Below are 1,153,433 nucleotides of genomic sequence, written 5' to 3' on the forward strand. Positions count from 1 at the left end.
ATTGGTGATCCCTTGACGCCTCAGAACATGTCCTACCAACCGATCCCTTCTTCTAGTCAAGCTGTGCCCCAAACTCCTCTTCTCCCCAATTCTATTCAATACCTCCTCATTAGTTATGTGATCTACCCATCTAATCTTCAGCATTCTTCTGTAGCACCATATTTCGAAAGCTTCTATTCTCTTCTTGTCTAAACTATTTATCGTCCATGTTTCACTTCCATACATGGCTACACTCCACACAAATACTTTCAGAAACGACTTCCTGACACTTAAATCAATACTCGATGTTAACAAATTTCTCTTCTTCAGAAACGCTTTCCTTGCCATTGCCATTCTACATTTTATATACTCTCTACTTCCACAGTCATCAGTTATTTTGCTTCCCAAATAGCAAAACTCCTTTACTACTTTAAGTGTCTCATTTCCTAATCTAATTCCCGCAGCATCACCCGACTTAATTCGACTACATTCCATTATCCTCGTTTTGCTTTCGTTGATGTTCATCTCATACCCTTCTTTCAAAACACTGTCCATTCCATTGTGGATGCGGAACACTGCGACTGTGGTGTGAAAAGGTTTTCAGAAACCAGTCGCAGTAATTTCTGAAAACCTTTTCTGAAAACTGTCCATTCCGTTCAACTGCTCTTCCAAGTCCTTTGCTGTCTCTGATAGAATTACGATGTCATCGGCGAACCTCAAAGTTTTTATTTCTTCTTCATGGATTTTAATACCTTCTCCGAACTTTTCTTTTGTTTCCTTTACTGCTTGCTCAATATACAGATTGAACAACATCGGGGAGAGGCTACAACCCTGTCTTACTCCCTTCCCAACCACTGCTTCCCTTTCATGTCCCTCGACTCTTATAACTGCCATCTGTTTTTCTGTACAAATTGTAAATAGCCTTTCGCTCCCTGTATTTTACCCCTGCCACCTTCAGAATTTGAAAGAGAGTATTCCAGTCAACATTGTCAAAAGCTTTCTCTAAGTCTATAAATGCTAGAAAAGTAGGTTTGCCGTTCCTTAATCTTTCTTCTAAGATAAGTCGTAGGGTCAGTATTGCCTCACGTGTTCCAACATTTCTACGGAATCCAAACTGATCTTCCCGGAGGTCGGCTTCGACCAGTTTTTCCATTCGTCTGTAAAGAATTCGCGTTAGAATTTTGCAGCTGTGACTTATTAAACTGATAGTTCGGTAATTTTCACATCTGTCAACACATGCTTTCTTTGGGATTGGAATTATTATCTCGATGTCTGAGGGTATTTCGCCTGTCTCATACATCTTGCTCACCAGATGGTAGAGTTTTGTCAGGACTGGCTCTCCCAAGGCTGTCAGTAGTTCTAATGGAATGTTGTCTACTCCCGGGGCCTTGTTTCGACTCAGGTCTTTCAGTGCTCTGTCAAATTCTTCACGCAGTACCATATCTCCCATGTCATCTTCATCTACCTCCTCTTCCATTTCCATAAAATTGTCCTCGAGAACATCGCCCCTGTATAGACCTTCTATATACTCCTTCCATCTTTCTGCTTTCCCTTCTTTGCTTAGAACTGGGTTTCCATCTGAGCTCTTGATATTCATGCAAGTGGTTCTCTTTTCTCCAAAGGTCTCTTTAATTTTCCTGTAGGCAGTATCTATCTTACCCCTCATGAGATAAGCCTCTACATTCTACTTTCTGGTAGATATTAATATTAATCAGCTTCGTCTTCACACGGTGACCGAAATGTTCACTTGACCAATGTACGTGGGGTTCCACTGAATATCCTACCAGTTTTTAGTTGTACCTGGAGATAGTGTGTATCGTAATGGGGTGTGAATTCGTCCGTGAGCGGGCCAATTATGCTCACTTGCTGCTGAGAAAGGTGGTACATTAAAAATTCAAGAAGCAAATGGAAGAAGTGGTTGTTTGGTACAAAATCTTTGCACCATCCAGAAGGACATACATGTTTTGCAACAGTCCATGATGCATTCTGTTGGAAAAAGCCTACGGCTGCCCGACGTAACGCCAGATTGCCCTAATAACACCACTGGAATATATCAGTACTTCACTAATTGTTGCGATAAAGTCTAGATCCTGCTTTTCCCTCTCCTGACTATGAGTTTCCTTCGTAAAACGGGGATCCAATATATTTGCCGCAGCGTGAGCGGCTTTACATGCATAGTTCTGCGTCAGCGGTTACAGCTTCTTTAATGGAAGATTTTTCTAGTGGAGAAAGTCTATTACATTCTAGAAGTCAGCGTCTACTTCGCTAGAAATACTATTGAACACTTCATGTACATCGGAAAATACAGCAGTACGACTGCAACTTTGCGTATGGCTTATGATATTGGTTACAAGAGACGCCATGCTTCATCAAATTGCAGCCGTGTTTCGTCTGATAATACAGGAGCCTTACGTGTTCCGTCGCACCCCACAGTTGGGCCTACAATAGTTTCTTACACAGCCTCTTATTATCATTCGTAATTAAACAGTGCCGCGCGGGATTAGCCGAGCGGTGTAATGCGCTGCAGTCATGGACTGTGCGGCTGGTCCCGGCGGAGGTTCGAGTCCTCCCTCGGACATGGTTGCGTGTGTTTGTCCTTAGGATAATTTAGGTTAAGTAATGTGTAAGCTTAGGGACTGATGACCTTAGAAGTTAAGTCCCATAAGATTTCACACACATTTGAACATTTTGAATTAAACAGTCCAAGCAAATCACAGTATCTGCCCAACGGTTTGGTGGTGGAAACTTTAGTGTCGCAGAGGCATGCCTGTATTTCTCTTTGCTCTTAATAAAGCGTGGGGGACATGGCACTCCTTACACAATTTTTCTATTTTCTTCACTAGGTGGAAGCACTCTTTTAGCGTTCTCCGTGACTTTGTGTTCTTTGTTAATAAGTAGTAGGTAAAATATTTGTACTAAACAGCACGTTCAGGACATGTGTGTATATTGCTCCTCTACTATCCTGTTTCACAAATAATTTCACTCAGTTGCGACGCGATCTACTATGCAGTTTCCCTTTTCTCGCCAGGTCGCATACTTTTATACAATATTGGCTAAGGTGTTGTCACGATAAAGTTCACGACCTTATTCACTGATACATCAGACCATACATCGGAAATCAATGTAAGAGTAGTTGAACATTCAAACTTAAGTATGACAAATGTTTTCACAAATGATATTAGGCAGAAAGCAAAGATGTGCGAAGCGGGTGCCGACTAGTATGCTCGTAGGAAGGCCGTATTTCCTGAATTGCTTTTCGCCAATATTTCGAATTCAGCATAGATAGTGGAGCAGCTAAGGCATACATAGTCCTAGCAATGTCACTATCAGTTCCCTGATGCTTATCCTTATGCACAGATGAAGATGTTTGTGGTGAATCTATCGTATGTTGTTCACTGAGAGGAGAACCAGAAGGTATTGATATAGCATAGGTGAAGACGCTGTCATTGATACATTAATATTCTGCAGCACGTTATTTGCTGACTTGTTTTTACTTGCGGTGCATCATCGGAAGCTACCCATTTAACAAACTGAGAGCAATGATCGCGTATGGGAAGACGTTCTTTTAATCGTGATGCCAGGGCGTTATGTTATTTACTTTTTCAATATTTACGCATTGTCTCTGTTTTACCATCAACTTATCTCACATCGAAGTGATTCCACACCTTTGGTCGTGAACGCATTCCAATAGCTAAACTAGCCAGTTTGACTGAGCCCGATAGCTCAGCGTAACGTCAATTGAGGCGTGTCAGCATCTGTTTTTGCTGTGATCTGCATTCATAACTAACTTATACTGAGGTGACAGAGTCATGGGATAGCGACATGCACACATAAGACGGCGGTAGTATCGCGTACACAAGGTATAAAAGAGCAGTGCTCTGGCGGAGCTGTCGTTTGTACTCAGATGTTTCATGTGATAAGGTTTCCGACCTGATTATGGGAATTAACAGACTTTGAACGCGGAATGGTAGTTCTAGCTAGGCGTATGGGACATTACTTTTCGGAAAGCGTTAGGGAGTTCAATATTCCGAGATGCACAGCGTCTAGAGTGTACCGAGAATACCAAATTTCAGGCATTACCGCTCACCACGGACAACGCAGTGGCCTAGGGGCTTCACTTAACGATCGAGAGCAGTGGCGTTTGCGTAGAGCTGTCATTGCTAACATACGAGCAACACTGCTTGAAATTCAAGTGCTTCAAATGGCTCTGAGCACTATGGGGCTTAACTTCTGAGGTCATCAGTCCCCTAGAACTTGGAACTACTTAACCCTAACTAACCTAAGGACATCACATATATCCATGCCCGAGGCAGGATTCGAACATGCGACCGTAGCGGCCGCGAGGTTCCAGACTGTAGCTCCTAGAACCGCTCACCCACCCCGGCCGGCACACTGCTTGAAATAACAGCAGAAATCAATGTGGGACATACGACGAACGTATCCTTTAGGAAAGTGCGGTGAAATTTTGCGTTAATGTGCTAAGTCAGCAGACGACCGATGCGAGTATCTTTGCTAACAGCACGACATCGCCTGCTGCGTCTCCCCTGGACTCGTGACCGTATCGGTTGCACCCTAGCCGACTGTAAAACTGTGGCTTGGTCAGATTAGTCCCGATTTGAGTTGGTGAGAGCTAATGGTAGGGTTTGAGTGTGATGCAGATCCCACTAAACCGTGAACCCATTTTTTAAAAAAGGCTCTGTGCAAGCTGGTGGTGGCTCCATAATGTTGTGGACTATATTTAGATGGAATGGACGGGGTCCTCTGTCCACTGCACCGATCATTCACTGAAAATGGTCATGTTCGGCTACTTGAAGACTATTTGCAGCCATTCATGGACTTCATGTTTCCAAACAACGAGGTAATTTTTATGGGTGACAATGCGCCATGTCACCTATTGCTGTTGGCTTGAAGAACACTCTGGTCAGTTTAAGCGAATGATTTGGCCACCCATAACGGCAGACATGAATCCCATGAGGATTTATGCCACGTAATCGAGAGGTCAGTTCGTGCACAAAATCCTGCGCCGACAACACATTCGCAATTATGGACGGTTATAGAGGGAGCATGGCTCAGTATTTCTGCAGGGGACTTCTAGCGACTTGCCGAGCCTATGGCACGTCAGCCTGTCCGGTTGACCGTGCGGTCTAACGCACGGCTTTCCGGGCGGGAAGGAGCGCCTGGTCCCCGGCAGGTATCCGCCCGGCGGATTTGTGTCGAGTTCCGGTGAACCGGCCAGTCTGTGGATGGTTTTTAGGCGGTTTTCCATGTGGTTCGGCGAATGCGGGCTGGTTCCCCTTATTCCGCCTCACTTACACTATGTCGGCGATTGCTGCGCAAACAAGTTCTCCACGTACGCGTACACGACCATTACTCTACCACGCAAACATAGGGGTTACACTCGTCTGGTGTGAGACGTTCCTTGGGGGGGGGGGGGGGGGGGGGGTCCACCGGGGGCCGAACCGCACAATAACCCTGGGTTTGGTGTGGGGCGGCGTAGGGGTGAAGTGGACTGTGGTAGTCGTCGTGGGGTTGTGGACCATTGCGGCTGCGGCGGGGACGGAGCCTCTCCGTCGTTTCTAGCCCCCCGGTTAACATGCAATGCAATGCAATACAATACAATGGCACGTCGAGTTTCTGCATTATTCCGGCAAAAGGAGTTCCGACGCAGTATTAGGACTTTTGTCACCTTAGTCTATGCAGACCTTTCGACTGTGGCCCTTGTTCTCTTCTAGTTGTTTTCCACGTTTCGTTCTCATACCACATGCTGCTGTATGGCCTAGCATGTTGCGTGACAACCAGGTGAAAAGAACCGTTCCTAGAGGTTATAAACAGTTTAAAACAACATGTTTATCAATTCAGCGTTGTTAGACCGTATTTTTAGTCTCTGCTGCCAACTTCCAGCCATTTACAGCTCGTAAGTTACCTTGTCACTCCTGTTTTACGGCTCGCGAAGGTGACTGGCTGCGGCAGGCGGCTCTGACGACAGTGACGCGCGCGCGGCGCGCCGTAAAAACTTGGCTCAGCAGCCGATCCGCTTATCGGTGCCGGCCCGGAGCTGCAGCTGGAGCGGTAACGGCGCCGCTTCTGAAGCGAAGCGGGCCCCGCCTCGCGTAACGAGCGCCCTGAGCAAACACTCCACGGCCGCCGCCCTCGCGTCTTATCGGGGCAGCCCTGCGAGCAGAGGATCAGCGGCAGCCGGCGCTTCCGTCACCGTGGCGAACCCCGCTGCACGGAGCGCGCCGCGGCGGGCCTCTACGGCACGGCCTACACAAGTTACGGTCACGCGGACAAGATACTCGGCAAACACCGTGCGGACGTTTCGCTTCTTCCTCACTCATTTATAAGCCGTTGGGCACTTTCGCCTTCTGCTGAGAAGTATTTTCTCAGACGTGCTCGAAACAATATAAAGTAGTTGCAAAGTTTTGTATGCCCTCTTGAAGTCGTAATTCAGAGAGCACTCCCATTTTGGGGGGGGGGGGGGGCATCGCCACCTAAAGCAAGTCTTGTTTAAGGTGGCGGCTTGTCTGCAAAACCTGGAACATACAGAATTCTCAAGGAAATTGAATTTCCTTGATCTCAAGGAAACTGAATTTACTGGAAAAGTCAACGAATTCTGAAAGACACGGGTAATTCTGAAAGGCTATATCGTGTGCTTCAAATTAGTTGGCATCTGACGTTTAAGGGCCAAAGTAGGGGCGTCGTCGCTACAGGTACTGTCTTGAGGAAGCCGCCACAGTACTCTGCATTCCGTGGCGACAGTAAAACACTTTAAAGTCTTTATCTCCTACGAGAATGACGTACACAGTGAAATTCACGTATGATGTATAAGTCTGTCGCGTCTCTAAGCCTGTAAAAAATCTGCGCTTCACTTTTATCTGCATCAAATGTATGTTAAATGTCTGTAACGGATGTATTTTTCCCGTCAGAAAAACAGCTTCAAATTCATCGCGTCATATCACTCAAAGCACTTACCTTATCAATAAAAACGTTTTACTTTGGTTACCAAAATACCTCGCCTGGCAACGGAATTTACTAAAGTCGCATCACATTGCTTGGCATTTAAACCTTCAAGAACGTGGAAACTTCAAGGGTATCTTTTGATGAAACAAAGTCTGCATCCTCTCCTTTTTTATCAGTCTCCAAGTCTTTAATTGAAATAAACTGCACGCAATACCACCACTAATCGTATCTGCGCTCCTGCTAATCCCTCCTTACCATTTGCTGAATACTTAACACATCTCTCAATAACACCTTTGGTTTTAAAAGACATATTTATTCCTATATTCCTTCTACTACTTTTTTATTTTGTACTTTGTCTGTGCAGTTAGTTTGTAACATTCTTCGGTTCTTCTATATTCCAAGTACATCCACTTTATTGTTCTGAAATTTTCCGCAGTCCATGAGTTCAGTTTCATTTCCGCACAGTCCTGTGCGCTAGATTTGCAGTTTCAAAAATCTTTATCATCAGTTATGTGTCAATATTTGTTCTCTACATTTTTCTGTCAATATTGGATACTTATTGAAGGGAGTTCTCTTCATACTCGTCTCAGATATGTTCCTGCGTATTGATTTAGCGAATGCGGTATTTCTTGTTAAATTTTACAGTTCTTGTAATTTGTCGTTTTGAAATTTGGTGATTAGAGGGAATTTTTGAATTTTTGCGATTAGAGTGACTCTTCTCATTTCTAGTACTTTTCATCACTTTTTCATTCTTGTATTTATTCATAACTTTTATTCTGTAGCACGTAGATGACTATTTATTTACGCTGTCCAGTTACATCAATGTGACCACCTGTCAAAAGCCTGAATAACAACCTTTTGCAACCTGAGACGTGCAAGAAGAGAGTCAGTGAGATTCTGAAACGTACCGACAGGGATATGGAGCCCTGACGATTCCATTGCCGTGGCCATCTGCGTTAGGTTTCTTGGTTGAGGGTCCATGTCACGAACAGGCCGATCAAGGTGGTCCACAGATTCACGATTGGGTTAAAATCCGTGGAGTTAGGTGGCCATGGGTGTACGGTAGACTCAGTCTGAGGCTCTTCGAACCACGCACGTACACTGTGTCACGTTGCATTATCCTGCTGGTAGATGATATCATGTCGAGGAAAAACAAACTGGATGTAGGAGTGAATATGGTACCTAAGGGTAGATTCATACTTGTGTCGGTCCATTGTGCCTTCCAGAGGGAATGCCACTAAAACATTCCTCAGGACGTAACGCTCCCTTCTCCCGCCTGGAGCTTTGTTGCAGGGTGTTTGCTTTCAGATGTTTCACGCCTTAAACGCCACCGGCCATCTCTCCGATGGAGCATAAAACGTGTCATCTGGAAAGTCACCAGTTGCCACCAGTGGACGTCTAGTTGCTGTACCGGCGTGCAAATTCCAGCCTTGGTCGCCGATGAACAGCACCCGGCACGGGTACCTGAACCAGGCGCCTGCTGCCCGGCCACATGAGCAGCAACGTTCGCTGGTTGGTCGTTGGGGAGACGCTTTTGGGAGCCCCTTGGTTCATCTCGTCGGTCAGTTTGTCAACAGTTGCACGTCTGTTCGCCCGTGCACGTCTCTGCAGTCGTCGTTCACCCCTCTCATCTATGCACCACATTTGCCTCGGCGCTGGTTTTGGATTGGTATTCTTCAACTACGGTGGCATGCGAACAGTTTACAAATTTAGCCGTTTCGGAAATGCTTCCACCCTTGGCCCGAAAGCCAATGATTGTGCCCTTCTGGACGTTAGATAAATTGCTCCGTTTTCGCATTACAACAATTGCACTGCTTTATATACCCTCTGCTGCTAGTGCTGCCACCTGCCGTCTGTGATTCATTATTACACGTTAGACGGTGGTCACATTAATGTGACTGGACCGCGTAGTACGTCTTCCGCATCTCCCTTCTCTACAAAAGGGCCACGTTGTCCGAATAGTGGTGCGAAGCTTACTGACCATGTACTGGCGAGAACTTACGGAATATGTTGTATCTATAAACGTGTATCTGACTTGGAAGAGAATTCCAAACTGTCCATATCACTTGAACATTATTGAGTCAACATGAGATTTTCGTTACTATTGTACTAACGAATTGAAATATGCAGTGTGTGTAAATTTATGATTCTGTGTGTTCTCATAAACTAAATGTATTTAATGTGGGACGCACACATTCGCCTGATGCAGTTTCATAAAAAGAGCGATGCTGAAACGAACGGCATCCCTCTGTGTGACTGCAGCGAATTCCGAATATCCCGAGGAAAACGATGAATTATCATGGAGCATACTATGAGGGACAATATGAACCAAATACATGTCTTCAGATCTGAGATCTTTCGAAGGTTCGTTTATCAGAGCAAACCAGTCATTTGTATCACACTTTTTTTTATTTTTTTTCTCCGAACAGAGTAAGAAGGAACTCTTCAAAGTACTAGTATACTCCAAAAGTCTCCTTTCTTGGATTAAAGGAGCAGCAGAAATCTGACTGGAGCAGAACCTGATAAGGGACGACAGTGAATCCTGTCTTAGCAAGGCCGAAATCCAGCGCTTAGCAGGCCTGGGGCGTAGCGTGAACCCAATGACTGTGGGGCAGCATCTGAGCCGTGTGGCGGCTTGAGGATCGCGTTTTTAAACTGTTATTTAAGTTACCTCCAATTTCGAGTGCGATAAGCTGTAACAATTTAAGTAATTCTTTATAATTTGGCTCAGGTGAACCATCACAACAAGAGCTAAATAAAAATCTGCTGGAAGAACTAAGCTACTGTAAAAGTCACAACAGAGACCGTAGACGTAGCATCTTCCTGCAAAAAAATGTTACGCCTCTACCGTCGCCGCTAAAAAAACAACTGAATTAAAAATAGCATTACCAAGAACTTGGCTTCAGCAACTATTTAAGAACTGTGCACCATGCAAAGCTACTGAACATGAATGGGCACATTTTCATGTAAATTCTTTCTGTAAAACCAACGATTGATCACTGAACGAAAACATAATATAATCTCGCTGTAAAATTACAGAAACTGCGCCTCGAAGTATTAAACTTCCTAACAGTCTTTAAAAATATAAATGATAACTGAAATACTTGTAGCGTGGCGCTACAGTAAACAGGCGAGCTCAGAATCGATGCAAAAGAACGACTGACTACATTATGTTACGATGTCATACTTGTCTCGATTCTTGAGAAAACAGCAGCTGGTTGTGGGAGCCGCCACGCATCTTGTTTTTGATGCCTGTTCCGCTCCTCCGCCGCATTCACTTCAGGGCACTGCATCCACCAGAACGCGTATCTGGCTGGCGGCTCGGATGTTCTTTCAATATACATGCGCTATTTTTAATAAAGGGATTATTTCCCACGTATCCCATTTCTCCTGTCACTCAGCAACAGTTTGAGAGATTTCATTATCTTCTGTTTTATATTTGAAATTAATATTTTAGCGGGGAATAAGAAAACGAACGTAACGGAATTGTTACATTCGTCAGATCATTTCTCATTAGTCACCTGAAGATTGCGGGAAGCCTCCTTGCAGAAAATTCATGCAGAGTCGTCAGCTATACCTGCGACATAAACGAAAGCTAGTGGGCGTCTGTATATGGAAGATGCCGTCTATTTTCATATTTAATGCCAGTCGCATAAGAGGGCCGCTAATAGCGAGACTGTGAGGATGCAAATCAGCTTTGCTTTAAATAAGCGCTGTAACGGACGCGATCGTGATTTACCTTTGATATTGGACGTGGTGACTTGATGTTAGTCAAGAATGCCTTTAAGGCGACAAAGACGCCATTATCAACAGTTCACTGAGTTTGAAGGAGGTGTTGTAATCCTTCTGTGATACTGCAGAAAGACTGGACAGGAATGTAACCACTGTACATGATTGCTGGCAGCGGTGGTCATGATAATGTACGGTCGCAAGATGACCTGGCTCTGGACGGCGACGTGGTATTACCGAGAGGGAAGACCGTCATGTTCGACGTATGGTTCTGGTGCATCGTACTGCATCTGCAGCAGCAATCTGAGCAGCAGTTGGCACCACAGTGACACAACGGACTGCTAAAAATCGGTTACTTCGAGGACAGCTCCGAGACACACGCCTTGTAGCGTGCAGTCCACTGACCCCAAAACACCACCATTTGCGACTTCATTGTTATCTAGCGACAGCTCCTTAGAGGGCAGGCTGGAGATCTGTTGTGTTTTCTGATGAAAGCGTGGTGATCGTATGTTGGTTACAAAGGTGGCTTTTGAGAGCCTGCATCCAACCTGTCTGCGTGCTACACACACTGGACCTCCACCTGGAGTAATAGTCTTAGGTGTGATTTCGTATGACACCAGGAACACGCTCGTGGTTACACCAACGATCCTCACAGCAAGATTGTACGTCACTCTGGTCATTCGACTGTTGTGCTGCAGCCATGAACAGCATTCAATGAGGTGTTTTCCAACAGGATAACACTCGCTCATATACAACTGTTGTAATCTAACAAGTCGTACAGAGTGTCGAACATGTTGCATTGGGCAGCTCCATTAGCAGATCTGTCTTTAACTGAACACAAAGGGGATATCTTCGGATGACAACCGCAGCGTTATCCACAACCATCATCAACTGTCTCGTACCGACCGACCAAGTGCAAGAGGCATGGAACTCCGTCCCACAAACTGACACACATGTACAACACAATCAATGCACGTTTCCTTGCTTCCATTCAACATTCTGGCGGCTACACTCTTTATTAATATATCAGCATTCCACATTTGCAATGGCTTATCTCAGGCTTACATTAATCTCTGCTCTTGCTGTGTTAATCACTTAAATATGTTTCCTAGACAAATGTATTTCCGATATTTCGTTACTCTAAATTAATTATTGTTTGGTGTTCTGATTGCCGGCCGGGGTGACCGAGCGGTTTTAGGCGCTACAGTCTGGAACAGCGCGACTGCTACGGTCGCAGGTTCGAATCCTGCCTCGGGCATGGATGTGTGTGATGTCCTTAAGTTAGTTAGGTTTAAGTAATTTCTAAGTTCTAGGGGACTGATGACCTTAGATTTTACGTCCCATAGTGCTCAGAGCCATTTGAAACATTTTTTGTGTTCTGAATTTTTTTTCCGTCAATGTATTTGTATCTCATAAACATACGGCTCTTTCTGTCATTCATACTTTCTAGATCTCATCAGAAGCCCTCTGTGGCATGCAACATTCCTCTCGGTTCATTTAAAATCGGAAAAATCTCCAATCCAATACTCGCGTCCCAAAGACACTACAAACTTCTAAGAGGAGAAATTTTCGGAAGAACACCTATTTCATTCAGCGCCCTTTTTTTAGGGCCAATAGAATTACCCCTGTGCAGTAGCAAATGCTGCTGGCGCACACTAGTTTAGTGTGTTCGTAGAGTCAAAGACGAGAGCCAGGTAATGCACGAAACAGCCACCTCCATATTTGGCCATCAAAGGAAGGAAAGTGTAGGCGTAGTGGACTACGCACAAAATTGTAGCTTCAATCCGAAAGCTCTCCGCATTGTTTCGTGAAGTGAGCGCATGTGACACTTAGTGATCCTCCCGTAAGACGGGAAGGTGAACCACGGTTGGGCTTTTACGATTGCTGCCTCTGGATCACTGGGTCCCGGGTTAGATTCCCGGCCGGGGTAGGGATTTTCTCTGCCCGGGGACTGGGTGTTTGTATTGTCCACAGCATTTTATCATCATTCGTGCAGTGGCTAGATTGGACTGTGTAAGAAATTGGACTGCGAAAAAGTCGGGACTTTGTACGAGCGCTGATAACAGCGCAGTTGAGCGCCCCACGAACCAAACATTATTATCATCTGAAACTTCCTGGCAGATTAAAACTGTGTGCCGGACCGAGACTCGAATTCGGGACCTTTGCCTTTCGCGGGCAAGTGCTCTAACATCTGAGCTACCCAAGCACGACTCACGCCCCGTCCTCACAGCTCTACTTCCGCCAGTACCTCGTCTCCTACTCAGATGGTAGAGCACTTGCCCGCGAAAGGCAAAGGTCCCGACTTCGAGTCTCGGTCCGACACACAGTTTTAATCTGCCAGGAAGTTTCATATCAGCGCACACTCCGCTGGAGAGTGAAAATCTCATTCTATTATCATCATCATCAGTTGGGCTGTTGGTATTTCTGCTGCGGATTAAGCTTCGTGCCAGCGTTGGGTTTCACGTTCTCCTTTTCCTGTAAACACAAACAAGGCAACACAAGCTTCGTGCTAGCGTTGGGTTTCACGTTCTCCTTTTCCTGTAAACACAAACAAGGCAATATAATCTGGACGCACTCACCACAGTGTTCAGTAAACTGTTAGTCTTAGACATGACGCATGAATTTCACTAGAGAAGGCCCAATCCACACGGATGGTTTTTGGAAAACCCTTTGGCGCCTACTCACCGGTAATGTCAATGTCTGAAAGAGAGAGCATTCGAAAAAAATTAAGAAATTACGAATACTAACTAAAAAGTAGCATGATTTATGGAAGGTACAAAAATTTTACAGATAAGCGACAGCAAAAAGGAAATTTACTAAAATATCTGAAAGTGCAAAATAACCAATTGCAAGATCGTACCAGAAAGATTTTTCGTGGTAAGAATGAATCTATAACTTTCAATCGCTGTCATGTTGTCACGAAAATATTATGAAAATTTAAGTTAGAATAAGTGTTACGAATGCTAGCCTCGAGAAGAAAGGAGAAACAATAAATATACGGAAACGTATGAATCTTGTGAAAACATATTCTGATTACCTTTGGGCCGCAAATATACCCAGATGTGCAGCTCACGCTTAGGGTGCAAGTTACTTTAAAGGGAACGCAATAGACGGGAACTTAATCCACATATCGGTTAATTACCGATAGTCTGGTATACCCAGAGGGTTGGGTTTAATTTTTAGCCGTTATTGCTCATCAGCATCGTCACATGTCACCTCAAGTTTGTAACTACAACGTACTACGTTAGCATTAAACACTGTCGTTACTGGGCTTCAGTGAATCTTCAAGAGTTAGGATTCATTGAAACACAACTAACAACTTGTACTTTCGGGCTCGCTAAATCTGTCATCCTCGGAAATAAATGATCTTCATCTTTCGCAGAGCGTCGGTCGTACCAGTGGATCATTGCCAACAATTTCAATCCAGCTTTTGTCATTTTTGTTCCGTAACTCAGCAACAACTATTGTTATTGTATCTGTACCATCTGTCATCAGTCAGTATCGTAGATACCGCTAACAGAGTGCTTCAGTATTCTTCATTGAAAAGCTGCCTGAAGTACCAATACTTGTTGCAATAGATGACTAAACTGTATTCGAGGCGGACGGCAGGGTTTTTTTTGCTTTTTTTCGGTGGCGTGTCGGCATTGGTAGGGGTCGTGTGTGGAACAACCAGCGAACCGCCGAAAATAACCAATCACGGAGATAGCGCGCCTCTAATCCGGCTCTGGCCTGTACGAGTAATGGCGGGTCACGCCAGCCGGCCGGATAGCCCAAGACAAACGCGCCGCGCGCCAATTGGCCGGCGCCGATCTCGCTGGCTGAACGCTGCTGTTCTTCCTGGCCGCAATCAGTGACTGTCGCATTTTGGCTACTACTAGGCATCGCTATTTCCATACTATGATATCAAGCGAAGGTGCAATCTGCGTGTTCTACATAAGTTCAAAATTAGCCTTCGTTTTCGTTAAACTAATTGTTGTTTTTGCGTTCCGTGGGTGATGCAAGTCATATCTGTCGCCACGGTGTAGAACTTACTAACTGATGTTCATCAGTACATATATCTGAGAATATCTGGTATCACGCGAATCTTTTACATCAGTGGCTGATATTATTACTGTATTATATAAGACATTAACGTGCTTAATGCAAACAGGCACAAATGTTACTTGTTTGAAAATGCTATAGGGAATAGAGGAAGATGGCAAGTACGAAAACAACATAAACACAACCCAAACCTGTCTTTTTTATTTTCAGACTGCACCTTCAACTCAAAGAGAAAACAATAGAACAATTTAAGGCATCATAATTTGCCCTTCTGTGTGCTTGAGTCAGTTTAAGATGTGAATACTGGCCATACGAGGTGTGTGAGGAAAACTGCGAGTGATCTGGCAAAGCCGTGTTGTTCTGCTTGTGTAGACGGTGTGTTCATCCCTACCGGATGCTCAGTCCGAATTTCAGCTCTGTAGAGCCATCGTCGGCCGGGGTGGCCGAGCGGTTCTAGGCGCTACAGTCTGGAACCGGGCGACCGCTACGGTCGCAGGTTCGAATCCTGCCTCGGGCATGGATGTGTGTGATGTCCTTAGGTTAGTTAGGTTTAAGTAGTCATAAGTTCTAGGGGACTGATGACCTTAGAAGTGCTCAGAGCCGTTTGAACCATTTAGAGTCATCACGTGATTTTTGAGAGCACCGTCAGTGAAGTTGTAAATCTTTTGTGCGCTGCAAACAGCAGAATTTAGAGCAACGTTATGCCTTCAAGTTTTGTGTTGTACTTGGGGAATCCGCGAATGTGATCTTCGAAATGTTGAAACAGGCCCATGAGGAAAATTTCTTATCAAGAATACAACTTTTTCGCTGGTTCAAATCATTTTTTGGAAGGTGGAAAACACGTTGAAGATAAACCTCGCTCAGGGAGACCTTCAACTTCAAAAACCGATGAAGACGTTGAACGTGTGCGTTCTATTGTGAGATCAGACCGACGTTTAATAATTAGGATGTGGCCGATATGTTGAACCCCCCTCCCCCTACCAGTTGAAGCCTTTCAGCGTTTCTACCAAGACTGGGAACATCGACTTCACAGGTAGATTAAAGGGGACAATATTGTTGTTTGAAAAAAATAAAAACATAGATAGATAAAAAATCAGTCTCGTTACTTGGTTGGTTGGTTGGTTTGGGGAAGACCAGACAGCTTGGTCATCGGTCTCATCGGATTAGGGAAGGATGGGGAAGGAAGTCGGCCGTGCCCTTTCAGAGGAACCATCCCGGCATTTGCCTGGAGTGATTTAGGGAAATCACGGAAAACCTAAATCAGGATGGCCGGACGCGGGATTGAACCGTCGTCCTTCCGAATGCGAGTCCAGTGTCTAACCACTGCGCCACCTCGCTCGGTAGTCTCGTTACTTTTCTCACTCACCGCGTATTTATGAACGCTAACCTTTGTATTCAAACTGTGACTGGTAGGTGACGCAAACGTTTTAAGCGAGTAATTGTATTATTTTGATGCTAGTATGCCTAACTGCTTCGTTGTCTTTAAGAGGTTTAAAGATGTGTACCATATGCAACCCTTAGTACCCCTTTTTCTGTAATGGATATTTCGTAAGCGAAGAATATTATTTCGAATGAAATCTATGAATGGAGTTACACAAAATTAAACTAACATTCCGAAAGTTTCATCAAAAATTAGGAATTGTAAGCAGAGATAAAGTTCTGAACTTAATAGTTTAGAAGAAATGTTTCAGTACTTCCACTCAAAAATTTTAAATGTTTTTCCCTTTAGATACTGTCTTTTCCTAACAATACAGTTGTGTGCCTTGTGGTGTTACGTTTATTTAATTATTTTAATTGTAGGTTGACGGTGTTTTGTAAGCTATACAAAAATATCTCTGCCCATCAGTGAAAATCAATGTGGTAATTTTATTATATATACAATCTCCGCTTCTACCCAGGCTCTCTTCTGAATTAATTTTAAAAATGCAGTTGCAGGCTTTTTTATCGCCATGAGAGAGAAAAGCTGATAGGAGAAAAGCAAAGATTGCGACAGTGATTACATTCTTCAACTTCCTCTGCCGTCATTTAAATCAAATATCTGGCTCTGGTCGACAGAGACACTATATATACTGTATACGCAAAAGACCTTCTGGATGTGCAGTATTGAAATCCTTTTACTCACATGAAAATCTGACCAGATTCATCACCAAAATCAGTCTTTACTTCTAATTTAAATATGCCGTAAGTCTCCCTCTAAGTTAGCAGTGGCGGTAAATAACAATATATCAGTCTCATGTTCAGCACGTCAGTAAGCAGCTGCTGCTTGAGACTAACGTTAACCTTTATTCACCTCTAAATAACTCTGATTATAACTCAAGACGATCACAGTATTACGAAATAGATTCACATTCTGCAACTATGCATTGAAGTCAGCTCTTCGTGACATACGAAAATTTGTGTCGGATCGGGATTCGAACCCAGATTTCCCGCTTATCGCGAGCGGTCGCCTTAACCACTTACTCTGTCCGAACACTCCCGCAGCACCGATCCAAACTTACACAGGTCACTTAAGTTTGCACATTTCGTGATTCCTGCACAGGGGGAGTCAAATTTTGTGCATCCGTGCCTCGACGGCCTAAAATGACGATAAAATTTGCCTCTCCCTGCGCGGGGATGACAAAATGTGCACCCGTACGGTTTGTGGACTCCGTGACATATGGAAGTTTGGATCGGTCCCGGAGGCATACTTGATAGCTGAAGTTTTTAAGACGACCGCTCCCAATAAACGGGAAATCTTGTTTCAAGTCCGGTCCAGGATAAATTTCTATGTGTCGCAAAGAGCCGACGTCAATGCATCGACGCAGTATGTGAATCGATTTCGTAATGTTTAACACAGCTGTAATCGTCAGTGACAGCTTCTGTTCTTTCGGACATGCGTGCATGTCTGAAGGGCATTGTATTTTGAAGGTACGGGCACTGTATAAACATAGACATTGTAACCTTCCTACATCCAAGAACTATCAAATTTATATGATATCTTTATTGGAAAATAATAGTTGAAGTTTTTATAACGAACGGAACGTCCGAGGGCAATACGAGCTCGCTTCCCCGAGGAGCTACGGACTTGAACGCGTTTGTAGCAGGTGATCATCCACTCCGCACAGCTCGCTCTTCGGAGGCGTCATGTTTTCTCCCGCTGATCGTCAGTTTCATTTGTAAATGAAAGACTACTTTAAAACATAATCAATCTTGTTGAAATGCACAGTAAATACATTGGTCGGCTGGTGTGCAAAAAGTGTTGCAAATGAGTTTGTGAACCTTATGAACCTTATTTTTGTTGCATTCAGCATGACGAAACTAACGTAGATCATTCCGAATCAAATCTCTGAATAACTAAACAGTTAAACTTTCTACCACATTCAAAGAAAGAGGGACAAAGTAACAACAGCGGAGTGAGGTGTAGTTGTTCGCAGACCAACCACTTCACTATTCTTCTTCCAAGTTGTCTTCATCAGGTGTCCTTTCCTCGAATATATGAAGCAAAAAAAAAAAAAACGAAAACAGAAACATTCTTAAATAAAAATACTGAATAAAAACTATATACTTACCATATCATTCTTGAACATCTAGACCGACGTCTATTCTTTCTGATACCACTATCACTTCTCCCCATGCCAATTCCACTCGCTAATGGTGGTTGTCATTTAACCGCTCTATGATCTCCAATTTCTCAAATTTTCTCGTCGTTGTCATTTCGCGAGACTCTGTGAGAGGAAGTAATACGTTGCCCGACTCTTCTTAGAACGCAGGCTCTCCGAATTCCAACACTAAACCTCTCCGTGATGTCCAATACCTTTGACACCGTTGTTGATTGCGCATCTCCGTAAGGCACTCGCGCCAACTATATATTGCTTTACTGTGCTGGTGCGTTTGTAACTACTCTGATGTGCCGTTTTTTTAAATGTGAAACGAAGCCACGACGCCCGTAGAAGATGGCTTCCACGTAGTGGGATGAAACGTTGGTATCCTACGAAAATCCACTGCCATCGGCATAATATTCCAGGAAGATATAACTGCAAGGCTCTTCACTATCTGTGAAGTCCTGAATGTCAGCGAGGGTATTTATACAAGGGCTATAAGGCAGGAACGTATCTGACATGCAGCCTGTCGTATCGTTTGTTAAAAATGTGGTCGAACCTAATTCCGTCCGTGCCACGTTGTCCACCACAGACTGGACAGACAGTACATACATGGACCAGCGCGAAATTGCAGCAGTGAGTGCTGCGCAAGCAGGTGGGTAAAGGGCTGGACGCTCTCCTCAGTCTGTGCATGTTGTAAGGCGTCTGGAGCTGTCGCATGAGCAGGCGCCCTCACTCACTCGTTACTGGTGCTCCTCTTCAGAATACTCATTCCGTTTTTCCTCATTTTTAATGTAATGGGCCAACTATTTTATTTTTTAGTAAAGTAAGTATATTATCTTTCCAGTAGTTATTGTAAGTTTTACAGTTATTTACACCCGCTGCAAAGTGACGGCAAAAGTTAGTTACGTTCAGTTTTAGTCAAATGGTTCAAAATGGCTCCGAGCACTATGGGACTTAACTTCTGAGGTCATCAGTCCCCTAGAACTTAGAACTACTTAAACCTAACTAACCTAAGGACATCACACACATCCATGCCCGAGGCAGGATACGAACCTGCGACCGTAGCGGTCGCGCGGTTCCAGACTGTAGCGCCTAGAACCGCTCGGCCACCCCGGCCGGCCAGTTGTAGTCTCTTACGTACAATTACGTCTTGTGCTACGACCCACTACAGACTCAACAAGAAGCTGAGTTTTACAACTGCGGTTAGATAAGTGGGTAACGTATTGACGAAGTAATTTACGAAGATCGCAATTAATCTTCCTTTTGGTGATCTTGGTACCTGTGCCAGAGTCCCTCGGGAAAAAAGGTCCACGGTAAAGACAGAAAACTCCCCAGCCTCTCCACAAGCATTACCAGCTGCATGTAACCTCTTACAGCTTTTCCTAACGAGCATTTTGTTTTTTTACATACTAGTGCGTCTATGGTTGCTACGTCACGATCAGACCGTATGTCAGATTGCTTTAATTCTATGCATTAATGTATGGCACTATGCAGACACAAGCAGTGGTCCAAAATACTGTATTATGGATTCTTGGACCGACTCTGTGAGTTAAAATGTCCCAAAACAGGAAGGGGCCGACATGACTCTTACGTCTTGAATTACAGCAGCGCTCCGTACGTTAATTATAGGGAGCTTAGTGTACAAATAAAACCTGAAAAATATCTTTCTGTAATACAGTTTCCGTAGTTGATCAGTGCATAATGTACTCTTCTAAGAGATGTGATAACATTCGTCAAATCAGCACTGACTGCAAATTATGATCGTTTCCTCGACTCTGCAAAATACTTAGGGTTGAAATTTGACAGACAACTGGCATATAATCTGTGATTAACGGAGCGTATAAGAATATTTCGGGCAACGAAAAATATTTACATTTTAGAAAAGAAGGAACACTAAGAGTTTGGAGAAAGTGTCAGTCATTAGTATAGTGAAGAAAATCGTCTACTTCCGACTAATTCTGGTGATTGTTTGCAAATGTAGAACCTGTATCAAATTTGAGTATCGGAAGCAATAGGAAATTTTGGAAAAGACCTGTCCAATTTGGAAGGATATGTTTAACCTGCGCGAAATCTTCGTAGAAATCCTCGGAATTCTGTAATGGGTAGCAACTACGGCGAAGAAATTGTGCGTTGCGTAAAACCTTGCTAACTGATTCTTCGATGAAACTTCCTGGCAGATTAAAACTGTGTGCCCGACCGAGACTCGCACTCGGGACCTTTGCCTTTCGCGGGCAAGTGCTCTAGCATCTGAGCTACCCAAGCACGACTCACGCCCCGTCCTCACAGCTTTACTTCCGCCAGTACCTCGTCTCCTACTTTCCAAACTTCACAGAAGCTCTCCTGCGAACCTTGCAGAACTAGCACTCCTGAAAGAAAGGATATTGCGGAGACATGGCTTAGCCACAGCCTGGGGGATGTTTCCCGAATGAGATTTTCACTCTGCAGCGGAGAATTGTTCAAATGGCTCTGAGCACTATGGGACTTAACATCTTAGGTCATCAGTCCCCTAGAACTTAGAACTACTTAAACCTAACTAACCTAAGGACATCACATACATCCATGCCCGAGGCAGGATTCGAACCTGCGACCGTAGCAGTCCCGCGGTTCCCGACTGCAGAGCCTAGAACCGCACGGCCACCGCGGCCGGCTGCAGCGGAGAGCTTCTGTAAAGTTTAGAAGGTAGGAGACGAGATACTGGCAGAAGTAAAGCTGTGAGTACCGGGCGTGAGTCGTGCTTCGGTAGCTCAGATGGTAGAGCACTTGCCCGCGAAAGGCAAAGGTCCCGAGTTCGAGTCTCGGTCGGGCACACAGTTTTAATCTGCCAGGAAGTTTCATATCAGCGCACACTCCGCTGCAGAGTGAAAATCTCATTCTGATTCTTCGATGGTTGCTTGTTGGGACAACTTCACGTTTATAAATAAAGAGCATAAAATTGTGAATACTCTACAGTATTAATTTATTTACTATGTACTTACTATGTATGTATGTACGTATTCTGTTGCTTTGTCATATATAAAGGATGTAAACGATTAGTGTTTACAACGTACCATAGTGGTGTAGGGGAATTCGAGACGTCACATTGACCTACAAAAGCTACCTGAGCTGCAGCGCATGCGCAGCGTGCGAGCTTTTGAATGTCCTCTCGCCCTTTTACGCCACCCGTTTAGTGGGTCTTAACCGTATGGAGCTAAACTCGACCCTGAATACTAAACAGACCTTGTTCTTGCACTTACAGATTGTAAAATTAAGGTTTGTGTAAATCTTAGGTTAATATTTTGATAATTTTAACAGGGTAAAATTAGCAATTAAATCGTATTGTTTTTCCGGTCTTCTTACTACGAGACTATCACGCTTGTAAGGGTCAAGCTTGGGTCAAACGTAATTAGTTTTTGCATAACGTGTATCACAGCTATTTTCCTTTCATTACATTCACGATAAAGTGTCCTATACAAAACTGTTAGTCTCGAATTCCCCCACACTACTGTGGTTCGTTGTAAGCAGTTACAGTTTTCACTCTGTAGAACTTGTCAAAAGTAAATGTATTTCGAACTATGCTGCATTTGCCAATAATATGTTTCACTCTTTTGTTTATCAGCTTTTCAAGCTATTCCCCATTACCACTACCTGTCTTCGCAAAAATGATTTTGCTGTCTGGGACGTTTGGAGAAGTATGGTTAGAGGAGGTAATATACAATGACGGGAAAAAAAAAATCACAACACCAAGAAGGACGTGTGCGACATAAAACGATAGTTAGTAGCAATGTCTCTACAGCTGAAAGATGATGTCTATTCCAATTTCGCGCCAGCCGCATACAATGGCGCTAGTAGCGCCACTATGAGGCTGCAAATCAGGTTTTATTGTAATACACGTTGTAATGGTCGTGACCGTTAGTTATATTTGACATGGTACGTGGTGAATGGATGTCAGTCCACGACGCCTTTAAGAAGAAAAAGGCGCCATTGTCAATACCTCATGCAGTTTCAAGTAGATTGTGAAATAGGACTATGATAAGCTGGATGTTCCTTCAGCGATATAGCAGAAAGACTTGGCAGGAATGTAGCCACTGTACATGATTGTTGGCAGCTGTGGTCACTGGTCACGAAAATGTACTGCCGCAAAGACCGGGCTCCGGACGGCCACTTGGCACTAGCGAGAGGGAAGACCATCGCACTCGGCGTATGCAGCAGCTATTGGAGCAGCGCGCATTCCACCGACCCAAACCACCGCCATTTTCTACTTCAGTGGTGTCAAGGGAGAGCTCATTGGAGGGCATGGGGGAGGTCTCTTGCGTATTCCGATGAAAGCTTGTTCTGCCTCGGTGTCAGTAAAGGCCGTGTGTTTGTTGGATGAAGGCCAGTTGAAGGTTTGCAACCAGTCTGTCTAGACACACTGGACCTACACCTGGAGTTAAGTTCCGGGGTGCGATTTCGTATGACACTAGGAGCACTCTCGTGGTTATCCCACGCACCCAGACTGCAAACTTGTACGTCAATGTGGTGATTCGACCTGTTGCGCTGCCATTCATGAACCGCGTTCCAGGGACTATTTTCCAGCATGATAACGCTCGCCCACATATTGCTGTTGTGACCCAACATGCTCTCGAGTGTTGATATGTTTTCTTGGCCTGTTCGGTCACCAGATGTGAGTCCATTCGAGCACGTATGGGACATCAGTAGACCACCAGCGTCACTTTAAACTGCATTAACCATCCCTGTATTGACCAGCCGGCCGCGGTGGTCTAGCGGTTCTAGGCGCTCAGTCCGGAACCGCGCGACCGCTACGGTCGCAGGTTCGAATCCTGCCTCGGGCATGGATGTGTGTGATGTCCTTAGGTTAGTTAGGTTTAAGTAGTTCTAAGTTATAGGGGACTGATGACCATAGATGTTAAGTCCCTTAGTGCTCAGAGCCATTTGAACCATTTGAACCTGTATTGACCGAGCAAGTGCAACAGGCATGGAACTCCATCCGAAACTGACATCCGACGTCTGTACAACGCAATACATGCAGGTCTGCATGCTTGTATTCAACATTCTGGCGGTTACACCGTTTATTAATATACCAGCATTTCACATTTGCAGTAGCTTATCTCACACTTACATTAACCTTTGATATTGCACTGTTGATCACTTACGTAGGTTATCTAGACAAATGTATTCCAGAAATTTCGTTACTCTACGTTTATTATTTTTTGATGTTACAATTTCTTTCCGTCGGTGTTTTTCTTAACTTGAAATAGGATCTGGTCTCAAGGAATTTCGAGAGGAAGGTTCTCCGCTATCGCCTGCCAATGAAATATACCGAGCGTTTCTGTAGCCCTGTTAATGTAGATGAAAGTAGTGGGATACATATAAGAAGTAAAAGGAGATGCAATGAAAGCGTTCTCCACAGTGATTTAGCATTCCTCTACTACTGTTGCAGTTAGGACAAGTGCTTTCACTACAACGGAACTCGAGGCGAGTCGCTGCTGGTTGAGCATGCGCATTGCAGTGACAGCACGGGGCTAGGAGAGCGGATCTCGCTCCAGGGGTCCCGGCTTCGGCGCCCGCGCTACCCGCTGCTCCCTGGCCTCTGCCCCTGCTCCCCGGAGCGCGTAATGAGCCGCCGCTAGCGGACAAAGCGCCCCCACAGCCACTCACACCCGCAGCCCTGGCCATTGATCACGTTGTTCCTATCACCATTGTCTCCCGCTGAATGCCGCGTTCTGGGCGCGCGTTTCTTTTGTCCGCGCCGGCCCTCTATCATTATTATTTTATGCCTCATTTTGCAAGTATGCACTGGACCCGTTAATTCCATTCGCGATTCTTCGCCCATAATATTGTTGTTTTTACTTGCGTTTCTGCGATATTTGCTGACAATGCCGTTCGTTTTTGTCCAGTTCGGCACAGTGCGGTAATTGCCGGACCTATGATTTGCATTTATGAAAATGTTTGCGCAGAAAACTGGCACTAGGCACGTGTCATTCGTGAAAAAGTTTTATTATAAAACAAAGCCACAATTCACTGAAGACGTCTAGAACAAATTTCTGCTAAAAGTTGCGCGTGTACCTCTGCTGATTCTCGTTTTTAGTTCCTATTTTCTTACCGTTCCCTGTCCTCATAGAAAAGGTATTCTTGTTTATAAAATCAAAACATTTTCCCCGAATCTATGTCGCACTAACAGTGATTGAGTGAGCAAATGGGATGAAAATACGCGTGCTAACACGGTTGTAGTAGTATCAGATGTCAAAGTCACGTCAGAGCCAGAAAAAAAGAACTAAAAGTGGCGCGTACCGAGCTCTGGATCTTACGATTAACAACTCCTCCCTTACCTGCTAAGGCACCAAGATCCGCATAATCTTCAGAAAATGATACTCTGAACTGTCAAAACTATGGAACTGTTAGGAAGTGACCGGGTCACTCGATAATTGTGAGACATTGGCTACTGTTTTGGCGCACTCTGTGAGCGTTCTGTTGTCCACCTTAGTTGAACACTTAAGTAGCACTCCCGCGCTTGTAATCTGCGGTGTTGTCGCCGGAGCCGGTCACTATCGCCGGCACGGACAGAAGACAGCTTGTTTGTGTCGGGACTTGCGTGAGCAGCTCGACAGCAACATATCGGAAAGTAAATCGTGTTAAGCAGGTACTCAAAATGGTTCATATGGCTCTGAGCACTATGGGACTAAACATCTGTGGTCATCAGTCCCCTAGAACTTAGAACTACTTAAACCTAACTAACCTAAGGACAGCACACACATCCATGCCCGAGGCAGGATTCGAACCTGCGACCGTAGCAGTCGCGCGGTTCCGGACTGAGCGCCTAGAACCGCTAGACCACCGCTGCCGGCTAAGCAGGTACTGTAAACGTTTCTGTTAATAAGAGAGGCGACCAAAAAGTTTCTGTACGAAAGCCGTACACTACAGAATCGGTATGCCAGTCAGGGAGAATCACCATGAGCACTGAGGCAATCATCACCCTGACTCACAGCCCCCTTTTCTAAGGGACCGAAGCCGTCATAATTGCATGCGGAGAGGTCAGGAATACATAGCGGATACTCGAGTGGCGCACGTTTGGGTACAGTCATGGTTCCGTAGGCAACCGCAAACATTTTTCGATGGAGGCACTGACCGTGTTGTCTCAGTTACGGCATTTACTTTCGAAATAATAAACAGTTCACTTACTTCTTTCCATCTGTCTCGCTTTGATTTGACTGCCTCTTACAATAATAGTCTCTAGATAAATGACCTGGCAGACAGTATTAATACTAACCTCAGACTTTTTGCAGATGATGCAGTAATCTATAATGAAGTACTGTACACATTTTGAATCAAATCTTCAGAAGATTTCAAAGTGGTGCTAAGATTCGCAACTTGTTTTAAAAACGGTTCAAATGGCTCTGAGCACTGTGGGACTTAACGTCTAAGGTCATCAGTCCCCTAGAACTTAGAACTACTTAAACATAACTAACCTAAGAACATCACACAGATCCATGCCCGAGGCAGGATTAGAACCTGCGACCGTAGCGATCGCGCGGTTCCAGACTGTAGCGCCTAGAACCGCTCGCCCACCGCGGCCGGCACCTTGTTTTAAAATTTCGGAAACGTAAAACTGTGGATTTCACAAAAAGCTGTAAAGTAATATCTTATGACTGTAACACCAGCTGGAAACAGTCGACTTGTACAAATACCTGGGCGTAACGATTTGTAGTGATATGAAATGGACCTGTTGTCACATAGCGGAGACAGGTGGCTGGCTTCGGTTCACTGACAGGATACTGCGAAAAATGCAGTCAGTCCACAAAGGAGACTGCTTACAAATGGCCTGTGCGTCTTATCTTAGAATTTTGCCAAGTATGTGGGACCAGTACCAAATAGGACTCGCAGAGGACATTGAATTTACGCATAGAACGGCGACACGAACGGTCACTGGTTTGTTTGGCCTACGGGAGAGTGTCACTGAAATGCTGAAAAACCTGAACTGGCTGACGCATGAAGATAGACGCCAGGCATCCCGCGAAAGCTTGCTTACACTCTTCCGAGCGCTAATAGTAAATGAAGAATTCAGAGAGACATTTAAGCAGCCTCCTTCCCGCGTTCATTGCGTGACTGAAACGGACGGAAATCCTAACACGTGGTACCATACTAAGCATACCCTCTGCCATGCAATTCACAGCTGTCTACAGAATGCAGTTATGTATGTAGATGTAGATATTGTCGGCACTGACAGGAAGATAAGCTACGAGAATACAGTGCAAATATTTATGTGTGGAAATGATTCGTGGACCGTGACCTCCAATACGACGGCAAAATTTTGAATTTTAGAGCTACGAGGACGTGCCGAAAAGTCATGTCTCCCAGTTCTTTATATGAAAATTCCTAAATCTTTTTAAATAAAACCAATATTATCAACACTTCGTATCTCTATTCTTGAACCGGGCGGAGTGGCCGAGCGGTTCTAGGCGCTACAGTCTGGAACCGCGCGACCGCTACGGTCGCAGGTTCGAGTCCTGAATCGGGCATGGATGTGTGTGATGTCCTTAGGTTAGTTAGGTTTAAGTAGCTCTAAGTTCTAGGGGACTGATGACCTCAGAAGTTAAGTCCCATCGTGCTCAGAGCCATTTGAACCATGTCTACATTTTCATTTCTGAAAATAGTCACCTTGATGACGAACACATTTTTCCCAACGAAGACCAGTTTGTTGATATTGTCACTGTAGAATGTTTGACTTTATTGACCGAGCCACAACTTCCCCTCTGCTTGCACCGCTTCATCACTATCAAAGTGAAATCCTCGAAGGTATTCTTTAAGTTTGGGAAACATGAAAATCGGATGGATCCACGTCTGGACGATATAGGGATAATTGAGAGTAAACCCAAGGTGTCGGATTGTTGCAGATGCTGCAGCGCTGTTGTGTGGTCTGGCATTGTCACACTGGAGAAGAGGGTGCTCCCTGTGTGGACGAACTCTTCGAATTCGAAGTGGATTGCAGCACGCTCTTTCTCACGCACCGAAATAGTTAACATTACACACTGTCATCTTACATGCTACAATTCGGAGCCTTCTTGCGGCAGAGGGCTGCAGATATGCACACATAAAGAATGAAGATATAAATGTTAATAAAGATTCTTTTATTTACAAAAGAGTTTTCACAGCAAAAATTGAGAGGCATTACTTTTCAGTGTACCATCGTACATATGGTGGTACGTCAAAGCGCGAACTAATTTCCTAGAAGGTAGTCTAGAATGAGCGTCAGATGACGCTCAGCGCTGTTAAGACTTTCAACCAAATGATGACACAGCAGAAGCATAAAGCACGACTGGCTCTCTCTCCTCTCTGAGCGATACGGAAAGTCGGCTGTACAAGCGCACCTGCTAAGACACATCAATTGGGACTCGTATAGTGGAGCCGTGCGATCTCTGGTCATCTTTAGATCGAAATGTCTCACTGACTCGGCGTGAGTACCCAGGTGCCGTGGCACACTTCCCAGCGACCTCCGTTGGAAATTCGGGTCACGTGCCACGCTGAGAGCACACATAGTGATCTCTGCCAGCGCCTCCGGCCCCTCCTACCCCTCCTGCGGCCCATTCGCAGGGTGAGATGGGAGCTGCTGAAAAGTATCCCAACAGACTCCTTACCGGAAAAGGCTCGTCTTCTGTTCGAGTATCAGTCGTTGTTTTCACTCTACACCGTGTACTAGACTTACCACCTCAGTTGCAGAACAGCCATAGATATCGAAAATTATGCTTACGCCGAATCCATTAAGCCAATTCGGTTAAGAAATGTGACAGTCTTCATTGGTTATAAAAAGCCTGACTTTATCAGGGACACATTTTTTGGTCTTCAACCTTCTCTTTATATCTCCCTATAAAAGAGGAAATTACTTTCAATAAACTAGTGGTGCATTGGGAGCGTCTTTCCATTGTCTGAAATTAATATTCTTGGAACGAAATTCCTGAGTTTAGGGCTCTGCTAGCAAGGGTGTCCGTGTGTCACGTGCGATGGATTACCAGACCAGATCGGATTACTGTGCAGCAGACGCAGGGCAGGATCCCGGCGCTCACTGCAAACTATGCAGACTCTCACACAACTGTTTCCTTGCCGAAACAGAAACTGGATTCGTCACTAATACATAACATCACATCGCATTACATTGTACCTCAACTACATGGTCACCGTCTGATGCAGTTTAGTGCAACCTGGCACCAGTGCAAAGCACCTACATTTGATATGCATCGGTGGTAACACAGATGTTGGTGGCAGAAAGAATGAAGCATCTGTGAATAGTGCAGGTACATAGCAGGTCATGTGACAGGGCTATGCCACGTGCGCCTGGAGCCTGTGAAGACAATGAAGTAGGTGGATCTACATAAACTTGTCGGAGTAAGATGCGATCTCATTTTTGGGTTTCGTGACACGCCGGTCTGGAACTAGGACGTCGAGTTTTCGTGTCTTCTTCTACGCACTGGACCCAGAACTCCCGACGACTCTGCGGAAGACGACATGCGTTAGTGGTATTTTTAGAAATTAACTCCTCTCTGACGGCAAAGTAATATACATGGCGGCGCCTAACTATTTCTCATCAAATACATTTTGCCTCGTTTTAGACATGTCTAAGCTCTTCATATCAGGGATTCTAGTAATAAAGACGAACGCATTATCACAATTTCGTAAATGTCCGACTCTCAGGCGTCAAATTTGTTTTTCTTTTTGTAGTGAAACTAGATCACATTTTTGCTTCCCAACTGCAGATGTATATGAGATAAATTCAGTGACACAGCTCTTTGGTACGCTTACTCATATGCTACGATGGAAAATACATTCAGTATGGGATTTTTTTCTACTGTTAGAATGAAACAGTGCCCGAAGTTAACTCTACGTCGATGCGTGAATGTCACGGATCTCTTACGTTGACGGCGCCAGTTTTTCGTGGAGAGTGCCTTGAAGTTCCGCAACAGCCGTGCAAAAATCCCCACATTCACTGTATTTTTAATCCGTAATTTCGTGTAAAAATGGTTCAAATGGCTCTCAGCACAATAGGACTTAACATCTGAGGTCATCAGTCCCCTAGAACATAGAACTACTGAAACCTAACTAACCTAAGGACATCACACACACCCATGCCCGAGGCAGGATTCGAACTTGCAACCGTAGCGGTCGCGCGGTTCCAGACTGTAGCGCCTAGAACCGCTCGGCCACCCCGGCCGGCAATTTCGTGTCAGATCTACAGAAGAGATATAAGACTGAACTTGCCTTACGCTAATTTGCTATTTTGTTCCAAAAAAAGTACCAAAATGCCATTTAAAAAATGTTGAAGTCAGAACGTTAATTTTTAAAGAACTTGCGAAAATGCGCTGGCCATCATTTCATGCCGGGGTGGCCGAGCGGTTCTAGGCGCTACAGTCTGGAAGCGCGCGACCGCTACGGTCGCAGGTTCGAATCTTGCCTCGGGCGTGGATGTGTGTGCTGTCCTTAGGTTAGTTAGGTTTAAGTAGTTCTAAGTTCTAGAGGACTGATGACCTGAGAAGTTAAGTCCCATAGTGCTCAGAGCCATTTTTTGAGATTTTGGTCGCTATTCACCCAGGAGAAACGAAATTCCAGGTATCTTCCGCGAGTGAAAAGTTGATATGGGAAAGTTCGACGCCTCTGTGTGTGTATATGAGTGGTCTTGGATGTGGACGTGAATATGTGTGTGTGTGTGTGTGTGTGTGTGTGTGTGTGTGTGTGTGTGTGTGATTGTTTTCCAATACAATCCTTTTCCAGCTCAGTCTTATACCAATACAGCCTAGAACGCTTTGAGTAATTTCAACATTATTTGGAAAATATATGATCTGGTATGTGGAAAAAATACTGAGAGACAAGACATCGCTACAGAGTAGAGTATGGGTATGGACTTTCAGTCAAATTCGGCACACATGTCATGTCATGTGGAAAAAACTATTATCTGGATACGTCATCCCTGTTAGCTCTAATAATGTAGTAGGAAGGGGATATCATGTAAAAATAGTATAATGGTCGCATCGTTTTCTTGGTCGCTGCGCTAATTGCTGACAGTCCCGTCCTATTATACAGGGGGTCCCATGTGGAATGGCCAATGTTCAGGGATGTAACTGCAGCGATCATCCGAAGTAAAAACTCTAGTAAACATGGGCTCTAAAATGCGTACCTCAAGAGCGATGAGCACTTGTTCATCTTCACTATTGTGAAACACATGTGCTGCACAGAACAAGTGTTACAGTTCTTAAGTATACATTTAAGAGCCCTTGTTTACTAGACTTTTTTGCTTCGAATAATCGTTCCTGCCATATCCCTGCATGTTGACTGTTCTTCCTGGGATAACCTGAATGTTTGGCTCACACGAGTAAAATCGGCAACGATTGATAATCAAGTAGTTACTTATAAAGTGACTAGTTACTTATTAATCCACAGTTCAGCTGGGCAAAAAAAGGATTCGGAGTTGGCGATATTGAAAGCACAATCCCAGCTTTCGTGGGTACTGGTTGGAAAAAAAAAAGAAAAAAAGCGCGAGAGCTTTCGGCGAGTTCTCCAGGTCGAAATATGTGCCTGGTGTCTTTTGTATATCATTACATTGTTTTACTGCTGCTACACTGTCTTGTTTGATGTCGACATTCGCTGAATAGGCTGCAGTGCAAAGCGCTCTTTAGTCAGCGCCTGAAGCAGTCAGGCAGGCAGAAGAGAGGGAACGCACTAATTAGCCCACTTCAGAAGAAGTACGGTATGTGTGGTCCAACCCATTCTCTGTTGCAATTAAAAGCATATATGCCTTACAGTATGCGTAATAAATAAGTACTAGAATTATCCGTCTCATTAAAAGCTTGTTAGTTTTATGGCACCACGTTAATTAAGTTTGCTTCAGACCGGAGATGTTGCGTTTATTATCCTAGTTAAGAACAGCATTTTCCTCGATTTTGTTGCTGGCAGAAAAAAGTTGTACGCTTGCCTCATAAATATCCTACATCACAAAGCGGTGTTACGCACTCATTTATTTTAATAATTGGACTGATGTTGGCCGAATTATTGACCTTGTGAAAGTGTGGAGTAAGTCGCTAAAATTGATAAAACGAAGTGCAACGGTGTTAGAATGGGCAGAATTTTTATTTATTCTGCTGCAAGTCACAAAGAATGGGCAGTATATCTGGCGAGGCAGCAGGCACATAGAGCCAGGTGGACGGCAGTTGCAGCAGCAGTGAAAAACGATAGTTCATGTATTTACTACATACCGTACAGTAGGAGACGGCTAATGCCCAGAGTCGCCATGCGAGCCAGACGGCAGAGGTGAAGTTACGATGGCAGCGTCTTGCGGGTGTAGGGCTGCGTCAGGCCCAGGCGTGAGGCCAACATGCAGCGACATGCAGTAGTAAGCCGGTCACACCGTATGGTTCAGATGCGTGGCCCAGTGCGGCGAAGGCGAACCAAGGCCCCACCCTAGGGTCCAACGATAGTGGCCCGCACACACAAGCCTGCATAGCAGAGTGCGTGCACGCAGGCTAGGGTGCAAGTCAGGCCCAGGTGCGAACCATGGACGCCTGGTTGGCGCCCTGAAGTCGGCGGAAGTCAGCCGGCAGGTAGCCCCCGGCTGGAAGACACCAGTTCAGTCCCGGCGGCCTCATGAAGAGGTGCAGCCTGTAAATCTGCACGTAGCGGAGGAGGCGTTTAGTAGCAGTGTGTTGGCTGACCCACATCAGGTCGGTGACTGGCGTGGAGTACCTCTCGGAGCTGGCTGCAGATGGCGACAGGCACTGCATAGCTGGAATGGGTGGCACTCAAGGTAGCTCGTCACATCCCTATTATGATAGGACATCATCCTTCCTTGTGTAGACCAAGGAAGTGGCGCAGTTTCAGGCTCGGACGTACAGCAATCCAGGTCACCACTGCGACGGTCTGGTCTCCATACTTAGCTGTGCCGACAGTATTCCAGCCCTGTCAGTGGTATATAGGCTGGACGCTTGGTAGCCAGCTTTGCTCTGTTGTCAGAGCGGAGCGTTCCATCGGGTCAGCTAGAGCTCTTTACAGCTTCGTGCATCAGATTGCGGCGACAGCTTTCCTTTTGCTTGGCCACGTGCTAGACGTCAAGTTAACTGCAGTGGCGCAACAAAAGGTAATTGTTGAAATTTGATAGAAGAACCGTAATGAGTATTTTAATTATAATGGTTGGTGATGGGAGCGTCCCAAAAAACTTATTTGGAACAAGTACATACTTCGATGTGTTACCCAGTCCATTCTCCTCTAGCTGCACTCGAGCAGCAGAAAGCCACTTTCTTACTGTTTGTGTGTGATACGCGAAAACTGTGTGCTGGACTGCGATCTGGAGTCGTACCCATAGGTGGCTTTTGCGTTTAGCGCTTTTCCAGTTGTACCACCCGATAACTCTTCATGGGCCAACTCCAAACTGCCACTGTCTCCTCTGCATTCGGGGTTCTGTATTCGAGCCCTGGCCTGTAACCCAGTTTTTACTGCCCACATATACCCAATGCGGAGTTCACTCCTTCATGAGGAAAAAGGAATTACACCTCAGGTGCAGCCCTAATGCTTCCGTTGAGTCAAATTCTGCGCTGTGGTCATTCTCTCAGAGATGCTTCTCTGTCTGCTTCGTGGACAGAATCGAAAGGGCGGAGAGGAGCCAGTGACAAATCCATGCTTTTTGTGTGCCTGTGAGGTGTAGTCATGTATCTAAATAGGATAGCACACGGCCGTTAAAGGCGAAAGATCAGGCCTGCAGTTTTTGGCAAATATTCAACCAACATGCATTTCGTCCAGAGTGAAAACAGTTTCATTAATTTCTTGTAATATTGGTCCACAGCTTTTACAGTGTTCTTAAATAACGTTACATTCGCTTTTAGCTGTTACTGGTTTTACTTCACTACTGCAGTTTCGGCATTTGTGCCACTTTCAAGCATAAAAAAACGTGTTTTGAAAAACATAAGATAAACAGTATGTGCAACCAATTTTACAGGTTTTAGAATTTACATAATTAGAAGGCATTATGTTATGTCATAGAAATAGATTAAAAATAACTTCGTTCTAGGACTGTGTTATTCCTACTAGTAATACAGTCATTAGTTTTTATTGATGACGTGAGTAGGTTCGTTATTTACTTGTTACTAGAAGTAAGCCAACGTGAAGCAGAGATAACAATGAAAGATTATCTACATCAAAGTAGAACTAGTCAGCAACGTTATGATACTCCATTTTATGCATTGTAATCTTGAGCGGACCAAGTGGACTTGCTAGTAGAACTGAAGACTGCCATTTATGAAAAGGAATGTGGTAATATTCTTAACGCGCAAGTGAAAGACGACGGAACGAGATTTCTTCAGGGCTTTTGAGAATCATTTCGACAGAAAAATTTGCAATACTTCTTTCACGATATAGTGAAATGTTTGACGACCGTAGACAACACACCTACGGAAGCGTCAGCTTGACACCCTTGGAATGCACAGCTGGTCAGCAGGACGCGGCCTGGTGCGCGGTACAGTGTGAGGTGGTACGACTGTGGACAGAAGTCGGCGATTTCAATCCGTGACGAAGACCCACAGGCCAATGTGTTTTTATTCTGTTTTATTTTATGAACCTAGCAAATGTGTTGATAGACTTTATTGTGGTTTGACCTCAGGAGTTGAGTTTGACAACCTGATGATGAGAGCATTGTTGAGTTGCGGTAGGATATAAAACGGTTGAATGCTACCATTATGAGTACAGAAATATTACAAACGCTACCTCACATCCTTAAAATGGATAGTATGAAACTGCAATAACAATATTTTAATATGTTTCTGTGACATACCATCACATTTTTAAGGATATAAATGTTGACAAACTGCAAAAATTAGTTGTACATGTTTTTATTCTCACTTATACTTTGTAGACTCTTGAAAATGGCACAAATGCGGAAAATACAATTATGAAATAAAAAAGTAACAAGTTCAAGCGAATACCGTCACTTAAAAAAGATTCATTTCAAATTCTTTTTGTTAAACTCTTCCAACTTAATCTCTGCAACTTTCTGGATTTCTCGTAAAAAGTGTGTCTCCTTGGCTTTCTCGCTGGCTGAAGATGATTTTTGATTCGGAATTCACATACAGCTTGAACCTACATCTATTCAGTCAGCTGTACTACTATAGTAGCTGGAAATGCGTAGCTCAGGGTTAATACAGTGTGTAAAACCTTATGGTATATGAGATATGTTGCAGGTTTTCTGTGAGGGCAGATGAGACTTCATACATGTGCTATGCACCTCACTATGTGTTGTGCAGAATACAAGGGATTCAGGAACTCAGAAAATCTCTCTTCGACGTTATAATTAGCAGACATAATGCATCTTGACGTTTTCTAGTTCTCGAAGGAGGTAACTGGTGGCTAAGACATTGAACGGACCACTGCTCAGATCCCCCTCTGGCTACTCGATTGTTCGTTTTTCATTGTTTGCTTTGAACACTCGAAGAGCACGGCGATGTGGTTCCTTAAACGATGCTGTGGTTATCTACTCGTAATTGTCCCCATCTTGTCACCTGCATTTAACACTCTTCTCGATTTCGACGGGACAATAATTTTTTCTTTCGTATTGGAATGTTTATTGTGACCACAGTTCTCATACCTTTAGTAACATTCTTCAAATGCGTTTCCCCACAATCCAGTATTCTCTAGTATTCTGCAATCAAGTATTATCTAGTATCTGCAAACAACAGAATCCAACATCCGCTTACCAGCGGAAAAAAGATCGGAGATTTCTCCATCTACATCTACCTCCACAAACATACTCCGCTGGCCACCATATGGTGCGTGGCAGAGTATACCTTGTACCACCAATAGTAGTTTCCTTTCATGCAAATAGAGCGAGGGAAAAACGACTAGATACGCTTCCGTATGAATCCCAATTTCTCTTATCTTATCTTCGTGAACCTTACGCGCAATTTATGTTGGCGGTAATAGAATCGTTTGGCAGTCAGCTTCAAATGCCGGTTTTCTAAATCTTCTCATTAACATTATTAGAAAATAACGTCGCCTTCCCTCTAGGGATTCCATTTGAGTTCCTGAAGCATCCCAGTGATACTCACGAGTTGTTGGAACCTACTGGCAACAAACCTACCCTCTCTGAATTGCTTCGATGTTTCCCTCTAATCCGACCTGCTAGGGGTCCCAAACACTCGAGCAGTACTCAAGAATGGGTCGCATTAGTGCTCCCAACAAGCAGAAGTCGACCGTTCCCCTTCCCCATTGCAATCCTTACATTCTCGTTCGCTTTGCAACGTCACGCCTAGGTATTCAATCGACCAGACAGTGTCAAGTCGTTCACTGAAAAGAACCATCCCATTTTTCAAACGATTTCGAAGCTAATTTGAATCGCTTGATTAACTGTTATGTTATTACTTAGGACCCACATAGTCTACGTAATTTTGTCTTTTAAGCTCTGCAATGTGATTTTCAAAAATTTCGTGTCAAAGTGTTTGCTGACTGTACGTCCATCCATTGGCTAGAACATACATCGTCGATGTGCTTAGTAGCAACTTACAGACAATTGGATAGTAAAAAGAAGCATCAAATATATCATATTTTCTAATGTTAGAAACCTATAATAACTCTGTTTGTTAACTTTCTATGCGATTGTTTAACATAATGACATCTAATTACTAACTAATTACTGTAATTCACAATACGAAATTAAACTGAGATTATAAACGAAGCGTGTATTTAGTCTACTGGATTATTTATTGAAATTCCGCCTACACTAAAAAATAATGGATTCATACCTGAAGCGGGAAACATGGTAGGAATACTTCACATATGTAGTTTCAATGTAGTCAGCAAAAATGTAATCAGCATTGTCTATTTGAATCATTTCACTTATTTCTCCATTAAAACGGCAGATATGTATTTGGCCTCGTATCGTATTTCACGTATTTCAATTGCAACCACCGAATGATAATGTTTTCTGTAATTTTAAACAACTTCTGTGACTTTAATTAATGAAATTACTATGTGTAACAATGTTCCGATTGTCAATGAAAGTATATACGACCCGTGAGAAATCGCGCGAGGGGGCCAATACAATGTCAGAATTCGAGCTGCACTGTGTGAGGTTGCATCAACTCAAGAAATAAACAGCATTCAGAGTTCTAAATCTGAGTGCACCTGGATCATTTTTTGACATTTAGTGTTATTAGAGAACGATGATGCTCTCTGGTCCGTCACCACTTAAGAAATTTGTAGGAAGAATCAGCTGCAGGGGGGCAACGAAAAAAGTTATTTTCACACCAATATGTTTTTTTAACAATCTGAGTTACACCCGTCCAACGTCAAGAACTTTTATTTCAGCTCTCTTCTTCAAGATTAATATTCGTAAAGACTTTTACTTTAATTAATTAATTTATTTTTTTCGCCAATTATTATTCCCAGCAAAGCGGTTACAACGCAGCACAACCAAAGCTCTATTCGCTCATTACGGGATTGTTTTTCCTACTTATCTGCACTGACGTACATTTTTATACCTTTAGAACCAGTTGCCATTCATCACAGCATTAAGAAATTTAGTCTAAGTTACCTTGTATTCTCGTACAATCACTTAACTTCGACACCTTACCGTACACTACAGCGTCATCTGCAAACCATCGCAAATTGCTGCTCACCCTGTCCGTCAATCATTTATGTACATAGAGAACGACAGCGGTTCTATCACATTTCCCCGGGCCACCCCTGACGATACATGGTCCTATTACTTAAAAAGTCTTCGAGCCACTCACATATTTGGGGATATATACCGTATGCTCGTACCCTCGTTAAGAACCTGCAGTGGGGCACTGTATCAAATGCTTTTCAGAAATCTAGGAATATGGAATCTCCTTGCTGCCCTTAATCCATAGTTCACAGCATATCAAGATATCAAGTGACAAAAGAGCAAGCTGAGTTCCGCACGAGCGGTGATTTCTACAACCTTGCTGATTTGTGGACAGGAATTTTATCCGTCTCAAGTAATTTCATTGTATTCTGAGAATATGCTCAAGAATTCTTCAGCGGAGCTCCGCCATTACATCAGTGATGCAAGTGAAGCTACAAGGCGATGAAATCGCAAGTGATCAACTGTCATATAAAAGCCTTTCACGCCATTTTCACAACACGCAACTGATACAAAACTATCTGCATCCTGTACAGGCTGTGATATCATAAAAGATCAACCACAAGAAAAAAACTGGCAGAAGACATCAGTGACATCGGTTTCCGGCCATCCAATGCCCCCCCCCCCCCATCCCCACCCCAAATACCACACCAGCCACTACAGTAACAAACAATGGACAAAAAGTTCTAGGTTAATCTAGCTTTAGACAGTTTATTTTTAAGTAACGTTTCTCTGTATGTTTCCATGTATAAACGCCTGAAGATGAACAGAACATGTTCGAAACGCATTGTATTAAGTTAGATTAAACATAAAACAAAAAATAAAAAGTGTCTGGTAACGGAAATTGTAAATAAATAATAATAAAACTTCAGTTTTTCTTTTGTTATCGTCTGTTCCCACATCAGATCGGTCAATGAGTGACGGGGGTAGAAGCGATCAACCCGCGTATCTAGTTTAGGAAGGACCAGAATTTTCTCGGTTTCTCGGCTAGATCCTTTGCTAACGTAAGACTGGGGTATAAAGTTTATATTATACATTTTTATATTTATATATTACACACTTTTTTTGTTGTTGTTACGCTTCACGCTTCGATCTTTTTACATACTCACGAATCCATACTAACATTTGCCTGTCTTCATTTGCGTGTTCTCTTTTGAAACGAGAGAGCTACACTCTTTGCTTCATCAGCATTTTCCAAATTTTGTTATTAAACCGCTGTGGATCTTTTCCGACCTCATCCATTTACTCGGCACATATTTCTCCAGAGCGCGATTTATAATCTGTTTAAATTTGGCTCATAATTACTCTACCTCCTTTATACTGGATTTAAATTATGTCAGTTAATTGTCTAAGTGTGATGCTAACAACTGCATATCGACTCTTTGTAGTTAAAACGCCCTCCTAGCCTTCTTGTTTCACTTATCAACTTCAATAACCATCGTCGATATGATATCATGATCACTAATCCTTATCTCTGTACTGACATCATCGTTAAGGTCAGGCTTGTTTGTGGCTACAAGGTCTGAAAATATTTTCATTGCGGATGGGTTGTCTAAATGTCTGTTCAAGACAGTTTCCAGAAAACATGCTCAAAATTACTTCACAAGACTGCCTGTACGTGTCACCTGCAATGAATCCAAAGACGCTCTAATTTTCACTCTGTAGGTTAAAGTCGCCTCCATCTTATATTACATGATCTGCGTATTTCCGCGCTACTGAGCATAGACTTGCTTTGAATGACTCTAAAACTGTCACGGCATAATCGAATGGCATGTAAAACACAACGATTAACTTGCTTTCATCTAGGCCTGTTATACGCGCCCTCATAACTTCACAGCCACACTCAAAACCTGCGTCATTAGAAACATTATTTTTGTTGACTGCAGTCTCCTATGGTGACTAATCTGTCTTTCCGACACAAGTTCCGTGACTCGCTAAATACTTCAGTGCTTACAGCGTCGAGTTTAAACAAGCTCTTGGTCCCGAGAATAATTTGAACGCGACAGATTTCCTCGAGGACAGTAAATTCGGGTACTTTGTTAATAATGCTTCGGCGTTAAAATTTTGAACCAGCTTTAAACGTTGTAAGTCCTATTCTGCTTCTTCCTTCCTCCATCTGCAGGTATTTGTTCACGTACTCAAATTCGTCTCATTCGAAGAATTTAAAGCAATTCTGTAGACATGATTTCATTTCAGTACATCAATTATGTGACTAGAGATCCACTGAAAGACCTTCGAAAACTTTTCTCATTCAATTCCTATGTAATTACAAGGGTTCTACATGGCTAGAAGGACATATTGAGAAGTGTTAAAAGATGTTGTTCCCAAGGAAAAACGCTATTTTAGCGTTACAGACCTACATAGAAATTGTATTTCATATGTACTTCACTCTACTTTCTTTCTTTTTTCAAAAAGTTTGTTATTTTATTAGCTTATAAGTTTCCTACTCTACAGTTCCAAAAAACAGTGAATTAGTTTACTTAAACCTCAACTGTATCATTTGCTTGATGTTGTAAACTCTCTACAACGACATAGATGGAACAAAGCTGTAACACGCATACGTACCTCCCTTCACATTTTGCTACAGAAGTAGCAAGTCATTTTTTACAATTTTTATCCGTAAATGGCAGATTAATTTGGACCTCTGGAAACTACAATTTCTAGTGGGCAGAGACTGTGAATTGTTACCCTGTTGCCTAAGCGAAAGAAATGGTAAGGCTAAGGGATTTTGAAGTATTGCTTGCCTGTACCGTGGAGCACGCGGCGGCCAGCATTCGCTGTTCGTTGTCCGCTCGCCGAATGTTCCACATTTGGCAGAACTTTAGGCGGTGTCTCCCTCTGATGTATGGATGCTTTTACTCCCCTTGTCTCCGCGTCCATATTTCTCTTACAGCCACTTCCCGTCGGCACCGTTTACTTTACGTTTTGCATTTCCGGAATATGTCATCCGTGAATCGTTTTGATTGTCTTTTTTGTGCTCAACTTCCTGCTACACTAAAACTTTGTTGGTAGTGTTACGCATAAATTCTGTTAGAAAAGAAAAATATTCCTACACTGACTTAAGAATCGTTTCATATTTCACCCAGTCGTCGTAATTATCTTCTTCCATTGTATGTTTGCACGATAAGACTACGGACAAAAACTCCAACGCTTTTGTGCGCAATTCATCCTCTCTCCCTACCCTCAGTATGAAGTAAGTGTCCACATTCACCTGGTGGTGATGTGCTAACTTCGTCCTTTGCACAGGCAGCATTTTCCGATACTGTCTCTATAATACTGATTGAAAAAGAATGATGACACGAACTGTGACGTCCACACGATTTCTACAGGCAGCAGTGCTGATACAATGCAGAACGGCACGCACGAGCTATAATATGGATCCATTCAGCCTCTCAAGGACAGCTGAGTAGCAAACTGTAGTCCAACCCCGGTTTCTATAACTCATGTCAGCAGCTAAGACAGCGGTGTGCTGAGTACATCGTACAGCTTCCAGTACAGTTTACCAACGTTGCCTTGCGGCAAAGCATGAAGGAGTGGTGCATCGATAGGTCAACATCTCGTAGGTTTAACTTCAAGGAAGAAAGCTTAGACGTTACTTTGAACTTAAACATACGCTTTGAGGGAAGTTGTGGTCGTTTCTCGCGATCTGTCTCCTACAACTGCATCTGTGTTTCGTAATAGCTGTAGATGCGCAGCTGTTGCATTGGTGTCAGTAACAAGCAGTACCATGTCCTTGTGATCCGAACGAAAATCGTCGAGTCTTTCAATGTGGATGGAGCCTTCTCGACTCTTTAGGGCGATGAGGTTGATGTTTGTTTGCATTTTCAGCATGAAACTATAAAAAATTATTGAGACACCATCCCACAATACTGCTACGAAACATTCTGTCAGTTTTGCCAACAGCAGAGAATTTGTATTTGGTAGCCAAGTTGTTCGTGAATAACTGTACACGCACTGCCCACACACATCTTCAATTAATTAGCAGTATCACTTGTCAATTGGAACACCCGACTGAGAGTGGAAAAATATTGTATTGGGAAACTGCATGTAAAGCAGCGTGTAGGTAGCCATCTAAACGTTAGAGCGATAATATTAGAAAGAAATAAAGGTAAGGAAAATATTATGTTGGGCGCTCTAAACTCTTGATAATAATTGCGCTTGGCTCAATGGCCGGATGCAACTCTTTTAAATGGACGCCACTTCGGCGATTTGCGTCTCCCTAATCAAACCCAGTTATCCAACAGTGGAAAGAGAGGTTGAAGTTTAAAATGGAATCCGAACCACGTGTCGTTTCTGGCGACTTCTGACATTGTCGAGAGGTGAAGGTTAGATCACAAGCAGACATAATTTCCGTGGTTCGGCCGGGATTCGATCCCGCGACGTCTCGGTTTCCTGTTCCACGCAGATCCACCACACAACGAGATCAATGTCCGGTGTAGAAAAAAAGGAAATAAAAGGAGTTAGATTATCATGAAGACTTACATGAATGTTATTCTATACGTGATGGTCCATTGTTGTGCCCAAGAAAGTCGCCTACGGCAAATAAAAAAATAATAATAACTGTAAATTATAATAAATCGATCATGGCATCGATGTGATTCGTACTTTCGATACGGCAAAGACAGTCGTCTGCTGTGGACGTTCTCTAACTACCTTATAGCACATCGGTCCCTGCCGTTTTCGGATTCTGTACAGCAAAAAACATCCGGTTTCGTAATACGTCGTTAGCACGGAAAATACATATAACAGATCCAAAACGAATTACTGCTGGTGCAGTGTTATTGTAGTATCATTTATTCAGCTGTCTTTTATTCCTTTTGGGGAGTATTGCAAACACTCAGTCGTACTTCGCGAAGAAGAAAAAGTAATGAAACCTATACACGCAGACAGACAGTTCCCGGTGACAGTATTCCAGTTTGCGTCATTGAAGTACGCACTGGCAAACGTCATTGTTCGGGACCAACTTTTGTCGTTTGCTCTCCCAAAGCGACCTTTACAACAGAGCAGTATCCCCAGTCAGTCTTTGCAAGTCGGGTAATGTAGGGCTAATGGAATTCAAGCAATATGTCAGTCCGTCAACTGCCAGCATCGGGATGTTTTCTGTAACCTCAGAGGGGAACGTGTTTGGAATTCCCGTTGTAGTTAAGCATCAACCGCTCACAAGGGCCGGTGTCCACCATGTAAATACACTGGTGTCCAAAATTAAAGCAACAAGCCGCTATCCCCCCCCCCCCCCTTCCGTGTTGTGCCTGATTCACGATACAACCGACTCTCTGCTGTGGAGGCAGGAGAGTCGCAAACTGACATGGCCCGAAGGCTTAATGTGCATCTTTCTGTTGTTTCTCGGATGTGGCGACAATTTACAGAGATCGAAACAGTATCCCGAAGACCAGGACATGGCTGACCACGCGTGATATCAAAAGAAGAGGACCGTTATTTGACCGTAAGGGCACGACGGTACAGCTTTTGAGAGGCGGCATGAGCCCCCTCTCATATGTCTATCTTACGATTTTCCTCTCTAATTGCATGCAGTGAAAAGTCGCTATTCCTTCACACGCGGACTTTCCACGCAGCGTCTCTCGTCACCCGGGTGGTCCGGTGACAGGCGGGCTCTGCTGATCTGGAAAGGGTTAAGCCGACGGGTGTGAGGAAGTCAAGTGAATGCTTTGCAGACGCCGACATTGTCAAAAGACACGCCCGGAGGGGTCTGAAGTAGCGGCTGGGCTAGAGGTTCCGTTACTTCGCAGAAACTTAGCGAAAACACTTTCTGGCGGGCTACCAGCGAGGCGTGGGAATGACTTGTGTACCCAGGCAGTTGTGGCGGGAAAATTCTCGCGCTTTCTGCAAAATAATAACTGTGATTGGCTTGCTCAGGGCATAGCTCCGTGACGTAGCAAAATCAGCGCAGAGTTTGGCGCCAAGAATCTCCATTGGTGGAATGGTAGTGCTCCGGCAATAGAGTGGAATTTTCCGCCGGTTTTCGAGTTGCTGATTGGAACGTTTAACCACGGCCACTGTCGTGGGGGCGGGAATGTTGTGTGTTTGGCCCGTACGGGTGCTCTAGGTAGTCGGCTCTCGCCTTTCGGTCGAGGACGTTGAAGCAACCAGCCATCGCCTCCGGTACGCCAAATCGTGTTCTTGCAGTTAAGAAGACAGATTGGTAATGTATGTCTGCAGCACCGGCAGACAGGGATTTTCCTAGGTGATAATCAGAGCTCAGCAGAGCGTGCCTGTTCGTATTTTTCTAACTTTGTTCTGTCTTGGATAGCACCAATTAATGTTGGGTTGGCTATGTGTTTTCTCTTAAGATTTGAGTTGCAAGGAAATGGCTCCACATACCACTTCATCATAATCCTCACAATCTAGTTTAGGGACAACTTCACATTCACAGCATTTGTTTGAGTATCCAATTTGAGCCAATTTGATGTATTGTAAATGTTTCATGTGTTTTTGTTTATTATTTTGTGTTTAGTCTTAATAAATCATATTGTTATTTTGGACAGAACTTTCATTCTGTTAATCGGTAGAGCAACCCTATCATTCCTCACTATGTTAATAAAACCTTCGCTTATTTAACTTATTTATCAAATTAAATTATTGCAGGTGCCAAACTCTCTTCTACTCTACTGGCAGGGTTGATTAGAGCCAGTTCGCGTATTTTTTTTAATCCTTGTGCAACAGCAAAAGTCGGAGTTAGAATAGGGGGGGGGGGGGCGGCTTAGAGCATCATTTACATATGTAGATTCTAGAAGAATTTAGTGTTAAATACCCTGCTAGCCCCGGCACCTCGCACCTTAATACTGCACAGCAAGTGGCACCTAACCTCGCAGCATCCACTGGACATGTTGTATCGAGATAAACGGAGTACAGAAGGCTTCGGCAGAGTAGGCTTTATTGTCGGAGACCTTCTGTATATGTACCTCTGATGCGTCTTCATAGAAGGGAACGTCTAGAGTGCAGTCGTTAACATGCCACCTGGTTGGTCGAACAGTGGGCCAATGTTCTTTTCGCAGATGAGTCCCGATTTCCACTGGAGAGTGATTCTGGACGCATTCGCATCTGGAGGGAACGTGGAGCACGATTTCGGAATCTAAACATCGTAGAAAGAGAGCTATACGAGGGTATCCTTCATGGTGTTGGCAGGGATTATATTGGCGACTGGAACACCTATTCATGAAACTGCAGCGGTGGATCAGCAAGATTTAACTGCTGTCATGTATCGCGACGAGAGCTTGGGACGTAATGTGCAGTTGTTGCGAGGTGGTCTGGCCCAGATTCGTACCGACAGACGATGATGCCCGACATCTTAGAGCACAGGTGGTTGATGTCTTCTTGGAACCAGAAGATATTGCATGCATAGCGTGGCCTTCTTGCTCTCCTGACTTGAATCCCTTAGAGCATATCTGGGATGCGCTAGGGAGACAAGTTGCATCACATCAGCATCCACCAACGACTGTCAAAGACTTGCGAGCAGCTCTGCAGGAAGAATGGGCTTTATTGCCCCAACATGAGACTGATGACATCACTCACAGGGTGCCCAGTAATCGTCAGGCCTTTATTGCAGCCAGACTTGGTAACACCCCATGCTGAGCACATTAACCAGTTTGTGGAATGTGTGTGCATATCCGTTAAGTTGGAAAAAAACTATGAACATTTTCGTCTACCGTTATGCATGTTGCAGTTGTTTACGTTCTGTGTTCTTTACATTGTTTCTACTGTACTATCACCTGTTTACAATGTTTTAGGAAAATAAACGCAATCTCGCAAAATTTCCATTTGTTGCTTCAATTTTGAACACTAGTGTAGTTAAATGTCACTGGAATCGCATCAGACCGTGAATTTTTTTATGTTTCTGCTGCTCTCACCAGTAACACAACTTGCCTAAAACGCCCACCTTTACTTGTCTGAACGATCACAATCATTGTTTATTATAACATCAGAAACTGAGTACAGGATCGGTCACTAGGATCACTAGGAATATTAACAAGCGTTGCAGCAACCATTAAAAAAACGACATTTGTTATTAAATTTGGGCAGAAAGGAAAGAAGCAGCTACAAAATTTGTCAGTGTCTTATATTAAATACTGATATTTTATTTAAATATTGTTCTTACTATTACTATAAAAACAATGAACACATCTGCCGCCGCCGTCACCACCACCAGCACCACCACCACCCACCCCTACCCCCACCCCCACCCCCACCCACCTCCACTACCGAGCGTAGAGGCCCAGTAGCTGAGACTGGAACGTACTCCGTAACAATAGTTTCAAATCACCATACAGCTATCCTGATGCATGGTTTCCCACTTTCAGTAAATGATGATGCAATCTCTTTCTTTTTTTGTCTTTTTTTCAGGAACTGGACATCTTTCTTTTATAAGCTGGACATCATGAGACTGGAACATTACTTCTACACTTTCTCTATAGCTAAGAATCACCATATTCGTATAAATTTAGAGAGAGGCATTTACCAATATGTTTCCATAATGTTAGCTACAATTTCAGTAATAACTTGGGGAATAATTTCAGAACGCCTTTGTACTACCTTCGGCACGTAATGAATTGGTGTTGTTAGGGGGGCTATGCAAAAAACAAGTGAGACAGCTATTCTTTTACAATTGTAAATTAACGAAAGGGAGTCCAATAATATTATAAGGCAATATTTCAGGGCAAATGGCAACTTTAATTGGAATATTGCCTCATTTTAGATGCATAGATCACAGACATTTTCGTAAAACATTATTTTTAGTAACACAGTAAGACACTTCATTTTGTTGTTGTTGCTAGCCATTTTAATATTAAGAGCGAAGATCTGGTTTAACGGCGACTAGGCGTCGCTGGATACGCACTATTTGAACTATTGCCTCCAAAGGCTTATGGGAACAGATTGCAACATTTACGGACAGCGGACTGGTGACAGTATGGGGAGAGCAGCAGAGGTGCTTTTGATCAACCGTGACATGCAGTAATCTGAAAAAAGAAACCATTGAAAACCCGTCCTCTTATTCTTCTTTTTTTTAAGGGGGGGGGGGGGGACTAGATAACCATAAAATGAGCCAAATAAAAGCTGACGGCTTTGGTTGTGCAGCGTGGGATGGGTCGTAGTAGGAATTTAGGTGGCGGAATACCGTTGGCCCGGTTACTTCTTGTTATTGTTTGCCAGTGCACGTGGAACGAGTGCTGAGCGCACACCTCGAGTCTCGGTGAAGTGGAGGGCGGGCGCCGCACTGGCACGTGCCAAAGACTCGCCGCGCGGAGCGGGCAGATGGCTGCCCCGGCCTGTATTATTCGCAGCGGCCGCCGCCTGGGGGCAGGGAGGGGGCGGTAATAAAACTCGTGGGGCGCGCCGTCGCCCTCGTGCAATATTCACCGCCGACGCGGACGTGGCGGCCACGGTGCCTGTTGCCCTGTGCGGCGCGGAGCACGGCTCATATGGCGCCCGCGGCGCGGATCGTGGTGTCTGTCGTAGCCGTGCCGCGTCCGCCACCCATTGAGAGCAAGGCGGGGCGGCCGGTCGCTCCACCAGGGGGGACACGACGTTGCATGGGGGGCGGCGAGGCGATGCGCCGACGTGTAGGGCAGTGCTGCGGTTCTTCGGTATCAAACTGCGCGAGGTAGTTCTGTCCTTTGACACAACGTAGGTCCGCAAAGTGCTCTCCTCAGGGTTCACAAAGTAGCGTGTTCTTGCAGGGGGATCACTTCGGCTTAAATTAGTGAATCTAGAAAGTATCGGATTGCATCATCTTGTAGCGGGGGTGGGAATGGCGGTGTAATTCTTCCTCCTATCTATGTAATTAAGTAGTTATGTAGTTCTCAATTCGTTCGAGCAATCAGTCATTCATAATAGGAAACACAATCATAACTCAGTCACTCAAAATGATTCAGAAATTTTACTTGTTAGAATGAAATCAGGCGATGATTCTTCTTCTCTGCAGGCTCGTGCTTTGCGGCAGTCTGCTAATCTGTACAAATAAAATGCCTCATAATTTTGGGAGCGTTGTATAATCAGTCGGGAAACCTCAGATCAAGCGGATATTTCGCTTCGGTGAAGTTTAACCTTCCGAAGAAGTAATGGAGCTCTTGGATTATTAAATGCAGGTTCGTATCCAGTCTTTCGGAAGTTCCCTTCTGATCAACAACCACGCAATATATCGATGAATATCCTTAATTCTCAAATGTCAAATGCACACATTTCGTATGAAGGAGCAATATATATATATTTCCCTTTTAATCGTACAATTTCGTATCAGTTATCTTTTGTCATAAATCTCAATATTCAGATTACAATTTTTCAAACAAAGCCTCAGGCTAATCGGCACGAAGACAGTCTCGTTAGCTTTTTTCTAACAACCACCAGAGAGAGTACTACAAAGAATAATTATGCGCTCATGGCATAGCTATTGTATGAAACTACTTTGCGCATGGATTCTGCGAGTATGAAGATAGAAAATTAGTAAACGTAATTCAAGGGTAGAATTGTATCAGAATAATTCATCGATTATAAAGAGATATTACAGCGGATGTAATTATTCTCTCCTCTGCAGGCGCGATGGTACGAGTTCCTTAGCAGAGTAGCTGGTGCACGGAAGTACATCTACATCTACATGGTTACTCTGCAATTCACACTTAAGTGCCTGGCAGAGGGTTCATCGAACCATTTCCATACTACTTCTCTACCATTCCTTTCTCGAATGGCGCGTGGGAAAAAGGAACCCCTAAATCTTTCCGTTCGAGCTCTGATTTCTCTTATTTTATTATGATGATCATTTCTCCCTGCGTAGGTGGGTGTCAACATATTATTTTCGCATTCAGAAGAGAAAGTTGGTGATTCAAATGTCGGAAATAGATCTCGCCGCAAAGAAAACCGCCTTTGTTTCAGTGACTGCCACCCCAACTCGCGTATCATATCAGTGACACTCTCACCACTGTTGCGCGATAACACGAAACGAGCTGCCCTCCTTTGCACTTTTTCGATGTCCTCCGTCAATCCTAACTTACAAGGATCTCACACCGCGCAGCAATATTCAAGTGAAATGTAGACTGTCTCTTTAGTGGGTTTGTCGCATTTGTTTCGCCTTCTCCACAATATTAGCTATGTGGTCTTGCCAATTTAACATGCTCGTAAGTGTAATTCCTAGGTATTTAGCCGAATTGACAGCCCTTAGATTCGTGCTATTTATCGTATACACCAAATTTATCGGATTTCTTTTAGTACCCATGTAGATGGCCCCGCACTTTTCTTTGTTTAGTGCTAATTTCCACTTTTCGGACCATACAGAAATTCTCTCTAGCTCATTTTGTAATTGGAATTGATCGTCTGATGATTTTACTAGTCGATAAATTACAGCGTCATCTGCAAACAATCTAAGGGGGCTGCTCAGATTATCACCTAGATAATTTATGTAAATCAAGAACAGCAGAAGGCGTATGACACTACCTTGCGGAGGGCCAGATATTACTTCTGTTGTACTCGATGATTTACCGTCCATCACTACGAACTGTGACCTCTCTGAGAGGAAATCACGAATCCAGTCACACAACTGAGACGATATTCCATATGCACGCAATTTGATTAATAGTCGCTTGTGAGGAACGGTATCAAAAGCCTTCCGGAAATCTAGGAATATGGAATCGATCTGAGATCCCTTGTCGACAGCACTCATTACTTCATGGGAATAAAGAGCTAGCTGTGTTGCACAAGAACGATATCTTCTGAATCCGTGTTGGTTATGTTGTATAGCGGCTAGGTAGCTAGTGAGATCCACGCGTGAACGGTGGACCCTTTCTAGGCAGCACCCTGAATTCGATAGAAGTCGGCCCGCAGGTGGTCCCCCAGCTGGAAGGCACCAGTTCGACCTCCGGCAGCACCAGGCCCAGGTAGCTCGTAGTTCGCAGCTAGCGGAGGCGGCGTCTAGTAGCGACAGCTATATGACTGGTTTCAGGTCGGCGTCTATCGTTGAGCACCTCTCGGAACGGGCTACAGGCAGTGACAGACACTGCAGAGCAAAAACGGACTAAATTTGTAGTGGCTCGATCCGCAGCTGTTTTGCCTGGACATCACTCTTTGTCACATAGAGCACAGTAGCGTCGCGATGGACGTGTGATATTCCAGCGTCCACTGCCACAGCCTGGCTCCCATTCTTTGCTTAGTCAGCATTGTTCCAGCCTTGGAAGCAGCGTCGTGGCTGGATGTATGGTAACTGTTGTAGGCTGGGGCCTTCCATCACGTCTGCTCGGCACCTATGCGATTTTTCGCGTCAGACCACCGTGACAACGTCATGTTCGCTTGACAAGGTTTTTCAACTGTCAACTAGAAGAGCAGTGGCAAAAAAAACTGTACGCGCCTAATAATTCAATAAAACCACCACCATCCGTTATGGATCAGTCGATTTTTTAAACATCACATGATGGCTCCTGGAAACTGTGATCGTACAAAAATTTTCCCGTAGTACTTCTGCACTGTACAAATTTCCCGTTTGTAGCATAGGCAAAACCATGTATTTCTACTTGTAATAGCGTACAAGTACAAAATTAATGCTTTGTGACGAAGTACTGGTTCAAATGGCTCTGAGCACTATGCGACTTAACTTCTGAGGTCATCAGTCGCCTAGAACTTAGAACTAATTAAACCTAACTAACCTAAGGACATCACACACGTCCATGCCCGAGGCAGGATTCGAACCTGCGACCGTAGCGGTCGTTCGGTTCCAGACTGTAGCGCCTAGAACCGCACGGCCACTCCGGCCGGCTGTGACGAAGTACTGCTGTCACCTTCAGTAGACTCACGTTTAGAAGAAGCAACCCTTAAATACACGCCGTAACAAATTTAAAGGGTCATTTTTTTAAATCCTCTGTAACTCTGCATACGCATGGCACCTTTCGATGTCAGTCTCGGGCTGGCGACGCTTCAAACAGCAAGGTGTCGACACATGCGAAAGAAAGCCCACAGCTCAGAAATTCGTTGTGAGATGTAAGGTGGGTGAATTGCGTCATATAGGCACCAGATTTCACCACAGTTCTGCCCAACCACACTATGTACGTGTAACGCGATCTAAATTCTTTACACCCCTCTTATCCACATTGAACCCCTTCGTTTGACGCTACCACACCATGCACGTGTAACACGATCTAAATGTCTTTACATGACGCCTCAGCGATGGAGGTTAGAACCGCGACACTCAGCGTTGAAATCATGTGGTTTTCTTAGGGGTAGCCGCTCACAGTCGACTCGATAAGGCCTCGGGGTGGTTGCATAAAGGGCTTCAGGGAAACCACCCCTTCTCTTGGGGTGTTGATCCCTATACATTTCGCGGTCTGAAACGACAGTACCCTTTGCGATAAGCAACATGACGATGTTCGATAATACCGCCACCCCAAGGGTATTTCAAACCTACTCTAAGGGCATTGTGGGCTGACCCCTTTCGAGTGTAGTGCGACTGCAATTTTTGCCTGGTATGCAGGGTGGAACCACTAGAGAACGTTCAATACCTTGATGCAAAGCATAAATACGTTTCAATGGTTTTTCATCCGTCGTTCTTCGCGCCCTATTATGGCGCGATCACAGGGGGTGGCGCGTGAGGGGGTGGGAGGTTCAACATTATAGATTTATAGATGTGCGTGAATATAACGGCAATGGATCCCGCTAAGACCACCGGTTCGGCAAAACCCTCGGTGCTTCCCGCGCACCATAGTGTAGCACATTACAAATGTACCGGCCAGAATCCAACCTCATGGCTGCTAAAGCGCTCGAGGTTTAAGCAACACTTCGCCCCCCCCCCCCCACCCCCCCCCCCCACCCCTTGGTGGTGGTCGTCTCCTTCAAGCGCTATAGCAAAGTAGAATATGTGTAGACGTTTCTGACTGGTACTTATTTAATGTGTTCAGCTAAGTTGAGTGGGTGGCACCGTGGGTGTTGCCGAACTGGGGGGTCTCAGAGGGACCCTTTGCCGTTTTATTCACCACATCTATAATGTTGCAATCTTTCAGACATATTCGCCTAACTGCTGATTGAAGTACAAAGGTTGTCGTGTCCTGTGTGGGACAAGAACACTAAGACTCCTCAAATCAAGTTGGTCGACGGAAGCTTAACGTAGCGGATCATGACCTCCAGACAAACTTAATGGCGGAAGGCAAATGCTATAGCCTTAAAATTCATCACAATAACAAACTGAAAGTTACAGGACATATTTTCAGATCACGGGCCAAGCTACGATTCACCGTGTTTGAAACACTACAGTACCCTCGGCAGAAGCAGGGCTCTTATTCCATTCCGCCCACCATGGAGTATTTGTTCATTGCAAGTCAATTCTGAGCTGGTTCCTTTAACAAGGGTACGGCCCATGCGCTTACACATTCTTGTCATATTTGGGCTGGTGCTCCAGCTGTAATGACCTATGGACGTCGAAGAGCCATTCTTGGTGAAACTTCCCTCCTTTCAGAGCGTATATGATATATGCTAAAGACTCGTCCTCATTGTTTATATGATTGGCAACTTGAATCTGAGCAGACTGTAGGAGCTAAATTCAGATACCTTGTTTTAAGAGAGAATCACCAACAATTCAACTTGTTTTCGTGGAACTTTGAATTAAGTCTGATACATACCCACGTTTATACTGTTTATTTATTTTAGGTATTATCTCTCATGATTGTAGCCGGACTCCTTTCTGACTCTGGAGTTACCGCTTTTCAAGAGGACGAATAACTTCTGCCGTAGTTTTATACACACTTTTGACCTCGATTTTTAGAGTCATCTTGCGAGACTCATACAAGAGGTTATGCTCTTAGGTATCCAGGTGAGTTATTCATTACATTTTATGCTGATTACATCGATTCCCGGTTCCATGCCGTCTTAGATGCTGCGTTGTGTATCTCAACAGTTACCCTTAAGAAAGTGAGTAGTGCAGTTGTTCATATCGTGGGTGTAACGGGTATAAGTGCAAATACTTTTATATGAGGTACGTTAATATGTATGTGTTTATTGTGTCTTCCCACAAACATGTTACAAACTTTACGACTTGGTCTTTCCTGCACAGTCATACTACACCATTAAGTGGACTACGCTGGTCAGTATAGATTAACCGTTCTGTGTCCACACTTCAGCACCTGACCTGCTGCCCAAGGAAAAATAAGCATTAATAGTTTGCTGTTGCCACATGTACTTGGAGGCACTTATCAATCGTAATGGATGTAATTATTAGTCTTCAAATGACGTAAATACTGATGTAATATTGTTCATTACACCCTCCTTAGTCACAAAAAAAAAGTATCTGCATTTGTACCGTGTGTAATGCAAAAAATTGCAGTGAAATATCCAGTTGTCTGCACAGGAATCTGTCTTTACGTTTACAGTAATTTATTTTTGGATTGTTTGCTTATTATATGTTTGTCCCCTAGCCTATGTTTCCCGCAGACGAAATCCGAATGTTCGAAATCGATGTTCGCTGACTACAGGTAGTTCGCATGTAGTATTTACAGGTTTTCAATGACATTAGCCGTATTTGGGTTCAAAAATGGTTCAAATGGCTCTGAGCACTATGGGACTTAACTTCTGAGGTCATCTGTCCCCTAGAACTTAGAACTACTTAAACCTAACTAACCTAAGGACATCACACACATCCATGCCCGAGGCAGGATTCGAACCTGCTACCGTAGCGGTCGCACGATTCCAGACTGTAGCGCCTAGAACCGCTCGGCCACTGAAGCCGGCCCGCATTTGGGCATCGAAATGGAGCGATGATAACGGGTAAAAATTTGTGCCGGACGTGGACTCGAACCCAGATCTCCCGCGTAACGCGAGCGGCCTTAACCACCGTGACAATCCGACCCAAATTCCCACGCGTTGCACACTACTAGCGTAGTGACGCCGCCTACTCATGAATACTTTTAACTCGCCATTTCGTATCCCCTCAAGAGATTGGGGCTCGGTGTGCATCTGCACTGACGTAATGGATCTGTGGTCGTCGCACCTTAAGTAGTTTGCATGTTTCGAGTTTGGTCACCCCAGCCAAATATCGGTTTTTCCATCGTTAACTGTGTTACGTGAATGTCATCTGCAATTCAGCTGTTACAGGTTCCGATTTGGTTTCCTCTTCAGTAAAATATAGGAAGAGGATAACTTGTTGCTCAGTATAATATTTCTTCTTCTCCCCTGCGCAAAAAATAATTCCTTTCAGAGTAATCGATACATTACAAGAAAATAACATTCTAACAGTGTTTTAATAATGGTAGATGGTAGTAAATATCGATCGCGGAAGAGGAAACCCGACAGCTAGAACCGCATCACAAGAAGCGACAACTGAGTGTTTACATGACCATACAGAAGTAGTGTTGGGGAACAAGATGGAAACCCCATATAAAAGTAACTAGTAGATGAGGGACCAGTAAGCACTTGTTTTATTCATGGGTAGGAGGAGGAAAAGGGGTGGAATGCAAAAAAAAAAATTTACAATTCGTTTGACTGTTGATTCAGATTTTGGGCACTAATCCGACTATTGGCTCCAAACATGTGTAGTTACAGAGTTGCAGTCCCTGATCTCAAACATGACATCTGGCAGTCTGTACCAACTTGAAACAAAACTGGGACATTCCTGTACCGCCCAGCACTTCCCATTGTCGTCACTTAGTCGTCCGTTTCTTTGGGACGTGGCTACACAAGGGCTAATGTACGGACCAAGTTCGCCGCACAGGTCCGCTCTCGTTAACCTTCAGGCCTTGCGCAAACTTGGGAAGTTTCGTGCAGAGACTGTCGGCGTCTAATTAGCAAACGAGCGTTTAAAGTGTGGCCCTTGAATAGCCGTGCTTCCTGGCGCCAACCCATTGTGCTCGCGCCGCAGCGGCGACGCCGGCACAATGCGCGAAACACGGCGTCCGGCATAAACAAGCCGTTGTATACGCGTTGGCCGGTCGCCTTGGCCGCGTTATCTGCCGGCTCGCCGGACACAATCGGCCTGTAATTAGAGAGTGCCCCGCCGCTAATGTCCGCGTTAATTCCCCTGCAGCCGTGACCGTGGGGGGAGGCACGCTGCCGCCGGGTCAGCACTCGGCGCTGCTACGGCTGCCTGCAGCTAACACGCCGGCCGAAACGGAGCTCACCTCGCCAGATATCCTTTCGTTGTTGGTTGCTTTCGTTATGCCGACAACGAGAGCGCCCGCCTTCTTATCCGCAGTCGCTATTGCACACAGTAATTGCTGTGCCAATCGAACTGGAGGTTGTAAGGGTACTTCTATCGATACTGCTACGATGTGTCGAAGCTTACCCTTACCCACCTCTCCTATATCCAAGATCACGCGTGGAGCGCGGATGTCCCATTAAGTAGAGAGTGAGGGCGAGCTTTTGTCGCGTGCAGAAAATGTGCGTAGGAAGTCAGCTACGGAGTGAAATCACGGAGTGAATGGGCATATTTCATCTTTCTTATACAGAACTTAAACTTTCCTCACAATCCATATTTTGCGTGTGGGAACGTTGCCCGATTCGACCGAAGAGAACAGATTTTAACTCAGTTGACGGTTATTCTGCAACTGCACCTATATTATTACTCTCCAGTTCACAATTAAGTGCCTGGCAGAGGGTTCATCGAACCAACCATTTTCCAGTTACTTTTCTCACGTCCCACTCTCAACCAGCGCACGGGAAAATTGAGCACTTACGTCTTTCCGTGCGAGCTCTGATTTCTCTCATTTTATTATGGTGATCATTCCTCCCTAAGTAGCTGGACGCCAAAAAAATATTTTTACCATGTGAGTACAAAGTTGCTGTCTGAAATGTCATGAGAAGATCCTGCTGCAACGAAAATCGCCTCTGCTTTAATGATTGCCACCCCCATTTTACATTCGTATCTGTGACAGTGTTTCCCCTATTTCGTGATAATACCAATCGAGTTGCAACAACTCTGTCATTCAATGCCAAGCCGAATAACTGCTTGGATGGGGGCCATAACTGGACCAGCGCGTTATTGTCATGCTCAATTTGTGAAACTGAAATTGTAATCATTTATTTGTCTGCATATCTACCTCACTTCTACCGGTTCCCGTCCCATTCGGATAATTCCTTCGTGTTGCGTCGTTTCTTTTTTATATTTTTTGGCTTAGAGTATACTGGCAGTTTTTAACTGCTGAAGTATTGAAACAGCTTGGGCATTTCTTTAAATAGTACGAATCACGTTTTCTAGAAGCATTCGACAGTCTTTGAAGAGAAGAGTATAGTGATATTATTCTTGTAGAAGTCTGCATTGGACCGGCTGGTGTAGCCGAGCGGTTCTAGGCGCTACAGTCTGGAACCGCGCGACCGCTACGGTCGCAGGTTCGAATCCTGAATCGGGCATGAATGCGTGTGATGTCCTTAGGTTAGTTAGGTTTAAGTAGTTCTAAGTACTAGGGGACTTATGACCTCAGAAGTTGAGTCCCATAGTGCTCAGAGCTATTTTGAGTCTGCAATGGAATCGTTCATAGGAACAGGGAGTAGGAGGGGGACGGAGTTGAGCTACATACGGAGCTACGACTGCCGCCACAGTGCAGATTCAGTCACACCATCCGATATTTATATCACAGGCATATTTAACTAGTTAACTCCGACAGGACTGCGTATTCTCATCTTGTTGAGAGTTGCCGAAGCGGTAACTAAAGACATCATTTATGTGGTGCAAAGCGTGTAGGCACTCACAGTATGTAATAGATCACTCTGTTTCCAGAGGCGTGTGTTACAAAGCCGTTGCACGCGCTATAGGCTGCGGCCGCTGCAGCGTAGCCAGAGGCGTTCCCGCTGCTCGCGTGTCAACATTCCCTCAGGACACCGTGGCCAAATATGAATAGAGTGGGGAGTTTGCCGGCGGCGGCCGCGAGCGCAGGATTCTTGGTAGGCTGTGCGTTGTTTGCCGTGTGTGGCGGCCTCGAGTCGCGAGCCAGTAATACAGTGCTGCAGCGCGCGGCGCTGAAAGCCGGCTGCGGGCTCGCGGACCGCCGTAATGCGACGGCTGCCCAAATACGAATACAATGCGGGATCTAGCCAGCCGCCATATTAAACTGGGACGGCCATTGTGCGGCGCCACAGTCCTAATTCGAGTATTAAACGCCAGCTCGCATGCTTTATGCGAGCGTCTGGAATGCGCCCGGCTGTAGCCTGCGGACCGCCACCCCGAGGCGTCGCCGCTCTCGCTGGCTATCTGTCGCTCTTCTTATAGCTTGTCGCTCGCTCTTAGGCACGCAAAGTAGCTGCTGGTGTTCGTGGTGTCCTGCCTAAAATAGCTGCTACGTGGCTGGACAGAAATGCCGCCAGGCATTGGGACAGCAGCAGGAGTGTTTTCATCGATAAGTCTCTGATAACTAAAAACAAACGTATTTTAATGTTTCATTTTCCCCGTATCTTTGAAATTTATGCGAAGTAACGTCAGTTTCAAAGTTCATTTAATGAATTTGTAGGGCGCGATTGTTGTTAGTTTTTCCCTAAAATTATTGCGATTCCACCTACCTCTTTAGTGTGGATGACCTACCTTAACTTTGTGTTTCACGGATCTACTCATATGATAATACAGCGCTAATGATCACATTGTCATGTACCCTAGACCCCAACTACAAAAACATAACAGGCCGCCGGCCGGGGTGACCGAGCGGTTCTAGGCGCTACAGTCTGGAACCGCGCGACCGCTACAGTCGCAGGTTCGAATCCTGCCTCGGGCATGGATGTGTGTGATGTCCTTAGGTTAATTAGGTTTAAGTAGTTCTAAGTTCTAGGGGACTGATGACCTCAGAAGTTGAGTCCCATAGTACTCAGAGCCATTTGAACCATAACAGACCGAGTTGTTGAGTCAAGAACCTTCCAGTGTCGCAGATAGGCGTAGAAGAATTTGTCACTGATAATGAGGAATGACACCGGCGGTTTCAGCGAGCTCTGGACGGACTACCGTTTCACTTAAAATAAATACTCTGTCCATAATTTAAGGAGTACAAATATCTCTAAAACAGTACGATAAACCGACTGGAGTAACATCATCATTTACACCGTTTCCAAAATGTAAGCATAATTAATGAACCTGAGCGTAATTCGTGGATGTAATGTTTGAGGATTAAACACGGTGTTAGAAGATTTACTGAATAAGCGAAAACTTAAGCACAAGGGATTTTCCATACAATATCGTGAAAAATATGTGATATGGGAAGTTCTCAAAGAGAACATACATATTTCTAAAAAACTACAAAATCAGAAAATCTCTTCCAGGACAAAAAAACTGGTTAACGAGAGACTTGTTTTCCGACATCTGCTACCCATGTTTCTCAACGACGTGGCATGCTCTCGACTTCTCTTGCCAGTAGCTCCCGTTCCTGGGAAGGGCGCTGCGGATGTTGGGAAGAGTGACACACTGCGTTTCGTTCCCACAGTGCGTCCCACACAAGCATTGATATCTTACATTTGGGCGTTAGCATTATTCCTGTAACTATTAACGAAGATGTTCCTTCCGTAAACCCACCCAACATGATGCGTTGACACTTGCACGAAACTGATTCCCTTGACGTTCGTTTATTGTATCCTCTATCAGTCTTACCTGACACGAATGTGCAGCGAGAACTGAGCTGCAAACTGAAGCGCGATTCACCTGCGATGGTCATATTCCTTTATTCATTCACAACCTATTCTCGATTTGTTGCTTCAGTAAACGGGCCCATGGCTGCACTGCCTTAGAAGAACAAACATTGCTAGATGCTTGGCGCACGGACTAACTGCCCTCAGCGTCCTATACAGTTTCGTCGGGAAACTACCAGTCCCGAGGCAGCTCTGACGGCAATTGTCTTACAGACGTCAGTAATTTTGTCGTGCAGTTAAGCCTCGTTATCGATCCTGTTATGCAGTCGTTAGTCGTAGTCGACGGCCTTCTGCATGTGTCATGTTTCAAGGCATCCAGACATACAAAACTAGGTTATAAACGACATTTGCTGATAATGCGTAGGAAATTTGACGAAGCTTCTGGTACCCTCAGTACAAAACCCCGTGAAATATTGTAGGACTAATGCAATGGTTTTCGTTGTCTTTAAACCATGCACCTATTCTGAACAAGAACTACTCCTTTCCTGCGAAGTTAGCACAATTCCAGTTCGTGCGTAAATCTTTTACGATAATAGGCCACCTTTATTCTCTTCATTTTGCGCTTTCCGTGATTGTGCTTCACATTTGGTCTTTAATTTAGCACGAGAAATGCAAGTTTAAACTGCGAAAAACTTACGAAGCCACAATACCTATTATGAAGACAAGGAGCTTGTTGGAAAGGGAAAAACATCGATATGCCCATGGAAGGTAATGACTCCCCCTGCTGCTGCAACTAAGCGAAACTCAGGTCAGAGAAAATCTTGTAATGATATATTCTACGACAACGAAAATTGTTATTTCCCGGAAACTAAGGCCAAGACAAAAAAGATACAAAGCAGTAATATTTTGATCAGAAAGATTGCCCTCTGATGGAACGAGCTGCCAACTCAAACGAGTTAAAGCCTTCGTAGGAGTAAAGCTCATTGGATCCACGTTTCTCGCAAGAAAGGCTATTTCCGAGAGAAATTTGTTGTCAGAAGTTTGTGCTTGTTTTTTTTCAGGTTCTTTCATACGTACAGCAGGTGTGAGTAACGGCGGAAACTCCGATCTCTGGCCGAAAGATATTGCGTATCAGACCGCGCCTCGTTTGCAATACAGCAGGTTCTGATACTTCGGTCATGCGTTTCCATTATCTGAATTCAATTTCTCGTAGTCAGAGCATTTTATGGCCCATTTGACTCTGCACGCGTTGGCTGGGGACTACAATGTGTAGCTTGTTTCCGGAATGGCAGAATCAGACGACGCATGCTGGAAATCATGCTAAACCAAACTGCACACTTACATAAGAAAACTTCCAGTTATTGTATAGTCTGCATTTAAGGTGTGTTTGTGATAATCACCAAAGACGGAACTCTTGCGACCTCCAGACGAGTTCTAGCAAATTACTTGCTTCGGAGTCCACTGAAACGCTAAACGATCTTTAAACTAAGACCTGTAACATCTTTGCACGAATAAATTATTTCGTCTTTTCATACTTTTTCTCAAAATCGTTTCATTTTTGTCTTTTTGGGACATTAAGCGTTTCCTTTGTTCATTGCTGGTCATTAAAATTGCAGCAGTGTGAAGAAGGCCTGCAACTAACGTCAAATTCCCGTGAAGTGTATTAGCTTTGAATATGTAAATGATTAGCATTCAGCGGAAGAGATTCATGCGTTAGCGAAAGATATTGCCAAATCACGAGAAATATCTGGTCTTACTGTGAGGATACAGCTGAGCCAACACAATATGTCGGTGGCTGTCAGAAAGAACCATACGAGATTACTTTACCGACAATCAGCTCGCTCCCCAAAGAATTACATGAATTTGATCACAGGTGTCACGCAAAAGATAGCTTAATGGAGTTTTATTTATTAAACAGCGTTGGGCCTAGCATAAATGCAGCTTGGGTGCAGTACCTCAAAAGATGAGAAAGAAGAGAGTTTTTTTTTTTCAAACAATTAAATGAAACAATGCTCACTATAAAAACCCTACTAACTGCAATTTGCTGTGGACTTCAGATTAAACACAAGTACACAAGGACATGAAATATTTACGTTCATTGAGTATTAACACAAATGTACAACGGAGTTACAGTAACAGCACCTTGGCAAAGAACGGGTAATTAAGTGAATAAATTAAAGTCAGCACAACATTGGGGGGGGGGGGGGGGGAGGGAGATTAAGTTCGCGCAAATTGCAGTGTGAATGCCAAATGTTAACAAGAGGTGGGAAGAAAGAATTACAGACAGGATCGTTCATGTACCCACTATTTGATAGTGCACATACCGAGATCGTCACTGCTAATGTCTTTACTTGAATTAAAGACGTAAAAGCCTTAACGTCAATCTGAAAATTCCGTGTACATTATATCACATTGTGTGCGAACGGTGCAGCGACTCACCATCTTCAGCGTTACCGGTGCCTGCGAGTGGCGGCTGCGAACGCCGAAAATTCTATAAAGTCATCTGGCCTGCACCGAAAGGTGCTTTCTCTCGGAGCCCAGAAGCATCCCCCGTCGAGTCTCGGATGGGAGAAGTCCAATAGAGTGCCCTCAGCAAGAAACAGTGCTTTTTGACTGTGTGTAATTTTGCACACCAAAAACAGTGAGTCTTCGGAGTGGCGGCCAATCATGTCTGTTATAATATTGTAACAGTCTCCCTTCCATACTCACTTTAAACATAATTATCCAGTTGTTTGCGGTATTAGTGTCCGAGTTCAGAAACAAGCAGCTCCTTATTCTAACCATCTATCCTGTCTCGTGTCGTAGCCAGTCATGTCTTCTCCCACTCTAGACTTTATTTATGTTATCCAATGGTAAGCTTTTACTAGTTCTTAACACGGTCAACGACGACGTAGTTAACTTAGCGCCAGTGAGTCCTGTGTTCTGAAACACACAAGCGCCGCATGGTCTCCCGTCTCACTCCACTTAAAAGATGTTTATCTTTGTATTACTTTTCCAGCAGACGCAACACTGTGCCCTGTCGTTGCCTACTTGTGGCGCGTCTCTTCATCGTCACTGGACTGCCCATGTTAAAAACACGGTCCAATGGCTTCCCGTCATTTAGGACTCAACACAGACGGTGCCTCTTCTGCCAGCATGCAGTGGCCTACGGTCCCTGTTAACGGCTTTCCTCCGTGCAGGGCTGGCGTCTGCTCAGCCCGCTGTCAATAACACTACCAACTACATCCAAATATATTTCCAGGCTAAGACTTTAACGTGAAAATATTGTAATCAGATCTCGCAATCACTGACAATAACTTCTGCCGAATTTGTACTCTCGTTTCTAGTTTGCGGTTAATTTAGATTGAGTGGACCTGGTAATCGTTTGGAATGTAATTGTAGTACATGACAGTGTCACCACAAACGGTCACGTAACTCTGCGTATAGAACCGCTAAGCGGGTTGGAGGCTTCTAGTCGATCACTCGTCGACTAGTTTGGTGTGCCACTGAAGTCAGCAAAAAGAAAGCTGAAGTTTCAAATTACATCATTCACACAGGACTCTACAGACTTACCATCATTAGATCGTCGCACAGACTCCAATATGGACGACACAGAAATAAACGGCGCCGAGAAGCAAAAGAAAAGGATGAAAATAAATAAGTCACCGGGGAGGGACGGAATCTCAGTTCGGTTTTACAGAGATTACTTTTCGACGTTGGCCACTTACGTAGCTTGCGCTGACGTTGAATCTCTCCCAAGTGATTGCAAGAAAGCGCACGTGACTGCCGTATATAAGGAAGGTAAAAGAACGGACCTGGGAAATTATAGGCCAATATCCTTAAAATCGGTATGCTGCAGAATTCTTGAGCCTATTCTAAGTGTGAATATAATAAATTTTCTTCAGACAGAAAAGCTTCTGTCCAAAAATCAGCACGGATTTAGAAAGCATTCATTGTGTGAAACTCAGCTTGCCCTTTCCTCCCACGGTAACCTGCAAACCATGAATGAAAGGCAATAGGCGGATTCCATATTCCTAAAAATCCGGAAAGAGTTTGACGCACTGTCCCATTGCTGACTGTTAATCAAGATCGGAGCTTACGCAATAGGTTGACATATTTGTGTCTCAAAGACTTCTTAATTAATAGAAACCAGTAAACTGCCCGGGACGGCGAGTTTTCATGAGAGACATCAGGAGTGCCTCAGGGTAATGTGATACGGCCGCACCTATTCTGTAGAAACATGAACGGTCTGACAGGTTGGGTGATCAGCAAACTGCAGCTGTTTGCTGAAAGAGCTGTAGTGTACGGGCAAGTGTCGTCGTAAAGTGGCTGCAGATAAATACGGGGTGACTTTGACAACACTTCTGTTTAATGTGATAAATGCCAGTTTGCTGTAAATGTAGAAAAATGTAGCTTAGTGAAGATGAGTAGGAAAAACAATCCTGTAAAGTTCGGATACAGTGTCAGCGATGTGCTGCACGATGCAAAGCGATATGAAACGGAACGAGCACGTAAGGTCGGCAGTAGGTAAGGCGAATGCTCATACTGGATTTAGTGGCAGAATTTTGCGAAAATGTAGCTCACATATAAAGAGTCCGCATACTGAACACTGATGCGATTCATTTTGGATCGCCACCAAACACTCCGGCCCGGATTAAAGGAAGAATCGCAGCATCCCAGAGGCGTGCTGCTAGGTTTATTACTGGTGGATTCAGTCAACAGGCAAGTATTACGGAAATGCTCTTTGAACTCAAATGGGTGTGCTGGATGAAAGACGACGCTGTTTTTGTGAAATACTATTGAGAAAATTTAGAGAATAGGTGTCTGAAACACCGCTGGACGATTCACTGCCACCAACGTAGATCTCGCTTAAGGATCGCGAAGACAAAATAAGAGAGATCAGTCTTCGTACGGACGAGCATAGACACTGTTTTTGCTTTGCACAGCTAGCTAATGGAACAGGATAGGAAACGACTAGGAGCCCGACACTAACGACAATGTACCCCCCACCATGCACGGCATCTTGGCTTGCCGAGTACCTACATAGATGTAAATGAACCGTATAGACTAGGTAAAAAATGTCATGTGACTAGGGCCTCCCGTTGGGTAGACCGTTCGCCGGGTGCGAGTCTTTCGATTTTACGCCACTTCGGTGACTTGAGCGTCGATGGGAATGAAATGATCATGATTGGGACAACACAACATCCAGTCCCTGAGCGGAGGAAATTTCCAACCCAGCCCGGAATCGAACCCGCGCCCTTAGGAATGACATTCTGTCGCGCTGACCACTCAGCTACCGGGGGCGGACATATAGTAGGTAGGGGTGACCGAGTGACGACGTTTACCTTCTGTAAATAAAGAAAGATTACGCCACGGGTTTGTCATTCAGAAATCATATTTGAATGTTGTTAGTGAGATCATCGTCTTACAGCTCGGGTGAGAAGGAGACGCAGCACGTGTCGGAATTCGACAGCGGCTGGATCGTGGACTACCGAAACAGGGCCGCGATATTGCTGCTCGTATTGATAAGGATCCCACGACTGTCACGTGGATGTGCAATCAGGGGGTTCGGCAGGGCCATACTGAACGCCATGCACAATTTCAACGACTCCAAGCCAATTGCAATGAGAGGGGAGACATGCGGTTCAATTCAGAGACGTCACGTTCTTTGTGTCAGAAAATGATCTTTGTAGCAAGGCAAGTATCCACATGGCCAGCGGGACGACATCTGGAGCACCAAGGACTTCCAGCACGGCGGCCGTTGCAGAGGCTTCCCACGATGCGGCAGCAGACAACAGCATGCCGACTGTGGCGCGCCAGAGGCAACACTGGACGCAGGAGGGGCACCATATCGTCTTTTCAGTGTGGTCCCGGTTATGCGTGCGGCATCCCGATGCACAAATCAGAGTATGGAAGCTCTGGGGACAAAGAACGTTGCCAGACTGCATTCACCATCGGCATACGGGCCCAATCCTTGGCGAGGTGGTGTTGGCACAGTCTAATATTTCCATTCACGACATTCTCCAGTGCGAAAATTGTTACCGTTTGTCAGCTGGAGCAACACTAGCGCTACCAGCGTTGAGAAATCAGACGGCTACATGCATCGAAAGGATAAAGTTTGTTTTTAATTATTTTCTACTTAATTAAGGAAATAGTTGTTACATTTTTGCGTTCTATGCGATAGTAAATTAAATGAATTGTTGTGAAATACACGTAAAAACACGCGAACCACGCCGATTTAATGATCTAAGCTAGAACTTATTCATGAAGAAATACTACAAAATATATTTATCAGCGCGTACTCCACTGCAGAATGAAAATATTATTCTGGACTTTCGAATATGTGTATATCTGCAGCCTATTCCGCTGAAAGCAAGAGAATATAAACACGTATTTCATGTATGAGTAACATAGGTTTCTGTTGTTGTTTATTGTTATATCGTAGGCGCTTTCCTTGACAGTTAACAGAAATATGGAGTCTAATGAGTCACCCGTTGTTAAACTTGACTCGATATTTTAATACACGATTTGTTTTGTAAATGTAATAACTTTTGCTTTAAAAGCAAACGTGTAACGCTCATGCCGTTAGTTGCTCAGATTTAGCAGTTGTTGTGGAATTGGGTACACAGTATGATCATCTCTGGTTCGCATAGCCGATAAAATGGGGAACAATTGCTGCACTTCTAACGTTTGAAGGCCGGTGGTTCTGTTTTATCTTAAAGGTTCCCGTGTCATTCAACAAGGTAACGCAAGACCGTATCTCGCCCTTGCTCTACTGACTTAACTTCGATATAGAGGGTGTTAGATTGTTGCCCTGGCCACCACATCCTCAACATATCTCTTTAAAAAGTCTTGTCATGGGTTTCCGAGAGACTAACAAGAAAATGCAATTTATGAACACTGGCGTGGAACTAAAGCGGCATGGAGTGAACTACTCGTATATGTCATCTCTGCTCATTTCCACTCAGTACCCAACTGTGTTAAAGTTGCTGTTACTCCCAGAGAAGGTAGCGCTGTTTACTAAATTTCACCCCCTAAATTCCCCAGATACACCTACAAATGCAATCACAGATTCTTGACACTATACTTTATAAGCACAATAAGTAAAATTTCGTTATTTGCTTGTGGCGCATATTTAATGGCCAGCTGTGTACGTTAACCTACATCCGCTCTGTCCTTTTTCACGGGTTATGAGTGGCAGAGCATCGCCAGTCACAATTGAGAAATTTACATTTCCGTTCTACTACTACTACTACTGTTACCTACCTGGGATGCCAATGAGGGCTGTAGTAGAAGTTCTTTCTTTCTAGGGATTTAGGCAAATCCCAGTAAGCTGACGGTTTCTCGGTTGGTAATATTTGGAAAGCTATTTCCAGGTCCAACACTCGCCTGATAACCAAGAGACGTCTGCAGAATCTTAGTTGAAACCAGGATATTGCATTTTTCCATTTTTTTCGAATTTTTTTCGAACAAGGTTCATCGAGACCACTTCTTCTATCACTGTTGATTGGGTCCCCTAAAATCAACAGATCACTTGTTCGCCAAATTATAGTTGACGCGTTTTGGGAATAGCCCATCTGAGGAATTCCATACAAAATGTCTTCATGCTAATAGTTAAGTACATCATCACATACGTATGTTTTCACCATTAGTGCGCAACCTAGTGGTGAAAACGTACGAATATGACGCAATATTTACTATGAAGACATTCTGTATGACATTCTGAAGATGTCCTACACCCGAAATGAACAGTAGACGATCTGTTCATTTCAAGCGACCGAGTCAGCAGTGGTAGTTGTATCTGAGTGGTTTAGCCCCTCATGTCGTTGATTAATGCAATTTCTTTTGCCCTTATGCAGTTTCCCACCACAGGGACAAGAGGATACAATGAATCTCTATTCGCTCCTCATTTTTTTACAGTTTAGTTGATAGAATGGGGGTGACTCCTTATAGCGGAAGTATTTAGTATTAATGAAGCTGATATTATCGCTGATTGCTTTTTTTCTGAACTATGTTGTTCAGTGTTTTGTTTAATAAACGTAATATTCTGTACATGTATTTTTTATTATAAGATTTGTGGAATCAAATACCTTGTACCACTCTGTGCGCCGATTTACCCCTCATACTGCATTTTTACCCGCTATATCAGGTAAAGTGACGCAATGTGACAATTATCAGTTTTTTCTGAGAAATGTAGCTGTACATTTATGCTTTTAAGATATGTTACAGTAAACACATCCGACCAGTGTTATACGAAAATTGGAGCCTCTAGGTACTACAGAATAAATTCTACAATCGAAATGCCTTAGGTGCGCCAAATTCCCCACTCTCCTCAATGTGTGACTTTTATCGAGACACAGACTTTCTGAATACATCAGCGGCGATTGGGTTCAGTTCACCGTCTACCGGTCATTCTAGTTGAGTGCCAACGTAACTTTTCCCAGCGATGCTGCAACGTGAAACTGTCGGTGAATAGTATTGCGAACAAGTGACAAACGGCCGAACAGCGCCCGTATCTGACCTGCATCAGTATCGATACAAATGGCTGCGACCTTTTTCTTTATTAGTTTCCAACGGCCACCGATGTTTGCTGGGGATTCGCCAGGCGATTTTGCGGGGCGCACTTAGTTTAATGAATCTCGACTGGTGGTGTTTTGAACTGCGGTCCGCGAAGCGCGGTCCCGGCCGCGGCAGTCCGTGGCCCCGCGCCGCAGCACATAGCTCATCGGGCACAGCCGCAGTGTCAGCTTGCAAACAGGTCTATCCTATCCTACCCTACCCTATACTGCCCCGTCCTGCTGTGCTGGGCTGCCCGCACTGCGACCCCACAGACCAGCCGAGCGTTCCAAGTTAACGGCTGTCGTCGCTGTCCACTTGTTTTCAAATCCTGCAAAAAGCTAGCGCGGCTACCGTGCCAGAATCGACAGTTTGTGTTGCCAGCATTTACCGTTAAGTTTTCACGCTTGTCGCATTATAAAACGGAAACACACTCACAGGGAAAAGCTGCGTTCATTTTATCAAGAACCCTCCTTGTTTCATTACCACTGCATAACCCAGAATCCATTCTTCATTATTTAATTAATGCGTCAACGTATTGACAATATCTGCTCATATAGTGCTGGCCATTAAAATTGAATCACCAGCAAGGATACAAAGAAACGTAATTTGACCTATTACGCTTATACGGTATAGGAGGAAAAATACATTTTCGTATCTCGAGAGGAAGTTGAAGGACAATTTAAACAAGTCAGGGCTTATTACTTGAGTAGACACAATAGACGAGAGAAAGCAGTGTGGGCTGCTTGTAGTACTCAGCCAGCAGCTCGGCTACAGGCTGGAAGCATTTCAGAGTAAATCTCAAGGAAGAAGAAATAAAAGTCAAACCGAATTCAAGATAATGGAATTCTACTCCAGACCTCTGTGGCTACGACCTCGTTAGCTAATTCCATGTCTGGCTCTGAATTCGTGCCGACATAAGCCTGCTAACTATTCTTCGGGATCTATTTCATTAGCATCGGCGGCATGCCGATACTAGCAAACTGTCGTAAGTCCGAGACTGGAGGACGAGCGATACAAGGGACCTGTACTCCCAGGGTTTCTTAGACCACCATATGAGAAAGTCATTGCACGTTCTTCTGACGTTTCTCTGTGCTCGACGAGGCTGGAGTCACGTGCGCAGTGCAGGTCGCCCGTCATCTGTGTGTACAAGGCCAGTTTCTCACTTGACGCCAGTATGTCGGTTGACTGGAAGGCTTGTTCAAACGACCTCGCAACGCTCCAGCTGGTTCTTGCTGCCAGACCCCACTTACTTCCTCGGAACAATTTCTGAGTTGGATACTCTTTTCCTCTTACGGGATCGGGGCTCACGACAGCATGATCAATTCTTAGTGATTTAGGGGTATATATGGTGCGAAATTTAGTATACAGAATTGCCACTTCTGGCCGCAATAATGGCTCTCGCGCATCTGGGCATCAAGTCGAACTGAGCTTGGATGCTGCTTCATCCCAATACCAGAGGTCATTAATCGTAATGGCCAGTGAGTGGTGACGGGCCAGGCTCTCGGCAACCTATGACCAGATGTTTTGTGTGGAGAACATGACGGCCTGGACGATATCCAAACAGCCTTTGTATCGAGGTAGATCAGGACACCAAGGGCGACATGCCAGCTTTACGACATATTGTTCAAACCTCTTACGAGAAGACTTGAAAACATAAGTTGAACATTATCATGGCAGGCCCAAGTAGCTTTTATCGAACACTGGACTACACTTAAAGGTGGCTGCTATTTTTCAACTTAGTCACCAAGTCTGTCTAAACAACGGTCTGTACGTCCTACCAGTCATTCAATTCCTCCGCTCCTGGGCACACAGCCATACGAGAACAGTGAACGTCGTCATCATATGAAAACATGCAACTGCTGCGATTCAGTTCCTTGTTCATGTCGTTAGTGGTCAAATCGACAGCCTTCATTGCTTATAAGCATCATCAACGTCTGCGCGGTCTTGGTCACATTGTCACCATTTCAGTACGGCTTGACGTGACATTGGAATTTGGTCCGTATACCGCCATAATTTCACGATGAATCGATGTGCAAGCTAGACTTTTGCCCACAAGGATGTTAGTGCCCTGAGTTCTTCAGCTTTGGAGTACGTTTCCAGTTGCCGTGTTATTCACTCCCACACTGATGCGTCTGTTACCCGTATCGCAGCAGGACTGTGCCTGTAGAAAAATCAGAAAATTAGTCTCCTCTGACATTACGCTACTCTTGTTGCGCAGTAGTTTTGGCATGGGAAGACTTTTTTTTTTTTAATTATCCTCGTAGGTAGGGCGTACCCACTAGCCTTGAAACGTTAGAAATGTAATTTCTGCTGCCAAAATTACTGGCTATCCAACTAGAGGTGATCTTACTGTGTACCCACTGTCTATAAATACCATCACGTAGGTGTTGGGCACATTTGGCGGTGACGCATGCAGTCTTGACAACGTTCGTTCTCTTCCGAGCCTCCACACTCGGATATGGCCATCTTGGTTTTGCACTCAGAGCCAGGACTCATAAGAAAAGGCGATATCGTGTCACACCTACGTCAAGTACTGTCGCCTCTGTGCTCTCTCTGCTACCGCGTCGAAGGAAGCCACAACACCAGTCGCCGTGCTGAGCGTCCATGGTGCTGCAGACGACGTTCGACAGAGCTTATGGATACTTTCCTTGCTGCAAAGAAGCTCATTTCCTGACATTATGTACTTGACATGTAAGAACGATGCTGCATGGCCGGCCGAATAGTATGTCTTCTCTGTCGGTCGCTAGTCTCGTGGAGCCTTAGGGATCCTGCAAGATGTTGATTACCGCCCTCCTGGTCCCTTCGATTCTACATTCGCATGTCAGTCAAGACCTCGTGGTCTTAAGAAAGGAGGGAGAAGCTCGGTAACAGAGTGTAGCAATTCTGGGGCAAGCAGAAGAGAAACTACGAAATTAACCCGTGATGGAACATTGGTGCTGTGCAACCTAATTGTTAGGAGTGAAAGAAAACTTTGAAACCTAGCACTCCTCTCTATTAGTACCAAAGGGACCCGCGAGCTAAAAGTCCGTATCCGTCAGGCGGATGACCGTCAGCAGTGCCACATGCAGCGCGCCACGAGACATTTCGGACATTTCTGTGCTTCATACGGGGGAATACTGCACACGTGTATCTCTCACAACTGCACGCATTCCATCTCCTCCCCCCAGACCAACTAATGCAATGTTAGACTTGCCGCAACGTTAAGAACACAGAGTTTCAGAAATAAAAACTTCAAAGCACTCAAAACAGCATAAAGCTCCTGGTGAAACTGGCAGAGTAGCCGAAACGTTGAATATTGGAGGGGACCAGTCAGTAGATAATTTGCGCTGTTTAGCAGTGACTTCTCTAAGAAAGAAACAAATTATGGAGACAGCGAATTTAGTTTCATACATCTTCTTCGTGAAAGAAAGCTTCGTGAAAGAAAGACAGAGTCGTCTTAGGCAACAACTGAGCAATTTCGTCGCTGCCTGTTTGTTAAAAAGTGCTTTCAATGCCTGATTAAGAACGAAAAAACCGCTGGATATCCCAATAGGTGAATACAAGAACTTTCAGGAAGGATAGACTCTCTCTCTCTCTCTCTCTCTCTCTCTCTCTCTCTCTCTCTCTCTCTCTCTCTGTGTGTGTGTGTGTGTGTGTGTGTGTGTGTGTGTGTGTGTGTGTGTGTGTGTGTGTGTGTGTAAACTTTTGCGTGAAGTGCATTCTGAAAGTGAGAACAATCACAGCAAGAAACGCAGTAGTTACGTTCGTTGATTGTAGAAAATGGTATGACTGTTTTGATGGGCAGACGATTCTTGAAGTTTTGGATCATTTTGACGCAAACGTAAAGGAAAGGTCTTAAAATCAGATCTCGAAGCCGACACAAAGTTAAATACCGAGGAAATTCCGGAATCCTTGGAGATTTCGACAGGGCAATGATTCTTATCCAGTCTTGTTTAATCTTGTCCTAGGTGAAATACAGAGGAAATCGAAGATATCAGTAAACGTAGAATCTACGTATGCTCTAAAATCCAATGGACGAAGGTGAAATGGCTACCTTTTGCAGACGATTTGAAATTTCTAGAGGAAAAATAGAGGAGATGCGATGAAGGTCGTTGAAGAATCACAGATAATTACTGAAAACGCACGTCGCAAGATCTCTTATGATTTGACAGAGTACGTACGTACTGTGGAAACACCAAGCGAGTAGACATATTTAAATATGTTAGAAAATTGACACAGCCCAGTGGTTTTGATGTAGAAGCAAATGCACTGATCAGCCAGAACATTATAACAATTTACCTAATCGCCGGTGTGTTCACATTTAGCAAGGGTAACAGCGGCGACTCGGCATGGCATGGGAGCCTTCGTAGGGCACTGGAAAGAGTTGGCATCACATCTGCACACACAAGTAACATAGTTGCCGTAAATTCCGGGGAGGGAGGCTATGAATTCTGACACATCCCAGATGTGTTCGGTAGGCGAGTTGCAGGCCCAGCACATCAATTGGAACTCGCCACTTCCTTCCTCGAACCACTCCATCACACTCCTGCCCTTGTGACATGGCGCATTATCTTGTTGAAAAATGCCACTATCATCGGGAAACATAATGGTCATGAAAAGGAGTACGTGACCAGCAAAGCTGGTCGCAGGTGATGCTCCAAAACCGAACAGTAATACTGTGCATTGATGGTCTGCCGTGGAGGAACGTAATGCGTTAGGATAACACCATCACAGTCGTACACGAGAATTACAATAACTTTCACCATACTGCGGCTCTGACGCACTTGCGACTTTCGCGGCGACCCATAATGCTTTGCGAAAGAAGCGGCGACACTTTCTGCGCAACCCACCTATCATTTTGCGCGACAATGTGCGGGCGCATACAGCGCAAACTGTGGCTCCTCTGTTCGGTCGATGGGACTGGGAAGTTCTGTACCATCCACCATACTCCCCGGACTTAAATCCTTGTGACTTTGGTTTGATTCCGAAGATGAAGGAACCACTTCGTCATATTCGCTTCAGAACTGTTCCAGGGATCCGATAGGCAGTAGACTGCTCCATTCGGACCATCAACAGGACAGGATCTGCTAACCGTATAGTACGCCTTCCACATCGCTGGCAACGGGTTCTACACAACGCTGGTGACTACTGTGAAGGACAATAACGGTAAAAACATGTAACTCTTTTGTATCGATTGTGAATAAATAGTTGCCACTATTTAAGTACCAACCCTCGTGCGTTTGTCTGACTTGCAGTCATTCCTTGCCGGGTGGCGCTGTTGTCGCCTGGACTGGTTTATATCTATAGTAGGTCGGCGGTCATAATGTTGTGGCTGATCAGTGTAAATGAAGAGCTTGGGAGATGCAACAAACATAGAACACACAGCCACACACTCTGCAGCAGAGTAAAAAGTTCGTTAAGCGTAGAGTTTTTACGAATAACATTTACAACTATATGATTATCTCGTACATGACAAAAATAAAGCATTGTACCACAGTAGTGAGGAGAGAAACACTTCATAGCTCAAACGTCTGACACTGAATAAAGAAGGGTAAAGGGTGAAACTTGAATAGAAAGAGCTTAAGGAAAGTTGTTTGTGGAGGAAGACAATAAATGGAAGTTCTATTGAGACGGGAAGGGACACAATATGTAAGACAAGACCGAATTTCTGTGGTGGCAATACACGAATGAAAAAAGGAAGGAAGATTAGTGGTTAACCTCCCATCGACAGCGAGATCATTAGAGACGGAACACAAGCTCCAATTAAGGAAGGACGGGGAAGGAAATCGGCCTTGCCCTTTGGAAGGAACCATCCCAGCATTTGTCTTACGCGATTAGCGAAATCATGGAAAACCTAAATCAAGATGACCGGACAGGAATTTGAGTCGTCGCCCTCCCGAATGCTTGTCCATTGTACTAACTGCGTACACGAATGAGGTAGAGTAGCACAGCATGCCTGAGCCACTCACCTGTCCTCAGAATGTGAATTGTCTACTTGGAGAGGACGGTCTATATACTTGATGACTTGCCGTGGTGTTTTTGTGTTGTTTTTTTTTCTCTTGGACAGGCACCTTGTGTCGTTGCGAGTGTGGTGTCTGCCCCCTTGAATGGACCTGCGATCTGTGAATTAGTCTCCCGTTAATGGATGAGGCGCGGCTTAGCCTGAAAAGGATCCTCGCCGCCTGGTCATAGTCCGCGTGTTTTATCTTCTCAATATTGTGGAAGTCATCGACGTGGTGGCACCAGTATTATCGTGTGGGTGAAGTATCATGTTAGTTGTAGAAAGCCACTGCAGGTGTTCACTAGCGATATCTACAGTCTACACGGATGATACTGCGAACATATGTGTGTCCTTTCCGTGGTGGATGTGACTGTAGATTCCATCTAATGGATGATAATGTCAGCTAACCAGAGCTTGTGTGGCGGACGATTACTAGGATCTAATCAGACGTGGTTAACTCGTTCCCCAGAGTTGAGCATGGTTGGGACGCTTTATGTGTGACAATCGCAGTCCTAACACGGTCACTACGTACCATTGCTGAAACCCAGACGGCTTTTGCCTCACAATGGAAGGCGCTACTGCAGGCCTTGTTGTATGCTATTGGGGGGGGGGGGGGGGAGGCATGGTCCATTCTGTACTGTCATACTAGGGGTTTCTCACCTCTTATTGCCGGCCGGGGTGGCCGAGCGCTTCTAGGCGCTACAGTCCGGAACCACGTGACCGCTACAGTCGCAGGTTCGAATCCTGGATGTGTGTGATGTCCTTAGGTTAGTTAGGTTTAAGTAGTTCTAAGTTCTAGGGGACTGATGACCTCAGTAGTTGAGTCCCATAGTGCTCAGAGCCATTTGAACCATCACCCCTTATTGAGGTGCGGTATTCCACATACAGAGGCATCATTCGCGGTTAGTGCTACGAACAGGTCACGGCTGGTTTTCCTGTAGGTCTCGTAGGGTTATGACTATTATGTGTCACAATATTTCCGCGGCGTCCCTTTCCGCCTGCACATTGTCTCTCTGTGTCATGTCATTGTTGGAACTCGAAAACCCTTTGACTGATACACACGAGGGGGTACTATTAAGTTGAAAGAGACTACAAAATAAGTTAAAAAAAATAACAAAATTAATTGTTTTTAAAGTAAGGACTATCCACAGAATAATAACGTTTTGCAGACCAAGGTCATGAACTTCAGGGGGATTTAGCAAAAATTAAACATAATGACCAAGACCACCTGGTCTCAAGAAAGAAGAGAGTATCTCAGTCATAGAGTGTAGCAGTTAAGGAGGAAGCAGAAGCTGCGGTTTACAGTACGCTACATTAATTAAAAAGGAGGAGGGGGAAAAGAAGAAATAGAGATGGAGGGATAACCTGAAAAGTGCTTGCTCTGGGAGCTCTTGTTCTTAAATGTTGGGTTAATGTAGCTCATTGTCATATTTTGAAGTGTTTTCCTTTAAGTACTTTTTCTTTACCAATGTTTGGACTTAGCATAGATTTCTTCTCTCTCGAGCGCTTTAAACGCTGTGAGAACTTGTAAACTAACAAGTAGCAATATCGACTTGAGTGTTCTCTGGAAGAGAGGGTTTGATGCTGATTGTAAACGTTTTGAAGGAGCGAAACATTTTAATGAAAGCAAATACCTGTGAATAGGAGGAAGAATTTTTTTTTTTTTTACTTCCATTAACAACACAGTGAAGGAACGTTCGATTAACGCCCTCCTGGCGCAACAGCTACGAAAGGAGGGGCGTGTATATGTTGGAAAGCGGCGGCGCCGCCCAATCCATTAGGCGGGCTGAAGGTTGGGCGGCGGCGGGGGTGGTGGGGAGGGAGGAGCAGTAACGCTCTGCCGCGCCGGCTAGCGCCAAAACACCTCGCTGCCTGCTTCCATACTGCTGTACTGGCTAAAGTCAACCTAGGCGCCAAAGCTGTTTGTCAAAACCACACAACGTGGGCATCCACTACCCAGTTATAATAGGTGACCGCTATGAAGCAACCTTCATTACCGTGTTTTCTATCAGATGAGGGGCATACCTGTACATCAATCAGAATATTGAGAGACGTACCTGTATATCAGCCAGCACTTCTCAAGGGCACTTCTTAATTTTACGTGAGATAGTTGGTATATACAGGGTGATTCTTACGTTTAAAAAACCCCGAATTGACTTAGATGACGCTGAGACGAGTAATTTAATATGAGACATGTGGGATCGCAAATGTCTGGAAAAACCCGAAAAGTGGATGACGAATGTTGAACACGTGATGTCACCAGAGACGTGCCTTGCAGCACGTGCAGCGGTTAACTCTATCGGTTTGTCGCACAGCATCATCCCAACTCAAGTCAAGTATTCACATCAGTGTAATTCCGGACCTACGTGCTCAGGGTTAGAGTTTCGCGTGTGGCAGGAAATAATTTTTTTTTTCATTGCGTTAGACGATTATTTGTTTACATGGTTCGAATTTTGCGTGTGGCAGGAAATAATTTTTTTTACATTGCGTTAGACTATTATGTGTTTACATTGGGCTAATTTCATTTACCGGTTTCGCGGTCCCCGCAGGTTTATTGCAAAGTACAGTACAGGAAAAAAATAAAATAAAAAACACTAGCGTATTGCATCACAAATAAATGGGCATAAGCTTCCGAATTGCGTCGCTACCAGTAAATGACCTTACTAAATAAACAATAAAATGGACAAAGCGAAAGAAACACAGCCAGCAAAATAATACTGTAACTTCTGTGTTTACAACAGATAAGGTTTGCAAAAGATGTTCGAAAAAGGAGTAGCCTAGCGGAGCGATGTGCAGCACTACCTGCTACGGGCGAGGGTAGGGTCGACAAGCCCAGTCGCTGCAATGGCTGCGAGGTACGTCATATGGTAGCGTCGCATGTTCAACATCCGTCACCCACTTTTCAGGCATTTCACGATATTTGCAATCCCTGCGTGTTTTATATTAAATTTTTTGTCTCAGAGTCATCTACAGCTCTTTGGGGCTTTTTAATCGTTAATAGGAATCGCCCTGTATATGATTTGGATAAGGCATACCTCACTTCGTGTAAGACAGACGTTAATCTAGATATGCAAATTAAGATTTCCGCGGCCTGTTAGTGCAATAAAATTTTCGCGGGTTTCTCGCGCGCGTCAGTTCCGTGTGAGTCCACGACGCTTCGCCTAAGATGGGCGCGGAGAGTTGTGTCTTTCGAAACGTTGCAGAGACAGTGCGAATTGACGCGAATCGCGAGAAAGTTGTATTGCAGGCTACAGTCTTTAGTCTGCGGCCGCTGTCTTCAGGTATTTGACAGATAGTATAGTGTGTACAATAATAATTATATGGTGATAAAGATATGGCTAAATTGTTCTCGACAGCTGTGTCGAACCGCCGACTATGGCTACTATGGAGTCGTGCAACATTGCTTCAAAACTGTCGTCGAGTTTTTACTCATCTTTCATGACGGTTGTACTTTAAAGATCGCCGCTGTTACAGGTTTATTTAGTTCCCTGGTGACGGTGCTGAAAAACGAAGGTATGTCATTAAAAAAATAGCTCTGAGCACTATGGGACTTAACAGCTGAGGTCATCAGTCCCCTAGAAATTAGAACTACTTAAACCTAACTAACCTAAGGACATCACACACATCCATGCCCGAGGGAGGATTCGAACCTGCGACCGTAGCAGTCACCCGGTTACGGACTGAAGCGCCTAGAACCGCTCGGCCACCGCAGCCCGGCATGTCATTAAAGAGTGCTTTCTAAGAAAGCCTTAAAGTATCCCTACCCGCTTGAGTGCGGTACCCTCAAAGGTAATGCCAATTAGCTAGTCGTTATACATAAGATTGAAAAGAAAATCAAACAAATTGGGATTATTTTCTTTGACCTCGTCTCAGTGCACTAACTTACCAAATTTGAAGTTTCTGCTAGGACTGAAAGATCGATAGGTTTTTAATTAATCATGGACGTTCATGAACGTGCAGAAAATGTTCGAATAAAACTGAAGAATATTACCTCTTGAATCTTCGACTGTGGATTTTTAAAAAAAACTAATCGTTACTATGTATCCACCGGTTGAAGTAATATGCTGTCTCATGAGTGACCCCTGTTGCCGGATTTGTGAAATATGAAACATGAAGATAGTTTAACATCAAAAACGCAGTAATTATGTTTTCATCTCAGAAATCACAATAGCATCATGTAAATCATGTGCGAGGGCGCGATGAAAAGTAATGCCTCCGAATTTTTACATGACAACACTTAAAGAAATTTAAATAAAACAACGTTTATTAATGTTCTACATTTTTATTCTTCTTGTCTGTTTATTTATTTCTAAACATAGTCACCCTTGCGAAGAACACATTGTTCCCAAAGACCAGTTTCTTGATACCGTCACTGTAGGATCTTTAGCTTGTTGACAGGGTCACAACCATATCCCCGCTTCATCGCTATCAAAATGAAGTCCTCGAAGGTGTTCTTTAAGTTCTGGAAAGAGATGAAAATCGGATGGGACCAAGCGGGGAATATACGGACGATGATCGATGACAGTAAACTCAAGGCGTCGGATTGTTGCAGATGTCGCAGCGCTCCTGAGTGGAATGGCATGATAAAGGGCAGCGTGCTACGTATGTGGACCAACTCTTCTGCGGTTACAAACTTGATTACATCACACTGTTTCTCACGCACCGACATACGAGTAGTTACGTTACGCACCGCCATGTTACAGGTTACAATTAGGAGCCCTCGAGCGGCAGAGTGTCGCAGTTCCCGTCACCTAAGCGGGACAAACCGACCGAGCAATATGCGTGACATGTAATACCTCAACAGACATTGAGAACAGTAAAAAATTCGGAGACATTTCTTGTCAGCACGCTCTCGTAATTACAAAGATCGAGATCTATACTGTTTTCCAACACATTATGATAAATTTAAGATTATAGTTGATAGCTCTTGAAAGAGTACTCTAACAATTCTAAGACGTCACGAACGTCTCTAACTGGAGGAGAAACTTTGTTGAGCATAAACTGTCATTGGTTTTGTAATGATGTCCACGTGGATGTAAATGTACCTACGCTTGCCTTGATGAGTGGGCTTCAATGATAGTGCGAGACAGAAGATACTAACCGCATCAGCTGCGTCGCATCCGCGCTGGAAATACGTCTGCTTTCTCGCTAATATTGCTAGGGCAACATGAAAGTGAAGAAACCAAATAACTCATGTAAATTCAAAGTTACATCGAGAAACCTGATATTAATCTTATACGGAATAATTCCGTGATGATGTTAAAAACTTTCAGGGATGATGGAGAAGCATGTACCAATTCGAAGCAAGGGACCCTGGCCCGGAAACGACAGAGTCGACAGTTATAAGGGAAAGTCATTCTGATACACCTGACAGTGGAACACATGTACCGGTCCAGTTGTTGCTAAAATGATACGGTAGGCAACTTTCAGACATAGTATGGACCAAAGCAAAATCTATCTCGTAACACATGTCCTCTAAAATCTATACCTTAAGAGCTATGAGCACTTGTTTATCTTCGATACTGTGAAGCACATCTCATCTACTGCAAGCACTTTGGTTTCCGTAGATTTGGCGAAAGTAGCATGGACCAAAATAAGAAGAAAGAAATGTCCTCTAGATATAGGCTCTGAAACGCATACCTTAAGAGCTTTGGGCACTTGTTCAGTAGAAGATATTTGTTTCATTGTAACGAAGATGAAAAAGAGCTCATAGGTCTTAAGGTATCCACTTTAGAGCCCATATATACTGGACTTCTTTTTTGTTCATAACTCTCAAAGTTGCCTACCCTATTATAATCTTAGCAATAGCGGTACCAGTACATGTATTACACTTTCAGAGGTAACAGAACAATTTTCGCTTACAACTTTCTACTGGACAGTTTCCGGATCAGGGTCCATTACCTCAAATTGGTACATTTACTATTCTCGTCATCCCTGAAAGTTTGTAGTATCATCAGGCAATCATCCTGTATAAAGGACGTTATTTGCTCAGAACCATAATGTTCCTCATGACAGTTGTTGTGAGGCTATCGTAGTAAGTAAATGTATGCGCAGCTAACAAATTTAACAATACAGTCAATTGACTTATGTTAATTGTTACACTTTTACATTATAATAGAGGAAATTGACTTAAGCATTTTTCTTTGTTTGGCTAGAAAGTCAGTTGACTGTTGAGGTCATAGCAACGAATACCATTACGTATATGCTACCATAAATATGTGCTTGAATGCTAATTCGTATGTCAGTGAGTGATTATGTTCGATTGCATTATAATTTTCAAGTAAATAAGTACAGTTGCTCTGCGCACGAGGTGCTGCATAATATCAAATACAGCGTTATAATAACGTCTGAGATTGTTCATGTGTGTTTTTTGGCACACCACATTATTTGTGAGGCGTTCCTCAAGCTATTGGTCCAAATGTTGTACCAGACTGTTTCCGTTTTCCTGTATCCAAGTCGTTATTAATTCCACAGAAAGGGAGGTATATAACCTCAGCTTAGTCCTACTTGCTTATAGTTGTATTACATGTATATACATTGGTGGGTGGGGTGGCATAATAACGTGCCACTGTAATACAGGTCTCTGCAGTAGATGGCGTGCTTGGAACGACGGCGACTCTTGATTGGCACCGTTCATTGTGTGTGCACATATTAAAAGCAGACGGCAGTTACAGATGTGATCAGTAACTATGTGCATGGAGAATCACCTAAAACTTGCACCGCAAATATTGCGGAATTCGGAAGAGCTACTGATGTGCGGTTTTCATAAAAACGATTGGTAGTACAGGATTTTGAAAATTTCCCACACCGTCACGTGTATAATACACTCCTGGAAATGGAAAAAAGAACACATTGACACCGGTGTGTCAGACCCACCATACTTGCTCCGGACACTGCGAGAGGGCTGTACAAGCAATGATCACACGCACGGCACAGAGGACACACCAGGAACCGCGGTGTTGGCCGTCGAATGGCGCTAGCTGCGCAGCATTTGTGCACCGCCGCCGTCAGTGTCAGCCAGTTTGCCGTGGCATACGGAGCTCCATCGCAGTCTTTAACACTGGTAGCATGCCGCGACAGCGTGGACGTGAACCGTATGTGCAGTTGACGGACTTTGAGCGAGGGCGTATAGTGGGCATGCGGGAGGCCGGGTGGACGTACCGCCGAATTGCTCAACACGTGGGGCGTGAGGTCTCCACAGTACATCGATGTTGTCGCCAGTGGTCGGCGGAAGGTGCACGTGCCCGTCGACCTGGGACCGGACTGCAGCGACGCACGGATGCACGCCAAGACCGTAGGATCCTACGCAGTGCCGTAGGGGACCGCACCGCCACTTCCCAGCAAATTAGGGACACTGTTGCTCCTGGGGTATCGGCGAGGACCATTCGCAACCGTCTCCATGAAGCTGGGCTACGGTCCCGCACACCGTTAGGCCGTCTTCCGCTCACGCCCCAACATCGTGCAGCCCGCCTCCAGTGGTGTCGCGACAGGCGTGAATGGAGGGACGAATGGAGACGTGTCGTCTTCAGCGATGAGAGTCGCTTCTGCCTTGGTGCCAATGATGGTCGTATGCGTGTTTGGCGCCGTGCAGGTGAGCGCCACAATCAGGACTGCATACGACCGAGGCACACAGGGCCAACTCCCGGCATCATGGTGTGGGGAGCGATCTCCTACACTGGCCGTACACCACTGGTGATCGTCTAGGGGACACTGAATTGTGCACGGTACATCCAAACCGTCATCGAACCCATCGTTCTACCATTCCTAGACCGGCAAGGGAACTTGCTGTTGCAACATGACAATGCACGTCCGCATGTATCCCGTGCCACCCAACGTGCTCTAGAAGGTGTAAGTCAACTACCCTGGCCAGCAAGATCTCCGGACCTGTCCCCCCATTGAGCATGTTTGGGACTGGATGAAGCGTCGTCTCACGCGGTCTGCACGTCCAGCACGAACGCTGGTCCAACTGAGGCGCCAGGTGGAAATGGCATGGCAAGTCGTTCCACAGGACTACATCCAGCATCTCTACGATCGTCTCCATGGGAGAATAGCAGCCTGCATTGCTGCGAAAGGTGGATATACACTGTACTAGTGCCGACATTGTGCATGCTCTGTTGCCTGTGTCTATGTGCCTGTGGTTCTGTCAGTGTGATCATGTGATGTATCTGACCCCAGGAATGTGTCAATAAAGTTTCCCCTTCCTGGGACAATGAATTCACGGTGTTCTTATTTCAATTTCCAGGAGTGTACCTGTGGCAGCACACATTAAGAACAACACAAATGCATACACTAGTTATGACCATTAACGAGACAGCTGACCATCACATGTGGTGTTCAAAATGACCACGAGCAGTGGCAATATACGCTTCTAGTCAAATACGGAACGTCTGCTGCAAACGTGCTAGTATTTCACCGGAGATGTCCGAGCGGGCTGCAGTAATACGTCGTTACATACAGTATCATCGGATGTAGTTGGTATGTTCTTGTAGGCAGCGTTTTTCAGCTTTCCACACGGAAGAAATTCTATAGGCGTCAAATACGGGCAGGTCAAGGTACAGGTCCTCTCCATCCAATCCAACGATTTGTAAACAATTCGTGAAGACATGCTGTAGCACTTCGTGCACTACGGGATGGACAGCCATCATATTGGTACCACAGGTTCCTCTTAGTCTGCAAGGGAACGTCTTCTAGCACCCGTGGAAGATGGTCTGTCAGGGGACTACGATACTTGTGTGCGTTCAGTGTTTCGTCTACCAAAACCGAGCCTATGAACAGATGGTCATTATCCCACACCACACGTTTACACTCCATGGACGCTGACATTCCACCTGACGAAGCCAACGGGGATTGTCAACAGACCAATAATGCATGTTACGACGGTTCACCTGGCCATCACTGGTAAATGTGACTTCATCACTGCTCGTGTGCAGATGTTAATCGTTTCCATACAGCACATAGTGGAGATAGATGTGATGGGATTTAACCTTTGTCGATGGAGAATGTGTAGGACACGTGCCTGATTCATGCCAATTCCTCGTGCGATTGCGCAGGAGCTAACGTGCTTGTCAACTGTGACAGTAGCAACTGTTCCTTTGTCTGGGTTTTACACTACCACTTCCACGTAACTGGTTGAAGAGGTTGATAAATAATTGTTGAGGTGATTTACGTCTATTGGGATACATTGCCGCTCACACCGTACAAGAACGGACTGTATTCTTCCCACACTCTCATAACACCACGAACATGTTGGATTTTCTGCATCGTCCACTCACGACCTAATGCTTGGACTGTCACACGCTAATTGACTAGCAAGTCGCAATGCGCTCAAGGAACACACAAGCACACTGCAAGTAAACATAGCGATATCGTACCTAGCAACTACTCAGGTTGACTGATACAAACAAGTGTCGCTGTGGAAACTTTTCAACATACGTTATCTCGCAAACGATTTGCACTAGAATCCTGCAACAAACACCACTGACATTCTAATTTACCCTAGGTTTAATCTGGTAATGTTTCGCTTAAGAAAGTGTATGTTTGCACAAAATACGCTTTCGAAGTATTATTACAATCTGCTTATTGGCTAACAATACGAGCCCCTTACTACCAGTCCATTCTGTGAAAATTGCACATAAATAGCACTTTCCATTTTCGCAATATTTATGGCGCAAGTTGTAGGTGATTCACCGTGGGTACAGGAGGGAGTCGGCCAGTTGCGGTGTTAGAGCGCAGAACGGGAGGCGAGAGGCGGCTGTGGTGCGGCCGTCGGCTTATTAGCCGCGGGCCCAGACGCCAGCTGCCGGGCTACGGGCGAGGTCGATGGCCGGCAGCCGGCAGCCGCCTCCCAGCCTCTGTGCCGGATCTCCGAGTTCCGAGTGCCCGTCTGCCGGACCTGCTGCAGACAATGCCAACAGCTGCGCTACAGAACCAACACCCCCTCGCTGTTCTCGACCATACGCCATAATTCGCTGTGCGTTGCGGACTTGCGTAGTGCTGCGGTGTTACTGGTTTCTTTCAGTAACAAAATTCTAATACGTTGCTTTCTTTTGTTACAGGTAAGTGTGATCTGCAATGGAGATGGCGCTGAACAACCCTGAGGTACCTTTGAATGACGGTCGGTGAGTATGTAAACAGTCTTCTCAAGAAAAGGTGCTGATGGTCCTGCTCCGTCTGCTTCTTGCAGCAATGTAACGCGCTGGTTTAAGGAGAGGCCTTTCAAATATGACCTGAACCCCTACCCTCCCCCCAGGAGATCACCGTGGCAATTTTATTCCCTCACGTTGGCTGGAGGTGGGAAATCGGAAACCTATTATGGGTTCCAGGTGATTAAGCATTCAACTGCTTGTTACTTCCTTGTTAAAAAAAAAGTGTAATGGCAATTGAGGACAACTAACATGGATTCAAAGAACCGAAACGAACGCGCACAAAGGAGGACAGAAATGGTGCCGTACCGTACCATATTACTCTGGTGTGTCAGTTTAGCGCCTGAATTGTTAACATTTATTTCTGCACGAGGTGCTGTAGCTTGGGGCGCTTCTCAAAGCTTCAGCGTGACACTGCACTCAGGTGACAAAAGTCATGGGATACCTCCTAATACCGTCGAGCTTATGGCTGGCGTAGTGCAATAGCTAGACGTGGCTTTGACTTAACAAGTCGTCGGTTCTCCCCTGCAGTAACATTCAGCCTTGCTGCCGGTATGACTCTCCATAACTGTGAAAATGTTGCCGGTGCAAAAGTTTGTGCACGAACTGACCTCCCTGTTACGTCCCATAAATTTTCGATTGGATTCAAACCGGACGATCTTGGTGGGCAGATCATTCGCTCGGATTGTCCAGAATGTGCTTCAGACAAATTGCGAGCTGTGAGCCGGTGACATGGCGTATTGTAATCCACAAAAAAAACCATCGTCGTTTGCAGCAAATGGTCTCGAATTAGCCCATCATAACCATTTGCAGTCAACGACCTGTCCAGCTGAATCAGAGGATCCAGTCCATTCCATGTAAACACAGCCCACACCGCCGGCCGGTGTGGCCGAGCGGTTCTAGGCGCTTCAGTCTGGATCCGCGCTGCTGCTACGGTGGCAGGTTCTAATCCTGCCTCCGGCATGGATGTGTGTCATGTCCTTAGGTTAGTTAGGTATACGTAATTCTAAGTTCTAGGGGACTGATAACCTCAGATGTTGAGTGCCATAGTGCTCAGAGCCATTTGAACCAACCAAATTTCGCTTCCCTATCCTAAAGGATACGTTCGTCGTGCGTCTTCATTGATTTCTGCGGTTATTTCACGTAGTGTTGCTTGTCTGTTAGCACTGACAACTATACGCAAAGGCCACTGTTCTCCGTCCCTTAGTGAAGCGCGTCGGCCACTACGTTGCTTGTGGTCAGAGGTAATGCCTGAAATTTGGCATTCTAGGCACACTCTTGACACTGAGGATCTTGGAATATTAAATTCCCTAACGATTTCTGAAATGAAATGTCCGATGCGTCTAGCTTCAACTACCATTCTGCGTTCAAGGTCTGTTAATTTCCATCATGCGGCCGTAATCTCGTCGTAAACCTTTTCACATGTTCACCAGAGTACAAATGATAACTCCGCTATTGTACTGCCTTTTTATACTTGTGTACGCGCTACTACCGCCGTCTGTAGATGTGCACATCGCTGTCCCATGACTTTTGTCACCTTGGTGTTCCGTCACTGTGTTTCCGGTGGAGGCCGGCCTCTTTCGTACTTAGACACACGCTTTGAGAAACTCCTGGTGAAAGCTATGTTTTCGTTACCTCCATATTAGGCCTTGCTACCACTAGTATTTCACAAACACAAGGTATGTAAACAAAATGTTCGACGAGTGCTCCAGTTTGTTGCTGTGTCGTTACATGGAATGCCTTTTGAGTCTACCCAAATGGCGCGATAGAGTTTCTTTCGAAAACAGAACCATGAATTCTGTTTTACGAAATGTGATGGTTCCTAAAAATAGGAAAACAAGAGTCGAGCTACAGTAGTAGCATTATTTACAAAAAAGAAATGTCAATTTATTAGGATCTCCATTCCTCTAAAAATCTGAAATAACTAAATGGACGGTTTCTCTCGGTGATACAATGTTACCTTAAGTAAACGATTGAGCTACAGAATTACTATGTGTAACTCAAACATAAGCTTTTTTAACCGTTTCTAGTAGAATTGGTAACGTCTCCCCCCCCCCCTTTCACTTCCTACACTCCATGGAATCGGACGCCCATGTACCAGACAGCTTCAAACCTCTGATTGTGTTGAACATGTGACGTTAAGCATGCAGAGCTTTACGTAGATCCGTAAGCGAGGAAAAGCTTAGGAACGTTTGACATTACGTTTAAAGATTGCTTGGAAGTTGCTAAGTTCTCTCATTATCGAGGTACTGGTCGAGTTTAGTTTGGATAATTTACGCTCCGTTTTCAGTAAAAGCTAGTTTTTCAACCAGCTCCGTATTTATGAAGTCATATATCATGAACTACGTATCGTGCAATAACAAATTTTGTCAATGGTATATGTGGGTACTGTTTGCAATATGTGTTACGAATGAAGTTAGTACTAAAGAAGATACGAATTTAAACGTGATGCCTGATGCCAAAGTTTTGATGGATGGACGGTGAAAATTTAGTAAGCGATAAACGTATTTCCTTCAATTATTTTGTAGATGGTTTCAAAATAAAAGTTGCCAAATAGTTTGAAATTAATTATGAAGTATTCTCAAATACTGGATAAATTTAGTCTGGGTAATTTGCGTGTCACAAGTTTCCCTGCCTCAAGAAATGTACACAAGATGCAGCTTTAATACTGGATCTACTATGTTCAACCTGGAAAGTAAGATTGTACCTCTCAGTCAGTTGATTGTGACATATTATATTTTTTAACTCGGTCAGTAATTATATGAAGTACTGAAAATCAAATTTTTACTGACTCTGTAATCTGTTAGCCAGACAGTCTGCAACTGAAACTGGGTATTCTAGTCTTTTAGTAGTATGGATTATGACTTTCGATTTACGAACAAAGCAGTTACATCGAGTTGTTACTCAAATGTGGTAACTGGTTTCGGGTGAATTGTACGATCCTCAGATTTAACAAAAAGTATACAAATATCAACACTCAGACACGTTACGACACATGTTTTAAGATGTTCCACAATTGGTGCATTACTTCAGGTTAATTCTGGTCTCTCTGGAACTCGTAATAATGGAACAGGTTGGTCAACAAAAAACAAAGCATTACTGAATATGTAATTATAATTACGCAGTTACGAGGTAGATATAGTTAATTATCAGTGCTTCAACCCAATGTGCCTTCGGTCTGACGTTTTATATTCCGCGTTGTACCATTTGAATCTTTTGACTGAAATGTCTTTTAATCACGTTAACGATAGTTGTGACTTGCATTACGCAGACTAATAGCCGTGAGGAACCCGTAAATACTGTCCAAAGTGTATTCATAATTTTATACACAAATTAAATGGATAAACTTTCTTACCGTTCCACAGTAGCAGAGCCCAATAACACGAATGGATACCTAGTACGTCTGATAAGAAATTTGGCTGAAATTTGTTAAAAATAGAGATTTTTGTTAAATTTTTGGGTCGAGATGAATCACGTGCCATCTGAAAGTTTGTTTCCCTCAAGACCACCTCGCACTGTAGAGAACAGGATTGAGGGCAGTTGGCATACAAATGTTTCATCGTTGCCGAGTGTGGTGACACAGTGGTTAAGACGCTGGACTTGCATCGGCATCCTGATTTAGGTTTTCCGTGATTTCCCTAAATCGTTTCAGGCAAATGCCGGGATGGTTCCTTTGAAAGGGCACGGTCGATTTCCTTCCTAATCCTTCCCTAACCCGAGCTTGCGCTCCGTCTCTAATGACCTCGTTGTCGACGGGACGTTAAACACTAACCACCGCCACCACTTGCATCGGGAGGAGGTGGCTTCAAATCGCCGTCCGGCAATCCCGACTCGGGTCCGCCTTGATTTGTCTAAATCGCATAACGCTTGCTCTGGAAGGGTCACGGCCGATTTTGCTTTCCATATTTGTTCTGTACAAGTTTATGCTCCGTCTCGAGACTTCGTCGTCCGCAGAACGCTGAAACTTAATCTTCCTATTCCATCGTTTCAGTTTCACAGGACATTGATTTATGTGTCAAAATACAAACTTACACCCCACATCTCGCACTTCACTAAAGTAAAACTCATCTCCGTGCATCTGTTAAGTGCACATTTCGACACAATTCTGCTTTCATTTACCGAGTTCTCTTAATGCTCGCTAGAACAACTACACACGTGTGAGGGAAAGCACAAAATATGAAAGTTGCACAGAAAATTTTTAAGGGAATGGGGTTATGTCCATACTTACAAAAAAAATGAAGCCGTAAACTAAAAGGAAAAATAATGGTTCTCATCGCAGCACGCTTGGGCAGAGCGTCTTGCCTCGTTACTATCTAGCACTCCTGCGTCATGAGAAACAACTGGTGTTGGTAGTTTCGAAACGCATTCATTAAAATGAGTTCCATATAAAATACAATGCTTTTACACACACTCCAGTGAAACTCCCATGTCATTAAAATGCCAAAACTGCTCTTGTTAGATGACAGAACGTTGAACTCAGTCTCCGGACCTCAGAAGAAATTATTGTGTGTTTGTCTGTGTGTGTGTGTGTGGGGGGGGGGGGGGGGGCTGACACTAATACCGCACCCTTAGGTTTGATGCTGTCACAAGTTAAAAATGGAATGACAGATCGCTGTTGGTCGTTGACACAGGGCGAGCAGCTGTGTTCACGCTGCTCTCTGCATTCAGTTTCCTCATTCAGAGAGTACTTCGCACATTTTATATCAACAATGCCAGACCACAGAATAGCGACATACTATTTCGAAATTATCTGTAGATGTCACCCAATTCCGGTTGACTGACATCGTTCCTTCCTGAGAGTGTCTTCTTGCTTGTTATGTCGTATTTCAGCTTTAACATTCTTCAGCAGCGGCATATTTAACATGCTAGTCATTTTGGATGGTAATGGCTTGCAAAAATAGAAACTCTCAACAGAAAGAAACGCCCCAAATGCTTCTCGCTGGCAGTGATGCTTTCTCACCCCTGCTACCGAGCTGGTATTCCCTGGAGACTGCACATGAAAACTGGGGTGACGTGCGGCATCGTACAGAATTTATCTGTGCGCTGAAGCACCAGCAGACGCGTGGCGAGGGAGGAATCGTGCGAACACGTGGCGGGCGAACGGTTGGAGGCGTGGGAGAAGCGGACCCTCGTCAGAGGAGAGCCGGCGAAGCCAATTAGTGGCTGCACGCTGGTGAAGAGTTACTGCCAGTCGCTGCAGCGAATATTTTTCGCCACCCGAGCGAGGAAATTCTCTCGCCTTCCGTGGCAGCTGTGATAATACAAAGAGCTGCATTAAACGCGGCAGCTTTAATTATTCTGAATCTTTTTCGCTAGTATCCCCAGTCAGCTACAGTCTCGTGCCCGAGAGGATGGAATTGAAATTTCCGTCTGGTCGCGCAAATCTGTGTTTTCCGTGGTTCTCCTAAGTCCTTTCATGCTAATACCAAGACGGTACTTTTAGCGCGGTCACGGTAGTTCCGTATCTTTACCCAGCTGAGTTAGTGCTCCATAAGTAACAGCCACGGAAACAGCAGGATTTTAAATAGAAAATAGTAGAAAGTAGATCTGAAGAGGCGAGCTAGATTGGGTGACATTTGGAAGTTGATAAAAGAGGGAGTGGAGTGGTCATGACAAATACCGGGCAAAAAACTCGCCACCCCAGGAAACGTCGCGCCAGTGCCGTGTAACATGAGCTGTAGCCTTGATAACGGACTCAGTTCGACGAGGAGAGGAGTCCAAAATTTTCTTCATCCATTCCATAGTCATCTGAAGCCATTCATTGGTAGCGGGCCAGTCGAGATGCAATGGCGTGCGTGAGGTGTTCGTCGAACCACGAACGTATGCGTACAGTCCTATGATCACGGCTGTTACTCTCTTGGAAGTCGAGACTGACCACAGCATACTGATCATGAAGATGCAAAAGAAAGGGCAACACTTGGTTATATAAATTGTTGAACTAATCATCGTGGTTCATGTTTGCGGTGACCTGAAAGAGTGGGCGCATGGTACGAAAAACGCTACTAGAACATCACAGAACCACCTGCAGCCTGAACTACATGCTCCACACTTTTCGCGGAAGCTCTTTCTTTCAGTCGTTTATACCTTTATCAGTCCTTTTGTTGTTTTGCTGTTAACGGAGATTCTTTTCGTGTCTTTCTTTCGTGACTTTCCTCGATTTTATATTATAACAGGGTGGTATTCATTTATGCGTATTAGAAAATCTACGGTCAGTAGCGCTCAGACAAACAGATCATGCAGTAAACGACTTTAACGTACCGAGTATAGACTGGTACGTCTATGGATTCATTGCAGGGAGTACAGACAGGCAGTCTCGCGAAGTATTTTTGAACACTTTTTTCTGAATAGTGTCTTGAGCAGCTAGTTCGACAGTCCACACGCAAAGGAAATATCTTAGACGTTGTAGCTACTAAAACGCCGCACCTTATAGATTGTGTTAATATAGAAAAGGGGATTAGTGATTGTGGTTTCATTACAGTGACTACGGTTACGAAAGTTAATAAATCAGTCAAGAAAGCTAGGAGACTGTTTTTGCTAAAAGAACAGATAAGCAGTTGTTGGCATCTCACTTAGACAATGAATTGACATCACTTAGTTCCAGCAAGATGGACGTAAGGGAATTATAGGCAAAGTTAAAACAGAATGTAAATGATAGTCTGGAGAACTATGCGCCTAGTAAGTGGATTAAGGACGGAAAAGCTCACCATGATTTAAGAACGAAATTCGGAGAACTCTGAGGAAGCAAAGGCTGTTGCAGTCTCACTTCAAAAGAGAGCGCACAAATGATGACAGGCAAAGATCTCTGAGCGAAGCACACAACTACCACCACCACCGTCATACCTTAGCGAAAGATCTGGCAGAGAATCTGAGAAAATTCTGGTGCTATGTAAAATCACTAAGCGGGGCTAAGACTTCCATCCAGTCACATGTTGTCTAGACTGGTGTTGTTACTGAAGATAGCAAAACTAAATCCTAAGTTTTATATTTCGCGTTTAAGAAATCGTTCATGCAGGAGAATCGTACACACACACACACACACACACACACACACACACACACACACACACACCGTCGTCTGACCGTCGCGCAGACTCCCGTATGGACGACGTAGTAATAAACCTCCCAGGCGTGGAGAAGCAACTGAAAGAATCGAAAACAAATAAGTCGCTAGGTCCGTATGGAAACCCAGTTCGGGTTTACAGGGAGTACTCTAAGGCAATCACAAATCTCGCTCAGCAAAAGGTCGGAAGCGACGTTAAGAAAGCGAATGTGTCTCCAGTATGTAAGAAGGTTGAAAGAAATAACGGGCCCACAAAATTACATGTCCCCAGCGTGAATATGCTGCAGAATGCTTGAACACACTCTGTCAGGATATAATAAACTCTCTTGAGACTGAGAAGTTTATGTCCATGAATCAGCACGGTTTTAGAAAACTTCACACGTGCGAAATTCAGCTTGCCCTCTTCTCACATGATATTCAGCGAAGTATGGATGAAGGGCAACAGGCAGATTCTGTATTTATAGATTTTCGGGAAACATTTGGCACGGTGCCCCTATGCAGACTGTTAACAAAGATACGAGCATATCGAATAGGTTCCCAGATGTTTGAGTAGTTCGAAGGCACCTTATGTCATACAGGGTGGGGCAGAGTTCAAAGAAACACAGCAGAGGAAAGGAAAAACATGACTATAGCAAATATTGAAAGTGACCACGATTCACCTCGTGGCACTTTTGTGCCCTGGTCACCAAATTGCTGAAAGCGGTTCGAAGATGAACTGCTGGAATTGCTGCCATCTCATGTGAAATGTTCTTATGCATTTCTCGAAGACTATGGGGGTTGTTGCAATACACCGTAGACTTGAGGGCTCCCCACCCAAAGTAACCGCACACTGACAGATCAGGTGACCTGGACGACCACGTAGGGCCACGACTAGACTGACCTCCGCTAACAGCTCTGCCACGTGCGAAGATTGTGTAAATGTGCTCTAGGGTTCGGCTGGCTGTTTTGAGCCGTTGCTCCAGTGTTGGAAGTAACTGTAGGTCTTTTCATCCTCTGATAATGCCGCCACAAATGGTTTCAAAATGTTGGCAATGTAACGCGCCGAAGTCAGCGTCTGATGAAAGAGGGTGGACCAGTACTGCGGCGTATAGACACTGCACGCCGAACCCCAAATTTCTGATCATGCAATAGCTTTTCGTGAAAGTTATGCAGATTGTCTGCTGGCCAGAACCTGTAATTCTGTGAGCTGACATAACCACTCATGTGAAACCAGGATTCATCAGGCATTAAGAACAGACCCATTTCCAACTGTCGCGCAGACTCTCGTTTGGACGGCGTAGTAATAAGCCTCCCAGACGTAGAGAAACAACTGAAAGAATTAAAAACAAATAATTTGCTAGGTCTGGATGGAAACCCAGTTCGGGTTTACAGGGACTACTCTAAGGCTATCACAAATCTCGCTCAGCAAAAGGTCGCAAGCGACTGGAGGCGCTAGGAGCATCTTGTGGTTTTAATGCACGAACAACAGATAGTCGGTAGGGGTGCATGTGTAGGTCCAGGTGGAGTATTCGTCCACATGATCGATGCGATACGACAGCATCTTGCGACAGGCATCGGGTTGATTTGGTAGGCCTCTGAAGCATTTTCTGGTGAAGTGCACCCACATTTTCTTGTGTGCGGGGATACGTTTCGGAATGTCCTTTGACTTGTTCAAAACAGATCCTGTCTGACGCTATTTTAGGACTAAGCACTCTTGCTGGCACTTCGACATCATTAAACTTCTCAGCAAACAACTGACCACACGTTTTTCACGACTTTGTTGTCACTTAGCTTTCCACATCGAACACCCGCTACACCACCATGAGTACCATCGTTCCCTTTGCACTGCTCCTCCCCTCGCACTGACACAGGCCGTACTACGCTCTGAACCGGTGTGCATCACGTGGCGGGGGTACACGTGGTGTGCGCGTCACGGGATGTGTTTATATGCAGACATTCACGTCCAATCGTGCCCACTCGTCTGGGACATTTTTATTTGCAACCCCACTGAACAAGCCAGTAAGAGACAAGGGTACCATCAGGAGTATATGATTTGGTGGACAGGGTGGGCAGCAATCTGCACTTGTTTGCTGATGATGATATTGTGGTGTATGGGAAGGTTTCGTCGTTGAGTGACTGTAGGAGAATACAAGATGACTTAGACAACATTTCTAGTTGGCGTGATGAAAGGGAGCTAGCACTAAATGTAGAAAAATGTGAGTTAATGCAGATGAGTAGGAAAAACAAACCTACAATGTTCGGATACAGGACGAGTAGTGTGCTACTAGATTCGGTCACGTCGTATGAATACCTGGGGGTAACGTTACAAAGCGGTATGAAATGGAACGAGCGCGTGAGGATTGTGAAAGGGAAGGCTACTAGTCGAAATCCTTTTATTGGGAGAATTGTGCGAAAGTGTGGTTCATCGGGGTAGGAGACCGCACGTATGGCGCTAGTGAGACCTATTCTTGAGTACTGCTCGAGTCTTCGGTATCCACACCAGACCGGATTAAAGAAAGACAACGACTGAATTCAAAGACGGGCTGCTAGATTTGTTACCAGTAGGTTCGAACAATACACGTATTAGAAGAGATGCTTCGGGAACTCAAAAGGGAAACCGTGGAGGAAAGGCGAAGTTCTTTTCGGGAAACGCAATTGACAATATTTATAGAACTTTCATTTGAAACCGATTGCAAAACGATTCTGTTGCCTCCAACATGCATTTCGCGTAAGAACCACAATTTTTTAATTAGGGTTCGTACAGAGGTATATAGGCAGTCTTTCTTCCCTCACTCTATTTGCGAGTGGTACAAGAAAGAAAATGACTAGTAGTGGTGCAAGGTACCCTCCTCCACGCACCTTAGGGTGGCTTGCGGAGTATATATGCAGATGTAGACGTATATGAGTATCAAATTAATCCTGGCGCGGACTCGTAGGTTGTGCATCAGGTGATGGTGTAGCATGCAGAGAAGAATTTTTCATTTTTCTTTTTTTTAGTTTATTGGTCTTTGGTCTTAACTGTTTAGCCAGAAAAGTGAGTAACTGCAGATTTAGCATACCTTATCATATATGCAGCATAGGCATTAGAAATTACATTAATTTCAGGTAAACTAAATGGTACAGTTTGTACATTCACACACCCAATACAGTCCAATATCTTACGCTGGAATATTTGTGTCTGACTTATAACTGGATATCCGCTTCTTGCAGAAACTGGGTGATACTGAGATAGTCCGATGTGGTTAGCTGTCGAAGAAGGTCCGTCACAGATGTAGGTTGGGGAATTCCTGCTCTGATCAAGGCCTTAAGAAACTTGCAGCGTTGCCTGTCATAACATGAACACGGTTGAGGACTGTAATCTCAGTTGGTCGGCCTCAGTAGTACGGAGATGGCTGAACTTCCATCCTATAAAGAAGGGTAACAGCTGTGACCAGCCGGATGCGCGTTATAGTGGTGGTATGACGCCTACACAGCTTGACTTGGGAGAGCCAAGTTTTCCCCGAATACTCAGCTATATTGCTGCATAATGTCTTCCTCTGGGCTGTTGTGAGTTCTCCCACGCCTGTGACCATTCTTGATGGCCCTTTTTTATTATGCCAGAAACAAAATCGGTGTGTGAAAGACAAGTGTAGTAAGTTCTGTGGTGGTCAATTCACTCTAATCAGCCAGTTGCTGTTGAGCGGGAGGGCCGGGCCACATAAGCAACATTCACGTTTATAACAACACTTTTATTAAACTTTTCTTTGGCAAAATAAAATTTTATCTTTAAATTTTTGTGATAAGGTAAGTTAGCAAAAAACCTTACAAGCACGGGCAACCGCCCTCTTCAAACAGCATTAATCTTTAAACAAGCATTAAGTGACTCGCAAATTAATTAAATTCTGTACACAGTAAAGCTCCCAAAAGGAGACTACAATAATGAGATAAACTTTAACCAATAATGGATATCACAAAATTCTTTTAACACAAATTAAAATACAAACAGATACGCCCCTGTGTGACACATTTTCAAAACAGGTGACGTCACATAGGCACGGGCTAATTAAAGTAGCAGAAGCGGGGCCCACTGGACCCAGACCAGAGGCGGCTAGACCCAGAACCCACAGCAAGCGGGCGAGCTGGACAGGGTGCCGCACACAGTACACTATAACACACAAATATTTTATGAAATGCTTTACAGATCCAAATCAGGGCCGCACGACTCGATTCGGGTAATGTGGCCGAGTCCAGTTTCCACACTACAAGCCAGGTTCGGTCTTGCAAACGTGTTAAACACACCACAACCTCTGCGTCGTGCCCCGGCCTGCTCAACCACGCTCGCCTCCTATTCTCACGCGCCGCGCGGCTCTCCGGCTGTCCCTCTCTAGCGCCACACGCCCGTCGCGGCCAAAAGCCAAGTCAAACGGCCGAGCCCAAAGATCACACCATGCCGACCCGATCGATCAATCGATACGAGCCAGCACGGCTCAAGTGCGGTCACCAATCACACTTTGTTTCGCCAGGTGGTGCGCCATCTAGTTACATGAGACACCAGATAGTCCCTTGATCCATAATAACTGGACACGCTTATGGTGACTGTCACACTGGTAGATTATCTCTGTTACATTGAGCACTTGGTGGTTAGTGTTGGAGCCCCATTGCTGCTTTTCCGGGTTTTCCAGTGCACTGCTCGAATCCATGACAATAATGATATCGTCGAGCTGATTTGCTGATTACTGAAGGGCTTCCTTAATTGCAAGAACTTCGCCGGTGAAGATGCTGGCTTCCGTCGGTAGCTTAAACATAGCCCAAGATAGTGGATTTCCGCAGAAGTAAGCGAAGCCGGTGCACCCTCTTGGTTTGGAGCCGTCAGTGGATATTTTCAATGATGAGGGCCACGTTGATGCAATCAGATGGGTAACACCAGTAGAAGTAGTGAAAGTTCAGTTCGACCCTCTGGGCTGATAGAAGATTGTGGGTCGGTAGTTCAGCGCTTCGTATTTCAAGCTATACGCAGGAGGCAGAAAGTCGTTTAGGACTCGACATACCCATTGTCCTAAATGAACTGTTGGCGCTGCTCTACGAAGGATAAATTCCTGGACCAAGAAGGACCTCCGGAATTAAAGGGGTATCTCCCGTGCCTCCATCAAAAGGGCATTCTCGTGTGTAGAATTCATTGTCCCAAGGCAGATGCGTATGGCACGGTACTGCAGAGTATCGATCTACCTTGGTAGAGATGTCGAGGCATTGTCATATAACGTGCACGTATAATCCGGTATCGGAGAAAAGAAGGGGGAAGTGGGCTGTGGAGTGTTTGGGAGAGGCGGCAGCGCCCTCCCGGCCAGACTGCCGCCTGCTTCGTTACCGGCGGCCGGTCATTTGCAGTGTAAACAGGCGCCTGCTCGTGGCGCGCGCCCGCGGGCGGAATGCCAATGCGCGCGCCACCTGCAGCAGGCGTGGCCGCCCAGTGCTAACGAGCGCCGCCTCGCGCCCACTGGCTGCCGCACTGGAGGACTGCCGGGCGCGTCACCTGCCTTCATGTGCTTCAGCCTTCCTCTGCAAGGCGAGCGCACTTTGGCGGTCATCCAGGAAGCAAAGGTACGACAGTAAGAGGAACTCGTCAGAAGCTCACGGACTCGCAGACAAGTTTGTTGGGGTGGCCGTTTCACGCAGCGGATATTTAGATATTCGTTTTATAACATCAAACGCTCCTTTCTTCCTGCAATATAATGTTTACTTTCCAGATGCGTCTCTCGATTTACAGTAAGGGCATCTTCGATTGAATTTTTAGACACTTCTCTGTACTGTCAAAAATCTGCGTTTCCCATTATCTCGAATTAGGTTAGAGGTCGCAATTCCACTTCACTTCCAAAAATTCAGTACGTATGCTCGCATAGATCTGGTTTTCTTGTTTTCACATTTCTTGTTTCCCGTTAGTAAATTGTTATTTGAAGCCAAGTAGACAAATAGATCTTATTTGATTGTACTTTTGGTGATTAATGTATATGTTGGCACACTTGTCTTTACAAACTTATTACTTTCCTTATCTCACAGCTTCTTCTGTGTGGTCCCGCAGACATTACTCTCACTCTTAAAACATTACATAATTCATTTCTTCTTGGAACACGCGCTCCCTCTCTTTCACTTACCCGAACGTTATCGTTCATGACAGCCATTCACACACGAATCACTATACTGTCCAACCACAATACTGAACAATGATTTATAGCAGTCGAGAATGTCCTGTTAAAGTGACTCGTAACAAAGGCACGAGCTTTCCAGAAAGGTACACACACACACACACACACACACACACACACACACACACACACACACACACATACACACACAAAAAATCAGGCCAGCCTACTTAGCAAAGAGTGGAATGTCGGCCGATATAACTTTGTTCTTTCATCGCAGTTCCAGAATGGATAACCAGTTCTTGTCGGATCAGCAGTGAGATGTTTCACGTCATTTAGTCAAGGAAACCAAGTGTGAAATCGAGACAACCAAAACGACGGCCGTGTGGCCGAGCGGTTCTAGGCGCTTCAGTCTGGAACTCCGCGACCGCTACGGTCGCAGGTTCGAATCCTGCCTCGGGTATGGATGTGTGTCATGTCCTTAAGTTAGTTAGGTTTAAGTAGTTGTAAGTTCTAGGCGACTGATTGCCTCAGATGTTAAGTCCCATAGTGCTCAGAACCACTTTTTTTTGAACAACCAAAACGTCTCGATGCGAATGCGTACCAAATTTTCGTAAGGGGATACCAAATTTTCGTAAGGGGAGGGGAGGTGCGGCCTCTACCTTATGAGCTGGTCAGAAGAGACGCAGATACAGCAGTATAGACAAGTAACTCAAAATTGAATGGAAGATGCGCTTAATGCAAAAGGCGAAACGCTTCTCGATAGTTATTATTATACTGATCAATAAAAACGCGTATAAATTTATAAAATGATAGTTTAATTTTTATTCTGTTCGCACAAATTTGCAATAACGTATCTTATCAGCTACTTGATCCGCTGGATAGCCTTGTACATATAGTTCTTTTAAGTAGTTATATTGCAGCATTTTCTTTTATGTTGGCAAACTGAAATGTCGTACGCGAAATCGGTTTGGGCAGAGAAAATCCATGGCAAAGTGAGCATGGCGCGGCTGCTTCGCGCGTCTACGACGAACAATCACATTTGTTTTCATTTCTATAGCAACGCCCCAATGTAGCCCCAGTTCCAGGCGATTGCGGTTTTTAGTCGGGCGGCGCGCTCATTCGAAAGGCCTTTATGGAGGTGCCACTTCACATTTCACATCAGTGCCAGTGAACTCGTCTGGGCTGGGATTAAAGCAGAGACCGATGAATGAAGCTGGCACACGTTGGACAGCGACAGCGAAAAGAGCGACACGAATGTCTACGTGACTACGATGAACTTGATGTTTCTATTCATCCTCAAGAAAATTAAAGGTAAGAACTCCATTCGTTATTTCGTACGTGACCTTTGTTGTTACTGATAATTCTTGTAGGTGTGAAGCTATTTTATCAACAAATACGTACCTTCTGTGCCGCGGGCAACCTTTAGAAAACTAGACACAGCTACGTAGCTTAGCAATGACCCAGGCCATGAGAACCCGAGCTGCTCCTAGTAGGTTTTGTACTAACAAGGTTATACTGACCATCTACCACACCTACTTTCATCTGAACGAAAAAATTACTGTAGGTTACTGAGTATCTTCTTTCTACCGAGAATTGCTGTGCAGTCTTATACCAGTGAGCGATTATCATACTAACGTACGTATGAGTTTAATTGTCCTTCGACGGTGATGTCAATGTATACAGAGCACAAGCCGGATTGGACAAAGAGAGGGAAAGAGTTGACAGTGACCTGGCTTACATAATGTGTGGAAACCTTGAGAAACGTAAACTCGCTAGGCCATCTGCAAAAGATTTATATACGTTGGACAAGATTATTTCATTGCTGATGTTATGGAAGACAAGCAATCAATGATCCTGGGGTAAAAATCTCTCGAATGAACTGGAAACTTCTCCAGAAGATAGCCAGGAGCGTGATTCACTTAACGAAAAATTACGAAAACACGAAAGTTCCTAGGGAAGGCAGGTAAGGCATGAACCGTAGCGAGAAAGAAAACAGCACCTGAAACGAATGCCGGAATACTGGGCGTCATTAAAGTGCGAAAACAGGGAGAGTTGAATTGACGTTGCCACTAGTTGGCCGAAACGAAGGTAAAAGAAAAAGTAATCCATCGATTTAATGGAATGGAGAGTGTCTCCAGAAGAGGTTACTGGATGAAAATCAGCAAAAGTGAAGCAAACCTAACCGTGTGTAATTGATGTATGTCACGTGGTACTGAGGGAGTTTGACCAGAAAATGAGATACTAATAGAAGGAGACGGATTTTGCTATTCACAGTAACTGACGATGACAGGACTAAGAGGATATATAATATAGACTGACAGTAGTAAGAAGACCTTTCCTGATATTCTAGGCGCTGCAGTCTGGAACCGCGAGACCGCTACGGTCGCAGTTTCGAATCCTGCCTCGGGCATGGATGTGTGTGATGTCCTTAGGTTAGTTAGGTTTAACTAGTTCTAAGTTCTGGGAGACTTATGACCTCAGAAGTTGAGTCCCATAGTGCTCAGAGCCATTTGAACCATTTTTTTCCTGATAAATATCGAACGTAAGTAATGGAATCTTTTTATGAAAGTATTTGCTTGGAGTGAAGCCTCATATGGTAGAAGAAAGCAGAAGATTAAATAGATAGATCGGGAAACAGTTCTAAATAGAAATCGTGGAAAACAAATGGGCGGCAAACCTTGACTTAAAGAAGGTATAGGTTGAGAGGACACAAATAGATGCGTGAAGGATTAATTAATTTTACAATGTAAGGGAGCGTGAAGGATAAAAACTATAGAGGGAGACTGAGGTTTGACTACAGTAAGCAGGTTGAAGTGGATGTACGTTGGAAAGGTAATGCAGAGATCATGAGGGTTGCACAGGATAGACTAGCGTGGAGAGCTCCAGCAGACCGGTTTTTGGGAAGATGACAACAACAACAACGACAACAACACTTTTTGCGCTGCGTTGTAACCGCATTTTTTGCAGTATTTATCCTCGTGCCGCCACTTTGCAGCCACATGAAGTTGATGAAGTTCGTCTCATTGCGGTGGCAGTGTATCTGCCTCGCTCATAAGCTGCAAACTTCTCTGGCGGCTGTCAGTGAAGTGTGGCACGCGTGCAACTCACTCAAACGCTGCAGGTAGCGGCGCTGGCTTTGGCAGTGTTTACTGAAGCGTTAAGGTTAACGAAGCCGCCGTTTTAATGAAGCGAGGGTAGCTGGGAAATCCTTTCATTAATCAGACGCCGCCAAGGCGCGCCCGCCGCCGCCGCCGCCGCCGCCGCCTCCTCGCTCTTTTCGTCGCCCCCCTTTCTCGCGCTCTACTAACAGCCTCGTTACATTTTAGAATGAAAATGAGCAACGCCGCACCGCTAGGGTCTATCCTCTCCTGTTTGTCGAATTCCACACTAACAACGTCCTACTCCCTGGGACCAGTGCGTTCAGTTAGCAGACCCATCAAATGGCAAGACTTCCGTTTCTCGAATCCCCTTATCCCGTAAGGCCTTAGACTGCTAGTTACTGAATATTGAGAAACAAATCAAGGTCCTGGGCGGATTTTATATATACTGTCGATGTTGACGCTACCGAAGCGGAGTGCACCGGCTTACAAAAAAATTGTCGCATGTCAGGGTGACTTCGTACACTTACATACCGTCGGCGGCTGTGCATATGAATAGAACTGCAATCGTCTGTGACAGGTAGAAGGGCCACCAGAGTTCAGCGCTGTTACCAGGCCTGGTAGAGAATAAAAGGGGCGTCAGCAGCGCCATATGTTGAGTGATCACAGTGAAGGACACGAGGATGCCGCTTACTCGTGTGAGACAGCGTTATCAGCAGCTGACAGAGGTTGAAACCGGCCTCACTGTGGGTCTCCATTTGGGTGGCTGGTCGTATCGTGAAATATTCACATTTATGCAGCATTCGGATGTGACAGTGGCCCGATGTTGGTCTGCATGGGAATGTGAGGGTAGGCTCACTCATCATCAAGATCCGGTCGACCACGTGCGAGCATCAAGGAGAAACGCCGTGTTGCAGACCACGCACATGGTAACCCCTTCACGTCTGCGCAGTTAACCCCTTCAAGTCTGCGCCAGCTATCCGGGAGCAAGTAATTACTCCATGCAGCACCATTAGTCGGAGATTAGTAGGAGACACACTAGCAAACTATAGTCCCATGCGTAAGCTGCTATTAACATCACAACACAAACGGCTGCATTTGGAGCGATGCCGTGACCGAGAACCGTGGACTTCTGATGAATGGCATCGCATTTTGTTCAAGAATGAATCGCGGTTCAGGACTTCTCCGCATAACCATCGTCGTCGAGAATGGTGTGACCCGTGTAGAGGTACCGTCTTCCGTTTATCAACAGGACAGTGCTTGTCTACGCATGGCACGTGTCCCCACGAACTATCTGTGTGATACTGATGTACCCTCGCGGCAGGCAAGATCTCTAGCTCTGCCTCCGACAGAACATTTGAGGGAGCAACTCGGACTTCAGCTCCGTCTCAGTGCCAGTATGTAGGATATCAAGGACCAGTTAGCAAGAGTTGTGCGCCAGCCTGCATAAGCAGAGGGTACAACGGCTTTATGGCACCGTTCCCAACCGGATTAGGGCATGCATCCAGGTCGGAGGGGCGCAATGTCGTACTGATACATGGGCTGATAGGGCCAAGTTCTTTTTAAATTTGATTAGATTTTGTAATCACTGGAATAGCATCACAAATCTTTTCATTTCGTTTCCTGTTCCCCTTCTGGGTAATGGGGGAAATTAGTACAGCAAAAGATTAAGGAACCACTCGTCTCGCTCCTCGCTGATATACTTGTGGGAGAGGGAGTGCAATATTAAGGAAGGAAACAATGGGGAAAAACTTTAGTTACTCATCAACATAGAGGTTATTAAAAGCAAGGTACTAGTCTGGTTTGTGAAGCATAAGCAAAGGCATCGTAAATAGAGTTCTTGAATTCACCATCCCGGTATTCCTTCGAAATAAACCCACAGGAAATGTCCATCAGGACAGATTTTCAGGGATTGCTACGCAGTTCCCTTGAAGACCATATCAGAGTCTCACCCACGGTGCCAATTAACTTGGCGATGAGTAAAATGAAAGAGAAGTGTTTCATTACAGCATAGTAAAGTGTCTGTGAATGGGTTACACAAGAGACACACGTTGAAGTCCACCCTGGATGGACAAACTCTACAATAATGGCATATAGCGCCTCCGAGGATACTTCAGATGCTGCATTCTTTATTTCTTATGCTAAGTAAAATAAACTAGAAATATAACAGTATGTGATAATCAAAATTCTTCTGGGTGTCGTACGCCGTGATTGTATAAAATACCTTAATTATTAACAGTCAAACCAATGTTTCTACCGTATTTCAACGGCCTTCCCTAGGGAAAAACAGGTTCTAGTGGAGGAAAGGTGTATCTGTGTTTTTGCAGACAATCAGTGTCCTTACGTCATATTTGTGCAACGTTATTGGCCGTAGAATATAACAGGCTAGTCATCACGAAAAACGAGAGGATAGGAAAGAAGCTACTCTTGGACTAGCCGCCGAAGCCTACATAGTTGTAACTTAGTGCTTCACCTGAACGACAGTCATAGACAATCGTGTACTTCTGACGCACAAAAGAAATTGTCTGACAAACAGTTTCAGTGCCACGGTTGACGAAATATTCCGCCATTCCTCTGGGTTCAGCATCCTCAAGTTGCTTGTACTTGTAATAGCGTTACTTTCTTTGCAGGAGTCAAATATACTGTATAAAAATTAACACGCCGTGGCATTGTCTGCATTTGTGTTGCTGACTCGTGAAGTAGCTACACCTTATTTCTAGAGATGAGTTCTCCGGATTACTTATTGCCGGAAAAAAATATTTTTTTCAAACCTAGTTTGTCTTTAATTGATTTCATCTTTGTCTTTAGTGCAGAATGATAAATGTTATTAACAGCTACTTCTTGCCTGCCGGTTTCCTGTCTGGGAGAATCACCCATCCGCAAAAAAGTACTGAAGAGCCTCCATCGTTTACCTATGGAATCAAATGCTTTTTAAACTCTGTTTCCATTTAGTGCTATTCTTATTACCTGTCATAAAGTTCAAGCATGTTAATTTTCTGTTGTCGTTTATAAATAACCCATTTTTAAAATATTTATCATGATTTCGATGCTTTACGCTTTTCACTGGTTCGACTGTGTACATCCACCTATCCTTCCTAGCCAACTGTCCTAGACACGCTTACTTCTTTTGTCCCCGTTATTACTCTTGCACTTTATATTAGCAATTAAATTTGTATTTTGGGCAAATTGTGGTGAATGAAGGAACATACGTTTCTGACAGTTCTTAAGGAATCAGGGTCGTGCATTTATTGTCTTATTACTGAACATATTCGTACTTACTCAATACCAAACAATACTTTTTGCTTCACTCCAGTTTATTTCTGAATCCATGCATTTACGCTTTAGTGAGCAGACCCCTTAAATATACGACCAAGGCTGAAGGGATATAGGTAATAATTTAGGTGGTCAAGCAGTTGAACAAGGTACGAATCTCTTCTCAGTAGCTACTCAGTGAATTCGTTAGGTGTCCTAACAGTCTTATGCACGAAATATAATGTTATATCTGTACCCAATTTGGATCACAGTACGGTTAGTTCTTAGTTCCTGTGCTTATCCTACTAATTGAAAATTCCTTGATCCAAAATTTTCATGCTTCCTTGTGATTTGTTAGTTACTTGTTAGTTCATTAATTTGCTTCCACGCTGTATTCAACTTTCAAATACCTGAATGTAGGAACAATTTCCGAAGTTCTAAAATATTTGGTTCACGTTGCAAGCGTAATTTTTAACGCTAAAACTTTTTAAAACATCATGTAACCACGGTGTTAACAGTGGCCACCAATGTCTTGATGTCTACAACGGAGCAAGACAGAATTCTTTTTTTAAACTTCCTAGATAGTGGAAGCAGCACATTTTGTTCCTAATTTCTAGTTCTTGGCTCAAGAGAAGAAAAATACGGTATAAATTTTGAGCCTTTTATTGTGAAAATGAGTCATTTCGTAACGGCTAAAACATTTGAATTTATGAATACCTTTAGCAGTCATCATATATGCGACAAACGATAATACAGTGTCATCTGCTGACATTTTGTTGCGTAGTTTGAGTGAAAAGTAATGCCGTTTTGTCAAACGGAAATATTCTTTGTAGCCTTCAGGAACAGTTGTAACATTACCGGAGACGCTGGCAACTAGCAGATCTCTTCGGTCAGAGTTATATGCCGCCGAAAAATCTTCCGCCCTCCTCACAAGAAGGGAAGCGCGCTGGAGTAGCCTGAGTTTTGACAACTCTCACTTCTTCGGCCTGGCAGTGCTCGCCGTTAAGCGGGGGCGCTGGCCATTAGTCGGAATGGCTGCTGCAGGCGCCAGCCGGCGCTGGGGGCTGCTGTATCGCAGCCTGAATAATCTCTTTCCGGGCCACGCTGTTAAAACGCGGGCTGTTAGCCCCCAGGTGCTGCATTGCGCCTCTCTTCGCCGAGAGCAGATAATCAAATTTACGCGTGCCCTGCAACCTCGCAGCGCGCAGCCGTACCCACAAACACATGAGAGGCAACACCCCACCCCGCTTCTGTCCGTAGCAGTCCTGCCGGAGACGAGTTTGTGGCCTGCGTCGCGAGCGAGGGCGTACGTTTCAAGCAGAGGCTTTCGAGAGGTAAGGCTAAAGGCTAACACTTAGCACTGCGATATCTGTGCTCACAATTAAGGTTTCACTCCCCTCCCCCCCTCCTCTCTCTTCTCTCTCTCTCTCTCTCTCTCTCTCTCTCTCTCTCTCTCTCTCTCTCTCTCTGTCCTTCCCTCCCCCACCCTGTCTAAAGGTACCGCATAGTTTGTTTCTCACTTCATCAATTTACTGGAGTCCTCAGACGTGTCCTCATTTTGTACTGCCAGATGGTGATCGTAAAAACACATATTTGACATTTTTTGATCAGGTGTGCTGACCCCAAAGGTTCTTACAGTGTACAGCGTATCGTTTGGCGATCCGGAAATGAATAGGGGGAATTTCTAAGATATTAGCTAAGACTGTAACACCTCTACCAAAACAGGAATTTCCAGGAAATTAAGTACTCATGTTATCAAGCTGCTTGGTTTGGGCCCGAAGTATTTCTACATCTACATTTACATAGATAGTCCGCAAACCACAGTACGATGCGTGGCAGATAGAGCGTGGGGAAAAACGACTGTCCAAAAGGCTCCGTATGAGCCCTAATTTCTCGTATCTTATCTTCCTGGTCCTTACCCGTAATGTATTTTCGCGGCAGTAGAATCGTTCGGCAGTTAGCTTCAAATGCCGGTTCTCTAAATTTTCTCCACAGTGTTTCTCGAAAAGAACGTTGCCTTCCCTCCAGGGATTCCCATTTGAGTTCTGGAAGCATCTCCATAACAGTTAAGTGTTGTAACAAATGTAGCAGCCCGCCTCTGAGTAGTTTCGATGTTTTCCTTCAATCCGACCTGGTACAGATCCCACGCACTCTGACAATAAACAGTTTTATCGGACACAAAAAAGATTTCTTACGAGGAGAACCCGGAAAGTGCCATCACCCGATTTCCCAGAAACGTCGCTCAGTGAAAGAAGGGTCAAAGTAAATGAACACGTGTTTCGGCTTATCCTTTGATATCCGACCGTTTCTGGAAAAACGACGAGGTACTGTATGTGCCTTTCACGGTGCGATAGTCTCAGATAAAATTGTGGTTCGTGGCTACCGTCGTGGCTTCTTAGTTTTGCGGCCCGTCTTCGAAAACCGATTATTTCTTTCGATTTTTATTTGTACACCCGTATCCGTGAAAAATTACTACACTAATGTTTCTTGTTGTATATTGATATTAACGTTATCGTTATTCGTCTTCTAGTTGTATGTCACATGAATGAATTATAAGCAAAAAAAAATTTTTTCGGAAAAGTGATCCGTTATGCGTAGTTTGCCGCAAAGTTATTACTAACGCGAGAAATCTTCAGCCATGTTAACGACGTTTCTTTCCCAAGTGTCCCAAGCAAGATTTATGCGAAGAAATGTCACTGTGGCAAACCTGCCTTTTCGTGTTTCGAAAGTTTCTACGATCATATCATCCACGGCAAGGCGCCAAATCTTCCTGAAGAATAAACAATGAATAAAATATAAGAACTGATACGAGAATGAAGTATCAGAATATGAGAATTTAAAAATATTGTAACACGCACGCACACACACACACACACACACACACACACACACACAGGCACACACACACATACACACACACACACACACACACACACACACATACATTATATATATGTAATAAATATTGTATACTTATTGTGAAAACCAGTCGTGTTTACAATTAATATAACGCCCTTCTGTCTCCTATTTGATAAGAAACACTCGTGTAGTAACTTCCTACGGACATGGGTAGATAAATGAAAACAATAAAAATAAAATAAAATTAAGACAATAGTCGCGTTTTGAACACGGGGCACAATATTAAGAAGTAGCGACGCTAACCCCTGAGCCACCATTGCGTCTGCGAGGTAAAAGGCGCACAAAGCTCCTTGCAAGTTTTTATCGTCGTTTTCGCAGGATTGTCGAGTACCTACGGATAAGCCGAGCACGTGTTCGCTTATTTTGAACCCCTCTTCCACTGAGCGAAGTCCCTGGGGAATCGGGTGATGGCAATTGCCGTGTTCTCCTCGTTAGCAGATCTCCAGGAATAAGATTTATCATTTAACAGTTCGTGAGGATATATATTCTAGTGAAACACGAAAAGTTTCGAGGCATACTAATTATATCTGATATTCACCGAGAAGTGACTGTTTAAGAAATATAAACTAAAAGAAGTGGCGTAGTTGTGAACTGTGAGTCGAGATGGCATCTCTGCTAGCCTTGAACGCGATTATTGTCAAAGTAAGCCATGTTAAAAATTATTCAAAACGTCGTAGTTGCTTATTTAGACAAGCAAACCAATTTATATATTCTGAAGAACTGCACACTGTATTTTATTTACAGTGCCAAGTCAAATGTGCAAATATTTAAATCAGTCTTATAATTTGCAAAAGATGTTACTTTCAGAATGATGGTTTATATGTATTTATGGCGAGTCACCTTAATGACATTCTGATGTACGATTACAATGAAAGCCCTTTTATTAATTCTTGTCTCTGAGCCGCGGGGGTGGCCGCGTGGTCTGAGGCGCCATGTTACGTTCCTTGCGGCTGCCCCCGTCGCAGGTTCGAATCCTGCCTCGGGCATGGATGTGTGTGATGTCCTTAGGTTAGTTAGGTTCAATTAGTTCTAAGTTCTAGGGGACTGGTGACCTCAGAAGTTAAGTCGCATAGTGCTTAGAGCCATTTGAACCATTTTGCCCCCGTCGGAGGTTCGAGTCCTCCCTCGGGCATATGTGTGTATGTGTTGTCTATAGCGTAAGTTAAGCGTAAGTTAGTTTAAGTTAGATTAACTAGTGTGTAGGCTTAGGGATCGATGACCCCACCAGTTTGTTCCCGTAAGACCTTACCACAAATTTCCAAAAAAATTTTCTTGTCTCTGATTCTGTACCTTGCATCTGTCTTCCTTGCACGTAGTGGATTGTTTTTATTTTAATGAAATAATTGTTTAGCCGCTGACACTTCTTCGATAAAATTATATTTTACCACAAGAGATACGTCGATAATATCATTATACTTTGTAATTCTGTCTGGTCCACCCCCGTTTTACAGCATTCTTAATAAGGTATCATATTTATAGTTCTATTCAGCAGTCCAAAGCATTCCAATAAATGTATACATAGTGTTTCTTGTAAACATCTTGCAGATTAACTATAGTGAAGTAGGACAGTGTACTTCCTACGTGGACGCCGTGGAAACTGAAATAAATACTGCCTCAAAATTAACATTGGCTAAGTATATCAATGATCAGAATCGTCAGTTCGGCTATGAAGCGACGAATGGAGGGTTAAAATTGCAGAGGGAGACTAAGATTTAAATACAGTAAGCAGGTTAAAATTTATGTAGGCTGCAACAGTTAAATGGAGATTAGGCGGCTTGCATAGGATACATTAGCCCGAAGAGTTGCGTCACCCAGTCTTCGGACTGAAGACGACGACAACAACAACAACAACAACATAAGGAAAGAGTATTATACAAACTGTAGCACACACAGATCAAAATAATAAAAAACCAAAATAATAAAAAAATTGCCACCAAAAGACACTTGTGTCAAAACAATAAGAGTATGACACTGCAATCTAAACGTTGATAAAACAGCGATTTATTCGGAACGCAACTGAATCAAAGGGCCTTGGAAACGAAAGTCAAAGGGCATATTGAAGCGGCATTCGTGTCATCATACATAAAGGTAGCAGTGTTGCAATAGAAACTGTTAGCGTAGCACTTCAAACAAACAATTATGATTCAGCTGTTGCTGTGCAATGTTGGAGCAGTTATCAGGGTCACACGTCCTAACTCAAGCTGCTTAGGTGCAGTGGTGTCAATACCAAGCAGAAATTTTTATTAATACTATGGGATGTGCTAATGCTCATTGGAACAACCAGTACTGATAATAATAGGATTTAGTATCTGTTATTGTCAACTAAATGATTCGGCTGAGGAAACGGAGTAGTGCTGGCCGGTGTGGCCGTGCGGTTCTAGGCGCTTCAGTCTGGAACCGCGTGACCACTACGGTCGCAGGTTCGAATCCTGTCTCGGGCATGGATGTGTGTGATGTCCTTAGGTTAGTTAGGTTTAAGTAGTTTTAAGTTCTAGGGGACTGATGACCTCAGATGTTAAGTCCCATAGTGCTCAGAGCCATTTGAACCATTTTGAACCACATAAGACGAAACATTCCTTTTATTTACTGATCGGGCCCAGATATCGAACCGACGTTTCCAGCAAATGATAGTATGCAGAAGGGCATGTGATTCTGTTGCTTGATTGTTTAGACATTGAAGTATTCCTGTAAATCAAACGGTATACTTTTTTACCGCCATCCGAAAGCTCTTGCAAAGACGAGTAGTATGGTATAATGCTTTTTAATCTTGTCCTTGAAATTTTTCATAAAGATAGATAACAAAAGTGCATCCGGCAATGCTACGCAGTTGCGAAATATGTATAGGAATTGGATGTAAGTTCTAATGTGGGATATCTCAGGAAATGGTATCAGGACGCATAATTCTGCTCCTCGTTGCGACTTCGCCCACTTTGAAGTTATGTAACTCGACGCTGTAATGAATCGTATAGAATATGAATGAAAAAGTTGTTGATGAGTTCTTACTTCAAATTTTACACGATACTGTAATAAACGTTATGACAGATATAGACTATATATTTTTCTAAACGTTAATATACAGTTTTTCTGGTAAAACCGCCTGCGAAAAATTAAATGTGCTGTTCCGTGAAAATGTGCGGTTTCGTTTTCTTCCTTGCAGTCAAAACCTGTACATTGTTGTTCCAAAAAACATGCAGCCTATGTTCGCTCTAATGTTTATCAGAGTATCACATAAAAATTTGAATACAACCGTTCAAGAAGTTTTCAAGGTTTATTTATTTATTTATTTTTTTTTTAAACCTACGTTTCCCCGTTATATATTAATATAGATAACTGCTAAAATTTAAGAGACAAGGCGTCTGGAATCTGCGTTTTCAATGTAAACAACGCCAAGCATGGCCCTCGTGCAAGGTTCTATGGTAATACACAGCAAGAAGATTTGCCAAGGTAACAAAGGCACAACAAACATCCCCTTGGGCCTGTTCCATACAAACGAAACATGAGGTCACATAACAGTTTCTGTAAGTGGAATTTGTATTAACATTTAACTCTATCATTTTCTGAAAACATCGCTTCGGTATGTTCAGCCTTTCAGCAAATAAAAGCCTTACGGGACTCGCCCTGTGTGTGTCAGCCATGGACCATTTTAATTTCGCGAACGAAATCATGGGAAGGAGTAATGAATTAGTACTACTTGCCTGGGACTAACGGACTTGAATACTTTTGCCTCGATTTCAACCAAATAAACACGGTCTTGATTCAGCAAATATCATTATATTGAATAACTTTCGTTTGACTTCGCCAGGATACTGGATATTCTGAACTGAGAGAGAAGCTAGGCAATAAGCTACAATTTCACCATTATCTATTCTAGGTATCCTCAGAGGACTTTTTCAGATCCCTAGACTGGAAACAAATACGCAAATAGTATGCTTGCGAGATTCTCCGATGTACGCTGTAATCGACTGTGATTATTCGTACCCAGGTTATCGGAAAGGCATCGATTCCGAAAAAATTCACCGGAAATGATGTGAAAAGTGTACTGTCGATCCTTAATAAGACAAGTATGTACACTGTCTTAACAACGAATGAGTGTAAACACGCGTAAGTAAAAAGATTAATTTTGAACAGTTAGACGAATTTGTCATTAATAAAAAAGAACTGCAGCTTAATGAAATTTTAATTATGTAACTGTATAACACATTCCCCAGTGTGAAAGTGGGCATATTTTTCTTAAAATCATTTGGTTTTGATTAAATTTAAGCTTACATTAGTATTACGCATATGATGCGGGAGCTAATTTGCATAGGCTGCTGACACAAAATCAGTTACTCAAATCTAACTAGATATTCAAAACAGTAATTCTAAGTGAAAGCATTGAAGAAATCAAAAGTGACCGAATCACTGGATTACGCGATGCGATAATAATGAGGTTGTGCAACCTCACTATAATCTTTACTGTTACTAATCTTAAGTAAGCAGTCGTTCCAAATAATTATAATTCACTCTCAGGAATATAACAATTAAATTTGAATGACTTCAAAACAATAACAAAGTACGAAGGCAGCGCCAAATTCCGACAGCCAAAATATCGATACGTAAGTTTACCAAAACCACACAAAAGTAAGTAGTATAGTTGAGACAAAAGGTGAAATTCATTATGATGTGTCAGATTCAGTAGCTTTCAGTAGTTATTACAAATATTCCTTTCGAAAATTATGAATATTGCAGTTCAAAATTTATGTAGTGACTTTAATTAACAAGGTACGAACTTCCAATCAAAGATAAAATTTTAGCTACACAGTCTGGCAAAATTATCATATTTTAAGTCAACATATTTTTTCACTCATAACGTGATGGTTGGAATTCATTATACGATTTTGACTCTGCTCATGCTGACGACGACTTGGGTTATAATCACTGTAAAAATATGGTTCCAGTTCATATAAGTGCTGTGTTATCCCAAAAGCTCCAAAACAATGACAAGCGTTTTACAAAATTAATTCTCTGGAATGATTCGATCTCACCTTTTGCGAAGCTGTTGGTGCAACAATTACACTAATCATGTCTCGTCTTATAATGGCAAATGTTTCTTATGCCTGTTCTCGCCAACTGTGTTTTCTTTTTAATGCTCTTGAAGCCTCCTGGTAAATCACGAATATCCTGACCCACAAAAATTGCATAACTTCTCGCAACCACGAGGCACTGCTGCACGCATAGTCGCTACGCTAGGGACACATATTTATGCGTCCACTTTTACTTGCAGCTGATTCCTTTTACTGGCTGCTTCTCTACGTGCGTATTGGAGAGAGTTTCTTTTATCCATTTAGGCCATGGAGATATAATAAGGGGAGCCGTTATGACATCACATACTTGAAGCCGATCGTGCGGTTCTGGCGCTGCAGTCCGGAGCCGCAAGGCTGCTACGGTCGCAGGTTCGAATCCTGCCTCGGGCATGGGTGTGTGTGATGTCCTTAGGTTAGTTAGGTTTAAGTAGTTCTAAGTTCTAGGGGACTTATGACCTAAGATGTTGAGTCCCATAGTGCTCAGAGCCATTTGAACCATTTGAAGCCGACATCCTCCATGTTAGTTCCCCAAACATTATCCTCTGGTGGAAGTGTTTTGATAAAAAATGCCAGGTTGCGTCATTTACGGGTGTACTAATCTTTCTGGTTATAGCCTAAAGTGTAAAAGAATCGTATTTATTTCGTAAGCAGACTTTTTTAAGCAATACCTTCCTTTATATACATCAGTTTGTTCGCTGTTTGCCTTTAGCGTATGGTTTTATTTCTGTAATTAGATTTCCTATCAAACACACTCTAAATGCTCTTTTGGCGAACGCTTTGAAATGGAAAGATTGGAAACCGACCAAACATAGAAAAATATTCTGTTCCCATTTTCAGATAGAATGCTGGATTACGAAAACAACCTTTTCATATCAAATACTTCACTGCTTGATTATTCGAGATGTGTAATTACCGAGGTGAGATCCGTCGTATTCCTAGGTCACTAAGCTGTTAAGACCAGAAAAACATCTTGCTTTATTCAAGAAAGAATTGAAACATTTTCTGTTTGAAAGAACTGTTGCCTTCACACGACAGAAATTAAAGACAAGAAGGAGTCGTAACAAAAGTCTGCTAATGTTTTGGAGGATCTAACATGGCGTCGCCGATTTCAAAGCAACGTATAGCGTAAGTTGTTGCACCATTTCCCCTTATTATATTTCCATGAGTAGACATTATCATTGTGTCTATACGAAACTGCAACCCTTACATTGTCGATGTGTCTACTTTACGAAATTTACAATAACTTTTTAATCTTTATAACATTCGTTTCTCATGTTTTCCATAGAATCAACGCAATAATGACACTGATCATATACAGGATGTATCTAAAATGTATGTGGAAAATGAGAGTGTTCAAAAATGGTTCAAATGGCTCTGAGCACTATGGGACTCAACATCTTAGGTCATAAGTCCCCTAGAACTGAGAACTACTTAAACCTAACTAACCTAAGGACATCACACACACCCATGCTCGAGGCAGGATTCGAACCTGCGACCGTAGCAGTCCCGCGGTTCCGGACTGCAGCGCCAGAACCGCTAGACCACCGCTGCCGGCAATGCGAGTGTTGGTAGAATGGGCCATAACAAGCATATTTCACATGTCCGCATCCATCAGTACAGTCGTTGAACAGCGTCGCGCGCCGCCAACAGGGAAGCAAACAACATGCCATCCAAGTCGTCATGGTAGCGGGTCTGCAGGGCAACGTTTTCAATGTGTTTGTAGCATCAAGGTAAATGAGAAGTTTTATGACAACTATTTGAAAACAGTTACAGACCGTGCTCGAAATTACGCCCTCCTCCTTGAATGCACGCCGTGCGACGACGCTGGAGTGACTGACGCACTTTTTCAAACACTCCTGGCAAAGTAGAAATTGTATCGGAGACTGCCATAATGCGCGCTGTCAGCTCTTCGTCTGCCTCTATGGGTGTTTCATAGACAACGTATTTCAGGTGGTCCCAGAAGAAAAATTTAATGGGCATCCAGTTCGGGAACGTGCAGGCCCTGCCAACGGCCCACCGCGCCCTATCCAGTTTTCACCAAAGGTTTCATCCAAATGCATTCACACTGCATTTGGGAAGTGCGCATGTGCAACATCGTGTCGGTACCTCATTCGCTGTCGCACGTTGAATGGGACATGTTCCAGCAACTCGTAAAAAGATTAAATATCTGTTTGCGTTCTGTCGCCGGGAGGAACATGTGTGGATCGACCACATTATCGCCTACCAAGCCGGCCCAAATTTTGGCAGGGAAGCGATCTTAATGACCACGAACGAAGGCAGTCTGCGGAATTCCCACAGATGTGGCCGTTGAACATACGCTCTCGTGTAAATGATGCCTCATCCGTAAAAAAGCACACGGTTCGGAAAGTCCGACTGAGTGGCACACATTTCAAAAACCTTGGCAGAATTCAATTCGACGTGGAAAATCGTCAGGGTTAAGGGCATAAACCTTCTGTAGACGATAGGGGTGCAAATCATCTTCATGCACACACGCCCAATTGTGGAATGGCTTACAACCATTTCCCGTGCAACACACCCCGAGCTTGTTGCGGGTGTTTCCCATCAGTGCTAACGCTTCCTCTTCGAGCACTGGTGTACGCACTGTGCGTTGACAACCGCGTCCTTCAGGCCTTCGCATCTGTACGACAAAATAAATAAACCTGGTTTCGAAGTACACCTTAAATACACATGTGCCATTACGAGAACGTACCAGTGGAAAACGTACCTCAAGTGAACCTCTCCGTCGTAGGGACCTGTGGATGGCAGTAAATGTGTGTGGATCTGTCACTCGACGATTCGGAAACCGCCGAACGTACAAACGTTGGCTTCGCCGCCCCGGAAGCACAGTGCATTGGTGCCCTCTCCTCTCAAGAATAGCGCTCCATTTCCTGTCCGCTCCACTCGAAACACACAGAAGACTGTCTCTGATGACAGACGGACGCAGGGCGAACCAGACTCCGCAGTGTACTCAGGTGCTGCCTTCTATGTAACACCTGTCAGACAGGCGTTTGCACAGCCAAAAGCAACACGTTCACGTCCCACTGAGAGGCGGAAAACCCGTAGTGTTGTCCCGCGTGGAATATCCGCAATTATGTCGACTACGATGTTTGCAAATAAGGGTCATAAAACTTCAACCCGACGTTTCTTTGACCTTGATGTATCACAAATACATTCAGATCGTTACCCTGCAGAACTGATGCCAAGTCGGCTTGGATAGTATGTTGTGTGCCTACTCTCTTGGCGGCTCGCGACGCTGTTCAAGGACGCCTAGCGCCGTACGCTAAGGGATGGGGACATGGGTTGCTGTGAGAAATATGCTTGTTGTGACCCACTCTAGCATCCCTCTCAATTCTTACATTCATTTCATATACATCCTGTGGAACAAAGACACATTGAAAAAGTTTACATTCGTTAATGGAAAGAGACTTTAGCAACTCAAACGTAATTCTGTATCATAGTGTAACATAGTGCGTTGTTCAGTTGTAATTTAAATTACTTTCGTTCCGCTGATGGCACTGTCCAGTTTGTCCGCACTGCAGATGCATCTTCATAACTAATAGAAGAACTTAAGAGAGCGTGTTTGAAAATAGGCCTCCATTACCAACTCTGAAATCAACTCAGCGAAAAGCAAAGAGTATAAATTAACAGTAAAGCTACAGAGCGCGTTATGGTTTTTTTTTTTTTGTACTTAATGCAGTTGAATATGATGACTGGATGAGTAGCAGAAGAGCAATGAAAGAGTAAAAATATCATGTAGTGCCTTCGGTGCACAAAATAATTTTTTTCTAAAATAAGACGTCAGTGTTCAAAATGGCTCGGAGCACTATGCGACTTAACATCTATGGTGCTCAGTCCCCTAGAACTTAGAACTACTTAAACCTAACTAACCTAAGGACAGCACACAACACCCAGTCATCACGAGGCAGAGAAAATCCCTGACCCCGCCGGGAATCGAACCCGGGAACCCGGGCGCGGGAAGCGAGAACGCTACCGCACGACCACGAGCTGCGGACAGACGTACGTGTGTCCGAAACAAAAAGCTTACAGTCCATATGTATTACCAATTGCGGCTTTTGCCAGTTTAAGATGGAAATTTAATACTTTTTTTTTTAACTGAGCACTGAATAGTGAGAGCGCCTGCTTGCTTGGAAATGCCAGAAGAAACAAAAACAGTCAAAGGAATAAGACAAGGAACCCGAATGGAAAGTGTCAGTATGGGTATAACTATAACGGGCGTTCAAAAAGAAACGAGCCGGAGTCTGGAATGCGCAGACCGGTGACAGTAGAGTAATATCGTGGAGTGTGTAACGAGGTGTGGTTCCGACCAGAACGTGCACGTCACATAACTATACATAGGTAGCAGCAGCATGCGCCTATCGTCCAACGCAGCCAGTCGCATTGCAAACAATGACATGGAAGCGTCAAATGAAGAGCATAGAGGTGTTGCGTTTTCTGACAGCGGAAGAAGAAGGAAGACTGGTCATTCATCGACAAATGTCACAAGTGTACGGTGAACGCTGCATGTCCCTTGCAAGGGTCAAGGTGTGGCACAAGCGCTTCAGGGAAGGACGGGTGTCGTTAGCCGGTCTGCAGCACCACACTGCGTTACCGATGACATCTTCCAGCTGGTGGATGCACTCATTACCCAGGACCGCCGAGTGACAGTGAAAGCCATGGCCGCCGTGGTCGGATTGTGCGTCGGAAGTGTTCGCATCATCATGGAGGAACGACTGCACATGCACAAAGTGTGTGCCCAATGGGTGCCCCACAGTCTTCAACTACACCAGGAAGCATGTCGAATGGCCCACTGTCTTGCTCATCTGCAGCGCTATGCTCGGGAAGGGAATGCTTTCCTGGCACGAGTGGTGGCTGCAGATGAGTCATGGTGTCATCGCATCGAAGCAGAAGCAAAACGACAAAGTCTCCAGTGAAAGCATCCAGGGTCAGCACCATCAAAAAAAGCCAAGGCCATCCACACGAGTGCAGGAAAGGTTATGCTGACGTTCTTCCTTGACCAAGATGGCCTCCTCCTGATTCACTTCCTGCAGCACGGCACAACAGTGAATACCCAGCGTTACTCGAAAACCTTGACCACTCTTCGCCAAGCGTCAAATCAAAACGACCAGGCGATCGCACCCGTAGAGTCATTCTGCTCCACGAAAATGCAAAGCCTCATACGACCAACACAGTCGCGGCACTCCTGCAGAAATTGAAATGGGAGGTTCTCGGCCACCCTACATACAGTCCGGACCTCTCTCCCTGTGGGTACGCCATTCTTGGTCCCCTTAAAAAGGCTCTGAGGGGCAAAAGATTCACGTTGGACGACGACGTCCAGCTGTGCGTGCGAAACTGGTTAACATCGCAGCCCCGGGAATTTTATGAGACAGCCATTCACCGCCTTGCGTCACAGTGAGGCAAGTGTCTCTACACCCAGGGTCAATACTTCTAACTTACAGATACTGATTTTTGTAATTATGCCTCCTGCTCGTTTCTTTTTGAACGCCCCTTGTAAAATGAAATGAAGGCAGAAGCGACGTATTACCAGAACAGTGGATGGTGGTAAAATTTACAGGAACAACTTGGATGCACGTAGCTGAAGGTCGTTATGCATGGAGGAGGCGTTTATCCAGCAAAGTATGTCAGATTGATTATTATTACTACTATTATTCCGTGGATGGTGGTGACGGACACTATATATTTTTTCCATCTTTAGTTAAAATTAAATGCTGCAATCAAATAAAATATAATGCATAAAATTTTATAATATGTCTAGACGCTAAGAATATTAGAAGACGACTGGTTGGAACTATTATATATAGACATCTTCAAGACATACAGTAGTTACCCCAGCAGCCCGTCACAGTTGTCTACTCAGAGTTTAACATGGCTTGAAACCAGTCGCCTTAAATAACTGTAGCGATCTGGCTAAATAAAGAAGTTATGCATTACACTGAGATCGCTTGCTTCTCAAACCAAATGTCTTAGATTTTATTAAATAAAATTAAGTTTCTCACTGTACTGTGTCGCTAACGTAAAGCTCAGTATAAACTCAAGAGTAAGGATACTAATTTAACTTTATCTATAGATATTTACGTTTCAGCCGATAACGAAGTCATTACAGACGAATTAGCTTAGTTGCTAAAGTATCTGAGGATAAATTGATAAAGAACCCATCCCAACATTCTCCTGAAGTTAGTGAAGAGAACTACCGAAGACATAGATCAAATGTCGACTGTACGTATTGCGCCGAATCCGTCTTAGTACAAGCACACCGATTTAAGGCATACCCTACTTGGAGCGTAAATTAAGCAGCACCAGATGTCGTTAGTGTATGAGGGAATGTCGGCTGCATGACTTCCAGTTCGTTTAAAATAATGAATGTACTGTTTACCGTTATCAGCACGAGTGAACGAGTATCACTTACAGTAGCTCGTTATTTTGTCATTAATGATTGTCAGTTTTTTTGGTCCCGTCTGCGTTTTCGTAGCCAAAGTCACTAACACACGTGACAGCGAGAGACATCTCCACAAGATCTCAGACATTCTCACATTGTTAGAAGTTATTCATACATCCAGGGGGAACACTAAGTTCCCTTCTGGTACTTTTGGAGAGAACCAGGGTGCGCCCTGCCGCTTCCTTTCACTTCATTTCCGCAATAGCTCATGCGACGTTGGCAACAGTGGTGTATCGTAGTCCAAACCCCACGAGGAAAACCCAAAATATTGTCAAATAGGACAAGCGCTGCCTTAGACATTGTGGTGGAGTAAAATCGGTACGTTTTTCAGAACCCTCTTCATAGACTCGACTAGCATCTGAAGTGGATCCCGCAACACGCACCACTAGGAAACAGGTACATCATCATTTAGCGATCTGTGCAGCGCGTATCAGTAACTGCGAAACTGAACACTAGCTACGACTGCGGTGGTCAAAAAAGTGCTAGTGAATCCCAGGCCTATGGAGAGCATCCTATGGTGGCACGAATGGAGAAGCACGTTAATGGGATTCGACGGAAATCCATGTAGCTAGTGAGTGACTGAGTACTGTTTAATGGAGTAAGTTATCAGAACAAACTGGGGAGTACGAAAGCTGCTCACGTAAATACGGTACAAACTTGTTTACCTGAAACAGCCATACCGATATGAGTTTCCCAGTGTGAGCTCCCCTCCCTTCTCTCTCTCTCGCTCATTTGTGTGTGTGTGTGTGTGTGTGTGTGTGTGTGTGGGTGTGTGGTTTTGGAGCTTACGGGAGCTCAACGCCGAGGTTATCAGTGCCGTTACAGATATTAAGCGAATGTGGACAAAATGACTGCCGGCAAATCTGCCGCTGGCCTCTGGTCCGAAAATAAAACACAGTCTAATAAAATGTAGCGCACAGGTATCTTTACGCCACAAGCACTACACTTTGCCGGCCGAAGTGGCCGTGCGGTTCTAAGCGCTACAGTGTGGAACCGCGCGACCGCTACGGTCGCAGGTTCGAATCCTGCCTTGGGCATGGATGTGTGTGACGTCCTTAGGTTAGTTAGGTTTAAGTAGTTCTAAGTTGTAGGGGACTGATGACCTCAGAAGTTAAGTCCCATAGTGCTCAGAGGCATTTGAACCATTTGAACCACTACACTTTGAAGGGTCGTCGCGCCGGAGCAAGAAGCCATGCGTCATAGGGCTGTGGCTATGGGAAGATGAGTAAGGAGGACCTCGTCCTGTCGACGTGGATGAAAGGAGGTACGCCTCTGCCGCGTTGTGGGCTTTTCTAGAAGCAGCTTATTGTCTGTCTCTTCCAGCCACTCATCCTCCCATCGACACAAGACTCTGTACTTCAACAGCATGCAGTGGGATGGCGCACTGAAATGACAGGATCACAACACGCCTGCTTCGCTGCTAGATTCGCTCTTTCGCTCCCCGCATTACCCGTGTGCCCTGGTACCCAGCAGAAAGACACCTCCTTCCCCAGTTCGCCCAGTATCCTCAGAATTTACAATACTTACAACATACTCACTTCGCAAAAGCTATTACTAATGACCGATTTAAATAAATTTTGTATTACTATTACAGACAACGAATCTAAGACAGCAAACTGGTGATGGACGTGCCTAGACTGTACTTACTTCATAATATACGTTACCGTATAGAATTGCACATTCTGTCTTAATTTCATTGAAAAATTGTTTGTTGCTTGTAATGTTAAAACTATTTAATGTATTAATGAATGGCACTCACAGGTTATAGTGGAAATGCCGTGTGGATAGGGCCTCCCGTTGGGTAGATAGTTCGCCGGGTGCAGGTCATTCGAGTTGACGCCACTTCGGCGACCTGCGCGTCGATGGGGATGAAATGATGAAGATTAGACAAACACAACACCCAGTCCCTGAGCGGAGAAATCCCTGACCTAGCCGGAATCGAACCCGGGCCCTTAGGATTGACACTGTCCCGCTGACCACTCAGCTACCGGGGGCGGACACAGGTTATAGTATAATCAACTATCTTACATTTGCCACCTTGTTTGCATTCGTAGCACCTCAGGTTCTCGTACAGTTAACTTGTTAAGGAAATTAGTTTAATATTGCTGTAACTTGCGTAGGTTACTTCGTATAAAATCATAATGGACTCTTCTCATTAGCGTGCTCGGTTTGGTAGCTTTGTAGGTAATTTAGCATTACTGGATCGTGTGACACTAAATGTCCAAGGTTTCTATGTAAGCATGTTTGTTTCAGTGAACATTCTCAAAATGACAGCCCCTCCTTTCTGTGCGTACCGATGTGACGTATCTTGACGGCAGGGCAATCCACAGCGTGTTCAGTGTCTCCCGCGCCTTGGCTTTTACGTTTTAGCACAGGCAACAGCCAGCAGTCGAGCTCAAGCTCCGCCCTTCGGGCTAGACTGTCACCTCTCCTTCTGACAGGCGCGCGCGTTTCAGATGGGTCTTCATCCGTTATGGTACACCACGTTTTCCCCCATAATTCCTAACACGTGCGGGCATATATCATCTTCGCACGCCAGTACCTGCGCTTCTATTTTGTAGCCCATTACTAAAGTTTGTGAGCCGACTTACTTAATGCAGGCCTTATCCGCTGCAGAGTATAGAGGGTAAAATTTGTAAAGTGAAGTTAATTATTACGTTTTCATTATTTTATTGAGGTTATTTTCATTATTTATATTCCCGAGTTGTTATAGTTCGATGTTTTGTTTTTTTTTTTACTCCATTTCATTTTCTTTGAAGAAGTGCTGTAATTGTTGCAACGTTTTGTATGAATTTTGTTAATTGACTCAGAGGTCGAACTGAATAAAAATTAATCGAATAAATAATTAAATTGTTCTTCTCGTTTAGGATGAGTAAAGAATCATTACGAAGACGCAAAATTGTATAGTTCAATATCCCATCTACGTAAAAAAGATGGAGAAAGAACTGGAAGGAAAGCATCCTTGGCCTTTTTGAGGGAACTATCAATGAACCTGGTCCGTTGAAGGACCTATTATGGCATTTGTCTGAAACGATTGTGGAACACCTCAGACAACTTAATCGGGATGGCCGCCCGGGGATGTGAACCATGGTCCTCTCTTATACAAGGTCAATGCCTTAGCGGAAGTACCTCTATCTAGTCTTCTGGGGAAACCACGGAGATCAAGATGGCTATATAGGAATTTGAATTTCGCCGCTTCTGTAAATACATTCGGTGTTGCCACATTGCTGGTAGGCAACATGGTACATGCCTATTTCTCGTGGTGTTTTGTTCCTGAAGGCTATTCAGCAGCATTATAGGCAATACTCTGCTATCCACGTGAAGGATAGTGATTTTCATTTTACAACGTTTCTATGTACGGAAGAGTAAACTCCAATGCAAAATGTTTGATTTGGCTAAATGTAGATGGCGTATATCATAGTGCCGTTGCAACATTAGCCCATTACAGACGTCTCTTTGTTAATGGAAATATAGAACGTCTCGTTAGAATCTGTAGGCTATAAGTTAGTGTGTCTGATACGGAAGACACGAGTTCGAATTCCTGTTCAAAATGGTTCAAATGGCTCTGAGCACTTTCGGGCTTAACATCTGAGGTCATCAGTCCCCTAGAACTTAGAACTACTTAAAACTAACTAACCTAAGGACATCACACACATCCATGCCCGAGGCAGGATTCGAACCTGCGACCGTAGCAGTCGCGCGGTTCCGGACTGAAGCGCCCAGAACCGCTCGGCCACCGCGGCCGGCTCGAATTCCTGTACTGCCTTGAATTTCTCCTTGGGGAGTGGAAAGGAACGACGCCCACTATTCGCCGCAGTGGCAGTGGAGGAGCTACTTAAGAGAGATGTAGTGCCTCCGACTCCGAAACTCGACGTTAACGGTCGGAAGAGCGGTTTGCTAAAACTAACTAGCCTCTCCAATACTGCAACACCGCCCATTGTCGCGTAAAGGCAGAGAATGACGCAGCCGTTATCCGGCTACAGCAATTGGGTCCGTGGGCTCGGCCGCGAACTACTTACATACAGCACTTATCAGATGTGGTAATCGCTTTCAGAAGGAACAGAAAAGTGCAGACGACGAAGAAGAAAATGGAAAAATGTTTGAACATGTTAAATAACGTTTTGACCAGTGTGAACACAAGTTCTGCATTTTATTTGTAATCCATTTTGTATACACGTGTCGACTGTTTGTGCACATTCCAGAAATTCACATGCGGATAAATCTCGTTACAAAAGGAAGCGTAGCGGATTCTTTCCGCCTATCAAAACGCTCGCAGGAATTTCTAAAATGAGGATCCAAAGTTTTGGCGCGAGATATGTGCGGATACTAGTACAGGCGTTTTTCATAGCAGCTAGTGCGTGGACTTTGCGAAGAGGAAGTTATTTATTTACTTCACAAAATTAATTGAACTTGAGTTGTACTGAAACCGCTGAAGAATGGTATTAAAGTGAAATTACTGTACGCGCACTGGCGCGTTAAACGCGATAAACGCTAATGCGTTTGATGAAGTCTGCAGTAGCGGTGAACAAAGTACCGCGAAGTAATTATAAATTTTGCAGTTTTGTTTCGTGCGATAAACTCTACTAGTTGTATTCAGACTCCTTTCGCGTTTCCCATCACCTCACATTGAACGCCTTCCTAAAGCAGTCATTTCTCCTGTATGGATGACACGCGTAGTGCTGCCATTTCCACCACTTTGATGGTAACAGAAAGATGCGAGGGGACGTTGTGAAGGACTCTATAGCTAGGAACCTGGCTTCGAGCCTCAATTTCCCACAGTTTCAGTCCTCTGATAGCGCGACACTAAGAAACATAATGTTGCACGGGATTTACTCATTTGAACACACACACACACACACACACAGTGGATATCGAATTCATGTGTCTTAGCTTCCTGCCATCCTGCCAAATCATCTATACGAGAACAACTGACGGAGCCATGTAATAGTGCCGAAATTATCGTCACATAGAAACTATATGGAACTGCGTGGCAGTTTCTATTTTTGACGCACGTTGAAGATCTATACGTCACTGAGAAAAGGAAATTGCTGAGGAGAAAAGGAAATAAAGCCAACGACATTTGCTCTTGTGTTACTTGCATAAACTAAAATCCACAAACAGTGCCAAACAGGCAAAAGAATTTCGAGTTTTACGGCGTTCCTAGCACTAATAATATTTTAAATGAAGCATTGTAGTACCAGCTTGGCATGAGTTCACTATATGAAAAAAATCGTCATAACTTCTAAACGGTTTGCGCTAGGACGTTCAAACTGCATGGTTGGCCGCGAAGCATGATGGGAATTAGTGTGTGAAAATGGTCCGTTTAGCGACGAAGCCCCCATTCATTTGGATGGGTTCGTCAATAAGCAAAAACGGCTCATTTGGGGTACTGAGAACCCGCATTTCGCTATCGAGAAGTCTCTTCAACCTCAACGGGTGACTGTGTGGTGTGCAAATGTCCAGTCACGGGATAATCGGTGCGATATTCCTTGATGGCACGGTTACTACTGGACGGTACGTGAAGGTTTTAGAAGATGATTTCATCCCAATTATCCAAGGTGAACCTGATTTCGACAAGATGTGTTCATGCAAGACGGAGCTCGACCCCATCGAAGCAGGAGAGTGTTCGATGCCCTGGATGAGCACTTTGGGGGCCGCATTCTGGCTCTGAGGTACGAAGAGGACATTGGCATGGGCCTCGGTTGGCCGCCATATTCTCCGGATCTGAACACAAGTGACTCCTTTTTGTGGGGCTATATTAAAGACAAGGTGTACAGCAATAACCCCAAAACCTTTGCTGAGGTGAAAACAGCCATTCAGGATGTCCTTGATAGCATCAGTGTTCCCACACTTCAGCGGTCATGCGGAATTTCGCTATTCGTTTGCGCTGCATCATCGCCAATGGTGGCAGAAAAATTGAACATGTCGTAACCTATATCCGAATATCTGTAGTGAGGTTTACACGTTGAATAAAGTGTGTGCACGCCGTAGTTTATGTTTTTTTCATCTCGTTCAAGAATTGTCACCCTGCAATTTTCTGGCAGCCTTAGATGAACATTTTTCGGACCTCTGAGATTCACACTGATGGAATAACGTAAGAAGACTGCTACTTCATATATAATGTGCATTTTTGCCTAATAAACAAATCTTTTGATAATTGCTGTCCTCTTAAAATAGCGTGCGGGGAAAGAACTCGAGTCCGGGACATTGCCCTTGTAGGGCAACACTTTCAACAGCTGTGCTATCCAGAAACGACAAACAATTCCTTCTTACATCATCACATCTACGAGTACCTGTTTCCTGCCTTCCAGACTTCGCAGCAGCTATCCTGAATACTATGCTAGATTGGTACTCATGATAAAAGGATACTGCGGAATAACGGCCTAATCACAGCCTGGAAAATTGTTTCCAGAATAAATCTTGCATTGTGCAGCGAAGCGTATGGTGTTTCGAAACGTCTTAGCAGATTAAAACAATATGCCAGACTGGGACTCGGACCTGAACCTTGCCTTTCGTGCCCAGTGCTGCTTCTGGCTGACCTATGGAGGTACGAATCTCGATTTGCCCTTATAGCATCACTTTTGGAAGCATTATCCGAGAGAGGTACTTTAAGAATTAAAGCAATTATGGCGAGTCCTCTGTCGTGTGTGGAAAGGTCACCAGAGAAGAGTCTTACCACCGGAAGACAAGGTTCCAGTTTCGAGTGCCAGTTTAGACATAGCTTTGGTCTACTAGGAAGTTTCAAAATACCTCACAGTCCGCTTCAGAGTGCAAATTTATTCTGGAAACAAATTCTGTGCTGCTGTATTGAAAACTTTTGACTTCCCCTCTAGTTTGCAACGGATACTTGTCGCGTGTTCTTCCTGCCATTCGGGACTGCTTGTGCTGCTGTTTAATGAAGTGATCAAATAGTTTTATCATAATCCATTCCAAAAAACAAGATAAAACCATGTGAAACTTCTTGGCAGTTAAAAACTGTGTGCCGGACGGAAACTCGAACTCGGGACGTGAGGACGGGTCGTGAGCCGTACTTGGGTAGCTTAGTCGGTAGAGCACTTTCTCGCGAAAGGCAAAGGTCTCGAGTTCGAGTCTCGGTTTGGCACACAGTTTTTATCTGCCAGGAAGTTTCACATCAGCGTACATTCCTCTACAGACTGAAAATTTCATTCTGGAAACATAAGATCACCTTTTCCGTTCGTACTGTCTGCACCTTTGATTCTGTCACGTCTGGTTTTCGTGAATAAGATTCGTAAACTCCTCGGCAGAGCTTGCCGCCAGTCTGTAACTGCTTCCTTCCAGGAGCGACGCTTTTGCGATGAATCTTGTGGATAGTGTTACGGACTACAAAAACAGTAACGTGTTAGATGGTTCTTACTACTCGACCACGATATTATTGCACTTAGTCTCGCGTGGCCGTTATTGGAAAGACATGGTGAATTACAGTAAATAAGTACAGTGGTGACTAAGAAAAATGCATTCCATTGTGAAAGATTTCAAGAGAGTTGTGCATGTGCTATCAAATGCTTCAGCATGTCCTCGTGAAATATCGCAGTAAAAACTCACTATAAGCTGACCGAACGCCCTCACGCCAAGGTTCGCTAATATTGTGATCGGCTAATACCTGCCTTAACACTCGACAAACACTGGGTAAACACTGGGTATCGACACCCTGCGCCCTTCACTGGAAGTTCGTATAAAGGCGCTATCCCCATCAACAGACAGGGCCCGCTCCAACATGGCGCGCCATTTAGCGGAGCGGCCGCCCCTGCGTGACGGTCCTGGGTTCGGCGCCGCGCTGACTGCTGACACAGGCTGCTAATTGGCTAGAGGCAGCGGCAGAGGCGCCATTACGCCGTGTTGACGCACTGCACCCCCGTACGTCCTGGTGCGCAACGCTGGCGGCTCAGCCGGTGCAGTATTTGCGGAAGGTGGCTACAGTTGTTTGCTCCCTCCTGCCGGGGCTTTACGTTACTTTGTGGCCGCCCCCATCATGCGTTTCACGACGTAGCAGTTCCATCCCCTGTCCAAGACGTTTCATTAATACGAGCTGTGAACAGCTTCTGTGGAACTAATAAATCGGACACTTACACAAAAAAATAAGATCTAAATAGGTTTTTGAGCGCGCTACGAGGTGCAAGAGAATTTCTGGCCAACATAAGTCTGTTAGTATCAAACATAGGCCTTAATTTTAGGAAGAATATTCTGAGAATCGACGTTTGGAGCATAACACTGTACTGTAGTGAAACGTGGACTGTCGGAAAACCGGAAAAGAAGGGAATCGAAGCATCTGAGATGTGGTGCTACAGAAGACTGTTGAAAATCAGGTTGACTGATACAGTACGGAGTGAGGAGGTTCTCTGCAGAATTGGCGAGGAAAGTGATAAATGGAAACACTGATAAGAAGAAGGGACAGGATGGTAGGACATGTGTTTAGACACCAGGGAATAACTTCGATGGTACTAGAGGGAGCGGTAGAGGGTAAAATCTGTAGAGGAAAACAGAGATCGGAATACATCCAGCAAATAATTAAGAACGTAGGTTGCAAGTGCTACTCTGAAATAAAAGAGTTGGTGATTTCAGATTCGTTTATCAACGCTGTATTGGAAACCGTTAGCGATAAAGCTACCAAAATTGAGATTCACTCAGGCATTGGTAAATAATACTGTCTTGTAGAGACCAAGCTGTTTACATCATGTTCTACGTATATGACCTCTGAAATGCCGGCTGTTGTGGCCGTGCGGTTCTAGGCGCTTCAGTCCGGAACCGCGCTGCTGCTAAGGTCGCAGGTTCGAATCCTGCCTCGGGCATGGATGTGTGTGATGTCGTTAGGTTAGTTAGGTTTAAGTAGTTCTAAGTTCTAGTGGACTGATGACCTTAGATGTTAAGTCCCATAGTGCTCAGAGCCATTTGAACCATTTGAACATCTGAAATCAGATCGAAATAACGTGCTGTATGAATCTACATTTACATCTACTTAGATACTCTACGAGCCACCGTACGGTGCGTGACCGAGAGTCCCTGTATCACTACTTATCATTTCCTTTCCTGTTACACTCGCAAATAAAGCGAGGGAAAAACGACGGTCTGCATGCCTTCATATGAGCCCTAATTTCTCGTATCTTATCTTCGTGGTCACTACTCGCAATGTATATTGGCGGCAGTAGAATTGTTCGGCAGTCACTTTCAAATGCCGGTTCTCTAAAGAACGTCGCCTTCTCTTCAGGGAATTTGAATTCCCGAAGCATCTCCGTAACTCTTTCGTGTTGTTCGAACCTACCGGTAACAAGTCTAGCAGCCCGCCTCTGAATTGCTTTCATGTCTTCCTTCAGTCCGACCTGGTACGGATCCCAAACGCTCGAGCAGTGCTCAAGAATAGGTCGCGGCAGTGTCCTATACGCTGTGTCCTTCACAGGTGAACCAGTCTTTCCTAAAATTCTCCCAATAAACGGAAGTCGATTACTCGCCTTTCCTACCACAGTTCTCACATTCTAGTTCCACCTCATATGACTTTGCAACGCTGTGACCCGATATTTAAATGACTAGACTTGACAAGCAGGACACTAGTAATACTGTATCCGAACATTACGGGTTTGGTCTTCCTACTCATCCGTATTAACGCACGTTTTTCCACTTTTAGGGCTAGCTGCCATTCATCACAACTGTAAATTTTATCTAAGACGTCTTGTATCTTCATAGTCACTCAGCTTCGACACGTTACTGTATACCACGGCATCATCAGCAAACAACTGCAGATTACTGCCCACTCTGTCAGCCAAATCATTTATGTACATAAGGAACAACAGCGGTCCTACCACTTTTGCCTGGGGCACTCCTGACGATACCCACCGATGAACACTCGCCGTCGAGGACAACATACTGGGTTCTGTTATTTAAGAAGTCTTCGAGCATCTCACATATCTGTGAACTTATTCCATATGCTCGTACCTTCGTTAACAGCCTGCGATGGGGCACCGTGTCAAACACTTTCCGAAAATCTAGAAATACGGAATCTGCCTTTGCCCTTCATCCACGGTATATCATGTGAGAAAACGGCAAGCTGAGTTTCGCACGAGCAGTGCTTTCTAAAACCATGCTGATTCGTGCTCATAAGCTTCTTAGTCTCAAGGAAGTTTATTACATTCGAACTGAGAATATGTTCAAGGATTCTGCAGGAAACAGAAGTTACGGGTATTGGGCTGTAATTTTGCGGGTCCGTTCTTATACGTTTCCTATATACTGGAGTCACCTGCACTTGTTTCCAGTCGCTTGGGACCTTGCGCTGGGCGAGAGGTTCACGCTAAATTCAAGCTAGGTAAGGGACCAATGTCGTCGAGTACTCTTCGTAAAATCGAACTGGGATGGAATCCGGACCTGGTGATTTACTTGCTTTCAAATCCTTCTGTTCTTTCTCTACGCCAGGTACGCTTATTACTACGTCGTCCATACGGAAGTCTGTCCGATGGTCAAATGATGGTAATTTGTGCGATTATCGTGTGTAGACGATTTCTTGAACGTTAATATTGGTGTAAATAACTGTTCCCGCCTTCGTGTTAACTGGATCTTTTCCTAAATTTGCTAAAATAATTCTACATCTACATCCATACTCCACCTGGAGGGTACCTTGAGTACTTCTATCAGTTCTCCCTTAGATTCCAGTCTCATATTGTTCGTGGACGTCATTTAACTTAATAAATAAATAAATGAAATGCCACAGATATTTAAATAAATGCACTAAAAACTACAGTTACTGAAAACTGCAGAACTATACGTAGAGCCAACCCCATAGCTTGTCTCCGTCGAGCCATACAGGTGTCAAGGAGCTGTTCCCCTGGAAGACGACAGATTCGCGCTCTCCCATCTGCGCGATGGAAAAGGTATCCTGAATTTATCAGACCATGCAACACTCTGCCATTGCGGTAACGTCAAGTGCCGGTGGTCACATGCCCATTTCAGTTGTATTTACCGATGACGTGGTGTGACGTGTTAAATACACCCACCATAGGTCTCGTCAAACACCCAACTAGCCGTACAGTTTACGAAATGCTCGTGCTGAGCCTCCGAGCCATTACAATCTGCCCTCGTTCAAACTCGGATAGCTCGCACGGCTTACATGCTCTGTGCGTGTGTCTGACTAACAGCCATTCCTCGCCATGTGACGTTGCTATCGCCTGGCGGGTTTATATCGATAGTAGGTCGGTCGTCATAATGTTTTGACTAATCATTGTGTGTAGAAGTATTAATAGCTCAGATTTCCCATTATGGCTGCAGCCATATGTTATGCTGACAATTAACAGTGCTAAGATCTGGTTGAAAGTGAGATAAGCACCTTTTCAGTAGGTCAGATCTGCTGCCCGAAGCGAGTAGTTTCCGCAAGTCAGCCTGACGTCCATTAGTCGCAGTGCGGCGCTGCGCGCCGTGTGCTGCCTGCCCCACGTCGAGCTACCGCGCTGCGGGGCAAATTGAGACGCCGGCTAACACGAGAGGTTTATTTGGGAGGGCGGCGACAAGAGTCGGCAGGCGGCGTGATTTGTGGCGCTTGGCGGGGGGCGGTCGCGGGAACATATCAGCAGGGCAGAGCAGGGCACAGCAGAGCAGGGCAGTTAGCCGGCGCCGCGGTTATTTTTCTTGCAACGCGGTCGCCGGCCGTTACTCTGATATATGGCGGTATATCTGGCGCAGGTTCCTCTCCATTGCTGAAATACGGCCACTAAATTCCGGCTTTTCCGCGGCGGCTCGCGCGATCGCATACAGTCAAATTTGACTGTCCGCCCACCAGTTTCCCGCCAGCTGCGGTATCCTCAGATCCTCGCGGTCTTCTTCCTTCAACCTGCTACACACTCGTATACTGTGTCAATTTTCTCGTGACACGTTTTCTACGTTCCAACTTGGGCTAATGCTGCCGTTTGGTACTTTGGTATCCCTCTGTCAAGCTTCCCTAAATTGCTTAACAATTCCGTTTTACGCCAACGTTCTTCTGTGGTGATGAAGGAGACTGATCGTCAGGTCTTTGTGTGTCCATCTTTATACACATAATTGCGGAACCTCGACTGGCCAGTGTAGAGTGTCGAATCAAAACACCTTTGAGCCGCCTAAATTTACAATTATCTGTTTGAGCCATCAGTTTCGGCAATATTTTACGCCATCTTCAGAGCCCCTGACCGACATATAGGAAGATTCCCACCTCTGGTCCAGTCAAAATAGGCGCTAGCATTCAGTGACTGGTATCGTAGATTTTTGACACAGCGATGATCGGAAGGATCGTCGTGTGAAAAATCTACGGGTGCCAGTCATTGAATGCTGCCCCCTAGTTTGACTGGACCGAAGGTGGGACTCTTCCTATACGTCGGGCAGGGGACGTGAAGATTGCGTAATAATATCGCCGAAACTGTTGCTCAATAAAATAACTGGATATTTAGACGGCTGAAAGGTGTTTTGATTCGACAGTCTGATCTCAGGTGTTCATGCCACAGTTTTCGTGATTTTTTTTCAGCTGTGGCGAGTAGCCTAGTATCGTTTGAGGAGATATGATCATCCGCATAGTAAGAGCTTCCGTGAGGCCTGGAAAGCATATACAGGATTGGACCTCCTGACAGATTAAAACTTTGTGTCGGACAGAGGCTCGAACCTCCTTCACGCTGCGGCTAAGCCACGTCTCCGCATTAGTGTTAGCCTCTGCGTGGTAAGCACTTTTGTGAAGTCTAGAAGGTAGGAAATGAGGTACTGGCGGAAGTAAATGTGTAAGCGCGGATCATGAGTCGTGCTTGGGTAGCATAGTCGGTAGAGCGCTTGCCCGCAAAGAGTGCAGCTTGTCTTACGTCTTTTGCTCGTGGTGATATTTTTCAAACTGTTACTGCACCAAACCATCGGATATAGGTAGCAACATATGTATTTATTTATTTTGTTCAGGATTATACCCTGTTGCGTAGCGTTCTAAAGGAGGAAGCTTTTTCTCACTACCATTCTATCTCTTACATTTACAATGGATGAAATAAATCGCCACACTCACAGTTAAAACAAATATTGTTTTTATAAATACATTATCACTTTTACTGTTACCCTTATCGGTATTACAGCCACTGCCTCTATTACGTTAAAGCACCCCGTCTTCAGGCCACAAGTGGCCCATAGGTACCATCCGACCGCCGTGTCATCCTGAGCTGAGGATGCGGATCAGCACACCGCTCTCCCGGTCGTTATGATGGTTTTCTGTGATCGGAGCCGCTACTATTCGGTCGAGTAACGCCTCAATTGGTATCACGAGGCTGAGTGCACCCCGGAAAATGGCAACAGTGCATGGCGGCCCGGACGGTCGGTCACCCATCGAAGCGCGGGCCACGCCCGACGGCGCTTAACTTCGGTGTTCTGACGGGAAGTGGTGTACCCACTGCGTCAAGGCCGTTGCCCTCTATTACGTTACCTTCATTATTATTATTGTTACAACTATTGCTATCACTGTTGCCGCACTAACTAATCACTTCTGACTACTTAAAATAATTTTTAGTCATAGATTGTTCACCTTGCTACCAAAAATACAAGCTTTTTTCTACGATAACAACTGCAGCTGTTGTTTCCTGTTTTACCAAACTTCTCCCCAGCCCCCTTCACAGCCCCATGAACTTAATGCTAGAGTAGTGAAAAAAATCGGCAGCGGTCGCTGTAATCGAAAAGTGAGCATTGTGACGCACTCTCTCGCATACTGGCATTGCTGGCCGCTTCTTTTACTTACTATTATTATTATTATTATTATTATTATTATTCGAAACGAGACGGACCCATACCACATAGCTGGACACACAGAAGAATTATGATTTTTCGCATTTTCCGACAGAAACTATTTTTTAACGAAGGAAACATTTCCACGGAACGATAAAATATTTCCTTAGAGCATCAAACGGGAAGCGAATTTTCGTCTTGGCCCCCGTTATTCATAGTGCCTACCGCAAGTGACGCTCAGGTAGAGGTTTTTAAAAGTACTGTAGGTCATATTTGTTGTTACCGAAAAAGAATCACGTGGGGGTCACGACACTGAAATGTGGAATGACTCTTATGGTGCAATTTTCTAAGCATTTTCAATTTAGTAAACGGTTTGGGTATTCGCACTTTGCATGGGACGTCGTCCTGAAATTTGACAGTGGTTCTACAGAGCACCTGCTCCCCATTTCCCAGCTGTGATGTCCACACTGCCGGGATATTTCACCTACACAATCAACTCTACATCCTAAAGAGGAGGAGGATGAACGCCGTCGAAACACTATAAATTTTAGCCGGGCAACCCACGACAGTGGTAAATACGGCAACAACTACTATAGTGGATACCTAATCAGCATCGAAAAAACAATTAGAATAGCGTCGCATAACATCCTTGTCATCAGTAGCTATCACTCATCCTAAGCGTACATGTAAAACAACATGAACTTGAGAAAGCTGACTGCTCCTTATCGTGTACGATTTCATCTTTCGTTTCGTTTGTAGTTGCAAGAAGACCTTCCCGCAGAGTACTGAATCGTGTCGTGCCGCAGGGCCGCCCCCGCCACGGCTGGCATCAGTGAGCACTCGCCGCCGCCTGCCAGTCCCTCACGGCACACCGGAGTGACACGGTCCGCCCTGACAGTGACGGATGAAGTCCTGCAGTCCGGGGATCTGGCGCGAGCCCACGTCACGCAGGTCCGGCTGTGTACGTCCTCTACAGAGTAAACCCAGGCATCCGGAAAAATTTCAGAGATTACGTGAGGGTTTTTTTTCTGAATATTTCCTGTCAGGGACTCGAGATCTTCGGTGGCTCATTGCAGAGTAAGGTTGTAATTATTTTCGGTTCGCTACCTCAATTAACTTTGATTCTGCGAAAATATTCTCACAGCATTGACAAATCTAGTAATGTAAAATCACTAAAAAGTACAGATAACTTGTACAGCACAGAGCACCGTGAGGCAGATCCGAGATGGGGCTGCCACCGCTGCACAGTCAACATAGCTTCCTTGTGCCGCTCTTACAATGCGTTCAGTGAACCCATAGTACTTAATGCAAGCTTGAGGGCGAAGAATACATCGGGGTGATGCCTCCTGATACCGTGTCGGACCTCCTTTTGCCCAGCGTAGTGCAGCAACTCGACGTGGCGTGGACTCACCAAGTCGTTGGAATTCCCTTGCAGTAATATTGAGCAGTGCTGCCTCTTTAGCCGCCTATGATTGTGAAAGTGTTGCCGATGTAAGATTTTGTGCCGGCCGGAGCGGCCGAGCGGTTCTAGGCGCTACAGTCTGCAACCATGGGACCGCTACGGTCGCAGGTTCGAATCCTGCCTCGGACATGGATGTGTGTGATGACCTCAGAAGTTAAGTCACATAATGCTCAGAGCCATTTTTTTAAAGATTTTGTGCACGAACTACCCTCTCGGTTATGTCCCATAAATGTTCTATGGGATTGATGTCGGGTGATCTGGATAGCCAAATCATTCGCTCGAATTGTCCAGAATGTTCCACAAACCAATCGTGAAAAATTGTGGTCCGGTGACGTGAAGCACTGTCACCCATATAAATTCAATCGTTGTTTGGTAATATAAAGTCCATGAATTGGTGTAAATGATCTACAGGTAGCCAAACATAGTCATTTCCATTCAGTGATAGGTTCATTTCGACGAGAGGACCCAGTCCATTCCATGTAAACACAACCTACACCATTACGGAGCCACCACAGGTTCCACAGTCCCTTGTTGACAACTCGAGCCACACTCAAACCCTACCATCAGCTCTTACCAACTGAAATCGCGACTCAGCTAACAAGGCCAAGATTTTTCAGAAATCTGTGGTCCAACCGGTATGGTCACGAGCCCTAGAGCGGCACAGCAGGCGATGTCGTGCTGTTAGCAAAGACTCTCGCGTCGGTCGTCTGCTGCCATAGCGTAATAACGTCAAATTTCGCCACACTGTCCTAACAGCTAGTTCGCCATACGTTCCACATTGATTTCTGAGGTTATTTCTCGCAGTGCTGCTTGTGTGTTAGCACTGATAACTCTATGCAAACGTCACTGCTGTCGGTCGTTAAGTGAAGGCCGTCTGCCACCACCTTGTCCGTGGTGAGAGGTAATCTCTGAAATTTGGTGTTCTCAGCACACTCTTGAGACTGTGGGCCTCGGAATATTGAATTCCCTAACGATTTCCAAAATGGAACGTCCCATGAGTCTAGCTGCAACTACCAATCTGCGTTCAAAGTCTGTTAATTCTCGTCATGTGGCCATACACACGTCAGGGAACTTTTCACATGGATTACGTCAGATAAAAATGGGCAAGAAATCGGATCATACGTAGTTACTCTGTAATTATCCACTGGACACCACGAGCCCCATACATCAAAATTCTCAGGAAGTGTCTCTGACAAAAAAAAAAAAAAAAAATGGCTCTGAGCACTATGGGACTTAACTGCTCAGGTCATCAGTCCCCTAGAACTTAGAACTACTTAAACCTAACTAACCTAAGGACATTACACACACCCATGCCCGAGGCAGGATTCGAACCTGCGACCGTAGCGGTCGCGCGGTTCCAGACTGTAGCGCCTAGAACCGCTCGGCCACCCCAGCCGGCTGTCTCTGACACATGCTGCGATATTTTATCAGCAGAGCTGTATAACGACAGACCCCTAATTATGGAACAGGCATGCAGTGTTCCATTGTTGAATGCAGCATGGTACACAGACAGGGCATGAGTAGCCAGATAATTAGTATATAAATTTTCTCTATACCAAAGTGTCAAAATTACAGATAGGAACTTTTTTATCATTTAATCCCACAGCAGCTCGCTTCAAGATGCTCAGATGTGCAAATCGAAGATTTTTAACGCGAAAATTCATCGATAATATTAACGTAGGAGACTGCTCTCAGCTGAGGATTATGTGATGACATAACAGGTCTGTATCATAAAGCAACATTTTTCGCCCGTCGCAGCTGAAATTTTTTACGTCAAGCGAGCAGTGTCAAAGTTGTATTCGCTTTTGGATCGGTGCCTAGAACTCGAAACTCTGGTTTCAGAAGACACACGATGGCACTTAGAGATACCGGATGATGTTTTCTTAAAGAGGAGTTCCTTTGCTTAGAGTTCCTGGACATTTATGGTTTGCTTCTGTCTGTGTATTTTCCCCCCGATACGTATTCAGCGCTACTGCCGTAAACCATCGTTATGGCTGTTTGTTGTCTCCGAGGTTTCTTCGCTCGTTGCGTAAGGATGATTTTCGCTCGTGTGCGCCCGAAGCGTACTGCCCGACCGCTACGACTAACTGCCGGTGCGAAGGAAGGGAGGACGATAATATAAGAAACGTAGGAAAGGAAAGTCAATATTTTCGTTGTCAGAGGCACCGTTTCACTGTTTCCACATCGGTGTCACGATGTTTTCCTTTCCTACAGAGCAGAAAATTTCACGAGCGAGCAGCTCCAAAAGTTGAAAGAAAGTGGTATATCTTTTGTATAAGGCGGTGGCACGTCCAAGTCAGGGCAAAATATTTCTTACTGTAAGCAATTGAGCTGAGCGTCGAGAAAGCTTCTCGGAACTGAAGATACACTGTCCAGTAACGTGGATATGTTTATATAGACGGTGTATATTACAGTAATGTCATTTGATGTAGAAGTGTTTTGTAACTAATAATAAGTCATAAACACTAGCGAATTTAGGATACACCTGTTTGTAAGGTAGCTATCTGTACCTGTTGATAAGCCAGGTAAAGCAGCTGTTTGTTAAAATCTATGTGTGTAACTGTATTATTAGCTCACCACTGTCCACCACACGTTGAAAGTATTCCGTATGCTTCCCCTTTTTTTCCAGACAAGGGATAAATTGCTCCTCGAATGTCTCTGCTCGCAACTTGATATCTCCAAACTCATCCTTTTGGGCTCGTAGATGAAAGCTAATTTCGAAGCAGTAAAGCAGTTGATTCTTGATCTTCTGGCATACCCTTAATGTTGAGATCTTTGTTTCTTGTCTCATTCCCAACGCACCCCATGTAATAAGGACACTGAGTCTAAATACATCGATTTCATAATGGCTTAATATAGATTCAAGACAATCAGTATCTTCGTAGTATTGCAGCGCATGGAACGACATTTTGGCAAATGGTAAATAGTCTCGTCTGTATATTCCTTATCCCATGTCAGCATGGGTGTAGTGAATTTCTCATGCTGTTGTTTTTCCTACGTCGTTGCGCGTCGTACCACTTTATTTGAGTGTACAAAAGGGTTTGACAGAAGTATCTGGCCCCAAAGACATTTTTCTAATGTCTTAGAGCAACGGGGGCTCTTATGGTCTCAGGTTTCCTCTCATCGATTAGATGTTTGCTGGTATCATCCTTCCCGAGAGATTAAAAGTACGGTACGCTTTTCGCGGACTGGGTTACAATGTGTTGGAGGTAAAAGGCAGGGATCTGGATTATAAGTTCATAAGAAGTACACTGTTCTGAAATAATATTTCACTCCGCAGATTAGTAGTTAATGTAGTAAAACTTCCTGATAGACTAGCAAGCTTCTCAGAGCCGCAACAATGCTGTTACCAAATGTACGACTGATGGTCCAAAGGCATTTTTAAACTGACAGCGAGTTCCATATGTGACACTGAGAACGGTTTCCACGATTACAACCAGTCGAGATAATTGTAAAACAACAGGAGTTAATAAAAATTAAATCAAAGGTTTTCCCCTATACACGTACCTGGAAGGATGTCAGCGTGTAATCGTTTGTTCAGTATCAATCTATAGTGACTGCTTTGTCAAACGCTTTTCAGAAATCTGAAAATATGAAAATTTCCTTTGTTCATACATCTGCCACTTGCAAACTTTTAAGCATGACGCTTAAATGAGGAAAACAGGACGCATTTAAGGCTCTTTCTTAATTAATGGTACGTACCAAATAACTATTTTAGCTCATTGCGATAATCCGTAGGAACATCACTCGAACAACACACAATTCTCTCTCTCTCTCTCTCTCTCTCTCTCTCTCTCACACACACACACACACACACACATACACACACACACACACACACACACACAGGTACGCGCTCACACGCACACGAACCTTCTCACGTTTACTTTCCGTACTGCTGTTGGTACTCTTACGAACGACTCAATAATCTGTCATTGTTACTAGTGGTTTACTTTCAATTTTCGCTGCATAAATAGACCTGTTAGCATATGTTTGTTTGCGCTCTCGCTGCAGAAACCGATTGTGTAATGCCGTTTACACCACCCTGTCTGCCAGAGAGAGTAAATTGACGTGTAACTAGAGACAACAGAGGCGCGCTCTCGCGCCATGCTGTGTCTGACCTATTTGTCTACTGCGCACTTTAACGTGAACGTCGTGCTTCATAGCATATTTGGTGGTTTGATTACCCACACTCCAAAAATCCAGTTTCTCTTATTTTCCGTTCCGCTTTGTACCGCCATCGGTCCTATTATCAACGAACACGTTTCGGCATTCAGATGATTCAGAACAAACAGTCAAACTCACCAGTGGAATCTGCGCATGTGACTGGTCCTCTTAAAATCTAAGCGCAATTCTGCTACGTTTTTGGTCAGAAGTGTATTCGTCGCTACCTGTGAATGCTTTGATTAGGCCGAGTCTTCGTGAGTGTCACTAGACGGGGAAACTGTGATGTGGTAAACACGTCGACAACAGGACGCCAAGAATGTAATTTGCGATCAGATAGACTGTTCTTCGTGTTCTGCTGCTCCTGTAACACAAAAAGAACTCGCGCCCGTAGCTGAGGTCGCTGACGCAAGCTTGTGCAGTGGCGCTCGAGCCGGACGTAAGCCGGTTCGAATTCTGATGATGGAAAAAAATTTTCCCGCCTATATTTGTCCATTAAGGGGAAAATAGATGATGGCGCTAAGTTCCTGATCACCAGTATTTGCGCAAATGTCCTGGATCAATTTCCAAACCTCTCAGCAGTGTCTCATGAAGTGAGCATGTGACAGTGTTAACTGTGGTTTGTACCTCGGATGGGAATGTTAAGCTGTGCGGGCCTCTTCAGTGTTATTCGTGAGCAGCAGGCTGTGCGCCTGCACCGGCTATCACCATCTGCCTTCTCTCATTATTATCATGAAGGACAAACATAACACTACACAAGACTCGCATCCATTACACTCACCTACACCCGATTAATACGCACACGACAGACCTCTCATATATCCGCAAGGAAAGAGGCGCTAATGTGCGCAGAGGAAGAACGCCCTTCCCGCCAGAGGGCTGGACCAACCGTGAGATATCACGACCAACATCGCCAAACGACATTTACATTTTAACGCTAAAAGTAGTGGCATATTTTCGTCTGAAAATACGTACGGCACTCCTTTCGAACTTGAGTTTACGATGCAGCCGCTTTATGCTTGGTATCAAGCGTCCTCACAACAGCATCCGTACCTGAGTTACTCATATTTTGGCTCCTGACGCAGCGGATTTACTTGGAGCTTGAAACTTGAATGGTTGGTTTACAAATGAAACAAATTTAGTACTGAGAGCGTTTAATCGATATTATAACACCACATGAACGCCTTGTAACGTGTACTCTTGCGTAGCGGTACTACAGAAACGGTCATATCTTGTGAGGAGAGACAGCGTCTGCATACTCTATGTGCGTTTGGTCGTTTTCCGAACTCTGGCAAAAGCGTTACACACTGGCGTGAGCGTTTTAGGTCTTTTAGGGCCACACTATTCCTTTTACATAAGGGGTGATCAAAAAGTTTAGTTCGAAGGCCGTACAGTCCAGAAACGGTATGCCAATCAGGCAAAATCGCCGTAGGCATTGAGCTAGTTATCCTACCGTCGCACAAGTTTGAAGACACACGTTTGGTAAAACAGTGTGTCCAGTTAAATGAAGAAACTCTTAACTGTCTGCTGCACATACTCGTCCGACAGGAATCGCCGACCCCGCGAGGCCTTTATTGAAGTGACGGAAGGCTCACAATCGCATGGGGAGAGATCAGGAGTATAGATCAGGTTCAAATGGTTCTGAGCACTATGGGACTTAACTGCTGTGGTCATCAGTCCCCTAGAACTTAGAACTACTTAAACCTAACTAACCTAAGGACATCACACACATCCATGCCCGAGGCAGGATTCGAACCTGCGACCGTAGCGGTCACGCGGTTCCAGACTGTAGCGCCTAGAACCGTACGGCCACTCCGGCCGGCCTATAGATCAGGTGCTCTAGGGTCTCCCCCTTGAGTAGACTTAACTTCTGCGTTATTATGAAGCAGCAACTCCTCTTGTCGCAATTTTACCGGACGTTTCGTCTCGATTGCACACCGTAATTTCTCCAGCATTGCGTAGTACCGTTCCTCGGTGATGGAGACACCAGGTTCCTTGAAATTAGTAAGCAATGGGCTCCGGTAATCAAAGAACAGGGTGAGCATCGCGACCAGCAAGAAACTTGGCGTACCATTCGGTTTTCGACAGACATACTTCTCCCTAAACTTTATTCGTTCTTTTATGGATGTCTGCCGGAGTTTGGCCTTCGGCAGCCAAGATAAAAATAACAGCACTTTGTTCCTGTTTGGGCGCATTTCGTAATAACGTCGTCGTAGTTCACGTTTTCGCTTGTACAGCGCACACGTCGGAAAGACGCGAATGCCACACCAATCTCTTGCCTGCATGTCGCTGCTTCTACACCTGCATCGGAGCCGCACTACGCTGCATATACACTGCAGCAACGCCCTCAAACGGAAACTTTGGATCGCCGCTCATATAATTCTTCTAGAATACACGTTTTTACTAGGAAAATGGTGTATAAACTGAACGAAATACCAAATTTATGGTTCATATAGACCTTTAAAAAGTAAGGCTGTCAGCAACAGTAAGCTTTATTTGCATATACATTGTTGTTCTAGTAGTAGTAGTAGTAGTAGTAGCTTTATTCATCCGTAGATCTCTTTTTACAAGGATATAGGACATGTCAAATTATTTACAAGTTTAGATCAATTTAAAATTAGCTAATTCGTATACACATACACCTACAGACTTCTAGTTAGAGACTATCATTAGATTTACTCCTGGTGTACAATACTTTTTCTACAAATAATTTATTACACACACACACACACACACACACACACACACACACACACGCACGCGCGCGCGCACACACAGTGGTGATTTTTCTGCCATTTCTCTACCACAGATTCCCATTTGCTATTCTGAAAAACTGAGTCAGCATCCCTCTATAATGAGAGATGTTGAGCTCAGAAAGAGGAAGCGGTGTTAGTATTATGCTATGCATAGCTTGGGGTAAGTTTTTCTAGAAAAGGAAAAAAACATAATGTGAAGGTGTTATGTGGCATGATTTATAATCATTATCATTATTTATTTCTATAACTTTTTTTAACCAGGCCCCTACTCTGTTTTGTCTAAGTAATCCTTCAGTGTATAAAATGTATTGCATAACAGGTACTTTTTAGCTGCCTTTTTAAATATGTGTATTTTTGCAATTTCTTTAATCTCTTTTCGTAGTTTATTGTACAGTTTTATACCTCGGTAGAAAACGCTGTTTTGAGTTTTATGTTTATTTTTTCTTGGTAAATGTGAGTTGAGTCTAGCTCATGTGGCATGGTCATGGACAGAGCTGTGTGTGCAGTAATTACCAGTGTTATTTTTGATGTGTACAACTGACTATTAGATGTATTCACACAATTCACACGGAGCAGTTAAAATTCCCAGTGTTTTGAACAGATCTTTACAATGAGCTCGACTACTATTTTTCGTTATTATTCTTATGGCTCTTTTCCGGAGTTTGAAAATTGTGTTCATATTTTGTGCATTTGCTCCCAAAAAAAGAACGCCATACCTAAGAATTGAGTGTACATATGAATATATGTAACTAAGAGACACTGCACGTTACACACTGGTGATAGGATTCGAAGGGAATAACATGCTGATGACATTCTGTTTGCAAGTACCTTTGTGTGTTCACACCACTTCAACTGGGAATCAATATTCATTCCTAGAAATTTAGCGTTTGTTACATAGTCTATAGAGTTACCATCTACATTTAATTTAATATTGTCATTTTCCCTCTTCAAACTGAAATTAATGGCATTAGTTTTCTTAATGTTCAATGTCACTTTATTACTTATTGACCAATCGCAAACTCCCTTGAGAGTTTCATTTGCTTTCTTTGCAAGGAGTTTTCTTATTTTCTCAATGACTATAATATGACTGTCATCGGCGAAGAGAATTTTTACACCATGAGTAACACAACTGGGAAAGCCATTGATGAATATCAGAAATAGTATTGGTCCTAATATGCTACCTTGTGGATCCCATATATTAATGTATTTTGGTTCTGATAAGTGCTTTACTAAATGTTTAGATCTATTTGAAGTATGTGTTATCTCTACTCTTTGTACCCTATCTGCTAGGTATGATCGAAACCAGTCGTTAGCCACCTCTCTTATTCCTAATGCTTCTAATTTATTTAATAGAATCTTGTAGTCGACTGTATGAAAGGCCTTAGAAAGATCCGAAAATATGCATGTGACACACTCATCTTTTTATCCAAGAGCATCAAGTACAACTTTTGTAAATTCTGCTATGGCTGATTCCATATCTTTGCCACTTCGGAAACCAAACTGTGACACGTAATTCAATTATCTGTCTTTCATTATTGCTTCTATTATATTTGAGAATGGTGACAGCAGGGAAATGAGCTAGTAATTTTCTGTGTCTTCTGCATTGCCTTTCTTAAGCAAAGGTACAACTCCTGCCTGTTTTAACTGCTCTGGAAATGTCTCTGATGTGAAGGATTCATTTATTATATTTGTTAAGGAGCCTTGTATAATCTCTTTCCATTGTTTCAGTACACACATTGGTACTTCATCTAAGCCTAGTGAGTTTTTGTTTTTTAGTTTTTGAACAGTTTTATTGACTTCATTCTCTGTGGTTGGATGTGACAGCATTGTATTTAGTGCAACATTATTTACAGGTGTTATATTTTTTTTTTGGGGGGGGGGATTTTTGCTGTAACTTCTCTGCAATACTTGAAAAATGATCGTTTACATAGTTTGCTAAATGTTGTGGATCATTTATTACTTTATGCCCCTCCCTTAGCAGTATGTCATTCTGTGTTTGTTTGCCTCTCTCCGTTTCCTTTCTTACAACATCCCAGAGTGCTTTGCTTTTATTCTGTGCATTGTATATTATTTTGTCATTAAATGGCTTTTTTGCAGCAATCAGCACCTTCCTATAGATCGTTTTGTATCTATGAAGAATCCTGGATCATTGAGACTCTTTTTTCATGGAACTGAGGTGTTTAAGTGTTTGGGTGGACAAGTTTTTGGAGGGACTTCTTAATACCTGCTGTTATCCATCTGTTTTTGTGAGATGTTGATTCAGAGATACTCGCACATGCACATTCGGTACTGGGCATTGTTACTCTCGCTATTAAAAGTAAGTTAAACCTGACAAAATAACTTACCAGTTATTCGCGGAGCAACACAAACGAAACCAAAACTCAGTTATTGAGTCACGGCGTCCGTTTTGTAGGTATGAACAGGAAATCAGAAGGATCACGTTCGAGAGAGCTTACCATTGCTTGCGTGACACAATAGAATCACGTGCAGTGAAAAAACACTCGGGCAGTTATTCGTTGCACATTTTGAGTTGCTGCAGTGAAGGCACCTAGTGGGAGCATTTTGTTAGCGGAAACCGCAGTTCATTACGCGTCTCGTTTGTCGAGCGAGCTTAATTAAACGGCGCGTTGAAAAACGGCTGCATGCTTCAGCTAACAGCGACTGTTGTTTCTGGCGACACACGACGCTAATCAGTAAAACTCTTCGTTAAAACGAAATGCACTTTATGGTAAACATTGTGACAGAGAACGCCGTTTCTAACCCCCTCTTCAAAGCGAGCTGTGCTGTTGACCGCCATGTCTCTAAGCACTCTGGCTGCCATGCAACCCAATATCTCTTCTCGATCATGGTCCGCCTCCGTATAGCTTTGTAGACGTCATGCGACTTCATCATTCGCATTAGGCTAGGACGCGGGTGTTACCCTGCGCACCTGTATCGCTTGATGATTATCACTTCTGTGACACTTGGAGAAGGACTCAACGGCAGTAACGGATCTTAACCTCATCACATTGGTATGTTCCAAGTACATGACTACACAATCAGTCTAGTATAAGAAATTGGTTGCGAGAGGTTACATCCTCCCCACCAGTGTTCCTGTTTTACTCCATCGTTTTGATAATGTAACTTGCTCACAGACTATTTGAAAGACACCGGCAACCAAATTTGATTTATGAGTTGCCGAGGTCTTCATTTTCAAATGGCATCAGCCCGGTTTGTAATCAGGAGCGTAATTTTGCGTTTTAATTTCTGTACAGACCTCTACTTGTACATTAAATTTTCATTGTTGCTCTCTCGTACAATTAATGTCTTTGTTCTACTGGCAGTATTGTACAGACCTTGGTTATATTGTGTTATATTGTGTTTGTAATTTTTTGTGTTTTACTTTAAGAGCGTATGCATGTTTGTAATGATGTTGCTGTATAGCGCTGTTTGTAATTCTGCTCCATTGTCATTGTCATCACTGCCGCCGACTGCTGGTGTTTATGTAATTGCGCTTTTATTTTACTTTAACAGAGCGTTTGTATGCTAACTTTGTAATTTTGTGTTATTCTGCTTTTTTGCGATTATGTTTCTTTGGTACATTATAAACCGTTTTTGGCTGTATGGTTCTTGTAGCCCAAAGCCAAAATTAATTTCTTATTAAAGTTACTAAGTGTACTAGCTGTACCTCTTAAGGTGCTACGACTCAGTGAAGCCTCATACCCCAAGAACCGTCCAACAGTTGGCTTCCGATACACATGATTTTCTGCTACAACTTACAGAACCAAGATGACTCTCAAATCGAATTTTTAGAAGATTATTTTCTATAAATAAGTACAAATAGCAAAATAATAGGAAAACTGGCGTGCTAAGAAAGTTAGGTGTATTTATCATTTGGTGCCTACTGTGCGAAGAGTGAGCCAGATTATTTCCATACTGACGGAGAGTTTTCACACGGTCAGATAATGATTTTAGTCGGCAGTTACGCCTACTACTGGCCTGCTTCTCCCTTTTTGTCTGATTTACGCTAAAGGAGAGAGACATAAAGCATAATGCGTTCAAGTTCATGCCGTTCATAGGGAAGTTACTTAGAGATAGATGGCAGTCAAAAAACGTGCACACCCCTTAAAGAATGACGACGACGATGATGATGATGATGATGATGATGATAGAATTAAAAGAAGAAAAAGAAGAATAATAAAGTTTCAGCGCCCAGTGGATACTGGTTCTCATTAGACTTGCTATCGCACTAACACATCACCATCCCCTCTCTTGTTCGGTTCTTACTGAACCTCTTCTCGTAAATGCTTGCTTTATGAACAGAACATAAAAATAAATAAAAATTCTGAAAAAAGTCCACTTTTTCGCGAAGTGATCTGTTCTAGAAGTAAGAAACAAAATAGATCAGAGGAACATTTGTCTCACCTCTGAATGACGGTCGAACTCATATACAGCGAATGAGTTGCCGATTGAGAATGTATAAAGTTCGTTGTTTATCTTTGTGGTTTTAAAGAGAACTAGAGGATATTAGTCCGGTGGAATTTCAGTCAGTGGTCCCCTTAGGTAACTGATTTATGAGCATCTCAGCTGCTGTATATGATTTAGATTATCATTCAAAAGCACGTCAAATGTTTCTCTAATCTGTTTTATTTATTTCTTTTAGACAAATCATTTCACAAAACATTTTACCTTTTTTTTCAATATTTTTATTTTTCTTCCATTCGTCCATTGCGGTCTTGCGTGTGTTAACTCGCCGCATAACTCAACTCGTAGTCGATCAGCTGAAATAAGATTAGTGCAAAGGCATTACTGTACTAGAACATACTTCTAGTCCTCATTCTATTTTCGTGTATAAATATGTTGCAATTACTTCTAATTTTCTTGCTTTATAATTTTGCCATAACGTGTTCATTCTGTTAAGAGTTCTCGTTTTGCCTTGTAATACAGGTTAAAAATTTCTGTTGACGACGTAGATAACCTGTCTTGCTTTCCGTTATAAATTAATACTGTATAAAACTGTGCAGTAAACACGTTTCTCTTGAAACATGCTGTGAGTGACGGAAAAGAACGTTGCGGCTGCACGAGACTGCCGCTTATCAATGTTTATTTTACTCGCTCGCTTCCCTAACTGCAAATAAAGCAATCCCACTAATACTTCATAGTTCGTTAACTCTGTTCTCCCATAAATTCCGGTATCCTGTTTCGGTATGTCCGTGGCCTGTGATATATGGATTCCTCTGTATTGTTTTTCTTGTCAATAATGTCGTTTCCTACTATAAACTATTTGTGTCTGTATTAATGTCTTGTTCTTCCTTCTGACGCTTTACCTGTTGTCACTGCCTCTTAAATCCTTTGTCCCATGTTGGTCGATGTCTTGCCACGCGCAGCAGCTTAACGGACTAAACCCTTTTTCTTCTAGTTTTTCTCATATCCATTCCGCATGGAAGTGAGTAAACTGATTGTACATCAAAGGCGCAGATTCTCGAGTTTCTTCTTCTTCGTTCGTTTTTTCCTGTAAAATGTGCACACTAATGAAAATGTGTTCGAGAATATTTCTTTGGACCGAAACGACGGAGTGAGAATTTGACTGTAACCTTTCGGAGCAATGCATTTCCTTCCACACACTAGTCCATCGTTTTAGTGATAGAGCCGAGTCGGCCAGCGGTAGGATGACTGCAAATTACAGGACGTGTTGCCGATTCCAGAGACAAAAAAATATTAGTCCTTCAGATATTCATTGCAATATCGTGAGAGAGAGAATGTTCCTATTCCCCCGAAGTGCTATTTAACGTTCAGGATTGCGGCGAACAAACGTTTATTACGCTTAAAGATTTCAGCTATTCTGTGGGCATATGCTTTGATTTGTGAATTAACGCAAACACTATTGTCTTCGTGTTGTTGAAATGTAAATTGTGAAGGACCTGAAATTCTTAAGTTAGAACGAACGGTGTACAACGCTAATATTCGTAAAATGTTTCCCAGCGGTGGTTTAGAAAGTTGACATCATTGATACAAATTCAGATTACAACTGAATCTTTCAAAACTTCATCTTTGTGCCATATTAACATCTTCTGTCTAAGTCAGTACAGTTGTGTGGGTGTCCAAAATTAAGCAGAACTGATGCAAACAAATTCCGTGAAGGAAACAGCGTACCGTCGTTATAAATGACGTCCGGTGATAACTATACAATACCTGTTGGACAGATGTTGGCGATATTTGGAATGTACTCGATCGACGTACGTATTAGGAGTTGTTGTTGTTGTGGTCTTCAGTCCTGAGACTGGTTTGATGCAGCTCTCCATGCTACTCTATCCTGTGCAAGCTTCTTCATCTCCCAGTACCTACTGCAACCTACATCCTTCTGAATCTGTTTAGTGTATTCATCTCTCGGTCTCCCTCTACGATTTTTACCCTCCACGCTGCCCTCCAATACTAAATTGGTGATCCCTTGATGCCTCAGAACATGTCCTACCAACCGATCCCTTCTTCTAGTCAAGTTGTGCCACAAACTTCTCTTCTCCCCAATCCTATTCAATACCTCCTCATTAGTTACGTGATCTACCCACCTTATCTTCAGCATTCTTCTGTAGCATCACATTTCGAAAGCTTCTATTCTCTTCTTGTCCAAACTAGTTATCGTCCATGTTTCACTTCCATACATGGCTACACTCCATACAAATACTTTCAGAAACGACTTCCTGGCACTTAAATCTATACTCGATGTTAACAAATTTCTCTTCTTCAGAAACGATTTCCTTGCCATTGCCTGTCTACATTTTATATCCTCTCTACTTCGACCATCATCAGTTATTTTACTCCCTAAATAGCAAAACTCCTTTACTACTTTAAGTGTCTCATTCCCTAATCTAATCCCCTCAGCATCACCCGATTTAATTTGACTACATTCCATTATCCTCGTTTTGCTTTTGTTGATGTTCATCTTATATCCTCCTTTCAAGACACTGTCCATTCCGTTCAACTGCTCTTCCAAGGCCTTTGCTGTCTCTGACAGAATTACAATGTCATCGGCGAACCTCAAAGTTTTTACTTCTTCTCCATGAATTTTAATACCTACTCCGAATTTTTCTTTTGTCTCCTTTACTGCTTGCTCAATATACAGATTGAATAACATCGGGGAGAGGCTACAACCCTGTCTCACTCCTTTCCCAACCACTGCTTCCCTTTCATCCCCCTCGACTCTTATAACTGCCATCTGATTTCTGTACAAATTGTAAATAGCCTTTCGCTCCCTGTATTTTATACCTGCCACCTTCAGAATTTGAAAGAGAGTATTCCAGTTACCATTGTCAAAAGCTTTCTCTAAGTCTACAAATGCTAGAAACGTGGCCGGCCGAAGTGGCCGTGCGGTTAAAGGCGCTGCAGTCTGGAACCGCAAGACCGCTACGGTCGCAGGTTCGAATCCTGCCTCGGGCATGGATGTTTGTGTTGTCCTTAGGATAGTTAGGTTTAACTAGTTCTAAGTTCTAGGGGACTAATGACCTCAGCAGTTGAGTCCTATAATGCTCAGAGCCATTTTGCTAGAAACGTAGGTTTGCCTTTTCTTAATCTTTCTTCTAAGATAAGTCGTAAGGTTAGTATTGCCTCACGTGTTCCAACATTTCTACGGAATCCAAACTGATCTTCCCCGAGGTCCGCTTCTACCAGTTTTTCCATTCGTCTGTAAAGAATTCGCGTTAGTATTTTGCAGCTGTGACTTATTAAACTGATAGTTCGGTAATCTTCACATCTGTCAACACCTGCTTTCTTTGGGATTAAGAGTAGGACTGGGAAATATAGGCTCACAAAAGGTACACTCTAAAAAGTTAGACTAAAGTCTGACCAATCTATCACTAACAAGCCAGCACAAAGATATCTTGAGTGGCGAGTTCACTGGGATACCATCGAGCGTACAGTATTCTACCAGACGTAAGGGAACCTGCGAAAATAAATTATCCAGTTTCTTCGAAGGAGATGACTCACTTTTATGTATACAGGAATGCAATCCCGACAGCCCTTACAGATGCAGTAAAAGAAGCAACGCCGTGTGCCGTAATTGTAATATCTAAACATGTAATGGTGCTTTTCATCTTTGGGGATTACACACGATGAAGAGACGGCATGTAGTGTGTACGGGATATCCATTCCAGGAAAGAGCTGGAAAAGTATACTAGTACTAAAGTTTGAAAGGAATCTGAAGATCGGTATTGACTAATAGCACTGTAACAAATAAAATTCAAGGAATTCTAGTGTAATTAAATTTTTCAGAGTTGATAATTAAATATCCAATTTAAAAAATCTTTCCAGATTACGCCTACTTCCAATATGCCGTGTGGTGTGTTGAGGCACTACTTGTAAAGATCTCTATGCTCGACAAATGCGTCAGTACTCGGAGTGACTTCATAGAGAATTGTGTTCGGCTTCTACAACATTGTTAATAATCATCTCTGTGTAGAGAAACGTTGCCTACTATCCGAGTGAGTGCCGTACTACGTGCCATTGTCTCACTTTACACTCGCCTCGGCATTAAACGCCGACGACACGGCCGCAGCAGGAAATTAAACGAGGCAAGCGCGGAAATTCTCCCTATTTACAGGTGAAATATTCAGCAACTGTAATTTAAAGTGCGCCGCCGACGGCAGGAAAGCAGGTCACGAGGCCCCGCAGACATGAAGATGGGTGATAAAGAGGTGTGTGTGTGTGTGTGTGTGTGTGTGTGTGTGTGTACTGGAAGCCTCGGCAGGCAGTGCACTACTGGTATGCGCAGGCCAGGTGGCAACAAAAGATGGGGCGCAGTGCGGGGGGTGGAGTATCGGCGCGGCGTGGGGGCGGCGGCGCACAATAGAGGCTCGGCGCCCACGCAGTACCGCCGCCAGCGGCGCCCAACAGCCCCCAGCGCAAACGCTGTTCTCGATTACTGCAGAAATTTTATGAGGGCCACGCCCAGCTGTTTTAAGAGTGTCACCTTCAGATACTTTTTTCAACGACTGGTGGCTGCTACTTTCCCTCTGTTGCCGGCCTCGGTGGCCAAGCGGTTCTAGGCGCTTCAGTCCGGAACCGCGCGACTGCTACGGCCGCAGGTTCGAATCCTGCCTCGGGCATGGATGTGTGTGATGTCGTTAGGTTAGTTAGGTTTAAGTAGTTCTAAGTTCTAGGGGACTGATGACCTCAGATGTTAAGTCCCATAGTGCTCAGAGCCATTTCCCTCTGTTGTTGTTGTCGTCTTCAGTCCGAATACGAGTTTGATGCAACTCTCTACTCAAAAATGTTCAAATTTGTGTGAAATCTTATGGGACTTAACTGCTAAGGTCATCAGTCCCTAAGCTTATACACTACTTAACCTAAATTATTCTAACGACAAACAGAAACACCCCTGCCCGAGGGAGGACTCGAACCTCGAACCTCCGTCGGGACCATCCGCACGGTCCATGACTGCAGCGCCTTAGACCGCTCGGCAAACTCTCTACTCAGTCCTGGGCAAGCCTCTTCATCTCCCAATAATTGCTGCAACCTACATCCTTCTGAATTTGCTTACTGTATTCGTCTCTTTGTCTCCCTCTAAGATTCCCTCCCCCTCCCCCCCCACCCCCCTGCGCACTTACCTCCAGTACTAAATTGGTGATTCACTGATGTCTCAGAAAGTGTCCTGTCAACGGATCTCTTCTTCTAGTCAAGTTGAGCCACAAATATGTTGTCTCCCTAGTTCTCTTCAGCACCTCATCATTAGTTACGTGATCTATGCATCTAATCGTAGCACCACATTTCTAAAGCTTCTATTCTCGTTTTGTGTACACTCTTTATCGTCCGTGTTTCACTTCAATACATGGTTACACTCCAGACAAATAGCTTCAGGAAAGACTTCCTAACACTTAAATCGGTATCGATATTAATAGATTTTTCTTCGGCGGAAACGTTTTTCTTGCCGTTGCCAGTCTGCGTTTCATATCCTCTCTTCTTAGCTAATCATCAGTTATTTCGCTGCCCAAATATCAAAACTCATCTACTTTGTCTCGTTTCCTAATTTAATGTCCTCAGTAAACGCTTTGCTTTTGTTGATGTTCATCTTCTTTCAAGATACTCTCAATTCCGTTCAACTGTTCTTTCTTTGGTTTCCTTTTCTTGTTGCTCAGCTTACAGATTGAATAACATCACGGATAGGCTACAACGTACCTCACTTTCTTCTCAACCACTGATTGCCTTTCGTGCGCCTCAACTCTTATAATTGACTTCTGGTTTCTGTACACGTTGAAAACAGCCTTTTGCTCCCAGTAATTGACACCTGCCCAATTTCAAAGAGAGTATTCCCGTCAAAAGCTTTCTCTAAGTCAAAAAATGCTATAATCGTAGGTTTGCGTTTTGACACCGGCCAGGAGAGCGGTGTGGTGGCGACAAGCCCCTCCGTATCCGCAACCGGTGACGCCTAAGGGCTAAGGATGGCACGGCGGCCGGGGGGTACCGTTGGGCCTTCAAGGCCTGTTAGAGCGGTGTTTTTTTTCCCCCTATCTTGTAAGAGAAGTCTTATGGTTAGCATTGCCTCGCGTGTTCCTACACATCTCCGGAATCCAAATTCATCTTCTCCGAGATCGGCTCATGTGTTGCAAACCTGACTTGTTGGACTGATATTTCGGTAATATTGATACCTGTCAACACCTGCTTCCTTTAGAACCAAACTTATCTCTGTTATTGATCAAAATACTGTTCATTAACACTTATGTACGTTCTCATTCTCTGAAAAGACATGCCTAAATTGATACTCCACATTTCTTGAACACATTCTTTCAACATACCACTGCAACCAGTGCAGCCTCCCCATAAAAAAAAATGGCGTCTGGTATTTTCTTTGGTTGTTACGAATTGTTCTTTGGTTGTTACGAACAAGAAGAAATTACAGTTACGTGGATCACCATGTTCGCGAATCCTCACGCTGCATTAAAATTTTGTGGGACTTCACCTTGTAAACAGGCTTCTCGGTGTGTTGGATAACATCGTAAGGAGTAGAGAGCAAGGAGCTGGCCAGTTTAGAGCACCCCCAAGAGTTGACGTGGGCGTTAGACCAGCCTTCGCGAGCTGTCCCATTCTCAGCATACCCCTACTGGAGGAGACTGGAGTTACACTGGAGACCCCCATCGTGACTCGACAGCTGCAAACTGGGAACGCAGCTTCTGATAGCTTCGAGGTCTTGTATCGTTCGCAGCAATTTATCGTGCCTCCACACTACATCTACATCTACATCCATACTCCGCAAGCCACCTGACGGCGTATGGCGAATAGAGATGGGCAAAACTGTTCTTTTCAGAGATCGGATCAGAACTGTTCACTCCCTGAAATGAATTAGCTCTTTTTCATGACTCACCACTCATTTACAATAGAAAATAAATGGAAGGCACATTGCCCTTTAAACTTGGTTTATTCCACTACTATACCTGTATTTTGATCTTATTTGATCCTATTTTGAAGTAACACAGATAATGAGTAAGAATTTTGTATTGTTTATTGAAATTTCCATGATATGACAAAGTTTTTGATTATTGATTTATTTTGCACTATCGTGGTTTTTTGGGTGATCGGAAAATGTTGTAACTTCAGATTTACATTAACAATATATTTGGCTACAATGTATTAAAATTTCATTAACCTCATACAAATACATCGCAAGCCATATATTTTTAAAGTGAACGTTTCCTTCCGAAGACGCCTAAAATCGCAAAATCCGTACCAGAATAAGAAAAAAACTATAAATTTGACTGTAAAACGAAAGTGCTGCATATAGCCTTACGCAGAATAAAACGAGGAAAATATTGGTGTATCACATTTTGCGATACGTTTATCGGTTCGCTCGTAATTAAAGCGTAAATTCGAGTGTCCATAATAAAAATCCTATAGTAAGAGGAGTCGTCAGGAACCTAATCTAATCAGTTTAAACAAATAAAAATAAAATAAAAACAAATGATGTATACATAACATAATAATGTAATATACGTAGCGGTATTACTACGAAGAACAATATCCAGTAGAGACGAACTCCGATGCAGAGCCGCTGAGTCGAGCAGGTCGAGCCGCGAGCTGTATTACTGCGTGAGCAGAGACCGCAGAGACCAGAGTGACACCTGAGTCGCTTTGCTCAACGCTCTGGCTAGAGTCGAGACGGTGGAGTGAGCGTTGAGCGGGCGAGTTCCGAGGGTGGGGGGAGCGGTGAACTCACCCGCTCCGAGACAAATCGTCTGTTCTCTTGCGAGCAGGTTGTTGCAAGTAGTTCCTATGTTATCCGCTAGGTGGCTCTCTGTCCTGTTGCTCGCATCAACTGCCCAGAGGGCAGGACGTGCGACTGAAACGATCGCCGACAGAGTGCGATGCGAAGTCAAGCTGCGCCAGACACTGCGCGCGGCAGACGACGCACAGAGACGGCACGGCATATGTGAAACACAAAATCCAATGGGGCACTGCACAATGCAGGCAGCCAAGGTAGAAGCAGGGCAGAGGCCGGCGCTGGCTGTGTTGTGTGGCGTGCACTGTGCTGTGACCAGCAGAGGCGCCGCTGATATGCTCCGTCCGTCTCTCTCTCTCTCTCTCTCTCTCTCTCTCTGCCGTCGGAAACGTTTGGAGCTACCGTTCTTTTTTTCTGAATCACTGATTGTTCACTCCTTTGAAAGATTCAACTCTATGAATTAGTTCAAGAGTGCATCCCCCATCTCTAATGGCGAAGGGTACTTTGAGTACCTCTATCGGTTCTCCCTTCTATTCCAGTCTCGTATTGTTCGTGGAAAGAAGGATTGTCTGTATGCCTCCGTGTGGGCTCTAAATAAGGTACATTGGGATATATGGGAACTGAGGACAGCAGCAGACGTTCGAGGACATGTTGCTGGATCCGGCGGATATGCGAGTTTGGGACTGAAGTACTACTCTGAGTAGACCTGTATGTAAAATCCTTGTAGAGCGCAAGGGTGTCGTTTTGCAGTTACAGAACTACATCTGCTTTTTTTCTTTCTTTCTTCCGACACATTAGCGACCCGGAGGGAATGTCACGAGACACTTTCCTCGAACATCTTTAATCAGTCACAGTGCGTTGCATTGGATACCAGAGTAGTGTACGACGGACATACTCGTAGTTTAACTTTTTCGTCTATTTGATCATTGTAAGAGACGGGCACAAGCGTTACCTCTTTCACTTCAAGTAACTGAAAGTAGCATGTCGACAGTGGTCATATGGTGACATTTTCTTCCCACATCTGCGAAGTCATTTCTTCTAGATGGATAGAGATTGGAGAAGCTGAATGTAACAGACTTGTACTTGGTACCTGTTTAAAAGTGTGAATAGAGGTGTCCCCCTCACCACTCACTGTGGCTTTTTTGCGTATCCTTTGTCGAACGTTTGGAGTATGAATCTAAACCAGCCCACCCTTCTGTTATGTCACTGGAAACATTACCCAACGAACTCATTGCTCACTGAAATCTAAATGTTCGTGCTTAAATGTTTGTCATTGAGTCGATCAGATGTTTAGTAGCATTTTCACCTCCTCTCGTTCAATAACTTTTCTTGCGGTACCAGAATCCCTTGCGTCCATACCGTTGCATAGCGCCCAATCTCCAGCACACGGGTCTTCTTCGAGAGAGTCCCATGGACCCGAACTCGTCAAACAAATTTACAGAGTCGCCCACCTTGCAGCACACACTTCCTGAAAACATGTGTTAGGTAATATTGGCAGTCTTCTACAATCAAGCCTTTATTCATATAACTGTAAAAAGAGGGCGATGGTAGAAATCTAGTCCTTAAAATACCTGAAGTCGTAGTGGTAAGCTGAATGTAGCAAATATTTAAGTAACGTCAGAGGTGTTGAGTTATTGGAACCGGCGTAAAAGTTTGCGTTATGAAGTGTAATATCATTCGCATTTACATAGATGTAATGTTATGATACTCCAGTTTCTGCCTACATTAAACTTGTTGCCCGCATTACTTGTTACATAGTAACGTTTGTGCTGTTAACAAAAATTACGAGTAATTTGATGTACCCCGACCGAATGCAGTCACTAAAGTACTAGACTCGTATTCGTGAGGAGTCCTTTTGGCATCCCCATCCGGCTGTCGTTAGTTAAGCTTACCATGGTCACTTAATATCACTTCAGTGTGGGACGGTTTCTCATCATGTCTACAGAGGACCCTTTTATTCTGTCTGGCTTCGATTACGACAGCATTGTTTACGGCAATGCAATAAAATCAATCTTGATAAAACTCGATTATTGGGTGATTCGTCTTGTTCTTGGACCCATGAAATAAACGCCTGCCAACGCACTGCTAGTGTTAGCGTCTGCAATGCAGCTAACCATGCGACGACAGATGTTGTCTAATATTTCTCTCTCCTGTAGGTCTTCGATATTTGATTGTCTCTCCCTGAAGGCAGTTTAATTGTGGGGACTCAACAGGCACCTCGCAGAAGAAGAACGAACCGAGCTCCAGTGCCGGTCCGCAGCTATGAGAAAAGGCGACATGTGTTACTACTGGTTCTACAAGACACGAAAGTTCTTTACTTTCGCCCTTCGTTTGGCATTTTCTCCAGTCCAGCCCGTTGTCGTACTTGGCATCCGATCTGGAAAAGGACGCGAACATCCATCTCTACCTAGAGCATTTCCTTTTCCGACATTGGACACAGTATGCTTGCATCTACACGGATGGCTCTAAAACTGAGGCGGGTGAGGGATACGCCCTGTTCAGCCTCACTAGCGCCACCTACTAAATGTCTGTACTTCCGCCAGAAAGGTCTGTCTACGCGGCGGAGCTATTGGCCGCCAGTGAGACCATTTGTTATGGTACACAGACGTTAAATCCGGTACTGACCCTCATCGATTCCCAAAGCGTGCTGCGGATTCTACAGCATCTGGCATTTGACAAACAGACTAACAGATATGTGTTGGCTGTCGTAACAGACGCGCGGACGTACGGAGCACAAATCGACAACTAAGGGAGCTGTTTATCACGACTGGAACTTTGAATGGCACATATCCCCGCACTATAAGAGCGGCCGCCTGGCGCCTATACAAGCGAACGTATCTTCTCGCCTATGGTTCGCTTTTTAGACGTCGCATGACTTATCATTCGCACGAGGCTGGGACACGGGTGTTACCCCGCCAACCTGCACCGGTTAAAAATAATCTCTTCTGGACAATGCGGTAAGGATTTAACGACAGTGACGGATCTTGGCGCGTACCAAGTACTCGGCCGCTCAAGCGGTCCTGTGCAGGAAACTGGTTGCGAGGGTTTGTGCCGTCTCCACAATTATAGCTGCTTTAGTTTTCCGGTTTGATATATGTAAGTACAATTTGCTCGCGGACTATTTAAAATATGCCAGTATCCAGCTTTAAACTGTATCTTGCTATGGGTCTCGTCCTCAAACGGAATCAGCCTGGCTCGAAAACTGAGCCGTAATTTTGTTTTTATTTTGCTTGAAGAACTTATGTTTGTAGGTCAAACTGTCTTTATTGTTCTATGTGAAATTTACAATTCTGTTACTATGGCACTGATGTAACTACTGATGACTGTATGGTCATTGTTGCCCAAAGGCAAAATAAATAAATAAATAAAAATTTAAAAAACTTTCCATCCCTTCTTGTCTTCCGGAGGTACAGCTTCATCTCTAGAGCCGTCTATGTTAAATTCAAGCCATACTTTTGGTTTAGTCCAGTACAATAATGATGTGCTTGTAATGCTGTATTGCACTTTTCTCGACGACTCAAATTCCTAGTTATGTGTGAGAATGCGAACATTTGAAGAGTTTTAAGATGTACTCAATATTGACTGCCGCATTTCTCATTATTAATAGGTATTGACTGTAGACCCTTCTCCTCTGTTTACCTTCGCGGCTATTTCCCCTACTGAGTCAGCAGAATCTGTGTTTTTACGCTTCTGTGCCTGATGCAGCTGTTCCTGGTACGGAGGGATCGTAAAAAGAAAGAGAGAGGAGTAATGAAATGGGATTCGAGGGTCGCGCAACAAAATTTGCCGTCACTTTTAGAGAAGGAGAATGCCTGATCAAAGAAAGGAGGCAGTCGTGCAATGAAGAATTCTCAGAGCGGGGAATTCTCTGCAGAGCCGTTACTGTGTTGATTGCATTCCGCGCAGCACCCTGTTAGCGGTCCCTGCCCTCTCAGAGAGGGTGATGCGGATCCCAGGTACACTGTACAGCGCACCGCTCGTTTCTCGGCGGCCTGTCAGCTGTGGAGTGCTTCGCGCCCAAGGCTTTCCGCCTGCCTCGTCAAAATGAAGTTTCTCTCCACGTCAGAGACTTTCGCCCCTGCTATCAATTCTGGACTACGGATCGGTTCAGAGAGGTGAATTAACAAGAACGTAGACGGCTGCAGTTGAGTGGGGATTATTTCAAACAGATTTCCTTACAGTACAGAATCGAATTAGGCATGTGTCTCGCTCATGGTATGTCCGCACGCTCGTTCGAATGCAGTATGGGCGAAACTAACATCACTGGTGAATTATTGTGAATTTCACTAAGCTCAGTATTTTTCCGATGTATTATGCGACGTGCATATGGTTCAAAATGGCTCTAAGCACTATGGGGCTTAACAACTGAGGTCATCAGTCCCCTAGAACTTAGAACTACTTAAACCTAACTAACCTAAGGACATCACACACATCCATGTCCGAGGCATGATTGAAACGACCGTAGCAGCAGCCCGGTTCCGGACTGAAGCGCCTAGAACCGCTCGGCCACAACAGCCGGCGCAGCATAGTGTTGTGCTGTAGTTGATAATGGAAAGGAATGAAAGGGCAGTGGTAAATGACATACTCCTCTGACACTGACGGTGTGTCGACTTGTAACTTTGCAGGCTGTCTGCTAATGTGGAAGTGTGTTAATTGGTCCTGTGTTCTGACGTGAATTAATTTGACACCCTCTAAAATAATGAATTCGGAATTCAATGACTATTAAATGAAACAAGAGTTAGAATGAATTCGGTTTATTACGATAATACGATAATACTCAAGCACATCTAATAAAAGGGCCTGAGGTAAGATTCTTGTAATAGCACATAAAATGAAACAATTGCAGTCGCGAAGTTATACCATGATGGTTGTGGTGTTAGTATAAAAGACAGATCGTACTAGAGAAAGCAATATATCGCATATGTGGTCGGAGTTGGAAGCAAACACGTCATTTTGATCTGAAAACAAGACATTGAAGTGAAGCTTGAGGTTATTTAAATTCTATAAAAAGGAATCACGATCACACCGTATCATACTGTAGGTGGAAGCTGAGGTGGCTGCAAAATCAGTCATTGGCGGCACGAAAGACCCTCACCAACGGCTTAATTCAAGTGAGCCGGAAATCTTTCGAATTTCCTCAGTTCATATGCTCGGAGACGTACCCGAAAAGCGTCGCAGGTGAGCGTAAGTGAAGTGTGACAGTGAAGGCTTGTCAAGACTGTCAGCGATCAAGAGGTGAAATAATTTTGTACCGAATACTTACTAAAATAAAAACCAGTATTTCCGCGTTTTGCATTCTTTACTCTGTCCTGTCTGGCTGGGCTACGGGTATTCCAGCGCAGACCAGCAAAAATATTCCTTATAATACAGTGATGGCCTCTCCTCAGTTTTTGTGCAGGTGGTTAACCAGTAACGTTTGTCTTACAATTTACTGTTGAAGAAAGACGTCTCAATCGGTTCCTATCTCTCTCTAAGGCCAGTGAAGTTGGTCCTTGGCATCACTGTCGAGATTCTCTCTCTAACATCCGTTTTATATACATTAGTCAAAGCCTCGCAGTCATATTGCTTAAACATTTCGTTTTTGTGAAGGCAATGTTCGGCGGCGTCCCACGCTTTCAAAGGCGCCCGACCCTCCAGGCTCTCACTCCATTATCTAGATCTTATCTACATCGTACGGTGCATTCCAAAGAAATACATTCTGCGTTTTGTGCCCAACAGTGCCTTCATGGACCTCGCTAAAAGCAGTGTTCCTTCTCTTTCCACCTATGAGTTGTTAAACAGTCGCTACTGGTGCCCCTACGCCACAGGTTATGGCATCTGTGTTGCTGTGGTGCATACGGTGCCCATTTGCTGCACTGCAAAAGAAAGTCCAGACTTTATGGCCCCACCTGGCTCATCCTTTCGAGAACTCCCTCGAGGGCGGCTCCTGTGGTTCCTGTGTCCGCCAACATAACTCGGCCGATGGCCTGAGCACTGCCACCTTACTCCAATGTTCTTCCAAAGTCCTGTTACTTATATCAAGCATGCAGTTTCAACTAAAAGTGAAAATTGCATTAATTAACGTCTGACAATTGCTGTTACTACCTCTCTCGGTGTTTATTAATTATTCGTATCTCATGGGACTTTATATTCTAATTTTATACCGGGTGTTCGGAAATTCCCGTCACAAACTTCTAGAACACGTAAAGTGAGAGGAACCGATATCCCGAAAAGTCATCCAACGATGGTTACAGAGCACTGAAGTTACAGGCATCGGCGCCTGTAAAAGTATGTGTATACAGGATGATTCCATGATGATGATACAAACTTTCAAGGATGATGAAGACGGATAAATGTATCAATTTGATGGAAGTGTCCCTGCTTCGGAAACGAAAGAATCGAAAGTTATAAGCGAAAATCATTGTGCTATCTCTGACAGTGTAATGAATGTACCGGTTCTGTTTTTACAAAGAACTTAGTGTATGCAACTTTCAGAGGTGGTAGTATGGACCAAATGTCCAGTAAACATAGGCTATAAAATGCAGATCAGTGGAGCTATGAACACTTGTTCACCTTCACTATTGTGAAACACGTATCATCTATTGAACTCGTGCTGATAGCTCTTAATATGTGCATGTAAGAGACCTTGTAAAACAGACATTTTTTGTTTTGTTTTTGTTTTAGTCCATACTACTACCTCTGAAACTTGCCTACCCTAAAATTGTAGCAACAACAGTACCGGTACATGTGCACTACTGGTCATTAAAATTGCTACACCACGAAGATGACGTGCTACGGACGCGAAATTTAACCGACAGGAAGAAGATGCTGTGATATGCAAATGATTATCTTTTCAGAGAATTCACACAAGGTTGGCGCCGGTGGCGACACCTACAGCGTGCTGACATGAGGAAAGTTTCCAACCGATTTCTCATACACAAACAGCAGTTGACGGCCTTGCCTGGTGAAACGTTGTTGAAATGCCTCGTGTAAGGAGGAGAAATGCGTACCATCACGTTTCCGAATATGATGAAGGTCGGATTGTAGCCTATCGCCATTCCTGTTTATCGTATCGCGACATTGGTGCTCGCGTTGGTCGAAATCCAATTACTGTTAGCAGAATATGGAATCGGTGGGTTCAGGAGGGTAATACGGCACGCCGTGCTGGATCCCAACGGCCTCGTATCACTAGCAGTCAAGATGTCAGGCATCTTGTCCACATGGCTGTAACGGATCGTGCAGCCACGTCTCGATCCCTGAGTCAACAGATGGGACGTTTGCAAGACAATAACCATCTGCACGAACAGTTTTGTTCACAGCATCATGATGGTCGCATCCGTGTGTGGCGTCATCGCGGTGAACGCACATTGGACGCGTGTATTCGTCATCGCCATACTGGCGTATCAACCGGCGTGACGGTATGTGGTGCCATTGGTTACACGTCTCGGTCACCTCTTGTTCACATTGACGGCACTTTGAACAGTGGACGTTACATTTCAGATGTGTTACGACCCGTGGCTCTACCCTTCATTCTATCCCTGCGAAACCCTACATTTCAGCAGGATAAGGCAAGACCGCATGTTGCAGGTCCTGTACGGGCCTTTCTGGATACAGAAAATGTTCGAATGCTGTCCTGGCCAGCACATTCTCCAGATCTCTCACCAATTGAAAACGTCTGTTCAGTGGTGGCCGAGCAATTGGCTCGTCACAATACGCCAGTCACTATTCTTGGTGAACTGTGGTATCGTGTTGAAGCTGCATGGGCAGCTGTACCTGTACACGCCATCCAAGCTCTGTTTGACTCAATGCCCAGGCGTATCAAGGCCGTTATTACGGCCAGAGGTGGTTGTTCTGGGTACTGATTTCTCAGCATCTATGCACCTAAATTGCGTGAAAATGTAATCACATGTCAGTTCTAGTAAAATATATTTGTCCAATGAATACCCGTTTATCATATGCATTTCTTCTTGGTGTAGCAATTTTAATGGCCAGTAGTGTATTTCACTAACAGAGGTATGTGAACGGTATTCGCTTATAGTTTTCGACGCGTTCGTTTCCAATACAGGGACGCTTACCTCAAACTAACACATTTATCCTTGTCCATCACCCTAGAAAGTTTGCATCATCATCACTGAATCACCCTGTACACACACACGTTCACAGGCGCCGGCGCGTATGGTTTCGACGCTGTACAGCGTCATTGGATTGCTTTTCAGGACATGGATTCGTATTCAAAATATTATGTACTCACTCCCCTCCATAAGTCCTACAAATTTGCAACGAGAATTTCCGAACACTCTGTATAGGTTAGAGGGCAGTTCTGCAAAAAAAAAAAATGCTAGCAGAAAACAGGCTTAATGGTCCTCTCAGACTACTAGATCATCGGTAGCACAGTCACATGCCCTGATTCAAAGAGAGACTACGGACATGTCTGCGGCTAATCCCAGAACACTGGTTCATAGTAGGGCGATAACCAGCTGCACGCCAACACTTCTCCCCCCTTTCCGGGCAAATCGCACAATGCAAACATCTTCTGTCCAATGGATTCAAAATTACTACCTCCAAATCAAGTGCCACTGCAGTTTAAGATATTGGTCTACTGTTTATAAAACAAAAACCTAATACAGTATATATTTTAAAAACCGGAACACATTAAGATTGCTTTCATAAATTTCAATTTCTTAACATTTATTGTTTTATTTCCCATGTTGTCACATTACGCATCATACAACTGCCATATAGTCCCTGAGATGTAGTGGGCTCTACAGTGACAGGTATTTGAAGCGATGCCATACTAGTTGTTATTCGACCAAGAGTGTTCGTTAAAATTTATGAATAAGTTTCTCAGATATCACTGCCAGTCATAATTTTTGTTAACTTTATTAAATTCTTTGGGCTATTATGCTTCTCTTGTTCCGCAAATAGATCGTAGCACTTGTCAAAACGGACTATATTTACTTTAAAAAAATGGTTCAGATGGCTCTGAGCACTATGGGACTTAACATCTGAGGTCATCAGTCCCCTAGACTTAAAACTACTTGAACCAAACTAACCGAAGGACATCACACACATCCATGCCCGACGCAGGATTCGAACCTGCGACCGTAGCGGTCGCGCGGTTCCAGACTGAAGCGCCTAGAACCGCTGGGTCACAGCGGCCGGTTTTGCTTTAAAAACTATGTGTATTTACGTTAAATGAATTCGCTGTTGCGAATAAGGACGACATCAGCTGTAGAATGGAATGACGACAATGAAAATTTGTGCCGGACCAGGACTCGAACCCGGATTTCCCGCATATCGCGAGCGGTCGCCTTACCATTTGGCTATCCGTGAGCGACTCATGGCCAGACCCAAAGTTCCATATGTTGTCAACCATGTGTCTACGACCTATAGTCGTACATCCAATGTATATTTTCCCGTACAGATCAGACGTTGCACTTGAAAGTCGCTGGCCCGGTATCAGGAGATGAATATAATGTTACAGTTCTGTGTTGTTCTGATTACCATGCAAAGTTCCTTTAGACATACATGCATGTGTCATATACAATTAACTTTAAGTATGAACTAACACACCATGTTTGTGCAAGGAAGTACAAGACCGAACTCACACAGTTCACCATGCAACCACGTCTTAAAAACCAGCAAAAACTGTAAACACCGGTTTTAATGTGCGATAAAATTGACGAAACATGTGACAAACCGTAACTGGTCCTCGCACTCATATTATATCGTAGTGTGAAATCATATACACTCCTGGAAATGGAAAAAAGAACACATTGACACCGGTGTGTCAGACCCACCATACTTGCTCCGGACACTGCGAGAGGGCTGTACAAGCAATGATCACACGCACGGCACAGCGGACACACCAGGAACCGCGGTGTTGGCCGTCGAATGGCGCTAGCTGCGCAGCATTTGTGCACCGCCGCCGTCAGTGTCAGCCAGTTTTCCGTGGCATACGGAGCTCCATCGCAGTCTTTAACACTGGTAGCATGCCGCGACAGCGTGGACGTGAACCGTATGTGCATTTGACGGACTTTGAGCGAGGGCGTACAGTGGGCATGCGGGAGGCCGGGTGGACGTACCGCCGAATTGCTCAACACGTGGGGCGTGAGGTCTTCACAGTACATCGATGTTGTCGCCAGTGGTCAGCGGAAGGTGCACGTGCCCGTCGACCTGGGACCGGACCGCAGCGACGCACGGATGCACGCCATGACCGTAGGATCCTACGCAGTGCCGTAGGAGACCGCACCGCCACTTCCCAGCAAATTAGGGACACTGTTGCTCCTGGGGTATCGGCGAGGACCATTCGCAACCGTCTCCATGAAGCTGGGCTACGGTCCCGCACACCGTTAGGCCGTCTTCCGCTCACGCCCCAACATCGTGCAGCCCGCCTCCAGTGGTGTCGCGACAGGCGTGAATGGAGGGACGAATGGAGACGTGTCGTCTTCAGCGATGAGAGTCGCTTCTGCCTTGGTGCCAATGATGGTCGTATGCGTGTTTGGCGCCGTGCAGGTGAGCGCCACAATCAGGACTGCATACGACCGAGGCACGCAGGGCCAACACCCGGCATCATGGTGTGGGGAGCGATCTCCTACACTGGCCGTACACCACTGGTGATCGTCGAGGGGACACTGAATAGTGCACGGTACATCCAAACCGTCATCGAACCCATCGTTCTACCATTCCTAGACCGGCAAGGGAACTTGCTGTTCCAACAGGACAATGCACGTCCGCATGTATCCCGTGCCACCCAACGTGCTCTAGAAGGTGTAAGTCAACTACCCTGGCCAGCAAGATCTCCGGATCTGTCCCCCATTGAGCATGTTTGGGACTGGATGAAGCGTCGTCTCACGCGGTCTGCACGTCCAGCACGAACGCTGGTCCAACTGAGGCGCCAGGTGGAAATGGCATGGCAAGCCGTTCCACAGGACTACATCCAGCATCTCTACGATCGTCTCCATGGGAGAATAGCAGCCTGCATTGCTGCGAAAGGTGGATATACACTGTACTAGTGCCGACATTGTGCATGCTCTGTTGCCTGTGTCTATGTGCCTGTGGTTCTGTCAGTGTGATCATGTGATGTATCTGACCCCAGGAATGTGTCAATAAAGTTTCCCCTTCCTGGGACAATGAATTCACGGTGTTCTTATTTCAATTTCCAGGAGTGTACATCAAGTGTGCCAAGAGTTAAAAATAACTTGCCAACCTAAGACAAGTATAGTAGGTCTCGTCTTGCCTCGTGTACCTTCTCATTTAGTGGATGGCGAGCGCGTATTTTATACGACAATTTCAAGAAAGAAGGCGGGATGTGTATTATTTTCGCTCATGGGGATCTAATCACAGTTCAAGATCCGCAGTCCTCACATTGCAGCACTTTAATACAGACAAGCTGAGGTTAAATCTAATTGTAAACTTTCTATCTTCTTTAGGTCCACTTGTTTTTTACCTGAAGATTTGACTTTAAGGTCACGAAAACTGTTGTGACTGAGTGATTAATAAATCAGTTTCTTGTGGCAGTTGCTGGAGTTTCATTAGGAAAAATGAATTGCTACAGCTGCGGTTGCGTCACATACCACGTGATGTGTAGCCTCCTAATTTACACTGAGGTGACAAAAGTCATGGGAGACCTCCTTTTTCTCGGCGTAGCGCAGCAGCTCGACGTGGCATAGACTCAAGTATTTGGACGTCCCTTTCAGAAATATTGAGCCATGCTACCTCTATAGCCGAAAGTGTTGCCGCTGTAGAATTTTGTGCACGAACTAACCTGTCGATTGTGTCCCATAAATGTTATTTTGGGATTCATGTCGGGCTATCTGAGAGGTCACATCATTCATTCGAAATGTCCAGAATGTTTTTCAGATCAGTTTGTGGGTTGGGTCCATGGTTTCATGGGTGGCGCCACACTCGAACCCCACCATCAGCTCTTAGTAACTGAAATTCGGATTCATCTGACCAGGGGTCGCTTTTCCAGTCGTCTAGGGTCCAACCGATATGGTCACGAGTCCAGGAGAGGCGCTGCAGGCGATGTCGTGCCGTCAGCAGAGGCACTTGTGTCGGTCCTCTGCTGCCACTGCCCATTAACGCCATATTGCGTCGCACTGTCCCACCATACGTTCGTCGCATGTCCCACACTGATATCTGTCGTTATTTCAGGCAGTATTGCTTCTCTGTTAGCACTGAAAACTCTACGCAAACACCGCTACTCTCCGTCGTTAAGTGAAGGCCGTCGGCCACTGCGTTGTTTGTGGTGAGAAGTAATGCCTGTAGTTTATTATTCTCAGCACTGTCTTGACAGTGTGGATCTCGGAATATTGTATTCCCTGACGATTTGCGAAATGGAATGTTTCATATGTATGGCTCCAACTACCACTCCGCATTCAAAGTCTGTTAATTTCCTTCGTGCGGCCATAATCATTTAGGAAACCTTTTCACATGAATTACCTGAGTACAAATGACAGCTCCGCCAATGAACTGCCCTTTTATACCTTGTACGCGCTTTACTACCACCGTCTGTATATGTTCATATCGTTATTCCATGATCTTTGTCACCACAGTGTAGGTTTTCCGTGATTTCAGGGATATGCCTGGAAAATTTCTTTGGAAGGAGACGGCCGATTTCCTTCCCAGGTCCTTCAAATAATCCTACCTCATGGTCCATCTCTAATAACCTCGATGTCGACGTGATGCTTAACTTCTTTTTAGAAATGACTGTTGTTTGCAGTGGCGCAGCTTCGATACCGCAGACAGCCTTCTCTGCTTCGTAGGTGAAATCAAGCAACAGCGCCGCCGTTTGTCAAGCATTCTGAAACGTCTTGGACCGTAAAAACTTGAGTGCGTTCTTGCACTAGTTTTCTTTGTAGCCGAACTCTGTCGTCCAGCATGGCTAGAAAGTGCTATTTATCCAAGACCTGCATCTAAATTTTTTTATAGTATAGATATCGCTGGTCATGCCGACAAGTTATTATAAAAGTGCAGCTACTCACGGAGGTCCGGTGTGGGGTGCAATTATCGTACGGTAGCGAAACTTGGTACATGTGCTAATGCCTTAATGCGGAACCAACTTGTGGTGGAAAAAAATTTTTACCATCAGGTGCTAATCTGCCGTTGCACAGCATCACAACGATGTCAACGTCGTTCATATTGAATAAACTGTGTAAGAGGCGGTTAGTAATGAAATTAGAATTATTTCTTTCTCGCTTTTTTTCCCTTTTCTCCCCATTTCCCGTTCCCAATCCATTACATAGGCAAACGTTTCTGTACTTCTTTCTCGCATTTACAGTGCCAGACTTCCACCTGGTGACCAACATCGGAACTAATTTTTTTCCAGCATAAACCGGTTCGGCATTAACTCACTAGAATGTCTACCAAGAGTCGCTGCCGTACGATAATTACAGCTCACACTGGACATCTGTGAGTAGCTGCACTTTAATTATAACCACCCAGTACCATGTCTCAGAGCCTCAAGACACAGGCGAGATGTATGCCTCGCGGAATAACGGCACGGGCACAGGAAAACGGCGGCGATATAAAAAATGTAGTGGGCGCTGGGAGTCGAGCTATTCTGTAAGTATGTAAGTATGTAAGAATGTCAAACCTCTTATCTTGGCGTGAGCGCTTTAGTCCACAGTAGGTCGCTTAGCGTTGCTGGGCCCTACATCCACGTTACCAGAACACCACACCACCATGTACAAGTCGCTGCTCCGACCAGTACGCCGCTGTCGTGCCGAGCAACACATCGAACTTCGCAAACAGGTAACAGAGCTTCCTGAAAATCGCGCATTGCGGCTGGCACTCCACCTGTCAAAGGTATTTCTCTACCTCCCCCTCCACCCAATCTCCTTCCCGCTGACTGTGCTTCTTCCTTAGACAACGTGTAAAAGGTTTCTGGCTTGTAATCGTCCTAGAACTGGCATCGATTGGTGTACCACAAAGTCAAAACACAGGTTCCAGCAAGATTACACGAAGTACGCGCGTTTATGAGATTAGTGGGAAGAACTATCCTACACTACGTGTTCCACATTAAGGAAGTTCTCTCGGTATTATTTCCCCTTTTTGAGATTAATCTCGGCCATTTTTGAAGAGTAAATACCTGCTGCCTGTCGAAGTTGTGTAGTCATTCACACGTAGCAGCTGTAAGAACTTGCATCCCGATAGTGCTGTCCAGAAGCTAAAGGCGGTACTGCAAGCTAAATTCGATTACCACTGTGGGCGGGTGCTCCCCACGGTCCGCTCCTCTGCCCCCGAGTCGGCAGCGCGCCCACTGCATCTGCGGTTTGCCTGCGCGCTGCGACAACCCATGCAGTCCGACCCAGCCTGCACGACAGGAACAACATACAGCTACCCTCCAAGCTTCTCCGATACACATCTTTGGACGCTTGCCAGCCGTTATGACATGGGGAAGAAGATCCTTTGGTTTCCGTCCGTATAAGGTCTTCCAAATTGAAAATGCATGTAACAGATAAATATTCCATTTTTGCTCTGATTGTATCTCTGACAAGTATAAGCACTGATTTTTAGTGATGTAGCGCCAATGACTTAGTGATGTGCGTCCAGCAGAGCAGCTAGAATTTCCTAAATGATATAATTCAGTAGATCTTCTTTACCTCTGGCAATAAATAAATAAATAAAATTCCAAAATTACTGCGTCATTGAGCAAGAGACTTAACATGATTTATTAGAAAATTCAACATTTATCTCCTGTTGAGCAAACATACATACCACTGGTGTGGTTCCGGGTGCTCTGCCGAGTTGTTTCCATTTTGTGCACAGTATTTGGACAACCGACCCAGCTGTCTCATCCTCGTGCTGCTAATTGTGGTACTCGCTGCCTCGACTCCAGCGAGACTGTTGTGCGTAAAATGGGAACAACAGCTCTGCTGAACACTGGGAAGCATACCACTAATAAACGACGCCGAGAAAATCTGAGACGGCGTCATTATCTAGTGCTAGTATCCCCGCCATTATCCTAATTGTAAACCATCTTAATTTCAACAGCTATCTTATCTCTGTTTTTAATATTCTGCGAAAAGTGCGACCGTCTTCTTAAAGTGTTGATCGTCTTCTCAAAGTGTTAGAGATGTGATTCTAGTCTGTTCTCGATGTTGGTGTTTCGTCCAATTCTTTGGAAACTGATCTTCCAACAAAATTTCCACACTTCTTTTTTTCGCTTTTTTCTCTGTTAATCTATCTAGTTGTTAACAAAACTATGTAAAACGAAGAGCATTTTTATAATTTTATATTCTAAATAACAGTGAATTTAAGGACTCAGTTTATATAAAAATGAGAGAGATTAGGTACGATTTTAACTGAATTTCCGTGCAGATTTCGTTTCTTTTAATTTTATATGCATTAACGACATGTGTCTTAGTCGATTTTAGCAATACGTAAACGTTTAATTTTCGTATTTGCAGTACTCAGACACGATACACGTACACTGAAATATCTTGCTGCTTACATCGGCTGACTGGACAGTTTCTGGTAACAGCAGTATGTCTCCGACGCGGCTTTCTTTGTTCTTGCTCAGTCTGTTAGTCTAGACGACGCTAGCAAAATAAAGACTGGATGGAAGTGAAGGCACCAGGGAGCAGCAACTGCATCCGGCAGCGCCGCCCTCTTGCGAACTGTCACGCCGGACTTACGAGGTCGCATTGTAGTGGCTGCGTCCCCCTCGTGTTCGCTCGCGCAAAGCTTTGCCAACGGCTCGGTATTTCCTTGCCGAACGGCGCGCGGTCGTTGTTTCTAGATCAACGACGCAAGCAGGCTCGGCCGCTAGCCCGAGCGAAGGCGGAAACGTCTCTAGCGTCGCCTTTGCTGAGGTTTCCACTTTCTCCACCTAAAGGGGAACAATTTCCGTTTGTCTTTCTCTCAGCTATTGCTCATTTAACCGAGAATAATCAGAAACAAAGTGATAGTGGCAGGTAACATCAATCCACCTCGCTTTACGACGAGACTCCATTATTTTAGCAAATTGATTTATTGAACAAAAATTTAAATGAAATGATTGTAAGGCATTGATGGCCCCCGAGTTGCAAATCTTTTCAGTTGACGCCACATTGGGCGAGTTATTTGTCGACGATGATGATAAAATGATGATGACAACACAACACAGTCTCCGAGCGGAGAAAATCTCCAGCCTGGCTGGGCATCAATTCTTGGCCTGTCAGACGTGTTGACCACTTGACTAAAGGGCCGGACTACTCGACAAAAGAATGAAACCCTTGAAAGATGGTCATCAACATGGATGTAGCTCTTCGATTTTCGCATAAGATGGCGTTCCATCGGAATTACAATATTCGTTACGTCATTAGATGCCCTGCATGTCTATAGAATTGTGATTATTGTCGCATCACATCGTACTTTTTAAAAGTATACGTGGTTACCAAAGCACACAATGATTGTGTCACCAGTTTTATAACGTAAATAATTGTCGAGTGCCATTATTGTTGTTTTTAACATTAATGAATGAACAACGTCGTCACACAGCGTTACTCACTTAGGATCCGTTTATACACAGAATGATTTTTTCCACTGTTTACAAACATGATATGATACAGAACAAAAAATGTCTTACGAACCTATCCCCGGAAACACATAGTTTCAATGCTAGAGACCATTTATTCAATCACACATTGTTACAGAGGCTGCGTTCTACTACGCGCTGCATAATGCAGCCATAGTTACAGTGTGTGTTGAAAATGGTTTCCATTTGCTTCAACACACACTTGTACGCGCCGTAGCATGTTCTGTCTGACGCGTTTACATAGGCCAGGCTGCATCCGAACAATGTCAAAGGCAGCATGAATACGCTGCTCCAGTGTCTCCAAATCTGGAATGGACTCTGCATACACGATACTTTCGAGATGGCCCCTTAACCAGAAATCGCACCGGTTGAGATCCGGTGAACGAGCACGCCATGCAACTGCAACTCCTCTTCCGATCCATCAACCAAGGAAGACACGATTGAGATGCGTCCAGACTTTAACGGCCAAGTCGGCTGAAGCACCACCATGTAGCAGCCACATAACCCTCCGAATCATCAGTGGCACTTCTTCCAGCAGGGGAGGCTAAGTCACGCGCAAAACACGCCAATAGCTCCGGCCTGTTAGGCGACGTGGAAGGAAGACTGGTCCCAAAATACGGTCGCCAGTTATCCAAGCCCACACATTCCGGCTGCACCGATGCTGAGGATTCGCTGTCACTATAACATGGGGGTTCTGCGTACTATGCCAGAGATGCATATTATGAAAGTTGAAGACACCACTCCGAGTTAAGGTGGCCTCATCTGTGAGTAGGATGGATGACACAAATCATGGAATCGTGGTTGCCTGGTGAAGAAACGGTGATAAAACGGCTCCCGATGTGGGAAGTCAGTCGCCATTAAGTATGTCTCCAGTAAGTCCTGCACACCCTTAAAGTGATAAGGATATTAACAGTTGTCATGGAGAATGTTCCACACGGTCCTCTGGCTTACCCTGTATTGGCGGGGCAACTGCCTGTTACTGACACGGCAGTCGCCTTCCACAGTGTTAAACACATTTTCCTCCAAGTCTGGTGTCTGAACATTTCGGGTACGTCTTTCGTGATTTCCCCCTTCCTGAAACGACCCTGTACCAGGCCAACGGCGAAACACTGTTGCAAACACTGAATGAATGTTGTGGTTGTTGTCGGCGGGGATAGGTCCCCTGATACAATGCCATTTGCCTTTCCTTAAGTGAACACCATGTCTGAAAGCCCTCGATTCGAATACGGAACCATTGTGTACAACGCTATATGACCTCCACTACAAGGTGATTTAGCAAGAGAAGTGAATCGGATACAACAATACTAGTTCCTATGGCAAGAGAGGGCGCTAAGGCATGCCGTATGAGAACAGTACCGCCCTTTAAAAGGAAACCATGCATACTGTAAATGGTTCAAATGGCTCTGAGCACTATGGGACTCAACTGCTGAGGTCATTAGTCCCCTAGAACTTAGAACTAGTTAAACCTAACTAACCTAAGGACATCACAAACATCCATGCCCGAGGCAGGATTCGAACCTGCGACCGTAGCGGTCCTGCGGTTCCAGACTGCAGCGCCTTTAACCGCACGGCCACTTCGGCCGGCATACTGTAAATGTATCTGCATGGTACAGCGTGTAGTATCAAACTGCTGTCTCTATAGTAAAGTATGATTGAATAAATGGTCTCTAGCAAGGAAACCATGGAGTTCCGGACATAAGATCATCAAACTTTTTTGTTCCGTATCCTGTCATTCAACATTCCGTAGAGTTTGTACACGGTGGAAAAAGTCACCCTGTATAAGAGAATGGTCTTTCTGTGAAACCTGTAGAACCTTTTTGATCCCCGAGTATAAGAAGAGATACCGTGGGAAGAAGGTACGGTTGTCACGTAGAAGCAGAGCGCAACTGTCGTGAAACAGCTGTTCCAGTAACAGAATGTACGTGGCCCAAGACTTTCTCTCACCTTCCATACAGAATATTCCTTGCCGCCGTAATTAAAAGCATGCTATCGAACGTCCTAACAGACTCACTCAGTGTACTCTTCATCATCTCGCCCTGTGCAAACTATTCGAAGGCAACAAGGTTATCGTTATGCTAAACGGAATGTGACTTCAAAATGGTTCAAATGGCTCTGAGCACTATGGGAGGTCATCAGCCCCCTAGAACTTAGAACTACTTAAACCTAACTAACCTAAGGACAGCACACACTTCCATGCCCGAGGCAGGATTCGAACCTGCAACGGTAGCATTCACGCGGTTCCGGACTGAAGCGCCTAGAATCGCTCGTCCACCGCGGCCGGCAGAATGTGAGTATAAATACCGACTAGTAAACAACATATTGCTCAGAAAAGACAGTCAGTCATTGACGAAAACAGTGGTGTTAAAATAAGGGATGGCTGCCGAACAAACAGAAACAAGGTGCAGACAGTTCATTCTGTACCATGGCCGTCCATACTGCCGCTGTGTAGCGCGTTGTGTGCGCTAACCCTCCATACTCCCTGGTTCAGTGGGCGGGAGCGCTAACCGGTAGACACACCTCATGCAGTAATGGCTAGTAATAAACACTCAATAAAAGAGGGTACGCTATGCAGCACACAGGAGGTCCAAATCATCTTCTGTTAGAAGAGTAGTCTCTAAATTTAAAGCGGTCTACTAAACAAAAGACACCACATCAGTTTAATCTGAAATAATTTAATTTTTAATAACAATTGTGTATCGTTTTTATGCTTGAATAAAATATTTGCAGTAAGTGGACACTGTACTGATGACTGTACAACATAATTCGACGATTCAGAGAGCTGTGCCTTGCAGACAATAACAGTACACTCAACACTCGAAGTAGAATTGTGACAGACAGCAGCCACTAATCCGAGACGCAAAACTCAGTACCTCGAGCAACTCGTAAATTGACGGGAGTGCAAAGACAGACTCTTAACTAGTGACGCCATCATTACGTGTGATCTTTTGGGCCATCAGCATAGTGCGCTATAGAAGGATATTTCAAGTTCCATTCCAAAATGAATGTTTTGAATTGGATCTGATTTGTGTTCGCGTGATTAAGTTATGGTCAACAGTGGTGATTAAATCATCTTCAGGATACCAGTTTCTATATCTGTTCTCTGGCAGACGCATACGGTGTTTGGAGGTGGTTTCACTAAACAAATGTGCTTGGAAAAGTTTCGTGATTCACTTTTCACAATGATTTTGCCCATTTCACTAGCTAGAACACGATCTTTCTGGATCTAAAAGCTGAAACATAGTACTATTAATGACTCTGGTGCGCCAAAAAGGGCAGCGACATCGACCAATCAGTTGGCATTAGTTTTCTGCACTCTCCATATGCAACCGTGGTATACCTTTATCTATTAAAAGTCTAAGCAGTTTAATTGAGCGTCTACAACTACAAAGCCGTTTCGTAAGTCGACTACTGTGCGAACAAAGTTATTAAGAGCTACAAGATGTTGTTCCGCCGTACTCCTTTGAAACTAGAGGACAACGTATGCTTCAGCGTACGACAGTTCTGCAAATGGTCCAATCCGTATGCTGATACATTGATTTTTCCACTCTTGCTGTAGTAAATGTAACGCCACTGGGAATACACTTGTGGAAACTGGCTGTTGTTCCGTTCCAACGTAATTACGTCAGGGCAGAATCGATGCAAGGCTTGGGTGGCCGGCCAGTGGCACGTAACGAACTCCGCTCCGCAAGACTACAGTGGCAGTGGTTCGGCATAACGAACTTCTCGTAGCGGGACCGAGCTGCTGGCTTCTTCTCGTTACTGGTATCGCATTTAAGCGCAAATAGTCTAAATTTTCTTCTATAAAATTAAAATATGAATACTGCAACAATGCAGCAGGCCTCTAAGAGGTTCGTTTTTACTGACCTCAAGCAATTTTTGTGCAGAACCACAGTAAGCAGTGGAAGGAAATTGCTTAAGGAAATTAAGCGATCAGGATATAGTATTGCATTGAGATACTCTGTTTCTGTTATAATACTGCTACAACGTGCCTTGGACAAATATTGATGATGAGGACTTGGTCATGCCGAATAACCATTGTAAAGGTAACACCCGACCACACTGCACGTATACACGTTCCGATTAAGGACTCACACTCACCAGAAAAGGACACTGAACGCCTGAAAAGCAAGAGATCAGTTGAGGCCACCAGAGGGCAATGACGTAAGTGTCGCAAGTGGACTTCATTACATCCTGCGCATGGCACCAACTGTCAGCTTCTTAGCGTGAACTTGGGAATGTTGGGAAGTCTTCCCACTCAAACAATCTGATTAATTCGTACGACACAGTCGTGTGATTTTATCCACGTTTTCTTTTTTGGGACGGATAGCTCCTAAGTCACTACACAATTAAAACAAGTAGTAGGATGTTCACTGCGGCAGCCTTCAGCATATATTTAGTCGCTGTCACCTCTGGAATTGAGTCGAGTTTATTTTCGTCCAACAAGTTTTTGCGATTTCAAAACTTGTTTGCGTGCGAATCGATTCAGCGAACAATTACGTTGGATAGTTATGGGTTTCTTCTTCCATAGCTAAATGTTTCATGAAATTCGGAAACGAAAATAATATTCTTGAAGCTAAATTACTGTTCTGAAGGCCGCATGAGCTGCTACAACAAGAAACGAATTGGTTTGGTATGCACGATTCACCTTGCTCGATATGCATATCGAGGATTTTAAAAGATGACCGACAAAACCGCATCAGTTCGGGCCACAGGCGAAACAGCAGTTCTGGGTCCGCACCTGCTTCGATGAACCTCATTCAGCAAACAGAGATCTAGGGGTGTGAGTAAAAGAATGATTTGCATTTTTTGCTGAAGTGCATGAGTTACCACAATCTCAAATGAAGAAAATACGTTAGCAACCACAGTTTGGTAGGAAGGAAGAAAGTACGTCGATGAGTTCATTATAGATGGATCGCAAGCTCTGTTTGCGGAAAGAAACCGCTCATGTGCTCCTCGAAGAAACCATGTCGGCATTGGCTTTACTTCACTTGAGAAAACAATGGAAACGCTAAATATGGATGACTGGACGGGGATTTCAAACTCAGTTCTGCGAATGCAATTTCACTATTCCATACCAGTGCGCCACCTCGCTCTGATGCAGTACGATGTGTAAGCTTCGCGTCAGAATCGGAGGGAAATGATCAGAGTGGGATATTGTTGCACTGATCGTCCCGTGCGCTGTGTTGTACGATGCGCGACTAAAGTTTTGCAGTGGTGTTGGAGGACACGTGTTCGGTCCCCTCCCTCTTTCCCCGGCCTATGGCGCCACACTGCAGTGTCGCTGTCCGCAGCGTGGCGGGGTGCTCTACCACCACCATCTAGAGGTGGCTGTACCCTCACTTTCCTGCCGTGTCCTGTCCTGGAGCGGCCGGATCGCTACCGCCCCCGTACGGCTCCCATTTCCACAAACAGCTTCTGCGTGAATCGATAGACAGTTACAGCTGCGACCTCTCGGCCAGCCTCTGATCTGGCTCTGTGCTCACTTCTGTCCCGCGGGAACCTGCATTAAATGCCAACTTACCGTTGACAGTTGGCGCCTCATCATTTTCTCCAGATTAACAAGGTCTAAATGTTACAACGTGTGCTGCTGCTCGCAGAACATCATCCGCCATCTTCTTGTCATAGGCGTTGGTTGGGTGTCTAAACGCATTGTAGCTTATGTACTCGAACGCACAATGGATTTTTCACCTTTCCATTTCCTTCCAGCCGGCCGGAGTGGCCGAGGGGTTCTAGGCGCTACAGTCTGGAACCGCGCGACCGCTACGATCGCAGGTTCGATTCCTGCCTCAGACATGGATGTGTGTGATGTCCTTAGGTTAGTTAGGTTTAAGTAGTTCTAAGTTCTAGGCGAGTGATGACCTCAGAAGTTAAGACCCATAGTGCTCAGAGCCATTTGAACCATTTCCTTCCACATAGAAGTACAACGGCGATCTCTCTACAGGCCGCAAGCTATCCTCATTGGCCTTTATTGTGCCAGTTTCTTGAGATCTCTGTAGTCAACATGAGGATCGTCCTGGTAATCTGGCTAACATGTTTGTAGTTTCTCTTTTAACTGTGTTCCTTATCGTACACGTCTCCGTCCAATAGTATAATAGAGAATTGTAGAGGCGGCACGGTGTCGCTAGGAGAAGATATTTTATTTCATAATCTCTTTTATAAAACACAATGCACGTAGTGTATTTCCTATATTACAATGACCCGTGTAAAAAGCACGTAATCTAAGCTTTTCTTTATTCATAAAAAAGATGGACCAGGTATAGGATTAAATCTTCCCTTTGGAAACCTGAGATGTCACAACCTGCTTTCTGTTAATATGTGAATAATCGTAATCACAATATGTTGGTTTCTGTATGTAGTGATAGTCCGGTAATGAGTTTTCCCTTGCAGTGCACATGTCTGCTGACAATAGCGCCTGGATATAAAACATTCAGACTTTAGAAAGAAGTTCTGTCTTGCTATATACATGTTTATTTGCGGTGTTGTTATACATCTTTCTTAGAGAATCATCAACTTGTGTTTAAATTCGATTTCTGTATCTCGTTCTCAGCAACAGGTCACTCAAGTGTTTCAAGTCATCGACATTTGAGAAAATGAAAACGAAAGAAGGTTAAGTGTAACATAATTATGAAATATGACCTCAAGTACCATTGCAAATACTCTAATCCCATCATGTATTGTTTCGAATCAGATTTGTTACACAGTTTATGAGATTTTTTTTTACTGCGTTCCGTCTGCGCGAACTTGCCGTTACAGCTTGGGTTTTAATGACAACTCAAATTTTTTCCCTAAACTTTAGGGTGAATTCGACAACAATTTACTAACGAATTCAAGTGTTGTAGTGTAGAAAACTCGTATTTTTGTTGTGCGTATAAACTCATATTTACACCTTTTGTATGACAGGTCATAATCGGAGCCAGATTATATTTCGTGAACATTTTGGCAAAAATACCTGTATTTGTCGTATCTTTAACAACACAGGAATAAAAAGATGAAAATATTGCTCACATGGCAATGTTTCAGGGAATATTGTCACAAGAGCGGCCGTCACGGAATCGGATACCTCAAAGTCACACCCGCTCCCTGCAGTCCTCCGGGCGCTAATTGTATGATTTGCCCGCCTCATTGGTTTGTTGTCACAAATACACTGTTAATAGCGTAGCAGGTCAGCGCCAACTAAATGTTCTGTGTTACCGTGCGATATCTTGTGTTCAAGTGTCGTTTCAGTCTTCCGTGGAACGGTGCATTGACATGATCTGGACAGAGCGAGGTGGCGCAGTGGTTAGCACACTCGACTCGCATTCGGCAGGACGACGGTTCAATCCCGTCTCCAGCCATCCTGAGTTAGGTTTTCCGTGATTTCCCTAAATCGTTTCAGGCAAATGCCGGGATGGTTCCTTTGAAAGGGCACGCCCGATATCCTTCTCCATCCTTCCCTAACCCGAGCTTGCGCTCCGTCTCTAATGACCTCGTTGTCGACGGGACGTTAAACAACACTAACCTAACCTAACCTGACATGATCTGGCTAGGACCGAAACGCAGCAGCAAATGGCCTACGTATATAGCGCTACTCCGCTCGATGTGTGCGTAGTGCGAAAATACATTCGGAAACAATCTAAAACTGTCGTTTCGAACTTACTGAAGATTTTTTACTGATCTGGCTAACAGTGAAAAAGCTAAGTATAATGTAAATTTTACGCAAGTTCATAAAATGACAACAAAAGGTTTTGGCATTTCCGAATCGACTGTGTTCCTTATTAACAGTGCAGTAACATATCAGCAGAACATCTAGATGTGAGCTCTTGTTTTGATTCTCCAAGAAAGGGATGCAAATTATTCTGACTCTGAGACCTGCATTCTTTGTCTTCTCCTCTCACTTCACGGTTCGCGCGGCTCCCCCCCCCCCCCCCCCCTCGCCCTCCTCTCGGAGGTTCGAGTCCTCCCTTGGGCATGTCTGTGTGTCTTGTCCTTAGCGTTAGTTAAGTAGTGTGTAAGCTGAGGGACCGATGGCCTCAGCAGTTTACTCCTGTAAGACCTGACCACTAACTCTCACTTCGTTTATGATTCAGGAAGAATAATGATGAACAGAAATTTTTAATGGTTTACAGGAACACGGCAGCAGCAAGGGGTTTTTTTTCACTTCCTGCTTGCTGAGGACAACAGTCTTGCAGAATACATCGATAAAACAACACGATAAATATATTTTGCTCGACTTCAACGTAAGTATTGTCCGCCCCCGGTAGCTGAGTGGTCAGCGCGACAAAATGTCAATCCTAAGGGCCCGGGTTCGATTCCCGGCTGGGTCGGAGATTTTCTCTGCTCAGGGACTGGGTGTTGTGTTGTCCTAACCATCATCATTTCATCCTCATCGACGCGCAAGTCGCCGAAGTGGCGTCAAATCGAAAGACTTGTACCCGGCGGACGGTCCACCCGACGGGAGGCCCTAGTCACACGATATATAACGGAAATATCACTTACAATTATTTTTGTGTAGCGTATATCTGCTGTTGGGATGGCGGATGTAGTGACGAAGGGTCAATACGAGCGGGAAATAAACAAATTTAGGGATGTAGGGAATATTGCCTGGTGTATTAAAGCGAGCAGTCGTAACTAAAATCCTGATATCAGCATACAACTACTCGCGCACTGTCGCGCACTGAGTCCCTCGTAAATGAAATGTGTTCATACGTGACACAATACAGTAATGATGCCTCAAAAATTGTTCAAATGGCCTCGAGCACTATGGGACTTAACTTCTAAGGTCATCAGTCCCCTAGAACGTAGAACTACTTAAACCTAACTAACCTAAGGACATCACACACATCCATGCCCGAGGCAGGATTCGAACCTGCGACCGTAGCGGTCGCGCGGTTCCAGACTGTAGCGCCTAGAACCGCTCGGCCACCCCGGCCGGCAATGATGCCTCATATGTTACCAAAATTAATTTCGTATTTTTCTTAACAATTTTTTCGCAGGAAGTTTCTACAAGATTCGACATAAAAGCGACAACATTTATCGTTACACAGGCGGGATGGTTTCACACGTCTTACGGTATCATTTTGTTTTTAAATCTAGGAATACTTTTATATTTTCATGATAAAATACGTATCACAAGCATCTATAAACTTTGAAAATGTTCATATATTACTTTCAGTCCAAATATGTCAGTGGTTCTGTTTTTTCGACAGGGTAAAGTAAAAAAAAATATTTTTCTTCAGGATTCCTTGTAACGTAGCCTTTTTTACTTTCTTTCGTTGTATCTGGCAAGGATCTTCTTTCGGAAAGTACTTCATCTATTTTATTAAAATACAAATTTCTAATATTTTTTCGAACTTTTTACCAACATTTGAAATTATCACTTACCGGAAATGATTTAGGAGGGTGAGATGACCTTGAGGTGGCTATTTCCATGACGGCTGCTGAATGTTCGGTTCGCTGATTGTTGCGCGAAGTCGATAAAACGTTCTCGAAGCCAACAAAAGCAGTTTCCTACGTAATAAACGTTGCTCGTGGTGTTCTAAAAGTTCCTCGTAACGTGTGAAGTTCTCAAGAGAGTAAGCAACTCGACAACTGCCATTTTGTTTGACAAATGGTTCAAATGACTCTGAGCACTATGGGACTCAACATCTGTGGTCATCAGTCCCTTAGAACTTAGAACTACTTAAATCTAACTAACCTAAGGACATCACATACATCCATGCCCGAGGGAGGATTCGAACCTGCAACCGTAGCGGTCACGCGGTTCCAGACTGACGCGCGTAGAACCGCACGGCCACACCGGCCGGCTTTTGTTTGACAACTCTGGGAACTATGACCGGCCGGCCGGTGTGGGCTAGCGGTTCTAGGCGCTTCAGTCTGGAACCGCGCGACCGCTATTGTCGCAGGATCGAATCCTGCCTCGGGCATGGTTGCGTGTAATTTCCCTAGGTTAGTTGGGTTTAAGTAGTTCTAAGTTCTAGGGGACTGATGACCTGAGATGTTAAGTCCCATAGTGCTCAGAGCCATTTTTGAACTATGACCGGATGCTGTGAACAAAGACAACATATTTCTGCTGGCAACAGATGGTGCTTCACACATGGCTTAAGCAGCCTCTCTACCACAGTTTGGCGTACGTCACTTGCCTTGCACATGTGTTACTTAGAGTTGCAGAAAAGGTGCGATCAAATTAAGCTAATGTGGAAAATTTAACTTCCTGTGCAAGAAAATCTTTGTTGAAGCTGCGCTAGGGGTGCAGAAATTCAAGGAACAAGCACCTTCACCGCCCCTGCCCTCTCAGCCTGATCTTGCATGACGAGATTCCTGGCTTAATACAGCTAAGTGTTACTGCACCAACTGCGTCAAAATAAAGACAGTCTTCTGTGAGACAACTTTTCAGTAGTATCAAAAACCATCATATGACTGGAAACTGCTGGTACATAAGTGAGTGACGCGTGGATATTGTGCAGCGTAGGCAGAATGAGTTGAGTCTAGCACGTGGTCATGTGGCTGACAAAGTGAACAATAAAGTACATAGTGTTCTCAAGGGGAATCTGGATATTCCACATTGTTCAAACTTAGTGACTGTCTTCTGGAAATGGCACAAAATTTGAAGACAATGACCAAAGTTGGCCTGCAGTGACCTCGCCACCTTCAGATACGCTCCTGTGATGTACAGAGGAGCTTTTCCCGGTACAAAATTACCCTATCTGAAGATGGAAAACCTAAACGCAACTTTTGATCCAGTGCAACTCTGCAGAAACTGAACATTGACAGGGCGTTTTACCTAATTTGGAATAATTTAAACAAATGGTGTGCAGTATTAAAACATGTTCTTATTGTTACGATAAGTGTTGTTTTCACTGTACTTCCTGTTTTTTCTTTGTTTTTTTTTTTTTCAAACACATGCAGACATCCGAAAAATAAGTGCTAGCTAACGTCAAACACTGCAAAAAGTAAGTACTATACTCACAGCTTGTCCAGAAGTGAATTTTGTATTACATTGTATAGGGTCCGGCAAAAAGACGCCTAATATTTGGAGAGGCTGCTGTGTGAGTCGTGTAGTACTTACGCCATGGCTAGGTGAGCGTTGTGCGTTTGTTGTGGAGGAGTGTATTCGTAATGGTCTTTCTGTGATTACTACCCGGCGAACATTTCGAATTGTGTTCGAACTTGACCAACTTGATTCCGTTCACGAGGCAAAAACTATTCGAGTTTGGCTATCAGAACACGACTGAAAAGAAAATCTGCCGGCTGACCTCAGACTGCAACAACGCCGGAAAATCTAGCGCGTTTGAGAGCGTCCGTCCATCAGTCGCCAAAATCTTCAGCACTTAAACATGGACTGTCTGACATCAGTATGAGAAGAATCCTGCTCAGGGATCTTCACATGCACCCACACAAAATCATGGTTACCCCAGAATTAAGTGAGAGGACTCGCAGAGCTGTGTGTAAGGAAATTATTCGGGAAATCATCCTTGATGGTGTTTTAATTTCTGATGAAGAGAACCACTCCCACTTATCAAGTTCTGTAAATAAAAAAAATTTCCGCTACTGGGCTGCAGAAATCCTCAGAAACTTCACTGACGACCACTTTACAGCCATTGTGTGACAGATTGGTGCGTCGTTGCTGAATTTGGTGTGTAGCGTCCGTGTTTTTTTCGAAGAACATGCCGTAACGGTAATGGTTAAGCCAAATCCCTACTGTTACAGGCACAAAGAACTGTGGGCAACTTCCGGGAAAGGCTTGGTTCAAATGGCTCTGAGCACTATGGGACTTAACATCTGAGGTCATCAGTCCCCTAGAACTTAGAACTACTTAAACCTAACTAACCTAAGGACATCACACACATCCGTGCCCGAGGCAGGATTCGAACCAGCGACCGTAGCGGTCGCGCGGTTCCAGACTGAAGCGCCTACAACCGTTCGGCCACGGCGGCCGGCTCCGAAAGGCTTCGTCAGTGTGTCAACAGTGGAGGACGCCATTTACCGAACATAATTTTTAAAACCAATTAATGTAAAATGGCATAGTATAGAGCCCGCCAGAAAAATGTATACACACACTTTAAGGAACGAAAAGTATTGCTTACGTGTTTATTTTACATTTTATAATTGATCACACATGTTGTACAACCTTCAGTTTAGCACATGGTTATTTTAAACGTTCAAAATGTTCACCGTTAGCGGCTATACACACAACAGAACGACGAGCGGTCGCCGCAGCTACGTCAAAGACAGTGGAGATCGCTGCACGTGTCGCTGTAATCTCCTGGCGAAGTTCCTGCAGCGTGCGTGGCTTACGTCGAAAGACGTTATCTTCCACAGTCCCCTAGAAGTAAAAGTCAGCAGGTGTTAGATCTGACGACTGTGGAGGGAACTCAATGGACCCTCTTCGTCCAATCCAATGCCCCGGAAAATTGTCATCCATGAATGCTCGTACGGCTAGGTGGTAGTGTGATGTTGCCCCATCCTGTTGGTATTAGACCTCTTCATCAGCTCCATAAAGTACACGTATACCTGGCAAAACTGATGTGCGTAATGTTTCCAGGTTCACTTCTCCAGTGACAGTAGCGTCCTACTAAGCCCCTAGTTGGTAGTCCATGCGGATTTTCCGGTGCCCAGCACACACTGTTATGCCGATTCGCGGTTACGTTAAGTTTAAATTGTGCCTCGTCACTCCACACTACCTTCATCGCAAATTGTTCATCAGTTACCATTTGCTGATACCATTCGCAAAATTGCATTCGGCGACCAGCATCGTCGTTATTAATCGCGTGCAGTAATCGTGGAATGTGAACTTTCCGTTCTGCTGCTTTCAGAATTCTTCGTACACTTGTACTGCTAACCCCCACTTCACGTGCACTTAGCGTAGCAGACTTCTGTGGAGAATTAACAAACTTTTCCAACATGGGAACCGACGAAGCATGACTTGTAGCTGTACGCTGTTTCCGATCTTCCTTTGTGAACATCTCGAATCGTTCTATGCAATTCTAACTTTTCAGTGATGCGTTTAATTCTCAGGCGGGTTGGCGGTTCTGTTTCAAACTCCCGCCTCCACTGACGTTGCACATCAACGGCATTATCAAACTTCAGAAACCACTTCACAAAACATTTTCGTTGCTCGAATGTCAAGCGTGCTCCAGCCATCTTGTTTTCTTAATACCAAGATGAAAGTACTAACATCTGTTGAGCCAAAAACCATACTAAAACACACTCATAACTCAAATCTAACGACAATAGCGATCTCTCGATAGAGCTTGACAAAGAGTGTATACATTTTTCTGGCGAACTGCATTTTTTGTTCACAAATAAGAGTACTTCCTCAGTATCTTTCGTTGTAACTGGCTTTTGAGATATGGGAGGTCTTTTTGCCGGACCCTGTGTATAGAAAAAGAAGTCAGAATGTTTTTGAATAAACTTATATAAAGCCATATTTTAGTTTTATTGTCATATTTACATAAGTTTTAGGTCACAAATGTATATTTCTTAGGTCATTAAAATCTGGGCCCTGCTGATCACATACTTGTTGCCAGTATTGGTTTGCAAATAACTCTACAACAGAATTCATTTAATTCACCTTACTTTATACAGAGTGTTTCCGTGCGAACGTGCATAACAGAACATAGATGATGCTCCACTGAACAATTTGGGGTAGCGAGTCTGATCAGAGAAGCCAGCTGAAGGAGATAATAGGATTAAAATCACGACACTGTGTATTTTTTTTATATACGTTAGTTACAGTCTGCAAATAGCGTCATTGACACAAAGAATGTGCCGTGCTGAAACTGGCGGCCAACCTCAGTGCAAGCATGACATCGGCGAACAAAATCCTGACGCCCTGGCAAATATCCCGGGTGTATTTCGAATTACAAGGCAGGCAGCTACAATTTTGGCAACTAATTTCATCTCTGTATCCACTAGGATCTCAACCGCCCCTTACAATCCAGTGACCAGGAAATACTTCTTAATAATCAGGCTTGTCCTCCTCGATTCCATGCAGGAAATAAAGAACGTACATGTAAATAAACACCACAGCACGTGTAAACTTGTGTACATGTTAGTTGTAAATACACTGAAAAACAGTAATGCTAGACAAAGCTATAGACAAGTATACTTCCATATCTCCTTAAGCTGCCTTCTCCGGTCTTAGATTTCCTACCTCAAATTATTCAGTGGAACATTCTCTATGTCCTGTTACATTATGCACGCGCTTACGGAAACAGCCTGTATATACATGGCATGAATAAGTGAGCATATGAACTCTTAGTATTTCTTTTGTGTCGCGTCCTGGTATGTAAATGATCCATCAGTTGGTGGGTCGTCCTGAGCTTAGCCAATTCATATCGACCTGGTTATTATACATTCTTCTCTTAAGCAAAAGTGGTAATATGCAGATTTTCAAGTTAACAACCGAGATTATGCTGCAGACCCTTTTTCCTAAGACTCTACAATCTATCGGATATCCCTCGGTAATGTACCAATTCATTTTAAATATTGCAAACTTCTTTATCCGTCTTTCTCTCTTAGTATTAGGGCCCCACATCTATTCAGTAACTGATTGGTAGAGGCAAGTTTTGGAGCCTGAGGAGAATGGTATTTCTCCAGACTGTTAGAAAAGATTAAGTCAATTTGCGTCTGCTAGATTCTGTATCATTTCCGTTATCTCGACAATAAGGCTACCTAGATATTTATAACAGATAGCTCTTTTGAATTATGTTTTCTATAACTAGAGAAATGGCGTATCTGTTTTACTGATTAAAAGGTATTATATTCTTTCTTCCCTCCGTGTAGCACAGTGTTCATGGTAATTTTACTTAGATTCGAATAATATTTGTGAAATCTTCCCCTGAACTGCTTGGTAGTGCTGTCATACGCATCTTCTTGTCTTTGTGTCTTGTCCTTATCGCGTATCTTCACGGGGTCGGCATGTTAATCTGGATTTGGAATTGTTAATAGTAGAGGGTCGCCACGTTTGTGATGTCATTTGCGTATGCTAACACATTGGTTTCCTATCTCGTGCACTGTGTACTTGTGTACAGCAATACTAACGAAATAGCGTTCTTTTGTCATTAACAAAACATTTGTGTGTGTGTGTGTGTGCGTGCGTGCGTGCGTGCGTGCGTGCGTGCGTGCGTCCGTCAGGGGGAGAGAGAGAGAGAGAGAGAGAGAGAGAGAGAGAGAGAGAGAGAGAGATATTATGCATGCGCCCGTCCAACTCGTTAGGTTTGTCTTCTATTTGAACTTTATTGTTGACTGTATTGCGCATCTATCACCATGCTCCCAATTCCCTCGGGGTGTTGAACAAGATAAAATTACTGGACATTGTCATAAGACTCGCATAATTTGATGAAAGCGGCGAAAATGGGTTTCAGAACTCTCACTACTTTATCCAAATTAACTCCATTGCAACTCCTTTTGGTTGATTATCTGTCTACCTGAAACCGTGCCTGATCATCACCAATAACATCGTTAACAAGAGGCTTCAATTTATCAAACGAGATTGCTGAAGGGACATTGTGAGGCATACACATAGTAGCAACCGCCCCCCCCCCCCCTTCCTTCCTCACTCCAGTTGTTACAATCCGATTTGTTACTCTTCTTTTGTGTAGGAATAATTTTCTGTAACTGTCATTTTTCTGCTATCCTACATATTGTAGGAGTAGGTTTATACATTTGGCCGTTTACCCTTTTAGTGTTTTCGATTTACATTACCTGTTTTCAAGTCTATCTTGGTGGCTTCAGTTTCATCCACCATTCTCCACAGATGAAAACTGTTTTATGTTCCTTTCCGTTTCCCAAAAATATTCGCGCTCTCTACCCAATATTTTCTCTGTGTGGGTGTCTGTCCCTCTCCACTGTTCATAATCAATGGCTCGCTACTGTATCTATTACTTTCCAACCTTATGATAGGCAATATTTGTCAGTTACTCATATTCTCACCCGTTTTCCCTATCGTCTTTATCATGATCATCTGGAACCCTCCGAGAAATTATAGGTGTATCGTGTTTTCATTACTGAATGATCCCTTTCGGCTCACACTGACTGTCTGCTTCGATCCCAAGCTCCACACAATCCATAGAACAGTTTTTTCTTCGGTCTCGTCTTTTCCCTAATATTTTCTCTACTCGTATTTTACCATTGGTTGCGTCTCTCGTTTGTCTCTAGCAATCTGTATGCGTGTATCAGCCCTACCCGAGATCTGGCTTAAGCTTAGACAGTACTTATCGAAGTAATAATAATTTTATACACTGGAAGCAGGAATTAAAAAACGACTTCATTCACAAATGTCCGTGTTTTATTAAAAAATAGACGATGAATTTCGGACTGTGTGTGTCCATTCATATTCCTGTGATGAGGTTTTATGTTAGGTCATGAATTTCGTAAGTAAAACGCGGAAAATATGTGCGAAGTAGTGGAAAAAATGAGCAGTGTAACTCACACTTCATTCAAGAGCACAAATAAATCATGTATTATGACAAGTTATATCTGATGATGGACCCACAGGATCCGAAATGCGTCGCGTATTTAATAAAACACAAAAATTTGTGACTGAAGGCGGTTTTTAATTCATACTTCCAATGTACTGAATATCGCCACGTTTAAAGCTGCAAAATATGGATAAAAATTAAAGAAATAATTATTCTGGTTCATCATGGTTTGAAGAGATCATATTTGAGTAAGCGCGTTACCAACATTTTACTGCAGTGGTTTACATTGTTCGGAAATGTCACACGGTTCGTAAGTATTCGGAATCCCTAGATTCCATTGACAACAGCTAATGAAATTAAAATATTCGCCCGAACAGGGACTTGAACCCTGGACCCTTAGGTTAAAAGCCTAATGCTCTACCGACTGAGCTATCCGGGCTTCTTAAGGGACGCTCTTACTATGAAGAAAGATATCAATTGATAATCAGTCGTCCTAGTGAAGCAGAGAACCGAGAGACTGAACATGATGGCAGCGCATTGTCTACAAGATTGATGTTGACCTACGCGTTGTCAGACGCAGGCGAGCCGTGATTCATTCCCGCTGCTTTGACGTCACCGCAGCGTGTCAGAAAACGGACGCGGGGCACTCTCCAGCAGTCTGTCGGGCGCATTGTGCGCGTTTCGTGCGCAGCAAGCCGTTATATCGGGAAATTGAGCCTTTCATCGCATGCGTCCGCCCAGGCGCTGTGTCAATAATTCATCTTATTTCCGTCAGCGGCGCTGCGATCGCGGCGCTCCGCCCCGCACTACTCCATTCCCGCGGAGGTGTTTAACTTGGCGGCGAACAAATCGTTGGTTTCGACAACGATGCTAGCTTTATCCAGCAGATTAAATTCCAAAGCCTCTCAAGCATTAACAACACAGGCAAAAAGAACCGGCACAATTTTTCTCCAGAAGATTATTCTGTCTGTGTAAAAGCCGACTGCAGTTCCCAGTGTATTTGGAATCCCTGCATTATCTTCATGATACATGTTGCACAAGAGAGAGACATTATTTCACATAATATGGTTTTAGATTCGTGAAAGATTATAGCGAGGTATGAAATGCAACACCTGCTACATAATTCAGATTATTTTTCTGCCTACATTATTTAAAGAACATTAAAAGGTTGTAATTATTTTAATACAATACACATTTTTCGATATCTGTTACAGCCACTAGCAACAACAATAACTGATCGCTTTTATTGCTTCAAGCATCCTAACTGGCAGCCTCATAATGGCATTTTTATTCACTTTAGTTTACGATCTCGTTTGTTTACTGTTAGTATTACACAGAATTTCCAAGACTGGTTAAAAATGCTTCAAATGGTTCTGAGCACTATGGGACTTAACTTCTAAGGTCATCAGTCCCCTAGAACTTAGAACTACTTAAACCCAACTAACCTAATGACATCACACACATCCATGCCCGAGGCAGGATTCGAACCTGCGACCGTAGTGGTCGCGCGGTTCCAGACTGTAGCGCCTTTAACCGCTGGTGTTCCATGGATTGTCCCGGGGATGATAGTGGTGCCTATTCTAGATTCTGTTGTAGACACATCTTTAAACAGTTGGGGGTGTTGACAGCACCTTCATAGTAAATTTACTCCCTTACGAAGTTTGTCAACAATCAATCGCAGATTAACATTGATAAAGATAATATGTCATGTTTGATAGTTGGCCTTTCTTTGTGCCCAAATTTGTTTCATCATTTCAGAATGAAGTATCTTTCTTTCATCAGACCACGATGTTCCAGTCCGTTTTCGAATTTCCCTCTGACCAACTTTCCAATCAAATATCTTTTGTCTGAATGTTTTCCTGTCTGTAAGGTCTGCCTGAGTTACACCGGCTGTTTTAAGATCCTCCTTAATCGCAGCAATCTATTTGATTGGCTCAGTTTTGGCCTTACTTCTGTTTTCGTAGAATTCTACTATTTGTTTTGTCAACCTAGTGGGTGTCATTCTTTTAATGTGCTCATAAAATTAAGTCTTCGTTTTCTCATGTCATCATGTATGTCTGTGTATTGTTCTATTTCTTTATTACTTCTCAGCCTTTAAGTTTCCCCATAGAATTTTTGGGCCTAATATTTTCCTAATAATTTTTCTTTTAAATTTCTTCAGTATTCGTCTTCCTATTTAAAATTAAAGTTTCTGCTCCATAAAGACATTCAGGTTTGATTACAGTGCTGTAATGTCTAAGTTCACTGAATTTAGAAAGTGATTTTTTATAATAAATATTTTGTGTTAATCTGAATGCAGTTGCCATCTTTTGACAGCGAACTTTATTTGAAGCTTTTTCCAGACGGTTTCTTGGATGATTTCCCCTAAATTTTACACTGAGATACACTTTTTATTTTTCCATATTTCGTGTTCAAAAACTTTGGTGCTTGTTAGTTGCATGCCATGTATTCCGTTTTTTCGAATGATATTTGTAGTCCTGCGTTCAGTTTGTTATTGAACTGTAGTAACATCCATAGCTAAAATCGCCAGTTCGTCTGCAAAGGCGAGGCAGTCTACTCTAATATCACTTCTACCTAACTTGATTGATTGGTCTATATTTTGAATCGACTTTTGCTCTCGCCATTCTGTAATTACCTTTTCCAAAACACAGTTAAACAGTAATGGAGAGAGTCCATCTCCCTGTCTAAAACCAGTCTTTATTTCAAATGGTTCAGAAATATCTCCCATGAATTTAACTTTAGATCTAGTGTCGGTTAACGTTTCTTTAATCAGTGTTAGAGTTTTATTACCTAGCTATGTTCCTTTAAAATCCACAAATGTACATACACTATTGTTGCTAAAAATCCTTTGGTGTCTGAGGATTAGTTTTAAAGCAAGAATTTGCTCCGGACGGGATCTGTTTGATCAAAAGCCTGCTTGGTATTCACCAATTTTAGGTTCTAGCTGTTCTTGGGCTCGATCAAGTAAACATTGCGAGAGGATTTTGTGTGTGACTGGGAGAAGAGAGATTCCTCGATAATTATTAACATCGGTCCTATCCCCTTTTTTATGCACTGGATGAATTAGGGCAGTTTTCCAGTCCTCAGGTATTTTTTCAGTTTGCCAGATATGTCCTATTAGTTGAGTGATCTCTTTTATAGTGTTAGGGCCTGCAGATTTTAGTAATTCTGCGATTATACCGTCTTCTCCGGATGTTTTATTGCTTTTAAGTCTCTTAATTTGTTTAACTCTTTCGATTTTGTCAGGTGCTTTAGAGTTAGGGTTGGTGTTATTAGTTTGCTGTGGTTGGAATTTATTCGCTGGTTCTGGACAGTTCAATAGTTTTTCAAAATAATTAGCAAGTACGTTACAATTATCCTGGTTGTTGAGAGCCAAACTGCCATTTTCATTTTTGAAGCAAAAAGACGTTGAGGTTGGCAACCAGTCAGTTTCGTTTTGAATGTTTTATAAAAGTTTCTTGTATTGTTCTTTTGGAAATCTTTTTCGATTTCCAAAAGTTGCGCATTTTCGTTGTTTCTTGCACTCTGTCGGATTAATTTAGACGTTTCTTTTCTCGCAGTTTGAAAGGTGTTGTGCCTTTATTCAGTTTTGTTACTATTCCAATTTTTGAATGCCTCATGCCTAGACTTAACTGCTGTTTCACAATCCGCGTTCCATCAAGGGTGTTTTTGTTTCTTTCGAAGCGGAATTAAATTTTGTGCTGTTTTGATGAACTTATCTTTTAGGCTTTGCCAAATGTTGAATTGTTTTTTGTCAAGCTCACTTGTTAGACTTTGGGGTTATTTTAGCAGTGTCAAATTTTGGGATAATATTTTTTGTTTTGAAGAGTTTCTGAGGTTGAAGTTTTACTTTTATTCGCATTAGATAATGGTCAGAATCAATATTATCCCCTTTCCTATCCTGGACATTTAAAATTTTTTTTGTACTTAGGACTCCAGATTGCCAAATGATAGATTTGAAATTCCCCAATAAATGTATTGGGTGCCCGCCAGGTTTTTTGTTGAGAAGGGTTCTTTTTAAAATGTGTTGACATGATTTTAAGGTTAAAATTTTTGCATGTTTCAGCAAGTCTTTGGCCATTTTGGTTTGTTCATTTATGCGCAGGAAATCCACCCACCGTTTTCTTACATTTTTTCTCATTACCTAATTAAGCATTAAAATCACTCATTAAAATTTTAGCATGGTTTGAGGGAATTTTCGAGATGATGCTTTCTGATGTTTCCCAAGCTTCATTATCTTCATCAGGTTTTTTACGGTTGTTCTCATTGACTGGCATATGGGCATTAATTAAAGTGTATACTTTATTTGCGCATTTAAGATAAATTGTCATTAGTCTATTATTAATGGGTTTGACCTGTGTTGTTGAGTTTAAAATATTTTTGGTGACTGCAAAAGCAACTCCCAGATGTGGCGCATTATAAAGTATTCTTTTATCAGTTTTATTTTTAAAAAGACGATAATTGCCGAAATTCATGGTGTTATTGTCCGTCATTGGTATTTCTTGAAGTGCCAAAATTTGAACCTTCTGTTCTTTTAATGTATTTCCCAACATATGAAGTTTACCTGGTTGCAAAGGTGTTTGTATGGTAAGTGTTCCAAAAAAATTATTTGTTTTGGTTTTAAGTTGGCCAGAGGACTCCGACTTCCTCTGCTGAATCACGTTGCCTTTTAACCTGGCCCCCCAGAATCCGAAAGACCAGTTGCGCCAGTAATACCGGCGGTGGATTGACCACCTGGGGTAATATTGTGATTAGTAAAATGCTCCGTGATGATTGTACCTGGAATCAGGTGGGGTTGAGTAGACTCACTGAGTGAACTCAAAATGTTAAGACTGGAAGCGTTAGTTCCAGAACATGATTTTCTGCCGCACCACTGGTGAACAGACGCTGACCACTTCGCCGCTTGCTATATGAGAGACGCAAAGAGGATTTGGTTCTTTTTTCTCCATTAGGTTCTTCCGCTCTCTCTGCCGTTGGGAGTTAGGATTCCTCTTCCGCCTTTGAGACCGTTGACCGGGCTTCACCTGGAACCCTGGGCAGGGGCCTCCCAGGGTGCTATCATCCGGAGCCAGATGGCCCCAGGTATTTTTACAAGGTGTTACTCCTCCCCCTCCTCCTTCCTCATCACTTGCGAAATGAGGCCCCGCGCTTGGGACCGGCAGTATTAAATATAATACTGTAAGGAAAAATGTCTTCCTCTATTCATCGCTCAGTCTCATTGTGGCACAGAAAAAAGTGAAATATGAATCCATAAAAATTGTTGAATGCTTACGACGTGTACAACTGGTTCTGTTCCATAGAAGAATATTTGAATGTTTGGTACTTTAAAAAAATACACAGAATCTTGCATCTATTGCGTAGTACATTACTCATGATAGAGTATTTTCGATATTCTATAGTCGCAACAACAGGCGATCGGGGCCTGTAGTCATGTACATTTCATTTCATACCTGTAATCTTACACCTGCTGATGTCGTAACTCACTCTAATGCTAGCGTTTACAACACTGTTTCATAATATGAAAGTGAACTACAACTTAATAACAGTTCAAGAGAGAGTGTACATCCATTGTAATGGTATTCCACCACAGCTGCTTCTTTATGTGCTTTTTTTTAGAGTTCCTTACCCGAATTGGTAAAAACGGAACCCTTATGGGATTACTGTGTTGTCCATCTATGTATCTGTCTGTCTGACTGTTAAAAATCCTTTTGCAATGAATAGTTTATATTCCATACTAAGGTCTGCGCTATCTTGGCAATGTAAAAAAAGTGAAGCTTCTAAGTCAGTGCACTCTAAAGACACTGCCATTTATGTCACATATTTTGACACTCGCAAACATACTCATCAAAACCTATTCGGTACTTCCCGTTGACCTAGAATCGTGAAATTTGGAAAGAAGGAATGTTTCACAGTAAAATAAAAGGAAAAAGCCGAAAATTTTTAATTTGTAATTAAATAACATTTCTTTCTTCATTTGTTATCCGACTTCAGAGGTAAAGCTGAAAGATTCTCGAAATTCTTGGAATTTCCGGGATCGATATTTTGCCAGTATCGATGTCGATAACAAGCAAAAATCCTCTAGATTCTCGATTCCCGGGATAGGTGAAGTGTCTGTATACATAATTAAGTTTGTTCAGATCTCTCAGAGCGCAAATACTACCCGTACCTGGCCAATTTATTATTTATTGCTACGGGTTTCGATCATGACTCGTTTTCGAGCGTTACCTAAACATAATCACCGTATTACCAATGTGACACACACACACACACACACACACACACACACACACACACACACACACACCTTTTACGCAGCAGCGTTCTCAGAATACTTAACCTGACCCGTAAATGAAACCGTAGTTTAGTTTAATTTTTCGCATGTTCCGTGGATTATATCCGCCATAACTCGTCATAATATGGAACATGTCAGTAGCTTCACAAGTAAAATAAACTTTCGCTGTGTAAGTATGACTCCATGCCGGAAGTTAAGTAACAGACTTTTTGTTTTACTCTGCAACTAAGCTTGATAAATGTAACCCAACCACATACTTACTCAGAAGATGCTTCGAAGGCCGAGCCGGCCGCTGTAGCCGAGCGGTTCTAGGCGCTTCAGTCTGGAACCGCGTGACCGCTACGGTCGCAGGTTCGAATCCTGCCTCGAGCATGGATGTGTGTAATGTCCTTAGGTTAGTTAGGTTTAAGTAGTTCTAAGTTCTAGGGGACTGATGACCTCGGATGTTAAGTCCCATAGTGCTCAGAGCCATTTCTGAAGGCCGAGATTAACCCAAACTAATATGATACACAGTCGTATCTGTTGCTTTTGTAACTCTTTTTGAAAAACAAGTGACCGTCCCCCTCAAACCATCTATCCACATGGCTGTGAGTGTTCTAGCAACGGTGGAGTATCTCAAGAACGTATAAGAAAGCTCAAACCCGGAATAGACTTTGCTATGGCTTACTGAACGAATTTACACTGCAGTTTCAGTTCTATTTCGGAATGTCTTCGGGTACGCATTGTAGATCTGGCTTTGTCGGAGGAACAACGACGGTATTTACGTTCGGTGAACTTGGGAAAGCGAATCTAGTGGTTCGTCACTCTAGCTTGCTAGTCGAGACGAAAGTTCAAGGTAGCTACTATTTCCTCTCTGACGTGACAAGATTTTTGGACATGCACAACGGGAGCAAGATTTTTGTTCACGCACAACGGAAGCAAATGGTTTTGCTCGCAAAAAGCGTGTAGTAGTCTAGACCTGGTCTGAGACAACAGTAAAAATCCATTCTACGACCCCTGGCTGCAACTCTTACGTACTGGTTTGTTTCATTGTAGAAAGAAACAGTTAACACAAAGATCGACTGAAAAAGCAGCTTACCCGAAGGATGATAGCGGACACAATCGACTGTGATCTTGCTATAGGAACCACCCCAGCATTTGTCCCGAGTGATACATAGAAATCAACGGAAACCAGTATCGAGGTATCTGGGCGAAGCAATTGAAACCTACTTTCACAACACGAGCCCTGTTTCGGAAGTGATGTACTAACAGAAATTTAGACTGCAGTCTAACGAAGTTGTGTGATGTACCGATAAGAAAATTCAATAGATTGCTAATTTCTTGATTCTCTTTCATGACCTTTTCACTGTCAGAAAGGAAAATAGTTGTTAAATCGTTGGACAGCATTGGGTCGTTCCTCTTCTTATATTTTATTCGGTAAGTCTTAAAGATAGGAAACTGAAGAAAAAAAATTATTCATCGACTTGGTGCAACTTTTCGTAATGGACAAGCTAACAGTATAACCTTTCAGTTTGGTCTCCGCTGCCGTGAGAGAAACACTGACTGCTTCGAGCAAAAAGGTTTGCAACCATAAACTGTCCACGTCAGAATAAATCTGGAGGGGCCGAGCTGGCCATGTGTGGCCATCACACCGTGTCTATTCAATATTGTGAGTTGTGCACACGATATAAAGTTGTGCTCCGCAGGCGGCTGTGACAGAATAAACTTCCTAACTGTACTGCAGAAAAAACTCAGAATATTTTCATATTTTTATGGAAGCCTATGGCAGCTCCGTGTGCACGAATGCTTTATATGCCCAGGCGTGCTAGATTGACGCTCGATTACTTCCGAGTGAAACGCCTCACACAGACGTGACGTCAAACCTGGTTGTGTGCTTTTGACCGCCACCTATCTCGATCAATACTGAACTGATTTTGGATTAAACTGAATATTAGAGTTCGACGTACCGTCGACGCTAAAGTCATTGCTTGGGATCATTGGAGACGGAGTGCAACCTTGCTTGAGAAGTAACGGGGGGGGGGGGGCATAAGAATTGATCCCAACGTATATCTTATATGTAAAGCGATTCGGAAACAACAGAAAACTTGACCAGGCATGGCAGCACACAGGTTTGAATCTTGTTCTTAACGAACGCACGTGCGATGTCTTAACTACTTACCTAAGAAGGTGACGAGATTCATAGAACAGTTCTGACTAGCCACTACCTTCAGTTTAGTAACAGTTGAAATACTTTTTGAAAATCAAACATATATTTGATGAAGTTAATAAAACTGAAAACAGTAGTAGTAGTAGTAGTAGTAGTAGTAGGGAAATGATAAACAATGAGAGAACATGGATATCAGAATTTAGTAACAGTTGAAATACGTTTTTGAAAATCAAACATATATTTGATGAAGTTAATAAAACTGAAAACAGTAGTAGTAGTAGTAGTAGTAGTAGGGAAATGATAAACAATGAGAGAACATGGATATCAGAATTTAGTAACAGTTGCAATACGTTTTTGAAAATCAAACATATATTTGATGAAGTTAATAAAACTGAAATAACATTAGAAATTATTTGAACTGCTTTCAGAGTCTTCGCCGATGGAGGGTTTTGTGACAGGCGTCACTAGAAATTGCTTATCAATGGATCAAATGGCTCTGAGCACTATCGGCATGCCTCGGGCATGGATGTATGGATGTGTGTGATGTCCTTAGGTTAGTTGGGTTTAAGTAGTTCTAAGTTCTAGGGGACTGATGACCGCAGGTGTTAACTCCCATAGTGCTCAGAGCCATTTGAACCATAAGGTTGTGTTTTTGCAGCGATTATAAATATAACGAATTTTATATATTTAAGTGCTGCATCATATTTTATACCTCGATTTGAATAATGTAGTGATTGAGCATGGGAGGGGGCGATGCCGCCGGTCCACGTTTGTCTGCGCAAACAATACGGTAGTGGCAGCGGAAGTTGGGCATTTCTTTTCTGAATACTGTCACATGCTTCCAGTTGCTGTGCAGTATTTTTTTTTTTAATTTATGGCTTTCGGGCGATGCCCATACAGCCATTTCAAGCGTAGCGCCAGTTATGACGATAAGAATTCCGAGGACAACAAAACACCCAGTCCCCGAGCTGGCCAGGAATCGAACCCGTGCCCCATAGCTTATCAATCCGTCGCGCTGACTGCTCAGATACCAAGGCGACTGCTCAGATACCTAGGCGGGACTGCAGTGCAGTATTGCGTTCGGTTAACATGATAACGCCTTTCTACTCACTTTTACAACTAGTTTAAGACATTCTGTTGCGTCAAATTAACATGTCGCACAAGGAATTACTGCGAACAATGAAAATGCGTCCTAATTGTTACGTTACCTGTCGTCTGAAAACAACCGTTTCGAGTGGGCATGAGGTTCTCTGGTTGCTTGGTGCTGTTTGTTGCTCTGGTGCAGCTACAGACTTATTTTGAGGATATTGTTACAGAACTTAATGATGAGTAAAATTCTGTATATTTTGAAAAATATAGTCCGATTAAAAGTACTTGATAGTTGATACTTCACGTGCTGGAACTGGTTTCCTCCAATAAGAGCGCTCAACACCATGCCCAAACCGTTCGCCGTTGTCGAACTGCCGTTAACAATGGCCCACCTTGTCCGAATTTCTTGTTTGTTGTGTTTGGATCCCGAATCCTAGATCTGGCGCTGTAATTCCGTACTTCATCACACGTGACACAACAATAACGACACGCGTTTCGTACACAGAATTAACCAAACACTACTGATCCTTCCACACTACACGCAATTCAGTGTTACTTATACTGTTGTTATAATCACAGAGACCTGCTTACCTTGGAAAAGTCTCGCGCGACATTAAGTGAAGCCAAATTTTTGAAGGCTGGAATTCAGGCGATGCTACTGGAGTATTAGAGTCATTAATGTAACACCTATACACTATCGCTGCGTCGTAGAGCAATGGTTAGCATCGTGTATAAGGTCGTAGGATCGAAACTCGTGGAATGGAGTGATTTTTTTTATTTCTAAGTCTAATCAAAGACTTTCATTATTATTTCTATTCAATTAATTAATTTAAATGTATTTTTTAATTTCTAATACTTTGCCGCATTATTTTGATTATCTTTTTGCTTTTCTTATTTGCCCTTATTTTTCCTCCTGTAATTCTTTTATCGTTTGGAACCTGCCAGTATCGTCTATAATCTACAGACAAGTGCTAACCAACCATCGGTTGGTAAAGCAGCAGATCGTGAAGCCACTGTGAGGATAGTTGTTCCAGGTAACTAATGAATGATAGCGAGAAATTACAGTTAGTTTTTTAGCCCTGAAAATGAAAATTTTCTGCCTTGAATTTGCTCGTTGAGGTTACCTGTAATCGCCGGGAACAGAGCGATCGTGATTATAGTTCTGCCACTGACTGCTGACCGCCATTTTCTCAGATACATTGCAGATCACTACATTGTGGTTATACTAGAACATGAGTTTAAAAATTCAGAGCTACAAAACTCGTCCTCTGCCGTAGTTCAGTCACTGGCCACTTAAAATCGGCTGTCCATAGAGCATCTCGCATTCCCGTCATACCTCGCGACGGCCTCTGGCTACATTTCTCCGCGTTGCACATTAACAGCATTTGGGAAGACACACGCCGTGTTTGTGTGTCAACTATAACCGTGCGGTAGCCGGCCGATGAGGCAAGTAAAAGACGTCATATATCAAGTGATTTTAATCGAACTATAGCTAAATAACATGTGGGTGATTCAACCATACTTCGTCCGTCATTGCACCATTTGTACTTTGAATCGGAAGGTCTTTTTGCCATGGAAGACGTGATATTTGCAAATGAACTGAGTTTCTTTAATGTCTCAAAATTTAATCTGTCTCAAAAATGGTAATTTGCCTAAGTTGCAGATAGCTTCTATTTCAAAACGTTTTTATCTTGTAACTGGCTTTTGATAATACTTCTTCTTAGTTTGATTTATGTACTGATTGTTGGCGTCTAGTAGAGCAATAATGTAACATGTAAACTGTTAAATATGGTACTGACAAGATTGTTTCGATTGCAATGTTTTTAAATTTGAATATAATATTTGTTCTTAGGTATATGACCCTGTTGTACCTGGATCACTTTTTCACATTTGGAAAATCGTAACTTTTCTGGAGTAGTTTTTTTAGTTTCATTAAAATACTGCAGCACGTAAATAGTGAATGCCATCATTTAAAAACAGAGAAAGAAAATAATTCAAATTCTATTACAAGACTGGCTGGGAACGAAACTTTTCAAAGTGTTTGAAGATACAACAGTCTTTCCTTTTGTTCTACATTAACGTTTGTATACAGACCACAATGATATTTTTCTGCCACATGATAGAATTCTTACTGTCTGAATCACGTCAACTGGAGGAATTACAAGCAGTGGTACAGGGTACCCTCCGCGACGCATCGTACAGTGGCTTGTGCAGTATCAGTGTAGCTGTAGATGTGAAAATGTAGTTCCTCCATTTTTGCCACACGTCTCACAAGCACGAACTCGCTGTCTGGCGGTCAACATTCACGTTTCTGTTTGCATGGGAAAATGTTCACCCCCTTTCATAACTATATTAGCTGATGATTGTCGAGATAGAGAGGATATAAAATGTAGACTGGCAATGGCAAGAAAAGCGTTTCTAAGGAGAGAAATATGTTAACGTCGAGTATAAATTTAAGTGTCAGGAAATCCTTTCTGAAATTATTTGTATGAATGGAAGCGATATATGGGATTGAAACATGGACGATAAACAGTTTGGACAAGAAGAGAATTGAAGCTTTTGAAATGTAGTGCTGCAGATGAATGCTGAAGATTGGATGGATAGATCACGTAACGAATGAGGAGTACTGAATAGAATTGGGAAGAAGAGGAATTTGCGGCAAAATCTGGCTAAAAGAAGGAATCGGTCGGTAGAACACATTCTGGGACGTCAAGGGATCACCGATTTAGTACTGGAGGGAAGCGTGGGGGTTAAAAAAAGAGGGAATCCAAGAGATGAATACGGTAAGCGGATTCAGAGGGATGGAGGTTGCACTGGTTACTCGGAGATGAAGAGAGTTGCACAGGATAGAATAGCATGGAGAGCTGCATCAAACCAGTCTTTGGAGTGAAGACCACAACAACAACAACAACCAGGTTCCAAATCGTTATGGAAGATTTATGCTCAGCTATATTCAGCTTATCTAAACACAGCTGTTTCTATATTTTACAGGGAGCATTTGTCATGACATTAGTTATTGTGAGTAATATTCATTTTTTCTATTCTCTTTTTAAATCATTGCATCTTTGCTGGTTCAGGTGTTTTTCTGTATCAAAATATTCTACTGTGCCTCACTTTTATTAGGTTATGCTACGTATTTATTATTAACATATTTATTTCTGGGTATGTAATAGTTTCTCCAAAGGTGTTCATAATTTTCCTGTAGGCAGTATCTATCTTATCCCTAGTGATATATGCTTCTACATCTTAAATTTGTCCTCTAGCCATTCCTACGTAGTCATTTTGCACTTCCTGTCGATCTCATGTTTTAAACATTCCCTTTCGCCTGCTTCTTTTTTTTACAGCATTTTTATATTTTCTCCTTTCATCGATTAAGTTCAGTATCTCTTCTGTTAACCTAAGATTTCTACGAGCGCTCGACTTTTTACCTGCTTGATCCTTTTTCATCTCTCAAAGCTACCTGTTCTCCTTCTACTGTATTCCTTTCCCCTGTTCTTGTCAATCGTTCCCCAATGCTCCCTCTGAAACCCTCTACAACCTTTAGTTCTTTCAGTTTATCCAGGTCCCATATCCTTAAATTACTGCCTTTTTGCAATTTCTTCAGTTTTAATCTGCAGTTCATAAACAGTAAGTTGTGGGCAGAGTCCAGCTCGTTGATTGAATAAAAATATTTAAGAAATTCGACCGATGAGAGGAGGATAAGTGGTAACTCCTTAATCACCATATTTTGTTCCAGCCTCCAAAGCAGGATTGTGACGTTCTACCTTTGTAAGTAAGAGGCACTGTTATGATAAATTTGTATCCGACGCGGACATGGAAAATGGCTGTAGTCATCGTATAGCTTATCAAGTGGAGCAAACTGTAAGCCTGCTCAAATGGCTCTGAGCACTATGCGACTTAACTTCTGAGGTCATCAGTCGCCTAGAACTTAGAACTAATTAAACATAACTAACCTAAGGACATCACACACATCTATGCCCGCGGCAGGATTCGAATCTGCGACCGTAGCGGTCGCTCGGTTCCAGACTGTAGCGCCTAGAACCGCACGGCCACCCCGGCCGGCTGTAAGCCTGCACTGAGAAGGAATAACGGAAGACAAGAGTTTAACTTCTCGTCGACTACTAGGTTATTAGAGAAGGATTAAGGACAGAATGGATGAGGATCAGTGTGCGATTTGTGCTTTTACCAGTGGGGGGGGGGGGGGGGGGGGATGTCTTAGAGGGTTAGTATAATTATATATGTTACTAGCTTGGACCGTGGCGTTACCCATTGTTAAACAGTTATTTATAAATAGATGTTAATGCCGAAACTCACTATTTACGCGTATGCACTATCAGAAAAGTCATCCCTTGTTATATCTTTAAAAGTACATTATAGGTAATGCTTATTTACAAAATCATCTATCGACAGGGGATCTCAAGTTGATTCCGTATTTCTAGATTTCCGGAAAGCTTCTGACACCGTTCCTCACAAGCGACTTCTAATCAAGCTGCGGGCCTACGGGGTATCGTCTCAGTTGTGCGACTGGATTCGTGATTTCCTGTCAGGAAGGTCGCAGTTCGTAGTAATAGACGGCAAATCATCGAGTAAAACTGAAGTGATATCAGGTGTTCCCCAGGCAAGCGTCCTGGGACCTCTGCTGTTCCTGATCTATATAAATGACCTGGGTGACAATCTGAGCAGTTCTCTTATGTTGTTCGCAGATGATGCTGTAATTTACCGTCTAGTAAGGTCATCCGAAGACCAGTATCAGTTGCAAAGCGATTTAGAGAGGATTGCTGTATGCTGTGGCAGGTGGCAGTTGACGCTAAATAACGAAAAGTGTGAGGTGATCCACGTGAGTTCCAAAAGAAATCCGTTGGAATTCGATTACTCGATAAATAGTACAATTCTCAAGGCTGTCAATTCAACTAAGTACCTGGGTGTTAAAATTACGAACAACTTCAGTTGGAAAGACCACATAGATAATATTGTGGGGAAGGCGAGCCAAAGGTTGCGTTTCATTGGCAGGACACTTAGGAGATGCAACAAGTCCAGCTTACACTACACTCGTTCGTCCTCTGTTAGAATATTGCTGCGCGGTGTGGGATCCTTACCAGGTGGGATTGACGGAGGACATCGAAAGGGTGCAAAAAAGGGAAGCTCGTTTTGTATTATCACGTAATAGGGGAGAGAGTGTGGCAGATATGATACGCGAATTAGGATGGAAGTCTTTACAGCAAAGACGTTTTTCGTCGCGGCGAGATCTATTTGCGAAATTTCAGTCACCAACTTTCTCTTCCGAATGCGAAAATATTTTGTTGAGCCCAACCTACATAGGTAGAAAGGATCATCAAAATAAAATAAGAGAAATCAGAGCTCGAACAGAAAGGTTTAGGTGTTCGTTTTTCCCGCGCGCTGTTCGGGAGTGGAATGGTAGAGAGATAGTATGATTGTGGTTCGACGAACCTTCTGCCAAGCACTTAAATGTGAATTGCAGAGTAGTCATGTAGATGTAGATGTACATACGGGTATACGAGGGGAATTCAAAAAGTAAAGGCACATTTGTGAAAAGCTGTACTTATTCTGATGATAGGAAACTGAAACATGCGTTATTTTCCTACGTAACCTCCCTGGACTTCAATGCAGTTTTCCCGACGTTTTACAATTTTTTTTTATTTCATCAGAAAATACGTTTATCGGTTGCATCTGTAACCAATTTTGCACCGCAGCAATGACGTCTTCATCACTTTCAAATCTTCTTTCCTGTAGTGCTTCCGTTAAGGGTCAAAACATGTGAAAATCGCTTGGAGCCAGGTCTGGACTGTATGATGGATGTTCCAGCACCTCGAATCTCAACTCCTTTATTGCGTCGGCTGTCCGTTTGGCAGAATGTGGGCGAGCGTTATCTTGCTGCAGGATGACTCCTCTTCATAGTTTTCCACGACGTTTGGATCTGATTGCAGGTTTTAGTTTCGTACGCAACACATCACATCCACCATACAATACAGACCTGGCTCTAAGGCCTCGTTTACACTGGGGCGACGTGTTGCAACATGGTGGCATGCTACGGAAATGTGGCGTGAGTTGTCTTGTCATTTAGTTCTAAATGTTTTGAAATGCTTAACTACTACATAACACTTTTTTCAAAATTAATAAGCAAACATATTAACAGTATTAATAGTAAACTTTCAGTATTCGGTTCCACAAATTTTAATTATATGTAAAGTTTTACTCCAGTGCGTGGGAAATAAACATCCCAGGTTGGGATGCATAAACTAAAACCAGAGGAGTGGATGGTCTGATACAGAGGGGGGGAAATCCCCCCCCATCCCCCCCTGCAAATCGCACACTGATGAGGACTTGGCAGGAAATCGACCTTGGCATTTTCAGAGGAACCATCCCTCGATTTTCCTTGAGGATTTACAAAAACCACAAAAAACCTGATCTAGATGATTGGACAGAGATGCGGATTATGGTCCTCCCGACTGTGTGTCTAGTACTTTAACCACTGCGTCACTTCACCTCACTGGCTTTTTAACCCCATTCATACTTTTGCTCCCATGTCGTTCGTAACAGCTTGACAGAAGTACCATCAAATTTAACATTCACTCATTACAAACATCAGTACCATACAATTACCTTCTTTCGTTGACCTATTGAGTATTAGATGATGGAAGTAGCCAGAAAGAATCCCCAAAACGAAAGAAATTTTCGTCAGCAATATCTGGCCGAAAGGGGGAGGAAAGGGGGCAGCGCATAGTATAATATAATCAGACTTTATATCAGTTCCCTTTGTTAAACCTCAGACGCAACTGTGATGTGCCACGATTGATTATACTGATTATGTTGGATGCGTTGGATGTGTTACGGTTATTAAGTGGCGTCATTTTTTCTTTATAAAGATATAATGATTAGACATGTTTGTACGTCTTATCAAAATTTGTTGATTTCGACCCCTGTCACCATCATCAAGTGACTAATACTTTTGTAACTCCGAAAAATGTGAGTTTTACCTAAATTTTTCTGATTTATCCTTACCCATTAGTCAAATGAAAATGTGCGCACAGGATGTAATCGGCTGACTGTATGAGACATACGCGTATGTTATGCTTGACAAATTTTGTGGAGCTAGCACTAGGTTTTACCCACTCAAGTTCCATGCATATGGTTAAACGTGCATGCCAATACAGAAACGACACTACACTGCACAAGTTCTCAACATTAGTACGTAATGAATGCATCTTCGACATACTCCTTTGAGGGAAGTGTCACGCAGCAAACGAGGTACGAAAGATATTACATAAATATCAGCTTTTTATTTGTTGTGTTTGCTTATTTTGCAAATGTAGCAATTATGGACCTTCCATTTAGTGTTTCAGTGTTCACGGAAGACAACTGTGTTATTTTTGGAAATAGTTCACAGTACATCGCAAATAAATGAAGAAACAGAATAAAATTCAAATGAAAATTGTTTGGCGTTACTCATTGTTCGACAGTTCGGTTTCGAGATAAATATAAGTTGAATTTTTCCTACTTAACCACAAATGCACGCAGTGTAAAACATGCTGAGGACCTACCAGTTGAAGAGTTTGGCGCTAAAATCTGTACGATAAAGACTAGACTAATGAGTTCTTTCAGGAGGGAATATAACTGTGGTTTGCTTAGATTGATTACAGAAATTGCATAACTGACATTAGCGGCTCACATTGGACATCTTAATATATCACGGCACAGTTCGGGCGAAATGCGTGTAGTTGTGTGATGACCGAACAATCCGTTCCATCTCGTTTCATTACTAAGGTTGAATCCAGTGGAAGTCGGCGGTGAAATGATGAACTGCAGTAGAAATTGTAAGGTCATTGACACTTATCAGTAAAAACGAAGAGGAATAACAAAACGCTTCTCAAATTGAAATCCATTCTGGATTGTTCATTTATATGAGAGACTTTGCTCCTCCAATGAATACTCTGCGATGACTATATTGCAAATAAGTGGTAGGTACAGGAGGGCTAACAGTTCATTAACACAGGGAATAATTTCATTGTAAGTTTACTAACACAGTTATTTGTGCAAAACTTTCGTATCTGCACGGTTCCACATCCTCCTCCTCATCTGCAAGTATCGATTCTCAAGTGCAGTTGCATTGTGATCTTTTTAGTACCGAATTCTGGTCGACTTGAAATGTGAACGCACCACTGATGCACTAGCTTCAGCACATGCTCCCATTCGGGTTGATGGACGACGACAGCGACGGACATCCAAAACAATTTTCACCGAAGAGCTTTCTTCATCCAAAACACTTTTCAACGAAAAGCTTTCTTCCTGCAATTGTTCTTCATCATACACGGAACGGCGAACAATGAACTGGTCGACGCACAGACTGTTGTTCTCCTCCCAGGACAGTCACGTGGCTATCACGCTGCAGTTCGCATGAGAAGCACTATTACCACATAAATGATCGGTGTGGAAGGGTCAAATCTTAAATACCTTATCATCTTATTGTTACACGCGTTTAGTTCAGGTGTAGAGGGACTTCCTGGCCACACTGTTCAGTGTTGCGGACGCACTAGTTTAATGAAACGTGTGATTAGTTCCTTCGAAGTCACAGCGATGAGCAGTGTTAGCATTGGGAAGCTCAACCCTCGTTGCAGTGGCGCGCCACTGCAGTGTGACACATGTCCGCGATAGCAGTGTGGAATGAGGTATGTGACACCAGTCCTCGCCACGTGACACCCTCACGTCAGAGCAGGACGCCGCGGTGCAAGAGGGGACCGCACCGCCATATGTATCTGGCAGCCTCTGCCGTGTCACTGTCACGCCTGTCTTCTCGTTCTGCTTGGCGTCCACCAGTATGCCGGAATATCTCTACAGCTAAGTGCACCTGATGGTTAAAGTACCCATCCATATTTGTATAATACCATGTACTCTATATTCTCTAAATCGCGTGTACTAAGGGCCCTAACACACGCTCAGACAATTGCACAGGCAAATCGTTGTGTCTGTATGAATCGTCGACTGAAAAATTTGTCTGCGTTACTATCTGTGATCTGCCTGTGCGAAGTCTGGCGGCGCTCGAACTGACGCAGACCAGATGTGCTGACCAGATGTAGTTATTTAGTACTTCACGCATGGACGATAAGTCTTTAGAATGGCATGGCTCAGCAATGAAGGTGATATCACAGCAGATAATTTCAGACAAGCATAACTTCCGCCAGTTGCCAAGTACCTCAGTGTTACTGTAAGTCTTGATAAGCACTCACTGACTTTTTCATTACAGTGTCATTTCTCCTTATACAGAATGCTCCAGGAGGAATGGGCAGTGTTTAAGGATAAGACAAGAATGATCATTAGAAGCAAAAATTTCCAGTGATCACGGCATCTTAAATGCATACCTTAATAGCTGTGAGCACTTGTTCATCTTCGCAACTGTGGGACACATCTGCTTACAGCTCTTAACCTATGCACATTAGAGCTCATTTACTGGGTGAATCACTTAAAACTTGGACCGTAAATATTGCGGAAATTGAAAGTGCTATTCATGTGCGGTTTTCATAGAATGGGCTCTTATTGTTACTACTAATACCCAGAAAGTGTATTTTTTGTCCAAACGTACACTCTTTTTAATGGAACAATCCCTATTGACATCAATAAACTAAACGTAGCGTATATTATAATGTCAGTGGTGCTTGTTGCAATATTCTAGTGCAAGTTTTTTTACGAGGTATCGTGTTATGAAAAGTTCCTAAAACGACACTTGCACACACCAAAGTACAACATATATGCATACACTAGTTATGTCGATTCTAACCAGTAACGAGACGATTGATCATCACAGGTTGTATTCAACATGACCACCGGCAGCACTATACGCTGTCTGGTATGGAAAGTCTGCTGCACATGTGCTTGCATTTCAGCGGAAATTTCCGAGCAAGCTGTCGTAATACGTTGTTGTATATCATCGAACGTAGTTCGTATGCCCTTGTAGATAGCGTGGTTCAAAAATGGTTCAAATGGCTCTGAGCACTATGCGACTTAACTTCTGAGGTCATCAGTCGCCTAGAACTTAGAACTAATTAAACCTAACTGACCTATGGACATCACACACATCCATGCCCGAGGCAGGATTCGAACCTGCGACCGTAGCGGTCGTTCGGTTCCAGACTGTAGCGCCTAGAACCGCACGGCCACTCCGGCCGGCGTAGACAGCGTGTATCAGGTTTCCGCCTACAGGTGTCAAATCCGGGGAATGGGCTGAGCAAGTTATAGTTCCTCTGCGTCCAATCCAAAGATTTGGAAACAATTGGTGAAGACATATTGTAGTACTTCTTTCACTATGGACTGGACAGCCATCGTGTTGGTACCACATCTTCCTCCTAGTATGCAGTGGAACGTCTTCTAGCATATGTGGAGGATAGTCTGTTGGGAGGCTGCGATACTTGTGCGCGTTCAGTGTTCCATCTATGACAAACAGGTCCATGAGCTTATGGCTTACTATTCCACACTCCATGAACGCTGACGTCCCACCAGATGAAGCCAACGGGGATTGTCAACATACCAATAGAGCGTGTTTCGGCCGTTTACCTGGCCATGATTGGTAAATGTGGCTTCATTACTAAATAAGATACATGATACATCTGGAGTACCCTGTCTTAATGCCCAAGTCCAAAAGGTGTTACACTGCCACTTTCACTTAACTGGTTGAAGAGGTTGCCGTCTAAACCGTAGAAGAACGAACTGTATTCTTCCTACGCTCACCATACACCATGAGCATGTCAGCTTTTTCTACTTTGGTCCCATCTTCCAGCTTGGACTGTCACACATTAATTAACTAGCAAATCGCGGTGCACTCAAGGAACACACACACACACACACACACACACACACACACACACACACACACACACACACTGTAAGCAGACATAACAGCAAAGTACTTAGCAACTACGCGGGGTGAATGGCAGAAACATTGTCAGTGTGGGAACTTTGCAAAATACGATATCCCGTATACGACTCACGATAGAGCCCTCAACAGACACCCCTGACATTCTAATTTAGCCTACTTTTAGTTCGTTACTGTCAGTGGGCATTGTTCCATTTAAAAAGAGCATGTTTACACAAAAAATACACTTTCTAAGTGTTTATTGGCTAACAATACGAGCCCCCGACCACCAACTCATTCTAAGAAAACCGCGCATCAGTAGCACTTTTCATTTCCGCGATATTTGCTTTGCAAGTTTTAGATGCACTATAAATACTAGACTTTTTTGCTTCGAATAATCATTTCTGTCACATTCCTGAATATTCAGCATTCCTCCTGGGACACCTGGGCGCCATGTAGCACACTACAATAACACAAAGAATGCCTCTTATTAAACCAGACTTCTTTTTTAATTTTTACCTGCTTTAAAAGATTAAAATGCGAACGTTTTAGAAGCCACTCTTTTGTCCACCTTATCTGCACCGATCTTTTTTGTAGCTTCCGACGTAATACACTCCTGGAAATTGAAATAAGAACACCGTGAATTCATTGTCCCAGGAAGGGGAAACTTTATTGACACATTCCTGGGGTCAGATACGTCACATGATCACACTGACAGAACCACAGGCACATAGACACAGGCAACAGAGCATGCACAATGTCGGCACTAGTACAGTGTATATCCACCTTTCGCAGCAATGCAGGCTGCTATTCTCGCATGGAGACGATCGTAGAGATGCTGGATGTAGTCCTGTGGAACGGCTTGCCATGCCATTTCCACCTGGCGCCTCAGTTGGACCAGCGTTCGTGCTGGACGTGCAGACCGCGTGAGACGACGCTTCATCCAGTCCCAAACATGCTCAATGGGGGACAGATCCGGAGATCTTGCTGGCCAGGGTAGTTGACTTACACCTTCTAGAGCACGTTGGGTGGCACGGGATACATGCGGACGTGCATTGTCCTGTTGGAACAGCAAGTTCCCTTGCCGGTCTAGGAATGGTAGAACGATGGGTTCGATGACGGTTTGGATGTACCGTGCATTATTCAGTGTCCCCTCGACGATCACCAGTGGTGTACGGCCAGTGTAGGAGATCGCTCCCCACACCATGATGCCGGGTGTTGGCCCTGTGTGCCTCGGTCGTATGCAGTCCTGATTGTGGCGCTCACCTGCACGGCGCCAAACACGCATACGACCATCATTGGCACCAAGGCAGAAGCGACTCTCATCGCTGAAGACGACACGTCTCCATTCGTCCCTCCATTCACGCCTGTCGCGACACCACTGGAGGCGGGCTGCACGATGTTGGGGCGTGAGCGGAAGACGGCCTAACGGTGTGCGGGACCGTAGCCCAGCTTCATGGAGACGGTTGCGAATGGTCCTCGCCGATACCCCAGGAGCAACAGTGTCCCTAATTTGCTGGGAAGTGGCGGTGCGGTCCCCTACGGCACTGCGTAGGATCCTACGGTCTTGGCGTGCATCCGTGCGTCGCTGCGGTCCGGTCCCAGGTCGACGGGCACGTGCACCTTCCGCCGACCACTGGCGACAACATCGATGTACTGTGGAGACCTCACGCCCCACGTGTTGAGCAATTCGGCGGTACGTCCACCCGGCCTCCCGCATGCCCACTATACGCCCTCGCTCAAAGTCCGTCAACTGCACATACGCTTCACGTCCACGCTGTCGCGGCATGCTACCAGTGTTAAAGTCTGCGATGGAGCTCCGTATGCCACGGCAAACTGGCTGACACTGACGGCGGCGGTGCACAAATGCTGCGCAGCTAGCGCCATTCGACGGCCAACACCGCGGTTCCTGGTGTGTCCGCTGTGCCGTGCGTGTGATCATTGCTTGTACAGCCCTCTCGCAGTGTCCGGAGCAAGTATGGTGAGTCTGACACACCGGTGTCAATGTGTTCTTTTTTCCATTTCCAGGAGTGTAGTACTAGACAGAATAAATATCTTCGAAGCAAATTTACTTAATTTTGCCATGGCCGTAAAATACTCTGCACACTCTAGCTAGTGACTGAGAATTGTGAGAGAGCTGTTTTGTGGCTGGCAGGTGTAAATACGAATTGAATACCGCGGACCAGGTGTGTAGACGATAGTTGCAAACATTATTTGGTAAGACAAACCTGAAAGTCTAGAGTACTCTATAGGCTTCGCTTTCTACACACGTTTCACATCGTCTATCCCGTATGTTAGGTTCAAATGGCTCTGAGCACTATGGGACTTAACTTCTTAGGTCATCAGTCCCATAGAACTTAGAACTACTTAAACCTAACTAACCTAAGGACATCACACACATCCATGCCCGAGGCAGGATTCGAACCTGCGACCATAATGGTCGCGCGGTTCCAGACTGTAGCACCTAGAACCGCTCGGCCACCTCGGCCGGCCCGTATGTTAGGTATCTAATTTTTGAGCTTCCTTTCCCACCCTGCGATTTCCACGCTACATGGTTTCATCTGCTATTTTTTTTTAATGCAATGTCTCATGTTAACAAGAGACAGCGTACAGAAAAAGCGTAACGGTTTTAATTACACCATTTGAACGCACAATGTCGCGGCATTATGGAACTATAACATGCTGTAGGGTGACAAGCTGCGTCAAATGGTTTACAACGGACTGAGGTCAGTCACTATGGATAGAAAAGCGAAGAGCACTACTAAAACTTAAAATAGTACGCTTTAAGCGATATGACGCGCGTTGGAGCGGAGGAAGTTTTAGTAAGCCCTGTCTCACGTTTTGTTTTTCTTGTTAGATTCCCGCTTATGGTAATAGCTTTCTTATTTCTGTTTGTATGTGTGTTTCATTTCAAGCTTTTGCCGCTGGGTGTGCTGTGCTCAATTAAATTGCTTAAGTTCCTTCATGTCGAAACTATAGGGTTCTTTGAAGTCTGATTTCAGAAAAATTACAAAAAATTAAAGACAGTTTTCGGTTTCCATCATTATTATATAGTTTAATCAGCATTATGCTTTCTTACAAAATCAGTGTTCCATTTGAGGCGTCTTTCAACAACGAAAATGTCCAAATAAAAAAAAGTATACCGGCACTGTAAATTTATACTTGCACAGTTCCTGTAATGTAGCGACTCTGTGTATAGCTTTGGCAAACATGTCAATATCTACGATAATGATTAAAGCAGAAGAAATGAGCCAAAATTTGTATCACGACCGGGACTCGGGGAAAATTTGATTATAAGATCTACTGTCAATATCGTTGCACTCTGTTCACACATTCAAATGACGTCGTCTTGTCTCAGAGATTTGTGTATTCGAGTCGGGATAAGAGCACTCGTGCTTCGCAAATGTTAAGTATCAAATACGCTAAATGCCCGCATGTATTTACAAGTAGTGGGGGATAGAGCATGATACGGTGTTTTATAAGTCGCCTGGAGATTTTAACTACCAGACTTGCACAGCCTATGCAAACTGAAACAAGGGATGTAGCGCAGTAAATAAGACATTCGACTCATACCTTGGAGAGCGCTGGTTCAGATCTCCTTCCGGCCGTCTATATTTCTGTTTCTGCAGTTTCCCGAAACCGTTTTAGGTGAAATCTGGGCTGCTTGCTCTGAAAAAGACACGGCTGACTTTCTTCCCCAATCCGAGCTTGTGTTTCGTCCTAATAATGCATGCGAGGCTGGTAATCGTTAAGAATTAATGCAAGGCAAGAATAATGCAGAACAGCTTTCTGACGAAAGACGCTTTACTAATTTAAGTAATTGTTAGCGGCTGAACAGGAGTTGTTGTTGTGAAGTAAGTAAAACTTACAATTTTTCAGATATTCATTGTAAAACTATTGAGAAACTGTTGATATTCGTTAGCAAACATGAGGTCATTTTAAAAACTGATATTGCAGATTTAATTGCTTTGGTAGATGTTAAGTCAATGAAATTTACACTACGCTGAAGTCATTGGCGGATATTGAAATAAACTGACTCGCAACCAAGATTCGAAACTTCACTCTCTTTATATTCTTCTTGTTCACAATGTTTACACTTCACTATAAATACAACGTTTATAGTTTTCGTTACATCTCTAACAGGTTCCACAATAGTCGTTCTTTTCTGTAACATAGGCAATAGGCTGAAAATAAATGTCGGTGAACCAAAGGATATTTTTGTATTTGTCCTAATACCCCACGGGTCTTATACCGTTCTATATACGGTAACTATTACCAAATACAGCAAAATGAAACCAGATGTGTGGTAGGTATTTAGCAACGAACACTTGTTTCCGAGCAGACACGTCTTCTTGTGCGTGCGAACCTAACTCGTCACTCTTCTACATTTTCGCTAACTGGAAAAACTCGTTTAATAGTAAATCTGTTTTAAAAACAATCAAAGGACTGGACGCAGAGGGAGTGACTGTAAATGCACGGTGCCTCAATTAATTACTTTTTATTCGTTTAGCCTGCTTTAATTTCAACCTTTTACCTCAGCTGGAAACGGTACCGTGTGAAATACGCTCTCGTGCTGCCCGAAATTAGGCTTAAATTTTCTCCTCATGTTACGCCTGCTGGAGCTTAATTGCGCTGGGTTTCAACAATTTCCCGCCGGCTGCAGACCGAGTGGGTAAGAGGATTGTTTTTTGCGCGAAGAATAGATTCCATTAGTGCCGATATTCAATTGAATCTTGGATAATGCGTTCGCAGCCAAATTTAAGGCGATTAAACGATCGAAGTGTAAGATGCGATATCTATAATACAGCCAGGGTTTTCAGAAAAATCGGCGGATTCGGTCAGGAGTTACGCTGGCCATCCCGTTACAGATTCGCGGCTCTAGTCGTGAGTATTTTTTTTTGGCTGACAACGCAAAGTGCGCGTTCGTTTTTGCCTGTTGTTTTTTTTTCGTTTGAATCAGAGCGCACAGTAATCTCAAATTTAACCAAAATCTCGCATCGACTCAATTCGTGCGTGTGTTCTTTTTACTAGCTGTGTCCTGCTTTGTCACAAATCGGATGTGTTCTTGCTCCGTAGCGAAAATGGTTCTCGCCTGGAGTGCAAAAGGTACCCTCATCAAGTCACATTTATTTTCCGTTTCCCGGTGCTTTTCGCATTATTAAACCACAATAATCCAATAAAATAAATAAACCGTTTTAATATATGTTGCTCATGTGTACGATTTTGTAGACATGCTAAGGCACTATCTTTCGCCGCGCGGGATTAGCCGAGCGGTCTGAAAGGCGCTGCAGTCATGGACTGTGAGGCTGATCCCAGCGGAGGTTCGAGTTCTCCCTCGGGCATGGGGGTGTGTGTTTGTTCCCAGGATTATTTAGGTTAAGTAGTGTGTAAGCTTAGGGACTGATGACCTTAACAGTTAAGTCGCATAAGATTTCACACACACACACACACACACACACACACACACTATCTTTCATTGGCTAATATAGTGTCAGAGTACGAGCTCCACTTTACAAGAACGGATACTGCAGAAACTGTGTACCCCGGATCCACTAAAATATAACCCCAAAGATTGCCCTTGAAATCTTGAGTAAATTAGCATACTGAAAATTTTTCTGTGCACCTGTTGATGGAGTTCTAGTAGACCTGAACTTGCAGTTGTTGTTGTTGTTGTTGTTGTCGTCGTCGTCGTCGTCGTTTTTACTATTGAGATCTTCAGGCCAAAGACTGATTTGCTGGACTTACCTACGCTGGTATATCCTGTGCAAGTTTCTTCATGTCTGCATAACTACTGCAACCTACATCCAGTTGAAGCAATTCAGAGGTTTGCTGCTAGATTTGTTACCGGTAGGTTCGATCGACAGGCAAGTTCCGTATTATAGAGCTGCTTCTGGAACTCTAATGGGAATCTCTGGAGGGAAGGCTACTCAGGAAAATTAGAGAACCAGCATTTCAAGCTGACTGCAGAGTGGACCTACTGCCACCAACGTACATTTCGCGTAAGGATCACGAACATAAGGTACAAGAAATTAGGGCCCATAGGGAGGCATAGCGATAGTCGTTTTTCCCTCGTGCTATGCGATAGTGGAACAGGAATGAAAATGACTACTAGTGGTACCACGTACGCTCTAGCACGCACCGTACGGTGGCCTGTGGAGTGTTTTTGTAGAGGTAAATGTCGATGTAGATGTAGAACCTGCGTACTGCATCCGAGCCTTACTTTCTCGCTACAATTTTTACCCCTCCACACTCCCGCCGGTTACCTAACTGATCATTCTTTGATGACTCAGAATATGCCCTATCAACTGATCCCTTCTTTTAGTCAAGTTGTGGAATAATTTTTTTTCCATCAAGTCGGTTCCGTACCTCTTCATTAGTTACTCGACCTACCCATCTAATCTTCAGTATTCTTCTCTGGCAGGCTGCGTACAATAGCAGTCAAAACTATGGTTGTGCTGGCCCGGGTGGCCGAGCGGTTCTAGGCGCTACAGTCTGGAACCGAGCGACCGCTAAGGTCGCAGGTTCGAATCCTGCCTCGGGCATGGATGTGTGTGATGTCCTTAGGTTAGTTAGGTTTAAGTAGTTTTAAGTTCTAGAGGACTTATGACCTCAGGAGTTAAGTCCCATAGTGCTCAGAGCCATTTGAATCATTTTGAACTATGGTTGTTTTATTATATATGACGCAATCGCACACCCATACGCGAAAACGTACGCACTTAAGTATGAGATTAGTTCAGGCTAAATTGTACAGTTAATTAATTGGTTTCGCGCCAGACTGATTGCAAAAAGCGAACTAAAACATACTACAGTGTGCAGACATTTTTGAAAGAGAAGGTGTTAGGAATGTGATAGGGAAACATTGGGTATCAGGGAGTGAAACATTAACGGTGGTGAGTATATATACTAAACTATTGCAAATAAGCACAGACAATCTGAATAGCTTTACAGACGAATGACTGGCTTTGAATGAGTAATATTTACCAGCTGCTCAAATGGTTGTAAGCACTATGGGACTTAACACCTGAGGTCATCAGTCCCCTAGACTTAGATGTACTTAAACCTAACTAACCCCTTGGACATCATACACATCCATGCCCGAGGCAGGATTCGAACCTGCGACCGTAGCAACAGCGCGGTTCCGGACTGAAGTGCCTAGAACCGCTCGGCCACAGCGCCCCTTCCGGCTGCCCAAAGAGCAAGATTTTCCCAGGTCATTTTGTGTGGTCAACACACGTTATATGAGCGTACAAATTCCAGTCTATAGAAAGACGAGGTGTAAGGGAACTCTGAGATAACAACATTCTCCAGGATAGGTCGATGGCATGGTGCAGGCAGTAGCGAGAGTTGGACGGGCGGCGCGGCTCAGTTGTTTCTGATCGCCGGCTAGGTGTGTGGAACGTACATCTATGGAGAGAACATAGTCTACTGCGCATGTTCTCGACATCAAACCGGGCTACTCACGAGATTTTGGGACCATGCTGCTTGTCTACAATTTGTGCCGACAGCGAAACTTTAATGTTACACGTATTCGCTTTGTTTTATGTACGTTTCTGCATTTTTGACCTGTTGTAACATTTATGGTGCAGTACTGTCGTTGGTACGGATGTAAAGACAAGTACCGGTACGTGAAAGGAGGACCAGTTACTTTTAATACGTATGTACAAGAGACGTATAATTGTAAATGGTGTATCAATATGAAGCACTCTATACGTTGAAAAATATCATGACAAGGTATTATAAAATAGTGTAGGGATAATTTCTGCTCATTTATGGCCAAGTGTTCACGAGACAAGTGCTATATAAGGTTTCGAGTGTGTTTGAGTAATCTGCAAGTCAGTGTATGCAGATAAAATTTCTACTTAAATCTGATCAATTTCCTGCATTTTATGCAGGTTCTCATACCCTTGTAAATAGCTAAGTATTTCTGCATAAGAGCTTCCTACACAGTGTCAATGTAACGCAATTAATTACAACAGATTCGACGCTGTCACTTCTTTTATTACTCTAAAGTTCGAGCATTGATCTTGCAATTTTATTTTATTTTTTATTTATTTATTTTTTGTGCGTTGTGTATGGTTTTCCTTTGCTGATGAGATGGCGAAAAAATGTCATATATTTTACGTGTCTATAAAAAGTAGAATCGTAATGAAAAAATGGACAAGCAGGTGGTGCACATCGCTTATCGTATTCCAAATTTCGTTTTTTCGTGACGCTTCGGCGCCATCTACACACAGTGTCTCTGTAACGTAATTAATTAAATTGAGATTCGACAATACGAATAAGTGCAATAGAAAACGTAGAAAAATATTGCTGGCAGTCACGTCTTATCCCGTTCCCGAAAAAACGCAAATAAAGTGGAATTTGAGCTATGATACTGTGACGGAAAAACACAATATCGTTGTTCCTCATATCTTTAAGCCAACTGCAGCTCCTAGTATCAAACTGTTAAGATGTCTGTAAAATGCATATACAGAATTTCACGGTGCTTCTGAAGGACATTTGTGTGTAGCTGCGAGGTAATAATACTCAATAACATACGTTAAGCTCTGTAGGGCTAAAATGCGCCGTCCCAAAATCATGTGACTTGAGCTGCAGGAAAGGTTGCGGCAGAATTCTCGTTCTGGCATCCGAATGCTCACTCCATAAGTACAATTGCAATATATAGCTCAATAATTTGTAATCATCCTCTTCCGTTGACATACTCAAGAAGCCGCATTTGGTTTGTAGGCGCTATCTGTATTCCACTGTAGGTTGTTGTCTTGGATTAATATAGTCGTACAGCCACGATCTTTGTCTTAAATGTCGTATAACATAGTGCTCCTGTAACGCAACGTTTTTTTATACACACACACATATAAATATATACAGAGAAAATAAATAGGGAAGAACCTGGGGTAAAATAGGCCAATTCTTTCCTTTTTTTTTTCCTCGAATCGTTTCATAAGCACGCTTCGCCATAGAACCATTTTATGTTACTGACAGAAAACTAACTTTTACAACAACTTAAGAAATAACTACAGCCTAATGCTCATGACTCGGTTTACTGCGAATTAAGGCAGACACTTATAACGTTAGTTAGTATTAGTCCTTTTTTAGAGTGGTAACTTCGTCTTCTCGCAGACACGAACACTGAAAATTAGTCTCACTTCCACAATGTCCTGCCGTCAGTGCTGTTTTGTAAGTAGAGCGTACTGTAAGAAAGTTTCGCCGACCTCGTTGCTATACATCAGCGATCGTAAATTCAAACTTGAGGACTTGTAACGAGGAAAATTCCATAATCAGGGAAGTTACTCATTCAAGGCGACAGGCAGTTACCGTCTCAACTCGTGACGAAAATTTCATAACTTCAAGTCGTACCAACTGTTCTGTAATTCACGCATATCCGCACATGACCAGCTTTCAGATAAGTGTCATTCATCGAGTTACGCAGGACTCGCAACTTCTGGTGTGTCAGAACATGTAAAGCGTTATGTACTTTATATCACCAAATATGGCATCAGTACTTTTTTGTAATTTGGATTTATAACTTTACCTTCGATAGATTTTTGAAAACTAAGCAAATGAACTTCAAGCTCGACAAGATTAGATACATGGCGCGCATTGGGCAAAGCCTGGGTCCCGTGGGTGGTAGGGCCAGCTAAATCGGTGCAATGCTCGATCCCAAATGCCCCGACTTCGTTGTTAATGCTCATCCATTATCATTCAAGCACATCGATATGCAAATCGCATGCTACAGCATTGAGACATTCCAGTACGGAGAAATACAAACAATAAGTAGCGAAAATTCCTCAAAACCTCGAAAGGTGCCGAGAGTAGAACCGATTTTTGTTTCGATAGGGTTGTGTGGCACCAAGAGACCTTTCAGATTGTTCAGTCATACATTGTTGATCGAAGCCGAATATTTTCGTCCAGTGCAGTCTGTCCTCCACATTAACCCGCGAAGCACAGATACCGTGCGACCAGTCGTCCAGGAAACAGCCTGCAGTAAAAGAAGAGAAACAAGATACTTTGCCGAATGCTTCGGAATAAGAAATCTGTATTACTTCGGTGAAATTACTACTTTACTTTGACTTACGCTCTTTATTCTGTCTGTGAACTTGTGTTCTGCGGGGGAAATGCTATTACAAAAAGACAAATCCCTCGCAGATGTCGTCGGTCGTGTGAAGTCTCACGTGTGTCCACGAACAGAATCCACGCATCTGTAGCGGTCGTCGGCGCGCCAGACAAATTACTCTACGTACAGCACCACTGTTCAGTTAGGAAGCATTTAGCGGCAGACCCATATGTATTATCGGCATTTTTACATTTATAAAAGAGTCCCAATAAAAGTCACCAGCCTCGCTTTGCCGCACGAGGCGAGGTTAAACTAGTCTCTATTCGAACATCAATATTAAATGCCCTGCAGCAACACAACTGCGTTCAGAAAGATTTCGTACACCGCACAGTTCGTAAACTTTCTCCAACCAGTTACTTTCAGTTTCCACTGAAATATCGAAAAATCCATTCGTGGTAAGGGTTTCAAAGCTATATAGGTCGAGAACCAACCCAAACCGCAACATCGAATATCGACGGGAGAAAGCAGGTTATAAGCGTTTTTCAAACCTCGTCGCACCCTGCAGGTCCGAGGTTTAAAATGTTGTTGTTGTGGTCTTCAGTCCTGAGATTGGTCTGATGCAGCTATCCATGCTACTCTATCCTGTGCAAGCTTCTTCATCTCCCAGTACCTACTGCAGCCTACATCCTTCTGAATCTGCTTAGTGTATTCATCTCTTTGTCTCCCTCTACGATTTTTACCCTCCACGCTGCCCTCCATTACTAAATTGGTGGTCTCTCGATGTCTCAGAACATGTCCTACCAACCGATCCCTTCTTCTAGTCAAGTTGTGCCACAAGCTGCTCTTCTCCCCAGATCTATTCAATACCTCCTCATTAGTTATGTGATCTACCCATCTAATCTTCAGCATTCTTCTGTAGGTTTAGAATAGGCCCGAGTTATTCCTGCCTGTCGTAAGAGGCGACTAAAAGGTGTCTCACACTTTTCAGCCCTATAAGTTCGGGTCCCATTTTCTGGTTTGTCCTACCACTTTCCAAATTCTACAGAAGTACGGGCCATATGGGGAAGGACGCCTTACGTGGTGCGTGAGTTATCCATAGTGCCCTTAGATTGGATCTTCTGAACCTCCTGTCATGGCTTTGCATCTCCACCTGCAATTCAACTATTTCGGCTAGGACACTTTCCGGATATGTCATCTTTTTCCGTTGTCTCTTGTCGTCTTTCACCCCATGACAATATTGGATTCCTCGGCGCCCAATATCCAGCACAGTAGCCAGCCCGTTGTGGTGGGGCCATCATGTACCCGTTAGGCGGTAGCCCCCTGACAACAAAGGGATCGCACTGCTGATGCCTGAACTGAAAACTCCCCATGTAAGCCAAGGAGTAGATTGCCCATCTTCATGAGGCATCTGGACTCCCAGCAACAGCCACCATGCCAGGTGGCCTTTGCTATGGCTGGGTGGCGCCTGTGGTGAGAGCGCCCCTAATAAGAAGGGGTGGCATCAGGGCGGATGACCCGCAATGAAGCGGACTAAGTCATCTTTTGCTAGGGATCGAGTGGCCCCAGCAGTCTCTAAGAAAGGAAATGTTTATCACGACGCTGACAGGTATGACCCTAAGTCGTTCCCCTCCCTAACAACACCTTGGGAGGAACGTAGGGCTTCAGAGCGACAGGATCCCTATTCGCCACGTTACTTAGTTTGCAGCGGAACTGATGGGTACTCCTGTCTGGAAACGAAGCATCTATCTTTTGTTGAGCACCTAGAGGATAAGTTTGGGGAAGTGACAGCGCTGTCCAAAATGCGTAATTGGTCGATTTTGATTCAGATGGCACCCCCAACCCAGTCCCGGGTGTTACTCGCCTGTGTCAAGCTGGATGATATTCCTGTTTCAGTCACTCCCCACAAAAGCCTTAATTTGGTCCAGGGTATTATTTCTCAGCCGGCCGCGGTGGTCTAGCGGTTCTGGCGCTGCAGTCCGGAACCGCGGCACTGCTACGGTCGCAGGTTCGAATCCTGCCTCGGGCATGGGTGTGTGTGATGTCCTTAGGTTAGTTAGGTTTAAGTAGTTCTAAGTTCTAGGGGACTTATGACCTAAGATGTTGAGTCCCATAGTGCTCAGAGCCATTTGAACCATTTTTTTAAATTATTTTTCAACGTGACCTCTTGTTACAGTCTGATGACAAACTACGTGGCAAGTTAGAACGGTAGGCTGTCCATTTCGTCCGGCGCGTTTACAGGGGATCCAAAGACAATAGGGTTATCACCGGTGCCTTCATATTGGCCTTTGAGGGGAGATTCATTACCTGAAAGGGTCAAGGTGATGGTTTACCAATGTGACTTCAAACCCTATGTCCCTCCCGCTATGCAGTGCTTCAAGTGCTGGAAGATCGGGCACATATCTTCCCGGTGCCCTTCCAGCGCCCCATGTAGAGACTACAGACGTTTGCTTCATCCGAGTACTCCATGTACGCCGCCTCCTACCTGTTTGAAGTGTGGACAGCATCACCCCCCCCCCCCCCCCCCCTACTCGCCAGACTGCCCAGTACTCCAAAAGGAGCGCAAAATTATGGAGTACAAGACCCTGAACAGGCTATCGTATCACGAGGCTAAACTCAAATATGAAATGTTTCCATGCTATCTTCTTATGCTGCCACCGCGACGACGTCCCTATCGATGACGCCATTACGTCCATTGTCTAAGTTTGTTCCAGTGGGCCCTCAGGGCCGCCCATCTCCCTCCCCCGTCCAGTTATCTGGGGGCATGTCTTCTGTTGCTCCCAAAGCTTCTACTTTGGGAGCATTACCCCCCTCCCCCCCCCCCAGAATGCCGGGGACATCGGTCCCCTCCCCCCAACCGGAAAAGCAACGGCCTCCTCCGGCTCCTCTTATGTGGAAGGGGCCCCTTGGGACTCTACCTTCCACGGTCCTCCCCAGTGGACACCAGCCAGTGGTTGAAAGAGCCACTGGCTGCTGGTCAAAGGGCTTCACGGTCTTCCTCTGTCCCTGAAGTTACTTCTGAGAAGACCTCTCAGCTAGCCCCTAAGAAGCGACGAGAGGGGAAAACTTCAAAGAAAAAGTCCGCCTCCAGTGCCCCCCTACGTCAGCACTCCCCCGCGGTTCTGCGTCCGAGGACGAGGTGGAGATTCTGGCGTCCCCTGAGAATCTACCTCTTGCTGACTCCTCGGATACGATGGTACTGGATGCCAACACTCAACCAGTGGCATTGTTGGCCGGGATGTCCCATCCGGGTTCGGGTGCCAAGTGCTAGTCTTATTTCATTCGGCGTCACAAGAGGCGACTTGCGGTCGACGATGAGGATGAAATGATGATGATGACAACACAGCACCCAGTCCACGAGCGGAGAAAATCTCCGACCCGGCCGGGAATTGAAACTGGGTCCAGTGCATGGGATGCAAGCACGTTACCACCCAGCTAAGCAGGCAGACAACAGCCCGTTATTTACGCCTATTACATGGCGTATACCTCCACAAATCTACTAACAAACCGTCGGATCCATGGCACGCAGAATCAGTGATACATTTTGTTCCAAACACGAACAAACAAGCTATTAAATAGGTGGTCATGATGTTTTAGGTCATCAGGGTATGTAACCAACGCAACTGATTGCGAAGTGTAACATCTTATGAACATGTGTCACGCATGAAGATGGACCAAGTATTGGTAATTATTCAGTTACTTCTTAGAATTCTACTGGCACTCACTTTCAGGTTACTACAATTAACGACTGATAATCTTAAGTATTCCCTCTCCAGAACAAGCACTTATTATTTCGTAGCAATAACTGACGATAAATGTACACTAAATTGAAGTATCTCTTCCGAAGTAACGTCTGTCGACTTGTGTTTTCACGGGTAGTCACTAGCATGCCTTCGCCAGTCGATAAGCCGGCCTAAGTGGCCGTGCGGTTCTAGGCGCTACAGTCTGGAACCGCGCGACCTCTACGGTCGCAGGTTCGAATCCTCCCTCGGGCATGGATGTGTGTGATGTCCTTAGGTTAGTTAGGTTTAAGTAATTCTAAGTTATAGGGGACTGATGACCGCAGCAGTTAAGTCCCATAGTGCTCAGAGCCCTTTGAACCATTTTTTCGCCAGTCAAGCCGGCCGAAGTGGCCGTGCGGTTAAAGGCGCTGCAGTCTGGAACCGCAAGACCGCTACGGTCGCAGGTTCGAGTCCTGCCTCGGGCATGGATGTTTGTGGTGTCCTTAGGTTAGTTAGGTTTAACTAGTTCTAAGTTCTAGGGGACTAATGACGTCGGCAGTTGAGTCCCGTAGTGCTCAGAGCCATTTGAACCATTTTTCGCCAGTCAATAGCGTCATTCTGCTTGTTCTGACAATCACGAATAATTTGTGTGGACGCTGAATCTTTCGGTGTTGACTTGGTAATGCAGTATGTGTTGTGCGTCATCAATAAAATAAATGCTAAACGACAAATACGTATATACGCAAAAGCAAGAGCCCTAGCATTAGTATCTCATGGTCGGAAGCGTCTTCACGTGGAGGACGCCGAAGCCAGTTTCTAGTAGCCCACTGCAGGAGAGAGAACAAACTGGAGTTCCTGGTTTAAATACAGGGAAGAGACGATCAATGCTTCATAAAATTTCTTTCTCTATTTTTTTCTATTTATTTTAGGAAGCCATCACACTGATCTTCATAGGTGCGTACTGGTCTATGTCAAGTGGACAAGAACTGAAGAATGGCTCCCTCTTTGCAAAATGGTTCAAATGGCTCTGAGCACTATGGGACTTAACATCTGTGGTCATCAGTCCCCTAGAACTTAGAACTACTTAAACCTAACTAACCTACAGACATCACACACACCCATGCCCGAGGCAGGATTCTAACCTGCGACCGTAGCAGTCGCGCGGTTCCGGACTGAGTCCCTCTTTGCATCAACTGCGAAAAAACTTGCCTGTCGCCTGAATCATTTTGGAGAAAACCAGGATTAGGATCTCCTATGCTCCAGTACAGAAACCTTTTATCTAAAGTAGCCCAGTATGGCGTTAGATGGTATAGACGGATTTAAATTTAACGCTTATGGGGGTCTGAGAAAGTACGACTTGAAATAGTGTTTACAATAAGGTCACACAGTTGGGAGAGGCCACACAACGCTTTTCATTGATTCTTCCTGTGTTTGCAATTTTTGGGTTGTCAAATGTATGAGGGTTGCCCGGGAAGTAATCCACCGCATTTTTTTCGTCAGCCGAAAACAATACTACGACCGCGAAACGTTACGTATGTATTATTTGAAGTCTCCTGAGTGAGAGCGCCGAGTTTCCGTCACTTCCGACAGATAGCGTAGCTGTAGTTGCAGGAACGTTTCAAAATAGCGTCTGTAGGTGTTATAGGTTACAAGCAACGTGCCGTTATTGAACTAACTATGCGGAACATCCACGAGCGCTTGTGCAAAGTCTATGAAGCATCTGCTGTCGACAGAAATACAGTTAGTCGCTGGGCACGGAGGCTGACGTCATCAGAGGGCGGTTCGGCGGAGGTCCACGATTTGCTGAGGTCGGGGAGACCATCTACGGCTGTCACACCTGACAGCTCTGGCCAAGACCTTCGGACTTCCACTTGTTTGGGCCATTAAAAGATGCCACTCGTGGAAAATATTTTGAAGACGATGAGGAGGTGATTCACACAGTGACCAGGACAAGGGTTGGTACCTACACGCCCTTGTTTCACGCTAGAGGAAGGCCACAGAATGGAATGGGCTTTACGTGGAAAAATAGGGTCTGTAGATAAAACGCCATTCTTTCGTGTGTGTAATTCTCATTATGTTTGATAAAGAATTGTTGAAGAAAAAATGCGGTGCACTACTTTCTGGGCGTTTCTCGTATTATTTTTCGTTTTATTGCCTCGCAAAGCAAAATCATGCACGAGAACCTTTACTGAGAAGTAAAACCGCAACAGCCTGCTGTACAAACATCTCGTTTTCCTTCGCACAAGTAGTCAGTGCTTCACTTCCACTGTTGTCTGATACATAGTGTCATACTAATGAAGTAGAGCAATTATTGTAGAAACAACTGCGGAAAGCGACATCACATTCAAATATAATTTTAGCGCATAGAAGCGCATTCCAAATTCAGTGGGTGTTGAAATGCCTATCTCTACTACGAAAGCCTGAACTAACTATTCGTTAATATTTTATTAACTTGTTTGGATACTTGATAAACGCTGTATATCCTGTCGGCTTAAGTTAGTAATTAACGAGAAGGTTTAAGTAGAATTACAGAACCTTACTAGAAGTGGTTGTATTAGAACAAATATGACGCTGCTACAATTTTAACTACAATCGGGACATCCAGCGAATTATGACAATGAAATTACACTACGATATGATTTGTCGTTCCATTAACAAATCACATTAAGAGCTACGCAAGTGTTTCAGACCAATGCGGATAGTAGCTCGAATTTCTGGACCTATTTAATATCTTAACCATTTCAGCGACAAAAAAGGCATTTAATACATGTTCATTGGCCATCCAGATTTTTCGTAGGCGTAAACTTTAAAATTATTAATCCAGCTTTAGAAAATATCGAACATCGTTCATTAAAAAATATTTTAAATAATGTTCAATCTCTTTTTGTCATCACGCGCTAGTGCCTCCGCAATTAGCAGAGATCCTCATTTGCACGGCTGTTACAACGCATACAAGCCCCTGAAATGGTATCTGGCGCAACGGGATCACCATTGCAAATAAGACAAGGCTTCCAGAGCAGCCGGTTGTATAATTAATGAGAGTAAATACTGATAGCCGCGGCCGATTACTTTTTAGGCGTAACCCACGCTAATAAAACATTTATCAGCGGCAAATGTCACATTAACTATGACCAGAGACGAAATTTAGAATTTTTCATTGACCAATACGACCCACCACCAGTACATCGGAAAATTTTCATACCGTAAACAGATTTTATCTTGGTAATTTATATTGACAAAGATTTGGACAGAATTGACATGTAATTGCGTTGTGTCAATTTCCGACAAAGCTGCGGATACCCTCGGCATTTTTTAACACTGATGGGAGCTATTTTTGACCAAAATCTGTGTATCGAAAGAGAACTAGTTTGGCGAGTCACAGTGTTGTTTAAGTTAAGCACGTAATACGATTGCCCACGCTGGCTGGTGCCCTTCGAAGCATATCCCGTAGACGAGGAATAAAGTGTTACGGAATATCGTACCTGAATATCTGCACAGACACGTCTGAGGCTGCCTAACAATTCAGTCGGATTGCCTACGTAATATATTTTAGACGTGACGAAATACATGGCATTTGAAAGACAATTTAAATCTTTCTTCTTTTTCCTGGCCTTTTTTGCTCTCTATTATATCAGCCCGGTATTTACCTAATCGGATGTGGGAAAGCGCCTGAAAACCACATCCATGCTCTGGGCGGCACACCGGGCCTCCTCCTTGCTAATCCGCCGAGTGGGTTCGATCCGGGACAGCGCGCCTCCCCCAATCCCGGAAGCACCGTGCCAAAGCGTGCGGCTATCCTGGCGGGTTAAAGGACATTTTAAATGTACATTTTAATAGATGCGACAATAACGCAATAAAGTGTGCCAGACAGTGTTAGTTCCCCAATGTAACCTAAATTAATGCACCATCCTAGCAATAGTCCCGTGCAAGATCCAATTCAGATTGAGTAGATTAATAAAAAAAATTGTAACAACTTTCAGATGTGTGGTTATTGTTTGTTAGTGGTTGTTATCGCACAACTTTATTCATCAACACACTTGCGTCTGGCGTCCAGCTTAATACATTAAGGTACTCCAATTTCGTGATCTACTCCATTATTTACGAATGAGAATTTTACTAGCGGATCCGAAGCTGATAGAGCATTTGTTTTGGAGACAGACGTCCTATAGCTACAGTTGTTTATATTTTAATTACTCATCTTTCGTACTTTTCAACTAGTTTATGGGTGGCAGCCTCATTCTCTAGTTTTCGCCGGCCAGGGTGGCCGAGCGGTTCTAGGCGCTACAGTCTGGAACCGCACGAACATTACGGTCGCAGGTTCGAATCCTGCCTCGGGCATGGATCTGTGTGGTGTCCTTAGGTTAGTTGGGTTTAAGTAGTTCTAAGTTCTAGGGGACTGATGACCTCAGAAGTTAAGTCCCATAGTACTCAGAGCCATTTTTCTCTAGTTTTCCTTTCTACCATCAGTGAAGCAGTGAGGCTGGAATGCGGCTACACCGCTCGCTGGCGGCTTGGGTGAGGCTGCGACTCAGAAACTAGTTACAAAGAACGAAAGATAAATAATTAAAATATAAGTGAGCTGCAGATGCGAAAATTTTGTTTCCACAACAAATATTCCATTATGATTAGCAAATAGTTTAATTTTTTTTCCATAAGTGACTCCCTTATAGTAAAATAAACGGCCATCAGTAGTTACACTAACCCATAATTTGTCGAAATGTATTGCATCAAATAGAAATTTGATGATCTGATTTGTTATATATTATTTATGGACGCTTTTTCTCCGTATAAATTTCCCTCTCTTCGGAGCTTCGAAGTGTATCGCGTGGTCACCCTTTATATTGTATTAATGAATGAAGTTACCAGCAACACCAATTCCTAGATGCTAAAATCAAATCTCCACATTTGCACAACGTGGACACAGCAAATAACGTAACGTTGACAAACGCAGACGCTTGATACGTTGCGTGGTTCGACTTTATATGCTAATGTGCGCCCAACGGCGTCTGACATGACGTTGCCGCTCTGTGTCGGATGTTCACGTTAGGGTTAGCTAGAACCGACTTCTATTCTCAGGCACAGTAAACAAATCGGCGTACAAAGGAGTTCCTACATAACATCTAGATCATTCGAAGTGGAGCACTATCTCAGTTGAACAAGAGAAAATGGAAGAGGACTTCACTGAAATCAAAATTACCGACTGGACAGGTATTTGAACCACAATTTTGTTCACTGTTTTCCAGTGTTCAGTACCTCTTCTTCAGGTCCGTGTCTTTTGATTGGGTGGATGTTTTTTGACAGCTGTTATTCAGATGTGTTTTCAGGAAGCACTTAAAATGCGCAGCTAACGTTTGTAGATTGTTTACTTTGCACGTATTAGCGTTTCAGTGGAAATACAGTATGATTAGCTGTTTTTGATTGTTACAAGGGGACACATCCACAATGAAATCGTAAAGAAAACCACAACACTTCTTAATGAACGTTCACTTTATACAGTTGACTTCTGACAGAGTTTGCAATGTTGTTATTGTGTATCAGTTCTTGGCTAAACGGGGAAACAGATTTTCAAGTTAAATTTCCTCTGAGATGATAAGATGTACACATACGCTTCGTAATTTTAGTTCTTGTTTTCGAAATACCCCACTAACATCCTTGAGGCAGTCATCACACCAATCGACACTGAAAACAAGGGGCTGAAGATAAGGTAAAAATCCTTGAAAGTCATTGCAAACAGTACTGTTAATACTTAATTTTATCAATTTCTCTCAGTGTTTCTCCCATAACTGTGTTACTTTCGTGAAGTAAAGAACAATCGTCTTCAATCACAATCGTGATTTTGTATTTTTCTTTCAACGCATAAATGTATCTGTCAAAGAGACAGTTAAAAGTATCAGAGAGAACCATATTAAACACAAACAGTAACCATACCAGAGATTTCAAAGTCGATCGGTCTGCTTAAACTAGTACTATCCCAAAACTACTTCTCTTTAAATGATAAAATGTGCCAACAGAAAGAAGGCTTAGCTATTGGCAACAAGTCAAGCCTCCTGATGTTGCAGTGAGGCACGTGCTTCTTGTTCTAAAGAATCGCATTTTTACGTGTGTAGACGTTGCAGTGCATACAGGGCGCGTGCACACGGCCCGCCCCTGTGTGCGGTGCGTTGCGCAGCAGGAGGCTGGCAGCAGCGCGGCGGCCCGCGCTCAGTGAGGTGGTGGTGGTATGTGTGTGTTGCCAGTGGCGACCGGCGCGCGGCGTCAGTCGGCGTCTGGTCTGCGCGCGCGGCGGTACGCGGTTCTGCTGCGCTGGCTCACTGCCTCGCTATTCGCCCGCGCTTCCGGTAGCGGGGCAGTCTCGCGACTCCGTCTGCGCGTGATTTTCTCTACACCGTGAGCCGTACGGACGCTCCAGCTGTGCGAACAGATAATAGACAAGAGACTCGCCCTCACAACGAGATGAACGTTAATCATTTTCAGAAGAAACAAGAAACTATACTGCAGATGTACAAACGCTCAGTCATTGCTTAAGGACTGTATTGACACAAACAGTAAAGTGGAGCAGGAAAGGATTTCGTAATTAAACAAAGTGAAGTAAGCTGGGACTCGGCATTCACAGCCCGTTAAGCGGTCGAGACAGCGACCTTTTGCTTTGTTGCCTGAGACGTTTCTTGCAGAATCAGTGGGCCTACGACGTCCACACTTCCTTTCAGTTACGTCCTTGGATAACAAGTGCGTTTGTTTGTACTCCAATGGAAAACTTATCTGAAGTGCTGCCGACGTGAAAGATTTCCGATGTAAGACGTAAGTAGAACGGTTAGAACTGATATCGATTGAAATAAATGCGGATGTAGCTCTCCGTCCGCATTCCGGAGTTTCGCGAAAGGAATTTTATGATTATTTCTATCTCACGTGTGCTAAATTTCTATCGTACATCCAGATCCGTTATTCAGATTGTAACTTCCAATCTGAGGTATCTAACGGTGATAAACCAAGCTTTATAATCTATCGAGGCTTGAAATTTACAAATGGAGAGTGTCTGAGAGTTAAAAGTGCGCGAGTGGTATACTGGTAGACGTATACAACAATCGATACAAATTTCACGTCCGCTGCATTATTACACAAAGTTCATCGCCACCCGTTCGGATTACTGGAAAATCGTTTGTGGATTGTGAATCAGTGCAGTGTCTTAGCTTGTGTCGCTTAGTTCATACAGGGAAGATGCACGCACGTGTCTGTGAAACGTCCTGCAGAAATTGTGCAGCGGATCCACCGCTCCGGTTTGTCAGGTGACTGGGATACCGCCCGACATGCTCTGCTACGTAAGTCCTGTGATACACTTATTCCCTTTGTGATATGAGTACAGCGTACAGACTCTATTTGCCACGAAGGTTATACGAACCGTCGTTGAGATTTCTTTCAACTCATATTACATGATTAGCATTGTTAGCGTATAGGAATGTGAATTCCTGTCTTTAACCCATATGTGCAATGATCAAAACTGATGTTGCGAACAACTTAGATACTTCTATAAAATAACTGCAAGATTACGAAGCTGCTTGTTTAACCGAGACTTTGGCACAATAATAGTTATTAAAGATGCTGCGTTTTGAAGAGCATCTGAAGTCCGCTATTCGCTGCTTTTCGTAGCCATAGTTGCCGAACAGTGTACAATTTGACACACCACAGTAAAGATACCTTCAAAACACGTCATTTTTAATATAATTTGTTGTGATAACATGTCGGGAATCGTAGAGCGATCACAAAGTTCCATTAGCCCTATTGCGTATTCATAGACGGTCACATTGAGTAAATGTGGGAAGGCAGAGGGCAGTTTTGAGGTAGTGTGACCATCCTTTATTACTTATTCAAATGTGTGTGTGTGTGTGTGTGTGTGTGTGTGTGTGTGTGTGTGTGCACCATCGTTTGCTCAGAGTATGATTCTCCATGTGCGATGTGGAATTCTCCTGACATCCCCGGCGTGATGGCAGTAAATGCTCATCGAAGACCATCTTTATGTCGGTTAACTGCTTCGTAACATACGGCAGTAACCTTTCATTTAATGAACCGCCATAATACATTGTCGCAAGATGACAGATAAGGACTTCAGGGTCACCACTCCAAAGGCGCAAGCAAATGGACCGAACCACTTATCAGGAAACACCTCATTGAGATATTCTGTCACGGCAATAGCGTAATAGGCTGGTACTCCATCCTGCTGGAACCACACACGACCGAGCAGTCGCCGATCTCGCAGATGTAGAATAAACAATTCATGTGACATGGCGCGATATGCAATGTGATTCACAGCACCGTGAAAGAAATATGGAACCATCTAGTCGGTTGCAGACACTGCACCCTGTGGTGGATTGTGTTCAAGTTTTTCATAAAAATGTACTTTACTCGAGAAATAAATGTTTTTCGCTTTTGCAGTGCGGTATATTGCACACTTGTCCGGGAAAAACGTCTCCCACCTTGAAGAAAGAGCTGTAAAGAATTCAGGCATTCGACTACAAGCATTATGACGTTTCTGCATGTCATTATCACTCAATTAGCTTACAAACGAAGGTTTAAATGCCTTTAGCTGCAAATCATTCTTCATGTATTTCTGCAATGTCGAGCATGCAACTCCCAATTCCTGTGACCCCTTACGTTTGGAATCGTAAGTTTTGGTACGCAAGGTTTCCCGAAAACTTGCAGTGAAATCGTAAAGTTTTGGTAAGCAGAGTTTCTGAAACTTTGCAGTGAGATCATGTTGAATATTTCTCTTTTTTCTGTGTGTGGTCGTTCATGAGCCCATTTGTTCATTACGATCAATTTCTCCATGGTGTAAGTGCACTCATCAACCTTCGGGATAATGGGACTTTAGTGAACACTTTGTGCTGTGTATCCTATATTGATTCTACTGCCATTTTGACTATTACCAGTTGCACTGATTTTGCTGTTTGCAAGAAGAAATGCGATTAGTTTGGCTCGAAAGATTTCCTGTTTGATTTTTATTTCCCATATTTTAACGTATTTATCTCCACCGGTTCCCATAAAAATATCTGTACGTTTTTCTTAAAACTTAACTATATGCAGGCCACGGGCGATATATGTCCATACATGAAATTAGAATCGTAAGACATTTCCAATTCCAAGCACATCAGTACATTCGCTGATATTGCATACACTGCAGTGTGTACCTATGTGATTGCATTTACTGTTAGTGTTCTAGAAGGTGTAGGATATCGACTTTTCACAAGTGTTAGTAAATGGGCTGCTGTTAATTCTGAAAGCCATTGGTTCGAGTCCCGGACCAGTCAGATTAATTGAAGTTTCCATTGTTTTCCACAATCACTCGTTCGAAACCGAAATGGCACATTTAGCACAGGAAGGTAAGAATTTGAAGTAGTTCTATTTTTCCGTACTTGTCTAGAACCAGATGTTTCTGTAGAAAGATGGCGGTCTCTGCAGTTTTCCTTAACTATTGTTGGAGAAAATCGAGGCACTATTTTTGTGTCCTCTTGGAGAACGTCTGAACTACCGATATCACCTCTGGTAACACTAAATTCGAAGTGGAAGAGTTTTTTCCTTTTTTTCGCGTTTCTGTTTCTCGCCAATTTGTGCTGGGCGAGTTGTGGAACACTGATTTCATTTTAGCTGTGACTGAGTCTATAGTAATTACAGTTGAGTGTGGTGTGTGAAAGATCTACCATTTATGGTATCTGCAATACAATCAAGGAATAAATACTGAAATCTTGTTCGAGAACCATGCGTTACTCCGTAAACCTTACAAAAGCAGTTTTTCCTTTAGAGTGTGCGAAGATGTAATTTATCTTTTGTGAAAATCATCGAGTAACGTTTACATACTTTTGCAGTTCAACAGTACGTTAAGTTTTAGGACGTACTAGCGGCGAAGAAATACCTGAATTACAACCCCCGGATGTTTCTGACTATCTTATGAATAACGTGTGCCACAAAACCATGCAATCGTTATGGTTATAGTGATTCAGATTTTAAGAGCCCTATCAGAAATTGAAAGTGAACTTACGGTGCTACAATTTATGTACGATATTGCCCTGCTGGCCGCTGGTGCTTCATTCCCTCCATTAGGTGACTTTGGACAATGTGGCAAGCAGTTGTCTGTAATGTTAACACGACCGCATGATTTCGTGTTACCGAAATAACACACAGCATGTTTCCATTTGACATAATGATACAGTTTGTGTCATACCTAGTATCTATTAATATTTACCGTAGTCACAGTTTTTTACGACGTGTAACAGTTGCATTCGTTAGCATTAATACAGATTTTATTAGAATATGAACATTACTCTGTCATACGTATTTAATGTCACCGTAACGTAGTGTAAAATTTATATGTATCTTTCCTAACGGAAATTCAATGCTCTCCCGAAAGCGGAATAGATTCAGTGAATGCACACATCAATTAATTACGATTTCCGTTTGAAGCGTTAATCGTTTGCCGGCAGTAAAAAGGGGTTTGAGGCAATGGAAGGAAATGTTAGAGGAAGCAGCGAATTGTGGGAACTGAAGAGATTGTCGTGGATTTCCTTCTGCAGGGAGATGTTACAAAGTTTCTCGAGAGTTACGGAGAAAAGAAACCTGGCTATAAATAAATTTTGCCGTTTCCTCTGAAAAGCCTGAGGAACTTTCAGAATATTCAGATGAATTAATTCTTCTTGCAAGGAGGATGTTGCTCTTGGGCAAGACTAACAAAAGCGGTATCAGTTTCACGCTGGCTTTCGCAGTTCAGATTTCTTACTTCTTAACTGTCGCTTCTGCGCTCTGTGCTCTTCGCTCTTCTATATCATACTCCTCAGGGATGTAAGACTTATAACTTCTGTTACGTTGTGACGTTAATTTCATTCTGTGCCAATGATGTTTCTGTGTCTTGTGGCAGGTCGTATAATCGGCAGTGCCTTAAGTGAACGTCTGCATGATACATAAATCTTTAAATTCCATATTGATCCTGACTTAAATTTCACACACTCCCTCAATATTTTGTTTAGGCTAGCTGTATTTTATCATGTGTTTTGCCGTTGTTTATGAATTATTCGTATCTTTAAATGAAATCCTTTCGGAAAATGTGATAGTGGTAAGTATTACCCTCGCAACACCGTTCTGTAAGTTGTAAAAGTTATATTACTCTGTGCATTCAGGTTTCAGATAGACGGAAGAATTCTACTGCAAGAATATGTTAGTTGATAGGCTGCATCCAATAACTAACTACTTCTGTGTTCAGTTGCTCTCCGTAGTGGATTCGTATCTGTAGGCTATCAGTAGCTACACACGCAAAATTTCATTGTTTTCGCAGGAGTCTGTTAGTTGAATTTTAAAATACGGTCTACTCTAATATTCAGTATTATATGGTTATATGAATGATTAACTTAAGTAACCTAAAAAATTAGATCACGTCAGCAAGTCGCTTGGACAGAATTGTATATTTCACAAACTTTCAGCAACTGAAAATGAAAATCAAGCTTGCTCATCAAATATTGTAGTGTACTGTTACTCGCATGTTACTGACGAAAAGTAAAAAATTCCATACGTCATGTACATACCAGAATTTACAAATCAAATAAATTATATACTCAGCTCAATCACTTTCCGTAAAAGTCAAAGAGCGAGAACGTTTTCCTTTCCGTTGTTCATACTGTGTGTTTGAAGTAAATTGATCGCAAATTCTGCTTTTCAGTGGTAATATTTTGCCATACCGAGTCTCATTTAGATTTATTTTATAGTTCTTTTATGAAGAAATACGAGGTTCATAACTTTAGTAGTGGAAACGATTTATTTACAGCTCATACAAAATACATACCTGTTTCAATGTTTTACTGACCTTCAGAGTAGTCGCCAGCATTGTGTATAACCCGTTTGCCAGCGACGTGGAAGTCGTAGTATACTCTTAGCAGTGACAGTTGTGTTGACAGTTCGAGCGGCGCGGTCTACTGCCCGACGAATTTTTAGCAGTTCTGAAGCGAATGCCGTGAAGTGTTTCTTTCAGTTTAGAAATCGAACTTACAAGTGCTTAAGTCAGGGGAGAGCAGTAGGTGGTATAGCACTTAGCAACCCCATCAGTCAAACAAATCAGTAACAGCTTGCACCTTACGTGCTTGACCATTGCTCTGCAAAATGATGGTCAGATCCTGCAGAAAGTGTAATCATTTCTGTCTCTATGCTGTTCATTTTTGGAACACAACCTTCGACCAGCTTAGAGGCAGAAGTGATGACACTTTCTGCAGGACCTGACCATCATTTAGTGTGTTATCTGCTTCTTCGTATTACATACTCCGCAAGCCAGTTGTACGGTGCATGACGAATGGCACGCCACACCAATTTTATCGATTTCACTGCCTACTCCGTTCGCGCATTGAGAGACTGAAAAAATGACGTGTCTGCATGCCAATGTATGTACCCAATCCCTCTTATGTTATTCTCACGATCCCTACGCGAGGTATGAGGTGGTGGGAACATAGTGGTCGCACAGTCTTCTTCGAATACAGGTTCTCTAAATTATCCAATGGGAATTGGTGAGAACTACGTCGACATCCTTTCAAGGATTCCCATTTAAGCTGCGCTTTGGTACGGACTGTACCGACGTGTTGCGATCCTAGCAGCCTGTCTCTGATTTCTTTCATGTCTTGTCTTTCCAAGTCTGTTGTCTTATTTGCTTGACAGAGACTCCAAACACTGGATCAGCAATCTAGAATTCGTCACACTAGCGTCTCGTATGCGATTTCCTTTGTAGGTGCCCAACATGTTCGCCACTAATATTTTGATAATAGTTGTCGCTTTGTTTCTGCGTGGACATTATCGAACATTTTTCACGTTTAAAGAGACCTTCTGGCCCTTACACCAAGTGGAAATTTTATTTCAGTCTTCCTGTAATTCCGTACGATCGTCCAACGCTGGGTAAATTGAAAACATCAGGTGCCCCATTACTCTTCCATGGTGCACTCGCAGTGCAACTTTAGTTTCTGTGGAGCATTCGCTTTCCAGTACAACGTACTGGGTTCTGTTAGTCTAGTCGTCTGTCAGACTAATCAGCCGCTCGTAGTGGGGAGGGACGTCGCAGCGATACTCGCTCTCTGGTGACGACCGAAATTTTTCCTTTTGTTTTATGCAGCTATTTAGGGTCGTATTTATTTTTTTCGTTTGTTACAAAATCGACATTGTATTCTCGATACAAGTTTATGATAGTGCAAAACAGCACAGTCATTCTTAGAGTACTATACGCGTTACAAAACGTAAAAAGCAGAGTGTCTGTACTGTATTGTTGACGAAATTGCACGTACGAAATTGTTTTCTAAGAACCCATTGTTATTAGCAATTCATAATTACAGGTGAACGATAATCCGCAGCAGGTTGTTGGACCTTTGCGTATTTCATTTGCTTTCTTGTTTGTGATCGGTAATAATCTTTGGAGTTGGTGCAACGGTTCTGCGTTCTGTAATTCATACTGCAGCCAATAATGTAACAATGTTTCATAATCGCCGTATTCACTGCTTTGGGCATTAAAGGCATATTCACTGACGAGTAGGCAACTTTCTTTTGATCGTAACGCTGTATGCAAGTATTTGTGAAACACGTGTGCAGGATCTGTGGAACACTTGGTTTGCCTTTTAGTATCAAATTATATGCGAAAATAGTTTTAGGACATCGTATTCGTCGTATTTATTTCACAATTGCAGTTTCGGCCTTTGAGTCATTTTCAAGAGGTAATGCAGATTTGGCTTCAGCACGTATCAGACTTTAAAATACTCCGACATGTATACATATCATCGTCAAATGTAAGACTTTTCTCTGTCCTTGACGATGATATGTATATATGTTGGAGGATTTTAAAGTGTGACATGTGCTGAAGCAAATTCTGTTGCAGTACTACTTTGAAAAGGCCCAAAGCCCAAAACTGCAATTGTGAAATACACTGAAGAGCCAAAGAAACTGGTACACCTGCCTAATATCGCGGAGGGTCCCCGCGAGCTCGCGGAAGTGCCGCAACACGACATGGCCTGGACTCGGCTATTGTCTGAAGTAGTGCTGGAGGGAATTGACGCCACGAATCCTGCAGGGCTGGTTGGAAATCTCTTCTGAACAGCACGTTGCAAGGCATCCCAGATATGCTCAGTGATCTTCGTGTCTGGAGTTTGGTGGCCATCGGAAGTGTTTAAACTCACAAGAGTGTTCCAGGAGCCACTCTGTAGCAATTTTGAACGTGTGAGATGTCGCATTGCCAGCTGGAATTGCGTAAGTCCGTCAGAATGCACAATGGACGTGAATGTACGCAGGTGATCAGACAGGATGCTTACATACGTGTCACATGTCAGAGTCGTATCTAGACGTATCAGGGGTCCCATATCACTCCAACTGCACACGCCCCACACCATTACAGAGGCTCCACCAGCTTGAACACTCCCCTGCTGACATGCAGGGTCCATGGATTCATGAGGTTGGCTCCATACCCCGTACACGTTCATCCGCTCGATACAATTTGAAACGAGACTCGTTCGATCAGGCAACATGTTTATCAACAATCTAATGTCGGTGTTGACGGGCCCGGGCTAGGCGTAAAGTTTTGTGTCGTGCACTCATCAATGGTACACGAGTTGGCCTTCGGCTCCTAAAGCCCATATCGATGACGTTTCGTTGAATGGTTCGCACGCTGACACATGTTGATGGCCCAGCATTGAAATCTGCAGCAATTTGCGGAAAGGCTGCACTTGGGTCACATTGAACGATTCTCTTCAGTCGTCGTTGGCCCCGTTCTTCCAGGATCTTTTTCCGTAAGCAGCGATGTCGGAGATTTGATGTAATCTTGATAAGTTGCCATTGTAGCAGGAGTAACCGATCTAACAACTGCGCCAGACACTTGTTGTCTTATATAGGCGTTTCCTACCGCAGCGCTGTGTTCTGCCTGTTTACATATCTCTGTATTTGAATGCGCAAACCTGTACCACCTTCTTTGGCGCTTCAGTTCCTACAGTCAGTGTCGAATATGATGCACTTAACAAAAATTCCACACAATTGTGAACCCCGACCGTGAGAGGTTAAAACTAAGTCAGTTTCCCTACCGCTACTTGATATTGAATCGTTGCAGCGGATCATGTTACAGAGAATTCTGATGGAACGAGTCAGTTGATTCCTTTCAATAACATATAATATGGTATCGACTCCAGAATTTTTACAGATTGGAACTAATGCTAATCTGTCGTATGTGTCTCTCGTTATACAGGGTGGTCCAAAAGTCCGGAAACACCCTCATAAAATTCAAATGGAGTAGCAAACAAGGAAATAGAGTCCCTACACATGAGGAACTGGAGGGGGGAAACTTTATACGCTATGCCACCAACGTGGCGGCCATCTTGAAAGCCGCCATCTTGGATTCAACTCCAAAATTTCAAATAGGAGTGTGGTCATGTGGCATATCAAACAGATACAGAATTTCACCAGAAAAACAATGCCGTTGTTATTTTAAACATAGCTTTATTCATTCTCGGGTTATAGCGAGTTACATGTGGCAGCCGTGGGACGCTCGGCAGCATGTGTGTTATGTGCCGAAGAGACATTCCACAGTCCTGAGAGACTACCAACAGTCATAGGAATGGCACGATATGTAGTCCATTATGTTGGATTGTTAATGCTATCCTCCGAACCAAGTCCTGATGAACTTTGACCAACACATCTGGCTGAATTTGACCACACGCATCAACAATGCACTGCTTTAGATGATGCAAATCCCGTATTTTCACAGAATAAACCAGTGCTTTGACATGACCCCAAAGATAAAAATCCAAAGGAGTCAAATCTGGTGAACGTGGTGGCCACTCCACAGCACCCCTACGACCAATCCACTTTTGAGGGAACTGCACATCCAGGTATGCTCGCACATTGTGCCCATAATGTGGTGGGGCTCCATCATGCTGGAAGAATTCCGGAAATGTCCTGTCCTCCGTTAACAACGAGGGAAACACTTCTTCAACCAATAACCTCAGATAACCGTTGGCTGTTAACGTACCATCAATAAAAAAACGTCCAACGACTTTCGTACCCCACACACAACAACAGACCAATCACTTTTTTTGAATAGACCGTTTTCGAAGCATCAATCCAGTGCGGATTTGTGTCGGACCAGTATCTGTGATTCTGCTTGTTCACTTCACCATTGATAAAGAAATTGGCTTCATCACTGAAGAGCACATGATAGAGGAAACGTGGGTTTATCTGCAGCTGCTGTGTCACCCATTTTGCGAATTGTACCCGACAGTCTGGGTCATCCTCGTTCAGATGTTGGAGCAGCTGAATTTTGTACGGGTGCCATTTGTGCTGCGATAAAATTCGCAGTATGGAGGTACGGCTACCCCACATTCTTGTGACAGGCGACGAGTTGCTAAATGATGCCAACTCGCTCACTGTTGTTACTTATCAGGCATGGGATAGTCACTTTGCACCGTTTCAGCCTCCATTTTATGACTGCTCAGTACGTAATACTCACGCTGCCGAGAGTCCCACTGCTGCCGCAAGTAATTGGCTATAACCCGAGAATGAATAAAGCTATGTTTAAAATAACAACGGCATTGTTTTTCTGGTGAAGTTCTCTATCTGTTTGATATGTCACATGGCCACATTCCCATTTGAAATTTTGGAGTTGAATCCAAGATGGCGGCATTCAAGATGGCCGCCATGTTGGTGGAATAGCCTATAAAGTTTCCTCCTTCCCGTTCCTCGTGTGTAGGGACTCTGTTTCCTTGTTTGCTACTCCATTTGGATTTTATCAGGGTGTTTCCGGACTTTTGGACCACCCTGTATTTTACTGCACTGTATATATTTAAGAAATTTAAAGCAGCAGTTTATTCCCAACTGGGGACGCCGTCTGTTGCATTAATAGCTGGACTGGTGTCGCCTGAGAAGAACCGCCTCTCTACTGTGGGCCGGATCCAAAACAACTCTCGGCGTTCCTTAGAGTGGAGAATGAAAAGAGCAAAAATAATGAGTACAAACCTTCAGCGTTAGAGACATTGTACATATCATCGCGTCTACTCAGTAGGCACCTGAACAAATACATACACTAGGCTTCATGTTTTTTATCTGGGACACACCATCCCATAATTAAATTAAAAATATTTCCCAACGCCCGGTTTTGACCAAGGTTTTCGGTAGATTTCTCTAGGTTGTAAGGCAAACCCCTCCCAATTATTCCCAATTGGGACTGCCTCCTCCCCTCCAACAGCTCGCCTGGTATTAGGCTGAAAATTCCCTGACTCCGCAGCTCGCTCTACCTTCAGGGGTAGGAAATAAAAAGTAATAAAAAAACACGTTTGAGAACCTGCAAGTACTATAATTCTGTTTTTGACTTTCAATTTTTAAATTAAAAAATGAGTTACGACTAGAGTGTCACTGATTTTTCCCATTTTGTAGAATACTAAAATTTAGTTAACGCATATGATTCGCTTTTTATGAGTAACAGTTCCGAAAAAGGAAAACACCTGTACGAAGAAAATATGAAAGGTCATACAATGACCGAAGTTGTGGTGGAAGTTAGGTTGATACGTAGAGTTGCTTGATGTTTTTATCTGTTGGGCCCCGGACTAACAGCAACGCACTTAAGGGACATATTTTTCATCAATAGGCACTGCTCGAAGTATAGGTAGCTTGTTTGAAACTAGACAAGTGTGTTCGATACAATTTGAAACGAGACATGTCCGACCAGGCAACATGTTTCCAAACATCAACAGTCTAATGTCGGTGTTGACGGACCCGGGCTATTGATTGATTGATTGATTTCTTTATTAATCCATGTAACAATTTACATTGTGTGGATTTCGTCAGGAAAATCATATACAATACAATATACCTACAATTTATACACATAAAATTAGTATTTACACACATTTTTAAGGTATCTTACATTAGTTTTATATCCTTATGTAATTTTCTTATAGTACTGTACAATTCTGGATTTCATATTATAATTATTTCCTCATGTATTACAATGCAGGCTCCTTTAATTACACTACATGTTTTAATTCGGATAGTCCGTTACGGCGTAATAACTTTTATTTAATAAAATTTTTTTTTAGTTTTGTTTTGAACTGTCCAATTGTGTCAATATCTTTTATATTTTGGGGTAATTTATTCAAGTGTTGCGTCCCTACAGAGCGAGACGGAACACTTGTTACGGCACCGGACCCACATGCAAAAGGAGACGGGTTTGAATTACGGCCTGCCCAAACAAATTTTAATTTTTCCTGCCGTTTATCTTAATCCCTGAAGTGAGCACCGGGCTGGTTCCATTGAAAAGGACACGGCCGATTTCCTTCACAAAAGTATCGAAAATGGTGGAAGATTGGGATTCAAACGTCCCGTCGTCAACGAGTAGAGATAGGGAATAGGCTGTGCTGTAGAAGAATAGGACGATAAATCTACAATGCGGTCCTACAGGAACCATAGCGACATTCACCGTAAGCGACTTAGGGAAATCACGGAAAACTGAAACATGGATGGCTGGCCACCACCGTCCTCGCGAATTCGAGTCCAGTTTGCTGACCACTGCGTCTTCTCTCGACCCAACCATTCGCAGTTTTGACTTATATTTCATCTTTTGTGACCCCGTTGTGGACTGGACCATAAACTCCGGTTTTCCGTTCACGCACTTACAGTATGTTAGCGTCCGCAGACGAAAATGTAAAGCATAAACGGCCTTGCTGTGCTGGTACTGCGAACGGCTGAAAGCAAGGGGAAACTACAGCCGTAATTTTTCCCGAGGACATGCAGCTTTACTGTATGATTAAATGATGATGGCGTCCTCTTGGGTAAAATATTCCGGAGGTAAAATAGTCCCCCATTCGGATCTCCGGGCGGGGACTACTCAAGAGGACGTCGTTATCAGGAGAAAGAAAACTGGCGTTCTACGGATCGGAGCGTGGAATGTCAGATCCCTTAATCGGGCAGGTAGGTTAGAAAATTTAAAAAGGGAAATGGATAGGTTAAAGTTAGATATAGTGGGAATTAGTGAAGTTCGGTGGCAGGAGGAACAAGACTTCTGGTTAGGTGACTACAGGGTTATAAACACAAAATCAAATAGTGGTAATGCAGGAGTAGGTTCAATAATGAATAGGACAACAGGAATGCGGGTAAGCTACTACAAACAGCATAGTGAACGCATTATTGTGGCCAAAATAGATACGAATCCCACGCCTACCACAGTAGTACAAGTTTATATGCCAACTAGCTCTGCAGATGACGAAGAAATTGATGAAATGTATGATGAAATAAAAGAAATTATTCAGATAGTGAAGGGAGACGAAAATTTAATAGTGATGGGTGACTGGGATTTGTCAGTAGGAAAAGGGAGAGAAGGAAACGTAGTAGGTGAATATGAATTGGGAGTAAGAAACGAAAGAGGAAGCCGCCTGGTAGAATTTTGAGCAGAGCACAACTTAATCATAGCTAACACTTGGTTCAAGAATCATAAAAGAAGACTGTATACATGGAAGAAGCCTGGAGATACTGACAGGTTTCAGATAGATTATATAATGGTAAGACAGAGATTTAGGAACCAGGTTTTAAATTGTAAGACGTTTCCAGGGGCAGATATGGATTCTGTCCACAATCTCTTGGTTATGAGCTGCAGATTGAAACTGAAGAAACTGCAAAAAGGTGGGAATTTAAGGAGATGGGACCTGGATAAACTGAAAGAACGAGAGGTTGTAGAGTGTTTCAGGGAGAGCATAAGGGAACAATTGAAAGGAATTGGGGAAAGAAATACAGTAGAAGAAGAATGGGTAGCTCTGAGGGATGAAGTAGTGAAAGCAGCAGAGGATCAAGTAGGTAAAAAGACGAGGGCTAATAGAAATCCTTGGGTAACAGAAGAAATATTGAATTTAATTGATGAAAGGAGAAAATATAAAAATGCAGTAAATGAAGCAGGCAAAAAGGAATACAAACGTCTCAAAAATAAGATCGACAGAAAGTGCAAAATGGCTAAGCAGGGATGGCTAAAGGACAAATGTAAGGATGTAGAGGCTTATCTCACTAGGGGTAAGATAGATACTGCCTACAGGAAAATTAAAGAGACCTTTGGAGAAAAGAGTGCCACTTGTATGAATATCAAGAGCTTAGATGGAAACCCAGTTCTAAGCATAGAAGGGAAAGCAGAAAGGTGGAAGGAGGGTCTATACAAGGGCGATGTACTTGAGGACAATATTATGGAAATGGAAGAGGATGTAGATGAAGATGAAATGGGAGATACGATACTGCGTGAAGAGTTTGACAGAGCACTGAAAGACCTGAGTCGAAACAAGGCCCCGGGAATAGACAACATTCCATTAGAACTACTGACGGCCTTGGGAGAGCCAGTCCTGACAAAACTCTACCATCTGGTGAGCAAGATGTATGAGACAGGTGAAATACCCTCAGACTTCAAGAAGAATATAATAATTCCAATCCCAAAGAAAGCAGGTGTTGACAGATGTGAAAATTACCGAACTATCAGTTTAATTAGTCACAGCTGCAAAATACTAACGCGAATTCTTTACAGACGAATGGAAAAACTGGTAGAAGCGGACCTCGGGAAAGATCAGTTTGGATTCCGTAGAAATGTTGGAACATGTGAGGCAATACTAACCTTACGACTTATCTTAGAAGAAAGATTAAGAAAAGGCAAACCTACGTTTCTAGCATTTGTAGACTTAGAGAAAGCTTTTGACAATGTTGATTGGAATACTCGCTTTCAAATTCTAAAGGTGGCAGGGGTAAAATACAGGGAGCGAAAGGCTATTTACAATTTGTACAGAAACCAGACGGCAGTTATAAGAGTCGAGGGGCATGAAAGGGAAGCAGTGGTTGGGAAAGGAGTGAGACAGGGTTGTAGCCTCTCCCCGATGTTATTCAATCTGTATATTGAGCAAGCAGTAAAGGAAACAAAAGAAAAATTCGGAGTAGGTATTAAAATTCATGGAGAAGAAGTAAAAACTTTGAGGTTCGCCGATGACATTGTAATTCTGTCAGAGACAGCAAAGGACTTGGAAGAGCAGTTGAAAAATGGTTCAAATGGCTCTGAGCACTATGGGACTCAACTGCTGTGGTCATTAGTCCCCTAGAACTTAGAACTACTTAAACCTAACTAACCTAAGGACATCACACACATCCATGCCCGAGGCAGGATTCGAACCTGCGACCGTAGCAGTCGCACGGTTCCGGACTGCGCGCCTAGAACCGCGAGACCACCGCGGCCGGAGAAGAGCAGTTGAACGGAATGGACAGTGTCTTGAAAGGAGGATATAAGATGAACGTCAACAAAAGCAAAACGAGGATAATGGAATGTAGTCAAATTAAATCGGGTGATGCTGAGGGAATTAGAGTAGGAAATGAGACACTTAAAGTAGTAAAGGAGTTTAGCTATTTAGGGACTAAAATAATGGCTCTGAGCACTATGAGACTTAACTACTGAGGTCATCAGTCCCCCAGAACTTAGAACTACTTAAACCTAACTAACCTAAAGACATCACAAACATCAATGCCCGAGGCAGGACTCGAACCTGCGACCGTAGCGGTCACGCGGCTCCAAACTGACGCGCTTAGAACCGCACGGCCACACCGGCCGGCTACTAAAATAACTGATGATGGTTGAAGTAGAGAGGATATAAAATGTAGACTGGCAATGGCAAGGAAATCGTTTCTGAAGAAGAGAAATTTGTTAACATCGAGTATAGATTTAAGTGTCAGGAAGTCGTTTCTGAAGGTATTTGTATGGGGTGTAGCCATGTATGGAAGTGAAACATGGACGATAACTAGTATGGACAAGAAGAGAATAGAAGCTTTCGAAATGTGGTGCTACAGAAGAATGCTGAAGATAAGGTGGGTAGATCACATAAGTAATGAGGAGGTATTGAATAGGATTGGGGAGAAGAGAAGTTTGTGGCACAACTTGACTAGAAGAAGTGATCGGTTGGTAGGACATATTTTGAGGCATCAAGGGATCACAAATTTAGCATTGGAGGGCAGCGTGGAGGGTAAAAACCGTAGAGGGAGACCAAGAGATGAATACACTAAGCAGATTCAGAAGGATGTAGGTTGCAGTAGGTACTGGGAGATGAAGAAGCTTGCACAGGATAGAGTAGCATGGAGAGCTGCATCAAACCAGTCTCAGGACTGAAGACCACAACAACAACAAATGTACCGGCGGACCATGAATTTAGGAAGATTGTATAATGTTCATTATTCACATTTATGTTAATATTTACAAGTCAAAATATAAATATTTGCCGTTTTCCACGGCGCTCTGCCACGCTATAAAGACAGTCGGCCGACCGACGGAGGGTCCATTCACGCGAAGTCCTTACCTTCGCCGCGGCGAGTGTACCGTTCCCTGACCCTGGTGGGGTATTCTACTGACCATTGTCCTACAGCTACAGATACCACCAGAGAGGGCAGCACTCTTCAGTGACTCGGTCGAAAGTAGCGAACGAACATTTTTCTTGCTACTTAGAATTGAGGTACCGACTTAGTTCTAGCGTCTCAACCACCTGACGGATCACAGTGAACAACGGCAGAGTGGGGGAGTGCGGACGTTAGCCAGCACAATATGATGATGAGGGATTGCACGCTAACATCTCTCCTCCCGTCACCCGCCAAATTTTTCTGATGGAGGTGCCCACCACCGCTAGCGCACGATCCGGGTCGAACGTTGCTGCCATAGCACCTGTTGTATACACATAACTGCCAGGTATATGATTGCTGAGGTGCGAGAAATCCCAGCCGACTGTGGATCACGTTGTGTAAAATGAAGCCACTGACTTATTGCCTAAGTAACGATGTATAACTGCCGAAGGATTAATTGTTGTATGTCTGTTACTTGTTGTTCAGTGCTGTATTGAGTAGAATTTTGTGTCGCACAGTTTGCGAGTTTCGAGATGGCAGAGTTAGAAGAGCAACGTGTCTGCATTAAATGTTGCGTGAAACTCGAGAAAACCTTTACAGAGACACAGAAAATGTTGCAAGAAGCCTACGGTCATGAGTGCTTAAGCCGTAATCGGTGTTATGAATGGTTCACACGGTTAAAATGGCCGGACGGAAGTTAAAGATGACTCTAGTTGAGGACGCCATTCGACGTCTACCGACGACGCTTATGTCAGGAGCGTCAACGAAATTGTGCGTTGGATCATGTAATGAAATCCTGACACATCATCTTGTAATGCATCGTGTTGCCGCCAAGTTGGACCCACAGCACACTGGTCAAGACCAGAAAGTCCTTCGCCTCGTAATTTGTGGATCGCGCAAATGAAAATGAGATGTTCCTTACGAGAATCATAACTGGTGATGAGACATGGGTCTACGCTTATGATGTTCAGACCAAGGTTCGACCTTGACAGTGGGTCTGAAAAGGTTCTCCAAGACCAAGAAAGCTCGTCAGGTCAGGTCAAATGTCAAAGCCAGGCTGATAGTTTTCTTTGACGTTGAAGGATAAGCTAATCATGAATTCGTGTCACAGGGACAAACTGGTAAGCGATGGTGCTATCGGAACGTGTTGCGACGCATGCGAGAAAACGTGAGAAGGAAACAGCCTGAAATTTGGTGAGAAAATTTGTGGCTCTTGCATCACGATAACGCACTCGCACATTCATCCCTGTTGGTGCGCGTGATTATTGTACAAGAAACGAAATTACTGTGCTGCTTCATCCTTCGTACTCTCCAGACCTAGTCCTTGCGGTTTTTTTTATTTCGAAAGTTGAAAACCCCGTTAAAAGGACGGAAGATTTATAACGATAGACAATGTAAAAGAAAATTCGCAGACAGTCATTCGCGCTATCCAGGAAAAGGCGTACCAAGACTGCTTCCGGAAGTGAAAACGGCGTTGGGAGCAGTGTATCAGTTGTAGAGGAGAATATTTCAGAGATCGTGCACAATAAGTAAAACATAAGCGTAGATAAATTTTGTGAGCGAAGTTGGCCTTTAGTGGTGCTCGTACTGACGACAGTTAATTGCAGTTATTATTGGTTCCAATGGCTCTGAGCGCTATGGGACTTAACTTCTGAGGTCATCAGTCCCTAGAACTTAGAACTACTTACACCTAACTAACCTAAGGACATCACACACATCCATGCCCGAGGCAGGATTCGAACCTGCGACCGCAGGGGTCGCGCAGTTCCAGACTGTAGCGCCTAGAACCGCTCGGCCACCCCGGCCGGCACAGTTATTATTCATCTGACATATTACCAGTTGGCTTTCTTCTCGTGATCTTCGGCCGTCGTTTGCATGAAGAAATATCATTAAACATAGTGACAATTTTGTCTTACCCATTTCTTTGTGTTTGTAATTCGTCCATCACCATGATTACCTACATCGTTTCTCATTTCAGTGTGTCTCATAAATTACGTGGTATCCAGCCTTTCAATTCCACACCGGCGCATCGTGCCCTGTAGCTCTGGATACACCTCAGCTGCTCAGGATGTCCTATTTTAGATATGTCAGAAAAAAATGCCACTGTTGTGTTCAGGAAGGGTACTTCGCTTTCAAAGCTTCTCGGGTTGAAAAGTGATTGCAGCGCTACAAAAGAGCCTCATTTGCGTAAAAGAACGCCCGTCGAGCAACGCAAGGAGAGATGGCAGTTCAACAGATGAGAAACCTCACTTTTCCCTCAGGGGACACTCTTCCCTCAGAGGACAGGTAAACTTGAACTTCTGCGCTGCAACCTATGTCAGCTCAACCTGTGGATATCAGAAGGGCGGCGCAATTCAAAATAGCTCTGATTTAATTCGGGTTCCAAATTCCTTGTGTTCACTGTTCACAGGTGTTAACTTGGTCTTTCTAGATAAATACCTTCACTGTAAGTATAGCCGTAGCAGTGCATAAAATGTACAGCACTAAAACTACGCTACTGCTACAGCTGACATATTTGCGCCCATGCTGCGTTCCCTCTGACTCTAACCCTGTCATTCTGCAGATAATGCCCACGCAATCTGCATATTATCTGACGGAACGCAGAATCGCGTTATCTCAGTTAGGTACCTTTTTTGAGGCAAGAGATTTGATCCAAACGAAATGTACTTCTCTTGAGGAGTTTGGCGTTCTGTTATTTGATTTCACCGTTGGCTGACCTTCTGGTTGGTGCAACCGATAACTACAGGGAATCAAGCGGCATCATAAACTCCTTCACCGAAATTTGCACTCCAGATAGACACAGGCTGCACGGGCGTAATGTGGTGGTGCGCTGCCTTGCTGGAAATACATCAGTCTGATCTGCAGTGAAATACCATCGTCACCAGTCTGGTAAAATACTATACAAGTAGATTAAGTTCAACTGTAATTCATCCATTTTACTGCCGGTTGAGTCCATGGCTGTGGATTATATTATTTCAATAAATACAGCAGCCAGCCATGATGTGGTGAAGCTTTCGACAGATGTGTTGGACAGTGTCTCTAAAATGCCCGTCGATCGCATCAAGCCGCTCTTTTCAGTTCTGAGCGCATAAAAATGGCTAGAAAATAGTTTCTTCTGCTAAGTATGAGGGCCTGTTCGCCTGATGTCATACAAATCACGTTCGTATTTTCGTGTAGTGAGTGATTTTTCCTCGTTTCAGAAAACAGTGTTTTCGTCCGCTGACACGTAAATGTCTATATGTGAAATGTTGCTTAATCGATAAAAACGCTCGAATTCATTTTTGTTGTAACATAGCATTATATATTTAGCATCAGGTCATATGCGAAAACATTTTTTCTTTAACAATATTGTTTACAGACATTTAACACATAAAAATGAAAGTTGTGATTATGTGTTGATTAAATTTACAATATTTACAAAACACAGTAGGTCACAGGTTTATGACCAATGGCTGAACACACACAATTTATGCGTTTGTTGCTAACAGGAATTGTCAGTTGTGTATGTTCAGCATTTGGACATTGCTTCTGAAACACCTGTTTCCAAACTACGCAGTCTTTCCCTCCAAAACATTGCATCACTTCACAATTTTAACTTGTCGTAGATTATGATAGTGAATTGCTGTGAAAGAAAGGAAAGAAATAACCTTTTATCCTAGTTTGTATGCTTAAATTTTGTTGGTGGAGTGCTTTTTGACAGCAAACGTAAGAAAATACGTAAAAAATTCGTAGTGCGATCTAGATGACTTAAGATTTTTAAGACAGAGAACGATTTTTGGTATATCATATGTATTAACTCATTGTACTCGTGCTGCAAAAGCTGGCGCAATGTCTGTTGTCTGGTATTATTTGCTAAAACAGCGTGTCAGCATAGCTTGTTACACCGACCCATTTTTCAGACCCGTTCTGTGATATTTCCTGTGTCAAGTGGACTGTCATGGCAAGAGGATACGGCCAAACAACACTGTAACAACGCAAATTCCAACATTCGCCGGAACTGTACGCCTCGACGAGGTCGTTTGGTTCAGAAATTTTGCAGCCCGCTGCTCCTGAATACGCGTCTTGATTCACATCATCCGTGGTAGAGCAAATTGCAACGCACCATAATGATCTGGTTTATATTTTTTTTACTTTTTTTAAACTTAACGACAGTCGTTAGAGGAGGATTACTCTAACCCTACGTAACGACTGCAGTAATGTCGCATCACGCCAGGGTTGTGAATAGCGTCGGTAAGCCGTAACACCCACGTCATTTAAAACCCCGCTGATCAATCTAACCTCTGACCTAAAACCGAAATGGCTACCAGACTGCGTCCACTTTAACAATCCATCGATGTTTATGGAATAAAACACAATTTTTTCTATTTAAGAATAATTGAGGATAGTTTTTGTAACAGGGGAAAGTTTGGAAGAGTTGGAGAGAAATGCTAATAGACGATGATTTGTGTTGGTCGGTGAGATGTGTTGGATGGCTCAGCTGGCTGTTTCAGCGTAATTTCTCAAATCAGAAGTTATATTTGTAGGAAGTTGGTAAGTGTATAAATACTCTTTATCTTGTAAATAATAAATTGACTGCCGGAATTTTATTATTTAAATTTTGTAGCGTTGCGCACGAAACGTTGGTGTGGCAGTAAGAGTTCCGATCTGCACGCACTTTTAATCTGTCAAGAAAGTTAAAATCTATTAAGCAACTGTTTTACTTTACCGTATTCGTCATGATAACGAATGTAAAAACCAGTAGAATAATATCAAAAAGTTATAGTTCCCGCCTTATCCTTTACTTTCATGTTAAAACCAACTTAACAATAAAAGGTTTTGCTATGACTGGTGGTATATTTGTTTTCGTTTAAAGAAACTCTGCTCGGTACTACGTTCCGTGGTGACTACATAAACTCTGCCGGCAATGAAGCACTTACATGAGCTTGACAGCTATTATGTCCGCTGAAGTGAATTCGGAGCTGTAAATTAAATTTATGTGCAAGATATAGTATCGAAAGCAGTATTCATCAGCGCTCTTGGGCTGTGAACGTCTATTTTTAAAGTTATTGCAGCATGCAGCGTGACACATCAGGAACATGGAAAAAGATGTAAATACAAATGATACATTAAACTAAGAAATAGTTGTTGTATACAAATATCCAGTGCCCTTATCTATCATCTATATTCATACTCCGCAAGCCACCGTACGGTGCGTGGCGGAGGGTACCCTATACCACTGCCAGTCATTTCCTTTCGCCAGTCTCTGTGGCCTCACGGTTCTAGGCGCTTCAGTCTGGAACCGCGCGATCGCTACTGTCGCAGGTTCGAATCCTGCCTCAGGCATGGATGTGTGTGATGTCCTTAGGTTAATTAGGTTTAATTAGTTCTACGTCTAGGGGACTGATGACCTCAGATCTTAAGCCCCATAGTGCTTAGAACCATTTGAACCATTTCCTTTCCTTTTGCACTCACAAACAGAGGGAGACAAAAACGACTGTCCATATGTTTCCGTACGAGCCCTGATTTCTCTTATTTTATCTTCTTGGTCCTTAAGCAGAATGTACGTTGGCGGCAAAAGAATCGTTCTGCAGTCAGCCTAAAAATTTTCTCAATAGTGCTCATCTAGAAGAACGTCGCCTTCCCTCCAGCGATTCCTATTTAAGCTCACAAGGCACCTCTGTAGTATTTGCGTGTTGTTCGAACCTACCAGTAACAAATCTACCAGCCCACCTCTGAATTGCTTCGATGTCTTTCTTTAATCCGACCTGGTGCGGATCCCAGACATTCAAACAGTACCCAAGAGTGGGTCGCACTAATACCACACAAACGGTCACTTTTACAGATGAACCATGCTTTGCAACGGTTATCCCAATTGATCGAAGTCGACCATTTGTCTTCCCTATTACAGCCATTAAATGTTCATTCCGTTTCATATTGTGTCAAGCAGCACACTTCTAATGCTGTACTCGAACATTATCCGGTCAAGCCTTGCTGGCGTAACCATGAAAGAAGTCGTTTGTATAAGTCAGGCAGTCTCTCACTTTGTACTCATCTACAGTGTGCCTGATGGTCTGGTTTGGGGCTCCGCAATCGCAGGGATTCCTTACCTAATTTTTGCGGGCCTTATGCACACACTCCATGTCCTGTTCGGATGCATTTTTATGTACTTCCGCTCACGCCGTGGGAGTACAAAGCTCTTGTGTGTCTGTACAGGGTCAATAAAATGTCTCACTTCAGGTGGTGCATTCGTAACCCCAAGCTTCACGCAGTTTGCTGTCAGTGCTAAAGTTGCTATCAGCAACCAGTTGCGCCAGTCCCAGGAATGCATTTCTGGAAAGAAGTAGTTTTCTTTTTTGTCAATTCGGGAATAATTTCATGAATGGTAAATTAAATATTGTTCATTATTGTGGAATATTCTTTGAACAAGACTTCTTGTCTTCTCAACTGAGAAGGGGCTGAGTGTCTGAGTGTCGGAAATCAGTACAGTGGAATAGTTCCCAGAGATGATTCTTATGCTTCTATAGAGCTTGATTGTCTATATTATTTACGTGAGGGCTGTTCAGTCACACCGAAGCACAGTTTCAGCCACGGAAAACACAAAACCGAGCTCAGAAGCTCAAAGCGCATCATTTAGAACCACTCAGCTTTTTTTTTTTTTTTTTTTTTTTTTTTTTTTTTTTTTTTTTTTTTTTCATGAGAATTAATTCTGTATTGAGATATGTGATATTAGCTCCTATCTTCCACAGTTTCTCCTCTCTGCATTTGAGGTAAGAGGGAGGGATGGAGGAATACAGACGTTAATATCTGAGCGACCAATTAGTCATTAGACAAACAACACAAACTCTAAGTGCACAGCAACGTAAGAGAGACCTGCTTTGTCCTTGTTCAAGGAACCATCGTATCATTCACCTCCATTGAAGAGCTAAAGGTGAATAGTCGGACGTGAATCTCGCTCTTCCAGAAAGCGTGAAGCAAGAGGACACGCAAACTCAATCGGCACTGCGAGGCAATCGGGCATTGGCCTCAGCCGGGCAGGAGCCGACTGCCTTTCCTAATGGAGCGCGAAATCGGCCTCGGCAGGACAGTCGAGGACGCGCACGTGATTAACGGCAACAACGGACAGAACCGCCGCATTACATTTTCCGCCCCGTGCACACAGCCCAGCCCAGCCCAGCCGAGACGATGGCTCAACTACGGTGCCCGTGACGGTTCACAACTGTGACATTATCGTACCAGTCCGAGCTCTGCTCTTCCACCGATATCGGGGCAATGTAGACACGCCTCATTTGTTCCCAATTGGCGGCGTGTTCGTCCTTCGAGGCTGGGGTCGTTGTGCACTGTTTGCAGGGGAAGTTTAGCCATGCTAGCAGTAGATAAGTCAGTTGAGTAATAGGCATGTACAATACTGGAGCGTGAACTCTTCATGTATAGCGCTCAAATTTTTGCTGTAATTGGACTCGCTCTTAACTCTGCTATTTAGATATTAATCATGTTTTTCGCTCATCAGAATAATGACGAACCTGGAACTCCGCCATGGGACTGGCTTTCTTTCAGTCGATCGCTCGATGTAGACAGTCGTAGAAGACGTTGATTATTATTTTTCCCCAGGAGAAGACAGTTTCATACGCAGACTGGCAAGTGTTGGTTATAGACTGCCTCGAGATTGCAGTAATTGTATTTCGCAGGTGTTTCATTCTTGTTGCATCCACTAAAGCAAGTCCAGAGCCCAACATCCAAGGTATCAAGGAAGCGAATCTCCTCCCGCGGAATATTCGTTGAGGTACGAGGTAGCTGGCTTCCACGCTTTGCAACACATGTGGTCATAGAACGTGACCTCTAAAACAGTTATATGGGCAAGCACAGTATGGAACACATTTACTACAATAATATAAATAAACAACACTCAACTTTCACTGTCGATACCCGTAAGTGCTTGGCACTGGCGTTAAAGTCCTATTCTTAAGTAGCTTAACACGCTGGATGTTAACTATTTAATCCAGAGAGATCTGTTTGGGCTGCTGGTTGGTTGAAATGGCTCTGAACACAGTCCCCTAGAACTTAGAACTACTTAAATCTAACTAACCTAAGTGCATCACACACATCCATGCCCGAGGCAGGATTCGAACCTGCGACCGTAGCGGTCGCGTGGTTCCAGACTGAAGCGCTTAGAACCGCTCGGCCACAGCGGCCGGCCTTGGGCTGCTGTCTAGGACAGTTATTAATCTGAGTTGCACTAGACACTCGACTTTTGCCTGTCCAATGAGCACTCGTAAGTAGCGTCTTGCTATTAGGGCGGCCGCGGATGATCAGTTGCTGGAACTCTAGCACGAAGTACTGATGAATCGCAACTGTGGAAGTGTAGGAACTACTCGGTTCACTCACATCAGTCCGCGACCGGCAGAATGATGTTGCACCTGTGATCTCTTCGGCGAAAGCAGAAAACCAGTTGCGGTATGAGCGCCTCTGTGGCGGCTGACGGAACTAGCGCTGGATGGACCTGAACCTCGGAAGGCTTCGTGGCAGAAGCAGTAATTGGTTTCAGATTACGAGCGGCGTCTAGGCGGCGACTGTTTTGAGCCTTGAGGCGCCAGCCGTGAAGTATGCTTGGTGGCGCCCGCTGGTTCTGTCACTGTGCGTCGTGTGGCTGCGGACGCAGCAGTTATATTCTAAAGCATTATCAGTAGTCGCTGTACAGTTCTGGTTTCGTCTGCAGTTTGATCAAATAAGACCAGAAACATTATGCACGTCTGAAAGGGCGGTCTTCACTCTTGATCCCAGAACTTTATTACAGATGTGTATGGATCAATTACAAGGTTCAAAGCAGTGTGTTTATCATCACTCCATTATCCAGATAGTACTACATCAATATGGACACTATTTTTCTTAATTCATGTTGGGAGAACTAAGACAGCTCACTCAAAATACGGGCAAATATATCGAGGCACGATTGTCACTAAGCGGTAAACATGAGAAATTTTCTGGTATACACCGATTATTTGTAACGTTGATAGCTGCCGAGTTAATACACTGGTTTTTCTTCGAAGAGTGTTGGAACTTGATCCAAAAGTAAAAATAAAACACTGACGCAAGTCAGTGTCCCACTGTCAGGAGACAAGTACCCCCAAATACCTGTCCTACTGTACCGAATGTAAGGCTATAAAGCGATCCCTGACTTTAGTAAAAAAATGTCCAACCCGAGAAGAGCGTCCAGCCATTTCGGTTTTCCTCAGTTTCTTTAAGTCACCTACTTCTTCCGTCATCCCCTAACCCAGCTAGTGGTCCGTCTCCAATAACGTTGATATCGTAGAAATACTTAACCGTTAAAATTAGTGTAGGGTAGCCTCTGTTTGTTGTGTCATTTTACGTCTGCAGCTACTTCTGTATGACTATTCTGCAATTCGCTTATGCTTGTCAGAGGGCTCATCGAATCACATCACTCTGTCTGAACATTTTTTTTATAGAGAATATTTTTTGCTGTTGGTGGCTAGTTCTTTGAAGAGAAGTTCGGTTTCCTGGCACTTCCTGCTGCTGAAATGTCTCTTTAGTTATAATCTTAATTTCTTTTCTTTTTTATCTTTGTATTGACCAATTATTATCACGTACCAATTATAATTCCTCTTCTTTTTTTCGTTTATTTTCTGTTTTTTCCAGTATTTATTGATCTCTTTTAGTTCCAGCCTTTACTCTCGCGAGGCTCGATGTTAACAGATATTACTCTTCTAAAGCGTTCTGTCTCTCGTTTACCCGACAAGCAACTACAGTGTACGGAACAGAGTGCAAATTGACACTAAGCTAAGTTTGACGAGGGAACATTCATCGTCTAGATACAGTGCATCATTCGCTGTGTCCTTTAACGACTGCGGGCATATATTGCGCATTCTTCCCGTTTCGGAAACGAAAAGGCATAAAACCTTATGTCGCCTCTCGCGGAACAGTGCTAAATGTGTCATGCGGCACCGTAACGCGCCAGCATAGCGCCTCTCCGCTGGGGAACATTTCGCTCGTTTTACCAGCCAACCGCGAGCATAATTAAAAATAACGAATAAAGCTGGGATAATAAAAAGCGAATAGAACGAGGGGGGCGTTTGGGTGTAGAAGGGGGGGGGGGGGGGGGGTCTGAACGCTGCACGACCAAAGCGCCAGCTACGCACAGGGGGCAGCTGCGTCCAAAGCCGCAAGCGCCGGCTCGCTGGACGTATAGAACAGTCGACAGGCGGGCCTTTTGTCGCGCTCTCGCCATTTCTGTGTTTTAATCCCGCGGTTGGAAATTAAAGGCGGAGGTAATAGCTTTGTGTATCGGACGGGGCTGTCAATAGTCGGTTAATCAGCTGCCGCCGACCACAGCACAGCGGTGAAAGGTCCACTGTGATGGGCTGCGCTCCCGCCACTCACGTCACGCTGCAGGCTCCCTCCAGGTGGTCGAGCTGGGACCATTCTCTATTTTCCCGTTCATCAAATCCAGCGCCTCGCTTTAATTGGGTGATTTTTCGCAGGTACTGGGAGGAGAGCTGTTGGCGAATAAATTGTGTTACCTTCCTGCGGATTTTGTCTATTTAACTTACGTAGGCGAGTTTTGGACTGCGCAGGATATAAACAGCAAACACGCAGCGAATAAAATAGAGGATCCAATATCCAATATCTTGTAGATTTTTGGCACACATGCGAAGGGTGGTCGCAATGTTTCTACGTCATCTCGGGGAAAAAAATCTAGCTCCCAACATGAACCTTGGTGACAGCGCTAGTCCTCTGTACACATTCACCATTCAGTGGACACATATTTCTTAATGATGAATGACTCAGCTGTGACCGCGGCTGCAGCAGTCTGCTTTCTGGCTGTTTACGAAACGTGAAACTTTCCACCTGGAAAATGGCTTCATTGTCTTTCTGGAACCGGTTGCTACACAGTGATTGCTTCATCCGAGGAAAGAGGAAGAAGTCACTGGGTGCCATGTTGTGACAATATTAGGGAGTCATACAAAATGTGTGTGTCGTGTACAGAATCAGCTGGGGCATTCTCATGAAGCACGTATCTCTTCAACAGCCTCCTGTAACTTAAGATATCTGTGATGGTTTTCCTCCTAAGAGCGTAATCTCTTAACATCACACCCTAGCAGTCTCAAAACCCTGAGCATTAGCTTATCCGATATGGTTGAGTATTCCACTTTTTCGGCAGTAGTGACTCCACACGTCTTCAGTGCTTGCTTTGCTCCTTTGTGTGGGCATAACAGCGCTACACCAAGCACTTTTTCATGACGAGTAGACTGCTAAAGAAGACATCTGTATTGGCCTACCACAGTTGTAACATTTCCACTTCTGCCGCGGTTCGGCAGGCTTTTAAAAGTGGGTAGGGGATGTCGCGGCAACCAGCGGACGGCGGCCTTTGTTGTCTTGTTTAAAATGTGCATGATATTGAAAACTTATGCAAAGGTAATTTTCATTTTTTCGACAGTCGCCTCCATTATGAAACGCCTGTCTTTGAGCTCCACCTCACTTGCGTTTCCCGGTTCTTCACAGAGGAGATGGTTTGCCAGTTCGTTCTTCTTCTTTCAGACTTACTTAGATAACTTGAGGGAATTCAGCAGGATGACGTCGTCGACAACCGCCGATATTTCGACAGGTGACCGCCCTATCATTTTCAAGGCGAAACTGCAAGAAGTAGCACTGTGCAAGTCAGTTTAAAATCTCGATTGCAGAGCAATACAGGAAAGATAACACACACACAGCATTATAAACACTAGCGGCACCACACAACCAAAGATGGCTGATGCCAAAAGTTACCGATAGTTTCAACTGTTTCCTTCATAATACTACCCCAATGCCACACTCTCTGTGTTGCTATATTGTGTAGGTAGTGCCAAGACAGTGTTCTGCAGTAGCCAATTTGCTGGCTGTTGTAAGCCTCTGTGGCGCTTACGCTCGGTACACCGATCCTCCGCGGTCCTGATAGTCTAAGGTGACAAGCCATAACTGCAAAGAACAGGATAGATACCCGCCTTACTCAAACCAAGATCGTCCTTAACTGAATCTAAAAGGACCCTGATCCTAAATGGAAGTCGGAAGACACATTTCACAACATGTTTCAGCAAAATATGACCAATCTTTTTCGAGACGCTCCCTGTGAAAGGCTTTTGTTCCAGCTCGGTATTTTTGTCACTCACCCGGTGCGCGTTGGCCTATAGCGCACTATATCCAATCTGACGAAATGTGACCTCAAGATTGGTTAACTCAAATAGCAAACTCACGGCGTCTGAAATGCCATGGGTCTTGTGAACCAAGGTACGAAATACCGCTTCATGCTGAGCCGGATATTAACAGAGCACTTGCCCGCGAAAGGCAAAGGTCCCGAGTCCGAGTCTCGGTCCGGCACACAGTTTTAATCTGCCAGGAAGTTTCAGCTATCAGGTTGTTAATACAAGTCAGCGTGTGTAGACTTCCTATAAACAGCATGTCCCGACGAACCAACAACCTTCCTCTTGACCAACACTTGAAGGAGCGGTAGGCAGCCACCCTTTCCCTCCTCCATTGTGAAACGAATATGCGGGAGGATTGAATTCAAATGTTGTAAAAAGTCGTTCAAATTCTTACGCCATAAGACCAAACAAAGAAAATATCCAAGAATTTTGAAGCAACTAAGGAATTAAAAAATTACAACAAAAGTACCGACTACATATCTGAAAAAACACACAAGTTTCAAAGTCGCCGACTGCAAAGCACATTCGTCAAAGTTTTCCACAAACAAATCTGCAATAATAGGTGACATCAGGCTTCCCATCGCAAATTCATCTCTCTGTTCATAATAAAAAAAAAAAGGAAGTGGAAATCAACACATGACGAAAAAGGTTCGTTAGTAGCAAAACACCTAGCTACTCTGTTGAGCTCATTGGCTGGTCGGCGGATTTCTTACGTCGATTACAGGGAATGCGTTTGAATGACTGCAATATTCTAGTAAGTTTTGATGTGATTTTTCTCTTCACTTAAAATCTTATGGACTCCCCCCAAATAGCTTGCTGACAGCATCACGTTGACGAGCAAAGAGCGTAAAATGTTCGCTGCCGGTGCCAGGCTGTGGAGAACGCAATCTCGGCCTGGACTTTTTGCTGTCCGGTTCATGCTGGCAGCAGGACGACCTTTGACTTCCCAGTGGCCCCTCCCCCTCCGCTGTACACGTGACGCCGCAAACCGGTTCCCGGCCCTTTGTCACGGCCGTGTTGTGTGGCGCGAAACCCCAGCGCAGTTTTCGTTGACCTGCTTGTTCGCCACGCTGCGGGAATTAAGGTGAAGCGAGTTACACGGCTTATTATACGCTAAAAGCTTTTCTGTATTGACTTTTCAGAGATGTTCCTTATTTACGGGGACTATCCGACAAGTAATCCTCTTAAGCCTGTAAATAAAATAGTGGCTCAATAAAGGAAAATTTATTAGAAAAATATTAAGACCGCACCTTTGTATTACTCTAAACAGCCACCATTCAGCCTGAAGTATATATAGTCCCTCGGCAAACTGAAGAGTGAGCGGCTTGTCTCCGCTCTCCCAAACTACGTCACAAGGAGCAACTGCAGTCTGTTTCACAGTGTTATAAAGCCCGTTCGGTGCGCTCCTTTTAACCCTTAGCGACTATGGATGTTGACAGGAACACGGTTACTATGGAGTGGTCTCTCAGACCGTCTTTTTATTTATAATGTGCAAAGCCACTGTTTTGTTGAATTTATATTTTCATGACTTTCTGTTGTGCGTTTGCATTTTGTTTTTATTTTATGTATTAGTAAAATCACAGCACATAGTTACCTCTCTAGTCACCCGCAGACTGTCATTATGGAGATAAAATCACAAACTCACATCGTAACTGTATGGAAAAACACATTTCGGATATGACAAATTATATTTGGAATCAGCTTTGAGTTTACTACTCATCGCTTCAGCCTTAAGAGTGATTATTCCACGCCATAATTCTGTCAAGAGAGAAATTTCGTCAAATTTTTATTTTAAAAATCACGAAGAATGTGATTACCTTATGTATGCTTCTGAAGCCCTGAATAAAATTTTAATTGCTTTCAGTTTGCATGCGACCCTCCTACAATCCTTCAGCCAAATCGGCACACCTCATTGTTGACGTGGATGATATCTTGTTTTCCACTTCAAACAAGACAACAAAAGGCTGTTTCTAGTTTTTCAAAGAAATATTTCTGTGTTTGAGGCTCATTTCTCCGAGACTTTTCGGCATCGGTTGCAGTCCAGGCAGCTGCAAGACAAAGTTGAGTTGCCTTGTTCTTACGTTAGCTAGCGATCTCTGTTTTATCCATCGAAAACATCTTTCTATTTTTACCGAAGAAATACGCTTCTCCATTGTCATCACCTGTCACATCTAGTTTTCACCAGCATATACCAAGCTAACCATCGAAGTGTGGTCGGAAAATTCGCTCTTTATTGCCAAGACTGGTACGCCTTTGCCGTGGATATATATGTCGGAAAACAGACAGATGAGAAGTAAAAAGGTTTTGTAAACTTGTGCTCTAAAATTTATACCTTAAGAGCTATGAGTACTTGTTCACTGATCCATACTATCTACTCGCAAAATATGAAAATCAAAAAGCTTGCAGTGGAAGAGATGTGTTTCATAATATCGAGTATGAATAAGTGCTCATTCATCTTAAGAAATGGGCCTTAGAGCCATTGTGTACTGGAAATTTTTTCTTGATTTGGTTGCGGAACCTGTTCCTAAAGTTTATAGGTGGTTTTTTGAAACACTCTGTATATCAATTGAACATAGGAAGAAAGAAATTTCTTGTTACAAGTTGTGGTGTTAATGTTTAAAATAATATTGCCAATGCACAGAAACTGTACAAACTCGGGAAGACTTCAGTACAGTAATGTTAAATCACAGATTTTTTGCACTATAGCATTATTTAGGCTCTTAAACCTTAGCGTGTTTCCAACACCCGCGTTAGTATTAAAATTCTAATACAGTGCGCCAATCCATAAGGCGTAAGCGGTCAGTGGAGAACAGTATTTTAGATGTGACTGTGTATTTCTGTTGTTTATCGTGGGAAGTATCCCACGAATTGTACAGCAGTTGCAGCAGGTCCTAGTGACACCTGGCTACATAATGCGCAGTCTTCTCGATCTGCCTGCTGTTGACGTCGGAATCTGATCATCTGTCCCCCTTCGGAGTCTGCCCGCCTACCTACTACTGCCGCTGCTACTGCTGCTTCTGAAATCGGACCGGCGGAAAACGAGTTATGTTCGGCTGATTCTGTTTCGCGCTTTCGACCGGCGGCAAAATGAGATTACATCTCCGTTTTTTGTTGCTTTTATGTACCCAGCTGGCTACCGTACACACTGCAGCGAAATTACAGCAGTAGCTTCAGGCCCTTTTGGAAACAGTAATTGTTTCTCCTTTGCGGGGAAATTACAAATGTAAAGGAATGTTTTTCTTTTTTTAAATAAAAACGTCGTGTTATTGTATTCCACATATCCACCACTGAGGTATGATTCGTTCTGCTGCAACGTTCACAGTCGTATCAAGTGTCACACAGCAGAATCCATTGGGAAATCTCACGTTTCGTACTGTAGTGCTAAAGAGGTACAAAATATAGGTACAGAAAATTTTTCTCTTAGAAACTCCAAATCTGACATACGTCAGTCATTCATCTGATGCTAACCGCTTAAGCGACCGAAGTGGCGGACTGCCTAAAAGACTGGACTCGCAATTAGGAGGAGCTCTTACGTAGTATATCTGTGCGTACAGCAACCTTTGGAATCGGTATGCTAACAAAAAATGGTTCAAATGGCTCTGAGCACTATGGGACTCAACTGCTGAGGTCATTAGTCCCCTAGAACTTAGAACTAGTTAAACCTAACTAACCTAAGGACATCACAAACATCCATGCCCAAGGCAGGATTCGAACCTGCGACCGTAGCGGTCTTGCGGTTCCAGACTGCAGCGCCTTAACCGCACGGCCACTTCGGCCGGCTGTATGCTAACAGCCTCAAATGATCAAATGGCTCTAAGCACTATGGGACTTAACATCTGACGTCATCAGTCCCCTAGACTTAGAACTACTTAAACCTAACTAACCTAAGGACATCACACACATCCCTGCCCGAGGCAGGATCCGAACCTGCGACCGTAGGAGCAGCGCAGCGGACTGAAGCGCCTAGAACCGCTGGCCACAGCGGCCCTGATAGCCACGCTTGACTGTCAAGAAGTAGTAACAAAACTACCTACTACAAGCTGTTTGCTTGTAGTAGGCCTAATAGGCATTACATATTGGTAATTCGTGAATTATAATCTGTCGTGTTATAAAAATGACCATTTGTGCCAAAACAGTCTCGTTTATTTGGTGAGTGTTACAACTGCTGCAATATTAGGCAGGCCTACTTCGTTTTATCTAACAGACAGTGACGAAATAAACGTAACCAGATCGAGAAACCACACCAGTCTTGGGTACTATTTGTATTAACAGCTTTTTCAGTATTAGAGAACGACATTTCTTTTTTCATGTAGCAAATCGTTTGACGAACTTTGATGAGATAATAGATTCTTTCCCAGAAAGGAAAGCATGCAATGTAAAGCTGTAGCAAGATTAGAGAGAAAAAAATGGCAGGACTTAAGGATTGAAGAAATGTCCACTGTCTTGCGTGTCTCTTGTCTTTTTGTCATACAAAACAGCAAGTTGTTAGCTAATAGGCAATAGAGAGTGCAAATTTTGAAGACGGCCGTCTAGAAGAATTTACAGGCCAGAAGATCAGACATTTATGTCGTTGTTAAAAATTTTACTGGCACATTTGTGTTGTTGTTGTATCCGGATCACGATCCAGCTACTGCCGGGTCTGGGTGCTGACGAGTCCTCTCCAATTGGCTCGGTCCTCCCACCAATTTTCTTCCTCCACTTGCTCCCAGGTCACACCTCTCCTTTCCACAGATATTCTCACTCCCGTTCTCCACCGTGTTCTTGGGAGACCGCTAGGTCTTTTTCCATCCATCTTTAGTTCTTCGCCGGCAGCTGTGGCCGAGCGGTTCTAGGCGCTTCAGTCCGGAACCGCGCTGCTGCTACGGTCGCAGGTTCGAATCCTGCCTCGGGCATGGATGTGTGTGACGTCCTTAGGTTAGTTAGGTTTAAGTAGTTCTAAGTCTAGGGGACTGATGACCTCAGATGTTACGTCCTATAGTGCTTAGAGCTGTTTGAACCGTTTTTTAGTTCTTCCATAATTTTGGGAAGTCTCTGCCCACGCACATTTGTGTGATTTATCTTGAAGTGTAACACGCACAAAAAAGATCAACATTATGTGTGAAAGCTTAACTTGTCTTGCAGCTTATTAATCTTGGAGACCAATATTATATGTGAAAGCTTTATATATATATGTATATTAATTTGTATATATATGTATATTAATTTCAACCATTAACTTTTACTATTTGTGTGTTTGCGCTACATAACAGTGATGTTGCTATTTGCTGACTACATCACGTGTCCTATGCTCAGAATATCCGCTGTCATCGGCTGGCGAGATTACGTGACATGTGCTATGAATGGCTTACAAAAGCGCGTCGGTTTTTGTTGGTATTCGCGTTTATACTATAGTAATACGAAAATATGGAGTGTACATGTTGGTGCACATCAAAGATCCTTTCAAAGCATGTTTTTTTATTTTATTATTATTATTATTATTATTATTAAATGAGCCGGGGAGTTCTACGCCGGCGTATAAACCATAACCATTCAAAGGATTGATAAGTTTTACAGTCACTTAACTGTCACTTAATACGGAAAATGTGTGTTTTCTCCCGGGAGAAAGTATATTTTTAACCGGGATATCCGGGAATTTTTTTTCCTTGTCCGTGCATACACACTGTCCAAGAACTATTTTTCAGAGAGGAAACAACGAATATGAAGATAAAGTCAGAACGCAAGGGAGAGTTCATTATTGACAGTTCCAGTCGACGTCCAGTTCATAATTGACAGACCACAAGTTCGAATGGGGGAAGGATAACAACCTTTCCGAAGAAACCGCCGCAGCATTCACCGCGATCGCACGGAAAATGTGATGCTGGATGGTCGAACGAGTTTCGGACCGCCGCTGTCCCGAACGAGAGTCTTACCAGTGAAAAAAATAGCAGAGCGACGTACCAGCTGTTGTTCTTTCTATACACCATACACGAATACAGTGGGAAGGTAGCTTAATGTGTGCTGTAATAAGAAGCATCTCTGGCTACTCACTTTGAAAGTAATTCAGACATTATACATGTATACGCAGCTGTTGAACAAAATGACTAGCAGGTGCTGCGATGTAATACTCATCCTGTTATTACGCGACAAGCTGCCTGTGTCAGGTGATATAATGCAGCGGTTATTCAGCTGACTCGCGTCATTTTTACCCTCTCTGCAGAAAACGACGACTGTAGTGGCGTATAGTGGCTCTTGGGAACGAAGAAGTGCACCTATTACCTTAATAGCGGCCATCAGTCCTATTCTGCAACGAAATGCTTCCCACAGTGCGACAGCGGAGCTGGAGCTTTATGCACGACATACGTCACACGTCACTTGTGCAAAAACATGCCCGCATCTCGTGGTCGTGCGGTAGCGTTCTCGCTTCCCACACCTGGGTTCCCGGGTTCGATTCCCGGCGGGGTCAGGGATTTTCTCTGCCTCGTGATGGCTGGGTGTTGTGTGCTGTCCTTAGGTTAGTTAGTTTTAAGTAGTTCTAAGTTCTAGGGGACTGATGACCATAGATGTTAAGTCCCATAGTGCTCAGAGCCATCTGAACCATCCATCTGCAAAAACATTGCAGCGTGCGTCTAGTTCGTCTCTTGGAGCGGCGGCGCGTCGCATGCAGACGGCCAAATGACTTGGGGCTAGGTAGGGAACTGTGGCACGTCATATCATCCCAAGTGCTCTCCTTCCATCCTCTCCTCCTCCTCCTCCTCCTCCTTTCCTTTCGGTCGCATCCCCCTGAAGGCTTGCCGTAGCGCCTGACCTGCAGGTGGCCTGCAACTTCCTTGTTGCGCCGAGCTTTACTCAGCGGACGCGACTGCAAAATAGTTGCAGTCCCTGCTGAAAACAGCCTTTCACTTCAATCTCACGCTCTTCTGCTCCAGTTGATTACGGTACTCTGGCAGTGTCTCTGCTGTTTCTGTTTCCAAACTTGTTTGTTTATCTTGGCGCACATGTTCTTCATTCTCTTCGTATTGGTCGACATGTGTTTTATTGTTTGGGCTGTATCACCAGGCGATCGTTATTAGACTGCCTGCATTACAGAGAGAGAGGGAGAGAGAGAGAGAGAGGGAGAGAGAGAGAGAGAGAGGGAGAGAGAGAGAGAGAGAGAGAGAGTGTATGTGTGTGCGCGCGTGTGCGCCTGTTAGGGAGGGAAGGAGAGAGGCTCTCGACTGACTTGCAACTGTATCTTTATCCGTTATTCTGGAACCGTCTCTTCACACTAGAAACCAAGTTTTGTCACTCTTAATATGTTGAAAATCCTTAGCTTTACTTTACTCTGTAATAATCAAGCTTACGGAATTTACACTCCTGGAAATGGAAAAAAGAACACATTGACACTGGTGTGTCAGACCCACCATACTTGCTCCGGACACTGCGAGAGGGCTGTACAAGCAATGATCACACGCACGGCACAGCGGACACACCAGGAACCGCGGTGTTGGCCGTCGAATGGCGCTAGCTGCGCAGCATTTGTGCACCGCCGCCGTCAGTGTCAGCCAGTTTGCCGTGGCATACGGAGCTCCATCGCAGTCTTTAACACTGGTAGCATGCCGCGACAGCGTGGACGTGAACCGTATGTGCAGTTGACGGACTTTGAGCGAGGGCGTATAGTGGGCATGCGGGAGGCCGGGTGGACGTACCGCCGAATTGCTCAACACGTGGGGCGTGAGGTCTCCACAGTACATCGATGTTGTCGCCAGTGGTCGGCGGAAGGTGCACGTGCCCGTCGACCTGGGACCGGACCGCAGCGACGCACGGATGCACGCCAAGACCGTAGGATCCTACGCAGTGCCGTAGGGGACCGCACCGCCACTTCCCAGCAAATTAGGGACACTGTTGCACCTGGGGTATCGGCGAGGACCATTCGCAACCGTCTCCATGAAGCTGGGCTACGGTCCCGCACACCGTTAGGCCGTCTTCCGCTCACGCCCCAACATCGCGTAGCCCGCCTCCAGTGGTGTCGCGACAGGCGTGAATGGGGGGACGAATGGAGACGTGTCGTCTTCAGCGATGAGAGTCGCTTCTGCCTTGGTGCCAATGATGGTCGTATGCGTGTTTGGCGCCGTGCAGGTGAGCGCCACAATCAGGACTGCATACGACCGAGGCACACAGAGCCAACACCCGGCATCATGGTGTGGGGAGCGATCTCCTACACTGGTCGTACACCACTGGTGATCGTCGAGGGGACACTGAATAGTGCACGGTACATCCAAACCGTCATCGAACCCATCGTTCTACCATTCCTAGACCGGCAAGGGAACTTGCTGTTCCAACAGGACAATGCACGTCCGCATGTATCCCGTGCCACCCAACGTGCTCTAGAAGGTGTAAGTCAACTACCCTGGCCAGCAAGATCTCCGGATCTGTCCCCCATTGAGCATGTTTGGGACTGGATGAAGCGTCGTCTCACGCGGTCTGCACGTCCAGCACGAACGCTGGTCCAACTGAGGCGCCAGGTGGAAATGGCATGGCAAGCCGTTCCACAAGACTACATCCAGCATCTCTACGATCGTCTCCATGGGAGAATAGCAGCCTGCATTGCTGCGAAAGGTGGATATACACTGTACTAGTGCCGACATTGTGCATGCTCTGTTGCCTGTGTCTATGTGCCTGTGGTTCTGTCAGTGTGATCATGTGATGTATCTGACCCCAGGAATGTGTCAATAAAGTTTCCCCTTCCTGGGACAATGAATTCACGGTGTTCTTATTTCAATTTCCAGGAGTGTATATTAGAAGCTGGGCAAATCTTTTTATGTTTTTACCTGCCAGCGTGTTTAGTCACCTTTGAATCAACATCGATGGATCTCATATTTAATGTCTGATAAATCAAACTGACGTTTGGGCAAAATCTAAACAGCATTGTTTTTGCCATGAAACTTCTGACCTGGAAGAAGTAGCGGAATCACGCAGGTGTAACAAGTCAGTAGGGGACACAGAGACCAGAGATTAAATCTGCGCCAACGATGAAACGTGACAGCGTGTAAAACGGAACGTACTCCTGTGAGTCTCTCGGTGTCGAGTGCCTTCTTCGACGCACTGCCCAGTGCGAATGACGCACTCTTAATTTCCGCAGCCTCTTTGATGAATGAGTACCAGTAGCCCCTCAGCGTTACTGCATTCTTGTGTTTTTGAGGTATAAAGACCTTAAGTTTCTGGAATCTTTGATAGATTTAATATATTCTGATCCTGATACCGCTTGGACCCATGTCATTAGATGAGTGATGTATCTGAAGGCATTATTCGATTCATACTTCGTTATTTAGTCTTACATCATAAAATATTTTGTCAAATTCTATAGTAGTATTGGAGCGCATACTTCTTCCATAACATCTTGTTGAATTGCTTCGACAATGTTTGACATGTACACGGAACCGATGAGTACACTTGACTGACTTTCATTTCAATTGCACCATCAGCGGAAGTCTTCGGTAAATCGTATGCCGCCGGTCGAAGTGGCCGTGCGTTTCTAGGCGCTGCAGTCTGGAACCGCGAGAACGCTACGGTCGCAGGTTCGAATCCTGCCTCGGGCATGGATGTGTGTGATGTCCTTAGGTTAGTTAGGTTTAACTAGTTCTAAGTTCTAGGGGACTAATGACCTCAGAAGTTGAGTCCCATAGTGCTCAGAGCCATTTGAACCATTTTTGAAACTGTATGCCATGTTCCATATTTACTTAGAAACGGTCAGCAGTAACCAATATTTCCACGTGTTTCATTCCATCAGTGTGTTGTCTTTTTCCCCATCGACCACAATGCTTCTTCCGAGAGAGTGGTGCAGGGGCTAAGGCATTGAACTCTTCGGAAGGAGACTGAGTTCCCTACCCACAGAAAATGATTCATGATTTTCATGAATTTCGTAGTCCATTGTACTCGATTCCTGGATAACTCTAATGTAAATAAGAATTTGATTCAACGCAGAACACCGTATCCGGTCAGCAACTTTCAAGTCGCAGACCTACAGTAACGTAATAAATATTCCGATAAATCAACTCTAATTAAAAATAATAGATGCAAACTATATTCACTTTCTCTGTATCTCGTGGTTTAGTCTTACCTACTAATTGCAGTGGCGCAATTAACAGTTTTTGTTTTCCACTTATTTGACTCTACGTAAGTACAACCAGTCGCGTCTAATTCCTCTTCCTCGCTGTTTCTCTTTGGAAGCTGCAGAGATACTCACAGCTCCATCTCAGATTCTCGATCCAATGTTGCACTAGCTCATCACCAAGACTTTAGTTCTCCACCGTCCTTCTGTGAGCCCCCAGCATGATCATCTTTAGTAAATTGTATGTAGTATCATCGATTACAGAAACCCGACTCTGTGTACTGCCCACTGTATGTACGCCACTGGCTCTACCACCTACTCAAGTAAAAAATTTGCTACAATAAATTACCTGTTACAACAGGGAGATAGTCCCAGTCGTTGGATGAGGTTTCTGTCTCAAAGGATCCGATGTAGCTAGTAGTAACAAGATCCCTGTAACAGGCAATCGTAGACGTGTGTATTATCATTGCTTTAGTGAGTGAAAGCTGCCTCACTAGGATCCCAGATATGTTTGTCCCAATATCACTCACAGGAAAACGCCACATTGGTCACCATACATTTCGAGTTTGCGTTCGTGATTGTGCACATATATAGGAACCATAGGTGTCTGCGCAGTCTAAATCTTCATCTACACGTATACTCCTTGGAGGGCGCGGGGTTGCGTAGAGTAATTTGTGTATCCTGGTAACTCCTATCCTTTCCCTTGTCCAGGCGCAAATATGCCCTGGAAGAACGATTGTTGGGAAGTCTCCCTGTGAACTCGAATCTCTCTACTTTTACCTCCATGTTTTTTTTCCGTGAGATATAGGTAGGAGGAAATAATATATTGCTTGACTCTTCTAGGAACCTATGCTCTCGGTATTTCATCAGTAAGCCGCGCCATGAGGCACGCCTCTCTTGGAGTGTGCGCCTTTGGAGCTGGCTGAGCGCCTCCGCGACGCTTCCGCGCTTACTGAACGAGCCTGCCTGGCGACGAAACGCGCTGCTCTTTTCTGGATCCTCTCTGTTTTCTCCATTAATCCTATCTGGTAAAGTTTCCACACCGAGGAACAATATTAAAGCATCGGTAGAGCGGGAGTTGTGTAACTTACCTCCTCCGTGGCTGGACTACACTTCCTGAGTATTCATCTAATCAATCTCTGTCTGGCATTTACGTTTTATGTGGTCGTCTCATTTCAAAACGTCCCGTCCGCATACTCCCAGATATTTAAGGGGTGTGACTGCTTCCAGTGATTGTTCGCAGACATGAAATCGTACAGTAACGGTGTTTGCGCTCCTTTATGCACAATACGTTACACTTGCGTATGTTCGAAGTGAATTGTCCATCCCTGACTCACACGTCGATACTCCATAGGTCTCCCTACATTTCTTTAAAACGAAATACCTCATGGAGCTTCCTACCATATGGAATAGGTCATTTATATGTATTGTGAAAGGTAATGGTTGTGTAACACTGCCTTGGGGTACGTCAGAAGTTACTTTACTTCCGAAGATTTGTCTCGGTTAACAAAGAGAACATGTGTTCTGTTGCCAGGGACTACTCAATCCGATCACAAAGATGTTCTAATATTCCATAGACTCGTATTTTATGTATTAGGCGGCAGTGAGAACTTGTATGAAGTCAAAGAAGGTGACATCAACCTGGGGAGCCGGTATCTACTGCTTTCTCGCCTCGGACTAGCCACACAGCCAGTAATTGTAATCTAAATGCTGCGCAGACGGTTCATCTCATACTTGGTGTAGACCTCGTGGTTAAGTATAGCCATAGTCAGCTGGTACGAACCTGCAAACCTCAGTTCTCATCTTATCCTCCGTCACCGTGGTAAGGTACTGTTTGTAGCGTGGTATGTCTTTGAAGGCATAGTGGGACGTAAATAACGAAGGCGTCGCTACGGAGCGTGATGGCCAGGCGGGACGCGGGCAGGTAGACGGCTTGTTTTTCTGGTGCCTCGCAGCCGCAGGTGCACGCCGCTCGAACTTCCATTCTCTCCACGGCGAAGCGACCGGCGATTGTTCGTGAGGGAGCCGCTTTTGTGTCCGGTGCAGAGGTCCAGGCGGCTCTAGCGCTTTTTCACTGCGTAGCGCAGTCGATGCTTGTTCACAGAGCAGCTGAGGGCGCTCCAAGGAGACTCGCACTGGCTCAGGTAACGGTACACGTCCTTAGGTGTCGCAGCGCCAGAGCGTCAGTTAAGTCTATATCATTGTGGTGGTAAGATCGCCCTACCAAATACTTTGCATTGTCAGCGCATGCCCTACCCTGTTTCCTTAACGGAGCAGAAGCAACGTAGATAATATGTGCGTAAAATAAATCAAGATTGTACAAAACGATTCCATTAGCAATCACTTAAGAGATTCCTCTTATATTTTAAAAAGGAACTGCTTAAATGTTTTTACAGTCGTTATGTCGTTTTAAACTCCGATAATTCATACCATATTACCCAGCTTTTTATCATCGTTTTTTCTCTCATATGGTAAGCCCTGTTTCTATGCTAATTGATCAGCGAAACCGATATGCAATAATTGTATGTAAAATTGATTTTCCTGAGGGCTCTAGGTGCATCGTCAGTATGAGTGAATGCAAACCTTACTAATATATTCCAATTTCAACAATTCTAAATACTACTGTTCCTTTGCTAATGATTGAAGTATTTGGCTGGCTGGAGCTGCCATGTTGGATTGCATTCACGTACGAACCACGAGACCACCGCCTTACTGCTTGTTGTTGGGAACAGAATCTTGTCGGCTCGATCCTTAGAGGTGAGCTGCTTGCGGATACACTGGACTTGGTCGAGTCCTTCTGTGAGTTCGATACTAACGATTTGCAATTTACACTAGTACTTTTAATACGTATTTACAGGATTCCCGTTTTACACTTGACATAATATTCATCATCTTGTGCCCTGCAGCGGTATTACGATACGTTTATTACTTGCAATCCAATACACGCACCAGTTGCACTTTTGATTGCCGCGACCGGTTTCAGCACCTGGATGTCTGTCGTCGAGAGAATACACAGACAGTTCGCGTTTGTCTGTCTGTCTGTACTGCTACGACGATACACCGGTTTCGTTCAGTGAAAATAACCAGGTGACCTGCGGGTCAGCGAAATAAAAATTGGCTAAAAGCATAATCTTACTTGTCATGATGTCTTACTCCAAAGACAAAGCGAGAGACACGAATATCTATAGTAAACTTGCATTTCGCTATCGTCCTATGGCGTGGCAGCACTCCTACAGAAGATATGATCATTCGCGAATACCCTCATAGATCCAACAGATCATTAAAATAACTTGTCAACAGTATCCGCTTTGTTAAATTGCTTTGGTGTACTCACGAAATTACCTTTATATCTATCGATTTTTTTGTTCTAGAACAATGTGTTGATTTCTGTCCTCAAGGAAGGCCCGAATACAGGCACCAATCTGGTATGATTCGTTCACTAAATGACAGCCCCCCTCACCCCGAGTACGGGTCCAATGTGTACCGCCTCACGACGAAGAGGGCTGTCAGGAGACTACCACACGGATACCCAAATCTCGTCCTAACTGCTCTAAATGATAAATGTACACATAACATACGAAGATACATTTCAAATAAAGCCGACGCAGTCGTGAGGTGTACAGTGCTCACGTCGCACTCAGTACCCACCTTGATTTCTTCATTTGTCTGTACCGGAAACCAACAGGACTATGTATAAGAAAAATCGGCTGATGGACTGGGTCGCGAGGCTGGGGGGAGAGGAAAGTCAGTCTGGCCTGATTCCTCATCGCGACCGGGCGTCTTGCCGCTGAGCTGTGCACTGCAGAAATCAAGACGAGTCTGTTGCACTGGTCCTTGAGTATTTGACTCTTGCGCGGTTCTTTCATTGGTTTAGTATTGTGGATCAAAGACCAACGTTGTTGCTGTCCATTTTGTTTTCCTTAATGTATGTTACCAGACGACATCGTTGGTTTCGAAAAGAGATACTTTGAAGTTTAATTTTGATCGTTATTATGCGAAGCCTTGTGCAATTGAGTTTCACACTTTTGTTGTTGAAAAAGTTGGAATTTCTTCACATGATATTATTGGCGTAGGCCTGCACCGAACGCAGTTGGCTACTACCGCTTACGTGGTAATTAAAGACTCGCGAATATGCAATTCTGTAATTGACGAGACAGGAGCCACTACGGAATTTATGCACGCTGACAGAAGAGTGAGGTTAAGATAACATCTTCCGGTTAGGGGCTGCGTACCGTAAGAGTATTGGAATCTCATGTAATGATGCAACCTTAAGTGAATACGAAGATTAAAAATGGCTCTGAGCACTATGGGACTTAACATCTGAGGTCATCAGTACCCTAGAACTCAGAACTACTTAAACCTAACTAACCTAAGGACATCACACACATCCATGCCCGAGGCAGTATTCGAACCTGCGACCGTAGCGGTCGCGCGGTTCCAGACTGAATCGCCTAGAACCGATCGGCCACAGCGGCCGGCAATACGAAGATTAATTTCTGTTGTTAAGGTAGTGGGAGATAGTGGGGTAACGCGTTTCTCTCGCCTGTTCTCAGTCAAGCTGGACAAGTTAAGATTGATTTATTGGAACACGCCCCGTCATTCATAAACGTATGTAGCTGCCGTGCATTAGTTACCCACTACGGACAGACGAGGACATGTGCAGTATGCAACTTCACTGAGCATGTGCGGCGGCGCATGGCCCAGCAAACGCTCTTGGACACGATCGAGTACAGGGCCGGCGCTGTCAACATGCCACTGATATATGCGACCGTTCCTGGCGTGGCGTGGGGTCACAACCCCTCTCTCCCCCGCTCCCCATCCACCCCCTGTCCCACCGCCCCTCATATGTAACGAAAAACGAGAATGTCTTACAAACTGAAAACTTGGAAATGAACGTTGAGTCAAGACATATATATTACAGTCACTGGAAAATAGGACGTACAGAAAATGCCGAAAACTGTGCAGTTCTCCAACCGAAATCCGTACTGGATGACGTAAATAATGTGGAAGCGGACAGTAATGCATCTTAAGACTTATGTTGCAACACCCTTTAAGAGTAGTAGGAGAAGAATGGATCATCCAAACTGACACTCCCACACAAACAACAAATAGCTTTAAATCAAGTTGAAGGACAAAGAAAAAAATGAAATGATCAGATGGCACTGATGGCCGGTAGTCTGCACCTGGGGAAGGTTGGCCACCGAATTGCAATTTTTTTTTTATTTGGCGCCATATTGGGCGACTTGCGTGTTCAAGGTGGTGATGACAACACAACACAGGGTCCCCGAGCGGAGAAAATCTCCGACTCGGCTGGGGATCGATCTCGTGTCTTGCTGCATGGCAGGCAGACGCGTTGACTATTCAGCTACGGGAGCAGACGGACAAAGAACAAATTCACGACGTATCAAAAGGAAAAAAAAAACATCGCTGATAATTGAAGCATCAGTCAGGACAAGGAAGACAACGGAAGCAAACCGTCTGTTAGTCCAAGTAAATGATCAGACATCGCAGGAGTCCCGGCAGCCAACAGATTCAACTCGGAGGAGGAGGAAATCTGAAGACAGAAATGAAGATGAAACAATAAAATATTAGATACACATGACTGGACAAAGGAAATGGAAGCCAAGGAGGAAAGTACACATCGACAACCAATACCTTTACAAATGTTGATCGTTACTGGAAATGATGGCAACACCCATTAATCGAATCAATCCTGAGTCATTGTGGTAAACAGTGGAAAATCAATGTTATGGATGTATTAAAAGAGCTAATGATCGCAGTTCCTTAGATACCATGCTTTAATCAAATTTTGTGTGTGGCTGTCGGTAACTTTGTCAATTATATGATCAATGAAATAGGATCCCACTCAGTTGAGGTTTACTGTACTGGATTTTAATTCTGTGAAGATCGTAAGACAAATTTTGCCATTATGATAAAAAATGGCATTTCACAGTCAAGGAATAGATTAACATTGTAGTACGATACTTGAAGCAGGACATACGAGTACATTCTATTGCTAAAAATACTAAACAAGGATGAATTCCACATCCTAACCGTTTAATTATATGTTATCTGTATGAAGAATGTTTGCAAAATCCATGAACTACGTGCATTGCATGTTAATTTGCTTGCAGCTCGTTTTAGACTGCATCATGTGCTTGATCTGACAATTATTTCATTTTCGTCAATCCAACTGCATATATTAACTTCAAGAGAAGAAGGAATAATTTATTTATATACATTTAATTTTTTTCTCTGAATAACATAGTAATTTAATGTGGAATGATATATATTTCATTATTTATTTAAGTTTCTCTTTATCATGAGCACGAGCGAAAAAAGCTCCTTTTTTATGAAGATTCAGTTACTTTAAGAAGCGGAATTTATTTCGATTATGGCATTTTTTTAACCGAATAAGCAATTGTTTATTTTGTAAAGAGGCAAATACGTTACTATGAAGGAGCTGGTATTTAAGTTTTTGCAGTTTCTCTTCTTGATAATCAGCCACAGAGAAAAATGTGGTACAGTGTCACATTAAAGATCGAAAGGTTCGGGGCTCGAACCGCAGTCAGTGTTAGGATTTTATTCTTTCGTTCACCATTTTGTTCATCCCTGCCAATGTTTGTTAATGCGAAAAATTCCGAGAGCAGCATCGTGGTTCGGAGCCCACTTTAGACTGTAGGTCCCATGGTGACCGCCTCGAAATGTCAGTTCAGAGATAAGCTGCATACGTTTCTACACACTATCGCCACCTTGATATCGACGGTTGCTGGATGCGGTTAAGAACGAAAGCTGTGCACTTACCTTCCCTCTGGCATTCAGATGTAGTACATCCAGAATAGTTACTCGAGCATGATTTGTCTACGATTACCAAGTTACGAATTCTGCTGTTAACTTTATATTGTGTGCTGTCTGTTGATTGAATTTACTGTGGATTGTCTAGAGCAGGGGTTTTCGCGGCTCCCAGCGGCGTCGCGGCCTTAGAATAGGGGGAAGGGGGTGGGGGTTGTGGTGTGTTTATGAAAAAAATAATGTGGTTTATTTGCTTACTGAGTAAACGAAAGACGTGTGCGCTAATAGAGCTTTCTAGCCGGCAGCCAGTGAAGTGTTCTTACTATGGCAGTCGAATCGTATTAAGCGACTTACTTGCTTTTATTCAGTAATAGTGATTTTAAAGGTTAGTTCTGACGAATATTGATTGCTTTTAATTGTTTGTCCTTCGTGATATGGTTCAAGTGGTTCAAATTGGCTCTGAGCCCTATGGGACTTAACTTCTGAGGTCATCAGTCCCCTAGAACTTAGAACTACTTAAACCTAAGTAAGCTAAGGACATCACAAACATCCATGCCCGAGGCAGGATTCGAACCTGCGACCGTAGCGGTTGGGCGTTCCAGACTGTAGCGCCCGTTATATGCTTTTTTCTCTAACAGTGTGGGAAAACTTTGAACATAAGTGAAAAACGTGATATTTCAAATATATCATGCAGTTCGCACACGACACGCGGCCCAAAATGAGGTGTTCTAATAACAACAGTTATTCATGTATTAATTGTTGACGTAACCAATTTTTAATGTTATTACATCTTATTGTTGCAACGAAATCAATGGAAACGATGAGCTTTGTAGTTCATGAACAAATCCCTTATCCTTCCGGACCTCTATCTGCAGGGCTCACATTGAAAAGGTGTGCTGCATAAAGAGCATAAGAACTTTCGCACTGCATTACGAGTACTGGACGCATTTGTTACATCCTTATTACTGTAAGTTTATTAATGGCCATTATACTTTATTGAAGCCGAAAAGTTCGCTTTGCTAATTCTGCCCGCCCTTGGAAAAACTTGCTAGTTAGATCGGCGCTTGCCGCAGCTGCAAAGGGTCCCTCAGGGAGACGGCGATGGCCGTTGCTACTGCAGTCAATAGACGATGCTAGGCTTGTCGCATGGCGACCGCACTGCGCACCGCCTTCCGCTAGGACAGCCGGCCATCGCTCATTGCCCGCGACACGGCGGCTGGCGGCCTGCAAAGCGGTCGCAGGCGCCCATGCTGTTACGAGCCTCTGCCCCAGGAAGATACACAGCGGCGTAACTCCATCACTCGCATACACACTCGCTGGACCACTGCTTGACACACGCTATTTCCCTCGCAACGGCGCCTTGACAAATGTCCTCACGACCTGGGCTCAATATTTAGGATTCAAAAAATGGTTCAAATGGCTCTGACCACTATGGGACTTAACATCTGAGGTCATCAGTCCCCTAGAACTTAGAACTACTTAAACCTAACTAACCTAAGGGCATCACACACATCCATGCCCGATGTAGAATTCGAACCTGCGACCGTAGCAGTCGCGCGATTCCGCACTGAAGCGCCTAGAACCGCTCGGCCACCGCGGGCGGCATATATTTAGGATTAAGTTGTTGGAAACCCGAAAATGCCGTTCCGTACTGAAACCTGGAACATTTCTGTGGCGGGCATCCTGTTAAATTATGTTAGTTGAGGCTGCACGGTATCGGGTACCCGTGCTGATATCTCTGCATTTGTACACTTCTCTTTAGATAAAGACCGTGCCAGATCACGCTTGACTAGGATTGGTGTGATTCGTTGTTAATAGCTCCAGGATGGTGGGGAAGAACACGTTCAGCTGTCGATACTTAACGCTGCTGTATCTCTTGCGTTGCTACATTTCCGCCCTCCAGTTATTAAACAATTTATTACTAATTTTCTTGGTGCAGGTAATTCTTTGCACTGTACCCTGGTTTCCTCTACGCAGCCAATACTGCAGCTTTATACCTAGCTGTGGAGCCTGTGCGGTACATACCCGAGAAAACAACAAGATTCCTAATACACGTAATGAATGCATCACTGGCACAGGTAATTTTTCCACACAGAATAAAATACTGTGTGTAACTGGTAAACCACTTTGTAAAAAGGCTGAGAAGAAAGACAAATAATTATAGTACAGTTTCCATACAGACGCCTTTTCCCAAAACGCTCTAAAAAGTAATGTACTCAAGAGAAATCTCACATGTAAGTAGAAGAAATTTACTTAGCGCATCACAGTGTGGATTTCAGAGGGGTATGTATACATTCACTCACTCAATATTATAAGCGTTAAATGATGAAATATCGCTAGTTGGTATTTTTTGTGATCTTTACAAAAATAAATCATGTTACACTCTTAAAAAACTCAAGTTTTTTCCACACACCTTCAAAACACAATGCATAAAGCTGTATTGAATAATTCAGTCAATGTTGGAAGGAGAGAAAATGTTAGTAATTGCGGACATATCATAAAGGGAGTCCCAAATGGTTCAAATCTGTGTCCACCCCTATTCGTTATATATGTGGATGATCTTCCACGTAACATTCATCAAGCAGAATTGATACTTTTTACAGAAGATACTAGTGTTGTAATAAATCTGAGAGATAAATAACCTAATGATCCTTTTTAGATATTTATTAAAATGGTTCTCTCAGAATGGACTCTTCCCTAAATTTTGATGAAACACACTATGTTCGGTTCTATACAACGAACAGTCATGCCAACAATTGAATGAGCACATGAACAGGGGTCAGTGCGTACTGTAGAATTCTCAAAATTGTTGGGTTGATGAAGACGTGAACTGGAAGAAGCGTAATAGCTTCTCAAACAGTTAAGTCCAGCTACTTTTGAATTTCATATAATTGCTAGTTTTGCCAGCAAACGAATCACCCTCCTTGATATTTACACATTAACACATTTACACTCAGTAATGTCTTGTGGGATAATTTTCTGGGGTAACTCATTACTTAGGAACAAGTATTGATTGCAAAAAGCGAGCAGTAAGAGTAATGTGTGTTCACCCGGTCATCATGTAGGTACTTTTTCAAGGAACTGGGGGTATTAACTGCGCCAGCACAATCATATATTCGCAGATGAAATTCGTCACACATAATCCATCAAAAATAGAGAAGCGTAGTAATGTCCGGTACAAATTTTTATTTAAAACCTGATAGCCTGTAAAAAATAAAAATAAAAAAGAAGGAAGGAGGAAAAAGAAAGGCTAGTTTGTAAGTGTTGGTAACATGGATGGGACCAAAAAATGTGTTCATTGATGTTAACACTAATTATGTAAATTGACTCGTTCCATGACACTTCGATGAGGGTCGTTCAAGTGATCAGTCGAACTTAGCTAAGTTGAAGCAGTGACTGGCAGCTCTCGCCCGCCTGTGCGGCCGCAGGTTTCCCCTACGTCGCGAGATGCAGAGCCGCTGCGTCCACACTCCAGCTGCGGAGTCTGTAATCGCAAAGGAGATGAAATCATAATATGCGGTTAAAACTTAGCAGAGCCTACCTCTTTTGCAGTGTCTGCTTAATTAGTTTTATACAACTGTTTACCTTTCTTCCGCCAAAAATGATTATACTATGAAACCGTTTTGTTTAGTGTCTGCAAAAACTGTTACGTACCTCCAAGTAGTTTGTCTAGTAATGGGTGTACCTCTGTGTTTTACTATCGAGTACCTGGCAGGTGAACCGTTTTCCCTTTTGTATAACTTTTGTGTACTATAAGTGAGTTTATATGCAACGATAGCTAATTTGTTACGGATGCACTACTGCCGTATTTGTTAGAGGAAGTCAGGTGTTCTCCTTTTATACAGTCATGGGGTCACCAGAAAGTACCACTAAATATTCCAATGCAAGATCATATTCGTTGCCAGTGTTCCGCGCTAGTTCCAGAAATAGGCGACCTAGAGGTACATCCTAAAACAGGTTCACGGATTGAGGCTGTGATTACCCACTCTCTTATGCTTTTCAGGGCCTTTTCCTTCGTGGCCCGTTCGCTGCTCTAAATATAATGACGTTTCTAATTTTACAGAATTCGTGTACGTGATAAAAATCACTTTTTTGCCGAAAGCAAGTTCTGCAACTTGGAGATACCTTAAAGGTTTGATAGGCTGGTGGTATCACCGCAGACCAGCAGACAATAGCATATTTGCTTTCCTCTGAATGGCTCGTTGAGATTCATTTGCTATAGCAGCAATAAAAACCCAACGTGGGAGATGTATCTGTTACCTTGGAGACTTTTCTGGGAGACTTAACGTCGGAATTTGTGTTTTACAAGCTCCTAAACTTTTAGGGCATTCTATAACGACAGTAGAGGATACTAAAATGAATATTTTAACGTAAGAAACCAATGGTGATAAATGAATATTTCTGTAGTTCTAGAGGTTGAATGAGGAGCGCATGATAGACACGTCTTTGCAAACTGCCTACGTTCTAAAACAGACTTCTGGCTGCCGCATAGACGTTAATGATGCTGCCTTGAGAAATAATACAAAACGGTCTGAGGTGTGATACGTTCAGGACGTAGTTTACCAGTGGTTATAACTCACGACTAGCTGTCGAAGATGGAATCACTCGTTACGGGAACCTGTAGACACATACCTACTACATGGTGCTACAGGATGAAGTGCCATGAAGGTTGAACGGACATACAGAGAGAAATTTCGTGATTAGCGTTATTGTAACTGGATAAAAAATTCGTTGATAGAACAGAAGGAATAGAATCTTTCAAGCTACAAAGAGCTGACAAATGTTTTCGACGATTAAGTGTCCGCACTTTAGAATTTTGTAAAGGTGTGGCAAATTTTGTAAAGGTGTGGCAACCCTATATAGGAGCCATTTTGTTACCAACGGTGCAGCGTGCACTGAAGTGCAGGCCTGCCACCTTCCGTGGCTGCGTCGAGGCCTGTGGCGGCGGCAGTTTCCTGCCTCCTGCGCGACACAGTCGATTCGCTGTACAACTGACTGCTACGATGCGTGGTTAATTCATGAGTCACTTATGTAGGACATGAGCTACACAGTTTCTTCTTTAATTTCTAGATGTTTGCTGATTACTGTAAACCGATTTGACATCAATCGAAAAGCACATTCAGCCGTTTGTCATTCTTTCGATAATCTGAAATTGTACACTGTTGCAGAAAAATTGCGTTATATTCTCAAGGAATGAAAATGTCTTGTCCACTACTAGGAAATACACCACTTCACTAACTTCGTGTATCTGTGCTAGTACCAGTTACTCAGCTGTTCCATTATTAATTTTTGCCTGTAGCTTACGGTTTATATGTTTGCCATCTATGTGGAAAATGTGCGTTGTGGAAAATCCACTTAGTTTCGAGAATGGAAGCAATTTTTGTCAATGTTTCTTGGGAAAAAAAAGAAGGAAGATTGGGTTTATACGTCTCGTCGACATCTAGGTCATTAGAGACGGAGCACAAGATCTGATTGTGTCAAGGAATGGGAAGGAAATCGGCTGCGCCATTTCAAAGGAACCATCCCGGCTTTTGCCTGAAACGATTTAGGGAAATCACGGAAAACTCGAATTTGGATGGCCGGACGCGGGTTTGAACCGTCGTCTTCCCGAACTCGCCACCTCGCTCGGTAATGTTTCTTGATTAGGCTCCTGTAGGTAAATAGGTTGGATATATTTCCATATTGTACGTGTTAGTTCTCAAACACTTTTTAAGACTTTTCTTGTTACTGGTTGTGTAGTTGCTGCTAATGCTTTTGAAGGACTCGCCGGAAGCGAAGTACCCGAAAAAAATTAATCTGTTAAAAGTTCGACAGAGCCGCGTGGGTGACATTGCGCAGTTGTCACGAAAATGTACTTAGTTATGTAGGTAGTGTTTAAACGCTATGTTTAAGCAAGTTCATAAGGAACAATTACTTCCTTCATCACACCCATCGTCGTTTACCAAGCAAAGAATTTGGTTGTATTGTTTTCTGTTAAGCCTAAAGTAATTATTAAACTGGATGTCAGAAAAATCACGGGTCAACACAAAGTGTTACAACTTGAAAGACTATACAGCAAAAGCAGATCTTCAGTGTCAAAATGAGACTCGGATTGTGAACTGCAAGACATTTTATTACAGCGAGAGTCTTCCTGTCGTGGTGAATTCCTAGCAAAGGCAACCTGTGAGGTAATGCGCTACCACTGTTATGACTAGCTCACCCGGCTGTCAGTGCGCCATTGTACCTGGTGCCGCGGGTGTGCCCCTGCGCAGCTCTTCGACCCAAGGTACAACCATAGCCTCTGATCGTACCAGTCCACTGCCGTTAATCCGCCGCTTGGATTGGATTTGGGTTTGGCTTACTTGTTTGTCTTCGCAAGCTATGGTGCTGCGCGTTACGAGCAGGTAAATAACGGCCATTAACTCAACTAATCCTGCAAAACTGCTTGTGACATCTGTATAATAATCAATAGCTGCATCATTGGCGGTGTTGCTAGATAATTCTTGTTTACACTCAGGTGACAGAAGTCATGGGATACCTTGTAATATCGTCGGAGCTCCTTTTGCCCGGCATAGTGCAGCAACTCATTGTGGCATGGACTCAACAAGTCGTTTGAAGTCCCCTGCAGAAATATTGAGCCATCCTGTCTCTATAGCAAAATTGCGAAAGTGTTGTCGGTGCAGGATTTTGTGCACGAACTGATCTCTCGATTATGTCCCATTGTTGTTCTGGGATTCACATCGGGCGATGTGGGTGATCAAATCATTCTTTCGAATTGTCCAGAATGTTTTTCAAATCAGTTGTGGGTTGGGTCCATGGCTTCATGGGGTCTGCTCCACACTCGAACCCTACTATCAGCTCTTACCAACTGAAATCGGGATTCATCTGACCAGGCGTTTTCCAGTCGTCTAGGATCGAACCAATATGGTCACGAGTCCACGAGAGGCGCTGCAGGCGATGTGCTTGTCAGCAGAGGCACTCGTGTCGGTCCTCTGCTGTCATAGCCCATTAACGTCAAATTAGGCCGCACTGTTCTACGGATACGTTCGTCGGATGTTCCACGCTGTTGTCTGTGGTTATTTTACGTAGTGTTGCTTGTCTTTTAGCACCAGCAACTCTACGCAAACGCCGCTGCTCTCGGTCGTTAAGTGATGGCCGTCGGTTGTTGCGTTGTTCGTGGTGAGAAGTAACGACTGAAATTTGATATTCTTGGCAGACTTTTGACTTTGTGGATCTTCGACTACTGAATTCCCTGACGGTTTCCGAAACGGAATTTCGCATGCGTTTAGCTCCAACTACCATTCCTTGTTCAAAGTATGTTAATTCCCGTCGTGAGGCCGTAATCACGTCGGAAACCTTAACGAGCAACGGGAACCTGTGGGCGCCTCGTACCAAGTTACTCGGAAGGTGTCCCTGAACAACCTCTGAAAATTTGTCGGTGGAGTTCTGGTTCACCCTGTGTATACCTGGTGTCCCTTGTAAGAGTTGCCAGGCGCATTTTCTCTGTTGTTTCGACAGATATTTGCAGTTTAGTTTTTGCAGCGTCTAGCTGGAGTCAGCCCAAATAAATAGTGCTCATTACGTCATTCATGCGACACCCGGTGTACGCGGAAGGCGTCTTGTTTTTTCCCCTTTATGAACAAAATAATTTTTAAATCGGGATTTTACGTGTCCACTTCGATAGAACGATCCTATATCAATATAAAGCCATATTCGTTTAATAGATATGTATCAAGAGGAACATTCAAACACGAAGAATAACCAGTACTCTAACAGCTACTGAGCAGCGTTGCTGCTTTGCGATAGCAGTCAGCGCAGGCTAGGTCGCAGTTGGAATGTTTGCTTTTTTTAATGTTTTACTGTCCCTGTTAGTACATACCGATAAAACGAATATCGCTTTAGACTAATTTGGAGTCGCCGTATGGTATGAGCACCTAAGATTCGTAACGGGAACAGACTGATGCTTTCCGTGGATTGTCGAAATACCAAAGATAATACGTCTAGCGACTCTTCAGAGGGACACCCGGTTTATATAAGAGACGCATGCCAGCATTTGAGGTGCACCATAGTCTCCTTTATTTTTTCTAATTCGGCTCTCAGTACAGAAATGCTAGAAATTGCCGGAATGTTTTCCATTTCCTCGATTAATAGTTTATTGATTTTACATGCAATAAGGAGCGAGGCTTTCTATTGATGCCGTTTGGGCAGCGTGCGTCCTAATGGATAGCATCGCGGGTTAGTAAAGCAAAAGTTTTAAGTTCGATCTCAGGTATCCGCATCGGATTTTCCATGGGTAGGAAGGTCTGCTACGGGACCCACTCAGCATCGTCTGGTCCAGTGGTCAACATCCAAGTACACTCCTGGAAATGGAAAAAAGAACACATTTTCACCGGTGTGTCAGACCCGCCATACTTGCTCCGGACACTGCGAGAGGGCTGTACAAGCAATGATCACACGCAAGGCACAGCGGACACACCAGGAACCGCGGTGTTGGCCGTCGAATGGCGCTAGCTGCGCAGCATTTGTGCACCTCCGCCGTCAGTGTCAGCCAGTTTGCCGTGGCATACGGAGCTCCATCGCAGTCTTTAACACTGGTAGCATGCCGCGACAGCGTGGACGTGAACCGTATGTGCAGTTGACGGACTTTGAGCGAGGGCGTATAGTGGGCATGCGGGAGGCCGGGTGGACGTACCGCCGAATTGCTCAACACGTGGGGCGTGAGGTCTCCACAGTACATCGATGTTGTCGCCAGTGGTCGGCGGAAGGTGCACGTGCCCGTCGACCTGGGACCGGACCGCAGCGACGCACGGATGCACGCCAAGACCGTAGGATCCTACGCAGTGCCGTAGGGGACCGCACCGCCATTTCCCAGCAAATTATGGACACTGTTGCTCCTGGGGTATCGGCGAGGACCATTCGCAACCGTCTCCATGAACCTGGGCTACGGTCCCGCACACCGTTAGGCCGTCTTCCGCTCACGCCCGAACATCGTGCAGCCCGCCTCCAGTGGTGTCGCGACAGGCGTGAATGGAGGGACGAATGGAGACGTGTCGTCTTCAGCGATGAGAGTCGCTTCTGCCTTGGTGCCAATGATGGTCGTATACGTGTTTGGCGCCGTGCAGGTGAGCGCCACAATCAGGACTGCATACGACCGAGGCACACAGGGCCAACACCCGGCATCATGGTGTGGGGAGCGATCTCCTACACTGGCCGTACACCACTGGTGATCGTCGAGGGGACACTGAATAGTGCACGGTACATCCAAACCGTCATCGAACCCATCGTTCTACCATTCCTAGACCGGCAAGGGATCTTGCTGTTTCAGCAGGACAATGCACGTCCGCATGTATCCCGTACCACCCAACGTGCTCTAGAAGGTGTAAGTCAACTACCCTGGCCAGCAAGATCTCCGGATCTGTCCCCCATTGAGCATGTTTGGGACTGGATGAAGCGTCGTCTCACGCGGTCTGCACGTCCAGCACGAACACTGGTTCAACTGAGGCGCCAGGTGGAAATGGCATGGCAAGCCGTTCCACAGGACTACATCCAGCATCTCTACGATCGTCTCCATGGGAGAATAGCAGCCTGCATTGCTGCGAAAGGTGGATATACACTGTACTAGTGCCGACATTGTGCATGCTCTGTTGCCTGTGTCTATGTGCCTGTGGTTCTGTCAGTGTGATCATGTGATGTATCTGACCCCAGGAATGTGTCAATAAAGTTTCCCCTTCCTGGGACAATGAATTCACGGTGTTCTTATTTCAATTTCCAGGAGTGTATTTTTAAGCGATCACTTCACATCCATTCAGACGAATGCCGGGTTGCCTATCTGTCACTTTTTCAAACAGTTAAATCATGAAAACATACCGACCAGAATTCGCAGACAGATGACGTGCACAATATTCGTGACACAGATTAACACGATACTCTGGTGTCAAGCAGAACATTTGCGACAGAACAAGTGCCATGTAAAGCAGGATATTGATAATGCCCGTTTGCGTGAGTAGGAGTGTACCACATACGCTGTGTGGTGGCTCTGGCAAGACACCATTCAATAAGTCTTGTAAGTAGGGCAGCTTAATATACCGCTTGGACGATGCGAATAGTTTCTGCTGTAGCAACAGTAAACCTGAAGATGTAAAACAAGTGTCTTTGGGAAGTAGACACACTTCCGATATACTCGAATTGTTGACTATCACCGATGTTATCACGCCGATACCGGAGGTCTTCCAAACATAATCCCGTCGATTATTCCCAATTTCATGACGACGATTGTTAACGTAATGAAATGCCAACGGACAGAATGTCGCCTCCACTGGTAAGAAGAAAAGCTAGGTAGGAGTTAAGCGTTTGAAAGAGAATAGTATACTGTCAGTTGTTGTTTCTGAATGATTTTTTTACCCATCCAGCAATATGAAGTGTTTACACAGCCACGAGACATTTTAATCGCATCTTGACACAAATGTCAACTGCTGTAGCTAAATGCAAATGAATCCAATGTTGTTTAAAATGCATCACGTATTGCATTCCGAACTGTGACAAAGACTGCCAGGCATACAGTTGTTTCGTTGTTACTGCTGATGCAAATGTTTGTTTTGACAGCTTCAGCTTGCAAAAAAAAAAAGGTAAAAAGGAAAAAAGTCTTAAGCATACACCAAGAGCTGAAAAAGTTTTTCTGTGAGACCTGCAGTCTGTTGTAGCAGAAGACACTGCCATCTAGTGAGGCGTAGTGCGGAGGTTGAGGCACTGCCAACGACAGAAGCTGTAACCTCAAACGAAAAACTTAGAAAAAAAGAAAAGAAATTTGTAAATGCTGGATAGAAGGACCCCGAAGTACATAGTGCATTAAAACCTTCGAAGAACCGATGATTGGGAAGGTTGACGGGGTGGTGGAACTGGAAATTTATTCTAAATTCAATTTGTAGTAAAATATCTGTTCAGATGTAGCTAAATACATTAAAAAATTTCATTGAATTTGTAGAGTTAAATAAATTGTTATTTTCTCTGGATGTTCTTCTAGTGATGCATATTTAATCTTCATATTTCATCTGGTTGAACGTAATCTTTGCCATGAAGACCAGCGTTAACGCAGGCTGTTCGAAAAGTAGTGCAAAATTGTGGGAAAACGGCGGAAGTTACGAATGTAATTGAAAGTAGTCTCATTTGTGTGCTTCATATACTTGAATGCCATGTTGCATGTTCTTAAATACTGTTTTCACATTTGTTGAGGAAGTGCAGTAATACTTCATTCAATTTCTTCTCTAGGACTCCCTGTAGCTAATTTCTAGACGCCACGTTACTGTCGCATACACAAAGTCCTCGGTGAGCATTCTTTATATTATTTTAAAAAGCTTATAAGGAAAATGGTCGTTAATTAATACATGACACAGAATTAGGGCAGCTCACTAGTAGGGCGGTACCGCAGTAAATGTACCACTGGCTACACCGAAGTAAAGCGGTCGTCAGCGAGGCGCACGTCATAATGCGCCACACATTTCGCGCATCGCTTGGTTTAATTGATTTGACATGTTTGAGCTACAGACGCAGGTGCCGGCCAGCACACAGGGGACGAAGTTTATTTCCAGACGTGGGTGCAGCATTGCGCCGCGGCTGTATTTCACCGCAGTGACGTGTTGTGACCATTAATCGTCGTTTCCTGCGACTAGCGAAATCCGACTCCACGCCACTGTGGCGTGTCGCGTTACGTTTCCCCCAGGAATTTATTTCGTCACGATATCAGCGTACATTGTTTCAGGGTATTAAATCAGCGTGAAATGGGCGTGATCGCCCTCACCACATTCCCTTACGTAAATTCCGTACAGTTCGGCGATTTCCTCACGTTTGATAGTCGCTGAACGCCATTTTTTCCCGTTACGAAGTTTTGAAGTCCTGTGCTTAACCTCCATCTTGTTGACAGTTATGACAATTCAGCAGAGTTGAACGCTTCCTTTTATCTACCCTGTTGAATGGTCTATCCACTGCATGCATGTAGATATTACAAGAACAAGAAATTTTCACGACGTTTCTCAGAAAACATGTACGACAACTTCATAACCTATTTTCTCGATCATCTCTTATTTAGCTAATGTTTCTGGACACTTGAACTAACAGCCAACAATGCAGGTCTTCCACTTTTGATACCATACTTGCGTTGAAGAATTTAAACACTGCGTTATGGTAATGGTTCTCGCTTCAAGGACATGAGAATACATACGAGTCCTAATCTTTTCAATATTACCCATAAATGGCGTTTAGCAGTAGCGAGTCGTTGAAGTGTTTTTTTCTGAGAAGTTCGCCGGAAAAGGGACTGCTACGTTGGAAATAACGAACGAAAAGTTTTAAAAATTAGTAACAAATAAAATGTTGTTCTGAATTACGCTTAATGCTTCTAGGAAAAACAACCTACTGTCTACTGTCCTCAAGTGCAGAGAATTTGTATGTCCAGTGCGCATAAACAAATCTAAAGCCAAATATTAATATATGAGTCAAAGTACAAATCAACACCATACTCGATGCTGAGCTTCGGGATCAGAGCAGAAATTCAGTCCTATTTTCTTCGTAGAATTATAGTGTAGGTGGATTGTCGTTTTCTTTATGTAGGCCTGCTTGATCAAATGCGTCTCTGTATCGTGTTGAACATTGTAATGACGACTTGTGCAGTGTATTGATAGTTTGTAGGAATGAATGGGAAGGAGAAGATGAAGCCGGAGGTAGGCAAATAGCCGACTTGTCTCTGTCAGCATGATTGGGGCAACCGGTTTAACGTCCCCGATGGACGGATCAGCATCAACAGTTTCTCGTGTCTTAAGATTTTGCTGAGAGTTTTCTAAGATAATCCAGAGCATTATGCAGTAACTAGTCGTACGACAGAGGAGTGCCCTACACACAGAAGGAATAACCCACCGTCTGCAAGATATTGACCTCACGTGACAACAGTGTGGCTCACGTGACATGTGTCACGTTGTCTCTCACGTGACGTGTGTCACGTTGTCTCCAACGATAGCTGCTGACTCACATACTGGACGATTTATATCCAGCGTTTTACAGATAAGGTGTTTCCCGTGAGCTCTGGTCTGCCTTCCAACTTCACCATGTCGTATACAGTACACACTTCCTTGAAATGGGACCAAGAGCCTGGAGTGTATTTCCAGAATGAATTTCCGCTCGGCAGCAAAATGTGCACTGATAAGAAATTTCGTGACAGATTAAAACTGTGTGTCGGACCGAGACTCGAACTCGGGACCTTTGCCTTTCGCGTGCCAGTGCTCTACCAGCTGAGCTACTCAAGAACGTCTCATGGTCTGCCCTCACATCTTCACTTCCGCCGACACCTCCCCATCTTCTCTTCTGTTGTGGTAACTCGTCCTTGGATCTCTGTTGGAGGGGAATTTAAGGCAAAGGTCCCGAATTCGAGTCTCGGTCCGGCACACGGTTTTAATCTATCATGAAGTTTCAGGAAGACGTTATTTCCCTTGTGGCCAAGGTCCGGTTGCAGTCAGTAGAGGTGTTGTTATTGGCGCTTAAACCAAGAATGACAAACACTGAGTTAAATATTCCGATAAAGTCTCCCTTATTTTACATCGCAAAGTTTCCCGCGAGACTTTTGCAGGCCGTTGGTGGTAATATACGGGAAATGTTTACCTGTGTTTTACTAATGACCCCGGCAGTAATGTTGTTGACCACACAGTCTGTGACGTCTACATCTGCCTAGGTCATGTTTTTCTGAAGCACAGATATACTGCGATTTAACTGGCATTATCATGAATTTACCGTATATGTGTTGCATAAACACATGTGGGATGGATGTCATTGGGAGACGGGTTAGATGACACACAGCAATAGTATGTGGACATACAAAATTAAAACCTTTTCATTGGCATTTGCGTAGCTACGGACTCCACAAATCGAATTACAGCGAGCACGACAAATTTGGACACGAAAAGGCAAAGATGGTAATGTGTGGAGAGTGTGGAAGAGCCTTGCATCCGGCAGATGATGATAAATGGCTAATTGTGATGGTAATTATGATAGTGATGAGAGTCAATTCATACAAAAGGCGAACTACGACTCTAGTAGGCGTTTAGTAATAGTATTCTTGCTGGTCATTCTATATATATGTGCTGAATGATGATGAAATAGCCGGCCGTTGTGGCCGAGCGGTTCTAGGTGCATCAGTCCGCAATCGCGCTGCTGCTACGGTAGCAGGTTCGAATCCTGCCTCAGGCATGGATGTGTGTGATGTCCTTATGTTAGTTAGGTTTAAGTAGTTCTAAGTTCTAGGGGACTGATGGCCATAGATGTTAAGTCCCATAGTGCTCAGAGCCATTTGAACCACTTTGACTGATGACCTCAGAAGTTGAGTCCCATAGTGCTCAGAGCCATTTGAACCATTTTGTAGCCACCAGTATGCATAATATTACTTAGTAATATTAGTTCATGTTCAAACACTAGCCTAGCGTGGACGATAAAATAAAGACGGTGGAATGAGGCGCTCTAGATCTCGTCAGTATCCTACGTGGCTTCGCCAGTCTGCCCGGTGAAGAGGCGCGCAGTCATTGCGACGTCAGAGGTGGCTGTTCTACCAACTGGAATGAGGCCCGCTGTTCCGTTCTGTTTACAGCACGCCTAATTATCGGGAGCGGAAGGAACTGCTGCAAGTTGGCGGAGCGAGGCATCGCGCGCCCTGCGGCGTGTTCTTAAATCAACGTCTGGGTCTGTCTGCCAGCAGACGGGCGCCGGCTGCCGGCTGCGCGCCGGCGGTTGTCACGTGATTAACTTCCCCAGCCGCTCGCCTTACCGCCCAACTTTCTGCCTTTAATTAAAACGGTATCGCCAGACAGATGGAGGAGGCAGAGACAGAACGGGGGCTCGGTTTCACACCTCAAGACGGGCGGGGGGATGGAATATCCAGTGTCGTTCATAAAACATAAACTTTCGGCGCCGGTGTGTGGTAGCGGTGTGAGTAGGATGGAAGCGGGGAGCTCCCATTACCTTTACATAGTCCACAGCCCAAGAGAAGCCGCCGCCAGCGGATGAAACTTCTTGTATCTCCGACTGCAACTCAAATGCAGAAGACGGGAACTAACTGTGTTACTGACGACGTTTGGTAGTGCGGTGATGCGGCGACCGTTTCCTTTCTTGCAATACTAGTGTACTGTTTGACTTCTCCTGCGCCTTTTCTTCTATACCTAAAGTTAAAATGGAGCAACGTTTGTTAAAATTTGAGGTGAGGAACGACGGCTGGACTGTTAACTAGCAGTGCTAGCGAAGAAGGATGGGTGTGAGGTGTGTTTCGATATCGCCTGAGACATCTACCTTTGTTGGAATATAAACCATGTGGTTTTGATCTCCAGTTTGTTTTGTAAAATTTTTCGACTGTTGAACGTGAAACTAAAAAACTTCGGATCTCCTTTTGCAATATTTATGGTAAGTAAATAGTTGTAGTTTGACTCAGTGGCTATCATCTTACAAATCAAAAGGTTAGTTATTAAGACTTATAATTTAAAACAGCACCTAGACACAAATGTGCTTCAAAAAGGTTTATTTAAATCAGGTCATCATCTCTTGTATATTTATTACAAATGCATCCTCAGGTGGCTCTAATAGATTTTCATGCTTTCCTGCTGGGCTTCGTTTTTTTAGTGGTTACAGGTTTTGGGCTGCGGTGGTCGCACAGAAATATGACTATAAAACGAGGCTCACGCAGTACCGTAAAGAAAGAAGATCTATGAGAGCCATCTCTAGATGGATTTGTTATCAGTCAGAAACTGGTTAACTGTATGATGTAAATAAACTTTCTTGGACCATACTTGGTGCTCCTTGTTGTTTAAACCTTATACTTGTACTACAGTCACGGTTCCTATAATGTCTACTCTCGACAAGATAGCGCAAAACGCCAAGCTTTCAATCCTCTATAGCCGTATGATTTTCTCTGTCGCTTAACGCTTCTTATGTTTGTTACCCAGAAAAGTACCAAGCTGCACAGTCGTTCAGAGTACACTTTAATCTGTAGGTCCCCATATAACTGGCTGAGTAAGTCAGTCCAAAGGTCGAAAGACAGCAGGAACGTACAGCATCCAATAGGACGATACCAAGTAAAGCATTACGGTGTTAAAAAATTTTAAAACTGTCTTGATGACAACTTTACTTTTCTTAAATACTTGTGACGCCTTACTGTGTTAATTGCTTAATTTACTTATCCCGTAACACATTGAGGTGACGAAAGCCGTAGGATACTTATTAATATCGTGTCGGACCTTCTTTTTCCCTGCGTATTACAGCAACTCGACGTGGCATCGACACAGCAAGTCGTTCGAAATCCCCCGCAAAAATATTGAGCCACGCTGCCTCTATAGCCGTCCATAATTGCGAGGGTATTGCCGGTTCAGGATTTTGTGCACGAACCGACCTCTCGGTTATGTCCCATAAATGTTCGATGGCATTCATGCCGGACGACACCGAGCGAGGTGGCGCAGTGGTTAGCACACTGGACTCGCATTCGGGAGGACGACGGTTCAATCCCGTCTCCGGCCATCCTGATTTAGGTTTTCCGTGATTTCCCTAAATCGTTTCAGGCAAATGCCGGGATGGTTCCTTTGCAAGGACACGGCCGATTTCCTTCCCAATCCTTCCCTAACCCGAGCTTGCGCTCCGTCTCTAATGACCTCGTTGTCGACGGGACGTTAAACACTAATCACCCCCCCCCCCCCCCCCCCCCCCCATGCCGGACGATCTTGGTGGCCAAATTATTCTCGAATAATCCGGAATGTTCTTCACTCCAATCGCGAACAGTTGTGGCCGGTGCCATGGCGTATTGTCTTCCAAAAAAATTCCTTTGTTGTTTGAGAACATATCCATGAATGACTGAAAATGGTCTCCAAGTAGCCGAACATAATCAATTCGAGTCAATGATAGGTTCAGTTGGACCAGAGGATCCGCTCCTTTCCATGTAAACACGGCTCACACCATTATGGAGCCACAACCAGCTTGCACAGTGCCATGTTGACAACTTGGTCCATGGCTTCGTGTAGTCTGCGCCACACTCGAACCCAGCCATCAGCTCTTAACAACTGAAATCAGGACTCATCTGACCAGGCCATGGTTTTTAGTTGTCTAGTCGTCTAGGGTCTTAACTGATACGGTCACGAGCCCAGGAGAGGCGCTGCAGGCTATGTTGTGATGATTGCAAATGCACTCGCGTTGATCGTCTGCTGCCATAACCTATTAACGCCAAATTTCACCACACTGTTTTAGCGGAGACGTTCTTCATACGCCCTACTGCGGTTGTTTCTGTTAGCACTGACAACTCTACGCAAACGCCGCTGCTCTCTGTCGTTGGGACCGATGATCTCAGCAGTTTGGCCCCTTAGGAATTCACACATCTCGGTCGTTATGTGAAGGCCATCGCCCACTGCGTCGGTCGTTATGTGAAGGCCATCGCCCACTGCGTTGTCTCAGGTGAGAGGTAATGGCTGAAATTTGGTATTCTCGGCACATTCTTGACGCTGTGGTTTGCGTAACACTGAATTCCGCAACGATATCCGAAATGTAATGTCCCATGCGTCTAGCTTCAATTATCATTCCCGCGTTCAGTGCCTGTTAATTCCCATCGTACAGCCAAAGTCAGGTCGGAAACTTTTTCACGTGATTACAAATGACAACTTCGCCAAGGCACTGCCCTTTTATACCTTGTATACTCAATACTATCGCCATCGGTATATGCTATCGCATGTATTTTGTCACCTCAGTGTAATCATATACAAACCGCTGCTTGTTTTGGTTTCATTGAGACATGGCTGTAAGAGACAAAGAGCGAACAACAAACAAATACCAGAACTGGGGAGGACACTTGCATGGTGTTGCTACTTAGGAGTAAACACTGCGCAGGTGACTGAAGAAAGGACGAGAAGAAGAATTGCTTGACAAGGGCTAAAAAGGTGTTTTTTAGCAGATGAAAGCTAGCCATTGGAAATGTTTATCTAGAAAAAAGTGATGTTCTTAGAGCAGTATGTCTGCAACGCCATATTGTATCTTAGTGAAATGTGGACACTAAGAAAAAAACAAAGAAAATACTTAATGCTACAGAAATGTGATAAACATTAAGTGTGCAAAACCTTTGTCAGAATAAGGAATAGATTATGGTGGCGTGTATTAAGAAGTCCAAGAATAGTTTGCTTTGTACTGGAAGAAGTGAAAAATGGGCCTCAATTGGGGGTGACACGAGACTAAGGAATTTCGGTGTAGCAGGCACTCACCACTGAAACCGTTAACACTGGTTCAGAACGGTATTATGATTCATAACAGTATTAGACCACTCAAGATACTGATAACATCATGGACCTCAACCCCATGTGCAAGGTTTTGGCCTCGACGCACCTTGCCTGCTTTCATGTCAAATTTTGCAGTTTCTTAGTCGACATGATGAAACTGCTTGCACCTCGTCTACACCTACCGACAACTGGTAAAGTGAGGTGGTAACGGATAATGAGCCGAGGACGTCCTCTTCAGCAGTCAATTACACAACCACGAAGGAAGTAATCAATGTACTCCTATCTACAATAAAAAGGTTGCTTAACAGTAACGAATCCAAACGTGATGGAATAAGAAATGAATAATGGGATATGAAGAATGAATGTTGTAGTTGCAAATGACCCGCCCGGATAGCCGGACGGTAACGCACCCGCTTCCGGGTCTCTAACAGGCTCACCGGCGTGGAACTGAATCAGCCCGGCGGATTAATGACGAGAGCCGTTGTGATGGCCAGCCAGGATGTTAGGTTTCCCACATCCGAGGAAGTGAATACTGGGCTGGTGCCCACGTCCCGTCCCTGGTACATGGTTCGCATACACTGCGAAAGCGTTCACACACCTTCGCATGGGGTAACATTAGACGCAAACCGATTGCGTACAGACATTCCGTCCCTGAAGGAAGGCGTGGCGACAGAAGGACCTCCAACCACCGTCTGCCACTAACACTCTCAAATCCTGATTGACATGCAGACCCCGCGAAGATACGTCATAAAGCCGAAGCAAAGAAGAAAATGAATTTTGTCTTGGCAAAGAACGGAGTACGTAGGGAAGAATTCGAGAGAAGGAAGGGATGTTTAATGGCCGCCAGCAGTGTTGTAATTAGAGACGCAGCACAAGCCGTCGTTAGGCGAAGAATTAGGGTCGGCCTTGACTTTTTCATTTACAGGGAAGCGTCGAGGCTTTGGCGTTCAGCGATTTAGCGAATCCAAGGATAACCTAAGCTGGATGACCGGAAGGGATCTCAACTGCTGTCGAATGTGAACCCAGTGTTCTGCTGCTGCACCACTTCGCTCGGTGAAGAATCGATTGAAGAAGGGAGAGACAATACTGAAACTTATTTGCTTCACAATGTTTGTATGAAACGTCTTTAAACTTTTTAAATAAAACAAGAGTTATTGACATTCTAAATCTTCACTCTTCATGTCTACGTATTTGCAGCTCTCTGCCGCGAGAACGAATCGAACTGCAGCGTGTAACATGGCGGTGTGTGACGTAACTACGCCGGTGCATGATAAACAGCGTGGTGTAATCGAGCTTCGAATTCGAAGAGTTCGTCCACACATGTAGCACCCTCTCGTCCAGACCACAACGAGCGCTGCGACATGTACTTTCATAGTGATGAAGTATCTCACGCTGGGAGAAATGTGTTCGTCGCCAGGGTGATTATGTTGAAAAATAGATATGCAGACATTAAAATAAAGATGTAGAATGTTAATAACGTTTGTTTTATTTAAAAAAGATTTAGGAGTTTTCACATGAAAACATTGTGAGATATTACTGTCCAGCACGCCGTCGTACTAGTTCTTCTTGGCGGATATCAGCCCTATCGTCATTTGATGTGACAAATAGTGGGAGGAAATTGTGTACCCTATCTGTCTGGGAATCTTGTAAATTTCGTTTCGTATGTTTCCGTGTTTTAGCTGTATTTAAGTTGTACGTGTGAGAGCAAAACTGGGAAATAGCCCTATATTTGAAGGCTTTGGGAAAGCGGCTGGTGACACCCAGTTTCCATTCGGATCTGGCTCACCTGTTTTACTCGCAAGCTAGCGCCCTGCACATTAAGCCGTACGAGCAAGTCTGATTTACATCTTAAATACACAAAATAAATGTTGTATGGGATAGTAAACAGTTATACTTATCCTCTAGCAGCTGACTCTGCGTGTCGCCTCCTGTGCGCTCGGCCACAGATGGCGGAACGGCCTCAGCTGATAGGCGAGTGGTGTTTGCCGGCTGCCCCTGTGCCGGCAGTCGCCGCAGCCGGTGCCCCCCCCCCCCCCCCCCTGCCGGTCTGCGGTGCGCCCAGCACCCAGCACGTCGCCCGATACGTGCAAATCGCGGCCGCCGTGCCAGCAGTAAATACGCTTTTAACGGTCCACCGAGCTATATACTTAATTTATGGCGGCGCCTACCCCTTGCTTTCGGAAATATCGCCCGCGCTAGTGGATTCCTATTAATGGCGTAACTTCTCGATACCGACGGTGAAAATGCAGCAGCGAACGACGTAATTGCCCTAACTGCAGCACGATGTGCTGATGTGCGGCCAGTTGAAAATTGTTTGAATGCTTATAAATTTATAGTTACAAAATAAACTAAAGTTAGTCAGGCATAGTCATCTCAAAACACACTGGGATAGTTAGAGTACATTGATAACAGTCGTCAAATGCTTCTATTGGGAAAGCCGTTTAGTGCTTTCCGAGCTCATTCCCCATCTCACAAAAAGGAGAGTAAGATTGAGGTAAAGTGGTCGTTAAAAATCTGGACACGTATTACGAAGATCGGGTTTCGATAACCGTCTCTGTAATCCAGATTTAAGTATTTCGTGGATTCCCTGATGGTTACTTCGAAAAGAGTACGGCCGAGTGCCTTCCCCGGGACCTTTTCCCAACCCGGCCTTCCGCTCATATTGTAGTGACCTCGCCGTAATCTTCCTTTCTTTTATACACTTTATTGTCAGCAGAATGTCATATCCCAGCCAGTCTCCTTTTCGTACGTCATTACGTGTCACAATGCAGGTCCAGACCAACTATTGGCACAAAGAGACTCACTTCCCTGTTTGATCATTTGGGCGAAGTCTATAATTCGAGTCAATGAAAGGAACCAAGTTAGTGTTGCATTCTTGGCTCGCCGCAACATGAAAACACTGGCGTATGAGGGAATGTACGACTTGTTCAGAGATGAACCACGTTCTCTGAGAAGCAGAAGACATTTGACATCAAATAATAATGCGTAATTTATTAATTCAGGTTTCCGTCAGAGTTGCATATAATATTTCTATTAGTCACTAGTTTCGGACATTTTCACTCATTCTCAAACCATTATCTGCGTTTGTAATGTTTCACTGTACATAATACTTTGTGTTTCGAAAAGGACTTTACAACTTGAAGAATTTATATGAATTTATTGAAAGAAAATATAGAGCAGGGTTTAGTGTTATTTTGTAGGGAAACACACAGTTTTTTTTTTTTTGTTTTACCTTAAACTAAAGATGTTGTGTGTGGCTTCCGTTGTTTATCTTGCACACATCCCATCGGAAGTCAGTTAACTCGCTGTAGCATTTCAGGTGTAACTTGCTCTGTGGTGGCGTAAATTCTTGCTATAAGTTCAGATAGGGAAGCAGACACAGGAGGGACAAACACGATATCCGTGATGAATCCTCATAAAAAAAACGAGTGGTGTGTCAGGTCTGGGGAACGTGGGGGCCATGCAATTGGCACAACATCAAGGCCAATCCCTTGACCTGGAAAGCGGTCACTGAGAAAATCCCGGACGTCAGCCAGGTTGTGGGGTGGTGTACCAACTTGCATGAAGCAAACATTTCGTTCTTGGTTGTCCTCATCGATGTGTGGCATCAAAACTTGTTGTAACATATCCAGATACACTATCCCGTTGATGGTTCTGTCACGGAAAAAAAGGGACCGTACACTTCGTTCTTGCTCAACGCACAAGAAACGTTCAGTTTAGGGCTATCACGAACATGTTGCACTGTTTGATGTGGATTTTCACTGTCCCAAATCCTACAGTTATGTGTGTTAACTTTGCCACTTACGTAAAAAGTCGGCTCTTCAGAAAATATGATTTTGTCCAAGAAATGTTCATCCTCATGTAATCGGTTTAACATACCCGCACAGACGTTCTTGCGAGCAATTTTATCAGTGTCTTTTAGTGCTTGTACAATCGTGAATCTGTACGGTTTCAGATGCAAACGGTTTCTCAACACACGCCAAACAGTCGTACGTGAGATTTGCAGTTCGCGAGATGCACGCCGGGTCGATTTAATAGGGATGTTGACAAAACGTTGTCTCACTAGCTCAATGACGTCAATGTGCTTGGACGACCTGATGATTTCCCATATCTTACCGAGCACCCAGCTTCTACAAAAATTTATGCCACTCCTTAAATTGTAGGCCTACTAGGACGATCTTTAGCGTACTTGGTACGGAAATGAAGCTGAACTCTTGTCGCCGACTTCGATTCTTCAATCCAAAATACACAGCTAGCACGCTCGGGTCCGGTGAAGGCAGCCAATCAGCCCTCTTTAACGCAATTGCGGCTAGCGCTCCTTACGGTGCGATTCGGCACCAGCGAACTAGGCGAGACAAAACTTGATGTATTTCCCTACAATCACCTCTGTAGGTATGAATTAATTTACATTAATTTTCAAAGTTGTAAAGTCCTTTTTGTAACACCCTGTACATTTAGTTTTATATCGGGTCAATGTAAGAAATGTTATTTGGCTGTATTAGAGAATTTTCAGTGTACGAAGATAGTCATAATATAGCCAGATAACATTTGTTATATTGATGTGATGTAGAAACAAATGCATTATATACAGTGAAACATTACAAATCCAAGTAACTCTTTGAGAACGAACGAAAATGTCCGAAACTAATCACTATTTTATTTAATATTATATGCAAGACTGACGGAAAACTTAATTAATAAATTACAAATATATGGATACCGCCACAGTGCTGGATTACGTAATTAATCATGCGTTTTTCTGCTCTTAAAACAGAGTGAGATAATCGCTGCAGCTTACATAAAATTAGATGTGCGTTCTCGAAATTTGACTTTTCGTAGTCTGTCTTTATTGTGCTTAAAGGAGACAACTATTTCTGCTTTAAAGGTCTTTAGGTCTACTTGGATGATGGTAAACGTCACTGGCAGACTATCTTCATTTGAAAAATATCCATCTACGTGACTACTCCGCAATTGACAGTTAAACACGTGGCAGGGGGTTCATCGAACCCCTTAAAGCTGTTTCTCTAGCGTTCCACCCTCGGAACAGCGCGCGGGAAAAACGAATACTCCAGTCTTTCGGTGCGAGCACTGATTTCTCCTACTTTATTACGCTGATCATTTTTCTCTGTGTACGACGGCGTCAACAAAATATTTTTGTATTTGGAAGAGAAAGTTGGTGATTCGAATTAGTGAAAAGATCTCGTCGCAGCGAAAAAGACTGTTTTAATGAAACAATCTGCCCTTCTTTGAACTTTTTCGATGTCTTCCGTCAGTCCTACCAGGTAAAGAGCCAATACCGCGAAGCAGTACTCTAGAAGAGGAAGGACAAGCGTAATGTAGGCAATCGCATTGATGGATTTGTTGCATCTTCTAAGTGTTAACTCTCAATGAAACGCAGTTTCTGGTTCGCCTTCCCCAAAACATTGTCTGTGTGTTCGTTCCGATTTAAATTGTTCGTTATCGCAATTCCAAGACATATAGTTGAATTGACAACCTTTATATGTGTGTGATCTGTTGTGTAAACCAAATTTAACTCATTCGTTTTTAGTACTCAAGTGGACGACCTCATACTCACTCTACATTGTTTAGATATAGTTGCCACTTTTCACGACGTGTAGATATTCTGTTTAAATCATTTTGCAATTGCTTTTGATCTTCTGATAACTTTACTAGACGGTATACTACAGCATCATCTGCAAAAAGTCTAAGAGGGCTGCTCAGATTGTCTCCTAAATCGTTTGTATGGATTAGGAACAGCAGAAGGCCTATAACACTTGCTTGTGGAACGGCAGATATCACTTCTGTTGTACTCGACGACGTTCTGTGAAGTACTATGAACTGTGACCTTGTGACACATACACTCGTGAAACATACACCCTTAGAACTAAACGAGCACGAGAACTTAAACCAGAAGAGCAGTGTCTTTAATGATATGGACCATTGACCTATCTTCACAGAAAAATGGCTTCCTGGCGTCGAAAGATACTAATATTGAATGCTCAGTATTTGGCAATTTGATGCTGAAAATTAGTATGTACTTATATAAACTGCAGGCGAAGGGTGTAAAAAACTTTTTTGTAAAGTCGGTTGACTTTGTTGGGTGAGAGACGCCAAGGGCAAGTACGTATAGAGGTGGGTTCGAAAATGCTGTCAGAGAGGACGCTTGTGCAGGTCACATCACTTAGACGATTAACAATGAAACGCTAAGCTGTAGTGGTGCCCTGGAACTAATGAGGTGATACCCGTAGAAACATTGTAGAGACTGTGCTCTAAAAAAACCACACGCGTACGATGGAAGACTTGTAATAAAATCTTTTCTGCCTCTATAAATTACGCAACATTCTTAAATATAATACTCTTGCGCAATTTTAAAGCATGAAATTTGTTGGAGTTTCCTCTCCCCCCCTCCCCCCTCCCTCTCTCTCTCTCTCTCTCTCTCTCTCTCTCTCTCTCTCTCTCTCACTCACTCACTCACTGTACAATAGATAGATAAAGAACGCGTCGAACGCTATCGTGAGAGACTGCTAGTCAGTCCAAACCCTAGTAGATTTCTCACACCCTATAAAAAACGGGCGGTACATAATGACTATTGCTTTTAAGCGGTTTTCCATATGTTTCCAAACAAATCCCGGAGTGCTTCACCGCCTCACCTCAGATACACATCACACATACAGTCAAAACACCAATATAAACCCAAAAATTTGCTCTATTCCGGTCAGATGGTATAACTTCCTTCACTACTTGGGTTAAGCCATGATGTTGCGATGGAAACGAAGTCTAATCGTAGTAACGAAAAGAATATTAAATGCAGAATAAGAAGCGGCTCCAGATCCGTTGCGGGAGTAACGCTAAAAAACACGATAATGCCAGAATGCCATGTTGGACACGTTCACGAGTTTCCAGTTTCCACTGAAGTAGTCCGTAGCCGGCCACAAAATACCCATCTCTGAGCTCGTGTGCACTTTTGTCTCCTGCATGACGAGACCGTTCCGCAGGCCTGATACCGTGAAAAGACCCCGCACCCCCTCTACAACCTCCCCCCCCTCCCCTGGAGCCGGTAACCCACCCCGTAATAAATCAGGCGCGCGCTCTCTGGCGGCCACACCACACACAGGGATTCGGCGCGGCTGGCACCTTCACTCCCTGTACAAGAAAGCGTGCCGGCCACTGCCTCTGTTGTCGATGCCGGCCCCTGATTTATGTCCTTCCGTTTGTCTCTCCGCTGGCAGCATCCTCCCTACATCGCTAAACGTTCCTCTGCCACAAATTCCGGTGCTCGCACTACCACAATTCTGTATTACAAGCACCTGATGCAGTTTTTTTAATTTGTCGTTTGCTTATCCATTTACGTTATGTACACGGGTGGCCTAGTGTTGTGACCGTAGAAAATTTTAATTTTTATTCTTGCTTTTGTGAGCATAATAAGAGTCAGGGCTCCATAGGCAAACAGCCAGCCGATATTAAGAAACAGTCCACCAGGACGTAGGGACAAGATAAGCAGTGGAGGCTGCCGAGTATGGCTTGTTGATCAAATAACTTAGTGTTTGACTTCCTGCCAGAGGAAGCAGCATGACTCAAGCTTGCGCAATGGAAGACGCAAATACCAGGGCGATAATACAGCAAGAGAGAGAGAGTGTTAGTCACGTGCGGAAAAGACTCGTGTGGAACCAAATTAAGTTGTGTGCAGCTAGAAACGAAAGAGTCGTGTGGAACCGAAGGCATTCTTGCGCAAGCCGACCAATTAGAAACGAGAGTGTCGTATGGAACCATAGGCATTCTTGTGCAATCCGATTACTTAGAAATGAAAGGGTCGTGTGAAACAAATTAACTCGTGTGCACCCAAGTACATTAGAAACGAAATAAAAGGCCAGGCAGCGGAATAGCTAGAAGCAGAGATTGAGATGCAGATTCAGAGCCAGTGCCGGCAGTTTGGAGATTCCGCAGCGAGACGCCAGCGGTGCCGAGTAGGCCCATAGCAGCCGACACAGCTGATAAAGACTTCAACTACAAGAAGACGGTGATAGACTCTGGTGGACACTCAGGAACTGCAGGTCAAGTAGGATTTTTAGAGTTTCGTTGGAATAGTGTTGAACAGGGGCTGTCAGTCTTCGTCTCACTTAGAGAGATTTCAGTGCTAACCAAGAACAAGTGATTGCTTTGTACTTGTTTCTTACATGCACTGGCAATTAGCTTTGAATTAGCAAGTCCGAATAAATAGACTGAATCTTACAAAGGGGTTTATGGTCCAACACCTCACATAAGTATATGTGAGAATAAACTTCATAGAAACTAACCAATCTTTTCTGCCTATTGCAATTCTCTAACCTATTTTCAGGAAACTTATTTGCTTCAAACCAAGGAGATTCTCTCCCTCTCATCTCCGATATAAAGGTTGACAGCAATTTATAACTAATCCATTGTCGTTAACGTCCCGATTGCGCTACGCAGTTCGCACTTACTTCATTCTGGTATAGTGAGGCTGTGCCGGGACGCGACACTACATACAAGCCACACCTTTCAAAAAGATGATAAATTTTTTGCTTTGCTTGGGTTAACGTAATCACATTTGTGTCATTTGCTTTGTTCCTTCCTTATCAAACTTAAGTCAACACACTCATGCCAATTGGTGATTTGTGCATGTGGTTCTTGCATCATTTTCTATCGTTTTAAACTGACTTTTTGTGTTCAGAAGTGTATTTAACGATTGCAATTAGAGCTTGGCCTAGCCAGGGGCGTGCTCATAGCTGTCAGCGAGGATAAAGTCTGTGTCTAGCAGAAATCCCGCGAGGCGGTTAAGGACACTGTGGTAACGATTAATCGCTTTGCTCTGTATCCGGCTTCTTCTTCGTCTTCTTCAGTGTCATCCATTGCTTTTTCTCGTCTCTTCTACAGGGGTCGGCATCGTTGCATGGGTTGAGGCAATGTTTGTGGTAGTCGGTGGCCGGATGCCCTCCCTGACGCCACTAGTCATTACTAACCGCTCCCCGCATCCCCAGGACGGAATTTGGGTACCCATCTAGCGTGTATCTGAAAAGAGACGTGAGTGGTTGTCGATAACAGGCGTGGCGGACTCGATCGGGGCCAGGTTAGCTTCCTCATATCACAGAAGTGGCGCTTTAACACGCTCGAGTACCCGGGCCGGTCGTCTGTAGCCGGGAGCTTGTGGAAATGTTTTCCTTCGGATCTCGGAGCCATTCACAATACGTGCTGAATGTTGCGATCGGGCTCTACTAACCAAGCTTAAGACACGTTGCCCGTTAGCTTTTGTCTTGGGTTCTTCGACCGATGTCTGTTCTGTAATTTTTCTGACGTTTCTCCAGCACAAGTGGTTGGCATTGTCAAAGCTTCGCCCTCCACTGGTGGTGGTGCACTGGTAGTGGAGCTTTGACATTGCCAGCCCAGCCACTCGTGCTGGAGAAACGTCAGAAAAATTAAAACGTCTGCCCAACAACACGAGACAGAAGCCAACAGGCGACGTGCCAACAAGTGGCCACGAAAGTCTTAACAATTTTGTATCACGCTTAAAAGTTAAGAGATTTTGTGGTGACATGAGGCGTTCCCCAGAGACACTAACTGGGATATAATAACGCGAAAATTCCTGGTAGAGGCAGCACTTACCGCAGAAGGCTTATTAGGTGGTAGAAAGGGATTGGGCGTTCTCAGTGGGTGGTAAGTCAACCGTTCTGCAGTGCAAACCAAATTGACCGAAAGACGTGAAGGCTTAAACAATTTTGTGAATATCTTGGAGTTCCCGAAATCTGGGAGTATTTTTGTGGGCAGCTGTTACAGCGTTCGTATATGTAATTAGTTTGCGGTGTCTTTGTACTAGTTCTTCAGCTATTGGATAGCTGAAGGTGGTAGGAAAGACGTACTTAACAATGTTTAACTGAAGCTAGTAAACTGCATTTGTTTCCGGAGCAACCTGAAGGGTTTTGATTTTAGTGACACTTTCCATCTGCGTAGCTTTGGGCTGGTATCCCGTCCCCCCTCTCTCCCTGTGTGGAGTATCTGTGGGAGTCGCCAATAAACAGTTGTAGTTTTTGCATTCACTGATAGCTGGCCATGTGGTAGTAGTTATGCAGGTAGCTACAGGATATTTATCAGTTCAGCTTTTCGCGCGGGTCATAGCCTGTTCGGCGACTGTTATTGAGACTGTTTTCAAGGATAGTAATGCCGAAAATTTACGCGACTCCGACAGTAATCTTTAGTCAGCGGTGCAGTACGGCACATAATCTGCCTTTTGCGTCGCACGTCCCTAACAGCGCGCATATCCCGGCCACGGACCCACGTGAGACTTAGTGTGACGCCACATCATTACAGATAATGAAGAAAGGAAACTTTCACTGTATACCACCTGTCAGTCATTGGCATAACTCCTAGCTATACAATGAGGAAAAAAGACTACCAGCTTTCATTGAATATCAGCACTGCTTCATCCGTTCAGTCGTGTCGCAGCTGTCAACTTCAAAGTACACTATATGACAAAATGTATCCGGACACCTGGCTGAAAATGAATTATAAGTTCGTGGCGCCCTCCATCGGTAATGCTGGAATTCAGTATGGTGTTGGCCCACCCTTAGCCGTGATGAAAGCTTCCACTCTCGCAGGCATACATTCAATCAGGTGCTGGGTTTGTTGGGGAATGGCAGCCCATTCTTCATGGAGTGCTGCACTGAGGAGAGGTATCGATGTCGGTAGGTGAGGCCTGGCACTAAGTTGGCATTCCAAAACGTCCCAAAGGTGTTCTATTCGATTCAGGTCAGGACTCTGTGCAGGCCAGTCCATTACAGGGATGTTACTGTCGTGTAACCACTCCACCGCAGGCCGTGCTCGATCGTGTTGAAAGATGCAATCGCCATCCCCCTATTGTTCTTCAACAGTGGGAAGCAAGAAGGTGCTTAAAACATCAATGTAGGCCTGTGCTATGATAGTGCCACGCAAAACAACAAGGGGTGTAAGCCCCCCTCCTTGGGAAACACGACCACACCATAACACCACCGCCTCCGAATTTTACTGTTGGCACTACATACGCTGGCAGATGACGTTCATCGAGCATTCGCCATACCTACACCCTGCCATAGGATCGCTACATTGTGTACCGTGATTCGTCACTCCACACAATTTTTTTCCACTCTTCAATCGTCCAAGTTTACGCTCCTTACACCAAGCGAGGCGCCGTTTGGCATTTACCGGCGTGATGTGTGGCTTATGAGCAACCGCTCGACCTCCCGCCTAACTGTCATAGTACTTGCAGTGGATCCTGATGCAGTCTGGAATTCCTGTGTAATGGTCTGGATCGATGTCTGACTGTTACACATTATGACACTCTTCAACTGTCGGCGGTCTCTGTCAGTCAACAGACGAGATCAGCCTGTACGCTTTTGTGCTGTACGTGTGCCTTCGCGTTTCCACTTCACTATCGCATTGGAAACAGTGGACTTAGGGATGATTAGGAGGGTGGAAATCTCGCATACCGACGTATGACACAAGTGACACCCAATCACCTGACCACGTTCGAAGTGTGTGAGTTCCGCGGAGCGCCCCATTCTGCTCTCTCACGATGTCTAATGACTACTCAGGTAGCTGATATGTAGTACCTGGCAGTAGGTGGCAGGACAGTGCACCTAATGTGAAAAACGTATGTTTTTGTGGGTGCCCGGATACTTTTGATCACATAGTGTATCTTGTCCCTAATGAAGACATCTCGAATATATTTTATCCATCTACATAATGATCGATTGTTAAAATAACACTACACGTGTAAGCAGTGGTTTACTTTAGAAACCAGCCGTCTGTCTGGCTGATACAGATTCCGGCTTCAATCTCAATTCATGCTTTGCGTTTGTGTCTGACAGTTGTATGGCGTTACTCGTTCTTAAGATGTACTCCTGCAACCAGTATACATTCAGATAAAGATGGCAAATCTGAAAGACTGGTATTTCATGGTGGTTTATACAGGTATCTATCTCTGATTACAAAATCTTCATTGTTTTGACTGTAATCCCGTAAACACTTTCAACAACTATGATATGGATTGGAGTGATATATACAATCAGTAAAAGTTATTACAGGCCTGAGCCGACAATTTTAGTCGGGTACAACCCTATTTTAGGCTTCGTATGGATTATGAGCCAGCCAGTGCTGAAGACAGTGGACTCGTCTTTGGGTGGCACTGAGTTTATTCCGCCTGCGGCCCTCGAGATTAAGTCTTCCCGTCGTTTCCCTAAATCTCTTAGCAGCAATTCTCTTTGCAACTATTCCACTGCCAATTTCGTCCCCCGGTATTGCCAGGTGAACTGGGGGAATGTGTACAAGACCCTAGACTTTAGCCTTTCCTCCGTTTCCCTGCTCACCCAGCAAAATAAGAGTACTCTGTATCTGGAACACATACGTACGGACAACTCTTGATGCGAGCCACTGGAGATCGAAGGGCGATATTGAAATAGTTTTCACACCAAAGGACAATTTGTCACATTCAGTTAATGTAATGGTACTGTATCTGTTGTGACGTTACGAAATGAGTTTCGTAACCCCTTTTGCTGCGAAATACATACCGGAAATAAAAATAATGGAAAAAAATACAGAAGTCGACGGACAATTATTCGCGAAATGTATACCCAGATTTTGATTAGAAATGCAAGCTGTATGAGGACATCCAGATGAGTTATTAATAAACGTCACCTTCTGTGTGTCGAGACAAGTCAAAGCACTGTTTAAAAAAATGGTACACAAAGCAGAACATTCCAATAAGACGCAGGTGTTTGATTTGTTGGAAGTCAAAGAATAACACTAAAAAGATAACGATGGTTGTGGCAGGAGTGTTTTTGCGACTAACAGATTCGAGCACGGAAATGATATGGTTATGTACGCTAACAGCGAATGTTGCTAACGGTTGGTCGCAAGATGAGACTGCTAATGGTTTGGCTTTTGTTTATTTTTATTATTAGTAGTATTATTGTTGTTGTTAATTCATTTCCCCAGTTGGGGGGGGGGGGCATGCTGGCAGCTTCTGTTTCCGTACTTCATCCTTAGGTGTACAATTTATGATGATATTATGGAAATAAAGATGTTTTTACATTAAAATTTGTGGTTCTGACATGGGAGTTGATACGTAAATCTGAATCATATTCTGATTTATGATCTGCAGGTGTTGATGGTGAAGTTTTGTGTTGTTCTGAAGGTGATAATACTGGTGCTGTTGCTGGTGGAGCTGACGGTGCCGCATTACTCCTATTGCTATTGCTACTGCTTCTGGTAATCGATTGATACCCAGGTAGCTGCGATGAGATGTAGCTTAGGAGGTGGGAACGCTGGAGGGGATATACGTTTTGGAGGGTAATCGTGAGGAAGCGGATTACGTTTTCTGCCGTGGAGCTGGACAGAGGGAATTTCCTGGATAGACGAGGGTTATCAACTGAACGTAATGGGACTGTAAGTTGGGTAGGAGAGAGTGTGGTTGGGGGAGTAGGTGGGATGGAACTGGGGTATGGAGATTGGGGTAATGTTTGAGGTAGTGGAACTCCTTACACTGAGGGCAGGTTGTGGCAATCTTAGGAGAGGTGGTCGCTGTATTTGAGTCTCGTGGCTGGGTCGCGTCGGCCGTAATACTCGCCGACATATAGTACTACCGCAGGAGTGGACGTGGTCGAAGCGTTGTGTTCCGTAGAAGGCACGGGAATCTAAATACTTTAGCACCGGAGCTTTTCCAATGCATTGATACAAATTACACGTCGCGTCTCGTCGTCGATGCGAGGAGCAGTAGCCGTGGAACGACCGCAGTAGCGCACCACGATCGCGTGCGGCGTGAGCTGTTGCGTTGTGTGGTGTCTGGCCTGGCTGCGGGCTCGGGCTTTTCACCTCCACGCGTTTTCCGGAGCGCGTCTCCAGATGCGGCTCGCGACGCGCGGAAATTCATTCTCATCAATTACTCTTTGTATGCGCGCCACTCTTTGTATGCGCGCCCTTGCAATCTCGCCGGCTTTATGGCGGAGGCGCGGCGGCATGCGGCGAGCAGCAGACGTTGCCTCTGCTAAAGAAGAGAAAGAGGGCACAAGCACCAACGCGACGGCGGTGGGAAGTGGAAGGGCGAGAGGAGGTGGTAGCCATGGCTACGAATGTCTCGCGACTGAGTTTACTGTGCTCGGTTTCATCGCCTAAGTCGGCAGGAGGAAGACGTAACACTGCAGGATGTACGACGAAGACCGTGTTAAAGGTTTCCGGCAGGTATGGAGCTGCTGAGACGGATTTCTTTTATGTAACGTATCCTGCATCCCTTTGAATTAATGAAACTAAATTTGAGGTACGTGGTATTAACAGACCCACTTTTATTATGGGCACCTAAATCACTAGGCCCACGGCAACCAGGAGCGCAAGACGACGAGTATAACAAGGAATGTATTATACATTTGAGTGATTTCACCACATTAATTATCAGACAGTGTAACAAGAATTTAAACATGAAACAGGAATAATGTACACATTCTGAAGAAAACATGAAAATTAAGTGAGAGGAGGGCAGGGGACGAGAGTAGGGCAGGAGACGTTGAATCGAACAAAATTTTCCAAATAATCACAGGTCGGAATGCACCATTGTGGAGTTGCGACTATAAAAGACAGGCAGTTGTCGATGAGGCCAAAGTGTGTGCATTTAAACTAACTTGTCCCGGTTAATGCCTGTTATGCTACAAATACCGTTTACTAATTAAATCAAGATAGTGGTTTAAGCTGAACATTGGTAACCAAACAAAATTTAAATTCGTATCTTTTGCTAGTTACGTTAGACACAACTTTCTGTGCTATTTACTGGATAATGATTGTCTATCAAAACAACTACGCTGAAAGTAATGCAATGTCTTTCATTGCTTAGTTGGACGCACCGGCCTTCTAGACACACTTATACACGTTAGCGTACCGGACGAACTTCCGCGCGCTTTGCGCTGATTGGCTGTTGTTTTATGGCCATAGTCCCACAACGGAGCATTTCCGACCTGTGATTATTAGCAAAGTTTTACCAGATTCGACGTCTAATATCCCGTTCTGACCCTTGGTGTACTGTAGGGGTGGCAACTCGTAGTACACCATTGTGTGGTTGGTGACTGGACTACAGGCGAAGCTGAGGGTGTAGCATCCCTCTCTCCTAAACAAGATATAATGGAGACACCTCGCTGCATGGTCAGTGGCTGTGACTTAGGTGACAGCCGAAGGTGCAGCACCTGCTCTTCCCCAAGGGAGAGAAGGAAGAGTAATATTGGAGTAAAGTGGCTCCTGAATGGAGGAGGCATCTCTTGACAGGGCGATAGATCGAGGAATGGGTGGTGGCGACGGTGAAGCCCTGGACCTGGAAGTGGGGCCGAAGACGGAAAACAGTCAGGTGGCCGCCAAAAAAGAAACTTCCGCTCAAGTGAGAAGGTAAGGAGCGAAAATGGAAAGAAACGACACGCAGAGCCGTCGTCGAGGAAGGGGGACCAGGATGTTGCAAATGGGCGTGACCTGGAAACTTCCAGGACCTGAGAACAGGAGTTCCAGAAAGTCAGTCTGGTGTCCCATGGAGGGTGTCCAGAAGAGGGATGACAGAACACTGTGCAAAACAGAGGGCCCTGGAGGTCATAGGAGACAATCTCCAGCAGAGATATCTGTGGAAGTGACAAGGTTGCGTGCGGTTCTAGGCGCTACAGTCTGGAACCGAGCGACCGCTACGGTCGCAGGTTCGAATCCTGCCTCGGGCATGAATTTGTGTGATGTCCTTAGGTTAGTTAGGTTTAATTAGTTCTAAGTTCGAGGCGACTGATGACCTCAGAAGTTAAGTTGCATAGTGCTCAGAGCCATTTGAACCTTTTTTTTTTTTTTTTTTTTTTTTTTTTTTTTTTTTTTTTTTTTTTTTTTTTTTTTTTTTTAATATAAGGCTGGGGCAGTACAGGGAAGAAAGCAAGAGCATGAGGCGAGTATGACCCACACTTGGAAGGGAAAAGGTGTGGGAGAGGAAGGAGGGCACCGAGGATGTGGGTTGAGTGATGGAAAGGAAGATGCAGCAGGAGACAAACCAAGGCCTTTCAGAATCGGAAGTGTGTGCAGCGACGCCACTGTTGGACAGAGTAAACACGTGCCGAAGGCACAAGAAGCAAAGGAGAGAGGGTCCAGTGGAAAGGAGTGTTGCTTGACCCAATGACTTGAGGGCCAGTGGTAGTGGCGCCGGTGGTGCTGGAGTGGCTGGCATTGGAGCTGGTGGAGGCGTTGGAACCTGAGGAGGGGGCACCGGAGGCAAAGATGTGGAGAGGTACAGAGGATTACACAAAATGTGGAGGACCTGCAGGGAGTCCCAAAGCGACGTAAAAGATGACCTGGAAGGAGGAAGGTACGTAGGAACACTAGATTCATTGTGGGCAGCGTAACAAGCAGTGAGCTGATATTGTAAGTGAACGGAGGACAAGGCGTAAAGGTCCACCTAGACTCGAGCGCTGCGCATGATAAACAAAGGTGCCGGAATAGCCAAGAGACAAGTCCGCTGTTGAATGTAATCATGGGATACAGAATACAGAGGCCTTAATGAAATGTTCCAACCTTGTGGGGAAGGTGGGCAACGAATCCACGGTAGCTGGGAAATGTTTGTACGTGAACTTAATCTGTGGCTGATGCACTCGGTCGCGGCATGCGATGCAACCGGCTGCGACTGGTGGGCTAAAGACGTGGCCGCCATAAAGCCCAGAGTGTCCTGTGCTCTCGGCAGTTGGCGCTAAGGCCGGAGAACCGTGAACCCCAGGTGTCGACTGACTGAACAGTGGCCGAGCAGTATCCTATAAAGCTGTCTGGCAAATAAATACTGAGAAAGCATGATGGTGGAACTTGACTCGTGGGTACGAGGTAGTGCCAGCGGTAGCAGTGCTGCATTTAGCGAGTGTACCGCCTTTGGTACCGTGGCGGTTTGCTGGGGTGTGAGCTCTGCATTTGGACACCAATTGTACGGGTGGAAACCTGCGCTACGCAGCTGTGTGGCCCGTGGCTGGGCGTTAGGCGACCCCCAATCGAGGGTGTAGCACTCCCGATGACATTGTAACTCAAGTTTCAGTCAAAAAGAACGAAGAGAACTTTATAGGAACTTCTAACACAGTGTTACCTTACCTTTCTGAGATCATTATTGCTGAGTGCAATCAGGTGTCGCCCACCAACAACAACATTAGCGTCTAACTAAACTACAGAATGAAAAAGAATTTTCTATCAATACTTGTATTTTTAAAATGATGAAAGATAAAAAATATTTAACTTTTGTAGGCGTTTTATCAAAATACGAGCTAACAAGTAAATGAGATATGGATACTGCTTATTTCAAGCAACATCTTTTATAGGTTGATAAAGCAATTCACAGTGCATCACGGGCACTACCGACAACTCCTGAGAAAGGGAAGTCAACTATCGACATTAAAGGGAGACACTTACTAGAGAACATGCTTCATCTGCACTACTATTCTCCCTAGAAATATCCCTTTCACCAACATCGTGCACGCACATTTAAATCAACCAAGTTACAGTGTGTGCATTGCACTTAGGCCTACGATTTTGTAAATCAACTGATTCCTGGTCTCGTTACTTATGGAACGGCAGAAATTGGAAGACTGCAGGCTTCCAGTGGTTAATGCTTTGTGTCTGACTACTGCTACTAATATATAATAGTAATGTGTAGGACCTACAGCAACGTAGTAGCCATTACTTAGTTACTGTTGTGTTGTGCTGTCAGTTCATTTATTGTTTTGAAGTCTCACACACACACACACACACACACACACACACACACACACACACACACCTGCCATAGATACATGGTACAAAGGAAGTAATTAGAGACAGACGGAAAAAAGTAAGTAAACTGTTTATTATTTCAGAAGTAATCGCAATAACTGTTAATACATTTATCCCACAGTGAGGCAAGATGGTCAATGTTGGCGGCCCTACATGTTGCCAGTGTTGTTTCGAGTACTCTGGAGAAGTTCCTGATCTCTCCCAATGCGGTTTCCATGTTTTTTGAACCTTGAAGAAACATATTCGTAGCCGTCGATTTGCTTTGGACAAAGCGGTGCAGGCCTGGATACAATCATGATTCAGTGGGCAACCACAGACATTTTTCCATCAAGGCATTGACCGTCTTGTCTCACAGTGGATAAATGTATTAACGGTTCTGGCGATTACCTTTGAAATAATGAACAGTTCACGTATTCTTTTCCCACTGTCTTGTTTTTATTTGACTGTCCTTTATACCTTCAACACTTTGTATCACGCGTTAATGCTACTATTTGAAATAAAAAAATATAACTATTGATAAATTGTGTAATCAATGTAACAGTCTTACGAAACAGTGATAATATTAATGATCTTTTGAAAATAATTTAGTTTCGTGTTCGAGACATAATTCAAATCTTTTGTTTTTACCCGTCAAACAATTTCATTTTACCCCTCAAACAATTTCATTTTATCCGTCATAGGGGCAGTTACACGCAGTGTGGGAACCACTGTTCTGATAGGAGCTACTGGTTCTGGACTTGTCAAAACTTTGTAATGGCAATCGAATGTCTTAGTGGGAATTGGAGACGGCGAGACGGTTTTTATCTCTAGAATAGGACTCTCCCTTTTAACTTCAAGACATTGCGAATTCAAGCGAGATCAGGATTTACGTCAGAAGCCTGTGGAGTACGAACTGAGTGGGTTTGACATCGCCATGCTCTCCCCACGGATATCTTTGAGTTTTCATTAATTTGTTTTCTTATTTGTAATAAACTTTAGTTGAAAATTATTTTTTATGTTTAGTTTATTACCAATATATCAACGAGTATGTCAAGGATATTACTTAACAGCTTATATAATGTAGCTGTACCTCCAGAAAATTGAAAATTCGAAATATTTAGTTTCAAATTTGTGGATAGATTTGTTTCCTTTTCACCTGTTGTAATGGATTAGAATAATCAAGTAACCGAACAAAGCCGATAATTCGGCTTGCCTACAGTTAATAAACATGAGGTTTTGTTCTGTAACGCTGAAATACATGTGATAATAACGGGATGATATTTTAAGTTAGCTGACGAAGAACGTTACGTGAATATTCTGAGGATCCCTTTTCATGATTATCTGTAGTCGGAAGCATGGTATGCCTTCCATGTTGCAAAACAACTCCTATGTGTTTTCCTCTTCTACTGTAGTTTTTCCCACTAACGCTTCGTGCAATCTTAGCCTGCTTGTGCCTGAATTAAAATGTGCTCTTTCTTTTTTTTTCAGGTAAGTGTCATCCCGTCTCCCAGTGGTGCCAGATAAGGAGAACTTGCGATACGGCGAGCCGGGTAAGATCCAGCCAGCGGCGTGTGATATTAAACTCGTTGCACGCGCTTCGTGGGTTACTACCTTCAATCTACGTATTCATCTCAAGAGTATATCTGCCCATACTGGAGATGGAACTGTTATTGCTCGACGATGAAATTAAAAGTAATGTACTGTTGCAAAAGGGCGCTCTTGTTACGGGAGGACGCGTTTCATAAGGAGAGATAAACTCGGTTCGTGGTGAAGGCGAGTAGCGACCTGGAAACGGTAACGAGCGCCACTGGAGTCAGCCAGCCTGCCTTCTCCTTGTCTCCTCCTGCAGCGCGTGTCGCCTCATTCGCGCCTATGCTGCTGGAAAACAGCGGAGCGACACAAAGACTGTAACTGTAGCGTCTGTTAGTGTTATCGCCTGCTGGACACACTCCGTAAGTACTAGCCGGCAGAGTCAATTGTAGACCCGGTCAGGTGGCAGCACCGTCGTGGTTACAGGAAACGTTGTAATAGAGTATACTGCAGTATTCCTGCACTTCGAGAAGCGTTACTCGCTACAAATCTATATGCCAATGCCGGCACTTTTGTTTGACAATGCTTCTCGCACACTACCACTTTGACATCATTTATTCACGATGTAATGCTATGAATCCACGTTTCGGACGAATAAGCCACTCGTCGCTTTAATCTGCCACCTCATTTTTGTCATGAAAATGAATTGTGTGCCTTTCTTGCAGCTATGTCATCTCGTTCGCATAGAAAGACTCGTTTTTCTAGCACCTTTTAAAACCAAATACATAGAAACAATCTTTCTCAAACCTTAACACTTCCTTCATTCTATAATCTTTCTCAAACTTTCATTGCTAGCTTCGAAACGTGAGAAATTTTTCGGACGGTTGGTGTCTCCTTTTATTGTTCATATCGTCACAGGAATGGCTGCCTAATAACACATTCGTCGATGCCGCTATTGGTATATATTCAATTTTTGCTTCTTTTCCCGAAAGTTTGACACCTAAATGCCACTCCGCTCAGCATCGTGTCCCTCCAGCCGTAGTTAACACACCTTCCAGTTTTTCACTTTCCATCCCCTTTTCCGTCAGCACTGTCAATCCTCTTCTACTTCAGTAAATATAAGGCAGCCGAGCAGAAGCTGCGCCTGCCGCAAAGGCATTTTTCGCGATCACTTATCATGCATGCTCTACGAGGTAACAATGCGCTCCACTTTGAACTGGAATAGGGCTGTACCTAGTCACGTGACGAACTTAGTTCCCGCTAGTTCCGGGCCGACGGTTCGTTATGACGAGTAACAGCCTGTAACTATAGGTTTGCGTGTCTTTCTGTACGTAAACATCTGCTTTCTACGGTCTTGAGCCCTCCGATGTAAAGAAAAATTATGTAAGTTGCTGATATGCCCGAAAATTTCATTAGTACGTACTGCTGGAACAGTTAGATTAGGAAACAAGACACTAAAGTAGTAGATGAGTTTTGCTATTTGGGCAGTAGAATATTTAAGGAATTTTTTAACATATAAAATAAATTTTAAGGGCGAGAAGTATTTTTCTGAAGGTGTTTATTTGGATTGTAACCTCGTATAATTGTGAAACGTGGACGATAGGCAATTAAAAGCAGCTTTTGAAGTGTGCTACACCTGAAGATTGTATGGTTAGATCGAGTAACTATCGAGGATGTACTGAATGGAAATGGAGAGAAAAGAAATTTGTGGCTCAACTTGTCTAAAAGAAAGGATCGGTTGATGGGTCACATCGTGAGACATGAAGGAACGAACAATTTGGTTACGGAGGGAAGTATGAAGGGGTAAAAATTGTAGAGGGAGAGTAAGGGATGGATACAGTAAGTGGGTTCAAATGGATGTAAGTTGCCGCCGTTATTCAGATGTGAAGAGGCTTGTGCAGGATGGAGTAGAATGGAGTGCTATTTAAAGCCATCTTCGGACTGAAGATAATAACAAAACTTAATGTTGTTGCAAATATACACATCTGGACCATTACGAAATTTCTGTTGTCCTGTACTCTCTCGGAGCATTGTAGTACCATTCCTGACCTCAGGTGCTGTTTTATGCAGATTACATGACATCCGCTAAACAGTTACGAGATGTACGATAATTGTAATTCCCCTTTTTTTGTACAGTTAACATCTTTGGCATTCCCTAAACTTAGGAGCTTGTGATGATCTGGTACACGTTGCACCAGTATAATTATCCTCCCCTTTTAATTCATTCGCGGATGGTACACGGGTTGAGAGTCTGATAGTATCCCTCTGCATGTGAGCCCGAATTTCCCTAGTTTTAGCAGAGTCGTCAGTAAGTGAAATGTATTACGCTCTACGTTTGCCGACTGAGTTTGTAAAGTGAGCCCTTAGAAGTTTGTGTAACGCTCTCGGCGCCGCACAGTGTTTTTCTTTGAGTTTCCCACAGCAGACAGGCGTAACCTTTATTCGAAAACACGTTTGGGAAGCATAGAATAGCGCCACAAAACCGCTTAGTAACCGTGACAAACTTGGAAAAGAAATGGCTTCACCTGCGAGAATTTCGGCTCTCGCAACCTGCCTCCGCCCCTCACGCAATTCCAGCATACTGCGAACGCAGGGCCAAAGAGGCTGCTTCCTTTTCTGCTCGCCTGACGGCTCTGATGCGTCCTGTTTGGAGCCGAGGCAGAAGGGCGGAACACGGAGGAAAGGAGAGCGAGTGAGAAGCGAGCCCGGCCCAGCCTGCGATTGATGACGCTATTTTTGTGGCGCGGCGCGTCTGCGCCTTCAGCGAGAAACTTGCGCCGCCCCGCGCCTCGCCTCCAGCCGGTGTTCAGACTTCGATACTGGCAGGCCGCTCCCTACGCCTCTCGCTACAACATTGTCGCGGTGTGTGGAGTCTGTAATTGCTACGGGAAGCCCACCTTATCCATGACACAATAATACACTACTGGCCATTAAAATTGCTACACCAAGAGGAAATGCAGATGATAAACCGGTATTCAGTGGACAAATATATTATACTAGAACTGACATGTCATTACATTTTCACACAATTTGGGTGCATAGATCCTGAGAAATCAGTACCCATAGCAACCACCTCTGGCCATAATAACGGCCTAGATACGCCTGGCATTGAGTCAAACAGAGCTTGGATGGCGTGTACAAGTACAGCTGCCCATCCGGTTCAACACGATACCACAGTTCATCAAGAGTAGTGACTGGCGTATAGTGACGAGCCAGTTGCTCGGCCACCATTGACCAGACGTTTTCAATTGGTGAGAGATCTGGAGCATGTGCTGGCCAGGGCAGCAGTCGAACATTTTCTGTATCCAGAAAGCCCCGTACAGAACCTGCAACATGCGGTCGTGCATTATCCTGTTGAAATGTAAGGTTTCGCAGGGTTTGAATGAAGGGTAGAGCCACGGGTCGTAACACATCTGAAATGTACCGTCCACTGTTCAAAGTGCCGTCAATGCGAACAAGAGGTGACCGAGACGTGTAACCAATGGCGCCCCATACCATCACGCCGGGTGATACGCCAGTATGGCGATGACGAATACACGCTTCCAATGTGCGTCCACCGCGATGTCGCCAAACACGGGTTCGACCATCATGATGCTGTAAACAGAACCTGGATTCTTCCGAAAAAATGACGTTTTGCCATTCGTGCACCCAGGTTCGTCGTTGAGTACACCGTCGCAGGCGCTCCTGTCTGTGATGCAGCGTCCAGGGTAACCGCAGACATGGTCTCCGAGGTGATAGTCCATGCTGCTGCAAACGTCGTCGAACTGTTCGTGCAGATGGTTGTTGTCTTGCAAACGTCCATGTTTGTTGGGTCAGGGATCAAGACGTGGCTGCACGATCCGTTACAGCCATGCGGATAAGATGCCTGTCATCTCGACTGCTAATGCTACGAAGCCGTTGGCATCCAGCACGGCGTTCCGTATTACCCTCCTGAACCCACCGATTCCATATTCTGCTAACAGTCATTGGATCTCGGCCAACGCGAGCAGCAATGTCGCGATACGATAAACCGCAATCGCGATGGGCTACAATCCGACCTTTATCAAAGTCGGAAACGTGATAATACGCGTTTCTCCTCCTTACGCGAGGCATCACAACAACGATTCACCAAGCAACGCCGCTCAACTGCTGTTAGTGTATGAGAAATCGGTTGGAAACTTTCCTCATGTCAGCACGTTGTAGGTGTCGCCACCGGCGCCAATCTTGTGTGAATGCTCTGAAAAGCTAATCATTTGCATATCACAGCATCTTCTTCCTGTCGGATAAATTTCGCGTCTGTAGCACGTTATCTTCATGGTGTAGTAATTTTAATGGCCAGTAGTGTAGTCTGTTATTGGTTGTGCCTAGCCGTTCTGAAGAAGCGTTGCTAGCAAAGGAGATACTTGATCTGTTTGTCCACGAAATGCAGGACGCGATAAACGGAGGTGCCGGGACTGATGCCGTGTTCTTCGTCTCCCGCAAGGCGGTCGATACACTCCCGCACTGCCGCTTAGTGAACAAAATACGAGCTTGCTGGCTATCGCGTTAGACTTATGACTGGATTCACGACTAAAGGTAGAACTCGATACATTCTTTTAACGAGATTAAATCGACAGATGAAGAGGTAATTTGTAGAGTACTTCAAGGGATGGCGCTTTTTTTTTCAGTCACTGCAGGAGAGGCCATGTGTATCATGGAGAAGTCTACTGTTGAAATTTCGACAGTGTACGTCCAAAGAAGAGTTGGTCAACATACTACGTCCTCCCACATACTGCACATCTCGCAAAATGTCTGCGACGAAAAAATCAGAAGAATTAGAGCTCACATGGAGTTTTATCTACAGTCCTCCCTGCCACACAGCAGTTGCAAACGGAACAGGTAAGGGCTAAAGTGATATGGTAGCAGAGGTACCTTCTGCCACACACCATCAGGATTCCATTTTGATTGGCGCCCAATCAATAACTTGATTAATTAGAGTACCCAGTCAACATCGCAGATGCGTATCTTGGACTCACTGATTCAGCCCCGTAACATTATGTTTACTTTGCAGTTTACGTGCAGCCTCACTGTGTAGGCAGTCCGCTGTCTCGCTTTGAGTGTATCGTCCACATTTTTGTCATGTGTTTCCCTGCCATCAGTGACATGCATCAAATCCTTGCAGTGCTCTTCTCAGAAACCATCACATTCCTTTACAAAAATGTCAATCCTTTTACAAATAAACAGTATGGTATACGAAATATAAGACCTTCTGTATACTGTTACTTATTGAATATCGTGTGTTGATATTTTAAAATATTAGTCATGTCTGGGTTCTTGGAAAACCTGCTAAATGTTATTAAATGGCAAAATCGTTGCTGCTTGCAAGCTGGTCATTAGTCATACGTGTTGTGTGGAAATCTCTCTTTCTCAGAGAGAGATTGAATCTGCGTATGTCCAGGGCCTCTTCCCAAACTCCTGGATCGATTTCAGTCAAATGTGACACAAAAACAGTAGGCCGTACAAGTGTCATCACTGTGGGGAGTATTACCTCCTAGCTCCAATAGGAGCAGAGATGCGGACAAAAACATGTTTTTTTTTTCAGCCCCTGCTGTAAAGGCTGCCTAGCATGACAGGTGGTTTGTATGGGAATTGTATAGGCCAGCTTTATCGACCTACTGTCCAGAGCAGCCTACATATCAGGGGTAAGAAAGTTTTTCAGCCCCCAACATGTAGTCTGCCCAGCCCCAGCAGGCATGTTGTGTTGGGGGTAATAGGGGACAGGTACAGATGGAAGGGGAGGAGGAGATGGGCAAAGAGATAGAAGAACATGGAGGAATTGGAGAGAGGAATGGGAGAGGAGGAGATGGGCAAAAAGAATAGAGGAATGAGGAGATGGGCAGATAGATTGGGGAAAAGGATATGGACAGAGAAACAGGAGGAGGAGATGGTCAGAGTAGACTGTATGTGATGGGAAGAGGGGAAGGAAGGGAAGGCAGGGAGAGAATGGGGGAGGAAATAGATGGTGTGAGAAGGGGAGGAGGACATGGATAGGGAAAAAGGGCTGGAGGAGGTAAATAGGAAAAGGTAGGGAGTGGGAGGTGGATAGGGAGAGAGGAGAGGGACCAGGAGTAGATGGATAGGGAGAGGAGGCAGGAAGCAGTGGAGAGAGAGATGGCGACTGGAGGAGATAGACAGAGAGGGAGGGGGAAGATAAAATAGGCAGAGACAGGGAGGAAGATGTGGACGGAGAGAGGGGAGGAGGAGATGAATGTAGAGAGCGGCAAGGAGGAGATGCACACACAGAATGGAGGGGGAGCTGAAGATGGACAGAGAGACGATGGAGGAGATGTGTGCAATACATTTGACGAACAAGTACATGAGTGAAGTGAAGTGACAGGTATAAGGTTAAGTAATGAAATAATATCACCAAATTGCAGCAGTTTATTGAAAATAATGTTGATTTGCGGTGGTACAGTATCAGCTAAAGCTGGAGGGGTTTCTACAGTTTTCCCTTGTAGTGGCTGGGCACTTCTGTACCTGTCATTTTTGTTTTGGACACTTTCGTTTTGATGCAACAGTGCTGCACTCCACTCTTCTCCCTCCACTCCCTGCCCCGTCTATATTCAGATATGGTTTCCTGGTTTCGTATTGTAGGATCATGTCTGTTATTATTTCTTCAAAGATTTTTGTTATTTACACACCGAGCTTGTAATTGTGAGAATAAAGGCGGGCGCAGAATTACTGCTGTAGAGCCTCCTCGGGTAATCCTTACAGCCAGCCGGTGTGGCCGAGCGGTTCTAGGCGCGTCAGTCTGGAACCGCGCGACCGCTACGGTCGCAGGTTCGAATCCTGCCTCGGGCATGGATGTGTGTGATGTCCTTAGGTTAGTTAGGTTTAAGTAGTTCTAAGTTCTAGGGGACTGATGACCTTAGCAGTCAAGTCCCATAGTGCTCAGAGCCATTTGAACCATTTTTTAATCCTTACAACTTTTAGAAATAAATATCTTTTAGCGGTCAAGGTTAGATGTAGTAGCCGCAGATTTTATAAGAGAGAAATTTGAGAACGGACGCCCTTTGGTGACGGGTTTATTAGAGATATGGCGCACGTTCGTACTGTGGAAAGACTGAGAAGAAAATCAGCAATCTCATTTCCATCGGGATTATTGTGACATTTTCGTAGGACGATTTAGGAAAACAACGGAAACCCTAAATTATGAAATGCATTCGCACATCGCGAATACAGTTATACGACGGCTATATGATTTACGTGCAACATACGAAATTGTGTACCGCACTGGGACCAGAACCCGAATTTCCCGCTTTACGCTGGCTGTCGTCGTAACCACCTCGGCCATCCGTGCTCGCTTCCAGGACCGACCCGAACTTTCGTATTTCCCAGTGTGTACATAACATGATGCTCGCATACAAATCGTATGAGTCCCGCTCAGGGACAGACATTGTTTTGTTCATCAGATTGCCTTGCTTTGGCATGAAATGCAGGAATGCACTGTCTTAATTTTGCGGTGTCTGTACAGTTTGATACAGTGTTCGTTCGGATATGTATGCTTGTCCGAAGGAACAGACACTATTGACAGCCGCATTAAATTATGAAATTCATACGCAAATTGCAACAACGGTTGTAGGATTTACTAGTATCATATGAAAATTAGTTTTTAGTTGTAACTAGCAAATTCGCAATTTGCTAATGCATTTCATAATTTAATACTGTTGTGAATTGCCAGCAGTGTCTCTTCCTTCGGACATGCTTGTATACTTACAATCTAAAACATAGCCACTGCCCATGTGTAGAAAATCTGAACTCCGATGAGCGATGACCGATTTGAACTGCCGTTTTCCTAAATACGAGTCGCTTGTCTTTTAACTGCTGCAACGGCTTGCTCGTTGCGTGATATTTGCCACTATGGTGGTATCATACGAGCGTTTGTCTCTTACTGTTGCATTTTCTTTACATTTGATACTTCCGTATTGTCCTGGCACGTACGAAGATTCTCTCCAAAAGTTTGCGCTTTCACTGGCGATCTGAACCTTTGTGACCCTATTGTAATGACATTTCGCCACGTTTGAAGTAAGTGATAAACAGACATCAGACCATTACAGTGTGTCGACAATCGAATGCATAGGTCGGCTATGCAATTATGTAATTCATCAGATACGTCGCAATCAGTTTCGTATGAGTGATACCTTTCGACAGTTCTCACCATGAAGTCTGGCTAATACCATTTGTTCACAACTGTTCTGCTTAATAGTTCAAAAAATGGTTCAAATGGCTCTGAGCACTATGAGACTTTACTTCTGAGGTCATCAGTCCCCTAGAACTTAGAACTACTTAAACCTAACTAACCTAAGGACATCACACACACCCATGCCCGAGGCAGGATTCGAACCTGCGACCGTAGCGGTCGCGCAGTTCCAGACTGTAGCGCCTAGAACCGCTCGGCCACCTCGGCCAGCTGCTTAATAGTTGCTCAGTTTGTGTATCTATTCTCTGAGGGCCATAACTGTGTTACCAAAGCGAAGCGTATAATTAAGAAACAAGTATAGAAACATACGACTCCATCATTTGATGTAAATAATACCATCTTCAGACATATGTTGTCACACAATATAGACGAGGTTGTTTAAACAGTTTCTATTAACTGCAAGGCATGGCTCATTTTGCGTACGAGGGTCTGTCGATTTTGCTTACAGTAGGACGTCAAACTGCGTTCACAATGCTATATTTTGTGCTGGGTACGAACAGTTCAGTGGTATTAAGTTTCATTTATCTGTCGATAGTGGTATACGCTGATCACCCAGAACATTATGACTATCTACCTGATAGCCGGTACGTGCACCTTTGGCGATAAACAGACATTAGACCTTTACAGTGTACCGACAATCGAGGCCTTGGTAGGTCTCTGTAGGTAGTTGGCACCACAAACACGCCACCTACTTCCCGTAAATTCCGGAGAATGGGGCGATGAGTTCTGACGCTACTTTCAATCACACCCCAAATGTGTTCGATCGGGTTCAGATCTGGCGAGTTAGAGGCCCAGCACATCAGTTGGAACTTGTCGCTGTGTTCCTCGAACCACACCATTACACTCCTGGCCTTGTGACATGGTGCGGTATCTTATTGAAAAATGTCTTTCCCGTCGGGATACATTATCGTCATGAAGGGGTTGTCATGGTGACTTTCATGAGCTCTGCTGGACCCGTGGATGTCCACGTGAATGTTCTCCACAGCATAATGGAGCCTCCGCCAGCTTGTGCCTTCCTGCCGTACAAGTGTCAAGGCGCTGTTCCCCTGGAAGACGACGGATCCGCCCTTTCATCGGCAAGAAGAAGGTTTTGAAATTCATCAGACCCTGCAACGCTGTGTCACTGCGCCAATGTCTAGTGCCGATCGTCAAGTGCCCATTTCAGTCGTAGGTGCCGATGTCGTGGTGTTGACGTTGGCACACCCATGGGTCGTCGGTTACGGAGGCCCATCGTTAAAGAGTAAAGAGTGTTCGGTGCACTGTGTGTTGAGGTACATTTGTATTCTGTCCAGCGTTAAAGTCTGACATTAGTTCTGTCACAGTTCTCCGCCAGTCGTGTTTTACCAGTTTCCCCAGCCTACGACGTCCGACATCTGTAATGAGGGTTGGCCCGCCCAACCCCACGACGTCTGGACTTGGTTTCACCTTGGTGTTGCCACGTGTTGAAGACACTCACGTCAGCACTGCTAGAACACCCGACCAGTCGTGCAGTTTTCGAAATGCTCGTGCCGACCCTACGGGCCATCACAATCTGCCCTCGGTCAAACTCAGATGGATGGCGCGCCTTCCCCACCATCGCTGACTTATATTACACGCACCGTGCCTGTGTCTGACTAGCAGTCATTCCTGACCAGGTGACGCTGCTATCGTCTGGGCGGGTTTATATCGATAATAGGTCGGTGGCCATAATGTTCTGGCTTATAACAGTGTAACGGGAGTATGCTTCCTTACGCATTAATTTGAATTAAATAGCAGTGTATTCTGTGTGCGGAAAGGAATCCACGTGCACTTCCAAAGCCACTGTACCCATAATAGAATGTGAGCGATTATTAGATTTTTTCTAATATTATTTAGTATTAGCTTTTGTGTAATGTAATATTTGTGTGTGTGCCCTCTTAGATTTGTGGATAAATGTCAGACGGCATACCGGCGGTTCTAATGATCATCGAAGGCAATGTACTTTCAGGAACACCTTGATTTACAGCTATGATGAACATTTAAAGAACTACGTAGTGTACTATATAGCAAGGTTACTTTAATTTTATGCCATATACGAACCTGGTGTAAGAGATTCGATGAGAATATCAGCATGTACGTAGAGTGATACCGAGAGGGCCTAAGTAGCGTGAAACATGCTACGTTGATACAGATGTCTTGCTCAGCCAGCCGGCCGGAGTGGCCTAGCGGTTCTAGGCGCTACAGTCTGGAACCGCACGACCGCTACGGTCGCAGGTTCGAATCCTGCCTCGGGCATGGATGTGTGTGATGTTCTTAGGTTAGTTAGGTTTAAGTAGTTCTACGTTCTAGGGGACTGATGACCTCAGAAGTTAAGTACCACAGTGCTCAGAGCCATTTGAACCATTTTTTTTGTCAGCCAAACGTAGTGAGTACAGTAGACAACACAAAAAAACAAGTATCGCTATAAGGTGAAATAAAACCTGTGGTGGAAGCGTCTGATGCTGGTATACGCGTCCGCAGTAGAAGCAGAAAATGTGGAAACGGCTGGATGAAACGCTTTCTGGACGGAAAGGAAATTATGTGCTGTTTTCTGGTGAGTCGTCAACAGTTACGAGTAGTGTTATCTGTGGAAAACGTTGCCCAAGTACGGCATAAGCTGGCGCAAAAGCGGTGACCACCACGAAGGCTGCTATTGAAGGAATTGGGAATTAACGATGACAGCGTTGACACAGTGATTCCCTAAGATATGAGTAAATACGAGATGAGTCCCCGATTTATGATGTACTAGATGTCTATGGAAGGCATTAATCACGGCAAGAAACTGTTAGACATTTAATTGACACGTGTGCGCGAAGTCCATTTTTCTGTGCAATCCCGGTGCTATCATTTTGACGCAAAATGTAGTATAGTAACTGTCGCTAGCGCACTAGACTTCTGTCACGGCCAAGATTGGACAAGCGTCATTAGACGTGGCTCCAACGCTTCAACTGAATTAAAAAAAAAAATGGTTCAAATGGCTCTGAGCACTATGGGACTCAACTTCTGAGGTCATTAGTCCCCTAGAACTTAGAACTACTTAAACCTAACTAACCTAAGGGCATCACACACATCCATGCCCGAGGCAGGATTCGAACCTGCGACTGTAGCGGTCTTGCGGTTCCAGACTGCAGCGCCTTTAACCGCACGGCCACTTCGGCCGGCTTCAATTGAATTCCCAAGAGGCTATAGTTAGCTGTTCCGGTAGCTTTATGAACGTTAACAGAAGTAGGTTTTACTAAAGGCGATACCTCTGACATCGAAGAGAGCTATTTTGCTTGTTGTTCGGCACCACACAGTATACGTTGTAGGTCCACATGATATTTCATTTCTATCAGTATGTTCCGCACCTGTGTAACGCCACAAGCTAAACGAATAAGCGTGTATTATCTTGTGATTGACATAGTGCATTCGACCGAAAATAGGGGAAAATACGCGTGCAAATGCGCCACTCTAATCAGAGCCTGTGTTTGCGGGGTAACGCGATTAATAAAGCACTGGCGCACAGCGGTGCCAGCACTCGGCTGTGTTTGCCGACCCGCCTTCAGGTGAGGAGGAGAGATGCGCGTTTACAGCTGATGGGCCGGAAGCCGGGCCGTGCCCAGCAGCGGCGGTAATGAATTCGGCAGTGACCGCGGCGCGCCGCGCTGTGTGCGCTGATAATTAGTTTGCGCTGCGCGCCTATTAATAATCCTACGAGGCATACAATTAAAACGCCGGGCGCGTTACAAACACGCTGAGCGGCGCTCGTTGTCGGTGGGTAGTTTTTGTTCCAGCAGGTGTACAGTATATGTTGCATTGCGAGTTTTCCTGGGTTCAGAGGTAACTGGCGTGAGCGAGTTTGGTTCACTGTTTCGTTAGGGACGGACAGGGGGAAGTAAAAACGAGCCAGCAACCAATCGTAAAGCGTGTTATAACTCATTTTTACCAGAATATCCAGATTGAGTTCACTCGCTTTATTCTGAAACATCTAAAGCACTATTAACGTCACAGCAAGTATGCCAATAGCGCAGTCAGCAACGCTGCAGCCAACGAACATGCCAAGTTACGTTCACTTCAAGCGTTCTGGTTTGAAAACATAACGAAAAAACTCTTAAAAAACAAATTCCCATTCGAGATTGGCGGGATCTGTATCTACATAGATACTCCGCCAGCCATTGTACGCTGTGTGGGTCGACGGTACTCTATACCACTACTACTCATTTCCTTTCATCTTTCACTCGGAAACAGAACGAGGGAAAAACGGCTGTCTATGTGCCTCCGTATGAGCCCTAATTTGCCGCATCTTATGTTCGTGGTCCATACGCGAAATGTATGTTGGCGGCAGTAGAATCGTTCCGCAGTCAGCTTCAAACGATGGTTCTCTAAATTTTCTGCCGGCTGGAGTGGCCGAGCGGTTCTAGGCGCTTCAGTCTGGAACCGCGCGACCGCTACGGTCGCAGGTTCGAATCCTGCCTCGGGCATGGATGTGTGTGATGTCCTTAGGTTAGTTAGGTTTAAGTACTTCTAAGTTTAGGGGACTGATGACCTCAGATGTTAAGTCCTATAGTGCTCAGAGCCATATGAACCATTTTTGTCGAGTACAAGTTCCCGAAGAAAAGCAACACATTTCGTTAGAGGTTAATTCTTTAAACGCAGAAGTGCCATGGAGATTATCGGTCAAATTCAGTAGCAAACGCTGCAAGACAGGCGTTCTGCATCACACTGTGGTTTAACAGTGAACTACACTGTGCATGCAGAACGCACTTACTGCTAAACTTCCGAGAAGAGTCAACCAATATACTACTTCGTCTTACATACATTTCACGAAAAGATTATGAAGATAAAATCAGAGGGAATCGAACTCACGGTAAGGCTTACCAGCGATTGTACCTCCAATCAGTCATTCGCAACGAGAACAGTAAAGAGCTGAAGTGTGACTGGTACACAAAGTAACCTCCCTCACACACCATAAGGTGGTTTGCGGAGTATAAATGTAGATGTAAATGCAGTTTCATGTGAGCTGTAGCGCCCTCTCTCTCGGTAGTAGATTGCAGAGGCATTTCCCACCATTGCTGTCAATGTTCTTTTGTAGCCTGTGGTCTCATGAATCTTTCAGCTGGGCCAGGACGAAAGGAGGCTTTGGTAGGCATGTTACGTTACACTGTTTACGCGGGTATCTTCAACGGCTCTTCCCTACCTGCTCCTCAGTTAATGTTGATTTATTTAGATAACACTGATCAGCCAAACATTGTGGCCACTGCCTACCGCGACGTTGGATGCCGCCTCGTAGCGTTATGGGCACATGACGCGGTAACAGAAGCATGTAAGCGGAGCAGACACGGACGGGGATGAGTCTAGCGAAGAAATGGGCAGCGAATGGGGAAATCCATTGAGGTCAGTGGCTTTGGCCAGGGACATATTAATTTTACGCAGAGCCTGTGAATGAGTATCTCGAAAACGGCGAAGCTGTTAACGTGCTACTGTGTGAGCATCTAAGGAAAGAGATAGGACAGTGAAATAACCAGTAGGCGCTGGATAGTTGGACTCCCACGACTCTTCACAGAACCTAGGATTCGGAGGCTTGTCTCATCTGTAAAGTAGCATAGACGCGTGGCATCTCTGCCGAAAGAGCACGACGCTGGCGCACGCACAAGTGTTTCGGAGCAGACCGTTCACTGTACGTTATTGAACCGGTAGCTCCGCAGCAGACCACCGCTACGTATTCAAATGTTGACCCAACGACATCAGTTACGATTTCAGCAGGCACGGGACCATCGTGATTCGGCTGTCGATCAATGGAAACGTGTCGGCTGTTCTGGTGAATCATATTGTTGTCGATGATCGTCTCTACAAATGTCGCCATCGAAGTGAACGGCGGCTCCAAACTTGCAGCGCGTCCCGGACGCAGGCTGGTGGGAGCAGTATTATGCTATGAGAGACATGATCCTGTGGTTGTAATCGAAGACACGCTGACAGCTTCGAACCACCTGCCTCTCTTCATGCTTAAAGTCTTCCCCGACGGCGGTGTCACCATTCAGCAGTATAACTGTCCGTGTCTCCGAGCCAGAACCGTGCTACAGTGGTTTGAGGAGCAATATCGTGAACTCGCGTTGGTGTCTCGGCGACCAGATTCACCTGATGTAAATCAATTGGCACCCATCTGGGTCGCTATCTCGTGTCATCATCGTGTACGCAAATCAGCGGTACGCTATTTACGCGAAGTACGTGAACTATGTGTAGACGTCTAATGCCACATACCATCAAAAACTTACTAACAAATTGTCGGATCCTTGGTACGCAGAATCAGTGACGTTTTTCGTTCCAAACACGTACAAACAAGTTATTAAATGGTTCAAATGGCTCTAAGCACTATGGGACTTAACATCTGAGATCATCAGTCCCCTAGAACTTAGAACTACTTAAACCTAACTAACCTAAGGACATCACACACATCCATGCCTGAGGCAGGATTCGAACCTTCGAACTCAGCAGCAGCGCGGTTCCTTACTGAAGCGCCTAGAACCGCTCGGCCACAGCAGCCGGCCAGAAATTATGAAGCAGGTGATCATAATGTTTTGGCTCATCACCGTACGTATCGTGCAAATCCAGTGAATCGCAGAGTACTAAGATAGGGATCATTGTTATGCAAGGCTATATTATTAGCTAATAATCGGAATTGGGGTATTACTTTTGAATTAATGTACTGTTTGTAAAGTTTATTTCGCGTACAAGTAAAGAATAAAAAAAAGAGCTGTTATGGTGCGTGCGTAAGAATGGAGACACTTTTCCTTCGCCCCTTAGGCAAACTGGACAGGGAGTGGTTCGCATTGTTACGAAGTACCTTCCGCCATGCACACAGATTACTTGTAAAAGCCGATTGATGTACTGAGGATAGACAAAACTCCACAATAAGTTCATAGCAATTGAAACAGTTACTAAAAAAAAAACTCCCCGGGTGACCTATGTCTGAACGGCGCGGGGTGTTTGTGATTCTTGGGGCGCAGGTTGCGCTGACAGACGGCGAGTAACGGCTTCTGCTCGGAAGGACACACACACACACACACACACACACACACACACACACAAAACTTGGCGGCGCCTGCCGCCTCGCCTCGCGCGAAGAATTGCCAGCGCATTAGCGCGCCTGGCGGCCGGCCAGCGCACCGCACGGAAAGACGGATTGGCTTGCCGCCGTATTTATAGGCGACGCGGCCGACCCCGCCCCTCTTTTTAAGCCCGGACGTCAGACGGAAGAAAGCAGAAGCCAGCGATAACTGACACAATGGCCTTTCCCTGCCGTCACATTCTTTTTCGACACTGGATGTTTTCGACGCGTTCGGCTGCACAAATAAAGATTTAGGATACTGCAGTCACCTTGTAGGTTATGAGAAATAAGTACAGAGAGAACAATGAGAACAACCGTACCTTTGAACGACAGCTCATCGAACATAATATCACATTAGCCTTTCTGTTCAGTGATCCAGCCAAGTGCCAGAGCATCGAAGTCCTGGAGCATTTAAAGGCCTCGTCATATACATAGCATTTCACCTTAAAGTTCTTTCCTTCCTTACTTATTTCCAAAACCAATTCAGTTTTCTGTTCAATGGCACACCAACCAATGACTAAACCCCCAGTGACGCCAGAGCAGCGAATTTCTTATTTCAGTATCTATTACTTCAGCTGCTAGTAAAACTCAACGCTCTCACCCGTTGCTGATATGATCTCGTACCACCTCTCATGCCCACAGTCCGACGTACATATTAACATTTAAAGTTTCCAGTTCGTATGCACGCACTATAACCAATTCTCTACTCCAGACCTTCAGCACTGACATGCCATTCTCTTTTTTTTTATCTCAAACACAATTACTGGGACCAAGTTATCAACTGTCAACAACGCGGCTACATAAGGCACCATCGGCAGCAGCTCCACCTGTTATCATCATCATCATCACCGTCATCATCAAAAACAACAACAGCTGTACCTGTAGTGCCCCTCCCTCCCTCACCGACGGCGGACCTAGCGTGCAACCACATCCGAGAAGTCAGACTGAGGTTCCTAAAAGCGACGATGGCTTTTTCAGTGTTTGCAGAGAAAACAGTCTGGAAGACAGACTGATGTGGCCTTGAACGTTAGCCGACACGGGTGAAACTAACAGAAAACTAAATTTGTCATATTTACCGAGACCATTCACTTTTAATGACAGTTGTGTCCACCTGGATAAGGCATTCCACAAGTAAAATACTTACATTATGTTAAAGTCTGAATGTTTATTTTATTACACAATCGCCGTTTCGATGGATGCATTTTTGTGCATACTGTGACAGTTTCTGTTCGACCATGTCGCACCAGCTCGGTGCTTGAGGAAGCGTTGAACCACATTTTTTACCTCATCGCCGGAGGTGAATCGTCCACCGGTCAGATGTTCTTTCACCTTACCGAACAGGTGGTAGTTTCTGGGTGCCTAGTCCGTACCATAGTGTGAGTGAGTGGGCGGTATTTTATTCAATCTTTTGCAGGTGAGCGGGCGACTTGGGGTCGAGCGTTATCATGGAGAGTGCTTACATCGTTCATCTACATCAGTGTTTCGCGAGCCATCTGACGGTGTGTCGCGGAGGTTACTTCCGGTACTATTGTGATGTAAACGTCTGTATTAGCCCTAACTTCTCAAATTTTCTGGTCGTGCCTAATTTGCGAAATATATGTAGGAGGAAGTAATATGTTGTCCGACTCTTGACGGAGAGTACTCTCTCGAAATTTCAATGCTAAACCTCTCCGTTGTGCACAACGCCTCTCTTCTAGCATCTGGCATTGGATGGAGTTTGTGAAACATCTTTGTAACGCTCTCGCGCCATCTAAAGGATCCCGTAACGAAATGTGCCGCTCTTCGTTGACTCTTCCCCCCCCTCTCTCTCTCTCCCCCTCCCTCCCTCTCCCCCGTCCCTCTCCCCTCCCTCTCCCCCCCTCCCTCTCCCCCCCCCCTCCCTCTGCCAATCCCACCTGGTAAGGGTCCCAGATTGATGAACAGTACTCAAGAATCGGTCGAACGAGCGCTGTGGGAGCCACTTCTTTTATGAATGAGTTACATTTATGTAAGATTCTTCCTATGAATCTCAGTTTGGCATCTGCTTTTCGTGCTAATCATTTCGTGTGGTCATTCCACTTAAGGTCGCTCTGGATAGTGAACCCTACATATTGAATAGTGAACCCTACATATTTTACGGTAGATACTGTTTCTAGCAGTTTGTCATCGATAGTGTAGTTGTAAGTAGTGGATTTGTGTCCCTATGTATGCACAGTATGTTACATTTATTTACGTTCAGGGTCATTTTTCAAATCGATACCATCTTCTGAGGTCCGTACTTCTTATAGACAACAGCATCAGCTGCGAAGAGCTACCGACGCTTCCTAATATATCATTTATATACAATTTAAACAGAAACGGCCCTATCACACTTCCCTGAGGTACTGCGGAGATTATTTTTACATCTGCCATTTTGTTCCGCTCCGAGCGACGTGTTTAGTTCTGTCTGGTCTGTAGAGAAGTCCTGGATCCAGTCGCGAATCTAGTCCGATTCTCGGTAATCTCGTATTTTTTCAGTAAACGGCAAAAGCCTTCCTGAATTCGAGGAACACGGCATCAACGCGAACGCCGTTGTCTACAGCGCTGTGGATCTCCTGGAGGAACAGAGCGAGCTGAGTTTCGCAGGATCTCTGTGCGCGGACTCCATGTTGATTTTCATAGAGGAGATTTTTATTCTCCAAATACATCATAATACATGAGCATAAAACATACTCCATAATTCTACAACTGATTGACATCAACGGTAAGTCTATAATGATGCCTTCTGTCCTAAGAGCCTTCTTGAAAACTGGAATGACCTGCGCTTTTTACCAGTCACTAGGTACGCTTTGTTGCTCCAGCGAACTACGATAAACTACTGATAGAAGTAGAGGAAGTTCTTGTGCATAATCTTCGTATACTCCTACAGTACCTCATCTGATGCTGAAGCCTTTCCACTACCAAGCCATTGTAGGTACTTTTCTATTCCGCGATCGGTTCTCTCATAAGTGCCATTTCGAAGTTTAACTGAAAGGAGGGACAGCATTTCGACCTTCAGTGGTGAAACAGTTTCGAAAGACCGCATTCAGTATTTCGGACTTCTTATCTTCCGTTTTGGTGCCAGTGTGGTCATTGAGCGGCTAATAGATGATTTCGGACCGCTTGCTGATTTTACGTTAACATCAAAAACTCCTAGGGTTTTTAATCAGATCAATTGACAAAATTTTACTTTCAGAGTCATTGAAGGCATGTGTCATTGCTCAAAAAATGGTTCAAATGGCTCTGAGCACTATGGGACTTAACAGCTGTGGTCATCAGTCCCCTAGAACTTAGAACTACTTAAACCTAACTAACCTAAGGACAGCACACACGTCCATGCCCGAGGCAGGATTCGAACCTGCGACCGTAGCAGTCGCGCGGTTCCGGACTGCGCGCCTAGAACCGCGAGACCACCGCGGCCGGGTGTGTCATTGCTCTCCTTACTTTCATTTTCGCTTCGTTTAGCTTTTGTTAGATACGTTTCGTCTTTTCTTGAATCTGTGACGAAGCTCTCATTGTATACGTAGCATTTTTCTAATACTGCTATCAAACCACTGTGGGTCTTTTTCATCCCTCAAGACTTTCCTCGGAACATAGTTGTCTAAGCCGTACTGAATGCTGCTTTTGAATTTTTTCCGTTTTTGCTCTACATCTTAGCCACCATCATTGATTATTTGACGCTGACTAGTCGGATACTCTGCAGTTTATGCGCTTTCAGTCTTGCTAAGCAAAAATGTCTTCCTACCTTTCTTGACATTCCTTGCAAAACCCGTAGTTGCTGTCACAGCCTTATGACCACTGGTACCTTCCTCTACATTAACTGATTCGTTAAGTTCAGGGCTGTTCTTTTCTAGGAGGAAGACCTTACCTTCAAGAACTATTTCTCTAATTATCTAATCGCAGTAATTTTCAGACAAGTCATTCCACTAGAATCCCTTCGTCTAACACCAGTTTTGGTAGCATCACTCTCCCGATCTATGCCTGGCAAGTCGAAGTTACTACCTACTACAACGGCATGATCAGGAAAGGTATCAATGATTCAGGAAAGTTATCAATTATATTCCGCGATTCTCTCGGAGGCGCTTTACCGCTACAGGTCCTGACCAAGGCGGTTCATAAAAGCATCCGATTACTATTTTTTACTGACCTTTGATGCTTAACCTCACACAGATTAATTCACATTCCGAATTCATGATAATGTTGTTAGATATTATCGAATTCCTTACTGCAATAAATACGCCGCCGCCATTGGCGACTAACACATACTTACGATAAATATTCCAATCTGAATTTAGGATTTCGTTGTTCTTCACTTCCGCTTTCAACTAACTTTCTGTTCCTAATACTGTCTGGGTTCGTGGGGCGCTCAACTGCGCGGTCATCAGCGCCCGTACAAAATCCCAATTTTTTACACAGTCCAGTTTTTACACAATCCAAAGTAGCCACGGTCACGAATGACGACGACGATGAAATGAGGAGGACAACACAAACACCCAGTCACCGGCAGAGAAAAATATCCAACCCGGTTGGGAATCGAACCCGGGACCCCGTGATCCAGAGGCAGCAACGCAAGCCATTTTCTTTTTTTTTTAATTCTTTGTTGATCTCGTTTTGTTCCATATCGCTCGTTGTATTTGTTCGAGGCGGACGTCCCATAACACCCGTTCAGGCACTTCGATGATCCGTTCACTCAGGTTTTTTCTTTTTTTACAGAGGGTAGCTAAGTCTCTGACCGAACACGCTGAGCTACCGTGGCGGCGCCACTTTACTACGAGCTGCGGACACAACTGATGCTAATTACAACAGTAGCGTCGTACTTTTTACAGGCTACCTTCTCTCTATGTACAATTCTTAGGTTTGCAGAACAGCAGAATCTGAGGAATTCGAAGACTACTTGAAGTAACCACTTACGTGATTCTGGACACTCCATAATTGATGGAGATAATAATTAAAATTAAATAATAAAAAGTCTTACACAGAGAAGTAAAGCGGCAGACCTTTTAAGCATTCTGGAAGAGATTTTAATTATGCCGAGTCTAAAGCTATACCCCCAACACACTCTTAACAGTTAGGTAGAGTTAAGACATTACAATATACTGTCGAAAAGCGATTGGCTTTGAAGGATATAGTGTTTAGTTGTTCGACTGCTTAGTTAATGATACTGGGCTTGTTGTTGTATGCTCTTCCGTCTGGTCTATTTGGTTTTAACGATTTTTACACCTAAGTATTTTACAGTGTGTATGGTTGTGCTGTTTAGTGGGCGCCTTAGTCAGTACCTTTGTATCTGAATACTTGTGAAAATGTTGGCGAATTTCCCCTCTGTGTGTATGGTGGCGCTAGTGCCTTCAATGACACACACGAGCACGGTGACTAGCAGTGTGGCCCTGCACGGCGAGGCGGTTGGAGGGTTGCTGTCCGCCGCTTCCTCGTATGAAGCATGGACTTTCGATGTTGCTAGGTGGGGCTTTTTACCTTTTCTTTTTTCTTATTTTGCTCTTTTCCTTGTAGGGAAACGCGCGTTCAACATGTCAGTTTTTCAAATGCTCAGTATGAACTATGCTGCTTGTCGCGGGTAGGTGTATTTTATCTGGAGAAGGTTGAGTCCCTCTCCTTCCCGTACCAAGACTTACATGTTTCACTGACGTGCCAGCAGTTCGTATTGGTTGTCATACAGCGTAGATTATCGTTTATATCGAATTAATTTGATAAAATATTTTATTAATAAAATTCTTATTCTATCAGTAGTTTTCTATCTACAGAAATGAAAATGCTTTGATTATGGTCTGTTATTAAATCTTACATTTATTCATCAAAAACAGAATGAGCAATATTCCTAACCTAAAACATTACAACAAATTAATTCCCTAAACTAACTATCCTACCATTGGCACAATGGAGACTCTATCCCTAATCGTCCCTCTCCCTAACTTACGTATTTTAATACTGGCCACGCAGGTGGTTTTACTTAAGTTCCACCTAGACGGACACAGAATCAGAGAGCTCAAGCAAAGAGCTAGTGGAACGCGTACGCAATTCCAGTTACAGTGCCCTACTTTGCCGGCTGTTTGCTCTAACGTCACCATAATCCAGCACATGGATTACGACAGTCGTCCCAGGCACCAGCGTGATGTCGCCATTCCCCTGCGAGAGCTCTTGCGGAGCAGACCCTCAGCGTCCACCTAGCACCACCGCCGACACTATATTCCCGATCTTGTTGCCGCCAAACTGTGCCGTTCCTCGTCCATGTATCCATACTCGTTTTTTGGCCAATAAGGACTCTGAGTTTTCGCGCGGTTCTTGTTGCCGCCAAACTTTGCCGGTCCTCTCACATGTATTCCTACGCTTTTCGACCAACCAGGAGTCTAAAATTTCGCGCGGATCTCCCACCTTTGATGGGCGCGCCGTATCTGCGTCCCGTTAGCCGCAACGGCGGGAAACAGTCTCTCTCTCTCTCTCTCTCTCTCTCTCTCTCTCTCTCTCTGTCTCTCTCTGTCTCTCTGTCTGTCTCGCACGTACGCCCTCTCTCTCTTCTTTCACCTGTGAGGTCTCAAGCTCCCCCAGTACCCCCTGTGGTCACAAGTGCCAATCCACCGACAAAGCAGCCGCCGTGTGAAGCACCGGCCAGCTGCCGGCCACCTCGCTTGTTCAGCATCACAAACAACTCTTTCCTGTATCCTTCCAAGCCACCTTCTCAATGATAATATGCACGGTTCTAAAATCTTACGTGCCAGTATTAACCTTGATATGTTCATACTAGTATCGTTCTGTCGTGATATTTGTTGTATATATTATTTTCTGAATAAATATCATGTAAGGTGCTAAAATCTGCCACCTTAGAAACGTACACTTGAAGATGTGATTTGACACTGTGAAACGGGTCAGTTCCGGTCCTCTCACATGTATTCCTACGCTTTTCGACCAACCAGGAGTCTAAAATTTCGCGCGGATCTCCCACCTTCGATGGGCGCGCCGTATCTGCGTCCCGTTAGCCGCAACGGCGGGAAAAAGTCTCTCTCTCTCTCTCTCTCTCTCTCTCTCTCTCTCTCTCTCTCTCTCTCTCTGTCTCGCACGTACGCCGTCTCTCTCTTCTTCCACCTGTGAGGTCTCAAGCTCCCCCAGTACCCCCTGTGATCACAAGTGCCAATCCACCGGCAAAGCAGCCGCCGTGTGAAGCACCGGCCAGCTGCCGGCCACCTCGCTTGTTCAGCATCACAAACAACTCTTTCCTGTATCCTTCCAAGCCACCTTCTCAATGATAATATGCACGGTTCTAAAATCTTACGTGCCAGTATTAACCTTGATATGTTCATACTAGTATCGTTCTGTCGTGATATTTGTCGTATATATTATTTTCTGAATAAATATCATGTAAGGTGCTAAAATCTGCCACCTTACAAACGTACACTTGAAGATGTGATTTGACACTGTGAAACGGGTCAGTTCCTGTAACACTACATATACAGCTGAAAGCGGTTTATTTAAGAAACATGGTTTACTTCATCTGCGGTTGATCTCGTCAGAAGGCTATTTTTAACCTGATTTTGGAGCTTGCGCGTGATTGTGAAATGCCGCAGCTTGGGACCATTGTTATTTCATCTCACAGAGTTAACGTAATTATCGTTGCCTGAGGATGCAAGAACTTCCCCCTAACTCTGTATAAAGCGAATGGGAACCGTAGAGGTATATACGGCGGCATTATGATGTGGAGCGGGAACATAGAAGCGTGTGTAGAGCGTGCCGGGTGATGAGTGAGAGGAGGCAGTGGGGATTGCGGAAGAGGGGGGCGGTGGGGGCGGCACACAATTTGTGGCGCGGCTTCCTGCAGCACACCTACAAGCCGCTAACAGCCGCCAGGCGACGAGGGCGCACGCGCAGAGATTTACGCGCCGGGCCGGGGATCTCGCCGGCGAGCGTCTCCGCCGCTGTCGCCGGTGACGTCATAAATCGGCGGCCCCGGCAACTTGGTCGGTGAAGCAACTTGCGGCCCCTCGGAGGGCTGTCCGCCTCGTGGAACGAGGTCGCCCCCTGCCCCGCCGCAACACTTGACAGTTGCCGAAATTATCTCCGGAGTTGCGCGCCGCCTCCGAAGCGAAGCGCTTTCTTCTAAACACGGGGCAGCCGCCGGGGCACGCGCGCCATCCGTATTCCGGAGCGCCTGTCCGGCTGGGACGTGTGCCAGCAAAGTTACTCTATTTCTCTGCACTCGCTCCTTCCCGGGCAAGAGTCTCTACAAGCGTTTACGGAATGTACCTCTGTTATGTAGAGCCGTTTCCGGAGAACGAAGGAGACGCGCAAAAAATATTTCGTGTTTGTTATTTTTGGGAGTTTTGATCATGTGACTGCAGTACTATGAGGGTGAACCTGATGGAACACACATGTGACGATATTGAGCGCCAGCGCTCGCCCACAAACCACCGTCCGGTAATTGATGGGAATTGCGTGACCTGCGCATGGACATCTGGTGCTACTTGCCTCCGGAAACCTGTCGAATCCGTGCTGCTGAATTGCGGTGTAAAGGTGGGCCAATACGCTATGAAGCACATAATCATAATTTTATGGCAAATTATTGTGTAAAAAGTAGGCCGATGCTTTCTTTCCTCAAGTAATTTAACACACAGCTACGGCTTACATGGGTAAATTAGAGTCAGGTGACAAGTCATGGGACAGCGATATGCAAATCAAGGTGTAAAAGGACAGTGCATTGACAGAGCTGTCTTTTGTATTCAGGTGTCGCATATGAAAAGGTTTCCGAATTGATTGACCGATGACCGTAGCAGTCTGGTCCCTTTAATCCCACAAACCAACCGAATTGATTATGGCCGCACGACGGGACTTAAGACGCGGAGTGCTAGCAGGAGCTAGAGGCCCATTCCATTTCGGAAATCGTTTGAGAATTCAGTGTTCCGAGAGCCACAGTGTCAAGAGTGTGTTGAGAATACAAAATTTCAGGTATTACTTCTCACCACAGACAGCGCAGTGGCCGACGGCTTTCATTTAACGCAGAGAGCACCGCCGTTTGCTTAGAGTTGCCAGTGCTAACAGACAAGCAACACTGCGTGAAATAACTGCGTAAATCAATGTGGGACGTACAGCAAATGTATGCGTTCCGACAGTGCGCCGAAAATTGGCGCTAAAGGGCTGTCGCAACAGCCGACCGACGCGAGGTCCTTTGCTACAAGCACGACATCGCTTGAAGCTCATGTCCTGGGTTCATGACCATATCGATTGGACTCAACAGGATTGGAAAACTGTGGCCTGGTCAGTTGAGTCCCGATTTCAGTGGATAGGAGTTCATTGTAGAGTTCGAGGCTGACAAAGACCGCACGAAATCATGGACCCAGTTGCGAACAGGGCACTTTGAAGTTGATGATGACTCCATAATGGTGTGGGCTGTATTTACATGGAATGGACTGGATATTCTGATCTAGCTGAACCGATAATTGCCTGGAAAGAGTTATTTTCGGCTACTTGTAGACCATTTGCAACCATTCACGGATTTCATGTTCCCAAACAACGATGTGATATCATCGGGCTACAATTGTCGTCGATTGATTTCAAGAACATTGTGAACAATTTGAGCAAATGATTTGGCCAACCAGATCGCCCGACGTGAATCTCATCTACCATATATGGGACATAATCGAGAGACCGGCAATACTTCCGCAATTATGGATGACTATAGAGGCAGCATGGCTCAATATCTCTGCAGGGGAGTTCCAGCTGCATGCCACGTCGAGTTGATGCGCTGCTCCTGGCAAAAGGAGAACCAACATGACGTCATGAGGAGTTCCATGACTTTTGTCGCCTCAGTGTAATATTTCAGTCTGTCAGTTAAATAGCACGGAAATGGGATAATACATTTCGTTGTCGAATTAATGAAGAACTTTTCCTCTATTACGTTGCTCTGTTTTAATGTTTGCTTTCTGTTTATGCCTTGTTTGTGTAACTGAGACTTTCTTAAGATGTACGAACAGTAGTATGTAGTTTTAATCATTAGAATTTTTCTGTAATTCAATTGCGTGTTGAGGGCGTGTTTATCTCATGCGGTGCAATGTTAAAATAAATGCATAAATATTGTTTGGCACAGTAGCAACGTACATTGTAGCTGATGTTCCGGTACATTTTATGTGCTGTTTGGTCGTCCCTGCAGCTTGGAGACAACTATGAGGTCAGTCGTTACTCAACGGTGCTGAGATGAAGCAAACCATCAGCAGTCTGCTGTTAGCTGCAGCACAATGGCTGAACACCAGAACGAGAGCGGAATGTTAGTTTTGATGCAAAAAGCGGCGTGCTATCGTGACTGGGACAATTCCAATTCATTCACAGCCCGTAACCACTGAAATAAAAAGGACTGCTAATGAAACACTCTTCCTCTTCTGCTACTTCCCCTGTTTAATCAGAATGCGAAATTGCTTTCGGGCCCCTGTCACGTAATGAATGCAGAAATGGTGACACACTAGTAAATAGAGAGATGTGGAGGCAAATTATCAATCTCATTGTGACGTAGTATATTACCAGCATTGCCTGGAGAGGCTGATGTGTTTGAGATGACGCTGCTAAGTTCAGAAAGCTTCTTTATGTTTTAACAGTACTACATTTTAATTGCATGCGCGTTTTCTAATCTTATAGAAATAAACTGTAGGATGCAGTTGAGTTATCGGGAAACACAAGTAACTTTCAAAATAATACGAGCATGAATATATATGTATGAGACCAGCTCTGTAAGGAAATCATGCGTTTGAAAGACATGGAGGGCTACAGTTAAATATTTCATTATCGACGTCGCGGTCTATGGAGACGGACGACTGGCTAAAGTGGAGAAGGATGGGACTGATGCTTGACCGTGGGCTGACTGAGGGAAGCATGCCAGCATTCGGCTCGAGTGATGTAAGGAAACTATGAAAAATCTAAATCTTGATGACACATCTTCCTCCCGAGTAGGATTCGCATGGCCACTGTTCACCGCTCGAGCTCAAATTCTCAATTCAAAAATTGAGAAGGAAAGGGAGAAATGCAACACATACTCTGGCGTAAGAAAGTGGATCACTATAGTTTCGTCTGTTGTACGCGTTCACAATTACGCATTGGGCGTGTATTCACAGGTAAGTTCTGGAGGCGATTCATCAGTTCATAGGAAGTACAAAAATTATCAGGGGCTTCCCATGTCATTTCAGCTCTTCGTTTAGTACACAAGGAGAAGAATGGCGAATTCACCTTCGCGACTGTGACGTCCGTGTAGTACAGTCTTTTGCGATATTATTAATCATCCTATGGAATTCTTGGTGTGCACTTCCCACAGTCTCTGATGAATTAAGGAGAAAGTCTAAATCTTAAAACCTGTAGGTTTCGTAGGTTTGAAGACATTGTTTGGGTGTTCGTTCTGGTAATGGTTATGGACCTGGATATTAACGGCTTCATAACTAACCAACAAATACAACTATTGTAATTCATGACTACTTAAGGGAGTGTGTCAAGCTTCTTGTTTAGCAAACTGTTAGCGCGTCCGGTAACAAGCAAAGTTGAATTACGTTAGTGGTTAACATCTATCGGTATCAGCATTGTAAGACCCCTTTTCTATATATTATTTTTTGTTTGGAAGATTTCGTACATGGTTGCGGAAAGAAACATATAATTCATATCATATCGATTGAGGACCAAAGAGTCCGTATGGCAATATTTGTACTATGTATACAAATAAACGAAGGTCCAGCCCTCAAGTTTTTCTTCGAGGGCACTTAGGAGATGCCTGGCTGTTCGATATTGTCTTTTACCATCCTGATCTTGTTACGTACGCACCGTTGTCTGTAGCTCTGAATAATTACTAAAATATTAAGCTGATTTTCATTCAAAATATGTTGAATACTTTATTTCAATACATACTTATGTTAATAATTATTTGCTATTTTTTCCATTTTTCAGCATTTTTTGGGGGAAGAGACTCAGCACTTCGACGTGGTAACGATCCGCCATTTTCGTGATTTTGTTACTAATTACCAATACCTTTTCTCTTATCGTACAACATGAACCAGAGACATTCGAAGTAGTAGTCCGAAAATTTTCACTAATTTCACAGCGTAGAGCGGTTATCAGATCGCGATATGTATTTTGCATTTTCAAAATTTCCATCGGTCAACATCTTTAGTTGCCCTGCTGCCAGCACCTGTCTGGGACAATTACGACGTGCATTTTTAAGTTCCTTCGGTATGTCTTTAGCGAGCGGAGATGGAAGCTAACTCTCGGCATGAACTTAACGAATCTATACTTGCGAAAATAGAGCTATGAGGCGATACTGTAAATAGTGCTGTTACAGTAAAAACGAAACCCATTTTTCCGTATGTTTTCTGTCTCCTCACACCGAAACTTCCTGGCAGATTAAAACTGTATGCTAGGCACGAATCGAACCTGGAATCTTCGGCTTCCGCAGTTAATACCTACAAACTGTGTTGCTCAGTCACGACTCACAACCCGCCCTCACAGCTTTACTACTTCCAGTACCTACATTGTCATACAACACTTGGAGCACGATTTAAAATATAATCAGTAAGACGATATAAGCTCTCCTCGGGGGATGTTCAGTTCGGTTCAAACTTTTTGGCTGAGAGGTCATGGTCGAAGTGCAAAACTATTAACAGATGTTCGTCACCATTTGCGTGAGGCATGATCAGAGACAAATCGGCAGGTGCAGCTTCCAATTTATTCCACCAGTTTCCGATTCATCTCAGAGAATATCTCCCGCGGATGTGGACGAAACGCCTTCGAAATGTTTGTTACTCCGACCGCGACATCAGCCAGAAAGTTATAGCTGAAATATTAAACTTTCAGCTAAGCACATCAACTATCGGTTCTTGTGACTTTCTGGATTTTCTGTTTTTTTTTTTTTTTTTTTTTTCATATCTGTCAGTGTGAATTTTCCATTCAACTAATTTACTATAATTGCATCTTCTTTCAAACTTTGGTTGGAAACAGAGAGACGCTGCAGTTCTGCTTTGACTACTCTTCTCTCCAACACATCAAACTGAAAACATCTGTTTTATGTGCTTCTTCTTTTGATAGGATCTATTCAATAAACGAACTAAACTTTCTCGAAATGTTTACACTGGAAACTTTGACTTTAGTTTCTTTTTCACGATGTATGGTATGTTAACTTTATGGGGTAGTTAATAAAGTATAGCAATCCTCTGCCCAAACAAAAACTATGCAGCAGAAAATTTTGTATCCAGAATACCATATGTGGTTTTACCGACTGGTGAAATTATCTCGCATTGAACGCATGCGTTGCAACGTACTCATTAGGGTTTCCAATTGCCTGATAATGTCCCAGTAGCTTCCGAAATTTGTAACGGAAATAATGCACGAGCTGGGTTATCTCTCGTGTGTAATAACATTTTAAATATATTTTTCCGTCATTCTTTGACTTCTGTTACATCGTGTTCACATTTTAGTGAGAATTGACCGAGAGGCGGAGATGGATGCATCAGTGTTACGGAATAACGTGATGGACGTACACAAGAGAATCAAAGTTCGCAAATATCGTTTTCTTGGCACTGTTGACTATATGGATTCCCAGTGTCCGTAAAAATGTGATTTGAATCTGAGAGCGGTTCTGGCTTTATACGTTTTTCGCAAACTGCTCCACAAAATTCTGTGTTGATAAATTTCGCAAAACTATATAAATGTAAGCTATTTTAAAGATATTCTATGTCGGTCATTTCTTCCATCGCTACTCCCTAATATGGATACTTATGGCGACTCTTACGGCACGTTTGAGAGTGAGTAGCACCCCTATGTTAAACAAACTCACCTGTTTGAGCGAAAACTTGGATAAATATGCAGCTTTTCTCTTTTCGGAAAAATAGCAAGAAAAGCTGCACTTTCACGCCCTTTGACATGTAGTTCATTCGAGGCGGCTCACTAGCTCAACTCAACATTTGTGTGGGAGGGGCTTGACCATCGTTTTCGGATGTATTGGAAAACTTTCACTTTGGTCGGGTAGGCTTTTGCACCACAGTTCTCACGAGTGTGAATCATATGCAGTGTATCACCTCGCTGTGTTTGTCAGTAGCTTTCTTTTCCCACTAAAGCTATCTCCCGTGCGTAATAACATTTTTGAATATATTTTCATTGCTTCAAAAATTTAGGCGTAAAAGAGCAAGGATATTAATCAAAGTTAAGAAATAAGTTAAGACTCCAGAAACTGAAAAACTGTATACTTAAACACAAGAAATGACGCTTTAAAAAATAATATGCTGGAAACAGCTGTATATGTTGCCATAGGAAAGATGAATAAGCAAAGCAAAATTTCAGAAGATATAATTCAGTTAATAAAGAAAACAGTTTAAAGTAAATGATAACAGAAGTCCGGTGATGAATGCAAAACTCAGTTATTTGCAGAGTGTTTGCGTATAAGAACGACATGAGATCGTTGTAAAATGCTGGAATTCTGTAATTCACGAGGAAGACACCTTGGAAAATGTGAAGAATTGTATGCCCGTTAATGTTCTGCAAGTGCTACACAAGTTTTTTATTTTTTATTTTTTCCAAAAATCCGTATTAGTCGTATAGAAAAAGCTTTATACTCCAATCAGGAAAAAGAACAAGCTGGAATCAGAAGTGAGCGTTGGACAATGGACAGTCTTAACACGGACTACAGTCCTAGAAAGAATCAACAACAATCAGCTTTCACTTTGTATTGTGTTCATAGATTATGTGAAAGCGTTTCACTCTGTAGTAATAAAATCTGTGTTGGCGGCACTTGAGAACCAAGGGACAGAATCTACCGACATTGATTTGTTGAACAATATAAACAATAAGACGTTTACACCAGAGCTGTTTCCTGAAGCTTTTGAAGAGGCTTCAAATCGCTGCACGATATGAACGTGGACTAAGCATATGCGGATCTTACGTGAGACACTGTCAATCTGCAAATGACGTTGTTTTTTTTCCTTCTGACCCTGAGCAACGTAAGTAAAAGAAGAATGGAAATTAAAAGAAGCGAAAAGAAGAGGAGCGGGGAAAGATGGTCTGGTACGTTGGCAGAGGGCAGCAAAGACACAGGCTGGGAGACGCGAATGGGAAAGAGATGATAGGACGGAGGGGGTGGAAACTATTGGGTGGAGAGTGTGGGGAAGTTTGCTACCGTAGACTGAGGCTGGGATTAAAGTTGGAGAAACAGTTGACGAATTTCTATTCTATGACTAAAAACAAAAATCGAATCAGCACTTACTACTGAAGTACAATGGAGGGTAACAATAACTTTGCGGCCATTTGGGAACTGAATACTGTACAAAAGTCTATACCCATTTACTGAGTTATGGAAGTGAAAGAACGCTAAATACTGAAACTAATCAAAAATTGAAGGTTGCCCAGCGAATAGTGGGAAAATGCATATTGGAAAAAACAAGAAGGGACAGAAAAATAATAAATAAGAGAATAAACGGGAGCTGAAGACGTGAAAGTGACTGTTAGGCAAGTAAAGTGAAGTTGGGTCGTGCATGCAGCGAAATGAATTGCTGGTCCAATGAGATTGTTTGTCAGATTTGTCGTGATCAGAAACGACCTAGACAACGGACAATTGGAAGACAGACTGACGACATTAAAGAAACACGGATTTGGCAAATAATCTAGCCACATGTCTAGTCTGCAGTCTGCTTCAGTCCGCGTCTGTTGAAGTTCCCGCCTCGAGAAGAATTGGGTTTAAATTGTTCCACTTGTATCAACTTGAGCCAGTGTAGACGGAAAGCTATTTACCCACCTTTACAGGAATTACGTTCAGACTGTGCACTGCAGGATTTGCGTTGTTAGAATTGTTAATGTCACGAAGCGCCGTTAGGCGACGGTACTGGCACGGCGACGCAGGGTTGGCGAATATCGACGCACTGGTCGTGAGGTCACTCGGTTATTCCGTTAACACACCTGGAGAAAACCGAGCCATTGGCCGATCGTTCCAAGCGGTGTAGCCAACACGATCGTCAGACATGAACCCGTGTGATTTCTGGCTGTGTGGTTACCATGACAGGGCTAATCAAAGGCGCACTAACAGACGTTTGAGACTGAAGGAACGTAACCAACACCCCATCTGAGGTGTTTCGGGCAGCAGTAGAGCAATTCCTACTGCGGTTCCGACTGTCGTGGATGCAGATGTTCGTAACGCTAAACAACGTTTGTCACCTGGAACGTAAACGTGGCAAGCAATTAAAAAATGTTAACTCCTCACGAGGTAATTAAAATGTGTTTCCTGCAATGCTACAGCCGTTATTTCTCTTCCGCATGTACTTACGAATGTTTCCACGAAGTTTCATTGTCCTGCGATCAATCATTTTTCATGGAGGCTCTCTCAAGTAGCGAAGGTTTAATTATAACCAGCCTGTATGATACAGTTAAAAGAACCCTCTCCAGCGCTTTTTTGTGATTTGTAGAGAAAAGTTACGTAAGCTGGTATCTCTGGGAGAAAGAGTGGTTAAACGCATATCTCCGTTTCGTTCCTTCTGTGGCCAGTACAGTATCTGCCGACGTGACCATTACGCGCAATTCCAAATTCTCCGATTGCTGAAGGAGCGACTGGAGTGATCTCCTACCAACAAGAACGTTAACGCAAATCTTTATATCAAAGTAGTTGCGTTAGCAACCCGCCTTGTCTACTCAGACTCTAGTGTATGGTCCAAATAGACAAAATGGATTGCTGACTCAACTACTTAGATCTGAAGATGATCTAGAGCGATAGAAACACGTAAATTAAAAATGGGCAACTAAGACGAAATAATAGATGAGAATTATCTAAAATGTAGTTGATCATCATCGTAATTACTGTAGAGTACACGAAGAGAGGAACTTCCACAATAGGCCACTGCCGCTGAATTAACGGAGTCGAAGAACACGACTGTGAGGTAAAGCAATTCAGACAGGAGCGGCGCGAGCGGTCGCCGGCGGCGGGCAGCGCCGGGCCGGCTGGCGACGCGCGACTTCCGCCACGCGCGGCCGCCGTCCCACGGCGGGCTGCCGCCGGCCGTCTTTCTTGTCGGAATTGATTTCCGATGGCCGCTGCGCCCCATTACGGCGATTAGTGGCTCCCGACCCTGCTGCTGCTACCGCCGAGACGCGAGCCCCTCGGGATCTGGCCCTACTGCCGCCGCGCCGCGCAGGCACACACGGATGCTGCTCCAGCTCCGGATTATCTCCGTCCTCTGGAGGCCGGCTCGCCGGTTCACGGGGAATAATCGTTCCGGAGAGCCACTGCGCGGATGAACAAGCACTAGATACCGAGCATCCCTTGATTAGCTATATCAAGTACTGAACTCGGTAGCTGCATCGCCTCTTTAGGGCATTCGCCAGACGACCGATTATTTCTTCATCTACTGCTTACGGCGCCACTTAATGGTCTGTTGAAGTTCCCGCCTCGAGAAGAATGGGGATTAAATTGTTCCACTTGTATCGAATATTCGAATGTGTGTGAAATCTTATGGGACTTAACTGGTAAGGTCATCAGTCCATAAGCTTACACACTACTTGATCTAAATTATCCTAAGGACAAACACACACACCCATGCCCGAGGGAGGACTCGAACCTCCGCCGGGACCAGCCGCACAGTCCATGACTACAGCCCTTCAGACCGCAGGGCTAATCCCGCGCGGCTCACTTGTATTAGTGCTAACTTATTTTACCTGTGCTCCAGCTCAAAAATGGCTCTGAGCACTATGGGACTTAACTTCTGAGGTCATCAGTCCCCTAGAACTTAGAACTACTTAAACCTAACTAACCTAAGGACACCACACACATCTATTCCCGAGGCAGGATTCGAACCTGCGACCGTAGCAGTCGCGCGGTTCCAGACTGAAGCGCCTAGAACCGCTAAGCCACACCGGCCGGCTGTGCTACAACTATTTCTGTTTCTATTATTACGTAAATAACCAACTTAAAAGAAATGCAACTCATTTTCGTTGTTCATTTTTAAAATCATTTGAATACTTTCAGAAAGACAGGAAGCAAAAAAATGGCCGGATTGATGGTACACTTTGAAGCTGGCGAGTGACAAATGACGTATAAATTCATTCGCCATTTCGCGGTGGAGGCTGGAGCGGAGCTCTTGACTTCGTACTTTTGACTACTGAACAGATGTACTATCTTCTTGAGTAAACCGCTTCCATTTACTCTGTGTGTCGTCGAAGCCTCGCGTGGCGTCTACTGCGAATTATACCCGGTGTTCGTAGTAATTAGACCCGATTGTCTACATATAGCAGCTGCTATGAAGTGTCTATTTTCGATGTCAAACAAAGAACTTGGCCCATTATGCTATGTGGCTTGGTGGTGAGTTGTGTGATTTAACATACAGAGGGGGCAAATTTGAGATACAGTAGCACCAAAGAGGGTTCCTTAGTGGAAGAGCTACAACGCGCATTCTCGTGCAGAGCGCTTGCCAATTTTCTTCTCTGGAGGAAAGCATTGCAACCTGTCACACAGGTAACAGCTACAAACTAAGGCGGTCGGCGGCGCGCCGGCTAACCCAGCAAGTACTTCGCTGCTTCCTAATTTTTAGGATATGACCGCAGTTCAGTATCTGTTACGCCGATTACAAATCAATATAGGCACTAGTAAGGTTTTGAGGACAGAACATCAGCTGTGTAAGCTGTAAATATTTTTGGTTTTATGTTGCAATCTTATTAAAGAAATACATTCATTTACACAGTTTACAATGTGACAATGTTACGACAGTTGTCAAACGAACGCATCTCGTCCTCAGAAAGTGAAATAATCCTAAACACAACAATGGTAAATTTTAACTAGATGTTTCTGTACAAAATTATTCTTACGGCTACGTCATGATGTTGACCAGTACTAAGATAAATCATCCGATTCCGGTTCAAAGTTCGGTGCTATTTAGGATGACAATCAAGTCTATGGAGCATGGTTAGTTTTGTGACAAGTTGAGCAAAAGATTACCCAATGGCGCTCGAGTTTACAGTGGACGCAAACTGGTGAATCAACAAGTTTACGCCTCTGCTCGCTGTGTTTACCTTAGCTGCTATGAGCTGTCGTCTGCATGGCTGCTCTCGTCCTCAGAAATTCCTATAAAAACTAATTAAGCCTTTGCTGATTTTCCCAGCAAAACTTTCCCTGTTTCTCGTTATGCGAAAAAACATGTACTCGTCCCTAGTCTTGGAATATGGCGATATGCGCACATGGCAGGAGCAGCGTGCATATTAAAATGCCCTCTCAGTTCTCGCAAGGACAATTAACTAACTGGCTGGTTCGTTTCTCCTCAGTTGGAGCTCAACTACGCTACAGCTAACATATAGCTGAATGTCAGCCGCAGTGAACGCAGTGTTCACTCAGATTTCTCCTCTGCATTATGCGCCCCATTCTGCACTTGACGCCAGTTGAGAGAAGAGTCCCCGAAAATCTACTTCTTGTCTTTCTCGTAGCCGAACACTCTCCCCACCCGGGTCCTTTCGTTCTCCATGTCATGGATTTTTCCGACCACTAGGAGCGTTCCTCTTATTTTTTGGAAACTTTCTCTGCCAATCGCAATGGCCCTACCATTAAACTGAGTCGAAATCTCAGCACCTTACGCCTTTCTCGTTCGTTTTCGCTAATCGGACGTTTTGTGCCTGCTCCAGACGCCTAAAAGTTACATGTGCATATCACACAATTCGCTGTTCACGAGATCATCTACATCACTGGGTTTTTTGGTATCCACTTGGAATTCCGAAACGCAGTTTTCTAAAGCTTCTTTGTGTCCTACTTCTGGTGGCCCGTTACTTGCACTTCAGTATGCGTCACCTGTCCGGTCGCTGTCTCTCGCCGCGGGGCGCCCCCTAAGAGCTTTTCATGTTGCCTCCCATGATGTGGCCTCTGCTTCTGCCCACACCCGTTTCCACACAAAAGGGTTCCTCTCGCTGCTTGTTTCACCTTCTGCTCATTGACATGCATTATATAGGAACGGTGTGTTAATACTGTCGATCGAGTGTCATCCCTTTTGCATTACATACTTATAGGCAAATCTGCTCATTACCACCGAAGTAAAGTGCCATATTCACCTTCCTGTTACGAGGTATAAAACTCTTACGTAAGGTGCGAAATTGACCTTCATTTATTCTGCCACCTTACACACTGTAGGCCTTGGGTTATCACCGTCACATAGTTGAGTGATTCATTAAGATGCTGTGACTCCAGATATCTTTAAACAAGCACCGCTTCTTCAGTAAATCGCTTCCATTTACTATGTACGTCGTCCAAGCCTCGTATGTCGTCTGATGTGAATATTACCTGGTGTTCTGATTGCGAGACTGGAGCCGTTAGCGCTCTTTCAAATAGCTCCTTAGTTGTGAACCGCGTCCCAGCTTTTCCTGAACCACGTCCCAACTTTTCCGCTAAGGAACCCTCTTTGATGCTATCGTGGATCAAATTTGGCCTCTCTGTGCGTTAAATTAAACAACTCACCGCCAAGCCACATTGCATAATGAGTCATAGCTCTTTGTTTGACATAGAAAACAAACACTTTATAGTAGGTGCTGTATGTACACAATCGAGGCTGAGTACTACCAATATTCACAGTAGATGCCATGCGAGGCTTGGACGATTTACAGAGTAAATGGAAGCTGGTTACTCAAGAAGCTGGTGCTTCTTCAGAGATATCTGGAGTCACGCACCAAGCCAAGCAAACAAAATCAGTTCTGGTCAGTACCAGTCCTAGGTGGACGAATAACCCGCCTAGATAATCGTAACATTACGGCATATCCTGACATGTAATTACGGAGCACAGATACTTCGTCTCGCCAGTCGAATTGTTTGTTAAAAAAATTCTTCGTTGCTGTTACGCGACGCCCTGTTTTCCCCGCTCTAAAACACACACACACAAACACACACACACACACACGCACACACACACACACACACACGCTAAGAACATATCTTCCTAAAGGCATTCCTGAGTAATCATATGCGAAGTCTAGTTTCCTGAAATCTACAAAACTCCCTTGCCTATTAAAAAAGTCCATTAGTCAGGCATGTTCGACATCTAAACTATATTGACCTCAAAGGAAAACTCACTCCGAGTGTACGCCCAGTCCGTCTAGGCATAAAATAACCGGAGATATTTGGGGAGGGATCCTGTCTGGAGCCACCGCTGTCAGAAGAGAAGCTCTCGCTCCGTGTATGGGCGACTTCAGCATTCCCTGTTACACAGACACCACAATCGTTAATGTTGCAAACTCATTGCTTTGCTAGTGACACCTTATGTGAGACTCGATTTTTGAGAGCATTTAAAACAAACGTACGTCCCTTACCGAGAAAACATTGTCTTTCCAGCGACACGTCATTAGAAGATGTCTTGCAATGTTCAGGCGGCTTAAAACTGTCAGATAAGCACAGGATTACACGCCGAAGCCCAGTATGGCGCAGTTAAGTACCTCAGTTTCGCCTATGCCCTAAACACTCAGCACGTGGCCCCCGGAGGCTACAATATACGTAGAAAATACAGAGACAAAAAAATACGTGCCACTAAAGAGAGGGAAGACCATCGTGATTGGCGTATGGCTCTGGCGCATCGTACTGCATATGCAGCAGAAATTTGAGCACCAGTTGGCACTACAGTGAGACAAAAAAAAAAAAAAAAGAGGCTGATCCCGGCGGAGGTTCGAGTCCTCCCTCAGGCATGTGTGTGTGTGTGTGCGTGTGTGTGTGTGTGTGTGTGTGTGTGTGTGTGTGTGTGTGTGTGTTTGTTCTTAGGATAATTTAGATTAAGTAGTGTGTAAGCTTAGGGACTGATGACCTTAGCAGTTAACTCCCATAAGATTTCAAAAAAAAAAGAAAGAAGACAAAAAAACATCGGTCACTTCAAGGACAGCTTCGAGCCAGACGCCCTCTAGTATACATTTCACTGACCCCGGACGATTGCTGTTTGCGACTTGAGTGATGTCAATCGAGAGCTCACTGGAGGGCAGGGTGGAGGTCTGTTATGTTTACTGCTGAAAGCTGTTTCTCCCTCGGTGCCAGTGACGGCCGTGTGTTTGTTAGAAGGTAGCCAGTTGAGGACCTGCAACCAACCTATGCGCTTACTAGAAAATGGCTCTAAGCACTATGGGACTTAACATCTGAGGTCATCAGTCCCCACGCTTACTAGACGCAGTGGACCATGGAACCCTAAAAAGTTTTGGTCATATGTAAAATCGGTAAGCGGATCTAAATCCCCTATTCAGTCACTCGTTGACCACGATGGCACCGAAACAGAGGACGACCGAAGAAAGGCGGAAATAGTGAATTCAGTGTTCCGAAACTGTTTCACTGCGGAAAATCGTAACACGGTCCCTGACTTCAGCCGTCGCACGGACGCCAAAATGGAAAATATTGAAATAAACGATATCGGAATTGAAAAACGACTGCTATCACTTAGTAGCGGAAAAGCATCCGGACCAGACGAGATACCCTTAAGATTCTACAGTGATTATGCTAAAGAACTTGCCCCCTTTCTATCAGCAATTTATCGCAGATCGCTGGAAGAACGTAAAGTACCTAGCGACTGGAAGAAAGCGCAGGTCGTTCCCATTTTCAAGAAGGGTCATAAATCAGATGCGAATAATTATAGGCCTATTTCGCTTACGTCAATCTGTTGTAGAATAATGGAACATGTTTTGTGTTCTCGTATTATGACGTTCTTAGATAATACAAATCTCCTTCATCATAACCAACATGGATTCCGCAAACAGAGATCATGTGAAACTCAGCTCGCCCTATTTGCCCAAGAAATTCACAGTGCCGTAGACACTGGCGAGCAGATTGATGCCGTATTCCTGGACTTCAGGAAGGCATTTGATACGGTTCCGCACTTACGTTTAGTGAAAAAAATACGAGCTTACGGAATATCGGACCAGGTTTGTGATTGGATTCAGGATTTCCTAGAAGAAAGAACACAACATGTCATTCTTAACGGTTCAAAATCTGCAGATGTAGAGGTAATTTCGGGAGTACCGCAGGGAAGCGTGATAGGACCTTTATTGTTTACAATATACATAAATGACTTAGTTGACAACATCGGTAGCTCCGTGAGGCTATTTGCAGATGACACGGTTGTCTACAAGAAAGTAGCAACATCAGAAGACTCGTACGTACTCCAGGAGGACCTGCAGAGGATTAATGCATGGTGCGACAGCTGGCAGCTTTCCCTAAACGTAGATAAATGTAATATAATGCGCATACATAGGGGCAGAAATCCATTCCAGTACGATTATGCCATAGGTGGTAAATCATTGGAAGCGGTAACGACCGTAAAATACTTAGGAGTTACTATCCGGAGCGATCTGAAGTGGAATGATCACATAAAACAAATAGTGGGAAAAGCAGGCGCCAGGTTGAGATTCATAGGAAGAATTCTAAGAAAATGTGACTCATCGACGAAAGAAGTAGCTTACAAAACGCTTGTTCGACCGATTCTTGAGTATTGCTTACCAGGTTGGATTAATAGAAGAGATAGACATGATCCAGCGAAAAGCAGCGCGATTCGTCATGGGGACATTTAGTCAGCGCGAGAGCGTTACGGAGATGCTGAACAAGCTCCAGTGGCGGACACTTCAAGAAAGGCGTTACGCAATACGGAGAGGTTTATTATCGAAATTACGAGAGAGCACATTCCGGGAAGAGATGGGCAACATATTACTACCGCCCACATATATCTCGCGTAATGATCACAACGAAAAGATCCGAGAAATTAGAGCAAATACGGAGACTTACAAGCAGTCGTTCTTCCCACGCACAATTCGTGAATGGAACAGGGAAGGGGGGATCAGATAGTGGTACAATAAGTACCCTCCGCCACACACCGTAAGGTGGCTCGCGGAGTATAGATGTAGATGTAGATGTAGATGGTCTGGGGTTCGATTTCGTATAATAGCAAGAGCACTCTCGTGGTTATCCCACTCACCCTGAGTGCAAATTTGTACGCCAGCCTGATGATTCTACCAGTTGTGCTGCCTTTAATGAACACCATTCCACGGGTTGTTTACCAACAGTATAACGCTGGCTCGCATACTGCTGTCGTAACCCAAAATGCTTTACAGAGTGCGGACATGTTGCCTTGGCCTGCTCGATCACCAGATCTGTCTCCAGTCGAGCACGTGTGGGACATCATCGGACTACTACTCCAGCATCATCCACATCCAGCATTAACCACCCCTGTATTGACCGACCAAGTGCAACAGGCCACCCACAAACTGACATCCGGCACCTTTACAACGCAATGCATGCCGTTTGCATTCTGGCATTCAAGTTGTGGCGGTTACACCGGTTGTTAATGTATCAGCATTTCATCCTTGCAATGGCTTATCTCTCGCTTACATTAACGAGTGACCTTGCAATGTTAATCACTTGAATATGATACCTAGACGAATTATTCCCGAAATTTCATTACTCCACTAATTATATGTTGGTGTTGTGTTTTTTCCGTCAGTGCATGTATAATTTCTGTTAAAGCAGTGCAGCGTGGATTAGCCGATCGGTAGCCGGCACGGTAGCTCAGCGTGTTCGGTCAGAGGGTTAGCTGCCCTCTGTAATAAAAAAAAACTGAGTTAATGGATCAACGACGAACTTAAACGGGTGTCTTGCGACGTCCGCCCCGAGCAGATGAAACGAACAAAATGAGATTAAAAAAAAAAAAAAAAAAAAAAAAAAAAAAAAAAAAAAAAAAAAAAAAAGCGGTCTAAGGCGCTACAGTCATGAACTGTGCGGCTGCTCCCGGCGGAGATTCGAGTCCTCCCTCGGGCATGGGTGTGTTTTTGCACACTTGTCCGTTGTCTCACTTCAAACTTAATCGATACTGTGCTGACAGGTGGAAAGTGAACTACGTACTACTCACCCAGCGAGTGCCTACAGCGAATCTAACGGCAGAACTCGTTTTCGTGTAGCGCGTCTTGGATGCTTCGCAGTCGCACTGGGACCACTTGGAGTATCGTTGTACCGCCACAGGCAAATAACTGCCGGCCGAGGGACGAAGCGAGTCTCTCTGGAGGGAAGTGAATTCCGCTGCCGATCCCCATACAGCGAGCGCACCTTTCCACGCGGGCAGGCGGCTACTCCGTTTATCGGAAATCGATTTCGCGGAGCGCCGTGGGCGGCGCGGCGCCTGCAGGAGTGTCTGCCTGGCCTGCCCGAGAGCACTAATGGAGTGGCAGCAGCAGAGGCAGAGTAGAGTAGAGGCACAGTGGAAGCGCGGCGACCGCCCCAACCGACTCGGCACCCGCCCGGCGTCCGGCGGCCCACATGGGGCCCCCTGCTAACTCTGTCGGCCGTCTTCTGCGGACACTTTGCGTCTTATGCTGCAGCCTCTGACCAGCCTCTGACGTATGCCTTACCGTGGTGCAGCCGACGCATAGCTGGCGATTCGTATAGAGCAGGCATGGGCAACCTTTTGTGACCATCGGGGTTGATTAACACACTTACTGTATTACTTACTGTATTACACTATAAAATTTTCTTTGACAAATAAATTTGATCAAATATTCATCGTATTTTCTTTGATAAAGATCTTTGACGTCACACGAAAGGGGGTATTACACTGTCATCAAATATTTCGTCACAGTCGCCTTACTGCACATGCGCCAACGTCACCTGTCCGCACGGACTTTGCGGCCATGTTTGTATTTGTAAATACTTCATTAAACAGCATACAGCTGCCAGCGACGCTAGCGCTCCAAGAGGTTACATTTCTCAATGCAGTAAACAGGAGACGAACGCTGTCTTTCATCATGTCTAAGGCGAGACGTTGGATTTGATCAAAGAAAATCTGACGAAGGCGTAACTTTGACAAAGTTTCCTCTTACACTATCAAATTTTCTTTGGCAAAGTTTCTTTGTCAAGGAAAATTTGATAGCGCTTGAATAGCGCCCACGACGTCAACGTTTATGGTAACGCACCGATGTGAATGGCACCCATTTCTCGACACGCCACGCCACGCCAACAAGTGTTGTCTCAGATCCCGAGTTTTTGAGAGTAAATTGGTTCACCCCATCTTGAGATGTTTACATTTATTCACGTGTCGTGTATACTGTTTCTTTACACACGGCGTTTTACGCAAGCTGCCTTGAAAACTTCCGTTACAAAATTCCCCAACGCCGTTAGTAAAGAAACTGTTCACTAAACGTAAATTAATGTAAACATCTCCAGATGAGGTGCCAAGAAGCTTGAAATGTAATCACACTAAAATAAACGCCTATAAAAGTAAATGGTTGCAGCTAATTGATTAAAAATTAACTCCAATTTCAACAGTCTAATTCGTCCACAATGGACAAAAATTATTTACAAATGTTAATACAAGAAAGAATAAAACAAAATACTGCAATGAGACAGGCAATTTCAGTCGACAAGGAGTTAGGAGTAATTCTGCAGCAGTTAGGAGTACTTTTGCGGGTTTTGGCCACAGGCACGTCATTACAGTGAGTAATTTAGTGTGTCAGTATTCACAAAACCTCTTAGCAAACATTTGTTGAAAATATTTCTCCAAAAATTCTTTTGATGACTAATCACATAATGGGTTGCTTCGGTAACACTAAAGAAATTAAAGACAACATTTCCTCTTTCATTTTGAGAAGTTTAAATGTCTTAATCGCTTGAACTGAACGTACATCGGCTGTATTATACATAACCAAATTAGAAGAATGCAAACAACACAATGGAGGATATGCGAAAATGCGTCCCCGGCGGAGTACAATGTGACAGCCTCGCTCTCTCTCCCAGGGATTTCTTCCTCGGGCCACTGTCTGCCCAGCCGTGCTATAGAGCGTCAGCCGCAAAGCGTTAGTTGGCCTTCTGTGCCTGCACCAAGATCATGTGTCAGCGCGATTTGTTGTGTTATCTGATGTTGGAAGAAGTTGAAGGAATTCAGCTGCTGCTATGAGAGGCAAATGCTGAAACACAACCGATTATTCGAAAAAGGACTGAGGAAGTTTGCTCTCTGAGGTTAAATGATGATTTTGGCGACAGGAATAACATCCGCCCAGAAAGTTAAAGATGTGTTTACAAACTGTTCTTGGTGTCAAACATTGTGTGGCAGGGAAGAGAACTCCTTGGCACTGAAAGTAGTCGCTGTTATGCGGGGCTAGCATGCAGCAGCAGCTCTGCAGCCTCGCCAGAGGGCCAAATAGGGCTTGACAACATCAATGGCAAAATGATAGCAAAGTTTACAATAAATTATTTATAGTAACTCAACATTGCTTAACCCTGATGTGAAGATCGTGCGTGTCAGTAGTTGAGCATTCCCTTGCACTGGGCTGTATTTTACTCTGACCTAGTCCTGAATCCAGTGAAAGATAACTACGATCACTTGTAGAATGTCGTTTTGCTCTTATTGGCGGCGACTGTAGACAGTCGTGATCTTGTCGTGATGAGTGTTGATACTGCCTTAAGCTGTTGCGGATACTCACTGAGTAGGGCCGTATGTCAGCTTATATCCGCATTACGAGCATGGATGTCCAATTAAGAACTATTTGAGTGACATAAGGTGGAAACGTAAAATTTTTTTTGCCTTGTGCGCTCTTTGTTGGTAGCTAACTTTAGCTCGCTTGCGCCTCAGTGGTAGGCAGCTCGTCCGACTGTCTTCCGCGTCTTAAGGATGGCGCAGCAAAAGTAAAACAAATTTGTCAAATCATGAGAACGGGCGGATCTCGTACAACCCGATAAACCTCAGAAAAGAGGTGCTTGTCGTGATACGCCGCCCGACAGCAACAGGAGACTGCGATCCGACTTCCGGGAAGGAGCAGCGCGGCTCCTGCAATCAGTCTGCACTCACCCTATCCCGCCCCTTCTCTCTCTCTCTCTCTCTCTCTCTCTCTCTCTCTCTCTCTCTCACCTCTTTCCTCCTCTCCCCTCCTCTCCCTCCCCCTCTCCCCCCTCTCCCCCTCCCCCACGGCCTCTTCGCCACTATGACGCAATCTGAGTGCAATAGTTATTCTCCTTTCGAGGGAGAAAGCTTTTGTGATATTCTCAGATATCTTCCGGAACATATTCTCTTGTTATAGCACATCATTTTCACATCTACTGCATTGAAAGCAGCTAGTCAAGACCGGGGTCTTAGTAGCATTTTATTAAAGGTTAACCAATAAACTAGATCCCTAAGAAGGAATGCCTTAATGGATAGCTCTCAACGAGAAGACGACAGGTTCATCGCATTTTACTATAAAAAGAGTTCAGGAGGGAGGAACATACGGAAGAAATGAATCTGGTCTTGTGTGGAAAGGCATCCAAACTTCACAAGAGGTACTATTTTAGAAAACTACAGAAAATTTGAGCCAGGGTGAACGGACATAATTAAACCGTTTCTATTTGACTATGAAGGTGGATTTTGTTTTTTCATCAGTCTACTGACTGGTTTGATGCGGTCCGCCACGAATTCCTTTCCTGTGCTAACCTCTTCATCTCAGAGTAGCACTTGCAACCTACGTCCTCAATTATTTACTTGACGTATTCCAATCTCTGTCTTCCTCTACAGTTTTTGCCCTCTACAGCTCCCTCTGGTACCATGGAAGTCATTCCCTCATGTCTTAGCTGATGTCCTATCGTCCTGTCACTTCTCCTTATCAGTGTTTTCCACATATTCCTTTCCTCTCCAATTGTGCGTAGAACCTCCTCATTCCTTACCTTATCAGTCCACCTAATTTTCAACATTCGTCTATAACACCACATCTCAAATGCTTCGGTTCCTTTGAAAGGGCACGGCCGATTTCCTTCCCCATCCTTCCCTCACCCCAGCTTGCGCCCCGTCTCTAATGACCTCGTTGTCGACGGGACGTTCAACACTAATCTCCTCCTCCTCCTCAAATGCTTCGATTCTCTTCTGTTCCGGTTTTCCCACAGTCCATGTTTCACTACCATACAATGCTGCTCTCCAGACGTACATCCTCAGAAATTTCTTCCTCAAATTAAGGCCGGTATTTGATATTAGTAGACTTCTCTTGGCTAGAAATGCCTTTTTTGCCATAGCGAGTTTGCTTTTGATGTCCTCCTTGCACCGTCCGTCATTGGTTATTTTACTGCCTAGGTAGCAGAATTCCTTAACTTCATTGACTTCGTGACCATCAATCCTGATGTTAAGTTTCTCGCTGTTCTCATTTCTACTACTTCTCATTACCTTCGTCTTTCTCCGGTTTACTCTCAAACCATACTGTGTACTCGTTAGACTGTTCATTCCGTTCAGCAGATCATTTAATTCTTCTTCACTTTCACTCAGGATAGCAATGTCATCAGCGAATCGTATCATTGATATCCTTTCACCTTGTATTTTAATTCCACTCCAGAACCTTTCTTTTATTTCCATCATTGCTTCCTCGATGTACAGATTGAAGAGTAGGGGCGAAAGGCTACAGCCTTGTCTTACACCCTTCTTAATACGAGCACTTCGTTCTTGATCGTCCACTCTTATTATTCCCTCTTGGTTGTTGTACATATTGTATATGACCCGTCTCTCCCTATAGCTTACCCCTACTTTTTTCAGAATCTCGAACAGCTTGCACCATTTTATATTGTCGAACGCTTTTTCCAGGTCGACAAATCCTATGAAAGTGTCTTGATTTTTCTTTAGCCTTGCTTCCATTACTAGCCGTAACGTCAGAATTGCCTCTCTCGTCCCTTTACTTTTCCTAAAGCCAAACTGATCGTCACCTAGCGCATATTAGTCTTGTAAGCAGCTTCGATGCATGAGCTGTTAAGCTGATTGTGCGATAATTCTCGCACTTGTCAGCTCTTGCCGTCTTCGGAATTGTGTGGATGATGCTTTTTCGAAAGTCAGATGGTATATCGCCAGACTCATATATTCTACACACCAACGTGAATAGTCGTTTTGTTGCCACTTCCCCCAATGATTTTAGAAATTCTGATGGAATGTTATCTATCCCTTCTGCCTTACTTGACCGTAAGTCCTCCAAAGCTCTTTTAAATTCCGATTCTAATACTAGATCCCCTATCTCTTCTAAATCGATTCCTGTTTTTTCTTCTATCACATCAGACAAATCTTCACCCTCATAGAGGCTTTCAATGTATTCTTTCCACCTATCTGCTCTCTCCTCTGCATTTAACAGTGGAATTCCCTTTGCACTCTTAATGTTACCACCGTTGCTTTTAATGTCACCAAAGGTTGTTTTGACTTTCCTGTATGCTGAGTCTGTCCTTCCGACAATCATATCTTTTTCGATGTCTTCACATTTTTCCTGCAGCTATTTCGTCTTAGCTTCCCTGCACTTCCTATTTATTTCATTCCTCAGCGACTTGTATTTCTGTATTCCTGATTTTCCCGGAACATGTTTGTACTTCCTCCTTACATCAATCAACTGAAGTATTTCTTCTGTTACCCATGGTTTCCTTCCCAACTTCTGTGATGGCCCTTTTTAGAGATGTCCATTCCTCTTCAACTGTACTGCCTACTGCGCTATTCCTTATTGCTGTATCTATAGCGTTAGAGAACTTCAAACGTATCTGGTCATTCCTTAGTACTTATTACATCACAATAATTTCAGCTTTCATCACTTGGTATTCCGACGTTCTTCAATGAAGAAGTCTTTAATCTATAATTTGTTCTCGCTGTTGTTCTGTCAGATTTTCGTAATCCGCAATATGATATCACTGCACTCAAGAGACAATAATGACAGACTGCCATTATTAATTTTGGGTTAAAAGTATTTCAGTTACTCTATTTTGTCTTAATTTACATTTTTATTTCTCTAGTTTAAAACTGCATTTTGTAGGACTACATCCACGTTGTGCGCCCTGTATCTTGTTTTTCAAGTTAACTCGGTCGGACACTATTTTCTGTCTGCACTGACGAAAGATGTCAGTATTAGCATTTCCGAAATAAAAAAGAGAAGCAAAATTATGAAGTTATAGTAAAGTTTTAAGGTAGTAACGTATATAAATGAATGTTTGTCGCTATAGGCAGAAATTAAATTTTACTCCCATTGAACGCATTTTTGAATTCGGGGGTTGATATCACTATTTCGTAAGAGTGTAATACTGAGCACATAATTCGTCAATAATTACATTTTTTATTTCAAATACTAGCATTAACGCGCGATAGAATGTGTTGGAGGTTATACAGGATGAACATTAATAGAACCAAAAAAATGCAGGGACGGATTCTTGATTGGAAACGGAGGACGGAGGAAAGAAGGTGCTATGAACATGTGTCTGTAAATGGACATGTATGTGTGCAAAGGCATTAAATAGTTCCGGAGCACAGTACAGATCTACATCGCATCCACACCGCGCCACATGGGATTGCAGGTAATTGGGATATCACGGTTGTCATGCGGGACACACATAATCGTACTTTGGCGTACGCGATGTTGGCGGGCCACATGCCTGGAGCTTGTACTGGGGTTCGTCTCAATACCCCGCATCATCCGGACCTCCAAATCTGGTGTACGGACTGTCCTCCGATTCCCTGCACGTTCGTCAGTCTGAAAAGACCAATTATCACACAAACACCCAAAAATGGCTTGAAATGTTGTGTGTCTGTGTCTGTGTAGATATTTGTATTGATATAGCCGTGTTGCCTCTCGACCGTTTCCGTACACAAACACCACCTCGGCTTGTTCCCGGCATGAATACCGGACCACTCTGCTGCTTAATGTAGGTTGTCAGTCACCCACCCTGCAACACACAAGGAACACGCGACACATGATTAGACGAACCGTCATTTGTCAGCGCCATCTACCTGTCAATGATACATTTCCGGGCACATGTTAATAGGATCTTTTTTCCTCCATTTCCAGTCAGGAATCAACCACTGCAGTTTGTCGATTTTATTCATGTTCACCATTTATTTTGGAAATCAAAAGAAAACGAGACAAACGGGAACATAAAGTAAACTGCTTATTATTTCAAAAATAATCACAATAACTGTTAATAAAAAATGGTTCAAATGGCTCTGAGCACTATGGGACTTAACATCTGAGGTCATCAGTCCCCTAGAACTTAGAACTACTTAAACCTAACCAACCTAAGGACATCACACACGTCCATGCCCGAGGCAGGATTCGAACCTGCGACCGTAGCACTCGCGCGGTTCCGGACTGAAGCGCTTAGAACCGCTCGGCCACCGCGGCCGGCAACTGTTAATACATTTATTTCACATTCACAGGTAAGACGGTCAATGCCTTCATGGAAAAAAGTTTTCAGTTGCACAAGGAAATCGTATGGGGAGAGATAGGGACTGTATGGAAGTTATGTAAGAGCTTCCCAGCAAAAACTTGTGCAGTGATATGAATCCAGAGCTTGAACGTCCGAGTAAACCGATAGATGTGTTTACGGCCTCGCTACCGGGATCTCTTTCCAGTCCAAGGTGCCCATTCCCCAATTTAAGGCTACGGCACACTGAAGATTTGTAACAAACATGTCATTTTTTTCTTAAGATGATGTTATAATTGTCAGTTAATGACATATCAGTGCCGTAAAGCCTCCATATATTTTAATAAAAAAGTTCAATTTTATGTAACGCAAGCATAGCATAGTGCGATGAATCCGGTAGTTAAGAAGCAGAGGCGCCCGATGATATTCCTTTTTTTTCCATTTTTGCGTTTGTAAAAGATTCTCAAACTTTGGTATTAATTTAATAAAAGTGCGTTGTGCAGTAATCGATCTCATTTACATATAATATCACCTTACAACATAACTAAAAACTTGGGCTATGCTACAGGTCAGTGCCAGTGCCACCACAACCTAGATTTCAGGGGGGGGGGGGGGTCAAATACCATATGCTAGCCCGTTTTCATTGAGCACAGTTTCACTTAAATGGGGACGTCTGGGGAGGTACACATCGCCTTCTATTTTAACTCATTGATTTCAGCAACGTCATTCATTTGGAGTTGTGGGGTTTCCAGGTGAATTGTCAAACTTTGTTCACACATACTCTTCAGGAAAGACATATTTCGGAAACCTGAACGCCATAATCTGTTTTCACGAGCTGATGTTACAATTTTTCTGTAAATATCGTTACCGTCTCGTTGGAATGAAGAGAGACTAATGTGTGGTATCTGATCCCCTCCTCCTGAAATGTCGGTTGTGGTGACAGGCTGATCCGTTGCATAGCCCGAGTCCTAGGTTATGTTCGAAGATGATATTTTGGTTGAGTTGGTCAAGGCAACGAATGTAAATGCTGAATAAAGATTGTGGTAACAGACTGACCTATAGCGTAACCTGATATTTACTTTCGCTCTGTTCAGCACATTTTGTCATAATTGACCAACCTTTCACCATAAAAACTAAAACTGTTAGGTAAAATCAGAGAAACTTCCTTGCAGATTAAAACTGTGTGCCAGACCGAGACTCGAACTCGGGACCTTTGCCTTTCGCGGGCAAGTGCTCTGCCATCTTAGCTACCCAGGTACGACTCACGCCCCGTCCCCAGAGCTTCACTTCTGCCAGGAAGTTTCATATCAGCGCACACTCCGCTGCAGAGTGAAAATCTCATTCTGGAAACATCCCCCAGGCTGTGGCTAAGCCATGTCTCCGCAGTATCCTTTCTTTCAGAAGTGCAAATTCTGCAAGGTTCGCAGGAGAGCTTCTGTAAAGTTTGGAAGGTAGGAGGCGAGGTACTGGCAGAAGTAAAGCTGTGAGGACGAGGGGTGAGTCGTGCTTGAGTAGTTCAGATGGCAGAGCATTTTCCCGCGAAAGGCAAAGGTCCCGAGTCGAGTCTCGGTCCGGCACACAGTTTTAATCTGCCTGGAAGTTTCATATCAGCGCACACTCCGCTGCAGAGGGAAAATCTCATTGTGGAAATTCAGAGAACCTATATTAGATAATGGACAAATCTTAAGACGAGTGTTTTTTGTATATTTTGTCCACACTCGAAAATCGCGACAAAGTCGGAAATGAACAGACAGTATTTGTGACAAGGAAGAACGTAAATGTCATTGCTGCTGGTCTCACTTGCAGAAATGTAATCTTTCGTTTTTCAACCAGACTGATGTCACAAAATCTAACGAAGTCATTCCTGAGAGAGCTTTAGCGTAGCACGTCGTTAGTTATGTTAGAAGGTGACATTAGATGTAAATAACACGGAATATTGCAGGACACACTTCTGTTAAATTAATACGAAAGTCCAAGAGTCTTTTACAAACGCAAAGATGCAACAAAAAAAAAAGTATATATATATGGAACTTTGTCTGACGCCTGCAGCTTTTGAACTGCCTCACTAGTCGCACTACGCTATGACAGAGTTGCTCGAAATTGTCTTACCAATATCTGAAGGCTTTTTAAAACTGGTATGTCGTTAACCGACATTTAATTATTACGAAAGGTAAAAAAAAATTGAGATAAATCTAAAATGCGCCATTGCCTTGAATTGACTTCTCCCGAGCTAAACAGCAGGAATGGGCACCGTGGACTCGCAAAGGATGAAGGGAGTGTGACCGTGGAGACATCTATCGGATTGCTCGGTAGTTGAGTGTCCCAATTTCTCACGCCTGTCCCAGGCTACACCTCTAGCCGAGTAGCTCCGTCCGTTCCCGCATGGAGCCCACTCGGTCTGCGGGAAAATCTCCACATCGGCCTCTGCCCGCGCCAGACCTGGCGCCGAACGCTCTGCCGGCGCCCTTTGTAATACTCCGCCACGGGTCTTCCTTTTCAGTCCGGCGCTCTGACTTCATATCTAGGAGACCATCTGCGGTAGTTTATTTGTAGTTCCCTCTCTGTCAAATTTACTCTCTCTCAGACTGAGCATGCTGTGCAACAAAGCTATATCGTATCCACACAAAACAAAGTCCGATTGGATCTCCGTCCGGATTACGAATAAAAGGGACCGCGGAGCTTTGATTTGCGCGTGGAAGATTTTTAAGTATCGGTACCAGATCTATCGTCGTGCCGTGGCGTATACGTAATTACGATTTTCTGTAACGAATACACTTTGATAATAACAACTGAGACACGACTTTTATTCAGATTCGCTTGAACTTTTCAGCTCGGGAGCGTGCCCTGCTGCCTCTAGTAACGACAACGCTATTCCACCTGGACGCCTGTTAAACGCACTGATTCTGTTTACCTAAGACTGACATTTCGGCTATTTCGCCACTCTTCAGTAACATCTGGCTGTGAAGTGTGTCCCGGCATACTCGTTCATATGGAAGACGACATCATCCTCATATCAGTGTTATGCATATACTGTATGTAAACATGACTGACACGAAGACTATGCCCTCTTAAGAGGAATGAATGTGCACAGACTTCAGTCCGTGGTCCATAGTGAGATGCTACTTGATAGCGGCACAACAGCCGAAATCGCGATCGTAAATGAATAAATACATTTTACAGCACGTCAGCCGGAAAGCGTTGTCCGTTCTGAAATACTTCAGGGATTGCTAGTAAATAATCAAAATACAATGTTCTGGTGCACTAACAGCAAACTAAACTGTGACAGTTTCTGGCTAAGGAGGCAGTGCGCTCGATTATAACCGAAGCTTTGTACGAGTATTTGTAGCTGTGAAGTACATAAAACTTCTCGACCGGGAACAGTTGACCATAATCACTAGAGTTCTATGACGGTACTATTGTTTTCACGTTATTGCTCTTTCTTAATTCCTTTTAAGAAGAGTACTTCATAAAAGACATTAGCGCAGAATGAAGAAATTGGTAACGTCACGTGAATCGCATGTTGTTTTTCAGAAAAACTGTTCAAATGGTTCTGAGCACTATGGGACTTAACATCTGTGGTCATCAGTCCCCTAGAACTTAGAACTACTTAAACCTAACTAACCTAAGCACATCACACACATCCATGCCCGAGGCAGGGTTCGAACCTGCGGCCGTAGCGGTCATGCGGTTCCACACTGAAGCGCCTAGAACCGCACGGCCACACCGGCCGGCCAGAAAAACTGTAAATTAAGACCACGTTAATGTAGCTTCAGTACGAAAAGCGTTTCTCCTATAACTGCAACTTGCGCTGTTTGATAGATTTATGGTACCAAAGTTCTGTGATTATTACCTGTGCTATTACCGGAATCAATACATAACTTATTTCGTTGCGTAGAGTTCTACATATTAAGTGAAAAGTGCAGAACATGCAACGTCTTTATGAACAAGAACTCACCGCAGTGGCGACAGATCGACTTATCAGGTCTCAACGCTAAAGCGGACCCTCTTGCATGTGGCTGCCAGTCGGTCCACACCAACGATGCTGCGGTATGTAAACGCAACTGCCTTACCTCAGCTGCCATGTTCGGACGTAGCACTCCCGCTGGTGACACATGCACAACCTTCGAATGAAATTACGTGCCTGGGAAAATGTAGGTTGGCCAGCAAACAAGTACCCAACACGTCTCTTAGAAACAGACTATAGTTTTGAGGCCCTGTGTTTTCCGGTTCAGTTTGGTGTGTGTGTGTGTGTGTGTGTGTGTGTGTGTGTGTGTGTGTGTGTGTGTGTAACAGCCTCAAATTAAATACAAATGTGCATCGCAGCAGAATTCATAAATACTTTACGGAAGCCACTAATACAAAATAATCGTGTCTCCAATGTAACTTTCACGAACCTACAGTTGTGCAATATCAACGAAACAAATTGCCACGCAGGGCTTTGTATCTGAAACGCCCGGTTGTATTGTGTTGTATGGAACTGGGGACCTAGAAACGACGGAGAGGCTTTGTCCCCGCCGTAGCCCTCAGTGGTTCACAACCCCACAACAGGCTACAGTAGTCCACTCACCCCTCCGTCGCCCCACACCGAACCCAGTGTTCAGTGTTATTGTGCGGTTCGGCCCCCCAGTGGACCCCCCCGGGAACGTCTCACAACAGACGAGTGTAACCCCAATGTTTGCGTGGTAGAGTAACTATGGTGTACGCGTACGTGGAGAAAGTGTTTGCGCAGCAATCACCGACGTAGTGTAAATGAGGCGGAATAGGGGAACCAGCCCACATTCGCCGAGGCAGATGGAAAACCGCCTTAAAAACCATCCACAGTAACCGGACCTCGACACTAAGCCGCCGGGCGGATTCGTGCCGGGGACCGGCACGCCTTCCCGCGCGGAAAGCAGTACGTTAGATCGCACGGCTAACCGGCCGGGCAACGCCCGGTTACTTCTGATGCTGGTTAGCCCCTTGCCTGACAAAAATCTGCACGACGATTGAATTTTCACACTCACCTGCGATAACAAGGCCATCTGCGATTATCACACACATTACTGACTATATAAACAGTAAGATAATAAGCGTAGCTCTGCTTATTGGTAACAGTAGGAGACTTGACGCAACAGCACAGCACAGCATAGCCTTACTTCATCTAATCGAACCACGTCTGAACCAGTGGTTATTGTCAGAGCACGAAATATAACTTTCTGTGTTATATGAATGCGTGGTGTCTGTTCTTTCGAAGATGTTCTGATTCTCCTCGATCGACAATGAATCCACTATCTTCAGTGCGGATGCACAATTTCGTTCGAACTCTTTCGGTAATCTCAAAGTAGCGAGCATAGAGGACGTGGGTTGGATTGTGGATAGGTGGCTGTATGTGAGAATATGGGTCGGGCGAGAGGCGTGCCGAGGTAGTGTCCGGGTGGCTTAATGGTTAACGTAACTGCCTATTAAGCAGGAGATCCCGGTCCCCCACACATTTCCACTTGTCGCCGCTGGTTCTTCCCAAATTCCTGATGCAGCTGATATCATTCGTCCTTTCCCTTTCCTTTCCTCTCCTTTCCTTTCCTTTCTCTCCTCTACATCTTCAGTTTACATAACTTTTGAGCACCAATCAAAGTCACTTCCTGCATTGTTATACTTTGCAAACATCGATGAACTAACAACAAAGCTTATTGCGCCGCTGAGTTTCAGATGCAACCATCTGTATGGTCTGACTTCAGGCAACTTCCATCGCGATCTGCCCAGAACAAGGGGCACTACCACGGTTTCCCATCCTCTGACATTAGATGCGCCAATTTTTCTAATAGTGATAACTATGGTTTTTTAAGGTATTACGCCAGTAACCCTCGCTTACACTCTCCCGGAATCCTCCTCCTAATGATTTTAAGATGGATTTGACCCGTGCAAAATAATTTTTCCGAAAGGACTGTTTCTTCTCTCTCAGCCTGTTTGGCCCGGGGCGCTCTTCCGTCTAAAACTGTCTCTTACTTTTTCGTTTCGTTGGAACTATTCCTATGCCAGGCTTGTAGAACGTGCGAGGCGCCTCTCTTTCGCCCGTCTCTGGGACCCCGCTTCCGTCCACTCCTGGACTCGCATCTCATGCTCTTCCTGAGTGATGATGGTCAGGCTTGGCTTCCACTCGCCCCCCGACCCCCCCCCCTCCGAATACTGACGCGCTCTTTGATTAAAAATCATATAACACTTAAATCACGCATCGGACTTAGATGTGAGTTATATCAATAAATTGCAAAATTCACACCGCATATTTTACGATCTGTTCTACATCGTGTTATGCTTTTCCAAACACGATATTGAACACTGCACAGAAAAATCCCCCCGAAACTTAACATTTAATCATATCCATACTCCCTGTCTTATAGACAAAACGGCAGATCAGATAAGGAACCGTTACGAAACTTTAAACTCAGAAATTTAAACGCTCTACCGAAACTAATCTCTTGGATGTTGCTATACGTCATTGTTACAGTCCGTATTACAGCATTGTAGCCGGCCGGAGTGGCCGAGCGGTTCTAGGCGCTTCAGTCTGGAACCGCGCGACCGCTACGATCGCAGGTTCGAATCCTGCCTCGGGCATGGATGTGTGTGATGTCCTTAGGTTAGTTAGGTTTAAATAGTTCTAGGTTCTAGGGGACTGATGGCCTCAGATGTTAAGTCCCATAGTGCTCAGAGCCATTTGAACCATTTTGAACAGCATTGAACTAATTATTTTGGAAACGCGCATGCGACTATTTGAAGTTATCATGTTGCTTATGTTTCAGTAGCTTGAACAGTAATCCACGTGAAAACGGGACAGTGCAGACTAGATTTCACTAGGAACCAGTGTACCCAAGAAACCGTGTCGGATGCTAGTAGTATTATGGCCGGCTCTGTACCATCAACTGTTGAATTGTGCTGTAGAGGAATACACTGAGGTGAGAAAAGTCATAGGATAGCAATATGCACATATACAGATGGCAGTAGTATCGCGTACACGAGGTATAAAAGGGCACTGCACTGGCGTAGCTGTCATTTGTACTTAGGTGATTCATGCGGAAAGGCTTCCGAAGTGATTATGGCCGCACGAAAGTGCCATCACTTAACGACCGAGAGCAGCAGCGGTTGCATAGAGTTGTCAGTGCTAAAAGAAAAGAAACACTGCGTGAAACAAGGGCAGAAAACAATGTGGGACGGGCGACGAACGGATCAGTTAGGACAGTGCGGCGAAATTTGGCGTTAACGGACTACGGTAGTAGACGACCGACGCGAGTGTCTTTGTTAACATTACGACATCGCCTGCAGCGCCTCTCCTGGGCTCGTGACTATATCGGATGGATCATACACGACTGTAAAACCGTTGACTGGTCAGATGAGTCTCGATTTCAGTTGGTAAGAGCTGATGGTAGGGTTCGAGTGTGGCGCAGACCCCAGGCATTGTGCAAGCTGCTGGTGGCTCGTTAATGCTGTAGGCTGTGTTTACATGGAACGGACTGGGACCTCTGGTCCAGCTGAAGCTATCATTGACTTGAAGACCATTTGCAGCCATTCATGGAATTCTTGATCCCAAACAACAATGGAAAATTCCATCGAACATTTATGAGACATAAACGCGAGGCTAGTTCGTACACGAAATCCTGCACCGACAACACTTCCGTAGTTATGAACATCTGCTGAGGCAGTATGGCTCAATAATTCTGCAAGGGACTTCTAACGACTTTTCGAGTCCATGCCACGTCTGGTTGCTGCATTACGCCGGGCGAAAGAATGTCCGACACGATATTAAAATGTATCCGATGACTTTCGTCACCTCAGTGTACGAGGGTTGGAGCTTTAGTAGTGGCAACTATTTATTTACAGCTCGTACAAAATAGATACATGTTTCAAAGCTTTACGGACCTTCAAACTAGTCACCAGGATTGTGTATAATCCGTTGCCAGCGATGTGGAAGTCGTAGGATACTCTTAGCAGTGCCAGTTGTAACGAAACTTCCTGGCGGATTAAAACTGTGTGCCGGACCGAGACTCGAACTCGGGATCTTTGCCTTTCGCGGGCAAGTGCTCTACCAACTGAGCTACCCAAGCACGACTCACGCCCCATCCTCACAGCTTTAGCTCTGCCAGTACCTCGTCTCCTACCTTCCAAACTTTACAGAAGCTCTCCAGCAAACCTTGCAAAACTAGCACTCCTGAAAGAAATGATATTGCGGAGACATGGCTTAGCCACAGCCTGGGGGATGTTTCTAGTATGAGATTTTCACTCTCCAGCGGAGTTTGCGCTAATACGAAACTTCCTGGCAGATTAAAACTGTGTGCCGGACCGAAACTCTAACTCGGGACTATAGACAAAGGTCCCGAGTTCGAGTCTCGGTTCGGCACACAGTTTTAATCTGCCAGGAAGTTTCGTATCAGCGCACACTCCGCAGCAGAGTGAAAATCTCATTCTAGTGCCAGTTTTGTTGACGGTTCGAGCGACGCGGTCTGTTGTCCGACGAATTTGTAGCAGTGCTGAAGCGAATGCCGTGAAGTATTTCCTTCACGTTAGAAATCGAGTTGACCTTATGAGGGCTTAAGCGAGGGGAGTGCAATGGGTGGTGTAGCACTTAGCAGCCCCATCAGTCAAACAAATCAGTAACAGCTGGCGCTGTACGTGCTTGAGCGTTGTCCTGCAAAATGAAGGTCAGGTCCTGCAGAAAGTGTCATCACTTCTGTCTCTATTCTGTTCATTTTTGGAACACAACCTACGACCAGCTTTGTTTTAATTGCTGTCTCACGAAGATGAGAAACTTTAGATATAAAATGAAAACACTATCATTGCTGCTTAAGCAGAACTTAAAGAATAAGAGCTAGTTTCTGGACATTAACATAATAAGATTCATGAACTGGGCCCCTTCGAAAATGTGCGACCAATTTCCTTCCCCTTCCTTTAGCAGTCCGAACTTGTGCTTTGTCTGTAATGGCCTCGCACTTGACGTGACATTAGCCCGTTGCTTCATCATTGTGTTGCTTTACACACTCAACGTATCACGCGAGGCAGTGCTGTACTGGAGTTTTGACCGGCGGAGAGCAGGTTGTCCAGATTCAGCTTTAATCCAGCGGCCCCTGACATGTCGGGCATCTGACTGCGACGGCTGATAGTTCGTAATTTAGCGCGCTGACAAGTCGTGCCGAAAATTTGCGGCTCAGCGCTACCTTTAGAAATGATTAAGTTAGTTAGATCGACCTGTGTGGACTTGTTAACTGCTGTCACTGTATCTGACATGAAGCGTGAAATCTGCACCAGTATTATTTTTTTTTACTTTACTTACACATCATGTGCAAATGTCGTTATGGTACACCTCTGTACGCGCTGTAGTAACATCGAATATCGTCTTAGTCATTCCACACACGTGTATATCCAGCCTCGGTCTCATTTTTTTTACGTTGAAATTGTTATTAGGAGTATCCGAGCTAATGGATGTGTTGCCTGAAGCCCAGGACAATTTCAGTTAGGTTGGAAAATAGATTGTACAATGAAAAAGAGAAAACAGACACCAAAATTTTTCTTCTTCGAAGTTGCTGGGACGATGGTAAAGCAATACTATCCTTTTATCTGTATTTTGCCCTTCACCTAAAAATACATTGTGGAACTTGGTTTTTACTGCACAGTTTGTGTTGTTTCATCACGTTCCAGTCACAGATAGACGGCGAGACAAATGACAGCTTGCATTCCACAGTACCTATTTTAACTAGCCTCAATTCGTCCGTACGACTCACCCCCGGCCGGCCGAAGTGGCCGTGCGCTTAAAGGCGCTGCAGTCTGGAACCGCAAGACCGCTACGGTCGCAGGTTCGAATCCTGCCTCGGGCATGGATGTTTGTGATGTCCTTAGGTTAGTTAGGTTTAACTAGTTCTAAGTTCTAGGGGACTAATGACCTCAGCAGTTGAGTCCCATAGTGCTCAGAGCCATTTGAACCATTTTTGACTCACCCCCACCGTTCCTCTGATTCTTTAAATTTTCTACGTTGGTAATGGGTCGTTCGTCTTGCGGTGCATGTCACTAAAATAGTTTTCAGTAACTGAGTAACAGCTTCTCACTAGTCAAACGTCTGGCCGTTCAAGCTGTCGTTTGTGCACGTTCGATGGTGGTGGTTTGTCTAATCGGATAGATACTCGAGCGCTATTCCGTTATTGATCTACAAGTTTTCCATAACCAGTCTCTTAATGTTGAGGGACTACGTGCTAACTGTTTTATCAAAGAACGTAGTAATGTGATTTTTCCATCCAATATTGTTTATGTGATGTGACTGGGTCTGGTTGTGATTCTTTGTCCTGTGTTGAAAAGATAACACGTTTCTACGCTTAATAAAGTGCATTAATTGTTATTTCATTTCATGTAGAGCTAGGCTTGCACTGGTTTCAAATCTTGTAAGGTTTGGGTGGAGAGTTTTGAAATGATATTCACACGTTACCTACTAACAAGGGAAACCGCACCTTCCTCAGATTTAGTCTTGAAGTGGCCCAGTGGATAGCCCGTCAAAAACTGAATACAGATCGAGCATGAAAACAGGAAGGAGGTGTACTGAACTGTGAAAAACGAATCAAAATGGAAACAGTGAAAGGTCCAAGCTAAAGATGTTCAACATCGAGCGAATTGCAAGAATCACGGAGTCGCGTCGTGGTTGTGTAGTCACCATGCTGGAATCCAAAGCAGGAGATATGTGTTCAAACCTCCCTGTTACCACACTTTTTTTCACAAAATTATGAACTTTTCGTACTGTCATTGACGCGTCTGTTCTCCTGTAGTCTTGGCAATTGTCGTACTCTACTTTGGCTATAGAATATGAGTCGTGTGGTAAGAATATATTACTATCACAAGTAAAAGTGATAAATAGTGAGTGTAGGTGAGAAGTCGCATAGACCTCTCACAGAAATGAAAACAACGAATAAACGGATCTGAACATGTCATAACAAAGGAATTCAAGAGTCAAAACTTCCGAAACGGGACACAAGAGTCATAACATGTGGTACTTCTGTAGAACAAATAGGAAATAACGTACGTCTGGAGATCCCTTCCTTACACCACGATGTTGCAAACAGTCGTCACACCACGACACAGAGACATATTCCGATTCAGCGAACAAACAAGTCAGTGACCAGACGGGCAGTTCATAATTTCGTGAAAAAAAGGGGGGGGGCACGAGCGGGTTCACTGTTTCGATGTTACTTCTTTTTCCACAGTTCCGGACACGTTATTCCTGTTTTCATGCTTGTTCTGTGTACAGTTCTTGACAGTCTATCTACAGGGCTATCTGACCAATAAATCTGGGGGTGGGAGATGCAAGGGGGGGTGGGGGTGCGATGGGCAGTTTCGCCACAGCGTACCCGAAATTGAATTCTGTGCCCTTGTACACGACAACGTGCAGTGTTCTATCCATTAAGCCTCATTGTGGACGCATATCTGACGACATTTCCTGTACAAACATATTTTTGTTTTCCTAGGCGTTTATGCAGCCACACGAACCGTCAGATCTGCAGTATGCATTAAAAGTTCAAATGGCTCTGAGCACTATGGGACTTAACATCTGAGGTCATCAGTGCCCTGGAACTTAGAACTACTTAAACCTAACTAACCTAAGGACATCACACACATCCATGCCCGAGGCAGGATTCGAACCTGCGACCGTAGTGGTCGCGCGGTTCCAGACTGTAGCGCCTAGAACCGCTTGGGCACCCCGGCCGGCCATTAAAAGTGCATCGCTCATGATGTGCGGAGCCGTGACGGAGTTACGGACTCTTACATCACGCAGAAGCTGGCGACTCTGAACTTCACACAGGCTTTAATCCCTCTTTACCCTACCGACATTTCTTTTTATTTTTTTCCAACCAGTTCATAAATTAAGGAGTGAATTCAAACCACAGAAATGTTCTATATAATAGCAGTTCAGGAGAAACTGAACATAAATATTATAACTTGTTTGTTAAACTTGTCGAAAAATAATTACTGCTGTTAAAGTAGAATATTGATGACGTAATGTTTCATTTCCTTCATTCGAATAATTTGTGGTTGGCTGTTTATCAGTCACTATAATTTTTTCTCGTATGCAAAAGTTAAATAAGATTTCAGTCCCTTCTAAATTGCCTCTTATTTTTAATATTAGTTTTAGTTGGAGCTCACTTTCATTCAGGAAGTACTGAATCCGTAAGATCTGTCGTGTGCACACGTGTGCTGATGAGAAATATGCATCTACCTAGAACCCTAAAGAACTGTCGGGAAAACGTGTTCATTCCGAAATGTGGATTAAATGGCAGAGTGATTATCGTTCTTAAGAAATGTGCACCCCCTCCCCTTTCCTTCCAAAAGGCAGTTAAATAGAATCTGCGTTATGAACATGGTGCTTGGAGCGGGTAGGTACTTAAAATTTGTCAGGAACGTGGATCAAAAATATCGTTATCAAGAATAGTTTTAAGATAATTTGTCATGTACGTTTATTACACCAATAATTGAAAGTGAATTCATTAAAAAAGAAAATACATCGCTTTAGGCAAGTATCCGAGATTTTAACTAAAAACATGTATAATTATTTAATTCTGGTAGCAATATGCGTCCAGTGGTTAGTTTTTAGCTATAAGCGTCCAATTGTTGCTTTCTTGTGTTTATCGGTATTCTTGCCCCTAACGTACTTACAGAATGGTAGCCTGCTCTCTTTGTTGTTGGCAGTCGAAACGTTACACATCCTGGTATGCTTGGCGTTCTGTTTGTAGAAAAATTAATTTGTACTAAATTTTTTAGCAATGAAATAAAGAGCAGCACTCTTTCAAATGTTGAATGTGGCTTTCGCGAATCTTCTATGAGCGAAGCGAGCGTTCAAAAGCGGTACGAACGTTTACGAAATGGCCATGAAGACACTAAAGAAGAGAAGCACTCTGAAATTCCTGAAACATTAAAATCCCATAATAATGTCAAAAAAGTGAAGAAAGCTATTAAGTCTCCCAGTCATTCTTGTCAAGCTATTTTTTCGTATTCTTTGGGCATGAAACGCACGCTGGCAATACTGCCTCTAAAATTGTTGGATATCGAACAGAGTAATGGCAAATGAACAATATTCTAGACTTTCTGAATGAAATCCTCGACGATCCACAGCTGCTCAAACTGGTGACGAATTGTGATGAGACATAGGTGTTCAGGCTCATTTTAACCTCCCTGGAGGGCAAAGGCAGGATACAGCGCGTTAAAGTGGACTAATAGATTCTGCTGACTGTGTTTTTACTTTTCATTCGCCTAGTGTACCATAATGTCTTGATACTATGAACGGTTAGGAGTATTTTGAAATTAAAAGTAACTACTGTCATTTGCTCCCCAGAAAAGGCACCTGTTTACGTATCGGTGGTCGTTTGTCAAAGTTTTGTCAAGACCACACTTGTGATGCCGTATTCTCCGCTTTCGGAGGACACTGCCCCGTGTCATATCTTCCTGGGAAGACCCATTAGACGGTGACGTTTTTCCAACACTGAACGGATAAAAAGTCCAAAACACTGAAGGAGCTAAACAGCGTACCGATATAGTGTCCATATGTGTTTCGAAAATTGGGAATGGCGCTGGTACAAACATATTCTCTCGTGGGTGTTACTTTGAATGAAACGGAATTAAAATCGGTGGATAAACGAAAATTATTGGTATGATAAGACATGAACTTGCTGCCTATCTTTATCTAAATGCATTTGTTTTTAATTTCAGACTGTAACGGTGTAGTAGCTATTCTGAATTTTTGTGTTTTAAATATAATAATTTGATATGTTTGATACAAGAGAGAACAACTTTGTACGTTAGGCGGCGACTAAAGAAGAGAATATTGTAAACACGTTCTGCTCGTCAACGGAAAGAGCCTGGGTGTGTCTACGAGTTAGGTCCTGCTTCGTCGCCTGCCTGATTAATCATTCCGGAAGTAACAGTGCATCCATGTATCCCACACGCAATGGTTGGATCTTCCGTTGTATTTCAAACCTGACACATTCTCAATCTAATGGATATTCTTTCCATGAGATACCAACCGCTAATTTTAATCATATCTTTATTTGTAATTAAATTTATTATATGCGAGCTGACGATATGATTTCAGGTTAATCTGGTGTCCCGAGCATCTGCTACCCTAAACCTTCTCTGCCATTAATTATCAGGGGGACACACGGTGCCTTCTTCTTACCTTGGTTCAACCGAACGAATACTTTGTTTGTACGACCGTAATATTTACGCTAAGTTCAGCTGTGATTTTCTTTTTTCCTAGAAACACCCTTAATGTATATTATCGTTCAATATGTTTCTTGTTCTTGATTTGAAGCGTTCTTATGATGAATAGTCACGATGTTAAATGGCATATTTGCCTACGCTCTCGGTAGCGAATGCATACGGACGTATGTAACACGAAGAATACAGCTGCATTTCGCAACATCCCAGGTCACCCATTATAAACAAGGTAAAACATCGCAGTTACCGGTGCCAAATAAAGCAATTAAAACCGGCCTCATCAGGCAATGTTTTATCTTTCCATTTATTTCTACGAACCTCCACAAGCGCTTTAAAATGTAATAACGTTAACCTGATAATTCACTAGCTTCCAATTCCATTATGCAGCGTTTGCTGTTTTTTTTATCCCACGTGCTTTGACAATCGTTAACAATCAAACATTCGATGCACTTTAATCTCGTTGAGACATGTCTTCCTGTTGTCATATTGTATCAGCATAAATAACATTACTGCACGCTGTGTCACACATTTGCTCTTTGTTGCTAGTTTTCTCTAAAATAATTTTAAAAAGTTTAGACGACGGTGCAACAAATTTTTGACCCTGTACCACAGATCTCACAGTAAACTATACATAAAGCGAAATACTACGGTTCATTCAATGCTTAATAAAATTACCGAGTTTCGCATAGCTCCTGTGTTGTGTAATTCAATTAATACGTCAGAGTAATGGCGATAGCTCTTCAGTAGTTAATAAGCTTCATTATGCAGTCAAAACAAAAAATATTAAACACAAAAGCAGGCACTGAGAAATCGTCACAGAGCCATACGCGACAAACCTGTTAAAACTAGTATGCTTTTACTTTTAGTAATTGAAAACTACTACTTTTGAATTACAATTACAATGTCTGATCTAGAGTCGCCTTTGGCTCACTACTTTTAAACACGAAATTACATTGTGCAAATTACTTTTGATGCGTGTGATATCAGTAAATCGAAACTGAATCTCTCTGTAAATGTAATGTGAAGAATAAGTACCAATAATACTCAGAACGACTTCCTCATGAAACACACACAGTGGCTAACTATTGCGTAGCGACAACTGTGCCCTGCTAGAAAACGCATTCACTGAATTTACACGAAATTTTGGTAGTGTAAACGGTTCCTAATATTCTCGTAAAAGATTCGTTTGGGCCTTAAAGTCGTATCTTACCTTGGCAACGGATACGTCGGCTCTGCGCTGCCTGCAGTGCTAAACTTATGAGCTGCAATAAATCACTGGACGGCAGTTTGTCTTCTTAACTCGTTTGCCAGGCTGCATTAGCAAATTAAACTTTTTTGTCCTATTTTCAAAAATGATAATTACTGTTCACGCATTGGTGCAGTGGGTGACAGTACAACCTTTTACGAGATACATTTTTCATTTGAACGTGAGAATAAACTTAAAGTGAAATATTCATGGACGAATAGGAAAGAATTCTGAAATTATATTAAGTCCTTTTAATGCCACAAAAGAAAAAGCGAACTAACATGAACAATTACCCTTTCTCAGCATTATAATACACCATAAATTTTGCTGCTAACAATATTTAGATTACATAGGATTTACTCATTACATTCGTAATGAAATACCTTTCAACTAATCTTGGTAGAGGAAAGCTAATTAGAATACTGAGCACATGACTGATAATTCTCCTTGGATAAGAACACGTAGATACTGTTAAACTCAGTGAAATATTTACACCACAGTAATTTCTGAACTAGCGCTTGCAGCAAAATAAACTCGACACAAATTACCGCTCTCATAGCCGTCTCTCTATCATCACATCATCTTCTCTTCTCAGTTACGCATCATGGAACATCTCAAATAAAAATCTCTGTGCGGCACATCCGCCATCCAAACTCCTCACTCCGCCGTGGCACAACCCTCGCCCTCCCGCTCTGCCCGACAACTGCTTCCGACTGCTTCGCTCGCCCAAGTTCTGCTCATTACTACATCCTCTGGCAGCCAAAGAATACGTATCATTCATGTGTTCGGCATGCAAAGATGCTCAAAGTATAGTAAACATTCCAAACAAACTGCCCAGTATACCAAATAAACTGACATTTCCCATGATACATACATCTTACATAAACAGTTCAGCTAATATGTAAACCCTTCACAGCTGCTTTCTATAACGCACTTAACATTGTAAAAATAGCTATCAGTGAGAAGGATTTTAAGAAGAGCATATGTTGCATTATACCTATGACCATTCTGGAATTTAGCTATGTGGGTGAAGAAAACACTGTAAGAACTGCGTGGTAGCTGACTGCATTTTCAGAATAAGGATTTTGGCAGTTCTGATTGTGTCCGATACTAAGTACAGTACATTGTTTGTGTCCTTGCTTGAGACATCAAGTTTTAACTTACGGTTACATCAGTGTTCATGCGACATCACACATTTTATGCCATACAGTTAGCTAAGGTCTCTCTAGATGCAGTTTGACAAATTCCTGATGTAAACAAGAGAAAATACGATTATAGAGTAACACCTGGTGAAGATGCTGAAGAATGCTAACTTGAATGTATTTTCCAGTGCGCTCGCCGACCGCTGTTTACGTCTGCTTGTACTGTGCTTAAAAGAGGTAACACAATGTAAAGTGTGGCGTTGCTGTATCCTCGACATGTAATTTTGTTTCTGGGGCCAAGATAGCGTTAGAGAATCTCGTCTATTTTCGTGGCGAGACACTGTATTCGAAGTGTTGAAAAACTTCTCAGTAGATCTGTTTTAAACTTGAGAAGGTAGCGAATGAAAACAATAATTTTAGGGTTCCGTAGCACAGTCGACAAAAACGGAGCCCTTACAGGATTTCGTTGTTGTCCGTCTGTCTATCCATCCGACTGTAAAAAAATCTTTTTTTCGGAAACTGATAGACGTATCAAGTTAAAATTTATGTCACGTACTAAGGTCTATGATCCCTTTGCACTGTAATAAATGTAAGCTTCTAAGTCATTGCTGTCAAAAGATACCGCCATTAATGTCACATATCTTGACACTTACAAATTAACTCATTAAAACCTACAGAGTATCTCCCGTTGTCCTAGAATTAAGAAATTTGGCAAGAAGCTAGATTTCGAAGTACAAGTAAAGGGAAAAAATCCGAAAATTGTTAATTTGTTATTATATCACATGAAAAAATATTTCTTTTTTCATTTGTTATCCGGCTTCACACATAAAATAAAACCTTCTCGAAAGGCTTGGAATTCCTGGGACCAATATTGCCAGCAACGATGTCGATAACATGCAAAATCGTCGAGATTCTCTATTCCCTGGATGGATGAACTTTCTATACACACAATTAAGTTTTTTCAGTTCAGCCTCTTGAATGAAGTGATACGTACGAAAACGATGGAGAAAAGAATGTTTTCTGGTGCTAAAACGTTAAAAACGCTTTTCTTGGGTTATGTGATAAGTTTACACTGTTTATCTTTTCCGCTGTTTCGCACATGGTTCAAATGGCTCTGAGCACTATGGGACTTAACATCTAAGGTCATCAGTCCCCTAGAACTTAGAACTACTTAAACCTAACTAACGTAAGGACATCACACACATCCATTCCCGAGGCAGGATTCGAACCTGCGACCGTAGCGGTCGCGCGGTTCCAGACTGTAGCGCATAGAACCGCTCGGCCACGCTGGCCGGCGTTTCGCACATGTATTCCGCGTTTGACTTGCGAAATTCATAAACTAAGATTAAACATTTTCGTGACAGGAATATGCATTTCACCTCATTCAAGGGAAGAAATAAAGCATGTATTAGAGAAATTACAGCTGATGATGGACCCACAGGGTACGAAAAGTATGGTGTACTTAATAAAACACGAAGAGTTGTGACTGAAGGCGTTTTTTAATTCAGACGTCCAGCGTTTCTGAGTATAATTACAAACGTACTGTTTTTTAGTGACCATCAGTGTCATGCTTCTTTGTCGCACTCCGAAGTTTGTTCAATTCATTATTCCCTCGTGTAGTGACTTTGCCTTGTTGTTAAGACCACTGTTCGTAAACATTTGATGAAAGTGTCTGGAACTCTCTCTGTCTTATGGCAGTAATTATATGACAGTTGCATGAATGTCACTTCGGTATGTGATGAGTTTTATTCCTCTAGAGTGTAGAATACCGGTACTGTCCGCCGGTATGCCCATCGCACTATACTAAACTTCAGTGCAATCACTGTAGGCTGACGATCATTAGAATTTACTTAGCAGTTGTCCTGGATTACGGAAGAGTCATAACCAAAGACAATGACCGTACATTTTTTAGCAGCCTAGTCAGTGGATCCTATTTGAAACTATCCTGATTACGTCGTGCCACTCCATTAGCTCCGGACGTTAAAGGTTTAAAACACAGGATGAAGTTTAATTATCCGAGCTGGTGGGGTAATAATATCGACGTTGCAGCAATTCGCTGTCGCAGCGGTCGATTGGCAGCAGCGGAAAACAAGAAATATATTATTTCCGCTCGGCGTCCGTTCATTACAGATTTTGCTTATTAATTTTTTCACGCTTTGGGAGTTTCATTCTTTGTCAGCTACAAATGATTTATTTGCTTACGTTCCGATTAGCTAGCACGGTGCAGTGTTTACAGGCTCATCAGACATCAAACCACTGCCAGCCGATCACATATCGGTTTTGTAGTTTGCTGTCGCGCATAGAGTGATGGGACATTCCAGCGATCGGATCCGTGGTGAACGGTAAACGTGTTTGGTTTTATCTAGATAAAAATAGTAATTTGACAAAAAAGGCCTTATTGTACATACTGTACTTTATACACTCCCTCACAAAGTAAGTCACAAACGTCGACATTTTTCGTTCAATTCTTAAGCTAAAACTTTTGGAGGAATAAGATGTATCGTTCAGCCATTATTTTTTTTCTTGGACTGCCTCCATGGTCAAAAAGCGTTGTTGATGAAAGAGGACCAGGTCCCAGGATCGGCTCCCGTTGCTTACTTCGAATTCTTCTGCTCTGGAATGATATTGAACGAGCTCATACAGCTTCGTGAGACCTACTTGAAATCCTTATAAATTTAAGTTTTATTCTGAAAATATTTATTTCTGCTGCTGGTTCTGCTTTTACGGCGTATATTTATAATTTTTTTATTTAATTTCTTGTATCCATCTTGTTGTTATTTTCTTTTTCGAGAGATACTTGAAGATTTCTTTTGCCAGTCTATTTTCATTCACACTGCATAAATGATCAAAAAGATGATGCTCCTTCTTATTATTGATTTTTATTTTGTGCTGTATTTTTGTGTATTTCATCGTCATTTTTCATTTCCTGGCTTCTGTTCTTTCTATTGGACGTGAAATGTTGCTCGTGACTCTTCTCTCTAATACTTCCTGGTTTGTCCATTTTGTAATTCGTTGCTACGCGGGATCGTTACGTTTCACTACTGTGTTGTAATGCATTACAGGGTTATTACAAATGATTGAAGCGATTTCACAGCTCTACAATAAATTTATTATTTGAGATATTTTTCACAATGCTTTCCACACACATACAAAAACTCAAAAAGTTTTTTTAGGCGTTCACAAATGTTCGATATGTGCCCCTTTAGTGATTCGGCAGACGTCAAGCCGATAATCAAGTTCCTGCCACACTCGGCGCAGCATGTCCCTATCAATGAGTTCGAAAGCATCGTTGATGCGAGCTCACAGTTCTGGCACGTTTCTTGGTAGAAGAGGTTTAAACACTGAATTTTTCACATAACCCCACAGAAATAAATCGCATGGGGTTAAGTCAGGAGAGCGTGGAGGCCATGACATGAATTGCTGATCATGATCTCCACCACGACCGATCCATCGGTTTTCCAATCTCCTGTTTAAGAAATGCCGAACATCGTGATGGAAGTGCGGTGGAGCACCATCCTGTTGAAAGATGAAGTCGGCGCTGTCGGTCTCCAGTTGTGGCATGATCCAATTTTCCAGCATGTCCAGATACACGTGTCCTGTAACGTTTTTTTCGCAGAAGAAAAAGGGGCCGTAAACCTTAAACCGTGAGATTCCACAAAACTCTCTACCGCCCAGATTCGCACATTGTGTCTGTTCACTTCACCATTAATAAAAAAATGTTGCTTCATCACTGAAAACAAGTTTCGCGCTGAACGCATCCTCTTCCATGAGCTGTTGCAACCGCGCCGAAAATTCAAAGCGTTTGACTTTGTCATCGGGTGTCAGGGCTTGTAGCAATTGCAAATGGTAAGGCTTCTGCTTTATCCTTTTCCGGAAGATTTTCCAAACCGTCGGCTGTGGTACGTTTAGCTCCCTGCTTGCTTTATTCGTCGACTTCCGCGGGCTACGCGTGAAACTTGCCCGCACGCGTTCAACCGTTTCTTCGCTCACTGCAGGCCGACCCGTTGATTTCCCCTTACAGAGGCATCCAGAAGCTTTAAACTGCGCATACCATCGCCGAATGGAGTTAGCAGTTGGTGGATCTTTGTTGAACTTCGTCCTGAAGTGTCGTTGCACTGCTATGACTGACTGATGTGAGTGCATTTCAAGCACGACATACGCTTTCTCGGCTCCTGTCGCCATTTTGTCTCACTGCGCTCTCGAACGCTCTGGCGGCAGAAACCTGAAGTGCGGCTTCAGCCGAACAAAACTTTGAGTTTTTCTACGTATCTGTAGTGGGTCGTGACCATATGTCAATGAATGGAGCTACAGTGAATTTATGAAATCGCTTCAATCATTTGTAACAGCCCTGTATTTTTGCATTTCTTGATACGTACTTTTCATTGTAAATATTTTTTGTTATTGCATGTGCTCTTTCCATTTTTGAATCGATTCATTTATGACAGATTTTTTAGCCCATTTTCTTGCGTTACCTCCTCTAGCTACTTCAACCTTTTGACGTTTTATATTTGACCACTGTCTGTAAAAGTTGTAGTGCATTTTTATGTTAGCGATAAATATGATTTTCTTCCCAGAGATTCTTAAAGCTGTTCTACTCGTTATTTGTTGCAAGAGGTTGACTTTTATTTCCGCATCTGGCAAGTTTTAGATAGTGCAGCTAAATGCACACTTGAAGAGGGCTGGACATTACTCAATCACGTTGTCTTACTGTGTATTTATTTTAAAGGGCTTAGGAACTTCGCCCATGAACGTTTCTTTTAAGACTGTCTCTATAAGATTATCACGAATTACTTTGTCAGTGTGCCAATATAACAGTATTATTTCATCACGTTTTGTCGTAGACGTAAAGTGAGTCTGCAGAGTGAGAGAGGAACTAATTATTAACAATTTGAATCGGTATAAACATCTCATAGTAAACAAGCACTATTTAATTATCTTCCTCAGAGAGCTAACGCCTACACTGGAGCCGTTGGTGGATTTTTTTCAGTCTATCTATATAAATTAAAAATGTAAATGTTTGTTTGTTCTAAAGCGTGTATTTCGGAAAGTTTTTGACTGATTGCTTTGAAATTTGGACACCATGTTGAATTCATATTAGCAAACCGAAAAGTTGTATTTATGGCTTATTGGCTTATGATTAGAATACTACCATATAATCTGAATTTGCAATAACAATAAATAAGCTCAAGGTCAGAGAAGGGGGGAAGAGGAGATGGGGCAGGAGTGGGAGAAAATGGGCATAGAAAACCGGAAGGAGGGGAAGAAATGGACAGCGAGAGGGGGAAGGAGGAGAAAATGGACAGAGAAAGGGGGGAGGAGGTGATACTGAGAGGGGGGGGGGGGGGAGAGAGGGGTAGGAGGAAATGGAGAGAGGGGGGGAGGAGAGTGAGATGTACAGAGGCTGGGGAGAGGAGATAAGAGGTATATCCAATACCCGTACATATTAGAATGCTGTGCTTCCTCTTTTCTTTCTTTTCTCTTTAAGCAGACTGCGCCACAGCAAAGAGTGACCGACCTGAATATTGTCATTTTGTTTGCGATTTGATTAATGGATAAATGCGGCATTTATATACTATTGATCGCTTTCTTATTTTCTTCATTCAGTTACCAGTACGTAACTGATCGAAACAGAGTAACGTTTCATGAACGTTTCCCCTGGAAACTAAAGCATTTACCAGCAGCCTCTGCTCTGCTTACCGCGCTCGCATTAGGCTCCGCGCTACTCCCGGCGCCACTGTTCCCGCAGGAAGCTGCTGCCATAGTAGAGAACGCGCAGTGGGAGATAAATAATTGGCCAACCGGAGCGGCCGCTGACTCGACGGCGAGGGCTCACGAGCCCGGAGCCCAGGGGACGCAGCCGGCAAGCGGGTCTAATCAGCCGCCTTCTGCTGCAAGGGGTGGGGCTCAGCGACAAGGGCCGCCACTCACCATTGCCTCCTCTGGCATTACCGTCTCGCCGCTGCGTGCCACCCAGCTCTTGTGTCCGCCACGCGAGGCAACACAGGCTGGCAGAGGGTACTCCTACAGCGGTTGGACCAAATAATACCGCTACCCTGGTTTGAATCAACTTGTTTCCTCATACTGTGAAGAATACACTGAGGTGACAACAGTCGTGGGATACCGCCTAATACCTTGTCGGACATCCTTTCTCCCAACGTAGTCAGCAACTCCATGTGGCGTGGCCCGGCAAGTCGCTGGAAGTCCCCCGCAGAAATATTAAGTCATGCTGACTCTACTGCCGTCCATAATTGCGAAAGTTTTGCTGATGCAGGGTTTTGTGCACAAACTGACCTCTCGATTATGTCTCGGAAATGTTCGATAGATTCATTTCTGCAATCTGGATGGCCAAATCTTTAGCTTCAAATCGTGAAAAACTGTAGCTCGGTGACATGACACATTATCATCCATAAAAATTCTATCACTGTTTGGGAACGTCAAGCCCATGAATGGCTCCAAATGGTCTCCCAGTAGCCGAACGTAACCATTTACAGTCAATAGTCGGTTCAGTTGGACCAGAGCATCCACTCCATTCCATATAAACAGAATCCACAACATTATGGAGCCACTTCCAGCGTGCACTGTGGCTTATTCACAACCTGAGTCCATAGCTCTTACCAACTGAAATTAAGGCCCGCATCTCGTGGTCGTGCGGTAGCGTTCTCGCTTCCCACGCCCGGGTTCCCGGGTTCGATTCCCGGCGGGGTCAGGGATTTTCTCTGCCTCGTGATGGCTGGGCGTTGTGTGATGTCCTTAGGTTAGTTAGGTTTAAGTAGTTCTAAATTCTAGGGGACTGATGACCTAAGGTGTTAAGTCCCATAGTGCTCAGAGCCATTTGAACTGAAATCAGTGCTCATCTGACAAGGCCACGGTTTTCCAGCCGTGTAGGACCCAACCGATACGGTCACGAGCCCGTGAGAGGCGCTGCAGGCGATGTCGTGCTGTTACTCGCGTCGGTTGTCTGCTGCCATAGCCCATTAACACCAGATGTCGCGTCGGTGCTCAAACGAATACGTTCGTCGTACGTTCCACAGTGATTTCTGCTGTTATTGCACGCAATGTTGCTTGTCTGTTAGCACTGACAACTCTACGCAAACACCGCCGCTCTCGATCGTTAAGTGATGGCCGTCGGCCACTGCTTTGTCTATGGTGAGAGGTAATGCTTAAAATTTCGTATTCCGGCCTTACTTTTGGCACTGCAGATCTCGAAATATAGAATCCGCTAGCGATTCCCGAAGTGGAATGTCCCATGCGTCTATCTCCAACTACCATTACGCGTTCAAAGCCTGTTAGTTCCCGTTGTGCGGCAATAATTACGTCGGAAACCTTCGCACACGAATCACCTGAGTAGAAATAACTGCTCAGCCAGTCCACTGTCCTTTTATACCTTGTGCTCTCGATACTACCGCCATCCGTGTATGAGCATTTCGCCATTCCATGACTTCTGTCATTTCAGTGTATAACAGAGGAAGTAGTTGAGAAGAGAGTGAGACAGGATTTTAGTACTGCCCAGTGTTATTCAACCTCTCCGTAAACCACGCAGTGAGACCAATCGAAAACTTGACTCAAGTTCAGGGAGGAGAAAGAAACCTTCGCCTGTGACGTTTCATTTTTGCCAGAGATGGTAAAGGACAGGGGAAACTCTGTTGAATGGAGTGAATAGTGTCTCGAAAAGAAGTAATAAGATGAACATGAACATAAATAAAGTAAAAGTAATGCAGCATATTTGAATTAAATCAGACGATGCCGAGGGAATTATATTAGGAAATGGGACATTTAAAGTAGCAGATGAGATTTGCTAATTGGAGACCAAAACAACTGGTAACTGCAGAAGTAGAGGCTTCATAAAATCCAGACTTGTTACAGCGAGGAATAGTTTCCGAAAATGAGAAATATGAGTACATTTAATAGAAATTTAAGTTGTAAGAATCCTTTTTTGAAACATTGGTTTGGGGTGTCGCTATGTACGGAAGTGAAACGTCGAGTAAAGAGTACAGATATGAAGGAATAGAAGATTTTGAAATGTGGTGGTGGAGAGGAATGCCGAAGATTAGGCGATTACTTCGGGTAACTAAGGAAGCGGTACTGGAGGAAAAGGAGGTTTGTGGCAAAACTTGACCAAAAGAAGTTATGTGAAAAAGGTTAACAGAACACGTTCCAAGACTTCAAGGGTTAGTTGATTTGGCAATGAAGGGAAGTGCGGTGATTAAAACTGTAGAGGGAGACCAAGTGTTGAATACAGTAAGCAGATTCAAATGCATGCAGGTTGCAGTAGTTAGGCAGGGATGGAGAGACGTGAGAAGGACATAGACTAGCTTGGATGTCTGCATCAAACTGGTCTTCGGGCTAAAGACCACAGAAACTCAACAGACTTCCGATGTGGGTATACTGGCAGTGACCACCGCGTTGATGGATCTGTAATTACTCTGCTGAGAGTATTGATACAAATCTACATCTACATCTACGTGATTACTCTGCAATTCACATTTAAGTGCTTGGCAGAGGATTCATCGAACCACAATCATACTATCTCTCTACCATTCCACTCCCGAACAGCGCGCGGGAAAAACGAACACCTAAACCTTTCTGTTCGAGCAATGATTTCTTTTATTTTATTTTGATGATAATTCCTACCTATGTAGGTTGGGCTCAACAAAATATTTTCGCATTCGGAAGAGAAAGTTGGTGACTGCAATTTCGTAAATAGATCTCGCCGCGACGAAAAACGTCTTTGCTTTAATGACTTCCATCCCAACTCGCGTATCATATCTGCCACACTCTCTCCCCTATTACGTGATAATACAAAACGAGCTGCCCTTTTTTGCACCCTTTCCATGTCCTCCGTCAATCCCACCTGGTAAGGATCCCACACCGCGCAGCAATATTCTAACAGAGGACGAACGAGTGTAGTGTAAGCTGGACTTGTTGCATCTCCTAAGTGTCCTGCCAATGAAACGCAACCTTTGGCTCGCCTTCCCCACAATATTATCTATGTGGTCTTTCCAACTGAAGTTGTTCGTAATTTTAACACCCAGGTACTTAGTTGAATTGACAGCCTTGAGAATTGTACTATTTATCGAGTAATCGAATTCCAACGGATTTCTTTTGGAACTCATGTCGATCACCTCACACTTTTCGTTATTTAGCGTCAACTGCCACCTGCCACAGCATACAGCAATCTTTTCTAAATCGCTTTGCAACTGATAATGGTCTTCGGATGACCTTACTAGACGGTAAATTACAGCATCATCTGCGAACAACCTAAGATAACTGCTCAGATTGTCACCCAGGTCATTTATATAGATCAGGAACATCAGAGGTCCCAGGACGCTTCCCTGGGGAACACCTGATATCACTTCAGTTTTACTCGATGATTTGCCGTCTATTACTACAAACTGCGACCTTCCTGACAGGAAATCACGAATCCAGTTGCACAACTGAGACGATACCCCGTAGGCCCGCAGCTTGATTAGAAGTCGCTTGTGAGGAACGGTGTCAAAAGCTTTCCGGAAATCTAGAAATACGGAATAAACTTGAGATCCCTTGTCGATAGCGGCCATTACTTCGTGCGAATAAAGAGCCAGCTTCGTTGCACAAGAACGATGTTTTCTGAAACCATGCTGATTGCGTATCAATAGATCGTTCCCTTCGAGGTGATTCATAATGTTTGAATACAGTATATGCTCCAAAACCCTACTGCAAACCGACGTCAATGATATAGGTCTGTAGTTTGATGGATTACTTCTACTACGCTTCTTAAACACTGGTGCGACCTGCGCAATTTTCCAATCTGTAGGTACAGATCTATCGCTGAGCGAGCAGTTGCATTTGATTGCTAAGTAGGGAGCTATTGTATCAGCGTAATCTGAAAGGAACCTAATCGGTATACAATCTGGACCTGAAGACTTGCCCGTATCAACTTCTAAGGTATCTACTTCTAAGAAACTCATGCTAGCAGCTGTTCGTGTTTCAAATTCTGGAATATTCCATTCGTCTTACCTGGTGAAGGAATTTCGGAAAACTGCGTTCAATAACTCCGCTTTAGCGGCATAGTCGTCGGTAACAGTACCATCGGCACTGCGCAGCGAAGGTATTGACTGCGTCTTGCCGCTTGCGTACTTTACATACGACCAGAATTTCTTCGGATTTTCTACCAAATTTCGAGACAATGTTTCGTTGTGGAACCTATTAAAGGCATCTCGCATTGAAGTCCGTGCCAAATTTCACGCGTCTGTAAATTTTAGCCAATCTTCGGGATTTCGCGTTCTTCTGAACTTCGCATGCTTTTTCCGTTGCGTCCGCAGCTCGTGGTCGTGCGGTAGCATTCTCGCTTCCCACGCCCGGGTTCCCGGGTTCGATTCCCGGCGGGGTCAGGGATTTTCTCTGCCTCGTGATGACTGGGTGTTGTGTGATGTCCTTAGGTTAGTTAGGTTTAAGTAGTTCTAAGTTCTGGGGGACTGAGGACCATAGATGTTAAGTCCCATAGTGCTCAGAGCCATTTGAACCATTTTTTTTCCGTTGCCTCTGCAACAGCGTTCGGACCTGTTCTCTGTACCATGGGGGATCAGTTCCATCTCTTACCAATTTATGGGGTATGAATCTCATAACATAGTATCGTCGTTTTAGAATTGTAAGTAAACGCGGGCAACTTCGACAGCATATTTGCTTGCTCTACTAAATCGTAGATCTTCTTCAACTTTGACAAACTTTACCTAATACTCATTAAAAAGATAAAAAAATCTTTTTCGTGTCAGACATTCTGAAAGCCATTGATGAATGGAGTCAGATGGATGCATATTTCTTGACTTTCGAAAAGCATTTGGCTGAGCACTAACTGAAGCACGATCTTACGAAGTATCAGCCGAAATCTGTGATAGAATTGAGGTTTTCTTTGTGGGGAGGACGCAGTGTGTTATCTTGGATGGAGAGTCATCCACAGTTATTGGAGTAACTTCCCGTTTGCCCTAGGAAAGAGTGTTTGGGCTGTTCCTCTCATGTTGTATGTTGTATATTAATTACATCGTAGATAAAATTAATAGGCTCGGACCTCTTTTCAGATGACGCAATTATCTATAACGAAGTACTTAAACAAGATGCACAAATATTCAGTCAGGCCTGGCAAGATTTCAAACTGCTGAACAGATAGATAGTTTGCTTTAAATGTTCATAACTGTAAAGCAACGCAAGACAAAAACACGTAGTACCCTATAACTACAATATCAGTGAGTCACAACGACGATCAATCAACTCGTACAAATACCTAGGTTATTAACCGTTTTTGGGGGGTGTGAAATGTAACGGTCGGATAGACTCAGTCGTTGGTAAATGAGGTGTACAACTTCGCTTTATTGGTAGGATACTTGCACATGGTAATCAGCCTAAGGAGGAGGTTGGTTACGAAAAACTCGTGCAAACATGTCGTAGGTTACTGCTCAGCTACCTATTCAACTACCAAACAGGATTAAAAGGATATGTTGAACGTGCGAAAGAAGAGTGGCATCTACGCACTACAGACTAGATGTCAAATAGATACAGCTGACGTCAAAATTCAAAATAGACTTGAAATTTTTGAGAAGAGTTCGTGTAATGTATTGTGGATTGTTTTGAAGGGTAAAACATCAGTTTGCTAACGTAGTGTGCGTCTGCTATAAACAGAAACCATAGTCCTCGCGATGTTGGAGAAACCATCTAGAAATACGTGGTTTGAGTATATCATTTCTCGTAAAATTCCGCCGCTAGTCAAATAGAACCTACTTTCAGGCATGGTTCTGAATACTCCAAGACTTGCAGTAATGGAAACATAATTTTTTTACAAATTGATTTACAATGATCTAATATGCTTAATCGAACAGTGATCTCGGCACATATATACATGACATTGACGTAAAGACGACATGAACTTTGATCTATACTCCATAGTTAGCTGTCAAAAACTCAGCATCGAATCTACTTCCAAAATAACTTGGATAGCAGCGAAAGAAAGTTGGTTGAGCAATAATAGTAACGTCGTCTAATGAAAACAGTTTTACTGCCAAAGTTGTTAGCTCGGGAGCGTTCGAGAGAGTTCGAGGTTCCATTAATATAAAGACCCAATCTGTGGAAGTGAGTCGTGGTGATACATGCTTTAAACACAAATGCAAGCCAAATGGTAGATTAAGTCCCGTGAGAGACCTTAACATTTAAATCAGATCCACTAACAAATATTCCATACGTATGTTGTTCCCACGGTATTACCGATATAGAACCTGTAAATATAATTTAACGTGATATCGCGATATTAGAACAAGTCGCATAGATAAGGAGTGACTAAAACAAGAGAGCAGTACATTCGTATTCAGCATGATTTATATGACTCTCGATATCAGCCTCCTTACGCTGAAACGCTACAACATCTAGTCTGCTTGACTGTCTGACTAGCTTACAGCGGAGCCCAGCAGTAATTACTATGTTGTCATATCTTAATGTACCAATCATGACTCTCGATCAACCGAGTGTGGTGATGCAGTGTTTAGCACACACTAGTCGTATGTGGGAGGACAGGGGTTCCAATACCCGTACGGTTGTTCAGGTTTAGATTTTCCATGATTTTTCTAAATCACTTAAGGCGAATGCTGGATGGTCTCTTCGCATCCTTACCCAAAACGAGCATGGATCACATCTCTAATGACTTCGTCGTCGACGCGATCCAACGATTCTCAGCAACTCTTTTACCGATCTGGAGATGCTCTTAAGATTCCTATAAGACTTTCTCTCTCAGCTGGGTTTCTGTGCATGAAGACGTCACTTTGCTTCCAGTGGTAAGCTTTTTCCTTAAAAGAAAATCTACAGCCAGATGCCGAGAATGGGGTGTGCTGTCCTGTCAGTTTTGTGTTTTCATGCTACGTAATTTGTAGAGCAGTTTGCGATTCGAAATTTTCTGAGTAACAATACGTGTCGTAGTGAGGGACGTATCTTCCTTTTGAAATACACGTTGTCCTTCTGAAATACACGTTGTCTGTTCTCAACCCTGTGCTTGAGTGGTCCCGCTAGTTCAATAAAATATTTTGGTACGTCACAGTATGTATAGGACCTATTCTTTCTTCCAGGCACATATTCCTAATAATACTTATCATGAAACACACGAAAACTTGTTCGGGAAGGCATTACGCAGAAGTACAACCTACCATTCTTATCAAGACCTGCTTTAAAGGTCGCATTTTGTCAAAACAAACCGTCACTACGATGTGAGATTTGGGCATGTTTTCCGCCTCACCTGTATGGAATCAACATCACTGCAGCGAGATTTGGTGACTGTCGCCAAGAGTCTGTCGGTGATCTACATGATCCGTTATTCCTCTTGCAGCAATTATGAGGTTGGGAGTGGAAGATATACGCAGAAGTTGAGTTCATCCTATGTTCAGTTTCCACACAACATTATTTCACTTTTCAAAAAGAATAGTTTGCAACTTATTGCCCCAAGTCATTGAATTCATATCGAACGCAAATTCCACTATTTGAATTTGAGTGAAATTGAATTTATAGCTAGAACTCCTTGGGAGATGATAATCTGTACGTCATCTTAAACAATCTTAAAAATTTCAAGTGCCGGCCGGAGTGGCCGTGCGGTTCTAGGCGCTGCAGTCTGGAACCGAGCGACCGCTACGATCGCAGGTTCGAATCCTGCCTCGGGCATGGATGTGTGTGATGTACTTAGGTTAGTTAGATTTAATTAGTTCTAAGTTCGAGGCGACTGATGACCTCAGAAGTTAAGTCGCATAGTGCTCAGAGCCATTTGAGCCATTTGAACCAAAAATTTCAAGTAACTTATATACAGGGTGTTACAAAAAGGTACGGCCAAACTTTCAAGAAACATTCCTCACACACAAATAAAGAAAAGATGTTATGTGGACATGTGTCCGGAAACGCTTAATTTCCATGTTAGAGCTCATTTTAGTTTCGTCCACCTACCCTCAATGGAGCACGTTATCACGATTTCATACGGTATACTCTATCTGTGCAGCTAGAACAAGTGCCTTTACAAGTACGACACAACATGTGGTTCATGCACGATGGCGCTCCTGCACATTTCAGTCGAAGTGTTCGTACGCTTCTCAACAACAGATTCGTTGACCGATGGATTGATAGAGGCGACCCAATTCCATGGCCTCCACGCTCTCCTGACCTCAACCCTCTTGACTTTCATTTATGGGGGCATTTGAAAACTCTTGTCTACGCAACCCCGGTACCAAATGTAGAGACTCTTCGTGCTCGTATTGTGGACGGCTGTGATACAATACGGCATTGTCCAGGGCTGCATCAGCGCATCAGGGATTCCATGCGACGGAGGGTGGATGCATGTATGCTCGATAACGGAGGACATTTTGAACATTTCCTGTAACAAAGTGTTTGAAGTCACGCTGGTACGTTCTGTTGCTGTGTGTTTCCATTCCATGATTAATGTGATTTGAAGAGAAGTAATAAAATGAGCTGTAGCATGGAAAGTAAGCGTTTCCGGACACATGTCCACATAACATATTTTCTTTCTTTGTGTGTGAGGAATGTTTCCTGAAACTTTGGCCGTACCTTTTTGTAACACGTTGTATAAGGACAATAATTGAAATTTCCAGCTGTCAGTAATTAGATACGATGACAGTAAGGTCTTATGATCCAAATGACAATAAAAATAAAACTTCTGGCCCAGCAAGAAAGCTTGCTGCTTAACTTTCCGTTACCGTAGCTCGAGTTTCTTGAGCGAAGTTCGTTATTTTTTATATCTCCTCTAGACAAGAATTCAGTCTGTTCTAGCCTCACTTCGGAACAGAATTGGTCTGATGCTGTTATATGCTCTCACTCCTTCAGTGGTCTGTCTTTATTGGTGTCGTGTTCGTATTTACGGTGACTGTCGATTTTTGATGGTTGCTACACAATAGTTACACTTTTATTGCCGACTGATAGTACTAAAAAATCTCACGGAGAAAAGAAGGCAAACTTTTGTCAGATATTTCATCATCGTTAAAGACGAATGAGATGATGAGGGACGAGACAAGGAATTGTTCAATTTTTTTATGAAGGAAATAGTTCTGCAGTGCCTGAAATAATTTAGGATAACGACGGGAAACGTAAATGAGATTTTGTCACGCGTCCTATGAGATGGTTTCCTTTTATGATTGTTTCCGACAGTAAGATGTCATCTTCTGAGCACTATCACGGCTTACTGCAACAGTGATATTTAAACATCGCCATGTCTGTGTTACGGCCTTACAGTAAACCTACTGCGCTGCCTCTGAAACTTGTTGTCCTGTGCTCTCCCTTGCCTCGTTTAATCAAGTACGCCAACGGACGCATGAGTTCCCTTTAATGAAAAATCTAGTATTAAGTTTAATGATTATTATGTACAGCGACGACGCCCGTTTACACTCAGCAGTAACAATGTGCATTTACGGAGAACCACAGGAGGTAGTCTGCAAACTATAGACTATTAACACCTCTGGAATAAGCCCGTTCCGTCTACTCATTACAAAAACTGAGAATACTACATTTATTTTTTATTGCCAAATTTCGCACTCTTGCAGAACCTTCGGAATTCGCTTCCCTGTTGCGTAGCAGCTTTCGAAAGTAGAATCAGTCGAATGTAATTTTATCCATTTCGGTACTATGGTGATTGACGAGCGACGGTATAAGCATGAAGGTGAAAGACGGATGACTCGGCAGTCAACAGCAATTTAAAGTTCCGGCGACAGCAAACATCACATTGTAGGCCCGCCTTTGATCTCAGGCTGCTCTCTGCCTTCGATATTACTTTTCCAGGCGACCTTTCCCCTGTGAAGTATGAGGTTTTAAAGACGCACGCCGTACTTTTTCTTCACGGTGAAGTTTAATTTTCTTTCAGTTTCTTATTAAATTGTTATTAATCTGTAGTTTTCCTCTCAAGGACTAGAAATTAGTGAGGAAAAAAAAAAAAAGCATTTTGCATGTGTTCTTAAGCACTTCGGTGCGGGAGGCCACAGCTCAAGCGTTATGAGATACTATATCATCTTTAGTTTTATTGTGCTTCCAATGGCCTAACGCTTAATTTCAAGGACATCTGTACATGTTCAAATAACCATGTTTAGATCCAGAAAATATACCTCTACAGAATTTTATCTTGCGGACGAAGCAGCTCACTGACGCTGGATTGGTGTGAAAATTTATCCATGTCCGGCCATGTTACTCTGGTTTCCCGAAGTTTGTTCCTTCAACAACAGCGCCTTCATTTGCATGCGTCTGCTCCCGTGCGGGAAATACAGGTGGCCGTCACACACAGTCACAGAAGGGAATCGCCTTTAGAACTGGATAGGGGCTTACCTCGTTCGGTGATCGTGTTCGCCACCGCCGCATGCCGCTATACGCCTCATCAACGTACTCGTACTCGTCAACAAAAGCGCGAGCCGTGCGAAATGATACCATCTCCTAAACAACAGAGGGCTTGCCAGAAAAAAATTTGATTTTTAGGATCCCACCCACACAATGAAAATGGCAGACCACGGAATGATAAAAAATACGGTGTATAACTCGGCGAATCATATAGAACGGGTCATTTTGTAGACAGTTCCATTGATTCCAAACTGATGCAAGGACTATTCCATTATTAACACTTGGGAACCTCAAGATAGAGACCATTTCTTGTACATACCTCAGTGCCCCGACCGGCACGGGGAATCTCGTAGTTTCTTGATATACACTGTCTGATCAAAAGTATCGGGACACCTCTATGTAACGCGGAATTGGCCACTAGATGTAATGGGAAGCGGACTCTCCAGTATAAATGGAGCCGAGGGGGGGTACTGTGTTGCCAGTAGGGAGACAACAGCAGCAGAGTGGGCCGATCAGGGAAGCGCAGTGACTTAAACGTGGACTGGTAATTCGGTGTTACCTTAGTAACAAATCGATCAGGGACATTCGACCCTTCTAACGATGCCCAGTTGTACTGTTGGGAATGCGACTGTGACCTGGAAACGCGAAGGAACAACGACAACCACAGCCAAAGACCGGACAGACCTCATGTACTGATGGACAGGGACCGTCTAACATTGCGGAGGATGGTTTTAAAAATTCGTAGGAAAAAAATAATTGGGTGAAGCGGTGAGCAGTTCACAATACTCCACACACTTCAGTGGTCAGTGCTAAGCGGCTCTTGAGCTGGTGTAAACACTGACGCCACTGGACAGCGGATGACTAGAAACGAGTGATTCGCAGTGATGAATAACGCTACATGCTGTATCAATCCGACGGAAGGATTTGTGTTTGTCGAATGCACGGAGAGCGTTACCTGCCATCACGTGTAGCGCCATCTGTAGGACTACGGACGAAGTGATGTTAGGGTATGAGGTCTTTATGGTGGTTAGGATGTTACCCTCTTACAGTGCTTAAGAAAATGCTAAATGCGCAAGGATTGAACCAAATTTTAGAGTATTGTGTTCTGCGTACAGTAGAAGAACAGTTCGAAGTCGATGACTGATTGTATCAGCAATCCAGTGCACTCTGTCATAAAGCAGCTTCTGCGAGGCAATGCTTTGTGGACAGTAACATTACTGACAATAACATTACTTGCCCAGAGTTCCGACCTCAGTCGAATGAAACTCCTTTAGGATGAGTAAGGGCGTAGGCTTCGGTTCAGACGCCAGCACCCAACATCACTCCTCCTCTGGTTTCTATTCGCGAAGATGAATTGGCTGCCATTGCTCCACAGACATTCAGACGCTTCATTAAAAGCGTCCCAAGCGGATTTCAAGCCGTCATAAAGACGAAGGGTGCTCACACCACATATTAATATCCACTATTTGCTGCTCGTATGCTTTTGAACGGATAGCGTAGATATTACTTTTGATCAGACGGTGAGATAGTCAACAATCTCCAGTGATAGACGCTGCAAGGGAGCAGATGTGCTTCACGTTGTGGTTTATTCTTAAAGTTCGGAGGCTGTGATACACAAAGTACCTCTACCACAAACCGTGAGGCAGCTTTCGGAGCGTTGACGTACAGATAGCGTGTTAGTTACACTGGACTGGGCTGAGGCTCTGCTCAGGACAGCTGTACCGGAACGAGGCTGTTCGCATTGAGTACACGGTCTTAAAACACAACCCCGCTTTTAAATATTTCGAAAATGATGCTGCAGATATGAGAATCCCCATTCGGACAGCGCAGTCTCCACTGCCGTAAGCCTGAGAACAAATGAATGCAGTTATGAACACTACACATGATTTTCAGTAGTACTACAGCTTGAACTCCATGGTAAACTAAACTATATTCGCACGAGGCCCTTGAAACAAATGGTACAAATGGCTCTGAGCACTATGGGACTTAACATCTGAGGTCATCAGTCCCCTAGAACTTAGAAATACTTAAACCTAACTAACCTAAGGACATCACACACATCCATGCCCGAGGAAGGACTCGAACCTGCGACCGTAGCGGTCGCGCGGTCCCAGACTGAAGCGCCTAGAACCCCTCGGCCACAAAGGCCGGCTTCCCTTGAAACACTAATCGAAATAAGAAGGGAGAAATTGTGACGTAGTGTATGGTGCAAGCAATTCACTTCATTACAAACGTCACTGTCTTTCTTTTCCATCCTTCTCCGCCCTGTACTTAGCACGATATAGACAGGAAATCAAATTCCTTATTTTTAAGTACTTGACCCTTTGCTACTGGAAGGCAAGCGTTTTAAATTCTGCTAGACTGTTGACATTACGTGTCATCTCATAGAATTACGGCTTTACATCTACTGTACTGACACAATAAGGATTGTGGTTCCCAGGGCAGCGTTAAGTGTCTCATAACATGACTTTTAGTAAGGAGGGGTATTTGCCTCTATAGGGGTTCAGAAACTGGGTGCAGGTTTTGTAGGGTTCTCATTGCGCAGGCAATCTCATCCAGGTTTTAAAAGAGATAACTTCATTTGCTTGTTCAGTTATTAGTCTAATAGACAGGACTAATCGATGTGCAAGATTATTTGTGTTGTTTCTTGTGTGGGACGTCTCCTTCGTGAATCAAAAACAGCATCTGTATAGTAGAAATTGCGTTAAGGCTGCATAGAGAGCGTTGTGTGTGGTGTGAGAGAAGCCTTTCTCAGATCCTGTCTATACCGGTCCCTTTCTACATCTACATCTACACCTATACTCTACGAATCACTGTGAACTGAGTGGCAGAGAGTAAATTTCATTTTATCGTATATTAACGTTTACTCCCGGTCCTTTCACGGATGGAACTTGGGGAGAAAGATCGTTTGCGCGCCTTTGTTTGAGTTGTTGTTGGCTTAATTTTATCTGCACGATCTCTACGGGATTGATACTTAGGTATGTTCATGCTTTAAGCCTTAAAAGACGGCTTTTGTTCTTAGCAGATTCTCCCCCTACGTTCAGCGCCTTTCTTAGTGTGTCTGCCAGTTAAGATTGCTGAGCAGTTCCGTTTCACTGTGTCACGAGTCAAACACGCTAGTGGCTTTCGCTCTGCCGCTTGTGATACCCACCCGATTTCGCCTGGTAATGCTGCCCGCTGTGCGTCCCACACACTTGAGGAGCATTCAGGGATGCGCCGTACAAGTGTCTTTTTATCAGTCTACCTAAGACTCGTAGCCTGTCTTTTGGTTTACTTACTACGAAACTTATGTCGTCGTTCCACTTCATACCTCTGCCCTGATGTTTGTATGGCATGACACGATAGCTGTGATAGTTAAAACTGTAGTCAGTAAGTTTAAGGAGGAGCTACTGCATCTTCTTTGTCTGGCAAAGGCATAGGGAATTTCAATTTATACTGCTGGCCATTAAAATTGAAACATTATGAAGACGGGATGAAAGAAACGTCCGATTTGCGTGAAGTGCACTAGATGCTTGGATACGCAAATTATTAGTATTTCAGCTCAATTGTACAAAGTAGGTGTATACATTCTGTATATGAGGAAAGACTGTGCAACCCATTTCCTATTCAGAAATCTAATTTTAATGTTGGTTGTATCGGAGAAGATGGTCTGCTAGCACATGTTGAATTTCAGTAGTCGCAGGGTCGCGACGTGACGAGTTTCCGGTTTTTGTTATTACACGTTTTGGTCAACATCCTACGACTGTGATGCGTATCTGGAACAAGTGGGTGTCAGGAGAACCATACCCAGTGCCATGCAGGATCTCAGTAGCCACGCGCGATAAACGCCAGAGGGGGTACACATACGCAGCCGCACGGGGTCGTACAGCCGCGCCACTTATAATTATTCGGGACGTGTGCTTGTTTGAAGCAAAGCAGACACACACATGGACAGTGGTGCGACATGTGGAGCACCAAGCAGTCAACGCAGCGGCTTCCCGCGATGCAGCAGCAGAGAGAGGCGAAGTGACGGTGACTCACCCAACGAAGGAAGGAAGGAAGACAGAGTTTAATGTCATGTCGACAGTTAGGTCCTTAGAGACAGACCACAAGCTCTGATTAGGAAAGGACGGGGTAGAAAATCAGCCGTGTCTTTTCCAAAAAAATATGTGTGAAATCTTATGGGACTTAACTGCTAAGGTCATCAGTCCCTAAGCTTACGCACTACTTAACCTAAATTATCCTAAGGACAAACAAACACACACACACCCGTGCCCGAGGGAGGACTCGAACCTCCGCCGGGACCAGTCGCACAGTCCATGACTGCAGCGCCTCAGACCGCTCTGTCCTTTCCAAAGGTACCGTCCCCGTACTGAGTAGTTGGTTAGTTTGGGGGAGTGGACCAAACAGCGAGGTCATCGGTCCCATCGGATTACGGAAGAAACCTCCTGACATTTGCCTGAAGCGGTTTAGAGAAATCACGGAAAATCTAAATCAGGATGGCTGGACGACCCAAATCAGGATGGCCGAACGCGGGTTCGAACCGTCATTCTCCCAGATGCGAGTTCAGCTTGCTAACCACTGCACCACCTCACTCGGTCGAGTATTTGTCTGAAACGATCTAGAGAAATCTGGATGGCCGTACGGGAATTTGAACCATTGTCCTTCCGAGTACGAGTCCAATGTGCTAACCCACTTCACATCCTCTCTCGGAGCGCTCAGAACACTAGCTAATGGGTGTGGCAGTGTGCCTTCTTTTCAGAGGAGTTCCGGTTCTTTGTACAGAATGAGGACGGCTACATTTGTGTTTGGAAGCTCCAAGCAGAACGAACATTGTTACATTGCATCGGATCGGCACCTTGCGAGTTCGTATGCGATACCAGTCGGTACACAACACGATCACCTCTTGTTTGTATAGCCGATAGCTTGGACAGCGAGCGTTAAATTTCTGATCCATCTAGGTGTCTCTCACGTTATACAGGGTGGTCTCAAATGGTCTGAAAAGCTTGTAAGGGTATTGCACTATAAGCTATGCTACGAAGTAATTGTTATGAAGAAATCCGATAATTGCACTATTTCCGAGTTAATGAGCACTGAAGTTAACCAATCAGGCCGTTGCGCTTGCAATTCCAGCAGCTCGCAATGTACAGTTAGTATCAGTCGTCCTCACAGCGTAGGTGGTAGCGCATGAGACTGCTCAACCTGTACTCTGTTTCGGTTCGTACTCCCGACCCATGTCGAATTTGTGTGTCGCTCTTTTATTCGGTTTTAGTTCAAAAATGGTTCAAATGGCTCTGAGCACTATGGGACTTAACATCTGAGGTCATCAGTTCCCTAGAACCTAGAACTAATTAAACCTAACTAACCTAAGGACATCACACACATCCATGCCCGAGGCAGGATTCGAACCTGCGACCGTAGCGGCCGCGCGGGACCAGACTGAAGCGCCTAGAACCGCTCGGCCACAGTGGCCAGCTCGGTTTTAGTAAACCAAACTAAGAACATCGTGAGAACGAAGTTTTTCGCGGCGGCACTTATGTATAAAATATTCTCGGTATTCTTGCCACGTCAGTTCTGGATAAAATCTCGAGCTTTCGACGATTACCTCCATCGTCATCGTCAGGAGCTGACTGTCTCTACTGCTGCTATGGTAGCCTCTATATAGCCCGAAGACGGCTTCTGATTGGTCGGATTCTGATTGGTCGGCGATTACGTGCTGCTGTCTCAGACGGTGTCACTGTGTGCGCCGGTGGCGCCACCGCTTCCGTTTAAACGTAAACCTTGGAAGGAACGTCTCTGCTGCTTCTCTGCATCAAGCGCTCGTTTCCACGCACAGCTCAGATGGTATCCGCTATCGCGGTTAAAGTTCTTTTGGCTCATTCTGATTTCAACAGCCTCCTTAATAACAGAATCCCAGTACGTGGAGGCATGGGACAGAATTTTAGTTTCATCGAACAATATTTTGTGTTTGTTCGTGAGGCTGTGCTCCGCAATTGCCGATTTCTCAAGCTCTCTATTTTTAATGTGGCGTTGGTGTTCTGCACAGCGGTCGGAAACGGTACGAATAGTCTGACCTATATAATTGCTTCCACACTCACAGGGTATATTATAAACACCGGGGACCCTGAGGTCGAGATTGTCCTTAACAGGGCGCATCATCTCCTTAATTTTCTTAGGAGGACGAAAAATCGGTCTAATACCACGTCTACGCAGGACTCTTCCTATTTTGCTGGAAATTGCGCCACAAAAAGGAAGAACCGAAATCGGTGTTTCATCCTGTGAGGTTGCAGCATTATCACGTTTCCTTCTTTTGGAGAACGCTGCCTTTATATCGCGTGCACTATAGCCGTTCTTTCGGAACACGTTCTTTAGGTGATTAATCTCGAACCTTAAGTGGTCCTCGTCAGAAACAGTTTTGGCTCTATATACCAACGTGTTCAAAACGGCTCTCTTCTGAGCAGGGTGATGGAAACTCTGTGCGTTAAGATATAAATCAGTATGCGTCGGCTTACGGTATACAGAGTGGCCAAGACGCCCGTCCGTCTGTCGTTGTACTAAAACGTCTAAGAAAGGCAGTCTCCCTTCCTTCTCCATCTCGACAGTGAACTGGATGTTCGAATGGATGCTGTTCATGTGTTCAATGAATTCTTTAAGAGCTTCTTCGCCGTGTGGCCAGATCATAAATGTATCGTCAACGTAACGATAAAATAAGGACGGACGGAGGGGAGCCGAATTTAGTGCACGTTCTTCAAAATTCTCCATAAAAAAGTTAGCCAATGATGGAGACAACGGAGAGCCCATTGCCATGCCGTCTGTCATTTCATAAAATTTATTACCATACAAGAAGTAGGTGGTCGTCATCACGTGCCGGAACAATTTTATAGTTTCAGGAGGAAAGAGATCCGCCAGCATTTTCAAAGTGTCCTCCACAGGAACTTTTGTGAACAGCGACACCACATCCAGGCTGACTAAAATGTCATTAGGACCAACTCTAATATCTTTGATTTTCTCAATGAACATCTGGGAGTTTTTGATGTGATGTTCACACCGGCCAACTATAGGAGTCATCAACTTTGTTAAGTATTTGTATATACATAAGTAAAGGTTTGAACTTTGCTCCTACACCACGTACTATATCCATCGTGGATCTTATCAGTGGAGTAGAACAGGCTGTGCGGCATCTTGCACAGGACGACGCCGACGAAGTGAGACTTGTTACCAGTCGCTTTTTGGCCTCAGCTAAGCCTCCCAGGTCTAATATTAGTAGAGAGGAGAGGGAGGGGCTCCGTTTACTTCAGAAGGATGAAGATCTTGTCATATTACCAGCTGACAAAGGAAATACCACCGTGGTCCTTAATACTACCGAATATCATAGAAAAATGACTTCACTGTTGGAGGACAGTACGTATAAGTGTCTTAAACGGGACCCAACTTTGACGTACAGCAGAAAAACCATGAAGTTACTGAAGAATTCCGGGCTTCCAGACGATATTACAAAAAATCTCAGAGTCCGAGCTCCTCGACCGCCTAGGTTGTACGGACTACCGAAGCTCCATAAGGATAATGTTCCCATGAGACCTATTGTCAGTGCAATTGGTTCTCCTACTTATAAGCTGGCCAAATACTTAACAAAGTTGATGACTCCTATAGTTGGCCGGTGTGAACATCACATCAAAAACTCCCAGATGTTCATTGAGAAAATCAAAGATATTAGAGTTGGTCCTAATGACATTTTAGTCAGCCTGGATGTGGTGTCGCTGTTCACAAAAGTTCCTGTGGAGGACACTTTGAAAATGCTGGCGGATCTCTTTCCTCCTGAAACTATAAAATTGTTCCGGCACGTGATGACGACCACCTACTTCTTGTATGGTAATAAATTTTATGAAATGACAGACGGCATGGCAATGGGCTCTCCGTTGTCTCCATCATTGGCTAACTTTTTTATGGAGAATTTTGAAGAACGTGCACTAAATTCGGCTCCCCTCCGTCCGTCCTTATTTTATCGTTACGTTGACGATACATTTATGATCTGGCCACACGGCGAAGAAGCTCTTAAAGAATTCATTGAACACATGAACAGCATCCATTCGAACATCCAGTTCACTGTCGAGATGGAGAAGGAAGGGAGACTGCCTTTCTTAGACGTTTTAGTACAACGACAGACGGACGGGCGTCTTGGCCACTCTGTATACCGTAAGCCGACGCATACTGATTTATATCTTAACGCACAGAGTTTCCATCACCCTGCTCAGAAGAGAGCCGTTTTGAACACGTTGGTATATAGAGCCAAAACTGTTTCTGACGAGGACCACTTAAGGTTCGAGATTAATCACCTAAAGAACGTGTTCCGAAAGAACGGCTATAGTGCACGCGATATAAAGGCAGCGTTCTCCAAAAGAAGGAAACGTGATAATGCTGCAACCTCACAGGATGAAACACCGATTTCGGTTCTTCCTTTTTGTGGCGCAATTTCCAGCAAAATAGGAAGAGTCCTGCGTAGACGTGGTATTAGACCGATTTTTCGTCCTCCTAAGAAAATTAAGGAGATGATGCGCCCTGTTAAGGACAATCTCGACCTCAGGGTCCCCGGTGTTTATAATATACCCTGTGAGTGTGGAAGCAATTATATAGGTCAGACTATTCGTACCGTTTCCGACCGCTGTGCAGAACACCAACGCCACATTAAAAATAGAGAGCTTGAGAAATCGGCAATTGCGGAGCACAGCCTCACGAACAAACACAAAATATTGTTCGATGAAACTAAAATTCTGTCCCATGCCTCCACGTACTGGGATTCTGTTATTAAGGAGGCTGTTGAAATCAGAATGAGCCAAAAGAACTTTAACCGCGATAGCGGATACCATCTGAGCTGTGCGTGGAAACGAGCGCTTGATGCAGAGAAGCAGCAGAGACGTTCCTTCCAAGGTTTACGTTTAAACGGAAGCGGTGGCGCCACCGGCGCACACAGTGACACCGTCTGAGACAGCAGCACGTAATCGCCGACCAATCAGAATCCGACCAATCAGAAGCCGTCTTCGGGCTATATAGAGGCTACCATAGCAGCAGTAGAGACAGTCAGCTCCTGACGATGACGATGGAGGTAATCGTCGAAAGCTCGAGATTTTATCCAGAACTGACGTGGCAAGAATACCGAGAATATTTTATACATAAGAACATCGTCTCTGACGGGCGACTTGAATTTGTGTGCGCAACGCTCTTATTGCGTAGCTTCAGTGGAAAATAACTCGGAAAAGGCGCAACGCATCAATTTTTTTAAAACTATTGTTTCTCATCACAACGTACCCTTCAAGACCCTTACAAGATTTTCAAACTGTTTCTAAGCACCTTGTACTTCAACAAGATAACGAAAGACCATATGTTGACCGTGCTGCCTTGACCCACCTGGATAAAGGAGGGTGTTGGGCTTAGCGTGGCCAGATTTGTCACCCTTTGTAAACATTTGGTCATGGGTTGCCGACACAACTCGCCAGCAACAACGATTGCTGAATTGAAGCAGCATGCAATGACGTACCTGTATCGATTACTCAAGCTCAGTTAGACTCGATGCCCAGCCGGGTTAGGACCAGAGGTGGCATCTAAGTGTACTGTTTGGCCACGATAACGTGACGATTTCGCTAGTGCTGCCAGAAGCGGAGAAAATCGGCCTACGTGAAAGATTTTTAGTTGTTTCCGAGCGCTGCCAACATCAATCTTCTGTTAGATGCGAAGTGTTACGAAAGGCTTGTGTCATTAGCAAGTAACTTCTGTATCCACATGCTCAGGTGTTTACGTTATAACAAAAACTAACTCAAGAGTACTTCTTCAACTCCCTGGGGCAAGGGTATTTCAGGAACTTGCTGCAACTACTAGTTGAAGAGGTGCAGTTATTCTTAAACTGTTGTTGCATTATTATTAATGAATACTGATGACATTGTCGACTGGCAGGGTTACTGCAAGAAAGTGCTGCAGCTGGAGCAAGAGTCTTTGTCCACGAGATGGAATAATCGAATTGGCCATCGATGAAGTTATCATCAGCACCACGCCCGCGAACGATGATGATGATATGATGATGATGAATGAAACGCAAATGACAGTGGTCTTCAGCAAACATCATTTAGCAGTTTATGGTAAGAAAGGAAGAATGAATTGATTGTTGGTGTTAATAACGATCATCCTCGTTTATTTCCTCTGCATTACTGCAGATGACGCGTCATTACTGCAGCCGGCCGGAGTGGCCGTGCGGTTCTAGGCGCTACAGTCTGGAACCGAGCGACCACTACGGTCGCAGGTTCGAATCCTGCCTCGGGCATGGATTTGTGTGATGTCCTTAGGCTAGTTAGGTTTAATTAGTTCTAAGTTCTAGGCGACTGATGACCTCAGAAGTTAAGTCGCGTAGTGCTCAGAGCCATTTGAACCATTTGCAAAATGAAAAGCCGTTTCGAGTATTTGAAAACAAAATTTTGAGGAAAATTTTCGGAGCAAAAAGGGATGACATTAGTGGAGAGTGGCGAAAACTGAATGACGAAGAGGTTCATGAACTCTATTCAAGCCCTTATATAATCAGTATTATTAAATCACGTAGGCTGCGATGGGCGGATCACGTAGCTCGAATGGATGAGGACAGGGCGGCGCGCAGAGTACTGGTAGGACACTTAGAGGGAAAACGTCCTGTGGGGAGATCGAGGCGTAGATGAGAGGACAATGTGAAGGCTAATTTGAGGAGCCTAGGTATTGAAGGTGAATGGAAGGAAATAGCCCAAGACAGGGACAGATGGCGAAAATACGTTGCTTCGGTAATGGACTCTCGAGTCCGGTATGACCAGTGAGTGTGTGTGTGAGTGTATTCTTCCACCTGTAATGTATACACCCAGTAGAGTAAAATTGCTGTTATTGCAAATGTTGCAATTTTATTGGGTTTAAATGTTAGACATACACGTTTTCCCTCACACCATTCTCTTTTGTTCCGCACTATCCCGCCTCCATTCAGTGAAGAGCCTCTGAAGTACAGCTGTATCTCGGAGACGAATCTGTCGTCGCGGAACGCCGGCTCGTGTTCACAAGAACGGCGCCTCGAGCAGCGCTGTTTGCCGGAGTTGGCAGCAAGTTGGGCGCCGCAGAACGGCACGCGCTAATTCGGCGGCAGCTGGCGGGTGGCGACGCGACGCGACGCGCGTTCACGCAGTCGCGTCACGCACTCTGCCTGCAACTGCGCGAATTCGTCCCGTCGCCGCAACACCGGCGCATTGACGCTCTGTAATTAATTTATTATTCCGTCTTGTAGCCGGTTTCGTTAGCTTCTAATGGCTCACTCTTCCGCGAGAGCAAAAGGAGTCTCGAACAAAGCAAAATGTGTAGCCATCGCGCGGCACCTTCTCCACTGAAGAAAAGTAATTAAAATCTGTGACAAGACTCGGCGCACCGCCGAGAGGACGATGTGCGGGAAACGTGTTCTCGTTACTGCGGTGCAGGGTTCTTTTGTGCTTTACAGCGGAAGGCGCAGAAGGTTTTAAACGAAGTAATTTTGTAGCGGGACTTCCTCACTTGTTAAAACGTCTCTTTCAATGTAGACTGCTTCTGACGGCACTGACACGCCCTCGAGTGCCCTATGCTTACAATACCACTGTTGTACAAGTGACAGATTGTGAAATGTGTTAAGCTTCCTTTTTGTCCCGTCAACGGGTGATACGGAAAGAATGACTGACTGCGTTGACTAATAGTAGTAACCTTGGCAATCAGTGACGAACATTTCTTAACAAAAAGTGTTCAGTCATACTTGCGTGTTACCTGGCGGCCCAGCTGTAAATACAGGCGCAACTGATACGAATTTTTTCTATATTTCTATACTGGCTTTGAAGACTCTATCAAAGATACCCAGGGTAATCAACTCCCAACAGTTATTGTTCTCCAGAACCGCCAGTACTCTGTGTGAATTGAACATTTCTTGCACTTCATATTACTATATATTTCTCAACAAAATTCTGTTGTTATTGAATTATATTCTATTGCATTATGTAGCCCGTCAAAGGGAGGTGTCCGATAGCTCGCAGCACTGTAGATTGGATGTTCGGAAATTACGAATTTATGCGAATTGAGAATACGCTTGTTTCGCTACCACATTCGAATATTTCTTGGAGGCCTCAGGGTAGCAGTGAGAAAACTTTGTTAAACACGCTTTCCTGAGTACTTCTGGTTCCTGCCTATTTTACGTCTTGGTCTAGCTTGGGAGGAAAGCAAATGACAGTTGTTTCTAGACTTTGTCTCTTGGAACGTTGGCTTTAAAACAAACATTAATTGCTCTGATTACGTGAAGTAACAGGTCGAGAGTCAGTTTACTTTCCTCTACAGATTTTGTGAAGAGCTTTTCGAATTGTCCTTTAAGAGATTTAGACCATTATCACGCTTCAGAACGGACTAGGTCGAGTGGTATTTAACGTCTCGTTCGAGTAATTTGTGTAGCTCATTCGTCAGTTGGAACTATTGTCAGTTCGCGAAAGGAAGAAAGATTAGAGTTTAACACACCGTTGACATCAAGGTCATTACAGACAGAACATAAACTCGAAATATTCCAAGGTGGGGAAGAAAATTACCTTGCCATTTCAATGGAACTATCCCGACATTTGTCTGCGGCAGTTCAGGGAAATCACAGAAAACATCAATCTGGATGGCTGGAAGCGGTTTTGAACTGTCGTTCTCCAGAATGTGAGTCCAGTGTGCTAACCACTGCGCCACCTCGCTCGGTGGCAGCTTACAAATCCGAAATTCTGGAATCAATTTTCCTTCGGTACGGTGTTTTTTTTCTGTCTCTTATTGCTTTTTTCGCCTCTGTCAAAATTAGTCTATGTGGAAAATCTCAATTTGCACAATGGTTCGGTGCAGCGCGTAACTGGCTGCGTAAATAATTTCAAAATTTAAAGGTAAGTGCATTTCAAATCCAATGGGACCATGCCCAGCGAATTACTGTGATGGTCAAACCAACTGTCAGGTACAAAGGCAAAGGTCCCGAGTTCGAGTCTCGGTCCGGCACACAGTTTTAATCTGCCAGGAAGTTTCAACCGTCGTGTTGATGACCCTTTTTCCCGGATACGACTCACGGCCATTTCCTGTGTTCTTACGTTGTTGAACTTTTAATCACCCAGAAAGGTATTAAATGTTTTGTGCGTGTATGTTTTTTTTCCGACTGAAGTTTGACTGGAACCACGTTTTCGACGACTGGCTCCACCATCACGTCAGTTCTGTGCGTTCTATTACTGCGCACATAAAAGAAGAGATGAGATAAACCTATAATAACCAGTTTTCTGAAGGAGACAAAGGGGCAATGAATCCTGGAGAAATTCAATTTCAATTCGATACGACAACCAAGCATACATTTATTGAAGCATGCAGACGGGAAATACTTCCCATCCATATCACGAAAACGCCACGTTATTTATTCAGCTACCAGTAACGTGGTGTTAATGTAATTACACCTACTAACCTATGTATATAGAAATGACTGCAACTTGCAGGCTGCATTTTGTTCACTTAGTAACGATCATGTCACTTCCGTACTTTAGCTTGAGACCAGTTGCGATTAGCAGTTCTGCTGGGGAAATGTGATTCGCCTACTCTCATCCATCGAACGGAGATCGGTCTGTTGTTTTCAAGTATCGTGTCATCACACTCCGATAGTTCAACAACAGAAATTACGGAAGGTATCAGAAAACGATGTCCTAACACTTCGGAGACACGCGAAGGCCTGGCGTAAGTACAGCAGCGCCGATATGAAACTTGTACTAGACATTGGAGTAATAGCGCTCTCGATATTATGGAAGCAAGATACCCAGCAGAAAAAAATGCTTTGTCTTCGTTAGACCAGGCTATTAGTGACGCCTGTTACCCATTTTTTCATTCACTGTTACTAGCATTTCCTGGGAAAGGATTAAACCCTATAATACATTTATTTTGTAAGTGCACTGGCGAGTATTTTATTACAGTATGAAACTTTTGTGAATGGAAGTTTGGCAGATGTTGATGAACTATTTTATTTTGAGATGTTACAGAACCGCATGCATATAAACGAAACAGTGGTAATTCAAATGAAATAAAGATTTCATCCGAAAAATACCGAGGATTTAGTCATAAAAGAGATTTCCTGACAGTGTTGTTTAGTACACACAAATTTCTCTCGTGCTTTACCCACTTTGAATATAAGGCAAAAAAAAAAAGGTTCAAATGGCACTATGGGACTTAACTTCTGAGGTCATCAGTCCCCTAGAACTTAGGACTACTTAAACCTAACTAACCTAAGGACATCACACACATCCATAACCCGAGGCAGGATTCGAACCTGCGACCGTAGCGGTCTCGCGGTCCCAGACTGTAGCGCCTAGAACCGCTCGGCCACTCCGGCTGGCAATATAAGGCACTTTTGCCTCTCGTATACGAGTATGTTCAACTCTGAAAATATATGAGGATTTGAAACTGGCTGGCCTGGCTTTGAACTCGAAGCATTTTCCCCTCTGGTTGATGTGCTGCTCTTAGCCGGTTCTAGCACTCCATGCCAAAATCCTGAAAGTACAGATTTTTCTCAGTTTTCTTTCCACTGAAGTTTGCCACGAAACAAAGTTTATTTTCTTCGCGGAATATTGGCGTGTAATACCACGATCATAAAGCTTCTCTTCAATAGCGTGCTGCACGGTGGTGCTGCATAGCCTGGCGAACTTGTAGAAAAATATCTTAATGCACGTGCCTGGGTAGCTGAAAAAAAAAAAAAAAAAAAAAAAAAAACAGTCCATTGTGATAAAAAAATTAGATGTGAAGTGCATATTGTTCAGTAATTGATTTTGCATCTTTTCTTACTAGAACAGAGTTCATGGCAAATATATTCACAGAACATACGACTACTTTCGAACACACAAACACACACACGCACACACATACACACACACGATATATACTTCTTATTTGGAGCACGACTCAAGTGAGTGTTGTATCTCGCATCACAAATAGCTCCATCAGTGGACTCGAGATATAGAACTAACTATCTTGTGTTCCTTAACAACATAACAGTGAGAACATAAGGTTCAGCACGCAAGTTTAGCTGATGCCTAAGAAAAGTACCAATTGGTGTAACGAGTGCAGTGTCTTCACACTACTGCCCCAAAGCAAGAAAAAAGTGTTGGAATATGCGAGATGATTCTCTGTTACAGCAACGCAGTGTCCGTTCAGAAGGAATTGTGGAAAAACCGCCATGTAAACAGTACATTGTGTCGACAATTTAGGGACACTGGTTGTTTCTCACAAAGTTACCGGTCGACCGACTGTGCAATCCTGGAGAGGGTGAGGGAAAGTTTTGTACGCAGTAGCAAAGCATCAACGGTCCGGCCACGAACTTGGAATCCCACAGCAAACTGTGTAGAAGATTTAGCGATGGCGGTTAATTTCTCTGCAGCACCTGCAACAATTGAAACCGAAAGATTACGGCCGGCGCCTTCATTTTTGCATCATAATGCAGAAAGCACTTGAGCATGAACATTTCGCCTCCAAGCTGGTATTCAGTGACGAAGCAATCATGCATTTATGTGGAAAGGTTAATCGCCATAGTGTGGGAGAGTGGGGCACTGAAAATCCTCGTGATACTGTGGCGCATGAACGAGATTTGCCGAGGCTTAATTTTTTCTGTGCTGTGCCACAAACAAAGCTGTACTGGCCGTTTCCTTCTTTGAGAAGAGTGTGTCGGGCACCTCTTACCTCGATATGTTGCTCTTTTGGTTATTTCCACAACTGAGTGCTGATACAGAGACACGTCGCTGGACTGGACATAGTGGAGATGAGGGCTCCCCCAGGCCGCCTGACCTGACACCTTGTGACTTTTTCCTTTGGGAGTATATTAAGGACCATGTTTACGACCCCCACTACCAAGAACACTGGAACAGCTCGGAGAAAGCATTAATACTGCTGTGATGACCATTGACAGCATGTACCTACATAAGGCATGGAACGAATTTGGTTACCGCTTGGAACTTTGTCGTGTGACCAGATCATTTGCAGAGTACAAAATGCAAGCTTGGTGAGTCTACGGTCCTATTCATGCATCAGTGATACCTGTGCACGTAATACTTCGGAAAATACAGAGCTTTGAAACCGAATTAATCATTTATACTACCCCTGTACTTCACACAGCCAGGATTTGATGTTGCGAAATATACTTCATATCTGTAGAGATTTTAATATTACGCATCTACACTGTTTCCTCATTTTTTGTGAGTAATGAAGTAATTCAGTCTCAGAACGGAATTTAAATGATTAACTCAACGATTACATTTTAATGCAAGCACGAGCTAAGTGAAAATTATTGTTCCGTTTCCTGATAAACTGTGATTCTGAAGTCAGCACATTGCCAGAGTTTGCGAAGTACTGGGTGAGAATGTTAGCGAGGTCTTTCTGAAGGGTTCGTCATAGCATTTAGGAAATAGCAGAAAGTATACTAATGATGAGTGGGCTTCAGTCTTCACCTGCGTCATCCTGACCACAAATTCACTGCGTTGCGACTGTAATATTAGAAATTTGGGCCGTGGCTTGTAATTAATTGCACCCGCTTCTCCCAATCATCAAGGAAGTGCTGCCCTCTCAATGCCTGATATAGTTTTGTTAGTAATTTCTGTGTAATCGTTGTTGATCAGGTCGTCTCTTTCTTCAAAAGAAATGAAGGAGGAAAGGAGAAATACCGTAGGATCAACCGATTTTCTCGCACAGTTTCTGTCATTTGTAATCTGCTACTGCTCGCTACAATCATCAGTCATGTTTCTCCGTTTGATAGATGCTGATATACTTTTCTCGACGGTCTCCAGGGTAGCCTCAGTAACTGTTTTCCACATTTTAGTTTCTGAAATGGAAATATGTGGTAAGGTGTTATGGAACCAAGCTACAGAGGTCATCGGTCCCTAACCCTACACACTACTTAATCTAACTAAACTAACTCACACTATGGATAACACACACACACACCCATGCCCGTGGGAGGACACGAACCTCCGACGGGGGAGCAGCACGGACCGTGGCAATGCGCCTCAGACCGCGCGGCTACCCAGCGCGGCTTAGTTTCTGAAGATCTTGGTCAACAAATTTCACCTTTTTACAGATTTTCTCGGTAGAGGTTTTGCTGTACTTGTAGTTCCTCCATGACTAAATCATTTTTGTGCGCTGCTGTCAGAACAAAAATTAATTCGCATAATCAGTAAAGAAAACTTGTCGGAATCTACGTTATTAGATATGACACGTGCTTTTCTCTTTACTTAGTGACATAAAAAAGGAAGTAATAAATCAATCTTAAGAATGGTTTACTCAGTGAAGAGAGCAGTAATGTCCTGATTTCGAAAAAGATAATTTGATTGTCATGTGTATCATCTGAAGGCGCAAAATGTATTGTCAGTATCAGGAAGCAAGATTTTGCAATTAAAAGGAATATAGATAATTAGGGGATATAAAATATAGATAATGTAAGAACGTAAAATATGATACACCTTCATTTCCCCTACCTAAGGAAAAACAAAATCTCACAACTGTAGCAACGGACTGACTTTAGTTATTTTCCCTTTGTTTTTGTTTCAGTGGCTAATCACTCCAACGCTTTTCTTTAGAACCTCACCATTGTTTCCTCTACATAACATTTATTGCTTACTCTGGGAACATTTTTTTTACGTTACTATGGGGAAATTCTTCTTTCCTGTCCTTTGTGAATGTTTATAATCAAAATGTGCTTTCTCCATCACAGTTTAAGACACTTGGCTTTATTGTTCAATTTCATCTTGGGCTTTGTTTTGCTTGAGCACAGTAAATAAATGGGTAAATGAAAATAAAGGGTTTCCTTCCTGTATACTGAAATAAGATTTTAAGTAGTTACCACTGGTGCTCTGTTATCTCATCTTGGCGAACCGAGATGCTTAAAACATGGGAAGCACTCATTCTTGTTTCGCGTTAATCTTATGAGCCACTTTACATCTCCGCACATTTGTCTCTCCTTAAAGTGTTCACACATTATATTAACGGACCGGCCTCTCACGATATTAAGAGTGAGCTAGTGCTCCCTTTTTTAACGGAAAAATTCCCGGAATGGAGCAGCAGCGAGACAAGTCGCCGGCAATAAGCGCCGGTATTAGCGGGCAGACCGTATTAGAAAGTCCCCAGGAGGCGGCGGCGCGAGAATTACATTTTATTGTGGCTGCTCGCGGGCCGGGGGCCTCCCTCCCTCCGGACGAACTCCCGCAGGCCATAAAGCAGCATTGTGCCGCCGCCAATTCCACGGCGTTGCGGTTTTTGAGTCTTGCAGCAGAGCACCTCATCTTCAAACAGTTGAGGACATTCCCCGCCAAAAGACAGGATCCATAACTGTACTGTATAGCCCTCATTGCCATCTGCAGGCTTCAGAACACTATAAAAGTGCTACTTCGATTTTGTATTAGAAATCAGCTTTAAAAACGCGGAATTACTGTGAATGAGTTCAGAAATTTCCCTCAATGAGATAATCGCTCCATTTTTGTTAGAGAGAGGAAGTTTACAAGTTACAGTGAATCATAATAATATAAGGCTTGCAGAAGGACCCAGGCTAGTCACGTGTATCAGACCCAGTCTGATATCTAGTACCCGTCGATTCACAACTTTTACCTTCGCCTTCTACACTATACGAGCAGTAATAAAATATTTATTTTTGTGTGGAATTTTAATAAATGTATTACAGACACTTTTAGAATCGAGCCACTGAGAACCATAAGGGCCCAAGGCATTTTAACAAAGTCTTGGGAAAAATACATGTTTGTTCAAGTCAAATTTATTGACACCCATCAGTCTTAGGGCTGAACTGGTTTTTAATCGAGTCTCAGAATGCCGTAGGTCCTACAAAAAATAATGTACTAACTTTATGTTATAAAATATTAATTAATATTTAAAATTATATTTATTATTAATGTTAATTTACAAAATGTCCATACATATGTTAGTGTCTATTGACAATTGTAATGTTTGTAATTAATATGAAACTAGAATCAGAAAGTAACAGATACTAAACACAACAGATATTAAATGTACCCTCCAATTACGACATGTTCCAACTGTTCATGGTCCTCGTTATCATTTTCATTAGGCGCATTCTGTTGCTTGAGGTTTAGATAAAACTGCCAGTCCTTGTCACATTATGAAGTATTACTACTACGCCGGCCGGAGTGGCCGAGCTGTTCTAGGCGCTACAGTCTGGAACGGCGCGATCGCTACTGTCGCAGGTTCGAATCCTGCCTCGGGCATGGATGAATGTGATGTCCTTAGGTTAGTTAGGTTTAAGTAGTTCTGAGTTCTAGGGGACTGATGACCATAGATGTTAAGTCCCATAGTGCTCAGAGCCATTTAAACCATTTAAACTACTTGCATTATATGTACTCTAAATTATCTTGTCCATCTTATAAAACAATTGAGCAGCGCAAACCAACAAAGTCATACTCTGTGCGTTGGGCCCATATGGAATTGAATATCCGAGACAGCTTTTCATGAATATTCATATATACGGTATGGGGCTGTAGATATAGGTAAATCTGGTTCGCCTTAAGATCAGCAGATGAAAATCACTGACGATGTGCTTTAATCCCGTGGTTCTCAGCGCCGTGTGTGTGTGTGTGCGTGCGTGCGCGCGCGCGCATGTGCGTGCAGTAGTAGTAGTAGTAGTAGCAGTAGTAGTTGTTGTTGTTGTAATATGGGAAACCCACATTACTTTCGTTGAGAATCGTATCACTCGCTGCTTGTAGACCTCATGCTTTGCATTTATCACGCCCTCACTGCAAGTAGTAGGTCGTACAGGATGGGAAGAAAGAAGCCTCATACTACTCGAGGGTCGAAATCTGCAAAACAGTAGCGTTGATAGCTACTTCCATTCACTGAATCAGATAATTGCAATGATGAAATGACCAAAGGTTAGCAGTTTCCGACTGGTGGTTTAATGACGCTGAGCGGACTTCAGTGGTAGACACTACAGGAACAACTTGCGCTGTCGTCGAAGGTCTACGAAACTGTACGTAGCGAGGAATTTAATAACAGAGACTAGGCACACTTTGTCCCTGAGTGAAATACGAAAAGAGAATGCGATGTTGCTAAAGTACCGGCAAGCGTAAATTAAACAGTGTGTGGCTTATGGGAGGAGCATTTGTAGATAAAGGAGAGCGATATGAAAGTAAGCAGAAAGGGTACGAGAAAAAGTTGGAAGGTCAATTTCATTTGGCGCGGCGAGGCAGGGCTGTGTGTGGGCGGCCCACACTGCCGGGTGCGGGTGTCCGGCGAGGCGAGGCGGCGGCGGCGGCGTTTCCTCACTTGTGCCGCACGTGGGCCGCATTCTTTAGCCGGCCGCGCGGCGTGCTCTGCATGCCAAGAGCGCCCGCCCCGCGACCGCTAACAAGCGCCGCGATGACAACTCACAGCCCGGGCACAGTCGTTTCTCAGCGGCGCCGCGGGCTGCACGTGGACGGTCGGTGCGGAATTCCTCACTCCGTTGCTCCAGCGAGCTCTGTGCTGCAGAGCCGTGCCTTAATACACAGCGATGTGGGCGTCGCTCAGCCGCGTTGTTTGCCTTAATAGAAAGCTTGTGACGAGGGCGTCGTTTGCTTTTCTCTGTCATGTCGCAGAAAAACGACGAGGTGTCGAGTATTTTAAGAGTGATAAGATGACGGAAGTTAAAGCGCAATTGGTTACAGTGGGTATCCGGTATGAATTCAGTTACATTTATTTCATAAATAATAGAGAGCACTACTAACTGTTTGGTGGTAGCTGAACAGTTATCACGTAAGCAAATGGATCTTGGGACGTCCCGTGTGATTGCTTCAAGTAGGTTGGCATTCTAGGAGGTCGCCAAGACCAGTTCGGCGTATTCTGTAGTTGCGATTTCCAGTCGTTAATCCGTTACGTGCGGCTGCAGGCCCCAAGCGCCCACCTGAGATGTGGCAAGCATCTACTCTGCATGCATTTCAGCAAGTGCCCCGCCTTTCTGTTCCCACGAAACGTGAGACATTTAGAAGCTTCTCAACAGTATTTCTATTCGTCCAATCCTGTGTTTGGAATCACCTACGAGACACTGTAAATGCTACGTCAACCAATAGTAAAAGTCCCTTCAAACTCGATACCGACCTAGTAAATTGTTTTTGCGTGTTTGTACGCTATATCAGGGAAACTTTTGCAGCGTTTCCCACCACTTTCATGTTTCGAGGCACTTTCTCGTTGGTCACTTTTGCTACAAGCATGCTGCCGCTCCTCCAACAGTTTTTCTGCTGAGAACAGAGATTTTTATATTCTTAAGATTCTTCCGGTGCTGGCTGTGTAGTACCAAGATGTGAGTTTCTTCTTTGTCATACGGAGTTCGAAATAATGATTAAAGGTTTTTGTGGCCTGCACAGGAGCCTAGTTCGGAGGATTTCAGCACCAAGTCTTACGAGAACCGGCGAAACGCCGCGAGTAATGAGGATAATGGGCAGGGGCACTACGTCAGTAGTATGAGGGTAAGTTCAGAATTTGCGTCTGGCGGGAGACGTGCTCGAAACATGGTCCGGCACAATTTTTTATGTTCCCCATTGATGTAAATCAATACCCACTAACAGCTAAATATCATTAATCCCTTTGTGTGTCAAAGGAAAAGAGCCATAGAGAAACGAATATTAGACACTCTCTTTAGGAAGCTTTGGGGCGTAAATTTTCTTCAGTGATCACTGTGCTACGTCGCTCGTGGGTACTCCGTGACCGGGCCGAGACGATGCCAACCGGCCACCGTGTCATACTGTGGAATATGGCGTTATTCGGATGCGACATGGAGGAGCATGGGGTCAAACACTACCCTTCCGGCCGTTATTGACTTCCCAGAGCTTGGAGCCACCACTTCTCATTCGACTAGTTCCTCACTTGGCATCACGAGGCTGAGTAGAACACGTTCCAATCACTCCACCAAGGAAAAGTCTGGCTGTACTGGGAATTGAACCAGGATCCTCGACATGGCAGATGGGCGTTCGCGCTGATCTGATCGTGACAACAGCTAGCGTCATCTAAGGTTATTCTACTCTTAGTCGTTTACGCTGATTTAGGAGCCGCCCGCTTTCGTTTTTATTTTATTTGTATTTTTTAATGTAACTTCCAGTGTGTATCGGTAGCTGAAATTGCGTATGTGAATTTTATGCGACGTTACTTCTGACAGACTTCGACAGGACAGAAAGGTCCGTTCATTTGGTAGGAAATCAGATCGACCACAGGTCAGAAATATTTATGTACGGACTAAAACTCTTGAAAACTGGTCACAGTGCTCGGATTAGAACTGATATCGAGTGAAAGAGTAAGTTGCTCTGCAATATGGACTTTTAACGTTCAGTAAGATAAATTATGGAGCCACTTGAACTCTGAGCTTATGAGCAGCTATAACGCTCCCATACGCAAAATACAAGCTGGAACCAGACGCAGTTATTTCGCCGCAGAATTCGTTGGTAGGCGGCGGCGAAGTGTCTGTGACATTCCGAGCTGTGTCCCAGGCGCCAGGTTTGTGGCCTGGTGTGGTATGTTCTGCTCTCCCGTTACCTCCGGCCAGGTGCTTCCGCGCCCATTGCATTAATTGCATTCCGCTAGCGCTCCGTGCTTCGCTGGAGGCAACGGAGTAACATTTCAGCTGATCACTGACCTGTAAGCTACAGACGCCCAGCCGTTGCTGACGTGGCGGCTGTATCATTGAAGCCTCCGGGGCGGTATAAACGTGACAACTTGGTGTCAATTCTGCATTACAAGGGACGTTTGACAAAGAGACTGCTGCAAAATAAGTGCCTACATCATTCATTTATTTCTATGAAAATAACAAGGATGGCAAAAACTTAAAATTACAATATTTCGTTGAGTGCGTTGAGACTGAGAAAAAGGAGATATATGATGTCAGGTGTGGTACCTCAAGAAAAGACAGTTCTCTGTTATTAACGTTCCCATTAATTTTTATGGTAAACGCATTTACACAGATATAAAAACCTATTAAAGCCTACAGAAGTTTGGCAAGAGAGAGAACCTGTAAAGTCCCGATGTCCACGACTGCAGCTTTTAGACAGGGGATGAATAGCATGTTAGCTATTTACGATGAACTGAAGTAGGAATACATAAAGACAGTGAATCATTTACAAGCTTTACCCATCTCCGTCGTCGAAGTCTCTAAAGCTCGTTGGTGGTGTGACGTCTGACTCATAGGCTGCCCTTCAGATATTTAGTCTCGAACGGCATTTCCTAGTAACCAAACTGAACACCAACAGCAAATGAAACTCAGACATCTACGTAGAGTGCCATAGTGTGAGAACACTGTTGACGGCAATAGATTCGCTATTCGAGAGGAGCAGATGTTGCTGTGCTGAGTTTCATCCACCCATTCCTTCATTCCACACTCATCTATGATCACACAAAAACGTCTCTGGAATTCACTAAATACAGACACAAAATTTACAGGTCAGGCTAAGGGAAGAAGAGGAGCTCCATTTCAGTTTATTAGTATGTCCCAAGTAAACCAGTTCGGCTTCAAGCAAATCACTCGAAGTACGCGGTTACGTCACACTGTGGAATGTATGTCTCGTACAGCCCTAACTATTACTTTTTTTATTTAATGGCGTAGAGTAGCAGACGCAGCTTTGCACATTGCCGGTTGAAACCAGCGCAAAACATTAATGTTTGTGTATATATTTATTACTGACATGTATTTGTCTCGTAGTAGGACAACATGTCGCCTGGTGCCGTAGGAGATCAGCGTCAGACTTCCCATCGAAGGTCCGGTTTCAATCTCCAATCGGTTCTACGACTTTCTCCTATCGCCTAAAGCTTCTTTCAGCTTTGAAAGTGATAATCTTATGTGCAAAATACCGAGTTGTACCTTGGTTCGAAGTCCATGGAGAACTGTAGGTCACGCTGATAACTGGATGGATAAGTCAACTGGAAGAATCTTATCTAGGAAAGCACTGTGGTATTCAAATTAAAATTCGATGAAGAAAACTAAATCCGTTAATCTGTTTACGATGTGTGTCAGCACGTGTTCAAATAACACAACTTTTCTTCTACACAGTGTTGTATGATTAAATTAGGCTCCTAGGAGATAAGAACTCTAACAATAAGAAGAAACAACGAAGTCGGTAATATTTATATCGAATGAGGTAGTTATTTATCAGTTAGTTTTCGGCCATTGTCCCATTTTCAGAGGGTGACGTACGTTTCTTAAAATTACTGGTACATGTTCTGCGTTGTGGGTCGCCATGCATCTGTAGTAATGTAAAGAAAGTGGCTTAAACAGTTTAGGAAGATCACGAAACAGACATCTCTGAGGTGGCACTAATGAAACCGAAAAAGTTTTTAAATCTCCAAATGTATCTAAAATTGTATTTTCTTCTGCTTTCGTGTTTTAGAGACATTTTGAACTTTTACAGGACAAACACAGGGTGTTTGATGAAGACGTATTTCATAAGGACCGTCGCAGTGTCCGTTTCGTAACGGGAATATGTCGATTTAGGTCTGAGTTCACATCTTGTGCGTCTTCATCCCGAACATGCTGTTACTGCAATTCTGTCATTGCTGACTGTAGCTAGAGACAAAGATTCTCTTCATACGCAATTTGACATGCTAAAACACGTTTCCAACTTCGCGTATACCTCCAGCTTCCTGTAACGGAACGAGTCTATTTGACCAGATACTGACAGAATCTGAAAAACATTTGCTGCGAACTGTGCTGCATGTGTAATATCTACTAAGGTAAATACGATTAACTGCAGACATGTTGTCAGATGCTGGAAGTGCGTCTGCCAGGAGATAAGTTCCCGATTAAGGGGCTGCTGGAAGCTCATTGGTCGGAGCTCCAAGTGAAGTGCTACTCGGTTTCCCGGGGCAACCATGGCTCACCGGCCGAAGTTTGCCCTGGACGTCCGTCTTAAGTGTGCCGCCGAGGGCTCTGCCTCATACCGCATAATTTGCTCACCCCTTCCTTCCGTCTTCCCAGCTACCTTCCTGCAGGGTCTCCGTCGATCCAGGGGCACCATCTGAATGCATTTCGGCGCCGCCATAACTGATTTCATGTGCAGTAATTCACTGCCAAGTGCGTGTAACGTTTTATTGATTGACAAGTTTCTTCTGGTTCAGTATTTTTTCCCAAATTGTTTAGCAACAAGTGAGGCGGCTCGCAGGTTAAGACACAAGACTAGTCATCAAATCGCTCTCCCCATCTAGAATTACATTTATGTGGCTTTCCTAAATCATTTCTAGCGAATGTTAATAGGATTGTTCCTGCCATTTGTCTCCACTTGAGCTGCGTTATGCATTTCTGTGCACGGCTTCTCTCTCTCTCTCTCTCTCTCTCTCTCTCTCTCTTTCTCAAATGACTGCAACGTTGAACTTATTTTCGTCGTAGTCTACCTTCTTTGGTGGTAACAATGGACCTTTACGTTTGGAATTACAAGTAAGTGATCTACCTATTCTTTATTCCCATACGCTATGTGATCAAAAGTATCCGGACACCGCCAAAAACATACGTTTTTTCATAAGACGTGCATTGTGCTGCCACCTACCACCAGGTACTACATATGAGCGACCTCAGTAGTCATTATACATCGTAAGAGAGCAGAACGGGGCAGTCCGCGGAACTCACGGACGTCGAACGTGGTCGGTAGATTGGGTGTCACTTGTGTCACACGACTGTACGCGAGATTTCCACACTCCTAAACATCCCTAAGTCCACTCTTTCCTATGTGGTAGTGAAGTGGAAACGTGAAGGGACACGTACAGCACAAAAGCGTAAAGGCCGACCTCGTCTGTTGACTGACTGACCGCCGACAGTTGGAGAGGGTCGTAATGTGTAATAGGCAGACATCTACCCAGACTACCACACACGAATTCCAAACTGCATAAGGATCCACTAAAAGTAATATGACAATTAGGCGGGAGGTGAGAAAACTTGGATTTCATGGTCGGGCGGCTGCTCATAAGCCACACATCACGCCAGTAAATGCCAAACGACTCCTCGCGTGGTGTAAGGAACGTAAACAGTGGACGATTGAACAGTGGAAAAGTGTTTCGTGGAGTGACGAATCACGGTACACAATGTGGAGATCCGATGGCAGGGTGTGTGTATGGCGAAAGCCCGGTGAATGTCATCTGCCAGCGTACGTAGTGCCAACAGTAAAATTCGGAGGCGGTGGTGTCATGGTGTGGTCGTGTTTTTCATGGAGAGGGCTTCCACCCCTTGTTGTTTTGCGTGGAACTATCAAAGCACAAGCCCACCTTCTTGCTTCCCACTGTTGAAGAGCAACTCGGGAATGGTGATTGCATCTTTCAGCACATGTTTTAATGCAGGGCCTGTGGCGGAGTGGTTGCACGACAATAACATCCCTATAATGGACTGGCCTGCACAAAGCCCTGACCTGAACCCTATAGAACAAATAGTTCAAACGGCTCTGAGCACTATGGGACTTAATATCTGAGGTCATCAGTCCCCTAGACTTGGAATTACTTAAACCTAACTAACCCAAGGACATCATATACATCCATGCCCGAGGCAGGATTAGAACCTGCGACCGTAGCAGCAGCGCGGTTCCGGACTGAAGCGCTTAGAAGCGCTCCGCCACAACGGCCGGCTCCTATAGAACACCTCACCGACCGACATCTATACCTCTCCTCAGTGCAGCACTCCGTGAAGAATGGGCTGCCATTCCCCAAGAAACCTTCCAGCACCAGACTGAACGTATTCTTGCAAAAGTGGAAGCTGTCACCAAGGGTAATGGTGGTTCAACACCATATTGAATGCCAGCATTACCGATGGAGGGCGCCACGAACTTATTTTCAGCCAGGTGTCCGGATACTCTTGATCACATAGTGTATTTTACTATTCTGAACATCGAATTAAGTTTACGGTGTCTAAATACCATTTTTCTTATCTTTATTTTGTTCTACTACTATCGGTCTGACATTTTGTCGGCTACCTATACCCTATGGCTCTGAGCACAATGGGAGTTAACTTCTGAGGTCATCAGTCCCCTAGAGCATAGAACTACTTAAACTTAACTGACCTAAGGACATCACACACATCCATGCCCGAGGCAGGATTCGAACCTGCGACCGTAGCGGTCGCGCGGTTCCAGAATGTAGCGCCTAGACCCGCTCGGCCACCTCGGCCGACACCTATACCCTACTGTACATGTAATTTTACTGCAGCTTCCAGACTGCAGCGCCTTTAACCGCACGGCCACTTCGGCCGGCTATGTGGGACAGTACAACGTCACGGGTATCAGTCTCTGCAGTAATCAAATTGACAGTAATATAGCATTCTTGTACAGGCCGTTTGCCTTAGTATTCTGAAGAATGAAGGGTACCATAAGTTGTCAAACGCCCCAGATGCGTTTATCATTTTACCTGTTACGTACTTTGTGTCTGCAGCGTATATTAGTTTTCTCGCCTCTTTATTGCATCCTCAGTATCTTCACCCTTTGTAAATCAAATTGAGCATTATTTAATCCCGTTAGAATCCTGTGGCATTTTAATCTATTGATTAGCACTTTTTCCAAAATCTTGTCCAGTACATTTATAGGCAGATAGGCCAGTATGATCTGGGAAGTATGGGATCTTTATCTTCTCCCTTTTTTATTGTAATAATAGTTTCTTTCTATTTCCAGAATTTGGGAAAATGCCCCTGGATCATGCATTCATTAAATAATCTGCTTGTGTAAGGAGCTACATAGGAACTTGATGATTGTGGTACCTCTCCTGGTATGCCATCAGAATTTTCCTCCATTATTTAAAAAAATGTGTGTCTGAAATCTTATGGGACTTAACTGCTAAGTTCATCAGTCCCTAAGCTTACACACTACTTAACCCAAATTTTCCTAAGGACAAACACACACACCCATGCCCGAGGGAGGACTCGAACCTCCGCCGGGACCAGCCGCATCCATTATTTAATTCCAATGTTTGGCGAACAAGAGATGCAGGACAAATCAACAGATTTTAGTGGCATGTGATACAGAGACGTTTTCGCTCCTAGCAAATGTAGCAGAGACTAGTTCTTTCTTAACTTACACCGTCTTTTGTAGTCATTTCTTTTCTGTGTATGGTGTACCACCCGCTACTCGTATGGCTTGGCGTTGTTCCCGACGAAATACTAAACAGTTACTACTAAGATGGTGTGGAAATGTGATCGTGCCTTGTGTTTTTTGTTATATGGGAGGATTAATGGTAGCTGGTAAGCTGGAACACACGAAAAACTATCTGCAGCAGAGTATGCATCCAAGTAGGCCTTTGACAATAGGAATTTCAGTCATTCTAAAGACGCTTTTAGCTCTTGAGACCAGAAGTCACAACTCCAGCGCGCAGAGAACCCTGAGAAGGACCCATACGAAATTTTGTTTCTCTGGGACGGGCAAACCATGCACCAGTCTCACCATCACGTAAGTAAACATGAACTGGGGCCACGTGGAGGTAGTACGGTGACATAAAACATGTAAAAGCTGTTGCTTATTGTTACGTTATGTTTTTATCCGCTAATCAAAAAGAAAATCATCGTTACAAGTTTTAGGTAAATTACAATTATCTCAGAAATTTTGTTTATTTTTTCTGAGTCTCGCGCTTGGATTGAACCGAAACGTAACGTGTTGAAGCGGGTGAAAGTAGTCTCGCGGAAACGGAAATTCGACTCTGATGAGAGTGGCTTGTTCATTACTTCTCATTAATCGGACAAAGTCGATGCCACATTGTAACAGTAGCCGAATGGTGGATAATCAGGTCTTCTAACCACACCTGAATTACAATTTAATAGAAAAACAAGCCTGATAAATGGATTAAGCAGCTGGTGATAGCAGTAAACTCGGTACTTCACTGTGCCGTGTGCTGAAAAATGATCACGTGAAAAGTTTCCCTTGTTCTTGTGAAGAACAAGCAGCCTCGTTGTAAACATGATCATGAATCAAGTTAATGAAACTTCACTTAGTTCCTCGGTCCTTCATTGCGAAATCATAATTGCGTCATGATCTTTGGTAGTGTGTGCCACGAAAACCACACACTTTGAGCTAGCACAGAATCGATGATTATTAACAGACCAAAAAAAAAAAAAAAACAGATCTCTTTCACTTAACAGCGTTATGCTTTAGCAAAAATCTCAGTTAATAAAGAAAATATTTGAGGAATAGCGGTGCATTGACTAAAAGGCTACTTATCTAAGGGGCTATGGAAAACCCCCTTAAGGACCGAACTGTACGTCTTATTCATTACTCACGCTACTTCTATACATTAATTTAAAAAAAAAATCCTTAAATGTTATTTGTCGACCGCGCGACTGCTACGGTCGCAGGTTCGAATCCTGCCTCGGGCATGGATGTGTGTGATGTCCTTAGGTTAGTTAGGTTTAAGTAGTTCTAAGTTCTAGGGGACTGATGACCACAGTAGTTAAGTCCCATAGTGCTCAGAGCCATTTGAACCATTTTTTTTGTTATTTGTCGACTGTTGGTCGTAATATTATGGAACTATCTGAAGGTACCGCCTCCATAGAAGCCTGCCATGGAGTCTTCAGAAGTGGCAGCAAATCTCTAGAGCAATTGTAGTTATAGCTTCAACGCGGACTATGTAATATCTTCATGTTCCTCCTCAGAAGATGACATGACGGCATTATCATTCTCGTCTCCATCATGAGCAGAATTGGTCACTGGTTCTTCAGCAGCACACATGTTGTCTTCCTGAGTCCATTCTTAGATACTGACAGAACAAGAGGGCGCAGTCGGGTGTAAGCCTGTAGAAGATCAGCTTCAGAATCCGAAGTTGTATCCACACGATGAGTAGTTGAGATGTTGGATCACCGGGTTCTTTTTCAGTTTCAGCGACGTTAGCAGTCGCTTAAAACAGTTAGTTATGGTGTCTGTTGTAACTTCATCCCAAGCACCATGTATGTTACTGATACGTTTCAGTACATTCCATTGTGGAACTGTTTTGTGGAGTTCGATTGCACTGGTGGCAGACTGAGCAAGTCGGCGTCTGTAATTAGGCTTCATTGAGGCGATTATTCTCTGATTCAGTGGCTGCAGCCGGCTCGTGGTATTAGCTGGTAAGAAGATAACTTCTGTGTTCGTAACTTCCTGGTCATCGAACTGAAGTGCCGGGTATTGGTCAGAAGTTAGAAAAATATTTCTCTTCCTCGCAGCCATTTGTTGTTGAATCTTCACGATCCAGCTACGAAAGAGAAATTTGGCCATTCCAGATTTATTGTTATTCTCGTAGTGGCATGGTAGATTGAATAGACCGACATTTTTAAAATAACGTGAATGTTTGTATTTTCCAATTGCTATAGGTCTGAGCTTCTTACAAGGGATACTCCTTATCGCACCCACTCGTATTTAGTGGGAAGATGGCCCAGTGATAGGCCGTCAAAAACTGACAAGGGAACCTCCCCATCGCACCCCCCTCAGATTTAGTTATAAGTTGGCACAGTGGATAGGCCTTGAAAAACTGAACACAGATCAGTCGAGAAAACAGGAAGAAGTTGTGTGGAACTATGAAAAAAAAAAAGCAAAATATACAAACTGAGTAGTCCATACGCAACATAGGCAACATCAAGGAGAGAATGAGCTCAGCAGCGCCGTGGTCCCGTGGTTAGCGTGAGCAGCTGCGGAACGAGAGGTCATTGGTTCAAGTCTTCCCTCGACTGAGAAGTTTAATTTTTTAATTTTCAGACAATTATTATCTGTCCGTCCGTCCGTCCGTCCGATGCGAGGTAACTGCGCCGTAGTATAGGGACGCTACACCTAAACAAACATCGAAGCACACGACGTCAGTCGATTACAGCGCACAGAAGAGAGAGTATTCCTGCTAACGAGGCTCCCTGGCTGGCAGTTGACTGTTCGCTACTTTGGACGTGAGATGTATTCCGTGGGCAATATGAATCCAGCAAATATAGCTTGCGACTTCAGTTACAGGGTCAATGAATATTTTCCGAACTGTAAGTTTGCGGTGCGGTCGCAAAACACAGACACTAAACTTATTTCAGTGAACAGAGACGTCAATGAACGAACGGACAGATCATAACTTTGCGAAAACAAAGAAAGTAAACTTTTCAGTCGAGGGAAGACTTGAACCAAGGACCTTTCGCTCCGCGATTGTTCACGGTAACCACGGGACCACGGCGCTCCGGAGCTCATTCTCTCCATGATGTTGCCTATGTTGCGCATGGACTACTCAGTTTGTATATTTTGCTTTTTTTTCATAGTTCCACACAACTTCTTCCAGTTTTCTCGACTTATCTGTGTTCAGCTTTTCAAGGCTTATCCACTGTGCCAACTTATAACTAAATCTGAGGGGGGTGCGATGGGGAGGTTCCCTTGTGAGTACAGGTCAAGCATGAAAACAGGAGGAAGGTGTTGAAAACAGGAGGAAGGTGCACTGAACTGAAAAAAAAAAGTGAACGCTCCGAGCCTAACAAGTACAATATTAAGCGCACATTCAGAGACGCTGCGTCGCGGTTAAATGGCCATGTACTGTGAAGCAGACGCGCCCTATTGCAAATCTTTCATGTCATTTGTTTTTATTTTATTTATTTTTTTTTCACAACGTTATGAACTGTCCGTCCGGTCATTGAAATATTTGATCTTGGCAGTTGTCATACTATATATTGGTTGCAGAATATGTTTCATGTGGTAAGAATACGTTACCGCCGCAAATAAACGTGATGAATAGTAAGAGCAGGCGAGATACTACATAGACGTCTCACAGAAATGAAAACAACAAGCGGTTGTGAACTACGTTACAACAAAGGAAGTAAAGAGTCAGAACTTCCAAAACGGAACGCAACTTCGAAAACGTTAAAAACATATCTTTTGACAGAGCACAGAGAAACTGTGTGATTGCGAAATTGTTGCGTTCATTTTTTTGCAGCTTATGTGACAAACAGTTATGTTTTCATTATTCCTTAGGGAGTTATCACGTTCACATTCATAAAAATGTCTAAATTGGGCAAGGAGGCATATCTCACTCACTCACTAGGCATACAAATTTGGTGCTTCAGTAAGAGATTCCTATCATATGAGACGCGCACTGTCACTAAGACCTTATATGGCACACCAGACGATTAATAGAGTAGTTGTGCAGAATGAACTGTCATTATAGGTCCCTTCCTTACACATCACGTTTGCAAACGGTCGTTACACCACGATACAGACACAAATTTGAATACAGCGAGCAGCGGAAAAAAAGACAAACGATAGGTTTGAACACGGTTTCGCCTGCGTGGTAGTCCATCACCGTGACCATATAACCACGACGCCATTGGTCTTCCAATTTGCTCTATATTGCACTTCTTTTCCTTGGACCATTCGCTGTTTCTATTTTGCTTTTTTCATGTTTCTGTACACCTTATTCCTGTTTTAATGCTTGATCGTGTACAAGTATTGACGGACTGTGCACTGGGCCTCTACCACAAAATTGGAAGGGGCTGCGATGGTGTTTCCCTTGTCAGAACCATGTTTGCTTACGACACAAGACAACAGTCAGTTACTGCGTTTTCCTCTATGACATTTTTCGCCCTTTACGTGTAGGGTTTTTCCAGACATCAAGTTTTAGCAATATTAAACATCAGCTTCATCCATGGAACTTCCTGGCGGATTAAAACTATGTGCCGGACCGAGACTTGAACTCGGGACCTTTGCCTTTCGCGGGCAAGTGCTCTACCAACTGAGTTACCCAAGCAAGACTCACACCCCGTCCTCACAACTTTATTTCTGCCAGTATCTCGTCTCCTACCTTCCAAACTTTACAGAAGGCCCCGAGTTCGAGTCTCGATCCGGCACACAGTTTTAATCTGCCAGGAAGTTTCATATCAGCACACACTCCTCTGCAGAGTGAAAATCTCATTCCAGCTTCATCCATATTAAACACGTCTCTTGGGTGATACAAAAGAGAGAGCTTGGACCGAAATTCCCGCAACAACTCATTGACATCTTCCTCGTTTACTCTATGTGTCTCCCCATAGACTGTCAGCATTGTTTCCTTCTTCTTCTTCTTCTTCTTCTTCTTCTTCTGTAAGCTCCCTCAGAACACACAGCCCCAGAAATTTCCTTTTTCTGGGCGATTTTACGAGCGTTTTCTTGAAGCTTGGGGCCGCAGAATGGAATTTGTTGTGAGCGCATGTGTTGGAGTCAATCAAACAGCGAATACGTACGCCACTTCATATTTGCTTGGCGTAATGCGCCTCCTATTGCCATTGAATGAACTGCTTGCTAGATTTGCCTCTGTTTTCTGTCTTGAAACATGTTATCGATGAGAGAGTAGACTTCGGGATCTGAAAGTTATCTGCAACCTGCGTTTTATTCCTCTCTCCGCTGTAGAACATATGAAGAATTTGCTGCTTGTGTTTTGGCCTCAGACTATTATGAGCTCGTTTCTCTTCCATCGTTATATTGCAAGCGACGGAGCGTAAGGAAAGAAAACCACGTTCGCTGTTCACAGAGGCAGAAAGCTCTCTGCAGTGTAGTATTTTATTTGAGAAAAATTATGTGAAATGCATAACGGAAAATACCGCTGCATACGTGCTTACCTATTCGGTTAGATGAAGAAAATGATACGGATTTCGTAATATGGGGACCAATTTTTAGTTTTTAGTCCGAATTATTAATGATTCGGTAATTCTGCAGGAACCGAGTTAACAGTTTTTCGGTTTCTCAAATTTACTGCATCGAGCTCACCCGGCTGTTACTAGTCGCAAGTCACTTGCACTTTTCGCCGGGCTCTGTCATCTCTAAGAACTATGTTACGTTTGATGTGGCATGTAAATGATTCAAACAAAGGCTTTTCTTTGTTTAAAAGTCATCTCTGCCTACACTAACAAACATCACTTGAATGACATGTAAAAATACAACGGTCACAATCGTTTTAAAAAATGGGACGTATTTTTTGCATCAGGGTAGCAGATCTGTGCCAGTGAAACCCTGTGGTATAACTCAATTGTGGATCAAACAGTCAATTAAGATTCAATAAAAACAATACCAATCGCCGTTATATAGGTTTATTTCTAGGCAACCAGTTTCGACGTTACACTACAGCCGTAGTCCCATAGTCCACTAGCAGATGGAGTTACATTCAGTAAATTAAGAGTTCGAGTGAAGTGCTTCCCAGACATTTACACCACTCTCCGCGGGAACCAGCGCCGCCGCGGCGAGCTTAACGTGATGTTTACATCACTTTACTTTGTAAATTCCCGAGAGGCCCATCTTTCAAACGACGGAAAAAAAAACAGCATAGAAGTGTCCGTCTTCCTTGTATATTTACTCCGTAATTTCTTGTCAAATCTATGAATGAAATTGTCTTCTACAGATTTGCTGCTTGAGAGAGAGAGAGAGAGAGAGAGAGAGAGAGAGAGAGAGAGAGAGCATAGCTCCATTTAGAAAAGTGCTTGTGGCTGTTGTATTTTTGAGAATAGGTATGTGTTCATGTGATATTATGTAGAGTAAGCAGACACGGGCTTTGCACCAAACAACATTTTTGTGAACGGTTTTCCTGTCGCGTCAGAATTAACGTAGTGTAGCAAACGCCAGAGTTTGGTGAGACACGCTAGATGACCCTACCATCACAGCAGACCTGAGAAAACGGGCTTTTAAGGGCGAGTGTGTGTGTGTGTGTGTGTGTGTGTGTGTGTGTGTGTGTGTGTGTGTGGTGTGTGTGTGTGTGTGTGTGTGTCAAGTTGGAGAAAATATTGATTTTGTGGTGAAGTTTCCAGGTAGCGGCTCGACTGTTACACCGATCACCCTGTTTCCTAGACAGTCATGGCCCGACTTGTCTCTTTCTCACATAGGGAAGACGCTAGTCAAACTCACATTAAATTCCATAAAAATTATCCACGGGCAAATCAGGAATCGAAGATCGAACCTTTTGATTTGTAGTGTGATAGTTACCCGCTCAGTGTCAGTTACAATAGCTGCCACTTATAGAGAGGCACAGGACTGTGAAAACCGCTACGGTGCTTATGTAACTCGAAATTGTCATACCGCGAAGAGTGTCGGTTATTACTGACAACCCGCACCGTATAAGCAGAGACGGTTTTTTTTTTTTCATCATCTGCCGTGGCAGCTGTCTCTCGCGATTCTCCGTACTGAGAACTGAAGCGAGTAATTAGAAATGCAATTAGTTGGATGCCAGTCGCGCCCGCTGCGGCGGCAACACCTGCTGAGCGCTCGCAGTCGGTTTTATTGAGATCCGAGATCGGCATTCAGTGCCGGTAGAGCATTCAGCGCTTTGCTTGCAGAGCCGTGAGTACCGCCTGCGACTTGCATATTACCCTCATTGGCATTGCTGAAGTGTCTGGGACGCTGGTGCATTTTAATTATGCTGTTACATCCCGTACAGTTGCTGATCTCGCTGGATAACCAAGTTGCTGTTTGTTTTGAAGTTTCCTATGCATTAGGAAAGGGAATATTCATTTGTTGAGTAGAGCCACGAGTAATGTCTTGCTCTGTTAAAATGAATTACAGAACAGTCGATAGAAGGAGCAGAGATGCCCAAATCAATATTTGGCATAGTTCGTTAAGTGCTGCACCTTAAGCGTATTTCAAAATATTGATGTACTGAAATCTTTGTTGAAGATATTAATCGATCTGTAGACGATACAGTGACAACGTGAAGAGATCTTCAGACGATCTTGTGACAACGTGAAGCACACTCAGGACGTCACTGAACAACAGTAGTATATCCTGACTATTAGGTACGTGGTGAGGTGTCTTTCCCTAGCAATGATTCACATAGGAACTTCATACACGGTACGAATTTCTGCAGATTCGTTTGGACTTCTTCATAATACAGCAAGCCATAATTGTCCTGTTTGCTGTGCATAGTTTTACGATTTCTTTTAGATAAGGACAAAGACTGAAGTATTCTGCTGTAATTAAAACGCATATTTTCCTCATAATACACTGTTAAGCTTCTGACCTATCCCTTACCGCCGGAAGACATCCCGGAAGTATTTTCCCGTTATTTTCCACGTCATTTTCAGGTAAATGTTGGGCCACTAGCCATGTAGCACATCGCGGCCGATTTCTTGTGTATATGCTTGCCTAACCCTTTCACTAAGAAATAACCGTTGATAATTCCCACCTTTTATTCCCAGGGACTAACGCGTAGGTAATGCAGATGGTTTTTTAATATGACATTTCGAGATATAAACACAGTTGCGAACTTTAAACTTACGATGTTTCACATTTGACATTTGATTATATCTCGTAATGAGTAAATTATGACAGTACTACAAATTTTTAAATTTGGTCAGTAATTACATGAAATTCTAAAAATTCTCTTTTTGTTGTCCTTGGAAGCCGTTAGATAGGCTACGTGCAACAGGGATAGGCTGACAGTTTTAACCGTTTAGTGATATAGATTTTATCAACTATTTTTTCCTTCCATAGTCTTTATTTGTCCATTTGGAAAAGCAATCGAAAAGTACTTTATGATGAGTAATAAACTATTAAGACTTCGAAGTATTACCCACAGAAACGGTAAATGTCGTGCAGATGAAAATAAGTTCATCTTTTGAAAAATATTTTTCTAATTTTTTACAGTTCTTGTTTTTGTTTCTCCTACATTGATCAGTTGGAATATAATGACCATCCGTTTGCCCTGAGAATGACCAGGCCAGTTTACAGGTGCCAGGGAGAGATCATTCTGCCGATTGCTTGCACAACGGGACTGTATTACCTTTGAGAAACGTGACCATGTCTACCGCTTTGACATGTTGCTGTGACTGTCTGGCTGCTTTGAAAAATTACCGCGGAAGCAGCGAGAGCCGTCCGACATTTACTTCCGGCGCCATTCCTAACCACAGAACGAATGAAGGTAGAACAACCTTATAATGAAAAGACATTACCCGCCCATGCCTCTTGCAAAAACATAGAAAGTGCAGGTATGTTCTCTGTGTAATGTGCAGATGTCGAAAGCTTGATGTGTGAATGGATTTGATAGGGTTCGTCAAGAGACAAGATTTCTTTCAAGAAAATCACAACGAAACTGTCCGTTGACTTAATGTCTGTACCACTTCAGTATTGGTGTAATTAATTAAATGAATGGATAGATTGGGATGAAATCAGTGAAGATGTAATGGTATGATAAGACACCTGTGCAGACTGTTCGGATGCTGCAGTGTAATGAACCTTTAGTGGCAGCTGAATATTTGTTCCTGACCGTAACTCGAAACCAAATTTTCTTCTCATCGTGAATAGTCGCCTTAACCGTTAGGTTGTCTGAGCACTCCGTCCAGGCATGACACTGCAGTTTCCACCTGCGATTTTCCTATCAGTACAACCTGTGATTTCACCACCATCAATCGATCCCTTTCATTTTACTAAATTTAATTTAATTCTCAAGTACCCATTGTGACGGGGTAAGCCATGGCCCACCACCGTTTCTGTTCCCACTGTGGTATTATTGTCGCACAAGCCGTCTGAGAAACTTTGGTTGTAGTGTTGTTCTCAGAAACTTTGGTTGTAGTGTTGTGAAATTATGGATGGAAACTTAAGTAGGAGTTCTCAGTCAGAGGAGAAATGATCAGGTAGTATAATGCTTAACGCAACTGCTCGCGATCAGTAGGTAAGCAGGGTTCGCTCTCTAGTCTGAAAAAAAATTTCTGTTATTTCTTAAGACATTCACTACATTTCAATATTCGCCTGTATTCAATGTGGTGTACTGCAGGAGATTTGCTCCTTTATTCCGGTACTGCCAGGATTTTCCTCTTGATGGGAGGACTAGATTTAGGTCGAGTGCGAGATTACTTGGATGAGAAGTTACGTTTCCAAAGTTCTGAAAGTTGTCTGCGGCTGGTAGAGCCGCTTGCAAAACATTTGCTTCTCTAAAGTGTTTTCAGTAATAGCAGAGGATGACGCGGCTGCGACGGCCCGTCAGTATCGCGTTGTTCTTAGGTTCTGACCGCTGAGTTATTTTCTTAGAGACATTTTTGGTACCAGCGTTCTGTTAGCGCTTGCGTTTGCTCCTCCCCTACTTCCTCGACGGCTCGCGCAGAAATTGAACGGAAGCGCCGGCGCGTTTGCCGAGTGCGTGTCCGCGGCAGGTTAGGCGGCGGAAGCAGCGCGGCGCTTGACCCCGGCCCGGCTGCACACAGACATCGGAGCATCCGTCGCTGTGCAAACACGGCCTGCGGCGGCGGAGATTACGGCCGAGGCTCCATCTGTACCGCGTCCTTCCGCGCAAACTTGGCCGCCCACCACGCGCAGGCTTCCACCCCCTGGTCGATATTGCTGGACGCCGCAAGCTCGTTTGGCGAAGCAGTGTCCTCATGCTGTCGGTAAACCTCTCGGCGGTCAGTTCTCCATCCATACAGAGTAGCACAGTACCGCTGCAGGAAACTGTTAACTGCTGGCACGTCGAAAACTCCCTGCATAGTTTCCAAATAGCGGTTTGTGAGTAGGTGCAGGCATACAGTATGGAAGCCAATATCGGCGGGCTATAAAGGACTGCCAGCAGCTGACAGCAAAACGATCCGACACTACAGAAGTACGAGGTGGTATCCAGAAGTACCTGAAATTTGACTTCTGCACGCATATGTTCACGGGTACACTGCAAATACCGCTAGATGTCACCCCAACACGTCCTTGTCGAAACAATGTGGCAAGTGGTTGCGAGCTGACTCGTTTAGTTAGCTGTCACAGATCTGGTATCTGTATGATTTTTTGTTTTAATCTTGGGGAAACTGCTACGTACATCCACCAAATGTTGAAGCAAGCTGTCGGAGACAACGCTTTAGGTCAGACACACTTTTTTAAATTTTGTTTACTGGCGTATTTCAAAAACAGGCAAACATTAACTGATGATGACTGTTTCGGTCGACCGACAACTGGGATCATGCTAGGAAAGGTTTATAAACAGGTGAGTAGTCTCATTCTACAAGATAGTAGGCAGACCATTCAAGACCTCTGCAACATCTTGAGAATACGTCGTGTTACATGTGAACGTGTTCTCCCAATAGAACTGATCAGGAGAAGGCTTGCGGCAAAGTTTGTGTCATCCGCTTCAAGACGATCAGAAGCAACACCGCGTCTAATACTGCAAGGAGCGTAAACAACTGCTTCAAGCCGATCAAAACTTTCCGTCAAAGATATATTGTTTCTTCACTGACGGATGAACAAATGCTTCCGACCTCTTGTGGAAATCCCAAGAAGCGAACAGTGAGTACAATGGACAGGTGACGCTCTGTGGAAGTGTGTATCGGCCGTGAGGCGTTCCGAGATAGTCCGCGCAGTTGCGAGAACGCTGTGTCCCGGATGGCACTGTGGTTACAACTCCTGCCTAGTAAGCTGGAGATCCCGGGTTCGAATCCTGGTCCGGTACACATTATCGCTCGTCGCCGCTGATCCCGCATAATGTCCCGCTGCAGCTGGCAGCAGCGATCCCCTTCAGTTTTCATATTTCCTTCAAAGGTTGCGACTGCTACGACCCTGAAATTAAGCAGCAGTCGTCGCAGTTCAAGAGTCCTTCACTTCCCCAAAAATGAAAAATAAGTTCTTTAATAAAGTAATAAATCGTTTGCGGGAGCGAATGAGAAGAAAACGTACACAGAAGAGGCGTACGAACGAATGAAATTTTCTCTGTGCAATGGAGTGTGTGGTACAGAGTGCAAAATTTCGTTCTGGGAACATCCCCCAGGTTGTGACTAAGCCATGTCTCCACAACATCCTTTCTTCCAGAAGCGCTAGCTCTGAAAGGTGTGCAGGAGAGCTTCTGTGAAGTTTGGGCCGGCCTCTGTGACCGAGCGGTTCTAGGCACTTCAGTCCGGAACCGCGCTGCTGCTGCTACGGTCACAGGTTCGAATACTGCCTCGGGCATGGATGTGTGTGATGTCCTTAGGTTAGTTAGTTCTAAGTCTAGGGGACTGATGACCTCAGATGTTAAGTCCCATAGTGCTTAGAGCCATTTGAACCATTTTTTTGTGAAGTTTGGAATGTAGGAGACGAAGTACTGGCGGAATTAAATCTGTGAGGACGGGTCGTGAGTCGTGCTTGCAGAGCTCAGATGGTACAGCACTTTCCCGCAAAAGGCAAAGGTCCCGAGTTCGAAGTTTCATATCAGCGCACACTCTGCTGCAGAGTGAAAATTTCATTCTGAAGACAGAGTTTGGTTTTTTATGCTCTTAAGTCGATCTCATTCGTGAAAATGTTCAGTATTATCACAATTAGGACTCCGGACTGTGGTTACACATTTAAAAGTGCGCGCATAATCTCCTAACTTGCGTAGTCAACATAATGAGAAATATACGGTAAGAGGCTGAATGTTTGTTGCCGTTTGAAGTGACTTGTCATTTCCATTTTGTGATCTGTATGTCAGTCATTTTCAAGTTAAACTGACTTCTGATTTTTGTAAATAGCAGACAGTTTTATTTCATTTCTCGAAGTAGATAACTTTCACATTTTCATTTATTCTGATTAGATTATTTATGCTTTTGGTCTGTAGCTCCGTAGCGAAGACAACCGCAAGGGTGTAGAACGTGTCATAACCGTCCTTACTCTGGCCTGCCAACATGTTAGTAGAAGTTTTTTTTATCTTTTTCTTTCTTTCTCTTCTTTTTTTTCTTAAAAAAGAAAGGTTAATTCGGCACATTCCTCATTATTCTTCTCGAATCAGAAACATGCAAATTTACAGTAGCCATACACATCAATAAATATGTACATATATATATATATATATATATATATATATATATATATATATATATATACACAAATTGTATTTATATTACATGTGCCCAGTACTTTGCAACCTCCAAGGCGCTTGGAGTGGCTTGCAGGAGATCAATCTTCGTGCAGGATGTAGGGCACAAAAGGCACTGGAGCATGTGGCTTGTGGTTTGTTCTTGTCCACAATCACAGGACGTATCTTCTGTTATGAAGCCCCATCTCTTCAGGTTGTCTCATTCCTCATAAACACTGTAGTACTCTGAGACGCTATTTGCAATGAAACTGGGACATAACATGTTTTGAAAGAACGTAACTGATGACATCAAAAGGTGCCGTCCGTAGGTGAAGGAGCTGAGTACCATCAGTCTCTCACATAGAACCCGCAACTGCCTGGTCTGCAGTCGTTCTTCTAAGTCATCGTTGTAGCTTCTGAACTGACAAACCTGAACTCATGGGCCTAATTAAGATTTCACCAAAAGAATCATTTTGAAGTACAGTGATGAATTAGCTTCGTATTTTATGTACATAAATATTATCAGCCTTCTCTCTGCGTACCCTCGCATAATTGTCGTCTTTGAAACGTTATCTTTATTTAATTCGTGATACTCGTATGATGGAATAAGTTTATAAAAAAGGCTACAGGAAAGAAAACAAATTGCCAGCTAATCAGATCCGTTAGTAATTGGATACATTTTGTCTCTCAGCGGAGAGGAGATTCTAAAAATTTTGTCTTTGAATAATATAGCTTATTTGTAAAAACAGTTTCTTTGTAATTTCTCAGCTGCAGACTCGTAATAATTATATTAACCAGAATGGTCTGTTTTAGTCTACAGATTAACATGCCGCAGGGATGTGCTTTTACTTGGTATTTAACAAAAACCTATGAATACAAACATACCAGTGTCTCAGATTATGCAGTTTTTGTTTCATTCTTGCACTCATATGGAGTGTGTGCTGCTTGAGAATACTATCTCGACTTCATTTTATCTCTCTTTTTTTTTTTTTTTTTTTACACCATGTTTCATATTGTTTTTACGCCATGTTTCACACTGGGCTTATGCAGAATGTCTGCAACAAGTATGTGATTCAAAATTGGTTGCTACGGTATCGGTTTCAGCCTCTGAAACTCTCAGGTTATAGTCTTCTAGACAGCTGGTTTTTTTCGGCGATGGCCAAGTTTTCAACGTTCTTATAGTATATCCAGGCTCCAAAATAGGATCAGTTTCCGCCTCTTTCAACAATCTCTGCAAAATGCACAACTCTCTTACGTGATAACTGGTGAATAAATAATTGTGCGCAGATGTATAAAACGTGTCTGTAAGCAAGGGACAAGGGTTTCTGTTACAAGAAACAATTCATTTAGAATTTTATACCTTGAATTATCCATTGAAAAACCACTCAAGCGACTTGTAAGATTTTGAAAACATTGTGAAGAATTGTTCAGATATAAAGAACAGGCGTTTACAGTGGCTGTATGAGTGGCCGATCATATTCTGATAGCAACGAACACCTATGATTAATGGGAAAAGCATCAAAACGAACGCTTAAGCCGCTTTTGCATTATAGAATAAAAATGATTAAAGGCTCAAAATGTACAACGCAATTAACGCTTTTGATATTTTACTTCATCATGCAGAGTCGCGTTTATTTTCATACAATTGCCAGGGGAGCTGGTAGTGGAACAGAGGAGGTTCTCAATTGGGAATAAATGGGAGGGTGTTCCAGTTCCGGGATTTACTTGACAACCAATGGAAAGTTCCCAAAAACGTTGGTCGGAACTGTGGGATTGGAACCATTTTACTTTTCTTCTGCAGCAGTATTCTCCGGTGCCCCATACAAAAATTAAAATTGTGTATATTTGTATGCGTCTTGTGTTTGTGCGTCTGTGTCACTGTAGGTTGGTTGTGTCTCAGTCACGGTAAAATCAGCCGCGCTTTATCATAAATCGTCTGTGGGAACTCTGATTTGTGCCGGGAATGTGCCATCGCGTCACGACGGTCGACATCCAAGAGAGCAGTGCTCCAACTTTACATATTCCGAAGCAGAAAGTGCGTGTAATATATTCCCTATACAACGACGAGTATGTTTTCCAGAATTCCTTGAGTGGAATAGCGCTCACCGTATAATAAAAAAAATAAAAAAAAGCTGTACTGCTTGGCCGGGTATCAGTAAATACCAAGGCTTGGACGTTATGTGCTGATTTCGCCCAACTGCGTATTGCAATATATCCCTGCGATCCATCTTTTCTTTAACATCTGTCCTTAGCTTTCCTATTCTCCACGTATTCGTGTGGAAGTACAGCTTTCGTTACAGAATCCGATGTCCTGCTGTTACAAAAACGCGTCCCATTTTCTCCGTCTCCCTAGACTTGCAGCTCGTGTGCTGCTCGCCGCTTGCGATGTTAACAAAGTGGCGAATTGACGGCCAGAGAGACTCCTTTGTTAGCGTTATCGGCCGCCACCGCTTTTGCGTCCCTTGCCCTGCAGCACTCAAGCAGTGCCTCATTTGTCACTGCCTCATGTAATGGAAAATGGTTCAAATGGCTCTGAGCACTATGGGACTTAACAGCTGTGGTCATCAGTCCCCTAGAACTTAGAACTACTTAAACCTAACTAACCTACGGACAACACACATATCCATGCCCGAGGCAGGATTCGAACCTGCGACCGTAGCAGTCCTCATGTAATGGAAAGCATACTTTTGTAGCTGCCTGAATAAAGGATCAGTAATTGTACAAAACTGCTGTCATCTGGAAAAAAAAGTTTGAAGTAAACCTTTAGCAACGCATTACCGATGCGTGGTAGTGCTACGAGTCGGTTTCTAAGAAGTCGGAGAGTAGCCATAAGGACCGAATGCTCGACGGCAAAAACAATACACAAATCCGAAAGGACCAAGCGGGAATAATCCAAAATGTGTAAGCCAAGAATTGTCTACAGCGTACAACTAAAGCAATAGTAGCAAACAGAGAGAAAAACCATGATCAAGTGAGTAACCGCGTGCGAAAGTTACGCCGGCGATCGGAAAGCTCCGGAAATATCAGTAAAACTGCACCGGGAACGCGCGCACACTTTCCTCCTAGCTTACGCCGACAAGAGGGTTTTGCCTACTGGCGCGAAATTCACAGCGCCCGCAGTGCGGACGTGAAACGAAAAAAAAATCTCTGCATGTCCAACGCTGGTGCGTTCATCTCGATCTCGATGTCCGAGTCTGGCGAGGATACAAAAAAAATCTTAATCCGAAAACTTTTCCCAAAATCCGTTATTCTTCGTATTGACAACAGGGGTAGTATTATTTATTTCGGGTTTTCACATACATGTGATACTCGTGTAGACGTCAATAAGCGGACGACAGAACTGTTTGGTTATGCTATGAGCGCAGGCAGCATGTCTCGCCTGAACACGGCAAGTGTGTGCCGGACTATGAGGGCAGCAATGTGCCGTGTTGCGCGTATGAAGAAACTTATTAGTACACACAGTGCAAACGGAAAGCGGATTATTAAGTACAAGTTTTATAGTCCGTAATATTCTCCGCCGTGGAAAAATTACATAGGAACATGAAGACAAAATATTGCTTTGTATGATGTACTGCAAGAAGTTTCAAATTCGAAATGGCCCACTGTCCACGGAGACACAAACTTGGATTGGTAGGGCAATACATCATCATATGTCCTATTTTAAGCGTGCTAAAAATGCTCGCAGACACATGCTAGCGCGGCAACGCCTGGGACATTTGGTAAAAATGTTCGTGAGTAGGGTCAATCACGTTACAGGTTTGATTGCACCCAGCCTGTGAGTCGCAGCCTAGCCCCTCCGATATACAAACCAGACCGGCTGGCTCACAGAGCTGTGTAGTTGAGCGCAACTTGCACAGTCAGCATTACATATTTGGATTTAACTTTGTTTACTTGTAGTTTCTGAGGTATTGTGTTGCTCTACATTGACGCATTCTATGCACCTAGTAGTACTCGACCGGATAATCATTTTTTCTTCCTGTAAGTTTTAGGACGTTGCGTACGGATGCAAGTCGCGCCACTGTACGATAGACTGGCTGGGCTGGAGTGGCGAGTACGCTGAGTAGAGCGCACGGCGCAGCGGACTGGCCTGGCAGCTGGCACTCTGTTCCCCGGCAGGTCAAGCGAACTACACTGCGTTGACATAGAAAGAGATACAGCCAGAAAGACAACATAATTGCGTTGCAGTTCTCAGTGACAGGTAGAGAGCGGCCAGCAGAATACAGTGGTGTTGTGCGTGTTTAGCATTGTTACTAGGCCTGGCAAGATATACACTACAAGGGTCGTCAATAGCATCAGATGTTGAGCGATGATTGTAAAGGACACGGAGATACCGCTTACTCGTTTGAAAAGAGCGTCATTGTGGGTCTCCAGTATCCAGATTTTTGGGACAGTGGCCTGATGTTGGACTGCATGGGAGCGTGAGGGCAGTCACGTCGTCAAGGCTCCGATCGACCTCGTGTAGCCACCACAAATCACCGAGTTGCGCTTCGTGAACATCGTGACCCCATCATCTGTCATCCAAGAACAGGCGATGTGCTCCCTGCAACAGTGCGTGGCGTCCCATACCTTTGGTCAGACGCTAGCAGCAGTCGGACTACAGAATTATCATCCCACACGTAGAGAGCGTTATTACTACAAACAGACGGCTGCGTCTGGAGTCGTGCCGTCACCAGGAAATATAGACTGCTGATGAATGGCGTCGCATTGTGTTCAGCGATGAATCATGATACTGCGCCACCTGGGATGACCAAAGTTGTCGGGTACGTCGGCGACCTAGGGAGATATCCCATCTTCCAGTGTTTTGAAGAAGCACAGCATTGTTGCTCCTGATATAATGGTGTGACTGCAGGTTACGACCAGAAGTGATTGAAGGAACTCTGACGGTACGTGACGGACTTACTGCTTCCCAGTGTGTGTGTGTGTGTGTGTGTGTGTGTGTGTGTGTGTGTGTGTGTGCGCGTGGGGGTGGGGGGGGAGGAGAGAGAGAGAGAGAGAGAGAGAGAGAGAGAGAGAGATAGAGAGAGAGAGACCAAACTTCTGAGTTCATCGGTCCCTAGACTTACACATTACTTAAACTAACCCATGCCCGAGGGAGGACTCGAACCTCTGGCGGGAGGGGCCGTACAATCCGTAACATGACGCATCAGACCGCGCGGTCATCCTGATGTGTTTCCTCTCATGTAACAGTATCCTAGTACAATTTCTGAAGGGTACAATGCTCGTCCACACATGGTACGTATCTCTATGAACAGTGTGTGTGGTGTTGAGTTACTTAAGTGGCCAACAAGGTCCAAATCTGCCCCCTATAGAAAACGACCAGGTCTGATGTCAAGTCCATCCCAATGCCAGTATTAAAGATATCAAGGTCCAGCTGCATCTTGCCTCAAGCAAGGATACAGCGACATGATTACATCTTTCCCAACCGAGTCCGTGCAAGCAGCCATGCCAGAGTGGGTGCAACGCCATACTGATAAGTGGCACATGCTGCCAAGTTCTTTGGAAATTTGAATTGATTTTTAAATCACTGAAATAACATCACACATCATCTCAACCCGCGAATTTTCATGTCATTTCCCTTCTCTCATTCGCATTCGGAAGGACGACGGTTCAATCCCGCGTCCGGCCATCCTGATTTAGGTTTTCCGTGATTTCCCTAAATCAATCCAGGCAAATGCCGGGATGGTTCCTCTGAAAGGGCACGGCCGACTTCCTTCCCCATCCTTCCCTAATCCGATGAGACCGATGACCACGCTGTCTGGTCTCCTTCCCCAAACCAACCAACCCTTCTCTCATTCTAGATGCTTCACTTTTTTTCTGGCAGTGTATATATAGCCCGTGGCCAGTACGGACCAGCGAACAACAGACGGGTAAGTTGGTCGGAAACCTGCACCGTGCACGTCACAAGATTCGTCACATCAGTAATTCAGAATTGCAGACTCTGCACAGATTGGAGTGCTACAAATTACATACAACTTTACCATCACAAATATGTTGAGAGATAGATAGCTGAGGGGTTTAGAATAGTACTCCACAAGTTTGTGATTCCGTCCAATAGGATCTTTTTTTGATACGAGGATACTCCTTTTGCGTGAGAACTGTACTCTGATTTCATATTGTGTGTACTAGACGTTGTGGCTATCGCTTATAATTAAGTATGGCACTGCTACACACTGTCGCCACATAGAGAAGACTTTACTTACTCAGTTTCTTACCATCTGAAAAGTGAAAGACACATCATCCAGAGATATTAATACAAATTGTGAAGAAGTTTCGGAATAATCTGCAGAACAGTAGCAAGACACTCCCCATTATGCAGTGTTTCCCGCATTTCAGCGACAAACTTCCAGGATCTTCTTTCCCATATGTAAAAAATATTCATTGGCCGCAATCATTACATTGTTATGAATGAGGACCTATTACAAAATCGTCAGTAGCTTGGGTTTCCACAACGTGTTCTCGTGATTGATCGCAGGCTAGTCAGTACAGTGATATTGTATGCTGCAATTACATGTGTTTGGGGTTACTTTTGCTCCCTTGAAGTTTCTGAGGTACCTAATAATTCTACCGGGCGACACACAACCTGAGGCAGAAACATGTTCTGTCTCAGCTCCACCATCTGTATCAGTAAACTGGGGAGAGACAGGGCTTACATAGGAAGTAAAGATTAAAGAAACTGAAGTTTTTATCAACGCGACGTCTGGGAAAAGTTGGTGTACTGCAGCATTCCTGTGATCTATGAACCAGTTCACATATGACGTGAGTACTTTTTCTGTTAACGAGAGCAAAATTTTGGGCATTTTCTCAGATACAAAGCGTTGACAGAGGAGAAAAATATGTTAAAAGTCACCCAAAAGACGGTAGCACCAATCAAAGGGTTTCAGCTTGACACATCACTAACAAACAAATTTACCCTGACCACCATCAGAAATTTACTGGTATTATTTTCCCGACATCGCTCAAAAGACATGATACTTACGTCATCACACTGGTGTCTATACCCCTTACACCAATCCCTGTTCGAATTCACATATTTTGTATAGAAATATTGAATTCTGCAGCAACCCCCCCCCCCCCCCTCTTCCCTCAATAAACCGATTTACTTTCTTCGTATCTGCTTACCTCCCACACTCTTTACCTCCTCCTTCGTGTCCTGTACGTGCGTTCTCTTCCTCTCTTTTTTCCATAGAAACTGCCGCTAGTAACGAGGAATAATAAAAAAAAAAAGCAGTGCAGTGCAGACGTATTACCCGATTCAATTAAGATAGAAGAGGCTTTTGTGCGTCATTCCGAGCGATACGCGTCACACCCCAGCACATCATACTTTGGGAGGTCGTTCAATAACTGTTCCAGGGTCCACTGTATCTTTTTTTCGGAACGAAACACAGCACAGTACAAACGTATTGGCAACGTTGCGCATACTCTGCCCGCCAATATTTTACCGTCGCATCTGCCAGCTGCCTCCGCAGTTTCCAATAAACTAGTCGCTCTGTGCTCTTTTATTTGGAATTTGTTAAAGTAGGCGCCTAGCCCGACGCATTTCTTCTGTAGTCGTTGTATTGATTAACACACCGCTGGCACAACATGTACCCTTCGGCGTCACATGTTTTGCTACAGTCCCCCAAACATTTTTGCTCTATTTTTGTTGCAGACTTGTGCCACAACATAAGCGCGTACAAGAGTGATATCATCCTGAGATAAAAGTTAGCACAGTAGCCCGTAGAAAGAGTGTGCCGGCAGCGAAGGTATTGGTCACAAGGCTCCTTGTTCACCAGAGGCAAGGGCCGCCAAAGGAGCCAATTGTAGGCCCAAATTAGGATTAACGGAGCCAGTGACATGGTTGTATGTTAGAATTTAATCTACTTCGACAGTTAATTTACTACAAAGAGCTGTTAGTTCAAAGCTACCGCTTACATTACTCACCTCTGTTTCTGTCAGTGTTACAGAATAAATTCGAGATTAATACAGTGACGTACTTGGAAACCGATCTCTCCTGGACAACCGGCGTCGATTTCCTAAACACCGATCATGAAGGAGAAAATTCGCTCGTGATAAGACGGTAAGATAAAGAGAGATTTGTTATTTATCACTTTTCGTAGGCGATCCACAGCAACTGTCAATTTGTAAGAGAAATTAATGATGCGCTGCGGTATGAATATTTACGTTATAACGACAGGTGTCTGCCATCGATCATAAATAAAATTACAAAAATGCGCCATAAAGTGTTTTGTTTGCGCAGATTATGGCGCAAACTTTGTCCGTACATTTTGGAAAATACTTGTATAAGTGCCATATATAAATTGCGCATCAGAACAATTTTTAAGTTTGATTCTATTTTTTTGCATCACTTTGCATTCAGAAAAAGGCTTAAAACAAACTTAATAGAAGTATCATTATTGAAAACACGTTATCAAAACATAAAGTTAGCTGACAGTCTGAAAAAATTACATTTGACAGACTACTGTATTACTTACTTTAAGGTAAATATTCTGAAGTGGTACCCTGCACAAGAATGCAAGGTCACAACAGTTAAAAACGAACAGGTACCACAAACGAAACGACTGTCTTGTATAATACTTACAAATTCATAGCAGTCAGGCTTGGTGTTAATCTTATCTGGTCAAGATATCTTCACAAGGATATTTATTAAATGATGCCATCGAATTACACAATTGTCCTCTGGAAATTATTACTTATAAACACTGTTTACGCTCATTTTTATTTAACAGTTCGTGTAATCAACGACGCTTCGTCTTCCTTAGTCGTTACAGTCGTTTTCTCCTTCTCTTCACCTGTAAGTCGAACGAAAATATCAAACATTTCGCTTGACTTTCCATGTACAAGCTACGACGTTTTAACGTGCACTACTTTGAATTGGAACTTGGTTGTACCTGTGCTCGTTACGAAGTTAGTTCCCACTACGTTCGAAAATACACTCCGCGTTTCCGAGTAATACCTGACAAACTAAATTCGACGGATGTAGATGGCTGCGTTCTTGTTGCAAGCATTTAATCCAGTTACAAGCGTTGACTAGTGGAGACGCATGTTGGCGCTTCATGGACGTGTTACCTTAACGAAACGTTCTGCGCACAGTGCTCAGTGATAGTACATCCCCATTAGCTGTAGCCGTGGTACACGGTAGACCCACGGTGACCCGGCTTCTATCCCTGTGATTTAATTACAGGAAACATGGCTCATTGGAGCGCCTGATATCTCTTGACTGTCCTTGGTTGAACCATCTGAATGTCGAAAATGAGACTGGGCACTCATCCATGGAGACACGCTCATCTCAGTACAGACAACATGAAGTCCTGAAAGAGGTCAGCAGTCATGTTACACATATGCAATGAAATTGCACCTTATCTATCCACGGAATTTACGTTCGGATGTGCATAAACTATATACGATATACGCTCAGGTGACAAAATTCATGAGATACTTCCTAATATCGTGTAGGACCACCTTTTTCCCGGAGGAGTGCAGCAGATTGACGTGGCATGGACTCACCAAGCCGTTCGAAGATTTTTTTTTTTTTTTTTCTTATGGGACTTAACTGTTAAGGTCACCAGTCCATAAGCTTACACACTACTTAACCTAAATTATCCTAAGGGCAAACAAACACACACACACACACACACACACACACACACACACACACACACACACACACACATGCCCGAGGGAGGACTCGAAACTCCGCCTGGACCAGCCGCACAGTCCATGACTTCAGCGCCTGAGACCGCTCGGCTAATCCCGCGCGGCCATTGAAAGTTCCCTGTGGAAATATTGAGCCATGCTGCCTGTATAGCGGCCCATGTCACCGGTGCAGTATTTTGTGCACGAACTGACGTCTCGATTAGATCCCATAAATGTGCGATGAGATTCATGTCGGGCGATATGGGTGGCCAAATCATTCCCTCGAACTGTCCAGAATGTTCTTCAAACCAACCGCGAGCAGCTGTGACCCGGTGACATAGCGCATTGTCATCCTTAAAAATTCCATCGTTTTTTACGGGCATGGAGCCCGTGAATGCCTGCAGATGCTTTCCAAGCAGCCGAACTTAACCAGAGGATCCAGTCCACTCCATGTAAACACAGCCCACACCATTATGGAGTTACCAACAGCTTGCACAGCGCATTGTGACAAGTGGGTCGATGGCTTCATGCTCTCTGCGCCACACTCGAACCGTACCATCATCTCTTAGCAACTGACCAGGCCACGGGTTTCAGTCGTCTGCTGTCTAACCGATATGGTCACGAGCCCAGGAGAGGCGCGGCAGGCGATGCCGTGGTGTTAGCAAAGGCACTCTCATTAGTCATCTGCTGACATAGTGCATAAACGCCAAATTTTGCCACACTGTCCTAACAGCTACGTTTGTCGTACGTCCCATATTAATTTCTGCCCTTGTTTCACGCAGTGTTGCTTGTCTGTTGGCGCTTGAGAACTCCACGCAGACAGCCGCTGCTCTCGGTCGTTCAGTGAAGGCCGTCGGCCACAGCGTTGTACGTAGTGAGAGATGACGCCTGAAATGCATTCTCGGCACGCTCGTGACACTGTGGCTCTCGGAATATTGAATTAACTACTGATTTCTGAAATGAAATGTCCCATATGCCCCATAGCTCCAACTATCGTTCCGCGTTCAGAGTCTGTTAATTCCCGTCGTGCGGCCATAGTTCGCGTCGAACACCTTTCCGCATGAATCACATGAGTACAAATGACAGCTCCGCCAATGCACTACCCACGCATACCTGGTATACGAGATTCTGACCGGCCGGTGTGACCGAGCGGTTCTAGGCGCTTCAGTCTGGAACCGCGCGACCGCTACGGTCGCAGGTTCGAATCCTGCCTCGAGCATGGATGTGTGTGATGTCCTTAGGTTACTTAGGTTTAAGTAGTTCTAAGTTCTAGGGGACTGATGACCTCGGATGTTAAGTCCCATAGTGCTCAGAGCAGATTCTACCGCCATCTATACGCGTACATACCGCTATCCCAAACTTCTGTCACTTCAGTGTTGTTATTTCATGGTATACATCTGTGTGAGTTGGAACTGGCACCCATGTGTCAGTAGCTCTAGGCGCCTCGATATCTATCTAACAAGATGCCTACCCCAGCTGTCGAACCTAACGCCAATTGAAACTTCCTGACAGATTAAAACTGTGTGCCGGACCGACACTCGAACTCGGGACCTTTGCCTTTCGCGGGCGAGTGCTCTACTATCTGAGCTACCCAAGCACGACTCACGCCTCGTCCTCACAGCTTCACTTGTGCCAGTACCTTGGAAGGTAGGAGACGAGGTACTGGCAGAAGTAAAGCTGTGAGGATGGGGCGTGAGTCGTGCTTGGGTAGGTCAGATGGTAGAGCACTTGCCCGCCAAAGGCAAAGGTCCCGAGTTCGAGTCTCGATCCGGCACACAGTTTTAATCTGCCAGGAAGTTTCATATCAGCGCACAATCCGCGGCAGAGTGAAAATCCCAATCTGGTAACGCCAGTTGCCGCCGTTCTGTTTTACATGTAGTTTTAAAACCAATTAAACGCATTGAAATGAAAAGAATGGCTCGATGAGAATGAAATCAGTTAAGATAAAGTGTGATCAAATGCTATCAGTGCAATCCATTCAGATATGCTGAACATGAAATGAATATTTAGTGACAGTTAAAATATTTTCCATACAGGGAGTCAACAATTTCCTGCCTGTCATGATCAGCCGCCTTAACTACTAGGCTATCTGAGCACGCCCCAGCCCTAACGTTAAACTGTTTGCCTCTATTGTTTCCTCCTACGATTTCCGACGACTGCAACACGACGTTCTGTCGTGGATGAATACCAGCATTGATGAATCATTGACAATGAAAGTTTGAGTCAAGTCCGAAGGCGTGCTCAGATCCTCTAATGGTTAAAGTGACCGACTGCACGCGACAAATAAGGTGTCCTGCCCAGGCACAAATTTTCAATTGTTACTACATATTGACAATATGCAGCTGTCAGATTTATTTTATTTATTTATTTAATCGTACGGCTAGCGCCCCCGTCGGGCAGGCCGTTCGCCGGGTGCCGGTCTTTCAATTTGACGCCACTTCGGTGGCTGATAGGATGAAGATATGAAGATGAGGACAGCACAACACCCACTCCCTGAGCAGAGAAAAATTCCCCGACCCAGCCGAGAATCGAACCCGGGCCCAGAGGAGTGGCAATCCGTCACGCTGACCATTCAGCTACCGGGGGCGGACAGCTGTCAGATAAGTAGAGGTGGTGCGAGAGGGTTTTAGTGTCGCTGGTTTGCGCATGTCAGTTGTCCTGAGGGCATTCCAAACTATTGGTGCTGTTGTGATTTATTCCTAATTTATGGAAATAAGTGTGTGTACTGCAACTATTAAACGTATCGAACACTGTTTACGGTGCTTTCTTTGACAATGTAAGGAGTGGTCTGTGGGTACTGTTTGAGAGCGTTGCTACAGCGGATATGCAACATTTCGCGACGCCGATGCCCATGTATAATCACCCTTATGCGGCATTCCTGTGGACATGTTTGTAGTAAACGCGAAAACATGAACCATAGCGACGTTATTACCAAATGCGTCCAAACAAGACCAAAGTGCTGTTATTCTTTTCTTGGTTGCCGAAGGATAAACAGCGGTAGATATCCATCGGAGAATGAGGAGGAGGAGGAGGAGATTAGTATTTAATGTCCCGTCGGCAACGAGGTGATTTGAGATGGAGCACACGATCGGATTGGGGAAAGACGGAGAATGAAAGCGGCCGCGCTCTTTCAAATGAAGTATCCCGACATTCACCTTAAGCGATTTAAGGAAATCGCGGGAAAGTTAAATCACGATGGCCGGACGCGGGTTTGAACCGTCGTTCTCCCGAATGCGAGTCCAGTGTGCTAACCACTGCGCTACCCCCCTCGGTCATCGGAGACTGAAGAATGTGTAAGGGGCACCGGCCCTGTAGTCCTGATCTCTCCCCATGCAATTATCAAGCCGTCAGTCCCTAAAAAAAAGGCCTCGAAGGGTCGACAGTATCTGTCGGACGAGTATGTGCAGCAGGCGGTTTCGAACTTCTTCACGCAGCAAGACGCTAAAACGTTTCATTATTATTTCCCTAATTTTTATTAAAATAATTGATAATGTAATGATGTTTAAAGAAGGAAAAGTGTACTGTAGTTATAAAAGTAACTATGATTTTGTGTCATATGTTCAAAGATTGCGTTTAACGTACAGAAACTTCCAGAAGTTGTAAAATTGTTGAATGTAAAGCCACTGAGAAAGAACTTTTGTCGTTTGGATATCGAGCTGAGCGGATGTAAGTGTTGTAGATATATCTATATTTGTGTGACAAAAGTGGTTTAAATCTATCTGTTATGTCGGCTTCGTTATTAATTCAACCCATTACCTTGTTTGTTAATCATTTACGCTGTTTTCTCTCCATGTTCCTGGCAAACATAGGCTATGTTGGCGACGAATTGTTCGGACGTTTTTGAACGATCAGACATACTTGTTGTACTTTCGGTAATTGCTTTTCCGTTACGTGCCCGAATGCACCTGAGATATTCGTTCCGATCATTTTTTGTATGAAATATTTTGCGATTAAAACTGGGCTTGTCTGAGCGGATTCCGTTTCGGATCAGTGACGTCTGCCAGCCTACTCAGTGGTCTAATACCACGCCAAGTACCTGCAGATAAAAATAAAGAGAGTGGAATTCAGTAAGGTGAATTGTTGTGTTAAAGGAGGGAATTTTCCTATGACGCACTATGTTGTGCACTTTTTAGCAAAATTATCCATCCTCAGTGAAGGTTCCCTCCATGTCGCAGCAGTTCTTTTGTTCTTAATTGCCCCAATTGTTAACCGATAAATTCTTGCCGCTCCTTTGTGTAATGTCTCATCTGGCTCTCATCTAAAGACTTGGGGGGGGGGGGGGGGAGACGCTTCAACTCGGTGTTTTACCAAACAATTTCTTCAAATTGGTACGTGCATCGGTGGGACGATTGCCTCAATACTCACCGCGACTGGCATACCGAATCTGGACTTTAAGGCCTTTGATCGGAAACTGCTTGATCGCCTCTTCTAATAAATATTGGCTGTGAAAGGTGGCATGAGCTTTGCGGTTGAAATACTATTTTATTACTGATCTCGCGCTGTGCAGTGTTCGGTAGCGAGCGAAGGCTGCCGCCATATGAATACCGGAGTGCTGGGTTGCCGGGGTGTTCTTGGCCGGCCGCAGAGCCAGTAACCGGTGGTGACCCACGGAGGGCCTGCGCTGCGAGCCGCCTTGGTGTGCCATTGTCGCGGCCTCCAATTTACATGGCAAAGCGCGCAGCGCGGCGCAGCTCCAGATTTGCATGCCGGGACCGCGCAGGCCGGGCCAGCCGGTAGGCGCCTTGCTTAATACCGCACCGCACCGCCCATTGTGGCGCCTCCACTTCCTATCGGCACTGGCTTACCGCCCTCTCGGCGCGGCGTCCAAATTGCGTTCTTCGTCTAAACGACTCTCCTTTGTCCTCGGCTCTGCCATCAGCCCCGGCGTCTGCCATTCAAATGAACTCCTAAACGTCAGCGATCCCTTGAACCGCAGTGATGGCTCCAGCGTCTAAGAATGTAACCAACTGTCTTTATAATTTGTGAATAAGTTAGCCTCTGTACCATTACCCCCCTTCTGCGTAATTATTGTGATGTAGAGTTAATTTAGTTATTTGGTTTAATTCAGTGCAGGCTGCTACGTGTGGTTGAAACACACGCGCAGGCGTCGGTCGCAACCTACAATAATGATAATGTAACGCAGCAGTTTAAACTCTGAATATTGTTTTTGGAACGCCATGTATATACTGAGCGCGAGTAAATGCGTCTTAAATATACGTAGCCTCGTAATCCAAATATGCAGGCAAAAAGTTATTTATTGTTAATAGAAATGTTATGCTCTCTTTCAAAAATTGAGAACGTAACTTAACCCGCAACTAAACCATAGAGTAAATATCTCTGGAGTGAGCATTCACATGCGCAGAACAATTTTTGTGTTGTCAACATACATTGCCGGCCTGGTCAAGTGTTCTCGGGACGTCATGTGTTTGTCCGTATAGCGTCCTGTATATTTAGAATGTCACTACATCCCTAGTACAGACGGATTCTTTTCGTATGTGTCGTGGATTATTTATATATGTTGCGCAGACATTTTAACAGTATCCATTTGATACCGGGAATAGACCAGCTACGTAACTTTTAAGGGCAAGTGATATCACTTCCTGCTGCTTTGCGATAGATGTCACAGTTCAGATGCACTCGATTTTTGGTAGTTTTCGGTATGATACGGCACTTTATGGTATTATAGAGCCTAAAGTACATTTTTGCAGTGATACTCCTGCAAAATGACTTGACATTACGCTAGTACTTTTCAAGTGTCCGAAAAACACCGAATTTGCCACACATTAGCGATTATATCCCTGCTAATTCATCCTTTTTTCTTGTATTTCTGCGTATTTATTTTCTCGTTTTTGCGACCTAAAGCACAATTCTTCTTACTGGTGACACTTTGAAGTATTTATTTAACGCATTTTACGTACTTGCTCCCAGTTTATTAAATAAATAGTAGACTGAGTAATCTATATACATAATCGACAAGTCACTGATAAATGCATGGAGGATAGTATTTGCTGAAACAACTAACCATTCTCTTTCCTGATCCACTAGCAAATTTACGAGGGGAAGCGATTGTAAGCTTTTGTACGAGCCGTAATATCTATTATATAGTCATAAAATCGTAGAAAAATAGGTCTACAGAATCAAGCCTTAATTATAATGCGTCTCGAAATTTTTAAACATATACAGTGTCTGTTACTAATATGATAACTATAGTTAGGGCTACATGGTATGTACCCATGAAGTGTTACTATCCCTCCTTTCAATTATTTTTCTTTGCATCCGTAGCAACAACAGTAATTCACCATCGCTATTACACTATCAACAAACGGTGAAACACAACAAAAACTCTTGATATTATAAACTTCAAACGCTGCAGAAAGCACACACGCACAGCGAAGTCCCGAAAACACGTGACAATCCTGATTTAATGTTGACAACATGCGCAGAACTCAATGCTCACTCCAGAGATATTTACTCTATGAACTAAACCAGCGATAATATAGAGCATGAAATGATTTCCCAGCAAATTAATGTTACACAGAAAGAAAGAATGGTACAAACACTTGCGCATTATTGAAATAATTGCAAGGAATTTCTTTAACTTTATCTCTTTAAGAATTGAGTTAACTTTTGATACTTTAAATTAACTGAAAATATTTTAAACTAGAGGTGAAGCCTCACCTAAGCCTTGCTGTGTTAAATCTCTGAATAAGTCTCGTAACCAAAAATATTAACTGACTTTAATATTGAAAACTGACTGTAAACATTCATAAAAGCACTTGCAATTATTTTCCTTTCTGAGTGAAGCTCGCAAACACTAAAATATTCCTTAGTACACGTAATGGCGGACTCAGCGCCACCGAAACAGTCGAAGCCAGATGGGCAATCGACAGCAATATTATTAGCTTTAAATAAATTTCACGTGGAGGGGGGAGTATTTTTGAAAGGAAACATAATATACTTTCAATCAACAATATATTGTAACTTTGAAGATCATACATTTGTACAGATAGCTAGTTACACATACATCGACCCACAGGCGAGAGAGAACAAACAGACGAAAAACAGAGAACAAAAAGGGGCGAGGAACATGGCTCTTGTGTCTATATTGCACTAGAAGTTCCATGCTTTCATGGAATTTTTTGAAATACCGTATTCTTTACCTTTGAGATTAATGGAAAATATTAAAATATTTGTCACAAATTATTATCAGACTCGACAAAATGACTCATAATGTTACTGGCACTATTTTCTCGGTTTACATTATATTCATATCAGTCGAATGAATCGCGTCATACATTAGACAGGCTTCCAGGTGACGCCACACCTCACATCTTACTCCATCACCAGACAGAATTTTTAATAATTCGTCTTGTCTTAGTTTGCCCTGCTTCTTTGCTTCTAAAAAGGACTTATTTTGTAAGAAAACATATTCTGAAAAATCAACTCGTCACAAAAATAATCACGTGCATAAAAACCTTCTTTGTAGACATCAGTTTGCGAGGAATAAGCATGAACATATGACCTTCTTAATGTTGGGAACTTAGTTGTTTTTTGTTTTCCTCACAGGAGCACTGTAACGTCGCCACAAGGAACCAAAGAAGTGAATAATAATTAAATAAAGTGAATAATAATAATAATAATAATAATAATAATAATAATTTCCGTGGAGGCCCGGGAAAAGATTAGGCCTCTGGTATGTTCTACCAGTCGTAAAAGGCGACGAAAAGAACAAACCACTAATAGGGCTAATCCCCCTTTTAGTGTGATTAGTTGGTTCAGGACAGAACTAAAGAAGCCTCGGACAAGCGCCGTCATGGTCGGGGACGACGCTTGATCCCTATGCCCGCCCACAATGGTAACGACACTGCTAGCCAACTGGAAAATGATTTAAATCCAAATAGAGGTGTTTTGCTATATATGCTTCCTGCAACCACCCTAGAAGGAAAACAAAGACAGAGGATGAGATGGTCAGGTGAAGTTAATCGACACCTCATGTTCTGTTATTACCAAGCAACAAACCTAGGAACCAACACAACTGGATACAGATCACAAGTATACACAACATTTATTACCAGATTCCCAGAATTAAAATTTTTAACAGAACAACGACTATCTGATCAGATCCGTGTAATAATAAAAAATAACAGGGTACCCCAGTCAGAATTAGAAAACATCAAACAACAAGTACAACAAATACTGGAACAAAATAATGTGCGATCAGAAGAAGAAGAAAATACAGTAATGGACTCAAACATCCCAGAGCAAACAAACAAAGAACAACACACACCAATTAAACAATCAGAAGAAAACGAAATCTTAAGACAGCCACCAGAACAAGCACAAATCGAACACGAAGTGACACACACATTAGATATAGAAGAAACATTTCAGCTGACATATATAGAATACAAAGACACAAATACAGACATTAGACCATTCTTGCATAGACCACCAAATAACCCACAAGTCGAAACAACAATAAAAACTATCAACACAATCATACACAACAAAATAAATGAAAACACAACTATGGGAGAGTTACAACTACTGGTTTATATAGGAGCACTCACTACACTAAATATACACACTAGGCAGAGATCAGAACCAACCAACACATAGAAGAAACTCACAAAACCAGCATGGCAACACAGGCTACAGGTCAGAATAGAAAAACTGAGAAAAGACATCGGACAGCTAACACAATTTATAAGAAATGAAATGTCAGAAAAAAACGAAAAAGGTTAGGTAAAATCTCACAACAAGAAGCGATAGAGCAATTAGATGAAAAGAAGCAGAAACTACAAGCATTGGCCAAATGACTTAGAAGATACAAAAAAAGTGAAAATAGAAGGATACAAAATCAAACATTCAACACAAACCAAAAGAAATTTTACCAGACAATAGATAACACACACATTAAAATAAACAATCCACCAAACATAACAGACATGGAACACTTCTGGAGCAACATATGGTCAAACCCAGTACAACATAACAGGCATGCACGGTAGATACAAGTAGAAACAGACACATACAAGATGATACCACAAATGCCTGAAGTGATAATTTTGCAACATGAAGTCACCCAAGCAATTAATTCTACTCACAATTGGAAAGCCCCTGGAAAAGATAAAATAGCAAATTTCTGGCTACAGAAGTTCACCTCAACACATTCACATCTAACTAAATTATTTAACAGTTACATTGCAGACCCATACACATTCCCTGATACACTTACACATGGAATAACTTATCTGAAACCTAAAGATCAAGCAGACACAGCAAACCCAGCTAAATATCGCCCCATAACATGCCTACCAACAATATACAAAATATTAACTTCAGTCATTACACAGAAATTAATGACACATACAACACAGAACAAAATTATAAATGAAGAACAAAAAGGCTGTTGCAAAGGAGCACGAGGATGTAAAGAGCAACTGATAATAGATGCAGAGGTGACATATCAAGCTAAAACTAAACAAAGGTCGCTACACTACGCATACATTGATTACCAAAAAGCTTTTGATAGTGTACCCCACTCATGGTTACTACAAATATTGGAAATATACAAAGTAGATCCTAAATTGATACAGTTCCTAAACATAGTAATGAAAAATTGGAAAACCACACTTAATATCCAAACAAATTCAAATAATATCACATCACAGCCAATACAGATTAAGCGTGGAATATACCAAGGAGACTCATTAAGTCTTTCCTGGTTCTGCCTTGCTCTGAACCCACTATCCAACATGCTAAATAATGCAAATTACGGATACAATATTGCTGGAACATACCCACACAAAATCACACATTTGGTATACATGGATGATCTAGAACTACTGGCAGCAACAAATCAACAACTCAACCAATTACTAAAGATAACAGAAGTATTCAGCAATGATATAAATATGGCTTTTGGAACAGACAAATGTAAGAAAAATAGCATAGTCAATGGAAAACACACTAAACAAGACGATTACATATTGGATAACCACAGCGACTGCATAGAAGCGATGGAAAAAACAGATGCCTATAAATGTCTAGGATACAGACAAGAAATAGGAATAGATAATACAAATATTAAAGAAGAACTAAAAGAAAAATATAGACAAAGACTAACAAAAATACTGAAAACAGAATTGACAGCAAGAAACAAGACAAAAGCTATAAATACTTACGCTATACCAATATTGACCTGCCCATTTGGAGTTGTGAAATGGAGTAACACAGACCTAGAAGCACTCAATACACTTACACGATCACAATGCCACAAATATAGAATACATCACATACATTCAGCAACAGAAATATTCACATTAAGCAGAAAGGAAGGAGGAAGGGGATTTATCGACATAAAAAACCTACATTATGAACAGGTAGACAATTTAAGAAAATTCTTTATAGAACGAGCAGAAACTAGCAAAATACACAAAGCAATCACTCATATAAATACATCGGCTACACCACTGCAATTTCATAACCACTTCTACAACCCTTTAGATCACATATCATCAACAGATACGAAGAAAGTAAATTGGAAAAAGAAAACACTACATGGCAAGCACCCGTATCATCTAACACAGCCACACATCGATCAAGACGCATCCAACACATGGCTAAGAAAAGGCAATATATACAGTGAGACGGAAGGATTCATGATTGCAATACAGGATCAAACAATAAACACCAGATATTACAGCAAGCATATTATTAAAGATCCCAATACCACAACAGATAAATGCAGACTTTGCAAACAACAAATAGAAACGGTAGAGCACATCACAAGCGGATGTACAATACTAGCAAATACAGAGTACCCCAGAAGACATGACAATGTAGCAAAAATAATACATCAACAACTTGCCATACAACATAAACTAATAAAACTACACGTTCCCACATACAAGTATGCACCACAAAATGTGCTGGAGAATGATGAATACAAATTATATTGGAACAGAACCATTATAACAGATAAAACAACACCACATAACAAACCTGACATCATACTCACCAATAAAAAGAAGAAATTCACACAACTAATCGAAATATCTATACCCAATACAACAAATATACAAAAGAAAACCGGAGAAAAAAATTGAAAAATACATCCAACTGGCTGAGGAAGTCAAGGACATGTGGCATCAGGATAAAGTTGACATTATTCCAATTATACTATCAACTATAGGAGTCATACCACACAATATCCACCAGTACATCAATGCAATGCAGCTACATACAAACTTATATATACAACTACAGAAATTCGTAATTATTGATACATGTTCAATTACCCGAAAGTTCCTAAATGCAATATAACGTATACCGTACAGTTAAAAGGAAGTCACGCTTGGTCAAGGTCCGCGTCACTTTCCATTTTTGACCAGACAGAACGTCTGAGAAAAGAAAGAAATAATAATAATAATAAGTAGAAGAAGAAGAAGAAGAAGAAGAAGAAGAAAAGGCAAAATTACTACCATCACTTTAGTGTCTGTAAATACTGTCGATACACAGGCTGAAACAGAGACGCCGCTAACGGTTGCCATGGGGTGGGCCCGCCAAGACGAACATGTCGTCAGCTCCACTCCGTGTGTGCTGGGCCATACCCCTTGCGAAAAACAGGATATAAGGTCGGCAGCAAACAGCAGCCAGCAGACCGATGCCTTCCGCATGCCAAGCCTTAGCATACTCACCGGCCTGTTCAGACTTCCCCTTCTTCACACGGACTCTCCCACCGGCTGCAATCCACACGTGACCAGGACCAAAACTTGTATTCTTCTTGTGGTTTGTATCAGCATTTGTGCATTAATGAGCATCGGCATGCCACCGAGAGATAAGTTAATTGTTGTTGTTATTGTTTGCAGGGCCGGTCCGAGAACATTTTTCCACAAAAGCAACTTACCATTTGCCCCCCCCCCCCCTTCTCTTAACCACCTCTTACGTTTCACCCATGTCAGTTTTCACTTGCTAAGTGTGATGCAAATGTCGTAACAACCGTTTTCGTGGCGGCCCAAGCGCCTGCAACTAATTGTTTTTATAACCTGTATGGAAATCATGCCGTTGTGGTGCCTCTGGTACCGCTCTTATCTTGCCATCCCAAGCGGCGGCTTAGTCCTTAAACCGGCCTTGATTATGTATCTATACAGGACGAAGAAAAATACGCACACTCGGTCTTGGCAGTGCTATTCCTCATATACTCCCAATACAAAGCCGGCCGAAGTGGCCGAGCGGTTCTAGTCGCTACAGTCTGGAACCGCGCGACCACTACGGTCGCAGGTTCGAATCCTGCCTCGGGCTTGGATGTGTGTGATGTCCTTAGGTTAGTTAGGTTTAAGTAGTTCTAAGTTCTAGGGGACTGATGACCACGGAAGTTAAGTCCCATAGTGCTCAGAGCCATTTGAACCAACACAATTCAAAAATATCTCTCACAAAATTTCGTCCTGCGCATATTTCCGGCAGTAAATGTACGTTACAGATTGGCAATCTGGCAGCACTGTAATCACATGTACGGTAACTGCCTTAACTGCGTCTGTCAGTCTTTTGTAGTAGTACTGAGCAGCTGCAGTAGTGGATAGCGTTCTGGGCTAGCCTGCAGGAGGTCAAGAGTTCGATTTATTTTCTAAATGTAGTCTGCGTCGTACAGTAGCTGGTGTCGTAATAGTCATACAGCGATTACATTGGGTCTTCTGCAAAACATTAGCACTACTAACACAGAAATGGAAGTACAATCGTTTTCACTGCTCATCTTCTAAAAAAGCCTTCTGCAGTTTGTGAATATGAATTCTTTCACACCACTGCATCTACTAGATTCCATACGTGTTTTCTGTGTACTCTCTCCCAGTGGTCCCATCGATTAGTACCAATTGTTAATCTTGCCACGTTCAGGTCCATACATTTCGTTACGACCTTATGTCACCAGTAGGGCTACCAATGCGCTTTGCAAATAATTTCCAAGCATCTACTATGTGAATGTCGGATACATGAGGCTTAAGAAACGTTGTATACTACAGTATTATATGGCGAAATTAAATTGGCAAAAACCTCTACCCAGAATCGAACCCTCGACTACCTGTATGCTAACCCAAAACGCTGTTCACTGCACCAACAGCATAGCACTGATATTGTATGCTGACAGAGGTAGTTACTATACATGTGATTACAGTGTCGCCAAATTCTCAATCTTTGAAGTCCATTTACCGCCGGAAATATGCACAGGACGAAATTTTGTACGAGACATATTTGTACTGCTGAGGGATCGCGCTGTGAAGTCCGAGTGCGTGAATTTTTCTTCACCCCGTGTAACATACCACCACCACCTCCACCACTATCTTTCCCACAAAATCTACATGTCATTGCATTTTCCTTTTCCAGGAGTCTGCTCATTTTCTCAAAGTTGGTCTGTTGTCCCTTTATGCTGTGCTTTGTATATTTTCAAGTCGTAATTTATATTTGATAGCTGGCATTATTTCAGTGTGCCTTTTCTATAAAAGAAATATAACGGGCCATGAAAAAGTTTCCGTCCGAAGGCCTCGCAGTCCAGAACTGGTATGTCAACCAGATAAAAATCATCGGAACACTTGGGCAATCATCATACCGACGCACCATATTGAAAATACTCGTGTCGCATAAGTCCGTAACTGCCTACTGCACTTCCTCGCCGCACAGGAATTGTACATCGTTCTGGCCTTCTTCAAGAGACCTAAGGCGTGATAATCGCATAGGGCTGCGATATGGGGACAAGCGTTGTCATCAAGCAACAGCACCTCTATGTCGCAGTTTTCATTCCACAACGGTGGTCTCCGACAGACATGCTGGTTCATTTCCTGATGAATACCTACTGGTGTTTGTCTTTCGGCAGTCAAGAAAAGAATGACAGCACGTTTGGACGAATTTGGCAATAATGCTGCGATAGTTCACGTTTCCGCTTTTACCACAGTCACGTCGGAAAAGCACGAATGCCGCACTACTCCCTTGTCTACACGTCGGTGCTTAAATACCAGCATCGGAGTCGCGATATGTTGCATATACGCTGCAACAACGCCCTCAAGTAGAAACATTTAGATGGCTCGTTATATAAGGATCACATTGAAACAGTATCCGCTATTGTGAGTTCAGAACCTCTGTCAACAAAGGGAAGGAAGCGAGTGTCAGCCGATGACCTTGCTCAGCGAGTCGATCAGGCGATTCCTTAAAATCGTATACAAAGGGCAGTTCAGGACAAGCGAAGAGTAATGTTGTCATCAGGCGTAGTCCATGTTCAAGACAGTCTTCGGCCGCACATTGCAGCTGCAACAGATAGTCCTGCCGCGTTTTTGGTGGGAAGTGTTTCATCAGCCACCATAAAGCCCGAACTCGGCTTCCCCTGATTTTCATCTCTTTGCTTACGTGAGCAGTTAAATATGAGGACAGTATTTTCGCACAGATAACGAGCTACAGACCAGCATAAGCACGGACGGCTGGCGGCCTTCTCTGACGAGAATACTGGGAAGTTGCTACCACACTACGAAATGGTTCAAATGGCTGCGAGCACTATGGGACTTAACATCTGAGGTCATCAGTCCCCTAGAACTTAGAACTACTTAACCCTAACTAACCTAAGGACATCACTCACATCCATGCCCGAGGCAGGATTGGAACATGCGACCGTAGCAGTCGCGCGGTTCCGGACTGAAGCGCCTAGAACCGCTCGGTCACAGCGGCGAACCGGGGTGATGCAAAACTATATATACTGTCTGGTCATTCAACATACCCAGTACTGTCTTTTTAACTTAGGTAAAACGTTTTCGAAAAATTTTTTCTGCTTTACAAAAATACAATAAAGGTCCTTCTCCTTACTGATTGTTTTCGTACGGGAGTCGCTGCTACACGCTACCCGCTATCCTGTAGTCGGACCGAATACCGGCAGTGGAACAAATTAATGTCTCCGTCGGTTGGACGATAAGAAGAGCAGAGCAGCAGTGTATTTCTCGGAAACCAGTCGTGTGGCTGCATCCCAGGTTAAATGTTCTGCATCTGTTTCATGGATTCAGGGCAATTGTTTCTTGATGGATATGCCTCTGCTGAAGACGGGTATTGAAACCGGCGCTTCCGCTTTTTCAGAGAAGTAGGCTTTGTGCCACCCTCTTGTAAACTTTCATTTCTGTGATCTTCGAAGTGAACAAAAATTATACTAGTTTCTTCAGCTTTTTTTGGCGCGAAAACTCCTCTCCATAATATGATAGTAAGCAGTATTATGATTCAGCTGACAATCATACATAAACTGGGACCGATGACGTGGCACTTTGGCCCCTTCCCCCCCCCCCCCCCCCCCCTCTTTTAAATCAACCAACCATACATAAACTGTTTGGCTGGTAGAGGAGACTAATCTGCAGTGAATAAAAAGTGTAACAAATGAAGTCTGCAAGAAAGTGCATACTGTTGTTTTGCCCCGTTATTAAACTTTCTTCTTTTCTTCGGTATGTTTCTCTGTAACGATGCGTTTTGTAATGGCAAACTATCATTCTCCGAAATGTGGCAGAGAAAAATGCGGACTCCATCTGGTAGTATGTAGTACGGCAGAATTTCCGCAGGCATGCGATATTTTTCTGCGTTACAGCCAGACTCATCGTCTGCCACTCGTAACCATTAACAGCATTTACAGTTAAAAACCGGAAATTTATACGCTTCATTTCCTCAGTATACGCTGGTCTGGCCGAAACAAAAGAGCCGTATAGGTGTTAGTTTTTTCCGCGCGCTATACGAGATTGGAATAATAGATTATTGTGAAGGTGGTTCGATGAACCCTCTGCCAGGCACTTACATGTGATTTGAAGAGTATCGATGTAGATGTAGTTTCCCTTTTAACGATTATTGGGGATGTATTCGCGAGGCCATGTACCTACTGTTTTTCATCCTCTACTTCCTCCTCAAGTACGAACCCGTTATCTGCATCGTGCTGGACGTGTTTCTCGCGCCCTGACTTAACTACCTCCCCGGGTCCCTCGTAGGCTTCTGCCGAGAAACACCGTGTAGACAGGGTAATTTCCGCGCCTGCTAAGCGGCCTCGTAACACTCGGAGGCCCTAAAGTGTTGCTCGAGCCCTGTGGCTGCGACTGCGGCTGGCTCGCCGTGCTGCGTCTCAACTCTGCCCCCTGGCGCCGTGCGGTCGTTACGAGGTGCGAATGCGCGGCTACAGCTTGTCTCTCAATGGTAATTATTAGTTTATATTATTTTCACGTTGAAGGTGTCAGATTTTATATCATACACTGACATAAGGTCATATAATGAAGTTACTCATTAAAATAAGACCAGTCTACTTAACGGGCATACAAATTGCGTGAACAGATAAGATCAGATACACAATCTGTGCAAACAGAACGGATCTGAGAAATGCCAGAGCCCAAAATTCTGCTGCTTTGTAAGCCATTTCATTAGAATTTTGCAAGAGTGTCACGTGCCACAAATATGTACATATCGGGTTCCTCTTGCGTGGCCGGCCGGGTTGGCCGAGCGGTTCTAGGCGCTACAGTCTGGAACCGCGTGACCGCTCGGGCATGGATGTATGTGATATCCTTAGGTTACTTAGGTTTAAGTAGTTCTAAGTTCTAGGGGACTGATGACCTCAGCAGTTAAGTCCCATAGTGCTCAGGGCCATTTGAACCATTTGAACCTTCTGTGTCTATATTCGTTCCTCTCACTGCTCAAAATATTACTGCAGTTAATTTTCTCGAGACTGTGTAGCAGTTTTTACTAATGCTCTGTCTCATCAAAAGTGTCCGGTCACCACTACGTAATGCGAAATCTACCACTAGATGTCACTAGACGCGGGCCCGCCGATGTAAAAGGAGGCATTAACAGCAGAGCAGAGTGACGTCAGACGTAGTCACTGGATGGCATCTAAGCAACAAACCCTTTAGGGACATTCAGTCATTCCGAAGATGTCACAGTTGGTTCCTGCTGCTGTGGTTGTGGAGTGGAATGCTAAACCAAGACCAGGCAGACTTCATACACTGATGGATACGGATTGTTGAGTATTGTGCTGGTTCTTGCAAAAATATGCTTGAAGTCAGGTGAAGGGATTACTCGTGAATTCCAAAGTGGTACTAGTATACCAACTACACTCATGCTCATAAATTACGGATAATTGCAGAACGCGGTGCCACACAACGTGGCACTACACAAAACTGGCGTTAATAGCATAGGCCCATAGGGAACACACACGACACAGATCTGTAAGTCCACGGTATTGGTGATAAGTTGAGAAAACCGTCCCGAAACACATGTGCCTCAATACGCCACTCTTTCCTGCGCATGTACCCCGACATCAATATGGGATATGATCACCATGCACACGTACACAGGCCGCACAACGGGTTGGCATTCTCTGGATCAGGTGGTCGAGCAGCTGCTGGGGTATAGCCTCCCATTCTTGCACCAGTGCCTGTCGGAGCTCCTGAAGTGTCGTAGGGGTTTGAAGACGTGTAGCGATACGTCCACCGAGAGCATCCCAGACGTGCTCGATGGAGTTTAGGTCTGGAGAACAGGCAGGCGACTCCATTTGCCTGATATATTCTGTTTCAAGGTACTCCTCCACGATGGCGGCTCGGTGAGGCCGTGCATCATCATCTATCAGGAGGAAGGTGGGACCCACTACACCCCTCAAAAAGTGGACATACTGGTGCAAAATGATGTCCCAATACACCTGACGTGTTACAGTTCGTCTGTCAAAGACATGCAGGGGTGTACGTGCACCAGTCATAGTCCCACCCCATACCACCAAACCACGACCTCCATACAGGTCCCTTTCAAGGACATTATAGGGTTGGTATCTGGTTCCTGGTTCACTCGAGACTATACCTGGACTCGTTCGTGAACATAAACTGGGACCATTGTTCCAATGACCATGTACTCTGTTCTTGACACCAGGCTTTACAGGCTTTCCTGTGACCAGGGGTCAGTGAAATGCACCTTGCCCGTCTCCGGGCGAATAAACCATGTCTGTTCAGTCGTCTCTAGACTGTGTATCTGGAGACAGGTATTCCAGTGGTTGCGGTAAGGTCCCGAGCAAGGCTACCTGCAGTACTCCGTGGCCGTCTGCGGGCACTGATGGTGAGATATCGGTCTCCTTGCGGTGTTGTACACTGTAGACGTCCCGTACTGTAGCGCCTGGACACTTTCCCTGTCTGCTGGAATCGTTGCCATAACGTTGAGATCACACTTTGTGGCACATGGAGGGCCCGTGCTACGACCTGCTGTGTTCGACCAGCATCCACTCGCCCTAGTATTCTACCCTTCATACGGTCATCAATATGTGTCTTTTGAGCCATTTTCAACATACAGTCACCATTAGCACATCGGAAAACGTCTGCACACTTACTCGCTGCACCGTACTCTGACATGTACCAACACACCTCTGCGTATGTGGACTGCTGCCAGCGCCACCTTACGACGACCGCAGGTCAAATGCACCGCATCGTCATACCCGAGGTGATTTAAACCCAGAAATCCGCCCACTAGAGCGTTGTTTCACCATGTATCAGCATTATCCTCAATTTATGAGCATGAATGTACCACGGTGATTGTGCGTAGGGCTTTAAAAAGAATGCGGTACAATGATCCAGCAGCGACGCTGGAGGAGGTGTAAAAAGCCCACTGAACAATTGATGACGGGAAACGAGTGATTCGGAGTTATGAATCACACTATACCCCGTGGCGATCCGATGGAAGGATTTGGGGTAGGCGAATGCAGGAGAACGTTACCTTGTGTCATGTATAGTGCCAGCAGTTAAGTACATAGGTAGTGGTGTTACAGTACGGAGGTGTTTCCGTGGTTAGAGTGTGGTCCCCATATTGCGCATAAGTAAACGGCAGATGCAGGAGGATATGATCATATTTTACAGCATTGTTTACTTCGTACAGTAGATGGACAGTTTGCAGACGATCATTGTCTGTATCAGCAAGACAATGCTCCCTGTCATAAAGTGACATCTGTGGGGCAACAGTGTGTGGACAACAACATTCCTGACATGGACTGGCGTGCCCAGAGCTCCGACCTGAACCAAATGGACCAACTTTGAGATGGGCTAGAACGTCAACTTTACTCCAGATCCCAGGATTCATCAACACTGCTTTCTCTGGCTTCGTTTCTCAGGAAGAATGGGCTGCCATTCCTCCACAGACGTTCAAAAACGTCACTGAAAATATCCCCAGCAGATCTCAAACCGTCACAAGGCCGACAGGTGGACACATCCCATATTAATTAACGTCCACTAACAGGTGTCTGAACACATGTCACCAAATTCCCAGTAATGCTAACATTATCACTTCATTTGTGCCATGGTAGCGTACGTGCTTCCTGTCACCCCCACACGAGTATCGTGTCATAACAAAGCTTAAAAGACGTTGTGCACAACCTGGCCGAGAAATCTTCATAATTGCTTCCAGCGGCAGCCTGTCTTTCCCTTTTCTACACCCGTATCTAAACCGTCTTACAATCTTCATATCCCCTAACCTACTAGATAAGCAGATAGCTACATATTACAACCCATCCATCGCTGCCTCACCTTGCACGCCTTCACTTAAACTAGGAAGTGCATTGTACAACAACGCCTTATTGTGAAGAATATCAGTATTTACATCAGCCAATTGCGTACATGTTAAACGTTCTTGTTGCTGTAGACACTCGTGCAAAATTAACAAAAATACCTCACGCGCAGAAGTTCGACGACGTGTTTCCGACAGCCCCCTCCCACGTTTGAGGAATAAAATGGCAAAAAATTAGGGTAAGAGTAGCTGGCGAAAATGTTTTTCACTTGCTGCCATACAGTATTGCTTTGCTAGGACCCTGCTGTTGGTGCATGTTACGTGCTATTAGAGGAGAGGGGAGGAGAGATAAAACGGTTAGCTCTGCAGCGCTGTGGCACTGGCACTGCCCACAAATCTCGCTGCCTCCCTTCACCGGCAGAACGAAACATCGGCGTGCAGACGTGCGTGGATTTGACAATTTACAGCGTGCGGTTAGAGCAGAGCGAACGCGCGCGCTTAAAATATTGGACCTGTATTGGGAACGACAGCACCGCTAATGCTGCTCGGCAAACATGCCATTTAATTAGTCCCTCGTCGGCGCTACATATCATCAGGGCAGACCTATTTCACCTTTTCAGAAAATTTTCCGTGGTTTCCAGCGTGAATTGCTTGGTTGTCGCCTCAGCATGAAATACAAGCAGGTTCTTACTGAAATTCAGACTATGACAAGGCTTGGACCTCTAGTGTCCTCTGTTCGGGCACAATTCATATACGTGTACAAATAATTACATACGAGTTTGAAGAAAAATCTCGTTCAGGTAATATCATCGTTCTAGAAAGGAGCTGCTGAAGATGGCCGCGCTAACTAATATATAACACGTTTCGGAAAAAAGAATATTTTACTGTAGTTAAACATCGTAAGTAGCATCCATCGTGCATACTGCAACGGACTCTGTTAGTAAGCGCAGTCGTACCATGAGTCACTGAAGTCTGTTAACCGAAATGCTTTTTTCTCCCTCCGGCACAAGTGTATTTTAAAGAATAAGTAATTCAAAAAATGGTTCAAATGGCTCTGAGCACTATGGGACTTAACATCTGTGGTCATCAGCCCCCTAGAACTTAGAACTACTTAAACCTAACTAACCTAAGGACATCACACACATCCATGCCCGAGGCAGGATTCGAACCTGCGACCGTAGCAGTCGCGCGGTTCCGGACTGAGCGCCTAGAACCGCTAGACCACCGCGGCCGGCAATAAGTAATTCCCTACCCGAAGATCACAGTATATGCAAAGGTAAAAAAGTTGTCGTAAATAAGATCCACAACGTAAATGTGCTTTCAAAAGTCACAGATTTATAGTTAGCTGCTTCTTGTAAACTGTTCTGAATTCGTCCTTCGCCCCCTGTTAATGACCCTTTTCTTTGCCGATGTTTTGCCCCTCCTGATTTAATTTTGAGTTATTGTAGAAAACACATGTTATTTAAAATTTTGCGTAGTAGTATTTGAGGCGTCACGCCATGAATATGAGGTCCAAATGGTTACATAGAGCAACGTAGATTTGTGGTAGGCAACATAATAAAGTAGCACCTGTAAAAATATAAGCTCACTCGTCTCCGAGGACAAAGTCGTTAAATCGCAAAGACAGTACCTGCAGGAATATGCGTATGAACATCATTCTCTCATGGCTTAGGAAGTCGGAAGTGTAGGAAGTGGGAACAGCATTGGCTGGCTGCTAAGTGACTGACTGCTGGATGAGCATCAACGAATTCATTGTTTTTACAGAACCGTGTTTATACTTTCTGTCTAAGCACGGTTACACAGGCGTTGTCCTAGCGCCCCGGTGTGAAATTCGATAAATTGGGGATGAAAGAAAAATTGAATTGTCTCAAGTTACTAATAAATAGTCTATAGGATGTAGAACGAATAATAAAACATGCCGTGCCACGCTATAGCACTTATGTGGGAAAATAGCAGGTCGCTTACGAATGTGCAATGGTGGAAACATAACGTGTATAGTACAAATCGTACATACACTTTTAACTACGCGCTTCCAAGAAGTCCAGCGCAGATAGCCACACGAAAATATGCGGCTTAATTTTAACAGACGTTACCTCGTTACACAGCACTCAGAGGGCTCACACTGATACGCTCCCCACAGGACACAAATACTGAGTGCGTGAAGTTGTTTGGCTGTCGCAGTTACACAAGGAATGCATACACCAGTCGTAAACACGCCGCCCGGTTGCTTTTCGGCCGAGACGATGCAGTGAAAACAGCGGCGGGGCTAGCTCCAGGAATCCCCGTACTTTGATGTCGTGGCGCGACATAGTTCCCAAGAGTAGCTGCGCATGAACTTTGTGTGACATGCTGCGCGGAAATAAACGCGGCCCGTGCTGTCCTCTGAGGCGTGCTCGCCTTTATAAAGGCCGGCCTGCCGCGCCGGGACCGCGACATTTCCACTCTGCCGTGTCGAAAATACAAGTAGCCTCAGCATTCGAGCACGTGGCCACCCAATTCACCAACTCGGCGACTGATTAATTCTGTAGCGCAGAGAGGTACACATTAAGAGACAAAAACTCCTGCAAAAGAGTGTGTGTGTGTGTGTGTGTGTGTGTGTGTGTGTGTGTGTGTGTGTGTGTGTGCGTGCGCGCGCGCGCGCGCGCGCGCGCGCACATGTGGGTGCGTGTGTCTCCGCGCGTCAGCTCACAGAGATACATATAAAATAATAACGCATAGAAGTAGAGAATATGTATCTTATGCACTGTCAAACAAGCATTTCAAGGGCAACATAAATACCGTCTTGCGAACACTTACCATCTCTTAAAATATACTCTTCCTTGGCATGCTCAGTTGAAGTACCCGAAGACCAGCTTGAACTCAATAAACCAGTATTACAAATAGAACTTATAACATTTGTTGAGTCGACGAATTTCACGATTAATAGCAAGTATAGCCCGGTCTAAATGAAAATAGCACCGAGTGATAATCAGTGTTTTAAAATATTCAGTGGAGAAAAACTAGATATAACTAACAGCCTTAAATAAAGGATATTGAGAGCGTAACGAAAAAACAAATCATCCCACATGAACACCCTTCGCTGTCTGTAATATGAAACCCACAGTTACTAAAATAAACTGTACGTATAACGAACAGAAGGGCTGTAAATCTCGTTGGCTCCGTGTTGCGACGTACGTCCCCCCCCCCTTCCCCCTTCCCCCGCAAGAACTTGTGACATCAGTCTAGTCGACAATGAGCGTCGTATGAAGTACGTGATGAGCACTGTTTTGGCAGACTGTAACTACACAATGCAAAAACGAAGTTACAAATAGCTGCTGAAACGCCAGAGAAAATGTGCCGACGACTCTTATGAGATATCCCGGCATGTCATTGTTTCGGGCCTTCAATTAGAAAACTTAATACGGAGTCTGAAGTTACAAATGAAGATTCAAGATTCCAAAATACATCAGATCAAAATTGAAAAGATGGGTTTTTCACGCTATGCCTCTTTCCTTGAAGCTGCAAAGAAATCATTTCCTTCACGATGGGTATCGGTTTAAACTTGGTTGTTTACTAACGAGAGAGGCATTCATTAATATGGCTGAACTTCAAAAGCATCGGCGTAGATTTACAATACGGGTAGGAACTGACCAGAATCATTTACTTGTTGCTGGCACGGGAAGTCAAAGTGTAACGAAAGAGCAGGGCTGTTTTATCTCACAGTAGAAAAGGTCATATGTCATAATATTTCTGGGTCCAGTTATGTTTGTGAGGCTGTAAAAATCATACACAACGGATTTGATGTGCTGAAGTCAACCCGCTGCCGCGGGAGGGTTCCGAATTGTAGCGTGTAAATAAAACCGTCTTCTTCGTCGGTTTCTTTGTTAGCCGGTGGGTGGAGGAAGATGCCTGCGTTATAGATAATTTGATCAAACTCAGGACCGTGAGAACTAAGAAGTTCTTGCGAACGCCTTTTGTACGATGCTGAAGAAAACAGGTACTTACTTCATGAGACGCGGTCTGCGAGGCCTCATCACCTTTCATTAATACGCATCGACAACAAGGAGGGCAATAATGCAACCGACAGCAAAACATTGTAGGGTTGGTGATTTAAGGAGGATTGGGGGGGGGGGGGGGGGGAGGGCGTGAGGCATTCCACCAAAATTGAGAATGACTTTGAGAATTTTCACGCGGTCTGAGAGAGAGAGACCACACCTCTTGGTATCACAGTGCGGATGGATGTAAAGTTGTATTTAAAAAGGAGACGAACAAGTTGTATCAGGAAAAGTGGGACGGAAGTTATATGTGGCTTAAACCCGCTAAAAATGTGTGCAAAGCACATTTCTCGTTTTGTGAAACGAAATGTAGGGTGTCTCATCACAGCAATGCGAAATACGTCCAGAATCCTTTAAAAAACAGGGAATGAAAAAGTCACATCGCCGAAGTGACGGTCAAAATATCTACATAACTAGAACTTAAATAACTATGTTGGCTGCACTCATTTATATGTTTATTAGCTAGGGGAAATGATATACCTTAGGTCTCGTTTTTCTGGTGCTATTTTACATTTCTACTATGTGAATGATTATGGAAGTTGCGGCAGCGCGGTTCCCTTCGCCCTTTGTACTCGCAACTACCTGGGAACTTATTGCAGCAGATCGCAGGTAGGAAAGCCGAGCACAAACCTACCGTACTGCAAGTCACACCAGGCTACATACAACGTAACTATTCTAAGAATCGGGAAAAGGTCTTAATTTTGAATGAAAGGTGAAAATACTGGCAAGACTTCGGTATATTCGCCGGCCGGAGTGGCCGAGCGGTTAAAGGCGCTACAGTCTGGAACCGCACGACCGCTACGGTCGCAGGTTCGAATCCTGCCTCGGGCATGGATGTGTGTGATGTCCTTAGGTTAGTTAGGTTTAAGTAGTTCTAAGTTCTGGGAGACTTATGACCACAGCAGTTGAGTCCCATAGTGCTCAGAGCCATTTGAACCATTTTTTTCGGTATATTCTGAACCTTGAGATGCAAACGTTCGCTGTCAAGCCCGTTCTAATCTTAACATAGTCATGCACAAACCCTTTCATTCGCGTTAGCAAGTTTATCTGAACAGCTACTAAGCACGGATTGTTCTTAAATGAAAATTAAGCACGGATTGTTCTTAAATGAAAATGCTTGACATATTATTAAGTTCATCAGTTTCTAATGCGCTCAAGATTTTAGTCACAGACCTGCTCAATATGCCACGCGGAATTACCCGCTTTTCTTATAAACAAAATTACTTAAAAATCCGTACTTTCTAAAAAAAAACCATCGGAGTAAATATGCCTTCACTTTAAAACACTTTTGAAGCGTGTAGCACAGCTAAAACCTGCAAATTATAACTTCCTTCGGAGTTCATGTTACACACGACCGTACCATTGAAAGGCCGGGCTCCGACTGCCTTAGACTGCTGTAAGCATTCTCTATCTCCAAGAGGAAAAGACTCGCAAGAACACTCCGTTCTGATTGATCAGTTTTCTTTAAGGCCAATAGTAAAACATTATTCTCCCGCGCTAGCCCGCCCTTTTCAAGGGTAACCAATCAACAAATAACACATTTTCGAACTGTACTTTTTCCCGAAATAAATATTTAACCTTCTGATAATTTATTTATACTTTACGTTATTAACTACTTTTATTTGCACTCTAATTAGTTTTCCTTTTAACATAAACTTACTTAAAACATTATGATACAAAATTCCCCGTCGTCTGCATTCACACTGTCTTAAAAATTTCTCACGCCAGTTCGTACAGTGTGTATCAATAGAACAATGATCTACATAACTTTAGACCACATTCACGCATCATTCACACTACTAAAGGCATATACAAAACTCTACAAACATAGCAGAGGTTGGAAATACCGCTTCAGTTGTAAGTTACTTTATTTTCACACGACCGGTTCCGGACTGTTATAAGGCCATTCTCAGGTGCTGTAGCTGTGCTGTGGTACCCGAGCGCCTGGTACACGCAGCGTTCGGGGACCACTGCACAGTTACAACACCTGAGGATGGGCTTTAAACAGTCCGGAACCGGTCGTGGCAAAATAAAGTAACTTACAACTGAAGCGGTATTTTCAACCTCTGTTATAATGCTCAGTTGCGGATTTTCTTCCAAAGGATTGTTTGTATACAAACATAAATGAACAAAAAATCCTTCAAGAAATGAACAATTCATAAAAAAAAAACATTCTCTTGGCCTGTTTCTTGATTGAACCCGCTTCAGAGCATCTGTCACTGTGCACGCATGAGTCATTCTCCCGATACACAGGCTCCAGACAGGAGCAATAAAAGGTGCCACGCCACAAAGTGTGTGACAAAGTGTACTTTTTATAGGAAATCAACTTTGCATTATTAATGGCAGATTACCTCAACTGTAGGTAGATGAAAGAAAATATCTAGTATAGGGAATTAAAACGATAAATTTTTGGTATAGTGTTAATGCTATGACGCTTAACTATCGCATTGATAAAATATCTGGCCAAAGCATTACAATGCTGTGTAAAAGGAGACGCCGGCCGGTGTGGCCGTGCGGTTCTAGGCGCTACAGTCTGGAGACGAGCGACCGCTACGGTCGCAGGTTCGAATCCTGCCTCGGGCATGGATGTGTGTGATGTCCTTAGGTTAGTTAGGTTTAATTAGTTCTAAGTTCTAGGCGACTGATGACCTCAGAAGTTAAGTCGCATAGTGCTCAGAGCCATTTGAACCATTTTTTTTGAAAGGAGACGAATGGACGAAATTCGTTGTATGGAGTGTAAATAGACGACTCACACTTATTCAGTAAATCCTACTAGCGGGTTGTACAAGCAATGATACAGTGTTAGACACCATTACCACGTCGGACTAAAAAGAAAATGTAAGAACTGCTAAGCCATCCTGCAAGATTTGGACTAACATCCAATCGACGACGTGGTAATCAGGGATGGAGCACAAGTTCTGACTGGGGAAGGATAGCGGCCGTGTCATTTCAAAGGAACCTTCTCGGTATTTGCCTTAAGCGGTTTAGGTACCTTAATGTGAACATCCGAACGGGGATTTGAGCCGTCGCCATACCGCATACGACTACCGTGCGTTCCCATTGCACCACATCGCTTGGCAAAGTTTGTAACCGACCGATGTAGTCTGTACGATAGCGTTAGAAGGGTGATGCAGGATCTTATTTGTAAAGCTTTGCAGGGAACACAGTATTATTTCAGCGAAACGGTGTTGGTCATGTTTAAAGATCTAATGTAAAACGATTCTATATCCCCATCGTATATCTAGCGCAAGAACCAAACAACAGAATCCTGTAAAAAAGGCAAGTGCTCTTACGATGACATACAATTAGTAATTTATCCTGCTCTCCATTCGCGACTGGCACAGGAAGGAAAGTATAGGAAATAACCATCACGTGGTTTACTGTTACCAAATGGGGAAAAAAGTATGAACATCAAGTATTTTCCAATGTTCAATACTGATGACCGTTATGAATAACTTTTATTCCTGGAAGAACATTATTACCAGTTTCGGGAACGTGGTCTTTCATTTTATGCTTAGAAGATGCGATGAAACCAATACGTCAGCTCCTCTCTCTCTCTCATTCAAATACTTCAGAGAAGACACAGTAGTTAAATTGCTACCACGTGCTTGGGAAGAGTCGATTTATGTTTGTGTCCGGTTTTACTAATTTAGGTTTCCCGTGTTTACGTGGAATGTCTCGATGGTTCCTTTAAAAAATTCACGGCTGGTTACTTGTGTCTCTTCTGTCCAGCCTACTCAGTGTTCTGTCTCTACTGGTGACATTAAACAGCAAATTACCTTCCTGTCCAAATGTTTCATTAGGCTACCGTTTGTATGCTTAATAATAGAAACTTCCATTCATTGCATTTTTGCGTAAAAATGTCACAGGCTTTGTCTTCCAACGATTACATCTTTCTTCCAAAAATGTAAATCTGTCTTGTCTACCAAAGAGAACGAGAGTGTGATTAATTACACGGTAATCTAAAAGTACAAAGCTTTTACGAGGGACTTTCCGAAAGTAAGTTTCGTCATTGTTTTTGAAAGAAAAGATAGTACACCAGGTGATGCAAACGAACGCCATATGAATCCACAACCGTTGCTGGTTCAACGACTGAAGGTGCGTCAGCGGAGGAGAAATGAAGCATGTGCAGAGCGCCGAAGAAGAGAGATTATCATCAGCAGTAGAACAACGTGCTCGAGAGTAATCGAGTACACATCACGATGGCAGACGAACATCAACTGACAACCTTGTCGCCAAAGGGAGTGCGCGCTGTTATCCTGTAGGAATGGTCACGTGAGACTAGTGTGTGTCTCATCCATGAACGCCTACAGACCGTGTATTGTGGAGAAGTCATGTTTCGTCAAATAGTTAGTCACTGATGCTCCATCTTCACAGAAGGAAGGCAGTATGTGGAGGATGAAAGTCAAAGCGGAAGTTCCTTCACAACCACGAATAAAAAGAACGCTGCTAGAGCATAGGACATGGTGTTAGCGGAGAGGCTCACAGGGCACCAAGTTTTGAGTGTTTGCTTCAAACCGACTGTACGCTACGATAACTCTCTCAGTGTCAGTGGCGACCTGAAAAATAGTGCAAAGCGTGTAGTTCAAGATGGCATGGTGTATTTATTTTTGGCAGTTAGCGTGTGAAAAACAATGGCGAAACTTAGTTTCGGAATGTCCCATGTAGTTAAGGTAGATCATAATTCAATAGTACAATGCAACTTTCTGCAGAGGTGTAGCAATGTAAAATTTATGGTCTGCTTCTGAACTGTTCTCGAACTGCTTTCTCTTCTGTTTAATAAATCCATTCCTATGTTGCGACGCTTTCTGTTCGATAGCGACCTTATTGGGGTTGCCTATACTCGTCTAGACTCAGATAGTCCATCTGTTTAGAATTGATAACGGCTTTGTCAACCTAGTCTATTACGTAAGTTGTTGCTAAATAAAGCGAATATGCTAGGGCGAGATTGGTGCAAAACTTGTATCCAAATAGCCGCCCATGTGTAATTGGCTAGACAAAAATGAAGAAATAAATAAATGAAGTAATAGGTTAAACTTTTCCGCTGGAAATACAATTAGGGGAGGAGCCACTTTCCATTCTGGTTCGTCTATTTTATATCTCTGTTGGCAAATACACTTTCAGGTAAGAGACAGCTCAAAATGACCTTGCGACAAAATATACTACATTGTAAAGGTCAGCTTGCATATTTCGTTATGAAATTGTTGCTCTCCTTTTCGGTTAGTTTTTTTACAAGGTGGACAAAATGAAAGAGGTCGGAAAATATTTACAGTAACACTGACACAGGACTCAACCTTGTTAGTGAACATCACAGAAAATGTTCGAAATGACCATCTTTGTCTCTGATTCAGCGATGTGTCCGATTTATCAAACAGAAATGTGCGTGTAGAACCTCTGCCTGAGGGATAGCAGCAACAGCGTTCCCAATGTTCTGCTGTAACTCTTACAGTGTGTGAGGATTATTTGAGTATACCTGATCCTTTTCAATATGCCCCACACGTAAAAGTTACAGAAAGGAGAGAGAGAGAGAGAGAGAGAGAGAGAGAGAGAGAGAGAGAGAGAGAGAGAGAGAGAGGTGGCCTGGGTTTTGCGCTAGTTCTCTCCTCACTGAACACCTCATGCACCCCTGACAAGGTTGTTGAGGCGGTGTGTGCAGTTGATACGTCTAGCTGAAAACATTCATACAGTCGTTCATCATCTGTGAGTCGATCCACATGTTCATTAAGTAGTTTCTGCGTTTACCGGTTAGCATTAATTTTGACGAAAGGATAGTGTCACGCCACGGGCACCAGACATTACGCACAAAGCACCATACTTAGTTTTTATTCGCTACAGAGCTCGTTTCGCGCCATTTTATCAGTAAGTTTTGCCTTTCAGACTGCGTTGGAGAATTTGCCAAAACACTTCCAGTTTCAAACTCTAGCGCAAATGGTTTTGCACGCGTTATTGATACATTTGACGATGAATACGCGCTTTTTTTATCGCGAGCACCATTTTGTGTCGCATTCAGCTTGTCACTAAACACGTCTGCTCGTGTCACTCAAATGTAATGACACAGTGAAGTACTCGGGACACAGCATGCGGGGGATGTGCGTGCGCAGACGATGTGACAGCAACCGGTTGGTGCACTGAAATCTCGGTTTCCATCCATCATTCTTCGTCGGGGGCCGTTCTCCTGTTCATTAACAAAGCTCAATTATGCGCCAGTCTTGTAAATATTTCTGGGGCCACTTTTACTTTGCCCACCCTGTACAACCTACTTGCTGTTTAGTTAGTTTCGCTGTCTCCATTTCTGAGAGTGAGTTGAACACGAAGGAGGAAACACATTACCGCCCCATGACGTCGAGAACGTTATAGAGTTCTGCAAGCATGGAGCATGGGATCGGCTCCGGTCTGCCGGAAGTCATACATGGAAACCTAGCTAAACCTGTAGTTCGGCCCTTTCAGACCGAAGCATGCCTCTTCCGAACAGCAAACTCGATCTTAACCAAAGCGCTACAGACTTGGCTTTTCCTCCTTTTCTCAGACAGTAGCTATGCCTGAGAGTTTATTAGTGAACTGGAATTTTTATGGCCTCTCATTCCGCCACCAGACGTTACCAGATGATGAGACGCTGTCATGGCTTGGTTTAAGTCCATCAGTTTCATATTGACAGAAATTTTTGCAGGTGAAAATATTCACCTCCCTCTTCAAAAACAAGATATTGTCATTCAAGAGCTAACTGAAATGGTCGCTGACATTGCGGCGTCTTTCTGTGTTATACATCTTATGATAGATCCACAAAAAGTTACGTCGCTGATGTATTAAAATTAATGCTTCACCCGATGCCTCGCAAAACTTTTGTTTCACGCGATGTTTCAGAAAAGTGTCTCTCACTAGACGAGACGAATGTAATTACCGATCTTCTGCTGTGGCACTTCCATTCTTCTTCTGTGAAGTGTTCTCTGTCTGCCGTTGTCACGTTACATATCCATCACTTTCTTATCGCCCCAGCGCAGTTCATCTTTCATGCCAGCGAGACACCCGTGACGCTTCTCCCGTTGGCCCTTCAGCTGAGAGAATTTGCAAGGTGACAGTTACCCTGTGTTAAATTCTGGTTTTTCTGATCGGTATAGTTTTTGGGGGGCTAAAATTCTGTTTCTAGAAAATCATTGTCGTTTGCTAATATATTTGTTCACCTCATTCGATGCTAGTACCTCTATGCGATAGGTCTCAGTTGTCATTAAATCATTAAACCCTTACAAAATATTAAAACGTATGTTAAGCTGAATGCCACTCTTGGACGTTAGTCGTTAGTGCGTAACTTACAAAGTAGGCCTCATGGTTGAATTTCACCTTTTTAGCGTTCCATCCCTCAATCGGAAAAAAGAAAAGAAAGCCTTTGTAGGATCGCTTTGTTACCCATTTGCCTCTCCATCGTGTCGATGCGCCTCTTAAGATCCCTTTCTCTCAGGAACGGGATGACGTATATAGTTAACATTTGCATCACATACTAAACTCTACGGTCCCTTGGCGGTGTAAAAACTCGAAGCTTCTAAGTCAGTTGCAATCAAAAGATACGGCCACTTATGTCATTTTTTTGAAACTCGGAAACTCACTCTTCAAAACGTATAGGGCACTTCCCGTTGACCTAGCTGCATGGAATTCCAGGCGAACGGTCTACCCGACGGGAGGCCCTAGCCACACGACATTTCCATTTCCATGGAATTCGGCAAGACACAAGATTTCACACTACAAGCAATGGAAAAAATGCGAAAATTGTTAATTTGTAATTATATCACACAAGAGAATATTTTTTTGCCATTTGTTATTGGGTTGTTAAAACCCCTTTCTCTCAGGAATGGGTATACGTGTATCTTGCCAGTATCGATATCGGTAACGCGCAAAAAATGAAATCGTCGAGATACTTAGTTCCCTGAACTATGTATATACATGATTAAATTTGTACGAAACACTCGACTCCCGAATCCTAGATGCAGTTTTTTCTTTCTTCTTCTTTTTTCTTCGACTACCGTTTCTACTTTGTAATTGCATTTGCTGCGTAAAGCACGTTAAGTTCAAAAACAACTTTCTAAAAAATGGTTCAGATGGCTCTGAGCACTATGGGACGTAACATCTGTGGTCATTAGTCCCCTAGAACTTAGAACTGCTTAAAGCTAACTAACCTCAGGACATCACACACATCCATGCCCGAGGCAGGATTCGAACCTGCGACCGTAGCGGTCGTGCGGTTCCAGACTGTAGCGCCTAGAACCGCTCGGCAACTTTCTAAGACAACACACACACACACACACACACACACATACACATACACACACACACACACACACACACACACACACACACACACACATACTGATTGATTATGTTTTAAAGCCATCTTTTAACAAGAATTGCATGTGCAATTTATAATTAATTGTTGTTGATAATAGTGGTAAATTCGAGGGATGGCCTTGCTTCATTTTAGCCAGTTTCGTAAGTAGCCACAGACCGATTCTTTTGTGTGTTTAGAGCAGCCGAAGTATTTTTGACTGACGTTTTGGATCCCCTCCATGGTCGCAGTCTGCTGATGGTATGACGGTAATTATCTGTTGTTGTTAGCACCCGTGGTTGGATTTCAACCGCCTCTTGTTCCCTTTAGCACTACGTTTCATTCCCCCTTTCAGTGTACCATTGTGCCTTCAGGACATGTGGGTGGATTTGTCTGTACTAGATGCCTTTGTGCTGGTCTTTGTCTCCCACTCCTTGTTCCATTCGCTTCTGGCCATCTTCCTGACCACACAATTAGGTCCCCATCTGAAATGCACCTCTTTCAGTCTATTTCTTCCTGCGTTCTATGCCAGACGGTCGCCTTTCTCGCTCCACACAATAATTTCCTTCAGCAGTCAATACTTCTGTACATTACGTGGCTAACTTTTCGTTTGGGCTAAATGTGTCCTGTGTCACCAACACTTTCAAACTCTTATACCACTCTAGAAACAAACACTAAACGAACATCACTTAGCCTTAACAACATGTGAAATGGCGGCAGCAACCTTGTGCTTTACTGCTAAAATATATCAAATGCGAGTGTAACAGCTAAAACAGAGAAGGAAATAAGTTTTTAGTACGCCAGAAACAAGGGAAGCAAAGTTGTGCAGTCGTGTATTTAAACGAATATAAAAAATCGGCCTCCTAATTACTGCTTCTTTGTGCATTTAATTAATTTCAACCAAAAATTCATAAACCTACACACGATATTAACATGTAATAATAATTTTGGGAAAAGAAACAGCAGTAGATCTTACTTAAAAAAAAAAAAAAAGCTGAAGCATGTATGGGTAGTAACAAAACTAATAAAACGGTGTCTCGCATAAAGTCGTCCTCACACGAGACCAGAAAGCGTTCGTGAACGAGGAGCTTGTTTTGTGACGTCACAGCATGGAATTTCACAACATTCCGCAGCACGAACGACTAAATGTGAGACGTCAAATTTTTGCTTCCAGAAGACGAACGTGGCCAGTGAGATGCAGGATAGCGTTGTATGTTACAAGTGGAGCTGCGGAGACGCCATATTGGATTTCGTCTTTTTCAGGTGAAGTCCATATTTGGTAGATTTTGTATTACAAGTTACGTCCTATGAATATATGCTGTTTCAGAGAGCAGCACACTGAGGCTCTCTCAAAAACGCATCGTTATTGGTACGATTTGCTGAAATAAATGACGGGAAACGTCATACTGCTGGCGAAAGAATTTTCGTATTTGGATGTTTCCATTTTATAGCTTGCGTGGTATGAAAGTACGCCTGTCGAAAGCTATGCAACGTTAAAAATTTACCAAAAACGCGTTGTTCTTGATATAATTTGTTATAATTAAACGCCAGTTAATAACGTACTGACGATTGAAGCATTCAAAAGATCGTAACATGACAGACATTACTGCGTGTTATAGATGTTGAACGTGGTGTAGCTGATGAAGATGTGGAGTTATAAAAGTGTAACGGGTTTCTATCCTGCTGCATCCAGCTATTTTTTTCTTCACCTTCAAGTTTCTGATAGGGTCTACGTCTTTCTTATTAATTTAACAGAAGTGTGTTTTGTAATATTTGATGTTCTATAAGAACGCTTCGTCGCTGGAGTGAGTTTGTTCGATTTTATGAACATGAGAGGAAACATGGACGAACAACTTGCAAGGTTGCTTTCTGTGTCACTGTTTATGTATATATATATATATATATATATATATATAATCTGAAGAATTGACGTAGTAGTAAATAAATATTTTTTTAAAAAAACATACTTTTCCTGTAAGAGAGCTTGCACTAATTGCAGTAGAATATTCTGATAACCTTGTTCCAAGTCTTCTGCTTCTCATGTTCTAAGAATTCCTCTGTTAAATAGAAGCAGTGGTGTAGTAAGAATGACCTTAGAGTTATACTAAAAAGTGAGAAGTCAGTCTTGTTTCGCGTTATTTGAAACAGGACTTTCGTAAGCTGATGTCCATAGTGGCCGGACATCGAATTTTCTTTTTTGCTTCATAACATGTTCATGGGTGTTGAAGCTTTTACGTATGTATACTCCCGATAGCATATCTCCTAGCATATTTTAATTGAACGAACGCAGGAATATTAAGTCTGTCTATTTTCGTAAACAATGGTCTACGCGTCAGATGCAGCCGACAACTGCCGGTGGAGAGCGCTACAGTCCAAAGTTATGACGAGGAGCGAATTCCGTGTGATGCACCATCTTTTTTCTGAGCTTGTACCAAACGCAGGGTGAACCACATGTGACAGGATCTCGAGTTTTTCTCAGTGAGCATACGGCAAGAAGATGACTAAGCAAGTTTATTTCTCTGAGGTAGTGAGTAAAACTGGCCTGCCCCTCGCCGACAGTGTTGGGATAGGATAACTCAGACTGCCGGCAGCTGCGGTCCCGGCGGTGTGTGAGGTGGGCGCTAGGGAGCGGCGCCAGAGGTGGGCGTGTCGTTGGCTGTGTGGGGCGCGACGGGACGGCCCTCGACGGCGCGTGCGCCGGACGCGCGGCTGAGCACGCCGTGATGGATGGACGGGGCGGCGCGCCGCGCCCGGGCTGTCCGTCAGCCTCTGCCAGCCGCACTCTCCCACTGCGAGCCACAGCCGCCACTCCTGGCCCCTCTCTCTCTCTCTCTCTCTCTCTCTCTCTCTCTCTCTCTCTCTCCCTCCCTCCCCTCCCCCTCTCTCTTTCTCTGTCTCTCTCTCTCTCTCTCTCTCTCTCCCCCCTCTCTCTCCCTACCCTCTCTCTCTCTCTCCCTCTCCTCTCTCCCTCTCCCTCTCCCTCTCCTCTCTGTCCCCCTCCCTCTCTCACCCGTCTCTGTCCCCATCCCTCTCTGTCCCCCCCCCGTCCTTCCTCCCCTCCACTCCATCGCCCTGCGGCAACTATCTTCCCAATACCTTCCACCTGGCCATATCACGCCTCCGTTGAGTATGCTGTTACACTCGGTCGTGGCACGCCGCCCGACGATTCATAAAACGCCTCTGTCCCAGATATCATTAGTGCAGTTGGGGAGGGATTTACGAAGTGTATTACACAGCTATATTAAAATATTAAAAATATTATTAGATGTTATAGCCATAAATGGTACTAATAAAAAAACTTTAACTATTTTATTTGGCGTCTGTCTGCGCTGTTAAATAAATAATGAAATTCGTGGCACGCAGCTGTACGAGTATTTGCTTTATGCTGTCCGCTTTGTATGTTATATAACTCATCACGGTATCTACATAAAGAAATGGTACAAAAATGCACGCTTCGTTGTTTGTTGACGCAGACTGTGTCATAAATTTTATCTGCTATTTGTGGAAAAGACTCACAATAATGTCATACATCCTTTCTGACACAGTTCTCTAGTATTTGTGACTTTTCAAAATGTCCAATGACTTCACGTTTTGATAATATGTTTTCATATAATGTTAGTTTTATTTCGTTAGTTTCTAGCATTCTTTCGAAGCACAATGATGATATGAAATTGGATTTCAAGCTCGTGCACAAATGATTCATGCCAGTTTCGTAAGTGGACTCTGAGAAAAAAAGAAAAAAAAAAAAACGAAGCCCACGAAGGAATTAACCGAATGGGACGGAAATCGGTAGATGCGATGTACACGCACAGACTAGCAAATGATTACAATTTCAAAATGCAATTTCAGAAAAAAGTTGGATGATTTATTCAAGGCCAACAGCTTCACTGATGGAACAAGTCGGTAACGCGTTGCTCCATCTCTGTCTGGCCCTTATGGAAACAGTTATCCAGCTTAGCATTGATTCGTAGAGTTGTTGGTTTTCCTGATAGATCGCCCCAGAGTTTGTCCCGATTGGCGCGTTAGAGCCTCAAAATCTCGAGCTAGTTCGAGGGCCCTATGCATAATGTTCCAGACGTTCTCAGTTGGGGAGAGATCCGACGACACTGTTGGCCAACACAGGGTTTGGCAAGCGAGAAGTCAAGTAGTAGAAACTATCGTCGTATATAGGTGGGCTTTGTCTACCTGAAATGAAAGTCCACGATGGCTTGCCATGAAAGGCAACAAAACGGGGGTAGCATGCCGTCGACGTACCGCAGTGCTGTAAGGCTGCCTCAGATGAGAACCAAAGGCGTCCTGTTATGAAAAGAAATGCCACCCCAGGTCAACACTCCTGGATGTCGGGGCGTACGGCGGGCTACAACCAGGCTGGTGGTGTCCCACTGCATCTCCAGACGTGTCTTCGGTTCGAACTCTTATTGACTGGAACAGAATTGTTTTGAGCCCCGATGACTAGCGATGAATCGTATGAACAACTCTATCAATGCCAAGCCGAATAACTGCTTTCATAAGGGACAGAGGTATACCAGTGCGTTATTGATTTGCTCAAATTGTGTCGCTCTTTATTTTGAACTAATCATCCATTTTTCTGAAATTGTAACCATTTGTTTGACTTAACGTGTACATCAGACTTACTTACCAGTTTCCGTCGTAATCGTATAATTCTCTCGTGGTGCGTCGCGGTTTTTTTCTTTTTTTTTTTTTTTGCCTTGGAGTGTATTTTCTACTATGAATGGACAAAACTTAAGCTAGTATCTCTGTAAGCAAGGGACGTTACGGAATATTTTTAGTTTCAGTGTTGTCTTCACACTATGTAATTAAAAGTATCCGGACACCCCCAAAAACATACGTTTTTCATATTAGGTGTATTGTGCTGCCACCTACTGCCAGGTACTCCATATCAGCGACCTCAGTAGTCATTAGATATCGTGAGGGAGCTGAAGGACTCTTTTTTTGATCAGGTGATTGGATGTCACTTGTGTCATACGTCTGTAAGCGAGTTTTCCACATTCCTAAACAACCCTAGCTCCACTATTTCCAATGTGATACTGAAGTGGAAACATGAAGGGACACGTAGAGCACAAAAGCGTACTGGCCGACCTCTGTTCACTGACAGAGACCTCCGACAGTTGAACAGGGTCGTAATGTGTAACAGGCAGACATCTATCCAGACCATCACACAGGAATTCCAAATTGCACACGATCCACTGCAAGTACTATGACAATTGGGTGGGAGGTGAGAAAACTTGTATTTGATGGTCGGGCTGCTGCTCATAAGCCACACATCACGCCGGTTAGTGCCAGACGACACCTCGCTTGGTGTAAGGAGCGTAAACATTGGACGATTGAACAATGGAAAAATGTTGTGTTGTGACGAATCGCGGTACACATTGTGGCGATCCGATGGCAGGGTTTGGGTATGGCGAATGCCCGGTGGACGTCAACTGTCAGTGTGTGTAGTGCCAACAATAAAATTCGGAGGCCGTGGTGTTATGGTGTCGTCGTGTTTTTCATGCAGAAGTTGAAAAGCAATCCGGGGGTGGCGATTGCATCTTTCAACACGATCGAGCACCTGTTCATAATGCATAGCCGGTGGCGGAGTGGTTACACGACAATAACATCCCTGTAATGGACTGGCCTGACCTGAATCCTATAGAACACCTCTGAGATCTTTTGGAACGCAGACTTTGCGCCAGGCCTCACCGACCGACATCGATACCTCTCCTCAATGCAGCGCTCCGTGAAGAATGGGCTGCCATTTCCCAAGAAACCTTCCAGCACCTGATTGAACGTATGCCTGCGAGAGAGGAAGCTGTCATCAAGGCTAAGGGTAGGCCAACACCGTATTGAATTCCAGCATTACCGGTGGAGGGTGCCAAGAACTTGTAAGTCATCTTCAGCCGTGTCCAGATACTTTTGATCACATAGTATACGTATAAAGGTGCCATGCAACCAGTGACCAACACTGGTTGTAATAAAGTAAATGCTTACACCTTAGAGTGTGCCGTGAGTATCTTTAAATGAAAAGTGATTCCTTGACCTCAGGTATATTAAAATACAGTAACATATATCCCTTCTTATGCTCGTCTTCATAGTCAGGGCCATATGAGTGGCAAGCAGGCAACCACTACTGCGGGGCCGGCACTGGGCGAAGGGAGCACCGTGTGGTTTTACAGCGTCGTTTCAACCCCGTCCATTTCCGTTCGGGAGCGGCGCCTAAGTGTAAGACGAAAAGTGTCATTTTTCTTTCTTGGTCGTTACGCGAGGTCTCTGTATTTGTTCTTGACCCGTCTTGGAACATCTGTTCTAGAAATTTTAAAAATATGCATTTCCGTGATGCACGATGTCTTACGGGTAGGATCTGCCATTAGGTATTGTTGAAAATTACCGTGAAGCTCTACCGCAGACCAGACAAGCTCGTGATGAATCTCGCAGCTCTCTTCTGAGTCTTGTCCCTCTTCCGTTCACCCAACGGAACTCAAGAGACCGTCAGACCAGAGTTTTGTAAAGGCGTCCACCGCGGATCAATTGCTGTCTATAGGACTAGTCCAGTTAATTATAATCCGGTTTGTGCATTGCTCCCAACTGGATTCGGTGATAGTTACGCTTTACATTATTTCTTTTGAATATTCATGTACCCGTTACGGTTTTGACTGATACCTGTGATAAGCGACACAGGTGTATTCAACAGAATCTCATGTTTCTACCATTTACGTAGAATGTGTTCCATATTTGTGATTTGAGGGTCAGCTTGCCGGTTTTTCAACCAAGGCTTTACCATCTGGACGTCCTTCACTAAGTGTAACACGCAAGGTTAGATATTTATCAAGAGCGATTTAAATTGGAACGACCACATGAATCAAGCTGTATGAAAGACAGATGTCAGTCTGAGATGCACTGTACGAATACCGGGAAACTAAAATCAATCCATGAAAAAGATCTCCTATAAGCAGCTCATTATACCGAGTCTAGCGTTATTCAGTAACTTCGCGCATGAAACAAACTTCATTTTCGCGAAATCGAAGGATAATTTAGAGGAGATTGGGGCATTTTGTTTCATCTTCTTTATTTAGCAAGACAGCTGCTAAACAAACTTTAATTGGAGGTATTACAAGGAACACATTACGGAAAGGGCTACTCTTGAAATTCGTTAGCAGGAGTTTATATGAAGTATCATAAAACATATTCGTATTATTCCCTCCAAATATCTTGCGAATGTTGAAATGCGAGAAGTTTGGGATATATAGGGAGGTGTACCGAATGAAGGATAGTGATACTGGAGACGCTGTTACTCTGTGTGCCTGCGGCATACGCCGTTGCTTGGCTTACGCTAAGCGGATCTAGACTTTGATTAATGAAATTTTCACAAGTAATCCGGTCTTGAATTTCCGTAATTAAATTTATACTATGAATTAAATTTGTGCAACATAAGTAAGTCTTCAATCGAGCGTTTCCCAGTCAAGCTTCCGCAACTTTCTCTTACAGTTTGTGTAGTCTGAAACGCCCTTTGTTAGCGTTGTCGACATTCATCAGATTTGTCACAGATGTGATACACGCATACTATGGTTTTTATATTCTTGTTTGAGGCTGCCACGGATGTTGTAGCTCCATTACACGAATCCCATCCTCTGTGTGAAGAGGCTTAGCATCAAGCGATTATCACATTTTTATTCATACTAACGAAGCTCATTCTGCAGTTCGTAACGGATTGATACGTTGCTGGGTGGCGGAGAGCTGAATGGTGTTATAATGCTTCGTAGACGATCCCTAACGTAACTGATGCATCCGTTTTTTTTCCCGAAATGATTAATTTTGGATGGACTCATCAGCCTTTCTGTACATGGCATAATGGGACCCTAGAACACATCACACCCATTGGCTACTGCCCACGTATGCTGTGGCTGACGACAAAGGCTTCGATCGTCCCTGTCGTTAAGCCGATTATAACTCCCATTTTGAGCGTCTACTACAAAGCTACTGCTCCCGTTTTGAGGAATTACGAAACGAAATTATGGTTCTGCATTTTGGATAAGCCACGTTTAAAGTAGGAGCGAGTTTTGCGTAAAAATATCAGCCGTGTGCTTGAGTTTGGGACCAAGCACTTACGCAAGACGATTCAAATTGTGCAAAGGTTACTTTTACGGGTTTTAGTTGTGCCTGAACTGGGATGCTTGTTGTAGAATAGATTCCATTATTGTTGGAACTGTTTGCGACTGCGCATGCCTCTGATGTTGTAACAGATACTTCGTGAACGCACTCAGGTCAAAGATATCACTGTAACTGTCGTCAGCTAAGAAATATTTGCCTTTGGAATTTGGAAGACAAGCATAGTGGAAGTGAAATAACAGTTACTGTCTTGGGGCGGAGGGAATGTCTCGGTGTTCTGGATTAATTCTCAGATTTCTCTTAATTTATTTCATTCGCTTGTTACTTTATACTAATTTCCATATGTTTCGCAAACTATCCCGACCACTGTCCCCACCAAACAACTGCACGCTGCACACAAATTGTATAAGGGCACTGGCAAATCACCTTCCAGAAGACCTAACCAGGAGAGAAACGAGACCCGTCTCACACACTTACTAGCTATCGCCCTTTTTTTTTTTTAATCTGTGCATGCTATATAACTATAATGTTAGGCTGATTGCACATCCACCATATCTTGTCGGGGCAAGGTGTCAAATTGTTCTACTAAACAGGAGATATGAAATTAGTATCTGTTGATCGTACATGATGCTGTGTAAAAAAAGTTTATCCTGTAGTTTACTAACCGTATTTCTGAAAAGTTGCAAGCTTAATGAGCGAGGGGATGGTACGGAAATGATTGAGATCTTTTAAAGATAACCGTATGAATGTGCGTGATGAACGAAGGGGACAGCCTTCAGTCATGACTGACGATTTGCTGCAGGAAGTTGATGAAAAAGTGAGAAAGAATAGACCCTATAGATGTTATGTGATGTTCCCTTAGGTGTCAAGAAGTGTACTTTATGCAGTTTTTTACAGAACGTTTACGTTATCGACAGTTATGCCACAGGGCAGATTCCTATGAGGATGGTTGTACGATACGATAAGTGCCTTAATATTGGTGGGAATTGTGTAGAAAAGTAGACTGAAGTACAGACTTTCATGTAAAAATGAAATCACTAAGCCGGCCGGAGTGGCCGAGCGGTTCTAGGCGCTTCAGTCTGGAACCGCGCGACAGTTACGGTCGCAGGTTCGAATCCTGCCTCGGGCATGGATGTGTGTGATGTCCTTAGGTTAGTTAGGTTTAAGTAGTTCTAAGTTCTAGGGGACTGATGACCTCAGAAGTTAAGTCCTATAGTGCTCAGAGCCATTTGAACCATTTTTTTGAAATCACCAAGAAAAGTATAGGTGGTTTCCCACGCTAGTTTAGAAAGATGCTCGTCTGATCCCAACTTCCGCCTCAGAGGATGTTACTGTTGTGGTCTTCAGTCCGAAGACTGGTTTTAAGCTGCTCTCCATGCTATTCTGCCCTGTGCAAGCCGCTTCGCCTCTGAATAACTATTGCAATTTACATACTTCTCAATCTCCTTACCGTATTAGTCTCTCGGTCTCCATCTAAGATTTTTACCACCAACACTTACCTCCAATACTAAACTGGTGATCCCTAGACATGTCAGAATGTGTCCTTTCAATCGATCTCTTCTTCTAGTCAGGTTGTGCCACAAATTTCTTTTCTCCACAAGTCGATTCAATACCTCCTCATTAGTTATGTGATCTACCCATCAAATTCTCGGAATTCTTCTGTATCACCAAATTTCAAAAGCTCCTATTCTCCTCTTGTTTAAACGGTTTATCGCCCGTGTTTCACGTCCGTACATGGCTACACTCTATACAAATACTTTTAGAAAAGACTTCCTAACACGTAAATCGATATTCGATGTTAACAAATTTCTTTTCTTCAGAAACGTTTTGTTGCCATTACCAGTCTACATTCTATATCCTTTCTACTTCGGCCATCATCAGCTACCCAAATAGCAAAACTCATATATTACTTCAAGTCTCTCGTTTCGTAATCTGATTCCCTCAGCATCACCTGATTTAATTCGGCTGCATTCCATTATCATTTCTTTGCTTTTGTTGATGTTCTTCTTATATCCCTCCATTCAAGACACTGACCATTCCGTTCAACTGCTCTTCGAAGTCCTTTGCTGTCTCTGACAGAATTACGAGCACACTGTCATCGACAAACCTCAAAGTTTTGACTTCTTCGTCCTAAACTTTAATCTCTTCGCAAAATTTTTCTTTGGCTTCCTTTACTACTTGCTCAGTGTACGGGTTGAATAAAATCGGAGATAGCGTAAAACCCTGTGTCTTTCCTTTCTCAACCACTGCTTCCGTTCATGCCCCTCGACTCTTATATCTGCCGTCTGGTTTCTACACAAGTTGTAAATAGCCATTCGCTCCCTTATTTTGCTTCTGCTACCTTTAGAATTTCAAAGAGAGTATTCCAGTCACCATTGTCAAAAGCTTTTTCTAAGTCTACAAATACTACAAACGTAGGTTTGCTTTTTCTAACTTATCTTCTAAGATAAATGATAGAATCTGTACTGCCTCGCGTGCGCCCACATTTCTTTGGAATCCAAACTGATCTTCCCAAAGGTCAGCGTCTGACAGTTTTTTCCATTCTTCTTGTGTAGAGAATTCGTGTTCGTATTTTGGAACCATGACTTATTAAACTGCCGCGCGGAGTAGAGGCGCCATGTCACGGATTGCGCGGCCCCTCCCGCCGGAGGTTCGAGTCCTCCCTCGGGCATGGGTGTGTGTGTTGTTCTTAGCATAAGTTAGTTTAAGTAGTGTGTAAGTCTAGGGACCTATGCCCTCAGCAGTTTGGTCCCTTATTAATTCATATACATTTGAACATTTTTAAACTTATTAAACTGATTTTCGGCCATTTTCACGTCTGTCAGCACCTGCTTTGCTTGAAATTGGAGTTAGTACATTCTTCCTGAATTCAAAGAATATTTGTCCCATCTAATATGTATTGCACACTAGGCGGAATAGTTGTCTCATGGCTGGCTCTCCCTAGGTAGTAGGTCTGACGGAATGTCGTCTACTCCCGGAGCCTTGTTTCAATGTAGGTCTTTCAGTGCTCCGTCAAATTCTTCTCTCTGTTTCGTCACTCCCATTTCGTCTTCGTCTACGTTCTCTTCCACGTTTGTAATATTGCCCGCAAGTTCATCTCCCTTGTGTAGATCCTGTATGTATTCCTTCCACTTTTCAGCTTTCCCTTCCTTTCTTAGAACTGATTTTCCATCTGAGTTCATGTTCATACAGCTGCTTCTGTTTTCTCCAAGGCTCCCTTTAACTTTGTTGTAGGCAGCATCTGTCTTTCTGCCAGTGACATATTGTTCTGAATCCTTACACGTCCCCCTAGCCATTCCTGCTTAGCCATTTGGCATTTTCTCTCTGTCTCATTGTTTAGACGATTGTATTCTCTTTCGCCACAAAGGATACGATACGCGAAAAGTTGGAATATGATAACACGCAGAACGAAGTTTACACGATTCAGAGACATGTGGCGCACACGACTTCCCTCCTTTATGTTGACTTGACGGCTGCGGCGTCTGGAAGGGCATCTGGCTACAAAGTTAAATAAAAAAATGAAATTTACCAAATGCAAAAAAGTGGTCCGTGTAAGAAACGGAATAACTGCTATGGAAAAGAAAGAAAAAAAGGAAGGACACAATGTTGTGGCAAAGAACTGGACTACACCATTTTTCCTTCAGTTTCGGGTATACCGCCCAGCTGCACTGCAAACTGGTGGCGCGTCCCGACGTCTTACGAGCCGGGAGCTCGTACAGCTGTCGAGCGACTGCTACATAGTAGCAAATCGTGGCGCTAGGGGAGAGGGACTAACACTACACGGTAATGTATGATAGTCACTCTGTTCGGCCGAACAAGCTCATTCCGTGGCGGGTCCGTCCCGTGATGCTGTGAGCTAGCTCGGTAAGTGCATTAAAGATGAAGAGCGCCGCAGATGAGGATGTGGGTAATTAAAAAGGGCAGTGCGCTGAGCTCGTAAAGCGGCCGTAAAAGCGCCTTAAGCCCGCCTCCGCAGGAAGGAAGGACGGAGATGGCAGGAGGAGGGCAGCGGGGGAAAGGGGAGGGCAGTCATTTCCGCGGCTTCCGGATTACCGCAGGCCGCACCAGGGCAGAGCACTGTTCTACACGGCGCCACCGTTCCACAGCCCGAGGCACCGTCGCGGGAGCAGGGCCAGCCCCTCTGCCGGAAACCGTGTTTTACTTCTGTGCTGAGGCTTGCTTCAGAAAGTTACTTTGTACACAGTCCACGAACGACTTTGCCAGGCCACAACTATAACATGGGATCTTACCGGAAGTTCGATTCTCGACCGCGCCAAAAAAGAATTGCCTGTCTGCAGGGCGTTCCCTGCGTGTAGCGCAAACCAGCTGAAAGGTGGCCAGAAGCTTCCTGCAGAAAGTACTTTTGATGGTTATCAACAGAGATACTTGTACAGGGTGTTACAAAAAGGTACGGCCAAACTTTCAGGAAACATTCCTCACACTCAAAGAAAGAAAATATGTTCTGTGGACATGTGTTCGGAAACACTTACTTTCCATGTTAGAGCTCATTTTATTACTTCTCTTCAAATCACATTAATCATGGAATGGAAACACACAGCAACAGAACGTAACAGCGTGACTTCAAACACTTTGTTACAGCAAATGTTCAAAATGTCCTCCGTTATCGAGGATACATGCATCCACCCTCCGTCGCCTGGAATCCCTGGTGCGCTGATGCAGCCCTGGAGAATGGGGTATTGTATCACAGCCGTCCACAATACGAGCACGAAGAGTCTCTACATTTGGTACCGGGGTTGCGTAGACAAGAGTTTTCAAATGCCCCCATAAATGAAAGTCAAGAGGGTTGAGGTCAGGAGAGCGTGGAGGCCATGGAATTGGTCCGCCTCTACAAATCCATCGGTCACCGAATCTGTTGATGAGAAGCGTACGAACACTTCTACTGAAATGTGCAGGAGCTCCATCGTGCATGATCCACATGTTGTGTCGTACTTGTAAACACATGTTCTAGCAGCACAGGTAGAGTATCCCGTATGAAATCATGATAACGTGCTCCATTGAGCGTAGGTGGAAGAACATGGGGCCCAATCAAGGCATCACCAACAAAGCTTGCCCAAACGTTCACAGAAAATCTGTGTTGATGACGTGATTGGACAATTGCGTGCAGATTCTCGTCAGCCCACACATGTTGATTGTGAAAATTTACAATTTGATCACGTTCGAATGAAGCCTCATCCGTAAAGAGAACATTTGCACTGAAATGAGGATTGACACATTGTTGGATGAACCATTCGCAGAAGTGTACCCGTGGAGGCCAATCAGCTGCTGATAGTGCCTGCACACGCTGTACATGGTACGGAAACAACTGGTTCTCCCGTAGCACTCTCCATACAGTGACGTGGTCAACGTTACCTTGTACAGCAGCAACTTCTCTGACGCTGACATTAGGGTTATCGTCAACTGCACGAAGAATTGCCTCGTCCATTGCAGGTGTCCTCGTCGTTCTAGGTCTTCCCCAGTCGCGAGTCATAGGCTGGAATGTTCCGTGCTCCCCAAGACGCCGATCAATTGCTTCGAACGTCTTCCTGTCGGGACACCTTCGTTCTGGAAATCTGTCTCGATACAAACGTACCGCGCCACGGCTATTGCCCCGTGCTAATCCATACATCAAATGGGCATCTGCCAACTCCACATTTGTAAACATTGCAGTGACTGCAAAACCACGTTCGTGATGAACACTAACCTGTTGATGCTACGTACTGATGTGCTTGATGCTAGTACTGTAGAGCAATGAGTCGTATGTCAACACAGGCACCGAAGCCAACATTACCTTCCTTCAATTGGGCCAACTGGCGGTGAATCGAGGAAGTACAGTACATACTGACGGAACTAAAATGAGCTCTAACATGGTAATTAAGCGTTTCCGGACACATATCCACATAACATCTTTTCTTTATTTGTGTGTGAGAAATGTTTCCTGAAAGTTTGGCCGTACCTTTTTGTAACACCCTGTATAAAACAGGGGTTCATGTCGCCATTTTCTCCACACGTGCACAGCTTGCTTCGCAACACACAAGAGCGATTTACAGGTTTCTGTATCACATCTTGTGGCATTAATGCATCGTAAATGGGAGTTATGTTTACTATTAGTAATAACCCTTTGACTGTTGTGGATGAGTTAACTCGTCATGCTGTATGACTCCCAAGGCGCTGGTGGCATCTTAATGCGGCCTCTGGGTTTTCCTTCAGTGCTATTGACGTGTTTACGTGTCCCATTCTGGCGACCCACTCACTGCTGCTGAGGAGTTACTTCCCTCTCGGTGAATAAATAAATTCAAGTATTCATCATACAACATACGTGCCTTCTTGCGTAGCATCATTTGCAACAAAAAAAAGTTAGATATCTTGAACTGTTTATGAAATATTTCAGTTGTTAGGACCATATGATTCCCAATACACAGGGGCGAAATTGGGCGCGACGCGCGCGATTGACCGCCGGATACAAAACCAATCATTGGGGAACGAAATGAGATATCGTTGTATGCTCAATTTTAAATAAAATTTCGATATCTTATCTGAAATTCATATCCAGAAATGTATGCTCTAAAATAAACCATACGCAAAGTTTACGCAATGCGCTTTTACCTGCGCAAAATCTTTAAAATTTCGTGCAATGCTTTACTTAATTTGATGAAGCATAGTAAGTATAACGAATAACGAAAAGAAATCCAGCATTTATCGAGCTAAGGTATCGCACTGTAATATGTACAAACAACAATTTTTTTACAGAATAGTTTTCTTAAAATTGGATAAGTATTTCATAGCGGCTGCAGTGCGGTCTCTCAGCACAGATAGCAGCATTAGGCAAGCAGTACAGCGATAACAAAGCCGCACTCAACAAACAGAGAGCAGCCAAGGGAATAATATTGACTAGGCCTATCTGGACAGGGCGTTTTGCATTCAAGTTTTTCGGAACTTATTTTATTTTACACAGTTCGAAGTACTCTTTCACATATTTTCAGTATTTGTAATGTTTATTGAAGGCAGGCAAAGTAACGACTAGATTTTGTGGGTATGTGTTCGGTGTTGTCAAGACAGATACCTGTTACAAAGTGTTCGTTCCTGGTTACTTTCATAACTGCTCATGTTTAATGATGTAGCCATTACACATTAATACGTTTTTGCCATCCTAGCAAGTTCTCGATATAATTGTACTCATGATTGCGCCATTTGAGTGGGTTCTCCTTCTACATATTGATGAAGTCACCATACTTAAATTAACGATAATAGCAGCAGTTGTAAGATTTGAACTAATTGTCATATCGAAATAATTCTACAGTGAACCGCCACGCTTCTGCCTCACGTAGGCAGCTGCAGGAAGACATGGTAGTTCTGCTGAACCGTCACCGGCCTCTGCAGTGGCACGCCACGAGTGTTTGCCACATGCGGAAACGTGTGAAACGATGGAATTGTCGGATTACAAATACTGCAATTTCACTCGGGGAAGTAAATATAACCAGTTACAAAATGGGTTTGGTACTCGATGTCACTGCTGAGAATAAGAAATTGGTTTACGAAAACTACCTATTCGGCCAGAATCGGGCACGAACTGCGTGCTGGGAAGAAAATATGACGAAACAGCACTACAAATCTAGTAGAATTCTCATTACTTAGTAACGAATACATACGATACCTAATAGCCCAAGCGGTGGGTCAGGTTTGACATGTCATTATGTAAGTGTCTTCTCGGCATGTATAAGAACTTTTCGTGCACCCTTATTTTGGCTTCTTCATCCTCATCGAAACGCCAAAGGCTGTTTAGCTTCCTCAGGCGACCAAAGAAATATAAGTCACTTGGTGCTTAGTCACAGTCGTGGAGATGATGAGCAAATTCTTCCCACGAAGTGACGATCAAACGTCTTGTGTTTTGTATGAGTGGCCGAGCGTTGTTGTCACAACATAAGGACCTTTCTTTAACATTCGGATCATTATCGGTCCTATTTTTCCGAAAATATCCTCACTTACCAAGTCATTCTTATAGATCCACACTCACTTAATGGTGAATGTCTATAGATTTAAAGCCCTTACATTGAGGAACAAAATGAAAAACAGATCAAGGTTCACCGTCTTTGGGCCTCAGTTTCTTGAATATTTTAAAAGCGCTTAAAAATTCCACAATTACATGGCGCTCTGCGTTACTGCCAGTGACTTACTGATCGATGAAGGACGCCATTGAAAACTTCTAGATCAAGACCACGGCGCTGCAGTGGCGACTCTGTGAAAGTGTGCCTGTTTTCACGGCACATCTCTCTATAACTTTGTCGGAACCCCAGTCACTCATGGTCGGACCTTCATAATTCAAGACGTAGATAATCTTTACGAAGGGCGGATTATAGCTGGATCAGAAAGCTATTGACAGTTGGGTACAGAAGAGAGCGGTGATCTCCGTGTTCCATTACCCAGGTGCGCAATATCGCTCCGGTAGTAACAGCAGTGCGTTTCCGTATTGAATCCTGTCGCACATTCCCCTTCAACGTGACTCACGGAGCTCGTTCTGCAGGACTCTAACGGTTTAATCACTTTCCTGCTCATTTCCATCGCTAGTTTCAGACATTATGTTGCGAAACATCAAAACAAATCACAACAGGTACGTAAGTTAGCGGCTGCAATTGTTGTCAATGGTTTGTGGTAACCGCGATTCTCCTGTACCAGAGCGCTATGACAGCGGTGGACAAAAAGCAGGCCCGGTCAAGCTCTTTCTCCGTTTAGTTCTTGCTACGGTAGATCTCTTCCAAACCATTAGCTGTCAGTCACTTTGTTGTATTGGTAATACTACAAAGGCAGCTGCTACACTACCCGGGCTTCCTCCTTTGAAGCGAATAATCACGTGGATCTCTGTTTTCTTCCACGTTTGTTATGATACACAACTAGTTCTTGATTCACACGAATTAATGAGTGCTGTCGAGTATCGTCTATCGACTATCGAGTGTCGTCTCGGTTGTGCGACTGGATTCGTGATTGCCTGTCAGAGAAGTCACAGTTCGTAGTAACTGACGGAAAGTCATCCAGTGAAACGGAAGTGATATCCGACTTTCCCGAAGGAACTGTTACAGGTTCAAAAATGGTTCAAATGGCTCTGAGCACTATGGAACTGCCGGCCGAAGTGGCCGTGCGGTTAAAGGCGCTGCAGTCTGGAACCGCAAGACCGCTACGGTCGCAGGTTCGAATCCTGCCTCGGGCATGGATGTTTGTGAAGTCCTTAGGTTAGTTAGGTTTAACTAGTTCTAAGTTCTAGGGGACTAATGACCTCAGCAGTTGAGTCCCATAGTGCTCAGAGCCATTTTGAACTATGGAACTGAACATCTGAGGTCATCAGTCCCCGAGACTTAGAACTACTTAAACCTAACTAACCTAAGAACATCACACACATCCATGCCCGAGGCAGGATTCGAACGTGCGACTGTAACAGCAGCGCGGATCCGGACTGAAACGCCTAGAACCGCTCGGCCACAACGGCCGGCTGTTACAGGTCTTCTGGTGTTCTTAATCGAGATAAACGATTCACGATACAATCAGAGCAGCCCTCTTAGACTGTTTGCCGATGATACTACTTAGTAAAGTCATAGGAGGATCAAAACCAGTTGCAATATGATTTAGACAAGGTATCTGTGTAGTGGCAATTGACTCTTAAATAGTAAGTGTGAACTCGTCTTCACAAGTATTAAAAGAAATCCGTTAAATTTCATTTACACGATAAATCACACAACTCCAAAGACTGTCAGTTCAACTAAACCAGTAAGAATTATGAACAGCATAAATTAGAACGACACATAGATAATATTGTGGGGAACGCGAACCGAAGACTGGCTTTTTATTGTTGGCAGAAGAGTTGGAAGTTGCAACAGCTCCACTAGAGAAACTGCCTGCATTGCGGTTTTACATCATCTTTTGGAGTATTGCTGTGCAATAAGGGAGCCTTAGCAGACAGGATCGACAGGGTACATCGAAAAACATCAGAGAAGGGTTCATTTTGTGTTATCACGAAACTGGCGTGGCAATAATTTTTTCCGAGGCTGGGATGCGAACCAGGGTCTTCTGCTCACTAGGCAGATGCGTTAACTGATACGTCACTCCTGCACAGTGGCTTTGCACAACAGCACGGCCTACCCCAGCCCGCTCCCACCTGTCCAAATTCCTGTTCACGCCTCAGCCCACTTGCCATTGCCCCTGCACTTGAACAGCATCGTACAGGCTCTCCAGCTGTATTGGAATGCCACCTCAGCATCGAACAAAACTGGGGGTCCTGCCTGAAATTCAGGCGTAGGTGCTTTAGTCAAATGAAACTTTATGGTTGCAGGTATATGCAGACCGAAGCGATGAATGAAAATTTGGACCAAGGCGAGGGTGGCGTGGTGGCTACCGCATCTGCCTAGTGAGCAGGAGAGCCGGGTTCGAATGCCGGCCATCCTGGCATAGTGGCTTTGGGCAAAACCGCTACGGCACGCTGGCGTAGCGGGTTGTGCATCTCCCTAGTCAGCGGGAGACCTAGGTTCGAATCCCGCCGCTGTTACAAATTTTCATTCATCGCTTCAGTCTGCATTTGTACATCATATATTTCCGAGACTTGAAGAGGTCTCCGGAACCATATAGTTACATTCAAATAACTTTTTTGTTGCGGCGGTATCTTTTCACAAAATTTCAATCACCATCTGTCTCCTCCGAATCTGAAAACATTTTTGTTATATGCCGCCTACATAGGGAGAAATGACCTTCTTAATAAAATCAAAGCTCGCACAGAAATATTTATCTACATCTGCATGATGATGATGTTTGCTTTGTGGGGCGCTCAACTACACGGCTATCAGCGCCCATACAAACTCCCAACCTTTGCTCAGTCAAAGTTCGCCACTTTCATGAATGATGATGAAATGATGAGGACAACACAAACACCCAGTGATCGCGAGGCGGGTGAAAATCCCTGACCCCGCCGGGAATCGAACGCGGGACCCCGCGCTAGGGGAGCGAGAACGCAACCGCGAGACCACGAGCTGCGGACATCTACATCTACATCATACTCCGCAAGCTGCCTAATGATGTTTGGCGGAGGGTACTTTCGGTACCACTATCTGATCCCTCCAACCCTGTTCCACTCGCGAATAGTGCGTGGAAAGAATAATTGCCGGTAAGCCCCTGTATTGGCTCTAATTTCTCGAATTTTCTCCTCGCAGTCAATATGCGAGATGTATGTGGGGGGAAGTAATATGTTGTCTGACTCCTCCTGAAAAGTACTGGCCCGAAAGTTCAGTAGTAAATCTCTCCGTGATACAAAACGCCTCTCTTGTAACGTCTGCAAGTCGAGTTTGTTTAACATCTCCGTAACGCTCTGTCGCCAGCTAAACGATCCCGTGACGAAACGCGCCGCTCCTCGTTGGATCGCCGGCCGCGGTGGTCTCGCGGTTCTAGGCGCTCAGTCCGAAACTGCGCGACTGCTACGGTCGCAGGTTCGAATCCTGCCTCGGGCATGGATGTGTGTGATGTCCTTAGGTTAGTTAGGTTTAATTAGTTCTAAGTTCTAGGGGACTGATGACCTAAGATGTTAAGTCCCATAGTGCTCAGAACCATTTGAACCTCGTTGGATCTTGTCTATCTCCTTTATCAGTCCTACATGATAGGGATCCCAGACACATAACAATACTCAAGAGTGAGAAGCTATTGTGAAGAAAGCGTCTACGACTGCGCTTGCGGCTTCGTCCTGTAACGGAAATGGTTCAAATGGCTCTAAGCAGTATGGGACTTAACATCTGAGGTCACGAGTCCCCTAGACTTAGAACTACTATAACCTAACCAACCTAAGGACATCACACACATCCACGCCCGAGGCAGGATTCGAACATGCGACGCTAGCAGCAGCGCGGTTCCAGACTGAAGCGCCTAGAACCGATCGGCCACAGCGGCTGGCCCTCTAACGGAAGCTGCATTTGTGGTATAATGGGCAGAGACAGGTAAGACTGGGAGCGCAACATCGGACCCGCTATGCGGCGTGGTAACGGCATGCGGGAGGATTCGGAGGCCGATACCGCAGTCGATAGTCGTAGCCAGAGCGGGAGCAGTGCTAGCCGCTAGGTGAGGTGCGGCGCGGACCGCTAGGCTTGGCGCTGCTGGCATTGTGCTGGGCGCGCCACTTCATTACTCAGCAGGCCGCGATACGCCGCCGCATCGACCGCAGCCGGCCACCTCGTCAGCGTAACGAGCCCGCGGCCGCCGTTACGCCTCCTCCGGCGCGACCTCTGGCCACGCCACGCCACGCCACGCCACGGCGCTACGCGTGGACGGGGTGCAGACCTTAAGGGGCACGCCGCGGCCACTCTGAATAACTTAGCGGCGCACCACGCTGCCACCGCGACTGGCGTCTCCACGGCTGTGTCATCTGCACAGGCCGTCCAGGCAACTTCGTTCAGCAAAGCGCCACAGGCGAAACTGCGAAGCTGATTTAAATCTTCAGGAGAAAAACATTTAAATCTCAGACGTTTCCAAATTGTTTTATCTAGTTCTTACGAAAGGTAATTGACGTCAAACATACGTAAGTGGGGCAGGACGAGGACTCCGCTGGAGTAGTTGATTGTGAAGAGGTGGCACGGTTGCAGGCGGCAACTAGACCGGTTCGTCACGGGGCCAAATAGGGTCAGACAACAGCTATGGCAATACCTGCAGCAACTCGACTCCGCGTGGACTCACGAAGTCGTTGGAATTCACCTGCAGAAATACTGATCCATGCTGCCCCAATAGCCGCCCATAATTGCGAAAGTGATGTCGACGCAGGATTTTGTGCACGAACTGACCTCTCGATCATGTCCGATAAATGTTCGATGGTATTCATGTCGCGCAATTTTGATGGCCAAATCATTCGCTCGAATTGTCCTGAATGTTCTTCAAACCAGTTGCGAACAATTGTGGCCTGGTGACGTGACGCATTGTCATCCATAAAATTCCATCCTTGTTTGGTAAAATGAAGTCCATGAATGGCTGCTGGTGCGCTCCAAGTAGCCAAACATAGCCAGATGATCCAGTCCATTCCATGTTAACGCAGCCCACGCCATTATGGAGCCACCAACGGCTTGCACAGTGCCATGTTGACATCTTGGGCCCGTGGCTTCTTGGGGTCCGTGGCACACTCGAACCCTACCATAAGCTCTTTCCAACTGAAATCGTGACTCGTCAGACCAGCCCTCTGTTGCGTCGGTCGTCTGCTGCCACAGCCCATTAACGCCAAGTGTCCTAACGGATACGTCCGTCGTACATCCCATACTGATTTCTGCGGTTATTTCACGCAGTGTTGCCTGTCTGGTAGCACTGGAAAATCTACGCAAAAGCCGCTGCTTTCCGTCATTAAGTGAAGGCCGTCGTCCACTGGCGACTGCGTTGTCCGTGGTGAGGGGTAATGCACACTCTTTACACCGTGGATCTCGGAATATTGAATTCCCCTAACGATATCTGAAACACGATCTCCCATGCGTCTTGCTCCAACTGCCATTCCGTGTTGAAAGTCTCTAAATTCTCGTCAGCATAAACACGTCGGAAACCTTTTCACATGAATCACCTGAGTACAAATGGCAGCTCCGCCAATGCACTGCCCTTTTATACCATGTAAGCGGATCTAAATCCCCTATTCAGTCACTCGTTGACCACGATGGCACCGAAACAGAGGACGACCGAAGAAAGGCAGAAATACTGAATTCAGTGTTCCGAAACTGTTTCACTGCGGAAAATCGTAACACGGTCCCTGACTTCAGCCGTCGCACGGACGCCAAAATGGAAAATATTGAAATAAACGATATCGGAATTGAAAAACAACTGCAATCACTTAGTAGCGGAAAAGCATCCGGACCAGACGAGATACCCTTAAGATTCTACAGTGATTATGCTAAAGAACTTGCCCCCTTTCTATCAGCAATTTATCGCAGATCGCTGGAAGAACGTAAAGTACCTAGCGACTGGAAGAAAGCGCAGGTCGTTCCCATTTTCAAGAAGGGTCATAAATCAGATGCGAATAATTATAGGCCTATTTCGCTTACGTCAATCTGTTGTAGAATAATGGAACATGTTTTGTGTTCTCGTATTATGACGTTCTTAGATAATACAAATCTCCTTCATCATAACCAACATGGATTCCGCAAACAGAGATCATGTGAAACTCAGCTCGCCCTATTTGCCCAAGAAATTCACAGTGCCGTAGACACTGGCGAGCAGATTGATGCCGTATTCCTGGACTTCAGGAAGGCATTTGATACGGTTCCGCACTTACGTTTAGTGAAAAAAATACGAGCTTACGGAATATCGGACCAGGTTTGTGATTGGATTCAGGATTTCCTAGAAGAAAGAACACAACATGTCATTCTTAACGGTTCAAAATCTGCAGATGTAGAGGTAATTTCGGGAGTACCGCAGGGAAGCGTGATAGGACCTTTATTGTTTACAATATACATAAATGACTTAGTTGACAACATCGGTAGCTCCGTGAGGCTATTTGCAGATGACACGGTTGTCTACAAGAAAGTAGCAACATCAGAAGACTCGTACGTACTCCAGGAGGACCTGCAGAGAATTAATGCATGGTGCGACAGCTGGCAGCTTTCCCTAAACGTAGATAAATGTAATATAATGCGCATACATAGGGGCAGAAATCCATTCCAGTACGATTATGCCATAGGTGGTAAATCATTGGAAGCGGTAACGACCGTAAAATACTTAGGAGTTACTATCCGGAGCGATCTGAAGTGGAATGATCACATAAAACAAATAGTGGGAAAAGCAGGCGCCAGGTTGAGATTCATAGGAAGAATTCTAAGAAAATGTGACTCATCGACGAAAGAAGTAGCTTACAAAACGCTTGTTCGTCCGATTCTTGAGTATTGCTCATCAGTATGGGACCCTTACCAGGTTGGATTAATAGAAGAGGTAGACATGATCCAGCGAAAAGCAGCGCGATTCGTCATGGGGACATTTAGTCAGCGCGAGAGCGTTACGGAGATGCTGAACAAGCTCCAGTGGCGGACACTTCAAGAAAGGCGTTACGCAATACGGAGAGGTTTATTATCGAAATTACGAGAGAGCACATTCCGGGAAGAGATGTGCAACATATTACTACCGCCCACATATATCTCGCGTAATGATCACAACGAAAAGATCCGAGAAATTAGAGCAAATACGGAGACTTACAAGCAGTCGTTCTTCCCACGCACAATTCGTGAATGGAACAGGGAAGGGGGGATCAGATAGTGGTACAATAAGTACCCTCCGCCACACACCGTAAGGTGGCTCGCGGAGTATAGATGTAGATGTAGATGTAGATGTGTACTTGACACTTCCGCCACGTGTATGTGTGCATATTGCTATCCCCTAACTTTGTCGCCACGGTGTATTTGTGTGGCCTAAAGCAGCCTATGCAAGTTCAATATTTATTGACAGTAGTATTTTGTCTAACCTTAAATATACTGAAGCAACGTAGACGCCATCAATATTATTGTGAATATTTTCAGTCGGCAACGCGAATTCGCAAAGTTAAGATGTCGAAAGTCCCTAAGGAAAATGACTACCGCAATTTTTATTAGCTGTAACAACAGAAAACAAGAGAAAAGAGGAAATTGGGTATAAAATCGCTGAAAATGGAGCGACTTGTCACGTGTTAGTTCAGTGACTGAAATGAGAATAACGAACTCGAAAGATTTCATAAACTATTTTCGGAATAGTCGTACACCGTACGAGAAATGATTGTCGATACTTAATCCGTTAGCAGCTCGGCGCTCTGGTGTGTGGCTTGTGTTCCGTGTCTTCTGGAGGACACAGCACAGACACACACATCCAAAAAAAGTTTTCCATCACCCCAGTTTCCAGAACTCCTGAAGATAGACGTTGACTGTGGATATTGTTCAGAGATGTCACTAAACATGCCCAAAGACGTAAACAACCATGCATGAGCAGCACCTATTAGACCTATTAGAGGTCCGACAGCTGATCAGTTCCAGTCATTCCACCAAGAAGAAGGTACACGCCTCGTGTTGTCTGTAGTTCAGCCATGCCTAGACGGTCAATACCACGGTTCGATCACGTCAGCATTGTTACTTTGTGTCAGGAAGGGCTCCCAACAAAGGAAGTGTCCAGGCGTCTCGGAGTGAAGCAAAGCGATGTTGTTCGGACATGGAGGAGATACAGAGAGACAGGAACTGTCGATGACATGCCTCGCTCAGGCCGTCCAAGGGATACTATTGCAGTGGATGACCGCTACCTGCGGATTATGGCTCGGAGGACCCCAGGCAGCAACGCCACCATGTTGAATAATGCTTTTCGTGCAGCCACAGGACGTTGTGTTATGACTCAAATTGTGCGCACCAGGCTGCATTATGTGCAATTTCACTCCGGATTCCATCTTTGCAACTACGACACCATGCAGCATGGTACAGATGGGCCCAACAACATGCCGAATGGACCGCTCAGGGTTGGCATCACGTTCTCTTCACCGATGAGTGTCGTAGATGCTTCAATCCGACAATCGTCGGAGATGTGTTTGGAGGCTACCCGGTCAGGGTGAACGCCTTAGACACATCGTCCAGCGAGTGCAGCAAATCGGAGGTTCCCTGCTGCTTTGGGGTGGCATTATGCGGGGCCGACGGACGCCGCTGGTGGTCATGAAAGGCGCCGTAACGGCTTTACGATACGTGAATGCCATCCTCCGACCGATAGTGCAACCATATCGGCAGCATATTGACAAGGCATTCGTCTTCATGGACGACAGTGTGCGCCCCCGGTAGCTGAGTGGTCAGCCTGACAGACTGTCAAACCTAAGGGCCCGGGTTCGATTCCCGGCAGGGTCGGAGATTTTTCTCCGCTCAGGGACTGGGCGTTGTGTTGTCCAAATCATCATCATTTCATCCTCACCGACGCGCAGGTCACCGAAGTGGCGTCAACTCGAAAGACCTGCACCAGGTGAACGGTCTACCCTACGGGAGGCCCTAGCCACACGACATTACATTTCATGGACGACAGTTCGCGCCCCCATCGTACACATCTTGTGAATGACTTCCTTCAGGATAACGACATTGCTCGACTAGCGTGGTCAGCATGTTCTTCACACATTAATCCTATCGAACATGCCTGGGATAGATTGCAAAGGTATGTTTGTGGACGACGTGACTCACCAACCACTCTGAGGGATCTACGCCGAATCGCCGTTGAGGATTGGGACAATCTGGACCAACAGTGCCTTGATGAACTTGTTGACAGTATGCCACGACGAATACAGGCATGCATCAATGCAAGATGACGTGCCACTGGGTATTAGAGGTACTGGTGTGTGCAGCAGTTTAGACCACCACTCCTGAAAGCCTCGTTGCATTGTGGTACAACATGCAATGTGTGGTTTTCATGAGCAATAAAAAGGGCGGAAATGATGTTCATGTTGGTGTCTGTTCCAATTTTCTGTACAGGTTCGGAAACTCTCGGAACCGAGGCGATGCAAAACTTTTTTTGATGTGTGTATAACTTGGATTAATAAGACAAATATTATAGGGAATACCGGGGCAGGTTGGCCCACTTCTTTCATGATTTTTCTAGCTTGTATTTTAAATGTTCCCATTGATATTTTTACGCCGAAACATTGGTACATTGTTTTACCTTATTTACAACGATGTAATGAAGGCTTTCCACAGTTTGTCTACTCATAAAATAAATTTAGTACAACAATACAGTAGTACTATTCCCTAGAAAAGGCTTGGCCTTTGAGATAGTCTTGTTAGTCTTCATTAGGGAATATTTTACAAATTTCAAGGGACATGTAGCCGACTTTGTGTCGTTTCCAGGGAACAGAACGACGAGATTCTTTATAGCCTTTGTAGTCGTTTGTCAGTCTCCATTGCTGACTTTTTTTCCATCAAAGTTTAAAATTAGTCGGTCAGACTGGTATCCGTGGTACTCTAAATCTTCTCGAAGATTTTTCACCAATGAGTAAACTTCGGATGAACTTTTGATATTAACTTATTTATTCTTCGGTTCCATCCTTCTGAGACGTTATTAGTGTGATGGCGCCTTCAACCGCAATTTCACATCTCTCTTAGCATATGTTCGTTATCGAGCCACTGGTCAAAAAAATAGCCATAAAAGTCCTGAAGCTTTTGGTTTTCGGGCGGCTCACCTGAATACACAGCAAACCATCGCCCAACATTTCCAGGGAAGATATGCTAGAGCAGAACATGTGTGACAGCGTATCTCCTCGTTTTCCTTACAGGCTGGAACGAGGCCGGTCACTGAACTTGTTTCCAGCAACATTGATTAAAATTATAATTGCAACCACACTCTCTGCCGGCCGGTGTGGCCGTGCGGTTCTAGGCGCTTCATTCTGGAACCGCGTGACCACTACGGTCGCAGGTTCGAATCCTGCCTCGGGCATGGATGTGTGTGATGTCCTTAGGTTAGTTAGGTTTAAGTAGTTCTAAGTTCTAGGGGACTGATGACCACAGATGTTAAGTCCCAGAGTGCTCAGAGCTATTTTTTTGCCTATAGGTAGACAAATGACCAGTTGGTTCCCAACTCCGCTTCAGTATTACATTACACTAACGGTCGTTACACACTTATCAGTTTGTCGGGTGGGCACTTTTCACCACAATACAGCTGCCGTGTAAACGCCGCGGTAGCTTGCGCCGACAGTACCTGACAAGCTGTAGCCACTGTAGCACGTCACATTTTCAAACCAACTAGTCGAATGGCAGTACTGTACTATCGAATTTAGTCTGTCAGCAACGCATAAAATGTGAGAATTTTAACGCATTGTATTTAATACAATAAATACAGGACAGTACTTATCATAGGCGTTTCTTTCATTTTCATCCGCCTCTTCACAGCAGTCACTTAATTCTTTCGATACCTCTATCCTAACATTTCTTGTGAGCCTTCCGTCGCTATAAAGATCTTGAGTTTTGTCCCATAAAAATGGTCGATCACGCATTAATGTAATTATTATTTCCAAGTGTACATACACCATCATAAGAGCAGATGAGAACCGTTTAAAGAAGCATAATTTCACTCGGACGAACACACTGAAAGTGAAGACTAGAAAGACAGACGTCAAATATCGCCTTACAGCGCTCTGCAGTCACCAATCCACTGAACTGTCGGTTGTAGCTTTGTGCCGGGGATGATAGTGGGGGGGGGGGGTGGAGCAGGAGGGGGGAGGGTGGTCTGTCGGTCTCGCACAGCAGTAGCATTGCAGTCGTGTGCCATTAAACCGGCCACGGTGTTCGCCAGCCTCATGCGGTGTGTTTCCTGACAGCCTCTTACTGGTGCCATTTACGCGGACGCTGGACAAGTGTGAAACGGCCTACCAACAGTTCATATAAATGGTATTCAGGTTTCTTATTTTCCATTCACGGACGGTAGTGTGAGTTGGTTTTAGCGTTATTTTCTTCGCGATCTTACGGAATCGATGAGTCGGAAGCTCCATTTACACAACCATTCAAAATAAGTCAATTAAATTTTACGAGTAAACACAAACTTCACCCCACTTCCACTTTCAAAATTTAGGCAACAAGCGCAGTAGTTATTCATATAAACGACCTAAACTTAGCCGAACACGTCACTTTAGAAATTAAAAAGATACACAATAAATACAAAGTTACATAAATCCTGTCACAAACCCACATTTTCTAGACCACACTAACGCAGTCTGAAGTCAGGTGAGTACAGCCCCGTGGCTCTTCAAAATTAAAGTCGCTTCTCGAGTGACTGGGATTTTCATTAATTTCGCTCGTCAAATTGACTTTTGGAAATCACAAAAAACGTTTTCCGAGAGATGTAGAGATCCTTTGTCTAGTATTCGCACGTTCGGATATTTTGCACGTTCATGTGACATTCTCCAGCCCGAGACGACTGTATTATGAATTAGCGCGTCACACTTTCATTAGACCACGTGAAATTGTTTCTGTTTCAAACGACACTACGTACATTTAGTTAGGAAGTGTCCAGAGAGATTCTGTGATAGTCATGAAGTTAGCAAACACACTAAGGTGGCGCGCCGCGAGGATATGGTACTGCCGTCCAGGAGGGGAGAGCTGCGAACCCCTGTCCGTCCAGGCAGATTTAAGCTATCTACACTTTCTCTAGATGTGTTCAAGGGTGTGCCGGGACGATTCCCAGTCTTGCCATATCCGAGCCTGTTCTTTGTGTGTAATGACCCCCTCGTCGATGGAACGTTAATCTTAATCGCTCTTCCATCGTTTGCTTCGATGATCGATAAAAAACTTACAGTTCTTATGGTGTCGCTAGAAACTTGATTTCCACGTAGGTGGTAAGCATTGGGAAAAACACATAATTTTTATCTGGTTTCTGCTTGCCCATACGCGGTGTCTCGGGTAGGCTGTAGAACGATTTGTGTACAGAATTATCTTTGTTTTGATATTAAAGTTATTGCAGATTACATACATTTTAACTGCTACTGCCTAGCTGGTATTCTCACGAAAACGACCACTACAAAATTATTATCTCTAAAAACAAAAATTGGCTTTTCTGCTTCTCCTCCTCTCTTTACTCCACCTCTTCCCCCCTCTTCCTTTTCCTCTACCATCGTTCTTCTCTCCCACCGGGCGAGATAGCGCAGTGGTCAACACACTGGGCTCGAATTTGGGAGGACGACGATTCAAATCCCCGGCTGGCCATGCAGATCCAGATTTAGGTTTTCCGTGATTTCCCTACGTCGCTTAAGGCATGTGGCAGGGTGGTTCGTTTGAAAGGGCACGGCCGAGTTCCTTCTCCATTATTCCTTAACCCTAACTTTTGCTCCGTCTCTAACGACCTCTTTGTCGATGGGACGTTAATAATCCTTTTTTTCATACCTCTCCCCCCCACCCCTCTCTCTCTTTCTATCTCCTTCTTTATGTGTTTTCAGCTACGTGGATAAAACTATCGTAGCCTATAGATTACCTTAATAACATTTTTCTCTAAATTTTAGCTCTGTAGATAATCTTTATCCATAATGATAAACACAGTTTAACTCTAGCATAATGTAAATTACGAAGACCATCGAGCCAAACTATTTCTCTGCGAATCTAATTTCTTAATGGAAGCCGATGGTGTACGATACTGGCCATGGGCGTTTTAGTTCGTCTAACTTCCCCGTCTCGGGATCGATTGACGTCTGCTCACAAATCGCGTGTTGAAAATGTTAACACAACTTTTATAAGAAGTCGACACTCATACTGTTCGGTCTACGATCTCTGATTTAACTCTCAAAACATTTATGTCAGCTGCATATCCAAAAACATCGAATTTTAATGTCACACACACACACACACACACACACACACACACACACAGAGAGAGTATTCAGGAGGAATGGTCAATTTCAGGGATACTACAAGAACAATCGTTCAAAAACTTCATGTGGACATATGCCCTATTCAGAATGGTTACCGAGATGGAACGCATTTAATGTGCGTTGTTATATATTTTCTGTGTTATTTAGTGCATTATCAGGTTGACACGTGTACAACACTTAGTAAAAGTTACAACATGCGTTTCACACAAGGTTCAAAAAATGGCTCTGAGCACTATGGGACTTAACTGCTGAGGTCATCAGTCCCCTAGAACTTAGAACTACTTAAACCTAACTAACCTAAGGACATCACACACAACCATGCCCGAGGCAGAATTCGAACCTGCGACCGTAGCCTAGAACTGCTGGGCCACCCCGGCCGTCCTTTACACAAGGCATCAGTGGAAAAGTAAGTAGGCTATTTCTAACACATTCACCTTTAAGCATTTTGGCACGGGTCACACTGCAGTTGTTGTAAAATTCGCAATAAATGTTTGAGTATCATACCGTCAGCTTCAGTGCATTTCTGAACTCTTTGGAGAACACGTGTATCTTGCCTCTGAGCCTTTGCACGTCTCCTAACGAGGGCTGCGGCTACTAGCCCACAAATAAATTTACCTTAAATGTGATCTGTCTCGAAAACCATTCGAAATAGGAGATATGTCCACATGATGTTTTTTTGCCTCAAATGAACGTTCCTGTAGTATCCCTGGCCTGCCGGTGTGGCCGAGCGGTTCTAGGTGCTTCAGTCTGGAACCGCGCGACTGCTACGGTCGCAGGTTCGAATCCTGCCTCGGGCATGGATGTGTGTGATGTCCTTAGGTTAGTTAGGTTTAAGTAGTTCTAAGTTCTAGGGGACTGATGACCTCAGATGTTGAGTCCCATAGTGCTCAGAGCCATTTGAACCATTTTGAAGTATCCCTGAATATTCACCATTCCACCTGGACACCCTGTATAAGTAATATTATATGACTGTTGACTGTAAACTCCACGCCTTCTGATCGGACTCGATTGTGGTTTGTGTACCGGTTCAGTAATTGCTATCTTCACCATTACGGATGCCAATCGGTGAATCTGTGACGTTCGTGGCCTATTTAAAAGCAAAATTAAAATTTTATCGAAACTACTGACTATCGAAACAACTATACGGGTGTTGTGTGAGCATGAATGTGGACAAGTTTACAGGTTGACATTAATACAGTAAGTATTTGGCAAGAGAGGCGCTTGTGTATTGAGTGAAAGCGAAGGAAGATTAGGGTTTAACGTCGCGTCGACGGCGAAATCATTAAGGACGGAGCACACGCTCGAGTTGAGAAGAAGGAAATCGGCCTTATTTTCAAAAGAACCGTCCAACAAGTTACTTCAAGTCATTTAATGAAACCACAAGTCACGTACATATCGATGGTCGGGCACGGATATGAAGCGTTATCTTCCCAAATGCGAGTCCAGTGTGTTACCACTGCACCAACTTATCCGGTAATTAACAACTCAAGTATCAAACAAAAGATAACTCCTTTCAATGCCAACTACGTTGTAAATATTCAATTTCTAGTTTTGTTTAACTTGCATAGGCTGGTTCTCAGAAGAGCATTACGCAATGGTGTTTTTCAGAATCAAGCATACTTTTTATCCCCCTTTAAAATTAATTGATTAGTACATAATTCAAGTTGTCAGAAATATATCACGTGAGACGTAGGAACCGACTTGAAATAACAATCTGAATGATCTACGAGCAATGTGGCTTTCCAATTCTGTCTAGTCTTACAACGTCCACTCAAACAGAAGCGTAATCTAGATATTGGAACCCACACGTCCGAAACAGTTACACAATCAACGAGAAGTATCGCTACGGTTCTGTAAGCGAACAAAAGTCGTTTAATAATATTCACGAGACTTGTATATTCACCGTCTTTGGTTCATGGACGCTCCATTTTTATTTTTTATTCTTTATTTATTATTATTATTTGTACCTTAAGTTTACTTTATGTGGAACTCATATTTAGATGCGAACACACAAATATGCGTTGAATGCATATACGGTTAACAGTTTATAAGAATTAAGTACAGGATTCACCAAAATTATTTTTGCACTGTATCCAACAGTTTTCTAAAAGTACTTTTAACTAAAGAATTCCTTTTCTTGTAGCAAACTGTTCCGTTTCCGTCATTGAACCACAGGATAAATTAATCACTTGTATTCAGATGGTAACACATGAATCTTATGAAACAGTCTTTTAGAATCTTTAATATTCTTCACACCAATGCACTAATCCACAGTGGGCTGATTAGTATTCAGATCGTCAAAATATTCTTGTTGAAAGTTGTTTTAATCTTGCGTATAAATATAGGATGTTGCTATTTGTAATGGTAGATACAGGAGCTATTAAATTTGAAGCAATACCCTGCTATTGTTCACAAAGTAGCCTTCTTCTGGACGGTTGTGAAACAGAAATTTTCTTTCTGTCTTCTTGTATTTTTCTTAACCTTTCCGCAACTAAAAAGAATGGTGCCACGTTAGTATGGCAAGTGATATCTGTCTTCAGGTAGATGAAAGTAATCTTCTGATGATTTAAAATGTCTTCTTGTAGAAACTAATATTGGCTCCTTGCCAAATAAAGTAAAAAAATAAGAAATAATAATGATATAAACATAGGATAGTTTTGTAAGTTTTGCTGTTTTTTTCCATGTTCTTGTGGTATGTTGGTTTGTACTAAGTAATGACTTAAATAAATTGATTCACATCTGCACCATACTTTTCAACATGTTACCGTATGTGTCAACATAATCTGTTTGTCCTCTTATCTTTGCGTGTTCATATTCTGTAAACGCACAGTATTGTTCAGTTGGTGTATGGCGATGATTGATAATATAAGCAGCGGTGTGACCTAAAATCCTTGGCGGCATTTTGCTTCCTGCGGGGGTATCGTATTTTTTTCTGTTCTGGATAATTCCGTGATGTCGACGTTGTGCAGTCCGTGCGGTCAATTATCGCCAGTGTGCTTCGCATGTGTGCCGTGATCAGTCCGGCTGTACCGCAGCTGAACATGTGAACTACGGCGTCCACGTGAAGGCATATCGTACATGCGGGCGTGGGACTCATGTGGATGTGGTGGGGGTTCTCATTGGTTGGAACTTTGTCGTTGATGATTAGATACCATGTAGACTGGACGCGTGATGGCAGTATAGGCCTATGGATGTTTCGCCAGATGGTATTCCACTTAGCTTGGGGGCGTTTTTGAATGACTCTGTTCTCTCTACCATGTGTAGTGAGAAAACTATAGATTTTCGCGTTGGTATGTGGTGGATGGATGTTGTCAGCTTGTCGTATGTAACTGAACTTGAAGTAGTGGAGTCTAATACGGCGAAAGGTTATTGATGTCATAGCTTCATTAATTGATGGCATTATACTGCATGGCCTCCATTTTAGCGTTAAGTTCTTAATTAAGCTCGGTGTGTCATTGGTGATACTTTTATGCATAAGGTTGATTAGTAAGGTCCGACGCTTATGTCTGGCACCCATGAAACCAATTCCCCATCGTGAGATTCGTAGGGTCATCGTTGCAAAGCTTACTTTGAAAATGTGGCCTCTGAGGAGATACCAACAGAACGCTTTCTGTATGTTGTCTGCTATGTGATTTGAGACTGGTGGGATTTGGCCCAGGTAGCACATTCTGCTCGCTATACATATCCTGACTGTGTGTACTCTTTTGCGGGAGATCTAATTCCCTGTAAGAGTAAATGCATGTTATGGCTCTGATCTTGTGCAGCATGTCGTCCAGTTTTTTGTCGCCGTCACTTCTGGTAGTGCACCCCAGTAGACTCCGATAAATTTTTGTTGTGTCCTCGTTGCACACCAGTCGAGATGGGTAGCATCACCAATGCCTCTTACATGGAGCAACGTCGTCTTTATCTTGTTTAAGTTTCGCACTGGTGACCGTATTGAAGTCGTTGACGAGGTTCTTCTCTTCCGTCACATTTGCTATGGATCGTACTGCTAAACTGACGTCAGCAGATGCAACGCAAGCCACTTTCTACGTTCCGATGCTGATTCCAAGTGATCGCTAGGCTATGCGTTCAAGTAAGGGTCCTACTGCGATGGCGTACAATGCCATTGATAGGGGCAGCCTCGCCTGATAGATTTCCTAATTACAGTTTTGTCGGACATGTGGCCAATAGTTAAGGTACGTGATGTGGCATTGCAAATAAAGTGCTGCAATAGTTTACTCAAACATATCTTCGTCAGTACTTTATTAATCAGATATTCATGGTTTATGCGGTCATACATTTTTTCAAAGTTTAAAAATAGTAGCGCGCCAGGGTCTTTATTGTCCGCCAGAGTACAGATGACATCACATACATCACAGGCAGCTGATAGTACACTGCGTCTAGTTATCGCACCATATTGGTGCTTTACTAGTATTTTATGTAACAACGGTTACATGTCGCTGTTTCACAGTACGTGTTACGATTTTAAAGTCTGAGTTAAGTGAGGTGATAGGTCGCATTTCATGTATCCTTTTGCTGTTTCCTTTTTTGGGTAAAGACACAGTGAAGCCTTCTTTGAGTTCCTCTGGTGCAGATTCAAGCTGCCACAATTCATTAGCAAGTTGAGTTAATGTAGGGGACAAGATATTCGAATAGATTTGATACAATTCCGCGCCGAGACCGCCAGCTTTCGTTTCGTGGCGCTGAACACAGCCTGATTTTACATTGTCTTCGCTGAATGGGGCCTCGAGCGTATCACTGTCGTCACGAGAAAATACGGAAACTATTTCATTGAAGTACTTTGGCTGCAAAGCGCGTCACTGATCTCCTGCCTGTCGTAAAGTTCTCTGTAGTAGTTATACATTTGTGATGAGATACCGCGTTGTCTTGTAACTTCAGTCCCCGTCCCATCAACAACCTCTTCAATTAGCTTCGCTTTTGACCCGGTGTCCTTTGGTTGGGATCGCATTTCATGCCTTCCATGTGTTTGCGATACAGGTTCGTAATTTTCGGCTTGTGCGTCTGTATGCGGCGATAAGCGTCATAAGCTGTGATGTCGGTGGCGTGGTATAGTTCACGGAGACATTCTGTGATCCTCATTTCTGTCGGTCATCCACCAAGGATCACTCGTTGGTGTGTTTCGATTGTCGTCGGAGTCCATGGGCGGTAAAGTGGCAGTTGCCGACCGGACACTCCGCCCTAAAGCCGTCGGCAAACGGACCGTGCATCCGAACGTTGATCGTTGAGGTTGCCGAGTTTGACGTTATAGCGTGGAATAGCACGTTGGGGAGTCTTGCCTAGGGTGCAGAGCAAAATCTATCATGTCTGTTTGAACGTTGACCAATGAGTGTCTGTTTGAACGTTGACCAATGAGATGGCAGAACGCCGCCTGCGTCATATGCACGCCCTCTCCCTTCGGTGCAGAACTATGAGGCGCCATATTGGCTTCTAGTTGAAGCCCGTTTGCGTATAAGCCGTTTCTGAGCACCAGCAAACTAGGGAGCTCTCGAAAACCTTCCGTTAATTTTAGTATGATTCAATGGGAAATACAGAAGCGTCCGATCTTACCCGTCGGCTTTGACCCATGACGTCACAAATACCGCGGAAACGACTATAAACAATTCCAATATGGCGGATATAAAAACATCGCATACGTATTGTAAACACTGAAATACACAAGTTTCACAAAAAGCCTAATGACTGTAACGGGACAAGCGTGGGAAATTAGGGGTTTTTGGGTGCGGAGAAACTAAATATACAGAAATGTAGCCACCGACCGCCATTCAAAACCACGCAAAACAACGAAATAAATCAACATCACAAAACTGACCAAATACCAAAAAACACATTCCTATCCACAATCGGACACTTCCCTTAACCTATATAGCTCAACAGAACCTACCGATCACATCCCCCAATAGAAAACTAAGAAACGAAAGCTTCCCTTACACCTACATACATCGGCACTTATGCAGTTTAGCAGGTACGGAAAAAATTTTTCATTTTTTTTCAAAATTTGATCATCATGTGTCGTTATGCGGTGGGGGGAGTCTGCAGTGCCCCCCCATCCCCCCACAGGCTTCATTAGTGTCAAATCAATATTTTCGAATCATAGGCGGCCGCTGCCGCGGCCGCATTCCAAAAAAAAACTCCCAACCTAACCTCAAGTGGGCTACGCTACAGATCAATATGTTCATCAAATTGCTTCATATTACGTATACATGTTCATTAGTGTCAAATCAATATTTTCGAATCATAGGCGGCCGCTGCCGCGGCCGCATTCCAAAAAAAAAACTCCCAACCTAACCTCAAGTGGGCTACGCTACAGATCAATATGTTCATCAAATTGCTTCATATTACGTATACATGTTCATTAGTGTCAAATCAATATTTTCGAATCATAGGCGGCCGCTGCCGCGGCCGCATTCCAAAAAAAACTCCGCGCCGTAATGACGTCACACACCACAACACGCTTACGTCACGGGTCAAAGCCGACGGGTAAGATCGGACGCTTCTGTTGACCCATTCAATGTAATAAAATGACGAGAACCGTCATATTCGTGGTAAAAGAATTATTGTAGCTTGCGTATCATGAGAGTAACCATTTGAAATCAACAGCATGTAGAGCAGCCATTAAAAACCCATTGTTCTTGGCACAATTTGTTATAATTAAATTTCAGTTAGTGATATAACTACAATTAAAGTTTTCAGTCATTTAACAAGCTGTTCATGGTCACTAAATAATCGTGCACGCGGTAGCGCAATGAGTATCGTCACAGATTCGTGCTGTTGTGCACGAGTGTTCGTGGTTCGCGTCCCACTACACTCAACATGCTTTTTCCTAACCTTAGCGTTTTTGTTTAATGTAAGTACATACTTTAATATTCGATATTATGTAAATACAAGTGCGCTGTATTCGAGGGGTGAGTTTGTTCGATTGGTTTAATCTACAGAACACCTTGCAGTACTTGGAGTAAGATATTTTGCCGTCTTATTCTTTTAAGTTTTGTAAGTCACCTACAGAGATTCTGTTACTGAGTAGGAACAGTGATCAAGTGAAAATGATGAAAGAACTTTTATCTTATGTGGAGAACTATTGTAAATTTGTATCGTACTATTTGTAATGGAACTTTTATAAGCCGATGTCCTTACTGACTGGGCGTGATACTTTTACCTGATAATATTTTCACGGATTTTTTTATTTATGTTTACCACAGACAACAACCTGACTAGCATATGAAGAACGGAGGAAAGTACGTTTTAATAGAGCTGACGCAGGAATTTTACACCCGTTCATTTCGTAAACAGTGTGATTTACGAGCGAGATACAGTCGACAATTGCCGTTTGAGCGTGTTACGATTGCATGTATCAGTCATGTTGGGGCCCACGTACCGTATGCACAAGTCGCATCCTTTTTGAGCGTTCAGCAGGACGTTGCACTCGGCACGCTCAATGTCAGCGTTGACAGCGCGGTCCGTGTGCCGACGGCTTAAGGTGACCGGACGTGTTGCAGGCAGAACGAGTGTATGGTTGCCCCACGTAAACCACGAGAGCTTTGAAGCCACACACATTGATAAAGGATGGTACGTCAGATCGTAAATCAGTTTTGACAGTTATCACACCATTATCCGCTTCGTAGTGGATGCTACCTCCCCTGGTCGGCAGTTGCTGTATACATGCAATCAAATTTAGAAAGATTAATGATGCCAGATCAAATTAAACGTACGGATGTACTTTTACGGTTCTGAGACGTGTTGCAGTATAAGCAGTGGTAACACGACTCACCTCGCCTATGCTTGCCTTGTACTCTGCATCCCCGTTCGCCATGTTCATAATCCTTTGGCAGATTTCCTTGTTCCTCAATTTCACGGTTATACGTTACTCAGGAAGTCTTTTGTCATTCCAAAAACGTCTTCTTCCGGTACTTGAAACGTGCCGAAGAACCGATCGTCAAATTCGTAAATTTTTGAACTCTCAATACCAAAATTGAAGCTGAACTTCAATGTATACTTTCGCGCTTGAGACTCCATTTCCCAGGAAGGCTGTGCAAACACAGCCGATCACTACGGCGGCGCGGCGGCAACTGCCCCCTTTCATCGAACATTAGCAATTGTAATAACAATTTACAGCATTTGCAATGCAATCTGGTGACTAATAGTACTATCACCTCAACGTCTCCGCAATCCGGGGTTGCCTCGACACGTAGGCGTTTGAGCTCAGGAACAGTGAGCGTATATATATATATATATATATATATATATATATATATATTTCATTTCAGGTGTGAGCAGAAATGTGGAGATATCCTCACGTCAACCGATCGAATATGAAACATCCCCTTTTGAAAATTATAAATTACTGTGCTGGTAAACCTCTTACGTTATTTGAGTTTCAAACAGCTGAGCAAAACTGAACGTGCTCAGACATTTCTCTCTTTACTTATTCTGATCACTAATAAACTGACACACAATATTTTTAGCGCAATGCAATCTGACTTTCAATAATCCCTACAAAAGAATGGCCCTGACTAACAATAACCTATACCTTTCATGAATCACTTACCTCACAAAAATCTTCGTTACTCGAACAACTGCAATACAGCGAGCGGCAATACTGTCAGCTAAATAAAAGATTCAAACTACTGAAGGCACTAACTGCTGATAGGCATAGTTAGCAAATGAACGAGTTTGGTAGAGAATAAACAATGTATTTACCTTAATAGTGTTCAAAAGTCATCATATATATATAATATATATATAAAATCAGTTCATGACATCTGGTCTTACAAATTTCCTTTTTCTGACGGACACACGTCCACACCGTCCTCTCTCAAAATTCTGCCATCTCTCTCCCCACATCCACCACTGCTGGGGGCTCAGCTCCAACTGCGCAACGCAACGCGCTGTTCACATCCAAATGCCCAACACTACAATAGCGAATATTCCAAGAATGCCAACCAGCCACAGATTGCACACAGCACAGTCAGTGATTTTCATACAGAGTGCTACGTGGCGTTACCAACATAAAAACCTAAACAGCCTACTTACAAATTTCCTCGACCGTCTCTGTGAACCACCACTGCATACGGTAGAACTTGGAGGTCAGAGGCTTGACCAGGGTAGGCGGCCATCTTTGGCAGACCAGACGACGGAGTACTGTGCTCCCGCAGGCACGTGTATTTCGGAGCGCGCCTTTCAGCGCACATTATTGAACGCTGGGCTCCGCAGCAGGCGCCTCTTCGTGTTCCCATGCTGACTCAACAACATCGTCATTTACGCTTGCGGTGGGAACGGGATCATTGAGATTGCACCGTGGATCAGTGGAAACATGTCCCTGGCCGGATAAATCACGTTTCCTGTTAAACCCCGTCGACTATCGTGTCCCGTTGCGCCGTCATCCAGGCGAACGACTGCTCGAATCATCCGCCGCGCTACTGACTCAGGCCGGTGGGGCAGTGTTACCATGCACTATGGGGGACATTCCGTAGGACTTACCATGAGACATGTGGTAGCAGTCGAAGATGTCATGAAAGCTGTGAACAACGTGAACAATGTTGCTATCAGCTCGGCGGACTACTAACCGAAGGGGCTTGGGTTCGATTCCCGTCCGGGTCGGAAATTTTCTTCGCTCGGTGGTGGTGGTGGTGGTGGTTAGTGTTTAACGTCCCGTCGACAACGAGGTCATTAGAGACGGAGCGCAAGCTCGGGTTAGGGAAGGATTGGGAAGGAAATCGGCCGTGCCCTTTCAAAGGAACCATCCCGGCATTTGCCTGAAACGATTTAGGGAAATCACGGAAAACCTAAATGAGGATGGCCGGAGACGGGATTGAACCGTCTTCCTCCCGAATGCGAGTCCAGTGTGCTAACCACTCCGCCACCTCGCTCGGTCTTCGCTCGGGAACTGGGTGTTGTGTTGTCCTTACGTTCGTATCGTCACAATAGACATTCCAGTTCTGAGTTGGCTAAATGGGCACGTCCCGGAAGCCAATTCGCTACATTCCTTCATACTTGACGTCTTCCCCGACGTCAGTGGCACCTTCCAGCAGGAGAACTGCCCGTTTTCCATGGGATGAGGAACACGACAGTGAACTCACATTGATGTCTTGGCCACTAAATTCCCCTGACCGGAACCGTGTGGAACACATCTGAGACGCTATCAGTCGTCAGCTCCGTTCCCAGAAACCACCGGCCCGTAATTTATTGGAACTGCGTGACCCGTGAATAGAAATGTGGTACCACATAGTCCAGAAGAAACTCGTCGATTCATGCGAGGCAGAATCGCTGCTATATTGCGTCCCACATATGGACCAGTACTCTGTTTAGCATGTGGTTATAATGTCTTAGCTCATGAGTGTAAATACAAAGTAAATTTTCAAGGAGTTGAAAAGAGAACTGGAGCCATAATAGCATATTGGTACTGTGTCTTGTTAGACGCTGCTAAGTAGTCTAATTCGACTAGTGGTCGAAAAACATCCCATTTCTCGGCTAGGGAAGACACTTCAGAGAATCGTAGGTAGGAAACTATTACTGGTCTCTGCTCCTGAACTCCTGTCTTCAGTAAAAGACAATAGTCGGGACTAGCTTTTTATTGAAGTGCTGCAGTGTTTGAGGACGTCCTTCGTTGTGCACATTGCCGACGGTGCTGACTTAATCATACATTCAGCATCCAGCTGATATTCCTGAGGTTCCTGCCTCATACATTTTCATTGCAACATGCCTGTGTGTATTTGCGTAGTTTTGGGACGCATGCTCGCATCTCAAAGTAGGATTTACATTGATGGTAATTTGCAGCATTTGCAGAATTAGGTTCGTGTTATCTGACGTATCTCTGCCAATGAGGTTCCTTTGGTATCTCATCACCTTAATAGAGCATATACCGCGAACTGAATCTCTATAACTAAAGCACAGCGTTTGAACATTCTGTCCCATTACACTAAGTTTGGAAATTTGCTTATTGCAATCTGACAGAATGTGCATTACTCTTCCTTCAGTCATGTCGAGTATGTCACGATAGAAATCATCAGCCGGTTAAACAGTATTTCTATTTTCTTTGTATTAAATGTTTCATGTCTGAATATTAATTACTCTCGTGTTGTGAAATAAATGAAATCCGGCCCGGGCTTAAGAAGATGCGGTTGGCAGATAATAAAGACTATAATAATGGTGATATAGGAATGTTGCACACGCAAGCCTGTTGTCGCAGACATAAGGTTCCTCGCTAGTATTAAAACTCGCAGAGATGCAGAAAATTGTCAACTTTAATGCAAGGCGTTTGGTCTAGATGAAGATTGTTAGGCTTGACCTAAGCTTTCAGTGAAACTGTAAGTCGACTTCAGGCTTCACTAATCAACAGGACCATTATGACCTCACACCTAAAAGCACGTTGGTGCACGTTTAATACTAAAAGCATTTTGTATTTGCATAGATTCTAATACAAATATCATCACACAAGTCGACAGTTCCTACGGACTACGAATAGACCGTTTGTGAACCACAAGCTGTTACTCGATGACATTCCAGACCTATTTGATACATCGAGCGAACGTGAGGCCAGGAGTTCAAGTGCAGTTTACGCTCTTGCTTCTCAGACAGCTGTAGAATGGTTTTGTAACGCTGCTGGAGAAATTGTCCTACCGGAATTTTCCAAGCCGCTAAAGAAGAAATTAGCCTTGATTGCAATTATACTGACTAAGCCAACGATAGATCCCAGTTAGATCTAGGAAAATGCCCTCAAAAGCATGGAACTACCGTGTCTGATTTACGACAGTGTCTAATGAACGACGTGATCCAGTTATTTTGGACGTTTGTCGTGCGGGGTAGCCGCGCGGTCTAGGGCGTCTTGTCACGGTTCGCGTGGCTCTACCCGTCGGAGGTTCGAGTCCTCCCTCGGGCATGGGTGTGTGTGTTGTCCTTAGCGTAAGTTAGTTTAAGTTAGATTAAGTAGTGTGTAAGCTTAGGGACCGATGACCTCAGCAGTTTGGTCCCATAAGACCTTACCACAAATTTCCAAATTATTTTGGATGTTTCACTGCATATAACACAGATACCTCTTAACGCATCGATCACTGACTACAGAGCAGACAAGCTTTTGAATGTCACGTTCTCTGATGACTCATAGCCACCGAATCCCATGACTTGTGGTTGCTAACGATATTTGTAAATGCTTCTCTCTTTCCAGTGATAGGGGCGTCAGAATGCTGCTGTCTCAGTGAATACCAACTCGCAACTTCTCCATTTTCTGCTCACGAAGTCGCCCAAAATCCTTTTATATATCTATCGAACCACGCTACTGACCTCCACTTGACCCATTTATGCTCTTAGCTAAGGTAGGCGAATGGTTGTGCAACAACACATGCGCCCGAAGTAGCGGGAGGCGCCAACATCCATTGCAGTAATGTAGGAGGTGGACAGAACAGTATGAACAAAAACCTAATATACGTTAGGGCCACCAATGAAACTACGACAACCCAAGTCCTGTTCTTATAGATGCTTATATATCCAGAATGATGGCCAATAGTGTTGAACGGTATATCCCTCAGTGAGCTATTCCAATGGCCTCAGACATCCGTCGATGCTGGAGGCGCATTTAGACGTGTTGGGTCCGTTAAGTAGAAGTGTTGGCGCGTCCAACTGCCATGGGGAAAACTCTTGTTGAATTCTGGTATAGCTAGGAATTTATCCCTGTTGTGAGAATTGGAACGGAGTGCTCACAGCCTCGAGAGGGCAGTTGAAGAGTTACTTGGCCGAGAAGCAGCGCCTCTGAGGTCTGGGAAGCGGACATCAGGGAGAGTGATGTGCGGAAACCACGTCCATCCATACCGCATCCAAACGACATGGCGGCCGGCCGGCACTGCCTTTCCCGTGAGGATAGACCCATTGTTTCAGTCTCGTCTTCATCCACTGAACCATTGACATTTTTACCGATATAAGTGACAACACTGACATCTTATGGAATGCAGTCCCTGATGGGAACACTGGGAACGATTTCCTGGCCATTCAGTGAGCATTGTCACGTAGAATAGTTCAATGACCTCTAAGAGTTACTTTTCCTTTCATTGTGGCCATAGGAGGTACTAACAACCACAGTATGAGTGCTGAAAGCAGTCGCGAAATCCCCACCATACATCGCATGTGGGAGAAGACGTTCTGAAATCTCTGCTCTCCGTGACATTCTACGCAAGTTAACAGGCCGTACAATAGGTAACAGTAGAAAAGATGACTCATTGGTCCATACTGCAGTTCCCCATCGCTCGCCTTTCCAATTTTGTGATCACTTGCGTTGTGATACGTTTCCTTTGCACTGATCTCGCGTGACTTACAAAAGATAAGGAGTAGTAGCAGTTATACCATGGCCGTTTTGTTTGCGTACAATCACCTCGACTCACACGATTAGTGCTATTATTTAGATGCACGATCAACATTCTCTTTTTTAGTAGTGGCCGTCCCATTATAGATCTTATACCATTCTTCATAAAGGTTTGTGGCGGTAGGTACTTCTCGTAGCGCTGTCATTTTCCTCGTCTTTGATGAACTCCTGATGATGCCTGGGAAGAACTATTGCCGGTAACCCTCTGTATTACCACGAATTTATCCAATTTTCCGTGCATGGTCATTTCAAGGCACGTATGAGGGGAGGAATATCATTTTCTATGACTCTTCTTGTAGATTTCGTTCCCAGAACTTTAAAACAGTAGGCTAAAGTTTTACGTGATGTACGACGCCCATCATGTAGGTCTGCCACCAAACTTGCGTCAGTATCTCCGTAACACCCTAGCGCTCATTAAATGAATCGCGCCTTTTATTTCGCTCTTCCTGTATTTTTTGCATTAGTCTTACCCAGTAAAGCTTCAAGAATGCCGAACAGCACCCAGACAATCTGGCGAACGAATGTTTCATGAGCAACTCCTTTCGTTACAGTTACTTAGGATTATTTCAATGACACTGTCATCTGATGTCCTACAAAGAGTTTCATGTCATCGGTCCACTCCAGATAGCTCCGGACGCATACTCCCGAGTGTTTTACGTTTCTTACTGTCTCCTGTGTTTGATTGTCAGTCAAGTAAAGGAATAATAACGGCCTTTTCCACCTATTGATGGCAGTGCGTTACATTTGTTTCTGTTGGAGTTAACTGCCAGTCGCTGCACGAAGCGTTGATTAGAGGATTCCCTGTATTCCGCAAAAAATTTATGGCGTTACGATGTCGAACAAGCAACGCCATTTACTGCCAACATCCTCCCGAAGCTTACATCATTTTCCATGGGATCGTTGTTATTCTCTACATCATGAACGGTGGGTACCCGGGAAATTACTTTTACAGCTGACGAGTTTGCCTGTCAAGAAATTCATGTTGAGTTCTGTTTACGAAAAAGGCCTCAAACTCAGTCACAAAACTGGTCCGATAATCATTAATTAAATGCTTTGCTCATTAGGTGACTGTGCGGAAATGTATCGAACGTGTTGCGAGAGGCAAGAAGCACGGCAATCATTTGAACATCGCCGGCCGGAGTGGCCGAGCGGTTAAAGGCGCTACAGTCTGGAACCGCACGACCGCTACGGTCGCAGGTTCGAATCCTGCCTCGGGCATGGATGTGTGTGATGTTCTTAGGTTAGTTAGGGGACTTATGACCACAGCAGTTGAGTCCCATAGTGCTCAGAGCCATCATTTGAACATCGCTGTCTGCTACATTACGAATCTCAAGAACGAGCTGAATTCATGTTTATTTCTACAGGACAGATTTTAGATCTCTGTAAATGAGAACATGAAACGAGTTTCACCATTGTACAACAGACTGACGTCAACTAATTAGGCCTATTCTTATGCCTGCCTGTCCGAGAACTTTTTCCAAAGGGGAATGACTTGTGGCTGCTTCTAGTCGCCTCCTCTCTGCAGCGGCCTACAGTGATAAGCAAAGCGCGTTTTTTACACTGCTTTTGCGTTGACTTACCCGATATAACGTGAGTGGCTGCGTCAAGGAGCCGAAAACAAGATTGAAGAATCTCCGTACCAGGTAGAAGTTCGTTTTATAGCACTGTTGTTCATACGATCCAATCCGAATTACCTTATGATTTTCGTTCATACATCTCCGCCTTCTTCCCATTTTAGTGCCCTCCAGTCCTTTTCTTTCTTCCTCTTTTATGTACTTTTTAGTATGATAAAAAAAACAAATAGGTTCAATGTATTTCAATTTTTTCAATATATATATATATATATATATATACTGTGTTTCACACTAGAATGTCGTGTTCCCAGTTTCGCACAGCTTTGCCACAGGAAACACGAAAGCGGTCGAAGACGCCAGTCTTCTGGTCGGCTCCTGATCGTTGTAACGTAGTATTAGCACTATATTCAAGTCTTCGTCATTAATGTTGTTACTCCATCCCTGCCGCACAGCATCTTGTAGGGAGTGATAAGATGCTGTGATTAGTTTTCCGATGTTGAATAGTTGGTGGTACAACCATTGTTATTCCTGTCAGGTTGTACACTCATTTCAGTTGATTGCGGCGAATAAAACTGAGTGTTGTCAATTACTCGGGTATCAAACTGTGGTGGTTCATTTACTGGATTAAAAGTCGGAAGATTGTGAGCTTGAGTGAAAAATACCGGTGGGTTGTACCGTTTCCTCTGCATTTTGTTATTTCCTCTGTTCTGAGGTTCAAATTGCGTCTGAAATTCTCGTTCATGCATTTGTTGTTTGTTTGGCGCCGATGTTTGAAATTGCTTATTATTCGGCTTGAATTTTCGCTGAACATTATTTGGGTTTGTATGTTGGTAGTATAAGTCCGCGCTCCGCGCTAGATGCGTATCTTTACAGTTACGTAAATTATATAAAACAAATGTCTTTCAAAGAATAGGTTTCATCTCATAAGTTGATCATTTAATATACAGATAGGTGAATGCCTTCCATGTACTCACAGCTTTCATACGACGGAAATCCCGATAATATTACAACTTGTTCTTCTCTCACCTATTTTGCTCTCCCTCTCTGTTTTGCCCTTCCTGGTATTTTGCCTGTCACAAAAAAGCGCCCCGAGAAACAGCGGCCAGGGCACGCGCCTTAGGTACCATACTCCATTTACGCTGTAGCTACCCGTAGAAGGTTTACGATTGCTGTCACAGTGACACCAGTTCATCAGGCATCGACTGACGGTGTTTTGAAACGTGGTTTCTGACGGTATGCCTGCAGTACAGTGCTGCAGCAGTAGCACACTGTGGAGGACACTGCCAGGGGTGTGAACGATCACCAAAAAACACAAGGCGGCATGAATCCCTAACACGCATACACTGATACGACAAAAGTTGTACGATATCGAAATGCACATATACAGACTGCGGCAGTATCGCGTGCACCAGGTGTAAAATGCAGTGCATTGGCGGAGCTGTCATTTGTTCTCAGGTGATTCACGTGAAAAGGTTTCCGAAGAGGTTGTGGCAGCACGGCGGGAATTAACAGGCTTGGAACGCAGGTGGTAGTTGGAGCTAGAAGCATGGGACATTCTTATCGGAAATCGTTAGGGAATTCAATAATCCGAATCCACAGTGTCATTAGTGCGCCGAAATACCAAATTTCAGGCGTTACCTCTCACCACGAACTGCACAGTAGCCGACGGTCTTTACGTAACGACCGAGAGCAGCGTTGACGTGAAAACCGTGCGGCCTGGTCAGATGACTCCCGATCTCAGTTGGTAAGAACTGACTGTAGGGTTCGAGTGTGGTGCAAACACCACGAAGCCATCGACCCAGGTCGTCAGCAAGGCAATGTGCAAGCTGGTGGTGCCTCTATATTGGTGCGGGCTGTATTTACATGGAATAAACTGGATCCTCTGGTCCAAGTGAACCCATTATTGACTGGAAATTGTTATGGTGGACTAGTTTGAGACCATTTACAGCTAATCACGGAATTAATGTTCCCAAACAACGACTGAATTTTTATGCAGTACAGTGTGCCAAAATTGTTCGCCATTAGTTTGAAGAACATTCTGGGTAACTCGAGCGGTTTGATTTGGCCATCCAGATTGGCCCACATGAATCCCATCGAACATTTATGGGACATAATCGAGAGGCTGTTTCGTGCACAACATTCTACACCGGCTACACTTTCGTATTTATTGACGGCCATAGTGGCAGCATGCCTCAGTATTTCTGGAGGGGACCTCCAACGACTTGATGAGTCCATGCCGCGTAGAGTTGTTCCTCTACGCCGACCGAAAGGAGATCCGACACGGTGTTATGAAGTATTCCATAATTTTTGTCATCTCATTGTATAAGAAGCGAAGCATCGGAAAGCAGGTGTTTGTTCCAGGCTGTTGGCCCCGTTTTATCCAACCGCTGTAGGTGGCCACGTCTGATGGACGAGTTGATCGCCGTCAGATCGCGTCACGGCAAATCCTGTTGTTGCCGCTGCACCGCCGATACCCGCCCATCCCCTGCCCGGTCATTTGCATTTTTCATGCAGCGAAATTATTTTAGCTTTGAGCCAAACAAGACATTGAAGCTTAACAGACCGATGAACTGCGCCAACGAAATACGGACAACTGCGAGATGTATTTTATTTTATTTTGAGGATTTAGCAATGTAAATTCTTCATTATTATACATATTGTATTTATGCTGCTGCATGTATGTCGCCCTCGCTGTTCTGCACACCCACAGTTACATTCAGTTGAGATTTTACCGTATTGGGGTTACGTATTTACAAGCAGTCACTGCTCAAAGTTTCATTCTGCTAAATGCTAAATTAAAATATTCTCCTCCCGCTAGCGGCTCTGTTAATTAAAAAAATAATATTTGGCCGAGGCTGCTCAAATAACGATGCTCTGAAATATCCCCATTAATTTTCATTTACCCGATTATAGGCTTCGTATTCACTAATATTTGTTATAGTGTATTAATAGAAATTTCGGGTTGATATCTTCTGTTTTGAGTATATGAATTACTGGTCAGTGATATTCTGAATACCACCAGTAGGGCTACTCCCCAACTGTCATCCACCAGTCTAACGTTTATATAGCGAACAAAATTTTTGTTGCATGGAAGAGAACCGCCAGTGACGATTGCTTAAATCGTTATTTTACTGGCTTACTGATTTTTATTTCAGATAGCTTTAAGCAGTCGACCATGCAACCAAGAACAAAATTCAGAAACATGAGTCAGAGTTAAACTGAAGTTTCTTTATACGTAGGATATGAACAGTTTTAATATCTGTACATCGTGTTGTAATGAATTAAAAGGCACTAAATGTTGCGTCATTCAAACTCAAGGTTATCCATAATATTATCAAAGTAAGAACAAAATAGATAACAATAATAACCCTAAATTATCCTTACAGGTCGCTTTTACATAGTCTACTTAACTTATAAAATGGATTTACAAGCTTCATAATTGAAAGAACTCAAATATAATCAGAGAGAAAAGTAATCAATAGTTTCGAGATCTTCGTTTTGCTTTACCCCCGTATGCATTTTATACGTTACGCATTTCGCGAAGGATATTAAATTTAAGAGGTACTTAGTTGTTTGTGATGGTAGCCATATCGCCTTCTTTTAAAGTATTGCCGGCCGGAGTGGCCGTGCGGTTCTAGGCGCTACAGTCTGGAGCCGAGCGACCGCTTCGGTCGCAGGTTCGAATCCTGCCTCGGGCATGGATGTGTGTGATGTCCTTAGGTTAGTTAGGTTTAATTAGTTCTAAGTTCTAGGCGACTGATGACCTCAGAAGTTAAGTCGCATAGTGCTCAGAGCCATTTGAACCCATTTCTTAAAGTATTAATTCTGACAGCCTCCCCCAGCTTGAGGCCATAATTAAGAAACCAAGGAGTGTGAGGTATATGGTGTTGTATAGCCCAGTACTATGTTATTTTGAATTTATTTTGATGTTCTCATTTCATAGCAGGGACCATTCAGTCTTTGCCACAACGGCAAGTTGTTGATAGTAATCACATTGCGGAGGGATCTTAAACTGGGCCCGAGTATTTCACGTTGGTAAGTTGTAGTCCTACTAAAAATGCTTGATAGTTGTCTCTTCACGCGTTGGAGCTGGTTTCCTCCAATCAGAGCATTCCACATCACTCCCGAACCGTTGGCCGTTGCCACACTGTCACAGTTGATCATATCACTTCCAATTGCTTGTCCGGTATTATTTGTTGATGTTATGGATCCCGAATCATGGGTCTCATAAATATACTACTTAATCCGGTGTTGTGACGTAGCACGATGGTTAGCGTATTAATCTGACATGTAGTAGGTCGTAGGTTCAAATGTCGTCAAAGGTAGCGGATAATTTAATTTCTAATTGTAATCAAAAGAGTTTGATTATTATTGTTGTTCATTTAATTGGTGTAAATGTAATTTTTAATTATAATTCCTTGCCGCGTCATTTTCATAATGGCATTGAATTTATTTTGCTTTATTTTTCTTCCCATCATGCTTTTTTCGGCTGTGTATGTCGCCTATAATCTGCAACCAAGTGTCAACGAGGACTGCTCTTCGGTTGATAACGCGGCAGCTCGCGTAGCCAGTGTTGGGATAGTTTCTGGTGACCAGTGATAGCGAGAATTTCAGTGTGCTTTTAGCGCTGAAACTGAATTTTTTATTTGTTAAGTGTGCTCGTGGATGTTAGCTTTAGTCGCCGTGAAAAAAGCGGTCGTGATTTTAGTTGTGCCGTAGTTGGTAGACAACCGTTTTCTCGGATGCATTGAACATCACGAGGCTGTGGTTACCTTAGGACACGAGTTTAATTAAATTCAGGGCCACAAAACGCGTTGTCTGCCGCATTTCAGTCATTGGTCACTTAATATCAAGTGTCGACCGAGCATCTCGCATTTCCGACATACCTCGCGTCGGCCACTTCCAACATTGCTCCGCGTTACACATCAATGTGACTCGCCGTGTTGGCGTGTCACTATTAACCGAGCGGTAGCCGGCAGCCGATATGGCAACTGTAGCGGCAATTGACAGACGTCTGCAGTCAACTAATTTTAATCCGACTATAGCCATGATCGCTTTCATTGATCCTTATGCCGATGTGGCCCGGTATACACGGGAAACAATTTAAGGAGATCCTTCCGTTTCATATCTTCGGGTGACATTCACAAGAAAGTTCACAGTTCTCTCCGAAGCTGCTCTTGCAAGGGACGACAGGGCACCAGCGCAACTAGTACATATCAGGATCCTGTCGACTTGTAGTTCTCTTGCATGAAATATGGTCTATGGCATAGCAAATAACTCAGCTGTTAGTGCGGACCTTCGTGTGAGTAGCAGGAAGGATCGGCCAAGTCGATCTGCCTCAGCGGAAAGTGCAGTTGCTGCAGAGATGCCTGGTATTTTCGAACCACCTGCAAACACTTTGTGCCAGTCAACCCTGAGTTGACGAAAGTGACAATATATCAAAAGAAGCCAAAATCATTTTCCAGCTGAGTAAAGGGGCAGCAACTTTTTTTTATGGAGGTGCGGGTGAGATACCATCGTGATATACTGATATAAGCTGGTGGTGCCTCTATATTGGTGCGGGCTGTATTTACATGGAATAAACTGGATCCTCTGGTCCAAGTGAACCCATTATTGACTGGAAATGGTTATGGTGGACTAGTTTGAGACAGGTTCATGGGGCGCAACGTTATTATATATTTTACATCGTGATTTGTAGCAGAAGTGAACAAGATTGACGCCGAAACAAGTGCTCACCATGAGGCCAGCGTGTCAGCTCTCAAAGTGGTCAGTACGATGACGAAAGTGCACGAGCGATGCTTCGAAATAATTGCCTACGGAAAAAATTCGCTCATTTGGCTTGGTGTTACTTTTTCCTATGTTCTAATCTTTAAAAAAAAAGGACTGGGAGAGAAAATCATTAATTGTTTAGATTATGGTGTAGACGTGAAAGGGGTAGTAATGAAATACTAACAAAATTAATTGCAGTCTCAAACCAACTTCTGTATACAATGTAACACACTTGAATGCGTTACAGAAGCTCATCAATGTATCCGTATATAAAAGTTGGTTCGAGTTTCTTATTTATTTTCGTAATGTTATACTATTGCTCCCTTTTTTCTTTCATTTTAAACAGATTATCTGATTATGACTTTGAAAGAAATCAAAACCGGTTATGATACCAATCGTGTGCCTGATACTGAAGCACCAAAAAAGAGTTTTGTTTAACAAGAGGGTAACGGTGTTTGCCTTAAGTAGCTTGCTTAGTCTATGTAGAAAATTTTGCCGTTTTTATCGCTCTCGTGTGTGTCTAAAACAGTAAACCGTTAAACTTCACTATGTCTGAGTGCGAGGAGGGGGAAGAGGGGAAAACCGCGAACGCGCCACATTTAATTGGCAGTGCAGTTGCACTGTATACTGCTTGGTTTTGTGTTTCACATTTCTCAGCAACAAAGGTAACAAACAAAACAACTTTCAGTGTTATTTACTTATTTTTGGTACACTGAAAACATGATATAATTTTTCTATGGTACAAGCTGTCGAAATACAGAAAGAGTAGTTATTGAACAATACGTTTATTATTTTCGTAATCTCGATCCTGAATAAGGAGAAAAAATTTCACAATGAGATTGAAAAAAAAGGCACACTTTCCAAAGGAGACTTTCCAATCAAGTCAGTATAGTCATTTTTAGTATTATTTTATCTACATATGGGGCAAGTATAATGTGTAACATAAGCACCATTTTACGAATCAGGATGATACTGATCATAGAAACGTGGTAAACAATAGTTATTGCGACATACAGGACTTGTAAAACGCCGAATCTTTTGTATGTGCATGGCTTTTTTCAGTGTGTCTATTGCAAAACAAACTTGGGTTACATTCGGAAGCAGCGTATCACGCTTATCTGTTGTTAGAATTACATGGAAATTAAATAAAAAGAGTACTGCAAGCGAGATTCGATCTGCAGATCTCGCGCTTATGAAACCAAGAGCATACTCGTTTGAGTGCGGAAATCGTGGTTACTAGCGACCATATGAAGTATGAAAGCAAGCGTAAAATGTTGAGTCTCAATTTTCTCGAAAACGGTTGGGAGTTGCGTCTTGCTATTGACGCATATTGAAGTTCTGTTCGTGCCCTGCACGTGGCGTCAGCATTAATGAAATCAGTAAGGGGAAGTTCTTACTGTCACCCTGTTTAGATGACAGACGCAGATACCGTCATTCGATGTTGCTCCAATTCTATGTCGAAGTTCATTGCAGGTAGTGGCTGGAGAGTGATGGCCTGCTAGTGTTTCGCCAACCGATTATCACAAGTTTGCAGTGGGTGAGAGGTATGGAGAACGTGCTGGCCAGCGCAGAAGTCGAACTCCCTCTGTGTCGAGATAGGTCAGGACAGAATGGGAAACATGCGGTCTTGCGATATCCTGTTGAAAGATAACGTCACAGAGACCTCAAAGATAGAGCATAACTATCCGCCTTAACACTTCAGAAATGTAACGGCTGCTGTCCAAATTACCAGCTACGCGTACCAGAGCTGATGGTGTTGCGCCCACAGTGGCACCCAGTGTCACGTCGCCAGGTGCTAGGCCCTCACGACAATGACCAGTGCAGTTGGGCAGCATTTATTCTCCTCGGAGCCTCCACGCATGGATGCATCCTTCTTCACCACTCCCGTGCCAAGTGTTGTCATTGTGCCTCTCTCTCGTGCCGCGTCGAGGGAAGCCGCACTCACAGTCCTAGGTGCTCAGACGAAGTCGCACTGTATACGTGGATACTTGTCTTGCTGCAGACAAGCCCATTCCCTAACACAAGGTACGTGACGTGGCTGTGGGTAGTAGCCTTTTCACGTTTCTTGCATGTCGCCTTCTAGGTGTTGCAGTTACAATCTCGTGAAAAGTGACGATTAATTTATCATGTCCCACCCGTGGAAAAGTTTGCGACCTTTCGTCGTTCTTGGTATGGAGAGAGCGTGACCGGACGTGATAGAGGCCTACGATCCCTGATTGCTCATCTTCCTCGTCACTTCAGACCAGCTTATCGTATCTGTCAAAGGGAGAAAAACTACACTGCTAATGGCGATTTGTCCACCCGTGGCCGCGTCTTCTTAATCATGGGTAAACAGTGTCTTCCATGGCTCACCTTAGAGTGACTGACAGGTGCACAGTCGAGATATCGTATAGTAAATGGCAAATATTTCAAAACGTCAACAATTATTTTCTCCAGAAAATACATACGCACAAATACAGGAAGACGACTTTTTGAAGCAACGTGCAGTCATTGAGTTCTTGACAGCAGAAGGTGTCACACCAAAGGAGATTCATCAGAGAATGAAAGCAGTTTATGGTGATTGAGTTGATGTGAGTACTGTGCATCGTTGGGCGAGTAAGTTTAAAAATGACGAGGCGGGAAAATCTGACCTGTGACAAGCAAAGAGTCGGACGTCCCGTGACAGCAACCACCGAGTTTCACAAGCAAAATGTTGACAGATTGATTCAGGACGATCGCCGTATCACTCGGAGAGAACTTGCAAGCTAACAAGGCTAACGACGGCTAATAAGGGTTCGAAAAAAAAAAGGGACATATTTTCCTGCAGCATGACAATGCCAAACCACACACTTCACGTGCCACAACAGCAAAACTTCAGAGACTGAATCTCACCACCATACGGCATCCTCCATGCAGTCTAGGTTTAGCACCGCCTGACTTCCATCTGTTCCCGATAATGAAAGATGACCTGCAAGTACATCATTATGCTTCTGATGAAGACGTTGAGAGAACTGTGAGACTTTGATTGCGGAAACAATGTATCGACTTCTTCCGTGACGGCTTCAGAAAACTTGTTCATCGTTGGCAGAAATGTACCCACGAATATTGGTAATGAAAGATCACATTCTAAGGATTATTTCTGCGCTTGATTTGTTAAAATATTCCCATCCAAACCAAATTAACGAAGGTGAAGGCATTACTTTTCACTCAACCCTCGTACAAAACGTGAAAACACAGTCGCAGAAGGAAGCCCGTATGAAATAAAATGGTGCGTTGCATACAGGGTGATTCTGAACTCAGGCTACAAAATTCCGTTGGTTCTTCAGGGATATTTTCTGCGTGTTTCGGTATAATGAACCTGTGGGTTGTGTGAAGTTTACCTTTAACACTCTTTACTTTCAGTTTCATTGACTTTTAGCTTGCGTGTAGGTGCTCTTTGTATTATTACGGGAATACATGGTTACCATATTGCTGTTGTGTCTAAAGAGCATGCTACCAATCCGTTAAATTGTCGTACTCCAAGCACCCTCCGCCTCAAACTCATAAAGGCGGTTTGCAGAGTATAGTTCTAGTCGTAGATCTAGATTGTAGACCAACTGGACGCCACGCCACACAGCCTTACTGAGTTCTTTGTTTCGCGGATGCTGCGCCTTCCCAGAGTTCTGTGCCAGCAAACTGAGCGATGGATTCCGGACGGCACCCCAGGGAGCGAACTTCCATTGCTTCCGACTCCTGTCTTGTGTTACCACCTGGCAATCCAGGGACCCACGGCGCCCATTCCCTTCACTATCGCACCCGCCCATCAGTCTACCTGCACATTCACTAACAAATTCCGGCCGTTGCTTTTTTGCGAAGTTTTTGTCGAATTTAGTTTATATCTTTCTTTCCAGAACATCGCGTTTCCAGCTGTACGCGCGGTTAACGCTGTCGCATCCTGATGTTTTCAGGACAATAAAATGGTTCAACTGGCTCTGAGCACTATGGGACTTAACATCTGAGGTCATCAGTCCCCTAGAACTTAGAACTACTTAAACCTAACTAATCTAAGGACACCACACACATCCATGCCCGAAGCAGGATTCGAACCTGCGACCATAGCGGTCGCGCTGTTCCAGTCTGAAGCGCCTAGAACCGCTCGGCCACTCCGGCCGTCTCAGGACAGTAAGATTTTGAAAATCTGACGTACAGGTATATATTTTCATCAATATCTCACACTGTAACTGCAGTTCAGGCAGCGAGTAAACGTTAGAATACTAGACCATAGCTCGCAGGACTTAAAATGTTAAGTGAGTCGTCCAAATGTGCAGGCAAAAGAATTTTCCTCTCAACTGCACAACCATAAATATATATTCTGCTTGACGCCGGTTCAGTAGTGACATAAGGGTTTAATCAATGTGCAAGAACATATACAGGAAAGAAACACCCTTGACCTCAAATGATGTGTGCTAACAGCAGTCTTGTTTCTCGTTCATGGAAGGCATCGAATCTTCTTAGAGAGAAAATATTTCTTCAGCTGTTGAGTAGTAATAATTTCGTGTGATTTAATGGCCCAGAGCAAGTCTTACAGTTGTACGCCACTTCCGCGCCCCTAATTTGCCGCAGTTGTCCAACCAGAGAAAGAGGACCTACAATTTTAAGGCGGAATCCGAAGCACACATCGTTCCTAATGTCTCCTCTCGTCACTTACATTAATAAAGGCAGACTTAAAATTTCTAAGATCTGACCGGGATTCGATCCTGTGACCTTTCGGATTCCAGGCACGCACTTTACCACCATCTTCATTGTCTTCTTCTGCAGATCTGTGCGGATGTCGCATGACATCTCTCAGATTCCTTCGGTGAAAACTTTGCGCACTTTTTTTGTTTTTGTTACAGATGTTGGCCAGTCCTCTGGCCAAATATCCTGAGCCACCCTTGCCACTAGGCACCTAGCCCCGACACCTGTTAAACAAAAACATTTGTATTATGTTGAACTACTAGCGTATGACACTGTAGCGGCGAACCGAAGAAAGAAATTCCCCTTACAAACAAGAACGTGTTTATGACTATAGAGTCCACGTGTGATTGTTCTTCTGTGATGTTGACATTCGAAAGTGAAAGTGAACAGTATAAGCACCGGACAGCAAAGAAACATCAGTTGCAAGTTGTAACATCTTGGCATAATGTCATTTTAGAGTACCTACTAAACCACAGAGATAAAAATTAATATTATTCGTAGATTTAATAATTAAATGACACTTCGGCGAGGTGGATAATATTTGCTTTTGTAGGGATGGCTCCGTGTGGCGTTCTCACTCATCTGTAGTTTGATCAGTATTTTCATATAATGAGCGTTCACAAAATTTGGAGCTGATGTCAGTAATATAAGACATAAAAGCAAACTTTTAATTCTTGTTCTTGATTTCGTATATTATAGAAGTAAATAAAACACTTGAACAGTGTATGAATGAAATATTCACACACGTCCTTCGCCTCCACGACCATCAGAAACACTTCGTAATGCAGTGTTCGTGTCGCACTAATCTGTACAATACTTGCACTTCGTAAGTGCTCGATGTGTGTAATGAGGTCACGTCCCACACATCCGTTTAGGGAGGTAGGAAGGAAAGAAGTTACATCGACGACGAGTTGACTATACATCACCAAAGAAGGAAATAGGCCGTTGTTAACAAACCCATGCGTGCGTCCAAGCGCATGGCTACTTCAAGGCCGTTATATAGTCGTTTACGTCGATACATAAAACAATTAATCACACAGCTAACAATTATAATTGCATCTACTTACATGATTACTGATTGGCCGTAGTCTGTTGGGAAAGTAGTCATCTCTATAGCCGTTAGGCATACATATACGTAATCGGCTACGCGTTGATATCCGATCTTCTACCTTCTGCGGCAGATTGACTGAGATAGTTATCTGAATGTCGAAACTAATTATGGTTCCAAACTGATTCAATATACATATCCTTCTCCTTATACTGAGCTAATATGAGCAAGCTGATTCGAAGTTTTCTTGGCACACAATTCATTAAGTATTATCAGAAAAAGGTAACTAGAGCATTTTCCTTATTCTGCTTTAAATTCTTAATAATTATGTATAACTGAAGAGCTCTTGCAACAGTTTAATAATTTCTTCCTAGAATACAGAGTGAGTGCTATTGCTTGTCACGGAAGAGCCAGCTCTTGTTTCGCTTGTAGGCTGCGGTATAGCTTCCTGCTTGAACTTTTCCTCAGGCTTCCTGTGAAGTGCTTCTTGCATTCTTCATCGACTATAGAAACGAACTCTGCTTGTCGTGCTATTCAGATGGCAGAGATTCTCTTTCTCCGAGCGCTTTGACTTCTTATTCCTTGTGTTTGCTTCCTCAGACATCATTTAATGTAGACAAACCTGAAGAATGCAGCTACATTGTTTGACGTGCTTTCTTTGAGACAAAACCTGTTTTCTTCCACTGCATGTGTCGATCTAATAAGTACTCCTTTCTGCGCGTTGTGTTTCACTCTTAAGTGTCGCAAATTCACCTTGTCTTTCAGTAATTTATAGACCCATTTACAGTAACGTAACTAGTTCGTTCCTCTTATAACTACCCTTATCCGGTTTTTAAAGTGAACCCTTTATCTCCGAAGTAAATATAGAGAAGTGCTAAACGTTTATTGAGAGAAGCTGTCGGCCATTTCTTCATATCTTTTGGCAAATTGGCAATGGAGATGATAGCTGCATACCTATTATGCAATGTCTTGAACATGGCGATACATCTTAGAAAGCCGGTCGGGGTGGCCAAGCGGTTTCAGGCGCTACAGTTTGGAACTGCGCGATCGCTATGGTCGCAAGTTCAGATCCTGCCTCGGGCATGGGTGTATGTGATGTCCTTAGGTTAGTTAGGTTTAAGTAGTTCTAAGTTCTAGGGGGCTGATGACCTCAGAAGTTAAGTCCCTTAGTGCTCAGAGCCATTTGAACCATCTTAGGAAACTTTTACTGACATAATGTACAACGAAGTAACTTGACACGCATTTTCCACCACAGAAAGTAAATGTTTACAGTTGCTTATGTAAGAGTTAAGATACGAGGCACATGGAACAAAGTTTCCACCAATCGAAATAAACTGGTGTATGGTGTGGAACATTCAGTAAGCGTATTATTTTTTCTTCGATTTCAATAAAAAAATTGCTTTTGTTCCAGAAGTTCTTTGTTTTGGCATGTATACATTAGTGCACCGATTTATTGACATATTTGGAGGAGGGTGGGGGCGACGGTATAATGTGATGGTAGTAGATCCTTGGGAGGTTATTTGTTAACTCTGTATCCGTCCCTTTCTGGGATCTAGTTGTGTCTGAGATCTAGTTGTGATCATTCGGCAAGAGAAACTAAAGTGAAACCCATGGTGCGCCTAAACACGTTTGACACACGGAGGCTCCAGACGAAAAGTAACAGCGACAACAAAGGATGGCGAAGGTGATGTTACGAGTATCTGCTGTGGTGTAGGAACGTAACTTGTAACGCCTCACAGGCTTTGCGATTAGCGGGTGCGGTTATGTCGACGTCGTAACTGTTTGGCAACGCTACAATGCAGACCGACGAATCAGGTGCTGCTTAGTGGTATCGTAAAATTCTGAAAATGGCTTCCGCCGCCAGGCAAGTTACTAGCGGCGGTAAAGTCGAAACGAGCCACAAATTTAATGACAGTACTTGCTTTGCTGCGCGCCGCCTTGAAACCACCATTTCTATAGTTTTATAACAGCGTCTTCGCTGTCAAATTAGCTGTAATTTTGATCTTTGTGTTCGGACCGAAGCGCTTTTGTTCAAGGGAGGCTGCCATTATGAGTCGAGTCTGCGCTGTAAAATAGTTGCACCCTTATTTTGTCAACTATGTACTTAGCTTCAACAGTGTTCTCCTGCACGTACTCCTGAACGTATCGTTGTCAGCGAGGCAGTTAACCTGAAGCGTCGAGTATGGATAATCTCGAGTCTCGTCGTCGAGAGCACACACACACACACACACACACACACACACACACACACACACGCACGATGCAGGAAGGGAAGTATATAAGCGGAGTATGAGACGAAGCGCGAATCATTCTGGCTACAATATGGACCGCAAATGGGTAAATACGCTGACATGAGCGACTTCGACAAAGGACAAGTTGTTATGACTCGGCACCTGCGAACTAGCATCTCTGAAACTGCGAAGCTTGTCGGTTGGCGCTTGCTTCTTCTATGAGCATCTATGGAAAGAGGTTGAAGGACAGTGAACAAGTAGGCGACAAGATGTCGGACGTCCACGCGTCGTCATAGGACGTGCAGGTCTCTGGTTTGCCGGCTCTGCCAAGCAGAATAGGTGGCGATCTGTGGCAGATCTGAGAACAGAATGCAGTGCTGGAGCAGGCACATGTGGTTTGGAGCACCCCGTTCAGCATGCATTGTTGAACGTTAGGTTCCGTTTCAGACGACCGCTCCGTCTTCCCATGTTGACCCAACGATATCGTCAGTTAAGATTACGGTGCTCGATGGATCATCGAGAGTGGATCGTGTATCAGTGAAAACATGTCACCTTGTCGGATGAATCACGTTTCTTGTTAGACCAGGTCTAGTGTAATCTCATCCAGGCGAACGAACAAGTGGTCGAAACATTGGGGACCATTCCTTAGGACTTCCGTGGGACCTGTAATAGTAATCGAAGGCAATACAACTGTGAACTGCGCGAACGTTGTTGCTGACTAGCTGCATCTCTTCATGTTTGAGGTCTTCCCCGACAGCTATGGGATCTTACAGCCGAATAAGTGCCAATGCCAGAAGTCCAGAATCGTGCTACCTTGGTTTGATTAGCACGACATGGAATTCAAATTGATGTATTGGCCATCAGATTCACCTGATCCGAACCAGGTGTAAAACATCTATTATTCTGTCGGACGCCAGTTACGCGCCCGCATACCACTGGGCAGTAATTTCGTGACCTGTGCAAAGACATCATGATACCACATACCTCCGGAACCACACCAAGGGCTTGTTGCATACGTGCCAACGTAGTCGTTGCTGTATTGCATTCCAAACGTGGACCAACTCGCTACTGACCAGGTTATCATAATGCTTTGGCTTATCACTGTATACTCCGCAAGCCACTGTACAGAGTATGATAATAGATTTTCTTTCCTATTCCACTCGCGTGCAGAGCAAGGGAAAATGACATTACACAGGGTATTTCAGGAGGACTGGACAGTATTCAAGGCTATGAGAGGGCCGATCATTAAATAAATAAATTTAAAAAAATATGGGTTCTAAACTGCATACCTCAAGAGCTATGAGCACTTTTTCAGTAAAAGAGAGAAATGTTTCATAATACCGAAGATGAACAAGTACTAATAACTCCTAAAGGTACGCATTTTAGAGCCCATGTTTACTCAACATTTTTTTTGTCATTTTAGCCCATACTACGATCTCTGTCAAGATACGGAAACCGAAGAGCTTGCAGTTGGAGAGATATGTTACGCAGTATCGAAGATGGAAAAGTCCATGCAGCTCTTAAGGGATGCACTTTAGAGCCCAAGTTTACTCGACTTCTTTGCTTCGAATGATCGTTGTTATAACAACCCAGAATATTGGCCAGTCCTCCTGGGATACCCTCGCTATAGCACTGTACGCGTCCTGATCTCTGTTGTGAAGCCTACGCTAGATGTTGTTGGAGGCAGTATAATGGTCAGACAGTGATCTTCGAATGCAGGTTAACTAAATTGATCCACGGGGTTTCGCGAAGACTTTGTCATCTTTTTCACAACTGTTCCCATTTACGTTTTCCAAGCATTTCTGTTAGTTTTTCGTATGGGCTGTACCGACACTTTAGAATTAATAGTCGTCTGTAAATTCGTTCGATGGCTGTTGTCAGGTGTACTTCGTAAGGACTTCAGAACACTAGACCAATACTCTACTCTGCGCAGAAGCGTCATGTATGGGATTTCCATTGGAGATATATTCAGTTTTCCCAGAACCATTCCAACAAATCTAAGTATTTGATTCGCCTTCCCCAATACTAATTTTTTATGGTCGTTCCATTTCATATTGCTTCTTAGTATTATCCCCTGACGTGTTCAGGATGTTCACCACTATGTATGCAGATTACTGCACTACTGGCCATTAAGATTGCTACACCACGAAGACGACGTGCTAAGGACGCGAAATTTAACAGACAGGAAGAAGATGCTGTGATATGCAAATGATTAGCTTTTCAGGGCATTCACACAAAGTTGGCGCCGGTGGCGACACCTACAACGTGCTGACACGAGGAAAGTTGCCAACCGATTTCTCATACATAAACAGCAGTTCACCGGCGTTGCCTGGTGAAACGTTGTTGTGATGCCTCGTGTACGGAGGAGAAATGCGTTCCATCACGTTTCCGACATTGATAAAGTTCGTATTGTAGCCTATCGCGATTGCGCTTTATCGTATCGCGACACTGCTGCTCGCGTTGGTCGAGATCCAATGACTGTTAACAGAATATGGAATCGGTGGGTTCAGGAGGGTAATACGGGACGCCGTGCTGGATCCCAACGGCCTCGTATCACTAGGAGTCGAGATGACAGGCATCTTATCCGCATGGCTGTAACGGATCGTGCAGCCACGTCTCGATCCCTGAGTCAATAGATGGGGACCTTTGCAAGACAACAACCATCTGCACGAACAGTTCGACGACGTTTGCAGCAGCATGGACTATCAGCTCGGAGACCATGAATGCGGTTACCCTTGACGCTGCATCACAGACAGGAGCGCCTGTGATGGTGTACTCAACGACGAACCTGGGTGCACGAATGTTACACGTCATTTTTTCGGACGAGTCCAGGTTCTGTTAACAACATCATTATGGTCGCATCCGCGTTTGGCGACATCGCGGTGAACGCACATTGGAAGCGCGTATTCGTCATCGCGATACTGGCGTATCACCCGGCGTGATGGTATGGGGTGCCATTGGTTACACGTCTCGGTCACCTCTTGTTCGCATTGACGGCACTTTGAACAGTGGACGTTACATTTCAGATGTGTTACGATCCGTGGCTCTACCCTTCATTCGATCCCTGCGAAGCCCTACATTTCATCTACATCTACATCTATACTCCGCGAGCCACCTTACGGTGTGTGGCGGAGGGTACTTATTGTACCACTATCTGATCCCCCCTTCCCTGTTCCATTCACGAATTGTGCGTGGAAAGAACGACTGCTTGTAAGTCTCCGTATTTGCTCTAATTTCTCGGATCTTTTCGTTGTGATCATTACGCGAGATATATGTGGGCGGTAGTAATATGTTGCCCATCTCTTCCCGGAATGTGCTCTCTCGTAATTTCGATAATAAACCTCTCCGTATTGCGTAACGCCTTTCTTGAAGTGTCCGCCACTGGAGCTTGTTCAGCATCTCCGTAACGCTCTCGCGCTGACTAAATGTCCCCATGACGAATCGCGCTGCTTTTCGCTGGATCATGTCTATCTCTTCTATTAATCCAACCTGGTAAGGGTCCCATACTGATGAGCAATACTCAAGAATCGGACGAACAAGCGTTTTGTAAGCTACTTCTTTCGTCGATGAGTCACATTTTCTTAGAATTCTTCCTATGAATCTCAACCTGGCGCCTGCTTTTCCCACTATTTGTTTTATGTGATCATTCCACTTCAGATCGCTCCGGATAGTAACTCCTAAGTATTTTACGGTCGTTACCGCTTCCAATGATTTACCACCTATGGCATAATCGTACTGGAATGGATTTCTGCCCCTATGTATGCGCATTATATTACATTTATCTACGTTTAGGGAAAGCTGCCAGCTTTCGCACCATGCATTAATCCTCTGCAGGTCCTCCTGGAGTACGTACGAGTCTTCTGATGTTGCTACTTTCTTGTAGACAACCGTGTCATCTGCAAATAGCCTCACGGAGCTACCGATGTTGTCAACTAAGTCATTTATGTATATTGTAAACAATAAAGGTCCTATCACGCTTCCCTGCGGTACTCCCGAAATTACCTCTACATCTGCAGATTTTGAACCGTTAAGAATGACATGTTGTGTTCTTTCTTCTAGGAAATCCTGAATCCAATCACAAACCTGGTCCGATATTCCGTAAGCTCGTATTTTTTTCACTAAACGTAAGTGCGGAACCGTATCAAATGCCTTCCTGAAGTCCAGGAATACGGCATCAATCTGCTCGCCAGTGTCTACGGCACTGTGAATTTCTTGGGCAAATAGGGCGAGCTGAGTTTCACATGATCTCTGTTTGCGGAATCCATGTTGGTTATGATGAAGGAGATTTGTATTATCTAAGAACGTCATAATACGAGAACACAAAACATGTTCCATTATTCTACAACAGATTGACGTAAGCGAAATAGGCCTATAATTATTCGCATCTGATTTATGACCCTTCTTGAAAATGGGAACGACCTGCGCTTTCTTCCAGTCGCTAGGTACTTTACGTTCTTCCAGCGATCTACGATAAATTGCTGATAGAAAGGGGGCAAGTTCTTTAGCATAATCACTGTAGAATCTTAAGGGTATCTCGTCTGGTCCGGATGCTTTTCCGCTACTAAGTGATAGCAGTTGTTTTTCAATTCCGATATCGTTTATTTCAATATTTTCCATTTTGGCGTCCGTGCGACGGCTGAAGTCAGGGACCGTGTTACGATTTTCCGCAGTGAAACAGTTTCGGAACACTGAATTCAGTATTTCTGCCTTTCTTCGGTCGTCCTCTGTTTCGGTGCCATCGTGGTCAACGAGTGACTGAATAGGGGATTTAGATCCGCTTACCGATTTTACATATGACCAAAACTTTTTTGGGTTCTTGTTTAGATTGTTTGCCAATGTTTTATGTTCGAATTCGTTGAATGCTTCTCTCATTGCTCTCTTTACGCTCTTTTTCGCTTCGTTCAGCTTTTCCTTATCAGCTATGATTCGACTACTCTTAAACCTATGATGAAGCTTTCTTTGTTTCCGTAGTACCTTTCGTACATGATTGTTATACCACGGTGGATCTTTCCCCTCGCTTTGGACCTTAGTCGGTACGAACTTATCTAAGGCGTACTGGACGATGTTTCTGAATTTTTTCCATTTTTGTTCCACATCCTCTTCCTCAGAAATGAACGTTTGATGGTGGTCACTCAGATATTCTGCGATTTGTGCCCTATCACTCTTGTTAAGCAAATATATTTTCCTTCCTTTCTTGGCATTTCTTATTACACTTGTAGTCATTGATGCAACCACTGACTTATGATCACTGATACCCTCTTCTACATTCACGGAGTCGAAAAGTTCCGGTCTATTTGTTGCTATGAGGTCTAAAACGTTAGCTTCACGAGTTGGTTCTCTAACTATCTGCTCGAAGTAATTCTCGGACAAGGCAGTCAGGATAATGTCACAAGAGTCTCTGTCCCTGGCTCCAGTTCTGATTGTGTGACTATCCCATTCTATACCTGGTAGATTGAAGTCTCCCCCTATTACAATAGTATGATCACGAAACTTCTTCACGACGTTCTGCAGGTTCTCTCTGAGGCGCTCAACTACTACGGTTGCTGTTGCAGGTGGTCTATAGAAGCATCCGACTATCATATCTGACCCACCTTTGATACTTAACTTAACCCAGATTATTTCACATTCGCATTCGCTAATAACTTCACTGGATATTATTGAATTCTTTACTGCTATAAATACTCCTCCACCATTGGCGTTTATCCTATCCTTGCGGTATATATTCCATTCTGTGTCTAGGATTTCGTTACTGTTCACTTCCGGTTTTAACCAACTTTCCGTTCCTAATACTATATGCGCACTATTTCCTTCAATAAGAGATACTAATTCAGGAACCTTGCCCTGGATACTCCTGCAGTTTACCAATATTACGTTAACTTTTCCTGTTTTTGGTCTCCGAGGACGGACATTCTTTATCAACGATGATAATGCCCTCTCTGGTAAGCCGTCAGGTATTTTATCGTTTCGCCCAAGGGGGGGTCCCTCTAACCTAAAAAACCCCCGTGTGCACGCCACACGTACTCTGCTACCCTAGTAGCTGCTTCCGGTGTGTAGTGCACGCCTGACCTGTCTAGGGGGGCCCTACAGTTCTCCACCCAATAACGGAGGTCGATGAATTTGCAACCATTATAGTCGCAGAGTCGTCTGAGCCTCTGGTTTAGACCCTCCACACGGCTCCAAACCAGAGGACCGCGATCGACTCTGGGCACTATGCTGCAGATATTAAGCTCAGCTTGCACTCCGCGTGCGATGCTGGTTGTCTTCACCAAATCAGCCAGCCGCCGGAAGGAACCAAGGATGGCCTCAGAACCCAAGCGGCAGGCGTCATTCGTTCCGACATGTGCTACTATCTGCAGCCGGTCACACCCAGAGCGTTCAATAGCTGCCGGAAGGGCCTCCTCCACATTACGGACGAGACCCCCCGGCAAGCACACCGAGTGCACACTGGCATTCTTCCCCGACCTACCCGCTATTTTCCTGAGGGGCTCCATAACCCGCCTAACGTTGGAGCTCCCTATAACTAATAGGCCCGCCCTCTGTGACTGTCGGGACCTTGCCGGAGAATCGGCCACTGGCCCAACAGGCGAGGCATCCTGTGGTGGCTCGGAAACGATGTCATCACCACTAGGAAGCACCCCGTACCTGTTGGAAAGGGGTAAGGCAGCTGCCACGCGGCCAGATCCCACCTTCGCCTTTCGGCCAGGAACGCGCGAGCCCACCACTGTCCGCCATTCACCCTGGAGTGATGGCTGACCGGTAAGATGCTCACTGCCGGAAGACGCAGCGACATCAGGGGTTCCATGTGATTCCAAGGCCACCGAAGTAGGCATAGGTCTCACCACAGTTGCCCCAACGCCACTACGAGCCGACGCCTGCGCCTCGAGCTCGATGAGCCTAACAGACAAAGCCTCCACCTGCCCCCGAAGAGTGGCCAATTCTCCTTGCGTCCGCTCACAACAACCACAGTCCCTACACATGACTATGTTTACCCTACTCTATAAGGTGAAATTCCCAAGATAATCTTCTGATGAGCTACTCTGATAATCAAGAAACACTCACTGAAATACGAGACGCGAAAACTACGCTAGGTTTTCCCAGAAAAACTATTTAAAAGCTAAGCGCAGCAAATAAGTACAAAAACGCTTTATACAAACAGTACTCGCTGCTGCTGGTGCTGTCGCTCTGGCTGTCACAAGACAACTGCTGATTCAGGTGACTAGTGGCTAACGGCCGCGAAACAAACAAAAGACGGTTTTAGGGCGCTTTCTGTTCTAAACGATCAAGAAAACACTAAGAAATCTAACACGAAAACTACGTAAAGTTTTATCAAGAACTGTTAGTTACTATGCAGAGCAGATAAACACAAATAGAATCCCTTCCTTAGTGGAGGGTCGTAAACAAAATGCAAAATAAACGCTTTATACAAACAGTACTCGCTGCTGCTGGTGCTGTCGCTCTGGCTGTCACAAGACAACTGCTGATTCAAGTGACTAGTGGCTAACGGCCGCGAAACAAACAAAAGACGGTTTTAGGGCGCTTTCTGTTCTAAACGATCAAGAAAACACTAAGAAATCTAACACGAAAACTACGTAAAGTTTTATCAAGAACTGTTAGTTACTATGCAGAGCAGATAAACACAAATAGAATCCCTTCCTTAGTGGAAGGTCGTAAACAAAATGCAAAATAAACGCTTTATACAAACAGTACTCGCTGCTGCTGGTGCTGTCGCTCTGGCTGTCACAAGACAGCAGGATAATGCACTACCGCATGTTGCAGGTCCTGTACGGGGGTTTCTGGATACAGAAAATGTTCGACGCTGCTCTCGCCATCACATTATCCAGATCTCTCACCAATTGAAAACGTCTGGTCAATGGTGGCAGAGCAACTGCCTCGTCACAATACGCCAGTCACTACTCTCGATGAACTGTGGTATCGTGTTGAAGCTGCATGGGCAGCCGTACCTGTACACGGCATCCAAGCTCTGTTTGACTCAATGCCCAGGCGTATCAAGGCCGTTATTATGGCCAGAGGTGGTTGTTCTGGGTATTGATTTCTCAGGATCTATGCACCCAAATTGCGTGAAAATGTAATCACATGTTAGTTCTAGTATAATATATTTGTCCACTGAATACCCGTTTATCATCTGCATTTCTTCTGGGTGTAGCAATTTTAATGGCCAGTAGTGTATTAAACCAGTGGCGTGTTGCTACAATGCGCGATAAAGAATTAAACCACGGTAGGAAGGTCGTCCTTCCGTACTCGTGTCTCTCAAAATGTCCAGTGTCACCAGAGAAAACGATGCGTCACTTACCGACGCTGTCTCCAAGATGTGGTGTTGTGCTTTGATGTATGTGCTGACCGTGGTCAACCTCTGTGCGGGCGCTGATAGCTGCCTACCGTGTACCCCGTGACCGCATACGTGACGGACGGCCGTGTAGCAACGCCGGCGTGCTGGAGGCGTCGGTGCTGAGCCGGGAGCCGCTGCAAGTGCCTGGCACGGTGCCCGGACGCTGGACAGGGCCTCGTGTCTCCTGTAACGAGCAGCTGCCGCCGTTCGAGCCTCGCCTAACGAGCGACGCTCCGTGTCACGTCTTTCTGCCTCACTTTACGGCTGCCTTAGGGCTGCAACCTAGGCGGCTGCTGTCCGCCAAGCAACTCGTGCGTTCGTCGTACGTCTGTGGACACGGCTGTGTTCCGATTATTACGAGGGGTATTCCATATCGATTTACACTTCATTTATTCTCATCATTCGTGGTACTCCATCTGACGCGTCATCACAGTTTGAAGTATGTAGTACTTTAGTCTAGCAAAAGGCAGCAGCACAGTCCTAAAGAGTGGGGGAAATAATTTTCTCGAAGGCATGGGTTGGGTTGTTTTTGGGGGGGGGGGGGGGGGCGGCCAGACAGCGAGGCCATCGGTCTCATCGGATTAGGGGGGGGGGGGGATGTCGGCCGTGCCCTTTCAGAGGAACCATCCCGGCATTTGCCTGGAGCGATTTAGGGAAATCACGGAAAACCTAAATCAGGATGGCCGGACGCGGGATTGAACCGTCGTCCTCCCGAATGCGAGTCCAGTGTGCTAGCCACTGCGCCACCTCGCTCGGTGGTGGGGCAAATAGAAGTGGTCCGGACGAGTGGATACGATTGGACGTGAATGTATGCATATAACCACACGCCGTGACGTGCACACCGCTTACCTCCTCGCTATGTGATCCACACTGGTTCAGAGCGTAATGCGGGCTGCATCACTGTGAGTGCAGGCGTGCAAAGTGGAGCAGCGGGTGTTTGCTGTGGAAACTTCTGTGAAGCTAAGTCGAGGAAACTGTGTGGTCGGTCAGTTGTTTGCTGAGAAGTTTAATGGCGTCAAAGTGCCAGCTTAGTCCGAAAATGGCGTCAGACAAGTTCTGTTTTTAACAAGTCAAAAAACATTCAGAAACGTGCCCGCATACCAGAAAATGTGGGTGCACTTCACCAGAAAATGCTTCAGAGTCGTCCCAAATTAACCTGACGCCTGTCACAAGAGGCCAAAATATCACGTCGATCATGTGGACTAATACGCCACCTGCACATGCATCCGTCACGTGTGTCTGTTGTTCATGCATTAAAACCAGCAGTTGCTCCTCAGCGCCTCCAGTTTTGTGAGCGGCTGCTCACTGAGCTGGGTTGTACGTGGATCTGTTCTTTATGTCTGATGAAGCCTGGTTTCACCGAGCGGTTTTGTCAGCTCTCAGAATCACATATTCTGAGCAGCGGAGAATCCGCATAACTTCCACGAAGCATCATTCCATGATCAGAAGGTTGGGGTTTGCTTTTCAATATCTGCACGCCGCATCGTTGGTCTCATTTTCTTTCATCAGATGCAGACTTCGGCGCGCTTCATTATCAACATTTTGAAATTATTCGTGGCAGCTTTAACAGAGGAGGAAAGTATCAACAATTACTACCAAGTGGATGGAGCAACTGCTCATACAGCCGGCCGAACCTTGGAGCACATTTACACAATCTTCACCCTGACAGAGTTGTTAGCAGAGATCAGTCTGGTCGCCGCCCTATTTGGCCACCCCAGTCACCTGATCTGTCAGCGTGCGACTACTTTGCGTGGGGAGCACTCAAATCCAAGTTGTATCATTACAATCCTCGTAGTCTTCAAGAACTGCAGCACAACATTTCGGATGAGGCTGCACCAGTTCCAACAGTCCACCTTCTGTCCGCCTTCAGCAACTTTCTCACTAGGGCCCATAATTGCCGAAGATGAAAGAGGGTCATTTTCAACATCTCTTAGAGTCAGGTTAGTACAGTATTTTCTTTTCTCTGCTGCGTTTCTGTATATCCTGGAACTCTGTTCTACGGGCCACTCTTATTTGCCCCACGCTGTAGAAGTGAGATGCCTGCTCACAGTGCAGCCCATTTTCCCAACTGCTATCACTAAGTGAGCGAGCAACGTCAAATATGAGCAACAAGAACAGCGCTGGACAACTTGGTTTCTGTGGAAGGAGGGTGTAAATACTGTAAGTATTCAAAGGCGACTGGTGGCTGTGTGTGGAGAATGTGAACAGTCAAGAAAAACCGTGTACAGTTCGGTGAATGGCTGGAAAAATGGCCGCATGTCAACGGAGAAAGGAACCAATACTGGAAGGAGAGTGACTGTGGTAAATCCAGTCAACATTTCAAGACTGGAAAAGCATATTCGTGAGAACATACGCATATCGTTCACGGAACTGGGGGGGGGGGGGGGGGGTGTTTACCAGAAGCATTCTGCACCGTGTGGTGCATGAACACCTTAAACTTGAGGTGTCCGCCAGTTGGGTTCCCAAATCCCTGAATGCAGCGCAAACACAACAGCGTAAGGGCCGTGCTGTGATCTTAAGCGCCACAGCCAGGATCCAGCAAGTTTCATGTCCAGACTCGTGACTGACGACGAAGTTTGGCTCCACTACCATGAGCCGGAGACAAGTCCATCCAACACAGGAAGCTCTGCACCGAAAGGTTCCGTACAGCGCTTTCTGCGGGAAAACATATGGCCACAGTGTTTTATGGCAAAGGTGGAATCCTCATTATTGATTGGCTGGCTGCAACCAGGGAAAATTACTAACAGCAAGGCATATATATGAAGACTCTTCGGAGATTGCGCCGTGGAACGTAAAGGAAATGGTCAAGAAAATAGGCGAAAGAAGTGCACTTGCAACATGACAAAGCTGCTCCCCATACAAGTCGGACAAACAAGGCTGTCATCGCCGATATGATGTTCCGGGTACTGCCACACCCACCGTATTCTCCTGACTTGGCCCCTTCCTATCACCACCTATTCGGGGCTGTGAAGAAATCCTTATGTAAACATTATTTGTTGGCGCGACAGACTCCAAGAAAGTGGTTCGAGGAGGCCCTACAGAAGTTACCACACCCCAAGTGTGTGCAGCTTAATGGAGACTGTACTGAAAGCGCGCACACAAACACACACACACACACACACACACACATACAGAGAGAGAGAGAGAGAGAGAGAGAGAGAGAGAGAGAGATTGTGAGCGTGAGTGTGTAGAACACTCCTCCTATATTTCAAATATTGGGATGATGTGGATCCTCAGTTACGATTTTCCCATTTCCATATTTAACACTTTTCCTTGTTTTTGTAATGTGTTACGATTTTAGCAACTACATTGAACTGTATACTTTCCAGAAAGACTTCCGTACGCCCCGACAAGACGAAGGGGTGTATGGCAATGGGGGCACACTGTGCCGTGTATCTTCGGAATCAAGTAATCTGAGATATTCATGTATTCAGGGCAAATGAATAATGCAAAACTAATTTTTAACTTTTTGCGCCTAATATTATTTTTCTCTCCGCAGAAATAATACAAAAGAAAAAGGAACGAAGACGCCCTGGGAACACTTTTACCCAGCTGATTGCAAAATGCTCCGTCGTACATGCAAGCTTACATTTCGTGTTATCGGGCTGCAGCTAGACTTTCGTGTGTGTACTGAAGAAACTCGAATTGCTGTACGTACTTGCCTTCCTGGCTGCTAAATCCATCTTTCGCGTTAGATAAGAACTCAGTTGCAGGTAGATATATGTAGTGCGCTTCATCTGAATTTCCGATGACTTCATTAGTGCTATTATGCCCTTTAAACGAATTTCCACATCCATACTGAGAAGGATGGACGTACCCCTTTGAGGCTGTAACAGAAAATTGCTTTGATGCTGATACATATATCCGTGGTTTACTTTTTGCTAGGAGCCATACTCTCACGGTCCGTTAACTGCCCGAATTTCAGCATAAGCGTTTAGACTTGTCTTGCAAATGTCGTTGGTGTTTGCTGCGTTATTCTCTGTTTTATGTTCGCTAAAGCACGTAACCACTATCATCTCTGGGAGCTTCGTAAAGATTTGCGATGTACTGTGAAATGATAACTAGCTACTGTGCTTTGCCTGTTTCAGTCGAAGATAAGGATTACGTTAGAAAAAAAACAGGTTTTAGTAGCGAGGTTTGGTAGTCTTTCGTGCTCCCAATCTCTGTTCTAGAGTGCCCGGCGAAATTGGGGCAAATTGAGGGCGAAAAAACAGGGTTCGCAGTGCCTCCCTGAAATGTTTATTCGCAGGATACATGTGAGCACATACCGTATGCATTAGGCCGTGCATAACGCATAACCAAGGCGTGCTTTGCCCCTCGCGCCCTTCGCTATACTTTCGCTAAACAACGGTTTTTCCTCCGTCTCAAAGAAGACTGTAGCGGCATTAAGATGTACTGGTTTAGCTACTATCGTGCATTCTACGTGCCTGTTACTGCTGATGTCCAGCTTAGCTGTGTAAATTTGGTCAGCTGGATAAAACAGAACCTTTACTTCAGGTACCGCTTTTATTGCTTTTTCAAATTTCGACAGAGCAACTTGAGGAACCGAGACATAATTTTACCTACATTAATACGTTTAATGAACAAACATCATTTACTGTACTTTCTTGCAGTGGTTTAGAGAGAAAGTAGATATGTTTCTAAAAAAAGTCAGAAATCAGGTACCTTACTGAGAAGTCAGATGTCTCCTGGGCACCGGAACTTAAATTTTTAAGCTCATTTTCATGAACTGTTATATGACGAGAAACCTTAAAACTAGTATAGCAACGTCGCTAATTTGGCTCCGCTTTTGCACAGTTGCAGAAAATACTTAGATATAACAACTGCTATTGTAGTACGATGGGCACTTCTCGGTGTTTCGAAGACATCACTGTTAAAAGTTCTAAAGCCTGTTAAATACTGTACGAGAGCGCCACCATCGAGAAGCGCAGTAAACACAGCCAACTCAAGCGACCTGCGCACTTACAGTTTTTATTGACAGTGATAGATCGTCTAGTGTACATTTATTGAAGCAACCCACAAATCATAAATATTATTGAAAATTTTTTCAGTTAGCAACATTATGTTAAAAGGTTAAGAAGTCGAACACACGAAAGAAAGCGTGTGCTGCAATTATATTAGCTGTAACATCAATGAACAGAGAAAAAGAGGAAACTGGTTCCAAAATGGCTGAAAAAGAGGATCTAATTGTTGCATGTTAATTTACTGATTGATATCAGCACCACTTTTCCGTAAGATTTCGTAAAATATTTTCAGTTTAGCCCTGCATAGTACAAAACGTTATTAATGTGGATACGTAATAGAACAGAGAAGAAAGTACATTAGGCAGCGATAAATTGCTGTCGACGAAAGATTAGGAGTAATTTCGCTCTTGCTGGCGACAGGCGGGTCATCCGAATGCTCGAAGTTTAGTTTTGTAATAGCAGCAAACAAAATAACCAGAATTGCATGGAGATCTGGAAGCAATTATATCTGCTTGGCAAGGATATACACTATGTGATCAAAAGTATCCGGACACCTGGCTGAAAATGATTTACAAGTTCGTCGCCCCCCTCCATCAGCAATGCTGAAATTCAATATGGTGTTGGCCCACCCTTAGCCTTGATAACAGCTTCCACTCTCGCAGACATACGTTCAATCAGGCGCTGGAAGGTTTCTTGGGCAATGGCAGCCCATTCTTCACGGAGTGCTGCACTGAGGAGAGGTATCGATGTCGGTCGGTGAGGCCTGGCACGAAGTCGGCGTTCCAAAACACCCCAAAGGTGTTCTATAGGATTCAATTCAGCACTGTGCAGGCCAATCCACGTACACACACACACGCACGCATGCACGCACCTTTTATACAGACAACCTAGAAACGACACATTGTTCTACAATAGCTAGACATCCCTAGGAGCACTTTATCAAGGGTGTAACCGGAGTGGAAAGGATGCAGTATGCAGCGAGGGAAAGTAATGGCGAGCGGGCTCGACTCATGGAAAAACCGCTCACTTGTTGACACAGTGGTCTCGATGGAGACGTACCAAGTACGACAGCGTAACTGAGATTTTAGAAACGAGACGGTGGTGGCTCTGTAGCTTCCACGTTCAATTTTTTCTGCTCAACAGGTCCCCCACCCCTGCCCAAACCAAGGGCAAGCACGTCACACTGTTACATATACTCCCTAAAGCAGCAGACGCGCATTGGCGCCGCTGACAAGAGTCCTGGTATCCCTCCACCTAAAGGTCCCCTCTATAACGCACCAAGACTTTCGAAGCAGCTTTCCAACACTTATTTGCTACATTAGTATTAATTGAAATAAATGTGTCATCTATGTCGCACTTAATGGGGTGAAATTGTAAGTGGGGGACATTCACTAATATGACCAGCTGTTCTAGCACTTTACAAATGTTACTATGTTAAATAGGAAACACTTTCTGATGTTCTGCAAAATTGTATTTATTTGCTCACGAACCAGCTTTTCGCTTCTTAGACCATCTTCAAGTGACGACTGAATGTCGCAAACGTAGATAATATGATTTGCGACTAACGTATATTATTTATACAGAAGATAGAAAAGATACATGTAGAATGTACACGTAGGAAAGGAATGAATTTTTTGGTCACACAGGATGTCACATTAACAAAAAGAAAAAAAAAAGAAAACATGAAATTTTTATGTGAAGATACGTTTAAAAACTGATGAAAAATGAAGTTGAATTTACGATTTTAATCTATTATTTGTAACTAAAACTTAATTTCAGAGAGGAGAAATAGGATGTCCACATGAACAATGTAATGTTTTTCTGTGTAAACACTCTCCATGTCATGATATCTGCATCTTTTACCTCTTTTGTAAAAATAATATCTGAGGGGGTCGCACGTCATGTTATACGTGTCCGCGACATTCGGTTGTCACCTGAAGACAGCCTAAGTAGCCGAAAAGCGATTCGTGACCAAATAAATATAATGTTGCAGAACATTGGGAAGTTTTCGCTATTTAATGTTATTATGTTCTGCGAAGTACGGTTACTGTTGCAATTATTACATCTAATTAGCAGATCACAGATTGATACTCCAAGGATAAGACATTTTAATCAGCTATTTCCCATGAATAGATTCGTTGTCTGCTACCCATTCCTTTCTCTAATTAGCAATACCTACTACAGGGTTATTACAAATGATTGAAGCGATTTCACAGCTCTACAATAACTTTATTATTTGAGATATTTTCACAATGCTTGGCACACACATACAAAAACTCAAAAAGTTTTTTTAGGCATTCACAAATGTTCGATATGTGCCCCTTTAGTGATTCGGCAGACATCAAGCCGATAATTAAGTTCCTCCCACACTCGGCGCAGCATGTCCCCATCAATGAGTTCGAAAGCATCGTTGATGCGAGCTCGCAGTTCTGGCACGTTTTTTGGTAGAGGAGGTTTAAACACTGAATCTTTCACGTAACCCCACAGAAAGAAATCGCATGGGGTTAAGTCGGGAGAGCGTGGAGGCCATGACATGAATTGCTGATCATGGTCTCCACCACGACCGATCCATCGGTTTTCCAATCTCCTGTTTAAGAAATGCCGAACATCATGATGGAAGTGCGGTGGAGCACCATCCTGTTGAAAGATGAAGTCGGCGCTGTCGGTCTCCAGTTGTGGCATGAGCCAATTTTCCAGCATGTCCAGATACACGTGTCCTGTAACGTTTTTTTCGCAGAAGAAAAAGGGGCCGTAACCTTTAAACCGTGAGATTGCGCAAAACTCGTTAACTTTTGGTGAATTGCGAATTTGCTGCACGGATGCGTGAGGATTCTCTACCGCCCAGATTCGCTCATTGTGTCTGTTCACTTCACCATTAAGAAAAAATGTTGCTTCATCACTGAAAACAAGTTTCGCACTGAACGCATCCTCTTCCATGAGCTGTTGCAACCGCTCCGAAAATTCAAAGCGTTTGACTTTGTCATCGGGTGTCAGGGCTTGTAGCAATTGTAAACGGTAAGGCTTCTGCATTAGCCTTTTCCGTAAGATTTTCCAAACCGTCGGCTGTGGTACGTTTAGCTCCCTGCTTGCTTTATTCGTAGACTTCCGCGGGCTACGCGTGAAACTTGCCCGCACGCGTTCAACCGTTTCTTCGCTCACTGCAGGCCGACCCGCTGATTTCCCCTTACAGAGGCATCCAGAAGCTTTAAACTGCGCATACCATCGCCGAATGGAGTTAGCAGTTGGTGGATCTTTGTTGAACTTCGTCCTGAAGTGTCGTTGCACTGTTATGACTGACTGACGTGAGTGCGTTTCAAGCACGACATACACTTTCTCGGCTCCTGTCGCCATTTTGTCTCACTGCGCTCTCGAGCGCTCTGGCGGCAGAAACCTGAAGTGCGGCTTCAGCCGAACAAAACTTTATGAGTTTTTCTACGTATCTGTAGTGTGTCGTGACCATATGTCAATGAATGGAGCTACAGTGAATTTATGAAATCGCTTCAATCATTTGTAATAGCCCTGTATTATGTGTATCTACACTATGTTTAAAGAGAAAATAGTAGTTACTGTCTCTCGGACTTGTTTTTTAGGAACGAAGTGTTACACTATGACACTGTACGGATACGTCTGAAACTACGCGAGACAAACCATCGCACTTACTATCGTGGCTTCGTTCAAGCTGATGAGGGACATGTTCTCGAATGGCAGGTGTTAACAAGATACGAAATTGGACATATTATACGTATGCCGTCGCCTCTCACCGATACAGAAACCTACTGTCCAAGTGTGTGCATCCGTTAGTTCGCTCCTTGTAACTGTGGAAATACATTACACTACTTTTTGCTCCCGTAATGTGTTACAAAGTTTTGTAAAAGGTGCTTGTATGACTGCAAGTTAAGTCTCACGAAGCACCTCCGCGGTGCTGCACAGTGGTTTACGGAGGACGAGGAGCCCAAATCTTTCGCTGCAAATGGCTTTCTACTCGTTGGTGATAATTGTAATATCTTTCCACCTAAACGAATAGTGACCAGAACTCTTGAAACTGAGATCTACACGTTTTCGTAACTTCGTTACCATTCGCGATGAAGGCGCCAAGTCCGCAGCTCGTGGTCGTGCGGTAGCGTTCTCGCTTCCCACGCCCGGGTTCCCGGGTTCGATTCCCGGCGGGGTCAGGGATTTTCTCTGCCTCGTGATGACTGGGTGTTGTGTGATGTCCTTAGGTTAGTTAGGTTTAAGTAGCTCTAAGTTCTAGGGGACTGATGACCATAGATGTTAAGTCCCATAGTGCTCACAGCCATTTTTGAAGGCGCCAAATTTAAGTGTAACTTTTGCTTTGTTTCGCGTCAGGATAGCAGATTTATGTGAAATAAATCTGCAACTATTTTGTGGCTGGAACAAGAAATTGCGGAATAAAGGTACATTGCACGTAAGGAATTTTTCAGCCTACACGAGACTTCCAGAGCACCCTGGACGACATCGAGGGACCCAGTGCACTGGAATAATTGGCATTGCAGCGAATCTTCGAATGGAAGTTTTCACCTTTCTGAACAGAAATTGCCTCCGAGACAAGCGATACTGGGCGTTTACGGCCTTCTCGGCGGAGTAACAACAGTATTGCAAACTGTAGTGTCAGACTGCTGTGGATGACGTGGCCAACACAAAACAGTAGCTATCTGAAGTCTCAAACTTCTGCCGACTTCGAAATAGGGACTGCAGTGTTCAAGAAAAGGGTTTTAGATAGGTCAGTATATGGACGGTAGTGGGTGCCTAAGGAGGCAAGCGTTTGCACGAGATCTACTGAACGCAACTCAGGTCACAGGCGTCACGGTAGTTTTCAACCACATTATTATAGGCAGGGGTGAGGCCATCTTTCGCGGCTGGGTACATTTCCATTCTCTTGATATAGTATTTTGAATGAGTCAACAGTTGTCAGCACTTTAGAAACTGAAAACGCAAATGACGTTGGGCTATATGACTAGAGACATTAGAAACAGCCATATAATGTGTAATATATTGAAGTAAGTTATCCCTTAGTTACCATCGTCGTAGATTTCGTTTTAGTTATAGCACGGTTTTGACTCCCCCCCCCCCCCCCCCCCCCCCCCGCCTTTCTTTAACTTTGATTCAGAGTTTAGTTTTAAGGCTTGTAAGCAATTTCAATTTACAAGTCTGCTGGGAAACATACCTTTCACTACGTGACTGTTTCTGATGCTCAATTCGGCTGCAATTTGTTTCCAAAGCTGTTCATCAGCAGGCTATGGTCATAGATAACTATAGTCTGACGATGAAAACATGAGCCACAAACTGGGTTCAAGATAAATGCTTTCGAACATTCGTGGTTTGTGTTTTTCGTTGATAAGCTGTTGCTGAAAATGATATTATAATTATTATTGTGTGGTTTCTGTCCTTTAATTTTCTGTCTTGACCTATTAGATGTAGTACAATAAAAGTCCTATCTTTGAAAAGAAGTGACTGACAAGTATGTTGTTTCATCAATAATGGCAACCAAAGACGCTGTTCTGAGCAGGTAAATAAATGCTTAATAAACAAAAAATGGATGAATAAATAAAATATAAACTTCCTTACCAGTTAAATACACGCATGGTACATCGAGCAGAAGACATTGTATCCTGGTATCGCTAAAGTGTTAGCAGAAGAAAGATGTGTGGGAAAAATCGCAGATGTTTACGACTGTCACAGAGGGAAGAGATGAGCAGACAGACCAATCGTGGCACGGTTCTCTTGAATTTGCATACGAAGCTTTACCTCGCGGGACACTACTCCCGTTGCAGTCCCACAACTCTGAGCATCGTGAACATTGTGTGTGTGTGTGTGTGTGTGTGTGTGTGTGTATTTATGTGTGTGTGTGTGTGTGTGTGTGTTTTAGAGGAGGAAGTGGAGAGGGCGAGTGGCGCGGGATGTAGAGGGATCGGAATAATGCCCGGGATTTCGCTCCTGCGAGTAACTGCTGTCCCTCGGGACCGAGCAACTGTTGGCCTGCTTCCGCTTGCGCTGTCTGCATTACCTTTTCCGTTGCGATCTCGGTCAACAGGGACAGGAACGGAGTTTCCCTGGAAGCACTCCAGCGTCTTGGACGCCTGTTGCCGGTAACAAGGATCTCTACAGAAAGGGAAGAATGAACTAGCTGGCTGCTGTCTCACTTAGGTGCGTTGTTTAATTCTGTTGATCTGTTCCTGGTTTCTCATAAAATGAGGTAACAAGGATTTTCACCAAGTCCTCATGTTGCAACATTTTGAAGCTATTACTAGACGAATCAGTCTCATATACATGCCATATGCGTCGGTAACTATTAGCGAACCCGGAAAAGATCACAGTGCTTGTAAGACGCTGTTGACTTCCTCCAACTTGTCGCGAAGTGTCAGACGTCTGCCTGTATCGTGGGGAAGGCTGTGTGATCATGTATGTACAGAATAGTGTTGTGTCCAATCGCTTATGCTGAAATTCGGGCAGTTAACGGACCGTGAGAGTATGGCTCCAAAACTCAGATGGACCTCTGTCCCCACTTTTGTCCTGGCACATCAACTAGAAAGGTCACTGCTTAGGTAATTTCATGTAGCAAGCCATCAATGAGGTTTTAAGTGTGATGTATGCTTATTGGGGCGGAGGATATAGGATCACATTGGAGACTATCGCCGTTGGCCTTTGATCCAGGTCGTTAATTGCGAGAGAGAATTTTCCATGGTCTTCAGCTATGTGTTGTTGCTCGAAGATATTCTCTAGTGCTGAAAACCATGTGTGTACTTGTATATGTGTGAACTGAGGTGCTTTTAACTGCAGTCACGGCGTGGTTGATAATGACGCATTCGTACGCGAAGAAAGTGTGTATGCTCATGGCTTGGCTGTTAGTACCAGAACTTGTAAATTCATGAAATTCGTTCTGCTATCGTCCTTCGGTATTGCAAGCTCCAAAACCTCAATCTCTTGCTTTAGCTGTCGAATGTCTTTGTTTATGGCTTTTAGAAGTTTGTTATCTTCTTCCATATTTAGCGTATCTGCTGCACAATATCATCATTGTGAGAGCTATTCTTATTTTTCTAGGGTCGTTAATTATGTAGGTAACAGATTAAACCCACATATATTTTATTTTTTTAACTCAGAACAGTATACTCAATAGAATATGAGTCAAAGAATAAGTACTCCACTTTCGAATAAATTCTTCACCTTCTAACTTCCATTGCACTTGCATGGACTGAACATAGCAACATAGCGCACGTCATTGGTTACCTCTGTGTTCCCACAAGTCTATTATATTCTAACACCATAGCAGCTCATGATTGGCCTAGAATATTGAAGTTTTGTAGCAGTAATGTTCAGTAGTTGAAAACACTTTTGGGGCTGAGTTCAGTAACCACTTACATGATATCCAGCAATAATACATTAATACCATTAGATTCAAAAACTGTTTGGTGAGAGAAACTAGACATTTTGATTAGTTGTGTAGTCTCTCGGAGTATAACTGAATTTCTGAGATCGTTATGATAACTTAATTATATTAGATAAAATGTATGAAATTACTTGGAGAATTGGCTGCAGTGGTGGGGGCTAAGGGAAAGGTAAAATCTAGTATCACACTGTTTCAATAAGAGACAGAAGTCCTTTTGCTGTAGTAAAAGTGTTGAAAGTTTTATTTTGCCTACATAATTCTCTTTGAGTCTGTAGTGAGCAGTGATCTCTGTACTACCCGAATGGAGAACTCTGATGTGTGAACATAAAACTGAGCCATATATGCCGATTCCTGTCGTCTGCGTAGTCCACTAGTTATCAAAAATTTCCATTGGTCTGTAAGTCATAAGGCTTTATCTCTGATTACGAAAGTCAGATCATTTACTACATCAGTATCTTAAGTAGGGAACAATCAGCTTGGTATTATTTTCCAAATACGCATAAACCAGAATAATCCCTTTTTTCAAATAAGTTACGAATTTTACATCCTCCCTTGTGGTGCTGTTCTTGCTAATGAGGTCAGAAAATGCAGTGTTCCAGAAATACTTCATGTGAGCTTCATCTTTACCATGTATATCCTACATCTAATAGACAAGTATTTGTAACATTATTGCCAGAAATCATTTTGTGTCCACTTGTATTGTGACAGAGTTTTTTAGCACTGCTTATCTCTACAGTGTATCTTAGTGAAATCTGTGTCTCAAGGAATTTTTTGCCGTATATTTTTGTAAGTATCGACTCAAATGGAAAAACTAACATCAGTATATGAGGAGCTACTTTTCGAAACACATTGTCCCAAAAATTAAATTTTTGGGGAGAAGCGAAAAACATATACCACAAAAAATATTCGATTAATTTTTACGAATTTTACACCACATACTCAAGTACGACTGTTGATCAAAATTTGTTTAATACAAGGAAATTGCTTTTTATACTTTCAAGCTATGAGCACTTTAGTGATGGGCAAAATGCGTTTCATTGGACTCTGTTGGGCAATCTGCCTTTTGATGTAAGTTGTTTTGGTTTTCAGTGACATAAAACTGATAAAAATACATTTTACTATTGGAAAATACATTTTTTGCTTTCAGTAAAACATATTAACACCAGAAGTATGGATAAAACGAAAATGTGTTTCATTTACAATAACAAAGTTCACAATATTTTTCCCTAAACAGCCGGCCGGTGTGGCCGTGCGGTTATATGCGCTTCAGTCTGAAACCGCGTGACCGCTACGGTCGCAGGTTCGAATCCTGCCTAGGGCATGGATGTGTGTGATGTCCTTAGGTTAGTTAGGTTTAAGTAGTTCTAAGTTCTAAGGGACTGATGACCACATATGTTAAGTCCCATAGTGCTCAGAGCCATTTTCCCTAAACAGACTCCTCTTCTAAGCAATCACATATAGTAACTTGGTCAATAAATTCGTTACATGGAAGGCTGACAGTGAAAAATTCCGGTATTTCATTTTCTCTCCAGTTGTTTCCATATCTGAGGCTTAGTAGTTTTTCCACATTGTCTTTCTTTTCTTGTTTCAGCCTCATCAGTGATGACACTTTGGAGATATTTGATACTTTGTTCAAGCTGTATCCACCTTTACCTAATGGCAAAAAGTGCTTTGAAGAATCATTAGAATAGTATGGGATGTGTGTTTTGATTTTCACACCGGTTACCCTTTCATCTACCATATATTTCTTCAAATGGGTCCTTTTCAGATCCCTGATCCCATCTACAGGCCTCAAAATTGTACTTAGTTCCTTGAAATCAAATATTTCCCAGTCTTTCCCTAAATTCCTTGTTTCATCCACTTCTGCATAAACGTCCTAGTATGTGTTTGGATTCAACATTTCTGAAATTTTACGAAGTTTATTTTCTGCTCGTCCAAATACTCTGTTAGAAGGTAAAAAGGAATGTCCTCAAAATGGAAAGCAGAGAAGTACATCAGTCACATGCACTGGACATTCTTTGAATAACCAGAAAGCAACTGCATGAATAACATGCTGATTTTTGTTTTGTCCAGCACATCCATTCACGAACAATCTGAGAAATGTGACAGATATGTCAATGGTCATTTTCTTTAAGAAATCGGCGATGGTTGGGGAAATTTCTTGTGACCCCTCTACCTGCCTGCATTTAATTCCAAATTTAAAATGTAGGTTCTGTACCCGCCACATCTGTTACACAAAAGGAGTACAGAGATATCTGTCTTGCATAGTATGCCTCACCAAAAGATAATTTTGGGAGAGGTTGTATCTGCTGTAAATCATAGGCGAATGTCAGGCTACAGTCATACGTTTGCTTTATTAACTTGTGAAAAACCCTAGTTCTTAATTTATGTTCCTATATGACCCATTGCCCTCGAGTAATAACGCTGAGTAGCCGAGATTAACATTTCCATCCGATGGGAGGCTCACCAGAAACACTTTCAGCTACGGAGGTTAGTTATTTCGTGAGTACGTCTAGGAAATTGTCGTTCAATGCTATCGCTCAAAAATGTATGACCAATACTATACACTACGAAATAAAACTTAAAATTAATTTCTAACGTAATATCTTTCGAATATTCCCAGGTTTGTAAATTTGGCGGTTTTTGTCTAAATCTGTTCGACTATGATGTTTACCCTTTCTGAATGGGTCGATCGAAGCAAAGATAGTGTGATTATGGCGTCTATACCAGTCTATGCTATATACGCCATGTCACAGTTCGATAAAAACAAGAAGAGTCGATATGCGAGAAAGGGGGAACACAATAGAGAAACCACAGACAATTGCAAACGTTTCCCTAGACACGTTTGTATAAGGCTTAAATATTTTGCACCAAAGCGTATGTGCAAATCTTGTTTTATTTCCTCTAGAAAGTGACTAAAAGGAGGAAAAAAATCCACTTATTATTAATAGAAATCAACTGAAAATTGTGGAACTAGATCCAGCGGACTGCGTGAACGGAAATTGTACGCAATCACCACTCCTCTCCTTAGATAGAAGTTTAGTTTTGAAAATTGGTTTCACTCTCAGGAACCGAATTGTTTACCCGCAGGTAACGCCACCGATGTCGTGGTACACGACGTTTGTCTTTATTAAACTGGGACAAGATATTCTTTTGTAGATGCCAGTCGATTGCCCTTCCTGTTTAAACATTAGTAGTGGTGCTGCAGATCGCTTTTAATGAACAAGTCTCGTCTGGATTATTGTAAGTACCGATCTCAAGTGGTGATGTGATTTTTTTGGGGCGGGGGATACGGCTGCGAGTTATCTCGCTGGGCGTCGGCAGTTCATTCTGCTACGACCTCTGGGCACCGGCGCACAGTTTGTTCGTATTGCGGTCGAGCGTGGACGAATGAAATGGGAACATCGGTTGGGGGAGGGGGAGGGAAATTAGTGCTCGCTTGTCCACTCGCCCTCCCTTCCCCACTTTGATGTGCTGCATCCGACAGTTTCGACAAATGCTGGAACAAAATTGCAATGTTGTTTTTCTTTTTTTTTTTCCCCTTCCTCCCACTGTTTCGGCTTTAGGGCATAGAGGTGCGGGCATTCTACATATGACATCGTTCGCTTTGTTAAACCAAATGCGTAAAGTGATATGCTTTCTGGCGATGGAAAGTTCTCATCACACAAGCGTACATCGTATGGAGCTTCAGTGTCCATTTTTTAACAAACAAAAGACACTTTTACGCATTCTGCTTCACATAGCAGAGCATTTTCAGTTTCGAAAATAATAGAGTACCAAATGTCATATTTCACCTGTTCGATTACTGAAAAAGCCGTGCGGACTACCTCATAGTGTTGACAGAACTTAAGGAGAAGCTACGCATGTATAAAGGAGAGTTTTTGACACGTCGAGCTCAACATTAATGCGAAGCAGAAGTTGCCTTATACTGTCTGTAAGGCTAAGTACTGGTTCTGGACATAGTGGCAGAGATGACTGAGACCACTAGGCGATGCTCTACCCTAATTTAAGCTCGCACACAACTTTCCATCAAATTCCATATAATCGTAAAACTTCACTATTATTGCAAACTCCGCACCGAGTGAAATGGCAGAGTAGTTGCGTCACTGGACTCATATTCGGAAACAACAGGGTTCAAATTCTCGTTAAGTCATAGAGACTTAGATTTTCCATGATTTCCGCTAACCACTTGGGGGGGGGGGGGGGGATGCTGTTATCGTCCTTTCGCCTTTCGAAAAGGCAGTGGCCCATTTTCTTTTTCATCATTGTCCAGTAGCAATTTATGATCCGACCCAAATGATGAGGGGTCAACACTGTGGCAAATGGAGGTTTGGATCAGTTTTAGAAGCGTGCACGGATAGCTGAGATGGTTAAGGCGACCGCTCGCGATAAACGGAAAATCCGGGTTCGAATACCCGTCCAGCATAAATTTTCAGTTTCCGAACTTATACGTATAGGCCTTTAGGCAGTGAAGGATCCAATCAAAAGTCGGCGCGTCAACAATTATAGTCTTCTTCATATACACTAAAGTTAACTCGACATTCGAGATAGCTACCGAGTGCTCGTAAAACAATCTCAAGTTTTCTGTGTTCTGTCAGAGGATATGCCGAGACGTAAATGGGAACCTCCGTGAACATTCGAGTGCTCAATGCCAGTGCGAGAGATGTTGTTAGAAGGCAACACCATACAGAGAAATGCTAACAGTGTGAAAGGCAGCAGAATGCCTGTAACACAAATAAAAGTCAGTGAATCTCTCCCACACTGCTCGTTGGCCGACTATTTTGTAGGGTTAGGCTGAACTCGAAAGTCAGGAATATAGTGGTGTGTACCTTCCTAGATCGAGAAGAGCACAGTTATGAGACAGGGAACAAAAAAATCAGGTCATATCGTGGTTAGAATTTTGTGTTAACCTCGATCACAAGTGGTCATGTCCATTTCTGCTAAAGCATTGTGATACTAAAACCAGTACTTACCACTCAAATCAGACTTACTGATGCCTTAGCACTTTGATCTCAGTGACACCGAAGATGTGACGTGAGGGACCACGTTGCTGTTGCAGGCGCTGCTACAGGCGCACGACGTGGTGGCGCACGAGGTGTACGGGGAGGACGCGCTGCGCGTCACGCCGCCGCCGCTGCTGCCCTATCTCAACGGCGGCGACGACCTGGACGGCCCCAATGGCGACATCGACATGGAGAACGTGACGCGCGTCCGGCTCGTCCAGTTCCAGAAGAATACGGACGAGCCCATGGTGAGTACGCTGCCCGCCTGCGCTCTCTCCTCTCCTCCCTCCCCCCCTCTTGCCCTTCCTCCCATCTGCCACTCTCACCCTATCCACCCCTCTCACTATCCCCTCTCCCCCATCATCTCCCAACTATCCTCTCTCTGTCCCTAAACCATTTCTCCCCTCTTATCCCCTCTCCCCCTTCTATTCCCCCTCTTTCCCCTCTTCACTCCTTCCTCCTCTCCAACCTCACCTCTTGTTCTTCCCTCCACCTCCCCAATCCCCTCCCTCCCCATCCCCTCAAACCTGCCCTTGTCTCTCTTCCATCCCACACTCCTACTCTTTCCCTCCCCTCATCCCCTCTTTACACTCCTCACCTTCTCTCCCCCTCAACTCACCCTACCCCTTCCCACCTCTCCACATAGCCCTCTCCTGTATCCCCCTCCCACTCTCTTTCTCTCCTTTTCTGTTCTTCTCTCTTCTATTCTGCCTCAGTTGTAAAGGTGTGACAGTTTCTGTTGGCTTTGTTTCTGCATACTTACCAGTGATAGTCATAAAGTTTTATTACCCTGGAAAATTATGCTGCGACTGTGAAACTTAGTGATGAAGTTAATTCTGTGGACATCCATTGAGTCTGTAACATATTCCCCACCAATGGATGGCTTGGTGGAAACCTTGCTTGTAGAAGTTTTGGCTTTTCATGAAATGTTCCACACTGAAAACCACCTCGTAGTCGTTGTGAGAATCCCTGCTGTAATCTAATCAGGAGTCTCTGTTGGTATGCTTCAGTGATAGTTGGCTCCTTACGAGCAAAGTCTGGTAGCACCACACCACGATGATCCAAAAAAAAAAAAAAAACACTCAACATCACCGTATCCTAGGATGGCCCGGTCTTGGCTGTTTTTGGCGATGGTGAATCCACGTTTCCACTGCATGTTTCACGCCTTTGTTTCGAAGTCGTAGTGATATACCCACCAGTCGACCATGGTGATAAAGGCGGCTAGCAAAGACGTCTGAATTGGCCTTGCGACGGTTCCTAACGGTTACTGCTGGTTTAGTTGCTTTTCCAAGCAGCATCCCACACTTGTTAACCAGTGGCATTTATACCTGTGGTTACTAATACTATAGGCACTTGGGCTGTACACAGTTCTGTTTAAAAAGAATAGCTCGATGTAATCATAGGGTCACGCCGCGCATGTCTGCTTTCATGCACCCTGCAGCTATCTCAGCGCAAATAATAACGTGTAGCTGTAATCCTACAGTCAGATAATCTATGCATTGGCTAGAATTGCGAGTTAATAAAGTACACAGAAATACGAAATAAAAGTGAAATTACAAGGGCTCTATTCTAAACACTGTGATTGATGTAAATGACAGAGAATTGTGTTGAATAATGTTTACCCTTTAAAGGACATCGAAAATAAACGAGAAGTGGTCATATATTGAATTAAAATGCAGACAGAAAATATTCTTATCAAATCCAGTTAAGTTACATTGAGAGCGTTTCAAGAATGGTAGCGAAATCCCCAAGCTAAATAGTCCTCAAATATATGCAAAACTAAGAGTCCTACACTGAAGCACATTCAAACATATCGAAATATAAGTCCCTTCAGGAGTTGAAGTATAGTAGCAGCCATTCGCTGCCCAGCATCAATCACCTACACAATCGAATTTTACTCACCACAGATAGGTGAGCCTGCATCAGGCACAGATGTAAAAGTATTCAGAATCGCGCCCTTGAGCTCTTCCCGCAAAAAGTCTCAGTCTCCACTTGACCCCCGTAGTGTTCTACTACTGTCTGCTTTTCTATCGCCTGAAGGCTTCTCCACCAAAAATAGTCGTTCTTAAGCTCTACAACCAGTCATGCCTGCAGATTTTAGACCTATGTTATCGTGTGGAGATTTGCAGGATTCCCATTGATGTCAGGGGTCCACTACACAAAGGAAGCAGTTACCCGTGCAGCAGAGTACTTGTGTAGTGCCCATGAGGGTTTTTTCGGCTAGGCCGTAGTTTGAGGTGCTCTGATGAACACTCGCCAGCCGGTACGCAGCAAGGGAAGTCAGCTGGCGTTCGACTATCAAAATTTTATCGATGAACTGTTGAAGTAATCGTAATAAAGTTAGCCAATTTACTGACCTCCAGGAAAGTTCTCATACACAAATTGTTCTTGGGGACCGAGAGCTGGCTGAAGTCTGACGTGGAAAGCTTTGAGATATCTAGCGAGTCGTAGAACGCGTATCGGAAAAGTAGATTAGAAGCCATAGGTGGGGGAGCGTTTCATTGCAGTTCACAAAAATATTGTCTCTATTGAGGTCGTAGTTGAGTGTGACAGTGAAGTTATCTTGTTACGTATGATAGGTGAAGGTGAAACCAATTTGTTGGATGTTTTTACCGGCCACCAATTCCGCTGTGACAGTTCTAGAATCATTCTAAGAAAATCCATGATCAGTAGTGCATAAATACTCACCTCATGCGATATTAGTTAGAGGTGACTAACCTACCGAGTATAGAGTGGGGTACCTATGGATCCATTGCAGGGGTACAGACAGACAGTCATGCGAAATACCTTTGAACACTTTTTCTGAACACTGTCTTGAGCAGCTAGCTCGGCAACCCACACCCAATGGAAATATCGTAAACCTTTTAGCACAACAAATAGGCTGGATCTTATCGAAAGTGTCAGAATAGAAACGAGGATTAGCGATCATGATGTCATTACAGCAACTATGGTTATGAAAGTTAATAAATTAGTTAAAAAGGATAGGAGAATGTTTCTGCTAGATGCAGCAGGTTAACGGTTGTTAGCATCTCACTTAGACAGTGAATTGACATCACTTAGTTTCAGTAAGATGGACGTAGCGGAAGTATGGGCTAAGTTTAAACACAATGTAAATCGTGAGCTGGAGAGTTACAAGTCTAGTGAGTGGATAAGGGATGGAAAAGACCCATCATGGAGATAACGAAATACAAAAGATGGTGAAAAAGCAGAGGCTGCTGCTCTCTGGTTCAAAAGAGAACGCACAAAAGACGACAAGCAAAGGCCAGTAGAGATTGTGCGCCGGCCGAAGTGGCCGTGCGGTTAAAGGCGCTGCAGTCTGGAACCGCAAGACCGCTACGGTCGCAGGTTCGAATCCTGCCTCGGGCATGGATGTTTGTGATGTCCTTAGGTTAGTTAGGTTTAACTAGTTCTAAGTTCTAGGGGACTAATGACCTCAGCAGTTGAGTCCCATAGTGCTCAGAGCCATTTGAACCATTTTTTAGAGATTGTGCGTTTGTGGAAAGATCTATGTGCGAAGCATACAACAGCTACCACCGTCACACCTTAGCAAAAGATCCAGTAGAAAACACGAGAAAATTATGATCCTTTGTAAAATCGCTAAGCGGGTCTAATGTTTCCATTCAGTCCCTTCTTGACCAGTCTGCCGCAGCAGTTGAAGATAGGAAAACGAAAGCCGAAATTTTAAATTTCACATTCAAGGAATCGTTCACACATGAGAATCGTACAGACATACCGTCATTGGACGACGTAGTAGTAAGCTTCCCTGGCGTAGAGAAACAACTGAAAGATTTGAAAGCAAGTAAGTCACCACGTCTGGATGAAATCCTGTTTCGGTTTTACAAAGATTGCTCTACAGCATTAGCTCCTTACCTACCCTGGATTTATCGTGAATATCTAGCGCGCCAACTCCCAAGCGACTGAAAAAAAAAGCGCAGGTGATTCCAGTATACAAGAAGGGCAGAAGAACGGACCCGCAAAATTACAGACCAGTATCCTTAACTTCGGTTTGCTGCAGAATCCTTGAACATATTCTCAGTTCGAATATAATAAACTTTCTTCAGACTCAGAAGCTTATGTCCCCGAATCGACATGGTTTAGAAAGCATCGCTCGTGCGAAACTCAGCTTGCCGTTTTCTCACGATATACTGCGAACTATGGATGAAGGGCAGTAGGCAGATGCCATACTTTCAGATTTCTGGAAGGTGTTTGACGCAGTGCCCCATAGCAGACTGTTAACGAAGATACGAGGATATGGAATAAGTTCACAGATATGCGAGTGGCTCGAAAAACTTCTTTAAGTAATAAACCCAATATGTTGTCCTCTACGGCGAGCGTTCATTAGAGACAAGGGTATCGTCAGGAGTGTCCCAGGGAAGTGTAATAGGACCGAAGTTGTTCTCTACATACATAAATGATTTGGCGTACAGGGTGGGCAGCAATATGCAGTTGTTTGCTGATGATGCTGCGGTGTACGGTTGAGGCGTCGATATTGAGTGACTGTAAGAAAATACAAGACGACTTCGACAAATTTTCTAGTTTCTGTGATGAATGGCAGCTAATTCTAAATGCGGAGTCCGCCTCCGTAGCGTAGCGGTAGCGTTACCGCCTACCACGCAAGGGGCCCGGGTTCGATTCCCGGCAGGGGACTGGGTGTTGTGTGTCCTTCATCATAAGTGACTCGCAAGTCGCCGAAGTGGCGTCAACTAAAGAGGACTTACAATACGGCGGCCGAACTCCCCCGAATGGGGCCTCCCGGCCAACAATGCCATACCATCATTTCATTTCTAAATGTGGAAAAGTATGGGTTAATGAGGATCAGTAGGAAGAACAAACCTGTAATGTTCGGGCACAATATTGCTAGTGTCCTGCTTGACACAGTCAAGTCGTTTAAATATCGGGGCATAACGTTGCAAAGCGATATGAGGTGGAACGAGCATGTGAGAACTATGGTAGCAAAGGCGAATGGTCGACTTCGGTTTATTGGGATAATTTTAGGAAAGATTAGTTCACCTGTAAACGCATAGAGGAAGCTGGTGCGACCTATTCTTGAGTGCTGCTCGAGTGTTTGGGATCCGTACCAGGTCGGATTGAAGCAACACAAGGAAGCAAGCGGGAAGCGGGCTGCTAGATTTGTTACTGATAGGTTCGAACAACACGCAAATTTACGGAGGTGCCTCGGAAATTCAAACGGAAATCCCTGAAGCGAAGGCGGCGTTCTTTTCGAGCAGCACTATAGAGAAAATTTAGAGAACCGGCATTTGAAGGTGACTGCGAAACGATTCTACTACCACCAACATACATTGCGCATAAGGACCACGAAAATGAGATACGAGAGATTAGGGTTCATACGGAAACATATCTACTAATTTTGCCCTCGCTCTGTATGCAAGTGCAACTGGAAAGGAAATGACTAATTGTGGTACAGGGTACTCTAGGCCACGCACCGTACAGTGGCTTGCGGAGTATCTGTGTAGATGTAGATTTGACTCAACATGACCATTTTCCGGGCTAAACTAATATTTTACAGTAATACTTGAATAAAGAAATGTTATAAACATTAGGTCACACGAAAACCATTCAGAATAATTATAAATAAAGGTTTTTTCATGAATAAATAAGCCAGTATCTATGCGCAAATGCGCCCATGATAAATGACCACAGATTGTCCTGACATATGGTTTAAACAATTATTTAGGCCTGCTTGTCAGAAGCGTCCTTTGCACTCTTTTACAAAGGTGGTGTCAGCTGACATATGCGACTGACCCCTTCTTAAATTACCTTGATTTTGTGTTATCAGTTGTAATTAATATTTAAATAAAGTTACTGGCAAAATGGTAAACTGTTAGTTAAATAAATGAACAAGCGTGACAAAATGTGAGTTATTAGTGCTGTAATCATTTTCTGTGTAATTGTGGAGGATATGATGATTTGACAGACATATGCATAATGAAAAGGTTGCAAAAACGTAATAAATGAAGAAATAAAATAGATACAGATACGTGGCTTCCAGTGATGATAGCTATAGTGCACTGTCATCGTGTGAGATATCGTATGTTGATATCGCATGAAGCGTTTAAAATTGTTAATTCAGGAGTTCATTGTGAAAATGTGTATTCGCTGTGAAATATTAACTTCTGTAGTTTCAAATATATTGAAATATTGCTGCATCATTGGATGCGCCTCATTTTTCTGAGATATCAAATGTATTCAGATTTGCTTTAATACACTACTGGCAATTAAAATCCCTACACCACGAAGATGACGTGCTACAGACGCGAAAGTTAACAGACAGGAAGAAAATGCTGTGATATGCAAATGATTAGATTTTCAGAGCATTCACACAAGGTTGGCGCCGGTGGCGACACCTACAACGTGCTGACACGAGGAAAGTTGCCAACCGATTTCTCATACACAAACAGCAGTTGACCGACGTTGCCTGGTGAAACGTTGTTGTGATGCCTCGTGTAAGGAGGAGAAATGCGTACGATCACGTTTCCGACTTTGATAAAGGTCGGATTGTAGCCTATCGCGATTGCGGTTTATCGTATCGCGACATTGCTGCTCGCGTTGGTCGAGATCCAACGACTGTTAGCAGAATATGGAATCAGTGGGTTCAGGAGGGTAATACGGAACGTCGTGCTGGATCCCAACGGCCTCGTATCACTAGCAGTCGAGATGATAGGCATCTTATCCGCCACGTCTCGATCCCTGAGTCAACAGATGGGGACGTTTGTAAGACAACAACCATCTGCACGAACAGTTCGACGACGTTTGCAGCAGCATGGACTATCAGCTAGGAGACCATGGCTGCGGTTACCCTTGACGCTGCATCACAGGCAGGAGCACCTGCGATGGTGTACTCAACGACGAACCTGGGTGCACGAATGTTAAACGTCATTTTTTCGGATGAATCCAGGTTCTATTTACAGGATCATGATGGTCGCATCCGTGTTTGGCGACATCACGGTGAAGGCAAATTGGAATCTTGTATTTGTCATCGCGATACTGGCGTATCACCCGGCGTGATGGTATGGGAAGCCATTAGTTACACGTCTCGGTCACCTCTTGTTCGCATTAAGGGCTCTTTGAACAGTGGACGTTACATTTCAGATGTGTTACGTCCCGTGGCTCTACCCTTCATTCGATCCCTGCGAAACCCTACATTTCAGCAGGATAATGCACGATCGCATGTTGCAGGCCCTGTACGGGGCTTTCTGGATACAGAAAATGTTCGGCTGCTGCCCTGGCCAGCACATTCTCCAGATCTCTCACCAATTGAAAACGTCTGGTCAATGGTGGCCGAGCAACTAGCTCGTCACAATACGCCAGTCACTACTTTTGATGAACTGTGGTATCGTGTTGAAGCTGCATGGGCAACTATACCTGTACACGCCATCCAAGCTCTGTTTGACTCAATGCCCAGGCGTATCAAGGCCGTTATTATGGCCAGCGGTGGTTGTTCTGGGTATTGATTTCTCAGGATCGATGCACCCAAATTGCGTGAAAATGTAATCACATGTCAGTTCTAGTATAATATATTTGTCCACTGAATACCCGTTTATCATCTGCATTTCTTCTTGGTGTAGCAATTTTAATGGCCAGTAGTGAGATCCGGCCCCGTTCTACCCTGGTGAAGTTAGATGTAGAAGGTGCTTGCATCGTCGGTACATGACACGGTACTAAAATTTTCCCTCATTTGTATAATATTCTCAGATGTTCTTTACTCATCTATTCTGGATGGAACTGTTTGTTTACAATTAATTTCAGTTGCCTTCCAAAGTACTACATCCAAATCGCAGGTTATTCTCCTTACAATAATCTAGTGTTCGTTTTTCTGACATATAACTCAATAATACTTTCAGTCGCTCACTACACTTGACAGTTCCTTCACAGAATTGATATTTAGCAGCTTCTTACGTTAATTTCATTTATTAATCCTAGTTTTAATGCCATGCTTTGTTGTTTACAGTTATTACAAATCATCCTTATTTACTTTGTTGTTGAATATTACTTTTACTGTGAGAGTTCAGTTTATTGTAGAATCAATTTTTCCATTTCTGCCCGTTGTGTTCACTCTTCGATCACAGGACCCTTACCAGACAAACGCAACAAAATATAGTCTCAGAAGTTTTGTGAGCCAGATCTGTGGGGATATACTTATGATAGAATTATTTGTACTCTATGGTGAGACATGTATGTGCTGTTGTTCACGTACAAGTAACACATCAGGTGAATACCAGACTGCTGTATCCTCTTAGAAGTTTTCAAAGATGAGGCAACATAAACCAGTGCAAGTGAGAATAACGGTATTGCCATCCGTCGCGGAAAACGGTAGTTTTCCTAATGTTATATGGCATTAACGTTTTGTTGCTTTTTTGGATAGAAGTGGCCTTTTGAGGTTTGCATCTGTATTTCCTGTTACCTTGCATAATTTTACAGAAAACACATAAAGTATTTTATTCTCCTAATCTCTTGATTTTCTAGCAAAATAGGGATGAAATGCACATTTGAGCATATTTTAAGCTATTTTGAGGATCACAATCTGATTTCCTCCTCGCTGTTTAGTTTTAGGGTAGATTTACAGTAAATGTGGTAGAACAACTTCTTGATGATTTTATGAACAATCCCTGCGCTTATGCCTTACATCTAGATCTGCGGAAATTATTTGACATTGTGCCACACGAAATGCTAGAGTGGTATGATATCAAGAATAATGAACTGGTATTAATTAGATCATACTTGACTAACAGAACTCAGGTTGTTAGGGTAAATAACTCTCAATCAAACGCCCTATCAGCTTGTAGAGGTGTGCCACAAGGTTCAGTGCTTGGACCCTTTCTTATTCTGGTGTTCATCAGTGACTTGTCTACTTCCTTGCTTCACAAGTCCACAATATATGCTGATGCCACTACCCAAGTTACCATTGATAACAACATGAAGGATGTGAAGCAAAAATCAAAGCCAGTGCTAGAAAAGTCTGTCATATGGCTCCACAATATTAAGCGTATCCTAAACAAGAACAAGTCTGAAACTGCTGTATGTACTTCTTCCTCCCCATGCTGAATGAAAAAGTAAATGATTCTGCTCTGTTAGACTTCTCGGGATACTCCTGGATTGCAGACTTACTTGGAACAACCATAACGAATAGTTATGTACCAAATTATCCAGAGTAGTCTTTTTGTTAAGAAATTGAAAAGTATTAGTTAGCAAACAACTGCCATTGCCCTCTTACTATGCCTTCTTTCAGTTTCGTCCGTAGTATTCAGTAAAACTGTGGACCAACTCTCATGCTGCTAGTACAATCTTCGCATGTGGGACAAAGCTGTGAGGACAGTTTCTGGAGTTGAAAGCATTTAATGTTCTAAACATCTTGTCTGCATCCTCCCTTTAATTAAAACACATTTTCTCTCCACAAAAAGCAAATGAGTGTATCACCTTGCAGAACAGCTATGTGTGTTCCGATGAAACTAGAAGTAGAAATAACATAGACATGAAATTTACAAAACTTTGCAAGATCCAAAGTAGTTTTAAAAACAAAGGGATGAAGATGTATAACAAGCTGCCACCATTAGCGAGTGACGTTTGTAGTGATGTTTTTGAGATGCACCTTCATCAATTGTAGGTTGATAAGTGTGTTTATAGTGTTAGGGAATTTGAATGTACATAGTAAATCTTCTCATCCTCATGTATTGTTCAAACCCATCATCTACTGTAAAAATTAAGCTCAGAAGGAAATAAAAATTCAATATTGTGTATTCCTCAAATTGTCAAATTCTGTGCAAAAACTTCAGATTTGTATAACATAAAGTGTGTATAGTCTTACTTACCAGTTCCAAGGGCACCACATTAATGTGATAGCTATACAGCAAATTTCTAGCCGTAAGATGGCAAACTAGTAAATGTGATTTGGAGCTTTCATTGTAAAGTTATCAGTGTCAACAGATATTGGGTAAAGACAAATAAATAAATGAATATAAAATTTGTATCCAATACAAAATATTAATACAACATTATGTTTATTTTAGGGTATAACGCTGAAGATGAATGAAGAGGGAAAGTGTATCGTGGCTCGTATTATGCATGGAGGCATGATACACCGACAGGCCACCCTTCACGTAGGCGATGAAATCAGAGAAATCAACGGAATTCCTGTTGCCAACCAGTCGGTCAACGCCTTACAGAAGATACTGGTAAGTACTGATAGTTGACTCACGACACAGGTGATAAAAGTTGTGGGATACCTCCTAATATTATGTCGGCCTCCATTTGCCTGGTGTAGTGCAGCAGCTCAATGTGGCATGAACTCAACAAGTTGTTGGAAGTCCCCTGCAGAAATATCGAGCCATGCTGCCTCTATAGGCGTCCATAATTGCAAAAGTGTTGCCAGAGCAGTATTTTGTGCATGAACTGACCTATTGATTGTGTCTGTAAAAGTTTTGGTGGGATTCATGTGGGCCAATCTGGGTGGCCAAATCATTCACATGAACAGTCCAAAATGTTCCTTAAAAGAATTGCAAATAGTTGCGGCCTGGTGAGATGACATTGTTTTTTGGGAACATGAAGTCCATGAATGGCTGCAAATGGTCTCCAAGAAGCAAAACATAACCATTTCCAGTAAATGATCAGTTCAGTTAGACCAGAGGACCCAGTCCATTCCATGTAAACACAGCCCACACCATTATGGAGCCACCACCAGCTTACACAGTGCCTTGTTGACGACTTGTGTCCAAGGTTTCAAGGGGTATACACCACACTCGACCCTTACTGTCAGCTCTTAGCAACTGAAATTGGGAGTCGTCTATTGACCAACCGATGTGGTACAAGCTCAGGAGAGTCACAACAGTCTAGTTCGTGCTGTTAGCAAAAACACTTGTGTCAGTTGTTTGCTCCCATAGCCCATTAACATCAGATTTTGCTGCACTGTTCTAATGGATACATTAGTGGTATGTCCCACATTGATTTATGTGGTTGTTTCATGCACCATTGCTTGTCTGTTAGCACATACAATTCTACACATATCCATAATCACGTCGGAAACCTTTTCACATGAATCACCCTAGTACAAATGACAGCTCTGCAAAGTACTGCCATTTTATACCATGTGTATGTGATGCTATCGCCATCTGTGCATGTGCATATCATTATCCCACGACTTTTCTCACCTCAGGGCATTATATTCCATTCTTTAATTGGCTTACTGATGACTCACTCAAGCAACTACCAATAACTTTTACAAACCAGCATTTAGTCATTCAAAAAACCATGATATAATTCAGGAGGTTATCATTTTTTGGTTTCAGGTATAAAAGGTTTTGTTCACTTATTCAACACAAATACATATAATAACATTTAAGTCATATACAATAATTTGCATGAAAACAAACTAACAAGGGAAATCAGAAACACGCAAACACCATGTCTCATTGCCACCATTGCACAGATGCTCCGTATTCTGTCATGGTTAATTCATACATTTGTCAGTGAAACAAGACATGTACAAAGGGCGTTCAAAAAGTTTTGCACAGTCGTCTCTAATTTTTTTATTTTTGGCAGGAGGAGAATGAATTTTTTTGTGAACATACTTGGAACATTCAGCTATACATTGAGCCCACTCAGTGTAGCCTCCATCAGCTGTGATGCATCTGGCCGAACGTTCTTTCCATGATGTAAATGCTCTTTGGTAAAATTCTGGGGATTGACTTTTACACCATTGCTTGACACAGGAAATAAGGTCTTTCTCACTATCAAATGTTTTACCATGCAGGTGGGCCTTCAGACGACCAAAGAGGTAAAAATCAGACTAAGCCAAGTGTGGACTTAGAGAGGGTGAGGAACAATTTTCCAACCCATTTTCCTGATTTTCTCCTGCTTCATAAGGGCTGTGTGGGGTTTGGCATTGTCATGGTGTAGTCTGATGAGCTGACCTTGAAGCTGTGCTCGATGGTCTTGATGGCATGTTGCAGCTTGTCCAATGACAAACAGTAATGGTCCGGGTTAATTGTGGAGCCAGGTACCAAAAAGTCAATGAAAATGACACCACACTGACCCCAGAAGGAGGAGGCCTTCATCTATTGGCCTGCTGTTCGTGAAAGTCTTGGTTTCTTCTTCTGAGGGGAACCCGGATGACGCTACTCCATGGATTGGGTTTTTCTCTCAGGTTCGGACAAAAACAACCATGTTTCATCCTGGGTAATGACGCTGTCAAAACACTGTTTCCCCTCTTCAGTAAAGGTCTTCATGAGACCCTCACACACATTCTTCCTCATCCTTTTCATTTATCTTGTCAATAATCTGGGCACCCCACGTGTACAGATTTTTCTGTACTCTAGTGACTGTACAAGTGATACCACACTACACAATGACAAACGAGTCATTTCAGCAAGCTGTCATGTCATCACACATCTGTCATTTTGGATGATTTGATCAATGGTCTCCTTATTCCCATCACTCACTGCCGTTGATGGTCTACCGCATTGTAGATTGTCCAGTAGAGAGAAATCGCCTTCTTTAAACCTCTGCAACCACCACTGTATACTACTGCGATCCACTGGGTCCTCCCCGTAAACAGGGAGCAATTTCCTGTGAATCGATGTGGCAGAGTCATTGTCGGTCTTGAAGAGGAACTCCATCACTGACCATTGTCGCAACCTGACATCTGCTTTATGGTCCATTGTGACTCACCTGTAAATAAAAGAAAATACTTGTATATACCGACTTATAGCTAAATGTTCCAAGTATGTTCACAAAAAATTTCATTCTCCTCCTGCAAAAAATAAAAAAACATTAGAGGTGACTGGGCAAAACTTTTTGAATGCCCTTTGTACAATCCCTTGTCTGTACCCTTCCTTGCCTCAAAAGGAAAAGCAGTGCCCAGTTTTAAAAGCTTTGAATGTGGATCATGTGTATACATAATGAGACCTAGCCTTTGTTGTCAAATGATGTATCTTTGTATGTCCCATTGTCAGGCAGTTTATTTTTTTAATTTTATTTTCTTGATATTGCCACTTTCTAAATCAGGGGGAGAGAGAGAGAGAGAGAGAGAGAGAGAGAGAGAGAGAGAGAGAGAGAGAGAGAGAGAGATAGATTAGGGACAGGGGCATGTTTGACTGTATGACCTTATCTTTGCAGGTGGGTTGTTTTAAATTTTCCAGTTAGTTTGTTTAAAATTGAATTGAATTGGATTTTGGATTTATATGGCTAGGGATAAGTTCCAGTTAGGAGTTACGCTGCGTATTGGAATGTGTTAACTGGGTGGTTGAAAACAAATAGTTTAACATAAAGTTATTCTCAAACTGAACATAGGTTCTGTTGTGGAATGGACAAGGTGTACTGATTGTATTCTCCACCAAAGCTGGGACGGACAAGCACAGCAGGAGGTGGTCCCGGTGAGGACACAATAACTACTTCACTTATTTTTTATTAATTTATTCATCTTAGTTCCACCCTGTCACTGTTTTGAAGTCGCTGTGGACAGGCCCAAGGACAAACACAGCTCTTTAATTAATGTAACCAACTGATACAGTCATTTGAGTGTGTTTCCATCTTCACATAATAGTTTGGCACTGTAGGAAGCAACAGACAAGGTAGTGCAGTGTACAGTGGACATGTGCTGTTAAGTAGATGGCATGGTGAGCTGGCATCTCCAGTGTGCTGGTGCTAAATTGACAGCAGTGGTGAGGCACTTCTTGTGGATTTCTGCAGAGCAGGGCATTGGCAACTGGCTTAGTGGAAGGTTGCAATGTTCCAGCTACACAGTGATGACTTTGCCCAGAGTCGAAGTCTGGACTGATGTTGAAGAACAGGGGCAGCCAGTTAGCTTAATGTTGGCTTCCCAGGCTGGGCAGACAGGCAGAGGTCCTCGTTTGTGTCCCAGCAGTGGCAGTGGTGATGGTGGTGGCTCCAGTTGACTCAGATTAGACATCGTATACTGCCCAACTAGCCAAATGCTGAAGGGCTGGTTTAAGTGGGCTTAAATGCTGTGACAGCTAACTGACTTTGTGGGAGGCATGGCATTAGTGTGTCATGTTGAATTATCTGAAAGAAGGCAATGACCAGTTGTTGTCGATGGCAGTGGGTTAAGTTGTAGTTCTTCCTGGTGGTTGGCCGTGTTTTGTCACATGGATGTCTCTGGTGCGGAAGTACTAGAAGTCCATTCTTATCAGGAGTTGCTGACTGGTACCTGGCTGACTCCAACGTGTGGCCTAATTACCGTCCTTGTACTCCATTGCATTTAACTTATCCTCCTTACAGTTTGAACATCTCAGTGCTGTAACAGACAAAAAAGAAAAACAAAAGACATGTTTGTAATCTAGGGTGTATGCCCTCACCCTTCTGACATTTCAAGTGGCTGTATTCCAGTTATCAGTGCCCTACCATTTGAAGTAAACAGTGAAACACGGTACAACAGAAAAGAAGCATATGATTAACCAAATCTCTCTCCATCGATTTCCAAGAGAGCTTGGTCACTTGCCTTTAATATGTACGTAGAAATGAAGTAAGTGTTTATAAGAATGTCTAGGACAGTGGCAAAGTTAATACGTGGCCTGCACTACAGACACATTTCTGGTTCCCGTCCTTTAATAAATCATGTTGGTTCCCCCCTTCTCCAAGGAAAGCCTCAGGGTCACATACCTCCTCTTTCCCCAATCTACTTCATATCAATTCAAGGCTACTTACACGTGTTGCTAGTAAAAATCCAACATGCTGTAACTAAGTCTCTTACCCTATACAAAATTTGTGATCAGAATCGAAGCTGGCAGAAGTGGCTCACTTGTTCTAAGTAAAAATTCAAGGGAGTGGAACTATGACAAGTGTTCAACAGAAAAGATACAAAACAGCACTATGCATATAATTGAAGTCTTTATTCAAAACTAATCACCAGAGGTCTGAGCACAACTAGCTCGCTGTTTCTTAAACCGAAGGATTCTCTGACCCCAGAATTAAGCTGCTATCATTTGAAGTTGACTATTACATTTTGTGTGACCTTGGAGATGAGCAGACACACACTATTGTCGAGCAGAATCAGTACAGCCATGAGCAGCTCAGGCCATTTGCTCTTGATGAACTTGTGTAGACTATGGAGTCTCTCAGTATACCTCACTGGTAATGGTTTTTCTGTGCTCAAGGAATTCAGATGGCGAAAAACATGGTGAGCATCACCTTACTTGCTGAGAACACAGCTCTGAATTTTTTAGGAGGAGATGATGACACTACATTCCTGGCCTTAGATGTCTTTCTACACTATCCCAAAGCGGCATATGCAAATTGCAGCCAGTCTGGTTGTTATGGCATTTTTATCTTTTCATTTGAACACCCCTTATACAGGGTGTTAAAAAAAAGAAAGTCGAATACCTTGAGAGGTGGTAGTACTCATCGAAACAAGAAAAATAAATCCAATAAACATGGATCTGGACATAGAGGTGGTAGTACTCATCGAAACAAGAAAAATAAATCCAATAAACATGGATCTAGACATGCATACTTTTTCCGATAAACATGTTTATAGGAGGTGTTCAGTGTGGCGTCCATTCACGATAATGCACCCCTATGTCCTGCATCATAAGGTATGATGCGCCCTTTTGAAGTATGCCTGGTTGTTGTTGTACCTGCTGGCACACATTGAAGATGCAATCCTGTAGTGTCCGCACATCATTGATTGGGGTGATGTAGATTCTGTCAGGGACAGTAAATGCCTTGGAAGAACACTTGAATCAGAATGGACGGTGTCTTGAAATGAGGTTTTAGGGATAATGGAATGAAGTTGAAATAAATCAGGCAAATAGAAGATGAGTTTTGCTATTTGGGCAGCAAAGTAACTGATGCTGGGCAAAGTAGAGAGGATTTAAAATGGAGATTAGCAATAGGGAGAAAAATGATTCTGAAAATGGGGAATTTGTTTACACTGAATGCAAATGTGATTGCGAGGAAGTCATTTTTGAAGGTATTTGACTGGAGTGTAGTCTTGTACAGAAGTGGAATGCGGACTAGAAACTGTTCAGGCAAGAAGGGGATTGAACATTTTGAAATGTGGTGCATCAAAGGAATGCTGAAGAACAGATGGGATTAGAAGATAAATTGGGTAACTAATGAGGAGGTGCTGAATCAAATGGAGAAGAAAATAAATTTATGGTACAACTTGACTAAAAGAAGGAATCAGATGATAGGACACATCCTGAGGCATCAGGGAATCAACATTTTGGTAATGGAGGGAAACGTGATGTAAAAATTGCAGAGGGGGACCAAAGCCTGGCTACTAATTCGAGTGAATGAACATCACAATACTTGTGAAGAGATGAAGAGGCTTGTACAGAATAGACTAGCAAGGAGAGCTGCATCAAACCAGTCTTTCAACTGAATATGGCAGTGACAGCAACAACACCAATAAGAAAACATTGACCAAGGTACATGGAAAAACAACCAGATGTGGTGTTACTGAAGTGTGGGTACACCGACTACAGTCAAGTTGGAAAGACATACGTACTGTAGTGATGATGTTATCCCAGCTTCTCAGCCAGTTCTCATGACAATAATGCTACTGGTATTAAAGTACCCAACTTCAACTGCTTGTGATGAGATACACCATGTTCAGATGTTGACATTCGGGATGGTCTGTTGATGGCAGTGCCAAAACCAGTAATGTATAAATATAAATAAGTAGAATAATAGTGATCTAGACTGAACTAACTTTGAAAAAATGCCAAAATTATTGCTGCCTCTTACATAGACCTCTTTTGGAGAGATTTATCTTCTTGTGTTTGGTTGACAGTAAAGCAAAGTAAAGTGTATTCTCTGCCACGCCATGCAGTGGCTTGCAGAGTATATGGTATGTAGACATAGATGATGATTAATCTCTAGGGGAATTCCACACAGCACCTCAGGGTGTCCTGAGATATACTGTAATTCAGTAGAATTGTTATTGAACAAGTAGGCAAAAAGTTCCTGCTGATAAGTACTCTGACACAACTAACTGAATTTTAAATAAAAATGGTTTATCTTAATGAACGTAGCACTTTCTATGTGGTGTAGCACCTGAATACTTTGTAAGGCAAAAGAAGAGACCTGAAACCTGGCAGTGCTGTTGCCTTTAGTGAAGTCGTCTGTAGATGTGTGGCAACACTGAGGTTTTGCCATGGAGATACGTATAAAATCATGTTAGGTGATTGGTTGTGATGGACCCTGTAAATTGTGGATTTCCTCAAACTCACTAATTAATGAGCTAGGTGAAAACAACAATATGGTAACCAATATAGAAGGTCCATGACACATCTGACAGGCAACTGAAAGTGTGAGGCACATGGATTAATCAACCTCAAGAATTGTAGAGGAAACAGTTGTATACCTCATGCTGGGTGCTGGCAAAGTTTTGCTATCACAGTGTAGACTACAAAACAAGTAAACAGTAATATAAGAAGCAATAGAGTAACAAGAAATGGAATGTGAGTGCTGATAAGATACCAAACTTAGCAAATGAAATAATATTCATTTATAAAAGCAGGGGTGGTGTACTGTCATATAGTAATGGTAGTGAGCACAACAAATGGCACACATATAGAAAAACAAACCAATACACAAAAGAACATTGGTGCATGGCAGACTGAAACACATCACAGAAAACAGTTAACACTAACTTCTTTTGAGCTCTTGCTCTTTTTCTAGTACGGGTGCACGTGCGGACACACACACACACACACACACACACACACACACACACACACACACACACACCTAAATGTACATGCTTGCTGCTACCACGAGCATGTATGTTTGGGTGTCAGTGTGGATGTGTGTGAAAGTGTGTGGGTACTCTGAATAGAAAAAGGACAAGAGATTGAAAGTTAATGTTAAGTGTTTTCTAATACTTTTTCTGTGTGACACACACACACATTTCTTTATAGGTAAATAGTTGCCTTCCTTTTATTTTACATATTTTTCCATCCAGGAACTTCCATTATTGTGTTTCACAAAGGAAATATCCAGCAACAATGATCTTCAGTAACAAAATATTGTGGCCTTGTGGATTCAAAAGCAAAAGTCAAATAGGAAGGATAATAATGTGTGTGCAGTTGCTTGTTAACATCACTTGGTTATAACTTGTCAGCAGTTTCACTCATCTAATGTGATTATCTAACACCACTTCTAAAAATTGCATACAGAAGTTCACTCAACAAGGCTGCTTTCTAATTATATCACTATGTAGCATAGCTTGCCACTCTGGTTCAGTTATGAGTAAAGTTAATCTATATTTTAAATTTTCTTCACTTCCAAGAAAACACTTTTTACACGTTATTTTTACTTTAGTGTTGTAGAAGATTTCTTTTGGAGATCAGTGGCATTATATAAATTTTTTAATGCTATTATCATCTTTGAACAATATTTCTGAAACCATTTTGTGCAATTTATTCTTCTTCAAAAAGTTGTGCAGTCTTTTGTGAGTGAGTGTCTTTTATCTATGATCTTTCAGATAATAATAATTCTAGTGTGTCATTTTGGGTATTGAAAGTACCATACTTGCCAGAGTTATCCAACAGATTATATTTATAAAGCCAAATTCAATGAGGTAATATAGATACACTGAGGCTTAACAGCCTTTACATTATTTCTTCTTATGGGCTAATGAAAAATTCTATTTTCTTATCAGTAATTAAGAAATTATGTTTCATGAGATAGTCAAATTTATAATTTTAATTTTTATCCTTCACCAAATTTTATTGTATTAAGCTCCAGGAATTCATTTATTGAAGTTAACACGAACTTGTGAGTATAAATCTTTTAGCCAAGTTTAAGAAGCTTGGACAGAGGACAGTCAGTGTAATAATAAAAGTAATTCATTCAAATTGGTGAGGTAATACTACTTTCTGTTTGTTACAGAGAGAAGCACGAGGATCAGTCACCTTCAAAATTGTTCCATCATACAGGAGTGCTCCACCGCCCTGTGAGGTACAAGTAAGCCCAGCTTCATCACAGCAGTTGCTTGATAGGAATAAGCTTGCCAGCTCTGCATATGAATGATGCATTCTGTGCTCTTCTAATTAGTTTACACCTTTTTCCCCTTCTATGAACATGGGAAGCAGGCTAATTTATTTGTATTTTAGAATATATAAGTAAATAATTGGCCAATATAAAATTAAATATGAAAAAATATTAATTAAAAAGTACCATATTCTTTTTTCCTGCACAGTGCTGCATTCTTATTTATCACATATATCGACAGTATGGCAGTCACAGTTCTGTTGAGGCACTCAAAACTCTAATTCTCCATGCACTCTGATAATGGAAAATTTACACAATCACTTCACAGAACTCATAAATTGTTGCATGTGAGTGTCCAATGAATGGATGTAAATGTTCAGATTCTACATTGTGTGCTGCTGATCATGTGCCTTGTTTCTTTTTTGTTTTATTCTGTATTTTTGATTTCTTCAGAAATACACAAATTTGCTAGTAGCCCAAACCTTGAGAAGCACAGTGATTATCTCAGTTTTATTATGTGTGTTGTATCTCACTTCCTACAAATTTTCCATTTATTGCTTTGAGAAAAACTAAAACTTCATTCTGTCATTCACTGCTTCTGTTGTAAAAGAAAGATATCAGCTTATGGTTAAAAAAAAAAAAAAAAAAAAAAAAAAAAAAAGTTCTCAGCTCTGCAAAAAGCCATCTTGCATGTTTTTAAAGTTGTTTTCTAGTGTTGAATGAAGTATGCATTACGTACATAAATTCAACTTAAAACTGAAGCTGTGATGATATTCTCAGGAAATGTAGGTGTATAGGCTATCAAGGCCAGTAACTATTTTAATAAAATCTTTTAGGGCTTTACAGCTGGATCGTTCTGATAACTAAATAGCAAATACAAAATAAAATCCAACATTTCAAACAACTTGCAATGGCCCTGTTTGGGATGATGGAAGTACTCTGTTGTGAAAGTGGCCTATATATTGCATCTTATTTTAGTTATCACAGCCCTGGGACATGAGTGAACTGTCCTCAATAACGTAGCAGTTTTGTCACCTGTAGAAAACTGTTACTTGTTGGGTGAAATATTTGATTTCCTTTGTTGGGTGCTATTTAGTTTTCAGAATGATGTGACCTACTGTCGTTAAGGATTCCTGATCTTCTTAAGGATTTTATTCAAATTGTTGGTAAATATGTGTAATAACTTCAGAAGAACTACTTCCATCATTACTTTGTACGCACATTCCGCAAAGAAAGTGTGCGTAATTATACAACTGTTGAATAGAAAATAGTTCCTGCAAAAAAATGTGATATGAAACAACGTTTTGTGTTGAGATATGTTACTACATAAATATGAAAGGAAAGTTTGTTGCACATAAATTGACACAAAGGAGATGGATGGACTTTTGTTCCTCCTCCAAAGAAAATGAAGGGATTGAAGGAAAAGCAATAAAATGCATGTTAGATTTTAACACAAACTACTTTATCCCCTCCCTCCCCACACACCACACATAAACACTTGTTGCACAAATAATAAAGCTTTATGTATGGCAAAACTGATTGAATGAAACTGTAAATATTGTTTGTACATGTTCAGCCCTACAAAACATCACCTTGTGCACAGTACTCTATTAACTATTGGATGTTATAGGGCTGTGTAAACTGAGTAAGACCAAAATGCACCTTTGAATAATTGGTTTATTACTCTGTTTTATTTAAAAAGAAACATATGAACTGTATGCACTCCTGGTACAGACCAGTAGTGTGAATTTTGAGAAAGTTGGCATTAAATTTAAGGAAAAAAACAGATTGGCACATCATTTGCTATGTAACAGACTTCCCTCAGCAGAACAAAAAAAATTTCTTTCAAATGTTATAAATTCATCTACTGTTGAAACTATTTTTACAGAGCAGAATACTGACACAGCACATCCATTTAAATCGTGATTTAGCACAAACTTAAGAAGTGAAGTTCATCACATAGTAGTTGGAAGATAAAAAGGTGAAGATGAAACTTTACTTGGTTAGCAACTTGAGAAACCACATACTTGATGTATTTAGCTTTCTGAAAGCATGGGGCTCATATCAGGGTCTTATTTTTTGGTTGCGCATTTACTTTTGCTTTTTGTGGCTGGATGCCATTGCCACATTGATTTAAGGGGAGGAATGTCGTTTACCATATCCTTCAGCAAATTTCTAAACCGTGTTGTCTATGTTTCCGTGTGTTTTTATGTTTGTTTTTTAGGCATAGGCTTAGTAACCAACCTGCTATTTCCATATGTGGTGTGACAGACTGCCTGAGCCCAGTCTCTGGGTGATTTGTGTATGAGGCCAATGTTATTAATCCAGAATGCCAATTCGGTCATGATTTGGGTAACCTCCTTGCAAATGAAAGTTGAGCCCTACTCATCGTACTGTATGAGCAAGTAATACACCGAAAGCCAAAGAAACTGGTATATTTGCCTAATATTGTATAGGTCACCCGTGAGCATGCAGAAGTGCCACAACACAATGTAGCATGGACTTGACTAATGTCTGAAGTAGTGCTGTGGGGAGCTGGCACCATGAACCCTGCAGGGATGTCCATACATCCTTAAGAGTAAGAGGGGATGGAGATCTCTTCTGAACAGCACATTGTAGGGCAGCCCAGATATGCTCAATAATGTTTACGTCTGGGGAGTTTGGTGGCCCCAGCGGAAGTGTTTAAACTCGGAAGTGTGTTCCTAGAGCCACTCTATAACAATTCTGGATGTGTGGGGTGTTGCATTTTCCTGCTGGATTTGCTCAAGTCCTTCGGGATGCACAATAGACATGAATGGATGCAGGTGATCAGACAGGATTCTTATGTACATGTCACCTGTCAGAGTCGTGTCTAGATGTATTAGGGGTCCCATATCACTCCAATTGCACATTCGCCACACCATTGCAGAGCATCTACCAGCCTGAACAGTCCTCTGCTGGCGTGCAGGGTCCATGGATTCATGAGGTTGTCTCCATACCCATACACATCCAACCTCTCGAGACAATTAGAAACAAGACTTGTCCACCAGGCAACATGTTTCCTGTCATCGATGGTCCAATGTTGGCGTTGAGAGAGCCCAGGTGGGGCATAAAACTTTGTGTCGTGCAGTCATTGAGGGTATACGAGTCGGCTCCGAAAGCCCATATTGATGATGTTTCATTGAATGGTTCGCATGCTGACACTTGTTGATGGCCCAGCATTTAAACATGAAGAAATTTGCAGAAGGCTTGCACTTCTGTCACATTGACTGATTCTCTTCAGAAGTCGTTGGTCCCGTTCTTGCAGGATCTTTTTCCAGCCACAGCAATGTCGGGGATGTGATGTTTTACCGGATTCCTGATATTCACGGTACACTCATATGGAAAAATCCCCACTTCATCGCTCCCTCAGAGATGCTGTGCCCCATTGCCCATGCACCAACTATAACACCACATTCAAAATCACTTAAATCTTGATAATCTGCAATGCTAGCAGCAGTAACTGATCTAACAACTGTGCCAGACACTTGTTGTCTTATATAGGCATTGACGACCGCAGTGCCGTATTATGCCTGTTCACATAGCTCTATAATTGAATATGCATGCCCATACCAGTTTGTTTGGCACTTCACTGTGTATAAGGCTCTCAAAATTCCATGTGTGCAATGAAGCTGAGATGTCAATCAGTTGAACAATTTTTTCAAGTAAGTCATTTATCTCATTTAACTTTCTTGTTCTGTTGAAACTCTTACATTTCTTCTATAGTTGTTTTATGTTTTTCATTTATAATTTGTGCTCAATCATTTCTTTTATTAGATGGTGTTTTTAAGTTATTTATAAATCATGTTGCATGTTTTATTTTTTAAAAATCCAACTTTGTTTTATTAGACCGAGAGTCTCATCATTCAGTTATTCCTTTGTTTAGACAAAAGTCTACAAATGAGATGCATTGCTGCCTACTTGTAGTCATGTAGACCAGGACGTCATCCAGGTTGGTTAGCATTTTCTGCTGAACTGTAATTTGAGATGTTTTTAATCGTTTTGTAATAAGCCATTTTCACTTCTTATCTCCTTTGTTGATTTTCTAGCTAAAGCCATGTTTCCATGGTAACTTAAGTTTTGGTCTGTATTACTGTCATTTCATGAATATTTTTTACTTTAGACGGTTTTGGGAATGAGCATTGTGTACAACCTAATTATGAGCTAGGTATTATCTGGTGGTCATCATTAGATTACTGACAACAAAATAGTGTGACATGTTAGATTTACTGTTAATTATTTTGAATATATGGTTCTCAGGTCTGCTGCAGGATCACATTGTGTAACTCCTACAATATGTAATAATGGGTATTGTGGTCATTGTTGACAAAGAACAAGCTCCCCGTAATAGGGACCGAAGTGTTGTCTTCCATGCATATGCAGGATTTCCACTGCTGCTGTGGGATATTCGTGTGGCTGGGATTTGATTGAACCTTGCTTACTGTGTGGGGCATCTACTATGCTGCAACAGGGTTACTATAAGAAAGTCTTGTCCTGCTTTTTGTGGCCTAGTCATGGAAAGCACATTGTACCAGGCCAGAGTCTTTGGAGCCCATTGCCAGCAATTTTGAGGTGAACATTGTGCCACAATTTAAACATATATTTACTTCATTGACATACACAGCTATATTGACATAATTACTCTAAATTCCCAATTAACTGCCTGGTAGAGTGTTCATTGAACCATCTCCATGCTATTTCTCTCCATTTGGCTCTCAAACAGTGTATGGGAAAAATGAACACACAAAACTCTTATGTCTTTTATTTTATTACAGTGATCATTTCTCCCTGTGCAGTATGTATTTTCACACTCTTAGTTGAAAGTTGGTGTTTGAAATTTCATGAGAAGATCTTGCCACAACGAAAAACGCCTTTGTTTTAATGATTGCCACCCCAATTCACAAATGATGGCACATGGCACACTCTCCCGTATTTCACATTAATACAAAAAGAGCTGCCATTATATGAACTTTTTCAATGACTCCATTTTTTAATGTCCTCCATCAATCCTATCTAATGTGAATCCCACACCACACAGAAGTGCTCCAGATGAGGGACAGGACAAGTGCAGTGTACGCAGTTCTTTAGAAGATACATTGCATTTTCTAATTGTTCTGCCAATAAATCATGTTCTTTGAATTGCTATCCCCACATTATCTTTGTGATTGTTCCAGTTTAAATTATATTTTTAGTTGTAATCCCTAAGTATTCAGTTGTATTTTCAGCCTTTAGATGTGTGTGATTTATCGTGAATCAAAATTTAGTGGATTCCTTTTAGTACTCATGTGGATGACTTCACACTTTTCATTACTTAGTGTCAATTGTCACTTTTTGCTACATACATATATCTTGTCTAAATCATTTTGCGACTGGTTTTGATCATCTGATGACTTAACAACATGGTAAATGACAGCATCATCTGCAAAGAATCTTCAAGAAATATTTTATTGAATGACAAGTAATTTTGAGCAAGCAGACAGGGTCTCTGTAGGGAGCCTCCTACCTCCTGTGGTGCCCAGTTATTTTAGAGGAACTTAGAGGTGAAAGGGTTAACTGGGTTGCCACAAGTTCTGAAAATCAGGGAAATATCAGGGAGTTCAAACATGTCAGGGAAATCAAGAAAATATCAGGGAAATTTGAGAAAAAAATTGGAAAAATCATGTTTTTGCCCCAGTAGACAAAATGGTTTGTATATTGAGATGTCACGCATTGTCACTGGCCAGATGCAGCTGAGTACATGTGGCACTTCCTACTCCCTCATTCTTACTGCTTCTCCCCTTCCTACCACTACCATCAGCTTGCAGTCAGTGCTGCCACCACTTCTTACCACTAGTGTAGCAGCTGCCGACAAGAGGCAGGGAGGCATGGGGAATGGTTTGTTTGGACCTGCTTCTCAGATATTGTTGACGCAGTAGCTGGAGATGGCAGTCATGTGTGCATGAGCTGTGTCTGAGTGATTGTGTGGATATATATTTTATATATATATATATATATATATATATATATATATATATATATATATATAAAAAAAACAAAGATGAGGTGACTTACCGAACAAAAGCGCTGGCAGGTCGATAGACACACAAACATACACACAAAATTCGCGCTTTTGCAACAAACTGTTGCCTCATCAGGAAAGAGGGAAGGAGAGGGGAAGACGAAAGGAAGTGGGTTTCCTTCCATTATATATATATATATATATATATATATATATATATATATATATATATATATATATATATATATATATATATATATAAAAACAAAGATGATGTGACTTACCAAATGAAAGTGCTGGCAGGTCGACAGACACACAAACATACACACAACATTCAAGCTTTCACAACAAACTGTTGCCTCATCAGGAAAGAGGGAAGGAGAGGGAAAGACGAAAGGATGTGGGTTTTAAGGGAGAGGGTAAGGAGTCATTCCAATCCCGGGAGCGGAAAGACTTACCTTAGGGGGGAAAAAAGGAAAAAAGGACGGGTATACACTCGCACACACACGTATACAGACACAAGAAACTAATTTATATATTAGAAAGTATGCATGATAAGAAGAAAATTGTGGCAGTCACTTGTGGTTTGTACACTAGGTACTTGTACATTTCTCAAAAGAAAATTCACACAATACCTGTAAAATAATAGACATAACACAGTGGGTAATAACTGACAATAACGAACATAGTAGAACTAACATTTTATTTGTGGTCACTTTAGTGTTGGTTTACACAGCTCTTCCCTGCCTGATACACTTCTTGCCAGAGGCCTACTTTGCTCTGAGGTTATTTCTGAAATCAGTGAAGGTGATTTAAATATGTCTTGCAACTCCAAGGAAATGCATATTTTTGTCTCCAAATGTGTTTCGTTTTGTTGAAATAAAATAACAGTTGCCTTAATGAGACATGTATACCATTTGGCTTGCTTTCTCCATCTAAAAGTAGTTCATTAAAAAATATGTTTATGTTAGTACTTAAGATTTTGGCTCACAGGAGAGAAATACAGAACTCCTTACATTTTTTTGACAATTTATATCTTTACATACCATTGATATCTCAAAATTTGTCAGGGAAAAATGCTAAAACTTGTCTGGAAATCAGGGAAATATCGGGGAATTTCACTAGGAGAAACTTGTGACAACTCTGGTTATATTCAACAGCCCTAATACTATGATATGATATTGTAGTGGCTATGTTATTTGTAAGTGTGATGCAATGTTCAGCAGGCCCGATCCGTTAGAGATACCCATAGAAATGGTCTGCAGTTTCGCCCCATCGTGGAAGTCCACTCATGTGGACAGCTATTCATGGGTCGCAGACATAATGTTGTTGAAATGAGACCACAGTGATCAATCCATGCAGCACGTAACTTGCACAAATACTCTGAGAATCAATACTAATGCATGGCATTGCAGCTGTTATGAAATACACAAAATGTATCCGCAGTTGCAAATATGAGCAATCATCAGCTGTATAAAGGAATGACGGGAATATAAATCTGTGCTGGATCAGGACTTGAACCCGAATTTCCTACTTATTGCCAGTGGTCGCTTTACTATTAGACTACCCAAGCATGCCTCATGGCCAGACACAAATTTCCATACGTCATCAACCATGGTTGTACAACCTGAACACTCACATTCATTATGCATATTCTTGTACAAGGGAGATCATTTAATTTAAAGTCACTTGCCTGGTGTCTGTAGATAAATATGATATTGCTGTGCCTGTGTTGTTCGTAAGTATGATGCAGTGCTCCTTTGCGTGAATTAAATTTGAATGGAAGAGAGAAGACTGTTTCTATGACGTCTGTGAATAGCTAAGATGTAGAACAAAGAAAAAAGTATGCTTTTCTTTTGGAGTGATCCTTTTGATAAGGTGAACATCTACAACTGAGGAAGATATTAATAAAATAAAACATCTGCTTCAGTTGCCAGTGATTTCTTATGTACAAATTGTTTCGAAGCCTAAAGCTTCATCTTCAGGTGACACCAAAAAATTATGGAAACATTAATGTGTTGTGATTGTGCGAGTCAGTCAAGAGGGTTGCACCCACATCAAACATCAAACAGCATGAAGCTTTAGGCTTTGAAACTGGTCATGCAATGAACATGAAATTACTAGCAACTGAAGCAGATTTGTGAATGGGGGCCTCCATATGGTTCCCAAGTTGTGCAGCGACCGTAGACCATAAAATTACCAAATAAGCAGCAAGCAGTTGCAAGATCATGTTTTCTTTATTTAATTTTGCATATCGATTTCGACTGATTAACAGCCATCATCGGTGCTACAAATACAAGAATAAAAATGAAAATAAATAATAACAATGACCAAACGAATAAATGTACATAAAGCAAAATTAAATGTATATAGACTCATTAAACCATTTAAAATGCACATACAAATTTACCTTTCAATGTGTATGTTCCCTGGGTAGTAACACTGTCTTAAACAGACGTCAAACATGGAGTGATACATAGAGAAATGACTATGACAATGAGAAACCAAAAGTGGGTGCTGCAAAGCAAACCTGCCCTCTATGCAAAAATATAGTTAAAATAAAGATGAGAAGAAAAAATGACATACAAAGTGCGGTAAAATATAATGAAAAATACTGAAAAATTTACAAAAATGGATACATTGACAACGATTTTGTCAATGTGAAGCTCACAAAAAAGACTAAGAGACTGAAAACATTGCTAAGCTATCAGACAAAGTCCTTCTTCAGCACTAACTAGTATGGAATATACATTGCCAAACATTCACACACATACACATACACTGCTACATTGTCTTGGTCCGCTACATCATACCAGCACTGCAGATTTACTTGGGTGTGGGATTGTATCAGGTGGAGTGGGTGCTGCACCAGCACTGCAACCCTTTTTGGGTGAGGGATTATATTAGGAGAAGTTTGTAAGGGCAGAAAAGCGGCAAGGAGGGTTGGCAAGAAGGGTTGATTTATGGCTCAGAGGGAAAGGTAGCAGGCAAATGGGATAGAAATGTCACACCATTGAGCTTGCTCTGGCAGAGGGAGGTCTATTTGTGTGTAACTCCTTGCCGAATTGGCCACACTTCTGTGGAAGATCCAGGTCCAAGACCTGTCCAGTGCACCCGTCCAGTACATCCTCTTCTAGTCCTGTCACAGGTATATTCTATTCTGTTCGAAATAGGGGTACCTGTGAAAGCAGTCTTGTCTTATACCATCTGCACTGTAACTTCTGCATGCTCGTTCTTGTTGGGATGACTACCGACCATGTCTCCACCCAAATGAATGGCCACCACCAAACTGTGGTCAAGGCAGAGTTGCTCACGTAATGGCAGTACACCATGCTGAGCATGTAGTGCGTGACTTTTAATAGCTGATTCATGACCTGTGCCATCTGTATTCTCACCTCCAGTAACAGATGCTCTTAACTGCACAGACGAGATTTGTTCTTATAATATATCATTCAGTTACACAATCTTCCTGTCCTCAATTTCCGCTAGCCCTTGTTCCAAACCCAACTCCACCCAAGTCCCCAGGCCTCCCTCTTCACTCATTGTACTCGCATTCTCGTTTCCACAGTCTCCGTCTTCCTCTGTTTGATCTCTACTTCCCAGGTAATACCTCCATGTCATTGTGTGCCACACACAAACTCCCCAGCTTGCACTAGAGCGAACTCATTGGTGCCACATTCGTATCCTGTGCACCTGCTGCCTCCTCCTCCTAGCTGGTCAGCCACGCTTCCCTCCAGTCCTCCTCCCTCTCTCCCTCCTTCCTGACTCTATTCTCCTCTCGTCTACTCCAACTAACACACAACCCGTCACCATGATGAGTTGAGGTGTTGGAAACAAGGAATCAGCTGAACATTGTAGTTGTGTAGGTGTATGGATGTCAGCGTATATTCTTTTCTAGTTAGTTCTAAAGGATATTGTCCAAATGTTTAGCAAATTATTCAGTGCTGTTTATGTTTCTGTTGACAGTATGAACTTTCAGCAGTGCAGCAGATGAATAATCAGCTTTCTGCTTTCCTGCAATTAAACCTAGATGTTGACATGATTCTGAGCGTGGCATGGTGAACAAGTCTGCCATAAAGCAAGACGAGCGCTGTAACAATGGGCCAGAGGCTTCTCATTTGTGACACGGGGAAAATGCGGCTGCAAATAGCGGCACAGGGCCTGTCCAGGCAGAGTGTTGGTGTCCAGTTTAAGTGTGCGGATTCTGGTTCTCCGTCTGTGTTGACTCTCTTTTGTTCAACTGTGGCTGATAATGCCTTAGTACCGCCAGTGCTGGTTCCCATGCCTTGCTGAATTGAAATCCCATGTGTGTATTGATCAGGTCGTTACTTACACAATTTTTGAATGGGTCTTTAATGATGGAACTCTCCACAGTTCATGCTGTGTCTCATGTGAAGACAGTGTTCAGCCACAGCAGACTTTTCTGGCTGACCCAGTCTGGCGTAACGTCTATGTTCAGCACAAGTATCCTTAACAGTGTGACACGTCTGGCCAATGTATGATTTCCCATACAGGCACAGGATTTTATATATCCCTGGTCTCCTTAGACATAGTTTGTCTTTAACAAAACCCAGCATAGTTTGCACTCACGCTGGAGGGCGAAAGACACATTTTATTTGATGTTTTTTGAACAGCCTGCCAATCTTATAGGACACGCCACCAACATACACGATAGAAAAACCACCCTTGTGGAGTTCTATGTTTCTTCTGGCTGCTCTAGAGCTTTAGTGCATGCATGTTAAAATGCACTATGGATCTGTTTATTGGAGTACCCATTTTGTACAAACACAGAGTGAAGATGGCTAAGCTCTGCTGATAAGCTCCCTGCATCAGAGATAATTCTGGCCCTATGAACGAGAGTCCACAACACGCCTCTGCAATGAGATGGGTGATGGCAGCTCATAGCTTGTAAATATAGGTCAGTGTGAGTTGGTTTGCAAAACACACTGTGATCCAAGGAACCATCTTCTTTTCCACAGATCAAGACATCAAGAAACGGGATCTCTCCATTTTTCTCCACTTTCTTGGTGAAGCAAATGCTGGGATGGAGGGAGTTAAGATGTGCCAGAAATGCTGGAAGCATTGCTGCTCCATGTGGCCAAACAACAAAACTGTAGTCCACACATCTCCAGAAACATTTAGGTTTCAACACAGCTGCCTGAAGTTCTTTATCCTCAAAGTTTTCAGGTAAAAAGCTACTATGGGAGGCAAAGGGCTACCCATAGCAACACCGTCAGTCTGCACAAAATATTATTCATTAAATAAAAAGTACATCAAGGTAAGCACATGTTTGAAAAGATTAAGATATCCTCCTCCAACTTAGTTCGTGTAAATTGTAATAAGTCCACCAAAGGCACTAGTGTGAACAAAGAGACCACATTGAAACTCACTAAAATGTCAGATCGTTCAATGTGATGTTCACATTTTCCTACCACTGGACTTAGGAGAGAAGCCAGATGTTTTGCCAGGTAATGTATCAGGGCTCCTATATTGCTCACGATGGGGGAAGAGGAACCCCTTCCTTATGGATCTTAGGCAGCCCATAGAGTCGTGGTGGAACTGGCACTTGTACTATTAAGCTCTTTTTAAGATGTTCTGGAAACTGGCTGGATTTGAGGAACATGGATGTCTTCTGTTGTACTGCATCAGTTGAATCTTTTTGAAGATGGCGACACACAGAGTCCTACAGTAAATCCATCTTGCTGAAATAGGATGTTGCAGGCAAAAGAACAGTAGCGTTTCCCGTGTTGGCAGGTAAAATAACTGTTTCTGTGTCTTCTCTTAAGGAACAGGGAGCTTTCCTTTCTTCAGTGTTGATGTTCTGCTTCGGTGCGGAATCCTGGTTATGGCCCTGCAAGCCACTCGCCTTATTTCTTCATTAAAGAAGCATTTGAAATTTGTATAGGTAATGACCTGATCAATAGAGACATGGGATTTCAATTCAGCAAGGCATGGGAATCAGCACTGGTGGTACTAAGGCATTGTCGGCCGCAGTCGAACGAATCTGAGTCAACACAGACGGAGAAGCAAAGTCCGCACTCTTAAACTGGGAGCCAACCCTGTGCCCGCACATGCACTGTGTCCCTATTTGTGGCTGCACTTCTCCCACTTCGCGAATGAGAAGACCATCACCCATTTGTACGGCAGGGGCACTGGAGGTCGCCGTGCTTTATGATTCGTCTATGATGACGTTACAGCCTTAACCCTTGGCGCCTGTGCATCTCCAGCGAGCCAGCATATATATTGGCGAGCCATTGCAGCAACACGTCAGTCAGCACCTGAAAATGACGAGCAACTGTCTCGTCGAAATATTGTGCAACTTCCACAACATTATCACACACAATGCCTGTGAACCAAGGAAGCAATATTTACATTGGTTGTAAACATGTTACTTACGTCATGATGTGGTTCCATCATTGCCATTAGATGTCACTTGTAACACCAATTCAATATGGCACACACACCATTTGTGCATCCAGACATCTTTCCTGCCTTGCGCTTCTTACATCGCTTAGGTTATATGGAAGTGATAATATTCAGTTACTTAATGTTGTTCTTTGAAACTTATTCATAACTCTGCGGAGTGGCTCGCAAACAAAATATGCAGTGCCACACAAGTTGTCCGGCTGTAGATACCTAATGCTACGTGTGCGAAGCCAGACCAGGTTGCTAGTCTTTGATAAAAGTGAAATGCAAGTGCAACACAGTTAACGAAGCTGGCTGTTCAGTATAGTATTTTATATCTTGATCACATTGCAGTTATTCTATAGTGGTAACGTAACTTGTGGGTACACTGAATGTATATTAATTTAAACCAGTAACTTTTCCTGTTTACATCTGCATATTTACAACTACTGGCCACCAAGCAGTGTGTGGCGGAGGGCACAATTTGCACCAAAGTCATATTTTGCCCCCCTCTGTTCCACTTGCGGATCGCACAAGGGAAAAACAACTGTCTGAAGGCCCGAGTACGAGCTCTAATTTCCCTTATATTTGAACGGGGATCATTGTGCGATTTGAAAGTTGGTGGTAATAATATATACTCTACATCCTCGGCAAAGATCGGATTTCAGAATTTAGTGAGCAGCCCCTTCCGTTTAGTGCATCATCTATCTGCAAGTGTATCCCACTTCAAACTTTCTATCAGATTTATAATGCTCTCCCGATGGCCAAACATACCAGTCACGAATCTTGCTGCTCTTCTTTGGACTTTCTCAATCTCTTGAATGAGACCCGACTGGTAAGGGTCCCATAAAGACAAACAATACTCTAAGACTGGACAAATTAAAATATTGTAAGCAATTTTCTTTGTTGAAGGACTGCATCGCTTCAGGGTTCTACCAATAAATCGCAATCTAGAGTTCGCCTTGCCCATTACTTATATTATCTGATCATTCCATTTGAGATCATTTCGAATAGTCACAGCCAGATACTTGATGGATGTTACCATTTCCAGAGACTGGACATTAATTCTGTACTCATACATTAATCGGGATTTTTGCCTTGTTATACGCAGTAGGTTACACTTACTAATATTGAGAGATAACTGCCAGTCATTACACCACGCATTTACTTTCTGCAAATCCTCGTTGATTTGTTAACAACTTTTGTGTGATACTACTTTTCTGTAGACTACAGTATCATTGGTAAACAATGTAATGCCACTGTCAATACCATCAACCAGATTGTTTATGTAAATCGTAAAGAGCAGCAGACCTGTTACACTGCCCTGGGGCACACCTGAAATTATGCTTGTTTCTGTTGAAGTCACCCCGTTCAGGACGACATATTGCTCCCTGTCTGTTAGAAAACTTTGTATCCTACCGCATATATCATCGGATAGACCATAAGCATGCACTTTTTGGAGCAAGTGACTGTGCGGAACTGATTCGAACACCTTTCGAAGGTCAAGAAATACGGCACCAACCTGGAGCTGGTATCTAGAGCCTGTTGTATATCACGCACAAAGAGGGTCAGCTGTGTCTCGCATGAACACTGTTTCCTAAATCCATGCTGGTTTCTGCAGATGAGGTTCTCAGAGTCTAGAAAGGTCATTATGTCTGAACACAAAATATGTTCCATGATTCTACAACAAATTGATGTCAGTGAAATTGGCTGTTAATTATGTGCATCAGATTTTCTACCCTTTTAATAGATTGCTATGACCTGGGCGTTCTTCCGTTTCTGTGGAACTTTCTGCTGTTCCAATGATCTCTGATAGATGATGGATAAGACTGGTGCTATATTTGTAGCATAGTCAACATATAATCTTACGAGGATACCGTCTGGGCCAGATGCCTTCCTGGTGTCTAAGGATCTTAACTGTTTTACAATCCCAGATACACTAAACACTATGTCAGCCATCCTTGCGTTTGTTCAATCATTGAAAGGGGGAATGGTGCTGCAGTCCTCTACTGTAAACGAGTTTTTGAAAGCTAGATTTAGAATTTAGGCCTTCTGTTTATCATCATCTGTTACATTACCCGTTCCGTCAGCAAGAGAAGGTATTGAATTATTTGTCGTGTTCATAAATTTTACGTACGACCAAAATTTTTTGGGGCTATTTTTAGAATCTGCTGGTAAGATATTGCTTTAAAATTCGTTAAAAGAATCTCTCACTGACCTTCTGACAGCTGTTTTCATTTCACATAATTTCTGTTTGTCAGTGGGGCAGTGACTACGTTTAAAATGACTGTGCAAAATTCTCTGTTTTCTCGGCAACTTCCTAATATGTTTGTTGTACCAAGGTGGATCCTTTCCCTCCCCTATATTTTCGCTAGGCACATATTTCTCTAGCACGTGGCAGACAATATCTTTAAATTCCAACCAAAAGTGCTCAATAGCTTTGTGTCCCGCAGTGAATGCTTGGAGCTGACTATACTTCCACTGACATAGAAGACACAACGACATTATGTCATGTTGCTGTTGACTGACTACACTGTGTGCCCTATGCTGTGAATATCTGCCGTCATTGGCTGTTGATATCATGTGACCTGAACTATGACTGGCTGACAAAAGTCCGTTGTTATCTTGATTTCATTCCTTTGTAAGCTATCGTGCTGTATTTGGTGGAATTAGTATTTATACTTTTATAATATGAAAATATCCTGTGTACATGTAACCATGCTTCAAAGATCTTTCCAAAAAGAGTTGTTTTTTGCTGGTTTCATTTCCTGAAGTGCCATGAGGTTGTACGCCAGTGTATGAGGTTGTACACCAGTGTGTAAAATCCTTACTATTCAAAGGGTTGGTAAGTTTTACAGCTCTGAGGGAAAGCATATTGTCACTTAACATGGAAAAAAATGTACTTTCACCCAGGTTATGGTGTATTTTCACATGGGGAAAAGTGTATTTTCAGCAATGAAAAAGTGTAATTTTAACCGGGAAGGACCTGGGAATATTTTTTTTATCCACATATACATTCTGATCTTCACAAAATTTATATCCATTGTTACTGTGGTCGGTATAGGTCTCTCTATGTTTTGGTCTGAGGTTCAAGATTTTTGCCTGAGCAGTCTTTCATCTCTCATTCCTCTTGCTGAAAGGAGTGTGGGGAAAAACTCACTGAAGTGGAAGGAGATTTTAGCAGAGGAGGAGTTAGAAGTGAAAATGGTTGGGACACATGATACCTAGTCTTAATTATTCACTTAGAGCTTGTCCATTGAAGGAACTCCAGCCGCTATAAGATCTGCATGTGGTCCTCCATTCTTACCATGAGAATTTGGAAATTTGTGGGTGGTACATAAATGCTTAAAAATGGTAGTGAACTGTAATGTGCTTGGCCAGAAGAATAATGTGAGCCAGCCAGTTGATTGTACAGCCATACCCAGAGACAAAGCTTTGTAGTGTGTAAAAAGATTGCCTTCAAGCTGGGAAAGAAGACACCCGTTGTCCTAACAGGAAAGGATAGACTTCCTACCAACGAGGGAGAGGTGATAGTTGGTTGATGAGTGCCTTCTGCCTCACATACAATGCGGGACACGCAGCTCCGGCCATGGCCAGACTCTCCTCACTCACATGCTGCTCCCGAGATGGCTGCCAGCTGTGTGTAGCATGCTTTCCTCAGTGCCTATAACAGCCTTATAACTGCCAGGTAAAAGGCAATTCGCATCTCAGCCCGTCTACCAGGTCCCTCTGTCTCGTAGCAACTATGATTTAAATGCCCTGGTAACAACCCTGAGAATTTTTTAATTGATAATGGGCAAATTATTAATTCCTCTCCTTGTGAAGAAATGTATTTTGTAAATTTATTTGAATACCTGTGGTCCAAAGGCATTTTGCTTCTACAAATACATTTTTATGACTAGTGTCTGTAAATTCTTCCTGCTGGCATTCCTGCTCATTTTTACTGAATATGCTAATGCCACACTCAAGTGCAATTTTATAATGACCTTAAAATTTTGACTACTACAATATTTTGTTAATTACTAACTTTAATTGGTTTGGGTTTTTAACTTAGAAGGGCATTGTTTTGATTTAATGTCGTATTCACTTTCTTGTATTTGTGTTATTATTTTATCGTCTGCAAATAGTAGAACACTAAGATTAGTGTGTTTATCTAATTTAATTCATGGATGATTCTCTGATTGCCGATTTTTAAAAATGTAGTCAGTATCGAAGTTAAATGAATGGGTAAAAGAGAACACTCGTGCCTCATCCCTTCTTTGATTTTATCTCATTTGTACTGTCTCTCTTTTATTTATTGCTGTTTTTGTTTCTCAGTATAAATTGTGATTGGTTACGAGATATGTTGGGTAGCTACTGTCATTCATTATTGCGCATCATTTATTTTGATCACATCATCAAGAAGTTTCTCAAAATGTGTGAAGGCAGTGTGGAACCTAATACGAACTTCTGTTTGTTCTGATATAACTCATTTTATTTTAAAAATACTGCCATTATGTGAACTTTTTTTCTAAATCCACTTTGATTTTCTTGAAGAAGTGTGTCAGCCACAATTGTTGTTAAAAATTTTTGAGTAGATGTTACATGCAGCATTGAAAAAGTCAGTGTCTCTGTAGTTTAAACATTCACTTCTGTTGCCCCTCTTTTAACAGAGAGAGAGAACTTCCACCTCTTTTATCAGTTTGGAATTTCATACTTTTGCCAGAAAATGCTAAAAAGACGCAGATATATAGGATGCAAGGCAGCAACTGTATGTGATTAAATTTGTATTTATTGTGTCTATTCCAATTGGTTATTTCGTGTGTTTTGCAGTTCATTCATTGTTATATTGTCAATATTCACAGGTTCCTTTTCCTCATCAAAGTACATTGGCGTCTTTTCTGCACCTTAACTCTTGGTAATATATGATCTGTTGATTTTCATTACTTATATTAAGTTTTGCTGTTTCTTTTTCTGACTAATTTATGTGCTTCATTACTTTAGTATGCTATGGTTTAGTGTTTGTCTTCCACATTCATTGTGTTCACTGTTTGAGGTGAATTTGTCCCACAGTCATTGATGGCCCTGTTATTTGTCTAACATAATTTCACTTTTGTTTATAGTGGACTTCTAGCTCTCGTGTGTTCTTATGTAGGAGCTCTCCAAGTGCCTTTTGTTGCTATTTCGTAGTTGCCTCTAATTTTTCACTGTGAGTTCTACAGAGAAATGGAGCACTAAGTTGACTGAGTCTTTTTCTTGTTATCTGATAACATATAGAATTTGTTACTGAGAATACATTCCAATTTACAAAAAGCTGTGACTCTTCTGAATGAAAATCAAGTTGTTCTCTGTAGAATTTATCATCAGGATTAAATCCCGTATGGCAATTGACATTTATGTTTTCTGTGGTTTCCCTAAACAGTTAAGTTGAACACTGAAATAGTTTCTTTGAAACTGACATGGCTGATTTTCTTCCCTTCCCTTGCCATGATTGAGGTCTTGTGAATCTTTAATGTCCTCATCGTTAATGGCAGCTGAACTCAAACCCTCCTTCAGTTTTATTTGCTAGCCACTGGCACTAACCTTGCACACAGTTTCTTTGTGTAAATGTTCTGATGCCTAACAGCTGTTGCATTTCATATGCTGCTTTTTGTGAAAACTACTACACTAAAGAATATCATAGCTAAAAAAAATCATTTTACTGTAGGTGACGAACTTTTATCATAAAGTACATGTGAGTTCACTGTTGAAACTGCTCAACAATTTGGTACCATGAAAATCAATTATGAGCGTAGTTTCAAGCACAGCAAAAGAAACTTCTAGATGGTATGTCATTAAATGAAGTACTGGAATACTTCTGGACCTTTTCTTCAGCCAGACATTGCTAGGCTGCTTCAGTTAAATGGGTGTTGCTGGTATTAACTAATGAGCCTATCTCTGTGTTAGAAAGTCGTACTTATAGTTGTTCTATGACATACCAAAAGATAATGGAGGTGAAGCAATGAGCAGTATTCACTGTTTGTAGTACACTTCTTGTGCAATCTGAGAAATACAATAGGTATTATCCAACTACACACATATTCTCAGTACAGTGTCATCAATGTCTGTGCGACTTTGCATGTTACTCTCTACGATGACAATAGTCATTACGTGATTCAGTAATTTGAAGTGTGATTTTCCAGTAAAGATGCCTTGTTGCAATTTTACAGACTATTACTTGCATTTTTAGGCCACCACTGCAGTCTGAACAGTCACTGGTAGTTAAAAAACTAGGAGACAATTGATAAGTCTCTTGCAAGAAACTTAAGTAAATGATGCAAGCAAACAAATTATTCTGAACCAAAATGGTGCCGTAACTGGGCAGTTCATGTTGGTCACATGGTGAATGAGCCTCCCCTTTCACTTCGGTGAGTGTGTAGTCCTATGTCAGTTAGCTGATGGGTGTGAGCTCTGCTTGAAAAGCTCTGACTGAGCATTAAACAACTAGAAGAGCAATGACAGTGACTATCTTATCATCTGGCGAACTCTTTATGACACAAAATCTTCATATCAATTAACATCATCAAAATATGTTTTGCCTTTTAAATGCAGGCTGCACAAGCAGAACAAGGTACCATAACTTTCTGACAGATTAAAACTGTTTGTTGGACCAACATTCAAGCATGAACACTTATGTTTTATGGACAAGAACTCTTTCAAAATGAACCATATTGAGCAAGACTCATGGCAGGACTCAGATTAGATCTGACACTATCCCTTCCTGTTTTCCAAAATGCACTCAACATGTGTTGTACACAATAGTTCTGCAATCAGTGGTTGTTCAGGAACATTTTTAATGCACTGCCTTTGAAAGAAAAAAGTCTGGATTTGATTACAGGTACAGCACACAATTTTATTATTATTATTATTATTATTATTATTATTTGTTATGGAGTGGCGGTCTGGGCTAAATGCCACTTCACTATGAAAGGTTCTTCTGGAAATCCAAGTTCAGTCATTTGAGGCAATATTGCTTCCTCTGATTGGCACAGGGAGAATGATGAGCAGTTTGCTAAACTCCTTTCCTTATGAGCAAATATATTGTCCTGCCAGAATTTTATGTTATTTTGATAGTATGTGAAATGCAGAAATGGGGAAATATTTCCGAATAATATTTTGTAGGGGCTACCATCAGCTAAACCAAGAGTGGTAGCACAGTGGTAAGACAACGGGCTTGCATTCGGCAGAATGGTGGATCAAATCCCTGTTCAACCATTTTAATTTAGGTTTTCTGTAGTTTCTCTAAATTGCTCAAGACAAATGCCAGAATGATTCCTTTGAATATGACATAGCTGATTTTCTGTTTTCATCCACCTCAACCTGAGCTTGTGCTCAGTGCCTGATGAGCTAATAATTGACCAGACAGTAAACATTTATCTTTCTTCCATACCAACATTAGTCTTTGAAAAGTCAATGGCCATGCTAAGGTGGACACACTTGTTCCCGTCAGAGCACTGAAGTTAAGAATTGTCTGGCATGGCCAGTCCTTGGATGGGTAAAGGTCAAGGATGCCACATGCTGCTGACAATTTTCCCTTCACCTTAAGGGGAGAGGGGACATAAGGGGTGGTGGCATAATGTCCTGTGTCACTAGCCTTTATGCCAATCCCTCTGCAGTGTTTCCATTGGATGGAAACAATAAGCTCAGAGGCCCCCTTGGTGCTCTTTGATAGAACGAGGCTATGTGCTGGTACTGTATTTTACCCTCTCCTTTGTATCATCATTTCCAACATGAATATGACTCTCTCTCTCTCTCTCTCTCTCTCTCTCTCTCTGGGAGATATGATATGGCATGAAGAATTTGACAGAGCACTGAAAGACCTAAGTCGAAGCAAGGCTCCAGGAGTAGACAACATCCCATTAGAACTACTGATAGCCTTCGGAGAGCCATCCATGACGAAACTCTACCATCTGGTGAGGAAGATGTATGAGATAGGTGAAATACCCTCAGGCTAATGAGAATGTAGTAATTCCAATCTCCAAAGAAAGGAGGTGCAGGTGTTACAGGTGTAAAAATTACCAAACTATCTGTTTAATACATCATAGCTGGAGAATACTAATACAGATTCTGTACAGACAAATGGAAAAACTGGTAGAAGCTGATCTGGGGGAACGTGCAAGGCAATCCTGACCCTATGATTTATCGTAGAAGGTAAATTAAGGAAAAGCAAACTTACATTTCTAGAATTTGTAGACTTAGAGAAAGTTCACTGGAATACTCTCTTTCAAATTATGAAGGTGGCAGGAGGAAAATACAGGGAGCAAAAGGCTATTTACAATTTGTACAGAAAATAGATGGCTGTTATAAGAGTCAAGGGAATCAGTGGTTGGGACAGGAGTGAGACAGGGTTGTAATCTATCCCTTATGTTATTCAAGCTGTAAAGGAAACAAAAGAAAAATTTGGGGTAGGAATTAAAATCCATGGAGAAGAAATAGAGACTTTGAGGTTTCCCGACTGTCAGAGACAGCGAAGGACATGAAAGAGCAGTTGAACAGAAAGGACAGTGTCTTTAAAGGTGGATATAACATGAACATCAACAAAAGCAAAATGAGGATAATGGAATGTAGTCGAATTAAATCAGGTGATGCTGAGAGAATTAGATTAGGAAATGAGACACTTAAAGTAGTAGATGAATTTTGCTATTTGGGGAGTAAAATAACTGATGATGGTTGAAGTAGAGAGGATATAAAAAGTAGACTGGCCGTGACAAGGAAAGCATTTCTGGAGAAGAGAAATTTGTTAACATCAAGTAAAGATTTAAGTGTCGGGAAGTCTTCTGAAGGTATTTGTATGGAGTTCAGCCATGTATGGAAATGAAACATGGACGACAAATAGTTTAGACAAGACAAGAATAGAAGCTTTCGAAATGTGGTACTACAGAAGAATGCCGAAGATAAAATGGGTAGATCACGTAACTAATGAGGAGGTACTGAATTGAATTGTGGGAAGAGGATTTTGTGGCACAATGTGACTAGAAGGAGGGACCGGTTGGTAGGACATATTCTGAGGCATCAAGGGATCACCAATTTAGTATTGGAGAGAAACGTGAAGGGTAAAAATCGTAGAGGGAGACCAAGATATGAATACATAAGCAGATTTAGAAAGATGTAGGTTGCAGTAGTTACTCAGAGATAAAGAAGCTTGCACAAGATAGAGTAGCATGGAAAGCTCTGGACTGAAAACCAGAACAACAATAACAACTCTTTAACAGACACCCTTACACTAGCAGTTCCCATACTTCACAAAGGAAAAGTGTCTGTTGGTGCAGATGATAGGAAAAACCTTTCCGATTAGGCAGTTGAAACTGCTCTTTGGGGTTTCCCAGCCATTCATGCCATACAACTTTACATTTTAGTGATTGCAATTAATTCAAAGGTAAAGTTTTATCAGCCAGTCTGAGTAAAAAACTTATGAAATTTTGGTCGTACATAAAATCAGTAAGCAGTTTGAAACCCTCTGTTCATTCACTTAGTGACCATACTGGCATTGAAGCAGGAGATAACATAGAGAAGGCCAAAATACTGAACTTGGTACCGCCAAATTGTTTCACCCTGGAAGATAGTAACAAGGTCGCCCTCCTTTCAGGCATCATACTAATGCTGAAATGACAGATATTGAGATAAGCAACTATGAAATAGAAAAGCAATTGCAATAGCTTAGCAGTGGAAAAGTTTCAAGACCAGATGAGATACCTAAAGATTCTACACAGATTATGCGAAAAAACTTGGTTCCCTTCGAGCAGCAGTTTATCATAGATGACTGGAGCAATGAAAGGTACCTAGCAACTGGAAAAAAGTGGTTTGTTCCCAATTTCAAGAAGGGTTGTGGGACAGATGCACATAATTATAGACCTATATCATTGATGTCAGTCTGTTGGAGAATTATGGAATATTTTTTATGCTCACAAATTATGATGCTGTTGGAGACTGAAAATCTCCTCTATAAAACTCAAGATGTATTCTGTAAACAGAGATCCGAGTTGCTCTGTTCCTCCATAAGATCCGTAGCACTGTAGACAATGGTGCTAAGGTTGGTGCAACATTCCATGACTTCAGGAACACATTTGACAATCCCACACTGTTGACTAGTGGGGGGGGGGGGGGGGGGGGGGGGGGGGGGGGGGGGGGGGGGGGAATTACGAGCTTACCGAGTGTTGGGCTAGTTTTGCGACTGGATTTGAATATCCTTGCAGCTAGAACTCAACACTTTGCTCTCAATGGTATCAAATTGACAGTTGTAAATCTTATCTCCGGAGTACCTCAAGGAAGTGTGATAGGGGCATTACTGTTTACAATGTATATAAATGATCTAGTAGAAAGAATCAGAAGCTCTTTAAGACTGCTCACAAAATTTAGGAATTCGAGCTAATACAGAGGCTTAACAATCATTCTCCCCACACACTATATGCGAGTGGAACAGGGAAGAGGGGAGATCAGTTAGTGGTACCAGAAGTCCCCCCGACACACACCATTACGTGGCTTGTGGCATATGATGTAGATGTGGGGATATTCCACATTTGTAATAGTATTTGTCTCCATGATTAATGACACATATGAAGTTAATCTAACAGTAAAATTCATAGGGACATGAAATGAAACTAGTTGTATAGATTTTCTGATGGTGAAAGCGAGTGGCAGAATACTGGGAAAATAAGGTCCCTCTGCAGAGAAATTATTTACAAAATTTATGCAATCTGTTCTGTGATACCTTCTGAGTGTGTAGGTTCTATATCAGATTGAACTAACAAGGGTCCTTAACGTGCAATAGATATGAGAAAGAATGGTTGCAGCTTTCTGTCATACTGAATGATATAGAACATCACAACTATCTAGCAAAAATGTATTGCACAGAATATCAAGAAAGGAGTTTTCTTTATGAATTCATGATGATTTGGAAGCTTCCATTACACTGCTCAGTTTGGCACCACAAAGTTTGGATTATTGTATCTTGCATTGAGGGATTCATGAAGTTATTATTTCATGCTTCTTTTGTAAATGCCTTAGGAAGAAATTCTAAAACATGGAAAATGAGACATACTTTCTGCTTCACATTATGCAGCAGCTTAAGTATTACTTGCTTAAACAAAGCTGCATAGCAGCACTACTGCCTGCTTATTGCCATTTCACTACCAGAAAACATGATTTACACTTGTTAGTACCACACTGAAATGCAAATGCCAACTGTAAGTAAGTTTCGTTGCATCTCCTGTGATCACATCACAGTTTTCCGTATCTTTGAGGCCCATGGAGCAACTGTCGCTCACATTTTTTTCCCCCTTTTTACCTTAGAAGCGATGTAATAAGGACGCACAGTTGTTATGGCAGATGCCTAGTACTGAAGAGGAGCAACATTCGGATCCTCTTTTGACTATCCTGACTTAGGTTTGCTGTAATTTCCCTAAATGAGTTGAGATGTTAGGATGGTTCTTTCAATAATGTATAATTTCTTCTCACTTCATCGTCCAATATGAGTTGGTATTCTGCCTGTAATGTCATTGATGTCAGTGAAATATTGAACTGATAGATATATATTTGTTAAGTTCAGCATTAAAGTCTAGTATTGGTCAGTGCCACTTATTGATTGGCTTAAACAAATTAATGCTTTGAGTCAGACTGGGACTCAAAACCAGAACCTTGTCTTTCATGGGCAACACTGTTACAGACTGAGCTGTCCAGGCACGACCCACAACCCAAGCCCAAAGTTTTAATCCTGCCTGTATCCCCTCCGCTTTTTAGTCTTTACGGAGTTTCCTGTGTAAATTGCTGTACTAACATGCATGGAAAAAAAGGAATTACTGAGAAATGGGTGAGCCACATTTTTGGGTTAGCTTATAGGTTTATAGAGGAACTTCTGTGAAGTTTGCAAAGTAGGAGAGAGGAACTAACAGAACTGACAGGGGGAAAAAAAGCACACATTCCACTGTGGCAGGAAAAGACTGATTACAGAGTACACAATTTTTACTAGATACTTGTACATTCCTCATGTGATTTGTTTGACACCATCAATCTTAACATGTTCTGACTCTACATTGAGACCATTTTGCAGGAAGTATTTTTACCCATATTATCTTACTGAAAATGGATGACATACATAGATTCGTGTATTTATTAGTCTGCTCATTGCAGAACATTTTGTGACTTCACTATACCATAACTTGATCCATAATACCTGTCATGTCAGTACTAAATTTTCAGCTTGCATTTCTTCCCTACAGCATATTACAGCAGAAATTCATTTGTTCTAGGAGTTTTCCATTAGTAGAATCAGTAACAGTACATATAACAACTATGCACTGAAAAAACCAAAGGCCTGTGGTCACTGGCAGATACAGAAAAACCTCAAGGAGGGGGCACTAAAGATATCTCAAGCTACCTTTACTTTTACTGTAATAAACAATGATAGTCACATGCAAAGTTTAAGACAGTTTTATTTAAACTAATTGTACACATATACAAGACAATGCCATATTATGATATAAAAAAGTTACAATTGTGGTTGTCTTCCTTAAATAAGGAATTCTATGCACCTATTCTTCCTGTAAATTGGTTAATTACATCAATCAGATATGATGACACGGACACGCGTGCAACATAGGAAAGTACTACTACTCGATAACTCGATTCAGTCAAGAAGAAAGAAACAAACAAAAAGTGTGCCAGCTGACTGCCCGGAATGGCGCGGGGGGCAATGCGGGCAGCCCCGCAAGGGGGTGGTGGACGCCCCGCGTGCCCCCCATATGTATTCGCAACTGCCTTTGGTAGAATTTCCAGTGATACAACACCAGCATATTGTTCTTTCTCAACGTAGGTGATATGGGTTCTGACAATAGGAGTACTCTGTTGATAAGAAATTGCTCTCAATAAAGATGTCAGTTACCAGTAATGAAACTCGTAGCTTAAGTTACTGTCTTATTTGTGTTCCTCTGTCCTTTCCCACTTCTCTTTCAACTTACAGTTCCTTTTGGTATAGTATTCAGAGAATCTCAGTTGCGTTCCCAAATTCCCAGTAATTCAGATCTTCCTTATTGCAGTCTGTGATTTCAGATGCATATCTGTGTCCCTCTAAACTGACACATGTGAGTGACTTATCTGTCTCTTTTTTAATTGTGATAATTGTGTATATTTTTATTTGTTTCAACCCATTTCCCCTTAGTTACGATTGGTTCCAGGAGCTTGAGTTGTGTCACTGCCACCACCATTATGTATTTCTTTTTCAATAAGTAATTTTCCACCATACCTGTATGTCACTCACCTAGTTTAGAGATTGACTTTAAGTTATGTTTTCTGATTTTGCATTAATTAATGTTCTTTGATTAATGGTGTGTGGTAGTTGTTGTTATTGGTATGACATATTTTAATTTTAATTTCAGTTAATAAATATTTCCTTCAGCGTCACTCTCTTCCATAGTCAGTTTGTTATAGAGGTTCTATCTTGGTGGTCTTCTCACTTGTGGAATATCTATTCCAGGCACTTGTATTTTTATGTTTATTACTGAAAGTATAAAACAGTATCAGACTTTGTTCTTCTGCCCATACATAAACACATAATTAAGTATTAATTATGCCAAACATTCCATTTTGCATTATATTTCATGCCAATTAATTTAAAATGTGAATTCACACGAATGAAAAAAAAAGAAATGTACTGTAGTTCATATTTCTTTTGAGAATTCCTTTCTGGGTATCAAATATTTATCTGCATTTGAAAGTGAACAAACAGATGTATATACGAATATTTTGCATAAAACATATAGTGGTAGTGTCTTCAGTTATATTTATTTATTTTAATCTAAAAACTACATGAATACAGTCTTTTTAAAATCTTCTGAGCTGAAATGATCCTTGATTTCTATTGAAGCTTGTTTTACAAATTTGGTCTGTATGGAGTCTCAGAATATACTGTCACAGTGCTGTAAAAGTCTGTAGGATTTTTAGCCCAGATATGACAATTACAGTGTTATGGGCCATCTCTTGCCTGCATAAAGATTGTTCGATGTTTCTGTTACTTGTATGTAATACATTTAATCTGAAAATAATTGTATTTTTGCATGTCATGTGTGTGTCATTTAATAATTTGTTTGCATGCAGTGGATTATAAAGAGCATGATACTCTTACAGGAATAATGGTCCAAGGTGAGATAACTTGTTTTCATTTACTTCACAACTTTGATTGTTTATCAGAATATGCACTTCATATCAGAATGAAATTTACCTCACATTTTATTCACAAACACCACAATTTAGACTCATGCATTTCTTGTACTTAAAAAATGCTAATATCTCTTGTTACATTGCACAACTCTCCTACCAACTAATCTGCACAAGTTTTACAGTTCCTGTTATACTTTGTGTTGAACAGTATTCATATGTGTAGAAAGCACACCTGGAATTAATCAGTAAGATAAATTGCTCATTTTAATTCAACAATGGATAATATTATTCGGTACTGAGATGGCTGTGCTTCATATTTACATGTTGTATTGTGTTCACCACGGAGAAAAATAAAATGATCTGAACGGATCTAAAGATCTCGGGATTTAAACAACAGCTTTGACTCTGCTTTCACAGAAGGGAATGAAATTTAATTTTATGATTATAAATGGCCAAGTATGCTTAAATTAAAAGGTATAGCACACACCTGCTTACAGCACACAAGAAATTGGGGAACAGCAATATTCCTCAATAAAACTCTGCTTTTCCTTCTGCGTAGTCTTTTGTGTGGCAGTGTTATTCAGCATTTGTTGTGATCCTTCACACCCAAAAATCCACAGAATCTCTGAGCATGTGGGCGTGATTTGCTTTTCTTAGGTGGCAAGTAACTTCATCCACAATTCATTCTAAATTCACTGTTTTCTTTATTAATGACATATACAGCCCTATGTAATGCGAATAATGCGGAATTGACAATAGGTGTCACGAGAGGCATACCCGCCGGTATAAAAAGAGGTGGGTAGTATTGTGTTGCCAGTAGAGAAGCAGTAGCATTATTAAGGGTTGATCTGGAGATTTCAGAAACTGTGACTGTGAATGTGGACTGGTAACTGGATGCACCTGATTAAAAATCCAGCAGGGACATTTCAACCCATTTGAAGCTGCCCAAATGAAGTTTTGGTGATGTGATTGTGAAGTGGAAACACCAAGGACCAACCACAGCTAAACCAAAGCCAGGCAGACATCACATTTTGGCAGACACAACTATCGAAAATTGCAGAGGGCGGTCGGAAAGAATCACATGAAATCAGCGGAAGGAATCGCTCATTAGTTCCAAAGTGCTACCAGCAGTCCAGCTAGCACAGTGACTGTGCATAGGGTGTTAAAAAAGAGTGGGGTACAGTGGTTGGGCAGCTCCTCGTAAGACACATATTTCTGTAGTTAATGCTAAGCAGCACTTGATATGATGTAAAGAACAATGTCACTGGACAGTGGATGACTGGAAAGAAGTTCTATGGAGTGAGATATGGCAGTCCGATGAAAGGATCTGGTCTTGGCGAATGTCTAGAGAACGTTACCTGCCATCGCGTAGTGCCAATGGGGGTGTGTTTCATGGTTATGGTGTGTGGTCCCCTTATTACAATTAAGATAATGTTAAATATAACAGGATATGAGCAGATTATACAGCATTGTGTAGTGTGTGCAGTAGAGAAACAGTTTGGAGACGATCGTCAGCATGATGATGCAACCTGTCAAAAGCAGTATCTGTGAGGCAGTGATTTGCAGACAGCAACACCCCTGAAATAGACTGGCCTATTCAGAGCACCAACCTGGTCCCAGTGGAACACTGAGCTAGAACGTCGACTTCACTCCGGATCATACAGTTCAACCTTACCTGGTTTTGACTCTTGAAGGAGAATGGGCTGTTACTCCACCACAGCCATTCAGGCACCTCATTGAATGTGTTCCCCGCAGCGTTCAAGCTGTCATAAATCTGAAATGTTGACACATCCTAAATGTCCACTAATAGGCGTCCGGAACTTTTGATCAGATAATGTGTGTATTGGCACGTAAGCACAAGATTCCTTAGGTCCCTCATATTAGTTTTTTGGTGTGTGACAATAATAATTTGAGATTATACAAAAATAGCTTTGAGTCTACTTATTACCAATCAGTATCCATTATATGATCAGACTTTCTTCAAACTGATAAATGTTTGATCAGCAGGGGATAGATGCTCTCCTCTGCCCCTCAATGAATGGATACATCCTTAAAAATACAGGAAACAAGTAAATGAATTGGGGAAGAGGCCAAAGTGGATGAGGTAGTTATATCTTTAATGAAAATGAAATGGATAGGATATTTTGCATGATGAATATATGATAGACAGAGCAAGAAAGGTCATTGCTGCATTCCAAGAGATAAGTAAACTTTGACATGATGAGCTGATGGAAGGTGGGCAGATGACATAAAACAGGCAGGAGCTACATGACTATATATAGCTGTGAAGTCTAGAGGAACCCATTATCCAGCAGTTCATGTCAGTCAGCTGATGATGGTTGTTATTAATATTCTCTAGCTGCTTAATATAATGTAAGATAGTCCCTACTGGTGGCGTATAAACTGCAAGTACCCTTCTACCAAATTGTGTGTATAAATACCATGTAATGATGAAATATTCCTACAGCTGTTCAATACAGTATTTTCAAACTACTGCTTGAAGCTTGAATGACATTTGTATATACTGGTACTCCCCTCTTTCTTTGTCCACAGCATTGTTCATCACAACATTCTCTCCATAAACTACACAAATTTTGAAGTGAATGTCTGTGGATTCTTACTTCATTGCCTACAGGAAACAAAGCAGTATGTGATCTTTATTTGACAGTGTGTGTAGTTGGTTCCTTTGTCACACAAGATACAACACTGCAGCAATGTTTTCTCTCCAGCTTCTGGAGGTACATTTAGCTGTTGGTACTGATTCAGGCTGCAATAAAACTCACTGTGTGCCTCTTTTCTTTTGCAGAATGCAATTGGAAAATGCACTTCAACTTTCCTTTGTGTAAAATTTTTACTGCAAATCATTGTTAAGTCTATGAAGGGATAATGAATATTGTCTCAGTAACTTCACTGACTCTGTTAGCTGTAAGATAGATAAGTGGAAAATTAAAATTTCTTATATTCAGTTGTGCTAACCTAGGTTTTAGGGAGGTTTCCCTTGGTTATCAGCTGAATGCCGGAAAACTGCTCCCCATTGGGATTCCTTTGCCTACTGGTATATTTGCCTTGAATGGGCAGGATCTCAAACAGCTCACTGTACTAAGTAGAATAAGGAAGTGGAGGAGGAGAAGGAGGAGGAGGAAGCGGGAGGGGGTGGGGAGAGATATCTTTCAAAATGAGCTGAGCTGCATGCAGATTGGATTTATGGCTATTACGTTGAAGCAATTATTTTAAGAAAACTTCTGGGGCCTGTCACACCCCAGCTGCATCAGTCTCATCCATGTAAGTGGAACCTTGTTTAGGTGGATAACATCTCTCTTATGTTCTTCACGGTTATGCTGCCAGATACGATCGTCTTCACTACACAAAATTTCGGCGATCCCTGTGGCTGCCATTTCCAGATGTTATCGCTGAATATACAATCACGCCAGAATTGAATGAACATCAGAAACGGCGGCTCCTTTATACCCCGGTTCCAGGCCACTGCACCTGCGCGTGCAGTGGAAGAGCTACCCCTGCGAAGTGAAGAATTACAGTGCCTCTCTCTCTTGTAGGGTATCTCATTGGTTTGGGGTGAGCCAGTAGAGAGCATGACTATCAATGTAACAAATAGAGTACAAGAAACTAGCCTTCCCTGAAAATGTGTTAAAGAAATCAAAAGATGTCGTTACTGTAATAGAGTGAGAAGACAAAACTCTCCAGAAGGTATTTCCCTTCTATGTCAACAAGAAACCTGAATTTTGTTAAATTGTTACAACTGGTTGCTCCTGGTCAACTGCATCACCCTGGAGGAGAATACTTCTACACTATAAGAATTTTGATCAGTATTATATAATGCTAGAAAAGTACAAAAAACAGACCTCCAATAAGGGTGTCATACGCTGTAAATACTTTGTGACATGAATCCTGTTGAAGTGCAGAAGTTCTGCAACAGTGCGTAAGTTATAAAGTAGGATGCTATTGATCGACCTACCCCTCTACTTAAATACAGTTGTTTTACCAAGTTGTAACATGAAAAATATATTTGACTTATAACTGGATACCATTGCATATCTCTCTCTCTCTCTCTCTCTCTCTCTCTCTCTCTCTCTCTCTCTCTCTCTCTCTCTCTCTCTCTCTCACACACACACACACACACACACGATCCAGCAGTGTTCAACCTATGATATCCACATCTGAATGTCTTCACCCTTCTCGCCACCCTACATAAGCTACATTTCCTTCTTACATTCATCTTTATACTACTCATTCTGCTCCAACTACCACTCTTTCTATATTTGATTAATAATGATTTCTTCCTTGTCCTTACGTATTACATGCTTCTGCAACTTTCTCCTCTATACCCAATTCGCTTATCAACTTTTCCTGTTTTCATCTGTTCTATGCTTCTTGTTATATTAACATATTTGATCCTAGCAGAGCCATATTGTTCAGTTTAGCATATGTCTGTGTTCTAGCTTCTAGTACAAGCAGGATATTTTTATTTATATGCAATTGCATAAAATGAGAAATTGTGATATTAAGACTTAAACTAACTAGTTGCAAGCTTGTTAATCTGTCATCTGAGGAGGGTTTGGTATAGTTGAGTTTGGGTCTTTGATGAACATCCTTGGGTGATCAGCAATCATTTGAGTTTTTGTTTAGTCATTTGGCATCATGGGACAGTCTTTTGTGTACTGTACATCAGGAACAGGAATGAACCAAGTGCCAAACCTCGTGAGCGACTGCAATTTGTACTTGCCAGTTCTTAGTTTAGTTTTATTCCTATGTCTGCTTTTGTATTCTGAAAGCCATTGTAAGTTATGAGGCAGAGGACACTTAGTGCACCAACATTATTTTCCTCTTAAATTCCATTAATAGGTGATGTACGAGAAGAAACATCTGTAATATCCCTATTTCTCAAAATTTACCATTGTGGCCATTACAAGAAGTGTATATTGGAATAATTAATATGTTTCTTGGTTGGTTTTGAAACTAGGGCTCTCAGTTTTTAGCTCAAGTGCAAGAACAATAACATTTTGTGTAGTGTGTTTGACTGGAGTTTGTCAAATATTTCGCAGACTTCCTTGCAGTGATTAAACAGATGTTTGACAAACTGTGTAGCTCTTCTCTATCTCTTTCAGAAACCTAACTTTTTTTAAAATTATGTTTCAGTTCTCTTCCCTTGATGGGTGGGGGTTGGGGGAAGAACAGGCTGTTCTAGAGTATGTGACTGCTCTTTGTTAAGCTCTGCATCTAAGTTGACACTGTATGTTTATTTATTTATTTCATAGTGTTTGCAGTTATTGCTCTTTCTTCATTTTGGTATAATGATTGATGAGAAAGATTTTTGTTCTAATTGAAAAGGGAAAAGGATTTTTGATTGTTTCCCTGGTCTAACGTCAATGGTCTATTGGGGAGCTTTGTCAAGTAGTCTAAGTCATTGCACACTGCTCATTTGGTCCTGCTTTTCCAATATGGTGCCCAGCAGTGCTCCGGCATCCACCTGCTGTCACCAGATCAGCTGCTGCATCGCCTTTTGTCTTCTTCATATGTTCATTGTATTCATTGGAGTTATTCTTGTTATCAGAAGACCATTTTGCTTGACAACCTCTGTGGTCTGAATCGACTTGAGAGTCATCTTTGGCCACTGTGTTCAACTGTGATCTTCTTTGTGTCTGTGGTTTGCATTCCAGGTTGCCCACCATTTTGTTCTTGTTGTCTAGAGATGTTTCTGTCTCTTGGTGTTGATGAGACTCATTTTATGTTTGAGAGGCTGCTGAGTGAATGTTTATGTGCTTGTCTGTGTCTCTCTGGATTCCCTTTGCTGGCTTTGTTGGCTTCTCTCAGCAGAAGACAAGTCGCCTCCATTTTGGTATGCCATCCTGAAGCATGACACTGCCTCTTGTAGCAGTGCATTGATAACATGGCACCCTATTCTTCCCAATGTCCCCTTAATGTTGCACCATTGACTACCACCATGGTGACTTGCACCTCACAGCATGTTGGTGCTGACTGTCTCTGCTCTGCAACTTGCAGCTCTCTCTCCCCACCATCAATCACACTGGTGGTGAGGATAGCAAGCCACACAGTAGGGGAGACCACTGCCCTGGAGGGCTCTGCCACCATGCCTTTGGACCACTGCCATCATGCCTTTGAACTACTCTGAGGGTGAGGCTGTGGCTCTACCAAGCATCCACCTTTGTTGACATGTCTTCTTGGCTGGCTCGGTGACATTCAAGCTCACCTGAATGGTCTTTATTCTGACGCTAATGCTACCGTACCCAGAGAATGCTGGGTAACCGCACTACATGTGGCCAAACACAGGGAGCGCATGTCAGCCTGTCATCTCTGCTTCTGGGGCAGATGTGACTATTGTGCTGTTCCGAGCACTTCATGCAGTTTAGTATGTTGTGGCAGTATTTTACCACATGTCCTCCTCTCTGGCATCTAAAGCACTGAGGCTTCAGGTCCAGGTGTGTAGTGAGAATTTTGATGGTCACTGGGAAGCTGAGACTCTTCTGCAAGTTGAAGATCTCTCTGCAGATCTCTCTCTGAAGATCTCTCTTTTCTGTGGCTCAACCATTTGCCTCATCACAGATCCAAGGTAGTCATCATCATATGAGTGCTCTGGTTTGCTTGCCTTGGTCATTGTTTCGGGGGCAGCATTTTCTTCTGTGTGGGCACTGCTGTGGTGTGTTCTGCAGCGACCGACTTTATTGCTCTGTGGTCATCTATGTTCTGTGCCTGAATCTCTCTTATGGCATCAAGGTCCATCAACTTGACGCCAAGATTGCGCCAGAAGCAGGTTTTCAGGATGTTGTGCGGCTCTGTCCACCCATTTTCTCTGCATTTGATAAACAGAGGTGAGATGGTCAGGTCATCTTCACCTTTGTTTTCTGTGGCAAGCATATGCTTAGGCTGATGTGTTCTTAACCCTCGGCAGAATTGGAATCGTACATTTCTGCTTTGCATCAGCTTGTTCTTTTGTGGAAATGTCTTTGGCCATGCTTTAGAGATAAATGACAATTTGCTTGTGTTGTAAGAATGACACCCATCAATTTTGCATCTGCTACAGCACGGGCATGGCAGCCTAACAATGACACAACTCTCAAACAGTTCCAGCAGCAGTGTGCTCAGTCACAGTGGTGCGTTCTCCATGGCTGCCCATGTGGAACTGAACCTAGCATTGTGAAGGTCTCCAAATGACAAGTTCAAAAGTTGGTCGAAAAAGATTTTGTAGGCAACCTCTTTCATGTGTAAAGTCCACTTCCTTTGGATTCATCTGATAAAATGAAGTCTGGAACCAGCGTTCCCCATAGTTAGATTCATGTGGGCACTTGACATTAGATCTTTCTACAAAGATATGGTCATGGCCACTCGCTAGTTATGAACCATACAATGTCACGTACTATCATCTTCTAAGCATAGGCTTCCACAGCGGTTTTCGCAGTCTACAGATTTCTCCTGGGTATGTGACCACATTGTCAGTGTGTAAAATTCTCTGTTGTTTTGGCTGCTGTTGCAAATGGCCTTCCTCATTGTGGTTTTACTAAATGGAAATAAACCCTGAGGATGGTCATTTGCAACATTGACTGAAACAATGGAGATTTTTACACATTGACAAAAGAATTTTATTGTTTTTGTCAGCTTGTTATGTGCACTGCGGTACATTGCATTTATTTATACTTAAAGTCAGCTGCCAGTCTTTATGCCAATTGTTACTCACATCTCATATTAAAGTCTCCAATTTTATTTTTCATTTTCAACACTTGTTTTCAATTGGTCATGTTTATCATTTAAGCTTAAATTATCTGGGTAAATGAATCGTAATTTGTGCTGAAAGAGTTTTGCTCGTTTTCAGTGATTAGTTCTGTTTTACATCTTACTGGCATTTGGTCACAGTATATTCTAAACCCTTTAAGACTGACATGTCACATTTAATTTTCTTGTTTTGTGTTAAAAATACAGGGACTGTTTGAAAAGTGATGGGAATTTTTCTGGGAAAAAGTATTGAAATCAGCTTCAAATACATTTAATAATGTCCTCCAAAATAGTCTCTCTCTTCTCTCTCTCCCCCCCATCCCCCTCCCTCTCTCTGTTTTTCTTACATTTCCTTCAGCAGTTAGTGGCCATTTAGCTAGAGTCTTTACTCTGCATTCAATGTTGCTGCTACTGCCTGTAATAGGAACTGAAGTCTTCAACAGAAGTAGTTTTCAGTATAATTGTGACAAGCAGTTAAATATTTGTTACAACTCTGCATTGGTTTTTTTTAGATTATACTTGATGTATGGGAAAGAAGACTTGTGGGACATTATATGGCTTTCAGAATAGAAGTGTCCAATCCTTTCTCTCAAACAGTCATGGTAAAATGCTGAATTTCTTATTCGTCCTGTCACCACAAACTTCACGTCAATAGTTTGTCTTCAGCCGTAAAGACAATGAGAATGCCTTCTGTTTTTTGCTTGGTCCTTCTTGTCTTCTTTCTTGCAGTGAAACCAAGTATGAAAACCAATTCTCCATTTTTGTTTCTGAGCTGTACTTTGATGTCTGAGTTTCATGATTGTTTTTCACTCTCTGAAGAAAATTGTGTTCAATTGTAAAGCAGTGAGTTACTGTGGTACGAACCATACATTTTCTTTCAAACCATGGAAAACTATGTCAAATTTTTCTCATGCACTTATTCTCAGAAACAGTGTAATACAAATACTTTTAATGTAGTCCAGTAATGTACACAGCTATTCTGAAAATTGTTTCACATGTTTTGTGCCCAGTTTTTGAAGTTCCATGTAGGGGTGCTCAAGTGTACACTGCATTTCGGTGAGGGACACATCCTTAAAGTAAACTTGATTCAACTTGCGATCTGAACTCAACAGAATCACGCAGACAACTGAATCAGGCTTATCCATACACCTGAAACCCAACCAGCTGCTAAAGTGGAAGCATCTCTTCCCCATACTCCTGGAGGCTGAGGAAAACCCATTTAATTACTTTTTAAACAGAACTTGTACAGTAATCTTCACTCTCAATGCCATTTGGTCATTTCCAGGTCAGTTTTCATTTGGGCTCTTTCTTTAAATATGTTCTAGATGATGTGTATGAAAAGGAGCTGTAGTCACATAGACAATGGTTGTGTGTGTTCACGTATTTTCAACTTTCATACAGTGGGTAACATAACTTTCACCCTAAATTGCTTATGTATTGCTGTGGCAAGTTAAGCATTATGATAGCATACTGTGCACAAAATTTTAAATAAATGAAGTGATGTGTGTCAAACTGCAGTCAGTGAAACCAACATTGAATCAGTGTCATCTCTGATCATCCACGTGGATGTTTAATATTGCTTTAAGCGAGCTACTTATTTTTAGAAACATTTACAGTCTAGTCTGTTTAATTTACAAAACTGCATAAGATACCAGTAGCTAAATAAATTTGCAGTCTAAATACTAATACTAGTATGATCACTGACTTATGTCTAAAAATCGAACACTATAAACTGAAGGACTGAAATGTGTGCAAAAACCTCTTATATTGGCTCCAGTGCTCTGACAGAATATGTTTGCTTGTAAATACTTTACAGTGAGATGTGTAGTGTGTGCTAGTTTGTCTGCATCTGAGGCCACTAAGAATGAATTCTTGTCATGTATAAAGCAAATTGATTTTGTTTTGTGAATAGTTAACTAAATGTAACTGAATATCCTTGACTTTCAGCTTTGCAGTTTTCTATCCATCATTAATTATGCTATGCAATCACTGAATTGTAACCATCTGCCTCTGTTTCTGTACAGGAGTGTTTTGACATGGTAATCTGTAATGCAATGATGGACATTATCTTGTGGTATAGCCAGCCACAATATATGGAGTATAACTTTCCCATAGCAAATGGCTTCATGATAAACAACAAGTGTTCATTAGGAATACGACCCGATAGTTTCAGTAGGTCACTGAAACAGAACTTCCATCAGCTGCAAACATTTTGATGCTGTCATCTGTTGTGCTGGTAGTTATCCAGTTTCTTATGAAACTTGATTCTCAGTGAGCCTAAAAGCTTTCAAATACCTTTGAAGTTCAGCTGTTTGTTGGGTTAAAGTGTGAGCTATACAGGTGCATACAGTGTGTTCTTCATTGAACTATGGTAATGCTTTTATTCCCCAGCCATATTGAAAAGTACACTACCTGCTGACTGTCTAATCTTGAGAATGATTAATTGTATCACAAGGGAACACTAGCATGTCTGTAGGTTGACCAGGTGATCATTATTCAGTAACCACTTGTGTATATCTGTTAATCAGGAAACATGTTCTTACCCACTGCACAAGCAGGAGCAAGAGGGTCAACGTTCATCAGTTTACATGACCAGAAAATTAGTCCCCCTGGCTCCTGTCACATTTTGACAGGGATTCAAATAGTCCTGAAGAAGACAGTGGCATATTATTACGGTGTGGTACCCGAAATATTTATTCTTCTCAGTACCCTTGGCCATACTCCCTTACACATACCTGCATTCTGCTGTGTCAGTTGTTTGATATTTATCTCTGGCTGTGCTTCTGTGTTGATCAGCACTTGCAAGATTTTGTGCACAGTGTTTTGTTTGTTTGTAGATTCCATTGTATGTGCTACATACTACCCCTTTCCTAGTTGACCTGTACCTTCTCAACTATTTCCAAATTTTCTGCTTGTGAATAGCAATAGTGTATCTGGCATATGCCAGAAGTCTTTCTCACACCTTGCATAGTGACCATTGCAACTCCTTAAGGTATTTCTGCTATAATCTTTGTAAACCACTTTACTGTGCTGCTGCCGCATTTTTATACTTGTTACTATCAACTGTGCAAAATCAGACTGTTTACACATGTGCAACAGCAGTTGTGGAATGACATTCATAATCAAAGAAAGAGTAGTGTTTACCAATTTTTACCAAGAATTATACATTTTTCTGCGAAGATGTAATGTATCTTAAAGCAGACTTTTCATGTAATTGAGTCCTCATTATTCAGCAAAAGCACTTAATACTTCTGACAATATTTTGTACCTCCTAGATTTATCATTGGTACCATGATTTCTGAGCCATTTGTCCTTCCTTGCTCAAGATCTTCTTGTAAGACCTTGTAAAATTTACGTATGACTCAACAAATAAGTCAAACAGTCTCTCCTCTTTAATTTTATTGCTGCATCTGATGTCATCTATCATCAGCTACTTAAAAGCTTGAGGTACATCTAACAGCTTTAGTACAAATACTTACAGGAATGGTGAACTAGAGGATAACTGGAAAAACAGCAACAACAACAACCATTTAGATTTATTTTTTAAATTCCCAAAGAGATTGATGGGATGGCTAATACTTACCCTCAGGAGGTGGAATTCCAAGTTCATCAGATAGAAATACATGAAGCTAAATAAAGGCTGTACACTTAGATTTCTTCACCACAGGTTTCTACTTCAGGACAGAAAAGAGGGAATATTTAGCAGAGATTGGGGATGAGAGTTCCTGATTACCAGGGCTGCGGATGATATGCCCATCCTCCCACCCATCTCTCTTTCCTGTTCTGAGTAAGAAACCCATGGTTCAGAAATATTATTTTTATACAAAAATTGTTAGCTTTATTGGGAGTTGTGCCTCTTGGAAGGTAAATAGCTTCCAGTCCGTATGTTAGTTACTACAATAATTTTTTAAACAATGCATTGCTGTACAGTGGCACCACAGATTTATTGTTAGGTCACACTTATCACTAAATGATGTGCACTACATGTAAAAATGCAGAAGGTAGTGACATTACGAGATAATGCATTGTAATTCTGTGTACGTGTTACTGGGTCAAACCAATACCCAGGATTACAGATGTAAATGAATGAGAATACAATATGACAACATTACAGCCGTACTGAGCAGAATAAAATGTGGATCCATGTGACATATTTCTCTTTCACTCCTGTTAACTTCCTCAGCTTTGTTCATTTTGGATTGAACATCATTTACAAATTTTTTGAACTGATTTTTACAGCTGTCAGCACTTTTGTTTCTCCTTTCTTTTTGTTGGAACTGGTCATATTATGAGTTTTCCCTGCATAGATTGCATTAGATGTTGCTGTATTAACATTTGAACAATTGTTTAGTTGCTGGATCAGAGGATTAAATAAGTTTTCTCTTTTGTTAGAGAAATTCTTGACTTTTTGAATTGATATAATAAGAAATTAACATGGTTTAAGGGGGAAATAAAATAAAATAAGTGATAAAATGGAACATCTTGGACCATTATGCCTTCTAAACACAACAACATGCTCTTACATGTATTTTGTTGTAGATTTTAGGTATCATCACACCAGATATTGCTTTTTTTCTGTGTAACTTACTATAACATGTAGGGCATTCTCAGCCATCAAGGAGAAAAAAGTAAATTCAGGGGATTCATTATAATATTTCTGAATAAGCATTGTTATGAGCACACAGTGATAAGACGTATTTCATATTTTCTAATACAGACTAACATAGTTGTGCCAGTTTTCAACTATTGGTTGAGTTAACTGAAACTGCATAATGTTTATTTTACTGGAGTTGCCAAATGCTTTGTTCAAGGTTTAGTCATTAGTAATTTATTGACAGCATAATTTTGCAGATGATAAAGCTGTATTTTTCCAAATCAGAATTAATTTGTTTTCACTGTCACTTTGCTACGTTATAGTTCATACATCATCTCCTTCTACATGCATGTGTTGAGGAATTCTTTGTCATTTGATGTCTTAGAGTCTATACTTTATTCTCCTTGAGGTATAGTTACACTTTTATTAATACATAGATTTCAAAAGTTCTATAAGGGAAAGGAAAATAATTTCATACCTGTTTCAAAAGGAATTAAAAAATTGTACATAAAGTACTTTTAAGTCCTAATTAATAGATCTGTTTTCCAAAACCTGCTTTTATCTCAGATCTGTAGAATTTTTCAATCCTTTCGTATTTCTGTGGCTTTTTCTTAATATGCATAAAGCTACAAGGCATCTTAGCTGGCACAAGAAACAATTATTTATGTATCCTGCAGTAAAGCTCCTTGTTTCTGAAAGAAATTTGTATTGTTTAGAGTGCAGGAGTGCATGATTGCCCATTATTCTTTAATATCTAATTCCTTTTTAGAAACACTGCTTTATATTTAACACATAAATTTCACACAGCAGGTCATACCTTGCCATTATTACTGCAGTGCTTAACACAAACTCTGCCAAAATTAACACACTTGTAATTTCTGCAAGTCATATTATGTGAGGATAATTATAGAATTCCACAAAGAAAACACAAGTTCGCTCCTTAGAAAACAGCATAATCAGCTCTTGAATTTGGGAAAAAATTATTGTTGAGTGACACAATTCAAAAGTGCTCTTTCTACTGATATAATGCAGAAATGGTGGCAAGTGTGAATTGTAATGTGTAAGTTTAAACTCAGAACATTTATGTTTATCTAAAGTTCGTGATTTATTTTATGTGATTTTATAAACAAATAATTAATACTAATTAACATACAAACTATAATTACTTAATCTTCCAAACAACTAAATTTATGAATTAGATTTTTAATTAAATGTTTTTCCTTTTTTCCTATCACACTATAGTTGTTCAGGATTAGGCCTCTGCCAGTATTAGTAAGTATATCTTTGCATCTGGTGTGATGTTCCATAGCCTCTTTTACCAGTTAGTTCTGACTTTGCATGAACAAAAACCCTCCTAGTTACATATGTATATTCTCAGAACACCTGTTTTTCAGGTAGATTTTTAACTAATTGCTTATATTGTTTTCCCAATGGCCCAAATTTTTTATTGCCTATATGTTAAGTTGGCATGTCTTGTGTAATGTTCTTCAGTAGAATCTGTGTTGGGAATTTCTTTAAGTTGTAAATATTTGTCAAAACTACAAGCAAAATTACATAGCATATCTACAAAACTGCATTTTGTTTAGTATTTTTTCAAGATTGCATTTTTTGGAAGCAATTATTAAAATGGTATGTGTATTATATAACACACCCTCTTGAGACAATATGTCAACCCTCATACTGTTTATCAGCAATATGATTCCATTCTGATGGACTAGCTTAGTCACAACTATTTTCTTTATTATTTTACAAGCAATAAGTGGCATTGATATTGAAATTTTCATATTTTGGATTTCTTAAACTAACAGTAGCAATGCAGAGGGTGCAGTTGTCCGCTAACAGGTGCACAAACTGAGATGCAAATATCTTGAAGATTAATGATCTACAGTTGTTATTTGAAATAAATGTTCATCCAAGATGTACAATTTATGAGAAACCTAAACAACACATACAGATACATTAGTTGTCTGTTGGATTATGGGACCAATGATTTACAGTTATGCTCATTTTGAAACTGTTTTAAATGTTTTGAAATAAAATGGTTTTTTGATCTCTGAGGTCACTGTCAGGTGCTGAAACAGACATTGCAGCTTCCAAGAAGTATGCACAGGTGTTGTGTGTGTGTGTGTGTGTGTGTGTGTGTGTTTGTGTGTGTGTGTGTGTGTGTGTGTGTGTGTGTGTGTGTGTGAGAGAGAGAGAGAGAGAGAGAGAGAGAGAGAGAGAGAGAGAGAGAGAGAGAGAGAGAGAAAGTGTAACAGCCTTGCACTACTAAATAGTGCTGTGACAAAATTTTGCTATTAATGGTCAGAAGCATGTCAAGATATGCAGGAAGTTTGTGATGATGGCTCGCTTTACTGTAAAATTGTGTTTGGCATTTAAAGAGGGAAGGAGCCCCCAGAATTAGCCGCATACTGAATCATTGGAAAGGAAAGCTTTTGCCCATGACAGTCAAGTAACCAATAAGTTTCTTGCTATTAGGCATGTCAGTATATAAGTTCATGAGAAAGGCTACTAGTGTGTAGCCATTGTATATAGTCTAATTCATATTAAAAAGTAATAAATAGTTATACCCAAAATGTTGTAAGAGTGGTTGGAGAATTTGCAGTTCAGTTTCAGTAAATGCTGTTTACTATTGGCATACCTTAATTAAGAAACTAGATCCATAAAATAACATTACAGTTAAACTAATATTTTACATTTTGCAGATAACTGTCATTACTGTAGAATATTGAGGTGTGGGTACCACCCTGCACATTTTTTTAAATTGCTTTCATTGTATATGAATTGCAAGGAGCAAAAAAATGTTTGGATGATGACTCATATGGTTTGCCATTGTTTATGTTGTATGGGTTTGTAAATGGTTCTTTTTAGTGACCTGCAGTTACATGACTTATTCACTAATTATGATGGTAAATTTCCCAGAAAGTGAAAGGTTCTTGTGCATAAATAGTAAATTCTGATTGTGGCTTGTGCATATGTAAGCTACGTTACATGCATTTTTTCATATTTTAAGAACCAAAGAGCAAAGGAAAATATCCAAGGATTATGGAAATCGAGTAAATATGTGTATACTTGACACACTGCTTTGGTTTCGTGTTATATGTTTTGTATTTGCTCTTGACTACATCTCTGATGTAAACATTTTGTCCCAGACATAATCTATGTGAAGTATTAACAACCTTTGGTCTGTTACACCAGTCCTCATGAGTGCAGTTTTTTGGCAACTTCACGCTCATCTCTACTTCTGAAACACAATCCTCAAACAGCTAAAATATGAACAGAGTACTCAGCTTTCCTTGACTAGTGTCAGTTGAATAAAATTCTTCTGACTGATAGGCTGTCACATTACGTATCACTAAAATAACTAAAAAATCAATGTTTCAGTGTTCTGCCAGCCAGGGTGGCCGAGCTGTTCTAGGCGCTACAGCCTGGAACCGCGCGACCGCTACGGTCGCAGGTTCGAATCCTGCCTCAGGCATGGATGTGTGTGATGTCCTTAGGTTAGTTAGGTTTAATTAGTTCTAAGTTCTAGGGGACTGACGACCTTAGGAGTTAAGTCCCATAGTGCTCAGAGCCATTTGAACCATTTTTCAGTGGTCTTTACAGCAGTTTTCTTCACACTGCTGCAGGGCAACTAAACTACTTTTAAAAGGCACTCATTCCTTCTCACTCGTGTTGTAAGTGACAACTGCACCAACAGGAAAGGCATCCAGCCACAGAATAAAAGTAAAAATAACTCCTAGATCATGGAAAATTGCTGACAGCAGACTAGCAGAAATGGACAGTGGATGACTGGCAGCAAGTGAATGGAGTGATGAATCATGCTATACCATGTGACAGTTCACTGAAGGTGTTTGTTTGGGTTTCTTGAATGCCTATAGAACATTAGTGGACACCAGAGAGAGAGAGAGAGAGAGAGAGAGAGAGAGAGAGAGAGAGAGAGAGAGAGAGATATCCCAGCTACTTGGGAAGTTTTTGCTTAATTATGTGTTTGAGAGGTCGCAGATCGTAAAACTGATTTCAGTAATATCCCATCACTTGCAGGGTTTTTTGTAAAATGAAAATAAATTTTTAATAAAAACATTTATTTGTTACAGTCAACAAAATGTATTATATTTTCTTACAGCTAATAAAAAAAAGTCTAATTTATACACAAATTGTAGGTCTACTTTTTTTTTTTTTTGGAAATATTCTCTTCTTCTCTGCATTCATTTCTGAATTCCTTATCTGGTTTCTGGATTGAGCATCCAACAGTAGTCGGCTAACATAATGGTATCCCATCTTCCTTCATAACTCCTTTTGTTGTCATAGACTTCATGTGGAATCATTCATCCTGTTCTTCACTGCAAGCCCCCAATTTTTCTGGAAAGTAGTCAGTATGGGAGAGTAAAAAAATGAATTTCTATGCTCATGTTGCATCCCTTAGCTTCAATAGTTGCCAGCACATTTTATAATGATTTTGTAGTCGGGATCCCTAGTATTTCTCAAAAAGTTGTGCACTACATTCTTGAAAGAGTCCCACACTTCTTTTTTTCCCATTGTTTCCAGAAAAGGAATCAGATAAAAGATTTTTTACGTTGGGACCAGTGAAAACTACCTCTGTCTACATGACTTCAGACTGTTTCTGGTACTTAGAATACAGATATCTGAAACAAAGCCCATCTATTGCCAGTGATTTGAAAACTGCTTTATAAGCCCCAATTTAATATGAAGAGGTGGTAATAAAACTTTTCCTGGTGGAATAAATGTTGTATTGATTACTTTTTCCCAATTTGCCCAGTCAGTTTTTGTGTGGTGCAGTTGTCTGGCACTACTATCCCGTAAACAAAGAAAGCAAGGATATTTTGTATAATCCCCTGCTGACTAAAAAAACATCATTAGTATTTTGAAATCTCTACAAACCATCCATTGATGCATGTAACATTTGATTTTTTCAGGAACCATAATGAAGTCATTATAGTTTTCTTGCACATGAAACAAATGTTCCATAGGAAGAGATACAAATAAGTTTCCTTTTGCAGCAAGACTGCTTTGAGGCAAGTTTTCAAAGAACCAGTGGATATGCATCTTTCTGGTGAAGCATGTTTAATTTCAGCACACATCGTGAGCCCATCAACAATCATTACAATAAACCAGATTGCCCTCCTTAGGAAATGACAGAGTCAATTCTGTCTGTCAATGCCTGTACTAACATGAAAATGAGGTCACAGATGATAACTAGTTTTTCGTTTCAGCCTTGATTCTAGCAATTTGACAGCATCTTTTATAAAACCTAGGTCTCTTACTAAGTCGTTCAGCTCACTCTAAGAAAAAATTTGAGGTCTCTACCAACAATAAAATCTGAGCTAGATTCATTCTGGGAAGTGGATGTATCTGAGTTCTCTGACTCACTCTGGATGTCATCTGAATTAGAACGTAGCTGTGGAGCTGATATTTCATACCCATGAAACACTGAATGAACAGCTGAGTCAGGGTCGAGGTAAGATTTTTTGTTCCTTTTCTGTATTAAATCCTTTCACATCTACCGAGCAGAAGTAGCAGAGGGTTGTTTTATTTTTCTGTTCGTGTCATATCATAGCAGTGCCAAAACAAAATGAGATTTCTTACCCAATAAACCAGAAACAAAGATCTTCCTCATAACTTCTGTGCACCTTATGTTTAACCCAAGCTTTGTCTTGATCTCCAAGATTCAATCTGAAATTCACAAAATAAACTTCCTTCAAAAAAATCACAAATTTTTCTTTGTTGATCTTTTACTGTGTATTCACCACGAGCATAACAAAAGCAGTCGGGTTGAAATTACACAACCTCTGTAAGCCAGATCCCAGAAACAAAAACACAGGCACAGTAGTGTTTGAATGCTGGATATAAAGTGAGTGTGGTGTTAGATAGCTACTGAGATATTGCAGTAGATGGCTAGTGAGATACTGAACTTAATTAGCTCACTGAAACATCATCTAATAACATGTTGTTACAGATAACACATCGAAACATGTTCAACATCACCAGTAATATTACTTACAGTAAACTAATTTCACATGTTTAGACACAGTCATGTGACCTTCCTCCTAATGAAAAAAAAAACTACTTTATCCACCTCCTCCTACCACTACCCTCCTTCAACGAGTAACAACTTTTTTTTCATTTATTGTCAAGTCCAGCATTAATTGATAGATTTAATGTGTTAAATTATAAAGAGAATATTAAAGTTTAAGTTACTCAGGAATTTTATGCTAAATATAAACAAAAACCTGTGTTAAAAAAAAGCTGACATATTGGAACTTTTCTGGGGATTTTTTTCGTTTCACCACATTGAAATCTATAAGAAAGTGTATAAAAAGGTCCTATGCAGTTTTTTACCTGTGTTATGTTTAGCTAATGATGTGGGTCAGTAGGTAAGTGCTAAACTGTGAATACAGATGACCATGGATTGGATCACCAATTGGTCCCAGTACTTTTTTCTCCTGCTGCTTACATCTTTTGCCTCAGACAATGATTTTGGGATAAAGATAACATTATCATTTCATGCCAGAATGGTTACCAGACATGTAGCAGTATGGCTTATTGTTCTGCAAAAATAATGATTTTGAGTCAGTTATGAGTTTACTGTCATTGAATTTTTAAAAAATATTATTGGTCAGAGCCAATATTTTTTTTCTTGTTGTATCAGAAAACATGTATGTCATCGTTCTTAATTTATTTTTCCTGCTTTCTATGTCTAAACTAACAATATTCCTGTTGCTTTACACTCATCAGCAACCTTCAGACTTATCTATATGTTTCTAACAGTTGTATCATATAAGTTTCATCCTCGTAGAAAACAAAGAATGATTGTATTCTACTAAACATAAAGCAGATTCACTATTATGAATTTGAACATACATTAACATGGTAATTTCTGAAGATTTCTATGTCTAAATGTCTCAAAAACTTGTTACAGAAATAGAATGGCGTCAACTTGACCAAGGTATTTGAATTTCGTGTCCAACCAAAGGAGTCAGATTCTGACTGAAATTGTGTGAAACCTACACATGAGGAAGATTCACCCTGTGATAGCACTGTAATGTTGAGTGGTGCAGAGTTATGCAGTTGTTCAGTGGCAATTTATTCTGACTGAAAGCTTGGTTGTGACACATTATTTTATCACTGGGGTTTCTGTTATATTTAATTTTTGATTTACTATCCTTTTGGAATAATTTTATGTACTTGGTCTGGCATTTGTCTGAGAACTGGAGGAAACTAGCAGAAAAATCTTCTGCAAGGACTGTTGTTCAGCTCTTCTTGTTTCTGTTCTTTTGTCATTTGTTGTAGTTTGGATTCCATTTTTGAGTTAGATCTGCATAATAAGAGCATTGCTAAGGTTGGTTGTAAGGTGGGAACAGAGTATGGAGAGGCTGTTTGGAATCATGCCATAACAAAACCACACCTTTAGTGCAATAGCTGATAATAGATTCTAGTCCATTGCTGAATGTTGTAATCAGAGCAATCTTTTTTCCTTGTTCTGCTTGGACATTGTCTGTCTATATTTGTATATTTTCCTTTTTTCGTGTTTATTTTATTCTCTCTTCTATCTTTTGTATTTTATGTCTCTTTTAAGAATATAGGTCACATTTTTAAGTTGGCAGTTAACAAGACTAGGGTGAACACAGTAAGGTGGGTAGTAAGCAACATTTCAGTATTTAGAGTCAAGATACCATGTGGCATAAAAGCCTATCGTGTCATTCTGCCACATCTGTCTCTCAGATGTGGACTTTGGGTATACACTGGATGTTAGTTAGTTAGTTAGTTACATCTTCCATTGATCAGTCTCACGGTAACAGTTACGATGTGGAACATGTCAAGTGCATAAGAAATGTGCACATGAGTCAAGGTTTTTTTTATTTTAATTTTTTTTAAGCTTAAAATTTTTGTTACCTACCCCACTCCCTTAAATGGCACAAAATGCATATATTATACCTGTAGATTTATTTATTCCTATTCAAGAATTCATCTATGGTACAGGAGGAGTTGTAAATGAGATATGATATTAATTTATTTTTGAAACTATTACTGCTGACTGTCAGACATTTTATTTCATCTGGTAATTTATCAAAAAGTTTTACAGCATCATATTTTACTTCTTTCTGTACCAAAGATAGGTTAAATAGAGAATAGTGTAAGTCTGTCTGTCTTCTGGTATTATAATCATGAATATCACTGTTGTTTTCAAACTGGCCCATGTTGTTGAAAACAAATTTCATTACTGAGTAAATGTACCGTGAGGCTGCTATAAGAATTCCTAACCTTTTCAACAGGTGCCTACAAGATGTGCGACTATGAGCCCCACACATTATTCTAAACACTTTCTTTTGAGCAGTCAATACTTTTTGCCTAAATCTTGAGTTACTCCAAAATATTATTCTGTATGACATCAGAGAGTGAAAATATTCAAAGTATGTTAGCTTACTAATTTCTATATCCTCAAAATTGGCAATTATTCTGATTGCAAAAGTTGCTGAACCTAGTCACTTTAGGAGACCCAAAATATGAATTTTCCAATTAAGTTTCTTGTCTATATGTACACCCAAAACTTAGTATGCTCATATGCTCTACCCTGGATACTGACTTCTGTTTATGTGCTATATTTATTGAAGGAACTTTACTCCATGCAGAAGAAAATTTGATGTACTGTGTTTATTCAAAGTTCAGAATGAGCCCATTCGCAGAAAACCAATCGATAACTTTTCCAAAGACATTATTTGTGTAATTTTCTATTGGAGTTTCTTTTCCTGGATTAATAATGATGCTTGTATCATCATCAAACAGTGTCTATTTAGCGTCTTGTTTCAGATATGAAGGGAGGCCATTCCCATGTATCCAAAACAGAAGGGGACCTATGATTGAACCCCGTGGAACACCTAATGTAATTTCACCCCTGTTAGATGTAGTGAGAAACTTCCTTAAATCACTTGAACCATATAAAGAAAATTTTTGCTTCCTGTGCTGTAGATATGACTTAAACCACTCATATGCTGTTCCACTTACACCATAGAATTGTAATTTCTGTAACACAATGACATGATTCACTCAATCAAATTCTTTGGATAAGTCACAGGAAATTCCTTTTGGTGACATTTTACTGTTTAAAGACTCTGTTATGTGGGAAGTTAAATTGTGTATTGCTGTCTCTGTGGAGCAGCATTTTTGAAATCCAAACTATGATTTACGAAGTATCCCATTGCTGTTGAGATGGCTAACCATTCTTGAATACATTACTTTCTCAACAATTTCTGAAAATGCTGTAAGCAAGAGTAATGACTGGTAATTATTGACATCTGTGGTGTCCCCTTTTTTGTAGAGAGTCTTGACAATGGCATATTTTAACCTGTCTGGGGAAATACTGCTCCACATTGTTTTAATATCTCGTTAGGGATGTCATCTACTCCAACAGAACATTTATTTTTAAAAGATTTAATGATTTTCATTATTTCACGAGAGGTTGTTAGATGAAAATTAATCTGACAAGTATTTCTCAAAACTGACTCTCCCATGTACTGCTTGGCTTTTTCTTTTGAACTATTCTCACCAATTTTTTCACCTACACTTAGGAAATTGTTGTTAAATGCATTATTTACTTCTGCACTGTTGGTTAAGATGGTCTAATTCTCTTTCATAGTAATAGTACCTACCCCAGTGATTACTTTTCCTGTCTCTCTTGTAACACCATTCCACATTGATTTAATTTTATTGTCTGAGTTGTTAATTTCATCTCTAATATACATACATATGTTATGATTTTCTGACAACTTTTCTCAGTATGTTACAATAATTTTTATAGTGTATAATTACTTCTGAGTCTGTACTAATTCTTGCTGTCCCATGCAATTTTTATTTCTTTCTGAAGACACTTTAATACCTATAGTAGTACAAGGTTTCTTTGAAAACTGTTTGGTACTAAATTTAGTAATTTTTTTGGGGCAACATTGTTCAAAAAGGGATATAAATTTATCAAGAAAAATGTTGCATTTATCATTAGCATTTGTCTCATTATATACATCTCTCCAATCAACATTTCTTAATCTTTCTCAGAAGTGCTCTGTAGATACCGGGTTGACCAGCCTTACACTTTTACTTAATGGTCTCTGAACTGTACACCCTGCTAGCTTTTGTAAGTTAATCAGTTGGGCATCATGATAAACCATTTATCACAGGGAAAGCAAGTATTAGTTTTTCATCCTCTTCTTGTGTAAATACATTATCTATTAGAGGACTAGTGTTTTGAGTTATATGTGTAGGGGAGTTGATCGCTTATTCTAAGTTATATGCCATTAATAAAACTTCTAGTCCACTTTTACTATCTGAATTTCTGAGACATTTTACATTGAAATCACCACAGATTAATAACTCCTACTTTTTGTCTGACAAACAGCATAATAGAGTGTCAAACTTTTTTATGAATAGCTCCCGATCTCCTAATGGGGACTTGTACACTGTTGCCAATGTCAACACTACATTATCTAGCTGTAGTTCACATGAACAAACTTCAGAGTGCTGATCAACACAAAATTTGCTTACTTCTACAGTTTTGTACTTATACCTTTGTTTTGTGTAAATGACAACTCCTCCTTTATCCATGCTAGACCTGCAAGTGTAAGATGCTAAATTATACCCATTTATACTGACACTTTACATCCCCACAGTTACATGGTGTTCAGGCAGATGAAGTATATAAATTTCATTCTTGTTTTTGAGATCACCTAAATGCACTGACAGCTCATCTACTTTATTTTTTATTCCCCTGACATTTTCATGAAGTAAATTGATACTACCCTTAGCTTTATCCCTATAGAGTGTATATGAAGCTTCTATTTTTCTTGAATGTTGTCTGTCTGGACTTTGGCTTTATCCTAAAAAACCTGTCTGCCTGGTCCCATTAACCACAGGAATCATCCCTTGTGTAACTGTGGCCCCCTTGTTAGTGATGATTTTCATGTTAGTGCATGTATGACAGTGACAGTGACAGTGTTGCTGTTGGAATGTTCATTATGGCTGGAATATTGTGTTAAAACTGCTTGAAATAGTCTTGAAGCTTTTCACTATTGTGGCAGGATATGACTGGCCTACAGCTGCAATCTTCATTATATAAGGATAAAAAAAATTAGCCATGCAGCCACTAAAAAAAGATATGAACTACAAATGACTTCCAAGTATACTTCTGAATTTACTGATGGCAAATGTGATGTCCATGCCTAGTTGATGTTTGATCAAGATATGTAAAATCCAGGTAAGATCATCAGTACACATTCAAGAATGAGTCTTTCATTCTACATCTACATCTACATCTACATTTATTCTCCACAAGCCACCGAACGGTGTGTGGCGGAGGGCACTTTACGTGCCACTGTCATTACCTCCCTTTCCTGTTCCAGTTGCGTATGGTTTGCGGGAAGAACGATTGTCTGAAAGCCTCCATGCGCGCTTGAATCTCTCTAATTGTACATTCGTGATCTCCTCGGGAGGTATAAGTAGGGGGAAGCAATATATTCGATACCTCATCCAGAAACGCACCCTCTCGAAACCTGGCGAGCAAGCTACACCGCGATGCAGAGCGCCTCTCTTGTAGAGTCTGCCAATTGAGTTTGTTAAACATCTCCGTAGCGCTATCACGGTTACCAAATAACCCTGTGACGAAACGCGCCGCTCTTCTTTGGATCTTCTCTATCTCCTCCGTCAACCCGATCTGGTACGGATCCCACACTGATGAGCAATACTCAAGTATAGGTCGAACAAGTGCTTTGTAAGCCACCTCCTTTGTTGATGGACTACATTTTCTAAGGACTCTCCCAATGAATCTCAACCTGGTACCCGCCTTACCAACAATTAATTTTATATGATCATTCCACTTCAAATAGTTCCGCACGCATACTCCCAGATATTTTACAGAAGTTACTGCTACCAGTGTTTGTTCCGCTATCATATACTCATACAATAAAGGATCCTTCTTTCTATGTATTCGCAATACATTACATTTGTCTATGTTAAGGGTCAGTTGCCACTCCCTGCACCAAGTGCCTATCCGCTGCAGATCTTCCTGCATTTCGCTACAATTTTCTAATGCTGCAACTTCTCTGTATACTACAGCATCATCCGCGAAAAGCCGCATGGGACTTCCAACACTATCTACTAGGTCATTTATATATATTGTGAAAAGCAATGGTCCCATAACACTCCCCTGTGGCACGCCAGAGGTTACTTTAACGTCTGTAGGCGTCTTTCCATTGACAACAACATGCTGTGTTCTGTTTGCTAAAAACTCTTCAATCCAGCCACACAGCTGGTCTGATATTCCGTACGCTCTTACTTTGTTTATCAGGCGACAGTGCGGAACTGTATCGAACGCCTTCCGGAAGTCAAGAAAAATAGCATCTACCTGGGAGCCTGTATCTAATATTTTCTGGGTCTCATGAACAAATAAAGCGAGTTGGGTCTCACACGATCGCTGTTTCCGGAATCCATGTTGATTCCTACATAGTAGATTCTGGGTTTCCAAAAACGACATGATACTCAAGCAAAAAACATGTTCTAAAATTCTACAACAGATTGACGTAAGAGATGTATGGCCAATAGTTTTGCGCATCTGCTCGACGACCCTTCTTGAAGACTGGAACTACCTGTGCTCTTTTCCAATCATTTGGAACCTTCCGTTCCTCTAGAGACTTGCGGTACACGGCTGTTAGAAGGGGGGCAAGTTCTTTCATGTACCCTGTGTAGAATCGAATTGGTATCCCGTCAGGTCCAGCGGACTTTCCTCTGTTGAGTGATTCCAGTTGCTTTTCTATTCCTTGGACACTTATTTCGATGTCAGCCATTCTTTCGTTTGTGCGAGGATTTAGAGAAGGAACTGCAGTGCGGTCTTCCTTTGTGAAACAGCTTTGGAAAAAGGTGTTTAGTATTTCAGCTTTACGTGTGTCATCCTCTGTTTCAATGCCATCATCATCCCGGAGTGTCTGGATATGCTGTTTCGAGCCACTTACTGATTTAACGTAAGACCAGAACTGCCTAGGATTTTCTGTCAAGTCGGTACATAGAATTTTACTTTCGAATTCACTGAACGCTTCACGCATAGCCCTCCTTACGCTAACTTTGAAATCGTTTAGCTTCTATTTGTCTGAGAGGCTTTGGCTGCATTTAAACTTGGAGTCGAGCTCTCTTTGCTTTCGCAGTAGTTTCCTAACTTTGTTGTTGTACCACGGTGGGTTTTTCCCATCCCTCACAGTTTTACTCGGCACGTACCTGTCTAAAACGCATTTTACGATTGCCTTGAACTTTTTCCATAAACACTCAACATTGTCAGTGTTGGGACAGAAATTTTCGTTTTGATCTGTTAGGTAGTCTGAAATCAGCCTTCTATTACTCTTGCTAAACAGATAAACCTTCCTCCCTTTTTTTTATATTCCTACTAACTTCCATATTCAGGGATGCTGCAACGGCCTTATGATCACTGATTCCCTGTTCTGTACATACAGAATCGAAAAGTTCGGGTCTGTTTGTTATCAGTAGGTCCAAGATGTTATCTCCACGAGTCGGTTCTCTGTTTAATTGCTCGAGGTAATTTTCGGATAGTGCACTCAGTATAATGTTACTCGATGCTCTGTCCCTACCACCCATCCTAAACATCTGAGTGTCCCAGTCTATATCTGGTAAATTGAAATCTCCACCTAAGACTATAACATGCTGAGAAAATTTATGTGAAATGTATTCCAAATTTTCTCTCAGTTGTTCTGCCACTAATGCTGCTGAGTCGGGAGGTCGGTAAAAGGAGCCAATTACTAACCTAGCTCGGTTGTTGAGTGTAACCTCGACCCATAATAATTCACAGGAACTATCCACTTCTACTTCACTACAGGATAAGCTACTACTAACAGCGACGAACACTCCACCACCGGTTGCATGCAATCTATCCTTTCTAAACACCGTCTGTACCTTTGTAAAAATTTCGGCAGAATTTATCTCTGGCTTCAGCCAGCTTTCTGTACCTATAACGATTTCAGCTTCGGTGCTTTCTATCAACACTTGAAGTTCTGGTACTTTACCAACGCAGCTTCGACAGTTGACAATTACAATACCGATTGCTGCTTGGTCCCCGCATGTCCTGACTTTGCCCCGCACCCGTTGAGGCTGTTGCCCTTTCTGTACTTGCCCAAGGCCATCTAACCTAACCTAAAAAACCGCCCAGCCCACACCACGCAACCCCTGCTACCCGTGTAGCGTGTAGTGGACTCCTGACCTATCCAGCAGAACCCGAAACCCCACCACCCTATGGCGCAAGTCGAGGAATCTGCACCCGACACGGTCGCAGAACCGTCTCAGCCTCTGATTCAGACCCTCCACTCGGCTCTGTACCAAAGGTCCGCAGTCAGTCCTGTCGACGATGCTGCAGATGGTGAGCTCTGCTTTCATCCCGCTAGCGAGACTGGCAGTATTCACCAAATCAGATAGCCGCCGGAAGCCAGAGAGGATTTCCTTGGATCCATAGCGACACACATCATTGGTGCTGACATGAGCGACCACCTGCAGATGGGTGCACCCTGTACCCTTCATGGCATCCGGAAGGACCCTTTCCACATCTGGAATGACTCCCCCCGGTATGCACACGGAGTGCACATTGGTTTTCTTCCCCTCTCTTGCTGCCATATCCCTAAGGGGCCCCACTACGCGCCTGACGTTGGAGCTCCCGACTACCAGCAAGCCCACCCTCTGCTACTGCCCGGATCTTGCAGACTGAGGGGCAACCTCTGGACCAGGACAAGCAGCCATGTCAGGCCGAAGATCAGTATCAGCCTGAGACAGAGCCTGAAACCGGTTCGTCAGACAAACTGGAGAGGCTTTCCGTTCAGCCCTCCGGAATGTCTTTCGCCCCCTGCCACACCTTGAGACGACCTCCCACTCTACCACAGGTGAGGGATCAGCCTCAATGCGGGCAGTATCCCGGGCAACCACAGTCATAGTCTGATCGGGGGATGCGTGGGACGAGCTGGCCATCCCCGACAAACCCCCATCCGGAACCCCACAGTGATGCCCATTGGCAACAGCCTCAAGCTGTGTGACCGAAGCCAACACTGCCTGAAGCTGGGAGCGAAGGGATGCCAACTCAGCCTGCATCCGAACACAGCAGTTGCAGTCCCTATCCATGCTAAAAACTGTTGTGCAAAGAAAGTCTGAACTAATCTACAGAGAGCGCAAACCAATCGGCACAAAATTTAAATGGTTATTAAAATACAAGATTGCCTAATTAATGCAGTAATGCTGCTATTTGCGCACTACTGACACTGCTCGGCGGCGGAAGGAGACTACGCGATTTTACACTATTCAGGTACTAAAACGCGATGCTTCAACTCTCAAATACTATAATACGCCCGAAATTTATGAATTAAACAATTCAAGTACCAAACACACGCAAATAAAGTAAGAATTAAACTATGTAACAAATGAGTGAGCTAGGAGTATACGACTTGCTGCTGCAGCTGCTTATCCAACGGCGGCAGGGAGCACACTGACTGTGACCAACCGACACTGGCTGTTCAAAACAAAAACAGAAGGCAGACGACTACGCGAATTTACACTATTCAGGTACTAAAACGCGATGCTACAACTCTCAAATACTATAATACGCCCGAAATTTATGAATTAAACAATCCAAGTACCAAAAACACACAAAGAAATTAAGAATTAAACCATGTAGCAAATGAGTGAGCTAGGAGTATATGACTTGCTGCTGCAGCTGCTTATCCAACGGCGGCACAGTGGAGTGTGCACTGTTTAGAAACTTAGCGAGAGATTAAGGTTTTGAGCTTGATTGGAACTCAAGCCCAGAACTTTGCCTTTTTATGGAATAAGCCACTTTTTTGAAAGACCTAAGTTTCACCTCCAATCATTATGAGGCCCAGAGACTTTTGAATACAAAACAAGCCAATTCCACATTATGTTTTTGGCTGTCGAATGTCAACACTATCTGTCCATGTACCTCAAAGTTTTGATTTCGGCATCTCTCAAGTTTTTTCCTTGGCATCATCATCTTGTTACTCAAGCCACACTGAATACACCAGTGATGATTGAAACTGTAGGGAAGAAAGATCAGGTTCACAACTACTGTAGCTGTAGTATATAACAAACTCTATACACTGTGTAATTTTATTTCTCATATGAGCTATGTTCGAGGTGTGTTCAAAAAATTTCAGAACTTTTTCCACAAAATTTTTCTACACTTACCTTTTACTTATGTCCATGGTTTCCTTTGAAATACTCTCCTCCACAATTTATACACCGCTACCAATGCTGTTTCCACTTTCGAAAGCAGTCTTAGTACACCTCTTGCTGGATCACATGAAGCACATCTGCAAATTTTCTTTTATCTTGTCCATCGTTGCAAATCTCCGTACTTTCAATGGCATTTTCAACTATGGGAATAAAAAAAAAAGTCTGCAGAGTGTAGAGGATGAGGCAGCGCAGAGATTTTGTTTTTTTTTTGCAACAGTACGCACCAACAGGGATAATTGTTTGCAGCTGTTATCGTGATGCAAGAAGCATGAATTGTCTTGCCACGTTTCATGCCATTTACTTCTCGCATTTTCTCGCATCCATCGCAATGTGCCCATAGTACCATCAATTAACAGTTTGTCCCTGTGACATGAATTCATGACAAATCAATCCTTCAAAGTCAAAGAAAACTATCAGCATGGTTTTGACAATTAGCTTGACCTGATGAGCTTTCTTTGGCCTTGGAGAAGCTTCAATCTCTTGGACAGTCAGTCTTCGATTGGCATACACAATTTTGCTGATGTCCCTGACCTGAGCATTGTCGGTAGACATCAAAGGGCGTCCTGAATGAGGGGCATCTTTAACTTCTGTCCGCCAATTTTTAAACTTTGTGAACCATTCGTAACACCTAATGTGGCTTAAGCACTCGTCACCGTAGGTTCCTGCAACATTTGGTGTGCCTCTGTAAAGGTTTCCTTGAGTTTCACAAAAAATTTAATGCTGACGCGTTGCTCCTCTAACTCTGCCATCTTGAATTTCGCTAATTGTGCGACACATTGATCTTCTCAATACAACATTGAACAATAACTAACAGATATACAACAGTGAAACTCCTGGCAGTAATGCATTAAATGCAGGCATGTGCAGGGATGCCTACCGCATGTCGCTCCAACACACTACTGGTGGGAAATTATGAATGTTTAATGGTATTCTATGAACATGTATCTGGCATTTCTTTAATCAAAATTGAAATGATAATGTTTCACCTGTAGGTGTAGTAAGCATTGATAGAGAATTTGGACAAATGATAGTCACTGATATTGTGATACGATTATGAATATTTCTTCTATTTTCTGAAAGTATCAATATTGTAAGTGAATCAAAGAAGAATGTGGTGATATGATGTATATGTAATTGTAGGCTACTTACTTAGAAAATTTTGGGAGGGAGCATGGTTGTCTTGGCAAACATATTACTTACTCTAACAATGTAAGAAAAACCTTTCTTGTATAAATATATTACTTGCTATAATAACAGTATAAAAATCCATTACAGCAAAATACACCATATTGGTAACATATTTCTGTTGTCATGTGAACACAGGTAATAGTATTTATTTGCAGGTGAAAAACATGTAGATCACCCCCCCACCCCCCTCCCCCCCACCCCCCACCACCACCACCCTTTCTTTTCAAGTGGCTATTCTGTGTTTTCAGATGTGCTAAAAGTATTTCCACTGGAACCCGAATTAATTCTGCATATGTAATTTCATACATTTATATTACTTGTCTAATGACACTTCTGACATGTAAAACAAGTATCTTTTAAAATAAAGAATACTTCTGTTTTCTGGAGATGTTTAGCATGATGATATTCCCCTAGGCTACATCTAATATTAGCAAATTTAAAATATTTGTGAAACTAATAAAAAACCAAACTGAATTGTAAATGATAACATTAGAGAATAAGTAGTTATACACAACATACTAGGTCTGTTCAGAGAATTCCAGAACTGTCCGCAGAATTTTTCTACACTTACCTTTTACTTATTGTGCGTGGTCTCCTTCAAAATGCTCTCCTCCACAATTGATATACCGCTCCCAACACATTTCCAAATCTTGTCTTGGTACGTCTCTTGCTGGAACGCATGAAGCGCCATCTGCAAATTTTCTTTTCTCTTGTCTATTGTTGCAAATCGTCATCTTTTCAATCGAGCCATCCCCTTTGGAAATAAAAAAGCAGTCCACAGGGGTGATGTCTGGAGAGTTTTTTGTGCATTAGTTACACACCAACAGGGATAAATGTGTGGGTATGTTAGCATGGTGCAAGATCCATGAATTGTCTCGCCACATTTCCAGTCGTTTCCTTCTCACATTTTCTCGCAGGCATTGCAGCACATCCTGATAGTACCATCGATTAACAGTTTGTCCCTGTGGCATGAATTTTGTTGATGTTCTTGACATGAGCATCTTTGGTAGACATTGAAGGTCGTCCTGGATGAGGGTCATCTTTAACGTCTGTCCAGCCATTTTTAAACCATGTGAACCATTCGTAACACCAAGTACGACTAAGTAAACATCACCATAGGCTTCTTGCATCATTTGGTAAGTCTCTGTAAAGGTTTCTTTGAGTTTCATGCAAAATGTAATGCAGACGCGTTGCTCCTCTAACTCTGCTGTCTTGAAATTCGCAAACTGTGTGACACAACATGCTACTCAATACAGTACTGAACAATAATTAACAGACATACAACAATGAAACTTACGGCAGTTACACATTAAACACAGGCGTGTGCTGGGATGCCAGCTGTGTGTCGCTCCAACACAAAATTGTCACAAAATTATGAATGATCTGGAATTTTTTGAACAGGCCTCATATAATAATAATAATCATAATACCAATTAGAGGAAACAAAGAGAGAGCAGCATGAATGTCTACAAGGAACAAGTGAAAGCATGACAACCACAACAAGCAATAAATTGCCTAATAGGAAAGTGAAGAAGAAGACTTTCAAACCAAATTCAAACCTCAAATACTTGCAACTTTTATGAAATTAATATGACAGTGTGAAGCCCCAGGTGGACTATCAAAAATAAAGTTTTAAGTAAACTTTTGGACACTGTCCTTACTCAGAGATAACAAAGAAACACACTTACACACATATGCAGCCAAGTTGTCCTGGAACTGCAGCTTCGATAAGATGACAGGGTGTTTCAGATGGAGAGAACAAGAGAAACAAAGAAGAAGGAAAGGTCAGAGAGGAGAAGAGAGGGTGAAGGGAATGAAGGATGAGAGATGGAACAGAGGAAGATGTAGATTATGTTGAGAAGAGAGGACGAAGGCCACAGAGGAGAAACAGTATGAGTGCAAAGTGATAGAGGAATAAACCAAACAGAGATGGTGGTGAGGTGGTGCCTGGGGTAAAAACGTATAGAACATATGAATTAGTGTGTAAGGGTTGGGGGCTAATATAGTTAGAGCTGAGGGGATTGGGGATCCAAGTAGCACAGATTTGAAACAGGCTTTGAAGTTGAGAATAGTTTACTGCTGGGTGGTCAGCTTTGCTTGTACCCATATGTTGACAGGGCCATTCATTTGGGTGGTCAGCTAGATGGTAGTCAAGCCTACATAAAAGGCTATTAAGAAGTTACAATGGAATGATATATAATTGTTGTAATTTCCGTTCCATGCTTCATAGTTCTTTAGTGGATACAGGAACGAGGACCAGATGTGGTTCATGGACAGAGAATTCAGATATTAATTTATTCTACATCTGATAACAAATAGTAAAAGTTATACTTAGCTTTGTTTGCTGAAGTTGCAGTGTCAGTTGCTAACAGTATATTTGAGTGTTTATACACACACACACACACACACACACACACACACACACACACACAAAGACTGTCAGAAAGTAACGTTTCAGCAAAGAAAGCCTCCATCGGTAATTCGGAAATACACACACACACACACACACACACACACACACACACACACACACACACACATACACACACACACGCGCGCGACCACAGTCTCTGGCTGCTGAGGACCAGGATGCGGCCTCAGCAGCCAGAGACTGAGGTCATGTGTGTGTGAATTGTGTTTGCACATGCGTGCGTGTTTGGGTGTATGTGTTTTGTCTATTTCTGCTGATGGCCTTGTTGGCTGAAAGCTTTGTTTATCATAGTCTTTTTGTTGTGCCTAAATATGACTCAGCATCTCTGCTATATGGTGATTAGCAAACTATCCTTTTCATAATATTGATGTTTGAACTTATTAAGTAGACCCACAGATGGAGCTCCAGAGAGGTGATTCTTGCATGTCATTGGCAGCGGCCTAAGCGTTTGTGGCAGTGCCTTCATGCCATGGTGGCAGCTGTAGGAAATGCGAGAGTGTCTTTTAAAGTGCGGCCAACTGAATGGTGCTCAATACTGCAGTAATATGGCTGCTTTCACAAGTGAACCTGCCTCTGATGCAACAGGGTGTACTTTATGAGGGAAGGGACAAGTCTTGCACTTTGATTTGTCACATGGGTATGCCTCATGTCACAAGGAATTGCCAGCAGAAGGCATAACATCTTTTATGGAAGATTCATGTGTAGGTTCTCTGTCTCTTCCTTATTGAAAGATCTGTTTAAGGCATCTTGCCCTTTATTACATTAAACTAAAAAGACAGTTTACAACACCACTTTGTTTTACCTGTCTCTCATTAAGTTGTGGAATATTTCAAGGTATTTTGAAGAGTGAAGTTTCCTTTCGCTCGAAGTTCACTTTCAGATGTTCATGTAAATTTAATTCCTCTTACAGGAATCTTATAAAATCTCGACTGTTCTTATGATTTCTGATTTTTCTTTCTCATACTGACTCATAGCTGAAAATGGAAAAGATTGATAAAATTTACAAATAATGTCTTCAAATAATTATATACATAAGAAGATCCTGCTCTCTCTCTCTCTCTCTCTCTCTCTCTCTCTCTCTCTCTCTCTCTCTCTCTCAATTTCTTCTATCCGTTTTCTTGTAGTGCACAAGTTTTCTTGCAGTATCCCAGTATTGCATGTAATGTCATTTTCTTATTTCGTGGCTTGTTATTCTGCTGTGATATCTGAAGGTCTAGGTTTGTAACTTATGCATTTCTTGTTAAAGCTGTAGTATGTGCACATACTTTAGAACTTCTAATCTTTTGTAGATGTCTATAACATACTTAAAAAACAATAAATTTACTGTCAGGAATACCATTATGTAGATGTCACATTGCAGGCTATATCTAAATATTTTAGGTAGTAATTGTTTACTTTCCAAATATTTTGTATTTTTGTTGTCAGTGAGTGCAGAGCTTCTATAAGACTTGCACTGTAGGCTTGTAAGCATTTTGAGATTATTTTTCTTGTGCTGCTACAAAAATGAACTAGATTGTGTTTATAGTTCTGGAGCTGTGAATTAACACCCCCCCCCCCCCCCCCCTCTCTCTCACTTTCTCTCTCTCGTGTGTGTGTGTGTGTGTGTGTGTACGCGCGCGCGCTCGAAAACAGGAATACTTAGCAAGAACCTAAGTACTGAAGACGAATGATTGGTAATTCCATTGTATGGGCCTTAAATCTGCACAGTGTGCTTAAACATATCAGTATTCAAATCATATTCTGTTCCTGAAATTAATATAAATAATTATTCCAGATGTTTCTGCAGTGTGACATTACTGGGGATTGTTTCTTCAGATATTTTTTCTTACTGTCAATCTTTTGTGATGATAAATATCTCCTCTTATTCAGCAATTTAATGTACAAAATCAGATAGAAGGTGTGCTTTTTATTACACTTTACATAGTGTGTGAAAAGTGGATGCCTGCACATGTTGTATGTGTGTTTGGGTATTTTTGCATTGAATATATGGCAATGGATGTATTCCTTGAGGTAGTTTTATTATATGATCTCCCTTACTCTTCAGTTCAAGTCCAACTGTTGTCAATTTGGAAACAGTAAACATTAACTTCATCCACTTCCCACAATGCCCTTCTGATGGGTGATGAAATTTCTTTCGTATATCTGTAACATGTTATGTTCCTTGGAATGAATCTACCAATCTTTGATAAGGCATTTTGTGATTTGTATTACTGATTCACATTCAAAATATGAATTGTCTTTGTGATCTGAACAAGATAAATGTTCTATGTGCAGTATTTACATGAGTGTTTTGTATCTCACAATTCATAATTGTAAAGTTTCCACCTCTGTGTTCTTAGAGTGTATTTATTTAGAACTACTGAAATAAATCCATGCAAAGATCCTGTGATAAGTCTAACTGCATTTTTAAAAGAAATTTTAGTATTCTTTTTTAGTCAGAGTGATTAAAGGAAGGGAAAAAAGCTGTTTTGCTGGAAAGGAGGTGCTGTCACTTCTGTGTTTTTCACAGATTTCAGGTGTGGCACACCTTGAAACCTACCGTATACTCTTCCCTTGAGTATCACAAAAGAATGTGAACAGTAAAAACGCTATGTCTGATAGGATTGTGTTAATGTTGAAAAAGTCCTTCCATATTATCACCATTATATAGTAAACCTCTCAAATTGCCATCGCTGGCTTTTGAGCTGGAAAAAACAGAAAAGTGCAATGGAGCAGATTTTGAGAGACCAAATCATATAAAATGCCCTATCAAGTGAGAGTTTATTAGAAGCAAAAGGAAACAAAGTGAAGTGCAGTAGAATCCCATGATGATATATAAGTATTCAAAGTGCAAATAAGATGATTTTTCAGCAGGCATGTGATTTCATGACAATCTCGGATAGTCTTTAATCTGGATTGTTTTGCTTGAAAATCAATTTCACAAAATTAGGCTCTTATGCTATGTTTCACAAGTTCTCCCTCACACCTTATAGGGCTAGCACTCCTGGAAGAAAAGGTGTATGGGTTAGTGACATGATTTCTTCCAAGAATGCTAGATCCAAAATGTGTGCAGGAGAACTTCCATGAAATTTGGATGGTAAGTAAAAAGGTACAAGTGGAAGGAAAGCTGTGAGGGCTGATTGTGGGTTGTAATTGGGTAGCCCCACTTGAACACACAGCTTTAATCTGCCTGAAAGTTCAGATCATTGCACACTCCATTGCAGAGTGAAAATTCACTCTGGAATCTTTGTTCTGACTTCAGTTTAAAAGTAAAAAGGAGTAAATGGACTGTGTAATTTCTACAGTACATATTCATGTATTTACAATGTCAGCAGTAGAATGTTTGTATAGTGTCATAACTGCATCCTGCAAGGTACTTAAGTTCATGTACCAACCAGACTAGACGCAGACATTACAGCAGAATTTTATTTCCATATAATCACAGAGGGCATCACATAACAAAGATGATGTGACTTACCAAATGAAAGTGCTGGCAGGTCGACAGACACACAAACGAACACAAACATACACACAAAATTCAAGCTTTCGCAACAAACTGTTGCCTCATCAGGAAAGAGGGAAGGAGAGGGAAAGACGAAAGGAAGTGGGTTTTAAGGGAGAGGGTAAGGAGTCATTCCAATCCCGGGAGCGGAAAGACTTACCTTAGGGGGAAAATAGGACGGGTATACACTCGCGCACACACACACATATCCATCCACACATTTACAGACACAAGCAGACATATTTAAAGACAAAGAGTTTGGGCAGATGTTTTAAGTTGGTAGCAGGTACAATTTTTTGTGACCATCAAATACATATGTATGTACAAACTGTACATACATGTATATTTGATGATCACAAAAAATTGTACTTGCTACCAACTTACTGAAAATCAGTAAAGGAAACCAAAGAAAAATTTGGAGTACAATTTAAAGTTCAAGGAGAAGAAATAAAAACTTTGAGGATTCCCTATGACATTGTAGTTCTGTCAGAGACAGCAAAAGACTTGGAAGAGCTGTTGAATGGAATGCGTAGTGTTTTGAAAGGGGGATGTAAGATGAGCATCAGCAAAAGCAAAACAAGGATAATGGAATGTAGTCAAATTAAATCAGATGATGCTAAGGGAATCTGATTAGGAGACAAGACACTTGAAGTAGTACATGAGCTTTCCTATTTGGGCACCAAATTAACTGATGATGGTTGAAGTAGAGGGAATATAAAACTTTGGACTGGTAATGGCAAGAAAAGAGGAGAAATATGTTAACATTGAATATAGATTTAGTGTTAGGAAGTCTTTTCTGAAGGTATTTGTCTGGAGTGTAGCCATGTATGGAAGTGAAACATGGACGATAAATAGTTCAAGATAAAAAGAGAACAGAAGCTTTCAAAATGTGGTGTTACAGAAAAATGCTGAGGATTACATGGGTTGACCACCTAACTAATGAGGAAGTACTGAATAGAAGTAGGAAGACAAGAAATTTGTGGCACAATTTGACCAAAAGAAGGGCTCAGTTGATAGCATGCATTTTGAGACATCAAGGGATCACCAATTTAGCACTTGTGGGGAATGTGAAGGGTAAAAATCATAGCGGGGAGACCAAGAGATGACTACAGTAAGCAGATTCAGAATGATGTAGGTTGCAGTATTTATTTGAAGATAAAGAGGCTCGCACAGGATAGAGTAGCATGGAGAGCTGCGTCAAACCACTCTTCGGACTGAAGACAACAACAACAACAACAACAACAACAAATACACGTAGAAACAAGTAAGCATATTTCATAATGAATTGTCCTATATTTTGCAACTAACTTTCGGAATATGATTTCTTCTTTTTTTGGCAAAAATGTGCTACAGTAATTATTGGGAAACATTAACCAGATATTTTTTACTATAAAAACAAAATTATGTTTTAGTAGTTTTGATGTATTATGAAGTCATCATTGGATGATATGAAAATGTTATGTCAACTGACATCAGTTACTATGTAACATACTCAAATCATCTGATGACAGCTTCCTAATATGTCAAAATTGGTAATGATGCTACTTGTGCAATCCGAGGCTGAAATGTATAATATGAAGGAATTATGTTATGGTCACCGTGTTTCCCTAATAGCTGAGTCAATGAAGGAAAACTGGGGGGAAAATTTTTGTAGTCACAAATAGGAGAAAGTGTCATGAACAACATACTGAAAATTCCTACCAGTGGGTTGTGAGCTGGAAAAGTACAGCTTCTAGCAAAAAGTTCCCAGTACACAACTAAAACAACATAAGATTTCCTACAAAAATGGTTCTATCCATTATTTTCTCTTGGACTAATAGTTTCCACATTGTGGGGGATGTAAAAGTCGCAGAGTATTAGAAATATGGAAAAATAGCAGATTATTAAAAATAGTATTTTAATGGTATAAAATTAATGTTTATTTTTGAGTGAAATGGATTAAGAACAAATATTAAATGTGAGTACCACATCTAATTGTAGTAGAGTCATATTAAGGAGAAATTGTGGTCTGAGGGTGTAAAAGGGTGGAGAAGGTGGGGGTGGATGGTAAAAGCATGAGGTAAGGTAGGTTGCAGGATAGATCTGAAAACTGAAGAGCAAGCAGGGGAAACCTCACTATGTCACAGGAAGAAACTTCATAGTGCATTAACACTATATGAAATATAGGTATGAGTTACTAATAATACTAAAACAACAAGTGCATATGGACAGATTCTGCTGACTGTTCTATACTGATAGAGGTGAAATTGATTTTTAGTCATAGTGTACAGCAGCTTCCTGTCCCATTCTGTTATGTAAGCAAACAAAATAACTTCACTTAGCTTGTGTTTATATGGTGGAGTTATTTCCAGTTTATTTAATAAATACTTATTTTCAGTTATTAAGTGAGATTTTATGTAATATATGTTCCTAAAAACAATGTTGTCAGTGACATTTGTAGTGTTGGCTGGGAAAGCGACTCAACTGGTAAAATGGTACCTTTCTTCCATCAATTATAGGCAATGTATTACAAAGCTGAGTCATTGTCTTTAGTCACTCGGGTGGGTGTTAGCTGCAGATTGTATAAATCTCTTCCATTCAAGAATGGCTGGCACTTGTAGAGTGGGCTGCACTGATTGGAACCTCTTACCATTCATCCACAGTGCAGTATATCTTCCACGGTGGGTTGAATATCTCTGGTAGAGTTCAACTGATCATGTTCAAGCATAGAACAGTAGTTACTGTAGTGCATTGCTTGACTTGTGCTGAAATATTTGAAGTTTCATGACACCTAAGGGACCTACTTTCATTACAGAGGGAGATAATTTAAAGCTCTGAGCCTCTTCAGGCATTAGTAGAACTGAGGTTTGGATGATGCATTTGATACTCCTCATGCTGCAAAGAGTATTCCAGCCTCTGATAGTGGAGACAATGAAATCAATATTGCTGAATACGTATTGACAGCATGTTACCCTTGGGTAGCTTCAGTATGGTGAACAATTCACAGCTCCAGTTGTCAAACTTTTTTACTTGATAGTTCACTTAACAACTACAAATAAGTACTCATTTAATAAACTGAACATAACTCCACCATGAAGACATGACTTTACAGTCATTTTGTCTACTCACGTAAGAGAACTGGACAGGAAATGCTGGGGAGGTACAGTTTGTGTGTAAACTGAAAAGCGAGCAGCACTTGTGCTTAGGGGAAGCTGCATTTCCTGGAAGAATTCTATATCTGTTGTGCAGGATCATTAGGAATAATTTCCCTTCTAGCAGTGTAGAACAGTGTGGAGATTTCTACACAGATTCTGTCCATAAGGGTTCCTTGTATTAGTATTATTAATATCACATATCTGTATTCTATGCGCTATGTAGGAAATAAACCTTTCCCAGGCATGTCTGTGCACTGTGTTGCCTGTGATTTAAAAGGCAAGCTGATGAAGGTCAGTGTAATTCTTTGAAACACCCTGTAGTTGCTTCTTGTGATGTAGTGGGTTAGATGGAGGGGGAATCATCTGGTCACTCTTCAGTTCGCAGACCTATGAAGGAGGGCAACCTACCTTCCTTCATGCCTTTACCCTTTGCCCCAGCCCTCTCCATCTTATTAACCCCCAGAACACAATTTCTTCTGTGGCTGTACTGCACTTAGATGTGGTACAAATATTTAATATTTGTTCTTGACCCACTTCATTTAACAGTGAATAGTAATTTTATACCATTAAATGCTTCTATTTAAAAAAAATAATATGTGATATTTTCCATCCCCTACAGTGTGAAACTGTTAGTCAAAGAGAAAAACTAGATATGGCATCTTTTGTAGTAAATTTTATGTAGTGTAATTGTGTACTGGGAAATATTGTCACAAGTGGCCGCAGTTTTTGAGTTACTCAAGAAAAACATAAAAAAGTGACTTTATTCATTGCCACCTGCAGTGCTGATAGGGATTTTTGGTATGTTGTTGATGGCAACCCCCTACCACTGTACAAAAATTTGCAACTACACAATTCTTTCCCCTATTCATCAATTTTCAGTCTTCAATGACTGGGCTGTAAGACCGTGAGTAGGCTGAAGGATGAGTCACATTCGTATATAGACCACTCTGTTCTAACTTTGAGAGAAAATGTTCTCTTAATCTCTCCTTATATGTCTACATATATTTTTGAAAAATATTTGAATGTTGTCTGTAAGTATCACGTGCAATATAATGATAACAAAAAGTTACCTTTAAAAGATACTGTACTCAAAATGTGTAGTGTTTAACAAACTGGATTGGTTCAGTAATGATGAATGATACAAAAAGTTATTATGTTGTCACAGACTATTACTAAAATATCCTTTTAATAGAGGACAGATGAAGTACACACTGCAACCATCTTGACCGCCATACTTGCTGGGATGCCTTTTATAAACAATTTATGTGCCATAATTCACACAATGTCTGAAAAAATACAATATTGACATACATTTTATTGTATCTGTTTTTTCAATCTTCATTTTGCCATATTAGAATTGAAATATGGCTGGTTCTTTAAAGTTGAAACCAATTATGCTCCAGAAAAAACTGTACCTCTTTGTTGAAAGATTATTGAAATCTATAGTATGCTTCTTTGTACAGTGGAATTCTCTGCAGGAAAAAATAAAATGATCCCCTAAAGTGAGATACAGCTACAGCACAAAATGAAAGCTCTTATCTTTGACATTCGCATGGTGGTGCCAGAAATGTGGTCAGCTAGGACTTCTTTTCTAGTTTTCATATTCTTGGTCACTGAATAATATATTTGCCTTCAAATTATAATATTGATATTATTTATTGGCCATTTTAAATGTAGTCTTTCTGACTGTTGTACTACTTCAAAATTATGTTTCACTTTTGTATAAAAAAGTTGTCTAATGTTTGTTGACACACATCTGAGTAAATCCTGCTTCCTGTGGTCATCACGATTTTATTGCTGTAGTTTTTATTTTTAAAGGTATATTATGTTTACATATTACTGCTTTTAATTACTACAGTATTATGAAAAGGATAGAGGAGACATTGAGCTGCAGACAGAAACCAGGAAAAGACTGCTATACGAGCAGCAATGAGTAGTAATGTATGCTTTTCATAATATTATTGTTATTCCTTACTAGATTTTCCATTGTTTGCTTTTAATTACTTATACCTTTGTGGCTTTAAAAGAACCAGTATTATGTGTAACTTATTATACATAAATAACTTTTTCAGAGAAAAGCCATTTCATGTATTTTTATTCAACACAGTGACTTGTAAAATAAATTATCTGTACTTTAGTAGTGAACTCCTTTTATCTTTCTGTACAAAACACTTGCAGATTCATTTTAGGGTTTCAAATACATAAAGTGCAAGTGCAAGTATGAGTGCAAGCAAGCCACTGGTATCATTTGGTGTGATAAATTCTTCTTCATAATCAAATCCACAGTCTACAATGTGAATCTTTATGATAATGTTAGGAGATACACAGAGGAAGTGTTGAGCCTCAGTAAATGGTAATGAGACTGTGTTTGGCCAAAACTCAAGATTGTCTATTCACTGCACTGTTGTCGCACGACTACCCACCTGTTGCAACAGTTGGAAGAAGGTCTCCAATCTCATGTGTATCTGGAATGACAACTGAAAATTCAAAGCTTGATTTCTTGTTTCTCGCTAGCAATCACCTTACTGTTAGCTTATCTGAGTATGTCTCCAGGTTCTGGCACAAATTTTTAGTTGGTTTTTCAGATGCATATCAGTGACATTGCATTTATAAGTAACATTGTCATTTAGTCTTAGTTTCATGTTTCATATGTATGTACAAATGCTGTCATTCAAACAAGGAGATAACTACAACTGAATCATTAATACAGTGCATGATTTAGATTGCTTACAAGATCTTCGTAGACAATGTCAGTAGCAATGGTGACTGTTACAAGCACTGGCACAGTTCTGGAGGTAGTCAGTGCCTATCCAGTGTGTGTACCATGCTTTGAATTAGATTGTATTTAAAGTATGAACATCTAGTCCAGTGTGTCTGCTGGTGAATTATTGCTAAAGTTTCATTACTTCACATTTCATGAAGGATCCTTGTTTCAAATTATTCCAGAACACTTCACAAATTCAACAATCTTTACAAAAGTGTATCTTTTGATGCAGTTTACCTAGTGTGACATCGGTGCACTATGTCCTTATTTTTCCACACTTCATTACTCACAGGACACTGATTTGGAAGAAAAAAGTCTCCTTAAATGTTCAAGATAAACTGACTTTAGCCTTTCTATTTATTTTTTAGTTATAATTTTCAGTCCAAATCTCCATAAGAAGTTAATATTACTAGTTCTGGCTGGTCTCGATGTTCTCAGCTGAATATTTTTGTTTTATATGTTTCTCAGATGACTAGTTTCACTCATTAGCCATCATCAGATATATCAAAATGAAACAAAATTTACTGCTACAATATAAGATAAAACAGAAGGAGAATACACAAAAATAATGATGAATGTCATACCCCTTTGACAGAAACCCTCTGGTGTAAAGTATTCCATCATGTATAAGATGCAGATGGCTACAGATTAATGGTCAAGAAATTTCAATGTCGTAATCAAGTCATCAAGCTTAATCTTTTTTATTTTCACTGGTTTCTTCTTCACATTTAACAGCCGTATTTTGCTATTAGTTTAAGAAATGATGACATTTATTCGCCTGCATTCAGTTAAATTGCTGATATACTTACCCTTCTGGATGTTTTCCAAAAAGATCAACAGTTTTTCTGTATGCCTACTTTAATTCATTTCAGGCTTACTTGATGCTCTGTAGGCAGTATTTAGTCATGGAAGAGGAAGAATTTGCCCACATTACTTCCTTTATTGATGGTATTACAGTAAATATCAAAATATTCCATAGTCATTGTGATCTTTGTTGTGATGACAAAATAGCCATTTGACTTTCAGTATTCACCTTCTTGATCAAATATGGAAAATCTTCTTTATACAAACAAGATTATATCAGAGCATTGCAATGTCTTTAATGCTACTTTTCACACCAGTGTGGAGCTGTGAGAGGCAACCCTCATTTTGATGTCTTCTGTGTTTAAGAATAATGATGACAGAACAAAACTTTGTCATTAGTTTACAAATGTTGAGCACCTCTTCATGTTCAAACAAATTAGTTTTCTGTACGTCATGTACTCTTTGCTAAATGAAAGTTTTCAGAATGATTTTCCAGAAGAATTTTACTTGACTGTAATAGTGATGCAACTGTACTGGGGCAAAACACATGGCTTGTATTTGGGAATATTAAAAATCATGTGCAAGTCACAGCTGGCAGATTCAAGCTGTGGCAGCAAGGGCTTTTGGTACTTTCTACAGGTATATATTATCATGAAAATAAAGTATCTCCTCATAGTTTTACAAAATTAACTGTACAATATTTCTGATTTTTTGGTCAAACAAAACTACTAGGCATTTGTTTTGTTTTGTTTTTGTTCCAGATTTTTGTTCGTGCACAGTTTGATTATGACCCGTTGGATGATGACCTGATACCTTGTGCACAGGCTGGTATAGCTTTCAAAACAGGAGACATCCTGCAAGTAAGTACCTATGTTATGTAAATAATAATTTGTAGAATGACAGATCAAAAAAAAGTTAAATCACAGATTTAAGTTAGCTTCAGAACTAAAATTACACATAAATATGTAGCTTCAACATAATACCTGTACTGCCATCAAGCGTCTCCAGATGAACAATGATGTTTGTTGACTGCCACCTGAACTGAATCATGCATTATTTTTAGCTCTCCTGGGTGCATGATTATTAATGCCCCATTACTAATAATTATGTGACCATTGGCCTGAGAGCATTATCATTACACCCCCTCACTAATAATTATGTGAACATTGGACATAAATTACATAGTAAAACACGTAGAATAAGAAATGCTTCAAAATCTCAAGCAATAATAATCATAACAATAGTAGTAGTAAGGATGTAGTAAAAAAGGCTTTAAAAGCTTATGTGCACAAAAATCTTCAAAATGAAAAAATACAATGGTCTCATATTTAATTCAGCATTCCTCCCCAAGAACTTTGGTAGGAGCTACTATAACAAAGCAGAAGTAGGCTGCCCTTTGATTAGAAAGCATATTGCATCTATGAAACACACTACACACCGGTGCATCCTTTCACTGGAAAAGTGGTTTATGCGTTGATAGGGAATGCCTAATCAAGAAGTGAATAAGAGCTCTTTGTGTTGCCTCAGTAACTGGAGGGAGCTACATTATGGCTTCATTGTAACAAGAATGCAAATGGGTACACACTAAAAACCAAAAATAAATCTTGAGCTATTGTAGCCAAGCATCACGAAAAGAGTTGGTTCTGCTGAGAAATTTATTAGTAGAGTAGGAGTTGGTCATGCATAAATCCCTTATGATGAAAACAACACCAAGAAGGTTTACAGGACCTTCAAAGATGAGCTACAGGGGCATCAACCAACAATCTGTGCATTAGGTGAATTGATGGGAGCATAGTTACAAATGACAAAGAAAAATGTCAGCTCTTGGCAAACTACTTCAAAGTGCTGCTAAACTGTGAAGAACCCCAGGAAAGATCGTATGCATGGGAAAAAATCCGCAAGTTAGATTTCAAACCACAAAGCTTCAATGAAATTACGCAGGTAATCAAGGAGCTCAAGGATAATAAGGCATCAGTGAAGCTGGTATTGTGGCAGAAATGTGGAAGATTGAAGAGCAAGTCACCTTATAAAAGAATTCTGGAAAAGTGAAATGACACCGATGGACTAGAAATGTTTGCTCATATACTCGCTTCATAAAAAAGACAACTGAGTGGATCCAAACAATAGAGAGAGCTCCTTACTTTCATTTGCTTATATGGTACTTGCCAGAGTCCTGCTAGGAAGAGCTGAAGAATAACCTGATCACCTCAATGGAGAATATCAAGCTGGGTTACAGAAAGGCAGGTCATGTATGGAACAGATATTCAGGCTCAAAAGCATTCTGAGAACTAGAGCAATAAAAGATAGAATGCAGTAGTAATTTTTGTTGACTTCAATAAAGCATATGCCTCAGTTGACAAACAAATCTCATTTAGTATTGTAGAAGAATTCAGAATTGATAGAAAAATTAAGGAAATAATAAAACAAAGTTAAGTTTTTTGGAGAAATCTCTGAAATCTTTTGAAATAAATTTATGTGTCAGGCAAGGAGAGGATTATCACCAACTCTCTTCAATAACATTCTGAGGAAAATAATGAGAACCTGAGCAAAAGCTCTGAAGTTGGAAGGAATAAATGGAACACACCTAGGGAAGAAAGGAAACTCCTGGGAAATGAGCTGTTTAGTTTTTGCCAATGACCTCACCATTTTAGCCACAAACCGGAAATACTCACAAAGAATACTGGAGATTTTGCATGAAATAGCTGGAAAAGATGGACACATGGAACACAGACACCAGGAGAGAAATACTTGGGGGTAAAATATGGAATGGTTAAGACGACAGATAAATTCAAATATTTAGGAGGATGGATCCATCCCAATGGACAAGATAAAAAGGCAGTCAAAGAAAGAGCCAGAAAATTAGATCTTGCTTACAAACTAACACAAAATAGGTACATCAGATGAGCAGTATCCTACAAGGCCTAAAATCGGCCACTGTAATGAAGTTATAAAGCCAGAGGGGTCTATACTTCAGAGTATCTTATTCTGAATTGAAGAGGACAGTTGGAAAAAAAAATGTGAAAAGAAGAAAAAGGAAATCCTCAGGAAAATTCTGGGACCTCAGAAGACGATTGATGGAACTCAGAAGAATAGGAAGAATGAGAAGCTTTGCAAGTACACTGGAAATTTAATGAACACAAAGCAGAAAGTATTTATTGACACCTACCAAGAATGGATGAGCACTGACTGAGCAAAAACATCTTCAATTTGCATCACATCATTAAAGTGGCTAAATGATAAGAGATTACGAGAAACTGTTATTACACTAGAGGTGATCCAAAAGAGAAAATAATTCAGAAGCAAAGTCAAAATCATCTGAAGAGAAACCATTAATGAAGAGGTCCACACATTACATTTCTGAGGAGGAGAAAAAGAAAACAAGAAAAAGGATGAAGAGGTTCTGGGAAGAGAGGAAAATAAAGGCAATAAAAGCCTTAAGTGCTATGCAGTCCATGGTTGGCCAAATTCAGAAGAAATAAAATTCCTTAGGCTCCTCTTAACCTGTTCTTTACATCAGCTGGTATTTAGATTGCCGTCTGACTTATTGTTATCTGAGAGGGTAAACCAGTCTTCTGCTTCATACTGTTTGCAGAAGACAGAAAACAACTGATTTTCCTTATCCATAATTCTGTAAAATTCTAATATTTTCTGAGGTTTACTCTGTACGGTATGTTACATATGTAAAAGAATGATGTCAACAGAAGATCCATTCCGAAAGCTTTACTATGAATCTGTAGGTTAAATCCAGAATGAGATTTTCACTCTGCAGCGGAGTGTAGTTTAAGTGTGTCTAGAGGACTGTCTAACTACTGTATTGTGCAAGACTGTTTGAAACACTGACAATGGTGCATTTTATCTGTTGTTATCAGCTTCATCATGTTTCCTTCACCACTGAATATTTACATTTCTTTGGGGAAGGACCTGCTCGAAAATATGTTACACAAGCAGTTAAATACATAAAGCATTACTGTCTTATGTGACACCTATTCTTAGACTATTGACAGCAAATATTATAGTGATGGAAACAATATGCTCTATGAATTGTTACAATTGGAGGCGGTGTTTGTTGTATCAGTACAAAGACGGAAATGTGTCTTAGCAAATGAGCCGCTCCATGGAAATTGGACCAAGTTCCAATCTATGATCGAAAATGAGTTGCACGAACAGAATGTGTCCTAGCTGCATCTGTGATCAGTTTGCAGGATATTGTGTTTATGTCTTTCTCTACTAGATTGCATATGAAGTTTGTTTTGAAGTGTGTCACTCCAGTGTTTGCACAGTTGAATGGAAGAGGGGCGCATCAAAACTTGAAGCACATTTCTGCATTGTTGCTGCAGCAAAAGGCAGACCCTCATGTCATCATAGTGGCTACAGCATACCTGATTTATCGAGTGTGTGATCTAATGTAACTTGTGACATCGGTAGTGAAAATAAATCCAAGAAGTGGAAATGAATGTTTATGAGTAAAACACATGTATATCTAAATCCCGGCTCTCTTTGATAAAAGTGAAGTGCAAGTGCAACACAGTTAATGAAGCTGGCTGTTCAGTATAGTATTTTATATCTTGCATCACATTGCAGTTATTCTATAGTGGTAACTTAACTTGTGGGTATACTGCATGTATATTAATTTAAACCATTAACTTTTCCTATTTACATCTACATATCTACAACTACATATATACTCCTCTAGCCACCAAGTGCTGTATGGCAGAGGGCACTAATAATAATAATAATAATAATAATAATAATTATGTTTATTTGTCCATGTTAACTTTACAGTCTTGGACGTCGTCATTTTTTGTACAATTATATCAGTATAATGCCATTCCAAGAATGAATATACACATCAAGTAGCACATTGTATATCATTCCATGCAATAATGTTATAAACACATTAGCACATTATATATCACTCCATACATAAATTAGCCAATTATAACAATACCACCACTAATATACTGCAGTATGTAAAAGAATAAACTAACAGTACTGCAACTCAGAATTCTTTTAATGAGTATAAACATCTTTCTGTTAGCCAATTTTTCAGCTTGCTCTTGAAAAGATTGCCTTGGAGTTGCTTTATATTTTTTGGCAACTTATTATAGAATTGTCTCCCAGTTACATATGGACTGTGGTCTGTAGCTTTCTTGTTAGTCCGTATCCTATGATAGTCACTTTTGGCTCGAGCATTGTAATTATGGGTGTCACTGTTCTTTACACTACTTTCCTCGTTCTCTTTTACAAATATTATGGTCTTAAATACATACAATGAGTACACAGTCAGTAATTTATAATTTTTGAAATAGTCCCTACAGGACTGGCGTTTGCTTATATTAGCAATTATCCTAACTGCTCTCTTTTGAAGCCTGAAAATGCGATCCATATAGACAGTGGGTGCCCCACCCCAGACCTCAATCACATATTGCAGATGTGAGTGTATTAACCCATAATACACTTGTTTAACGACAAGGGGAGCTATTATATTTGCAAGACGTTTTAGTAAGTAAATATTACTAGAAACCTTATTACAGGTGGAGCCGGTATGCTCTTTCCAAGTGAGATGTTCATCAATCAATATGCCTAAAAACTTATGTTTGCCAGATGTTTCAACTGTAGAAAGGGATCGAGTATGAGTATTATTAAAATGTAGCAAGAACTTTATTACTGCAGTCTTCTGTGATCATTTCATAGGTCTCTTTGTTGCTTTGGAATGCTGCCCGATCTGTACAGCCCCAGCTAATAAAAGACGTATCATCAGCATAGTTCACTAGTTTGGAGTTTTGTGGCTGTGTTATATCATTAATATATACTATAAACAAGAATGGTCCAAGTATACTTCCTTGGGGAACTCCACAATTGAGAGTTCTGTATGCTGGCTTAACTGTTTGGATCTTACTTTCATTCTTATAATTTAGTTTTGTGCACTGTTTTCTATCATGGAGATAAGAACATAGTAATTTCCTCTTATCCAGTAATTTTCTAAACTTGGATAACAGTACTGCATGATTCACAGAATCGAATGCTTTAGACAGATCTAGGAAAGTCCCTTCAACTTTGTTTCCTTCATCCAGCCTGTTCAGTAGTTCATGGAAAAAAGTTGCTAATGATGTTATTGTAGATCGTCCTTTTCGAAACCCATGTTGTGTTTTGTTTAATAGTTTGTATTTACAGGAGAGGATTCTATTCGATCTAGAAGTATTCTTTCAAGCAGCTTGCCAAATGTTGAAGTCAAAGAGATTGGCCGGTAGTTATTTATGTCTGTGATAGCCCCCTTTTTATACACGGGTTGTATCTCAGTGATTTTTAAAAACTGTGGAAAGGTCCCCTGGCCAATTGAACTGTTAATTAGATGTGTTATTGGTTTTATTAACTCATTTTTGCATTCTTTAAGTAGTGTGGATGATATGTCATCCCAGCCACTAGATGATTTTACTTTGAGTTTTGAGGTTATATTCATGACCTCAAACTCTGTTACACTCCTTAGGAAAAATAGATTACTCATTTTAACTGTGTTTATTTTCAGGACTGATTCCTCTTTTTCTTCTCTGCATGCCTTACTAAAATGTTTAATGAAGGCCACACACACAGACTTTGATTCATTCAACAGTATTCCATTTTCTTCTGATGCAATGTTGCTGCTGCCTGGTTTTTCTCTATGTTCACATTCTTCATTTACAATATGCCAGGCTGTTTTGCCAATGTTACTAGTTTCTCTTATCTGTTCAGCATAATGAAGTGCTTTTAGTCTCTTCAGGGATTCCCTGTATGTCTTTCTGGTGTTTTTGTACTTATTCGTGCCAAAGTTATATTCCCCCCACCCGTTCCACTCATGGGTCGCACGAGGGAAAAGCAACTGTCTGAACGCCTCGGTACGAGCTCTAATTTCCCTTATCTCTGAATGGTGATCATTGCATCATATGAAAGTTGGTGGTACTAATATATGCTCTACATCCTCGGTGAAGATCGGATTATGGAATTTAGTGAGCAGCCCCTTACGTTTAGTGCATCGTCTACCTGCAAGTGTGTCCCACTTCAAACTTTCTGTGAGCTTTGTAATGCTTTCACGATGGCTAAATGTATGAGTCACGAATCTTGCCGCTCTTGTTTGGACCTTCTTAGTCTCTTGAATCAGACCCAACTGGTAAGGGTCCCGTACAGACAAACAGTACTCTAAGACAGGACAAATTAAAGTATTGTAAGCAATTTACTTTGTTGAAGGACTGCATTGCTTTAGTATTCTACCAATAAACCGCAACCTAGAGTTTACCTTACGTGTTACTTATGTAATAAGATTGTTCCATTTGAGTTGCTTTCAAATAGTCGCACTCAGAAACTTGACTGATGTCACTGCTTCCAAAGACTGGGCATTAATTTTGTACTCATATATTAATAGGGATTTTCACTTTGTTGTACACAGTAGGTTACACTTACTAATATTGAGAGATAACTGCCAATCATTACACCATGCATTTATTTTCTGCAAATCCTCATTGATTTGTTCACAACTTTCATGTGATACTACTTTCCTGTAGACTACAGTGTCATCAGCAAACAGTCTAATGCTGCTGTCAATACCATCAACCAGGTCGTTTATGTAAATCATAAAAAGCAGTGGACCTATTATGCTGCCCTGGGGCACACCTGATGTTACGCTTGTTTCTGTTGAAGTCTCCCCATTCAGGATGACACACTGCTCTCTGTGTGTTAGAAAACTTTCTGTCCAACTGCATATGTCATCGGATAGACCATAAGTGTGCACTTTTTGGAGCAAGCCACAGTGTGGAACTGAGTCGAATGCCTTTCGAAAGCCAAGGACTATGGCATCAACCTGGGAGCTGTTATCTAGAGCCCGTTGTATATCATGCACAAAGAGGGCCAGCTGTGTCTCGCATGAATGCTGTTTCCTTAACCATGCAGGTTTCTGCAGATGAGCTACTCAGAGTCTAGAAAGGTCATTATGTCTGAACACAAAATGTGTTCCATGATTCTACAACAAATCGACATCAGTGAAATTGGGCGGTAATTATGTGCATCTGATTTTCTACCCTTTTTATAGATTGCTATGACCTATTATATGTGATACCTTAATGTGTACACACGTCAGTGTGTTGGTCATTTTTGTCTCTGTGTTGAATGGCACAAACTTCACGACCTGATGTTTTCTTCATGATCTTAACTACACCATTAGATGGACTGTGCCTATCAATATAGCCCCAAACTGTTTTATGTCCACTCGCCCTCACTTCAACACCTGACCTGTTGCCCAAGGGAAAACAAGCATTAATGGTTTGCTCTTGCCACATGTACTTGGAAGTACTACCCAACCTAAAAACATACTACTACTAGTAGCTATAATTATTAGTCTGTAAGTGATGATGTTTGTTTTGTGGGATGCTTAACTGTGCGGTCATCAGCACCTGTACAAAGTCCCAATTTTTACACAGTTCAATCTAGCCACTGTCACGGATGATGATGATGATGATGAAGACAACGCAAACACACAGTCCCCGGGCAGAGAAAATCCCCAACCTGGCCGGGAATCGATCCCAGGACCCCATGATCCAGAGGCAGCTATGCTACTAGACCATGAGTTGCAGACTGTCTGAAGTGAAGCAAATATTGAAATAATGTTGTTCAGTTCACTGTCCTCGGTCAGCAACTGAAATACCTCCACTTATTGGGGTGAGGGTGGGGAAGAAAAGAGGGTGACATAGGAGATGGGCAGAAAGAGGGTTAAGAGAGAGGTGGACAGAGAGTGGGTGGAGGAGGAGGTGGACAGAGATTTGTGACATATATATACGCTAGTGAAGCCATAGGTAAGAAGCTAGTTGAAGGATAAAATTTTCCTTTGAAGCATCTTTGTGGCACTGTACAATGTTGCAAGATGAAACATTGTGCTATCGGACATTTTCAAAGGGAACTGTTTTCCATGACCTCTACAAATTACATTAATGTGGTGTTCAAAATGCGTAATTATAATTTCTTGTCGAGGGTCGCAGATGGAAAAAGCCTGCAAGGAAGACAGTGTACAGCATGAAGTTAATTATTTCTTTAAGGATCTGGAACATGGCTACAAACCATTATGCAGCAGGTCATTTTGTGCAGTTCATGGCATTACTAACAAATGCTTGAGCACTCTGTATTAAGTTCTACCTCAGTTTAATTCCTGAAAAATGGCTTGCTGTGTGGTGTTGCTTCAGTGGCAGTCACGAGTTCAAACCTTATCATCCGCAGCTATTTGTCACTTAGTATTTATCAATTCTGGAAGATTCTTGAAATTTCTTATGTTTGTGTATTCAGAAATATGTATAGTTTGTATAAATAGCTGAACACACTGTCCAGGAATTAATTCTGTTTCATCTATATGTAGATTTCTGTACTAAACATACTTTCAGTGCTAAGTTTTGTATTATTTTGGTAACCCTACTTTTGGATTTGAACTTAATTGTGGTTATGATGTGACACTGTTTAGAGGAGACGTGAGGTACTTCAAAAAAATCTATATCGCCATGGCTCCAGTTAAGCAACATAAAAGCCATTGCTTACAAGGATAGGAACCACAGTAAAATCAGCACATCATTTCCAAGGTCCATATATTCAGGACACCAATGGATTCCAAAAGAGCAATAAGTCAGCTGCACATCAGGCATCCATCAATGTTCTCTGGAGATGCAGGTTAGGACCTGACGAAATTCAACTCAGATGCCAAATGCAATAGGTGGGATGATGTGTACTTATACTTGTATGTCACTTGGCCCAGCTGTGGTTCCATGACCAGTGAAGAGAATCTCAGTACCTGCCATAAATTCCAACCTGAACTGAATAAAAACATTTGCCGACAGTAAGTCCTCTTAGCAATAGAACAATTAGGACCACGGCACACTATGTGAGGAAATGATGCAGTCCTACATACAAAATGTTTTGACGATTGTGAATCCGAATATGACAGAAGATGATGAAATTTCACTCTGACAAAATCTCACACTTGATGAAATGGATTTTAGAAGACAGGTACCAAGCTCTTCTGGTAAAGGATGGTAGAACAACAGAGGAATCATCAAGCGGAGCCAGCACATCGTAAACTGCAAAAAATGAGTTCGATGAAAGACGTATGACCAAGTCCTGAATGTCATCCCTGTAGCATTGTAGATGACCATCACAGTCTCTCGCTCTCATATGCCAGGTAGTGATATATGAGATACAGCAATTCATGCTCCCAGAACTGTCAGACCAAGTAAGAGATGGCTAGCTCTATACCTCAGGAGGTAATAGAGAATGTTAAAGAAGAGGTGTATGGGTCTTTAGCTCCAATCTCTGCCACCAGTCATATTTGCCAGTAAGAGTGGACTCTACCAACTCAGACTTATGTCACAGTTGTCAGAGACATCCCAGCACTTAACCAATGCAGGTAAAACCCAACTCCTCTGCTAAGTATAATATCCTACAAAAGCACGGGTATTTAGAGCACGGAGGACAACATGCCTGTATGTTTCCACAATGGACACTCGTGGCACTTTGCAGAGAAAGATGATAATTTTTGATGACCATCATGCTACCATATTCAACTCTCACATCATTTCTGTTCAATCCAGTCAACTTCTGATTATTATAGTCAACCTGTAGGATGAAGCCCATCATCACCATTGGTGACCATCCTGTCTGGGAGCTAGTTGACTTGGGGGTATAGTGTCAAATGCTTATCATTGTCATTTAAATAAGACTATATTCTGTGATATGAAAGTGATTGTGCTGAAGTTCACAAATGGGAAATAGGTCCAGCCTACAGGAACGTGTACAGCAAGCATAACTGTCAGTGACATAATGCAGCCCTTTGAATCTGGTGTTTTAGCAGAATATAGTCAAATATTGTTCTCAGATGAGACTTCTTGCAGACGTCACAATCTGTCATAGACTGTGGAAAATCAGAGATTCAGATTGATGAAGCTATTTCAACACACACACATAATGAACATTGCTCTGGGCATCACAACAAGATGAGTTCTATTTGTCAGTCAAGACACTTGGTTAAAATGTGAAGCTTTCCTTGATTTCAAAAAAGCTATTCAGGCACACAAAAGAAATCTACATACCGGCAATGACCATAGGCTTTGTAGGTGGTCAAGGAGAAGAACTTCGGATCACTAATTGTCATGAGCAGCCACAACTCATTCATAAACTTATGTGCCTAGGGGCAGTCAACCAGTCTAGAAAGGGCAACTTAGTACTCTGCTACCACTACATGCAACACAGGGGAAGAAGGTACTGTCAAACTACCAAAAAGACCTGGCCTGAATGAGGAACAACATCAGTGAGTATTAGCTATTCTGCAACAATTTTCGGATGCTTCCAAATCTAGAGTTGAGAAAAGACAAGCCAAATGTCCCATGGTAGAACACTGTATCAACATTGGTTCAACAGATGGATGCTGGATAATCAGGGAGGGAGTGGAGAAGAGGCTGCAAGATGACTTCATTGAAGCTTCAGAGTTCTTGGTCTACCACTGTGATCCCTGTGGAGGAGGACGATGGCACATGGCATGTGTGCATTGATTACCAGCAGCTAAATAAAATCACAAAAAAGACGTCTACCCATTGCTGTGTATTGATGACACCCTACTCTGCTTGAAAGGCACAAGGTATTTCTTAGCTATGGGCATGAAGGCAGGCTACTGGCAATTTGAGGTTGAAAAGACTGACAGGGAAAAGATTGCCTTCATAACACATGATTGCCTCAGCGAGTGCAAAGTTATATTACTTGGTGTGTGTAACACTCCACCCACCTTAGAATGTGAGACAGAAAACCTTCTTCAATACCTTAAATGGACGACTTGTCTTTGCTGTCTGGATGACATTATTTCTTGAAGACATTGGAAGATTTCTTGAAGATGTTGGAGGAACATCTAAGTCTCTTGACAACCATCCCGAAGTGTGTTCAGGCTACAGGCCGCTGTCTAAATCTGATAGAGGGCTGTCAAAAAAATAAAAACCTCGAGACATCTACGGAATGGCAGTGGAGTCTGTCCCAATCCAGAGAAAATAAGAGCAACCACAGATTTTCCAACTCCTCAGCACACACATAATGTGATAAATTTTCTTGGAATGTACTTGTACTGTTCGTGTTTTATAAGGGACTTCTTTACCAAGACAAGAACTACTGCAAGGAGATGATAAATTGAAATGAGGTGCAAAAAAAGATCTTTCCTTTTAAAGAGGCAATAACATGTTGTCCAACAAGAGAAAAATACCAAGACGGAACTTGACACTAATGTTGTATAGATGAAGTTATAGTATAAACTCAGGACAGAGCTGGAAAGGTGATAGATTATGCTTCCAGAGTACTCTCAAAGTCCAAGAGGAACTATTCCACAACAGAGAAAGAGTTCCTTGCAGTTGTTTGGGCCATCAACAAGTTCTGGCTTTATCTGTTTGACAAACTATTCACCGTTGTGATGGATCGCAATACTCTGTGCTGTCTAACTAGAATGAAGGATACATCAGGTTGACTGGGGAGAAGGGTGCTGATGCTTCAGGGGTACAGCATTAAAGCTCTATGCAAAAGTGGATGCAAACACAAGGGTCCCACTGCATTTTGAGAAAGCACAGTTTTCGTTGCACTAAATAACATTGCTGCTGAACACAAGGGTGATCCAGCACTGCCTGAAAACCGTAGAAGCCTAGAAGGAGAAGGAACCAACTGAAGGGGAATTCCAATTAATAAGCAAAACAGTGTATAAGAGTAACTATGACCAGATGGGAAGGAAATAGTTGGTTGTCATACCAGCTTATGTGTGTCCAGTTAGCCTGAAGTATTATCAGGATGCTCTTACATCTTGTCACGTAGGATTTGTGAAGATATCACTGGCAGGTCTCTAATGATAGATTAGACACGATGTGATCCATCGTAAGGGATACCAGTCACAGAAGCAGTTACCTCCAGGGTATCTGGTGTCATTTCCACCTGCAGCAGTGCCATTACACTTAATTGGAATTGACCACTTGTGGAAGTTCTCAGACTCAACAGGTGGGTTATGACGGAACAGGTGGGACATGACGGATAGTCTGCTTTAACTGCCTCACTGACTATACTGTCACCAAAGCTGTGTTGACTGCTGAAAATGTGGAAGTTGTAAGATTCCTTGTAGAACACATAATTCTGAAGCACAGAGCACTGTGATCTCCGGCCGTGAAAAAGTTTCCCTGTCAACAATAGTATTTAGGTAATTTTGCATTGAGACATCACCCACAGGATGATAACTGCCACTCACACATTGCTGTCTTCACAGAACACTTAAATAAGATGTTGGAAGATGTGCTCTCGATGTACATTGATGTTGAACAGAGTTTGGGTTACAATACAGCCCATCAATATAGTTGCATACAACACAATGAGGCCCATAGGCTTCACATCATTCTGTATGCTCCACAGTCACAAGAATTCCAATTAATAAACAGAACAGTTTATAAGATGAGTTATGATCCGATAGAGTGGAAATAGCTGCTTGTCATCCCAGCTCACCTATGGCCAGGTATCCTGAATTATTTCCTAAATGCTCTTGCATCTGGTCATCTGTTATTTGTGAAGATTTGTGAATGGGTATACTAGCCGTGTTTCAACTGGACCATTCTCAGGATGACTATTTGAAACATCTCATCGCCAGGACCAAAGAAGGAAGACAGCTGGTTTGCATACAGACTATGACCCCCAGCAGAAAGATAGAGTGCTGTCATGCCAAACAGTGGCCATTGAGATGTAGCTCAGCAGAATTGGTGCATTTTTGTGGAAAGTGGGACTATTGGAAAAGTTACTAAAGTGCTGCTTTGGGCTGTATCCTATCCTTCACCATATGCTGGACATCACATATGAAGTAACGTATCATTTGGCACTTGTTAGACATCACATATGAAGTCAAGGATTATGACCCTTCATCGAAAAGACAAAATCACAAAGCTGTAACCTCTATGAAGCCCTGCTATGCTCTCAGGTGCAGATTATAGAGTAGGGCTTTTCATTCAAGAAACTGAAGACTCACTGAACAATTGTGAAGGTTCGAAGGGAGGGGCTACCTTCAATAGTCGGTACAGCGAAGAGGGTGTGACAACATGACCAGAGTGTTAGGATCTGCCATTGCTGTCATATGCAGGACCATTGACAAAATCTAGATCCAGGGTACTGTAGTCAGTTTCTGAAGCAGCAGGTCTCTGTTCCTCCAGGAGAGGGGGCAGTGCAGTGAACTGTGCTGCAAGCAGTGTGTATTACAGTTAGCTCCACTGGCGGGCATGCTGCTGATTGCCATTTTAAACCCAATCATTTGCAATCAATTGTCATCAGTTCTGGATGGTTCCTGAAATTTTTTAGGTTTCTAATGTTAGTATATTCTGGAATATTCAATATTTGTATAAATAGCTGCACTCTCCTTGCAGGAGCTCTGTTATGGGTGTACATTGGTGTAATAAACATGCTTCTGTACTTCATTGACGACCTTGCTTTTGGATTTAAACCCAATCATTTGCAATCAATTGTCATCAGTTCTGGATGGTTCCTGAAATTTTTTAGGTTTCTAATGTTAGTATATTCTGGAATATTCAATATTTGTATAAATAGCTGCACTCTCCTTGCAGGAGCTCTGTTATGGGTGTACATTGGTGTAATAAACATGCTTCTGTACTTCATTGATGACCTTGCTTTTGGATTTAGAGTCGAGTATGGTTACAACGTGAATTAAATGTAACAGTGGAAACTCCAGGTTGGAATATCAAAATGAAAAGATGACACGATGCATTGAGTTGCTGACAAGTACATTGAATAGTGTGTTACACATTAAAGCTTTATGCCAAAGCCTTCTACAGGGAAGAAAACACACTCACATTCACACAAGCAAGCATACCTGATGCACTCATGACCATCTCCTCTAGCATGTTCATTTATTAAGAGTCATGTACCTCTATTTATTGACCTCCCATTTTGAAAAACGAATGTGAAGACTCTATAAACAGTTGCTTGCCAGGAAATTTATAGCATTGTCATGTATTGCTTTCTCAAGAACTTTGGATAAGCTTGATAGGGTAAAGATGGACCTGTAGTTGTTAACGTCACTCCTTTCACCTTTTTTGAAGAGAGGAACAACTTCCACTGTCTTAAAAGTTTTGAGGAACTGGCCTTAAAAGCAATGAGCTGTTTATTATATCTGGCACGGAATAAGACACATGATGGCAAATGTGTTGAGAAGGTAATTTGATATGCCATCAGTACCACATGAGTGTGAGTTTGGTTTCTGTTTTATAATATTTAGTTTCTGTTTGATGACATGGTACATTTCACATGGTGTGACTGGATCAAGGAGCAATGTTTCAGGTAATAATTCTTAAATCTGAACAGATAGAGAGCACTGGAGCAGAAATTTGAGAAGACAGTTTGTTGCCAATGTATATGAAATGGTTATTGAACACTTCACTTATTTATTTAGAGTCAGAAATGACGCTGTCTATATCCTCAATGGATCTTATTGAAAAACCCCTGCATTTGTCCCCAGCTGTCTTATTGAAAACATCCACATGGCTTTATATTTATTCCATGTGTTGACTAAACTGCTGGTTATACAGCATGTTGGCTTCATGAATAACCTTGTTGAGAATTAATGAAATTGGGAGGCACATATAAGGTGACAGAAAGACATAATGCTGGATATAAATCAAAAAGCGACAGACAAAAACTTCAGGGAAAAAAAACAGGAAGACTAGTGTGTTGATGGCAAGTAGATAGTAAGGAGCCTAATATGGCTGAAAAGCTAGTACCCATTTATGAATTTTGTAAATGCTGTGGTTGGGAGAGGAAATCCAAATTATATGTGGTGAAAAAGGTGCAAAAGTACATGTTGTTATATTCCTAGCAGACTCAGCAACAGCACATAGTATTATCTCTATGTAGATAATTTATCTGTGGTCATTGAGTCTTATTGGTAACTTAGTGAATCTCATGTTTGTGCAAAATAATGGTCACAGATAATCTGCCAATCTCTTCCTCCCTTGGTAATACCTGTTTTGCCAGTGGTAGGTAATGTGGGTATATTTTCCTCATTTTGAAAGGGGTGTTAGTCTAATTAAGGTTAAGCCAAAACAACTTAAAAGAGACTTGCTTGTTTGCTAAGTCATCAATGTAGTTTTAACATTCAAAAGCATTTGCAAGACAGCTGGTGTATTTATTGAAGGTACATAATGAAACAACTCTATGTGTAAGAATGGTACCTGGCTGTTAGAACACTTTGTGAAAGACAGTGACTAATAAAATAAAGTGCTGGCCTTTGTAATTATATCAAATTAGCGAGTGGGCTTTTACTAGTTTTAGAAAATCATTATTGTGGTACATGACGGCATTGGACTATATTTTGTTCACATTAATTTTTTATTAGTGCCAACAATGTCATAATATTTGATGTCTGTGTTATTACAGATAATAAGCAAAGATGATCACAATTGGTGGCAAGCAAGGAAAGACAATGCTGCTGGCTCAGCTGGTCTTATTCCTTCACCAGAACTCCAGGAATGGAGAACGGCCTGCATGGCGATGGAAAAGAGTAAACAGGAACAAGGTAAGCTATGCTTATGTTGCCCTTTTTTCAAATATTTGAATGTCTGGAATGTTTTGTGCAGATTAGTGTAGAAGTTGTTCAGCCACCATTTACAAGTTCAATTTTTCAAGAAGTTGATTGTTATTCACCACATCTTTCATATAAATTTAATCTGAATCTTTACACCAATCAGGGGCAGCCTACTTTCATCTAAATGTTCTAAAAGGTGTTTCCTGAACTGAAATGCAGCAAAGCATTAAACCAAGTTGGAGTAAATCTGTGTTGTAGATCTGAGTGACTTGAGTAGAGTATCACAGAGTAAGCCACACAACTGGTAAAATTGACAGCAAATATTTGACGACTGGAAAATGTAGGTGGAAAGTCAACTTAAGAAATTTTTGATTAGGTAGCCAGTTTTTTCCTTAAATTAGATGATTTTGTGTTTTTAATACCAGTGTCATACTGAAAAGTTTCACTGTAAATGTACAAGTTGTGTCTCCAAAATCTGGACAAATTTGAATTTCCCACAACATCCTTCTCCCATCATACGTGATCACCACCAATTTGCACTGCCAGTGGTTTCTTGTCAATATTCATGATGTCAAAATTGCCAAGATGTTGAAAAAGAAGTGCAGTATATGATAAAAGAGCTGTGAATATCGAAGGCCTTCTTGCTGGGCAGTCGGCAGGAAATATAATTAACTTATTTCAACACCTGAAATCCACAATTAATGATTTGTTGCAATATTCAGCTTCAAAACAGTCAAATGAAGATTCCAGTGTAATGGTAAGCAAGCTTCACATGGAAGGCTGCATCATAAGGATCTTTTAAGTCATCAAAATACTGCAAGTGCTGATTTGTAGTATCCAAGGCAATCATCGGCAATGATTATTGGTGTGAGGACACCAACAGTCTACATATACGTACTCTGCAAGCCACTGTGAAGGCCATGGAAGAGGGTACTTCTCATTACAGCTTCTACCAGTTCTATCTACTTAAGTGCGAAGGGAAGTGTGATAGGACTGCTGTTATTCTTTACATACTTAAATGATCTGACGGACATGGTGAGCAGCAATTTGCAGCTGTTAGACAATGATGCTGTCGTGTATGGGAGGGTGTCATCATTGAACGACTGTAGGAGGATACAGGATGACTTAGACAAGGTTTCTAGTTGCTGTGATGCTCTAAATGTAGAAATATATGAGTTAATGCAAATGAGTTGGGAAACTGTGTAATGTTCAAATACAGCATTAGTAGTGTGCTGCTAGACACTGTTAGGTCAATTTAGTATCTAGGAATAACAGTGTGAATGATATGAAATGAAGTGAGCATTTAAGGATTGTAGTAAGGAAGGTGAAAGGTTGAATCAGTATATTGGGAGAATTTTCAGAAAGTGTGGGTTATCTATAAAGCATACTATGTATAGAACACTAGTGCAACCCATTCTGGAGTACTACTCAAGTGTTTGGGATGCCTACCAGGTCAGATTAAAGGAAGGTATGGAACCTGTTCATAGACGGGCAGCTAGATTTGTTACTGGCAAGATTTGATCAGTGCGAAAGTATTGCGAAGATGCTTTGGGAACTCAAATGGGAATCCCCAGAAGGAAGGCAATGTTCTTTTTGAGGAACACTAGTGAAAAAATTTAGGGAGCAGCATTTTGAAGCTGATTGCAAAATAATTCTACTGCCACCAGTATAGATTTTGCAAAGCAGAGGCACGTAGACAGTTACTTTTCCCTCACTCTGTTCACGTTTGGAACAGGAAAGAAAATGACCACTAATTGTATAAAGTACCCTTCACCATGCACCATACAGTGGGGTGTGGAGGATGTGGATGTAGCTGAATGATTGCTTAAATGTCTCATTGTGTTCTCTAATTATTGTGATCTTTTCTTGTTGTTCTGTATAGTAGCAAAACAATTGTAGATCTCAAACTGTCTTTTGAGGCACAATTTGCATCTATCATCATGCATCTACCATTGCAGATTTTTTCAGCATCATGGTAACAATCTACCATGACTAAAACAAATCTGTGACCATTTGTGTTGCTCCTTTTGTGTGTGTTCAGTATCCCACAATAGTCTTACATGGTATGTGTCCCACACACTTGAACAATTTTCAGTGCATAGAACTCCAGGTAGGATGTTCGGTACAAAGTATTCACATTCAAGGTAAGACAAATGCTCTGATCCAAGGTAAGACAAATGCTCTGACCCTTCGAGATCAAAGTGGGCCAGTGACTGCAAATTGTTCATTTAAAAATGATGCTGCAGGGAGAATGATGAGAAGATTGTAACGATAAATGCAAAAACTTTCATTCACACATTGTATTCCATAAATCCAATAATAAAGGAGAGCTTTCAGGTTTGTCTAAGTTCAGTATTATCAGACAGTAGCAACCATTGCTGGCTGTTTTTGTGAAGTATAACAGCAACAAATTATGACTGGCACTAATTTACTCAGACAGATAATTATGGTAATCACTTCTAGATTGTGTGCTTGTAGGGGAAAAACAGCTACTTTTAAAAAGCCTTTCTCCTACACTACACAACAGTTGTTTTCATATAATACCTCAAACAAAGTAATAATGAAGTTTTATACTGATCAGATGTTTATGTAATAGTTAAATAAAGACCTGTTTAATACAAATGTTGGAGGTATGCAAAATTTAAGTGTCTGAGTCTACATATCCTGATAAATTGGGTGTTCTCTGTTTTGAACTCTTGGGACTTCCAGTTCTTTCTTGATGTGTACTAGTAACCTGCTACAGACTTTTGATCTACAGTATAAGACACCATTATGAACATTAGATAGGTACACTTAACCTATAATGAAATCATTTTTACTTTTAATATTGTGATAGGAAGTGTAAATTTTATCCCAAGTTTACTCATGCTGTTAATCTCAAATATGATTAGTATATCTAAAAACAAAGAAGATGTGACTTACCAAACGAACACAAACAAACACAAACATACACACAAACTCTTTGCCTTTACAAATGTCTGCTTGTGTCTGTGTATGTGCGGATGGATATGTGTGTGTATGCGAGTGTATACCTGTCCTTTTTTCCCCCTAAGGTAAGTCTTTCCGCTCCCGGGATTGGAATGACTCCTTACCCTCTCCCTTAAAACCCTCATCCTTTCGTCTTTCCCTCTCCTTCCCTCTTTCCTGATGAAGCAACCGTTGGTTGCGAAAGCAGAATTTTGTGTGTATGTTTGTGTTTGGTTGTGTGTCTATCAACCTGCCAGCGCTTTCGTTTGGTAAGTCACATCTTCTTTGTTTTTAGATATATTTTTCCCACGTGGAATGTTTCCTTCTATTATATTCAAATATGATTAGGGAATATATGTATTGGTGTGTAAGGAAAAGAATCCTCAGATTCCTCAAAAGGGTTCTGCAATATGTTCGATTATTCTTTTCACATTATTGTTATTGCTTGCCCCCGTAGAATAAGTAGTTTCTTCACCTTAGATCCAAAGTGCAATAAAATTATGTCATAGGGCAGAACTGAGTGAAAGTGTGCAAGATAAAACCAAACAAAGAAAAAACTGTCGGCTTGTACACAATTCAGAGACATAACTGCTGTCAGCAGAACAAAATTTGCCCCCAGTCTTCTGCTAACTGTTGGTGGTCAATGAGGGTTATGTCATATCCTCACATTTCTTTTTTTAAAAAAGAAGGTGTCACACAATAAATTTACTTGAATGTTATTTTAGGTGTTGTGAGGCATGGATGAAAACAGCGGTTCCCAAGGTGTCATTAAAAATATTGCTTTTTGTAATATATAATACATTGCTAGTAAAAATTTATTTAAGGGAACTGTTACATTTATTGGGTGTTGGTAGCACACCCTGCATATGAATGGAGCACATGGAACAAATGGTTCTTTTGTTTGGAGTTGGTCCTCAGAAATGGCAGTAACATGTACAGATATTAAGACGTTGGTACAAACACAAGGGAGATATACAAACTCTGATTTTTGTTCTGTTGATTTCTTGCATGTGATGTTAAAAGTGGCTTCCCTGACAGACATGGGGCAACATGTTATGCTTAATACCAGCCAATATCTTCACAGGCCTCAGAGTGATTTACTTCTTGGTCTTCCATTACAGTTACTTGGCTATTGGTTTACATGTGATACACCCATTATTTCAATGTGACTCACAAACAAAATTGTATATCTGACAGATCTTTGAGGGAGGGGGTGATGGAGGGGTGGGGGCAAGAAAACAACAGTTCAGTTTTTGAGCTGAATGAGGTTAACACACCAGTCTTGTGTTCCGAAGGAGTAGGGTTCAAATCCCATACAACTAACTAGATTTAATTTCGCCATGATTTCCCTAAATCACTTCAGGCAAATGCTGGTATGGTTCTGTTATCAAGACTAAGGCCCATTTGCTTCTCCGTTCTGTATAATTTGAGTTTTCACTCAATGTTTCAACATCAGTGGGATACTATAGACCATCCTTCCATTTTCCGCTATATATGAAAAATATGATGTTAACTGTACATGCTGCATGCAGATCTATACTGTTTTACCCTTTATAGTTGGAAATAACTTTGTACAACTCCACGACGGTTCAATTGATTAAGGAAAGTCTGAAAACAAAAATGTGCAGATACACTTCTGTTGTGTCTGTCAGTGAAAGGCATGATGTTGCTTACCAGTCCTCAGTCCTCGTGAAGAATTAACTTCTCAGGTTCCCTTACATGTCTGATTTTGAGAGTTTCATTTTATTGAAATGAGAACCTCATTAATTTACAGGCGATATAGGAACCAGCAATACTTATTTATGGGCAAAAACATAACATCTGAGACATCATAACAGTGCTCTTTATATTATACATATCCAGGACTTCATTACATCCAATTCACTTAGGATGGCTTGGAAGAGATCATCATATATGGAACATGTTGGGCACAGAGGACAAAAAAGCATATCAATTTTTGTTTTCCGTTGTCCACAACTACAGTTTACATCACCTGTATTGGAGTGTCGTTGTTTCTTGTTTGAGTTGGATCATCCCACTCCCGATCACATATTATCCAGTGCCTTCTACACCAGCCAGCTTTTAATGCATCCAATGGCAGATGTTCAGCTGCCTTGATTTATTCATAGAAGGCAGATGTTCTCTTTTCCATAATTCTGTCCCAGCCTTTTCGGGTGGGATGAGAAGTTCTTTAGATAGTTGATGAAAGCTTCTGTGGTACCGCACCAATTGCTGAAAAGGGTTATGTCCATGCATCAGATCACTGCTTGTTCAATTCCATCAGAAACCTCTCATTATTGGCAAACACTCCTCTGCATACAGAGATGATGCTATCTGTGCTAGGTTGCAAAATTCAAACCTTTAATCAATCACAGGATTTTTTTTCAGCACTGCCCATACGTATCTAACTTGACATTAATTGTACTAGATTGAGAAATGTATCCAGTGCAGACCATCACAATTCTATTACTGGTACCAGATAAATGAAAACATGATTCATTCATTAGGCATTTTATTCCAGTATTGCCTGACTAATAATTAACTGCTGAAACTCACTTTTTGCTACATTTTGTAAATTTTATATTTTTATTTATTTATTTTTTGTATCATTCTGATTTTGATCCTGCAACACAGCATTACAATGGGCATGTACTCTCTCTCTCTCTCTCTCTCTCTCTCTCTGTGTGTGTGTGTGTGTGTGTGTGTGTGTGTGTGTGTGTGTGTGTGTGTGTGTGTGTGTCCCTTAATTTCCTGAAAACATGCCTGTTTGAGTGAGAGATACTGCCTCCCTTTCTTCCATGCAAGGTATCACAACAGCTGGATGAGCTCTGGACAACAGTTTCATACAATGTCACACATCCCTGACAATTTTGTTCATATTCTTTCAAGCAGAAGTGTCATTGTTATTGTTGTTTTAAGTGTACACACAATGTTTCGGTTGGGACTCTTAAAGGCACTATATCAATCAACACATTTCCTTTCACACACTCTCAAGGAATGCTTCATTGAATGTTTTTGACTATACATACGTATACATTACAGTCTCTCATGGCTTGTTGCTGGATAATTACACACTGCTCATTCACTATCTTACAATAGACAACTGATTTCAGTCATTCACACAATAATAGCACAAAGAGATGGTACTTGACTTCAGTTATCACTCTTCTAAGTTCCACGATACGTGTGAAATTATAACTGACATGCCAGTCAAACTGTCTAGAAATGGATCTAAAACTGTTTCACGAGTTTCTATTGCTTGGGTAGCAGCTTTTATTTCAGCCATTAAATTATAGGATGTTGCAAGGTTCAAAAGAGCCTCTCTGTTTCTACTATTTGTGAGGAAATCAATATTGAAATTGCCACGGGTTACCAACTCTCAATGCATTTTATTTACTTTATTTAGCAATGGCTCCATTTTGCTTAAGAGAAGTTCAAAATTTCCAGATGGCGACTGGTAAAGAGTAACGATATAATTTTTATAGGTGCAATTTCGTAATCCTTTTCGACATTTGTTCTGGTTAAGTCAAGTAGTGTGGTCTGAAAAGGGGGCAACAGTCTGGATCAGGCGCGGCTCGTAATTAAAGGCTCTGAGGCGGAGCCGCCCCAAAATATATGTTAAAGTAAATTTCGCAAGAACGTATTACATAATTTAAATTATCAGGACGAATTTCGCATATTTCCCGTTCCGATTAAAATAACGACGGTCAACATTTTTGGAACTGTTTGTATCGATAGATGTTTTCCGAATGGTTAGTAGTGTTTAGGCTGCGCCTTGAAACGTCCGTAAGCTGCATGTAGTAGCGGTTTGGGGGCGTGGCTTCTACAAAGTACTGCTCTTTATGGGCGACCCGAAGGCTCAGAGCTTGCAGCCTAAGGGTGTCGTACCAACCACCACATATTTTTCAGGTTCCACTATCTATGTAATAAAGGAATGTAGAGTGGCCGAAACTTCGCTATCCAATCTCTGTCTCTGCATATCTCTACTACGCTTCGATGCGTCATTAATCGACATTTAGTATTATTGTTTTGATAATGTTTTACATAGTTGTTTTGTTTCTGCTATTGGCTATTTTATCCACATTTAGAATAAGTTTGCAAATATCCCGCCAGAGTGCACTACACTACAGTAACGTATCAGTACTGCCATCTAGCGAGAGTTTCAGAAGTGGTTAGAGGACAAAACGCGCGAAATTTGTCCCGTTACTTTACCTTCCTTGCTTGCTGATGCTGACTGCTTTTGTTGATACCGTGTGATATTAGCAAGTTTCTTTTTCGGAGTATATTTTGCAGGATTTTAGTGAGTTTTACTTGCTGGTGAATACCTGCAACATACCGCGAGTGTGAAACAAGCGCAATATGAATTCAGTGTGCAAATTAATAGGTAAAAACTTGGAACACGGCCATAGGATGAAAGTCAAAGAACTTGGTGCTTCCAGACCCGCATTAAAGATCTCTCCGAAACGCGTCTTTTCATATGATTTGCTGCAAAGTGTCAGAAAATGCAATAATGACGTATAAAAACACTAACCAAAGATTTTAACACGAAGTTAGCTTCTAATGATATTTAATACCTGATTATAGAAGATACAGTACGTAAAATTATGGGTAGAGCGTGATCTACCCACCCCCTCCCCCTGAATTCTTAGTTGTTTACGTCAGACTAATCTGTAACGTAACCCGAGGTCTATGTTGGCTCTGATCAATAAATGCCACAGCCTTCCCCCGTATAGAAACCACGAGCCGCGCCTGGTCTGGATGATTGTCTGATCTGGCCTTATATCGTCAAAAAAAACGGCCTTCCTTTGCTGGTAATGTGAAATGCAGAAAGCTATAATTTTTCCCGAGAACATGCAGCTCTACTATATGGTTAAAAGATGATGGCTTCCTGTTTGGTAAAATATTCCGAAGGTAAAATAGTCCACCATTTGGATCTCCAGATGGGGACTGCTCAGAAGTATGTCATCATCAGGAGAAACAAAACTGGCATTCTATGGAATGGAGTATGGAATATTAGATCCCTTAATTGGGCAGGTAGGTTAGAAAAATTAAAAAAGGGAAATGGATAGGTTGAATTGATACACAGTGGGAATTAGTGAAGTTTGTTGGCAGGAGAAACAGGACTTCTGATCAGGTGACTACAGGGTTATAAATACGAAATCAAATAGGGGTAATGCAGGAGTAGGTTTAATAATGAATAAGAAAATAGGAATCCAGGTAAGTTACTATGAACAGCATAGTGAGTGCATTATTATAGCCAAGACAGACCCGAGGCCCACACCTACGATGGTAGTTTACATACAACTAGCTCTGCAGATGGTGAGGAGGTGGAAGAAATGTATGATGAGATAAAAGAAATTATTCAGACAGTTAAAGCAGGTGAAAATTTAATCACAATGGAGGACTGGAATTTGATAGTAGGGAAAGGAAGAGAAGGAAAAATAGTAGGTGAATATGGCCTGGGAGAAAAAGAAAGTTGTGTATGTGGGAGAGACCAGGAGATGTCAGAAGGTTTCAGATTGATTATATAAAGGTTAATCAGAGATTTAGCAATCGGATTTTAAGTTGTAAGACTTTCCCAGAGGCAGATGTCGACTCAGACCACAATTTAGTGGTTATGAACTGTAGATTAAAATTGAAAAAAATTCAAAAAAGGTAGGGAATTAAGGAGATTGAACCTGGATAAGTTGAAAGAACCAGAGGTTGTGGAGTACTTCAGAGGAAGCATTATACGATTGTTGACTATAAAATGTGAAGGGAATACAGTAGAAGATGAACGGGTAGCTTTAAGGGATGAAATAGTGAAGGCAGCAGAGGATCAAATAGGTAAAGAGACAAGGCCTAGTAGGAATCCTTGGATAACGCAAGGAACATTGAATTTAATTGATGAAAAGAAAAAAATTTAAAAATGCAGCAGATGAAGCAGGCGAAAAGGAATATAAACATTTAAAAAATGAGATTTACAGGAATTGCAAAATTGCTAAGCAGGAATGGCTAGAGAAAAAATGTAAGGATGTAGAAGCACATTTCTTTAGGGGAAAGACAGATACTGCCTACAAGAAAATTAAAGAGGCCATTGGGAAAAAGAGAAGCAGCTCTATGAATATCAAGAGCTCAGATGGTAAAAAACAACGAAGGGAAAGCTGAAATATGGAAGAAGTATATAGAGGGTCTATACAAGCAAGATGAACTTGAAAGCAGTGTTATAGAAATGAAGTGGGTGTAGATGAAGATGAGATGGGAGATAAGGTATTGTGAGAAAAATTTGACAAAGCTCTGAAAGATCTAAGTTGAAATAAGGCCCCAGGAGTAGATGATAATCTGTCAGAACTATTGATAGCCGTGGAGGCACCAGCGGTGACAGAACTCTTCCATTTCGTGCGCAAGATTTGTGAGACAGGCAAAAGACCATCAAACTTCAAGAAGAATTTAATAAATCCAATTCCAAAGAAAGCAGTTGAAGATGTGAAAATTGCTGAACAACCAGTGTAAGAAGTCATGTATGCAAAATACTAACATGAATTCTCTACAGAAGAATGGAAAAGCTGGTAGAAGCAGACAGTGGGGTACATCAGTTTGGATTCCGGAGAAATTTAGGAACACACAAGGCAATACCGACTGTATGATTTGTGTTAGAAGATGTGGTTGACAAGGGAGTGAGCCTATTCCTGATGTTATTCAATCCGTATATTAAACAAGCTGTGAAGGAAACCAAATAAATATTTGGAGCAGGAATTAAAGTTCAGGGTGAAAAAAATAAAAACTTTGAGGCTTGCCAGTGATATGGTAATCCTGTCAGAGACAGCAAAGGACTTGGAAGAGCAGTTTGATGGAATGGACAGTGGCTTGAGGGGAAGATGCAAGATAAACATCAATAAAAGCAAAACAAGGACAATGGAATCTAGTCACATGAAATAAGATAATGCTAAAGGAATTAGGTTAGGAAACAAGACACTTAAAGTAGTACATGAGTTTTGCTATGTGGGCTGCAAAATAACTTATGATGGCTGAAGTAGAGAAGATATAAAATGTAGACTGGCAATGGCAAGGACAGCATTTCTGAAGAAGAGAAATTTGTTAACATTGAATACAGATTTATGTGTTAGGAAGTCTTTTCTGGAGGTATTTATCTGTAGTATAGCCATGTATGAAAGTGAAATGTGGGCAGTAAATAGTTCAGAAAGCGAATAGGTGCTTTCGAAATGTGGTGCTACAGAAGAATGCTGAAGATGAGATGGATAGATCATGAAACTAATGCGGAGGTACTGAATAAAATTGGGGAGACAAGAAACTTATGGCACAACCTGACCAAAAGAAGGGATTGGTTGATAGGAGACATTCTGCTGCACCTAGGGATCACCAGTATGGTATTGGAGGAAAGCGTGGGTGGTAAAAATTGTAGAGAGAGACCAAGAGATGAATACAGTAAACAGATATACAAAGATGTAGGTTGCAGTAGTTATTTGTAGATGATGAAGCTCACACAAGACAGAGTAGCGTGTAAAGCTGGATCAAACCAGTCTATGGACTGAGGACCACAACAACAACCAATCAAATAGTATAGTGAAGACTAAAAATTGGAAATTAGCTATTTTGTTTGTATTGTAGCCTCAGTCATGTAATGATTATGAAATCAAGTCTCCGTCACATGAGTTATTGTGCCTGTGCACTAACAAAAACATACAGATGTGAGGAGGGAGGGGGTGGAAGTAAACTAGTATTTTTGTTTTGGAAAATCCACAATGGAACAATGAAAAGAGAGCATGTGGTGCTGTTTGGAAGGTGATAGGTAAAACAGAATAGAAGGATAATATTATGAAAAGGGAGTGTGTGGCATGACTTGGAAGGCAACAGGTAAAACACAGAAAATATTGCAATAGACAGTTGGTTTTGATCATGCACACATCATTGATCTGTCCTCCAAGACATAAGCATCATTATTGATGATCACACTGTGTCGTATGCTACATAGTTCTTTAAACTTAGTTTCAATTACTCCTCACAACAGGGAGGAAAATAATTTCTGTCATGAACACTTTGGGTGTATTGAATACAGTGGAATAAAATATCTCCTTTTTATGACAATGTCATTGACATGTTGCATTCTGAAAACTTTGTTAGAATTGTCAAAAATGGGATTACAGCAAGCTATTTCAAGAAGATTTTTGCAAAATTTGTGGTGAATTTTACATCAGTGTATTTTGGTATTCCCATCAGAATACTACACTTGACAAGAATGTCCTGAACTGTGATCAAATCTAGATAAATTTGTAATTCAGACAGACAAAAAGATAAAGAGAAAAGGGGGGGGGGGGCAGAGGAGATGCAACAAGATACAGTGATGGTACTCAGATATATTTCTGTACATTACATCTATGCAGTTTGTAAGGGCATAAAGATGCTTTGAGTGTGATATATTTCAGCAGTACGATAAATAGTTGACAGTGTGTGACATATGCTGTGCTATTTTTGCTTCTTCTTCAAGAGTCCTTAAGTGTATGACTTCAGCTGAAGACATACAAAATCCCAATAAGGTCTATTGTTCTCTTACGAGAAGTAATGGGCAATGAAGTCTGCCCTTCACGTGCCAGCATCAGTTTGTTGAAAGTCCAGCTTTACCTGTGGGTATATCAGCTACACCTGATCAGACCATTTGAATATGCCTTCAATATTTGTATTTATTTTTTAATTCTTGAACTCATTCACAAAAATTTAATCTCTCTCATATGACTCCACAACCTGTGTTAGTAATAGTAACCTGAATATGCCTTCAATATTTGTGTATATTCTTTTAATTCTGAACTCATTCACAAAAATTTAATGTCACTCCTATGACTCCATGGCCCGTATTAGTACTTGTAACCATATCTTCAAGATGTCTAATTCTGAACTTTGTGGTTATCTAAATGAAATGATTTTTTTTTTGTCTCTCTAATGTTGTTGTTACATGACAGTAGAAGGAATGCTACCATTAAAAATGTACACAAAATATGTACATCTACATCTATACTCTGCAAACCACGATGAGCATGGCAGAGGGTACGCCCCATTTTACCAGTTAGTAGGGTTTCTTCCTGTTCAGTTCATGTATGGAGCGTGAGGAGAATGACTGTTTGAAAGCCTCTGTGTATGCAGTAATTATTATAATCTTATCCTCACGATCTGTGTGTGAGTGATATGCAGTGAGTCGTAGAATATTCCTAGAGTAATCATTTAAATCCGGTTCTTGAAGCTTTGGTAATAGATTTTCTCAGGATTGTTTACATCTGTCTTCAAGAGTCTTCCAGTCCATTTCATTCAGTGTCACCCTGACACTCTCCCATGAATTAAATGAACCTGTCTCCATTTGAGATGCCCATGTCTGAATACATTCAATTCACTTGTTAGTCTTATTTGTTACAGGTCTCACACACTTGAGCAATATTCTAGAACTGGTTGCATGAGTCATTTGTAAGCGATCTCCTTTGTAGACTGATTGCACTTCCCCAGTATACTACCAATAAACCGAAGTCTTCCATCTGCTTTACCCAAGACTGAACCTATGTGATCAATTTATTTCATATCCCTACAAAATGTTACACCCAAGTATTTGTATGAATTGATCGATTCCAGCAGTGACTCATTGATGTTATAATCGTAGGATACGACATTTTTTCATTTTGTGAAGTGCATACTTTTACATTTCTGAACATTTAGAGCAAGTTGCCTATCTCTGCACCATGTTGAAATCTTATCAAGGTCTGACTGAATATTTATGCAGCTTCTCTCAGATAGTACTTCATTAGAGATAACTGCACCCTGTGCGAAAAGCCTGATTTTACTATTAATATCGTCTGCAAGGTTATTAACATACAACATGAACAGCAAGGATCCAAACACACTTCCCTGAGACACACCCGAAGTTACTTCTATATCTGACAATGACTCCCCATCCAAGATAACATGCTGTGTCCTCCTTACCAAAAAGTCCTCAATCCAGTCTCAATTTTCACTTGACATCTCATATGATCATACTTCTGGCAGTAAGCGTAGGTGCAGTACTGAGTGGAATGCTTTTTGGAAATCAAGAAACACTGCATCTACCTGTTTGCCTTGATCCAAAACTTTCAGTATATCATGTGATAAAAGTGAGAGTTGGATTTCACATGATGGGCATTGAGAAGGTCATTCTGTTCAAGATACCTCATTATTTTTGAGCTCAGAATATGTTCAAAGATTCTATAACAAATCAATGTCAAGGACATTGGGTGATAGCTTTGTGGATCACTTCTGCTACCCTTCTTGAAGATGGGTGTGACCTGTGCCTTTTCCAAGAACTGGGCGAGGTTTGTTGTTCAAGGGATCTATAATAGATTATAGTTAGAAGAGGGGCTAACACAGCTGCAAATTTGGTATAGGGATTCCATTGGGGCCTGGAGCTTTGTTCACTTTTCATGATTTCAGCTGTTTCTCACTACCCTGACACTAATACTTACTTCATTCCTCTTTTCTGTGGTACAAGGATTAAATTGGGGAAATTCTCTTGGGTTTCTGATTTTTAAAGAACATTTAAAAACAGTGTTAAGCATTTCAGCTTAGTAGTGAAGCTTTCATAATGTTACCCAGATTCTGTAAGCTCACTGTAACAGATCTCTATGCAAGAAACAGTTAGAACTATTACATATGAAACTGGAGAGTAATACTAATTCTGTCCATATTCAGGACGGATTTTGTTTATCAATTACATAGTTTGTTTCAAACAGAGGGTCCCACATTTTTATAGGAGAGAGGGCTGGTTGGTCATGATTGGATATGAGATCATGGCTGAACTGTAGACTTAGCCACACACTGTGCTAAAACACTAATTTAACAATTTACATAATCAGAAATTTCTACACATGAGGGTCTTCATTACATGGAATACATATACAAATGTTCATCGATACAAAGTCCTTACAGTAGTGTAGAAGAAAAAGGAGTCGCATCATTTTAACAATTTACTGCAACTTTGGATCCAGTCTCACTTAATATCATAGACTCACTTCCCAGTCAGGCACAGGGATACTTTACAAGACTGAAACTGTGCCATCAAACAACCAGCAAAGAAAAAATAACAGCTCCAAACAGTGTTAAATCATTTAAACAGTCATATATATATATATAATTATGAGCTAAATGAGTATGTCCATCTGCTTAATAGTGTGTTGGTCCACCACTGAAATACAATACAGCAGTATTTGCATCGTATGGATTCAGCAACTCCTTAGAGGGTTTCTGGAGGTATGTGACACCAGATGTCAATGCACAGGTCATGCAGTTCCCATAATTTATGGGTCAGTGGTTTTTGGTTGTGTATCTTGTGCCCAGTAGCATTGCAGATTTGATCCATCAGGTACAGGTCAAGCGGATTTGGTGGCAAGTACATCAGTGTGACTTCACTATCATGCTCGTCAAACCAGACAAGCGCAATTCTAGCTTTGTGACGGAGATAGTTATCATGGCGGAAGATAGCATAACTACAAAGAAAGACATCAAGCATGAAGGGATTGGGTGATCCACAACAATGTTGATGTAGTCCACAGCTATGATGATGATTACTACCATAGATTCTACAGAAGCCCTTCTTCTACATCCATGAAGTGGTGCATGTTTAGAGCAGTTATTTACCTGGATGGCCACGCGTCTGGACACAACTGTTGACCTGTTGTAACAAGAAATGTAATACATCTGTCCAGGTGACATGTTTCCATTGATCCAGAGTCCCATGTTGACCATTCTGCACCTTCTGTAATTGACGTCATTGTATCGCCATGGGAACACACAGCGGCCATCTGCTGCAGAGACCCATGTTTAACAGTGTGCACAGAATGGTGTGCTCTGAAACACTTGTTTCCTGCTTTACAGGGTGGCAAAACTCGAACTTAAGCATTCTGTAAAAATCTTATCATCTGTTTGTGGTTTAACCACACTTCAACTGCTTAACATAGCTGCTTATGACAGTAGGATATGAACAGCCGACCTATTTCATCATTTTGAGATACTTCTTCTCAGCTGCTGGACTGTACCAATTTACCCTGTGTCCGAGTTGCTTATGTCAGTAGATTTCCCCATTTTCAGTCCATATTGTCACTAGAATGATTATCCATTCATCTTTCTTCCACTTACATATTTTTCTTACTGTGTAACATTTCTGCATGCCACCAGGTGACATGCATTGTCACAGTGGGTAGTAATTACAATGTTTTGGCTTGTCACTGTATGTTTTGAAACAAATACTTGTTGAGATATCTCAAAGTGGTTACCACTTATTCTCAACTTCCTTCAGCCCACTTGTTAATAGAATCACAAACCCATGTGAATTCACCTGGGTATCCTCGGATTTGGTCACATGTCAGTGAGTGTGAATGGATCAATGGCTTCAAATGTTCAATAACCAGAAGTCTAGGGGATTAAGGTTAGATGAACCAGTCCATTGTTTGTGAAAATATTGTTGTATGAAGTGTAAAAAAATTGGATGGTGCTCTCTTCAGAGAAAACCATATCCATTGTCTTTGTGCAAGAGTTATGTTTTTTAATAGCATGGGTAATTTATCACTCATAAATTGGTATAACCAGCACCAGATCATTTGTCTGATAGCCTATGGCTCTGCAAGCCTTTCAAGTCTTTTGCTCTCACTTCCTTCCCACCCACTGATAGCAAAGTGAGCCTGATGCCTTACCTTACTTCCACAATTGCTCAAGCATCTGCATCAGCTCACTTGTTGTAATTACAGCAGTGATTTATTATCCCAACTCTTTCATAAACAAAATGGAAATAGTGAACAGTGTATCTTTGGTGTCCTGTCTAAGAATCAATTGCAGAACTGTAATTTAGCATGGTGATATCGTGACCTGCGAGCTCGCTTATGGTATAAGTGATAGTGATAAAGTAACTGATGACACAGAAATGACCATGCCAGAGTGTGGTTTGTGCTGTCGCATAATCATGGGAGTGAAAAAACACACATGCGCACAAAAGCACAACTCTCACACATACATAGCCACTTTCATTTCTGGTGCTAAGGTCCGACTGCTACAGCATCTGATCTGAGTAGCAGCCTAGCTAGGACAGATTGTGGGGTTATGGAAGAACGTGTGGTGAGGAGGAGGAGGGATTGCAAGGTAGCAATGGGGGAGGATACTAATGCTGTCTATGGGAATGTGCAGGGATATGATAAGGACAGAATAGGGCTGTTTGGTGCAGCATTGGGAGTCTGTGGAATGGGGGAGGGAGAGGGGAGAGGTGGCAGAGGGAAAACCAGAGAAGCAGAGAGGGGAAGGAAATATTTACATGCATTGGTGGGATAGAAGGAGAGCTAGAGTGAAATCAGAGAAGGGGATAGATGGGTAGAGGACAGGGACTAGCAAAGGCTAAATCGAGGAAGATTACAATGAATAAAGGATATGTTGCATGAGAGTTGCCACCTGTGTAGTTCAGAAAAGCTGGTGTTGGTGTGAAGATTGCAGATAGCGTGGACTGTGAATAAATTGTTAAAGTGAAGCAAACTGTGTTGGGCAGCATGGACAGCAACTGGGTGGTCTATATGTGTCTTGGCCACATTTTGGCAGTGGCCACTGATGTCAACAGACAGCTTGTTGGTACAACCCATGTAGAATGCAGCACAGTGGTTGCAGCTACATTTGTAGATTTTATGACTGCTGTAACAGATTGCCCTGCCTTTGACAAGAGATGCCAGTGACAGGACAGGAGTAGATGGTAGTGAGAGGATGTATGGCACAGGTCTTGCATTAAGGCCTGTTTCAGTGATATGAGCCCTGGGTTAAGGGTATGGGAGTAGGAATGGAGTAGGGACGGACAAGGCTATTATGTAGGTTTGGTGGGCAGCAGAATACAACTGTGGGAGGGGTGGGTAAGATAGTGGGTACAGTAGTGGAGTGATACTTCTTATTTCAGGGCTCGATGAGAAATAGTTGAAACCCTGTCAGAGAATGTGATTCAGTTACTCCAGTCCTGTCCGCCCTGATAGCTGAGTGGTCAGCGTGACAGATTGCCGTCCTGCGGGCCCAGGTTCAATTCCTGACTGGGTCAGGGATTTTCTCTGCTCAGGGACTGGGCGTTGTGCTGTCTTCATCATCATTTCATCCCCATCCAGCTCGCAGGTCGCCCAGTGTGGTGTCGAATGTAATAAGACCTGCACCAAGGCAGCCGGACCTGCCCCGCAAGGTGCCTCCCAGCCAATGACGCCAAATATACGTTTTCAGGTACTAGATTGTAAGACATACCCAGGAGCAGATGTAGACTCAGATCACAATGTGGTGGTGATGAAGAGTGGGCTGAAGTTCAAGAGGTTAGTGAGGAAGAATCAATACACACAGAAGTGGAATACGGAGGTACTAAGGAATGAAGAGATATGCTTGAATGTCTCTAAGGCTGTAGATACAGCAATGGGGAATAACTCAATAGGCTGTACAGTTGAAGAGAATGGACATCACTAAAAAGGGCGATCACAGAAGGTGAAAGGAAAATGTATATACAAAGGAAGTCACTGTGCAGAATCCACGGGTAACAGAAGAAATACTTCAGTTGATCAATGCAAGAAGAAGCTACAAAAATGTTCAGGGAAATTCAGTAAAACCAAAATACAAGTCACTGACGAATGAAATAAATAGGAAGTGCAGGGAAGCTAAGATGAAATGGCTGTATGAAAAATGTGAAGAAATCAAAAAAGAAATGATTGTCGGAAGGACTGTCTCAGTGTATAGGAAAGTCAAAACAATCTTCGGTGACATTAGAAGCAAGGGTGGTAACATGAAGAGAGCAGTGGGAATATCACTGTTACATGCAGAGGAGAGGGTGGATAGGTAGAAAGAGTACATTGAAGATCTGTATGAGGGGAAAGATTTGTCTGGTGTGATAGAAGAAGGAACAGGAGTAGATATAGAAGAGGTAGGGGATCCAGTATTAGAATCAGAATTTAAAAGTGCTTTGGAAGACTCAACATCAAATAAGACAAAAGGGGTGGATAACATTCCATCAGAATTTTTGAAATCATTGGGGGATGTGGCAACAACACGACTCTTCTCATTGGTGTGTAGAATGTATTGTTCTGGTGACACACTGTCTGACTTTCAGAAAAATATCATCCACTCAATTCCGAAGACTGCAAGAGCTAACAAATGTGAAAATTATCACACAGTCAGCTTAACAGCTCATGCATACAAGTTGCTGACAAGAATGATATACAAAGGAATGGAAAAGAAAATTGAGGATGTATTAGATAACAATCAGTTTGGCTTTATGAAAGCTAGAGGCACCAGATAGGCTGTTCTGACATTGTAGTTGATAGTGGAAGCAAAATTAAAGAAAAATCAAGACATGTTCATAGGATTTCTCGACCTGGAACAAATGTTCCACAATGTTATGTGGTGCAAGATGTTCAAAATGCCGAGAAAAATACGGGTAAGCTATAGGGAGAAACGGGTAAAATACAACATGTGCAAGAGCCAAGAATGATGTGCTTGGATTTAAATGGGTGTAAACAGGAATTTAGTCATTCACTTATACTGTTCAATCTATGCATAGAAGAAGCAATAATGGAAATAAAAGAAAGGCTTGGGAGTAGAATTAAAATTCACTGTGAAAGGATATCAGTGATATGATTCACTGAGAACATTGCCATCCTCATTGAAAATGAAGAAGAAATACATGATCTGCTGAATGGAATGAACAATCTAATGAATATAGAATATGGATGTAGTGCCTTCAAAGGTGAAGTAGTGGTGGTGAGGATATAGTTGATCATAGCAACCAGGAGGGAGCTTATAGGTTGTCTTCTAGGATGTCAGTTTGGAGTTGGGAAATGTAGTTTTCGATAGCAGTAAGACCATGGATGTTGGGAATGTTAGTGTAAAGGCAGGTAGCATGGATAGTGATGAGCAGGGTGTTGGATAGTAAAGGAACAGAAACTGTGGAGAGTTAGTGGAGAAAATGATTGGTATATTTTATGTAGGAGGTTACCTTATGAGTTAGGGCTCAAGGTGGTAGTCCACAGGGGTAGAGATTCTGTCAGCGAGGGCACAGAACTGGCCACAGTACAGGTCCTATGTGATTGGGTTTATGTACATCGGTAAGAATGTAGAAGCTAGGGGCGCTGAAAATGGTGTGCATAAGGAGAGAGACAAGACTCAGGGGAGGGGTCTGGGATGGATCTAATGGTTCACGGAGTATGTGGATGTATCTGACAGCTGATGTAGGGTCTCCTCCATGTAGTTCCTGCAATTCATAGCCACAGTGATGGTGCCTTTGTTGGAAGGTAGTATTATAAGTTTAGGATCAGTTTTTAGGTGATGAATTATGGTTCTTTCTGCAGATTTAGATTGATATCCACGTTCAGATATTCAGGAAATGATGTCAGGGCAAGGTTTGAGGATAGTAAATTATGGAAAGTTAATATGGGTGACTTCGTGACATTGGGGGTGGATCACAGTTAGATGGAGGAGTAAACCAGGCACGTTCCAGTTTTGACTTTGGATTGTGTCTGATTGGTAATGTTAGTGGTAAACAAGTGTTTCTTTTGTAGGGACTGGGAGGAGAGAAGGTTTTTAACAAGTCCGGCATGATTGAATGTGGGAGTGTGGCAAAAGGTAAAGTCTTTGGAAAGGACTAATACTTCTCTGGAACTGAGGTTTTACATTCATGACTGTATTGTGTGTCTGTTTAGGCTCAGGGTTCTGTAGGGATGTGGGAGGGAATTCCTGATGGTGCAGTAAATGTAGAATGTCTGCAAGGCAGGGTTTGATGGCTATGATGGGTTGTGGGAGAGGTTTCATGGAGGCTCTTGTAGTGGTGGCAGTCCATAAAGTAAGATAAAACTGTTTTTTGAGGTGGCAGTGTGCATATTCATGGAAGGCTAAGCTTTCAGCTTTGGAGATGAGGTGCAGGAATTCGAAATTACAGAGTAGCAGAATGTTAGGCGTGGAGATGAGGTAGGGCAAGGGGTTTTGGATGTTATGTATATGGTTTTACAGGACTGCATCAGTGAAAGCTACTCCATGAGCTAGGTAATAATACAGGAATAGTATGGGGGCCTGGGTTCTAGCTAGGGATAGGGAAACTTATATGTGTTGGATGGAAGGCATAAGGATCCATAATGTAAGATAAAAGTTGCATATGTATACTTGAAATTAGGTTAAAATTAATGGGAAAATCACCAAAAATATGAGATGGATGAAGTATAGTGAAAAATAATGAAACCTGAGCAAGCAGGGCCTGTAGTGGCAAACGAAATAAAAACACCATCTCTGGGCATTACGGCCTATTTGCAATAGCGTCTGATATAAGCAGCAATCTACCATTCATAGGCAAAGTTGTTGTGGGAAGGGGGGGGGGGGGGGTTGCAAGGTCGAGGTGGGGAAAGATGCTTTGACTGCTAGGTGCAGGATAGGGTGTGTGTGTTGGGAGGAGGGGGGGGGGGGTATCATTGAGGCCCTCACAGACACCACATATCCTCTGTCTGGCCACAAAGGAGCAGCACTCCTCTTGTGACTCAGTACCACCTAGGACTGGAGCAGATGAATCATATTCTCTAACCGGGTTTTGACTATCTCTCATCCTGTTCTAAGTGAGATATATCCTCACCATACCTCCCACAGTTGTATTCTATGATCTGTCCAATCTACTAGATATCCTTTTAACTCTTGCTCTCATCCCCTTTGTTGCATGGCTCATATCCCTGCAACAGAGCTAAATGCAAAACCTGTCCTGTACATCCCCCACTACCACCTACTTCAGTCCTGTCACAGGCATATCCTACCCCATCAAAGGCAAGGCCACCTGTGAATGCAGCCATGTGATCTACAAGCTTAGCTGCACCCACTGAATTGTATTCTATGTGGGCATGACTACTCACAAGCTGTCTGTTTACATGAATGACCACTGCCAAACTGGCCAAAAGAGACAGCTGGACGATCCAGTTGCTGTGCATGCTGCCCAACTTGATGAGCCTCACTTTAATGATTGCTTCACAGCCTGTGCTATCTGCATTCTTCACACCAACACCAGCTTTCTGAACTGCGCAGGTGGCAACCCTCCCTCCTACATAACCTTTATTCCCACAACCCTGTTTGGCTCAATCTTTGCTAGTCTGTGTCTTCCACCTTCCTATCCCCATCACTGGTCTCACTCTAGACCTACAAATGCTTTCTATCCTACCAGTGCATGTACATAATTAATTCCCCTTATCTACTTCTCTATTTTTCCCTTTGGCACTTCCACTTCCCCTTCCCCTTTCCACAGACCTCTATACTGTCCCCACAATGTCATGCACATTCTCATAGGCAGCACTGGCAGCAGCTTCCCCCACCCCCTACCCTGCTAACCCTCCTCTCCTCACCCCACAGCTATTCCATATTCCCCATCAACTGTCTACCCCAGCTACACTGCTGATCACCTCAGACAGCTGCTGTCAGGCCTTAGTCCCAAGAGACAACAGTGGCTCTGTGTGTGTGTGTGTGTGTGTGTGTGTGTGTGTGTGTGTGTGTGTATGTGTGTGGTTTTGTTTTCTAGTTTAATTAAGGATTTAGTCCGAAAGCTGAACATTTCTAGCATTCTTTTCATTGTGCCTGTCTAGGACTCAACACCTCCTCTCTCCATTTTGGACTTTCCATTGTTTGATTTTTGTGTTCAGGATATCACGTGAGAAAAGTGGGCATTGGATTTAACGCGACAGAGTTTACCAAATCCAGTCTGGTTGGTGTGGAGGAGGTGATTCTGTTTAATGTGCCTCATTAAGGTTGTACTCAGAACCTGTTTTAAGATTCAATAACACATACATGTTAATGAGACTGCATAGAAGTTTTGTTTACCTACATCATTCCTCTTTACACTAGTATGAGAATTAAAACAAGGCAGAACTTCTGAATTTTTTTAAAAAAATGTTTGAATGTGGAGTTCAGGATATTTTACTTCTGATAAATGCTAAAACAAATATCTAAATTATATCAAAAAGTATATATAGTCAGGAAAATTATAAATTATATGTCAGAATTTCTGACCAGTACTCATCTTCAGCAGGCGAAAAATTTAATAGTGCTGGTAGATACATATAAAAGTACACAGCACTGTCCTAGCTTTTGGAAGTGTTAGTTTCTTTCTCATGAAGGAGAAAGGGTTAGAGGGGGAAGGTGGAAGTAGAAGGGCAGTTTATCAGACCTCAGAATGAAAGGGACCTATCTGTTGTGAGGACTACAAGATACAGTGATTGGGGAAGGGGGTTTATCAGATAGACTAAGAGGTCAGTCCAGGAATATATGCACAAAATCACTTTATTATTTTTATTTTGTTTACGTTTTCTTCATTTTCTTTTTCTCCTAGTTCTTAATTGACCTATTCGCTCCTCTTCTCTAACCTATCTTTACACTTCAATCTGTCATTATCTCAGGACTGAATCTGAGACAGTGCTTACCAATGTACTACCTTTGACTTCCTTTTCTCTGTGACACCTCTCTATTCATCTTTGTATCCTCTTCTTCTTACAACAGGTAGGTCCCTCCCATACAGGACTCTGAGTGACTTCCTGCTTTTTTAGCCTTCCCCAAACTATCCCTCTCTACTTGCTGAGGAAGGAACTAATAGTTCTGAAGAACAGGATAGTGTCTATGTGTCTATTGGGCAGTACTAAATTTATTACGTGCGTTCACAGCTGTGCTGACCAACAATTCTGTCTCCTAGTATCCCAGTTTGCCTAGCTGCTGTCATGGATAACTGTTAGTTGCATCTGAGAACATGCAAACCAATGTTAAAAAGGGAAAAGTAGTAGGAAAACATTATGGAGAAGGGTGTAAATTGAGGCTGGGCGTGGGGAGGGTGACAAAGATAGGTGATATCACCAGGGATTACAACACAGTGAGGTCATGAGGCTTATGGGATTTAAGGATGTGTTGTTGACCTGGAGATCAAATAAGCTGGTGTTGGGGGATAGAATGTGAAGTGGTCTATGCAGTGCTCAGTATGTGAGAACTGTCTTCCTTGTAGACAAGGAACAAAATATTTATCAATAAAAACATAAAATCACACTTCACATTTCAATAATAAACTGTTATATGAGATAATACAAAAAGGTCACAAAAATTTTTGTTTGTGAAGATGATTGTCTCTGTTGGTGCACTTTAATAGTATGATAAATGATGGTAACTGTTTGTTATAGCTGACAAGTTGATCGACTTGAAACTGGCAAAAATCTATGTCCAGAAGGACCACAATTAAGGACATTTTTCCAAGAGCTCAACAAAGTAATAAGTTGTTGAATAGGCTTGTTGCCAGAACGTTGAGAAATCATGTTGCAGCATAGTGTAGACTCGGACTCTTGAGAGGTGGAATTCTACAGGCTGGTGAGCAGCTTTCAACTGTCGGATATGGCGATGTGGCATCTTAAGTACAGTTTCAGTGGAAGAATCTGTTGTGGACTATTTGACGCCACGCGACAGTGCAGAAGCAAATACACTCCTGGAAATGGAAAAAAGAACACATTGACACCGGTGTGTCAGACCCACCATACTTGCTCCGGACACTGCGAGAGGGCTGTACAAGCAATGATCACACGCACGGCACAGCGGACACACCAGGAACCGCGGTGTTGGCCGTCGAATGGCGCTAGCTGCGCAGCATTTGTGCACCGCCGCCGTCAGTGGCAGCCAGTTTGCCGTGGCATACGGAGCTCCATCGCAGTCTTTAACACTGGTAGCATGCCGCGACAGCGTGGACGTGAACCGTATGTGCAGTTGACGGACTTTGAGCGAGGGCGTATAGTGGGCATGCGGGAGGCCGGGTGGACGTACCGCCGAATTGCTCAACACGTGGGGCGTGAGGTCTCCACAGTACATCGATGTTGTCGCCAATGGTCGGCGGAAGGTGCACGTGCCCGTCGACCTGGGACCGGACCGCAGCGACGCACGGATGCACGCCAAGACCGTAGGATCCTACGCAGTGCCGTAGGGGACCGCACCGCCACTTCCCAGCAAATTAGGGACACTGTTGCTCCTGGGGTATCGGCGAGGACCATTCGCAACCGTCTCCATGAAGCTGGGCTATGGTCCCGCACACTGTTAGGCCGTCTTCCGCTCACGCCCCAACATCGTGCAGCCTGCCTCCAGTGGTGTCGCGACAGGCGTGAATGGAGGGACGAATGGAGACGTGTCGTCTTCAGCGATGAGAGTCGCTTCTGCCTTGGTGCCAATGATGGTCGTATGCGTGTTTGGCGCCGTGCAGGTGAGCGCCACAATCAGGACTGCATACGACCGAGGCACACAGGGCCAACACCCGGCATCATGGTGTGGGGAGCGATCTTCTGCACTGGCCGTACACCACTGGTGATCGTCGAGGGGACACTGAATAGTGCACGGTACATCCAAACCGTCATCGAACCCATCGTTCTACCATTCCTAGACCGGCAAGGGAACTTGCTGTTCCAACAGGACAATGCACGTCCGCATGTATCCCGTGCCACCCAACGTGCTCTAGAAGGTGTAAGTCAACTACCCTGGCCAGCAAGATCTCCGGATCTGTCCCCCATTGGGCATGTTTGGGACTGGATGAAGCGTCGTCTCACGCGGTCTGCACGTCCAGCACGAACGCTGGTCCAACTGAGGCGCCAGGTGGAAATGACATGGCAAGCTGTTCCACAGGACTACATCCAGCATCTCTACAATCGTCTCCATGGGAGAATAGCAGCCTGCATTGCTGCGAAAGGTGGATATACACTGTACTAGTGCCGACATTGTGCATGCTCTGTTGCCTGTGTCTATGTGGCTGTGGTTCTGTCAGTGTGATCATGTGATGTATCTGACCCCAGGAATGTGTCAATAAAGTTTCCCCTTCCTGGGACAATGAATTCACGGTGTTCTTATTTCAATTTCCAGGAGTGTAGATTTGCATTAGCTGCATCTTATAGGGCAATGTGGCTGTCAGTGAGATGAGCACCCCAGGTTGCAGTGGTGGCATCCTGAGTTTCCCTTGACACCACACTGTGATTATTATTATCATTTGGAAAAATGTGTTGTTTTGGCTATGCATTTGGCTATACATTGATCGGCCAAAACATTATGTTCACTGTCCATTGTGACATTGGATGCTGCCTGGTGGTGTTGCAGGCATGTAATGTGGTAACAAAAGTATGGGGGATCACCCTAGAGAAGACATAGGATGGGCATCAAATGGGGAAATCCACCGAGATAAGCAACTTTGACAAAGGGCAGGTTATTATTACACAGAACATGTTGAAAATGGCAAAGCTGGTCGAATGTTCACATGCTACTGTTGTGAGCATCTACAGAAAGAGGTAGAAGGACAATGAAACTACCACTAGGCAATAAATGGCTGGATGTCCACGACTCTTCACAGAACGTGGGTTTCAGAGGCTTGTCTGCTAGGATAGGGTCATGATCTGAGGCATTTCTGTCGAAAGAGCACAACGCTAGTGCATGCACAAGTGGTTAATAGCACATCATTCATCGTACAGTGTTGAATGTGGAGCTCCGTAGCAGACCACCCTTATATGTTCACATGTTGCTCTAACAACATTGTCAGTTATGATTGCAGTGGATGCAGGACTGTCGGGATTTATATGTCTATCAGTGTAAATGTGTTGGCTCTTCAGATCACTCACATTTTTGTACACTAGATTGATGGTTGCCTCCACAAATGCTGTTATGGAGGTGAACAGTACTCAAAATGTGCAGTGCAATGAGGACGCAGGCTGTTGGGAGCAGTATTATGCTATGGAAAACATTCTTCTGTGCTTGCATGGGATATGTGTTAGTAATCGATGACATGCTGACAGCTGTGAACCACCTGCTTCCCTTTGTGCTGTAGTCTTCCCCAATGGCGATTTCATCTTTCATCATGTAATTGTCCATGTTTCAGAGCCAGAACTGTGCTCCGGTGGTATGAGAAATATTGGGGAACATTGTAATGAAATCATATTGATGATGTCTCTGCGGCTAAATTTGCCTGATGTAAATCCTATGGAACACACCTGGGTTGCTATAGGACACCATCACTGCATATGCAAATCAGTAGCTTGTTATTTCTATTAATTACATGAACCTGTGCATAGACATCTAATCCCACATAACTCCACGAACCAGCCAACAAACTGTTGGATCCCTGATATGCAGAATCACTGATGTATTTTATTCCGAATACAGACAGTCAAGCAATTAAGCACATCATCATCATGTTTTGGCTCTTCAGTGTATATATGCCAGACACACTTGAATGCACATAACGTAATTTGTTAACAGCATTTCAAACTGTGCTGGGCAGTACGTTCATCTCTGTAGTGAAACTTACCCTTGGCCATTGCTTGACAATACTCATTCATATAGTTAATAGCTGGATACTAGCCATACCCATGAAAAACTGTGTGGTGATTGTAGCAGAGTGAATGTATGACATGACTGCTTTCACAAGTGGCTCTGCACCCAAGGAGTGAGACAGTATCAGTGAGTGAATGGATGTGTGTAGAGAAACTGTCCTTCCACCAAAACCTTGTGTCCCACATCTCTCCCCTAGCTTCATTATTTTGCTCTTATGATGCTGTGTATTCTCAGAATCCTAGCCCCATTCTTATCTATTCCCCCTACACCTCGTCAAAGGGCTCCCTTACCAGGGGCAATGGGTGGACCAGTGCCCCCTACCCCCTAGTTGTCAGGGAAAAGAAGAGATATAGTGGAGTCAGGACTTTTTCTTTCAATTAATGATTTAAAAATTTATGTTATACACATTTTTAACAGGGTCAGAATTAGAACATTTCTTGCTACTTAACAAGTTGCCATTCATCCAACTACTCCGTACCCCCTAGGTCTAACACCCCCCCCCCCCACCCCCCCAAAAAAAATAAATAAAAAAAAAAAACAAAAAAAACCTCTGTCTTATGGGTGCTCAAATAGTAAATTAATTAATATTAATCAATATAATAAAAAATATTTCAACCATATGGTCCTTTCGTACTAATATGGATTAATAATCTTAGGATAGAAACCGACCTGGCTCACGCTGGTCTGAACTCAGATCATGTAAGAATTTGAAGGTCGAACAGACCTAATTACTGGGCTCCTGCGCCCAAAATTTTTCTTAATCCAACATCGAGGTCGCAATCTGCTTTGTCGATATGAGCTCTCAAAAACAATTACGCTGCCCCCATCCCTTTCCCATCAGTTACAAACTTCCCCTCCTCCTTACTTAAGTTATATATTTAGGCATATATTTAGGCATACATATTTTCTGACAAAGTGTTTTAGTAGAGGTTTCATTCTGTCTGCCCGCTGTCCAACATCCTCCTTTTCTACATCTTTGTAAGCAACATGCAACCACACCTCCATGCTTCCGTCATACCATACTTTATATCTGTATATCCCTGTATCCTTATCCTTTCCCCTGCTGACCTCCCTCACTTTATCCACGGTACCTATTTACTTTTCACTTTTTTTTTTTCACCACGTCTACACAATAAAGATAACCATTCACTATTATCAGACTGAGCATCTTATATGTACACTTAATGTGTTGCAAAAATATCATTTCAAAAATGAACTGAATTAAGGACAATTCTATAGTAGTTTGCTGTGGGGATGATGCTGACATGTAACACGTACTCCAAAGATTTTGAGGAACTTTCCATATGGATTCCTTCTGAGTTATTGAATCCATTGATCATATCTCACAATCACTGCACCACAAAGAACATTTCAGTTGTGTTAAACTAGTATGGTCACTTGAATTTACATGAATGGATAAAATGAATGAAAGTACAAAGACGTGAAATGAAATCAGTGAAATAATCTCAAAATTTCTGAGTTGCTGTGCACATCATCTTTAGAACTTATATTTTATTTCTGATGTTTGTGGAAAAATGGTAAAAATTTCTGAAGATGGTATTACTTACCATTTTAAATGAATTTGTATAAACATGTGTCCAATTTTTGTGGATTTGTTGTACAGTTAGTTGAACAAATTCACATCAAGTAAATTTGATGTGAATGATTGGGAACAAATAACACACTGAATTAACTAATTTGTAAAACCTCACAGGTAACTTACAGCAATTTAAATAAAATTTACAAAATATTCACTGCTGTTTTGAATATACTTTTCATCTCTCTGCATAACATTACATGTAATTTCCCTCAGAGAGGACATTATAGTGCACTATTTTTATCCATCACCATAATCATTAATTTAATCAGGTAAGGTGCAGTGATCTTGGTGGCCAATGTGTATGACTGACTGATCCATCTGTTAGGTAGTATAACACTCAAGTGATGTGTTACCTGAGGACAGAATTCTAAAGTGCTGATAATACTGAAAGAACATGTTCAGATGAAGGAAGCAGTGGTAACTCATTTTGCCAGCAGTCTTTATATGGGAGGCATGTGAAATAAATTGATAATAAACCAGGTTCTGTTAGCAAACTGTGCCATACATTTGTGGAGATGGATGCTAAAATTGTGTCTCCTTAGTGATATGGGGATATTAATTTCTCTTCTGACATAAATTGTGTGTGTTGTTGATGCTATTGTGTTTGAACTCAGACTAATCAGTCGATTTTTTTGGTCATGTTTGCCAGACTTTAGTATATGAAACAATGATATGTGCCGAAATTGTTGATGTGTTTGACATAATACTATGCTCTCCGAAGTCAAGACTGGTTTGTACTTTATCCACATGTTGGTTGGTTATTTAGTTTTAAAGTGCTTGACATAGTGGCTGTTACAATCTCTACAAATTTTTTATTTGGCGGGTGATCTCAAAATTAATAATATTCACTGATTTGAAAATCTCCATCAAGTACATGTGGCTGACTGTTCACTATTGTAAAAATGGAAAAGACAAGCCGTACCACGCACTTGCACACACGTGCGTGTGTGTGCCATGTTCAGAAGAAATATGTGTAATGGGAATTGTTCCTGTCTCACAAGATTTGAATAAACTCTCTTGAATATGGTAGACTGTTAGACTGCCATTAGAATACCTGCATTCACAACCAGCAAGAACATTTGCAACACAAAACCCATAAAAAGGATGTCATGTCATGAAAAATTGTCATATGAAAATATTCATGGTATTCTTTTATATACTTGTCTTACCACGGACATCAAGCTTGGAATTGCTATCTTATTTGATTTGTACATAGATGATGTGACTGCTAGTTATTAGTGTACATGTGAGCTGTACATCTCAGCTTCATGTAGGTGTATCTCCATACCCATTGAAAATTCGACATAAATTTGTATGATCTTTCAGACTACTACTGAAGTATTTCCAATTCCACGTGAAACACACTATATGTAAAACCAAATGATGAATACAGCTGTGTGGTAATTACTATGGTTCCTTAATAATAAAAAAAAGAACCCATCAACACACTATTCTGTGACGTCATAAAATCTATTCTCACAACTAATTTTATATTACTAATGTGTTAAAAAATTGATTGTGGGCATTGTCTTTATGCCAGTATGCTGAAAAGGTGGAACATATGTTCTTTCTGTGTAGTTCATTCTCCCTGTTTCTAATTAGTTGTTGTCTTGTTATAGCATTTGTTGGATGCTATGTTTCGTGTTCTCATTTATCTGGTTGTTTACATCAAAATATGATAATTAATTCTCAGAAATATCATTTCACTAAAATGCTCCAATCTGATTTTCACATTAATTGGCTAGTGTCTTTGAAATTTGTCAATTTGTGTTAGTAAAGTCTCATTTGATCTAGACTTCTTGGACTTTTGAAGTAGCATCATCTGTCTGTTATGCCTAAACTGACTTTTATAAAGCCACCTATAGACTAATGTTTACTGAAGTAGTTTTAACTGTGAATGCTCTTATCTAGTTTGTAAATTTAATTGGTACAGCTTCAATTGGCATGACACTTGTTGCATGATGATTCAGAGTAATAATTTCACTAATACCAGAGAACATTGTATTTAATGTAATACAGGTTGGGGCACAATATTGAGCAATTTTAAAAAGGATGCGAATCAAGCTGCGTTGGAGAGAGGTGGAGTGGATAGCATCAGTTTCATTTGGCGTGAAATATCATTTAGTCATAACAGAGTGCTGAATCCCTCAGCATCAGGTGTATGCTTTCAAACCATTTCATCAAAACGGTAGTTCATACCAGCTAGCATGTCGTGCATTCTGCAACCTCTTCAACATTAATCGCAACTGGCCCATGCCATCTGCCTGTGCAATTAAAAAGTGGATTGAGAACTTTGAGCAGACCGTGTCAGCAACAAAGAAGAAAACTGAGAGACCAAAAACTGCGCACACACCTGAAAACATTGAACGTGTAAGAGGTGCCATTGAGAGAAGCCCTCATCTCTCGTCTCATTGGGAGCCAAAGCCGCTTCTGCTTAGAATTTTTGGACGTGATTATTCAAGATGAGGACATTGTAAATCATTTGTTGATGAGTGATGAAGCTCCTTCCATCTGTCCAGTCATGGGAACAAGCAGAACTTTCAATTTTGGAATAACGTTGCTACTAGAGAACTGAATCAGCAACCATTACACTCTGCAAAAGTTACCGTGTGGTGCGCCGTGTCTTCATTAGGGATCATAGGGCCATACGCTTTTGAAAATGGCCTTGGCAATGCTGTAACAGTGACTTTGCAGAGATATCGCGGACATGTTGGAAAACCTTTTTACTCCACAACTTGCACACTATGAAGTGAACGATGAGATATTTTTCCAACAGGACGGAGCAACCTCCCACATTGCTCGAATAAGCATGAATATTGTCAATCATTTGTTTCCAAGTTATGGAATCTCCCAAAATGGGGACATTGCAGGGCCCTCTCATTCACTGGACATCACAACATTTGACTTTTCCTTGTGGGGTTATCTGAAAATCAAAGTTTTTCGAGATAACCCTCCTTGAACAATTGAAGCCCTGAAATAGTGGGTCCAACTGGAAGTTGTTAAGATCCCACTGGCAATGCTGCGCAGTGTGATTAGTCACTCAATGTCCGGCTGGAGGAATGTGTCCATTTAAATGGTCACCATCTTACCAGAGTTATCTTCAAAAAATAACCAATGTTTTACTATTGCAGAAAATGCTTTTCCATGTGTTTGAAGATTATGAAATAAAATTTTTTAACTAAGTGTTTTTACTTAACAGCCTTTTAAAAATCACTCTTTGCTATGTCTCACCTTGTACTTGATGTTATTACAATCTTAATTTAGTGTTAAACACGTCTCTATAGTTCTATCAGTTAACTGAAACACACACACACACACACACACACACACACACACACACACACACACAAGTACATTCCATTTTAATGAAGCTCACTTCAGTCACAAATAAAACAGAAATTAAATCTGCTTTGCTTGTTGGAGTTCATGATTTACAAACTTAAAATTACATGTGATACCAGAATAAATGAGCATTTAGTTACATAAAATTCATGTAGCCACACGAGACACTGTTTCATTAATATTGTTCAATTTCTTCTTGAGTTAAATAGTGTAGCAAATTAGAGACAATTTCTTATTTCATGCATGCATAGCCTAATATATGTCACATTTCCTCCTTGGAAGTGAGGTAGAACTTTAGTAAAATGTTCTGTCCCATATTGCTCTCATGAACCACTTCAGCTAGTCCACATTCTAGTGAAGCAGAAACCATATTAACCATCAGTGAGCAGTTATATGGGTTACTGAAGACATGGCTAACAATATCTAGTACATGCTTTTAGTGACTTGGCATTTCTTTTAAATTCTATCAATGATGTTTATGTACATGCTTGAATCCAGCACAGTCGACTTACCCATTTCAAAATACGGCTGAGTCGGTAAAGTGTAGAAATGAATTTTTGCATATTATTAAACACACTATAGGTCATTAAAGTCGTGTTTCTGTGTCTGATGCCTTGTCTCATTCATTGTTACACTAATACTTTATGCTGTTACCAATACACTATAAATATGTGTTTTTCTCTGCTTAGTGTGACCCTTATCCCATATTTTCTTTGTTGTAAATCTGTTTCTTAAATGAAATTAAGGAATATATTGCTTGGTAAGAGTCTTTTTGATTGGGGGAAAAAAATCCTCTGTGAAGTTTCTTTCAGGGAGACTCCCAGTCACTGCATCTGCTCCAGACATTTCCAGTTTTATTACTTACCTTCTTAAGCTTCATATCCTTAAAATGAGTGATCAGTAAGTCTGGTTTGATCAAAGACAGGGGCTTAAAGCCCTATTGTGTTCAGGATAAATAAATAAAATTAAAAAAAAACAGTGGTTGGTTGCTGTATCTACTCATTATCACTTTGTTTTGTACAGTCATATAGTATCATGTAACATTCAATATGGATGTAGTTAGATTCTTAATGTTTTTATTTAGCCCTGTTAATAGTTTTGACAATCTGTCGTTTGTTGGTGTTTACTGTGATGGCCTTGTATCATATGAATTACATATTGACACCCACAAATGTAGAGGGAATTCTTACCTGTTATTCTGTGTTATAAGATAATCAATGATTATTTTACCTTTCCTGCTGTACACTGCTGATTCCAATTTCCCCAGTGCATCATCTGAATTTCTGCCCAGGGAAGCCTTTGGAACTTTGACCCGGGCAGTGTATATGACTTTTTGTAGCATTTAACTGGGTCTCAAGTAAATTTTGCGAGCTCTATATTTGAAGTACAATACTGCATTAGTCCTCCATGTCAATATTACTATTGTGATGCCATATTTTTTCAGAGTGAAACTTTCGTATCTCTCAGACTTTTTTTTTGTTTTAAAAAAGTAAGTGAAAACCCCTCCAAAGTTAATGGTTGTGTAAGACCACCTGCAGTGTATTCTCTAATTAGTACAAGTGCTAAAGACCTAGGTGTTGAACATCCACAAAAGACTTCATTCCAATTAGTGAAAATTAGAAATTTCCCAAAACAGTGTTTGTCCTTAGCACTTTTTTCTGGAAGAAGCCGAATGAAAAAAAAGCAATAAAAAAAGAACATGGCAAGGACAAAATAGAACTAAAAAAGAACTGACTGTATTTTATCATACAGTTAAGAAATTGTGTAGAATCTGATCTTCGTAACTGACTTCAGAGTATCACATGTTCATTGAGAGTAAAAATAAATACAAAGATACAGGGACTCAGACTCATCAGGAATAAGGTAAAAAATGTAAATTATGAGAATCTATTCATGGCTAGAGAAGTATGTCAGATTAAGTTAAGTAATAAGACAGCATCTAAGAAAATAAAATGACGCACATTCATAGACACAAGGGGACACTGATTTAGTGAACATACTTATGTAAATAGCAAAATATGATGCATGTATGAAGAAAGTAAAATATCCATAAAGTTTCAAATGGAGCAATATTAATACTCAATAGAAGGTGAGCGTTTCAAGCAAATAAATCTGAGAACATGATAGAATTTACTGAAACAAAACTACCAATAAATGTCTTTAAGGGCATGTGTTACGTTAAAATTAAAATTTGGTAATAGAAACAATGATAGTATGATAAGAGAAACAAGTGAAAATGATAAGCAGGGGTGAAGGCAAAACAGAAACTTATGGTGGGGAGATGCCAAATCCAACAGTTAAGATTACAGATGGCACAACTAACAACAGAGAGAAAATTGTCCAAGCATTCCAAGACGTGTTTAAAAATCAGTGTAGTTCAGGAAACTGTAGTGGTTACCCCTAGTGCAGATTAATTTCAGCAATAGTAATCCTAAAAATCATTTATAGGAAGACTTTAATAATGTTAAATGGACACATAAAATAATTAAAATTAACAGCCAAATCATAGAACTAGTTGATGAGTTTTTGAATTTGGGGATGTTGAAGAAATCAACTGGTTGGACAGCAGAAGGAATAAGGTTGCTTCTTCTTTTCATCATTTTTCAGTGTCTCATTGATGACTGCTAGGGATTCCATCAAGATTTAGATAGTTTTTCACAATGCCATTGAAGTAAATTTTCAAGGTTATACATATTTATTATTGTTATCCAAACTAATTACAACCAGCTTTACCATAAAAAGACAGATACATAGACTTAGAAATATTTAACATAAGTTAATAAATAGCTGTTCATAATTGTGCAGGTAAGTGACATCATTTGTCTTTACTGAGCAACAGGCACATTTTACTGTACCCTATGAATGCTGAAGCAGAAGAGTTTGGACAAGTGAAAAAAGAAATAATCATATGGCATTTATTGGCCGGGATATCCCCTTCGGGGTTTGGCCACCGTATTGCAAGTCTTTTTAGTTGACGCCACTTTGGTGACTTGCATGTCAATGATGATGAAAATGATGATGATGGACACACAACGCCCAGTCCCCTGCCGGGAATCGAACCCGAGCCCCCTTGCTTGGTAGGCAGTAGTGCTACTGCTGCGCTATGGAGGCGGACTGTTTGACAAGTAAATGCACATGGCTGTAGGTTGATGGTGACTGACTTCATGGAATTATACAAAATGAAATTATCATATGGTGCTGCTGGTTGGGAGACCCCCGTCTGGGGTTTTTTGGCTACCTAGAGCAAGTCTTTTTATTAGGTACCACTTTGGTTACTTGTATGATGATGGTGTGAACAAAACACCCAGTCCCTGAGCAGATAAAATCTCAGACCTGGCAGGGCATTGAACCTTATCCTCCCTCCTCCCCCAAACCCATCCTGCCGGATGGCAGTCAGCCATGTTACTACTCAGCTACGAAGGCAACATGAAAGTATATAAAATGCAAATAATTATGACTGACTGTATCACTGATCCCATGAACATTATATGATGACAGCTAATTGGGTACTTGCTTGTTGCCTTGCCCACAATGCCTGTGTAAAGACATGTGTAAGAATGGTTTTTCTCATTATTTGAATACAGAATAATTACGTGAACTGAATCAAACAATGGAAAATCCAGGTTGGAATATTGACAGTATTATGAAAAGGATAGTTGTTGCACACCGTATAGTGGAGTTGCTGATTGCATATTTTTCAGATGGCTGAGTACTGGATTTATTTTTATGAGCAGAATCCACTTTTATGCATGAGATGTGGCAAAACCCTACCAAGAATTTTCTGGAAACGCAAATTTTGTAATTGAAATCTTTCATAAACAACATGTTATTGTAGTAAAACTACAACTTTTTCGATACAGGAAAATCAGGACTACAAGACTATGGTAATAATTTTTGGAAAGATTAAATTTAAAGATTTGAACAGTCTAGATTTCTTATTATAATATTCAACTAAGATGTGTCAATCCTAAAACTAACTCTTATGAATGGAGTCATATTTAGGAATAATAAATTTGGACTATTTCTTTAAATAAAATTTACATTAGCAGGATGTAAATAATATACTGATTAATAAAGTTTAGAAAGTTGCAGCAGGGATAACAACTTGGAGATCTCAGATATGGGTAGTTTGCATCTACATGCATACTCAGCAAGCTACTGTAAGGTTTATGGTGGAGGGTACCATGTACCACTATTAGTCATTTCCTTTCTATTCTACTTGCAGATGGAGAAAAGGAAAAATGACTGTGTGTATGCCTTTGTATGAACCCAGTTTCTCTTGTCTTGTCTTCATGGTCATTATGTGAAATGTATGTTGGAAGCAGTAGAATCACACTGCAGTCAGCTGAAAATGCCTGTTCTCTAAATAAATGTTGTCAATGGTGTTTCATGAAAACAGTGTCATCTTCCCTCCAGGGATTCCCATTTGAGTTCAAGGAGCAGCTCTGTAATACTTCCATATTGATTGAATGTACCAGTAACAAATCTAGCAGTATACTTCTAAATTGCTTTGATATCTTCCTTAAATCCAACTTGGTGGGGATCCCAAACACTCAAGCAGTACTCAAGAATAGGTCTCACTATTATTCAGTGTGCAGTCTCCTTTGTAGATGTGTTATACTTTTCTAAATCTCTCCCAATAAACCTAAGTTGACCTTTTGTTTTCCCTACAACCATCCTTACATGCAATGTTATGCCTAGATATTCAGCCAATGTGACTGTGTCAAGCAGCACATCACTAATACTGTATCTAACATTACAGGATTGTGTTTCATACTCATATGCATTAACTTGCATTTTCCTACATTTGCAAGACGCTACCATTCATCACACAAAATAGATATTCTAAGTTATTCTGTACCCTTCCACATTTACTCAATGACAGTATCTTTCTGCGTGCTACTGTGTCTCAGCAAACAGTCACAGATTGCAGCTGCTCACTCTATCAATCAGATTATTTATGTATATAGAGAATAAAAGTAATCCTCTTCTACCTTCCCTGGGGTGCTTCTGACAATTCCCTTGTCTCTGATGAACATTTGCTGTCGAGGAAGTGTACTGGTTTGTTACTTGCGAAGTCTTCGAGCCATTTACATATCTAGGAATATATTCCGTATGCTCGGACCTTCATTAACAATCTACAGTGGGGCACCGTGTCATATGATTTCCGGAAATCGAGTATTATTGCCGGCCGCGGTGGTCTCGCGGTTAAGGCGCTCAGTCCGGAACCGTGCGACTGCTACGGTCGCAGGTTCGAATCCTGCCTCGGGCATGGATGTGTGTGATGTCCTTAGGTTAGTTAGGTTTAGGTAGTTCTAAGTTCTAGGGGACTGATGACCACAGATGTTAAGTCCCATAGTGCTCAGAGCCATTTTTTTCGAGTATTATTGAAGAATCTACCTGTTGCCCTTTATCCGTGATTCTCAGGCTATTGTGGGACAAATGGGCAAGCTGGATTTCTCACGAGCGGCACTTTCTAAATCCATACTGTACATGTACATGTGTTATTTATGGAACAGAAGGCAGAAAAGAAAAAAATGGTATGAGGTCTGTTCAAAAAAATCTGGAACATTCGTAATTTCATGCCAATGGTCTGTTGGAGCGAAGTGGGGTAGGCATCCTTGCACGTGCCTGTGCTTCATTTGTAACTCCCAGAAGTTTCATTGTTGTATGTCTATTAATTATTGTTCAGTGCTGTATTGAGCAGCGTGTTGTGTCACATAGTTTATAAATTTCGAGATGGCAGAGGTAGAGGAGTCACGTGTCTGCATTAAATTTTGTGTGAAACTCAAGAAAACCTTTACAGAGACAAACCAAATGATGCAGGAAGCCTACAGTAATGAGTGCTTAAGCTTTAGTTGGTGTTACGAATGGTTCACGTGGTTTAAAAATGGCTGAATGGAAATCAAAGATGACCCTTTCTCAGGGCGCCCTTCGACGTCTACTGATGACGCTCATGTCAGGAATGTCAATGAAACAGTGCATGCCAATCGAAGACAAACTGTCTTGGATCATTTCACAAAATGCTTACACAGCATCTTCAAATGCATCATGTTGCCACCAAGTTCATCCCACAGTTCATGAGTCAAGACAAGTAAGAACTTCACCTCACAATCTGTGAAGAGCTTTTGGATTACACAAAGGAGAATGAGATGTACCTTAAGAGAATCATAACTGGTGATGAAAGGTGTGCTACAGTTATGATGTTGAGACCAAGGTTCGATCTTCACAGTGGGCCAGGAAGGGTTCTCCAAGACCAAAAATAGCTTGTCATGTCAGGTCAAATGTCAGAGCCATGCTGATAATTTTCTTTGACTTTGAAGAATTAGTTCATTATAAGGGACAAACTGTTAGTCGATGGTACTATCGGGACGCGTTGTGACGCCTGCGAGAAAATGTGAGGAGGAAATGGCCTGAAATGTGGGAAGACAATTCATGGCTCTTGCATCACAATAACATCCCAGCACATTCATACCTGTTGGTGCATGACTATTGCACAAGAAATGAAATCACTGTGCTGCCTCATTCTCTGTATTCTCCAGACCTGGCCCTGTAGACATTTTTTTTTATTTCTAAAGTTGGAAACCCCATTGAAAGGATGAAAATTTGCAATGATAGATGAGATAAAAGAAAATTCACAGACTGCCCTTTACGCAATCCAGCAAGAGGCACACCAAGACTGCTTCCAGAAGTGGAAATGGCATTGGGAGTGATGTATCAATTGTGTAGGAGAGTATTTCAAAGGAGACTATGCCCAATAAGTAAAAGATAAGTGTAGAAAAATTTTGTGAACAAAATTCCGGAATTTTTGAAAAGGCCTCATATTTGTGTTAGAAGTGACATCATAGTAAGTGGGGCTATTCCATTTTGATGTATTTAAAGTAAAATGGGTTGGAGCGCTTTTAATAATTTTTTTAAAAAAAGACTGAAAGCTTCCAATGTGTAAAGTAAAATTTAGAAGTGATATATATTGTCACTTTTGGCCTATTTCAGTGAGACATGGACTTTAAATGTGAAAACCATTCAAAAAGTGAAAGTCTCTTAATGAGCAATGAATAACTGGTATTAATAGGAGAGGCAGGAAAAAATCGGACTGAAGCGTAAAGTGTCGATATGATTGCAATGAAAATCAAACGGTGTTTGATGAGACATATTATAGGGGTATGGATGGTAAATGAACCAAGTGAATTCTTTGCTGTATTGCAAGAGATAACCTAATGTAACATGGATGGACACCATTAGAAAACATGCTGGAGCAACCCATATACACACAGCTGAAGACCATAAAGCATCAGAAAGTTAAGAGGCGGCCCTTGTTCAGCAGTGGATGGACCATTTCTTTCCCATACACAGTGCAGTCTTTAATTTTCTTTTGTTTGCATTTATCACTTTAACTACAAGGTAATTTTCAGTGTTAAGTGTTTAGTAACTACATGCACTCGTATCCTACACATCTTCTATTTCTCTGTATATTGGTAATCAGATTGGTCCTCCTCTTATTCCAAGAGTTGAATACATACAGCCCTCTTTGTTTTGTTGTAATTTTTTTCATACTTATGTTACCTTGATGTTTTATTCAGTAATGGACAATAGTTGGTTTACAAATAAATGAATATAACAGCACTTATAGACTACTTTTTTTCATGGATATTATGATATAGTTTTCTGTTATTAATAACTTCAGGATGTAGTCATCCAAGTTTTTTGAACCTTTACTAACCTGTAGCGCAAATTTTTGTTATTAATTCTCTTCTTAATTAGTGACCAAAAAACAATTTCTATGGCAACAGTAGTGGGTAATTCTCGTAACTAATATCACTTTGTACATAAAATCTGCAGATTAAACTCACCCTGTAATAAATATTGTAATTTATATACATTATTTCTATATATGCAATAAATATCAGCTGAATGAAAGTGAGACCATAATTAAGAAATAGAAAAGTGTTAACATTGTACACAATGCTTTTAGTGTCTTATTGCTCTCTTTCTTTTTTTCCCCTGTGCAGAACATAACATAAATTATTTTGGATTGTCGCTCTTAAATTGGACACTGCAAAATCACGCATTTAATTACAGACTATTTTTTGTTCAGTCTAAAGAGACTTCATTTTTATAATACTGAACGTAATTATGCAACACTTTCAGTCAGCCACTAACAAAACTAAGCAGCATTTATATTTACCATCTACATTGTTTGCAAGTTACTAATCACATACATTTTTTCTCAAGCTATAATCATCTTTAGCTCACTGTTGGCATTGAAAATATAGTAGTACTTCCATCTAAATCACAAATTCAGTGACTTACGCATACCATTCAAGGTGTTAGACATACATGTTAACTGATAACAGGTACAAAATACTGCACCACAGATTCATTCACATTATTTCACAACTGAGTTGTGTCTGTCTTTCACTGTTGGCATTCCTTTAGATGGGGAAACTGATGGAGGATGCTCGTCACATAAAGATGGATGTGATGGCAGCACAGGTACGGCGCATGCTGTACCTCAGATGGAAATACACAAAAAATTTACATGTTTGGTTATTGTTTGTTTGAATGTTTAAATGCTGTTGATGTTTTTCAGTGCAAATGCTATTGCTTCTTCCTATAAAAAGTCTTCATTTAATTTTTTGAACATTAGGGATGTATGAGAGTCATTTATTTGTCACTCACGAGCTTTGTTATGTCTTGTGTTGCATTATGGTACAGAATGAAATACGTAATATTGGAATGAAAATTATCTCAATTTCTTTTTGAGATTTAGAATTTATGCTTCTTTCTATAGTTTATTAAGACTACTTTTTGACTTGGTATGTTAGGTCAGGCACTATCACAAATGCAGATTTTTATTTTGAAACATATTCATAAATGAATAATGCATTCATTGCAAAGCATAACAATTTTACTGCAGCATGTGACATGTCAGACTGTAGCTATTTATTTTTTCACTGAGTAGAAAAAAAAACTTATTTTCTAGTTATTCATGGATATAACAGGATAACTGAGTTTCATAAATTTCATATGAACTATTAATGATGATGTTTGTGGGCTTTATTCTGTGAATGTCAGTCTGTTATCATTGCAAAATATTCTTGTGAAGAATTTTTTCTCATAACATCTGTGTAGGAGAGTCATTTAGTGGAAACAAATTTCTGATAACCACCATAAGCCCAATGTTGTATGCTGTTCAAAAGGTGTACAGTACCAGCAAATTTATTTGTAGAAGTATTGGTTATAAGATCCTGGATAAATATTAGCTGAGCCGTAATATAGACTGGGGTGAAAGCATCATGGAGCCGTAGTTTCCGCCATTGCCATATTTTGGCACGATAATATACATATTTACTTCTTTATTCCTTGTTTATTTCTATTTACTGTGTTTCACTGATATTTCCTTCTTCATTCTGTTACCCTAATTTTAAATGTGAACATAAAAACCTTCATTTCTGTTCCCATAAAATGTTTTCAGTCTGACCCACATCTACAAGTACATTCACACCCCTATTCTGAAAACCAGTATGAAGTGCGTAAGAGAGTAAAATTTCCATTCTATCATATATTAGTTCATTTCAAGTGGCCCAATGGCTGATTCAAGTGTTTAAATTGGATTCCACTCCAGTGACCTGTGTGTTCCTAATCTACTCCGTTTATTCAACTGGTGAAAGAGTACCTTCAATGTAAAATTGAATCTGAACTGTGTGTTGTTCCTGGGGGTACCTCACATTGTTGAATGCTAGATTGCAGTCAGATTGAAAATTTCTGTGACCGGGATTCGACCATACATCTCAGTTTTCAGGCATGTGCTTTGCCACTAGACCACCTGGCCCTGCATGTCCTGACTGACAAAGGTAAATGGCCCAAATGTAGCCTTCAGACAAAAGCAGAGCTTGACAAATGATCACATCGTACACAAGAATTTTCTAATTTTGCAAAATATCATGGTATCAATTCTTATAAAATGATTTCTGTTTAAAGAAAGAAAAATTAATGGTGTTGAAAAGAAATAGTTGTAAGTAAACACACAAAATATGCACAGAACTGCCGTAACCATACAGTAATTGTATAAATATATTTAAGTATCTGCCTGATATATCTCCATAGACTAATTTCTTAACAGGTGGCACCATATGTGTGTTTTTCCTCTGTAATGATAAATGGGAAAATAGGTTCAGATAATCACAATTCTAAGATAAATAGGTTCAAATGCATGTATGTAAATAGACAGCATGTAACCACTGAAGCTTGAATGATCCATTTTTATATTCCTTTTGTAAAATGTTTATGTATTTCATAATACCATAATTCCTATCATAAAAGCCATGCAACAAATAAATAAATACTTAAATAAAAGGAACAGTTTGAAATAATATGTGAAAGAACTGTTAACTTGCTTAGAGGAGTTACAAGCAGAAGTGTGAATTAATTTTTATTGCAATATGCTTTATATTCAACCATCTCAAGTTCTGTGTTGGAAGCTTCTTTCTGATAGGAATAAAATGGTAATCAAAGCTTTAAAGAGGTAAGACAAAGTAAAATCTAACTGAGACTCCCTTTATAAAAGAAACATTGTTTTTGGCCAGTATCATGATATACATAATTCTGTCTCAAGAATTTTAAGGGTTAGATAGCTAGAAGCAATCTAAAAAGGGTGTATTTTGGAAGAACTGAAAATTCAAAATTTGACTACTTATGGCATAATTTTTGCTCAAGTCCATAAATGATTCTGGTTTCTTTGATGTTTGTGTGTACCATGTTAATATACACTTCCAGTAATGACATGACATTCTTATTTAAAGCAAAGCTTAAAACTAGACTGGTAAGAATTCTAAAATAATGTGGTGTAAACATGCTTAGGGCAGTGAAATGAAGTAAAACATTAAGAGAAGCTCATAGAAGTCCGTAGAAATTTAATCAAGAGGGGACAAGATCCTAAAACTAACACTTGTTTTAATAGAACTGATTCTGCGAGTCTGTGAACATATCATGTTTCATGAACTACATTTGACAGGAAGTTCACAAAGTTATTGTATCTCAAACAAATGATAGGTATCTGTTCAATGTTTTTAGGGTAGATTACTTTGATAGCTAAGTGTTAAGCAGGTTACATTAGTATAAGGTAAATTTAATATTCTATGAATATAAATGACACCTTTTTTATAAAAAGTCTCAAAATTACATCATTCTCATTAACATATCTACAGGTCCCAATGAGTTATTCACAAAAATGATTAAGAAATTTCTTTTAGGCAGGAACAAAAGTAACCAGCAAAAAATGACATGTCACTTCTTTCACAGTGGACAAACAGGAAATAAACTTTTAAAAATGCTTTCTCAACTGTGATGCCATCGTAACACTTCATTGGCTAACAAAACTTAACATGTGATGAGGTTGCTAACAAAACTTAACATCTGATGAGATTAATGGATTTATTTCATTATTTTCACATTCTCTGTTATTCAATCTCAAATAGTATAATTAAAGTTGAACCTAAATGTGTTTTAAAAGCTACATCTTTGAACAGGGTGTACCCAAGGACCAGCATTCGACAAGATAATGTAGGAAATCTCCTGAAACTACCCTGAAACTGGCCATTTGAATAGACTCTAAAGCATGAGACTCAACCAAGACAGTCCTTGTCTCCCCAATTTGTCACATTACCATGCAGCCATGCCAAGTGAGCTATTGTTGTACGTTGCTCTGTGTTGCACCCTACATAGCTTGAGTGAGGACATAATTTTGACTTTGAAATTTCTCACCTTTATCTTCTCTTCTTGACTGAATCATTTGGGTCGTAGTTGTACACGTCCACTGTATGGAACAGCTGTGTTTTTCAGAACCTACTATAATAGTTCTGCTGTGCTAAACAGATTTTAGACGCAGCAAGTCATCGTAGGGCTTTGTCCACAGAAAAATGGCATACAACAGTAGTGATTACATTGTGCAGCAAGGAGAGGGGGTGTCTTTCTGGAATTTGATAACAGATGTCAGGTGTGCTACCAGTATGTATCAAAACACTATACATAAAAATTAGATTTTTCTGTACCTCATACCTTGTGTTTTGTTGATAATAGAAAGGTAGGGTCAGGTGTTTTGAATATCTCTTGGACTAAGGACCATTTACATATCCAACAGTAGGACTGCCTTACTGCAGCTATCCTACAGTACAAGGTTAAAGTTAGAATATTACACACTTCCTACAGATTAGGCGAATTGAGAAAATTGGATGATTCTTTCTACATAGGGTACGCCCCATTCTACCAATTATTAGAGTTTTTTCCTGTTCCATTCATGTATGTAGTGCGGGAGAGAATGATTATTTGAACACTTCCGTGCATGCAGTAATTACTCTAATCTTATCCTCACAATCCCTGTGTGAGCAGTACATAGGGGGTTGTTGTATATCACTAGAGTAATCATTTAAAGTTGGTTCTTGAAACTTTGTTAATAGACTTTCTTGGGATACTTTACATCTGTCTTCAAGAGTCTGCCTTCAGTATCTTTATGACACCCCCTGTTAGTCCTATCTGGTACAGGTTCCACACTCTTGAGCAATATTCTAGGATGGGGCGCACAAGTGATTTGCAGCCAATCTCTTTTGTAGACTGATTGCACTTTCCCAGTATTCTACCAATAAACTGAAATTTACCACCTGCTTTACTCATGACTGAACCTATGTGATCATTCAATTTCATATCCCTACAAAGTGTTACATCTAGGTATTTGTATGAGTTGGCTGATTCCAACAGTGACACATTGATATTATAGTCATAGGGTACTATGTTTTTTCATTTTGTGAAGTACATAATTTTATATTTCTGAACATTTAGAGCAAGTTGCCTATCTCTGCACCATGTTGAAATCTTATCAAGGTCTGACTGAATATTTCTATAGCTTCTTTCAGCTAGTACTTCATTGTAGATAACTGCATCATCTGCAAAAAGCCTGATTTTACTATTAATATTGTCTGCATGGTCATTGATATACAATATGAACAGTATGGGTCCCAACATACTTCCCTGGGCACACCTGAAATTACTTCTACCCTTGACGATGACTCTCCATCCAAGATAACAAGCTATGTCCTCACTACCAAAAAGTTCTCAACCCAAACAAAAAATCTCACTTGATACCCCTTATAATAATACTTTTGACAATAAGCATAGATGCAGTACTTAGTCAAATGCTTTTTAGAAATCAAGAAACACTGCATCTACCTAGCTGCCTTAAGCCAAAAGTTTCAGTATGTCATGTGAGAAAAGTGCAAATTGGGTTTCACATGATCAATGTTTCCGAAAACCATGCTGGTTGGCATTGAGGAGATCATTCTGTTCAAGATACGTCATTGTGTTTGAGCTCGGAATATGATCTAAGATTCTACAACAAATCAATGTCAAGAATATTGGATGATAGTTTTGTGGATCATTTCTACAACCCTTCTTGTAGATGGATGTGACCTGTGACTTTTTCCATTATCTGGGCAAGTTCCCCCTCCCCCAAGGGACCTACAATAGATAATGGTTAGAAGAGGGGCTATCTTAGCCACAAATTCAGTGTAGAATCTGGCAGGGATTCCATTGAGGTCTGCAGCTTTGTTCAGTTTTAACTATTTCAGCTGTTTCTCAACACCAATGACACTAATACTTATTTCATTCATCTTTGCAGTGGCACAAGGATTAAATTGGGGCAATTCTCATGGGTTTCCGTTGGTAAAGGAATATTCAAAAACAGAGTTAAGCATTTCAGCTTTTTCTTTGCTACCCTCAATTTCAGTTCCTGTCTCATTCACAAGGGACTGGACACAAACTTTGGTGCCAACAGCCTGTACATATGACCATAATTTCTTTGGATTTTGTAAATGTCATTCGACAATTTTCTACTATGGTAGTCATTGACGGCATCACACATTGCTCTCTTGATGGCCAAAGACATTTCATTCAGCATCTATCTATCTGTAGCCCTTTGTTTTTTTTACACCTATTATTTAGTAATTTCTGTTTCTTTAGAGGTTTCTTTACAGTGACTGTGTACCATGGAGGTTCCCTCCCATTATGACCTGTTCTACTAGGCACATATCTATACAGTGCATGGTAAACTATTCTTTTAAACTTGAGCCGGGGTTCCTCTACATGCTCCCGACCAGTGCTGAAAGCTCCAAGTTCCTCATTGATATATGAATACATATCTTACTGCTTGTTTTAGTTGCCCTTTGTACTTTGGTTATCATTGTTGCCACAACTGCGTCATGGTCATTGATACCATTTGCGATGTGGATGTCCTCAAAGTGGGCAGGTCCATTTGTTGCCATTATATCCAATATATTTCCATCATGAGTGGGATTCCTAACTACCTGTTCTAGGCAGTTTTCAGAGAAGGCATTTTGTAAAGTTTCACATAGTGTCTTATCACGCCCACCACTAACAAAATTGTAACGTAACACTCCTGAAAACACCCAAAAAAATTGTTTTGCTCCATTTTTTGGCGTCAGCAGTGTATATCTGAATGAATAACTGCAACAAATTGCCCAAATTTTAATGGTATATTCTCTAGGCATTTTTTCAGAAGGACCATCTTCCTGTTTTCAAAAATCTCTATCAGTTACTGAGAAACACTGCAAAAACGTGGTTTTGGATTGCCAGAACTGAGTCCCAGATTCCAAGATGGCTAATACACAGGGCAAAGGGCTGAAATTTTACAATATATTCTTAAGGTCCAGATCTTGAACAACCTTGAAAATTTTCTTGATATCTTTATCCATTTTGGGGATATGGTGGTTCCAAGTTAGCCTACTTGTAGGTGTAAAATACACATCTAAAGTCCAGTGTTAGGTAGCATGGAGAAATGTGCTGTAAAGTACCCCTGTCGTCATCAGAAGCCCATGTTTTAGTTCTGAAGCACAGGCAAATTTTTGGCATGTAAAATCTGGCCTGAGATGTAAAATAATTAGTTTTGTGTTATTTCAGTTTCACAAAAGTAAACTGTGAAAAATTTGCTGATCCATAAAGTTCTCTTCATATGAGTGACATGCTCTGCTGTAGCAGGGAAAAGAAGGGAACCAATAGAAAAATGCTCCTATCAGAACACAGAAAAGGCAAATATGCTCCTGTTTAAATTAAAACACCCTGGCTGAAAAATGGATTATCAGCTGCCCCATTTTACTTTCCTCCAAATCTTTAACAATGTTCCCAAAAATTTTGGTATGCAAACTTATTTACCCATTTTTAAGTTGAGAGGGAACATGCAAGTAGCAGTGGGAAGGAGATGGAAAAGTAATAAATACTGTCAGATAGTAGACACTGGTTGTGGTATAGAAAGAGCAAAGTAGACAGTGGCAGTGTCAGAGAAAGAGAAGGACACAGTGGCAGTGGAACATAGTTGACAGTGACAGAACAATGCTAGGAAAAGAGCGAAGAAGACAGTGGGAGAGGAATAAAGAGAAGGAGAAAGTTGATTTGGGTGAGAGAAAGTGATAATGAGAAACATAATCTATGACAATGACAACAAGGAAGAAAGAGTTAGTGAAGTGGGAAGGAATGAGTAGAAGAGTAGCAGTAAGATAGAGCAAGAGGAAGACAGGGGCAGTGGGAGGAGACAGTAGTAGTAGTAGTAGTAGTAGTAGTAGGACAGAATGAAGGAGACTGTGGCTGTGAGACAGGAGACATGTCTACACATGTAGTATTGGCTGCTTAGGCTCTCTAGTTGTGGTAAAGAACTGGCTGTCAATTGTATTAACTGCTGATTTTGCCAGTGGCTGGATTCCTAACCCCTAATCGCGGGCCCTTAAATCTGAAAGGTTCACTGAAGACATTTATTATCTTGATGGATTATAAGGTCCCCTTCCTGACACTTTATAGACTACTGTAAAAGTGATACAATCATGTGCTTATCATTTTTTCTTTAGTTCAAACTTTTCAGCGGTTGACAGGAGTACCTGTGTATTCAGCTCCATCAGAATTTATGTAATATTGTACCCATCAACATAACAGCAAACAGTTTAAAAAATGAATAGACATTTCTTTCTTATAATATACTGAGATTCGTTATTGATGATACTCATCTCTGAGACTTAACTGTATAGATTATTGTGAAATTTAAAGAGTATTGGAAAATGTCACTGATTTAGAGTGATTTATTGAGACGGAAAGAACTACGATAACATTATTATTCAAGTAGACAATCATTTTTATTTATATAGTGGAAAACACTTTGAACACCAAAAATAAAAAGTACAAGACAGTAAACGAAATACAAACAAATAAAATATGCAGTGAAAAGAAGGAAAATTGTGCAATTTTGTGTTCAAACAAAGAAAAGTTAATTGGAATTTTGTACATGTAAAATAGTTGGATGAGTGAAGACTATGGTACTAAATTATGAGAGATGCTAAAAATTCCTCTTGAATGTACACAAAGAAATCATGTCTTTGTGAAGGAAATCTGTAGCTATCAAACTGCCTTCATTTATTAGCACACATATTCTCTTTTCTGTTTGTAATAGCAAAAACTGAAGTTTCTTTTAATTCTTCATTTGAAATATCTGTGAAGAAATATGTAGACATTTCTGCTTGTTTATGTTTTTTAACATGAAGAAATAATAATCTGCATCCTCCTCCTCGACATTTTTCTCGTTTGAAATTGGAGCTATTAAATATCATCTCTTGCCGTTTTGTTATAGTCATATCATGGTACAAGTTATGTATTGCACTGGTATGTTTTGAAACTTCTTAATTAAATTTGTACTTAAACTGGTGAGTGACTTTGACTATACTGTCTCTTTGCTATCTTATCATTTCAACACTGACCTACAGAATTTGCCCTGACAAACAGAACTCAAACTTTTCCTATTCATTAATTACTCACAATATTCAAGGATAACATGATCTGACTGCTTTACAATTGATAACCTGACTTCAAATAATAATACAAAAGAATGGCCCTGATAAGAAGAAATCCTAACAATAACCCATCCATTTCAGAAGTCATTTACCTCACAGAAATCTTCATTACCTGAACTACAGCAATGCCACAAGCACTAATACTGCCAGCTCAATAAAAGATCCTAACTACTGAAGGCTCTAACTACTAATAGGCATGTGGTTAGCAAAGGAAAGATTTTGTTGGAAAGCATACAATATATTTTTACTTTAATAATGTGACATCCAGTTAAAAAATATATATATTTATACATAATCGTCCATGACATCCAGTTCCAAAAATTATATAATCATGAATAATGTTCAGTCTCCAAATCAGACACGTCCAGATCATCCGCTTTCACTAACACTTCAAACCTTTAACCTCCATTAGTGCTAGCTACTCACCTCCAACCTCAGTCACTGCTGGCTGTTCACCTCCAACAGCTATCACCGCTGACTGTTAACTTCAAAACTGCTAGTCCGACCAGCCACAGAGTCTCTTACAATGTGTGCACAGTGCTGTTAGACTTATTAATGCAGTCTATCGCACTGCCAACTTACAGACACATAAACAGGCTACTTACAGTTTATGGTGACAATTGAGAAATTTTGTGTTTTGTGTGTACATTCATGTGTACTATTTTATCTCTGGCCATGTCAAGATTTTTGAATCAAGTATGTCTGAATTGTGACTGGCACAGTTTCTTTATCTTTTTCTTTTGTTATTTCCTACAAAAAATTCTGATGCTTTATGCAGACATGTGATGTGTTACTTTAGTTTCAGTGTGTGTTGCAAAAATATTCAGGATGAGTCACACACAGGATTAAACACATTTCACTGTTAGAAATAGTTAAGAGGATAACTGGAGAGGTTTATACATAGCATTAAGGAGTCCAATGACAGTACATGCCCCCCCCCCCTCCTCCTCCTCCAATCTCTCTCTCTCTCTCTCTCTCTCTCCTCTCTCTCTCTCTCTCTCTCTCTCTCTCTCTCCTCCTCTCTCTCTCTCTCTGTGTGTGTGTGTGTGTGTGTGTGTGTGTGTGTGTGTGTGTGAGAGAGAGAGAGAGAGAGAGAGGAGAGAGAGAGAGAGAGAGGGGGGGGGGGTCAGCATAAGATCTGATACTGTAGCTTCTCATTCTGTCACTGCCTTGACAATGTGTCATACATCCCTTGTGAAAAATAATCATACTGCCAAGATAAATACACCCTGACAGGTCTCACTGCTGCAAATGGACCCATCCTGGAGCATTTGCTGTTGCATTTGGGGCAATGCCCTTCAGTAGTTGTAGAGTGAATCTAGCAGCCTCAGACATTGCACCATATCAGCTCTATCCAACATTTCCTTTAGCATTGGCAGGTCTCGATAGTGGTACATGTACAGCGTGGTGCATGCTGCATCACCCACATACGTAGCTCAATAGTGCTTTTCTAGGAATGCTTTGTTTTGGAATCACAAGTGAAATAGATGAATGTTTGATAGATCCTTCTTGAGTGTCGTCCCCCTAGTTCTTCTGATTTAGTAGTGTTGGATTTCAGTCTGTGGAACCTGGAAATACTCCTCTTATTTCGTTTTTCAGAAGATTGTACTGACAGCCTATGTCTAGACGAAATGAAAATGTATAGGAACTATGGTATGCACCACCTCACAAGAAAGTGCAATAGTAATTGTTATGTGATTCGTTGCCAAATAGTCTGGTATCTTTGGTTGTATTGAAATAAAACTTATTTACTGCATTCTGGACCGTTGTGTTCATTACAAATACAAGTCTCACTGCTGACTGAAGTTCATTTCAGGCCACATGAGTGACATGACCTTGCAACAGTGACGGCATGCATACTGCTTGTCCTGCCAGCAGTAGAGTAATTCATGTAAAAATGATTTTGCAAATCGCAGAAAAATGGTTCCAGTATTGTAGATACTGACTATACTTCTCTGGAAGGTTGAGGGTTAGGCTGACAATTGTTATGAGCAGGGTTAGGATTTTTAGGTGCACACCTTTTTCTTGGGGTAAATTAAAGCTGTTTGGGAAAACATCACAGAGTGAAGTTTTTGTTTCTAGTTGTGAAAAGATGCATTTTTTTTTCACACACCTTTCTCCTGTTTTTGGGACTTCATCCCTTTCTCCTCTAACCATTCCCATAATCCCCTTTGTCCCCCTTAAATTTAGTTCCAGTTTATTCTATAATATTTCTAATTAATACAAAATATTTGACTTTCAATTAACGTCTCCTCAGCTTCCTGTGTATATGCGAACATTAAGCCCATCTGTTTCAGTAAATGCCGCGTGGGGAGTTGAAAGCGCACTTGCAACAATGGTAAATAATTGTGTGTTCGACAAAACATCTTTCTCTCACTTTACCACACTAATGTGGTTGACAATGAGTGATTCTATCCCACCAGTACGAGTAACCTGCTGTTCGTGAATGTCAGTTTGTTACTGTGAGAGACATGACCTTTTCATGTGGAAGCAGAGGTTGGTCATGCAGAGACGACAGTTACTGCACCCGCGTAGTTCTGAGAATTGAGACTGGGTCATGCTCAAAGATACTATAAATCGCTGAGACTGCAGGTCCAGCAAGAACGAGAACATTTTTGTAATTTTTTCAATGTTATAGAAGAGAGTGTGGACATCAAGTGAGCAAGTGGGTGCAAAGTATTGTGTGACAGTTGCATTGAGTTAGCAAGTGAACTTGTGTTAGAGCTTTGTTACATTACTAAACAAGTATACTACTAGATTCTACCATGCCAGAGATGTCCAGTGTCCGATTTATTATTCTGGCTCAGGAATTCAAACAAGATTTCATACACACTCGTGGAACTGTACGCAATGTTCTATTTGCAATTCAGGAATTTTGTTAGATGAAAAACACCACCAAAATCACATCAAACAACATATTTCCAGCTCTGAGCATAAAATGAATAGACTCTTCAAGCAAACAAATTGTGGCAACCTCTGTTACGATATGTGTTTCAACAGAGTTCCTCAAAAGCTCAGAATTTGAAGGAATTAAACATTGGTTTGAGTGCAGCTCTTACACAGGCAGGAATTCCATGCAGTAAGGTGGACCATCCAGCCTTCAAGGATTTCTAGAAAAATACACAAAGATGTTAATGCCTGATGAGAGTACTGTAAGAAAAAACTACGTGGAACCTGTTTACCAAGAGCCGGCTGTTGTACCCGAGTGGTTCTAGGTGCTTCAGTCTGGAACCGTGTGACCGCTATGGTCGCAGGTTCAAATCCTGCCTCGGTCATGGATGTGTGTGATGTCCTTAGGTTAGTTAGGTTTAAGTAGTTCTAAGTTCCAGGGGACTGATTACCTCAGATGTTAAGTCCCACAGTGCTCAGAGCCATTTGAACCATTTTGTTTACCAAGAAACCATACAAAGAAACCAAGAAACCATACAAAGAATCAAGGAGAAAATGTCTGATTGCGATGTGGGAATCATTGTGGATGAAACCATAGACTCAATGGAATGATATGTTTTGAACATTTTAGTTTTTCCTTAGCAGAGGAGAAAGTTAAGCCCATGTTGTTAAAAATGTATGAGCTACAGAAAGCCAAAGCCATTACAGTAATGCAATCAATTATAGACTTCTGCCAAAAACTCTGGCCTACTGGTACTGAGTTCGGAAAACTACTTCTTGTGGTTATGGACCATGCTCCATACACGGTTTCAGCCGTTAACCAATTGAAACCATTATTGTTTAAGTTGGAGCATGTGACATGCTTGGTTCATGGCCTTCGTAGGGTTTGTGAATCAATAAGGAAGGAATACGACATAGCTAATCAATTCATCTCTGCCCTGAAGAAGATTGTACTGAAAGCTCCTAGCCGTGTCATTGCCTAAGAAGCCTGCCCCTTCCAAATTTCCTGGTCATTTAGGGATCTTGGATTGAGTTTGCTGCCATGTTGTGTGAGAATTTTAACACTGTCTGTTATGGGAGAAAATACATAATTTGCAGAGAGAAGTATATTGTGTTCATAGTTAGCAGTGCCCGACTGCAGCTATTAAACGACAGGAAGAATGAGGTCTGGAAAAGGAAAAACAACGGGATATTGTTACTTCTGTGAGTGAGCAGTTAGATGGCTTTGCGAAAGACAAACTTGAGTATAGTCTTCAGAAGAATCAAGAAATTGAGGAATTTGTCACATCTGTAGATGTAGCATTTGGTCAAGGTGTTGGTGGTGCAACACTTTCTGTTTCCACCAGTATATTATTCACACATGCAGTAGATCAACCAAAGGAACTTTGGTTTAGTCTTCTGATAACTATATTAATAAGTGGAAACAATATTTCTTTACATAACAACATGGAAATAGTTCAGTGACAGATTGTTGGAATCAGTTGTTAGTGTTGACAAAGCAGTCGTCTTCAACATTATTCACAAATTTATATGTGGGTAAATATTATTGAAAATTATATCTGAAGGTGATATAATTGGATAGATAAAAAAATCTATTCACCGAGCAGTGGCAGGAGAAAACACACTATATAGTTAAGAAAATGTGCACACTTTCAGATCCATTGGCTCCTTTTTCTGGTAAAATGGTTGAAGGGGAAGGAAGAGGAATGAAGAAAAGGACTTGTGAGGCTCTCCCTTCCCCTTAAACCCTTTCACCAAGAGGAGGAGCACTGGCTTTGAAAGCTTGTACATTTCTTTAACTTTTATGTGTGTTTTCTCCTGCTACTACATAGTGAGTGGATTTTTCGTTGCTCCACTTATGTTTTCAGAAGTTGATTGCTGTTGTTGATATATTAGATGCTAAGGTGGGATTTACCTATGTTTATTTTCTGGTATTTGATCAAGCTCCCATTAATAGATACTAAAACTTGCAGCTCGTGTTGATATACTTATCGTAGTTCATATAGTTTTGCTCAGAGTTTCAGATCATTGCATAGTTTGATGTCTTAGGTCATACTGAGGTTTGAATAATAAACAAAAATAGACTGTTTCTTTATTTGTTATTCTCAGCACAAACAAGAACATGTATCTGATGCACCCCAATACAGCTTCTATCAGTGTTTTGCTTAAACTATTAATACAGTGCCATCTGAAGTAACTCACAGCTCTAGCTGTCACACCAAGCACTACCTGTCATTCCTGCCATTCTGCTGAGCCTTCTTCAGCCGAGGTGCTTCTTTTGTAATGGTAGCCTGTTATGTCATTCGTATGGAGTCAACCAGCCTATTCATCACAATTACAAAATGACTTTTGATTGAAATTATCTTTTACAAAAATTCAGAGTACATTGTAGGCTAAATTTATGGAAGATTCAGTGCACCAAAATAAAAATTCCTCACAGATGGCCAGATAGAAAATCATTAGTAATATGTTGATCAAATGGGATTGGGGTAGGGACAAAAAGGCTAGAAAAAGTATCAATAAATAGACTGAGCAGTACTCTCGTACCATACAGAGCTTAGTTAGATTAGTTTGTTTTACTATTCCCAGCTAAACTTTTGCATATCACTAAGAATAAGAGTGATTCTGACTTCCAATAAAAATTAGGAATGTTTGGCATAATTGATGTAAAGGCAACTAAACGCAAAATCTTGAATCGCACACTGAGAGCTGGTAGTGTAAATATAACCGAAATGACTGGTATGAAAGGAAACCAATAATTACAAGCAATTTCAGCTGTTATTTTACATTAAAACTAACTTCCACTGCGTGAAAATTCGTGTTATTTTGAACTGAGAAATTTGTCAGAAGCAATCGGTTGGATGTAGATCAAGTGTCTCCAGTCCATGTTAGATGGACAAAAAGATTGAAGAATTTTATGACAAGGATAGCTCAAAGCGGCATATTTTGTGGAACTCATGGTTGTTTCCATTTTGAATCAGTATTTCGTGATGCTACCTACCCTTGACAGACAAGAGGAACAACATATGCTCAAAATCAGAAGCTAGGAGATATGAGAATGCAGAATACAGTTGGAAAATTACAATAAAGAACAATGTAAAATCGCACATTAAAGATGACATAATAATGAACTTTTCTTTACTTATTTAAAGAGAAAAAGACAAACAGGAAGCATGGAATCATAAATAGGAAAAAAAAGAAAAAAAAACATTTTGTTGAAAGAGTGTGAGATATTCCAAATCACTGATTTTAGTTGGGGTGTTTCATTATGTTACATGCAGGGGATGGGAAAAAAAAGAAGAAGAAAAATGGTGAGAAATGGATGCTTCAACATAAATGCAGATGCTAGCCAAGCCTGCAGCTTGCACTGTTGTACTTGACTATGAAAAGCACCTGTGAAATGTCCTCAGCATGTTGCAAGTCTTTGTTGTGGCTAGAGCAGAGTTCTGTGTTATCATGACTCCATTATATTGGAGCTAAGTGAATTCAAATGTGGGAAAATTATTGATGCTTTTGTGGTTGGCCTTCCATAACCAAGGCAGCCAAAGTGTTTATTTTACAAGAGATACTGTACTGAATATTTGTGCCCCATGCAGTGAAAGAGAAGAAACATTGTCCAGTAAGTCACACCATGGATGAAAGTGTGTGTTGAATGATCATGACAGGTGGGAATTGAAGCAAATTGTGTCTAAAAATAAAGAGTGTGGCAGCTGCAAAAATCACTAAAAACTGAATGTTACACTCACAAACTCTGTCAGCACCAAAGCAACATGGAGTTCCACAAGGAAAAAGGGTGACCCAGAAATCCAAACCACTCATCAGTGAGGCAAATGCTCGTAACATGAAAACAAAGTGCTGAAGCCATAAAACCTGGACTATGGAAGAATGTTACTTGGTCGAATGAGTCTTGTTTCATACTGTTTCTTGTGAAACTTTGCAGGGGTTCAGTGATGATTTGGGCAGCTATATAGTGGTGTTCCACAAACCTCATTGGTATTCTGCAAGATAATATTACTGTCAAGGATTAAATGAACATTTTGGCTGACAAGGCCCATCCCATTGTATAGTATTTTTTCCCAATGGTGGCACTGTGTTCCAGGAAGATAGGGCCACTGTTCACACAGTTCACATAGTCCAGATCTGGTTTTGTGATTATGAGGATGAATTGTCGGATCTTCCCAGGCCACCACAGTCACTGGATCCCAGTATTATTGAGCCTGTGTTGTCCACTTTGGAGAGAAGATTGCATGATCACTATCCATCTCTATCCTCGTTATCTACACTTGTCACTATTTTCGAGGAAGAATGCTATAAGATTCCCTTGGAAATCATACAGGACCTTCATTTATCCATGAATGGAGGCTGTTTTGAATGGCAATGATTTTCCTACACCATTACAGGCATGGTCATTTATTGTGTTTTCAATGTTCCCACATTTTTATCCGTCCACTTTATGTCACTGGATGAAAGTTCGTTTTCATGTGTCAACATCAGACTAACCGGGGAAGGGAAAAGAAAACCCTCAGCCTGCACAAAGTACATGCACAATGTTCTAAAATATAATGGCCTTACAAGCAATTGTCACTGCTTAAACTCTTTTTTTCCAATGAGTACTATTTTGTGTTTCAGGAATGAGTACAGTGATATGTCTATGCATGAGATGCATGTTGATTGTTCAGGCTGTATCCCAATAACTGACCTATAGGATAAGATCCTCAAATTATGCATTATACCCACTTTCTTCTTGGCAACCCCCCTCCGCCACAACTACTTCTGCTGTCCCTGCCCTGACCTCTCGCTTCTCTGTCTGCCTCACCCCCTTCTCTCTCTCTCTCTCTCTCTCTCTCTCTCTCTCTCTCTCTCTCTCTCTCTCTCTCTCTCCCCCTTCCCTCCCCCTCTCCCTCACACACACACACACACACACACACACACACACACACACCTGCTACATTCTTCCATTGTTCTTTTTCTTTTTTGACTGGGGTTAATAGTCTTGTAATTAACAGATGAAATGGAGCATGAATGCAATGAGTGTGATAGTGCTCACCATTCACAAAGTAACCACTGTGATCTGTCAAAAGAATCATAAAGTCTTTGTCTACAATAAGGTTGGTCGGGTTGTGACCTGTGTGGAGGGTGTATATAACTGACATTTCAGCTGTTGTAAGACTGATGGTATTGGAAAGGATATTTGGAAGAAAGATGAGGCAAGTTTACAAATGAGGATTCCTGAAAGGTAATTAACTCACATGGGTGGGAATTTGAAGATTCATGGTTGGTTGAAAATACAAACTGTATTACTCAAGGTTTGTGGGGCTGTGGATTGGTTTTGATCTGTGGTGTGGATGTGAAAGTAGTGTTTCTTGTATGTTGAGTGGGTAAAGAGAGTATGCTTCTGATTAATCCAGCACAATTGAATTCTGTGAAGAAATTGAAGATGGGGTCTTTCGACAAAAATGAAGGGATTTATAAGTCCACTAGACTGTTTAGTTCCATAGTATGTAAGTTGCTTTTTGGTTCTTGGGGAGGAGAAAGGAAGGGTTGGTCTGTGGCAAGTAATCATGTTCTGAAGCAGGAATATGAAGACAGAAAGTTGGATAATTAGATACTTTCTTGAAGTATTTTCAGAACATTGCTCCGATTTTTGAAGGGTGAAGGTTCCATTCAGAAGATATGGGTGTATATGTTTGGAATAACAATAGAGGTGTATCTCTTATAGGGATACTGTGTCATAACAGTCTGTTTCTGTTGTGTTAATGTGGTAAGTATAAAACATGTTTATGATTTTTTTAAATATGCAGAATAATGATTGAAAACTGTGGAACAATAAGAGCAGTATTTCACGAATTATGGAAATCAAGGAAAATAAGACATGACAACAAGGTACAATAGAATATTTAAGAAACAAAACAGACAAAAATCAGGCAACTCTTAGACACACAGACCAGACTACAAGCCAGAATGAATAAATATTGAAGATAATAACATTTAAATAAATAAAATAACTCAGCTACGATGAGCATATAAAAATAATGACCATTACATTAGTGGGATACTTATTTTTAAAATAGCTAGTACTTGAATATGAAATTCTTACTTAATATTCTAGAGCTTGGATGTGAAATTAAAGTTTATTTTACAGAAAATGACATCCTATCTTGCTATTGTATTTCATATAATTAATATGATAAATCATTCTGATCTTCTGCCTTGATAATAATAATAACAATAATAAATGGTTTATTTGTCCATAATAACTTTTACAACAGCTGTTTAACATATGAACAATAGTAAGAGTTTAAAAATAAAGATAAATTATACACAACAACATTAAAAATTCTTGATTGAGTACAAACATTTATCAATTAATAGTTGCTTTAATTTTGTCTTAAATATGTTTCCATTAAACAGTTTTATAGCATTTGGCAGTCTGTTATAAAATGTCTTCCATCAGAAAATGGACTATGATCTGTTGCTCTTTTATTACTAAATTTTATGTGGTAATTCTGTCTTTTTTTGTGTTATAATAATGGATTTCAATATTGATTATACTATATTTTCTCCTTTTTGTGCACTAATATACACCACAGTAATGGCTTAATGATACCCATCATTAGAATATCATTTGTTGTGCTACATTACAAAGTATTAGACGTGGTCATCTTATCATTATTTTTATGCCTTTGATATCACTTTTCACTATTGGGTATTCACATAAATCTCATGTATGGTTGTAATGTAGCTGGATGGTAAAACTTACTGTTTAGTATTTTTTCTTGTAGTGGAATTCCATATGCACAGCTTAATATCAGACCATCACTGTTAATGTATGCAACAAGTAGTATTTTAAATGGACACCGGATGAGAAATACCATTGTAACAAGAGATGAAAACAGGGAACACTCTATTTATGTAAATTCCTGTGTGGTTCCCCTAAAGTGATTAAGGCCATTGCCATTATTGTTGTCTTGAATGGTCAGTTTCATTATCCAACAATAATTGTTGACATAACATTAAATCGTAATCTTGGTACCTTTAGTTGGAGATTTTCCTTTCTATTTTTCCTTTTACCTTTTAAATTTCTCTGTCATAATTTAAGAAAATAAAATGTCCTGCAAAATATGCAGAAAAACTTTGTAGACGCTGGGAAGCATGAAAGAGGCAAAGGTGGAAGCGAAGCTGTGAGGGCGCGTCATGAATCAGCCCTGGATAGCTCAGATAGTAGAGTATTTGTCCGCAAAAGGCAAAGGTTTTGAATTCGAGTTTCATTTGGCAAACAGTTTTCATCTGCTAGAAGGTTTTGACCTAAAGTATGTTAATACAGACACAAGCATAATGCAAAAGATTTATAAATATATACTGTTCATTGCTAAACCATACCATTTATGTTTTATACATAAGGAAAACAAGTAATATGTAGTTATCGGTATGATTTAGTTGAGTAACCAATGGAATTATAAATTTCTCTCAGATAGCATGCTCTTTAGTATTCTCGTTAACCATCTGCAACTTGTAAATTCATTTTCTTAATGTTATGATCATCACTTGTTTTCAATTTTTGGACTATCATCTATATATAATTCTAATGCCGTAATTACAGATAATTATTATGCAGCTACTATAAATAATGATCTTTTTTGAGATTGTATTTTTGATGCTGTTGTCTTCTCTGTAATTATTTGCTGGATAGTAGGAGTACACTGGCAGCTAGACAACACTCAGAAGTCACAGAAGAGAAGAAAATAACAAAGAGCATAGAAGTTAACATATTAGATACTTGAAGTTTAAAGGAAAGGCTGGGGATGGGGAGAGGAAGGTGGAAACGACATCAGAGCAGAAACAGTACTTTTTCATGTGTAAAGTCAAACAATGGAAAATCCAGGAAGGAATGTAACAATATAACGAAAAGGGTAGTTGCTAGTCAGTTTGATGTTGTTTGTTTATTTCATGCATTATTGTGAGATGAACAAAGCAGCATATAAATCGTATGTTCGTACACCACAGTGTCAGACATTCTGAAGCAATTTCTGAACCTAGCCTTGAGTTCTGAGTGTTTTATGTTTATAATATGCAATATATGTTACAGTTCTGTTTGTATCAATGTTTCGTGAAGCATGAAAATTGTCAACGTTACACCGTAAGAAGTAACTCGTGAAAAAAGTGAATTGTAGCTGTCATTTGACTTTTGGTTAGTAAATGCATTCTCATAATATTTGTATTTTCCTTATTTGCAGTGAATTGCTCAATATTTGGCCGCAAGAAAAAGCAATACAAGGACAAATACCTTGCCAAGCATAATGCAGTGTTTGACCAATTAGATTTGGTTACCTATGAAGAAGTTGTTAAACTACCATGTAAGTACAGAGTTACAGTAGTGTCAAGTTGTGCTTTATTAGCAGATAACAGTTCTTGCAATTCTGTTTGATTTGAAAATGATTTAAGAATTTGTTTATCCGTTAGCTGGAGGAAGTTAAATGAGGTGTAAAATACGAGCCAAAAATAAATATCTGCATAATACCACTAGAGTGATGTACAGTGCACTGGGCACACTAACATTAAAAATATATCTAAAAACAAATATGATGAGACTTACCAAACAAAAGCGCTGGCAGGTCGATAGACACACAAACAAACACAAACATACACACAAAATTCAAGCTTTCGCAACAAACGGTTGCTTCATCAGGAAAGAGGGAAGGAGAGGGAATGACAAAAGGATGTGGGTTTTAAGGGAGAGGGTAAGGAGTCATTCCAATCCCGGGAGTGGAAAGACTTACCTTAGGGGGAAAAAAGGACAGGTATACACTCACTCGCGCGCGCTCGCGCGCGCGCGCACACACACACACACACACACACACACACACACACACACACACACACCCATCTGCACATTCACAGACACAAGCAGACATTTGTAAAGGCAAAGAGTTTGGGCAGGGATGTCAGTCGAAGCGGAAGTAAAGAGGCAAAGATGTTGTTGAAAGACAGGTGAGGTATGAGTGGCGGCAACTTGAAATTAGCGGAGATTGAGGTCTGGCGGATAACGAGAAGAGAGGATATACTGAAGGGCAAGTTCCCATCTCCGGAGCTCTGACAGGTTGGTGTTAGTGGGAAGTATCCAGATAACCCGGACGGCGTAACACTGTACCAAGATGTGCTGGCCGTGCACCAAGGCATGTTTAGCCACAGGGTGATCCTCATTACCAACAAACACTGTCTGCCTGTGTCCATTCATGCGAATGGGCAGTTTGTTGCTGGCCATTCCCACATAGGAAGCTTCACAGTGTAGGCAGGTCAGTTGGTAAATCACGTGGGTGCTTTCACATGTGGCTCTGCCTTTGATCGTGTACACCTTCCGTGTTACAGGACTGGAGTAGGTGGTGGTGGGAGGGTGCATGGGACAAGTTTTACACTGGGGGCGGTTATAAGGGTAGGAGCCAGAGGGTAGGGAAGGTGGTTGGGGGATTTCATAGGGATGAACTAAGAGGTTATGAAGGTTAGGTGGACAGCGGAAAGACACTCTTGGTGGAGTGGGGAGGATTTCATGAAGGATGGATCTCATTTCAGGGCAGGATTTGAGGAAGTCGTATCCCTGCTGGAGAGCCACATTCAGAGTCTGGTCCAGTCCCGGAAAGTATCCTGTCACAAGTGGGGCACTTTTGGGGTTCTTCTGTGGGAGGTTCTGGGTTTGAAGGGATGAGGAAGTGGCTCTGGTTATTTGCTTCTGTACCAGGTCGGGAGGATAGTTGTGGGATGCGAAAGCTGTTTTCAGGTTGTTGGTGTAATGGTTCAGGGATTCCGGAGAGGAAATTCTGGAGTTCTTCTTCACTGTGAGTCCAGATCATGAAGATGTCATCAATAAATCTGTACCAAACTTTGGGTTTGCAGGCCTGGGTAACCAAGAAGGCTTCCTCTAAGCGACCCATGAATAGGTTGGTGTATGAGGGTGCCATCCTGGTACCCGTGGCTGTTCCCTTTAATTGTTGGTATGTCTGGCCTTCAAAAGTAAAGAAGTTGTGGGTCAGGATGAAGCTGGCTAAGGTAACGAGGAAAGAAGTTTTAGGTAGGGTGGCAGGTGATCGGCGTGAAAGGAAGTGCTCCATCGCAGCGAGGCCCTGGACGTGCAGAATATTTGTGTATAAGGAAGCGGCATCAATGGTTACAAGGATGGTTTCCGGGGGTAACAGACTGGGTAAGAATTCCAGGCGTTCGAGAAAATGGTTGGTGTCTTTGATGAAGGATGGGAGATTGCATGTAATGGGTTGAAGGTGTTGATCTACGTAGGCAGAGATACGTTCTGTGGGGGCTTGGTAACCAGCTACAATGGGGCGGCCGGGATGATTGGGTTTGTGAATTTTAGGAAGAAGGTAGATGGTAGGAGTGCGGGGTGTCGGTGGGGTCAGGAGGTTGATGGAGTCAGGTGAAAGGTTTTGTAGGGGGCCTAAGGTTCTGAGGATTCCTTGAAGCTCCGCCTGGACATCAGGAATGGGATTACCTTGGTAAACTTTGTATGTGGTGTTGTCTGAAAGCTGACGCAGTCCCTCAGCCACATACTCCTGACGATCAAGTACCACTGTCGTGGAACCCTTGTCCGCCGGAAGAATGACGATGGAACGGTCAGCCTTCAGATCGCGGATAGCTTGGGCTTCAGCAGTGGTGATGTTGGGAGTAGGATTAAGGTTTTTTATGAAGGATTAAGAGGCAAGGCTGGAAGTAAGAAATTCCTGGAAGGTTTGGAGGGGGTGATTTTGAGGAAGAGGAGGTGGGTCCCACTGTGACGGAGGACGGAACTGTTCCAGGCAGGGTTCAATTTGGATAGTGTCTTGGGGAGTTGGATACATCTCGGGAAATGGTGTTGTGTGTGTTTTTTTGTGCTCTTCGAAAGAACACGTTTTGATTCTGCAACCATTATCAGTCAAGACACAAAGGAACTGCACATGTAGCTGCTAGTGGGCATTGATTCATATCAATGGGGAAAATTAAAAATTTCTCCCCAACCGGGATTCAAACCTGGGTCCTCAATCAATCAAATTTTATTGTAGTTCAGCTCATAAAGCAATAGACAACGTCAAGATAACTTACATTTTTAACATAAATTACTAAATACAATTTAGTTTGGGTTACATAAGGCCATCCGCTAGATACGGTGTTGAAAGACAGTATTTTCAGTTTCAAAAAATTTGTCTACTGTGTAGAAAGGATTATTTACTAGTATCCTGTACAACGTAGCTTTGAAGATATTGACAGGTAACTCTTTTAAATCTGTACTTAACTTATTGTACAACTTAAGTCCAAGAACTAAATATGAATTCTGTGACTTGGATAGTCTTTGATATGGTACATCTAAACATGATTTGTTCCTGGTGTTATGGCTATGTACATCCCTTCTTAAAGATATATTTGAAATATTGTTCCTAACATACAATAGAACATTATAGATGTACAAGTTTATTACCGTCAGGCATTGCAATTTAACAAACAAGGGTTTACAGTGTTCTAACTTATCTGAGTCGGTTATTATTCTTACAAATTTTTTTTTGTAAAAGTAGAATGCCCTGTACGTGACTGCTATTGCCCCACAATAAGATTCCATATGATATGATACTTTGAAAGAAAGCAAAATATGCTGATCTTATGTAACTATTAGGGACATGTCTTTTTAAGTTTCTAATTAATGATATGAATATAATAGAGGGAAAAATTCCACGTGCGAAAATTATATCTAAAAACAAAGATGATGTAACTTAGCAAACGAAAGCGCTGGCATGTTGACAGACACACAATTAAACACAAACAAACACACAAAATTCAAGCTTTTGCAACCAACGGTTGCTTCATCAGGAAAGAGGGAAGGAGAGGGAAATACGAAAGGATGTGGGTTTTAAGGGAGAGGGTAAGGAGTCATTCCAATCCCGGGAGCGGAAAGACTTACCTTAGGGGGAAAAAAGGACAGGTATACACTTGCGCACACACACACACACACACACACACACACACACACACACACACACACATATCCATCCGCACATACACTGACGCAAGCAGACATTTGTAAAGGCAACTCTGAGACTTTTCTTTTTGCTCAGCAGATGTGAATGTGTTAAATATCTGAACTGAAACCATCACAGAATGGAAATGGTACGTTTCCGAACATTGGTTCCTATTCAAAATATTATGTACTCACTCCTCTCTACAAGTCCTAGAATATTGTAACAGGAATTTCCGAACATTCTGTATTATTTTCATAGGATACAAAGTATTTTCATTTTGTGAAGTGCCCAATTTTACATTTATGAACATTTAAAGCAAGTTGACAATCACTGCACCTCTTATAAATCTTATCAAGGTCTGATTGAATATTTGTACAGCTTTGTTCAGACTGTACTTCATTGTAGATAACAGTGTCTTCTGTGAAAAATTTGACATTACTATGAATATTATCCACAAGATCATTAATATACAATATGATCAGCAAGGGACCCAGATGCTGTGACAGTCACGGCAGTGGCCAAGGAGCCCTTCGACAAAAGCTCATGGATTTTAAGCTACTTGACACAAATAGAAGCCCAACAGAATTTTATCAGTATGTATAGCCCTGAACCCATGCATTTATCATAGATATTTGCAATTGCATTTATTTCTGTGTGTAGGTGGAATCAGCCCAAAATAGCACTGCACAGCTTGTGTTTTATGCAATGTCGATTATGAACAGAAAAAATTGTCCTTTTTCTCAATATGGACAATAAATTTTTAAAGGGAACTTGCTCCAACTTGTGTGCCAGTCTGCCACATGTTACACTGCCTCTCTGCTAATGCCATTCAGCACCACTGCTCGGTTGTTGCTGGCACACTGGTTTTCCTTCAAGTTTTGCTATTCCTGTTAACACATTTCATCAAACTAAATACCACACTAGACTAATTTGATAGAAATCCAGTATTGTGTTGGAGGAGAAAACAGTGATTTTGTTTTATAATGTTATGATAACCAGTGTCAATCAGTTTGGCCACATTTACATCAGAAATGTAGAAGAGTATGATAGTTATCATTGCCATCAGTTGGTATCCATTGTTACAATTCTTGTAGCAATGCATACTGTCTAAAGCTAATGATAGTTGCCATTGTGTCCTGTATTTTTAGATTTGACTATAGCCTAATTCTACTAAAACTGATAGCAGAAACTTAACAACAACAACAACAACAACAACAACAACATGATGATGATGTAGACTGCATTTTGTTCACAACAGAGGCAAATTCTAGATCATTCTATTAAATTCCGCTTTACAACATATTTTGCTTGCAACAAGAAGTGAACCAACATTTTCAATTGAGACTGGGTATTATTGGAAACGTGTACAACGTAGGAAAATTGTAAAAGTTAACTGAAACAGTAGAGATATTGTACCTGATGAGCCATAGGAAAGACATTCAGTACATTCTAAATATATGTGGTGGTGCAAAAATTGGAAACTGACATTTCTGCTGTTTTATAGGAGCTGATGAACGCGCTGCTGGAAATAAACATTGCCTGTAACCATAGTTGTCTTCAAAAAGAGCAGTAATGGTCAGAAATGACCAGTGTTAGAATAATTTGTGGTCCCCTCAACATGTTCATGAGCAATACTAATCGACTTTACCATTTTGGAAAAGGCATAATTCACCACATTTTTCATTGACTGAATGATTTATTTTTACATAACTTTCAGCAGGATTCATTTCTTACAAAAATTTTACTTTTCTCTCACAAAATAATGTGTTTTATGCAAAAATCGTTTGTTGTGGACTGTTTTAGATGAAGAAACTCTCTTAATAATAAAAATATAAACTCTGCTGTTTGATGCTAGGACTGGGATTGAAATTAGTTGTGGAATAATGTATCAAAAAAGATGTCCTCAGAGAAAATGGTATAAGTGACCACAAGGCGGTTGTGGCAACAATGTTTACTAAGTACAAAAGGACAATTAAAACAAACAGGAAGACATATATGTTCAGTAAATTAGATAAAAGATCAGCAGAGTCATATCTCAATGAGGAACTTGAAACTTTCACCACAACACAGGACAGGAGTATGTAGAGCAACTACGGGTCAAGTCGACCATGCATTGGATAGATACGCAGCCTGCAGGAGAAAAGTTCATAATGCTATACATTCACTGTAAAGAAACGGAGACTACTGCATAATAGGTCTAAAACAAAGCAAAGGGCCATAGATAGAGAGAAGCTGAATGAAACATGTTTGGCTGTCAAGAGAGAAATGCGTGAAGCCTTGAGTGACTGCCATAGGAGCATATTGTCAAGTAGTCTTTCACAAAACCGAAAGAAATTCTTGTCATATGTAAAGGTTGTTAGTGGCACCAAAGGTAGTGTCCAGTCACTCGCAAATGAGACAGGACAGGAACTGAAACTGAGGGTAGTAACACGGAAGCTGAAGTGCTTTAACTGTGTTTTCAAATGTTCCTTTACAAATGAAAACCCATAAGAACTGCCCCAGTTTCATCCTTGCGCCATTGAGAAGATGAGTGAAATAAGTGTTAGTGTCATTGGTGTTGAGAAACAGCTAAAGTCATCAAAACTGAACAAAGTTCCAGGGTCCTATGGAATCCCTATCAGATTCTATATTGAATTTGTGGCTGAGTTAGCTCCTCTTTTAATTACGACATGTTGTAGATCCCTCAAACAAAAATCCATGCCCAGGAGTTGGAAGAAAGTGCAGGTCACACTTGTTTACAAGAAGGGTTGTGAAAGTGTCATCCAGTAGTCTTGACATTGATGTGTTGTGGAATCTTAGAACATATCCTGAGGTCAAACATAATGAAGTATCATGAGCAAAGTGACTTCCTTCATGTCAACCAGAATGGATTTCAAAAAACATCGATCACGACAAACCAAACTCACACTTTTCTCAAGTGACATACTGAAAACTTTGGATCAAGACAGTCAGAAAGATGCAATATTTCATAATTTCCAAAAAGCATTTGACTTGGTACCAAATCTACACATATTATCAAAAAGGGGCATCAAGTGAAATTTGTGACCGGACTGAGGATTTTTTGATAAGGAGAACACAGCATGTTATCTTGGATGGAGAGTCATTGTCAGGTGTGTATCCCAAGGAAGTGTGATGTAACCCTTGCTGTTCATGTTGTATATTAATGATTTGGTGGACAGTACTAATAGCAATCTCAGATTTTTTGCAGATGATGCTGTTATCTATAATTTAAGCACTGACTGAAAGAAGCTGCATAAATATTCAGTCAGATCTTGAATAAGATTACAAAGTGGTTCAAAGACTGGCAGTTTGCTTTAGATGTTCAGAAATGTAAAACTGTGCACTTCACAAAACGAAAAAAGATAGTATCCTTTGACTATAGCATCAGTGAGTCTGTGTTGGGATCTGCCAACTCATACAAATACCTGGGGGTAACACTTTGTAGGGATATGAAATGGGATGATCCCATAGGCTCAGCCATGTGTAAAACAGGTTAGCAGGTAATAGACTTCGTTTTATTGGTAGAATACTGGGGAAGTGCAATGTCTACAAAGGAGATTGCTTACAAATTGCTCATGTGACCCATTCTAGAATATTGCTCAAGTGTATGGGACCCTTATCAAATAGGACTAACAGGACATGTATAGAGAAGGGCAGCACAAATGGTCAAACGTTTGCTTGACCTGTGGGAGAGCATCACAAAGATGCTGAAGAAACTGAATTGGCCTGAACTGGCAGACTCTTGAAGATGTACATAAACTATCCCAAGAAAGCCTACTTAAAAGTTTCAAGAATATGATGTAAATGATTACTCCAGGAATATACTATAGCCGCCTGAGCATCACTCCTATAGAGATCATGTGAACAAAATTAGATTAATTGCAGTATGCACAGATGCATTTAAACAATTATTCTTACCATACTCCATAAATGAATCGAACCGGAAGAAACCCTATTAACTGGACAGTGGAATGTATCCTCTGCCATGCACTTAACATTTGTTTGCAGATTATAGATGCAGTTGGCTATTTGCACTGTTTATATCAATAAATGTTGTGCTTAACAGAAGCAGAGGTTTTAAGTTATCATAGATAAAATAATACTATGGACTCTAGCAAATATTTCTGTGGTTGGATGATAGCCAAAGAAATGATGATATCTGTGACTATCTATTACTAAGAAATGTCAGCATGGTATCGGATACTAATACAGTTTAATTTTGTCTACTGTAAGGCACTGTTTTTGCTGCAGAAAATGAATTACCTTCAGTAATGTGTTAATTCCATATGTTAAAAGTGGATTTTTCTCCAGATGCACTCAAAAGTGAAAATGGAATTTCAAGCTTTGTGGTGCAAGGAACTTACTTTTCATGTAATAAATTGTAGAAGCATTTGGAAAAAGAGTGGAAGAGTGTAAAGTGAACAGTGAGGATCATATGTAACAGTGTACAAAGATTTAGTCAAAACCTCAGAGCTTCAGAACAAATCTGACTTCCGAAAAACACTTGGTAAGTATCACAGTGATGCCTATACAGAAGATAGTTTGCATGGGGAATCTCACAAGATTTGTGACTAAATTGAACAGTTATTGGCAGGTGGCACGCGGCTTATAATGCAGGCTGGTCTGTAATCTACTAGGAAAGTAGTTTCTGTTTTTGTTATGGATTAATGACTTAGAAAATTGTGTTAATTATAATCTCAAGTTAGGCAGATGGGGTGATTATCTCTACGCAATACTTTCCCGATAAAAACAATAATGGTATTTAGGTAGATCTCGGCAAAAGATCAGCAGGTACCAAAAGCTGACCATCCATGAGTGATTCTAGTGGTGAGCCACAGTTATTGTCGACAGATTCTTGAACAGTTCGAGTCCCCGACTGTGCATTAGCGAAGACACAACCTTAAGACTGTTACCCACAGTTCTCAGAACCACTGATCGGGCCTCCCATCAGTTACACAGACTTGGGAATTTCTGCGATGGACCTTGTTCAGGAATTCTGACACACTACACCAGCAGAGTGGTGCAATTATGTCAGCTACCCTGCAATGTTTTCTCACTTGGTTGTAAAGAAACTATTTGGTAAAGAAAAAAGGTTTTTATGTTAGTTATAGCTTTATATGTCAGCTTCATGATGAAGTGCCGATCATTTTATTAATGATCATAGTTATTGTGATGTTTTGTGTATATGTACCACACTGTGTGAGGGATCCCTGTGAATATGTTTTTGGTGCATATTAGATCACGTGTTCCTGCATATGAAATTTAGCTGTTGAAGTTTTCTTGAAACTTGGAAGGAGATCAATATCTAATTCCAATCTTGAGAAAAAAAACTGTATATAGTGGCATTTCTGCCTGTGAATGAAGTTTTCACAACTTCACTCAAATGTTGTAAATGTTTCGAGATATGGAAACTATATTTTGGCCAATAATAGCATGCAAAGAGGAGAATATTTTGCCAATGGTAAACATGCAAAACTTTCTTAACGACCACAATATATGAGTGACTGCAGACTTTTGCAGTGGAATTATATATGTTTTTAAGATTCATTGGTATCTGGTGAAATGAGAATTTGTGTGGCTTTGCAACAAGAAAAGTGAAGAAATTACATGTTTATTTTTATACCGAGACTGTGCCTTTTCATAAGCTTTTGACCTTGTTTAATAAACCAATGTTTCAGTATTCTTTCGCAGTTGCAACTGCATTAGGTTTTTAGTGAGGTGACATTGTGTAAACTCTGCTTTATTTTGCTAAAAGAAGCAAATTTTTACTTGGCAACAAGTACTGTAAATTTGCTACTGATGACTGAAGGGTTTTCAGATGGAAGCAAGTTTTAGTTGCTACAAGTACAGTGAAGGGCGTTGAGCACATCAAAAAAGTTATATAGTTGTACAGTGACATACAATGTTTGTGAAAGTTGACACTTAAACACTACACAAACAAGAACATAAAAAATAGAGTATGCAAATAAATGTTTGAAATATTTCTAGATGGTATTCTAACTGTAGAACAAAATATTGTAAAAGCTAAGCTACAAAAAATTTAAGTTTCAGAAAAAAATCTTCATTTGTGTGACCATATTTGCCATATGTGCTTTATAATAAGTGAACAATGGACTATCCAAGATGGAATAATGGCAGTATTATGAAAAGGATGGATTGCTATTCACCATATAGAGGCCAATGTTGAGTGACACACAAGCACAACAAAACGACTGTTATATATGCGAGCTTTTGGTCATAAGGCCTTCTAATTCAGAAAACACACACATGTGCAAGAGAATGCGCGCATGCACACACCCACCCACCCACCCACCCTACCACCACTAGCTTCTCTGAACTGCAGAGGTGGGAACTCTCCCTGTAACATAGCCTGCATCTCCTGCTAGTCCCCCTCCTTCACCTGCCTATCCCTTCCCCACTCCCACTCTAATACTACACATCCTTCTATTCCACCTTTCCACACCACATCCCTGCATGCTAACACAAACAGCACTAAAACCACAACCTCCCCCTCCCCTGTTACCCCTCCCCCTCCTCACACCAGCCTCCTCCTTAACCTCACCACCCTGATTGCTTCTCCCATCAACACAGTTGCTTGCAGTCTGTCCTCAGTGGCCAAAGACAGTGGTTGTTTGTTTGTTTTTGTGTGTGTGTGTGTGTGTGTGTGTGTGTGTGTGTGTGTGTGTGTGTGTGTGTGTGTGTGTGGTGGGGGGGGGGGGGGAGGGGAGATAGTTGTGGTTCCATGAATTCATGATTCTGGTTTCATGAATTCATGAATACGTTTGTGTTTTCTATGTGGGGAGAAGGCCTTTTGGCTGAAAGCTCGTATTTGCAGCAATGTTTTGTTGTCTGTCTGTGACTCAACAGTGCCTCTATATGGTGAGTAGCAATCTATCTTTTTATTAATGTTGTTGTTACAATAATTGAAGGTTTTGTAAGTCTGTCTTTGCCACAAAAACACAGTGTAAAACTGGAGAATACCTGAAAAACCTGCAAGAAAACAGCAGACATGATATATCATAACGCCAACATCTTTTGTAACAAGCTGTTTTTAGATGCTGAAAGAAAGACAGATTGTAAATATGTTTCATTACAGACCACTGATGATACTGTATTTTAATAGAACAAAACCCATTTGCTGACAAAAGTACGCATTTTGTTGTAGATGTAAAGACAGATTTAAAATACCTTCAGTTATGTCAGAAACAACATCAGAAAGATTTAAGCCACTTGAAAGAAGCCTGAAGTGGGGGGGGGGGGGGGGGGGGGAGATGAGTTGTATAGACCTACATTATAATGAATGACAGTAAAATGTTACTTGTACTATGTTCATTATTATAGGCACCCACAACTTTGTTATGTTCATTATTTTACATATATTACAAATTACTGTATGTTGCAAGGACACCCTCTTCCTAGCATATTGAATCTCCATGATTGTCAGAGGAATGCCCACAGTTCTGAATCAGATCTTCATGTCTGGAATTTTTCCTTTTGGCAGTCCATTTTTTTTACACACTTTGTGAGACTTTTTTGAGAAATATATGAGTACACAACATATGAACAGCCAGCACCTGCCACAGAATATAATTCCATGCTAATTACAAATCTGAAGTAGCTGTGATATACTACTTTCCTTATGGTCATGCAGGTGGTTCACACTAGCAAAGGATTTTGATAGGTCACAATAATAATAATAATAATAATAATAATAAATGTGGCATGTAGGGAGTTGTTTAGAGAGGAGCTGATTTCATGTGCAAAGTGGTAGACAACAGATATTGCACTTTTGGCTTTTGGAAATCAGTACTGATTTTTTAAAATGATATTAAATCTTCGTACAAAATTTGGAATTTGTGACATCTTTCCAAATATTTTTAGAGTATTGGGCAAAAATTTCCCATATATTCTTTTGTATCGTTTTTAAATATTGTTTTAACTACTGTATACTTCAGAATATGTGGTTAACAACTTTCTTCAATGGAGTGATCAACTGTTGTGGATACTGGCTGCAGGAGTATTTTAGAGACTGCTTTTAACATGTTTGTGGTATTCCATACCACCCTGCTGATTTTCTTTTTAGTGATAGTATAACATTTTATATATCTTTTCGTGTAGTTGTGCTGAACTTACTGAAAGGTTCACCTTCAAACTGCTCAGTGCCAAAGAAATTTACCTTACCTGTGTAATTTTCTACATCAATCCCAAACAATTTGATGGTGTGACTTATGGTCTTCTACTTCATCTTCAATTCAGAAAAGTATTAAATAGTTCATTTAAACTGACTGAATGCGTAGTTACAATTTTTATACTACTGAACTTGCTGAAGAATTGCTAATTTTTGCTAAATCGAATGTTGATCTGAGGAGAGATGGGCAGAGCCTCATCCTTACTCTGTAAGCTGTGAGTTTGGGGAAGAAAAAGCATATCTTGCCTGACATCAGTTGTTTCCATATGGTATCATTTGGTGGGCACTACTATTTTAATTGAAAATCTGTAGATCTATCAGTCATGATCACTGTGGAAAATGTAGTGGACCTCTGACAATGCATTTTTATTTTTGTCAAACAAAGGACTGTATCTCTTGCTGTATGAAAATCTAGTAGATAAGTAGTTATGTACTGTGAAGAATGTTACTGTGCAGGTAAAATAATCCAAGGAAAGTTTGATGTAATGATTAATATTATCTTAAAACGGATTTAGTTGCCAAAATTTGGCACAGATAAATTGGTTGGTTAAGCAGAAATTGATTTGTAATTAAGTCTGTATTCTTACAGCATTCCAGAGGAAGACGCTGGTTCTCTTAGGTGCACATGGTGTTGGAAGAAGGCATATAAAAAATACACTAATAGCAAAAAACCCTGACAAATACGCATACCCAATTCCACGTAAGTACTGTGTAATGTAATCTTATGCACTGTATAAAATTCTCCAGAACTTTAGTAAATGTTGTAAGTCTACTACCTTCTCCTCTCAGTGTCCAGTTAACAGATTCTTGGTGCTACAAGTAACTTTGAAATAACTTTTTACAACACCATCAAAGTAGATTTTTCAGGATATTACTACTGTTCCTGGTTGATGATCAGCTTTTATATAGTAAACTTTACATTTGTAATAAACAGATCAGTGGACTCATGAAGACTTCATTGAATCCAAATTACACAAGCAATTGGCAGTAATGCATAGTCTATACTCATAAAGTGTCCAGTTAAAACTTTATCCAAGTGACTGTCCATTACCGTTACTTAACAAATATTAATGATCCTTTGTATGTGTTAGAGTGGAGTCTGCTATAACTTGCAGCTGACTGATTAACATAATGACTATAGTCTTTGCATGGATTGACTAAATGAAAACTGAAAACTGCACGATGACTTCTTAGTATGGACTGACTATGGCTTTGTGCACAGTACTTATTTAAAGATGCATGTAGAACGGCTATCACATAATATTGGAAGACAAAATTATAACATTTTCAGTTTAATCATAAAAGACGGGAAACAAAGGAAATGCAAATATGTATTATGGAGTGGAACAATTTTGATTAACATTGGTTAAATATCCTCAAAATGGTATAAAAATAGGTTCTATTTTATGTAGCAGTATTTTGGTAGTTCTCTTTATCCCAGGGACTTAGAAAAGTTCAACCAAGAGTTTTCTGAAAACTCTTAATTTTCTGATGAAAATGTATCATTAAATAACATGTTATTCTAGTAAAATGATGCATTTCAGGATACAGAAAATTTGGAGCTACAAGACAGTGAATCTGGCTTTTTGAAAGATTTGCATTCTAAGATCTGACAATTCTGAAAACCAACAATTTTGAATAAAGATAACTTTTTAATTAGACAGTTTTCAGAAAATTAGATGTTGCTTAGAGAGATGAGAATGAGAACTTGTGTATTGGGTAGGCCAATTGTAAGTTAAACAACTACTAGTGGGTTGAGTTTTCATGTCCACATGGTTCACATTGCTACATTTCAACGTCTCTTTCTGTAAAAAGCATGTGGTGAAGAAAGTAACTTTGCCACATATTCATTAGACTCTCTGGTACTGAAACAAACTGTATGCAACTTTGAATTTTTAAAAATTGTCCGTTCAAAAGTTGTTTCACACAGGCCTTTCACACTATGCCCTTATAACAGTCAGTGATCTGCCTGGGCATGCTGAGAAAAAACTCTGGTGTACATCCAACACAGTAGCAAATTGAAAGGCTATTCTTGTGCTCTTTAGTCCAAAGACTGGTTTGACGCAGCTTTCCACAACAGTCTGGCTTGTGCAAGTCTTTTATATCTAGACTAGCTTAGTGCCCACTGCTTTGCTCATGTCGACTGTATGGTCTCCACAATTTTTGTTTTTATTTAATCAAATTTTAATGTTGCTATGCCCACTGCTAATTTGTAAATCAATATACTGTGCAATTTTCGTGGTTCTAGCTTGAAAACTGTCTTAATAGTGACATATTTTCAAAAAACCTGTCATCCCCTATTTTACCCAGGTGGAATTTTGAAAAACCGCTTCTTAAATGACGCTTACAGTGTAAAATCAACATGTTACTCAAATTTCAAGTTACCATTCTTTGTGTGGTTTGGGCTGGTCAGTGAGGAATCAACTAGTCAGTCAAGACATTGCCTTTTATGTATAAAGATAGATAAAAAAATATTTTCAAAGATATTTTGATCCCTCATTTCACCTACTTAGGAGTTGAATTTCTAAAATCATTAAAAAGCATATTTTTTTATTTGTTAAAGAGAACTCAAATACAAATTTTCATAGATTTGACTTTGAAAAAGCTTTCATAAAAAAATAATTTCATACAACTTCTCATCCCCTATTTCACTTCTTGAGGAGGTTGAATTTCCAAAAACACTGAAACACAATTTTTTTTTTTTTTTAAATTTCTAAATGAGAAGCCATATATACATTTTCATGGATGGAACTTTAAAATGCCGTTTTAGTTCTTTAATAATGGTTCATTAAAAAAAAAAAATCCCCCCACTATTTAACTACTTTACCCCTTAGTGGTTGAATTTGCAAAATTGCTGAAACATATATTTTTGTACTTCTTAGTGAGAAACCAAATACCAATTTTCATAGTTTTAGCTTCATAATTGTGTTAATAGTCATGTATTTTCATAAAGTCTTTCAGCTCCTATTTCACTCCCCTTAGTAGTGAACAATCCCGTCTTAAATGATGCCTACAGTATAAGATCTACATCCCTCAAAATTTCAAGTTTCTATCCTTACCAGTTTGGACTGGGCAATGACGAGTCAGTGAATCAGTCTGGCCCTATTTCATCCCTAAGGGGGGTTGAATTTCCAAAAACAGTGACATGCATATTTTTTGTCTGTAACAGAGATGCTAAATACAAATTTTCATTGATTTAGCTTCAAAAATGCTTGTGTAATGAAATACTTTCACAAAAATTTTCATCCCCTATTTCACCCCCATAGGGGTTAAATGCCCCCCATGAACCATGGACCTTGCCGTTGGTGGGGAGGCTTGCGTGCCTCAGCGATACAGATAGCCGTACCGTAGGTACAACCACAACAGAGGGGTATCTGTTGAGAGGCCAGACAAACGTGTGGTTCCTGAAGAGGGGCAGCAACCTTTTCAGTAGTTGCAAGGGCAACAGTCTGGATGATTGACTGATCTGGCCTTGTAACAATAACCAAAACGGCCTTGCTGTGCTGGTACTGCGAACGGCTGAAAGAAAGGGGAAACTACGGCCGTAATTTTTCCCGAGGGCATGCAGCTTTCCTGTATGATTAAATGATGATGGCATCCTCTTGGGTAAAATATTCCGGAGGTAAAATAGTCCCCCATTCGGATCTCCGGGCGGGGACTACTCAAGAGGATGTCGTTATCAGGAGAAAGAACACTGGCGTTCTACGGATCGGAGCGTGGAATGTCAGATCCCTTAATCGGGCAGGTAGGTTAGAAAATTTAAAAAGGGAAAGGGATAGGTTAAAGTTAGATATAGTGGGAATTAGTGAAGTTCGGTGGCAGGAGGAACAAGATTTCTGGTCAGGTGACTACAGGGTTATAAACACAAAATCAAATAGGGGTAATGCAGGAGTAGGTTTAATAATGAATAGGAAAATAGGAATGCAGGTAAGCTACTACAAACAGCATAGTGAACGCATTATTGTGGCCAAGATAGATACGAAGCCCACACCTACTACAGTAGTACAAGTTTATATGCCAACTAGCTCTGCAGATGACGAAGAAATTGAAGAAATGTATGATGAAATAAAAGAAATTATTCAGATAGTGAAGGGAGACGAAAATTTAATAGTCATGGGTGACTGGAATTCGAGTGTAGGAAAAGGGAGAGAAGGAAACGTAGTAGGTGAATATGGATTGGGGCTAAGAAATGAAAGAGGAAGCCGCCTGATAGAATTTTGCACAGAGCACAACTTAATCATAGCTAACACTTGGTTTAAGAATCATGAAAGAAGGTTGTATACATGGAAGAACCCTGGAGATACTAAAAGGTATCAGATAGATTATATAATGATAAGACAGAGATTTAGGAACCAGGTTTTAAATTGTAAGACATTTCCAGGGGCAGATGTGGACTCTGACCACAATCTATTGGTTATGACCTGTAGATTAAAACTGAAGAAACTGCAAAAAGGTGGGAATTTAAGGAGATGGGACCTGGATGAACTGAAAGAACCAGAGGTTGTACAGAGTTTCAGGGAGAGCATAAGGGAACAATTGAAAGGAATGGGGGAAAGAAATACAGTAGAAGAAGAATGGGTAGCTCTGAGGGATGAAGTAGTGAAGGCAGCAGACGATCAAGTAGGTAAAAAGAAGAGGGTTAGTAGAAATCCTTGGGTAACAGAAGAAATATTGAATTTAATTGATGAAAGGAGAAAATATAAAAATGCAGTAAATGAAGCAGGCAAAAAGGAATACAAACATCTCAAAAATGAGATCGACAGGAAGTGCAAAATGGCTAAGCAGGGATGGCTAGAGGACAAATGTAAGGATGTAGAGGCTTATCTCACTAGGGGTAAGATAGATACTGCCTACAGGAAAATTAAAGAGACCTTTGGAGATAAGAGAACCACATGTATGAACATCAAGAGCTCAGATAGAAACCCAGTTCTAAGCAAAGAAGGGAAAGCAGAAAGGTGGAAGGAGTATATAGAGCGTCTATACAAGGGCGATGCACTTGAGGACAATATTATGGAAATGGAAGAGGATGTAGATGAAGATGAAATGGGAGATACGATACTGCGTGAAGAGTTTGACAGAGCACTGAAGGACCTGAGTCGAAACAAGGCCCCCGGAGTAGACAACATTCCATTGGAGCTACTTACGGCCTTGGGAGAGCCAGTCCTGACAAAACTCTACCATCTGGTGAGCAAGATGTATGAAACAGGCGAAATACCCTCAGACTTCAAGAAGAATAGAATAATTCCGATCCCAAAGAAAGCAGGTGTTGACAGATGTGAAAATTACCGAACAATCAGTTTAATAAGCCACAGCTGCAAAGTACTAACACAAATTCTTTACAGACGAATGGAAAAACTAGTAGAAGCCGACCTTGGGGAAGATCAGTTTGGATTCCGTAGAAATACTGGAACACGTGAGGCAATACTGACCTTACGACTTATCTTAGAAGAAAGATTAAGGAAAGGCAAACCTACGTTTCTAGCATTTGTAGACTTAGAGAAAGCTTTTGACAATGTTGACTGGAATACTCTCTTTCAAATTCTAAAGGTGGCAGGGGTAAAATACAGGGAGCGAAAGGCTATTTACAACTTGTACAGAAACCAGATGGCAGTTATAAGAGTTGAGGGACATGAAAGGGAAGCAGTGGTTGGGAAGGGAGTAAGACAGGGTTGTAGCCTCTCCCCAATGTTATTCAATCTCTATATTGAGCAAGCAGTAAAGGAAACAAAAGAAAAATTTGGAGTAGGTATTAAAATCCATGGAGAAGAAAAAAAAACTTTGAGGTTCGCCGATGACATTGTAATTCTGTCAGAGACAGCAAAGGACTTGGAAGAGCAGTTGAACGGAATGGATGGTGTCTTGAAGGGAGGATATAAGATGAACATCAACAAAAGCAAAACGAGGATAATGGAATGTAGTCGAGTTAAGTCGGGTGATGCTGAGGGTATTAGATTAGGAAATGAGACACTTACAGTAGTAAAGGAGTTTTGCTATTTGGGGAGCAAAATAACTGATGATGGACGAAGTAGAGAGGATATAAAATGTAGACTGGCAATGGCAAGGAAAGCGTTTCTGAAGAAGAGAAATTTGTTAACATCGAGTATAGATTTAAGTGTCAGGAAGTTATTTCTGAAAGTATTCGTATGGAGTGTAGCCATGTATGGAAGTGAAACATGGACGGTAAATAGTTTGGACAAGAAGAGAATAGAAGCTTTTGAAATGTGGTGGTACAGAAGAATGCTGAAGATTAGATGGGTAGATCACATAACTAATGAGGAAGTATTGAATAGGATTGGGGAGAAGAGAAGTTTGTGGCACAACTTGACCAGAAGAAGGGATCGGTTGGTAGGACATGTTCTGAGGCATCAAGGGATCACCAATTTAGTATTGGAGGGCAGCGTGGAGGGTAAAAATCATAGGGGGAGACCAAGAGATGAATACACTAAGCAGATTCAGAAGGATGTAGGTTGTAGTAGGTACTGGGAGATGAAGAAGCTTGCACAGGATAGAGTAGCATGGAGAGCTGCATCAAACCAGTCTCAGGACTGAAGACCACAACAACAACAACAACAGGGGTTAAATTTCCAAACATGCTGAAACACATATTCCTTTATTTCTGATCGGTAAAACAAATATTAATTTTCATTAGTCTAGCTTTAAAGTTGTGTTAACAGCAACATATTTTAAAAAACCTTTCATAGGTGTGGAATTTTGAAAAATCCCTTCCTAAACAGTGCCTACAGTATAATAGCAATGCCCTCTCCAAATTTCATGTTTCTGTCCTTGCTGACTTAGGCTGGTCAATGATGAGTCAGTGAGTCAGTCAGTTGGGACATTGCCTTGTACATAACAACTTCTTCTTGCATTCCTTGGAAACTGTTTCCTATTTACTACAACCAAACTCTTGCCTTCCTCCGTGAAGATGTCTTTCATCTTGTCCTTATAGCTTTCATGGTGCTATGTGAAGCATAGAGTACTACTTGGGACTGCAATTCAAGTCCCTGCATCCTTAGCATATTTTGCCTGACACACTCATCACGATATTGCGCTGAAGATTAACTGGGAATTGGCTAACCAAGATTCATCCTCTGCACCTCCACAATATTAAATCAGTCTACCTTGCAACATGGCTGACTCCCTTTCAATTATGAAATGAATATGGTTTAGCAATTTGAGGTTACAGTAATTAGAATTAAACCTGCTTTGCACAGACTTTCGAGGAAAATACATTCCAGCAGTTTCAGTAAATGAATTTCCCCATGGAGGAAGAACCAGCCAAAAGCTCAGTTCTGCAGCATAATATTAAGCGCACTGTCAGGGATTCTAATGAGTGATCTAACAGGTGTGTGTGTGACATAGTTATGACATGGGCCTACCTTCAGAAGCTGCATACTTGAAGTTCAGCCACACATTCTCTAGCTGTTAAACCTATTCTACTTAGCTCTGCTGCAGTTGTGCTTAGGCTGTGCTCCCATGTGTCCACCTAATTGAAACTTGCATGTCTACTACAGCACTCAGAGTGGGGTCAGTGCACCATTACAGAATGAACAAACTAGTCTGTAAAATCGAATACCGAGCGAGGTGGCGCAGTGGTTAGCACACTGGACTCGCATTCGGGAGGATGACGGTTCAATCCCGTCTCCAGCCATCCTGATTTAGGTTTTCCGTGATTTCCCTAAATCGCTTCAGGCAAATGCCGGGATGGTTCCTTTGAAAGGGCACGGCCGATTTCCTTCCCAATCCTTCTCTAACCCGAGCATGAGCTCCGTCTCTAATGACTTCGTTGTCGACGGGACGTTAAACTCTAACCACCACCACCAAAATCGAATATATGAGGGCTTGCTGAAAAGCAATGCTTCCAAACTTTCTATGTGAAAACTCTTGATGGTTTTTAAATAAAACAAACATTATTTATCACCATAATCACCCTGGCTGTGAACACATTTCTCCCAACGAGAGACCAGTTTTGTTATATTGTCACTGTAGAATGTCTGACATTGGTGGCGGAGCCACAACCTCACCTCTGCTTTTACCACTTTGTCACTATCACAATGATGTCTGCAAAGATGTTATTTAAGTTTGGAAACAGATAAAAATGAGATGGGCCCAAGTTGGGACTGTATGGAGGATGATCAATGACAGTGAACCCAAGGAACTGGATTGTTGTAGATGTTGTGCCACTCATATGTGTTCTGGCATTATTATGCTGAAGGAGAGGGTACTCCATTTGTGGATAAACTCTTCAAATTAAAAACCTGTTTACAGCACATTGTTTCTCATGCAAGAATGCAGCTTTATTACACACTACCATGTTACATGCTACCAATATGTAAATGTGAAGAATAAGATGAAGAATGTTAATAACGTTTGTTTTTGTTGTGTGTTTTTTTTTTATTTTTATTTTTTAACAGCTTTATGAGTTTTCACACAACAAATTTGGATGAATTACTTTTTCAGCATGCCCTCGTATTTTATCAATGACAAACCTTCAGTTAAGTTGGCGTACATGTGTTTGCAGACTTGATGCAAACGAAAATAATCAATTCATGACAGTATAATGTAATCGGACAGTTAAAGAAATTACCCACCAAGTGGCGGTAGGAGAAAACACATAAAAGGAGGCTATACTTATGCAAGGCTTTCGGAATTGGTGGTTTCTTCTTCTGGCAGGTGGGTTGAAGGAGAAGGAAGAGATGTGAAGAAAAAAAGGAATGGATAGGTCTAGATAAAGAGGTAGATCTCAGAAAAGTCCCACAGAATTGTGGGTCAGAAGAGACTTTCGGGGCAGGATGAGAAGGAAAGACTGAATCACTGGCTCCAAAAGCTTGCATAAATATAACCTTTTTTTATGTGTGTGTTCTCCTGCTGCCACACAGTGAGCAGTATATTTACCTGTCCAATTACAGTGTAGATCCATGCAAAGTTGACAATAGGATTCATCGCAGTTCAGCTAATTCTGACTGACAAGACAATTCTGCCCTACCGAATTAGTTACTTGCACATAACACTACAAACATTCTGCTGCTCTGGTACACGGGACTGAAGACACAAACCATTAGTATAGTTTTGGATCTGCTGGTATTAAGTCACACAATATCTTCAAGACACAAAATATGCTAATCCCATAGTCACAACCGTATGGTCATTATCGACAAGTGGCAGCAACCATGAGCCTGTACACAACTGGATAATTAACCTCATTGAACTTACCGACATGGTTAAGTGATATCGTATGATGCGTCATAATTTTTATTCAGTTAACCATGGCTCTTTTTATCACCAGCAAAAATATTAAAATCACTGACTACACAACTGTATGTACTCTGTATTATTGATATGAAATGAAGAGATGCCAAGCTTTTGATATAACCAGTCTGAGGTAGGTAGGCCTGTTCCACACAATGGTCTGTCACTCTGACCTACAACTTTTGAGTCTGCTGTGACATAACACAAGTGACTTAAATAATTATTTACTTATCAAAATGCTAGTGCCCTACGTTTGTTTCCCAAGTGAAAACTTTTTCGGAACACACTCTAAAATAATTCTTGCTGCATTCTTATTCTATAATGTGTGTGTTTCTGATGGAATATTTTTCTCTCCTTGGTTATTCATTCCTAGGACTCACCCATATGCTGGTTGCCAAGGAATGTCTGCCCTTGGAATTTGTGTTTTAACCTTGAGATTGTGCTTTCAGCTCTCCAACGATTTTCTGTAAATCTGCTCCAAAGCCTGCCATGATGATCCTTTGGTGTACTGTCATCCCACCAGTACAACATTGTCACCTCTTGCCTTTACGTGGTATTACAAATTATGATTTTTGTGTTTAATTGAAACTGAAATGGTTCATGATCTAAAACTCTGATCAACATGTGGTTTTCGCCAAACACTTTTAAATAGTCAAACACACCCATACACCTGTTCTAACCTCTGCTCCTGTTGCTCAGTTCTTATGTTTACAGAAACAAGTACATCAACAGCGTGCGTAGCCCGTGATTACATATCACTGCCACATCTCAGCCTGCAAAATAGAATTACCATTGTCATTACTAGTATATCAATAATAAATGCCCTGTAGCAATTCATCTACTTTCAGAAAGATTCCATGATCTGACTGCTGGACTGGATAATGCATACACAGCTCATAGACCACCTCATGCTCCTAGCAACTTCTGCTAATAATCTCCACAGAGAAAACTGGTCAGAGTTCACTGGAAACAAATGGGGAATTTATTTGCTTCAATTAGACCTCACCAAGTTGGCATTCTCCATTAAATACTATCTCCCACTAGCTAGTGGCTCCAGGACCTGTAACAATGCTTCTGCCTTCCGAACGCATGCATGCTCACTAAACCTCAACACTTCCTTAAATAACCAGAAAAGGGTTAATTAAATAGAAGTCTACTTCCACACATGGGGATGCACCTGCAAACTTTCTTAAGCTTTCCATATTAAAAAGTAGAACCTTGGATCACAAAGGGTCATTCAATCCCAAGACTGGTTTGATGCAGCTCTCCATGCTACCCTATCCTGCGCAAGCCTCTTCATCTCCACGTAACTACTGCAACCTACATTCTTCTGAATCTGCTCACTGTATTCATCTCCTGGTCTCCCTCTACAATTTTTACCACCCACACTTCTCTCCAGTACTAAATTGATGATCCCTTGATGCTTCAGAATGTGTGCTACCAACAAATCCCTTCCTGTAGGCAGGTTGTACCACAAATTTATCTTCTCCTCAATTCTATTCGGTACCTCCTCAATAGTTATGTGATCTACCCATCTAATCTTCAGCATTCGTCTGTTGCATCACATCTCAAAAGCTTCCATTCTCTTATTGTCTAAACCGTTTATTGTCCATGTTTCACTTCCATACATGGCTACACTCCCCACAAATACTTTCAGAAAAGACCTCCTGACACTTAGTTCTATACTCAAAGTTAACAATTCTCTCTTGTTCAAAAATGCTTTTCCTGCCATTACCAGTCTTCATTTTATATCCAGCCTACTTCGACCAACACATTTATTTTGCTGCCCAAATAGCAAAACTCATCTACTACTTTAAGTGTCTCGTTTCCTAATCTAATTCCCTCAGCATCACCAGATTTTATTCGACTACATTCCATTATCCTCGTTTTGCTTTTGTTGATGTTCATCTTATATGCTCCTTCCAAGACACTGTCCATTCCGCTCAACTGCTCCTCCAGGTCCTTTGCTGTCTCTGAGAGAATTACATCATCAGAAAACCTCAAAAGTTTTTATTTCTTCTCCTTGGACTTTAATTACTACTCCAAATTTTTCTTTGCTTTCCTCTACTGCTTTTTCTGTAAGCAGCATCTATCTTACCACTACTGATATATGCTTCTACGTTGTTACATTTGTCCTCTAGCCATTCCTGCTTAGACATTTTGCACTTCCTGTATCTCATTTTTTAGACATTTCATTTCTCTTCTGCCTCCCTCATTTACTGCATTTTGGTATTCCTTCTTTACTTCATTTAAATTCAATGTATCTCTTGTTTTACACAAGGCTTTCTACTAGCCCTCATCTTTTTTCGTACTTGGTCCTCTGCTGCCTTCACTATTTCATCACTCAAGGCTACCCATTCTTCTTCTACTGTATTCTTTCCCCCTGTTCTTGTCAATCGTTCCCTAATGCTCCCTGTGAAACTGTCTACAGTCTCTGGTTCTTTCAGTTTGTCCACATCCCCTCTCGCTTAAATTTCCGCCTTTTTGAAATAATTTGCAATAAGTGCTCAAAGTGAGACCTATATGGAATCATGTTTCACATAATGAGATTCTAGCCTGTATTAGACAAAACACACATTTTTAAGAGTTTTGGATCTTGATACCCTTGTATCTACATTGGGTCCTGTTCTTGTCCCAGGTGATTTATTTCTGTTGTCAGCATAAAAGAACTATCTGTGAACATTACTTTTAGACCTCGAAACATTCTTAACCATCTTCCTAGAAGCTGCTTGGCAGAGCATATAAAGATGGATAGATGATGAAACTAGGGAGGTTACTTTGAGGTGATATAAAGATAGTCTTTTATAAAGCAGAAAGTTTTATTTTCTATGGACGCACTGAGTGACCCTTGATGAATGTAACATAATAAGAACAGAATACTGAATCTACATGAAATTTTTTGTGCTTCAAAATCATAACTGATTTTTCGCATATCTGTTTTTAAATGTGTAGGTTACTTATCACTGAATGCAGAAAATAATAACCTATGTAAGAGAAAAATGCAGTAATGCTATTACTGATTTTGAATTTCAGATACAACGAGGCCACCAAGAAATGATGAAGAAAATGGTAGAAATTATTACTTTGTGTCACATGATGAAATGATGGCAGACATAGCAGCAAATGAATATTTAGAATACGGTGAGTATCAGATAATGTATATGTTCACATAGTTTGTTTGCTGTACACACGCATGTGCGCACACACACACACACACACACACACACACACACGGCTACATTGGCTCAGCTGATCTGTTGGCAGTGCAGCTCGACTGCCCCAATCATGTGTGTCACTAGTCATATGGGGACCATTTCAGTATTACCAGCACTTGTTCGAACATGCAGCACTGGAGTTACATGTGGTTGCCTCACTTGTTGCCGGACTGCATAGCTTTGCCACAGTGGTCCAATAGTATAGGAAGTATTATTACTTCTGCTGTTCAGCTGAATGTACTTGAAGTTATTCATGGTGACTACTTAGAAATCACAAACAATAATTGTACCTTATTAGCTTATGACTTTTCATTGGTCCTCCCCCCCTCCCCAACATCCCTAATTTTACAATTTTTGCAATATTCTTTTATCTCTTACTTCATGGAAACTGGTGAATCAACATCTCTATTGTGCAACAAACTTTTTATAATGTCAGAAATTACTTCAGAAGCAGTGATGGTGTCTGTGCTGACTTTATGCTGTGTATTTCATCATTACTGCTTATGAAGTGTGGTAGGGTCTTGAGAATATGACACATGGTGCCATAGCTTCAATGCAGAGAAGACCAAAAAAAGCCCTACTGATTATAAAAGTATCAGCAGCACTCATTTTTAACATTAAACTATACTTTGCTTTTCTTCCCTGTCCAGTTGTTGGGAACTTATTGCCTGCTTCTGTTGAGACAGAAGCCGAATCATTCCACATGTTACTTGCCTATCCTCCAAAATATTGTATTATTATTTTCTATTTAACACTTTCTTTGTTTTTCAAAGATCATCACTCATGTACTACCGTTTTTTATACAACTTTCGTGTTCTTGACTTAACAGTGCTAAATACATATGTTTTTAATCTTGTTTATGTGCCTGTTGACCATAGCAAAGTGGCTGAATAAAATCAGCAAATAAAATGAGCATTACTTTGGGTGTGTGTGTTAAGACAAGCGAAGCACACACAATAAATGAACAAAATGAGATGATGAAGGGTACCTGAAGGTAAAGTGAAAATAACAAATATTCTACGTAACAGCTTTGAGGATGTTATAAGAAACCAAAAGAATTGAGCATTTTATGGGACACGGAAGAATCGTATTATTCACTGGCTGTAGAATCTGCAGCTGAATGGAACTTAAGAGTCATGATGAAATGTTACACTAAGTTTGAGACAAATGAGTGAGAATATGATTTCCCACCTCTGCTCATCAGAAGAAACATTAGCATATTCCAGTGTATGGAAAAGAACAATTGTATTATGACTAACTGGCAGCTCAGGTTTCCAGTTAGTCATCATTTATTCCAGGGAAAAGCTGCACGGTCATCAACAGTAACTGTTCTTTTGAGAGCAAGTTACTGTCTTTGTATATATAGTTAAAGGCTACCCAGCCATTGACCTTCGTCTGTGCGAATGCGCACAGGTTGCCCAAACTCTTACGGGAATCGCCAAAGCGTGCGCGAGTAATGAGTGGTTGGGCAAATGTCTACAAGGTACAATACATATGTAGAATTGTGGACAGTTGGGAATGTGAGTCTCACGGGAAGCGTGCAAGGGATAAGTCCCTGCAGTCGCGCTATTCATTTGTGTCCTTGGTGGCTCAGATGGATAGAGCGTCTGCCATGTAAGCAGGAGATCCCGGGTTCGAGTCGGTCGGGACACACATTTTCAGCTGTCCACATCGAGGTATATCAACACCACCTGTCGGCAGCTCAGGTTTCCAGTTAGTCATCATTTATTCCAGGGAAAAGCTGCACGGTCATCAACAGTAACTGTTCTTTCGAGAACAAGTTACTCTCTTTGTATATAGAATTATATTATGTATTAATACATCAAGTTTACCAACTTTGGAAGTTGTTAAAGATGCTCTAGTTCAGTACACAGGCATGTAAAAATGTGTGCATGTGTGTGTGTGTGTGGGGGGGGGGGGGGGGGGGGGGATATACAACAGATAACTTTTGAAAGCATCATTTGGTCTCAAGACAGATATTGTATAAAATTTAAATTGGATCCTAATAGCTACTTGATGCCAATAGTTAGCTAGCTCTTTTAGAAAGAATTGTGAGATTTTTGTTACCCCAGTATCCTTTCTTACAAGAGTGCTAGTCCTGAAAGGTATGCCAAAGAACTTCTGTATTGTTGGAAGATAAGAGATAGGTACTTGTGGAAATAAGGCAGTGAGGGCAGTTAAGTAGTCATGGCCTGGGCCCTGGACCTCAGTTGGCAGAACAAGGACAGTGTTCTATGTTTGAGTCTCAGTCTTGCACAGTGATTTAATTTGCCAAGAACTTTCAACTGCTATAGAGAGGAAATTAATCCTGAAATAACCTGTGCTCCTCTCCCCCAACACACTTCACCTGGTCTTGCTTAACCCAAGATGCCACCTTCATGGACATTGACCTCTACCTCTCTGTATGAAACTTACTAACCACCAACAGTACGTGTATTCTGATAGCTGTTACCCGTTCTACCAAAAAATCACTCCCATACAGCCAGGGCACTCATGGGCAGCATATCTGCAGTGACAAGAATTCTCTTGCCCATTACGCACTGAAGGTCTAATTAAGGCATTCAGAGATGGACACAAAACTCCCCCCGCCCCCACTATCCAGCCTAGTTCTCAAAAATATTTCCTGTATCATATCGTCAGACATCTGTAGTTCTCCCACCACCCCCAAGACTCAAATACAAAAGAGCACCCCTGTCATCATCCAATATCACTGTAACCTTCGCAAGGGCTGTGATTATTTATTACCTTGCCCAGAAAAGAGGGACACCCACTGAAGACCCTTACCACCACCTCCTATAGCGGCATTACATCACCCACCCAACCTACACAACATCCTAGTCCATCCTTATGCCCCTCCCACTCTCCGCCCCTTGCTACAGCGATTATATTCCTGTGGAAGATCCAAGTGCGAGACCTACCTGATCCACCCACTCAGCATTTCCTACTACAATCCTGACAGTCTCCTTCTGCCCCATCAGAGGCAGGGTCACCTGCGAAAGCAACCATGGCAATGTCAACTCTGCTGCAGTCACTGCACAAATTTTTATGTCGGCATGACAACCAAACCAACCACCACCAGATTGAGGCCAAAAACAACATTGACCACCCAGTGGCACAACATGCTTGAATTCAATGGCTGCTTCATAACCCATACCACTAAAACCTCCCCTCCAGCTTATCTGAACTACACAGACCTCTCCACAGAACGTTACTAATTCAGCAGGTAGACTTTTAAAGAATTTGTACTTGTGATGGTGAGGGCAATGTTATAAATTTGAACTATGCATTTACTTGATGATATGTGCTTGTTGTTATTTTAACTTTCTGGAACTCAAAAAATGTTTACAGTTAATGGCATTTTACAGTGAATTTTTATATAGACAAGGCTAATGATATTTAACTGAATTTAAATGAGCCTGTAATTATTTACAGTTATCAAAGATTTTTGTCAGAGAATATAGAAAGAAAAAAGCAAAACTTATTACGTAATTCACTATAAATGTAATTTATCTTCAGCAGTTATTTATGTGCAAATTGATGTTTATCAACCAAAATATGCATGATTTTGATTTCATTAGGGACACATGAAGATGCAATGTATGGTACAAAACTGGAGACAATCAGGAAAATTCACCAAGAAGGAAGAATGGCCATTTTAGATGTGGAACCACAAGCTCTTAAAGTATTAAGAACAGCCGAATTTGCACCATATGTAGTTTTCATTGCTGCCCCTGTGCTTCAGAACCTTGCTGACGTAAGTATTTGATATGTGCTTGTGCTTGTGATCAGCAAGTTCACAGCATTACAGTATTTTTATCTGTTGTAATTAACAAGAGGAATATTAGTGTTGATCATCCCACTTGGCAATGTCATTATCTTTAATTTTTCCTTTATTAGATGTATAATTATTTCTTAAGAGTATTTGCCATATTCAGGTTTCATGCAAGGAAATTGTCAGTAAATCCACAGTAACTGTGAAGGAATTGCCATGGAATTGCGATTAAATCACGAGAGTACTGTGATACAAATTTCTTGAACAACTTGTACATTTACAGTTGTTTTCCATGTCTTCTGGTCTATTAGCTGACCACAATAAATTTTTAACCACAATATAACTGAGAAAATCCTCATGTATGTTTGCTGTGACACTATACACAGTCCAAAAAAAGTGACATGGTCGGTTGCCTTGGGATATTTTGGTCTATAACAGTGCTCTTCACTGTATGTTGGCTACAGTGCATTGCATTCTTACAATCTTTGATTGGAAAATATTCCCTTTTTCCCTGTACAGGTGCAACTCATCCCATCTCATTTTTACATCTTTTGCCACAGAAAGCTTTCCTTGCTGGCAAAATATTTCAGGAGGCTGATGATGATGTCTTGTCTATCATTACTGGTGGCATTGTTCTTCGACTTGGATACACAAATATGGTTCATTCATTTCAACTCACATGGCAATTATGTTGATTTAGCTCATTCCATTTCATGTCACTTTGCAACGTGATACCAAAATATTTAATCAACTTGATTGTGTTAAGCAGCACTTACTAATAACTGTATTCGAACATTACCAAATTGTTTTTCCTACTTGTCTGCATTAGCCTACATTTTTCAGATCATTTATGTATATAGAGGATAATAGTGGTCCTAACACACTTTCCAGGAGCTCTCCTGACAATACCATTTATGTGAATGAAGAGTAACTGTCGAGAACAGTGTACTGTGTTCTATTACTTAAGAACCTGTTCCTTATGCTTGTACCTTTGTTAACAGTTTGCAAAGGGGCACTGTGTCAAATGACTTTCAGAATAGGAATATGGAATCTGTCGGTTGCCCTTCGTGCTTGGTTCCTAGGATATCATGTGAGGAAAGGGCAAGCTGAGTATTACATGAGTGATGCTTCCTAAAACCATGCTGATTTGCGGACAGAAACTTTTCCTTCTCAAGAGAATTTATTACATTCGAACTGAAAATATGTTCAGGAATTCTGCAGCAAACTGACATTAAGGATATGTTATGTAATTTTGTGAATCTGTTCTCTTAACCTTATATACTGGAGTCACTTTCACTTTTTTTCAGTGCATTGGGACTTTGTGCAAGGCAACAGATCCACAATAAATGCAAGCTAAGTTAAGAAACTGTACACCTTGTAAAATCGAATTGGGAGTCCATCTGGACTTGGCAACTTGCTTGTTTTCAACTCTTTTTTAGTTGCTTCTCTATGCCAAGGCCATCTATGCCATAAGGGAGTCTGTGTGATGGTCAGATAGCCGTATGTTTACATGATTTTCCAGTGTGAACAATTTCTTAATGCAAAATTGAAACTTGATATTTCCTTTTGGTACCTTCTATTGCCACAGCAGACTCATCAACAAGTGATCTTCTATCCACTTAGCAAGTTTCGGTGGGATCAGAATTTTCTTGCATTCTTGACAAGATCTTTTGTGAAAGTATGTCAGTTGTAGTTGTTGTATGTGTTGTGCATCACTCTTTTTACAGGCGCATGAACCTCAAATTTTTGCCTACTGCCTGTGCGCAATCTCTTTTGAACTAAGAGTGCAACAGTCTTTGTTACCTCAGAATTTTCTGAATTTTGTCAGTCCTTTATGCACTCACTCATACTTACTTCTCTAGAATGTGATTTACAATCTGTTTATGCTTTGACAAGTATTCCTCTGTGTCTGTCCTACCGGAAATAAATGATGTCCATTCACTGTATAAGTGGAATGCTAACAAGTGCTTACTTGCGCTTTCTAGCAAAAAATAATCTCCTGAGCTTCTTGATTGATTTATTAATTTCAGTAATCATCATTGCTGTGATGACATCATGATCAGTAATCCCTGTCTCTATACTGACACCATCAATAAGATAATGCCTGTTTGTAGCTATGACATGTAAAATATTCCTGTTGCACTTGGCTTGTGTAACTATCTGTTCAAAACAGTTTTTGGAAAACATGTTCAACCAAATTTCACAGGTCTCTCTGCCCTTGACATAACCTCCTCTCTAAAAGCCTTCTGAAGCTTACCGTAAGTTGTCGTCACGTTTTCACCCAATTTAATGTGAAAAGAAATGGCTTACCGTTGCACAGTATTATGCGGTTCCATTTCTGTGACAAGAGACACAAACACGTGTTTACTTCTTACAGCACAACTCATGACTGAGCAGTTGCATCGATGTGCCGCTTGGACTTGAAGCAGCTTATAGACCAAGGTCAAAGATATTGTGGATATGCAAGCCTTCAGGGTTGCCACATCTTGCAAAGAAAATCAGTTTGATTACTTCATTGTCGCACCTTGTAGAGAATTTTGGGCATACTGGGCGCTGTGTGATGGTGCTTTTTCTTAATAACAAAATTCTCTGTTGTTTTCCCATTTCATCATTGAACAATTAGATCTCCTTCAAAAGATATAATCCTAGTACTATCTAGGGTTCCTTCAGAGCGTTAGAATGATATCTTTATGTGGGTTTAATCAATGCATGATTATAATCTATGTTTTGTATCATTCAGAGGTGCATGTGTGAACTGAAGCTTGCTTTGGTAATTTAAATGCACATGTTACATGACTCATTAGTTTTTGTTGCCACCTGTACGGTATTTAAAGGTTTGATTATAGCAGCTCTGTATGGGTCACAAGGCATAGAATAATTTTTGAATTGTTTAGAGGACTTGCTAGATAATACATCAGTGTATAAAATGTACATGATGTTTGTTGGAAACCTCAGCGTTGACTCATTCAATAATAGCATTAATTATTTCCATCATGTCAACTTACTCCAGTGTTCTAACTGTAACCACATAAACTCAGTACGCCAACATGCATTGATCATGTTCTCACAAACATAACAAGAGATAAAGTAAACATAATCACTCTTGATGCAGAGAATGTAGACATAAGTAGAAGTGATACATTTTTATATAAGAGAAAATTTAATTTTAATAAACTTAAGAAGATATTACATGTACATTACTGTTCTGCAATTCATATTTGAAGTGGCTGGTAGAGGGTCCATCGAACAACCTTCAGACTACTACTATGCCACTCCACTCTTAAACAGTGCGTGGGAAAAACAAACACTTAAATCTTTCTATGTGAGCTTTGATTTCCCTTACTTTGTTATGACCATCAAGGAATGATATAATTGGGATAATTTGTGTGAGTTATTCAGTGACACTTACATGATATGTGCCTTTTAGTAAAAGACACAAAGAAACACAGCTATAAATCATAAAGCTGAAAATTTTGCTCCTGAAATCACTGAACTGAGAGAGAACATGAAAGATTGATGTATGCACTTAAGCAATATAATATTCTCTTAGTGGGTCATGCACAGCTGTTAATTGCATTGTTCTTGATGAACAAAATCTGCCGCAGTTTTAATTTTGAAGTTACTTTATTTGCATAAAGACATGTCAACAACCCAGGTTTCAGGCTGCTAATCTTATCTTCAGATGCTACTGTAACAGTTTGTAAGGACTTGGTAGCACACTAAACAAAATAAATGAATATAGAGGGGCCATTAAGACTAGGCTGCAAACCAACCACAGGACATACCTATATTGCGTATGACAAACCTGTACAAATCACATGCAAAAAATAAAAAAAAAAATTGCAGTAGTATGAGACAGCCTGTGTGGGTGAGGCATGAAAAATGTGGAGTCTGCCAGTGAGACTCAAGGTAAATGGGGCCTCACCAAAGAAAAACAGGACTAAATCTATAAATAAACACTCATAGACAAAAATAATACAACCTTGTGACCTACTACAAATGGTCAGGGATGTGACATTGACTTAATAAAGCCAACATCAAGGGAAAAATGATGTTACAAACAATCAAAATGCATGTTGCTAATCTGCAAAAAGTAGCTTACCATATAGTGGCTCTGGCAGCTGCATCTTGAGTACACCCAGCAGATCTGGATAATAGACACTTGAGCAGAAAACAAGTAGGCACCTCCCTATTGAGAAAATACAGTTACTAATAACATCAATGCCTCACCCCCAGACTATCTCACAAAGTAACCTGATGCAGATGTTCTAAAACAGTAATACTAAGAAAATCCTTAGAATCACACTAAAACAAATGAAGTGCAATACAACAAATGCATTTGACAAGAAATAATAATTAAACATTAATGTAGGCTGCATACCAAAAGTAAAACAATGATGCAAAATATATTAAATATAAAGAAAACTAAAATATAGAAAATTGAAAACCATGACAACGAAGATGTGACCTATCGCAGTTGGACGGATATGTGTAAAACCAAAAACGTGACGTACACAATCCAAAGTAACAGGATATCCATAATTAAAGTCAGCTGCAAATGACAGATGGTTGCAATATGACAGCTGTTGGCATACTACACCATCCATACTGTTCAATGTGAATGACTATACAGGTTTGGCAGTCAACAGTTGCGGCAGTTACATAAGCCCATCTACCACAGCAAAATCGAATCACATCAGATGGGAAAAATTGGTTTTTAATTATCCTTATTACAAAAACTGCATAAAATCAAAATGACATTGGTTTCTATTTGTTCTGGGGCCAAAAACAGCAAAAAAGGAAAAGACATTTGTTTTTCTAATTGTTGTGAAACTGGCGCAAGGCATGTTGAATATGCTGTCCACCATTTTCTGCCGCAAGTTGAAATCCACAACAGGTCAAAGTGTCTCAGGGGTCACATTCAGAATGTGTTGTGCAGATTGTGCCTTCAATTCAGCTACATTTGTAACTGGAGTACTGAACACATCATCTTTTAGATAACTCCAGAAGCAGAAGTCACATGGATCAAGATTAGGTGATCTGGATGGTCAGGCTCCAGGGAAATGATAGCTGATAATTCTAGCATTTCTGAAATGTCTCTGCAGCAGCCTGTTCACTGGCTTTCCTCAATATGCGAAGGAGTACCATCTTGCACACATCCATACTATTGTACCTTTTCGACAAATGTCAGATCAACTGCTTTTCTCGCTCTGCCACACTGCACTTCCGAGGAACCTGTCTTTTCAAATTTTGTAATTATTTTCTCCTGACACTTAGTAGACATCAGACCAGTGCCTTTTTTCATACCCTTGAGTGTCCGGAACTTCTGCAGGGCTACTGATGCACAGTCACAGTTAATGTGAAAGATGCACGATTCTTCGCAGTGAGAATAGTTCAAAAGAAAAAGCTAAACAGTCGATGGAAGAGTCAGTTTTGAGAAATCTTAGATTAATTTTCACTTAACAACCTCTTGTGAAGTAAGGAAAATCATTAAATCTTTGAAAAATAAATGTTCTGTTGAAGTAAATGACATCTCTAACAATGTGTATTGGTTGCAGCTTATGTTCTGAGTCACATTCATAATGCATCACTAACTCCAGGTATTTCTCCAGACAGGTTAAAATATGCCATTGTCAAGCCTCTCTACAAAAAAGGGGACAGCACAGATGTTACAGCATTTTCAGAAATTGTTGAGAAAGTAATGTACTCAGGAGTGGTTAGTCATATCAACAGTAATGGGAACTTAATAAATCACAGTTTAGATTTCAAAAATGCTGTTCCACTGAGACAGCAATGTACAATTTCACTGTCAACATAATAGAATCTTTAAATAGTAAAATGTGACCAAAAGGAATTTTCTGTGATTTATCCATAGCATTTGATTGTGTGAACCATGCCATTATGTTACAGTAATTACAATTCTATGGTATAAATGGAACAGCATATGGGTGGTTTAAGCCGTATCTACAGAACAGGAATAAGTCATATCTGAAGAACAGGAAGGAAAAAGTTTCTTTATATAGTTTAAGTGATTTAAGGAAGTTTGCACATCTAACTGGGGTGAAATTACATTAGGTGTTCCACAGAGTTTAATCATGGGTCCCCTTCTGTTCTTGATATATGTGAATGACCTCCCTTCTTATCTGAAACAAGAAGCTAAACTAACAATGTTTGCTGATGATACAAGCATCATTATTAATCCAGTAAAAGAAACTCTAATAGAAAATGATACAAATTTTTGTGTCATTTCGTTGTCACTATAGGCTTGTACCTAATGGTAAACAAGGAGAGGATGTTTTTTGATGACCAGTATCCTCTTCCATAAAACAAACTGCATGCATTTATTAACAGGGTTTGTTATTCAGAAGAACCAGATGTTGCATAACTTGACAGCCAGTTGTTGCGGTACAAGCTCTTCTGTAATAGTCCATGTTAGCCTCACTGCTAGTGAAGTGCAAGTCTTGCTACATACACTAATCTGATTGCTAGGTACTGACTTGACTGGCTGGGCCCTTGGGTCCATGGCAGCAATCTAAATACTAGCAGTCGAGAGGGTGTTGGCAATGTGTTGCTTGCGAGTCTCTAGTTGGCCTTGATCCTGATAGGCACGTTGCTTGCATCTACTATCGATCTTCTTCGAACCTCTTTGCTGTCCGGTGTGTGGGTGACAGCTTACGCCAGCACACAAATAATGTCTTTGGAAAAGTTATTAATTGGTTTCTGGTGAATGGGCTTGCTCTGCTGCAAGGAATATATTTCCTTCAATAAATACAACACATCAACAGAAGTCAGTAGCCAGGGTAGAGCATACTAATTTTTTGGGTGTACGTATATACGAGAATCTTTATTGGAAAATTTCAAATTTTTGATCTTCTAAAGTGACTAGGTTCAGCAACTTTTGCAATCAGAATAATTTCCAATTTTGAGGATATAGAAATTAGTAAGCTAACACTCTGCATACTATCAATCTCTGATGTCATATGGAATAATATTTTGGGGTAACTCAACACTTAGGCAAAAAGTATTGACTGCTCAAAAGAAAATGATTAGAATAATGTGTGGGGCTCGTTGTCACACATCTTCTAGGCATCTGTTTAAAAGGTTAGGAATTCTTACAATAGCCTTAGAACACATTTACTCAGTAATGAAATTTGTTCTCAACAATATGGACCAGTTTAAAAACAAGTGACATTCATAATACCAGAAGAAAGACAGACTTACACTATCCTCTACTTAAACTATCTTCGGCACAGAAAAGGATAAAATATGCTGCTGTAAAACTTTTTGATAAATTATCAGATGAAATAAATTGTCTGACAAGATAGCAGTACTAGTTTCAAAAATAAATTGAAATCACATCTCCTTGACAATTCCTATACCATAGATGAATTCTTGAATAGGAATAAGTAAATCTATAGGTTTAATATATGCATTTTGTGCCATTTAAGGGGGTGGGGTTGGTAATAAAAATTTCAAGTGTTTTTTTTTTTTTTTTTTTTTTTTTTTTTTTTAATTTTTTAAGGGGGCCTTCATTCATGTGTGCATTTCTTATACACTTGACACATTCCCCATCATAATGGTTACTGTGAGATTGATCAGCAGAACACGTAACTAACTAACTTCATGGAGACAGTCATGGTGGGCATCTCAGACACAAACTGAGGAACACATGTTCTGGTGGGCATGTGTTGGTGTGCATATTCTGATGCTTACAGCGCCATCTATTGGTAAAATTTTCATTTATTTTTTTTTGTTTTTGTTTCATGACGATTCTCCTGGGACTCAAACCAGGATGCTCCTCTTCTCTAAAATAATTGTCTTAACTGCCTCGGCCATCCTAGCATACCTCCCTTCCAGCCAAAATTCCTGCAAGCTGCACATACAGATGTAGTGCTCTCCATCCATTTGCTTGCAGCTGTTCAACTGAGTCCCGCAGCAAGGGTTCAAATAAGTGAGTGCACATGCACACAGAAGATATGTTTTACCATCAAGGCACATATACAAAGACGCAAAAAAATGCTTCACCAAAAATTAATTAATGTAGAGTAATGAAATTCAGGAATACATTTGACTAGGTAACATATAAAGTGATTAACATTGCATGATCACAGGTTAATGTAAGTGCAAGGTAAGCCACTGCAAATGTGAAATGCTGGTACACTAATAACCAGTGTAACCTCTGGAATGTTGAATGCAAACATGCAAATGTGCATGCATTGTGTTGTACAGGGGCTGGATGTCAGTTTGTGGGATGGAGTTTCATGCTTGTTGCACTTAGTCGTCAGTACAGGGATGGTTAATGCTGTTTGCGGATGTTGCTGGAGTCATTGTCTGATGATGTCCCGTATGTGCTCGATTGGAGACAGATCAGATGATCAAGCAGGCCAAGGCAACATGTTGACACTCTAGGTTACAACAGCAGTATATGGGCGAGCAGTATCCTGTTGAAAAGCACATCCTGGAATGCTGTTCATGAATGGCAGTACAGCAGGTTTAATCACCAGATTGACAGACAAATTTTCAGTCAGGATGTGTGAGATAACCTCGAGAATGCTCCTGCTGTCGTACAAAATCACACCATGAACCATAACTCCTTGTATAAGTCTGGCACTGAGGCAGAACCAGCTTTCATGAGAAAACACAACAGACCTCCACAACGCCTTCCAAATGGGCTCCTGCTTGACGCCACTGAAGTCACAAATGGTGATGGTTGTGTGTCGGTGGAATGCACAGCACAGGGCATCTGGCTCGGAGCTGTCCTTGAAGTAACGGATTTATAAGAGTTTGTTATGTCACCGTGGTACCAACTGCTGCTCAAATTGCTGCTGCAGCTGCAGTATTATGTGCCATAGCTTTACTCTGAACACAATGATCTTCCCTCTCAGTACTGCCATGTGATTGTCCAGAGACCAATACCGTTGCGATCAAACATTTTCATGACCACTGGTGCCAGCAAACATTTACAGGGGTTACATTCCTGCCAGATGTTTGTGTATTATACAAGAGACATCCAGCTTCTTGTAGCCTTATCACACTACCGTCTACAAACTCAATGCGGTGATAATGGCACCTTCACCTCTGTTGTCTTATAGGCACTCTTAACTAACATCAGCTCACTGCATCAAGTCTCAAAGGTAACTAATGTTCACGACCTGCAAACCTGATCTGTATCTTCATAGCGGTGCTACATCTTTCAGATGTAGAAGCACACCTACCAACTTTTGTTCATGTCACACAACTCCTTGGTGTTTGTGATCTCTCTCTCACCCCCCCCCCCCCCCCCCCTTTTCAGTATATGTACATATTTATATTGAGATTTCCCATCCTCTCTTCTGCCATTCCCATTCTTTGTTAAAGGTTTGTGACGACAGATTGCTAGACTGCCTCTTTTTGTGCAAACAGCCACTGGAACTGTGAAAACAAATAGTGAAGGTTAAGCTGCACTGACACCACAATTCTGCCATACAGAAGAGAGTTGTGCCAACCATAAAAAGATACATCATAATACTAAATGAAATCTCGAGCTGTACTGACTACTTCTGGGCAGGAACGAACTAAGCTGAGACAGGCAGAGTGTTGGCCTGTACGTGGTCTGTACACCCAACCTACATGAAATTTGGCATGCTGGGGCCAGCCCTGGTTACAGCCTTCTTTATTTTGTTTAATGTCCTACCTAGTCTTCTATAATTGTTACAGTAGCACTTGAAAATGGGATTTGTATCCAGAAACACAGACAATGTACATGTGTCTATGCAAATAAAGTAAATCTGAAGTTACAACTGCAACGGATTTTATTCATCTTTAACAATTTCAGAGATGTTAAATTACAATATTTTTTAACAAAATAGAAACTACTCAGAAAAGGTCACAAATACACCTGTCAAATAATGCATAAACACAACAGCATAACTTTAACAGAAAGTCATGAAATAATAAATGTCCAAAAAGAGGTATGTGAGAAATTCAAACAAAAATTCAGTGTTATTGACACAAATAAAGTACGTGGATGGGCACCCAATTTTAATGTTAGAAACACTAGCCAATCTTTTTTCATTCGTGGCTTACTGGGAGGGATCTAATGGCAATAATATCAAAACTTGAAGCAAAAAGTCTTGCATCTGGGATGACATTCCACGTAAGCTTCTAAAGGAATGCAGAAGAGAATCAGTGAAGCCTGAGACACACCTAATAAATAGCTCCCTCGGCCTTGGAGAATTCCCTGAGCTGAAAATCACTGAAATTCTACGATTGAATAAGAAGGGAATAAAAACAAACATAGAAAGCTAGCAGCCAATATTGTTCACTTCAGAACTTGGAAGATTGCCAGAGAAAGTAATTTCATGACAGCAGTAGCAACTTTTATACAAGAAGTATTTAAAAAGCTAGATAAAGGACACAAGCCAACAGGCACTTCCTGCATATGAGTAAAGCTTTCAATACTGTGAATCATACCACTCTATTGCATAATTAGAAAAATATGGGATGAGAGGAGAAACCCTACTTACCTCCTAACTACCTACCACCTAACTAACTTTATCTTAACACAGAACTATTTCACGTTTGAAGGAAAGGTACAGCACAGTGATGGGCACCCACATGGCACTCTTCAGTGTCAATCTATTTATGGGTCATCTAGAGGCAACCTTTGGAAACTCCCAAAACCCCAAACCCCTGGTCAGGTTCAGGTTCATTGCATTGACCTCCTCCCTCTCTGATGGCTCTATCCACACCTCTATCCACATTAAACACACCAACCACCAACAGTACCTGCATTCTGATAGCTACCATCCCTTCCACACTAAAAAATCCCTCTGATACAGCCTGGTCACCAAAGGACAGTGTATCTGCAGTGACAAGAACTCCCTTCCCCAGTATGCTGAAAGTCTCACCAAAGCCTTCACAGGCAGACATATCATCCACAGACCAATCACCCACAGCTAGTCCGCAAACAGATTTCCCATGCCGTTTTACCACCCACCCACAATCCTCCCACCACCCCAAAGACCCAGCTGCAGAAGAGTGCCCCTTTTTCATACAATACCACCCTGGACTGGAACTAGTGAACCACATCCTTTGTCTGGACTTTGATTATTTGCCGTCATGTGCTGAAATGAGGGACATCTAATACAAGATCTGTGCAATATTGCAGTACCTGTGTTATACCTAATTATCATGCATGTCCAAAGGAACCTTGCATCGTAATTTGGAATAACACAAGCACTGCAATATCATATATACCTGTTCTGCTGCCAATCATTGCGTAGCTTTTTTTGTTGGTATGACCATTAACCAGCTGTCCACCAGGATGAACACCCACCGCCAAACTGTGACCAACCTGTGGCACAACAAGCTTGATTTCAACAGCTGCTTCACAACTCGGGCCATCTGGCCATCCACCACCAGCTTTTCTGAATTTTGCAGATGGGGGTTACCCTTATAGCATATTCTTCAATATGCTCCCAAAATTATCCCAACCTCAGCCTAGGGTAACCTACTGTCCCGACATCCACCACACAATAGTTTATGCCCCCCTCTGTCCTATCACCTCCTCCCTTTCCAAAGCCCCTTACTGTGTGCCGCTCTCTGCCAAAGCATCCACCTGTCCTTTCCCCATCCTTGCTCCTCTCCATTTCCAGTCCCCTTTTCTTCACCCACACCCCACTGAGAATTTCAAAGAGTATATTTGAGTCAACTTTGTCAAAAGCTTTCTTTACTTTTACTGATGCTATAAATGTAGCTTTGATCTTATTTAACCAATCTTCTAACATAAGTCATATGGTCAGTATTGCCTTGCATATTCCTACATTTCTGTAGAGCCCAAACTGATATTCCCCAAGGTCATTTTTTACTGGTTTTTGCCATATTTCTGTAAATAATTCATATCAATAATTTGCAACCATGACTTCTTAAACTGATTATTCAGTAACATTCACACTTGCCTGCACCACCATTCTCTGGAAAAGAAATCGTTACATTCTTCTTCAAACTGGAAGTTTGTATACCATGTACATTAGACTGAATAATTTTGTCTAGTATCTCGATTATTCAGAGGAAATATCATTTATTCCAGGCACCTTGTTTTGATTTAGGCCTTTCATTGTCGTGTCAAATTAGGCTCTCAGTATCATACTGCACACATCATCTTCAGCTTCTTTCTCTGCTCTTCCCGTAATATTGTCTTCAAGTTTGTTTCCCCTCTATATATTACTTCTACATTTCAGCCCTCCCTTCTTTTCTTAGTACAGGCTTTCCATTTGAGATATTAATATTCATATAGATGCTTCTCTTTCTGCCAAACTTATCCAGACCCCATCAATTTAATTTCCTAACCTTCTGCAGTTTCTTCAGTTTTAATCTACAGTTCATAGCCAATAAATTACAGTCAGAGTCAACATTTATTTCTGGAAATTTATTGCAGTTTAAAATCTGGTCATGAAATCTATTTCAGTGTCTTCAGGTCTCTTCCACTTATACAACCATCTTTCTCGATTGTTAAACTAAGTACAAGCAGTGATTAAATTGTGCTCTAAACATAACTCCACCAGGTGGTTTCCACTTTCACTCCTCTCCCACAGTCAGTATTCTATTTTATTTTCTTACTACTATTTTGTGTTGGCAACCCTGCACCAGAAGTCCTGTTCTTCCTGGCACCACACTTCTCTAATTCACACTGTATCTGATTTCAGCCTTTAAAGACTAGCATTATATGCTCTGATCCATTGACTGCCAGTATTAGTTTTCCTGACATCATCATCTTCCTGAGGAGACACACAATCTGAATGGGGGGCTATTTTACATTGAGAATATTTTATCCAAGAGGATGGCACCACCATTAAGCCTTCCAGTAGAGCTGCATGCCCTCGGGAAGTATGACAGCTGTAGTTCCACTTACTTTCAATTGACTAATGTCATAAGGGCAGATTAGTCAGTCTTGCAGACTGGAGTTCCTGCACCTCCTGGAAAGCTTGCTGCCTCTCTTGAGGAACCATATATTTGTCTGATCTCTCAATAGATACCCTTTCAAAGTGGTTGCACCTGTGATATGTCCATCTATGTCATAGAGGCACAAAAGCAAAAATTTGTAATTCAACAGTTATTATGAAAGTCTGAACTGTTATTTTACCTAAACTATTCAGCAATTGGTTCACTGTAACATTTGCATGTTTCAGTTAACAAACTGTGAGTGATATGCAGTTACAAGTGTTCATCTTATATGCACAAATAGTAATATTGTTGATTAGAATTTTTAAAGTAAAATATTATCAAGCTATGCAAGTAATGTAATAAAGAAAGTGCACAAATACTATTTGAACTGAGCACACAAATCTCAATAGACATTCCAAGATCAGTTACAAGTTCCACAATAAATAAATAAATGCATTTAAGAAATAAAAATGAATTCAATGGAAATTACTCTGCACTGCAAAAACCTACTATGTACACCAAATCACTATTTTGTGAAGTAATTTTTCTTTTCTTTCAGTTAATTTATGTTTTGATCGTTGTCACTACTATTTCTTTTTTTCTTCGTCTTCTTCTTCTTTTTTGTTGGAGATCAGTATCATGTCAGAAGTGACACTGCAGTTGGTTCAAATATTTAAACATTTATGTACACTACACAGAAAAAATATTGGCTTTGTAACAATTTGCTATTAATATTTAAGCAAGTCATATCTTTTTTTAAAAAAAGAATAGTGCTTTTTACATACCACACAAATGCAGTTTCATATGAGGTACTCACTTCTTATTGCAGTTATTAGAGGTGTTTTTATGGTGCTGCAGTCTACATGGCGAATTTATGTATTACACATTCTCTATACCATTAAGTGGAGGATCTTGCTTAATCTTATTCTTTTTCTTTGCAGTATGATGGAAGCTTAGAACGATTAGCGAAGGAATCTGATCTTCTGCGGCAAGCCTATGGGCATTTCTTTGACTTAACTATAGTTAATAATGATATAGAAGAGACAATAGCTGCCTTAGAAAAAGCCATTGAACGTGTTCATACTACACCACAGTGGATACCTGTCTCATGGGTCTACTGACAGAAGACACTTTCAGAGTCTACAACTTCAATAAAGTGAAAATGGGAAACAGAAAAAGTGATTAAGTGCATGAATAAGAAGTTACTGTGTTTGTTATGCTCAATTTCAATTCTGGTATGTGTATGTTAATGATCTTCCTGTGGATAACTGCTGAATCAAATAAGAGTGGTATTATGTTTATCTTCAACTCTTTTTCAGGAAAGTTGTGTCACTTTATTTCCCAGTTCATTACTGGAACACAAACATGTAGCTGTAGTAAGTGATTCCAATCCTAAATTTTTAAAATTTCATAAAACTTGAAAGACTTTTATTTATACAAATTTATGTTCTGTGAACAATTATTATTTGATTGTAATATGAACTACAAGGCAGTGTTAAACTCCTGGTTTGAAATATTAGGAAAATAGTTTTGTTTATTGTAAGGGAATATGGATACACATTTAACTATGTTGTTGAATAAGTTTTGTTTGTCCTCCATTGTAAGAAATAATTTTCAGAAGTAGGTGACTGACTAAGTGTCAGTTATTTTGTTGCAGTATTTGTGAAAGGTAGGCTGAATGTTTGTACTGTACTGTTAAGTTATTCCATTGATCCTGAATTGTGTACTGATTGTTATGTCATCAACACAACACTATTGTTTGAATGCAAAGATCAGCTCTAATTCAGAGACATTCCAAACATATTGTTAACATTCCTCCTTCATGTTTCCTCTTCTTTTCTATCATTTACTACAGCTCCAGTTTCTGTGTTCATGTGAATAAATTACTGGGCATTAGCAAATCTGATTTTTAGTTGTTGGTAACTTTTCAGTTTTCAATGATGCTAATTGTGCTGAAGCTGAACATGTTTCAAAAAGCAATAGCACTGTACTGATTTTTCATGAATTAATTAATAACATCCTATTATTTATAGTGGACTAGAACTGCACTGGAAATCCCATTTGTCACATTCTATATTAGTTTACTAAAGAATAAACACTAATGTTTGAATTCTTTTATAGCTATGTTTTCCTTTGTATTACATTTTGAGATCTATCCACAAAAGCAATCTGAATATCCAAATAATTATATAGTTTTTAAGAAAAGGTACTAAAATATTTGGAATAATTATCAAAATTTGTAATTCAACAGTTATTCGAAAGTCTGAACTGCTATTTTACCTAAACTATTCAGCAATTGGTTCACTGTAACATTTGCATGTTTCAGTTAACAAACTGTGAGTGATATGCAGTTACAAGTGTTCATCTTATATGCACAAATAGTAATATTGTTGATTAGAATTTTTAAAGTAAAATTTTATCAAACTATGCAAGTAATGTAATACAGAAAGTGCACAAATACGACCACTGTTATAGAAACAGTGCTCTATAAAATTAAGCACAAACTTAGTGTATGCTCAGTTATGAAGTATTTTACAATACAACTGAAGTGCCATCTTGAAGTACTGTGAATAAAATTTTGACTTAATCTATGCAAAATGACAGAACATTAAGTATTAACATGAACATTCTGCCTACAATATTTCATGCAGTATATATGAAGAGGATGTGGATAGTGCTTTGTACGTGTAAGGTGTTAGGGTAAATGGCGGACTTTCCCAGACGTTACACTTCTTGACTGCTCATGAATATGTCTAGTGTGCAGAAGAGGAAGTATTCAGCAGTGTAAGCAGCAGAAGTGCATATGTTTGCATCTGATGTGTGTTTGGCTACTGTGCTGTTTATCTGCAGTGATTTGGGCTGTGAGTGATGAAGCAATATGCTTTCAAGAATGAATTTGAGTGTTGTCCATTAAAGGTGCAAGAAAGTGGGATTTAAAATTAAGAAATATTGTAGTGAATGAGGAAAGATGTTTTCACTATAAATTTGGAAAAACTTCAAATACTAACATTGTTATTGCAATTTAACAAAGTGACACAATCTGAAGAGCTTCAGCTGTGTAAAAATCTTTTCGTGTCATAAATACCTACAACTACTGAAAGAAATATTACAATCAGGATATTGATGCAACTATATGTAGATGGATCAAGAATGTAGAAGCAACATGCAAAAACTAGAAAACTTTATTGAACATATGGGAATGAACTTATGTGGCTTGTTTAATGTGAATAGATTGAGACTCAATAAACGAAGTTTTATGTGCATCTGTTTCTGTCATACATACATGTGTTTCAGTTGCTTAAGGGCCTGTGTGCCCTTCTATGATTTTTGAAACTGACCTGCAGATTAAGTACAAGCAGTGAAATGACTAATTTTTTCTCTCTCTATGTACTTGAAATTATTGTTTTGTATGTATTCTTACTTAAGTCAAATCCTTCTAATATCAGACAAAATCAGTTTATTGCTGGTGTTACGTGATTTCATATTCACAAAAAGATACTTTGCTGTAAACAGTCAGTAAATTTTGTAATTGTGTGTATGTTTTTTTCTATTTTAATAATAATCTGGATACAAACTTTGGGGAAGATATCTTCACTGGACAATTTACCATCAAGAAATTGTTGCGGGAGATGCTACTCTTGTGAAAGATACAGATTTATCTTAATTTTGTAGTTAATGTAGCAGTGTTTTATTTATTACCAGTTTCCTTTTATACCAGCTGTTTTGTTTTATTCCAAAATATTGCAGTAGTTTTGACACTAATATTTTCATACTAATTTTCTTTTTCTGGGAGGAAATACAGTAATAAAGGTCAGTGTGTCGTTAGTCTGAAGCACTATACATCAACACTATGTTTTGATTATGCATAATGTTGTGTTTGACCACTAGACACACGAATTTATATTCTGTGCCCAGCATTCTGAAGTAAACAGTCCAAAATGACCAACAAATTGTTTACATCAGCATAGGAAGATGCTTATAGAATACATTACTGGAAGTGGCCTTTAAGCACAATCAGAAGTCCTGGGACTGCAGCAAGATCTGCTGTGTAATGTTGAACTGTATTACCACTATAAAACTCAAAGCACTGAATACATATTTTTAAAACTTCAAGTTTATGTTGTATTCTACTTCCTAAAGCAGAAGTAAATTTTGTTGCTTATTTAAGGGTTCTCAAGAAACTGAAGAAATATGTTCAATAAAAACATTGTCATTGTATCACATGATTGGTTATAGATAGATGGTGTCACCCTGAATATTTTGTACTGTGAATTTCTATTACATGATCTCCATTCATCATGAGGTAACTTCAGATTTCACTCTACATCAGCAGTGAATAAAATGGTCTCTACAGTGGTGAGCTGAAACTGGTCTGTGGTCAGAATAATGGATACAAAATTTATCTCTTGAAACTGAACATAGTCAACTCAGTGATAAACATCTTCTCTCATGGATCTCCTACTGGGACATGCTCAAAGGAAAGTTGGATATGCTGACAAATAACATTCAGTACACCTGTGAATATGTCATTATTTGAATAAAAATAAATTGTTATTGAGATTCAGAACTCTAGGAAACTAAATTTTCATTCTTTTCCTTTTTGTATTTTTGTGTATTAGTGACACAGTCATATCGTCCAGTGACTGGAGACACTATTACCCAAATTAGGAAGTTTGACTAGAGGTTCTTTCCTTCTTAGAAAGATATTTGATGCCCAGAAGGTAAGATACTTAGTGTTTACTGAAGAATATTTAGTGTGAATTGTCATATTATGATCTTACCAATAAAAACATTAGTGCAAAAAATTCACATGTTAAGCTCATATGACAATAAAACTACATAATCATGTATTGCAAATAATTGTGTTATCATGAGTATTGATATTTTTATTTGAAGTTATCAGTCACATGGATTGTATTGAACAAGAGCTGTTTCTAAACTTGAGCACTAGTGATAGTACCTCTTGTGCCACTGCAGTACGAACTACAGAGGAACCAAGACCAGTAAGATGGTTTTGAATCAAAACAAGTGTGTTTTGGAGAGGTAAAAAGTTATCTGTTTCTAGTGATGCACTTAACTTTGGAGTGTTGTGTTATGTCTGCATGTAAGTAATATCAAATTTCTGTGTTACCTTCAGAGACAGCTGGTATTATTCTCCATATTGTAGGCTGTATGTCTATCCTAAGTAATAACAATCAAAATGTTAAAATACCACAGCAATATGTTCGGGTTGTATTGGACAACACAATTTCGGGCTGTACCTGACATAATACATAAAATAAAACTGAAATGTTCCGTGAAGGCACAAAACAATTAGGGAAACTAATTTCAGCTGAAAGAGGCCGAAATGTCAACAATTTTCTCTCTATCAGTGCTTACAGAAAACTTGTTTATATCTCCAATTACTGTTTATTCTTGTGCCAGACTAGATACCGATTTGAAAGAGAGTGAAGAGGAAGTGAATTTGATTTTTAATTGAATGGTTGCACAAATGCTTTTTTTTTTTTTTTAGTGGCTGAAACTTTTTAAAGACTGGGTGAATCTAAATAAGAAAGATCCTGCCTTATGTGTTGTGGATAGTTCATCAAGCTACAAAGACCTAGCAATGATGACCTTTGCCAAAAGCAACTGCATCTACATGTTAACTTTGCCCCCTTCCCCTTATTTCACAGAGGCTGCAACCACTTGATAAGATGGTTATAACGTCCTTCAAAAAATGCATACCATGAGGCATGGTCACTCTGGATTCAAAAGTATCCAAACCTGAAAATTGGCCTAAAAGACATAGCTGGAATGTTAAGTTATACCTTTTCAAAACACACTGACTGGAACTAGTACAGTTAGGTTTAAAGTGCATGTACATCTGGAACTAGTACAGTTAGGTTTAAAGTGCATGTACATTGTGCCATAAGACAAAAGTGTTTCCAGTGATTTGAAGTGTACCTCCTCATGGAACAAGTGTGTTGCTTTTCAATAGTCTTACCCTGTTCCCTACACATCCACCGCAACAAGGCTTATGAATGATAGATTAGATTAGATTAGATTTACTTTCATTCCAATTGATCCGTAGTGAGGAGGTCCTCCTGGATGTGGAACATGTCAGGAAAACAACAATACATGACAAATATTTACAACTAAAACAAATAAGCTAATGTACCATTCCACAGGTCCCAAGTGGAATGATCGTCATTTTTAATGAACACTAAGAGTCATTTTACAAATACTAATGCACTGAATTTAAAATAAAACACGTTTTTTATTTATTTATAAGGTAATAAACATGTAATACAACTACTGTAATACTTATTTACAATGAACACATTACTGCACTGAAATGGTGCAGAAGTCAGATTATACTTACACACACACACAAATTTTCAATGAACACATCACTGCACTGAAATTGTGCAGAAGTTATGTTGTACTTATATACAAATCAGTTGGTTTTACTAAGAAATTCATCAATGGAGTAGAAGGAGTTGGCCACCAATAAATCCTTTAGGCTTCTCTTAAACTGAATTTCATTGGTTGTTAAGCTTTTTATGGCTGCTGGCAAGTTATTGAAAATGTGTGTTCCTGAATAATGCACACCTTTTTGTACAAGACTAAGTGACTTTAAATTCTTGTGAAGATTATTCTTATTTCTAGTATTGATTCCATGAATTGAGCTGTTGGTTTGAAAAAGTGATATATTTTTAATGACAAATTTCATTAAGGAATAAATATACTGGGAAGCTGTAGTTAGTATCCCTAGTTCCCTAAACAGGCTTCTGCAGGATGTTCTTGAGTTCACACCACATATAATTCTTACTGCACGTTTTTGTGCCCGGAAAACTTTAGCTTGGCTTGATGAATTACCCCAAAAAATAATCCCATATGACATTATGGAATGAAAGTAAGCATAGTATGCCAGCTTTTTCATTTTTATATCCCCTACGTCTGACAAAATTCGCATTGCAAACAGAGATTTGTTAAGACGCTTCAGCAGTTCTGTGGTGTGCTCCTCCCAATTGAATTTATTATCAAGCTGTAATCCCAAGAATTTAACACTGTCCACTTCTTCTATCTTCTTGTCATCATATGTTAGACATATACTCTTGGGACACCCCTTACAAGTTCTGAACTGCATGTAGTGTGTTTTTTCAAAGTTTAGTGACAAAGAATTGGCTAGGAACCAGTGATTAATGTCCACAAATATTTTATTGGCTGATCTTTCTAAGACTACACTTGATTTGCTATTTATTGCAATGTTTGTATCATCGGCAAACAAAACAAACTTGGCATCTGGTAATGTTACTGATGAAAGGTCATTGATATACACAAGAAAAAGTAAGGGCCCCAAAATGGAACCTTGTGGGACCCCACATGTAATTAGTTCCCAGTTGGATGATGCCTGATAGACATGTATCAAGCTCTTTCCTAATAACACCCTTTGTTTCCTGCCAGAGATATAAGATTTGAACCATTTTGCAGCATTTCCTGTTACACTATAATATTCTAGTTTACTTAAAAGGATATTGTGATTTACACAGTCAAATGCCTTTGATAGATCACAAAATATACCAGTTGCCTGCAATTTTTTGTCTAATGAATTAAGCACATTTTCACTGTAAGTGAAGATAGCCTTCTCAATATCAGAACCTTTTAGAAATCCAAACTGTGACTTTGACAGTATGTTATTTGAGATAAGATGGTTATAAAGACGACGGTACATTACTTTTTCGAAAATTTTTGAGAATGCTGGTAACAGTGAAATTGGACGGAAATTTGATGCTATTTCTTTATCTCCCTTCTTAAACAGTGGCTTAACTTCAGCATATTTCAGCCATTCAGGAAATATTCCACTGATAAACGACTGGTTACACAGATAGCTTAATATGTTACTTAGCTCAGAATCACATTCTTTAATTAACTTTGTTGATATTTCATCATACCCACTAGATGTTTTTGATTTTAAAGATTTTATGATGGACATTATTTCTGTTGGGGTAGTGAGGGTCAAATTCATATTATGGAAATTACTTGAAATGTCTGGTCTAAGGTAATCCATAGCAGCATCTACCGAACCTGACAACCCCATCTTTTCAGTAACAGTTATAAAATGTTTGTTAAAAAGTTCTGCAACACTATACACATCTGTCACCAATGTATCATTTACTCTTAATGCTATTTGTTCTTCTTCATGTCTGGTCCTACCGGTCTCCTCCTTCACTATATCCCATATTGTCTTTATTTTGTTATCTGATATGACTATCTTTTCCTTGTAATATATTTGCTTTGACATCCATATTACAGTCTTTAATATTTTGCAGTATTTCTTATAATGTGCTATAGCATCAACATTGGAAATGTTTCGGATTGACAGATACAGTTTTCTTTTTGTTTTACAAGATACCCTTATTCCTCGAGTAATCCATGGCTTCTTTGTAGATTTTCCTCTAACCTTGGTAAGTTTTGGGGGAAAGCAGTGTTCAAATAAGGTAAGCACTTTATTAGCAAAAATGTTATATTTTTCATTCATGCCATGAGCACTGTAAACATCAGTCCAGTGAATGTCTCTGAGGAGTGTCCTAAAATAATCAATTTTTGGCTTACTGATTACCCTCTTGAGCTCAGATTTAACAGATTTTATATCCTGTTCAGTATTAACATTTAACAGAAGGAACTGCATGTCATGGTCTGAGAGGCCATTGGCTATTGGTTTTGTAATATAATTTTGTTCATTGGACTTTTCTATAAAGATATTATCAATGGCTGTTTGTGAGCAAGTGGCTATCCTAGTGGGGAACTTTACTGTGGGAATTAAGTTGAATGATAGTGTTACTAACTCAAATAAGTTCTTATTCGGAGAGTCTTTAAGGAAATCTACATTGAAATCACCAGCAACCACTATTTCTTTGTTTTTGGTTATTAAATGGGCCAGTACAGCTTCAAGGTGGTTTACAAACAGATTAAAGTTACCTGCAGGTGCTCGATATACACTTAATATTATGAAAGATTTTTTGTGAAAATCTAATTCTGTTGCACATGCTTCCATATGCTGTTCTAGGCAAAATTTATGAATGTCTATGTTCTTAAATTTATGACAGTTCCTGATGAATGTGGCAACTCCTCCTTTCTCCATTTCTGATCTACAAAAGTGAGATGCTAACCTAAACCCTGTAACACTTAAAAGTTCTATACCAGTGGTCACATGATGTTCAGAGAGGCAGATTATGTCAGCTGGGTTTGAAGACTCTAATTCATCTATGCATATAGTTAATTCATTAATTTTATTTCTCAGTCCTCGAATATTTTGATGCAATAAAGATAGCTGACATTTCACATTGTCTGAGTTAAAATTGGGTGGAGTTAAAATATCTGCTGACAGTTGAAAATTCTTAACCAATGGCTGTTTATGCTGATGTAATAAGCTGGAATTATGTTTTTTGATTTCTTTTTCAAACTGAAGGTTTGTCTCAGTTCTAACCTCTCTTAAAATTTGCTTTCTTTCTGTCCTCCCTACCCTAAAAAAGGGTCTTTTCTGAATCCTATAACCACTGGTATTTTACCACTCATGACAGTGCCTCCCCCCTTTAACTTTCCTGCTATTTCCCCAGCCAATTTACCCTTCCCCTTCCTGTTGAGGTGAAGGCCATGCCTAGTATAATCCCACCTACTGAGAGAATCAACTTGAACCACACCAATGTGTGACCCCGCACCCGACATGAGCAGCCGTTCCAGCTCCAAATTAACTCTCTTGACAGAAGAGTTCAAATGAGGTCGGTCATGACGCCCAAGAACAGATACAAACTCAACACTAGTATGCTTCGATGCTGATGCAATCTTCGCCAGGTCACACTCTATACTGTACCCAGGATTTCTGTCAATACTGTTACCTGCCCCACCCACTATAACCACGGTGTCTTCCTTAGTGAAATCTTTGCAAAGTGATCCTAAATCCTCTGTCACCTGCTCCAGACCAGCACTAAGTTTAAAAAAATTGGTGACCTGGTATTCTGATCCTAGTTCATCCTGCAAGAGTTGGCCAACACCTCTTCCATGGGAACTACCTAACAACAACACTTTCTTTCTCTTTTCTGATTTCCCTACATTCTTACTTTTCAATCTGCTGCTGAAAGTTTGTTGTGCCCTGTCTACACCTGCAACTGCTTGAGGCTCACCAGCTTCTAACTGAAGCAACAGGTCAAATCTATTTTCCACATTCACCATAAAGCTGTCAGACAAAGTTCTAGGCCTGTTCCTCCTGTTGCCTGTTGCCACTTCCCACCTCTCTTTACCCTTCTCCCTCCTTAACCTGTCAAGATCTCCCCTGGCCTTGTCTAATTCAGCCTGAAGGGCAGCAATTTTCCCCTCCTGTTCCAGTATCTTCCTATCTCTACTACAAATCCTACAAAACCACTGATGAGTCTCATTTACTTCCCCTATTCCCACGCCACTACAGTCACCCACATGGAAAAAACTACAGCACCCATCACACCAAAGCCCCGACCTAACAATTCTACGGCAAGTCAAGCACTTTTCACTCATGATAAACGTAATAGTTGATTAAGAATAAGTCAGTTAAATTACAGATAAACACGAAAATATGGTTACACAAATTTGGCCTATACGCAACTGTGTGTAAACAAAAACAAAAGTGCAAAGTTTCTGAAACAACAAGTTAAACTTTACGCTACTTTCCGGAAATGCTAGTTAAATAATGAAGAGGTAAGCTAAGTTAAATTGCTGGAGAGAGCAAGGAACAACTAAGCAAAATTCTATAGATTTGCTGCAGCAGAACGTAAACAAAAAATACGACTGTACGGTCTTTTCGCGTTTTCTGCTATATTACGTAAAGAAAAGTGAAACCTTTAATGGTACACTTAAACGGCACACTAATACACTTATTTACCACGTAATCAGTACTAATCTATATGTTTTATAATCTAAAATAACTTATCTTTACGAGAACACCAAAACTCGCGCTAGTCGCCTGGCTGCATAAAGATATGCTTGCCATACATCAACTGTCTGTGACAACATTTAGTTTCCGTAGACCCTCCTTTTCATAACCATTGGATGTGTGTTCAGAACCAGGAGCCGATGAACAGATTGAAAAAGTCCATGAAGAACAATTGGAAGCAAACTACCCTTTGGCTGTCTCTTACAGAGCAACAATTTTACCTCTCCTAGCAGTTCCAGCACAAACTTTACAACCATAAAGAACAAAGAGGACTTAAAGAACAAAGAGGACTTAATACTGATGAAATCTAGCTTGAGCAGAAGAAACAAGATAAGGAGGAGAAAGGAAAGAAACCTAAGAAGTAGAAAATTGCCTGGGAAAAAGCTTGAAAGATCAATTTAACTGACTGAAGCAAAATATAGTCCTCAGATGAAACTGAAAAAAGCTCAATTCTAAAACCAAAACCTAAAATAAAAATGAATTTTATGAAGAAAGACAGGAAGAGGAACAACTGACACACTACATAATTTGCAGTGTCTAGTATCCCCACCAGTGAACATATAAATACGGGTCCAGATGAGCTAGTGTGAGTCTTGTGGCAGAGTAGGGTGGAAAAGTACCAAGGAGGGTGCATGTGGAGCATTTTATTTGCAGAACCACTGATCCATGTGTTTACTTCCTAGCGGCAATTGGCCAGGTCAGTCAGTTGTTACTACGAGTTCAATTAACAAGGACCAACTTTCGCATTGTGCCATGATCTTAGTTCCACATGCTAGTTGTTCCTGTCATTTGTCCTGTCATGTTTTGTGCTTTTCTCCATGTCAGTCTTTATGCAGTGTTTGGACTCTGTGCTCCTCCATAGACTGACCTGCTTGTCAAGGTTTTTCCTCTTCTTGAGTGCAGCTCCCTGGTCAAGCAATCACCAGAAGCTAGAGTAGTGACATTTGTGCCAAAAGGACAGTTTCACAGCATTGTCATGTCCCTGCATCTACAAAACAGTGAAACATTCGCAGAGGACTGGATTCAATGATACATTTGTGGGAGTTGAGCCCGGGAGAATTGTGCGCATATATGGTTCAACAGTCTTTACTACACATGTGATAGATGTTTTACTAAAGCCTGTTCTGTTCAAGACCAGACATTCTGGCCTGAGCTGCCAGAGATGGGGTGGTAGTGTGCGCCTGAGGTGTGCTTATTCATGTGAATGAATGTGTGTGTGTTTCTCTTTCTGTTTCTTTTTCTAATGAAGGCTGTGGCTGAAAGACGAAGTGTAAGTACCTTTTAATTGTGCCTGTTGGCAACTTAATGTGTCATCTTTAAAAACAGTACATAGCATTACATTATTGATATTCCAACCTGGAGTTTTCACTGTTTGACGTACATAAGAAATGACACAGGGTTTTATAAATCTCTTAAGTAAGGTGTCATACTGTTTAATGTGGAGAATCTTACAATAAAATCTTCAGAGAAATTACAATTTTGAACAAACTTATGCATCTGATACTATCTGGTCTTCACCTTGTGATAGTTGAAACTTTGTGTCGCACTTGAACCCAGATTTTATACTTTTTGTGAACAGTTTGTAAGGCACTTTAACCAATATCCTTACTAAATACTGGTATTAACAGTTCATTTCTAGGGGTTGTGAGGTTGCTGGTATGAGCGCTCTGGATGTTAACAGTTTCACCCCAACATTTGGGGAATCCCAGGTAGAGATACCGGACTTTGGTGTTTAGTGGTCAAGGGTGAGGGAGAGGCTGTGTCCAAGAAGTGCAGACAAAATATTAATTTTGGAGAATAAATAGTTCAAAAGTGACAAGAAGAAATATTTAGTCTTGGCAGTAATTGAATATTCATGGGATAATTCTGTGAGGCTAGCTGTGAAGAATCATTAGTTACGAGCAGTTGGAAGATTGTGGTATGATATGTTCATGGCAGCCATTAATAACACATGGCAAATTAATATATGTATATGTGAGTGTGTATAATAGTTGAACATCTGAAGGAGTCTCAAACAATTTCAGGTGAAGTAATTAAATACTAAAATATTCTTAATACAGGCCAGATAAAAGAAACTGACTTTTGTGGCTAAAGATGATGAGTGATGTTGGTCTCAGAGAGGCTCTAAGAACCCATAAACTTGATCTGTGTGAAATGAAAGTATGTTTAAATTTAGTGACTTATCATTTCACAACAGTCATTAATTGTAGTTCCCAGTAGGTAAAGGATGTAGTGCATAGGTTGGTTTAGGCATAAAGTATAAATAAACACTCATCTGTATATCTAATCTAATGAAAACCTTTCACTTGTCCAATTTCAGAAAGCTTGATTGGATATTATTGTTCTAAAATATATAGGAAATGTTTAAAAGTTGTTTTTAACCATTAAGTTATATGAGCACACCTCTCGGTTTAACTCAATATTTATTGTCACTGATGTTTCCACCTATAATATCCAAATTCTACCACCATAGGTTCACCAATGGGCGAACAGCAAGTGGAGGACAATGAGTTATCCTGTCTGAAGGAGTACATACACAGTGTCCCAGGAGGAATTGTCATTATTCAGGGATAGGACAGGAACAACCATCTGAAGCAGAAAACTTCATATGGATATATGCCTTGTTCCAAATGGATTCCTTGATAGAACACATGTAATGTACATTGCTATTTGTTTTCTGTATTATTCAGTATCTTGCAGGTTTACACATGTACAACAGTTAGTAAGCAACAAAAACATGTGTTTTTGACAAAAATATGTATTTTTAATTGAACATCACTGGTAATGAAAGTTTGAATGAGGCCTGGATGCATGTTTGCAAAAAACAGGAAATCTGCATCCAAGTTCTGGTCTGCCACAAAATTGCAGTTACTGCTATAGGTTTATGACAATGCAGGTTCAGTATATGTGAATGGTTTGCACTGAAATAATTTCACCTCACTGCACCTTCATTTATGTCACTCCCATTGAGCCATTCATTTCATTGCATTGCATTTAATTAATTTCATACACATAATACTGTTTACAGATGTAAAATTGCTGCATTCTGTACACAGTATTGTTGAAAAAAGAACTTGCCATATACACTACAATACTGCATTATGGGCAAGTGAAATGCATATTATTTTCCTCTGGTTGTTCATGGCATAACAATTGAATGCCTAAAGCTTTGTCCACCGGAAATATTTTTAAAATGTGAGTAGAAACTTGAGCCTGCAGAAAACTTCAATACCAATAAAGTATCTGAGCCAATTAAATTGGGGAGGAGATGCAATTCTTTAATTACTGGCAGCTCAGATGCTTAACAGGCACATTCTTTATGGAAATTAATACTAAGAGATGGCAGAACTGTACTTTGAGGAACTGATTCAACAAGATAAAATTGAGAGAAGAGAGAACAGCAGGATGTTACCAATCCCATGTGAGAATCCACAATGGTTAATACTAAAGTCTCGCAGTTTTACTATGCCTTTTCCATGAAAGCGTAGAAAATAATAATATAATTAAACTCAATACACTGTTTAATATATTGTAAATCGCAAACATGTTATTGCAATGTAAATCAGAAAGTAAATGTTTGTGGAATATGGCAATCAGTCATGAAACTATCTCTATAAACAAGACTGCTGGGACATGGTAATTAGCCAGTTTGAATTCTCTTAATGGGAGAAACTTGCACCACCATGTTTCAGCTGATGAGGGGAAGAGAGATGGTAGTTTACAGTTATTCATTACCAGATTGTGTTTCATTTTCTGGGTTAGATCCTAAATGTGCCTGTAGTCTCTCATAGATGTAGAGCATGTGACACAGTGAAAAAAAAAATGTGCCAGCAATGAGTTTTAACTTTTTCTTTATTCGTCAAAAACACAAATTCAGCACTGTAGCCTAATTAAAAATATTTCTTAGTTGCCATCTGCTACGTATTGCTACAGTGTTACCTCAACGAACTCAGCTGTTACTCAATTAAGGCTAAAGTTGCATGGGGAACTAGTTGCTCGTAATGATAGAGTTTGCTATTTCCAGCTGCAGTTAGTGATCGTCAAACAGACTGTGGGCAAGGCTCTGTACTCCAAATGCCAAATGACACTTTTTGCAGTTATTTAAAAGGCTGTGCAGTTCAAATAATGTAAGTGAATGGCACTGGTTAACACTGTGCTTGATGATGATAGCTCTGAATGTAGGAACTCATTTCTGAGGCATGAAGTGGCAACTAACTAATGATTTTATAGCAGACTACATACTCTTTATGTAGAGCTCACAGCCACCACCTCTTATATAGATATGTACACAGATATAATGTATATAGGAATATAGCTGTAGCACAACACATGCCATATTAATACCCATAAATCCACTGGATGACAGAGGTCTGAACCTCTAAAATCCATTGTGGGAAAAAATAAATAGTGACTGGTAACAATAAACTTGTTTTATTATATCGCTCACAGAGTAAAGCCTAACCAAAAACGTTCACGTTTTATATAAAACACACATTGTAAAAGAGAGGCGTCAATGTGTGAGAAAGAAGTCTGTTATAGCTATGCAACTGACCAACTGCTCAAGGTCTCCAAATCAACAGTGCCATATTCTCACTTCCTTTTGCTGAAAATTTGGTGTGAAAAACTGCAGGGATTTGAATGTGGTGCCCTTGAGAATGTGATAAAGAAAATATAGAACAACATAAGCTAATGCCATCACTGACAATTATGTCAAAAGCTTTTGGACTTCGGTACTCTGCCATTTTTATAGAATCTTCTAACATGGTTGTTTGGTTTTCTTGGTGAGTACTTCCAGGAACTAGCTTCACCATATAATATGGCCCACTCTCAAACTTGAACTAATTTAAGGACAAACCTACAGAAATGAAAATTTGTGCAAGATTGGGACCTGAACCCACATTCCCTAGTTATTGGGAGTGGTCCTTAACCATTAGGGTTTCTGAACACACCTCTTGGCCAGGCCTCACTCAAACCTACACTGCCACATGTTTCCACATATGATTTCTGAGCACTGTTACTGGAGGTCCTCCCATGCATTATGTGGGAATAGCACCATTGGCGGAAGGGAGTTGGTGGAGGATGTTGACCTATCTACCACAAGAGATTTATATGAAATGAATTAATTGTTCTGAAATGAAATAAATGGATCAGTAGCATAGAAAGTGTTGGTGGTAGTGTTCAAGAATTATGGGTGGAAACATCAGTGACTATAAAAGTTTGGATTAGATCTGGAAGTGTGCCTAGATGGCTTATTGGTTAAGGCTACTGCTTCTGATAAGCACTAAATCTGGGATGTAGTCCCAGTTGGCACACTTTTCTGTTGTCCCTATTGGTTAATTATAGTGCAGGTTCAAGATATCTGAAAGGTTTGCAGTGGTATTATTTCAAGTTGTGTAATCTCCATCAATTTCAATTTAAGTACAGGATTATCAGCATTTTTTTCACAATAGATGTTAATACGGGCTGACATTGTCATGACTGGTGGAAGCATTCATTAGTGTACTAGAGGCTGGAGAGGGGGGCAGGAGTTACACTTGGTATGCCTGTCATGTCTTTGTACCACTGACAGCAAGTAGCCATGCTGCCAATAGTTTAAAGCCAGCATCATGATGAAAATTTTGGTTGCCTCTGACTTTTAATTTACATTGCTAAAATATAAATCTGTCTGGATAGCTGTTCATGTTAAAGGACCGCTTCCAGGAGAGGAAGCTGTGCCGGCCATGGATGAAATCCGTTCCTCAGATTAATATCCAAGGTCAGTGTGACAGGCAGCCTTGATGCGATCTTTAAGCATTTTCCAACATATGACAAAGTGAATACCAGGCTGGTACCCAAGTCCTATGTAGGTTACATGATTAACAAACATTTATTAAATTTTCCCACACTTTCACCTGACTAACATTAAATGCAGACAGTGTGATACACACATTCCGTCTCAAGGAGTAATGGGAGAGGTGAAAGGAATTAACCAAGCCAAATGTGTTTATAAGCATGCCAAACGCTGTGTGCAAATGTTGGACAAAGGCACAAGAAAAAGAAGAATATCGTTAAAACATGACTATTAGCAAAGTCTATATTTTCACCATATTTTTCACTGTGTTCAGCTAAGGCTGAATTTCTGGGTTGCTTGAGGTGAACATTGTTGTTCATGCTCTTAAATTGTTAATTAACTGGACAATTTGTCTCTCCAATGTACATTTTACTACACGTGCATGTAATTTCATGCACTCCAGCAGTCCGTAGTAGTTTTGGTTCATCTTTTATCAGTTTCATAATATCTTCCACTTTATGGTTGGTGGAGAGGGGGCGGGGAGAACTGATTCAGACCTTTACAGTGGAAAACGTGCGGTCAGTTGTAGACACGTGCTTAAGATTCCACCCTCCAGTATACCAATGAAAGCTAGCACCTGCCACAACAGAATCATTCAGTAACCAATATCATCAGCGTCTGTGTTGACAAAAATGGGAGATATTGTCCTTAAACTTGTACAAGTTTGAATGTTCTGCAAGTAGATAGATATATCAGATCATGAATTTGTATAGGACTCATACAGTACCTAGATCAAAGACCTTCTCAAGCAAACAAAAATGTTCTCTGGCATGACCATTCACATTATATACTGAATAAAGATGCTATTAAAATCACAGTGCAATGTGTTAACCTGTTGTCAAAGCAATCAGCAGACTTGAAGGTGACCTTGAAAATGCCCTGATCTAGTGTTACAGAATTATCATAGATCATTATCTATATTTATATTACACACATCAAAAAAAGTTTTGCATCGCCCGTGTTCCCAGAGCTCATGAAGACAGACATTGACTGTGGATATTGTATCACAGACATAGTCTCTTTGACTGTTCAGAGATGTCACCAATCCCTCACAAAGATGTAAACAGCCATGCATGAGCAGCGCCTATTAGATGGAGGGGATCCAACAGCCGATCAGCTCAGTCATCCCACCAGAAGGAGGTACATAGCTCGTGTTGTCTGTAGATCAACCATGCCTTGACAGTCAATACCGCGGTTTGACTGCGTCCGCATTGTTACTTTGTGCCAGGAAGGGCTCTCAACAAGGGAAGTGTCCAGTCGTCTCAGAGTCAACCGAAGCGATGTTGTTTGGACATGTAGGAGATACAGAGACACACGAACTGTCAATAACATGCCTCACTCAGGCAGCCCAAGGACATCACGTTATGACTCAAACTGTGGGTAATAGGCTGCATAATGTGCAACTTCACTCCCGACGTCCATCGTGAGGTCCATCTTTGCAACCACGAAACCATGCAGCGCGGTACAGATGGGCCCAACAACATGGTGAATGGACGCTCAGGATTGGCATCACGTTCTCTTCAACGATGAGTGTCGCATATGCCTTCAACCAGACAATCGTCGGAGCTGTGTTTGGAGGCAACCCGGTCAGGCTGAACACCTTGGACACACTGTCCAGCAAGTGCAGCAAGGTGGAGTTTTGCTGTTTTTGGGTGGCATTATGTGGGGCCAACGTATGCTGCTGGTGGTCATAGAAGGCGCCGTAACGGCTGTACAATACATGAATTTCATGCTCCAACTGATAGTGCAACCATATCGACAACATATTGGTGAGGCAATCGTCTTGATGGATGACAATTTGATCCCCCATCGTGCACATCTTGTGAATTATTTTATTCAGGATAACGACATCGCTCGACTAGAGTGGCCAGCATGTTCTCCAGACGTGAACAGTATTGAACATGACTGGGTAGATTGAAAAGGGCTGTTTATGGACAACATGACCCACCAACCACTCTGAGGGATCTATGCTGAATCGCCGTTGACCAACAGTGCCTTGATGAACTTGTGGATAGTATGGCTCGACGAATACAGGCATGCATCAATGCAAGAGGACATGCTACTGGGTATAGAGGTTCCGGTCTTTACCACCATCTCTCATGGTCTCACTGTATGGTGGTTCAACATGCAATGTGTGGTTTTCATGATCAGTAAAAAGGGCGGAAATGATGTTTATGTTGATCTGTATTTCAATTTTCTGTACAGGTTCCAGAATTCTCGGAATCGAGGTGATGCAAAACTTTTTTTGATGTGTGTATAACAGGCAACACCAACATAGTCCCTCTCTGTTTGCAGCGAATACTGTTACTGCAGTTCAAAGCTATAGTATTAAAATGTAGAAGGAAATGGCATGGTTGTATCTGGAATAAATCTTATGCACCTAACTAAGTACCCCATTCAAACCTCTGCAAAAATGAAAGTTGCAGGAACAGTCACAGAATTCTACCTTATTCTTAATGCATAAAATAATTTACGATCTGATTCATATGCTTTTAATTTTTACATTCGGCAGTGTTGGAAGAACTCATTGCTAAAGATTAAACAAAGGGGAAGTAATTCCTAATGATGATCTAAATAACATTTCATTAATATCTCAACTATATTAGCATGAGCACATAGTTTGTTTCACTGCAATGTTAATGTGGCGGCTCCTGCGTAAGAGCACAAGTGCACGTGAACACCCTAACTTTCGACATGTTGCCGATTTATTGGTTATTTTTCTTCGAATGTTGTTAAACGTAACATATATGCCATAACCTGAAAGAAATGGCACTTAAATCTACTGTGCTACTGTTCTTCCAGACTGAAACTTGGCAACAGGGTCGCGGGCACACGTTCAGTTCTGGCCGTTTTAAGGAGCTTCTGCGCATGAGCAACACATGTGACATAATTGCTTTATAGGCCAAATACATACAGATTTGATAAACAACGTGCACGGTTCACAATATGCACACCTAGCCCTTGCCACTCAACTAGAAGTTTACGTCACTACCACCAGATGATAGCCAACTGCAGCAGACTTTTATCTACGTTCGCTCAGAATGAACACTGCTAGATGATAGCATACTACTCAGATATGCTAAATCATAAAATTAGTTATAGTACCGTATACTAAGTTATGAATTTTATCATACAGTAAACCATTTGAGGTGCTGAGAATCATAAGGGCCTAAAGCACATCATTGTCTGTTGTGAGAATGTAGCATTCATTCATGATTCTCACATATGTTGATCTTACGGTGAGTCAGGTTTATCTGTGCTGTAGGCCCACATTGTATATATGAAAATTCACAAAAAGCTGTATCACTGGTTTCTCTGATATTCACTTAAATGTGGGATCGATGGCTGTGTGCTTTAGACCCTTATGGATCTCGGTGCCTCATTTGTAATCTAGTCAAGTGACCATGTTGATAGAAATTACTGTTTGAGTTTAATCATTTCCACAAACGGCACTTTGAGGTTGGTTGTTTACTGTATGGGAATCTGCTTTCATGTGCAGTGACCACATGAACTGTATTGAATCTATTTTAAATACTAACAGAAAAGTAAAGTTGTGAGAACGGATTATGAGTAGCGCTTGGGGCACTTTGCTGGTAGAGCACTTCCCCGCGAAAGGCAAAAGTCCCCAGTTCGAGTCTCGGCCCGACACACAGCTTTAATCTGCCAGCAAGCTTCATATCAGTGCACACTCTACTACGGAGTGAAAATCTCATTCTGGGAAAAGAAAAGTAAATTACCAGGAAAATTTAGCCGCAAAAGAAAAGATCCTTGTACTGTGAGCGGGACGAAATCAATTAAGCGTGACTACAAGCGAACAGTAAACAAAGAAGTGAACAGTATGAACTTGCTGATCAGCGTAACTATTATACTGCAGATACTATTAATTTCACACTCTCAAATTTAACTGAATCTAAAAATTTGTGAACACCCAAAATGTACACTCACGGGCCGCCATTGGTTCTAATATGTACATATTGACCCAATTTAATTTCTTGATATTACTACTGTAGTTATTCTAAAACCAATTTGTTTCCACCCTTCTAAAATTATTTTTCCCAGCATTTTTCTTTATAAAGACAACATGCTTAGTATTTCTTTATTGGCCACTGCCATCTTACTCCAAATGAAAAGCTCATTGTCACCATATGCAACCCGTCAACGGGAACGCACAAATTTTATTGAACAACAGAAAATTGTGTTGGTAATCCATGGAAAAGGCCACATACTACCTACAAATAGAGAATTTAGAATTATGCTCTATTCTTACGGACAAGAAAAATTTCGCGAAAACGATAACGCGAACTTAGCGGCTTCTAGTGAAATATCGCGAAATCATCTACCTTACGAGATTTTACTAAGACTTGTAATTCTGCTGTACAAAAATTTTATAAATCTGTGGGCGGCAATCTACTAATATTAGTAACTGATTGATAGCTGTTGAATGTTAAAACTGGACTTTGACTTCCGATCTTTTCAAGGCTGAAGTTCGTGAATAATATTAAAATGAAAACTCAACTATCGCGTAACGAACTTCGATAAGATGACGAAAACGTCACTGAATTTAGAAAAAAAAAAACATTGCGTTGAATTTGTCAAAAAATCGCCGAATTCGACAAAAAACAATTACTAATTTGGTAAAATCAATACAGAGTCGGACAAAACTTTGCAAAAACACGGAATTTGACAAAACTCACCAAATTTTGCAAAAACAGCAGCGAATGAAAAAAATAATACAAAATTTAAAAAAACAGACATTGAATATGGCAAAAAACACGAATTTGGCAAAAACTACACTGAATTCGGCAAAGAAATAAAACTAATTTAACAAGAACAACTAATGCAGCAAAAAACAATATCGAAATCGAAAAAAAAACTCGGAATTTAGTAAAAAACACAGAATCTGGCAAAAACAAAGAAAGTAGCAAAAGAATACATCTAATTTTGCAAGAAACACCAAATTTACCAAAAAATAAACCGAATCTGTCCAAAAATACCATGAATTTTGCCCGACAGTAACATCGAAATTTGCCGTAAAATATGACTTTTTCCTCTTCCTTATTTATTCTTGTCTCATACACTTCAAATAAGATCTTATACAATTAGCAAAACGGGTATTATTAAAACCAATCAGACTGGTATTCTCCTGCTTATTAACTACTAGTAAATACTAACATTTATGTGAATACTGATTGCGACTGTAAAAAGACACTCTACTAAGAGCTGGAAGGAGAGCTGTAACTATAGGGCTCTGAGCACTATGAGACTTAAACATCTGAGGTCATCAGTCCCCTAGAACGTAGTACTACTAAAACCTAATCAACCTAATCCGCAACCGTGGCGCTGTAACTATTCTCAGTGAGCATTACGGGCACCAATCTCAGTATATCCCAATGTCCAGTTCAGACATCCAAATCCACATCCCATTACCGGTAGCTAATAATATTGATAAATTACTTTATGCTATACTGTCCAACAGACTTTCGAATCTGATTGCAAGCGAATATTTGTAATATAGTACTGATCATTTCTAGAAGGTTCTCAAAATTTTGTATGTCTGTAATGTTTGCATATTCTTGAATATTCAATGTATGTACAAACGGCAGCACTCTCCACTCAGGAGGCGGTTGCTGTTCTTACATTGGTATCCATAGCAAATGTGCTTTCAGTGCTAAATGTTATATTTCACCAGTAACCATGCTGCTTTTGGATTTGGACTTGCTTATGGTTACGATGTGACATTTGGTGGAGATACCAGGTAGTTAAAAACATCTACAGACTCTAATTATGCAATGTGAAAGCTGTCACCTAGGCAGACCGGGATTGGAATACAAACAAAACATCATACCCAATTAATTCCAAAGCAGCAGTAAGTCAGTAGCCTAACAGACATGGATCAGTGTTCTGGAGATGGTTGTCAGGAATATATGATATGGCGGAAACAGATTAGATTAGATTAGATTAATACTAGTTCCATGGATCATGAATACGATATTTCGTAATGATGTGGAATGAGTCAAATTTTCCAATACATGACATAATTAAGTTAATTTAACAACATAATTAAGTTAATATAACAACTTTTTTATTTTTGTTTTTTTAATTTTTTTAAATATTTTTTTTTTCCTTAATTTATATCTAAAAATTCCTCTATGGAGTAGAAGGAGCTGTCATTCAGAAATTCTTTTAATTTCTTCTTAAATACGTGTTGGTTATCTGTCAGACTTTTGATACTATTTGGTAAGTGACCAAAGACTTTAGTGGCAGTATAATTCACCCCCTTCTGTGCCAAAGTTAGATTTTATCTTGAATAGTGAAGATCATCCTTTCTCCTAGTATTGTAGTTATGCACACTGCTATTACTTTTGAATTGGGTTTGGTTGTTAATAACAAATTTCATAAGAGAGTATATATACTGAGAAGCTACTGTGAATATCCCTAGAATGTCTGCAGGATGATCTTGGGTGGACTCCAGCTATTATTCTGATTACACACTTTTGTGCAATAAATACTTTATTTGTCAGTGATGAATTACCCCAAAATATGCCGCCATATGCAAGCAATGAGTGAAAATAGGCGTAGTAAGCTAATTTACTAAGATGTTTATCACCAAAATTTGCAATGACCCTTATTGCATAAGTAGCTCAACTCAAACGTTTCAGCAGATCATCAATGTGTTTCTTCCAATTTAATCTCTCATCAATGGACACACCTAAAAATTTGGAATATTCTACCTTAGCTATATGCTTCTGATTAAGGTCTATATTTATTAATGGCGTCATACCATTTGCTGTACGGAACTGTATGTACTGTCTTATCAAAACTCAGTGAGAGTCCGTTTACAAGGAACCACTTAGTAATTTTCTGAAGACATTATTGACAATTTCATCAGTTAATTCTTCTTTGTCAGGTGTGATTACTATACTTGTACCATCAGCAAAGAGAACAAACTTTGCCTATTCATGAATATAGAATGGCAAGTCATTAATATATATTAAGAACAACAAAGTACTCAAGACTGACCCTTGTGGAACCCCATTGTTGATAGTTCCCCAGTTTGAGGAATGTGCTGATCTTTGCATATTATGAGAATCGCTTATTTCAACTTTCTGCACTCTTCAAGTTAGGTACGAATTAAACCATTTGTGCACTGTCCCACTCATGCCACAATACTTGAGCTTGTCTAGCAGAATTTCGTGATTTACACAATCAAAAGCCTTTGAGAGATCACAAAAAATCCCAATGGGTGGTGTTCGGTTATTTAGATCATTCAAAATTTGATTGGTGAAAGCATATATGGCATTTTCAGTTGAAAAACCTTTCTGGAAACCAAACTGACATTTTGTTAGTACTTCATTTTTACAGATATGTGAAGCTACTCTTGAATACATTACTTACTCAGAAATTTTGGATAAAGCTGTTAGAAGATTGGATGGTAATTGTTGACATCAGATCTATCCCCTTTTTTATGCAAAGGTATAACAATAGTATATTTCAGTCTATCAGGGAAAATGCCCTGTTCCACAGAGCTATTACAGAGGTGGCTGAGAATCTTACTTATCTGTTGAGAACAAACTTTTAGTATTTTGCTGGAAATGCCATCAATTCCATGTGAGTTTTTGCTTTTAAGCAAGTTTATTATTTTCCTAACTTCAGAGGGAGAAGTGGGTGAGATTTCAATTGTATCAAATTGCGTAGGTATGGCCTCTTCAATTAACAGTCTAGCATCTTCAAATGAACACCTGGATCCTAGTATATCTACAACATTTAGAAACCGATTATTAAAAATATTTTCAACTTCTGACTTTTTGTTCGTAAAGTTGTCATTCGATTTGATGGTAATACTGTCTTCCCTTGCTCTTCAATCTAGTCGCAAAATACGAGTGGGATGACATGATGTGTTTGGCAAATGTATACTTTTACTTGGATGGCAAAGCTCAGCAGTGGCTCGAGAACAATGAAGAGAAGCTCAATAAATTGGGCAAATTCCAGTCCGAAATGAAGAAAACACTTGGTGACATTTGGCAGCAAGTCCACTTAGAAGAAGAACAATTGAAGACCAGGGCGACCCTGGGCTGCATTGTCAATGTCAAAACGACAAAAGCCTATAAAATCTCACATTAAATGAAAGGAGTCACAGCAGACATGTTGGGGGGGGGTTGATTTGGGGGAAGAGACCAAACAGCGAGGTCGTTGGTCTCATGGGATTCGGAAAGGATGGGGAAGGAAGTCGGTCCCGGAATTTGCCTGAAGTGGTTTAGGAAAATCGCAGAAAACCTAAATCAGGATGGCCGGACATAGGATTGCACCGTCGTCCTCCCAAATGCGAGACCAGTGTGCTAACCACTGCGCCACCTCGCTCGGTCAGAGACATGTATCAGATTCATGTGTTAAATGATGTCACAATATGACAGGAATTCATCAGCTGGCCAGTGCATCGCGAAAATGCAACAATAAAGAATTGGATGAAAGAGGTATGACCAAATGTGACCCTATGGCAGTTGTGGAAGACCACCACCATGACGTTGCCTCTCTCATATGCCTGACAGTGCGAAGAGTTACACTGATTTATATCAACCAAGCCCACGCCTACTACAGTAGTACACGTTTATATGCCAACTAGCTCTGCAGACGACAAAGAAATTGAAGAAATGTATGATGAAATAAAAGAAATTATTAAGATAGTGAAGGGAGAGGAAAATTTAATAGTCATGAGTGACTGGAATTCGGTAGTAGGAAAAGGGAGAGAAGGAAACGTAGTAGGTAAATATGGATTGGAGGGAAGAAACACTTGGTTCAAGAATCATAAAAGAAGGATGTATACATGGAAGAAGCCTGGAGATACTGACAGGTTTCAGATAGATTACATAATGGTAAGACAGAGATTTAGGAAGCAGGTTTTAAATTCGAAGACATTTCCAGGAGCAGATGTGGACTCTGATCACACACTATTGGTTATGAACTGTAGATTAAAACTGAATAAACTGCAAAAAGGTGGGAATTTAAGGAGATGGGACCTGGATAAACTGAAAGAACCAGAGGTTGTACAGAGTTTCAGGGAAAGCACAAGGAAACAATTGACAGGAATGGGGGAAAGAAATACAGTAGAAGAAGAATGGGTAGCTTTGAGAGATTTAGTAGTGAAGGCAGTAGAGGACCTAGTAGGTAAAAAGACGAGGGCTAGTAGAAATCCTTGGGTAACAGAAGAAATACTGAATTTAATTGATGAAAGGAGAAAATATAAAAATGCAGTAAATGAAGCAAGCAAAAAGGAATACAAATGTCTCAAAAACGAGATCGACAGGAAGTGTAAAATGGCTAAGCAGGGATGGCTAGAGGACAAATGTAAGGATGTAGAGGATTATCTCACTAGGCGTAAGATAGATACTGCCTACAGGAAAATTAAAGAGACCTTTGGAGAAAAGAGAACCACTTGTACGAATATCAAGAGCTCAGATGGAAACCCAGTTCTAAGCAAAGAAGGGAAAGCAGAAAGGTGGAGGGAGTATATAGAGGATCTATACAAGGGCAGTGTACTTGAGGACAATATTATGGAAATGGAAGAGGATGTAGATGAAGATGAAATGGAAGATATGATATTGCGTGAAGAGTTTGACAGAGCACTCAAAGACCTGAGTCGAAACAAGGTCCCGGGAGTAGACATTAGAACTACTGACGGCCTTGGGCCAATCCTGACAAAACTCTACCATCTGGTGAGCAAGATGTATGAGACAGGCGAAATACCCTCAGAATTCAAGAAGACTATAATAATTCCGGTCCCAAAGAAAGCAGGTGCTGAAAGATGTGAAAATTACCTAACAATCAGTTTAATAAGTCACGGAAGCAAAATACTAACGCGTATTCTCTACAGACGAATGGAAAAACTAGTAGAAGCTGACTTCGGGGAAGATCAGTTTGAATTCCGTAGAAATATTGGAACACATGAGGCAATACTGACCCTACGACTTATCTTAGAAGCTAGATTAAGGAAAGGGAAACCTACGTTTCTAGCATTTGTAGACATAGAGAAAGCTTTTGACAATGTTGACTGGAATACTCTCTTTCAAATTCTGAAGGTGGCAGGGGTAAAATACAGGAAGCGAAAGGCTATTTACAATTCGTACAGAAACCAGATGGCAGTTATAAGAGTCAAGGGGCACAAAAGCGAAGCAGTGGTTGGAAAGTGAGTGAGACAGGGTTGTAGCCTACCCCCGATGTTCTTCAATCTGTATATTGAGCAAGCAGTGAAGGAAACAAAAGAAAAATTTGGAGTAGGTATTAAAATCCATGGAGAAGAAATAAAAACTTTGAGGTTCGCCGATGACATTGTAATTCTGTCAGAGACAGCAAAGAACTTGGAAGAGCAGTTGAACGGAATGGACAGTGTCATGAAAGGAGGGCTTAAGATGAACATCAACAAAAGCAAAATGAGGATAATGGAATGTAGTCGAATTAAGTCAGGTGATGTTGAGGGAATTAGATTAGGAAATGAGACACTTAATGTAGTAAAGCAGTTTTGCTATTTGGGAAGCAAAATAACTGATGATGGTCGAAGTAGAGAGGATATAAAATGTAGACTGGTAATGGTAAGGAAAGCGTTTCTAAAGAAGAGAAATTTGTTAACATCGAGCATAGATTTCAGTGTCAGGAAGTCGTTTCTGAAAGTATTTGTATGGAGCGTAGCCACGTATGGAAGTGAAACATGGACGATAACTAGTTTGGACAAGAAGAGAATAGAAGCTTTCAAAATGTGGTGCTACAGAGGAATGCTGAAGATTAGATGGGTAAATCATATAACTAATGAGGAGGTATTGGATAGGATTGGGGAGAAGAGAAGTTTGTGGGACAACTTGACTAGAAGAAGGGATCGGTTGGTAGGACATGTTCTTAGGCATAAAGGGATCACCAATTTAGTATTGGAGGGCAGCGTGGAGGATAAAAATCGTAGAGGGAGACCAAGAGATGAATACACTAAACAGATTCAGAAGGATGTAGGTTGCAGTAGGTACGGGGAGGTGAAGAAGCTTGCACAGGATGTAGTAGCATGGAGAGCTGCATCAAACCAGTATCAGGACAGAAGACCACAACAACAACAACAACAACATATCAATCAGTAATGTCGGACCGAGTACACAAGAGGCAACAGTCATCAAGTCATCAATGCCTGCCCCCATACGTCTGGAGGTAACAGAGAATGTTGGGGAAAAGGTGTCTCAGTCTTTAGTACCAATCTCCACTACCATCCAAAGCATTGGGAAGAATGGACTCGACCATAACCATCAAAGGACAACCAAGCAACAAAGGTACAACCAGCACCTCCGCCAAGTGCAGCACCCCACACATGGAGAGACATTTAAAGAACAGAGGACAACACGTCAGTATGTTTCCACTGTGAACCCCTGGATGCTTACACTACTGCAAGGAAAGAAGACAACTATTACACCTCAGGCTATCAACCATCACAACAATTCTATTCATTCCAGTAGATTGCAGACGATTGTATGAGGGTAGTTTGATAAGTGTGGTAACTTTCTATGAAAGAATGGAACATTTTGTTGCGTCTTCATGGATGGTAAGCTTGATTATTCCAAGGATCACATAAAAAATTTCAACTACATACAGCACACAGTTCATTGTTGACAGCCACTGGTATTTGTCAGTGTGTAGACTGTGACTGAAAACAGAGGAAACCAAGTTTCACGCCATTCTAAACATTTTCTTTTGAAGGATTAGACTTCCACACAAATCAAAACAGAGTTGTATGATATACTTATATGGATATGGTGTCTGTTCTTTCAGACATGTCTGAAAGAACAGACACCATATCCACATAAGTATATAGTTCTGGCAATACCGGCCATGACTTCCCCCTTCTGTGCAGATGCACACATATTATCCAAACTCTTACGGGACTTGGTAAGAATATCTTCCACGAGTAATGAGTGTGTTGGGTAGAGACACTACGAATGTAGTGTGTGGACATATAAGGTGAGAATGTGCGTCTCGCAGAAGACATGCGCGAGACAGTCCCTCCAGCCACGTTATCCTCTGTGCCCTCGGTGGCTCAGATGGATAAAGTGTCTGCCATGTAAGCAGGATGTCTCAGGTTCGAGTCCCAGCTGGGGCACACATTTTCACCTGTCCCCATTGATATATATCAACGCCTGTCAGCAGCTGAAGAGTTGCATGAAGTTCACGTGGATGCTGCACCATCATTGAAGACCATTTACTTTTGGATTAATAAATTTAAACGTGGTCAGACAACCACTGAAGCCAAAATGCAATCTGGTCATCTAATTCAGGTCACCACAAAGGAAAACAGTGACAAAATATGTGTTACAGTGATGCAAGACTGCTGCATGACTGAGCGAGTGTGTAATATACTGCATGGATAATTTGTTACAAAGAAGCCGTGTGTGATGTGGGTGCTGCGATTGCTCACAGTCAACCAAAAGCGCATCCAGCACAACATTTCAACACAATGTCTGGCGATTTTAAGACCTTTTGCACTAATTTGTGACTGGTGATGAAACGTGGATCTATCGCTACCCAACATATTAAAAATGGCAGTCAAAACAATGGACAAAGTCTGGTGAATGCGAACCAACAAAGGCAAAGATCATTTTATCAGTTGGTAAGATGTTGACCACAGTTTTTTGGGATTTCTGAGAAATAATCGTCATAGATTACTTGGAAAAAGGCAGAATCATAATGGGATCCTTTTGTGCTTCATTTTTGGATTGTTTGAAACTTCTATTTGCCAGAAAAAGACTAAGGCTGGCACACAAAAACGTGCTCTTTCACCAGGTTAATGCAACATCCCACACATTAGCGATAAAAATGATGTAAGTGCATGAATTTGGCACTGAATTGGTTGCTCATCCACCGCATTCATCAGACATAGCCCAAAGTGACTTTTTCCTGTTCCCTAACGTGAAACACTGGCTTGCTGTGAAGAAATTTTCATCAAATGAGAGTTTGGTGGAACCTATTTTTCTGATGGGATAAAAAAAGCTGGAGGATCACTAGACCAAGCGTATATCCCTCAAAGGAGACTGATGGCAAGTAAGGTGAATTGTTTACAAAACAAACATTTTATCTTGCTTCTTTTACCAGGCTTATCAGACACTCATAGTTGACCCTTGGGACAAAGTCCTTTGCCATAGTCTAGACAAGATCCCTTCCCAAGATGCCACAGCCTTTCCTCATCGCCGCAAAGTGGTACCAGACACTCTCCTATCTGCCAAATTGAGGATAACTAAGGGAGGTGACCATCTATGATGGTGGGGTAAAACAGGTGAAAATCCTCTATGGATGACAGTTACCGATATGACAGGAAATCTCTTCAACCGCCGACTAGGCAGTAGTTGCCTCAGGAACTTCTTTTTCTGTAATGTCAAGTGATTATCATCACCAGCTAAAGAAGACTATTTTCCAAGATACGAAAAAAATTATGCTGAAGTTCACAAGTGGGAAATACCTTCAGCACACAGGAACGTGTATAGGAAGAATAACAATCAATGATTGAATGCAGCCCTTCATTTGTTGTTATAGCAGAATGCATTCATAAAGTTATTCTCGGATGGGGCTTCTTGTAGGCATCACAAGCAGTCACAGTCTTTAGAAAATCAGAGCTCCAGATTGACAAAGCTATTCCAACAAGCACACAAAATAAAGATTGCTTTGCACAGTCATTTCCCACTGCCGACACTCTTATCCTCCAGCATCAATTAGATGAGTTCCAGTTGTCCTTCTAGACTCTCAGTTAAACTGTGAAGCTTTTGCCAGGTGTAAAGGGTTCTCAGTTCCACAAAAGAAGAAAGAAGTCAACATACCAGTGACAACTGTAAGCACTGTAGGTATTCAGTGAGAACATTGGATCAGTAATTCCCATGCGCATCCACAACTCATCCCTAAAGGGAACAGCCAAACCAGTCCAGAGCAGACAGCTGAGTGTCGCTGATGAAGAACTGTACTCTACTAACATTACAGACAACATAGTGGATGAAAATACTATTGAGCTGACAAGAGGAACTGGCCCAACTGAGTAACAATATCAGTGAGCGTTCGCCATTCTGTGCCAATTTTCGGATGGTTTAAAATCCAGAGTTGAGAAAAGTTCGACCAAGCTGTCTGTGGCAAAGCACTATATCAATACTGGGGTTAATCCATCAAGTAGCCTGTGCTTGTATAGGGTATTGCTGGCTGAACAATACATAATTCAGGAGGAAGTGTAAAAGATGCTGCAAGATGACATCATTGAACCTTCAGAGAGACCTTGGTCCTTGTTGAGAAGGATGGGACATGACATTCCTGCATCGACTACCGACTTCTGAAAGAAATCACAAAAAAGGTCTACCCATTGCTGCACATTGATAGCATCCTATATTACTCGAAAGGATCCAAGTATTTGTCGAAAGTGAAGAGGCAACTGATAAATCAACTGGGAAAATATTGCCTTAATGACAGCTCTAAATGGAAAGTCAAGTCATTTGGATTGTGTAATGCTCCAGCCACCTTCAAGTATTTTATGGGCACCTTGAATGGAAGATTTGTTCTTTTATGGGGATGATGTCATTTTTCGAAGACATCTGAAGAAGATCTAAGCTACATGTCTGACGAAGATCTAAGGCACATGACAACCATTTTAAAATGTGTTCAGATTACAGGCCTCTACCTCAACCTGAAAAAGTTGCTATTTGTCCTCCCAAGAAATAAAATCATAGGGCACATAATTAAAGGCGATGGAGTCTATCTCACGCCAGAGACAATGAGAGAAGTCACAGATTTCCCAACTTGTTGGTACATTCATGATCCGAGACATTTACTCAGAATGTGTTTGTACTACTGGAAATTCAAGAAGTACTTCTGTACCATGAAGCATCCCTTGCAAGAACTACAGCAGCGAAGTGCCATATTTTCCTGGAAGGAGATGCAAGAAAGATATTTCTTTGTCCTTAATAAGCACTGACATCTTCTCCATTATACAACCTCTGACAATAAAGTTCGGTGAATGAAGTCAGAACAGTAAATCGAGCAACACTGGCGACTCACAACGCTGCACCTGCGCAGCGGCCAGTATTGACAACATGTCCCCACTGTAGTTCAGTTGAGCATCGTGTGTGTCCTGTGTTAGACCTGTTGGACGAAGTGCTTCTTTAGTGTTTTGGTTCTGAACTGAGAACAGGACAATGAACAAGCAAAGGATCAATTTAAAGTTTTGTTTTAAGCTTGGCAAGACACCGAAAGAAACGCATCCAATGCTGGTAAGTGCTTATGGAGATAAAGCACTGTCCATGAAGTGTGTGTAAGAGTGGTTTGCCTGTTTTTGAGGAGGCCGGAAAAGTATTTCTGACAATCCTCGGAATGGACGACTGGCGACCGCCATCAGTGATGAAAACATTGAGAAAAAAAGGACATTAATTACAAACGACCATCGATTGACTGTGTTCATGACAGCGGATGAACTGCAGGTGAACTGTGAACCAATGCAAGAAATCCTTCTCCAAGAGTTAACGAAGAGGAAACCATGTTGTTGTCTTGTGGCACATCACTTGACTGATGATCAGATGCAGGCACGTTTAAAGGCTTCACAGGATTTTGTCAAAACGGTGGATGCGCCACCCAATGTCTTGAGGGTGAACCTGGTGTCTCCGGTACGACCCTGAAACGAAATGGCAAAGCATGGAATGGTGTTCTCCGACATCAGCTCATCATAAAAAGGTCAGAGCAGAAAAATCATGGATCAAAACGATGCTCATCACCTTTTTCGATAGTAAAGGCATTATCCACAAGGAATTTCTACCTGAGGGAACGACTTTGAATGGTGCATGGTACGTTGAAATTTTGACCCGTTTCATTCAACATCTATGCAGGGTACGACCGCAGTACACACAGCCAATATCGTCGAACAGTTCCTGGCAAAAAAGGGGGTGGTGCAACTTGAACATCCACCATACCCGCCGGATCTCAATCCTCCAGACTTCTTCCTATTCCCTCGACTCAAACTCGCTTTGAGAGGAAAGAGATAAAGGAAGACTTCATGCCAAGCTTGCAAGACATGTATTGCAGACCTCAGTGGTGCATAGTTATGGGGGTAACTATTTCAAAGGACGGTAAGGTAACTGTAGTTCATAGTTCATCTATGTTAATGTTACAGGACTATTCGCCGAACTTTATTGTCAGAGGTTGTATGATGACAATACAAGACAAAATTTCACACCAACACTAATGATTATGGGACAAGAGCAGTTCTAGTGTCAATTCAGGAATGTGCTGAAAAGACAATAACTTACGCTTCCAGAGTACTCTCCAACTCCAATATGAAGTACTCGACAGCTAAGAAAGAGTGCTTTGCTGTTATTCGTGCCATTTTTATTTAACAAAAAATTCACATTTGTGATGGAACACTACTCTCTATACTGGCTGACAAAGCTGGAGTATCTGTCACATTAGATGATGAGTTGGGCACTGAGACTTCAGGAGTATGAAATAACTGTGATATACAGAAGTAGGCACAAACATAAGGATGTCACTGCCTTTCAAGGAACCCTTTGATGGAACGCAGCAGAGTGGATGAGATTTTATTTCATTACTGTATTAAATGGCATTGCTGCTGAACAGAGATTATATCCAACACCGCTGAAAACCCTAGATGCCTTAAAGGAGGAGGAATAGAGTGAAGAAGAATTTCAATTAATAAATGGAACATTGCTTATGAGGAACTATGATCCGATAGGATAGGAATGATTGCTCATCATCACAGATCATCTAGTGCCAGCTGTTCTGAAGATTTCCATGATGCCCACCAACAAGTCACTTGGAATCAGGGCTGGCGTAAGGCACGTGCGAAACGTGCGGCCGCACGGGGCGGCCGCACGTGCGAAACGTGCGGCTGCACGGGGCGGCACTTTCCGAGGGCGGCAAATCTGCCGCCCTCCCCCCCCTTTTTTTTTGTGGCAGCACCGTCATGTTTACGCCAGAGGAACAGAGAGGGGGAAGTAGTCTGGCATACACGCCAGTATTCTTAGAGTCGAGCGCTGCCAGCCTGTTACACGCTGTGCGTTTACTCACAACTAATTTTGCAGAAGACGAAATCTAATTTGGAAATTCGAATGCGAAGTTCAATACTGCAGTTACATGTTAAGCCTGAAGCAATTATGCTAAGCCCTTCAATGTCAGTTTCCGAGTGTTTCACTCTTCCCGCATTACCGGTATGGAAAAAAATGGTTAAACATTACTGCAATCAAACATGTCCAACACCTACAATGGCTAGAAGTATTCCGAATGGGTAAATACGCTGTGAGTAATTACAAGGGATAAAGACATTGCTAATAAGCCTGGCATAAGTTGGGTTTCGATGTATTTTTGAAAATTTTTGCTATCCTTTTCTGAGTGATAGTCGGACGTTTTGGTTTTTGAGCCATGAAACACCTGTCTCCGCCTGCATGAACAATAATTAAACTCTGACCGGCACTTTTGTTTGACAATACTACTCACACACTATCACTTTGCCAACATTTATTTACTGCATAATGCATGTGAATCCATGTTTCATCATACAATTAGTAAACTACTGGTCGCTTAAATTCTGATGAAAACCTGAGAAAGTATGGTCTTTTAGCAACAATACCCTCTCGTCCGCACAAAACAAAATGGTTCAAATGGCTCTGTGCACTATGGGACTTAACATCTGAGGTCATCAGTTCCCTAGAACTTAGAACTACTTAAACCTAACTAACCTAAGGACATCACACACATCCATGCCCGAGGCAGGATTCGAACCTGCGACTGTAGCGGTCGCGCGGTTCCAGACTGAAGCGCCTAGAGCCGCTCGGCCACAACGGTCGGCCCACAACACAAAACGTTAATTTTGACACCACCTAAAACGGAAAACCATAGACAGAACATTGCTTGTAAGTGTTTCCTTGCTAGCTTTGAAGCTCATTTCTGTTTGACAAAAGTTGTGCAGTTTTCCCAAAGTTCGTATTTCTTTCTATTGTTCATAATGCCATAGAAATTGCTGCCTGATAATACATTTATCCATATCATCGGTCTCATACTTATTGTGAGCTTCTTGCTCCTTCTTCTTGGGCACTAGTTTAACCGTAGCCTCGCTGTGCCTCGTCACGTGACCTAGTTCCTCGCACTGCTGCATCACCACTTCGCCTTTCCAGGCAATAGGTATTGTTACATTCTCTACAATGAAAACTACAGAATTCGTTTCGATAGTTGGCCGAGGGAGTCAAGATTGGTCAGAAGCACTTTCATTGAGTTTCGTAAGAACAGAAGAATTGGTGCGTCCGAATTTCTTGCGACTTGGGACGTAATAGGTAAGTACTTTTCATATAACGTACAATTAGAATTGCGCATGCACGTTACTCAAAAGTTTGAATTATTCTATTTCAAGATTTCAGAATAGGAAAATTTATTTTTCTTATGATCTGTTACTTCATTTCAAGCTAAAGAGAGAACGACCTAGCAGCGGCGAGGGTGGAAAAATAGATCCTGAAAGTACAGAAACTAGTGGAGCTACTGCAGCTACATCTTTACTTCAGGACATGACCAGAAAGTTAACGAATACAGTACCGCGACCACACCATACAGTAGCAATGCTGACGGTGGACCATCCACAACATGTTCAACAGACCTCATCTGGACTCAAGACCTGCTTTGTGACGAAAGCCCCGAGATTGAAACATCAGGCAGAACTGAAATTAGGCGACCCGATTCGGAAAATACTGGAGGAACACAGCCGAGGTACTTACCACCGGAGAAGGGATTGAAGGCGAGCCTAAACTAGAAAACACAATTGACTCAGATCCCAGAAGATGGCCGGAAATTATTACCGACTGCATTCGAACGACTTTGGTCATGCGAGGGTCTCCCAAGTGCATTAAGGAAGCTGAAGAATGTCCTAAAAACGCGGACAACCGGTGTTTCAGCCCTGTGCACTAAAGCTATTCTTCGAAGAATTTACAAGAAGCAGATCGACATTAGTTGGTGTACTCAAAGAGCAAGAATGCTGTGTTCTGCTTTTGTTGCAAACTTTTTTCGTCATCTACAGTAAAAATTGTAAAGGACGGTATAAGCGACTGGCGGCAGGTTGCTTCATATCTCGAAAGTCACGGGAAGTCTACCGAGCATTTGAATTCACTGGATCGTGTTTTCTGAGGGACTGTAAAAGTCACGAACTGTCGACGCCAGTCATCAAAGGCTTCTGAATACTGAAAGCAAACATTGGAAAAATGTTATTGAGCGCTTAATAGCAATAACTCATTTCCTGAGGTGGCAATGTCTCCCTTTGAGAGGAAGTACAGATACACTCTTTCAGCCTGACAACGGAAACTTCTTGAAACTTGTTGAATTATTCGGAAAGTTCAACACTGTGATGATGGAGCACATGTACAGAACAAAGCAAGGTGAGAACAAGCGTCATCATTATCTTAGAAAAGAAAAACATAATGAAATAATTCATCTTATTGGATCATTTATAACCAACAACATTCTATTAATGATGAAGTCTGCAAAGTATTGCAGTATAATTCAGGACTGCACACCAGATATTTCAAAAGTTGAGCAGATGACAGTTGTGGTACGATTCGTCCAGGAGACAAGACTCAACGGGGTATACAATGTCTGAATTCAGGAGCATTTCCTGGGATTTCCTCCAGTGCCCGATTCTTCAAGCTCCACATTGACGCAGGTCGTACTCAAGTTCTTGGAAGATAAAAAAATCCTATTGTGTAATGAGAGAGGGCAAGGATACGACAATGGAGCAAACATGAATGGAAAGAAGTCTGGTCTCCAGAAAAGAATTTCAGATATGAACAAGAGAGCATTTTATGTACCATGTAGCAGTCACTCATTGAATCTTGCTGTAAACAATGCCGCTATGTCTTCTAAATATGCTGTTTCCATGTTTTCGACAGTGAAAAGCTTGTATGACTTCTTCTCGTCCTCCGTTCGACGTTGGGATGTCTTGAAGTATCTGCCTAACCTGCCACTGAAGCCAGTGAGCGATACTAGGTAGGAAAGTCGCATCGATGCACTTACTCCCGTGAGGTTTCAAATTGGAGGCGTTTATGATGCACTGGTACAGATACCAGAAGAATACGATGGCATGACCGCTCACGTCACTTGTGAATCAAATAAAAAATTACACCTGTCTCACTTCTCTGGTAATCTGGTATGATGTTCTGCTTCACATCAGTGTAGTCAGTAAGACCCTCTAGACCATCGACATAAATGTTTCTGAGGCTGTGGAAATGCTTGAAAAAAACGAAAGCATATTTTGAGACCTGCAGAACAGAAGAAAATTTTGTGTCTTTCTTGACAGATTCCAAAGAATTGGATACAGAGTTAGAGCTAGAAGATTTAATGTTACCACGGATAAGCGTTTGCCAGCGATAAAGTAAGAAGCCAATACACTTTACCTATGAAGGAAGGGATGAGACAATAGATGACTCAACAAAACGTTACAAGATTGAATTCTACTAATATCTTTTAGATATACTAACCACATCTTTGGATGAGAGCTTCAATCAACTGAAATCTCATTGTGATTATTTTGATTTTCTCTACGACATCGGCGAGCTAAAGAATGCACCTCCTGACAGCCTGGACACACAGTGTAGAAACCTCACAACGATTTTGCATGATCATGAGTTAAGCGACATTGGTGCACTGGAGTTGAGGGAAGAACTAAAAGGGCTTTCACCATTGTTGAAACCTGGAATAAGTCCAAAAGAGACTCTGAAGTTTTAGGAAGACATAATTTTTGCCCTAATGTTAACATTGTTCTGAGAATTCTCCTAACACTCCCAGTGACAGTTGTGAGTGGAGAGAGGGGTTTCTCAAAACTGAAATTGATAAAGACATACCTCTGATCAACGAAGAGCCAAACATGTTTGAATGATCTTGCAACAATATCGATTGAGCACGGGCTTGCAGAGGAGCTAACTTACACAGATCATGTGAAAGAGTTTGCAAAGCAAAAGCCAGGAAGGTTCAATTTGTCTAGTATTTTTTTAAATTTTTATATTGTGATCAATGTCTTGGTTATTTACTGTGTCATTTCTTATTTTATTCAACATTAAATAGTTATGATAAATATTATTGTTCAAACCAAATTATCATTAAATTGTACATATATTTTGTTTTCCGTTGAATTCATTATCTGTTCACAACCATTGAAAAATGTTCATTTACACTAACTGTAAGTTCATGCCGCGCGGGATTAGCCGAGCATTCTAAGGCGCTGCAGTACTGGACTGTGCAGCTGATCCTGGCAGAGGTTCGAGCCCTCCCTCGGGCATGGGTGTGTGTGTTTGTCCTTGGGATAATTTATGTTAAGTAGTGTGTAAGATTAGAGACTGATGGCCTTAGCAGTTAAGTCCCATAAGATTTCACACACATTTGAACATTTTTGCAAATTCACAAGGCTTATTAAAATTAACTATATATGTGGGGGGGGGGGGGGAGGAGGAGAAGAGAGTAGTAGAGAAGGTGAAAGGACTACAGGATGCAATGGCACAACAGAAATAGGGTTTGGTACTGGAGTAGAAACAGGCTATGGGATAGGCAGTCAGAGGTTTCGCATCTAGGTTTATTGCTGGGACAAGAGGCAAACAAATCCTGCATGATTGAAGCCCAATAGTATCAGTCCTTTCCAAAGCCTTGTTAAAGACTTTCTCTTGGTCTCAGTGGAAATATGTTTACAACACTAACCCTACCAATCCCAAAACCAATATTGAACCTGAAACTGCTAGTGAGGATTTGGGTGAGCGGAAGGTACAATAATAAGGAAAAAAAATTCTCAAACCTTTATTTCAATTTTCAATTTAGCAGGAATCACAAGCAACAGCAAATATTGTTGAACTTTAAATCATTTACACCAAGTTGAACTAACTTGACCAAGATGTCTTGAAAACTTGAAATCAATAAACATAACAGGAAAGACATTACTTTGAATTCCGGGATGAGGTTGTGCGTAAAAACTGTACAAGACTTTCATAATAGCATTTTGGAAGCCACTTCAGTCTTTGCCTCTGCTCATGGGCACAACTGTTCAAATGGTTAAATACAATTCAATAACACAACTAGAACAGAGAAAAGTTTAAACTGTACAATGGTTACAAGATACAACTTATTAATGCAAGTAAACATGGTGGGGCAAAATCCTGTCACTGAATGAGTCAATTAAAAACATAATGATTACACAAGCAGAAGACTGATTTCATTTTAATGTGTCTCCTCTAATAAAAGTGTGACAAACCATAACTATTTAAACCAACAGTCTGAACATTAAGTATTCGAACCATTCTAGTTCTGTAGCATGTAGCACAAATATTAATTATTTTCGTAATAAGACTAATAAACATTTAACTAATTAGCTAATGCACATAGTTTAGTGCCCAGAATTGTTTTATAAATCTTTTCTTCTTTCATTAGCACAAGAGGGAGTGTGAGGCTACTGGCTGTACCATACAGTCACTAACATAACACTGTAATTCCTTATAACCACTTGCAAGAGAAATCAGCATTGTATGACTGATAATAAAATGGGGGGGGGGGGGGGGAGAGAGAGAGAGAGAGAGAGAGAGAGAGAGAGAGAGAGAGAGAGAGAGAGAGGAGAGGGGGGGGGGGGGGGGGGAAGGGAAGGAGAAGAAAAAGAATAATAATAATAAGAAGAAAACCATAACCATTGTAGAATCTGGCTCAGCTACAGAATTAACCTTTAATTATACCATTAATATGCTGATGTACCTAACAAATGTAACACTCACGTTTATGAGTGAACTTCTCCGACATGCTTAAATTAGTTCCACAACATGTCTCAATCCAATGGGCAACTGCAGATTGTAAATAATGTCAAATCGCTGCACACAGTGTCTGGTACACCTTGCACTAACGTGAATTTGCTATGCTCTATTAGACCTTGGTCATATCACATACATCATCAAATGATGGCGAATACACAGATAATGTAGTTAGAACAGCTTAACCCTTTGAAGGTAGTAGTCTGCAGAACTTGACCACCAAGTCTGACAGCCTTGTGGTGACTTAAATCAAAATCATCACTGCCTAACTTGCAGACATGTGGTTTAACCGTGCCACCACTAAGCACACACTGACTCTCTGAATATCATAATGCCTTCATAGCACCATGACACGTATGTGGGCACTGCAATGCATGTTGGCCCATGATAATGTGGAGAGATGATCGATCACAATCAGTCTTGAGACAGTACCAAACTGTTTCACAGCTTTGCTTGACTCTTTTTACTACTCCATCTTATTGTGATTCACTCTCATCACCAAGCCACCTCCTGTTTACATTCCAGAATTTCCTAACCTTGAACATTGCTCTCCATCATTCTCAAATCCCTGACCATGGAAACTAACATCATATTCACAGAAAAAATTGCAATCCACCACCCCCGGTGGTCCCATTCCAAAACTACAACAGGATCTCCAGCCTCCCTTCAAATTCATAGGTCCATCCCAGAACCTCTCCTTTGAGTCTATCTCCCTCCTCACCCCTACCACTCACCACACTCCTACCTCCTATTTGCTTCCTGAAGTCCATAAACCCAACCACAAAGGGCACCCACCCTGGCCAGTTACTGTGTCCCCATTGAGAGAATCTTTGCTCTCACGGTCCAACACCTATAAGATATCCTATTTTATAGAAGACACCAACCATGTCCTCTATATATTCTTCACATTTTCTGTTCCTTTACCACCCAGTGTTCTGTTTGTCACTGTCGATGCCACCTCCCTCTACACTAAAAACCTCGATGCCCATAGTCTTGCTTCTACTGGAAATTGCCTTTCCCAATAAGCAACTGACTTCAAACCCACTACCTCCTTCCTGGTCACCATGACCAACTGTATCTTCACCCACAGTTACTTCTCCTTTGCAGGCCTCATCTAAAAACGAGTCCATGGTACAGCAGTGGACACCCGGATTGCATGGGTCATTTAGAGGAATCATTCCTGACCATATAGGATTCCGAGCCCCTCACCTGGTTCAGATTCATTGACAATATTCTCGTGATATATCTACAGTCCTTCACGACCTCAGTTCTTTCTCCTCCATTCACTTTACCTGGTCCTCCTCAGCTCAAGCCACCTTCCTCACTGTTGACTTCTACCTCAAGAATGACTAAATCAGTACCTCCACCCACATCAAACCTACCTACCACCAATAATGCCTTCACCAATTCTGTACCAAGAAGCCCCTTCCATACAGTGTAGTCCCCCATGATTGCTATAACTGTACGATGAGCAGCTCATCACCAAATAACCCAAGAGTTTCACTGAGTCATTCACAGACCAAAATTACCCTCCCAACTATGTACAGAATTGTATCTTCTGCGTCTTGTGTCCCCTGTCACTTACCATCTCCCATATATCCACAGTCTGGCCAAACAGGAGCACGCCTCTTGTGACTCAGTACTGGAGCAACTGAATCACATTCTCCACCATGGTTTCGACAATCTTTCTTTGTGTCCTGACACGAGATATATCCTCCCACAGTGATATTCTGCCACCCACCATACACAATATCCTTGTATGTCCCTATTTCACTCCTGCTCCCAGTCCCTTGCCTCAAGCTCATACCACTGCAATGGACCTGAAAGCAAGACTTGCCCCCATACATCCTCCCACTACCAACTACCCCAGTTCTATCACAGGCCTCCCCTACTCCATCAAAGGAGGCGCCACCTGTGAAAGCAGCCAAGTGATTTACTCATTTAGCTACAACCAATGTGCCACATTCTACATGAGCATGACAACTAACAAACTGTCTGTCCACATCAATAGATACCACCACACTGTGGCCAAGAGAGAGATGGCCCACCTAGTTTCTGAGCATGCCGTGCAACATGACATGCTTCATTTTGGCAACTGGTTCACAGCCTGTATCATCTGTATTCTTCACACCAACATCAGCTTTTCTGAATTGCACATATAAGGGGCATTCAAATGAAACCCAGTCACTAGTGTAACAGTAATGATGTTATTAACTCAAAAATGTAGTTGTACACAGTACACATACTCAAAAATAGTTGCCAGAACTGCTGGCACATTTATCCCATTGAGACACTAGCAGGTCGATTCCATCCTTGAAGAAGCTAGTAGGCTGCTGTTGGATCCAGGCCTGGACCCAGTCACACACTTCATTGTCCGTTGCGAATCGATGTCCGCAAATAGCTAGTTTTAGAGGTCCAAACACATGAAAGTCACACAGCGAAAGGACGGTACTGTAAAGTGGATGTTCCAGCATTTCCCACTGAAACTGCTGCAATGTTGTCTTCACCACATTGACCGTATGTGGGTGGGCATTATCATGCAGGAGGGTAACGCCATTGGACAACATGCCTCGGCATTTCAACTTGATGACTCATCTAAGGTTCTGTAAGGTGGCTTGATAATGCTGGGCATTGATGGTGGTTCCCCGTTCCAGGAACTCGACAAAAAATGGGCCTTTAGGGTCAAAAGGTCAAAAAGGGACCTTACCAGAACTGGTGTGCATGGCCTTTGATTTCGTTGGAGGTGGTGAAGCTGCATGTTTCTATGGCTCGCTCTGACACTTGCTTTCTGGTTCAAAATGGTGACACCATGCTTCATCACCTATGAAAATACATGACAGAAAGCCATATTCCTCCTCATGATATCATTGCAGACGACTCAGAGAGAGCGCCATTCGAATGTTGTGCTGTTCAGCAGTCAGTCAATGGGGAACCCACTGCACATAGATTTTTTGAAAGCTCAAGTGTTGATGCATTATGGTGTGGGCAGAGCCCACGCTAATACCCAGTAGCCAATGGATCTTGTCCACGGTGATTCTGTAGTTGTCCAAGACTAAAGCATTCACTTCCACAACCATTTCTGGTGTGCTGACACAATGAGCCTGTCCAGGACGAGCATCGTCTTTCAGTTACTTATGCCCCTCAAGGAATCGTTTGCACCAGTTCACAACACTTGAATAACTCGGACTGTACTCATCATACATGGTCTGCATCTGTCGATACATTTCACAGCTTCCAACTCCCTCCACTGCCAAAAATCAAATCACTCCTCGTTGTTCCTGCTTACTCGCCTGCATGTTTTGTAGTGGATGATAACTTGTGTGACCATCTTCTCTTTGGCTTGAAACCACACTGGTGCTATGCAACATCAAATGGTGCACACGTGCCAGTCCCACTACCAATAGATGGCACCACCATACCCGCAGTTACGTGGTGACACTTTATGTGTAAGGCACAAGTAGATGCACTGACCAGGTCTCATTTGAATGAACCTCATATTTTTTGTTCTTGTGACCCCCATGGGCTCAGCCTTTGCTAGTCACTGTCCTGCACCTGCCTATCCCCTATACTGCTCCAATTACAGTCCTAAGTATGCACAATGGTTAGCACACTGGACTCGCATTCAGAAGGACAACGTTACAAACTCATGTCTGGCCTCATCCAGATTTAGGTTTTCCATGATTTCCCTAAATCACTCCATGCAAACGTGTTTAAAAGGTCACAGCCAATTTCCTTTCCCACCCTTGCTACAATTCAAGCTTATACTATGCCTCTAATGATCTCGATGTTGATGGGACTTTAAACTCAATCTTCCTTACTTCCTACACATACCTTCTATCCCACCAAGGCACCTGCATACTTGTCTCCCCTTCTCCTCTCCTTTCATCCTTCCTTACCCCCATCCCAGGCAAAGCATTCCGATGCTGTATCTAGCTTCCCTATCCCATCTGCATCTGGCAGCCATACCCTGTCCCCACTGCATCTGCGCACACTCCAGTAGGCACTTCATCAGACACTATATGAGTCACTGTTTGGAATTCCACGCCACAATTACCTCCAGAGTTTCTGATGACAATTCTGTTAGCAGCAGTGCCATTCCACCAAACTGGAATCTATCTCTTGTGGAGGTTCTCAAGGTCGACAAATGGGAATTAATACATAATAGTTTGCAATGACTACCTCACCTGCTACACTGTCACCAAAGCTGTACCAACTGCTGAGGTTCCAGAAATTGCTAGGATCCTTGTACAAGACATCAGTTTGAAATGTTAAGAATCCCTGGTGATGACCTGTGATTGTGGAAAAGTTTTCCAGTAAAGACTAGTATCAGAGGTAGTTTCATGTTTTGGCCTCACAGAACTACTTAATAATTGGTTAGCAAACATGCTGTCAATGCACACTGATGTCAAAAGAGAGAGAGTGGGATACAGTACTACCCATAATGACAGTCACATGTAAGACAGCAAAGCAAGACACTATAGGCTTCACAACATTCTTTCTGTGGCACACTTGTGAGGCTGAAACGATGATGTTTACACGGTTACTATTTCAACAGCACAATAATCAGGATGATTCCATGAAAAACCTCATAACCAAAACAGAAAAAGCAAGACAACTGGCTTGCATACTGTTTCTAATGTTCAGGAGAAAGGCAGAGAGAGTTATAACACCAAGGCCCGGCAGTGAGATACAGCCTGGGAGACTTGATATGAATTTTTATGCCCGTGTGGATAGTGAGTCTACCAGAAAAATCACTAAAATGTTACTTGGTGAAGGTATCAAATCTTTGTTGCTAGTTGGATGTCAAGAACATGAAATTGCTGAGACGTCATTAGTGACTTCCATAATTATGAAGACCTACTACAATCCCAAGGCACAAATCATTGATGGGAACTTTCCACTCGAGTAAACCAAAGACCTGCTTGACAATAATGGAGTTTTGATGGGAGGGGCTACCTTCAATGGTCATCAAAGTGAAAAGCATGTGACATGACCAGAATATGAGGATCTGCCAGAGCTACCATATGGAGGACCAGTGACATGATCTATATCCAGAGTGCAGTAATCAGCTCAAATGGAACTTCAGAAGCAACAGTTTTCTGTTTCTCCATGAGAAGGACCAATGCCATGAGCTGTGTGTGTCACTGGCTGGCATGCTGATACTCAATTACTTGCAGTTATTTGTCATTAGTACTTAGCAGTTCTGTTAGGTTGTAAAAATATATTATGGTTTGGAATAGTGCATGTTTGTCTAAACTACAGCACACTCCATCCAGTAGGCAGTTCTGTTCTGTCTCTGCTGGTGTACATAATAAATCTGTTTCCAGTGCTAAGTGTACTTCACTGACAACTGTGCTTTCAGCTTTGTACCTGAATGTGGTTATGTGTACAATCTATAAAAGAACTCTTGTAGCAGCACCTTGAGGGATCTCGATACTCTTACAGTCAATTGCCAATACATGTGTTCACTAATGGTGTTTGTGGTTAATCATAAGAGTGAAAGTCAATTAACGAGAAAATTCAGAACCACAACAAAAAGAGGTAAAAGCAGGTTCTATATGGACAATGTGTTCCTGTGAACGGTTCAAAATAGAGTTTTGCATTCTGGTGCAATGAGGAATGGAAATAGCCAGACATTAAAAAACAAAACAATAGAATAACTTATTAGATCTATAATTTATCTGAATATTTGGACTTATGGATAGCTATTATATTTAACACTGTGGATAAAATTAAACAGGTTTTAACTTTTCAAAAGCGTAACCTACTGACTGTATTTTGTAATCATGAATGACACATAAATGCTCCATACAAAGAAGTAATACAGACTGCAGGTGAGTAGTGTAGGAGAAAAAGAAGTGTGTTTTTCCCCCAAAGTAGGTGATTTTCTCTGAATGTGTGTGTTTGTGTTGGTATAATACATCAGACTTTGATCACAGTTCTTTTATAATATAAAACAAACAAAAATGAAGACACATGACCAATAACATACGGCTGATTTATGTTTGGCACATAGCGTGAGTAATAGTTTAGACAAGTGTACAAGTTTTCAGGCTTTGAGTATTACCAGTAACAAGTTTGTTTGTTTGTGTGTGGAGAGAGAGAGAGGGGGGGGGGGGGGGGCGAGAGGGGGAGACAGAGGACACACGTACCAAAAAGCAAGTGAAAGTTTGGTGCAATATATGAGCTGTTACAAATGTTTGTGTGTCACCACCTACAGATCATTTTTATCTATTGGTTCCATCATTGAATTTCCATTAATATAACATTTAGTAACTTTTGGGGCATTGTTCCTGGGAAACAGCAATCAAAAAGTTGAAAAACATTTATGAACAAAACTTTAAGAACTCCAAGATGAAACATCAGCAATATTATGAAAAGGATAGATTGCTACTCACTATAAAGGTGACATGTTGAGTTGCAGATAGGCAAAAAAAAAAAAAAAAAAAAAAAAAAAAAAAAAAAAAAAAAACTGTTACACATTTAGCTTTTGGCCAAAGCCTCCTTCAGAAAAGGAAACACACACACATTCACACTGGTATGCCTCACGAACACAAGAGGGCTATCTCTGGCAGAAGGCTTTGGCCAAAAGCTAAATGTGTAACAGTCTTTCGTTGCGCCTGGCTGCAACTAAGTGTGTCATCTTTGTGGTGACTAGGAACCTACCCTTTTCCTAATATTGTTAATATTCCAACCTGGGGTTTCCATTATTTTATTTTGTCTAACAGTTTTCCTTCCATTTCACAACCTTGTGATGTTTTCTTTTGTTATTATTCTCTAAAGCATTACTCTTCTCAGTGTCTGTTCTGTCTCTTCTTTTCTGTGTTTTTCATCGCCTTCCAAACTGCACACACTCTGAATTCCAAGCTACACTGTATCAATGATCTCGTATGAACACAACACAAGGCTATGTGACCCCACGGATTGTTGGTGTAGCATCTCATGCCCAAATTTTCCCGTCAATAATTCTAATTATTCCTATTGATCTCATTTTCTCCCTCATAATCACATTTTATTTTATGTATTCATCTGAGTCATATGCACTTGTGAACCATGGCATAACCAACCCCTTGTCCCCCTCTCTCCTTTCTTAACCTAAAACGTGCATACTACCATACCTCATCTGTTTCTTTTTTCCTGCATTTTTGTGCATGTTTTTACATGTCTGTACGTATTTTTACCCTATTTTTCTGTTATCCAGCACCCCTCACAACCATTATTACCTTCATTTGCCCACTTCCTATGTTATTTTCCATTTCTCCAACATCATTCCTGCCAGGATGGACCCCTGCTCCAAAACCTTGGAACCTTCCCCCCCCCCCCCCCCCCCCCCAATGGCCTAACCATAAAAATTCCTTTCTCTGGATTCCACTCATCCTTCTGCAGTGACCTTCAGTAGGTGCAGCTTGTAATTAAAGAATCTGAGGCAGAACTGCCCCAGAATATATATTAAAATAAATTTTTCAATAACGCATTACAAAATTTAAATTATCGGGACACATTTTCCATATTTCCCACATAATTTTAAACTATGTTGGTCAACATTTTTGGAACTATTGATACACGATGACACGTAATGTTTTTTTGGACAGGTAGTAGCTAATCTTAATGCTGTGGTCAAGGTGGATCTGATAATGGTCATAAAAGGTGTTGTCAGAGGTCACACGATAACATCGGATGTCAGCTTGGTCACAGTGCATCCGATTTCATTCATCAGTTTTTGACGGGATCGAGGAGGTTAGGTTAGAATCTATTTTATGTATGATGTAGGTTATATTTTAATCTTCACGGTCGGTATGGATACCCCGACACCTCTGTGCCTGGAGACGAGTGCTGCAGTGTGGCTTTTGCTATTGTAATATGCATGAAAATGAGCTGTATCTGTCTCAAAACGAACATGGCAAGTACTATACACTCTGTTCTCAGTTAATAGAATAACCAGACCCGCTTTATGAATATACGAGATGAAGGCAAAAACATTATGGCACAAAAGTTAGGAATGCTCTAACTTTGTGACACCACTTCCCTCCACCAACCAGCAATTAGTGTCAGAAGGAGCTATCACGTTAGAAACTAACAGGCCATAATTGATGTTACACATATTTATCGGCATGTATTATGAAAATATGAATTTTCAGTGATATACTGCACTAATGATCTTTCCAAAACACGTTCAGTGTGTGGTTTATTATGATACAGGGCTCATGCCACAGCTTCGGTCTGTAAAGTTTCTGCCAATGAGGTTATGAGCACATGGTTAATTTATGAAGTGAAAGTACATGTTTCTATTATATGACACATGGATAAAATTTGTATGTAAGGAAGGTGGCATTATCTAATTAGTGAAAGATAGGTTTGTGGTTTCACAGCAGCTCACTTTATTCTAAAAATGGTGAAAATTAAGTAGTACTGGCTGGACATTCAGATAGGTCTAATCAGATTCTCGTACACTTCACTGTTCTCTAAATACTTACCTAGTGGATTTGAGAAAGGAAGTAACAATATTCCTGGTGGCAGTATTATTTCACATTGAGTGTAGCTTTTAATAAAGAGAATCAATTTTATTTTAATTGAATCAACTGTGGGTTCTTGGTGAAACATTGTAAATTAACTAAACAAACACTGTTTTTAGCCTTGTTTCACAATTTTTTATCAATTTTTATTGCACAACCTAGGTTTAGCGTTATAAGCTCATTTTCAAGTACATTACTGATTTCCAAAGATGACAATACATAGATAAATATGATGACAAGGCAAAGATAATCTCCACTTCTTACGTATCGATCCATAGCTTAATTTACACTTACATCAATGACCATTTTTTTTAAAAACTACATCCATTATAGGAACTAGGCCTAAGCACAACGAGAAACTCAGACAGGAGAGTACTGCAAATGTTAGAATAAGGAAAGGTTCTCATAAAAGTATAATTAAAAATAATGTAAGAATATTTCATCAAAATATTGGGAGTTTAAAGAATAAAGTAGATGAGCTTCTGGTTTGTTTAGAAGATTTAGAAGCTGAGAATGAAATAGATGTACTATGCCTGTCTGAGCATCACATTGTTACCGATATGGATAAGGTAAATGTAAGTGGTTATAAGCTCTCTGCACATGTAATGAGAGAAAATATGGAGAAAGGAGGAGTTGCCATATATGTCAAAAGTTATCATTGTGCAAAAAGTGTAGAAACAAAAAAGTTTTGTGTAGAGAAACATATAGAAGCATGTGCCTGTGAGCTTAAATTAAACAAAGGCACATTTATAATTGTAACTGTATATAGGTCCCCATCAGGAAATTTTCATCTATTTCTGAAAAATTTGGACTCCTTGTTGTGCTATCTGTCAGACAGGGGGAAGCAAATTATTATTTGTGGGGACTTCAATGTAGATTCTCCGAAAGAGGGTAATAGGAAAAATGACCTTGAAGTATTACTCGGTTCTTTCAATTTGACACCCGTTATTGATTTTCCTACTTGGGTGGTAAAGGATAGCAGCTCACTGATAGATAACTTCTTTATAGACCAAGGTAAGTTTAACCAGATAAATGCTCAGCCTGTTGAGAATGGTCTTTCTGATCATGGTGCACAGCTACTTACAATATATGACATAGCTCCATTCAGCAATACTAAACAGTCCTCCAAAGTAGTACGTTCAGTCAACGATTTAACAATTGCAAATTTCAGGGAAAGCCTACAGCAGTTAGACTGGGATGAGGTGTACCGTGAACCTGATGCCAATTTAAAATATAATTTATTTCATGACATTTTTGTAAATGCATTTGAAAACTGCTTCCCCAAGAAAATAGTTAAATATACTCGTAAGAAACCTTGTAACAAACCATGGCTTACTAAGGGTATAAAAATGTCTTGTAACCGGAAAAGGGAAATGTATCTGACAGGAAGAAAGAGTAGTGACCCAGAAACTATCAAAAATTATAAAAACCACTGTGTTATATTAAGAAAAGTTATTAAAAAATCCAGGAGTATGTGTATCATGTCTGAAATCAGCACCTCTGATAATAAAATTAAAACAATTTGGAATATTATTAAAAGAGAAACAGGTCAACCAAGAGCAGAGGAAGACAGTATTACCATCAAATTGAATGAAAGCTTTACGAACAAAAAGTCAAAAGTTGAAAATATTTTTAATAATCGGTTTCTAAATGTTGTAGATATACTAGGATCCAGGTGTTCATTTGAAGATGCTAGACTGTTAATTGAAGAGGCCATACCTACGCAATTTGATACAATTGAAATCTCACCCACTTCTCCCTCTGAAGTTAGGAAAATAATAAACTTGCTTAAAACCAAAAACTCACATGGAATTGATGGCATTTCCAGCAAAATACTAAAAGCTTGTTCTCAACAGATAAGTAAGATTCTCAGCCACCTGTGTAATAGCTCTCTGGAACAGGGCATTTTCCCTGATAGACTGAAATATGCTATTGTTATACCTTTGCATAAAAAGGGGGATAGATCTGATGTCAACAATTACCGTCCAATCTCCCTTCTAACAGCTTTATCCAAAATTTTTGAGAAAGTAATGTATTCAAGAGTAGCTTCACATATCTGTAAAAATGAAGTACTAACAAAATGTCAGTTTGGTTTCCAGAAAGGTTTTTCAACAGAAAATGCCATATATGCTTTCACCAGTCAAATTTTGAATGATCTGAATAACCGAACACCACCCATTGGGATTTTTTGTGATCTCTCAAAGGCTTTTGATTGTGTAAATCATGAAATTATGCTAGACAAACTCAAGTATTGTGGCATGAGTGGGACAGTGCACAAATGGTTTAATTCGTACCTAACTGGAAGCGTGCAGAAAGTTGAAATAAGTAGTTCTCGTAACATGCAAAGCTCAGCACATTCCTCAAACTGGGGAACTATCAACAATGGGGTTCCACAAGGGTCGGTCTTGAGTCCTTTGTTGTTCTTAATATATATTAATGACTTGCCATTCTATATTCATGAATAGGCAAAGTTAGTTCTCTTTGCTGATGGTACAAGTATAGTAATCACACCTGACAAAGAAGAATTAACTGATGAAATTGTCAATAATGTCTTTCAGAAAATTACTAAGTGGTTCCTTGTAAACGGACTCTCACTGAGTTTTGATAAGACAGTACATACAGTTCCGTACAGCAAATGGTATGACGCCATTAATAAATATAGACCTTAATCAGAAGCATATAGCCAAGGTAGAATATTCCAAATTTTTAGGTGTGTCCATTGATGAGAGATTAAATTGGAAGAAACACATTGATGATCTGCTGAAACGTTTGAGTTGAGCTACTTATGCAATAAGGGTCATTGCAAATTTTGGTGATAAACATCTTAGTAAATTAGCTTACTACGCCTATTTTCACTCATTGCTTGCATATGGCATCATATTTTGGGGTAATTCGTCACTGACAAATAAAGTATTTATTGCACAAAAGCGTGTAATCAGAATAATAGCTGGAGTCCACCCAAGATCATCCTGCAGACATTCTAGGGATATTCACAGTAGCTTCTCAGTATATATACTCTCTTATGAAATTTGTTATTAACAACCAAACCCAATTCAAAAGTAATAGCAGTGTGCATAACTACAATACTAGGAGAAAGGACGATCTTCACTAGTCAAGATTAAATCTAACTTTGGCATAGAAAGGGGTGAATTATACTGGCACTAAAGTCTTTGGTCACTTACCAAATAGTATCAAAAGTCTGACAGATAACCAACAAGTATTTAAGATGAAATTAAAAGAATTTCTGAATGACAACTCCTTCTACTCCATAGAGGAATTTTTAGATATAAATTAAGAAATAAAAAAGAAAAAAAAAATATATAAAAAAAATTAAAAAAATAAAAATAAAAAATAAAGAAAAAAAACACAAAAAAATAAAGTTGTTATATTAACTTAAGTATGTTGTTAAATTAACCTAATTATGTCATGTATTGGAAAATTCGACTCGTTCCACATCATTACGAAATATCGTATTCATGATCCATGGAACTAGTATTAATCTAATCTAATCTAATCTAATTACGCATTCACCAATTACACTACAATGAGCGGACTGAAGTTATGCATCACCTAAGATATTTTTAACAACGATGGACTGGGGTCCAATGTTTTACTTCTATCCTGGGGTTGTGATCTCATATAAAAGAGGTGAATAATTGAAATGGGATTGCTCATTTAATAATATGTGTGGGTATATACACATCTGTTGGCACCGGTGGCGACACCTACAACATGCTGACATGAGGAAAGTTTCCAACCTATTTCTCATACACAAACAGCAGTTGACCGACGTTGCCTGGTGAAACATTTTTGTGATGCCTCGTGTAAGGAGGAGAAATGCATACCATCACATTTCCGACTTTGATAAAGGGCGGATTGTAGCCTATTGCGATTGCGGTTTATCGTACCGCGACATTGCTGTAACGGATCGTGTAGCCACGTCGCGATCCCTGAGTCAAAAGATGGGGACGTTTGCAAGACAACAACCATCTGCAGAAACAGTTCGACGATGTTTGCAGCCACATGGACTATCAGCTCAGATACCATGGCTGCGGTTACCCTTGACGCTGCATCACAGACAGGAGCGCCTGCGATGGTGTACTCAACGACAAAACTGGGTGCACGAATGGCAAAACGTCATTTTTTTGGTTGAATCCAAGCTCTGTTTACAGCATCATGATGGTCGCATCCATGTTTGGTGACATCGCAGTGAACGCACATTGGAAGCCTGTATTCATCATCGCCACACTGGCATATCACTCGGCATGATGGTATGTGGTGCCATTGGTTACATGTCTCGCTCACCTCTTGTTCGCATTGACGGCACTTTGAACAGTGGACATTACATTTCAGATGTGTTACGACCCGTGGCTCTACCCTTCATTCGATCCTTGCAAAACCCTACATTTCAGCAGGATAATGCATGACCCCATGTTGCAGGTCCTGTGCGGGCCTTTCTGGATACAGAAAGTGTTCAACTGCTACCCTGGCCAGCACATTTTCCAGATCTCTCACCAACTGAAAACATCTGGTCAATGGTGGCCGAGCAACTGTCTCATCACAATACGCCAGTCACTACTCTTGATGAACTGTGGTATCGTGTTGAAGCTAAATGGGCAACTGTACCTGTACACGCCGCCATCCAAGCTCTGTTTGTCTCAATGCCCCGGTGTATCAAGGCCGTTATTACAGCCAGAGGTGTTTGTTCTGGGTACTGATTTCTCAGGATCTATGCACTCAAATTGCGTGAAAATGTAATCACATGTCAGTTCTAGTATAACATATTTGTCCAATGAATACCAGTATCTCATCTGCATTTCTTCTTGGTGTAGCAATTTTAATGGCCAGTAGTGTATTTTCACAAATTTATGGAGATGTCTATTGGAACCTTTCCACATACAAAGAATATCATCTACATATCTGTATCAATACACAACATGTTTTGCCAGTGCGCTCTTTTCAAAAAATCAGTCTCCAGCTTGTCCATGAACATTTCTGCTAGTAAGGGGGATAAAGGTGAGCCCATTGCCAGACCATCTATTTGCTGATAATAGGTCCCTTGAAAGCAGAATTAATTTTGATTTAAACAACATTCCACTGTACTAACAATGCTCAGCTACTCTTCTAGAAGAGTTCAGTGTGTGGTTTATTATGCTACAGGATGTGTGGCTTCAGTCTGTAAAGTTTCAGCCAATGAGGTTATGAGCACATGGTTAATTTACATGTTCAAAGTACATGTTTCTATTAGATGATGCATGGATAAAATTTATACGTAAGGAAGGAGGTATTATCTAATTAGTGAAAGATAGATTTGTGGTTTCACAGCAGCTCACTTTATTCTAAAAATGGTGAAAATTAAGCAGTACTGGCTGGATATTCAGATAGGCCTAATTAGATTCTTGTACACTTCACTGTTCTCTAAATACTTACCTAGTGGATTTGAGAAAAGAAGTAACAATATTCCTGGTGGCAGTATTGTTTCACACTGAGTGTTGCTTTTACTAAAGAGAATCAATTTTATTTTAATTGAATCAACTGTGAGTTCTTGGTGAAACACTGTAAATTAACTAAACAAACACTGTTTTTAGCCTTGTTTCAGAATTTAATATCAATGTTATTGCACAACCTAGGTTTTGCAGATTCCCAAAGATGATAATACATAGATAAACATGATGACAAGGCAAAGATAAACTCAACTTCTTCGGTATCGATCCATAGCGGAATGTACACTTCCATCAGTGATCATTTTTTAACAAATTACATCCATTATTACACATTCACCAATTATACTACAGCAACAGGACTAGAGTTATGCATCAGCTAAGATATTTTGAACAATGATGGACTGGGGTCCAAAGTTTTGCTTCTATCCTGGGGTTGTGATCTCATATAAAAGAGGTGAATAATAGAAATGGGATTGCTCATTTAATAATATGTGTGGGTACATACACATCTGTTTTTTAATTCCTAAAATTTCTAACTGGTAGAGTGTGGCCCCTTTTCCTCTGTGTGTAGGACTTGTACATCTATTGTGTATTTGTGATTATGCAAAGGATGAATCAGGCTTCTTCAATCTCCAGCTTCTGTGGAGTTCCTTAAGCTTGGTACAGACTGATCTCCTTGTCTGTCAAATGTAACAAGACTCACACTCCCGGCACGTTCTTGGACAAGCGGGTGACTGATTTTTTGAAAAAAGAGCCCCTGGAAAAACATGTTGTGAATTGATACAGATATGTAGATGATATTCTTTGTATATGATAAGATTCCAATAGAAAACTTCGTAAATTTGTGGAAAATATGAACCAGTGTCACACTAATATCAAGGCCAGCATAGAGTTGGGGGTCCCAACATAAATTTCCTGGACATTAGCTTAAAAATGGAAGACAGTAACCATAAATTTAAATTTTACCGAAAGGATTCCTTCACTGACACTTTCATCCCAGCTTCCTCCCAACATCCTACTACGGTACCTACAAATCTACAGCATTCCATCACATGATCCACTGTCTCCTTTCTATCCCTACGTCCCAAGAAGACTTTGACCAGGAACTTGACACAATAAAAGTAATAACCATAAATAATGAATTTGACCCCAAGATTATTGATAAAATTTTAGGCAAAAAGATGAAGAAGCAAGCCTGGTCCATACCATTCCTAATGAAAAACACTAACAGGAAAAGAAATGGTGCAGATTACCTTTTATAGGGAAAACATTAAATAGCATAAGTAACATCTTGAAGGCAAAGCGTTTCACTGTGTTTTTATATGTCCCTCGACAATGGGTGGTTTCCTGTACAATGCAAAAGACAAACAACCAGCTATCACAAAAGGTGGGGTTTTTAAAATCACATGCCAGGAGTGTCAGTCTTGCTACTTTGGATAGATGGGGCGAGGTCAATCTGTACCAGGCTTAAGGTACACCACAGAAACTGGGAGATTGAGGAAGTCTGATTCAGCCTTTGCAGAACATTGCCTGAACAATAATCACAAATACACAATAGATGTACAAGTCCTATACACAGAAGAAAAGGAGCCACACTCGACCAATTAGAAATTTTAGAAATTAAAAAAACAGATGTGTATATTCCCACACCTATAATTAAACGAGCAAACGAAATTGAATTATTCACCTCTTTTAGATGGGTTCACAACCCCAGGATAGAAGCAAAACTTTTGACCCCAGTCCATCATTGTTAAAAATATCTTAGATGATGAATAACTCTAGTCCGGTCTTTGTAGTATAATTGATGAATGTGTAATAATGGCTGTAATTTGTTAAAAAGTGATCACTGATGGAAGTGTACATTAAGCTATGGATCAATACCGAAGAAGTTGAGGTTATCTTTGCCTTGTCATCATGTTTATCTATGTATCATCATCTTTGGGAATCCGTAATGTACTTGAAAATGGCCTTATAACGCAAAACCTAGGTTGTGCAATAACATTAATAATAAATTGTGAAACAGGCTAAAAACAGTGGGTTAGAAAAAATTGGAAATTTCATAGAACAAGTATTTGATGTGCAAGAGTGAAAATATTATATTTTTAATTTGTATTCAGAGCACTGTACATAACTTCTAACGTATCACACAAAAACTTTGAAACTATACTTTTTGGAACGTGTATAGGTCTAATTATTAGACAGAGAACCAGAACTGCATCTGTAGTGTGAGACTTGGATTTTTAATCAAGCTCAATTCACACCTCTACAAGTAGAGGCCTGCTTGAAATCTGTTTTGCTGAATTTATTTAACATTGTACAGGCATATGTCAAATAACATTTTATGAATGTCATTCAGTAAACGTATGACAGACAAACATAAAGTTCAGTGAAAGATATTCTGAACACCCAAAGCACTGAAAAGTGTAAACACATACGTACACCACATCTGCAAACCACTTCATGTGGCACAATCACCACCTTACTGCCATAAAATCAACGCCAGTATGCAGTAATAATAATCTGCTGACAACTGACGTCCACCTACCACAATCCAAAAAGATCCACTACAGTAACTTTACACAAAAGATAAGCCATACTTGTCACTTGAACTATTATTTTTCTGGGTTATAATTGCACACCTAAAAAAGCTTTCCCGTCTCGTACGGAACATGGCGAGTACTGTACACTCTATCCTCAGTTAATGGAATAACCTGTCAAGTTTTATGATTATATGAGATGACGAGAGAATCGTTCTGTTACACACTCGAGATAATTCGTGGTGACCTTAAAACCCAAGTTATAAACACTCTGTTTTGCTGTATCTATTTAAGGTTGTGCTGACGTACGTCAATTAACCTTCAGTGAATGTCATTTAGCACATGAGTGAAGTGTAGGCTACGGTACTCTGAACCCCCCCAAACACTTAAAAGTGGGAGTAAATACTATACGCCATATTTGCAAACCACTTCAAATTAACAGTAACACTACCCTACTGGCATAACATGCCAGTAAGCAGTAATACTAATTTGCAGACATCTAATGACAACCTACCACAAAACAAATCCAGTACAGTAGCTATAAGCATGTAAGATACGTCATGCACTTCACTTGAACAAATTAATTCTTTTTATTTTTGTGATTATAGTCTTTGCCTAATATTCCAGTAAAAATTTTGCCTACATGAGGTTTTGAATAAACCTACGATTTCAGTCCATAGATTCCAAACTATATCCTGATTAAGATATTTTAATTTACAGGATGCCACAAACTCACTCTTTCTTGGACTAAACTTATCAGTTTCTCCCGCTCCATATTTCGTGTGCGAGAACGTCTGTCGATCTGGCCAAAGTAAACAAACTGATGTGAATTTCAGCGGTTGTCGTCTGAAGTCCGTATGTTCAGGAGATAGGATCGGCTGTAGTGTAACCGTGCACATGGTGGTGTACTGATTTAAAAAGGTCGGCCATCTCTGGCCGATGTCGGCGGAATCCACCAATATCGGAGCGAGTGTGACTGCAGCCTTAAAATCCTGCTTATCTCCATGTAGCTGAGCTTTGGGGCAGCCCCAGATCTACGATATTTCCGAACCAGGGCTAAAAATTGATAGGACCCCTGCTCCCAAAGCGTTTGAGATAGAACCACAACAATGAAAAAAAATCGAGTTTTCAAAAATTTGTTCATTTTGTTGCACACAGCTTTCTGATATTAAGTGTGTGAATGTGCAGTGCCACACCTCTTCATACAGCATACTTCTACAGCACATCACTGTATTTCACCCTGTGGAATTCATTTTGTAATGGAAGCCATCAAATCTATATTCAGGACAGTGGAAACCTTTGGTACTCTCCTGCTCCCAGTCAGCCGATCTGATATTTTGCCCTCCTTAAAAACTTACAATTAATACCGGGCGAGATTAATTATTTATAACTGGGAGAGTACAAATTCTTCAGAAAATTTGCACACTTTATTGCCTATTACCTAATATCTTTCTTGTGTGTGATATAAAATTAAATGTTGTTGTAGTTGTTGTTGTTGTGGTCTTCAGTCCTGAGATTGGTTTGATGCAGCTCTCCATGCTACCCTATCCTGTGCAAGCTTCTTCATCCCCCAGTTCTTACTGCAACCTACATCCTTCTGAATCTGCTTAGTGTATTCATCCCTTGGTCTCCCTCTATGATTTTTACCCTCCACGCTGCCCTCCAATGCTAAATTTGTGATCCCTTGATACCTCAGAAATGTCCTACCAACCGGTCCCTTCTTCTTGTCAAGTTGTGCCACAAACTCTTCTCCCCAATTCTATTCAATACCTCCCCATTAGTTATGTGATCTACCCATATAATCTTCAGCATTCTTCTGTAGCACAACATTTCGAAAGCTTCTATTCTTTTCTTGTCCAAACTAGTTATCGTCCATGTTTCACTTCCATACATGGCTACACTCCATACAAATACTTTCGGAAACGACTTCCTGACACTGAAATCTATACTCGATGTTAACAAATTTCTCTTCTTCACAAATGCTTTCCTTGCCATTGCCAGTCTACATTTTATATCCTCTCTACTTCGACCATCATCAGTTATTTTGCTCCCCAAATAGCAAAACTACATTAAGTGTCTCATTTCCTAATATAATTCCCTCAGCATCACCTGACTTAATTCGAGTACATTCCATTATCCTCGTTTTGCTTTTGTTGATTTTCATCTTATATCCTCCCTTCAAGACACTGTCCATTCCGTTCAACTGCTCTTCCAAGTCCTTTGCTGTCTCTGACTAAATTACGTCATCAGTGAACCTCAAAGTTTTTATTTCTTCTCCATGGATTTTAATACCTACTCCAAATTTTTCTTTTGTTTCCTTCACTGCTTGCTCACTATACATATTGAATAACATCGGGGAGAGACTACAACCCTGTCTCACTCCCTTCCCAACCACTGCTTCCCTTTCATGCCCCTTTACTCTTATAACTGCCATCTGGTTTCTGTACAAATTTTAAATAACCTTTTGCTACCTGTATTTTACCCCTGCCACCTTTAGAATTTGAAAGAGTATTCCAGTCAACATTGTCAAAAGCTTTCCTAAGTCTACAAATGCTAGAAACATAGGTTTGCCTTTCCTTAATCTTTCTTCTAAGATAAGTTGTAAGGTCAGTATAGTCTCACGTGTTCCAATATTTCTACGGAATCCAAACTGATCTTCCCTGAGGTCAGCTTCTACTAGTTTTTCCATTCGTCTGTAAAGAATTCATGTTAGTATTTTCCAGCCGTGGCTTATTAACCTGATAGTTCGGTAATTTTCACATCTGTCGGCACCTGCTTACTTTGGGATCAGAATTATTATATTCTTCTTGAAGTGTGAGGGTATTTCGCCTGTCTCATACATCTTGCTCACAAGATGGTGGAGTTTTGTCAGGACTGGCTCTGCCAAGGCCATCAGTAGTTCGGATGGAATGTTGTCTAGTCCCGTGGCCTTGTTTTGACTTAGGTCTTTCAGTGCTCTGTCAAACTCTTCACGCAGTATCGTATCTCCCATTTCATCTTCATCTACATTCTCTTCCATTTCCATAATATTGTCCTCCAGAACATTGCCCTTGTACAGACCCTCTACATACTCCTTCCACCTTTCTGCTTTCCCTTCTTTGCTTAGAACTGGGTTTCCATCTGAGCTCCTGATATTCATACAAGTGGCTCTCTTTTCTCCAAAGGTCTCTTTAATTTTCCTGTGGGCAGTATCTATCTTACCCCTAGTGAGATAAGCCTCTACATCCTTACATTTGTCCTCTAGCCATCCCTGCTTAGCCAATTTGCACTTCCTGTTGATCTCATTTTTGAGACGTTTGTATTCCTTTTGCCTGCTTCATTTACTGCATTTTTATATTTTCTCCTTTCATCAATTAAATTCAGTATCTCTTCTGTTACCCAAAGATATCTACTAGCTCTCTTCTTTTTACCTACTTGATCCTCTGCTGCCTTCACTACTTCATCCCTCAGAGCTACCCATTCTTCATCTACTGTATTTCTTTCCCCCATTCTTTTCAATTGTTCCCTAATGCTCTCCCTGTAACTCTCCACAACCTCTGGTATAGTCAGTTTATCCAGGTCCCATCTCCTTAAATTCCCACCTTTTTGCAGTTTCTTCAGTTTTAATCTACAGTGCAAATAGAGGAAACATAAGACCAGTAAAGACAAGAGACAAGCAAGACTGTACACATTCTTTAATCCTTAGGTCCTAGCATTTTTTTCTCTAACCTTGCTACAGCTTTACACAGCATGCTTTCCTTTCTGCGAAATAATCTATTACCACAACAAAGTTCATCAAACATTTTGCTGCATGAAAAATCAACATGTCGTCGTCTAATACTGTAAATACGAATAGCACTCAAGACTGGTGTGGTTTCTCAATTTGATTAAGACTATTTTGTCACTGTCTGTTAGATAAAAAGAAAAAGGCATCTCTATTATTGCAGCAACTGTAACATACGCCAAATTAGTGAGACTGTTTTGGCACAAATGGCAATATTTATCAACTCATTTACACAGATAACACGACAGAATATAATTCATGAAGTACCAATATCAAATGCCTGTTAGGCCTAATACAAGCTAAAAGTTTTACGTTAGGAAATAGTTTCACATTTAGTTCATACGCTTCAGTTTCTCAAGCATGAGATCGATACATAGTAGTATGACTTTTATATATAATTGGAATCGTCATATTCTTCTATATAATTTGTGTGATGTCCCGTTTCTTCTACTTCCTTGTTATAACACAGAATCTTGCTATCACTAATTCTGTAACTATTCCTGCAATTGCCAAAACTTATTCTCCAGTAAACTTCACTAACACTGCCAGAATCACAAGTTTAGTTTCCCGCGTTATTTTCCGGTTAGGCGTTATAATGTGTTTGTACAACACGTTTTCCAAGAATTGAACTTAAGCAGCTGCTAACTGGCAACTGTACAATTCCTGTTAGTTGTTTACTTCGACCCTGGTAGTTGTAATCCATGGATATCACCAGTAATTATAAAAAAGTTGAACATTAGCACATCAGATCATATATATATATATATATATATATATATATATATATATATATATATATATATATATATATATATATATATATATATATATTCACTCTTTCGAGTTTATTTGGATCAGCTCGTGTAGTCCCCATCCCCTTTTGTCTGGTCTGCATGACATTTATTTATTTCTAGATGCGATCGGAATTCCCCTGGTAGAGACATAAAGTATGCTATACAAGCATTCAAAAATCAACTTATGATTCATTCAGAAAGCTGTGAGTACTGGGCGTGAGTGAGTCGTGTTTCGGTAGCTCAGATGGTAAAGCACTTGCCCGCAAAAGGCAAAGGTCCCGAGTTCGAGAATCGGATGGGCACACAGTTTTAATCTGCCTGGAAGTTTCATATCAGCGCACACTCTGCTGCAGAGTGAAAATCTCATTCTGGAAACTTAGAATGTGTTCAAAAATGTTCAAAAAGCAATAGGGATGCGTTTCTTTGAATAATCGATAGACCAATGTGCACTGGATAGTAAGCGCTTGGTGAAACAAGGTTTTTTTCTTCAAGAATATGAATTTGGAGTCCCCCTGAAATTGCCAGCTGTGGCAGATACCCCAGTTTGCTTCCCCTTATATCTGGGCCTGTTTTGGGATCATGGTTTCTGTTTCTTTATTGTATTTCAATCCCTCCCCCCCCCCCCCCCCCCCAGAAGGGGGGAAGGCTGGCAGCAGCATAATAATGTGACGCTCTGCAGCCCTGGCAGGCTGGCAGCAGCATAGTATGACGCTCTGCAGCCTACAGATAAAGTTGAAAAACATAATGAGGACACATATTAATAAAAAGAGCTGATAAAACGTTGACTGTATAAAACTGGTACATGGAAATCAGTGATGCTGATCAAAAACACTTAGGAAATAGACAGGCACAAAAAAAAAAAAAAACATGGCGACAGTCTGGTTTCTGTTCCCAGCACTTCTGAAAGGGGACACACAACACTCACGGAAGACACTGCACTATAGAGTACGAAGGCATGTGGGTATGGGGGGGTGGGGGAGGACGCAGACTGATGAAGGGAGGGAGCTGATGGACGGAGAGGCCACAGAAAAAGGAGGGGAAGCAGGATGGATGCGAGAAAGGAGTAGGGAAGACAGTGAAGGGGAAAGAAAAAGGACTCGTGGGAGAGAATGGTGTCAAGGAGTGGGTAGGTGGAGAAAAATCAGGATGAAAGGGAGGAAGAGGGAACCCAGGAAAACGACAGAGGGAGGGAGGGAGGGAGGGAGGGAGGGGGGACGGGGTGGTGAGGATCACAGTTGACAGGAGCGATAAATCGAAGGAGAGAGGGCATCATCCGGGAGGGGGAGTTGATGGAAGCCACCTCAGGAAAGGAGATGAAGGGTGTAGAGGTGGAGGGTAGGGGGGACACAATGGTGAAGGCACGGCAGTGGTTGGGGCTTGGAGAGGTGAGGAGCTGAGGAGCAACCAGGGGATGAGGGCGATCAACTCGGCGGGAGGTGTAGAGGACAAGGACATGTTCGAGAAAAAGGAGCAGATAGGACGGATTAAGGATTTGTAGGTGTGGAGGATGGTAGAAGGGTGCAACCCCCATATCTGGCCAGAGAGGAGTTTAAGGAGAAGGAGGCAGTTGTGGGATTTGGATTGGATAGAGCAGAAATAAGGGATTCTGGTGAGGTGATGGTCAATGGTGAATCCAAGGTAGCTGAGGGTGGGGGAGAGGCAGACAGGACGAGTGCAGAAGGTAAGGGAAAACTCAAGGAGCCGGAAGGAGTGGTACGACATATGATGATTGCCTGGGTCTTGGAAGGATTGATTTTGAGGAGCCACTGGTTACACCATGTGGCAAACAGGTCAAGGTGATTCTGGAGAAGGTTTTGGGACCGTTGGAGGGTAGGAGTGAGGGCAAGGAAGGCAGTGTCATTGGCATACTGCAGGAGGTGGACCGGAGGGGAGGGGGGGTTGGGGCATATCTGCCATGTGCAGAAGGTAGAGAAGAGGGGAGGGGACAGAGCCCTGGGGCACACCCGCAGAGGGCTAGAAGGTGTGGGAATTGGTGTTATGGATGGTAACATAGGAGAGGCAGCGGGAGAGGAAGGAGTCAGCACTCTGGTATTCCAGCCAAAGCGTGTCCTACCAACCTGCATAAATGTTCACTTTACATTGCTTAGGGGAAAAAAAAACTGGTGAAACTTCGCTATCAAATCCCTGTCTCTCCATATCTGTATTATGCTTTGATGTGTCTTTAAACAACATCTAGTATTATTGTTGTGATAGTGTTTTAGACAGGATTTATTTATTTACTGCCAGTGGTATTCTATCCAATACCCTAATATGTTTGCACATGTCTTGACAGAGTGCACTAGAGTTCAGTAACACAAGTATTACCACCTGGCGAGAGTTTCATGGATGGTAGAGAAAAAGCATGCAAAATATAGTCCTTGCATGAAATACGTCCCGTTACTTTAGTTTCCTTGCTCGCTGACTGTGGGTAATGCGTGTTATTAGCAAGTATCTTTTTGTTAGTGTATTATGCATAAGTTTAGTGAGTTTTGCTTTTTTGTGAATAACAGTAACATATCACGAGTTTGAAAACAACACAATATGAATTCAGTGTTCAATTTATCACATAAAATTTTCGAACATGCAGTTACGATGAAAGTGAAGGAACTTGATGCGCCCAGATTCAACGTTAACATGGATTAGGAACAAAAACAGTGTAAATCCTGGCAAGGATACACACACAATTTTGAAAGACGTACACGGCAGTTTAGTGGTAGTGTGCACTGTATCACTTAAAACACATATTTTTGCAATGCGTAAGTGTAAATACGAAAAATACGGTCTGCACATTTCCATGGCGGTTGCTCAGGTTGCTCGTTTCACCCAGTCACAGCACAAGATTTGTGACATCAATCTAAACATCACAGTTTCGTCACTCGAACTCATAAACACCACAATCTGAGTGCACAGGCACTTAACATCTGCAGTTTGGACATGAAAAAACCAAAATTATAAGCACGCAACAAAGCTAACGCACACACTGTATTAAAGATCTCTCCAAAATATGGGTTTTAGTATGATTTGTTGCGGCACACTGTCAGGAAATGTGACCTATAGATTTTATCTTGGAGTTAGCATTTGATGTTATTTAGCAGTTGATTATGCAATGGAAAAAAGATACAGTATGTAAAGGTTTGGCTATCTTGTGACATTGCCGCCGCCCCTCCTCCTGAAATTGTGGTTGTGGTGACAGACTGATCTGTAGCGTAGCCTGAGAACTAAATTTTGCAGCCTTCCCCAGTACGGAAACCACGAGCCGCGCCTGACCTTCGCCTTTCCAGATTCCACCAGTCCCTGGCCCTCACAAACCTGGTTTTGTTCTGCTTCTCCTTGATGACAGTTTTGTATGCTTGCATTTCTTGAAGGTTGAAGCATTGTCTAAGGAGCTTCTATGAAGAAATATTCCTGCACTATTATGTAAATGTAGCCCCCCCTTTTTTTTTTTTTTTTTTTTTAATTTTAAGTTTGACAGACCCCGACCCAGAAATCTGGATTTAATATTATCTAGTTTCATGAGGTTTTTTAGCATCATATAGGTCCATGTTAGTTAAATTCCATATGTGGTAGCTGACATAACTTTGGGCTTGAATGGTGTTATTGCAGTTGGTAGGGATAAATTTTGTACCTTGGAGATGATGTACACGACTTTTGTAGTGGCTGTCACTCGAACTTGTACATGCAGAGAGAAAGCAGTTCCAGTTGTTTGTAGAATTACCCCCATGTATTTAAAACTGAATACAAATTCTAATGTTGAATCAGTTGTTTACTTCCATCATGTTTTCCAGTGGCCACGTGGGCTGTTCGTAGATCATCTAGACTCGTGGAGAGGATGACCATGTTATACACATATATAAGCACTTTTAGTTTCTTGTGTCTATAGTCTGCCCAATGTCCACTATCATCAAGTTAAACAGTACTGGGCTCATTGGGTCTCCTTGTAGACCCTTCTCGTTTGGATGATGTCTTTCAACATCAATATGCCATTGTATACTGCTACACGGTTTGCGTCTAGAACTGACTTGATTATTTCTAGTTTTCATGGCTTGATTTACCTGGTATATCCTCTAGCTTCTGGATGAAACTGTCTAATTCTTTAGAGTAGTCTATAAATATTGCGTATGTTGAGGTAGTGGGTTACACTAGTCATTATTTTGTGAACAACCTGCAGTGTTGATCTGCCTGGAGTGAAGCCATATTGATTCACTGGAATATTAGAACATAGTCTTCATTCAATGTGCCCCAAAACGAGGTCACAGGAATCTGACTCATCTTTGCTGCCTCTGCCTTTGTAGAACACAGCTGTAAGTAAAAAGATGGCATTTTCCATTTTTACTGTATGTGGTTTTTTTTTTTGCTCACAATTAGCATCACCCCTCTAGGCCATTCTCAGGTGATTTTGTGGTTCTGCAGTAGAAAACCAAACCTTACATATTGAAATGCCAGCATCTTCACATGTGTGTGTTTTATTTGTTTTGGTTTACAAATGCTGTCTTGTTGGTTTGATGGCTTGACATTTACAAAGGTATTATATCGATCACAGAGTACAGATAAGCACATAATAAATGGAATAATAATTTCAAATGCAATGGATGTATATTTATGTGTGCAGCTGAGGAAAACTAAATACCAGTAAGAAATAAAATAACCCACAGAAAAAACTAAAATTAAATATTAAAATCTTTGTTGCCTTTTTTAATTTCATTTTATTATGCAGGTAATTTCTGATTGGTCATCATCAGCAGAATGTGACTGAACTAATGGAGGAATTTTTTGTTCCGAGGGTCTGCGGGCTCATTAAGAAATGCATCAGGTTGATTTTTTAAATGACTGAAAATTTCAATTTCGCCCAAGCTATTCATTTGCTTCCCTTTCTTGGCATAATGCAAAATTTGGAGCTTTACATTTTTTTGGATGTATGTTTATTGTTTACGAGATTTTGTGCAAAGGCATTAGTACTTTTATCATTAGATTTTATGTGCTCTTTAAAATGGGTCTAAAAGCTTCTACCAGCCAACCCAAAATATGCTCTGTCACATCCAATTTTGTAGTTCCATGAGTTGTTAAATGGGTCTGTTATATTGGTAGTATGTCTTATAATATTACTTATATTGTTTTCAGCATGGAACCCATAAAAATTGAAATTAAAGATGTAAAAGAATGCATAGTGCATAGTTATGAAACTCAGAACCCCAACATTACAAGCTCAACCAAAAATCCATAAAAAGGATGTGGGAATGTGATTGGTTACTATCTCAGAATCAAACACTTCCACTTTATATTTCGATACAGATGTATATTTAAGTACAATCATCTACAAGTGTATATACAACAACAGATTGAATCATCTCAAACTCTTTGTCCTAAGAACTCGCGAGCAGAGAGAGTTTTCATTTGTGGGTCGATGTTTATATCGGCGACACACAGCCCGTCCGGCAATGAAGTTAGTGGTGGAACACGAAGTGGTATGTCCATCATGAAGTGCTGCAGACGGCTCGGTTGGGCAAGTCTATGACCAGCTCAAGAGAAAGCCAATGGGCCAAAGTGTGGAGAAGAACTGAAGTGCAGAGAGACAATTCGAATCTCGCCGAATGGAGAGATGAAGGCCCCTAGGAGGGCGGGGTCGTAGTATTGAGTGAGGGCAAAACATTGTAGTACCCCAACTTCCAAGCACTCGTCTGGTATGGAGTCCATCAGAAGGATGAGGACTTGGCCATTATTTACTACCAGCGAGATGTCTTCCATGCAGTGTGGCGGAACTGAAGTGTGAAACGTGATCGGATGAGGGTCAACCTCAGCATGGGTTGGAAAACCTGGGAATGGAGAGTCACTTGAACTGTCTGGGAAACCAGCGAAAAGAGAGTTGCTAGGGCTGGATACTGCTGAGGGACCGTGGGTCTGAGTGACTTGTGCCATATCATTCAAGGAGACTAAAACATGGTGGGGGCCTAGGTCGTCAGCCGTGTTAGGAAGAGAGCCTGATGCCAAAGAATCGGAGTCCACAAATGCAGGTTTGACCTGATGCAGTGAAACTGTCTGTGGTAAGTCCTTGACGAGAATGTCGCATGTTGAATCCCCATGTTGCGAAATGACCTGTTGAGTTTGGTAGCGAGGTGATCAGGCGATAACCAATTACTGTCCGACAGCTGTGGTATACCTGTAGCTAATAGATCATTAATTTGTTGTCGTGCCACATGTAATTTAATAGAGTTAAGGCTGACCTTATGCCGGATAGTAGGGCCATCAGTAGTAACTATCTTATGTACTGTCCTGTCCGTGACAGAGAATACTGAATGTTGCACACGAGGGGGTTCCTGGTTAACAAACTTGTCTGTTGTGTGGGGAGTATGCCCATGGGTTGAAATATGACCATGGAAGCAAGTAGGGAATGGCAGAGAGAAAGTGACATATTTGGCTCACGAGTCTGATGTACCCGAATGCCGGGAACCCGGAAGTGAGTGCAGCGAGTGGTGAGCAGGACTGCGTGGCAAACGTCAACTGTCACTAGTATGTATGGAAGCTGCAGTGGGCATGAGCGGCACTGGGTGAGCATGAGAAACAGAGATGTTGGCTGAGTCACATGGCTGGCACGTGGGGGACGAGGACTGTTTATGAACACACAGCGTGGCAGTCCATGCGGAGGTTGTGTGCGTGTTGTGTGTGTGAGGGCAGGGATGGCGTTCGGGCACACTGACCTGTACACATAACACAGGGAGCGGCAGGCATGGTAGGAATGGTGTGCCTGCCATAGAACCCAGTTCGTCACATGCAAAATGTTTCATAGGACTGACATGAGAAGCAGTCAGGCTGGAGCTGGCAGAAGAGACTTTTTCTGTCACTGGTGTCATGACTTGCAAGTTCTGCAGCTGAATGTGGGCAGAGGAGAGCTCGCTGGAGGTGAGCGAAAAGTGGCATTGGAGTTTGTCCTTCTCCTGACTCGCATTCCAAGAGTAAAATGTTCACAGTCCTCAGAATATCATCTGCAAGGATGGAACACTTGCGCACCAAACTATTCGCTGTGAGAACACTTGAACAGGAAAACGAAGGGCAAGCGCAATATATGTGTGAGTTTGTAGGGTGTTCAGCACCATATACTGAACGAAGTTCGGAGAAAGTTTGTGACAAGAAAGCCATACTTAGGATGGGCTCGTCTATGTCGACTATGTAAAACGTCTAGGGGAAACACAAGGATTGTGATAGGTGAACTTTAACTCTGACCGAGCCCAAAGTTTTTTTGGGTCAAAGCATTGATTGCTCAGAGGAGAAAAGTTGATGGAGAAGACGCGGGTCGAGCCATTGATGTAGGGATGATAGATACGTCTGCGCCCCTGGCAACCAAAAAATTGAGTTTCGAAGAAATGTCTGTTACATAAAACTGACTGTTGGGAAAAATGGGGGAATGTACGGAGTGCAGCATAGGACGACGCCTGTCTGATCCTCTGCAAGGTTCAGCATTTACTGTGCCCTGCAGACGGCATTTTGGTGCTGGCAAGGTAATCTACACTTCTGTGCTGCATCGTTGAAGACCTTGTGATACCAGCAGTATGGGTGAGGTAGTTGTGGCAGAGGCAGAGACTTAGCAATAGGGGGTGGCTGGTCGTCATCGATTGCTTCTGGTAGGTATACTGGCATGTACGGGGTGTGCACGATCTGGGAATGTTCAGGGAGCTGGCCCTGCCCCTATCAGCGAACAGGCGAATCTCCAGTGCAGGCGTACCAACCTGTGGCAGAGAACGCAGAGGTTGGTGCTGTCGCACGAGAGAGTACAACTGATCGGCAATCTGTAAGCGTGATCCAATCGACTGGAAGGAATGTGGTAGCAGGTGTATCTGGAGATTGATGGGTAGCTTAGCAGACCACACCGCTCGTAGCTTTATATTTGGCATAGTTTGCTCATTGACCAGTAACTGTAGGCAGTGCCAGAGTTGTGAAGGTGTCCGGTCCCCAAGGTATTCTTTGCACAAAATTTTTAGGATGAGCTCCTACAGGGAACAGACGAGGTGCTCGATAATCGTCTTCTTGGCGAAGTCATACTTCAGAGCCAATGGCCGAGAGAGGAACAGATTACTGATCAGATCTGAGTGATCATGAAGGTGTGTCATGAGGCACAGAAAACTAGAGTTGTCATCAGAAACGTGATGTAGCTCGAAAATGTGTTTTACCAAAGCGAACCATGACACAGGGTTGTCTTCTGACGGCAGTGGTAACTTCGGTAGGGACCCAGGGGAAGGAGCTGGAGGAGAATTAGGAACCTCCGGGAACACCAAATCATCTTTGTGAGCCGCCAAATCCCATTCTGGCCAGAGAATGGTAGCACAGCAGTCCGGCACAGCAGGTACGGGTGGTCACACGGAGAAAATGGGCATAACGGTGAAGGGAGTACAGGTCCAAAAACACGTTTGTTACAATTGCCATGTGTGTGATCACTGAGCATACTTGCTGCATCACAGAAGGCCATTGCGGCAGGCACAGTTGGTACTGTGGAATGAATGGGCAGAAAGGCGGCAGCAGACAGGGTCCCCAAAACTGATATGCCAGTCAGAGGTGCTGCGTTGAAATATCAAACTTTGGAGAGAACATGGAAGGTCGTCACAGCAGACACAGCTGGTGCTGTGGAAAGAATGAGCAGGTTTACGGCAGGAACCGGAAGAGGATGTGGATGAAGATGAAATGGGAGATATGATACTGCGTGAAGAGGTTGACAGAGCACTGAAAGACCTATGTTGAAGCAAGGCCCCAGGAGTAGACAACATTCCATTAGAACTACTGATAGCCTTGGGAGAGCCAGTCCTGACAAAATTCTACCATCTTGTGAGCAAGATGTATGAGACAGGTGAATACCCTCAGACTTCAAGAAGAATATAATAATTACAATCCCAAAGAAAGCAGGTGTTGACAGATGTGAAAATTACTGAACAATCAGTTTAGTAAGTCATGGCTGCAAAATACTAATGCGAATTCTTTACAGACAAATGGAAAAACTAATAGAGGCCGACCTCTGGGAAGATCAGTTTGGATTCCATAGAAATGTTGGAACACGTGAGGCAATACTGGCCCTACGACTTTTCTTAGAAGCTAGATTAAGGAAAGGCAGACCTATGTTTCTAGCATTTGTAGACTTGGAGAAGGCTTTTGACAATGTTGACTGGAATACTCTCTTTCAAATTCTGAAAGTGGCAGGGGTAAAATACAGGGAGTGAAAGGCTATTTACAATTTGTACAGAAACCAGATGGCAGTTATAAGAGTAAAGGGGCAAGAAAGGGAAGCAGTGGTTGCAAAGGGAGTGAGACAGGGTTGTAGCCTCTCCCCGATGTTATTCAATCTGTATATTGAGCAAGCAGTGAAGGAAACAGAAGAAAAAATCTGAATAGGTATTGAAATCCATGGAGAAGAAATAAAAACTTTTAGGTTCGCCGATGACATTGTAATTCTGTCAGAGACAGCAAAGGACTTGGAAGAGCACTTTAACGGAATGGACAGTGTCTTGAAAGGAGGATGTAACATGTACATCAACAAAAACAAAACGAGGATAATGGAATGTAGTCGAATTAAGTCAAGTGATGCTGAGGGAATTAGATTAGGAAATGAGACACTTAATGTAGTAAAGGAGTTTTGCTATTTGGGAAGCAAAATAACTGATGATGGTTGAAGTAGAGAGGATATAAAACGTAGACTGGCAATGGCAAGGAAAGCATTTCTGAAGAAGAGAAATTTGTTGACATCAAGTGTAGATTTAAGTGTCAGGAAGTCGTTTCTGAAAGTATTTGTATGGAGTGTAGCCATGTATGGAAGTGAAACATGGACAATAAATAGTTTAGACAAGAAGAGAATAGACGCTTTCAAAATGTGGTGCTACTGAAGATTGCTGAAGATTAGATGGGTGGATCACATAACTAATGAGGAGGTATTGAATAGAATTGGGGAGAAGAGGAGGTTGTGGCACAACTTGACTAGAAGAAGGAATCGGTTGGTACGACATGTTCTGAGGCATCAGGGGATCACCAATTTAGTATTGGAGAGCAGCACGGAGAGTAAAAATCGTAGAGGGAGGCCACAAGATGAATACACTAAGCAGATTCAGAGGGATGTGGGTTGCAGTAGGTACTGGGAGATGAAGAAGCTTGCACAGTATAGAGTAGCATGGAGAGCAGCATCAAACCAGTCTCAGGACTGAAGACCACAACAACAACAACAACAACAACAACATTTCCTTAATTTAGATTTAAATACAGATGGGTCATTAATGTGGACTTTAATATCTGATGGAAGCGAACTGAAAACTTTCGTGGCGGAATAGTGGATACCTTTTGTACAACACTTAGATGTCTTAGATCCCTACGTAAATCATTTTCAGACCTTGTATTGTGGTTGTGATGTGCATTATTGGATGTACAGAGAGAATGGTTATTACAGACAAAAACCATCTGAGAAAATAAGTACTGAGAAGTGGTTATTAATTTTTGGAGCTCACTGAACAGGTTTCTGCAAGTATATCTTGGATGAATGCCACTCATGATTCTAATTGCTCTCTTTTGCGCAATAAATATATTTTTGGCTGAAGGTTGATTACCTCAAAAAATTATACCATATGACATAATAGAGTGAAAATAGCAAAAATCAGTAGCTTTTACAGCACTCACCAATAGGGGTAACTACACATAGGGCATAAGTTATCTCACTGAGTTTTTTTGAAGGTGTAGAATATGCCTGGACCAATTTAACTTGCCATCAATTAGAATGCCCAGGAACTTCACAGATTCACAAAGTAATATATTATGGTTATCACAGTTCAAGTGGATTACTTCATTTTCCTGTCAAGATTCATGAACTTACATGTAATGAGCTTTTTCAACATTCAGAGTCAATCAATTCGACTTAAACCAGCATAAGATGTCTACAAGTACAGCATTACATTTATTTTCTAGTTCATTCAGTATCTGGCTTTCAAGAGAAATAGTAGTGTCATCAGTGGAAAGAGTAAATTTGCTTGTTTGTGCACAGTGGGAGATTGTTGATGAAGTTAAGAAGCAGTAAAGGTCCCAAAACGGAACCTTGTGGCACTCCACATTTTAATGTGCCCCAGTCAGATGAAACAGGACACCCATCAGTACCATGAAGTATCACCTTCATCACCTTCTGCTTTCTATTGTGTAAATATTCCATCCACCTCCTGGTGCTACCACTCAAACCACAAAATCAGTGTTCCCTAAGAATGTGTTGTGGTCTACACAGTCAAAGGCCTTTGACAAGTCACAGAAAATTCCAATAAATGACATTTAGTTATTTATTGACTCAAGAGTTTCATTTGTTACAGAAAAACAGCCTGCTCTGTTTTTTTTTTTTTTTTTTTTTGGGGGGGGGGGGGGGGGGGAGCCAAATTGGTTTTTGTTGAGGATGTTGTGAGTGTTTAGGTAGTCTACAATTCTTTTATACATCAGTTTCTCTAATATTTTCGAGAAGCAACTTAGCAGAGACATTGGATGGTAGTTGGAGACATTAGTTTTGCCACCCTTCTTAAAAACTGGTTTTACTGTAGCAAGCTTTATAATCTCTCTGGGACAATACATGCTGCAAAGATTCATTGAAAATGTAACACAGAACTTGACACAGACAATCACTACAGAACCTTATAATTTTGGATGAAATGTTGTCAATGCCTGTGGCACCGCATTTACTAACAGCAGCACTTCATTTGGATTAGCTTGATCAGCAGCTTTCATTCGCACAAAGATATAATTAATGGCGACCCTTTCACTCCAAATTTTCTTAGTAATGTCAGTATTTAAAAGATGGATTAACCAGGATCAAAAAATAAGGACAAATCAATGCATTACTAAAGTAACTAAAGTGTGTTGTGGAAAGAAATGGAATATTTATGTACTTGTTAGAAAAGTTACTATCTTACAGTGATTGGACAACACAAATGTTACTACAGAAGTGACCCATCTTGGCTTCACATGAGTAGCAGTAAGTATCTCTGGCTGGATGACTTTTGTGGTGTAGTGGTAAATATGTTTGCATGCCACTGCGTACAGTTGTGTAAAATTCAGAGAACAATGTTAGGCAACTGAAGATAATCACTTTCATATAAATTAAATTATTTAAACAGCAGATGCCAGAAAAGTTCTTAGAAGGCATGAATGTTATCTGTTTAATACTTAATTGGCTTTTGAGTGACATCTTATGTGCAAGATTGTATGCATATTTTCATTTGAGACTGGTTGACTGGATCATGTCCAAAGGTGGAATGGTGGGGCGTATCAGGGTGTGGCGTGGCGCGGTATGGCGCTGTGCGGCATGTGAATGCCATCATTTGAACAACAGAGGAGAATCTTTTGACATGACAGTGATGTTCAGTCAAGTGTGATTCCACCTTTGCTCAATGCATGTCCGCATTGTTCTACAATCTCACCAGCTGCAGTCCATATAGGTAGAGCACAATGCTTGCTCCCCACCATCACGTACACAAATCAGACAGCTGCCACTCATTCCGTAAGTTTCCTGCACCCATTAATTAAATGGCATCCGCGAGATGAGACAACATTCACACGCTCAGCAAGACAAGCGTCCATTGTCTTCCACAGCCACAAGTCTGTACTGTGCACTCAGTCACTGAGGATGGTATACCCTCCGGGATCAGCTCACCACGGTCACCTGACTGCCCATGCAGACAATTCCAGTGTAACTATTATAACTTTTTGAGTCGTGATAGGCACAATAAAAAGATTCACACAATCACAGCTTTTGGCCATTAAGGCCTTTGTCAGCAGCAGACACACATGCACGCGCGCACACGCACGCACATGCACACACACAAGCACACACTCACGCAAGCGCAACTTGCACACACATCTGCAGTCTCAGAGAGCTGAAACTAGTTTCAGGTGTGACAGGCGAACAGCCAGTGAGACAGGTAGCATTGTCTGGAGCTTGACTGGAGATTTGTCGTCAGTTGGTGAGTTGGCTAACTGGAGACAGGGTCTCAATGGCAGGTTGCGGTGGTGAGTGATTTGATGTCATTATGGTGCAGCGCGGGCGTTTGAAGTGAACACAGCTGCAGGCACGCGTGACGTAGTCTGTCGGCCGGTGCAACTGGCTGGTGTGCCTGTGTGAGACGCAGTCCGGGAGGCTGTCTGGGTGGGGTGGGAGTAGGCTGGGGCACACTTTGCTACTCAGCGACAGCTGGGGGCACACGAGTCACCAGAACCTGCTAGGGCGGTCTCTGCATGGCCAGTTGCCTGCGGAGCATCGTCCGTTGCCAGGTCCGCTGCTGGGTCGAAGAAGTGCGTGGTGGTGGGTTCTGTCAAGAGGTATGCCAGTTTGCCTTTGTCTATCGACTCTTTCGCCAGGCTACCATTATAAACAATCTCCAACATCTTCACACTGTGGGTTATCACAAGGAGAGGTCCCGAGTAGTGCAGCGAAAATGGTGGTTGTACTGTCTCTGTGCACAGCATCACATACTTGCACTACTGTAGATCTGGATGGACAAAGGCTTTGCCGGTGCTGTGCTGTGTCAGTGGGTGTGGTTGGAGGCCAGCCATGTGACCATGCTGGCATTCTGCTAGCGGCAGGGCCAAGGCAGCATGTGGCAGCGGTACTTCCTCCCGGAATTCTCTGGTGATGGTGAGCAACTGACCAGAGTTGAGGTCAGCAGGTGAGATGCTAACTCTTCCTTTGGTGTCACTCAAAGGCCAAGTAGTATGAGTGCTTTCATCTAGGCAGTGTTGTTGCACATTAGGGATGCCTTCAGCATCTGATAACGCCTCTTGACCACGTCATTAGCCCCCAGATGGTAGCTTGTCGTGGTGTAACAGGGCCACAGAGTAAGGTGAAATGTTTGAACAGTGCACAGGTAAACTGGTGGTGTGTCACGTCAGGGAAGGCGCCAATGGGCACCTGGGTGTGTCTCCCAACTTTGGCGTGCTATCAAGCTGTGCAGGCGCATGCCCACTGATGACTGTCCTTCCAGAGTCCAGACGAGGCAAAACATGCTGCCCAGAGTTACACCGTGGTATTTGAACCAAGATGTGATAACCTGTGGACTGAGTTGAGAGCACTACGCAGGAATTTTTTCTGGAGAAATAGGTGATGTGTGCCTGTCGCAACATTGCACCAAATCTTATGGGAGCAGCCAGGTATTGGCTCCAGGTCTAGATGTAGGACACTGGAGGAATCATGTCAGAAGCTGTCCAGTTCTCTGTCGCCCTCCTGTTCTTGTGCGAAGCCTTTGAAGTTCACTGGGCAGGAGATGGGTTCATAGTCGCAGGACAAGCAGTTGGTGACAATGTTTTCCATCCCGGAAATGTGTAGGATGCCCATTGTGAACTGGGACACATATTACAACTACTGTAGTTGGCACAGTTGGTGTTATTGGTCTACAAAGTATGTGTTATAGGTTTATGGTCAGTGAAAACAATGAAGGGGAGAGCTCCTACTGATGCATGGAAGTGTTTCACTGCCAGATACGAGGCGAGCAGTTCATGGTTGTATGCTCTCAAAGAGTGCTGCAGTGCTAACAACTTCCGTGAGGAGAAACCATGTGACTGCCACCTGCCTTCAATGCGTCTCACTAGTGTCCACAATGATGGCTAACTCTGCATCATATATTAGATGAGTAAGCAGTGCTGCTTCAGCGAAGCACTGTTTAGGTGTAGTAAAACTTTGATACAGTTCATGAGTCCAGGTAATGGGAGCCCTTTCTTTTCCTATGGGGCCACCTTTTGCTGCAGTCAACAGTTTTTCGCACCGCAGCAACATTACCCAAATTACATCGACAGAGGTTGACCATCCTGAGATAATAGCATAGGCCTTTGAGTTTCTGGGTGTGGCATGTTCAGCATTACCTGCATTTTGTCTGGCAGAGGCATGGATGACGGGTGATTAGGTGACTGAGAAACTCAATCTCACTGACCCCACATACACATTCCAATGGATTGATCACTACGCCAGCCTCGTTGAGGCACATGAAAACAGTTTAGGTGGCTGTGGTGGAGCTCAGGCGTCTTCAAGAACACAGGGACATAGTTCAGGTGTGTGAAGCAATATGGTAACCCTCCACAAGACGCCATCCAGGAAACACTGCCAAGCCTGGACAACATTCCTAAGGTCAAATGTCATGAACATTGTCTCGAAGAGACTGATGGTAGTGGTAATTGTGGTTTTTTCTATGTCCTCACATGCCACAGGGATTTGTGTGTATGTCTTCATGCAGTCAATTTTACTGACCAGTGGCACCTGCCAAGGCATGTGCAGATATGCCACGGGATATCTGTCTGGCATTGTCCTTGAATTTAGTGTGTAGTCCCCACATGGGTGTCACAGATTGTCCTTTTCGGGCATCAAATGTAAGGTGGAAGACCAGGAGCTCCTCAATGGTCAGACAATCCTTGTTGCAACATTGCCTCAAACTTGGCCTTTGTGACCGCAAGATTGTCAGGTGCAATGTGATGTGGGGGCCACGAAATGGGAGGACAAGGGTTGGTGGTGATATGGTGGAGTGTTGAATGCTTGATGTCCCACGGTGCCCCAGATGGGTGAGTTTGCTCTGGAAGTTTGTTTAGAAGGCCTGTGAATTGTTTGGAGCACACCATGGGTTTAACAGTGAAGAAAGCAGCCTGATGTTACTGTCCAGCTATCTTAAGACTTATCATAGTGTAAATCAAGTGGCCATTTCCAAAATCCGCAAGCAACTGGTGGTAGTGTCCTAGGAAACCTGCACCTAGGATCAGCTTGATGACATCAGCCAAGGTGAACCTCTACATGAATATGTGGTGTATTCCAAGATCCACATTACAATTATGAGTGCTGTACTTTTTATGTCGGAATTGTTTGATGTGGCGACGTACAGTGCTTGGCTTCCTAACATCTCAAAATGAATATATCCGACCTAGTGTCAACCAGGTGCCTCATGCCCCCACTCCATTCTGTCACAAACACATGCTTTGGTAAAACACTGCTGCTGGGTGTGTCTATGTCCTATCACAGCAGGGAAGAATGTTTTATGAACAGTGTGTCTCCACAAACATTTTGTTTGGTGCTTTTTCCCACAGTTAATGAGACCTTGTTATTTGCTTATGAACTCAGTGTTATGAATAGTGCGTCTTCACCATCACTTCATTTCTTATCCTTCGTAGCAGTTAACCAGAGTTTGTTCTGTGTCAGTGTTCTCTGAGCTGACATCTGCACACTGGAGCTGCAGCCACTCATCGTTACAGACAGCTCCCGCGCAGCGCCGCTGGACACTGCTGTTCTTGCGGGCTGCAGGCAGCATGGCAACATACCCCTGCGTGTCTCATCAGCAGCTCACTAGATCACATACCGCCCCCTTTGTGCTCGCACTGACATCATGCACTGCCATCACTGGGCTCTCACTGACATCACCTCAAGTGTATGAAGCAAAAACATATTCTGATCGCAGAAAACATTTTCGCCTCTTGCACCTACCAAGCTCTGCTCCCCAAGGGGGATCTGTGTGGCAGCCTCGAACAGCAGCACAGCAATTGCAGATGACATAGTCAATGTGCCTAGATTCGTCCATGTATAAACGTACTGTTAGGCCAAAGTAGGACAATGATATGCACTGACAGCTGTGCAGGATGCAAAGGGAGAAATCAGTGCAACCTAGCTGCTGTTACTCAATAGATGACTGAATCACTGTGTGATCTTGCCAGCTGTGGTCCACGTGCGTCGAGCATAATGCATGCTCCCCACTGTCACATGTACAAATCAGACAGCTGCAACTCATTTGCTACATTTCTAGTGCCCGTGAATGAACATTCGCATGCTCAGCTGGACAAACGTCTGCGGCCATGAGTCTGTACTGCACGCTCTATCACTGAGGAATGTATACCCTCCAGGAGCAGTGGTTGAGCAGTTCACCACGATCCCATGATCACCCATGCGGACACTTCCAGTATAATTATTATAATTTTTTGGTGTATGTATATTGCTGTGAATAAATGTGTTGTGTGTAACCACGTGTATATAATTTCCATCACCCCTGCCTACAGCTTGGGCTTAGTGTGTGGGTGTTACAGTATGACTGATTTGAAAGTGGCAAAGACCAAGCTTGCTCACTTCAAGAGAAATGAGTGAAGTGTTCAGTGACTTAGAAAGTAAAATTCTGTCAGCCAATCTGACAAAAAACCAAAGAGGTTTTGATTTAACGTAAAATCAGAAAGAAGTTTGAAATCATCTATTCAGCACCAAAATGGAAAATGACAGAGAGAAGGCTGAAATACTGAAAGTATTCTGAAATTATTTTTGCACAGAATAATGTAATACAATCCACCCTTTCAATCATTGTATGAATTTTGAAATGGCATATATTGATACACCTCATCATGGAATAGAAAAAAAATACAATCGCTTTACAGTGAAAAGGCATCAGGACCAGATGAGATACCTGTAAGAGTCTACAGAGATCATACAAAAGAGTTTGCTCTCATTCTAGCAGCAGTTTATCATAGGTGGCTGGGGCAATGAAGGGTAACCATCCACTGGATAAAGCACAGGTTATTCCCATTTTCAAGAAGGGTCTTATAGGCCTCTGTCGTTGAGTCAATCTCTTATAGAATTACGGAACATGTTTTATGTTATGTATACTGACATTTATGGAGAACAGAAAGCTCTTCTATAAAAATCAACATGGATTCTGCAAACAGAGATCTTCCGCAACTTAGCTGATTCTGTTCCTCCATAAGGTTCACAGTGCTGTAGACACTGGGCTCAGGTTGGTGCTGTGATCTTTGACCTCAGGACGGCATTCAACTGCATTCCGCACAGTCAATTAGTGAAAAAATATGAGCTAATGAGTAAAAACTGATGGATGTAAAAGTAATTTTGGGAGTATCCCAAAAAAATGTATAGGGCCATTACTGTTTACACTGTATATAAATGATCTAGTAGAATGCATCATATGCTCTTGAAGTGCCTTAGTTGACAAAATCATGGAAATAGAAAACTCTGACCAAATGACAAAATACGACAGTCATTCTGTATATACAGCAAAAAGACCACTTAAGAGTCAGCCTATGAAAAAAAAATTATTGCTTTCTGACAGTTGTGGTTTAAAATGTGCATCATTGTTAAATGACTGTGCAACATATTTTATTAAACCTAATGTATGTCTCATCAGTGTGGTTGGAGGAGTGTCCAAACTTGCTAATGATTTTAAATGTGGCGATGTAGTTAATATTTTTGCAGTGACGAATGAGAGTCATAATAAAAACAGTTCTTTCAATGATTTTGAGAAGGTGACCTCAAAAATTCATCATACAAAAGGGGTATTGGTATGCGCCATTCCTTAATGTTATGACATACCAGCAGTCAACCAAATTCCATGTAAGTTTAATAGATATATAATGAAATATCATCATCAAAGTTTGCTAATGTGAAGGTAATTGATGTCAATCTATTCTTGCAAAGAAGTGACTATACTGATCATGAGCTACATCTGAACAAAATAGGCTAGTTTGGATTGTACAAAAACATTGAAACAAGAGTAAGTAATAAAAACACTTACAACTAACTCTGCTGGAGAAGTCTGCCTTTGTGCTGCAGAAGCCACTCCAGACTCAGCTAACAAGAGCACATATATGGATGCAAGGGCATGCATCGTAAGTGTTCTTCAAAAGCTGTGATCAACAGTGATATAACTGCATCACAACATCACCTGCAGAAACAGCAGTGTTACATGATACTTCATCCATAGAGCATCAAGAGCTTGAAAGTATTTCTGCTGCTTCATGCACAAGTAAAAAAAAAACTGCACCACAAGCATCAACAAGAGCAAGACGAATTCCGAAGAGAAGCAGTGATTTTTTATGGCTAGCACCTTCATGACTACAGCAACATCACCAAGTAGACAAACCCCCAGCTGCAACATAGGTCATGGTATAAACAACCCAACTCGAAGCAAACAGTGAAGTATGGTGCGAACATAGAAAAAGACCAGGTCAGTGAAGATAGCTTGAACAATCTTACTATTTTTCACCAAAATATCAGAGATCTCAACAATAAATTAGATATTTTATCTGTGAATCTAGGCGATATGGATCTTGTAGATCGTGCGCATATTTTATGTCTTACTCAGCACCATTTGACAGTTGGTGTTTAGGGTCTGCAGCTTGATGGGTATGATTTAGGTACTCCCTATTTCAGATCAAGCAGACAGAAGGATGGTGCTGTAATTTATATAGATAACACAATTATTTATAAACCACTATATTTAAACAAATATTGTACAAATCAACACTTTTAAGTCTGTGGTATTGAAATTACAGTAAAGGACATACTGGTTACAGTGTTTACAATTTACAGAGCTCCAGCTGGGAAATCTATTATCTTTATGAATGAATTAGAATCTCTGTAGGCTAAACTTTTTCCCAAAACAGAAAAGTAATAGTTACATGGGAGTTTAATGTTAACTTCTTAACTGATAACACTTGTAAGACTGACCGTGAGCATTTAATGAATTCTTACAACTTGGCTGCTATGGTTAACTTCCCCAAGAAAGTTACAGAAAATTGCAAAAGTCTTATACACAATGTTTTTTTAAAAAAAAAAAAAAAAAAAAAAAAAAAAAAAAAAAAAAAAAAAAAAAGAATAGAAGAAACAGTGCAAGTGTAATTCAAGTCATAAATTGTCTTTCTGATCATGATGGCTAACTGCTTAAGGTCAACAACATCAATGTGTGTAACAAAAGTTTCCCCACACCTATCAGTGCTTTAGATGTTTAAACACTGAAACTGATTCAGCCTTTAACCACCATTTGTCAGCATTTGTCACAAACTGATTGGGATTCAGTGTATAGGATAACTGATGTAAATGACAAACTTTATATTTTCTTAAACAAATTCATGTCTATATCTGAAATGACTTTTCCAAAAAGAACTGTGAGGAAGAACATTACAGTTTCTTCCAGGAATTAAAATTTCTTGTGTAACTACACGAGAATTACATACCTCTTTAAGAGCATCAAACAAACCCCCTGAAAAATCCTATTATACATTGTACAGTAAAGTTTTAAAAGAGTGATAAATAAATCCAGAAACTTGCATATTAAATCTGAAAATGATAACCTTTGGAGCAAAATAAAATCAATTTGGAATATCATGAAGAGAGAGGGTAGCAAGAACAAGAACATACCAAAGAGATAAGCTATAATGACAATGTGATACATAATCCTGTAACAATTTCTAACATATTTAACAATCACTTCTTAACTGAAGTGGAATATGTGAGCTGTAAGAACTCATTAAATATGGAAATTAATTTATTGCAACGATGTGATCACAACTTGTATGACCCAATTTGTTAGCTCCATTCACTATTAGTGAAGTTAAAGATATAATCAAGGCCTTAAAAAATAAAAATACCATATTTATCTGATTTTAAGAGGACTTTTTTCCCAGAATCATCATTCCAAAAGTACAGGGTCGTCTTATATTTGCAGATTAAACTATCGTTGCCAAGATCAATGTTTTTATATTGTTTAATAGATCAATGTAGGGGGTCATCTTAAATTTACAGATGAAGGTTTGCCTACTGAGGTTTCGTACAAATATATTTTCGAGAGTTCCAAATGAGTGGGGCTCCGCAAACAATGCTTTATGTGAACAGGCTCAAGCTGTCCCAATACGCAGAATTGCTCAATGCAGTATCACCCTTGTTCGAACGGTCACGTGACATCTGACTTGCAGCACTATAGTCTGATCCACAAATGAAAGTGGTTTGAGGCACAGACGGGAATGACATTGTTCACGATTGCAAGCGGTAGCCTGCAAATTATGTCTCTTGCTTGCTTATGCAGAATGTATTACTTACCACCACTATCAGCAATGATAACTCACAACAAATGAAATATAAAATCACTAAACAATGTTATGCTCACATTATCTACAGCATTCAGAGCAGAGCACTCACAACATTACTGCACACTCATTGGCTGTAAGAGTATGTGTGATGTAGGTGCGCAGAACAATCCTAAACTCGACCGTCATCATTTGTGACTCCAACTATAGTACAAGGGGCACACGAGAAACTATGAGCTAGCCACAACAACAATCTAATGTTCTGTTTAAAAATTGACAATTTTGTGAAACACTGGAGGAAACAGCATTAAATTCTATAAGTGCACGAAATTTTGTTGTACTTTACCAGGTTTGCAATAAAAGTTCACATATATGAACAGATGCAACATATATTCATCTACGGGGCTTTTTAAGTAAAGTTGACATTCATTTTGTCTTTCAAAAACTATTACTAGATTCTTAGTCCAAGACAATATCTTATTTGGTTATGAGCAACCGTAATGATTTACCAAGTGATTTGCAAATGAGAAATTCAGTCTCTGTTCATGTATTAGAATACCGGGGGAAAATGTCACCTGCTTTTAATAAGCTTTAGAACAAGATGGTGGCATTAAGATGAAACGAGAAAGAAAATTAAACCAGAATTAAATGTGCAACAAATGAAATAAATCACATTAAACTGACTGCAATTGTTATCACAAGAATAAATTACAGTGGAAAGACCCATTGTGGGACAGTGCCAACAGATGTCACTAGATCTCGAGCCAAGCAAAAGTTTGAGAATTGGACTGAATCATGATTGCAAACTTTTATTTATGTATCATTTGCTGTTGTTATGTATGACCTACACTGTAGAAGATACTGCTGTCCATGTTTCACTATTGCTCAAGCACTGCACTACCGAATGGTTAGAGGGGGAACCACAATAAGTGCAGGGAGGGGAGTGGTGAGTGGGCAGCAAATTTCGTGGTGCTGCAAAGGATGGGAATTTGTGCTGTGTACTTTGACTTCTTATAACATCTACAATGTTTAAACTGCAGTTTACCTGGATTCATTTGTACTTGGAATCAAACTGACTTTAAAACTGGACAACATTAGCACACATTTCTGCAGGAAATGCTAAATTCTAGACTGGGGCCAGTGGCTTACTTACATAGTTCATGCAGCAATGTTGTCAACACTCACCATCAGTTTTGATTGACAGGAATGATAGGTTTTTGTCAGCTGCTGCTTCTACACAGCTAATCAGAGAGTGGTGGGCAGACAATATGGTCGGATGCAAGAGACACTGTAATATTATCACGTCAGTATAAAAGAAAAATCTGCTGTGTGTTCAAAAATAGAAAACAGCTATGTCCTCAGGTCCAACCATAACCAAAACCTCAGAAATGACAATATATTCAGAACAAACACCCAAATATTTGTGACAGTGAAGATACAAGTTTCACAGTTGTCTTGTTAGGATGCCAATGATGATTTACAAAAATAGTGACACCAAAGATGACAAAAAGAAGTGAAGGTAAAAATTAATGTAAACAATTCCTTTTTGTTTGTTTTATTTCCCCTTGTGTTATCAAAATGTAGACAATGAATAAATGGCATAAGTTTGGAATAGGCGTAATAATAACTTTTTAGGCAGATACCTTACACATCAATGAAAGTTGTTCATTTTGATTAGATAGAATATATTCCAAGTAAATTTTTCTCAAGGAGCCTCTTTAAAAAAAAGAGGGGCATCTTATACTCAAGTAAATACTGTATTCAAGCAGCAAAACACATTACGTAAAGTCCTACCAACCCTACTACATTTTTTTACTGTGTGTGACTTGATGTATGTTTAAGCTGAAAGCCAAGTATATCTATTTGTTGCACTGTATTGGACACTCACTTGAAAACAGGTACATGGCAAAGCTGTGCAGAAGTGAATGCAAAATGAAGGGATATTTTAATCCAACCAACGATGGCCAATGCATATGAATGTCACTCAAAAAATTTACCAAGAGTCTTTTCTATACAGGATACACAGATTGAGTTCTATCTGAGATATTCACCACATATTAAAATTGTTTTCAGCAACTTTAAATCTCTGATTCTTTCAGTAATTGTCTTCTAACTGTCATTGTTTGCCAGGGACCTCTTGCCTTAGCTTGATCTCTGCTAATGGCAAGATTTTTTTTTTCTGGTTCATTTACAACAACACTAATCATGTGACTGCAACTCCATGACCTCACACATTTGTATAATTTCTTCCCTAGATCTGAATGATATGGGGAAATCTTTAGCACATTCCAAATGAACTTATCTCTGACTTTAATTTTGCCAGAGTTCTTGTTGAATATTTCCCTCCCTTTCTTGCTGCTAGTCGAACACACATGATAAATTACTGCCTTGCATCTACCTTATAATTATGTCCAAGCCCTCTGTGGTTTATTCCACAAATTTCACATTCTCCTCAATGCTACTTAGGCATACTGTAACTTGAGCAATAAGTTTATTGTGTATTCCAAATTCAAACAGGCATTTCATTAGACTTCTCATGTGAATAATGTAATGATCATTTTTTTAAAGTCCAAAAAAGCACATTCAGATTTTTTCCATACTCCCACGGCTTCTTGATCCACTGCTACAGAAAATAATTGTGCTTATAGGGTGTACAGAGAAACCACCATAGGCCATATGTCACATATTATTTATTTGACTAGTTTTGTTCATTGAATGCGAGCATCCTCAGATATGCTGTCTACATATGCTAAATTACTGTGCATTGTAGACAGTGACTTTAAAATTGGTATCTTATGAGAAATGAGTACTTGAGCCCACAAACAAGAATTAGTGTAAATTAAAAATTACTGGTCTAGAGCTCTCTGATTACTCTGTTGCACATTTAGTATACTGATAAAAATCCACTGCAGCAGGCTACATTGCAATATAAGAGCTTATTGACTGAAAATGGCATTTTCAGAACAACTGTTCATGAATAATAGCCCCAAGAATAGAATTATTGCTATTCATTTGCAGTTGTGTACTTGTTCTATGGATCCTGACATTTGAGGTCTGGAGAAGATGCTGCATCAGCTGATAGTTGAAGCTGGAGGCAAAGTAATACAAAAGTTCACGAAAGACTGTTTACAGGATGTTTGTTGAGGAAGGCTGGAACAATGCTGTAACCATTTTACATCACAAAAAAGCAGAGTAACAAAAAAATAGAGACCAGTCAGCCTCCTCTCGAGGGTGTACAAAATATTATCACTAAAGACAGCAAAAAGATTTAAATAAAGCAAGGAAACAAGTTGAACATATAAGTGGATATAGCACAGTGAATCACTTGCAAGCTATGAAGAAAGGTATGGGACGGAGTAATGAGCATCGATTACCACTTAGCTTGGCAACTATAAATTTTATGGAAGCTTCTGACTCAGTTTCAACAATATTTGTACTAACAGCCTTTGTGAAACAAGACTTTTTGATTCAATCTACATTAGCATATTGAGTAATACAGACAGATATCAAGTGCAAATATGTCAATGAATAGAAGAATTTAACAGAACTTGGTTGAAACTGAGGGAGAAGTTTGGGTCGGTTACACCAAACAACACTCCCATTTTGCAGTAGTTCGTTTATTCACCTCTTTTCACAAGCAAGGCTTACAAAAGAACTAACATGGTGGTTTCGCCCAAAGATTATCTTAGTTTAGTTCAAAGACAATACTCAGATCGATGCTGGTGTCGACCTCATCGGCACCACATAGCCGCCCCCCCCCCCACAATACGGAGTACTCTTGAGTGGCCAGGGCGAGGGGTGACTATGTATGTCGCTAGGGGTGGTCCGCGGGAGCCGGACCATGGTCAGCTCGACAGCGTCGTCGGGTAGCTGTGTCGGTAGAAGTCGTGAAGGAAGGTTCGGCCACCGAACCTTGAAGTCGTTGAAGCGCGCTGGGCGTCGTACTGGGTGTGCTGGTCATGCGGCAACAGGGAGGCCGGTGGTTTGCAAGTGGAACGGAGCGATGACGACGATGTCTCCGGTGGGCGTGGCGAACACACGAAGCATGTCCAGGTCGACGTCGGGCGAGAGGGGAACACATTTCACCAGGTGGCAGGGAATGGCGGAGGTTGTCATGAGCACTGGATGAAGGGAAACACACGACAAACAGTGTGTCATCGCATAGTATTATAGAGATTTCATGGATTATGTCCGGGGGGACAGGCACAAACACCTCAAGCGAGGGCACGTTCAAGATGGGGGGGCGTGAGAAACCTCGACAGGGCGAGGCAGGCGATGGGGGAGAGGTCGAAGGGACCGGCAAAGGGCCCGGCGGCGAGGGCGTGATCATAGGTAAGCTCGACGTGGGGAGCATGTGATCACTTGACGGAGTAGAGGGCGAGGTCAGAGAAGAGCTTGACGATTGGCGCTGGAAGTCACTCGACCGAGTGTGTAAGTCCAACGTGGAGGGAGTGGTCAGTGTATCGCGAGCCACGACAGTGAGTGGCGTGGTCGTGGCCTGAAGGGGGTAGAAGCAGGCTTGACATGAGCAGGTTTAAGTCTGTTGAGAGAGACTGTAACAGCTGAATCTTTTATCTGGATGTCATAGGTGTTGGCTGAGTGCCGGAGAACTTGGTACATCGGGGTCACCAGTGAGGGAGAAGTTCGGGTCAGTTACACCAAACAACACTCACATTTTGCAGCAGTTCGTTTATTCATCTCTTTACACAAGCAAGGCTTACAAAAAACTAACATGGCGGTTTCGCCCAAAGATAAGCTTAGTTTAGTTCAAAGACAATACTGAGATCGACGCTGGTGTCGACCTCATCGGTGCCACCAAACAAAAATCAATTACAAGAAGATTAGTACAATGAACTCCCTGAAAAGAAAGTAATGTGATTAATAATGAGATCATAGTGCCTGTTGCTTAGTTTTAGTATTTACGACAGTTGATTATAAAGCCTATATGTACAGCAATATATGTAAACAGAAGAGTAAAAAATTGTCTGAAGAGCTTTTGGGAAATTAAAAAATGTTTTGCAAACTAAGTTTCCAACATATTCGAAAAAGGTACACACCATGGAAATTACTACCGCAAAGGAAGCAATAAGTCACATTTACACTACACTAAATGTGGATGACTATTTGTAAGATAACAGGCACTTCTTGGCCAATAACAGCCATGTTTTGTAGACATGGAGTGAGGACCACTGAAGAATACAAAGGGCAGATAGTGAGAAGATGTGCCCCAGAAGAAAGATATTTTAACAATATAGTGGCAGTAGGCAGAGGGCAAGGGATCAGTTTAGTACCTCAGTGAACTAAGCAAGAGACATAGTGCTAGGATTTTCATGGGTACATTGTAAACTATCCTGTTTCCAGTATACAACAGAGGCCACAATGGCAGGCCAAGTGTTCAGATAGGTAAACAATCCTTTGTGGACAGAACTGGAATTTTGCTCCAGTCTTAGAGCAGAGAGGTACTCACAGCAACATCCCCAGAGTCAACAACAATAGCACATAGCTTGTTAACATTGTTTACAAGAGAAGTGTTTTTATGTGCTTTTAACAAGGGAACCTCCCCATCGCACCCCCCTCAGATTTAGTTATAAGTTGGCACAGGGATAGGCCATGAAAAACTGAACACCGATCAATCGAGAAAACAGGAAGAAGTTGTGCGGAACTATGAAAAAAATAAGCAAAATATACAAACTGAGTAGTCCATACGCAAGGTAGGCAACATCAAGGAGGGTGCCGGCTTACGAGCTCCGTGGTTAGCGTGAGCAGCTGCGGATCGAGAGGTCCTTGGTTCAAACCTTCTCTTGAGTGAAAAGTTTAATTTTTTATTTTCAGACAATTATCAAAGTTCAGGCACTCACACATAATCAACTTCGCTCTCCAAAATTCCAGGACATGTTCACATTTGCTTGGACATATGCAGGATTTGACGGTCTACACACAGAAACATTTTAGAACGTAAAAAACATATGTTTTATATATATGTTTTGACAGAGCACAGGGAAAATGGTGCGACTGTGAAACTGTTGCATTCATTTGTTGCGGTTTATGTGACAAACTCTTATGTTTTCATCACTTTTTTGGGAGTGATTATCACATCCACAAGAAAACCTAAATCGGGCAAGGTAGAAGAATCTTTTTACCCATTCGCCAAGTGTGCAAGTTAGGTGGGTCGACAACATATTCCTGTCATGTGATGCACATGCCGTCACCAGTGTCGTATAGAATATTTCAGACGTGTTTTCCTGTGGAGGAATCGGTTGACCTATGAATTTGCGATCAAATGTTTTTGGTTCCTATTGGAGAGGCACGCCCTTTCCTCTACCAATCGCACGGTTTTGCGGTGCGGTCGCAAAACACAGACACTCAACTTATTACAGTGAACAGAGACGTCAATGAATGAACGGTCAGATCGTAACTTTGCGAAAATAAAGTAAGTAAAATTTTCACTTGAGGGAGGACTCGAACCAAGGACCTCTCGTTCCGCAGTTGCTCACTCTAACCACGGGACCACGATGCTCCTCAGGTTACATTGTCCTTGATGTTGCATATCGTACACTTGGACTACCCAGTTTGTATATTTTGCTTATTTTTTCATAGTTCCACACAACTTCTTCCTGTTTTCTCGATTGATCTGTGTTCAGTTTTTCAAGGCCTATCCACTGTGTCAATTTATAACTAAATCTGAGGGGGTTGCGATGGGGAGGTTCCCCTGTAAGAAGTGAACAGTTACTATTTATTTATGTGTTTTAAGTAATGTAATTTATTTTATTGTAAGAGAATTTATTAATGTAGTGAGAGCTAATCTTGTTTGCAGATTTTAGAACATCTGACAAACATAAATAAACAATAATTGTGCATTTGAAACTGGATACTCGGTTTTGTAAACACTTAGGAGGGGACCCTGCATAGGTTCATGATCAGGATAAAAGTTATCGTTCCAAACACATATTTATAGCACTTGGATTATTATTAAAATCACTCACACAAATTAAATGATCAATGCTCTGGTACATACCTGTATGCATGAAGTTGGTGGAGCAGTAGCGAAGTAGTGGTGGCAAGTGACATGGTGGTTAACTGTATTCATGGCTCTTGATGTTTGAATGCTCTATACCAGTGGTTCCCAACAGGTGGTCGGCAGACCACCAGGGGTCCGTGAGCTATGCCAGAGGGGTCCGTAAGATGCTATTAGAAAAAAAAATATATTAAATATATTTTGTATGATAACAGATTTTTTGTTTTGGCCGCTCAATATTTTTTCAATAATGAATTTGTCAATGTTTTTTCTAAGTACCAAAAATAGAAAACGTATAAAAAGACTCTTGATTTGGCTTTTTTAGGTACATGATGCTATGATATGACAAGGTACCACTCATGTTCAAGGAGAGGGCCCTCGAGAAAAATTTTGTTGGGAACCCCTGCTCTATACAATTCCTTCTTGGCAATGGATTTTTAATGTGTTAGAGTCATTCCTTGTTGCTGAGAGTACCATGGACAGCCAAATCCACAGCCAAATCCACATCCAAGGCAAAATTCCTTGCAAAGTGGCTTCCAATTGCCTCCACTGGCACTGTCGACGTGTACCATGCAATGGATAGCCACTGACTGCGTACCATTCCCACCAAGTAGCCGCCTGAGTTCGACCGCCAAAACCACCTTTTACATCGCGCTGAGCCACTTCCGTTGCGGAGGGACTTCCCTACATCTTTTACATTTTACAATACAAGTGCCCTAAGTGTGAACCGGCTTCCAGTACACATAGTTTATCTTATAAACTTACACATATTACACAATTTCATTATTTTAAACAATCATTTATCTTTTTCCATATATATACCAAACTTTTTAAATTTCCTGTCACAAATCAATGACCTTAACTAACAAAGAATAAACACCATGAACCATGGACCCTGCCATTGGTGGGCAGGCTTGCGTGCCTCAGCGATACAGATAGCCGTACCGTAGGTGCAACCACAATGGAAGGTTATCTGTTGAGAGGCCAGACAAACGTGTCATTCTCGAAGAGGGGCAGCAGCCTTTTCAGTAGTTGCAGGGGAAACAGTTGGGATGATTGACTGATCTGGCCTTGTAACGCTAACCAAAACGGCCTTTCTGAGCTGGTACTGTGAACGGCTGAAGGCAAGGGGAAACTACAGCCGTAATTTTTCCCAAGGGCATGCAGCTTTACTGTATGGTTAAATGATGATGGTGTCCTCTTGGGTAAAATATTCCGGAGGTAAAAGAGACCCCCATTTGGATCTCCGAGTGGGCACTACTCAGGAGGACGTTATCAGGAGAAAGAAAACTGGCGTTCTACGGGTCGGAGCGTGGAATGTCAGATCCTTTAATCAGGCAGGTAGATCAGAAAATTTAAAAAGGGAAATGGATAGGTTAAAGTTAGATACAGTGGGAATTAGTGAAGTTCGGTGGCAGGAGGAACAAGACTTCTGGTCAGGTGACTACAAGGCTATAAATACAAAATCAAATGGGGGTAATGCAGGAATAGCTTTAATAATGAATAAAAAATAGGAATGCGGGTAAGCTACTACAAACGGCATAGTGAACACATTATTGTGGCCAAGATAGATACGAAGCCCATGCCTACCACAGTAGTACAAGTTTATATGCCGACTAGCTCCACAGATGATGAAGAGATTGATGAAATGTATGATGAGATAAAAGAAATTATTCAGATATTGAAGGGAGACGAAAATTTAATAGTCATGGGTGACTGGAATTCGATAGTATGAAAAGGATGAGAAGGGAATGTAGTAGGTGAATATGAATTGGGGGTAAGGAATGAAAGAGGAAGCCACCTGGTAGAATTTTGCACAGAGCATAACTTAATCATAGCTAACACTTGGTTCAAGAATCATAAAAGAAGGTTGTATACATGGAAGAATCCTGGAGATACTGAAAGGTTTCATGTAGATTACATAATGGTAAGACAGAAATTTCGGAACCAGGTTTTAAATTGTAAGACATTTGCAGGGGCAGATGTGGACTCTGACCATAATCTACTGGTTATGGACTGTAGATTAAAACTGGAGACATTGCAAAAAGGTGGGAATTTAAGGAGATGGGACCTGGATAAACTGACAGAAACTGAGATTGTAGAGAGTTTCAGGGAGAGCATTAGGGAATGATTGACAAGAATGGGGGAAAGAAATACAGTAGAAGAAGAATGGGTAGCTTTGAGAGATGAAATAGTGAAGGCAGCAGAGGATCAAGTAGGTAAAAAGATGAGGGCTAATAGAAATCCTTGGGTAACAGAAGAGATACTGAATTTAATTGATGAAAGGAGAAAATATAAAAATGCAGTAAATCAAGTAGGCAAAAAGGAATACAAACATCTCAAAAATGAGATCGACAGGAAGTGCAAAATGGCTAAGCAGACATGGCTAGAGGACAAATGTAAGGATGTAGTGGCATATATCACTAGGAGTAAGATAGATACTGCCAACAGGAAAATTAAAAAGACATCTGGAGAAAAGAGAACCACTTGTATGAATATCAAGAGCTTAGATGGAAACCCAGTTCTAAGCATAGAAGGGAAAGCAGAAAGGTGGAAGGAGGGTCTATACAAGGGTGATGTGCTTGAGGACAATATTATGGAAATGGAAGAGGATGTGGATGAAGATGAAATGGGAGATATGATATTGCGTGAATAGTTTGACAGAGCACTGAAAGACCTAAGTCGAAACAAGGCCCCAGGAGTAGACAACACTCCATTAGAACTACTGATAGTCTTGGGAGAGCCAGTCCTGACAAAACTCTACCATCTGGTGAGCAAGATGTATGAGACAGGCGAAATACCCCTCACACTTCAGGAAGAATATAATAATTCCAATCCCAAAGAAAGCAGGTGTAAACAGATGTGAAAATTACTGAACTATCAGTTTAATAAGTCATGGCTGCAAAATACTAATGCGAATTCTTTACAGACAAATGGAAAAACTAATAGAGGCCGAGCTCGGGGAAGATCAGTTTGGATTCCATAGAAATGTTGGAACACGTGAGGCAATACTGGCCCTACGACTTTTCTTAGAAGCTAGATTAAGGAAAGGCAGACCTATGTTTCTAGCATTTGTAGACTTGGAGAAGGCTTTTGACAATGTTGACTGGAATACTCTCTTTCAAATTCTGAAGGTGGCAGGGGTAAAATACAGGGAGTGAAAGGCTATTTACAATTTATACAGAAACCAGATGGCAGTTATAAGAGTAAAGGGGCAAGAAAGGGAAGCAGTGGTTGTAAAGGGAGTGAGACAGGGTTGTAGCCTCTCCCCGATGTTATTCAATCTGTATATTGAGCAAGCAGTGAAGGAAACAAAAGAAAAAATCTGAATAGGTATTTAAATCCATGGAGAAGAAATAAAAACTTTTAGGTTCGCCGATGACATTGTAATTCTGTCAGAGACAGCAAAGGACTTGGAAGAGCACTTTAACGGAATGGACAGTGTCTTGAAAGGAGGATGTAACATGTACATCAACAAAAGCAAAACGAGGATAATGGAATGTAGTTTAATTATATGGGGTGATACTGAGGGAATTAGATTAGGAAATGAGGCGCTTAAAGAGGTAAATGAGTTTTGCTGTTTGGGGAGCAAAATAACTGATGATAGTCGAAGTAGAGAGGATATAAACTGTAGACTGGCAATGGCATGGAAAGCATTTCTTGTTGTTGTTGTGGTCTTCAGTCCTGAGACTGGTTTGATGCATCTCTCCATGCTGCTCTATCCTGTGCAAGCTTCTTCATCTCCCAGTACCTACTGTAACCTACATCCTTCTGTATCTGTTTAGTGTATTCATCTCTTGGTCTCCCTCTACAATTTTTACCACCCACGCTGCCATCCAATACTAAATTGGTGATCCCTTGATGCCTCAGAACATGTCCTACCAACCGATCCCATCTTCTGGTCAAGTTGTGCCACAACCTTCTCTTCTCCCCAATCCTATTCAATACTTCCTCATTAGTTATGTGATCTACCCATCTAACCTTCAGCATTCTTATATAGCACCACATTTCGAAAGCTTTTATTCTCTTCTTGTCCAAACTATTTATCATCCATGTTTCACTTCCATACATGGCTACACTCCATACAAATACTCTCAGAAACGACTTCCTGACACTTAGGTCAATACTCGATGTTAACAAATTTCTCTTCTTCAGAAACGCTTTCCTTGCCATTGCCAGTCTACATTGTATATCCTCTCTACTTCGACCATCATCAGTTATTCTGCTCCCCAAGTAGCAAAACTCCTTGACTACTTTAAGTGTCTCATTTCCTAATCTAATTCCCTCAGCATCACCCGACTTAGTTCGACTACATTCCATTATCCTTGTTTTGCTTTTGTTGATGTTCATCTTATATCCTCCTTTCAAGGCACTATCCATTCCATTCAACTGCTCTTCCAAGCCATTGCTGTCTCTGAGAGAATTACAATGTCATCGGTGAACCTCAAAGTTTTTATTTCTTCTCCATGGATTTTAATACCTATTCCGAATTTTTCTTTTGTTTCCTTTACTGCTTGCTCAATATACAGATTGAACAACATCGGAGAGAGGCTACAACCCTGTCTCACTCCCTTCCCAACCACTGCTTCCCTTTGATGTCCCTCGACTCTTATAACTGCCATCTGGTTTCTGTAAAAATTGTAAATAGCTTTTCGCCCCCTGTATTTTACCCCTGCCACCTTCAGAATTTGAAAGAGAGAGAAAAATTTCTCAAGAAGAGAAATTTGTTAACATCGAGTATAGATTTCACGTGTCAGGAAGTCTTTTCTGAAAGTATTTGTATGGAGTGTAGCCATGTATGGAAGTGAAACGTGGACGATAAATAGTTTAGACAAAAAGAGAATAGAAGCTTTCGAAATATGGTGCTACAGAAGAATGCTAAAGATTAGATAGGTAGATCACATAACTTATGGTGAGGTATGAATAGAATTGGGGAGGAGAGAAATTTGTGGCACAACTTGACTAGAAGAAGGGATCGGTTGGTAGGACATATTCCTAGGCATCAAGGGATCACCAATTTAGTATTGGAGGGCAGCGTGGAGGGTAAAAATCGTAGAGGGAAACCAAGAGACGAATACACTAAACAGATTCAGAAGGATGTAGGTTGCAGTAGGTAAGGGGAAATGAAGAAGCTTGCACAGGATAGAGTAGCGTGGAGAGCTGCATCAAACCAGTCTATGGACTGAAGACCACAACAACAATTACAGACACATATTTACATGATATAAACCTACTTCTAATCGATATAAGTATTACACTGGATTCCCTGCATGGCAGTCAGCCGTGCAGACCACTAATCTCAGGAGGTGGACTTCATTCATAGGAGCATGGCAGTTAATGACTGTGTAATTTATGTTTCTACATCACAGTGTTAGAAGGAACTGTCTTACTGATGGAGAATAAAAATTTGTCAAGGAGTCCATCAATTAACAACTGGTGGCAAATGCTGTTAGCAGATCTGAAATTTTGCACATCTGACTATTTCCTACGTTTCAGTTTAAGGATGCAATGGAATACATATACAGGCTGAGGCAAATGAAAGTGGCCAGCAGGACAGGTCCAGTTGGAGTATTCATACACATAACCGATGTGGTATGCCAGTCTGGTATGACAGGTGTCAAGTTGATTTGGCAGGACTCTGAAGCATTTACTGGTGAACTGCAGACACATTTTCTGGAGTTTGGGCACATTTCGGACTATTCTTTGACTTGTTCAAAACAAATTCTGTCTGACACCATTCTCAAACAAAGTGTTGCATGGCACTCTTTGCTGGCACTTTGACACCATTAAACAACTGACCACACCATTTTCATGACGTTGTTGTCATGTAACAAACAACCCCTGTTCCACTGTGAGTACCATCACCCTGTTTGCACTGCTCCACTCACACTGACACAGCCATCACTATGCTCTGAACCAGTGTGGATCATGTGGCAGCTGTACACATGGTGTGCATGTCGCAGGGTGTGGTTATATGCATACATTCATGTCCAATCATATCGACTCATCCAGGCCACTTTCATTTGTTCCCCCAATACTATGTATCTACGAAATCTCCTAGTTCTTATCCGAGCTGTATTTTCCTAAACTTTATTATTCAATATGTAGTTTCAAGGCTGTTGGTAACAACAGATAATTCATGTAGGTACATTTTATATAATGAAATATTCGAACTATATGATTTATTTAAACCACTTGCACTTCAAAATCTGATTCTGGAAATAAATGTTTTATTGACCTACCTTGTCTGAAAGCTTCATTTCTTCTTTCTAAGGAACATCTTACCTTTTCAGAAAACTATACAGGGTGGAGAAAAATTGTGTCACAAAATTTTAACCGTTGATAGCTGATGCCAGTAGGAAGCAAAATTACTAATGTTGTGTAGGTCGACAATGCACCATTTTTAAACTACGGAAACTTCGCACCACGTGCTCCGATTAGCTGTGGGATTGCCCTGTTGCCATTTGTTGGGTTGTTGGTTCACACATTCAAAGATACGTCACCCCGTCACTGCCACAATGTGATACGCAAACGTCTTGAATAGGTCTCGCTGTTTGTCTCCACCTCACGTCAGAGGCATTCACACGTAAGCTTAGCTTCGGAGCACACGTCTCCTGCGATTTAATCATACAGTAAGCATGGCAATACAATATTTGAAGAACAATGAGATATGGTTTTTGTTTATGGACTAGCCGATGGTAATGCACATGAAGCTCGATGGTTGTATGAAGAACGGTACCAGCAAGACGCCACCTACACCTGCAAATGTTTACAGCAATTCACAGGTGACTTTGCAAAACAGTATCATTAGCAGGATATCATGGTGATGCTGGAAGACCTCAAACATGAAGGGGTACTGCATTTGAGGAGACCGTTCTTGAGCGCTTCGAGGAAGCACCTACAACAAGTACTGGAGCGGTTGGACACAGTAGGGGAGTCACTCATCGGTTAGTCTGGGAGGTTTTGAAGGATGACGGCCAGCATCCATTTAGTTTACTTCCTGCCCAAGACCTAAATCTTGTGCCAGACTATGAACACAGGCTAGGGTTTTGCTGGTGGTTTCTGCAACGTGTTGCACGAGATCCTGACTTCCCCGCCATTGTGTTATTTACTTATGGGATGGCCTTTACAACACTCAAAACATTCATTACTGGGCAAGGGGAAATCCTCATGTCACATACATCCATGGACACTAGGAACGATTTTCGCTCAACATTTGGGCAGGCATCGTGGGTGACCATCTAATTGGGCCGGTTCGTCTACCTCCTCGACTTACAGGGGCCAATTATCTTCACTTTTTGCAAGAAACTCTACCTGGCCTGAAGGAAGATGTTGCCCTGGACATACGGCTACACATGTGGTTGCAGCATGATGGGGTGCGTGCACGTAACAGTCGTGCTGAGCGCGGATATTTAAATGAACTCTGCGACGGCCGGGTAATTGGTGGAGGTGCTCATAGGAGAAGGCCCCTGCAATCACCAGACCTCTAGCCACCAGACTTTTTCCCATGGGGATTCTTCAAGATTCTAGTTCACCCACCCAGATGCGAACCACCTAGAAATGAAGAGGAATTAATGGATTGAATTCAACATGCCACCAGTCACATCAGGGGAATGCCAAAAATCTTTGGAAGAGTTTGGCAACTCACCATTCGACGTTACCAAGCTTGTGTCACGTCAGTGGGTTGCCAGTTCGAGCACTTGCTTTAAGTAAACAATTTACTACCAACAAAAAAGGCCATTTTCAGGGCCGACACAATTTGTAAAAGACTTTCTGTACATGAACTAACAGTTGTTGACAGGTTTGTCCCCAGTATATCTTATCATGAAACGATAATGGATGTGTCGGGACCCAGCAGATTCCCCCGCCAGGCCCCAAGAGTGGAAGGCTGGCGCACTACCACTGAGCGTGGAGACCACCTTGGAGACATCGTGATCTCTGGCAGGCAAAGCATTCGTGGTCATGGGTTGCCCAGAGCATCCTGCATCAGGGCAATCCCGTGGCCAATCTGAGCACATGGCACCAAGTTTCCGTATTTAAAAATTGTGTGTTGTTAACCTACACAACATTAGTAATTTTGGTTCCTACTGGCATCAGCTATCCAGGGTTAAAATTTCATGGCAATTTTTCTCCACCCTGTATATTTCAAAAGTTATCCCTAATCCAAACTACTGTTGTGATAAATATTCCAAAATTTTTGAATCTTAAAATGTAATCCTTTCAAAAAATCTAGTGTCACTGTTTTATAGGCCTCATTTGTCACCTTTCAAGACTGTATAATTTTACTAGAATGATGTGTCAGTTATTGAAACATTTCAATTAGTAAATTTAATTTTCTGAAAAATCAGGCTTTTCTAAATCACAGGGATCATTCCTCTGAAATATGCATGTCTTTAACTATTATTCTGATTATTGTTGCTGAATATGTAATTAGGCTGTATTTTATCATTTTATAAAAAAGCTTACAACATACATCTTTAAACTGGTACTGTGCACAAAACCACGATCTGACTATGTTTGAAGCTGAATGTTTGTTGCTGACAGACGTATGTAACCAAAATATAACAATAATTAATACACTTTTTAAAAACCCTTTATTCATGTATTAAGTATAAACACAACATTATGAAGATTAAACTTACGCAGGCTTGGACTTCATTTTCATTACACAATGATTTCAGTTTTAATATTTATGGGGCCCTTTGAAACATGGGGAAAGATAATTAAATAACAAATATTTAGTCTCTCACTGTACTTAGGTTGTGGTGGACTGCCATGAAACAAACAGCACGCCATCGACAATGAATCATGGGTGTTGCCATTTCAATTAACTTTGTTTGTTCTCTACAGTTCTCCATTTAAGATACCTTAAAAAGTTTACTATTATTGTTTTTAAATCAAAAGCTAAATATAGCACAAATTTTATTCTACTTAAAATTGTGTTTAAAAAAAAAAAAAAAAAAAAAAAAAAAAAAAAAAAAAAAAAAAGTTCAAATGTGTGAGAAATCTTATGGGACTTAACTGCTAAGGTCATCAGTCCCTAAGCTTACACACTACCCAGCCTAAATTATCCTAACGACACACACACACACACACCCATGCCCGAGGGAGGACTCGAACCTCCGCTGGGACCAGCCGCACAGTCCATGACTGCAGTGCCTTAGACCGCTTGGCTAATCCCGTGCGGCTAAAATTGTTTTTTTTTTTTTTTTTAAATGACATATGATGAAAATTATATTAAGTTTAAAGTTCTAAAAATACCACATAAATATGACCTTGAACTATACAATATTACCTTAATCTTGAATTTTATTTTGAATACTTTCTGAGCTACAAGTCTCAGAAATGAGGTGATTTTATAAATTACAATAACTTTGACCCTAAAATAAAAAAAACCTTCAAGTTTGCGAAAGATATTAACTTAACGTCTACTTTAGAAGACAAAAAACAGAACCACCACAAAAAAATGTAAGATTTCCTGCTGCCTGAAGAGAAATGGAACAACCCACATATATGTTCATAGTCCGCAATAAGCAATTAATGAGTGATGAGTGTTGTTCATCTAACGAATCTACATCCAACATTTATTACGTAAAGTCCAATGTCAGTTACTTCTGGTTGCATATTTGTAGAGTAATGTTTAAACAGTCTGTTGCCACAGAGTTTTTGTCATGTTCAATCAGCTGTGTTGGACATAGGAGGAGGAGGAGTGGAAGGAGGGGGAGGAAGAAGAAAAAGATTAAAACTTCACTAAAGTTGCAAATAGAGACCCTTAGGAAAATAGTGGTCAGGATGGGAAAGAAGACCTGTCTCCACTCGATATGTAGGCTGGGATGTCTCATCCAGGACATGGAGGAGGCTCTGAATGCGGGAATTAAATACACTGAGTGCAAACAACTGCATATCATAGCTCATGTTGGCACAAATTATACTTGCTGCCTGGATTCTCAGGCCCTCCTCAGTCCTTTTCAATAGTAGGCTGGTTTGGTGAAGGGAGCATCCCATAAGGGATGCAATAACAGCTCACTTTTTGTAACATTGTACGAGTACCCAGAAACAGTTGTGGTCATTTGGTTTGGAGTTGAGTGGAAGGGTTAAAACAGAGACTCAGATGTTTCCACGAACATATTGAATGCTAATCGCTTGACATCTGGTGTTGGGTGGAGAACTGAACAGCCTCTTTGATAGTTCAGGCATGTGCTACTTGTGTAGCTGAATGTGTGTGGTGTGCACATTGGGGCTTTTTATGTAAGAGGATTCCATCCTTAAGGAGCATGACGAATTGGCTGCTTAAAACGAAGACAGATCAGCCACATTAGTCTCAGAAGAAAACATTTAGCCTTGCACATCAGAAAATGAAAATGTTAATGTTGTACTAGCAAACTGCAGGAGTGTCCATAGTATGATTCCAGAATTACTATCAATTGCCAAATGTAGTGATTCACATGTATTATTAGAAACAGAATGCTGCTTGAAACCAAAAGTAAGTAGGAAAAAAAAAAAATCCTACATTTGGACTGAAACATTTATTGCTTAGATGCCAGCAGTGGTAGCACATTTATTGCTGTAAAGAAGTCTATAGCACCTAGAGATGTTATTACAACAGATTCAGATCATGAAATAATTTAACACTAATGTCAAATTTTATTAATATAAAATGTGGCATAGCTATGAAGAAAGGAGAGAAGCTATAATGTGCTGATGATGCTTAAGGCATGATGCCAGGTGGGTGTCTAGAAGGGAGGTAGCACTCTGTATGAAGTAAGACTTGTTGACAAGACTGCTGAGGTCATGGCAGTGGGATAAGGGCTGGCAACAGTGTTTTAGTTGGGTTGTGAGAGTGGGGGTGGGAGGGGAACAGCATCCCCAGAAATATCTATCCCAAATAGTATACATAAATTTTATTGCAATCAATGATCAGGAAGGAGATTAACAGATGAAACAGAATCCAGGAACCAAGAGGATAAAGTAGAGGTTTTTAAATATCTTGCTCTATAGAATGGAAAAGAAGAATTATACATATCAACTATAGGAAGGCACTGTTTGCATGATGAGAACAATGAGAATAGTCAGAGGACGATCAACTTAGTTATCTCAAAGAACCTGAGAGTAAGTTCGACTTACTTCAAACACAAGGGAATACATAAGGGAACATGGTGCTCACCGGATGGAAGAACAACCAACCAGGTAGGCTAGATCACATCTCAGTGGATCAGCGCTATAGCCATAGAGTCATGGACCTCAGGTCATATAGAGGAGCCGACTGTGTGTCGGACCACTTCCTCATTGTGAATGTTGAGAAACTATGAGGAAGTGTCATTAAAGAACAATATGCGATAGAAATCAAAAACTGTTTAGAGGTCCTAGAGACCCTGGAAGCAAGAGAGAATGTGGAGGAAAAGTGGAAAGAAATAAAGTCCATGGTACTAAGTGTATCAGAGGATACATTGGGAACAAAGAATGTAATGAAGAAGAGGAAATTTTTCAACGAGACATGCCAGAAGGCTACAGAAAAGAGAAGGAAGATGAAGGAGAAGTGGCTAGATGACAGGTGGAATGAGCAGAAAAGGGAACATTTTATCAGTGTCAGAAGGGAGACAAAGTGAATCCTAAGAGCAGAGAAGAGAATATATATAAACAGTTTGCTAGAACAAGTTGAGGCAGAGTGCCAAAACAAGTATTCAAGGCAATTCTTCCGATACATAAAAATCGGAAACGTGGATTTCAGAGCCCAACTTTTTTCATTAGAGAATGGCAACTTCATAAATGTCAAGGAAAGGATTGTAGAAAGATGGAAAGAATACTTCTCAGAACTGTTGAATCACCCAGACCCATATGAGATATTACCTGCAGACACTATGGAGGAAAGGAAAGATGAAGAAGAATGGGAAGTTAGTGAAGAAGACATGAAGATAGCAATCAAAGGATCAGAAACAACAAAGCCCCAGGGGAGGACAGAATAACATCAGAATTAATCAAGGAGGGAGGTGAGACCTTACACTTAGAGATATATAAACTGATCCAGTTGATATGGGAGAAGGAGCCACTCCCGGAAGAATGGAAATTGGCTATAATATGCCCAATATACAAGAAGGGAAGCAAAATGCAATGTGGTAACTACAGAGTAATCAGCTTGTTGAATGTAATGTATAAGGTATTGGCCATCATTATTCTCATAAAATTCCAACCATTCATAAAGAACAACATACAGGAGTACCAATCTGGCTTTTGACCAAACCGATCAACAATAGATCACATTTTCACACTAAGACAATCGTTTGAAAAACACTGGGAATATGATGAAGATATCTACAGCCTGTTTGTCAATTTTCAATGTGCATATGACAGCATCCACAGGAATAGCCTATACAATGCAATGCGTGTCTTCAGAGTCCCTGAGAAGCTAGTGAGAATGGTGCAAGCTTGTATGGAAGGATAAAAGACAGCACTACGTTTCTGAGGAGCCACATCAGAAACATTTGAGATTGAGACAGGTCTCAGACAAGGGGATGCTCTCTCATGTGTTCTGTTCAATTTCATTTTAGAGAAAGTAGTAAAAGAGTGTAGGCAACAGGAGTGGGTTGGAGTACAGATGGATGGGAACTTCAACTGTCCCACATATGCAGATGACATAGTGCTACTAAGTGAATTCAAGCAGGAGTTGAAAGGAATGTACCAGAAAAATGGACAATTATGCAAAGAAGGTAGGGCTCAAAGTGAATCAAGATAAAACAGAGTTCATGCAATTAGGAAGAAGGCAAGAGCAGGAAGATTTTCTTGAGATAGATGGCAAGAGGTTCAGGAGAGTACACCAGTTCAAATACTTGGGATCTTGGTTTACCACGGACAACAACATGAAAATGGACATCGAGGAAAGAATACCAGTGGGAATGAAATGCATACATTCCCTCAGAGAGACCCGTGGCTCTAAATCAATCTCAATGAACACAAAGATGAAAATCTACAACACAGTTATATGCCAAGCAGTAATGTACGGTTCAGAAACATGGAGCATGACTAAGCGAGAAAAGGAAAAACTATAAATATTTGAAAGAAGAGTAATGAGGAAGATATGGGGAACAGTTTTAGATAGCAGAGAATGGAGGAGGAGGAAAAACGAGGAAATCTACCTTCTGATGTGACAACCAACTATCCTACAGAAGATATAGAGCAAAAGAATACAATGGGTGGGCTATGTAGCCCATATGCGAGATGGAGGACAGGCGAAGGTGGCACTAGAAGGGAAACCAAAAAACAAAGCCCCATTGGACTACCAAGGTAGCGCTGGATGGACAACCTGGTGAAAGCCCTAGCAGCCCTGGGGATTGAAGACATCTCGAGGAACTGGGCACAAAACAGGAAGGAATGGAGGCAGTTTGTGGAAGCAATGTGTGGTCTGCAGGGCCTGTGATCACTGGATATCCATCTTTCTATCTCTGTAAAAAACACTACATTAAAGGTGAGTTCCTGTTAATATTTTTTTCCAATTAAAGCAATGACTAGTGAGGACAACCCCAGTGTGCCGTCAAGAACAGCTAATGGGGCCTACAGCCACAATGTTTGAGAAACTTGTGAAACTTTCTGGAAAAATTTTGGTCCTCGGCATGACCTGCGGTAGAATCCAGAAGCCCCTGAAAAAAACAATATATAACTGACTAGTGCACAGGAGCAAGGCAGTCACGGTCAGTACCATGAGTTAGGAGGAGTCGTTACCAGGAAGCAGCTAGGAATGGTACAACAGCAAAGTGACTGCAAGCAGTGACACACTGATGCCAGTGCAGTAAAAACTATGACAAGTCTATACACATTTGAGAATGGAAAGAAAAGAACAAGCTCTGTATAGTTTGCCTCTAGTATTAGGGGATGAGTAACAGTTGACATTTTTTGTGTCAGAATATAAAGAGGAACAAGAACTGTCTCCCAGTTGTCTTGTACTGTTAAAGTTTGCATATAGCCACAATGAATAATATTTGATATTTTTCATGTGTCAGACTACAGGAAGGAACAAGTGGCGCCTAGCACAAATCTTCCATTGTAGTTAAAGTATTTGATGTGTATTGTCAGAATGCATTGCAAACAGAGCACTCATCCCTGACAGGAACTAGGTAATGCTGGGAAGGACTAACATGTAGTGTGTCAGAGTGTACTTACTGATTTGCAAAGATATAAAGTCACAGTAAGACACCTCCCAAATAAGGCTGAACTATTGGGAAATGAACTGTTCTTAAACTGTATCCTTAAGTGTTTGTACCCTTAAGCAGGAGTTGAAAGGAATGTACCAGAAAAATGGACAATTATGCAAAGAAGGTAGGGCTCAAAGTGAATCAAGATAAAACAGAGTTCATGCAATTAGGAAGAAGGCAAGAGCAGGAAGATTTTCTTGAGATAGATGGCAAGAGGTTCAGGAGAGTACACCAGTTCAAATACTTGGGATCTTGGTTTACCACGGACAACAACATGAAAATGGACATCGAGGAAAGAATACCAGTGGGAATGAAATGCATACATTCCCTCAGAGAGACCCGTGGCTCTAAATCAATCTCAATGAACACAAAGATGAAAATCTACAACACAGTTATATGCCAAGCAGTAATGTACGGTTCAGAAACATGGAGCATGACTAAGCGAGAAAAGGAAAAACTATAAATATTTGAAAGAAGAGTAATGAGGAAGATATGGGGAACAGTTTTAGATAGCGGAGAATGGAGGAGGAGGAAAAACGAGGAAATCTACCTTCTGATGTGACAACCAACTATCCTACAGAAGATATAGAGCAAAAGAATACAATGGGTGGGCTATGTAGCCCATATGCGAGATGGAGGACAGGCGAAGGTGGCACTAGAAGGGAAACCAAAAAACAAAGCCCCATTGGACTACCAAGGTAGCGCTGGATGGACAACCTGGTGAAAGCCCTAGCAGCCCTGGGGATTGAAGACATCTCGAGGAACTGGGCACAAAACAGGAAGGAATGGAGGCAGTTTGTGGAAGCAATGTGTGGTCTGCAGGGCCTGTGATCACTGGATATCCATCTTTCTATCTCTGTAAAAAACACTACATTAAAGGTGAGTTCCTGTTAATATTTTTTTCCAATTAAAGCAATGACTAGTGAGGACAACCCCAGTGTGCCGTCAAGAACAGCTAATGGGGCCTACAGCCACAATGTTTGAGAAACTTGTGAAACTTTCTGGAAAAATTTTGGTCCTCGGCATGACCTGCGGTAGAATCCAGAAGCCCCTGAAAAAAACAATATATAACTGACTAGTGCACAGGAGCAAGGCAGTCACGGTCAGTACCATGAGTTAGGAGGAGTCGTTACCAGGAAGCAGCTAGGAATGGTACAACAGCAAAGTCACTGCAAGCAGTGACACACTGATGCCAGTGCAGTAAAAACTATGACAAGTCTATACACATTTGAGAATGGAAAGAAAAGAACAAGCTCTGTATAGTTTGCCTCTAGTATTAGGGGATGAGTAACAGTTGACATTTTTTGTGTCAGAATATAAAGAGGAACAAGAACTGTCTCCCAGTTGTCTTGTACTGTTAAAGTTTGCATATAGCCACAATGAATAATATTTGATATTTTTCATGTGTCAGACTACAGGAAGGAACAAGTGGCGCCTAGCACAAATCTTCCATTGTAGTTAAAGTATTTGATGTGTATTGTCAGAATGCATTGCAAACAGAGCACTCATCCCTGACAGGAACTAGGTAATGCTGGGAAGGACTAACATGTAGTGTGTCAGAGTGTACTTACTGATTTGCAAAGATATAAAGTCACAGTAAGACACCTCCCAAATAAGGCTGAACTATTGGGAAATGAACTGTTCTTAAACTGTATCCTTAAGTGTTTGTACCCTTATTCAAGTCCTATGAAGTCAATAGCGTCTCTGTTACAAAATCACCCGTGATAATCATTTTAGGCGACTTTCTCCCTCTCACTCTGTTAAAGCTAACTTAATGAACTTCAGCCCACATTTTTGTCAATGATGTCCTGGTTGTGCCACACAGGCCACAACTTAATCCAAAATAGAAGATAGGGCATGTGCCAAGATGCATCAAATTTAGACGAAATTAGCAACAAATATGGGTCAACTATGATAATTGGTTGCTTTAGCATACCACATGCATCACGAGTTGTAGTGGCAGAGCAGTTCAGAAACAACTTGGAGGACAATGTAAGCTCATCTCCTGATCATGTTATTTGATAAGAGAGGACTTCCACTTATAATCAGTACAATGAGAGAGTCAAGCATTGAAAACTGGAGCCAGAAACAGGAATGTGTGTGGGATTGATCTAAATGTCTCAGTATCTGAAAATTACTTCTAGCTGATAGAGAATCAAGAGAATCATGTCATTAGGACAGTCTTAAGACATCTTAAAATAAAATCTAACAGATCCATATTTTTTTCAATCAATTAACTTGAATGAGGGCATGAATGATCATAAGGCAGTTATAGCATGAGTGAGTATGGATGTTGCAAGCAATGTTGAAAAAGATAGGAAAATATTTTTGCTTATCAAGAGTGACAAGGTACAAACTGCAGAGTATCTAAGTATTCAAAATCATATATTCATCTCAGAGAATGAAGATGTGGGGCACAAATGGTAAAAGAGAATAACAGTGTTCATTATAAATTATGCCTTCATGTGATAAGCAAGGCTGTGAGGGAAGACCCTCTGTAATCCAATACACACACTAAGAAGTTGCTACAAAAGCAAAGAGAGCTCCACTGCAGATTTAAGTGAAGTCAAGGCCTAGTTGACAAACGAAAGCAGAACAAAGCCAAAACTAATGGAAGGATAGCAATGTGAGAAGTGATCAACTACTCTGAAAGTAAAATTTTCCCACCTTGTCTGACTAAATAACCTTAGCGGTTTTGGTGTGATGTAGATTTCATAAGTGGACTGATATCATTTTGGACCTTCATGGGGATATGACTGCTCCATTTAACTACTCATTTCTTGTTCATTGGTCAATTGCTTTTACAGAAAATATAGTCACAAAAGCAATATCACTAAGTATTTCACATCATTCCTCAGCATCATCTTCACAGCTCTTCCTATTCAGATACCTCCTTTGATCACCATTACCATTTATCTCTCCAAAATTAGTACTCCAGTAACATCCACTATGTTAATTCTGCCCTGCTTTGTTTTGTAAACTTACTTTAAAATGCTACTATGTTGCTTATGTTTATACTCATGACTCCTGTCAGGTGTTATTGTTTTGGAGCACACATTTTAAATATTTCATTTTTCACTGACATTAATTTCAAGCTAGTACTTGTTTTAAAATCCAATTAGCAATACGCAAATGGCTAGCACAGCCTCGCACTCCCGCCTATATATTTGTTACTTCCAACACAGGGGGCACAGCGAGCAGGTTTTGCACACAAATGTTGTTGTATTAGCAGGAAGACTGGTCTATAGTGGCCAAATCAAGCACAAACTTCACGTGCCAACTATAAGGTGGTGCACAGACAAAACTGGTAGTTACAGCACTCCTCTTCTTTTGCAAAAAAGTGAGAAATGTGTTCACATCCATTTCTTCTGTGGTTAATGTAGATTGTTGAGTCAGGTGACGGCTGCCACTGGTACGCTGGGTCATAAATGGCATGAGTGCTGACAGGTGGGGTGTCTGCTCCCCGTGAGAGGCAGTATGGTAGGACAGGTGACACTGGCACAGCATCTATTTCCATGTCAGAGTACAACCCCCAGGAAAGAGGTTGTACCAAAGGTAGCGAAACACATGGCACTGACTGGGATGATGACGGCAACAGCAGAGGCATTGGCGTCAACAGTGCAGGAGCTGGAATCCTGTTGTGGGGCCCGACAGCCGATGGGGGCGCCTACAGCAAAGGAGACAGTTGTAATAACATAGCAGTGGTGATGGATAAGGCGAGGGCACTGGCCATGATAAAGGAGATGGCCAGGCGGACTGAGGATGCGGGAGTGGCAGAGGTGCATCCTTTTGTAACAGCCATCATGAGATCATTGACATGTCACGACGCCCTCACCTTAGCCGCGCAGACGATGCAGAGGTGTTGGCCATAGGTAACCTCAATTACCGCTGGCACCCATTTTGCCTGGTGGCCAAACCCATGGGCCCAAACAACTGTGCCACACCAGAAGCACTGCGGCACCTGGTGTCAGCCAAAGCAGATGTAGTGGAGTACAGGGCTGGTGACAATGTAACAACTCCGCTGGACCCTTATCACCAACAGAAGCGTAGCTGTAAGAACCAAGGAACCAATCAGGAGCTACTTCTGGTGATGTATCCAAAACACATTTTTTCATCTGAGTCTTAAACATTCCTACTAGTCATTCTGCTCTCCCGATCAAGTGAGGGTGGAAAGGAAGAGCTGTGACATGGCAAACACTACTTTTTTTACAAAGATCTTCAGATTCCTGTAACGTGAACTGGGGCTGTTGTTGGTACGTAATGTATACAGAAGACCTTCCATTACAACAATTTTTGACAAACTGGAAATTGTTGCCACCGCAGAAGTGGATAGACAATGCACCACATACAGAAACTTGAAATAAGTATTAACTACAACATGCCAGTAGCAATTTAAAAAAAGGGGCCTACAAAATCTACATGAATTTGTTCCCATGGCTGCTGTACATGCAACTTCGGTGACAAAGAAGCATGGGAGCTGCCTGATAGGTGGCACACTGCGGGCGGCTGCAAAAAGGTGTGCTATTTCCCCATCAATGCCTAACCAAAAAACATGTCTGCATGCTAAGGCTTCTGTATGTGATATACCACATGGATCCACCTGTAACAATTGCATAAACTCATGTCAAAGGGTGGAAGGGACTACAACCCGAGAAGTGGTGTCCTCTGTAGCTAACAGCAGCACTCTGTCCCAAACAGAAAGATGATTTTGTAATGCAAAATAATTTCCCAAAGGCTCAGAAGCACAACCCGGAAGTTTATCTGGCCAGCTGTGTTGCACAAAAGAAACAACTTTACCTGTAAAAGGATTCACAGCTGTTGTGGCTGCAATTTTATTGCTTGTAATAGGAAAACCATCAACATTTTGAGCTTCCACATCTAAATGAAAACAAAGTAACTTTTCTTTATCAAACTCTGGATCCAGACCAATCGACAAACACGATAAGGCATCAGTATTTGCGTGTTGCATTGTAGGTCAAAAATGTGTCTCATAACTGTTTCATGACAGGAAAAGAGCCCACCGCCAGAAGCGTTATGCTGTATCATCTGGAAAGGATGCCAACGGGTTAAAAAGAGACACCAGTGGTCGTTGGTCTATCAGATGAAGCTTAGACCCATACAGAAAAACATGAAATTTTTTTAGAGCATACATGATCACCAAAGTCTCTTTCTCTCTCTGAGCATAGTGCTAAATTTAAACTTAAAGATTTAGAGGCACATGAAATAGGAAGTTCAGAACTGTTCAGATACTCACCTGCAACGATGGGCCAAGGAGACTCACCTGTTTGCTAACACAAGGTGCCAGCCTGGCTGAAAAGTGAAAAAACAAGGGACCGACTACAGCTTAGATTTCAACAAATTTAATGCCTGGTCACAAGCTGGGGACCGAAAGGAACATCTTTACATAACAATGCATGGAGTGTTTGTGCCACAGCAACAGCGTCCAGTAGGAATTTGCGACAGTACGCAATTTTGCCTAAAAATTGCCAGAAATACCTTCATGGACGTGGGGTGTGGCAATGTGGCAATACCATCAATATATCGGCACAATGGTTTAAATGGCATACTACAAAATCTAAACAATGTAAAACAGAAAACAGAACACAGAACATGAAGGTTCTGCAAATGTTCCTTTGTAGAGACCCCTGACACTATTGTGTCATCTAATTAGTTGATGCAGCATGAAACACATACAGTAAGTTGCTCAAAAAGGGTTGAAAAATAGCTAGTGTACCTGCCACACCAAAAGGCACATACTAGTATTGATAAAGCCCATTTGGGTATTGATAACTAAAAGGTGTTTATATTCTTCGTCGAGCAGCGCCTGTAAATATGCCTCTGCCAAAACAATCTTTGAAGACTAATAGCCCCCTGATAATTTTGCTTACAGCTCATCAGGGCGCAGCAGAGGATAGGTATCAATGATTGACTGTGCATTAATAGGTTTTTAAAAATGACCACAGAGGCGTAATTTTACTGGCAGGTTTTTTGACTATCACCAGTGGTGCTGACCATTCACTGGAAGAAATAGGTTGAATAACATCAAGGAATTGAAGATGATCTAATTCTGCTTTTACTTGATCCTGGAAAATTACAGGTTTTGGGCGGGTCCAGAAAAAAAAAACAACAAAAAAAACGATGCGGGTAAACTGTTTCATTGTAATATGAGCCTGAAATTCCATTGCACAATAAGGTCCTGGAGAAAATGGAGAGGAAAATTCAGCCCAGAGAGCATCTCAATGAACGAACCACAGCCTTGTAAGTCACAGGTGCAGAAAACTGCCCAAGAACAGGAATCTGTTGTTTGTTATAACTTACCAGCCTCTGTGACACTGCAGTCGAAGGGGGAGAACCCAAATACATGTAAATCTCATAATTCACCAATGTTGCTGCTGCACCTGTGTTCACCCTCATTCTCTATGATTTGTTAAACACTCGCACTTCAATGTATAACTTGCTCTGAGACACCATCACTGCTGACACACAGTTCGCATTCATGTTCATTTCGTCCTCACTCAGGTTTGGAAAGGAGTTACATACAAGAGCAATGTTTCTTTTATTATCGTACCTATTACATGTTGCCCAGCACTTGGGACGTGCTCTCCACTCATGTTGAATGAAGGAGTGTGGGTATGAAGGCAATGGAACAGAAGGCTGTCACTGTTGTGACATGGACTGTTTTAGTTACGAACGCTGATTACCAATTCAACACTGACGCATCTGCTGGATTGCTGCAATAGCTCTACATTCCCTTGCAAACTAACTGAAGGCTGGGAGAGGTGAGAGGAACTAATTACTGAAATTTCAGACAAGGCTTCTATCTGGCTACCTGCAGCTCATGAAATTTCCAATGACTGAGGTATGTTCAATACTTCTGTAAGCACAGGATTTTCATATTGTAGAGCTTGCTCTCAAATTTCCCTATCAGGGGCAAAACATAATATTGCATCACAAATCATCTGATTGGCATAGGATTCATCATGAACATTTGTCACGAAATTATGATGGCTAAATCCATGTAGTTCCGCTGCCCCTGTGACTGTTCTGGCCACTTTTGGCAGTGGTAAAACTACACACAAGCAGCAATAACATGAGAACATTTACAGTGCTATGTAGAATGTAACTCACACATCTGATCAAAAGAAGACTTGTAGATTTTTGCAAGGCAGAGAGTTGGCACAAGACCTGATACACGCGAGGTGAAATCCATGACAAAAAAGGAGCCTAGCACAAGTTTACGACTGTTAACCAAATGCCTGGAAATGCTGCTAAAGGCAGCAGTTTTCTGCTGCACTGTTCAATGCAGGAAACGGCAGTGTATAAGCGTATATGTTGTTGGGGGGGGGGGGGGGGGGGGCATGGCACAGGTTGTGCCGATGTACTTGCTAAACTGGAAATAGCATCATTCCTTTAAATAGCACTGGCTTTCATCAGTGGAAATATGCACCAAAGAAATTCTCTCTCATTATCACTGGGGTGGGAAAAAAATCCTATTTACTTATACATTGGAAGTTCTGTCTCTACTGGTGTATTTAATATATCTGAAAGTACTATCAGTATACACAGAAGCAAAACACCATACAATGTAAGCTTTCATGGCTAGTGTCTCCTTCAGTTAAAACTTCCACACTGAAAAACCTTGGTCAATGTATAAAATTGCTCCCTGACGTTTCATCTATAACTAGGGGAGACGTCTTCCAAGGTACAACGGCTACTGCCATTATGGTTTGAGGGGCTTCTGCATTAATAGAGCACATAGAGGGTAACACCATATGTCACTTCGAACCTCCTCCTTTTCTATTAAAATTATTATGATGTTTGCGAATCTCTATTGCTTCTGGATACATGCGTGCGTGATAATGTGATATCCTTGCTAAGACACACATTTCATTAAATTTTATTTCATAGTTCACACCTTGAAAAATATGTTCTGTAATGGTAAATTTTTTGATATGTCCCAGATGACACTTCCTTTCGTGATCAGCTATGCAGGTGTTGAGAATCCCTTTTGCAGTTCCAATATACACTTGTCCACAGCTGCATGGATTTACATACTCCAGGTGTTGTTAGCATCTTTTGGCCATTCTTAAATATTCACAAATCTTCTTGTTGGTTCTACAGATCGTTACGACCCCATACTTGGCCAAAACTTTCCTGATGGCAGCCACTGTTGCTCAGTACTTCTGGTTTTTCGTCGTCTTTCATGGGATGCTCAATCAATCTCTTAACAGCATATCAATTTTTCTTGAAGATTGACTATAAGTGACTCAGTTCATCCTACAAATAAATTGGCTCATTTTAATGACACCTCTTTTTCTTCTAGGATGATGGTTTGCTTCCTTGTGGAGGTATCTATCAGTGCATGTGTCACTCCGGTATACCTTAGGACCCAGAGTCCTGCTCACCCATTTAATTACAGATACAGCCAGGAAATTAAGTCGACCATTGCTTTCTTTTTCTATTCTAAACTGTACCTTTGGCTTAATACCACTGAGATGCTCTAAGAAGATGTCCATCTCTTCCTCATCACGAGTCCATGCTACAAAGGTATCATCCACATAGTGATAGCACTTAGCTGATCTTTTACTGGCCATCTGAAGTGCTCACTGTTTGAAGAACTCCATAAATAAATTGGCAGAGCTGGACTAAGAGGGCTGTCCATTGCCATCCCATCAATTTGTTCATATAATTAATTGCTGTACTAGAAACACGTTGTGGTAACGCAGTGGCTAAATAAAGCCATTAAGGATAAAATAAACAACCAATATCGCAATAATATTTGTTTATTATGACTGGTTTTGGCTTAAGTTAAAGTCATCCTCAGAGTTTTTGGGTCCCCTACGGCTGGCGCTGGTGTTTCCTCAGTTTTTCCATGTGATACCACGATCATACATGTGAACAATGGAGGAACTGCCAGCACCAGCCATAGGGGCCAAAAAACATCTGAGAACGGCTTCAACATAAGCCAAAACCAGTCATAATAAACAAATGTTATTGCAATCTCGACAGTTTGTTTTAACCAAAGTATAGCAGCAGATTGCTGTGCTCCAAGGACAATGTTGCCTAAATTTATGATAAAGCCACTATGTCATTAGAAAAAATATCTGCTATGTATGCAACAGCTTCATTTATAAGAATAGTAGTAAACGGGGACACTACATCAAAGCTGACAAGAACATCACTTGGGCTGATGTTTATCTCCTTCAATTTTTCAATAAAATGTACAGTGTTTTTAATGTAACTGTCAATTCTACCAACATAGGACTGCAGCAAGATAGTCCACCTCGCTGTTGGGGGATCTAGCTGCATTCACGATCTGCCTCAGAGGAGCAATTGGCTTATGCATCTTTGGTAGGCCATAATTGTATTCTTGGTGGATAAGCTTCTGTAATGCAGATTTGTTTTTTATCATATGAAGAGAAAGAAGACTATTTTACCAGTTGGATGGTGGTTCTCAAAACTTTCATTTTCGGATCTTTCTGAAGCTTTTTATAAGTAGTGCAATCTGAAAGGTCACTAATCTTCTTGTGATAGTCTACACTCTTCGTCAAAACTATGGCATTATCTCTGTTAGGTGTAAGTACGATGATGGTCTTATCCACACTATCTCCTTGAGCACCTTCCTTCCCTATGGAGACAAATTACTGTTGCGTGGCTTCACTTTATGTAATGTTCTGGCTGTTTTTGTCCTATCTTCATCAGCAGATTGTCATCAAACATGTCTGTGCTTTACACCCAGTAGCCATGATTGTTAAACAATCTTTAGTATGTTGTGATCCTATGGTTTAACAAATTAAGCACAGGCAAATTATGTGAATTAATAAATAATAATAATAAACCGCATTAAGAGCAAAGACTGGAAACGATAAAATTGGGAAATATTTGCAAATTAATGTAGGTAGTACCATAAGTTAAATGTTGCACATGTCTGATAATTTATTCAGACAAAAAAATCTTACTCAGAAATGGTTGTCCTACAAAATTTACTTAAACAGAACTATATAATAATAAATATTAAACAGCAGTTGATATCACATAAAACATAGCATGAATGGTAGTAAAATCACCAATAAATGAATTATTCATTACTAGTTTGAAATTTACAACTCCTACTTGTAGCTGAATTTCACTAAGTATAAGTATACATTTCTGTTGCCCTAAAACAGATGTCTTACAAAACTATCCTGTCACATGAGGTATATTACCAAATCCTACATTTTCCTATAGCACAACATGAAAGTAAAAATTCGCTGACATCTCTTTCCAACAGCTCATACAGAAGGGTGCTTCTAATGTCTCCCTCATGCCCAAGAGCACCTACACTTCCCAGCATTCTCCAGCAACCTATTGCTCTTGCCGAAGAGGATCCACATTAAAAGCAGGACTTTCTTACAATGTCAAAAAATGCACAAAATGGACCACAATTTTAGTACTAAAAATCCTGCGAAGTAGACATATATTTCAAATCAAAGTTTACTTGATAATTTTCTGATGACACTGTTGTTGTTGTTGTGGTCTTCAGTCCTGAGACTGGTTTGATGCAGCTCTCCATGCTACTCTATCCTGTGCAAGCTTTTTCATCTCCCAGTACCTACTGCAACCTACATCCTTCTGAATCTGCTTAGTGTATTCATCTCTTGGTCTCCCTCTACGATTTTTACCCTCCACGCTGCCCTCCAATACTAAATTGGTGATCCCTTGATGCCTCAGAACATGTCCTACCAACCGATCCCTTCTTCTGGTCAAGTTGTGCCACAAACTTCTCTTCTCCCCAATCCTATTCAATACTTCCTCATTAGTCATGTGATCTACCCATCTAATCTTCAGCATTCTTCTGTAGCACCACATTTCGAAAGCTTCTATTCTCTTCTTGTCCAAACTATTTATCGTCCATGTTTCACTTCCATACATGGCTACACTCCATACGAATACTTTCAGAAATGACTTCCTGACACTTAAATCTATACTGGATGTTAACAAATTTCTCTTCTTCAGAAACGCTTTCCTTGCCATTGCCAGCCTACATTTTATATCCTCTCTACTTCGACCATCATCAGTTATTTTGCTCCCCAAATAGCAAAACTCCTTTACTACTTTAAGTGCCTCATTTCCTAATCTAATTCCCTCAGCATCACCCGACTTAATTAGACTACATTCCATTATCCTTGTTTTGCTTTTGTTGATGTTCATCTTATATCCTCCTTTCAAGACACTGTCCATTCCATTCAACTGCTCTTCCAAGTCCTTTGCTGTCTCTGACAGAATTACAATGTCATCGGCGAACCTCAAAGTTTTTATTTCTTCTCCATGAATTTTAATACCTACTCCGAATTTTTCTTTTGTTTCCTTTACTGCTTGCTCAATATACAGATTGAACAACATCGGGGAGAGGCTACAACCCTGTCTTACTCCCTTCCCAACCACTGCTTCCCTTTCATGTCCCTCGACTCTTATAACTGCCATCTGGTTTCTGTACAAATTGTAAATAGCCTTTCGCTCCCTGTATTTTACCCCTGCCACCTTTAGAATTTGAAAGAGAGTATTCCAGTCAACATTGTCAAAAGCTTTCTCTAAGTCTACAAATGCTAGAAACGTAGGTTTGCCTTTCCTTAATCTTTCTTCTAAGATAAGTCGTAAGGTCAGTATTGCCTCACGTGTTCCAGTGTTTCTACGGAATCCAAACTGATCTTCCCCGAGGTTGGCTTCTACTAGTTTTTCCATTCGTCTGTAAAGAATTCGTGTTAGTATTTTGCAGCTGTGACTTATTAAGCTGATAGTTCGGTAATTTTCACATCTGTCAACACCTGCTTTCTTTGGGATTGGAATTATTATATTCTTCTTGAAGTCTGTGGGTATTTCGCCTGTTTCATACATCTTGCTCACCAGATGGTAGAGTTTTGTCAGGACTGGCTCTCCCACGGCCGTCAGTAGTTCCAATGGAATATTGTCTACTCCGGGGGCCTTGTTTCGACTCAGGTCTTTCAGTGCTCTGTCAAACTCTTCACGCAGTATCATATCTCCCATTTCATCTTCATCTACATCCTCTTCCATTTCCATAATATTGTCCTCAAGTACCTCGCCCTTGTATAGACCCTCTATATACTCCTTCCACCTTTCTGCTTTCCCTTCTTTGCTTAGAACTGGGTTTCCATCTGAGGTCTTGATATTCATACCAGTCGTTCTCTTTTCTCCAAAGGTCTCTTTAATTTTCCTGTAGGCGGTATCTATCTTACCCCTAGTGAGATAGGCCTCTACATCCTTACATTTGTCCTCTAGCCATCCCTGCTTAGCCATTTTGCACTTCCTGTCGATCTCATTTTTGAGACGTTTGTATTCCTTTTTGCCTGCTTTATTTACTGAATTTTTATATTTTCTCCTTTCATCAATTAAATTCAATATTTCTTCTGTTACCCAAGGATTTCTACTAGCCCTCGTCTTTTTACCTACTTGATCCTCTGCTGCCTTCACTACTTCATCCCTCAAAGCTACCCATTCTTCTTCTACTGTATTTATTTCCCCCATTCCTGTCAATTGCTCCCTTATGCTCTCCCTGAATCTCTGTACAACCTCTGGTTCTTTTAGTTTATCCAGGTCCCATCTCCTTAAATTCCCACCTTTTTGCAGTTTCTTCAGTTTTAATCTACAGGTCATAACCAATAGATTGTGGTCAGAGTCCACATCTGCCCCTGGAAATGCCTTACAATTTAAAACTTGGTTCCTAAATCTCTGTCTTACCATTATATAATCTATCTGATACCTTTTAGTATCGCCAGGGTTCTTCCATGTATACAACCTTCTTTCATGATTCTTAAACCAAGTGTTAGTTATGATTATGTTGTGCTCTGTGCAAAATTCGACCAGGCGGCTTCCTCTTTCATTTCTGTCCCCCAATCCATATTCACCTACTATGTTTCCTTCTCTTCCTTTTCCTACACTCGAATTCCAGTCACCCATGACTATTAAATTTTCGTCTCCTTTCACAATCTGAATAATTTCTTTTATTTCATCATACATTTTTTCAATTTCTTCGTCATCTGCAGAGCTAGTTGGCATATAAACTTGTACTACTGTAGTAGGCGTGGGCTTCGTATCTATCTTGGCCACAATAATGTGTTCACTATGCTGTTTGTAGTAGCTTACCCGCATTCCTATTTTCCTATTCATTATTAAACCTACTCCTGCATTACCCCTATTTGATTTTGTGTTTATAACCCTGTAGTCACCTGACCAGAAGTCTTGTTCCTCCTGCCACCGAACTTCACTAATTCCCACTATATCTAACTTCAACCTATCCATTTCCCTTTTTAAATTTTCTAACCTACCTGCCCGATTAAGGGATCTGACATTCCACGCTCCGATCCGTAGAACGCCAGTTTTCTTTCTCCTGATAACGACATCCTCTTGAGTAGTCCCCGCCCGGAGATCCGAATGGGGGACTATTTTACCTCCGGAATATTTTACCCAAGAGGACGCCATCATCATGTAATCATACAGTAAAGCTGCATGCCCTCGGGAAGAATTACGGCTGTAGTTTCCCCTTGCTTTCAGCCGTTCGCAGTACCAGCACAGCAAGGCCGTTTTGGTTATTGTTACAAGGCCAGATCAGTCAATCATCCAGACTGTTGCCCTTGCAACTACTGAAAAGGCTGCTGCCCCTCTTCAGGAACCACACGTTTGTCTGGCCTCTCAACAGATACCCCTCCGTTGTGGTTGCACCTACGGTACGGCTATCTGTATCGCTGAGGCACGCAAGCCTCCCCACCAACGGCAAGGTCCATGGTTCATGGGTACCCATGTTTTAACATATAACATAACTGTCAGAAGTTTTATTGTTGCATGTCTGTTAGTTATTGTTCAGTGCCATATTGAGTAGAACATTGTGTCACACAGTTTGCAAATTTTGAGATGGCAAAGTTGTAGGAACAACACGTCTGCAAATTTTCCGTGAAACTCTCACCAAATTATGCACAATGCCTACGGTGATGAGCACTTAAGCCATATTTTGTGTTATGAATGGTTCACACAGTTAAAAAATGGCTGGGTGGAAGAACGATGATCCTCATTGAGGATGTCTTTTAGTGTCTACTAACGGCACTAATGTCGGCATGGTCAGTGAAACTATGCGTGCCAATCTAAGATCGACTGTCCGAGAGATTGCAAAAGAATGTAAAATTTCAGTGGGATAATTTCGTGAAATCGTGACACAGCATCTTGGAATGCATTGTGTTGCCACCAAGTTCGTCGTGCGGCTCATGAGTCAAGACCAGAAAGAAACTTTGAAGACCTTTTGAATCGCGCAAATGAGAACCTTAACTGGTGATGTGACATGGGTCTATGGTTATGAGGCTGAGATGTTTAAAGGACGAAGATGTGCAACAACAGATGAGATAGAACAAAATTTACAGACAGCACTTTGTGCAATTCAGCAAGAGGCACACGAAGACTGCTTCTGGAAGTGGAAACAGTACTGGGAACAGTATATGAATTGTAGATGACAGTATTCTGCAGGATTCTCTCTCGCCGTCCAAATACGCCTTGGAAGGCCCAATGGTAGCAACCGGTCGCCGTGTCATCCTCAGCCCACAGGCGTCATCGCCACTGGATACAGATATGGAGAGCATGTGGTCAGCCCAGCACTCTCCTGGCCGTATATTGGTTTACCTGGCCGTATGTTGGTTCACAAGACCAGAGCCGCTACTTCTCAATCAAGTAGCTCTCCCGTTTGCCTCACAAGGGTTCAGTGCATCCCGATTCTGAAGGATACCATGCACACACTGATGACACTAAACAAACTATTCTTCAAATCAATGGTTCCATTTAAGTAAATACATGCAGATCTAGTGCACACACATTTAATAAAACAACAACAGTTATGTTAAAATAAATGAAACAATCAACATAAAAATGACACGCTGCTTCATTTTGTTGTGTATATGTGAAGGACTCTTCTGGTAACACACATCTTCATAATAAAATACTTAAAACCACTCAATATGCAGGAACTAAAGATTGTATTGTAATTTTGCTTGTTGCAATAATGGATATGGTGCTATGCTATTATCCAGCAACTGGTAGATCATGCTTCACTACATTGTTGGTATTTAATATTTGTAGAAATGTTATTAGTTTGGCTGTAATTCCTAATTTCTACGTTGTTATTGATAATATTGTGGTCAGCACTGTCTTAGATGCATCACATTGCTTAGACTTGCCCCTACCATTATCATACAAGTGCTTCAGAATGTCCACCTTTAGTAAGTCTTATATTCTTGTCAGTGTCCAGATTCACTCAACTGAGAGCAGGCAAGCTGTCGGCACCTATACCACGGCTAATAGGGTACAACCCACTATGTCCTCAATTTAATCCTCCCATTGTCAATGACTGCTCGGCCTTTGCAGTGGATTCCCAGCCAGCAGCCTGGGCCCAAAGCTCCTCCATCCAGAACACCACTGCAAACAACCTCGAAATATTTTCATTGGTCTGCGATTATCCAGCATATGTTTGATGTTATACACCTCCATTTAAAGTGGCATTTAGTTGGCTAAAAAGACACATGCAGTAATACCTAACATTGTCTTATTTAAAACCACATATACAACAGCATGACTTAACTAACCTACCTAAAGAGAATTAAATATAAAATTAATAAAAACTGACATATTGATTAAATGTCAAAATTAGAAAGAAAAATTTGAATTTTAACGACACACAGCTTTAATTTTCCATAAAATCAGAGTCTGTTGCACAGTTGCGCTTATTTGAAATGAATCTTTGCTTAGGTCATAAAACAACATGTTGTCTACAGCAACATCTGAAATATGACCAAGGTATAGCTTCCAGTATAATTATATTATAAGAAGTCCCCATAGATCAGGTTCTGAGCGCCCTTCCCAGTGGAGCCGATGCATTACACAAGACAAAATAGTGATGCAAACTGACTTAAAGCTTTGAAAAAATATCCTTAATTTTATGCATATGTTCCTCTAACATATCCTCCACATTTCCACAAGAAAACACACTTTCATGTTACAGATCCGTTAAACACAGTAACCAACAAATCTTTCCACAATCATTCATAAAATCTGCATAAATCCAAAACTTTCACTGGAATATTCCTGTGCAGAACACTCTCCACTATACTTTCTCATATCGGCAGATATGCTACATTACACAAATCGTTTCTTAGCTATACAATTAATTTACTATTTTACCCACTAAACAAATTTTTTCCTCAATGAATCATTTGTACACATTAACACAATAAAACCCTTCAAAATTAGCACATTACTGAATAACATTACCCCAACAAAATTAGCCGCAAACACCTTCCCTCCACATAGCAACTGAAATTTACTTTTTTGTCCAACAGAAAACCTACAAATCTGTTGATCGTCTTAATTCAAATTTTGTTCATTATAATTTCCCTACCTCCACACACCTATAAATGTACTTCCTAATTCATTTTCTGTACCTTACAATACCATTCAATTTTCACAATATTACAAAACATAAATGTCCCACCCAAGTTTTACTAAATTATACGGAAAACACACACACACACACACACACACACACACACACACACACACACACACACACACACAAACAAACAAACAAACCCTCCTTTCACAAGGAGAACTCTGCCACTGTTGCCTCCCATAACATTTTTCTCTCCAGTGTTGGTACCTTTTGAATCCCATCTTCTTGCACTTTTAGATCTGCTCAAATTCAAGGCCTCTTTTCTTGTTTAGCAATGGACTCGTACTTTTTACACACAAAATATTTGTCAATGGCTGGAACATCAAATGTTGACTTGAGAAACCAACATTTACTTTCTTCACGAACATCGATCTTTGTATTTGTAAGTTGTAAATTATTAATTTAATCCCCTTTTACTATATTGCTCGCTTAACAAATCCTTTTCATTGTCCTTTCATCTCTCCCCCATTGCCACAACACATGTTATAAGTAACTGCTGATAAATCTACCATATCATCTTTTCCTCAAATAATTCATTAGATGCTACAATGCTACGATGGTCGCCAGTTCAGTTCACTTCTCTTCTCAGATCCCCTTGCCACTTTATTTTTATTAACTTCTCACAAAAAAGCAATCTACCATATTATCTTTACATTCATATTTCAGCATCCATTCAAAATTCATATCTCTGTCAAAAGCCAATGGTTCACTTCTTTCAACAGAAATAAAAACACAGATCCCTTCCTCCGAAATATCTGTCAACCTTTACAACTTCCTCACTGTTATCTCCTGCTAATGATAAATCACCTACTTCTGCCAATACAACATAAACTTCTCCACATACAACGTCAACATTTGTCAATACATTATGAAATTCATCTCCAGCTCATGAGATCTCTGCTTTGCCACCTTGACAGATAACTTCACCTACTTCTGCCAATACAAAATAAAATTCATTTCCAGCTGATGGCACAACTGTTAAATCACCTTCACTGACATTTTCACCTAAATTACTCCCACCTGCATCACTAAAATTGTCATCAGTGACTAGTATCTCATTGGAATTCTCAACACATTCAACTTCTACCAGGTTCAGATCCCCAGAATAAAACAAAACATCCAGCTCCATATTCTCATTATCTAATTCAAAAGTGTGTTTTTCTAACTTCAGTGCATTCTCTTTTCCACTCTGCCACTTGAAGCGGCTTCAAAATTTGTCTATCTCCTTAGTGATATTCATCTCTGACATGTGAGTCTCATCTATCACATTATCACACATAATCAAATGTCGCCCAGCACTTTTCTATTTCCAAACCAGATAATCTTGCCTCCCCTTGACCTGAGATGTGGCGGAAATCGCTTTTCCGATGTCTTAATTTTGTGGTCTGTCAATTACTGGCCCCTAAAACATATGCTTACAATCCTTACATCTATGTTGTAAATCCTTGTGATACTGAAAATTCTTATTATTATCATCATCATCAACTTGATCATCAGTACGATACTTAGTATCTATTTCCTGTTCTTGCTGTGTTCCTTTGTCACTGACCTCACCATCAACAATATTTCTGTATTTCACATTTTTAATCTCTGAATCTACTACTTACTTCTTTGTATCAGCTTAATTCTGATTGTCAGAGGAACACAGAATCTGTACCTGTTGTGCTGCTTCACTACTGCCTTCGCCTTCACTATCATTTTTACTTTCTACTGCTTTAATCAGGAAATCAACTGCAATGGCCTTTAATTCATTGTTTACCTGCTTAGTCAGCTGGCTTCAAGTGTATTTTGTTTGGTTCGCAGTCCTCCACACCACAAAATGTCTCATCCTGTAAGCCGCTGATTATACTTCCTACTGACTTCCAAACTGAATAGACTCAAGCATGTTAACGAGGTCGACACTGTCTGAAATTTTGTCCCCTTGTACTCTGATATCTTCTCACTTATCCTCAAGTATCCCCTCAATATCTTTAACTTATCTTACTTCTGATTTCACACTCGTAATGACTCAACAATAATACAATCTGATCTTCTGAAAAATTATTTCCCCTTTCTGATTTCAAACTATTTGGTCCACTAACATTTTCTGATCCCCATATGTCAAGTGATTGTTTAATCTCATTACTCTCCATATCTGATGATAGAGCTGCAAAGTCATACACATACTACATTACTGTTGCCAGTACTTAGCTTTTCCACCATGATGTCTGCCTCTGCTGTACTGCTGATGCTGAAGGTGAAGTACTGCCACCATTGATGCTGCTGCCAAAGATTAAGTTCTTGGAGCTGTTGGGATAGCCCTGCAATTCTCTAGCCACTGTTGTAGTCACTCCGCTGACTGCATTCCCTTTGATGGCTGCCAAAGCACAGCATGCCTCTTCATTGCCTTCTTTTTCCTTGCAGTTCTTCCATGTCAACTTTTCCCTACGCCTAACTTTCAGCACACACTCTTATATTGTGCTGCTGCAAATTCTAAGCTTGGTGCCCCCAAGCAAAACTGCATAAAATTCTCGTGAGATCTAGATCACAAAATTTCACTTGTGGATGCAAAAAGTGATTGAATTTAAATCCACATCCCGTATGAGAAAAACCACATTTCTGACTTACCGGGTTTCTTACGCTTCCTACACACTCAGTGGTGCAAATTCACAATAACAATTGGTACTGGGCAATATACGGTTCTAATTAAAAATGTGTCTAGCTGATGTCATAGGGTCGAGCCACACATGTCTGCTTTGTTCCCAGTTGCTGCAGTAGCTAAATAAGTTGAAGTATATTTTTATCTTATGGTCTAATAAATTAAGCACAGGCAAGTTATCCAAATTAATTAATTAATAATAAATTTCAATTACGATCAATGATTGGAATTAATGATGTAATATTCTGTAGGTTGGGTGGGTGGGTGGCAAAACTATTTTGGGTGATGTGGGTAGGATATCCTTCATCTCAGAGAGTAATGAAATGTATCAAAGCCCTGATGAAGGCTGTGGTTGAGATTTCTAAGTCCAGGGTGATACTGGGTGATTAGAGAAGTGCTACTTCATGGCTATTTAACAGGATTATTGGTGTGTGTGGAGAAGATTGCACAGGAGATCTGTTTATTGATAAATTATCTACAATATTATATGTCAATAATTGCTCTTATAAGGTTATCAACGCCCCCCATGAACCATGGACCTTGCTGTTGGTGGGGAGGCTTGCGTGCCTCAGCGATACAGATAGTCGTACCGTAGGTGCTACCACAACGGAGGAGTATCAGTTGAGAGGCCAGACAAACGTGTGGTTCCTGAAGAGGGGCAGCAGCCTTTTCAGTAGTTGCAAGGGCAACAGTCTGGATGATTGACTGATCTGGCCTTGTAACACTAACCAAAACGGCCTTGCTGTGCTGGTACTGCGAACGGCTGAAAGCAAGGGGAAACTACGGCCGTAATTTTTCCCGAGGGCATGCAGCTTTACTGTATGATTAAATGATGATGGCGTCCTCTTGGGTAAAATATTCCGGAGGTAAAATAGTCCCCCATTCGGATCTCCGGGCGGGGACTACTCAAGAGGATGTCGTTATCAGGAGAAAGAAAACTGGTGTTCTACGAATCGGAGCGTGGAATGTCAGGTCCCTTAATCGGGCAGGTAGGTTAGAAAATTTGAAAAGGGAAATGGATATGTTAAAGTTAGATATAGTGGGAATTAGTGAAGTTCGGTGGCAGGAGGAACAAGACTTCTGGTCAGGTGACTACAGGGTTATAAACACAAAGTCAAATAGGGGTAATGCAGGAGCAGGTTTAATAATGAATAGGAAAATAGGAACGCGGGTAAGCTACTACAAACAGCTTAGTGAACGCATTATTGTGGCCAAGATAGATACGAAGCCCACACCTACTACAGTAGTACAAGTTTATATGCCAACTAGCTCTGCAGATGATGAAGAAATTGAAGAAATGTATGATGAAATAAAAGAAATTATTCAGATAGTGAAGAGAGACGAAAATTTAATAGTCATGGGTGACTGGAATTCGAGTGTAGGAAAAGGGAGAGAAGGAAACGTAGTAGGAGAATATGGATTGGGTCTAAGAAAGAAAGAGGAAGACGCCTGGTAGAATTTTGCACAGAGCACAACTTAATCACTTGGTTTAAGATTCATGATAGAAGGTTGTATACATGGAAGAACCCTGGAGATACTAAAAGGTATCAGATAGATTATATAATGGTAAGACAGAGATTTAGGAACCAGGTTTTAAACTGTAAGACATTTCCTGGGGCAGATGCGGACTCTGACCACAATCTATTGGTTATGACCTGTAGATTAAAACTGAAGAAACTGCAAAATGGTGGGAATTTAAGGAGATGGGACCTGGATAAACTGAAAGAACCAGAGGTTGTACAGAGTTTCAGGGAGAGCATAAGGGAACAATTGACAGGAATGGGGGAAAGAAATACAGTAGAAGAAGAATGGGTAGCTCTGAGGGATGAAGTAGTGAAGGCAGCAGAGGATCAAGTAGGTAAAAAGACGAGGGCTAGTAGAAATCCTTGGGTAACAGAGGAAATATTGAATTTAATTGATGAAAGGAGAAAATATAAAAATGCAGTAAATGAAGCAGGCAAAAAGGAATACAAACGTCTCAAAAATGAGATCGACAGGAAGTGCAAAATGGCTAAGCAGGGATGGCTAGAGGACAAATGTAAGGATGTAGAGGCTTATCTCACTAGGGGTAAGATAGATACTGCCTACAGGAAAATTAAAGAGACCTTTGGAGATAAGAGAACCACTTGTATGAACATCAAGAGCTCAGATGGAAACCCAGTTCTAAGCAAAGAAGGGAAAGCAGAAAGGTGGAAGGAGTATATAGAGGGTCTATACAAGGGCGATGTACTTGAGGACAATATTATGGAAATGGAAGAGAATGTAGATGAAGATGAAATGGGAGATACGATACTGCGTGAAGAGTTTGACAGAGCACTGAAAGACCTGAGTCGAAACAAGGCCCCCGGAGTAGACAATATTCCATTGGAACTACTGACGGCCTTGGCAGAGCCAGTCCTGACAAAACTCTACCATCTGGTGAGCAAGATGTATGAAACAGGCGAAATACCCTCAGACTTCAAGAAGAATATAATAATTCCAATCCCAAAGAAAGCAGGTGTTGACAGATGTGAGAATTACCGAACAATCAGTTTAATAAGCCACAGCTGCAAAATACTAACACGAACTCTTTACAGACGAATGGAAAAACTAGTAGAAGCCGACCTCGGGGGAGATCAGTTTGGATTCCGTAGAGGTGTGGGAACGCGTGAGGCAATACTGACCTTACGACTTTTCTTAGAAGAAAGATTAAGGAAGGGCAAACCTACGTTTCTAGCATTTGTAGACATAGAGAAAGCTTTTGACAATGTTGACTGGAATACTCTCTTTCAAATTCTAAAGGTGGCAGGGGTAAAATACAGGGAGCGAAAGGCTATTTACAATTTGTACAGAAACCAGATGGCAGTTATAAGAGTCGAGGGACATGAAAGGGAAGAAGTGGTTGGGAAGGGAGTAAGACAGGGTTGTAGCCTCTCCCCAATGTTATTCAATCTGTATATGGAGCAAGTAGTAAATGAAACAAAAGAAAAATTCGGAGTAGGTATTAAAAACCACGGAGAAGAAATAAAAACTTTGAGGTTCGCCGATGACATTGTAATTCTGTCAGAGACAGCAAAGGACTTGGAAGAGCAGTTGAACGGAATGGATGGTGTCTTGAAGGGAGGATATAAGATGAACATCAACAAAAGCAAAATGAGGATAATGGAATGTAGTCGAATTAAGTTGGGTGAAGTTGAGGGTATTAGATTAGGAAATGAGACACTTAAAGTAGTAAAGGAGTTTTGCTATTTGGGGAGCAAAATAACTGATGATGGTCGAAGTAGAGAGGATATAAAATGTAGACTGGCAATGGCAAGGAAAGCGTTTCTGAAGAAGAGAAATTTGTTAACATCAAGTATAGATTTAAGTGTCAGGAAGTCGTTTCTGAAAGTATTTGTATGGAGTGTAGCCATGTATGGAAGTGAAACATGGACGGTAAATAGTTTGGACAAGAAGAGAATAGAAACTTTCGAAATGTGGTGCTACAGAAGAATGCTGAAGATTAGATGGGTAGATCACATAACTAATGAGGAGGTACTGAATAGGATTGGGGAGAAGAGGAGTTTGTGGCACAACTTGACCAGAAGAAGGGATCGGCTGGTAGGACATGTTCTGAGGCATCAAGGGATCACCAATTTAGTATTGGAGGGCAGCGTGGAGGGTAAAAATCGTAGGGGGAGACCAAGAGATGAATACACTAAGCAGATTCAGAAGGATGTAGGTTGCAGTAGGTACTGGGAGATGAAGAAGCTTGCACAGGATAGAGTAGCATGGAGAGCTGCATCAAACCAGTCTCAGGACTGAAGACCACAACAACAAACAACAAGGTTATCAACATATTTTGACAACTCTTGCTTTTCACTGAAGATGTGGCATCTGAGGGTGGCAAAGCTGTATGGTAGAAGCTTTTTGGCATGGAATGGATGACAGCTGACAAGGTGGAGGCACTGTTGATGATTCATGTGCTTGACATGAACATAAGTATTTATGGAGGTTAATATATAGGGAAGTGGCTCACTGAGTTGAGAAAGACCAGATGAAGTGGATTTGGGATTAGATGTTAAGGTTATGGAAGCAAGGCTGTCCCTACCATGAGTTCCGAACATGAAAATATCACTTTAGGTGTTTACTCTACAGGAAGGATTGCTCCAGAAGGCCCATAAATATATTGGCATAGGATAGTGCCATGGGAGTACTGATTCAGAACCACCGATTTGTTTATAGATATATTCTTTGAAAATGAAATAATATTGGGTCTGGTGCGGTTGGCTAGGAGGGTTAGGCAAAAGATGGTGGGTCTGATATCAGGAGGGCACTGGGGAAGGTAGTGTCTTATAGCTGTAAGGCCATGTGCGTGGGGGATGTTGGTGTATAATAATGCCACATCATGCGACCAACAAGGAGTCTGTTGGTAATGGGACAGGAACTGTGGAAAAGCATTGAAGGAAGTGAGCAGTGTCTTGAATGTAGGATGGGAGGTTATGAACAACGGTTTGGATATGTTTGTCAACAAAGGCAGAGATTTGTTCAGTGGGAGCACTTTACACAGGCACAAGGTGATGATCATGGGGATGCCTGTGGGATTGGGTTTGTGGAGCCATTAAAAGGTACGTGTTCAGGGGGTTGCTGGTGTGTCCATGGAGATGGATTCAGGTGTCAAGTTTTCATACAGTCAAAAGGCCTTAAGGAGCTGCTGGAGGTGCTATTGGACTTCTGGAATGGGGTCTTGATCGTAAGGTTTGTACACAGAGGTACCGGGAAGTTGGTGGAGACCCTCAGCCACATAGTCACTATGATTCCTGACCACTGTAATGGAGCCTTTGTCTGCGGGAAGAATAGGGACTGGACTGGTTTTCCGTTTACTGATAGCTGCGTGTGCCATCAGAGTGACACTTAACCCACTGGGGAGGGATTTAGAAAAAGAAGGTTGGGTCAGTTTAGATGCCAGGAATTCCTGAAAGATTAGCAGGGGATGACTGGGTGGAAGGGGAGGAGGATCACAGTTGGAGGGAGGTTGGGATTGTTTTAAACAAGGTTCCATGTGGGGTTCTGGTTAGCTGTTGCCATTGGAATGAGTGGCAAAGAAATGTTCCCACTGCAGAGAATATGTAAAGGAAAGAAGTCCTTTACTAGTCTAGTGTGGTTGAATTTAGGTTTTGTGCTAAGGTGAGGCCTTTTGAAAGTGCTGAACCACCTCCAAACTGTTGTCTGTAACCTCCCATTCTACATTCAAGACACTGCTCACTTCCTTAATTGCTTTTCCACAGTTCCTGTCCAATTACCAAAAGACTTTTTGTTGATCATGTGGCTCCTAGCCAACCACACCCTGACCCAAAATTATTTCACTTTCAAAGGCCAAATCTGCGGTACTGCCGTGGGTGTTTGTACAGCACCATGATATGCCAACTTATTTGTGGGCCATCTGGAGGAATCTTTCCTATTCAGTCAAAACCTAAAACCCCTTGTGTTGTTCACATTCAATGATGACATTTTCATGACCTGGCAGGAGCAACCCTTGCTCCTTCCTTCGTAATCTTTACACCTACTCCTAAATACATTCCTCGGTCATTCCCAACTCAACGGGCCACCTTCCTAGATGTCACTCTCCACCTCTCAGATGGTCCCATAAACATGTCTGTTCATATCAAGTGCAACGACCACCAGCAGTACCATCACTTTGACAGATGCCAACTGTTTCATGCCAAAAAGTCTCTTCCATACAGCCTTGGCTCTGCATCTGCAATGGAATGCAGGTGATGTTGAAATATACTGATAACCTTACCAGACCCTTTATTGGCAGACATTATTCTATCACCAGCTCATCCATAAACAGATTTCCTATGGCATCTCCTCCTCTGACACCACCAGCCCTGTTCATCAGCCACTAACAAGCATTCCTCTAATTGCTCGGTACTGTCCTGATTGAAAAGCTCAAAAAAATCCTTCACCAGGGCTTTGACTATGTCCTGTTGTGCTGTGAGATGAGGGGATATTCTAGCCGCATCATTCAAATTAGTGCTCTGGTCCCAATCAAACTACGGAATATCCTTGTCGATCTTTACTCTAGTCCTGCTCCCAATGGGTCATACCCTTGTGGTCGAGCAAGATGCAAGGAGTGTCCCATACATCCACCCACCTCCTTTTACCACAGTCCAGTCAAAGGAATCTCCTACACAATAACTGGCAGGGAGAAATGTGAAAGCAGTCATGTTATGTATCAGCTACGCAGCAGTTACTGTACAACACACTGTGTCAGCATGACAAGCATCCCACTGCCCATTTGCATAAATGGCCACTGTCAAACTGTGGCAAATTCAAATTTGACCAACCAGTTACTGAACTTGCTCACTACAACACTAATGACTTTAACAGCTGGTTCTCAAATGGGCCACAAGTTTCTCTGAATTATATTAGTGGGAACTGCCTCACCAGCATATCCTGTGCTCCCATTATCCCTCTGGCCTAAACTTCTGTTAACTTGTTCCTCATTGCCTCAGCTTACCTTTTCTCTTCCATTGACACCACTCCTCCCCACTTGCACATGCCTAATTCAATAATCACTGGTATTCAATAATCAATCTTGCTGCTACCATGGGCATGTCTGTGTGTGTGAAAGTGTATTCTCTTACTGGGAAAAGAGCAAGAGCTCGAAAGCTAGAGCTAACTGTTTTCTATTACATGTTTGTGTGTGCCACACATCAGATTATCATATGAGATCTTTCCAAAAAAGTCAGGAACTTTGTCCACAAAATTTTTCTACACTTACCTTTTACTTATTCTGCATGGTCTCCTTCAAAATATTCTCCTCCACAATTGATATGCCATTCCCAATACCGTTTCCACTTCCAGAAGCCATCTTGGTATGCCTCTTACTGGATCGCGAGAAGCACTGTCTGCAAATTTTCTCTCATCTTGTCTGTCATTGCAAATCTTCGTCCTTTTGATGGGTTTTCAACTTTGGAAATAAAAATAAGTCTGCAGGGGCCAGGTCTGGAAAGTATGGATGGTCATAGAGCACAGTGATTTCGTTTCTTGTGCAATACTCGCGCATCAATAGGGATGAATGTGTGGGGGCGTTATCATTATGGAAGAGCCATGAATTCTCACAACATATTTCAGGCCGGTTCCTTCTCTCATTTTCTTGCAGGTGTCGTAACACATCCCAATAATACCATCTATTAACATTTCATCCCACTGGTATGAATTCATGATTAATTAATCCCTCAAAGTCAATGAAAACTATCAGCATGGCTTTGACATTTGACCTGACCTGACAAGCTTATTTTGCCCTTGGAGAACCTTTCCCAACCCACTGTGAAGACTGAACCTTGGTCTCAACATCATGACCGTAGACCCATGTCTCATCACCAGTTATGATTCTCTTAAGGAACATCTCGTTCTCATTTGCACGATCCAAAAGCTCTTCACAGATGTGAGGTGAAGATCTTTCTCGTCTCATGAACCGTGGGACGAACTTCGCAGCAACACGATGCATTTCAAGATGCTGTGTCAGGAATTCATGACATGATCCAAATCAAATGTTACATTCCTCTGAAATCTCTTGGGCAGTTAGTCTTCGGCTGGCTTGCACAATTTTGTTGACATTCCTGACATGAGCATTGTCAACAGATGTGGGAGGGCATCCTGAACAAGAGTCATTTCGCTAGTTTCCATCCGGCCATTTTTAAACCATGTGAACCATCCATAACACTGAGTACGGCTTAAGCACTCAACATAGTATGCTTCCTGCTTCATTTAGTGTGTCTCTGTAAAGGTTTTCTTGAGTTTCATGCAAAATTTAATGCAGATGTGTTTTCCTCTAACTCTGTCATATCAAAATTCGCGAACTGTGCAACACAATGTTCTACCAATACAGCACTGAACAATAACTAACAGACAGACAACAACGAAACTTCCAGCAGTTACACATTAAACATAGGTGAGCGCAGGGATGCCAACTGAATTTCACACCAACACATCACTGGTGCGAAATTATGAATGTTCAGAATTTTTTGAACACACTTTTATAGGTCAGTGGTTGCCTTTCCCTTATTTTAACTATTTAACATTTGGGCTGTGATTTTCACAACCACAATATAGCATCTGGTTGGCAAGGAGTGCAGAGGTGGAAGTGCACAATGTCTGACCATTATTCTCTGCTTTAACGAAGTGGATTAAATACCGAATACAGTTCACAATACCTCATGGAATGAGGGCATGTGGTACAGTTGATGGTGATCTATCCACTTGCTTGGTACATTAAGTTCTGTGGCCTATTTAGGGTTACTCATTCACTCATTAATGTGCCAAAGATATAATCACGGAGGAAAACTGTAATAGATGTGCAATGAGTGAAGGTGTTTTGAAATTTCTTGGGCCAATATTTTAGATATTTTAGCTGTCATACTTTAGCAGCTTTTTTCAATGTGCCTGCTGTATCTCTTCTAAGCAGTGACTAGCAATCCATCCTTTCTGTATTGTTGTTATCCCACCCAGGTCTTCCTATTATTTAATATTTACTCGATTACATGGGTATCTCTCTGAGAGAACAAGACTTAAGCTGCTTGCTGCAAACCAGCTGTATGCCTGTTCAGCTATTATCTGAACATGTCTGGTAGGGACAAGTTTGGATCTTTGGCTTTGGTTAATATGCATGTGTCATCAGTGCACATTAGAGTTTTTGAACCATCCATTAAACTTATTGGAAGATCGCTTATATAGCACAAGAGTGAGGTCCAGTATGGATTCCTATGGTATTTCACGCATCATGTTCTTTCCTCTCTGAGGTTATTTTCACACTTGTGAAACTATCTGTCATTGTGACCCCTCTGTGTTCTGTTACAGGTGACTCCATCCTTGCAAGGGCTATGCATAATATTTTAATTTGCCAAGTAGAATTTTATGTTGGACAACAAGCATCTTGGAAAGGTCACAAAATATGCCAACAGGATAATTTTTCTTGTTTATCTCCACCAGAATTTACTTTGTAAGCTTTTGTATTGCTTTCTTACTGAATAAAATGACATTCTGAAGTCACAGTATTATGTTCGTCAATAAAAACAGTAGCATTTTCTTTCCTCTCTCACACAATTTATAATAAAATTACCTTTTAAGGATTTACAGAACCAGCTTTCGTTATTACAACATAGTGGACGACTTCACTTGAGTGACTGACTACACTAACTTTTCCTTTCCTTTTTAATTTTTTTTTCTTTTTCTTTATTTGCTATGTATCTTTTGTTGTCGGAAGTCCCAGGGTACTGTTCTGGTTGATGCAGTCTATTTATGCTGTTGGTAACAGCATAAAATTATAATTGTTCAGTGATGACTCATGAGTATACATTCTGGGTGTTCACATATTTTTCTATTCGATAAATCTGAGAGTGTGAATTATTAGCTTTTACTGTATAACAGTGTTGCTTATCAACAAGTTTATACAACTACAGCCACTGTCAGTAACAACAACAATAAGATGCAGAACTTAACTGAAAACAAAACAAAAAAATTGTTTTTTGTGGAAATTTGTTATTTTGTACACAATTAAGTACAGTTTAAGGCAATCACAAAATAATGTGTAAACTTTTATAACATTTTGTTTCAAATTTTTGTGTACATGGGAGTTTTCATACATTTCCATTGTTTCAGACAAATGCACAAGATCCCTAACAGATGCGTTAGTTTACGGATTTACTTCCAGGCTGAAAATTAGATATTCTTAAGCTGCACATGTGCCAACTAAACACTTCCTTGTTAAATGGGAACTTGCAGTCATGCTTATTTGATTTCGTCACTCTCCCAATCAAAGGATCTGTTGTTAAGAGTCCCTAGTTCTTTTGCGGCTAAATTACCAGGAATGGTAGTTTACTTTTCTGATCCCAGAATGAGATTTTCACTCTGCAATGCAGTGTGCACTGATATGAAGCTTCCTTGCAGATTAAAGCTGTGTGCCAGACTGAGACTCAAATTAGGGACCTTTGCCTTTTGCAGGCAAGTGTTCTACTGACTGAGTTACCAAAGCACGACTCACAACCCGTCCTCACAGCTTTACTTTTCTGTTAGCATTTAAAATAGATCTGACATAGTTCATGTTTACACTACATACGAAAGCTGATTCCCACACTGTAAATGATCAACCCCAAACACAAAGTGCCGTTTGTGGAAATGACTATACTCTAGCAGTAATTTCTACTAATATGTACAATTAACTAGAATACAAATGAGATGATGAAATCCATAAGGGCCTTAAGCACACCGTCATCAATCCCACATTTATGTGAATATTAGAGAAACCATTCTCAGCGCCTCAAATGGATTACTGTATAATAAAAGTCATAACTTAATATACCATAAATCATTCAGAAACACACAAAACAGGTTTACTGTCACTACAACTTTTAACATACTTTGACGTCCAATCTAATTTTACTCTAGTGTACAGGGAATGAATTAGCATATCTGAGGAGTGTGCCATCATTTAGCAGGATTTATGCTGAGTGAACGGGGATGAAAGTCTGCCACAGCATGCTATTACCTAGTGGCATTGACGTAAACTTCAAGGGCTAGCTGTGCACATCATGAACAGTGCACATCATGAACAGTGCACATCATGAACAGTGCACATCATGTATCAAATCTGTAGGTATTTGGCCTTTAACACAATTATGTCATATGAGTTGTGCATGCTCAAGACCCCCTTACAACGTGCACAACTGAAGGTGTGCTCCCTCCCCTGATGCCAAGTTTCATGGAGTCTAGAGGAGCAGTAGCATGGTAGATTTAAGTTCCATATCTTTCATATTGCAGCATCTATGTTACGTTTAATATCATTCAAAAAAAATTACCAATAAATCAGCAAGGTGTTGAGAGTTAGGTTGTTCATGTGCTCTTACACAAAAACCACCACTGTAATTGTAGGTGATATTAACACAGATGTTAGGACACTAGGAAAGGTGAATTACACTGTAAATGTTGTACTTAAGCCCACTAAAGATGTTCATCTAGCTTAATTAGTAATGTTCACAGAGACATTCTTTCATGTGATGATGTAGATTTAGAAATATCATGTATTGTGGCAACTTGAAACATATTTTCCTAGCTGATACCCAGCACATAAGAGTATACCTGCCCCAGCTGTCAACAAAAGATGATCCAGCAGTGTGACTCATAAACAGCTTAGCATCAAAAAATATACATTTCAGAAACAAACATAAGATACTGATAATCATTTTGGAAGATTAAGTCCAATACACTACGGAAAGATGCATAAGTCTCTGGTAAGTCTATTCTGATCTGGAGTTCTGGGTGCTTTTCCGAACTCTCCTAATTTCCAAAACTTCGACAGGTTTTTTTCCGTTCATCACTCTTAGTTCTCCTTCAAACCTTCTGCAAAGAAGAAGCAGCCACTGGCTCAGAAAGCTTGCACATATCTTTAACTTCCTGCTGTTGCTTGGTGAGTAGATGATTTCATCTAACCATTTATGTTATATTTAGTGTAGTCATTTAACAGTATGTTACTCGAGTACCTTGCAATGAGAAACTTTCCACTCATGTTCAGAAAGAGAAACATTATGGTGATCAAATTACAATTATAAATTAGTCTAAGATTCTATACCTCAGTTTTCTTTTGAATGAAATAACATAGTTCCCTCAAGTAATAATGACAAATTTTTCATACAACAACACACTGATTTCCAATATAATCTATAAGGCTTTTCAGTTTTCTCCATCTGGTATGTTCTTCCAATGACAGTTATAGGGTAGAATTTTCTACGTATTAAGTTTTTTTAGTGCAATCAATTTATCTAGTCTTCCTGGGTATGAAAAAGGAGCTGGTGCAAATGGAATATTTACTTGTCCTTTTCATCTTTTGACAGCAACACTACCTTTCCACCATCTGCTGTTACGCCACAAGGAACAAATCCTTTAATCTGTTCAAACACTCACAATTTGCATTTGGGCCCCATTTGAATTTTATGAACATCAAAATTATTACAATCAGAAACAGTTTTTGACTTAATTATGGCTTTACTCATACAATTAAATGCATAATAATTCTGAATCCCTGTGACTGCTATGGCTTCATAAATCATTCTGCCAAGCTCCTTTCTTCTGCTGCATGCTCATCATTTATAACATAGAAAAAAGTAACTGGTGAGATATTTACTTTCTTCCACGGAAACAACTACAAGGGAGTTGACATTTGTCATGTTGTGCTCCACAGCTGGTTAATATCAATGTCACAAAAACCCATAATCTGTTATTTTAATTGAATTTATTAAGCATTTTAAGTCATGGCATCAGCTCATTTCTGCCACGTACTTAATGAGTTATGAATTATACATACATGCAGCAACCTGCTCTCCTTTCCCATTCCAGTGCTTTGCTAATTTTATCTCAACAAGTCTTCTCTGGTAAAGCAAATCGCCACAGTACTGTGTAAATGGAAGTGAATATATTTTTGTTTCCATTATAGTTTGGTGATATACATTTTCCATTATTCTGCAAACATAAACTACAATTAAATTAAAAGTTATATAAAATTAAAAAGACATAATATCACTTACATTTATGTTAGTTCTTTATGGCATAGTTAACTACATTTTTAAAATTATAAATCAAAGTGTGCTTAACTGGTATATAGTAATTTCATTTTAACCTTAAATTTAAGAAACCAGCCTGCAAACCATGTGCAGTTGTGGTACAGCTGATAGAGAAAACAGCTTCTTCTTCTTGTACCTTTGCCCTGCATGAGCACATGGTTGGTATGATTATTAATGGATTTGGCATGGTTAATTTCAGGGGTGCCTGGATGTCTTTTCTGTCACCACGCTGTTAATCCTTAATCCCCCCCCCCCTTCCCCCCAAGGACAAAATGTGTGTACCCCAAATGTTGGTGTCATGAGGAAGTTTTCTAAATGTAAGTGAATCAAGTAAATGAGGCAGAACTTGGGTACCAGTCCAGTATTCACTTAGAAGGGGACTAGTGTAGCAGGGGATGCAACCCGTCGGCTTTGGACATTGACGTCACAAGTCGCCAATCGAGAAGCGATTCTTCTTAGTGTTGTAGCTCCCTTCAGTGGCTGATAAGAGTTTTTTGGCTTTAAAAAAAAAAAGAATCTCACGAGATAGAATAAACAGATCCACTTTATTAAGCAATCAGTAAAAAAACGAAACTGAAACATAACAGCAAAAGCGAAAATGGTAAACTGCTATCTGGCGACTTGTGACGTCATTGTCCAAAGTCGACGGGTTGTATCCCCTGCTACATTAGACCCCTTAGAAGGATGTGAGAAGTGTCTAAAAACTACACCCAAGCTGGTTGGCAAGCCAGCCCTCCTCGTTAACCTCCCAGGTGGATTCGATCTGGAGGCCCCATCCCATAAGCGACACTAACATCCACAGGTATCTGGGATGGTGGCAAAATAAAATTTATTTCAGCATTTTCCCATTGGAACAATAGAACGAAATTTGGCATACACATTAATAAATACTGTATGACTGACATACAATGTTTTTTTAAAGCCTGATTAAGAAATTTTAAGAATGAAGTAGTTTTTGGTTTGGGAAAACAGCAGTTTTATGAATATGGGCAAGTAGCATATATTTTTAAATCTTCTAAGAAACTGAATAAAATTTCAAAAGTATAAGGTATGTACATCAAATAGTTTTTTTAGATATGGCCATTTTGAGATGTCCAAAAGTGTCAAAAACTGCACAATTTTGTAAACTTAAAAAATTAGTAACTAAGAAACGAAAGGCCCAAAAAACATTTTAATTTGGGATTTTTCTTGCAAACAACTATGGCCATTAAAATAAAACAATTACCAATCCCTGAGATGTCAAGAACCAGACTACTGGTTGATTTTACATGGACTGATTCAATATAATCGTCATTTGCTTTCCATTTAACAAAATTAGTGTTATATTTGTACAGTCTCCTCATATTTATGCATCCTCCCTTGATCCCACTGTTTTTATTGGACTAGATCTTCCAAAATAATTAGCAGTGTCCCCATGTTTGTTTCTGGAATGTACAGGTTTTGGTACAACACTGCTAATGAGTTACTATTGGGGTTGTATTTTGCTGCCAGCTGGACATGTGCCATCTACTACTGTCTGGGTATCAGATAGGATACGTGCTTTATTAGTATACAGTGTAGGGGAGAGTGGTGAGACTTGATCAGTGGGGACACTTGTTCCTCCCATTATTTTGGCCATTTTGGGGAATTAAATTTTTTTTTGTTGGCATCAGTGTTTCTTGCCATCCACTTTCCATTGTTGTAATTAGCATCTGTGAGTTTAACTGTTGTTGCTGTCCAGTAAGAGGGAAAGAAAGATTTTTCAACGAATTAACTTTTATTTTGGTAAGTGAATCCAATTATTTTTACATATTAATTCTGTAAGAAATAATGCTGGTAATTGTTTCCTATAAAAGTTCATACTTTAAGGCATAAAGTATAACTGAAAATAAATGCTAATTGTAGGTTAGGGAGCATTCAGAAGCAATTTTGTTTACTTGTGCCTTATGGGGAGACTTGATCCTCAAGAACTTGGTGAGACTTGATCCAGGGATCAAGTGTCCCTGTTCAAATGTTTCCCAAAGATTTAATTGTTTTCCTGGTATCACATTATTGTAAGACATACAACACCCAACAAATGATAATATATAGACATTTTATTGTAATATAATGCATTGAATTATACAATATGGGTTAAAATGAAACTTAGGTCTAATAAATTAAAACAAAAAGTATCTTAATTTTGCTTTATATTGCAGAACTATTGGTCTTACATATAAAAGGAAAGAGGGAGTCAAAGCTAGGAAAAAAATTGACTGTAGAAGTATGGAACTTGCAGTAATGGCGTGCCTTGGGGGAAAAAGTTTCCGAGGAGCATCAAAGGAATTTCAAGTCCCACTAATGACCTTAAAACGCTATGTTAGGAAGCAGTTAAGTCAAGATACTGAAATTTCTTATTCTTCTACATACAACAAGTCTCAGGTGTTTTCAACTGAGGAGGAAAATTCTTTATGTGAATACTTGAAAACGGCAAGCAAATTACACCATGGCCTGAGTGCAAAAAGTGTGCGTGTATTTGCATATCAATTTTCTTCTGAAAATAAAAAGAAAATTCCTGAAAATTGGAAGAAAGAAGGCAAAGCTGGAAATGACTGGTTCAGAGGTTTCATGAGAAGGCATCCTGAACTCTCTCTTCGTACACCAGAAGGAACCAGTATAAGCAGAGGAAGCAGCTTTAATAAACACAATGTTAGACAGTTTTTTGATAATCTTCGCCAGATTATCACTAGGGAAGTTCTTGGACCAGAATCTATTTGGAACATAGACGAAACGGGTCTTACTACAGTCCACAAACCAGTGGAATCAGCCAACTGATACAGATGCCTTGATGTAACACTTTGCAGGGATATGAATTGGAATGATCACATAAGCTCAGTAGTGGTAAAGCAGATGACAGACTTCGATTTATTGGTCACATAGTGGCTGTAAGGGGAGAGAAACAGGTAGGAAAAGTGACTTCTGCCGAGAGAGGTGAACTTGTGACAGCATGTTGTGCAATAAATGCTATAGGAGGCCACATCCCACCTTTCATGATCTTTCCACGTGTGAACTGGCAGGATAGGATGCTGCATGGAGCTCCTCCTGGAACCAGTGGTTCCACTCATTCCAGCGGTTGGATGACAGCTGATAATTTTGTTTTGTTTTTAAAACATTTTCATAAATATGTAAAATGCAGTGCTCAACACAAAGCGCTTATCATCATGGACAATCATGATAGTCATATTAGTTTGGAATCCTTACATTTTGCAAAAGAAAATGGAATTACTCTTTTGACAATTCGTCCCCATACATCCCATAAAATGCAGCCCCTTGATAGGTCAGTGTATGGTCCACTGAAGGCATATTACAATTCTGCTGCAGGAGACTGGATGACAGCGCATCCAGAGAAAACTATCTCTATCTATGATATCTCCGAGATTTTTGGTAGAGCTTTCCCTAAAGCTTTTACACCCAGCAACGTGATCAGTGGTTTTCGTGTTTCAGGCATATGGCCATTTAACTCTGATATATTTACAGATGATGAATTTTTGTCTGCATATACAACAGACCACTTACAATCTGTGGAAGTCTGTGATTCTCCAAAAGAGTTTGTTTCATTATCAACACCTTGATCTTCCGGAATTAGACCTAGTGCTATTGGATACAGATCCTTTGAAGATATCAGACCACACCCTAAGGCAGCAGCTCACACTACAACTAGATGAGGAAGGAAACGAGCATGTACCGCGATCCTAACAAACACTCCGGTAAAAGATAAACTTGAGGCAGAACTCAGAGCAAGAAATGCACGAAGATTGAAACCTGTGGGAAGACCTAAGAGGCTGAACTTTGAAAACAAGAAACAAATGTATAAGCTAAAAGTAGAAACTTCTGAAAGTGAAGAACTGTCTCCATGTGAGTTTGATAATGACTTGGAGAGTTTGAGTAACAGTGATTCTGATGAAATTTTGAATGATGAACCAGGCACTGGAAAATGGATCATTGCTACCTTCCAAACAAAGAAATCTGAAAAACGTTATGTGGGAGAGATTGTCAATGTTCCTGACGAAGAGAATTTCACCATAAAATGTGCGAGGAAGATAGAGGGCCAACGGTTCAAGTGGCCAGAAACTGAAGACATATGTGACATTGAAAGGAACCAAATTGTACGAGTCATTCCATCTCCAGCATTTTCTTCAAAGAATGACAGAGTTACCAGTTTCATTTTTAACAGTGTCAAATTTGAGGGCTTTAATATTCAATAATTTGTATGTTTGTCTATAATTTCATCATGTTAAATACTTCAAATACAGGCAGCCATTATTGACTTTCTCAAGAAGTATACTTGTTTTTTCTTTGTATGAATGTGCTTTATCTCGTATATGATCTTGGATACACTAAACATGCTAATTCTAATTTTTTGACAGTAACTTCAACTATTTAAAATACATATTTGAAAACTTAGTGACTTTTTTATGATCTCATAACATGTTTTGTAGCCTACAGATCGCACTTCAAGCAATGCCTCTAGAGATCATGAATGAATTTGTTTTCTAAAGTTATTATGTGAATTTCTTTTGTTAGTAAACCTCAGTTCCTCTTATAAATCTTATAAACAAAATAAAATTTGGTTTGAATAATGAATAAATTGTTTCATTTACCACAACGAAGTGGCGGATCAAGTCTCCCTGTAAAAGGGATCAAGTGTCCCACATATGGTGAGACTTGATCCATTCTGCTTGGCTTTAGTTTTTAATTTTTTATGATGATAGTAAATGGCAAAGGATTGAATTAAAAATAGGGACAGAAAGAGGTAAAAACTGACTATTTATTACACATTTTCGTTCTTTCCTGATGTTTATACCTACCGGTGTAAAAAATAAAATGTAAAAAAGGGATCAAGTCTCACCACTCTCCCCTACAAAGCCAGTCCATTACTTCTAACTACTTTCTTATATTTGGTTAAGTTAGTCCCTTATCGTAGTAATGGAAATTGAATTTTTTGTTTTAAGCTGCAACAATACATCACATGGAAACAGTCTGTGTACATTACATTGTTTAGATATTCATCTGTCTTAGTGGGCAGAAATCCAACATTTACCTACATCTACAGCCACACTCTGCAAACCACCACAAAGTGCATGGCAGAGGATACATCCCACCGTACTAGTAATTACGGTTTCTTCCTGTTCCAGTCATGTATGGTGCATGGGAAGAATGATTGTTTGAATATCTCAGTGGGTGATGTAATTATTCTAATTTTGTCCTCATGACCCCTATGTGAGCGATACACAAGGTGTTTTTATATATCCTTCACAGCAGCTTCTTGAAACTTTGTTGTTAGACTTTCTCTGGATAGTTTACACCTATCTTCAAACAATAACACTCTCCCACATATCAAACAAGCCTGTGACCATTCATGCTTCCCTTCTCTGTAAATGTTCAATATCCTCTGTTAATCCTATTTGCTAAGGCACCCCACGCACTTGAATAGTATTCAAGAATGGGTTGAATGTGTGATTTGTAAGCAAACTCTTTTGCAGATTAATTGGACTCCCCCATTATTCTACCAATAAATCGAAGTCTGTCATCTGCTTTACCACTACTGAGCTTATGTGATCATTCCAATTCATATCCCTGCAAAGTGTTACACCAAGGCATCTGTATCAGTTGGCTGATTCCAGCTGTGACTTACTGATATGTTCAGACAATACCTCATTATAAATAGGTGTATCATCTGCAAAAAGTGTGAGGTTACTATTAATATTGTCAGCAAGGTCATTAACATACAACATGAACTGCAAGGGTTCAACACAGTTCCCTGGGGCACAGCCGAAGTTACTTCTACATCTGACAAATGACTCTGCATCCAAGCTAACATGCCATGTCCCCCCTAACAAAAAGTTCTCAATACAATCACAAATTTCACTTGATACCCCATATGATTGAACTTTGGACAATACCGGTAAGTAATTCACTATTTTTCTTCTTCTCCTAACGTTTGTGTTAATATCATCTACAATTATGATGCTGTTATCAGTTAAATTTAGTCGTTAACGGCGACGTAGAGGTTAATAGGCTAGTCAAGAAACATCTATATACTTCTAACCCATTGACAACATCCACGTTTTTTTTTTCCCCTTAGTACTCCCCCGTACCAGCTGAGGATGCATTAAAGAAACTTTTTCCGCGAGTACTTCCAAGGAAACGCAAAGAAACTAAATCTCAACGTTTTCATTACTGGGGGGACGGAAAGCCAGGTAAATACGTAGCACTGTTTTGGTACTGCATTGGCATAAGGACGACAACGCTGATCTGCCTTATTTATCTGTCAGCAAACACCACAATTACAAATAGGACTTTATGCCGTTAATATCCAATATTTTAAGACCACAATGATTTAAGTGTCATATCAGCTTCCTGGCATAAAAATTTCTGGTGAATGAAATCCGACTATAATGCATTATAAACTCTTGTAAAAATATATTATTTCTTGTGATACATGCAAGCGAAACAGGTAAGGGCACTTGGCACGCAAACCTCTGAGATGAATAAGAACGTGTACAATTCCGATTTTTCTACAATTTCAACTTTTATAAAATTCAAAATTCTTCAATACAAACTGCCTCGAAGAATCAGTGATACACAGTCCAGTTGACTGGTTCTGCGTTACTTTAAATAGAACTGTAGTGTCTAAGATCTTCATATTTATTACACGTATAAGCTCGAGAAAATTCATGTAGTGTGTCCGCAGAGATGAATCAGACGCTTATGCTTTGGGTACCAACTAGAATTCAGACGTTCGTTGATGACTTACCCTCTAACTGCTATCGTTGCTCCGTGCTCTTGCTGGATTGCAAGGTTTTCGTAACATTTTGCTGGTTTGAGAAAGAACATGTGAATATTGCTCACCAGTCGCCCCTATATTGTCGAGAACTTGGTCTCATTGCAGTCTGTTGTTTACTCTTAGACGACAGTGTATCGCGTTTGTGAGCAATCTCTTTTTAAGACAAAATGCAATTTCTCAGTATGGTTCCATCGAATCTTACCGACCGACCGACCGACCGACAAACTGGACGTGAGTGGACGAGATGCGCAGACTTGTTGGTCAACAGACCGACCAACTATTCTTCTTGTGCGGTTGGTTGGGTGTTACATTCCGACAGCCGAACCCCCCACCATTACACACAACAAATTGTGCTGTGTGCATCGCTGCCGTGCCGACAGCCCAACGGATGTGCGTTAGCTATCTGTGCAAGAGAAAAATACAATACTGCAACTGGCTAATAACATGACAGATTGCGAGGCTGATAGAAGTAAAATGACTGAACTGTTAGAGAAATACAGAGAGAGCAGATGCTTGTGGGACACGACTTGTGAAGAATATAGTAACAAAGAAGCAAGGTATGGAGCATTGACTACCTTACTGGAGATTTACAAACAAATCAACCCCAACGCCACATTAGTAAGCTTAAGACGTAAGTTGGAAAATATGCGTACGGCGTATAAAAGAGAACTGAGGAAGGTAAGTAATTTCATGCAGTAGAAATGTAGGGCTATCTGATTACAGTGAATAGCACATAATAGTGTCATAAACTGTCTGATACATTTTACGGCTTTGTTTCGAGATTGTGCACTAATTTCACTATTGTATGGGATTTTAGGTGAGGGACTCGATGTGCTCAGGAGTAGAAGAACAAATTTATACTCCACGGCTGTGGTACTATGATCTTCTTTCTTTCCTAGATGAAAGGAACATAAACACAAGAGATGGGACAGATACGATGCAAGAGGAAGACGTTGACATTAATGTAAGAAAATTTATGTTTTTCATTTACATATTTTACTTCAATTATTTATATCATTTACAGAGTTTTTTTCAATTTTTACTTGTTGACATTTCTTAGCATTGCGTTTTGAAGTGGTACTTGCCCCTCAGTGTTAAAGTAATTCGGAGATACTTTCCGGATTTCGTTTTCATTTTCGTTTCATAACCCTTGTGTGGTTTGTATTAGAGGAACAATGAACTATAATTGACGCTAGTCAGCTGATAGAAATGTGAAATTGACGACATCCTCTCTGTCAAAACTAGAATCTGTTATAGAAACGGTGTTTCTCTTTGTAAATAACTGTACAACGCAGAGAACGTAAAAAGGATGCTTTAAAATTCACCGATTGTCTGATGCAACACACACTATGTCGATACCACTGTAGTAGGTCTATGCCAAAGGCATTTTCGCATCAAGAGATATGCTCGATTTGAGTTGTTGGCTTTGGCCAGTGGCGTAATGTTTATGGCTGCTGTTCGTCACCTTTTGGTGCATATATTTGCAGTTTTATTGTTAGATGGCGAAGCCAACGAATTTGAAAGGGAAAAAAATAATGAAACTGGTTGTGGTGACACTCGGATCTGTAGCTTAGCCCGAGGTATAGGTTAGGTTGGAGGGTAACATTGAGGTTGTGAGTTTACGAAGCCAACGAATGTAATGTAAAAAAGACTGGTTGTGGTGACAGACTGATCTGTACCTTAGCCAGATCGAAAAATCGCCAATAACATCACGTTATAGTCGCCACACTGTTCACGGCGTTTGTCTCAGGTTCCTATGCTATTGGTATATCCAGCATTTTCCACAACTCTCCTTGCTCGAGAGAGCCTGTAATTAAAAATTCATTTATCCATCACAATATGTTTCAGAGGAAATTGTCATGATAAGTCTGTTTAACACAAATGCAGTGTCCCCCACAAGTATGAAGAACTTTTTACTGTTTGGCAGCGGAGATTAAGTTTTTCAGTACGGTACTCCAGTTCCCAGTTTCCTATAGAAATTAGTCTTGTGAAGTACGGAATCATCGGAAGCATAACCATGTGCCCCACCATGTAGAGCTAGCTCAAGATAATTTGACCCATGCGCGGAAACGCATTCTCATTCTCAGTGCTGCCCTAAAGTCACCCCTCTTATCCGAATGGACAGCTGCTTCAGGTGCTTGCCACCTACTGAGGCGAGGTCACAATGGCATCGATATCGATGGATTCCGCCGACGACCGACGCTGGCCGAATTTTTCACGTCATACGCATGTTACAACGTGCGCGGTCACAATGTAGCTAATCTTACCGCCCGAACTTACAGATTTCGGACGGACATGGGTGAAATTCAAATCAGTTTGTTTTCTTCGTCCATATCGACAGACACGACACGAAACATGGAGTGTGAGAATCTGACAAGTTTACTCAAACGAGGAGTTCGTGGCATCTTGAGGACAAAAATACCATAACCGGCATATAGTTCGGAAATTATGGACTAAAATCCCAGATTTTTTGGAAACCACAAGTAGGCAAAATCTCTATTGGAAATTTAAAAAATGGCTCTGAGCACTATGGGACTTAACATCTATGGTCATCAGTCCCCTAGAACTTAGAACTACTTAAACCTAGCTAACCTAAGGACGTCACACACATCCATGCCCGAGGCAGGATTCGAACCTGCGACCGTAGCGGTCCAGACTGAAGCGCCTAGAACCGCACGGCCACACCGGACGGCGGAAATTTGAAAAAAATTATTTAAAAAATAATTTATTCAGTTGAGAAGGATGGCATATCCTATACTAAAAGTTTCTTTGGTTGTGGTAGGTGGACATGAGCTGTCTACATATCATTATTATTTCTTACTCGCGTTTTTTTGCCAGTAGAGAGGTGATTCTGTCTGTTACATTAAGTGGTTTGCATATATCGTGTATGTTTTTCCACTTTCAGTACTTTAGGTGTTATTCTAAACTTTACATTTGTCTTTCTTACATTTCCTGAGCGACGATCATTGAAAGTTAACTGACGTATGTCTGCACAACTTTAAATAAATTCAGCAAAATAGAGTGTTTGTACTCTTGCTTTTCAAGGTCAATACAAATACTCTCGAGTACTTATGTAAAGTTCAAGATTTATATATGGAAACCGAAATGACGAATGAAAGTTTGTACCATGGCTGGGATTTGAACCAAGGTTTCCTGTTCAGTAGGGAGATGCGCTATCCACTGCACCACCCTGGCATGGTGGCTTTGTGCAAAGCCACTGTGCCTGGGTGATTAGCGCTTCTGCCTACTGAAAAGCAGACTCAGGTTCGAATCCTGGCTGTTGTACAAATTTTCATTCGTCGCTTCAGTCTTCATATACAGTATACATCATAGATGTTCGAGACTTGAAAAGGTCTCTGTAACCATACAGTTTTATCCGATTAAAGCACATATACTTGGGTTTCAGGCAAGATCCCCCGTTCAGTTCAATGCTGAGGTGCTATCCCAAAACAGTTGGAGAGTGTCTGCAGTGCTGTTCGATTTTAGAGGGAATACCAAATGGGTGAACAGGAATTTGGGTTGAGGAGGGAGACATGCTGGGGTAATCTGTGCAGTTGTGCAAAGCCACTGTCCCAAAGTGGCTTAGTGGTCAGCACATCTATAGAGTGAGCAGAGGACCTGGGTTCGAAGTCCAGCTCAATACAAATTTTCATTTGTCACTTGAGTCTGCATATATACATCATAGATGTTTGGTACTTGAAAAGATCTCTGGAACCATATAGTTTCATTTGATTGAAGCTGAAGACCCCTACATGAAACACTTGCGTGTTACAAAAGCTCATTTCTAGTATTTGTAGACATGTGATTTGACCTCTAGTAAAATAAATCTAGAAGAGGCACCTCAGTATTACACATTTGGCGATTACATCTTTCCAATGTTTAAGCCAGTACCACCTTCTGAAAAACACAGATTCAGAGTTTTTGTGTTATGTGTTGGATGCTATTTACGATACCCTAAAGACTAGTTTAAAAGCTAATATTTTCAGTCTTGCACCCCAAATACTACTACATGTGAAACATAGTTACTTCGATTCTCTCATCCTATGGGCGAGTGTTTAAAGAGCATTGAAGTTTCCAATGCAAGAATCTGATTTTCCGTGTTGCATTAATTTTTAGAATAATGTGAGCTGCTGTGAAACCATAAATCTACCCGTCATTAATTAAATATTATTTGCGTACTCACTCACAAATTTTATCCATGCATTTTGTAGTAGAAACATCTGCTCAAAGTAACCTTTATATGCTCATAACCTTATTGGCAACACCTTTGTGCACTGAAGTTGCACAGCATAATAAATCGTACTCGCAACAACGTGGTTTGGAGGGAACCTTAATATGGGGCATCACTGAAACTACATATTCTCGTAATGCACGCGTGTAAAATACCGTATATAAAAATCATCAGTTGCGGCATGCTAGTTTCAAAGGTGGTGGCCCCTTCTGATGCTAATGTGTGGTGGAAGAGGGAAATCGGCGTCACAAAGTTAAAACGTTTCTAACTTTTGTGGCATGGTGATTTCCCCTTTATCTCATACATTCGTAAAACTTGTCTGGTAATTCCAATAACTGAGGGCAGAGTATAAGTACCTAGATATGTGCATTTCGAGACAGATATGGCTCATTTCATGCATTTGGCATCTTTTTAATAACAAATGTCGCATTGCAGCACTCGTCTCCAAGCACAGTGGCGTCGTGGTATCCATTCCACCCTTTAAATCAACGTACTAGATACATAAAATAGGTACTAACTTGATCTTACCTAACCGAAAGTCCTTGATCCCCCCAAAAACTGATGTAGGACATTGGATGCAATGTGACCAAGGAGTCGGCCGATGTTATTGGGTGACCTCTGGCGACGACGTCTGACAACCGTTGTCGATGCCACCACAGTACCACTGTGACTGCAGCCGAGTCGTGTGCTTCGTCCGCTATGTAGATTCGCTGTCTTCCGCCTCGGCTACATAGTCCAGTCAATGAACGCACTGTGGAGAGCATGGAATATGTGAGAATTTTTGACTTTATGACTTTGCTAGGAATAGTTAGGAGGTAAACATAATAAGTTCCCGATTCTGGAAGGTGAGCTAAAGGCGGGAGGGGGTGAAAGGGTCCCATTTTTTGGTTTTTCGCTTATATCTCAGAAATGGTGCACTATAGAAAAATGTTGCAAATAAAAACGAAAACTAATTGAATTTCCTCCGTAAAATTATCTCGATACATATTTGTTGAATTCCCTACGGTTGTCGAGATTTACGTTATTGAAAATCACATATTTTCAAAAAAATCATTTTTACCTCATTGTTTTTGTCAAATTTTTGCTTCTGCTGCCTCTCACAATCGTTTCTCGGAGTAGTTGTTCGAAACGAAGTTGCAGAGCATTAAATTTCCTTCAGTTTGATACACTTTTGCCACTTTATCTTCAACCAATCAAAAGTTGTAGAATTTCTGAGACATGTCTGCTCAGTTTTGACATTTCTGTAGAAATCAGTATTTTGAGAGCCCGTTGCGTTTTGGCTCTGAGCACTATGGGACTTAACATCTGTGGTCATCAGTCCCCTAGAACTTAGAACTACTTAAACCTAACTAACCTAAGGACATCACACACATCCATGCCCGAGCCAGGATTCGAACCTGCGACCGTAGCAGTCGCGCGGTTCCGGACTGAGCGCCTGAACCGCTAGACCACCGCGGCCGGCCCGTTGCGTTTTAAATGCTGTAACATGCTGTTACGATGGATAACAACACTTGAACAATGGAAATGAAGTAACTACAATTGAAGTACAACACTTCTTTATAATTATAGCTATTATTATATTGTTACGTATCAAATAACGAAAGTGTGTACATAGACTGATAGTCATTCAGAAATGAAAAACATGTGCGTTCAAGGCAACATCTTGATTTATTTTTTGAGGTGATTGGGTCAACGCTCATTTATCTTCGTTAACAGTGGAGACATCATCCAAAGAGACCGGTACAGTATCGGTGTCTTTATCGTAGTCACATTATTCCTCAATTAATGTCGTGACTCTATTGTTTAAATTTCACTTGCAATACGAGTATGTGACAGAGCAATTTAACGGTGCTTTTCGACAATCATACTTGCCGCTATTGCATCCATTTGAGCATAGGCAAAAAATCGTATTTAAGATTTCGTCAGTGTAAGGATGCAAATACGTCATTCCTCTTCTACTAACCCCAGTTCCCCTCAGGGGATCATCATTCAGTTGTTGGGTATGGGCCTGGCGACCCTGGGGTTCCTCAGCTGGGGACCAGTAAGCGCCAGCAGTCCTCTGTCACCGTAATTCTGGGCATGGTTCAGTTACCACAGTACAGCGCGACGGTGTAACGTGGTGTGTCACAGAGAATGGGGATCTTGGCTTGACCACCTGGATCGTGAGGATGGTGAAAACATCTATAAAAAAAGCCATCAATCTCATGGTGTGTTGTGCACCGATGAGATGCATAGCTGTTGACACTGGACAGTCGTTAGTGGGCAACCTCTGCAGCACCTCAGTTGTATAAGGCTTACCTAGATATGTTGGGCTCTGTCTAGGTGGACTTTTATTTCCCTAGCTGCTTGTGGGGTTGAGATGGAACCTTCAAAAGTCTCTCTTTCTCCTCCTAGCAGAACGGGTGGGCTGCTAGTAGGTATCAACAAGAAATCAATCCTCCAGACTGGGGAATGTTTCATAGTCCTAGCACCTACAGTAACAGAAGCCATACTGCTAGTCAAAATTTGTTTTTATTAGTTAAAACGAGATGGAAATTTTGAAAAAGTCTCGCCTTTTTACATTCAAAAGGGTTTGGAAGGGACTGAAGTACATTAAGATATATCAAGCGGTTCCGAAATGGGCACTGCTGGTCGAAACCTCAAGTTCCCAAAAGCGACAATTCTGCAGAAAGCCAAAAATCTTGGGAATATGCCACTGAAACTGAGCTCCACATCACGTTGAACTACAGAAAAGGAGTTTGTGATGTGCAGGAAACTTGTAGACATCCCCAAAGAAGACCTGAAAGTTATGTGGTCTGCAGAAGGCATTGTAGACATGCAGAGTACCATGTAAAGGGTGGAAGGTGATGTGATCAAATCCGACTTATTCATCCACATTTTTAATAGCACGAAACTCCCAGAGCATATCAAGGTAGGTTTTCTTCACTTAAACATGTGGCCCTATGTCTCCAATTCAATGGGCTGTTTTGAATGCGAGCGCTTTGGGCACACCACTCCAGGATGTAATACAGGAGTAATTTATAGCAAATTTGATAAGTCTGCCTGCAAAGGAGTCAGACGTTCACCTCCAAAGTGCGGCAATTGCTCTGGGAATCACCCTGTCTGTAGTAGGGACTGCAGTGTCTTTGCTAAAGAAAGGTAGATACAGGAGATCAAAACAACGAACATAACCTGTATGGTGAGGCCAAAAAGTCCATAAGGCCACGCAGCATCCCTCCCTCTCCCCCATGTTCTCCGGCTCCTTTGCTCACGTTGTAATCAGCCAGTTCCAGAAACCAATGCTGATACACAAACAGAGGTTGCTAGTGTCAGCATTAGTACCCGAGTTTGTCAATGTGCTTGTGCTGCTGCAGTTACTTTGAAGCCCATATCTGCTCCTAGAACGTCAGATAAAGCCATCGTAGCTGACATTGCAGAGCTCCCTGCTCCTCCAAAGATTCAGTCTGGTCCATCGTCCAGAACTGCTACTACCACCTACGTGGTGGTGACTCCAAAGCCTCTTTAGGCAAAAAAAAGTCATAATTGAAGGCAAAGAATCAGCCACTGACAGAGAAAGGAAGTAAGCAGTCTGATGATGTCAATGTTGCTCCCTCTGACGTCTCTCACGATTCATCTTCGGAGCTGATGGACCTTGATGTCGGCCTAGGGCACTGATCTCGCCCCAAGACCGAGCTTCCACCCACAATGGGTTCCCCTCCCCAGCGGAACCAGGATTAAAGCACAACCCCCTTGATAAATGATTCCCATACTACGGTGGAACATTAATGCGTTCAAGATACATGTGGAGGAACTGAAACCCATTGCACAGGCACACCCCCTGTGCTTGTGTTTGCAGGAAATCCATTTTAAATCGTCTGATACCCCTGTACTATGGAGCTATACCCATCATTGCATGGATGAACTGACTGGGAAAAGAACCAGGGGAGGTGTTGCTGTTTCTGTCAACAGCACACACAACTCCTCTATTCTCTCCTTGGTTCCTGACCTACAAGCAGTTGCAGCTGAAGTTCATGTCTGTCAGAGGATCATTGTTTGCTCACAGTATTTACGTCTGCAAGATGCGATTGACTCTGAGGCTCTCGCAGATCTTATAGAACAACTCCCTTGACCATTTTTCCTATTGGCAGACTTCAATGACAATCATGTATTATGGGGCTCGACCTCTACTTGCCCGCAGGGTCAGATTTTGGAGAGCCTCGTGATGTCTCATGAGCTGTGCATCCTGAACACAAGCATTCCCACTCATTTCCGTTCTGTTACTGGGTCGTTTTCAGCCACTGAGCTCTCTTTGTGCTCTCCAGGGCTCGCAGACTGTACTATGGAGCTATACCCAATATTCCATGGATGACCTGACTGGGAAAAGGACCAGGGGAGGGGTTGCTGTGTTTGTCTACAGCACACGCCACTCCTCTATTCTCTCCTTGCTTCCTGACTTACAAGCAGTTGCAGTTGAAGTTTGATGACATTCATTCCAGTGACCACTTCCTAGCCCTCATTCCTCTACTGGATGGAGCTCTCGCCGAAAGGATGAAGTCAAGATGAATGATCAGCAGAGCTGACTGGACACTGTTCAGCCAGAAGGCTATGCTTGAATGCTGCTACAGCATCCAGAAGTGGGTGGATCACATGGCACAAGTAAACCATCATACCACTGACTTCTCCATCCATCATGATGCCTCCATCCTGTCGTAGAGGACAGCCTGTCCCTTAGTGGACTGCTAAGTGCCTCTCAGTAATCTGGGTTAGGCATGCCACGGTTTAAGTGCCGCCCAACGGCGGGAAGCCTCGCACCCTTTCAAATAGTAAGGGCCAAGGCTCAATGCATCATCATGGACAGCAAGAAAAGGTCATGGCAAGCGTTTCTGAATTTCATCAACCATTCCCCTTGTTCTACAACAATATAGGAAGCCATCAGGAGGATTTACGCTAAAAGTAGTCAGTTACCTATTGCAGCGTTGTTGAAACAGGGTTTTCTCGAAACAGTGCATGGAGACATTGCTCAGACGATGTCAGAGCATTTTGCAACGACTACTGCCAATGCCAGCCAGGATCCAGCGTTCCACCACCACCATATGACTGTAGAGAGGGGCAAGTTGGACTTCAGTTCCAACAATTCTGATTCTTGCAACTGCCCATTATCCATGTGAGGACTGGACTAGGCGCTATCTGACGCTTGTGACACAGCGCAAGGTTACGACCAAATCCGGTATAGCATGCTGCAGCACTTGCAATTGGCGTCCAAGGAAATCCTCTTATGATGTTCAGTTCGATATGGTTGACAGGTCAATTTCCCAACTCATGGCGGGAGGCAATTTTGATCCCCCTCCTCAAACCAAGAAAGGACCAAAAGTGTTTAAGTAGTTATCGGCATCAGCTTAACAATCTGTGGGGGAAAGTCCCTGGAGTGCATGGTCAACCATCATCTGGTCTGGATATTAGAGACGAGGTATCTCCTGAGCAGCACTCAGTGTGATTCATGAGATGACTATCAATTGTCGACAACCTGGCCCTGCTAGAGGCGGAAATTCAGCAGGTCTCCTTCCATTACACGTTGTCTAGGGGTATTTTTTTGACACCAGTAAGGCAGATGATACTACTTGGAGGAACAGTAGTCTCAGTCAGCTACACCAGTGGTGTTTTCATAGACATGTCCCTTCTGCTCTTCCTCTCAGGACGCATTTTTAGGTACAGAGTCAGAGATATGCTGTCAGATAGTTAGTTTTGTGCAGGAAAATTATGTACCTCGGGGCAGTATTTTAAGTGTTACTGACTTTGGCTAGCCATTAACAAGATCACGTCCACAGTACTGAGACCTGTTCAATACTCCTTATTTGTGGACAATTTCGCGGTCTTCTGCTTTTCCTCCAATATTATGAATTTCAACAGTAAGTTTTCAGCTGCAACTTACAGTGAAAAGTTTATAGGAGTGGGTTGCAAATACTGACCTTACATTTCTCGTTGGGTTTTTAATTCCCTTGACTTGCATATGTGGGACACCATTCTCATTTCTAAAGACTCTGTAAGGCTTTTGGGCCCTATTTTTGACCCAGAACTGTCGTGGTTACCACATTTCAAGGGCCTGAAGGCAAGGGTCCAGAAGGCACAACATATTGAAGTGTCTTCACTGGTCCTGGGGAGAAGACAGGGTTCGTCTGCTCCAGTTTTATAAGGCCTTTGTGCAATCACGGCAACACTATATACACCATGAGAGTGTCGGGCTGGCCATGGGCGCTTGCAGGAGCAATCCCATACCTAGTCTTTGTGCTGAGGCTGGTGAACGACCACTTGCTATCCAGGAGCAGCTTCTTATGGTGCATCAGGCTTGTGCATTCCTCGCTATTCACAGTTCACGAGCATACCACACCACTGCTCGCCCGTCTGTGGGATGCCTCTTTACCAATTGCCCATGGGCAACACATATTGCAAGGATCCATGCAATATATGTTGGAAACCCTTTGTGTGGTGCAGGAAACGCTCAAATCCAGGGTTTTAACCGACTGCTAACCTCGTTACTGCAAAGGTCCAGAGTAATTTTAGATTTAGTGCAGTACAGGAGGACTGGACTCCTGATTACGTTTTTAAGTAGATATGGTGACAGAAATTATGAAAAAAAAACACAATTTTAATTTGCTTATTTGAAAGTAAATATAATTGAGATTATTACCCCAAATTTTTTCTTTGAAATTTGAACTACAAATGGTGTATTAAACAAACGAAACCATAAGCAGTATAATGCGCCCTGCCCACTTTTCAAGGTACCTAGTGGAGGAAAAATTTTCTTGCTTAATTTTGTCCGTGAACCTGGAAAATATAACAGTGTTGTAAAAAAGGCTGTGCAGCCATTTTGTGGTCCAAACAGTGTGGTATAGAAGGCTGTGGAGCTATGTAAACAAATTTTGTGCTGTTTAGTGGAATTTGATTGAAGTTGGATTTACTGTGTAACTTTTTGTGCAAAGTTGAATACACTGATCGTTTTTTACAATGCCTAGGGCTGGTAAGGTATTTAAAAGATGTAGTAAGTCCCATATTTCCAGTAAATAGCGATAAACTAATTTTGAGATTAGGATTGGGCCTGAAAATGCAAACATTAGTTTGTCTCCAAGTGCATATAAACTAAAACTCGCGAAAGGTATTGTGTCAGAAGAAACAAATCATGACAGAAATATAGGTTTCAGAATTGTGGATCTGGAATTAGTGGCAGAGGCACTTTGAAAAGACTGCAAGTGCTCTTTTTGTGGAGGAAATGTGAATTTGGTGAATGATGGAAAGAGAGAAGATTTGGTTTGCACAGTGCACATTTTATTGCAAAACTGTGATGCTGACACATCATTCAAGACTCGAAGGCCATTAACAATATATGAAGCCAATATGAGATTTGCTTATGGACTAAGATGTATAGGGACTGGAAGAGATGATGGAAACCTTTTATGTGGTATTGTGAACATGCCTGGTCCTCTACTAAAATGTTCTGCAATGAACACTACTCTTCTCAATGCAGCCGGAGAAGTAAGTGAAGAGAGCATGAAAGTGGCACTCCAGAGGGCAATTCAAGAAAACTGTGAAGCAGCTAATATCAGGGGTATAGCAGTTTCCTGTGACAGTTCCTGGATGAGGAGGGGGCATACTTCATTTCCTGAAATTTGAAATGAGCACCACAACTGTGTAAGTGTATTCACAGATGGGTGTAAACAGGGGGAATCCGTTGGTTGCTCTGTTGTTTTCCTGGCTAATGCCCTCAAGATTGGGTTGCCTCCCGAGTTCACTGTATTTAATGCAAAATTGCACGCAATTTTGAAGGCGCTGCAGCAGATGTGTTGTGACATGCCTGCTAAATTCCTCGTCCGTTCCGGCTCCCTGAGTGCCCTTCAGTCTGCAATGCTTGTTATCCTGCCGATAAAGTAGTCCAGGATATCCAGAACACCCTGCTGGGTGCCAGGACACATGGGTATTGTGGGGAATGAAAGGTCAGACCTAGCAACCAAGGATGTGTGTCGTGATCCTCAGCTTGTTCAGTGTGCCATCCTCCTGCATGCTATCACCTCGCTGTTGAGGTACAGAGTCATTTGTCTAGGGGAAGATGAGTGGATGGAAGTGACAGACAAAAGCTCCATCTAGTAAAGCCCACAACGCACCCGTGGTGTACCTCATCTTAGCCACGCAGACAGGACGAGGTTCTCTTTATGCATCTTTGCATAGGCCACAGCCCTACGACACACGGCGTCTTGCTCTGGTGAGAGGACCCTCTAGTGTGTAGTGCTTCCGGCGTACAGATCACTGTGCTCTCCATTTTATGGGACTGTGTTGTATTTTCAGGCCAGCAGGCAGTGGCAGATGTGCTGACGCATCTACCCTCTTAAGTAAATGTCGAACAAATGTGGTGAGTGTTTTAAGGTTTTGTGATTTGTCCAACATTTCCTACAATGTTAGGGAGAAGTTCTTAACGTGTTAACAAGGTGTCTGGCTCACCCATGTTTTTTGTAAGTGGTCAGCTAATCATATTTCCCTGTAACTACCTTTTAGCCCCTCTGTCGCTTTACTTATGTTTTAATCTCAGGTATAGCACCTTTAACCCTCTTTCCATTGTGTTAAGGCGTGTGAGATGGAAGGAAAATAGATGGAGTTTAATGTCCCGTTGGCTCTGGGGTCATTAGAGATAGAGCATAAGCTGGGATTGTGTCAACGTTGGGGGAAGGAAATCACACATTCCCTTTCAAATGAACCATCCCGACATTTGCCTGGAGTGATTTAAGGAAACCACGGAAGACCTAAATCTGGAGGGCTGGACGCAGTTTTGGACCGTCGTCCTCCAAAATGCGGGACCAGTGTGCTAACGACTGCACCACTTCGCTCAGTGTGAGGGAGATAGGGTAATTGTGTGGGTCAATGTGAGTGAGGTGGGAGGGAGTGAATGATTGTCATGTTATAGGTTTCCCACTCACTGTGAGACGACAATTTTAGTCATTTTATACACATTCATTTCTTTTAATATGTATAAGGGCGCTGATAACCTCGTCGTTGAAAGCCCGTAAGCTCCAAATACACACACACACACACACACACACACACACACACACACCAATTGAGCGTCCCACCATTATGTTCCTCCCTTACCCAAAGATGTACTTGGTGGTACATCTGGAATGCATGCAGCTTAACAGCTCCTTCAGTTGGAGGAAGAGCTGAGATATCCGGCTTCAGCTTTCCAGCTGCTTTAATAAATTATTCGTAGCGGAACTCGTTGAGGGATTTTTCTGTGGCTGCAGCGCCATGCCATGAGAGATTACAAAATATTCCAGTTGTTTGAACGGAGTCAGGGAAAAAAAACACTGTCAGCTCAGATGTATGTTGTATGATTTTAGACTTCTGGCACATTTTGACAAAACCAACTTTACTCTTGTGATCAGTGTATATGTTATGTCACAGCCTGTTACTGCATGGAAAATTAGCTAATGGGCATTGTTCTTCATTTTCAGCTCCTACTACAGTTGTTGTGATGAATGTACACTCGTCTTGAGCTTTCCTCTTCCAGGTTTTACCAACAGAATGTCGCGATCAGTTGGGATTTTGGCAACCAAGATAATAGTCAAATCGACATCCTGTCCAGTAACAAGAAATTTTGCGATTTGTTGATAGCTGTCTTCAGAATATCAACATTATCATCGCCTTGAGTTTGGAGTGTATTTATCACATTTTTCTGCAGTTGCATCATCGACAAATTTAGCAGTTGACTCTTATTATGAAAGTCGGAAAGGAAATTCTCTTGTTTGACTTTAATTTCACTTTCCAAACTGACATTGATGTCCATACACCTCCCAAGTCGATGTCGTTGACTCTGTTCAGCTTCTTTTGTGTCTCTGATGTGTCATGTACCCATCGAAAACCACTGTACAACTTCTCCCATGATAATAAATCTTCAGAAATCAAACGTAACGATCACAAATGGTTGACGCAGTTGTTTCTTTTGCCGAACAACTTTGTGGACTTCGAAACCCCGTCAACAACAAATTAAAAGGTAGTTAAATCAAAGTGCTCATCAATTTGCTTAAACAATGTGCACAGTGCTGACTTCTTGTACGTCCTCGTTCCACTTTCTTCGAAGAATGCCGTGGGGTAGAAAGACAGTTCATATTGCATATAATTATTAAAATCCTCTTCTGATTACTTGGTAATGGAGATGCGCGGAAGTAGCAAGAGTGAATGCACGACAGATTTTTCTCTGTCAGTCTTGACTGTCGAATTCATGGAGAGAAGGGTAAGCGTGCGATCCTTCTGTGACAGTTTAATATTTGTGAATGGCAAGGGTTCTATTTTTGCCATTGTTCACTTGCCATTTGTAACTACATCATGACATAAGACATTATCATATGTCGCTACTATCATGATCTTCTCGGTCCTCAGAAAAGGAAGTAGATATCAAACCATTTTGTAAGCTTGCCAGTGTCAGTTGCGTCTTGACTTTGGCAATCTTCTCAAAAATCCTTGGGCTCACACTTGATGAAAACGAAACACCACAATATTCTTCGAGTAAAGCGCATATGTCTTGAGTTGAAATCATATTTTTCTACCCATTTACTGAGAGCACTATCTGTCATTTCTCTACCAAGTGTCATGACACGCTTGCTTGAGATTGACGGAGTCAGGGCTGTCTCAGTGGTCATGTCAGACCATATGTCGGACCAGGACCGGTCATTCCTTCTCATAGTGAACTTCTCGTGTTCCTATGCTGTCAATAGAATAGAGAGGCTTTCCATACCCTGTGCATATAAGTGGCAAGACTTGGCGTATGAAAAGTGTCCAGCAACGTGAAAATTGGGTATCATTCGCTTACAGCAGTTCAGATGGGCAAGGAAATCGCCAGACCTCTCTGCATGGATGTACTCCTTTATCAAATTCGCTACTTTGAACTAGTGGATCCATAGTATTGCAGTGGTTCCATTGTTGCTGACCATGTCCATCACTTATTCAACTTCGATAGCCCATAATTCGAGTAATTTGTTTCAGTTCAACGAATTAATTGAGGGAGATTCGCGAGGAAATCTGACATAAGGATGCTGATGCATGTCTGCTGTTTTTCCGAGAGTTCTATTTCGTCTAATAGCATGTTTGACAAGGTATTTTCAACAAGAAAATGACGTCGCACTGTCCTGACAAAGGCGTACCCATTCAGCATTTTGTCCACTGATAATGGAGCATATACAGGGTGTTACAAAAAGGTACGGCCAAACTTTCAGGTAACATTCCTCACACACAAAGAAAGGAAATATGTTATGTGGACATGTGTCCGGAAACGCTTACTTTCCGTGTTAGAGCTCATTTTATTACTTTTATTCAAATCACATTAATCATTGAATGGAAACACACAGCAACAGAACGTACCAGCGTGACTTCAAACACTTTGTTACAGGAAATGTTCAAAATGTCCTCCGTTAGCGAGGGTACATGCATCCACCCTCCGTCGCGTGGAATCCCTGATGCGCCGATGCACCCCTGGAGAATGGCGTATTGTATCACAGCCGTCCACAATACGAGCACGAAGAGTCTCTACATTTGGTACCGGGGTTGCATAGACAAGAGCTTTCAAATGCCTCCATAAATGAAAGTCAAGAGGGTTGAGGTCAGCAGAGCGTGGAGGCCATGGAATTGGTCCGCCTCTACCAATCCATCGGTCACCGAATCTGTTGTTGAGAAGCGTACGAACACTTCGACTGAAATGTGCAGGAGCTCCATCGTGCATGAACCACATGTTGTGTCGTACTTGTAAAGGCACATGTTCTAGCAGCACAGGTAGAGTATCCCGTATGAAATCATAACGTGCTCCATTGAGCGTAGGTGGAAGAACATGGGGCCCAATCAAGACAGCACCAACAATGCCTGCCCAAACGTTCACAGAAAATCTGTGTTGATGACGTTATTGCACAATTGCGTGCGGATTCTCGTCAGCCCATACATGTTGACTGTGAAAATTTACAATTTGATCACTTTTGAATGAAGCCTTATCCGTAAAGAGAACATTGGCACTGAAATGAGGTTTGACACATTGTTGGATGAACCATTCGCAGAAGTGTACCCGTGGAGGCCAATCAGCTGCTGATAGTGCCTGCACACGCTGTACATGGTACGGAAACAACTGGTTATCCCGTAGCACTCTCCATACAGTGACGTGGTCAACGTTACCTTGTACAGCAGCAACTTCTCTGACGCTGACATTAGGGTTATCGTCATCTGCACGAAGAATTGCCTCGTCCATTGCAGGTGTCCTCGTCGTCGTTCTAGGTCTACCCCAGTCGCGAGTCATAGGCTGGAATGTTCCGTGCTCCCTAAGACGCCGATCAATTGCTTCGAACGTCTTCCTGTCGGGACACCTTCGTTCTGGAAATCTGTCTCGATACAAACGTACCGCGCCACGGCTATTGCCCCGTGCTAATCCATACATCAAATGGGCATCTGCCAACTCCGCATTTGTAAACATTGCACTGACTGCAAAACCACGTTCGTGATGAACTCTAACCTGTTGATGCTACGTACTGATGTGCTTGATGCTAGTACTGTAGAGCAATGAGTCACATGTCAACACAAGCGCCGAAGTCAACATTACCTTCCTTCAATTGGGCCAACTGGCGGTGAATCGAGGTACATACTGACGAAACTAAAATGAGCTCTAACATGGAAATTAAGCGTTTCCGGACACATGTCCACATAACATCTTTTCTTTATTTGTGTGTGAGGAATGTTTCCTGAAAGTTTGGCCGGATCTTTTTGTAACACCTTGTATAGTGGATAAAAAGACTTTCAAACCAGCTGCCCTCATGAGGTACCCTACACACTCCAAAAAATGACAATAGCAGATAAATCCGCAACACATCTCGAGAGCTTGTGATATGTTCGCGGCATCTGCAACAGTATCCTGACTTTCCAATACAGATGTTGACCGAACATTATGAATACACGTTTTTGATCTATTTCGTTACACAACTTACATGTATAGTGTAGCACTGTATAAACTGGTTAATATTCTGATGGAGGACGTTTATAAAAGGAAGGGTAATCACTCGAGTCTTCTCACTTGGTTTTCCACTTGTTATACGATGCGTGTACCCCTTCCATTCTGGCATTGCAGTACCTTGTTTTTGGCAACAAACCACAGGATGCCATGTGGTGCAGGATGTGGTGGCTCTTCTGGTATACCAGTTGGTGCCACAGTCACATTTTGTAGACCACCTTCATCGTGGTGTACGTTTCTAGCAGAATTGTTTCGAGCTTTTAAGTTTCAACGGGCATAGGCATCGTGTTCAGTCTTGGTATTTCTGAACCTCTATCAGCATGTTTGGATGGAGTGACACATTTGAGTCCACTCATGGCGTGAAGGGTATTAAGCCTGGCCGGCCGTTGTGGCCGAGCGGTTCTAGGCGTTTCAGTCTGGAGCCGCGCGACCGCTACGGTCGCAGGTTAGAATCCTGCCTCGGGCATGGATGTGTGCGATGTCCTTAGGTAAGTTAGGTTTAAGTAGTTCTAAGTTCTAGGGGACTGATGACCTCAGATGTTAAGTCCCATAGTGCTCAGAGCCACTTTTATTAAGCCTGTCTATGGCGCAAACTTTGAAATCGACGTTATCAAAAACAAGCTGATTCAGTGCAGTTGGTTTAAAGGTTAGCTAAGCGTGGGCAGTCACAGATAACTCCAAGTTTCGTGCTTTACAGCTTAATGAGCTGAAAGCCAGACTTGCTAGAGGATCAGTCAAATTATTCGAGGCGTATTTCCTGTGGAGCAGAAAGGAAATGCCTTTTAGTAATGGTGATAAGAAGATCCTCAATTTTCTTCTTTTTCGCAACACGACCTCCTCAGGAGAGGTTTGGAGGGGTTGGCATAGAGAATCTGCATCTTTGAAAGAAGTTATATCTTGGTAGGTAAGTGTTGTAATTGTACACTTCACTCAAAATATCAAGCCTTATTATCTCAGCAGCGTTTCAGTCGACTCTGAGTGGCCCTTCTTTTATTTTTCTTGTTATTATAGCAAGTGTTGGTTTACCATTTGTACTTGGTATGTCTAAAAAAATTATTAGTACCTTGAATCTCTTGGATCCTGCGATCATGATTATGCAATCCTCAGACCTCTTCAGCAGTTTTGGTTTTGATAGTCCTCCACTTACGTTTTTTCCCAGTAATAGCGCCCATAATTTATTTACAGTTAACTGACAAACACTACTCCCCTCCAGTAAGTCACTAACCTGTCCCAATGCGTATGATACATAATCTTCATAGGTGGATGTTGAGGGTTTCCATCATAGCGACCTCATCAAGTCCAACCGACGTTCATCGCGATTCACAGCCTCCTTCGCAACTAAATCACTTAAGGGCGAAAGACGACCCATTACTTAATCTCCACATTGTTTTTCTCAAACCCGAGCAGCATTCATACTCGTTCCTTCTATGCCAGTTTTGTCGCGTCCTTTAGGGATTTTAGCAATTAAAAATATCTTCCTACGTCCCTTCTTGGGCTTCTTCCGCTCACCCTCAACACTTTCGGAACAAAAGAAACTGTTTTAAAACCGAATTTGAATCATTTGGATCTCGAAGAAGCTGACTCAGGTGGTTCAGAGGACGTTGAAGATACTCTTTAAATAAGCCTTGATGGATTGTGGTCTGGTGTAATTTTTTCGACATTCAGTGTAAGTGAAAAGGACATCCAGCAGTGGTGAATAAAGCCGGGGGGGGGGGGGGGGGGGAAGAATGTTAAGCTTGATCCGTGAGGGGGGGGGGCATGTTATAGGCTTCAGATTTTAGTAATATCACACCAAAAAAATAGCAACAGTATTAATATTTAAATATTTCATTTCACCTCTGATATTTAATTAAATTATTTGTAAGTGCTAATTAAGCATAGGCTATGTTAATTAACTACCATTAACAATAAATTTATGAAAGTCAATATAGTAATGTTATTGCGAGGAACAACTACAGTTACAACAAAACACTTACGCGTCAGATCTTGTTTACAGCATATTTGTTGATGACATCATATCGAATGTTTTTGAGTTCCTCGTCCCCTTCTGTTGACACTTCCACACAGGCTTGAAGCGTACCTTGGTCCATCCTATTTCTTAATTTTGTCGTCACCCCATTTATTTGGCTTTTCTACCTAGAAGTGGAAACGGCAATGCACAGCACACATACAGCGAGTGTCCTTAGTGCTTCATAGCCGATGTTGTCTCTTAAGAAGCAACAGCAGAAGACGAATCTTGTGATTTATTACGAGCAGCATATTTAAAAGAACGCAGGTCTGCAATAACAGCGTCAACATTTTTAACTCCTAACATCATGCATAGTTTTTTACAATCACTACCACTGAATTCTTGAAATGTTTTAAAAATTTCGAAGTATGCACTTTCGCAGCCTTGCCATTGAACCGTTGCTCAGTTGCATTAATTATGCTTTAAACAAATTTCCTTAAGTTGTTCTAAAGCACACTGAATTTCATGCAATACATTTTCCCGTTTAGGAAAAGCACTAAAAAGTTTATGAATATCCTTACAAATGTGTTTTATTATAAGATGTTTATTCCTACAGTTTGGGCAGCAATTTGTAAAAAATGTGCACTGCAGTGGATCATGGCAGCTCGTGTGCCGTTATGTCTGGTAACTGAGCGTGGACCCCAGTGAGAAAACCATAAAAATTAGCAGCACCATCGAAAGAGCATGTTACTAATTTGTCCCTTTAGTTCACTATCAGTTGCTGTAAATTTAGATTCACCCGTCGTACTTTTCAGTTCAACGACAGATTAAAACCTTTCCTTCACTTTAAAAGATGGAGACGGCGCCACATAACGAACTAGCAAAGACAATTCACTTTGGCTAGTAACACTTGCAGATTAGTCTGCCATTAAGGAACAGCATTTATCATGGAGAACTGTTTCATCTTGATTGTCTAAAACTTCACCAATGCAGTTTAATGATTCTGAAGCAGTACATTTGGTAACATATGTGGATCTTTGACTATGAAATTTCACCACCTTTCAAGATTAATGTCGCTTTATAATAGTACTTTCTTACAAATTAGAAGTTCACATTTTGTGTGTGTGTGTGGGGGGGGGGGGGGGGAGATTTCTTCCTTACTAAGGAAATAAACTCTTCTTCCTTACTAAGGAATTAAAGGAAACACTGTTTGGTGATTTAGGACTTTTTCAATTTCGTTTTGTTGTAAACTGGAGCATTTAATCCTCATAATTTACAATTTTCAAGTGCAACAGCTTTTACATGGTTTTCTAACTTGGCGTGCTTTCCTAGTTCTCCTGTGCTTCCAGCAACTTTTCTAAATTTAGTGAAAGGTACAGAAATGAACACTCCTCCTGTATTTTTTTTAGAGCTCTGATAACATTTTTAAAATGCATTTCACGCATTTTGCAGAACGGCCCACCCCAATCGTTGTGCAAAGTACAAACAATTGTACCTACACTACAATTTTTTATGGTAGGTAATAACACGATCAAAACTTTTTTTACGATGGCGACATACGGATGGGTCAGAAATAGCACATTTTCCGTTCGAAGACTGTGGAAGAATAACTGAAGATTCAGAAAGCAATTCACCATCGCATTCACTAGCATTTCTTTCAGTAGACTCACGCTCATTCTCATCTTCTGTTATAAGTTGCCTTTCATTAGAAAAGAAAGCAAATAAAGTTTGTTGTTTCGATATTGTACTGTATTTCGGCACTGATGCTTCCTTTTATGCGATGAATTGACGAAGACCGCACTTACATTGCATAATCACAATACTCTCCCATAATAAGCTGTTGACTGACTGTTAAAATAGCTGCGTACAAGAAGTTTAAATTTATTGCTTTGAATGCACATTTCTTCATTTTTGAATTATTATCAGTCCAGGTAAGCACTTTAATTAGATGATTCGTAATAATTTAATAATAGCTATAATTATAAAAATGTATTGTGCTTAAATTTCAGTTACTTTTTTCCATTGCAAAAGCATTGTTTTTTATAATTACAGCAAGTTACAGCAGTCAAAACACAACAGGCTCTCAATATACTCATTTCTAATGGAACATTGAGTGCACATCTTAGAAATACTACAAATTTTGACTGATCAACGATAAAGTGGAAAAAAGTCTATATCGAATTAACGATTACCAATAACATATATCTCGAAAACCGTCCGGAATTCTACAAATATGTATCCAAATAGTTTTATGGCAAATTTAATTAGCTTTCATTTTTATCTGGAACATTTTTTCTGCCGTGTACCGTTTCCGAAATACAAGTGAAAAACCAAAAAATGGGGCCTTTTCTCCCACCTCCGGCCTTCAGCTTTCCTCCCATGGACGGGACTTCAGTATAACCTCCTAACAAAGTCCTGAAGACAAAAATTCTCGCATATTCCAACACTACACGCCCGTGTTTCGAGCACTCGTTGATTGGAATATACACTGTGGGAAAGGAGACATGCGCACGCCTGCTGCACTGCAACCAAGGGCGTACCCAGGATCTGAACTGATGGGGGGGGGGGGGGGTCATACTAGTCTCAGGAAACAAGGACTCGAGACAACACACAGTACTTCTTACTAAATAAAACAGTAAACCAGTGAAAAACTGCTTCTAATAAACATTTTAAATACAAAAATGCACTTGTACAATCCGAGAAAACATGCAGCATTTCTTATTAAATAAAACAGTAAACTAGTGAAAAACTGCGAATGTCATCTAAGGGGGGGGGGCAGTTGCCCCCCCCCCTGCCCCTCGCTGGGTACGCCCATGACTGCAACCCTTCTCAAACGATTTTAAAGAAATTATTCAGTAAAAAAGTTTGATGCTCACGCATCTTATAGTATCATCGTTAGCTTCGTGAAGAACTGCCTGCCATTTCGTTAACAGTAATAGTTCTTGTGATATTTCTATATGAAGCAATGTGCTAGTCGAATACTTTGCAGTGAAAGATAGGTTACTATGAATTTGCGTTTGGTATATGTTAGGCTACGAAACGTAGCTAACATATTGCATTACCCTTTAAACTGGAGACGAGGTCCATATCTATCGCCAATATCGAGAAAATTGTCCGTATGCAGTGCAGTGTACTCACTTCCAATCGTGTGCATAAACGATAGAGTGTAAGTGAAATATTCGTAACATCGCTTAGATCTCGCAAGTGGTTCGAGTCATCGAAACGAAATTTTTACAATGATAGCATGCAAAGTAGAGCGTGGCATGCAGACCTTTTTTATCTACTGCGACATATAAGTGACTAAGGATTTTTCGGTGAAATAATGTCAGTATATTGAGAGACATCGGCTACTGGTGAAATAATAGTTTTGTAACAACAGGAGTGAAGGAATCATACTTCCATTTTTATGCTGAACATGAGCTTTTCATAAGCTATTTCAGGATTCTGTCACATTTGCAGCTGCATTAGTTTGTTAGTGAGGTGAAATTGTGTTAACTACGCTGTGTTTTGGGAAAAGAAGCTAATTTTAACGCGACAGAAAAAGAAGTGTACAGGACGGGCGGAAATAAATCGCCCCCTCTGCTGCAATTCAGCGTAACGCTGTGCCCATTGTGTTTTTAATAATAAACCGTTGACTTGTCGAGTTATCGGTCGTACTGCCTTAATCTGCGTTTGCAGACTCGCTATCTGTAGCTTACAAGTTCCACGTAATAGGCGTTTGTGTGAAGGTTTGACTTGCACTACATCTATCCTACCGCGCCGTCTCGTCTACAAGGATGCCACCACCAGTACCATTGTAGCCGCCCCTAGACCACTATCTGCGCAGCTGTAAGTAATATTGTACGAACTCCGCATACGTTAACTCGCAATCTGCACTAACTACTGCAAATAATACAGAAAAACTGGTTGTAATTGTAATATAGGGCCAATTGCCGTGCCACAGTGTTAAAACCTGTTCCCGTCGGATCACCGAAGATAAGCACAGTTGGACTTGGCTAGCACCTGGCTGGGTGATCATCAGGTCTGCTGAGCGCTGCTGACAAGCGGGGTGTACTCAGCCTATGTGCGACAAATTGAGGAGCTTCTTGACTGAGAAGTAGCGACTTCGGTCTCGTAAACTGACAACGGTTGGGAGAGAGGTGTGCTGACCACCTGCAACTCCATATCCGCATCCCGTGATGCCTATAGGCTGAGGAGGTCGCTCAGTACTGTTGGGCCTTCAGAGGCCTGTGCCGACAGAGTTTAGTTTATAATAGGGAGCTCCACTCCCAGGTAGTTTTGTTACAGCCACGTGCCATCTGTCCATGGCACCCACACAGTAACTAAAATTCCATTTCTCTTCAGAACTTGCTGTAATAACTTCCCGATCAGCTGCTGACTATGGCGTCGGAAAAAAAGTTTATTTACATGAAAATATTGTGTATAAAACGTATTTCTTTACGTTCATTTTCATTATTTTCAGGACTCTTTTATGGAATCGCAAGAAATGAGGCATATAAGTAAGAGGAAGAGAGAGGAACAGAAAAACAGAGAGGAATTAATTACTTTGACAAAAAAGTTAATTACGTCAAAACCTGACCAGTGGGACGGACTAGCCATAGCATATACTGAGCAGCTAAGGGAGTTGCAGCCTCAACAACAGGCAATAGCTCAGAAACTTATATCTGAAGTTATTTGTTTTGGCAAGTTAGGCCTCCTGTCCACACAATCCACTGTTATTCTTCCAGCCCAGCCACATTCTTTTCCAGTGATACAAACATCAGTTGTCCCAGTTCCATCCACACCCTCTGTCACACACATCCCAACCCTTGCCCCAGTCCCATCCCCATCCCCAGTCTCGCACATCCTGTCCTCCTCTTCCACTAACACACAACCATCTCCCTGTCTCTCGTCCACCATAAATACATATAACACAGAGTGAAGGTGGGGACAGTATTCTGGATGACCTTTTTCTTTCCATATGTGAGTTTCGTTTGTTTTATTTTGTTTCATTTCATTTCAACATTACATTATGTAAATGTAAATTATGTAAACAGCATGTAAAATAAATTTATTTTTTTCCTATTTTAGGGCTACATATGTAATAAAGTATACCTGAATATTATTTGATTGATTTGTTTTGCATTACCTCGATGTATTTCCTCAGGCAACGATAAATCATTTTGCAGGTTTCAGGAATTTTTCGATAATAATTGTGGATATACAACAGCACCAGGTTTGAGGTCCTCGTAACTTCCACCAGTGGCTAGGAACTGTAATGTGGCTAACAACCTCTATTCACAGCTTACAGCCACAGCCTTCCTCATGTTAGAATTCTGTTTTGTTAAGAACGGTTTCACGATGTTCACTAGCTCCGAAAAGCATGTTTCATCCATTCTAAAATAACTGCGAAAATCATCGGCTCCCGGCTTCTTAGGTAAAAGAGCGTGGTAAATCTCGTTCTTTCCATTAACTACTTCTTTGCCCACGGCTTTCTCTCGGCTTTTCTTGGCCATGTTATCTCCAAAACAACCAAGGCATATCTCGACTTTTGTTTCTGCTTGTTAACAAGTGGCATCTTGTCAAACCTAACCTTAGTGAATCTACTATGAACAATTCCCAGTCAGAAGTAGGAACAGGATGATACTGGAGTTGCTGAGTGAAGTTGCTCTGAACGTGTGTAGGCTGCATGTAAAGGTCAATCAGTTGTGTTTGTGGCATTTAATTTACCTACAGCTTAGCTTATGTGGTCACAGTGGTGCACTAAGCCCAGAAGAGGTCCAGGGTGGTGAAACTAAGTGAGGTTCCTGTTCTGCTTAAAACTGACGTATTTATAGTGTACATTTTCTAAAAAAAAAAATAGATGTAATACCAGTGAAAAAAATACAAGTATTTATAATGTTTGAGCAGGAGGGCAGTGTACGCTCTGAACAGGAAATTTCTGAGCTTAGCACTTTTCTTCTGGTGCCAGAAAACAGCTCATGCAGTTGTCCTCCTTATATTCAAGGTCACCCCCTCCCCACCCCTGTCCATCATCCTCTCCTCCCCTCCCTCCCCTCCCCTCCATTTATCACTCACCCCTGCTTTGCTCTGGGCCAATTGTGTTACAATGACCTCAGCTAATACCCTGGGGGCGACCCCACTGCTCTCAGCAAGCAGGGCTCATTCGAGATCTGTGCGCTGTGGTGAGAGGAGCAGGGTGCAGGTACTAATAATAACAAATTAATTTAATTATCATTCCAGTTAAGAGAGTTTCATCGTTTGTGGTCTGCACATCATAGTTAAAGGATGCTATTCGCAGGAAGCAGCCACTGTCTCCTGCCAGAATAAAAAGCAGATTTGAAAGTAAGTATTTGTCCACCAGACTACAATTGATTGGGCCACTTGGCAGCGCAGGCCATAAAATTGGCAAACTAGTGGGATAGGAGAAATACAGATGCACCTGCCAATAAATTGAACACTTTTTGTGAAAAATTGGTATCCAATATTACCATAACTAGTGAGGCAAAATTGCCACCTTCGTGTTTGGTTTCTTAATTAACACTATTACCAGCAAACTACCGGCCATTTTTCTGTAAGCACTTCACTTCCCATTTTAATCTGAGGATAGGCCAATCTCTTTACGTAAAATGGTGCAATAAAAATTAATGTGATTCTTATTATTCCATTTATGCGAGTTTGGTCATTCGCTTGTGCACTGTAGTGAAAAGATCATCAACAGCAGAGTTATTCTACATTCAAGTATTACCATAGGTTATGATGTAAGATTTGATTTGAACAGGGAGATAAAACCAATAGTAGTCCTAGCCCACTATTGCCCACACCGAAACAACGTTTATTGTGTATTTTCATTCCCTGTGACTCTACTAGAGCCAACCAGTACCCTTAGAGTCTAGCAGGAATCCCATTACTAGTTATTTATTAGGTACAGTTTCTTCAGGACTTGATGACCCGAATAGTCTAAGTCTTTTGATTTCCAACACCTCGCATTTTAAGGTTAGGTGTAGTGTGGTTTCATCACCTACACCCAGAGGCTTCATTCTCTATACCAATCAGGTGTAGGTGTTAAGTTCTCACGGCCTGTCATTAGTCTCACTATGAGTTTAGGCTGTCTCCTGTTCAAACCTTGGTTTACAGAACTTCTCTTAAAACATGGCTTGACACCACTAACTTGCCATATTTTTGTTAATGGATCGTAGTCGAATACTCTACATGCTGCCTTCTGATCCAGTTTCGTCGTTTTTGTTTAACTATCGCCTTTGTGGTGGTTAGGACAGGTTCCAGTCCAGTAAATGAAAACGTCACGCCTGTCCAGCCAGACTACCAGCTTGTTCACTGTCACTGCTTCCTGAGTGACCATTGACACTTAACAGGTTTATCCTTTCACCTTTCCCGCAGTCTCTCAAAGGCTTTGTTGCACTCTCAAAGGCTTTGTTGCACTGTGTAACGAACTCTGATGTCGTTGCAGGGGCGGACAGATTTCAGAGCTGCTTGGATGTCTGAATAAATGTAGAGGCTATAATCTTGGTAGCGTCTAAGCAAATTCTCCTCCACGCGCGACCTGCGGGGATACTTCTGCTTGCAAAACCGTGGACAGCTTCCCTAGACATATTACACCCTTTATTCTAGGCTGTGTACCTTGTATACTCTGGCCCCATCGCCGCCTCCGTGTTTGGCCCATATAACGTAAGTTACTTTGACATTACAGTGTGCCGGCCGCGGTGGTCTAGCGGTTCTAGGCGCGCAGTGCGGAACCGCACGACTGCTACGGCCGCAGGTTCGAATCCTGCCTCGGGCATGGATGTGTGTGATGTCCTTAGGTTAGTTAGGTTTAAGTAGTTCTAAGTTCTAGGGGACTGATGACCACAGATGTTAAGTCCCATAGTGCTCAGAACCATTTGAACCATTACAGTGTGCGTATAATTTAATAATGACGTGGCAGATTTTGCGAAAACAGGTGGTAGAGTTGTTGCATGCGCGCCGCATGATGTGTCCAGTCTCCATGATGAGCGTCAGCCTGCATCTGAGGTACTGGCTATAACCGAGTCATAGGAACCTACCTGAGTGTTATCGACACATGGCACCACTATTTCTGTGACAATATGTACTGAGAGCACAATTCTTCGAACTGCTGCCTCAACAGTCGACAGGGCCCAACATACAGACATCACGCCAGCTGTAACGATGTTTTATTAAGAATCTGCATACTAGCTAAAGTCTCCTGTACATTAAACATTTTGTCCAAGTCATCTGTACGAGAAAAAAGAAAACTTGAACTTTGACGTCCTTATACATAAATTTTTAGTTGACTTTGGTGCATGGATGCGTGTCAACCATACAGCAGTGCTGGTGGTATGTTTTATCTTATTTTTATTTATTTCTTTTTATTTTGTGGCAGCGTGATGTTGAGGTTAAATCACATATGGCGTTGGGTACACCTGTGAGCTGCACAATCTTTCAGTGTAAGTTTAATTTGATATGGCCTTTTCTTCTGATTAATTTTTGTTGTTGTCTGTTTCCATTCTAAGTTCCAACGTCACTATAAGAATGTCTTAGAGACGTCCATCAGATTTAAAGTACTGGACGTCAACAAGTAACACACTGCAATAAATATGTAGCAATTATACATTATTAGTGCGTGTGACATCGCTGTAAGACTGCTTTGCCGGCCGCTGTAGTCGAGCGGTTCTAGGCGCATCAGTCTGGAACCGCGCTGCTGCTACGGTCGTAGGTTCGAATACTGCCTCGGGCATGGATGGGTGTAATGTCCTTAGGTTAGTTACATTTAAGTAGTTCTACGTCAAAGGGACTGATGACTTCAGATGTTAAGTCCCATAGTGCTTAGAGCCATTTGAACCATTTTTTTGCTTTAGAAGTCTCGCAAACAAACAGTGGAGAAAATATGTAAAACTTACACTCTAAAGACACAATTACTCCTACGAGCATAGGATGGGAACTGGATGGACAAACACTTTATTTAAAATAAATTACGATAGCGGAGACCTACACATAACTGCCCATACTTGACTTACCCAGCAGCAGGTGCTGCAGTCGCTTGCCGGCACGCCTTCGACCGCATAGACCAGGCTGTTCCAGCTCGTGGGCTCCGCTGTGAGCCGCGGAGCGCTCCCTGCTCCAGGGAGCCGCGTCGCTCGCTGTGACCAGTCAAGTGGGCCGGCACGCCGGCACGTGGCACGGCTGGCTGAGGCAGGCGGCAAGGCAAGGGTTTTGATGTGCCAGCTGCGTCTTACAAGATCGAAAACCTCACACTCTTAGCTGCTAAGACGTGGTAACGTGCTACACCAGGAAATACGATCTTCAGGAAATAAATAAGAAACAAATGTTTTACAAGAAATTGCATACTAAATTTATTGGGCCTCTGTAGTTTGAAATTTTCTTTTCATTGCAAGATCGGAAATATCAGGCGTCAAAGTGTTCGCAGCGTTAATGCGGAGGTTGGTCTTCATTGTTGCATCCTGAAGAAGCGATCGTTCCTTACTTTATAACTGTTTTCACTGCTCAGAAAAGCTGCTCACATCAAAACGTAAATCCAAACATGCACATGATCTGGGCGGCATTGTTGTGAAGTTTGGGAAATGTTTTTTCTGTGATGAACACTACCATCGTGACAAATACAACGTGATGTAGTACCTCTCTTTCAACAAAGTTGAATTTTGCAAATCAATAATCTCCAATTGAAGCGACGATGACAAGTCATCGGTGGAAACTGAAAAAGGATTGCTGAATACCTTAAGTTCCATTTCCAAACTAGTGAGGTCTCGGAATCGTGTTTCAAACGACGTGATGAGCTGCTTTAACTTTGTTTGGTAATCGCCGAAAGTAGTACCATCAGGTAGTTTTTAAGAAGCAAGATGATTGAAGAACGTTAGATGTCCATTACTCATCTGTCTCTCAAATAAACGTAACTTTTCCATGAACACTTTGATCTGGTCGTGCATGTCAACGATTAGCTGCCCTTTGCCCTGCAATGACAGATTTAAATTATTCAGATGCATAGTTATGTCAGCTAGGAACGCCAGGTCTGATATCCATTTTATATCTTTCAGACAACGCATTTCTTCCCCTTTCATTCCGAGAAAATGGGTATTTCCTCACTAATGGCAAAGAAAACATCAAGAACTTTTCCCCGACTCAGCCAACGAACTGTACTGTGGTAAGATATATCCCCATACTCCGCTTCCAGATCTTTCAGGAATCCTTTGACGACGCACAAAATTCACACAGTTCACGACATCTTTCATTACGCCACCTAGCTCTACTGTTTCAGCACACAGTGCCTCTTGGTGCATTACAGAACACGAACTGTGTTGCATGTTTTGATACCCTCCGTATTACGAATCCGTTTTTAAACATACGTCTACTGGTATGTCGTTCTTAAGCCTGGCTACCAGTTCTCTGCGTGCAACGCCTTCTACCTGACTGTATTTAATTCTGTATATTGTACCTCTCCGCAGAATTAAATACTTTATGACATACAAAACACTGCGGTCGACCATCCCTCTCAATGAATAGAAAAGTATCCTCCAACAGGGTACAGAGCTCCCGCGGCTAGTCATAGCTGTCATTGAGCACGGATTATTACGGCTGCATGCGGCCAGGGGGCAGTGAGTTCGCTTTCCCCCTCCACGCCGCAGTGAGCGCTCCGGAGCGCTCCGGCTCCATGGAGCTCGGTTGGAACAGCCTGGCATAGACAGTACCGTATGTATGTCGTGCAGCGTCTGACCGAGGAGAGAACCGCAGCAAACGTGCAGCCGTGGTATGCCGTAGCTGAAGGAAAAGGGGCAACACAGTCATTTGTGTTCATTCTGCTACTTCAGCGTCTGCCCCGGGACACCAGATAGGAAGCAGCTGAGACAACACTATCAGGTTTCATCTCGTCAGCCCGACCTGTGAACACGCAGCACGCAACCAGTCTAAAAATTATTTTATTAGAACTCCCTCTCTCCAAACACCAACAATATTTCCAGTAATGATGTTTAATTAACAGTCTGCATACTAGCAAAGGACTTTTTATATTCTACTTCAGTACACTGACGTGGCAAAAGTCGTGGATAGCTCTCGAATACACTGATGTGGATCTGTGGATTAATGGGTTTAAACGATTTTCATGAAATTCCGATTATCTTCCTGAAAGTAGATCTTCCTTTAAGCGAGAAAACCATTTTCTTGCAGTGCTCTGTACAATGGTATTATCCCCACGCACGGTGCAAATGTTTCTGAGCGCCTCCTCTGTTGCCACCCTTTTATTGAACTCAAACAGAAGAATATGTTCCGATTTCTCCATTCGGCACTCCTTTGTGTAGCGTCCACAGCTCCACTCACTATCTCCAAATGATAAAATGACAATACATAAACTCAAATAGCAACAATGAACTACAAATAAAAAAATGACAATGGATAAATAAACCCGCAGCAACCGGAATACCAACATGTAAAATAAAAATGCAACGAATTTATGCACCAACCTAATACATTAATTTCTAGGTGTTATCGGGGAAATGAAGTCAAGATGAAGTCGTGTGTACCGTTAAGTGTGTCTGTAAGCATTCGGATTTGCTGAGGAAGTATCCGTCACTGGAATACAATCTATCAAATTTGGCTTCTATGTGTGTTGGGACAAAAACGGAGGATGTTAAAACGAGAATAAAGGGAGGAAAGCAAGTAAGCACAGCGTTTTTTTTGAAAATATTCCACTCTTGACAGCAACACTTATCTGAAGATACAAACAATGGTATCTTTAACATAAACAAACGCGTAAATATCGTTACTCTACGAAAATACGGGTGGTTATTAACGATAAGCCTTGCTATACATACGATAAAAGATTCATGAGCATGTCCTACGAAGTTACAAGTGCGTGCCACTACGCTACGCTACAAATCTGGAGCTGTCATATCAAAAGCTTTTGAAAAGCTATATAAGTAGTAGGAGAGAAGACAAAATTTGGAGCTAGCATATCAAAAGTTTTTAAAAAGCTATAGAAAAAAATGATAGGATAGTTCCTGTGATTCTGCAAAAAGATTTGGGTAAATAATTTTATAATTCGAAAGCTAGATCTTTAATAAAGAGAACGAATTCTTATCAATTATTCCGTTTGTTCTGATTTAAAAGGCATCTGTTTCTGAATGATTTAACTGCTTGAAAGGGCTTAATATTCAAAGAGTTTACATGTGTGTGATCTGTCTGATGGGTTGACATCCTCCCAAATGTAAATTTATAAATATAATAAAACAAGGCATTCGGCTAATAACCTGCGACCTTGTGATGTTAATGACAATCACTTATTAATAGTTCCCAAAGAAAAGGCCATGCTTGTGTCTCTCTCTGTATTTTATGTTTGCTGAATCTCACAATATCACCCATATTACATTCATTTTCTTTTAACTTTTTACTACATTTAAAATAATATATTAATTATATAATAATAAGGAAAAATATAGAAAAATTTAGAGAAGAAATTGAGACAAGTAAAGAAGGTGATTGCGTGAACTCCAGATGCAAATAACTCAAACAGCAGAGAAAACTTTAGGACTGGCCAAGAATAAAAAGAAGACGTGGGATGAGAAGTGTGAAGAAGCACTAATACAAAGAGCTCAAAAATGGAGAAAACAGAAATGTTCGAAAAAAGTGGAAGACCTTGAACAACTCAGACAACAAAGAAAAAAACGATCTAAAATAATCTGGAAAATCAAAAGAAACTTTGAAAATTCTCAGCTTATTGAAATATAAGAAAATTTCTCCAAAATAATACTAGAAATTTTTACCAAACTTTTAAACATGTACGTAAAGGAAATCAGGCACCAAGTATTTGTTTCAAAGATGAAAATGGCAAAATGGGATTAAATAACAAAGAAAACTGTGAAATCTCAGCAAAATGTTTTGAAAAGGTGTTAAACTGTTCAGTCCCAACAGTTAAATTAGAATTTCCAGTGACACCTCAAAATCTAGAGGTCGATTTCCCGGCAACAGAGTTAGGAATTCATGAAGCCATAAAAACACTCAAAAACAATAAAGCAAGTGGTGAAGACTCCATTACAGCTGAATTATTGAAATGTTCAGAACAAAAAATCATAAAGGATCTACAGCCGCTTTTTGAGAACATTTGGAAAACTGAAAAGATTCCAGTTGAACGAAAAATAGCATTAATCCACCCGCTACATAAAAAGGGAGACAAACAAAACGTCAATAATTACACAGGAGTGTCACTTCTGCCAGTGACATACAAAATGTTACAAAAAAACCTACTAGATACAGTTGTAGATACTTTAAACGAACAACTGGGAGAATATCAGGGTGGTTCTCGAAAGGAAAGATCCTCTGCAGAACACATTTTTAACTTAAAGACAATAATTCGCCATACAATATTAACCAGCAAACCAATAATAGTGTCATTTATTGATTCCAAAACGCATTTGATTGTATAGACAGGGAAACAATAGAGAATGTCGTTAGAGAATTTGGTGTTGAATCAAAATTAGCAAATATAGTTTGGGCAACACTAACAGGTACAATATCTAAAATCAAATTTATGGGAGAAGTATCTCAGCCATTTGAAATAAGCTGTTTGATTGTGTTCTAGGAAAAATTGTAAGGATCTGGAATTCGGGGATAAAAAAATCACAAAATTGAACCAATAACTCTGGGAAGGAGAACAAATAGAATTAAGGTAAACTGCTTGGCTTTTGCGGATGATTTTGCAATACTTTCAGAAAACCTGACAGAAGCAGTTATTCAAATAAACCTTCTGGAAAAAATAGCAAACAGAACTGGTCTCAAAATTTCAGCTGAAAAAACAAAATTCATGACAAGTATAAAAAATGCGTCAAATTTCATAGAAACACAAATAGGTAAAACTAGAGCAAGTAAATAAACTTAAATATCTTGGAGAAACTATACAACAGAATGGACTAGAAAAATCTGCAATATATGTAAGAATTAACAAAATGGAAAGAGAATATGGTTAACCAAAAATATTTACAACAAGAAATGTATATCCAGAAAAACAAAACTGAAACACTACAGCACAGCAGTACGACCAGAATGTTTATATGGATCTGAATGCCTAACGATGAACTATAAGATGGAAAAACTAGAGGTACTGGAAAGAAGGATTATTAGAAAAGTAATGGGTGCAATAAAAACAGCAGATGGTTGGAAAATAAGAAGTAATGAGGAGATCTACAAAAAATAGAGAAAATATCTGAAGTAATGGCCAAACGAAGTTTAACCTTTTTTGGACACCTCTACCGAATGGATGGAAATAGACTAACAAAACTACTCCTATATTTCTGGAAGATGAAATCGGCAATAGCATGGATTACAGAAGTAAGGAAAGATCTACAAAGAAACAACATCGAAGAATCAGAAATAGCATAAAGAAACCATTTTAAAAATAAAATACTAAATTTGTAAGGCTTTCAAAATCAGGTACGACATGGACAGAAGAACGGAAATAACAACAACAACAAAAGAAGAAGAGGAACTGAAGTTGTTAACGTGATCCTAGTTGCTCAATTATATATACAATAAAAGTTAGAAAAGAAAATAAATGTAATGTGGGTGATATGGTGAGATTCAGGAAGCATCAAACACGGAGACACAAGCATGGCCTTTTCTTTGGTGACTATTAAATGTGGAAGGATTTCAGGCCATCAGACAGAACCCACGGATGTAAATTCTTTGAAAATTAGTCCATTTTTATTTCTGTTAAAACATTCAGCAAAAGACACCTTCAAATTACACTCCTGGAAATTGAAATAAGAACACCGTGAATTCATTGTCCCAGGAAGGGGAAACTTTATTGACACATTCCTGGGGTCAGATACATCACATGATCACACTGACAGAACCACAGGCACATAGACACCGGCAACAGAGCATGCACAATGTCGGCACTAGTACAGTGTATATCCACCTTTCGCAGCAATGCAGGCTGCTATTCTCCCATGGAGACGATCGTAGAGATGCTGGATGTAGTCCTGTGGAACGGCTTGCCATGCCATTTCCACCTGGCGCCTCAGTTGGACCAGCGTTCGTGCTGGACGTGCAGACCGCGTGAGACGACGCTTCATCCAGTCCCAAACATGCTCAATGGGGGACAGATCCGGAGATCTTGCTGGGCAGGGTAGTTGACTTACACCTTCTAGAGCACGTTGGGTGGCACGGGATACATGCGGACGTGCATTGTCCTGTTGGAACAGCAAGTTCCCTTGCCGGTCTAGGAATGGTAGAATGATGGGTTCGATGACGGTTTGGATGTACCGTGCACTATTCAGTGTCCCCTGGACGATCACCAGTGGTGTACGGCCAGTGTAGGAGATCGCTCCCCACAACATGATGCCGGGTGTTGGCCCTGTGTGCCTCGGTCGTATGCAGTCCTGATTGTGGCGCTCACCTGCACGGCGCCAAACACGCATACGACCATCATTGGCACCAAGGCAGAAGCGACTCTCATCGCTGAAGACGACACGTCTCCATTCGTCCCTCCATTCACGCGTGTCGCGACACCACTGGAGGCGGGCTGCACGATGTTGGGGCGTGAGCGGAAGACGGCCTAACGGTGTGCGGGACCGTAGCCCAGCTTCATGGAGACGGTTGCGAATGGTCCTCGCCGATACCCCAGGAGCAACAGTGTCCCTAATTTGCTGGGAAGTGGCGGTGCGGTCCCCTACGGCACTGCGTAGGATCCTACGGTCTTGGCGTGCATCCGTGCGTCGCTGCGGTCCGGTCCCAGGTCGACGGGCACGTGCACCTTCCGCCGACCACTGGCGACAACATCGATGTACTGTGGAGACCTCACGCCCCACGTGTTGAGCAATTCGGCGGTACGCCCACCCGGCCTCCCGCGTGCCCACTATACGCCCTCGCTCAAAGTCCGTCAACTGCACATACGGTTGACGTCCACGCTGTCGCGGCATGCTACCAGTGTTAAAGACTGCGATGGAGCTCCGTATGCCACGGCAAACTGGCTGACACTGACGGCGGCGGTGCACAAATGCTGCGCAGCTAGCGCCATTCGACGGCCAACACCGCGGTTCCTGGTGTGTCCGCTGTGCCGTGCGTGTGATCATTGCTTGTACAGCCCTCTCGCAATATCCGGAGCAAGTATGGTGGGTCTGACACACCGGTGTCAATGTGTTCTTTTTTCCATTTCCAGGAGTGTAGAATAAATGGAATAATGATAGGCATTCAGTCTCTTCATTAAAGACCTAATTTTTGAATTTTAAAGTCCTTCACCTAGAGCTTATTGCTGCGATACAGGAACCTCCTACCATTCGACAAAGGAGTGGCCACTGTTAGAAAACTTGCTTAAAGAATGAAGCTTACGTCGATAGCACTACATCCGAGGAAATCCCTCACAAAGGATTAGAGACGGTCATGCACAGGTAACTCTTTTGAGTGAGCACAGTGCAAGGCGGGCCTCAAAATGAGACGCAGGCCCGTGAGGTGACGTAGGGGGGCTCACGCCAAATTCCTCACGGCACATGAGTCACGGCGACAATCATCGCAAGTTGGATCGCAGTTTCAATACGCAGTTTGCTGAGGAACTTTGGCTCTGGCAGAGATGGCGACTACTTCTGCTATGTTAATAGATCTGACTTTGAGTTCGAAACGGCGTGTTACATCGCTTTGATGAAACAAAAAGCAGAAAAAAGTGCGTATATGAAAAGAAGACTAAGTCATGGGGAATTCGCTTTAACTAAGGAATTTGATGATGAAAAGTTCACGAACTGTTTTAGATTAAACCGTGGTCAATTCCAAGAAGTGCATGGTCTCATCAAGAATGAAATTGACAGACAGGTATGCAACGCTACAAGGCCGATTGGAACCAAGGAGAAACTAGCTGTGTTTTTAAGGTAAGCTATTATGATTAACATACATCTCTATATATAAAAATGTTCTGTTGGTTTGTGTATAGCCACTAACCTCCGAAAGCTCTTGACCGATTGCTTTGAAATTTTGACACAACGTTGCATTCTAATCCAGGATGGTTTTTAGGTACCTATTTCTTTAATGTATAATATATAACCTATATACATGTAATTTTTCACGATTTTTCGTAACAATGTTTCCCCGTTATAAAATTTGTATAAATTCATATATTACAGCTATATATATTTATATAAACGCGCATATTCTAGTAGGACGTTGTGTCAAAATTTACATGCGCGTAGTTCAGTGCAACGTTGTTTCCAAATTTCAAAGCATTGGAACTAGGGTCACCATATATCCAAATGAAGTAACCGAGGGTATTACAGTCTTTATGTGAAAATAATTGCTTAATTTTTTTATAAATATAAAAGCATATTTCTCGCTTCCTCGAACTTTCTTAAGTAACTATTCCTTGGATTAATTGTTTTTATAGATTTGAGAACATGTGAGGTCTTGATATGATGAAGGGACTGTCCTGATTGACTCATAACGCCCAGTCGAAACCATTGACGATAGTGTAGGATGTATACACATTTCCCATCCATATTTAGCAACTGCAGAAGTATAGCCAGGTCCGTTAGTTGCCTTTACTTCCGTATGCAGTATAATATTGCCGTCACCAATGACAGAGGGTAACAGTTTAGCGTTCATAAAAAACTCTTTATTGAATAAACATAATAATATTCAAATGGTCAAAATATTCTGTAAAAACACACAAAAACCGTGTGCACAGCAAATGTAAATAGCAAAATTTTTACTAACATTCAGTTTTCAGAGAAATCATTAATAATTGTGAACAAATCATGCCGATTTAAGGCCGTAGTTGAAGTGCTTTGTTGAAACTCACAATCATCTTGTGTAGTAAGCGATGAGCTGTTGGAATGTAAAGAATGGGATGAACTAGAGTAGGATGGACTGGGGTATTGGTTACTGTACGGGGACAACTCGTGACATGATGGCCGCTGAACTGTGTTGGACTGCCGAGTTCTCACAGGAATGTTCAGCAACGAGGCCTCCATTTCTGTAACCACACGGAAAATGTCATTTCTGATGACATACTGAAATGACAGTGGCATGCATCTGGTCATTTAGTACATTGACATGAAGAAGCGGTACAGAGGATCACTTGGAGCACTCGTTTGTGCCAACAGATTTCTTCTGATCTCGATCTTTTTCGTTCTTCATGTTGTTCAATGCTTCGTTTGAGTAATCCAGCAATAGTGTCTTTCTTAATTTTTTTTGCAGATGTCGGTCCTTGTGGCGGAGGTGACATTTCAGGAAGTGCCCGTGATTGAAATTCGTCCCGAGCACTTCTGATTACCTGCTGCATGTTGAGTAATTCCTCACCCTCGTCGTCTACATCAGTTGGACTATCAGTGACACAATTTTGTGATGTGGTTTCATTATCATCAGTGTATTCGTTTAGATTCCCTTCTCGTGTTTTATTGGCTATATATGGTTGTAGATATCCCATCTGCTTCTGAAATTTCCATTCTTTAACCGATTCAGCCGGTGCCCCACTTTTCATGGATTTTTGCTGTCTTCTGAGAGCATCTCTCAGCGAATGTCTCAATTTCTCCCACAACGCTATGTTCCCGACAGCATCATGCCGCTACAAAGTAAAAAACATACTGCCAGCACTGCAGTATGGCTGACACAAACCGATACACCTACAACACCTAGAAATTAACGTATGTGGGGGTGAAAGAGTTTTCCAGTTTCCACGGAATGAACACTTGCAGACGTAAATTACTTGTACACTCGCCCCTACATACTGCTGAGGCGGCCGGAGTGTGTGAGAAGGGACCTGCTGACTGAGCGAGTTCCTTTTTGAAGGACAGTCGACTTAAGCAAAATGTTTATTGTAGAAGAGACCTTCACTAATACGCATATTATTACTAATACGTAGTTACTGGAAATATTCTTGGTATTTAGAGAGAGACGTGTAATAAAATAAGTTTCAGGGTTGGTTGCATCCTGTGTGCCCCCTGCTGGTCATTCTGACAACATGAAATCTGCTAGCACTGTCTCAGCTGCTTCGTGTCGGGCGCCTCGAGTCAGACGCTGAGACAGCAGAATGAATACCATTGTGTATGCGTGCACGCGTGCTCTGTGTGTGTGTGGGGGGGGGGGGGGGGGGGAGCGGGGGTGCGTGTTCGGCAGACCTAGGCTGCGGGACAGCAGTTTCTCTTCTCAGTCGAGCGCTATGGGACATATGTATAGTGGTGGACGGCGTGACAGGTGATTTCGGCAGTGTCTTGCCAGCTTGATACCATATAAATCGAGTGTGGACCATTATGAGTAGGTTTCCACTATCTTAATTAGTTTTAAATAAGGTGCTCGTCCTTGCTGTTCCCATCCTATGGTCACACGGGATAGCCGCGAGGTCTAGGGCGCCTTGTTACAGTTAGCGCGGCTTCACCTGTTGGAGGTTTGAGTCCTCCCTCGGGCATGGGTGTGTGTGTTGCCATGTGTTAGCGTAGGGACCAATGATCTGAGCAGTTTCGTCCCATGGAAACCCATCCTATACTAGCAGGAGAAATTGTGTTTTCAGAGTGAAAAGTTTGGATTTTTCTGCATTGTACGGTTATGAAGATACAGATACCAGTCTTATAGCGACGTCACACATGCTGGTCATGTATACTTGGAACGTATTTGTTATAGTGTGTTGTTTGTTCAGGTCCAGCACTTCAAACCATATTGATGTCTCCTACTAGTATAGGATGGGTTCCTATGAGACCGAACTGCTCATTTCATTGGTCCCTACGCTAAGAACAATACACACACCCCTGCCCGAGGGAGGACTAACCGTACTAACCGTAACAAGGATCCTCAGACCTCGCGGCTATCCCGCGCGACCATAGGATGGGAACAGGAAGGACAAGCACCTTTCACCTTGAAATAGAAACAAACATCAAAGGTATTAATCAGAAGAAAACTCCACGCCAAATTAAACGCAAACACTTACATTGGAAGACTGCTTCAGCTCACAGAAGCGCACAATGACATACTGTGTATGATTTAATCCCGACAACATCACGCCACCATCAAATAAAAATAAAAGATAGTCATACTGCCAGCACTGTGGTATGGTTCAAACATCGCATACACCGAAAATGAATATAGACGTCAAAGGACGAGTTATTTTAGTACAGTCTGTTTAAGCAAGCTTTTTCGTGTAGAAGAGACTTTTGCTAGTATGCAGACTGTTAATAATACGTCCTTACTGCAAATAGTCTCAGTATTAGACAGAGAGAGACGTGTACAAAAAGGTTTTGAGGAAACCTCCATATTGTGTGTTTGTCCTCTGACAATATGAAACATGCTAGCGTTAGTCGTCTCAGCTGCTTCAATTTGGGCGACACATGTAAGGTGTGTGTGTGTGTGTGTGTGTGTGTGTGTGTGTGTGTGTGTGTGTGTGTGTGTGTGTGCAGCGCAGTCGCGACTTCTGGAGTTCTGACAAGTAAACTTTGTTGGCGTGATGGCTTCATCTGGCCCCTGTTAATTGTTATTGTTAAAGGAAGTTGCACTTATCTGAGGAACCATGCTCTCGGTATGCATTTGTTAAAGAAATAATGGTCCCACGTGTCAAATAGACTTATTTAGGTCTATATGGCTCGAATATTAGTTGGTTAGTGCTGCTTCTTCAATGACAATGTCATAGACGTTGTCAGATCTCTTACTGCTATAATAATACATGCGAAACATTACAGGAGAGCTTTGCTAGTATGTGGCATGTTAGTAACACATTATTTCTGAATATATTTGAGGTATTTAGACGGAGAGGATACAGATACGCAAGTTAATTCTTGAAAGATGTCAGGTAGGGACGATGCACCATACATACTGTGTACATATGCAGAACAATTATCAAAATTCATTGCAAAAATGTCGTCTGGAGTGTTCTGATGGGTAAGCTCTGTAAGTCCATACTCACACTACCTGAGACGCTCATTCACAGCGTACTGTACTGTTGAAGTAGCGCACGTAATATTTTTTTTTTTTTTTTACTGTAAGTGAGCACACTCATTTTATGTTTTCACTGTTCTCTGGTAGTCGCCAACCCATACTGTGGGTAGTTACACAGAAATTGTTTGTTCATTTTTTTAGAAGTTATGACATAATCCACTTCATCCGTAGTGTGAAAGTGTTACATTCATACTGCTACTTTCGATTTTTCACACTACTTTTAAACTAGGATCTGATGTTAGACCTACAACCAAACGGTTAGTACTACTCTTATTTAGATTGTACGTTGGGGAGAATGACATCACTTTAATAACTGAAGTATGCCATGAAAGAGGTCTGTCAAGTAATGCTGCTGGTGGCAGTAACGGGAACTCGATGTTCACGAACAGGTACTGTCTGTCAGACAGCCCGTCATGTGCTGCATTTCGTCACTGAGTAACTCAGGTATGTGTTGCAGTGGCATAGCAAATGTAGCACACGCCTGGAGCACTGCACATCATTGGCGCCCCCCCCCCCCCAAAAAAAAAAAAAAAAATCTGCGCCCAGGGCACAACACACCATTGGCGCCCTCCCTCCTCCACAAACACATATAGTAATATAATATATAGAATTTACTCTTTTTTTATAGTTATCAGTCTTCTAACTGGTTTGATGTGACCCGCCACGAATCCCTCTCCTGTGGCCATTTTTCTCATCTCAAAGTAGCAACTGCACCCTACGTCCTCAATCGTTTCTTACCTTATCAGTCCACCTGGTTTTCAACATTCTCCTGTAGCACCACGCCTCAAAGGCTTCGATCATCTTCTGTTCTGTCTTCACCAGAGTCCATGTCTTACTACCATAAAATGCTGTGCCCCAGACGTACATTTCTTCTTCAAGTTAAGACCTACGTTTGATACTAGCAAATATCTCTTGATCAGGAATGACTTTTTCGTTAGTGTGTAACACGCCTGGGGTACAAATGGGGGTGGACCCTTTAACTGTTTTCGCTTGCCGCTTCTTGACCGTCCAACCTGTCCACACCACGTACCTGATAATCCCGCGGCGGTCGTATTATTCTGCTCCACACTGCTGCTGGCTTGCCCGAAATTATGTATTTAAATATGCATGCGGGTTTAGGGGAGCCACTCAACGTTAAGCACAACACTGTCCTACGTCTGGTATGAACATGTATATTCTGAGACGATATGAAAATCACAGGTTGCACTGTTTACACTCTAAGTCATAAGTGACTATGCCAATCAACTTATTGATGATTATCTGTCCACAATATCACTTGGACGAGCGTACACGTAACTGACACGACGCGGGTGATTGTTGATGATGCGGAAGCCGAATGATCGAACGAAAGTTCTTACACTCGTCATGCATAGACAGATATTTGGCACACTGTTCATAAAGCTAATTTTTCAGTTCTCAGTTCTCACTTGTACGAGCGTGCGCGTAACGGTCGCGGCATGGCTGATTTTGATGCGGAAACGGGATGTTCTCACGCTCACTACAAGACACTGGCACTCGAATGCTCGCTTTTTGTGGTAAAGTATATTCCTGATCGACATTAGTTCATTCTGAGAGGCCGAACACGGAGTGGATGATTGATGTACGGTGCGACACGCAACGAGAGGATATACAAATACGTTATCGGTGGCACTGCTCATTTTTAATTACTTCATTACGCACTTCCCTCTGAATCACTTCCATATTTCATCACTTTACTGTAATAGCACTTGTAGTAACACTTGAACTTCCATAATAACAATGCCTCTCACATGCAGAACTACCCACAACACAACCTAAAGTTCCGTGTCCTGTGCTCGACTCTGCAGACGCGGCTGCCCGCAAAGATACTCCGCAACCAATCCAGCGATATGGCAATACACTTACAAGTGCTAGTCTGCTTTTTACGTCCTCCTTGCTCCGTCCATCATTGGTTATTTTGCTGCCAGGGTAGCAGGATTCCTTAACTTCGTCGACTTCGTGACCCCCAATTGTAATGCTGAGCTTCTCGCAGTTCTCATTTCTGCCTCTTCTTATTAGCTTCGTCTTTCTTCGATTTACTCTCAATCTCTATCCTGTATCAATTAGACTGTTCATTCCATTCAACACATCGTGCAAACCTTTTTGACTTTCATTGAGGATAGCAATGTCATCAGCGAGTCTTATCATTGGTATCCTTTCATCCTGAATTTTAATCTCACTTTTCCATCTTCCTTTTATTTCCCTTGTTGCTTCCTCGATGTGTAGACTGAACAGTAGGAGGGAAATACTACATCCCTGTCTTACACCTTTTTTAATTCGAGCACTTCGCTCTTGGTCTTTCAGTCTTATTATTTCCCCTTGGTTCTTGTACGTTTAGTACCAGGTGATCAAAAAGTCAGTATAAATTTGAAAACTGAATAAATCACGGAATAATGTAGATAGAGAGGTACAAATTGACACACATGCTTGGAATGACATGGGGTTTTATTAGAACGAAAAAATACAAACGTTCAAAAATGCCCGACAGCTGGCGCTTCATCTGATCAGAATGGCAATAAATAGCTTAACAAAGTAAGACAAAGCAAGGGTGATGTTCTTTACAGGAAATGCTCAATATGTCCACCATCATTCCTCAAAAATAGCTGTAGTCGAGGAATAATGTTGTGAACAGCACTGTAAAGCAAGACCTGAGTTATGGTGAAGCATTGGTGTCGGATGTTGTCTTTCAGCATCCCTAGAGATGTCGGTCGAACACGATACACTTTCGACGTCAGGTAACCCCAAAGCCAATAATCGCAAATGGGAGGCCAAGCATGACGAAAGTGCGGCTGGGCACACGATCATCACCAAACGTGCGGGCAAGAGATCTTTCACGCATCTAGCAATATGGGGTGTTTTTTTTTATTCTAATAAAACCCCATGTCATTCCAAGCATGTGTGTCAATTTTTACCTATCTACATTATTCCGTGGTTTATTAAGTTTTCAAGTTTATTCTGACTTTTTGATCACCCGGTATATTATCCGCCTTTCCCCAACGCTTATCCCTATTTTTCTCTGAATTTCGAACATCTTGCACTACTTTACATTGTCGAACGCTTTTTCCAATTCGGTAGATGCTATGAACGTGTCTTGATTTTTCTTCAATCTTGCTTCCATTATCAACCCCAATGTGAGAACTCTCTCTTTGGTGCCTTTACCTTTCCTAAAGCTCAACTCATCGTCATCTAACAGATCCTCAATTTTCTTTGCCATGCTTCTGGATATTGTCATGTAGAGGAGGGTGTAAGTAGATGAATGACTAACACTAACTTCACTTAACGAAGGTTTATTCAGCACTTGCACATACAAGAGCGTGGAGCGAACTGCCTCCGGCCAGAACACATATGGTATATATACAGCTACAGAACATTCCAGTGCAATGATTCTTGCCATGTGTGGATACTTCTAGAATGTACTCGAACCGGCACTATGGTGACTGCGCTATTCGGTTTCTTCTGCGACAGTATTGTTCTTTTCAGCAACTTGGATACAGGAGCTGTTAAGCTGATTATGCTATAATTCTCGCACTTTTCGGCTCTTACTGTCGTTGGAATTGTGTGGATGATGTTTTTCCGAAAGCCTGATGGTATATCGCCAGTCTCAAAAATTCTTCACAACAACGTGAATAGTCGTTTTGTTGCAACTTTCCTCAATGATTTTAGAAATTCTGATGGAATGTTATCTATCCCTTCTGCGTTATTTGATCTTAGTCTTCCAAAGTCTTTTAAATTCTGACTCTAAAACTGGATCCCATGTCTCTTCCCTGTCGAATCCAGTTTCTTCTCCATCATCAGACAAGACTTCCCCATTGTAGAGGTCTTCAATGTACTCTTTCCACCTGCCCGCTCTCTCCTCTGCTGTTAAGAGTGGAATTCCCACTGAACTCCTAGTGTTAACGTCCTTACTTTTAATTTAACCGAAGTTTGTTTTGACTTTCCTATATGCTGAATCTGTCACTCCGATAATCATTTCTCTTTCGATTTCCTGATATTTTTCATCCAGCCATTTTGATTTAGCTTCCCTGCACTTCCTATTTATTTCGATCCTAAGTGACTCGTATTTCTGTATTCCTGAATTTCATGAACATTTTTTTACTTCTTTCTTTCATCGATCAGCTGAAATGTTTCATCTGTTACACATGGTTTCTTTGCAGCTGTCTTCCTTGTGCCTGCGGTTTTCATTTCCAGCTTCTGTGTTTGCTCTCTTTAGAGATATCTGTCCCTCTTCAACTGTACTGCCTACTGAGCTATTCATTATCACAGTGTCTATAGCCTCAGAGAACTTTAACTGTATTTCTCCATTTCTTAGCACTTCCGTATCCCACATGTTTGCGCACTGATTCTTCCTGACTAGTCTCTTGAACTTCAGGCTACATTTCATCATTACTAAATAGGGGTCTGAGCCTATGTCTGCTCCTGGGTACGCCTTATAATTCAATATCTGATTTCGGAATCTCTGCCTAACCATGACTTAATCTAACTGAAATTGAGTAGAGTATCCGTTATTACGTGCTGAAACTTATTACGAAGCTCAATCAGTCTTTCTCCTCTCGTTTCTCCTACCAAGCCCATGTTCTCCTGTAATCATTTCTTGCACTCCTTCCCATATAACTGCATTCCAACCTCCATGACTATTAGATTTCCATCTCCCTTTACGTACTTTAGCTATACAATATCCTCATATACTTTCTGTCTCTCTCCACCTTCGGCTTGCGACGCCGCATGTATACCTGAACTATCGTTGTTGGTTTGGTGTCGATTGTGATGAGTATAACCTTATCACTGAACTGTTCACAGTAACTCACTTTCTGCCCTACCTTCCCGTTCATAACGAATCCTACTCCCGTTACACTATTTTCTGCAGCTGCTGGTATTAGCCTGCATTTGTCTGATAACAAATCCTTGTCTTCCTTCCATTTCACCTCACTGGCCCCCACTATATCTAGACTGAACTTTAGCATTTCCCTTATCAGTTTTCTAGCTTCCCTATCACGTTCAAGCTTCTGATGTTCCGCGCTCGGCTCGAAGAACGTTATCCTTTCGTTGGTTGTTCGGTCTTTTTCTCATGGTCACCTGCCTCTTGGCAGTCCCCTCCAGGAGATCCGAATGCGGGACTCTTCCGGAATCTTTTGTCAGTGGAGAGCTCATAATGATACTTTTTCAGTGACAGGCCACATGTCCTGTGGATATGCATTGTGTCGATAATGCATTGGTTTTCATTGCCTTCTGCATCCTCATGTAGTTGATCATTGCTGATTCTTTCGCCTTTAGGGGCTGTTTCCCATCCCAAGGACAAGAGAATGCCCTGAATCTCTATCCGCTCCACCGCCCTCTTTGACATCCCCGTTGACTGTATGAGGGTGACTTCTTATGACGGAAATTTTCGGGAGCCATTGCTAATGATTTTTATTCGGAATTTAAGCGGTGGCGGGTTGGAACCCCGGACCAAGGATGTTTTGATTACCAATCAAAGGTCTACCCGTAGACCACGGGTACAAACTACGATTTGTATTGTATTGTGTGGAACTGAGGACCCAGAAACGACGGAGAGGCTTCGTCCCTGCCGTAGCCCTCAGTGATACACAACCACACACCAGGCTACAGCAATTCACTCACCCCACCGCCGCCCCACACCGAACCCAGGGTTATTTTGCGTTTCGGTCCCCAGTGGAGCCCCCCGGAAACGTCTCATATCAGACGAATGTAACCCCAATGTTTGCGTGGTAGAGTAATGATGGTGTACGCGTACGAGGAGAAAGTGTTTGCGCAGCAATCACCGACATAGTATAACTGAGGCTAAATAAGGGGAACCAACCCGCATTCACTGAGGCAGATGGAAAACCGCCTTAAAAACCATCCACAGACTGGCACACACACCGGACCTCGACACTAATCCGCCGGGTGGATTCGTGCCGGTGACCGGCACGCCTTCCCGTCCGGAAAGCAGTGCGTTAGACTGCACTGCTAAACGGACGGAACTACCATTTACTCTAATACTATTATATTTTTGGAAAATCTTGTTTGTCTTGGTGACCATTTGGCGCCCCTCTGCAAGTGGCGCCCGCGGCATGGTAAGCCGCCTTGCTACCCTCGCTACGCCACTGTGCTGAGGCGCATGGTATTCGAACGGTTGTCATTCGTAGCAATACTTTTAAATATTTGAGTGTGTTTATCATCGAGCCTTTTTTTTTTTTTTTTACTTGCATCTTTGGAATATTATGGAGAAAACGAATTGGTCAAAATAAAGTAAATGTCGATGTGTAGTGGATGGGTGTACATAGATTCCATTGTTTATTATGTACTACTACATCAAGGCAGTCTTATAGTGACGTCAACTTGGTAATGTGGGGATAATGTAGAGTTGATACATATTTGTTTTTAAATAATGTATTCCGGAATTTGTCAAACATTCAAGCGGCTCTTATTAACGTTTGAGTTTTGAAATGCAGGGCTGTGGCATGATTTGGAGGGCTTACGGACGACGCTGTGACGTTATTAAATAGGAATTCTGTCAGTAGGACGCCATACTCTTTTTAACGCACAGTATGGCGTCTCACACATGATAATAATGGAGAGGTGACAGAGATTTGGTGTACAGGAAGAGTTTATTTGTTTAATTATCGTGTTGTGCTATGTTAATTCCATTTACTTATACTATTACTCTTTTTTTTATTCTACCTGAGAATGCTCGTCATTTACTCATTTACACTCAGAAGTAGATAGATGCTATTAATGTCCGGCTACATTTGATCATATATCGTTTATTGAGTTCGTATATTGCTGAAATGGAAGCATGTTGCGGAATACTCACACTACTGTGTATTGTCAATAAGAAGATTGCGGTAACCGCCAGGAGACCTGCTGGAACTTGGGTACCCTTATCTAGAGTCAGGGGGTCAGGCAAGGCGTGGGCGGATGTGGGTACGCTGTTGCTTTGTGCGCAATAACTCAGAGGCAAGCCGACATATCGCGCGTCGTAAATGCAACAACCGTACCATAATTGTTTGCAGAATTTGGCATGACGGCATTAAGTTACACACACATTGTAATGTCAAAGTATCTTATAAATTATGCCAATATTTGTAGGTAGGGTAACTCTGCTGTTAATGTTATCCTGACTACAGCATATAGACATCGAATGGTGAAACTCGTGTAATTGGAATAACAATAAAATTAGTTTATGTTACACCATTTTCATTTAAGGCGACTGGCCTGTCCTTAAATTAGAAAGGGGGGTGAAATGATTACAGACAAATGTCCAGTACTTTGCTGCTAATGGAGTTAATTAAAATACTAAACATGAAGGTGGCTATTTTGCACAATTAATTAAGAAACAGAGAGGGCCTTATGGCCCTAATCAGATCATGTTAAACGAAGAAGGTATTAATTTTTTGGCAGGTTCGACAGCATTCTGTCTTATGCTACTAATTTACGAAACTTGTGGCCCGTCCTCTTAACTGACCAAATTATTAAGGTCCGATGGACAAGTGGTTGCTTTCATATCTAATAGTCTTTCTCTGATTTTTATTCTGGCTGGAGGTGGTGGCTGGTCCATGAGTGTAAATTAAGAATCTAATGTTTACAAAGGATTATAGACCTTGAAGTATCCATGCATTTCTGATCCTGATAGTATGTACTAGAAAATTTCGTATAATATATAATCTAATTAGAAACATAGGTACTTACTGTAACAGAACAGTATGAAAAAGAATGCGCAGCCTCCCAAGATCTGAGATGATGTAGAAATTATAACCTCTGTGTAATATTTTTGTTATGTTTTTGTTTTTTCGCTTATTTCCTGCCGCCTCTCCTGTGTTCAGAAAAACCAGAAGATGGTAGTGTGATTCGATGTACAACTGAAGTACGTATGACCTAAAGCTGAGTTACTTTTGTTTAACATCACTAATATTTCCCGCCCTAACCTTGTTTTTAAATGTATTTTTTCAGGACTGTAGTAGGCGAGTGAAAAATTACGTTGGTGTTACTAATACGGTGATGCTACCGATTGACTAACATTGCTGTAGTCTTAAATGCATGTTGCACGATTCAAAGCCTAAACGGTACTGGATGTTCATTCTAGGCTCATTAGCCTGAAATATTGGGAATTCGTGTCATCTTGACCCCTAAATGGAATAAATATCAACTTCTCTCCTTCAGCAAAGAGTTTAGGGTTAATAGTAGATGAAAATCTAAATTGGACTGAGCACGTAACTGCAGTGAGCCAGGAGGCATCAGCATCCCTATAAAAGTATAAATAGTTCTTCCTTCTTGACCTGAAAAATAAACTTGTACAAACACTCATAGTTCCAATTATTGATTAATGCGATGTTATCCTGGAAGGTCTCTCTCATGAAAGCTCACGGCGCCTGTAGCTGGTTATGAATGCCTGTCTTCGTTATATCAGTATTGTTCGACTCTTTGATCACATTTCACCATCATATGCACAGTTATCCTGGCTGCGTGCAGACAGATGCACAGATTTCCATACCTTCTGTCGTCTCCACTGTTTTACTAACGTACACTGTCCCTCATATCTCTCCTCGATCTTAACGCTCCTGTCTGAACAAAATGGCAGATATACTTGTCATATCAAAGCAAAATCCTTGCTGTACCACTCCATCGTTCAGCAACTTTCTCAAAGACTTTCTCAGTAGTAGGAACCCAACCCTGGAACAACCTCCCTCATTATAATGTAGAACTAAATAACATCTCCAGCTTCAGAAGAAAGGTAATGATGTATCTACTAAAGCAACAATAAGGATTATCGTAGCTCCTGTAAGCACTCGTTACTCTTGTACTAAGCACTCGTTACTCTTTTTCCAACCTGTTCTTCGCCATTCTATTATTCTTAGCCGATGCAGTCTCTTCATATTTCCTTTTCCCAGAATGCACTACATCAGAAAACATCTATTTTGTATACTCATAAATTTTTCTTATATCTCCCACTATTATTACTGTTATTAATGTCGCAATTATTGTCGTTATTACTATTATCACTATTAGTGGCAGCAGCTGCAGTATTACAAGTACTGCCAATATTAACATTATTAGTTCATGGCCAGTATAATTCATTTACACTGTCGCTCCAGACACTCTAATATTTTTAATAACAAGTATCATATTAAATTTTCCTTTCTTAGATAACTATGATGTAATAGATACTATATGTGTAAAACCCTGGTCAGATGTGAGAGAGGGCCTGTTGGCCCAAATTAGATCAGGTTAAATAAATAAATAAAAGAACCAGCGTTTATTCAAAATTTTTTACGAAGTCCGATCTATTTTTAAAAAACATTGTTATGCAAGGCAAATACTAGAGTTGAAAAACTTATATTTCTTTCCACAATCATGCATCACTATCACTAACGGACCAATAATCACTGCTTGCGCCAATTTTTAAAGCCAGTCCCGTCCTTAAGATAATTACGTCTTCTTTCCTCGCTAATCACATAAAATTTGTATGGTTTAATTATTCACGAAAGACGGCGAGGAATTATAATTGCGATACCGTGATAGGACTTATAAATGTCTTACATTGTTTATGTTTCATATCCGATACACAGGTATAACCAGAGTACTGAAAATTATTAAGATAGAAATGAGAGGAACCCGCCCCCCCCCCCCCCTCCCCCCCCTGGATTGGAAAATAAAACTAGAAGAATTTTTATGATAAAAAATTAACAGAAATTGTGACTGAGAATAACAACACGCCACACATGAGGTAGGGATAACAGGCTTATTTTCATATCTTTAAAGTGCGTACGGCTTTTGACATTAAGATCTTCGCCCATTACAAGTAAAAGATTGTTAACTAAGATAAATTTCATTATGCAACAATTTATTCTGGTTACAAGATGGCTGTTATAGTAGCATACTCCGTGTAATGGCGAAATCACGCCATATTGCTGTATGCATGATGCTTCATTATTGATTTAGATAAAAGTGATTTTGGAGTACTGTTACTAAGTAGACCCTTTTTCAGATCATATCGAGTCTATTCATGTACACTCACCTAGTACTCCCTGCTCGACCATCACGGAGTAGGATGAAATTTTGTATTCACATTCGCACATGTCCCCAATGAATATTGGTAACTTTTAATGTTTGTAGAAGCAATATTGGCCGAGACATAATCACTACTTTGATTCTATGCGCGACTTTGCGGAGAATGAGGGTGAATTTCTGGAGACTTTGAACTGTTATACCTCCGGCAATATTTTATTGAAAGAAATGAAATTTGTCCATCTTGTACAACTTAATGCGTTCGCTTAACAAAAATAATGAAAGGAACTTTACGAGCCATATTCAACCAGGAATGTTTAGACAAAATCGCCCGAAAAATTCAGCATGGGAAAAATTGTCGAAGTTTCGCTTCTTATATCTCAGGGATTAAAAGGTATGGCGAAAGTAAAACCTGATATGTAATAACCTAATAACACAAGGTTCTCAAATGTCTAGTTTTGTTTATGTACCACTTTCCAGTAATTCAAGTGCAAAGTTGAAGGTTTTGTGAAAAGATAAAAAAGATGTTTTCGACCTGTTTTTGCGAAAAATTATGTTCCACAAGTCTTTCCAAACTTGGTTCACTAGAAAGACCATGGTTTTAAGTGTCAAAGGAAGTGTGTGTGATTATCCAACGCAGGCTAACAAGGCTAGATAATTTGAATCAAAGTTGGGGGTGAAAAGCACGACAGGAAAAGAATGTAAACTTTGGATTCTTATGTCGTAGCGTAAACAGATACTGAACTTAAAACTGAAGCACAAATGATTTGGAATACAAAATTTCATTCACCTACTATTTACCGATAATCCATAAATTCATTGAAAAAATGATGATCTTCGCATATTTAAAAGATGAAATGAGGTAGCCTATATGTAACACGTATCTTACAAATACTGTTTTCTATTAAAGATTTTAAACCAACTCATTCGAAACAACGTGTTATAAGCCCCCCATGAGAGCGCATTTAATTTCCAACGTGGGCTAACAATGCTGCATAAACTGAGGCAAAGCTGCGAGAAAAATCGCACCATGAATAATGTTTTAACTCTGGTTTCTTATATCTCGTTGATTAAAGACAAGATAAACGTGAATTTTTGGACACAACAACTTAGCAACGCAAGGTTTTCAATATTAAATATCATTCACGTACTGCTTTCTAAATTTCTACAGAAGTAGTGCAAACATTATTTTTTCGTAAAAAGTACATAACTAGGTCACATTTAATTTGCCTTTAGAAAATCTGTTTTCCTTAATACACTTTAAACTTATCACTGTTGGAAAGACCATGTTTTCAGGCATTCAGAAAAACATGTTTGATTTTCCAATGTGCGCAAATGATACCTGAAAATGACGGATAAATTTGGAGGAATGTACCACGGCAACAAGATACATTGCAACAACCTGTTATCCTTGTTTCGTTACTTATGGTTTTTGTTTTTAAATTGACAAGGAACATCTCATGTATTGCACTGGTCCATGGAGGTGTTGTCACTACCGGTTCACGAATATAAACCGGCAGACAATAGCCATAGGGTCACGCCCGATAGCTGTGCAATAGGCGCCACGGGCTGTTTTTTTCATCCAGATTCCCAAACTTTAATTTAGGTTCCAAAGGCTTTTGGTGACACCTGTCTGCTTACAAAGCCATTTGCTAAGTACCTTATATCATATTCTCAACATTACAGTTCACATTTTTCGAAATTTTTGAGCCACTTTCTGTTTGCCGCCTATATGAGGTACTCCTAAATCGTGATAATCGGAAATAAGGTACATAGCAAGTTGCTTTGTTAGCAGACAGGTACACCACAAGGCTTTGGAAACTAAATAGAAACCAAATTAGCAGACTGAGGAAACTGTATAAAGAAACGCACCTGTAACTGGCATTGCACAGGTATCGCGTATAACCCCTATGGCGATGAGGTTGTCGGTTCATGTTCTTGAACCGGTAGTGACAATGTATGTCACCATCGACCAATGTAATATAGTGAAATACGGGGTGTTCTAAAAGTCACTCCGCAGTGCCGTATGATTCTTAGCCGCGCGTGCCGTATGCCGCAGTGAATATATTGAAACGAAACTCAGTGAAATACAAGTTATTAATTTATTGAATATTCATTTTTACTTACAAATTTTCACATTAAATGTTGTATCCCCCCTGTTGTTGAATACACAATTCAATCGTCTAATAATGTTTCCAAACAGAAGCTGTAAAATTTCTTCTGTAACAGAAACAGTGAAAGTGAATATTGCAGTTTTCAGTTCATCGATGGATTTTGGACGGTTTTTATACACAGTTGCTTTCGCTGTACCCCAGAAGAAAAAGTCATGTGGTGTTAGGTCAGGCAATCGTGGAGGCCAAAGTTCCTGTGAAATTATGCGTTCACCAAAAACATCAGCAAGCAGTGACATTGAAACGTGAGCTGTATGCGCGGTTGTACTATCGTGTTGAAAATAACCGTTCAGTATTTCAGTTAACACAAGTTCTCCTATGAATGGGTACAGAATATCACTGCAGTATCGTTGTGCGTTTATTGTTTCGTTGAAAAATATGGGACCCACAATCTGACGTCTAGAAATTGCAATCCAAACTCCTATTTTCACAGAATGAAGTGGTTCCTCATGAATACACAATGGATTTGCAGTACTCCACATATGAGAATTTTGCGAGTTCATGTATCCGGATAAATGAAACCAAGTCTCATCAGTGAAAAACGTTTCATTAAGAATATCCCTTTCATTTTGTTAAACGAAATTTTTGAACCATTGACAATAATGCAGTCTCTTGCCATGATCAGTATTTTTAAGTTATTGCGCGACTGTCACTTTATATGGGAAAAGTTCTAATTTTTTCCTAACAGCTGTGTGGGCCGTTCTGACACTAACATCGATTTCCTGTGCGAGTTTTCTTACTGACTTGTTCTGACTCATGGACATTTTATCGGAAATATCGAGTAGTTCATCCTCAGACAAAACGCTAGAACGACCACTTCTCGGTGCATCTGTCACTGAACCCGTACTTCGAAATTTGTTAATCAAATATCGCACAGTATAGCGATGTGGGAGTGTTGTCTCCCGGAAAACTGAATTAAATGTTTGACGAACTGAAACTGTGTATTTACCGCCTTCTTTGAACACTTGATCGACTAAAAACACATTAAAAAACACGTGGTTAGCATTTTAACAGTGTCAAAAACGAAACAAACGAACAAAGGAACTAAAACGTTCACGTCAACACTAACGGCACACACCAACGATACTACTGAAGCTGGCTGAGCAAACGAAACACTGGAATGTTGGGAGAGTCCACTTGAAGTAACCCAGGCTGGCGAACAATCATACGGCACGCGCGGCTAACAATCATACGGCACTGCGGAGAGACTTTTTGAACACCCAGTATTAATTCTCAATTTAAAAACAAAAACCAAATGCAACAAAACAGGGGCAACAAGTTGCTGCAATGTAGCCTGTTGCCGTGGTACATTCCCTCAAATTTGTCCATCATTTTAAAGCATAGTTAGCGCAAATTGGAAAATCGAATGTGATTTTCTGAATGCTTGAAAACATACTCTTTCCAGTTTTGATTTTTGAAATCTATTATGGAAAACAGATTTTCTAAAAGCATATTAAATGCAATCTAGTTTTGTAATTTTTACGAAAATAATGAAGTTTCGTAGAAATTTAGAAAGGAGTACCCTGAACAATGTTTTATATACCTTACGTTGCTAAGTTGTGTCGAAATTTTCATGTTTACCATCAACGAGATACAAGAAGACGAAGTTAAAACTTTATTTGCAGCGCGATTTTACCGACTAGTTTGCATCGGTTTAGATGGCATTATTAGCCCATCTTGGAAGTTAAATCCACTCCGAAGTTTCTCTTGCCGAAATTTTCGCGCCCAACTGTGATTCAAATTATTTATCCTTGTTAGCCAACGTTGGATAATCACATACACTTTTTTGTCAGTTAAAGCCATGGTCTTTCTAATGAGCCCAGTTTGAAAAGTCTTACAGACAATAATTTTTTTGCAAGAACTTGCCGAAAATACCGCATTTTTTAATCTTATCATAAAGTCTTCAACTTCGCACTTCGTTTATTGGAAAACGAACATAAATGAAACTTAATATTTGAGAACATCGTGTTGTTAGGTTACTACATGTCTAGTTTAACGTTTGGCATATCTTTAGTCACCTAGATAATAAGCCAAACTTTGAAATTTTTTCGGGCGATTTTGTCTTAACTTTCCTGGCTGAATGTGATTGGTAAAATGCTTAAGTTGTACAAGATGGCCAATTTCCTTTCTTTTGACAAAACAATACCCGAGATGTAACAGCACAATTCTCCAGAAATACAAGCTCGTCCTGCGCAAAGTCGCGCAAGGCGTCAAATTATAGATTATATCTCTGCCACTATTGCTCCGACAAACGTTGAAAGTTACCAATATTCATTGGCGACTAGTGCGAATATCAAAATTTTTTTTATCGATATTCGTGATAGTCGAGCATGAAAATGTTCCGAAGTTAGGTGATTTGACATGAAATGACCATTAAATGTTTTTGCTTAAATTTGATGTTATGATAAAAATTGAACAGAACGCAAAAATAGGCAGCAGCTTTGAGCTCAATAGTGAGTAAAGCGAATTCGCTAACAAGGAAACTGAAAATTCACACAGTTCAGAAGGTGATCTAGAGTCGCGCTTTGAAAGTGATGTAAATATTTTAACCAATAATCTTGTATGTAAAGTTGATACTGACCTAGACAATCCTTCACGTAATGTAATTGTTCAGCGCGATGCAAACGTGAAGTAAGTGTTCCAATGGACGATATTTCACGTGAATCGAATGTGCAAATAAGCGATCAGACAACTGATCCAACTGCACTATGTAATAACTCTTTTTAAAAACTTATTTTGAGTCACGTAAGTGCTGTTTTATTATTAATTCTCGAGTCCATATGTTTAATTTCATTATTCACTGTATTATGAGTTTTATTTTTTTTTTTACTATCAGTGAAGACACAACACTTCCAAGTGGCACCTATCAGCCATTGGCGAGATTTTTGTACTAAAATGGAACGTCTATTCTTATCTGTTGTATATGTGGAACCTGCAGTTATTCAGTAAAGAAGTCAGAGTTTAAAAAAACAGTCCAGTCGGTCCACATCCCACTGCACTGCTCCCAACACCAATCTGGGTTCACAATCTTGATACTGGCAACGAACTTTTAAAATATGTCAGTTGGCAAAGGGGGAAGCCAACTTACGCTGGCGACTGTGACAAGATAATTATTCAATAACGCCTACTGTACGTAACTGTCATTACTTGCATTGTACTAACTGTTCGTATTATCATCGTCGAGCGATCGCTTAAAATACTATTGCTTCAACACAACGTAAACAAAAACTTGAAACATGTAGAAAGATATAAGGAGGAAATATAAAGGAAACATATGAAAAGAAACAAGATGATAATACGAAACCAGAGTGAAAGGATTTCAGATAATAGAAAATTCATTATTACATTTTGCCGCTTGGAGTGGTGAGTGATAGACTACGATCTATTGAAACACATCAGCAGCACATTGCCTTTGTAGCTTAGTTAGTAACATATCGTCGTACAACATAATACAGCACAGTAACAATGACGAAATTAACAATATGGAGTTTAAGCGGTAAAAGATGGACGATTTTGTTGCATCTCGCGGGTAACAGCTTACCCCATTATTTACACAAATGCAGGTTATTCAGCAGCGGTTTTAATATTTTCAGTGTCAGTTTTTCAAAAGAGTTTTATTGCGATTCATCAATCTTTTGTTATTATGGTGAAAATTGGCAAATAACAGAAAATGTCAGAAACCAGTTTTAGTACCTCGTCTTCAAAGGAGGAAAGTAACGAGGTGGAAATGTACGTAAATATGGAAGATATTAACACTGGTGTGAGTGAAAGCAATATGCATTCCGAAAATGCCACAGCACAAGATGTGCAACCATCCACCAGTAACGAATTTTAATACTATGACAGTTATTTTATGAAGAGAATAAAGGAAGGTCATGAACTGATAAAAACACTATGTACAAATAGAAAAAAAGGTCTGAGAATGACGTCCCGTCAGGAAATGAAAGCATTTATACGGATACAGCGCACTGTGTCCCATGTATGATCGAAACTCATGATCACGTGCATGTATGTAATGTACTAGTCTATAAACAAAGAAAACATCAGTAATACGCCTTCACAAAACACGGCTAAGCAGCCTGAAAGGTAGTGCACTGCTGATGCGAAACTTTTAATTAGAGGCTCTTTCCTCTGCTCCATTTTTGATGGGCATTTGTTTGTGTTGTATTTGAATCGTTTTTAATAGCAGGTATGTTGCTACTTTGCGCTCATGTACATTAGTTAGTGATTTATTGTAGTGACGTTTCCCTAACGTGACTTCTATAACTATGTAATTACTGGAAGTGCTAACTTAATGACATGTGAATACTAAACCCAGATTCTAAAGCCTATTTTAAAAAGCTGAAAAATGTAAGAAGAACATTTAGAAACATCTGGTGGGTGATAATATTCGCAGATAAAATGATTGGACAGAAAATTAATAAATAAGGAAGCCCACAGTAGTCAAGAAATTATGTAATAGGTACCGAGAGTTCTGTAATAGTCGCGCGGGATTAGCCGAGCGGTCTCAGTCGCTGCAGTCATGGACTGTGCGGCGGTTCGAGTCCTCCCTCGGGCGTGGGTGTGTGTGTTTGTCCTTAGGATAATTTATGTTAAGTAGTGTGTAAGCTTAGGGACTGATGACCTTAGCAGTTAAGTCCCATAAGATTTCACACACATTTGAACATTTTTGAGTTCTGTAATAGAGACAAACAAAATTAGTGGTGTGCGTCTAATGATCAGTGCATTCGCGCCTGGCAGTGTACTGCAGAGCGTCTTAATGACTTTGTGACCACAGTGTATGAAGTGATGAAGCAGTCGGGAGTTGAAGCAAGAGTATCCCTGTCCCATGAAATGCAAATTATGTCCTTCTCAGAGCATAAACCGCTGATTTCCTGTCCTCTGAATGTTTTTCGATTTCTATCATCTATTTCCGTTTTATAAACAATTTCCATCACAATTTCCCTTAATATTACGTCCTCTGAATTGACTATTGAATTATACAGTGACAATTCGGAATTACCGACGAAATTCGAAATTCCCGCCAATAGGGTAGGTGTGAAGGTGGAGGGGCGGGGGAGGGGGGAGGGCGCGGGGACCCACTGAGGAAAACACATGACATCATCTGGAAGTGGGTAAGGATGGGTGGAGATGAGGGGGGGATGTGCTGGTGGAGGTAATTAATTGATCAATTTAATTAATTTGCATGTCAATTTGATATCAAAATTGCGCTCGTGCTCCCGTCTTCCTCCTACTACTGATTACCAAGCTTCGTGGTGTAAATTGTTACACCTACATTTACCGTGTTGGGCATTGGTTTTACAAGAATATTTATTGGAAGTAACTCTCGTAACAGGAAACAAAACACTGTAACTGATGCATTTTCTAGACTGCCACCAAGTCTTTCTTCCCAAAAATGCAGAAACACAAGGAAAGTAACAGAGTAATGCAATAACTGATGAAAGACAAACACTACAGACAATACTATATTGACATATGCAGAAACATGAAAGAATTACAAGAAGGAGATTTGTGTTGGCGCAAGATGAGAACACAGTTAAAACAGAATAACGCAGACACATTGGGTCAGACATTGGACACAATAACGTTTTTTCTGCAGGTGACATTGCAGCCGAAAGTCTAGATAAACTTATGTGATGCACAAATCATACCTGGGTATATTATGGTACCTCAAAGTGTGTAATGAAACTTAACGTATTTTGTTACCTTCCCAATATGCGACAAAAAATACATCTATTATTACGTACTAGTGACATGTCAGAAAGCAAAAACCATCAACAAAACTAGTAACACTGCATTAATTCTATTTTGCCTAGAAAACCACTTTAAATTGTAGCCCTTGATATCGTTGGTCCACATCCAAACGCCCGTGGAGGTATGAAATACTTTACTGCACTGTATGGCATTTTTTCCGAGTTTGTAAAGCTATATGATGCAAAGTCTTCTATGGCACACCAATAATAAAAAAAAATCCCTAATGATTACATTTCCACTGTAGAAAATCCTCTCTCTGTTCACAGACAGTGCATCTTACTTTACTGGCTGTAAATAGAGGCAAGTTTTGCAAGTCACTGGCATGAAAATAGTTTTAATATCATGCTTAACCCACAAGTAAATCCCTGCGAACGGATGTTACACGACTTCATCGTGGTTATATTCGTTTCACACCTATAGGCAACAAACGCGTTGGGTGCAGTATCTTGAATGTTTTGAACAGGCAGTGAACCATTTCCCTATTTGTGGCACACAATACACTCCTGTAGATTTACTGTTGAATATCAGAGAAAGCAACGAATGGGTAGATCCTACTCCGAAATTTCCAAGACAAGTGGAATTCTACAGAGAGAAGATAAGAGCCGCGCGGGATTAGCCGAGCGGTCTAGTACGCTGCAGTCATGGACTGTGCGGCTGGTCCCGGCGGAGGTTCGAGTCCTCCCTCGGGCAAGGGCGTGCGTTTGTCCTTAGGATAATTTAGGTTAAGTAGTGTGTAAGCTTAGGGACTGATGACCTTAGCAGTTAAGTCCCATAAGATTTCACACACATTTGAACTTTTTTTTTTTTTTTGAAGATAAGACTCGTGTTAATAGCACTTACTCGCCAAGCACATTTTAGAAAAATCGCAGTGTGACAATAATCTCAGAAAAACGCAAAATTATGAAGTAGGAAATTATGCCTTACTCAGAACTTACCAAAATCTTTCACAACCCAAACGAAAAAAACAGTAACTGGGCATTACTTTACGACGGACCATATATCATCCCTCGCTTTCCACACCCAGAGTGTTATTCGCTCACAAATCTCAGAACCAATAAGATTCGGGGTATGTGCCCACATAAAAATATGAAGTTTCAACGAACACAAATCCAATAAATAAATATTATGAAATGTAATTAGCAGCTATGAGAATATTCACCGTACTGATCGCCGAATGAAGTAAAACGTATGAAACATCACATATCCTGACTTAGTTTAGAAATGAGCATTAAATTTGCAACACACTTACGTAATAGTGATACAAGATTTACCCTAGCTGTAATTACATTCATCTGTCTACATACATATACATGCAAAGATTTGAAGAAAATATACTGTAGCACCAACTAGAAACTCTCTACGATTTTCTATGTTCGTTATATTGTCAGGTATTTGCACCTGTATAGATATAAGATCTTTTCTCTGAGTCCATTGTTCTATGACAGACTTACACGTTGCTGAATGCTTCATATGCTTTACGCATTTTGATACTATGGTGGTTATTTTGTGAAGACAGTAAAGGATGTTCATGAACTGACAAAAAACTGGTAAACAGAAAACGGCCTGAGAATGACGTCCTGATAGACACTGATGGTACGAACTAGGAAACACTGTTTGTACTCTTTTGTATGGACACAAATCTCTCTAATTGTAGCGTCATGGCTATGATCCACGATGCCTGTTTGAGAGAGTAGTATGCTTCTTATCCTGAAATATGGGCTCTCAGACTCCCGTGCTGTGCATATTCCCTCTCTTGTAGTGCAGTTTGTTGAGCATTTCTGTGACACTCTCATTCTGACTACAAAAACGTGACAAATCGCGTATTTCTTCTTTGAATCTTTTCCCTCGATTTCGTTAATCCAACTTGGTGAAGGTCCAGTTTGACGAAAAGAGCTCAAGAGTTCGTTGAATGAGGCTCTTGCAAGCGACTTATTTTGTGCATCAGTTATTCTTCCTGAGGATTTTTCCAACAGAGCAGTTTTTGGCAACTGCTTTTCTCATTGCTAAATTTATTTACTTGCTATGGGCAAGTCCTCTTTGGCACTTGAAAGTTATGACGATTCCAGGGATTCATTGCATAGTCAAAAGTATCGAATTGTTTCATCTATTTATACGCATTGTATTAGATTTGTTTACGTTTAGAGTCAACAGCCTTTTTTTGCACCTGGCGTTGGTCACCTGCAAGTCTCTCCACATTTCGTAACAAATATCTAACGATGTTACATACCTGTGCATAACTGTATCGTCTGGGAACAGCTTCATAAGCTTCATTGGCATTTCCAGCGAGACCGTTTAAGTACATGTCATAACAAGACGACAGCAATCAACCTCAAGGGGTTGTAGAGTGAGTCAGCAGGAGAAAATAGAGGATAGGATCACATGTTCGGAATCTCCGTCCTATGACGCCACAGTCAACACATGCTACTACACCGGCCACCCCTTCAGCAGCAAACATGAGTTTCCACGCTGACTGACAACAAGTAGGATTTCTCGCAAATGGGCCTATAAGCAATTTGGAAGTTATTTTCACAGCTTCATCCATACTCTGCAAACCACTGCGAAGCGCATAACGTGGAGTATGGCTTCTTCAGGCTTCATTCAGGTATGGAATGGGGGAAGAATGTTTAAACGCCTCTGTGAGCGCTCTACTTAATCTAGTTTTGTCCTCGCGATCAGATAAGCTTGAGAATCCTAGGTCCAGAAATTGTACGTTAAATTTAAACTAGCTTTTTCTGTGTACTGGATCAACACCTTGCGCGAGCCCTGCCATACTGTGTAACTTCTTATGTTGAGAGGCGCGAAAAACGTATTTTGTGCCATTGCATCATCTCTAATCAACATTTGTGCTTTACACAATTTTTGGAGTAGTATCGTCATGAAAAAAATCGTCCCTCCTCCTCCCCTCTCCCCTCCCCCATTTAAGTGTCTATCTTCGTGAATAAAAGTATATTTTTGAGAATTTTCGGTAGTTATGAGTGATGGGCATAATTTATTTGCAGTGTATCAGTGTTTGTGATGTATAGGAGTGTATATTGTCTGTATTTGTCGTTTATTAACGCTACTTTCGACTTTGTAAGCAACAACAGCCTTAAAAAAGTTTCAGGAAATCAGTGACTTTTATCCCAGGTTTTCCTGTTTCTTTAATAAAAACCTCATTATGCACATTAATTGTTTCAATTCTTCAATGGAATTAATAACACTTATAGATTAACAGATACATAAATTACAGCAGAATCAACAAGCTCATTTCAGAGTTACGTGTTTACTGCCTTGTAAAACGTTGCACGACTGTTATTGCTGAACACAAGATGAGTTATTCGACGATAGCAACTGGAAATCGCAATAATTGTTAAGTGGTTGGAAGCTGCTGCGAATGGGTGTGTCGTACGGGCATCTAAGAGTTGTGTATTGGAGATGCCAAAGGTACCTCAAGTCGTAACTTCGCCAATCATACTGTCATCATCAGAGGAGACTTTCATCATCCTACAATCAATTGAGACTTTAATCATCCTACTATCAGTTTGATATATATATTGCCAGTTGGTTTTAGGATGGTTAAAGCCTCCTCCGAGACACACACACACACACACACACACACACACACACACACACATATTCTTAAATGGAATTAATATCACTTATAGAGTAACAGATGCATAAACTAAAATAGAATTAACAAGCTCATTTTAAAATTACTTGTTTACTACTCTGTAACATGGCACCACTGCTCCTGCTGATCACACACACACACACACACACACACACACACACACATATATATATATATATATATTTGATCTTTTTGGGAATAATGTTTCCTGTTATATACGTTAGAGAAATGTGTAGTCTGTGCCCGTCAGAATGTTCATTAAAGTATTGTATAAAAATTTGATGTAAATCGGTCAAGAACTTTTCGAGAGTTTTGGTAATAATCTCTCCCATTTATATGAGGGGGCGTTCAGTAAGTAATATAAAACTTTTTTAATCGGCCAATTTTAGTTGAAAAAATGCGGAATTTGTTGTGGGACGTCGTGAAATTGTCCACTTCAGCCCCTATAGTTTCGTGAAATTCCGATTCGTGGCGGCAGCCTTCAAAATGGCGACCGTAACGGAGGTGCTTTCCAAACACAGAGCTGTCGTTGAGTTTCTTTTGGCGCAAAACCAGAGCACCGCCGGTATTCATAAGAGCTTATAGAAGGTCTACGGAGACAGGCAGTGAACAAAAGGACGGCAAGCTGTTGGACGAGGTGTCTATCATCGCAATAAGGACACGCAAACTCGTCCGATCTCCCGCGTTCCGGATGGCCGCATACGGGTGTGACTCCTAAAATGTTGAAACGTGCTGACACTCTCATTCGAGGTTATCGACGGATCGCAATAGAACACCTCGATGCACAATTGGAAGGCTCTGTTGGTCGTGTTGACATACTCGTCCACCACTAGGGGCACTCGAAGGTGTGTGCCAACTGGGTTCAAAAATGGTTCAAATGACTCTAAGCACTATGAGACTTAACATCTGAGGTCATCCCTTAGACTTAGAACTACTTAAACCTAACTATCCTAAGAACAAAAAAATGGTTCAAATGGCTCTGAGCACTATACGACTTAACTTCTGAGGTCATCAGTCGCCTAGAACTTAGAACTAATTAAACCTAACTAACCTAAGGACATCACACACATCCATGCCCGAAGCAGGATTCGAACCTGCGACCGTAGCGGTCACGCGGTTCCAGACTGACGCCCCTAGAAACGCACGGCCACTCCGGCCGGCTATCCTAAGGACATCACACACATCCATGCCACAGGCAGGATTCGAACCTGCGACCGTATCAGCAGCGCGGTTGCGGAATGAAGTGCCTAGAACCGCTCGGCCACAACGGCCGGCCCACTGGTTTACTCTCCGGTTAAGAGAAGACCATAAAGTGCAACGAAGGAAAAGCTGTGCGAAATTTCTTGCGCTTTTCGAGGCCGATTGTGACACATTTTTGGTCGAACATCGTCACAGGCTTTGAAACATAGGTTCATTACTTCGAACCGGAAACAAAACGGCGATCCATGGAGTGGCGCCACGCCACTTCTCCTCCGAAGAAAAAGTTCAAAGTCGCGCCATCAGCAGGTAAAGTGATGGTGGCGATCTTCTGGGACGCTGATGGGATTATTCTCTTGATGTTCTCGCCCATGATGCCACAATGAACTGTGAAGTGTATTGCGTTACCATCAGCAAATTGAAGAAACTGCTTTAGCGTTTTCGTCGCCACAAAAATGCAAATGAACTTCTTCTCACTAGGCCTCATAGGTGTCTGCGCACCCGAGAGAAGCTCACCGACTTTCATTGGACTGTTCTTCCTCATCCACTCTTCAGCCCGGATCTCGCACCTTCCGACTTCCATCTGTTTGGCCCAATGAAAGATGCACTCCACAGGAAGGAGTACGTGGATAATGGGGAGGTTATTGATGTAGTAAAAGGTTGGCTCTGATATCGACCTGTAGAGCGGTACTTTGCGGGCATAAAGGCCCTCCCAGCACAGTGGCCAGAGATTATGTTGAGAAATAGGGTTTTGTAGTAAAAAAAGTGAAGAATAATACGGTATATGGGAATCCTGAATTAAACCAACCTTCTTGCAGAAGAAAAGTGTTGCATTACGCCCCTCGTATATCGGACCTGCAACGCTCTGTAATTGCTAAATATGTATAGGAATCAGATTTACGTCCTAATGCCCTTTTCCTCCCTCTCTCCGTCCATCTCCTCCTCTCCCATACCTCTCACCATCTCCTCCTCTTACTCTTTCGTCCATCTCCTCCTTCCCCCTCTCTATGTCCATTCCCCTCTCTCTGTCCGTGTCCTCTTCCCTTCTCCCTCTGACACTGAGCCTTCGTTTGTTTTTATAGCTAACGCAATCTTGATTGCAAATTGAAGTTGCTTAACATGAATGGGTATACTGGTTGGGGTTATTGGTACACGGGATATAAGAGACCTCTCCCGCGACTGGATCTCAGGATAATAGCTTCATTGACAGTATTTGGCACAGTTTTAATCTGCAAACGGATTGGATTACAAAGTCTCAGATGATTCAGATTCCATAGTAGTGTTCTAATCATAATCCTATTAGCCATAAATACAATTTCACTGTTTTCTGACACAAATTACGAGGAAGAAGACAATATAGTACATAGTTTTGTGTACAGCTTTTTGTTTAAATTTATATGTAAGTGGAAAGAAGATATATGGGAGTTTGTGCAGTGTTTAAATGAGCTGCTCTCAGAGCTAAAACAGACTGGAAGAAAGTGTACATATATATATATATATATATATATATATATATATATATATCTATATATATATCTGCGCACCCAAGAGAGGCTCACAGATTTTCAGTGGAGTGTTCTTCCTCATGCTGGCAAATTTTTCCCGTTATACAATGTGATTCACGAAGATATGCAAATATTTTTGTATGTTATTCCACAAGTAAAATCAAAGAAAAAGCCGGCCGGAGTGGCCAAGAGGTTCTAGGCGCTACAGCCTGGAACCGCGCGACCGCTACGGTCGCAGGTTCGAATCCTGCCTCTGGCATGGATGTGTGTGATATCCTTAGGTTAGTTAGGTTTAAGTAGTTCTAAGTTCTAGGGGACTGATGACCTCAGAAGTTAAGTCCCATAGTGCTCAGAACCATTTTTGAACCAAAGAAAAAAGTTCATATAAACATAGGTCCGCAAATGTTTAGTTACGGAGTCAGGGCTAATAAAAAGATTTTGCCTGAAATTTAGCAACTTCGCTAATATGAAGCCATCGCAAAACTGTATGAGGTTAAAGTAAAGCATGATTTCCATTTATTTTGTTGTTATTGATCTGATGAATCTAATAAAACATATCCAGACATGTATTTGCAGTAGTTTTCTAGGACATCCAGAGAAGCAAGGCTTATTATACAAGTAAATTTGTTTACTTTCCATTAAGAATGTAGAAACGTTTGTGTCGTTTTTGGCAACCGTTAGTGAGTTCTTTCAGTCGTTTCCTAACCTTCAAACGTGTTAGTTTTCTGTAATGTTCAGTGAAAGAACATAATAACAAAAGCGTATTTAAGTGAAACCGCATACTAAGTGTTGTAGTTTGCAGATTATGTATGAAATAGGGATGCCTTTAAAATTTACGAGAGAGAAATAGGCCGATATGGTGTTTATTTACGGCAAATGTGATGGTAATGCTACGGCTGCAGTTAACGAATATCTCGTACGTTATCGAACTCGGAGGATTCCGAATGCACGAACCATTATCGGAGTATTTCGAATGTTACGGGAGACAGTTCTCCACCTAGCGTTCATAAACAGTAGGAGCGCTCGATACATGAAGACGATGATGAGGATATTTGGACACTGTTCAACGTAGCCCGGGTACCAGTACACGACGTATCTCTCAACGATTAGGCATTTCATATTCTAAGGTATGGCGTACGCTGAAGTGCAATAATCTGTACTCTTACCATAAATAAAACGTGCTTCATTAACACACGGAAGATCCTGCACTTCGCTTGGAATTGTGCAACCGGTTAAATACTAATCGACAGTTACACAAATACATTTTATTTACTGATGAGGCACAGTTTACTCGAGATGGTATAAACAATTTACACAACGAGCACGTATGGTCTGAAGCAAACCCACATGCAACAGTGCAATGCAATTTCCAGCAGATTTAGCATAATGTGTGGTGTGGTCTAATCAACACACACATTATTGGGCCATTCATTTTCTCAGGCCGTCTAACTGGCGAGACGTACTTACAATTCCTTCAAGAATAAATGTCCCGCTTGCTCGAAGATGTTCCACTTGCTACGCGAGTTCAAATGTATTTTCAACACGACGGCGCGCCTCCACATTTCACCAACGCCGTTACTACACATTTAAACGAACATTTTCCCCAGAAATAAATTGGTCATGGTGCTACACGTCTGTGGCCACCCAGATCGCCCGATTTAACACCAATGGATTTTTGTGTGTGGGGATGGATGTAAGACATAGTTTATGGGGACAAAGTCAATACACGTGAGGCATTACTTGCTCGCATTATGAATGCAATAGACGAAATTAAGAACACCCCTGTGAAACTGAGACGATCTACAAAATCTGTTCATACACGTGCAGCTAAATCCATTGAACTCGGTGAAGACATTTTTGAATATTTATTGAATATGTATTGTATAATTGTGTGTACCTGTACAACTTTCTTTAAATTGAGCTTTGTTTTTTCCGGTTTAACATGAATTCACGTGTGATATGGTGTTAATGAAAGCAGATTATCTCTCTTATTCATACAGTTTTAGTTAAGGTTATTACCCTCATTTTTCCAAAATTAAATTCTCTAGAACCTCTGTTGAAAATTTTGTGCAAGTGTCTGGAATTTAAAAAACAAATTGGGCTAAGTAGTTAATAAATTAAAAATTGTACGAAATTACGTCTTTTCTTTCCTGTATGTTCTGTAAAACTACTGCAGATAAACGTCTGTGACATGTTTTATTAGATTCACCAAATTAATAACAACAAAAATAAGTGGAAATCGTGATTTGCTTCAACTCATACAGTTTTGCGATGGTTTCATATTAGCGAAGTTGCTAAATTTCAGGCAAAATATTTTATTAGCCGTAACTGCGTAACCAAGCATTTGCAGACCTATGTTTATATGAACTTTTTTCTTTAGTTTTAATTGTAGAATAACATATTAAAATATTTGCATAACTTCGTGAATCAACCTGTATATTATATTAAAAATATGTAGCCTATGTCTGTCTACATGTTTCTTAGAGTATCGTATAAAAATTTGAAGTAAATAGCTCAAGAAATTTTCGAGATATTTGCTAACAACGTTCCCCTTGTCCGAAATGAAACAAAATGTGAAAAATGCAATTGGCCAGTGATGCACCTGTCAGGAGCTCACACGATGGGCATAAATGCACTATCCATAAATGTAAGCCAACGCCGCGTTCAACATAAAGTCATGTTTTTTAAATGGTAGATGTATTTTTTTTACGGAAATGAAAATTAGAGGTACAGTTAGACATGACAGAATTGTTTTCACTGTTCTAAATCTCATACCTTCTGAATATGTAGGCTTTAAATCATGACAACGATTCTACATTTCTGTCGTAATGCGCAGAACAAGGGTTGCCTTATAGCAGGCTTCAGGACAGTGGAAGCAACCCGAATTATGGCATTTCAACAGAAATGTGGCATCGTTACCATTATTTTAGATCTAAGTGTTTCTGAAGGTTTAAGGTTTAGAGAAGTGAAACCAAGGCTGCTATCACCAATTGCACCGTTTTCATTCCAATAGGAAAAAAATGCATGTGCCATTTGAAGCGACTTGCTAGTTCAAAATGAACAAAAATTTGAAAAAATCTTTCTGTTCCATAGAAAAGAGCATTTCACGCCGTTTACAAAAATATGTATTTTATAGAGATTTGTTGCTAAATTTAGGTTGAACGTAATGTTGTATAGGAGTCATGTCCCTCCTTAAAATGAGTCAGCATACGTAATATGTTCGTCTTTTCCCTACTTTTTATATAGATCGTAAGCACAGGTGTATTCTAGAAGGCTCTCACTACAGGAACCTGTCACAGACGTATGTGGCTTACTTGCAACCAAAGATGTTATATTTGTTTGTAAGGTGTCAGGCAAATCCAACCCTTCCATGAAAACCCTGACATGATAAGCAAATCCAGTAGCATGTCACATAGCTCCGAATAAATCAACATTAAATTAACCAAAGTAATACGAGTAACAAGTGAGCAAATGGAATACCACAGACTAACACAAGAATGCCTAAATGCATGTCATACCTTCCCACCGTGAGACAGACGCAGTTCCGAGGGGGGAAACGAGAACAGAAGCCGAGAGCAGAACCGTGTTAAGCTGGAAGTCCCTACGATAAGGGACGGACACCCACGTCGCCAGCTAACCGCTACGACCACACACCCGCAAGTTTTTAGCGTGAGACTTTTTCGCGTCTCTGTTACGTTAGGACCACCCCCCAGCCCATGTTAAAAGCTAGAGCCCTCCAGAAGAACAGTATAGATCTTACGATAACGCTAAAAGGACCACACCAGCTGCAAGTTTTAGCGTGAGACTTTGTCGCGTCTCTGTTACGTTGCAAACTTTAAAAACATTGCCCCACCACGAAAAGTATAACGTTTCTCATTGGATAGACAGAATTTTTGTAGGCAGAGCTTAAGGTTAACATTGAGACCCTGATTGGTCAGATGAAAACACAGCCAGATAGTTTTTTAAACCAACTTCGGTAAATTGTAGTAAGGAGAAGTTAGGACAGGGAGTTGCTTCAGAGAGGGCGAGCTGGACGGAGCTGTGCTGTCCGCCGCCCCCTGACAAACACCGACAAGGTAATGAACGCACGCGATGCCGCATTTTTGAGCGCATAAGGCTTCACTCAGAACTGCAGAAGTCTCATCTGTTACATCCCCTTTTTGCGTAATACTAGTGTCGATCGTCAATTAAAGTCATGGTGTTCACATTTGCCACTTGAAGTAAAAATCTGAAACGCGATAATTTTTCTGTTATATAGTTATTGAGAAGCCACATCAGCCACTGTAATTTACGACAAGTTAGATAAGTAATTAAAGATAATTGAGGGTCACTGTAGACCATTTTGATAGTTTTCTTTTTTGTGAAACTTAATTTAAACCTAGATTATAGATGTGATATGGCATAGGTCATCCTTCTATCCATTGTAGAACTTGGAAACCCATTCAGGGAATATTCGTTCACATTTTTGTTGAACACAGTTGGTTTTTACCATCCTATATTAAAACATTTCCTTTTATCATTAGTGCAATTTATAAACGATGTTTTGTGAACAGAATAAAATTTCCAATGGTAAACTTAACTGCTTTTTCGACATTATTTTACCAGCAAACTAAAAATAGGAAAGCCTTGAACCCCTTCCACAAAATTTAGTTAGTATTAAGATTCTTTTACAGGGAGTGCAGAGGAACTGACGCTGAAATCATTAAGTATTTGGTTGTGTCATCGCTAGTCTCACTGAACTCTTCTGAATTCTACATGTCATGTGTGGTCTGGCGTCTCCTTACCAGCACCAGGTCCCAGGTTCAAACAAGTCAATTCCCTAAAAAACACGCTCAGAGCGTCGTTGCGCGAAAGTGGTAGGGAGACACGATGTAGAACAAACAGACACCACGCAGAATGTTAGATGTTTATTTCATGCTTCCGGAATTTGAAATATGTCTGTTTTGTAGTTATGCTGTGTCGTTCTATTTCGTTGAATGTATTTTCTGTTTTAGAAATTCCGATGATAGAGAAATTTAACAACAAACAGGAATTTCGAGGCAACCAGTTCAAAGCAACGTCGAATAAGACACATCATTCGATTCAACAATCACTTGCAGAAATTGGCTGTACAGGCGTACTACACACTCACAAGCATTCCTTGCTGTTATGGATGCTAGTAAGCCTAAATAAAGGTATCTAGCAAGCAGATATCTTCCTAGGAGGTATCTCAATGGTCTCTCACGGAATACAAACGAAAGCTTTTAACACTGCATACGGGGGCGAATAACGCGAACTGTGTCTGACGGGCTGACAGTTTTGAAGATAGGTGTAATGGATGCTGTAACAACTTTCAATTATGGGGAAATTTCTAGGATTCATATTCTGAAAAAATTAGATATCCAGGCTAGTGGGAATATGGGTCAAGTTTTGTTATTGACCGACTCCGAGTAAACGAAGCGAAGAGAGCAGCAGAAGCTGTTACCATGGAGACTAAGACAAATAAAAGAATGAAGAAAAAGAGTGGAGGATAAAGAAACAGGTGACCAAAAGGAATACGCAACTTGAATATTTTGAAACGGTGTGGTGCTAAGCTAGTAAGTTCGTGAATCTTCTTTTGTGATTTACCGGAAACCTGAATTTTTACAGTCAGGTACACTTTTCTCCTAAGTGACTGAAGTTAAATTCACCAAAATTTGTACACATAATTAGAAAGACCTTCTCTACCTCTCTCCCTACTATTTTTAGAACATTCTACGAAATGGTGATCATGTGTTTAATTATCGATATAAATTTTTGAATATATTTCTCGTAGTAAAATAAATGTTGTATATTTTTCGCAGATTAACAACGGAAGAGGAAACTGGAGGCATAACATACGTCTCTGAATGTTGTCTGTAGGCTGACTGTTTTTCTAAACTGTGCAGTCAGTGGTACCAAAGAAAATAGTACCTCAGTTAAACAGAGTTCTGTTTTGTAACCTTTTATAAATAGTTTCCAGAATGAGATTTTCACTCTGCAGCGGAGTGTGCGCTGATACGAAACTTCCTGGCAGATTAAAACTGTGTGCCCGACCGAGACTCGAACTCGGGACCTTTGCCTTTCGCGGGCAAGTGCTCTACCATCTGAGCTACCGAAGCACGACTCACGCCCGGTGCTCACAGCTTTACTTCTGCCAGTATCTCGTCTCCTACCTTCCAAACTTTCGCAGGAGAGCTTCTGTAAAGTTTGGAAGGTAGGAGACGAGATACTGGCAGAAGTAAAGCTGCGAGCACCGGGCGTGAGTCTGCTTCGGTAGCTCAGATGGTAGATCACTTGCCCGCGAAAGGCAAAGGTCCCGAGTTCGAGTCTCGGTCGGGCACACAGTTTTAATCTGCCAGGAAGTTTTTATAAATAGTGTTGTCTACATCACAGTATAATAGATATCTAACTGATTTTCTCAGAAATACTTTCACTAATAACTCTGTCTCTACAACTTTTGAGGTACATCTGCTCTATAGATGAGTAATACTGTGAGGGGGGAGAAAATGTTAGTAACGCAGCCTGTTCTGGGACGCCTCCATTTTAAGAAACGTAACTCAGTGTTGAAAGTGATTTTTATGTTCATGCAGAGGTTGTCCATCCCTGCCTATTTCGTGAGCCCCCGGCATAGGTGCATCCATGGCCAATTGCATTTGATTAATTTCAGGAATACATGAGGTGCCAAACCTACGTCCATTCGAACGTTGATAAGAATTTCATGTAAAAATTTGTCGTAAATCGGCCAGGAGCTTTGAAATAAATTGGTCAAGAACTTTTTGAGATTTTTGTTAACAACGTTTCATATATTCGTTCACTAGCAGCTTTCCGAAATTTTCGGTAAAAACCATAAACAACGATCTGTCTTTGTGTAATAATATAGATTTTATACATCTATTTATAGACCACACATATTAAAAATATGTAGCCTATGTCCACCCAACCGTATTTTCATGTATCGTGTAAAACTTCGAGTACATTTATTAAAAATATGTGGGCTATGTCCGCCCCAACGTATTTTGAAGTATCGTCCAAAAATCCGTGAAATCGGTGAAGAACTTCTCGAGATTTATGCTAGCGTCCAAATATTTATTAGAATATTGTGCAAAAATTTGAAATTGATCGGTCGAGAACTTGTCTAGATTTTTTATAACACCGTTAACCAACGATTCATCTTTATATAGTAGTACAGATATATATTTATGTATTATATGTATTAAAAATGTATGTAGTCTATGTCCGTCCAAACGTTCATGAGAGCGTCGTGTAAAAGCTTGAAGTAAGTCGGTCAAGTATTTGCCGAGCTCTTCGGTAACAACGTTAAACAACAACTTGTATTTATACAGCAGTGTGGAAGATAAATGTGCGAAATGCACTTGGCTAGTGTCGTGATGCCTTCCACACTACAATGTCAAAGATGAACACTGTAGCGTCAGTACATCTCACAAAAAAAAAACCTAAAATGTGGAGCACAATAAAGCCCGTCTTCTCTCTGGGACGACTAACAGTGCTCTCGGGTACTGGCATCAAACACGTCCATGCCTCTCAAAAGAACATTATTTCAGCCGTAGCACTGTAGTACGCACTTTGAGTGCAATGTCGATTGCAGTATGGTGCCTCCCCTACGCCTTCTTCCAGTTGCAGCAGCCCATAAACAAGGCGGTGATTACATGCTCAGGCTCCCAGCGTCCACTGCAAAGCGGTCAAGTTATATTGTGCATAAGCGAGGGCGTACTAAAAAGTAACGCCTCGAATTTTTTTATGTGAAAACTCTTAAAACTTTTAAAATACAGATGTTATTGACATGCTACATTTTTCAGATGTTATTGACATTCTACATTTTTATTCTTCATGTCTAGATATATGCAGCCCTCTATAGCCAGAGAGCTCCTCATCGTAGCGTGTAACACGGCGGTGTGTAACGTAACTATGTCGGTGTGTGAGAAACAGCATGCTGTAATCGAGTTTCGAATTCGAAGAGTTCGTCCACGCATGGAGCCCCACAAGAGCGCAACGACACTTGCAGCAATCCGACGTCTCGGATTCACTGTCATCGATCATCCTCCATACTGTCTCGATTTGGCCCCATATGATTTTTATCTGTTTCCAAAACTTAAAGTTCTAGTTCGAGAACTTCACTTTGACAGTGATGAAGTGGTGCTAGCGGAGGTGATGTTGTGGCTCCGTCAACAAAGTCAAACATTCTACAGTGACGGTATCAACTAAATGGTCTCTCGAAGGGAGAAATGTGTTCGTCAACAGAGTGACTATGTTGAGGAATAAATGTGTAGACTTGAAGAATAAAGATTTAGAAGGTTAATAAAGTTTCATTTTTTAAAAAAGCTTTAAGATTTTTTGCATAAATAGTTGAGAGACATTACTTTTCAGCACGCCCTCGTAGTTATCAACACACGTTTGCCAGCGACAGAGTAGCATGGCATCTCTGACTTAGCATTGTTGGATAACGTATCTGGACATGGTTCCTCAACATAACCTGGCGTAGGTGGTGACCGTTTTGCTACACGCTGCACATCGCTCACAGCAGTGGCTCTATCACATTACTTCGAGCTACTCCAGATGCTACATTCGCCTCTGATGATGCTTTCTTATTAAGAGTGATACAGTGAATTTTTTTTCTGTGAAGCCTTGATCCAATTGCATCACTGTTACGATACTCTACGCACGTGTTTGTGTACTGGGTAACGATTCAGACCAGTGTCAATAACCACAGCGACAACCTAAACTCCGAAATTCACTTCTTGTGGATGTCAGGAATGAACAGAGCGCGTTCTGTTTCGCAGAAAACCATGTTGATTACTACATAGGTGTAGTACGGATCGAGAAAAGTCATCATATGCGAGCACATTATGTTCTACAAATCGATGTCGGTAACGTAGGTCTAAAGTTCTCAGCGTCCGTCTTGTGACCCTTGTTACAGATTAGAATCACATGCGTCGTTACCCAGCTCCGTTCAGGGCGCAACTAAAGGCGCTGGTTATCTATCGTGTACAGCTTGTAAGAGTAGGGAGTAAAATACAGCTCAAGAGTACCGCTGAGGTGGCAAGTGTACGTTCTTCGCTGTAATATCGGGATACAGGCACGTGTTACGAGCGTGTCAGAATCTTGTCGATGTGGCAGTCGCCTGGGACTTCCTCGTGGCTAGGTTGTGGAAGCATTGCGCTAGGCCATAACAGCAGTTCCAAGGAAGTTCGAGATTGCTGCCATTTGCGGCAAATGAGTTCTCACAGTGTTTCCTTTCTAGCCAAAAATTATTTGGAGACCCTTAGTCAATAAAACGTCCAGTGAAATTCAACAGCTGCAATGGTAAAACGCTTAGTGTGGTCCTTATCTTCAATCCATGTCTATCTCGATGAAATTTTGCATGTCATCCATTAATTTATGTGTACATAAAATAATAGCTGTCCTGTATACTTCCTTGTGGCACTTCTGACGATACCCTTATCTTTCATGAACACTTGCCGTCGAGGACAATGTACTGACAAGGGAACCTCCCCATCGCACCCCCCTCAGATTTAGTTGTAAGTTGGCACAGTGGATAGGCCTTGAAAAACTGAACACAGATCAATCGAGAAAACAGGAAGAAGTTGGGTGGAACTATGAAAAAAATAAGCAAAATATACAAACTGGGTAGTCCATGCGCAAGATAGGCAACATCAAGGAGAATGTGAGCTCAGGAGCTCCGTGGTCCCGTGGTTAGCGTGAGCAGCTACGGAGCGAGAGGTTCTTGATTAAAGTCTACCCTCGAGTGAAAAGTTTAATTTTTTATTTTCAGACAATTATCAAAGTTCAGGCACTCACACATAATCAACTTCGCTCTCCAAAATTCCAGGACATGTTCAGATTTGCTTGGACATATTTAGGATTTAACGGTCTACGCAAGGAAAAAATTGAAAACGTTAAAAACATACGTTTTGACAGAGCGCAGGGAAAACTGTGCGACTGTGAAACTGTTGCATTCATTTGTTGCAGTTTATGTGACAAACTATTATGTTTTCATCACACTTTTGGGAGTGATTATCACATCCACAAGAAAACCTAAATCGGGCAAGGTAGAAGAATCTTTTTACCCATTCGCCAAGTGTACAAGATAGGTGGGTCAACAAAATATTCCTGTCATGTGACGCACATGCCGTCACCAGTGTCGTATAGAATATATCAGACGTGTTTTCCTGTGGAGAAATCGGTTGACTTATGACCTTGCGATCAAATGTTTTCGGTTCCCATTGGAGAGGCACGCCCTTTCGTCTACTAATCGCACGGTTTTGCGCTGCGGTCGCAAAACACAGACACTAAACTTATTACAGTGAACAGAGACGTTAATGAACGAACGGACAGATCGTAACTTTGCGAAAATAAAGAAAGTAAAATTTTCACTCGAGGGAAGACTTGAACCAATGACCTCTCGTTCCACAGATGCTCACGCTAACCACGGCACCACAGCGCTCCTGAGTTTACAATATCCTTGATGCTGCGTATCTTGCGCATGGACTACTCAGTTTGTGTATTTTGCTTATTTTTTTCATAGTTCCTCACAACTTCTTCCTCTTTTCTCGATTGCTCTGTGTTCAGTTTTTCAAGGCCTATCCACTCTGCGAACTTGGAACTAAATCTGAGGGGGGTGCGATGGGGAGGTTCCCTTGTGAGCTCCATTACTTAAAAAGACTTCGCACCACTCACATATCGGGGAACACATTCCGTATGATCGTACCTTCGTTAACGGTCTGCAGTGGAGCACAGTGTCAACGGATTTTCATAAATCGGTTGCCTTTCATCCACAATTCGCAGGATGTCACGTGACAAAGGGGTGAGCTGGGTTTCGCACGAGCAATGCTTCCTAAAACCGTGCTGATTTGTAGGCAGAATCTTTTCGGTCTCAAGGAAATTTGTTGTAATCGAACCGAAAATATCAACAGGAAACGTATGTTAACGATTTTGTTCTGTAATTTTACGGATCAGTTCTTAGCTTTCTTTTATGCAGCTCGTATGTACTTTTTTCAGTTGCTTGGGACTTTGTGCTGAGCGGAAGAATCGCTATATGCGCAAATTCAGTAAGGAGCGAATGCCGTGAGTACTCTCTATAAAACCGCATTGGATTCCATCTGCACCTGGCGACTTACTTGTTTTCTATTCTCTCTGTTGCTTCTCCACACTGGGCTCAAAATGGTTCAAATGGCTCTGAGCACTATGGGACTTAACTTCTGAGGTCATCAGTCCCCTAGAATTTAGAACTACTTAAACCTAACAAACCTAAGGACATCACACACATCCTTGCCCGAGGCAGGATTCGAACCTGCGACCGTAGCGGCCGCACGGTTTCAGACTGTAGCGCCTAGAACCGCTCGGCCACCCCGGCCGGCTCTACACTGGGTATACCTATTACTACATCCTCCAAACGCTGGTCTTTGCGACGGTCAAACGACGATTTGTTTGTACGATCCTCCTGCGTGAACGATTTATTAAACGTGAAATTTAAAACTTCGGCTTTCCTTTTGCTTCCCTCTATTGCCACACCAGACTGGTGAACGAGTGACTGGACAGAAGCCATCGCCTTACCGTCTCAGAATGATTCAGCAACACTCCACGGACATTAAATTAAGGTGCCAAGCAGCCAACAAGGTCACCTGACCTCAGTGCAATAGAGCACATTTCGGACGCCATCGACTGATATGTGTGAGAACGTGGGATCCAGACACCATCAAACTCCGTGAACCGAGGTCCCCTGTTATGCTGTTATGGATCATAAGCCCTCGGTGTCTCATGGAATTACAAGTTGCTAGCTATCAAATTCAGTCGACATGTAGAATGTGTATTTTAGTTGACGCAGTCTTTCTCTCTGTCTGTCTGTCTGTCTCTCTCTCTCTCTCTCTCTCTCTCTCTGTCTGTGTGTGTGTGTGTGTGTGTGTGTGTGTGTGTGTGTGTGTGTGTGTATGTCAGAGAGAGGAGGGAGAGAGAGTCGTGGTCCCTTGTTGTACTTGTTTTATACCTCATTTGACATGAACACTACAGTCACCGATTCATTACCTCTTGTTTGTCTCTATTAACGTAACATTAGACTGAATCAAAATGGAAAAGCACTGCAAGATGGCACACGTTGAAGTACGGGAAGAGAAGAGGAATCGTTGACGATAGCGCTTTCCATAGTCTTTCTGATTTAGACTTTATGAGATTACGTAGATCGTTCTCAGGTAATCCTACAAAACGATCCAGAGTCAAGAACAGAGATGTTACTCTTTCCCGTGCAGTCTGATAAACCTCCTTCAATCGAGAATTTCTGTCTGGAGTTCTAGTTGTTTTCTAGGAACATTCGATTTCAATTACGATCTCAGAAGAAAACTGCGCTAGGAACGAATTGTTGACGGGAGCAGAGAAACTAGCTACTAAATCGTAGCTTCATATCTTGAAAAGGATATCTCGTTCTCTGCAAATCTAATAAACGAATCGTTTGCATAGTTCTGCGGCGAAGGGAGACTAAACTTCATCTCTCCTAGAAATGCATTTTCGTTCATGTGATGTCATCACTTTTTCCACTGCAGGACTAGAATAACGGCTGCCATAAAATCAAAGAAACATCGATGTATTAAACTATTTATAGTACGTGTTTGTATGTCCATTCTTATGACTGAAGGTTTGTGAGACGTCGGCCGTTCACTTACGTAATAAAATTGAACACCCGCAGCCGTCCTTTCGGTGTTATTTATGATATGGCAACCAGTTTTGGTGATTCAGTACACCATCTTCAGGCCTTAACTGACGCTGAAGGGATGAACTCCAGTCGTATACACTATTCCATCAGTGGCCAACCTCTATGTACTGGCTTCCGTACACTACTGTAAAAGTGATGTTGGTAGCTGACGGTTGCAGACACAACAACGCTGTTATATTAGTCTACGGAAGCCAGTTCATAGCTGTTGGCCACTGCTGGGATCGTGTATACGACTGGAGTTCATCCCTTCAGCGTCAGTTAAGGCCTGAAGATGGTGTACTGAGTAACAGAAATTGGTTGTCATGCAATAAATAACATCGAAAGGAACGCTGTAAGTGTTTCATTTTATTACGATTTAAGGTACGGTTGCCTACGTTCAGGTTGGTGTGGTGAACATTTTGTTGATTTGCGTCATTCTTCTTCTAGTGACCTTCATCATTACAAAAACCGTAGAATGTTTGTAAGCTTACAGGGAAATCCTGTTAACAAAACTTTGCCTTACTCCTCCTGACTCGTCAGCTCTTGGAACCTGTCCTCTAACTGATATCTCATGACAGTGTTACTTAAAATATGTCTCAAAATCCGACTGATGGCGAAGAACGTGACGTTACAAATCACGAAAGAAAGGAAGCTCTCTCAGAAAGCAATGACCGAGCTGTAACGCAGAGAAAATAGTCATTTCGTATTCTCCAAATACCTCGCACCAGGGAACAGGCTACTTCGTGAATTTTAGAAGTTGCATCTCCCCTCTCATAGGCATCTTCTAGGACTGGAAAACAGCTGTACTGTTCCGTTATTTTTCGTTAGCATGTACAGAGAGGTTCAAAAAATGTAGACACTCTTTGATAGTTAATATCGTTGGAACAAAACGACATATCGTTGCAGTTTTCGCGGTAGCGTAGCCTATTGTTTTCTTAACAGATCTTGGCGCACATTTACCGGCAGATGACAGTGCAGAAATGAGTGGAGTAAGATTGTCGTTTGAGCAAGGCAATGCCTTATTGAAGTGGTACTGTTACGGAACTCAGGCACCAACACGCACAACAATCTATCGTATTCCGGATAAATTTGAAGCATTGTTCGGGGTGTACATAAGGAAAGCCCAGCTTCCAGTGCTGCTGCATTGCACCATTTTACGTCACCTCAAAAATCTGTGAAGCAGGGTGTACGTGAGAGCGAGATAAACCGATGAAGCGTACAACGAATTCTGTAGCTGCAAAGTGGAAAGTGTGCCTCACAAGATCGCTGCACGCTATGAACGATGGGGACTCGGACCGAAGGATACGAGTACTGCGTGTGGTTTGAAGGCACATTTCGCGAGGATGAACGGTTAGCAGGGACGGTTATCTGGTTTGACGAGGCGCAGTTTAAACCGAACGGCACTGTAAACCGCCACAACTGCATGTACTAGGCTCCTGAAAATCCTCACGTTCACGTGGACAAACATGTTAATCTACCAGATGTTAATGTGTGGTGTGGTATGGTGTGTCATCGCGCGGTTTGATTGGCTCAGTCTTCGTTGAAGGTATCGTAACTGGTAAGGTGTATCTTAATATGCTGCAAACATCGATTTTATCTGCCATCCGAGAGGTGTTTGGATATGAAAGATTTTACTTACAACAAGTCGGCGCTCCGCCTCACTACCACACAGATGTCAGAGCCCACTTTGTTGAAAATCTACGTGGACGGTGGATAGGTCGAAGACGAGCTGTTGAGTATCCACCACGGTCTCCAGACCTTACACCAATGGCTTCTACTTAAAGCGGACCTCGAAAATAGAAGTTTATCAACAAAAGCCAGCTGCACTGAATGAGCTACGAGAAACCATCGAGGTGTCCTGTGTGGCTATCAGACCAGCAACACTGACAGACGTTATTTCGGCCAATAGTTCAGCGGCATCGCCGTTGTTTGGCTGCTAATGGGGGTCACTTTGAACTCATAAGATAACCTTCCTTCTCCATCCAATAATCGTAACATTATGTCATTTTGTTCCATTGCTATTGACTAGCAAACAGTGTCTAAATTTTTCTGGACCCCTCTGTATTTGAATAGCACTGTACTGTGTACGAGGATATTATATTAAACGAGAAACTGGGTACCACTTATTTTAAGCGCTTTGTATTCTGTGGACCAGAAGAACCACACAGCAACAACCGAAATGAAGAACAGTAATAGATACCGAAAAGTTTGCTAACGAATTTCTTCAACTGTCGGAGCAAGGAGTTAACATAGTAATTGAAAGTGTCCGGTGTCGCCGAGCGGTTCTAGGCGTTTCAGTCTGGAACCTCACGACCGCTACGGCCGCAGGTTCGAATCCTGCCTCGGGCATAGATGTGTGTGATGTCCTTAGGTTGGTTAGGTTTAAGTAGTTCTAAGTTCTAGGGGACTGGTGACCTCATATGTTAAGTCCCATAGTGCTGAGAGCCATTTGAACCATTTTGATCATGGGTGGACAAAAATATGGAAGCATCAAAACCACAACACTTTACCATGCCTAATACGTTCTAGGAAACCCGTTGCCATTCAAAACAGCTTCCAGTCGTCTCGGAATGGATAAATACAGGACCTGTATGGTTCTCTTTTGAATCTTATAGCATTCTTCCTGCAAAATAATGGCAAGTTCGGGTAACGACGATGGAGGTGAATAGCGATCACGCACTGTTCTCTCCGAAGTCGACCACAAAGACTCAATAATATTGAGATTTAGTGACTGTGGGGGCCAGGGGAGATGCGACAATTCATCCTTGAGCTCAAGAAACCAGTCCTGGACAGTGAGAGCTGTGTCAACAGGTCTGTCGTCTTGAAACACAGCACTCCATTGGGGAACAAACTTTGTACCATGGCATGACCAGATTAGTTAAAATGGTCACGTAGTCCTTTGCAGTAATATCTTCCAGAGAAACTATGGGATCTGTGGAATACAGTTATTTCTATACTACCTGGATGTTGAGCTTCAGCTGTCTGATCGTGCCAGCCATAGATGCTCATATTTCGTTTCTTGCCAAACTACAACATGGGTGCTTAGATGTGTCACTAGAACACGAAAAGAAAATACTTTTCTATTCCGCCCCACATGACCCTATTACATCACATGTTGACGTAAAGTTCAAGACAAGAAATAAGTCTCCAATTCTCCGTCACGTACAGCCCGATGCAAGTTTGTTTGCAAACTACAACATGGCGGACGATGCAGAGCACACGAATCTGCAGACACGCTGCAGTTCTATACCCAGAGACCAGACTTCTACATTCAGGTTGTATAGAGATCATTGGTGGAATACCACGATATGGATTTCCAAATCATCACTGAACCACTGCATTGTTTCATTCTTGGGGTGTAAAATCGGCCAGAGGTTCGAAACAGTGTGAAACAGGACTCATTCGAGCAAATGGCATTCTTACAGTGCTCCACAGTCCAGGTTTTATGGTTTCGGCACCACGTTTTCCTGTTGAGGGCATTCGTATCACTGATGAATGTTTTTGGAATTCCAGCTCGATCTATAATTTCCTAGTTATGTAGGTAGCTTAGTGTTGTTTTGATGCTGGCAGAGTTCGCGAGTGCGACATTGAGCTCTATAGTGTCCTTTGCAGCTGTCATCATCTAATTTTTCTCCACAATTCTCTTAAATGACTGTCTGTCACGCTAACTCAACACACACTTTCGCCCGCGCTGTGACTTAGCGGATGATGTTTCTTCCTTCCCTGTATGAGGCATAAACCTTCAGTACGAAGCCTCTTGAAACACCAAACATTTCGATTCCCTTGGTTATACAAGCACCAACAATTTTTTCTCTTTCGAATACACTTGGCTCCAACATAATGCGCTTACAACTACACAGGACGCTGTTCTGACCACGAATGACACCTGCAACGTATTGAGATCATTGCACAGGTGCAGTTCGTGGTCAAATACAACAGCACAACCTGCGGGCTTGGCTGCCTCTGCATTTATGTTCAAACATGAATTTCTCACGCTGTTCCCGTACTTTCGTCCAGCACCTATATACAACATTTTCTCTCAATAAAAAAATTAAAATCTAGAACTGAAGGAAACTATAAATACATTGTTTTTCTGCCAGGGCTCCTTTGCAGACAGTTGCACCAAATAGTCATTACAAATTATTAATAATTACTAATTACTAATATTTACATTAATTCGTAAATAAAAAAAGAAATTAAAATATTGGCCAGCTTTATTAATTGCTTCTAGAAAATCGGAAACCAACAATTTCAAAAAATATGTTTTTGAAACACGACAAAATTGGAATTTAAGTCTCCTTAAGATTCATAACAACATATAAAATTCTTGCAAAACTTGTGGTGAGTGAAATGATTTGGTATTACCGAGTGCATTCTGTTTCGTGGATGTTTAATGTCCCGTCCACGACGACGGCATTAGAGATTGTATTTTGAAGCTGAGCATCTGCATCTACATCCATGCTTCGCAAATGACTGCCAGGTGCACTGTAAAGGGTACATCCCCTGTCCCAGTATTAGGATTTCCTCCCGTTACATTGACGTATGGAGAGCGAGAAAAATGACTGTTTAAATGCCTGTATATGTGTTGCAACTAATCTAATCTTGTGCTCACGATCCCCACAGGAGCGACACGCAGGGAGCTGTAGTGTATCCCTGGAATCTTCAACGTCATTATGATATATACTAAAAATAATAATTTTTATTTCTAATGCGGAGGTAGACGACAGCTGAACGAACTATATGGAAAGAGACGAACAAGCGTCTATAGCTACCTGTAGGTAGTTACGTGAGGAAAGAGAAATGAGGGAAATGTATAAGACTGAAGATGCTACGATCATTTGATTTGATGGACTACGCGAAACCACTCTAGTTACTTGACGTCCTTATTACGTGTACTGCTAGTCTATGATGTAATAGCATTTAGCCAGCAGGCAGAAACAAGGTTTTAATTTAGACGACAGTATCTGTCTGGAGATTCCATTTGATTTGATGGACTACGCGAAACCACTCTAGTTACTTGACGTCCTTATTACGTGTACTGCTAGTCTATGATGTAATAGCATTTAGCCAGCAGGCAGAAACAAGGTTTTAATTTAGACGACAGTATCTGTCTGGAGATTCCAGCTGCGCTTACCACAGCACACCTGATTCCAAAATCAAATTTTAGTTTCCGTGTATACAGTATTATGCAGCTAGGAAAGATGCACAGCTCCTTTAAAAACCCTTCCAGAATACGGTAGTTAAATATTATTCGTGTGCCTAGCGCCATTCCTCTGCATTAACGCAGCGGCTCCACCACACGATAGAAATAGAATCCTATTTGCCTCCAACAACCCAGATTTATCGTCAGACAGCTTAGATCTGTGATAGAGTGATTCATAGCTTTGATGAAGATCCACTAATTTCATGCTCGGGAGAAAACTTCAATCTTTCTGGACTCACGACTAATGATTTAGTATGATTGTTTTTCTGTTCGTTGCGATATTCAGAGCACTATTAGAACGAAACATTTCCGTATAGAATGCTTTGTTGGTCATTAACTCAACATTAGTGACAGAGTTTGCATCAAAACTAACACTTCATTTACACCGAAGAACCAAAGAAACTGGTACACCTGCCTAATATCGTGTAGGGTCCTCGCAAGCACGCAGAAGTGCCGCAACACGACGTGCCATGGACTCGACTAATGTCTGAAGCAGTGCTGGAGAGAATTGACACCATGAATCCTGCAGGGCTGTCCGTAAATCCGTAAGAGTACGAGGGGTTGAAGATCTCTTCTGAATAGCACGCTGCAAGGCATCCCAGATATGCTCAATAATGTTAATGTCTGGGGAGTTTTGTGGCCAGCGGAAGTATTTAAACTCAGAAGAGTGTTTCTGGAGGCACTCTGTAGCAATTCTGGACGCGTGGGGTGTCACATTTTCCTCCTGGAATTGCCCAAGACCGTCGGAATGCACAATGGATACGAATGGATGCAGGTGATCAGACAGGATACTTACGTGCGTGTCACCTGCCAGAGTCGTGTCTAGACGTATCAGGGGTCCCATGTCACTCCAACTGCACACGTCCCACGCCATTACAGAGCCTCCACCAGCTTGAACAGTCCCCTCCTGACATTTAGGCTCCATGGATTTATGAGGTTGTCCCCATACCAGTACACGTTCATCCGCTCGATGCAAATTGAAACGAGACTCGTCCGACCAGGGTACATGTTTCTAGTCATCAACAGTCCAATGTCAGTGTTAACGGCTCCAGACGAGGTTTAAAGCTTTGTGTCGTGCAGTCACCAAGGGTACACGAGTGGGACTTCGGTTCCGAAAGCCCATATCGATGATGTTTCGTTGAATGGTTCCCACGCTGACACTTGTTGATGACCCAGCATTGAAATCTACAGCAATTAGCGGGAGGGTTGTACTTCTGTCACGTTGAAGATTCTTTTTAGTCGTCGTTGGTCGCGTTGTTGCAGGATCTTTTTCCGGTTGCAGCGATTTCGGAGATTTGATATTTTACCGGGTTCCTGATATCCACGGTACACTCGTGAAATGGTCGTACGGGAAAATCGCCACTCCACCGCTACCTCGGAGATTCTGTGCCCCATCGCTCTATAACAGCAGGTTTAATCATGATAACCAGCCATTGTAGCAGCAGTAACCGATCTAACAACTGCGTCGGACACTTGTTGTCTTATATAGGCGTTGCCGACCGCAGCGGTTTATTCTGCCTGTTTACATACCTCTGTATTTGAATATGAGTGCCTATACCAGTTTCGACGGCGCTTCAGTGTAGTTTTTGTTGGTTTCCTTGTATTATTTAAGGAGTATGCCGACTTCCTTCTCTATCCATTTTCAGCCTGGGCTAACGCGCTCTCTCTAAAAAATGGTTCAAATGGCTCTGAGCACTATGGGACTTAACACCTGAGGTCATCAGTCCCCTAGACTTAGAACTACTTAAACCTAACTAGCCTAAGGACAGCACACACATCCATGCCTGAGGCAGGATTCGAACCTGCGCCCGCAGCAGCAGCGCAGTCCCGGACTGAAGCGCCTAGAACCGCTCGGCCACAACGAATTGAATTAGGCCTGAGGCAATACGATTATTAGATAACAATTCGAAAGGAAACATAACGGAATATCCATTTATAAAATGGTTCAAATGGCTCTGAGCACTATGGGACTTAACTTCTGAGGTCATCAGTCCCCTAGAACTTAGAACTACTTAAACCTAACTAACCTGAGGACATCACACACATCCATTCCCGAGGCTGGATTCGAACCTGCGACCGTAGCGGTCGCGCGGTTCCAGACTGTAGCGCCTAGAACCGCTCTGCCAGCCTGGCCGGCTATCCATTTATCAGTTAAGCACATTTGTTGGTATTAACACTTACAAATTACCTGTTTACATTATTCCAAAACGAAACCCAGCAAACTGTTCGTACAGAGCAGTACTGATGCGTTACAACAGCTTCTCGATGTGTTAGAGACATTGTACCTATGAAGCATGTTCTGGTACACTCCCCATCTCACCTTGCGACTCTTGAGTTTATAGCGCAGCGGACGGAACTCGTATCAGCAGATCATCCTCTGTCTCTATAGGAGTCTAGCGAACTAAACTTTGCACACGACCCCAGAAGAAGCAGTACGCATCCATATTGTATACCTTACTGCAACTAGAACGAGCAACTCTAAGACTTTTCTCTTTCTCTCAGCAGGCATGGACACGCTACACATTTGAAATGAAACCGTTGTAGAACGGAAATGGTACTTTTCTCGACGTAATTTCCTATTCAAAATATTATGTACTCACCCCCCCCCCCCCCCCGCCCCCCCGCCCTACAAGTCTCAGAGGTTTGTAAAGGGAATTTACGAACACCCTGCAGAGAAACTGATCTTAGTGAAAAGGAGTAAACAAACGTCTGTGCAGGAAAATCGTAGTTTGTGCAGACTCTCAGTGCACTGTCACTGAGTTTAAAACAAAGTTTTTGAACTGGGCAAATTCTGTTGATATTAATACAATATTAAATTACATTTCTTCTGAATGTTTTTGAGATGATCTGTTATACTAATAATGCATCATGTGTCTTTTATATATATATGTCTTATATCTTTTTCATCCGTTATTTCTTGACCATGTAGACTCGTCTTGTAGCTGTGCGCAGAGTGCTGTGCGGCGCTACGCGCATGCGCCTGCCCTTTCACCGGTAGACCTCCGCCTGCTGCAGCTCCGCTAAATTCAGAATTAATACTGAGCGTAATTTCGCCGGAGATGCGGAAGCGTATTTTAGCATACCTCCAGAAGCTCCGTAACAGGTAGTTATTGCAGCGGCCCGGCGCTCGCCTACACCGAAGACTCCGCAGGCGCCCTGGGCGCTGCTGGATATAACCGCATCTCGGGCTGTTGCCGAACTGGTGAGTTAGTGTAATCAGGTGCAAGGTAAGGAGGTGTGGCTAAAATCTGTTGTTGAAGTTATCTTATACCATCTGCGCTAAGGCAAATATGTTATCTTCTGCTGCTCATGCTATGGGGGAAGTCTTTCTCTCTCCCATTCGGGCATCCACACGAACACATTGAGAGAGACAGGGAAAAAGGAATCACTAATGTAGGTACCTAAAATCTCAACTGATGTGCAATTTTTCGATTCCTGTTATTTCGTTCCCATGGTCAGTAATGGACTTACAAAGAGTAATTACGGCTTTTGATCGCCAGAGGTACAATTTTTGCAAGGTAAAGGTAGCAGAGCAATATGTTTTAGAGTTACGAGGTGCGACAATAAAGTAATGAGACTGATGTGGAAAAAAAAAATGTTGCTTACCGTTTTAGTCAAGCTTGGTGTTGTCTCCTTCAAAGTAGTTCCCTTCTGATTGCACACACTTTTTCCAGCGCTTCTGCCATTGGTGGTAACATTTCTGGAACTCATCTTCTGTAATATCCTCCAAGACCCTCGTCACAGCTTTTTGGAAATCTTGTGTTGTTTGCAAATGGTGTCTCTTGAGCGCCGTTTTGACTCTTAGAAACAGAAAAAAGTCGCACCGAGCGATATCTGGTGAATAAGGTGGCTGTGGTAGTACTGAAATTTGTTTTGAGGTTAAAAATTGCTGTATTGGCAGAGCAGTATGGGATGGTACATTATCGTGATGTAGAATCCAGTTATTACTAGACGAACCGTTTCTCGATTGATGTTCAGTTCTTCTGCAATCATTTTCAAAGATAATCTTCGTTCAGATCGGACGAGTTCACGCACCCTGGTCAAGTTGACATCCGTCCGTGAGGTTGATGGTTGTCCACTGCGGTCTTCATCTTCAACATTCGTTCTGCCTACACTAAACATTTTATGCCAACGAAAAACTTGAGCTCTTGACATAACCTCCTCTCCAAAAGCCTTCTGAAGCTTACCGTAATTTTCACCCAATTTAACGCAAAAAGAAATGGCATATCGTTACGCAATATTATGCGGTTCCAATTCCGTGACGACAGACGCAAACACGTGTTAATTTATTACAGCACAACTCGCGACTGAGCAGTTGCATCGATGTGCCACTTGGACTAGAAGCAGCTTATAGACCAAGATCAAAGATATTGTGTCTACGCAAGCCTGCAGGGTTGCCACATCTTACAAAGAAAATCAGTCTCATTACTTTATTGTCACATCTCATATACTTTCTCTATCTCTCCATCTTTAGCTTGTGACGTTGGCACGTATGCCAGAAATATCGTTGTCTGTGTTGGTTTGCTGTCGATTCTGATAAGATCAAACCTTTTACTGAAATTGCCGGCTGTTGTCTTAGCCTGGGATACTCTCGGTTTAATGTTCAAGTCACTTTCTGTAGCGTATCGGGTATAAATAGTCATAGGTAAATTGCTTTGCTCTAAAACTGCTTGTTTTGTGACATGTAATATGAAACTGTGTGACGGAAAGTGATTAATAAAAATATCAAATCTAGTTCCATGGCAGTGCTACTGTTCTTAATAAACTGATGAATCCTGAATATTCAAGTGATGAATACTACAAATCATCTTGATATGACACTCTCTGAATATGGTCTACGTTTTTGGAAGAAGAAGGAGGTGTTACAAAGCATACCCCCATCGAAAAGTTTCAATGCCTCGCGAAGACTGCGACAGCTACACAATTTTCTGATACATTAATTGATTCACATTACTAGGCATATTAATAAATACTGGACATTTGTGTGTTCAAGTTTTTAACTGAGTGAGTAATTACAACATCACAACTACCATGATGATTGCCACATTAGTCAAAGGCGACATGTTGATCGCAAACTTGATTTCATCACGTATGGCACCTTGTAACTACTGTTATCACTGACAAACTGGAATATTGCTGCTAAACTGGTATGTGAAACGTTATTAGGATAAAATTATGATCAGTGAATAAGGATTTTTGCATGTGCATAGCAGTAGTCTGTCTTAATGAACCAAATTCAGTGTTACTTTAAAAAACTTGTCCATTCACAAACATACATACGTTCCAGAAAGATGGAGCATTCATAAAAATAATCAGCCATTCATCAAAATATTATCACAAAGAGATGAAGAGTTCACTGACATAAGACACATCCTCCGATGATACTGGTACCGTAGGCCGACGTCACAATCCCGCCACAGCGGCTCAACAAATATGGCGTATTAGCTACGAAAACACTGAAATCAGTATGGCGGCTGCTCGGTTTGGTTCTGTCAGCCAGTCACAGTACAGGACATGTGACTGAGACTCACTTCATTCTCAGCCACAACCTCGATCACGTGTCCTGTGCTGTAATCAGCTCTCAGAAGCAAACCAAGCACAGAAGCATGTTGATTTCAGTGTACAGTTAACAAGGAAGTGTAGAGCTAGCACAAGTTGTTTTGTGAGTGCAGCGTAAGATAATCTGATTTTCAGCACAGAAGAAAATTCGTAAATTAATACAGCTGTTAATGATTTTGTACATTGTTCGAAAAAATGGAGAAGCACGGAAACTCCCAGTTAACACAAAAATGGGAAATGGAGAGGTGCAAAAGCTAACGCATTATTTCGATATTTCCCTAAACTGTAATTAATTATGTACAAAACAACAAAGTTCCACAATTATTTCGTCAGATATTTTATGCATCTTATTATTATTGGCAGTGACTGTAATTGTATTGTTGATGAGCATAACTGTTATACATCAGATGCTATTAATTTCGCACTCTCAAGTTTATCTGAATCTAAAACTTTGTGATCACCTAGAATGTATACTCATGAGCCACCACTGACAAGATCTCCTTCCAACCTTGTATCCAGCATGGGAGCACGTTGCAGAGCATGTACTGCCTTCTGTGTTGATTGCAGACACTATTTAGAACCATGTTCCGCCTTTTGTAGCGGCCAGGGGAGCTTCATAAATCGCGGTGACTTAGTACAGTTATTGTCTTTGAATAAAGTATAATTTATGGGCGTCTCATTGCGTATTTATTTTAGTTAACTTCTGTACTGTACTGAAGCTGGTTCTCTCTAGGTACCAGATGTACCGGTATGAAATCAGCGTTAAGATACAAATGTGTTGATAGGGAACATTTGTTGTGAACGACCCTTAATTTGTTTTGTTTGGTTGGTATGACATCTCTCAAAGATATTTAGTATACATCAATTCATGGAACAAACAACATCATATGTTTTCATCGTGTTAACAATGTCGAATTTTGTACCAGAAAGTGATGATTTGCGGAAAGCATTAATTTTTTGTTTTCATTTGAAAAAAAGTGCTGCACAGTCGCATCGAATGCTTGTCGAGGCGTATGGTGATCATGCTCTATCAGAAGAAACATGCAAAAGATGGTTTCAACGGTTCAGAAATAATGATTTTGATGTAAGAAATGAAGAACGTGGAAGACCATCAAGAAAGTTCGAAGACGCCGAATTGCAAGCAATATTGGACGAAGATGATACTTTGAGTCAGAAGCAAATGGCAGTAATGCTAAATGTTGCACAACAAACAATTTCTGACCGTTTGAAAGCTATGGGAAAGATCCAAAAGTGTGGAAAATGGGTGCCACATGAACTGAATGAGAGACAGGTGGAAAACCGAAAAACCATTTGTCGAATTTTGCTTCAAAGACATGAAAGGAAATCAATTTTGCATCGAATTGTTACTGGCGATGAAAAATGGATTTATTTTAAGAATCCTAAACGGGAAAAATCATGGGTTAATCCGGGACAACCATCAACATCGACTGCAATACCAGATAGTTTCGGCAAGAAGACAATGCTCTGTGTTTGATGGGATCAGAAAGGTGTGGTGTATCATGAGCTTCTAAAACCCGGTGAAACTGTGAATACTAATCGCTACAGACAACAAATGATCAATTTGAACTATGCATTGATCGAAAAAAAGACCAGAATGGGCCAGAAGACATGGCAAAGTAATTCTTTTACACGACAGTGCACCTGCACACAAAGCAAAAGTGGATCAGGATACAATCAAAACACTTTGCTGGGAGCTGCTACCCCACACGCCATATTCACCAGACTTGGCCCCTTCCGACTACCATTTGTTTTCACCAATGGGACACGCATTGGCTGAGGAACACTTCGATTTCTACGAAGAAGTCGAAAATTGGGTGTCTGATTGGTTTGCTTCAAAAGACGAACATTCCTATTGGCGCGGTGTCCACAAATTGCCAGAAAGGTGGTCAAAATGTATAGAAAGCAATGGTCAGTACTTTGAATAAAATGTTTTTACTTTTCAATTCAAAATTAGTGTTTCATTTTCACAAAAAAAAAACGCTCATTTCATACCGGTACACCTGGTATAGCCCAAGTTTCATGGAGGCGTGTTTCTTGGCAGTGACACATCATGCATTTTCTGTGGTGTTTCAGCAGATATTTGCAATTTCGTTCTGACACTGTGTAACTGGGATCAGCGCAGACATATACTGCTCATCATGTCTCTCTCGCGATTTCCAGTTTGTTAGGAGACCATCGGTTTATTTCCCTTTACAAACAAAATGATTTTTCAAAGCGGAATTTCATGTGGTCAGTCAACAGAGAGATCCCAAGTTGGTCCAGTGCGTTATTCGTTTCATCAATGTGTATTAACAGGGGCAGCGTCCGCCTCCGTAACGCAGTAGTAGCGTTACCGCCTACCACGCAGGAGGCCGGGTTTCGATTCCCGGCAGGGGGCTGGCTGTTGTGTGTCCTTCATCACTTTCATCATCATTGACTCGCAAGTCGCCGATGTGACGTCAACTAAAGAGGACTTGCAAAACATCGCCGAACTCCCCCGAATGGGGCCTCCCGGCCAACAATGCCATACGATCAGTTCCATTTTTCCAACAGGGACAGCAAAACACAAACCCAACACTTCAGAGCGACAGTACTGGCCTGGCCGGCGCCGACTGCTACCGTCACGGAGCTACGCTGTTGCACATTCGCTGCTGGAGTACTGGTTATTCTCCGTGCTATACTGTCACTATTAATATATATATATATATATATATATATATATATATATATATATATATATATATATATATATCGGCAAAGCAAATATCGCACTAGACTAATCTGGGACCGCTCTATCGAGTGAGCAACTAAAATTCCGCTTTAAAAATAATTTTGTTTGTAACAGAGAACAAACCGGCGCCTTCCGCCGACACTGGGCGTCGCATGAAAGACGTGATGAGCACTGTTTGTTCGGGCTGACTCCAGGTTCACAACGCAAAAACGAAACTGTAAATTGTTCAAATGTGTGTGAATTTCTAAGGGACCAAACTGATGAAGTCATCGGTCCCTAGTCGTACACACTAGTTAAACTGTCTTAAAGTAACTTATGCTATGAACAACACACACTCAAGCCCGTGGAACGACTCGAACTTCCGGCGGGAGGGGCCGCGCAGTCCGTGACATGCCGCCCTAGACCACTTGGCCACTCCGCGCGGCAAGAACTGAAGGGGAGCCAAAAGCACCTGGTGGTACCACGCGGTCATCCATCCAAATACTAAACGGGCCCAATGTTGCTTAACTTCGGTGTATTCAATATAGTATGGTCGCTGGCGAAATTGTAAATATCTGCTGAACCACCAGAGAAAAAGCGCCTGACGACACTTAGGAGTGACACCGTACATCCCATATCTGTGTCCATCTCTCCCTTCCCACTCTCTGTCTCTCCATCTCCTCCTACCCCCTTCTCACCGCTATCACACCCTCCAAAATAAGAGGTTCTTATCCTCACAGTATTTCTTTCCAGAAAGTTTGTTTTGAGTCGATGCAGCAGTTTAGAAGGCGCTATTTACTCACGGCTTTGCCCGCATACGCAGATATCAGATGTATTTAGCGCATTTCACACATATTTTACCACATATTTCATGTTTATTTCCAGCGAGTTTCGTCCAGTTATTTCGCTTTCATGCAGCTCTTTGTTTACGGCATCATATCTGTTTACGGCGTCATATGTCTCGTACAGTGATATAATTTTGCAGTTACATCCAGCGGTATATGCGGCTACTGTCAGTGAAATGTGTTGCGAATAGAGTTAGTAGTTCAAATGGCTCTGAGCACTATGGGACTTAACTTCTGAGGTCATCAGTCCCCTAGAACTTGGAACTACCTAAACCTAACCAACCTAAGGACAACACACATATCCATGCCCGAGGCAGGATTCGAACCTGCGACCGTAGCAGTAGCGCGGTTCCCGACTGAAGCGCCTAGAACCGCTCGGTCACCGTGGCCGGCCCACACACGAGTACTGTGATTTATGTGACAATCGGACGCCCTGGGTTCTCCTTCACCGGTCATCCTCCATACAGTCCCCACTTGGCCCTGTCCGATTTTCATATGTTTCTAAAACTTAAAGAGCGCCTTCGACGACTTCACCTTGAAAATGATGAAGCGGTGCAAGCAGAGGTGAGGTTGTGTCTCTGTCAACAGGTCGAACATTTTGCAGTGACGGTATCAACAAACTGGTTTCTCGTTGGTCGAAATGTATTCGTCCCCAGGGTGACTACGTTGTGAAAAAATACGTGGACATGAAGAATAACGATCTTGAAAGTTAATAAAATTTGTTTTATTCAAAAAACTTTAAGAGTATTCAAATAAAAAATACTGAGGCTTTACTTTTCAGCACATCCTTGTAGTAAATGATAAGTTATTTTCATTTCATCATTTTCTGAGGAGCGTTAGCGAGAAAAAGTCTCGTAAAGGTTTGAAATTCAGGGAATCACTGATCATAAGGCCGTTGCAGCATCCCTGAATATGGAAGTTAATAGGAATATAAAAAAAGGGAGGAAGGTTTATCTGTTTAGCAAGAGTAATAGAAGGCAGATTTCAGACTACCTAACAGATCAAAACGAAAATTTCTGTTCCGATACTGACAATGTTGAGTGTTTATGGAAAAAGTTCAAGGCAATCGTAAAATGCGTTTTAGACAGGTACGTGCCGAGTAAAACTGTGAGGGACGGGAAAAACCCACCGTGGTACAACAACAAAGTTAGGAAACTACTGCGAAAGCAAAGAGAGCTCCACTCCAAGTTTAAACGCAGCCAAAACCTCTCAGACAAACAGAAGCTAAACGATGTCAAAGTTAGCGTAAGGAGGGCTATGCGTGAAGCGTTCAGTGAATTCGAAAGTAAAATTCTATGTACCGACTTGACAGAAAATCCTAGGAAGTTCTGGTCTTACGTTAAATCAGTAAGTGGCTCGAAACAGCATATCCAGACACTACGGGATGATGATGGCATTGAAACAGAGGATGACACGCGTAAAGCTGAAATACTAAACACCTTTTTCCAAATCTGTTTCACAGAGGAAGACCGCACTGCAGTTCCTTCTCTAAATCGCACAAACGAAAAAATGGCTGACATCGAAATAAGTGTCCAAGGAATAAAAAAGCAACTGGAATCACTCAATAGAGGAAAGTCCACTGGACCTGACGGGATACCAATTCGATTCTACACAGAGTACGCGAAAGAACTTGCCCCCCTTCTAACAGCCGTGTACCGCAAGTCTCTAGAGGAGCGGAGGGTTCCAAATGATTGGAAAAGAGCACAGATAGTCCCAGTCTTCAAGGAGGGTCGTCCAGCAGATGCGCAAAACTATAGACCTATATCTCTGACGTCGATCTGTTGTAGAATTTTAGAACATGTTTTTTGCTCGAGTATCATGTCGTTTTTGGAAACCCAGAATCTACTATGTAGGAATCAACATGGATTCTGGAAACAGCGATCGTGTGAGACCCAACTCGCTTTATTTGTTCATGAGACCCAGAAAATATTAGATACAGGCTCCCAGGTAGATGCTATTTTTCTTGACTTCCGGAAGGCGTTCGATACAGTTCCGCATTGTCGCCTGATAAACAAAGTAAGAGCCTACGGAATATCAGACCAGCTGTGTGGCTGGATTGAAGAGTTTTTAGCAAACAGAACACAGCATGTTGTTATCAATGGAGAGACGTCTACAGACGTTAAAGTAACCTCTGGCGTGCCACAGGGGAGTGTTATGGGACCATTGCTTTTCACAATATACATAAATGACTTAGTAGATACCAGATCGGTTTGACGGAGGAGATAGAGAAGATCCAAAGAAGAGCGGCGCGTTTCGTCACAGGGTTATTTGGTAACCGTGCTAGCGTTACGGAGATGTTTAGCAAACTCAAGTGGCAGACTCTGCAAGAGAGGCGCTCTGCATCGCGGTGTAGCTTGCTCGCCAGGTTTCGAGAGGGTGCGTTTCTGGATGAGGTATCGAATATATTGCTTCCCCCTACTTATACCTCCCGAGGAGTTCACGAATGTAAAATTAGAGAGATTAGAGCGCGCACGGAGGCTTTCAGACAGTCGTTCTTCCCGCGAACCATACGCGACTGGAACAGGAAAGGGAGGTAATGACAGTGGCACGTAAAGTGCCCTCCGCCACACACCGTTGGGTGGCTTGCGGAGTATAAATGTAGATGTAGATGTAGATGTAGAAATTATGTGTAAAGCTTGCTGCACGTCACTGTGTGCTCACGTTCTCAAACACACGACGAATATAGTCTGACTATTTGCGCGTCATGAGCTTCGGTTATTTTTAACCCCACCCCTTTGGGATGTAAGTGGTTCTTACCCACATACTAATTTAACATTCACAAAAATCACACTCAAATTCTTTAGTCAGTCGACGATATAGCAGGAAATATTTCATAGAACACATAATCGTCCAACGGGACGGGGTGTTATAAAGGGGAAACTTACGGATTTTCTGCATACTTACAGTGATTTTGAGGCCAGTGCCCAGACATAACTTTCCTAAAGCAATATGACGGTATTCTGAAACTCGAAAATCGCCTTTGAAGATTAGAAGATATCGGAGCACTGTTAAATATAAAACATTTTGGACATTTTAACACAGCTGCTAGTATTCGAGTGCGTGGCAATTCCTACAACCGCGAAATTGCTGGTTCGGTTCTCGGTTGTAGGAACTTTCTTTTTAATTTTATTTAAATCTTACATTTCGTTCGAAGTGGAACTGTCAGTTAACAAATATAGAATCATGATATTTTAAATACACTACTGGCCATTAAAATTGCTACACCAAGAAGAAACGCAGATGATAAACAGGTATTCATTGGACAAATATATTATACTAGAACTGACATGTGATTACAGTTTCACGCAATTTGGGTGCATAGAACCTGAGAGAACAGTACCAGAACAACCACATATGGCCGTAATAACGGCCTTGATACGCCTGGGCATTCAGTTAAACGGAGCTTGGATGGCGTGTACAGGTACAGCTGCCCATGCAGCTTCAACACGATACCACAGTTCATCTAGAGTAGTGACTGGCGTATTGTGACAAGCCAGTTGCTCGGCCACCATTGACCAGACGTTTTCAATTGGTGAGAGATATGGAGAATGTGCTGGCCATGGCAGCAGTCGAACATTTTCTGTATCCAGAAAGGGCCGTACAGGACCTGCAACATGCGGTCGTGCATTATCCTGCTGAAATGTAGGGTTTCGCAGGGATCGAATGAAGGGTAGAGCCACGGGTCGTAACACATCTGAAATGTAACGTCCACTGTTCAAAGAGCCCTCAATGCGAACAAGAGGTGACCGAGACGTGTAACCAATGGCACCCCATACCAGCACGCCGGGCGATACGCCAATATGGCGATGACGAATACACGCTTCCAATGTGCGTTCACCACGATGTCGCCAAACACGGATGCGACCATCATGATGTAAACAGAACCTGGATTCATCCGTAAAAATGACGTTTTGCCATTCGTGCACCCAGGTTCGTCGTTGAGTACACCATCGGAGGGGCTCCTGTCTGTGATGCAGCGTCAAGGGTAACCGCAGCCATGGTCTCCGAGCTGATAGTCCATGCTGCTGCAAACGTCGTCAAACTGTTCGTACAGATGGTTGTTGTCTTGCAAACGTCCCCATCTGTTGACTGATGGATCGAGACGTGGCGGAACGATCCGTTACAGCCATGCGGATAAGATGCCTGTCATCTTGTCTGCTAGTGATACGAGGCCATTGGGATCCAGCACGGTGTTCCGTATTACCTTCCTGAACCCACCGATTCCATATTGTGCTAACAGTCATTGGATCTCGACCAATGCGAGCAGCAATGTCGCGATACGATAAACCGCAATCGCGATAGGCTACAATACGAACTTTATCAAAGTCGGAAACGTGATGGAACGCATTTCTCCTCCTTACACGAGGCATCACAACAACGTTTCACCAGGCAACGCCGGTAAACTGCTGTTTGTGTATGAGAAATCGGTTGGAAACTTTCCTCATGTCAGCACGTTGTAGGTGTCGCCACCAGCGCCAACCTTGTGTGAATGCTGTGAAAAGCTAATCATTTGTATATCACAACATCTTCTTCCTGTCAGTTAAATTTGGCGTCTGTAGTACGCCATCTTCGTGGTGTAGCAATTTTAATAGTCAGTAGTGTAAAAATAACCAACTCATAGTTAAATTGTCACGTTCTACCGTAACCTAGACCTTGGGCTACCCTACAAATCAGCCGGTCACAACAGTTAAGATTACAGGGATGTGCACTATCACACTCTAGTCTTTTTTCTGTTTTTTATTGCTATTCACAAGAAAATAAATTAAATTTTAATACAGAAATGTGAAATGTATTATTGTTATACGAAAAAATTATGGATACCATGATACTGTTAAATCCGTATAAACAGAGCAGGTCACTCCACACATACGTCGCGAATGACCAACACCGACAAGACGGCGCTCTCCAGCAAGCAAGACAAAGCTACCTGTCGCGGCGTGAGGATCGGAGTGTGTGCTGTTGGGATGAAAAAAAAATCGAACGGTTAAAACCGATGTCGGTGTGTTAGGTCTGAATAACCGATATTTTTCGGTATTTGTTTGGTTTCGTTTATAACACGTGTTTTTTTATTTTTTACTAATAACCGAGTAACAAAACCGAAATATCAATTAGCCATAGCAGCAGTGGTAAAATTTTTCGTTTTTAAATATACCTTTTTTTTAAAAAAGGAGTAATCTTTAATCGTAAAATCTGCATTGGTTTGAAATATTGCGTTACTACAGAAAATGGGAGAACTGTCTTGATAACAGTGTCGACAGAAACGAGCAAGAAACACCTGGCATAAGCATCAGTGCAGCATTGCTGAGACAATGATGTCCGTGTTGCGGTGTGTCGTAGCTTGTAAGGTATGGGTGTACGGGCAGTTTGCAAGACTTGTCCATGCTTGGTCTACACGGACATCCGTTGTACTGGAGAAAGACACCAACCTTAGTCTGGGAATATTTTCACGGAATGACGTAGCAGTGAAGTACAATGCTCCAGTAGCTTTAAAAGATTAATGATCTGCCTGCCATTTCTGTGAAATAATAAAAGAAGAACGAAAGTATGCAACAAGTAATAAATTAAGAACTTAAGAACAATTCATTCGCAGTATACACAAAGAAACAGAAAATAGCTGATGTACTGCCCGTGTCTACATAATATGCCTTTATCTGCTTGTAGACCTAGGAAACGAAGAAATTAACATCAAAATAAAGTTCTCCAACCTCAGTTTTCACCGTTTAACACTGACTATTCGTAACGCTCCGGTAGGAGAATTCTGGTGATTCTTTTTGCAGTATTCAAACACTTATCGCCCTTCGAGAAAAGCTAAAACGGTGGATGGATAAGTTTTCTTTCATTTTCCTATTTAATTTAATATTTTGATTTTTATGTACCATGAAACTGTGAGAGTCAAAACTTTTCAGTGTTAGTTGGAGTTCTATGTTTATTACGGAAAATATAGGATTAAAAAACCGAAAATCGTCTATTTCAGAAACCGATTATTTTAAGCGGTTTTAACAGTCGGGTTAAACTGGTGTGGAAAAAACTGATATAATCGAAAACCGGTTTTTTCAGCGATAACCGCCACCCGTGGTGTGCAGGTGTCGCATGCGCTTTACATAAAGTAACCGATGGGACGATAACAGTATACACTGAGGTGTCAACAGTCATGGGAGAGCGATATGCACACATACAGATGGCGGTAGTAGTGCGTGCACAAGTTACAAAAGGACAGTGCATTGGGGGGACTGTCATCTGTACTCAGGTGATTTATGTGAAAATGTTTCAACGTGATTATGGCCGCTCGACGGAAATTCACATACTTTGAACTTGGAAAAGCAGTCGGAGATAGACACATGGGATATTCCATTTCGGAATTCACTAGGGAATTCAATATTCCGAGATCCACAGCGTCAACAGTGTGCCGAGAATATCACACTTTAGGCATTACCTCTCACTAAGAAGGACAACGTAGTGGCCGCAGGCTTTCACTTTATGACCGAGAGCAGCGGCATTTACGTAGAGTTGTCAGCGCGAGCAGACAAGCAACACTGCCTGAAATAACCGCAGGAATCAATGTGTGACGTACGACGAACGTATCCTTTAGGACAGTGCGGCGCCTTCAGCACCCCTCTTGGGCTAGTGACCTCATTGGTTGGACTCTAGGCAACTGGAAAACCGTTGGCTGGTCAAATGAGTCCGGATTTAAGTTAGTAAGAACAGATGGCAGGGTTCGAATGTGGCGCAGACCTCATGAAGCCATGGACCCAGGTTCTCAACAAGGCACTGTGCAAGCTGGTGGTGGTTTGAAGAACATTCTGAACAATGCGAGAGAATGATTTGACCGTCCAGATCGGCCGACATCAACTTCGCCGAACATTTATGGGACATAACCGAGTGGTCAGATCGCGCGCAACATCCTGCACCGGTAACACTTTCGCAATTATGGACGGCTATAGAGGCAGCGTGGCCCAATATTTCTGCAGGGAACTTCCAACGACTTATAGAGTAGTTGCCACGTCGAGTTGCTGCAGTATGCTGGGCAAAAGGCGGTCCGACACGATATTAGGAGATATCACATGACTTTTGTACCCTCAGAGTATTATGTGATGATAGTTACTTATCTTGTTATTGCGCACACTAAGAAAGAGTCTTATCTTTACATGAAGGGAACCGTTTATTAAGTACCTAAAAGTATTTGATTTTTTATCCGATGTTTCGCATTTTTCAGGTAAATTTTAATCTACTGTGAATACTGGCAACTTTGTGCGATTAGTAACTAAAACGAAATAGCATTTTAAAAAAATTATGATTCAATATTTATCAATTAAAATTTCCAGTTGAAAATAAATTTTGAATTAGAACAAATCTAAAAAATTTTGCTAATACTGAAAACTGGAACAGCTACTTTACGATATGAGACTTCTGCGCTTTAAACAAGTCTAACGGCGCCTTTATTAAAATACTCGATATGTTCTATACTTAATAGTGCTCCAGAATTTTCAAAATAGATTTTTCGAGTATTTTTGGTAAGTGCATCGTATCGCCTTAGGAAATCGATGTTCAGGTACTCACCTCCAAAGTATGAAGGAAATCGAAGAGGTCGGTCCTTAAGATCCCCCTGCTAAGCTGCAAATCATACACACCACTTCGCACCTCTCACTAAATGTTCCCTGCTTCTCGAAGGTGTCAATGAAGTGCAGCAAAGGTACGATGGGATGCGTGTCTGCTGTCAGGAGGCCAGTGCTCATGGAACATCTGATCCACTGGCCCTGGGCATACTGCAACGCTTAATTAAGTCAGTAAGCTTAAATAATTCGCAGTAGTTTAAAAGAAAGACGCTTTAGGTATGCTCCACATTAATTTTTTGTTTTATTTTTGCACCCATACACGTTTCACATTATTTACAAGACATTACGACGGGTGTCATATCAGTGTTATTTGTAAGCCAAACTGCTTTCTCTCATGTGGAAAACTGTTTGAGAGCTTGAAATTTTTCTTGTGGTTGCTCTGCTTTCAAGACATGGCAATGTAACTGCCACTCTTTGTGTCACATGAAATTGCAGTTGCAGTGCTATAATTGAAATTGGAGTTACAGCGCTATGTTTCGGAAAACGAGTGACCAAATCAAAAAATTCAAGCTTTGAAGCAGTTTTTCACCGCCAGAAAGCTGTTCGGCTTACAAAAAATCAATTCGACGCTGATCCGACACCACTGAAGAGGCCTTGTGAATGCCAAGAAACGTGTCTCAATCCAAACTACATCAAAAACAAATATTAGCAGCATACAAAAGCCGTCTTTCTTTTTAAACTCCTCAATTTGCATTTACCTGCAGCGAAAATGGCCACCACAAGAAACATGTTAAGTATAGCGGGCGATCGAAAAGTTTTCGTTTGAAAGTGCTGCTGCAGCGTGTACGGAACGCACCGCTACTCCGGTGCGGATATACACTGAAGAGCCAAAGAAACTGGTACACTTGCCCAATATCGTGTAGAGTCCCCGCAGAAGTGTCACAACACGACGTAGCATGGACTCGACTAATGTCTGAAGTAGTGCTGGAGGGAATTGACTGCATGAATCCTGCAGGACTGTCCATAAATCCGGAAGAGTACGAGGGGGTGGAGATATCACAGATATGCTCAATAATGTTCATGTCTGGTGAGTTTGATAGCCAGCGGTTGTGTTTAAACTCAAAAGTGTGTTCCTGAAGTCACTCTGTAGGAATTATGGACGTGTGGGTTGTAGCATTCTCCCGCTGGAATTGCCCAAGTCCGTCGGAATGCACAATGGACATGAACGGGTGCAGGCGATCAGACAGGATGTGTATCTATGTATCACCTGTCAGAGTCGTATTTAGACGTCTCAGGGTCCCATATCACTCCAGCTGCACACGCCCCGCCCCATTACAGAGCCTCCACGAGCTTGAACAATCCCCTGCTGACAGGCAGGATCCGCTCGATACAATTTTAAACGAGACTTGTCCTACCAGGCAATATGTTTCCAGTCATCAACAGTTCAATGTCGGTGTTGACGGGCATAGGCGAGGTGTAAAACTTTTTGTCGTGCAGTCATCAAGGGTACACGATTGGGCCTTCGGCACCGATAGCTCATGTCGATGGTACTTCGTTGAATGGTTCGCACGCTGACACTTGTTGATGGCACAGCATTAAAATCTGCAATAATTTGCGGAAGAGTTGCACTTCTGCCACGTTGAACGATTCTCTTCAGTTGTCATTGGTCTCGTTCTTGCAGGATCTTTTTCCGGCTGCAGCGATATCGGAGATTTGATGTTTCACTGTATTCCTGATATTCACGGTACACTCGTGAAATGGTCGTACTGAAAAATCGGCACTTCATCGCTGCCTCGGACATGCTGTGTACGATCACTAGTGCGCCGAATATACCACCACTTAAATCTTGATAACCTGCCATTTTAGCAGCCGCAACTGATCTAACAACTACGCCAGACACTTGTAGTCTTATATAGGCGTTGCCGACCGCAGTTCCGTATTCTGCCTGTTTACATATCTCTGTATTTGAATACGCATGCCTATAACAGTTTCTCTGGCGGTTCAGTGTATAAGCAAGGACTTGTAGGCTCGGGATTAGTGTTGCATTCGTGTCTTACCGATGTGGGTGCGGTAAATGTGGAAACGTGAACTATGACAACGTTATTACTAAATGTGTCCAAACAGGGTTTGGCTGCCGAAGGACCATCAGCGGTAGACATTCATCGGAGAACGCAGCATGCCTGTCGAAAACCACCGTTGGAAATGGTGCGCCAAGTTCCGTGCTGGTCGCGATTCGACACAAGACACATGTCAGTCTGGGAGGCCAACCTCTTTCATTACGGACAACAACTCAAGTGGGAGACACTCGAGCACATGCGCTGCAGTCTCCACGTCATTTTCCCGCCTTTGGTCCCTTAAGAAAAGCCTTGAAGGATCGGCTATTCCTGTCGGACGAGGATGTGCAGCAGGCAGTTACGGACTTCTTCAGGTGGCGGAATAGGGTGATTATCAAACGACCATTTTCAACCTAGTGCGTTGATTGGATGACTGTCTCAATGCTCACGGCGATTTTGTGCGATCCGCTTACCGATTATGTACTGTACGGCTTTCGATCGGAAACGTTTTGATCGCTCCTTACACTTCCTTTTCTCTTCTAGAGTCAGAACTCCGTGTGCAAATAACAGCCGCAACTGCCGGCCGGAGTGGCCGAGCGGTTCTAGGCGCTTCAGTCTGGAACCGCGTGACCGCTACGGTCGCAGGTTCGAATCCTGCCTCGGGCATGGATGTTTGTGATGTCCTTAGGTTAGTTAGGTTTAAGTAGTTCTAAGTTCTAGGGGACTGATGACCTCAGCTGTTAAGTCCCATAGTGCTCAGAACCATTTGAACCATTTTGAACAGTCGCAACTGATGGAAGCAAAACAACGATCACTAACGATTTGGCTATGATGCATTGTGTATCATCACTAATGAAACTCATCCATTCACACTACTCACAAATTATGGGTTAAAAAGAATATGTTACTTAACAAGATTCTCAGTGTGTGAAAGCTTTAACGGCAGCAATCTGCATCACTGGTTCGCCTCTTCAGGAAGAATGGGTAACCATTCCCTACAGACATTCATACACCTCATTGAAAGTGTCCCCAGCAGAGTTCAGGGCACCATAAAAGCGACGATAGACACACCCCACATTAGTATCCACAATAGGTGTCCGGATACTATTGATCAGATAATTTACTCCACAATGTAGTTTTGTTCTGGAGCAGCCGTGTGATAGAGAAAATATCGAAGGTCCTCGCCACCAAAGAACGCTTCACGCTGTATGATGGAGGAGGCAGTCCAGCCTGCAGCCTGCAGAGTGCTGTCTGCAACGGCGATCCGTCTCTGTCGGCCGTCACGTCGGTCCGTGTCGCGTCGCGCTGTTGCGCGAGGCCAGCTGCCAGTCGCCAGCCCACAGGCCAGCTACCGAACGCGAATCTCCAACACGCGGCACCTGCCACTAGATGTATTTTATAAGCAAAACTGCAGCGGTGCGCCCTAAATTTACTTTTATTTAAAACCATTTGGTATCAGACATCATCAGTTTACAGTTACAGTACCTACCTCCAAGTGGTGTGCGCCTGTAACTATTTCAAAGTAAATCACTGTCGCCGTGATTGCGTGTAGTTCAACATAGCCCTTGATAGCAACAATATTGTGTTGCGGCATTGACAGGACACGTTTCTGGATACAGGAAACATCAGTGTCCACACGCTTATAACATCCCACGTATCTTCCGCTTTCCAGCGTGGATAGAAATTATACCGTAAATCTCTAATAAAATATTAGGTAGTAATTCAGTGAGTAACCTGGAGCTAAGATTACCTAAGGTCTCATATAAGGATCAAACGTACATCTCTGGCTATCTCCTTCTCCATCCCCTCCGGCAGAGGAAGATGGCATGTATACGTTTTTTGCAAGAGAGTTCGATTTCGCCCTCAGAGAGAAGTGTTCACAAATGGGCTATTGTCGCCATTATATGTCGTGCGAGTCTTGAAAAACAATAAAAAAGCGTGTAAAGCACCAGTCTTACTATTTGACAAATGATAATATCTCATTTACAGTTGTTTTCTCAGGCCCTGTCTCAACTTTACAGTCCAACTTATTTTTAGAAGATCTGCCCTACCTTTAATTGCCTTTCCCTACACGCACCGAGCGGTTCTAGGCGCTTCAGTTTTTGAACCCTACACGCACGAACCGTAAATTTTATTTCACAGTAAGCTGGTAAAGCAGAGATGAACATTAGATCCTTATCTGTAACTACGTAATCTCAGATCGACGTTACTAATTCAATTTCTACTTTTTGTTTCGTTAAAACTTTGCGACATAGTTCTTATTCATGACGGAAGGCAGAAAAATATACGAGATAATAGACCTTCTTAGCACTAGAACTCGTTCTGAGCGACCGAATAGTGCGGACACTGACTGGCGTTTGTAGCGTTGTTCCCGAGCACCCCAGTTGCATGCAGGGGCGACCAGATTCGGGGACCCGTTGGTCAGTTGGCTGGTGCTAAATGTTTCCGTGCAAGCAAGCAGTTTTAGCCCAATTGACTAACTAATGGTCATCACGGAAGATAGTGTGATTAGGCCCGTTTCACACAGGGACACTGGTGACGATCGCCAGTGATGGAGACCGCTGACTGTGGTGAACATTCTCGGATCACTGGTGTCCGACACCGCAGGTATTGCCAACTAATTAGTTAGTGAAATGGACTCGTACAGGGGTAGCAACTAAATTTCGCTAGCGTCTTATGGTTCGAAAAATCGAAAAATAAGTTATTAAAATTGAAAAAAAGAACATACAATTTACCAATTTTGTTTCTCTTATCCATGTTCTTCTCATTGAAATCAGGCACAAACTTCGTAATAATTTCTTGCCACGCACTCGTTTACATCAGTTTGTTGCTATAGTCATCGCTTTTCACATCCCAAATAGCAGGATGGTTTTCTATTTCACTTGCAAAATCTTTCGTGTTAAGCAAATCTAAACTTATGAATACAGTGTGTACAGTAAAATGTAAAACGAATATTTCGCGTCACTGTCTCAGAAATGACTGCCTGCTGGTTGGCAAATCTGCAGCGCTGTGTCTGTGATCAGCGTTCCAGTGTGAACACTCCAACTCAAACTAATGCATGTACGGCGGTGACTGCTGTGAACACAGTGGCGTTGTCCGTCATATGTGGCGAGGGTGAGTCACTGCTGGGTCACAGTGGCTCGGTGAGGCAGTGTAGTATCCCGGTGTGAACGCTCCAGTTCAAACAAATGTATCTCTGTCGGTGACTGTCGCTGGTGACCGTCACCAGCGTCCCAGTGTGAAACGGGCCTTATTGTTACCCTCCTCAACAAGGTAACAAATAAACATTAACTATAAATAGCATTACAATTATAGAGAGTTGTCATTTCAATCAAGGACTCATTTGCGCGTTATCAGAGCATACCCAAAATTTCATAGAACCTACTCCAAGGTCTGCGACCCATGCGTGCAGTCGTCGCTTAAGGCCTCCTGAGGTGTTTGTTGAGAACAACACCACACGTCAGTCACATGCAAACACTAAAACGATTACTAGTTTCAAGTTCTCCATAGTCCAGTGCTAGTTCCTTTTCGCCCACCGACCACTATAATTAGGAAACTTCGTGGGCGGGGGTGAGGATGGTTTCTTCACGTACAACTCTGCTACATGTTTGCAGCCGACGCAATTCCCTCTGAAGTTTGTGATGTTCCAGGAGTGGGGAACTAAGAATGAAACAAGTCTTTGAAACGCGTGTAAATGAATCTCAGTTCTATTTTCCTTTTGATGCCGTGAGGTAGGCCCATGAGTGAAATCAGAATTATAATTGGTTCAAATGGTTCAAATGGCTCTGAGCACTATGGGACTCAACTGCTAAGGTCATTAGTCCCCTAGAACTTAGAACTAGTTAAACCTAACTAACCTAAGGACATCACAAACATCCATGCCCGAGGCAGGATTCGAACCTGCGACCGTAGCGGTCTTGCGGTTCCAGACTGCAGCGCCTTTAACCGCACGGCCACTTCGGCCGGCCAGAATTATAATTACTCACCTTATTATGCTGATCTGAAGCACCTTCTTACCGTCTGTTGCAGGAACTTTCCCGACGAATCTTCTTTCCTGGACACAGCTAAGACAGATCTAAATTCACGAGAAAAGTGCTTGGGAAGATTTTCTGGTTAGACTACAAGCAATCGTTGAACCAAATCTGACCTAAACGTAATTTATTTCAAGATGCAATGGCCTCTGTAAAGCTTTCGTATCAGAAGTAAAACCATTTCGATGATTTCTACGCCTGGTGTCATATCACAAAGAGCTGATACAGCGAATTACAATGTCAGAACGATACACCTTTCCAAAGTGCTCTTTAGCACATACATAATTTTAAAAAAATTACTTTTTCGATGTGACATTTCTTCAGTCTTAGAATTACAAACTTCTGTAAGAATATGTTTCCTCAGCAAGGTACGCCTACCATAAGAATTTCTCGTTTTACGAACAAACATTATTACGCCGTCGCAAGCAGTGTGTACCATTCCCATGTGTACCATACCCACGGCGTTATTAGTTGTTCCAGTGCGCAGCAACGCCGAGCTGAACGTTCCATAGTTCTTTCACTATTCTGTTCTTGTCCGAAGTCGTTTTGTATTCATTCATTAAAAAAGTGCTTATTCACTGGTCAAAATATCTCACCTAAAACAATACACTCTGTATCTTTGGATCTTCTTGTTCGTAACAGCGTCTCCTTTCCGCTACCGGCAGCGTTCTCTAGCGCTACCGTTATTTATAACCTTAGGTAAGCCCCTGTTACAATTTTCGACATTTATTATTATGCGTTCCTCAAGATATTTTAAGTTATACAAAATAGAAAGGCGTGAATTGTTGTCACATTGGTGCTATCTTTACAAATCATCAATCTGTCGCGTTTGAAATGTTGTTTGAGAAATGGGTAGGAGAAGACGAGGGTTGTCATTCTACAGCAAATATTGATTCGAAGAGGACTTCCAGCCGCGAGCCCGGATACACGCCATTGATGACTGGCCGTCATAATACTCTTTCTTTTCTGACGTGAATTTACTGTGGAGCTTGAGGTCGGCTGTTACCTGTAATCTTATCGTCAGTACGCGGTGGTATGTAGCTGATGGAATCGCTCAGCTTTGACCACTCACTCACATTGGTATACACGGCGAGCGAGGACAGCGTATTTCTGTTCTACTCCACCAACTTTTCCACGTAATAAGGCTCCCTACGTTAAACGTAATTCTCTGTTTTGTCGTTTACGCACTGCACAAAGTAACAAGACCTGAAAAGTCAACTGATTAGTAATATTGATCAAGAATATCTTGGTCATATCTGCGTGCAGCGTGTATAGATATCAAAAACACTGTGAGGTATTTTCTAGCATATTTTGAAAAGACTAAAACGAGGAAATGAAATTAGTTGTCGTGAATTGCTTCAGTAAGACCTAAAATTTCGTTTAAGGAGGAAACGTTCACTTGTTGACATATTTCCTCAAGGGAGCTACTGTTGCGCACAATTTTACACATAGTTCATAAACAGGCGGTGGGTAATCCATTGTTCATAAACTTTCACTGAAAACCATTTACAACTACTTTCAGGATGTATAGGTAAATATTGCCTTGTCGATTATTGATGAAGTTGTTTTGTTGATCTTTTGGAATTTCAGCGCACTACTTAATAGTATTGATAGTTTCGGTTTCAAGTTTTCATGGAGTTAAACTGATTTTTTTTTACTGAAAAACCTATCTGTTTTTGACACGAACCTCGCTCGAACATCAGCGAGTCTGCATATCCGTTCCCCACGCCACTGCCTCGTCTCACTGAGGTTTTATTTATTTATTTAGAGGGATTATGGTTGCGGGGGCAAAGAGGCCAGGGATCATTTTAGGAGGTCTGACCACAATGTCTCCATCGCCAAACAGAAAGAAATGAGAGGATTAAACGGCCACAGGAGAATACCAATTTATTTATTGACAAAAAATAAATCAGATTTTTCCATGACGTGTCTCTGTGGCCAAGATTTTACAAGAAGAAGGGGTATGTACTACTGTCTTAAAAAAAGAAAAAAAACACAAGATAATACTTCTGGAACACGCACATGCGGCGTCGATACTCCACGAATGCCGCCGTCCCATCTTCATGGTTTATCTTTTCGCAATGTCGTGTAGGTATCGTTATCTGTTCAGTCTTCTACGTGTAGATGTATCAAATTCATCTCCTACCATGAATGATACAGCTACGGGGCCGATCGTGGAAGATGCTCCCCAAAAAGTTCGAATAGTATTGGCTGTACCTAGGGCTCTTCACAATAGGACATTGACTCTCGTTTAAATAGTTTCAAAAGTTCATGAGACCTATGACACTACCTCGAAACAAATAATGAATCACGTGACGTCTGATCCACGTGATGGCATTGTGTTTCGTCACCGGGTAATAAACAGCGTCCGTGTAGGAGAGGGTGCGTGAATTGACATAAGCGGGCAACATGCGTAAAAAGAGAGCCAAAGTTTGCCACACAGATCTCTTCCGCCGGCCCACAATGTAGCCGGTGTTCGTCTGTATCCCGAAGGTTGCAATGTACACAAAATAAAGGCGAACAGGCAAGATGGATCGTATGAGGTCACTGTCAAGTAATCTGTTTTTTGTTCACCGTCACATACCAGGTCGAAAGTACGTTTGAACCTAGCGTTACCGCGTTGACAGTGTGCCATTCTATCTTCCAGTGCACGGCAGGATATGTCAGTTCGACGACATCAGGCTACCAGCGGCGAAGTAAATTGTGGTAGATGTCGCAGGCCGTTGGTAAGCAAGAGACAGGGAGAAGTCCTGTAGGTAGCTATACTCCAGATAAAACTCCCCAAAATAGGAAAATGAGACAGGAAGCTTAGTAAGCTTCACTGAAGGGTCAAAAGAGCTAGAGCTTCCATTAGCAAGCCCGTGAGAATGGTCGGGCACCGACGTCTGAGCTTGAAGTGAGATATAGAGACACTGCTCGATGATGAACACTGACAAGTCCGCCGCGTTCTTTAGAAAGAATGAGAGAGTCTTATCGAACCTTAAATATCATCCCAGCGCTGACATATGAGCGAATGGTACCATGAAGCTCAGGGTATGTGTTTAGGCATTGGCAGTGTCTGTGCTACACGCTGAATATGTGATGCCTGATAGACCTTATCATCTTGGCGTACAAGCGTAATGGTACAGATGTAAGCAGTGTAGTCAATACATGCTGGCGGCCACAACTCTGCTGCCGTAACCGCGTCCCTGAGAGAGCGGGAAGTATATATCCGCCAATTCTTCTAGACGAACAATCCGTAAAGTGCGCGTCCAACCCGGTCTATCAGCAAAGAAGATGTCTCAAGTGTCTGTCAAACTGAGCTCACCGAGTCCTGGGCATGGTTAATGGCGAGAAATTTGGTTTTTGGAAGACTGTGTACAATTAAAATCGCCGCCGATCACCTTATCATCTTCCCTGCCTTGGCATAATTGCGTTAATTCCTCAGCAACGAACGGCGAACGTTCAAGCCCCTTTCTATTACCCGACGGAGCATATACATTGACAAAGTGTATACCTGGGACCGTAAGCGTCATGCCTCTGACATTCGATGGGTAACGTATATCGGTGGCTACTAAATCTTCTTTGAGAAGAACTGCGACACCACTGCCCGTAGCCGACGCATGAAATATGCATGTCATGTACACTCCTGGAAATTGAAATAAGAACACCGTGAATTCATTGTCCCAGGAAGGGGAAACTTTATTGACACATTCCTGGGGTCAGATACATCACATGATCACACTGACAGAACCACAGGCACATAGACACAGGCAACAGAGCATGCACAGTGTCGGCACTAGTACAGTGTATATCCACCTTTCGCAGCAATGCAGGCTGCTATTCTCCCATGGAGACGATCGTAGAGATGCTGGATGTAGTCCTGTGGAACGGCTTGCCATGCCATTTCCACCTGGCGCCTCAGTTGGACCAGCGTTCGTGCTGGACGTGCAGACAGCGTGAGACGACGCTTTATCCAGTCCCAAACATGCTCAATGGGGGACAGATCCGGAGATCTTGCTGGCCAGGGTAGTTGCCTTACACCTTCTAGAGCACGTTGGGTGGCACGGTAAACATGCGGACGTGCATTGTCCTGTTGGAACAGCAAGTTCCCTTGCCGTCTAGGAATGGTAGAACGATGGGTTCGATGACGTTTTGGATGTACCGTGCACTATTCAGTGTCCCCTCGACGATCACCAGTGGTGTACGGCCAGTGTAGGAGATCGCTCCCCACACCATGATGCCGGGTGTTGGCCCTGTGTGCCTCGGTCGTATGCAGTCCTGATTGTGGCGCTCACCTGCACGGCGCCAAACACGCATACGACCATCATTGGCACCAAGGCAGAAGCGACTCTCATCGCTGAAGACGACACGTCTCCATTCGTCCCTCCATTCACGCCTGTCGCGACACCACTGGAGGCGGGCTGCACGATGTTGGGGCGTGAGCGGAAGACGGCCTAACGGTGTGCGGGACCGTAGCCCAGCTTCATGGAGACGGTTGCGAATGGTCCTCGCCGATACCCCAGGAGCAACAGTGTCCCTAATTTGCTGGGAAGTGGCGGTGCGGTCCCCTACGGCACTGCGTAGGATCCTACGGTCTTGGCGTGCATCCGTGCGTCGCTGCGGTCCGGTCCCAGGTCGACGGGCACGTGCACCTTCCGCCGACCACTGGCGACAACATCGATGTACTGTGGAGACCTCACGCCCCACGTGTTGAGCAATTCGGCGGTACGTCCACCCGGCCTCCCGCATGCCCACTATACGCCCTCGCTCAAAGTCCGTCAATTGCACATACGGTTCACGTCCACGCTGTCGCGGCATGCTACCAGTGTTAAAGACTGCGATGGAGCTCCGTATGCCACGGCAAACTGGCTGACACTGACGGCGGCGGTGCACAAATGCTGCGCAGCTAGCGCCATTCGACGGCCAACACCGCGGTTCCTGGTGTGTCCGCTGTGCCGTGCGTGTGATCATTGCTTGTACAGCCCTCTCGCAGTGTCCGGAGCAAGTATGGTGGGTGTGACACACCGGTGTCAATGTGTTCTTTTTTCCATTTCCAGGAGTGTATAATCTATCTGAAATCTTTTAGTATCTCCAGGGTTCTTCCATGTATACAACCTTCTTTCACGATTCTTGAACCAAGTGTTAGCATAACGTATATATCATAATATCCTTAATATTTATCAAATAAGTGCATAGAAGTGTTTATGCCTTGAACTTAAAGTCCATTGTTTTCGCATTATTATGCTTCAATTCATTGTGGTCGGTGCCACGGTCGTTTATGTTCGTCTGTTAATGGACAGGCGGTGACCTTTATTCCTTGAAAAATAATTATACAACACTTTGATCTAGCTTTCTTATTCTCAAATTTAATAAATTCAGTCCTGCTGACCTTATGATCTAACATGGAAATCAAAGGTATATTGCTCATACACTGATCATTGTCTGTACATTTGTACGATCTTTGAGTTAGTTCATAATCAGCTGGCGTTGTCAGAGGCGACGCATTCCACTGTTGTCGAACTTGGCTAGTCGTTCGCGCGCAGTGCAGGTTTGGCGGTTGTCGCCGGTACGCGCGGGTTAGCTAAACTGCCTTCGAAATATTGCCTTTTCGTTGATAACTCGTTACTTGGCTGCGTCGTGAGTCAAGCTCACTACAGGGCGAACTTCACTTTGTGGTCCTTGGATCGCTGTTGTGGTTCTTCGTCTGCAAGCTGCAAGGCTCGCCTCCAGGTAAGTACATTTAAAATTTTCAGCGTGCACGCTGGAGTGCAAATCGTAGCACTGGTTATAATTTTCACTGCCTAACGTGTCTTGTGATGTTCTGTGTTAATCGGTGATTATATCCGATTCACATGAGTAAAAGACAAGTTGATAATTTTGTCACCCGTTGATTCACGTGAGCAGTGCATTTGTCCATATTTTTTTTTGTTTCAATTTACGAAGAAAACTTGCTACTAGTCACAATGTTTGCTCAATCACTAATGTGTACAGTTTATTTACAAGTCAGTCCTTTTGGTGTCGGTATAGCCATTCGGTTTCGCTTTCAGAGTAATTTTAATTTTGAATTCTGTCACAAAGATACTCTTTAAAATTAATGGGGTTTTTACAGATTTCTATTACTTTCTTGTTTATGATTTCTAGACCATTTACTTTCATTGATTGTGCATTAGAGAGAATTGTTTGCCAACAGATAAATTGCCTACTCGCAACAGCGAGAACGTGACTTTATCCAACTGGAAGTGTTACGGCATTTGGAGTTTCAATAGCATGTGTTCCAGTCGATGAAAGTAATAAAAGTAGAAAAATGACCGATAGCCTGACTATACGCGGTGAAATCCTATCACAAAATATGCGATCGCGGAACGAAAGTTAGTGAAAGGGGTAAAAGAAATTTGGAAGATATGCGGAATCGCGAAGTGTTAGAATCCGTTGCATCCAGTGTGTGTTCGCATTCGGCTTACATGTCCTCCATTCAACTACTGATGCTCCCTTTGGATGGGAATAGGATAGGTAGGAACTCATGGATATATACATATATACATAGTGAGAAGAAAATGTTAAAGTTCCTTGAAGTCTTCAAGACAAAAAAATTTCGGTGACACTTCTGCCACATCAAAAGTATCAATGAAATCAAATTACTTCTAAATTTACCTCTAATACTATTCTCTATCTATTTACATTTTATTGAGAATGTCTGTATCAGGTTAGCCTCCTCACAGGTGGTGGTATTTACATTTGGCTTTTAATAGTAGAACAGTACAGATTAAAATTCGTAGACTTTATGTATCATTCCTTTGTATTGGTTGCACACTTCTTGATAAATAGCAAAAGATTTTGGTCTTCGTTCTTGTAACTCTTCAATATTGTAGTAGCTTGATCATATCTTTTAGAGTGGAAACTTTCATTTTGAATAGGCGTGGTTGCATTATCCCGTTGGGATAATGTAGTAGAGATGGGCAAACTCGTTCATCCTTGGGAACTAGTTCACTGGTGGTCGCTCCTTTTTGGAAACCGTTCATTTTTACTCGTTCACCGTTCATTTGTTTTTGGTATATGGTTCTTATGAAATATTGATAATTAGTCTGGGAGACGAGTCTTTGGTATTGACAGCTCGGTAGCGTCTTTCCGTTGCCTAGCGACCGCAGGCAGCCAGCCAATGACGGCCTGACTTTGAGCGGGTGGCAAGGGCCACGTTGCCGCTCTGAAACCCGGTCGTGCGCGCTTATGAAACTTGCCAGTGTCTCGCGTGCAGGCGGTGCGGTCGTTCGTCGTTTTCTGAAGTTGAATTCGCAGTTTATTTCGTTTTTGTTGTTTTTAGTGTTTATTTGTTTGTTTCGTTGCAAACAATGTCTAGTGCGGCGGGTAGTACCAGCCCAACACAAGAAGTGAAACGGAGGAAGAAAAGTGTGCTACACACCCAGGCCCGTGAATTCGTGCGCTCTGTGAGGGATTACTTTGCGAAAGAAAAGGACAAAGGTGGGCCCTTAATTCCTGTTGTTCAGGTTGTGAAGAGAACTGCAGCAGCATTGAAAATAAGAACACTGTTGTAAAGATAGGGAAAGAACAGTATAGTGTAGATTGTGACGAGAGTCGCACAACAAAGCTGCACACACCAGGAAAGAAGCGACCGAGAAATAAGCAGGTGACAGCTTTGGACGATTTTCAGAAAGACGCTATTCGTCGTCATATATACAGCTATTATAAGAGAAGGGAACATCCCACTCTATCTAAATTACTGGTGTCGCTTCAGAAAGACGATCTTTTTAAAGGGAGCAAATTTTCATTGCGTACAGTGTTTTAAGACATAGGCTTCAGCTATTCACTGTTTAACGGACGCAAAATATTAATGGAAAGGCCAGATGTAGTTGCATGGCGGTGCAGATTTCTAAGCAGGATCATGGGTGTGGAGTTCGAAAGTATAGTGTGGTTAGATGAAACTTGGGTCAATGCCAGCCATTCTTTACGTAGAGGCTGGAATGATGGAACGCCCGAGGGGACAATGGCAGTGCCTATTGGCAAAGGAGGGCGTATTATTGTCTTACATGCAGGAACATCAAAAGGTTTTGTGCCAAACTGCTTGAAAATGTTTCGGTCAAAAAAGACGGGAGATTACTATGAAGAAATGAACAGTGTAGTATTTCAAGAATGGTTCGAGACATCGCTTATGACGAATTTGCAAGTCCATCAGTGATTGTTATGGACAATGCACCTTATCATTCCGTTGTTCACGATAAGGCACCAACCTTGGCAACAAAAAAAAGACGATATCATTCAGTGGTTGAAACGGCGAAACGTAGATTTCAGAGAAGATTTAAGGAAGGCGGAACTGCTCGAAATTGTGGCACAAAAGGAACCCCAATTTCCAACATATGTAATTGACGAGACTGCTAAAAGGCACGGGCATGAAATCGTTCGGCTTCTTCCATACCACTGTCACTTCAATGCAATTGAAGGAGTGTGGACGCAGATAAAAAATTACATTGCTGCAAACAATAAAAAATTCACGATCTCTGAAGTGGAAACTCTCCTTCCAGCAGCTACCAATAAAGTGACAAGCGAGACGTGGGCTAAAATTGTAAACAGCACTGCGAGTGCCATCATAGAGGTGGCCAAAACCGAAGGGGTTGTGGAAGAATGCGTCGAAAATTTAATTATATACCTGGGAGAGAGCAGTGTTAGTTCGAGTAGTGCTGAGGAAGACAATGTCAAATCAGATTCTGACAGTGATGTGAGTGGTGTTCTTCCATTACAATAACTACAACGTATTCAGGAATGTAAGAAGGGAGTTTGCTATCGATCTACAACCAGATCATCATATTGTGAGTACTTTCTTCAGATTATAACTCTTAATACACTGACCAATTATTCTGTAGCTTGTAGTAGAACAAATTAATAATGCTAATACTTAACGATGGGAACCAAAACTGCTAATGTTCAACAACTTGCGAAAATAGTTTTCATTTCAGTTGTGAAGTTTAACAAATAACTTTATTATGTTTCAGCATCTTAGATACTTGTACTACATAGCTCTTATTAGTTTTCGAGTTAATATATTTCAAGCATCAACTTTAAATAAATTCACGCGTACCAATACGACTTGTATTTTGTCTCGCTTTTATTTCTGCTGCTAGAGAATGCGTGTAGCAGACAGGGCGCCGTGTGCTGTGAGCCACGTTCGGCAACAGCGCCGTCTGCCCGCCGGAACTGTCAGTACCAATCACTCGTCTCACGGACTATAGTAGCACAGGTGAGTGAAGATCGAAGGCGCCAAGAGGGAGCACTTGCTTCCCCCCTGGAGTGCAGAATTTTTATTCATAACAGAATTCTCACATACTTGTAACTTTCGTGATTCTGCAAAACCTCTCATTTAGCCAACTGTAGCGTTATGTGGCTGATCGAAGTGAAACAAAATAAGGTGGCGCACGAAAAACAGGCCCTGAGTACAGACTGCTCGCCAGTTACGTACGTTATGTTGACCACGACGAGCAGAATAGATAAACATGTAATAATTAGGCAGTGAATAAATAACAAATAAGCTAATGCAAACAACTACTCCGAAACAATAGATGAAGATCGGTGGGCGACAATGAATAGTCCAGCACTCGGGGCCGATTTTTCATGCGCCACCCTGTGCCACTGAAATGGTATTGTAGAAGTTATCATATTCTCTTTTCAAAATGTGACACCACATTCTCGATTATGGACCGCGGGCTTCATTCGACTGTAAGTCGGTCTGCCTCGCATAACAATGAACATGCTCTCTTACGTTGGATCAATTTTGTATGTGTTACATACCACGTAATTTTTATGTAATATACGTAATTATAAAAAAACATTTTAATTACCGGTCATGGACGCTGAATGGGATACGAAAAGGCCCGCATCTCGTGGTCGTGCGGTAGCGTTCTCGCTTCCCACGCCCGGGTTCCGGGGTTCGATTCCCGGCGAGGTCAGGGATTTTCTCTGCCTCGTGATGGCTGGGTGTTGTGTGCTGTCCTTAGGTTAGTTAGGTTTAAGTAGTTCTAAGTTCTAGGGGACTGATCACTATAGATGTTAAGTCCCATAGTGCTCAGAGCCATTTGAACCATTTTTTTTTATACGAAAGGAACTAGAAGTTCAGAGTTCAAAAAAGATTTGAAACAGATCTAGAATGGGCGTGCGCAGTGAACGAAAAAACTCGATACTGAACTATGTGTGGAACTGCGACGAGTGGCCAAGCGAAGGACGAGTCCAGCCGAGCGAGACCGAAACAGACGAGAATGGGACCGTCCGGCCGACGTGCTGTTGGGGGAATGAGACGGACCGTATCCCGTTCCCGGCAACTAAGAGTAGAAATCCGGCCGAGCGAGACCGAGGCAGAGACAGACGGGAACGGGACCGAGGCTGGAACGAGACCGGCCGACGTGCCGTTGCGGGAACGAGACCGATCGTTTCCCGTTCTTGGGAACTATAAGTAGAGATCCGCGACCGAAGTGAACTATGAAAGACTCCTTAGAATTCGTTCCTCGTTCGTTCCGTTGTAAGTAGGCTGTTTAGGTTTTTTTATTGGTAACGCCACCTCTGTATGAAAATCACTGGCTGTGCTGTGTGCAGTCTGTGGCTGCTTTGCATTGTTGTAATACTCGCCATTGTAGTGTTAGGCAGCTGGCTGTGAACAGCGCGCAGCATTGCGCAGTTGGAGGTGAGCCGCCAGCAGTGGTGGATGTGGGGAGAGAGATGGCGGAGATTTGTAATTTGTCATGAACTGCTATATTTATATATGATGATATCAAGGTAAATACATTGTTTGTTCTCTACTAATATCTTTCATTTGCTAACTATCCCTATCAGTAGTTAGTGCCTTCCATAGTTTGAATCTTTTATTTAGCTGGCAGTAGTGGCACTCGCTGTATTGCAGTAGCTTGAGCAGCGAAGATTTTTGTGAGGTAAGTGATTTGTGAAAGGTATAGTTTAATGTTAGTCAGGGCCATTCTTTTGTAGGGATTTTTGAAAGTCAGATTGCGTTGCGCTAAAAAAAATATTGTGTATCAGTTTAAGCACAGTCATGTATAATTGTTAAAAGGGGACGTTTCATATGTCGACCCTTGGCCTAGGATACCTCACTGGAATCTTCTGATTTTTTTTTCTTGTAGTTTGTGTAATTAGTGTAGCTATTGTTTATTGCTAGCGCGTAATTATAGAGAGAATTTCCTTTGTAGTTGTAGTTTTTCATTGTTGTACAGTAAAACAGTTGTGGCATGCATGTAGATTTGCACCAAGTATTTCGCAGCTGCGCTGGCAATTAAGTAGACATTATTTCCATTGCTATGTTATTTTATTTTGCTCTTCAAATTGCGCTTTTCTGTGTTATCGTGTGAAATACTGTGACAATAATGGCGTGTGAAAAACGTAATACTAGGCTCCAAAGTAAACTGAGAAATGACAGTGAAAACGAAAGCAGTGTGTTAGCGCCGCAGAGTAATGAATTAACAGACATTCAAAGTAGTAATTTGGTAACTGTGCATAGGGAAATGGAGCGGGCGGCAAACAGTGGCGTGGACAGTGAAACAATTAGTGAAGAGGGACGCATTATCGATCGATCGGTCGGCAACAGCTCGCCTCAGCAATCGGGAATGACAGGACACAATTTTGCAAATACTGTAGACTCAGGTTTTGGGTTCTCACCGTTTTCTGAAATGAGTCAAGACACATTTTCCGCTTGTCAAAATGTGAATGTTGCCGGTGCAACTTCACTGCCGAAAAGCACTGAGGAACATGTTTCGGACACCAATGCATTGTTATTACAATTAATGCAACAAATGGGACAAAAGCTTGAAAAGTTAGACACAATGGAACAAAATCAGAGACAAACACGGCAAAAGCTTCAAATGTTAGACACAGTGGAACAAAATCTTAAAAAGTTAGACTCATTGGAACAAACACTTGAACAAACAGGTGAAGATTTAACTACTGAGTTACATAACATTGAATCGAAATGTCAAAAAGTCTGTAATGACGTAAAAACACAAATTTGTGAGCATTTTCAACCTATTTTTTCGCGGCATGAAAATGCATTACAGAATCACGAAGCAGCCATAAAAGAACTGCAAATTATTGTTCATGAAAATCATGAGACCTTGCAAGCTAAATTTGACTCAGTTGCATCTACCGATTCGGTTACGCACCTTGCAAAAACTCAGGAAAACTTTAAGGACACAGTAGATACTCTGAAACTTGGTTCAAAAAAACACACTGAAGAAATAAGTACACTATCGGAGAAAGTAGCCGAACTTTCGGATCAGGTCACTAACTTATCTACAAAGGTAGATGATGATCTGAATGACACAAGACCTGTAGCCTTCACTGACACAGAGGAGTATGAACAAATAAGAAAATTCAAACAAAATCAGACTCAAATTAATACACAACACCAAAGAGAAATCCGGGAAGTACAAGATCAGCTGACACAGGTAATACAAGAATTACGTATTTCAGAGGACACTGGCGCTCCAACACGGGAAGAGGGACTTAGAAACACGGAAAAGCCGCAAAATAATAACACAGGGCATTTCGGAAGTTATGAAAGAAATTGGCAATGTGCACCGAATTTTGAGATGGAACGGCCGACACAACCTAACAATGACCGATATGCGACTCGCCGACATGATGATTTTGACTATAAGCTGTTCATTACTACACATAAATTCAAAACATTTAAGAATTCTGGCAACGACATTCATCCACAAGCATGGCTCCATCAATTCTCTCATTGTTTTCCTCCCAACTGGTCGTTGGAACACAGATTAGAATTTATGTGTGGCTACTTAGAGAATGAACCAGCTGTAAGAATGCGATCGGTCATTCACGATTGCCACAGTGAAGGAGAGTTTTACCATGCCTTCCTCTCAGCATATTGGTCTCAAGCCACACAAGACCGAGTAAAACATGGTATCATAATGATGAAACATTTCGAACAATCTGAATTCTCCAGTCTTGTGAAATATTTTGAAGACATGTTGCACAAGAATCAGTACCTGTCAAACCCATACAGCCCCTCAGAACTCATCCGCATTTGGTTAATCAAATGACCTGAACATTTACGGCATATTATTTTAGCAGGACGTTGCAAAGACGACATTGAAGCTTTTCAGGGACTGTTACAAGAACTAGAAATTGACACTGATAATCGCGGAACGCGAAAACAAGGACACAACAATTACAGGGCACATCCATCACAATTCCGTGACGACAGAAACAATAACCGGACACGACTGGTCTATTCTTACAACGCAAATCGTGACCAAAATAGACACCACCCGTACGACAACCGTTGGCAGAGTAGTAGTAATTACAGGGAAAGATCACCTCTCCGCGGTAGTGACTATCACAGAGACAATCAGAGAAACAGACAATATGGGAACCAAAATAATTATTATCAAGGGAGACAGAATAACTTCAGACGCAACAGTTCAGCGTGCAGTTACGATTCAGGGAGAAATTCTCCACCACTTAACCGACAAGAAAGAAACTACAGGAACTACCGACATGACGACAGACGATGTGATCGTAACGACAGACCTGAATTGCATCAGAACTGGCGGGATTCAAACAGGGCAGGGCCTTCTCGTCAGAGTGAATTTGTAGAAGTTAGGTCTTCTAATCCCAATAACGGCGCGCGCCAACAAAGAGACAGACAATGACTCGCACAGCAGGCAGCCGCGTGCGCCCGCTGGCTCCGAGAAAAATAACATAAGACGCTAGCCTGGAGAAAAATTTTAGCATTCTTTACCGATGTATACAACATGATAATTGCTTTGAAGTTGAAACTCTGTGCACTAGGAAGAGTAAAGGTTTACACCACATTTCACATGTAAAACCGTTTATTGAAAGATAATCTGCTTTTTAACTTTGTCTTTGCCATATAACTTTTCCCTTTACATTACTAGTATGCTGTGTTAGACTTAAGAAACTGCTAACATACAACAATGTTTGAAGTTAAATATCCAGTCTAGAACCTAGGGAACATTTTTAAACAGAAATTACGAATGCATTGTTATAGTGAACAGACGACAGTGTTGTATTTGTACATTCTTGCTTGTTAGTTGCACGATTACGTAACGACTATCAGGCTTACATACTTAGGACACATACTGGTACTGCTAATGAGATTTTAATGCAACATTTTGGTTTACTTGAAAATACATTCTGGGTTTAATGTACTTTCTGTGAGATACCAGACGACACAGTGGTTAGTTTATGTGACAGTTACACGATTTTATCACGACACTACTAATGAGTGACCATTTTACAATGTTGCTTTTGCGGTGTATCTGTTTTATATCTGTACAGTTTTCTGTTTTATTCTGGAAAGTATAACATGTTTTAGTAGTAACTTTTGTGGTATAGCTACAATGAGACTGCCTTTTCCGTAGCACAACAATACGTTACAGCACAGTAATTTCTTCATCACGGCAATAAGCGTAATAACTAAGATATCTATACGCAAAGCATTTCACTTTTGTTTATCGTGAGGTAAGTACATTGACTTCTGCAGAACTTAGCTTTCGGAGGACAATAACTACGACACTTTAACAGAGATTATCTTACAGCAAGACGCACATTTAGCGCTACAGGATACGCATTTGAGTGATGAATTTTGTACTTAAACCATTTATTTTTCAAGATTTTTGAATTACAAAGAAAGTTTTCCGTGATATATTTCATTCCATTGCTGTAATCTGTAACACCTGAGGGTATAATTACATTAATCCTCAGGGGGGTACACGCTTACTTTGTGTACCATGTGTTTGGCAAGCACAAGGAGCCCTAGCTAATATGGTATTTGCTTATACAACTTTACACATCGGTACCATATTTCTCTAACACAAATTACACAGCTATCTGATCATTTAACTGAGAGAGACAAACTTTTTTATTACGTCAGTGACAGATGTTTACGTAATTACACAGTTGGGTAACTTCACACTTACGAAATTGTATTTTGTCTGTACTTTGTGAACTGTTCATATATTTTCGGAACCATTGTGATACTATGAGAGTTTTGAATGATGTATTTGGTATGAGATCATGATTTTTAAAGTACGTTTGAGGTAGATGACATTATTGAAATGAGCAGAGAATATTTTTTAGGGTTTGAAATTATTGCAGAAAGCTACGACGTTTTTGAGATTTGACTGAGGTGTTATGATGTTATTATTACGACAACGATGTGTATTATGTTGTTGAGGAATGTTTATTATGCTACGTATTTCTCATGATGAAATATTGAAGTGTCGATGAATATGTATATGTATAATGAGGTAAGGAATAATGAGTAGTGTTTAGGGACTCTGATTTGTGGAAAAGGTTGTTGGAAACCAAGAATCGTACTTTAAGAGTTATGAAATGTGTGTGTATATGCGTGAATGTATCACAATGCTGGCGAAAATTTTTTGGACGCTGTTATATTCATAGGATTTTGTTTCTACAGATTTGCAACGCTAATTCTTGACCTGTGAAATATTTTTATGTGAGACTGTCACTGTAGTGGAAACTGCTGTCGTAAATATTTCCGTAAGAAAGTTAAGTGACCACCTGCACGTAATGCGTCGCGGGCACCCACCTGGGCGACAGCCACCCAAAAAAAAGCCATTAGCCTTTCAGCGGCACAGGTAAAAAAAAAAAAAAAAAAAAGGGGGGGAGGCCATTATCCTCGGAAATATTCTTACATCTGCAAACCTGATAATGACAAGTGTCTTTCTACGAGAGTTGAGAGCTACTGACTTATGAAATGTCACATGACTATTGAATGATATTTTTATGCTTTGATTTGCGTAATTGCTTATTTCATTTGACATCTGTTTTCCAGCTGTGTTGCAGCATTGGTTTCATAAAATAAAATTAAATGCATTTGCTAATGTGAACACTTTCTGTCAACAGATCTATTAAACGATAATTTTGTAATCCACATTCTTTAAAAAAGGAGCACTTGGAAAGGAAAGAACAATAAGAAGGGACTAGTAACAGTAACTTGACACATAATTTTCTTTTCAAGTACATGGTAATATTTTTTTTACAATAAGTTGTTGTGGTGCACCACTTTAATTACATAGACATTAAGATGTGAATATACATTTCCCTTATCTGCATTGTTGTTTTTACTGTAATATTTTTTCTGCTTGAGCTATGTCATGTTTAGGTATACGGGTAAGTTACTGCTGTTTGCCAGGCATAGTGTTACTGAATTTGACTTTGTGTTACTCTGCTAAGCCAGTTTACTACTGATTTATTTTTCTTGTTGCTGCACATTGGCTCATATTAGTTGTAATGTTGAATTGCTTGGTAATTTAGATTTACTGTAGCTTGCTTTGCGATTTTCCATTTTTTTTTATTGCTGTTTATATTAATTGTTTTATGTGCTGCTGCATTGCCTCGTCCCTTAGTTTAGCATCTGAGCTCAGTAGATTTAAGTTAGCTTAAGAGGGGGTAGACTATATAAGAAACTAACTATTATAAATTTATAAGAAATAGGATACTGTACAGTGGAGAAAAACTATTATTGACAGAGGATGTGAACAAAATACAGAAGGCAGGCTTAGATAGGACTTTTTGCGAATAATGATGAATGAAGGGAGATCTCCAAGAAGTAAAGAAAGTTTTGTTTGCAAAATACTGCAGTACAACAAACCCTGTCCTTTCCTTTTGTATTATCCCACTATATGTTTGTGTACCCTTGTGTATTTGTTTTCTTCCTGTCTCTGTGTAGTTTCATAGGATTTTTTCTTCTTCTAATACTAAGCTACATTCACTATGATGAGGAATACTGTTATCCTCAAATATAATTGGCATTAATAATATGTTATTTACCTTGTAAATATGCTTAGACATTATTTATTCTGGTTTGTTGCTCACATGTGAAGTTGTTTCAAAAGTTATTGTGATCTTTTATGTATGTACTCATGTCATAATTCCACTGATGTATATGTTAGTTCGATTCATTTGTAAAGCCTGTACTACAAATGTTATCTGTATTATTATGTTCTTTAATGATGTATTTTGTACCTTTGTTATTGTATTTTTATGTTACCAAATTGTAATTGTTACCAGTTCTTCAAATTAAGTAACATTTCACTGCACACGTTTCTGTTGGTCATAGTACATGGACAATATGTGAGAAGTAGGGACTGATAGTGTTTGCACGTGTGTTAATAATTCAGCAAGGGACTGGATAACAGCATTGCTGGTTCTAAGGACAATTCCAAAAAGTTTGTGAGTGCACAAGTGGTGGTTTATGGACTTGCTATATTCTCCGCAAGACTCTTCGATGGTGAATGTGCACCTGCACAATCGCAACAGATGGCTGCTGGACATTTCTACAAGGATTACAGTGGGTCTGCATCTTTGATGGCCCACCAATTGCTACAAGGACTGCAGTGGGTCTGCACCTCTGGTGGCCCACCAGTACCATAATTTCTACCAGGACTACAGTGGGTCTGCTCTGTGATGACCTAACTACCAATATTCTTCAAAACGTCGACTGACTCTGCTGTGGGTTTACTCTGTTGTGGCCCATTACCTGTCTGCATGTCGAGTCAGCACTGTCTTTCCGTTGGAAGGACAACACTACTTCTTCAAGACTGCATGGAAATCCACTACGTCTGTGTGCATTGTCTTTTACTGCTCAGACTTTGAAAAAAACACTGCAATTTTACTGTGACGAATGATGGGGACTGTCTTTATGGACTGTGAGAAAATTTTAGCTTTTGACCAACATTGTATCAATAAGTGTGTGCCTTTGATTTCTTTGTTATTGTAATTGTGAAAAAAATTTTAACAAATATGTATTGGCCAGTGCCCAAAAAAAATTTGTAAAATTTTTTTGGGTAGCATGGGGGCTATGTAAGTAGGCTGTTTAGGTTTTATTATTGGTAACGCCACCTCTGTATGAAAATCACTGGCTGTGCTGTGTGCTGTCTGTGGCTGCTTTGCATTGTTGTAATACTCGCCATTGTAGTGTTAGGCAGCTGGCTGTGAACAGCGCGCAGCATTGCGCAGTTGGAGGTGAGCCGCCAGCAGTGGTGGATGTGGGGAGAGAGATGGCGGAGATTTGTAATTTGTCATGAACTGCTATATTTATATATGATGATATCAAGGTAAATACATTGTTTGTTCTCTACTAATATCTTTCATTTGCTAACTATCCCTATCAGTAGTTAGTGCCTTCCATAGTTTGAATCTTTTATTTAGCTGGCAGTAGTGGCGCTCGCTGTATTGCAGTAGCTTGAGCAGCGAAGAAGATTTTTGTGAGGTAAGTGATTTGTGAAAGGTATAGTTTAATGTTAGTCAGGGCCATTCTTTTGTAGGGGTTTTTGAAAGTCAGATTGCGTTGCGCTAAAAAAACTATTGTGTATCAGTTTAAGGACAGTCGTGTACAATTTTCCTAAGGGGACGTTTCACCGTTCATGTTGATGAACCGTTCCTTTGGACCCGTTAGCTCGCGAACGACCCATCTGTACTGTGTAGTATTCGCTTCGCGCGGCGATCCGTAAATATTTAAGCTGGGCGTGTCAATGGACAAATGACTGACAAATTCCGTGCGTGTTTGCCATCAGGGTCACGTCGTACGTTGCCTTGTTTTTCTTCTTACCACTCAGTCCACGTGGTTCATTATCTCACTTGCCGTTGGAGTTTCTTTCGTAATCCGCGTGTCTATATCTGTCGTTACATGCGGTGGTTGAGAATAAATGTTCTCTCTCCATCGTGTCGCGCCGTCTGTTCCTCGGATAAAATTATCTTCGTCTTAAATCTAACAAAATTCATCATGTAGAATGTCGGAAGTCGGCTCACCGGCTACGCCCTTCCTTTGTATTCAAATAGTCTCAATATAAATCGGCATCCATGGCAATCAGTCGCGTAGCACTTCATCTTCTTAATAACAAACTTAAAACGAATCCGATAATTTCCCCTGTAAATCTGGTCGGCGACTTTCTCAAGTAATTTTCTTCTTTCCTCTTCTCTGTGCGGCAGTGTCTTGACTCGTGGATTCATTCTTCTTCTTGTCTTTCAGCGGTCTTTTTGTAGATATGGTCGGCAAAATCTTCCTCAATGATCATTATTATTTCCTCGGCTCGAAGCATACTTCTTAATGTCCTGATGGAGGTATATACCCTTTATTCTTCCAGAGACGGGATCGGTTATCAGATATCAACCAATTAGTGGTTTGCGCAAAATTATGTACGGTCCCTAGTACAAGTAACTCCACTTTTTATTTAGACGGTACAGTAATGAAGATTTGTAATGCGTCCTCACTAATATTTTTTCATTAAGTTTGTAGACTAGCACTTTCCCGATCTTCTTATCGTGTGCTCTTTTTCTGATATTCGCATGAACAGTAAGTGAAATCATGGTCTGTCATAGTTTTTAATCGAGTTCTTCCTCATCCCTCTGAATTTTAGGTATCGGACCGATCCCCTCCTCTCGTTGCGTTCTCTTTGATTCGACATTAGTTCTGCTGGCGTGGGTTGACATGTGGGGTAGGTTGTTGACTACCTGCTCGAACGGGGTTACAAATTCCACCCATTTTGTTTGGTGTGTCGGAATATATGTGCAGATAAATCGGTTGTATTCCTTCAATACGCGTTCCGTCAAGTTTGACTGGGGTCTGAATTTCGAAGTCAAAATTTGCTTCATGTTGTTCGGCGAGAAAACTCTCCATTGTTTGCTGATAAAGTTCGAGGCATTGTCCGAAAGTATGGCCTCCGGTTTGCCGAAACGTGGGAAGTAACCCTGCTCTATTCTTCCTGTATTTCACACCTCCTCTTCCTGTCGGAAGCGTTCCAGTGAGGTCTGTACTTACTATCTGCCCTGGTTTCTGGGTTAATATGGGGTTTCATGGCAAAGCATTTGACAGATTAAATGGTTTGGCTTTCTGGCTTACTGGACAACTTCGTAGGAGTTTGTGTATCTTTCCATGCAAATTAGGAGTGTAGCAATACATCGATATTTTCTTCTTGCATCTTCGAGGCCGAAGTGTCCCCAAGACAGGTGGGTATACCACAACAAATGTTCCACATAGGCGTGGGGTATGCAGACGCACCATCTTCTTGTTTCTGTCGTCCGATGAAATAATACTCCTTCATGTAATTTATAAAATTTCGCTAACTGGTGTTGATTTAACGTAAGTATTCCCTTTACTTTATTCCATTTTCTATCGGCGTCTTGCAAGGTCTTCATCTGTCTACATAGCTGTAGGTAGTAGTTCCGGTGAATCGGGTCTTTCATTAACAATATCTGTCCGTTGCGCAATTGTTCCTCGATTTCACAATTTTCGGGCATTCTCTCCGGCATGCGTGATAGGGCGTCGGCTATGACGTCCTTTCCTGTAATGTGGACAATTTCAAATTGATAATCCTGTAGGAAAAGGCACCACCTTCGAGTGTAGTAGTTTCTTGGCATCCGGTCGAATTCCTTCTGAAGATATAACGTGGCCTAAAATTTGATCTCTTGTGTCCCGAATTTTGACTTCCTGAGGTTGGCAGTAACTCCGTAGTCAGTGAACCTTCTGAATACCTTCTCTATCAGCTGGATATGCTTTTCCCATGAATCGGTGGCAGTTAGCAAGTCATCGACGTACACCGTCACTTCGTCTAAAATTTCTGGTCCCAGTACGTGATTCAAAGCCGCAGTAAGGATTCCGGAACTGATATTCAAACCAAGCGGAACTACTTTGAACTGATACGTCCGTCCGGTGAAAATAAATGCAGTGTACTTCCTCGATTGTTGTCAGGCGGACCTGCCAGTATCTTAGATCAACGCTAGACAGATACCTTACACCTCTAAATTTCTGTAATTGCTCTTCGAGCGGTTCAGGCCTCGAGCAAATTGGTGATATTATTTTATTGATGTTGCGAGCGTCCAGTACCAACCTCATGCTGCCATCTTCCTTTAAAATAGAAACTAAGAAGCTGCAATAGGGTGAATCAGTTTTCAATAATTTCCACTTGATCATTTTTCTTATTCGTCTCTGACGGCTGCCTTCTTGGATTGCGGAACCCAATAGGTGGTCTTGCAGTGTGTGTCATGATATCTCATGTCGATCTCAAAGCCTCTTATCATCCCTGGCTTGGTAGAAAATAAGGGTGAATATCTCATTAATAAGTCTTGCTGTTGGGCGTCTGTTAGTTCACATGATTCCATGGTTTTCCGGATTATTTCTTCTTGAGCCGGTATTTTCTCGTCTTCGTCACAATTGGCAATGTGTTGGCTGAAATGCAACAGGTGGTTGTTGCGCACTTTACTCTTCCTGTACAGTCAGCGCATCAAAACATGACATTGATCTGTTACTTTTATCTTGTCACGCAAAAGTTGAACCATAATTGCTTTCTCGTTGACTGTTAACTTGCCTGTACCGTTATAAATATAAATTACTGCTCTTGTCTTGCGGAGAAACTCCATACTGAGTATGGAAGGAACGGATAGATTTTTCACAACTAAAAACACACATGCGATTGTCATTGATTCTATTCGGACTGGTATTTGGGTTTGAAGGTTTACTCTTTGAATCATGGAACAGCCAGCACCGGTGACTGTACAGCCTTGAACAGGTAGAGTGGGTACTTTGATTAATGCAGATACTTTTCTGAAAATACACAACGACATTGCATTCACGTTAACACCTGTATCAGTAATCGTAATGATGGGTAAATCAGCGATATATATCTGCGCAGAACCTTGTACTAGGTCTTCCCATAAGTCTTCTGTTGGCCTGGTCACCTTTTCTCCGATTAATTCTTCGCATATATCTTGAGCTCTGAGATTTATTGACTCCGACATGAAGTCGCCCCCTGCGCATTCCGCAGCCAACCCGCAGAAGCTTGGACTAGCTGCGTCTAGTTTTCCGCTTTCATTTGGGCTGCGCTACTACCGTTTGATGTAGCGCTCGTGCTATTGTATTCAGTTATCGTCAAGGTAGGGCTTGGATACCATGTTACCGTTGGTACGAATTCCATTTGGTTGGCAAAATTAAAGTTCGGCGGAGGACTGACTTGGGTGTAGAATGGGCTGATTGTATCTTTCATGCGGCTTCTGATTTTGTTTAAACTGTTGCTGATTGTTTGCATTCGTTGCTTGCTGTGGTGGCGCATTTTGTTGGTATTGCATGACTTGGTTCTGCTGCTGAAATTATGATTTCGCGACCGATTTTGGTAGCCTCCATTGTTTTGTTTGCCGTATTGGTTCCCACCGTAGTCGTTACGTTGGAAACCGCTGCCGTATCTATTTCGTTTGTTGCCATTGCCATAGTTTTCTGACTGTCATTAAGAATAGGGTTGTGTGTAATTGTTGTTACGTCTGTTCCGATGGTTTCCATTCCTGTAGTTGCCATTATTCTTTCCGTCGCTTGGCTGCCAGTTCTTGTTTCCCTGTTGGCTACCCTGACTGATCTGTTCCCGCTCGCGCTGCCGTGGTTGTTGGCGGCCGGTGCACTTGGCGTTTGATATCCTTAATTGTTTTTGTTCTGAACACGCGCGTCTTCATGGATGAGGTTTAAACAGTTCAACACGGATAAGAACATCTCCTGGTCGACATCCGGAACGTTTAGTAATTTTTCCCTTATAGATATAGGCAATTTCGACTTGAGAATCATTATTATATCTTTAGTGGTGATTGGTGTATCCCAATAGCGAATCTTCAAGTACTTCTCGAAATACTTCCTTAGACTCCCAAATACGGCGTGAAAAGGTTCGGCAATTTACACTTCTTTCCGAAGTCTCTGCTGTATTCCTGTGCTCCAAAACTTATGCAAAAATTCGTGTTAGAGTTCGGCATTGGTATGACATCTATGGAGCATCTCTGTTTCCCATAACGCATTTTCTCCTTGAATGAATTTGATAACAAACTGTATGCGTTGGCGGTCTGACCAACTTTCTGGGAATACGCCAGAAAATTAAAATACGACAGGGTGAATGTTTCTTTTCTCTGGTATGAATGTTTGAAAGACTATGTTTCAATACGCTCTCTTCTTTCAATACATTCGCGAGCGATACTTGAGCGATTTGTTCCTGTTGTAAAGGTTGGTAGTCTTGCTTCGGTATTGATAATGCGGAAGCTTGATGCTGGCGGTCGAAATATTCCGACGAGTTATTTACTGTTGGTAATACGCTTTGGTATTCGCCCTGCGCGTCATTGTGTTGGAGATCATCTAAGCGGTGTTTATTGTCTCAATTTGACCGTCAAGTTTGCGTTTCCACTCTGGTAAATCTCCCATGAAGACACGTCGAATCTGCCCTAACTCGCTACAAACTGTGTCTCCTGAAGTTCCTGTGGCTGATTTTACGGCGTCTTTGAGCTCGTTCGTTGCCTTGTCGGAAATTTCACTGTCTTTGGTCTCCACCCAATCTTCGTATCTCTTATTCAGTTCTGTGGAGTATGTGTCTAAGCTATGCTTTATTTTACTTTCAATATTCAACTTAGACATGTCATCTAACAATTATGTCATTTTATCGCCAATTTTCTTGATATTGTCGTCTAGTTTGTTGACGTTTCCAAACACTTAGTACTTTTTCAGCGTCTTCGCCACCTCATACTGGCAAGCGGTTACTTGAAGCTGAAGTTGGTCGGCCATTGATTTCATGCCATCTTCCAACTTCACAATTTGATCTGCTACCGTTGAAATTGTACTATCTATTTGCCCACGTAAGTCGGTTTCAACCGCGTCTTCTTCATGTTTGAGACCTTCTTTTAATTCGTCCTTTATCGAATCTATCTTGCTTTCCACTGTACCAAATTTAGTTTTCATATTACTCTTTACCGAGTCGATTTCTGCCGTTACTGTAACCATTTGTGATACGAGTTTACCAATATCCGCTTTTAATTCGGCCTTCAAATTATTATTCATTGAGTCAAGTTTAGTTTATACATCTGCCTTTACCGAACTTACTTCTGCTTTTAAGTCCGCCTTCAAGTCAGTTCTTAAATCTGTCTTCAAGTTACTTGCCATTGAATCAAATTTATTTTCCATGTCCGATTTTAAATTGGAGAATAACAAGGCTTGTTTCTCGTCCCACTCCTCTCCGGGTTGTCTTTTCTTCTCATCACGTTCGCGTTTTTCTCTCGGTTTTTCCTCTTCCCGTTCGCGTTTATCTCTCTGCCACATTTCAATACACATGTCTGCTATGTTTGTCCAAGTCTTAGCTCACGCTCCTCGTCCTCAATATTTAACACGTCATGGCGGGACTCCGGGCGATCAGTAATTGCACGCGAGTAGAGCTGGTATGTACCCGCGTTTGTTATCGGAAAGCTCATCTGCGGAATTACCCACTCGCTTGTTTTCCGCCATGTTTGCAACCAAAGATTTCGCGATAGAACCACTCGTAATATTTTTAGATACATTACTGAACTGCTCACGCGGGGTGTCTATCTCTGAGTTACTAAAACACTCAGTTGTCACTGACGGCAATGAAAATTGGATAGCACAACACGAAAGAGGCAATGTGGATTCCACTGAATGTAAACAATTAAAGACAACGCTGCTGCCCGTCACCAACGCTGTATTTCCACCATCTTGGCTTTGAATGACAAGAATGACAACAAGAGAACATATACAGACAATTACAGTACAGCAATAAAAATTTTGCACTTTAACAAAACTGACTTTAAAAATTGCAAAGAAACGTTTTTGAGATAACTAATCTAAATGAATTTACGAAATGAAGCGGCGTTGGCGGGAAAGCTGGATTTTAAATGAACATTACATTTGAATGTCAGAAAATGCATTACCAAAGCAGGGTTTTCGTAAACACAAAGGATTCTACTCACTTTACGTTGTCTTGAAACAGCAGCTCGGAACTGCAATTACGGCCTCCAATTGTATTTTACCGTTCTTTTGGTAGTCACTAGTATATGTTCCACGTCCGTCTTTTTCAGAAAATTTCCGCCTCCGGTCCCACATGAAATTAAAAACAAGAGGATTAGCTATGATTTTGATTCGAGTCCCTGTTCGGGCTGCGCCACATCAGATGCAAGAAAATATTATTAGATATTTGTTATTAAAATATAATGATTGCAATTTGGTGCTGTAATGCAGATTGTTTAGAAGTCAGATGTGGTTGGCTCACGACGTGAGCTCTTGCACACATAAAAATAATTAAGCATCAGATTGGAAAGAGGAAGCAACATATACTTGCGTGGCTCCCTTTCCCGTTTAGGAAGTGCAGCGGACCATTGTGGAACAGCGAGGCTTTGTACGACCGATGTGCGATTTGAGAAGTGAAGTTTGTTAAGAAATTCCCGGACGTTACTCGCACTGAAAATGTACCTAAGGGCCAGTTTAAAACTGAGTTTGAAGAAAATTACAAGGGGGGAATATAAGTACAGGGTGTATACGACCAGCCGGCCGGTGTGGCCGAGCGGTTCTAGGCGCTACAGTCTGGAACCGCACGACCGATACGGTCGCAGGTTCGAATCCTGCCTCGGGCATGGGTGTGTGTGATGTCCTTATGTTAGTTAGTTTCAAGTAGTTATAAGCTCTAGGGGACTGATGACTTCAGATGTTAAGTCCCATAGTGCTCAGAGCCATTTTTTTTTTTGTATACGAACCAGGACAACCGGGAGATCTGGGAAATGCCTGGGAATTTTTTCATCCGGGAGAAAACCGGGAAAACCCGTGAATTTTTAAGAATTCCGGGAATTTTTCATTGTTTTAGTTTTCAGTTAGATTTTTGTAATTTTGACTGGTAAGAAGCGATACTCCAACGAAGGATATTACTGTACCCCGCTACTGCAGAATAATACTCCAACAATACAACATAAACGAGAGAAGAAAACGGAAATAACTTACATTGCAAAGGAAATGCGCCATATACAACAACACATAGTGTTCATGCAAACGTCTGCCAACAGCAAAATGTGTCAAAGACTTTAGGAAGACTATGCAATGCTTAATTGCCTCTGATGAGCGTCAAGTCACAACTGTTTTGCATTAGATTCAAATGGTTCAAATGGCTCTGAGCACTATGGGTCTTAACATCTGAGGTCATCAGTCCCCTAGAACTTAGAACTACTTAAACCTAACTAACCTAAGGACATCACACACATCCATGCCCGAGGCAGGATTCGAACCTGCGACGGTAGCAGTCACGCGGTTCCGGACTGAAGTGCCTAGAACCGCACTGCCACCCCTGCCGGCACATTAGATTCGTTTTAGCAGTTACGAGCGGGCGCATGCGCAGTTGAGTCGCGTTTGAGTAGTAGATTCCCTCGCTTCTGGCTACAGGAATGTGGCTGTTGGCTGTGCAAGCATTGCCGGCCGGGTTGGCCGAACGGTTCTAGGCGCTACAGTCTGGAACCGCGCGGCCGCTACGTCGCAGGTTCGTATCCTGCCTCGGGCATGGCTGTGTGTGGTGTCCTTAGGTTACTTAGGTTTAACTAGTTCTAAGTTCTAGGGGACTGATGACCACAGAAGTCCCATAGTGCTCAGAGCCATTTTTTGTGCAAGCAGTCGCAGCAAGCAGCCAGATGCTACCGGGAAAATGGGGCGCCAAATTCATATGGAAAAAACTTGTTTCACAAAGCGCCTAGCTTCCAGCGCACGTTTGTCTATTATTCATATGATTTTGAAACGCTTCGTGTTGCTTTTTGAACATTTTTGAACACATTTTAAGTTGATTTCTGAATGAATCATAAGTTGATTTTTGAATGCGTGCATAGTGTACGTGATTTCTCTGTCAGGAGAATCCTCGTCGCATCTAGAAATAAATTTTCTGCAGACAAAAGGGGACGGGGCTATATGAGCTGAGCGGAGCAAAGCCGAACGGATGAATGCTAATCGCTGTCTGATTATGTGGTTGATTGGGCTTGTAAATGATCAGCGTTGTTATGATTACTAGCGAAATCCATAGATTCAGACTACCAGAATGGAAATAAACGACTGACTGGAATAACAAATGAGAAAGATTACGTATTATCTTCTCGGTGCATCCAAGAAAATGAAATTGTGACAGAAAATTTTTGGCCAGATCGCTACACTAGTACATTCCCCGGCTTGCAGCCGCATAAGTTCTATTCTGTAAGTAATGCGGAAACGTGTTGTAGGAACACGTAATAACACCTAACCGGAAAATAATCGTGGGATAACTAAAGCTGTGATTCTGGCAGGGTCAGTGAACAAATTTTGACAATGGCAGGAATAGCTACAGATTTGGTGATGACAAGATTGTTTGTTAGAACGAGGAAGGAGAAGAAACGGGGACATCACACAAATTATCGAAGAATGAGACATTCCAAAGTTATATAAAAATTTCGAAATACTATTCGATCTCATGCTTGAGAAACTGGTGCATATGAATGAAATGTGAAACTATTTCCTAACATAAAGCTTTTTGCTTTTAGTAGGCCTAGTAGGCTTTTGATATTGGTAGTTAGTGAACTATACTCTGTCGTGTTATAAAAATGGCCATTTGTACCAAAACAGTCTCGTTTATTTGGTGTGTGTTACCAAACTGGTGCAATATTAGAAAGGCCAATTTTATCTAGCAGACAGTGACAAAACAGACGTAATCAGATCGAGAAACAACACCAGTCTTGGGTATTATTTGTGTTGACAGCTTTTTCAGTATTAGATAACGGCATTTCGATTTTTCATGTAGCAAAAAACGTTTGACGAACTCTGATGAAAGGAAAGCACGCCATGTAAATCTGCAGCAAGATTAGAGAGAAAAAAATGCTAGGAGCTAAGGATTGAAGAAATTTGTACTGTCTTGCTTATCTTTTGTCTTTATTGGTTTTATGTATCTTATATTTAATTTTATGTCTCACAAAACAGCAAGTTAGAAGCTAATACGCAATAAAGAGTGCAAATTTTCTGAAGAGTTCTTGTTCGCCCGATTACAAATAATACCATTCGCTATTAATTGTGAGATTTTTTTTAAAGAGGAGCAGGCCGTCAAACCGGCCGACTGGGAGCAGGAGAAGCATCACAGGACATTTCTATTTCCACTGTCCTGAATATAGTTTGATGGCATCCATTACAAAATATACACGTTTCAATTCCACAGAGCGGAATACAGTGACGTACGATAGAAGAATGCTTTATGAAGAGGCGCAGCACTGCACTTTGGCACACTTAAGACCAAATAACATGTGCTACATTTCCTGGAACGCGTATGTTTTATGTTTCAGACTTTTCAAAAAGATGTGCGCTACAAGATGAACATATTTTTGAAAATTAGATTTTTTTTTTATTTATTTATTTTTTTTTTTAGTATTTACCCGGTTAGCAAATATCGTTGATCCGGGGCTGATGCGCAGAGCAGTCTGAGTCTCCACGTGACCCGTGTTTACATTTAACGATTTTGCTGTTTCCCCATCATTACTCTCACGTCAAATGAAAACAACACGGATATCTGTGGCCGGGAGCTATCAAGTGAATTATAATACATTCACATAATTACGAAAGGCTAAAATGTGTCATTAGTTTCAGATTTTATTTTATTTCCATCTTTCTGACAGTAGAGCATTAATAGCCTTGCGGAACAATGAAGTTATTTTGGTCTGTTTGCTAAAGAAATTTGACTTTTAGTAACCTTTTCTGCAGAGGCAGTCAAAGTATTTGAAACGAAATGTTTAATTCCACAATACTGACTAGTTTCAACAGTTCGCTGCATTTGAAGTGCACGTTTTCATCTTCTAGCACGTATGGCATTGATTATGCCATAATAAACAAAAAAACATGATATAATACAGTAATGGTGCTCCAAGAAAATTTGCATCCCGAAAACGACACTGGAAAGCTTAATATCAGGTCGAGGTCTACTTCATTGGGAATCTGGACATACGAATTTGCTCTTTAAATATGCACTTTAAATATGCACTTTAAATATGCACATTTTAGTATGGTTCACGAAAGTCCGATGCTCTTGGAGTGTCCTCTGATGTCTTGTTTCATTTATGACATAATGTACGATCGTTTAATGTTTTACACGTACGTACGTACATACGGGCTTCCTACGTCATGATAGGTGCGCAAAAGGCGGTGCCGCCTATTATCTGCGCTCTCTGGCAACTGCTGAAACGAACCTATTTCTTACAGGTCACGGGAAAATATTGCGAATGGTGGTTTGAAAAGCGTTACTTTCAAAGTAAATATCCATTTACGCAAGTTGAACTATGTGCGAGAATGTACCATGAATTTCTTAAATCACAGAGCGTTTGACTCTCATTTTAAAATCAACTCTTTGATGACGAGCCATTTAGAAGAATTTCGAACCCTGAAGATCAGACATTTATGCCAATATAAAAAATTTTACTTTCACATTTGTGTGAAATATTTTAAAGTGTAACACGCGCAAAAAAAGATCTACATTATATACGACAGCTTAGCTTCTCTTGCAGCTTATTAACCGTAGATACCAATATTATAAGTGAAAGTTTTGCTTTTCTTGTAGCAACACTACGTATATTAATTTAAACTATTAACTTTCCCTGTTTGTGTGTTCGTGCTACTTAACAGTGATGTTTCTATTGGCTGACTACATCACGTGTCCTGTGCTCTGAATATCCGCTGTCATCGGCTGGCGAGATCACGTGACATGAGCTGTGACTGGCTTACAAAAGCGCGTCGCAATCTCGATTTCAATGCTTCGGAAAGTAACATGCGGTGTTTGGTGGAATTCCAAAGTATACTTTCGCAAAACGAAAATACGCAGCGTACATGTTGCTGCACATCAAAGATATTTCCAAAACATATCTTTTATCCCGGAGTTTCGTTTTCTAAAGTGCCGGGAAATTCTACGCCCTTGTATAAAACCATAACCATTCAATGGATTGATAAGGGTAAAATGTAATGTCATTTAACACGGAAAAAGCGTGTTTTAACCAGGGAGAAAGTGTATTTTTAACCGGGAAATCCGGGAATTTTTTTTCCTTGTCCGCGTATACACCCTGAAGTAGTATGTTAACGTCGACCTCGACTGTTCTGTCAACATAATGACACATCGGACACGGTTGGCTCTGTGTGAAAAAAAAAAAAATAATAAAATAAAATTAAGGTTGTCCAACTACCAAAGCAAACACAAATTTAGAGTAATTGACACTATAGTTACGAGCTTGGATTTAAAACACATATAACACGTTAACACTTACGTCAATAACAATGACAGAGCCTGAGTGGTTTCTTGTGTCCATAAAAGCTAGTAAATCACGTAGAAATGTCCATTCATTAACCACTCTGTGTTTTTCGCCCATACTAGTCTCACATGCAACAAAATAACAGTATTTCTCAATAGATTTAAACAAATTACAAATCTTATAATGACGCCTGTGTCCGGCTGTGGACGATGGGTTGCGCACTTGTTTTTTTGTAATATTCAAATGTCTTCAGAGACTGTCTTTAATATCGATGTTTTTTACATACGTGGAGAATTAGTCTATAGTTTCTTTGGCGCGTCAGTAGCGCTGGTTTCATTTCTCCTTGTAAATTGTCAAAATGCATCATTACAATGCATAGTTAAATATTATACATTGGCAAATAAATGGCCCTTGGCCTCTTTCATTACATAATCAGTGTTTTATGTGACGAGATATGGCGGTGTGAAAATACAACATCTCAATTCATCTGCCATATATCGGCGGTGCTGTAAGAGATTGTGTCATTTTAATGATAATTCATAGTTTTATTCAGATAGACAAATCTTTCGTATGTAGTACATTTGAAGATATTTATGGTAGAAGCTGTCGAGAGAAGGCTAGGACGTGGCGGCTGGAAGCAGAGGCTGAAGGCTACTCAAGCAGGTATGGTTTTAGCCGATTATGTTAATCTACGGTACTCAGGGTTGTGCACAGTTTCCAGCACTCTTTCAGAGAATTCTATGCGATATTAAGCGAGTGTTTGCACGTCATTTCGCAACTCTCTCCAACACTTCTACAGAATTTCGATCTTGCCTTTCAGATGAAACTGATTGTAACAGTAGACCTTTCAGACCTTAAAAATTGTTCGCAATGAAAAGTTGCCTGCCGGCGTTTGTTGCATAATAGCACCAAGCACGGATTACTACTCTAAGAGAGAGCGCGAACTAATTCGAAAGAAGTCGAGTTCAGATATCCTCCCACTTGTGTTGTCTAGTCATGTCACCAGTCATTTTGATATAGTTTGTTGTAATGTGCAGGTCCAGTTAGACCACTTCTGTGATAATGTTAATGGCGGTAAACGTTCATGTCTGATGCACCTCGGATTACTTCCTGGCACTTATTCTCGCTCTAGTACGCATCCGTCGGTTGTCAAATGCAGTGATGCGTGACCAACTCTGCGTACTGTCGTAGCAAGGGACGTTGTAATACCTACAAGACTGTATTCATTCGAGAATCCTAAGGTCCCGCGGCTGTTATTAGTTCTGTGTGTGACTTAGATTGATTTTAACTACAATCACAACGACCACACGTATTCTGCCAAAGGGCTGTCGAGACTCAAGCACCTAGGTGGGGAGTGTATGTTAGGCGACGAGACGGGACTGCGCGTACGAGTTAACGGCTGGTTCTAATGTACTGTACTGTCTAATACAGGTAAGTTACCAGATGTAACGCCAGAATGCAATTGGCTATACGGCAGGCGATGTGAGCGAGAGTATCAAATACGGCGCGCAACAAGTTTTGTGGCAGCAGCCGACAGTTCGTCGACCATAGGAATCGTATGACGGTTGTAACGCTGTTGTTACTTACTTAATGTAAGTGATTGTTTTTACGATTGTTCGAGTTCTTGTGGAAGTGTTTTCGTGGAAGTGTGTCTAGCTTGTGTAATTTCGACTGATCAGTTATGTTAATGCTGTCTGCGTACTGGAGTAGGCAGTCGGTCGGTTGAGACAGTGCAGCGAGGAAGTCTCCGCGGCGAGGGCATTAGCGCAGTGCCCCGCAGTGTGTTTTTCCTCGCCGTGTTTATGCTGTCCGTACGGCACGCAGTTTGATAGCCTTTGGTGTTGTTCATATTTTTGATTGGTTATTGTGCCTAGGACGTTTTAGACGCCACATTTGAAGACACAGTGCTGCTGCTATCTTTGTCCTCGGCTGATATTTTCCGTTGTCGTGCCGTTGGTCGGCGCAACGGAATTGATTAGGTTGTTGGTCGGTCCTTCAGCTGTCCCTGGGTCGGGTTGCCATCTGATTAAGTAATCTTGTTCTTGTCTGCCTGTCTCACCTCACCTCACCTTACATTAGAGTTACCTCCTCAGGCCGACCCTTGGAACACTTCTGAGCACCATTGTTCTGTTGTTTTTAGACTGTGATTTTTGTCTCAAGTACGGTGCGAGGCCTTCAGCCGTCTTAAGTTAAAACTTTGAAGATTCTTGTTTGACCTGAATTTTTTAAAATAAAAAAGGGGAATTTTGCTCTATCGTAAATCCTTGTTATCCAAGCCTTATGCCATGAATTGTTCTATGTTCAGTATGTGGCCTTCACCCGAGCTTTCATGTCAAATATTAAGGTAAGGCCTTCAGCCGTCTTAAATTAAAATTTGAAAAGTCACTAGTTTAAAACCTTTTTAAATTTTCTTCTCTATTGGAAATTCTTGTTATCCAGGCCTTAAGCCTCAGTTCTTCTGTGTCCAGAAGAGTATTTACGTAAGATTTTCTTTTTTAAAGTAAGGCCTTCAGCCGCGTGTATTTCTTAAACCAATTGTACGGGGCCTGTTCAGAAAGTAAGCTCGGATTGATTGCCAAATTGAAACCACAGCGAACATCAGAAATGTTTTACTTGTAACAATTAGCTACACCTTTCAGCTACTTCTCTACGTAGTCGCCGTTCTGACTTAGACTTTTGTCATAGCGTTGTACCAACTTTTCAATAGCCTCATCATAGAAGGCAGCCGCCAGTGCTTTCCGCCAATTCTCCACGCTGGCCTACACCTCGTTGTCTGTGTCAAAATGTTGTCTTCAAAGACAGCGGTTCATGTGACCAGAGATGAAACTCAGGGGGAGACAATTGCGGACTGTATTGTGGGTAATCTAGCATTTCCATTTGAAAACGATGCAGGAGCATCTTCATTGCCCCTGCAGAATGCGGCTGAGAATTGTCGTGAAGACGAAACAGCACGACAGTTATGTAATGTTAGCTGCATAGCTTCAGGCGAAATTTCTCACCAGGCCCTCGTACTTGGCGGCAGACACTATTTTCTAGACATCTTTACGCACTCACTGCGAGCTCAGCAATGAGAAGAGCGACGTGATGCTAACTGGGGTTATACTAGAGACACTACCCAACACATCTGTGCAAAGCTTTATCGGATTTTCATAGTCGTTTCCATTTCGCGACCGATCGGAGCTTACTTTCTGAACGCCCCTCGTAATAACTTGTGTTCGGGTTTTCAGCCGTATTGTTTTGAATCCTTTTTAGGGGCGTGTATGATTAAGTGTGTGTTTTGTGCAACTGACAGTAACTGATTTTGGCCCCTTTCCACAACCATAACCTGATCCGCTCTGTCCTGCGAAACCAGATTTCAGTAACATTACGTCTGTCTCCGAACTTTCATTTGACTCGGTTCCTGGTGACGCAGCGATGGGGCTGCGTGACGACGCAACAGAGGACGAAGTCCATGATGCTATGCAGGCGGGTTCTACAAACAAGTCGCCTGGCCTTGACGGCCTTCCACTAGAGTTTTACTGGACATTTCGTCCCCTATTGGCGCCGGTGTGGACGGAAATTTGTCGGAACCTTATGTCGCCTCTCGTGCAGATCCCAGACGGTTTCCTTGACGGTCTCCTCATTCCCATCCACATACATCACGGACATGCGGTGCTGAGGTCAGGGAATCACTGTCATGGTTTACCTCCTATTGCGAAGCTTCTGGTAGCTGCCTTAACGTCCGCAAATCGAGCGCCATGGCAATAGGTACGGGGCTTTCTGCGAACAGCGCTGCTCCATTGCATGTAGCTGATGCTATCAGAAGCTTAAGACTCGATTTCGCAAATGATGTGCAATGCACGATTGTCATCAACTGCCGGCGCCTACTTTCCTAGCTACAAGGTGCCCTCCTAGTTGACCGTTTACGAGCACGCTATCTTCTGCAACGGACACAATACGTAAATGTATATTTGGCGTCACGTATCTGAAACGTTATTCGACAACGGAATAGGGAGACAAATAGGAAGGACTGGATCCCTTTTGTTATCACTCGCTTTATTTAACAATCATATAAACAAATTCCTTATAAACAACAATATTTTAATCCCAATTACTTTAGGTGATAAGAATATTAAGACATAAGAATTTGCTGAATCTGCTACCAATGTCCTTTTATGAAACAGTCTATCTCATATACAGGGTGTAATTTTTAAATTGACAAACCAGAATAACTCGAAAAATAAGCTTCACACGAAAAAAATGTGTAGAATCCAAAGTTGATTATCTTCATGGGGGACATCTGGGGGTGCTAAAATTAGCCCGCCACACCAGCCCCCTGGGGGTGGGGCGGAAGGCAACTTTAAAATTTCAAATAGGAACCCCCATTTTTTATGCAGAATGAGATTCTACATAAAAAACTACGTACATTTTGTCTTAAACATTTGCTTTGGTACTTGGTAGTTGGCGCTGTAATGCAAGAAAACTCATGTTCTCATTTTTGCGTGGAAAATGGTTACGGATAAATAAAAAATACTTATTTACTTCGTAGGACGTTTGGTTAGTTAGTTAGCTAGTCAGATGATTTGTTTGATACTTAAAAGTTGTGTGGCCTCATGACCACGGAACAAACAAAACTTATCCGAATCTGCGGAAAAAATTAATATTTGGGTCAACATTTGTAGAACTGTAATTCCTCTCTCTCAAACCCCAACCTATTCGCGAATCAAAATTTACGAAGTAAATAATTATTTTTTATTTATCCATAACCATTTTCCAAGCAAAAATGAGAACATTGATTTTCTTGAATTACAATGCGAACTACCAAGAATCAAAACAAATGTTTAAGAAAAATGTACGTAATTTTTATGTAGAATCTGATTCTTCATTAAAAAATGGGGGTTGCCATTTGAAATTTTAAAGTTGCCTCCCGCCCACCTCCAGGGGGCTGGGGTGGAGGGGTAATTTTAGCACAAGCCAATGTCCCCCTCGAAAATAATCAATTTTGGATTCTACATATTTTTCGTGTGAAGCTTATTTTTCGAGTTATTCTGGTTTGTCAACTTAATATTTACACTCTGAATAAGGAAATTTTGAAACCATTAACAATTATGCGCCTGACGGCTTAAATTAATTCACAATTGTACGTTGCTCTTCAGACAAAGTTTAATAAATATAATAAACAGCCAAGTAAACATAATTAGCACCAGAATTAATTAGCGAGGAGTGACGCCAGGTCGCTCGAAGGCTGAACGAAAACTTAACTTGGAAAAGCCAAGGCGGAAGGAGGAAGCCGGCAGTTCGTGTAAGACCCACTTCTCGAACTTCGACCTGGAGTCACCTCCCGCTACCCAGGACTTCACAGCCCCGAACACCCATAAGTGGAAAGGTAGCCCTTACTCCAAAACACCAGCCAGCCATCTGTAACATTTAACAAGCGCACAGAACAGGTCCGCAGGGACAATGTAAACAAACGCCAAAAGATATTAAATATCATGTTAAATTATTCACTAATAGTATGACACACTACCTTTGCCCCACTACGAGTGAACTACACTGGTAAGGTACAACCAACAGCGCAAATGTTATCAATAACCTTAAGGAAAATTGCCTGCTATTAAGATATTAAAAAAGTTACGATTACTAACAAGACCAGCAGGCACTCCAGTCTTAGTCACAATTAAAGTACGTGAACTCTTGTGCCCCACTGTTAAGTGAAAACCTTAACGAGCACAACTCTGGAAATTTCACTGTAAGTTTTACTGGGGCTCACTACGCTAAGACTACCAAACAGTCGAATCCAGTATATTTGATAAACAGATTAAAGTCTTGCAGCAGATTACGTATTACATCAAACAACGATTCCCCACGAGCTGGACGAGGCACGCTCGTGCATTATATTAATATTTAACACCTGTCTTAAACACCATGAACTATTTATAGGCACACCTTTACTTCCATGGTAACACCCATGCGCTTACTACTACCAGAAGTGAGGTACCAGCCCTCAACACCTTCACACATATGCCCTAAGTACAATCTCACTTAACTTTTCGCTGGACGTCCGATATGGCTTGCATCGGGCACAGCAGGCTGTCCGGAACTAGCAGCACGCGACCCAAGGCAGCAGCAAGTCTCCTCACAGGCGGCAGGAAAAGCTCTCCACCCAGCTGCCCCATACACGTTGTCGGTTCCCACTCCACCCCAAGCGCACTCCGGCCTCAGGTAACATCGAACGCCAACTGTCACGTCCTTGGCGAGAGCCTCCAGTTAACTCCCCTGGCAAAGATAAGGCAGCCAAGACTCAGTACGCGTCACAAGCATGGATCAGAGCGCGAAGGCGAGGTACTTGCAAATACGCTGGCGCGCCAGCAAAACGCCACGACTCAGTATCCCCCACGTGTCACAGACATTTGCTTTTTCGCCGTCCATGGCCCGCCGCATGCTAGCGCCATTGTTTAGGATAAGGCATTGTTTAAGCCAAGGTACGAGACCACGAACCTCCCACGGTGCAGAGGCGGTTTAGGTCTCTGTCATGTCCGTGTCAGTTCTCAGATGGTTCTGTGACGCCGTTCTCCTGCGTGCCTTACCAGCTTCTTGCTGGAGGCCCTTGCACCACGCTCCTTCTATTACTTCCGCCATTTTATCCTCGAACTGAGCTACGTCTATACTGCAAGACTGCCAACGCGCTTGCCAAACACGAAGGAGATCTGTGGTTTTCTCCAGCTACACGGATCACCGAATGTGGTTGAGGGGAAACATCCCCACGTCGACTGGCATCCTGTCTGCTCCCTACCTTGCTATTGACGTCAAGTCTGCATAGTACCTTACAGTCAATGGGAAGCAAGTACTTCTGTCACGCATTCATGGGATTAACCTTGCAGACACCTTGTTGTATGTCGTTTGTGGTGTTCTGGACACGGACGAACATCGCCTAGCGTGCGGACCAGCGGCAGGTGCTGGCCCTAATTACCCGTTCGACACCTCGTCAGATACCTCCTGGCCTCCTTCCGGTTCAAATGATTCAAATGGCTCTAAGCACTATGGAAGGCCATCAGTCCCCTAGACGTAGAACTACTTAAACCTAACCAACCTAACGACATCACACACATCCATGCCCGATGCACGATTCGAACCTGAGACCGTAGCAGCAGCGCTGTTCCGGACTGAAGCGCCTAGAACCGCTCGGTCACATGGCCGGCCCTCCTTCCGGATTCGGGATGTTTCCCACAAACGAAGACGACTCCGTGATTGGATTTGTCGACACGTAGTTCACTACTTGTTTGCTGACGACGTGAAAAATGTTCTTGATTTTTGGCACCTACTTAACGAACGCCATTGTGCAGTTCCCCGTAATCCCAAATATAGACAAGTTTTCTCTGTTTCCTTCGTAGTGTCTTCCTTAACGGACCCCAGAGCTGGGATGTCACTGACATGAGATGCTGATCTCCGTCTCTTCCGCTCTTAGAATCGGTGTATTCTCTGGTCATCGGAATGTCCTTCTCCGAGAAACTATGGCGTGGTAGTCTGAGTTTGGCGTTTGGCCGCGCCCTTCACTTCGCGTCGTCGGTTTCCTGCTATTCTCGGTGGTATTAATGAATATATAAAAAAGAAAAATTAATAAATAAATCACTGATGTTCTTTGTAACTCTGTTCCACGTTACCTATCCTTTCCTTGGTTCCTGCGGGGTGGCCACGGGACATGGTGGCGAGTCCTCGGATTGCGACCCCTGCCCACTTTGCCCTTTGGGCGCCAGGAAAGTTCCTTTGGGAAAAGAAGAAGGCATAGTGATCAGAGCACTATCTAGTAAGCAGGAGACCCATGTTCGAATCCCGGTCTGGCATAAATTTTCAAACTTCCCTATTGATTTAAATCAATATCCACTGACAGCTAATGTCTTTAAGTCCTTGTGTCTTGATTCATAGGCTACAGGATTAAAAATGATGTCTGTTCTTACGGACATGTCCAAAAGAACAGACACCATATACACTGATCAGCCAGAACATTATGACCACCGACCTACTATCTATATAAACCGGTCCACGCGAGGAATGATTGGTAGTCAGACACATGCACGGTGCATGTAGTACCAGCGAGCGAGCTGTCATCTTGTAGGATGGGGAAGGCGCAAGATCTATCTGAGTTTGACTGAGGCCAGATTGTGATGTCCCGGAGGCTCGGCACGAGCATTTCGGAAACAGTACGTCTTATCTGATGTTTGAGGAGTGCTGTGCCGAGTGTATTCAACAGATGGCGGAAACGACGTGAAACCACGTCCATACGTCGTGGGTTTGGGCGATCACCCTTCATTACAGTTGTCGAACGTCGTAGGCTATGGAGACTGGTAAAAAAGGACGGGCGGCGATCTGTGGTGGAACTAACATCAGACTTGAATGCTGGGCAGAGCACAAGTGTGTCTAAACACACAGTGCACCGAATGATCCCAATGATGGGCCTCCGCAGCCGATGACACATCCATGTGTACGGTGAGTTTAGTATATCGCATTACATCCCTTTAACAGGTGAGGAGGCACATTAGAGCTTATGAAAACGTCAGTTCAGGTTAGAGTCCACTTGGGGTGGATGGTTTTTATAAAATATTTGGAGTTGCAGGATAGGGAAATTCGACTTGTGTTTCTGGCTAGCTACAACAGGTGAGAAACTAGAAAGAGTAAAGTGTTCGAATATTAATAACAACCTCTGTAGATGTTATGTTTATAAAGTAACTGAAAGGTGGTGATTTTATATGCAGTTTCAGAAAAATAGTTTTTATATATTTGGTTAGCAATGACGTCTAGTGGATAGAACTGACCTCGAGTATCACTGTTCACTTACTCCACCGAAGCAAGCTGTATAAATATTCACGAACCATGGCGGAACAGAGCACCGTGCTGGACTGGGAGTACAGCAAGGCGGCCAGCGCTGCAGGATGGGCACAGCAAACACCGGTAGGTCGGCGCCCTTGGCAGACACTCCACAGCAGTGCGATTTCTTTGTCAACAGACGATACTGTGGGGCATTTCCCAATGAAATGTTAAAACTAGTCAACGTAAAATTTCAGTCTGGTGAGATAGAAGGTGGGTTTTTTAATTCTCTTTTCTTGGGGTATATCAATATGGAAGTTTTGGATCACCACCGACACTTGCATAGGTATAAGCATTAAAATAGTAACATAATGACATAAATATTCCACGATTTCAGTGACTGCAGCCTAAAAAGCTACTGCATTCTTTAGTGTTTTCTTATATCACTTTTCACATTGATTACCGTATAAGATTCGAGATTGGTTTTATGTTGTTACCTTTATTATAAGATTGTTTTACTCAGTTTGTTGTGTCAAAAGATATCGAATGACTTTACATTTATATCGATTAATATCTTGTGAATGAGTATATTACTTTTGTGTTATGAATTTCTATTGTTTATTTTTAGGTGTGTGAGGGTTGATAGAGTTCAAGGTAAGAAACTTCGTTTATTTCAGTGTTAAGTATTTCTTGGAAAATTGTGAAAAAGTTTTCTGGGAAAGCATTTATTATGGTTGCCTGTTACAACTGGCTTCAGTAGAAGTTTCGAGTAGCTTCGAGCATGGTGATCACGTGTCAATTTGAAACAGTCATTCCCCAAGTGTTCGGCAATGCGCAATTTGCCGTAGGCAGTCAGAGGAAAAGTCAGTGTCACGACGAGGGGATACGTGGATGTACATGTTTCATAAAATGATAAATTATTGTTGTCGTGGTCTTCAATCCGAAAACTGGTTCGATACATATCTCCAGGCTAGTCTCTCCTGTGGAAGCATCCTCGTTACTGAACAGCTACGACATTGCACTGCAATATCGTAAATATCCGCCGATACCAGACAGCGAATTTCAATTATAATGTCCTCCCCTGTACGGGAATTACATAATATGCGTACGAGTATAGGTTGTAACACAGGAACAACGACATATTTTTCCATAATTCAAAATCTTCAAGGTTTTTTTCTACCAGTTTTTCCATTTTTCTGTAAACACCGTATTATTAGATATGTTGCATTTATGTTCTGTACAATAATCTTTGTATGTAAGGATATTGTAGATATTGTACTTACGACCTCCTATGTACCTGACAGGAAATTACAATATGTGTTTCACATCAAATTATGTTTTATATAATTTTAAATCGATCTGGATGCCAATTTTAGCCAAGATTCAGTGTGTCCCAAAAAGGAGAAGTCTTCAGAGATTGCCACTGCTTCTGTGACGACTCACAGTGTCTTGAGCCATACTGTGTGTTTGTAGTAATAGTACTGAGCGTCACAAGCACGTGAACTATTCTGCCCAACTGTTGAACGTAAATTCACGTGAGGCAGCACCATATTAACACGCTTGATTTTAAATCTGTTCCACTTCCAAGAACATTTTCGGAATCGAAGTCCGCAAGATTTGACTTCGCATAAGCACAGATGAAGAAAGAAAGAAAACGGCACTATTAAATTAAATTATTCTCGTGTAGCGTAGACGGTCTTAAGCGACGTAGGAGTATAATATTCACATAAATCAAAATAAGCCGTCAAACTTATAGTAACTTATAGTAACTCCACGTGTAAGTGTAACGATGTCGTCAAGGCCAAAAACATGTTATATTTGCGGAAATGCACAATGTTTGTAACCGAAGTTCCTCGCACTTTCTTACTTCCACAAAGAACTCATGCTATCGTTATGTATTGGAATTTCGAGATGCAATGAGAATTCCAGAAAATCTCTCTGCTCCCTACAAAAGTTTGCACTCGTCATATAAAGTAGTTCTAATTGAACTTATAGTCATCTGCAACTGCAATAACGCCTTTGATGTACATAGTATTGATTAATTAAATGATACAAAATAAAATAAATAGAAAAGTATCTCACTTTTTGCTTACAGGAATGTAACTATTGTTGAATTTGACCTCGGCGAGCTTGGTAAAAGTTGACATGACTCCAGTGAATGCTTTAAATTTCGTGAAAGTGCGGAGATATAATCTTGTAATAGATTTTATTTCCAAAGATGGGTCTTGCTAAACAGAGCAAAATAATTCATTTTCCTGAAAGATTATTCCGTCTGTGTTTGTTTTGCAGCTCTTTAACGGCAACGGAAAATGCAGATCGCTAAAATGGTGACTACCTGTGCCCATTGCCATTAACTGAAAAAAAATCAGCATTAATTAATGAAATAATCGTACAGATTAGTCGAAGGTACATGGTAACGTTAAACTCGAGATAAGTATTTGATTCTGATCATATATTGAATATCTTCAGAAGAGATACGAAATGTCCCTTAGTGCATCTAAATCATTTAAAGCAAAGCTTGGATCAACGATCAGCCAATGGCCTTGCTGCAGTGGTGACACCAGTTTCTATCAGATCACCGTAGTTAAATCGCTGTCGGGTTTGGCTAGCACCTGGACGGTGACCGTACGGGTGTGCTGAGTGCTGTTGACAAGAGGGATGCACCCAGCCAGAAGCTACTTGGCTCAGAAGCAGCGGCTCCGGTCACGAAAACTGACAACTGGGAGACTGATGTCCTTTTTAGAAATCAGAAACGGAGCGAGTACAAATCTAATGTTTGGGTTGCATACTTCCGGAGCGAGTACAAATCTAATATTTGGGTTGCATACTTCACAAATCAAGGTGTCGCTGTTACATCAATGCTAACGGGCCTCCTGTGCTCCCGCTGTAGTTCACCAGTATGACGAGTCTGACTGGGAACTGTGGCGCTGCGGTCGCTTCATACTCGTCGACTCGTTCTCACTTACTGTAGCGTGCAGGAGTGTAAAGTCGTCAGCACACGGGCCGTGCTGTCGAATGTTAGCGTTGAGCGTGCCAAGTTCAACGTGCTGCTGAACGCTCAGGAACGACGTGACCTGTGCGTTCGGAATATGGGCCCCAACGTGGTATACGCGATCACAACACACTCGAGCGGGAGTTGCGGGATGTTTCTAGTTCGTAAATCACACTGTTTACTAAATGGGAGCGCGTAAAATTCCCACGTTAGCTCTATTAAAACGCACATTTCCTCCAGCGGCCACGATTAGGAAAGTACCATGTCCAAACAATAAGGACAAAGGCTTATAAAAGTTCCATTAGAAACGCAGCGATCCAAATTTGCAGTACTTCTCCGCATAAGATAAACATTATTTCATTATTCCCACATTTTAGTAAAACCCCAAGGTCAGATTACTTGATCACTGTTCCTACCCAGTAGCAGAATCTTTGCAACATGTGAATTACGAAGCGTAAAAGAAAAAGGAGTAAAATATCTTTATACAAGTAGCGCAAGCTGTCCTATAGATTAAGCCAATCGAACAAAGTCATCCCTCAAATAAAGGTGAACTTTTATTTACATAACATGAAATGTTATAGTAGATACTTATATCAAACTAATAATAAAGTATCAGAACCTAATAAAAAAGCAAATGTTAGGAAAAAATTTGGATTCCTCGAGTCCGAAACATTCTATTGCACGCAGTTCAGAGACGCTAGTCGCTTCGCTAAACCACCAACAAGCTAATAATACTCAATCATAGCATGTTAGCACTTGCTGGAAACCTTAATCGTAGAAATGTTACTAATTGAAATTTAATTATAACAAATTGTACCAAGAACAATGCGTTTTGGGTGGATCTTTAGTGTGTCGCTGCCTTCAATTAGCATTCTCTCATAATACACAAGTTACAATAATTCTTTTGCCGCTAATATGATGTTTCTCATTATTTTATTGGAACGAATCACACAGTTAACAACGGGTTTTCAAGTGATTCTAAATTTGCTGGTGCCCAGAAACGGCATATACAGGTTTGAAATGAATGCCAATATGGAGTCTCAAAACACAGTACTGAAGGGAGACGACGTGCATGTGACGTAGGTGGTGTTGTGCCATCTCATTGGTCAACGCTCAGACGCACGCTCAGAATATCTGACGTGCTGGGTATTGCTCTGCACATTCGGAGAGACTCCCGAACGTGCTATTCCACTCTATGACGTCAGAAACTCGGCACGCTCAACGCTCAACGTTCGGTTGCACGGTCCGTGTGCCGACGGCTTAACTGTTGAAGCGGAAAATGAGAAGACGATCTCCCTGCTGTAAAGTAGCACTGACAAGGCGAAATGAACGATTGTCGGGATCAGATGGCCTTTAACGAAGTTGTGTTTTGTGAGACTGTGGAGGTTTTAAGACGAAAATTAGTTGATGCAAATACACAATTGGAAATGTGCTCCATTACGGGAGGAATGATATCCGATATAAGTTTCAAACTGTAGTCCACGATTCAGACCAGAAACAAATAAATTTCGTCCACTGTAAACAAAATAGTTATATTCTCGTTTATTCCGTCTCCACCATGAGAAGACATACTTGCTGCGTCAAACGAAAACTGGGCACAGAGCAATGTCACTGTTATATCTGTGCAACAAAAGAGCGCGCTACTTATGTATTCATTTGGTCATGGCAACTTACATTTATGGGCTAACAGCGAGTTGTGTAGCTTATCATTCATTTCTGTAATTTATTTCAATACTTAATCACCATTTCAAGATTGCATTTCATCCTCATGTCATGTTTTCTGATACGGCATTAGAGACTCAGTAAAGACTCGAAAGTGTGTACATTTCAACGTAATTGTTATATATTCTCTGAATAAATGTTAAATATTAAAATAAATTTACAGCAGTATTCGAAAAAGTTTTATCTATTCACAGTAAATGTGTCTATAAACAGAATAATAGTCAATGCTAACCCATCAGTTGTTGTAGTGTTATACGAGATTTGTTTTTGTCATTTAGGCAAGTGGGACATTATGTGACATTTCATCCTGCATATGAGAATGGCTATAAAGCCGAGATGATTGTGTGAAATGAGTAGTGATTTACAGCTTAATGGAGACATTTCTAACAAAACGGTTGTCCATGCAGCGGGAATATCGTGAGTTGAGTCCGCTTGTAGCCGACAACAGACACAAGTGACAGACAAGTGGGATGCGGCGGAGACGCACGAGCAGAGTCCACGAACGCACGGAGACAGCGAGTTCGGAGACGATGTCACAGGCGAGTTTAAAGCGAGTATACGGGGCTCACTTCAGAGCTATGGTGCTGAACATATGCCCCTCCACATAAGCATCCAGTGACACGTATCGTCTGAGGGTGACACGGTTGTCGGTCGGTCGGTACCGTTGGGCCTTCAGTGCTGTTCGGATGGACTTTGTTTGGCTCAATGACTACATTTACATTTAAACACAATTATAGAGTTTCGCACAAAACACCTATTCCGTAATAGTCTTAACCAGTACGGAAAGTACAAATGCATAATTGCTGCTTGGTTCTGATTTATTAAAGTCACTATGTTTGCATACCAGTCTTTTAAAAATTGGCTTTATGAAACCGTACCTTACCAGAACCTGCCCCGGAAGAGGAAGAAATGAGAACATTAAGTTTACTTCTCTACAACAAATTAGTTTTCATTGTTAAAAATGGCGCCTTTCACTTCACAAAAAAGACACACACTGTAAATAAGTTTTTTTTTGTTATTCGCAGACAGAGATAACATTGCATGTACATTTTTAACGTGAATTTATACAATATTAATTCCATATAAAGACATCTCTTGGAAATAGGTAATTTAACCTGGAGGCCGTTAGGTATATCTCACATCGCATGCTAAATTGGCAACACAGTACAGTATCACTCACACGGAGAAAATTTAACGACTTGGAGTCAGATAAGACTGTGTCTAAGTGTTTCTGTGGTTGAAGTATTGCATGTAGTACAATGTAGGATATTTTAGCAGGCTAACGGTCAGCGCTACGCGTATTATATTTTACTTTTAAACTGTGGAAGAATTCACCATAAATTGCGAAGACTGCAACCCCTAATCACAGGGTCACGAGCGTACAAAAAAATTCCATTTCACAAAACCATCATAAAAAAGCGGAAGGAAGTTATTTAATTGCAATGAAAAGTCACCCAGTAAAGTTTCGTTTGTGGGGTTGAAGGGACCAGACTACAAAGGCCATCGGTCCCGACCAGTAAAGGTAAGTGTCAACAGACTTATATTTTTCACCTCCTTGATTTACAGACTATATCGGCACTTCTTTAGACAGAGTTCAAAGCTTCTGCAGATATCTCAGCATCCTATCAATTCTACTTCCCTTTGGTCGTAAGCTAACAGTAACTCCCCTTTCCCGGTGCGAGCGAATTTAAGAAAAGCAACTGAACGGCAGAAGCCCTGCAGATACAACAAGCGCTCTTTGCCTTGCGCTCTTTAATGGATCAGGGGATAAATGTACGAGTATACTCAAAGCCAAACAGGTAATAAGTATAAACGGGCATTATAACAGATGAACATGGCCCGTGGTAGCGTGAAGAAGAGAGAACAAAGTATAAATATTTTTTCTTATCGTCTAAAATATACAGCTTAATTTTATATTGCAGTCAGAGTAAAGGAATAAAATGGCTGTTAGTTGTTCGTTTACGTATATTCAGCAGCACTTGAAATAACAACGAAATGACAATGTAATAAAATACGGTCACTGATTAAACAGTCATATAACTGAAATCGTAAAGGAAAATTGCTAAAAATATCTCGACTGTTTTAAAAATGTACATATTCTCCTGATATCAGAGCTATTCGTTACACTGGTTACTTGCAAATTATCTTTATAATATGTCAATTGAACAGCGTTGACATAGGCTGGAAGGGCTAGAAACAAACATAAATAGAAAAACAATATAAAATTACAAAAATAAAACTAAAAAAATTTCATTATTATGTGCATTAAATAATTGCATTTGATTAGGGGAGTAGAATTTGGAATCGGATTTTTTCAAGGCAAATTAATTTGAAATTTAGCGATGTATTTTTTTATAGATTTGCAGTTAGTTAATTAATATCAACATTTTGAACATGGCAGCACCTCAGCAACGGTTACAGAATAGCAGGTGAATAAGATAGCTAACCAGTTGCAATAAAATGGTTTCCAATTAAACTTAACCATCGTTTCAACGGAGTTAAACTCGTCTCCTTCAAACGGACAAGAAACAAACTTCACATCAGCATACGGCCTTAGCTTTTACAAATGGATGTACAGATCGTTGTCGACACATTTCACGTGGAGGTGTTAGATAGCTTTTACGTAGACAGTGATACCTCATTTGCTCGTAATGCGTTTTCTTCTAAAACGGAAATCAAAAGTAAAAACATGAATCATAACGAGATCTGATAAATCCAATATAAGTAAAACGATTGGTATGAAAGGAGACGGATAATTTCTCGAAATTTTATGTTGTAGCCAACGGAGTCTGTTATTTTACCCCAGAACAAACTTTTACTATGCGAAAATTTAGATCACAAGGAACAAAGAGGTTCCCTTTTGAGGCAATCAAGTAGATATACATTGGCTGCTAGTAATCGGCATCAGGTTACCTTCCATTCGGTCTTACCTTGATTAAAAACAACAGAAAACAGAATTATATCACTGTCTCACCACAACTATGGGAGAACATAGAAACTGAAGACTGCGGGAGTTGATCATGTTAACAAACCACTATTGGCAGACAACTATTTATCTTTCGATATTCTGCCGCTATTGACATGTTCTTTAAACAGGAATTCAGTAAGTCTTTCATGATTCTGCAATTTATCCAATCTGATAGATAAAAAATTCGGGAAAGGATTTCCTACAGTAACATAAAAACACACAGATCAGCTGGTAGAAATAAACAGATTGTTCCGGGAAAATATGGATAAATTTAAATGCCTGTAATGTAACAGGAGAAGATATGATTAGTGAAGGACTGAAAGACGCGATGAATATTCAGACGACCTGCTGTGTGATCAAAGGATAGTACAATAAAAAGAATGTATGAACATACGCTAATATCAGAGTGTACGTAGCAACAGCGGGGATTGCAGTGCATTTTTTGAGCAGTTAACGTTAGAAATATCTGATGCTGATCACATAACGAAGAAATTAAAGCTTTCCGAAGGTAGTGAGTCCGAAATAGAACCTAACAGACGAGAGCTGAAATGAAAGAAAGTGCTGTACAAAAGAGTTAGTTCCTGAAAATAGCAACATTTGCTAGTTTTGTTACAGGATGGACAAGGATAGAATGATCCGAAGATTATTGTAAGGCCTACGCCTTATGAACCGTAAGTGAAAATCCCAAGAGTCTGCTTACCTCGTTTCTTCTATAAATGTCCCTATGTGGTTATCTTTTCCATTGGCCATAGATTCTTAACCGAGAAACAGTAAAATGGTAACGACGATCGCTGCTTTTATCTCGAATGATGGAGTCCAAGTATTTTGATTTAAAACAGTGGTTCCCAACCTGGGGAATGCGACCTCCTGGTGGATGTGGGTGGGGAGGGGGGGCTGAGAGATTTATAGGAGAGAGAGAGGGGGAAGGGGCACTGACAGCTCAGAAAAAAGCAGAAACATGCGGTCATACAAGTAAAAAATTTTATATTCTCTATACAGTTAGACAGTACATTTTTTTGTACAGTTGGCAGCATCAACTTTGCCTCGCGAGTCCCCAGATTATTGCTGACACAACACTTTCTTCATTCTGTGCTCTGTATTCTTAGCTCAGTATTGCACTTGTTATGCTCTTCAGAAGTATTATTGGTTTTGTATGTGGAGTGAAAATGCCTGCTAAAAGCAGATTGTATAGTGATGAATATATTACGTGTGGATTCACGTTTATTGAAAAAGACGATATCTAGCTGCCACAGTGGGTTACGTGCCATAATGACGTCAGGCGCTGAAAAATAAACCAAAGAGCCTCTTTTTGGTGAAAGAAAAACTCTACTGAGAGCTTGCAGCAGGAAAATGAGAAAGTTATGCGAAATTTCTCTCTCAATAGCAAAAAACAAAAACCGTCATACTATTGGTGAGACGTTTACCAACCCTTCCATTCTTAAAGAAGCAACCGCAATTGTTTTTGGAGAGGATAGTCAGCGAAAAATGGTCAATATGCCTCTTTAAAATAACAGTGTGCAACGTAGAATCGAAGAAATGTCCCTCAATGTGAAAGAACGGCTAGTTTAAAGCATGTGGATTAGTGATACTGACATTAAAAGACTGAAAAGTCTATTTTTGCTATGCGTTGTGATGATTCTACTGATATAGCTCAACAATGTCAATACTATAATGTACTGCCGATTTGTGGACTAGGAGAAAATAATGGAAGAACCACTGTTTTTTAAAAACTTGGAAACATCATCAAATGGTTCTGATGTATTTCCTTCCATTAAATGATTTTTGGTTGAAAACAGTGTGTCTTGGCAAACTGTTATGGGAGTTTGTACCGAACGCTGCACTGAAAGTGGCTGTGAGCGTTGGTATTAAAATTAAGTTTTTTTCGAATCTTTTAATGATCTCAATGCTGAACAACCAATCTTCAACAGTTCTTACACAAATCCTACGGGTTTTTCGAAGGGCAGTATACTTAGCGGGCTGTATGAATTGAAAACAGTGTTAGTCAAGGGAAAGCTCAGCTTCGTCGTTCATTCACTGACGACAGCTTTACATTTCCCCTAGCATACTTGCAGACTTCTTTGAAACCCTGAATAATCTGAATTTGAAACTAAAAGGTAGAAATACCACAATAATGGATGCCAATGATGCCATATGGGTCTTCTTGGAAAAGGCACAACTATGTAAGCATCGCATGGATGCTCCCATTACTAACTTCTAGTCATTCCCTCGGTTCAGTGAACTTCTACACAGTCAACAGCACCATGTCAACCAATGGAGAGTTATCATCAGTGAACATCTGGAACAGCTTCAAGAGGGGATAACTTTATTTTCCTCATTTGTCTTCAGAAGACTAGCAGAGTAAATTAGCCTTCACAATTGATGTGCATGCACTTCCTGGTGAAATACAACAGGATGCAACTAAATTGAAAGATAATTAGAGTGCTAAAGACAGTGTTAACAAACAGAAGAATTTTAGGCCAATTCCCTTTCTATTTATCCAGAAGTGACAAAGGGCGACTTAAAAGTCTACGTACAATTCTCATCTACGTGCCTATGTGAGACTAAATTTTCCACACTAGCCATAATAAAACAAAACACTGTAGTCGCCTGAACGTAGAGGGTGTCGTTGGATTTACTTCAACTAGTCTGAAATCAAACATTCAGGGAGATGCTTAGAGAAAAAGGGTTTCAACCGTCTTATTGACGCTTTGAATTTTTCTTGTTACTTACATCACATAAAAACGTTAGATGTGAAAAGTGTTATCCATTTGAAAACAATATCATTAAATATTTAAGTAAACTATACAGACATTACAATTTCAGGTACCGAGTCCTTTGAAACACTATAGTTTCGTGTTACTCTGAATCTGATAAACCTCTGTTACGAAAGTGTGCGTTGCAGATTATTGTGAAACAAAATTTTTCGAAAGAAGCAAATAAATAAATAAATAAATAAACACAGGTGGCATAAGGTATTCTTGAGTTAGCAAAGGGAGGCACCAGGTAGGAAAGGTTGGCTCTATGAGAAGGAAGATTTATCTAATGTGACAGAAGAAGAGACAGGAATCGATTTAGAAGAGATGGGCGATCCAGTATTAGAAACAGAACTTAAAAGAGCTTTGGAGGGCTTAAGATCAAATAAGGCAGAAGGGATGGATAACATTCCATCAGAATTTCTAAAATCATTGAGGGAAGTGCCAACAAAACGACTAATGACGTTGGTGTGTAGAATGCATGAGTCTGTCGACATACCATCTGACTTTCGGAAAAATATCATCCACACTATTCCGAAGACTGCAAGAGTGGATAAGTGCGAAAATTATCGCAACATCAGCTTAACAGCTCACGCATCCAAGTTTGCTGAATAATATACGGAAGAATGGAAAAGAAAGAAAAATCAAGACCCATTTATAGGATTTGTCGACCTGGAAAAAGTGTTAGACAGTGTAAAATGGTGAAAGATGTTCGTAATTCTGAGAAAAATAGCTGTAGGGAGAGACGGGTAATGTACAATATCTGCCAGAGTCGCGAGGGAATAATAAGAGTGGATGACCAACGACGAAGTGCTCGGATTAAAACGGATGTAAGACAGGGATGCAGTCTTTCGCCCCTACTGTTCAATTTGTACATCGAAGAGGCAATGATGGAAATAAAGGAAAGGTTCAGGGGTGGAGTTAAAATTCAAGGTGGAAGGATGTCAGTGATACGATTCGCTGATGACATTGCTAACCTGAGTGCTAGTGAAGAGGAATTACATGATCTGCTGAATGGAATGAACATTTTAATGAGTACAGAATATGGATTGAGAGTAAATCGAAGAAAGACAAAAGTAATGAGAAGTAGCAGACATGAGAACTGCAAGAAACTTAGCATCAGGGTTGATGGTCATGAAGTAGACGAAGATAAGGAATTCTGCTACCTAGGCAGTGAAATAACAAATGACAGACGGAGCAAGGAGGACATCAAAAGCCGACTAGCAATGGCAAAAAGGCATTCCTGGCCAAAAGAGGTCTGCTAGTATCAAACACAGGCCTTAATTTGAGGAAGAAATTTTTGAGGAAGTATATCTGTAATAAGTCACAGCTGCAAAATACTAACACGAATTCTTTACAGACGAATGGAAAAACTGATAGAAGCCGACCTCGGGGAAGATCAGTTTGTATTCCGTAGAAATGTTGGAACACGTGAGGCAATACTGACCCTACGACTTATCTTAGAAGAAAGATTAAGGAAAGGCAAACCTACGTTTCTAGCATTTGTAGACTTAGAGAAAGCTTTTTACAATGTTGATTGGAATACTCTCTTTCAAATTCTGAAGGTGGCAGGGGTAAAATACAGAGATCGAAAGGCTATTTACAATTTGTATAGAAAGCAGATGGCAGTTATAAGAGTCGAGGGGTATGAAAGGGAAGCGGTGGTTGGGAAGGGAGTGAGACAGGGTTGTAGTCTATCCCCGATGTTATTTAATCTGTATATTGAGCAAGCAGTAAAGGAAACAAAAGAAAAGTTCGGAGTAAGTATTAGAATCCATGGAGAAGAAATAAAAACTTTGATGTTCGCCGATGACATTGTAATTCTGTCAGCAAAGGACTTCTAAGAGCAGTTGAATGGAATGGGCAGTGTCTTGAAAGGAGGGTATATAAGATGAACATCAACAAAAGCAAAACGAGGATAATGGAATGTAGTCGAATTAAGTCGGGTGATGCTGAGGGAATTAGATTAGGAAATGACACTTAAAGTAGTAAAGGAGTTTTGCTATTTGGGGAGCAAAGCAACTGATGATGGTCGAAGTAGAGAGGATATAAAATGTAGACTGGCAATGGTAAGGAAAGCGTTTCTTAAAAAGAGAAATTTGTTAACATCGAGTATTGATGTAAGTGTCAGGAAGTCGTTTCTGAAAGTATTTCTATGGAGTGTAGCCATGTATGGAAGTGAAACGTGGACGATAAATAGCTTAGACAAGAAGAGAATAGAAGCTTTCGAAATGTGGTGCTACAGAAGAATGCTGAAGATTAGATGGGTTGATCACGTAACTAATGAGGAGGTGTTGAATAGAATTGGGGAGAAGAGGAGCTTGTGGCACAACTTGACTAGAAGAAGGGATCGGTTGGTAGCACATGTTCTGAGACATCGAGGGATCACCAATTTAGTATTGGAGGGCAGCGTGGAGGGTAAAAATCGTAGAGGGAGACCAAGAGATGAATACACTAAGCAGATTCAGAAGGATGTAGGCTGCAGTAGGTACTGGGAGATGAAGAAGCTTGCACAGGATAGAGTAGCTTGGAGAGCTGCATCAAACCAGTCTCAGGACTGAAGACCACAACAACAACATATCTGGAGTATAGCATTGTATTGTAGTGAAACATGGACTGTGAGAAAACCGGACCAGAAGAATGTTGAAGCATTTGAGATATCGTGCTGCAGACGAATGTTGAAAATTAGGTGGACTGATACGGTAAGGAATGAGGAGGTTCTGCGCAGAATCGGAGAGGAAAGGCATTGTGGAAAACACTGATAAGGAGAAGCAAGTGATATTCTGAGATGAAAAGGTTGGCACAGGAGAGGAATTCGTAGCAGGCCGCATCAAACCAATCAGAAGACTGACGACCCCAAAAAAATAAACTACCCTCTATCGACCATTCTGTAAACTTTCTGTCACACAGCAAATAATCATTCCCAAAAGCAGCAGGTTCTTGGATTCTAGTTTTGTAAGCAATTTGATCATCACAGCATGTTTCACACAACCTGCCTACTGAGCGAGGTGGCGCAGTGACTAGCACACTGGACTCGCATTCAGGAGGACGACGGTTCAGTTCCGCGTCCGGCCATCCTGATTTACTTTTTCCGTGATTTCCCTAAATAGCTTCAGGCAAATGCCGGGGTGGTTCCTTTTAAAGGGCATGGCCAACTCCCTTCCCCGTCATTCCCTAATCCGATGAGACCGATGACTCGCTGTCTGGTCTCCTCCCCCAAAACAACCCGACCTTACAACCTATTCACCTGTGGGAGAAAACACCATCATTTCTAGGTTCTACAACGAGCTAAAATTCAAGTGGCATCAGATTTATAACTAGAGGTTAAGAAGTATGAAATAAGATGGATGCAGCAGGGCGTGGATGGTACCTCAAATACTTGTCGTTTTTTCATCACTCCGTTTCCTAGTGAGACATAGCCAAGTCCTTGAAAACCGTTACCACTACTACTATTACTACTACTACTACTACTACTACTAATAATAATAATAATAAGCACGACTCCTGCAGGAAATATGATTGAGGGTACATACATTCCCGACTTAAAAAGAGGTATAAAATCCTTTAATTTCCTAAGAGACAGAATAGCTGTCTCTTGACTACATTATCGTTGGTTTATAAGCAGAGTGAGTGACGGATATACACTGACGATGCCTTCTTAGTCCGCTGCTGCCGCTGTATCACGGGGTCTCAGGTTCGATCCCCGGCCGGATTGGGAATTTTCTCTGCCCAGGGACTGGGTGTTTGTGTTGTCCTCATCATTTCATCATCATCATTCGTGACAGTGGCTAGATTGGACTGTGTAACAAATTTGACTGAGTAAAAATTGTACGGGCACTGATGTCCACGCATTTGAGCGCCCCACAAGCCAAACATCATCGATGCCTTCCCAGGGCACTAGAACAGTGTAGAAGGAAGTAGTTTTATCATTCTGAAGTTTGTCACCGTAGTGACGTGCGTAGGACACTTGTAGGTAGTTCTATGTCTGATGTTGGGCAAGTATATCCTGCATTGGAGCATTAAAAGTGTTGTATTCCACACGACTGATACTTCAGAATCCATATGGCTTTAACAATGTAGCATTTTTAGGTGCAGAACCCTGTAGCCATAAGAGTGTGTGTTTATGCTCTGTGACCATTTCTTTCATGCCAATACCTTCCTAGTATTGACTCCAGACAGTGGAATAATATTTCAGAATTGATAGCACATTTGATTTTCGTGAAATGTTTCAAACTCCATCCATCTGGAACTCCATCATGTATAAACCATACGTTTCTTGTTGATTGCCTGTTATGTCATCCCAGCACTATCATGTCTACTATACACCGATGAGAGGTGCTACCCTCCTTGACAAGCATGCATCCGAGAGATCTGCGTCTGTGTGGATGCTGTGGGTAAAATTGGCGTGGAAGAGTCTTCGCTTAACAATAGTTACAGACACAGCTCGCCCTGATCCTTCACGAGACGTGGAGTGTAGTGGGTGTAGCATCCTTATATTTCTGATCAGTTGCAGATTAAATTGCGGACGGTGTTGCAGTGAGGACTGGTCAAGGATAATGTGGAAGCGATCTGCCAATCTCCAACTTTATCCTGTGAATACCAGAATACTCTGTCACACCCATCCACATGGGGAAAGGTGGCAGGTTGTAATCGTAAATTCTGCACTATGATCGATGTGCAGGAAATGTGCAGATAACCTAATTGCATGAGTATAGGACGCTGTCTGGTCTATATGACAATGGAGCTACTGCACAGCCATCTACCTGCATTCGTAATCTAGTATGTAGTACTTGGAAAGTAGTGGGGGAGTGATTTAGCGGTGATACAGGGATTGGGAAGCATTCTGCTATGTCATCGGCTGGCATTGAAACTACAGAAAAACTGGTAAAATTGCTAAAACTGATCACACTATCAACTGCTGTGCTTATTACAGTACATCGTCCCACATCAATGGGTTCTTTCCAATCCCGTCCATCCACTGGTATGCTGTTGATTACCACATAATGATTGACTGACCCCATGTGGCTGAGATGGAGAAAGCCTTGGCGGAACACTGGATATTTGCTATTTGTCACTGTGGAGCATGGGATTATACAGACGTTCAGACAGTTGTTTGGCAGCGTTCCCCAATGCTGCAGGCTTGTCCTAGTTTCATATGCTGTGATGCTCTCCACTCGTTTTTCCGCCAGGAAGATAACAGGACCTCTTTTTATTTCTTCTACCACACGCATGTTGGGAATAGCACCTTACAATGATGGTCAACACCAGAACAATAATCATGTACATGACTGCAAAATGAGGAAGCAATGCTCTTTGAAATGGAAGACCGAGACTTCTGCTACCCCGATACTGCGGAAGAAGAGACTAATTGCATGGGTCACTACCTTTGGTTAGCCGTCGCAAACACTCTGCAGTGTCCATGTGTTGTGAAGTCTTCTACATTTTTGTCAATGCCAAACAACACCTCTGTGTTTTATTTCTACCAACCTTCTTGTTGTGGGAGCTGCATAGTTTACACCATGCGATGTTGAGATTTCTGTGAGAGCCAGTGGATCAAAAGGTTTTAATATCAGTTTAGCGCCTGTCACAAACCTCGAAGTTATGGTAGAAAACAAAGTGTATCGCGGTGTACAAAGCTGTAGCTGTACATTGCTTGGATGTGTTACAGTCGAGAAAACCATGTATTAAACTGCTTATGAAGGAACAATATAGGAACTCCATCTTGTGGCTGATAGTCCGTTGGATATCTCTTGATCCAGTACAGTTGATAAGCCTTTATGCAGGTCTGTGCAAGCAACTTCGACTACGGGCCACCAGCTCTAGTGGAACAACAGGTATTCGTGTAATATGCTCGATGTCACCATGCAGACAGTATTTGTTTTTCGACACATATCAGAAAACAGCGATGCTGTAAAGTCTTAGAGAAGGTGTAACTGGTTAAACTGGTATAACTTCTCTTAAAACTACACCGATTTTGGTCATAAAACTAACAAAAATCGGTTGTATCTATTCTTCTGTAATCATTACTCTTTTTATTATTATCGTCACAGTTGTGTGTTCCACTTGAATTATAACTCATTGTGAAATCTAAGAATGATAGTGTTTTTCCCAACAGGTGAGTAGATTGCATGAAACAGCCTGTGATGATCAAATTTCTCAAAAAACTAGAATACAAGAACCTGCAGCTATTGTGAACGATTGTCTGCTGAATGATAGAGACTTTATAGATGGGTCGATAGATGGGAGTTATGGAGCAAAAATGTCAAAAATAAGCACACAGATGGTATTTGGTTTCGTAGGATTGGAAGAGAGAGACACGATAAAATCTTATAAGAGGTTCTATTACAAAAAAGGGCCTCTCAATTTGTTTTGTAAACGATTATGTGATACAGTATTGCATTGGTAAAATGGGTCCTGCCATAGTGTACTAAACAGCAATGTCCTCCTGAATTATAGCTTGTTTTTGTCAAACATAAAATGATTGTGTTTTTTCTGACAAGTGAGCAAATGGCATGAAAGCCCTTATTCCATGTTATTTCAATGTCTGAAATGTTAGTAATACACATGAACATGACAATTTATTTACAGACATTGATTTGAATGTGAGAAACACTTTCTCATGTCATGTAATTCGTCCATCAAGCTGAAATAAATTGCTTAACGTAATTGTTTTTTCTTTGGAATTTAAATTCTCGTTCTTTCTTTACTCCAGTGATGGTTTCGAAATAATGAGGACATTCTACAGTGATCGGTAGTTTTTGCAGCAAAATAGTGGAAGTTTTTTTCCCGATTTTCCCCCAGGTTGGACATGTATAAGGGATAATAGGTAAGTTAATACATCTGACACGTGTATAGCATTAAACTTCTGCAGTCTGGTCATCTGTAATCGGTGGCAGTAATGCAGTCTTTTTTTCACTTCATTGGATGTCGGGGCCCTCATTTATGTGTATTTCTTAGTTGGCTTTATATCCTTTTCTGTTGACGAACGGACGATGGTTGGACTGTCGACTCAAGGCGGACTGGGCGCCGCTCGTCCGCCGGTGGAAGGGCAGTACGCTGCAGAGAAAACGAGGGGCGCGGCAGCAGTTGACTGAAAAAGCTATGTCCCCACCGTAGATGGAGGGAGGGAGTGGGTGAGGAAGGTAGAGGGAGAGATGATGGAGGTAGGGGTGCCTGTAATTTCACTAGTTCCTAGCTGTACATTGACAAGAATGCACATTCAGCTGCCGCCCCTCTACAATCTGTTGGGACAACGATTTTCCCCAGTACTTGTGTTGCACTATGACCTGTTGTTTACGTGTGCCATTTTTTCATGACAATTTCAGTGTGTAATTAGAACAGTGAAGCATTTTCCATCAGTTGTGGTAGCGTGTGTTGGCTTCGATTACTTCTACCGCAGGGCGATTGTCGAGCAATGCATGGTGGAGGTGTCTGTAGTGAACTTTGACGTCAAACAGCGACAGATACAATCCTCAGCTGTATGCTTACAGATAATACACATGTTAACTCCTCTCTGTCCAACACCAGCATCTCGTCAGTTGAACCCTATTCCCGCCAAAAAGAAAGATAGTGACTTATTGTAGGTGAAGGGTAGAGTACGTCTGCCACTAGTTTCGAATAGTATTGTGATTTTTTTACCCAGCAGGATATCACCAGCTGTATGGCATCGTCAATTTTTGAGCTGTAGTGCTACGCATATAGCAGTATTGATCTTTGATTAATTATGTAGTTAGGACTGATTTCTATTTCAGTTTTCAATCACAATAAATAAAGTGCAGTAACTTAACCTTCCACTCCTGCATCTGAACTGTTTCCATGTTTTGGGGGATGCATTTCTGCTTTCTGTCTGGAAGGACCATTGTTCAGGTCCCAGAAAGGACACTGCCATTTTTAATTTCTCGCCAATTCCCGGGTGGGTGGTGGGGGGACGGGATGGGGGGGGGGGACGACGACAGCTTCACAGCCAAGAAACTCTTCATATACATCTACACCTACATGATTACTCTGCTATTCGCAATAAAGTGCCTGGGAGAGGGTTGAATGAACCACCTTCTAACTGTCTCTCTACTGTTCCACTCTCGAACGGCGCGCGGGAAAAACGAGCACTTAAATTTTTCTGTGCGAGCCCTGATTTCTCTTATTTTATCGTGATGATCATTTCTCTCTATGTAGGTGGGTACCAACAGATTGTTTTCACAATCGGAGCAGAAAACTGGTCATTGAAATTTCATGAGAAGAACCCGTCGCAACGAAAAAGCCTTTGTTTTAATGATTGCCACTCCAATTCACGTATCATGTCTGTGGCAGTATCTCCCTTATTTCGCGATAATACAAAACAAGTTGCCCTTCTTTGAACTTTTTCGATGTCATCCATCAGTCCCAACTGATGCGGATCCCACACCGCCCAGCAACACTCCAGAATAGGGCGGACAAGTGTGGTGTAAGCAGTCTCAGGCCTGCTCCACCTTCTAAGTGTTCTGCAAATGAATCGCAGTCTTTGATTTGCTCTACCCATAACATTATCTATGTGATCCTTCCAATTTAGGTTATTTGTAATTGTAATCCTTAAGTATTTAGTTGAACTTAAAGCCTTCGGATTTGTGTGTCTTATCGCATATTCGAAATTTAGCGGATTCCTTTTAATACTCATGTGAATAACTTCCTCCGGAAAACACAAGACGTCATCTGGGGGTGGGGATGAGGTTTGAGTAATTTGCGTATCAATTCGATATTAAAATTGTCCTCAGAGCTTTATCTCCCTACTACTTAAGTTTTTAACCGACTATCGTATCACACTCTGAAGTATTGGTTTGACTATTGCTTTCATCAAGGTCAGCTAATTATTTAAATGCGTTAATTATTAGTTTTTAAGATTTAACTTTATCCAGCTTGCAAGCAACTTCATGGGATCTTCACGCAGAACTTTGGTCTGAATAATACTATGCTTAAGAAAGTGAACAATGATTTAAAAAGAGTACAGTGTTAACAGAGAATTTCTATAAAAACCAAACAGTAGATATGTTAATGCATGACACAAGGAAGCAGGGCGGTCTTTCTCTCAATTCTGAGCAAGTGAACGAAGTTAATTAGCTGACAACAATCATTCCGACAAACTAACTGTGCAGTGCTGCAAACTGCAAAAAAAGTTATTCAAAATTTATGTTCTTTTCGCCTTTCAACGTATACATCGTATTCATCCTTGTTGTTCTTTACAACATATCTTTCATCTAACCGGTACAATCACAAGACAACAATACACTGGGGTGTGTGAGTAGACCATCTTCTAGTGGTGAGCCCCTGTACACAGTACAACGGTATAAATAGTCTAATCAGATCGAAAAGCACAATCAGAGAGGCTATTTGATGTCCAAAATGAACTACAGAAAAAGTGGTCACCCTTATGGCCACTTGATTAACTAATCGGACCCTCAGCCTGGATGCTACAGTTGAATTGTTAAAGCATGTCTAGATTGAAAGACGAATGCATTGCACTAATTATTGAGGAGTGCACCGACATTATCTGGCTTCAAGAGCTCCATATAAATACTGCCAATGAGCTGAATAACAGGGCAAGAATTGCAGGGTTCAAGATAGCAACCTACGCCATGTTTAGCACCTATGGTTGGGCAATCTACGTAAAAGATAATCTGACCCAATTTCACGCAGAGCCTGTTGTTTGTACTGAACATGGTCTGGAAATCTTAAAACTTCAACTTCAAAATATAAAAATAGTTTCGTTATACAAGTCTCCTAATGTAAGGGGGCCTAAAAACATCACCACCACTGTGCCTCACCCTGTTCTTTGCCTAGGTGACTTCAACAGCCACAATACCTCCTGAGGATATACATATAACAGGGATGATGAGACAGTGGTGGAATGGGTGGAAACTAACAACTTGTATCTACTATATGACACCAAAGACAGTAAAACTTTCCACTTGGCTAGGCGGTAGAAAGAATACAACCCAGACCTCTGTTTCGTCAGTAGAGACGAATTTGACAGGCCAATACCCTCTTGCTGTAAAGTTCTGAACAGTTTCCCTAACAGTCAGTATAAGCCTGCTGATCATTAAAATGGTCAAACTCAAACGATGGAATTTTAGAAAAGAAAACTGGGACATGTTCCGTAAAGAGATCGAATTGAACAGTCAAAATGTTCTTTCTACTGTAGGCAACTACAAGACATTTGTAGCTATCCTGAAAGAGGCAGCCGAGAAGAATATTTCCTGGGGTTTACGTAAGGATTATGCACCAGGTTGGTCAAGGGATACAGAAGTATTGCTAAAGAGATATGAAGAAACTGGAGTTATACTGACTGGAAACCAAATAATAGAATTATTAAATTCCACCAGGGCATGCAGATGGAAGCAGACTACAGAAAAAAATAAGCTTTACACACTCTAGTAGGAAGGGGTGGAGCCTCCACAGGCGTTTGGTGCTGCTGCTCCCTCAATGGAGGAGACAGATCACATAAACCCCAACAAAATTCCTGATCGCCTAGTGAAAATTTCAAAATCTTCATCTTCAGATAAGACGTTCACCTGGGAAATAAAAAAATGCAGTAATTCTAACAGCTCGTATACTCCCGTTATGATTCCCAATGGTCATGGGCATTCTCAACAGAAGACCTAAATTCAGCTCCAAAGCAAATGAAACTCAGGAAGGTTCCTGGCCAGGATGGTGTGTGCTTGAAAAACCTAGGTGGATATGCCAAACGGTGGTTGCTGAATTTCTACAATGAGATCCTCCAGACTGGTGACATCCCCAATCATGTTAGGAAATTCAAAATCCTTACTCTTCTCGAACCAGGCAAGTCATTATAGTCCATCGCTCAGTCCACTGCTCAGCATGACCTATAAACTTCCAGAAATTATTGTATAACAGAATTTCCCCCAAGATCGATAAATTAATCATTCCACATCAGACTGTTTTTAGAAGTCGCCGATGCTGTCCTGACCTAGTTATGGCACTAATCTCATTTATAGAAGCTGATTTTCAAAATAGACTTAAAACTACAAGCGTATTTATAGATTTTTCTGTGGCATGTGACATGGACTCGAAGTAGGGGATGATACACAAACTACAAGCAACTACATGTAAAAAGATCACTGGATTAATCCAGAACATACTTAGTAATAGAAAACTACAGTACATTTTAATGAAAGATCTAGTTGTACCCATACTCTGAAAACTGGCCTACTCCAGGGGTCAGTTCTGACTCCACTTCTTTTTAAAAAATATAAAAATGATGTACCACATACAGCATCTATGAAATTTATCTATGCTGACGATATGGCACTGGCAACCCATCATGCAACATTGTAGGAAGGAACAGACCAACTAACAGAAGACCAGAAAATACAGCACAAATACTACATGAAATGGTGCCTCAAACGTAATCCTCAAAAATGAGAAGTACTTTCCATCTTAGCAAAAAGCTTGATGAGTACTTTGGCAGAGAAAGAGTATGGCACAACACCTGCCCCACATACCTAGGAGTCACTCTGCACAGATCATTGACATGTAAGCAACATCTGACAAAAACTGCCCATGAAATAAAGTCTAGGAACAAAATCCTCAGCTAACTAGTTGGAATCTCTTGGGGCGCAACTGGGAACACATTGAGAAGCTGGTCTTAACCTACTCTGCCGCAGAATACAGCATCCTGGTATGGTAAGGAGCCATCATACCATCAAAGTCGATGTCCAGCTAAACGAAGAAATGAGGGTCGTAACAGGACCATTGAAATCCACTCCCATTGTATGGCTTCCGATTCTAGCCAATATTACATCTCCTCAACTTCGCAGAATGGCCACGGCTCAGAAGGCGTAGTTGAAAGTAAGTAGTCAGAAAAATTATCACCCCATCCAGAAAACTTTTCACCGTACTCCGACAAACTGTCTTAGGTCTCGTCGCCTTATCCGGAGAGACACCGATTCGGGAGACAACTATGACGTTATTGCCAAATGGACTGAGCATGTTGCCAGCAATAAGACAATTAGAAACTTGGACATTATCTTACAAGCAGCAGACAGGACGCTGGGAATGTATTTAACCCATCAAATATGGAGCCGCCTGAACCGGTTTAGAGCAGGCGCTGGTAGATGTCGAAACATGTTATTCAAATGGGGCATGGAAAGCTCACCAGAGTGCAGTTGGGAGCGCCGAATCAGACCATGGACCACTTCCTAAATGAGTGCCCTGGAAGATCTTTCCCATGTGGTATCCTGGAGCTGCACTCCGCTTCTCTGGCAGCAGCGGGTTGGCCCTCTGATCTGGAGATAACTGTTTAGGTTTAGGTTTCCATTACTGCAATTTTTTTTTACTGCACTTGTTCAGACTACGTATATTTCATACCCAATTGTGTACGTTTTAATTTTCTTAACTGCGTATATTGTATATCTATAACTGTTCATTTTAATTATCTTATGTTTTATGTAATATCTGTGTACTTAATATGCATCTGCTTGGTGCTAGTCGTTGTTGTTATGTAATACTACAATGTTTTGTGTATTGTAATTTTTTGTGCTTCTCATACCATTTGTATATATAAATAGAGCACTACTGAATAAGTTCACCACCTACCACACTTCAACTAAGAATGTACCAAAACAAGACCAATGGTTATTTAACATAACGTAATTGCTCTCTGTCTCTGACGTGCACGTCGATAACTTACAAAAATAAAAATAAAAATGACATGTCCACCTCATAGTCTGTCTCCCCTTTGTGAAGAGTACATATGTCAGGTCATGTGACTCAGCGATAAAATAATGACCCCGAAATGGCACAGTCGGCACTGTTGGACTGAAAGAAGGATGAAAGTGACCGACAGGAACGTAACAGAGTCACTGATAGACGTGACAGGAGTATGCTGGATATCTAAGAAGAAAAGGGGGGGGGGGCGGGGTAAGGAGGGAAATGACGACGAAGAGTTTCTGCGAAAACAAAAAGGAAATCGAATCATGGAGGTGACGGTGGGCAGGTGAGTGGTCTACCCATCATCCTAAAGAGAAAAGGACGAATACAGGCTGACACAGGTTTCGAACTGTAGTAAATAGTGTTAACACAGTTTTATGGGATTCTGCCATATATCCCCCAACTAGATGATTTACGTGTATTTTTTTATTTTTTTGTTTGTTTGCAGGGCCAAAAGCAGCAAGAACGGTTAAACGTGTCGATCCCAGGATCTAGAGATAATGTTAACCGGCGCACCTTGGACAGAGATGTCGCTGAAGCGATACGAGCATTCAAAGATTGCCTGGTGCTAAAGGACAAACACGTACACAGGTACTTTTGTAAGCGCGGAATTAGGGACAGTCATTCGAGACGCCCCTTTGTACCGAAGCGTGCGTGAGCCCAGTAAGCGAGACGTGAGAGAAAGCAGTGTTCAAAGCGGCGCGAGGCCGCCGATCCGTGCAAGCGGAGCGCGCTGCCGGCTGCTGGCCGCTGGCTGCTGTGGCGGCGCCGGCGCCGGAGCACGTTAATGAAAACACATTCCGTCCGGCAGCGGCGGTCAAAGCGCGGCGCGGCTGCCGCAGTCCGACTCGCACCGGTTCCCAGCGTTTCCAGCTCCCAAGGACGGGACCAGAACCACATCCGCGGTCCAAAAGTTTTATTTCAATCTGACCGTTGACACTATTACCTGACACAGTGGCTTACTGTGCTTGCTCACACAAAAAATTGACAATCACGTTGCAATTATACCAGAAACAATAAAGAGTTATCAGCTGTTGCTTTGTCGTATTAAGGGGACTGCACCAATCGATAGCAGGAAACAGGCAGATACGACGCGGACACCGGGACTTGGTCTAGATCCAGCGACCGGCAGAAAGCTCTTCTTTTTTGCATGCGACAAACACGTTGCATTCTATTCGTCTTTAGGACGAAAGAGTCATAGATGTGGGAAGAGAGGTTAGGATTTAGTGTGCCGACGACGGAAAGGTCTTTAGAGACAGCGTAGGTGCATAGCCTACTACGGATTTAAATTATGGCCAAGAGTTTGGCGCCACGATAACACGTTCTGAAATAATGCGGACAAACGGCCGTGTGCACAAACCTCGATTAAAAGTTAACTTCGCTAAAGTTTGCATTTATCCCTGTTCAACGCAAAATTCTGGTGCACTCACCTCGATCAAAGTTAAACTAGGGAGTTGACCACGGTTAAACTTGAACCGCGAGGGATTAGCCGAGCGGTCTTAGGCGCTGCAGTCGTGGACTGTGCGGCTGGTCCCTGCGAAGGTTCGAGTCCTCCCTCGGGCATGGGTATGTGTGTTTGTCCTTAGGATAATTTAGGTTAAGTAGTGTGTAAGCTTAGGGACTGATTACCTTAGCAGTTAAGTTCCATAAGATTTCACACACATTTAAACATTTGTTGTTGTTGTTAAATTTGACTGAGGGCTCACGCCCAGTTTTAGCGAGATGACCAGGGTTTTATAAGTGTATGGTATTAAGATGCTCGTGCGTTTCGGTATATTGTAACCGCTTAGTTAAGCGCCCCGCACAGACCCAAAGCGTCATGTACCGTGCCATTTATGTAAGACGAACCCAGAGCGTTTGGTAATATATGAATCAGATTTACCAGAAGTAAAATTAAATTGTGGCTTCACATGTAGCTGCATTGTCTGTTTTTCTCCAACAAGGGTACTCGACAAGAGGAGTTATATATATTTTTTACATTCATTCTACGTGGAGTTAAAAACTTAAAATACGCCTCACCCAAAGAAATTCGATGCAAATTCACGATGAAATCGACTTCTCATTTTGCCACACATGTTTAACATGCTACATTACCTCTGAAGTTTTCAGACGAACGGTGTGGTTCTCTGGTAGTGTGCTTTCTCGCAGCGTTGGGGCCCTGCATTCAATTCTAGGTGCACTGAAATTTTTGAACTAGGTTCATGTTCTCTGAGCATTTACGTGAATCGTAAAATGCAGAAAGACGAAAAAATAATCTGTAGTTTTTTAACTATACAATTGAAAGAGGAAGCCGCCTGGTAGAATTTTGCACAGAGCGCAACTTAATCATAGCTAACACTTGGTTCAAGAATCATAAAAGAAAGTTGTATACATGGGAGAAGTCTGGAGATACTGACAGATTTCAGATAGATTATATAATGGTAAGACAGAGATTTAGGAACCAGGTTTTAAATTGCAAGACATTTCCAGGGGCAGACGTGGACTCTGACCACAATCTATTGGTTATGAACTGTAGATTAAAACTGAAGAAACTGCAAAAAGGTGGGAATTTAAGGAGATGGGACCTGGATAAACTGACTAAACCAGAGGTTGTACAGAGTTTCAGGGAGAGCGTAAGGGAACAAATGGAAGGAATGGGGGAAAGAAATAAAGTAGAAGAAGAATGGGTAGCTTTGAGGGATGAAGTAGTGAAGGCAGCAGAGGCTCAAGTGGGTAAAAAGACGAGGGCTAGTAGAAATCCTTGGGTAACAGAAGAAATATTGAATTTAATTGATGAAAGGAGAAAATATAAAAATGCAGTAAATGAGGCAGGCAAAAAGGAATACAAACGTCTCAAAAAGGAGATCGACAGGAAGTGCAAAATGGCTAAGCAGGGATGGCTGGAGGATGTAGAGGCTTATCTCACTAGGGGTAAGATAGATGCTGCCTACAGGAAAATTAAAGAGACCTTTGGAGAAAAGAGAACCACTTGTATGAATAATAAGAGCTCAGATGGAAACCCAGTTCTAAGCAAAGAAGGGAAAGCAGAAAGGTGGAAGGAGTATATAGAGGGTCTATACAAGGGCGATGTACTTGAGGAGAATATTATGGAAATGGAAGTGGATGTAGATGAAGATGAAATGGGAGATACGATACTGCGTGAAGAGATTGACAGAGCACTGAAAGACCTGAGTCGAAACAAGGCCCCGGGAGTAGACAACATTCCATTAGAACTACTGACGGCCTCGGGAGAGCCAGTCCTGACAAAACTCTACCATCTGGTGAGCAAGCTGTATGAGACAAGCGAAATACCCTCAGACTTCAAGAAGAATGTAATAATTCCAATCCCAAAGAAAGCAGGTGTTGACAGATGTGAAAATTACCGAACTATCAGTTTAATAAGTCACGGCTGCAAAATACTAACATCAAATTCACTATGGAGGCTGAAACGGAGGGTAAATTACCTTTCCTTGACGTCTTGGTCAAGAGAAGGGCTGACGGCACCCTAAGTCATGGGGTGTATCGGAAGACAACGCACACTGATCTGTATTTGCACGCAGACAGCTGCCACCACCCTTCACAGAGGAATGGGGTACTTAAAACTCTAGTACATAACACGCGCACTGTCTCTGACGCATAGAGTCTACCCCAGGAATTGGAACATCTGAGAACCGTATTTCGGAAAAAATGGGTACTCAGAGTGGCAGATTCAACGTGCTCTCCGCCCAACCACTACAGCACAACCTGTGGAGATGGATGAAATCACGAGGGAGGAGGTAGGCACTGCGTTTATTCCATATACAGGCGCACTCTCGGGGAAAATCGGCCGCATTTTGAAGAAACACCGGGTCGGAACTGTGTTTTTCCTCCGAATAAAACTCGTACACTGGTGGGGAGCGCCAAAGATGACCTCGGTTTGAGGAAGGCCGGCGTGTACCAGATTCCGTGCCAATGTGGCAAGTCGTATATTGGTCAGACGATGTGTACCGTCGAGGATCGATGCCGTGAGCACCAGAGGCACACTCGACTGATGTATCCGAGCAAGTCGGCGGTCGCTGAACATTGTTTGTCGGAAAATCACGCTATGGAGTATGAACGCACGAGGATTCTGGTACAGACGTCGAGATACTGGGACAGCGTTGTTAGAGAGGCCATCGAAATTCGCATCAATGACGACCTCATAAACCGTGACAGTGGCTATAATCTTAGCAAGGCTTGGGAACCAGCGATTGGGCTAATAAAAGTAAATCGAGCAAACGTATTGTTGTGACGACCACGGCGGACAGAGGCATCACAACGACGTCATTTCAGACGCCGTCGCAATCTGTTCCACCGCGCGACCGTGGTGCGGGGCGCGGACGGCGGAAGGAGCGCGCCGCGGGCGGAGGATATGTAAATCGGCCGCCGCCGCGACCGAACCCAGTTCCCTCTGAGCAGCCATAGCATACGGATCTCCGTGCCGGCACGTTTACAGGAGCTCAGTCCGTCAGTTCACCTGATGATGGCGACATGTATGATCGCCGAAATATTGTGCCCGTTGGACATTGTAGACCGGCAGTACACCCGTGGATATTTTGTTTATCAAATACGCCGGGAGAAACTCAAGAATCACATGTATTCTTTTGTTTTTGGCTGTCCCATAATCACTGTCCAGGAATCCCTATCGTTCCTCCTCCTTCTTGGAGAGGGGAAAAAAAATAACCCGCCACCCCTCTCACGTCTCTACCTACATAAAAGACAATTTCACTAACTCTCTGCCTCCCTCCCTCCCTCCCTCTCTCTCTCTCTCTCTCTCTCTCTCTCTCTCTCTCTCTCTCTCTCTCTCTCACACACACACACACACACACACACACACACACACACACAAATCGTTTCATAGGTTGGTAACACTCAAAATGTACGAAAGCAAACGAATAGGCACAAACACTATAGCAGTGATGAATAGAAAATAGTTAAGAATGCCAATTATAAATAGTGCATCGCAGGAAATAACGCAAAATGCCAAAAGCTGCAGATGTCAAATGAAGCCTGTCGACATCAGCCACTTCTAGCAAGAGGGGAAGGTACAGACTACGTAAGGAGACACTGCAAGTAGCTTACAGACCAACTTCATAAAGAAAACGCTGTTTTTACTCTAAAAGAATCAAAACATAAATGTACAAATGTGTGTCCAATTTACAGAATACTACAGAAGATGCTTTGTAAGTAAAAGCGAAACGCGTCTGGTGGAATTCTTTTGAACTACATTGCAACCAGCTCAAGACAGATAACCTATAATAACAGATGTTAGCAGCTGGTGCAGAAGATGGTCACACAAACAAATGTATCGAGTTTTTATCCATAGCGGTTTGGTTGGGCGATGATGGGTCAGTGAATCACTCTGGCCATATTTCACCCATTTAGGGGTCGAATTTCCAAAAACAGCGAAACACGTATTTTTTGTTTCTAACCGAAAATTCAAATTCCATAGTTTTAGCGTTAAAATTTCTTTTATGATGAAATACTTCATAAAACATTTAATCTCCTGTTTCACTCCTTCAGGGGTTGAATTTGCAAACTATTGAAAGACGCACTTTTTTATTTGTAGCCGAGAAGTTAAATACCAAATTTCGTAGATGTAACTTCAAAATGCTTTAATAGTGTTAATAATAATTTATTTTCAAAAAATCCTTTCACCCAATATTTCACTCCCATAGGAGTTAAATTTCGAAAAGTTCTGAAACAAGTATTTCTTTATTTCTTATCGAGAGACCAAATACCAGTTATTGAGTTACTAGCACCAAAACTGCCTTGACAGCGGCATTCTTTCAAAGAATCTTTTATACCCTGTTTCACGCCCTTAGTAGTGGAATTTCGAAAAATCCGTTCTTAAACGAAGCCTGCAATATAATATCATTACCCCCTTCAAATTCAAGTTTCTGTCGTTAGCTGTTTGGGCTGGACGATGACGGGTCGATAAGTCAGGACATTACATTTTATATACATGAAGAGCTTGACATAGACGCTACAACACTACAACACATGATCCGCAGACGGGTACGCAAAGTTTATGGGATGTATTAAAGAAACAGCACTGCCTCGTTTGAGGAACCACATGTCAAAAAAAAAAAAAAAAAAAAAAAAAAAAAAAAAAAAAAAAAAAAAAAAAAAAAAAAAAAAGGTAATAATAATAATAATAAAATAATATATATATATATATATATATATATATATATATATATAAATAAAATAAAAAAATAAAAAAAATGGCTCTGAGTACTATGGGACTTAACATCTGAGGTCATCAGTCCCCGAGAGCTTAGAACTACTTACACCTAACTAACCTAACGACATCATACACATCCATGCCCGAGGCAGGATTCGAACCTGCGACCGTAGCAGTCGCGCGGTTCCCGACTGAAGCACCTAGAACAGCTCGGGCACCACGGTCGGCCCAAAACTACAGCTCCACCGATGTTGTCAACTACAAATTTTCAGCAGCTGTGGCGGAAGAAAACATACGACTGGTCTATAAAAAGAACGTAACCCAACCAAATTATAGCGACTTGAATCACGTATTTAGTTACGTGCTAGTGAAGCGTGGGAATGCCACGAGTTGGTTTCTGAGAAATAGCGAGTATCCGTAGGGATTGAGTGGTCGACGACGTAAAAAGGACTCAAATGCGGAAGGACAAACCGACAATAATTCAAAATGGGAAAGCCAAGAATCTTCAACAGCGTACAAACAATGCCACAATAGGAAACCGAGAGGAAAATCGAGACTAAGCGACTAATTATGAGTGACAGTGATGCCGGCAATCGGAGAGTTTTGGAAACATCCATACAACTATATGAAGAAAGGCCCCACCTTCTTCTCCTATTTTACGCCACCAATGGATCTTTCCAACTGACACGAATCCAACCCGGACGCATAACCAAACAACTCTGGGTAGCCAGCGCTGGTGCGTCCACGTCGATCTCGATATCTGTGTCCAGCGAGGATACTATATGTGTAAAATATTCATTGAAAAATCAGACTGCTCAAGCACAGAAAGCGTGAGACGTAGCTGGACTCAAGTTATTCATTACCTTCGGGGAGGATTCGGTCTCAAATGGAACGAGTGCGCCTGGCGTGTAGCGGCAGCAATATTCTACTCGAATTGCGAAAAAAACGCTGTCACGGGTTAAAAGTACAGCTCCAGGTCTAGATAACATATGTGCTTGTCGCACCTGTCATTGCAAGCGTGGTCTCTTTTTCAACAAAGTATTGATACTTTTCGGATGATAGCAAGTTAAAAGCTAACCTTCGTTCTAAAGATTCTGAAAAGGATATTACGATTGTTACGCCACAGAAAAGAAAAAAGGTAAAAAATTAAAATTTTTCTCAAGTTCACACTAGCACAGCCACAGGCGACACCAGGTAGAGGTGCTGACATACTATGCAGCACAAAGAATTAACACTCTAAGTCGGTCGAGCAAACGAGCACACGTTGGTACATCAGTACCAGCCACCAGACACAAATTAGACATTCAGCAGAAGGTCCACTATGAGATGGAGGGATGGAGTCGTTCGTATGGGCGCACAACAGCAAGGTCTTCAGCGCCGGCGCGAAAACAGATTGAGACGAGTGTAGGTAAAATACACAAAACAGGAAGAAAAAAAATGGTTCAAATGGCTCTGAGCACTATGGGACTTAACATCTGTGGTCATCAGTCCCCTAGAACTTAGAACTACTTAAACCTAACTAACCTAAGGACATCACACACATCCATGCCCGAGGCAGGATTCGAACCTGCGACCGTAGCAGTCGCGCGGTTCCGGACTGAGCGCCTGAACCGCTAGACCACCGCGGCCGGCAAAACAGGAAGACAAAACAGCACGTAAAACACAGGTAACAAAGTTGGCAAACTATGTGTGTACGCGCACAGAAGCACTGGACGAGGTATTGCGTCAGTAGTAAGAGTTAACTACACGGGAAGAACGTTGTAGAAGGAACTAAAACAATATAGCAGATGGATGTGACTGCCACTCTGCAACACACTAAAATCTCCAGTGCGAAAGTGTAGGCCAGAGTCCAACATATCACAAAACTTTAAAACCATAGCCACACTCATCATCAGCTAAAATAGAGAGCAGATCCCCACCAACATTTGCTCCTGCTCTTGCGTAACGGTATAAAATGCACTGTGTTAAAATATGGTGGATAGAGATGTGCACCCCACAAACATCACAAAACGGGGGACCCTCTCGCCGTAGTAAAAAGCTATGTGTGAGAGGCCAGTGCCCAATTCTAAGAGGTGTGAGAGTCATTTCAACCCGCCTGAGCAACTGGCAGCAAGAACGCCACGTACGCGTTGTTGACTTCACCAACCGCAGATTATTGGCCGCCACCGCCAGCCATTCCTCTTCCTACAACTGGATCAGAAGTATATTCGTCAGCTCTTGTTACGTTAATCAACGATCAATACTTGACAAACAACAACAACTACCAGATACTTGAAAGTGGAGTTAAGAGCCTGTAACAAATGGTTAAGTAAACACAGCGTAACGAGGACTGTTAACAACTAGTAAAAAAGAGGTGTACATAAGGGTCATAACGAGAGAGCCTCACGTCATAGCCTCCCGACAATTCCCGTAAATACCCATTTCTCCAGCTCTGAATTCAGTTGGCCATTAGAATCGAAGGTGTTTGCACTGATGCACTCAATTCAGTGATTATTACGGTGTAGTGCCATCCATGCATTTGATGTTCCAACACTTCTCGTGAGCACGCTGTTTGCCGTTCCCAAGCAATTCAAGTAACCGGGAACTGCAACTCGTGGGACTTCGCATTGGTCACCTACCACCTAGCTGGTTGGATGACTGCGGGTTTTCCGTCACATCTCACGGTGCACTAACATAATCGTCACTGCTGGGTGAGAGGGCCATCCAATGCCTCTATTCGTGACCGACGCTGCAGACATTTCCGGGTGCCAAGGACCTTCCTGTCGGTGGGACCAGGACCATCCCACTACACGACTTCCGGCAGCGCGGTACAGCACGATGGGACATCGCAGGTCATCGTCGGTCTCTGGAGCGGCCTCAAGGACGCTCTAACCCAGTGTGAGGCCATACTCCAACACCACTGCTTTGCCTGCTAGAAGGCAGCACGCCAGACGTCGGTGGATATGCTATAGGTGAGGCCTAGCCGTCCAGAGGCGCCGAGCCGACAACAGGAGTCATCTGAGTCTCCCCGTGTCATTGGGAGGAGGTGTCAGCCGAGGCTGACGAGGAGACAAAGAACTGTAAATCTGCGTCAATAAATAATATCTTGCTAATCAGGTATTGTTAGCGCCGAAAGACTCCCTACAGATTCCACAATCCTGACAACGTAGAAGTGTCTCCGTTCGGCATCCCTACACAATGTTCAGTTGGATCCCATGACATCTTATTTTTTGAAACACCGCAACACCAAGGATATAGCACTATTGCTACCATACTACTTCCAGACATTTAAAATGTACACCTTGTAGCAAAATTTAGAAATATAATTAGTGCATATAATAACTTAGCCAAGAATTTGCGGACATACGAAACACTGCCACTTTTGTAAACGAGAAAGGTTGTGATCAAGCCGCTGCAAGTGGTGTCAGATAGATCATTGATCTCAAAAATGGAAAATAAGCAGGAAGGACATAGAAGAAAGCGCATTAGTATTCCATGGAGACGATTGCTGCTCTTGCTCTCATTTAATATATCTACGACTCACTTATACGACTCCTTAAGGCAAGCTTCTGAAATGTGGTGAAGACCTCCGGATTTAGGAACAGTACCACTTGGCGGCTACATTATTCTCACACTTGGTCGTCAAGGGGATTAGCATTTAACATAGATAATCTTCAGTCATAATATTTATCAGGCACCAGTTAGTACAGATTCACACTTTGGAACGAGCAGAACGCGACTTTCAATTCCGAACAGTTTTCAGACATCCAGGTATTTTCATTTCAACAAAATCCGGCGGAATTTACACAGTAAATATGCTGCTGTTACAAAGCGCGAAAAACCAATAAACGTACTACGTTCACTAATGGGATACGCCTGGGAAACAGAGCAGAAAACTGAACTTAAATTGTGTCGTGCTTTAGTACGTCCCGGTTTTGGTTATGCCTGCTTTTGCTTTGGTTACCCTTCTGAAGTGTGAATATAACGCATTCGAAATTTTGTGTCCGCCATGATATTCACGCCACTGTATTACTCGAGAGAGCACCCTCCATATACGTCAATACTTTATTGCATCAGGATCCTAAAGGTCGAGGCAGTGAAGGCAGGACACCCCACATATATCGAAAAGGACTAAATGTATCGAGGCGCCATTTTCATTACATTATGGTGGATATCGTGCAAGTCATTTTTTAAACTTAGATCCCCCGAATTATGGCATCGAATTTTAAAAAAGATGGAATTACATACTTTTTATGAGGAACTGAAAAGTCTTCGAAGGGGACGTCAGAGACATAATGTGTGTTTAACGTCAGCAAGTGAATACTGGTGGATCTATACGTATGGCTATAATACTCAAATATGGTTACTGTATACCGTTCACATGTTCTAGGTAGATAATACTTATAGAGCTGCACAGCTACCTAATTATCTATCCGCAGATTTTGAAACAATTCTTACAGGACATACAAATATGTAACGACGACGTTTTCTCATTTTTTGGTGTGTTACTAGTCGGATTTTTATACTATTCTATCTCTGTGAATTCTGTTACATTTTCGCCTTGTTTACTACTTCAATAAATTGTGTATGTAAAATTTGCTTTATTTCGGAATCAGTTCTTTGTTTATCCTATGTGACATCGTGCCAGGGTACGGCTTAATTTTACAGCTCAGGGCCGCATTACACGGGATTTCATGTCTTCGGGAGTCGTAGGCGTTTCGTTATCGATCTTTTGTTCAAATTGTCTCCAGAGACAAAAGCCTATAAGTGTTAAGTCTGGTGAGCGTACAGGCTATTTTGTATTTCTCGAATGACCAACCCGACGATGTCCAAATGTTCCTTTAAGATCATCTGTAATTATCTGCGTGGAATGGACAGGACATGTGGCATGTTGGTACCACATGGACTGTATTATTTTCAGTGGGATGTCTTCCAAAATCTGCTGCATCATAACTGTTAGGACATGTAGATACTTCTCACTATTTAGAGTAACATCAGTAAAACAGGCACCAGTGATGATATTCTTGAAAAGCAAGCACGTTGCAACTTCACAATTGCCGTTTGTATCCGCTCCTCTCAGCTATGTACAGGAGATATTGCTCACTTACTCCCACAGTTCACAACTGTATCATTCTTGTCAAGAATCATCCGTGGTAATCTTCCTTGAGATTATTTTGTTCCTAGATTAAAATACACAAATTTTTCCAAATGTGGCCGTTATCATAATTACGGTAAGACAGACCTAGTTTCTACAATAGAAATAACCTTTAAAACATAATTTACACTGTCGTATATGACACTCATTTTACGCTTAAACTTATCCCACAGGAAAACGGGCGCCGTGGCAGGTATTTGTACATGTCCAGCTGTTCTGTCCGTAAATTACATGAAATAACGGTCCTCTATCAGTCTTGAAACAAGCGGTAACGATAAAGATAATTCTGGGTTAGGAATGCAACACTGGCTTTGGAAACCAATTGATCTTTAGTTAGCAAATGCATGACGTCATCAAGCCCCATTCCTCTTATAAACCGCACTCCCCTCCCCACTTCTCCTGCGACTCCCACTCCCTCCATCCTCCACCCTCCAAAGACACAGCCATTCTCCTCCCCTCCAGCCACTGTGCAGTATACTACTGGCCTTCTGTGGGCACAGTATGTACGCATGCTCAACGAAGAAGTCAGTATTGTTGTTACTGACTGCCAATATCTTCTACCAGAGAACCTTTCGCCCATACTAAGACTATACACCTCCTCAAGTGGTGTTAGAAGTTTGATTAGCATAGGTACTACGATCGTCAGCAACGCAAGTAAGCAGCAGTATGCGTTTATTGTAACCGCTAGTGGGGTACTTTTTTTCTCGTTTTGTATCCATCCATTTTTTCCTTTTCTGTGTAAAATATGTCGGAGGCAAGACTGAGTAGTTTGTGTAAATAGTAGACGAGTGTAGACGTAACTTAATGTTGTCATCTAGGTTACAGGTTCAGGCGTTTTGCAAGGGTCTACGCTAGTAGATAATCATGTGGTTTGACCTCTACAGGGTGCCAGATTCACGTGCGGATTTCCTTTCTTCTATTCCGTTTCTGCTTCGCACTCCCCCTGCATATTCTATTTTCCAATAATCCAGTTGCAACCCGTGGAACGGCCCTGAATACGTGAAACGTACATCATTGTCGTCACAGGAGCGTACGGTTTGGGTTTTTTTGTCTTTGCGTCATGTGGCACTGCTTCAGAGCAGCAATGCGCTGAAGTCAGCACACGGATGTGAGACAAATCATTTGCCCTGCTTCGTCAATTAAATTGTTCCGTGTTTGCCGATAAACAGTGCAGTGCACATGATATCACGAAATCCGCCTGGGGTAACTGACGGAGTCAGTGTAAGGGGGAACGTATCGGGTTCTAGGAAATCTTATGCAGCAACATAGGTTTACTAAGAGACAGGTTGTAGCTAGGAAAGTACTTGTGGTTAAATTAGTCGGTGATACGGAGGAGCCGACCGGTCTGGCCGAGCAGTTCTAGGCGCTTCAGTTTGGAACCGCGCGACCGTTACGGTCGCAGGTTCGAATCCTGCATCGGGCATGGATGTGTGTGATGTCCATAGGTTAGTTAGGTTTAAGTAGTTTTAAGTCTAGGGGACTGATGACCTCAGATGTTAAGACCCATAGTGCTTAGTCATTTGAACCATTTGATACAGAGGAGCTCATGCAGCGCGATACACTGGGCTAGTCTCTCAGATAATTGTGAGTTGAGACATTGAAGTATATTATGAAGTATTGAGGATTTATAGTGAAGATGATGGAAGTTAAGACGAAGAACGATTATGGAGTATTGCTGAATGGTATTAAAGAGGTACAGGTTGTAGCTGGGAAAATACCTGTGGTTACATACGTCAATGGAATTGCAGGGCTCATGGAGTACGATACATTGGACTAGTCTTTAAGGGTGAGAGGTGCAGTTGGTTCAAGTGATAGGTCGCCGGTTGTTGTGGGCATTATAACACCAGTGTAGTGACTCTAACGCGCATAAATTACCTTTTGTGGATAGTTTACTTTAAGATTTTTTTCTGGAAACGTGTTGCATGTACGTCAGTCCTTGAATGCATTTAGGAATGCTGAGATTCAAATCACAGAAGGTGTTGCATTCGTGCAAGGGGTTTGTGTAGGAGCATAAAGGAGACATTTTGGTGTAGCTGTAATGGTGTGACATACGCAGTGGAATATTATCGCTTTTAATTTAGTTTGATAGGAAGGCGTTGATGTTATGTATTGCAACATGTTGATCATTTTCACAAGTGTGAGATCTAGTTTAAAGAGGATAAGTGATACATATTTAAGTTCACATACGTGAGAAAGAATAGGTACATAGGTTCGTGATGTTATAGGATGCGTGCCAAATGCCAACACTCTTATTCTTAGGAAATGGTGTAACACTGCTACTGAATGGACAGAGCAGTGCCGTGGACTGTTTTATAGACTAGCTTCGCCTTGAGCCTTAGTGGGACAGCACGACAATTTTGCACGAAGCAGTGAATGGATTCTGGGAAGTCGACCGGAGGGTGAATGGCATGCACAAGGGTAACCAGTGGAGTCTAGTATAGTAACTTATATTGCATATACCGGGTGGCTATAATTAAAGTGCAGCTACTCAAGGAGCTGCAGTGTTGGCTGTAATTATCGTAGGACAGCGAAATTTGGTAGATATGCTAATGCATTAATGGGGAAGCGATTTACGCTGAAAAATTAGTTCCAGTTGTGGCCACTAGTAGCAAATCTGACGCTGTACAACGTATGCATGACGGTATTACATCCACGCTATCATCTTGCAAGCCATAGAGTACATCTACATCTACATTTATACTCCGCAAGCCACCCAACGGTGTGTGGCGGAGGGCACTTTACGTGGACCTTGCGCTGTTAGTGAATCTGTTTATGTGTACAGCAGCAATCGCAGTTGAGGACTGAGACCGTGTCTTCGACTGAAAGGTCTGAGGAGAGGTCTGATGCCATTAAATGGTTTAAAAGGGATGATAATGAAATTAGAAAACACGGGTGAGCTTGGTGAGGCACCTGGAAGAGGGAGGCGCCCTATCCCGGTGGAACTCACTAACGAGGTTGCTGTTGCCGTAACTGACCATGCAGCACGTGCCCCGGGTAGTGCTAGTGCTCGTGCAGTGTCAGGGGAGCTGTCCATACTATGCTCAACGGTACCGAACGTTTTGCAGTCTATATCACACTGGTATCCGTACAAGACGAGACGGTGCAGCAGCTGAAACCTCATTATCTGGAGCTCTTCGGTTTCTGGGGCAACGGCCTTGCCGCAGTGGATACACCGGTTCCAGTGAGATCACCGAAGTTAAGCGCTGTTGGGCGTGACCGGCACTTGGATGGTTGACCATCTAGCCGCCATGCGCTGTTGCCATTTTTCGGGGTGCATTCAGCCTCGTGATGCGAATTGAGGAGTTACTCGACTGATTAGTAGCGGCTTCGGTCAAGAATACCATCATAACGACCGCGAGAGCGGTGTACTGACCCCACACCCCTTCTATCCGCATCCTCCTCTGAGGATGACACGGCGGTCAGATGGTCAAGGTAAGCCACTCGTGGCCTGAAGACGGAGTGCTTCGGTTTCTGGCATGGACAGAAGTTGATGACATGTGGCCGGGCAATATTCTTTGGAGTGACGAGGCACATTTCACACTACATGGTGCAGCGAATACTAGAACTGTCGGATTTCGAGTACTGTTAAGCCACGTGTTGTGCATACATAGTCACTGCACTCGCTGTATGTGACTGCGGCATGGATTCACACGAACCTTTGTTCTCGGTCCGATATTCTTCGATATTCTTCGAAGAGAGTGCACGCAGAGGTGTACCGTGACGTCTGGACGTTATCCGGCATGTTATTCCCGCTTTGGAAGAGCGCAGCTATGTGGAAACTCTTTTCATGGAAATGGAGCAACCCTTCATCTAGCTCGCCCAGCGAACGATCTGCCTAATGCAACCTTCCACGAACGTTTTATTTCCAGAGGTTTTCTAGGTGCACTGCCTGATCTGAATCCACGTGGCTTTTGGCTCTGGCGATATCTAAACCAGGGACACGTCGGTCTCTGCCGGATCCGAAGGCCAGTATACAAGAACACGTCGCTGATTCCACTGGAGTTGCTGCGAATGACTGTTGTTCACGTCGTTTTATGGACGCAGCGTCTCTTGGACGTCTCCAGTGCTCATATTGAACAAACTGTGTAAGCGCTGGTTAGTAATAAAATCAACATTATGCCTTTTTCACTTGTTTAACGTTTTCTGCCCACATCCTGCTCCTAATCCATGACATAGGAAACATTTCTGTAAGTCTTTCTTGCATTCACAGCGCCAGATTTGCACCTGGTGGCTAAAACCGAAAATAATTTTTCCCAGAGTAAATCGCTTCCGCATTTGCGCATTAGCGTATCTACCACGTTTCGCTGCCATACGATACTTACAGTCCGCACTGGACTTCTGTGAGTAGCTAGTGTTAATGTGAAGGTGCTTGTACATACTAATTATGTCACACCAAAACACACACACACACACACACACACACACACACGAATAGATCAGATACTTCAATAATTACACTTAACAAGTTTGGCAATAACATTCGATCTTTGGCAAAAACATTTGACAGTCGGCAATAGAAACAAAACCATTGCATTGAAACAAGCGTTCAGTTCCTAGCGCTGTGGAATGTGGGGAAAAAGCCGCAATTTGGCATTCATAAGAAGAAGAAAAACACCAAAAATGCAACCAGAGCGTAATATGTAAGAAGTTGTTCACGCAACCTGTAAGTGCAGTTCAAAACATTACTACTTAATAGGAAATGCCAACTACCAGAACTGTTTATAACCTATAGGTACAGTGACAAAAATGTAAATTAAATAGCAAATATGTACAGATTCCAAGCCACTGATGATGCCTTGCAGAAAATAAAGGCGAAACGCGTATGGCACTACAATTGTTTTATTCAGTTGCTGTCAGAGGGTCCATAAGTAAAAATTATCAATATACCGTGCTTGTACATAGTTTACAGATCCAACCAGTCACTATAACTATAAGGACTATAGAGCACCTTGTTTTTCGTAATGTGTCTTATTGTCTGAGTGGAACAGTGGGAAGTGTGTACATGCAAGCAGAGGACCAAAGAGCACAGACATATGGCAGCTCACTTAGGACTTGTACTCTGGACTAGTGTTTCATAAAATCCGAGCGTAGGAATGGCTCCAGACTTTAGCCACTCAAGAATTCGGTAGGCCGAAATTTTCCAGGAAGGGAGGAATGTAGCGGTGCAGGCTAAAGCCGAGATTCGGTAACGAAATCTGAACGCCTTGACGTCCAGCACGCAACACATCCCAGCAGCTGCCGCGTGGGGTAGCCGCGCGGACAATGGGCGCCTTGTCACGATCCATGCGGCTCCCCCCGTCGGAGGTTTGAGTCCTCCCTCGGGCATGGGTGTGTGTGTTGTCCATAGCGTAAGTTAGCTTAACTTAGTTTAAGGGGCTCCGGAAAGGCTCAAAATCATGAAAAGTTCAATTTTTACTTTTTTGCGTTTTCTGAATCTGCAGACTATTACCTTTTAATAGATATATAATTTATTCAATTCCGAAGACCACAACTATTTTTAAATTTTTTTTGAAATGTGTTCTACATGGGCGTGACCCACTGTGGCGCTGTTAAACTGCTGTCAAATGGTGTTATTATTAACGTCAGTGTTCATCAGGTACATTTTAGTGATGTGAGATAAAGTATGTGTTGTGGCTGACCTGTGATGGTTCAATATATATCGCTGGTGTGATTGTCGATTGTTTCATGTTTATTTAGTCTGTCGTTATCTCGAAAATATTCGTAATTAATTCTGTTTCTTGAGTCTCTGTTTTGTTGAAGTATAATAATGAGTAGAAGTTAAGTTATTAGAAATCCTCTGAAGGCTTTTAAGAAAAGGAGAAATGTTGGTAAGCCAAAGGTATGTGTTATTACTGTAAACAATAAAGACGATAACCAAGTGAGTGAACCTAACCTCTCAAATACACCTGCCCATAGCAGTCAAAGTGGGAAAGAAAATACTTCACAGATGAAGCTTGGTTCAATGAGTGAAAACTATGAATGTTTTATGGGCGAATCGGATGTGAATGAAATGTTTGATATGTCGGTTCTCAAAGGAATTTTTTCAAACTGTGTAAGATGTATTCATTGTAGTGAAGTTGGTCTGGAACTCTCCATAATAAAGCACGTAGGACTTGCTAGTGAAATACAACTGAAATGTGATAAGTGTTCATACATGACCACCTTTTGGAACAGTGTTGCAGTAACTGCAACTGAAGAAAGCGGTAGCAAAATCTACGAACACAACAACGGGCGATGCTTGCTTTAGACAAGGAACGCCTTCGGGCTGCAGACAGGGCTGTAAAGAGTCTAGAAATACAAGCAAGAGTAAACAGGAGGAGGAACAAGAAGAAGCTGGAGGAGGAGTTTGCAGAGGATGAAGATAATCCATCCTATGGACCTGGAATGCACTAAAAAGTTAATCCAATCTTTGTCGCTCGATTCCCAAAACTTTTATTTTCTCATACTAATTACATGTTTTCTAAGGATCTTCCAAACATATTTGTTTCAAACTTTCAGTAAATGTTACACAGTACCTTCTGCATAATTTAACACAGCTTTTTTCCAAAAAACTGTATATTTTTGAATATATAAATAAAAAATTGCAAAAAAATGTTGTGAATTTTCATTACAATTGAAAAAAAATCATCTTTAATAACTGAACTAAAATTTTGTAAAATCCCTGTGTTAAGTTGTAGCCCATACTCCAATAAATAATCTGTAAAAAGTTAAACTTCCTACCTCAAATACTTCGTGAGGAAAGATGTAATTTATAAGCGTTATTTTAACATTGCAAGTATAGGGCGTTCCGGAGCCCCTTAAGTAATGTGTAGGTTTACGGACCGATGACCTCGGCAGTTTAGTCCCATAAGACCTTAACCACGAATTTCCGAATTTCCAGCAGCTCCGCAGTCGCCATCCAGACGCCGAGGCATAAGCAGCATTTCAAAACATTTCGAGAGCACTGCAACAAAACCTGCCTTGTTATCAAAACAGGCCGTTCGGGCAGGCTGGGCACGTCGGCACAGCTGGGCTGTGAATCAGTTTTCGCTGTGTGTTGTTTTCTGCCAAGGTCCGTCCGTCACGTCGTCGGGACCTCCTGTTGGAGTCCAGTTGCGGCCTGGAGGGCCAGGGGTCAAGCTAATGTCCTCTCACTGCCGCCGCCTCGAGTCCCCGGTCGCCGACCTCCATCGCCGTCCGCCTCCTACGGAAAAAGTATCTAACCCTCTCCCACCCAGAATCAACAAATTGTTTGTCACAGAGTAATCCAGTACGTATCGTGCTGGCTCTTACAGACGCCAGAGCGTTTCACTTGGCGGTAGAGTGCGGCAGATAGGTAGCGACCCTCACGGAGCCCCAGCCACTTGCTCTGGTAGCAGGTGCGTGGCGCGGGTGCCGTACTGACCTCTTCGCGCCTCGTTCTGGAGGCGGACGCTCGGGTCGATACGTTTTACGCTCACCCAGTAGCAGGCGCCAGCCACTCGACCGGCATGTTGCCAAAGGTCGCATCCAGTGCCCGGCGTAAGACGCTACTGAAGTCTCTCGTTGGCATCTTCGATCTCTGAATTTGTGTGTTGCTAATTACCGATAGCTATTGACGCCTTAGCTATTGACGGGAGAGTGTTATTTCCAAATACGTCCGCAATTCAATGATTTCCGGATGAAAACTGTGTGCTTGATACGTACAACGAACTCGGATTATCAGATGACAGGACCGTCATATCTCACCGCTCGTTTTATGACTTTAATGTGCCGGTACCTTTCACCTATACTGACAAAAATGGCAGGTATTACATGCCATGAACACCTTGATCGAACGCTACCAAACTTTTACACCAGTATGTCCATTCCTGTGGGATACATTGATTAAAATTTCATGCCCATGCGGGCCTATATTTAATAAAGAAAAAAACTATCTCAACAATGATGGCTAACGGGTGGGCGCAACGTTACTGCAACATTTCAGTGCTGCTTCGCTACACAGCGTGACTAGAGGACGTGCGCGCGCAGTCTGTCATTGCAGCCTGTGACCATCTTTCGAAAAGGTCGGAACACTGGTTTTACGGACATGCACATCGCACAGATAAGGCGGCCACACACGAGCGGAAATCTCGGACGGGACAGAACCACTGGACAGTTCCGGGGACATTTTTGACGGATCCGGCCCGCTGATCTCAGGTCCATCGGATCTAGCCTCTCAGATCTGCTCCGACGCCGGGTCCCTTCGTGTGTGGGGTAGAGGGGCCAATTTTGATGATTTATCCACTGACTCAGGACTGTAGTACATGCTCGACAGGCCAGAGGGCAGAGGCGACAAATTCCAAGGCTTCCGACTACGTCTCGCCGGAAGTACGTCGCACAGTACGGCGTTTTTTAGACATTATTTGAGTGTAATAAATTGTCGTATTTTGAAACTCGTTTACATTGTCGAGAAGAAGGTATTATAGGCGATACTAGGAAGGAAATTGCTCCAATCGCTGGCGATTTGTACAATATGAACTCGTATTTCTCGAAAGAAAAATCGCACAAAATGAATGAAAAATAGATGGCTGAAAGGCAACATTCCAGACATATAGAACTGATTCAGAAACGTGGGCATGCCGAGATGATCTTCTGAAAGTGCTTACTTCCGTGATACAGGAGTGTATTCATGCCCGTGTATCTCACACCTCATACTCTGACTGCAGCCGGCCGCGGTGACCGAGCGGTTCTGTGCGCTTCAGTCCGGAACCGCGCGACTGCTACCGTCGCAGGTTCGAATCCTGCTTCGGGCGTGGATGTGTGTGATGTCTTTAGGTTAGTTAGGGTGACCTCAGATGTTAAGTCCCATAGTGCTTAGAGGCATTTGAACCATTTTTTTCGTGATTGGTCGTAGCCAGGGCGGGAACCATACAACACACCTACTATTTTCCTAGCGCGTTGCACAAAACCGCACATAAATCGATATTCAATTTGGCTAAACATGCAAAAGAGGTCTATTTTTCAATCTCCGATAGGTCACGAAATGCAAACCATAGCGAAAATCAAAAATATTTTATTTGCAATATTTAGCTACACTTTCCTGACACTTTTCTACGTAGTAAGCGCGCAGACTGAGACATTTGTCGTAGCGTGGTACCAACTTCCCAATACCCTCCTCGTAGAACGCAGACGCCTGAGCTCTCAGCTAATTCCCTACGCTGGTCTGCAGCTCACTGTTAGTGCCAAAACGCATTCCTCCTACCCTGCAGTTCATGTGAGCGCAGAGATGAAAATCAGGGGGTGGCAAGTCCAAGCCGTAGGTTGGGTGATCGAATACTTCCCAACGAAAACGCTGCCTAGCATCTTCGTTGCAGCTACAGTATGTGGCTGAGAGTCATCACGAAGAAGGAAACGCATGACAGTTGCGTTATGTGAGCCGCGTGAAATAAGGCTGGCAGGAGACCATATTTATCTAGGCATTTTTACTTGCTCTCTGTCCGCTCAGCACTGAAAAATGCAACGTAACGCGGGTGACGGGTATACTAGAGACATTATGCAACATATCTGTGCAAAATGCCATCGTATTTTCACTGTGGTTTTAATTTCAGGTCCTATCGTAAGAAGAAAAAAATGGCACTCGTAATTATAATTTCAAAGAAGACAGGTGAGTATAGATGTGAATATTAACGAACTAACAGTTTAATATGTGATGGTTGCCAAATACCGACACACACAGTATTTACAGAGGAATGGAAAAGCTTGTAGAGCCGACCTCGAGAAAGATCAGTTCCGGTGCTGGAAAAATGCAGGAACACGCGAGGCAATACTGACCTTACGACTTCTTTTAAAAGACGGATTAAGGAAGAGAAAACCTACGTTTATACCATTTGCTGACTTGATGAAATCTTTAAACAATGGTGACAGGAATACTCTCTTTGAAACTCTCAAGCTTGTAGGGGTAAAATATAGGGAACAAAATGTTATTTAAATAGAAAGCAGATGGCAGTTACAAGTATCGAAGGGCGTGAAAGTGAACCAGTGGTTGAGAAAGGGTGAGACAGGATTGTAGCCTATCAAGGAAAAAGCAGTTTTTAAAGAGAATTAAAGTTCAAGGAGAAGAAATGAAAACATTGATCAAATGATAGCATATTATTTACATGTTTTGCCTTGTTGAGGCATTGTCAGAATTTGTTTGGGAACTGCGAGTAACACATTAATCATAAATTGCCAAAATGTTGGTATGTATCTTCGACGAAGGCGTGCATAAATAAAGCTTCTGCTAACATTTGAAACCTAAAGAGTTTTTCTCACTGAAAATACACTGAAGGAAAAATAATCGTAACACCAAAAAATAATAAATGTAGGAATGAAATTTCGGGAATACATTTGTCTAGGTACCTTATTTAAGTAATTAACATTGCAAGATAACAGTTTGATGTAAGCAACTGATAAGCCGTTGCAAATGTGAAATTCTGATAAATTAATAACCGATGTAATCGCCAGGAAGTTGAATGCAAACATGCAGACGTGCATATATTGTGTTGTACAGGTGCCAGATGTCTGTCTGGAGATGGAGTTCCATGCCTGCTGCACCTGGTCGGTCCATAAAGGGACGCTTTATACTGGTTGGGGATGACGCTGGAGTTCTCATCCGATAATGTCAGGTATGTGCTCGATTTAAGACAATCTGGCGATCGAACAGGCCAAGGCAATATGTCGACGCTCCATAGAGCATGTTGGGTTACAGCAGAGATAGTGGACTAGCGTTATACTGATGGGAAACACCTCCTTGAATGCTGTTCAAACACGTCAATACATCAGATTCGCGTCCAAATTTTCAGTCAGAGCGTGTGGACTAACCACGAGAACCACGAGAGTGTTTCTGTCATACGAAATCGTACGCTAGTCTATAACTGCAGGTGTAGGTCCAGTGTGTCTAACACTCAGACAGGTTGGTTGCAGGCCGTCAACTATCCTCCTTGTAACCACCACATAGCCACCACTGGCACCGAGGCAGAACCAGCTTTCGTCAGAAAACACAACAGACCTCCACCCTTCCCTTCAATGAGCTCTCGCTTAATACCACTCAAGTCGCCATTGGTCGTGGTTTGAGGTCATTGGAATGCGCGTTACAGGGCGTCTGGCTCTGAGCTGCCCTTAAAGTAACCGATTTGTAACAGTTCGCTGTGTGACTCTGATGCCAACTGCTCCAGATGCAGTACGATACGCCAGCGCCCCACGCCGAACGCCATGGTCTTTCCTCTCGGCAGCGCCACGTGGCCGTAAGGAGCCCGTTCTCCTTACGATTGTACATTCTCGTGACCACCGCTGCCAGGTAAAGTGGCCACATTTCTGGTAAGTCTTCCTGCAGTATCGTAGAAGAAACACCGTGCTTCTCGTAGCCCTGTCACAAGACGTACTTAAAATTCAGTGAGGGGCTGATAATGGCACCTTTGCCACGTAATAGGTATTCTTGACTAACATCAACTCACCACGTCCAACCCCAGAGGTATCTAACGCTCACGGCCGTTACATCGTACATTTAAAGTAAACAATATCTGTATCCTCATAGTGGCACTACTAGCGCCACTCTTATGCGACTGGCGCGAAATCTGAATAGACGTCGTCTTTCAGATGTAAAAGCACGTCTAACAACTTTCGTTTGTGTCGCACAGCTCCTCCTCGGTGTTGCGATTTTTTTTCGTCGGTGTATCTCAGAAATGTTGCTACACCAAAGCCATGGCGTTGGAGGATTTATGTAGAAAACGTTGAGGTTTACCGTTGGCTTTGTCATATGTGAGAGATAGCAAACGGCTTGGAAGCGCAGTTGAACGGAACAGTGTCTTTAAATGCGGTTATAAGATGAACACCAACAAAATTAATGGTTAGGTAATGGAATGTTGTCGAATTAAATCAGGGGAAGCTAAGGGAAATAGACTGAGATAAAGGGTCTTCGAAGTAGAGGATGAATTTTGCTTTTTGGGAAGCAAAACAGCTGATGATGGTCGAAGTAGAAAGGTTATAAAAAGAAAATAGGCTGTAGCAAGACACATATTACTTAAAACGAGGAGTTTTCTAACAACGAATATAAATCTAAATTTCTTAAAAGACATCATAGTCACCGTTGACTGTATGAATTATTTATTATTACGATTGCAATTTCAGCCTTTTTACTTTTTCAAGTAACACTGCAAAAGTCACTTTCTGTCAGAATAAAAGACTATCTGACATGAGTCATTCCGATCATGGTGAATCCCAACCATGAGAAGTTAATATATCTAAATGTTAGAAAATCTTTTTTGAAGGTACTTGTTTGAAATGTAGCCTTATACAGAAGTGATACATGGATGACAAGCGGCTCAGACAAGAAGAGAATTGAAGCTTTAGAAATGTGGCCCTACACATGAATGGGTAAATCACGTAAGTAATGAGGCACTGAATAGAATAGGGCAGAAAAGAAATTTGTGGCGCAACTTGTCTAAAAGGATGTATCGGTTGATAGAACATATTCTGAGTATCCAGCGAATCATAAATTTACTGCTGGAGGAAACAGTGAGGGGTAAAAATTGTAGAAGAAGTCCAAGAGATGAATTCAGTAAGCAGGTTCAAATGGATTTACGTTGCAGTAGTTGTCCAGAGGTGAAGAGGCTTACACAGGATTGAAAAGCGTGGAGAGCTATATCAAACCAGACTTCAGACTGTGTACCACAAGAAAAACAGTAAGAAAGACAATAATTACGATCTTAATATCGAGATAGGGCTGAAAATTTAGTGTGAGAAAATACTGAAAAGTAACAAAAATTGGTCGTGGGGGATGGAAGATGTTGCTAGGTAAGCACTTCGACTATGACAAGGTGGACACTGCTCGAAGGTGCCACTTTTTCTGCATATATGTGCTTGTATTAAATTCATGTTTCATGCGTCTGTCGGTCTAGTTTCGGTGTTAACATATTTTTCTCTTATAAGCGTTAATTTTAATTGTTTGTTCAAATGGTTCAAATGGCTATGAGCACTATGGGACTTAACTTCTGAAGTCATCAGTCCCCTAGAACTTAGAACTACTTAAACCTAACTAACCTAAGGACATCACACGCATCCATGCCCGAGGCAGGATTCGAACCTGCGACCGTAGCGGTCGCGCGGTTCCGGACTGTAGCGCTTAGAACCGCTCGGCCACCCTGGCCGGCTAATTGTTTGTGTATTACTGTAATTAGCACAGTTCTCTGATTTCGTGAGCAGTATTTGCTGAACATTTTTTCCAGACACAGCATGTAGCACGTTACCTGCTCCAGCATTCTGGTCTCCTATGTGGTCACTTCCGATCATCTGCAGTGTCTTTGACGTGTAAGCAGTACCACAATACGCCTGCGGTATGTGCCCCACACAGCACGGAAAACCCACCGCGCTGTTCCAAGTGCCTAGCACGTTTGATTAATCTTTTAATACCTTTAATTGATACAAGGGGGGATTTGTATAGTCATAGTTTGCTGTTGCAAGTACTCGAGATATCTGAATGGCAATGGGAGCGCTTGAACGGGCTGTTTATTAATGTAACCGTGATACTAGTAAGCTGACACGTGTGAGGCCACCGAATGCCGTGTGCGAGGTCCCCGTCCCTGACCTCGGCTGCGGCGACGCTGCGGGGCTGGGCTGGGGCTGCTCCGGCGGCATCGACCGCCACTGCCGCCGCCGCAGAGCCTCCCTCAGTGGGTCAATGCCGGCGACCAGGAGGCCAGGCGCGCCCCCTCGCCCCTTGCAGGCGGCAGCCCGCGACACGCACCCAGGCGCGCCGTCTGCAACCCGCACAACACAACACGGTGTGGCGCGGCTAACGTGGAAATCGTGTCACACACAGCGAACCTATCCATTAAATTTATTCTTCTTCATATTTGTTATAAATATAGTATTGTTTCAGTAAGTAAGCTATTTCAACTACTTGGTTAGTCAACTTTAATAAGCCGAACGGGTTCAGCGGCCTATTTATTTATTTATTTATTTACATAGTTTACGCCCACATTGGGGCACTAAAATCAAACATAATACAACAGAGTCTACAGTGATTAAGTTTAGGTCTTAACAGTCAGCAATTTCTTCGTTTCCCAAAACTTCTTCATTCGCTGTGATCTGTCTGCTTGTTCTTCTGCAGATATGACATACTTCTTCCGTTCTGATGGTTTGAATGTCAGCCGTGTGTATTTGTTCTTCAGCAGCAGTTTCCGTTCTCTGTGCTGAATTTGGTGTGTGATGATGTTCAGTTCATCCAGATCACTTTGTACTTCCGTAAACCAGATGTTTCTGGTTTTACTGTTCCAGAAGTAGTCAAAAAGTTTGGTAGGCGAGATATGTGGCCAAAAAATGCAATCCTTCTTTTCGCATTGTATGAATAATGGATTCACTTTCTTTATACCATACTGAATTGGACAAAAGGCTCCACTGCCCATCAACTTGGTGTTTCTTACTGATAATTGTTCGGAGTATTCTTCTATCAACTTTCTGCAATTTCTCAGTTGCTTGAGTATTTAGTCTGAACGGTGTTTCACTTTCATATGTTGCTTCCGGTTTAACGGCGGAGGAGTAATGTCAAAATTTAGCATTTATTAAGAGATATCGTTTTTTGTAGGTTGGCCACGTGGTTCTCTGCACGTGGTTCTCTGCTCTCGCTTAAGTTTTCATGATCTACTAACTATCGATGCTCTTTCATTAAGATTCCAGGTAATAATCTCACCAAGATATTTAAACTTTTTTTACTACTTTAATTTTTTGATCATTATGGAGTATGATATGGGATGTGTCAACTGGGAAGCTGGGCATCATTTCTGTTTTCTCAAACGAAATTTGCAATCCAACCTTTGCCGCTAATCGTTCTAGTTGTTCAATCTGATCCTTTGCTTCATCAATATTGTTTGCTAACAGCACCAAATCATCTGCAAATGCAAGGCAGTTAAATTGAATCTTTCTTCCAATCTTAAAAGATGGTGGGCATATCTTGTTCTATTCACGCATGATTTTCTCCAGCACACAATTCAACAATAATGGAGACAGTCCACTGCCTTGTCGAAGGCCAGTATGAATCTCAAAAAGTTCAGAGAATTCATTTCTGAACCTTACTCTAGTTTTCAGCCAACGCTAACTTCTGCGTCTATTATCTCCCTAGCACCAACTAACACTAGCACACTCTAGCGCAAAAATAGAATTAGATAGATGCTGCTGTATGCCCTTAGACTGCGCGCACTGCCTCTTAAGCTCAATAAGTTTTCAATAATGAATATGTAATGTTTTTTCTAAGTACCAAAAATAGAAAACGTATAAAGAGACACTTAATTTGGCTTTTTAGGTACTTCATATTGTGACACGACACGGTACCAATCATGCTCGATGAGGGGGTCCTCGAGCAAATTTTGTTGGGAACCCCTGGTCTAAGTTATCAAATCATTAAATATGTTAACGGATATTAAATTGTATTTTCTATATTTAAGGTCAATTCAAATGGGGTTTTGTCATTCACGTGTCCACAAGTTCCAGATGCTGCCTCGGAAACTAGCACAGGAAAATAAGGTGCAGCGTCAGACTATGGACAGTGTTAATAAAACCGCCTATTAGAGCTCATGCTCATGCCATTAGAAGGCATGCGCTGCCTCCGTAGCAAAATGGTTCAAATGGCTCTGAGCACTATGGGACTTAATATCTGAGGTCACCAGACCCCTAGAACTTAGAACTACTTAAACCTAACTAACCTAAGGACATCACACACATCCATGCCCGAGGCAGGATTCGAACCTGCGACCGTAGCGGTCACGCGGTTCCATACTGGAGCGCCTAGAATCGCTCGGTCACAACGGCCGGCGCCTCCGTAGCATCCGTTCAATAAGTGCACACATAACGGACCAAGTGATCCATATTAACCCACTGCCTAGCCTAAGCTGCTGCAGGTGCTCAGCCAATTCCCATGAAACCCAAGGAAAGTGGGTAGTACACAAACAACTTTAAGGGGGATAGGACGTTAAACGGGCCGACTTGGAGCAGGAGAGGCACCAAGGACATTTTATTTTCTACTGTGCATACTTTTACAAATAAATTCTTAAAACTCTGTCAGCATGACCAGGAAGGATTCAGGATTCACACGCATAGCAGTGGAAGTGCAAAAACATAACAAAATAAATTTTTTTTTGGATATGAAATTTCATCATTTTTTCACTTACTGTTGGCTGCATTTGTTGCTATAGGTACATTTTTCTTCACAAGTAAGAGATTCTTTGATGAATTTTGCACAGCATACAAACCATACTTACAGGTGTATGAAACTCTAGAATTTTCCAAATCTATTAAAATTTGTGGTAAAAATTGAGATAATTAACTATATAATTAGATTTTTTCTAAACATAAAGTTTAAAACGTAACAGCTCATTCATTTTTTCATAAATTAAATAGATTGTGGAGTTTCAGACAGCTGTAAGTATGGTTTGTATGCTGTGCAAAATTCATCGAACAGTCTCTCTTACTTACGAAGGAAAGTGTACCTATAGTAACAAATGCAGCCAATAGTAAGTGAAAAAATGATGAAATTTCACATATAAAAAAATTATTTTGTTATGTTTTTGAACTTCCGCTGCTACGAGTGTGAATCCTGAATCCTTCCTGGTCATGCTGACAAAGTTTTATGAATTTACTTGTAAAAGTATAGACAGTGGAAATTAAAGTGTCCTGTGGTGCCTCTCCTGCTCCAAGTCGACCCGTTTGACGGCCTACCCCCCTTAAGGGTAAAACCGTGCGGTCTGCTTGGACCTTCGACTCGGCACAGATGAACCTTCGTATACGGGTGACTTCCACAACGTGTGCGCGCTGGCATCTGAAATAAAGGCCTCTGAATGCCATGCAGACAGCTTCAGGGAGCTACAAATGTTACTGTCAAATAATTCATATGCAGAGTGTTTCAGTAATGATTACACAAACTTTCAGGAATGAGAGAGGTGAGCAACTGATTCGATTTGACATCCATGAACAGATGATGAAAATCCAGGTAGACTCACTTTTGTGATAATTTTAATTATCTGCACAAGCTGCACGATGTTCTGTCGTACACATTCCAAATTAACCGGTATTGTTATAGACCTAGAGCAATGTCACAGACATCGAGATTTTTTGCCAGGAGATCCTCTCCAGTCTCGAAAGGTGTATCGCATTTAGGAGTTTTCACGTGATCCCAAAACAAGAAATCAATCTCTCTTACCGTTTCCACATATCCTAAGAATAAATAAAGCCAATTTGCTATGTCAAATTTATGGTACACTTCAGCTTATAAAGCCATACTGAATGCCTGTAAACATTTGCAGCAGGAATGGTCATATCAGTGTAAAAAAGTATGCCATTTGTAGTGAATTTGTGGATTATTTATCTCCATAACTAATTATGTACTCCTATGTTGATCAGACTTGCTACTCTGCAATTTTATCGAAAATGTACATAATAAATTATTTAATAGCTTCGTGAAAAGAATGATTTGTAGTACATTTCATACTATAGAAGCTTATGAAGTTCATATTGATTGCTACAAGTGACTTACTTGGTCTTAAAAAAGTCATACATCAGTGCAAAACGTCAGCCGTAGATCTTCAGCAGATTGACGCATGGTCTATAATTCTGTGGATTTGACCTCTGATCCTCCACGGGCACTTGATGTGTGGTTACATTGATCGATAAACAAAAAGAGTGCAGAATTACTGCGTCGTGGGATAACAACATTGCTAAAGTACTGAGGAGGGAAGGTGTCAGCGTGCTCTGAATGGATACCTTGTCAAGGCAGTTTAGAATTTTCATCCCTCGATTATTCGATTTTCGGTGTCATAGTAAAGTGTATCATGACGGTGGTGTTGTACAATTGGTAGGTGGGCTTTCATGCATTTTAATCAACTTCACCTGTGGGGAAAGCCCTCTCCTCCCCCTCTCCCATACCTTCCCCACCACAATCCCGCGATAATGGGATGCTCACATTTTGAGGGGGCAGGTGACCATGCCGTTGATCCGGGTACGGAGGATATGAAAGCTAGACACATCGAGACGCATAAAGAGTTCTTGACTACAATAGTATGTTCGTTCCATACGCTGACCTAAAACAAGTTCCTGAAGCAGTGTATTTGAACCGCAGGACTACATAAAGTGCATGAGAGACTGTTGGACCAATTTTATAGGTAACAGTTCACCTTACACGTAGAGCTACAGATTTGTGTTATAAATAAAGTCGATAACTTAAGAATTAAAAAGATTTACGCAGAGAAGGTGAGGAGAGAAATTATATACTAGTTGAAGGAACATGCTGTCGGAATAAATACTAGTAGGGACAAGACTGTCTTTCTATGACACTTAAAAGAAAGGATAATCTGTAGCAGATTCTCAGTACTCTAGATTACTATAGCGCAAGAGCCTCGTCAATTGGTTTTAACAATCAATGAGAACCGACCAACAAATGTTATGAAAGTAAAATTGTGTTTGAATGTGTACGAAATCCTACCAGCGCAACTTTCGTGTAGAGGTCCCAAAAAAATATCACATTATCCATGGTGCAGAAGGAACAGACGATCTGTATCCGTTCGAGACACCGGTAAGGGAAAGCTGTTGCACTCCACTCGCAATGATGTCGGTCTACAAAGAGGAGTGAGGTGTACGTCTGGGTGCAGACCCAGTACGAGAAGGGCAGAGCCGTGTGGTGCGCGGGACCGGCTGGGGAGCCCCGGGCGTCAGCCTTGCAGTGAGCGGGTCGATACCCGCCATAGGCACCAGCCTTGTGGGTCACCAGGACCACGGCCACCGCTGCCCGCCACGTGTCTCTGTTTACGTACGCACGGCGCTCTAGACAGAGCGCCAGTCCACTGCTGTGATGCACAAGACGCTCTCCCATAGCTCGAATACAAACAGTGATACGATACGGTCACTGAGGTGAAGGTAACAACAATGAAATATTTTTTAAAATTATTGTCCATAATTAAAAGTCAAGTGTTAAATTCATCAGCGGAACATTTTTATTTTGAGGGCTAACTGAAGTAGATGCATTCTGCTTGTTTGTTTCCAACGGATAAACTGCAACACTCTGCTGCCGTAAAATTCGTTGTTTTATCTACATCTCTCACCTTACGCTGTATGACAGAGAGTACTTCTGAAACTACTGCCATTAACATTTCTCTTCTTCCCTGTTCCGTTCGCGAATGGTGTGTGGGACGACTGTCGATAAACCTCTGTGTGAGCTCTAATTTCGCTGATTTTCAAGTCGTGGTCACTTCGCGGGATGTCTGTGAGAAGAGTTAAGACGTTGTCCCACTCATGTTGGAACGTTCACCCAAGGAATTTCAACACTAAACCTCTACAAGATCCACAGTACCTGTCTCGCAGCGTCTGCCACTAGAGTGGCCGCTTACTGTTTGATCCCTTGACGAAACGTGTCGTTCTTCGTTGGATCTTCTCTTTCTGTCTCATCCATTAGCACAGCGTGGATGCCGCTGTTGTAGTCTTCAGTCCAAAAACTGGTTGGATGCAGCTCTCCACTCTGCTCTGTCCTGTTCAGGTGTCTTTACCTCTGAATGTCTACTGCAATCTTATTCTTTTCGGTCCTGCTTACTGTATTCATTTATTGGGCTCCTTCTACGGCTTTTACTTCCCACACTTCCCTCCAATACTATATATGTGATTCCCTGATGTCTCAGAAAGCATAGTTTCAACCTATCCTTTCTTCTTGTCAAGTTCTGCCACAAAGTTCTATTCTCCCGAATTCTGTTCAGTACCTTCTCAGCCGGCCCGGGTGGCCGAGCGGTTCTAGGCGCTACAGTCTGGAATCGCGCGACCGCTACGGTCGCACGTTCGCATCCTGCCTCGGGCATGGATGTGTGTGATGTCCTTAGGTTAGTTAGGTTTAAGTAGTTCTAAGTTCTAGGGGACTGAAGACCTTAGAAGTTAAGTCCCATAGAGCTCAGAGCCATTTGAACCAGTACCTTCTCATTAACTACACGCACTACACATCTAATCTTCACAAAAGTTATGTAGCATCATATTTCAAAAGCTTTTATTCTTTTCTTGTCTAAACTACTTGTTGTCCATGTTTCACTTCCATACAAGGCTATACTCCAGGCAAACACTTTCACAAAAGACTTCACATTTAAATTATTAATCAGTGTTAGTGTGTTCCTCGTTTTCTGAAATATTTTGCTATAGCCAGTCTGTATCTCACATTCTATCTACTTCGACCATCATCAATTCTTTTGCTGCACAAACAGCAAAATTCATCTATTTTCATAGTTTCTCATTTCCTTATCTCATTCCCTCTGCTTCGGCTGATTTAATTCAACTACATTTCACGATCCTTAATTTGCTTTTCTTAATTTTATTTTTATATCCTCCTTTCTATGTCCATAAATGCTATAAACGTAGGTTTGTCATTTTCTTAACCTGTCTTCTAAGAGAAGTTGTAGGGTCAGTATTGTCTCTCGTGTTCCTACATTTCTCCGGAATCCAAACTAATCTTCCCCGTGGTCGGCTTCTACCAATTCTTCCACTCTCCTGTGAAGAATTCGTGTCAGGATGTACTAACTGTTTATGTACCTGTGATATAGGGATAACGTCTTTGTTTAGTGACCAAAACAGCCTGGGTTCGAAACCCGCCACGCCCTTACATTTTGATTAATAATCAGCATTGGCGGCCGAAGGCTTTGGGCATAAGAGATCATCCTCATTCTGCCAACGGCTTTCTCAAAGAAGGCGGAAGAGTGGACAGAGGTTCGGGGCACTCTCTTGTCCTTGGGGTGGGAAACAGCCCCTAAAGGTGAAAGTATCAGCAATGATCAACGGCATGAAGATGCAGAATGGAATGGAAACCACTGAATTAAAGACACATAACGTGTATCCACAGGACATGTGGCCTGTAGCTGAAAAAGTGGCACGATGATCTCTCCATCGGCAAAAGACTCCGGAATAGTCACCCATTTGGATCTGCGGAAGGGGACTGCCAAGTGGCAGGTGACCATGAGAAAAAGGTTGAATAACCAACGGAAGGATAACGTTCTACGTGTCGGGGTGAGGAACGTCAGAAGCTTGAATGTGGTAGGGAAGCCAGAAAATTTGAAAAGGGAAATGCAAAGGCTCAATCTAGATATAGTAGGTGTCAGTGAAGTGAAATGGAAAGAAGAAAAGAATTTCTAGTCAGGTAAGTATAGGGTAATATCAACATCAGCAGAAAACGGTATAACCGGAGTAGGACCTTACGAATAAGAAGGTAGGGCAGAGGGTGTGTTACTGTGAACAGTTCAGTGATAGGGTTGTTCTTACCAGAATCGACAGCAAACCAACACCAACAACAATAGTTCAGGTATACATGCCGCCGTAGCAAGCTGATGAAAAGACAGAGAAAGCGTGCTAGGATACTGAAAGGGTAATATAGAACGTAAGGGAAAATGAAAATCTAACAGTCGTGAGGGATTGAAATGCAGTTGTAGGGGAAGGACTAGAAGAAAAGATTACCGCAGAATATGGGAGTGGGATAAGGAATGAGAGATGAGAAAGACTGAATTCTGAAATAAATTTTAGTTGGTAATAGCCTATACTCTGTTGAAGAATCACAAGAGGAGGAGGTATACTTGGAAAAGGCCGTGTGACACGGAAAGCTTTTAGTTAGATTACATCATGGTCAGGCAGAGATTCCGAAATCAGATACTGGACTGTAAGGCATATCCAGGGGTAGACATAGACTCACAACTCATTGTAATAATGATTAAGAGTAGGCTGAAGTTGAAGAGATTAGCCAGGAAGAAACAACACGCAAAGAAGTGGTATATAGAAGTACTGAGGAATGATGAGATACGCTTGAAGTTCTCTAAGGCTATAAATACAGTAGTAAGGAATAACTTAGCAGGCAGTACAGTTGAAGAGGAATGGGCATCTCTAAAAATGGCCATCACAGAAGTTGGAAATGAAAACGTAAGTACAAAGAAGGTAACTCCGAAGAAACCATGGGTAACAGAAGAAATACTCCATTTGATCGATGATAGAAGAAAGTACAAAAATGTTCAGGGAAATTCAGGAATGCAGAAATACAAGTTGTGGAGGAATGAAATAAATAGGAAGTGCAGGGAAACTAAGACGAAGTGGCTGCATGAAAAATGTGAAGAAATGAAAAAAGAAATGATTGTTGGAAGGACTGACTCAACGTAAAGGAAAGTCAAAACAGCCTTCGGTGAAATTAAAAGCAAGGGTGGTAACATTAAGAGTGCAACGGGAATTCCATTGTTAAATGCAGAGGAGAGAGCGGATAGTTGGAAAGAGTTGAATGAAAAATTTCGGGGCAGGTTTCGACATCTTGGATTGGGCCGTTCCCTTGTTAGCCAGTACAGAACTTAACTCCATGTTATTTCAGATTCAGACACGTCTAATTACTCGTTAAAGAAACCAATATTCAGTGTCTATTCACGACTAGAAAAACTAAGCTCCAGGTTCGAATCCCGGTAAGGCCAAAAAATCATCTCGTTAGTTCAGGTTCAAACCTCTCGCTACTGGTGAAAAAACACGAGCATTTCAATGTGGTTAGCTAAGAATCCAATTAGATAGTGGGTTCAAATCCCCATATATTACGAAACTATACGACACGTCATTTCAAGTTTAAACATGCACACGCTTTGTTGCTTGTAAATGAAACTATATTTACTACCTTTTGTAGTTAATTAACAGCGATAGAAGTTGCTGGATAGGAGTCCCTGTAGAGAACAAAAGTTTTTGGCACGTTATTTCATATTGAGACTCACTTATTGATACGGGTAAAATATTTCACGATTATTTATGGCTAGTCAGCAATGAAAATCGATACAGTGTCTGAGTCTCTGATGAGCACGAAAACTTTGCATCGAAATCATTATCTGCAGGTGCTGGGTTTGAATCCATATAACAGAACCAAGCAGTTCGGCTTGTCATTTGATGTTCAGAAATGTGCACAGCTAGCTAGCTGCTCGTGAACCCGTTCTATATATAATGAAGCTTTGTGCCAGACAACAAGAACGATAGGCCACTTTCGCGCCGGCCGGGGTGGCCGAGCGGTTCTAGGCGCTGCAGTCTGAAAACGCGCGACCGCTACGGTCGCAGGTTCCAATCCTGCCTCGGGCATGGATGTGTGTGATGTCCTTAGGTTAGTTAGGTTTAAGTAGTTCTAAGTTCTAGGGGACTGATGACCTCAGAAGTTAAGTCCCATAGTGCTCAGAGCCATTTGAGCTATTTTTGAGCCACTTTCGCACTGCATGTGTATCCACATACCCTCATGTATACAGTGAAAGTGCTAGTGATACACTGTTGATGTTGAGGTTTCATAGGACACATGACGCTGTTAATTGCAGTTTTCCTAACTGGTTAGTTCGTTGACCAGTGTATGTAAAATCACTCGTTATGCGAATGATGGGTAATGGGTGGTCGGTAAACCTTTTAGACAGCAATTCTAGTTCAAATTATCATAGAACTTTAGAAGTAGAGATTTCTAGCAAAATTTCATCTTGACAAAATGTTTTGTTTGGGTAAGGACTACTGAATGATTTATGTGACGAGAATTAGTTGTCTCAGATGGTAATGAAAATGGTAACACTTTTGCAGTGTCACTTATTGTAATAAATCTGAAGTTACAAGCATTAAAGACTGCCTTATCTCTAATAAAACATTGCCTTATATTTGCAGTATTGTAGTATTAATATACATCTGGATTGAGTGTTACACCGAGGGATATTCTCTAGGAGTCTCGTGTGTTAACCATTTTTTAAAGTGAAACAACTGTACCGAAACGAGATTAGAGAAGCTTCAAGAATGTTACGTTATTTGGATTACATGAAAATCAGTCGGAAAGCAATTAAGTTTGTTCAAGTTCAGATGGCTCTGAGAACTATGGGACTTAACATCTGAGGTAATCAGTCCCCTAGAACTTAGAACTACTTAAACATAACTAACCTAAGGACAACACACACATCCATGCCCGAGGCAGGATTCGAACCTGCGACCGTAGCGGTCGCGCGGTTCCAGACTTAAAGGGGCCAAGAACCGCTCGGCCACACTGGCCGTCTTTGTTCAAGTACATTGAAGGATGATAGTTCACTGGTGTGCAAAGTTTAAGGACTAAAGTAACTTTTTCATGATGTGTCATTGCCAAGTGACATAGCTCGGTGGAACTTGAACCACACACAGAAAAAACTGCTAAAGTATAGTACAGAAGTTAACTGAAAGAAATACGAAATGAGACAAACAAAAATGACACATTTTTCGAAGAAAATAAATACACTGAAGTCACTGCGATTTATGATGTTCATCTGGATATTACAAAACGAGGAAGATTTTTCTTAATAGGGTGTGTGATCACCAACGACAGGAATGCATGCTTTGCAATATGCCTCCATTTGGTCACAGGTTGGTAAGGAATCATTGTAGCAGACCGCTACATTCCTCCACCAGCTGAATGGTCGTTGGTTGATTTGAACGTCGTGTAGTACGTCTCCCGAGCGCATGACGTTTAAAAAGGGGAATGGGCAAGCCAGTCCAGTCACTGAATATCTATGCGGTCGCGCACTGTCATCCATAAAAATGAAGCCAGGGGCAAACGCACCCATGAACAGATGTATATGGGGAAGGAGTGCAGTGTCGAAATAACGCTGACCAGTGAGCGACCTTGTTCAAAGATTTTGAGGTTAGTACACCCATGCAACATTATGTCGCCTCGCACAGTAGCACCTGGAACATCAAAACGATGATGCATGACAATGTTTCTGGATGCGTTATGTGTTCCCATCTCTTGCTATATGATGTTACGTTGTGCGGGAAGCCATAAAATTGAATGGGTTTCTTTTCAAAGCGCATTCGATCCTGACTTCACTTCTACAGATAACAATACGACCACACCGAAGAACGCAGGTGGAGGGGATATTCAATGAATGAACTGACGTGCTCATTCCCCCGCCTTTAAACATCATAGAGCTCATATAGCATGCGTTGGCGACACGTCCACGTGCACCAACGACCGTCCAGCAGTTGTCAGAGCGCTTGTGGAACAACAGAGCGCCCTACCACAAGAATTCATAACCAACCTTGTGGAAACATTTGAGTCCGTTTTGGAGCAAGCATATCTGGCAGAGGAATGGAACGACCTAACGCAACAACTTCTTACCAGTCTTGTGATCCCATGGACGCACATTGCTGAGCATGCATTGCTGGTGGTGGAATGGATCAACCTACCGCAGGAACTCCTTACCAAGCTTGTGATCCCACGTGAGCACATTGCTGAGTATGATATGCTGGTGAAAGAATGCAACTCCCTACCACAAGGACTCCTTACAAGCCTTGTGTCAACCCTGGAACATATTGTAGAACATGTATTGCTGGTGGAGGAATAGAACATCCTATCACAAGAACTGCTTATCATGTTTGTGGCCACATGGGAGAACGTTATGGAGCATGCATTGCTGATGGAGGAATAGAATCGCCTATCTCAGAACTCCTTACTAAACATATGGTCACATGGGAAAACGTTGCGGAGCATGCGGTTTTGATGGACGGTTGAAATGGTGTACCACAAGAACACCTTTCCAGCCTTATGACCACATGGGAGCACATTCTAGAGCATGTGTTTCTGTCAGTGCTGATCACACGCCCTATTAAGAAACATGTCCTACCTTTTGCAACTTCCACGAGACCATCATAAATTGCGATGACTCCACGGTATCTATCGTCTTTGATTAAAAGCGTCATTTATGTTTGAGTCATCGCGTATTTATTTCAGTTACCTTTTGTACTATACTGTAGCAGTTCTTTCTATGTTTGGACCAAGTTCCACCGAGATATGTTACTTGGCAATGAGACATCATGAAAAAGTTACTTTCGTCCTTAAATTTGCACATCGATGTACTTTAGATACCTTTGAAATAATTATAAATGGTTCAAATGGCTCTGAGCACTATGCGACTTAACTTATGAGGTCATCAGTCGCCTAGACTTAGAACTAATTAAACCTAACTAACCTAAGGACATCACACACATCCATGCCCGAGGCAGGATTCGAACCTGCGACGTAGCGGTCGCTCGGCTCCAGACTGTAGCGCCTAGAACCGCACGGCCACTCCGGCCGGCAAATAATTATAAGAATGAACGAAGAAAAGTGGGAGATATTTTGAAGTATGAATTGTAACAGAAGTGTACTGATAAATTTCTATGTGTTTTATAGGGTATGTCATGAGAAACATATTGAAGACTGGAGCCCATGTTTGGAATAATCCAGCGACGCCACAGAGCGTCTAAAATTATGTGTGTTAATACCTGCTGCTAGATTACGCCAGGAAACGGGAGTTTCTGTACGGTTGTACCCCAAGTCAGTCTTCTACCTGCATTCAAGACGTTAGATGGCCTGTCACGGTAACGCTGCCTGTAGACCGTCACGTTAGCTCAAAATTTTTTAAACATGTATGAAATTTTATGGGACTTAGCTGCTAAGATCATCAGTCCCTAAGCTTACACACTACTTAACCTAAATTATCCTAAGGACAAACACACACACTCATGCCCGAGGGAGGACTCGAACCTCCACCGGGACCAACCGCACAGCCCATGACTGCAGCGCCTTAGACAGCTTTTTTTTTTTAAACATATACATTACCATTATTTGCACGAGGATTCTGATGGTGTAATCAGATTCTCAATATCTTTATTAGATTGAAGTTTAGTATCTGACTGTAATTAAACAACCAGCAACGAATTTCCAGAATCTAAAGGGCTCATTTGCCATCTTCTTCTTCTTCTTTTTTTTTTTTTTTTGGGAACAGGAAGGCAGGGTAAACAAACAATCTTTATTCATACAATTGTGCTATCCTAGGGATAAGAAAAGTATCGAGACAGCAAATGCAAAGCAGAAACAATGTCTAAACCATAAAATAAACGTAAAGGCCGCCTTCTTTTTCTTTTTTTTATTATTTTTTTTGTGTAACATGAATAAAGTAAATAACAATCCTAGTCACGGGCGGGAGTGAAAATGAAGTTATCATCTGCATCACAATCCCTGCAGCACACGGTGTCGCATCATAAATCTGGCAGAAAGCCATGTAATCTGCCTTTGTGGGCGGCATGTATTTCTCCTGCGCCGACCATTCGAAGGACCATTTCCTGAGGCGGTTTCGGTGTTTACCATCGTTGTCTGTGTGTGTGCGTTGTTTTTTTTGTTTTTGTTTTTTGTTCACGTTAACATAATCCAGTCATAACTGGCGCCAACAGGTAGGGGCCAGTTTTCTTCTCAGTGCGCTATATGCCAATATAATTGAACCGCGCAGTACTGTCTCTAGTCGCTCTTCTGCAGGAGTCTTCTCAGTTCTGGGACACCCCAGCTGTCAGGCGGATTGTGAAAAACATTTCCTAAAAAATTGGAAAAGTAAGTTCTGTATTTCGTATGACTCCGCATGAGCTCGTGTTGTTCTTGTAAATACATCCAAAAATCCGTCACGGACTTAATATCGTACGAATACAAATATTTCGTCGCATGTCCAGCAATCCAATTGACCGCATACGTGTTTTGTTTGGGAAAAAAGGTCTTGTCCGGTAGAAGAAGTACATCCGATGTGATTTCTGTGTAGTTAGTGCGCCGAAGGAAGGCCAGTATTCGACGCGTCAGCATCCAGACGTCCCTCGCTGCGCCACACTCTAAACCATGTTCTTCCGTTGCTAACAGTCCACATTTTGTGCAAAGAGAAGAATCGACCATATGAATTGTATGTAAGCGACTCCTGGTCACAAGTTTACGGTTTATAAGAATATACCATATCGATCTCGCCGCAGTTGACAGTAATGGAGTATGCACTGCACACCAAATGTGGTTCCACGTTCTCGACGGGTATTTGAATTCCATTATGTTGCGGCCATGGTGATCCATCAAGCACCTATAGATCTCCCGAGTCGTGGGTATTCTCGTCGAAGGTACTTTCAGACGAACATAACTGTAATCAACAAGAAATGAGGCAATGTGTGCAAGAGAAGGCGAAATATTGCCCACCGCAATAGGGGATTCGTACGAAGGCGGAACAAGTACTTCTATCAGAGCTGACGTTATGGCATGCTTTCGTTGTTGCCAATTTCGTATCATCGCTCGCATGTAAAGCGCCAGAATTTTGTTTCGCACGTTTGTGAGGTTGAGGCCACCGTTCCGGAACTGTAGCGTTAACGTGTCATATTTGATCTTAAATAACATCCCAGTACTAACATAGTAACCAAAGGCAGCCATGAGGCGGTCTGCAATACCCTTCGGTGTTGGTAGGATCTGCGCTAAATGGGGCAGTCGTGACGCTATGTGACCGTTAGTGTATGCCACATGCTGGATCATGTCAAAGGCTCTCAGTGAGTTGTTGCGTATCGCCAGACGAACATTCTGCAGAAGCTGCCGAGAACTCGCCGCCGCTGACCGCCGTAGTGAACGGGTAAATGTGATCCCCAGACATCTTAGCGATTCCACCGTCTGAAACGGTCCCGGTGCGTCTTCCAGACCCCGTCCAATGTGCATAATTTTGGATTTCGTCATGTTAACGACACTGCCTGCTGCCGTCCCGTAAGAGTCTAGATGTTCAACAGCCCGACGCACTTCATGTCCTGATCTAACAAGAAAGATCAGGTCGTCCGCATATGCGCGACAAACGAAAGAGTTCTCATTAAGCGCTATCCCAGTAAGTGAGCGCCTCATAACACACATCAGGGGCTCAAGCGCCATCGCAAACAGCATCATGGAGAGTGGGCACCCTTGTCGGACTGAGCTGTTAATAGGAATCGAACCCACTTCCCGACAGTTTACAATCACCTTCGATGTAACCCCTCGTATTAGCCTCATAACGATGGAGATGAAAACAGGTGGAATCTCCATTCGGCTCATGACTGATGCCAAGAAGTCATGGTTTATCCTGTCGAACGCACGACCGAAGTCCACAGGTATCATCGCTGCTCGCATTTTACACGTTTCCGCAAGGGCGATAACGTCACGGTATTCACTTAACGCCGAGGAGATGTTGCTTCGCACCCCAAGGCAAGCCTGATCAGGGGATATTGTCCTGGATATAGCCAGCTTGAGACGAGACGCTACTAGTCGTGCAAAGATTTTATAGTCGGTGTTTAGCATAGTGAGAGGCCGATATTGATTAACACTGCGACTCCCCGCCATCTTCGGGATGGGAAGAAGAAAGCTCGTCATAAAATCCGACGGTAGGCGAATGTCCGGACGCATCGCCTCATTGTACATATTGTACATCGACACCAACTGTGGCATCATGTCCACGAATGCTCGATAAAACTCTACCGTAATCCCATCTGGCCCTGGTGATTTATGGGCCGCTCCTTTTGTGAGTGCCACCTTTATATCGTCTTCTGTGAGTGGCTCCATAAGCGCTGCCTTATCCGCCTGTCAGTGTCGTTTGCAGATGTTGCAGTATCTCTTCCCCCACCCGACGGTCCGTCGGTGTACCGGCATAGAGATGGCGGAAATGCTCTAAAAATTCATTTGAAATGTCCTGTTGTGTTGTCAGTTGACGGCCATCTAAACCGTGGAGCACTGTTACCAATGCCCGGCGGTAACGTTTATGTTCCCGCGACACGTGGTGCATCGAGGTACATTCGCCAGTGATGGTGTCGAGACATCTTGCCCGTATTGGGGTGCCACCCAGTCGTCGTTGTGTGATCGATAGGATTTGTGCCTTGACACGATGAACTTCCGCATGGTGTTCTGCAGACGGCACCTGGAAGGACAGCTCACGAAGCATGCTGTAATAATAATCAAGAGCTTCTCTTTGCCATCTCGTCTTATCCCGACCATACTGTATTAGAGCTCTTCTTATTGCCGGATTAGTACACTCGAGCCACCATTGAAGCACGGAGGTATATGTTGGTAGACGGCGTTGACATGTGGCCCATGCCTCCTCGACTCTCTGACGACATTCGGGGTCCGCCAAAAGTGACGAATTGAGCTTCCTTGTCCCGCCGCTTCTCCACATACTTTGCCTAGGGAGTGATATGGTACAAATGTAAGCCAGATGATCAGTAAATGCCGCATGCTATCGTTCCGCGTCGACCACCTTATCCTGTAGGCCAACCGAAACATATATTCGATCGAGTCTGCTCGCCGAGTGACTGGTAAAAAAAGCATATCCCTCACGATTCCTATGAATCATGTCCCAGGTGTCGCTTAACTCCAGATCGCGGCATAGCACATGCAATTCACGACAGGTATTGTAATGTGGAGTCTGGTCTTTTTGGGCTAAAACACAATTGAAGTCACCACCTATAATGAAATGATCGAGTCTGCCGGTAAATAAGGGCACAATCTCTTCCAAATAATATCTCGCACGCGCCCGTCTGTTGTCTGTGCCGGAAAGGGCATAAACATTGAGAATGCGAATTCCATTAACAGTTATCGCCAGTCCTCGTGCCGAAGGTAGATAAGCCAGGTCGGGGACCGGAATCCCGTCCCGGACCAATATCGCCGTTCCTCTGTCGTTGTTCGAGTGCGGCGAGGTGTAGGAGATGTATCCATGTACTTCCTGGAACTCAGGAATGTAAATTTCCTGCACCATCAGTATATCCACATCCGACGCATATATCATGTCCCTAAACAACTGCTGTTTCACGGGCGATCTAATGGTATTTACATTCACTGTCCCTGTTCTGTATGCCTGGGGTCGAGTAGCTGTCATCTCCACATGATGTTAAAATGACAAAGTTTCACCGTGTCGATAGTCCCTTTGCACATCCGCAGGGGGTCGCCCAAGGAACGTGTCCCTGCGGCATTAGGTTTTTTGAGATACGGACGGATGCAAGTCCCCACCAATAGAATGGTCCGCATCGGTGATTTCGTCGTCCTGCTCATACCAGCTGATATTACCGGGATGCTCCAAATTTTCCTGTGCGGCATTGGTGTGTAACATCTGTTGTTCTTTCGCAGCTTTAGACTCCACCGCAGAAGGGGTAGCAGGCCCCTGGGCGGATGCGTCGTCTGAACGACATGACATCTTTTCACTGTCCGAATTCATATGGTCGGCGACATCCGAAGCTTGTGGTTCCATGTCAGACAGGTCTATAGTGTTAGACTCATCTGAGCTCCCAAGAAGAGAAGGGAGCGTCTCCGCAGAGTTTAGTCGGCGCTTCTTGCGGTGCTTTGGCGAGTGTTGTTTGCGGGCCCTAACCTCGGCCTCTGGTGTTGGCGAATCTTGCATCTCCTGCGTTCTCGCCGCCGCCACAATGCCCTCGGGCCGCTCCGCTTCAGCTTCCATGCCTATTGTGATGCTGTCATCCTCTTTCTGCACCACCTGTAGTGTCTGAGGAGGTTGGTCAGAGCCAATCCTTCTTCAGTGAGGTCCGAAGGCGCCTCAGTCAACTGCGGCGTCGGTTCGATAGTGCGCTCCGACCTCGGCGTCACCTCCCCGCGAAGCGCCGTCACGTAAGTCATCGGCAGTGACGTTGGTGTAGTCGGATTCTGGAAGTCTCCGCTGGGGAGTTGCACGAGTCTCCTTTGGATACACGCAGATCGAAGATGTCCTTCACCACCACACCCGGAGCATGTCCGGGGCTGTCCATCATAGATCACAATAGCTCAACAGCCGCCGATGTATATGTACGATGGCACATGTTTCGTAAGGGCAATTCGCACCTGTCGGACACCATTGAGCATTGGATACGTGCTAAAACTTGCCCAACGTTCGGCCGTATGACTAATAACTCTGCCATATGGCTGGAGTGATTCAGTGACCAATGATTCGGGTACCTCGAAAGGCAGCTCGAAGATTCGAATCGTACGCACGCCCAGGCCCGAATGAGCGACTAAAACTTCGCCAATATGACCATCGGAGTGTTGGAACTGGAATCCTCGTTTGGCGGCTTCAATGATCCTATCACATGCTGCGTCGTCAATCATCTTGACGTAAAGAGTGCTGCTCACGATTGATAAATGAATTCCAATAATCTCCGTGTAATTAAGATGCACTTTGTCCCTCAAGAAACGTTCGATTTCGAAAGCCTTCGGTCTTGCATACTCGTTACAGAACGTGAACTGTAGCGTGGTTTTTCGGAAATTGTGTGCCATTGCGTTCGATTCAAACAGTAACACACGCGAGTGACGACGGTGTAAACACCGCTTCCTCCGCGAACGTTCGCAGCTGGGACGTAAACAAGTCCGAGCTGCTCCGCGGCTAAAGGCGGACTGTCGGCTAATCCCGCGCGGCCACGTTAGCTGCCAGTGGGAGGGCCCCCTATAGTTTCAACGTTCTGTATCATAAATGGATGACGTTTTCGGACGTTGGTTCCCATCCTCGTTCTATTGCAACCAGTGCAGTGGGATTTTTAATAGACAGTTTGAATCTATACAAGAATATCGTAAATTAATAACGGAGCATTCGAAATCTTCCTTTTGAAAGCAGCAAAATTTTCGATAAGCACATGACAAACATTCCACAATAAATTTTCTTCGAAAGACGTGAGTGCATCAAATGTCTCTTTTGACTTTGTAAAAATTCAAAATGGGCAATGGGAGAGGTTCCCGAAGCTTGATCCCTATTGAAGCCTTGGAAGAACGACAGTGTGTCCACTAAACACAGAACTGTAATCATATGGCGTATCGAAAAATAGTAAATTTTCTGTTGTAATCGAAAGTGATTTACCAGTCCAGTAATAGTTCCTTTTTGAAAAAATAAAAGGTATTCGTATTCATTGCTTTAAAATAAGGTAGGATTTGATTCTTTAACAGTACTTTCTGATATTCGCCTATTGTTTAAACTATTTGTTCGTTGTGACGTGTAACATCGACATGACACCATGTTCACAGTTCGAAATGGGTAATAATATTTTATTCAATGAACTACAATCTAAGGCAACGTGAAAGTATCAATTAATAAAGGCAGCGAATAGAAGAAAAATATTCAATTAAGACTGAAATTAAAAATATCGAAAACCATCCTCAGTAAAGATAGCGATCTGGAACTTACAAGGGAACCTCCCCATCGCACCCCCCTCAGATTTAGTTATAAGTTGGCACAGGGATAGGCCATGAAAAACTGAACACAGATCAATCGAGAAAACAGGAAGAAGTTGTGTGGAACTCTGAAAAAAAATAAGCAAAATATGCAAACTGAGTAGTCCATGTGCAAGGTAGGCAACATCGAGGAGAGTGTTAGCTTACGAGCGCCGTGGTCCCGTGGTTAGCGTGGGCAGCTGTGGAACGACAGGTCCTTGGTGCAAATCTTCTCCCCGGTGAAAATTTTAATTTTTTATTTTCAGATAATTATTAAAGTTCAGGCACTCACACATAATCAACTTCGCTCTCCAAAATTCCAGGACATGTTCAGATTTGCTTGGACATATACAGAATTTGACGGTCTACACACGGAAACATTTGAAAACGTAAAAAAAAACATATGTTTTGACAGCGCACAGGGAAAACTGTGCGACTCTGAAACTGTTGCATTCATTTGATGCAGTTTATGTGACAAACTCTTATGTTTTCATCACTTTTTTTGGAGTGATTATCACATCCACAAGAAAACCTAAATCGGGCAAGGTAGAAGAATCTTTTTACCCATTCGCCAAGTGTGCAAGTCAGGTTGGTCGACAACATATTCCTGTCATGTGACGCACATGCCGTCACCAGTGTCGTAAAGAATATATCAGACGTGTTTTCCTGAGGAGGAATCGGTTGACCTATGACCTTGCGATCAAATGTTTTCTGTTCCTATTGGAGAGGCACGTCCTTTCGTCTACTAATCGCACGGTTTTGCGCTGCGGTCGCAAAACACAGACATTAAACTTATTACAGTGAACAGAGACGTCAATGAATGGACAGACAGATCGTAACTTTGCGAAAATAAAGAGAGTAAAATTTTCACCCGGGGAAGGACTCGAACCAAGGACCTTTCGTTCCGCACTCTATCCACGAGACCACGGCGCTCAACAGCTATGATAGTCCTTTATGTTGCCTATCTCGCACATGGACTACTCAGTTTGTATATTTTGCTTATTTTTTCATAGTTCCACACAACTTCTTCCTGTTTTCTCGATTGAGCTGTGCTCAATTTTTCAAGGCCTATCCACTGTGTCAATTTATAACTAAATCTGAGGGGGGTGCGATGGGGAGGTTCCCTTGTTAGTACAACATGGGATCCGGCCGTCGCGAGATTCAATGCGGAGCGGGGCCTTATCTGAGTACGAATTGAGTACCCATCACGTCGATATGTAAAGATAAGGGAATCCACAACACTGCAGTCGTTTATGGATATATCCCGGGGGAAGAACATTCCAAGTGCACCTCCAAATGTGTTGAAATGTGTGTGAATTTCTAAGGGACCAAACTGCTGAGCTCATCAGCCCCTAGACTTAACACACCACTTAAACTAATTTATGCTAAGAACAACACACACACTCATCCCCGAGGGATGACTCGAACCTCCGACGGGAGTGACCGCGCAGTCAGTGTCATGGCGCCTCTAACCTCGCGGCCACTCCGCGCGCCAGTGCACTTCCAACATGATATCTTTTCGGACTGACACACTAGTGCTGCATGAGTTGGTCCTAGGGATGGTCCTCCATACTCTTCTCATAGGTGACGAGAGATTGTCCGTAGATGTAGCACTATAAGTAGTCGACGCGGAAGTCTTCTGATGGGGCGTGGCGGTCAAACACGTTGGCTGACACTTGAAAGGCTCGGTTGACTGCATTATGAACTGGGCCCTGAGTTGGGCTTGGCTTTCATTGCAGGTAAATGCTAAGCCGTTACCATCAGCCAGTGGAATATCTCGATCAACCTGCAGCCCATCCACTTTTGAGAAAGGCTTGTGCGATGGTGCAAAGTTGGAGGCTCCGTCCGCGTCGTATAGGGTAGAGTATTCATATGACATCAGCACACACAGGAAATACGGGGAAGGGTACTGGGACGCCTCGAGAACCTCTTCCCCTATCAACATTATTGAAAGACTTCAACTTCATCCTTTATTAGTCAGTGCTCAAATTGGTCCCTGAGTATTCTACTGCAGTGTGGTGTAATGCAGTGATTTCACACGTCTCGCTCATATGATGATTCCCTAAACGAGCACTGCTATGGGGCTTACTCCACCTGTGGAGCACTTGGCTTCCATTGGTAGCTGGTGACGAAAATGACAAAATATGCTGAAGCATCTTTACAAGCTGCACAATACAACAACCACAAAAGAAAAGTGTCTGTATAGGTAAGACAAGTAAATACCGACAGGGATTTATTGTGCAATTACACACTCTAACAAGACTGAAATTACATTTCCATCTCAAGATTTCTTTATTTTCAAGTTGAAGTGTATCTAGTGTAGGGTAATGTCGGTTGAATCGGGTCAAAGTAAAAAAGAAGACATATTTTAACATGAACACATTTTTATTGTAAATAATTAAGATCTATGTCATTTTGTCTACCAATTCTAAAATATAACACAACCTAAATGTTATACGCAAAATTAATCTCAATAAAAAGTTGTATTACCTATTCACTTGCTTCAAGTGAGGTGAATCGGGTCATAAATCCAGCGAACAGGTGAACAGGGTAAATAAGTATATACATAGAAATGTTAACAAGTAAGTTACAAATATCGTCCTACACTAAGGACCATTGCGCAAAAAGGGTCGCGCATTCTCAGAAGAGAGTATATATTCTGGTGTTTCTGTAGAAAATTCTGCTGCGATGCGGATAGCAGGTGGAACACAGTGTGGGAGTGAAATAGCGTGGCAGCTGAAAACATACTACAAAGTTGAAGTATACGTCACAGTACGATTCTTGTGGTCTGATTCAGGCCAAAACTACTCAAGATTTTAAATAAAATTTTAAAAAAAGTTGCCTAGAATACATGAATTATTTGGAACGGAATACTTCTCAATGAAATTGTCTACTGATAAAATAATGTAATAAGTGTGTTATGTTTCTGGCACGTTGCTCTAAGTGTGTGTTAACAGAAATCACATTAACAATGTACTTGATATACTTAATAAACAGGAAACTAATAGAAAATTTGCTGTCGAGTGTAGAAAGAATGGTAGCACTTATTTCATAGATCTGAAAATTATCAAAGAAAACAACAAACACACGTTGAAACAACAGGCATCTTCATAACAGCACATTCACCCACCTGTAACACACAAACATACTGCATACAGAGCACTAATTAACAGAGCTGATAACTTACCACTTTATATGGCTCTGCTGTCACACTTATTGACGATCTCATAAAGAAAAGCAAAAATATTCCTTGCATAAAAATCATACAATGAATACACAAATGAATAACACACACAATTATTCTAAATCAGCTATTACCACCCACGTCAAAGACATTGGCCACACGTTCCATTAAAAAATGTCCTTCATGTAGTACATATGGACAATGGACTTCAAATAGATTTCAATGAAGAATATGAAATTCTCATCAACTGCATCATACGTGGTAACAAGTTGGACAATGACAAGTTAGAAATTAACAATGTGACTTTCTTTAAAAGCTACCGCAATGCTGAACGGTTATTCCTTTCAGAGTAAAGAGACTTAATGCTTGTGTACTAATAGTAAAGACACTTAGTGAGCGCTAATACTATTATTTTCGATTTATTATCTAAATAAATACCAAAAATAACACTGTACATCATGTTAAATGATGTAAATACTCTGTACAAAATAATATATGTACCTCAAGTGTACGTTTCATCTTAGCATGTGAAGAATGTTTGGTATGCTCCAGTCACTGCACTATAACAGTGAGAAAGTGTGAAGTGATGGTGCTCTGTCTGTTCCTGAACTGTGTGTTCCTTACGTAAGTAAAAATACCTATAAGATTATTTAAATAACACAACACGAAGACTAGTGCACACTAGTAAATTGATCTTTATGGACGAGACAACAATACTTCAGAACATAAGCTCACTGGCACAGTCAGCAAAGAATTGTTTCGTACTTCACAGAAATTTGTAATATAACAATTGATGTATAGTGTGAAAAAGACTACGTATACAAACTTTTAACTGTTTTAGAGGATAAAAAGAAACAATTTTTTTCTGTGACAAAAAGTCAGTGCACCGCTTCCCCGCTTGGGATCCATGAACGTTTGGACTCTACGACGGACGCTGCAGTGTAAGCGATGCCTCCCGTAATCAATTGTTTGTGGAATGGGACAGGTGCATCGCCAGTTTCTACGAATATACTCCAAAAAGACACACGACGTATAGCCTTCACGTGTTTTTTCTGAAAGAGAACATGAATGCACTGAATCCGTCTTACAGCTTTGTAGCGACTGTAAATACCAAAGGTTTGTCACTCTTTGCTTCTTACTCATTTAAGACGTACATTTCCTTCCACCGCGGGTCGGCATCTCATGTATTATCCGGAAAAGCCGAGAAAACTTTACTCACAACATTAACTGGGTACTTACGTCGCTGCTCGCAGAAGTGGGTGTTCCGACCTCTAAAGCAGCTGCATCCACTGGTTTTGTTGTTCTTCGGTTGCTGCAGCAGGTTCGCCGCATCCCACGATTCTGTTATCGTTGAGTGTGGGTTGCTAAATAAAATGTCGAATATTTTTAAACGTGGTAATAGCGAAACAAGAACACTGATTTGAATAAACATGGGTCCATAAAAACATATTTGTGAGATGTGAACACTTATTGATAGGAGTAACTGAAAGACGTTTGGTTGCCGATATGTGTAAGAGTCATCGAATTGGTGCTTCGTCAACATTGTTTTGATGTGTCAGAGTGGGGGTGTGGAGAGCCGAATCGGATCAGGAGGCGAATCGGGTTCTACAAATTTCGTCACAATAGCCACACGCAACGTGGTAAAGGAAGAGCTGCCGTATAGCGGTTACTGTTGGAAGTCGATGCATAAGTTAGAAAGCAGAGAGGTTGCCTGATGTGATGATTTCTGCGTCAAAGTTTTTGAAGATTGTGCTGTTTGGTAAATTCTGAAAATATTAAACTTTCAAATAGTTTGGATTGAAATTAAGGTAAATCTGGCAAATTCATTTCGTTATTACTCGAAAAGCCTAACGTAACTTTCTGCATTCTGTTTCTTAAATAAGAAACAAATCAGGTATTTTCTGATGTGTTCCATAAAAACTTAGCTTCTCTAATAGAGTATTGTGATTGATACTATCATCCGGGTTCCCGGGTTCGATTCCCGGTGGGGTCAGGGATTTTCTCTGCCTCGTGATGACTGGGTGTTGTGTGATGTCTTTAGGTTAGTTAGGTTTAAGTAGTTCTAAGTTCTAGGGGACTGATGACCATAGATGTTATGTCCTATAGTGCTCAGAGCCATTTGAACCATTTTTTTGATACTATCAAATGCCTTCGATATATCACTGAATAACCCAGTTGGTGACGTTTTATCATTGAAACATTTTATTATGTGCTCAGTAAATGTTAGTGAGTTGTTTCAGGTATCAAATTCACGATAAACGTCATGATGTACAATATCTCAACAAGGCACTGTTAAGGACCAAGCTCTTTAATCTACATTCGAAAACATTTCTGTTACGTGTTAGACATTTTATTTCCACAGGTAGATTCCCAAAGAGTTTTGTAGCTGTATATTTCACCCCTTTAGATTCATTGAAGGGTAATGAAAATCATTTATTCCTTCTAACGTTATACTTGTGAATATCTCTGTAACTCTCGAATTTAGATGGATTGTTGATAACAATTGTCGTTAGTTAATAAATGTGATGTGAGGCTGCAGTTAATATTCGAAGCTGCTTAAAGAGATTCCTGCAAGGTTTACGGTGTGAACTCCACACATAATTCTAATTACTTTATTTTGTGTCATGATTACTTTTTGTGTAAGAGAGGAGTTATACTATAATATATTAATGAATGACAATATGCAAAATCTCCTAAAAACTGTCAATTATGCTTATGATGGAAGTACCGGGACCAAAACGTTGTAGTAGGAGTTCTGCTATATTGGTTTTCCCACTTTGTTTCCAACATCATGCACTCTTAAGAACTTACAATTTTCTACCCTGTTTATTATTTCTTCTTGGCGTACTAGATTGACTGGACGTGGGATACATTTCATAAAACAAAACTGGGTGAACAGCATTGTTTCAAGCTTTAAAGCTAACTCATTTGCGCAAAGCCATTCAGTAACATTCACAAAATAACAGTTAGGCACCTGATGGTATCGAAATGTGTGTGAAATCTTATGGGACTTAACTGCTAAGGTCATCAGTCCCTAAGCTTACACACTACTTATCCTAATGTATCCTAAGGAAAAACACACACACCCATGCCCGAGGGAGGATTCGAACCTCCGCCGGGACGAGCCGCACAGTCCATGACTGCAGCGCCTGAGACCGCTCGCCTAATCCCGCGCGGCCAATGATGGTATCAGAATGCTGCGTCGCACCCATAAGTATTGGAATAGATACACGACTGAATCTGAAAAAGTTCAAGCTGAGCGCGACACCAGTGTTTTACTCAAAAAGTAGTGAGAGAACATCGACATACAGTATCAAAACAGCCATGGGAGTGAAAGACTGATGCAACAACAAGTAGACAGTCAAAAAGCTACGCTATATGCCAGCGTATGGCAACCTGCTGCACATCCTCTTCCAGAAACCTTAGGTTACGGAGGACAAGATGGTATCTCCTGAACGTTCACTGGGTTCTAAAATCCTGACAAAGCTCCGTTTAACTACCCAATCAAATGTTTTCACTAGTCAGCTAAGTAGTGGCACACTAAGGCAACTGCTATCATATTCACAGTCTCTTCCTAGAATATAAAGCGAAATTAATTTTTTTTTCCTAATTCTGGATGGTATCCTGCTACCAAATCGTCAGTAAAGAGTTAAGGTGCTTTTTCACCATATTATAGCGTATTCAGTCACAAACAAATATCGTATTATTCGCTTCAAACAATGTCTATTACAGCTCCCACATAGAAACGAGGTAGGTTAGTTGTGGCAGTAGCCGTGCGTACTATGACCACAGCTCCTTGGGTACGTAAATTAAATGTAATGTCTAGTCTATCACTCCAGACCATATAAAATGATAGATTACATAGGCTACTTGAAAAAACAACTGCCGCACATACTGGAAACGCCATAAAATAAGTTCCGAACTTATCAGGGGTGTCGCCTACTGCTTATGGTTGGAGAACACAGGCAAGTTACTTTATTATTTATGGAATCGAAGAATTTGATTCGGTGAACATAAGATTTATTCATAAAACGCAGCAATAAAGCAAAATTCACTGAAGGTGATATTAATAAGAATATTAAAATGACTTTACTTCAACAAAATAAAATAGAAAATGAATGTTTATTAGTGTCGTCACCAGCATGATGCTACAGAATTATGTTTGAAATGGTGCCCAGATACATATCGGCCACAAAATTTTGAGTTCAAACTACGATATAAAAATTTAGAATAAAAAATTACAAAAAATATATGCAACAGAATAGAGCGCACAGTAGGTTAAGAAATAATGAAAGGATTAGAAAGATCATCACAAGGCGCATGAATTCCAGTGAATCAACTCAACAGCGGATCGAAACTTGTGTGGTTGCCTGGATACAGAAAAAGATACCGTTGAAACAAAAAATTAAACTTACGTGCATGAAGCACATAGAGCATATGGTACGCGGGGTAAGACTGTGAAACTCGGAAGTGAGGTTTTGTGTCGTTTCACTCCTTCGCGAATTCCGAAGTTTGATGAGCTCACTGCAGTCGCGGTCTTACCGTGGTTGCGACTGAGACAGTTCATACGTCGCCGTGCGCCGTACTGCAGTAGCTGCTGGCTGGGCTGAGGTGTTGGGACTCCGAGCCGCGGAAATCATCACCTCTAGGATTACCGATAGCGGATGCGGAAAAATCTCGAAGTGCTGAGGAAGTTCTGTGTTAAATTTCCAAGACTCAGCAGCAGGCCAAAGACAAGAAAAAACGGACGAGTGATGAACCATGAGTCCTCTCGAGCCCCAGAGCAAGCCTCTTGAAAATTATTGTAGCCTTCCTTCAGACCGCCGGAAAGACCCATCCGCACAGTCTTTCTAGCCAGTCCCCTGAGTGCTCCTCCAGTGAGGGATCTGGAAGTCAGTTCACCACCTCCACCCAATAAGTAAATTACGTATCCTCCAATGGACTTCGTATTTTCAGAAACGAGAACAGTGTCGCCACAGTCCCACGGCCGGACCCGCTCGTACGAAATTCTGGAAGTTTTTGTGTGAGCTTTACCCTCCGTTCCCACGAAAAGGCAGAGTTAGGAAATTATGCAGTCTCACGTGCGGCCATATGTTTAGCTTATGGAAGAGAGTATGAAAACCAAACACAGTAGGGTATCGGCAAAAGGTCAGCCGAAGACTCCGCCCAAATTTTATTAACAAGCAGAACTTTCACCCCTACCACATCCAGTCCCCCATTCTGTTATTCAAAGCGCTGGACTCTCCTTCAACCGTCCTTCTGTTCTATTGTCCAAGTAGTGCCAAGAGTGGCGCTGAAAGCGCGCTCGGCTGCTTGTGTGGTCTACTACCGCGAATACCGTACTATGAGTGACGACTGGATCCCCGGAGCGTAAGAAAGTCTCACCTGTAGCCCATCACAATAGAAGGGAGTTCCCGTAGCCCAAAGCCAGATACATTAAGAACAACTACTATACGCATGAAATGTTAAATTAAGTGCAGAGAGATGGGTATCTACATTTCTACAAGCATCGTCCTAACAACTCATAAGATCTGTGCACAATTCACGTGACATAAACGCAAATAAAAAGCCAAATCCGACACCAAAGGAAATAAGAAGAATCTCGTATGCAAATCAGGTAAGGAAATAGGATAAAATGTCACAAAAAGGCCTGAAACAGGTCACCGCCGCACAGTTCGTGAAATGAGATTATAGCTACCTACTTTCGCAACTGTTCAATGATGGAGAACACATGGGGTCTTGTACGATGTCGTGGCAAGAGTTAAAAATATTTAGCCATTCTTCATACAAGCTGAAAGTTGTCTATTATAATTTGCCAGCGTCCATGAATTAAGTTTTGCGTGATTACTATTCACAAGCAACCTTTGCTGCCACAACCGCGCCACTGAATAGCGAACCATATTCTCGCCGCTCGTTCTGCTACATTAGGTTATTTCGGTTAAAACCTCATAGGCGAGAGCGGGTCAGCTAATGAGGATTGAGAGCTCCGTTGCGGCCAGCATGGTTTAGATGTTCCTTCGTTCCATTCGACTCCATTCTGGAGTAAAGATGTGGTTTTGTTTGTATGTGGTATACGGTGCTACTGGGTGTGGCTGCATTGAATTATATTGAGAAAGAAGGAGAGCGATGTATGAAAGCACCCTGGGGTTTGTTTTCATGAACGTACACCGAGAATTGTACTCAACATTTCTCTACGCGTGTGCTCTGGAAGACAACTTAATGTTTTCTGAAATTGAGAACTTAGTGAGACATATTGAATTGTAGTATTCGTTGGATACTGAATGAATAGCACCATGCGTGCAGTTTCCGTTCTGTAGACATGCTGTATTGATTCATAAACGAGTTTAGCAAGCCAGTATTTCATTCGATGAAGATTTCTTGCTCATTGTACATTTCATGACACGCCTGGCGTGTGTGCTACTGGATTCATGCAATATTAAACTTATTGTTCTATGAGGAATAGCTGCATTCTTTGGGATTTAATAATCACAAACCAGAAGAAAATCTCTTATACACTCTCGGAAAGAATCACAAAACCAAAAAATAATTAATGTAGAGTACTGAAATTTCAGTCTAGGCAACGTATCTAAGTGACTGACATTGCAAGATCGCGAGGTAAGCTACTACAAAGGTGAAATGATGGTATATTAGTAACTGGTGCAACCGCCAGAATGTTGAATGTAAGCATGCAATCGTGCGTGCATTGTGCTGCACAGGTGACAGATGACAGTTTGTACAACGGAATTCCATGCCTGTTGCACTTGGTCAGTCAATGCAGGGAGGGTTAATTGTGTCTGTCGATGACGCAGAAGTTGTCGTCCGATGATGTCTCACATGTCCTCGACTGGAGACAGATCTGGCAATCGAACAGTCTAACGCAACATGTAGACACTGCAGAGCACATTGGATTACAATGTGGGCGAGCATTATCCCGCTGGAAAGCACCCCATGGAATTCTCTTCATGAATGGCAGCACAACAGGTCGGATCACCAGTCAGACGTACAAATTTGCAGTCAGCTTGTGTGGGGTAACTGCGAGAGTGCTGCTGCTGTCATACAAAATCGTATCCCAGACCATAACTTACGATGCAGGTCTAGTGCGCAGACAGGTTGGTTGTAGGCACTCAGTTGGCCACATTTTAACCAGCACAAAGTCATTACTGGCACCGATGATGATGATGACGATGATGATGTTTGGTTTGTGGGGCGCTCAGCTGTGCGGTTATCAGTGCCCGTACAAATTCCCGACTTTTGCTCAGTCCGATCTCGCCCCTTTCATGAATTATGATGAATTGAGGAGGACAACACAAACACCCAGCCATCTCGAGGCAGGTGAAAATCCATGACCCCGTCGGGAATCGAATCCAGGTCCCTGTGCTTGGGAAGCGACAACTTTCTTTCTTTCTTTTGCTGGTGCCTTGTCCCGCGGTTTCGCAGGGTCGGCGCAGTTAGGAACGGATTTGGCAAGGTTAGTTTTAAGGGGTGGCCGGATGCCCTTCCTGCCGCCACCCCAAACCCCCGGGACGGAATGAGTGTACCTCAGCTGTCTGCATCTGGTGTAATCCATGGCATAGTGCGAAGGTGTTCAGATGTCTGCGAGTCGTGTAACTGAGGCGGAACGTGGGGACTAGCCCGGTATTCACCTATCGGGATAGGGAAAACCGCCTAAAAACCACATCCAGGCTGGCCGACACACCGGCCGACATCGGTAATCCGCCGGGCGGATTCGATCCGGGGCCGGCACGCCTACCCGAGTCCAAGAAGCAGCGCATTAGCGCTCTCGGCTAACCTGGCGGATCTCTTGGAAAGCTAGAACGCGACCGCGATATTGGCACCGAGGCATTACCGGCCATCACCAGAAAACACAACAGACCTCCACTCAGCTCCCTAATGAGCTCTCGCTTGACACCACTGAAGTCGCAAACGGCGGTGGTCTGGGATTAGCGGAATGCACATTGAGCGTTGTCTGGATCGGAGCTATCCTTAAAGTAACCGATTTATAACTGTTCGTTGTGTCACTGTGGTGCCAGTTGATGCTCAAATTGCGTCTGTAGATGCAATACGATGCGATAGAGCCACACACTGAACACGATGATCTTCCCCCTCGGCAGTGCCACGTGGCCGTCCGGAACCCGGTGTTCACGTGACCGTACATTCTCGTGATCACCGTTACCAGCGAACATGTACAGTAGCTACATGCCTGATAATTCTTTCTAGGATATCGCAGAAGGAACATCCAGCTTCTCATAGTCTTATTAAACAACCTCTTTCAAACTCAGTGAGGTGCTGATAACGGCATCTTTGTCACCTTATGGGTATTCTTGATTAAGGTCAACTCACCACATCCAATTTAAAGTAAATATTGTTTGAATCCTCATAGTGGCGCTACTAGCGTCACTCCTATGCGACTGGTGCGAAATTTCAATAGAAATCTTTCAGATGTAGAAACACGTCTACTGACTATCGTTTCCGTCGCACAACTCCTTCTTGGTGTTGAGTTTTTTTTGTCAATATATTTACTTACATTCCGTTCTTTTATCTATTTAACTGAATAAAATATTTTTCATGATGGTGGCAGTGAATAACCATGAGGCCTTGCACTAATGCCTTGCACAACAATAATAAGAGAAACGATTTTATGCCTTCAACTCAGCATTAGTTCGATGTGAGCTACTTTTTACTTCGTACGAACTGTACACACGGGGAAGACTTCTATTACATTAATAAATTGTTTTCAGAATCCTGAGGTAATTTTGTCTCGAAAATTACAGACTAGCAGTTGATTAGCCCTATTGATATAATTTTTTGTGGAACCGTTACATTACCAGATCCGAACAGCCAGTTGCTACAAACTGTAATTGAACACACAGTTGTGATACATGTTCTTCCCAATGGGAATAATCTAGATGATATTTATGGGATCGAAGGTTAGATTTAGTGATGAGAAATTTACTCAGTTAACAACAGTAAATGATTTCGTATGTCAAAGAATATCCGTTGTGCTAAGTAAACGTGTTGTACCTAATCATACCTGAAAAACAGTCAAATATCATAACAGTATTATCTTTTTTGGGTTTATTCGCTTAGTAAATATGGCATCTTTAATCAGGAAAATTTTATATGGAACTTACTGCCCGCTGCTACAAGTAAAACTCTTTTTACGGACACCAAACAGCATGTCGCTGAACCACTGAAAGAGGTCCGTCGTATAATTTCCATACTTGTATGGGACTGATTGATAGATTTATCTGTTTATGAATTCCCACCAAAGTATCTTTCACTATCCTTATCTATACGGTTACGCGTGGTCATTCTAACCTGAATTACGACAATATATACACTGATGACCCAAATAAACTGGTACACCTGCCCAATATCATGTAGGGCCCCCGCAAATACGCAGAATTGCCGCAGCACGACGTCGCATAGTTTCAACTAATGTCTGAAGTACTACTGGAAAGAAATGACACCATGAATCTTGCAGGGCTGTCCATAAACCCCTAAGGTTACGAGAGGATGGAGATCTCTTCTGAACAGCACGTTGCATGGCATCCCAGATATGCTCAATAATATTCATGTCTAGGGAGTTTGGTGGCCAGTGGAAGTTTTTAAACTTAGAAGAGTGTTCCTGGGCCGACTCTGTAGCAATTCTGGACGTGTGGGGTGTGTCATTGCCCTGCTAGAATTGCCCAAGTCCGTCGAAAAGCACAAGGGACATGAATGGATGCAGGTTATAGGACAGGACTCTTATGTAAGTGTCATCTGTCACAGTCGTATCTAGACGTATCAGGGGTCCCATATCACTTCAACTACACATGCCCCACACCATTACAGATCCTCCAGCAGCTTGAACAGCCCCTTGCTGACATATAGGGTCCATAGATTCATGAGATTGTCTCCATACCCGATACTATTTGCAACGTCCAACCAAGCAACATGCTTCCAGTCACCAACAGTCCAGTGTCGGTGATGGGCACAGGCGAGGCGTAAAGCATTGTGTCGTGCAGTGAGCAAGCGTACAAGAGTGGACCTTCGATTTCGAAAGCCCATATCGATGATGTTTCGTTGAACGGTTGTAGAATTTTAGAACATGTTTTTTGCTCGAGTATCATGTCGTTTTTGGAAACCCAGAATCTACTGTGTAGGAATCAACATGGATTCCGGAAACAGCGATCGTGTGAGACCCAACTCGCTTTATTTGTTCATGAGACCCAGAAAATATTAGATACAGGCTCCCAGGTAGATGCTATTTTTCTTGACTTCCGGAAGGCGTTCGATACAGTTCCGCACTGTCGCCTGATAAACAAAGTAAGAGCCTACAGAATATCAGACGAGCTGTGTGGCTGGATTGAAGAGTTTTTAGCAAACAGAACACAGCATGTTGTTATCAATGGAGAGACTTCTACCGACGTTAAAGTAACCTCTGGCGTGCCACAGGGGAGTGTTATGGGACCATTGCTTTTCACAATATATATAAATGACCTAGTAGATAGTGTCGGAAGTTCCATGCGGCTTTTCGCGGATGATGCTGTAGTATACAGAGAAGTTGCAGCATTAGAAAATTGTAGCGAAATGCAGGAAGATCTGCAGCGGATAGGCACTTGGTGCAGGGAGTGGCAACTGACCCTTAACATAGACAAATGTAATGTAATGTATTGCGAATACATAGAAAGAAGGATCCTTTATTGTATGAGTATATGATAGCGGAACAAACACTGGTAGCAATTACTTCTGTAAAATATCTGGGAGTATGCGTGCGGAACGATTTGAAGTGGAATGATCATGTAAAATTAATTGTTGGTAAGGCGGGTACCAGGTTGAGATTCATTGTGAGAGTGCTTAGAAAATGTAGTCCATCAACAAAGGAGGTGGCTTATAAAACACTCGTTCGACCTATACTTGAGTACTGCTCATCAGTGTGGGATCCGTACCAGATCGGTTTGACGGAGGAGATAGAGAAGATCCAAAGAAGAGCGGCGCGTTTCGTCACAGGGTTATTTGGTAACCGTGATAGCGTTACGGAGATGTTTAATAAACTCAAGTGGCAGACTCTGCAAGAGAGGCGCTCTGCATCGCGGTGTAGATTGCTCGCCAGGTTTCGAGAGGGTGCGTTTCTGGATGAGGTATCGAATATATTGCTTCCCCCTACTTATACCTCCCGAGGAGATCACGAATGTAAAATTAGAGAGATTAGAGAGATTAGAGCGCGCACGAAGGCTTTCAGACAGTCGTTCTTCCCGCGAACCATACGCGACTGGAACAGGAAAGGGAGGTAATGACAGTGGCACGTAAAGTGTCCTCCGCCACACACCGTTGGGTGGCTTGCGGAGTATAAATGTAGGATGTAGATGTATGCTGACACTCGTTGATGGCACATCATTGAAATCTGCAGCAATTTGCGGAAGGGTTGCACTTCTGTCACGTTGAACGATTCTCTTCAGTCGTCGTTGGTTCCGTTCTTGCAGGATCTTTTTCCGGCCGAAGCGATGTCGGAGATTTGATGTTTTACCGGATTGCTGATATTCAAGGTACAGTCGTGAAATGGTCGTAGGAGAAAATGCCCACTTCGTCGCTACCTAGGAGATTCTGTGTCCCATCACTCATACGCCGACTATAACACCACATTCAAACTCACTTAAATCTTGACAACCTCCCATTGTAGCAACCGATCTAATAACTGCGCCAGTCACTTTTGGTCTTATATAGGCGTTGACTTTCCGCAGCGCCTTAGTGTTACTGTTTAAGTATTTCTGTATTTGAATACGCATGCCCATATCAGTTTCTTTGACACTCCAGTGTACATGAACCTTCAAAGTGCCGCTCGCCTGGTCTCGAGTGCAGAGCGACATGTTTTGTTTCGTCAGTCGTGAAACTGCTCTCTGAGAGTTTCTAAGTTTTGCGGAGTGGAACATAGATAAAGTAGAAGTGACTGAAGCCATCGAACGAATCGGAGACACGTTGCTAGGACTATAGCTGGTTTGTACAATAAACTTCATATGAAATTGTAAAGTACGTAATCAGGGAACTAAAATGAGATTCCGTGGAAAGAAGAGGACTTTGTTGTCGTGAATCCGTGTTGGATAAATATGGAGAAGGATTGTGTGAAGGATGACTGTCTGACGGTTCTGTTGCTTCCGTTATATATCATGCTTAGGGATCACGAGAATTAGGTAACAGAAAATAGGACAAGTATAGAGCCATACTGCTAGTCATCATTCCCTCTCTATACAAGATGTCCCAGGGGGATCGGTCAACATATAGGCATATGACGAGAACGCGAAAACAATACAGTCGTCTTCGAAATGCGGAAACAGAGCAATTTATCTGACATCGTCATTGGCTTTCGGGCGAAGGGTGGAAGTATTTCCGTAAAGACTGAGTTGTTGAACTATTCGCGTGCTGGCGTGGTTAAAGTATGGTGTGCATGGCAAAATGGCGCTATGCAAAACTGGCGCGGTGGCAACCGTATATAGGTGACAGGGATGAATGACGGCTGCGGAAATGTGTACGGGCAAACAGACGTGCAAATGTTGACCAACTGACCGCCCAGATGAGCCAGTGGATTACCAGCAGCGTCTCCTCAACGACCGTTCAGCAAACCTTACTGCGTCTGGGCTTCTGAACAGGCTCCTCATTCAAGCACCTATGCTGACTGCTGTTCATCGACGACGAAGCCGGATGTCCATTGAGTGGCGACAAGCGTCCTTTTCAGATGAATCACGTTTTATGCTGTATCGGACTAATGGCCATTTGCTAGTACGGCGTGAAACGTCTGAAAGTAAACACCCTGTAACAATTGTCGGAACTGACGGAAGGTTCCAGGTCGGAAAAGGGAGCGTTATGGTCTGGGTAATGCTTTCGTGCCATTGCCACTGGGTGACTTCGCCATTATGGACGGTAGAATGGACCAAACTAAGCATGCATCTATCCTTGAGGACCATGCCCACCCCTACATGAAATTTTTTTTTGCCTGGTAGGGTGGCATCCACCAGCAGGACAATGCAACGTGTCACGTCACACAGCTCTTAGTGCGCGTACGTGCTTCTAAGAGCATCAGGATGAGTTTACCTTACTCCTCTGGCCACCAAGCTCCCAGGATTTAAACTCAATCGAGAATTTGTGGGAAAAACTCTAGCGGGCTGCAGGCGCCATGGAAACCGAGACACCTAGCGCAGCTGACCGCCGCACTGGAGTCGGCCTGCGTCCACATCTCTGCCGATACCCTACAGAACCTCTTTGACTCTCTTCCTGAACATCTCGCAGCTGACAGGTCAGGATTTTGACAGATGGTCATATTAATATGACTAGACACTGTATAACCTCTCTGGAAGCAGAATCTTGCATGTATAACTAGTTCCTATAATCACAGTTTCTGATTGAGACATAGGTTTAAGATTAATAACGAAATTTTCAATAAAATCAGCCGCAAAGGTTTGAGAATAGTCTATGATTGTTTGTTCACTAATCTAGAGTCGTACACAGGAGTGGTAATGTAACTGAGAAACGTGCAGCTAATTTTTAACTACAGCTTATCTAAATTATCTTACTTTGAATTACTTCAACAGTGCCACTCCCAGTTGCACTGTGTCAGGAATTAAAGTTTCAGTTTGATGATAATTCCGAGTTCCAACAGCGCAAGCTAAAAATCTATCAGAGTCCCACCACGGACACCGTTCAAAACTTCGTTCTTCATAGTAAACTACTCCGTTTGGGAGAAAAATTTTATGTAATACAGACTAACCAAACGCCCCTACAACGGCTGGAAACAGAGTGGACCAGAGCGACTCGCACTGTGCGTCTGCCTTAAGATCAGACAGTGGTTGTGCGACCTGAGACTTTGTCATGATGACAGGAGAAGTGGTGTGGTTGTAATCTGAGTGATGCGTCTTTACTTGAGTGTTATGTCCCACGTTGTTTTTAAGCGTTAGTAACTGACGGTTGCCGGAGGAGTATGGGGGTTCTTGCTATAATGACCTGACTGCCGTGGACCCAACGTCAGACCCGTAGAGAACTGCTAGAAGTATAATTCTTTATATTTTTATGTGATGGCATGTAGTGTAACTCTCATCCAGGTCGCATCTTTTTACAGGAATACATCTACAGGAACTCTTCTTGCTAACTGGCATGAAATAATGTAGTTATAGATTATTGAGTCCCCCCCATGAACCATGGACCTTGCCGTTGGTGGGGAGGCTTGCGTGCCTCAGCGATACAGATAGCCGTACCGTAGGTGTAACCACAACGGAGGGGTATCTGTTGAGAGGCCAGACAAACGTGTGGTTCCTGAAGAGGGGCAGCAGCCTTTTCAGTAGTTGCAAGGGCAACAGTCTGGATGATTGACTGATCTGGCCTTGTAACAATAACCAAAACGGCCTTGCTGTGCTGGTACTGCGAACGGCTGAAAGCAAGGGGAAACTACAGCCGTAATTTTTCCCGAGGGCATGCAGCTTTACTGTATGATTACATGATGATGGCGTCCTCTTGGGTAAAATATTCCGGAGGTAAAATAGTCCCCCATTCGGATCTCCGGGCGGGGACTACTCAAGAGGATGTCGTTATCAGGAGAAAGAAAACTGGCGTTCTACGGATCGGAGCGTGGAATGTCAGATCCCTTAATCGGGCAGGTAGGTTAGAAAATTTAAAAAGGGAAATGGATAGGTTGAAGTTAGATATAGTGGGAATTAGTGAAGTTCGGTGGCAGGAGGAACAAGACTTCTGGTCAGGTGACTACAGGGTTATAAACACAAAATCAAATAGGGGTAATGCAGGAGTAGGTTTAATAATGAATAGGAAAATAGGAATGCGGGTAAGCTACCACAAACAGCATAGTGAACGCATTATTGTGGCCAAGATAGATACGAAGCCCACGCCTACTACAGTAGTACAAGTTTATATGCCAACTAGCTCTGCAGATGACGAAGAAATTGAAGAAATGTATGATGAAATAAAAGAAATTATTCAGATTGTAAAGGGAGACGAAAATTTAATAGTCATGGGTGACTGGAATTCGAGTGTAGGAAAAGGGAGAGAAGGAAACATAGTAGGTGAATATGGATTGGGGGACAGAAATGAAAGAGGAAGCCGCCTGGTCGAATTTTGCACAGAGCACAACATAATCATAACTAACACTTGGTTTAAGAATCATGAAAGAAGGTTGTATACATGGAAGAACCCTGGAGATACTAAAAGGTATCAGATAGATTATATAATGGTAAGACAGAGATTTAGGAACCAGGTTTTAAATTGTAAGACATTTCCAGGGGCAGATGTGGACTCTGACCACAATCTATTGGTTATGACCTGTAGATTAAAACTGAAGAAACTGCAAAAAGGTGGGAATTTAAGGAGATGGGACCTGGATAAACTAAAAGAATCAGAGGTTGTACAGAGATTCAGGGAGAGCATAAGGGAGCAATTGACAGGAATGGGGGAAAGAAATACAGTAGAAGAAGAATGGGTAGCTTTGAGGGATGAAGTAGTGAAGGCAGCAGAGGATCAAGTAGGTAAAAAGACGAGGGCTAGTAGAAATCCTTGGGTAACAGAAGAAATATTGAATTTAATTGATGAAAGGAGAAAATATAAAAATGCAGTAAGTGAAACAGGCAAAAAGGAATACAAACGTCTCAAAAATGAGATCGACAGGAAGTGCAAAATGGCTAAGCAGGGATGGCTAGAGGACAAATGTAAGGATGTAGAGGCCTATCTCACTAGGGGTAAGATAGATACCGCCTACAGGAAAATTAAAGAGACCTTTGGAGATAAGAGAACGACTTGTATGAATATCAAGAGCTCAGATGGAAACCCAGTTCTAAGCAAAGAAGGGAAAGCAGAAAGGTGGAAGGAGTATATAGAGGGTCTATACAAGGGCGATGTACTTGAGGACAATATTATGGAAATAGAGAGGATGTAGATGAAGGTGAAATGGGAGATATGATACTGCGTGAAGAGTTTGACAGAGCACTGAAAGACCTGAGTCGAAACAAGGCCATTGGAACTACTGATGGCCGTGGGAGAGCCAGTCCTGACAAAACTCTACCATCTGGTGAGCAAGATGTATGAAACAGGCGAAATACCCTCAGACTTCAAGAAGAATATAATAATTCCAATCCCAAAGAAAGCAGGTGTTGACAGATGTGAAAATTACCGAACTATCAGCTTAATAAGTCACAGCTGCAAAATACTAACACGAATTCTTTACAGACGAATGGAAAAACTAGTAGAAGCCAACCTCGGGGAAGATCAGTTTGGATTCCGTAGAAACACTGGAAAACGTGAGGCAATACTGACCTTACGACTTATCTTAGAAGAAAGATTAAGGAAAGGCAAACCTACGTTTCTAGCATTTGTAGACTTAGAGAAAGCTTTTGACAATGTTGACTGGAATACTCTCTTTCAAATTCTAAAGGTGGCAGGGGTAAAATACAGGGAGCGAAAGGCTATTTACAATTTGTACAGAAACCAGATGGCAGTTATAAGAGTCGAGGGACATGAAAGGGAAGCAGTGGTTGGGAAGGGAGTAAGACAGGGTTGTAGCCTCTCCCCGATGTTGTTCAATCTGTATATTGAGCAAGCAGTAAAGGAAACAAAAGAAAAATTCGGAGTAGGTATTAAAATTCATGGAGAAGAAATAAAAACTTTGAGGTTCGCCGATGACATTGTAATTCTGTCAGAGACAGCAAAGGACTTGGAAGAGCAGTTGAATGGAATGGACAGTGTCTTGAAAGGAGGATATAAGATGAACATCAACAAAAGCAAAACAAGGATAATGGAATGTAGTCTAATTAAGTCGGGTGATGCTGAGGGAATTAGATTAGGAAATGAGGCACTTAAAGTAGTAAAGGAGTTTTGCTATTTGGGGAGCAAAATAACTGATGATGGTCGAAGTAGAGAGGATATAAATTGTAGGCTGGCAATGGCAAGGAAAGCGTTTCTGAAGAAGAGAGATTTGTAAACATCCAGTATAGGTTTAAGTGTCAGGAAGTCATTGCTGAAAGTATTCGTATGGAGTGTAGCCATGTATGGAAGTGAAACATGGACGATAAATAGTTTGGACAAGAAGAGAATAGAAGCTTTCGAAATGTGGTGCTACAGAAGAATGCTGAAGATTAGATGGGTAGATCACATAACTAATGAGGAAGTATTGAATAGGATTGGGGAGAAGAGAAGGTTGTGGCACAACTTGACCAGAAGATGGGATCGGTTGGTAGGACATGTTCTGAGGCATCAAGGGATCACCAATTTAGTATTGGAGGGCAGCGTGGAGGGTAAAAATCGTAGAGGGAGACCAAGAGATGAATACACTAAGCAGATTCAGAAGGATGTAGGTTGCAGTAGGTACTGGGAGATGAAAAAGCTTGCACAGGATAGAGTAGCATGGAGAGCTGCATCAAACCAGTCTCAGGACTGAAGACCACAACAACAACAACAGATTATTGAGTAACGGTACAAATAGAGTATTGTTTTTTTAAAAGAAGTTGCCATGTCATATCCTGTTTCTTACAGAAGCCCAACGTGGGAGCAAACAATAAATTTTGAGCACATCGGACAAGTTATTAGTCACCCTCAGGAAACATGAGGGTAACACCAGGTAGCACCATCGCCAGCCTACTAAATGCCGTCATCTCGCGGAGAAAGACACTCCACAAGTTTCTTCAGTGATGCCACATTCAGCTGAAGCGAGAAATTGATGCTGGGGTTTTGATTACAACGTCGCACTCGCTGTTGCAAATAGTCACAGCTATTTACCGTGAGATTGAGATCAGGTGATATAGCGCGCCAGTTAAGGTGCGGTAGGGGTGCCTCAGTGGTCGTGAAACGAGGAACGTAAGCGTGCAATCCTGTCACCACGACTGTTGTAGCTTTGAAGGTGAGATGCCACGTCATTCTTACCATGAAGATGTAGAAGAAAGGGCAACCCTTGGTCACCGAGAATATTGAAATAAACGTGCCGGTTCATGGACAGGTGTAATCTGAATAAGAGGGCTCAAGTCACGGTACGAAGGACAATCCCAAAATATCACAGAACCATCTACTGTCCAAACTGTATGCTCCACACACATCTGTCCGTCGGTGCACTCCATGCCTTGCGTTATTTAAAGAGAGGGAAAATCACGATTCGTCGAAACGACACTACACGCACCCAGTCAACGACTGTGCAGTTTTAGTGCTGTCTGACCCACTGAAAATGTGTAACCTTATGCGCCGCTACGAGCAACGACCTTTTGCAAGATACCCGACACCAAATGTCTAATTGCATGCTGTTCCATTTGCACCCTGCACTCACAACCTGATTGAGGTAGACTTCCATTCGCTCACCCTTTTTTCACATGATATCTTGCGAACCATGGATGAAGGGTATCAGGCGGATGCCATATTCCTTGACTTCCGGAAAGCGTTTGACTCGGAGCCCCACTGCAGACTCCTAACTAAGGTACGAGCATATGGGATTGGTTCCCAAGTATGTGAGTGGCTCGAAGACTTCTTAAGTAATAGAACCCAGTACGTTGTCCTCGATGGTGAGTGTTCATCGGAGGTGATCATCTGGAGTGCCCAAGGGAAGTGTGGTAGGTCCGCTGTTGTTTTCTATCTACATAAATGATCTTTTGGATAGGATGGATAGGAATGTGCGGCTGTTTGCTGATGATGCTGTGGTGTACGGGAAGGTGTCGTCGTTGAGTGACTGTAGGAGGATACAAGATGACTTGGACAGGATTTGTGATTGGTGTAAAGAATGGCAGCTAACTCTAAATATAGATAAATGTAAATTAATGCAGGTGAATAGGAAAAAGAAGCCTGTAATGTTTGAATACTCCATTAGTAGTGTAGCGCTTGACACAGTCACGTCGATTAAATAATTGGGCGTAACATTACAGAGCTATATGAAGTGGGACAAGCATGTAATGGCAGTTGTGGGGAAGGCGGATAGTCGTCTTCGGTTCATTGGTACAGTTTTGGGAAGATGTGGTTCATCTGTAAAGGAGGCCGCTTATAAACACTAATACGACCTATTCTTGAGTACTGCTCGAGCGTTTGGGATCCCTATCCGGTCGGATTGAGGGAGGACATAGAAGCAATTCAAAGGCGGGCTGCTGGATTTGTTACTGGTAGGTTTGATCATCACGCGAGTGTTACGGAAATGGTTCAGGAACTCGGGTGGGAGCCTCTAGAGGAAAGGAGGCGTTCTTTTCGTGAATCGCTACTGAGGAAATTTAGAGAACCAGCATTTGAGGCTGACTGCAGTACCATTTTACTGCCGCCAACTTACATTTCGCGGAAAGACCACAAAGATAAGATAAGAGAGATTAGGGCTCGTACAGAGGCATATAGGCAGTCATTTTTCCCTCGTTCTGTTTGGGAGTGGAACAGGGAGAGAAGATGCTAGTAGTGGTACGAGGTACCCTCCGCCACGCACTATATGGTGGATTGCGGAGTATGTATGTAGATGTAGATGTAGACAGTAACTACTTCTGTCAGATTTGACGTGGGCTTTCACTGACAATGCCTGACACTCGTCTCTGGTCCCTGTAGCTTAGCGTCTTTTTGCGACTTCTGTTGCGTCGCGTTACATGGCTGCCAGTGGTACACCATCCATCGAAGAAACCGCAGTGATACACCAACAAATCGGAAAGCTTCAATTTCGGTTGTGTCGTGGGCACGTCTAAACGCGATGTCACCTTTCTGACATTGTCACGTCTACATGTTGACCCACGTTATTGCACTGATTCTACACACACGACTGGCATCTATACACAACTTCACTGCCAAGTTTTACGGCAGCGGAGGAGGGTCATGTGACCACCTGTTACCAGTTCTACACCACATACAGTGCTCCAAAGCGAGTAGTGAGCTCTCTTATGGGAGTGTCTATTATTGCGTGCGGTGAGCTCCTGTGCAGACCACAATATCTTAATAAGTATTGTGAGCAGATGAAACTTCAACCAGCCGGCGACAGCTGTGTGGTCTTTGACCGCTCTGAAAGATGGCTCATTTTTAATCACAACAAATGAAACATTAGTTCACTTTCTTACATCGATGGATAAAAAAAATTGCTTAACTTGACACTGTTCTTTCCCACAGCAGAATGTAGAATATTTACAGCTGTCATTGACTATGAAAGCATCACTTGATGTTTACAATCATAAACTGTTTTCTTGAAGCACAATGTTCAAATTTAAGTAAAGTTCATGTTCATCTGAAACTTCACGATCACTTTTCCTTCACGATGTTGTTGATTGAACTGAGGTCACAAACAACGGCAGAGATCTTCCTAGCTCAGCGCTGTGTTGACCTCAGTGCGATGGCGCTGAAGTACTGAGAGACGAGGCGTGGTGTTCGGGAGGGCCTCCTATTCGTCGATATGGATTGCAGCGATTGTCTGGTATCGATGCGCGTTACCGACTAAGTCGAACAGTGGGTAGAGACAGAAGAACAGGTACAATCAGGTAATTCGCCTTCCATGGCGAAACTTGCTTTCCCTTGTATAGGCTGGTATCGATGAGCGTTACAGACTAAGTTGAGCAGTAGGTAAAGACAGTAGAACAGGTACAATCAGGTAATTCGCCTTCCATGGCGAAAATTTCTTTCCCTTGTATAGGCTGTCAACATTCGTGGCTTCCGATTTTACGTATTAATCACTGCAGGCAAAGAAAATACGTTTGATTACTTATCTGATAAACTTGGTTATTAAAATCTAACACTCTATTGCGTGATCGTCAGTTTACACGCTTCAGTTTATTAAATTGAGAGTTACTTTCCTTTTCAGTTTCACTCTATTTCTTCCAGCTGTAAGAAGTCAGTGTTATCATTAATAATTCAAAATTTATGTGAGCTGTTACTTTTGAAATGTGGACATCCTCGTAGACCTAAATTTTGCGGACCAACTGGCGATGCAGTTGGTTAAAGGTTTTAATTAGTTTCCATATATGACTATGAAATGGGCCCTTTTGCAGCTGTTTACATAAAATGAGTTACATTGTTGACTCTCATGCACTTCCTCAGTATATCAACTAAGATTTTGTGCAACTTCCTGGCAGATTAAAACTGTGTGCCCGACCGAGACTCGAACTCGGGACCTTTGCCTTTTGCGGGCAAATGCTCTACCAACTGAGCTACCGAAGCACGACTCACGCCAGGTACTCACAGCTTTACTTCTGCCAGTACCGCGTCTCCTACCTTCCAAACTTTACAGAAGCTCTCCTGCCAGGAAGTTTCATATCAGCGCACACTCCGCTGCAGAGTGAAAATCTCATTCTGGAAACATCCCCTAGGCTGTGGCTAAGCCATGTCTCCGCAATATCCTTTCTTTCAGGAGTGCTAGTTCTGCAAGATTCGCAGGAGAGCTTCTGTAAAGTTTGGAAGGTGGGAGACGAGGTACTGGCAGAAGTAAAGCTGTGAGTACCGGGCGTGAGTCGTGCTTCGGTAGCTCAATTGGTAGAGCACTTGCCCGCGAAAGGCAAAGGTCCCGAGTTCGAGTCTCGGTCGGGCACACAGTTTTAATCTGCCAGGAAGTTTCATATCAGCGCACACTCCGCTGCAGAGTGAAAATCTCATTCTGGTAAGATTTTGTGCATTTATGCATCAATGAAGAGTGCCATTTCAATGTAGAAAACAAAATATTCATCTTTTTTTTCTACTGATTTGTGGCAACCGTTGTCTTCATGGTGATTCTTGAGGTTCTTGGTTTGTTTCTATAGCGAATGAGAAAACTAGCAATTGACCTTCTCAGAAGATACGCAGATGAAAACATAGTCACGGCAGCAGAGATTACTTCCACTATTTCATATGACCCCCTTCCAAAGCACCTCCAGAAGCTGTTCACTATCGAAAACAGGTCCATAACGAAGTGCATATAAAACACAGTGTAGCATACGTTTTCACTTGGCTAACCGAGCGAGGGGGCGCAGTGGTTAGCACACTGGACTCGCATTCGGGAGGACGACGGATCAAACCCGCGTCCGGCCATCCTTATTTAGGTTTTCCGTGATTTCCCTAAATCGCTTCAGGCAAATTCCGGGATGGTTCCTGTGAAAGGGCACGGCCGATTTCCTTCCCCATCCTTCCCTAATCCGAAGTTGTGCTCCTTCTCTAATGACCTCGTTGTCGACGGGACGTTAAACACCAATCTCCTCCTCCTCCACTCAGCTAAATGCGAAAAACGACTGAGATCTACTCGTACATCAGCACTGTATGTCTTTGCCACCAAGCGCTGGTATTCATAATAAACTGCATTGTTCTAGAACATCCTGGAACCGTGATATTAAATTAGTTTATGTATTTAATATCCAGTAATTACAAACATTGGAAAGAAATGAACGAAGTGCAGTATTGGTCCTTAGAAAGTCTGTAAATCATGATTGTGATGGTGTATAGTTTAAACAACCCCACAATAACATTAAAACTGTCCAAATTATTTGAATCAGAGAAGTTTCTATTATTTTACACAATTGCATTTTTTATGCCTATGACAAAAATTCTGTGTGAAGTTACATACGTTTTGATAATCAAGTAATCGAATCTTAACTAGTAAATAATACATTACCGAGTACATTATGCAACTAATTTGAAAATTCGTAAGTAAATGTGGTTTCTATGAAAATAAACATCATTAACTTCAAAATAAATTACAAGTGTTTTGTTTGCTAATGTTCTTTAAAATTATGTTTTCGGCTTGTTTCAGTGTATAATTAGTAAGATGGTGACTGTGTATTCGGTTGTCCAACTTCATAAGCAAACGTGAAATTTATGTAATTTGACAATTTAATTTGGTGCCTCGAGTCGCTCATTTGAAATCTAGCATAAAACTAGTTCCTTAGCTTCAGTAAATCAGTTTCCTACGCTTATGGCCTGTTACAACTACTAATTAACGAAATGCTGACAGCAAAAAAAAAAAAAAAAAAAAAAAAAAAAAAAAAAAAAAAAAAAAAAAAAAAAGTTTCAAATGGCTCTGAGCACTATGGGACTTAACATCTTAGGTCATCAGTCCCCTAGAACTTAGAACTACTTAAACCGAACTAACCTAAGGACATCACACACATCTATGCCCGAGGCAGGATTTGAACCTGCGACCGTAGCAGTCGCGCGGTTCCGGACTGCAGCGCCTAGAACCGCACGGCCACCGCGGCCGGCTGTTGACAGCAATTACTAAACTAATGTACTTGTGATTCATAAATTCAAGATCTGTCATACAAAGTTGAGGCGGCAAGGTACGAAATGACATATTTTTTAACCCCCTCCACCATTTTCCCACAATACTACCGTACATGTAATTTGAAGGCAATGAGATCTCTCGAAAGGAGGCAACTTACAAACAAGCCACGCCCACCAAATGATGAAACCCGTCCACCAAATGATGAAACCCGCCCACTGCCCGTGACGTGTGTGTAATTAATTACCACACAAAATTAATAACCAGTAGTGACAAGGATGCTCTGCAATAAAAGACCATCTGCGTTGAGCCACTTCATTAATATTCAAACAATAGAACATGCCTAACTATGACCATTTAATTCACAATGATGTAATTCCCAGTTCAAAGTCCGTTCATTTCAGACTAGCCACAGCTTGTTCACGCTAATTCAGTACGAATCTGATTATAAATGTAGTAAGCTCGCTTACAAATTATTCCACATCCAGGTCTTCATTTTAACAATTATTATTCACACGAATTGCGTAAATTGACTTACGGTCACGTAAAATTATTTCTGATCAACGCGAAAGACTCTCTGAGTAACACGTTCTAATTGGCCTTTACATACGAGAGGGTGTTGAAAAGTAATGTCTCCGAATTTTTTATTTGCAAACTGTTAAAAGTTTTTAAATGAAACAAACGTTATTGACATTCTATGCCTTTATTCTTGATGTGCAGATATTTTGTTTCTCAACACAGTCACACAGGCGATGAAAACATTTCTCCCAACGAGAGGCCGGTTCGTTGATACAGTTACTGTAGACTGTTTGACTCTGTTGACAGACTGACAAGCTCACCACTGCATGCAACGCTTCATGATTACAAAAGTGTCCTCATAGAAGAAATTCTTAAGTTTTGGAAACAGATCAAAATCGGATAGGGCCAAGTTCCGATTGTATGGAGGATGATCGATGACAGTGAACCGAAGGCATCTGGTTGTTGCAGATGTCGCAGCGCTCGTGTGTCGTCCGGCATTGGCATGCTGAAGGAGACGTGCTCCATGTGTGGACGAAATCTTCGAATTCGAAACCCGATTACAGCACGCTGTTCCTCACGCACCGACACAGTTACATTATATACCGCAATGTTACACGCTACTATTCGGAGCCCTCTAGCGGCAGAGGGCTGCAAATACATCAAGTATAAAGACGTGGAAAATTAATAACGTTTGTTTTAATTGTAATTGGTTGAGTTTTGACATAAAAAATTCGGAGGCATTACTTTTTAGCACTTCCTCGTATCAAACTTCTTAGACACTTCTTTCTTTAACCTTCACTTGTCCGTTTTCCGTAACTCTTTTACTCAGATTGTAGCTCAGCCGACCGGAAAAGACTACTGACACCCAGCGCTGGTTACTGTTAGCTAGCTAGCATTGTCGACGCGACACGATAACATCCCAGCTGCCAGAAAAGACGCACAAGAATAATGAAAACTTGAAGGGAGGGCGCGTCGGCTAGGGCATACTACGTGAATGAGTACAGATGTTAATGACACCCTGTTATTACAACTTCGTTTACGTTATGTAGTAGGAATAATAAGCGTATTTCAGAATTTTGGCGAATTGCCAACAGTCTATAGTTATACCTGAGCAATTCTGTTTAACAAGTTGATAACCTTGGCCGACATACGAGGGTTTGAACTGTAATAGTGGCAACTATTTATTTACAGCCCGTACAAAATAAATGCGTGTTTTAAAGTTTTACTGACCTGCAAAGTAGTCACCAGCATTGTGTATAACCCGTTGCCAGCGACGTGGAAGTCGTAGGATACTCTTAGCAGTGCCAGTTGTGTTGATAGCTGGAGCGGCGCGGTCTACTGCCCGACGAATTTTTAGCAGTGCTGAAGCGAATGCTGTGCATTGTTTCTTTCAGTTTAGAAATGAGTTGAACTTACGAGAGATTATGTCAGGGGAGTGCAGTAGGTGATATAGCACTTGGCAGCCCCATCAGTCAAACAAATCAGTAACAGCTTGCACTGTACTTGCTTGAGCATTGTCCTGCAAAATGATGGTCAGGTCCCGCAGAAAGTGGTATCACTTTTGTCTCTAAGCTGGTCGTAGGTTGTGTTCCAAAAATGAACAGCATAGAGACAGAAGTGATGGCACTTTCTGCAGGACCTGACCATCATTTTGCAGGACAACGCTCAAGCGCGCACAGTGTAAGCTGTTACTGATTTGTTTGACTGATGGGGCTGCTAAGTGCTATACCACCTACTGCACTCCCCTGACACAAGCCCTCGTAAGTTCAACTCGATTTCTAAACTGAAGGACACAATGCACAGCATTCGCTTCAGAACTGCTAAACATTCGTCGGGCAGTAGACAGCGCCGCGCAACTCCCAAAAAAATTGTTCAAATGGCTCTGAGCACTACGGGACTTAACATCTATGGTCATCAGTCCCCTAGAACTTAGAACTACTTAAACCTAGCTAACCTAAGGACAGCACACAACACCCAGTCTTCACGAGGCAGAGAAAATCCCTGATCCCGCCGAGAATCGAATCCGGGAACCCGGGCGTGGGAAGCGAGAACGCTACCGCACGAGCACGAGCTGCGGACTGCGCAACTCTCAAGACAACTGGCACTGCTAGGAGCATCCCACGACTTCCACGTCGCTAGCAACGGCTTATACACAATGCTGGTGACTACTTTGACGGTCAGTAAAATTTTGAAACACGTATCTATTTTGTACGAGCTGGAAATAAATAGTTACCACTATTAAAGTTCCAACCCTCATATTAGCTGAAGGCAACTACTTCTTACTATCTTTACTTTAAAGGCGCCATTTAAATTTGTCTGTTACAAGTGACTTGCATTTCATCTCCCGGCTTTAAAGCGGCACACCAAGCATTTTTAGTAGTCGACATATATGGATACCTTTTGCCTGAGAAAACTTTTTGCATCTGGTGACTCGTAGCTTGCGGCTTTTACTAAAAGTGTAATAACTGCCTTAATAGCCATAAGTTCTGTTGCAGTTTGTTTCTTCTTAAAATTTTGCTCCAAAATTTGAAAAAGAAGGATTCACCAGACGTCATTTCTCCAGTTCTAAACGAACGTATTCTCAAGCTACAGTCGCTACTGTAGACTTTGGTGAACACTTCTTAGCCGCTTCTGTTTTCATGATGACTCGTTCCGCATTGTCTTACCATTATCCAGGTAAGCCACAGCCATGGTCTATTGTGTGCTGTTTGCTCTCCAAGTCTTTGCTGTCTTTTAGTCTAAGTTTTGACCGATTCGAATAAAGAGAGACAGACAGAAAGACAAGAATTAGAGGGGGAGGGAGATAGGGAGGTTGAGAGGGAGGGAGGTAGAGAGAGAGGGAACAGAGAGGGGGTTGTCACATCATCCAGTAAAATAATACAAAGAAGAATTAAGAAAAAAATATTGCAGTGGTACTAAATAATATTGACGTTTAGTTCAGAGTAAACAGTAAATAAAAGGCGCCGATGTCAGCACAGCAGTAACAAAACATGTTAGGGCGAAGAAAATCTAACCAAACCATTTTCCAAAAATAATGAAATAATAACTTTAGTGGTGGGAGTGGCTCTGGAGCAGAGAGGGAGTTGGCCGTGACCGCAACTTGCTGTGGGCAGACAGAGGCTGCCGGCTAGCAGGCCTGGCGCCGCCTTCAGCGCTGTGTGGCTGCCGCAGCGCCAGGCCACGCGGCGCCGGGCCGCCCAGTGCCACAGCACGGCACGGCACGGCCAGCGGTGGAGACAGATCGATGCGCGTGGCTGCCGCACGCGCGCTCCAAACCACTCTCACTGAGGATTCTGCTGCAGTCGGCGACAAAGCAGTCTGAAACTCTGTGCCTGTGCTTTTGTATAATATGATTCATCATCACCACCAGCCATTTGGCAGGATCTTCTAGGAAAAGCCCTCCTCTAGACTTTTACGTGAATTACGCAACCATGTCGTCCCTGCACATCATCTGCCACCTACTGACCTTACACTGGTTTGTCGACTCAATCATTTACTCTCTCTTGGCACCTAGCAGAGAACATCCTTACACCATCTAGGTTACACGAATTGTAACCCAGCCTGCGCACGACGAAATTAGACGTGCTAACACGCAATTGGGCTACTACGCATTGCTCAGCTTAAGCTCCTGATCTCGACGTCATTCAGAATTATGCACTCAAGGAGTTCAAGGATAAAGCCATAGAACTCGAATGTCTAATACACATCACGAATGTCATCGTGCGTTACTAACAGTCACCTATTGGAGATCGTCAATGCCTGAAGTTCAGGAAGCCTGGGAAAGTCCACTCCCTCCCACAAAATTATTGACTCATCAGCCTGCTGAGATCGCTCGATTGTTGAGTAGGCGATCCTAAAAAGACTCACTAGGCACTTCATCAACAGCAACACCCTGAGGCCGGAGCAATTCGGCCGCAGGAATCACAACAACGCAACAACTCCTCCGCGTGGTGGAACATACACTACTGGCCATTAAAATGGCTACACCACGAAGATGACGTGCTACAGACGCGAAACTTAACCGACCGGAAGAAGATGCTGTGATATGCAAATGATTAGCTTTTCAGACCATTCGCACAAGGTTGGCGCCGGTGGTGACACCTACAACGTTCTGATGTGAGGAAAGTTTCCAACCGATTTCTCATACACAAACAGCAGTTGAACGGCGTTGCCTGGTGAAACGTTGTTTTGATGCCTCGTGTAAGGAGGAGAAATGCGTACCATCACGTTTACGACTTTGATAAAGGTCGGATTGTAGCCTGTCGCGATTGAGGTTTATCGTATCGCGACATTGCTGCTCGCGTTGGTCGAGATCCAATGACTGTTAGCAGAATGTGGAATCTGTGGGTTCTGGAGGGTAATACGGAACGCCGTGCTGGTTCCCAACGGCCTCGTATCACTAGCAGTCTAGATGACAGGCATCTTATCCACATGGCTGTAACGGATCGTGCAGCCACGTCTCGATCCCTGGGTCAACAGATGGGGACGTTTGCAAGACAACAACCATCTGCACTAACAGTTCGATGACGTTTGCAGCAGCATGGACTATCAGCTCGGAGACCATGGCTGCGGTTACCCTTGACGCTGCATCACAGACAGGAGCGCCTGCGATGGTGTACTCCACGACGAACCTGGGTGCACGAATGGTAAAACGTCATTGTTGCGGATGAATCAAGCTTCTGTTTACAACATCATGATGGTCGCATCCGTGTTTGGCGACATCGAGGTGAACGCACATTGGAAGCGTGTATTCGTCATCGCCATACTGGCGTATCGCCCGGCATGATGGTATGGGGTGCCATTGGTTACACGTCTCGGTCCCCTCTTGTTCGCATTGACGGCACTTTAACAGCGGACGTTACATTCAGATGTGTTACGACCCGTGGCTCTACCCTTCATTCGATCCCTGCGAAACCCTAAATTTCAGCAGGATAATGCACGAACGCATGTTACAGGTCCTGTACGGACCTTTCTGGATACAGAAAATGTTTGACTGCTGCCCTGGCCAGCACATTCTCCAGATCTCTCACCAATTGAAAACGTCTGGTCAATGGTGGCTGAGCAACTGGTTGGTCACAATACGCCAGTCACTACTCTTGATGAACTGTGGTATCGTGTTGAAGCTGCATGGGCAGCTGTACTTGTACACGCCATTCGAGCTGTGTTTGAGTCAATGCCCAGGAGTATTACGGCCAGAGGTGGTTGTTCTGGGTACTGATTTCTCAGGACCCATGCACCCAAATTGTGTGAAAATGTAATCACATGTTAGTTGTAGTATAATGTATTTGTCCAGTGAATACCTGTTTATCATCTGCATTTCTTCTTGGTGTAGCAATTTTAATGCCCAGTAGTGTATAACAGACGGCTACAACGGGGAGCTGTATTCCTGGACATTGGAAAAGCCTTCAGCCATCTTTGACACAACGGCCTCATCAGCAAACTAAGCAACGCTGGCTCCCCAGTCGCACTCATATGTCTGACACACTCCCACAAACTGAAGTTTTAACACTAACATCCGGAGCAAACAATCACCACGACACGGTATACAAGCCTGAGTACCCCAAGACCGCATCCTGGCGGCCCTCTCTTTTAACACTAATGATGTTCCAACAACAGAGAACACGACGGTCGCCATCTGCAGAGATGACACTGCCATCTTAGTGCAAGACTGAAAACGATCAAACATTTACTCTTGATTACAGACAGCAGTCAGAAACGTGGAGCATTGGTTGGGGAATTGGAGTAGCAAGGTAAACGTCAACAACTTCGAGGCAGCTCTGTTCTTACGCAGAACGAAACACCAACACTGTAGACAAATAACTCTAAGACATACCCAATACGTTTCCGTGAGAAACTCGCTACTTCGGTGTCTCGATGGATTGGAAACTCATATGTGTTGACCACTTGGAACACAGCCCCAACAAACCGTATGCGCGGCTCAAACAACTGTACCCTGTGCTTAACAGGCAGAGCACACTGAATAGAAGCGGGTCGAGGTCCATGTACATGACGGCAGGCCTCTGATGACACTCGCAGCCACAGTCTGGGGTTACGCACCTCGAACACGTCTGCGATGCCTGCTGGTCACATGGAACAAAGTTTTACGGATCATAAGTAGTGCTGCACGGTACACACAGCCTCGGATTTACATAATGAATTACGTGTCGATACTTTCGTCTAGGTATTAAAAACATTCACCACATGATTACACAAGAACTCGAGACACTCGAACAACTCCTTCTTCCTGAATCTGGGAAACTACAATCATAACAACAGGTGGAAACATAACCGCCCGAAAACATTTTCGTTGGGGAAAATTAACACCTATGGAAGGATTAAATCACGTAAACAACGTCTTTCCGACGAACCCCTGTATTACAGCAAGTCTGACTGGCATCGCCATGTGCTCGCATATAGCAAACTAATCGGCACAAGCAGGGAGGGCGAACATACAACTCACAAACAGATCCCCATACGACCACACACAACACGCAGATAATTTTATAATCAAACTGACCATTATCATGACGAGTCGGTATTTTACAGGTACGCTGACGCTGCAGTTGGAGACCAGTTGCAGCGATGATAGCTGTCTGCTAACAATCGCCAACACCGAAACATAAACTTATCGCTACTGACACAAGTCCGCCAGATGTTTGTGCAAGCGTGGAATGGAAAAGGCTCAAGTTGTAGCTTTAGTTTCAGTCATCGAATTTGATGTTCACAGGCTTGTTTCGATGAAGGTCTTGGCATGGCATCACGTTTATTGGGCAGACGTAACCCCGAAATTGAAAGACATTGTGGTCCTACTCTGCGAGTCCTCAAATCAGGCATTTTTCGCGTTGGCACCAGCACCAGCGTTCTTACGAGCCACTGCATATAGGCAATGTACCAATGAAGCTCTTTGTGTTGAACGTTATACCAAAATTTCCTTATGCGGCCCAGAAGACTCCAACCACCATGTGCTATACAATCTGTGCCCTAGCCAACAATTTTTGCAAAGGAGGGAGAACGCTGTACCATAGCTTCTGATAATGACACAGAATTCGTCTCATCAGAAATAGACTTCTACAAATGTAGCTCCTGTTGAAAAGCGTCAAGCCGTTTTGCTCTTCTCTTTTCATTAACGTTTGATAAATAATTCGACTGTTTGTGGGTTAAGTTAGGCAGCATCTGATAACATAAATTTTGATACGGGTTAATGTGATTACAGTGGTTCTAAGTGCTGATTTCATCTTCACTTTTTAACATCCTTTTAGTCTAATCTGACTATTTAATTTGATTTTCCATGTGAGCTTGTGCTAAGATGCGCTAATGGGACATGGCAGGAGAGTCGAAAGGGTGGCGCACCGAAACCGACCCCCTGAGAGCCGAACGAGCGCGTCCTTCACAGAACAGCTAACTCGGGCATCGGCAGGTAGGCGCTACTCTCGCGTTGTCTTAAGGAAAATCGTCTTGGCCCCCAGCCTACTGTGCGGTTTACTGCATGTATCCACCGTGGAAAAGGAAACTGAGGATGTGTTAGATGACGATCAGTTTGGCTTTAGGAAAGGTAAAGGCACCAGAGAGGCAATTCTGACCTTGCCGTCGATAATGGAAGCAAGACTAAAGAAAAATTATGACAAGTTCATAGGATTTGCCGACCTGGAAAAAGCGTTCGACAATGTCAAATGATGTAAGACGTTCGAAGAGTTCTGACAAAAATAGAGGTAAGCTATATGGAGAGACGGGAACATACATGTACAAGGGCCAAGAGGGAATGATGTAAATGGAATACCATGAACGAAGTGCTCTGATTAAAAAGGGTGTAAGACAAGGATGTAGCCTTTCGCCCCTACTATTCAATCTATACATCGAAGAAGCAATGATAGAATTAAAAGAAAGATTCAGGATAGGAATTAAAATTCAAGGTGAAAGGTTATCAGTGATACGATTCGCTGATATTGCTATCAATGAAAGTGAAGAAGAATTGCATGATCTGCTGTATGGAATGAACAGTATAATAAGTACAGAACATGGATTGAGAGTAAATCGATGAAAGACAAAAGTAATGAGAAGTAGCAGAAAGGAGAACAGCGAGAAACTTAATACCGGGATTGATGGTAACGAAATAGATAAAATTAAGGAAGTCTACTACCTAGGCAGAAAAATAACCAATGAAGGACGGAGCTAAAAGGACACCAAAAGCAGACTAGCACTGGCAAAAAGGGCATTCCTGGCAAAGAGAAGTCTACTAATATCAAACATAGGAAGAAATTTCTGAGAATGTAGTTTTGGCGCACAGCATTGTGTGACAGCGAAACATGTGCTGTAGGGAAAACCGGAAAACAGGAGAATCGCAGCATTTGAGATGTGATGCTACAGACGAATGTTGTAAATTAAGTGGACTGATAAGGTAAGGAATGAGGAGGCTCTGCGCAGAATCGGAGAGGAAAGGAATATGTTTAAAACACTGACAAGGAGAAGGGACAGGTTGATAGGACATCTGTTAAGACACTAGAAAATTTTGACTTCCTTTGTACTAGAGGGAACTGTAGGGGATAAAAAACGTAGAGAAAAAGGAAAAAAAAACAAAAAAATTAAATCCTTTGGGTAGCTGAGCTGAAAGCATTCCTTCCGGATGACGATATTCTCCCTGGCAGAAGGTGAACGTCTGGGCCGTGCTAAGAAAAGAACATCCACGTAATAAAAATGTCCCGCCTGTCAAAAAACAAAAAAAAAAATTGACAAAACAGCCCTGACAGTGAAGGGCTCAGAAGGTGCTGCAGAGTTGACCGAAAGCATTTAGCACAGTATTTTTTTTCTTTTTTTTTAGTTTTTCCCATGGTCTGCGATGTGAGGCTATTTGCTGCTTGTGAGGGCAGCGTTTGGTTAAATTGATGCGACATGAGGAGGATGTAACACATTCTGTAAAGCTTCTAGCGAAAGCGAGTAGCAAGTCAAGTTTATTGGTTTTTAACTTTTCGCCACATCAGGTGGCAGATTTTGTTACAGGGAAACAATTACGCAATTGGTGGGCTGGTATAACTTTTAGACAACTGACTGCTGAGACGTCTGGCTGCTATGTGAACAGCCAGTTCGTTACTGACTGGAAATTAAAGGCTCTTGACGTGAATATACCGAAACGTAGTATTCTCTATAACGATTGCTGGCTCAAGTAACTAACATATGCAATTAAATCTCAGGTATCTTTCTAGTTTCGTGGATTCGTTTCCACCTCTTAATGGTTATCAGCGTAGAAAATTTTGGAGGGGTTTTATATATTTATGTGTGAAATATGATGAATATATGTTGTGTGTGTAGGTAAACGGTGTGATGTACTTTCTGGCTAAGCTTTAGTTATAACTACGAGGTATTATTTTTGAATCCAGGAAGGCGATGGGATACAGTTTTCAAAAATGTGATTTTGAGACGTGGTTACAGAAAAATAGTTTTTGGATAGAAGTAGTAGCATTGGGCAAAGAACGGGAATCGAAAATCCGTGAACGCCACGGTCGGACAAGGGAAGCAGTCGTAAGAATTCACAAACTGAGATGGGAAGTTGCTAATCGAAGACGGTGGATACGCCAAAAGTGTAAGGTGGATGCTACGGTAATTTCGCCGGAAAGTGGTTTAGAACCTCTAATAAAAGAACAGAATGTGCAGAATGCATAGTCATTTAGATCAGGAAATGGTTGAGGCACCTTGCAGATCTGTAGAGCCGCAAGACAAAGTTTCGAAAACATGACAGGAAAGGGAAGGATACAGAATTAAATAATTAGCAATGAAACCGATTCAAAAGCAGCTGCAGTAAGTCACGCCAAATCAGGTTCTGGCGCGCTTAGTGACGGTCGATTGAGCCAGCGCGGCACATTATCAATAAAACCTACTGCAGAAAGGAATGAGGTTTCACTTCCCGAGCGTATTACGAAGACGTATGGAGAGACGAACTACTTAACAAACAAGAGGCACCTTTAATTGAAAAGAGATCACGGCTGAAACAGATTTGGATCCTGAAGCAATGGATCAGTGACGCAGGAAGTCATAAAGGGCGAATTTAGGGGGACAAACGAAATCTGCAAAGACCAGAGAGCAAAGAGTAAGTTAAGTAAATCGTATGGTGAGCCAGTTCTGAAAGTATTGGTCACGGCTGTCATTTAACAGCGGACAGTGTGTTGCCAGACTGTACAGCGAAAAGTGAGAACGTTAGGATAATAACAGAGAAGGAAATAGTACAAGGTAAAGATTTCACTGGTAGAGCTTGTGCTGAGCATGTTATGATACAGGAAGCTGGAAAGGAATTCTAACTTGCTTTCACTACAGTCCATCTATCTGTTGAGAGTGAAGATATGTAAGATAGTACATAGCCAGCCAATATCTGTGAGTTAGAGGATGTTGGCGATGTTCAAGGGAAGAAAATGGGGGACTGACCTTGCGTGTATAAATGGAGTTGGAAGTTGGAGCCAGTGTGGAATCATGAAAGATAAACGTTGAAAATGCCTTCAGCACTGATGTGATAGTGCAAGAACCGAGAACCAGGCAGTAGAATGCACATTATTCTCAAATCCGAGCCTTGGAGACTGACAGAAGGAACACAGAACAATGTACTGCAGTGTGAGGATGCTAACAGACGTAGTGCAAGTCGTGTCTGGTGGTTATGTAACTCCAGGCGCCATTAGTTCCTACCAGTGAAATTTGTAATTTAGGAGTGTTTGACGCTCCGAAGGGGCTTAGCCAGATGTAAATTCTGTATATGTTTGGTGACATGTAGTTACGAAATGAATTTTCTCGGCAGGGTAGATTTTTCGACGAAGCGAGAAGAGCGAGGTGCAGATGTTTGCGAAAACGTGCATAGAAGAAGAAACGAGAGGAACGAGTACGCTACAAAGTTAAATTTAGACTGGATTTTTTAAAAATGAGATGAAATAAAACACCTGGTGTGTGGGGCAACAAGCGGTATAGGTTCGACACTCGGAAGAGAGTGAGGCGGTGACTCTGCTGTGAGAAGAAACGGTTTGGCCACTCTGGAATTAGCTGTGTCCTAATGAATCATCAGTCGCCGTATAGTATGAGAGAACTAGTAGATTTTTCCACCACAGACACAGCAACAGCATAAGGAATTAGTCGACCGTGCGTTATGCAAAGTGTAAGATGTGGCCTCTACAAGAGGAATGAACGTGCCAACATGAAGGCTAGTATGCGAGAATATCACGTGATCGAGAAAGTCGTTGTATAATGTTTCCGACTTTCGAACAAACAAAAGTGATAACGTCACCATTTTTTTCTGTGCCGATTGGGCTAATGAGGACAAGAACAATTGCGCATGCACGCTGAGCCGTGGCGGCTTTGATTTTGGCGGCATGGCACTCCGCTGGCACCACTAACTACTTGGGTTGCCGATATCGATCTGATCATAAGTCTGGATCTAGGGTCTTTGGTCGATTCAGGTGTTGTTTTTGTGACCCTGATACTGACAATTAGCTGGAGGGCACGTGGCCGGCAAGTTGTTGCTTTTGGGCCTGTACAGACTGGAGGCAATAAACACCCTGGCTTGGAATCCTGGAACCCATGGCTTCCTCACAGTTGAGTGAAATTAAGTGTTGGTTTATTTTTTGGGTACTTAATATCGTAAGGCGACATTGGGTTTAGATCTGTTATGTTAATGTGCCTCCGAGTGATTGTGTGTATGATCATTGGTGAGTGTGACTGATGGTACTTTGTTGTTGCAGGTCATATTCTGTGCAGATGTACGACTATTCTCTGTTATAAATTGACTTGATGAAATTAAAATTGTAACATAGTCTGTGTGGGAGACAAGACGCCCTTGTAGATGAGTGTGCCCTAGTCATTGCATTAACATTCGCTAATGTTTCGCCTTGTAATTTGCAAGTAATTTTAAGGAGTGTTGGGCTTGTAACTTATATGTGTAGTCGCTTTCAGTTTAAGTTAATATTCCCTACACCGTAGGTATTCTCATCTGTAGTCTTAATTGGGCAGATTACTGTTCCCTTCTGATGTGTGTTGGCGGGGTAGTTCTGGCAGCGGACATGTTCCTATTCCCTGGACTCTGAGCAGAGACATTGGCTTAAGAAAAGTTGACAGTTTGATAGATTAGATTAGATTAGATTAGATTAGATTAATACTAGTTCCATGGATCATGAATACGATATTTCGTAATGATGTGAACGAGTCGAATTTTCCAATACATGACATAATTAGGTTAATTTAACAACATACTTAAGTTAATAAAACAATTTTTTTTGTGTTTTTTGTTTTTCTTTATTTTTATTTTTATTTTTTTTATTTTTTTAATATTTTTGTTTTTTTTCTTTTTTTCTTAATTTATATCTAAAAATTCCTCTATGGAGTAGAAGGAGTTGTCATTCAGAAATTCTTTTAATTTCTTCTTAAATACTTGTTGGTTATCTGTCAGACTTTTGATACTATTTGGTAAGTGACCAAAGACTTTAGTGCCAGTATAATTCACCCCTTTCTGTGCCAAAGTTAGATTTAATCTTGAATAGTGAAGATCGTCCTTTCTCCTAGTATTGTAGTTATGCACACTGCTATTACTTTTGAATTGGGTTTGGTTGTTAATAACAAATTTCATAAGAGAGTATATATACTGAGAAGCTACTGTGAATATCCCTAGATCCTTAAATAAATGTCTGCAGGATGATCTTGGGTGGACTCCAGCTATTATTCTGATTACACGCTTTTGTGCAATAAATACTTTATTCCTCAGTGATGAATTACCCCAAAATATGATGCCATATGAAAGCAATGAGTGAAAATAGGCGTAGTAAGCTAATTTACTAAGATGTTTATCACCAAAATTTGCAATGACCCTTATTGCATAAGTAGCTGAACTCAAACGTTTCAGCAGATCATCAATGTGTTTCTTCCAATTTAATCTCTCATCAATGGACATACCTAAAAATTTGGAATATTCTACCTTAGCTATATGCTTCTGATTAAGGTCTATATTTATTAATGGCGTCATACCATTCACTGTACGGAACTGTATGTACTGTGTCTTATCAAAATTCAGTGAGAGTCCGTTTACAAGGAGCCACTTAGTAATTTTCTGAAAGACAGTATTGACAATTTCATCAGTTAATTCTTGTTTCTCAGGTGTGATTACTATACTTGTATCATCAGCGAAGAGAACTAACTTTGCCTCTTCATGAATATAGAATGGCAAGTCATTAATATATAATAAGAACAACAAAGGACCCAAGACCGACCCTTGTGGAACCCCATTCTTGATAGTTCCCCAGTTTGAGGAATGTGCTGATCTTTGCATGTTACGAGAACTACTTATTTCAACTTTCTGCACTCTTCCAGTTAGGTACGAATTAAACCATTTGTGCACTGTCCCACTCATGCCACAATACTTGAGCTTGTCTAGCAGAATTTCATGATTTACACAATCAAAAGCCTTTGAGAGATCACAAAAAATCCCAATGGGTGGTGTTCGGTTATTCAGATCATTCAAAATTTGACTGGTGAAAGCATATATGGCATTTTCTGTTGAAAAACCTTTCTGGAAACCAAACTGACATTTTGTTAGTACTTCATTTTTACAGATATGTGAAGCTACTCTTGAATACATTACTTTCTCAAAAATTTTGGATAAAGCTGTTAGAAGGGAGATTGGACGGTAATTGTTGACATCAGATCTATCCCCCTTTTTATGCAAAGGTATAAAGTTTCCTCATTTCAGTAAGCTCATTACTGTTACAGTGTGTTCTGCAAGACCGAAGTTCCTCCTCACTATATCTGCTCTTTGACTACTCGTTTAAAACTCGGACCGTTATTGCTACTTCTGGAGCGTGTTTTAAGTCTTTTACTTTTGAATATGAACTGTTGAGCCTTCCCATTGATCCACAGACATTAGCTAACCCCACTAATTGTGAAACTTGCCTGCTTGCTCCCCGTTGGCTGTGACAGCTACCTGCTGTATTTCCCAGCTTATCTTGTGTTTTGGGCAATTATATATTTGTTTAAGTGTCGTTTCAATGTTTCAGATGATGTGTACCAGTTGGGAGCCACATTTAAATTGCATGTTCTTCCAGCTGATCTTCCATTTGGGGCAACTGTTTATTTAAGCGTCATTCTCAATGTTTTTCCTGATGAGTGTCAGCTGGGAGTCACATTTAAATTGCTTGTCTTCCCAGCTATGTTTGTATTTTGGGGGATTGTGAATTTTATTGCTTAAGGGATTTTATTATGGCTTGTACATTGTGAAGTGCCTTCCAACAGCCACGATCACTCGCATGACTGGTTATCCTTTCTGTATTTTTAATGGGCGTTATCCACTCGTTTAACGTGTTATCAATGCTTGGGAATTGTTAGTACATTTAGTGGCAGTAATTTGTAATTCATTTTACTAATCAAACTCAGTTTCTTGAAACCGCTTGCAAGCAGACCTTGGTGGTGTGGGTTCTTACTTGGGATTGGGGACTGTATACTCCTGGTTTCAAGCTCTGCTCTTAATGGCATTCATTGTTAAAATTTGTTGTTCATGAATTGCGCCTGTTCAAGTTCTTTAAATTACTGCGAGTGTTGTTATTCTTTTAACGAGGTTTTTAAAACTGTAATTGTAATGTTGTTGTGAAGCAATAAAGTGTATTCCATGAAACAACAAATGATGAAATATGTGGGTTCACCTTCCATGCGTTTTTCCTTAAAATTATACCAACCCTTGTGATGTATGACAATCGCATTCGAATTGGAAACTATTAAATGAAAGAAATCTGTTGGTACGCACAACATTACCCACATCAAACCATTCTCTTTGTATGTACAATATAAGAAATTAGTTAATGCAAAATACGATTTTGTCTTTACATGAAGATATATTTAGATTGAACGGTTATAGCGCACAGTATTGCCCTCTAAGGCTTACCATTACGATAGATTCTCTGTGTGTAAGAAGTGACATAATGTTTAGAATTACAGGTAAATCTGACAATGTAAACTGGTATCATCTCTGAGAATTCTGATGTCTTTAAATAGGAAGCAATTTATGGTTGAGAAGGTGATATGTAAGTTTTCCCGGACAAATCGACGTCTTTAAAGTACAGCAATGAAACAGAGATATCACAGGATTGTGAATATTCAGTTAATGATGTCAGGGTTGAGTTGTAAGACAAGGGACGTTTCTTGTGATGCGTTGTCTGTTGTGCGGAGAAGTAGCCTGCTGTTCCATAATATGTGGCATTCGTATTTTTTAAATTTTTTTGATTGTCCTGAATTGGTAGGTAGCGACTGAGTAGGTGCTTATGCGTGTTTTGTCCGCTTCGATGGAGTGTTTTGGAATTTTGCTGTATTTTGAGTATAGTTCCTTGCCAAAGTTGCGGCTGGACACTGTTTGATGAGGAAGACACCGTACTTTGAGATAGCTCAGTGTCAGGGTATATTTGAACGAAATGATAGTTCGATGAGGACACTTTCTTATTTATCATTTACAAGAGCGCGAAATGTGTAGGTTTCTTGGCTTACAAGAGATGGAAAGGACTACCTAAAATCAAAGAGATATGAGTTACACGTTGGTGAGTTAGAAGAACATGTCTGTTCAAAAAATGTTCTTATGGGACTTAACTGCTAAGGTCATCAGTCCCTAAGTTGACACACTCATCATCATCATCATCATTTAAGACCGATTATGCCTTTCAGCGTTCAGTCTGGAGCATAGTCCCCTTTATAAAATTCCTCCATGATCCCCTATTCCGTGCTAACATTGGTGCCTCTTCTGATGTTAAGCCTATTACTTCAAAATCATTCTTAACCGAATCCAGGTACCTTCTCCTTGGTCTGCCCCGACTCCTCCTACCCTCTACTGCTGAACCCATGAGTCTCTTGGGTAACCTTGCTTCCCCCATGCGTGTAACATGACCCCACCATCTAAGCCTGTTCGCCCTGACTGCTACATCTATAGAGTTCATTCCCAGTTTTTCTTTGATTTCCTCATTGTGGACACCCTCCTGCCATTGTTCCCATCTACTAGTACCTGCAATCATCCTAGCTACTTTCATATCCGTAACCTCAACCTTATTGATAAGGTACCCTGAATCCACCCAGCTTTCGCTCCCATACAACAAAGTTGGTCGAAAGATTGAACGGTCCACAGATAACTTAGTCTTGGTACTGACTTCCTTCTTGCAGAAGAGAGTAGATCGTAGCTGAGCACTCACTGCATTAGCTTTGCTACACCTCGCTTTCAGTTCTTTCACTATTTGCCATCCTGTGAGAATATGCATTCTAAATACTTGAAACTGTCCACCTGTTCTAACTTTGTTCCTCCTATTTGGCACTCAATCAATTTATGTCTCTTTCCCACTGCCATTACTTTCGTTTTGGAGATGCTAATCTTCATACCATAGTCCTTACATTTCTGATCTAGCTCTGAAATATTACTTTGCAAACTTTCAATCGAATCTGCCATCACAACTAAGTCATCCGCATATGCAAGACTGCTTATTTTGTATTCACACATCTTAATCTCACCCAGCCAGTCTATTGTTTTCAACATATGATCCATATATAATATGAACAACGGTGGAGACAGGTTGCAGCCTTGTCTTACCCCTGAA

General features: G+C 42.1%; 1 protein-coding gene and 3 non-coding genes across 6 annotated transcripts; 2 read left to right on the forward strand and 2 right to left on the reverse strand.

Moving 5' to 3' along the window:
- The first annotated feature begins 94,584 nt into the window (after positions 1-94,584).
- On the forward strand, positions 94,585-762,162 carry LOC124610289 (peripheral plasma membrane protein CASK). 3 transcript variants are annotated; one of them, XM_047140146.1, is made up of 12 exons: positions 94,585-94,684; positions 552,678-552,869; positions 562,647-562,811; positions 571,489-571,557; positions 611,760-611,789; positions 641,377-641,475; positions 657,065-657,203; positions 716,495-716,614; positions 729,028-729,138; positions 740,718-740,825; positions 744,478-744,653; positions 758,537-762,162. In XM_047140146.1, the coding sequence occupies exons 1-12, from the start codon at positions 94,625-94,627 to the stop codon at positions 758,714-758,716; spliced, it is 1,449 nt and encodes a 482-aa protein (XP_046996102.1). In that variant the 5' UTR covers positions 94,585-94,624; the 3' UTR covers positions 758,717-762,162. The 3 variants fall into 3 exon arrangements, with proteins under 3 accessions (XP_046996102.1, XP_046996103.1, XP_046996104.1); XM_047140148.1 differs by lacking the exon at positions 94,585-94,684 and adding an exon at positions 223,715-224,669; XM_047140147.1 differs by lacking the exon at positions 611,760-611,789 and having other exon boundaries at positions 571,489-571,563.
- Positions 183,559-183,631, reverse strand: Trnak-uuu. Its single transcript has one exon. It is a non-coding gene; the product is annotated as a tRNA-Lys (tRNA).
- Positions 210,039-210,122, forward strand: Trnas-gga. Its single transcript is given in 2 exon segments — positions 210,039-210,078; positions 210,088-210,122. It is a non-coding gene; the product is annotated as a tRNA-Ser (tRNA).
- A 372,075-nt stretch (positions 762,163-1,134,237) lies between the features above and the next one.
- On the reverse strand, positions 1,134,238-1,134,312 carry Trnal-caa. The gene has a single exon. It is a non-coding gene; the product is annotated as a tRNA-Leu (tRNA).
- Between the last annotated feature and the right edge of the window lie 19,121 nt (positions 1,134,313-1,153,433).

Source organism: Schistocerca americana, chromosome 1, assembly GCF_021461395.2.
Source record: "Schistocerca americana isolate TAMUIC-IGC-003095 chromosome 1, iqSchAmer2.1, whole genome shotgun sequence".
NCBI lineage: Eukaryota > Metazoa > Arthropoda > Insecta > Orthoptera > Acrididae > Schistocerca > Schistocerca americana.

Bases quoted from the DNA above. Each gene is read 5' to 3' on its own strand.
- LOC124610289 (XM_047140146.1), top strand. From the start codon at position 94,625: ATGTGCTTCAGCCTTCCTCTGCAAGGCGAGCGCACTTTGGCGGTCATC. The intron at 657,204-716,494 runs GTAAGCTATGCT...CCTTATTTGCAG, and splicing joins AAAGAGTAAACAGGAACAAG to TGAATTGCTCAATATTTGGC. The intron at 744,654-758,536 runs GTAAGTATTTGA...TTTTCTTTGCAG, and splicing joins TGCTTCAGAACCTTGCTGAC to TATGATGGAAGCTTAGAACG.